General features: G+C 47.2%; 2 protein-coding genes across 3 annotated transcripts; both read right to left on the minus strand.

The window, feature by feature from the left end:
* Positions 1-172,242: 172,242 nt before the first annotated feature.
* PLD3 (phospholipase D family member 3) lies at positions 172,243-706,040 on the minus strand. The gene is made up of 12 exons (XM_069644484.1): positions 705,867-706,040; positions 585,711-585,789; positions 544,550-544,618; positions 537,657-537,811; positions 485,210-485,393; positions 483,776-483,896; positions 448,662-448,789; positions 361,161-361,361; positions 351,354-351,493; positions 237,554-237,719; positions 206,707-206,806; positions 172,243-172,900 (listed from the first exon to the last, which is right to left on the minus strand). Exons 2-12 carry the CDS (start codon positions 585,735-585,737, stop codon positions 172,704-172,706), a joined length of 1,488 nt encoding a protein of 495 aa, XP_069500585.1. The 5' UTR covers positions 585,738-585,789; positions 705,867-706,040; the 3' UTR covers positions 172,243-172,703.
* A 133,490-nt stretch (positions 706,041-839,530) lies between these two features.
* PRX (periaxin) lies at positions 839,531-1,052,876 on the minus strand. 2 transcript variants are annotated; one of them, XM_069644485.1, is made up of 7 exons: positions 1,052,744-1,052,874; positions 919,543-919,598; positions 883,822-883,926; positions 879,543-879,656; positions 870,668-870,827; positions 868,070-868,263; positions 839,531-851,132 (listed from the first exon to the last, which is right to left on the minus strand). In XM_069644485.1, the coding sequence occupies exons 4-7, from the start codon at positions 879,567-879,569 to the stop codon at positions 844,431-844,433; spliced, it is 7,083 nt and encodes a 2,360-aa protein (XP_069500586.1). In that variant the 5' UTR covers positions 879,570-879,656; positions 883,822-883,926; positions 919,543-919,598; positions 1,052,744-1,052,874; the 3' UTR covers positions 839,531-844,430. The 2 variants fall into 2 exon arrangements, with proteins under 2 accessions (XP_069500586.1, XP_069500587.1); XM_069644486.1 differs by lacking the exon at positions 919,543-919,598 and having other exon boundaries at positions 1,052,744-1,052,876.
* Between the last annotated feature and the right edge of the window lie 100,557 nt (positions 1,052,877-1,153,433).

The following is a 1,153,433-nucleotide window of genomic DNA, read 5'->3' on the forward strand; positions in this document are numbered from 1 at the left end:
TGTTTGGTGGGGATGGCTAGACCCAATTTGTGACCTGAATAGCCCACAAATAATTGGTCATCCCGCAGCAGTTTTGCCAATCTGGAAATGTAAAAACTCAGTGCACTTCTAGGGTAGAGTCTGAAGTCTTTCTTCCTCTTTCCCCGGATGTGGTGGAGGATAAAAAGGTGGTAATGTAATTTTTGAGTAATATGAAACTCAGAGACAACCTTGGGGAGATAGGTAGGCTTCACCTTTAGTACCACTCTGTCTTTATGAAAGACAGTATGAGGAGGCTTGCAGGATAAAACCTTTAGCTCACTCACCCTTTGGGCTGATGTTATTGCCACTAAGAAAACAGTTTTCAAAGTAAGAAGTCTTAATGGACAAGAATGTAGATGCTCAAAAGGAGCACCCATTAGAAAGTTTAAAACCAAATGGAGAGTCCACAGTGAGAATTGCAAGGGGGTTGGAGGGTAAACATTAGTTAACCCTTTTAAGAATTGTATTACCAGAGGAATCTTAAAGATAGCGCTGCCAGGTATCCCTTGATGGTACCAATCTGGAGCCCCAGATTTTCCAGATGAAATAGAAAAGATAACACCATCTGTGTATTACATGAGAAAGGGTCAACATTCTTATCTCTGCACCAGCTGCAGAACTTATTCCAGCGGCAGCAGTATAAAGATTTGGTTGCTGTCCTTCCAAAACCTCCATTACGTCGTCTGGGATGTCCCAATCCTTGTATCTCAGCCTCTCCAAAACCATGCGTGAAGGCTGAGAGTCCTGATATCCGGATGGAGAACCTGACCTTCCTCTCGCGAGAGAATGTCCTCTCTTTGTGGAAGACGAATCGGAGGGCAGAGGTCCGGGTACCATGTCCTCCTGGCCCAGTCCAGGGCAATTAGGATTATGGATTTCCTGAACCTTCTCAACCTCTTGATTACGTGAGGAATCATGGGGACTAGGGGAAACACATACAGGAGTGGAAACTCCCAGTCCACCACAAAGGTATCTCCTAAAGCTCCTCTTGGGAGAAATTTCCTTCAGCAGTACAGTTCTCACTTCCAACAGGCATTGGTCACGAACAGATCCACTTGAGGGCGAAGATCTCTTGAAGGACTTCCTGAGCTAGTTCCCACTTGTGGGAGACTGTGCTCTGCCTGCTCAGAGCGTCCACCATTGTGTTCTTCTCTCCGGCTAGGTGAACTGCAGACAGAGATTTCTTCTTGTATTACCCAAAACCAGAGCTGCATTGCCTCTCTGCACAGTGGTAGTGACCCTACACCTCCTCTCTTGTTGAAGTAGTACATGGCCACTGTGTTGTCCATCATTATCAGGACATTCTTTCCCCGTACAGATGGCAGGAAGGCTTTCAGCGCTAGTCTGATTTCCCTCAGCTCTAAAAGGTTCATATGTAGTTTGGACTGCGAGGGAGACCAACGACCGCTGATGGCCAAATCGTTGGTATGGGCTCCCCACCCCTGAGTGAGGCGTCATTCACAACTGATATCTCCGTCCATGGTTGCCAAAAAGGTTTTCCTTTCAGAATCTTTTCTCGACAGGCCCTCCACTGAAGATCCAGTGAGACTCTGCTTGGGATTTGTAGGAGATCTAACATCCTTCCTGAGAACTGTGACCACTGGGTCCTGATAGCCCACTGGAGAGATCTCAGTCTCAGGCGAGCCTCTGGCACCAGAAAAATGCAGGATGCCATGAGACCGAGCAACCTCAGAAAATTAAAGGCCGGTAGATGTTGGGCATTCTGGAATTTTGTCACCATCTGCAGAATGTATTGAGTCCTTACCTCTCGTGGCGAGGCTTTTCTTAGGGATGCATCCAGGACTGCTCCAATGAATTGGAGTCTTTGTGATGGTATCATGTGGGACTTTTTGAAGTTGAGGGAGAAGCTCAGCCTGTGGAGGGAGTGGCAAGTATAGCTGAGATGATTCAGGGCTTGTTCTGGGGAACTGCCCTGATCAGCTAATCATCTAGGTAGGGGTAGACGTGAATCCCCCCCTCTCCTGAGCTCGCTGCCACAACTGCCATTAGCTTGGTGAAAACCCTTGGGGCGGAGGTTAGCCCAAATGGCAGAACCTGAAACTGATAGTGAGAGTTGCCAATGGCGAACCTCAGGTACTGTCTGTGCTTGTGATGCATCGGCACATGAAAGTAAGCATCCTGGAGGTCCAATGATACCATCCAATCCTATAGCTTAAGGGCCTGAAGGATCTGAGAAAGGGTTACCCTCTTGAACTTGTCCTTCCTGAGGAACCTTTTCATGTCTCTTAAGTACAAGATGGGTTTCAATCCTCAGTCCTTCTTGGGGATTAGAAAATACAGGGAGTACCAATCCTTGTTCCTCTCCGCTACAGCTACTGGTGCTATAGCACCTTTCTCTAGCAGGGTTAAAATCTCCTGCATAAGGAGTGGATCTGGAACCTTCAAAGTGTTGGTCCCCGGTGGATGACTCTGAAGTTTCTGCAGGATAGGTAGGCAGTAACCTTGGGCAATTGTTTCCAATGCCCAAGCATCTGAAATAATAGCCTGCCATTCTGTCTGATGTTGTGACAACCTGCCTCTTACTGCCTTCTTGTGTTTGAAGACCTCAGAGAGGTTTTGGGGCAGCTGATGCAGTGGCTGAAGGTAAGACAGCCACTGCTGTTGCAGTCTTAGTACCTCTCCCCAGTCCACCATGGGGGAATCTTTTGGCTGGCTGTCCTCTGCCCCTTCCGAATGCGGAATAATAGCGGAAAGACCTACCCCTCCCGGGCGCACGTGTGGGGTGGTTTGGAGTTTGCCTTATTGCAGCTGCAAGGCATTTAGCCGCCACCTTAGAAGTTTGCAGCTTCTCCAAACTCTCATTAGCTATATTTCCAAATAGATGTGTGCCGTCAAAGGGCATGTTGAGAAGTCTGGATTGCACGTCTGGGGCCAATATTGACTTCCGCAACCACGCAAATCTGAGGATCACTGTACTAGCCACCGTAGCTCTGCTGATGCTGTAAACAGAGTCTAGATCAGTCTGGAGGGATTCGCACATAGCGTCTTTTCCATCCTTGACAATGTTAAGGAAACTGTCTCGTTCTTCCCCTTCGGGGATATGGTCAGCCGCCATAGAAATGTACTCCCAAAGGGTTTGGGTAAATCTTGCTAGCGTGCACGTTGCATTTGCAGATTTTAAAGCCATACTGACTACCGAGAAAACCTTCTTGGCCATGGCCTCATAGCCTTTATCATCCCTGTCCTGTGGAATCGTGGGATAGGCATTTTGTCTACCTGAGGAAGTGGCTGCCTGCACTACCAGGCTTTCTGGTGTAGGATGCTTTGAAAGGTACAAGGGTTCAGAACTAGAAGCTCTGTATTTGGCTGTTAGTTTTTTATTTATGGCTGGGACAACCTCAGGTGTTCCCCAATTGGAAGTCACTGTCCTTTGTAAAGCCTGATGGAAGGGACAATTGGGTCCTCCTGTGGTCCTTTGTCTAGTATATCTGTTAAATCGTCCAGTAAAAAAAATCGTGGGTCCTGACCATCCCATATACTTCATGACTCTTGTCATGAGCTGTCTATACGTTACTTCAGCATGATCCCCAGGATCTGCCTTTCCAAAATCCATTTCAGGAGAAGTATCAATACCACTCGCTTCATGAAGACAATCTTGTAAATTCTTCATGCAGGTTTTGTAAATTCTTCACGCAAGATTCTTCGGATATATGTTCATCCAGCACAGACAGTGTCCCATATTGTAATCCAAAGTGTCTTTCATCCTGAGAGGACTCTTCTGGGTCTTCATAAATTGAAGATAGTGTTTTAAAGTACTCTGTGCATGATTGTGGTATATAAGACTTTTCAAATGAAGTGGGTGTTATGAAAGTCATAACTGGAGCTGAAAACGTAAATCGTCGATGTCGAGGTCGATGGTCTCGACGCAATTTACGATGTCTTCATCATTATTGTCGATGTCTTCGAGGAATGTATCGAGGCGATTGATAAATGCAGCACCGAGGAGATAGACACTTAAGGCGTCAATGGCTTCTCCATCGGTACCGGCGTTGACGACGTCGAAGATGCACACTTCAGGCCTTGTGTATGGATTTCCTTTGGTGTCAACAATGTTGATTTTTTATGTTTTGAGGAGGCTTTCTCTCGACTCGAGGGAGGAGATCGCTCTCGAGGAGGTTTGACAACCAGGTCCATAGATGCATGGCTCTTGTGCTTCCGAGGTCTTTTGACTGGAGCATCGCCTCTAAGTGTTGTCGAGGGCGGCAAGTCTGAGTTCTCGAAGACCTTCATCATACAGAGCCTAAATTCCTCCCCCACTGAGCCAGGGTACTAGATTTCAAAGGGCAAACGAACCGTTCGGGTGAACTCGAGGAAGATGAAGTGGACAGCGACCTATGGCGCCTCTTTTTGCCATGCCTCAAAGACAAGGAATGATACAAACCACTTCTCGAATGGGAACAGGAGCGTTTAGCCATCTTACGACGAGGAGATGTTGGCCTTGACTCGTCTGACGATTTACGTTTAGAGGGGGTAGAAGGGGATTTTTGACGCTTACCTCTCGCCAACTTCCCTCTGCGCTCTCTCCAGGCCTTGGCTGCCATCGACATACAGTCCTCACACTCAGAACACAGATGTTCTGACCCTAGACACCACAGGCAGATCCCGTGCATGTCCGTCATGGACATTTCAGCACCGCAGTCCCAACACTTCTTAAATCCGGACTGAGGAGTGGATGGTGCCGATGAAGAAGTCATATCGCGTCGAAAACTCGATGAATTTTTGAAGAAAATCAAAGATAGTATTTTCTGACTAGGAACTAGGCGTTACATTACCGAAGCTGTGAATGGCAAAAAATCAGAACTGAGGCCAATGGGCACTGCGCATGCTACTTATACCTGCAGTGACATCGACGTCAAGACGGGGGCCGCTGAGGGACATCGACTCGACCAGGCTTCGACGCACAACACCCCCTACTGAAAAACAAATTCTGAGGCAGCAAGCTGGATATTGGGAAATATCAAAGATAAGGAATACGTGGGAGGACATAATCCATTTGAAAGAGCCATCCTTACACAATAACCATCCAGAATAAAGTGCAAAGTCTGCACCTGACAAAATAAAGTGAACACCTGTATAGTAAAGACAACAATATTGAATGGAAGAGCAGCAAATAGGCCTAGGACTAGGCATGGATGACTGCTCAACAGTGCACCTTTTCACATGCCTCTGGGTAAAAGGAAACCAAATTTATCCCCTTAATTTGACCCTGGGGAATGCACCCACACATGTTCAGTTTACCTTCCTGACATTGGACTCTACATGAGATTCCAAGTGCCGCACGGGACACGATGACAAACACTAAACCAGTTTCAGACTGCTGGATCACACCTTCTCCACTAAACTTAGTCTTTTGTTGAAACCCAGTCATTCCATTGTCTTGCTTGGGCTTATACCTTACTTCTTTCTGGAACCGGACCAGGATCCACCACAGTATCCTAGCATTGTCAGAACCAGCACAGAAACTGCCCGTCCACCAGAGCTGGGGTGAGGTTCAGGGGAGGACACCTTTGCAGCCTAGACATGGACACTAACCGGCACTCGAGAGAGAAATGATGGCACAAGATTTGTGAAGTAAAGTTCTAAAACACCTCTCTGCAAATGCTCCTAGGTTTTTGAACACTGGGCAGCAGTGACCTAGCCTTTTAACTCCCTTGGACCAGCGTAGGCCCAATGTCTACAAGTCATCTCCTGAGGAACTGAGACCCACTGACTGAAGAGCATTCACTTGTATGTAATCCTTCAAATTCCAGATGACAATCCCATCAGTGCATCAGTCAATCACAAAGGGAAATCAGCTGGGGCCCGTGCTACAGAAGATGTTCACCAGTACAGTGACATTTATCAAAACATTTCAGGTGGGGCAAATCTGGCTATGGTGCAATATGCAGGAAAGCAATATATTCTTGCACCAGCAAATTCTCATCCCGGTGAAAAAGCCATGCAAAATCACACTGCATTAGGGCAATGTTTTGAGATAGTCAAGCACTCTTCCTAACTTGCATTTGGAGTTAAAATGTTAAAACCCCACATTCACAGATATTCACAATCATTCCACATGAGCAGGACGTTGTGTTGGGATGCAAATCCAATGCCCCAAACGTGAGAGAAATTACAAGTTAGGGAAATCTCTCTAACATGGGACACAATCCACACAGAATGTCTGCCGACTTGTTTTAAAAAACATTGTTTTATTGTACATGATATAAACAAATAAAATAACAAACCTTTACACATTCTTTTGATCGGAATGAAATAATACTACAATAGAGTACAAAAGAATGTTTACATTTACATTGTTGTACAATTGGTGATGTCACGGAGGCAATATCTAAGATTGTTAGCACCACATTTCATGATAACTTATTTTGTGCAATCTCGCTAATATTACTCTTCATACCCATATTTGCTTTGCCGTGTGCTGTTTCTGCCAGTACTACAGTGAATTGCTCCTTGTCAGCCCTGCTACTCGTACCTGCTCCCTGCTCCACCTACAACTGCACCTCCTCAATCTTGTTGTGTTCTTCTCTCCTGGGCTGTACTGGTCACCCGACACTTCATCAGCTGACACCCCCAGGCATGCGTGACCCCTCACCCCACCTCCTCCCTCCTCCGTCCTCCCTCTTTCTTCCCTGCTCTTCTCCCCCACCCCCCACCCTTCCTCCTGGTCCTTTCTTCTATCCCTCTGCCTGATCCTCATGGCTATCTCCACGCTCAACCTCCCCACCCCTCCACGTCCCTGCCATCCCCCCTCACACCGTCCCAACCTCATTTATCCCCCCCCCCATCGTTGAGTCCTCTAGCATCTTCAACATTGCCCTCTGGAATATAAGATCCATTTGCAACAAGACTGCAGCTGTTCTTGACCTGTTCCCCTCTTCAGCTCTACTGTACCCGCTTCCCTTACTACCTCCTCCTCCTCCTCGTCCTCGTCTCATGTCTCCTGCCCCTCGGGCAGTGGAGGCAGCATTGGTCTACTTTTTCATCCTAAATGCTTATCTTCCCCTTGCTCAACGTCTCACCCTGTCTTCCCTTCCTTCAAATACTTGTATAAATCTTTCTCCTCCCCACACACTATTTCATTTCTTATCATCTACAGACCACTTGGCCCCCTCACATCCTTCTATGATGACCTTGACCACCTCCTTTCCCTTCCCCCTCACCCCTTACTGTACTTGGTGACTTCAATCTTCATCTCCCAACCTCTCACCAACCCTCCCGTCTTCTAGCTATTTACTCTCCACGCTCCACTCTCAATCTTGTCTTTGTCTCTACCTTTTCCTCTTGTTCCGTCTCCACTCTTCCCAATTATCTTTCTAATCATGCTTTACTCTCATTCTCCCTCACTCCCCCTTTCTCTCCTCCCACCCCCCTCTCTTCCCCTACTCCCTTCTCTCGTCGGGACCTCTGTAACTTTAACCCCTCTCTCTTCCTTGATTCTTGTTCTTCCTCCCTCCCCCCTCTTCCTGTCTTTTCCTATCCACTAACAAAGCTTTATCCACTCTGTCCTCCTCCATCTCCACTAGTCTTGATCTACTTCACCTGCTCTCCTCTTTCTGCCCCTCTCGCAAACCCCCGCAACCCAGGCTTTCCCCTCTCCTTCTGTCAATGCGCCGCTTTCTCCGTCGCCTTGAGCGACGCTGACTTAAGCACTGCTCGCCCTCTAACCAAGCCTCCTACTTCTCTTACCACTCTCTATATGATTCCTGCCTTAGCTCAGCCAAACGTTCCTACTTCTCTAATCTTCTTCACTCTCAAGCTTCTCACCCCGTCAAATCTTCTAGACACTAATGTCATGATGCCTACCTCCAAGGAGCCAGGTCCGACCCAGCAACCCCAGAGGCAGGCATCATTCCCCCCCCAGGGAAGTGCCAGTGGGCCCAAGCTGGGGCCCTTTGGACACAGTCCTGGCGCCAGGCTCATGTTGGACCCCTGTCCTGGCGCCTTAGGCGCCAGGCTCATAAAGCTAGACATGTGTTCAAGTGTTTTAATGTGCACTTACCTGATGCAGACCATGCTGCTACATCCAGGCCCTCTTGAGGCCTGAATGGAACTACTTTACCTGTGGGACTACTTTCCACCTGGGTGTGGTCGGGAAAGGATACATACCTGATCGGTGGAAGGATACATACCTGGAACTTCTTCCAAAGCTATTTAAACCACGCCCGATCAGCAACTCACGCTTTGCGTTGTTCTGCTCCTCGCAGCTGGACGCTCACCGTGTCAGCTCCTGCATCTGGACTTCAGCCATGCCAGTCAACATCCTGGGTTACCTGCAAGGGGATTTAAGGGAGAATTGGAGAGAAAGAAGACCTTACCTGCTAAAGCTACATCACAGAGACATCACACCGACGAACCTGAAAGGGAAGAAATCATTTTTAAAAGCATTTCGCTTCAATCGCTGCAGCGCTGCATTTCACTCACCTTTCCTGGGCACCTCCATCTTCAGCAGCGATCATCCGGATCCGCAGCCACTTCCCAGAGCCTAGAGAGAAAAAGACAAGAACATAAGGTGAGAGAAGGAAGGGAATAGGAAAAGCTCAGTTTCCTTCTAAGACTTACCTGTTGGGTCATTCCCATTTCATTTCGGGTCCTGCCGCTTCCTGGCATTCCGGACCCCGGCCCCTATGGGGGAAAAAAGACAAAGACATTGAATGAGCAAATGCAAAAACATTACCCAAACGCTCATCCAGAACTTACCTGTCATTTACTGGAACTGCACGTTTCACTTCGGGTCGGCGCCATATCTCCGGCATTCCGAACCCCGGCCCCTAAGGGGAAAAAGACATAAGCGTTAGCGCTTGCTGCAATAAGACAATGAACATTATTATTAAGCTTGAACTTTTGAACTTGCTGCAGAACTCTTACAGCGCCTTACCTGAATAGTCAAGCTTATTTGAACTCCCATCAAACCTCAATCCAGTGAAGTAACTGGGTTTCAACGCGCCCATGCATCAGAAGCAGGATGGAGAACTCATCCTTCCAGACCCTAAGGTGAGACTTCACGGGGAATCGTGGAAGGGTATCGTGGAGGGTTGGAAGGGAGTGGGAGGCTTGAGCATTATTCCGTCAGTAGGTAATACTCCCTTTTCACGCACAGGGGAATATTCCTGCGAGCCAGAGAAGCCAGAGTAGAGGGGCCCTACCTGTCCATCCTCAGAGTCCAGCGCTTCACCATTGAAGAAGCATCAGCACTCGAAGCCAGACCTGCGCCTCCGTGGGAATCAGGTGAGCGTGACAGAACGCGAAGCCTACCCACAATTTCCCCCCCGGGCGCTATGGAGACTTCCGAGACAGATCAGCGGGCCCAGCTTTTGGGGGAATTACGGGCAGAAGTGCAATCAGCCTGCCAGGAGACGAACGCTCTCAAAAGAGAACTGATCCTATCCAAGGAAAGAACAGATGACCTGGCCAAAAGGTTATTGCAGGCCCAGGAAGGGCACACTCCTTTATCTAATTCCGGAGGTACTTCCACATCAATGGGTTTGAATAACCCGGTACAAATCAATCTACCTGGACACATGCCTTTGGCCCCGCCTGAACGTTTTGCGGGGGATCCCAAGAAATATGCCGTCTTTATGAACCAATGTCGTTTACACTTTCTATGCAGACCCGGGGCCTTCCCTAACGACCAGACCAAGGTAGCCTTTATACTATCTTACCTCAGTGGCAGTGCTGCCGATTGGTCTATTCCATTGGTAAATCAGGATGATCCCATTCTCCAGAATTTTCAGGGTTTCCAGGCCAGCATGGAAAGATTGTTTGCTCGACACTCTCAAGGACAGGCCCTTGATAACGAACTGCTATCCTTACGACAAGGTAATCAGGATCTCCTGTCCTACGTTGCCACCTTTAATAGACTGGTTGTGGAAACTGGATGGCCAGAAAACAAAAGGATCACATTGTTTCATTGAGGCCTGCGCGGAGAGCTTAAGGATGTTCTAGCTCAGATAGTAGATCCACCCCAGGTCTGCGCAGACTACATAGACTTGGTGGTTCAACTTGATCACAGACTTCAAAATAGAAAAGCAGATCGGTTCAAGTACGAAACCCGAGTACCGATCAAAACCCACGCTAACTCCAAGAGTACCGACGTATCCGAACCTATGCAAATCGGCGGTATTAAAGGACCATTAACGCAGAAGGAACGAGAGAGAAGGCGGCAAATGCAACTTTGTCTGTATTGCGGGACTTCCGGTCACTTTCTTCGAAATTGTCCGGTTAAACCACCTAAGAAGGTGGTTGGAGCCACTGATAACGATTTATTGACACCTGATTCGGGAAACGACCTAGCCCGACAAGCGTAGGGGTCCGCTTGCCGAGCTTGAAAACAAACTCTTTGACCTCGCATTTTGTCATGCCAATGGTGCTCGTGGACCCAAAACAGCCTCAGCAGTTGCATGCTATACAAGCATACATCGACAGTGGAGCTATTGGAAATTACATAGACCGTGAATTGGCTTCCAGGATTAAGCTCCCTCTCCGCCCGAAAGTAACCCAAGATGTCATTACTACAGTAGATGGAACCGAAAAAGCCTCAGGGCCTGTAACACATTCCACAGTTGAAATGACACTGGTGGGTCAGGATGGACATCGGGAAGCAATCGTGTTTGATGTGATCAAGGCCCCACAATTTCAAGTAATTCTTGGAATTCCTTGGTTAGAAACACATAATCATAGAATTGACTGGCGAGCAAGTTTTCCTGATTGTGAACCAACTTGTTATCCAAGAAATCCAGTTATGGGTCTAGCCTCAGCAACTTCCACCCCTGTACAGCTACCGTAAGAATACCAAGAATTCCAAGACGTTTTTCAGAAGGAACAGGCTAACACGTTACCTCCCCATCGGTCTTATGATTGCCAAATCGATCTGGTACCCAATGCTCAACTACCTTGTAGTAGGATTTATGCTCTTACGGAACCTGAGAACCTGCATTTGCGTCAGTATTTAGATCAGTACCTAGCCAATGGTTTTATTCGCCCGTCCAAGTCTCCTGGCTCCTCAGCTCTGTTCTTCGTGCCGAAAAAAGAGGGCGACCTTAGAACATGTATAGACTATCGCGCCCTAAATCAAATAATGATTAAGAATCGTTATCCTCTGCCCCTGATCCCTGAGCTTATCGACCAGGTGAAAGACGCTTGTGTGTACACCAAGTTAGATCTCCGAGGAGCTTATCACCTGGTGCGTATAAAAGAAGGCGACGAATGGAAGACTGCATTCGGCACCAAATTTCGGCTCTTCGAATATCAGGTGATGCCCTTCGGTTTGTGCAATGCACCTGCCGCCTTTCAGTACTTTATGAATGATGTTCTTCGGGAACTTATCGATGTCTGTGTCATTGTTTATATTGACAACATCCTGGTGTACTCTTCTTCAGAATCCGATCACAGAAAACATGTTAGGGCAGTTCTTGAGAAATTGCGCCAGCACAGACTATTTGCAAAGCTCGAAAAATGTGTTTTTCATACCACAGAAGTTGAGTTTCTCGGATTCATCCTGACACCTCAAGGAGTCCGAATGGACTCGCGAAAGGTGGACGCCATCCTCAAATGGCCATCTCCTAGCTCGGTGAAGGGAGTTCAGAGCATGCTCGGCTTCGTCAATTTCTATCGAAGATTCATCCCGGAATTTTCCCGAACAGTCCAACCCATCACAGCTCTCCTAAAGAAAAACAAACGCTTTGAATGGACTCTTGAGGCCGAACAAGCCTTTCAGGACCTGAAAACCAAATTCACCTCCGCACCTGTATTGAAGCACCTGCACCCAGATCTCCCTTACATTGTGGAAACCGGCGCATCCAGTTCGGCCATGGGAGCTGTCCTGTCGCAAAGAGACCCAGAAACTAACCAACTACACCCTGTGGCCTTTTGGTCCAGGAAATTTTCTCCTCCTGAAATCAACTACGCAATTACCAACAAAGAGTTACTGGCTATTAAATCTGCTTTCAAGGCTTGGCGTCACTACCTTCTCGGGGCAAGACACACCATCACCGTAATTACGGACCACAGAAATTTACAGTATTTAAAGACGGCCAAAGCTCAATCTTCACGACAACTCCGATGGGCTCTATTCTTTGCGGAATTTGATTTTGTAATGACCTATCGCCCTGGTTGCAAGAATGGTAAAGCCAACGCCTTATCCCGGATTGGCATGGAAGAACCCAATTCGAGTTTAGAACCTGTGCCAATCATACCTGAACAAAGAATCTTAGGCCTAACTTCATTGCAAACTATTGAGGACATCCAAACGCAAGTAAAACAACTTCTAGACTCTTCAGCCTTACTGGAATGGAGTCAAAAGGGTCCTCATTACACCGTTAAGGATGATTTACCCTACTTCCAGGAGCGGTTGTTTCTGCCAAGTAAAGAATTGCAAGAACTTGTTATTGCCCATCATCATGAATCATTAATGGAAGGACACCCTGGTATCGCTAAAACGGAGGAAAAAATCAAACGCCACTTCTGGTGGCCTTCTTGGAGAAAAGACAAAGTCTTTTGTATTGTCTTGCGGAATTTGCGCCCAAAACAAGGGTCAAAAGAAAAGGCCAGCCGGCCTACTTCAACCCTTGGATATTCCACCGGTACCATGGCACACCTTGTCAATGGACTTTATAACTGACCTGCCTCCTTGTGCTGGTTACAACACTATCCTTGTAATTGTGGATCTATTCTCCAAAATGGCCCCCTTTATCCCTTTAAAAGGTTTGCATTCAGCTTCCACCTTGGCCAAGGAATTTCTGGAGAATATAGTTCGCATACATGGTTTCCCTTCCATATTAGTCTCGAATCGTGGAATTCAATTTATCTCCCATTTTTGGAAGAAGTGTTGCTAACTAGCACAAATAGATGTGCGGTTATCCACCAGCCACCACCCCCAGACCGACGGACAAACCGAGAGAACCAATCAGACTCTCGAGCAATATCTTCGGTGCATGTTACACCAATCCGAGTTAAATTGGAAAGACATCCTTTGGATCGCAGAATATGCATACAACAATTCAGTGCATTCTGGAACCGGATAAACTACTTTTTATACTTTGTATGGTCACCATCCTCGGACCTCTGACCTAGATCCACCTCTGACCCTGGAAATGCCCGCAGTAAATCATCTGCATTCCACAATAACCCGAGCCTTCAAAGAAGCTGCAACTCATTTACAGCAAGCCAAGAAAAAGTATAAAGAAAACGCTGATTTGCACCGAAGTAAAACTCCTCCTTACCAAGTAGGAGACCAGGTATGGCTAGCAACGAAACATTTACCCCTCAAGGGCCCGCGAACCTTCAATCCCAGATTCATAGGACCTTATCCCATCAAGGCTATAATCAATCCCGTGGCCTTTAAACTGGATTTACGTCTAACATACGTATTCATCCAGTTTTTCATGCATCACTTTTGAAGCCAGTACAACCAGGGACCCGACTGTCCAAGCCTCCAGACCCAGTTCAAATTGAAGGGGAATTAGAATTCAAAGTTAAAGACATTTTAGACTCCAAGGTGTTAAAGTCAAAACTCTTCTATCTTGTTGACTGGAAGGGATATGGACCTCAGGAGAGATCGTGGGAGCCTAGTAACCATGTTCACGCACCTCGATTAATACAAAGGTTCCACCGGAGATTTCCGAACAAGCCAAAACCCCCGGAGGGAACAGCCTTGAGGGGGGGGGGTACTGTTATGATGCTTACCTCCAAGGAGCCAGGTCCGACCCAGCAACCCCAGAGGCAGGCATCATTCCCCCCCAGGGAAGTGCCAGCGGGCCCAAGCTGGGGCCCTTTGGCCACAGTCCTGGCGCCTTAGGCGCCAGGCTCATGTTGGACCCCTGTCCTGGCGCCTTAGGCGCCAGGCTCATAAAGCTAGACATGTGTTCAAGTGTTTTAATGTGCACTTACCTGATGCAGACCATGCTGCGACATCCTGAATGGAACTACTTTACCTGTGGGACTACTTTCCACCTGGGTGTGATCGGGGAAGGATACATACCTGATCGGTGGAAGGATACATACCTGGAACTTCTTCCAAAGCTATTTAAACCACGCCCGATCAGCAACTCACGCTTCGCGTTGTTCTGCTCCTCGCAGCTGGACGCTCACCGTGTCAGCTCCTGCATCTGGACTTCAGCCACGCCAGTCAACATCCTGGGTCACCTGCAAGGGGAGATAAGAGAGAATTGGAGAGAAAGAAGACCTTACCTGCTAAAGCTGCATCACGGAGACATCACACCGACGATCCTGAAAGGGAAGACATCATTTTTAAAAGCATTTCGCTTCGATCGCTGCAGCGCTGCATTTCACTCACCTTTCCTGGGCACCTCCATCTTCAGCAGCGATCATCCGGATCCACAGCCACTTCCCAGAGCCTAGAGAGAAAAAGACAAGAACACAAGGTGAGAGAAGGAAGGGAATAGGAAAAGCTCAGTTTCCTTCTAAGACTTACCTGTTGGGTCATTCCCATTTCATTTCGGGTCCTGCCGCTTCCTGGCATTTCGGACCGCAGCCCCTATGGGGAAAAAAGACAAAGACATTGAATGAGCGAATGCAAAGACATTACCCGAACGCTCATCCAGAACTTACCTGTCATTTACTGGAACTGCACGTTTCACTTCGGGTCGGCGCCATATCTCCGGCATTACGAACCCCGACCCCTAAGGGGAAAAAAGACATAAGCGTTAGCGCTTGCTGCAATAAGACAATGAACATTATTATTAAGCTTGAACTTTTGAACTTGCTACAGAACTCTTACAGCGCCTTACCTGAATAGTCAAGCTTATTTGAACTCCCATCAAACCTCAATCCAGTGAAGTAACTGGGTTTCAACGCGCCCCTGCATCAGAAGCAGGATGGAGAACTCATCCTTCCAGACCCTAAGGTGAGACTTCACGGGGAATCGTGGAAGGGTATCGTGGAGGGTTGGAAGGGAGTGGGAGGCTTGAGCATTATTCCGTCAGTAGGTAATACTCCCTTTTCACGCACAGGGGAATATTCCTGCGAGCCAGAGAAGCCAGAGTAGAGGGCCCGTACCTGTTCATCCTCAGAGTCCAGCGCTTTACCATTGAAGAAGCATCAGCACTCGAAGCCAGACCTGCGCCTCCGTGGGAATCAGGTGAGCGTGACAACTAACTCGTCTTCTCTCCCCTCCCACTCCTGACCTCTCTGCAACTTCTTCCCTCTCTCCCTCCGACTTTGCCGACTTTTTGTCCTCCAAGATACTCTCTCTACGCCAAAGCATTCTACGCTCCCCTTCTTACTCTCCTCCTTCCCCTCCTCACACCATCCCTTCCTCCTGCCTATCTAATTTTACCCCATCTCTTATTCGGATGTGTCCCTCCTCCTGTCCAAAACTCACCCTATGGCAGCCCCCTCTGATCCTCTCCCCACCTCCCCGATTCCTAAAATCTACCCTCTTCTTACTCCTTACCTCACCTCCTTCTTCAACATCTGTCCCTCCTCTGCTACCTTTCCCTCAGCCTTCAAACATGCTACTATCATCCCTATCCCCCACTAAACTCCTCCTTGCTTCCCACTTTTGTCCCATCTCTTTCTACCATTCCTCTCTAAGCTCCTCGAACGACATGCTTACTCTCAACTCTCACCTTTTGTCTCCAACCTCTGTCGCCTCCCCCCACTTAATCTGGATTCTGTCCTAAACATTCCACTGAATCTGCTCTTACCCCCATTCTCAACTCCCTCCTCACTGTTCGCTACTCTTAGCAATCCTCTATTCTCATTCTGCTGGCCCTCTCTGCCGCCTTTGATACTGTCGATCACCCCTTACTCCTCAACACCCTTTCCTCCTTTTGTCTCAAAGGCTCAGTTCTCAACTGGTTCTCCTCTTATCTCTCCAACTGCTCTTTTGCCGTCTTGTGGGGCGGCCATTCCTCCCCTACTCACTCCCTTGACTTTGGTGTTCCCCAAGGCTCTGTGCTTGGCCCTTTCCTCTTCTCACTTTACACCTCCCTTCTAGCCCATATTATCTCTTCCTTCGGTATCTCTCATCATTTCTATGCTGACGATACCCAGCTTTTCCTCTCTTTCTCTTCCTTCACCCCCAATATTCACCTCAAGCTCTCCTCCTGTCTCACAGCTATTAAAAACTGGATGTCTTCCCACTTTCTCTCACTTAACACTGACAAGACTGAGGTCTTATTTTTTTTCCTGCCACACACTTTCTCCTCCCTCTCCCCCTCCTCTGATCCTCTTTCCTCCTACCAATCTTCCCTTCTCAACCTCTGCCTGCAATCTTGGCCTCCACCTCGACTCTAACCTCTCATCTACTAACCACATTTCTCTAACCTCTCGAGCCTGTCGCTATCACCTCTTCAATGTTCGTAAAATCTGTTCCTCTCTCACCTTCTATGCTTCCAAACTCTTAATTTCATCCCTTATCTTTTCCCGCCTATTCTACTGTTCTGATCTCCTCTTTGGCCTCTCTGCCTCTCATCTTGCCCCCCTCAAATCCCTCTATCACTCTGCTGTCCATACCCTTTGCTTTCTCTCTCCTCATGACTCCATCTCCTCTGCGCTTTTTTCTCTTGGTTGGCTTCCCTTTCATTCACAACTGAAATTCAACTTCCTCTGCCTCGTTTTTAAATCTCTTTAAGAGACGGAGGGGGCTGGAGCGGATCTTGCCCCTCCCTACCTTTCCTCCCTCCTCTCTTTCAACACCCCCTCCAGCCCCCTCCGTTCTGCTGACCTCTTCCTCCTCACTGTTCCTCCATCACCTTGTGCTCCTTCCTGCTTCCCATCTTTTTAGCTCCTCGCCGCTCTACACTACAACTCTCTACCTCTTATTATCCACTCCATTTCCTCTTACCCCTCCTTCCGCTCCTTCTTAAAATCTCACCTTCTTCATCCTCCCTCCTGACAGCTCCTTATTACTTCCTTCTTCCTTTTCCTCTATTTTTATCATGTTCTTAGCCCTCATCAAATTGTTCTGCATACTGTTTTCGATTCTTTGACTCAAGTTTGATACTCATGCTTCTAATGTATTCTTCTTGTTGTAATGTAAAGCGCTTTAGCATAAAGCGCTATAAAAAATTAATAAATACAAATATGCTAGGTATATACTCAGTGCAATTTAAGTAAAATTGTAGATCCACATACAGTTCATAATTATACAATTCTTACTTTCCATGGTATGGCATAAAACTATATTGACAGTTAAAAGAAAAAGAAAACAGTTTTATGTTTATCCAGATCATATTAGAATGTACATTAACCAATTCTCCTGCCTTTCTCATGGTTCAGTTACAAGTGATGGCAGTGGAGTGTAAATGATTACAAGTGAGTATGGGGAAAGGAATAGTAGAGGAGTTGCTTATGAACAACAACAAAATGACTTAGAGGTTACAGGCAACAATTCAACTTTGATGATTTTAGTCAAGTTCTGAGAATCCTCAATTCTGTACATTAATTTGGTTAGGGCTATTAGTAATGTAATTTTGTCTCCCCACATGCATTTAAACCAGAAGAATTGTCTGGCAAGAGTGTTCGGCTCGGTATAGAAAACACTAAGTAGATTCACTCGATCATGTTCAAAATAAGAGCAATAAAGGACTACATGTTTAAGTGTTTCCTGCCCACACATACTAGAACAATAGCTACAGATTTAGATTTAGATTTAGCCAGCATATGGGAAATAATGGTGGCGTTCAGAGAGGTACCCATGGCTTTACGAAAGCCCACCTGGTATCTAGAAAGGATGCTATGATCAATAATATAGTCCTCAAGATGTTTGAGGATTAGTATTGCAAAAACCTTAGCAGGGGCTTCCATGAGGGCAATTGGACGATAATTTGCGCGATCATGTGGATTTCCCTTCTTGTAGACAGGAATTATTATGGCATTACGCCAAGAGATTGGACTTTTCTTAAGGCAAATAATGTAGTCAAACTTAGTTTGAAGAATGGATTCCCAAAAGTGTGGATCAGCCTTTAATATGCATGATGGTATTCCGTCCCGACTCCTTGCTTTAGAATGTTTAGGACGTCTTCAAAGGAGAATGTAATTCGATCAGCAGATTTTGTATTAGAGACGTCAAAGTTGCTGTTATAAAATTGAGAAGGTAGTTAGAATGTTCCTAGTATATAAGAGTACCAGCAGTCAGAGGAAATGGAGGAGGTTAGACCGCCGAGTGATGCGTTCGAAGCACCTCTCAGTACGGCCCAAACACTTCTTGTGCCCCTTTACAAAGAAGTGCAATCATTCTCTGATTCTCTGCTAGATGATGCTGATGTTTAAATAGTTTGATTTTATTTCTATAACTTTGACATATGTGGCGTTTCAGATCTTTGTGCGTGGATCCCAACATGGTTTGTTTAAAGAGTGCTCTTAATCTGGAATTCTTGTTGCGTTTAAATTGGGTGATTTCCATGTTATAAGCATGAGTATGTGTCTTCTGTTTAATTACTCTATTTGTAATTTTGTTTAAGTGGAATTTAATCACTGAGATATTCCAATTCTCCCTTTGTTAGGAATTCATTTGCAAAAAATGTGGGTCAAAAATGCGACAAGAGTCCCTGCTCACTCTGTATGCAAGTTCTCTACACAACTTAGGCTTCCATTGAACAGAGGTGAGCGGCCTGTCTATCTTAGTTAGCGTAAGAGTGATCATTTTAGGGTGAAGATGCACACTTAGATTGACCCTTAAGTTGATAGACATGTGATCTCCTTTAGTTAGACTTGCAATAATTACCGGATCAACCAACCATTGCAGTTTGGATGACACAAATGTACAGGCATATCAGGCATTTCCAGGGCACTTCACATGGGCACCTTGTTATTATGCACAATATATGCACAATATACAGGCTATATGTGAAGATGATAGAGGTATAGATGAATTTCTGAGAACAGTCAATGAAGAAATACAGATTAGAAACCTGAAGCATTTAACATATTGAGAGCTCAAAACATGTAGAGTAATATAGAAGGCGATTAGTCTGCAATAGTGCATTAGAAATAGGATAGACTTCTAAGCAAAGGAAGGAGACAAATAGCACTTCATATAGTGGAAAAGTTGGTTATAGAAGTAAACTAAACAACAGTCATAGAAAATAGTAGAAAACATATAGAAATTCATATTAGCATATTAGCATGTAGCAGCTGGAGTTCGTGCCATTTTAGAATCAAATACATTTTGAAAAAGCAGCCTTTCAAAGTAGTTAGAAAACGAGGCCGCAGAGAAATATTCACATTTCTAGTGGTAAAATGCACTTCATTCCCATTTGTCTGAGAAGCTGTGAGAGCCTCATTACGACCCTGGCGCTAATGAGTTAACGGCGCCGTAAAAGGCTGCAGCGCCGTTAACCCATTAGCGCCTGATCACAAGGTCCCTTTGGGAGACCCGACCTTAACGGCTGGTCTACACCAGCCGTTAAAGTAGGGACCCGCAAAGGGACCTTGGTGCTAAGTACGGTACCGCAATTTGCAGTACCGTACTTGGCGCCTTCCCCATTCCCATAGAGCCCTATGGGGCGAAAATGGGGATGGGGAAGGGCCATGGTTCAATGGGGAATTACCACCCCGCCAACCTTGGAATGGGGTGGTAATTCCCCATTGAACCATGGCGGACCCGTGACAACACCGGCACCAACCATGGTGCTAATAGCACCATGGTTTAGCGCCGATGTTGTAATGAGGGCCATGGTCAGAAAACTGAAGGGAAGATGTGAAAAGCTGCACAGGGATTGGCTAGGAACAGAGGGTGCAGCAGGTTCCCAAGCCCCAAACAAGTGAAAAATATAACAAACAATGTTCTCACACATCACTTAAAAACTAGCAAGATGAAGGCCACAGTTTGTTGAGAATGAGGTAGTGTGCTGAGATGTGCACCAGGCGAAGTGGATCAGGCAGAAAAAACACACTGCCCCCTGTCGAAAGATGGCCACTTAGACTGAAGCTGTAGGTACCAAACGGTTGTATACGAATTGTTTGTTTTACAACTGTTCGAATGACAATTGACCTTTTCACAATTGACCGAATTGTGAAGGTCAATTGTAACATATACCCCACCCAACCCCCCACCCAACGCCAAACCCAACCCAACCCAACGCCAAACCCCCCAAATATATATATATATATATATATGGTCAATTGTGAAAAGGTCAATTGTGACCCTTTAAATTCGGTCAATTGTTCATTCGAACAATTGTAAACAAACAATTTGGGTAATACCTACCAAACAACAGGGGTACTTTGTGCAAAGAAGCAAAAGGATACCTGTTTGGATGCAGGGAATAAAGTACAGTATGATGGAAGGGTGGGGGGAAATGAGTGACACCACTGCCCCACAATCAACAATATACATAAAATCCAAATACGCCACACACACATACACACATATTCACATGTAGATGTACATTCCAGATTTGGAAATGGTCTTGGAGTAAAGGGCCAAGAAATAAGTCTCATGAAGTCATGCAGTAAAATCATGGGAAAGGAAGGAAATGTACTAAAAGGTGAAACTTATTTCCGAAGAGAAGTCGCAATATTAGCTGTCATTTGTACAGCCACAAGGCTGACAATTGTCACATGGTGTCAAATTCTGGGTCTCATGGGAAAGTGATGAAGTATTAATTTTTGTTGCCACACTGCCTACACCTCAAAAAGTGATTGGTCAAATCAAGGGGGAAGAAACCCACAATGGAACACTCGAGGTGGAATAGCCAATGGGAAACTGATTTGTATGTTGCGAAATGTTAGAATTTACATCAACCGATTAGGAATGGAGAAGCTGTATAACCTGAGGATTAGGTCACTGTCAAGAGGAAGTCATTTGATTGGTCATGAGGAATGAGATAGGCCAATAGGGCTAGGTGTTGTATAGATTTATATAAGGGACAGCAATCTCTGTCCAATCACTGAGTAAGAATGTACATGCATCTTAAAACATTGCTATAGCAATGATGTCACTCACTCCTATAAAAAAACGCCATTTAATGATGACACGTTGAATGATTTTTGAATTGGTCCTGGCGGAGGCTGCATGTAATAAACTTTTGGTTTTTTTGCTACTTGTTGTCATGCATGCTGGACGTGGTTCTACCTCTTACGCTCATAGAACAGCTAGACCGTTCTATTCCAAATGGCGGTTGTTCGATACGTTGCCGGGAAAACGACGTCTGCACTTTTCACGTCGCTAAATTCACGTGTATTCTGCTTCGTCACGTGAACTATGGCACTACGTATATAAGTAGCGTTGAAACTTCACTCGCTGCTTCTGATCGAAACATTTGGCGTTGTGTAGCTGAACCTCCGATCTGTGTCCTTGCAGTTTTCCTCAGCTGCTTCTTGGGCCTTCTATAGCGTGTTTTCCGCCACACGCTGATTTCTGGAGCTGTTTGTTCGCGTGTAATACCACACGCGCACGTTGTCTTCAAACGCGGCTGTCCTGGGCTGCGTGTATCCTGTTCGCGTGCAAATCCACAAGCGCACGCTGTCTTCAAGCGCGCCTGGACTGCGTGAATCCTGTTCACGTGTAATTCCACACGCACACGTTATCTTCAAGCGCTGCTGGCCTGGGCTGCGTGAATCCTGTTCGCGTGCAAATCCACAAGTGCACGCTATCTTCAAGCGCGGCTGGCCTGGACTGCGTGAATCCTGTTGGCGTGTATTTCCACACGCACACGTTGTCTTCAAGCGCTGCTGGCCTGGGCTGCGTGAATCCTGTTCGCGTGCAAATCCACAAGCGCACGCTATCTTCAAGTGCGGCTGGCCAGGACTGCGTGAATCCTGTTTGCGTGTATTTCCACACGCACACGTTGTCTTCAAGCGCTGCTGGCCTGGGCTGCGTGAATCCTGTTCGCGTGCAAATCCACAAGCGCACGCTATCTTCAAGCGCAGCTGTTCAGAACCGCGTGTACTTTGTTTATTCCACAAAAGGGGGCTATTTCCAACTCCTGCACCTGTGATATTAACGGGGGATTTATTAATTTCTATACTTTTTTCTACGTGGGAAGGAAGCTTTTCAAGGACTGTTGGAAGGTGATAGTGAACAGTACTTTGGACGCTATCCTGTGGTGCATCAACCCGGTATCTAGCGTGAACCTCGTTCCGTTCGGGATAAGTCTCCCTTACTAATCTTCCCTTTGTTCTACTTCTGGATTTTCCTCAAGAGACTTCTGCTGGATTCTTCTGCCCTAGGCATAAGGTCAGTGTGTGAATCAATGCCAAATACTGTTCTATCATAGAGAGTCAATTTGGGGCAGTTTCTTATGATACTTTATTTTTGTTCTAGGCTAACTTCCTATACCTTACCCACACCCTTTCCAGTGATCCATCTCTCTCTCTGTTTTATCAGTCAGAGAGTTGTATCATTTGGAAGGTCTAAACTTGACTTCACAACTATCAAATCGTGTGAACAGGGATCCGGAAGACCCTACCATCTGTATCCTTTTGAGTACCGTATCCTTTTCAGTCAATATTTTGGTGCTGTATGACAGAATCAGAAGCCATGGAGGGTACTGATCCTTTAGCTGTTTTGACTCAGTTGATCAGCGATTTGAGAAATGAAATGGTTACGGCACAGGACATGTTACGGCACCGTATGGATGTTATGCAAGACGCCATGCACGCTAGTCCTCAGGGAGCAAAGGTTCCAATGGCCACTGCATCTGGATCTGGATCTGGGACTATGACACCCCCACAGGAAACTATTAATGTGGTTATGCCCACTCAGTTTCCCTTGGCTCCCCCGGAACGGTTCACAGGTGACCCCAAAACCTATAGAACCTTCGTTAATCAGTGCCGACTCCATTTTCTTTGTCGTCCTACATCATTTCCTGACCTAACCACAAAAGCAGCATTTGTGCTTTCCCATTTAGGGGGTACAGCTGCTGCTTGGGCTAACCCTTTGTTGGAAACAAATAGCCCTTTGTTATACGACTGTGATGATCTTTTGGCTGCTATGAGTAAAGTCTTTGACATGCGTTATGCTACTCAAGCCATGGATCTGGAGTTACTTAATCTACAACAAGGCAGTCAACCTCTTTTGCCTTACATTGCCCGATTCAATCAACTAACAGCCGAAACTCAATGGCCTGAAGGCAAGAAAACGGCTGTTTTCTACAAGGGTCTTTCAGAAGAACTGAAAGATGCCTTATCTACGATTCCGGTGGTTCCTACGGGATTCACAGAGTTGCTCGATTTGGTTCTACAAATCGATGCCCGAAGAAATGCTCGGAAAGGAGAGAAAAAACCATTCTTACAAGCATCGGTTCGTTCAGAGGCACCGGCAGTTCCCTCGAACGACCCTGAACCAATGCAGATTGGCGCTGTGAGAGGCCGGTTGTCCAATGCAGAAAGAGAGAACCGAAGAAAGAACCATTTATGTATGTATTGCGGTTCATCCGAGCATTTATTAGCGACATGTCCTAAGAAACCAGTCAAGCGTTCGGGAAACGCCAAAACTCGACAGTAGCAGGAGTCCCTGTGTCGAGTGTTTCATCGGACTCCAGTACCATTCCTAATCACGCACCTATAGCTGTTGAGGTGACGTTACGTTGTGATGACCGAGAATTGGTTTCCAAGGCCATGGTTGATTCCGGAGCCACTAACAATTACATAGACATCACATATGCCAAGAATTGTTCCATACCCCTTGTAAACAAGCACAAACCTGAAATGGTTAATACCGTGGACGGATCTGTTTTGACTTCTGGTATGGTAACCCAGGAGACGGTACCTGTCCAGATGACATTATCGAATAGTCATTCGGAAGAAATCGTCTTCGATGTCATAGCTGCTCCGCAGTACGAAATAATACTTGGTCTTGCCTGGTTAACCCTTCATAATCCCGCCATTGACTGGGTTTCGGGATTGCTCCAGTATCCTTCAATGTTTTGCAATGAACATTGCTTTACCAGTCAGGAGGTGTCAAACAATCCATATATATTGGCCTCTATGGGGGGAGTTTCAACTATTAATGTGGTACATCAAAGCGATACTACCATACCATGCGAATACGCTGAGTACGCTGATGTTTTTGATAAAGGCCAGGCAGAACAATTGCCTCCACATCGACAGTATGACTGTCCGATTGAATTAATTCCTGGAGCTAAAATTCCTACAGGTCGTTTATATTCATTGACTCCAAATGAAGACGTTGTGTTGAAAGAATACATCGATAAAGCTCTAGCGATGGGATTCATACGGCCATCGCAATCACCTGCTGCGTCTCCTCTATTCTTTGTTCCGAAGAAAGAGGGAGATTTAAGGCCTTGCATTGATTACAGGGCACTTAACGACATCACCATAAAAAATCAATATCCTTTACCGCTGATAAACGTTCTATTGGATCAATTAGGTACTTCCAGGTACTTCACTAAATTGGACTTGCGAGGAGCATACAATTTTGTTCGCATTCGTGAGGGCGATGAATGGAAGACCGCTTTGAAGACACGGTATGGTCTTTACGAATATTTGGTGATGCCTTTTGGTCTGTGCAACGCTCCCGCTACTTTTCAGTTCTTCATGAAAGATATTTTCAGGGATATAATGGACCAGTTCGTGGTGATTTATTTGGATGATATTCTGATTTATTCATCATCTTTTTCGGAACACGTCAAACACGTTTCTACAGTCTTACAAAGACTCAGGGAGAACCTTCTTTTTGTGAAAGCCGAGAAATGCGTCTTTCATTCACAGGAAGTGGAATTCATGGGTTACGACATTACCAATCTAGGTGCTCGAATGAGCCGTTCCAAAGTGAAGGCCATATTGAATTGGCCTATTCAGCACAATGTCAAGTCATTACAGTCTTTCCTAGGCTTTGCGAATTTTTATCGCAGGTTTATTCGTTCCTTCTCCAAAACAGTAGCTCCTTTGATGGCTTTAACTAGTACCAAAGTTCCTTTCTGTTGGAACCAGAATGCCCAAGCATCATTCAAAATGTTAAAGAAAGCATTTACCACTGCACCCGTGCTTCAACATCCAGATCCAGATCGCCAGTTTATCGTTGAAGCGGATGCATCCAGTGTCGCTACTGGAGCGGTACTCTCACAAGTTTGCACAGAAACCAAGGAGGAGCACCCAGTGGCTTTCTTCTCTCGCAAACTTACCCCATATGAACGAAATTACACCGTCACTGAGCGGGAATTACTGGCTATCAAGGATGCTTTCCGAGAATGGCGACATCATCTTCTTGGGGCCAAACATCAGGTGTTGGTGTACTCTGACCATAGAAATCTTCAAGCATTCAAATCTATGAAATGTCTTACGGCTCGACAGGCCAGATGGCATGTCTTTTTTGCTCAATACGATTTCCAGGTCACATATCGTCCTGCCAGAGAACATGTTAAGTCGGGCGCTTTGTCTCGTATTGGTGAGGAGGCGAAGGAAGAATCACAGGTGCAACATCAGTTGTTGGCAGATCATGTAATATGTAGTTGTTCTGTTCAACCATCCTTAAAAATCGAAGTTCAGGAGTGGGTGAAAAATCATCCACAAGTTATCCAGGATATGAATCTGGACGTACATAACGGTTTACCTTTCACACAAGGAGTGCTCTACTTACCAACCTTTTCGACGCGGAATAAGGCCCTCAAGTGGAATCATGATTCCTTGATCGCAGCCCATCCTGGACAGAAGAAAACACTAGAGCTGCTTAAAAGATGCTGCTGGTGGCCATCCATGACAAAAGATGTCATAAATCATGTATCTACTTGTTCTGTATGCATCCAATGCAAAAACACTCCTGGTAAACCAGTGGGCTTACTCCAGTCCCTACCTGTCCCTAACAAACCATGGGACATGATATCTATGGACTTTGTGGTAAAACTCCCACAAAACCAGGAATACGATACCATATGGGTTGTAGTGGATTACTTCACTAAATTAGCTCTTTATATTCCCTGTATTGGTTTACCAACAGCTGCTGTTCTGGCTGACCTATTCATTCGACATATATTCCGTTTCTTTGGTCTACCGTCAGTAATCATTATGGACAGGGGCTCACAATTTGCGTCACGCTTTTGGAGAGCACTAACTTCAGCATTACTGATTGATGACAGAATGTCCAGTGCTTATCACCCTCAAACTGATGGAGAGAACGAAAGAGTCAATAGCACTATGGAACAATATCTGCGGTGTTTGTGTCTGCAGTTTCAATCAGATTGGCTCAAGGTCCTGCCGGCAGCAGAATTCGCCTACAACAACTCCTATCATAGTACCATAGGCACTTCACCTTTCTATGCTCTTTATGGACAACACCCCCAATCAATACCTTTGGATTCCAGTTTGTCTTTGGATACTCCTGCCGCAGGCCATACTTTTCGTGATCTTAAGAATCTACAGAGGAAAGTGAAGCAGCAATTGGAGCAAGCTAAAAGACGCGACAAGTTCTATGCCGATGCTCATAGAGTACCTGCACCTGTCTACAAAGCTGGTATGAAAGTATGGTTGTCCACTAAAAACTTGAGGATACCAGGCAAAAAGAAATTGTTGCCTAAATACATTGGTCCGTATGCAGTACTCCAAGTAAGTAATCCGGCTGCTGTCCGTCTGGCTTTACCACAACGATGGCGAGTGCATCCCGTATTCCACGTGTCACTCATTAAGCCGTGTTCTGAAGCTACCAGATTGCCTGTACGGCCTGTTGCTATTTCTGTGAGGGGTTCAGATGAATACGAGGTACAGGACATACTGGATATGAGGCTACGTTCTGGGAGGCCGTATTATCTGGTGGATTGGAAGGGCTATGGTCCTGAAGATAGGTCCTGGGAACCTCTTTCCAATATACATGCTCCTGCTTTATTGAAGCGTTTTCACTCGAAAAGGGGAGAGGTTGCCCCTTTGGGGGATGGCACTGTCATGCATGCTGGACGTGGTTCTACCTCTTACGCTCATAGAACAGCTAGACCGTTCTATTCCAAATGGCGGTTGTTCGATACGTTGCCGGGAAAACGATGTCTGCACTTTTCACGTCGCTAAATTCACATGTATTCTGCTTCGTCACGTGAACTACGGCACTACGTATATAAGTAGCGTGGAAACTTCACTTGCTGCTTCTGATCGAAACATTTGGCGTTGTGTAGCTGAACCTCCGATCTGCGTCCTTGCAGTTTTCCTCAGCTGCTTCTTGGGCCTTCTATAGCGTGTTTTCCGCCACACGCTGATTTCTGGAGCTGTTTGTTCGCGTGTAATACCACACGCGCATGTTGTCTTCAAACGCGGCTGTCCTGGGCTGCGTGTATCCTGTTTGCGTGCAAATCCACAAGCGCACGCTGTCTTCAAGCGTGGCTGGCCTGGACTGCGTGAATCCTGTTCGCGTGTAATTCCACACGCACACATTATCTTCAAGCGCTGCTGGCCTGGGCTGCGTGAATCCTGTTCGCGTGCAAATCCACAAGCGCACGCTATCTTCAAGCGCGGCTGGCCTGGACTGCGTGAATCCTGTTTGCGTGTATTTCCACACGCACACGTTGTCTTCAAGCGCTGCTGGCCTGGGCTGCGTGAATCCTGTTCGCGTGCAAATCCACAAGCGCACGCTATCTTCAAGCGCGGCTGTTCAGAACCGCGTGTACTTTGTTTATTCCACAAAAGGGCGCTATTTCCAACTCCTGCACCTGTGATATTAACAGGGGGATTTATTCATTTCTATACTTTTTTCTACGTGGGAAGGAAGCTTTTCAAGGACTGTTGGAAGGTGATAGTGAACAGTACTTTGGACGCTATCCTGTGGTGCATCAACCCGGTATCTAGTGTGAGCCTCGTTCCGTTCGGGATAAGTCTCCCTTACTAATCTTCCCTTCCTTGTCGTTTGTTCTACTTCTGGATTTTCCTCAAGAGACTTCTGCTGGATTCTTCTGCCCTAGGCATAAGGTCAGTGTGTGAATCAATGCCAAATACTGTTCTATCATAGAGAGTCTATTTGGGGCAGTTTCTTATGATACTTTATTTTTGTTCTAGGCTAACTTCCTATACCTTACCCACGCCCTTTCCAGTGATCCATCGCTCTGCCTGTTTTATCCGTCAGAGAGTTGTATCATTTGGAAGGTCTAAACTTGACTTCACAACTATCAAATCGTGTGAACAGGGATCCGGAAGACCCTACCATCTGTATCCTTTTGAGTACCGTATCCTTTTCAGTCAATATTTTGGTGCTTTATGACACTTGTGTACTTTTATTGGCTCATTGGATTGATTTTATTACTAATCAGGTTTTGGGCCTTCCTTACATTTTGTGACCCCAAGACGTAATTCCAGGCCCATCTGAGGGACAATGAGCTCCTCTGCCACACTTTCCAGGGTAAGCAGCGCCTACCTGCAGGGAGCAGAGATTGCGCACACAACGAGAAGGCTGCAAGTGCAGGGGTTGCCCAGAGGCTTGCCTGATCGCTGGAGGCATGGAGCTGTCCCCTGGTGTGCAGACTCTTTGAGGGGGAGAGACGCCATTGCTGGTCCTTGGAAGAACCTACAAAATGCGAGTGCAACTGTTGCAGGAACAACAAACCGGTGTGTGAGTATTTGGAGTGAGTGAGGAGTGTGAGAGGGAGTGAACTAGGTGGTGTTTATTATTATTTCTTTTAACTTTTAGTAAAAACAGAGAAGAGGGTTCCTGCAGACGGAAGTAGTGACGTCACAGTAGCAGCAGTAAGAATACAGAGGCATTGAAGTGCGATGTCCCTCGAGAAGGAGGGAGGGCAGCGCTGCTTAGAAAAAGAAGTGTGAAGTCCCGTAGTAGAGGACTATATCCCTCTGTCCTGAAGTAAGGAGACAAGAGGAGGAAACATAAACCATTGTGTAAGTGGTGATTTTGGTTTTTGTTTTATGAATTGTAGACAGAACTTTGTTTTTTATTTAACGTGAGAGTAGTTTGGTGTATGTGTGGAGAGTGAGAGAAGTTGGTGTGAAGAACGCCTTGTGGGAGGGGATTTATTTAGGGTTATTGTGCAGAGATGCACAAGGATTATTTTGTTCCCCTTTGTGTATTTTTGTGGTGAATCAGAGGTGCAGTGTAGGGAGTGGCTTCTGCAGGGTTTGTCAGAAGCAGTTTTTTGTTTGGGTCTGACGATTTGTTGTTGGCCATTACATCACTGTGACTTTCTGTTGTTTAAAACTTGCATGTTGGTTGAGCATATTTGTAAGGAGCTTCCAACGTATAGGGAGAAGATTCTTAAGTATCACAATGAATGGGTGACTGGGACAGAAGGGAAAATATTTACTGTGTGGCCTGCAGAAGGTATGCATAGTAAGTGGATCATTGAGCACATGCAGACACATTCGTTATCAACCAATAAAGGCAAACAACTAAGGAATAGACAGAGTATACAAGAGTTATGGAAATTGTATGAAGAAATAGAGGGGGAATCAGAGAGCAGAAATGAAAAAGGAGATAAGACACCTGTTGTGGCCACAGCCCGGCCCCTTCGAACAGAACACACCAGTGCGCCACAGGCTCCAAAGCTTGTGCAACTGATAACTTTGGCCCTTCCAGAAGAGAGCACCAATTCGGCACAGGCTCCAATGCTTGCACAGCCGAAAGCCCTGCCCACACTCGGGACATATCACGCACAGCCTGCCGCGGGATATACAAGTCCCCGGTATAAGCCCCAAGCAGATTCAAAACCTAAGGCATCATGGGGTACAGCAGGGAATAGTAAAGCTCAAGACCTGATAATAATGAAGATAGAAAGCAAAGTGGATAGGGACGTAGAGGCAGCGATCCAGAAGACAGAGGAGGAGCTTGAGAGGGCAATGAGAAGGGAGAGGACGGTGCCCAATGATAAATGCGGATACATGGAGAGTAGGGGAGATCATGTTAAAAATGGATACCACAGTGATTAAGGATGTTAAAATAGAGACAGAAGAAGGGAACCAACCAGGAAGGGGGACTGAAGAGGGTATATTCTGCAGAGAAGAATACCAGCAGAGCTTTGATTACGATTCAGCAGCTTCGGAGGGTGAAGAACAGGAGGACGACGAGGAGGATGAGGAAGAGAAGAGGGAGAGAACAGTAGGGGAAAGGCTTAGACCTCACCCAAGACAAATGGCGGTAGCAGGGGGAAAGAATAGAGCGAAGGCATCTAAAAAAGAAAAGAGTGGATACAATAAAGAATAGAAAGGTCACATTAAGTGCCATGGCCACACATGGACAAAAACAATCAGATGTAGACCTTGCCTACATTCACAGCAGGAGAAGGAAAGTGGATTTATGCCCTAGAAAAGCAGACAGCAGGAGTCACGTTAGCAGTAGGAGTCAAGAAGCGCTTACTTAATGCTATATTAGGAGAACACAAAAATGCAATTTGGGAGAAAGCGGGGTACCCTGGGGTCAGATTACAGAGGGACGTGCATGATGGGGATCCCTTTAGTAACTGCTAAGCCAGTGTCTGGGATGCCCTGAGAAGAACATACTGGGATACTCCTGACATAGGATCAATTATGGCCTGCACAATGAGACATGATGAAGACCCAGCATGGTACATTGATTCAATTCAGGAGATGTGGCGAGAAGAGACAGGGGACGATTCGGATAAGAGTATACAATATCTTTTGGGGATCTATTAATTTCATTTTTCATAAATATAACAAGCAATTACAGAATAATGTATAACATGCATCAATAAACAGTAAAGAAAATCATAGCTGAAAATTCATGTGCATTTGGGAATAGTCAACTAAGCTATAAACAAATCACAATTATATAGATCTAATCCACATAGAAATTACAATCCTCCCAAAAGACAAAAAGACAATAATTCACATACACCACATACCACCCAACCATAAGTAAACTCACCATCTTTCACACACATTCATATTTTCAGTTCACATTTCAAGATATCTGTCATATCTTTTCTACTAAACACCTTCTCAAAACTAGACAAAACCTGCATATCACAAATCCAATCCTCCACATGCGTTTTTTTTCTGCGTCTTCCATACCTTCATTATGTGCTTAACCGCCGCCACCAATTATGTATCTATCCAACAACTATTTCCCCAGGGCACAACACGTCTACAATCCTTCAATAACCGGACTGCCAAAAACAGCCAACACGGAAATGATATAGCCATAATCAAACCTACCCTATCCAAAGTTTCTTTCCAATAGTCACGCACCCTCACATATTCCCACAGCATATGTAACAAAGTAACCACTTCTGAACCACATCCCCAGCACATATTATCATCTATCAGCCTTATCATCTATCAGCCCTAACTTGTGCATGCGCACCAGTGTCCAGTCTAAATGCCCTACTAACTTCTGATGAATCAACCTCAAATTCAAGTCTAGCTTTTCTTTATACCCAACCCTCAAAATAAACTCCCAATTATCAGATGTGACCTCGTATTGCAACTCTGTCTCCCACTCCTGACGTAGTTCATTCCAATGCTCAATATATGCTGGTGTCACAGGCATCAGTTTTCAGAAAGTTGAAATCATAGGTGGTGGGTTGTCAAAAATGGTACATAAACTGGGCCTCTTCTCAAGTGGAGATTGTAAAAAACTTAATCTGGGCACCAATAACCCCCGTAGTATTCTATATATATCAAGTTCCCGAGACCCTAAATGAAACTTGTGTCTCAATGCAATAAAACTCATACATTTTCAATTCCTGGAAACATCACCAATTTTCAGAACCTTTCAAAATCTAACTTCGCCAATGCAATGTTTGATTATTAACCTGAAATGCTGGATTAAGCCAATCACAGTTTCTCCTATCTCCTCACATCCTTTTACATGCCCTCAATTAGTCTATCCACATTAAAATCCACAATCTTATAAACATTTCTCAATAGATAAATCCCCAGATACTTCACATGTTGATCTGCCCATTTACAATTCCAAGTGTTAAAATGCTTGAGGGTACAATTAGGAGACAATCGAAAAACCTCACAACCTCAGTCTTGTCCCAATTAAACTTGTACCCAGATAGTTGTTCAACCTCAGAAATCCTCTTCAGCAATATACTACCCTCCCTAGGCTTGGACAAATGAACAACCATATTATCAGCATAGGACAACACTGAGGCAATAAGCCCCGAAATGGCGGTCCATTACCGGCCAAGGTAACGCCCCCGGGGCCCATAGTTGCAGGCCCGAGCATGGGTGGTAATGCCCTGCCGGGGAGGGGCTTATTGCCATTAGTACCCCGGCCCGTTAGACAGGGGTACTAATGTTTTTTTCCCCAGCTGCGAGACGCGTGGAGTTTCGCAACCGTGAATTTTATTTTTACAACAAAATGGCTGTCGCGGACAGAAAACGTAGTCTTGTTTTCGGTTTCCGTGGTGGCCATAGTAAACAAAGAAAATGTCAGCCATGGAAGGGGAGAAGGGAGTACGTGTGGTCCCTTCTCCCTTTGCATGGTTGCCTGCATAACAACAGTGTACCATGCGCGTAATGGATGCAAGTGCGTCCACAGGATTACACTGTGGTATGGCTCGGGAACGAGCCAATCCACATGAAGTGTATCCCGTGGATTTCCCGCCCTGAGTACTAATTTTAAATTCATGCCTCCCTACACATATACCCCGAATACTTGCCTCCTTCCTTATTCTATCTGTAAACATTCCCAAAGCTATATTAAAAGGAAACGGAGAAAGGTGACAGCCTTGCCTGGTACTCCGTAACATGTTGATTTCTTTCGAGAGTACACCATTTAACCAAACCTTAGCTTTTGCTCCAAAATGGAAACAATCTATTGCACCCAAAAAAGTCCCCAAACTCCATCTCCCTCATTGTACATTCCCAAAAGGTCCAATTCACTTGGTCTAAAGCCTTCCATTTGTGCAAAAAAAAAAAACATAGCAGCACCATCCGTTCAATTTTTTTGTAGTCCCAAGAAGTCAATGGGCCTCAATACGACCCTGGCGCTAAGTGTTTAACAGCGCCGTAAAAGGCATCTTTGAGTATTGAATTGAATAATTCACACAAAAAAGAGGACAATTGACTCTGAAAGACTTTATAAAACTCTCCTGGCAACCCACCCGACCCTGGGGATTTACCAATTTGTAAATGAGATAAAGCTGTTAAAACTTGCATGTCTATGATCCTCGCCTCCAAGGTCATTTTACTATCATCAGACAGTTTAGGTAACTCAATCATCTGAAAGAGGTTATCTACATCTTGTGCTTGTGGAGAATACTTCTTGTTCAAAGTCTCATAAAACAATCGAAAGCACTTGCATACATCGGAATTCTTCGCTACAAATTCTCCCCAATCATTTTCCACCCCCTTGACTATGGCTCTTTCCGCCATGTTCTTTAGTTTGCTTGCCAGTAACCTACCGTACTTATCTCCCCCCTCCCAATATTTTTGTTTTTTGCTAGAAAAGACCCTTCTCCATCTGTGTATTGACAACATTCTGCAAGGAGTCAGATACTTTCTGCATTGATAATTGATCCTTCCGGTCGGCATTCAGGGCATATAGCCGCTATAGATTTGCTAGGTAATTTTCCAATTTTCTAATCTCTGCGAAACCTACCTTCCATAAATGACATGTACGACTAATCAGCTTGCCTCTTATTGTGGCCTTAAATCTGTCCCAAACCACCAGCAGGTCCGCCGTATCTTTATTCTCTGCCAAGTAGACCTCTATGAATACGGTGACTGATACCACCAATTTCTCACCTTTCAGAATGCCTGTTTTCATTCTCCATCTAAATTAATTTTCCCTGCTCCAAATTAATCACCATCACTACCGGAATTCCTCGTTCTCTAATCTTTGTATTCTCCACCTTCTCTACAAGTCTGTCAGTTATTAATAATACATCCAACCTTGAATATGATTCATGAACTGGTGGATTGAAGGAGTAACCTCTGCCCGTAGGATTTAGTGTCCTCCACATATCAACTAAATTTAAATCCTTCATAAAACAATTAAGGGCCTTACTGCGCGATCTAAGAACAGAACACAGTTAAAGTCTCCCCCGATGATGACTCTCTCATCCTGAAGATTCATCAATGAAGCCGACAGATTTTGAAATAAATCCCCCCTGGTGTACATGGTCCATACACAGATCCAATTATGAATAACATTGCGTCAAATAAGATATCTGCCAATAATATCCTTCTTTATCCATCTCTATACACACTCAACAACTGCAATCACCCCCTTGCAAATCAGAATACACACCCCTCTAGATTTCGAATTGTAATTATTCAAAAGTTCCTGCAAATATTTCTCCCTTTTCAAGCAAATCTGATCTTGATCTATTATTAAGTGTGTCTCTTGTAATAAAACCACATTCACCAAAGCTCTCCAAATCCTATCAAATACCTCCTTCCTCTTTTTTTGGGGACAATTCAGATATTTCACATTCCAGGTCATGAATGTAAGAGGTCTCATTTGTAATTCAAACACCTTATATATGCTTGGAGTAACATTTCAGGTATCATTCTGAGTACAAGACAGCGCAATCTGAACCTGTTATGAATAAGCACAGTATGGCTTTGTAAAAGGTATGGTTTGGAGTACAGAGAAAGCTGGGTTACACTACATCCATACACCACACTGACAAAACAAAGAGAAACAGACACAAATCAACACCACTAAACAATATCAAAAACGCTACCGCCTGGGACAATACAAGCATCCAGTTTGTTACTATACCAATATTTTATCACATGCTGTGATTTTCCAGCTGAGTTACAGGTGGACTTGGAAAAAATAGTGGGCATTGAAGCGAAAGGAGGGGGCGAAACACAACCGCATATAGTGCATTATTGTCGGCGAAAGCAAGAGAAAGAAGACCAAGTGCAGCCAGCAGAAGCAAAGCTGGTACAGAAAAAATTAGGGAAAGTAAACATGAAAAGTGCAGTAGTTACAAATGCCACGGATAGGCAAAATGAATGAGAACCACAGCAGGGATGGACAGGGGGGTGGGGGGATGGCAGAAGGGACATGGGAGGAGCCAGGGGGCAAGGAGTATTGCCCAGAGTGGACCACAGAGGGGTTTGGAGGACTAAGACCACAATTCAGAAGGTCTTGTTGGTCATGTGGGAAAGTGGGACACATAACACAAGAATGCCGAAGCAATCCTCCCATGCAGTATCACCCAGGTGTACCCCCGACCAATATTCCTCTTACGCTCCACCATACAAGATGCCAGCATATGCCCTTGGGGTTCAGTACGCCCCAAACCCAGTCGTAACCCCTGGATCCATGTACGCCTCAGGACCCGCAAAGCCACAGTATCTAAGTACAATGCAGGTATAGCCTATACAATTATCCAACTTCAAACATCATGCAGAACGTCACACAGCAAGTGCCTGCCCAAGCTACCAACCCGCCATGGGAACAGAATACACTGCCACGAGGGACGGCGACACATTACGCAAGTGTCCTGGGAAGCAATCCTTTCTTGCTCCCAAGGACAAACATGTGACCACAATAGGACAGTCCACAGCAAGCCATGACGTGTCCAGTCTTGTTAGTCACCCCGGAACCCAGAAAAGGAACCTAAGGTAAGAGTGAAGATAGGTGACAGGATGTTCACCTTTATGGTGGATACAGGGGCCACCATGTCCTGTATAAAAGAAGGGAGGTTTCTGTTAACCAACAGAAGTATGGACACAGAGGGATTCTCTGGGGCTATTGCTATGGTCCCATTCACAAAAGATTTGCCTATCCCTGTAGGGAAACAGAAGGTGTTAGCACCATTAGTGTGAGGAGAGCATACTTATTGCCTCTCTTAAGGAAAGCTGGTGTCACTTGTACCATGGATGCTGTTGCATTGTGTAAATCAACTGCACTGATTAACAATGTGCTTTTTGTTGAAAAATGTATTAATCAAGTGTGGCTAAACAGGAATTTTTTTATCAGGCATTTCAATAGAGATTAATGTGTTGGGTTCTTGCTTCTTAAAAAATGTGTGTATTGCAATGGTTTTTAAGATATTAATTGGATACCCTGTAAAGCAAATTTACTTGACCATTAGTGTAGAGCACAGCGACACCCATAAACATAATGGGAAGAGACCTCTTAAGCAAATTGAATATGAACATCTCATTTACAGATAAAGGGATAGTGTGCTCCACACCAGGTATGCATTACACCAGAGTAGCGGCAGTAGTCCAAGCGCTATATAGCACCAGCATGGTTTGAGCACTACCTTTGCACGCACAACCAAATGTTTATGTATGCAGTAACTGTCCTGATAGGATAGCTCCCTTAATTTAAAAAATATATTATTGTGTCTGTCCGCAGAATTTATGTTTGTTTAGACCAGCAGTCCCACAAAAAAGAGCACCAGGAACAATGTTTACTCCACCCAGGCCACCCTCTGAAATTGGGACCAGGTCCCTGCCTGTCCAGTTACACCTCGCAGTGCCTCTTGGCTCCCCTAGCACTTGCAGTCCGTATCTGCATCCCTACAGTCTGCCTGCTCTCTGCACATATAGCCGCCTGCTGGCTGCACCCTCTGATTACTGGCACTTAGCCACCAGTTGGCTGCACTCTGTTACCCGCACTTCTCCCTCTCCCGTGCCTTTTGCACTTCTCCTTCACCTCCTCCCCTTTTGCACTACTCCCCTCACCCCTCCCTGAGCTTTTACGATCTGAATGACACAAGGCCTAGTAATATCGTTGTTTCGTCCCCCCTCTGTTTCCCCTTCCTTGTCTTGTCGCGCCTAGAAACACTTGTGTACAGACGCGTTATAAATACCATTCATATCACATAGAAGCAGTGATCACTAGAAAGGACACAATCATTCTAACAGTAACAGATGAAGAGGGAATAGAATGGTGCACAGTAATATGCCTAGACCCCACACTGCACTTAAGAGAAGTAACTGATGAGCAATTATTCGCAGACACAGAAGAGGAAGGGGAGATAGTGTTTGAAATATGCATACCCTGTCACATGGTAATACAGCACAGAGAAATACCACACACTATATTGACTGCCACAGCACCACCATCATGGTTATATCAAGACATGGCAGAAGTGCACAGCTGTCTATAGTCCGACAGCGGACCAACAGCCCTCATGACGTAGGGTTAGTGAACAGCATAGGAGCAGTGAGAATCAAACTAAAACCAGGTGAAACAATACCCATTATCCAGAGAGGCAGATGGAGGACTATATGACACCATTACAGCACTGATTGAGCAAGGCATTATAATACCATCCATAACTCCATACAACACAGCTATTTATCCAACGAAGAAAGCAAAAGGTTAATTGCGGAGGTTCATACTAGATATCTATCCTTTAAAGAATATAGTGGAGACAGAATATCCATTAGTGCCCAATCCAGCCTCAATACTATGTAATATCCCTGCAGATGCAGTTTATTTCACTGTGATTGGTCTCGACAATGCATAATTTTCAGAGCCATTGCATCCAGATTCCCAGTATCTCACCGCGTTCAACTACCACGGGCAGCAATACCAACAGGGGTACTGTGAGCAATGTTCCCTCTAAGCTGTGCGCATGTGCACTTGTCGAGCTTCCATCTGGGTGCCGCTCAGAAGAATTTTAGCAGCGCACACAGACAATTCTCACCTATTTAAAAAGATTTAACAAGGCACAAGCCACAGCAATTACCTGGAATGTTCTTTCTCTTAAAATAAGCAACTAGTCTTGATATACTGCTCGTTTGCATTTGCAAGGGTGACTGTAAAAACCTAAAATCCCTGACAGCAAAATACACACACAAGAGGTTAATAACGAATATGAAAAACTGGCTCCGTGAACAGAAGAATCTAACCAAGATATGCCTGCACTCATTAACCAAATAATGGTCCTTCCCCACCCATGACTCCTAAACTTGACTACCAATCTTTCACCTTATGACTCTAACTTCTGCCCAAGAACACATTAAGATACTACCGGACAACCTTGACGCTTCCTCTCTTGGCTCTGTGAAAGGTTAGCAGACGTGTAGCTACACCCACTTGTTTTATGTTTTTTTCTTTAAAACAATTTTATTAGTTTCTTCAAACAAACAATACAAACCAAACATGCAGTGCATATATTAACAGTCCAATTGTACATTGCTTAATTCTGATCACTGCTTCCTTTATCCCACCCCCCATTCCGAGCCTATTGCTTTCCACATTCCGTTCCTGCATCTTGTGGTAGGGTCTCCCCTCCCAAGGGTTCTGCCGGGACTTGTATTGACCCAAACAACTCCGCTATTAATAATTTCCAGGCCATCAGGGTCTCTGTCTCCTCCTCCCCCCCTGCCCTGTTCGCTTTTTGCCATACCATGGTTTCTGCATCCGCCCATTTCTGCAAGTCTTTCCACCACATCTCTACTTGCGGTCTGTGGCATGTCTTCCACCCCATAGCTATTCTCCTCTTTGCAAGCACATATGCCAGATCTTTCAGTTTACTCACATGCTTGAGTTTCTGCGATCTAGGGAACCCCCCAAACAAACAGGCCCGCACTGTATCCACCACAAACTTGACCCCCTTCTCTGCTAGTTTTTGTGCCACTTCGCTCCAGAAGCGCTCAATAACCGGGCATGACCAAAACATATGCACCATACCCGCCTTCTCCTCATCACATTTAGAGCATGCTTGCCATCCTGCATTTTCAAACCTGGATATCCTCTGGGGTGTCATATGCGCCCAATGCGTAATATACAGTTGTATCTGTTTTAATCTCGCATTCCTCGACACCTTCTTATGGTACCCCTGAACTCGTTCCCACATCCCGTCCTCCATCGGGGCTCCTACTTCCGCTTCCCAGTCCTGTCTCAATTGTGTTACCTGCTTCCCAACCTTAGACATCATCATCTCGTATATTCTAGATATCTCATGCCCCCCTCCTTATATCATATATTATATCTATGGTAGCATCTGGTTCTTCCTCCAGTACAACTTCGGGCCATTTTCTCTTGATTCTCTGCACCATTCTATGATACGTAATATACTGGCCCGTGTGTAACCCAGTTTCCTCACCCAGCACCTCGAAATCTATGATAGATCCCTCTCGTCAGATATCACCCATTGTTGCTAACCCAACCGGTTCCCAGTGGTTTCTGATTATCATCCTTAGCTGCTTTTCTCCCCCTGTTAGTGCAACTAGTGGTACCTGCGGGGAACATGGGGATGGGTTCCCCATCATCTGGCATGCCCTCTGCCACATCTTCCATCCAAGTATCATCATCTTGGGGCGCCCTTCCATTTCTGTCTTGGGCAACCACATCATCTCTTTCAAGTAAAATAGGGCACAATCTTGTCCAAACAACCTGGATTCGGAGGTCACTTCATCTGAAAGCCATTTGGCAACATACTGCAGTTGGATCGCTACATAATAGACCTCATAATTAGGCAGTTTTATCACCCCTTTCTCATAAAAGTTCTGTAGCTTACATAGTGCCACTCTGTTTCGCGTGCCATGCCACAGGAAATCCCTGCACATACTGTTCAGTTTAATGAAGAACTTCTTGGGTATCAGGTGTGGTATATTCCCAAAATAGTGCAGGAGCCTAGGTAGGACCACCATGTATAGCATTGCCCCACGTCCCATCATTGCTAAGGGCAACTTCACCCAGAATCTCATGCAATTTTTGATTTTTTTAATGGCTACCTCTGTGTTGTGCCTATGCTCCTCTTCCACTGTGTGGTATACATCTATCCCTAAATAACGAAATTTACTAACCGCCCATGGTATCTGTAACACTGGTAACTGTTCCATTAGAATCCCCTTACATCTGCCCTAATGGGAACATGCTAGATTTCTGAGGGTTCACCGCTATACCAGACAACCCTGCATATCTCTCCATCACTTCTAAAATGTATTGGAGATTTTCTTCCGGGTGCCTCAACAGCAGCATGTCATCTCCATATAGGGAGAACAGATGTCGTTCCCCTCCCACCGCAATACCTATAATGTCATATTGTTTTCTCAAATATATTGCTAGGGGTTCCAGGGCCAATATATAGAGCATTGGAGACCACGGACATCCTTGTCTGGTACCTCTGCGAAGCTGCCATCTTTCCGATATCACTGCTCCCGTTTTAACTCTGGCCAGCGGTTCACTATATAGCATTTTCGCCCACTGTATATATCCAGGCCCCATCCCATAGCCCGCCAGGGCCGCCAGCAGCCATAGTGGCCACTTGACCGAGTCGAAGGCCTTTATTGCGTCCAAAGACACAATTGCCATTTCACCATCGTTCTCGCTCCCAAACTCAATAACTTGTTGGAGTCGTCTATGATTGTTGGATATATTCCTATTCGGGACGTAACCCGTCTGATCGGGGTGTATTAGTTTACCAATAACCCTCTTCAGTCTATTCGCCAAAACAGCCGTCAGTATCTTGCTGTCTTGATTCAACATCGACAAGGGTCTATAGGAACCGCAGCTATGCCCAGGCTTTTTAGGTTTGGGAAGCGGTATTATAATCGCTTCTCTAAGTGACTCTGGCAATCTTCCCAACTCAAACGCTTAATTCAGCATTTCTAACAGTGGGGGAAGCACCTCTTCTTTATATATTTATAAAATTCACTTGGGAGTCCATCAGCCCCCAGAGTCTTACTAGTGGGCAACTGTCTCACCACCTCTTCTAGCTCCTCCAAAGTAATCGGTGCGTCCAACTGCTCTCTTTCCTCCGCACTTATCTTTGGCAGTCCTATATCCTCCAGTGATTCTGTTATCGTTGCGCGACTACTCTCCCCATCATCTCCATATAGTAGCCTATAATAGTCTGCAAACTCCTGATTAACTCCCACTTGGGTGTCAGCTACACTACCATCTTCCCTCGTTATTGTTCTAATCGTGGGTCTGGGGGTTTCGCTCTTATATAACCACACCAAAAGCCTTCCTGGTTTATCCCCTCCCGCATGCTGTCTCTCTATATATTTTTTTTATAGTTGAGGTTACACAGTCTTTCCCAGTGATCTGCTGCAGCCCGAGTATCAATTCCATTTCTTTCTTAGTATTACTTCCTCCCCTCAATGCCTTTTCCAGTTCCCCTTCTGTCTCCCGTAGGTCAGCCAGGATCCCACCTTGCAGGCCTTTAGATTTTTCTACGGCTACCCCTCTTATCACAACCTTAAAGGCTTCCCACAGTGTGCCCGCCGAGTCCACACTGCCAGTATTCGTCTCAAAATAGGTCATAATCTCCTCTCTCATATCCTCCCTAAAAAAGGGGTCTCTCAGTGCCTCCGCTCGGAGGCGCCATGTCGAAATCCTTGCTCTCGGGGGGGCTGTACTGCCATCCGAGGATCAGGAGCGAGTGGTCCAAAAGGACCCTTGCTTTATATTCTACTTGTGTAATCTCTGTTATTACCTCTGGTGTAGCAAAGACATAGTCCATCCTCGTATGTAACTGCTGCGGGGCGGAATAATGCGAGTATTGCCTTTCCTGGGTGGGTCTCATCCTCCACACATCTCCCAAATCAAAGTCATCCAGCAATGTCTGTAGCGCTTTAGCAGCTGGGGTGGGTCTATCCATCTTCCCATCCGCTCTATCTACCCTAGGGTTTAGTACACAGTTAAAGTCCCTTTCCCAGATCACTGCACTCCCCATACACATGCTAAGATTAGTACACAGTGTTCTGAAGTATGCCGCTGTATTCTGATTCGGGGCATAAGTATTTACAATGCTTATCTCCCTATTTTCCACCAATCCCCTCAGTATAACCATCCTCCCATCCATCTCAGCTATCTCCTGCAACCGCTGAAACGGGACATGCGGCGCCAAACAGATAAGCACCCCCTAGCATAGGCAGAATATGATGAGCCCACCACAACTTCCTTCCATTTCTTAGCAATCGTCTCCATCCTATCCCGTGTCAGGTGGGTCTCCTGCAGCAGTGCAATGGCTATCTTTTGCCTACGCAGGTACAACATGACCTTGTTCCTCTTTAAATAACTATTAACCCCCCTAACATTCCAGGTAATTATTTTAAGCTCCCCCATGGCCTATTAGAGTTCCACCCCGCCCCCCACCGGTGAAGTCCAGATCTAAGTTCCATCTCAGTCTATATAGGCTTGTCTCCCAATTTGAACTCCCTTTAACTAAAAACACACCAAACTCCCCAATCTCCCTCCCTCCCATCTCCCTTCGCATCCCCAACATCACCCCCCCCCCCAACTGTTGCCCAGCTCCATCCCTGGATCTCAGGTACCCCTGCATCTAGCTCTTTCTGGCAATAGCCTGTACTCGCAGCTCAGCAGGGTGAGGACGCTCTAGCGGCTATCCTACTACAACTACTACTCGGGGGCCAGGGTGCCTTCGTCCTGCCGCTCCTATCCTCTTCAATTCACCCACGCATTGCTACTCAATTTACTTATGTACTCAATATTCTATATTTCAGTCCATTAAGTTCAACAAAATCAAGGATATCACAGCCTGGTTTCAGCATTATCCGTCCGTACCCCTCTATCATCATCTCTATCATAGTCTCTACTCGGGTACTCCGCTCTGTGTCATTTCAGTATGCATATAATATCCCAATCACTTATTGTGCTCCTCATGGGCCTGCTCCGCATCTTGTTCCAGGCAGCCCTGTAGGTCCAGCCATGTCGCTGCTTGCTCTGGGGTGTCAAAAAAGAACATTCTGCTTTTCTGCAAAACTTTCAATTTCGCGAGGTACAGAAGCATGTATTTGATTCCGGCCATGCGTAGCCTCCTCTTGACTGCCACATAGCTGTACCGTTGCCTCTGGACTAACATTGTGTAGTCAGGATACGCCATGATGGTGGTTGAAGCTCATTCGATTGTTCCCCCTTTACGAAAGTACTCCAAAATCTTCTTACGATCTTTATAGTTCAGTATCTTTGCAATTATCGCGCGGGGAGGGGCCCCAGGCTTCGGTTTCCTCATGAGGGCTCTATGTGCTCTCTCCACTGTAAATCCTTGTGAGAGTTTGTCGGCCCCTATTTCTTGCAGGATCCTGTTGTTACGCTTCGGCAGTGCTGCTCTCGCCAATCTCCCTCAGCATTTACACCGGCTCACACAGTCCGGGGAAAGACATTGGTGTGGCAGCGTTATCGGTTTCCATGGAAACTGTATGGACGCCGGCCTCGGCCGTGTCAGCTGACACGTTCATTACTTGGTGTGGTGAGTAACAGAATTAGCAGCCTTAGAAATGTTTACAGAGACAACAGACGCATTAGCACAAATAGTGCAAATGGTCACTGAGCTACGCTCTGAATTAACCACAGCTCAGGAGGCCTTGCGTCAACGCATGGATGCAATTCAGTCTCTAGTGACCTCACCAGCATCTCAGGCAGGAGCTGGAGCTATGGCTTCGGGATCTGGGTTTCCTGTGCCCAATCCAGAACCAGCTCCTGTGATGCTTACTACTCAGTTTCCTTCCACTCCTTCCACGCATTTATCGGCCCGTCCACCTCCTGTGTTGGTGGATGGCGAGGAGGAGTATGAGGTGGATTGTAGAATAACTAGGGGTGCTGCTTTTTTATCTGGTTGACTGGAAGGGTTTTGGTCCCAAAGATCGGACTTGGGAACCCCTTGACAATTTGCACTGTCCAGATCTTCTTAGGGAGTACCATGCCTCCCGGGGGTTGCCAGCGTCTTTGGGGGCGGATGCTGTTATGCTTCAGCAGCGCTGCTCTCGCCAATCTCCCTCAGCATTTACACCGGCTCACACAGTCCGGGGAAAGACATCGGTGTGGCAGCGTTATCGGTTTCCATGGAGACTGTATGGACGCCGGCATCGTCCGTGTCAGCTGACACTTTCATTACGCACAATGCATACACCGATGCTCCGCCCCTTGCCTTCTTAACTCAGTTCCTCTCGGGGCTCGGTGCTGCTAATTGTAGTCTACACGTACCCTTACGTGTTTAGCCCCCTTGCTAATTTCCTTCTTCAACCTTGTGAATTTGCTTCTAATTTCCAATGTGTTTTCCCTGGTTTTCGACATTGCCTTCCCCTCGGACTGCTTACGGATTGCCCTGTTGTCTTTGGTTCTACACGCTGTTACGACTCAGAACGTTTCCTGGATTGTTGGCGGCTTCCTGTCAGAAGTCGTTTTCCTACGCTCTGTAGCCTTTTTTGGTTCCTTCCGCAAGGGCTGCATCGGAGCGGTCCACCCTGGCAATTTAGGGTTAACTTCCTTCAGTAAGTGTTCCTTCATTTCAAACTGTGCTCATTGCTTCCTGTGATTGTTTGTTCTTGGATAAACACTGCCTATCTTGGCTGTGAAGAAAATTACACGTTACCTTGGACATTGTGCTGGATTTGTACCCTTATCTTACAAGTGCAGTTCAGGATGCTTTCCAGTTGCATGCACCAACCCGTACCTAGCGCGTCCCTCGTGCCGTTCGGGTGTATCCTTCCTCACTAACTTCCCTGTTTGTTATTTTCTCCTATCGTTGTGTCCTTTCCAGCAGGATTTCCTTTTTGCTCCTTATCCATCTCCTTCCAGGTTAGTTGTGCATTCTCTAGGGTTCAAGGGGAGTCCTTAAGTCAGTTAAGCTAGTTCCTTATTGTCTTTTGCATTGTCCTTCTAGGCTCTGTACGTACTTTGCTACTCCAACCAACTTGTTATTCAGGTATTCATGAATTGTTGATTGTCCTTCAATTGCTATTATTCTCTGTACCACGTATAACCCTTTCTGTGGTTTCTTTTTAGCTGTTGGTCTAGCGGTGTGTGTTTACCCCACTCTTTTATTTGATTGATACCTCTGTCTGTCTTATCAACACATCAGAGGGATACATCATAGAAAAGAGCCCCTCTTCTTGAGGAAGCCTGATTCACTGAAATCAGGGTAGCTGAGGTTAAGACTGGTTGCTCCAAGAATTCCACCACTTCTGTCTTCGAGGTCCGGTTCCAATCTTCCGATCCTTGGTGTGGTGAGTAACACCTGTTCTCCACATAGTCTGTTGGGTCCTGGCCTTCTTCTCCCTCCGGCAGGCTGACCACGCGTATGTTATTCCTTCTCGCCCTCCCTTCAGCTTCCTTCCGCACGGTTCTCCAGGTTAGCCACCTGTTGCTTCAGTATGTGAACCTCCTTTGCATTGTTGGTGCTGGTATCTGTGTTGGTTTTCACCGCACTCTCCAGGCTGCTCGTTCTATCTGCCAGCGCCCTGACATCTTGTCGCAGCAGGGTGACTTCTATGCCCACTGCATCTATTTTAGCCTCCAAGGAAGTTCGCAGGTCCGCCATTGCTATCCCCCATGAGTCTCTCAACTCCGTTATAGCCATTAGTATCAGGTGGTTTTCAATCGCCAAGGTACTCTCCGCGGGTGCGGTCGCGTCACTGTGCGTCGACGCCGCAGGAGACTGCTGTGTCCTGGCAAATGCTTCCATCGTGGGTTGCTTGCTTTTGCTCTTGGCTCCTCTCCCCGCCATCTTGCGATCTTAGTTATTTGTCTGAGGTTACTTGGTCCGTGGTGTGGCAATTCTGCTTCTCTGTCTTGCTCTGACACCATTGAGTCACTCCAGGCCAGGTAGCTCTGTGAGTCAAGTTAGGTTTCAGATGGGTTGCATCCTCCCGCATATCTGATGCAACCAGTGTTTGGGCTCAACTTTGCTTGCAGTGATTCCACCACTGCGGCAACCGGTGGCTTGGGCGTTCATCCGCCAGGGCATAGAATTTACCAACCCCCACAGCGAGGGTTTGTCTACAGTGTCCGTGGCCCACCCAACAGGCACCTTTATTCAATGTATGTCACCGTCCAGCAGCTGCTTAGGATGAGCCAGGGGCGGTTTTCCCCAGGCGCTGTCTCATTCGTAAAGTGCAGCGCAGTGGTCTTGCGTGACCACCTTCAGCACATGCGCCTCATTTTCCACAAGTTATACCCAAGACCTGCACCTCCACTTGGGCTTCTGTCTCCAAGGAAATCAGCAAGGCACTCCCTTCCAGTTGGCTGGACACACTGGGGCAATGATCTCCTCTGCTTTGCTGCCAGGAAAGCAGGGCTTACAGTGTACTTGGTTTTATTATTAACGTGCAGCATAGATATGCACCTCGCTCCCTTTGTTCGTGAGGGCGATGTTTTCCCTTCCCCAGCCTGGTCACAGCACGGGCAACACTGTCTCCGTTTCGATCGCTCCAATTCGTCAACTCCAGGCAATTGGCAACAGTAGGTCCATGCCGGCTTCTTCGCACAGCGCGGGTCCTCTATTATATTTGCGCAACAATGTATTTGTTTCATCGGCTCCGGCTCATCAGCTGATCTTTTCACATCCGAGACGCACCATGCGGTCCGCACTGGGTTCGCTTGAACCGCACAGAGTGTTGGTCGGCCCGGACACTTCTACAGCCGTTGCCGCTCGGAACACTTATCACTTTAGATGCTCCGCCGCCGCTGGTCTCAGGTGCCCACGCACCGTTAGCGTCTTGTCCGCGGTGCCGAGCGCTCCCACCTCCAATACTGCAATATGCACTGCAGGAAGAGCACAGTTCCAACATCGGCCAACTCTGCACGATCAGGTCTTCTTTACCAGCCTCCGCCGCCCGCTGCTCGGGTCCATATGGCAGCTTCCTCCGTATTGGGCTCAATTCCTTTGCTGGCCGCCATTTTGTATCTCAGCATTTCAATGCGGCCGCCTTCCAAAAAAGCTTCTTATTTCCTCTTTGTCAATTCCGATTCATTTATAATCTTCAACCAGTGCAGAGCACATATTCCGACATCCTTGCTTCCATTTGTGAGTGCCGTGGGTCGTTTTTCCGCGTGTTTTCACCAGATCAATATCAGATCTCTAGGAGCAGCTCTACAGACACGTCCTACTCCATGGCTAGTGAAAGGAAGCGCCCCCAATTTCAGCACGATCCTCCCCGCAATGAGAGACAATAAGGGACTCTCCCGTAGTGGGAATAAGACCAAGACAGAGTGCGGGTGAGCGTAAGTGGGAGTTTATCCAAAGAATAGGGCATGCAAAGAACTCTGCAACCTCCGAGAGCGCTCTGTCTGACAATAGCAAAGACAGGCGTATTTCTAATACAAAAAACGTCATCAGAACCTACACACTATAGGGGGCACAAGTTAATTGGGATTGGGTGGCGTCGACTAACTATAGGTGTTGCTGCAGCGTGGTTGGTCTTGGCGTGAGGACGTCACTGGTCAGCCTCGTGGGTTGGGTTGGGCCTGGCAGGCCAGCTTGAGGTCATCCGAGCGGTGTTGGTATGCTGGGGCAGCCTGTGACAAAGATGAATACCTTTCCTGACTCGTTTGCCCTAGGCCATGCACACTGCAGTTATTCAAGAAACGACATCTAAGTTCATTAATAAATCGCTCAGCAGTTTGTCTTATAAAATGAACGCAACACATGAGGAATGCACCTCGTGAGAGGTCCGGTGGTTGTCGGTTGGGGTGAGATTTACCTGTGTCCTATTGACCGGTATTTTAGGTCGAGGGGCTGGGCTCTGGGGCCTGAGCCGAATGATACATGTCTGTCTGCCGCGTTAGAAGTTATTATATAAATGGGTCTCTGTGTCTTGTCCCAGTGATGGGGGTCGTCTTTACACGGGGTCATGATTCTTGGGGTGGTCTAGGGGGGTTGTGGGATTTACGAGAGGGTGCTGGTAGATCAGTAAATTCGAACGTGGGTTTATTACCGTGCTGTAAATAACACAGGTGGCGGGCTGTGGCCTTGGGTGCGGTACCGGGGCCTCTGACTCTCTGAAGCGGCTCCAGCTTGGTTGGGGGAGGTGAGGGAGCGCGGCACATGCCTTAGCTTCTTTATCTGGCAGGCTTGGTAGGGTGGGAGGGAGAATGGCCTTGCATATATTCACAAAGGTTTTTTCCTCGTGCGTTGCTAACTTTTGAATGCAGAACTTTTATAATGTTCCGCCTTATTTTGATGTTATTTAAACACACATATATATTTCAATTTCGTTACACATTTCTTTAATACAGTCGGTCCGAGTACCTTTTCATTACCTAACATTATATTTACTACATGGTGTGATTATTTTATGTACATTAGACGTTACACGAGGTAGTTCTAGGTTATGGCCTACAGAGATCGATGCTCGCTGCTTTAGGTGATTAAGAAAACATATATGAGTTCAGGTTTCTACATAAAATTGTAAGAACACTTATACAGATAAAGGCTACACATTTGGTCGACATCTTTCTCTGTGGTTATAGCAGCACTAGTCCAGACCTGGGGTGGTATCATGTAACGTTACATCTTTATGGTTTATTCACAGTTTACAGGATCTGTTTAAACAGAGGTAGTTCGTTAATACCAATACTTGAATTATTTTCTACTTTCTTCAGATAGTGATGCTTCAGCTTTTTTCCCGTCACCCTGGCCTCGCGGACCAGGTCGTGCGGGGTGCAATATTACATTGTGAACGATAAAATGTTACAGTGTTAGCATCTCGGGTTAGCTCATACTCGACTTTCTCATGGGAACGCGCTCGCAGCGGATCTACCAGGGCTACTGCGGCGGCAGAGATGCATGAAAGGCCCTCCAAAGGTGGGGGCCTCGTTACAGTGTGCTGAACTCACGCCATGTTTGCTAGACAAGATGGCTTCTAGGCCTAACTGAATTTTGGTATATGCAGGGAACGGATACGTGTGGGCAATGTCGTCGGCGGGTGACCCCTCCTCCACCTGGGCCCGGGTGGCATGAGGGGACGGCCACCGAGTCATGGTCCTCACCTGGGGAGAAGGCTGCAGGTGAGGAGGGCCTCGCGGCCAGTCCTCCCCTACATTTCCCCCCTTTCGTTACTAAAGTAACGAATTCTTTAGCTCGTCTAATCTTCTACATTCTTGCTCCTCTATCACTGCGTCATCCCATGCAGGTGTTCCTTTTCTAGGCATCCAGGCTCTGCATACCCCCCTCAAGCTCTCACCTCTTCTAGCATACTCATCTGGTGTACATGTTAAATATATACAGTCACCAGTTTCTTCCAAGTCTACCCAGACCTCCTCATACCATTCCAGTTCCACGTCTCGTGGTTCTTTGATAGTGGTGTGCCATAGTTTATCTACTATGTACTTATCACGGTACATAGGCACTAACTGGTACCTGGGAGTGTTATCTGTTCCTGTCTGTACATGTACTTCTTGTGTCGCCTTAATTGTACCACCAGAGTTGCCCATTGTCACCATCATCATTGCACCGTTAGGGACTGCGTTAGCACAACATCGGAGGCCCACCTGGCACAGGCAGAACACCACGAGGAGGACCACCACAACTGGTATCAAGAACTTCATTGCCATTCCAAGCCATGAGGGAACCCAGGAGAAGATATTGTCGAACCATGAGCTATCTTTAGCCCCACCTTCCATCTTCATCTTCTCTCCCAGGTTATGTACTGCTTCAATGACGTGGGACAGGGACCCATTTTCTGCGTCTTCAGAAGGTACGAACGTGCAGCACGCACTTCCTATTTTTCGGCAAACACCTCCATCGATCACTGTTAACAGGTCCAGAACATACCTGTTCTGCATGGTCATTAGTCGCAGAGCTCGTAGTTCCACCTTTTTTATGTTGAACCCTTCTTCAGTGTCATTGGCCAGCTGAATCAGTTCCCACCGTGTGATCTGGAGCCATTTTGCATTTGCTCTTGCTTGGACACTTGAAACTAGTGAGGCAAAAAATGTTTCCACGGAGCTGAACAGGCGATACCTGTCTGGGATCTGTGCCAATAAATCCGATGATGCTTGTGATATGTAGTTCGATGCTCGCTTGTTCCGTGATAGCTCCTCTTCTTTCCCTCCGGAGGACAGGACATAGAGGTGCGCTTTTGCAGTGGGAGGAGTCACATCCTGGTTCACGTTTCCTTGCGTCCTTTTATTTTCGTCGACATGACTTTCTGGAATCACCATTAGGGCCGAATGCAAAGTGGCCATTGAGCAGCTGCCACTCCATGCCTGGGGAAGGTGCAAGTAAGCCTGATTCCCGCATACCCAGTATGTGTCCATTAGTGCCGCTGTTCCTCTTTTCATGTCTGGGATGGTGAGAGTTTTGTTACAGTTTTTATTCGTTCCCATTGCCACTTTTCCTTCTCCCTTGAAACATAGTTCGTTTTGTATTTCACTTTGTAGCTTGAAGGGTTTCTCCATCGCTGTTACCCATGTTAGTTTAGAGATGTGTTCTTTCCATATTGGTAAGCACGTTTTTTCCATCCACCGCAGCTTGTCTGGTTGGACACCTTTCAGTGCTTCCGCTTTGCACAGTACTTCTTCATCTTTCCATTTGTTTTCGGAAAACAGCGTCCCTTGTATTGCAAAGAAAGGTTCTTTAAGACAGACCACTCCAGACGCTCTTGAATAGCACGTTTTGTTGTCCTGTATCATTTTGAAGGAGACATCGTGTGCTTGGAAGGTGTTCTTTATTCTACACAGCGTGAGATGAAGGAGACATTGGGCATCCACAATGGGCAATTCTCTTGGCAACAACACTTTGGATGTGCCTGATGCATGGGGGATGAGCGAACAGACATAACAGCTTTCATTGGTTGTCTGTTTAGCTGTTGTACTCATATCTGCATACCATTTATTTGCTTGGTGGGGGTGTCGTGGGTCTTCCATCTTGTCTAATCCTAACCCATAATACTCATCATATCCCCTCCTACTTGTCTCTCTTCTTCGCCTACTTTTCTCCCCCCTCCTATACCTTTTAGTTTCGATAGGTGAAATAATAGGCCCCCCTTTCTCATTCCCACCCCCCTTTTCCAATTCCTCATATCGGGACTTGTGTTCTGTCATCGTAATTACTTTTCCATTTTCCTCAATAAACAACAAATCGTTGTTTTGTATCGGGGCGGGAAGGGTAGTGGGGCTGTTATACATTTCAGGTAGGGACATTGTGTCATTTTCCATATCTTTATTTCTTGATTGTGACAGGGCAGCAGTGGGTGGTGCAGTATAGTAACCCCATACAAAGTGTGATCCATCCCAGACCAAAAAATCACCTTCTCCAGCATTCATACTTGTAATTGAATTCGTGCCAGGGGCAAGGGTGGTGTTACTCCCCCCTCCCCCCTCGTTCATCTCGGTAGAGATGAACGCTATGAACCAATATGTCACCAGGCAAAATATTGAGATGAAGAACACAATAACACACATTGATAAACCACATTCGTATGAATATGTCAATCTATCTACTAACATTTCTCTAAATCTAACAAATCTATTAGTTGCAGGCTGCCCATTCGATGCCATAGTAAATCCTGTTTGAAACATAAAAGTGCATTAAGTACAAGCATGTAAACATTTCTAACGTTGTGACATTATTTCGACAAAGTATGGGAGTGGGTGAGGGAGGGGGTGTGTCCACAGACAAGGTAACTTTACAATCATTACTATCCGTTCATTATTTCATATATAAAAAGGAAAGTCGAGAGAAAAAAACTTCTCCAAAACCAAAAAAAACCCACAAAAACCTTCAAAAGTTGTAAAAAATTATATATATATATATACATATTTATTTCAGTACACTTGTCGTGCGCCAGTCGCGTTCAATGTTCATCACTTAATGCACACAAAATTCCCATCATTCATTCTGCACAACTTCATTGTCCGCAGTTGCCTGTGCCTCGTCCTGCACCTCACTTTCCACGGCGCTATAGGCTCTGCGTACGTCTGTCAAATGCACCCAGTATCGTAGGCCCTTCACCTTTACTGCTGTGGGTGTGCAAAACACTACCTCATAAGGGCCATGGAAACGTGGCGCATTCCACCTTCGCACAAAACTTCTGACATATATAAGGTCACCAGGCATTAGTTGTAATGGTTTTTCAGGCAGTGTCTCTGTTTCTGTTGTGTTCCCCTCCTCTCTTGTAGAGGGGGGGGCTAGTTGCTTCGCAATTACGCGCGCTGCCCGTGTCAGTTTTTTCAAATACTCTGTGAACTCCTCTCCCAATATCGCTGCACTTCTGTGTGCATCAGAACGTTGACGGAGAGGCGAATGCGCTGTGTGCATTCTCCTTCCCGTGACGATCTCATGCGGGGACAAATGGTGGTCTTTACTTGGCTGATTTCGTAACTCAAACAGGGCCAAAGGCAGGCAGTACATCCAGGTCTTTTTAAGGGAAAAACACAGTTTTGACAATCTGCTTTTTAACAGACCGTTCATCTTTTCCACTACGCCATTACTTTGAGGATGATAAATCGAACATAATTTGTGCTTTATTCCCAATAGCGTAGTCACTTCCTTGAATAGTTCATTAACAAAATGCGTGCCGTTGTCTGAGCGAATAACTTCGCAAATCCCCCAGCGCGGGAATACTTCCCGCACTAGGAACTTCGCAGCGCCGTTCGCATCAGGGCGCGCACAGGGGCCTGCCTCCACCCACCTCGAAAATGGACATACAACCACAATCATGTAGCGAGCCCCGTTACATCTTTCTCCCATGTCTACATAATCAATGTGGAGCTCTCTGAATGGGCCATTTGGTTTTGGTATCGTTCCTCTCAGTGTGCGCAATGTCATACCTGAGTTGTAAATCTGACATGTCGTGCATTCTAAAGCCAGCCTTGTGATGTGTTCATGGAGGCAAGGTGCAAACCAATCTTCTTGTATGTCCGCCATTATGTGTTGCTTTGCGTTATGTGCGGGAAAGTGTAGTTGTTGAAATGCTATTTCTAACAATGTAACTGGCATTACCGCTTTTCCTGAACTTTTTTGTCGCCACAATAAATCAGTCGGCGATTTGCTGCATCCCCTCTTAGTCCACAGCAATTTTTCTTCTGCACTAGCTCCCTCTTGCAGCTCTATTATTTCCTGTGTGGGCATCATGTTGTATCCTGTGGGGACCTCTTGGCTTGCTGTGTGGTGCAACATATACTCTCCTACTTCACCTTTCTGTAAATACGAAGCTTCTTTGGCAGCGGCGTCTGCTGCCGCGTTCCCCAAAGATATAAAATCTGTATTTGTGGTGTGGGCTTGGCATTTTACGATGGCCACTGCCGTGGGGTCTTGCAGGGCCTCAATCAGTTCTTTCAATAATTCTGCATGCTGAACCGGTGTTCCATCTGCTCGTCGAAACCCTCTCCGCCCCCACCGTGCCAACCCGCCGTGTACTGTTGTTGTCATGTATGCTGAGTCGGTATATATTGTCACTGCGCACCCCTTGGTGGCATGCAATGCTTCTATTAGCGCTATTAGTTCTGCTGCTTGGGCTGAATAGTGTGATGGGAGGCGGTGTTGCACTAGTGTCTCGTATTCATCTTCCTCTAATCGTACAACTGCCATACCCACATGTTTCTCTCCTGTCTCCATGTCTATTGATGCTGACCCGTCCACGAAATACACCTCTCCCTCGTTCAGGGCATTCTCAAAAATCACTTGATCCTGACCTTCGTCACCTGTGTACGTAGCGCAGTTATGGTTCTGCATGTCCTCTACGGTGCACGCCTCTGTGATGAATGTGGCCGGGTTCACTGTTTTACATCTTACTATATGGATGTTTGCGCTGGACAGTATTATTTCATATGCTGTGGCTCGTTGTGTCGTCAATGTGCTCTTTGATCGCTCTAATATTGCAAAGAGTGAGTGTTCCACAAACAGTGTCACAGGACAGCCCATCACTATCGTGGCACTTTTCTCAATCGCGAACGCGGCTGCAGCTAGGGATTGCTCGCACGCGAAATGACCTTGCATTACTGCGTCTAGAGTGCCACTATAGTAAGCCAGTGGTTTGTGCCCTAACGATGTCTTTTGTGTCAGTACTGCTGTCATCAGTGTTCCTTTGCAGTGTGAAAATAAGAAGAATTCGCGCCCATAATCTGGATTTGCCAGTACTGGAGCGCTTGATATCAGCTCTTTTAGTGAGTTAAATGCTGTGTTCATCTCTTCTGTCCATTCTATGTGTTTGTTTTCCTGCTGTGCCTCTTTTAGTGCCTGTAACAAGGGCCTTGTGTACGCTGCATAATCCAATATCCATGCTCGGCAATAGTTGCACATACCCAGAAATTTCTGCATCTCTTTTACTGTTTTGGGCTCCCCAACTGTTCTAATCGCCTGTGCCCTGTCTGGTATGATCCGCTTGCCATCCTTTGATATCTGCTGTCCCAAGTATAGGACCTCTGTCAGACAGTATTGTAACTTCCCCTTGTCCACCTTGTACCCTTTATTGGCCAATAATGTCAGGAGTGTTATTGAGTCCTTTCTACACTCTTCCTCAGTTTGTGCACAAACCAATAAATCATCAACGTACTGAATCACTGTGCTTTCTACAGACAAATTCCCCAGATCTTCATGTAGTACCCTGTTGAATATGCTTGGGCTCTCGCAATATCCTTGTGGTAGTCTGCAGTGTTCGAACCTCCTCCCCCCTAGTGTAAACGCTGTTAAGTACCTGCTCTCTTCTGCTAAGGGAATCGAGAAAAATGCATTTTTTAAGTCAATAACTGTGAAGTGGGATGCCGTTTTCGGAATGTTGCACAGTATTGTCGCCGGGTTCGGGACTAAAGGGAACTCCTTCTGAATCACATCATTGAGTGGGCGTAAATCTTGTATCATCCTCCATGAACCTCCCTTCGCCTTTTTAATCGGGTAAATGCATGTGTTGCATGGGGAGTTTGAGGGCACTATTATTCCTTGTGCTAGCAGTGCATCTAGTGTCTCTCTGATCCCTTCTTCTGCTTCGCGTGACAATGGATATTGTTTTACCCGGGGTAGAATTGCTCCCTGTTTCAGTTTTATTACCACAGGCTGAACCCCATGTAATAACCCCACATCATGGCGGCCATTTGTCCATATGTTAGTGGGTACTAACCTCATGTCGTCATCAAAGAATGCATGTGGTGCTCCTACTACTGCCATTAATTCAACTTGAGTTTTTCTGGCTGTAACTACAATGTCGCACGGCATTGCTAGTTCCATCACTATTTCGCCATCTGTCTCGGTGTCAGAAAATAGCTCCTCGTCCGAGAGCTCCCTCAGTGGGATATTTGCATTTGTACACAGTACTGTCCGCCACTCACATCCTTCCATGTCAACGCCAATCACACATATTCTGTTTGCTGACACGTGTACTGCGTGTAAATCCAACGATAGCACTGACCCGGGAGCAGTGTCGGGGCTTGCTATGGGGCGGAAAAGGAATTCGGCTGGAGTCCTCCAATCCATCCTTTTTAGTTCTGGTACTATGAGAGCCAATGTTCTCATGCCCTCAACAAACATCTCCTCGTTTCTTGGTAACCCTCTGATCTCTTGCATTATTGTGTGGCCGTGTATTACTGCTAGTATGCGGAGGGGGCATATGCCTGGCGTCGAACATACGATACCGCTCCCTGTGAATGATATTGTCATGTTTAATTTGCTTAAGAGATCTCTCCCCAGCAAATTAATGGGAGAGTGTTCATAGTACAGTAAGGGTGCCTTCACTGTTTTACCCCCCACTGTCACATCCAATGCTTCTGTGTAAGGAACTTCAATTACAGCCCCAGAGAACCCCTGCGTCTCTAACGTTCTATTAGATAACGGGAACCGGCCCTCTCTAATGCATGATTTCTCCGCTCCCGAATCCACCATGAATATGAACTGCTCGTCTCCTATCTGCGCTCCTATCAATGGTTCCTCTGATGCATTGTGGGTCGTAGATAGTACTGGACACGCAAGTGCTCTCTGTGGGCTGTCCTATGCGGGGTGTCTCATTGCCCCCCCTTGATCAAAAATGTTCCCCGAAACTACTGACACCCCGCTGTAAGGTGCGGGAGCAGGCGCTCCGTTTGCTACTGTGGCGAAAGTGTTACCTGGCGTGTATTGCATATTGTCATTATTCTGTGGGTGGTTTTGTGTTCTGTACTGATGTCCGTGTAGTTGTGCGTTACTTCTTTGTCCTACATTTTCTGGTTGTTGGTATTGTCCCATGGGGAGGCCGTAGGGGCTTCCTGGGTGGGGGTGACCGTACTGCTCTGTCTCCTGGAACCCGTTGTTTTGTCTGCTCCTGCACTCTCTTGAGTAGTGCCCCCATCTCCCACAATTCCAGCAGCTCCCCTGTGGACCTCTGGGACCCTGCCACCCATTTCCTCCCATTCCTCCATACCCATGTCCTCCTCTTCGGCCCCTGTACCCACCTCTTCCCCCTCTTCGGGCCCACTCTTGCCACGTTGGACCTCCGTTCTGCTCCTGCTCAGTCCACTGTCGTTGTCCTTGTCCTGTCCAATTTGCTGCTATTCTTCCTTGTATTGCTATTTGCCCCTCCTCTCCTTCCTCTCCCTCCCTCATGAGTGGGAGCCCTGCTACCGCTGCTGCAACCTTCACCAGTTTTGATTGTACTAACTTTGCCTCGTCTGCCAACCTTTTCTGTGCTACTTCCCTCTCTCTCTCTTTGATCCTTTTGCAATGGTGCACTATTATACTTTGGATCTCTGGCCACCCCTTTGCCTCAACGCCCGCTATTTTATCGAGTGCCTTCTGCACCTCTTTTGGGAGCCCTCTCTTAATGATAAAATAAAATAGAGATGTGGATTGGTGCCAGGGCGTGCCCGTTTCCGCTCTCCACATCTCCTGCACCCGGAGAATGTAATCCATAGCATCCTCCCCGTCATTCATTGTACATTGCATTACTGACTGTAAATCAGGGGTATCTGGGAATGTCTCCCGCAGTGCGTCCCACACCCTTGCTCGTACTGTATTAAAGGAAGCCCCATCATGGCGATCACAGTCTAACGTCACTGCCGGGAAACCAGCCTTAGCCCATACTCTGTCCGCTTGATCTCCTACTGCGGTTACTAGTAGGCTTTTCACATCGCCTACTGCCAACGGTATGCCGGCGGTATGTTTCTCAAATGCATATATCCACTTGCTCGCCCCTCCTGACAGCTGGGGCAATAATTTCATTAAATTAGCCTTATCCATCTGAGCCCATGGTATATAGTTTGGTCTCCCCCCCCCTCTGTGTATCAATGGAAGTTGTAGCTTCCCTTTTGCGGTTGCACCCTCCCTTTCCTTAGTCGCTGCTGACTCCAATGACGCCATCTTCCCCACCCTATTTCTTAGTCGTCCCATCCATTCGTCGTCTATAGTCCCTAGCGAACATGCACCGTCCACCTCCTCGCTTTCCCCTCCTACTGCCATACTCAACCTATCACTCTCATCCAACCCTCCTCTGACATCACATAACAAGTCCTCTCTGATCCCTCTCTCTCGTGATACATCACCAATGCTCCCTTCTACTGCTCCTACCTCTATTATTCGTGTCGGCTCTTCCTCAATTCTGAACAGTATTTCCCCCTTTTTCCATCCTTCCTCAATCTGTCTACTTTCGCTCGACGCTCTAGACGTGCGTCCCGATTGTGTAGGGGCGCACGCTGTGCGCTCACATATGTCTTTTATTCTTGAGAGTTCATCCCTTGCCACAGTAAGCCTCAACTCTAAGTCACTCGTTAGCTTCTCTATATCCACCCTCTGTGTGCTTCCCTGGGCGCGCTCTCTGGTGCTTTCGTATGGCGGGGGGGCTGTTGGTCTTTGTAGTGTACCAGTTGTGGGGGGAGGCACATAAGTAGGCTCGCTATATCCTGCTGCGGGGGCTGGTTTAGGTAATATCGGGTACAAACTAATCACCTCCGTAGGTTGTTCTGTACTTAGCTGTTCCTTTTCCTCTCTTGGAATCATCAGTGGATTATCTGTGGTGGAAGGTAGATCAATATTTGGTGCCGGAGCTTTGGGTGGGGGTACTTCCTCAAACAATCTCCAGAGGTCTAATATCTCCTTCCTATTTTGCCATTGTTTCCCCTTATACTTGAGGCTAATGCATGCTCGTACCATATCAAGAACGCTTTTGTCAAAAGACCCTCCCTCGGGCCAAATCTGGGGCAGACCCTCCCCTTTCAATTCTGTTACCCATTGATCGTGATATTTATTTATTCGTTCAGCGTATCCCGGTAAGCTCTTACAAATATGTGACAAGGGAGTTTCGGCCCCCATATTCTAAATCACTAACACAGCCGTGTCCACCTTTTTTACTTTTAGTTAGGTGTAGATATGTGTATGTATACCTGTATGGCACAGACAAGAGCGGACGTCTCAAAAATTATCACCCAACTTTATTCACTACGCAAATCCTTTCTCACTCACCATAGCTCATCTCCTTCCCATTCCCATACACTCTCGTGATTTCACTTGCAACTGATCAAGTACTAGTTATGGTCAACACTCTCTGGCGCCACCTCGCGGTCAACCGTTCGTCTCCAACACTCACACGGTGCGCGCACCCTTCACAATGTTTTACACTCACACCTCGTCTTTTTTCCTCCCTTTCCTCCCTGGCCAGCTGTCCCTGTTTTTCTGCTAAAGTTACTATGTTCACGTCTGTACGTGCCACTACTTAATCCCCACTCCTACAAATGTGCTCCCTATTTTATAGTTCTTCTACAAGTATATTTATCTTATACCCTTTTCGCTTTCTCCCCCTGCCCCGTGGAATGGAAAAAAGAAATAGAGAGAGTAGCAATCACTAAAAAAATATTCCCGGTGTCTCCCTTTGCCAGACACCAATAACTTATTTCTTACTTCTTCATATATTCCCAGTACTAGTTTAGATAGCACTATGCGGCGCCGCCTTCCACCCCCTTTCGGAGCTAGGTTTCCGTCACTTCTACCACTTCACTTATTTCTTACTCCTAATGGCCATATGCAAAGAAAAGATAAAGAAAGTTTCAAGACCCGTCTTTAGTAGACCCCCGTTATTCTTCTCCTCTACCTGTCCCCGTTCTTCTGTTCACAATTTCCCCTCCCTTCCCCTTTACGATCGCTCGCACTCAGTACTCACGTGCCCGTCTTGAACCGATAGTCTCCGAAACTGGGTCCGTCCAGGCGGTGTCACCGGTAACTCAACGGTCAGCCCCTGGCTCCGGCGAGCGGCACTCAAAGGGGATTTTTTTCCAATCGGGATCCCGTACCCTTTCTCATTGAGTGCGCACTTCTTATTGTGCCGGTCGCCGTTGGCGGGCAGCCTCCCGGAGCCGGCTCACCGTGCGTATCCCTTCTCGACCGGAGATTCTCGTGCCACAAGGGGGTCGTTAAAAAGGAGTTAGGAAAAATAATTTGGAGATATCACGCTATCGGGGTCACCACTGAAAGGAAGCGCCCCCAATTTCAGCACGATCCTCCCCGCAATGAGAGACAATAAGGGACTCTCCCGTAGTGGGAATAAGACCAAGACAGAGTGCGGGTGAGCGTAAGTGGGAGTTTATCCAAAGAATAGGGCATGCAAAGAACTCTGCAACCTCCGAGAGCGCTCTGTCTGACAATAGCAAAGACAGGCGTATTTCTAATACAAAAAACGTCATCAGAACCTACACACTATAGGGGGCACAAGTTAATTGGGATTGGGTGGCGTCGACTAACTATAGGTGTTGCTGCAGCGTGGTTGGTCTTGGCGTGAGGACGTCACTGGTCAGCCTCGTGGGTTGGGTTGGGCCTGGCAGGCCAGCTTGAGGTCATCCGAGCGGTGTTGGTATGCTGGGGCAGCCTGTGACAAAGATGAATACCTTTCCTGACTCGTTTGCCCTAGGCCATGCACACTGCAGTTATTCAAGAAACGACATCTAAGTTCATTAATAAATCGCTCAGCAGTTTGTCTTATAAAATGAACGCAACACATGAGGAATGCACCTCGTGAGAGGTCCGGTGGTTGTCGGTTGGGGTGAGATTTACCTGTGTCCTATTGACCGGTATTTTAGGTCGAGGGGCTGGGCTCTGGGGCCTGAACCGAATGATACATGTCTGTCTGCCGCGTTAGAAGTTATTATATAAATGGGTCTCTGTGTCTTGTCCCAGTGATGGGGGTCGTCTTTACACGGGGTCATGATTCTTGGGGTGGTCTAGGGGGGTTGTGGGATTTACGAGAGGGTGCTGGTAGATCAGTAAATTCGAACGTGGGTTTATTACCGTGCTGTAAATAACACAGGTGGCGGGCTGTGGCCTTGGGTGCGGTACCGGGGCCTCTGACTCTCTGAAGCGGCTCCAGCTTGGTTGGGGGAGGTGAGGGAGCGCGGCACATGCCTTAGCTTCTTTATCTGGCAGGCTTGGTAGGGTGGGAGGGAGAATGGCCTTGCATATATTCACAAAGGTTTTTTCCTCGTGCGTTGCTAACTTTTGAATGCAGAACTTTTATAATGTTCCGCCTTATTTTGATGTTATTTAAACACACATATATATTTCAATTTCGTTACACATTTCTTTAATACAGTCGGTCCGAGTACCTTTTCATTACCTAACATTATATTTACTACATGGTGTGATTATTTTATGTACATTAGACGTTACACGAGGTAGTTCTAGGTTATGGCCTACAGAGATCGATGCTCGCTGCTTTAGGTGATTAAGAAAACATATATGAGTTCAGGTTTCTACATAAAATTGTAAGAACACTTATACAGATAAAGGCTACACATTTGGTCGACATCTTTCTCTGTGGTTATAGCAGCACTAGTCCAGACCTGGGGTGGTATCATGTAACGTTACATCTTTATGGTTTATTCACAGTTTACAGGATCTGTTTAAACAGAGGTAGTTCGTTAATACCAATACTTGAATTATTTTCTACTTTCTTCAGATAGTGATGCTTCAGCTTTTTTCCCGTCACCCTGGCCTCGCGGACCAGGTCGTGCGGGGTGCAATATTACATTGTGAACGATAAAATGTTACAGTGTTAGCATCTCGGGTTAGCTCATACCCGACTTTCTCATGGGAACGCGCTCGCAGCGGATCTACCAGGGCTACTGCGGCGGCAGAGATGCATGAAAGGCCCTCCAAAGGTGGGGGCCTCGTTACAGTGTGCTGAACTCACGCCATGTTTGCTAGACAAGATGGCTTCTAGGCCTAACTGAATTTTGGTATATGCAGGGAACGGATACGTGTGGGCAATGTCGTCGGCGGGTGACCCCTCCTCCACCTGGGCCCGGGTGGCATGAGGGGACGGCCACCGAGTCATGGTCCTCACCTGGGGAGAAGGCTGCAGGTGAGGAGGGCCTCGCGGCCAGTCCTCCCCTACACTAGTTAGCCACACCCCTCCTCTTGTTTTATGTTTGTTGTAATATGAATAACGTTGATGCACCAGAATTTCTGTTATTCATTGTGCCTTATCAAAAGCGTCACCCACAATATATAATGGAACTACCAGCACAAATATCAGATACTGACTGTAAGTAAACAGCTACTCGGATTTGTAACCTTATCCCATACTTCCTCTTTGTACATATGTCACACAAGTGCTTTGAAGAGGCCCCCTTCCAAGTTAATGCATTAAAACACTTAAATATTAATTTTCCCTGTAAGGATTTTGAGAAGACGAATGTGATGCTCAGCATCTCCTACTTTAGCATTGCTATCTATCATTACCCTATAAGTGGAAAGCAACATTGCAATGTTATTTACTTTGCCTACAAGGGATAATGGGTATGGCCTATGCCTGGAATTACTTATCCATAGTGTCAGGGCACTGGAGATTCAGACAGGTGAATGCTTTTCACACAATCTGCATCGTTTCCAAGTGTTCAGAGTTCCCTTGGGCATAGATGTTCACACATTATATGGTAACTCGGTGCTATGCAAAGACGGTTTCAATGAGTACTTGTGTAATCCTATGCAATGATAGAAGGGTAGGGTGTGTTGCAAACAATCTTTTATGCTCTGCAAAAGGATTGTATACATGCAGAGTTATTACATTCCTAAAAAATCACATAATATGTTGAGGCATTAAATATGCCTTGCTTGCAAAGTATTATTGGTCTGCAAATTTCCCAGTGGATGTTTACTGCTACAATCCCTCACTTTTTACAGTGCTCCCTCAACTAGTATTGGAGGCTAGTACAGGGGCCAGGCGTGGAACAGCACAGGTCATCACTCATTGCGTGTGATGAACAAAGCAGCACATTTAAAAAACCAAGGAAGACGTTTCGGCAGTATACTGAAGGAAATGTGTTGCTTATTTGCTAAAGAATAGGAGATTCTAGTACCCTTCTAGATGGTTCAATGTGATATTTCCACATTTGAAAGACCAAACACAAAAAATACTGTTTTTTTCCGGCCCTTTTTGTGTTGGCTTTAAAATGCTGAAATATCACATACTGCCCCTGGAACTTGATCCCTTCCCCACCCCCACCCTTTCCCGCTGGTTGTCTTGTTAATCAGGGGTTTAACCCCACGAATAGCCCATTTCACTACCCACCACCCCCTTCCCAGCATAACACACACCCCCCACACATACATACACAGACACACACTCACCTGACACTCCTGCAACGGCTCCTCTGGGTCTCACCATGCATGTCAGACCCCGCGCGCACTTGTGTGTGGCAGGGGCATGACAGTTTGATTTAGAAAGACCGCTCTGTGAGTTCACAGAGCAGTCTTTCTAAATCGATTTTCTTTTCTCTGTAAAGTGAAATTTTTTTCACTTAACACCCTCTCGACAACAGCACCCTCTTTTTCCTTCCATGCACAGCTGCTGAGGGCTTTTCAATATAACCATGTGTATCGTCTCTAGCATCTCCCTGCATCTTATTTAACTGATAAAGAATTACAGAAGAGGGATCCAAAGTTACAGAAGAAGGCACCCAATCAGTTGTATCTCTGATGAATTGATGCTATCAACTTAAAAAGCATATATATGTGATTTTCTTCAACAGGGCTCTATAATAAACCCCAGTAAGGCTCTTGTTTACATTTGATCTAGGCTGTGGTGCTGAAGTGTGGGCAAAACTAATGACTTTATTATGTGCCCTGTAATTTCACTCCCTATGTCAGGGGTAGAAGCAGGGCTCGAATCAGATTTTGCTCCCTACCTGGCGTCAAATAATTGTTGAGGGAGTAAAAAAGTAATTAGCTTTGCCAATAGGCATACTTTGTGCATTAAAAGATGTTCTTTCCCTTTAAAATTCCTCTTGAGATCAGGCTTTAATATTATTGGAGTTCCTTCTGGTCCCTAATTCAATAAAATATCAGTGGAGCTTTGTGGGTTGAAGCAATGATATGTGTAGTATCTTGGGTGGCAGGGATTATCAAGTAGTAAACAGGAACCACTCCAGAGCCTGATATGTACAAAATGTAAGCTTGCTTTATTGTTCCAGTTAGAGGGAGGTGAGTAAGGAGAGCAGGTAACAAGCTTCTACTCCCTCTGGCTCTCTATCTCTTTCCCCTCCAACCATCATCCCTGGAACCTAGGTGCCACCTAGGTTCTAAATCCCTCACCACATTCTAACCTCCTCTCCACACCACTTACACGCGCACACACATGGCTCATCCTGCCAGTTGTTAGGCCGCTACAATATGTTCATTGTTTCTCGCTTTTGTTAGGCATATTTGTTTATGGAGTAAACATGAATGGTGTATATGTCTCTTAGTTATAAGGATGGTGTTATCAGTACCCACAAAACAACATAATGTGGATAGTAAGCAGAGGCATAGGAATTTTTGATTATCATATTCTGAGGTGTAGGTATTTTTATGCAGTGGCATAAAACATACATTTTTCTCTGCATATAAGTACGTTTGCAAGGTACTTTGGCAGATGTTAAAGTCTTGGACTGGATGATGAGTTTTCTGTATAACCACATATGACATATTTTATTTAAGCCTATGTGTTTGGAAAAAGTGGCTTAAGATTTGTAAAGAATTGCAGTGGCTGGGACGAAGACATTCCTTTCCAAACTCTCTTCTGCGATGGTAGTTCACTAAATATGCATGCTCACAAAGTGGCTTACCTCATTAGTCAGTTGCGCACATAGAAAATAATGTGCGCACAACAGCCAACCAGTTCTGCACATAGAAGAAAATTATTAGAGGGAACATTGACTGTGAGTCCTCTAGTGTCTTTAATAGGGTCCTCCAAATGGACCTAGGAAACATACAAATACCAAGCATAGTACTGCAGTGCATAGATGAATTACTAGTATGCAGCACAACAGAAGAACCACGTAGGGAAGCTACAATACAGCTCCTAAGACTTCTCGCAGGCAAGGGGTACAAAGTAGACAAAGAGGAGTTGAAGTACTGCCAAAAATAGGTAGTGTACTTAGGGCAGATACTATCCTCAGCAGGGCAAAGAGCCAGCCCAGACAGAGCAACAGCAGTGCGCAATGCACCTCAGCCCCCAAAAGTCAAGGAAAGTAAGCGGGTCTTTGGGTTGTGCAACTATTGCAGGACCTGGATCTTTGACTACTCCACATATGTCAGGCCTTTACTGCAAGCACTAAAAGATGGCCAAAAGAGAAAATGATCCCTCGACGAGATGACAGAATGTTTCGAAGACCTCAAAATAGCAATCAGTAATGCTCCAGTGTTAGCAACACCAGATTATAACAATCCATTCTATATGTTCTCACATTCGAACACACAGGAAATGACAGCAGTTCAGAAGGCTGCCTCAATCACAATGAGATGTCCAGTAACATTGTATGTTGAGCACGCATTTTTCATAATTCTGGAAAAAAACAAATCAACCTTCACCACACAGAGAGCCTCTGGCTATGAGGGGATATTGTCCAGCCCAGCCATTAACATAGTTAGGTGTCACATTGTGAATCTGGCAACATTTGTAGCAAAGCTTGTTGAACCACAAGATAAGATACACAATTGTGCAGTTTATGAAGGAACCCCTAAAGAAAGCAGCATACTGAGTGACAATGCACTCGATACAGGAGAAGTGCAGTACATTGATGGGTCATTGATGATAGTCCATGAGCAGGATCAGAGGCACACAAGGGCAGCCGTGGTAAGATATGCAAAGAGACTAGAAGAAGAGTACCAGATAGTAATGCAAAAAGGATTACCCTCACATTATTCAGCACAAGCAGCAGAACTTATAGCAGTCATTGAAGCGATTTCAGCGTCATCGGATGATGGTGTCACCATTTGTTCTGACCCAGCCTATGAAACATAAATAGTACATTCTGGTCTGTCAAGATGGCATAGGAGAGGGTACAGCAAATCAAATGGGTCACCAGTTCAACTTGCAGCATTGTTATCCAGAATAATTAATGCTTTGAAATGTCCCCTCCATGCAGCAATTGTAAAGTGTGCAGCGCACACTAAGGGAACAGATACAGTTTCACGTGGAAACGCAGCCGCGGATGCAGCCATCAAACAAGCAGCTTATATGCCCTTTCCTATGGAAAGCAAAACACATGTTATAGCAGTGCAACAAGAGCCATTACCAGAATCATACAACTGGATGTCTATGGGCCTCATTACACGGAAGGCGGTAATCCAGGGTGCTATTAGCACCCTGGACCATGCCGGTAAATTACCGGCACCGCCTTGGCGGAAAGGGGATTTACCGCCCCATTCCAAGGTTGGAGGGGCGGTAAATCCCCTTTCCGCCATTGCCCTTCCCCATTCCCATTTCTGCCCCATAGGGCTCTATGGGAATGGGGAAGGCGCTAATTACGGCACCGCAATTTTGCGGTGCCGTAATTAGCTCCGAGGTCCCTTAGCGGGTTGGTACTTAACGCCTGCAAGAAGCAGGCGTTAATTCCTCCAACCCGCAAAGGGACCTCGTAGTACGGCGGTAAGGGTTAACGGTCACCGTTGCCATTAACGGTGACCGTTAACCCTTACCGCCGTCCGTGTAATGAGGCCCTATGACTGTAATGCTTTTGAAACGTAACATTTTTGATTAAAATAAGGAGTCTGTGTGAAATACATTCTGGGTGAGCCCAAAGTAGCAATGGACATTGTTCTTCCTCAGCGAGATCTGCATTTTAATGCAAAGTCTGAACACTGTCTGTGTTCTTCCATTAGAAAACATGTTTTTCTTGCCTATGCTAGTTTGCAGTGCTTCAATGATTGTTTTGAATAGAGTTACCAGCAGCTGTTTGATAATGTGGTAGTGCTGATGCTGTCTTTCATGCTCCCATGGGAAAGCGAAGTGTTTACCTCGTGCAGTTTCGATATGCCATTTTGTCTGAATACCCATGAAGGCAAGCAACAGAAAGATTTGGAAATCAGAGCTTTCCAGGAAAATACCATCCTGCATTTGTGGGAGGTTTAAATTGGAGAGCACCAGATTAGGCAGATGGAAAAAGCTTTGGGGAAAGGGTGGATGCACCCCTTTCTATTGCCTGTTGAGCACAAATCTCTCTGTTCGCCTGATTTAGAGTTTCCCAGTGCAGTACTGGCAGAGGTGAGGAGTTACCTGGCTGGCACATTAATGGTGAAGTATAATTAAACCTTTTACATTAACCTTTTAATATAGTTTATTTCTTTATGTATGCTGATTTGATAATAAATGGTGTCATGACCCTTGCCCTGGCCCTCACCGGCAAAACAGCCTTCCAGTTAGGGCCTGGTCAAAGGCCTTAAAACCTCATCCAAGACTCTCTCGGAGTCAGTCCTTTGTCGCCAGGCTCATAACCATCATTAAGACCAGCATTAGAATGGGACTATTTACTTGCGACTATTTAACTTGGGGGGGTTCAGCCAACATGGAGGCACACACATAGCTCAGTTACAAGGAACTGAGTTACAAGTTACAAGGAACTGAGCTATGCGGTCTAGTCCTTTGGGTGTCGCAGGCCTGGGACTACTTTACCTGGACTACTTTGGGTGTGGCAGGCCTGGGACTATTTTACCTGGACTACTTTACCTGAGACTATTTAAACCGTACCCAAACAGCAGAACATGCTTTGTGTTATTCTGCTGTGGGCAGCGTAATGCTCACTGTGTCCAGTTCTTTGATGCCAGCTTACCTGAAACCAAGGACCTGCAGAGAGAGAAAGAACACTACGAAACTTACCTGGAACAGTATCCTGTATTCAATCCATCGCCGTCTTCAGTTCCACTCACCTGAAGGTACGAACTCCATCATCCGGCACCGCGTGCATCCTGGAACACCATAACCTGTAAAGAGGAGAAAGAAAGACAGCATTAGTAAGCATTTACTCACGTTTCCTCTCGAATGAAGAAAGCCACACAATTCTTACCTGGGTAGTCATCTCCTGGTCAGTATCATTGCTGGAACATTATGGCGAGGAACATCGCAACCTGCAAGGAGAGAAAAGACACAGGTTAGCAATATAAAAGGCGAAACAGCGCCGCGCATCGCGCATTACTCACCAGACAGCATTGCGCACACCGCACTTTCACCTACCGGCCCATGCTCATCTTCAAACTGCATGACAACGCCAAAATACCTTTCCATGCCTAAAAGGAAAGAAACAAGACATTATTCTTCGAACTAAGAGGAACATAAGAACTGCATATAAAGACTGTAAAGAAGCAAAACTACAGGGTCGCAGCAGGCCTGGATTCCCACAGGGGGGCTTGACCAGTGAAGTAACTTGGTCGCTGCTCGCCCCCCACATCTACGCACCCCTGCCACGAGGAGCAGGATGGAGAATCCACCTTTTACGATATTAAGACCCATCTTTAACCGGAGGCCTTACCAAGGGACTGGGAGAGGGTTTGAGAATGCAAATCATCCAACCAGGGCTGGGTGGCGTCCCCGTGGATATCAGGTGAGCATAACAGAACGCAAAGACTCAATAATATTATCCACCTGGGCATCATGGAGCCTTCAGAGACTGACCAGTTAGTTCAGTTGTTGGGACAATTACGCGCTGAAGTACATTCAGCTAGGCAAGAAACCAACGCTCTTAGGAGGGATTTGATTGTTACCAAGGATCGTACCAATGAAATAAGTAGACAATTGCTCCAATCACAGGCAGGACAGACCCTGTTGCTTGGTAACATTCCGCCAGCACCTGAACCAACTTCTTCCACCAATCTAGTACAAATAACCCTTCCTGGGCAGTTCCTTTAGCTCCACCTGAACGATGTACAAGGGACCCCAAGAAGTATGCAACGTTCATGAGCCAGTGTCATCTTCATTTCCTTTGCAGACCTGGGGCTTTTCCTAACGACCAAGCGCGGGTTGCTTTTGTCTTGTCATATCTGAGTGGCAGTGCTGCGGATTGATCGGTACCATTGGTAAGTCAGGATAACCCGTTGTTACATGACTTAGGGGGGTTTCCAGATGGAAATGGAAAAACTCTTTGCTTGTCATACCCAAGGCCAAGCATTAGACAACAAACTTTTGTTTGTCACTCCATCAAGGAAGTCAAGACTTGCTTACATATATAGCAACATTTAACAGACTAGTTGTTGAAGCTGGGTGGTCTGAGGAAAAAAGGACCACACTATTTCATCAGGGTCTACGAGGGGAACTAAAGGATGTCCTTGCTCAAGTGGTTAACCCACCTAAAGAGTGTGTAGAATTCATCAACCTTGTAGTGCAATTAGATCACAGATTACAAGACCGAAAGGCGGACCGGATAAGGTTAGACACTCGAGCTGTGTATGTCCGGTCAAAGGCTAATGTTCCACGTACATTGGAAAACACGGTAGAACCCATGCAAATCTGAGCGTATGGCTCCCTTTAACTAAAACTGAAAAAGACAAAAGAAGGAAACAGCAATTATGCTTATATTGTGGAAAATCAGGCCACTTCCTCAAAGAATGTCCAGTGAAACCACCAAGGAGAACTGTTGGAGCCACAGAGAAGGAAGATAATAACAAGGAGTTAGAAATCTACCAAGCCCGGCAAGCGTAGAGGTCTGCTTGTCGAGCGAGAAGGATGAGCCGCAGACCTCACACTTTGCATTACCAGTAATTTTGATCAATCACCAACACCCGTCTTGGATGCATGCTGTCAAAGCATGCATAGACAGCGGAGCAGTTGGGAATTATGTAGACCAAGATCTGGCAGCAGAGATGGGGCTTCCCTGATGCTCTAAGTCAACTACTGAAAACGTTACTACTGTTGATGGGACAGAAATAGCTTCCGGACTAGTAACCCAATGTACAGCAGCACTAACCCTACTGTGCCAGGATGGACACCGAGAAGCTATTGCATTCCATCTCATCAAAGCTCCTCAGTTTCGACTAATCTTAGGGATGCCATGGTTGGTAACTCACAACCCTCTAAAAGATTGGCGTGCCAAGAAGTTGGCCTTTTCCGATGATTGTCCTCACACCTGTTATTACCAAGAAAAGAGGAAAACAGACTTATGTACATCTGCTACTTCTAGTATGGCGGCGATTGTACTAGGTGTGACTAGTACTCTACCAAATGAATACCAAGATTTTCAAGACGTGTTCCAGAAAGAACTAGCCAATACTCTACCACCGCACAGGCCCTACGATTGTCAGATCGACCTCATACCTGGTGCGCAAATTCCTTGTGGTCGAATCTATGCACTTACTGAACTAGAAAACCTCCGTTTGAAATCTTATCTTGATCAGTACCTGGCAAATGGATTTATCTGCCCATCTAAATCACCTGCACCCAGTCCCTTATTCTTCGTTCCAAAGAAGGAAGGAGATTTGAGGACTTGCATTGACTATCGCGCATTAAACCAGATCACAGTAAAAAAACGTTATCTACTGCCCCTTATTCCCGAATTATTGGATCAGGTCAAAGACACCCAAATCTATACCAAACTGGACCTTAGAGGGGCGTACCATCTTGTCCAAGTGAAGAAAGGAGACGATTAGAAAACCGCCTTTCGTACCAAATACGGCTTATATGAATACCAGGTAATGCCTTTTGTCCTTTGCAACGCTCCTGCTGCATTCCAGTACTTTATGAATTATGTTTTGCGGGAGTTAATCTACATTTGCGCCCTGGTTTACATTGATGACATCTTAGTGTATTCTGCTACAAAAGAAGACCATGTCAGGCATGTCCGCTCCGTCCTTACTAAACTCCGCCAACATAAACTGTATGCTAAACTCGAAAAATGCTCTTTTCATGTCACCGAAGTGGAGTCCCTCGGTTTTATACTCACACCAAAAGGTATCAGAATGGATAGGCACAAGGTAGATGCCATTCTTAACTGGCCGTCACCAACTTCATTTAAAGGAATCCAGAGTATGTTGGGCTTTGCAAACTTTTACTGCCGATTCATCCCAGATTTTTCCCAAACAGTGCATCCAATTACATCACTATTGAGAAAAAACAATAGAAAGTTCCATTGGACCGAAGAAGCAGAGAAGGCTTTTCAAGAATTTAAGAAAATTAACTTCTGCTCCAGTTCTATGGCATCCTCGCCCCGACCACCCTTATATAGTTTAAACAGATGCCTCTAGCATGGCTATGGGAGCTGTTCTCTCACAAAGGGACCCAAGAACTGGTCAGTTACACCCTGTGGCCTTGTGGTCACGAAAATTCTCACCTCCCGAACTCAACTATGCTATCACAGACAAAGAACTCTTGGCTATAAAATCAGCTTTCCAGGCATGGCGATACTATCTCCTTGGTGCTAGACATACTGTCACGGTCATAACTGATCATCGAAACCTGCAATACCTAAAAACAGCAAAGGCTAAATCATCCCGTCAACTGCGGTGGGCTCTTTTCTTCACTGAATATGACAATGTGATCACCTACCGGCCAGGAGTCCGAAACGGAAATGCTGACGCCTTGTCCCACATGGGTGTTGATGAAAAGGTATACATAACTCCAGATCCAGTAGCCATCATTCCAGAAGACAAACTCCTGGGTCTTATGACAACATTGACACAGGGTGAACTCCAAAACAAGATCCAATTCTTAATGGATCTCACTTTCTCACAAGAGTGGTGTACTCAAGAAGAACATTACACCATTAAAGATCAGTTACCACAGTTTAGGAACCGTCTATACTTGCCAAGTAAAGATTTACAAGAGTAGGTTATTTCTGGTTATCACGACTCCCTGATTGAAGGTCTTCCTGGAATTGCCAAAACTCTAGCTAAAGTAAAACGAAACTATTGGTGGCCCATATGGCGTAAAGACATCATACAATTTATCCAATCTTGCGGTGTGTGTGCACAAAACAAGTCCCAAAAGCAGAAACCAGCTGGTCTTCTCCAACCATTGGAAATTCCTCCCGCACCATGGCACACACTGTCCCTTGATTTCATTACAGATCTACCTCCAAGTCAAGGATTCAACACCATCTTAGTAGTTGTAGACTTGTTCTCTAAAATGGCACACATTATTCCTTTTAAGGGTCTTCCAAATGCATCCAATTTAGCAAAAGTATTCCTGGAAGAAATTGTATGGCTACATGGCTTTCCATCGGTCTTGATCTCAGATCGAGGTAGTCAGTTTGTATCCAACTTCTGGAGGAAATGCTGTTCAATGGCCCAAATTGACATTCGACTATCCACAAGTCACCATCCTTAAACAGATGGCCAAACAGAAAGAATAAACCAAACCCTCGAGCAATACTTATGTTGCATGTTACATCAAGTGGAAGTAAATTGGAAGGACTTGTTATGAATAGCTGAATATGCCTATAATAATTCATTACACATCAGCACTGGACAAACCCCTTTCTACACTATATATGGTAGACATCCAGAACTTCAGAATTGGATCTTCCAACCCCTTTGGAAATGCCAGCGGTTAAAACCCTACATACGACTATTTCCCAGGCCTTCAAAGAAGCAGCAGAACATTTACTCCAAACCAAGAACAGACAAAAGAAATTTGCTGACCAACATCATAGTAAAGCCCCGAATATCAAATTGGAGACAAGGGGCCTCATTCTGAGTAGGGCGGTAAGGGATACCGGGCACCGGTAAGGAGACCGGTGCCGATAATCCCTTACCACCCTACTACGAGGTCCCTTAGCAGGTCCCTCCTTTAACGCCTGGTCTGACCAGGCGTTCTGGACGGGACCCGTTAAGGGACTTCAGAGCTAATAACGGTACCGCAATTTGCGGTACCGTTATTAGCGTCTTCCCCATTCCCACTGAGCCCTACGGGGGCTCAAATGGGAATGGGGAATGGCTTTTTCAATGGGGACTTACTGGTCCTGCAAAGGACGGACTACACCGGTAAGTCCCCATTGAACCATACCGGTGCCGGACCCGTTATTGGAGGCAGTCATGGCGCAAATAGCGCCATGACTACCTCCAATCTCGGAATGAGGCCCAAGGTCTGGTCAGCATCAAAATATGTGCCCATAAAAGGGTCTCGGACCTTTTGTCCTTGATATCTGGGACCTTATTATATTGAATCCATAATAAATTAAATGGCAGTTAAATTAGCCCTACCACCCACTACGCAGATTCATCCTGTGTTTCACGTATCACTCCTGAAACCAGTACAACCCGGTACTCGGGTTACAACACCACCAGAACCAGTATTAGTTGACGGAGAACCAGAGTTTGAAGTAAAGAATATCCTAGACTCAAAATACACCAGATGCAAACTATACTACTTAGTTGATTGGAAGGGATACGACCCTCAAGACAGATCATGGGACCTAGTGAATACATCCATGCACCTCGTTTAATTAAAAAGTTCCATCAGACTTACGCAGCCAAACCAGGACCTGGCAGAAGTGCCACCGTGAGAGGGGCCTTTGGGGGGAGTGCTGTCATGACCCTTGCCCCTGGCCCTCCCTGGCAAGTCAGCCTTCCAGTTAGGGCCAGCTCAAAGGCCTTAAAAGCTCATCCAAGACTCTCTTGGAGTCAGTCCTGGCGTCTTTGGCGCCAGGCTCATAACCATCATGAAGACCAACATTAGAATGGGACTATTTACTTGGGACTATTTAACTTGGGGGGGTTCAGCCAACATGGAGGCACACACATAGCTCAGTTACACGGAACTGAGCTATGCGGTCTAGTCTTTTGGTGTGACAGGCCTGGGACTACTTTACCTGGACTACTTTGGGTGTGGCAGGCCTGGGACTATTTTACCTGGACTACTTTACCTGAGACTATTTTAACCGCACCCAAACAGCAGAACATGCTTTGCGTTATTCTGCTGTGGGCAGCGTAACGCTCACCGTGTCCAGTTCTTTGATGCCAGATTACCTGAAACCAAGGACCTGCAGAGAGAGAAAGAACACTACGAAACTTACCTGGAAGAGTATCCGGTCTTCAATCCATCGCTGACTTCAGTTCCACTCACTTGAAGGTACGAACTCCATCATCCGGCACTGCATGCATCCTGGAATAGCATAACCTGGAAAGAGGAGAAAGACAGCATTAGTAAGCGTTTACTCACGTTTCCTCCCGAATGAAGAAAGCCGCACAATTCTTACCTGGGTAGTCATCTTCTGGTCAGTATCATTGCTGGAACATTACAGCACTCCGCGAGGAACATCGCAAACTGCAAGGAGAGAAAAGACACAGGTTAGCAATATAAAAGGTGAAACAGCACCACGCATCGTGCATTACTCACCAGACAGCATCGCGCACACTGCGCTTTCGCCTACCGGCCCATGCTCATCTTCAAACTGCATGACAACACCAAAGTACCTTTCCATACCTAAAAGGAAAGAAGCAAGACATTATTATTTGAACTAAGAGGAACATAAGAACTGCATATAAACACTGTAAAGCAGCAAACCTACGGAGTCGCAGCAGGCCTGGATTCCTACAGGGAGGCTTGCACCAGTGAAGTAACTTGGTCGCTGCTCACCCCCGACATCTACACGCCCCTGCCACAAGGAGCAAGACGAAGAATCCACCTTTTACAATATTAAGACCCATCTTTAACCAGAGGCCTTAGCAATGGACCGGGAGAGGGTTTGAGAGTGCAAATCATCCAACCAGGGCTGGGTGGCGTCCCCGTGGATACCAGGTGAGCGTGACAATGGCCATAACAAGCCATTTTACAGTTTAGCTGAATTTTGTTGTGTGAATAATTGCCTTTCAACGTGTAAAAGATTTTCTCTTTTCATTGTGCATTGGGATGTGAAAAAGATTATTGGGCACATTTGAAGAGCAAAACAATGGCGCACATTGTATAGTTGCAGAAAAAAGCATCACCCCAAGAGAAAGTATTATGGGTGAAACGAGGGTGCACCCTATCACCCACCAACATGGTATGGAGACGGAACATTACAGGTTAAGTAGTGATGCCTTTGGAATTATTGACTATCACCCTGGAACAGCTTCACTAGCCCACACATGCCCCCAAGCAGCACATAGCGGCTGATGTTAGTGAAGATTGGTTCTTCCCAAACCTATCTGAGCATGTGGATACATTTGTGGCCAGTTGCACAACATTCCACATGTTCAATCCTGGCCACACATTGAAAACCCTGAAGAGACATGAGACGCTGCCTCTACCTCCTTTTGTTACATGATCGTGATTGTATGCACATTTTCCCAATGGATTGAGGCTGGTCTATGTGTACACGCTGATGCAAAATCTGCAGCCACATTTTTTATCAGAGAGGTATATCCAAACTGGGGAATATGTGATGTCCTGAGGTCCGACAACGGCCCTCATTTTGCAAAGGAGATTTTCAGCGAGGTCATCAAGTTATTAGGAAACAAACATTTGCTCTGTACAGCATATCACCAACAAGCCAACGGTATAGGGGAAAGATTAAACTGTTCGCTGAAAACCAAGCTTGTCAAAATGTGCAAGGACCATCACTTGCCACTGCATGAGGTGGTGACAGGTCGGAGAATGCGTTTGCTGGTTGCCCCAACCCCAACACAAACAGCAACAGACGCTCACAGGAGCGCGGAGATCGTGAGGGAAGAGTTTGATGCATACCTTAGGGACATGTAAACATGTGCCAAGATTATATCTCACCAGGTAACCTCCAAAGTGCATCAACAGGCCAAATTGAACTTAAGTTTCACAAAGACATTGCAGCTTGTACCGCTCCAACCCAGAGAAAGAGTCTATGCAAGAGCACACGACAGAACAACCAAAGTTCACATGTCCTCATGAGGTGATGTATGCAACACCCACTGCACTGAAACTGAAAAACAGGCACGCCAGGTTTCATATGACAGACGTTTGAAGAGACACCAGCACAACATCGGACCCCTAGCAACAAGTAGACACAGGAGAAAGCACCATTAACCAAAGTTGAGTAGAGATTATGAAAACTTGTATGAAATCAGTGCACCCGTTTGGGCATACAAGAACACGTGGACAGCACAAATCTCTTAGGAACAAAAAAGAAAACAGTAATGGAATGAAGAAATATATGTTGTTTGTTCTTTTCTCTTCTCTTTTCCTATTCTATGATGAAAATAAATAATTCAGGGGTTGAAAGTAGGGGAAACAATGGAACTAAAGTAGTGAATGTAACTACAATTAGAGATAAGCTTGTGACCAGGCATAAAAGAGAAGTTCGAATAGAAGAAAATATGCAGGCCATTGTCATAGATGAACATCATTCGGAAGGGTCAAATATCTTGTATCACACAAATAAAGAGATAGGAAGGACCCAGTAGAATGACTCATGTTATGTATGTGGACTAACACCACATGCAGTTGGCACCCCGACTGTTCATACCCAAGGAAGTGCTGACGTTAGAGGCGCATTTAGTACTCTGCAAGATACAAGGGTAGTTTCAGGGGCAAACACTACAGGCAAGACTGGAAAAAGTAAATAAAGCAGAATGTGCAGCAAAAGAAGGACAAGAGTATATACGCTGTGCTTTTAGACCGCAAATGTACATTGAAGGAGCAACGTATTGGAATAAAAAGTGGGTGATGGGGCAAGCAGTGTTCAAAGCAGAGGGAATGGTGGGGTACACAGAGGATGTCATAAAAAATGCAGATGAAAAGTGCAGAAGTATATGTTAGTAAATTGACAAGCTTAGAGCAACATGATCAACCTATTAAGGCACAGAAACTCACTCGATCTTCATTCTGTTTCGGGGCAAAGGAAGCGTACCTGTGGGTCAGAATGTAAACTGCAACAGAGCGTTTGCTGTGCCAGCATTATGTGATGTAACTGCCACGTTAATGGACCTGTTTTGGCAATGTGGGAGCAAGACGCATTTTCACTTAACCTCAACATGGAATGGAGTCTGCTCCCTTGTGACTCTGCATGCACCAGTACACCTTATCCCACAGAAACAAAATTCAATCCCAAAAGGACACTCCCAGTCCCCTTCAGTGCCCCCAGCAGTGCAAGACAAAAAAAGCCCACAGACATTATCCTGTAGTAGGAGGTCGAACTATCTCAGCGAAGTAGCAGAAGGTGCCCTAGAGAATATACCCACCCAATATAGACTATTCTCAAAGACAGAACTATTTTGTACATCTTGCTTAGACCCTGGAGTACAAACAGTAAAAATTGCTAAGTGGCTTCAAGTCATCAGATGGAATGTCGTCCAGTTGGCAAATGCCACAGAGCATGGCCTCAATGCTGTGCAGGAGGAGCTAAGAGCCCTGCACATCATGACACTACAAAAGTGCATGGTACTAGATCTATTTGTATTTTGTATTTGCTTTAATCCAAAGCGGTAACAAGAGGAACAAGCATAATACAATAAGCAATACATGACAATTGAATCTGAACCAGAGAACAGAACAAGGAACAATTTACATTATTGATAGGAAGGGTGCTGAAGCAGAGGGGCTAAGTGAGGGAGGAGGTGGGAGGATTGGGAAGAGGTAGAGTCAGTAGTGAGAGAGGAAAAAAGGAAGCTAGGCGGGTGAGTGGAAGAGATAAGATTTTAGAGAAGTGCGGAATGAGGGGTAGGAGGTAATAGAGCGGACAGGAAGGGGTAGGCGGTTCCAATGGAAGGGAGCGAGAAGTTGGAATGAGCGGAAGCAGGAAGGGGCACAGGGTGGAGGAGGAGGAGAGAGAAGAAAGAGATCCACAGAACATAGTGAACGAGAAGGAGTATAAAAAGTGAGAAGGGAGGATAGGTAGGGAGGGGCAAGGGCATAGAGGGATTTGAAGACTAGACAGAGGAAATTAAATTTAAGCTATGAGTGAAAAGAGAGCCAGCCTAGTGAGTTGAGAGAAGAGGAGATGGAATCATGAGGAGAGAGAAGGCAGAGGGAGCAGATGGCAGAGTGGTAGATGGATTTGAGGGGGGAGAGGTGAGAGGAGGGGAGTCACCATGGAAGCAGGGGTTTATAAGAAGATCTGGGCAACATGTTGCAGCTATGTGCCCCCAAAGACAAAGATAATGGCTTGTTAAGTATAGCCTTCAAGGCCCTGCATAATTTGCCGACAGGTATGGAGATAGAAGGAGGAATTACCAACGAATCATGCTGGCTAGCCGAAATATTTTCATGGATGCCAAACTGGCTAACAAACATGTGTAAAGTGTTGTTCCCCTTTCTTTGTCCCCCACATTTTTGATTTGGTGCCTGTACCAAGTAATACTGGTTTGCTGTGTGTCCTGAGGAAATAAAGCAAGAGTACTTACAGTAAGAACAGGGAATGCCACTTCTCTTCACAGCGATGGAACCACCCAGACAAACTACTTAGACAGCCTCTTAGACTGAAGCTGTAGGAACAAGCAACAAGGGTACTTTGTCAAAAGAAGCAAAAGGATACCTGTTTGAATGTAGGGAATAAAGTATAGTATCATGGAAGGGTGGGGGAAATGAGTGACCCGACTGCCCCACAATTAACTATGTATAAAAAATCCAAATAAGCCCCACACACATATCCACATGTAGATGTACATTCCATATTTGCATATAGTCTTGGAGCAAAGGGCCAAGAAATAAGCCTCTTGAAGTCATGCAGTCCAATCATGGGAAAGAAAGGAAATGTACTAAAAAGGTGAAACATGTTTCCGAAGAAAGGTCGCAATATTAGCTGTCATTTGTACAGCCACAAGGCTGAGAACAGTCAGATGGTGCACACATTTGGGTCTCATGGGAAAGTGATGAAGTATTCATTTTTTTTCCATACTCTCTAGACCTCACAAAGTGATTGGTAAAATCAAGGAGGAAGAAACCCACCATGGAACACTCAAGGTGGGAAAGCCAACGGGAAACTGATTTGTATGTTGCAAAATGTTAGAATTTACATCATCCGATTAGGAATGGTGAAGCTGGATAACCTGAAGTTTAGGCTACTGTCAAGATGGAGTCATTAGATTGTCACAAGGAATAGGATAGGCCAATAGGGATAGGTATTGTATAGATTTATATAAGGGACAGCAATAGCTGTCCAATCACTGTGAAAAAATGTACATGTATCTTGAAACATTGTTATAGCAATGAAATCACTCACTCCTATAAAAACCGACATGTAATGATGACACGTTATATGATTTTTTAACTGTTCCTGGCCGAGTCTGCATGTAATAAACTTTAGTTTTTCATGCTACTCGTGCACTTTGATTGGCTCATTGGATTGATTTATTATTAATCCTAATTCAGGTTTTCGGCCTACCTTACAGTCGAATCAAAGCACAAACATCAACATTATCCGAAGCAGCTGTGATACATTTGCTCATCTCCCTGTTTCTATAAAGAAAAACATGTTTCCTCAAATTAGAAGGAACTGTAATGGGATAAAAGTGACATGCACCTAAGCCAAACTTTTCTTGTCAGTCTCCGAAAATCCGTAAGAACCCATATCAACAGTGTATTTCTGTATGGTGCTGGAACATTGGTGTCCTTTTTATAATGCTTTGGGACAATGAGCAACAGCTGACCTTGAATTAAGAATCTTGGTACAAAAATGTTGACAATGCCATGGCTTATGATTGCACCTGTCAAGAGAGCTAGTTTGTTGGTCACTTGTAAGTTCGTTCTATTATTGTATGCAGTGTGAAGGTGTAGGAGTAAGAGTCGGTCACAAGGGTGGCATGTTGACTAGCAAAGACTTTTATTAATAACAAAAGAAGGGGCGAGGGGTCAGAGAGAATCCTAACTAACCCTACCTCTAACAGGGGTTTCCCAGCCTCAAAAAAACTATCTAATGACAAGGTCTGTGCCAGAATGTCCAAAGTAAAGTTTGCCGTCTTGTGTCCACATCCTAACCTATCCCTCACAAGCTAACCTCAATATAATGTGAAAAAGGGAAATCTTTCTTTGACTGTCGACCTGTAGCCCGGCCTTGTGCTTCAAAACTAAAGTTCCAAAAAGGTGTATAAAAGCAAGAAAAAGTTCCAGAAGGCTGAAGGGGCTGAAGGCCATTTTTCCCTGCAACAAGGAAAAATGGCCTGGTCACATTTTCCAAGCTGCCTTGAGGGTCCAAGACCCTTGGTGGGCCGACCCGACTCCCAGCTACTGCAACAATAAAGAATAGCCTTGTTTTATCTCCCAATCTGTGCTGTGGGTTCCTGACCCTTTTCTCAGTGCCCCCTCCTTGGTCCACTCTGCTGCCAAGTAGGGTCCTCAACGTTCTCAATCTCACAGGTTTCTCTCTCTGTCTTCACTTCAACCCACAGCCTTGGTTTACTCTCCTGCCAAGTTTGTATGTCCCTTTATTACTGGTTGGGGTATGCCTTCCTGATATGGGTCCCAGACCCCCTTCACCAGGTCACTATGCTCTGGTGAGTATTCCTTATATTCTCCGCTTTGGGCCTTCAGTACTCTCTGGGTCTTCCCAACCCTGAGACTAGCACCTGTAGGGCCTTGGCTGTCACCATCTGGTTGTTTGTGGGTCTCCCAGGAGCTTTGGCGGCTTCTTTGGCTCACTGGGACCTTCCCTGGTCTTCCGTGCCTCTCTTCTGCAGTTCGGCAATGGTTTCCTTGCACTCCAGCGGCCTTGGTCACCGGCAGGTATGTTTCCCCTTCTCTGATCTGCCGTCTGTGTCACCAGCCTTCTCCAAGTGAATCTCTCCCTCGGACACTGTCTGCTTTGCTGTCCTGCGCATACCTGGGAACTTTCCTGGCTCATGCCGAGCCGAAAATGAAGATGCCATCCTTCTCTCCCCTCGCTGCCTTTGAATGACAGCTGACAAATAGGATTGTTCCAAAAGCTAGAATGTGTGCATTCGTTCTGATCAGTGATCTTCATTACTCATGGCCTCTTCCTCGTACCAGTAGTTCTTGCCTGAGATATTTTGCAAAAATACATGGGGGAAATAGATAGTGTGGAATTGGAGGGTTTAGGAGGGAAGGTGGGTCGCGTTTTACCAGCATCTTCACTACTCCCAATGGGGTCCTCCCTCCCCATGAGATTCTCACACTGAGAACCGACCTCACGGGGACTATCGTGGTAGAGGCCTCACCTCCTTAGTCTCATGAGAAGGGGCTTCCACATCTAAAGCAGTGACGATAGACGATACCTCGGGATTCAGCACAGCAGTTAAAGACTGCCTGAAAGTACTTCAATTGTCAGCTCTGGGTTCCCATTCTAGTGGTGGCATCCAATGCTCACTTTAAACCATCCATCTCTAGTTAATTGGGCATCATCTACTTTATCGGTATTAACCGAATTGTTCGTTTACAATTGTTTGAATGGTACAATTGTTCAAATAACAGGGGTCCGAATTGACCTTCTGCACAATTGACCGTATGGTCATTTTTATATATATAATGGGTTGGGTTGGGGTATTAATAATATAATGGGATTGGGTGGGGGGTTGGGGTGGCGGTTGGATTGGGTGGGGGGGATGCAGGGGGTTTCCCCCAACATATATATCCTAATTGACCGTTTAAATTTGGTCCATTGTGCAGAAGGTCAATTGTTATTCGGACAATTGTCATTCGTACAATTCGTATGCAACCACTTTATCTACCGTCTGTGTAGGAATTGCAATTATATTATTTCCACTGAAAGCAAGCCAATAATCCACAGTGTAGCATGAGCCCTATTGAAAAGATATGTAACTCAGAGGCATCTGTTGGTGAAGTGCCAACTGAGTTTGGGGCGCTAGCTAAAAATATTGGCCTACCTCTTCTTACACCCAACAGGAGAGATAAAGAGGAAAGCAATGAAACCAGTGGGCTGGTTTGACGAGGACTGTAGAGGAGCCAAAAGAGAACTAATGTACTGTTTTTATGGGAATGAAAGGATTGACAAGATTCTTATATGGGGTTGGAGCAAATTAAAAGTCAATACTAAACACAAGAAGGAGGTATATAACAGCGCAGAGTGGGTGGAATTATCAGAGGCAGCGAGGAGAGGCGGTAAGAAGGATGGTAGTGACACCCACTTGCACAGCAGTATTAGCCCGGCTGAGTGTAGGGCTTACTTAGCAGAGTTATATGGTCCTTGCCAGTCCGTATTGGGGGATGCTAGGGATGTTGACACTTAGGAGGAATATTGAGGGTCAGAAACTGGAACAATTCTCCCTCTCGATAGCCGAGGTGGAAAAGGCTAAATGCAATCGAAAGTGAAGGAAGGCCCCTCGGTCCAACAGGCCACTGCCTGATTTGTATTTGTATGTATTAAATGTATAGAGCACTTCAATCCAAAGTGCTTTACATGGAAACAACAAGATTACATAGAGCAATTGGAAGCATATTTATTTAATTTATTTAAATTATTCATTTATTTAAGGATGAGGCCTCTGTGGCGAGTGTTGAACGCAGTAATTGCTTCCAATTGTGTCCCAGAATCATGGAAGGGCGCAGAGCTGGTGCCACTATACAAGAAGCAACTATACAAGAAGGTCGTTAGAGACAGCCCTGGAATTCCCGACTGATCTCCTTATTAGATAGGATGGGGAAGATCTTTGCCTGGGCTGTCTTGGAGCATCTCCAGTAGTGGGTAGTAGCAAGAGATCTCATTAACCATCTTCAAGCGGGTTTTAGGCCCGGGATGAGTTCCCAAGATCAATGTTTTCAATTATTCCTCACCTTAGAGAAATACACATTAATATGCAAAGTTAAGTTAAAGTTTGTGCAGTCTTTGTTGATTTAAAGACTGCATACGATGCAGTACCTAGGAACTAACTTTGGCATGTTTTGCATAAGAGGGGTATCCTGAGCTGTCTGATCACTGTTATTAGCCCACTGAACTCAGATTAAAGGGCTGTGATCAGATGGCGACTGGGGGGAGAGGTGACGGAGTCCATCAGAGTAGAAAGTGGAGGCCGGAATGTGTTCCCATCAGGGTGGACAGAGGAGTGAGGCAGGGAAGTGCCCTTGCCCCACTCCCCTTCTGCCTTCTTATTAATGAAGTGGTCACTGAACTGGTAGATGGTTGTACCATGAACCGGTTTGATCCACCTAGGATGGGGCAGGATGTTTTTCAGCATTATTTTGCACGGACGATGCCATACTGTTGGTGATGTCTCTGATGGGTTTGAGACACTGCCTAAATTGTTTTGTAGCCAAATACTGACAATTAGGATGAGAGCTTAACAAAAGTGAACCCGTGGGCCCTTTAAGCAAGGTAGTACTCTACGGGATGGATGGGGATGCAGATTTTACTATTAGACCAATAATCAACTGACTCAGGAAGTTGGCAAAAATATAACTGTTTTATTTGCAATTGCCTAAAACGGGGAGTACAACAGACGTTTGCTCAAATCTCTCTCAGGAGTTCTCTCCAAGCATTTCATAAAAAATGTATATAGCAAACATTAGTCATCACGGACGTCATACTACGTGTCAAAATAATAACACCTATTTGGGGTTATGATTGGCTTAAGGGGAGCATCTAGGTACACTTTCTATAGGGGATAGGATTGTGATTGATCTCTAAGATTGGGTGGACAGCTATGCCCACTGCTAGTGCAAGTCATCTTCACTGTCATGAAATACACAGCGCTTCATTGGCTTTCAAACTATAGGGCTCTTCACTATATGGCCTCTATGATTGGTTGGCACGCTTGTACCCTTCTGGAAAATTCCACTCGCTAGCAGCACGCAAGCTGGTACCGCAGGTGCTGGAAGGTTGGACTTGAACATACCTCCCCACCCAGTTAGCCCATCATCCATCATCACTTCTGCTGTCTGCCATTCAAATTTTCTGTGAACTTGGCCTTGCAAGTATCACTGCGCCTGAGAATAAAAGGGAGTGTGAGCATGGTCTTATCTTGAAGTCTCGATGTAGCTTGCCCAAAGTCTATTTTCATCTTGACCATGTGACAGGAGACCGTGTTTTGAGCTCCTTCTTTGCAATGAACACTATTAAATTAATAAAACCTGGCACTTCTAGTGTTTTTCCATTACACCTCAACAGGAGCTTGCCTCATTGTATCTTCTCGAATAGATGCCCAGTTTCTTGGCTGCCCCGACCCTTGACACTGGCCAGACAGCCTCTCTCGAATCGTTCCTCATCGTCAGCTGTTTTCTACTACTGCGCCATACTTTCAGCCCTTCTTTTCATGGGGTCCTAGTTTGGTAAAAACATGTCATGCAACATCCAGATTATATATATATATATATATATATATATATATATATATATATATATATATATATATATATATATATATATATATATATATATATATATATATATATATATATATTTTCAGTGAAAAAACTTTGTTAAAGGGATGTTATGGTTCCAAGTAAAACCGAAAAACGCTTGAAATTCGCCAGTTATGGTAAGCTAAGCAACCATAACTCGCGCCACCACCGTGCACTGCTAAGACTAACACCCAGGACATCAAAGATGACATCACAAATATCATTGATGACATCACTGATACCATCACATGTGCATTTACTTTTCATACAAGGGGTTGTGAATGTAATGTTGCCAAAAAAGTATCAAGGGTTATCGGGATATGTGTAATAAATTACATACTTCATCACACAATGTGGTCTCGTGCAGAAGGGATGTGACCTAGCAGTTCGGGCTGGACTGCCCCTTTTGGGGTAGGACCATGCCTGATTTGGATATGGTTTTTCCCCTTCTGTAATGGCTTGGCAGACAGAAAAACGATGGTCTGGAGGGTTGCCCAGAGCTTTGCCCGTGGTTATGATTTATTCAAAACCTTCCAGCCATCACCTTTCCGTTTTGCTAAAGTCACCCCGAGTGGGACGGGTATGCCCAGACGTGGCTCCCGAGTCTGCCGGGCCTAGAGACCCAAGCTACTCCTCACTGATGACGCCCAACAAGGCTGAAACATGTCTGGGGATGCTTGTGGTCTCGTGCAGAAGGGATGTGACCTAGCAGTTCGGGCTGGACTGCCCCTTTTGGGGTAGGACCATGCCTGATTTGCATATGGTTTTTCCCCCATCTGTAATGGCTTGGCAGACTGAAAAACGATGGTCTGGAGGGTTGCCCAGAGCTTTGCCCGTGGTTATGATTTATTCAAAACCTTCCAGCCATCACCTTTTCGTTTTGCTTTCTAGTACAGTAACCTACTCGTACAGAAATGTAGGTATTGGCTGCAGCATACACCACAGAGGTGCTATATTTGTAATTTTCCAAAGTTATATAATAAAACGGTGAATGCTTCTGTATCAGACTTTTCCGTACTGTGAAACATGTACTAAATAGCTAATAATGCATCACTTACTACACATTTCTACTAATACACACAAAACATAAATAGACTACAATGCATACAAATATGGGGCTTATATATGGAGAGTAAAGTAAGCAAACAAGAGGCAGTACCATTAGCAAATGTGTATAATCTACATGATTGTATTCATGCACAAAAATGATTGCTGTGTTTCAGGCCTGCTTCTACCCCATAGATGTACATCATAAGATGCGATTAAATTCTAAGGAAAGTAGTGTAAGAACATGTGAGAATAGCAATATCTATAAATGTAATATCTTTAGAAAGTTAAGTTTCTGACTGTCAGTAAATAAATACACCTGGCCTAGATATGGCAGTGAACAAAAAAAAGGGCTAGACATGTGATGTCATCAGTGATGTTATCAATGATATTTGTGATGTCATCTTTGATGTCCTGGGTGTTAGTCTTAGCAGTGCACGGTGGCGGCATGAGGTATGGTTGTTTAGCTTACCATAACTGGCGAATTTCAAGGGTTTTTCGGTTTTACTTGGAACCATAACGTCCCTAACGGCTCGGTCCATTTTTTCAGTAGGTTTATATGGTAGACCTTATGTGATGGGCTTCGGTCAGGTTGGTATATCCGGTAATTCACTGGTCCCACCACGTCCTTCACCACATAAGGACCTCTCCACCGAGCCAACATTTTGTTCGTACTGGTGGGTAGCAACACCAGTACCTTATCCCCTGGTTCTAGCTTTCTTAGGCGACAGCCCTTGTTGTATGTCCTCTCCTGCCAGTCTTGGGCTATACCTAGATGGGATTCTGCTAGTCCCCTTAAAGTAGACAGATGTTCCCTAAGGTCCTCGGCGTACTCGGTGAGGGACGTTTCCTTAGCGTTTTCCCAGTCCTCCTTGACCAGATCTAGGATTGTTCTGGGCTGCCTTCCAAACAGCAGCTCGAACGGGGAGAATCCTGTCGAGGATTGGGGGGTGTCCCTCAATACCATTAGGATCAGGGGTATGACTCTATCCCAGTCTTTCCCCTCTGGGCCTGTTACCCTCTTCATCATTTTCTTTATCGTTTGGTTGTACCTCTCCACCAACCCATCCGTCTGGGGGTGGTAGACTGAGGTACGCAGCCGTCTGATCTGTAGTCTTTCACAGACTTGTCGCATGACAGCCGACATGAAATTTGTACCCTGATCGGTGAGGATTTCGGTGGGTAGGCCTACCCGTGCGAAGTAGGGGATGAGTTGGTCACATATCTGGTTAGCCGACATCCCCTTTAGGGGGAAGGCCTCGGGGTACCGGGTGGCATAATCCACAATGACCAGCAGGTATCGATATCCACGACTGACTGGCTCGAGCGGGCCTACCAGATCTATACCTATCCTTTGAAAGGGTATGGTGATCAAGGGCATCCGCTGAAGAGGTGCCTTGGCTGGCTTTTCCCCACTCGTCAACTGGCAGGTTTTGCATTCCTTACAGAATTTCGCCACCTCCCCATAGACCCCTGGCCAGTAGAAACGTTTTAGAATATTTTGCTGTGTCTTTAGGGAGGCCATGTGGCCCCCACATGGGTGATTATGTGCCAACTGGAGGACAATGCCCCTGTGTGTTTTGGGCAGGAGTAGTTGTTCCCTTCGTGCTCCTCCCTCCTCTTGGTAGACCCGATAGAGCAGGCCCTGTCTAGATGTAAAACCGGCTCTCTTGGTCAGGTCTGGGTCCCCATCTGTGATGGCTCTTTCGCGGGCAAGTGTTAAGGTAGGGTCCGTCAAGGTTTCTCCCCGGATGGAATCCTCATGGTCCTCCGGGTTCCAGGCTATCCGTTGGGTGGCATACATGGATGCGCACTTAGCAAGGCGAGCTTCCCTTCTTTTCCTAGCGGGTCTCTCCCGTCCCTGGGTGTTCAGGGGGATGGGTTCCCTGGCAAAGGGTGCTTCTTCCCACCATCCCTGGTCTAGGGCTTTGAGAGTCTGGTGGAAGTGGGGTAGATCGGTCCCAATCACCACTGGGGCGGGTAAGGAGGGGAGGACGGCAGCTCTCATCTCTGCAATGTTAGGGCCCACCTCTACTGTTATGGTTTTCATGGGGTAGGTTCTCACATCCCCATGTATACATCGAATTGGGATACTAACATTGTTGAGGTAAGGAGAATCACTTACGGTTGGTAGTACTGCCGTCTGCCGACTTCCACTGTCGAGTAGGGCCCTGGCCGGGTTCCCCTCTACCCTGACGTCCATCTCGTAGAGACCTTGGCATCGTGGTCCTTGCTCGGTCCTCATGAATCCGATCTCCATCGGCTCGGTGCCTCTCTTCCGGGGACAAAACCGGGCTATATGGCCCCACTCGCCACAGTCATAACATTGCGGTTGCCGGTATCCCGTGGACAACGGGGTGGACCGCGGGTCGGGACCGCTCCTCTTCTCCTCGGATCCAGAAGGGCGTCCTTCCATTGCTCTCCATTTGGGAGGCCCTACTCGCAGGGTCTTGGTTGCGAGAGGTTCCAACGGTGGCATCGGGTTGCGATTGGGAGATCCGACTCCAAAGGGTTTACCCGCCCCCCCCCGGCCTTTTGGTAGGCTGACGCTATGTCCACAGCCTCAGATAAGGTGGGCCTGTGATGTTGTCGGACCCATCTTTGCACCGGAGGGGGTAGGGCCTCGATGGACTGCTCCAGGGTGACCTTATCTAACACATCTTGGAGGCCTGTTCCCGGTGCTTGCAACCACTTCTCGGTGAGGTCTTTAACACGGGAGAAGAGTTGTCGGGGGTTCTCCCCCGGTTTGAGTCTAGTGTCGCGCAGCCTCATTCTGTAGGCTTCTTCGTCAAGTCCCAACCGGTCCAATACTGCCTTTTTGATTTCAGCGTAAGGCGTGGTTCAGTTTGGGTTAACTGCCTGGTAGGCACCTTGCATGATGCCAGACAAAAGGGGAGCGACATACTGGCCCCAGCGGTCCACCGGCCACTGAGCGTTTCGGGCGATCCTCTCGAATGTGGTGAAAAAGAAAGCCGGGTCTTCGCCTTCCTTGAATTTCTGCAACACTGCGGAAGGGACCATGGGCGGATTTCGGGTGCCGGTCACCGCATCCGTCAGGTGTTTTATTGTCTCTTGATGTTTGTCCTGAGATGTGGACTGCAGGGTACCCTGCATCTGTATTGCCTGCTGAAAGGCTTGGCGATCAGCGGCCGCCTGCTGGGCCTGAAGTTGGAAGAGCTGTTGTAACTGTTGTTGCCCCTCTGACAGTGTCTGTATTATTTTCTCCATCGCGTTCTTGTTAATCCTGCCGACTACGCCACTTGTGGAAATCAGGACAGTAGCCGATGTGGAGTTTTTTGTAGACCTTTATTACACAATGGTTAAATGTAATGTCTTAACCACGGTAGTTGGACTCCAGGTTGTCCCCATAGTTACTTCACTGTGAGTAAAAGGCACCAGGAGTTCCTCTCCTCTTAAAGTGTCTCCTGTTCTCACGGACCCGGATAGGCCCACCAGTTGCTCTCACTCTCCTCTCCGCCTCCCTGCAAAAAGCAACAAAGCTGCCATTAGGTCAGTCCCCTTTATAGCCGGTGCTTGGAGGGGAAAAAGGGCCAATCAGGGACAACTTCCCTCCCCCCTTTCTGATTGGTGGGGGCTCTAGGCACCCACCCTCTATGAGTAGAGCTGCCCCCTCCCCTCCTCCTCCTTTCCCTTGGCTGCCTGGTTCCGGCTCCCCCTCCCTGTTGTCAGCCACTCCCTGGTTGCTATCCCACCTGGGTCGTGTCTGACACACGCCCTCTCCACAGGCCCCGCCCCCCCAACATGGTGTCTCCCTTGAGGTATGCTCCCCGGAGGCCTGTCCTGCTCGAGGCCCCATGCTGCTGCTAGGGGTCTGCCCTGCTCGAGGTAAGGAGGGGGGGGGGTTCTGGTTTGTCCCCCCTGTCTGGTTCCTGACCATGTGTCTGGCGCTCCTCCGACGCCGAGCGGTCGGCACGAGCCGGGCTCTCTATTTCCCAAGCCCCGCCGCCGATGTACGCCGTGTTCGCGGGTCGCTCAGCCACAGCACTAGTGGCCCGGGTCCTCGTGGGCACACGCGGCGCTGCGGCTGTAACGCCGGCACCGTCGCGGGACGCCGACAAGGCTCTCCCTTTGACAGGGACACCTCCCCGGCGCCCGCCCTCAGCGCCGCACACGCCCGCGGTACAGCGGGCTCCTCTGGTCGGGCGTCCCGCTCTCCGGCGGCTACCCTCACATCCTCACAGTCCTCAAAGTGGGAACCCCGGGCGGTAAAAAAAGGATTTTTCTTCCCAAACTGGGATGCCTACGGCATCCCAGTGTAGGAAGGAAAATCTTTTACCAAGATGGCCACCATGTAAAGGGAAGGCGGAGTGTATAAAGAGAATACAACAGGGCATCAATTGGGGGTTTGGGGAACAAGAGGTCAACAAGGGGCATCATAGGAGGGGGGACAAGAGGAAGACACGGGGCTTGAGCGGAGGGGGAACAGGAGGAAGACACGGGGCATGAGCGGGGGGAACAGGAAAGAGACACGGGGCACAAGCGGGGGTGGTGGGGACAGGAGGGAGACACGGGGCATGAGCGGGGGGTGGTGGGGTACATGAGGGAGATATGGGGCATGAGAGGGGGGTGGGGGGTACACAAGGAAGACATGGGGCATGAGCGGGGTGTGGGGGTACAGGAGGGAGACAGGGCATGAGCGGGGGGTGGGGAGAACAGGGCAGACACTGGGCATGAGTGGGGGGGTGGGGGGAAAGAAAGGAGACTCAGGGCATGAGTGGGGGGTGGGGGGACAAGGGAGACACGGGGCATGAGCGGGGGTGGGGGTGAACAGGGGAGGCACGGGGCATGAGCGGGTAGTGGGGGGACAGGAGGGAGAAACAGGGCATGAGCGGGGGGTGGGGGGTACAGGAGGGAGACACGGGGCATGAGCGGGCAGTGGGGGGTACAGGAGGGAGACACGGAACATGAGCGGGGGTGAGGGGTACAGGAGGGAGACACGGGGCATGAGCGGGGGTTGGGGGGAAGAAGGGAGACACGGGGCATGAGCGGGGGTGGGGGGAAAGAAGGGAGACCCGGGGCATGAGCGGGGGGTGGGGGGAAGAAGGGAGAAACGGGGCATGAGCAGGGGGTGAGGGGGGGAAAGAAGGGAGACACCGGGCATGAGCGGGGGGTGGGGGGAAAGAAGGGAGACACGGGGCATGAGCGGGGGGTGGGGGGGAAGAAGGGAGACACGGGCATGAGCGGGGGAAAGAAGGGAGACACCGGGCATGAGCGGGGGTGGGGGGAAAGAAGGGAGACCTGGGGCATGAGCGGGGGGTGGGGGGGAAGAAGGGAGACACGGGCATGAGCGGGGGAAAGAAGGGAGACACGGGGCATGAGTGGGGGGTGCAGGGGAAGAAAGGGAGACACGGGACATGAGCGGGGGGTGGGGGGAAAGAAGGGAGACACGGCGCATGAGCGGGGGGTGGGGGGAAAGAAGGGAGACACGGGGCATGAGCGGGGGTGGGGGGAAAGAAGGGAGACACGGAGCATGAGCGGGGGTGGGGGGAGAAGGGAGACACAGGGCATGAGCGGGGGGTGGGAGGGAAAGAAGGGAGACACGGGGCATGAGCGGGGGGACAGAAGGGAGACACGGGGCATGAGCGGGGGGTGGGGGGAAAGAAGGGAAACACGGGGCATGAGCGGTGGATGGGGGAAAGAAGGGAGACATGGGGCATGAGCGGGGGTGGGGGAAAGAAGGGAGACACGGTGCATGAGCGGGGGGTGGGGGGGAAAGAAGGGAGAAACGGGGCATGAGCGGGGGTGGGGGAAGAAGGGAGACACGGGTCATGAGCGGGGGGTGGGGGGAACAGGGGAGACACGGGGCATGAGCGGGGGGTTGGGGTGAACGGGAGACACGGGGCATGAGCGGGGGATGGGGGGGACAGGAAGGAGACACGAGGCATGAGCAGGGGTGGGGAGTACAGGAGGGAGACACGGGACATGAGCGAGGGGTGGGGGGTACAGGAGGGAGGCAAGGGGCATGAGTGGGGGGTGGGGGGAAAAGAAGGGAGACAAGGGGCATGAGCGGGGGTGGGGGGAAAGCAGGGAGACACGGGGCATGAGCGGGGGGTGGGGAGGAAAGAAGGGAGACACGGGGCATGAGCGGGGGTGGGGGGAAGAAGGGAGACATGGGGCATGAGCGGGGGGTGGGGAGGAAAGAAGGGAGACACGGGGCATGAGCGGGGGTGGGGGGAAGAAGGGAGACACGGGGCATGAGCGGGGATGGGGGAAGAAGGGAGACACGGGGCATGGGTGGGGGGAAGAAGGGAGACGGCATGAGTGGGGGGAAGAAGGGATACACGGGGCATGAGCGGGGAAAGAAGGGAGACACAGGGCATGAGCAGCGAGTGCGGGGGGAAAGAAGGGAGACACAGGGCATGAGCGGGGGGTGCTGTCATGATGCCTATCCCCGGGGACCCAGACCACGTCCAGCAACCCCGGAAGCAGGCATCAAGTTATCCTAAGCAAGCCCAACTACCCCTGCTAGGGGCTATTTGGGTCCAGTCCTGGCGCCCATGGTGCCAGGCTCATATGGAGAGTCAGTCCTGGCGCCATAGGTGCCAGGCTCAGAGATTAAAACTTACCTGATGCTGACCATGCTGCAAACGTACCTGATGCAGACCATGCTGCAAGAGCTCCAAGCCAAAAGAGGCTTGGAAGGGACTACTTCACTTAGGGACTATTTTTTACTCGGGTGGGGCTGGGGAGGAATACTTACCGGGGACTACTTTGGGGGCTATTTAAACCACGCCCGAAGAGCAGCACACGCTTCGCGTTATTCTGCATCCAGCAGCGTAACGCTCACTGTGCCTGCAAGTCTGCATCCAGCCTTCTGCCACGCCCGCCTCGAGTTTGGAGCTCCTGGAAAAAGGGAGAAAAAAGGAGAAAAGGTTAGAACAAGAGCAATACCTTTAATCCTTACCTGAATTCCCGATCTATCACGCCTTCGAGCTGGAAAAAAGAAATTATTTTATGCGCGTCACGTCGCCTGCTGCAGCGCTGCGCTGAACTCACCGGCCTTCGCAGCATCTTCACATTCCACCGCATCCTCCTGCATGTTCCCGCCGCACTCCGGCACCTAAGGAGAAGACAAGAACAGCAAGGTGAGCCAAGGGAATACACAGAGGAATATTAGTTACCCCCCCATAGACTTACCTGATTTTACTACAGGGGCTACTATTCCTCTTCACGGGTCGGCGCAGCTTCCACTGCATCTTCACCGAACCCCGGCCCTTAAGGGGAAACAAAAGGACAGCAAGGTGAAACAAAGGGACTAACAAGGGGAACCCTCCTCACCACAATAGACTTACCTGATTTTACCGCCGGAGGTATTATTCCCCAAGACTTCATACTTTCTCTCAGCGCCTGAATAAGGGAGAAAGCAACAGGTTACATATTGACATTATTTTATCGAACTGTGTTGGAAAATACAAATCCTTACCAGAATACTACCAGTTGCCACGAGGAACTCTTCATTAGGGTCAATCTGCAACCTGCAAGGAATCGGACAAGAGTGAAAGTCAGGCATTTGAACTCTTACGAACTCTAGAATCTCAGAGTCAATGTTATTCTGGAACTCACCAATTCCTTTGAGCCAGTGAAGCAACTGGTTATCAACGCGCCCCTGCGCTCAATGCAGGATGGAGAGCTCATCTTTTCAAACCATCAGTGAGACTATAAAAGGGGACATCAAAGGTGATCTGTGGGGAGAACAGCGGGGGTGGGGGAATTTACGCTCAACTCCATGGGTGGTTAATTCCCTTTCTCCATTTGCAGAAGAATATTCCTACGGGCCAAGCAAACGAAGCTAGGTGGGCCAGACCAGTCCATCATCTCGGCCCTAATCATCACATTGGTGGAGACCACAGCTGTTCAGTTCCGATCGACGCCTCTGTGGGAGCCAGGTGAGCGTAACAGAACGCAAAGCCTACCCACAAATTCCCACACGGGTGTTATGGATACCTCAGAGACTGACCAATTGGCCCAATTACTAGGGGAACTGAGGGCTGAAGTGCATTCCGCCCGTCAAGAAACCAATGTTCTTAGGAGAGAACTGATTTTGTCAAAGGAGCGAACTGATGACCTTGCTAGGCAACTATTGCAAAGCCAGGCTGGACAAGCACCCCTACCTGGTTCCGGGGGAAATCCAGCTCCTGTGGTTTCGAGTAACCCTGTGCAAATAAACCTACCAGGAAATATTCCATTAGCTCCACCCGAACGCTTTGCCGGAGATCCCAAAAGGTTTGCCGTGTTTATGAACCAATGCCGCTTGCACTTTTTATGCAGACCTGGAGCCTTCCCAAATGATCAAGCCAAGGTAGCCTTTGTATTGTCATATCTCAGCGGCAGTGCAGCTGATTGGTCAATTCCACTAGTTACTCAGGATGACCCAATTCTTCGGGATTTTCAGGGCTTTCAAACGAGCATGGAAAGACTATTTGCCCGGCACTCCCAAGGATAGGCCCTGGATAACAAACTTTTGTCCCTACGACAGGGTAACCAGGACCTTATATCCTACATCGCAACCTTTAATAGATTGATAGTGGAAACTGGATGGCCGGAGGTAAAACGAATCACGTTATTTCATCGAGGGCTTCGAGGAGAACTCAAGGATGTCTTGGCTCAAGTCATGAACCCACCTCAAGACTGCGCTGAATATATAGACTTAGTGGTCCAGTTAGATCACAGACTTCAGAACAGAAAGGCTGATCGAACCAAGTTTTTAGAATCGGTGTTGGTCAAAACCCACGCTAACCCCAAAGGAGCAGATGCTTCAGAACCCACGCAAATCGGAGGGGTTAAAGGATCCTTAACCCAGAAGGAAAGAGAAAGGAGATGGCAAATGCAATTGTGTCTATATTGTGGAACTTCTGGGCATTTTCTACGGGATTGCCCTGTAAAACCACCCAAGAAGGTGGTAGGAGCTGCTGATAAAAGCCATATAGAGTCAGACTCGGGAAACGACCATGCTCGACAAGCGTAGAGGTCCGCTTGCTGAGCTTGAAGAAGGATACTCGCATTTCATCATACCAATGGTCCTCGTAGATCCAGGGCAGCCATCGCGTATGCACGCAGTAAGTGCATACATTGACAGCGGGGCCATAGGAAACTATGTGGACTATGAATTGGTTTCCAGGATGAATCTACCTCTCTGCCGAAAAACCACCTCAGATGTCATCACCACAGTTGATTGAACTGAAATTGCCTCTGGGCCTGTAACTCATTCCACCGCAGAGATGACACTATTGGGTCAGGATGGGCATCGGGAGACTATTGTGTTTGATCTAATCAAAGCCCCACAGTTCCAAATAATACTGGGGATACCTTGGTTGGAAACACATAATCCTTTTATTGATTGGCTGAGAAGAGAATAACCTTCCCGGATTGTGCACAAACCTGTTACCCAAAGAAAAGTCAGAACGCAGGCCTGGCCACAGTAACCACAGCAGTCATGCAACTACCTCCAGAATACCAAGAATTCCAGGATGTCTTCCAAAAAGAACAGGCAAACACCTTACCTCCTCACAGATCGTACGATTGTCAAATCGATCTCATACCCGGTGCACAACCCCCTTGTATCAAGATCTATGCCCTTACGGAACCTGAGAACCTTCACCTATGACAATACTTAGACCAGTACCTTGCCAATGGCTTTATTCGCCCATCAAAGTCCCCTGCATCTTCAGCTTTCTTCTTCGTGCCCAAAAAGGAAGGTGACCACAGAACGTGCATAGACTACCGCGCATTGAACCAGATAACTGTTAAGAACCGATACCCATTGCCTCTGATCCCTGAACTACTAGACCAAGTGAAGGACGCTTGTATATACACTAAATTAGATCTCTGGGGGGCATACCGTCTGGTACGTGTAAAAGAAGGCGACGAATGGAAGACTGCTATCCGCACTAAGTATGGGTTATTCGAATACCAGGTGATGCCTTTCGGGTTGTGCAATGCACCAGCAGCCTTCCAATACTTCATGAACGATGTCCTTCGTGAACTCATTGACATTTGGGTTGTCGTATATATCGATGATATTCTAGTATATTCCTCTTCAGAATCTGACCATGTGAAGCACGTCCGAGCAGTCCTTGAGAAATTGCGCCAGCACAAACTATATGCAAAACTGGAAAAATGTGTTTTTCATGCCACAGAAGTTGAATTCCTTGGGTTTATCCTGACCCCAAAGAGAGTCCGAATGGACTCAGGAAAGGTGGACGCAATCTTTAAGTGGCCATCACCAAGTTCAGTTAAAGGAGTACAAAGCATGCTCGGCTTTGCCAATTTCTACCGCAGATTCATCCCGGATTTTTCACATGTTGTATATCCCATCACAGCACTCTTGCAAAAAAATAAACGCTTTATGTGGACTGAAGAAGCTGAAAATGCCTTCCAAGAGCTGAAAGCGAAATTCACGGCTACACCTGTATTAAAGCACCTCCGCCCTGAACTTCTATACATAGTGGAAACCGATGCATCCAGTCTAGCCATGGGAGCTGTCCTGTCTCAAAAGGACCCTGAAACTGGCCAGCTTCATCCAGTAGCATTTTGGTCCACAAAGTTCTCGGCACCCGAGTTAAACTGTGTGGTTACCGACTAGGAGTTATTAGCCATTAAATCCGCCTTCAAGGCTTGGCGGAACTATCTTCTCGGTGCCAGGCAAACCATTACTGTGATCACCGATCACCGGAATTTACAGTATTTAAAGACAGCCAATGCCCAATCGTCATGTCAAGTCCGATGGGCATTGTTCTTTGCTGAGTTTGATTTTGCAATATCCTATCAACCAGGTTGTAAGAATGGTAAAGCAGACGCCTTATCCCGAATAGGGATGGGAGAGGCAGAAGTGAACCCAGAACTAGTACCTATAATTTCCGAACAAAGAATTCTTGGCATGACTACTCTACATGTGCTAGCTGCCTTACAGATGAAGGTTAAATTGATTTTAATGGGTTTTCTCTGTGTTGACAGGTGCAGGTTAAAAACGATGAAGAACTTTCTTCAGTAGATATTCTCTCTGGAGGTTGTACACCTCAAGCAGGAAGGACCCCTAGGTACTTAGTCTCGGGGTCCTTTTTCAGAACGAGATGGACCTGTGCGGGTAACACTGTGCACTAGATCTAGTCGTTCTATAGCCGACCGGTTTCTGTGGAACAAAATGGATGAGCCACATTCATCAGGGCTAGGCAAGGCATCTAGGTATATGCCCGCTGTAATTCCTATGTGGCAGCGGTGTCTGCTTAACTTCAGTACCTCTCCCTGTAGGGATGACAGGAGAGGGGGGGGGGAGAGAGATAGAGCAGAAATAAGTATCCGCTATATAAACCTCAATGGTAGGTGTATCTCAACACTGCATTGCATAAATGGTCAAACAGAGGGGAGAAAAACGTACCCTCTCCGTGTGGTAAGAAAGCTCTCCATGGGGGGTGAGACGGCTTGGGACCTGGGGGCCAAAAAACAGTGATTACTGTCAGATTTGATGCAGGGTGCATGGTCAGGAAAGCGACAAAAAGCATGTTGCATGCTATCCATTTTGAACCAAATTGGGTGATTTACACTGTAAAAGGCTGCATGCGCGTTGCGTTGCAGCTGCAAGTTTAGCATATACACGCCCCAGGGACACCCTGTATCCACACATCAGTCCGCATGGCTGCCTCCCGACCCCCTGGTGTGGGGGAGTGGCTGGCCGCGGGTAGCTTCCACACTGGTCGCTTACCTTGAAGCTATCGTCTCAGCGGTCCTTACAAGCCACGCGCGAGAGGTTTTTTTCGCCACGGCCCGCGTTCTGTTTTTGTTGCCATGATGTGCCGCCCTGCGTGGTCATGTGGGCCTGACTCCAGCATGGCCGCCCCGCTAGGTGGAGGCGGCAGCCATCACGGAGCCAGGTGCCGCGCACAGCGAGGACACAGGCCATGCGACGGGAGCTCCCTGTGCGTATCAAGCAGCCAGCTAAATGGTTGCGTATGGGGTGTTCTACACACATTTGTGGACCCCATCTTGTCCGCCCTCCAGCCCGGGTGAGGCAAAAAAAAGGGGGGGCAAAGGCACCGCACATTCGCCCATTTCCATAGCTCTCGAATGTATGAGATAAAGCCACCAGATGGCCGGATAACTGTGGACAGCACTATGGAAAGCACTATCTGGGCCACACTTGTTAGATATAGATCGAGGGTGCTGGAGGTGCAAATTTAGCACCTAGAGGGACAGACCAGCCAGTTAATGGAGGTAACAATGTAACGGGTTGTGGAGGTTACATAAATGCACAATTGCAACGTTGCATGCAAAGACCCACACATAACAGGAAATGTATCCATAGGCGCCAGGCTCATAGATTAAAACTTACCTGATGCAGACCATGCTGCAAACTTACCTGATGCAGACCAGGCTGCAAGAGCTCCAAGCCAAAAGAGGCTTGGAAGGGACTACTTTACTTAGGGACTATTTTTTACTCGGGCGGGGCTGGGGAGGAATACTTACCTGGGATTACTTTGGATGCTATTTAAACCACGCCCGAAGAGCAGCACACGCTTCGCGTTATTCTGCATCCAGCAGCGTAACGCTCACCGTCGCTGCAAGTCAGCATCCAGCCTTCTGCCACGCCCGCCTCGAGTTTGGAGCTCCTAGAAAAAGGGAGAAAGAAGGAGAAAAGGTTAGAACAAGAGCAATACCTTTAATCCTTACCTGAATTCCCGATCCATCGCGCCATCGAGCTGGAAGAAAGAAGTTATTTTATGCGCGTCGCCTCGTCTGCTGCAGCGCTGCGCTGAACTCACCGGCCTTTGCAGCATCTTCACATTCCACCGCATCCTCCTGCATGTTCCCGCCGCACTCCAGCACCTAAGGAGAAGACAAGAACAGCAAGGTGAGCCAAGGGAATATACAGAGGAATATTAGTTACCCCCCCATGGATTTACCTGATTTTACCACCGGGGGTACTAGTCCTCTTCACGGGTCGGCGCAGCTTCCACTGCATCTTCGCCGAACCCCGGCCCCTAAGGGGAAACAAAAGGACAGCAAGGTGAAACAAAGGGACTAACAAGGGGAACCCTCCTCAACACAATAGACTTACCTGATTTTACTGCCAGAGGTATTATTCCCCAATACATCATACTTTCTCTCAGCACCTGAATAAGGGAGAAAGCAACAGGTTACATATTGACATTATTTTATCGAACTGTGTTGGAAAATACAAATCCTTACCAGAATACTACCGGTTGCCACGAGGAACTCTTCATTAGGGTCAAGCTGCAACCTGCAAGGAATCGGACAAGAGTGAAAGTCAGGCATTTGAACTCTTACGAACTTTAGAATCTTGGAGTCAATATTGTTCTGGAACTCACCAATTCCTTCGAGCCAGTGAGGCAACTGGTTATCAACGCGCCCCTGCGCTCAATGCAGGATGGAGAGCTCATCTTTTCAAACCATCAGGTGAGACTATAAGAGAGGACATCAAAGGCGATCTGTGGGGAGAACAGCAGGGGTGGGGGAATTTACGCTCAACTCCACGGGTGGTTAATTCCCTTTCTCCATTTGCAGAAGAATATTCCTACGGGCCAAGCAAACGAAGCTAGGTGGGCCAGGCCAGTCCGTCATCTCGGCCCTACGCGTCACATTGGTGGAGACCGCAGCTGTCCAGTTCCGATCAACGCCTCTGTGGGAGCCAGGTGAGCGTAACAGGTGGGGGGGAAAGAAGGGAGACACGGAGCATGAGCGGGGGGGGTGGGTGGGGAAGAAGGGAGACACAGGGCATGAGCGGGGGGTGGGGGGAAAGAAGGGAGACACGGGGCATGAGTGGGGGGTGGGGGGGAGAAGGGAGACACGGGGCATGAGAGGGGGGTGGGGGGATAGAAGAGAGACACGGGGCATGAGCAGGGGGAAAGAAGGGAGACACGGGGCATGAGCGGGGGTGGGGGGGAAGGAGGGAGACACGGGGCATGAGCAGGGGATTGGGGGGCAAAGAAGGGAGATAAGGGGCATGAGCAGGGGTGGGGGGAAGAAGGGAGACACGGGGCATGAGCTGGGGTGGGGGGAGAAGGGAGACACGGGGCATGAGCGGGGGGTGGGGGGAAAGAAGGGAGACACGGGGCTTAAGCGGGGGTGGGGGGGAAAGAAGGGAGACACGGGTCATGAGCGGGAGGTGGGGGGAAACAAGGGAGACACATGGCATGAGTGGGGGTGGGGGGGAAAGAAGGAAGGGAGACACGGGGCATGAGCGGGGGTAGGGGGTAAGAAGGGAGACACGGGGCATGAGCGAGGGGTGGGGGGAAAGAAGGGAGACACGGGGCATGAGCGGGAGGTGGGGGGGAAAGAAGAGAGACACGGGTCATGAGCGGGAAGTGGGGGGAAGAAGGGAGACATGGGGCATGAGCGGGGGTGGGGGGAAGAAGGGAGACAGGGGGCATGAGCGGGGGGGAAAGAAGGGAGACACGGGGCATGAGCGGGGGGTGGGGGGAAGAAGGGAGACACGGGGCATGAGCGGGAGGTGGGGGAAAGAAGGGAGACATGGGACATGAGCAGGGGTGGGGGAAAGAAGGGAGACACAGGGCATGAGCGGGGGGTGGGGTGGAAGAAGGGTGACATGGGGCATGAGCGGGGGTGGGGGGAAAGAAGGGAGACACGGGGCATGAGCAGGGGGTGGGGGGAAAGAAGGTAGACACGGGGCATGAGCGGGGGGTGGGGGGAAAGAAGGGAGACACGGGGCATGAGCGGGGGGAAAGAAGGGAGACACGGGCATGAGCGGGGGTGGGGGAAAGAAGGGAGACACGGGGCATGAGCGGGGGTGGGGGGGAAGAAGGGAGACATGGGGCATGAGTGGGGGGTGGGGGGGAAGAAGGGAGACACGGGGCATGCATGAGCGGGGGTGGGGGGGAAGAAGGGAGACATGGGGCATGAGCAGGGGTGGGGGGGTAAGAAGGGAGGCACAGGGCATGAGCGGGGGGTGGGGGGGAGAGAAGGGAGACACAGGGCATGAGCGGGGGTGGGGGGAAAGAAGGGAGACACGGGGCATGAGCGGGGGGTGGGGGGTAAGAAGGGAGACACGGGGCATGAGCGGGGGTGGGGGTGGAAAGAAGGGAGACACGGGGCATCAGCGGTGGATGGGGGGAGAAGGGAGACACAGGGCATGAGCGGGGGGTGGTGGGAAAGAAGGGAGACACGGGGCATGAGCGGGGGAAAGAAGGGAGACACAGGCATGCGCGGGGGTGGGGGGGAAAGAAGGGAGACACGGGGCATGAGCGGGGGGTGGGGGGAAGGGAGACACGGGGCATGAGCGGGGGGTTGGGGGGGAAAGAAGGGAGACATGGGGCATGAGCAAGGGGGTGGGGGTGAACAGGGGAGACACGGGGCATGAGCGGGGGGTGGAGGGGAAAGAAGGGAGACACGGGACATGAGCGGGGGGTGGGGGGTAACACGACGGAGACACGGGCATGAGCGGGGGGTGAGGGGGAAAGAAGGGAGACACGGGCATGAGCAGGGGTGGGGGAACAGGGCAGACACGGGGCATGAGCAGGGGATGGGGGACACGGGGCATGAGCGGGGGGTACACGAGGGAGAGAGACAGGGCATGAGCGGGGGCTGGGGGGTACACGCGGGAGATACAGGGCATGAGCCGGGGGTGGGGGGAACAGGAGGGAGACACGGGGCATGAACGGGGGGTGGGGGGAACAGGCGGGAGACACTGGGCATGAGCGGGGGGTGGGGGGGAACAGGAGGGAGACACGGGGCATGAGCAGGGGGTGGGGGGTACAGGAGGGAGACATTGGGCATGAGCGGGGAGTGGGGGGAACAGGGCAGACACGGGGCATGAGCGGGGGTGGGAGTAACACGAGGGAGACACGGGGCATGACCGGGGGTGGGGGGAACACGGGGCATGAGCAATGAGCAATGGGTGGGGGGTACAGGAGGGAGACACGGGGCATGAGCGGGGGGTGGGGGGGAACAGGGGAGACACGGGGCATGAGCGCGGGGTGGGGGGAAAGAAGGAAGACACAGGGCTTAAGCGGGGGTGGGGGGGAAGAAGGGAGACACGGGTCATGAGCGGGAGGTGGGGGAAAGAAGGGAGACACATGGCATGAGTGGAGGATGGGGGGAAAGAAGGGAGATATGGGGCATGAGCGGGGGGTGGGAGGGAAAGAAGGGAGACACGGGGCATGAGCGGGGGTTCGGGGGGAAAGAAGGGAGAGATGGGGCATGAGCGGGGGGTGGGGGAAGAAGGGAGACACGGGGCATGAGCGGGAGGTGGGGGGAAAGAAGGGAGACAAGGGGCATGAGCAGGGGGTGGGGGGAAGAAGGGAGACATGGGGCATGAGCGGGGGGTGGGGAGAAAGAAGGGAGACACGGGGCATGAGCGGGGGGTGGGGAGAAAGAAGGGAGACACGGGGCATGAGCGGGGTGAGGGGGTGGAAAGAAGGGAGACACGGGGCATGAGCGGTGGGTGGGGGGGAGAAGGGAGACACGGGGCATGAGCGGGGGTGGGGGGAAAGAAGGGAGACACGGGGCATGAGCAGGGGTGGGGGGGAGAAGGGAGACACGGGCATGAGAGGGGGGTGGGGGGAAGAAGGGAGACACGGGGCATGAGCGGGGGGTGGGGGGAAGAAGGGAGACACGGGGCATGAGCGGGGGAGGGGGGAAGAAGGGAGACTTGGGGCATGAGCGGGGGTGGGGGGTAAGAAGGGAGACACAGGGCATGAGCGGGGGGTGGGGGGAAGAAGGGAGACACGGAGCATGAGCGGGGGTCGGGGGAAAGAAGGGAGACATGGGGCATGAGTGTGGGGTGGGGGAAGAAGGGAGACACGGGGCATGAGCGGGCGGTGGGGGGAAAGAAGGGAGACACGGGGCATGAGCGGGGGTGGGGGGGAAAGAAGGGAGACAGGGCATGAGCGGGGGGTGGGGGGAAGAAGGGAGACATGGGGCATGAGCGGGGGGTGGGGGGAAAGAAGGGAGACACGGGGCATGAGCGGGGGGTGGGGGGAAAGAAGGGAGACACGGGGCATGAGCGGGGGTGGGAGGAAAGAAGGGAGACACAGGGCATGAGCGGGGAGTGGGGGGAAAGAAGGGAGACACGGGGCATGAGCGGGAGGTGGGGGGGAAAGAAGGGAGACACTGGGCATGAGCGGGGGTGGGGGGAAAGAAGGGAGACACAGGGCATGAGCGGGGAGTGGGGGGGAAAGAAGGGAGACATGGGGCATGAGCGGGGGTGGGGGGGAAAGAAGGGAGACACGGGGCATGAGCGGGGGGTGGGGGGGAAAGAAGGGAGACACGGGGCATGAGCGGTGGGTGGGGGGGAGACACGTGGCATGAGCGGGGGGTGGGGGGGAAAGAAGGGAGACACAGGGCATGAGCGGGGGAAAGAAGGGAGACAGGGGCATGAGCGGGGGTGGGGGGGAAAGAAGGGAGACACGGGGCATGAGCGGGGGTGGGGGGAAAGAAGGGAGACACGGGGCATGAGCGGGGGTTGGGGGTAAGAAGGGAGACACGGGGCATGAGCGGGGGGTGGGGGGTTGGAAAGAAGGGAGACACGGGGCATGAGAGGTGGGTGGGGGGAGAAGGGAGACACGGGGCATGAGCGGGGGGTGGGGGGGAAAGAAGGGAGACACGGGGCATTAGCAGGGGGAAAGAAGGGAGACAGAGGCATGAGCGGGGGTGGGGGGGGAAGAAGGGAGACACGGGGCATGAGCGGGGGGGAAAGAAGGGAGACACGGGGCATGAGCGGGGGGTGGCGGGGAAGAAGGGAGACACGGGTCATGAGCGGGGTGGGGGGAAAGAAGGGAGACATGGGGCATGAGCGGGTGGTGGGGGGGAAAGAAGGGAGACACGGGGCATGAGCGGGGGGTGGGGAGGGAAGAAGGGAGACACGGGGCATGAGCGGGGGGTGGGGAGGGAAGAAGGGAGACATGGGGCATGAGCGAGGGTGGGGGGAAAGAAGGGAGACACAGGGCATGAGCGGGCGGTGGGGGGAAAAGAAGGGAGGCACAGGGCATGAGCGGGGGTGGGGGGAAAAAGGGAGACACGGGGCATGAGCGGGGGGTGGTGGGGAAAGAAGGGAGACACGGGGCATGAACGGGGGGTTGGGGGGGAGAAGGGAGACTTGGGGCATGAGCAAGGGAGTGGGGGTGAACAGGGGAGACACGGGGCATGAGCGGGTGGTGGGGGGAACACGAGGGAGATACGGGGCATTAGCGGGGGGTGGGGGGTAACACGATGGAGACACGGGCATGAGCGGGGGTGGAGGGAAAGAAGGGAGACACGGGCAGGGGTGGGGGAACAGGGCAGATACGGGGGCATGAGCAGGGGATGGGGGGACACGGGGCATGAGCGGGGGGTGGGAGGTACATGAGATAGAGAGACAGGGCATGAGCGGGGGGTGGGGGGAGTACACGAGGGAGACACAGGGCATGAGCCGGGGGTGGGGGGAACAGGAGGGAGACACGGGGCATGAACGGGGTGTTCGGGGGAACTGGAGGGAGACACGGGGCATGAGCGGGGGTTTGGGGGAACAGGGCAGACACGGGGCATGAGCAGGGGGTGGGGGGTACAGGAGGGAGACACGGGCATGAGCGGGGAGTGGGGGGAACAGGGCAGACACACGGCATGAGCGGGGGTGGGGGTAACACGAGGGAGACACGGGGCATGACCTGGGGTGGGGGGAACACGAGGGAGACACGGGGCATGAGCAATGGGTGGGGGGTACAGGAGGGAGACAGGGGGCATGAGCGGGGGGTGGGGGGGAACAGGGGAGACACAGGGCATGAGCGGGGGGTGGGGAGGACAGGAGGGAGACATGGGGCATGATCAGGGGGTGGGGGGTACAGGAGGGAGACACAGGGCATGAACAGGGGTGGGGGTCACAGGAGGGAGACACAGGGCATAGCAGGGGGTGGGGGGAACAGAGGAGACACAGGCATGAGCGGGGGTGGAGGGGTGAAAGAAGGTAGACACGGAGCATGAGCCGGGGGTGGGGGGGAAGAAGGGAGACACGGGGCACGAGCAGGGGGTGGGGGGGAGAAGGGAGACACGGGGCATGAGCAGGGGGTGCGGGGAAAGAAGGGAAACACAGGGCATGAGCGGGGGTGGGGGAGAAGGGAGACAGACACGGAGCATGAGCGGGGTGGGGGTGAACAGGGGAGACACGGGTCATGAGTGGGGGTGAACAGGGGAGACACAGGCCATGAGCGGGGGTGGGGGGAAAAGGAGGGGGACAGAAACGGAGCATGAGCAGGGGGGGTGAACAGGGGAGACATGGGCCATGAGCGGGGGGAACGTGAGGAAGACACGGGGCCTGAGCTAACTGTGCAGGCAGCAGATCCCGCTCATCGGCCCTCCGCAGGCCACCGTGTGCCGATGGCATAAGCGGGGGAGGGGTGGAGGAACAAAAGAGAGACACAGGGTATGGGGGACAGGAGGAAGACATGGGGCATGAGCGGGGGGTGGGGGGAACGAGAGGAAGAAGCAGGCATGAGCAGGGGGTGGGGGGTAATGGGAGGAAGACACGGGGCCTGAGCTTACTATGTAGACGGCAGATCCCGCTCCTGAAACGATCAACAAAGATGGCGGGCGTCTCTGAAAATAAGACGCACTGTATGCTTTACTGCAGCCAATGAGAGGGCAAGCCGCTTGCCCAATCCCCGTCCTGTCTGCAGAGCGAACAGGGAAGTGTGTCTGCAAAGCGTACACAGATATCACTAATATTTTCTGACCCAATTTTTGGTCATTTTTTTAAAAAACTACTGGACGGGGGGCGCTGTTGCGCACGTTACAAATGGCCGCTTGATTGCCGAGCTCCTGCTCCACTGACAAATCCTGTTGGTAGAAATCCGTCTTGGACCTGCCCAGTGTACCCCGGACGCAGGCATCGCTGGCCCGATTACCCGTGAATATCCCCTGCAACTCCTGTGTGCCGGAGACCGGAGAGGACGGAGCTGTGCCGACCCGAATATTGGCCGGCCCCTGCGGCAGTCGAGACCCGGAATCGGGTACCAGGGCAGCTCACTCGAGCGCCGCGGCTTTGGCGTGCGGAGAGGCCGCGGGTGGGAGCAGCCTGAGGCCCTATCCGGCGCCCGCTCTCCGTGCTGAGATCGCGCTGCTGGGCTCACTGCTGGTGGGACAGGCCTGGAAGACCAGACCCCGCGACCGGGTGGGCGCTCAGCCTGAGGCGGCCCCGCGCTCAGAGCTTCGGTGAGTCCATCGCCGGGCTGATCACTTGGCGGGTGTCCAGCCCGTAACGCGGCTTGTACGCGGCGCCGAGAGGGAATTGTAAACTCCATATCACCGTGAGAGGGGGGACCGGAGCTGTCCCAGCAGAGGGAGAGTGAAAAAACGGACGTTGGTGGCGGCGAGGGGGTCCCGCCTGACGGAGGGCCCCCAGGAACGATGACACATCTGAATAAGGTGAGGTGGACCCACCCGGCGCTCTTACACCTTTTGAAGTTCGCCACGGCCATCTCCGGTGAAATAACTTCCGGGGGCCGGTAGTGCTGACATACATTCTTAGACCTCTGCATAAGATCACGAGTTGGCAGTGGAGCTGCACAGTACGTGGGAGGACACAGTTCATTCGGACATATTGGGTGGCTCCCCCCAGGTGTCGGGGGTGGATCACCGCATCCCGTTCCTTTTCATACACACTGCATAAGGGTGAGCCAACAGACCACTCCATCGTTACAGCCAATATAGCGGATACCATTATGGGGGAACCAGCCAACACGGGAAGGGGCTCCAAAACCCCGGCAGGCAAAAAGAAGGGCCCGATGAATGCATACACGGGAAGTCAAAACCCTACCACGATTGTGGAGCTTCATTCTCCCACTGATGAGACCTCGAACCCTGAACCTGGCGATCAAGTTGATAAACTAACAGAGATAGTTCAGAGTGGCTTCCTTTCTATTAATACGAAACTGGATGACATCATTTCCACCATGGGCTCCCTTAAGGCCAGAGTGGAAAAGGAGAGCTCACGTGTCACAGAGGCTGAAAACAGAATAAGCACTAATGAAGACACCATCACACACCATACCCGAGATATTGCCCAGATCAAAGGAGACTTGGCCAAATTGCAAAACAAGTGCGAGGATCCCGAATCGAGATCAAGGAGGAACAAAATCCGAGTGGTGGGGGTTTCTGAATCCTTTGGGAAAAGCCAGATGGAGCGGCAATTGGAGGAGCTACTTAAAACCCTGTTTGGGCGAGAGGCATTCTCTGATCACTTTCTGGTCGAAAGGGCACATCGCACTTTGGCCCCGGCTCCTAAACCGGGTGCCCCGCCACGCACTATCATTGCAAAACTCCTGAACTACAGAGACAGAGACACAATCCTGCGCAGGGCAAGAGAGACAGGAACACTTCAATTTGAGGAAAATCGCATTCATATATATCCTGACTTCTCTGCCGGGGTACAGGCAAACAGGAGATCCTACGAGCCGGTTAAGAAGCTCCTGCGAGAGCGTCAAATCCCATATGCTCTCATTTCTCCTGCCAAAATGCAGATCCAGCACGCAGGCAGGGCGCATTTTTTTGAATCTCCGGCTGAGGCTACGCACTACATCGAAACCTATATACCTCTTCCTCCCAAGGGGGCAGACCGGCGCAAAACAACAGGCCCAGACCGGCAGACTGAAGGGGGATTATGATCTCATGAGACGAACGAAGATATAACATAAGGTGCTTGAGGGGCGTAATTTAAAAAAATTCTGTAAAACTTATTGGTCCAGGCACTTCGAGTAAGTGGAGGCTGGGACCCAGTCGGCGGCCATGTGAAGCAACACGGCTACCCTCGGAATGTTCCACGAGTTTGGTTTGATCCATTGTCAAGTTGGGGGTGACAATGAGGGTGAGGGGGCGGAAAGGGGAGTTGGGATTGGACGTTACAGTTCTGGACTAGCCCTACTGTGGCACAAAGTTGGTAATTATGACCTGAAATGTAAAAATGTGGTCACATTTGGATCGGTACCGAGCAAAGTATATGAATACTATAGAACCGTCGTTCGTGACGATGTCAGATACTTCCTCATGATGTGCAGGCGAGGGGCTGAAGGTTAAACTGTTAACATGGAATGTTCGGGGGCTAAATAATCATATGAAAGCAAAAAAAATTGGTAACTACATCGCCAGACACAGCCCCCAGATACTGATGTTACAAGAAACTCATATAGTGGGGACCGATAATATGCACATATTGCCTTGATGGGGATCCCTTAGGTACTACACAGACTATTCGTCTCAGACCAGGGGGGTCATCACACTCATACATCCAAGGCTGGGGTTTAGGCCAGAAGGCCACAGGGTTGACCCGCTGGGGCGGTATGTTTTGGTATGGGGGAGATCGCCTCCCAGCGCCTTTTCCTAGTCAACGCGTATGGGCCCAATGTCGACGACCCTGCCTTTTACTTAGAACTGTATCAGATAATTGTTTCGCTTGAAATTTCAGGGGTCATTTGGGGGGGGGGGGATTTTAATCTGGTCCTTGACCCGAACCTAGACAGGGCCTCTAAGGCTGTTAGAGCTCCCAGTAAAGGCGCCCAGACTCTGGCACATATCCAGTCTCAACTTCTGTTAGTGGATTCCTGGAGGGAGCTACATCCTGATGGTAGACGATACACATTTTACTCTTCAGTCCACGACTCTGAATCAAGAATTGATTACTGGTTGGTCTCTTCATCAATGACGACGGCACTGAGGGGATGTGAAATTCTTCCACGCACTATGACAGACCATTCCCCAGTGTTGTTAGATCTATTGCTCCAGAATGTTCCCGCACCCGCCAGAAGGTGGAGAATGCCCGGGGGAATGCTTGCAGACCTCAGGGAAGTTGAGACATTGCATGTTGAAATTGTGGAATATTTGGTGAACAATGTGGGATCGGTTGATAAGATTTCAACAGTATGGGAGTCCTTTAAGGTTTGGTTAAGGGGAGTGTTGATATCCAGGTCTGCTGGTATGCTTAAAAGGGTGAGAACCGAGTTAACGGAGGTTGAGACCAAACTAGATAGGTTAGAAACAGAATTCACACGTACTCAAAACAAAGACATATTGGGAGACATACAGGCACACCTGCAAGAGTTTAACAAATTGGCCGGCAGAGAAGTGCAATATATTGCAGCACCCATACAAGCTTGCAGATATGGGGAAGGGAATAAGGCGGGTAGAACCCTTTCCAATTTACTCAAGCAGGGTAGACAACCCACCCTGATCACTAGTATTCATACAGCACAAGGTGATGTACCCCTCACTGACGCAGATATAAATGGGGAATTTGTGAACTTCTATAAACACCTCTACTCAAACCAAGATGCGAAGTCACTCCCGGAAATTAGGTCATATTTAGAAGCCCTCTCACTCCCTAAGCTCCCTGAGGAGGAACGCCTCGCCATGGACCTACCGATAACCCCAGATAAGGTCACGGAAGCAATCAAGGGGCTTGCGTCAGGCAGGGCCCCTGGGTCGGATGGAATTGGGGCCGAATTTTACAAAGAGTTCCGCGAGGAACTTGTCCCTGTATTAATGCAGGTGTGGGAGGAGGCTCTTGAAAATAAAATTCTGCCTCCAACCATGAGGGAAGCTGTAATAACGGTCCTCCCCAAGCCACGACGACCACCACAGGACGTATCGTCATACAGACCCCTGTCACTTATAAACACAGATGCAAAAATATTTGCTAAAGTTCTGGCGAACCGACTTCTCCCGGCTGTTCCCACCCTTGTCCACCCTGATCAGAATGGGTTTATTCCCACAAGGTCCACCGCCCTGAATCTGCGTAGGCTTTTTGGCATTATGGCACAGATAGATCCGGGAAGAGGCCCGGTGGCTATAGCCCTCGATGCAGAGAAGGCATTCGACTCTGTCTCGTGGGTTTACCTTCTTGCGGTTCTTGAGGCGTTCGGGGTAGGCCCCAATTCTGTAAACTATGTCAGGTTGCTATATACAAAACGTGGTGCACGAGTATTAACCAATAAAACCATCTCTGATATGTTCCTTTCGGACAGGGGTACCAGACAGGGATGCCCATTCTCGCCCCTACTGTTTGCTTTAACCATCGAACCAATGGCGGCCGCGGTCAGATTGAGACACATACACCGAGGGATCAAGATGAAGGGGTCCACCCAGCTGATTTCACTCTATGCAGATGACACATTATTATATATCAAAGAACCCGAGGGAAATATAACACCTATAATGGAAGAGATACAGGAATTCGCAGCATACTCCGGGTACACCATAAACAAGACCAAGTCTGAGATCTTTCCACTTACCCCGGCCACTGGGCGGCGCCCCACCACTGGAGGGCTTAAATGGTCAGAACACCACATCAGATACTTGGGGGTTCTGGTATCTAGAGACAAACACACGCTGTACTCCGACAATCATGAGATTGTACTACAAAACATAAGCACGAAACACCAGATTTGGGGGCGCCTCCCGCTCTCGCTGGCAGGGAGAGTCGCGGTCCTTAAAATGGTGATCCTTCCCAAGCTGCTGTACCTCTTTGTCAACATCCCCATATGGCCGGGCAGAGTCTTTTTCACCAAACTCCGATCTATAGATGTCACATTTCTCTGGGGCGGAAAAACGGCTAGAATAAGCTGGGAAAAAATGACGGAACCGTATTCCATGGGAGGCATAGCGGCCCCCGACTTTGAGCTTTATTACTATGTTTCCCAGGCACAGTTTGCAAAACACTGGTATGAGCCCCCAGAAAACACACCACACGCATGGATAGAGGAGCGTACTACACACCCCACAAATATACAATCTGTCCTTTTTGACACAAAGTATAGAGATACTTGTGATTACAACCCTGTGAGCTGCACTGTAAGGGCATGGGAGGCAATATTTAAAAGGTTAAAGATTGAGACACCCTATAACCCGGAGGTCCCTCTTTGGAACTTTCCGGGCTTGCCTCCCACTCATGACACTGGCATACAAGAATCGTGGGATCCAGATGGGGAAATGAAAGTAGGCGATATGTTTGTAGAAGGGAAGTTTGCGGATCTGAAGTTGTTCTTGAGGGCACTGGGAGATGGACCACTTAAAACTCTCCAATACTACCGTATGAGGTCTGCATTTATTAAGCGATGGCCGATGTTCCCGGATGAACCGGTGGCTCATCCGTGTATACAGTTAATAACAGCTACTAAAGGCTTGGGGATCTCCAGGTTATACACCATGGTTCAGGCCCACACCCCTACACTGAACCACGTCAGGGAGAGGTGGGAGGCAGACCTACAGACACCAATTGAGGACAAATGGGCAAGGTATTGCATGCTTGCTAAAAACATCTCACTTAACTGTGGTTTGAGATTGATTCAATTCAAGATCCTAAATAGGTTATATTATACACCCGCCAAGGTGGCTGGGTTTGTGCCGGGTGCCTCCGACTCCTGCCCTAAATGCGATACACCTCAGGCTGATGCCTTTCATATGTACTGGAAATGTCCGGTGGTGGCGGGGTTCTGGAGAGAAGTGGCGGAATTGCTGGAAGAAATAACACAAGTTCCCCCGGTTATGACTCCTCAGAAATACTTATTTGGCGATATTGGCAAATGTTCCGAAAATATTCGAAGATTATTCAATATTATTTGTGCCATGGCCAAGAAATGGATACTCCAGAAATGGAAGAGCCCCGCCCCGCCCAGTATGAATCATTTTTTGAAAGAATTAACACATGTAAATGAGGCAGAGGAACAATTTGTTATGACCCAACCTACAGCATGCAGGCCCACGGACATATGGGGCCCCTTCAGGGTCTATTTATGTAATATGATTGAGAATGATGGCATGCCATTGTAACAGTATACATAGAACTATGGTTAAATGCACTCCTTGTCATATATGCAAGTTTGCACGAGATGTGGTGCCTCTGTACCTTTGTGACCATCAATAAAGAAAGTTTAAAAAAAAAAAAAAACTACTGGACGGATTTTCACCAAATTTGCAAAAGCACGCTTTTGGGACCAAGCCGCTGCTCCTGGTCCAAATTTGGTGAAAATCCGTCCAGCGGTTTGGGCTGTAGGCCGTGAGCAAAGTTTTTTTCCCATTCAGTCTATGGGAAAAAAAAAATTGGGACCCCCCCTATAACTTTGCCCCCCTGGACCAAACCTCACCAAACTTTGCAAAAAAATTCAGGGTGGGCCATATACTTTTTTTGCAAAGTTTGGTGTGGATTCGTCCAGGGGGAGCGAAGTTATAAGCCACCCAAAAAGTGCTCTTCCTATGGAAACAGCAACTTAACCATAACTACATGGCCACTACTGTGGCCATGTAATAAAATGGCGGCACCGCCTGCAGTCTATTCACTACACATAGCTAGCCTTATGATTACTTAGTCTACGTGCATTTTAGCATCTGTACAATTATAAAACGGTTTGAATTTTCTTCAGTGCTCTCTGCACAAGCAATCTTCATTCAGCACATGAAATGTCGGTCAATTCTTTAGTTTCGCCATCAGATTCTATAAGGTCTCTATAATCTCTTAATTGATATCTCCTCTGCGTGCGTCATTTCTACTTCATGTGACATCACCAGTCTTCTCTTTCATTCATCTTCACACTTCTTCCGGAATCTCCTTTAAAAGACTGTCATTTCTCTTTAGGTACATTATATAGGGTTTTCTCAATGGATAAGTTGTTTCGAGGACTCCTTCGCGGTATAGGACAATTATTGGTGTTGTGCGTGCCGCAATTTCCGGTTTCCAACATATAGGCAAAATGGGGGTGGGACTTCCGGTAGAGGCACTTGGCTCCTCCTCTACACTAGCAAGACTAAGGTGATGGTTTTTATTCCCAAACAATCCAAAAGTCAAACTGCGAGTAGTGATTGACAGTCAAAGACTTGAGCAGGTTCCACATTATGATTACCTGTGTATCAGGGTCTCAGAAAAGGGCTCTGGGACTGCTCAGGTGATCAAATCCTTAACCACTTTGGATAAAAATGGCAGAGGTATGGCTACTTTTCATGTAAATCATGGTGGGGGAAGGGGACACCAGCCATAGAGATATATAAGATGCAAGCACATCTTCAGCCCTATTTGGTGCAGAGATTTGGGGGTACACCAATCGTGGATCACTGGTCATAGCTGAGAACAAATTCCTAAAAGCTTGTTGAGGTTGCCGGTGAGCACTCCTAGTGCCCGCTTGTTTATGTAATGTGATGTGGTACCAATTCAAGATCAAGTTGTGAACAGACCGTATTGGGTAAGATGCTGAACATCCCCAGAATTGAGAAAATATAGAGAAGCCCTCGTACATGTCCTGAATAGTGCAAGTGGTTGTTCATTGCCATGGGTAACACATGTTAAGAAAAATGTTATGCCACTGCATCTGCCCCAGCATGAAGTGATCCAATTGCATTGTCAATAGTCCGCAAACATATGGTAAAAAGAGCAATAAAGTCCCTTTCTTGGGAGAGATTGAAGGAGGAATGTTCCCAGTTACATACGGGTCCAATGTATTTGAGTTATAAATACGAACCAGGTTTTGAAGTGTATCTCGACCTGATCTATCCAAGTTATGCACAGGCATTATACATAGAATTGTGGTTCAAAGCATTGAAAGTAGATGCTTTTACAAGACATTTGAGGGGGCATATTTCAGCAACATGCCCAGCATATGAGGATGAGCCATTGATGCACTACTTTGTGACTGTTTTAGGGAACTGAGAGTTTTGTATCTCCTCCCCCATTTCAAATTGCGTGCATTGCAAGTGTAGCTGATGCTATGTCCTTGTGTAAAATTCCAATCAGCCCTAATATTACATATTGTGTTGCAAAATATATATACACATCGCTTGGATTAAAAGGACTCAAAGAATATAATGGCTGTCAACATTCAATGGTAACATTGGGCTGTTTCAATAATGTGTTGTTTTGTAGGAGTCAGAAGACATTAATAAAGGAATCCGCTCAGGCCAATTATGTAAGCTCAATAGCACTTTCACCAAACCCACAATTGTTTGGACTCATGGACATTTTTATGTAAATGATGTTGTATTTACAAAGTTTGTAACTTCTGCGCAATGTTGTTCTCTAACAATGTTTTTATCCAGTTTCATAATTGAGAAACTATATTTTGTGTATGTCCTTAGCCTATTTTGTATGTAAACACGTGTTTAATGCTGAAGACAAATTTTCGAATAAAGCTTGTGAAAAAAACGCAATTATCATGACCAGGTTCACTGCCTTAGTGGACAAGCGCTGGGATTATTTGAATCGCTCATTTGCAGTCCTGACTGTGGAACAGTGTTCCTATATAGTAAACCTGAAATTTACAAAATCAAAGCAGCTGTTTTTTTTTTTTACCTTAGCTAAAAGTCAGATATTTTCATCCAGAGAATGGCACGCTGCCCAATGTCCCCATACAATCAAAAGATCTTCCATGAAATGGAATTGCTAATCCTATTGGATCGTACCCTAAATTCACCACCTATTGCTTTTGTTTCAGATGTATGCACACAATAACTCCATGAATTAGTCTATCAAACGACAATGTATCCCATTAAATATCAGATTCCTATCACCACAATGTACTTGCTTCCACCAGCCTGGTCCTAGAACGTGACCTGAATATTATAGCAAAATGTGAAATGCTGATCAAGTAGTATGGGGGTCACCAACACTTTAGTCATTCCTTATTCCTATTCTATACATACATAATGTATATAGTCCTGAGGTTTGAGTGACCATAGTCTTCAACGACTCGCTACAAACTCATAATACCATAAGTCCCACGCTGTCTTCTTGTGAGTTTACAGTGGCTAAAGCCACGGTCTCACAGGCTTGTTCTACCATATGTCACTTGTGTTATCACCCACAACCCGGGAAACCAACTTTGCCATAAAATGTCAACATTTTATGTAAGACTTATCCAATCTGTCTGATACAATTGTGATATTGGGTGATTTTTATCTCTGGTTTATTATATTTTTACTTATATTTTATTTCAGTGTTTTTTATTTTGACATGATTTGCAAATGAAAAACGTACTTTAACTAAGGCAGTTATTGAAGCCCTTTGAACTTAAATGTCCAAGAATATGTGAATAGTAAAAGGCACATGCTGAACTGGGGCCTTACCCACAACATTTAAGGTCATGCTGGGGCCACTCCCCTGGATTGGATGGATCATAACTATGTTGGCTTGTAAATATTATTGAACACTGGCAGTCCTAAATGCAATTCAAACACTTTCCCGATGTATCAGAGATAGACAGTCCCTAACAAACCCATTGTACGAATCACCAATAGGCAAGAAAATGGACAGCAAACTCCTGCCCAATGACCACAAAGTGTTTGCAGTTTTTTCCAGAACATACATTTAAAAATCACGGGTGAATTGGAGTCCAATAAAAATAGTACAGCTTAAGGGTGGAATCAATTTAATAGCATATTGCGCAGAAATGTAAAACACTTAAAAAGAAAAATGTAGGAGAATACAGAAACAAAAAGGTGAAAAACTAAAGCTTCCGATATAGTGAACCCAGAAAAGATTAAAAATGAGCTGACCGACAGGGTGGAGTGGAGATTCATGGAACTCACCCTCCGGGAAATGGGCTTTGGGTCACACATTAGAGAATGGGTGGCAGCGTTATATAGGGCCCCAAGGGCTAGGGTCCAAGTGAACGGCAAGTTGTCAGAACCATTACCCCTCTCTCGGGGAACAAGGCAGGGTTGCCCATTGTCCCCTTTGATCTACGTCCTCTCCATGGAACCCCTGGCCATTGCGGTCAGAGCTCACCCGGACATAAGGGGATAAGGCGAGGCGAAGTGGAATTCAAACTCTCCCTGTTCGCGGACGATATCCTGGCCTACCTGGTGGACCCGGTGTCCTCGCTCCCCCCCTCCTGTCCCTGATGGCAGCCTTTGGTCGCCTCTTGGGCCTTAAAATTAATGCCTCTAAATCAGTTCTGCTCCCCATGAAATCCCTGGACCCGGTCTTGGATCCGCTGGTCAGCCTGGAAGGGATAACAATAGGGAAGGTCTCCATTCGATAACTGGGAGTCCTTCTCACCCGGGACCTGTCCAACCTCGCCCAGGCCAATTATGATCCCGTTGTATCAACCCTTGATACAACGGGATCATAATTGGCCTGGGCGAGGTTGGACAGGTCCCGGGTGAGAAGGACTCCCAGTTATCGAATGGAGACCTTCCCTATTGTAGATCTTAGGAGGTGGGGGGCAATGATTCTGTCATGGTACGGTCGGATGACGGCGGTGAAGATGAACATACTCCCGTGCTTGCTATACCTCTTTACCGCCCTCCCGACTAAAGTCCCCGACCAAACCTTCAGGGTCCTCCAGAACGCGGTGCAGGAATTTATATGGCAGGGTAGGACCCTGAGAACCGCAAAGGCCGTCCTGACCTTGCCGAGGGAGGAGGGAGGGTTTGGGCTGCCAGACTTTCAACTCTACTTCCGCGCTGTCCAGCTGCACGTACTTTTGGAACATATGAAAGAGGGGATGGGCACATACTGGTCGTACCTAGAGGACATGGACGCTCACCCGCTTAAGGTTCGGGACCTCCTTTGGGCCCCAAGCAAATTCATCCCGAATAGACTCAAATCACAGCCAACTTTGGGAGTCCTCTGGGCGATCTGGAAGGAAGGCCCCCAGACGGCCCACTTAACGACATGGCCGTCACTGATGTCCTCGCTCTGGGGTCACCCCCTCAAACTGGGAAGCAGGGGGTTCCGCAACGCACAGTCCTGGTCTGAATCGGGGTTGGAGTGGGCAGGGCAAGTGTTTAGGGAAGGAGAGTTTCTGCCCTATGAGGATTTGAGAGAGGCCCTGGGGCAGGGGTCCCTCACCATATTTGAATATCTCCGCTTGAAGGGAATCCTATGCGACCAATCCTGGGGACAGAATTTGAAAAGACAGCTGACCCCCTTTGAGAAATTCCTGGATACAGCGACCACCAGGAAGGGGGCGGTCTCAGGGATGTACAGAATACTGAACACTGTTAACCTGGGGGAAAGGAGGAGATTCCGTGCTTTTTGGAATGACTTGGCGGGGGAGGAGATCTCTGAAGACGCCTGGGCAAGGATATTTAAAATAGCCTTCCATGGGAACCTATTCACAGCGGACATGGAACACAACCTCAAGATCCTTCAGGGGTGGCATAGAGATCCCGCAAAATTGTCGAAGATGTTTACAGGAGTGTCCCCCGCATGCCCGAGGTGTTGCGACCAGGTAGGTACAAGAGGGCACATGTGGTGGCACTGCCCGAAAGCACAGGCGTATTGGGTGGAGGTTAGAGGCTGGATCGCGGAAGTCTCAGAGGAACTGCTCCCCCTAAACCCTCTAACAATGCTACTGGGCCTCCCCCCTGTGGACGCGGACATAGCCAGATACCCAAGAATGTGGGAAACAATGCTGAGGGCGGGAAGGGTGGCCCTGGCCCAGAAATGGAAGAGCCCGAAGACCCCCTCAAAGGAGGACTGGTTAAAAAAAGTTAAAAACATGTTCCTGATGGATAAACTCACGGCAATGATGAACAATGGTCTGGACACATTCCAAGCCAACTGGTACGGGGTACAGCAGACATGGGGATGGGACGTTCACTGATCCACACGGTAGAGTCACGGAAGGAACGGGCGCCCACGCCCTGGGAGACGGCGGACATTACACAGCCACACATGCAGTCAACGCTCAGGCTCTTTCTCAAGCTCTGGATACATTGAGCTCTCTACGCATCTCCTTAAAAGAAGCAGGCGTAAAGGGGACTAAGTTTGTTTGGGGGGTCACCGGGCCTGTTACAAGTATAATTTTTTATCTTTGCTGAAAAGGTTTCATGCCCGTTTGTTCTATCATGAAAATGCTAATAAAACAAAGTTTAAAAAAAAAAAATTAGCTGACATTTTGAAGGCAAAACATACCCCCAACACTCATCTTGCAAAAAACTGATTTGGGCAAGAAATGTACAATGCATTTGTCCAAGGTTTTGTGATATTATCAACAGGAATAACTGCTCCTTCCACAATTCTACCCTCCATGAAGCAGTGGAATATCAAATTATCAGAGGTCTATGAGCAAACGGGCCACATTTGTAAACAGATTGCCACAAGACATGCTGCATTAAAAAAACACTTAATCTGGTGCATGTGCCAAACTAGAAGAAGAATTCTTCCAAGTTCTCTTTTTCTCCCATTAGCATGGAGGTAATTATGAAAATAGTTTATTTTTAAAAAATTGTTTATGGGTTAAACATTAAGCTCAACTGTAACAATATATTTTAATCAATTCATAAAAATACATGGTATTTAAAAACATCACACTTTTTACAGTACAACATAATACATGTTATTAGTAAGTTTAAGAAGTAAAGATAGATTAAAAGATACAGCAGCAAACCTTTCTGACCTGTGCAAATAGAAGCTCCTCCTATGGGCTCCCATAATTCATTCACCTTCGAATACGTTTTCCAAGTTCAAGTTCTTAAAATAACCAATTACAGCCACTGATAAATCAGTTAAGTGGCCAGATAGACAGTCCTTCCATATGTAATTGCTATTGCTTGTGATCCCAGATGTGATAAACCTTTTAAAATAAAAAGGCATTAAAAGATGTTTATGAGTTTCTATCTGCCCAGTAAAACCACAAACACGGCAACACAAATTACCCTTCAGTGCCTGGCACCTTTTTTAAGATTTCTTTCATAGGATTTAAATTCCATCTGAATCTTAAAAAGTCTTGCTTGGCTCGATCCCCCATGAATAGAATTATATATGTAGCCATCGAGCCAAGGCATTTTAGTTCATGTTACAAATAACCGAGGCTCGTTAAGGAGTGCTGTTTTTCTCTTGTGAGGCACCAATCCTGTAGACATAGGGCTTTTTTTTTAACTTTCCTCAGATCATTAATTAAGTCAATTTTGTCCATACTTACAGATGCTAAAATCTTTCACAATAATCCTCAAAAGTATTACAAATTCCTACTGTTCTTTTTTCCATAGGTTCCTTCAGGTCAGCATACAAAGTGGGACCAATTACTGTTAAAATAGTGAGGAAAAGTGTGATCTTCGGTGATCCTCGTGAGCTGAGGCTGCTGAGGTTCTCTGAATCGGCGTGCTATGTTAGCCTGATGTATCTGAGAGGCGGCAGTCAAGTGCCAAAAGGACGGCAAGTGAGAATCAGTAAATACACTAACTAAACCAGCAACCTTTGTTTCACTGCGGGGCTTGTGTGCTTAACAATAGCGAGCGGCGGGAGACTGCAGAGCTAGACCCTTTGATCCCGTCCGTGTACCTGCTATATGTGACCTGGTGCTTCCCGTCTCTGCAACTGCCGGTTTTGGTCGCCTCTCATGTGAGCTGCACCCCATGTGATTCATCAGTAGAGAGTGACAGGAGACTGCGGGGCTAGACCCTTTGATCCCAGTAGCGTCTCTGTCACAAGCAATAAGCTGTTATGTATAACTGTGGACACAGCCGTGGAATATTTAAATACAAGTGGAAGTAACTTTTGAACTTGACTCGAAGTAAGCCGTTTGGCATTAAAAGCATCCAAGCATGCCAGTGAGTAGCGGTACGATCTCACCAGGTTGCCCTGGTTGGGCTACAAAAGTGACTTCTCACGGCACCCTTGAGGTGCAACCTGTAACTATTTTGCCGGCTTTGACTGCAGCACGAAAGTAACTGCAATACAATCTAGAGTGCAGATACCATATGGAACTATTTTCTTAACGGTTGTGTGTTTACTGCTCTGCTTGAATAGCATGCTAGAGAGCCACACAGTGACTTTTCCAAACTGTTTAAATGTGTCATTCTCGCACGTTTTTGATGTGTGAGTGAACATTGGAAGTGACTCCTTAACGGTTCGGGGCTGCAACGGTTCTCTCCCCGTTGGAACTATTTTTGCGGAAACCACTAAAGTTGAACTTTGCCGTTTTGTTTTATCCCTCTGGAAGTTGTGAAGGTTTTCTTCCCCATAAAGAATTGCTGGTTTTGCAGTCGTCGTGCTCTATCGTATAATTCCATTATAGTCGCTTCTACAAGTCGCTGTTATGCTGTTAAGCTGATTGAGCTGACAGCATAACGCGTTTATATTTTCGTCTTTATTTTCTTTTCCCTTAAGTTGTAAGAGTGTTTAGCGGCAACAGCTGGAAAATCTGCTGAACCCCAATTTCACTAAAAGCTATTGGTTACACTCTAAAAACTGGAATGCCCTCCTCTTTAATGGTGACGCAGGCTTCGGTCTAACTTAAAGTAACACCCGTGAAACCATCTCCAGTCATAGCCATCAAGAGGAAAAGATGTGGACAACCGCCCGTTTCCTCAGAAAAAAGAAGTACTACAAGTGATATTCATGAGTTCTACCCACCACACATACTTACTTATGTATCATCTGATATAAATTGTAATGCTGTACCTACTAACCAAATTATAAGTACTCATTTCGGTGCTCACAATTCGGAGACAAATGCACCGAATCTAACTATCTCCGATACACAGATTAGGGCTATTGCTCTGAATGGTGTGGTTGATGCACCAATTGAAGATTTGACTTCACAGGGGACTGGAAATAACAAACATGCAAGCCCCTTTAAGAGCTCAAGTCCCTCAGGTAGTCCCAGAAAAGATACTTCTTTTTATGGTAGCAATGTCTCAGCCGTTAGTAATGGTCAAAATGATGAGGAAATCGTAGAGATTCCATCTACTAATGATAAATGTTTACCACCCTTTTGAAACTCATTTCTTCCTACTGATGAGTCAGTTCATGCGGCTGAGATAAGCTTATACCAATCTCCAAGTCTGTTTAATCACTCTAGCGATTCACCAGTTGAGAGCCCTACATCCTTTGCCCGTTCAACACCGAGGAAAAAATTAGATATTTGTTCTCCTCAACCCTTGCCTGTGCTAAAAGACTTAGTGAATAAAAACAATCCTCTATTGGAAATTACTCTAAATGCAATGAGTACAGCAATCACGTCACTGGCTAAATTATTTGAATCCTTAGATATGAAAGTGACGCAACAAATGCAGAAAACTGACAGGATTCTTCAGTGGATGATTGAATGCGACAAGAAACAAAATGCTAAACCTAAGTGTGATATCGCTGTTGGCGATCAATATAACCAAAAGTGCTGACAGGAAGACGCTAATGTTCCCTCACTTATACGAGTTTCATCATTAACAGAGACCCCTCCTGCTAGGCCTAGCACGATGTACAATATGTTTGATATACAGCCAAAAGGGAATGATCAAGATTGTGTTATAAACGTCATCCCCAATAACCCGCAAAAAAAACACAAAGAATCAAAAAAATCCTACAAATAAAAGTAGTGCGAATATCAAACAGTTTGTATAACGTTTAATCTCAGTGAAAAATTCAAATGTAAATATAAGGAAAGTGATACAGAACAAATACAAACATCTAAGTAAAAAGGAACATCTGAATAAAAATATTAAAGACTACGCATCTTTAAATGAGATTATTACGTTGATTGACGCACCATGTGCTGTAAAAGACAGAGTTAATCAACCTACTTCTGCTATTACAGCAGACTGCATTGCGATTCATACAGACTGTTTAGATCCTGGGGAAAACTTTAATGAGCCACCAACAAAATCTCCTATAGTTATGCAGTGACCTAATGAGAAAAAATCTTCTACTTTAAAAGCAGCACAAGTGTGTCAGAATAAATCTCTCTTCTCTGATGAAATTCTACGAGTGGGTCAGGCAGAAATCCGAAAAACTCTTGAAGATTACAAACAACATAAGCTAACAACTCTGACTTCAAATACTTTGAAATCTGCCTTGCCCCACCATGAGGTTGTACAATCAGAGATAATAATAGAGGTACCAAGCGAATCTTCTAGTGACTTGAATTATGCACCACAGCCTAACCCCCATTTGAATTTAAATCCATCAATGGTTGAGACGTCTCCAAATTCCTCCAAAAAAGCTGTCCTGAAAAATGATATTATGGGAAATGTACCTACGAACATTAGAGCTGAAATCCATCATACAATGGATGAATACTTTTTTTTAAAAAAGAGTCCCTCTGCAATGCGAATGGTCAAAAAATGACCAACACAAACACGACCTCAAAAGAAAAAGCAAGTACTAACTTGCCTTTATATTTACCTGATCAAAAGAATCCCGTGCAAAAGAAACAACAACAAATAACTTCTAATAAATTATCAAGACACATGCTAAATCAAAATAACAATCATCGATTTATATTGAAATGCCGTGCAGCTCCATTTGAGGCATAAGGCTTGTGTCGAGCTAGTGTCCTGGCAATATTTGTGGATATACCGGACTTAAGTGACGTCTCTTCCAACGACATCTCACAGGTCGAATTTCTGAATGATTCAAATCTATCTATGGTTAGACCGTGGTTGAGCTCAAATGTTGTTCGCAATGTTCTTTGGCAGGCAAGAATGGACCTTTTTGCAATGGTCTTCATTCTGGCCATTTATCCAACGGTCTATGAGAACGAAAAGGACAAAGGGGTAGAGATAACTTCTACGACCCAAATCCAGCAGCTGAAATTATATATTGGCAAGGATAATTGCAATTCTAGGAGACCGTGTTAAGGAAACCCCCAGCTAAATTATGAAGATGTAACAAACACACGTTACACTTCATAAACTATCCTTGGAGAAAAAAACCCAATGAATTTTCAATTATAAGCTGGAATACCTGCGGTCATTGTCATCTGCTGAGGGACTCTTCACAGTTGCGAAGGTATAATATCATAGCCCTTCAGGAAACGTGGTTTACCACAGTGCCTGTTTTGAATGGTTATGAAATTCTTTTGTCCCCTGCAATTAAAGGAACTAAGGGTAGACCATCTTCTGGGTTAATGGTAGCAGTTAACATTGATTCTGGTTTTAGAATCCACCCATGGGCTCAGCCAAATCCTTTTCTACAAATGGTTAAAATAATCTTTCATGGTAACATCATGGCCCTAATAAATGTTTATCGGAAACCCATGTGACTTGCTGATAAGACGTTCTTTGGTGTGATGGAGAATTTGCTTAAACTAAGATTTCAATCCCCTGAGGTTACGAATATTTTTGTTGTTGGTGACTTAAATCTACATTTTCTGGCGAAGACATCTAATAGCCGGCACCCATCGTGTGCTAAATGGGAAGAAACCATGAAATCTTACGATCTACTGATGCTTAATGGCTCAATTAAAAGCGATTGCCCAGCGCATTATACCTGGCTGAGGGGCACGAATGCCTCAATTATTGACTACATGTTTGTGGATGCTAACTTATTTAGTTTAGTGTCCAAATTTGATGTAGTACACTCCCCAAATAGTGATCATGAAATGCTTATTGCATGCTGGTACTCTGATAGCACATCATCGATCTCCACACCAGTAGATACATTCCAAGACTTAACGTGAATAATTCCGATGGAATATACAATCGTTAACTAGTTTTCATATGGACCTTTTGAGATTAAAAGCAACCACCAATTGGGAAGATGAAACATTTACTTCAGCTTTACATTTATATAAACTAAACTCTCTCTCTATACCTCAAAAGAAGCATACCTTGAGACATAGCTTCGACACAGAAATGCAACAGCGGAAATCATTGTTCCGCAGAGAGAAGAGACTGGTTTTACAACTTCCGATCTCTGTAAGATTTGAAGCTCTTCGAGTTATAAAAAATACATATCGAAATTGAAGTGGACCAGAGCCCATAAAACCTGGCTATATCAGAAGGACGGCGAAACTGTTATCAGCAGTAAGCTCAAAAAATTCTGCTGAAATTTTGAGTCTTCTGATTATTGCAACTAACCAAACTCAATATCCAGTCCAAATAAATGGAGTTCTAGAAGTTGACTGGATACGACACTATCAATACTGGTCTGAAAGATTTTAAAATTCAAACTTCAATTCGGAGTTTGGCGCAAATGCTAATTTTGGAAGAGGACATCTTATTCTTCATTAGCAAATCTAGTTCCTCCAGGGCGCCAGGACCTGACTGTCTTAGTAACTTTGATCTCAAACAACATCCTCAGATATGGGCAAAGATCTTGAATAACACTTTTGCCCTGATTCTTAAAACCAACATAATTCCTGATTCTTGGCGAAGTTCGGTAATAATTCCAATCTTTAAAAAGGGCAATCTGCCAATCCTTCCAACTATAGGCCGATCGCCTTTTTAGATGCATCTGTCAAGATATTTGCCCGGTTTATACTATGAGATCTTTTTGAGTGAATTAATAAACACTCATTATGTGACCCTTCCCAAACCGGATTTATCGCCGGACTGGGAACTTCAGTCAATTTACTAACTCTGACATTAATCATTAAACACCATCAGGCCAGTAATGAAGCATTATACATGGTATTTGTTGACTTACGAGCAGCGTTTTACTCAGTCTCACGCAAACGGCTGTTAAGAAAATTATCTCGAGACAAATGCCCGACTCACATAATTACACTAATTCAAGCCTTACATACCAACACCAGCATTCAAGTGAGATTAAATCTGGAAGGCATTCTATCATCAGTAATAAAATCTTATAGAAGTTTACGTCAGGGTTGCATTTTAGCTGCAGCACTGTTTAGCTACTTTATTGCAGATATGTGCAATATCTTTAGTGAGATAAAATCTGATGCCCCCAAACTAGATCATAAGAAAACTCCTGCACTTCTCTATGCAGACGATCTAGTTTTGATATCGAAGAATCCGGTAGGGCTACAAAAACCTCTTGATGCACTCTCATATTATGCTGATAAAAATGTACTTACCATTAACTTAGAAAAAACTAAAGTAATGGTATGTAATTCAATCTGGGAAATAAGTGTAGAAACTGGAAGTGGTCCATTCAAAAGACGCAACTAGAACGAGTTCAAGAATATACATATTTGGGTGTTGTTATTTCTGGCACTACGAATACAGCGCAAATGTCAAACTGGGAGTAAAAGCTAAGTAGAATGACTTCTCAATCATTGATAATCCAGGCAAAATTTGGAAAATTCTCTATTATCCCGACCCTGACTTTCTTCAAACAAAAATTGACGCCAATCCTATTGTATGGATCTGAAAGTTTACCAGTTATAACTGAATTGACATGGGGAAAATATGAAGCCAAATTTTGGAGACACATCTTAAGCCTCCCAGATTGTATTCCAATTGCGCTTATTCGTAATGAGTTGGGTTTAATATTGCTATATGCTCGATATCTCTGACAAATAACATGCATTTTACGGAAGTGCCTATTGGCATACAATTCAGATATGCTATTAGGGTCCTTAGCTCGTTATCTTTTGCAATCTAAAGATATTTTTGCGGAAAAGTGGCGTCAGGAAGCAATAAATGCTTTGGCCTATGCAGATGCATCAATCGAAGTACTGCTACAAAATCCCATATGCGTTCAAACGAAATTATTTCAATCCGACTGGGCAAGAAATAGATCAACTTGTCTGAAGTACCAAGACTTCGATGGAAGCGTCTTTACGCATAAGAAATACAGTTTTCAAGAACCATATATGATCAAATCACCATCTATGCGCCACAGAGCAGACTTCCTGAGAGTAAGATTAAATGTATGGCCAACACAAGAAGTCAGCGCAAAACGCAAACTTATTTTACCGCTAGAAAACTTTTGTCGATTATCCAAAAATGAAAGACAAGTAGAGTCATTGAGACATATATTGGTAGATTGTAAAGCCCTATCTAAAGAAAGATCACTCTATTTAAAACCGCCACTAAAAGAATATGTTGACTTAACTGCAGATACCCTGTGGATGATGATCATCTCTGAGCTGTACTTACCTTTAAGAATTGGCACTATTCGATTTGTTAGAAGCATACCAGTGTTAAATATTCACAAGGAAGTTAATGGAATGCAATGAAGTGCACTGGCAACCTCACTGTGATGTCTTGCAAGTTTTAATTTGATTTTCTTTCCTTTTATTACATATTTTTTTTTAATGTTCTTTTTCTTAAACAATTGCTTCATTTTAAGATAAGTGTTAATAACAACTGTTACACATTGTACAACTGAAAAACGAATTTGTATGCTGTAACTTTTTGTATTGATGTGGCTGTTTTAAAATTTCTTGTTATGTTTCAGTATATTTATATGATTATAAAAAGGAAAATTGTAAAGTTGACTAGTTTCAGCTAAAACAATTAAAAAAAAGAAAATTACTGTTAAAATGTTCAAATTAAGCGCTAACATTTTCCAAGACCGCTAAACCTAAGGAAAATTAGCACAAAATCATATCTTATAAGAACAGATGCCCCCGCATTTTGAATACACATCAATTTTCTCCAAATTATACTTTCCAGGCAATCTAGTATTCCAATCACTCTTTCATAGGTCAGTCCTATACCACATAAATGTTTGGGTAGCACTTCCCCTACATAGAAATCCATCAAGGTTTAACAGAAAATGTACAATACCTGCTTTTAAGATATTTTATTTACAGGATTAGCCTGTCTGCCATATGCCTATAGTAGGTCTTAAGGTATCCTGTACCTGGTATACTCATTATTGGAAAACCTAAATACACTAAGTGTTCTACCACTTCCAATTAAAGACATCAATGTACCATTTTTTACAGATTTTCTTATTGTGAGCTTAGACATTCATAATCTTTGATTTAACAACATTAATCACAAGCAAATTTTCCTAAGCATAGTGAGAAAAATCAGTTCAAAGTCTCTGGTGGCCCAATGCAGTGCAAGCAGTACAAATAAAATCATCAGCATAGGTCAACCAGCTTAATCTTATGTTGCTTATTTTTGGAGAAACCAATATTGCATACTCTATATTCTCTCCGACATCAGAGATGTACAAATTAAAAAAGGCAGGGAGCTAAAATGCATCCCTGCCTAAAACCATTTCTTGTGAATATTTTCTTAGGGTAGGATCCTTCCATATGTAAGCGTACCTGTACATGTGTGTATTCATGCAATGTAATTATCAACGTTAGTAAGCCAGGGGATTCCCCCAATTTGAAAAATTCCACCATAAATGTTTTCAGCTGGCTAAATTGAACGCACATGAAAGATCAACAGCAGCAGTATAGATAACCTCTTATTTTTGGCTTAACACCAAGCCTTGGCAACACTTAAAGCCATTAAAGCTGGTCCCAAGGGAATTATGAAATCCTGTTTGTTGTTTGTCTATTCTACCAATTGAAAATGCCCACTCTTCCAAATACTTCAAAATAATCGCTGCAAAGATTTGACTGACAGCAGGCAAGATTGCTAAAGGGCAATAACTGCAAGGATTTTCACAAGCACCCTTTTTAAAAATAGGTACTATAAATTAAGTTTCCCACTCTAAAGAGAACATTCCACCCTGCAAGATATTGCTGAACAAAAGAGTAAGTATAGTTGCCCAAAGATTAGGGTTGCTCTTAAAGACCATGTTAGTTAAGTGATTTATTCCCGGGGCTCTAGAGGAGTTAGCTCTGGCTATCATATGAGTAACTATTTCAGAGTCTATCTGCAGCTGGATATAGTTGGAAACAGAATCCTGATTTATCTTATACAATTGATTTTCATCTTCCTCACCATGTAGCTATTAAAAGTGGATAACCCATGCTTCCTCATTCACTGCATTAGTCTGGATGGCAGCTTGACCCATTCTTAAAGTGTTAACCAATTTCCAAAGATTCTTAGTGTCTTGTTTAACTAGACAGTGTACCATTAACTCTGCATCTCTTTGTATCATATTCAATTTAAACCTAGATAGCCATTGTTTGTATTTCTGCCTTACTTTTTAAATCTGTAAACATGTGTTGCTGATTATCAATTCTGCTTTTCTTATCAAGTGAATTTCTTTCCTGAAATCTTTTTCTTCTCAGCAACCAGAGGCTGATACACGTGATTTCCTCTTTTCATTCTAGCTCTCCCCCAGCCTACCCCTAGTGGTGCCCCTTCTATTTGCCAGAGTTTCACTTAAAAAGAAACCACTAGTTTCCCATGAGAAGATTCTGAATTTTCTCTCCAAGGTAGACAAGTTCATAAATTGATGTAGATCCTGATTTAAATTCCAAATGGTATAGTTATTCCAGATCACTTTGTTTTTGGATGAATTGACCGTAAGGTTTATAGGGTAAATAGCCAGGTCAGGGGCCAAACAAATCTTGAAAAATGTTTTAATCATACAGTGATCAATCCATTCATTCCTCACTATAACAAGTTCTCTACAATATTTAAACAAATATTTGTCACTAAATATGTAATCCAATACAGACAATGAGAATCCCCTGTGCCAGGTCTCCCTTCCTGGCACATCACCAGGTATCAACCCATTCAACTTCATCATACCCAATTTATGTAAACACTCCAACCATTTAACCCTATTTTGTTCTCCCTTACCAGGAGTTATTTTTGAATGGATCTGCTCAGTACCTTGGCCTATACACGTTTCGAGCGGACAAACTGAGTTAAGATCCCCTAGAACCATAACATGTTGTTTCAGATTTTTGCCTCTCCACTGTACAGTGTAGGTAGAAATACTTTCTAAAATTCTATCGAGAGGTCATACACCCATGTGCCAATATATATTTAATAGGACATGATATTGTGGTTACCCCTCCACTAAACAATCAAATTCCACAACAAGGACACTTGACACAATTCTAGTAACTTGATACTAGTGAACCCAACATTTGTCCTTAAAAGCACCACAAGACCCCCCAAAAGGGCGAACCAACTTCCCTTTTGTGATCTTTGAAAACAAGTGGTAAAAAACATCTACCACGGCACGCTTCAACAGCCACAATTCTTGCAGGCAAAAGATGGCAATAGCATTAAGGTCCACTCTGCAGTGAACTAAGTTCAAAATTATTTATAATTATTAAAATGTTGTGTTTATCATTTGCGATATCACTTCAAAAATAATTTAAGCCATCCCAACTTCTGAATGCAATCAATGTGGCCATACCACATGAACTCTAAATTTTGACTTATTTGGATGTGACAATTATAATTCGATAACGAATTACAAAATTAAGAAGCTAAGAAATACTTTTGTTAAAAAAATGTGTAATAAAACACAGAAAAACACATGTTCAGACAAACTTCAAAGTTTTAAAGAAATGATCGGGTTTTTGGTTTCCCGTAACAACCTTCGAGAGTAAGCGACCACAGGATCATTTCAGACGTCCTCCATGACAAGCCACATTGTAATCGATATCGCAAATGATACACACAACATTTGAATAATTATAAATAATTTCGATCTTAGTTCACGGCAGAGTGGTCCTTAATGCTATTCCTTTAGTTTAATGTCCCATTCCACTGCTGCTTCTAGGACTCTTCCCCACTCTTTTGTGGGCAAAAGATGTCAAACCTTCCTAAAATTCTTCGCAAGCACAAATTATTTATCAACAAGGAGTGGCCTATGGTATTCCAAGACAATACATCTAGACAACTCCTAATATTAAAGACCCTTTACTGCTTGTTGACTCTGTTTATGACTAGCTAAGGAACTATGTTCAGTCCTCATCCAATCTCCCTTCCCTCCGTTCACTTCCCACAAAATATACTTCTCTCGGATACTCACACACTTTCTCCATCCCCATTATAAATTCTTTGCCCCTTTCCATAGAGCTTTATTCCAAGATGTCCCTCTCTCTGAGCACAATAGCAACTATGGAGCCCAGCTCTCTCATAGGTGCAGTTCCCTTAAGATAAGCTCGTACACTAATCATGACTCAGTGCTCAAGTTCACAACATTCGTTCTTGATGGATGAGGGAATTCCACTCTCTCAAATTGGGAATTTCAGCAAATATAGAGAGAATACAAGATCTATTTAGAACAAGTCGACTCTCCTTCTCAAGTACGCTTTCTAATAACAGCTTATTGGGTCCCCTGTTCAAATAATTATTACATAATAGACTTTGTATTTTTCTGGAAGTTGGACCCCTTGGAATACATTCTTTTGTTACCTCTTCGCCCTTCTCAGGTCCTCTGGCTCCACTTAGAATACTAAATGTAGTGCTTTTGAACGGGTCATGGCCATTTACCTTGTCTGGCCCCCAGGCTTCATCTCTTGGGCACAGCTTTTCCAAGATGTCCAAGTCTCTACTTTTAGTCATTGGCTCTGATCTTAAGTTTATCGCACAGGCAATATCATGAAAAACTTGTGGTCTAGTCGGAAATTCTAACACCTCATGCGGCCCGTTCAAATGAACCACTTACGCTTCTTTATTAAGCGTACTTCCAATGCCAACAGCAGAGCTAGCGCCACAATAAGGAATCAGATAAAGAGTGCCCCTATTAACATTTTGCATTGAGTAGACATTGGGCCTCATTACACGGTAGAAGGTAACCATGGCGCTATTAGCGGCATGGCTACTCCCTTACCGCATACCGGAACCGGGTAGGCGGTATGGGAACTTACTGGGTCATTCCGACCCTGGAGGACCCGGTAAGTCCCCATGCCAAATACCATTCCCCATTCGAGCCCCCATAGGGCTCAATGGGAATGGGGAAGGAGCTAACAACGGTACCGCAATTTGCGGTACCGTTATTAGCTCTGAAGTCCCTTGCGGGTCCCGTCCTTAACACCTGGTCAGACCAGGCGTTAAGGACAGGACCCGCTGAGGGACCTCGTAGTAGGGCGCTAAGGGATTACCGGCACCGGTGACCTTACCGGTACCAGTAATCCCTTAGCGCTTACCGTGTAATGAGGCCCATTGTATTTTTGAGTGTTGATTTAATGCAACCTGCCGCTGCAGAAGTAGCTTCAGTTTTATAATGACATGTTAAAAAAGAGGCAGATGGAAAGCCTCTACCACAGTATGAAGTCAGTTTCATAAAACCCCCTATTTGAGTTTCATATTGAGTGTAAGTACACTTTTTAGACAGCCACATTACACCAGATTTTCCACATAAAATTCCACTTTTCACCCGATTTCCTTTCTCTACATTTGAGGCATCGTTAGTTATATAGTTTTGTCTGACAAGGACAGGTTCAGCTTCAAACTGCAGAGACAATGTTCTCAAGGGCACGTAAGCAGGACAAGAGAGTTAAACACAATCGGATGTTGGAGCTTTATCCACCAACACCTCTCCCTCTAAATCACTCTCTGAAAAGCTATTTTGAATCACTTTCTTAGGTTCAGAAACATTAACATTCCTCATTCCCTGATTGTTCACATTACAAGTGTTCATCATTTCAGATATGGTGAGGTTTCTAAGGAATTTTTTGGGACAATTGTCTGTTTTGCCCCTTAGTCTTGATGTTTTTAGACTTCTTTTCAGTATCCAGTAATTATAAAGAATAAAAAATCAATGAATTTATAAATAAAACATTTACAATGAAAATATATATATATATATATGGGGTGGGGTAAGGGGTTAAAACGGGTGGGGAGTGGGTTGGGGTGGGTTTAAAAGCATGGGTAAATGGGGGTTTGGGGGAACCCACAAATATAAAAAAATTCAATATTTTTTCGTTATTAAAATTCGACACAAGGTTCTTCCGTTTTTGTGAGGTTTTCTTTGGTGCCATTTCCATGCATTTACTAATGCCTCTATGTTATGTTATTGTGCATTTGTATAGCACCTTATATACCATGGGTATGATCTCAAAGCGCTGTGGGTTTAACACCCTTGGCGACCGTAGTCCAGGTCAATGGAGAGAGTAGAGTAGTAACTAGTCCTGGGGGGAACGCAGTATGTGTGCAGCCAGTTTAGTTTACGTTGTGTGTAGCTGCATTCTAATGCTAGGCGTGGTGCAGTGGTTGTGCAAGGTCCATAGAATGTGTGCAGCAAGGCTGCTGACCTCAGACTTTGCATTCTGGCGGTGGTGGAGCTTGTGTATGAGATTATGTGTGCACCTACACCGATTTGTATTGTGGGGTATAGCTGTGTCCTAAGGACTGTTGAGGTGTTCATGGAGGTGTGTAGGTATGTGTGCAGTTAGGCCAAAATTGATTGAGGGGTATAGTTGCATTCTATTATTATTTGGTGTAGAGTAGAGAGTGAGCATATCGGTATGTGTGAGTGCCTGTGCAGATTAGTTGGAGACCCCTATTTCAGATTACCTTCCAGTGCCCTCTGAGCTCACTGTCTCTATTCTAGAGGTTTGGAGCATTGGTTCTCTGAAAGAGATCCACTGTCTAGCGGAGAGTTTTTTCGGATTACCGGGTTTGAGGTCCTCTTTCCCTGCTTGGCAGTGTCATCGGTGTTGAGTTGCCCTATTCCTAATCTTTATTGGGTTAAGCGAATTGCAGGACTAGGGTCGTCTCTGCGTCTCATTGAGTCTGCCATTATTTATTGGAAGACACCTCCTTGTTGTGCAGTTACATCCAGTCTATCAGAGTTACGAGTACTAGCTACATTCGATGACTGGTGTTTAGTGGACCCAAGGACCAGCTACAGCCACTATGGCCATCCCTGTGTCTTGTTGGGTCTGCAGATTGCTTATGGGATGACACCTTCTCAGTGTGCATTTACTTCAGTTCTGTTCTATCGGAAATATGAGTGCATGCTAGGTATGAAGACCGGTACTCATGGAGCCAAAGGTAAAGCAACAGATCAGGCCATGATGTAAGTGGTGTGTCTGAACTGGCAGTGTTATATGCAGTCGGGGTTAGAGTGTTCCTGATGTAGTGTGTGTTAGGTAGTTGCACGGGTGTGCACAAAGTGTGTTAATGTCTGGGCACAAGCTCCTTATTCAGCGCACTGGGAGAAGTGTTCTTTTCCCTGTTGTCAGACTCCAAATCATCAGAAACCTGTGTCAGCACCATGGACCCTGGCAACATTTGTACTGCTTGTGAAAGGTGCGACATCCCACGTGACCCCTGCTATTAAATGTTTCCTTTACCGCTGCTTCTTTTGTTAGCAAGTCCAGTTTGTTCTGTTTTGAACCAAGCACGATAGTATGCATTTGAATTTCGGATTTATATCCTCATATAATAAAGCAAAGGTCAAGATGACATGGTTCAGGGCAGCCAGGGCTGCCCCAGCATTGCCTTGTTTGTGTAACTCCTGTGGCTCCAACGGGAATACATTTCCTCTGGGCAGGTTATGGTGTTGCGGCATGCAAGGTGATTGAAGCCTCTGTATCGGCCTATTCTTCATCAGAACAAAATATCGAAGACACCACCTTCCACAAGGAGTACGGATTGATATTCTCTACTTGTCCATTAATGATGACCAATGTCTCCTCATCCGTTACAGTAGCTCTAATGGGATGGTCCGAGCTGTCCAGTCTGTTATTACCATTGTTCGTATCAGGACAAATACAGGGATCCTTTGCAGTAGTGGGGCACTTGGCATCATTATGATTCACCCCTACTACACTTGGGTTCCCGAATCCAACTGCCCCCCTGCCTTCACCCGGGGAGGCATGAAAGGTTCTGTCTGAAGGTCACGACAGGCTGCACAAGGCATACATTGAGAAATAAAAATATAGTCAAGTTCAGCCAAGTTTTAAAATTTAAACAGAATGAATATTAGTCTGAAAATGCTGCTCGCTCTACTTGGAAAAGTCACTCGCCGTTGTGAGGTCTGAATCCATCTAACCTCCGAACTGCCCAATTGCAGTAACACTTATGATTGTACTTCAGTATTGTGCACGCGTTTGCGCGGCCAATGGAGTTTTGTAGTGGAGGGCAATCGTTGCTAGTGGAGCAGAGCTCGATTAGCTCAGACTCACTAGCCGAGTTCATATATACAGGGCATATATACCTATATTATTTTTTAATTTGACTCTATTTATAAATGGAAACCATACTTTAACCAGGCAGTTATTGAAGCCCTTTGAAATTAAATGTCCACAAATATGTGAAGCGGACTATCCATAGCAAACGGCTCATACTAAACTGGGGCCTTACCCACAACATTTAAGGTAATTCTGGGGTTGCTCCTCTGGAGTGGATGGACCATAGCTATGTTGGCTTGCAAATATTATTGAACACCGACAGTCCTAGAGATAGACAATCCCTAACAAACTCATTGTACAGATCACCAATTGGCAAGAAGATAGACAGCAAACTCCTGTCCAATGACCATAAAGTGTTTGCAGTTTTTCCAGAACATACTTGGTAAACTGGAGTCCAATAAAAATGGTACAGTTTAAGAGTGGAATCAATTTATTAGCATATTGGTCAGAAATAAAGAAAAACGTAAAAAAAGAAAAATCAAGAGAATACACAATAGTGAAAAACGAAAGCTCCCGATATAGCAACCAGAAAAGATTAAAAAGGAGCTGACATTTTGAAAATAACACCCCCATCTTGCAAAAAATTGACTTGTGCAAGAAATGTACAAGACAATTGACCAAAGCTTTGTGAAGGGCTACCTCGCAGCGCTGTCAATCTTTAAGCGCACTGCGGAGGAGCCATCATATTTCAAATTACCCCTAGTAATTCAATTTCTGAAGAGGTTAACTAATGTCTATCCCCCAAAGCCTTTCCAAGTTCCTTTGTGGGACTTAAATCTAGTCTTACATTTTCTGATGGGTACTCCCTTTGAACCACTCCATTCTTGTTCATTAAGATTTCTCACCCTTAAAACAGTCTTGCTAGTGGCTCTAACATCTGCCAGAAGAGTGAGTGAATTACAAGCTCTATCTTGCAAACCTCCTCATACAATTGTTCACAAAGACAAAGTTGTCTTCCAAGTGAAGCCAAATTTCCTCCCATAGGTGGTCTCTGAATTCCACATCACTCAGAAGATAACCTTACCTTCATTCTATCCTCCTCCCCATCCAGGGAACGAGGAAGAGAGGCTACGTAGGCTGTATCCAAGGCGTGCCTTGAGTTTTTATATCAGCAGACTTGCTAGGATAAGGCAAGCAGACCAACTGTTTATAGGTTATGCAGGACACAAATTAGGATTGCCAATCACAAAACAGACCATTTCAAGATGGTTTATTTTAGCCATTCTAGAATGTTACAAATTGGCAGGGAAAGAGCCCCCTCAACATCTTAGGGCTCATTCAACCAGGGGTATCGCAGCCTCTTTGGCTGTCCAAAGAGGGGTACCGATTCGGGACATATGTGCGTCTGCCGCATGGTCGTCCGCACATACCTTTACAAAATTCTACAATCTGGATTCCTCCTTTAGCCAGGAGACAAGATTTGGCAAAGCTGTGTTACATTCTGTTCATTCTTAAAGGGAAATATTCCAATTTTACTCCCACCTCCTCTTTCACACCACTGCTATGGGAGTCTATCAAGATAAGGAATACGTCGGAGGACACAATCCCTTTGAAGAACAAGTTACTTCTTACCTTGTAACGTTCTTTCGATGGGATGTTCCTCCGACGTATTCCTTATCGTCCCTCCCATCCATCCCCGCAGTAAAACTTCCCTTGTAGTTGCAGTTTACGCTCCTTCAAGGTCAATAACCAATTCATGCACAGCTAATTTCAAGCTTCAAAATGGAACTGAGCAATGGTCGCTGCGCGAGTCTATTTATACGCATGATGACGTCAGCGCCGAGACAGAGGCTGTCAAGGGACACCAGCACGAGAGACGTCGACGCGCAGCGCCCTCTACTGAAAAAATTTCCGAGGCCAGCAAGATGGGATGTAATCTATCACAAGTTAGCAATGTTTTCAGGGAGCCGAAGTTACCCTTCAAAACAGCGGCCATTCTTGGGCCAAGGAAGGATTTAAACAAATTTATGGCTAACGGTTTTTACTTCGTCATTTTACTGTTTCTTCCATATCTGCTCTTCCTGTCTACTTACCTGATCATTCCCTACTTTTGGTTTCTCTGCTCACCTACTCCTTCTAGTACCTCTTGTCCCTCCTCAACCAATACTTTCCTTAGGCGTGACCTATGCAATTTCAATTCCTCACTTTTCTACGATACCTGCCAAACGCTCTTCCATCTCTCTCTGCAGACAAAGCAACATCCACTCTCTCCTTATCCGTTGCTTCTACTCTTGATCAACTCTACCCTCTTTCTTCTTTTCAACCCACTCGCAAAACCGGCCTAACCCTGGTTCTCTCCTCATATCTCTTCTATGCACCGTCTTCTTTGCCGCCTCCAAAGGAGCTGGCACAAACTCCATTCTCCGCTAATCATGCTACCTATTTTTCTTATCAATCAATTATCATTCCTATCCTAAAGGAACCTACAGCTAATCCCCTTCTTGTCTCAAACTTTCGTCCTATATCTCTCTTACCCTTTCTATCTAAGCTGCTTGAGTGTCTTGTTTATTTACACATTTCAACATTTGTGTCTGATCTATCTCTCCTTCCCCCTACTCAGTAAGGCTTTTGTCCCCGCCATTCCTCTGAAACAGTCCTGACTTGTGTGCTTAACTCTCTTCTTACAGCTTGTTAGTCTAAACACTCCTCTGTCATTCTTCTTGATCGGTCTGCTGCTTTTGACACTGTGGATTACTGTTTGCTTCTGGATTCTCTCTCCTCCTTTGGCTTTCGTGGGTCTGTTCTATCGTGGTATTCATCTTATCTATCCAACCGTAATTTTGCTGTCTCGTGGGGTGGCAACACTTCTTTTTCCGTCGATCATGGTGTTCCTCAAGGGTCAGTCCTTGGTCCTCTTCTATTCTCTTTATATACTCTTACCCCTATCATTTCTTCTTTTGGAGTATCAAACCACTTCTATGCTGATGATACTCCGCTCTTTCTTTCCTTCTCATCTTTCACACCTGATATTCATCATACTCTCTCACCCTGCCTCTCTCCCCCCTCAAATCCTGGATGACCTAATTTCCTCATTTTAAATTCTGGAAAGACTGAAGTCTTATTCCTTCCCGCCAACACTCTCATGTCAAAGTCCCCTCCCTCTTCTATTTCTTTTCCTCCCTCCAGTCTCTCTATTTCACCTACTGCCGTAATCTTGGTCTTTATTTCGATTCTAATCTTTCCTTTGCCCATCATATCTCCCTTACATCCCGCGCCTGTCGATTTCATCTCTACAATTGTCAGGAATAAGGGCTGGAACAGGCGTGGAATTGTAAAATTCACCTACTTATACTAAGGAGCGATGGGAGGACTATAAACTACATTTCCCAGCATCCTTAGAGCGTATGGTAGTTCTGGGTACGCGCGCGTTGCCAGTTGTCTTTGATTGTGGGCAGCTTATTAGCAGGCAACGGCGTGCGGTAGGTTTGGCTTATTTTGTTCCATGGAGCGGTGGGCATCGGATGGAATGAAGACTGCTATGCGGTTCACGGCTCAGTGATTTCCTGACGGTCTCATGCAGAGTAGAGGGGCTACAACGCTGTCGGGCTGATTGATTGCAGTTCACTTTTCATCCGGGAAGTCCCGCGGGGCTCCCCGGACTTCAGATAAGAACTTGGAGAGTTTGGTTGAACTCATGTGAATTTCGTGGAGTCTTAGACGGTCCGAGGCAGGCCCTGTTTATTTACTTTACATGCTGGAATGTAGCCTTGAACAGTATAAACTCTTCAAAGCGGAACCGTGCAACTTTGTGCAGGTAAACAAGCAAACCGCACTGCCAAAGAATCTATGTCCTAAGGCAAGACGTGGGCATCCATTCAATCTCAACTAGTGCTGCAAACTAGTTGTTTCACATTTCTTGTTCCTTGTATGTTGCTTACGCCAGCCCAAGGAGCCATGTGGAGTTGTCTCATCATGTTGGGAAGACTCCCATTTCTTTTTTTCCCATTATGTTGCTTCCTATATGTTCTTCCTGTGAGTCATAATGGTCTAGTACATATTTTAAGGTGTGCTTCATCAGGTATAGGACAGGGAACAGGGGTATGGTGTCCTTTTGAATCCGAATTACATACATTGCATTATTTGAGCATTGACAAAAGGGAATTCTTATTTGTATATGTTTAGAAAGGTTAGGGATTTTTCCCTGTGCTTCCCCTTTCCTATCCAACTTAGGGGTTCCTTAACCTTTTCCCAGTGTTCCTAATTACCCCACCCTATCCACAACCTCTTCCTAACACCTCTTCCCCCCCATTGGCTGCCACGTGGCGAACTGTTGTATATATCAGGTGCCTGTGCCAACCACAGTGGGAGGGTTGAATTCATTTGGCTTCTGTGGTTTGGGGGAGAGTGTCAATCTCTCTTTCCCGCCATTGAGTTGTGATTGTGACAACAATATTTGCTAAGTCTGCCCTTTTCTTACTTTTCATGCCACAAAACTTCTTGTCTTTTTGTTAGTCTTCTCCGGACTATTCTATTTTCTGTCTTGTTCTTTGGTCTTCCCTGCTCACGTCTCGCAACTCTTAAATAAATCTATCATTCTTCTATTCACTCACTCTGCCTTCTCTCTTGTCGGGACTCAATCTCTTCTCTTGCCTCACTCGGCTGGCTGTCTTTCTACTCTCAGCTTAAATATAACTTTCTTTGGGCCTCATTCGACCCGTGCGGAATGGGTTAACGGGTTCCGCTAATGGATGCGGACCCGTTAACACCATTCCGCACGATTATGAGTCAAAGGCTGGAAGACGTTGGGCATTTTGAAACTTGGTGACCATCTGCAGAATATCTTGAGCCCTTACCTCTGGTGGCGAGGAATTCCCCAGGGAAGTGTCCAGGACCGCTTCAATGAACTGGAGTCTCTGTGATGGTATCATCTGTGACTTGCGCGAGTCTATCTATACGCACGATGACGTCAGCGCCGAGACGGAGGCTGTCGAGGGACACCAGCTCGAGGGAGGTTGACACGCAGCGCCCTCTACTGAAAAAATTTCCGAGGCCAGCAAGCTGGGATGTAATCTATCAAGATAAGGAATACGGCGGAGGATACAATCCCTTCGAAAGATGTCTCTTGTTCAGACCTTCTTCTCTGTTTTCACTGTGTTTTCCTTTCACAACGTATTTGAACTGAGGTTACTTAATGCAATACATAGCAGTATATCTATTTTGAGTATATCTTGTGTGGGCCTAACTACCACTCCACTCCCCTCCCCTCCTAGGAGTGAACCCAGACTGCTCTATTAGGTTACAATGGAGTGTTTTGGATTAACCTGGTGGGCGTCCTGTGCACATACTACTGGATTGGTCTTCTGAACCCTTCACCAGAGGGCATCTGAAAGACGTTCCTAACAGTGAGCCAAATCCCTCTTACGATGAGTGTTGCAGTTATCTATGCTCATCAAATCTGTAATGGCTGCAGCGTGAAATACTGTACAATATAATGGGCAGTAGTTTGTGTTAGTTTTGTTGGCTAAATGGTTATGAGTGTGATGTTGATGAGAAGGTGCGAGTTGCAGGTGTCATGTCCTCTGTGAATGTTGAGTGCTTGTGTGTGTGCGCAAAGGTGGGGATAAGCAGTGGTAAATGGTATTTTTCAAGCACATGCTTACCTCGGTGTAGTCAAGCAGAGGTACTGGCTCTGGGCCCTTTCCCGTTCCTAAATGTACCAAATAGTAGTTGCATCTCTCTGTCTCCCTTTATGCAGGGGTGCCTGGGTGAAAGACTGCCTAAGAAGTGCAAAAGATTAGTGGTAAGGAGGCAGCGCTGGCTGATATGCATCAAAAGGCAATAACACAATTCTGCAGATTTTCCAGTGGCAAAGTCACCCAACTCCTTTCATTCCCTCAGGCATAGCCACTGTTTTCTTTCAAGGCGTCTGGGTTTATTGGCACTCCTATGCCTACCGACAGGTCCATAACTTCATTGTTGTTGCGGTCATGCCCCGAACCTCACCTGCGAATTGCCACACCTCCAACACAGCACAGCCTGTGGATGCATGCTCTGTATTAAGCCCCATCTCCCAGTGTCTGCTGACTCACTGCTCAGATGCTGCATCCTGCCACCTTGCATCACACTTGAGCAAAAACTCTGGAACCCAATAAAGCCTTTTAAGTGGCCTAGGATGTTTGTGCCTGAGGATATATAGCTTCTACCTGGCAAATGAAGGCCATAGCTGACAAATGTTATGAATACTTGAGCATTTCCTGTTTCCAGCCAGCACGCATACAAAGACATGGGATGGGCCTCCTCAGGGGATTGGTAGAAAGTACATGGCACAGATGGTATAAGCAGAGTGTGGTCCAAAATGGACTTCACTCTCTATAGGGACAGAGTTGGGCTGTATGGTTTTACGCTCACCTGGTCTCTGCTGGGGTGTTGGGGCACGGTTGGAGCCCTCCCAGGAGTTGACTTCCTCGAATCGCTTCTCTCCCCCAACTGCTGCGTTTTCATGGACCCGGAATGCTGGAACTGTTCCTGAGAGAAGATGAGAGGCAGTGAAGATAGCGTGATGGTGTCGCGGTTCCCCTCGACCCTTTCGTGCCAAAATGTAGTATGCAGGGGTTTGCCCATGCAAGCTCACCTGTTTTTATGTAAGGATGAGCTCTCCGTCCTGCTTCCTTCAGCAGGGGCACTGTGGATGGACCTAGTTGCGTCACTGGTCCAGATCGCGGAGGTCCAGGCCTACTGCAACCTTATCGTCTTGAAGGTAAGTGTTTATAACTATCTTTATTGTCCGTATTCTTTATGTTAATTCTTCCCTAATGAATATTGTTCGTAACCATGTGTTGTCCTCTCTTCCCCTTAGTGATGAAGATGGCTCAGGAGCACGTAATGGTGAAAAAGTCTATTCCGGATGACCCACTGATGGTAGGTGGACACTTCTAGAAGTTGCGCCAAGTTCGTGAGTGGCGCTGCTTTAACGTGTTAAAGTCTATGTGATTGCTCACCTTGTGTTTCTTATTACCTTTGCAGGTGCAGCTGATCTGTGTTAGCTGGTGAGCGGTTTCTGAACTCCTGCAGGCTGCCGCAGATGAAGATCCGCATGGGTGCTACTCTCGAAGATGGCCCCGTGTTGCTGGGAGTTCGGGACAGGTAAGGATGTTGAGCGGCACCCACAGAGGATTCGAGAAGACAGGAAAGATGAAGGCAGCTGCTGTAGAGTCGGAAGCGATAGCGGTGCTTCTTCGGGCAGTGGCGTGGCTGAATCCAGTTAAGATGCGCGTGGCGACTGCAGAGTGGGAAGCCGATGGCAGAGCTTCCCGTGATGGTGTGACTGTATCCAGGTAAGGTACTGGAGGTTTCCGAAGACTGGAGATGTACTTGCTGGACCAGGTAAAATGCTGGAGGGATCGGGAGACTGAAGACGCACGTGCTGAACCAGGTAAACATCTTCTGGGCAGCGGTAAGCGTTACGCTGCTCTTAGCAGACTAACACGAAGCGCCAGTATGCGGGTGGGGCCGGCTTATATAGCCTGGCCCCAGCCACTCCCCTTAGGCCCCGCATTGTGGCCCCACCTTGCTCCTCATGTCTTTTGCACGTGCCTTGCCTGGTACTAATAGGGCCCTGCCCGGCCTTGTTGCACGTGCCTTCTGTGTTCTGTGTGCTAAGCACACTTTGTAATGAGCTTGGTGCCATAGGCACCAAGACTGGGTCCATTGGGACCCTGCAAGAAGTGAAGTACTGGGCCCTTGCCCAGTAGCCATGACAGCACTCCCCCCTCAAGGCCCCTCGCACGGTGGACCGTCCCTCCGGTCCTGGTTTGGTGGGGTTGTTCCGATGAAATTGTTTGATGAGTCGTGGGGCATGGACAAATTCAGCGGGTTCCCATGTACGATCCTGGGGCCCATAGCCCTCCCAATCAATGAGATAATAACATTTTGAGTGTATTTTCTTGGAGTCCAGGATGTTCTTTACTTCGTACTCAAGTTCACCTGCGATGATCTCTGGTTCTGGTGATGTCGAAATTCGAGTGTCCTGTTTCACTGGCTTTAGAAGGGAGACGTCAAAAACTGGATGGATCCGCATGTTGGGTGGTAAATCCAATTTCATGGCTGCAGGATTTATGATGGCTTTAATTGGATATGGTCCCAAGTATTGTGGCCGAAAGGCACAAGGTCCTTCTAATGGAATGTTTTTGGACTCCAACCATACTTTATCCCCGACGTGATATTGCAGAGCCTCTCTCCTGTGTTGGTTTGCAAATTTCTTTTGTTGCTCTTTAGCTCGGTTTAAGTTTTCGCTGGCTTCTTTAAGTGAGTGAGTGATTATTTTGTGCAAAGATGTAACAGCTGGCATCTCCAATTTGTCCAGGGGGTCAAAGGAAGATGTTCTTGGGTGTCGACCGTTCATAGTGTAAAATGGGGTTTGTCCAGTGCTGGTATGAAGAGTTATTGTAGGCAAACTCACTTAACCAAAGGAAGTTTTTCCAGGAGCCCCCTGTTTGTTGTAGCATGCATCTCAGATATTGTTCGAGTGTCTGGTTCGTTCTCTCCATTTGACCATTGGTCGGAGGATGGTGACTCGTAGAAAGCCGAAGGTCAATTTGGGCGAGCTTACAACATCTTTTTCAGAAGGCTGAAACAAACTGAGTTCCCCTGTCAGAAACCAACATGGATGGGAAACCATGCAATCGGACAATCTGTTCCAAAAATACTGTGGCCAAAGTAGCAGCGGTGGGAAGTCCCTTCAGTGGGATGAAATGTGCAATAATAGAGAATAGGTCTACCACGACTAGGATTGTATTAAACCCATCGCAGGGTGGTAGATCAGTGATGAAGTCCATGGGTAATGTGTGCCCTGGCGTTGGTGGTACTTCCAATGGTCTCAATAGTCCTGCAGGATTTTGCTTTTGGGATTTGTTTTGTGCGCAGACACCGCACGTAGTAATGAACTGAGCGACATCCTTTCTCCAAGAGGGCCACCAATAATTCTTATGGATCTTGACTCTGGTCTTGGCGATCCCTGGGCGTCCTTCCACCAATGACTCATGATAATTCGCTATGATCTTAGCACATATCTCCTTGTCCTGAACATATAGTCTTCCCTGGAAATACGGCAGATTATTTTGAATGGAGTATTGATCTCCCTTACTCAACCACTCCTTTTGGGCAGGTCTGCACCATCTGAGCTTGGAGGTCAGTCTTTAAATTTTCCCAGCAGTGACGGCTATCTGTTGTTGAATCCGTTCTTCGGGAATAATGGCTATGGGATCAGATGGATTGAAGGCGTCTTTGTCCTCTCCCATTCTTGATAGAGCGTCTGCTTTTCCGTTATGCACTCCAGGTCGGTAGGTTATTACAAAATCGTACTCTGCAAAGAATAAAGCCCAACGGAGTTGGCGTGAGGATTGTGCCTTGGCTGTCTTCAAATATTGTAAATTACGGTGATCGGTAATGACAGTAACTGTGTGTTTTGCCCTCAAAAGATAATGTCTCCAAGTCTTGAAGGCTCCCTTGATTGCCAGGAGCTCCTTGTCGGTAATTGCGTAATTCCGTTCAGGTGCAGAAAACTTGCGGCACCAGAATGCTATGGGATGGAGCTGCCCCGTCTCAGGGTCCCTTTGCGATAACACTGCTCCCATGGCAATACTGGAGGCATCAGTTTTGACCACATATGGTAGATCTGGCTGAGGGTGTCGAAGCATAGGCGCTGAGGCGAGGGCTTGTTTTAATTCTTGAAAGGCGTTTTCAGCCTCAGCTGACCAAAAGAATTTCTTGTTCTTTTTCAGAAGGGATGCGAACGGATGGACGATTTGCGAGAATTGTGGTATAAATCGTCTATAAAAGTTAGCAAATCCCAGTACACTTTGTACCCCTTTGGTAGATGTCGTGGATGGCCATTTAAGGATGGCTTCAACCTTGTGTGTGTCCATATGAACCCCTCGTGGAGTAAGCATGAAGCCCAAAAACTCAACCTCCATGACATGACAGGAGCATTTTTCTAGTTTAGCAAACAACCGGTGCTGACAGAGATTTTCCAATACTGCTCTTACATGGCCAACATGATCTTCTTTGGACTGTGAATATATCAGGATATCATCAATCAATGTAAACAAGAACACAGACATCCAGTAGTTCATGGAGTACATCGTTCATAAAGAACTGAAATGCTGCTGGTGCATTGCATAACCCGAAGGGCATCACCTGATACTCAAAAAGCCCATACTTAGTCCGGAATGCTGTTTTCCACTCGTCACCACTTTTAACACGTACGAGGTGATAGGCGCCCCGTAGGTCCAGTTTGGTGTAGATTTGAGCGCTCTTTACCTGATCGAGTAATTTACCTGATCAGTGGCAGGGGGTACTGATCGAGGTACCCCCCTGCCACTGGGATGAGTGGCATGGGGTACCTATTCTTAACCGTTATTTGATTCAATGCTCTGTAGGTGATGCATGTTCTGAGGTCACTTTCCTTCTTGGGTACGAAGAAGAGCGCTGGGGAGCAGGAGATTTAGATGGGCGGATGAATCCATTAGCTAGGTACTGGTCTAGGTAGGTTCACAGGTGTTGATTTTCTTGCTCCGTCAAAGCATATATTCGGCTGATATTTCAGCTCCGGGTATCAGGTCGATCTGGCAGTCATAAGGTCTATGTGGAGGCAAAGTATTTGCCTGTTCTTTTTTGGAATACATCTTGATAGTCTAAATATTCCGGAGGTAAGGCACCAGCAAGAGCCAGAAGTGACTGTCTTGCATTTGGGTTTTTGCAGGTTCTTACGATAATACGTTTTGGCGCATTCTTGCAGAAAGGTCAGCACTCGTGTTTTCCAGTCAATTCTGGGGTTATGGGTCTCTAGCCACGGCTTCCCTAGGATCTTCTGGAACTGTGGTGCTCCAATAAGATCAAAAGAGATGTCTTCCTGATGACCGTCCTGACATATCAGCATAACCTTTTCAGTGTGTTGCGTTACTGGTCCAGAGGATAGTTGGGAGCCATCCACTGCAGTTACGTTTTCCGCCTGTGGTTTATGCTGAAGAGGGAGGCCTATTTGTGCGGCTAGAGCCTGATCAATATAGTTGAGTACTGGAATAACTAGATGTGAGGTCTGAACTACCTTCTTATTTTTGCTCGACAAGGGGACCCCTACCCTTGTCGGGCGCTGGAGTTTTCCGGAGCCGTGTCTTGTTCCTTATCGGTATTATCCGTTGCACCTACAGTTCTCTTGGGTGGTTTAGTGGGGAAATCTCAAAGAAATGGTCCTGCCTTGCCAAAGTATAAGCAAGGTTTTTGCTGCCTCCTTTTGTCTCTCTCAGCCTTAGATATAAGGGCCCATAATCCCCCGATCTGCATAGGTTCGGTTGTTTCATGGGCCCTGCCTGGATTGTCCCTAGGTCACATGTAGACTGATTTCCCCTCAGTTCTTGTGTGATCCAGTTTTCTTCTTGTAACCTGTGATCCAGTTGTAGCGTTAGGTTGATATACTCTGCACAGGCTTCAGGAGGGTTGACCACCTGGGCTAACATCTTTTAGTTCCCCACGTAATCCTCGATAAAATAGTGTGGTTCTTTTCTCTTCAGGCTAGTTGGTTTGTGCAATGAGGCAATTGAAAGTGGCTATATATGTCAGTAAACCATGGTTCCCCTGTCTTAGGGACAACAGTTCATTATCCAGGGCCTGTCCTTGGGTGTGCCTCGCAAACAGCTTTTCCAATTCCTGTTTGAATTCCCCGAAATTGTGCAGCACAGGGTCGTCCTGGTTGACCAAGTCCGCTGCACTGCCTCCTAGATACGAATGTACAAAAGCCACCCTGGAACTATCATTCGGAAATGCACCTGCGCGGCACAAAAAGTGCAGGCGACACGGATTCATAAATATGGCAAATTTGTTGGGGTCGCCAGTAAACCGTTCAGGTGGAGCCAACGGTACAGCCGCTGGAGTACCACTTGAACTGGTGGTGATGGTGGCAAAGGGATTGGTGCAATTCCAGGTAACAGGACCTGCCCTGCATGAGTTTGAAGCACCTGTCTGGCCAGTTTGTCGGTTCGTTCTTGAAAACGATTAAGTCACTTCTTAAAGAGTTTGTCTCTTGTCTGGAGGCGTGCACTTTGGCCCGTAGTTCCCCTAGCAATTGGGCCAACTGGTCGGTCTCTGAGGTATTCATAATGCCCAGGCAGAGATTTGGAGCGGCTTTGCTTTCCGTTATGCTCACCTGGTCTCTGCGGGGGCGTTGGGGCACGGTTGGAGCCCTCCCAGGAGTTGACTCCCTCGGATCGCTTCAATCCCCCCAACTGCTGCGTTTTCGTGGACACGGAATGCTGGAACTGTTCCTGAGAGAAGATGAGAGGCAGTGAGGATAGCGTGATGGTGTCGCGGTTCCCCTCGACCCTTTTGTGCCAAAATATAGTACGCGGGAGTTTGCCCATGCAAGCTCACCTGTTTTTATGGAAGGATGAGCTCTCCGTCCTGCTTCCTTCAGCAGGGGCGCTATGGATGGACCTAGTTGCGTCACTGGTCCAAATTGCGGAGGTCCAGGCTGGCTGCGACCTTTCCGTCTTGAAGATAAGTGTATATAACTATGTTTATTGTCCGTATTCTTTATGTTAATTCTTCCCCAATGATTATCGTTCGTAACCATGTATTGTTCTCTCTTCCCCTTAGTGATGAAGATGGCTCAGGAGCGCATAATGGTGAAAAAGTCCATTCCGGAGGACCCACTGATGGTAAGTGTACAGTTCTTGAAGTTGCCCAAAGTTCATGAGTGGCGCTGCTTTAACGTGTTAAAGTCTATGTGATTGCTCACCTTGTGTTTCTTATTCCCTTTGCAGGTGCGGCTGATCAGTGTTAGCTGGTGAGTGGTTTCTGAACTCCTGCAGACTGCCGCAGATGAAGATCCGCGTGGGTGCTACGCTCGAAGATGGCCCTGTGTTGCTGAGAGTTCGGGACAGGTAAGGATGTTGAGTAGCACCTGCGGAGGATTCAAGAAGACAGGTAAGATGAAGGCGGCTGCTGCAGAGTCGGAAGCGATAGCAGTGCTTCTTCGGGCGGTGGAGTGGCTGAATCCAGGTAAGACTTCAAGGCGATGGTGAGGCTTCAAGGTAAGATGCACGCGACGGCTGCAGAGTGGAAAGCTGATGGTGGTGCTTCCTGTGATGGTGTGACTGCATACAGGTAAGGTACTGGATGTTTTCCGAAGACTGGAGATGCACGTGCTGGACCAGGTAAGATGCTGGAGGGATCCGGAGACTGAAGACGCACATGCTGAACCAGGTAAGGGTCTTCTGGACGGGGTAAGCATTTTGCTGCTCTTAGCAGACTAACGCGAAGCGCCAGTATGCGGGTGGGGCCGGCTTATATAGCCTGGCCCCAGCCACTCCTCTTAGGCCCAGCCTTGTTCCTCCTCCTGTCTTCAGCACGTGCCTGGCCTGGTACTAATAGGGCCCCGCCCGGCCTTGTTGCACGTGCCTTCTGTGTTCTGTGTGCTAAGCAGACTTTGTAATGAGCTTGGTGCCATAGGTGCCAAGACTGGGTCCATTGGGACCGTGCAAGAAGTAAAGTACTGGGCCCTTGCCCAGTAGCCATGACAATGGGCTAGTTGGACAGCTCAAAGTGTATTCATTAAAGGGGAATTCATATACATGTGCAGCGCTTACCTGGGACTCCGCGGGAGCGTAATGCCTTCTCAGCCAGAGGATCTGTTATAGGGCACTTTTTCCGATTCTTTTTCTGTGAAAACAACAATAACAACAATAGAAGTACTGCAATTTCTATTTTGCTGGGAATAAACTCTATAGCAGTGTGCCTTTGATAATCCCTCCCTTCTCACCTGTGTATGTTGGTGGAGCTCTCCATCCTGTATTCTACAGGGACGCGTTGGTATGAAAGCTTTTAACTTGAAAGGCTGCAGTGTTCAAAATGATTCTCGTCAGAATAATGTCCTTGCTTTTCTAGAGTTATCTTGGGTAAGTATTTGATGAAAAAATTATTATAGTTCATTAGATTCTGAGCAGTCCCTACATTGGAGAGATTTCTCTTTCTAATATTTTCCCTTTTAACTTGCAGGTTCTTGGTTCTCATAAAAGGTTAATGGCTGCCGGACGGCTGCGACTATACTTCTTTTGAAGAAGCATTTAACAAAAGTATGTTTGTCTTAACTGAGTAATTGCAGCCCTCAGAGATGAGCACGGTAATAACTAAGCAAAGAAAAATTGCTGGAACTTCAGGTTAGCAACGTATTACCAACTTGTTTCTTGTTTGCAGGTTTTTGGAAAGCTGTAGATGAAATACCTTCGGACGATGCAGAGTCTGCTGAGGAAACTTCGGAATGAAGGCACTGCTGCCGTGAACGAAGACTGCTGCAAAAAAGATGCTGCGGCTGTGAAGGAACTTTTGACAGAAGATGCAGAGACTACGAAATAAACAGCTGACTGAAGAAACACTTCGGAAATACTTCGTTCAGTAGGTCTTTTAAAAAACAATGGAATGCTGTTGATTTTCTGTGGAAACTAATGTCTCTGAACTTTGTTTTCTTTGACAGGTTCTGGAGATCGCCAGTAGCGTTACCTGATGTCAAGACTTGTACGGCTTTCTACGCATAGCAAACAAAAACAAAGCAGGAATAGACATATAAACACCAGGAGAACCCTGCTCTCTTGACCCAGTAAATGTGTCAAGGTACTTCCACCACCGCTTTATTGCCATACTGCACTTCATCTGTAATAAAACAATTCCTCCCCTTAGAGAAGTGCAACACTTCTTTTGGAGAAAAGAATATCAACACAGGAGCAGCACACATCCACATGCTTTTATGGATAAAAGATTCTCCTAAATTTGGTCAGGGCAGTGATGCCACTGTTCTGCAGTTCATTCACACATATGTAACTTGCGCCATCCCTTCAGAAAGCACACATAGTGAGCTACATGCATACATTTTGCAGTGTAAAAGACATAAATGTGGCAAGTATTGTCGACGCAGATAAAAAAACAAAGGGAAATACTACACCAGTTTCCATAGACCAGTTTCAGCAAAAAGATAAGTAAACAGCTTCATGTCTTCTGTTAAGACACAGTGTGAAAGACAAATCCCCTAAGAACACATACTGCATTAAAAGAAGGGAAGCATCAAAGTACATCAATGATTACAATGCAATCATTGTCCTCTTGTGGAATGAAAACATATATGTATAGTACATTGCAGACAATTCCTCAGCTGTTGCACGATATGTCACAGCCTACCTAACAAAAGATGAGAAAACAGGAGCTGAAAGACATCTGGGATGACAGATCATCTGACAAAACATTGTTACCAAAATTATACAGCTTTGGCATAAAAATGTTCTCCCATAGAGAATGTGGTTGCTACAGAGCTGCAGACCGTTTAACAGGCACAGTCTTATATGGGAAATCTGAAAACAGTCTGGTTAAACCTTGGTCCTGCTGCATCCAGAAAAAGAGTGCTGAAATCGTACCAAGACATGGAAACAATAGCCAAAATTGATCCCAACAGCCATGACATTTTGAAAAACAATGTATTGGACAAATACTACCCAAACAGGAGTACTGCTTTGGAAACCATGGGCCTCATTACAAGTTTACCAGTCTGGTAACAACAGTACCGGTAAGCTTGCTGGTACCGTAACGGACCGGCAAACTACGAGTTCTGCTCGTGGGTGCCATCCCACCCGCCAGGTCTGACCCGTGAGCAGACACTGCCGGTAGCACCGGTACCATTGTGAATGGTCCCGGTGCTACCGGCCTCCCCTTTCCGAATGAGCCCTGCAGGGCTCAATGGGAATGGGGAGTTAAAGTTTCCTGCCCATGGCAATGGGAAAATACAGGATCCGCCAGGGTTGTAATAGCCCTGTATTTCCCCATTGCCAGGGGCTGGAAATATTCACAAGTTTGGAGGCAGCCTGCCGGTTTTACTGGCAAGGCTACCGCCAAACTAGTAATGAGGCCCCATGTGTCAATACCACATAGCCCAAAATTTCTCGTACAAGAATAATTTTGAACCAGATGAAAACAAAGGTAAGTACATAGTAAAAGGTTGTGAAGGCAGCCTGGTTACATTTACCAAACCCAGCCTGATTAATCATCTGAAGCTATTTGAAACTCCTCAGCATAGAGAACGTTAGTACATGTCCCTACTCCAACTTTTCAAACCATGGAGAAAAGAAGATTTATTGGACACCCAAGACTCCTATGAAGATGCTTTCAATGCAAATGAAAGCAGTATAACAGATATCAATTTGAAGCAGTACAAAAACATCTTGGACAACGAATGCCAACAAGAGGAAGAAGCGCAAGCACAACTAAATGCAGACACTCCTGAGGGCAGTCAACCTTCTCTTATAGGAAGCCAAGAACCACTTGGAGAGCCAGTGATCGTAAATGAAGCAGAATTAGCCATGACTGAAGTGGAAAACACCATGCGTCAGTATGAGGAATCTGAAGAAAACGTTGCTCTACTTAAATCACAACTCAATAATGAACAACATAGCATTTTCCTAGAAGTAAGTAAAGAAATTGAACATGGTGTGCAGCACGAAACTAATACTTGCAGCTGTCAAAAATATAAGCCTGTACTGCTGTATGCAAGTGGTGAAGCTGGTTCAGGCATAACATTCTTAATAAAAAATCATCAGCAAGTTCCTCCAAAAATTGACAAACAACAAGCTTTCGGCTGTTTTAACAGCCCCCACAGGTTTAGCTGCCTATAACATACGTGGTGTTAGTTTACACTGACATCGCTCCTTCCAGTAGAACATGTGGGATGTTCTGACCCACTAGTCTATGCCCTGCACCATCACTGGGAGCTGCTTTCATCAAAAACAGCAGAATTGCTTCCGGAAAGCCTTATGCGCGCTAAATCTCGCTGAGAAGTGTGCAGGGAAACCTGAAAAATAGGCCGCCAATCCATTTTGCCTATCTCAGTGGTAAAACAGGAGAGTACACTGCCAAAACCTATCATTGGGCTGCCCACAGAGTGAAATAGAACTGCTTGAAAAGGCAGTACTACATCCCAAGGAAAACCCAGAAGTGCCTAAAATCAGTTTTTCCTTGGCTGTTAAATTTGCAAAATAATGATTCCCAAACAGCAGAGAAGATCCAACATCCTTGTGGGGTGTTCACCATCACCTTATTTAAGGAATCTCCATAAGCACAATGTCAGGATAAGCACCTTACATCATAAGAAAATCCACATTCAAAAGGTGCTTGCATGGGAAAAATAGGTCAGATATGGGCACAGAACCGCCGCTCGCCTGTGTCAGAAGCTCTCATTACTTATACTGTCAGTTTAAAACTTGTGTCTTAAAATCAAATTGTAGAAAAGAAGAGACTTGCCATCAAAAGCAATATGGGTTGCCACAATTCAATTTCTATGTTTTAAAAAGACTGGAATGAAGAGATTTGTGTGGATATTTGTAGAAAATGTAAATTGTATTTTAGAAAGGACCATGTAAAACTGCATTTTAAAAGTGGACTAATGTCAGCTACACTGGACTTCAAAGACATTCCACAGCTTCTCCCCAAACAAAGGAATCTTCCTCCTGCTCTCTGCTCAGGAACTGGCATTGAGTTGTTAATGGAAGTGGGAGGAGATTTTGGCCTGTTGCTCTGAGTAGGGGCAAAAGGCTCCCTTGACTGAAAGGAAATGCAAATTCAGGCGTCAACAGAAACCAACTGCCCAAGGAAGAGAGGCTCAGGCCCAGCCAAACCTTGGAGGCGGAGCTAGACTGATATGTGTATCTGAAATTCCAAGGAAATATCTTTTTGGAAAAAGACTCATAGAAAACTGTGAACAATTTTGAAAAATTTGTGTTTTATAAGTTGTTGATATAAAAATGCTGCGCACAGTTTAAAACTACTCTGAACCCTGTGCGATATTCAGAGACCGGACTACTAAAATGTTGATATTGTAGCAATTGTGATCATGCTAGGAATATGAAAGTTTACAGGATTATGCCCAGATGTCCTGCGTATGTATGTGGAAAAATGTGTACAGATCTGACACTGGGTAACCGACCAAAAGTGCGAAAAAAAAATTGAACCGAAACTCTCAAGAAGATGGGACTCGGACGGATACGTGCTTTATTAAATATGTGATGTGAATATGTATTAGCAAATTTGTGATATTGTAAATATGCTTATATGAAAAATAGGTTTTCTGTGTAGAAACAAAGGGGAGGTTTTTCCCTGGATTGTAAATTGCAGCATCACTATGACACTTGATTTCCTTCTCAAATCAGGAGAGGGAAAATACTCTGACCAATTGGGTCCCTAGAGGGTGGGCTTAGTATAATCAGCCTATCCACCCCTTTGGGAAATACATCAATAGGGACTGTTTTAGGACCTAGAACAGACACACATTCACCCATCAACTGATTTACTGGTGAAGCGCTCTGCATGAGAACCCAGATCCAAGACTCCAGAACTCTGAAAGCAGAAGGCCCATCCCAAAGCTGAACCCTTCTCAGCTTGGCCTTTAAAATCTTGCAACCTGATTTTAACCCCAGACTTCCAAGGGGCACACCAAAATTGAACAGCCTGGCGGTGCTATTTTATGCTTCTAGCCAAGAACTCTTGCCAGAACCCAGAGATCCAAACCAGTAGAGCAGAGCTGAAACATGATAGCTGTAAACTCCAGAACCAACCCGTCATATCCAGTCCAGAGTGCCGTGCAGAGACCAGAGTGCTGTGCTGAGTGCAGAACCGGGTGCCTGAATCCTGTCTGGTGGGCTACCCGAATTCCAGTCCAAAACCTTTGACCAGATCCTGACGGGCCTATTCCAAAACCATAGTTGTGAGTATTTAGCATAGAATTGTCCATAGCCAATCTCTTATCCTTAAGTAACCCTATCCAACCCATTCCAACATATCCCGACTGCATGGTAGAATCTCTTGTCTGTTCTGAATCTTTCCCTCATCCATATAGTCCTTTGTTAATTGTAGTGATAATATCATCTTTGCGCTGATATATTTTGCTGAAGAAAGACAAGTGTCTTGGCGGGCAAAAGTCAGAGCAGAGGCGCCCTGTTCTGGTGGCTGTACTGTTGGGTATCTTGCATCTTCATAGTCTCCTTAGTGCCAAGAAAACCTTTGTTTGTAATATTCAAAAGCGCATCTTTCATTGAAAATCCTGACTCTGAGAAAAATCGACCTCTAATAAATCCTTCATAACTTCTAAACCGTACATGCTAGAAACGAAATGTAAACATTTAAACGTCAAATTGAAGCTAATATCCTCAGCTTTCAAACAAATCTAACACTGCATTCTCCTTGTAGTTTTTCTGTAATCGCGTTTCTCGCGTGCTGACAAGTTTGCCGCAAATCTGCATTTGGCTCAATTTCAACACATGCAAAATAGCTATTTCTTGCACTCAACCTCTGAATTCAGTTTCCTATCTGCTAGTCATTCAACCATCATTGATAGTGTGTACCTGAAGCTATCCAAAGCGGCCCCCACTAGTTTTGAATCCAATTTAGAGAATTAAATCAATTTTTAGCATTTTTCCCATTCATTTAAAATCACATTCAAAAGCAATTGACCCGTTTTGAAATCATTCCCGTTTCTCTCTAAGCTTGCTGGAGGAATTGGGATTGAATCTGCATGTGTAGAGTGTTTATTCCTGAAACCTGTTTTCTCTCCTTCCATCTTTCTATTGCATATTAGGGGGGATTGAGTAGTATCAGGGGGAATGAGTGATTACATTGCATTTGATTGAACACCCACAAGTATTATTTCTGTGCTGCATTAATTTCCTATCATTGCATTTGACTGAACCCACACAAAGTTTTATTCTATGCTACATTATTCTTTTCACCCATGCTCCTATTGATTTAAGAGATTGTTGATTGTAATTTCATCCAACGCTGATCATTGCATAAATATTAATAGTGTGATATCTAGATATTGTTCAAATTCATAAAAGTGTGATATATATATATATATATTTTGTTCAATTCATCATATAAATCTCTTAACTTTGCAAAACCACCTACTTCTTGGTTCAGTGAGACCGGAGGGATTCAAAGAGAGAGGCGTGATATAAGGGTAAATCATTCAGAAATAAAAGAACTTTAGACATAACAATATATAATTAGGGGTTCCAGCTGGGCATCACACACTAGGCATTGACTTAGCGGGAGTGCTGGGTTGAAACCACTTACAAACACCAAAACAAATTAGAGTACTACAAACTTTCAACAGAAGCTGCTATGGAGCTACGCAGAATTCTGAAAGAAAAAGAAAAAAGAAAAAAAAGAAAAGGCTCCTAATAGATGCGGTGAGCATGGTCTCCAACCTAATGTTGGCTTTGATTCACCTCAGATTTCAAGAGGTCCTTATAACTAACTACGAAGAATTCTTTGGAGGAAAACGCATTATTGTTTTCGGAGATCTTCTTGAATGAACACCAGTGAAAAGTGAACCTATTTTTAAAACCTTAGGACACAAACTGTGCTGTTACTTGGCAGCATAGGAAATGTAAATCTGTGGCGACATTTCCAATACAGAGAACTAACTCAAAACATGCGTCAGTCTGCAGACCTCACCTATGCTAACATTTTGAAAAGCATTCAGATTGGTATACTTTCTAAGGATGCACAGTTTATCTTAAAAAGTAGACTTCTCTGTGAGCTATACGGGCATAACACATCTGCTGCTGTCATGGAACAATTAGCACAGAAAAATGTAAAATGTATATCCTTAATGCCAACCCTAGCAAGCTGTGCACAATTCAATTAAACAATGTTAAAAAAAGAAATGCAACCAAAAGTGCAAAGTAACTCCACGGACAAACTGGAAGTGCACGGTATGACACTGCCAATGTGTCAACAAGCCACAGCACGACTAAATTGCTTAGAAAACACAGCTGGTTTGGAGAAAATGTTAACTTTGTGTTTCAACTGTAGAGTAATGCTAAAACGTAACATTGACGTGAAACAAGGTTTAGTTAATGGAACACTTGGTATAGTTGTTGGCTTCCAGACATATCCACGCGACAACATTCAGTTTGTCAACATCCACTTTGACAAACTTTCAGAAGTTAAAAGGATAGGACACTCAACAGCCTGATTCCTTCTTTTTAAAGACATGTATATACTCGGACAACAGTTTTCTCTGTCTCTTGCATATGCAGTCACTATTCATAAAGGCATTGATGGACATTGGCAGCACAGTGTTTAAAGAAGGTATGAGTTACATAGCACTGTCACGGCTGCGTACACTTGAAGGACGATTTCGAGTCAAATTTGATACAAAGTCAAGACTGACATTCCTTGCATTGTAGAGTACAACAGATTATATGCACTCTATACACCCCATCTCGATATGTACCCTGTTCCTCTAAAAGGGAAACTAGTTAAAAGAAAAGTAATGCAAACAGAACTTAAGAGATCTCCCAAAAGTACCACCAAAGAAATTGAAAGCAGCTGCTACTCCATCAAGTAGCACACCCAGAAAAGGATGTAGTACAAACGCAAATGCACATCCAACATAACAAAGAGTATGTCTTCTAAAAAAAATAAGTTTAGCTCCAGCAAATGACACAGACCTGTCAGGTACATTCACATTTTTCAATACAACTGGTGTAAATTGCTATGCACATATAGCAATCAATGTTCTGTTCCAATTGCCACCTATTGTTGAAAACATTTACTTGAACGGGGCAGACCAGTTGTGTTTGCAAATGCTGCTCCTTCATAGAAAATCAACAAACAATCCTGACAACACTTACAGTGTTTCAGGAATAAGGCAGGAATTGGACTACTGTGTGGAAATGGTGAGTTTCACCATGAACACACAAGAAAATCTTCAAGAATTTCTAATGTACTTACTGCAAGTGTTCAAAAGCAAAAACATACCTATAAATGAAATCTTTTAGATTATGTGGAAACATGCATGCACTCTCTGCAACCATGTGGCGCAGGATCAAGTCCCTAATGAGCGCTTCGTGTATGTATGTATACCTAATGGTGAATCCATTCCATTTCAGCAGCTGGTGCAAAATGCAAATCATGGCATATTATGTGCTGTTTGCAATTCAGATAATCGTTCCACCTTACACATAAACTCACATAGCCAGTACATAATAGTAATGCTTTTAACGTACAACGCAGATGGCACCAAAAACAACTGCAATCTTACTAGCTTCACACACGGGCAAGTATCGCTTGGCAAGAAAACCTTCACAACAGTAGGCATAATCTACGACACCGGTGCCACAACCAGTGCAGGTCACTATACTGCATACATTAAAAAGAAATGTGGTTTGAATGCAATGATACTTCCATTACCCTGAAACAGAGATTACCAGCAAATCTAGCAAATGCCTGCTTAATATTTCTGAAACCTAAATTTACTCGCTGAACTATAAAAGTAGCATAACCTAGTGCCCGATAGGCACCAACAGGTATGTAACTGCAAACAAAAAATACCATTCGCCCTGTGAGACTGTAAGAACTTAGCATACACCAACTGGCCCCCCCGAGTACATCAGTTGCGTTGCTATACAGTTTTTTCCTTAAATGACCCAATGATTATAGACACAGACACAACAACTGTGGAAAACACACACTAATATTGTTTCACCCATAGTACTTAAAAAGTACTGAGTTTAAGGGTGTACAAACTGTCCTCACTAACCTGTAAAACTACCAACTGTTATAATAAGCAAACTGCTATCTAACTGTGCCCATACCAGTGCAATGAATACAGCAGCTGGCATCTAATTGCACCCATAATACTGCAGTGTTGGTAATAGTGGAAAACTTAAATCCGCCAACAGGAATGAAGGTGCTTCAAAACATACCCTGCAAAACTGTGAATCTGTGAACATTTATAATACGCCAACTGGCATATAACTGCAACCATAATACTGCAATATTACTTTTCATTATACAAAAGTTAAAATCCACCAGCAAAAATAAAAGTTCTTCTGAAGGTGCCCTTCAAGACTCAAAGTATCAACAGTAAGAACACGCCAACTGGTATTTCAGTACACTCACAGTACTACAATGTTACTTCCAGCTTTCAAACTGCTAAAATCAACCTTTAAGAATGAAACTGCTTCAAAAGATACTCTCGAGAACTGTGAAACTAGCAACAGTTACAAGACGCAAACAGGTATCTAACTGCACCCACAATAATGCAATATTAGTTTTCAATAGTACAGTATTTACAATACACCAACAGGAATCAAACTGCATAAACAGATAGTGTTAAAAAGTGAAAAGGGATGAACAGTTAGAATACGCCAACTGGTATCGAACTGCACCCATACCACCACCACTTCCGAAAAGCAAAACACATACACCATTTCAATTCATCCGACTGCAACAGTGCTTGTAACAACAAAACCACATAGATGTTTACCAGTTAGAATACGCCAACTGGTATCTAACTGCAACCATATCACCACCACTTCCGAAAAGCAAAACACAAACCATTTCAATCCCTCCGACTGCAACAGTGCTTGTAACAATAAAACCACGTAGATGTGCACCCGAACCATTCCTGTAAGTACTGCACACTTCAATGAAACATAGTGTGACATGTAACATCAAATAAACGTATTTCTTTTATCCTGCATGGATTGCTTTTCCCACAGACCCAATGATTATGCAAACGAACACAGGAACTGAGCACATTGCACAGTAAACTTGTTTGAAGCATAGTAATTGTAGTGTACTAATTACGAGGGTCTACAAACTACATGAATATGTGAAATTATGTACAATACGACATTATGAAGTACCTTCCCTAACATGTTATGCTGTTTTTTCACAGACAAACAATGATTTCTCCTGCATTTCCACATGCAACTAACAGAATGTGTGCCCGCAATGGCACAATATTCAAAAGTGCTATTTCCACTTCAATGGGATTCTGTCACTGTGTTCCAAAAAGTATGCAGTGCCTGAACAGTATGTGTGGAACAAGTTACTTCGTTTAACTGTTGTTCTCCAGCATGGGTCTGGCATGGATTCACATGCTCATGAATATTCCCCGTCGTCAGGCTGGGAATCCTTGGTAAAGAAAAAATCAGTATCAGTTTCGTTTCTGATCTGTCTTTCTTAGTAGTAACCAATCACTGGTCTCTGGGTCATACTGCCCCCAGCCAATCACTGCCCTCTCCCTAAACCCCTCCCCTGGCAGCCATCCTCAGGTTTGGTAGCACGTAAAGTGGCAGTATGAATAAAGTGAACAGCCGCAAAGGGGAAGGAGGGAGGGTTCGCATGTGAATCCATGCCAGACCCATGCTGGAGAACAACAGTTACAGGTAAGAAACTTGTTCCTTCTCCAGCATGGGGTATGGCATGGATTCACATGCTCATGAATATAAGAATACATAGCAGTACGCACATGCACAACCAACGGGAGGTGGCAAAAAGGCTCAACATTAAGCAACTCTTAACCTCCTCACCAGGCCCACCTTCAGGCGAACAGGTTGCGCAGCACTGCTTGGCCGACTCTGGACTCCTCCCTGGAATCCCGGTCGACACAGTAGAATCTCATGAAGGTGTGCGTCGATCTCCACGTAGCAGCCCTGCAGATGTCCAGCAGGGGCACACCAGACAAGAAACGCTGTAGTAGCAGCGATCGCTCTGGTCGAATGGGCTCTCGGACGGCCGGGCAACGGTCTTTTGGGTAACCAATGACAGTGCATGATGCAGCCGGAGAGCCATCTGGAAATGGAAGCCTTCGAGAGAGCATTCCCTTGGTTCACAGGTCCAAAGTTCACAAACAGCGGTGATATCTTCCGAAAACTCTTCGTTCAGCCCACGTAGAACTTAAGCGCTCTAGCCACATCCAGCGAGTGCAAAGTCCTCTCGGCCGGCGACGAAGGCGACGGAAAGAGAACTGGCAACACCAAGGGCTCGTTCAGATGAAAGTCCAACGGCACCTTGGGCATGAAAGAGGGGTGCGTCCTCAGGACCACCCTCGTATCGTGAAAAGTCAAGTATGGAGGCTTGCAGGATAGGGCCTGAATCTCTCCCACGCGTCGTGCGGAGGTGATGGCCACAAGGAAGCTGTCTTCCACGGCAGGAACTTCAACAGAGCCAAATGCAAAGGCTCGAATGGCGGCCCCATGAGCCTGTTCAGCACCACGTTGAGATCCCACGCCGGGGCTGGAGCCTTCACCGACGGGAACGATCGGAACAGTCCCTTCTTAAATTCCTTCACCAGTCGATGAGACCACAAGGACTGCCGTCCTGCAGTTCTGGTGTATCGGGAGATCGCTGCCAGATGTATCTTGTTGGAAGCGTGAGCTAGTCCAGCTTTGGCCAGCGACAGTAGGTATAGTAGCACTTGAGGTGCCGTAATCCTCAGAGGGTTAATCTTCTGTGCACGGCAACAGACAGAGAACCTCTTCCACTTATGTCCGTAGCACTTGAGAGTTGAGGATGCCCTGGCCTTTGCAAGAACCTCTCTGCAGTCAGCCGGGATATCGTACCCTCCAAACTCTAGTGCTGCAGGAGCCAGGCCTGCAAGTTCAGCGACTCCGGATCGTGATGAAGAATGGCGCCTCCCTCTCTGGAGAGAAGATCTGCGTCCGTTGACAGCTTGACTGGTGGGGACACTGAGAGGTCCAGAAGGTCTTGGAACCAGATCTGTCTCGGTCACGCCGGTGCAACGAGGATCATCCTGCACTGGGCCCTCTTGAGCTGGCTGATGAGTCGAAGCAGCAGCGGCAACGGAGGAAACGCATAGAGGAACAGGCCGTCCCAAGGGAACGAGAAAGCATCGCCCATGCTCCTCGGCTGGGGAAACCTGCTGGCGAACCTCTGGCACTTGGAGTTCGTCACCGTCGCAAACAGGTCAATCTGGGGTTTGCCCCATCGTTGGAAGAGCCAATCCACTTGATCCTGGCGCAATTCCCACTCGTGGCACGAGCGCAGCTACCTGCTGAGTGAGTCGGCAATGGTGTTTTTTATTCCTGCCAGATGGAAAGGAACCAGAAACATCCTCTGGGCGACGGCCCAGTGCCACAGATCCTGGGCCTCCTTGGATAGGGCTGGGGATCTGGTGCCTTCCTGCTTCCGGATGTAGAACATCGTGGTGGTGTCGTCGGTGAAGATCCTCAAGACCTTGACCTTGAGGGACAGGAGGAACGACTTTAGCGCCCAGAACATGGCACAGAGCTCCAAGATGTTGATGTGGAGAGACCTCTCCTGCGGGAGCCAAAGGCCTCTTGCGTGGAGATCTCCGGTGTGCACACCCCATCCCTCCAGGGAGGCGTCCGTCGTCACCGTCTCCTGATGTGCCGGGGTCTGGAAGTCCGTGCCCGCCATGAGGTGTGCACGGGTGCCCCACCACTGAATCGCCTGACTGAAAACCTTGTTGAGCGGGATCTTGTCTTCGAAGCTGCCCGCCGCTTGCATCCAGCGGGCGTCGAGGAACTCCTGTAGAAGACGCATCCGTAGCCTGCACAGGCACACTAGATAGATGCATGAGGACATCATTCCAAGGAGGGACTTGATGGATCTCACCCTGGCCACGTCCGTGGCTAGCAGGCACTGCACCTTGCCTAAGATGGCCTTCGTCCTTTCCTCCGACGGAGACGCCAATCGTTCAACTGTATTGAGCTTCGCTCCCAGAAACGGTGCCACCTGCGACGGAACCAGATGGGTTTTTGGGTAGTTGATGGAGAAACCCAGCTCTGTGAGTAAGTGGACGCTCTTCGCCGTGTGCTCGACAGCGAGTTCTCTTGTCCTTGCACGGATGAGCCAGTCGTCCAGGTAGGGGTAGACGTGGATCCCCTGCAGGCGCAGCTGCGCCGCCACTGGTGCTAGGCACTTGGTGAACACCCTGGGCACCGACTTCAATCCGAATGGCAGAGCTCTAAATTGGTAGTGGCGTCCTTGGACTATGAATCTGAGGAACTTTCGGTGTCCTTTTCGGATGGGGATGCAGACGTAAGCATCCTCCAAGTCCAACAACGATAGGAAGTCGCCCTCCTCCAGCTGTCCCAGCACGTGCTGGAGAGTGACCATCCTGAACTTCTGTGCCTTGATGTATTTGTTCAACCGACGTAGGTCCAGGATGGGGCGCCAACCGCCTTTCTTCTTTCTGACGAGGAAGTATCTTGAGTATACTCCGGAGCCCTGGAGCCTCTTGGGGACGAGCTCGATGGCCCCTTTCTTGAGCATCGCCTTTACCTCCAACAGCAGTTGAGGGACGTGATTTTCCTTCCTGGCCACGGGAGGAATGCGGAGACACCTCTTTTGGAATTCGAGAGTGTGCCCGTGGGCCAGGGCATCCAGCACCCAACGGTCGGTGGAGATGGACTCCCACACGCTGACGAACTTCGCCAGCCTGCCTCCCACCGAGGTGCTTCGGTGGTGGCCCGACGCTACGGCCGGTTCGATCTTGCTTGGAGGTGGCCTTGCCGCCTTGGCCTCCTTGGTGACGACGCTGAGATCCTCCTTGCTTGCCGCGACCTCTGTAAGCCTCATGGGACGAGGAGCGGGCCGCCTAGCGGTACGTAGAGGAGCCACCGCCTGATCCCTTGGAGGCCCCCTATCTGCCTCTGCTGCTCCGAAAGGGCCGTCGTTGCTGAAGGACTCCCAGGGCATGGACCGTCTCAGTGTCAGCCTTGATGGCCTGCAGCGACTCATCCACCGTTTTCCCAAACAGGTTGTTGCCGTCGAACGGCATGTCCAAAACCCTGGTCTGCATCTCCTGACGGAAGTCTGTCGCCTTCAGCCAGCCATGTTGTCGAAGGCAAACACTGTTGCCTAAACCCGGTGTCGGCAATGTCCGTTGCCACCGTTATGGCGTGGTCCGACACCACCTCACCTTCCTGCAGAATCTCCAGGGCCTCCGCCCTCTTGTCGTCTGGTAGGAAGTCCAGTAGGGGAGCTATCTTGTACCATAGCTCCCTGTCGTAACTGGCCACAATCGCTAAGATGTTGGCCGCCTTAATTGTCGTCTCCGCCGACGAGATGACCAGTCGCCCCATGGCGTCCAATTTCTTACCCTCGCCGTCAGGTGGGGAAGTAGAGGTTGAGGCTGTCGCCCCCGCCGCCTTCTTCTTGGCCGCAGCTGAGACGACCAAATCCGGCGTAGGTTGAGCCCTGAGGCACAAGGGGGCGGCGTCAGGGACCCGGTACTTCTCCTCGTACCTGTCCCTCTTGGCAGGCGTTGTGGACGGGTTCTTCAGGATCACAAGTCCCTCGTCCCAGATATCGTCGAGTAACGGTACCGCGAGGACTGTCTTTCTCTTGGTCTCTCGCCGTTGATAGAGGAAACCCTCCTTCTGTTCCTCGGGGCAGAGCTGGAAGAGCTCGGATGCCCTGGCGATCATGGCGTGAAAGGAGCCAATTTCGTCGGGTGGGGAGGCCCGAGGGAGTGGTGATGGAAGGTCTGTCCCGTCATCACCACCGTCGGCATCCGTCCCCGTCGTCGTATCCGTCGCCGTGTCATCCCTGGGGTCCGGTGAGGGGGATGAGGGCGCCACGGGTCGTGAGGGCATGAAGGGCGGGGGGGATGAACTCTCCTTCGCTTGTTCGGAGGGCTTCCCGACGGGCCCGGTTCTGGATCGTCCGCCGGGGTTTCGTGGTAATCTCGTCCTTATTTCCGTGCATAAGGTTTGGATTGCCATCAAAATGGCCGCCGAGTTGTCCTGAGGCTTGGCCAATGGCTGCGACGGGAGGGATGGTTGCTCCTCCACTGGGGCCTCGTCGGTGCCACTGTCGCTTTCTTAGACCACCTCTTCGGGATCCCTCCCGTGGGATCATACCTTCTCGAACCTCTCGTTGAGGTTCTTCACGGTTTCCACCAGCTCCTCCTCAGAGGCTGAATCCGTGTCCGTAATGGCCACCGGACCCCCCCTCTTTTTCCACCGGGATCTTCATGGGGGTCTTGTCGATGGGCTGGAAAGAGGATTCCCTCTGCGGTGGGAGGGAAACTCTGGGCCCCGAGATCCCCTCCACTGGTGCAGCCTCCCCAGGCTTCGCCAGGGCCGCCGTGACTCCCTCGATAGAGGCCTTAGCCGGGTGAATCAAGACCGTTGCCACCTTGGGCGCGCTTGAGGCCTTCACCTTGGGGGGAGGGTCACTGCCTCGCTCCCCCTAGGCCGAATCCATCGACATTGACCGGGGCTTCTCCAGAAGCTTACCCAGGTTCTCGGATTTCCTCTTCCCCGAACCAGAGCGTTGGCTCGTAGTTAATGGTGCCGGGGAAGGCACGCCCTGCCTGGCAGCCAAAGAGCCCGACCGCTCGGCGCTCCCGGTGCCCGCCGACTTGCAGTGCTTAGCCTTCTGTTGGGCCCCCGTCGCCGGGGCGCCCTCACAGGACTTAGAAGACCGCTCAGACCTTTTCTTCTTCTCACCTGCTAGGCCCTTCTCCAGCCAGCTGGCGAGGCGGGAACGACAATCGCTCATGGTCCGTTCCGATAGGTTCTTGCAGAACGCACAGTCCTTCTCCACGTGCGTGCTGTCCTCATGAAGGGAGTAGAGACATCTCGAATGCTCGTCCTCCTTGAAAACATTCTGTAACCCGCATGCAGGGCAGTTCCTGAACAGCTTGGATCCGGGTGTCGAGCTTCCCTTGTCCTGGGCCATGTCCATGGTAGGCCTCAGATCTTCTGGAATCCTCTAAGAAGCGTAACTCGAAGAAAACTTCACCCTTGAGGGGCGTAGAAAATTCCGAAACGGGTCCCCGTTGACCAGAAGTAGAACGGTGGAGCTTGAGGCTCAATTTAACCGAAAAATGAGAAAATCTCTTTGAAAAAAGCATGAAAACGCAGTTAAAGCTCGAGAGCTATAGCACGAGGACTCCCAACACTTGAACGTGTGGTAAAAATCTGAGGATGGCTGCCAGGGAAGGGGTTTAGGGAGAAGGCAGTCATTGGCTGGGGGCAGTATGACCCAGAGACCAGTGATTGGTTACTACTAAGAAAGACAGATCAGAAACGAAACTGATACTGATTTTTTATTTACCGAAGATTCCCAGCCTGACAACGAGGCCCTGTCCGAGGACTACCACAGTGTCTGTGGACAGCCGTGCTCCGCTCAATCTTCTTCGACCTAAACAAATACATTATATCAACCATCTTTCACTCCCCAACGCTTTCCAGCCCCTCTTCCCAACACCAGATGCCCCAAAACATGTTTCCCAGCTCTGTTCTCCACAGCGCTATCTGCAGATACAATACGGTGGGCGTTTGAGAAAAATATGACGCACATCACGCTTTCCTCCAGCTATTCAATAGGCACGTTGGGTGTCCGCGGACATCACGTGGCCCTCCAGACCAATCGGAGTCTGCGAAATGGGTCTGCGGAGCGGACCCAGATATCATACATTTTTAGGGACCTACATTTAGCCTGTTTTGAAAAAAACTACTGGATGGATTTCCACCAAATTTACAAAAGCACACTTTCAGGACCACACCGCCACTCCTGCCGCAAATTTGGTGAAAATCCATCCAGCACTTTGGCCTGTAGGTGTGACCGACCAAAGTTTTTTTTCCATTGCGTCAGTGTAAAAAAAAAAAAAAAAGAAAAGAAAAAAAATATATATTTTGGGACCCCCCCTATAACTTTGCCCCTTGTTGACGAAACCTTACCAAACTGACTAAAGAGATTCAGAGCGGGCCATATACTTTTTTTTGCAAAGTTTGGTGAGGATTCGTCTAGGGGCAGCAAAATTATAATTCGCCCAAAAAGTGCTCTTCCTATGAGCTGAGCAACCTAACCATAACTACACGGCCACTACTATATATATATATTATTGTAGTACAGTCAATTATCTGACTTTTCACAAATTCATAAACATTAGAATACATTAACATCAAAATACAATTAACTCATTTTACTATCATAAAAACAAAAGACAAAAAAAGGCACATATTATAAAACAGAAATGGTGATGGAGTCCAGTCTGAACAACTATGGCGAGTTTCCTGTTATGGTTGGTATTGTTCCTCGGGGCAGAGCTGGAAGAGCTCGGATGCCCTGGCGTTCATGGCGTGAAAGGAGCCAATTTCGTCGGGTTGTTTTGCTTTTGCATTTCACCATCTTCTTGTAGGCGTAAACCGACTTCAAAGGCACAATGAGCACATAAGTGTACATAAATTAATTAATTCAAAAAATTCAAACATCATACAACAGGTACCATCATCAAGTACTGCTACCATGCATCAGGTCGAAAAGTATAGGAACTATAATGTGCTTATTTTTTACTCTTACAACTGCTCTGATTGAATAGGGCATCTTTAGTATTTGGAAGACCTCTTGATGGTCTTTGGTCCAAACAACCTTTTTGGGTTGATTACTAGTGGTCAGGGGGATTGTCAACAGGGCCAATATGCTTCCAGTATCTGGCCACAAAATATCTAAAATCCAGTGTGGCCTGAAAAGCCCTTTAAATTGCTCAAAATCTGCTTAGATTTAGACCTGTGAGTTTTCTTTTAACCTTACAGCACAAAGATTCACTACACCTAGCACTTAGGTGCTTTTATGGTGAGCAAGACTGGCAGAGTACCTCCAACATCTGTCTGAAAAGGCAACATATTTTACCCAGCTTGACCGGATGCCAGTAATATTGTCCAAGTAGACAACACATGTATTCCAGCCTACTGAGTGCGTGGTTCACTGGATTCTGGAATGTGCATTCACCAACCCAAATGGTTGTTACGCTCACCTGGCTCCCACAGGGGCGTTGGTCGGACCTGGACTGCTGCGGCCTCCACCCACGTGATGCGTAGTGCAGCGTGACTGACTGGATCTGCCCTCCTAATCTTGTCTGCTTTGCCCGTAGAAATATTCTCCTTCAAGTGGAGAGACAGATTTAGCCACTTGTGGATTCAAGTGATAGCACCCCCACTGTCCTTCCCACTAATCACCTCTGGAGCGCCCTCAGCAATCTCACCTCATATTCTTGAAGGATGAGCCCTCCATCCTGCGAAGCACGCAGGGGCGCGTTGATGACCAGTTACTTCACTGGCCTGAAGATATTGGAAGAGTTGTAGACAAATCGTGACTCCAAAAAGGTCCTGGCTAAGAGCCATAAATATATAGTTCGTAAGAGTTCAAAATGTCTGGAATTCATTCCTGTCCAATTCCTCTTATCTTGCAGCTTTGACCCAATAAGAAGATTGACAGCTAAAAGCGCTCCGGTAAAAGTCTGTGTTACCCAAAACTGTCCGTTAAATAATGCCAAGGGTTAAACTTGCTGCTTTCTCCTTATCTTACAGGTGTGGCATTAGAAGATGTGGCGTGCTGATGAATTATACCTCTGGCGGTAAAATCAGGTAAGCATATGGCGGCTAAAGAGATTGTCTCTGTCTATTCTCTCTGCTCACCCTGTTGTTTCTTGTCCCCCTTAGGTGGCGGGATTCCGCGATGTAAAGATGGACAGCGCCGGATCGAAGAGATGCTGCATGGAACGGTGCGTATTTTAAAACAAAGTCTTTCCTCTGGTTTGAAGATGCAATGAATCCGGAATCAGGTAAGAAATCAGGTAATACTCTTGTTCTAATCTTTGCTTCTTTCCTTCTTTCTAGGTGCTCCAGGTTCGAGGCGGGCGTGGCAGAAGGCTGGATGCTGCTGCTGGCACGGTGAGCGTTACGCTGCTGGATACAGAATAACGCGAAGCGTGTGCTGCTCTTCGGGCGTGGTTTAAATAGCCTCCAAAGTAGTCCCAGGTAGGTATTCCTCCTCTACCACACCCGAGTAACAAAATAGTCCCTAAGGTAAAGTAGTCCCTTCCAGGCCTCACATGGGCTTGGATCTTCGTGCAGCATGGTCTGCATCAGGTGAGTGTGCACCTATGAGACTGGCGCCTATGACGCCAGGACTGATGTCCCATATGAGCCTGGCGGACTGAACCCAGACAGCCCCTAGCAGGGGTTGCTGGGTTTTCTCAAGGCGACATGATGCCTGCTCCCGGGCTGATGGACGTGGTCGGGATGCCCGGGGGTATGCATCATGACAATGGCATTGTCTTGAAGTAACATAAGTCAGTGTTCTCCTTGGCAGAGGGGGTCAAGGCAATTTGCCAATATGCTGAAGTCAAGATAAAGGTGGTCGGGTACTGGCAGCTCTTAACTTTTCTACAAGAACATCCGGTTTCAGGATTGGGATGTGCCCCTATCTTCGTGATGGCATGGAGGCCCCTGTAATCCAGGCAAAACCTTAAATCTCTGGTCCCCAATTCAGGAACCAGTAGGAATCAGTACAAGAGGTGTTATCTGGGAACTCTGAGGGCAATCACACATAGGTTGAACATCTCACCGAACACAGACCTGTTTTGTTCATGGACTGACATTGTGAAATCTTTGTTTTTTACAAGCAAACTGCTTCCAGTGTCTTTATCGTGCATGCACCATGATGTATGGCCTGGAGTTCAGGAGAACAGCAAGGAAACTGACTGACATGCAGTGTGGTGTGATAGAGTAAGGAGGCTGACAAGATGGTATTTTGGCTATATACTTTATTCAAATAAAGAAAAGAACTGTTCTCCCTATTTCTAAAGGGGTTTGGCCCACCTCAACACAGAATAACTAGGGTGCTCGTCAAGATGGAAGTCAAAAGAAGCCAATAAACCATCCACAGCTAAAACCAACTTCTCTATCTCTACCCACTAACAAATGAACCAAAATGAAAAGGGTTCAATGAACTTCTGATTCAAGCAACCAGGAGGATGGCTCCCTTCTCCTGGTGAAACAATCCAGTCTTAGGTTGACTTAACAGCACTCTTGCAATAGAGTCTGATTTATCAAATGGCTCTGGAGACTGTTCATTGATAGTCCTTTGGAAAAGTCTTTAGAAGTCTCCTTAATTCCTCCCAAGGTTTTGTGAACAGAGTTAAGACTGTATCAACTCTTCATCTTATTGCTGGGGCTTTGTCAGGACTTTTTATATCTTGACTATTGGGGAGATTACTCTGACATTCCTTGGTCCTTTTGGTATTTTTCACATCAGTTGGGTTCCCCACTGTGGTATGGGAGTTCATTCCTGAGGAATACTTGACTCTTGAAGCTCTGTGTATCACGGATGTACGTTACAATACCGAATCCGAAAAGCTTGAGTTACAAACTGTCAAAGTCCACTGGTTGGCATTTTGTGACTCAAGCTTTTCGTATTTTGGTTATTTGTCCCCGGCTTTCCCTTTAGTGTATGCGGGGGGACACCACTGCAACCCATAATGCAGAACTAGGAGTGCGGGGAACCGCCGCTCACCTAGTTCGTCATTTTAGGATTCAACATTTTGTATCATGTCAAATGCACAATAAAAGCACATTCAGTATGATATTTGCAGTATTGTAGGGTAAACCCTGTATCACTACTGTGATGAGGGAGATCACTCCTGAGAAATGGGCTCCGTGGACTCCACCCGGCTTTCCTGCAACTCCCATTATCTGTATCTTCACTTGGGAGTGTTACTGGTTTTTCCCAGGTTCTCCAGTCGCTGTTGGTTTGGCACGTGCAAGTCTTCCTGCCATCTTGTCTGTGCGGCTCTGTGGAGCTGTTGCTGTGACGGTCTCTGCCTGTTTTTTGACCACACGGTACACATCGGAGAGGCCACGCCATCGCTGGATTATTCCTGCTTCTGCAGCAAGTTGGGTTCCCTCCAGCTCACGCAATTCCTTTTGACCCCTTCTTCAGAGATCGACTGTCTCAATGCTTCGGGCAGCTAAGGTTTGACTTTTCCAGGCCCTACAGGATGCACGCCAGCTTCCCTTGCAGCTCTTCCTGCTCCCGAAAACACCTAGTCCTTCCTCGATCTTTACTTTATACTGCTGGGCCAACCCCAGCGTAGTGCCAATGCTTGTTGTCAAAGCCTTTGGCGTTATCTATATACTAGTGCTCACCTCATCACAGTTCTTGAGTAATACTTTCTACTGTTCTGCATGCTTCTTTTGGTTCTTCTTTGTCTCAGTCCTATCTGGTCTTGCAGATACAATAGTAGAGACGTCACAATAACACACAGCAGTGTTCTGGGAACAAGGGTTTGGAAGGTCTTTTACGGTACAGGAGTCCTTATCCCCATGAAAGTAGCTTTCCCCTTATGAGGTCCTCACACTTTTTACCACCCCTATGGGGACTATTGGGTTGCGGCCTCACCTCCCTAGCCTCACAGGGAAGGGCTCCCCTCTCGGGAGAAGTGACGAGTTCTCGTGAATCGTTGCAGCAGGAGAATTTCAGCACCTTAGTCAGTCAGTTGTGGAAAGGATTGCTCTCCTTTCAATGAGCTGACTGTGGGTTTCCTTTATAGTAGTTTCGGGAGTGGCTCCTTTTTCCTTGTTCCTAGCCATGAACTACAAGAAAGGAGGCCTCTTCTTCAGCCTGAGGAAAGACTTGAGTTTGCCGACATCAAATACTCTACAGTGATACATAGTAACTAAACACAGATTTTTTTCGGACAGCGTCTAGGCCAGACACTCCTTGATCAGATAGCTTTCAGGTTATCCTTTGACTTGTGCACGAGTTTGGCTGTCTTTTCATGGAGGTCTAGTGTGATGAAGAAAGCCCTAAACTGTTTCTCTGGTGACAAGACCTTAATGTTGTGTTTTATCCGGCAAGGTTTACCAATCTTTTCCCCGGATACATGCTCAGGGTGTCAGATCCCCCTAGTCCCCCCACGAAATGCCCCAACTCTCTCCAGTGAAGGGTGTCTCAAAAACCTGTACATATTAGGAATACTGGTGGGGTTCAGCTGGCTATTTCTTGACAGCTGCTCCAGGGATTACACTGCTTTAAAATACCAAATAAATCACAAAGCTACACGTTGTTCCTGTGGGAAAACGGGACAGATGAACCCATCATGGCTTCTGCCAGTTTCCCAGGTTTGAGGGCACCAGAGTCAAGACCATTTCTGGCCAATGAATGGTGTATGAATTCTGTGGCAGAAGCCACATTATCAGTGAAAGCTCAGGATAAATTGTGTGACCCTTTAGTGAACGGGTGGACTTCAAACGTTTGTAATGATGCATCTTTCCTGCTGGTCCCAAAGTGGACCAGGCATGAGCACCAGACACCCTGAACACCAATATGGTATTTTGTGTTTACTAAGCAATAGCAATGTCATTTAGATCATAAATAACCCACCTTTGGAATTGGGGACGGATGTCCAAGAGTAAACCAGTGTTTATCGGGGTAATATAAAGAGGCAGACCAGGGACAGACATTAACATGAAAAAGATGGAGGGTTAGAGCCAGTACATGAGATTGATAGAAAAGGTTACAATTTGTATATGTATGTGGGACGTTCTCAAGAGAGCTAGACTTGTGTAAATCTGTGAGGGATGGTGGGGGCCTGGTTCTCAGATTGGACACAATGCAGCAGATTCTGTAGGGAAACGAGGGTTGAAATGTAGAAACCAGATTATGACAATAATTATAGGATTAAACCAATGAAAATCACATACCTCATAAACCATCTTTATTGTACTTTTGCAGATGTGCATTTTACAGTTAATTAAAACTAGTAACATTACATCACTGTCCCATGTGCAACATATACAGCAACCACTGTCAACAGCTTATTTAATTTTGTTCACAAAATCCCCAGCATAAAACATTGTTTGTGCATATACATATACACGCACACTCCTACACATCTTGTGGCAAAAAGAGACCACTTGCTAACGACATACACCTAGATCTGAGGACATCGAAACTTTTAAAACAAGATGTCGAAGTGTTGGTTTGAGAGGCACAGTGAAAGAATGCAAATGCAAACCAAAGCAAATGTTTTTTGTTCCAAAAACAAATGCTTTTGAGGTAGTATATTTTAGGATAATATACTGAGAACAGATTTAGACAAGCATGGCTTACAAGAGAAGTACTTGGAGCAGTATCTGAAAAGGACCATATATTTAGAAAACATGACCCCCAGGGAGGAAGACAAAGTACCCAAGTAAGTTTTTGCGAGTCGGGATGCATTAGGTTTGCAATATGCCAGCGGAAATGTCTAAATATAAATCAAGAAATAGATTGGGGCATGTGATCAACAGTCAGATATCACTCGTACCCTGTAAGAGATGCCACTAAACCACAAACATTGTACTTTCATGGGAACTCTGCAACACTTTATTGAAAAAGGTTACTTATCTTTCCATGCTCTCTTTCTATAGACTTTTCTCAAAGGAACCTGTTCAATACCTGAAGAATTGCCTCTATTACAAATGAGAAGGGGACATCAGGCCTGTGCGCAATTGTTGCATTTGTAAGGCAGGCATTTTGTTTCGTTTCGTTTCTACCAATGTGCAGTGAAAAACCACTTGCAGGCGATTTCTGGGGTAGCACTCTCCTTTGGTTCAGAGGCAATGGACATATGGGCAACTGTAGTGTGTATATGGAAAACCTTTAAGAAAGCCCACAACTGAAAAGTGATGCTCCAGTGACAAAGTCCTCACCCTGTGCAGAATGTGCCTCCTGATGTGGGTGCTCAAATGTTGCCAAATATTTGTCATTCAGATTGACTGAGAATTTCCAGTTAGCCTTACCATTAAAGCTCACAGGAATTTTGAATTCAGGATCCACTTTGAAAATCCCAATATTGCAATGGAAATTTATCATATGCACATTTTGGTATTCTGAATGAGTAATTCAGAGTGCACAAAGAGAAATTCACCCGGAAGTGCAGAGAACCCATTTTTTGTAATCTACATGTGGAGAATACAAAGATTATTTTTTTGCAGCACTCCACCTCAAGGTCAGGAACAGATTTATGTTTGTGTTGGTCCTAATGGCAAGTCAATGTTTACATTAAAAATAATATCTGTATATTTTGCCTTTTTGATTTTTGATCTTAATAGTCTTATTTTTTCTGAACAAAAAGTCTGCAATGAACGAAAGCTGGGTTCACTTCTATTCTAGAGATCAGGGGAAACATCTCAGTCTGTTGCTTTTGCACTCATGCCTTGTAGACAAGACCTTGAGCTTGTAGTCTGTCAATCACATGCAACTAAACTCCGTGACAGAAGGCGGAAGTGTAGCGCCAGGCCCTAAACTTGCAACAGCAGGTCTTACTCCTATTCGCCACTAGGTCCATACGATGTACAAACCGAGCCCGGGGGACCACCTGAACAGAGGAGACCATGTGGCAGACAGCCATATGGAACCAGAGATCCCCGATCAAAACCTTCCAACACAGAGGCAGAAGACGTAAGCACTGCCAGCCATTCCAGTGTGCAGGGGAAGGGGAAATAGTGTAACCTATAGCATATCCTGTGCCACATATGGATTTTGGCTGATCCGCAAGGTGCTGCTTCCTACTCGGGTCATTTAAATGGGATAGATGCAGGTCCCCCATTGATGCAAAAGACAGGACACCAAGGCCATAGCCTTGGTGAAGACCCAAGGGTGGGCATGCAGAACCCAATAGGATGCACTTGATACTGGGAGTGTACATCTCTCTCCAGGACCCTTAGTGTGTCAGATAGGGATGTACCACACAGCTAGACCTTTTTGCTGTAGAACAGTAAGGCTTGTTGCACGCTCATCTTAGAGCACTTCTCTGGGATTCACTGGAGGAATCCAAGGAGGTTTAAAATGGTGTTTAGCTTTCATGTTTTTTTTCTCCACTGCAAACCTGAAAAAGAAGCGGCAATACAAGCACAAACCCTCTGGTTGAGAGACCACACCATCAACTCTGGTGTCAACTGTTGTGAGATGGAAGGGGAAGTTTGTACCCAAAATGTGATGATGAAAAGGGACAATGTGTGATGACTTTTCTTCACTTGCTCAGGCACAGAGATACAACTTTGGGGGAGTGTAATCCTGGTGTCACCAAGAACCCTTGGAGAAGGAGAGGGGGGTGGGAGGGAGCCCTGCAGAAGGAACTTACAATAGCATGATCCTTCGGGTTTGGCGCTTTGAAAGAATGACATATCCCTGCTTCTTCCTCTTGAGGAAAGTACCGTCTCTGCTGCATGGTTTTGAGGACATGCCCTCCACCTGCAGCAAAGACCATGTCTGGGACATTTCAGAGTGGTGATCTGACTCCAGTGCTGAATGTGTGTGCACTTCAGCGTTGACCTACGGGGACTCTGGTCCCTGGGTCTCACATGTGGAACATGATTTGTCCTTTGCAGATGATTAGGCCAACGGTTAGGTAAGGGGACAACATGAACAGATGATGAGGAAGAAAAACGAAGGCACAACAGGGCAAATCCCTGAGGCAAACTACAATGTATGTTTATTCAAAATGAAAGTGGGGTGTATCTGAGGGACTTGATAAAGGTAAGAAACTAAAGCCCTTCTACACCACAAACTGTCACACAGACGTTTCTGAAACCTGCCCAACAGAAACCACAGAAATCAGCTCAGCACGCATTCCACAAGAGACAATTCTCAAAGGGATCTCAAAGAGAACTCCAGAATAAATACCAAAATGAACCTCGGAAGAGCTTCTGTTTGAAGCTGTTAATGGTGGCTTCTCTGGATGCAACAAGTTATCAGGTTTCATGAGTTCGCAAAAGAGGTTTACTCTCCACCGTCCTCACAATTAAGTTCTTGCAGGAAAAAGGGAGTCTCAAAAGGCAAAGCCAGGTCAGTAATGCCCGGAGCCATGGTACAGCAGGCACAAATTAAGAACATATGTGTCAGAAAATTGCGCAGGAGTCCCCTTACATAGTTCATGCTTATAATTGAGGCAAAAATAAGCAGCAAAAAAAGGATGTGCGATGAAACCAGCAGAAAATGACAGAGCCCAAAACAATGTGCAACTCCGGTGTTGATATCTTAAGAAATAGGTGTTTGACTGGACTGAGGATTTGCACAAGGTTTGTGGATGTGGGGTTGGGGGATTAGGAACTGTGTATGGATGGGTCTGTGACTGTGCATACACATTTGTTGTTTGCCTAATGTTTGGCATGATCTACCCTTATCTTGCGACTAAGTATATAGCTATCCCAGCATTCTGGAGGAAATTATGGGGGAGGTGAACAAACCAGCACATGGCTTTGTCCCATTTGCAACACTGTAGCCCCAGTCAGAGCTACAGATCTGCAATTATAGGAGTTGGACAGCAGAAGGCACCTGCTTTTTTGTGCCTGAGAAAGGGCGTTGTCCGTGTATGTGTATGGTAGTGGAGTGAGAGAAAAAACGAGAGACAGAGAAAGAGAGAAAGAAAAAGAGAGAGGTGGGAGGGGAAAGAGGGGAAGAGAGGCAAGCAGCTGAAGTCAGGAATTATTTTGTGAGAGGAGCTGCAAAAAAGCAATCCCTACCAACCCCAAAGTAGGATACCCGACCAGGGAGGAGAAGCAGGCCTGGTACAAGCCCGAAAGAGGAAAGTTAAAGATGGGTGGAGGCACATGCATATGGAAGAATTCAGGCGGTACAAAAGGAACATAAGTACTTCAACAGAGAAGCCAGGAAAGGAGTAGTAAAAGCGGTACCTTTAGGTTTGAGACCATTGTGAATGACTGAGGAGGCAGATCAGGCTGGAGTGCTGGGGACTAGAATTAGGCCTACAAGTAGAAGCTTATAGAGCAGCATAGTTGGACAGCCTCCTGGTTGAGGCTCTGGGGTTCAGCTTCGTGCTACCCAGAACTAACTTCTAAAGATTGCCCCGGCCTAATGCGCATGGGCAGGCGAGGCTATAGACCCAAGTGGAGGGGTATCCCATGACAAGACACAGGACCTGAAGCAACTGAACCAGGAAAGAAGTGCGAGGACACTAGGATACTCAACCACCCTGGAATGTGAGCGCTGAGAATTAAAGATAAATCCTGGGACCGTACCTAGCTTGAGGATAACAAAACCCAGAGACTGACGTTGAGCCTGGAGACTTTTTCTTGTGGGAAGATTAAAAATAAGCAATCTTGTTCTTTTGTTGCATTGTATTAAGTGACTCATCTTTGTAAAAGTTCATAATAAACCTGTATTTGTTAAAAAACGCAACTTTATGTGTACGACAAATCAAGGAAAGTCACTACCCCTAGACACCCTATGGGTGTGGGGGTGAGGAGGAGGGTGTAGCAACATTTTTAGAATTCATTGTCAAGAACATCTGCCAAAGAGGAATTGTTCAACAAACAAAAATATTACATTATGGAAAGAAAACAGTGGACAATCCTGAGAACGTAAGCATAGAGATTCTAGACCACACAAGAATTGCTTTTGAGTGTTAGGTAATAGAAATCCTTGTATGAAGTTTCACATGCAGTGAAGTCAGTTTTTGTTTTGCTACAATCCAATGGAATGAGTCCAAGTTTCAAACTTGCTGGAAATTTTTTCGGCAGATGTGACGGTCATATCAGTTGTCGCGGGGAAGGTTAGCACTGTCGTGTGGACTGGGTGGGATCGGTCGCATTCCCACTACCGAATCTTGCATTTATCTTCGCCAGTATTTGGGCTGTTGAGTGTCCGTGTATAATTGGAATGCCAGTCACGCTCGAAGACCTCTTTCAGCTGCTGTTGAACCGTTAGCTGACCAGTAGCCGAACTGTTCTGGTTCACTACCAGTGCTGAGCCGGCAGTTCTAAGGAAATAGTCCCCAGACCAATTTGACGTACCTATAAGAAAAAAAAGATTATGCATCGTAAGCGTCCTCGAACAAGCTCAATTATCTCCTGTGGTCAAATGCCTGGAATGGCCAAAAGTCAGACGGGACAGAGGAGGATGAGGCTATAGGAATGTCCATGTCAACAAAAAATTAAATTCCTGGATTTAAAAAAACGAGAAGTCTCTTCCAACCAAACACACTACTTTTTCAAAGTAATTAGCAAACCAGCATATTTGCACTCTTTTTCTTGCTTGCAAATATAATAGGATGGGGCTCAAATACATACTGCAGTTTGAAAGCACATGTTTGGACACTGCATGAAGAGGTGTTGTCAAACAAAGGATTTTAAAAGTGCACATGGACAATAAGTGGGTTGTTTTTCTAAACTCCGATGTGTACTTCTGGTTAAAACCTCTACCTCAAAATATGATTGATCGATTTGTAAACATGCTGGCTGTGGTCAGACTACTACTTTAAAACAATGCTATCTCTAGTTTTTGAGCCAGCACATTCTGGCACATGCAACTGTCAAACTGCAACAGAATAAATCAATCTGTGTACATTTATTTGTGAGAGTACACAGCTGGTGTCAAGTGTGGAATCTTCTACCAAAAGACAGAAGGCTTAGACCATTGATATATCTTTAAAATGAGAAAAACACATTCAGTTATCACTGCTTTAAATTAATAGAGCTGGGCCTTGAGAGAAGGTTGAGGGAAGAGCAGGGTGGGGACAGGAGGATGAGGAACAACATCTGTCCGAAACAGAACGTCCCACTACAAGAATGAAAAACAATCTTCCCAAGCAGGGGATTGTTTTTGGCATTTTAAGATTGTCAGTCGTCGCTCTGAGAAGAACAAGTTACTCTCTTACCTGGTAACGTTCTTTCGATGGGATGGTCCGATGACGTATTCCATATCTATGACATGTAATCACCACAGCTGTGCTGCCTCGGAAAATCTTCGGTGTCTGCGTCCATGACGTCGATATGCCGCCCTCGAGGACCTCCTCCGACAGCCGACGTCACTGGATGTTATAAGTAGGACGCACGACGCCCGTAGCCTCAGTTGTAGTTTTTTCCCAGAACGTGTGACACCAGTCTTCTGCCAGTCTGACACACAAATCCTTGCGGAAACGTAAGCTGCAATCGCATAAGAAATTCTGTAGCGGGGAAGGCGGGGGAGGGAGCGATATGGAATACGTCATCGGACCATCCCATCGAAAGAATGTTACCAGGTAAGAGAGTAACTTGTTCTTCAAGGGGATTGGGTCCTCCGACGTATTCCATATCTATGACAGACTCCCAAAGCAGTACCAATGCAAGGAGGTGGGAAAAGAATTTAGAAAACAGAAATTTAGAATGCCCAATCAAATTGCGGAGTAAAGGACTGCCTTGCCAAAGGCCAGATCCTGCCTACGGATGGAATTGAGGGAGTAGTGACGTACAAAAGTATGTACCGAAGCCCAGGTGGCTGCATCACAGATGTTACGAATAGGAACACCCCTCTGTAGGGCAGTAAAGGCAGCCATACCCCTGGTAGAATGGGCCCGCAAGCCGACCGGTGGGTCCTTACCCGCCAAGCGGTAACACTCAGAGATAGCCAGAATAATCCAGCGAGACAAAGTCTGCTTCGTCACAGCTTGTCCCAAACGCTTTCCAGCGTAACCAATGAAGAGTCCACTCTGACCCCGGACATGTGTGAAATATAAAAGCTTAACGCTCTCCTAGGATGAAGCCTATGGAGCCTCTCCTCTTCCTTACCAGGATGTGGAGGAGGATAAAACGCTGGAAGAACAACCTTCTGGCCTAAATGAAATTCCGACACCACCTTCGGAAGAAAGGAAGGACGAACTCTAAGGACAACCCTGTCCTTATGAACACAGTGAAGGGTGGCTTAACTGAAAGTGCCTGTAACTCACTCACTCTGCGAGCAGAAGTGACCGCAACCAAAAATACAGTTTTAAGAGTTAACAGTCTCAAAGGGCATGAATGCAAAGGCTCAAACGGAGCACCCATCAGAAACTTGAGAACAAGGTTCAAATCCCAACCGGGCACCTGGAAAGGTGACTGAGGGAACACATTAGTGAGCCCTTTCAGAAACTAAGAAATTAAAGGAATTTTAAAATAGGAACACTCTTCAGACAAGCGCTTAAATATGGACAGCGCCGCCAGGTAATCTTTAATGGTACCCACTTGCAAGCCCCTGTGGGCCAAAGAAAGCAAAAAAGACAGAACCATTGGAATGTCACATGCAAAAGGATCCACATTCTTAACCCTGCACCAGTCGCAGAACTTACGCCAACGGTACAGGGACTTTGTTGTGGGCTGTCTGGCCGAGAGCAACACCTCCATCACGTCTTCAGGGAGGTCCCAATCCTTATACCTCAACCTTTCAGAAACCAAGCGTGAAGGTTGAGGGATCTGACCTCTGGATGGAGAACCTGACCCCCCCCCCCCTCCCGTGAGAGCAGATCGTCTCGGTAGGGAAGACGATGTGGAGGGCAGATGGACAGGTCGAGAAGGTCCGGGTACCACGTCCTCCGGGCTGACGCCGGAGCAATGAGGATCATCCGGGAACCGAACCTCCGTAACCTCTGCAGTACTTGCGGGATGACGGGGACTGGAGGAAACGCGTACAGCAGTGGGAATGACAACTCCACCACAAACGCGTCTCCTAAGGCTCCTTTTGGAGGAAATTCTCACGAGCAGAACCTCTCGCACTTCCGGTTGACACTGGAGGCGAAGAGATCCACTGGAGGGGTCCCCCAAAGGGCGAAGATCTCCAGGAGAACCTCCTGAGCCAACTCCCACTCATGAGAGATCGCGCTCTGCCTGCTCAGAGCGTCCGCCGTCTCGTTTTCGTCTCCAGCCAGATGAACTGCCGAGATCGAAACTTCCTGCTGGATTACCCAGAACCAGAGCTGCATCCCCTCCCTGCACAGAGGAAGTGACCCTGCCCCCCCTTTTTGTTGAGGTAGTGCATGGCCACCGTGTTGTCCGTCAGGATCAGGACATTCTTCCCTCGCACAGTCGGCAGAAAAGCCTTCAGGGCTAGCCTGACTGCCCTCCGCTCCAACAGAATGATATGGAGTCTGGACTCCGACAGAGACCAACGACTGCTGTCAACTCGTTGGCATGAGCTCCCTATCCTGTGAGGGATGCGTCCGTCATGATCGTCACCTCCGGCGAGGGCAGCCAAAATGGAGCCCCCTGCATCAGATTGTCTTCGACGGCCCACCACAGAAGGTCCTGGGCGACCGAGGACGGCACCTGAACAGGGTCCGACAACCTCCCGGAGGACTGAGACCAAGGGAGCTTGAGTGCCCATTGCAAAGATCTCATCCGCAACCTGGCCTCTGGCACCAGAAGAATGCAGGATGCCATGAGGCCGAGCAATCTCAAGAACTCGAACGCTGGGAGACTCTGGGCAAGCTGAAACTTGTGCACCATCTGCTGAATGTGATGAGCCCTCACCTGGGGAGGAAACACTGCCGCAGGGACGTGTCGAGCACAGCTCCGATGTACTGGAGCCTCTGAGTTGGTGTCAAATGGGACTTTCTAAGTTGAGGGAGAAGCCCAGCTTGTGGAGGGAGTGGCAGGTGACCGACAGATGATCCAGGACTTGCTCGGGAGAGCGCGCCCTGATCAACCAATCGTCCAGGTAGGGTTAGACGTGAATCCCCCCTTTCCTGAGGTGCGCTGCCACCACTACCATGAGCTTGGTGAAGAACCTCAGGGCGGAGGTCAATCCGAACGTCAGGACACAAAACTGAAAGTGCGAGTCGCCAACCGCGAACCTCAGGTAATTCTTGTGCTTTGGATTTATCGGCACATGAAAATAAGCATCCTTGAGGTCGAGAGACACCAACCAGTCCTGAAGTTGAAGGGCCTGGAGGACTTGAGAGAGACTAACCATCTTTAACTTGTGCTTCCTGAGGAGTTTGTTCAAACCGTGCAAGTCCATGATGGGTCTCAAACCCCCGTCTTTCTTGGAAATCAAAAAATAAGGGGAATACCATCCCTTGTTCCTCTCCGCTACAGGCACCAGTTCTATGGCGCCTTTATCCAGCAGAGATTGAATTTCCTGCGCAAGGAGCGGATCCGGACTCTTCAAAGAAAGATTCCCCGGTGGATTGTCTGGAGGCCTCTGCCGGAAAGGAAGACATTAGCCGTGGGTTATGATCTCCAGAACCCACACATAAGAAGTAATGGCGCGCCACTCTGCAAGATGCTGTGCCAGCCTTCCCCCAACCGGCGAACCATGGGACATGGCCTCATGACTGAGCTGAAGCGGCTGCGGCGTTGCCTGAGGGCAAAGAGGCAACAGCCTGAGCGGCCTTGGCACCTCGAGTACCTTGTTTTCCACCTCTGGCACTCCTACAGTGGCCCCTTTGACTGGCAGCTCCTCTCGCTTTACCAAAGGATGAGTAATAACAAAAGGAACCTCCCCTCCATTGCTGTCCCCTAGGACGAAAAGGTGGAGGTTGGCGAACTGCAGCGCCCAACTACTTTGCTGCAGCTTTGGAGGTCTGCAACCTCTCAAGGCTCTTGTCAGCCTTGCTGCCAAATAGATGAACAAGTTACTTCTTACCTGGTAACGTTCTTTCGATGGGATGTTCCTCCGACGTATTCCTTATCTTGATAGTCATCTCCAGCTTGCTGGCCTTGGAAAAAAATTTCAGTAGAGGGCGCTGCGTATCGATGTCCCTCGACAGCCTCCGTATCGGCGCCGACGTCATCGTGCGTATAAATAGACTCGCACAGCGTCCGTTCCTCAGTTCCGTTTTGACGTTAACAGTTGTTTTACATGAATTGGTTATTGACCCTGAAGGAGTGTAAGCTGTAACCACAGGGGAAGTTTTACTGAGGGGATGGATGGAAAGGGCGATAAGGAATACGTCGGAGGAACATCCCATCGAAAGAACGTTACCAGGTAAGAAGTAACTTGTTCTTCGAAGGGATTGTGTCCTCCGACGTATTCCTTATCTTGATAGACTCCCATTGCAGTGGTGTGTAACTGGAGGTGGGAGTAAAATTGCCATGTTTCACTTCAAGAATGAACAGAGTGCAACACAGCTTTGCCAAATCTCGTCTCTTGGCAGGTTGTAAAATCTTGTGAAGGTATGTGCAGATGACCACGTGGCAGCCGCACATATGTCTCGAATCGGTCCCCCTTTTTGGAGGGCCGAAGAGGCTGCGATACCCCTGGTTGAATGAGCCTAAGATTTTGAGGAGGCTCTTTCCCTGCCAGTTTGTAACATTCCAGAATGGCCAAAATAATCCATCTGGAAATGGTCTGTTTTGTTATCGGTAATCCCAATTTGTGCCCTGAGTAACCTACGAACAGTGGGTCTGCTTGCCTAATCCTAGCAAGTCTGCTGATGTAAAAGCTCAAAGCCCGCCTTGGGTCCAGCCTAGATAGCCTTTCTTCCTCTTTACCTGGATGGGGAGGGGGATAGAATGAAGGTAAGGTAATCTTCTGAGTGATGTGGAATTCGGAAACCACCTTTGGGAGGAAATTAGGCTTCACTTGTAGGACAACTTTGTCTTTATGAAAGATTGTATGAGGGGGTTTACAAGATAGAGCTTGTAATTCGCTCACCCTCCTAGCAGATGTCAATGCCACTAATAAGACAGTTTTAAGGGTGAGAAACCTTAGCGAATAAGAGTAGAGTGGAGTGGTTCAAAAGGAGTACCCATCAGGAAATTTAAGACTAAATTTAAGTCCCATAAAGGAACTTGGAATGGTCTTGGAGGAGAGACATTGATTAATCCCTTCAGAAATTGTATTACTAAGGTTAACCTGAAATACGATGGTTCCTCTGCAGTGCGCTTGAAGATAGATAGCCCTTGATAGTGCCAACCTGAAGGCCCGAATTTGCCAAATAGAGTAGAAAAGATAACACTGTTCGTGTACCACATGAAAAGGGGTCGATATTCTTTTCTCTATACCAGCTGCAAAATCTGTTCCAACGGCAGCGTTATAAAGTCTTTGTGGCTGGCCTTCTTGCCGAAAGCAACACCTCCATGACGTCATCTGGGAGGTCCCAATCCTTGTATCCCAACCTTTCAGATACCAAGCGTGAAGGTTGAGTGTTCCGATGTCTGGATGGAGAACCTGACCTCCCTTCTGCGAGAGAAGATTCTCCTTGAGTGGAAGACGAATTGGAGGGCAGATGGACATGTCCAGAAGGTCCGGGTACCACGTTCTCCTGGCCCAGTCCGGGGCAATTAGGATCATGGCTTTCCGGAACCTTCTCAACCTCCTGATCATTTGAGGAATGACAGGCACTGGAGGAAACGCGTACAGAAGTGGAAACTCCCAGTCCACTACAAACGCGTCCCCTAGAGCTCCTCTCGGGGGAAATTCCCTTAAACAAAACTGATCGCACTTCCTGTTGATGCTGGTGGCGAACAGATCCACTTGAGGGGTTCCCCAAAGGGTGAAGATCTGTTGAAGGACTTACTGAGCTAGTTCCCACTCGTGGGAGACTGTACTCTGCCTGCTCAGAGCGTCCGCCGTCAAGTTTTTCTCTCCGGCTAAGTGAACTGCGGATAGAGAGATTCCTTCTTGGATTGCCCAGAACCAGAGCTGCATCGCCTATCTGCACAGAGGCAGTGATCCTACGCCTCCTCTTTTGTTGAGGTAGTGCATGGCCACTGTGTTGTCCGTCATTATCAGGACATTTTCCCCCGGTACAGATGGCAGGAAAGCCTTCAGCGCTAGTCTGATTGCTCTCAGCTCTAACAGGTTGATATGTAGTCTGGACTCCAATGGAGACCAACGACTGCTGATGGTCAAGTCATTGGCATGTGCTCCCCACCCCGTGAGTGAGGCATCTGTGACTACTGTTATCTCCGGCCATGGTTGCCAAAACAGTTCTCCTTTCAATATGTTCTCCTGACATGCCCACCACTGAAGGTCTCGAGCCACCTTGTCCGGAACCTGAAGGAGATCTGTCATTCTCCCTGAGCATTGTGACCACTGAGTTCTTTGTGCCCACTGAAGAGATCTCATTCTCAGGCGAGCCTCTGGCACAAGGAAGATGCAGGATGCCATGAGGCCTATCAACCTCAAAAAGTCGAATGCTGGGAGACGTTGGGCATTTTGAAACTTGGTGACCATCTGCAGAATACCTTGAGGCTTCACCTCTGGTGGCGAGTGTTTTCCCAGGGAAGGGTCCAGGACTGCTCCAATGAACTGGAGTCTCTGTGATGGTATCATCTGTGACTTCTTTAAATTGAGGGAGAAGCCCAGTTTGTGAAAGAAGTGGCAGACATAATCTAGCTGGATCTGAGCTTGTTCCGGAGATCGCTTGGTGAAGACCCTTGGGGCGGAGGTCAGCCCAAATGGCAGAACTCGAAATTGATAATGAGAGCCGCCAATTGCGAACCTCGGGTATTTCCTGTGTTTGAGATGAATTGGCACATGGAAATAAGCATCCTGAAGGTCCAGAGATACCAGCCAATCCTGGAACTGGAGGGCCTGAAGGATCTGAGAGAGAGTTACCATCTTGAACTTGTCCTTCCTGAGGAACTTGTTCAATTCTCGTAAGTCCAAGATAGGTCTCAGTCCTCCGTCCTTCTTCGGTATTAGGAAGTAGGGGGGGGGGAGTACCAGCCCTTGTTCCTCTCCGCTACAGGTACCGGTTCTATGGCACCTTTCTCCAGCAGGTCTACAATTTCCTGCAAGAGGAGCGGATCTGGAACTTTCCGAGAGCTGTTCCCCGGTGGATGACTCTGAAGAATGCGTAGAAAAGGAAGGCAGTAACCTTGGGCAACTGTCTCCAATGCCCAACCATCTGACGTAATAGCCTGCCATTCCGTCAGATGTTGAGTTAGCCTGCCCCCTACTGGTGTCTTGTGAGGAGAGTCCTCAGACTTATCTCTCCAAGAAGTTCCTAACGGGCGATCTGGCGTTTCACAGATTGCAGCTCCCAGGGATTTTGCTGCTGCTTTGGATGTCTGTAACTTTTCTAGGCTGTCATCCGCCTTCTTACCAAACAAAGAAGAGCCGTCAAAGGGCATATTTAAAAAAGTCTGGCTTGTACATCTGAAGCAAACCCAGACTTTCGCAACCACGCAAATCTGCGGGTTGTAGTACTTGCCGCCATGGCCCTACTGATGCTGTCAGCAGAATCAATGCCAGTTTGAAGGGATTCGCACATTGCGTCTTTACCATCCTTAATGATGTTTAGAAACTCTTCCCTTTCTTCTCCCTCTGGGAGGCAGTCAGCCGCTGATGAAGCACACTCCCAAAGTGTATGGCTGAACCTTGCGAGCGTACAAGTAGCGTTAATAGATTTCGACGCCTTGCAACATGCAGAAAACACTTTCTTAGCCATAGAGTCGTATCTTTTGTCATCCCTGTCCTGTGGAACAGTAGGGTATGCCGATCTACTGCCTGATGCAGTTGCTGCTTGAACAACTAGACTCTCTGGAGTTGGATGTTTAGACAAATATTCAGGGTCCATAGCAGATACTCTATATTTGGCTGATAACTTCTTGTTAACCGCCAGGATAACCTCAGGGGTTTCCCAGTTAGCCAATATTTTTCTTTGTAATGCAGCGTGAAATGGAACCACAGGATCCTCCTGTGGGCCTTTAACTGTAAGGTCATCCTGTTGGAATGCAGGTGAAGGTGTAGACCAACCCATGAATTCTATAATTCTTGCCATTAAAATTCTGTAAGGGGTCTCGGCATGTTCCCCTGGGTTTGGTTTGGCAAATTCTATTTCTGGGGAAGTATCTAACCCACTTGCCTCATGTAAGGATCTCTGCAACCCAAAGGGTCTTCCTTGATCCGAATCCTCCCCTTCCTCATAAATGGAAGACAAAGATCTGAAATGGTCAGACCCTGGAAATGGCTTCAATCCCATTTCCAGAGCAGAAGGGGCTAAATTTGTCATAATTGGTTGAGAAAACATAGACGTCATCAACGCGGACGTTAAAGGCTTCGAAAACATCGAAAAAAGGCACCGAGAAGATTGGAGGAGGCCTCAAAGAACTCGAGAGGATCGGAATCCTACTCGAGGTTGTCAATGACATTCTCAAAGTCACGTTAGAGGCCCTGGGTATGACCACTGGCTGTGAGGTAGTGACGGCCGTGGGTTTGTTCTTTTTCGGCGTCAACGTCGGCGTCGAAGACGGCGTCGATTAGATCGACCTATGCGTCGATGAGCCCTTCGTTAATGGCGTCGATGACGCAGATTTATGCGTCAAAGGGACTTTCGACGATGGCGTCGATGGCACAGTGCCTTTGCTCGAGGGTTCATGACGCTCTCGAGTAGTTTCTTTCGCCGGGTGCAACGACTCGTGGCGTTTTTGATTTTTTGGGTCTTTCACCCAGGGTATCACCCTCAGCTGTCTTCGAGGGGGTCGAGGCAGCTTTCTCGAAGACGCTAAGCATCCTTTTACGGAATTCCTCCCACTCAGCTTGAGAGCTATGTTTTGTGGGGCAGGTGACTCTTTCCGGGGAAACAGAAGAAGAAGACGAGGAAGGGGATCTTCGACGTCTCTTACTTGAAAGCTTGGATCTCGAAGAATGGTGGGAACTGCTTCGAGACCTAGAACGAGAATGTTTCCTGTGTCGGCGAGGAGATGAATGTCTCAACTCTACCGAGGAAACTTTCGAAGGAGTTTTAACTCTTACCGCTCTCAAGCTTCCCCTTACGCTCCTTCAAGGCTTTCGCCGTCATGGACATGAAGTCCTCGCACTCCGAACATTGGTGCTCCGATCCCAGGCACCACAAACAGATCCTGTGAGGATCTGTCAACGACATTTTCTTTCCACAGTCTCGGCATTTTTTGAAGCCAGACCGTGGAGTCGTCGGTTCGGATGAGGAAGCCATCGAGTAAGAGTTGGTATTCTCGAAAAATAATGAAGAATATTCTGACTAACAAACTGAGCAACGCGATTCCGAGGCCCACGAAGCGCGGAAAAACGGAACTGAGCAACAGACGCTGCGCGAGTCTATTTATACGCATGATGACATTGGCGTCGATACGGAGGCTGTTGAGGGACATCGGTTCGAGGGACGTCGACGCGCATCGCCCTCTACTGAAAAAAATGTTCAGAGGCCAGCAAGCTGGAGATGATCTATCAAGATAAGGAATACGTCGGAGGACACAATCCCTTCGAAGTTCCCCGTCAAAGGGCATGTTGAGGAGCTGGGCCTGCACATCAGGAGCAAACCCTGACTTCCGCAACCACGCAAACCTGCGTATCATGGTGCTCGCCGCCATGGACCGGCTGACGCAATCTGCCACATCCAAACCCGACTGAACGGCCTCACACATGGCATCTTTGCCATCCTGAACCATGGCAAGGAAACCATCCCATTCGTCCCCTTCGGGAATATGTTCAGCCGCTAAGGAAACAGTTCCACAGAGTGTGCGTGAAACGTGACAAGGCACAAACGGAGTTGGCCGCCTGAAGCGCCATACCCCCTGAAGAAAACACTTTCTTCGCCCAGCCGTCAAAACGCTTGTCGTCCCCATCAGGAGGGATGCTTTGCCGGGGCCGTAGCCGCCTGCACCACCAAACTCTCCGGAGTGGGGTGCTTGGTCAAGTAGCTGGGGTCGCTACTGGCCGGGCGGTATTTTCACGGCAAAGACTTGCCCACTGCCGGGAGACTCTCCAGAGCAGTCCAAGCCGCCACCGCCCTCCTCTGTAGAGCCATATGGAACGTCAGCACCGGGTCAGTTGGTGGACCTTGGTCGAGGATATCCGTAAGGTCATCCTGAAGAAAATCCCCTGGGGGAGCAGACCATCCCAAGTACTCGCTGACCCTGGACATAGGGCGCCAGTACGAGGAGTCGGCATGAGTGCCAGGCTCAGACCTACAAAACTCCACCTCCGGAGAGGTGTCCAGCCCACTGGCATCGTGCAGGGACTGCCGCAGGTCCTCAATTTGGCTATGGCCCGAGAGAATCTCGTCCGGCACCGTATCCGGAACCATGCCATCATCAGAGCCCTCATCCACCTCTGAAATAAACTCAAGCTGGCGGTGAGAAGGCACAGAATGTGAAACAAAGCCATGCTTGACCTTTGCCAGAGCCTTTCTAGGTGGTTCCACCGAGCCCCGGGGAACTCCTGTCGAAACAGCCTCGAAAGGCATCGAGTGAATCAGCGTTGACGCCGAACGCGGCGCCGACAGCATCGATGGCGTCGACACAGTCCTCGAGGACGGAGCCCCGAGCGTGTCCCTCGACAGCCTGGGCGCCGATGGCGTCGACGACTTCTTCGGAGGCGGGGCCTCGAAAGAGTCCGTCGACGACCTCGGCGCCATCGGCATCGACGTCTTCCTCGAAGACACCACAGGTGCACACGGTCTCTAGCGTGTCGAGTACCGGGACCTGGAACGGCCATGACGAGAACGATTCCCCTTGTCCGAGCGGAACCTCTCCCGCGAATCGTGCCGACTACCCGAGCCCGAAGGCGTGCGAGCGGTGTCTCTCGACCGATCACGACTGACCCCACTCCGAGGCGCGGACGGACCAGTGCCCTGCAATTCGAGAATCGCCAACATTTTCTTCCAGAAGGAAGCCCATTCCATCGCATGCTTGGTGGGGTAAGCGACCCGCCGACGGGCGGAGTCCTCAGATGAGGACGGGGAAGGCGACCGATGACGGCACTTCGGGAGTGCCTCGAAGAGGCAGAGGAGTGGCGGGACCAAGTCCCACTGGACTTCCGACGACGACATGGAGAGTCGCCCCTCGAATCGTCCGTCGAAAGCCCCGCAGACCTCGACTTCCGTGGCTCGGACACCTTAACTACCAATAACTTCTTCTTGCGCTCCCGCAAGGCTTTGGACGTGAGCGACTGGCAGTCGACACAGTCATCTGTGTCATGGGCCTCCCCGAGGCACCAGAGGCAGGCGTCGGGTGAGCCTGTTACCGACATCTTGGACCCACAGTCCCTGCACTTCTTAAAGCCCGGACGCGGTGTGGAAGACGAGGTAGACATCTTCACGAAGAAAGACTTCACAATATGAACAGGTTCGAAGAACCGAGAAAGAACGGGAACTCGTCGAGGCTCACCGACATCTCCGAAGCGAACACGTTCGTGGAAAAAACGGAACTGAGGTTACAGGCGTCATGCGTCCTACTTATAACATCCAGTGACGTTGGCCGTCAGAGGAGGTCCTCGAGGGCGGCGTATCGACGTCATTGACGCAGGACGCAGACGCCGAAGATTTTCCAAAGCAACACAGCTGTGGTGATTACTGTCATAGATATGGAATATGTCGGAGGACCCAATCCCCTCGAATGTCCCCATTTCTGCAAATCACTGAAACACTGAATGATTGCCAAAATTATACAGATCCCGTTTACGTGGAAAGCTCAATTTTAATATGTTGTTGTAGTTGAAGTGCAAAGCCCTGGTGAACTATGGGCATGTTACTGAACAGTTGCATTTGTGTACTAGTAGAAAGCTAATACATGCAGCTGGTTGTGCCTTCACACAAGTTCACTATAAAAGAGAAGCGTGCAGGTTTATTTTGATTTGTAAAGCAGTTTTTGTTAAGTTCAATATTCAACCATGGATTCTTGGTGCGGACGTCTACGTGGGAGACAATGGGTTGTTTATCCAGGGATTGCTTGCTCTCAGGCAAATTTTGCAGGTGTGATTGAGTCCAACATCCAATATTATGAGAGCATATCTTTGGTTCGGGATAGGCAGGATTGGAGTCCTTCCACAATACCTGGGTGTTACGATTTAATCTATTTTATTGGGCATTTGCTTGCAAGGTGCTTATACATCAAGTCAAGAAATTGTGTTTCAAAGCGCCAACAGGGCAAAGTGAAGGGAACAAGTTAAGAGCAAGACAATGGAATATGTGTAACGCTCACCTGATTCCCGCAGAGGCGCCGGTCTTGACTGGGTGAATGCCGTATCTTCAAAGGTGATGTGTAACACACGGTTGGCTCTTTGGGCTGGACCTCTGTGCACTGTATGTCTGACTCGAAGAGTAAGATGTCTGCAGATAGAAAATATGGGATTAATGAACTGGGGTTATTGGGTGCCTCTCTCCTCTTCCCTTTCTCTTCTCCCGTAGAACCCCAATGGTTAACGCCCTCACCTTAGGTAAGTGAACGCCGAGCTCTCCATCTGCCTCGGGGCAGGGTGCCGTAACCAGTTTCTTCACTGGATGAGGGTGCAGGCCTCTTGACCTCAGAGGACTGCTGTCCGTCGTTAATTGCACGAACGGTAAGTTCTGGGCACTTCAAATGTCTTAAAAGTCTTTTGTAATTATGTCTCTTGTTTTGCAGGGTTCCGGCGATGGCGGATGGCGGGCTGAAGAGAATTGAGGATCGAACCCGCGTGAGGAATAGAAGCGCCTGGAAGCACGTAAGTAAGCGCTTGTAGCCTGCTTCACGATGCGCACTAATTGTCCCTTTTATCTTGCAGGTACAAGTTCGGAGCTTTAGAGAAGCTGAAGGGTGCTGGAATGCTCACTGGATTCGGAGTGGGAAGGCGAAATGGCACGTGAGTAATAAAGTTGCCCAATGTCTTTAAACGCACCTTCTATTGTCTTTCAGATGCGGGATGCAGCGCCGAAGACCTCCGGAGCGTGCAAAGAGCTGGTAAGCTTTTGTCTTTCAGATGCCGGAATGCAGTGCGAAGATCTCCGGAGCATGCGAAGAGTAGGTAAGCCTTTGTCTTTCAGATGCCGGAATGCAGCGCGAGGCGTTGGTGACAGCCGATGGACCAGGTAAGAGATGCGCTGCCACTGAAGACCGTAGTGCTAACCTGTTCTTTCTTTGTCTTTACAGGTGCTGCTGAAGACTGGATTCCAGGATGATAAGCCTTTGTTCTCTTAGGCCCAGGATCAGAAGCTGAAGACAAGATGAGCGTTCTGCTGCAGAGAATGCAGAATAACGCAAAGCAAGATTCATCCATCGGGTGTGGTTTAAATAGCCTCCTGTAGTGCTTAGGTGTCTCCTTCCACAGCTTCGCCTAGATAAGAAAAGAGTTCCTGCTTTCCAGAAGAGTTCCAGTGTTCTGAACCTAGGGAGTGGCTCCTGCCCCACCCAACAGGAAAAGTAGTTCCAAACAGAAGAGGATCAGGGGCTCAACTGGCAGGTAAGTAAGCAGCATGGTCTGCTGCAGGTAAGTCCACCCAAGCATTATGAGCCCGGCGCTTCCAGCGCTGGGACTGGGCATCTTTATGAGCCTGGTGCCACTGGCGCCAGGACAGGGTCCAAAAGGTCCCAATTGGGACTGGCTGGCAATCGGAACCGGGGTTATGGGTCTGCTTCCAAGGGAGTTGGGCAAGTCCTGATCTTTTGGAAGCAGAGATCATGACAGCACCCCCCCCTCAAGGCCCCTCCCAAACCGGGCTTCTCCGGGGGTTTTGGCTTGTTAGGAAATGTTCAATGAAATCTTTTGATTAGACGAGGAGCGTGGACATATTCTGCAGGTTCCCAGGATCTTTCTTGGGGACCGTAGCCTTTCCAGTCAATCAGGTAAAATAGTTTAGATTTGGAGATCTTGGAATCCAGGATGCTTTTGACTTCAAACTCGAGTTCTCCGTCAACTAGAATAGGTTTTGGAGATTTAGTTAGTCGGGTTTGAGGTTGCACGGGTTTTAATAGAGAGACGTGGAAGACCGGATGTATCTTCATGTGAGGGGGCAAGTCCAACTTGACCGCTACTGGATTTACTATGGTAGTGATGGAATACGGACCAAGGTATCTTGGGTTGAATGTGCGTGGTCCTTTTAGAGGTAGATATTTGGTGGATAACCAGACTCGATCTCCTACTTGATACTGGGGGGCTTCCTTCCGATGTTGGTCTGCTCCTTTCTTGTATTGTTCTTTAGCCCTTTGAAGGTGGGAAACGGCTTCCTTAAAGGCTTGGGTGATTGTAGAATGCAGGTGGTCTACTGCTGGAGTTCCAAGATCTTGGAGTGGATCCAACTCCGAGGTTTGAGGGTGACTACCGTATAAAAGAAAAAACGGGGTCTTCCCAGTTCCCGAGTGGACAGAATTATTGTAGGCATATTCGGCTATCCAAAGGATATCTTTCCAAGTTTTTTCAGTTTGTTGTAGCATGCAGCGCAAATACTGTTCCAGAGTTTGATTGGTCCTCTCGGTTTGTCCGTCGGTTTGAGGGTGGTGGCTGGTCGAAAGTCTCACATCAATTTGAGCCGACCGACAGCAACTTCGCCAAAAATGAGAAATAAATTGACTCCCTCGATCCGAAATTAGAACTGAAGGAAAACCATGCAGTCGGACGATGTTTTCGAGAAATTCTCGGGCCAGAGTTGCTGCTGTTGGTAAGCCTTTGAGTGGAATGAAATGCGCCATCTTGGAGAATAGGTCCACGATTACTAGGATCGTATTGTATCCGGAGCATGGAGGTAGATCGGTGATGAAGTCCATAGAAAGCGTATGCCAAGGGCGAGGTGGGATGTCAATAGGGCGTAAGAGGCCGGCTGGTTTTTCCTTTTGACTCTTGTTTTGGGCGCATACTCTACAGGACATTATAAAGTCTCTGATGTCTTTTTTCCAAGACGGCCACCAGAAGTAGCGCTTGATCTTTTCCGAGGTTTTGGCAATACCGGGATGTCCTTCCATTAAAGAATTGTGATAACAAGAGATTATCTTTTTCTGTAAATCTGTGCTGGGCAGGTATAACCGTTCCTGGAAATATAATAGGTTGTCCTTCACCGTAAAGTCCTTTCCCTGCAGATGCCAATTCTGTATGTCTGCTGGAGTTACCAGTAGCCTGGCTTTATCCTTAAATTCCTCTATGGATTGTGTGGCGATTACACCCAGAATTCTTTGTTCGGGAATGATAGGTACAGGTTTAGGATTGATCAAATATTCTTCCACTCCCATCCGAGAAAGGGCATCAGCTTTACCGTTTTTTGTACCATGTCGATAGTTAATTATGAAGTCAAACTCGGCAAAGAATAGTGCCCAACGGAGTTTCCTAGAGAATTGAGTTTTTGCGGTTTTCAAATATTGCAGGTTTCGGTGATCTGTAATCACAGTAACGGTGTGTCGGGCCCCCAGAAGATAATGCCGCCAAGCCTTAAAGGCGGACTTGATAGCTAGAAGTTCCTTATCAATAATAGTGTAATTGATTTCAGGAGGCGAGAATTTGCGGGACCAAAATGCCACGGGATGCAACTGATTGGTTACTGGGTCCTTTTGTGATAGAACTGCCCCCATGGCAAGGCTCGAAGCGTCAGTTTCAACGATGTAGGGGAGTTCTGGGCGAGGATGTTTTAAGATCGGTGCAGAGATAAATCTAGTCTTCAAATTCTGGAAAGCTTGTTCCTCCTCGGTAGACCATTCAAAACGTTTTTTTTTTTTTAACAAGGCGGTGATGGGCTGGACTATTCGAGAGAATTCAGGGATAAACCTGCGGTAAAAGTTAGCGAAGCCTAACATGCTTTGAACACCTTTTACGGAGGATGGCGATGGCCATTTGAGAATTGCATCGACCTTACGCACTCCGCTGGGTGATAATATGAATCCCAAGAATTCAACTTCAGTCACGTTGAAAACACATTTTTCCAACTTAGCGAAAAGTTTGTGTTGACGCAATCTCTCGAGGACCATTTTCACGTGTTTCCGATGTTCAGTTTCCGATGAAGAATAAACGAGGATGTCGTCAATGTAAACAACAACACACACATCTATGAGCTCTCTGAGGACATCGTTCATAAAATAATGAAAGGCGGCTGGGGCATTGCAAAGTCCGAAGGGCATGACCTGATATTCAAATAGCCCATACTTGGTGCGGAAAGCCGTCTTCCATTCATCGCCCTCTTTTACTCGTACCAAGTGGTAGGCTCCTCTAAGATCCAGCTTTGTATATATGCATGCTTTTCTGACTTGGTCCAGGAGTTCAGGGATCAAAGGTAACGGATATCTATTCTTAACGGTGATCTGGTTCAGGGCGCGATAATCTATACAAGTTCTAAGGTCCCCTTCTTTTTTTGGAATGAAGAAAAAAGCTGAGGAAGCAGGGGACTTGGAAGGACGAATAAACCCATTCGCTAGGTATTGATCCAGGTATTGTCGGAGGTGAATGTTCTCAGGCTCGGTGAGGGCATAAATTCTTCTACAAGGAGGAGTAGATCCAGGTATCAGGTCTATCTGGCAGTCATAAGACCTATGAGGAGGTAGAGAGTTAGCCTGATCCTTCCGGAAAACATCTTGGAATTCTAGGTATTTAGGAGGTAACTGGGGAGCCTCCGAGGAAATTGCTGCCAGTGCAACACCAGGTCGAGGGTGACAAGTAGAGACACATTCTGGAAACTGAACTGTTCTTGCTCGCCAATCGATCTGAGGATTGTGCTTTTCTAACCAAGGAATTCCTAGAATAATCTGGAACTGAGGGGCCTTGATCACATCGAACACAATCTTCTCATGGTGTCCATCTTGACTTATTAGCGTCACTTCTTGGGTGGTATGCGTTACTGGTCCGGAGGCTATCTCCGTACCATCCACCGTAGTAATGACGTCCTTTACAGCCTTTGGACAAAGAGTCAGATTCATCCTCAAAACCATTTCATGATCCACATAATTGCCGATGGCACCGCTGTCGACGTAAGCTTCAATCGCATGTAATCGATCCGGATGTTCAGGGCTAATGAGGACCATAGGTATCACGAAATGCGAGGTCACGGAACTGGTTCTAACGCTCGGCAAGAGGACCTCTATTCTTGTCGGGCGAGGTCGTTTCCCTGCTCAGAGTTTGTGACCCTGGTAACTGCAGCTCCTACTGCCTTCTTGGCTGGTTTCACAGGACAGTCTCGAAGAAAGTGCCCCGAGTTTCCGCAATAGAGGCATAATTGCAGCTGTTTTCTCCTTTCCCGCTCTTTTTGTGTTAGTGGTCCTTTCAGGCCCCCTATTTGCATGGGTTCCCCAGAGTCTACTCCTTTGGTAGGAGTTGGTGATTTGGAAAATACTCGAGCATCAAACCTGGAACCATCGGCCTTCCTGTTCTGCAGTCTGTGGTCAATTTGAACGACTAAGTCAATATAGTCCGAACAGTCTTGCGGGGGATTCACTACTTGGGCTAACACATCTTTGAGCTCTCCACATAAACCTCTATAAAACAGCGTAATCCTTTTGTCCTCAGGCCATCGAGTTTCCACTATCAGTCTGTTGAACGATGCAATATAAGCCAAAAGATCTTGATTACCCTGTCGCAATGAAAGGAGCTCATTGTCCAAGGCCTGCCCCTGTGAATGTCTTGCAAACAGTTTTTCCATAATGAGCTGAAAAGCTTGAAAATCATGGAGAACAGGATCATCTTGATTAACTAGAGGGATCGACCAGTCTGCCGCATTGCCACTAAGGTACGAAAGCACGAAAGCTACCTTAGCTTGATCAGTTGGAAAGGCTGCTGGCCGGCATAAGAAGTGCAACCGGCACTGATTAATAAATACTGCAAACCTCTGTGGGTCACCAGAAAATCATTCGGGCGGAGCCAGAGGTACATTCCCAGGTAGGTTGATCTGCACTGGGTTCGTAGAGGATGTTGAAGGAAGATTTACCCCTGATGCGGGTAACGGGGTTTGTCCGGCTTGTGACTGTAGCAATTGTCTAGCGAGATCGTCAGTTCGCTCCTTGGAAATAATCAGTTCCCTTCTTAGAGCATTCGTTTCCTGACGGGCTGCATGCACTTCTGCTCTTAGTTCCCCAAGTAACTGGGCTAGCTGGTCGGTATCCGAGGTTTCCATAGCGCCTGGGTGGGAGTTTTGCGGTAGGCTTTGTGTTCTGTAACGCTCACCTGATTCCCGCAGAGGCGCCGGTCTTGACTGGGTGAATGCCGTATCTTCAAAGGTGATGTGTAACACACGGTTGGCTCTTTGGGCTGGACCTCTGTGCACTGTATGTCTGACTCGAAGAGTAAGATGTCTGCAGATAGAAAATATGGGATTAATGAACTGGGGTTATTGGGTGCCTCTCTCCTCTTCCCTTTCTCTTCTCCCGTAGAACCCCAATGGTTAACGCCCTCACCTTAGGTAAGTGAACGCCGAGCTCTCCATCTGCCTCGGGGCAGGGTGCCGTAACCAGTTTCTTCACTGGATGAGGGTGCAGGCCTCTTGACCTCAGAGGACTGCTGTCCGTCGTTAATTGCACGAACGGTAAGTTCTGGGCACTTCAAATGTCTTAAAAGTCTTTTGTAATGATGTCTCTTGTTTTGCAGGGTTCCGGCGATGGCGGATGGCGGGCTGAAGAGAATTGAGGATCGAACCCGCATGAGGAATAGAAGCGCCTGGAAGCACGTAAGTAAGCGCTTGTAGCCTGCTTCACGATGCGCACTAATTGTCCCTTTTATCTTGCAGGTACAAGTTCGGAGCTTTAGAGAAGCTGAAGGGTGCTGAAATACTCACTGGATTCGGCGTGGGAAGGCGAAATGGCACGTGAGTAATAAAGTTGCCCAATGTCTTTAAACGCACCTTCTATTGTCTTTCAGATGCGGGATGCAGCGCCGAAGACCTCCGGAGCGTGCGAAGAGCTGGTAAGCTTTTGCCTTTCAGATGCCGGAATGCAGTGCGAGGCGTTGGTGACAGCCGATGGACCAGGTAAGAGATGCGCTGCCACTGAAGACCGTAGTGCTAACCTGTTCTTTCTTTGTCTTTACAGGTGCTGCTGAAGACTGGATTCCAGGATGATAAGCCTTTGTTCTCTTAGGCCCAGGATCAGAAGCTGAAGACACGATGAGCGTTCTGCTGCAGAGAATGCAGAATAACGCAAAGCAAGATTCATCCATCGGGTGTGGTTTAAATAGCCTCCTGTAGTGCTTAGGTGTCTCCTTCCACAGCCTCGCCTAGATAAGAAAAGAGTTCCTGCTTTCCAGAAGAGTTCCAGTGTTCTGAACCTAGGGAGTGGCTCCTGCCCCACCCAACAGGAAAAGTAGTCCCAAACAGAAGAGGATCAGGGGCTCAACTGGCAGGTAAATAAGCAGCATGGTCTGCTGCAGGTAAGTCCACCCAAGCATTATGAGCCCGGCGCTTCCAGCGCTGGGACTGGGCATCTTTATGAGCCTGGTGCCACTGGCGCCAGGACAGGGTCCAAAAGGTCCCAATTGGGACTGGCTGGCAATTGGAACCGGGGTTATGGGTCTGCTTCCAAGGGAGTTGGGCAAGTCCTGATCTTTTGGAAGCAGAGATCATGACAATATGACCACAGTGATGAGCAAAATACAATAGCGGTCCTACTAGGCCTTGTGAACATTCAGAGCGTGCAAGTTCAGAGAGAGAAGGGACAGGGGCGGGGGTGCTAAAGGTTCCACAGAGGGGGAATTGCAAGAGAGCCAGTTGCACAGGCAACAGTTAAGTGCCAGTCAGTGACCACTTGGTGGAAGAGTTGTCATCAGCCAAAACAATAAGTGCAGGCCAGTAAGACAGTCCATGCCAGTTGGTGCCCGAAGGCAAGTGCAGGGGGAAGGCTGATGCTGCGGACGATTGGAACAGAAGGCCAGGACCCCGAAGGACACATAAGGGCCCAGGCCACCAATCACAGTGACTTTGGGGGATTAGCATGGGAGGGAGAGAGGGAAGGAGGAGTAGAAGAGGCAAGTCTTGAGGTGCTTGCAGAACTTGAGGAGATCTGGCTCAAGACGGAGAGAAAGGGGGAGGCTGTTCCAGAGGAGAGAGCCAGCCGAGGAAAGAGAATGGCCAACCGCTCTCTGGTTAGTGAAGCGCTTGACAAGCAAAGAGATGGAGCCGTTGAATCAGAGGGATCTCGAAGGAGAGTATTTGGTGGAAGCAAGTTGCAGATAGTGTGGTCCCTGGCCCCAGACAGCCTTATGGATGATGCAGAGGCATTTAAATGTGATCCTTGCAGCAAGCAGCAGCCAGTGGAGAGATTTTAGGGATGGAAAGCTGGTTCCTGGGCTTGAGGCCAAGGAGAAGTCTTGCAGCCCTATTCTGAATTAGCTGGAGGGGGTGGAGAAAAGAAGGTAGATTGAGGAAGAGGCTGTTCCAGTAGTGCAGCCTGGAGAGTACCAGAGCTCTGGAGACATTAAGCTTCGGGGGGAAAAAGTGAAGACGTTGGTGTGTGGAAACAAAAAAAAAGGGACAGGACAGCAAATTCTCTTCTACTTACTTCTTAGGTAGTGAATGGCCAGATTCTACAAGCAGCAACGCTAGGAGGTACTCAGACACTCTTAAAATGAGGGTGGACTTGTAACCGTGGCCTCTCTGGAAGCAATGCATGGAGCTGCCTTTCTTGAGAAATGCTAGGAGCTCTATGGGGATGGTTATAGGGGGTGTAGGAGGCGAATACTTCTTCAGCCGAGACTGGGCTCTTCTTGGAGAACCTGCATCTGCATAATATAGCTTTTTCTACAGTTTTCAATTACGTTTTGCCAGAGGACCCTCTGCACCATCTGAGGGTCCAGCATGCAAAACAAAGCTCCCTGGACCTACAATACTGAGGACTTTGCTGGCAAGTGTGGAAGCCATCTGGAACACTGGCTCAGCACAGGCATCTGCAGCAAAGGGCCAAAAGTAGCTCATGTTTGGGCCTGTTGGGACTCTCCAACCCTCCTTTCCACCAGCTCCCCCATTTCTTCTATGCTCAACCTCTTTTCCCCTACCTCTCCTATTGAGTTAACACCCATCCTTCGGAGTGTCAACCCATCTTGCGCTACTATCGACCCTTTTGCTCCCCAAATTGTCAAAGACCTCAATAATTTGCCCCTATCTCTCTGAGCTCTCTAACTACTCACTCTTAACCCTATTGAAGAAACCCTTTTTTGGCCCAAACACTCCAACAAACTATCGCCCAGTTTCTCTCCTCTATTATTCAATGTCCTTGAGCGTGTGATCTTCGATCGGATCACTAAGTACCTTGAAGAGAATGGCCTTTACACTGTCAACCACTCCCCTCATTCTCCAGGACCTTGGGTTGCGCAAATTTGCTCTTGCCTGGATTGCCTTCTACCTGTAAGGATCAGTCCTTGGACCTCTGCTCTGCAACTTTTATACCCCTGTTCTAGGATGACTCATCCGATCCTTTGGATTTCACTATCACCTTTTTGCTGATGACACTCATTTTTCTTCTTTCCCAGCCATCTCGGAACACATTACAAACTGTTTTACTTCCATTCATAACTGGATGGCTCTCTGTTGCCTCATGCTGAACTCCTCAAAAAACAGAAGTCATCTTTCAACCAGCTTTCGATGCCATCCCTATGCTTCCCCCTCTCCTATCTCCTTCCCGCCTGACCGTCTTTCTCCCTCACCCAAGGCTCGCAAACCTTGAGTCCTCTTTGAGAGCATCCCATGACTAACAATTCATCACTACTACTGCCTCAGCTACTCGTATTAATAGTAATATTGAACAGCATCTAAATACCCAGTGAGGGTGTAGTTTCTTACCTGTAACTCCATTTCTCCAGCATTGGTATCTTTCATGGATTCACATGCTGAGAATATTTCCCCGTCGTCAGGCTGGGAAACCTCTGTAACTTTAACTTAGCGTTTTCCAATGGAAAACTTCGACACTTTAGTGTCCTATCAACGTCCTTTTTGGGTGCTTTAAGCCATGGCAATAGGACGCCTGGTATAAACAGCCCCGCCCCGTGGCTTCCCTTCAGATTTTAACCTCTAAAATAGAGGGAACCCAAAATCAGGTTTGCCTGCAGGGGCGGCCAGCGGGCGCATGTGAATCCATGAAAGATACCAACGCTGGAGAAATGGAGTTACAGGTAAGAAACTACTCCCTTCTCCAGCATTGGATCTTTCATGGATTCACATACTGTGAATAGATTACATAGCAGTACAACCAATGTATGGCGGTGTGACACAGCCAAACCAAAAACAGTACTTAATCACATCCATGAGACAAACCCAGTAAGTGATATAGCATGTAGAAAAAACACAGAAGATGCAGGCCCAACCTTATTGGAACAAGCGTTGGAGGGCCGCACGCTCCACTTGCACATCCTCCACATGTTGCTGCCCCAGACAGTATTGCCTGGTGAAGGTATGCGGCAGCGCCCAGGAGGCTGCCTGGCAAATGTCCACCTGCGGTATCCCAGACCACAATGCTGCCGACGACGTGGACCACGTAGAATGAGCCTGAGGAATCCCCCTCAGAGGCTTGCCAGCTTTAGCGTGACAAAACGAGATTGTAGAGGAAACCCAGCGGGAAAGTCCTTGTTTGGAGTTGGAGTGGCCCTTGTAGGAGGGCCCAAAACCCACAAACATCTGCTTTGACTTCCTGAAGTCCTGTGTGCGATTCAGATAAAACTTTAGTGTCCTCTAACGTCCAGAGAATGCAGGGCTTTTTCCGCTGGCATGGATGCATTAGCCAAGAACGTGGGTAATGCAATAGAGGCAAGTTGGTGAAATGCTGACGCCACTTTCAGAATTAAGTGCGGGTTAGTGGCCAGGAGAACCTTGTCTTTCAGAAACCTCAGGTAAGGCGGGTCACTGACCAGTGCTTGTAATTCAGACACCCGCCTGGCCGAGGTAATTGCCACTAGAAAAGCCACCTTCCATGAGAGGAACTTCAAAGGAACCGTCGACATGGGCTCAAAAGGAGGCACCATCAAAGCCGAAAGAAGCACATTAAGGCTCCACACCGGCCCAAACTTCTTCACCGGAGGAAATGTCCGAAACAACCCCTTCAGAAAATGTTTCACCAAGCAATCACTGAACAGAGGAGCCGCATGGCGCTTTCTCGTGAACCTAGAAATTGCAGCCAAATGCAACTTAATGGATGACAATGCCACGACCCCTTCAACCAGGTGTAACAGGTACAGGAGAACCTGAGCCGGAGAAACGTCCAAAGGCTCCACCCCAGGATGACCCTTATACCATTCACAGAATCTCGTCCATTTATCATACGAGACATTCATGGATGGCGTCCTTGTTGCCTCCAAAATCCGTCGACACTCTCGGGGCATTTATACCCCGGGTCCGGCAGGGCCGTAATGACCCCGCAATTGTCCATTCCCGGGCGCCGATATAATTCGCAAGTTCGGCAGCAGCCTGCCGGTTTTACCGGCAAGGCTACCACCAAACTTGTAATGAGGCCCATCATTTTGCTCCCAACTGTCAGAAAGGGACATCAGTGTGATTAAGGAAAGCATACCAGGCACACATTTAACAAATGACTGATAATATCCCCCCCCTCAGGTCCTTTTTTCATTTGATTATTATTATTGGACAAGGGAGGCCTTATCCCTCGAGCTGTAGTCAGACTGGGATATGCAGATATCTATCTGGGATTGTGTGGATTCATTCCTTTGCGTGAGAGACCGACCCTTCAATAATGCATGGTGTGCTTGGAGGAATAGTCTGATTGATCACCCCTGTCTAAATGGTCTTTGGTGTGTGATTGGGTACTGTGTTCCATTACTGCCTCCTGAGGGGAATAAAAGCAGACACCCCCTTGCTCACTTACCTTCTCCACTGCTGGAACCCTGGATCAGCATCCGTAGCCGTAGCTCTGCACCAGCATCCTTTGGCGCTCTGAAGAATCAGACAGCAAATCGGACCCGGTCATGCAACTGCACAGTCGAACTTGGCCTCCCGCTCGTTCTTCAATGGCTGGCATCTCTACGGTAGGACTTCACAAGCATTTCTACAAATAGTTATTCTACCTTGGTGTCTCTCAAACCTGCTTCAGAAGCCAAATGCAATGCCTGAGGATGACATGTGAACCTTGTATCGACTACTACTACTGACTGCAGCAGACTTGCCTTTCCTATCTTCCAAGTATAGGCCAGACAGTCATCAAATTGTAAGTAATCATCCTACTGAAGGGGTCCTTCCTGTATAAGTGTGTCATTGCTGGGAAAGAAGGCGGTCGCCAAACAGTGGCCACCTCTGGAAGCTGCTAACTGCCTGCTGTAGAAATGCTTTTCCCATCCAGGTTATTACTCAACTGACTCGCCGCCGTTGCTGGTGCGCCCATACGTTTATTTATTCATCCATGGAACACCTAATCATCCTCAAGGGTCCTCAATGGACTTCACTCCACGAAACTCCAGAAACTGCTCCTTGGGGCAATTTGCAGTAGGTAACTCTTTCCCAGCAAAGGCTGTCCCAAATTCATACTAATGTCTCTCTTGGTCTTTTGAAACTTTCTGACCTATATAGGAAGAAAATGATGCTTAGCTGCTACTGCATTTTCTTTTCTAGAAAATACTCTTTTGCTGAACTCAACTGTTTATTTACCTGATAAATTGTGGAATATTTTGTATGAAGTATACGTGTCTGTTAGTGTAGAGATTGCTCTCTTATCCCTTTCTTACATAGAAAGATTATATTTTTATAAAAATACAATGAGTGGAGATGGTCTGATTGGATATAAATGAAAATAGCATAATGTACCCGTTAACCACTCTTCTTCGAGAGTAAGGCCTTGGCTGCCGTTAGGAAAGATCTCTTTACAGCACCTTTCCTTCCATTTCTATTGACCCTCCAACTTTTTGCTTTTATTTTTGTATCTGACCTGCTACAGTGCAGGGACTGGCTTTTGCTCATTTGTCATGGGGAAACTGACATGTCCTTTCGGCTGTCAGTACTGGGAAACATTGGTTCCCTTAGTCTTTCTACTTTATTGCCACTTTTGGTAACTTGTTATCACTTTGGCAAATGTACATCATTGTGCCATGCATCTTACAATGCAGTACAATGAGGTACACTTTTTGTTTTGCCCTAGACTAACACTAAGAGGATTTTTGGTTACTCTAGGTGTGCCTAATGGACAAGCTGGTGGCAGCAGTAACTTTTTACAATTTCTCTGTGTATTTCGTTTTAGCCTTACCGCGTTCGTTTGGCTACCAACTGTGGCTAGTGTCCGAACATGGCCATGCCACAAGGTCTTTCGTTTGTCCCTTGCCCATCTTGTCTTAATCCTTCTTCCTGGCCTGTGAGGGCAGGATAATCCTTGAAAGGACGGACTTCCTGCGCCCGGGAAAGGAGAGGCGTTTGGCGGGCTACTGCAGGGCCATGTGTGTTTGCTGCCAGTAAGTGGGTCTGGTCCCAATCCACAAACTGGTTTCGGTGTGTCTGAGTGGTATTCATGAGTTGTGCCACCAGTGGTCCTGATAGGACCACTTTTGGGATGTGTGTGTGTGTGTGTGCCAGATCTGTCATTGGCTAGTGGCAGTTTCAGCTCGTACATGGCTTTTGGGATAAGAATAGAATCCCTTCACACACTCTGGAGAGATCCTGGAAGAAACCAAGAATCCTGTCCAGCTGCAAGACCGGCAAGGAGACTAGAGACCTACTGGTAGAAGGCTTGGCGACCAACTTCTAATGCTGTCCTGGTACAGCACTGTATTGTGGAAGATCTCCAGCAATCATGCAAAGGAGCTGCGACCCTTGGAGTGGAGGAACATCCCTTCTCAACGTCAGCTCGGGAGTCCTATGAAGAAGAGCCCTCGGAAGTGCCCCAGGACTGCCCACTGGCTGACCAGCTCAGAGTCTGGGCAACCATGCTGCAGGTGTCGCAATTTCGAGTTGAGGCCTGGAACTTGGGGGATCCTCAACTTGTGCCATATGACTCACCTCTGCGAAATGTCATGGTTCTAGCATCAAGGGGACAGGAGGCAAAGTCCTCTTGCAACGTGGTGCATCAGTGACCGTTGTCCGAAACTGCTTACCCGTGTCTAATCCTGTCCTGAGAGGGGCCCTGTATCGAGTTCCTTTGCATTTTTCAACTGGAAGGCCTTGCACAAGCATTAGTCGCCGACCAGAGAAGTGCTTGAACCTGCAGTCCCTAGGGATCAAGGGCTGAAGCTGACGGTAGGAAAAGCGACCCCAGACCCTCTTAAGCAAAACTGTCAAGTCCTACGAAGAATCGGAGTACAGGGGGTGAGTTGTAGCGTTACTTACCTGAACCCCTAACTCCCTCTTCAATGTTTTTATAACTTTTATAAACTTTAGAAATTGTTCAAATACGCACTGCGAACGTGGGGGATACTTTTGTTAGTAAAAATAACTTGTCCTCTAATACTGTGAACTGTTCATTGGGCCCCAGAGACCCTGCCTCCATTTTATTCAGCTTCACAAAACCGTATGGAACTTTGATGAACTTCTGGGCACAAGGCCCCATACATCTTAGGGATGGACTTCTGAAGCTAGGATTGTAACTCTGTGGACCTGTAGTGCTTATACTAATCTGTACCTTCGGCTTGGAAGCCATGTGAAAAGACGTGCCTGTACGTGAGATCCCGCTGATCCGTACATAATCCGACTGATACCGCGCAACGACCGCTGTGATTTGGCGAAGATTGGAGGACTGTGTACATGAAGTCCGGCTGCACGCGAGGACACATTTTTACACGTGTTCGTAGTGCGCACGGATACTTAAGAGCCGAATGAAGCACTGGTGGTGAGACCTCGACGGACGACAAAATGGCCGCCGCCGCTTGACGAGGGGACAAAGGAGCGGTAGATTGGGACCACAACATACGTGCGCCCGCTCAGCGGTACGAAGGGGGCAGCCAATCTGGGGGGAGCGCCGGACAACAGCAGTGCCTGAGACTACTGGGCGAGCTGGGACACTCAACAGAGTCGTGGTGTATGGGCACAGTGCCTCCCTGGCCTGGACCGGAGCGTGGCCAGAGGGACGCTCCTGACTGGAGATATGTCGAACAAGCTTCTGAGGGCGAAGAATAAACAGCCCACGCTCGACGAATACGCCAAGACGTCGCCCGGCCTGGATGGTGCCAGGAGCAAGGATAAGGCTCAGACCAAGGAGATGGCCGCCGGGGGTGCGAACCAGGAGGTCCTCGCTGCGATCGCGGACCTGAAGTCGACGTGGGAGACCAAGCTCCAACTTGCTGTGGCCGAATTGAAAACTGCGTTGGAACTACAGGTTGGGGCGGTGCAGGAGGACGTGAACCTCCTGAGGCAGGATGTGCGAGCCCTGGCAGAGCGCACGGAAACTTTGGAAAAGGAGATGGGCCCTACTGTGGCGGACTGCACTGCACATAAGCGCGATATCCATGCCCTGGTGCAGCGGGTGGGCAACTTGGAAAGTAGGGCTGAAGAGGCGGAAGGACGTGCCCGGAGAAACAACGTTCGCATCGTGGGCCTGCCGGAGGGGGCTGAAGGCCAGAATCCCACGGAGTTTATTGAGAACTTGCTGCTGCAGGAGATCACTGGGGGAGCCTTGTCGCAGGGGTTTGCGGTGGAGAGGGCGCACAGGGCCTTGAGCAGAAGACCACCGCCAGGGAACCCACCTAGGCCTGTGATCGCCAAGATCCTCAATTATCGGGATCGGGAAAGGATCCTTGAGCACTTCTGTAAGGGGGGCACCATACGGCGAGGAGAGGCGACCATTACTGCTTACCCCGATTACACCTTGCAAGTGCAGCGCAGTCGCATGAACTTTGGGGCGGTCAAGAGGCGATTGCGGGCAGCAGGGCACAAATATATGTTGCTTTACCCGGCCAGATTGAAGGTTTTCTGCAAGACTAAGATGCTGTTCTTTGACACTCCGGAGGAGGCCATGGAATGGCTCGATGCACAAAACTGTCCTCTGGAGCCAGATGAGCGGACGGCGGATGGAACGGGAAGAGATAAGTGACACTGCGGGCCCGGTTGGGCTATGAACATTGGGACTGGAATATAGTCGGTATGACTTTGTTTGGTAGTGTATGCGTTAGGACTTTGAAACATGGTCCGTGTGCGCGGATACGGAAGTGCAGGAGGGGAGCCTCCGGGGGCTGTTCTTTGTACCCCAGTTTGAGTTTAGTTTAGTCACTGTGTGTGGGGTGACACCCTGTCGGGTTCTCTACTTGGGTTCCAGAGAGAACCGAACACAGGGATGCCTGAGATCCAGGGATGGAGCTGGGCAGTTGGTTGGGTTAGGGGGGGTAGGGTGGGTCAGTTTTTATATGAGCCTGGGTGAGAAACTGGGAATGGAGGCCTTTGAGGTAGGGGGGAGGCGAGTGGACCTGGGAGAGAGATGGAAGTCACTGATACATCATGGGGGACCTTAGGATACTAACGTGGAACGTTAGGGGGCTTAACAGCTACCTTAAGCGTAACAAGGTCATGTTGTACCTGAAAAGGCAAAAGATAGACATCGCCTTGTTACAGGAGACACATCTGACACGGGACAAACTGGAACTGGTGGGGAGAAAGTGGAGAGGGACCGTAGTTGGATCTACATATTCTGCCTATGCTAGAGGTGTGCTGATTTGGGTTGCACCACATGTCCCGTTTAAGCTACTTGGGGAAGTTGTGGAGTCTGATGGGAGGCTGGTCATGGTTAGGGGGCTTGTGGAAAATAAAGTAGTGTGTATTATAAATACTTATGCTCCCAACCGTGACACGGCGACATACTTTAGGACACTGATCACTAGACTGGGTGAAGGGATGGGGGGTCCGGTGATTTGGGGAGGGGACTTTAATTGTGTACTAAACCCCAAGGGGGACAGGTCGGATAACAGGGTGGACAGGCCCAGCCCGGCGGCTAGGGTACTGCTGGCGCTGCTGGTAGACCTTGGCCTGGCGGACGTGTGGAGGACGAGACACCCTGGCGTGAGGCACTATTCACATTACTCGGCCCCGCACCAGTTACATACAAGGCTGGATTACTATTTCGCCACTCCGGACGTTGTCGCGGAGTGTGACCAGATAGACTACAGGGCGAGAGTCCTTTCGGACCACTCGCCCCTGGTCATGCGTTGGCAGCTTTGTCCCCCACGTGCGCGAATTCCAACATGGCGCCTTAGGGCGGAAGCGCTCAGGGATCCAGTCTTTAGAGAGGACGTGAGGGAGGAGATAGTTGCTTACTTTCAGGCGAACACGGGCAGTGTCAAGTCGGCTGGTACTTTGTGGGAGGCCTTTAAGGTTGTAATGAGGGGGGTTGCCATTGCGAAATCCAAGGGATTAATGGGAGGAGTCCTGGCAGATCTGCGTAGAGCCGAGATTGAGTTGGAGAAAGAGCTGGGGGAGGAGGGGACGGACACGGAGGAGGTCATTAATCTGCGCATAACATTGGGACAGGCTCTGTAATCTGAATTACAGGAAGTACATTGAGAGGTTGCATGCCGGGGGAGACAATACGGGCAGGCTTCTTGCTTGGCTGTATAAGAGCGAGACCCCAAGATCCCCGATCCGATCAGTTATCACTGAAAAGGGAGTGGAGGTGGACACCCAGGAAGGGGTGAATGGAGCATTCGCGGAATATTATCAAGCTTTATATGAGGATCGAGAGGGTGGAAGCCGGGAGGAGATAGAGGTAGTACTTTAAGACATAGGCCTGCCCAAGATAAGTGACGAAGAGCGAGAGGAGATGGATGCTCCGATCACTCTGGAGGAGCTGAGGGAGATTGTGCGGCAGCTACCCACTTGCAAGGCCCCAGGAGCGGATGGGTTCCCCAGTGAATTTTATAAAGCGTATGGAGAGGAGGTGCTCCCGCCCATGCTGGAGATGTTTAATGAAGCGTTCGAGGTGGGGCGGTTGCCGGAATCACTCAGGGAGGCGATTATAGTACCGCTCCCCAAACCCAATAAACCGGGACATGATTGTGGCTCCTACCGGCCCCTGCCGATGCTGAACCAGGACAGCAAGATCCTAACAGCTGTCCTGGCGGCCAGAATGCAGAGGGTAATAGGCAAGCTGATCCATCCTGACCAGATGGGCTATGTCCCGAACAGGAATATTACTCACAATCACAGACGCCTTCACAGGGTGGTGGAATGGGGAGGCAGTGAGGACAGCGAAATGGCGATAGTGGCGTTGGACGCGGTTAAAGCGTTCGACTCTGTTCGATGGCCGTGGCTGCTGGCGGCTTTGGGGCGGTTTGGACTGGGACCAGGCTACATGAGGTGGGTCGAGCTATTATATAGTGCGCCTCTGGCTAGGGTCCGTACGGGCGCAGTGTTGTCAGACAGATGGCAGTTAGGCAGAGGCACCAGGCAAGGGTGTCCTTGGTCCCCAATGTTGTACATACTGGCCCTCGAATCCTTAGCAATCTACCTCCGGCAGCAGTATGACCCGGTGGGTATAGAGGTGGGAGGGGAGTGCCATCTTATATCCCTGTATGCAGACGATATGCTGTTATACCTGAAACATCCGGAAGAGAATTTGCAGTATATCTTGGAGGTATTGGAGAGGTACGCCTGGTTGTCCGGTATAGCGATCAACCCTCAGAAATCCGCATTGTTCCCGCTAGGCAGTTATGTGGGGATACCGGTGGAAAGGTTGCCAGTGCTGCGGATCCCGTGGGCGACAAGCTCCTTCCGGTACCTGGGCATTGATGTGTATCACACGACCGAGGAAGAACACAGGCACAATACTGAGATAGCTGTGGGAAAGATTGAGAGGTGCATGAGGTTCTGGGAAAGATTGCCTTTAGCGATGATGGGTCGTGGAGCTATGCTTAAAATGGTGGTGCTGCCCAGGCTCCTGCATTACTTTAATAACATCCCGTATATGATACCTAGGAAGTTTTTCGCTAAGTTGCATAGCGTGTGTAGGAATTTCCTGTGGCACGTTACGCGCAACAGGGTCGCATTATGGAAATTGCAGAACTCTTACGAGAAAGGTGGCGTGAAGCTGCCAAACTTTGAGGCCTATTATATTGCGGCGCAACTGCAATACGTGGCCAGGTGGCTCTCAGATGAAGAGACCTCCGAACACAGGCTGCTAGGAAGAGACTGCTCCCCCTTTTATTTGCGGGAGGTGATCTGGGTGACTGGTTCATGGATGAGAGAGCGTCCTAGGATGCTAGCCCTTGGCGGGAACATATGGCGGCGTGCCTGTCGGATGATGGGTGACCCATTGCCGTGTATGCCGCAGTTCCCTCTGGTCGCCCTGGCAAAGGAAGACGGGCAGCTGAGAGCTATTATCCAGACATATTGGGAGTCAGTGGGGGTGGTCACTATGGGCGACATCTGGCAGGATGGGACTCTGATGGAGTTCGATGAACTGGAGGCAGGGTCGGGACTACACAGGGGTCAATATGTAACATATCATAGGGTGGTCCGGGAGGTCCGGAGCACGTGGCCCGAAACTACTTTGGCCGATGAACCGAATGCCACGCTGGAAACAATGTACGACGCATCAGAGGGTGGGCACGAGGTCTCTAGGTTGTACGAGATGTTGATGACAAAGGTTGGGAAGGATTTGGGGCACCTGAGACTGGAGTGGGAAGCGGAGTTGGGGGCCCCGATGTCGGATGGGATGTGGGAGCGCGCCTTCGGTACCATAAAAAGGTATCGAGGAACACCAGGTTTAAGCAGATACAGCTCTATATTACGCACAGGGCATATATGACCCCCCTTAGAATTTCCAAATTTCTGGATAGTGGGCGCCAGGCGTGCCCCAAGTGTAACGAAGAGAATGCGGACATGATACACATGTTCTGGGCGTGCCCAGTGATTGCAACCTACTGGGGTGAAGTGGCGCAGAGGCTGGCGGGGAGGGGTATCACGCTTAGGGTGGATTCGGCTTGGGCTTGTCTGCTGGGAGGGTATCCCAGTGCGCGTAAGCTTCGACATGTTGAGAAACTTAAAGATCTGGCCTATGTGCTTGCCAAACGTAGGATAGCCATGGGGTGGAAGAAATGTCATAAGCCGCGAGTGGAGGTCTGGTGGCGCGATCTCCAAAAATGGGCGGATGCCGAAACGACAGTGTGGCAGGATGGCAGCATGGCAGGGGATGAGGAAGAAATAGGCTCTCTCACGGCATGGAAGTTATTGTTAACTGAGCTGTTTGGTGCGGGATCGGCCTCGGTTGGACTTGTGAGCGATGAGGCCCCACCGCACGGAACGGACACTGAAGGCGGACACTCTACAGGCTCATAGGGGGGAGGGATGGGGATTGCGGTGTCTTATTTTTTGTTTGTTTGGTTTTGTTGTTTGATGTGTTTTATTTATGTTTTGTTTTAATGTTGTTTGGTTGAGATAAAATAAAAATATATTTAAAAAAAAAATAAATCTGTACCTTCATTTTCAGGGGTTTAATATGTATTTTGACCTACTCAAGTGATTGTACATATGTATGTATTATTATTGTTGTGTGATAGTATTACCTGTTAGTAGTCATTTTCACTGTGCTATATGGTCATAATTAAAGAAGTATTTGTATACCTGTTTGTCTAAGTGTGCTCCTTGACCGTTACGCTGTGTGTGTTCATTGTGGACCCCTTACAAGCTCACCACCTCTCGAGACTTTTCCTAGACGTCACCTTGCTACCTTGAACTGGTGTGGCTACAGCTCCCAGAGCTGTCCCTAACACAATACTAGGTTGGCCATCTATACATCTGTCCGCCAGGCCAGAGTATAGAAAATCAGTCATAACGGGTGTTCTGACACAAAGACCATTTAGTGAGACTGGAGAGTTTTAGGGAATTACCAACGGTACCCAAGTCAGGAAGATACACCTAAAGACCAGTGGCAGGTTAAGGAAAATGTCTCTAACACATAAGATAAGAATTGTAGTTGTCTTACTATTTTAGTTGAACTCCTAATACCAGACTGGCTACTGATTGTACACTGTAGTTTTCACATGTTTTTTATTCATAGCAATACAAAACTAAAATGCAAAAAAAAAAAAAAAAATATCAGAAGTACAGTTCTAATTATTTACCTAAACTTTCATTTCCAAAAATTCTGCTACAAACCACTAGGACATATATAGCTAAACTATGAGTTTTCTGCTGAATGAGATTGCATAACAGGTTTTAAATCACATAACGTAGCTATATTTCGAACTATTATAGACCAGTGTCTCAAAAAACAGAGGAGCTCCACAATGACTGGCTTTATTCATCATGCACTGAGATAGCTATGTCAGATGGAGAAAGATAAGTCTTCACAATAGGATTTGTTTCATGGTCTCATGCTTTGCTTACCAATATAGGCAACCTTGTCCGTGACCATATACTTGTTGTGGTTGACTCTGGCATACGGGATCTTGGCTTGTTCAGTACTTACTGGTACAACAAAGAGTTTCTTCAAAATAAAACAAGAATGATGAATTAAAAGTGTGCATTAGGATAGCATTTCCTTTCAAATAATAGGCCAGGTTGTTGCATAGCACTTGCTACCACAGATTTTGACGTCTCATCGCATTGGAATCAAAAGTTGTAAATATTGTAAAGCATAATGTTCCAGCTTACTTAAAGTGTTCATTGTCAGTTACAATGTGTGACCTTTATGCAGGACACAGATGTATGAAATGGGCTAGCCTATGGGAAAGCAAGGGATCTTCCACAGAAAACAGTCATGCAATGTTTTTGTTAACATGCGTATGACTGCAGCCTTCTGTTCATTCCTGCCTGCTCCAGAGGTCCGACAGCTGCCAGTCATAGACCGAACCCTCACACCATTCCAGATGTTGACCATTCCATAAGCTTATGTAATGCATTGCATGGATGCTACACTTTCATGTCCTTGATAGTTTAAAAGAACAACCTTTATAAACGTTACATGTATATGCAGCAGTTTTAAAAACTATATGTTAACAATATAACTTGCATTAAAACTCTTCTTTGCATCCTATTAGCTTCCTGCTTACACATTTTTATGTATTTATACAGCTCCAAAACAAACAATATTACTCGCTGCAGGGCACCACATAAGCGCTACTTCATCCTGTTTTGTCCCTGAATCAGAACTGCTCCCTCTATTCCCCCACTAACACTTGACTAAGTGTTGCAGGTCCTGCTGGTCTTCTTAGATGTCCTCAATTTTCAAACAATCATGCCAAATACACCAATTTAAATTTGTCTGTGCACAATTCTGCTTCACAGTGATCTAACGGTACGCAAATTACATTAACTTAAGTATTTACTATTCAATGTTTCTATGACATGATGTAAAATCAATTGTCCAGCACTATGTCCCACTTATTGTTTTAAATACCTTTTCTATAAATATGCGTATTGATAATAAATATGAAATATGTATTGTTCTCATCTATTTACTTCAAAATGTAATCAAATCTAATACAAAAATGAATTAAATTCTTCCAAATCATGAGACTTTGTTCTTGATCCTATTCCACAGCCCTGCATCCAAAGTTAAGTCCTGACTGTCTTGCTTTTATTACATAAGGTATGTTCAGAATCCACCCTACGTGGATGATTCTGAGAGGCCAACCTATCATGGTGAACAGTAAAGACACTGATGCCAAGCCCCCCCATTTACACCCCCCCTCCACACACATATTGATTATTACTAAACTATCATCAAACTGATCCTTACATTCCCCTTTGGAGGTTCTACTAATAGAACGCCAACACTTTTATTTTTAAGTTACAACCCTTGGAAACAACTGTGAGTAGGAAAGTAAGCGATAAACAGGAAAGCTGTCAATTTCAGTACCACTAGACAAAGGAAAGTAATTTAGATAGATCACTTCTAGAATAACTAAGACAAGACCCCTAGCACCCATCAAGACAAACACTGAGAGGGAATGAGGTTTAGTGACCAAATGTCACCAGTTCAACAAAACACATTACTCACTCATATGAGTTTAATATTGGATTGTGACCAATACTATCCTGAAGACCACAGGCTGTAGATAACTGTTACCAAGCCAAGGAAAGTACTGAAATATTTCTCTCCCAGTCCCACCACTCAAGGGAAGGCCCAATGGGGTGTCCTTGACCAGATCACCACCGATCTTATTGAAGCTAGGGTGAGCACTTTACGCCCATGCAACCCTATGAGGTGGAAGGGGAAAGCAAGAAGAGGTAGTATTATTACCCCCCTTACTCCTTCCTCAGGTTGTTCCAGGAACCACTTCAAGGGCTCAGAGATCCGCTGGGCCCTCTTACTTCTCCGATGTGCCCGTCAAGAGGAGGTCCAAGGGCTGCGTGTGCAGAGGGCAATTTCAGCATCAGGATTGGGTCCGGTTAGTACGTGGTTCAAGCTCTGGGATTACAGTTCTGAAGACTGAACAGCTGGACATCCTTGGCACCAAGAGATGCAGACCTCCACGGGACAGGCAACCTCAGAAAACCTCTAGGACACGAAGACTAAATTTGATGGGTGTCATCACAATCAGGCAATCTTCGTAGAATGAGCAAAGAAGCAAAGATGATCTGATGAATGGCTGCAGGAGTCCTCCTTTTATCCAGTATTTGGACTGGAGTCGCCACCAGGTCCACCAATAGTAAGGATCTGCACCATTGCAACACCAATCGTGGACAGCCACTGGACAAACATTCTGAATAGCAACTAGCAACTGACCATCTGTGGCTCGGATGTAGACTGGGCCAGACAGCCCCTGTCCACACATCCAGTCCCACACATAGATCACCACTTTGCCCTGGAAAGTAAAAGCTTCCCTAGGAAAATGGCTTTCCACATATGGCAATTCTGGACCAAAGAGGGCGGGAAGAAAACCAAGGTACAAAATGGCCAAAGGGCAGGAATAAACCTTGTGGCATGGCAAAAACCATGTGGCATGGCCATTTTAGAGTATATGGTACTCGCTATGGGATTATGCATTAAAATACATCAGTGCAGGACAAAAAGTCAACATGGACAAAAAATATCCACTGGCACCAGCCCATCCTGGACACATTGTATTTGTAACGAAAACGTTACAGAAGAAAAAGTTATACGGATATGAAGTACCTTAACCACACTTCACTTCAGAGTGCAAAATACAAGAAATTCACTTCGGGAGAGACAGTCACTCAGTGCTGATAGTCTTTGGGACTGATCAGTTTCCGCATAAAAGCAAGAAAAAAGCAAGGGACGTGAAGATGAGGTCTTTAATTACTGCAAAAAAATTCAGTCAGTTCAGCAAGCAAATAATAGCAAAAAGAAAGGGTGTCCCACAGAAGTCTATAGGAGAAAAGTAGTAAAAGTAACTATTTTTCAACACTCCCCAACCCCCGCTCCTCAAGATTAGGGACAGGGGAATCTAATCCACCCCTGGATAAGATTCCTGCGGGAATCAGTTAGACATCCTGGACAGCGAATTAGAATTGCTATGCTGGGGACCTGGCCTATGCTCAAAAGTGAATTTGAAGCCTTGAAAGATTATGGACCACCTGAGCAGTTTTGGATGCTCATGAGCCACTGTAAAGGCTTATGGTCAGTTTGTATGGTGAAGTGAGTCCCAAATAGGACGGTTTAATGGTTTCAGCTTTCTTAGCGCCTACAAAATGACAAAACACAAATTTTCAGCTGTGGCCCACCTTCACCTTCTGCACGGCTCAAAGTATATGTGGTTTTCTTTGCTGTTATCGAACAGAGTGGACTGCTCCTATTCCAGTGTTGGAGGTATCAGTCTGCACAATACAAGTAACCTTTTTAGTTTTCTTAGGCATAGGGAGGGCAGTCAAAGGGGCAGCAATGGTGCCATAGTCTGACATGACATTAATTCCTGCAATATCCAGTGAGGCAGAACAAGTTACTTACCCCGGGTAACGGTCTTTCGATTGCATGTTCCTCTCACGCATTCCTCATCTTTGATAATTAGCTTTCCAGCTTTAGCTGCTTCAGCAAAAACAATTCGAAGAGGGCGCTGTGCGGTAGTGTCGATGCTCGATGGCCTTCGAGGGCCTCCGTCCAATCCGCGACGTCATCCGCAGTATATGTAGCACATGCAACGCCCGTTGTTTCAGTTCTGTTTTTGCATGTTTAGAGGAATTACTAGTACCTCCTTAGACCTTAGAAGACTCAGAGCGTAGAGTGTAAAACATGTAAATTCTGCAGCGGGGTAGGTTGCGAGGGGCGATGAGAAATACGTGGGAGGAACATCCAATCGAAAGAACATTACCAGGGGTAAGTAACTTAACTAACCATGCACATCAGCATAGCACAGAACTAGTCGCCATGGATCTGCTAATACTATCTGCAGTATCCAGACCTGACTGGGGGCACTCGCACATTGCCTCATTACCATCCGTGATGATAGCCAGGAAGCCGCCTCCCTCTTCCCCTTTGGGGATGTGGTCAGCCGCCATTGCTGCTCAATCCCACAGGATTAATGAAAATTTAGATCAGGCACAAGTGACATTTGCCAATTTCAAGGCCATGCTACCATCAGTAAATACTCTCTGCGTCCAAGCCTCCACCCATTTATCATGCCTGTCTGTAGGAATGGTAGGGTAAGCAGATTATTTTGTGGACGTGGCTGCTTGGATCACCAAACTTTCCGATGAGTCCGGTGCTTGGTGAAATAATCTGGGTCAATGCTGGATGCCCTAATTTTTGGGGAAATTTTTTATTAACCGCAGAAATAGAATCTGGGGTTTCCCAATTTGTTGTAACCCTTTTTTGTAAAGCAATATGCTAGTGCAAAATGGGATACCTCTGTGGACCTTGGTCTAATATGTCAGTTAAGTCATCTTGCTGAAAAGGAAGAGCAGGTCTACTCCATCCCAAATATTTTACTACGTTTCTTGTTAATTGTCTATGTGAGCTATCAGCATGATCTGTAGGATCTGGCTTCCCAAATTCGAGATCAGGAGAATTATGTACCCCACTTGCTGATTGTAGTCTCTCATATAGATATTTAGGCCTAGATGTATCAGAAATAAACTCATCTGGCACATTTGGAGTGCCATATTGGAGGCCAAAAGGTGTTTGATCATTGTCAGATTGTTCATGTTCTTCATAAATTGAAGAAAGAGATTTGAAGAAATCATTTTGTGGCAGAGGTTTATCAGAATTCTCTTGTGTTGCCTACAATGGCCATGAAAAAATCTTCGGAGTAGGCTTCAAGGCCAATGGCGCCGAAGTCTCCAACTTAGGCTCCGATACGGGTGTCGAAGGTTTCGGCGTTGATGGAACCGATTTTGTTTTTGTCAAAGTTTTCTTCAACAAAGCACTCGAAGGGTTGGACTCACGAAGGCTCTCGATCATCAGGCTTGCGTCCCAGACTCGATGCAGTGTTTTGCCTTAGACTTCCCTTTGTCATCTTTTGCAGAGCGACAGGGACATGGTCTTTCTTCTGTTCTTTCGAGGGAATAGGGGCTTCTCTCTCTCTCTCGAAGATTTTCATAATTTCCATCCAAAACTCTTCCCATTTAGCTGGGGAGTGGGATTTTAATGGACATGTGATTCTCTCGGGTGAGCAGTCACTCGAGGAAGAAGCAGACCTACGACGTCTTTTCTTCGACTTCTTGCAAGAAGATGAAGGATGACGCAAACAACTTCTCGATTGTGATTTCTTTGAACTTTTCCGACGAGGAGAATCTCTCTACTCATCAGGAGTATGTTTTTTAAAAATATAAGGAGACTTAGGAATTCTACCCACCGCCAATTTACCTCTGCGCTCTCTCATAGCCTTGTCAGTCATCGCCTGACAGGATTTACGATCCTTCGTACGATGCTCTGTGTCGAGGAACCACAGCCAAATGCAGTGGGGCTCAGTGCTGGACATCTTCGACCCACAATCCTGACATTTCACAAAACACGTCTTGGGCATTGATAGAGTCGACGGTGAAGACATGATGTTTTCTTTAACGAACCAAAGTGCGCCGTAGTTACTCTCAAAGCGAAAACTGGGAAAACGGAATTGAAGCCAACGGACACTGCGCATGCTACATATAGTGCGGATGGTGTCGACTATCGCCCTCTGTCTAGAAACATTCTTTCCGAAGCAGCTGAAGCTGGAAAGATAAGGAATATGTGGGAGGACACAATCCATTCGAAGCTCTTACTTGGGTTTGGGTGGTAGGAGTCTCCCAGTCTTGTACAACCTGTACTTTGCAGGGGAGAGGCTGAATCTTGCCCCCACCAAACTCATGCCCAAAATAGGCAAATGAACCTTGACGAATCAGGCAAATGGTAGCCTTTACAATCAAGTTGACCTGTTGAAGGATATGCAATACAATCACAAAGTTTTATATATGCTCTTTCCAAGTAAGACTGAAGACTGTAATGTCATCAAGATATGCTATGCAGAAATCATCTAACCCATTCACTCTGAACTGGTAAAGTCCCTCTGGTGCAGAAAATGCAACCTTCTCCTTCGGACATAGTTTATCGACTAACTCATCAGTTTGTGGTAGAGAATGAGCATCTGTCTTGGTGGCAGCATTATAAGAGGACTATTGTTGATACAGGACTTGAAATCTGTGGTGCCTGCTTTTGATACCAGAACGACTGTATTGGACTATAGGGGCCTATTACCCCAAAATTCAACATCTTAGAGACCTTAAACTTGATGTGAGATCTAACCATATCTAACATTAAGAAACTCCTACTTTTGGTAGGTACACTAACCCCAGTACCTATGTCATGCTGACACGAATGTGCCAGGCCTGGAGTAAGTGAGAACAAGGCGGCAAATTGCTTAAGCAAAGTTTACACCTCACTTTGCTGTTGCAGTCAGTTGAGGAGATAACTTGACACCATTAATGGAGCCATCAGAAGGGCTGCCTTGGAACAGATTAGGGTGAGGCTCACATGGCTCTTGTTCCCCATCTGAAGCAAGAAGCAGGGCTTCCATTTCAGCTCTTTGGCTAAAAGCCTTCAACCTATTTACATTTACAACATTTCAGGGGGTTCTTTAGGCCTCCTTAGGCCCACTAAATAGTTTACCCCACCTAGTGTTTCAACATATTGTTACAGACTGTCCCTTTTTCCTGTAAGGCCCTATGCCTTACCATGAACCGGATTTCTTGGCCTGGAGTAAAATGTAAAAGAAGCTTTCTGCTCATGCCAGAGTTTAACCAGTGCTTAAACAGCGTTCAACTTATCACTGGCCTCCATCATCAGAGTAGCTAGCCACTTTCTTTTTCAGAGTACATAGTTTGATGCACCAGAAGTAAGGTTCGAACACAAGGGTGGCATGTTTCTGGTTATAGACTTTTATTGCTCACAAAAGGTTGGGAAAAATGCAGCTCTATCCATAAATCTAAGAGGAGTTTCCTTGCCTCAAAAGAACTAATGAAAACAGTCTGGATGTCCAAAAGTAAAAGTGTGTCCCAGTCACGCCCCAAAAGAACAAGTTACTCTCTTACCCGGTAATGTTCTTCCGATGGGATGGTCCGACGACATATTCCGTATCTATGACAGTAATCACCACAGCTGTGCTGCTTCGGAAAATCTTTCGGCGTCTGTGTCCTGCGTCGATGACGTCAATACGCTGTCCTCGAGGGCCTCCGTTGAGCCAACGTCACCGGATGTTATAAGTAGGACGCACGACGCCCGTAGCCTCAGTTGTAGTTTTTTCCCAGAACGTGTGGCACCAATCTTCTGCCAGAATGACCACAGAAAGCCTTGCGGAAACGTAAGCTGCAATCGCATAAGAAATTCTGTAGCGGGGACGGCAGGAAGGAAGCGATATAGAATACGTCATCGGACCATCCCATCGAAAGAACGTTACCAGGTAAGAGAGTAACTTGTTCTTCGAGGGGATTGGGTCCTCCGACGTATTCGATATCTATGACAGACTCCCAAAGCAGTACCAACGTAAGGAGGTGGGAAAAGAATTTAGAATATACACATTTAGAATGCCCAATCAAATTGCAGAGTAAAGGACCGCCTTGCTAAAGGCCAGATCTTGCCCATGGATAGAATCTAGGGAGTAGTGACGTACAAAGGTATGGACCGAAGCCCAAGTGGCTGCTTCACAGATGTTACGAATAGGAACACCCCTCTGAAGGGCAGTAGAGGCAGCCATACCCCTATTCGAATGGGTCCGTAAGCCTACTGGAGGGTCCTTACCCGCCAGGCGGTAACATTCAGAAATTGCCAAAATAATCCATCTAGACTAAGTCTGCTTAGTCACAGCTTGTCCCAAACAACTTTCGGAAGAAAAGAAGGACGAACTCTAAGGACAACCCTGTCCTTATGAAACAGTGAAGGGTGGCTTAACAGACAGCGCCTGTAACTAATTCAATCTGCGAGCGCAAGAAACCGCAACTAAAAACACAGTTTTCAGGGTTAACAGTCTCAAAGGACAATAATGTAAAGGCTCAAATGGAGCACCCATTAGAAACTTCAGAACAAGGTTCAAATCCCACCCGGTCACCTGGAAAGGTGACGGAGGGCACACATTAGTGAGCCCTTTCAGAAACTGAGAAATTAAAGGGATTTAAAACTAAGAACACTCCTCAGACGAGCGCTTAAATATGGACAGCGCCGCCAGGTAACCTTTAATGGTACCCACTTGCAAGCCCCTGTGGGCTAAAGAAAGCAAAAAAGACAGAACCACAGGAATGTCACATGAAAAAAGATCCACATTCTTAACCCTGCACCAGTCGCAGAACTTTCTCCAACGGCAACGGTACAAGGACTTTGTTGCCGGCCGTCTGGCCGAGAGCAACACCTCCATCACGTCTTCAGGGAGGTCCCAATCCTTATACCTCAACCTTTCAGAAACCAAGCGGGAGGGTTGAGGGATCTGACCTCTGGATGGAGAACCTGACCCCCCTCCCATGAGAGCAGATCGTCTCGGTAGGGAAGACGACACGGAGGGCAGATGGACAAGTCAAGAAGGTCCGGGTACCACGTCCTCCGGGCCCACGCCGGAGCAATGAAGATCATCTAGGAACTCAACCTCCGTAACCTCCGCAGTACTTGCGGGATGACGGGAACTGGAGGAAACGCGTACAGCAGTGGAAATGACCACTCCACCATGAACGCGTCCCCTAAGGCTTCGTTTGGAGGAAATTCCCGCGAGCAGAACCTCTCGCACTTCCGGTTGACACTGGAGGCGAAAAGATCCACTTGAGGGGTCCCCCAAAGTGCGAAGATCTCCAGGAGAATCTCCTGAGCCAACTCCCACTCGTGAGAGATCATGCTCTGCCTGCTCAGAGCGTCCGCCGTCTGGTTTTCGTCTCCTGCCAGATGAACTGCTGAGATCGAAACTTCCTGCTAGATTGCCCAGAACCAGAGCTGCATCGCCTCCCTGCACAGAGGAAGTGACCCTGCCCCCCCCTTTTTGTTGAGGTAGTGCATGGCCACCGTGTTGTCCGTCAGGATCAGGACATTTTTTGCTCGCACAGTCGGCAGAAAAGCCTTCAGGGCTAGCCTGACGGCCCTCAGCTCCAACAGATTGATATGGAGTCTGGACTCCGACGGAGACCAATGACCGCTGACTCAACTCGTTGGCATGAGCTCCCATCCCGTAAGGGATGCGTCCGTCACGATCGTCACCTCCGGCCAGGGCAGCCAAAATGGAGCCCCCCCTCATCAGATTGCCTTCGTCGGCCCACCACAGAAGGTCCTGGGCGACCGAAGACGGCACCTGAACAGGGTCCGGCATCCTGCCGGAGGACTGAGACCACTGGAGCTTGAGGGCCCATTGCAAAGATCTCATCCGCAACCTGGCCTCTGGCACCAGAAGAATGCAGGATGCCATGAGGCCGAGCAGTCTCAATAACTCGAACGCTGGGAGAGTCTGGGCAAGATGAAACTTGTGCACCATCTGCTGAATGTGATGAGCCCTCACCAGGGGAGGAAAACACTGCCCCAGGGACGTGTCGAGTACTGCTCCGATGTACTGGAGCCTCTGCGTTGGTGTCAAATGGGACGACTTTAAGTTGAGGGAGAAGCCCAGCTTGTGGAGGGAGTGGCAGGTGACTGACAGATGATCCAGGACTTGCTCGGGAGAGCGCGCCCTGATCAACCAATTGTCCAGTTAGGGGTAGACGTGAATCCGCCCTTTCCTGAGGTGCGCTGCCACCACTACCATGAGCTTGGTGAAGACCCTCGGGGCGGAGGTCAATCCGAACTGAAAGTGCGAGTCGTCAACCGCGAACCTCAGGTACTTCTTGTGCTTTGGATGGATCGGCACATGAAAATAAGCGACCTTGAGGTCGAGAGGCACCAACCAGTCCTGAAGTGGAAGGGCCTGGAGGACTTGAGAGAGAGTAACCATCTTGAACTTGTCCTTCCTGAGGAGTTTGTGCAAACCGCGCAAGTCCATGATGGGTCTCAATCCCCAGTCTTTCTTGGAAATAAAAAAATAAGGGGAATACCCTCCCTTGTTCCTCTCCGCAACAGGCACCAGTTCTATGGCGCTTTCTCCAGCAGGGATTGAATTTCCTGCGGAAGGAGCGGATCCGGACTCTTCAAAGAGAGATTCCCCAGGTGGATTGTCTCGCGGCCTCTGCCGGAAAGGAAGACAGTAGCCGTGGGTTATGATCTCCAGAACCCACACATCTGAAGTAATGGCGCGCCACTCTGCAAGATGCTGCGCCAGCCTTCCCCCCAACCGGCGAACCATGGGACATGGCCTCATGACTGAGCTGAAGCGGCTGCGGCGTTGCCTGATGATAAAGAGGCAACAGCCTGAGTGGCCTTGGCACCTCGAGTACCTTGTTTTCCACCTCTGGCACTCCTACGGTGGCCCCTTTGACTGGCAGCTCCTCTCGCTTTACCAAAGGATGAGTAATAACGAAAGGAACCTCCCCTCCATTGCTGTCCCCTAGACGAAAAGGCGGAGGTTGTCGAACTGCAGCGCCCAACGACTTTGCTGCAGCCTTTGAGGTCTGCAACCTCTCAAGGCTCTCGTCAGCCTTGCTGCCAAAAAGATGTTCCCCGTCAAAGGGCATGTTGAGGAGCCGGGCCTGCACATCAGGAGCAAACTCCGACTTCCGCAACCACGCAAACCTGCGTATCCGGCTGACGCAATCTGCCATGTCCAAACCCGACTGAACGGCCTCCCACATAGCATCCTTGCCATCCTGAACCATGGCAAGGAAACCATCCCGTACGTCCCCTTCGGGAATATGTTCAGCCGCCAAGGAAACAGTTCCACAGAGTCTGTGAAACGTGACAAGGCACATATGGAGTTGGCCGCCTGAAGCGCCATACCCCCCTGCAGAAAACACTTTCTTCGCCACGCCGTCAAAATGCTTGTCGTCCCTATCAGGAGGGATGGTAGGGTACGACGCCTACTTTGTCGGGGCCGTAGCCGCCTGCATCACCAAACTCTCCGTAGTAGGGTGCTTGGACAAGTAGCAGGGGTCACTACTGGCTGAGTGGTATTTTCGTGGCAAAGACTTGCCCACTGCCGGGAGACTCTCCGGAGCAGTCCAAGCAGCCGCCACCCTCCTCTGTAGAGCCATATGAAACGGCAGTACCGGGTCAGCTGGTGGACCAATGTCACGGATATCCGTAAGGTCATCCTGAACAAACTCCCCCGGAGTTGCAGACCATCCTAAGTACTCGGTGACCCTTGACATAAGGCGCTGGTACGAGGAATCGGCATGAGTGCCAGGCTCAGGCCTACAAAATCAACCTCCGGAGAGGTGTCCAGCCCACTAGCATCAAGCAGGGACTGCCTCAGGTCCTCAAACTGGCTATGGCCCGAGAGAATCTCGTCTGGCACCGTGTCAGGCACCATGCCATCATCAGAGCCCTCATCCACCTCTGAAAAACTCCAGATGGCGGTAAGAAGGCACAGAACTTGACCAAAGCCATGCTTGACCATGGCCAGAGCCTTTCTAGGGGGTTCCCCCGTGGACACAGCCTCGAAAGGTGTCGAGTGAATCGGCGTCGACGCCGAGCGCAGCCTCGACAGCATCGAGTGTGCCGACACAGTCCTCGAGGCCGGGGCCCCGAGCGTGTCCCTGGACGGCCGGGGCGCCGATGGCATCGACGACTTCTTCGAAGGCAAGCCCTCGAAAGTCCGTCGACGACCTCGGCGCCACCGGCGTCGACGTCTTCCGTGAAGACACCAGAGGTTCACACGGTCTCGAGCGCGTCGAGGACCGGGACCTGGACCGGGCATGCCAAGAACGATTGCTCTTGTCCGAGCGGGATCTCTCCCGCGAATCGCGACGACCACCCGAGCCCGAAGGCATGCGAGCGGTGTCTCTCGGCTGATCACGACCGACCCCACTCGGAGGCGCGGACGGACCAGTGCCCTGCGATTCGAGAATCGCCAACATTTTCTTCCCGAAGGAAGCCCATTCCTCTGGCGTCGCATGCTTGGTGGGTTAAGCGACCCGCCGATGGGCGGAGTCCTCGGATGAGGACGGGGAAGGCGACTGATGACGGCGCTTCCTGGAGTGCCTCGAAGAGGCAGAGGAGTGGCGAGACCGACTCCGGGTCCGAGATCCACTGGATTTACGCCGACGATGCGGAGAGTCGCCCCTCGAGTCGTCTGTCGAAAGCCTCGCAGACCTCGACTTCCGGGGCTTGGACACCTTACCTACCGATAACAACTTCTTGCGCTCCCGCAAGGCTTTAGACGTGAGCGACAGGCAGTCGACACAGTCATCCGTGTCATGGGCCTCCCCGAGGCACCAGAGGCAGGTGTTGTGCGAGTCCGTAACCGACATCTTGGACCCACAGTCCCCGCACTTCTTAAAGCCCAGATGCGGTGTGGAAGACGAGGTAGACATCTTCACGATGAAAATACTTCACAAACACCAAACAGGTTCGAAGAACCGAGAAACAACAGAAACTCCAAAGAGTCGATGCGCGCCGAGATTCCCGAAGTAAACACGTTCGCAGAAAAAACGGAACTGAGGCTACGGGCGTCGTGCGTCCTACTTATAACATCCAGTGACGTCAGCCGTCGGAGGAGGTCCTCGAGGGCGCCGTATCGATGTCATCGACGCAGGACGCCGAAGATTTTCCGAAACAGCACAGCTGTGGTGATTACTGTCATAGATATGGAATACGTCGGAGGACCCAATCCCCTCGAAATAATGTTCCAATATCAGGGGGTTGCAACTTTCCCCTAGACTTAAAAAGGTCAAACATCTTTCAGTCTCTTCATACAAAATACCAAGTGGTCTTCCAACAATACTACAACACGTTTCTCAGTCTTAGGGTTTTAAACTCCTTTTGTTCCAGGGTTCTATTTTGGGTGCCAAACCCAGAGTCGCAAAAATTGAGGGGTCTTGGTGCACTCTCCTGCCAAAACAGTTATTTCATATAGTCTTCTTCTTTCTCATGTAGGGCTCCAGCCCATGTTATCTTTGGGGTCCCAGATCCTTTGTCTCTCTTTTCGGTGGAGGTCCCAGATTCTCAATACAACTCTGGACTCATTTGGTTTACTCTCCTGCAAAATGCAACATTCCTTCTTTTAAAACTTGCTTTAGAGTCCCTGAATCCCTTATGTGCGCTATTTCAATTGGGCGCAGGTCCCATACTCACAATTGCTGTCCACAATAGCATAGTTCACTCTCCTGCCAAGGTAAAAAAAATTATTTTGCGTTTACTTGACGTGCATTAATTTGCTATATATCGATTATTGATTGGGGTAACTGTTTCCCTGGTTTTCCATATTTGTCACAGTGTATTAGACCAAAATGTTGTACGACCCGTATTCTGTCCTTTCTGTGCTTTTCTCGGCTTCCCTGGACCTCCTCTGCCTTCCTACCAGCCCGCGTACCTTCGTTCTCGGTTCACGTCCTCTAGGCTGAGGAATTGCGTCCTGAGGTTCTGGTAGCCCTCGCACCTGTTCTCGCTACAGTTTCTCGTACGTAGCATTCCCCGGCCTTCTTGCGGTCGGCCCTCATCTTGGCGTTGCTGTGGTCACAGTAAGACGCTTGTGTCTATTCGGTAAGTGAGCTTCAGAGTAGCCGGCTTCCAAGGCTACATTCGTTCTCCCTCCTTCCCCTGCAGAGTGAGTCTCCTCGGCATGTTGGTTTCGCGTCTCTGTAATCCGCTCTATAGCTGGCAGCTTTGTTTCTCCGGTAACAGCTACCCGGAGGGATCTCTCACTGCCTCTCAGCTGTTATACATATAAAAATCAGAGTTGGGAAAGGGAGTTCTCCTGAATCATTGAGATTCCCAAAAGAACTAGACTGCTCACTTCGGTTTACCAGAGTGATCTTCATCCTTGCAGTCCTCTTCTTCATCTCAGTACATGATTTCAGATATAATAAGTCAATACTGGTTTGCTCTTTAACTTGCATGAATGAATTGGTTGGATCGGTTTACGGTAAAACATATTAGTCACATCAGTGCAGGTGGGAGGGTAATTTAACTACTAACCATGGGTTAAAGGACTTTCAATGGGATTATACCGCGTCTCCTGAAGATGATCGTCCCCAGTCCCATAAAGGGTTTCCGTTCGTGGCGATCCTCCCTGTGCGCACCACCCCAGGGGGATTATTGTACTGTGTACGCACAGCCCTTGCCCCCTGGGTGTCAAGTTTCCCTTTAGTCTGCAGGCTAGGAAGGGACTCTGGAAGTGTAACGGAGGGAACAGCTGGTCTACTCCCAAGTGTCAGTATTTGTCTCCAATTCCTCTATTTTCCCACAATTCCAAACTGGCTTTCGTCCTCTTCACTGCACGGAGACTGCCCTTCTTTCAGTACTGAACTCTCTTCTTTCTGTGTGATACTCTAAACACTGATTTTTCCTCATCCTCTTGCATTTATTATCTGCTGCTTTTGAAACCGTCGACAACTCTTTACTTTTGGCGTCACTTTCCTCCTTTGGTTTTACAGGTTCTGTCCTGGTTTCATTCTCATCTATCACACAGAACTTGTAGTTTCTTGGGCCCACAAACGATCTAAATCTTTCCGGCTTGCCCACGGTGTGCCTCAAGGGTCTGTCTTGGGTCCTTTTCTTTTCTCTTTACACCTCTACTCTTGCAGCTATTATATCTTTTGGTTTATCACACCACTTTTATGCTAATGATACTCCACTCTTGCTCTTTTTCTTCATTCTCCTCTTAAATTCACCATACTCTTTCCACTTGTTTAGTTGCCATTACATCTTGGATGTCCTCCCAGCATCTTACGCTCAATGCTGGGAAGACTAAAGTCATCTTTTTTCCTGCTAATACCCTTTCTCCTCACCCTTCCCCTTCTTTTATTTCCTTTCCTCCATCCTAGCTCTTAATCTTACCTATGTCACGAAATCTTGGCCATCACTCTGACTCTAGTCTTTCCTTCTCTCATCATATCTCTCCAACATCGCACTCATGTCACTTCCACCTTCACAATATTCACAAAGCTCATCCATTTCTCACTTTTCAAGCTTCTAAACGTCTGATTTCTTCCTTAATTTTCCCTCCAACATTTCTATTCTTCTACTTCTCTCTTTGGACTTCCTGGTTCTGGTCTTACCCCTCCTAAATCTGTAATCAATTATTCTATCCGTCTTCTATGTCTTCTCTCCTTTCGAAATTCTATTTCTTCTTCCATTGCCACTCTTAGCTAGTTACTGTTCCATACTCAAATTAAATGCAACTTTCTCTCGTCTTATTTTCAAGTCTCTTTATGGTCTTGCTCCTAGCTATCATACTGCTTTGATATCATTCTATACTCCTTGTTCTCTCTGTTCTTCCTCTCAGTTTCCATTGGTAGCACCTCGTCCTCCCTGCACCCAATCTCATTTTCGCACTTTCGAGCTTTTAGCTCCACTTTATTAGAATGCTCTTCTTTATTCTCTCTGTTCCATTTCCATCTCTTCTTTATTTCGTGGGTCGCTGAAGTCTCATTTGCTGCAACATCTCAGATTGATTGCTTTCTGAACTTTTTGTTTATGCATTTTTTTTGTAGTCTCTTATCCCTTGTACAGCGCCTTGGCTTAAGGTGTTTCATAAAATACCAATATAAAAATACAAAGGCTGAACTCAAAAGGTTGTCAAATAGAGAAAGGTTTGCCCAGGCCTAGTTTCCTTAAGATTCCTATTGTAGCAAGCAGGAGTGATCCCAGCTCAAGATGGTGGAGGAGATTCGCAGAGCTGATTAGTTGGACTGCAGCAGTGAGGTAGTTTGGAATCCTGTCAAAGATTCCAAACTGCCTTTCATTCAGCCATCTATCAAGTGAAGGTGACAGAACTCAAGAGCTCCAGAGAACTTCAAAGTAAATATATGCCAGAAAAAGAAAAAGTCAATTTTAATCAAGATATGAAAAGAGTAAAGAAGGTGGTCAAGTGAACTTCAGCAACTGCAAAGCTAAGTGGTTTTTATTTACCAGTGAACATAGTTTGAGTAATCTAAGAAGCTGTGCGTGGTGTTTATGTACATTGACTCGGACAGTAAAAGTTTAGCAACTGGGAGTAACTGTGAACGTTGGAAAGAAAGCTCTCCTTTCTGTAATTCGCTTGCATATCATAAGCCTTGGGAGCAACTAAAGGTTAAAGGACTTGCAGAGAGAAGGGTTGCGTTCTCACACACACACAAATCTATTTAACACAGTGCACGGGCATTAACTACTAAAAAGACCCTCCGCGAATAACCTAACCTGAACTAACAAGCGTTTCCTTCTGTGTGTATTCCGGAAAGGAGTGCTCAGATAAAGCTTGTGTAGACAATCTCAAAGGAGACCGTAAGGATATTCTGTGAGTCCTAGCGTAAAGGACCTTCGCTTTTGAACGTTTGTGTCGTGCGCATCAGGTTAACGGTTTGTTTTCTTTTGAGTAAATGTGTCACAGGAGTCGTGCTGGCACTGGTTTTCAGTGAAGGAGGAGAGTGTCGGTATCAGAGTGGCCATGTGAGAGTCAAGCGTGGTGAATCAAAGACGCAGCGCTTGCTAACGTGAGTTATGAACTTCACAGTGAATCTGGTTCAAGGAATTCCACGGAGGAGAACTGAACCAGCACAATACGTGCATGGAGCCAATCAAATGCAAATAGTTAGTCAGAAGTTAAAGAGACTTGTCAAATTATTTGTTGGAAACTCTAAATCCAGTACTTTGAAGAATAAAGGGGGTTCCTTATAAAGAAAGCACAGACAGCTGTGAAGCACCTTTTTAGACAAACTACATAGTGAACTCAAGAGGTCACCTTAAAGAGCAGAAGCAAGTTGGACAAAAAGCCTTTCAGAATGCGGCAAAGGCTTACAGGTACTTCACAATTAAAGGGGAGGTATAAATATCAAAGGGGACGGAGAAAAGAATTGTCATAATTTAATCAAATAATATTTATTCACAGGTCGGTCAGTCAGTCTTTGAATGAAGGAAGGAGGCAGAGTGAACAGCAGAGACATGGTTTATTTCATTCACTATCCCTTTCCCCAAAGGGTTGCCAACCTTGAAATTCTGTACTAAAAGATTGTAGAGTGGGCAAGCTTCGGGGGTCTGGAGGATTCTGGATCGTCAAGACAAGAGAGAATTGACTTTAGTGCTGCTCATCAAAGCAAAGGAAATGACACGTCTCGACTCTTAAATGTCAAAGCAGTGAGAGTGTCAAGTAACAGTTTTGTGAACAGGGTACTTTGGTTTACAGCGTGCCCTGTGTTTACATTAATGCTGTTTTTTTTCCCCGATAACATGGTTTGTGCTGCTGCCGTGTTGAAGTTTTCCAGGTACTGTTTGAACGTTTCTCTTCAGGCACAGGAAGTTTTTTTTGTGCTACTCTCGTGACTTAGATGCATTGCTATACATGTGTTGCAACATCGTTCTTGTTGAATGTGCGGTCACAAAATTTGTCACAAAATTTTAGCGCAGAATGTAAGGTTCATATGATACAGCAAGGTCGTTGTGGGAAGTTACTGCAGTGTTTGGAGTAAGTGTTGATACTGAGTGCTGTGGTGGTTGGTATGTTACATAACTTTACAATTCTTTCTAGGAACTATACCATAAGGGCTCTGCGGACTTGAACGTTTATATTAGTGAGGCGTTTACATATACATTGCGATTATTCCACATTCATGTTCAATTCGTCTGATGGCATGCTTTGGGGGAAGGGTAGAGTTATTCACCTATTCATGGAGAGCATGGTGGTATTGAGAGGCAGTGTCTGGTTTGTGGAGTTGTCGTGTCATGGTCTTGGCACATGAGGTGCCATTAGTCTGGCATATGAGATGCAATTGGTCCGGCATAGGAGGTGCCACAGTTTTGCTTATGAGATGCCATTGGTCCGGCATAGGAGGTGCCACAATTTTGCATATGAGATGCTATTGGTCTGGCATAGGAGGTGCACATGAGATGCCACTGGTCCGGCGTATGAGGTGCACATGAGATGCTATTGGCCCGTCATAGGAGGTGCACATGAGATGCCACTGGTCCGGCTTAGACGGTACATAGGATGTGTCACCGTTTGGCACGTTGGTCGCTACTTTGGCATATTAGATGCCATTATAGATGTGTGCTAAGGTGTGGTGCCATTGTTGCACATGCCAATAAGCATGTGCTGTGTGATGAGCAGAGCAACAGCCATTTACTTAAAGGGAAAGTCATCCACTAAAGAAAAGAAAAATGGAAATATTTGTGATGCATTGCATGTTTAACCAATTATTTTTTTCCACAGGTACACACAGAATCTCTCTGCAGACTTAAACGATGGTCCTAATTCGGCGTAGATTTTCTTGAAGTTTTACACCATGTTTAATGCTGATTTTGAGGCTGTGTGGCATGCGTGTAAGTGTGTTTGGTTATGTGCTGGTGTGTCATGGACAGTGGTCAACTATTGGATAAGTGGGTGCAAAATTTTGGTGGGGATGTCCCGTCAGCTGTATTTATCTTAGGCACCATTTTAGTCCTGGCAATGGTGCTAGGTTTGGTAGGTGTTGGTGTACACCTTGTAGATGGAGGATTGATGGTAAGGGTGTTGTGCGTGTAACATGGTGGTTAGGTTTGTGTGGAGAATGAGGGCTGGTTCCCTGTGCTTGACGTCTGTGGTGGGCCCGCTGCAGAGTTGATGCATGTTTATGTTTGGAGCTTAGCTGTTTATTTTTAGCTAGTGTAGGGATTGGTGAGGTCAGCAATTTATTGCTCTGAGCAGTAGCTTGGTTGGTAAGAGGTTGGATTGTGGAGGATTTGGCCTGAGTGGTCATTCTCGTGTATTAGTTTTCGTTCAGAGCAATTGTGTATCCTCTCCTTTTATCTTCTCCTGCTGTTGTTTGGTTATGTAAAGGGGGAAGATGTGTTAGGTTTAGATTTGCTCCGTGTCCACGGTGTGTATGCTTAAGTCATGTTTAGAGTGTTGGTGTGGAATGTTTGGACTGGAATGTGCATGAGTGTTCCAGAAAAAGCAGTTGGGACCTGAAACTGAATGGACAAGGGGGCCGGTGGATGTCTCTCCCTGCCTATGTATTTCACTTAACTGCCCTCATGTATTTACCTGAAGTTTAGATCCAGTAAAGACTTGTCAAACCCACGTGCGGCTCCACTTACATATTTTACCTTAGAGCTACGGTATAACAGTTTGCCAAAACTAAATCAAGGTACTTGGATGAGCAGTCAAGGCTTATTGTCATTGAGACTGAGCGGGGTCAGGGGCCTTCACTAAGTCCACACGATCTGGCACACAATAATTTAATTTGGACACTGCGCTCGAGTACACTGAAAATGAGTCTAACAGGCAGTATTATCGCACAATACTCTATGATACAAATATATACACCACAGTTCAAATATGCATTAAAGGGACTTATTAACCAAGCAGGAAAGTAGATTAAATCCAATAGATGATGGAACCAGGTCACAAGTTAATTCCCTAACTTAAGCAGTCCAAACCCAACGAAGAATGGGGCCCTGAGCCCAAATGTAACGGGAGCCACAATGTTTATCCCCTGAAGAGAGTCTCTGTAGGTAAGTTACAGTTCATTTGTATTGGTGATCGTTCAAACAGTTCATCAACAATTTTACTAAGGGTAAGCAAATGTTTTCATAGATTTCAGGTTACTCTACCCAGATTCGACGACTAAAAGGTGAGTGCAATGGAATGCAGGAGACAAAGGGATGTATTTTCAATGTTATCCTATGGTGGGCACAGGAGGGGAAGATAGACTGAGGTTACTTACCCCCCTGACTCCGATGTATGGGGGCCACTGGGGGCACGTTTTCATGCTGTTGGTTCCAGTGAAGTGTGCCCAAGACTCTCAGGTTTTAGGATTCTTCAGGTCAGGTGCAGCTGCATGATGCAATCTCTGTCGATGGAGAATTTCAGACCTCTTCAGGAAACTTTACAGGTTAGAGAAAAGCAAGTTCTAGAGACGGTCTCCACACACAGGTGAAAACAGGCATCCTTTCAGTCGCGGTCACAGTTCAGACAGGATCCCTTGAAGCTGGGAGGCTGAAATTCAGGGAAAATTCGACTTATGGCACGAACCGGTGACCACCAAAGTTCTGGCCTTGAAAACAGAACAGCAACGCTTTTGGCAAGATAGCCCACGAAAGAGCTGATCAGTCAACCGGACAGTCCAGGAACACCTCTGCAAGGTTCGGAAGTGCAGGATCCTTGAGACAATATGAGACTAGTTGGTCCCACTAGTCCAAGGGCTGAAGCACTGCTCGGGGTCTTCAGAGATCAGGTAGACACACAGAGCTTCACCAGCCCGGAAACCGAAGGGATGCTGAGCCACGCCACGAGTCGTCTTCGGATCTTCAGCAGGCTTTGCTTCTTGGAGGGATTCTTGGCTCCAAAGATGGTCTGAAGAAATGGCTCCAGAGGTCCTCCTCTTATACAAAACCCAAGCTGGAAGCAACTCCAAGCCCACCAATGGTAAGGATCTACACGATTCAAACAGTCAGTAGTTGTCCAATGAGGGACAACTACTGGTTTCACATTTGCCCTACACCTAGAAGTTTTGGCACAATGGATGTGGAGTGGTACAAGACATTCCCACCCCATTTCTGGGACACACACACATGCACAAAGGCATAACTAGCCAGTGAGAGCAGCACGTTTCCTGGGCAAGTGCATGTCTTTATAAGGGATTTTCTTAGACCAGGTTTACAGAGAAATGGCCCAGCCTGGAAATAAAGGCTTAATGTTAAGAAACCATGCCTTTGACTGCATTGTGCAAGTAAGGAAAAGAGAAGTGAGGTGGGCACTTAAACTGTACCCTGCATCAGAGAGTTCTCTAAGAAAAGCGCTCAGAGGTAAATATAGAGAATGGCTTTACTTTCTTAAGTATGAAGCAATGTTGAAGGATGCACACAAGACTCTGCAACTGGTGGATTCAAAACAAAAGATGTATACTCGAGTAATCAACAACTTTTTATTAACAATATAGATGAACAAGGATGGATCGACCATTTCATGAAATCCTACAATGGTGTTGCTGGGGAGGAAAGCTATTGCTCGAAACCTTTGAGCCATTCTTTGCACTTAGTATTCTCAGAGAGCCAAATGAGCTCTTTTATATGTCAAAGTAAGAACTTGCAAGCCCTGGGACCGGACGTCATTGCGCTACTTGACATTGCGGCAAAAATCTATGCGTCTCTAGTGTTGAAAGAACTAACTGGGCGCGGGCAGACTAGATGCTTTTCAAACAGGGTTCAGGAAAGGGACGGGAACAAATGCAAACTTGTTCATTTTAGGTCTCTTAAAAAACAAGGCGAGGGTGGGGTCAAGACCTACCTCTATGGAGCTTATTGACTTCGCAATGGCATTTGATAGTATTGCTCAAACAAGTCTATGGACAAAGCTAAGACAATGGGGATGCCCAGCGCACCTACTAGAGATCCTGATGGCTCTCTGTGCAGACACCTCCACCAGAGTGCGATTGAACACTCAAGGAAAGCAATCTTCACCTATCTTTACAACGTGTGGCCTGAAACAGGGTTGCGTTCTGGCCCCTGTGCTGTTTTTCCTTTTTCTATGGGACTTTGCCAAGATCTTTGAAGGTACACATAACTTTTCGCCGAACTTTGCCACGGCGTGCCTGGATTACTTGCTTTACGCCGATGACCTTGTGCTTTTTGATTACACGCCAATCAGATTGCAGAGCAAGCTTGATGCTCTGGCCAAATATGCTAAATCCAATGAATTGAGCATTAACGTAGTAAAATCACAGATTTTGATATTTAGGGCAGGAATGAAGCAAAAATATGCACGCTTCTGTTGTAATATTGGGGGTTTGCCCCTGGCAAATGTACCGAATTCTTGCTATTTGGGATGTAGAATATCTGACCTTCAAAAGAAAGCAGAGCTCCAAAGTCATCTGCGATCAAAGATCCTCAAGCTGGCAACTCAAGCTTGCGCTGAAACCAGAAATTTGGCCATTTTTCCCTGATTCCGGTCCCTTAATTCTACAGGGCAAAAGTTGTTCCATCAATACTTCATGGGGGAGAGAATTGAGGCTTGACACCTCTGGTGGATTGAGACGCCCTGGAGGGCCTGTTTTAGAAAAGGTCTTGCACTTACCAAACGGCTTTCCGACGGCAGTAATCTGCTATGAGTTAGGGCTGACTTCCATGAAATTTCACCTTTATCGGAAAAACCTCTCATTAAAGAAGAACATTATTTATGCCAAGGAGGGCCAATCTGGTGGCTACTAAACCAACTGTCATTTTAAAAATATTGGGTTGCCTTACAAAACTGGGAAACGGAGTGCGATCTGCTCTGTAAAAGGTATGACATTTTCGAAAGATACGTTATGCTACAATCTAACCAAAATGAAAAGTAAGCTAAGGGAATGGGACTGGATCGACACAATCAGCAAGTTCAGAACTTCTCATCTGTATGCTGACCTGCTGATTGATGCCAGACAAGCTGGAATTTCCCCAGAATATCTGCGCAGAGCCCCTAGTGCACTATGACGGTCAAAGGTGATGACTACGATTAAATTTGATCCACACAAATAAAGTTATGGGGGCAAAGAGCAAAGTTCCAAGAGAGAGGAGGTATGCAGATTTTGTGCTAACTCAGAGGAGGTTGAGACGTTACACCATATATTGTTGCACTGTAAATCTCTAGAGGGGAAACTGATGTCACATTGTGGCCATTTAGACCACCCATAAATTCAGGTTCATGCCGATAGGGTATGGCAGTGGATTACGAATTCTTCTGGATGCAACAAATGGATGACAGCCGCAATTCATTTTTTAAAGGAAGTTTTAGATGGATATGAAAGGACACATTTTTTGACATAATGGTCATCTGGATTATGTTCATTCACTAAAGTATTAACTCTTTGTGAAATACTTGATTGTTTACTCCAATGTATTCTTTTTATTCTTTTTTGTTTTTTTTTGTTTTTTTCCTTTCAGCTTTGTCCTTTTGTTTTTTTCCCCAAATGAATTAATGTATTTGTGTTCTTTTAATTGTTTGCTAAAGGTTACTTGTTAACCGAATAACAATAAAAAAATAAGGGATTTCCTGACCAGGCAAGGAAGGAAGAAGGCCAAACAATATGGCCAAAGAGCAAGAGAAAAATCGCATGGTATGGCTCAACAATGTTCATGGCACTAGCCACGTTTACTAACCATACGCGATACACGTGAATATGCATACTCGAAACAACGCAAACATTGTAAAAATATATCTGCTGCCACCAGCTTGTCTTTAGGCATATATAAAAGGTAATCGAATACCCCAAGTGCAAAAACCTAGGGTGAAACAAAAGCACAGAAAGGTGTTTTGTGCAATGTTAAAAAGTACAAGAATTCAAAAGGGAAACAAAGCAAAAGGCAAGGGTAGTGAAGCTGAAGCCTTTACTTCCCTTCAAAATGTCAAAAAAGGTTTTAAAAACAGAGCAACAATAGTATGGGTCCATAGAAACTATGGAGGGAAAGTTACAAAAAGATGTATCTTTCCGAACAATCACCAAACCCCAACCTTTCAAATCACAAACACATGCATTACCGGATTGTGCCACAGACTGCTCGAGACTGTTTCATAACCAGGCCTGCAATAGCAATCAGAGCAAAAGCTCTTCTGTTTTAACATGCTTACAATCGCAGGCAACACACACAGTTTATATCCAGTAGAATGGCTGAATCCCCCTTTTACCAACCGCAACCCCCTGATACTCCCATTTTCCCACTACTGAAGAGTAGTCACAGTAGCCACAATCACATTGTAGACCTAGGTTTATGTTGGTGGCCTGACCAATAATTTTGTTTCTTTTGAAAATCTGGTCACCCCACTTCCACTTCAGAGGAGGTATGTCTGTTCTATGCCTGAGGTACAGATCCTGAGGTGAGCAACCCCAGGGAAGGACAGAGGAGACCCCAAGGAATTGTCCTAGAGGACAAAGCATGACCCAAGAACATATGCAGGTGCGCACTCTTCCACTAGTCCATCTCTAGTTTGCCTTGCAGACGAAAGGTGTCCCCTCCCCCATTTTGACTGAATTTGCCCTGCTTCTTGTTAATTTTTCAAGGATCATATGGAGGTTGCAGGAGCTGAGAACTTTAGCTGCTGTCACTGCTGCTGTCCCTTCTAGAATCTGGACAAACTTTCCAAAACAGATTACAGTATCTAAAAATAGTACTCCCCTCCTCCCCCATAAACATGAATGTAATAGTTGTTTAGATTATGGAATGGGGATTTTAAGAGACCCTTCACTGTGTTTTAGAGAACTCTCTTTTTTTTAAACTTTACTTATTAAGTGCTTGACAAGGTAACAAGGACAATCAAATCAGTAGCATTACACAGGATGGTGTATGATTATACAATGGTCGCATTGTACAAGCATGTCACACTGTTATCATATTGTAGGATGCAACATTAATTCACAAAGTCTGGCACCCGCTGTCTCCAGAGACTTTGATGGGCCAGAGGGGTCCGGTGGCTCTGGATCATCCCCTTCATCAGCGGCAATCGTTTGCAGGTATGTTCGGAAAGGGGGCCATATGTCCCGGGGCGCGCAACATGCTGGCTGCAGAGCAATCCAGCGCTCCTCTGTATTTGATGCCTAAGTAACATTGCAGAGCCACTGTTCCATGGTGGGGCTAGCAGGTCTAAGCCATAACAGCAATATACGACGAACGAATGGGACTCAATGGGAATGGGGATCGTGGAAACACCGGCAGCATCTCGTAATGCTGCCGGTGTTTCCTCGTCCGCCTGCAGGCGGGCGGTATTAAACCCGCCAGGTCAGACCTGGCGGGAACATCACCTCCCGCCTGCAGGAGTTGTGATCGCCCGGCATGGAAACATGGAAACAACGGTGGTGGCGGGTTTACCGCCACCGTTGTTTCCATACCGGGCGATTTGTAATGAGGCCCTATGACTACTACAAAAAATAAGTGGGAAAAGTGGGCAGCCCTGTTTAGTCCCCAGGCAAATATCAAACAGTTGTGGGAGTCGGCCGTTGGTGCATACACTGGCAACTGGGTTGCATAGAGTAGCTGTATTCATGAGACAAAGCGGGGACCAAAGTTGCATCTCGAGTACTGGCCAGTCTTTTGCACATCCAACAGAACAGCCTCTGCTCGTACCCAGGGATAAATTTGGGCCAGGATGTTGAATAGTCGCCGCAAATCAAGGGCCGAGGAGCGGCCGGGAACAAATCCGGAATGGTCATTGAGTATTAGGTGCGCCATATAAGGAGTGAGTCGAAGGTTAAGCACCTTTGCAAATATTTTGACATCACAGTTGATTAGTGATAGGGGGCGCTATGAGTCGCATTGGTTGGCAGGTTTACCAGGCTTGAGAAGGACCGTTATCACTGCCTCTCTGAGTGTTGGGGGCAGCTCCTTTCTCGCACAGGACTCGTCCCATACGGCGGCTGAATGGGGCGCTCGGAGGGACATTTAAAACGTGTAAAAGTCCATGGTGAGTCCATCAGGGCCCGGGGCCTTACCGGAGGGCAAAGCCTCAATCGCACGTGATATCTCCCCCACTTCCATAGGGTAGTCAAGGGCATCCCTAGTTTCATCGGAGAGTTCCAACAATGGGAGCCCATCTAGGAACAGGTCTATAGCAGGGCCCAGTACCTTGTCATTGTTGGCATAAAGTGCAGCACAGAAGGAGTGGAACACATCGTTCATATCCATTTCAGTGTGGACCAAAACCCCATCGGGATATTCAATTAGTGGAATGTGTCGCCCGCCCTCCTCTTGTTGCACCACCCTAGCCAACAGGCTACTCTGCCGTTCTCCCTCGCCATATTGCCTTGCAGCTGTTGAGTTGTCTAGGAATTTCGGGTCCCTTTCAGCGGCCTGTCTAAAGCTGTCCGGTGCCTCTTTAATTGCACCTAGGGTTGTGGAGGCCCGATCCGTACCATATATGGTTTTGAGCTGTTTGAGAGCGGCCTCACACTCACAAATGTTGCTGCATATCGCCCTAAGGATCCACGCTTCTTTGGCCAAGGCCATGCCGCAGATGTACGCTTTAAAAGCATCCCAGAGGGTAGCAAGGGAGTCAACCGTGCCTGTGTTAATGTTGAAATAGTCTCCCACACAGTCCCCTAGCTCAGCCTTAAATACAGGCTCTAGTAGTGCATGAGGTATGAGTCTTTAAGGACGTCTAAGGACCTTTCACTCATCCCAGGCTAGGGTCAGGGTAATTGGGGAGTGATCAGAGTATGTTGTAGGGATTATGTCTGCATCCGCTATGTGATTTATTTGTGTCCCAGATATCAGCCACTGGCCGATACTAGCGTGTGAATCGTGCACTGTTGAGTAAAATGTGTATCCCCGGGACTGAGGGTGTAATAGTCTCCAGGCATCCACCACCCCAAGTCCGACCTGTCCATCCAGGATAGTACGAGCGGCTCTAGATAACTGCCAGGCCCTGCTCCCAGACCTATCCAGGTTGAGGTCAATAATGGTATTAAAGTTCCCGCCCCACAGGACCGAACTAGGGGGTACATAGCGAGCATTTCCGATATCTGCACGTAGAACTTGGGCCCGTCTATGTTAGGCCACGTATATATTGAGTAGTACCACCTCTATTCGAGCCAATATGCCATGCGTCAGCACAGAACGCCCTAGGGGGTCTACTTGTGTGGTTTTGGCATATATTGTAGTGATTTGTGGATCAGTATCATAACGCCTCAGTTCGAATATTGCATATAATAGCGATGTGTACACCAGCTCTTAGGCAATTCGCATCCTGCCGCCTGCGAGTGTGTTTCCTGCAAAAAAAGGATGCAGGCTTTGTGCTGTTCTGCACTGAGTTGCAACTTCCGCATTTTAGCACAATTGCCCAGATCCCTAATATTCCAACCATGCACCCCAGTGTGTCAGTCGCCATCCGACCTTGTGAGTGAAAAGCTGTGGACCCAAGACAGGCCCACAGATAACACCCCGTGAAACTTATTCTGAAGGGATGTAACCATATGACAGCCTCGTCACACTTGTCAAGTGTTTTCTGTATACTATTCCCCATCGCCGATCCCACCACCCCAACCCCCTCCCAATCAGGGGAATGAAAACCCCATAACATAGATAACCATAAGAATTGCAACTTAGCATGGGGGAATGCAGGGGGGTGGGGGGGGGGGGGAGGCTGTACACGCTGTGCAGCCCGTTTCACAACACAGCAGTGTACAGTATGGCAAGTGTAAGAGGCACTGTGATAAATGAACTACCCCGACACAGAAAGAGAGGGATGATGGCCACAAACCCCCATTACAGTATTGTTATGTTAGGTTCTGCTCAGTGTCATAACTGCGGCCATTAGAAAAAAAAATCGAGTACTTAGCGGTAGGACAACCAAGTTCACCCCGGGAAATGTTGGTCGAGGAACTTCATTGCTTCTTCAGGAAGTGTGAAGAAATAAACATTCTCAGAGTGCTCCACTCGAAGTCTGGCGGAGAACATCATAGTGTAATTGGCCCCAAGATCGCGGAACCTCTTTTTCACTGCCAGGAAGGATTTCTGCTCCTGTTGTACTGCGATGGAGAAGTCGGGATGAAGGTGGACTTTTTTTTATCCCAGCAGTAGCTGCCCTTTGGCTCTGGCAGCCTGCAGCAGCGCATCCCTGTCCCGGTAATTCAAGACTTGGGCGATGATTGGGCAGGGAGGGGGGTCCCAGGTTTAGGTTTCCGTCTTCCGCCATCCCGACTCTGGTCTCGACCTTGGTAACTCGAGCATCAGTTGTCTCCATGCGGGCCTTTATGGCGCTTATCGTGCTGCTCATGTTATCCAGCTTAGTATTAAGAGTTGTAAACCCCTCCCACATGTAGTCCATCATCCTCTGCAGCTCTGTGGGCTCACTGTTGGTGGGGGGAGGGCCGGCCTCGCAGGCGTCCCCTGGCTCACCGGGGTACGTTTTGGCAAACATTTATGGAGCTTTGCTTTTTTTCCCCCTCCTTTGGTCATGGTTGCACCCCTGATTGGAAAGGGGAGTCAGAGGGGGTGGATTTAGTGAGGCCACATGCGCCAGGTGAAGGATCGGCAGAGCTGCTGGCTTGGGAGTGCAGGGGCCAGTTCAACGCTCCACGTCGCAACAGCCGGATGTGCAGTCTATGGTGACGGTGCCGGAGGGGTCGGCCGCAACCCGTCCACGGTACTTAAGGTCGCCCAGCAGTGAGTCCCAGAGGAGTTTCAGGTCCCGCGATATGCAGAGATGCGTGTCTGACGTAATTCTGCTGTCCATCAGATGCAGTAGAACTGCCAGAGGATTCGCACCGGTATCGTCGTGAGGAGTGAAGTAGGGCATAAGGCGCGCAGGCACTAACTTGTCATCTGGTGATCAGGGTGATGAGTCAACCACGCTGGCCTCTGGGCATCGGCAGCAACAGTCAGGTGTTCACATGAGCATACAATTGGGCAGACGTACGAGTCAGGAGGCAGCCCAGTTCAAATCTGCGCCAGCCGGGTAAGCACAATCAAATCACAGCCAACGGATCACCACTCGGTCCAGTGGCATGCATCAGCACACCGCCGCCAGTGAAGGTCAAGTTGTCTGTGCTTTACTGGGCAGGCAGCCACACCTCAGGTTCAGCCCCACCACATCTGGTCCAGTTTGTGTGCAATTGAAAAATGTGTGTTGCGGAATGAAGGCTTTTAATTCTACTGCCTCCAATACGTTGGCGCATCAGCCGACGTGCCGCAGCGCACCCCCAAGGGCAGGGACCTGGGTGATCAAGGGGGCCGGCAGGGCAGGCTTATGCCCGCCACAACCCCACCAAGGATGGGGAGCGGGTTCCAGCAGCAGTTCCAAAGCGGAAACCTAAAGGTGCTGCGGCCCTGCAGTATTGGTAGCACAGCAGGGGAGGTTAGTCTCTGCTCCTCCTTACCCACGATCACAGAAAGAGCCCTTATGGCAGAGTTCAGGTGCTGGGGCACAGGGCACAACGGTGCTGGTGCGTTGTCTAGCACAATCACCAGCCAGCTACAGGAGAAGATGGGAGCCCCCCCCACATCGCCACTCCACCGTGGTCCGCACCTTCCAATGTTCCCGGATCCCTCCGATAGGAGTGGGAGTGTGGCTGGTTTGGAGTAGCGGTCCAGGCGACAGCAGCGTAAGGGCACACCAATGCAGGCAGCCCCCCCCACATCGCCACTCCACCATGGTCCGCACCTTCCAATGTTCCCGGATCCCTCCGATAGGAGTGGGAGTGTGGCTGGTTTGGGAGTAGCGGTCCAGGCGACAGCAGCGTAAGGGCACACCAATGCAGGCAGCAGTCCGAGGCGGGCAATGCGCCATCAATTCTGTCCCACAGAGCCTCAGGAGAGTGCTCTTCAGGCTCAGGGTCAGCAGACTCCACAGGGACCAGGCAGATGGAGGTATGATATTACATGGAGGGTCCCTGCGGCCGCTGGTGATGTCTCACGATGCCTCGCCTTGCTAGCCCCTCAGCGCCAGCCTTCCGGATACCGCTGTCAGCCTCCGGGTCACCGTCAGGCAATGCGTGTTGGGCGACTCGCAGCCGGGCCATGAACAGGCCGCGTTAGAAGGTACGAACAGGTCCACAAGTCGGCTGCAAGGGTGCTGCGTCCTTCTGGATACTTTCTAAGCCGCTCCCGTGTTCATGCATGCATGCATGGCAAGGATTCAATAACTGCTGTGTTGGAATCACGAGCTGCAGAGCAGCACGATCAAGCGGCCATCTTCTTCGTGCTCCACAGCGACCCCCCAGCCCCAACTCCTTTCTTTTTTGAAATGCTTACCAAAGTTTGTACATATTACTTGATGCATGATTTTAAATACGCAGCACATTTTCACTTATATACTGTGGGGACCTTTTTTGTGTGTTGAAGTGCACGTAAGGTTAAACCGGACTGCTCAGTCACACTAACATACAAGACTTCGGATTATCTACTGGTAGGTCTTCGCAAGCTTACACCAGAGGACTTGTAGAAAATCTCCTTAAAACATTCCCTCACACAGGAAACTACACATAGGTGTTGATTTGCCAATGAGTTTACACAGGGGCTCCCTGTAGAGTAATCCCACAGGCATAGCTATATCTGTAAAGAGCTGCAAAAACGAGTCAGGCCCAATGAGCCATCTGTGCAAAGAAACTCACGCAAGGAACAGGACACCGTTGTGGTTCTAAACCGTTCAGGAGCACATTGGGGATTTGTGTACCTGAAAAGTTGGTGAACCAGTCTGCAAAAAGTGGAGAAAAAGGTGCCTCATGCCAGAGATACACATTAATACTCAACACTGCACTCATTGTTACATATATGTCAACTGAAGCACTGAGTGATGAAATAATTTGAAAAGCATCACACAATGTAGCCAAGTAAGAACAAGAACAGAATTTAGTTATCATGGATCAAAAAATTGGCAAATCAGTCAATGGAGACACTTTGCACATGCTCGTTAACTGCCTGTCTACACTATGAAGACCAATGTAAAGAAACTTGAGAGAAGGGGGTCAACTACCTGCACATTTGAAAATGAAAAAAGGTGTGCAACAAATAGTAAGTGGTTTGGGGTGGCTTGGTTCTAAAATGATTAAAAGCTGAGGCCCAGGGGGTCCATCAATGTAAGTCCTTCATTGATCTGAAACAGGGGCGTTAATCTCCAGGCCTCGATGACCACAAACATGCTGGTTTTTCAGGATATTTCTCATTAATATATTCAGGAGATAAATTTGCAAACAAAGATTCTAAATGCATGAAAATGTACCTCATGAATATGAGTGATATCCTGGAACCGAACAGGCTAGTGCACTTTGAGGCCTGTAGAGCGGCACCTGTGACTGGAACCCTAGGAGCCTCTGAATATGGCAAAGCATGCCGATATTTTTAATCCACGACATCACAGACAGGCATTTATGAGTTGTTTCTTACCACGCTGATATTGTAATGACTCTTGTTGTTTTTCAAGTAGTCCAGCGATCTCAGAAAGGGGAACATAGATGGGTTGGTGTTGTGCCAGCAGCTAATAAGAAGTCGGACCTGGACATGCCTCTCGTACACAGCCTTGCGCAGATGGTCATCGATGTCGGGCCAATACCTGAAAAATAAATTCATCTAGCACATCACATTTATTTATGTTTAACTAATTTTTCCATTAAATAAGGCACGAGCAATTATTGCAATATATCAAAACAATGTAAAAAGGTATGGCATCTAAAAATATACATAAAACAGCCAAACACTCAGAATGATATCTTAGATGATCTTAAAAAATAAATAAAATGCAGTGATCTGATACCACCTGGAGAACCAGGAAAAATTCCAAGTTATAGGTATTGACGAACCACCCAGAGTAACCAGGCTTGTCTGTGGGGCGTCACACTTTCTCCCAACAAGGGGCACCCAGACCTTAATCTGCTGCAAGGAAGAAAATGAGCAAGGGAAGACAAGAGGATAGGGAAACCGATGTTACAAACACAAGAAGAAATGGATGCAGCTGGGTAAAAATGTTTTGTGATAGCAGGACTGGCTTGTGCCAATGCGAAGTGAAACATAGTTCTGCAAAAGGGAAGGAGGTGGATATGTCCTCAAGTGTTCTGCTAATTGGGTGGTGTTACCAAAGCAGATTTGGAGAACTGTAGGTTAGTAAACGATGTAATGATGAATGCATGAGGAAGCCGAGAATACGCTCAGGGAATCCTGGACATTCAGTTGCTTATTTTCCCATTCACATCTGTACGCTGCATCAAGATCAAACTCCAGAATATTCATTCTCCAGCTGCCAAGCCCAAGTTAGGAGTGACATAGTACTGTGTATTAAGGTGCAAGGCGGAAGGTTCCCATTGCACCCCTGTAGAGGGGCCATTCTACTGTTTCTTTATGCCAGCCTGGGTAACTACCTTCTTGCTGGCCCTAAATGTAAAGCTGTGCTTACGAGAGGCCCTTTGCCGTCTCAGGGAAGGTAACACCATGCACCCTGATCTTGTCCATTGCCGCTACTGTCACAATATTGTGTATTAAAGTACTTGACTTGTTGGTAGCAGTTTACATAAATGTCGTGGAACATGCTGTACCCCAGGGATGGCCACTTATATCCAATGAAGTCTCCTTCATTAGCCATGTGTGCATCTGTGTGAGCAAATAATGGCTAGCAGGATGCTCTCACTGGGCTAACCTGTTTAACAGGTGACCTTTGAGACCAGCTATGCTAGCATAAAATGGTGGACACAAGTGGGAGTCTTGTATGCTAACTTCCTGGGTAAGTGTTGTGCATGATCGGAGCAGATAAGGCAAATGCTCGGTCGTCTGGGGCAGGGCCCTGACTGGAATACACATCCTAGCCAAAAGCCTAGAAACCCACCTGCCAAGCTTGAAAGAGGCAGGCCACTAGTGGCTGAGTGGCTATCTAAATCTGAATGGATGCACCCCTGCCATTGAAGGCTGAGATGCCCTCTCAGCCCTCAATTCCTTATAATTAGCGCATTTGTCGCCTTCATTATTTGGGTCATCTCCTGGGATGCACGTCTGAAAGCAGAAAATAACGATGTATAGGCCAGAAGGACTATGTGAAAGATCTGAGGTGTGTAGCCCTGTCCTAGATCCTTCAAGGCTAACCTTTGCTTGTCAAGCTGCAACTCCCACTTCTTCAACTTGACAAAGACCCTTTCCACACAGCCCTTCTTCCACCGAGCCTGCAATGCGTTTGCCCGGGTGGGAAACAGGCACTGGGCAACCCAAACATTGGGCCTGGGGTCACTACAACAGAGCCGAACCAAGGCCAATCTTAATCTCTGTGCCCTGATCCGCCCAGCAATAATGCAGGACTTACTGGGACTTTCTTTATTGACTTTGAAGGTGAGTAAAACATATTCATCTCACCTAATGCATTTACTTTTGTTCTTTTAATGGTCCAATGTAGGGAGACTTCTCCCTTTAATTTTAGCTCTTGTGCTTTCCTAAGGGAGCATCCCCGCTCCCACTGCAGCCCTGGCAGCATTGTCAATTTGGGTTCACTGTTGATCTCCCTTTTATGACTTTTGTATTTTACTGTTTGCAGCACAAGCCATCTTACAGGGAGTGCTGTGGGGACACTATGCACCATTCTCTGTCTATGTTGCATTTTTTCCAGGCATCCTCTGAACAGGCTGGTGAAGTCATTTATTTAACCTTTTTTATGGGTGCATTATCCCAGGCTGACCTTTTAGCAGCGATAATGCACTTAAGAGAACCAAATACTCAAAATGGCCTCCCCTTGAGTTTTCCTGTTCAAGATGGTCTGTCCTTTGTGAGCTGTCTTACCTTGATAGGGTTCTGTGTCATATCATCGAAAGTATTTTTATACGACTACATTTTGCAGAAAAACGCAATCAATATTTTTACTTTTTTTATTGAGTGGGGGGTTTCAAACACTGTTTAGGCACATTACAAATGAACAAAAAATAAATAAAATTAATCCAGTCGACGAGGGAGCTGGAACGCACAGTCAGCTGCAGAAGCGCAGCCCAAGAAGGAGAGAACACTCTGGAGCCACTGCAGGCAGCTGCTGCACTAGCAGCCGAAGCCCAAGAGGGGACACCGAGAAGCCTACAGCTGACCGGAGAACACTGGGAAGTGCCCTGCAGGTATCTGCGTTCCCGGGACGGTTGATGGGACAGCAGAAGGGCTAAAGAGTGATGAAAAACAAGTCTGGGAGGTCCCCCCAATAACAAATAGCCTCCAGGGTCATCATCTTCGTGGGACTACCTGGCAGGGTAGTGAACCAGGTCTGCCAAAGGGAGGAGAAGAGGAAAGCCGGGTTTGGGATCCGCACAGAAGACTGAAGAAAGCTTTAAACCATCTTCTTCGTGCCAGTACTTTGCAGGATAGGGAACCAGGTCTGCCAGAGCAGGAAAGAGAAGAAAGGCCAGGGAAAGGGAGTCATTCCCCCTGGTGTTGTTCAACTGTGAAAGTAAGCCCAGAGAGTGTGAGAACAAAGCCAAAGAAGGCCAGGGGAAAGGAGTTATTCCCCTGGCATTGTGAAATCATGAAACCAAGTGAAGAGAAAGTACAGAGGCTGGGAGTCATTCCTACTGGAGAGAAGAAACAATTAACTTTCAATGCAAAGCCAACAATCCTTTATGTTGAATTATTGAGGTCAGGGGAAGGGAGCCATCCGCCCTGGTGCTGAAAAATTAAGGAACAATACCTGGATACCTGGGGAAGGGAAGTATTCTGTAGGAACCCAATAATGAAGTAGCAACTATGGGCAAAAAGGAATGTTGATCTTTGAACTGGAACTTTATCTTTTGAGTTGAATTGAGAACTTTACTGCTTGTTGGCATTTCAACCTAGAACTCGATTTTGTGCCTTGGAAAGGGATTGAGACCTGGGGAAGGGAGTGATTCCCTCAGGAATAGATCATACCTAAAAACTGGAACTGTGGTCCATTGTCCAGAATGAGGGAACCATTCTTCTGGATCAAGAAGATCCACTAACTATTTAGTTTAGTTGTAAGTTTGGGGGACAGAAGTAGGCTTCTTGACACAGGACCGAAACCTTCATATTTTAGTTGAGGCAGGGACACTCCTCATAGATATAGGGAAATATATGTTTTCTCTTTATTTTGATCTTAAATAAAGGTCTTTAGCAACCACTATGCCACCTGTGTGCGCCTCCTCCTGCTGCACCCTTACAGTTTCATCCCTCCATCCTGCCACTCTCAGCTGAAGCTGGGGCAGGGGCGTGGATGGGTGGGATCCTTGACCAGACCACCACTGATGTTAGCCATGGAAAGGGAGAGGTAGGTTTAGCACTTTATGCCCATACAACCCTATGGTGGGATGGTGTAGAAATAGGTATGTAAACTCATCCTCCTTACTCAGATTTCTTCAGCAACTAGTTCAGGAGTCCCTGAACCTGCCCGCTTACTTCTATGCTTTGTTCAAGCGAGGAAGGTCCAGTGGAAGAGGGTGCAGAGGTTGGAATTGGGTCTGGCTAGTCAGCTGTTCCGGACTCTGATGAGACAGTGCTGGAGACTGGACAGCTGGACACCCTTGGCATGTCCAATGAAGACCTCCAGGGAACAGGTGACCCCCAGAACGCGTAAAAGGCAGGTTGCAGCCGTGGTAATCATGATCAGGCAGCCACAGGCGATCCTTCTGGCAAGAAGAAGAACAAGTTACTTACCAACTGTAACGTTCTTTCGATTGGATGTTCCTCCCACGTATTCCTCATTTTATGATAATCGTATCCCAGCTTCAGAATTTTTTTTCACCAGGGGGCGCTGTGCTAGAGACCGCAAAGTCGAAGTCCATCGAGGGCAGCCGTCGGGCATCAATGTCATCCACTGTATAAAGGGCTCGAGCAGCGCCTGTTACCTCAGTTCTGATTTTCCAGTGTTCATGGTCGCATCAGTTGATCAGGCTTTAAGTCCTCGGGCTCTTAAGGAAGTCAGAGTGCAACTGGCGTAAACTGTACAGAGGGGTAGGATGGGAGGGTCGATGAGGAATACTTGGGAGGAACATCCAATCGAAAGAACGTTACAGTTGGTAAGTAACTTGTTCTTCGAATGGATTGTGTCCTCCCACGTATTCCTCATCTTATGATAGACTCCCAAAGCAGTGATCATTTTGGAGGTGGGAGTACTACACATTTTAATTATGGACTGAGTGAACGACAGCTTTGCAAATAGTCCTCCTTGATATGAAGTAGAGTCCAAGCAGTAATGCTTTACAAAGGTGTGAATTGACGACCAGGTGGCCGCAGCACAAATATCCTGCACCGGGACACCCCTCTGAAGAGCCGTGGAAGTTGCCATGCCTCTGGTTGAATGAGCCCTTAATCCATCTACAGGCTCTTTCTCAGCTAGTTTATAAAATTCAGAGATTGCTAGAATTATCCATCTGGATAGAGTTTGTTTCGATACTGCAAGGCCCAATTTGTGCCCATTATATCCAACGAATAGTTGGTCATATTGTCGGAGATTTGCCAATCTGGAAATGTAGAAACTGAGAACCCTTTTTGGGTCCAGTCTATGCAACCTTTCCTCTTCCTTACTAGCACGAGGTGCAGGATACAAAGAAGGTAAGACATTCTTTTGTTACAGATGAAAATCAGACACTATTTTAGGCAAGAAAGATGGTTTGACTTTTAAAATAACCTTGTCCCTATGGAAAATGGTGTGAGGAGGCTTACAAGACAGTGCCTGCAATTCACTTACCCTGTGGGCTGATGTTATAGCCACTAACAGAATTGTCTTAAGAGTGAGCAGTCTTAATGGACAAGAATGTAAAGGTTCGAAAGGAGCACACATGAGAAATTTTAATACTAGATTTAAATCCCAGATGGGCACCTGAAAAGATGTCAGAGGATATACATTTGTCAACCCTTTCAAGAATTGAATGACTAAAGGCATTTTAAAATAGGACACCTCTTCCGAGGAGCGCTTAAAGATAGATAGCGCTGCCAAGTAACCTTTTATAGTTCCAACATGAAGCCCCAAATTGGCTAAGTGTAAGAGAAAAGAAAATACTGTTGGAGTATTACAAAGAAATGGATCCACATTCTTATCCCTGCACCAGTCAATGAACTTGTTCCAACGACATAGATCCAACGACATAGATGCAGGGATTTTGTTGCTGGCCTTCTGGCCGAAAGCAAAATCTCCATTACGTCATCCGGGAGGTCCCAATCCTTATATCTTAGCCTCTCAGAAACCATGCGTGAAGGCGGAGTGTCTTGACCTCTGGATGGAGAACCTGACCTTCCTCTTGCGAGAGAAGATCCTCGCTTTGTGGAAGACGTATTGGAGGGCGGAGGGACATATTCAGAAGGTCTGGGTACCACGTCCTCCTGGCCCAATCCGCGGCAATTAGGATCATGGTTTTCCTGAACTTTCTCAACATCCTGATTACGTGAGGAATCACAGCGACTGGAGGAAACGCGTAAAGAAGTTGAAATACCCAGTCCACTACGAACGCGTCCACTAGAGCTCCTCTTGGGGGGGAATTCCCTTGAGCAATACAGTCTGCACTTCCGGTTGGCCCCGGTCGCAAAATTATCCACTTGAGGGGTTCCCCAAAGGGCGAAGATCTCTTGAAGGACTTCCTGAGCTAGCTCCCATTCGTGGGAAACTGTGCTCTACCTGCTTGGATCGTCTGCTGACGTGTTTAGCTCTCCGGCGAGATGAACTGGCGATAGAGAGATTCCTTATTACATTGCCCAGAACCAGAGCTGTATTGCCTCTCTGCACAGTGGAAGTGATCATACGCCTCCTCTTTTGTTGAGGTAGTTCATGGCCACTGTGTTGTCCGTCATTATCAGGACATTCTTTCAGAAAAGCCTTCAGCGCTAGTCTGATTGCTCTCAGCTCCAAAAGGTTGATGTGTAGTTTGGACTCCGATGGAGACCCACAACCACTGATTGTCAAGATCGTTGGTGTCGGCTCCCCACCCTGTGAGTGAGGCGTCCGACACTACCGTTATCTCCGGCCATGGTTGCCAAAAAGGTTCCCCCTTGAGGATATTCTCCTTACAAGCCCACCATAGGAGATCTTGAGCCACTTTGTTAGGGACTTGTAGAAGGTCTGACATCTCCCCTGAAAACTGGGACCATTGAGTCCTGAGGGCCCACTGAAGGGATCTCATCCTCAATATGGCCTCTGGCACCAGAAAAATGCAGGATGCCATGAGGCCTAGCAACCTTTGAAACTTCCTTACCATCTGCAGAATGTGGTGAGCTCTCTCCTCGGGAGGCGAGGCTTTCCCTGAGGAAGCGTCCAGGATCGCTCCGATGAATTGGAGTCTTTGGCTTGGAATCATTTGTTTTTTTTAATCAAAGATTTTATTGATTTGAAAATTAAAACAACATTACACTTATCTCTCTGCACTACAGGGTAGGGATGTGGGAAGGGAGGGGAAAGTTTGGAGCAGCAGTGGGGGGGAAGGGAAGGGGGAGACTGGAAGGGAGAGGAACATATGCAATATCAACATTTCCAGGTGCATGTGATAAGATGGAGAGAGAGAGACAATCCAGAAACAAAAAACATTCAGAAACTCAACTTCCGGGACCATGGTCCGACAGACCGCCAACTTGACATCGGATGACCTCGTGGCATAGACTATTCATGGCAGAATCATTACCCCCACTTTCCCGGGGCATCTCTCAGTCACAGAGGCTGTGGAGCTAACCTTGTCCTTTAGCTAGCCTCTTCCCATCTTCTCCATATTTTGTCCGCCGCTTTTTGCAGGCAACCCCTCGCCGCGTACACTCTATGTTCCATTATAGCGCATATGTCCACATCTGGACCCACTGGTCATTGCTTGGTATACGTTCCGATCCCCACAGTTGCGCAATGTTCCGCCTGAGAACTGCCATCGCAGTCGACTAGAACAATTTCTCATAACGGGAAAGGTCAGTTTCACCGGCGATCCCCTGGAGAAGGAGTTTTGGGCATCTCTGTATTGCTTTACCCATAACGCTAGACAGTTTATCACAGCATTTCTGCCAGAGCTGCTGTATCTTATTACATTCCCACAGAATATGGAAAAAGGTACCTTCTTCACTTTTGCAGCGTAGGCATCGTGCGTCCGAGGATTTGCCCCAGCGGAAGAGGGCCACTCTCGGGTAGTAGGTGCGGTGCAGGATCTTCAGTTGGACCAGTCTTAGCCTTGAGGAAATGGTCGTTTCTCGCGGGTACATCAGGGCCTCCACCCAGTCCTGCGGTTGAAGTGGACCCACATCCCGTTCCCACTTTGTCTTCAAGCTGGTTAGTTCCGGCGTCGCAAAGGATGTTATCACATTGTACATGGTAGAGGTGACTTTCCGGTCCACCCGGTCCAAACTATGTTTCGCTCTAATGGGGAGCTTTCCGGCATGTCTTGTGTTATGTGTCTATGGGTCGTCCAAGCATGTTTCAGCTGCATGTAGTGGTACCTTTCTGTGGCTGGGAGGGAGAACTTTGCATGCAAAGTCTCGAATGGTACCAGGTTGTCCTCGTGAACCACATCTCCTATGCTGGCGATTCCTCGCTGGACCAACTGGGGAACTTTCGTCTTTCGGGAAGGTTGCAGTTGTTCTATAGGGGTTGTGCCATAACTTTTCGCCCCATCCTAAGTACCGATGTGCTTCCTTCCATATTCTCACTATATGCGTTACCATATCCGTCTTTGGTGTGCGGTTCAGGCCTCCATTCAGATGCTCTAGAGGCATGGTCGTGGCATTACAGATAAGACCTTTGATGTGTGGGAGGCTTCCGTCTCCATAGAGCATATCATTTACTACCGCCATCTGGCTGGCCCAGTAATATGACTGTATCCTGGGCAGTCCAATCCCTCCTTCCCAGATAGACCTTTGGAGCGTGGCATGAGCAATTCGTGGGTGTCTTCCTCGCCATAGCAATTTCCGAAGGATGCACTCGATTTTGTGGAATTCTCGCTGGTGAAAGTATAATGGCGCATTTTGCAGGATATATAAGAATTTAGGAAGGGCTATCATTTTGAACAGGACCGCTCTGCCCATCAGCGTTAGTGGCAAGGAGATCCAATGGCGAGTATCTTCTGCAAATCGTGTTATAAGGGGGGAGAAGTTCAGGGTTGTGTATTCAGTAAGATGCTTCGTGATACGTATCCCCAGATACTTGAACTGTTCCCTCTTGATCTGGTAAGTGCCAGCCGCTAGGTTTGCCATTGAGGTGTCCCCTAAAGGGAAGAGGATGGATTTGGACCAGTTCTCACATAATCCGCTGAATGCCTCATATTGCTCTACCAGGTGCATGACTCTGGGGCAGGAGTTGCTCGGGTCCTTCAGATATATGAGAAGGCCATCCGCATAGAGAGATATTCTGTCTTCCCAGGTCTCAGACCATCGGAAGCCTTCCCAGGTTGGCGCGTTTCGCAAGAGGATTGCCAGTGGTTCGATGGCGATTGCAAAAATCATGGCCGACAACGGGCAGCCCTGTCTCGTGCCCCTCCCCAGGTTGAAGAGGTCCGAACGCCAGCCATTGACTCTGGTCCTGGCCACTGGGGATTCGTACAACAGGCGCACCCACTTCATGAAGTTCTCACCGAAGCCCATGCAGTGCATTATGGTCCAGATGGCCTCCCATCTCACCGAATCTAAGGCCTTTTCAAAGTCAATTGCTAGCAGGGCTAGCGGGCCCTGTATGCTGTTGGCCCTTTCCAGGGCCGAATATAGCCTGTGGAGGTTCATACGCGTTGATCTCTGTGGCATGAAGCCGCACTGGTCCGGATGTATGAGGGTGGGAATAACCTGTTGCAGACGATCCGCAAGTAATTTCGCCAGTATTTTAGTCTCGCTATTGATGAGTGAAATGGGCCTGTATGAACTGCATCTTTCCGGGGGCTTGTCCGGCTTGGGTATCACTATTATTGTTGCTTCTCGCAGATCTTTTTTTAAACTTTGGTTTTATTAACATTTTCTTAAACAAACTGTAGGGCACAAAGCATATTCTCATGAAATCAAGTATCGGGCCCGAAGGCCGACACCCCCCACCCCCACCACCCCAATACAGTCCCACCCCCCTAACCAAAAAGGACAAAAGAAAAAAAAAACCCACATCGGGGCTTTGAGCTGCAAGCTTTCTTAGTCTGGAGCTTAGAAGCGAGCGTGAGCGTTGACTTCTCGTCTGGCTGTTGTCCGTCTGCCAAATCCTGGGCCATGGGCGCCCACGCCTTTCCCAATTCCACGTTACGGATTCATGGACATCCCATCCCCAGGTCTGTTGCACCCCGTACCAGTTCGCTTGGAAGGAGGCCGAGACATTGTTTACCATTGCCGTCAGTTTGTCCATCAAGAACATATTTTTGACCTTCTGTAGCCATTCCACCTTGGAGGGAGTTTCTGGGCTCTTCCATTTTTGGGCGAGGGCAACCCTACCCGCTCGTAGCATTGTTTCCCACATTCTAGGGTACCTCAGTTGTGTCCGTGTCCTCTGGGGGGAGGCCCAGCAGCATGGTCAGAGGGTTCTGGGGGAGCAATTCCTCTGAGATTTCAGCGATCCAGCCCCTTATCTCCTCCCAATATGCCTGTACCTTCGGGCAGTGCCACCACATGTGTGCCCACGAACCCACCTGATCGCAACCCCTTGGGCATGCTGGGGATACACCTGGGAACATTTTTAAGTTCCCGTGGAATGCTATTTTAAATATCCTGGACCAGGCATCCTGCGAGATCTCTTTCCCCTGCCAGCTCGTTCCAAAAAGAGCGGAACCGCCTCCTCTCACCCAAATTAACAGTGTTCAAAATTTTATACATCCCTGAAACCGCCCCCTTCCTGGAGGACGCTGTATCAAGAAACTTCTCAAAGGGGGTCAGTTGTCTTTTCAAATCTTGGCCTCAGGCCTGGTCACATAGGATGCCCTTCAAGCGGAGATATTCAAAAATGGATAGTGACCCCTGACCAAGAGCTTCCCTCAGTTCCTCGTATGGTAGGAATTCTCCTTCCCTGAACATCTGCCCTGCCCATTCCATTCCCAAGTCGGACCAGGACTGTGCACAGCGGAACCCCCTACTGCCCAACTTGAGGGGTTGGCTCCATAGAGAGGACATCGGGGACGGCCATGACGTTAAGTGTGCTGTCTGGGGGCCCTCCCGCCAGATCGCCCAGAGAACGCCTAATGTTGGGTGGGACTTCAATCTATTCGGGATAAATTTTCGCAGGGCCCATAGGAGGTCCCGAACCTTAAGTGGGTGGGCATCTATGTTCTCCAGATAGGACCAGTATGTGTCCAGCCCCTCTTTCATATGCTCCAGGAGGACCCGCAACTGGGCGGCACGATAGTAGAGTTGGAAATCTGGCAGCCCGATCCCTCCCTCCTCCCTAGGTAAAGTCAGGACATTTTTTGCTGTTCTCGGTGTCCTACCCTGCCATATAAAGTCACAGACCGCGTTTTGGAGGACCCTGAAGGTTTGGTCAGGGACGACCACAGGAAGAGAGGTAAAGAGATACAACAACCTTGGTGGAATGTTCATCTTAACTGCCGTCATGCGGCCATACCAGGACAGAATCATGGAGCCCCATCTCCTCAGGTCTGCCGTAATCCCCACCATCACAGGGTCGTAGTTAATAGGGGCAAGATTGGAAAGGTCCCTGGGGATGAGAACACCTAGGTAACGGATGGCGGCTTTCCCCACTACTATCCCTTCCAACCTGTCCAGGGAGTCCAAACCCGGGTCTAATGTTCTCATGGGGAGGAGGACCGATTTGGATGTGTTAATTTTGAGCCCCGAGAAGCGCCCAAATGCGGCCAACAGAGACAAGAGGGGGGGAAGCGAGCGCCGCGGGTCCACCAGGTAGGCCAGGATGTCATCTGCGAACAAGGATAGCTTAAATTCCACCTCACCTCTCTTGATCCCCTTGATATCTCTATGAGCTCTGACTGCGATGGCCAGGGGTTCCATAGCAAGAACATAAATTAGGGGGGAAAGCAGACATCCCTGCCTGGTTCCCCGCGAGAGGGAGAACGGGTCCGATAGCCTGCCGTTCACCTGAACCCTCGCCTTCGGGGCCCTGTATAGTGCAGCCACCCAGTCCCGTATCTGTGGCCCAAAGCCCATTCTCTGGAGGGTAAGTGCCATGAATCTCCATTCGACCCTGTCGAACGCCTTTTCAGAGTCCAAGGATAGGACGCTCGCGTCAAGATCAGCCCTCTGGGCATGGTGGATCAAGTCTATAGTTTTTCGGATGTTGTCTGCGCCCTGACGACCTCCTATGAAACCCACTTGGTCTCCGTGGACCAGTTTCGGCAGGACCCCCTCTATCCGCCTCCCAATCACCTTAGCCAGGATCTTCACGTCGGTATTCAACAATGATATCGGGCGGTAGGAGGCACACTCCGAGGGGTCCCTACCATCCTTGGGGAGCACCACTATAAACGCCTCCATCATGGAGTCCGGGAGAGACCCTCCCTCCAGAACTGCGTTGAACACCTTTACCAGGTACGGGGTCAGGGTAGAACGGAACCTTTTGTAGAAGGAGACTGAGTAACCATCCTCACCCGGGGAGGTGCCCCCCTTCATGCCGCTAATCACTCGCTCCACCTCATCCTCGGTCACCGGGGCCTCCAACCCCTCCGCCATCTCCCTGGAAAGGGCCGGCATCTGTATAGCGTCTAGAAACCCCTCGATTTCCTCCTCATCCCCGTTATATTCGGATGAGTATAGTTTTTCGTAATATCTGCGGAATGCCTCTCCTATGTGGGATGCATCATGGCCTAGTTTCCCCTCCTCATTTTTAACTGCTCTCACCATTTTGCTTTTCTGGACCTCTCGCAGCTTCCAGGCTAGGATCCTGTCCGCCCTGTCCCCTTCTCATAGTACCTCTGTCTGACCAGCTGGAGACTTCTCTCGGTTTTTTGGAGGAGGAGTTCCTTCAACTGGAGCCTGTAACCGGCCAGGGCGGCCATCCTGTCACAGTCTAAGGGCTCCGCAGGGGAACCCCCTGGTTGGAATTGGGCAATTTTCTCCCTCAGGCACCTCTCCTGGGTGGCCCTTACCCTCTTTTCCCGGGATCCTATTTTGATCAGGACTCCTCGTAAGGTGGCCTTGAAGGCGTCCCAAAGGGTGTGTATACCTACCTCCCCATTGTCGTTAAACTCAAAAAATTCAGTGATGGCCTCAAGTATCTCCTGCGCTAGTACCTCATCTTTTAGTAGGAAGTCATTACACTTCCATCTCCCCCCGCGTTCCCTCAACCCTTCCCTCGCTATAGTAATTCTGACTAGGTCGTGGTCAGACCAGCTGACCGGCTCAACCCCGTAGCCAGATATAAATGGGAATAAGGACTCGTCCACAAGATGTAGTCTATTCTGGAAAACGATGTATGGATTGCTGAGTAGTACGTAAAGGAGGGGCTCTCGGCTCTGGGGGTTGGGACCGTGTCCACCAAGCCTAGTTCTGAGTTGACCCTCTGGAAGGTTCGGGCCATGATTTCATCCGCTGTCGTGAGGGTCTGGGGGCCTGTTCGTTTCCTGTCCCGGATTGGGTCCAGGACCATATTAAAATCCCCGCCCACCACCAACGTACCGTGAACAAAGAGTTTTAGTTTATCCCTCATCTCCTCCCAGAACTGTGCTTGGCCTTCGTTTGGACCGTAAATGGCCGCTAGGGTGAGTGGGGCCCCCAGTAGGGCTCCCCGGACTAGCAGATAGCGGCCCCCCGGGTCTTTCAATATGGTTTCATTTTCGAAGTTGACTCCTCTAGCTAGTAGTATAGCCACTCCTCGTTTCTTTCCCTTGTGGGAGGCGCTGAAGACCTCCCCAATCCCACCACCCCGCAATTTGGGTTCCTTCCCCAGGTGCCAATGGGTCTCTTGCAAGAAGATGATGTCGAGCTTGGCTCTTCAGAACTCCCTACTAACCAGGGATCTTTTCGTGGGGGAGTTTAAGCCCCGAACATTGAGGGAGCCCACACCCAGGGCAGGCAGACTCTCAGCCATGATCTAAGTAATTTTCCCTCACGGTCAACGACTCTGTAGTGCTCATTCCCGGATGCTCCTTGAATTGTGCTCTGAACTCCCCTCTTCCACCCACCCTTCCCCCCCGGGCGGGCATGAAACAAAACCCCAACTGCCCCCCAACCCCAACTCCAAACTGAACCCCCTTAACTTTCGTGTAACCCCCCTCCCCGGCGTCCAGCCAAATAGTTCCGCCAACACTGGCTTTTGGCCGAACCACCAGCCTGCCCCCTGTGGCCAGGCTAATCACCCTTAAAGCTGATCCTCTTGAGCCCCCCAAACCCTCCCACGGCTGCATTCCTTTCGTGAGACACATACTTGCTGTTCGTGGGGATGCAGATAGCGAATAAACCTCCGACTCCTCCCAGTACCATTTTAGATCAGAGCGGATCGTGTCCGTTCTCAGTCCTCGGAACCGTTCCACTGCCTTCCTTTGCTGGAGATGGAGTATTCATTTTCCTAAATTTCCGCGACCCGGTTCTCTTTCTCCTGTCTCTCGATGGGCCGGGGTCCCGGGGTTTGCCCCCCCCTGGGCCTGAGGGGCCCCTCCGGGGGCTCGTGTCCACCACATATTCCTGGATCGCACCGCGGATGTCTTCTTCTGTGATCAGGGTCGATCTTTGGCCCATGTATTCGAACGTCAGGGAGAAGGGATAGCCCCATCTATAGCGTATCCCTTTTTCCTTTAGCAGCTGCGTGAGGGGGCGGCACATTCTCCGCTTAGCCAACATGTATGCGGAGAGGTCCTGGTATATGGAGACCTGGGCATTGTTATAAGTGATTTCTCGGGCCTTCTTGGCCTCCTCCAGCACCCTTAGTCTTTTCCGAGTAGTAGTGGAACCGGGCCAAGATCGAACGGGGGCCCCCCGCTCTGCCCCCCGCCCTGTGCACTCTGTCGAATGTCGGCTCTGTAGTCATCTCCTCCGCAAACAGAGTGATAATGTCCTGCACCGCTCTGGTGACGTCCCTTTCTGTTTCCCCCTCCATTTCGGGCACCCCGAAAATCCTGAGGTTGTTCCTCCTCTCCCTATTTTCGAAATCGTCCAATTGGCAGGCTCTTTCCTCATCCCTCTTTTCCAGGGCCTCCAGCCTCATGTTGAGTTGAATCTCTTGGGGTGCCGAGGTTGTTTGCTGCATCTCGACCTGAAGCAATCTGTCCTCAATATTTTCCACCCTTTGGTCCATTTTTTCAAACTTCTGTGCGATATCAGAACGCATGTCCCTGATTTCTTGCAAAATTGAGGCGAAGCCCCTTTCCATGGCCGAGGAGGAGGGGGCTGTGTCTTCCGACTGGGCCATGGTTCTTTTCAGGCCTGTACCTTTGTCGCCTTTTTTGCCCTCCTGGAAGCGATATTCCTGCAGGGGCTCCTGCCAGCTCATCAGGTGCCTTCCCGTGGTCCACTGTCTGGGCCTCAATGTCCCCAGCGGGGAGACCGTTCTCCTGGGGACGTCCGCGGGGGGGCCCCCCGAGACCGAGGGACCGACCACTGGGGCAGACCCGTCCCGGGCCGGCACCAGCCGGGGTTGTAGAACGTTGCAGGGGGGGGCGGGCACACGCCCCGCCGTCACCTGGCGGGGGCCTCACACCTTGTCCAGACTCCTCGTGGTGGATCGGGGCTTCTGCTGGGTACCCCTTGGAGGGACGCCGGGAGCCCGGTAGCCTATGGGGCCAGTTTCGTGGATTTCTTCGATCCTGCAGGGGGGAGGGGGCAATCTAGAACCAGCGCGCGACCAGCGGTGGCCTAGCTATTTGTCCGTGGCTTTTTTCCCCCCCTCCTGGGGGGGGGGTGGAGGGCCACCCCCGGGCGGGCACACGCCCCACCTTCAAAAGGCGGGGGCCTCACACCCTGGTAACCCCCCTGTCTGGTGGTGCTATTGTGTTGTGGGGGTGGCTCGCGCCTCCAGAGTGTTCCGAGGGTCCGCACGCCCACGGGGAGCAGTCCCCGGGCCTCCTCAGGTTCTGCTGCCTTCTTCTTTCGTTGGGCTATGGCAGCCCGCGTTTGAAGATCCAGGGGGGAGGGGGGGCCTCCCACCCCGACTCGCTCCGTCTGCCTCGGTCGCTCCTTGTGGGCTGAGGGGATGGCACGGGTCCCCAGAGCCCGCCACGGGCCCCCGGACTCCGGGTGGGTCCCGCCGTCTTCTGTTCAGGGGAGAGTCCCTGGGCTTATTCCGCCAGGCCAGGGTGAAGCGCGTGGAGAGGGGGGAGCGCGTCTCCCGGGCCTCGGTGGTGTCTTTGGGCCGCCGCGGCCCCGGTCCCCGACCCAGGTCAGGGAAAAAAGGATAGTCGAGGGGGGGGGGAGGGCGGGCCGGGCTACGGGCCTGTCAGGCTGCAGGAGGGGCCCACCTCTCCTCCGTCTCCGCGGCCTTCCGGGCCGCGCTCCTCACCCAGTGCGAGTCCCGGGTCCCGATCTTCCGTCTCCCGGGGACCTCGAAAGCCGCTCTTTCGTTCAGGAGGTGCTCGGGGGGGGCGCACGGCGAAATCGTTGGGGTGTGCCCGCCGGGGGGGCTCAATCCCTTACCGAAGCCCGGTCACGGCGGGAGCTACGCACTCAGGCAGCCATTGCCTGTGCGCCCCCTGGTGGCCTCCGCTTCTCGCAGATCTGATGGGAAAATGCCCTCTTCTAGCGCATGTTGATACATTCGGAGTAGTTGGGGGGCCACCACATTGGTCCCCACCTTTCGCCATAGCTCAACCGGGAAGGTCCTGGGGATTTACCGGTTTGGAGGCCCGACCTGGCACTTAGGATCTCCTCTTCTGTGATCTCCCTCTCCAACAGTTGCAGTTGTGTCTCAGTTAAGGTGGGGATGTCAATTTGGTCCATGATCGTGACGTCCATCTGGGTCGAGGGTTTTCTGTACAGCTCAGCGTAATATTCCGCAAAGCCTCGACTTATTTCCTGATCCGTCACCCCTGCATTCTGCCCTCCTGTGTCGAGCCTTCGGACATGACTGCGTCCCTGCCCCTTCCTTTCCAGCCAAGCCAGCATCTTGCCAGCCTTGTCACCTGTTTCATAGATTCTTGCCCGCATTGCAGTATGCGCTTGTTTCGCATTGTCCAACGCTATGTTTCGCAGCCTTTTCTGTGCTAGTAGCAACGTCCGATTCGAAGCCGGTGTGTCCTCAATTATGTGCCTCTCCTCTGCCTGCTTGACCTGTTTCGGCTTCAAGAGTCTTGCTCCAGTGCTGTCTTTTTTTCGCGGTCGTCCACGATATTAGTTCACCTCTTAACACCGTCTTGTAGGCCTCCCACAGTGTTCCTGGGTTCATTTCCGTCTGTGTGTTGAGCTCGAAGTATGTATTGGTCATCTCCTGTAGCCTGTCCACCTCGGGGTCACCCAGGTAGTAGCTATTCAGGCGCCAGCTCGGCTGGAGAATCCGCCTGGATATTATGAGTGTCAGTTCTAGCGGGGAGTGGTCAGAGATGCCTCGGGAAGTATGTTTATTTCTTGCGCCCTATGTAGATCAGTTGCTGGGGTGAAGAGATAATCTAGTCTGGAGAGCGAGGCATGTGCCCCTGAGTGGAAGGAGTATGCTCTCGTGTCTGGGTGGAGTTCTCTCCACACATCGCATAGGCCTAGTGCTTTGGCAAACGTGGCAAGTCTGGTGGGAACATTGGGGTTTCTATTCCACAAGTGTGATCTGTCAAGGGTTACGTTCATGACTTCATTAAAGTCACCTTTCAGTATCATGAGGTTAGAAGTGTCGTTTGCGATTAACGGGGCAATGTCAGTAAGCAGCCGTCTCTAGTAGAGTTGGGGGTGCATAGGTGGCTATCAGTGCGATGGAGTGATCCCATAGCTTGCCTGTCACGTACACATATCTGCCGCCTGTGTCATGGGTTACCGTCGTAAGGTGGAAGGGGAGGTTTTTGTGTACCAGGATCATGACACCTCTTGAGCCCATCGTGAAACTTGAGTGGAGTGCCAGTTTGTAGTTTGTACGTCTGAATAGGGTACAGTCTGTGCCCACAAGATGGGTCTCAGACAGGAACACTATGTCAGCACCCCGCCTGTTGAGAAATTGCTGCACCAACCGGCGCTTGACTGCATTTCCCAGCCCATTAACGTTCCATGTCATGAGCCTCAGTGTTCTGAGAGCGTCGCTACTACCGCTATGTGATGCCATGGGTGCTTGTGATAGTCACTGCCTGTGTTGCCACTGACGGTTTTATGCGCCAACTGCGAATATGCCCGTGGGATAACTCCGTTTTATCTAGCCATATCATCTTGTGCGTTTGACGGGTCCCGTCTGTAACTAAACTTAACAAATTTCCAACCCCCCTCCCCATACTGCTCCCAACTAGAAGCATCGGTCGCCCGGACAAAAAAACCCTGGTGTCAACTGGACACCTTACATGCGTTTAACTTAACTTCAAGTACAGGTGGCCTCCCACCGCCTGGATACCCAGGGGGAGAGAGCCCTCTCCTGGGGGGGGGGTGTGTGATCAGGGGGGAGCCGGCACGTATAATACACGTGGAGTTTGTTGCACTATCGGGAGGGGGCTCTCCTTGTGTTGCGTCTTGGGGCATACCGCGACCGCGTCAGGTAAGTGTGTGTAGCCTGCTGTTGCGAGTGTGTGTGTAGACAGAATAAGTCAGTAGTTCAACCTGGGTGACCCAACGGGACCTCGGGCATCTGGCAGGCCATGGGGCAGTGGTCAGCCCCCCTGATCTTCCGGTGGGTCCCGCGCTGGTGGTTGGCTGACCTCTCGCTGTTGGCCTGGTGGAGGCCTTCTGTTCCTCCCCCTGTTGTTGCGGGGGGTCGACCAATCTCCGTCTATGTTTTGTTCAGCCCAGCGCCAAGCCTCCTTGGGATCATTGAAGTGGACTGTTGTCCCTTTGTGATAAATCTTGAATTGCGCAGGGAAGAGCAGGCCATACCTCACCCCCATTGTTTGCAGTTGTTTTTTGAGGTGGTCGAAGGAGTGTCTCGCCTTTTTGCACTTCCCTGGTGTAGTCGGGAAAAAAGGCAATTTTGGAGCCATTGAATGTGACAGTGCCTTTTGCGCGCGCATGTTGCAGTAGGGCATCACAATCCCTGTAGTTTAAGAACTTTGCAATTATCGTGCGTGGAGGTGCGCCGGGCAGAGGGCTGCCCGTGGGCCCTCTGTGTGCCCTCTCTCTGGAAAAGAACTTGGAGAAGGCATCTGGCTCGTACAGATCAGTCAGCCATTGTTCTAGAAAAAGTTCCATGCAGGGGCCTTCATCCTTCTCGGGTTTACCGAGTATACGCACGTTGTTACGCCTTGATCTGCCCTCTCCATCTTCAATTCTGTCCTCCAGTACCTTCAGTTTGGTTGTAACATTTTGGAGCTGCTGTTGCATGTTATGCATTCTATCCTCTGTGTTGGATATGCGATGTTCCGCTTCCCCGGTGCGTGTTGTTAGTTTTTGAAGATCGTGTTGGAGGAGGGATACATCCATTCTTATCCTGTCCATTTTCGGCTCCATTGATGTGCGGGAATCGGCTATCGCAGCCATAATGTCCTTCAATGAAATTCCCTGGTCCGTTTCCATCTCGTCCGCGGATTGCTGGTGGAGGTCTGACGCCTGGGGCGGTTGGATGGTATACTGATCCATCCTGCTTTGTGTGGGGAGTTTCTTTGACTTGCCTTTCCCCATGGTACCGATATCACTAGCTGCGTATGCGTCTACGTGCTTGGCCTGTCTTGCACGCCGTCGCCTCCTGGAGCAGAGCTCGGGCGGGAACACTCACCCACACCTCCCAGCCGCACCGGCACCTCTTCCCCCGTCCGTGGCGCACAGGTTTGCCTCACACGCTGGGCCGCATGGGAAGTACGTCCCTCGTTCTCGAGTAGCAGTGCTGTCGGCGGGGGTACTGGGCGTCCCACGCAAGTGGATATGCGCCCCACTCTCTCCTCTGCACGGGTCCGCTGTAGTCCGCCCGTTGGGAGGGACACCGCCGGAGCCCCACCGGGACCACACCCCTCCTCCGGTGTCGACTGCGGATCACTAGCAGGCTGGGTTCCGATGCAGCGCGGACTCACTGTTTCGCTTCAGGGCGTTCGTCCGTGCGCACCGGTGGCCATTTTGGAAGCTGGATGCCAATCGCCTCGAAACTTCTTGTGGTCGTTTCTCTTGAAATCGGCTGCGGTTTCCTCTGCTCTACGCCTCGTTTGTGCCCAAGGGTATCCGACACCCTACGGGGTTGTTATCAGCTCTTATGTCGTCGAATTTCAGGCGATTTTATCGGGATATTTGCTGCAGTCACGGGAGCCAAGGAGACCTATGTCTTTCTCATCCCGCGGCTAGCCACGCCCCTGCTTGGAATCATTTGTGACTTCTTGTAATTGAGGGAGAAGCCCAGACTGTGTAAGAAGTGGCAGGTCAAGACCAGATGTTCCTGGGCTTGTTCAGATGAACTCACCCAGATTAGCCAATCGTCCAGATAAGGGTAGACGTGAATCCCCCTTCTTCTGATACTCGCTTCCACCACGGCCATCAGTTTGGTGAAAATCCTCAGGGCAGAGGTTAGCCCCATTGTAAAACCCCGAAACTCATAATGAGAACCACCAATTGCAAACATCAGGTACTTTCTGTGCGTGAGATGGATTGGCACATGAAAGTAAGCATCCTGAAGGTTCAATAAAACCAGCCAGTCCTGAAGCTGAAGAGCCTAAAGGATCTGAGAAAGGGTCATCATCTTGACCTTGTCCTTCCTGAGGAACTTGTTCAAGCTTCTCAAGTCCAAGATGAGTCTCAATCCTCCGTCCTTTTTGGGGATGAGAAAATAGGGGTGGGGGGGGGGGAAAGAGTACCAGCCCTTGTTCCTCTCCGCTACAGGTACATGTTCTATTGCACCTTTCTCTAGCAGGGTTAAAATCTCCTGCACAAGGAGCGGGTCTGGAATTTTTAAAGAGTTGGCTCCCGGTGGATGATCTTGAGGTCTTTGATGAAAAGGAAGACAGTAACCATGGATCACTATCTCTAGTGCCTAGGCATCGGACGTAATGCCCTGCCATTCGTCCATATTCTGCCACCCACCGGGGTTTTGTGGGTTAAGACCTCAAAGTGTCTTTGCGGCGGCTGCAGCAGTGGCTGAGGAGGTAGTAGCCACTGCTGTGGCTGATCTAGCACCTCTCCCTTTTTCACCACGAAAGGGTTTTCTCTGTTGGCCTCTCTGACTGGCCTGCCCCCTCCTTTTTCCAAAAGAGGAATAGAAGGGAAAGGGGCGACTCTTCCAGGAAGATGAGCCTGCGTAAGAGTGTTGTTGAGGTTGCCTTATAGCGGCGCTGAGTGATTTTGCTGCCGCTCGAGGTCTGCAGATTCTCCAAGCTCTCGTCCGCCTTGCTGCCAAACAACCTCAGGCCATTAAAAGGCATATTAAGTAATCTAGACTGCACATCAGGTGCAAAACCAGATTTCCTTAGCCATGTGAATCTGCGCAAGACTGTGCTAGATGCCATGGACCAGCTTATACTATCTGCAGTGTCCAATCCTGACTGAAGGCATTCCTCCATAGCCGCTTTACCATCCTTCACTATAGCCAGGAAACCATCCGGTTCCTTACCTTCCGGGATGCGGTCAGCCGCTGACGACATGCAGTCCCACAGGACAGAAGTAAATCTTGCTAATGTGCAAGTGACATCAGTCGATTTCAGAGCCATGCTGCCCGAAGAAAAAGCTTTCCGGCCCCAAGCATCAACTTTATCGTCCCTGTCTGGTGGTATTGATGGATAAGCCGATTGCCTAGAGGAGGTTGCAGCTTGCACCACTAGACTGTCAGGAGAACGAGGTTTGGATAAATATTCTGGATCTGATAAAGCTGGCCTATATTTTGGTACCAGTTTCTTACTTACTGTTGCAATCGAATCAGGAGTATTCCAATTTACCATTACCCTTTGTTGCAGAGCTTTATGAAATGGGAGCCTCACTCAGGATGTCAGTCATGTCATCCTGGTCAAAATCCGGGAAAACTGCTTTCCAACCCATAAAATCAATGACCCTTCCCATAAGATTCCTATAACTGGGAATAGCATGATCTGTAGGCTCTGGCCTTTCAAAATCCACTTCAGGTGAAATGTCTAAGCCACTGGCATTTTGTAAACAGTCCTAAAGGTCTGTTATTGTAGACTGTGGGTCCACTGGTTCCTCAGGAACCTCTCTGGCTCCAAACCGAACTCCAGCTGGAGTGACATCCTCTTCAGAGGAATGTTCTTCATATATAGATGACATGGATCTAAAAAATGTCTGTCTAGGTTGAGGGTGGAAAGTTTTTTCAGGCAAAGAAGGTGGAATTTGCCTAGGGATGGACAATGGCGTCGACTTGGGTCTTGGTATCAAAGAAGGCCTCGATAAAGGCGTCGATAGGCGTAGACGCTGGCTTTGACGGTGTCGAAGGAGGCTTCGATGCTGTCGAAGAAGGCTTCGATACAGATAAAGGTGTCAATGTCATTTTCGTCAGCGGTCTCGACGCTATGGTCGTCGACGGTGTTGTGTCGAGTTTTGACTTCGATGTCGATTCCGCTAGCCCTGATTTATGCACCAGAGGTTTAGACTTAGCGCGAGGCATCAGGGAACTTTCCCTTGAAGACACTCTCGACTCTTTTTCAACCCTTGCATGTTTAGATCTTGATTTTCCTCTGTCACATTTAGAGTGAGTAGAGGCATGATCACCACGCGGCAACTTTGAGGAGGTCTGGGCCGCTTTATCGAATATTTTAAGCATCAAAGCCCTGAAGGCCTCCCATTTTTCTGAGGAATCGTGCTTAGATGGGTAAGTTATTCTCCTCTCAGTAGAGGACGAGGAAGACCTATGATGTCACTCACTTTTTAGTCGAGGACGAGGAAGATTTCCTCGAGCGACTTTCCGATCTCGACCTCCTCTACTCGTGATGAGATTTTCTACCGGATTCATCCAAATCCTTTTGTCTTTTTGAAAACTTATATTTTTCCTCCCCCACCGCCAGCTTACCTCTGCGTTCCCTAAGACCCTTATTTGACATGGCCTGACAGGACCCACACTCATCAAACCGATGGTCTAGGCCGTGGCACCAGAGGCAATTCCGATGGGGCTCGGTTATAGACATCTTCCTGTCACACTTCAGACATTTTTTGAACCCCGTCTTGGGTGTGGAGGGAGTAGAAGACGAGGACATTGTCGCAGAAATTCTTGATGCGCCCTTTGTAACACGAAGCAGTTGCGTCGGAAAAACGGAACTGAGGTAACGGGCGCTGCTCGAGCCCTTTATACAGCAGATGACGTCGATGCCCGACGGCGGCCCTAGAGGGTCTTCGACTCCGCAGTCTAGAACATAGCGACCCCTGGTGAAATTTCTTTCAGCAGCAGCTGAAGCTGGGATACGATTATCATAAGATGAGGAATACGTGGGAGGACACAATCCATTCGAAAGGAGCATGCCCTGCACGGCTTCTTTTTTGTTCAGGAAGTTAGATACTACAGGGAAAGGCACCTTGTCCCACAAGTTGAACATCTGCAGAGTTCAAAGGATGAACCTGGAATGGATACTGGTGCAGCAAGATAGCCCAGGAGAGAGCTGGTCAGTCCACTGGATGGTCCAGGGACACTTCGGAATGCTCAGCAGGCAGAGATACTCGAGCAGAGGTCATAAAAGGTTGTTCCCACTGGCCCATGGGTTGAAGTACCAACAATGGCCATATGGAGATCTATAGGAAGAAGCAGAGTTTCACTGGGATTTACCTGGGGGCAATTTTCATTGGCTGCAAAGGTTGTCCTTGGGTCATCAGCATGCTGCACTTCTTCGTAGGGGTCTTGGCTCCAACGACTATCTGTAGAATGGCTGCGGCGGCGTCCTTCTATCCAGGACAAGTAGAAGTACCCGTTCTCCGAACAGGTTCTGTAGACAGACATGATAACACTGATATTGTAGGTCTCCGTTCTGATTAGTTTATCGCTGGATGTGCTTGCACCCAGAAGTAAACTGCACTGAGAATGGGCGTGCGTCGCTGGCTCACACACTCCAGAGCAGACTCTTGGGGGAGGGGAGAGTGTGCTGCTGCACACTAGGATCTTCTGTGCTCTCGCCCTACCTGTCCCCTCACCCTGGCATGTTGCAGTTTTGACAGGTCCTTCTACGACCACATTGATTTTTGGCTATTTTCAGGCAACGGTCTTATGTGTGAAGGTGCTGAAATCCAGGGAAAGGGGTGGGGTGTCCAAATGTCATGTAGCTCGTAATGTCCGGAGGGTCCTAACAGATAACTAAGCAAAATGCGGTGCAGATTGATGAAATGGTTTGTAATTATAATTGTACTTTTATTACGCGCTTACTACCGGGGACCAGTTTCTAAGCGCTATCCCGGAATTCAAACATGTGTTGCTATGCGTTCTCTTGCTTCCAAGACAAACGCATTGCCCCTGAGCTATGCTCCCGGCATGTATAAGGAACAACGCTTCGCAAGCCACAAACCCACAAACATTTTTGGAATTGAGCTGAAATCTGGGGAACTGGGTGGGGTGTCCAAATGTTATGTAGCCAGTAATGTCTGTGACAAGGCCAGCCCCGTTGCCCTGTCAGAAGGGGGAGGGATCCTGCCTATCCCCACTGGTGCTTGAATGTGGGCAGGCCCCCTCCCACTCCTCCTTGCCTGGGCCGCAACAGAAGACGCTTCGGGACTGCGGCGAAGCAGCCCAGAAGCAGCTTGGGGACTGCAGGGAAGCAGCCCAGCAGATCACTGACAACGCTGGAGGCACCGTTTCCAGTGGGTGCTGCCAAGCAGCACAACACCGGCAGAGGAGGGAAGCGCAGCAACAAAGGGGTGCCACGCTAAATCACAACACCGGCCAGGGAGCGCGGCTCTAGCAGACATTGTCAGCTGGAGCCCACGAAGGGAAGCGGCACCACTAACCCACCAGGGATTATATTTTATTAATGAATAAAGGCCTCATAAGGCCTCAATCCACTATGCCACCAGGGATTTAGGTAACAATTATTTTTAAAATCCTAGAGGCTTTAGAAGGGGTACAGAGTCCCAGGACCCCAGCAGCGTCCATGTTGACAAGGGGGCAGGGCTTAAGCCCTTCTAGGTCCTTCCCCTGTCACACCCCTTGGAGCCAGGTAAGCTATTGGTTAAGGTAAGTGGACAGTCCTGGGACGGGGTGGGGTATTTAAGCAAGTGTGGGTCAGTGTGTAGTTGTGGGTTAGTTGGGTGAGGACAGGAGGAGGTGGAGGACGTCTGAGAGACCAATGATGGTGAGGGCGTTTTTTTAAGTGCAGAGAATTTTGTAGGAGGGGATCTGTAAAGTGTCTGTGTGAGAGAGAGGAGCGTAAGCAGCAGAGGTAGAGTAAGAGTGGGGTAGTAATAGTAGTAGCAGAGATAGTAGTGGTTGGTAGTAGAGGTGGTAGGTGGTGGGAGTAGTCAGCGTATGACATTAGTGGTAGAGTGGGAGTTAGCAGTAGAAGAGTTAGCAGGGCACCATATCTTTGGGAGAGTAGGGCACCCTATCCCTGGGGTCTAACAGTGAGAGCGGTGCGCCGTACACCGTTTTTGGGACAAGTAGAGACAGATAGAAGTTGTGGAAGTAGCAGAGTAGGAATAGTAGTAGAGCAGGAAGAGCGACAGCGAGTGGGAGAACAGGAGTGGCTATTGGCATTAATTGAAAACGAGAGGAATAGCAAGAGGCGAGGAAGTAGACGGAGAGAAAGGAGGGAGAAGAGGGAACAGAGTTAGAGGAGCAGTGGGCGATATCTGTCATAGTAGGAACAGGAGTGGGAAAAGTAGTAAGACTGAAGGATGGAGGTGGAAAGGTGGAGTGTGAGATTGGAGGGACAGTGACATGGTGGGAGGAGAATAGAAAAAAAGGTTCAGTATAGTAAAGGGCAGGAGTGAGAGGCTTTGAAAGGAGTGAGCATGACGCTGGGTGAACGAAGGCATTCCATATTTTCCCAGCAACTAACCAACGATAGGAGAGGGAGAGTTAGGACAGGTAGCCAACGACTTAGGGAGAACACCAGCAGTTGTAGTGAGAAGAGAGATGGACGGGTTACCGATCCATAGTCACTAGCAGCCCGGTACGGACGTCTGAGAACGGAAGGCGAGTCCGGGGAAGTCGAGAGAGGAAAGGGAGGGCCCTAGAGCCAAATATTCCCCAGTCCCTTAGACCCCAAAAAAGGAATCAGTTAACAGCTATTCTGACAATGTATTCTAATAAACACTCTTGGATTGGCGGTGTTGGCTGCTGAGTTTGCTACAGTCTACAGCAGTCTCTAGCAACAATGGCGACAAGACGAAATCCGGATGATGAGGGCCGTCGTCTGCGCAGCCAACGTTTGAGGGGAGAAAGAAGCCCCTTGAAATCACCCCCGTGGCAAAAAAGGACAATGCAACTTGAAATTGACAAAGGTGTGATGCTGGATGGAGTAAACACTCGTATTACTCTCTTAACGAATCAATCACAGTTCTCACAACTATGCCCTCACTCCCCTACCACACCCCCATAAGACTTTGGACACACGTATGCCACGCCTGAGTTCAGTGTTACAAACAAAAGTTAAAAACACACTTGCACTGTTTGAGGAACACAGGGTCGAGGAGGCGGCCGAGGATCCAGGCGAACACATGGGGGGTGGGGACTTGGTGGAGGAGGGGGTGGGGGTTAGCGGTGCGAGCACCGCTAAGGGGAGTGTTGTGACTAAAGGTCTTGGCGAGGAGGGAAAAGGCTCAGAGCGCTGAGCCTGGGGACACACCCCCTCTGCTGATAGACGGGCTCCAAACACTGGACTTGGCGGAGAAGGATTTGTGCGCCGCTCTGGGGGAGGTTTTCTGCGAAACGCTGCATGTTCGTTCTGGCGACGTTTGCAGTCAGCTACCCCCAACGCAAGAAGAAATGCCCCAAGGTTCTTTGGACCTTGCCAAATTTGACACACTTGATCAGACTTTGCACAAGGAGCACATTGGAACAGCTCATGGTACTAGGAACGTTCTAAGAGAATCAGAATTGCGGGAGATTAAAAACGGAGATCATTCTAACAGAAGGAATCCCAAAGTATTGGCACAAATTGAAATTCATCCAACATTGAACTAGGACGATCTCAAGAGTCCGACTTCACAACTGAAGGTCCCTGAAACACCATGTAAAGAAAGAACAATAGAGGATACGGACGTTATTGGGCTGGGGGGGTAATCCGTACATTGAGAGTCATAGTGTAGAGGATCAAAATGACTATGACTGATCTAGACAACCCAATGAACTCTACTGATCTGGATGGTCAATTCTCCAAACCTTCAAATAAATAAATAAATACATTTTAAAAAAAGAAACTGATTCCTTAAGTAAACATACTTATTCAAAACCCCAAACAGTTACTGAAACAAGGGAAACTGGGGGTTTTTCAAGTTTCACATCAAATAAATACTTCTTTAAAATCTGGACCAAAGGAGGACAAAACAATGAGAACGTTTAGGAACATAATACCAAACAGATAAGTGCCTTTGCCTTCGGCAGGTTCTGCCATTCGTTTTCCAAAAAAAAACTTGGTTTTAGCATGGATAAACATGGGCGAACTCTCTGATGCTGAAATATTGGAGGGTGCGCAGGTTCAAACCAGTGAAGCCAAAACTGGGTCACAGGGATTCTCCAGCATTAAGACCAAATGTGGACCCCGTGACAGACCCTTTCCAGTCCAAACTTGAAACAGCAAGGTCTGGCCAATTAAATCAACAAGTTAACCAGCCTCTTGTACACGACTTAAATCAAAGTGCCTCTCTACAAAAGAGGGTGGCTAACGACTCAACAGCAATCCCTTTACTTTTCAAAAGGACGAGAAACTGTAGAACTTAACAGTACCACTCGGGAAGATCTAACGGAACAAAACATTTCATCTTTAATAATACTGGAAAACGGGAACAAAGGAGAATCCAGTTGAGATATGCAGGATAAGTTATTAAACGACACAGTTTTGAAAATTAGTAAACAAAATGACAAGAGACCATTAGACATATCAATTATCAAACCATTTCCAGAAAAGGAAAAAGATGTTTTAGATTTATCAAGAAGTTCCATTATGAATAAAAATGAACCACAGGAGTGTGAACAATTACCATCACAGATGGCTCCAAAAAGAAAGAAAATCTGCTAGAACATCGAAACTAATTGACAAGGAACCCCCCCCAAAAAACCAAGATCTTTTTGTGATTATGTCAGCCGTTACTATAGCCTTGGCACTGTTCTCTAAACTATATGAGGCTTTGAACTATACTTTGAAGGACCATAACACGCTATCAGCTATGATGCATACCAAGGTGATCTATCTGGAAGGCTACATAACCGCGCTCGAAACATCTAAAGGAGTATTGCATAAATAATTTAAAGTAAGAGAAGTACCAAATTCAACTGACTTGGAACCTGGTGACAAAGGGTGTGGAAATAATTCTACATGTGGCACCCAATCAAATATTCACCAGGATAAAGAGGAAAATTCACTGGTGAATACTACTGCGCAAAAAGATATGAATCCTAAAAAAAAAAAAAATCCACCTTACAAGATATGCTAACTGAGAAACTATCAAAAGCCCCATCCGGGAAAAATGACGAAAATATTTTGCATCGACCAAGATCTCGTCACAATGGATGCATAGTCCTTGAGCTAAATAAAATAAAGCCGTAAATGTGTCTCAAAATAAACAATTAACTTTGGACCAAATCCAAATTATGAATAACGACGATATCTATCCCCTTTTTGCATAGAAAGCATGTGCGAAATGACAAGGAGCAAGACGGGTCACGATCATCAACGACCAACAAATGGAACACTCAGCCCCTCCAAAAGATGTCAACCAAGAAGAATATAGGCAGCCTCCAGTTCCAGCACCGAGAAAAAGCCTTTGCAGCACACATCCGACTGAACGCCCAACTGGCCCAGAGGCTATCATAGCCGAAAAAAAAACAGGCAGCAGATAATTATAGCAGAATCAGATGAGATTATAGATCTGATGGACCTATCCCAATATCCGGTGGAGGAGTCGGAATCTGGACTCTCAAGATCTACATCTGAGGGAAATCACCCGGCGACTCAGCATAAATAAATTGTGGAAAGTAAACAAGCGGAAGAGGAAAAATCACCTGTTTTTTTTTTAACCCTGACAGACAAATGTGATAAAATAGATAAATAACGACAGAGTTCAGGAACAATGAACCCCACATTCTGTTAGGGTATCGTCAAATGAAAAGGCTACCTGTTCTGAGGCTGTGAGAAACAACCAAAGAAATCCACGAGGCAAATTGACATCACACAGTAAAAATAGGGAGAGTCAGCACAGTAAAACAGCGAGGTTCAAACGAACAACGAACATGAAGCAACCATGAGAATATGAGAGACAAAGATCTTGGGATAGAGAACAGAACCCGAGAGAAAAGGAAAAAACAAAACCGGAGTCGAGATTGATATACAGTGAAAAAATAAAAAGCACCAGAAATGTTTAACTCGAACAAATTGGAAAGACACAAGAAGATATGACCTTTTTATCTGCAGCAGTGAAAGGTGCTTATGGTCGACCATCCTCAGGCTTATTGACGTTGATTTGTTCATGCATAGAACTCCACCATGTACCAACTTTGGAGACAAGCTTGTTTCACCAAGTACTACTCTTGAATTGTAAGGGAGAAGAACCCTCAGATTCTGAGAATGGGGGAGAGGATTTGATAATAATGAATACATATTGGAATCCTCTGACCAGTAGTTGTAACACATTTCTGGAACTGACAAGAAACATTTTAGATGAAATCTACATAAATTACGGGCCTTAATACTTAATTCTATGTGGTGACCTTAATTTGATCTATCCAGAAATTCGAGAAACAGAATAATGTCAAAATTACACCAGCAAGTCTTCAGAGAGGATGTTTGTGCTCTAAACATATGCTGTCCCGAGATCTTCACAATTTACATACACTATTGGAAGGAGAAGAAGATCTAGTACCAACATGGGAAAAAGGGAAGGGAAATCAGCTATATTAGACCACATTTTTGTGTCTAGGGATTTCCTTCCGCATATAGTCGATTTTAAGATCGAAAGACCAAACATAGCGATCATAATCTGTTCATTACTAGATGGAAAATGAGGCTTGAAATTAAAAAGAAAATGGGAGCCACAATAGAAGACTGCTGTGGTGGAACACAATTAAGACTGACTGCGAATGCAGTGAAGAATCTAACATCAACGCACGTCACTAATATTTCAAACGATGACCATCAGAACGTACTAAATACTGATTATTGACCTCTTACCCTCTACCCAAGCAACGGCAAATGTAAAACCAATTTGCAAAGGTCAAATCATCACCTTTATGATGATAAACCGGTTACAGGAAGAAGAAAACTGAAGGCAGCAGCTCGGCTGGCGAAAAAAACTAAAATATGCCGGAGATGTAGAGAATGCCAAAGAGGTGAAAAAATATATAAATCTTGGCTGAGATCCCATCGAGTTAATCTGTACCAAGCAGATGCGGAAGAGAAGTTAAGAGCTATAGCTAGAAGGAAATCCAGAGAATTTTGGCCAATGATAAAAACAATGACAAAAGACATCAATACCCAAATACAAAACACTGTGGGAGAAGATGTCTGGATTAAACATTTGACAAAACTCTTTTACAAACCTTTACAACTCTGCTGCCATAAACCGGAACCTTCTGACGTAACCTGGAACCTATCTCATGATAAGGATACGATAACGACTAAAATAAAAAAATCGAAATAGCTCAAGAGCTCCTAGCCTGGAAGGCCTTACAAACGCCGACTTGAAAGAGTTTCCAGAAGAGTGGTCTATTTTTATACACAAGGTCATTTAAAAAAATCAATGAAACCAACACAATACCATCAACTTGGACCACATCACTAGTAGTTCCGAAGTGGCCAGACAGATTATGCCAAAAACTATAGACCTATATAGCATGACTGGATGTTATTAGCAAAATCTTTGGCTCGCTGATATTGGACTGCTTCCAAGCTTGGGCAAGCAGACCCTTGGATGTGGCAGACCCTTTTCAATCGGGTTTAGTGAAGAATGCTGGAACTTCGGTGAACATCTTATTCTTGAGCATACTGAAGGACAGGATAAAAGAAGGCAGTCCTAGGATCTTTGTGGTATTTGTTGATCTGGTCCAGGTGTTCAACCAGGTCAACCGTGAAATACTTTGGGAAAAACTCTTGGCAAAAAAACTGTCCTAGAGAAATTTTAGAACCATCCAAGCCCTCCACAAGAACACATCAATGACTGTTTAAGTCAGACTGGTATCCTGTGAAAATCAATTCCTACAGCGAGAGGGGTGAAACAGGGGTCTCCCCTTGCGCCTACTCTCTTTAATTCCTATCTATGGGATTTTAAGGATATAGAATCCAATGTCAGATCATTTCCTCCTACATTAGGGGGAGTTGTAATATCCCGCCTTCTCTATGCGGATGATTTGATCCTAATGGATCAGACACCTATAGGTCTTCAGCGCCAATTGGACAATCTGGCAAAATATATTGAAAAGAACAATCTGGAAATCAACAAAACAAAACAAAAGTAATGATATTTGAAAAATCTTCAAGGCAAAACGAAAAACTCCAAATGGTACTTGGACGGTGTAAAAATCCCAAAAGTTAACGAATTTAAGTACCTTGGGGTTATGTTGAGTAATAGTTTACGAGAGATTACCATGCAAGAAAACCTCATTGAAAAAGTTAAGAAACTGACCACGCAAGTGAGGATTATAGGCAGAAAATTATGTCGCTTTTCTCCGATACCAATTCTCCAATTTTTCAAACCGAAGGTTGTTCCATCTTTGAGCTACGGAGCTGACACCATGCCAAAAATTCCAGATGAAATTTGGCTGAAGTTGGAAAGCTTCTTTTGGCATCAAAGTTTTGCCACTTCCAACGTCAACGCCAATAAGAAGAGAATGATGTACCCTTTCACTTCAGGCGGTTGTGATAAGATCTAGCCTGATGTTTTACAGGAAAGTAATATCACTGGACCGCTCTAAAATTCTGGAAATCATCAATTCGGAACTTCAGGGGAAAAAAAAACATCCCCCTCGTAGATTGGGCAAAGAAAAATCAGGCTAAGCTGGAAGAGATACAATCAACGGAAGAAGAACTAATAAATAACCCCAACAAAGTGAAAACAAAGCTTGAAAGAAGGGACTGGATACAGACATTGGAAAAAGCTGCAGGATATAAACTGACGTCTCATTTCTCAGTGGCAACTAAAAGAATTCATGAGACACGTTCCTAAATGCAAAAATTTCCCAATAGAGGTTTGCGGAACGTTTTCATGAGGGACCGGTTAAATCTCTCATTGACCAACGAAATCAGGGCGATAAGAGGAATTTCGCTTAACAACAGCTGCTGCTTTTGTGACCTCCCAAATCAAATCGAAACACTTAGACATTTGCTCCTATCCTGCAAAGGATTAACAAGTGAAAGGAACACGCACATGGACCACCTGTTTAAAGACCTTTCATTCTATAAAGAAGAAGACTGGTGGAACCGGTTAATGGGAGAAAGACTAGGCGATATGATGGCCGTGGCCCAGTTTCCACAAAAGGTGAACTTTCAAAATTAGGAAGACTATTCCAGGAAATTGAGGAACTCAGAAAGACTTTACGAAGATGTGATTTTGAAAAAAAATGTGTGCAATTAAATATATATATATTTTTTTTAAAAAAGAGTCAGCGTGGTTATTTGTGGCAGGAGACCCTGTCACATGTCTGGAGGGTACTAACAGGCAACTATGGTGATGATTGGTGAAATGGTGTGGAGTTGTATGTATAAGGAACAACGCTTTGCTCCAAATCCCGTCACAAACACATTTTGACGTTTATATATATAGATTTGGACTGGAGTGTCCCCCAAGATCACCAATTCTAAGGTTCTCCACCTTTCAAACTGGCATGAACTATCCAGTCATCCTTTGGCCAACACATATGAACAGCAACACACTTTGACTGGGTTCCAGCCCCCACATCTGAACATGAACACACCCACCACCACCATCACCACCACTTTGCCTGGGAAAGCAGAGGCTTTGCCAGGGAAACGCACACAGATAGGATGTCCAACTGAAATGTATGGGAGGAAGCAGCAAAAAGAAACATTTCCTTAACAGTCATTCTTGATAGCTGCTTCAGTGGATCCTGATTTAAGAACCTTAATGCATAATATGCCCTGCACTAACTAACCCCAGTAATTTTCCTGTACTAGCTGAGTGAGCCCTGCTGCACTACTCACCTTCCCCCTCAGGGATCGTTTGGGACACCTAAAAGATTAACAGACTTTGCACAGGCTAGGGTTGGACTTCTGAAGTTTTAGTATACGGTTCTGGGTGCCTTATATTTATAAGGCCTATGTATTGGTATGCGCTTAACATCATTCTCCTTACTTTGGTGAATTAATGTATTGTTGTGAGTTGTATGTATGTACAAAAACATTTTTATTTACCTTGACATACTTAAAGTGTGCCCGTGAGAGGAGGCTTGGGTCCCACAAGGCAGGGTCAGCATTGTGGCCTGCCGATTCCATTAGGCTGAGAAGCGTCACACGGCAACTAGGTGAAATTGGCGAACTACAGCACCCAGGGTCGTGATGTGCTGAGGAGCAGCCCATTGACTACGCAATGCTGTGGCACGCCGTGAACAGAGCGGGCAGCTTCTCTGGGAAACCCCATTCGCCACCCAAAGCCCCAACGCACGCTACAGGTTACTGTGATGAACCCTACAGGTTCCTCACTAAACCTCTTCCTAAAGTTCTCCTCCCAGGTGGCCAGGGAAAGGCAGACGCTGCCTGATCCTGACCTTGGGAATGGTTTTTCTGTGGGAGTCAGAGGAATCTGTGGGGTGCGTTATTTGTCTTCCTGTAGGGGGGACCTATCACAAATGGCAAAGTATGTAATGGCTTGTTGTCATACAAACCCGTCTATTCCAGAAGTCGAACACCTTACTGTGGGTAAAAATAGTCGGCAAACCCTTCTCAAACCAAACAGACTCATGTAACTAAAAGCACCACTAACTCCCAAAGGTATAGTGAAGGGAAGTGTCTGAATTCGAAAGAACTTTATTCCTCTTATCAAGCCTGATGACTGACCCTTATGACGCTTCTTACCAGGTGAGTTCCCAGCGTGAAAGTGACTCTGGGGTGCTCAGAGACTGCTTGCGTGTAACAAGCAGGCAGTTACACTTGCGTGTGAGTGAAAGAAGTGCTAGTAATACTTTTGAATACCGAACTAACCGAAAGCAGCAAAAGTGGTATTATAAGAAATACAGTGACTGAGTTTATGGAGGAGCCAACAACCAGGTGAGGCAACATTGTTAAATGCTAATACTTACAACCATTACCCAAGCCAAGAGGAACTAAAAGCTAAGGAATACAAGTCCAACAGATATTGCCAAAGGAAACAGGGGAGTAATGGACGACCCAAGGGTTGTGAAGTTTGTTATACATGTTTGGTGAAAGAAGCAGAATATAACTCCGTCCTAGTCAATATTTGGTTACTTGTGCAGTGGGGAAATAAAAGTGGCAAAAAGACTGCCCTTCTGAAAAGTTTATTCAGAAGGAGAGGAGCATACATTGAAAAGCAGTATTAAAGAACACCAATGTGAATCTTGTTTCCCTGAGAGGATGCTACAAGTTTAAAGCTGCCAAAAGAAGTTGTTCTAAGTTGAAGGTTACCACTAAAGCATGTTCTGATTGTGAAGAGCTGTTCGAGCAGGGAGTATACTTGGATGGCAAACCTTTGAAGTAGTGAGCCTGGCATGGGAGTAAACCAGGTAGCAGTTGATGAAGTGATGAATTGTGGTCACAACAAAGAATCATTTCTTATAGCACTTATATTGCTGAAGGATTAACTGCATAAACCTGCTGGTGAGGAATTACAATTCTTCGGAAGTATACAGTTGTGGCAAATCATCCTGACAAAGACAGATATTGTTGTATATGTGGAGAAGGGAATTCTGAGGTTTATTCTTGCTCAAAGAGAAAGAAAATTCTATTTTCTTTGGTACACCATTGAAGAGTTGGAACTTTCTGTTCTCAAAATTGAAGTACCAAGAACTGTGTTAATACTTTGGGTCTCATCAGGAGTTGGGCAGACCAGTAAAAATGCAGCGGTAATGCCATCACTGCTGCATTACCGCTCCACCCAATTCCGAGTTTGGGTGAAACTCGGAGCATTCACCTCCAGCTCTGAGCTGGATGTGAATGCATTGATGTTCTGCCAATTTTGAGCACTATTACCACAGAGCAATTATTGCTGCGATAATTGCACCGAAAATGCACAATGGACTAAATAAAAATGGGGATTTACCCGTCACTGCAACTTGTGATCCGGCACCAAGTGCGCTGGACCAAGTTGCAGTAACGCTAATTGAGCTGGGTGGTATCCTGGAAGATTTACTGCCGGTATACCCCCCCAACTCCTGATAGAGCCCTTTGTTTCAAACTCGGATTTCCTTATTTTCTTTTCAACTGTGGATCAGAAACCTCTTAGAATCTAGGGAAGATGAATTCACCCAGATCATAAGAACGAAACTGTGGTCATATCATAACTTAATTGTTATATTATAGTCTTTTTGTGTTGTTTTGAACTGACATGCATTTCTTTATTGATTTATTGAATGCATCAGTGTAAGGGACAGATATCCTTTGCTAGAGTGTTTCCGTTAGTTACTTTAGGGAGGGGAAATCCTCGTCAGCGTAGGGATAGAGGTGTTTATCCAACCTTTATTATTTAATAAAATGGCGAATTTGGAAAACTCTTTACAAAGTTGTCCGCCTCACATTTCTGACCCCTCACATTACACAGAGCAGGTAACCCAGCATACTTACCGAACAGGCCCGCCATGCAGGGAGAGGATGACAGGAGAGGAAGATTCCCTGTGTTCCCAAGGTTGGAAGAGGAGGTGGGGCAACACAGCCAAGACCCGAAAAAGAAGAGAGAAGCCACGAGGCTGGGGTGGGGGGGGGCAATGAGGAAGTGTGGGGTGGTAGAAAGGAAAGCAAAGAAGAGAAAGGAGGAGGGACTTTTTACCTTGTGGTCTGGTATTACAGACCTTGCTGACGGAGGCAGAGAGAGAGAGGTGGGCGTATATACCTGGGCCTATTGAGGACTACAAGCATTTCACTAAAGCCTGGGTCGAGGGCCAACTCTCAGACGGATGCTTACCCAGAAGAGGGAACTGAAATAAAGAAAAGAGACCGTGGGGAAATTCTGTAATTGTCCTAAACTACAGTCTTGCAAACATTTTGGAACACCATATTAAAGAACCACGAGAAGACACAGGTTTCTCCATTCTTGACAAGAAGCCTCACAGTGCCCTACTGTAGAATTGTAATAAATGAATGTTATCTTTTATAAGGAACCTGTGTGGGGTTTCCCTTATTAAGTCAGCTAAGTGTTACCTGTACTACACAACAGTACCCTCTTCCTCCTTAGTTCAGCTTGGCTGCTGGTCAAGGCTGTTTAAGAGTGGGCTTGCTCAACTGGGGCTGTGAATTACCTTGCTAACCATACAATGGCTTTTCCAAGTCGTAGCAAAGGTAGTGACTTTGAAAAACCATCCAAACAGTCTTCCTCCCAAAAAATGACAAAACAGCAACCCCAAGTTCAACTCTGGTCATCCCAGACCCATAGAAAAGCAGTGCACCATAGGAGTTGTTGAGATGGATTTCCAGTATCAACCATGGGGAATCCCAGAAGGTTGGCCAACCTATTAGGAATGATCAGAAAAGAATGAATGCTAGCCCAACCCAATCAAGGTAGCTAAAAGAGAGGCAAGGTTTAGACTTAGGAGGGATATGAGAGTGGTCTAGGGCTACAATGACAGACACAATGAGCACTCCAATAATTCCAGTTAGACAGAGAAGTACAAAAATATACAATGATTTATTAAGTCTTTAAAATACACACCAAGAAATGAAACCTCTAGGCAAATATTGTCACACAACTATTATAAAATACATATATACATTCACTCTTCTGAGAGGATCGAAAAGCATTTCATTCAAAACCAGTGCAATACAAGCAAGTTATCAGATTCAGAAAACACAGTAAAAATACTTCAGTTCAACATTAAAATAGTTCCCTAAAACAGTTCCCCAATACTTAGTAAGTCCAGCCCTTAGATGGTTTGGGGTTTAGAGTCCGAAAGTCATCAGTTCCAACAGATATAATTTTCAGGTAGTCTTACTATTGGATTTGACGATGACAGTGGTTCAAATTTAGAGTTAGGAAAAGTTCAGGTAGGTAGTTATCTCAGTCCCACAACACTAAGGAAGGCGGGGAACCTAGACTAGACCACCACAGATCTGAGTCAGGCAAGAGAGTTGGCGCCAGAAATGTACACCCATGTAATCATACAGGGAACAGAGGGAAGAAACATGCATGTTCACTTATCCCCTGAACCCCGATTTTTCCAGAAACCCTCGATGGGCCCCTTCAGAATCTGTTGGGGCCACGTAGTTCTGCACTTGGTCTGATCTGGGAGGGGGTTGCAGGTGCGAGGTTGGTTTTGGACGCAGGATATAGTTTCTCATCGAACGATTGCAGTACCTGTATCTCGGCTTGAGGGACTGTCCATCTGATTATCCTTGCAAGAAAATCAGGAAGGCTTCTGTGGAGAAGGTGACCCCAGGGAGAGAAGAATAGTGGGTTGCAACAGGAGTCCCCATGATAAGGCAGTGACCAGTGTTCTTCGGTTGGCGAACAAAGGAGCAGTCACTACATGACTTCCTTTGGGACCAGGAGCAGGATCAGGCGTCTTGTGGCACAGGTTGAATATTCTCGAAGTTCCAAGGATGCACTCAAAGTGGCGACGGCTGCAGCAAGGTGTTATGAATAGTTTGCTTTTTGCAACTTTTCCACCATAGTTTCTTATGGAACGCCATTCTTCTTGCTTTGTTTTTGATCATGTCCTGTCTTTTTGATGGGATGTAAAGCCTTTCACTTCCCTTGCCTTTTCCTAATTTGTTTCAGAGTACTGGGAACCTGGTTTCCCTTTTTAATTCTTGTATTCTTACATTGACCCCAGCACTTTACAGTGCTTGCTTGTTATACATGGGATTTTTGGTTCTTTTTTTGTGTGCCAAAAGACAAACTGGTGGCAGCAGTTACATTTGGACAATATTTGCATTATTTTTGGTGTGCACATTCGCCTGCACCGCATATGGCCACTAAATGTGGCTAGAGCCCTACAATGGCTGCGCCACAATTTTCTTTTGCCATATTTCTGCATTCAAGGAAATTTAGTAGTCACCAGCTTGTGCCATACGTCACCTCCACCTAGGTTTTCAGCTTCCTAAAATTAAAGGAATCTGTCTAGGAGCTGCTTCTTCGACCGTGACTGGAAGGACACCGGTCATTGCCTGCAAATGATGATTGTTGCTGGAACTCGCCTTCCTCCATCCCGTGAAGGGTCCTGAAGAGGTCTGCATCCTTGGAATCTGCATTTCTTCATCGACTGGGCTTGCATCTTGCAGTTGCAAATGATCGAAGAATCTTCGAACTTGCAACCCCATGGCACCTCTCACGGGAACAAAGGATTGAAGACATCGCTCCCAGCGACCCCAATTCGACCCATCGTAATCCCTGGGAGATTCAGGGGGGTAAGTAAGCATGCCTATGCCTGTTCCGCCCCGCCTGTCCTCGATAGGATATCATTGGGTACAAAGTCCTTTGGCTCCTATCTCCCTCTTACTTGCCTTTGGTTGTTGAACCTTGGTAAAGTATCCTGCCCCTGTGTTAACCTTAACCTAGAGAGAGGACAGCTTACCTGTCTTCTGGTAAATTGTTGCTGAATTTTTAAATAGTTTTAAACTATTCTGAATCACCACAAGTTCATTGCATCCCTTTAGAAAATACATACCCGTGAGAAACCTTGTGATGAACCTGTGACTTTTGGGCACTAGGCTCTGTACACCTTACGGTTGGACGTGTGAAGTATAGTTTGTTTTGTTTGTTTTATTACTTATAATGCGCGCCAGACCCGAGGGCATCAGGGCGCAGAAGGCAACAAGAAGATTTTCAGCTTTGGTTACATTGCTGTGCAGTCATATACAAATATATACAGGTTATATACAAGCTGAAGGGTAGAAAGGAGAGGGCAAAGAGGGTGTTGTGGGTAGGAGAGTCTGAGTATTAACAGTCATTTTCCTTGATCCAGCGGATGAGGTTGTGCCTAAAGTGTAGGTATGACTGATCTGCCCTTAGGGCAGGGGGAAGGGAGTTCCAATGTTGTGCAGCTTTAACCGGGAAGCTACTTCCTCCAGTTTTGACACATTTGAATCTAGGCACCGTTAGGAGGTTGGAATTGGCGGTTCTATTGGGGCGGTTGGAGGACTGTCTCTGGAATCGGTCGATAAGATATTGTGGGGCGGCGTTGTTGAGATATTTATGAGAGTGAGGGATGCTACTTTAAGTGACCTTTTGTCTTTTGTGGTGAGCCAGTTGTAGGCCTTCCTTAGGTCAGAGATACAAGCTTTTCTGGGGATACTCAGAGCTGCTCCAAGAGCATTATTTTGTAAAATATGGATTTTGTTTGTGATGCATTTGTTGCTCCCTAAATATAGGGCGTTGCAATAATCCAGTTTTGACAAAATTAAAGCTCTTGCCATGGTGGTGCAGCTGTTGGAGGAGAGGAGAGGCTTGGCTGCTCCGATTGATTTGCATGTGTAGGCGGTAGAGGAGGCCATGGAGTTAACCTGTTTGTTGAGTGTGAGGGTGGCGTCTAGGTAGAAGTCTAAAGTTTTAACTTCTTTGGCTACTTTGATGGTGTTGCCATCTATGATGAAGTTAGAGTAGTTAGGGCCAAGTTTGTTGATGGTGGCGGTGGTGCCAAAGATTATGAGTTCCGTCTTGTCATCATTCAGGCATAGACCATGAGAGGCCATCCATGCCTGGATGATGAGGTACACTTTGTTCACCAAGGCCAAATCCTTACTGTGATCCCCCGACAACGGTAAGAGGATCTGGTTATATATCAGCGTAATTGTTGTAGGTGATACCAAGACCATCAAGATCATCAAAAAGGGGCTTCGTGAATATGTTGTACAAAGTGGGGGAGACACACGATCCCTGGGGCACTCCGCAGGTGATGGGTATGGGGTCGGCGGACGCTGCGGATGAGAAGACACGCATGGTCCTATTGTTTAGGAATGATTGTATCCAGCCTATTGCTTCTTGTGAGAAGTAAATGGCCGAGTTAGGTGGTTGCAGAGTATTTTATGATCTACTAAATAAAACGCTGCTGATAGGTCGAGTAGTAGTAGTATTAGTGTCACTGTGCCATTATCTCTAAGTGAGTCAATTTGTGCCTTAAGGTCGATTAGCGCTGTCTCAGTCCCATTTTGGGGTCTGAAACCAGATTGGCAGACTCCTAAGAGGTGATTTTGTTCCAGGTTATGTTGTATTTGGAGGTAAGCTACCTTGTCTAAAATTTTAAGAAGGAAAATGACTGTGGTAATGGGTCTGTAGTTCGTGGGAATAGAACTTGTAACTGGTTCTCAACATTTGAACTACATGTGCATTACTTACCTGTGTAACATGGTTAGTCATTTGATGATGCATTATGAATGAACATACAGGTGATTGTATATATTTGTATATTATGACAATGCGTGATATTATTACCTGCTAGTTTATTTTTTCAGGGCATTCTAAGGGCCTAAATAAATGAATTTATTTTTATAACCGACTGCCTACACTGAATTATTGTGCATTATTCTGTGGGGGCTCATTGACGGCCCCTGACACCTATCGCACTCTCCTGAGACTATGCTTTGACTGCTCTCTATTGCTACGTTGATTGGGTTTTGGCTAAACTCTCAGAGCTCCCTGTTCACCAGAACTAGGGTGACCTCCTAAAATCTGTCCAGCAAGGCTTATATTAGAAGTCCATCTCAACACCAGGTAGCCCAGGAGACAGCTGGCCAGTCCACCGGGTGGCCCAGGAAAACCTCTGTTGGGAAGAGGGGACGATCGTCCCAGGCCCCCAAACGCTTGCGTATGAGGTAAAGAACTGAAAGTGTACTATAGGGTCCCAGGGAGGGTATAGGGGTTTGGGGCGGCAGCATGGGCTGTCATGCATGAAAAGTATTGCATGTTATAGGTTTAGAGCACATTGGGAATCAGGCGCCATCTTAGGTAATAGCAGCCATATTGAAATCGAGGCCTAATGCTGCACTGCAGCTGGGACTGCAGGCCTACGCCACAAACATGTCTCATGTTGCCAGTATTTTGTATTCAATAAAGAATGTGTCCTGCAAGGCCACAAGGCGATTGAGAGCTCCCTGCAAAGAGCAATCCCACGGGAAGGAGGGCACGAGCCTCCAACCTTACCCCTGCCCCAGCTCTTAAGTAATAGCACCCAGCTGCTCCTGTCTTAAGACCCAGCATTCTGAGGTACCAGTCCCAGACACTGACCATAAAGCTGTTAGCCACCCAATTGATCAGAAACTATCAAAAGACAGGAACAGGCTGCCTTCACCATGGGTCATGTGATTTGTGCAGCGAGGTGCCAGGAGGGAAAACCGAAACATCTAAAGTGAAGGTGGAGAGATTTGGAAGGGCACTGACGTGTCTGGAATTGATTTGGGGTTTTATTAGTACAATAACCTCAAAGTATCCTCTTAGCCCTTGTCTGCAGTACCAGGTGCACACTCGGTTAGAGATGAAGATGGTATTTTTTATTTTCGTCCGAGTAATTAACTGAAGCCTCCTGCCGGATGACGCAAGAGAAGAAGCCCTTGTGGGAGAAGATGGACAGATGGGGCTGGGACCAATGGCCTGGCATCCCTTATGGAGCGGGTAGCCTATGTGTATAGGGCCATGCCAACCAGCCATTCAGATTTGTACCTTGTGTAATTCATGTCACTGATGATGCTGTGTGCCTTTTTAACGTGCTGCTGGTACTAACTTCAGCAGACCGTTCCGCGGCGGCAAAGTGCTTTGTTGGTGCATCTCTATTTTTGTGGCAATAAATCTTGTTCTCATTGCAAAAGGTGTGCTGGCACTTTTTCCCTTGTGGGTTGCATTTTTTCTTGTGTGAGCGTTCAGGGGTTTCTCTACACCTCTAGAGGCTCAGCAGGCATGGATCCTCGAGCAGGTGGTAGATGCTGGTTGTTCCAACCAGTCAAGGGGGGGTCAAAGCAAGAACGATGGTCTTCTTGAGATCAGGACAGAGGAGCATGGCTTCACTGGAACTACACTGGAGTGGATGCTGGTCAACTGCAACTGTCATCCTCTGGCTTTCAACGGGCTGCACGTCTTCGTAGTGGCTCTGGCTTTAACGATGATCTCTCCAATGGCTGCAGGAAAGATCTGGTCTGGAATCACCCCCAAGTCCAATGGTAAGGATCTGCACCATTTAAACTGGCAGTAGCTATCCAATAATGAATAGCCTCTGGACACACAATCTGCCCAGCAACAGACACTCAGGGCCACGGAGGCGGGCTGGGACCAGACTGTCCCAGCCCCCACACCCGGCCACACACATAGCTGATGACTTTGCCTGGGTAAGCAGAAGCTGTCCGTGCAAAGGGCATTCCATATATGGTAACTGTGGACCCGAGAGGGCCGGAAGAAGGTTAAAAAGACAACAGACAAAGGACCAGCAAAAATCTCATTGCATCGTTATTTTAGAATATATGGTACTCTTCATGGAATTATGCAATAAAACGGAAAAGTGCACAAATAAAAAGTTAAAAACACGGTAGAAAAATAATATCTGCTGCCACCAGCCCATCCTGGAGATATTGCATTTGTAACCACAAAGTTACAAAATAAGGTTATAAGGATACAAGGTTATGTAAGGAAGGCATGGCATCAATAGTAGACACAGAAACAATTCATATACGTTTCAAAAACTTTTATTTAGTATTTTGGTTAGGTTTGTAGAATTCCTAACTAGCCCTAACTCTAAAATGGGCGTAATCTTGACCATTAAATAAATAAGCCCAAGTCAGTCTAGTCAAAATAAAAAGGCCTATACTTAAAAAAAAAATAATAAATAACAAAATAATAATAAACCTGCCCACCTTCTCAAAATGACAAACATGTTAAGGGAATACAAAAGGAAAATAGTGTCTCAAAAGAAATGTCAGAATGGCTTAAATAACTTTAAAGTATAGGTGGATGGCACAGTTCTTTCAGGCTTGCACACTCTGGCTTACTGGTACAATTTTAACAGTTTAGGCTTGGGCTTCAGGTTTCTGGTAGTTCAATCACTTACTTAGGCTTCGTCCTCCATGTCATAAATACACAGTTCCACTTTTGACCTTTTCCTTCTGCCGGGCTCGAGCCTGTCTTTCACATTTCACTTTATCCCACAGTTCTGCAGAGGCTTCCCTCCGATGGGCTCGAGCCTGTCTTTTTCTTTGTGGGGGTTCCCTTGCCCATGTTTTGTCTTAGGTGTCTTTTCACTGTCGAAGCCTTTCAAAACTGCAAGGATTTTACATAGACCTCTGAATGACAACTTCGACCTCTCTTTCAATAATTCTACAAACCACAATCTTCCTTGGCTTACAATACCAATGGCGCCACACCTACTCAATCATGCATGCTTACTTTGACAGTACGTGGTGCCGTTCCACAATGCTGGAAACTACGATTGTTGTGTTTTGATTGTTCGGTTTATTGAGACCTAATAAAGAGTTAACAAAAATATATAAAAATTCTGGAGTGGACCGCCAACACGGAAACTGATGTGATCCAGTTCCACTAGATTTAATAGTCATGAAAATGAGCCTGTTCGTGTCAAATTCAAAGTTTGTGGTCCACCAAATCTGAAATGTACAGTCTGGGATTAGTAAGGAACACACCCGATGATATCTCCGTTTACAGCTACTGGCACCCCTGGTGAACCCGTTTAGTCTGCACCAACAGAATCCCCAAGCAAAGTATATAACCCATTTCTGACTACTTCAAATTTACCCTGATGTTCACTGCTCAGAGTTATACACTCAATCCAACAGACATGGTAGCATACAAGCAGTCTACAGGGAACCCGCTTTGTCCGAATAGGTCATGTCCAAAAGGAATGGACAAACCAGTAAAATATTTCATAAACAACTGTTCCTCCAGAGTCTTCATCGATGACGAGGCCGCTGATCCCATCCATGTCCCTTAAGGTGCCCCAAGGATTGTGCATCTCCCTTACTCTCATCAACATGTATAAGAAACCATTATTTGATCACCTTGACAACTCGAATATTCCTTACACCAACTTCGCTGAGGACACACATTCTCCCTAAGCTCACAAGCATCTACTCCCAAGACTGTGTCATGTTTAATCAAATTTACAGCATCATACAAAACTTTGCCTCAACGATGACAAAACTGAGAAACTCATCATTGGCTCCCTACACAGCATGAAAATCCTTACCCCCTCATAAGTCTATTTCGCCATCGATGGCAACCCTAAATTTCGAGCCATGTAAAAAACCCTGGGGGTTTACCGAGATTTGGAACTCAACAAGCACAAACACATTAATTCCCTTGCTTCCTCCACCGCTTACACTACTAAGCTCATTAACCTTAGCAGAAAATTCCTCTCACTAGACACCTGCATAAAACTCGCCAAAGCCATCATTGGCAGTAAACTAGATGACTGCAATGCCCTACTCACAGGTACCTCAGCTAAGAACCTCTCAAAACTCCAACTCCTGCAGAACTATGCCCTCAGAGCTGCCTGGGCTCTTAAACGCACTGACCACATCTCACAAGCAAGAAGAGACGCCCAATGGCTTCTAATGAAAGCACAAAAAAGAATTCAAGACCCTTGTAATTGCCCCACCGCTGTATTCCGAAAACAGACCCTGCCTACTTCAACACCTGCATTCACAGTAAAACATTTACACACAACCTACGTTCCTCCTCCTCCCAATCATTACTCAACCCCAGGTTCAACAAAAAATGAGCTGGAGGATCTAGCTTCACAGTCACAGCCCCTACACTCTGGATCTCACTGCCTCCACTCATCAGAGATGAACCTTCATACCTGATCTTCAGAAAATTCCTAAAATCTTTGCTCTTCAACAAGTAAGACTGACGCTCTGTATAGTTATTTGCCTACTGCAATTAATTTACACCCATACGTCTCCCTGTCTGACCTACTGTCCCTTGCACTGACTACATAATGCCTCAGCTATATGACCGATTGTCTTGCAACTTGTACTAGCGCCTGGATGCCTTTGGGTCTTGGGCTCTCTAACAAATGTGATAAATAAAATGAATACAAATGAAAGCAGATTAGAGTCGGCCCAAAGCCCCAATTTTTCTCACAGAAAAAGCCAACATGGACTCCTTTAGCATGCATGGTCTGTCTGTGAATCATGAGCGCACTTCTCTTTGCTGTGTTCAGATGGTGAGAGCAACTGACCTACGGCTAGACAATAAGGTTTCCTGTAAACTTCCTCTGGCTCACTTATTGATAACATTGGCTGAACGTTTAAGGGCACATTTCTTTAGGAGGTGAGAAGGATGGTTCAAGATATAGTAGAACACGACATTCAATAAGGGAATGACCAACAAGGATGTTATGAAAAATAGATCGTACCCTCTCTTCTGAGAAGGTGAGTCAATTGCCCTCCATGTCTCTGGTAGGCAAACCTTATGAGCACTCTTTTCATTAGTCAAAGGTTGTGACCATATGGTTAAGGTCACCATACGGTTCAAATTAAAATTTGATGAGTGGGTGCTCCAGGCTATGGCGCATTACGCGGTAGGAAGCAATTACCGCTGGGGAACCAAAGCTGGTATTTAGTGCACCCCAAATCTAACTTCCATGATAGGTAAACAAATGTTGTTCAAAACGCATGATCCAGTATGTTTAAATGTCTTGTAGATGCGTCCTAATGCATATTAGCACACATTCCAAAATAGACAAAGCACATGTCAAATGTATGTTTGTATGGCACCGGTTTACTTGTGGAGCCCAACATAGCTCCTGGTAGCTGTTGTCGGTAACTTAACCAGGCTAACCTGCTCCCTATCCCCAACAATTTTAAACCCTGCATGAGCAGTGTCCACTGGAGGATTTGGGTACCTTACTGGGTGCCAAAGTAGCCAGAGCTACACAAATTGGAAATGAACGGGAGCAAAGAACTGGCCTCCATTTGGTTAAGCAGGATTTTTCCATGTTGTGGTACCCCAATGTTAAGCATGAGCCCAAGGTTAAAGATTAAAGAGTGGGACCAATCCAATAGGTCTGTGGTTGAGGTCTGACAAGAATGGCTGTCCAGACCAAAGTCAAAAGATTAACATTGGCAGTCCCAGTCAGGCAGAAACAGTTCCACTGACAACAGCAACAAGGTTCTGCAGACATGCAGGATGACAAAAGACCCACTGTAGAAGTACTGCTTCAGAGAAGATGAGGTGTTGAATATGAGATACGCTGAAGATGTGCTGTTTGCCACCAGTACGGCTGCAGGGAGAAGCAGTCTTTGCAGCAGTTGAAATTCAGGTAACATTGGCTCCTCGGGTCTGATGGCAATATTTCTTTCCTTTTAAGGTTCTTCCATGTTTGGTTTTTACACTGACAGGCCTCCAGCAACGCCAGTAGCAGAACCCAAAGTTTGCAGTGCTCCTGCCTCCGACAGGTCTGCGCAGAAATGAACAGTACATTGTTCTCTGGAAACATTGTATCCTTGATACTTGAAACCAGACTGTACATGCGGGTTAGGGGGAAGAGAGCACTAGTCTCTGATCGTAGAGAAGCCCAATATCTGTAGACACTGGACGTTTCCCCACATGGCAAGATGCAGCAGCAAAGCTTCCTTACTGTCCTCCGTTTTGAGTCCAACTCGTTTTTTGGACAGTTTATTAGAGTGCCGTCTAAGAGGTTTATGTTACGATTTGGACAAGAAAAGGATGCAGTCTCCCAAATTAAATAGGAACATTGGCATCTGTGTGTATACTCTGCATGTAATCACAAGGGTGCCTCCCTTGCATTTGAAGAGGTAGGAAGAAGTAATGACCATATCTGACAATATCTGTGATTTTGACACAGCGTGCACTCAAGAGCATCCCTTCAGATGCAGCATGCTGAATCCCACCAGTATTCCGAATAAGTAAAATCTCGACCACTGACCAGAGGAGCCTACATTACCAATGCATGACTGTTCACATTGGAAATAGGGTGTGTGACGAACCTTCAGATGGCGCAACTTCTCCCCAGGAGGCAGCCCCGTCTCTCTAAGGGTTGTTTAATATGGGAGGACGTCATGGGGAAGGACTTCCCTACTGGGGATAAGGACGACCACCTGGGTGATAGATGGCACAGCACCCAAATCTACCTGAAACCTCCAGCACCCTTTCACACACACCTTCTGACTGACACAACCATGTGCTATTGTAACATCAGGTTTGTTTCACCAACTGAGACGAAGCTGATTACCCAAGATGTAAAATGCACCATCATGTCAGTTTCATCAACTGAGACGAAGATCATCTAAAAAATCAAAGGTTAACCCCAAAGCAAGTACTGAGAATAGGTGGCAACAAGGAGCCAAGAAGAGTGACTCATGCAATGAGAGAACATTTTCTAGTGCTCCAAGGGGGAGTGCTCACCAAAACAACGTAAAAACGAAAAGAACTGAGAGACGAAGAGAACCATCCTGGATACGTGCCAGTGAGTGCTCCGGGGAAGCCTAAAGCAGTCATCTGCTGGAGACGGGAAGCAGGCGGCGAAAATCGTTTGCCTGGTGGTGTGGAGCTGGTCGGGTACATGGCTGGTATGATAGGATATGATAAGGTATTTATAACGCGCCTATACACAAGTGTTTCAAAAGGCTGGAGGTTGAGGAGCGGTGGCGCGACCTTGAGAACCTGGACCACACGGTCCTGTAACAGCACCTGCACCACTGGCCCATCGAGTGGGGAAGAAGAACGTGGAGCAGGAGCCATGTACACAAGGAAGGCCTGTGCAATGCTCCTGAACGAAGCAAGACCCCAGGAATAACCAGCAGAGTGTCCCAAAGCCAGAAAAGGTAACAGTTGTAAAGTGGGAACTGGTAGGGGCATAAAGATTGAAAGTAAATACAGGTTCATTCGAAATACTGAATACAAGTTAATTGAACTTGATGATCAGAGCAATTTTCCTTGTGGCAGTACTTGGCAGGAGAGTGAATCAAGTGGGCCTTACGAAAAGGCGAGGAACGAACCCAACTAAGATAAGGGTCTGGGACCCAAAGCAAAGCCAAGCAAATGCCCGAGGGAATGGCCCCCAAGACAGTGGCAGAGATAGGTCCACTGGCCATGAGGGAAGGGCCTAGGACCCTTTCCAAAATCACATTTGGAGAGAAGTGTTCAGTGGCCACCAGGGAAGGGTCTGGGACCCTGTCCCTCGCAGATAGTGGAGAAGAGGAAACCACTGATGATAAAAGAAGGGTCTGGGACCCAAACAAAGAGACATTAAAGCAGAGAGGAAATCTTCCTAATCGTAGTGGCGGAGAGAAGTCCAGTAGTCACAAGACATGAATCTGGGCTCGTGAGAAGATTTGGGACATTGTTGAGAGCAAGTTACCAAGGTAAAACCTGTAACAATCTGAAAGCGCTGAATATCAAGTAATACCAGGAGAAGGGAATAATTCTCCCGTTAGCAAATCGGAAGCAGAGAGACGCCAGGGAAAGGGAGTCATTCCCCCTGGCTTTGTGGGTCAGTAGCAGACCAAGAGAATGGAAGCATTCTCTTGGTCCTGAAATAAAAGCCAAGTTGGTGATGCTAGGGCAAGGGAGTCATTCCCCCTGCTTCTGTTGGAACTGGTATATAATCACACCAGGAGAAGGGAGCCATTCTCCTAGAGAGAACATTGCTTAAAGACTGTTTTGAAACATATCAATCAGGAGAAGGGAGTCATTGCCCCTGGTGTTTATGTTTGAAGGGACATTTTGGTTGTGCAACAATCCCGAAGCAGGAGAAAGAATCAACTCTCCTGAAATAAGGAACTTTATGTTAGTTTCCTATTTAGTTTTAGAGTGCAAGTAGGTTTTGACACAAGACAGTGGCTTATTCTTTGACGGACATCTTGACAGACCCTTTTAGTATTATTTTTGAGCCAGGGAATCCCTCTTAGAAGTTAGGGATAGCGAGTACCTCTTTCATTTTCCTAAATAAAACTCTATAACCAAAATCATGACACCTTTGTGTCAATCTCCTTCTTCGACACCCTTACAGTGGGCCCTTCTATATCAGGGCATCAGAAACAAACAAAGGCAGAAGGGAACTGGAAAGGGTACCAGGAAGAGAATCAAGGAGAGTACTAGAGAGCAATGTCCCTTCTAAGCTGTGCGCAAGTGCGCTTGCCCAGCTACTTTCTGGGTGCTGCTCAGAAGATTTTTTAGCTGCACACACGCAATTCTCACCCACGCAAAAGGATTTAATAAGGCACAAACTACAGCAATTACCTGACATTTGCTTTCTCTTAAAATAAATAACTAGTCATGATATTCTGGTGTAGCTCATTTACATTACCCTACTACGCAAGCGTGACTCTAAAAACCTAAAAAACGTAAAAGCAGACTACAGCCACAAGAGGTAAAAACTAATATGAAAAAGTGGCTTCATGAACATAAAAATTGAACTAAGATATGCTTGCACACATTAACAAACTACTGTAACCTCCCCACCCATGACTCCTATGCTTTTACTCTACCACGCGCTTACTCTAACCTCTACACCAAAACATATTTAGATATTACCAGAGAACCTTGACTCTTCCTCTCTTGGCTTTGCAAAAGATTACCAGACATGTACCTATATCCACTTAGGTTATGTTTGTTGTAATTTGAATAACGTTCAAGAAAAATAACTTCTGTTATTCATGGTGCCTTATAAAAAGTTCCTTTTTGGAAGTCCTTCCAGCGACTAACCTGACACCCCTGAGATGTATCCTGCATGCTGCAGCAGTACTCATAAAAGGACTCTGGAAATTCAACCCTGACCCTCCCTGAACCGCATTGGCTCCCGATGGAAGCCCAATCATTTTAAAATCCTGTTTACAAGACTGTCACACTGAAGTTCCCAAGTTAGCTCACTGAGAAACTCAGCATCTCCAGAGGCCTGAAATCCACCAGAAGTCGGAAATGAGAAGACTTGAACTCTGACGGTGCAGGAAGGAAAGAACGAGAAAAACAGCCTTCTTGGTCTATGCCCCAGTACTCTGGAACCTCCTCCAGTCAACATCAGACTTTCCCCTATTGCTGGCACAGTTCAGGAAAGAGCTCAAGACCTTCCTCGTCAAGGAATGGGTCCTACATAACACATAGGTCTACACACCATCCACTCCCCACAGCACCAGAGACTCTGATCTGCCCCCCACAGTCATCTCCCCTGGTTGCTTGTAGATCCCTTGATGAAAATTGGCAGCTGTTGCCCTCCCAGTTAGCTCCCACTACACTTTTCTCTGCTTCCCTCGCTGTGTTCTTCCCCCTACAATTGTAAAGCACTCCACTGATTCCTGAAGCCAGGTCCGCACTCAATAGACTAATAATATTAATAATAAAAGCATTAACCACACTATGTAACCCACTTATCTCAAATATCGGATACTGACTGTAGGTAAACAGGCTACTTCGATGTGTAACCTCATCCCATGCTTCCTATTCTTAGTACATATGTCACGCAAGCACTTTGAAGCAGTCCCTTGCAAGTTAACGCATTATACAACTAAAATAATAATTTGCTCCCTAAGGATTTTGAGTAGACAAATATGTTCAGAGTCTCCTACTTTACCATTGATAACATTACTGTATAAGTGAAGAGAAACATTGCAATATAATAATAATAATAATAATTAGGCATTTATATAGCGCTACGAACCCTCAGGTATCTGAGCGCTGCTTATTATTACCCACGGTGTGTGGTGCTCATTTATCGACCTCGGAAGGATGAAAGGCTGAGTTTGGCCCTGCCGGGATTCGAACCTGCGTTAACAGGCTCTGCACGGATGTCAAAGCGAGCGCTCTACTCGCTGTGCCACTTGACCGGCTAATATAATTTACTTGGCCTGCAAGGGATAATGCGTATGGGCTATGCCAGGTATTACTCGTCTATAGTATTAGGGCAATGGATACTTAAGACAGTAGAATGCTTTTCACACAATCTGCATCGTTTCTAAGTGTTCAGAGTTGCATTGGGCATAGACCTTAAATTATATTGTAACTCACTGCTATGCAAAAACGATTTCCCCTTTCAGTTGTTATAATCCTATCCAACAAAATAAGGGTGGAATAAGTTGCAAACGATCATGTGTGCACTGCAAAATAATTGTGTACCTGCAGATTCATGACATGTTCTTAAAATGCATATAATATCAAGGTGAGGCACTAAATATGTTTTGCTTGCAAAGTACTATGGGCATGCAAATATCCCAGTGAGTATTTCATTGCTACAATCTCATTTTTACAGTCCCCTGTCAACTAGTATTGGAAGCGAGCACAGGAGCCGGAGAGGGGTCCAGGTGAAAGGGCACAGGAGAACACTCCTTGCGGGTGAAGAACAAATCAGTAACTTTTCAAAAACCAAAGTCAGTTGTTTCGGCAGTACACTACAGTGTAGAAAATATGTTTGTTTGCTGAAGGAAAGGAAACTTTAGTAACAGTCTAGATAACTGCACTTTCGGTTTCTTTCTATGCTCAGCTGCTGAGGGCATTTCAATACAAACATGTGTTCTGTGTTTATTGACTGTAGCATCCCCCTGCTTCTTGTTTAACTGATAACAGTGAATTACAGAGGGATCACTTGTTAAGAGTTACAACAGCTTGAGAGCCTTCTTCTCTGAGCATTGATGCGATTAACCCAAAAGGCATAAATATGTGATTTACCTCAGTAAGTCTCTTGGTGGATTTTGTCGAGGCTGTGGTAAAGAAGGGTGGGCAAAACTATAGGCTGTATTATGTGCCCCGTCAGTTTACTTCCTATATCAGGGTTACAAGCAAGGCTCTGATAAGAATGTACTTCCTACTTAAGAGTGAAATAATTTTTCAGGGAGTAAAAAAAAGTAATTTGCTTTGCCAACAGGGATACTTATGCTTATTTGCCCTTATAATTCATCTTGAGAGCAATCAGAAATATTATTAGAGTTCCTTCCTATGCAACAGCCTTGCTGGTCACTAATTCGAAAAAATATCAGTGGAGCTTTGTGGGCAGAAGCCAGGGGTTGGTTCCTATGTTTTCATCGTTTCCCATTTTTAGTGGCCACATTTTCTGTTTTTAGGTATAAAAAATTGATGGTATATAGTACTCTTAATAATAATGTGGATAGTCAGCAGAAGCCAGGGAATTCTGATCATCCTATTCTAAGGTGCAGTTATTCTGATGCAATTATCATCCTCACACAAATTATGAGAGGCATGTTCTCATGGCCCTTGAATTACTTAATTAAAGTGGCACATTAACTCCTATTGGCATGTTTTCCGACCTTTTAACTGCCTTTATTCCATCTGCCCTTTATTGTATCCGGTCTGATTTTTTTTATAGGCACATTAGTTATGAAAAGAAAAGTGGGGCTTAGTGAGACGTAAGTTGTCTGCAGCTGTGGGGAACAGCGGACGCTCCTGCCTGAACTTTCTGTGTATTTCCATCAGCACTCCGGTGTGCGAGGGCCAGGTCACTGAGCTTGTGCTGGAGCACAGCTCATACCATCAGTGTGCCCCGCCTGCTCATACCTCTGCATGTTCCCGAGGATCACTTGCTCAGCGTTGTTGCTTGGCCACCACTGGCAACGAAGGAGGCCAGGCCCACCTGCCTCGTTCTAACTCCGCTCGCCGCAGCTTGAAAGACCTGTCTTGCGGCAAAGTGGGGCTAAGTGAGACGTAAGCAGTATGCAGGTGTCCGCAGTGGTAACGCGGTCCATGGCCCTGTAGCCATGTCGCAGCCGGTTCCTCGCCCTCTCTAGTACTGTCAGACAAATCATTGGCCGTTACTACGATCATCATCAAGGTACTGGTTTATTTTAACATTACCATCTCTATCCAATTTGTTATCGTCTGACAACCTACAATTGGACAATCATTCCGCAAACTTGTGTGTGAATCCCAATTTCACCTATCCACCACTCACTTATACCTCTGCTGCCATAGATCTGGGCCTCTGCAATGCAAGGTCCTTATGCAACAAGTCATCTGCAGTATTGGACATTTTCTTAAGATTATGTTTACATTTCCTATGTATCACCGAAACTTGGATTTTACCTCACAACTCTACTGTTGCAGCCTCTCTTACTACCTCTCTGTCTTCCTTTGCTCATGTTCCGCGTATCAGTTGCCGCAGAGGCGGCATTGGCATATTCTATCGCTCCTCCTACTCTTCTATTCAGTCACCTGTTGATACACCCGGGTATGCTTCTTTTGACATTATTTACAAGATTTTTACTGCTCTGCACGCCGTTTCTTTTCTTGTCATTTATCGCCCACCTACTTTGCCATATTCTTCCTAGTCCAACTCTGCTTGTTTTACTAGGTGATTTCAATCTCCATCTTTCCTCTACTCATTCTGCTTCTCCCTTCCTTTCTATTTTTGATTCTCACTTACTATCCCACTTTCTACTCCTTTCACCCATAACTCTGGCGCTTCACTTGATCTAATTTTCCTTTCGTCTTTCACTGCTTCTTCTGTACTAGCCTTACCGGTCTACCTATCTGACCACTCGTGTCTCTCTGTATCACTTCTTCCTCCTATTTCTCCTATTTCTTCTACTCCTCTCTTGCCTAAAATATTCTATTGACACGAACTACGCAATTTAAATTCTTCACTCTATCTTGATACCTGTACTAATATTCTTCCTTCTCTTTCACATTTCAGTTCTCTCTCTGCTGATAAGGCTTTGTCTACTCTTCTACTCTTTTGTCAGGTCTTGATCAACTATATCCTCTATCTGCCTTTCAGCCTACTCGTAAACTTGCCCAACCTTGGCTCTCTTCCCATCTCTGTTGTATGCGACGACTTCTTCGTCGCTTGGAAAGACGCTGGCTTAAATCGTGTGCTCTGTCTAATCACTCTGCTTATTTTTCTTATCACACCCTTTACGGCAACTGCCTAAATTCTGCTAAACACACCATTTTCTCTGATCTTCTTCATACTCAATCTGCTAATCCTAGGCGTCCGTTTCAAACTCTAACCCGCCTTCTCTCTCCCTCCTTCCCCTGATCCTTCTATTAATTCTACTCTTTATGTTCTTGATTTTGCTTCCTTTTTTCCCTCTAAGATCTATTCTTTACGTCAGGACATCCTCCTCTAATACTGTATTTTCTCCCCTACCTAAACCTCTAACCTTCTTTTGAGACTTTGCTCCTGTGTCCAACTCTGATGGAACACTTCTGTTGGCCAAAGTCCATCCTACGGCAGCTCCTTTGGATCCTATCCCATCTGCTCTTATTCCCAAAATCTATCCTTCCTTTGTACCATTCCTGGTCTCATTCTTTAATATTGGTCTCTCTACATCCATCTTTCCGACAGCTTGCAAACATGCTACCATCATTCCCATTCTAACAAAACCTTCAGCAAATCCTCTCATCTTTTTTAATTTCCGCCTTATTTCTCTTCTATCCTATTTATCTAAACAGCTGGAGCGCCTCCTCCATTCCCAGATTTCTTCCTTTGTTAATGAGCTATCTCATCTCCCACGTTTTCAGTCTGGGTTTCATCCTCGTCGCTCCACAGAGACTGCTTTAATGTGTGTGCTTAACTCTCTTCTGTCAGCTTGTCACTCTAAACACTCTTCTCATTCTTCTTGATCTATCAGCAGCTTTCGACACTGTTGATCACTCTTTGCTTTTGGATTCTCTCCATTTGGCTTTAGGAGTTCTTTCTTTTCCTGGTTCTCCTCATATCTATCTAAGAGTACGTTATCCGTCTCTTGGGGTGGAAAGACGTCCTCACCTTTCCCTTTTGAGCACGGTGTTCCCCAGGGTTCAGTCTTGGGCCCGTTTCTATTTTCACTATGTACTTCATTACTTGCTCCTGTCATTTCTTCCTTCTGACTCATCACTTTACGCTGATGACACACAACTTTTTCTATCCTTTTCATCTTTGACGCCGAAATTCACAACACCCTTATCACCTGTCTCTCTGCCATTAAATCATGGATGGCATTGCACTTCCTCACCCTAAATGCTGGGAAAACTGAGGTTCTATTCCTCCCTGCCAACACAATTCCCCCTCTCCCCCACCACTGTCTTTTTCCCCTTCTACTCTTTCCATTTCTCCTACTGCATGCAATTTTGGTCTTTATCTGGACTCCAATCTTTCTTTTACCCATCATATTTCCCTCACATCCTGTTCTTGCCGCTTTCATATTTATAATATTCGTAAAGTTCGCTCCTTTCTCACTTTCCATGTCACTAAACTTCTTATCTCGTCTTATTTTCTCCCTACTCTTCTATTGTTCCGTCACGCTCTTTGGTCTCCCTTCCTCTTGCCTTGCTCCTTTGAAATCAATATATCATTCCTCTGTTCGTGTACTTGTCTTCTCACCTATCATAATTCTATCTCAGCATTGCTTGCATCTCTCGGATGGTTACATTTTTCAATTTAAATTTCATTTTCTGGCTTAGTCTTTAAATCTCTTCATGGGCTAGCTCCGGACTATCTTGCTGCTCTCCTGTCCTTTTATACTCCTTCTTGCTCTCTTCGCTCCTCCGGTCTCTTTAAGCTGACCGTCCTCCGTCCCCCTGTGCCCAGTCCTGTTTTCGTTCCTTCCAGCTTCTGTCTCCTCATCATTGGAACATTCTTCCTCTATATCTCTTCGGTCTATCACGGTCTACTCTCTCTCTTTCGGATCTCTTTGAAAAATCATCTTCACTGTCCACGATTGTTCACTTTCAGAATTGAAATTTGATTTACTTTACAGTTCATTATTCTTGTACCATTGGTTTTAACTTTGTGCAGTGCTTTCGTCAAAAGCACTATATAAGACTCAATAAAATAAAAATGCAATATTTGTTTTTTGTAATACACGAGTGTTTTTCCAGTGGCATAAAGCACACATTTTTCTCACAACAGCAGTACTTTTGTTAGCTACTGTGCATATTTTGAGGTATTGAACTGGTTGATGAGTTCGCTTTATAATCAGGTATACAATATTTATTTTTGTAGCCTATGTGTCCGGGCCCGGGTTCGCTGAAGGAGGAATTACCGGGCCCTCCATACTCGGAATGGCCCGGTAATTCCCCATTCAGGGAACCCGGACACAATTATGGAGGCAGCCATGGCGCTAATAGCGCCATGGCTGCCTCCAAAGTCGTAATGAGGCCCAGTGTTTCTTTTGACTTTGGAGTCTGACAAACTCCATAGGCGTCATCTTTGCATTGTGAGACACAGCACCTTCAGTGCAGTGGCACAGGGAAGTCTTAGATGTCCCAAAGGTTTAAATACCTTCTCTTGGTGAAACTACTTTTTCCAAGATCAGTGAAGTGAAATTGACTTTACTAGACCCAGCACCCACTAACTTACCATAGGGTGCTGGAGGGGTTGCTTAGTATTCCCTTTGTCTAGTTTCTCATGTAACATTTTTATGTTACCCTTTCTACAATTAAATGGCTGGTTTACTTTTTACTACCATTGTGTGTTTTCACTCCGGGCTGAGTTCACAGCGGCAATAAGGCACCCATGAGTGCCCATTTTGTAAAAATGGCCCCGGTCTTCTTTTTTCACCATTTCTTGTTGAAAAGGTCCTTCTTGAGATTAACTCTGCACGCCAAACCAGGTTTGGTTGCTTTGTTTGTTTTGTCTTTGGTGGGATTCCAAAGTGAAGCCCGCCTCTGGCTCCAGTATGTCTGGCAGGGGCACAAAGTGAGGGAGGTGCCTGAAACTCCCTGTGCTTAATCCCCTTGGTTACAGGAATGCACCCAAAGGTGATTGGCCAGCTGGCTGTCCTTGTAGGACAGCCACCCTGCTGTGTGATTGACAGCTAGGCTGGAATGAATGGGAGAAACCTGCATAAAAGGCAATGCGTTTTGGCTTGGAAGGAAGAGTCGACCACTGGACGAAGGAATCCGAAGAAGAACTTGGAAGAGACGCCTGCTGCAAGTCCTGGACCGTTTGTTTGCCCGGTGACGCCCTGCTGCTGTGCTGAAGCTCAGAATTCGTTTCGACTAGAGAAGCCCTGCAAGGATGACTTCTCCCTTTGGGTTGGTGGGACCAATCGACCCCAAAGTGAACTCGTTTGTACATCCTCTCAGAGCTGGCTGTACTTCCACTGCTGCCGCTGCTGCTGGAACCGAAGTGCCAGGGAGAGGAACACCAAACTGAGTGGATCGCTTATAGTTGGACCCGAGCGCCAAGAAAATCCTCTGGATTTCCCTGAAGCAGGACTGACCAAGCCTCAGCCACCTCAACAGAGTGCTGGACCCCAGCCCTGGATAGATAAGATATGCAGCACTTTGTGCCCAATGCAGAGCCACAAGGATAGGGGCAGTTACAGAGATATAAGCTATCTTGGCCTCTGCAGGTCCCATAAAGGCGGGAATGCCCAAGTCGATCAGGAATCGGTGGGGTAAACTTGCTTCACCATTGTGGTGTTGAGGGCATTTACCAGCTGTTGTCTTCAGGCTCCTTCTCACAGCATTGGATGCACCTTCGATTGGTCTCACAACGAGGCAGAGACCCTCACAAATGACTGTCGATCTCCATCTTACACTGACCCAGGACAGGTACAGAAGACTCTCAGTGCTGCAGCGGTTACATTTCAAGTCGCATGCAAGATCCTCTTCTGGTGAAGGGCAGCACAGCAGGGTCCAAGCGTCACAGTAAAGCACCAGGGATGCTCACGATGTTTCCAGCAGCTAGGCTGAGTAGAAGTCCTTGCAGCAAAGCTAATCGGGCACAAGGTGTAGCAGGTGAATTGTAGAGTTTCAAATCTACCACAGCTTAGATTGGCGATGTAGGTCGAACAGGATAGCTGACTGGTTGGTCCCACCAGTGAAAGCAAAGGAGTTGCCTTGCAAAGGCCTCCCCTGTTAAGTAGACGGTCAAGGTCCGAAATGCAGTGGAATTGGCTGATCGAATGAGGTTCTCTGCAGCAGTCCTCATATGTCTGTTGGTCATATTCTTCAAATCCCTTTGGATTCCAGTGGGCGACTCTTTTCCAGGGTCCAGCTTCCTTCGTTATATCCAGAATTCAGGCTGGGGGTTAGCCCAGCCCTCCAACAAGGGACTGTGCAACATTCAAACTTGGAGGTGGCTATCCAATAGTAGACATCCAGCATCGTAGCATAAGCCCGAAAAAGTCAAACCCTAGAGGAATGTAGATTAGGTGCAGACAGGCCATCTCCTCACTTTCTGCTAAGGTGCAAGAAATTAGTCCCTCCCTCACCTGGAAAGGCAGAAGGACGACCAACAAATACCATGCAATCTTGAACAGGACTGGTAACATGCAGATGAGCCACTTTGGTCCTCATAAATACATTATTGCGGCTAAAAAGGCAGCACATGAGGTTGCATTTGCAAAAAAAGGTAAAAGATGAACAACTGCGACCAGACTGTCCAGGTAAAGCATTGAAAGTGACAAATAGTTTTGCTTCGGACAAAGAAAAGGGGAAGTGACCCCAAAGCACTCCATGTAAGTTGGTTTGTCGCAACATAGGAAAATGACAAGTAAAAAAGTGGGGCAACGTCCCTCGCATTGTTAGGAACATGGGTTACACAGCACGCCCAAAGTGACATAGGTAAGGGAAGGTGTGCTACCATAAGAAGCATAGATGCCAGTGTACTGAGAACCCAAAAACGTGAGCCAACGTCTCTGAACAAAAATGACCGCAGCAAGGGAGCAAGGTTGAGAAAGCTCACTCACTTTCAAACTTGGAAGAAAAATTCAGACAATCCTAGGAAGCAAGGGAAGCAAGGGGAAGATTTGCAAAAATAAATATCTCCTTAACAGAGAGTAGGAAAGGGAGAGCATGAAGGAAAGGGCATGAGGGAGAGGGAACAGAAGAGTGAGCAAGGGAGGGGGCGAGCGAGAGAAACCAACAGAGAAATAGAGCAAGAGAGCAAGAAAGGGAGAGATGGAGGGTAATAGAGCGAGAGCAAGTGAGAGCAAGAGCTATAACGATGCAGTGATGGGGAGCAAGAGGGAGGAAAGATGCTGCAGGAATCATATGACAATAATCCTCAGTGTCACAGGGCCACCACATTTTCAGTCTTGCATGTTCCTTTTACCAATCACCGTCATCAAGTGTGTTAGTCCAACTGGTTCAATTGTAGTGAAACATTCGAATTCCTAGAATGCAAGAACTCTTGTAAGAAAGGCCAAACCTGGAAGGAATGTTGAATTACCTGGTCACCAATTGCAGTAACAAAATATATGCTTGATTGAAACTGACTCTCCCATATCACTCCACCCAGTCCTCCACCCAAAACCAGCACCACCCATCATCTTCCTACCCAGTGAAACGCCTATTGTGAAACCTGCCAGAACTCTGAATGATTCATGTAGCAGATGATGAGGGGGAACATTATATCCACAGGAACGATGTAATTTTCAGTATTGCCAGAGATTTTACCTATACTTCACAAAATGTACAGTGATGGATTTCTGGAGGGATGTTCTGCACTCCAGTCCTTTTACCTCATTTAATTGTGCATTCCTGTTAATATCAGAGGCCACAGTCGCGTTCAGTCTTTGCACCAGTATATGTTACAAAATATCTGCACATTATCTCTGCATTGCTCCAAACAAGTGTTGCTAACTATTCACACTGAGCTGGGACCCAGTAAATAATGCCGCCGTTTGTCTTCTCCAAGTGCAGTAGCAATGTTAAACGTATCTTTTAATACTGAAAAGAAAACAATTCATTCTGGTGCTGTATTACCAGTATAAGCTGAAATCAGGAATGCATACCCACAAATAAAAGCGTGAAAGGATAACAACAAGTCCACTCACAGGGCCTTTACCAAATCACCCACCACTCGGTTTAAGAGAGGCCTGCTTCCATTACTGCCTCTATGGCTGAACTTTATGACATATAAAGAAATACGCCCATTCAAGAAATTATTTTGGTTGATGAATACCTCTTTTCCTTAGGACCTTGCCTAAAGCAGGGTGGAGATGGGATATAGGCACATCAGCATCCAGACAAACCTTCGTTAGGAAGATGGACGCTGCTGCATTGTTCACTGTGGGGTTGGCCTCTGCAGAAAAAGCTATTGATATTTTGACCACACTGCACAATATGGGTCCTTAAGAGGCAAGGAAAAGCGGTGCATTAGACAAAGTCCTAAACAGTTTCTCATAGCGGGTCTCCTGTGCACATCTAGGGCCTGATTGCACGTGCACCGGTGCAAAGTCTTTGTAAAGTTGCATGGTATCGGCACTAGGGCAAAAACGCTGGGACATATTCCAAAACGATTGCACCATGACCAGTTCAGTTTGGCATGGTATAAATGCGAGGGCAAAAACTGCCCTACAGCAAAAAAGGTAGATGTTTGATGCATTTTTGCACCAGAGCAAAATTTGCCCTGGTGTGAAAATGTATCTTTTTTGCACTAGGGCAATTTTTGCCCTGGTGCTTATAACGTGCCAAACTGCACCTGTCATGGTGCACTGGTTTTCAAATATGTCCCAGTGTTTTTCAAAATAGTGCACACTTTGCCCTAGTGCTAATGCCGTGCTACTTTGCACTTGCACCTGTCCAAAGTTTCTATAATCTGGCCCTAGCATTTCCTCACAGTTCACCAACCTCTTTTTATCCAGTGAGTCCACATCCATGGCCTAACTGGTGATGTAACTAGGGAATGTAGGACTATTGAGCAACAAAATATTGGTCACATCCAACTGGTAGGCGAACTGGTTGGCAGGATTTACTTCTGCTTAGTGCTGGAAAGCAAACAGCTCTCTGTTCAACCCCAATTATCATCAGAATAAAGTTTGTTGCTGTGCAAAACACATAAAAGCCCACGCTTTCCCAACACCCTTGCTTGTGGTCTTCCCCAACACACACAACACTTTTCTTATTTCGTGCCCCCTCCTATTTTGCACCACTCTAAAGTGCTCTGCAACATCCTCCCTCGCCTAAATCCCCTCCAACCCCCCCACAAACAACTACTCCACAGCTTAACTCAGTTTAATTAGGAGAGTCTTACCGCTGCCCATCGCTGCGTTGTCCTCTTTAGAGTACCATGGTATGAGGAACAGGAGTGCTCCCTGGTAGCCTAGAGGCACATGCTTGTGTGCAACGAGCTGTCCCACCCCACCTGTTTAGGAAGTCCGGAACTTTTTTCCTCCGAATGTTTTAAAAGGTGTTTTTTTGGACAAACGTTACCTCCACGCGGAACACAATGACGTGAGGCGCAATAAAGGGCCCGCCCGGCGGAAGCCAGCAGAGCGGAGCACAACCATAACGCAGCATGATGTGCTTCTTTGAGCTCCTGATCTACGCCCGCGCTTGCATCCTGACGCGGCCTGCTAGCATTCCATCCCCCGCCGGCACTACTGGCGCAGGGATATAACACTGGTGACGAGGAGTCAGTACGACTCACGCCACAAAGCTGATAACGCGGCGGATCGGGCCACACCGATTCCACCGTACATTTTTGGAATCGACGAGGAGGCACACTCCTCGGCATGTGCATCCTAAAGAAAGAAAATACAAAAACGTGTTAACACGGAGAGCAAAACAAGACGTGCAACGTTTATCTGTCTTCCCCTGAACATCACAGAAAAAAGGAAAACGTACAACCACCAAGGGTGGATCAGCACACTGAACACACACCACAGGTGAGGAGGAAGGCAGTCCTAGCCACCCTCCCCAAATTAACGTGGCAGTGAACAGCCCTGTGCGCAGCAACATGACTATGGAGCTTTCTACAACCAGAGCTAATACACGGTGAGGCAGGCAGCAACACTGTCACCCCAAACCCTCCCCATCACCAAGGTGGCCAAACATCAGTTCTTGGACCATTCCGCCTCTACACGGACCCATTATCTGTGGGGCCCTGCAGAACAATCTGGATCCAGAAGTTTGAAATGGCCATGGACTGTAAAGACATCACATCGCCCCGCAAAATGAAATCACACCTGCTGCTCAACGTTGGTGTATTGCACATTTTCAATTTGCTGGTGATAGGCGATGGTGCAGACGCATACCAACTGACCAGAGAACCCCTTTTCACAAGAGAGACATTGCAGCTAAAGAACTGCATGAACTTGAAAAGGCTGGCATCATTGAGCAAGTGACCGGCCCAACTCCCGGGGTTTCCTCTATGGTTGTTACGAAAAAGCCAAAGCAACCAGGAAAGTACGGATATGCATAGACATGCGCCTATCCAATGCCGCCATAAAGAGGGAGAGACACATCAGCCCGACATTGGACAAGAGCATCACAGACCTCACATGGTTGAAGATTTTCTCCAAAATAGACTTCAACGTCGGCTATCACCAGCTCAAATTACACAGGGATTCGAGGTACATAACTTTCTCGACCCACCTGGGCCTGCGGCACTACAAGAGACTAAGTTTTGGGATATCCTCTGCGGCGGATGTATTCCAACAGGCCATCCAGGAAGTAATCCAGGGCATCCCTGGTGTACTTAACGTCAGTGACGATATCCCTATCCATGCTGAAAACAGGGAGGAACACCTGTGTCGCCTAGAGTCAGTCCTCAACGGGTTCGAGAAAGCAAGGCTCACGAATCACAGTGATAAATGCAAGTTCCTAAAGTAGGAGAACACTTTCTTTGGCTAGGTCTTCAATAAAGAAGTGGCATCAGCTGACCCCCCCCCAGAAGGTAGCGGACATAAAGGAAGCCGCCCCCCCCCCAACCACACCCACAGAAGTGTGAAGCTTTCTGGGCATGACCACGTACTGTGGCAGGTTCATCCCCAACCGGGCCACCATGTCGGAGCCACTCCGAGAACTCACCAGGCAGAACGTCAAATGGGAATGAGCCCACAATGCATGGAAGCGCTTGAGTGCATCAAGAAATCACTTTCGGCCGACACAACGATGGCCTACTATGACCCAGCTCTGGCCACGGAGATACACGTGGATGCAAGTCCAGTCGGACTTGGGGCAATCCTGGTACAGAAGACGCTGACAGGGGAAACCCGACCGATTGCTTACGCATTCAGAGCTCTCACACCGACTGAACAGAGATACTCCCATATCAAGAAAGAAGCGATAGCCGTCCTGTGGGGATAGCGACACTTCCACATTATCTTTATGGGCAAAAATTCAGAGCATTCACCGACCACAAACCACTACTACCGATCTTCACGGGGTCGTCAGCACACCCGTGGGCCAGGATAGGAAAGTGTTTACTGCACCTGCAGCAGTACGAGTTCATACACCAGGCAGGGACGGATAACCAAGCAGAATTCCTGTCTAGGCCCCCATGCCTGCCGAAACGAGGAGACGTGGACGAGGCAGAGGAGACAGAGGAACATATATGCCAAGTCATCAACGCCACAAAGCCTAAAGCAGTCCGCATTGCAGACATCGTTGAGGCCACGCAAGATGACTCGCATTGTCAAAAATACAATCATAGCAGGGGATTGGAACTCTTTTCTTCGACATTTTCACAACCGCATGCCGGCGGCCATAGAATTCCTGACGGGGATGTTCCCGGGGCGGCAGGAGCTGTCCATCACCAGCAAGGGTCTGATCTTAAGAGGCACCCGGATAGTGAACCCCTGCAGCCTATAAGACAGGATCTCGTCTCCCCTGCACATGAGGGACACCAAGGGATAGTCCGCATGAAGGGCAGGATAAGACCCGGGTGTGGTTTCCTCACCTAGACACAAAGGTGGAGGATGTCGTCAGGGCCTGCCTCCCATGCTAAATCACAGGAGCACTCCCGCACTCTGCACCGATCCAATCACCGGAACGCGGATCCTCCAGGTGGGGCGCCATCAGCATCGATATTTGTACCGTACAGGAGGGCATCCATTTCCTGGTAGCAATTGACCACTCATGGTGGAGATCATCAATTCAACCTCAGCAGACAGTCATCCCTGCACTGGAGAAAATGTTCGCGACACATGGTCTACCACAGCATATCAAGAGCGACAACCAACCACCTTTTCAGCGGACAGATATTAAAAAATACAGGGAGGACTCCATATCCTACACCCCCACATCCCCCCCCCCCTGTTCGCCACAAGCGAATGGGGATGTGCAGAGATTTATGAGGACAATCAATAAGGTGCTACAGATCTTCAAGTGTCAAAACAGCCACTGGCTGTACCAGTTCTTGAGGAACTACTGAGTCACACCTCATAGCTCCACAAACGTACCCCCGGCGACCTCATGTAGGGAACAATGGTAACCTCGTCCATTCCTCATCTCATCACCCGAGCAACAGGGAAGCCAGTCACAAAGTAGGAGACAGTGTGTTGGTACTGCGAAACCCCACAAAGTCAAAATTAGAGTCAAGATATGACCACCAACCGTGGAAGGTGACAAGGACTGATGGGTCGATGGTGACCGCATGTAGAGGACAAGCCACCATCATGAGAAATGCCTCCTGGTTCAAGAAAGTGCTCGAGGAGATGTGGACGGAACAATTTACTTACCTGTAACTGTTGTTCTCCAGCATGGGTCTGGCATGGATTCACATGCTCATGAATATTCCCCGACGTCAGACTGGGAATCCTTGGTAAAGAAAAAATCAGTTTCAGTTTCGTTTCTGAACTGTCTTTCTACTAGTAACCAATCACTGGTCTCTGGGTCATTGTCATGATCTCTGCTTCCAAAAGGTCAGGGTTTTCCCAACTCCCTTGGAAGCAGATCCATAACCCAGGTTCCGAGTGCCAACCAGTCCCAATTGGGACCTTTTGGACCCAGTCCTGGCGCCAGTGGCACCAGGCTCATAAATATGCCCAGTCCCAGCGCTGGAAGCGCCGGGCTCATAATGCTTGGGTGGACTTACCTTCAGCAGACCATGTTGCTTACTTGCCTGCCAGTTGAGCCTCTGATCCTCTTCTGTTTGGAACTACTTTTCCTGTTGGGTGGGGCTGGAGCCACTCCCTAGATTCAGAACACTGGTACTCTTCTGGAAGGCAGGAACTCTTTTCTTACCAGGAACTCTTTTCTTACTTAGGCGTGGCTGTGGAAGGAGATACCTAAGCACTACAGGAGGCTATTTAAACCACACCCGGTGGATGAATCTTGCTTTGCGTTATTCTGCAACCTCTGCAGCAGAACGCTCATCGTGTCTTCTGCATCCGGTCCTGGGCCTAAGGAAAAAGGCTTACCATCCTGAATCCAATCTTCAGCAACACCTATAAAGACAAGAAAGAACAGGTTAGCATTCCGGCATCTGAAAGGCAAAGGCTTACCATCCTGAATCCAGTCTTCAGCAACACCTATAAAGACAAGAAAGAACAGGTTAGCATTCCGGCATCTGAAAGGCAAAGGCTTACCTACTCTTCGTGCGCTCCGGAGGTCTTCACACTGCATTCCGGCATCTGAAAGACAAAAGTTTACCAACTCTTCGCACGCTCCGGAGGCCTTCGGCGCTGCATCCGGCATCTGAAAGACAAAACAAGGTGCGTTTAAAGACATTGGGGAACTTTAATACTCACGTGCCATTACTCCTTTCCACATCTAATCCAGTGGGTATTCCGGCACCCTGCAGCCGCTCCGAACTCGTACCTGCAAAATAAAAAGACAGTTAGAGCGCATAGTGAAGCAGACAACAAGCGCTTACTTACGTGCTTCCAGGCGCTTCTATTCATCACACGGGCTCCATCTTCAACTCACTTCAGCCCGTCATCCGCCAACGCCGGAACCCTGCAAAACAAGAGACATCATTACTAAAGACTTTAAAGACATTTGAATGACTCGAAACTTACCGTTCGTGCAGTAAACGACGGACAGCAGTCCTCTGAAGTCAAGAGGCCTGCGCTACCTATCCAGTGAAGAAACTGGTTACAGCACCCTGCCCCGAGGCAGATGGAGAGCTCGGCATTCACTTACCTAAGACATCTTACTCTACACGTCAGGCATACAGTGCACAGAGGTCCAGCCCAAAGAGCCAACCTGGTGCTACACATCACCTTTGAAGATACGGTAGTCGCCCAGTCAAGACCGGCGCCTCTGCGAGAATCAGGTGAGCGTTACAGAACGCAAAGCCTACCGCAAAACTCTCGCCCAGGCGCTATGGAAACCTCGGATACTGACCCCCTAGCCCGGTTACTTGGGGAACTAAGGGCAGAAGTGCATGCAGCTCGTCAGGAAACGAATGCTCTAAGAAGGGAACTAATTATTTCCAAGGAGAGAACAGACAATCTTGCTAGACAAGTGCTACAGTCACAAGCCGGACAGACCCCGTTACCCGCATCAGGGGCAAATCTTCCTTCAACATCCTCTATGAATCCAGTGCAGAGCAACCTACCTGGGAAAGTACCTCTGGCTCCGCCCGAACGATTTTCTGGTGACCCAAAGAGGTTTGCAGTATTTATCAATCAGTGCCGGTTGCACTTCTTATGCCGGCCAGCAGCCTTTCCAACTGATCAAGCAAAAGTAGCTTTTGTACTTTCGTACCTTAGTGGCAATGCGGCAGACTGGTCGATCCCTCTAGTTAATCAAGATGATCCGGTTCTCCATGATTTTCAAGCCTTTCAGCTTAGTATGGAAAAACTGTTCGCAAGACATTCACAGGGGCAGGCCTTGGACAATGAGCTTCTTTCGTTGCGACAGGGTAATCAAGACCTTTTGGCTTATATTGCATCTTTCAATAGACTAATAGTGGAAACTCAATGACCTGAGGGCAAAAGGATTACGCTGTTTTATAGAGGTCTACGTGGAGAGCTCAAAGACGTTTTAGCCCAAGTAGTGAATCCCCCACAAGACTGTTCGGATTATATAGACTTGGTCGTTCAAATAGATCACAGGCTGCAGAACAGGAAGGCCGATCATTCCAAGTTTGATGCTCGAGTATTTTCCAAACCGCCAACTCCTTCCAAAGGAGTAGACTCCGGGGAACCCATGCAAATAGGGGGTCTGAAAGGTCCTCTAACACAAAGGGAGCGGGAAAGGAGGAAACAGTTGCAATTATGCCTATATTGCGGAAACTCAGGGCACTTTCTTCGAGACTGTCCGGTGAAACCTGCCAAGAAGCAGTAGGAGCTGCAGTTACCAAAGTTACAAACTCTGAGCAGGGAAACGACCTCGCCCGACAAGAATAGAGGTCCTCTTGCCGAGCGTGAAAACCAGTTCCGTGACCTCGCATTTCGTGATACCTATGGTCCTCATTAGCCCTGATAATCCGGATCGATTACATGCAATTGAAGCTTACGTCGACAGCGGTGCCATCGGCAATTATGTGGATCATGAAATGGTTTTGAGGATGAATCTAACTCTTTGTCCCAAGGCTGTAAAGGACGTCATTACTACGGTGGATGGTACGGAGATAGCCTCCGGGCCAGTAACGCATACCACTCAAGAGGTGACGCTAGTAAGTCAAGATGGACACCATGAGAAGATCGTGTTCGATGTGATCAAGGCCCCTCAGTTTCAGATTATTCTAGGAATACCTTGGTTAGAGAAACACAATCCTCTGATCGATTGGCAAGCAAGAACGGTCCAGTTTCCAGAATGTGTCTCTACTTGTCACCCTCCACCTGGTGTTGCACTGGCTGCAATTTCTTCAGAGACTCCCCAGTTACCTCCCGAATACCTAGAATACCAAGATGTTTTCCGGAAGGATCAGGCTAACTCTCTACCTCCTCATAGGTCTTATGACTGCCAGATAGACCTGATACCTGGATCTACTCCTCCTTGTAGTAGAATTTATGCCCTCACCGAGCCTGAGAACCTTCACCTTCGACAATACCTGGATCAATACCTGGCAAATGGGTTTATTCGTCCTTCCAAGTCCCCTGCTTCTTCAGCTTTGTTCTTCGTTCCAAAAAAGGAAGGAGACCTTAGAACTTGTATCGATTATCGCTCCCTGAACCAGATCACCGTTAAGAATAGATATCCGTTACCTTTGATCCCTGAACTCCTGGACCAAGTCAGAAAAGCATGCATATATACAAAGCTGGATCTTAGAGGAGCTTACCACTTGGTACGAGTAAAAGAGGGCGATGAATGGAAGACGGCCTTCCGCACCAAGTATGGGCTATTTGAATATCAGGTCATGCCCTTCGGACTTTGCAATGCCCCGCCCGCCTTTCAATATTTTATGAACGATGTCCTCAGAGAGCTCATAGATGTATGTGTTGTTGTTTACATTGACGACATCCTCGTTTATTCTTTATCGGAATCTGAACATCGGAAACACGTGAAAATGGTCCTCGAAAGATTGCGTCAACACAAACTTTTCGCTAAGTTGGAAAAATGTGTTTTCAACGTGACTGAAGTTGAATTCTTGGGATTCATATTATCACCTGGCGGAGTGCGTATGGATTCAAAGAAGGTCGATGCAGTTCTCAAATGGCCATCACCATCCTCCGTAAAAGGTGTGCAAAGCATGTTAGGCTTCGCTAACTTTTACCGCAGGTTTATCCCCGAATTCTCTCGAATAGTCCAGCCCATCACTGCCTTGTTAAAGAAAAACAAACGTTTTGAATGGTCTACCGAGGCGGAACAAGCTTTCCAGGATTTGAAGACTAAATTTATCTCTGCACCAATCTTAAAACACCCTCGCCCCGAACTCCCCTACATCGTGGAAACTGATGCTTCAAGCCTTGCCATGGGGGCAGTTCTATCACAAAAGGACCCGGTAACCAATCAGTTGCATCCCGTGGCATTTTGGTCCCGCAAATTCTCGCCTCCTGAAATCAATTACACGATTACTGACAAGGAACTTCTGGCTATCAAGTCTGCCTTTAAGGCTTGGCGGCATTATCTGCTGGGGGCCCGACACACCGTTACTGTGATTACGGATCACCGAAACCTGCAATATTTGAAGACCACAAAAGCCCAATCCTCTAGACAACTCCGTTGGGCATTATTCTTTGCCGAGTTTGACTTCATAATTACCTATCGACCTGGTACAAAGAACGGTAAAGCCGATGCCCTTTCTCGGATGGGAGTGGAAGAACACTTGGTCAACCCTAAACCTGTACCAATCATTCCCGAACAAAGAATTCTGGGTGTAATCGCCACAGAATCCATAGAGGAAGTTAAGGATAAAGCCAGGCAACTTGTAACTCCAGCAGACATACAGAATTGGCATCTGCAGGGAAAGAACTTTGCAGTAAAGGACAACTTATTGTATTTCCAAGAACGATTATACCTACCCAGCACAGATTTACAGAAAAAAGTAATCTCTTGTTATCACGACTCTTTAATGGAAGGTCATCCCGGTATAGCCAAGACCTCAGAAAAGATCAAGCGCTACTTCTGGTGGCCGTCTTGGAAAAAAGATATCAGAGACTTTATAATGTCCTGTGGAGTATGCGCCCAAAACAAGAGTCAAAAGGAAAGACCAGCAGGCCTCTTACGCCCTATTGACATCCCACCTCGCCCTTGGCATACGCTTTCTATGGACTTCATCACCGATCTACCTCCATGCTCCGGATACAATACGATTCTAGTAATCGTGGACTTATTCTCCAAGATGGCGCATTTCATTCCGCTCAAAGGCTTGCCAACAGCAGCAACTCTGGCCCGAGAATTTCTCGAAAACATCGTCCGACTGCACGGTTTTCCTTCGGTTCTAATTTCGGATCGAGGTAGTCAATTTATTTCTCATTTTTGGCGAAGTTGCTGTCGGTCGGCTCAAATTGATGTGAGACTATCGACCAGTCACCACCCTCAGACCGACGGACAAACCGAGAGGACCAATCAAACTCTGGAACAGTATTTACGCTGCATGCTGCAACAAACTGAAAAAACTTGGAAAGATATCCTTTGGATAGCCGAGTATGCCTACAATAACTCTGTCCATTCGGGAACTGGGAAAACCCCGTTTTTTCTTTTGTACGGCAGTCACCCTCGAACCTTGGAGTTGGATCCCCTCCAAGATCTTGAAACACCAGCAGTAGACTACCTGCATTCTACAATCACCCAAGCCTTTAAGGAAGCTGTTTCTCACCTTCAAAGGGCTAAAGAACAATACAAGAAAGGAGCAGATCAACATCGGAAGGAAGCCCCTCACTATCAAGTAGGGGATCAAGTCTGGTTATCCACCAAATATCTATCTCTAAAAGGGCCACGCACATTCAACCCAAGATACCTTGGTCCCTATTCCATCACTACCATAGTAAACCCAGTAGCGGTCAAGTTGGACTTGCCCCCGCACATGAAGATACATACGGTCTTCCACGTCTCTCTATTAAAACCCGTGCAACCTCAAACCCGACTAACCAAATCTCCAAAACCTATCCTAGTGGATGGAGAACTCGAGTTTGAGGTCAAAAGCATTCTGGACTCCAAGATCTCCAAATCTAAACTATTCTACCTAATTGACTGGAAAGGCTACGGCCCCCAAGAGAGATCCTGGGAACCTGCTGAATATGTCCACGCTCCTCGCCTAATCAAAAGATTTCACCGAACATTTCCTGACAAGCCAAAACCCCCGGAGAAGCCCGGTTTGGGAGGGGCCTTGAGGGGGGGTACTGTCATGATCTCTGCTTCCAAAAGGTCAGGGTTTTCCCAACTCCCTTGGAAGCAGATCCATAACCCAGGTTCCGAGTGCCAACCAGTCCCAATTGGGACCTTTTGGACCTAGTCCTGGCGCCAGTGGCACCAGGCTCATAAATATGCCCAGTCCCAGCGCTGGAAGCGCCGGGCTCATAATGCTTGGGTGGACTTACCTTCAGCAGACCATGCTGCTTACTTGCCTGCCAGTTGAGCCTCTGATCCTCTTCTGTTTGGAACTACTTTTCCTGTTGGGTGGGGCTGGAGCCACTCCCTAGATTCAGAACACTGGAACTCTTCTGGAAGGCAGGAACTCTTTTCTTACCAGGAACTCTTTTCTTACTTAGGCGTGGCTGTGGAAGGAGACACCTAAACACTACAGGAGGCTATTTAAACCACACCCGGTGGATGAATCTTGCTTTGCGTTATTCTGCAACCTCTGCAGCAGAACGCTCATCGTGTCTTCTGCATCCGGTCCTGGGCCTAAGGAAAAAGGCTTACCATCCTGAATCCAATCTTCAGCAACACCTATAAAGACAAGAAAGAACAGGTTAGCATTCCGGCATCTGAAAGGCAAAGGCTTACCATCCTGAATCCAGTCTTCAGCAACACCTATAAAGACAAGAAAGAACAGGTTAGCATTCCGGCATCTGAAAGGCAAAGGCTTACCTACTCTTCGTGCGCTCCAGAGGTCTTCACACTGCATTCCGGCATCTGAAAGACAAAAGTTTACCAACTCTTCGCACGCTCCGGAGGCCTTCGGCGCTGCATCCGGCATCTGAAAGACAAAACAAGGTGCGTTTAAAGACATTGGGGAACTTTAATACTCACGTGCCATTACTCCTTTCCACATCTAATCCAGTGGGTATTCCGGCACCCTGCAGCCGCTCCGAACTCGTACCTGCAAAATAAAAAGACAGTTAGAGCGCATAGTGAAGCAGGCAACAAGCGCTTACTTACGTGCTTCCAGGCGCTTCTATTCATCACACGGGCTCCATCTTCAACTCACTTCAGCCCGTCATCCGCCAACGCCGGAACCCTGCAAAACAAGAGACATCATTACTAAAGACTTTAAAGACATTTGAATGACTCGAAACTTACCGTTCGTGCAGTAAACGACGGACAGCAGTCCTCTGAAGTCAAGAGGCCTGCGCTACCTATCCAGTGAAGAAACTGGTTACAGCACCCTGCCCCGAGGCAGATGGAGAGCTCGGCATTCACTTACCTAAGACATCTTACTCTACACGTCAGGCATACAGTGCACAGAGGTCCAGCCCAAAGAGCCAACCGGGTGCTACACATCACCTTTGAAGATACGGTAGTCGCCCAGTCAAGACCGGCGCCTCTGCGAGAATCAGGTGAGCGTTACAGTCATACTGTCCCCAGCCAATGACTGCCCTCTACCTAAGCCCCTCCTCTGGCAGCCATCTTCAGATTTGGTAGCACGTAAAGTGGCAGTAGGACCAAGTGAAGAGCAGCAGAGGGGTAGGAGGGAGGGTTCGCAAGTGAATCCATGCCAGACCCATGCTGGAGAACAACAGTTACAGGTAAGTAACTTGTTCCTTCTCCAGCATGGGGACTGGCATGGATTCATATGCCTATGAATATAAGAATACATAGCAGTACACACATGCACAACCACAGGAGGTGGCAAGGCTCAACATTAAGCATTTTATCACTCAACATTAAGCAACTCTTACCTCCTCACCAGGCTCACCTTCAGGTGAACAGGTTGCGCAGCACTGCCTGGCCGACTCTGCCCTCCTCCCTGGAATCCCTGTCGACGCAGCAGAATCTCGTGAAGGGTTGCGTCGACCTCCACATAGCAGCCCTGCAGATGTCCAGCAGGGGCACACCAGATAGGAACGCCGTGGTGGCAGCGATCACTCTGGTCGAATGGGCTCTCGGACGTCCGGGCAACAGTCGGTTTGCCAACCGGTGACAGTGCATGATGCAGCCGGAGAGCCATCTGGAAATGGAAGTCTTCGAGAGGGCCTTCGCTTGGTTCACAGGTCCAAAGTTCACAAACAGCTGTGATGTATTCCGAAAACTCTTCTTGCGGTCCACGTAGAACTTCAGCGCTCTGGCTACATCCAGCGAGTGCAAACAGGTAACACCAAGGGCTCGTTGAGATGGAAGTGGGCATGAAGGAGGGGTGCGTCCTCAGCACCACCCTCGTCTTGTGGAACATCAGTTATGGAGGTTTACAGGAGAGGGCCTGGATCTCTCCCACTCGTCGTGTAGAGGTGATGGCCACAAGAAACGCAGTCTTCCACGAGAGGAACTTCAACGGTGCCGAATGCAGAGGCTCGAATGGCGGCCCCATGAGCCTGCTCAGCACCACGTTGAGCTCCCACCCGGGGGCTGGAGCCTTCACCGGCGGGAATGATCGGAACAATCCTTTTATAAACTCCTTCACCAGACGATCGGACCACAGAGATGATCGTCCTGGAGTTCTGGTGTAGAGGGAGATCGCCGCTAGATGCATCTTGATGGAGGCGTGGGCTAGCTCCGCCTTGGCCAGCAACAGTAGGTACGGCAGCACCTGGGGGGGGGCGTAATCCGCAGAGGGTTAATCTTCTGTACACGGCACCAGACAGAACCTCTTCCACTTATGTCCATAGCACTTTAGAATCAAGGACGCCCTGGGCTTTGCAAGCACCTCCTTGCAGTCCGCCGGGATATCGTACCCTCCAAACTATTGCTGCAGGAGCCAGGCCTGCAAGTTCAGCGACCCCGGGTTGTGGTGGAGGATGGCGCCTCCTTCTCTGGCGAGGAGATCTGCGTCCGTCGGCAGTTTGACTGGGAGGACGCTGACAAGTCCAGAAGGTCTGGGAACCAGGTCTGTCTCAGCCACGCTGGTGCCACGAGGATCATCCTGCAACGGAACCTCTTGAGTTGGTCGACTAGTCGCAGTAGCAACGGCAATGGGGGGGAACGCATACAGGAACAGGGCGTCCCAGGGGAACGAGAAAGCATGACCCATGCTCCTTCGTTGGGGAAACCTGCTGGCGAACCTCTGGCACTTGGAGTTCGCCGCTGTTGCGAACAGGTTGATCTGGGGTTTGCCCCATCGTCGGAAAAGTTGATCCATTTGGTCCTGACGCAGTTCCCACTCGTGGCATGAGTGCAGCTCCCTGCTGAGTGAGTCGGCGATGGTGTTCTTTATCACTGCTAGGTGGAAGGGTACCAGAAACATCCCCTGGGCAACGGCCCACTGCCACAGATCCTGGGCCTCCTTGGATAGGGCCGGGGACCTGGTTCCTCCCTGCTTCCGGATGTAGAACATCGTGGTGGTGTTGTCGGTGAAGATCCTCACCACCTTGCCCTTGAGGGACGGGAGAAAGGACCTGAGAGCCCAGAACACTGCTCGGAGCTCCAGCATGTTGATGTGGAGTGACCTCTCCTCATGGAGCCAAAGGCCTCTCGCGTGAAGATCTCCGGTGTGCGCTCCCGATCTCTCAGGGAGGCCTCCGTCATCACCATCTCCTGGTGTGCTGGGGTCTAAAAGTCTGTGCCTGCCGCGAGATGCGCGCGGGAGCCCCACCACCGAATTGCTTGGCGGAAGGCCTCGTTGAGCGGAATCTTGTCTTTGAAACTGCCCGCCGCTTGCATCCAACGGGCGTCGAGGAATTCCTGTAGAGGATGCATCCGCAGTCTGCATAGGCGCACCAGGTAGATGCAAGAGGACATCATGCCGAGAAGGGACTTGATGGACCTCACCCTGGCCATGTCTGTGGCCAGCAGGCGCTGCACCTTGACAAGGATGGCCTTTGCCCTTTCCTCCAACGGAGAGGCCAATCGCGCCACTGTATCGAGCTTGGCTCCCAGAAACAGTGCGGCCTGTGACGGAACCAGGTGGGATTTGGGAAAGTTGATGGAGAATCCCAGATCCGTGAGCAGTTGGACGGTCTTCACTGTGTCCTCGACGGCGAGTTCCTTTGTCCTTGCTCGGATGAGCCAATCGTCCAGGTAGGGCTAAACGTGGATCCCCTGCAGGCGCAGCCGCGCCGCCACTGGTGCTAGGCACTTGGTAAATACCCTGGGCGCCAACTTCAATCCGAATGGCAAGCCTTGAATTGGTAGTGCTGTCCTTGGACTACGAATCCGAGAAACTTTCGGTGTCCTTTTAGAATGGGGATGTGGAAGTAAGCATCCTCCAAGTCCAGCGACGATAGGAAGTCACCTTCCTCCAGCTGTTCAAGCACGTGCTGGAGGGTAACCATCCTGACCTTCTGGGCCTTGATGTATTTGTTTAACCGACGCAGGTCCAGGATGGGACGCCAACCGCCTGTCTTCTTTCTGACAAGAAAGTATCTTGAGTATACTCCGGAGCCCCGGAGTCTCTTCGGGACGAGCTCGATGGCTCTCTTCTTGAGCATCGCCCTTACTTCTAACAGCAGTTGAGGGACGTGATTTTCCTTCCTGGCCACGGGAGGAATGCAGGGGCACTTCTTTAGGAATTCGAGAGTGTGCCCATGGGCCAGGGCATCCAGCACCCAACGGTCGGTGGAGATGGACTCCCACACGCTGACGAACTTTGCCAGCTGGCCTCCCACCAGTGCGCTCAGGTGGGGGCCCGACGCTACGGCCGGTTCAGTCCTGTTTGGAGGTGGCCTTGCCGTCCTGGCCTCCTTGGCGACGAGATCCTCCTGACTTGCCGCGCCCTCTGTAGGCCTCTTGCGACGAGGAACGGGCTGCCTGGCGGTACTTTGCGGAGCCACCGCCGAATCCTTTGGAGGCACCTTGCTTGCCTCTGGAGTTCCCAAAGTGCGGCCGTCGCTGCAACACTCCCAAGGCCCGAGCCGTCTCTGTGTCGGTCTTGATGGCCTGAAGTGACTCATCTACTGTCTTTCCAAACAGGTTGTTCCCGTCGACGGGCATGTCCAGAACTCCGGTTTGAACGTCCTGGCGGAAATCTGTTGCCTTGAGCCATCCCCGCCGTCAAAGGCAAACACTGTTGCCCAACTGGCAGAACCTGGTGTCCGCGATGTCCGTGGCCACCGTTATGGCGTGGTCCGATGCCACCTCACCTTCCTGTAGGATCCCCAGGGTCTCCGCCCTCTTGTCTGGTAGGAAGTCCAGCAGGGGAGCGATCTTGTACCACAACTCCCTGTTGTAGCGGGCCACAATCGCTAGGGCGTTGGCCGCCTTAATTGTCGTCGCCGCAGACGAGATGACTCGTCGTCCCATGGCGTCCCGTCTCTTTCCCTCGCCTTCAGGTGGGGAGGTTGAAGTTGAAGCTTTCGCCCCTGCCGCTTTCTTCTTGGCCGCCGCCGAGACGACCGAATCCGGGGTCGGCTGTGCCCTAAGGCACAAAGGGGCGGAATCGGGGACCCGGTACTTCTTCTCGTACCAATCCCTCTTGGCAGGTGTCGTGGACGGGTTTCTTCAGGAGAGCAAGTCCCTCCTCCCAGATGTCGTCAAGCAACGTCATTGCGAGGACCGTCTTCCACTTGGCCTCGCGCCGTTGATAGAGGAAGCCTTCCTTCTTCTGTTCTTCGGGGCAGAGCTGGAAAAGCTCAGATGCCCTGGAAATCATGGCGTGGAAGGAGCCAATTTCGTCGGCGGGGGCAGGCCCGCGGGGGTGGTGATGGAATGTCCATCCCGTCGTCACCACCGTCATCATCATCGGTCCCCGTCGTGGCCATATCTGTTCCCGTGTCAGGGGAAGTGGAAGGCTGAGCGGGCCGCAAAGGCTTGTAGGGCAGGGGGGGGTGAACTCTCCTCTGCTTGTTTGGAGGGCTTCCCGACGGGCCAGGTTCTGCTGGGTCCTCCGTTGGGGGTAAAGGCAACCTTGTCCTTATCTCTGTGCATAAGGTTTGGATTGCCATCAAAATGGCCACCGAGTTGTCCTGAGGCTCGGGTACTGGTTGCGACGGGCGTGATGGTTGCTCCTCCTCCACGGGAACCTCGTCGGCACCACTGTCGCTCTCTTCGTCCGCCTCCCCGGGATTCCTCCCATGGGAATGGACCTCCTCAAACCTCTTGAGGCCCTTCACGACTTCAACCAGTTCCTCCTCAGAGGCTGTATCCATGTCGGTAACGGCCATCGCCCCCGCCCCCTCTTTTTCCACCGGGGTCTTCACGGGGTCTTCTCGATGGGCTGAAAAGAGGATTCCCTCCGCAGTGGCAGGGAAACTCTGGGCCCCGACATCACCTTCACTGGGGTAGCCTCCACAGGCTTCGCCGGGGCCGCCACGACTCCCTCGATAGAGGCCATAGCCGGGTGAATCAGGGCCTTGACGACTTTTGGCGCGCTTGAGGCCTTCACCTTGGGGAGGATCACCGCCTCGCTCCCCCTCGGCTGCTTCTGTTGGGATCGACTGGGGCTTCTCCAGAAGCTTAGCCGGGTTCTCAGACTTTCTCTTACCCGAGCCAGAGCGTTGGCTCGTGGGTGATGGTGTCGGTGAAAGGGCGCCCTGCCTGGCAGCCGAGGAGACCGACCGTTGGGCGCTCCCGGTGCCCGTGGACTTGCAGTGCTTAGCCTTCTGTTGGGCCCCCGTCGCCAGAGCGCCCTCAAAGGACTTAGAAGACCACTCGGACCTCTTCTTCTCACCTACCGCTGGGCTCTTCCCTTCCAGCCAGTTGGTGAGGCGGATCCGCCGATCCCTCATGGTCCGCTCCGACATGTTCTTGCAAAACACACAGTCCTTCTCCACGTGTGTTTTGTCTTCGTGAAGGCAGTAGAGGTATCTAGAATGCTCGTCCTCCTTGAACACATTCTGCAATCCGCATCCAGGGCAGTTCCTGAACAGCTTGGATCCGGGCGTCGAGCTTTCTTTGTCCTGGGCCATGTCCACGGGGCAGGCCTCAAGGTCTTCTGGAATCCTCCAAGAAGCGTACTCGATGAAAGGTTCGCCCTTGAGGGGCGTAGAAAATTCCGAAACAGGTCCCCGTTGATCGAAGTAGAAACGGTGGAGCTCGAGGCTCGATTGACTGGAAAAATGTGATTAAACTCTTTGAAGAAAAAAAAAAACGCAAAACGCAGTAAAAGCTCGAGAGCTATAGCACGAGGACTCCCAACACTTGAACGTGCGGTAAAAATCTGAAGATGGCTGCCAGAGGAGGGGCTTATTAGAGGGCAGTCATTGGCTGGGGGCAGTATGACCCAGAGACCAGTGATTGGTTACTAGTAGAAAGACAGTTCAGAAACTAAACTGATTTTTTCTTTACCGAGGATTCCCAGCCTGACGACAGGGAATATTCATGAGCATGTGAATCCATGCCAGACCCCATGATGGAGAAATACAGAAACGGGCAGCTAAAAGGAGATGTTGACCCAGCACAGCACGATATGGCACCAATGGTCGAGGAGGAGGCCACTCTAGGTGGCAGCCCAGGTGAGTTAGCAGACGAAGAAGATGCACCAGACCAGAGAGAAGGTGAGCAGGATGGGGGAGGTGAATCAGAGACAAACCCGCCCTGCAGTTTCATACATATAGCCCGAAGGCTGCCCCCAAACCCCAGCGAGGCTGCAAGACTGAGTGGTGAAAGCTGCAGAGACTGGGTGGGACTTCCTGTTCCTTAGAAGCAAGAAGAGTGCCTCGCCTGCATTGGACTAGAGTATGCAGGGGGAGCCTCCATATGTGTCCACTGTTATTGTTAAGTTTTGCTCATTTAAAGTAAAGGAGGAATGTTGCATCTGCCTCAGTCACACGTAACGCGATGACGTGAGGCGCAAAAAAGGGTACCTCATGTCATTTCTACACCGATTCACAGATTTACTATCAATGTTCCTCTTTTTTTCTGATTCATTCCACTTTATTATTTCTGCTACTCTCCTAGCCATCTAACTTATGGGGACAACACACTCTTCATCTTAACTGTTATGCACAATAGGTCAGTTATACACCCATACAACACCTTGCATAACACTCCGATACAAAGTACTGTCAGGCTCCCCGGGTCACAGTCCAACCCTCCAATTGTCCCATCACCTAGGGTGCAGGGGAGTCGCCATCACCGATGGTTTCGGGTCACACGCAGAGGACGGTGTTGTTTGTTTCCTCGTCTCCAATGGCAACTGCCATGGAGATTGCGATCGGGCTGGAACAGCCGATCGCGATTGCTTCCTGGTTTCACATCAACTTCCCGATCACGTGCACGGAGCCCCGCTCACGTGATCGGGAGGCGGCTCGCATAAAAGCCGGGAGCTTCGAATCACTCGCCGCTTCACAGCTGTTTCCTAACACTGTTCGGCGCTCTTGACTCTTGTTTTTTGACCACATCGGATTTCGACCTCAGGCTTACTCATCACGGATTTGATTAACTCTTGCTCCTTGGATACGGTTGTCTGATACTCTGCACGGATACTGGTACTTTGGACCTTTGGCTTACGCATAACGGACTGCTTTGGATTTTCCCTATCTGCTCTCTTGCTACAACCTGGATTTTGACCCTTGGATTGTTTACGACCTTCCTTCCGTTTTTTATTGGAAATCATTACGTTCACCTGCAAGGGTTACGGGTGGTCAGCCCGTACCTGCCTCCAGGTACTTGACTGTTTGAATCATCGGCGCTCCCTTGCACCAATACCTCAGGCACTCTTCCACTGAACATAGGTAAGAGAGTATCATTTATTCACATTTAACTAAAGCACTGTCTTTGCCTGTATTAACCTCGACTTCCTTCCAACAGCCTCTGGGATCCTCGGCGCCACCTGATTCTACAAACCAACAACCACCTGTGGCCTCAAAGCTCGCACAGGGAGTGTTTATCTTTCTCTCCCTGTGGGTGATTTGTGGACAGAGGCTCAATACTCTTCACTTCGTGGCAAGTCTGGACATTAACTCTTCTAAAACTGAATTTCTATTATTTCTTGCTTCAACTTTCCTCAATCTACATTTCCATTTTTTCTTTCTATACCTCCTTCTCAACTCGCTCTTTCGGCTTCAGCATGCAACCTTGGTGCTCTATATGATCCTTATCTTTCATTCTCCTTGCACATAACTGCCTGTTTCTGTCTTTACAATATATGCAATGGTTGTTCTTCTCTTTCATTTCATGTAACTAAACTTCTCACTTCTTCCAAGATGTATTTCTCATCTAGTCTACTGATCGGCCATTCGGCATGGCATTCCTGCCCATCAACTTGTACCCCTTTGTTATATAGTCCAGCAATTTATGTTCTTTTCCATCGTTCTCAAAACTCTTCACTGGCCTCTCCCTCATTGCTTTCTTTTGAGTCTTGCCTTTTCATTTATTTTACAAATGATTTTAAACGCATTTATTGTCTGGCACCTTTACACCTTTCTTCACTTGTATCCCTCTACAAACCCTCTTGTTCTTTACGTTCACAATCTCATTTTCATATGGCTGTTTCCAAATCTCCCTGTGCCTAGTCTTGTTTTGGTTCTTATTCGCTTCTTGTTTTGAAACACAGGAATCACGTACCTCTTATTTATTTATTAGAATGTTTGGTTAGCGCTGCCCCTACCGAGAGGCAGGAGTTGATTATGTGGAGCTAGGGTGGTGGATGCAACTGGATGCAGCTTGAGGTGGGCATGCACCATCCAGGATATGTGCAAGTTTTGTTTTGGCAGTGAGGGTGCTGATGGGGTGGAAGGTGTCTCATGTGTTGGAATGTTTGGGATTGGGGAGTGGGAGAGCTGGGGAGGGGAGGGCTGTCCTAATGCTCTGTAGTTGAAGTAGTTAATGAGGGAGTTCCCTACTGCAGTGGATGAGGGTGCGGAAGGTTTGGATGGTGGTTTAGAGAGACTTGACGATGTTGAATAGTTTCTGGGTACGATTGGTGGAGGATTGGAGTTCATAGAAGTAATGAGTGGCTTTGGCATTGCGTATGGCAGTTTTATATTTGTTGCGGCAGTGTCAGAGGGGTGTCCTGGTTGAGGGGCATAGGTTCTTTAGCTAGGTGCTGTCAAGACATCTAGATTCCTGCTTGATAAAGAGGAGGCAATGGTTTACTTATGTCTGTCCCTCCCTTTACTACTTTACGGTATTAACAAACAATACTTTCTCCCATTAAGTTAAACAGTTCATCCATTTTCTTTTGTCCCATAAACATACCTTGTATGCATGGAAATAAGTATGTGCTACATATGAGCATGGCCTCGAGAACGGCAGGTTGGGTGCTCAGGACATCCATGAGCATATCTGGTGGGATGCATTAATGGGTCTGGAAGTCACGCCTTAATTCCCATCCAGTGTGTTTGCCTGGTGACCACTCTTGATAGGGAGGCTGCCAAATGTTTGAATGGTGCAGTGTGCCTAGTGTTTAAACTTATGATTGATGATATCTCAGCTACGTTTCTTGTTCTTTTCTGTTGTTGTCTTTTTTCTCTTAAAATATTATAACAAATGTAACCTCAAGCAATGCTTGCACTACGTACCGCTTGTTATGTCAAAACAATAAAAACCATGTTGGAAAAAAAAAAATAGGGGTATGAGTACAATGCCTTTGTCAAACTATGCAACTTGTCCCAAGGCAGCTGGTACAAGGACCCACTACAGGAAGACCAAAGCCCTGCTCCTGAACTCTACAATCTAATGGCAAACTACTGCTGAAACCTACGCGCTCCAGAGCCCACTCCAATACAGAGGTAATCAGACTGGGGGGTTGTTTCCCTTGACTTAGCAGGGGCATTCTAGTTACTTTACTTCAGGACGGCTTTTATCATAATAGTAATTGAAGCCACGTAATAGGCTTACCTTGTGTCTGGGATTCCAACTCTGCTCCAACAGTTCAGCAATGAGTAAGGTGAAAGACGCACAACTGCAATAGAATGCCCTTACCTTATTCAGAACTACTGGGCATTTGCCATCACTGCCGTTTCCATGTAGGCTGCCAACTCAGATATAGGAGCAGCTGCACCAACATCCAGCAACTGGTTAATCTCTCCTGGTTACAGTGATAACATTCAAGGTCCTTGTGTTGTCCTCCTTAGCCAGGTGCTGCTGCCTGCACACATCTAACCAAGTGCTTGCCAGTGGACTTTCACATAGAATAGGATACCTTTGGTCCCATTCGTGCCTAGAAACACTTGTGTACAGGCACGTTATAAATGCCATATCATATCATAGAAAAGGATTGGGTACTGTAAGGAAGGCATGGTATCAACAGTAAGACAGACATGTGACCACAGTTAAAGGGTGTTTATTTAACTTGAAAAACACCTATCTAATCCTAAATCAACAGATAGGAGCAAGCCACGGCCATCAAATAATAATAACGCAGTCCTAGTAGTGTCTTGTCAATATAAAAGGGTCTATACTAAAACCTATTGCTAATCCTTACCTCTAAATACAAAAAGTGTGAGAAACTATGTTACGAAAAAGAAAATGTTCACAAAATGATATGTCAGAAAGTTCAGGCCGTTGGCCTCCCTTCCCCACGTTTTCAGCACGGGACAAGGCAGTACACTCAAGTTTAGCACAGTCTCTGGCTTCTCTAGCACGCGACACAGTCAATCATTAGTATCGGGGCCTTCTGTGCCCAAGTCTATTGGCCTTTCAAAGTCTCTTCATTCAGAGGGCCTGATGCGACAAACAAAAAGTACTCAATTTCTTGGGCGATTCACTATTAACTTCAGATTCCACTCAGCCGGGCTCAGATCCTCTCAACACAATGTTTGTAAATTATGAATGCATCCAACTTCTCGTAGGATATTCTTTCTCAGGTGATTCAAGGTTCACCCCGGATGCCCCTCAGTCGGACTCAGATCTTGGATCCCCCTCAGTCAGGCTCAGATCCCCTTTAACCCAATTTTAAATTTAGTCTCCCTTTGCTGGGCTAGGACCAACTTCATATACTTTTCATCAACTATTGAAGACTTTCGAATGTGCACAGGGTTTTGCTTGAACCGGTGCTGGACCACTTCGATTTCACAATTCTTTATCACTTCACATTTGCCACCTTTCACCTGGATACCTAACAGAGACTTTCGAATGAGCACCCACGGGGTGCCGGACCACTCCGTCTACAGTATCGTATCTTGGCTTCAAAGTTCAATCACTCGTCTGCTGTGTTTGCGTTGCTTGCCACATGCGCTTCATACACTGTTCTCTTCAGATTTCACTATTGAATGTTTCCGCTTGTATCCTTGGCTTCAATACAGACTGGTGGTATCAGTCTCCCCAACTCACCGGCTGTGTTGACTTCACAGGCGCTGCTTTGTTGTAGGAGCCAAGGACAGTACACAGCGGCAAACTATTCTCCCCATGACTATCGATGCGGGAGAGCCATGGGTACCTCCGACACATAATGCATGATTCTTTAGCCTTCATTACGTTTCCTATTCTCAAAGGTTCATGAAAGTAACAGTCTTTTTTTGAAAAAGTCAAGGGCACATCCTTCCTTGCAATTCTCTTCGGTTTTGCCGTCTTTCGCCTTTATTAAACTGCCATCTTGGAACTGATGCTTCCTTGTGCGCTTTGCCTTGCACATGAGTGTGCTTTCGTGCTCCGTCTTTAATCTGCACGGGGAAGTGTACTGGAAGTCAGGTGTGTGTAATGGTCAGCAGTAATTGCCTGATCCTGCCTGGACATTGAATTGGGACATGTCAGGTATACAGCTCTGGAAGGAGTGTGTTTTCTCTTGTCGTAAGGAAATGTTCATGCTGGGAAAGGGGTGGGGGGAGGGGTCGAGTTCCTAAGTATCCTACTTGTTAGGATGGGTTAGAGGTGTTACAGGGAAGGGGGTACCACGCCTCGCCAACCCGTGTCCCCCCCTTCCACTCCCAGAAGACCTCTCACCCAGGTGATCCTCCCGTATTGTATCACACCTAGGAACTGGATCCAAAAGCGATGGTCGTGTCCTGGCCACCTGGATGACAGACCCCCAGGGACCAGCGGGTGAGACACCTTCAGGTTTCTCACAGTACCATTGAGCAAAATTACAAATTGTGCTGATCTGTGTTCCTTATAAGATGGCCAGCCTTCCTTTTGGGTGATGCTCAGAAGAGAATTAGCAGTGCACACATTATCTTCTTATGGATTAATAAGGAACAAGCAATAGCAGTTACTTGTCATTTTCTTTCTCTGTTACGAAAACTATAATTATGCAAACTATTATTACAACACCTATTCTCAATATTCTGGGTTAGCCTTGTTTACATGACCACCTCTATGCAACAGGAACCTTACAAACCTATTCATTTGTCCAAGGATTTTGGTTAGATAAATGTTATGATACTTCTCCCCTACTTTAGTAGTACTGACAATCGATGTTCCCTCCCAGCTGTGCGCATGTGCGCTTGCCCAGCTTCCTTCTGGGTGCCGCTCAGAAGATTTTTAGCAGCGCACACAGACAATTCTCACCTAATCAAAAAAATTTAATAAGGCACAAGCCACAGCAAATACCTGAAACTTTCTTTCTCTTAAAGTAAGCAATTAATCTTGATATTCTACTCATTTGCATTACACTACTAGGCAAGGGACACCTAAAATCCCAAACAGTAAAATCCACACACAAGAGGTTAAACACTAATATAAAAAACTGGCTCCATGAATAGAAGAATCTAACCAAGATAGGCCTGCGCGCATTAACCAAAATAATGTTCCCTCCCCACCAATGCCTCCTAAACCTGACTCTACCACACTTTTACCTTATGACAAACTTCTGCCCCAGAAAACATTAAGATACTACAGCTACGGACAATGTTGACTCTTCCTCTCTTAACTCTGCGAAAGGTCAGCAGACGTGTTCCTACAACCACTTCCTTTATGTTTGTTGCAACATGAATAACGTTCACGTGGCAGAATTTCTATTACCAAAAACGTCACCCACACTATATAATCGAACTACCAGCTCAAATATCGGATACTGACTGTAAGTAGGCTACTTGGATGTGTACCCTTATGCCATATTTCCTCTTCTTTGTACATATGTCATGCAAGTTCTTTGAAACGGCCCCCTTGCAGAAGCGGCCCCCTTGCAAGTTAACGCAATATAAAACTCAATATGAATTTTCCCTCTAAAGATTTTGAGAAGACAAATGTGATGCTCACTGTCTCCCTACTTTAGCATTACTGTGGAGAGCAACATTGCAATACCATTTACTCAGCCAACAAGGAATAATGGATATGGACTGTGCCTGGGATTTCTCGTCCATCGTATCAGGGCACCGGATATTCAGACAGTAGAATGCTTTTCAAACAATCTGCATCATTTGCAAGTGTTCCGAGTTCCTTTGGGAATAGACCTTCACATGTTGTATGGTAATTCGCTCTATACAAAAAAAATGGTTTCACTGAGCACTTGTGTAATCCTGTACAGTGATATAAGGGTGGGGTATGTTGCAAACACTCTTGTATGCACTGCAAAAGAATTGTGTTCATGCAAAGTCATGACATTCTTAAAATGCACATATGTTGAGGCATTAAATATGCCTTGCTTGCAAAGTATTGGTGGTCTGCAAATATACCAGTGAGTGTTTACTACTACAATCGCTCACTTTTTACAGTGCTCTATCAACTAGTATTGTAGGCTAGTGCAGGGGTGGGGAAGGGTATGGGTGGAAGAGCACAGGTCATCACTTCTTGCGGGTGATTAACAAAGCAGCACATTTCAAAAACCAAGTCAGACGTTTCGGTAGTACACTGAAGGAAATGTGTTGCTCGTTTGCTAACGGATAGGAAATTCTAGCACCCGTCTAGACAACAGCTCCTTCTTTTTCATTCTATGCTCAGCTGCTGAGGGCTTTTCAATATAACCACATGCTGTGTGTATAGTCTCTAGCATCTCCTTGCATCTGTAACGCTCACCTGATTCCCGTAGAGGCGCCGGTCTTGACTGGGCGTATACTGTATCTTCAAAGATGATGTGTAACACACGGCTGGCTCTTTGGGCTGGACCTCTGTGCACTGTATGTCTGACTCGAAGGGTAAGATGTCTGCAGATAGAAAATATGGGATTAAGGAACTGGGTTATTGAATGTCTCTCTCTTCTTCCCTTTCTCTTCTCCTGTAGAACCCCAAAGGTTAACGCTCTCACCTTAGGTAAGTGAACGCCGTGCTCTCCATCTGCCTCGGGGCAGGGTGCTGTAACCAGTTTCTTCACTGGATAAGGGGAGCAGGCCTCTTGACTTCAGAGGACTGCTGTCCGTCGTTTACTGCACGAACGGTAAGTTTCGAGTAATTCTAATGTCTTTAAAGTCTTTAGTAATGATGTTTCTTGTTTTGCAGGGTTCCGGCGATGGCGGATGACGGGCTGAAGTGAGTTGAAGATGGAGCCCGTGTGGTGAATAGAAGCGCCTGGAAGCACGTAAGTAAGCGCTTGTTGCCTGCTTCACGATGCGCTCTAACTGTCTTTTTATTTTGCAGGTACAAGTTCGGAGCGGCTGCAGGGTGCCGGAATACCCACTGGGTTAGATGTGGAAAGGAGTAATGGCACGTGAGTATTAAAGTTCCCCAATGTCTTTAAATGCACCTTGTTTTGTCTTTCAGATGCGGGATGCAGCGCCGAAGGCCTCCGGAGCGTGCGAAGAGTTGGTAAGCTTTTGTCTTTCAGATGCCGGAATGCAGTGTGAAGACCTCCGGAGCGCACGAAGAGTAGGTAAGCCTTTGTCTTTCAGATGCCGGAATGCAGCGCGAGGCGTTGGTGACAGCCGATGGACCAGGTAAGTGAAGAGCTGTCACTGAAGACCGTAATGCTAACCTGTTCTTTCTTGTCTTTATAGGTGTTGCTGAAGACTGGATTCAGGATGGTAAGCCTTTTTCCTTAGGCCCAGGATCAGATGCAGAAGACACGATGAGCGTTCTGCTGCAGAGGATGCAGAATAACGCAAAGCAAGATTCATCCATCGGGTGTGGTTTAAATAGCCTCCTGTAGTGCTTAGATGTCTCCTTCCACAGCCACGCCTAGGTAAGAAAAGAGTTCCTGCTTTCCAGAAGAGTTCCAGTGTTCTGAATCTAGGGAGTGGCTCCTGCCCCACCCAACAGGAAAAGTAGTTCCAAACAGAAGAGGATCAGAGGCTCAACTGGCAGGCAAGTAAGCAGCATGGTCTGCTGCAGGTAAGTCCACCCAAGCATTATGAGCCCGGCGCTTCCAGCGCTGGGACTGGGCATATTTATGAGCCTGGTGCCACTGCCGCCAGGACTGGGTCCAAAAGGTCCCAATTGGGACTGGTTGGCACTCGGAATCTGGGTTATGGATCTGCTTCCAAGGGAGTTGGGAAAACCCTGACCTTTTGGAAGCAGAGATCATGACATCATCTTATTTAACCGATCACAAAGAATTACAGAATAGGGGTCCATTGTTACAGAATGCACTCTATCAGTTCTATCTCTGATGAATTGATGCTATTAACTTAAAAGGCATACATGTGACTTTCTTCAACAGGGCTCCATAATAAACCTCAATAAGGCTCTTGTTTAATTGTATTTAGGCTATGGTGCGGAAGGGTGGGGAAAACTATACACTTTATTATGTGCCCTGTCATTTCACTTCCTGCCAGGGGTGCAAGCATGGCTCTAATCAGATGTTGCTCCCTACTTGGAGTCAAATGATTTTTCAGGGAGTAAAAAAGTGATTAGCTTTGCCATTAGGGATTCTTTCTGCTTATTAAAAGAGGTTCTTTCCCCTTAAAATTCCTCTTCAGATCGGGCATTAACATTATTAGAGTTCCTTCCTATGCCACTGCTCTACTGGTCACTAATTCAAGAAAATATCAGTGGAGCTTAGTGGGTTGAAGCAATCATATTTTCATTGTTTCTCGTTTTTCTGGAGTAAAAATGGATGGGGTATATGTCTATCCGCTGTAAGGCTGGTGTTCACTACTCACAGGAGAATGAAATGTGAATAGTAAGTAGAAGCACAGGAATTTTTGATCATCATATTCTGAGGTGCAGTTATTCTGATGCAATTATCTTCCATGCACAAATTATTAGAAGCATGTTCTCCTGGACCTTGAATTACATCATTAAGGTGGCACTTGAACTCCTATCAGCATGTTTTTGACACCTAGATTTTAATTGCCATTAATCCATCGGCAAATGTGTTCTGTGTGAATTTCTTAACAGCCACATCAGTTATGACAAGAGATATTTGTGTTTTGTAATACACAAGTGATTTTCCAGTGGCATAAAACATACATTTTTCTCTGCACCGAAGTAGGTTTGCAAGGTACTGTGGCAGATGTTAAAGTCTTGGACTGGTTGATTTTTTTCTGTATAATCACATTTGACATATTTTATTTTAGGCTACGTGTTTAGAAAAGTGTAAGATTTTTAAAGAATTGCAGTGGCAAATTCCTTTCCAAACTCTCTTCTGCGACAGTAGCTCAAAAAGTGGCTTACCTCAATAGTCAGTTGAGCACATGGAAATAATTTGCGCACAACAGCCAACCAGTTGCTCACACAGAGAAAAATAATTAGGAGGGAAAATTGACCTGCATAAGCACGGGTTTGACCATACTATAGCTTTGAAGGAGCGAAAGCTGTAATAGAATGGGAAATCCTACTGTGGGGTAAGCTGGGAGGGCGACGAGGAATACGTGGTAGGAACATAAAGTCGAAAGAAGGTTACCAAGGGTAAGTAAATTGTTCTTCGAATGGATAGTGTCCACCCACATATTCCTCATCTTTGACAGACTCCCAAAGCAGTGTTTGTTTTGGTGGGGGGGGGGGGAGAATAGGTATTTCATTATGAATGGTTTCTATGAACTGAATGGAGACAGCTTTTTCAAAGCTTCCATCCTGGCCGAGGGAAGACTCAAGGCAGTAATGCTTTGTGAACGTGTGTATATTATACCATGTAGCTGCCTCACAAATGTTTTTGATCGGGACACCCCTTTGCAGAGCTGTAGAGGTAGCCATACCCCTGGTGGAATGGGCCCATAAACCTTCTGGAGGATCCTTGCGTGCCAGCCTGTAACATTCTGAAATTGCAAGAATGATCCATCTGCATAAGGTCTGTTTAGTCACAGCCTAACCCAGTTTGTGACCTGTATAGCCTATAAAAAGCTGACCATCAATATGAAGTTGGATAATCTAGAGATGTAGAAGCTTAGAGCTCTATGTGGATCCAATCTGTGTAACCTCTCCACCTCCTAGCCAGGGTGAGGTGGAGGATAGAAAGTGGCCAATACAATTTTTTGTCCTACACGGAAGTCTGAAATGATTTTAGGGAAAAACAAAGGCGTAACCCTCAGGACCACCTTATCCTTGTGGAAAATAGTAAAGGGTGGCTTAGATGATAGTGCCTGCGATTCACTCACTCTATGGGCTGAAGTTAATGCCACCAAGAGGATAGTTTTAAATGTTAGCAATCTTAACGGACATGAATGTAGAGGTTCAAAAGGTGCACACAAGACATTTTAATACCAGATTAAGGTCCTAAACTGGAACCTGGAAAGGACGGGGGGAACACATTGATGAACCCTTTAGAAATTGTGTCACCAGTGGGATCTTGAAATATGAAGATTCCTCTGATGAGCGCTTAAATATGTATAGCGCTGCCAAATAGTCCTCAATTGTTCCAACCTGGAGAAAAGCTAGGTATAGTAGAAAAGATCAAACTTCTGGTTTCTTGCATAGTATAGGGTGTACATTCTTGTGCCTGCACAAGCTGCAGAATATGTTCCAACGGCAGCGGTACAAGGACTTTGTTACTGGCCTTCTGGCCGAAAGCAAAAACTCCATTAGGTCATCCGGAAGGTCACAATTCTTGTATCTCAGCCTCTCAGAAACCATGCCTAAAGGCTGAGTTGTCTTGACCTCTGGATGGAGAACCCGACCCTCTTCTTACAAGAGAAGGTCCTCTCTTAGTGGAAGATGTATTGAAGGGTAGAAGGACATGTCCAGAAGGTCCGAGTACCACTTCCTCCTGGCCAAATCCTGGGCAATTAGGATCATGTGTTTCCCAAACTTTCTCAACCTCCTGATCATGTGAGGAATGACAGGGACTGGAGGAAATGCGTACAGGAGTGGTAATTCCCAGTCCACCACGAACGTGTCTCCTAGAGCTCCTCTTGGAGGAAATTCCCTGGAGCAGTACAGTTTGCACTTCCAGTGAACACTGGTCGCGAACAGATCCACTTCAGGGGTTCCCGAAAGGGTGAAGATCTCTTGAAGGACTTCCTGAGCTAGTTCCCACTCATAAGAGATTGTGCTCTGCCTGCTCAGAGTGTCCGCTGTGTTCTCCTCTCCGACTGGGTTAACTGCCGATACAGAGATTCCTTCTTGAATTGGCCAGTACCAGAGCGCATTGCCTCTCTGCATAGTGGTAGTGACCCTACACCTCCTCTCTTGTTGAGGAAGTACATGGCCACTGTGCTGTCCTTCATTATCAGGACATTCTTTGCCCATACAGAGGGCAGAAAAGCCTTCAGTGCTAGTCCGATTTCCCTCAGCTCCAAAAGATTGGTGTGTAGTTTGGACTCTGATGGAGACCAACGTCTGCTGATTTTCAGATCATTGGCGTGGGCTCCCCACCTCAAGGGTGAGGTGTCTGACACTACTGTCATCTCCAGCCATGGTTGCCAAAAAGGTTCTCCTTTCAGAATGCTGTCATTGCAGGCCCACCGCAGGACAAACTGTGTGACCCTGCTTGAAACCTGAACTAGGTCTGACATGCTTCCCGAGAATTTCGACCATTGTGTTCTGAGAGCCCATTCAAGGGATCTCATTCTTAGGCGAGCAAATGCAGCATGCCATGAGGCCGAGCAACCTCAAAATAATTGAAAGCAGGGAGACGTTGGGCACTCTGAAACTTGGAGACCATCTGCATAATGTCTTGAGCCCTCACCTTGGGTGGCAAGCTCTTTCCCAAGGATGTATCCGGTACAGCCCCTATGAATTGGAGCTTTTGAGAAGGTGTCATATGGGACTTATTGTAATTTAGAGAGAAGCCCAGTCTGTGAAGAGAGTGGCAGGCAACATTGAGATGATCCAGGACTTGTTCGGGAAAACACACCTTGATCAGCCAATCAACCAGGTAGGAGTAGATGTGAATCCCCCCCTCTCCTGTGACTCACTGCACCGCTGCAATCAGTTTGGTGAAAACCCGTGGGCGGAGGACAGCCCGAATGGCAGAACGCAAAACTGATAATGAGAACCGGCAATGGCGAGCCTCAGGTACTTTCTGTGCTTGAGATGGATTGGCACATGAAAATAAGCATCCTGAAGGTCCAACAACACCATCCAATCCTGGAGTTAGAGGGCCTGAAGGATCTGAGAAAGTGTGACCATCTTGAACTTGTCCTTCCTGAGGAACTTGTTCAAGTATCTCAAGTCCAAGATGGGTCTCAGTCCTCTGTCCTTCTTGGGTATTTGGAAATATGGAGAGTACCATCCCTTGTTCCTCTCCACTACAGGCACTGGTTCTATAGCGCCTCTCTCTAGCAGGGTCAACATTTCCTGCACAAGGAGCAGATCTGAACCTCTCAAAGAGTGGCTGCCCGGTGGATGGTTCTGAGGTCTTTGAATGAAGGGAAGGCAGTAATCTTGGGCTATGGTTTCCAATGCCCAAGCATCTGAAGTAATGTCTCGCCATTCTTTCAGATGCTGAGACAGCCTGCCTCCCACTGGTGTTTCGTTACTCGAGGGATGGTAGGATAAGCAGCCTGTTTCGAAGTTGGCATAGCTGCCTGCAAGTCCAGACTTTCTGGAGTAGGGTGTTTTAATAGGTAGTCGGAGTTACTACTAGATGGGTGATACTTTCTAGTCAGGTTTTTTTGTTTACTGCCGGATTAGACTCTGGCGTTTCCCAATTTGCTGCCACCCTTTTTTAGAGAGCGATGTAAAATGGTAACATGGGATCGATTTGCAGACCCTTATCTAAGATGTCTGACAGATCATCCTGCTCAAAAGGGAGAGTGGCCTACTCCACCCCAAGTAGTCTACAACTTAGGCATCAACGGTCTATATGAAGCATCTGCACGCTCACCAGCATCAGGCCTACCAAATTCAACCTCTGTTGAAGTGTCCATCCCCACTGGCAATTTGCAGGTTGTCATAGAGATCTTTTAATTTAGATTCTTCTGAGATAAAACTCTCAGGCATATTAGGTGTACCATATTGAAGCCCAAAAGGCACATCAGTATCTGATGGCTCATTTTCCTCATGAATTGAGGTTAGTGACTTGAAGAATTATTTCCTTGTCAAAGGAATATAGGTCATTACAGGTTTCAGAAATTTAGAACACGACTCTCGAGGAATCATCAATATTTTTACTGAAGTCTACTTCAAAGGCTTCAATGGCGTCGAAGGTGCCATAGGTGTAGCAGGAATGGCTGGTGTTGATGGCCAGTGTCGATGATGCCGGTGTCGTTGGCGCAGCTGGCGTCGATGGCACAGCTGATGATGGTGTCGACAACCTCAACTTATGCTTCGACCTACGGCTCGAAGGATCCTTAGATGATTTCTCATCTCGTCGAGACCTCGACGGCTCTCGATGAGGATCTAGCCTTCGTCCCGGGCTTGAATGCATGCAGGATTTGGCTCCAGATCTTGCCTTACCGGCTTCTTTGGAAGGCGCGGTAGGAGCATGGCTTGCTGAGGGTTTTTGCCTCTCAAATATTTTCAGCATTTCTGACCTAAATGCTTCCCTATCAGCCAGTGTGGAGGCCTTTGTGGGACAAGATACCCTCTCAGGGGTTGAGTCTGATGATGAAGTTGAAGAAAGCATCCTGTGGTGCCTCTTTTTCGATTTCCTCGATGACTATGAGTGGGTCGGTTATCGACATTTTGGAGTTGCAGTCTCAATACTTCTTGAACCCAGTCTACGGGGGTAGTAGGTGTTGAGGAAGAAGACATTTTTGCGATTAGAACTAAAGAAGCGTGCTGTAGTTTCTCTAAGCGTAAGCGTACTCTGAAAAACGGAAGCCAACGGGCACTGCGCATGCTATATATACACATTCGATTACATCATCCTTGAGGGACATCGAGTTGATTACATCAACGCACAGAGCCCTCTACTGAAATCTTTCTTCTTCCCGAAGCAGCTGAAGCTGGATATCCGTCACAGGTTTCCCCCCCTTCTCACCGGTCTTTGTTGTTTGTGGGAGTTCTTCGATGGAGTTTTCTTTCGTAGGGTTCGGGTCTTGTATAACCCCGAGTGCATGTCCTCGGGTTCCAGCGTGCGTTCAGGGTTCCGAGTCCTGGGAACGTTCAGATGTCCGGGAAGTCTGAGGAAATCCAGGAAAACAGTAAAGAGTGCACACGGAAGACGAGTGCACAGAGATCCAGGATGCAAGGAGGACAAAAGGAGGAGGAATGAAGGAGGAGGGAATCGGGAACCAGGAATCAAAGGGGAAACACAAGCGAACTACGGCAGCACACGTCTAGCCACAGCAAGCGGTAGCGTTGAGACGCGCAGGGCCACGGGGGCGTGTCCGCTTTATAGAACGTAATGCGTACGGCGCGGAAACTGGTAAACAGATTTCCACGTTCGGCGGCCATGTTGGGACAACTGTTGAAAGCAAGCTCCTATGGGTCAGGGACCAGGAAGTCCAGAAAGAACGTGTCCGATGGTTCATGACAATATCGCATATTAAAGATGAGGAATACATCGGAGGACACAATCCATTCAAAGATCTTGTTTGCACTGCAAAATAATTGTGTGCAGGCAGATTCATGATTTTGTCTGAAACTGCCCACAATATGGTAAAGCTTTAAATAGTCACCTGCAAAGTATTGTGGGTATGCAAATATGCCAGTGACTTACTGCTCCAATGCCCAGAGGAGCCCACTTCACGTTTTACCGAGCTCAGAACTAGTAAGAGGCCTTCACAAGAGCACACTTTTCGGTAGTAAAGGACAAACAAGCCACTTTCTAAACACAAGTTAGATGTTTTGGCAGTTCAATATAGTAAAGGAAACCTCCCATGTTTTGCATTGAAGGACATCGACATCTAGTAACAGTCCAGGAAACTGCACCCTCCTCTGTTTCTTGTCTGTGCTCCAATGCTGATGTCTTTTCAACATAAACATCTATTCTATGTTGTAAAGACTGGAGGGGGGGTCTGTACTTCTGCTCTCTATATGGGAGAGGAGAAGAACAGAGACCCCAGCCAAGATTCTCTATTGTGGTAGCAATGGACGAGCAATCAAGGCCTAGCTTCTCAGGAGGTGATGCAGGCTGGTTCTTAAGTACAGTCTAGTCCCCGAACCCCCACAAAGGAATGTCCACACACTGTATTACTGAAAACACAGTCTTTATATAATTAACATTCAACATTTTTTTAATTTTAATTTTTACATTTATAAAGCGCTCACACAGCCCGCAGGCATCGAGGCGCTGTTACAGGAATTGTTTATTTTTCTTAGTTGCGTAATTGTGTTTTTTTTTTTTTTGTCTTAGTTACGTATTTATAACGCGCTTAAACACTCAGAGGTTTCTAAGCGCGGACCCGGGGATCGAACCTGTTGTTGCTCCGTGTCGTCTTGCTTCCAAGACGCGCACGCTGCCGCTGTGCTATCCTCCCGAGGTATGTACACTATCACAACAACGCACTTTGTACTCAGAAATCCACAATGGTAAATACATACAATTCTACAGTGGTACCACCAATATTATCAGATCTCATTAAAGTGCATCAACTATACTGTCAGAATGTCACACAGATCAATAACAAGGAAACCAGCAGTAAAGAAAGGATAAAAAGCAAGATGGTTGAAACAATAGGCAGATGACTGGCCTCTACCGTTAAGCACAGTTCTGTGTGGAGATCCCCCCCCCACCTGGGCAACTTGTAAAATAAAGATATAGCACAAGCCCAGTCCATATATTGATCAATAAGTCTTCCGTTCTCCTATAATGTTTTTACCCCCCCCAATGTACCTGGTGGAGTAGAGTTCTTCGAAGAAGCGTCGACGGATGTGAACTTGGTGTCGATGGCGTTGATGAGAAGTTAGAGGGTGCCGAGACCACGTTGTCGATCCAGGCGGTGCTCGTCGGCGACGTCCTGCGAGGATGAGGTGTGCGGGACACCTCAGCGATTGAGTGTTCAGGACCGCAAAGAGTTTCTGAAGAACTGTGGCCCAGCAAGTAGGTCGAGTCGTTGAAGTCTTTGTGGCCTTCAGGTGGCGGGAAACCCACCGGCGGATTCTCCTCAGCACCTCAGCGGCCTTGACTCTCTCCGGCAGGATAAAGCGGTCGTCGGTGCGGACAAGGGAGTCCTTATTCAGTACTTAGGCAAAGGAGCGGGTGGCTCCGGTCGTCAAGCGGTCCCCTCTTCTGGGGCAACACACCTTCGACGGGTCTCCAGCGGTTATACAAACCTGCAAACCCTGGTCGACGGCAAAGGACTTCGGCGGCGGTGAAGTCCGGGTGCTTCACTTCGATCTCCTCAGCGGTCCTGTCTCGGGTCGCCAGCCTTTCGAGGGTCTGACTTCCAGGGAGCTTCGGCAAAGGGTAGCGGTGCTCGATGGTCCCTCGGAGCACGGGAAGAAGGCGCCTTACCAGGTCCTCTCTACATCCTGTACCTTACTGGTGAGAGGTTGGATTTGACCCCCCCTACCTCATGACCAAGATATGTGACTTTCCCCTGAGCTATCTGGCACTTGGTTGCCTTGATAGTGAAGTTAGCCCTTTTTAAGGCCTGCAACACCTTATCCAGATGTGTCAAATGCTCTTCCCAAGTGGAACTGTAGACGGCAATGTCGTCTAAGTAAGCCACACAAAAAGCTTCCAGCCCATAGAGCGCATGGTTGACCAATCTCTGGAAGGTGGCAGGGGCATTCTTCAACCCAAAAAGAATGACCCTAAACTGGTAGAGTCCCTCTGGTGTTGAGAACACCGTCTTTTCCTTGGCATGGTCCGTCAGAGCTATTTGCCAATAGCCTGAGGTGAGGTCAAAGGTGCTCACAAATTTGGGAGCACCTATGGTGTCCACGAGCTCATCAGCCATGGGCAATGGGTGCGCGTCAGTCCTGGTGACGGCATTGACTCCTCTGTAGTCCACACAGAACCTCCAATCCTTGGTACCTGCCTGGGAACTTGCCTTGGGGACAAGGACCACGGGACTGGACCAGGGACTGGATGAGGGTTCATTAACACCCAGATCCAACATCTTGGTGACCTCAGCCTGGATGTGGTTCTTAACAGTATCTGACATATGGTAGCTCCTGCTTTTGACAGGCACACTGTCACCAGTGTCAATCTCGTGCTTACACCACGGTGTAAGGCTTGGCGTCAGTGAAAACAGAGAGGCATACTGCTGGAGCAAAGTCCTGCAGGCCCTCTGCTGCTCTGTTGTCAAATCTGGAGAGAGATGCACCCCCTCCACTGAGCCATCCTCAGGGTTGCTATGCAACAAATCAGGAAGGGGCTCACTCTCATCATCTTCTTGCTCTGAAGCTAGCAAGAGACATGAGACTTCTGCTCGCCTGTGGAAAGGCTTGAGCCTGTTAACATGGAATACCTGGCGGGGCTACCCCTGGCATTCCCAGGTCAACCAGATAATTGACTTTGCCCATCTTGGAGAAGATCCTGAAGGGTCCAGTCCACTTGTCTGCCAAAGCTCTAGGCTTGGTAGGCTCCATCACAAGGATTTCCTGTCCCAGAGTCCAATCCACCTGCGAGGCTTTAAAGGTCATGCCAGTACTTATTTAATTCTTGGCTGGCCTTAAGATTTGCTGTTGCTTGACCCATCATTAGTGTCATCCTCTGTCTGAGGCCTAACACATAGTCCCCCACTTGCTTGGCGGGACCTGGAGGGGTGGCTTCCAAGCCTTCTCGGATCAAGGCGATGGGCCCCCTCACGGGATGTCCAAAGAGTAACTCAAAGGGGCTGAAACCAACACCCTCTTGAGGTACCTATCTGTAAGCAAACAGCAGGCATGGCAGGAGGAGATCCCATTTCCTCCTTAGGGGCTCTTCCAAATCACCTATCATGCCCTTGACAGTTTTATTAAATCTCCCAACCAGACCATTGGTCTGGGGATGGTAAGAGGTGGAGAACTTGTAGGTTACTCCGCACTCTTTCCACATGGTATTCATGTAGCTAGACATGAAGTTGGATCCTCTGTCAGAGACAACCTCCTAAGGAAATCCAACTCGGGTGAAAATCCCAAGGAGAGCCCTGGCAACCACCTTGGCAGTTACAGTCCGAAGGGGTATAGCCTAAGGGTACCTGGTGGCGTGATCTACCAAGACCAGGATGAACCGATGTCCACCTGAAGTGGGAGGGTCCAGGGGACTGACAATGTCGATGCCCACCCTCTCAAATGGTGTGCCAACCACTGGCAATGGCTGCAGTGGGGCAATGACACTGCCTTCAGTCTTGCCAGACAACTGACAAGTTGGGCAGGTCCTGCAGTGGGACCCCACTTCTACTCCCATCCGAGGCCAGTAGAAATGGGCAGAGAGCTTCTGCTTAGTCTTCTTGGTACCAAGATGACCAGCCAAGGGCACCTCATGTGCCAACTGCAGTAGGAAGGGCTGTAAACCTGGGGTACCACCAACTTCTTGAGGGCACCAGGTTCAGGCTTAGTGGGCTCACTAACAAGGAGCTCCCCCTCCCAATATATCCGGAAGGTCCTAGGCACTTCTCCTTGTGCCTGGGATAGGGCTTGTTTCCTCAGACCCTCAAGAGAGTGACACTCTCTCTGTACCTTACAGAAGTCTGCCTGGGAGGGTCCCCCCTTCAGCGAACAAGCATTGAAGATGAGGATGATCCTCCGGGTTGAGAACCCCTGACAAAGGAGAGTCTTCTGGCTCTTCTCCCACAGGAGTTGAGATGGGGTTTACCACTGGACACAGCCCGTCCGGAGCATGGATTCCAATGGGTGCTGTAGGAACAGCAGGAAGAGAAGGGGCCCCCGGCACAGAGGTTGCCTTCTTGTTCTTCCTTCGTCTTGCCTTAGGCCCCGCCTTTGGCTCGGGTACCCGACTCACAGCCAGACCCTGTGTCGCCTGTGACCTAGTGACTGCAGCAGCAGTCATGGGAAGACCATCCGAGATCAACCCCAACTCTACTAGATCATTACCTAACAGAATGTTAGCAGGGACATTTTCCTGAACCAGGACAGGAAGCTTTGCTGTCTTGTCTCCAATTACGAGTGTGACTAAGGCTACAAGCGATAATTTGGGAGGCCCACCAGCTAACCTGGTGGTTCTCAGAGGAGCTCCTACATAGTCCTCTGGATTGAGCAGGGTCCTGTCCACCACTGTCATGCTTGCCCTAGTGTCTCCCAAACCAGTAGAAGGCTGGCCATTCAAGAGGACACTTCTCAAAAATCTAAGGGTGTTCTGTGGGATAGTCGCCACTACTTTAGCGTACTGGTTCCAGGCCCCAAGGGACACTAAGGAAATCTCTACAGGAGCACCAAATGTGATCCCTGTAGAGGAGGGGAGGACAGTGGCCTCCACCTCCGACATGGGGTAAGGGTAGGTCAGGCTGACAGCCTGTACTCCAAGTGCCTTACCTTTACACTTGGAGTCACCCCTCTTGTGATCCAGGGCCCCACAATCCCAACAAGTGCCGGGGGTATGGTACTGGAACCACTGGGAGCCTGCTTTGCAGCAGGTGGACCACTACTCTTATTCCCACCCACAGATGACTTATCCCCACTAGAATTTTGGGTCTTAGGAGAGGAGGGTTTAGGTTTATCCAACTATGACTGCTTTTGGGACGCCTCAGCTTTCTGAGAGGCCCCCTTCTCGTTGTCCATGTCCTTCCCACTGGAGTCCTTAGGGGACAACCGGTGGGAGACCCACTTGTCAGCCAACCTAGCCAGTTTAAGGGGATCCAAAATGTTCTGGTCAGCAACATACTGACACAGCTCTGGTGAACAGGATTCAGAAAAATGCTAAAAAAACAATAGGTGGGACAATTCAACAAAAGTTTTCACCTTGTAACCATCAATCCACCCCATCATGTTCATGTGCGCAGCACTCACCCAGTCAACTCAAGACACATTCTCTCTTTTCTTAAAATCCCTGAACCTTTTAAGGTATTGGGTAGGCGTCTTGCCAAACTTGGCAATCAAAGCAGACTTCATACACTCATACTGACCCCTGTCTTCCACACTCAGCTTCAGAATACAGTCATACCCAGTTTGAGGCACTCTGCTTAACAAACACTTAGCCCAATCTCTTTAGTCATCATGAATTGCACAAGCCATTTCAAATGCTTCAATCCATTGGAGGATATCAGAACACTCCGCAAACACACCAACCAAATCTTTCATAAACTTGGTGGCTGGGGACCTGCCACTCATCTGGTTTAGCTGATGTCTCCACTCCAGCTTTCTCTAGCTGGATTCTTTGGTGCTCAGTGTCCCTATCTTTGAGTATCACTTGCTGTGCCAACTCCTCTTTCTTCAACTCAGCTTCTGTTGCCAACTTTTTGTATTGAAAGGCTAACTGTTCCCGTTGTAGCTCCAATTTTAAAAGTTCAATCTTCAGGGCTTCCCCCTGAAGAGCAGTGCTGGGGTTTGGAACAGAGGCAGCAGGAATGGTGGCATTCCCAGAAACAGATTCAGCAGAAACCCCAGGGGCAGAGTACTCATTGGTTGCATTCCCCCTCATCAAGAGTTTCACCATCAGTTTGGTAGTCCACCAGGACAGCTATCAGCTCGGCCCTAGACTTATCCACAAAGTCGAACTCCCTGGCTTCACAAGCACTCTGGAGAGCCTCTAAGCTCATCCTAGTCAATTTATCATTTGCAATAGACTCCATTGTTTGTAATGCAGTTATTTTGTACACAACTAAACCTTCATTTAATAAAGTGCAGATATTTTGTAAGTGGCACGATTATACACTGATTCTTAAAACCATAAGCATCCCACCCCTGCCACCAGTGTAAAGACTGGAGGGGGGATCTGTACTTCTGCTCTCTATATGGTAGAGGAGAGGCACAGAGGACCCCAGCCAAGATTATCTATTGTGGTAGCAATAGACGAGCAATCAAGACTTGCTTCTCAGGAGGTGATGCAGGCTGGTTCTTAAGTACAGTGTAGTCCCCAAACCCCCACAAAGGAATGTCCACACACTGTATTACTGAAAACACAGTCTTCATATAATTAATATTCAAAGGTATGTACACTATCACAACAACGCACTTTGTACTCAGAAATCCACAATGGTAGATATATAAAATTCTACAGTGGTACCACCAATATTATCAGATCTCATTAAAGTGCATCAACTATACTGTCAGAATGTCACACAGATCAATAAGAAGGAAACCAGCAGTAAAGAAAGGAGAAAAAGCAAGATGGTTGAAACAATAGGCAGATGACTGGCCTCTACCGTTAAGCGCAGTTCTGTGTGGAAATCCCCCCCACCTGGGCAACCTATAAAATAAAGATATAGCACAAGCCCAGTCCATATATTGATCAATATATCTTACTTTCTCCTATAATGTTTTTACCCCCCCAATGTACCTGGTGGAGTAGAGTTCTTTGAAGAAGCGTCGACGGATCCTTCTTGAGTGACTCCCTTTAAAGCAGGAGTCACGGATCATCGAGAGGCGTCCGAAGAAGGTAAACTTGCCGTCAACGAGAAGTTTGAGGTTGCCGAGACCACGACATCGGTCCACGCGGTGCTCGTCGGCGACATCCTGCGAGGATGAGGTGTGCGGGGCACCTCTGCGATTGATTGTTCAGGACCGCAAAGAGTTTCTGAAGAACTGTGGCCCAGCAAGGACGTTGAGTCGTCGAAGTCTTTGTGGCCTTCAGGTGGTGGGAAACCCACCGATGGATTCTCCTCAGCTCGTCGGCAGCCTTGACTCTCTCTGGCAGGATAAAGCGGTCGTTGGTGCGGACAAGGGAGTCCTTCGATTCAGTACTTAGGCAAAGGAGCGGATGACTCCGATCGTCGTCGGCCCGGCGTCAAGCGGTCCCCTCTTCTGGGGCAACACACCTTCGACGGGTCTCCAGCGGTTATACAAACCTGCAAACCCTGGTCGACGGCAAAGGACTTCGGCGGCGGTGAAGTCCGGGTGCTTCACTTCGATCTCCTCAGCGGTCCTGTCTCGGGTCGCCAGCCTTTCGAGAGTCTGACTTCCAGGGAGCTTCGGCAAAGGTTAGTGGTGCTCGATGGTCCCTCAGAGCACGGGAAGAGGGCGCCTTACCAGGTCCTCTCTCGGATCAGTTTTCGACGAATTCGGCAGCTTTCAGATCAGGTTGAAGCAAATGCAACAGCAAGTCTTCTTCCAGCTGGGCGTCGAGGATCAGCAGTTGCAGTTACTCTTTAAGTGTAGACACAGCTTCTGAACAATTTCCAGTGGTGAGAGGTCCCCAGATATACTATCCCGTCTCTCATCCACACTGCTGGGTCACTCTCAGCAGCCAGTCATACAGAAGGGCATTCATGCAGTCAATCGGCCAATCAGGCATACAGTGCATTCAGGCCATCCTCCTCCCTCTCAGACACTCACAACAAGGAATGTGGATTGGGACAAGTACCCAGCCATTCAACACTAGACACTGCATTCAGGCCAGTTTCGGGCAGGGCTGTCTCAGTGTTTGTGTCTCATACCAGAAAGCCACAACAAGAAGTGCATATTGGTCGCACACTCCATTCACCCAGGTCCCACCCACCGGGTGTACCCACAACATACAGTCACTGGGAAGGCTCCAGCCAGTCTGGACTGGACTTCACAAAACCACCATATATGGAACTTCCACCCAACAGCCAGTCAGGGGGAAGGGACAGATTCAGGGTTTCCCAGGACTTTGGGAAAACAAGGTAACAGGCAATAGGAAGCAAGAGGCCACAGGGGCCATCTTGTTTTCTATCAGGAATCAACTGATTCCAGTGGCAGGGCCTGGGTATCCCAAAATGGAGGATACTCAGAGCACCCGTCAAATTCAGCATGGAGCTGCCACCAGCCCATACCCTGCTCTGCGGGCCACCCTCAGGTGCCCAGAAACATAGACTAGGGGCACAGGGTTGTACCCCCACCCATGGGTGCCATAAGGGTATCCCATGGGTCTGATCACCAAACCAAAAGAGAGCTGCACCGCCAGGAGTCCCACATGAACTCCTGCGTGGAAAACATGACAGAACACACGATCAAAAGGCAGTAAAGGACAAGGATACGGAGGCCCTGTCCCTCCGATGCATTTCCAGCATCACATATGTTTAGAGTCTCTAGCATCAACTTAATCTTGTTTAAATGTGAACAGTACATTTTAGAAGTGGGACTTAAAAAGTGGTGTAAGCGGCACCTTGTATGCCGATTTGTGAAGTACTGCAGTGATTGAAGAAGAGGAAATTCCCTTTCACACACCCCTTTACGGATAATAGTTCGGGGGTAAAACTTTCAAGTTGCAAGCTACTCGCTAGCCATATATACATATAAATAGCACACCAAGAGTCAAATATCACTAGTGGAGACTGAACATTTTTGCACCCTGTTAGAGATCACAATCTATGCAGGCTCACAAAACAGCATACCTGGTTAGTTGCGCAGATGGCAAATTATGTGCGATTGAAAGCAAACTGTTTTTGCAGTTACAGAAAAATAGTCAGAGGAACATTTTAGCCGTTTGACTGTTCTTTTTATTTAAAAACACTGCACACTGAACTTGTAAGCACCTTCCTGACATTTCTGGGACTCTTGTGGAAGTAACTATTACCCAATAAGAGGATTCTAAAGCCCTACTCACCTGTGAAACTGCATCTCCATTTCTGTGACGCTACATACAGTGCCTATTTACAACATTTACAGTGTGGACATTGACTTATTGTGCAATGGTGTATGCTATCCTTTATCTTTTCTTCACCCTTCTTCCCAAGAATATAGCATTGATTATTCTCCTACACATACCCCTTTGGGAGGCCGATTTTTTACCAAGAAGCCCTGCAACTAAGGTGTTGGCTGATCTACCAAATCCTAACAAGGTGCAGGAATGAGTCGTGCAGGCCAGGGTAAATCTACCGCTAGAGGTGTTTATGTGGATGTTTATGCGCAATTGGCTAAAAATTCAGCTCATTTCATGCCCAATTTTATATTATAACTTAAATGGTGTTCATATAGAACAAAACTAAAGGTTTGTTTCCTTACCATTATTTTGGTTAATTTTCATTTTTCAGTTCATTATCAATGGTCTTCAATTGTCAATTCTTGTAATTAGTTTAAGGTCCTCCGATAATTGTTAGTCATCTTAATCAATACTTAATCTTCATCAAATCTCTTAGTCCTCAATCCTCTTTAGTTCATTGTTCAATTGCTCGATTTATATTTGATTTTTAGTTCATGATCAGTTGCTCAAGCAGTCCTCAAGATGATAGATTTGAAATGGTAGTCAAGTACTAGAAGGACCACATACAACTTGATTATGTATTTAGGTTTTGTGTGAACAATCAACCCATATCATAATAATTTAGGTGCCAATTATTGTGTACATACACAATTAGTATCATCAAATTCCTCCCTTCTTCACCAATTATTTTGTTAATTGTTGAATTAAAAAAAACAGAACTACTCTTCCGGAACTTTAAAGAAATACATTTAAAGAAAATGAGATACCACAAACAAGGTTGGTTACTGTAATAATCAAATTGGTCACACAAATCTTAAACACATTATCAAGTCATACAATGTCCGAATACCACATCCTCCTAACGGGTTATGTTAATAAAAACACACGTGTTGAGGATTGAGGTGATTGAGAACTGGTCAAGAGAATACATTAATGATTAAGAAGTTATCAAAAATATTGAGGATCGAGAATAACTGATGACAAATGAGGATTGTTTGAGTACATTATCATAAACTGAAAATCAAAGATTAATCAAATAAATTCGCAATTAACTAAAGAGCATCAAGGACTATCAAAAGATTTGATGAAGATTAAATATTGATTAAGATAAATAACAGTTTACTGAGGACCTTAAACTGATACAGAAAAAATTGACGATGAAAGACCATTGAAACTGAATTGAAGACTGAAAATTAACAAGGAAACAACCCTTTAGTTGTGTTGATTCTAAATGAACACCATTAAAAGTCATAATATAAGATTGTGCCTGAAATGTGCTGATTTCTAGACAGAATTGAGTATAAGCATCCACATAAAAACATTTTTCATTTTAATTTTGGAAATAGAAGCAAGTAATTATCAGTGGTATGCAATGCAGCATCCAAGTCTACAATCAAATGGATAAGTGTAGCACTAGCGCATTGGAGACATTATATATTTGCTACATAAATAAAAAACTAAAAAAACTGTCCCCTATTTTTGACACCAAAAAACAATATTCTGATAGATTACAAAGTGTCACTACAGATGTGTAACTCGCGCCCAGAAGTTGAAAGCCCTCCCAGCCCAACTACAGTTTCATAGTGAGATCTGGACATTAATGACAATGTGTTGTTTTATACAGCATTTCAATCCCACTTTTAAGTGTTTTAATAATGGTTACCACCCAAATTGATGATACTCGATCAGCCTAGAAAGGATGAAGTGCAGAGCCAGTGCTGCTTCGGGATTCAAACAGGTGACTGTAGGTTTCACACAGTGCCAAGGAGGAGTGCTTGGCTCATGGAGTCATCTTCACAGCAGGAAACTCACAAAACAAATCCAATGTGTATAGAAATCCTATGTAAAATCGAGTTGTCTTCATTGGGGTTGTGCTTTAATATAATTCAGTAGGCAAGCAGTTTCACTTATCTGTTTTTCAAAGTTTTTCAGAACCTAGCTTTCTTGTCAGGGCATAGGAGGACAATAGTTAGCAAAAAGCAACCCTTTCAGTCAGGGTAGCTACTAAGGGGCCATTCAAGATGATTCACTTTATGAATCTTAATCCCTGAGGGAAATCACCCTGGTTTTCAGAAGGCACCCTTTAAGAAGGTGTCCATATTACATGAGGCTAATGTAGATTATAAGAAGGACGACAATCATTAAACCCTCACACAAAACCTGACTTGAAGGGTGCTTGTGTTCTATGGCTCATACGGACCAATACCGTCCTTCACTAAGGGATATTTTAAATTATAACTGATGAATCGAGGGAATTTGTCCCTTCTTCCCAAAGGGGAGCCCTCCTCTATGAGGCCAGGGAGGTGAGCCCGCTAGGCAATACCCTCCCTAGGGGTAGAGGCAAGTGGGACCTCCGCTTAGGGGACAAGGACTCCTGTTCCCGCGAGGAACTCCCTCTAGTGGTGCATACTATGGCCTTCGTGGGCTGTTCTACAATAACAGACCCTGTGAAATACCAATACTGGGACGATGAAACTATGATGTCAGACAATGAGAAGAATAAAAACTGGGACGAAGAAACTCCTAATAGATACGGTTATCTTAGAAGGAAAGGTCTTGTCCCTTTCAATGGTGATACCCAACCCACTGAGATGAGTAGGTGGATAAATATGCATCCAGAGAGAGACGAACGAGAAGGAGAGAGAGAGAGAGAACTACGTACGTCAGCTGGGGAATCCCCCAAGCTATGTCAACCTTGATGGAGAAGGAAACCTGGAAGCCTGCGAGTTTCAAACTCACATAGCACTGCAATACGGCACGCCAGAGCCAACGCGTGCCCGAAGCATAAGAGAATGGAGGGGCAAGAACCCACGAGAAGGAGGTGGTAGGACCACAGACGGAATCCAGAGGTGGACAACAGGTCCAGGCAACCTCACTGATACCACCGGCACTAGAAGGCTGCAGTGTGTACGATACACAATGGAGGACCGGGACACTGAAGAGGCAGGAAATCGCAAGGAGAATGATACCAAAGAAGAAATGTGTTGGCGCTCTGTGAACTGAAAAAGAGTCCCACACCTGGAGAAGGCTCCGGAAGAGGTTCTTCTATTGCAACAAAGGTAGCAGGGATAACGGGAAGCCTGGGAGGACCCAATGTAATCATTAAGCCATATAGTTAACTAGGTAGAAAATCTGAAACAGAGTTAAAACCTGAAACAAAGGAAGTATAAATGTTGTAACTTTAGAGAAAGAACTTTTGAGCAGCTGAACAATGAGAAGAGAGAAGAATGGATACAAATACACTTGGAAAAGGGAAAAGTAACTATATTCTGTACAAAACCAATGTAAGCTTAAAGAGGAAGCAAGATATGGAAAAGAGTATAGAGAAAGTATGCCAGTGAACCACATATCAAGTGAATCCCAACAAAGCTCAGTTAACTTTCAAAGATACGCTGAGAATCAAAGTCAAGAAAAGAGCACTAATAAGAGAACGTCAAGAGAGACGCAAAGACAAGAGAAAGCCCAATAATCCAATTAAGGAATTGAAGAATTTGATCCAAGAAGTCACTAACGTCTATCTGCGGATTACGTAATAAAAAGACTTGTATTAGAAATACCCCCAGGAGAAGAGAGTCATTCTCCTGACCCGAGTTAGTTTTCATAGTGTTAGGGACAGCAGACTTTTGCACATTCACGACCGAAGGATGAGCACCTATGTTAAAAACGTATGCAGGAGGAGACCAGCTAATACTTTACCACGACAGGAAGCCCAATGTTGATCGCCCAGGACACACACAGGACTCCTGCTGAAGAAACCTATAACACCCTAAAAGAATACACGCACACTTACAGGCCTTCAAAGGCGGAGCAGGGAGGTACCGAATCTTGGAATCCAAACCGAGTCAGGGCTCTCAGAGACCTCTCGGAAGTAATGCCCTATAACAGTGACCCTAAGCCCTAATTTACCGGAAGGGGGGATCCTTAGAAATCCCGGTCACAGGGGCCGCAAAGGGGGTGGGGAGGTGGCAGGGGGAAGGGAGGGAGGGAAGGAAAGGAAGAGAACAGATGGAGTAGAGTCACGAAAGGCAGAACAAACTACTACAGAAAGAATCAGAGTAGAAGAAAACGGCACAAAGTAGATGAGGGGGACAGCAAGGTAACCCAAGCGCGGACCACAGGGGGAGGGACAACCCTTCACAGATAAAAGATGGCAGAGTCTAACGTAATCTCCCTGAATACACAGGGGCTGAACTCCCCGACAAAGCGTAGAGCTATACTGGAGATGTTAAGAGCTGTGAAGGCATCAATCGGGATCCTACAGGAGACCCACCTCCTCATGAAAGATGAGAAGAGGATGGCCCATAGAGCCTTCCCTCAACAATATTATGCCTTTAGCGGGGGGGGGAAAAAGAGGGGAGTAGCTATCCTGATAGGGTGAGACCTAGAATTCAATAAACTACAACTCCGCAGGGACAGCAGAGGTAGCTACCTCGGGGTCAAAGGGACAATAAAGGGCCAAGTGTGCACAATCCTGGCCATCTATGCCCCCAACGAAAGGCAGGATGTATTCCTCTCGGAACTGCTAAACCAACTGGGCAGCTGGTGCGAGGGCCAATTGATAATAGGCGGGAACTTTAACTGTGTCATGGACCCAACGCTAGATAAACCCCCCCCCCCCCCACAGTAGCGAACCAAAAGAATCGGCAGGCACTAGGGTGCCTCTTTAGAGAGCTGGGGGTCATAGAGACTTGGCGATTCTTCCACGAAAGAATCAGAGAGTATACCCATTACTCGGCAGTTCACCTGGGCTATTCCAGAATAGATATGATCCTGGTATCGGCAACACTAATGCCCCAGATAAGGAAGGTAGAAATAAGGGTGGAATATTGTTCGGACCATGCCCCAGTTATGGTGGGGGTGGACTGGGGCACAGGAGCGCGGAAGCAGAAGCCTCCCTAGAAACTAAATGAACTCCTGAAAGATAGAACGTTAAGAGCCCATATGGAAAGCTCCATTAATAACTATTTTAAAGAAAATGACAACGGGGAAGTGAGCTGGGGAGGGAAATATGGGACGCAGGGAAAGCAGTGATTAGATGGGAATTCATATTGCAAGCAGCAACATATTACAGGAACAGAAACCTCGTAACACAACAGCTAGAAAAAGAAGTGAAACAAGCCGAAACCCAGCATAAGGCCCAGCAAACAAGGAAGTCCCTACGCGAACTCAGGAAGATCTGAGCTCAACTTGAGAACCACATGGCAGAGCGAGTGGCCCAGACACTATTAAATACAAAGCAGTCCTATTACACACACGGGGGCAAGGCAAATAGATTCCTCGCTGCTAAACTAAGAAAACGGAAGGCCCAAAACTGCATCACGCAACTACACGACAAGCACGGCAACCCACACACAGTGGAACAAAAGAAATTGGAAATAATGTTGGAATTCCACGAGGCCCTCCTATGCAGAGAGAACCTGGATCGGGAGCAACAACTCTCATATATCCACTCAACTCCCCTGCAACAGATCGCGGAACAAGAAAGGCTGAACCTAGGAAGCCCGATCACAGCACAGGAGATCAGCGATGCAATCTCAGCACTACCGACGAGGAAAGCTCCCGGCCCAGACGGATCCAGCAACGGCTGCTACAAAACTTTCCGTATGCAACTTTTAGGCCCTATGACGAGGCTCTTCAATACAATCAGAGAAGAGGGGCGAGTGACACCGGACATGGGACGGTCCACGACCATACTTCCTCTAAAACCAGGGAAAGCCCCCCCCCCCACGAGTGCTCCAGCTATCGGCCTATCGCATTATTAAACACTGACGCAAAGTTATATACAAAAATCCTGGCAACAAGACTGATAAAGGTCCTTCCGAACATAATCCATGACGACCAAGCAGGGTTTATCACAGGCCGACACACTCAGGACAATGTAAGAATGAAAGAAGCGCAATAGATGTAATAGATGCAGGGAGACGGACACAACAACCGTTAGCGGTGGCTGCCCTGGACACAAGAGGAGCATTCGACAGTATGGACTGGCATTATCTGGAAATGGTGCTGGAGGGCTTCGGCTGTGGACCAGAGTTCACAAAAATGGTACTAGCAAACTACCAAATCCCGTCGACAAGCTTCACGATCAATGGCCAAAGCACGGCGGAGTATGTTAAAGTCTGCAGAGGTACACGACAAGGATGCCCACTCTCCCCACTGATATTCGCGATGGCAATGGAGCCATGCGCTTTAGACAAGATGCAGAAATCAGGGGATCAAAATTCAGACAGATGACCCACAAAATCACACTTTATGCCGATGACATCATGCTCTTCATGAAAGGCCCGGAAACAACGATGCCCCGAGCAATGTTACAACTACAAGAATAACGAGAGGTCTCCGGATTTGCTATTAACTTCACAAAATCCAAAGCAATGAATATCACGGAGGAAAAGGAAGTGATCAAGAAGCTGGAGAAGAACTGCCCTGTGCCATGGTTAAAGGACTCACTGACATATCTGTGGATCCGCCTAACGCGCGAGCCAAACAAATTACTCAAAATGAATATAGACCCCCTATGGAAACAATTACAGGAAGATATGCACAGATGGGAAAATCAGGAGTTGTTGTGGTTTGCCCGAATCACAGCAGTAAAAATGACTATCCTCCCCTGACTCCTCTACGTGGTGGGAGCCATTCTGTTGTCTATTACCCCGGCCAAGATCAAAGAACTACAAAACGCGATAATCAAGTTCATTTGGCAAGGGAAGAAAGCAAGGATCCAGAAACGCATTATGCTGCGCCCACCACTTCTTGGAGGCCTAGAAGTACCGGATGTGAACGTATACATACTTGCAGCTCAGCTAGCCCCCATATTAAGGTGGGCAAACCCCGAAAATCACAAAGGCTGGTGTCAAATAGAGCAATCTGCCACGTCAACCCCCCTAAAAGCTCTAATAAACCTGAAAACTGGGGACCGAGAGAAAGGGGGACCACTACTGGAAGCGACCAAATGGTCCCTCCTCAACTGGGACAAAGCCCGGAAAAAGAAGGGAATCTCACGAGGGCTAGGCCCCAACACTTCACTAATGCATAATCCAGAGTTCTCACCAGGCCTACAAAAGAAGTTCTGGGAAGGATGAGCGGACGCAGATAAACTGACCCTGCAAGACTTAAACAATGGCACCCCACTGCTTTTCACAGAACGCCAGCAGAAATTCGGCCTAGAAGAAAAAGAACGATACAGATACACACAGATTAGGCATTGGATAACGCACCCAGCAGTGAAGCAGGCAGGCACAAGGACACCATTAGGCCTGGAACTGACCCTACAGGAGGGCCAAACTTCAAAGGGAGTGACCAGACTTTACAGACTACTCTCTAATGCACAATCAGAAGATGTGCTCCCTCGGCCACGCCAGTGCGACAAGGATCATCCTGCACCGGGACCTCTTGAGTTGGTTGATGAGTCACAGAAGCAACTGCAACGTGGGGGAACGCATTCAGGAACAGGCCGTCCCAGGGGAACGAGAAAGCATCGCCCATGCTCCTCGGTTGGGGAAACCTGCTGGCGAACCTCTGGCACTTGGAGTTCGTCGCAGTCGCGAACAGGTCGATCTGGGATTTGCCCCATCGTTGGAAGAGTCAATCCGCTTGATCCTGACGCAGCTCCCACTCGAGGCACGAGCGGAGCTCCCTGCTAAGTGAGTCAACAATGGTGTTCTTTATTCCTGCAAGATGGAAGGGACGTAGAAGATCATGGTGGTGTTGTCAGTGAAGACCCTCACCACCTTGCCCTTGAGGGATGGAGGGCCCAGAACACGGCTCGGAGCTCCAGGATGTTGATGTGGAGTGACCTCTCCTCCGGGAGCCAAAGGCCTCTTGCATGGAGATCTCCGGTGTGTGCTCCCCATCCCTCCAAGGAGGCGTCTGTCGTCACCGTCTCCTGATGTGCCGGGGTCTGAAAGTCCGTGCCCCTTGCTAGATGCGCACGGGTGCCCCACCACTAAATTGCTTGGCGGAAGGCCTCGTTGAGCGGGATCCTGTCTTCGAAGCTGCCCACCGCTTGTATCCAACAGGCGTCGAGGAACTCTTGTAGAGGACACATCCGAAGCCTGCACAGGCGCACCAGGTAGATGCATGAGGACATCATGCCGAGCAGGGACTGGATGGATCTCACCCTGGCCACGTCCGTGGCCAGCAGGTGCTGCACCTTGCCCAAGAAGGCCTTCGTCCTCTCCTCCGACGGAGAAGCCAATCGCGCCACTGTGTCAAGCTTGGCTCCCAGAAACAGTGCGACCTGCGATGGAACCAGGTGGAATTTCGAGTAGTTGATGGAGAATCCCAGATCCGTGAGCAGTTGGACGGTCTTCGCTGTGTGTTCGACGGGGAGTTCTCTTGTCCTTGCACGGATGAGCCAATCGTCCAGGTAGGGGTAAACGTGAATCCATGCAGGCGCAGCCGCTCCGCCACCGAGGCACTTGGTGAATACCCTGGGCGCCGACTTCAAATTGAATGGAAGGGCCTTGAACTGGTAGTGCCGTCCCTGGAACACGAATCTGAGAAACTTCGGTGTCCTTTTAGAATGGGGATGTGAAAGTAAGCATCCTCCAAATCCAACGATGACAGGAAGTCGCCCTCCTCCAGCTGTCCCAGCATGTGCTGGAGGGTGACCATCCAGAACTTTTGGGCCTTGATGTACTTGTTTAACCGACGCAGGTCCAGGATGGGTCGCCAACCGCCTGTCTTCTTTCTGACGAGGAAGTATCGTGAGTACACTCCGGAGCCCCAGAGCCTCTTTGGGACGAGCTCGAGGGCTACTTTCTTCAGCATCACCCTTACATCCAACAGCAGTTGAGGGACGTGGTTCTCCTTCCTGGCCACGGGAGGAATGTCGGGGCACTTCTTTAGAAATTCTAGAGTGTGCCCTTGGGCCAGGGCATCCAGCACCCAACGGTCGGTGGAGATGGACTCCCACACGCTGACGAACTTCGCCAGCCAGCCTCCCACCGGGCTGCTCAGGTGGGGGCCCGACGCTACGGCGGTTTAGTCCTGCTAGGTAGCGGACTTGCCGCCTTGACCTCCTTGGCGACAACGAGATCCTCCTGACTATAGGCCTCTTGTGACGAGGAGCGAGCCGCCTGGCCGTACGTCGAGGAGCCACCGCCGAATCCTTTGGAGGCACCTTACTTGCCTCCGGAGTTCCGAAAGGGCGGCCTTCGTTGCTGCAAAACTCCCAAGGCTCGAGCCGTCTCCGTGTCGGTCTTCGATGGCCTGCAGAGATTCGTCTACTGTCTTTCCAAACAGGTTGTTCCCGTCGAAGGGCATGTCCAAAACGTTGGTTTGCACGTCTTGACAGAAATCAGTCGCTTTGAGCCACCCCCATCGCCGAAGGCAAACACCGTTGCCCAACTGGCAGAAACCGGTGTCAGCAATGTCCGTGGCCAACGTTATGGCGTGGTCCGACGCCACCTCACCTTCCTGCAAGATCTCCAGGGCCTCAGCCCTCTTGTCGTCCGGGAGGAAGTCCAGCAGGGGAGCGATCTTATACCACAACTCCGTCGTAGTGGGCCACAATCACTAGGGCGTTGGCCGCCTTAATTGTCGTCGCTGCCGACGAGATGGCTCGTCGTCCCATGGCGTCCAGTTTCTTCCCCTCACCGACCGGTGGGGAGGTCGAAGTTGAAGCCGTCGCCCCCGCCGCTTTCTTCTTGGCTGCCGCCGAGACGACCAAATCCGGGGTCGGCTGCGCCCTAAACCACAAAGGGGCGGAATCCGGGACCCGGTACTTCTTCTCGTACCGGTCCCTCTTGGCAGGCGTCGTGGACAGGTTCTTCAGGAGAGACAGCCCTTCGTCCCAGATTTCATCAATTAACGGGACCGAGAGGACCGTCTTCCTCTTGGCCTCACGCCGTTAATAGAGTATGCCTTCCATCTTCTGTTCTTCGGGGCAGAGCTGGAAAAGCTTGGATGCCCTGGCAATCATGGCATGAAAAGAGCCAATTTCATCGGGTGGGGAGGCCCGAGGGGGTGGTGATCCATTCGTCACCACCGTCGTCATCCGTCCCCGTCATGGCCGTATCCGTTCCCATTTCCTCCCTAGGATCAGGCTGAGAGGGCCGCGAAGGCTGGAAGGGCAGGGGTGGATGAACTCTCCTCCGCTTGCCTGGAGGGCTTCCCGACGGTCCCGGTTCTGCTGGGTCGTCCGTCGGGGGTAAGGGTAACCTCGTCCTTATCTCTGTACATAAGGCTTGGATTGCCATCAAGATGGCCCCTGAGTTGTCCTGAGGCTCGGGCACCGGCTGTGATGGGCACGACGGTTGGGGGGTGGAGTCCTCCACGGGCTCCTCGGTGCCACCGTTGCTCTTTTTGTCCGCCTCGTCGGGATTCTTCCCGTGGGAACAGACCTCCTCGAACCTCTTGCTGAGGGACCTTCACGACACCAACCAGCTCCTCTTCAGAGGCTGAATCCGTGTCCGTGATGGGCACTGGCCCCCCCTCTTTTTCCACTGGGGTTCTCATGGGGGTCTTGTCGATGGGCTGAAAAGAGGATTCCCTCTGCGGTGGCAGGGAAACTCTGGGCCCCGAGGTCACCTCCACAGGCTTCGCCAGGGCCGTCACGACTCACTTGATAGAGGCCTTCGCCGGGTGAATCAAGGCCTTCACCACCTTGGGCGCGCTTGAGGCCTTCACCTTGGGGGGAGGGTCACCGCCTCGCTCCCCCTCGGCTGACTCCTTCGAGACCGACCGGGGCCTCTCCAGACGCTTACCCTGGTTCTTGGATTTTCTCTTCCCAGAGTCAGAGTGTTGTCTCGTGGTTGATGGCGTCGGTGAAAGTGCGCCCTGCCTGGCAGCCGAGGAGCCGACCCTTCGGCGCTCCCGGTGCCCGCGGACTTGCGGTGCTTTGCCTTCTGTTGGGCCCCCGTCCCTGGGGCGCTCTCACAGGACTGAGAAGACCGTTCTGACTTCTTCTCACCTGCTGGGCCCTTCTCCAGCCAGCTGGCGAGGCGGATCTGACGATACCTCATAATCCGTTCCGACAAGTTCTTGCAAAACGCACAGTCCTTCTCCACGTGAGTTTTGTCTTCGTGAAGGCAGTAGAGGCTTCTCGAATGCTCATCCTCCTTGAAAACATTCTGTAATCCGCATCCAGGGCAGTTCCTGAACAGCTTGGATCCGGGCGTTGAGCTTCCCTTGTCCTGGGCCATGTCCACGAGGTAGGCCTCAGATCTTCTGGAATCCACCAAGAAGCGTAACTCGATGAAACTTCGCCCTTGAGGGGCGTAGAAAATTCCGAAACGGGTCCCCGTTGATCGGAAGAAGAAACGGTAGAGCTTGAGGCTCGATTGACCGAAAAAATGAGATTAAACTCTTTGAAAAAACGCAAAATGCAGTAAAGGCTCGAGAGCTATAACACGAGGACTCCCAACACTTGAACGTGCGGTAAAAATCTGAGGATGGCTGCCAGGGGAGGCGCTTAGGGAGAGGGCAGTCATTGGCTGGGGGGCAGTATGGCCCAGAGACCAGTGATTGGTTACTACTAAGAAAGACAGATCAGAAGCGAAACTGATACTGATTTTTTTTCTTTACCGAGGATTCCCAGCCTGACGACGGGGAATATTCATGAGCATGTGAATCCATGCCAGATCCCATGCTGAAGAAAGTGGTTTAAAAAAAAAAAAACATAGGCAGGCACCACCTACAGAGATAGGGATGGATTGGCTTTATCCTTTTATTTTAATAATACCTTTGACACCATGCCCTCGGTGAGTCTATGTCCTTCTTTTGACTCGCCACAAAACTTATTACTTGAAGATTGGTTATGCCATTGTGCAATTACAAAACTATCTATAGGTAGCGCTAAAGGCACTTTGCTGTGTTCTCAATAGTTAGTAATGGTATGTTGTGATGGGGGCTTTAGTGACTGGTGGCATTTGATAGTTCCGTACACACGTTTCCACATGGTTCACTTGGATGACACGAGAAGCTTAGAATACTCTCCAAGAGTATTTTGAATGGTAGTTAAAAAAGAAAGCAATAGACGAACTAAAAGGTTCAAGAGCATGCAAAGGCTTTCAGAAGAATAGCACAGCATCAGTAGAAAGTTGCTGGTGTCAGTGTATTGGAGAGGCTAATGGGATGAGGTTGTGCGAGGGGCTGATAGTTTGATCAGGACGGAATGGGAGAACAAAAAATGTTCATGAAGCTCAAATGTAAAGTGGACTAAACACTCACCTTTTGGGGAAAGAGTATTCCATTGTTGGTGTATAGTCCATCACAGAAATGAAGACAAAGTGTCTAGCGTCGTCAATAATGCTCAGGATGGATTGCAGGTCGTTGGTGCGTCCTTCTGCGCACAAGGCAGGTGGCGCGCTCTGCAAATGACCAAAGAGTGGGTAAGAGTAAACACATTGAAAATGGATAGAGACCACACCACATTGAAAACAAAAAGGAAAATACGGATAATCACATGTTGGGGAGATTTGGTGGGAGTTTTTAAGGGTCCTAAAAAAACACTGCACAGGTTGGCTCCACCTTGGGTTCAATGATGCAGTCTCTTGATTCCCACAATCATTCTGCACCCGAAAACTTGTGCTCGAAACCCTGAGAGGGTTGTGTTTAGTTTCCAACAACGGTCTCAGTGCTCAGACAATGGCAATGGCAAGGGCAAGAGATAGGGCTGGGCGAAGTGGGAGTGAGCCTTAGAGGTTCCATAAAAAGGCTGGCCACCTGAGCTGCTCTATTGGTGCGATCAGAGGGTCAGTCTTCACCTCTCATTTGAGGTTGTGACAAGTTTCCAACACCCTGTCCTAGTTGAACATCTCAAATAGTGGTAATGGTCTCCTGCCTAAGGAGGCCTTTTCCTGCATCTCCCATTCTCTCCTCCTCCCTGAGGCATTCCTTTTCAGACTTCAGGGTGCCTGCTCCTCTTCACCTTCATTCTGTCTGTTCCTCACCTCTGACATCTCTCTCCTCACTAGATTTGTGCTTTGCCAGCCACTCCTCGCTGATTCACCACAGTCCAATCACTCGCCATTCTCATGTTCACCAGTTTTATGCATTGGCTCATCTCTAGGACCTCTCCCACCTTGCCCTTTTAGGGCCTGGCATGTCCACCCAGCTAGTATTCCCTTCCCTTAATATCAGCTCCAAGCTCCTTTTGAACATGCTCGCCCACCTCCCTAAGAATCTCCACCAACATCATCTTCTGCCCTCTGGCCACCTTTTACCAGCTCCTTCTGCTCCCTCATCCAGCACTCTCCACAGCTCTTTCTCTACCTCCAGGCTCGTACTCTGCAATTCGGAAAATCAACCTCCTTGTTAGGCTGGAAACTGCCTTTTGTACAGGCATTGGGATGAAAATCTTTACCCTGATTGGTTGTGCGCAGAAGAACGGGAATCACAGGTTTGACCTTAACATGCTCCAGCCCTGGCAAGACCTGCAGTATCTCTTTGAGGAAGTCTTTAAATAGGTTGGCCTTCATCTTTGTTTCCAGAAAGTACTCTCCAGTGAATGGGCTGCAGTAGCTGCTCTCCATCTCTGCCTGTTGCTATAAGAGCTAAGTGCACCAGCCCAGACTTTTTCTCTCTGCAGTCACCAGCACGTTAGTCTGTATGTGATAAACTGTTTCCGAGTGTGGAAAGTCCAGCAATCCATTCCCTCTTGATGTGGCTTGGCATTTGTGTTTCCCTCATTTATTTTACAGGTGGGGATTGGCTGCACTTCATTCTGACATGTTGGTGGCATAATGGGCTAGGGGGAAGAGTTCCCGAAGACTTGTCTTCTCCTGTAAATTACTCCAATTCTCTCCGTAATTTTCCTGCCCCAAATACTATAATGGAGCGTCCCTGATCTGGTCCTAGTTTTTCCTTAGTAGAAAACTGGGGCCATGGGAGATATGGTCATTTTCCATTCCATTTACCAGCAAGGTCGGGACAACATGGGCTTGTGACATCCCCTTCCTTATTCCCCTTGGCTTCAGGGAACTGGCTAGTATTCCTCTGCAGTATGGGATTTGCATGGTTGATTCTAGTACAGGTTTTTTATCTGATCCCGAGGGGAATTCTGGAAGATGTAGTCATTGCATGCTGCCTTTTAAAATGTTGGGATGCAATGTCCAGGTCCATGTGATTAGGACCACAAGGTCACTTTCACACAGGACAGATAGAAATGTAGGAAACATAACAGCTTTAAAGACATTTTTAAAAGTGCACTGAATAAAGTTCTTCCAAACCAAACTACAAGCCACAATTGTAGGGTGAACAGATAACTCCATGTAACAGCTTTGCCTTTCCTGGAATTTCAATTTTCTTTTTAAAGATTAGTGTAAAATCATTAAATTGGTATTACACAAATATATTTTGTTATTGAGAGCCCAGATTTGAAATGTTGTTCCAGTGACAGGGAGACACTTAATTAACCTGCAGTATTCTCACAGAGCTTACCAGGCCTTTCCAGGTCCATATAACACTCTGGTGCAGATAGTGGATGATGACCAAATAGATACAAACGAAAGTAGAGGAGTTCAGAAACAATCTGTGATTTATCAGACTGTCATAGTACCCCCAGTCACAGAAACATTACATTGGGGTGAAACAGCAGATTGTTGAAGTGTTTTACTCCATAACTGGATGGTGAAATGCAGCTTCATTTGCAGGATCAGTCTCATACTTTGATATGGAACATTGCTGAAAGGGTAGGTCTAACATTCCAGTGTGGTCCTGTTTGAATGCCAGTTTGAGGACTTTGTGCAGCTAGTAGCTTTGACTTGATTTTTGGGCAAATGTGTTTTACATAGCACAAGTCACAGACCTAATACACCTTCAGGTACTACCCAAACAGTTGGTCATGAAAAAAGTAGATAGGCCATTCATTTATCCTCCCAATGCTAGGAGAACAGGCATCCAGTTGAAAAAAGGAAAACCTGTTACTGCATTGGCGAGACTAACGTTTGTGACTGTTAATGCTATGTGAAAAGGAGTTATTTCAAAATCAGTTCTAGTCTCCAGGTTCACATATCACTAGAAGGCAAATACAGATCTTAACTGTAAGACAATTTCAACAGAACATCACTGCAGCGGTCACCAGCAGGACACCATTTCATTTGGAGAACAAATCCAATCATCAACTGTGGACCAAGTGAAAAAAAAACACTAGCACTGAACTGTACAAAGCAATATCTCACAGGAAACCGCAATGCAGCCCATGAGTAAAGGAACCAGATCACTGGGAGAAGACCACTTTTTCCCTCTGAAACAAGTTGCAGCAACTCAAATGCTCAATACCTCTGATCACCACTCATATTCGCATGTCAGTTGCAACCCCATCACATCACACCTCGCCAGAGCCTACACGACCTCATCCATTTGAGCATCCTCCATCTCAAAAACAGGAGAACCAACGAAATTGCACATTGTGCCGAGTGTTTCTTCCTCAACTGAGCGGGGAAAGTGTTTAGTGTGGAGCAGTGTGAGCAGAGGGACCAGTAAGCGGGCGTGCCCTTTGCTTACTTTTCTTAATTCAGCAGCACAAAGTGCTCCAGGCCCTTCCCAGTTGGGGCGACATCCTGCAAAGTACCAAGCAAAGGCTACATGATGAATGAGTGATAAAGAAGAACACAACCTTACTTGAGTGAGACGACACAATTTTTCAACTGAAATTCATCAAATCAACAGGGTACTCCAGCATATAACAGAACCATATAACCCAGAAGGGACAACACTAGGTCACACCTAAAGGTCAAGCTATATCCGGTTAAGGGAATTAAGGAGGCGTGAGCTTGGGAGCATGGACAGACATGTTCCACATACCTCAAAAGCTATTCTATGACAAGACTGGAGGCGAGCATTATGCTTCAACTTCTTTATTTCCTACCCTTCAGCAGTTTCAACAAACTATATCAATCAACAAAGAAATCTCCATATGACTTTCACTTTAAAACTACAAATCCCAAAGTCCCTGTAGTCCTTCTCTCTCCAGCTCAGCTATGACCACATCCTGTTCCTGAGCTCCTCCTCTTTTTTTACTGCTCTTCAAGCAGATAAGTGACTTTCTTTTTACCTCTCAGCTAATGTGTGTTTAGGTAGCATTAGCGTAGGATTTAAACAAGTTTGACATTAGAATGTCTCTACAACAAGTTTACACAACTGTTTAAGAGCTTATTGATAGGTTTGCAAGCGCGTGAGGCGTAATAAGCATAAGAAGAGAGTGCTTAGGCAAGACTCCGGATAAAGAGCGGCAGTCGCCGCATTCGTGAGCTGAGATTTCGCGGGCAAACTCGCTGTTTCGTTCAGGCAGCGGGAGCTCCGGCGGCCGCCTGAGCCCCGTGCCGTAATCCCGGCAGACAGGGGTGCGCCACTGGCCGTGGAGCTCCCTTGGGCCACCCCCCCCAGTGGGAGAGCGGACTCGTTCGGCAGGCCCCCTCCCTTGTGGAGGCGGGGCTGTGCACCGAGCACAGCGAGCCCTCGCAGAGGGCTATCGCGGCAGACTCCGGCCCCCACCCTCGTGGAGGCGGAGCTTACATCCATTACACGACACGGCCCGAGGCAAAGAGTTGAGAGAGCTTGTATGGACCGTACGGAGCTCCGTTAAATCATAATTATCCTAATCTCCCCTCGCACGCTCGAAAGCGCTCACCGAGCAAGGGTCAGCACAGCCTCAGGAGAAGGAGGCAGCAAGTGGGAGCATCTCGCAGCTTATAAAAAAAAACATTTAAAAAAGAAAACGAAGAGTGCCAGCAAGCACCCACTCACTGGGCTAGCGCCTCCCAATATGCTAAAGAATCACAAGCCACCACAGGCACATTATATCAAGAGAGTCTGGTGCAGCCACAAGAAAAAATAAAAATAAATAAAGGAGCATCCACTAGGAAGTGGGCAGCAAAAGACACCTGTATTCAGGTAAAAAGGCACGCGGCACCCCTTATGTCGGAATTCGAATGGAGTGAGGAGGAGCAGTCCCTAGACATGGCTGCAGGTTTCAAGGAGATGCTGGGGAATGCCCTAGTAGATGCTGTGGCTCAAGGGGTGAGACCTTTACAGGAAAGGCTAGAGACACTAGAAGCAATGCTGCATCAGCCTAAAGAAAGCACCAAGAAGACTCGCAGCTTGCCCATTGAACCCTCTGGAGCACGGTCTAAGGGGAGTATTCAGGCCCGCAAGAGAAAAGCCTCTGCAGACCCCCAGGGCCCTACGGATGGGGCGGAAGATAATGCCCCGGAAATCGCTGACGCCTTCGAAAAGCTTAAGAAAGCATATTTGCAGCATCAGGCCGTGCCGGACCTCATGACCCCCTCTCCTGGGGAAGAAAATGAAGGAGAGGATGACCCAGGGTCGGAAGAAGAGCCAGAGGAAGGGGACTTGACCCCTCAAGAGCCAGAGGAGCCAGTCGAGGAAGAATGGGCGAAGCCCAGCGGGGGAAAGAAAGCCCGCAAAGAAAAGCACCTCGAAGAGGAGCAGGACGATATGTTCGACCCGGATACCATTAGGAATCCAAGGTCTTCCGACTGGCAGCCTTCGCCAAGAGTGGCTCAATGTATGACAGCAAGGCTGAGGAAAGCTTTGGATAAGGAGGTGCGACAGCGTCTCCGAGCAGAATGTCCTTGACCAGACTTGCCGGGGAAGGTGGCGGAAGCCCCCGAATTGGACCCGAAGATGCTTACCTTTGTCTCAAAGTCCAATAAGAACCCCCGTAAAGGGATAGATAGGTCATGGAAGAGTTGCCAGGAAAAGGTTCTGGACTTAGCCGGTCCTCTCGCTAAGATCATGGACTTGGCAGAAAGGGCGAGGGACACAGGCGAGGAAGTGGACCCAGAGGCCCTAGCCGGATGGCCACAAAGGGCGGTTTGCCTCCTAGGGAACGCGAATTGCGCTATAGCCTCCGAGAGAAGAAGGGGTTTGCTTCTGAAGATAGACTCGAAGCTCAGTGACCTAGCTTCCTACGAGGCCGGGCAGGCAGCCCAAGGCCTCTTGTTTGGTGAGACTTTCGGGAAGGAAATGGGCCGCTTTGTAGGCACGTACACTTCGCTGGAGAAAGCGCAAGCATCCATACGAAAGATCTTCCCGCAGAGAGTTTTTGCCGGGACCGGTCGTTACAGGGATTGCGTGACCGGTCGCCAACAAGGAGGTAGAAGACCCCCAAATCACAGAGCCCAGTACTGGGAGAACAGGCAACAAGACACGTTCTTCCCAGCCAGAGGTCGCAATACCAGAGGGCGACGAGGAAGAGGTTTCGGACGAGGCCAGGGATTCACACCAGGTAAGAGCAATAACCTACCCTCCAGTTGGAGGGAGGACAAGTATGTTCTGGGGAAGCTGGCGCGCGCTTTCCAGCAATGCCTGGATTTTGCAAACCGTCAGAGATCTGCAGCTAGAGTTCATTCAGGATCCAGTGCAGACAAGAGTACCCCAGCGCCCTCACCTAGTGAAATCGGAGCAAGCGGCACTTAACACAGAACTAGAGCATTTAGTGAGGAAAAGAGCCATAGAAAGATGCCCCGGGGCCCCCGAGATTCCTCAAAAACATGTTTCTCGTTCACAGGAAGGAGAAAGTACGCCCAGTAATAAATTTAAAGGAATTGAACGGATGGATAGTTTACCATCATTTCAAGATGGAAGGGATCCATCAGCTCAGAGACGCCCTGAGAGAGGGAGACTGGCTGACCAGATTAGATCTAAAGGACGCCTACCTTACAGTGCCAGTACAGAAGCATTTCAGGAGATTCCTGGCTTTTCGCTGAAAGGGGCAGTTCTGGCAATTCAGGACAATGCCATTCGGGCTTGCGTCAGCGCCTTGGGCGTTCACGAAATTGATGAAACCAGTAGCCGCAGCCATCCGAGAGAAAGGGATTCGGCTAATTAAATATCTGGACGATCTGTTGCTTCTGGCAGAACATCGAGGGGCACTGGAGTATCAAACAGAGTGGGTACTAGACCTGTTGCAGTCACTAGGGTTTCTAGTAAACACGGAGAAGTCCGATACAGAACCGGCGCAGAGGTTGGATTTCCTCGGCTTCGTCCTGGATACAAGGAAAGCCACCCTGGAGCTACCAGCAAGGAAGATACGAGATATCAAGAGAGAGATCAGAGCATGCTTGGGAAAGAAAGTGATTTCTCTGAGAGTTCTGGCGAGGATTGTGGGCCTCCTAGCAGCCTCCATACAAGCCATTTTTCTAGGTCCCTTACACTATCGAGCCTTTCAAAGATTGAAGATCAGACACCTACAGCAAGGGTTGAGATATCATCAATCGATACCGCTAGATCAGGAGTCTATCACGGAACTGGAATGGTGGTTGCAGAATATGGACGCCTGGAATGGGCTAGCAGGCTCCTTCGCGATAAAGACATTTACGAGAGACAAGGTGAAGTCTTGCGTCCTGCTAAAGATGGACAACATTTCGGCAGTACGTTACATAAACCACTTAGGAGGGACGAAGTCCAGGATGCTAGCCGAGCTAGCAAAGGACTTCTGGCATTACTGCCTGAAGACAGGGACATCAGTGACAGCGGAGTATTTACCCGGGGCACTGAATGTAATAGCAGATTGGAACTCCCGATACCTCACGAACTCCAGTGATTGGAGGCTGGATCCAGCAGTGTTTCAGATCTTGGATCAGAAGTGCAGTCCACTACACACGGATCTGTTTGTGTCTCGCCTCAGCGCACAGATACCCAGCTACTTCAGCTGGAGGCTAGACCCAGACACAAAAGGTACGGACGCATTCCTGCAGGATTGGGCAGGCGGCACACATTATGCATTCCCTCCGTTCATGATGCTGAACAGAGTGCTAGCCAAGTGTCGGAGGGAGAGAGCGGAGCTGGTGCTGGTAGCACCATTGTGGAAAGCTCAGGTGTGGTTCCCGACGCTGGTAGAACGCTTGATAGATCTGCCGAGAATCCTCCCGGAAGGGGAGCGACTGCTCACGGACCCAACTGGGCAGTGCCATCCTCTGAGAGTGAGAGGGACACTCCCGCTCATCGCGTGCAGGATATCAGGAGACGATGGGAACTGCCGGGCATTTCGATGCAGGCAGCAGAACTTATTGCCGAATCCTGGGCTCCATCAACTAGGAGGAGCTATGACGCGGCTTGGGCCAGGTGGACGAATTGGTGTAGAGGGAGAGGTTTTCATCCCATTTCTGCACCTGTAGTAGCCATACTAAATCTTCTAGCGCAACTGCTGCAAGATGGGAAAGCATTCCGCACTATAGGAGTGTACAGATCAGCGATTTCCGCAGGTCACGTAACGATTGAAGGAGTGCCAGCGGGTGAACACCCAGCAGTGTGTAGGCTCATTAGAGGAGCTAAGTTTAAAGCGCCACCTTCCAAGCTATACAGTATTATGGGACGTGACAAGAGTATTGAGATTGTTAGAAAGCTGGCTAGTTAATAGATATTTGTCTCTCAAGCAGTTATCGGGCAAACTAGCAATGCTGTTATGTCTCATATCTTGTAAGAGAGTATCAGATGTTAAAGCATTAGAGATTAATAGAAGGATATTTGGACCAGAAGGAGTGACCTTTGTAGTGGTACAGAGGACTAAATCGAGCACATCCACAGTGCACTATCCCTATTTTCCAAATAATACCAAATGGTGCGTAGCTAGTTGCATCAAAGAATACAAGTCCAGGACGGCAGAGAATAGAGCAATGAGTACAAGTCAGTTGCTAATAGCGCGCAGGAAGCCTTTTCAGGTGGTAAAGACAGCTACCATAGCGAGATGGGTCAGAGAAGTAATGCTAGCGGCAGGTATTGATTTGAAGCAGTATGGTGCCCATTCCGTGAGAGGGGCCATGGCGTCCAAAGCATATAGGACAGGGGTTCCTTTGCAAGATATTATGGCAGCAGCACACTGGGCAAATGATCGTACCTTCAGGGAATTTTATTTTAAACCAACTCAGAGTATTGCGAGTGCAGTGTTGGGGCAGCTTTGAACAAGCATAATGCTCGCCTCCAGTCTTGTCATAGAATAAAGATTACCCCTGGTAACTGCGCAGGGAGTATTAATTCTATTAAAGACTAGGAGGCGAGCATTAGTTCCCACCCACGACTGTTATCATATGGTATGTAATTGTGTAAGGATATGATGACAAACTAGATTCCACCCTGATATTATGTTTATGTTTTCCCTAGGGGAAGAGCAGAAGAAAAATTGAGGGAATGGACTAGAAAGGAAGGTGAGAGTTCAGCCATTGTGAAGTTATTATGTTGGAGTTCAAGAAGTCCTTGCTCGGTTGGCGGGACGAGAAAGTTTTGAGTACAGGACATTCAGAGCACGTAAAAGAGAGGAGGAGCTCAGGAACAGGATGTGGTCATAGCTGAGCTGGAAAAAGAAGGACTACAGGGACTTTGGGATTTGTAGTTTTAAAGTGAAAGTCATATGGACATTTCTTTGTTGTTGATTGTTATAGTTTATTGAAACTGCTGAAGGGTAGTAAATAACGAAGTCGAAGCATAATGCTCGGCTCCTAGTCTTTAATAGAATTAATACTCCCTGCGCAGTTAGCAGGGGTAATCTTTATTGGTTGCAATAGGTATCAGGCCACTGTTAGGGGGATAGAACATCAGCTGCAAAACATAGGACCGAAGAAAAAAAAATAAAGGGTGTCCAGTCATTCTTTCAAAAACTTAGTTTCGACATACAAAAGTTCTGAATACAAAGTTTAGAAAACAAAAGTTTCAAATGCATTTTTTTCATGTTAAGGTTTTTATTTTAGTTTTGTATAGAAAAAAAAATTGTTTTAAAAAGAAAACCGGGGGTTGGGGCGAATCCCCCTCAAGAATTTTCTTTTTTTTTTTTAAATGCATTCGTAACTTTTGTTTTCGAGACTGTTGTGCCAAAACTTTTGTATTTCGAAACTATCACTGTCGAAAATATCATTATGAACCAAAAAAAGACTAATCATTTGTTTAGATAACAGCCTGAACAATCACGAGACATTTCTAAAAGAGGTCCAACCTCTTGGTTAACCATATGAGGTCAGCTAGTCACAGATGATAAACAGTCATAATAAATCTCACACATGGTCAATGTAAAATGCTTACTGAGAGGTAAACTTGAGAGGAGGTCCCATTCAATGCCACATCCAGAGGTGTGTCCTTGTTGTATGTCGTGCTATAGTTGGACGGCCACGGAGAGGGAATTACTGCGCCAGGTGTACCAAGGGACCAGTAAGCCTCAAACATCTTTTGCAAGTCAAGTGCCATGCAGCTACAGTTGTAGACAGCAGCACCAAGCTCCTTTACCTTTGGATAAAGAATCAATGGTTAGTTCTGCAGGCTGATCTACTAACGCAAAGGCAGGGCACAATCAAGGGATGAACAAAGTGTTTCTTTCTACTTGATCAACATAAATGTTCTCATTGTCTCTGAAAATACTTACTGTGTATGACTATGCATACAGGGTGAACAAACTAACATCGCTCTCATATGAAAAGCACAATAGACCATAGTTGAACACAGATGCGAAACGGTCCTTCTTGAAAAAATGTGAGTGCATTTTAATACCCTTTCCTTACAAGTAGCCTTATGAATTTGAAGATCATGTTTCACATGGCATTGGTCCCTGCACATCTAAATGCCAAAGGAATAAACCCGAGATGACTCGGATGCAGAGATAACCCATGTAGTAGGTGACATGCCCCAACAGAATACATAAAGTAAATGCAATGGTTTTATTCAAACACATTATAGTTTTTATCATACTACTATTATCTACTACAATATATTAGAACTTATACATACTTTGCATAAACTGAATTTGTAACACTATTTTTCCGACGTACATGCTTATCCCGCATTGTGGGGCATTCCATGTCCCAGAAGCGGTTTTGATGTCTTGACACACAATGTCTTTAGTGTTCGTCACATGGGTTTGAGAGAACTGATGTGTGTTTTGCATGCCAGTCTCACGCAGAAGTGGTTTGCTTGTCTCCTTTTCTTGGGGAACTTGCAGCAATGGCGTCTTTTTGCTCTTGTGCCACTTGCCGATCAGGAGAAGGTTGAAGCCCAAGGCAGCCCAAGCTCTGTGGATTTTCTGGTTTATCAGAGCATTTGGCATTTTCCATTTCATTGGCTAATCTTGCGGTTCCTCCTCCTGAAGGGTGAGAAACGGGTATCTCTATAATTTTGAAGCCTGGGACATACATTGTCAGCTGTGCACCATCAGGATGGTGAAGCTGGCAATAGCGACAATGTCCAGAAGATGGACTAAAATGGAAGTCAGACCACTATTGGTTTTCATTTGTAGATGAACATGTGCATGAGGTGGTCAAGTTTGTCCATGCCACTCTTCGTTGTACTGTAGTGCATTATGATGTGTGGCTTTTTCTGATCTTCAATTACTCAGTCATGTTATGATATGGCATTTATAACGCGCCTATACCTAAGTGTTTCAAGGCGTGACGAGGCAAGGGAGGGGAACGGAGGGAAAACAGAGACAACAATCCTACTAGGCCAGGTGTCATTCAGATCGCTCAAGTGCATGGGAAGGGCGAGAGGGGAAAAGTGCAGTAAATGGGATAAAAGAATAAATAACAACAAGTAAAAGTACAGCCAACTGGTGGCAAGTGCAAGGGTAAGTACACACATCAGGTGTCAAGTGCTGGTAGTGGGACTGTAGGGATACAGAAAACAGTCCCTAAGTGCGGGGGTTGCCATGAAGGCAGTGCAGGTGTGCAAATGGCGGGGGAGGGGACCTAGGCCCAAGATCAGAGGGTGGCCAGGTAACCAGTGCAGTTTCAGCCAGAAGTCAGCAGGGGAGAGGAGGAGAAAAGGCAGAAGCAAAGAGAAAGGTTTTGAGGTGCTTCCGGAACCAGAGATGATTCTCCTCAAGTTTCAGAGCGGCAGGGAGGCTGTCCCAGAGGGAGGTTTCAAAATAGGGAATGCCTTACTGCCACAGGTCCTACAGGCTAAATATAATGGGACAACACAAAATGAACCTGGGCCAAATGAGATCAGAACATCTGTTCAATAGACAACACCAAATCTTGTCAAAAATATGTATTTATTTATATGTATCTTACACAAATCCTTATTGTTCTCAACATCCACATTTGTACACCACCATTCATTCCATCATTCACACTCTGACTATACATGTTAATATTCCACACTTCGGGTACTCTGTCCGCTTAGAAACATATATATTTACATACTTGAATTACAAAGAAGTGTTGAAATGTAAGTGTTAATACACAAAAACAAATAGCATCCTGCTTATTTGATATCACTCAACATATGTTTCGGTCGTCACAAAAATGGGCCCCTAATTTGGGCCAATTGCTATAAGCGACCTTCTTCAGGAGACGGATGGTTCAGTTGCAACCACTCCGAAATGTCAATACGGTGGGGGATGTCATCAAACATCAATCTCCACAAAAAATAATGGAGTCGCCTGTCAACAATGGACTTTATCCTGCATGGTGATGGATTAGTCTGCACCTATACTGATAGGTAATTCAAGTGTAGGAGTGTCTTGCTTAAAAACTGCAAAGAGGAAAATCCCTGATCGGGCCTCGTGTGTTGGAGTCCAGATATGTTCTATTCTGTTACCATATTTTCTTCACACACTCATCGATAATTTCTGTACAATGTATCGTTCCTCGCTCTCACTCGTCTTGTAGCTCGCCACAACAAACACCCAAGAGATCGAGGCGGAAGATATTTTGGAAGTGAGAGTTGACGGTAATGAGGCCCCAGGTCCCAGAAGGACTGGTGGACAATGCAGAGGGTGTTGAACGTAATTCTCGCAGCCACTGGGAGCCAGTTCAGAGATTTCAGTCCTGGAGAGATACAATCCCTGGGCTTGAGGCCAAGGACAAGTCTTGCAGTCCTGTCCTCGATGAGTTGCAGAGGGCAGAGAGTAGAAGCAGGCAGATTTAGAAAGAGGCTGTTGCAAGAGTCCAGCCTAGAGAGAACAAGAGCTCTGGAGACGGTGAGCTACTGGGGGAAGGAGAGGAAAGGAATAATACCTCTGAGGAGGTGCAGCTGGTAGTGTGACTTCTTAGAGATGTCGGAGATTTGAGGAGAGAAGGAGATTGTGGAGTCGAAGATGACCCTGGGGTTTTTAGCCTCACAAGTGGGAGCAGGAAGAGGGCCAGCCAAGAGAGGCTGGCCATAGAGCGACAGGAAAGGAGGGAGCGGCTGGGCTGATGAGGAGAACCTCAGTCTTACTGGCATTAAGGCAGAGATCATTGGCAGCACACCACTCCTGGATGGCGGACAGACAGTCAGAGATGAGAGAGGGAGAAGAGGTGGCTGTAGGTAGCCTGAAAATGAGCCGAGTGTCAGCCGCATAGCACTGGAAGTTGGGGCAGAGCGCGGCAATGCAGTGGGCAAGAAGGGCCAGGTTTTATTTGAACAGCCAGGGAGAGAGGTTAGACCCTTGGGGAACGCCACAGGTAGAGATAGAGGAGAGGAAGGACACAAGTTGAACCTGGGAGGGTCGATCAGAGAGGAAAGAAGTCAGCCACGCCAGTGCCAGACCGGTGATACCCAGGTTATCACAGAGATGGTTAAGCAGGATGGCATGGTTGACCATGTCAAAGGCAGAAGAGAGATTGAGTAAGATGAGGACACAGGGGGTGTTGGAATCAAGGTTGGAGAGCAGATCTTCACGGATGTTCAGGAGAGCAGTTTCCATGCTTCCGACAGCTCTGAAGCCAGACTGATGATCATGGAGACAACAAACAGATTCAGTGTGAAGATTGAGCTGGGAGATGGCCAGCTTTTCCAGGAGTTTGCCCAGGAAGGGAGTGATGGAGATTGGGCGATAGTTAGCTGGGCAGGACGGGTCGGCAGAGGGTTTCTTAAGAAGAGGGTGCACAAGGGAGTGCTTCAGGGGGGGGGGAGGGAAGACACCAGTGCAAAGGAGTGGTTGCAGAAGTCGGCCAGAGCAGGAGCAAGGGAGTCAATGTGGTCCTTGATGGTTTTGGAGGAACAGGGATGAACCTGTTTTGACGAGACTGTCATAGATCTGACTTGTCTAGAAACCTTGTCTGGGGAGAACAGGGGAAAGGCAGAGAAGAGAGGTGGCCGAAGAAGGGCCATAGGAAGAGCCGGGAGTAGAGAGGAGAAGGGGAAAGGAGGAGAGAGAGGACAGGATGTCCTGAGTTTTAGAGATAAAATGAGAAGCCAGTGCCGTGCAGAGGGCCTGGGAAGGGACAGGAGAGGTAGAGACTGCGGCAGGATTTGCCAATTCCTTGCAGATTTTAAAGAGTTCAGCCGAGTTGTTAGATGCAGCAGAGATGCAGGCTTGGATGTGAGTGCCGCTATTACCTCTGGAGCAGGCGGCAGGCCAGTTTGTCAGAGGATGTACCAGAAGCACGCCATTTCTCTCAGTCACCCTGCAGTTGCGTTCGAGGGTGACGAGGTCCGAGTTGTACCAGGAGTTGCACTTGGTTTTGGGCTTCAGGCGGATCCTCATGACAGGGGCAAGAACATCGAGAGTATCAGATAAAGCACAGCGGAGCATGGAAAGGGCTGTGTCAGGGTGTGAGTCAGCCAAAGGGGGAGGAGCAGAGAGAAAGTTGCGGCGAAAGCCTCAACTGACACGCGCTTCAAAGGTTGGATGACCGAGAAGGTGGGTTGCAGTGATGGAGTTGGCTTGTTGCATTGTTGAATGGATATTCACAGCCATCCCTTTCTTCTTGAAACATAGGAGACATTTTTCAAATCCGAAAAAAGGATCTGCTTGGATGTGGCATCATTTCTGGGGATAAGTCAGCTTTGTTCTGTCTGACTGTGCCCATGTACGTCAGGTATTTGGACAGAAACTCTTCAGGCAACTCCACACTTGTGAAGAAAAAAATGCCCACTCCTGTACAATATTTCTGTCTGTGTTCTCATGGCTCCACAAAAAACTGCACTAGGTCCCTGCCTACATTAGTCTGTCTTGTTGGGGCTACAGTCTGCTTCCACAAACAAACCTCACCAAACAGTATATAAGAACTGGTGGTGTCACACCAGCACCTTATCTTGATGCTCCATTTGTTTGGCAACTCGGGATATAGTGACAGAAGGACCAGCACCCTCTGAAGCACACCAACTGCTTGTCAATTGCCAGGTTGATCTCAGGAACTTGGCTTTCTGAAGTGGCGCCACAATCATTGTCCGTATGTCCCTGATGGGTGCCAGCTTGTCTGGTAGACTTCTTTACTCAAGTGTGGCTTTGATGTCAAAGAGCCAAACCAATGTGATACTCTTTAATCTTTGGGGACTCTGTGTGGTTCGAAAATATGGATTTCTTGCTCTGAAATGAAAAATGCCAGACCAGATCAGTAGACCATGATGGGCATTTAATTCTTTTCAGCCCAGTTGCTTCCAAGGGTATATTATATCTGGATGCCTGTCATTCTAAATTCGGGGTACATTCACGTTCATGGACGAGTTCCCTCATGTTTATGTATACGACGTCTTCTCTGAAGAAAAGCATAGAGGTCTGTCCAATTCGTTTTCTCCTAGTGTCGCATTCTCCACCTGCACGTTGACAGGTAAGGTTTGCAGTGGTCCTTCAGACTGTGGCCTTGCTGACCACATTCTTCCGGTCTTGCCAGTCAAGTGCTTCATTTTTTACTTGGCAGGAAGGGTAAAGACTGACCAATCAGCGGCATGGATGCATCCTCATATTCTTCCTTATAGCTTGCAACCGCAGCCGCTATACCGCAGATGTCCCTTAGTTGCTCTTGCATCAGGTTGCTCATGAGAAATGGTGGTTGTCTTGGAGGATGTATGTGATTTGGCCGTGGCAGAATTGTTCGTGGCGGTATTGACAGTGGTCAATTTTGCCGCGAATACAATTTTACTGGGGCCAAATCCGGCAAATCTTTGACGTCTGCTTCCTCTCCTGACCCTGCAGCGTCAGATCAGTCCCTCTTATGCAGGTCTGATCCGACGCTGCAGGGTCCCCTTTTCTCTCATTTTTTCCTTCCCCGCCTCCAATCCTGAGGAAGCGGGGGACACCTCTCTGCTACCTCCAAGGCCATCAATACCGAACATGGGGAGCGGGGGACACACCCGCAACCCCCGCTACCCATGTTCAGTATTGATTGATTGAATTTTAAAATTGATCGAATGGTACTGGCACTGGGCGAATTCGGCCAGATCTACCATTCGACTAATTAAAATTGATCAAATTGGGTAATACCGTCTTGGAGCCTGTGAATACAGGATATTCTGAATTACCCTTTATGCAATCATTACTCCTTTCCCCGCCATTCTTGACTACAAATCAAGCAGAACAGCATTCCCCATAGGTAATTGGTAGCTGTAAGAGGGGTGGCAAAGCAACCTCCCACTACAGCACACCTCAAGCCTCCGACAAAGCTACAACACTCAGAACCTACAACCCCCTCAAAGGGCCTCGCCAAAGAGTTTCATGCTGGACATCGCAATTACCAGGACTGTTATTATTCTTACTGTCGAAGGTTGAGCCATAGTTTTGATACAGCAGAAATTGCTCAAGCTCTTAAGAGAACAGCCATTCAAGCTTCTGCACCATGCTTTTCTTTTTTACAGTGCCACCACTGTTTGGACAGAGAAAACTCATACAGGTAAGGTGAATCTATGCTTTAATTCAGCCTGCACTCCTAGCACATACCTTGTCTAAATCTACTGTGTATGCACATATGTGCATGTGCTTCTATACCAGTAAATCTGTTTGGATCCCAATATATATGCCTGAACACATTAGCACACAGCTAGATTGAATCATCATGCTGTCCACACATCTGTATGATTAATTACACAGTGCAGACCACTCTTCACTGACTCACTTTTGCCTGCATACTGCACACATTGCTATATAGAGTCATTTGATTGTATATGTGAACCACAAGGGTATAGCTCGTGATATCTGTCTCTGAACACCTAGCACTGAGTTATATTGAATCATTGTGTTACCCTAGACAACTATTTGAATTGGTATAGCTCATTATACTGATAAACAGATAACACGTTGCTAGATCGACACGTTTTGCCCGATATCCTAGATAAAAATCTTTAACCAATTGTGTTAGAGCAATTATCCAGGAGGAATCTTTGCGTTTAGGATCCACTACCTCTGTATAGCTCACTATGCTGCTGACCCCAAAGGATAGGTAGATTGATTGCTTTGCCCGAAGTTCCAGCTAAATTCTTGACTACTTGGGCCTCATTACTCATTTGTGGTGCAGGTAAACTGTGGCAGTAATTCAATTATCATCAGTTTTTTGACGGTAACTAAATTATCCACCATTTTTCCTGCACCTCCAAATGATAGGTGTTGGCCGATTTACCCCCCAGTGGAATTACCACATGGTAAACCTTCCAATTTCTTTAGGAAAAATGGCAGACTCCTGTCCAGCTTGTTGCTGGAGGAAAGTCCTCCACTTTACCTAAAAAAAAAGAAATCGCTCGATTCACTGTGCGCTAATTCCAGTGATGGTAAATCTGCCAAAATTCCCCAAGAAGTCCTATTGACTCCAAAAAAGGGGAATTACACTGCTCTATGTGAGGGATCCGAAATGAAAGCCGGACACAAAGTTGTCATGTTTTTGGTTAAAGACATTTATTTAAATGAAAATGGGTTGTAAAAAATGCCTCTCTGACCCTATTCTAAAGGAGTTCCCTACTTACAAACCAAAAACGAAGGCTCTGTCTGCATCAGGATGTCAAACTGAAAAGCTGTCCTTGTGTCAAAAACGTCCTACCCTGACCCTCACGCTAAAAACAAAACAAAGTGAGAAAGGAAAGGTCTTCAACCTGATATTCATAAATGAACTTTGGAATATCTCCACCAAAAATGTTCTCAAACATTTCCTTTGTGTCTCTCCTTGATTCACAATACTCCTATTAGGCAATACGTTCTGTAACAGCCTTTCTTTAACACAAGTTTCTTCTTTGTCTTACAAACACTATTTCTTTAACATTTCTTTTAGCTTTGCACATCGCCTCGTATACTCCACTGTCTGGCCTTCTCTCGTAGTTTCAACTGCCTGGTATGCTCCCCTGTCAGGACTTTTCTTGTATTTCAATTGCCTGGTATCCCTCATCTTGCCAGGACTTCTCTTTTGCCTTCACAGTTCCTCTATATCACCAAAACTGCTCAGTATATCCGCCTTCTTTAATGTTCATTCAAACTTTGCCCCAGACTTGCATATCATGCATTTGTATCTTACTGAGGTTTGAATCTGTAATTTTCTGCTTTCAAACAATCTTCCTGTGGCTTCTGTATTAGCAATCTTGTAACATTCAAACTGGCGTTGGTGCGGTCGACGGAACGCCATGGGGTCACCACGTGCTTTCGACTGACTCACCGGTTCTCTCCCGCGTCTCCAGTCCTGTTTGCGTTTCAGTGGTGTGGCTCAGCATCTCGCTTTTGACTCTGGATTGTGCAGACGTCCTTCTGACCTCCTCCCCAGCTATGCAGTGGAGTCATCCCTAAACCCCAGCCTAAAATCTCTTCCCGTGTGGCCAGGGGAAGGCAGCCGCTACCTGATCCTAACCCTGGGGGTGGTAACACATGTGGCCTGGGGGTGGCACTGGTAACCCAAGGGAGGATCACATGGGAGGAGACGGCTGTCAAGGATAAGTGGCGACTCCACTAGGAGAGACGCAGTATTCATCCTCTTTTGAGAATGAGATTCATATAATACCCCAATACCTAATGGCATGCTGTCAGTGTACAATGCCCTTTCCTAGAACTACCCAAAGAACAAACTATGAAAAGTCTTCTAAACTACATAAAGATGATACATTGGAGGTTCAGGAAGTAAATATAACCCCAAATTGTTGCAATTCTGCCTTATATAGAGGTCCTAAAAACAAGGAAAGATTACAACCTCTTTGCACAACCTCCCATAAATTTGACAACTCTCAGTTCACAAATCAGTTAAAGTGAATAAAAAAATTAAAAACATTATGGACTTCAAAACCCATAATGCCTGTGGTACTGAGATGAGGAAGAGGGACTCAGAGTTGATGAAGGTTAAAGGTACCATGAAACATAATAAGCGATCTAGTTCTAATGTGAAGCACCTGAGCGAGAAAATTAAATTCAGAGAGGAGATTAAGGTGGAGGGAGACGCTGATTAAGTAGCAGAGGCGGCAGAAGAACTGAATGCAGGATACGTTGTGGAAGCAGACAAAGCACCAGCTGAGGCTGACGTGGGAGAAGACATGTGGCAGTGCAGAGTGAGTGCAGATAGAAGTGGCATTGGTGAAAGCTAAGCCATGTGGGAGACAAGCTCCCAACACGCTGTGAACCGCTCCGGTAAAGAAGCAGAACCGGAGACCTCACAGAGTTGTCAGAGCTCCACCGAAGGACTGTGCTTACTGCGACAGTCAAACCGGAGCTGGCAGCAGTGTAGACAGACCTGAGGAGATCCACTGCAATACCCACGAGTAAAAAGGAGACGCACGGGAAGGCAAGTAGGCCCGAGACGCCAGGTGACCCGAGGGCGCTGCGAATTAGACATTTAAATGGAACTAATGATTTTGAATACCGAACAAGTGAAATAAGGCTGCCTGGGTGCAATTCTCCTTATAAGGGATGCCAATTGGGGTGTGTTTGTAACACACATTGACATAAGCCAAGAGGTTGCACTCTGACAACCTGGGCATCACGGATCAGGCCCTAGCCTGGTTGACCTTCTCTGATCAACCTTGCCAGGTCCAACTGGGGTCCCCTTTCTCTCCACCACCTCGCTCTCTCCACATGTGGTGTTCCCCAGGGCTCTAACCTCTCACCCTAGCTCTTCCAACCTTTACTTGGCACCTATGTGCCATCTCTCCTAACTTTCAGTGTTATGCAGATGACACTCAGCCCTCCTTCAGGCTCCCCCCTCTCGCTCATTCCTGATTGTCTATCCACGATTCAGGAATGGTGTGCCTCTAACAATCTCTGCCTGAACGCTAGTAAGACTGAGATCCTTCTCATTGAGACCCCTGCTCCCGCTTTCCCTCTTTCACTCTGGCCGCCCTCCTTGTGCACTCCACCTGTGCCTTCCTGCGAGGCAAAAAACATTGGTATCATCTTTGACTACACCCTCTCCTTCTCTCCTCACATCACGGACGTCTCTAAGAAGTCCCAGTACAAGTTGCACCTCCTCAGAGGTATTCTTCCTTTCCTCTCTTTCCCCCAGAAGCTCACATTATCTAGAGCCCTGGTTCTCTCTCTAGGCTGGACTACTGCAACAGCCTCTTTCTAAATCTGCCTTCCTCTACTCTTCCACTCTGCAACTAATCCAGACCAGGACTGCAAGACTGGTCCTTGGGCTCAAGCTCAGGGATTGCATCTCTCCAGCCCTAAAATCTCTCCACTGGCTCCCGGTGGCTGCAAGGATCAAGTTAAAGACCCTCTGCATTGTCCACAAGGCTTTCTGGGGCCGGGGACATCCACCTCCCTGTTCTTAAGCTCTTTCATTATCTAGCCCTCCGCTCATCCACCTCCAACTCTCTGAGGGTCAGACGCTTCTCCAGGCTAAGAGTGGGGGGATATCCCTCTCCCTCTCCATCTCCATCTCCCTCTTCCTCTTATTCTTCCTCTCTCCCCCACCTGCTGATGTTGTCTGCAGCACTAACTGGATACCAGGCTCCTTCAGGACCAGTAGCCCCATGCACTGCCTCTGGGCCTACTGCGCACTAGGGACTGTATCTGCAACCCTACAGTTCCCTGCCTCCTTGCACTCATTTAGAACCGGCCATCCTGACGACACTTACTTGAGCTTTGCTTATTGTATTCTCCCTTTCCTTCCCCCTGGCACTTCTCTCCCTTCCCCCTGCACTTGCACGACCTGAATGACACAAGGCCCAGTAAGATTGTTTATTTTGTCCTCCATTTGTCTCCCCTTCCTTGTCTTGTTACATCTAGGAACACTTGTGTACAGGCACCTTATAAATGACTTATATCATATCAAAGGAAACCAGGGTGCAACTCTCCTTATAAGGTATACCAACTGAGTGATGATTGTAACTGCATTGCCAGCAGCCAAGAGGCCACAATTCAAGAACACAAAGGCTGCAGGAGCACACATCTCCTTATATGAAACACCAGTGGGAAGAAACCTGTAACCTGCATTGCCAACAGCTAAAAGGCTAGAGAAGAGAAATCAAGAGACAACAAGGGTGCAACTTCCATTTTATGGAATACCAATCTGGGGAGATCTGTAACCCATCTTGTCAAGAGTCAAGAGACTATAAAGAGAAGCAGTTATTGTTCAGACCTAGGACTCTGATGTGGAGAATCGTGGAACAAGCTTGATCACTGAACAACTGTAGTTGTAGGAGTTTTCATCCTGGCAGGTGAGTGAACCAGTAAGGGGACCAATAGTAGTTAGTCCTGGCAGGTAAGTATACCAGGAAAGAAGATGATGTTAACCACTGTGGTTGTGGTAAACAGGTGTGTTGGAAGGAACCTGATAATTGTAACACCTTTTTGTTTAACTGTTGCAATATCAAAAGTAATTACTGTGCTATCCTGACAATAGTGTTTCCTTTGAAGAAGAAGTGTGTTGTGCTAATAATGACTTGGCCTTTTTGAAGAGAACAAATGCCTTGGTTTATGAACTTGTGTTTTGAGGGAAAATCATTTACTTTGCCAAGCAGGAGACTGTGGGAAAGATCAGGGACATTTTGTCTTTGCCAGGTGGAAGGATCTAGTGAATGAAAAATACTTTTTGTGCTATGATGAATGGAACTTTGTTATTAGCCAGAACTTTATTGAATCCAAACTTTGCTCAAGGTATTCCTAAATTGATCCAGTGGAAGAGAGTCCAACCTTGATCGCAATGATCACCACCACTTGTAATCCCGAGGTAACACCAGGGGACAAAGTAGCGATAACGGTAAATAAACTTGGCGATAATGAGCCCATTGTATTAGGCTGCATGGCTAGCAACTGTCTAGACTGAATTTGTGTATAGCATCCACTAAATCTGTACAATTAACAATATTGCTGTGTGCATACCCAACACATAAGCTGCTAATCTTTAAGAGAGTCATCACAACGATTTCACTTCTCAACATAATGCTCACTACATACCAAACACAGATGAATTTCACTCTTTGTAATTGCCTGCATACTAAGCACATAGCAAAAAAGTGATTGGTGGAAGGTTTTGAATACATCTGAACCACTGCCACTGCTCTTGGCAACCTTCCACACCATCGTGTTTTAGCCTGTCTGCACCATTGCAAAAGAGGACCAGCCATATGCTAATAAGTCAGGTACAGCAACCAATGGGAGCAGCCCAGCCTGAACTGTTGGCCAGGTCCCCTTTGCATGGAAAAACAAGCAACCCAAGCACATAGCCACAGACTGTTGGTGGGCACAAACACAACACAGAGCTAGATTGAAACATTGTGTTAGCCCCTGTGTAGGGTCAGGAATGAACTTTGGACACAGGTGATTCATGACTTTGGCCATAAACTTTTATTAAGCGAAAATGGATGTGGAAAATGCCTCCGTCCCTGCTCTAAAGGTATTTTCCCTACCTAAAGCAAAACGAATGGGTTGGTCCTTTGTCAAGATGTCCAAAATAAACTGTCCTGTGTCCAAAGTACTCTTCTGACCCTCACATTCTAAAAATCAACCATAAAATGAATCGGGAAATGTCTTTGGCCTTGGAAGGTGTACAAAGGTTCAAAAAGGAAAATGCTTATTTCCAACTCAAAAGTTCCAGGAGGATAACGTTAACAATTTCATAGGATGGTCCCCTCCCCTTCCCCTGGATTTCTCTTTACTCAGCTTTATACTGGTTTCTTTAAATTCCTTTAGATAACATATATTTAATTTACAAATTAGCTTGTCTGACAGTCTGATTCTTGATAGACTACTTGGTGTGCTCTCCTGCCAGGTTTCTTCTTACTCTTTGATATTTCTCAATTACACTCTTCAGTTGCTTCCCGATGTATGAAAATGTTAAAGGACATTTATACCGCGCACTATCACCACCGGAGTGGTCCCCTGGCGCTCTGGCAGCTCTGAAAGAGGAGGGGAGGTTGAGTTAGTGGGAGGAAGCAGGAAAAGTGCAAGAGAGCAGTGATGTGCTGTTGGCGGCCTCAGCCCGGTGGGTCCGTTTGCTGGGCCTGCGGTGTTTGCAGCCGGTAGTCATCGTGTACTGTTGTGCAAGACAATGTGTGTTTTTGTTTTGTTGTTGCAATGTAGTGAAGTTTGTGCGGTTTGTTGTGCTGTAGGTTTTGGTTGCGTTTGGTTTGGAGTTTGAGAGGTGTATGCAGAAAGGGAAATTGTTAGTAGGGTTGCTTAGTTTGCGTCTCTATCCTGAATTGAGGCGCTCGGCTTGCGTAGTCTCCCCTGATGCGGCTCTGTCCTGATCTGGGTCCGACTGGCACACAGGTTCCTTACTCCTCTGGCCCCCACATCTAACGTGTTCTCTTATAGCTCCCCTTATCCTCCCTTCATACTCCTGTGGCCAGTGCACCTGCCACTTTCAACCTCTCAGGTAGTGTGTCCTTCTCAGAACTTTCTCATGCAGTGTATTTTATAAACTGTGCAATTTAGTTTTACCATGTATACTCTCCTGCCGGGATTCTTTCATATGCAAATACTTCTTTTCATCATATACAAACATTTATGACTTGCAATGCCTCGTATATTCTCCTGCCAGGGCTTTTCTTACGTGCATACTTCTGTCTGCACCTTGGGTCTACCTGGTATACTCTCCTGCCAGGGCTTTTTCCTATGTGCAAAACACTTCTTCTCATATGCAAAACATTGTGACTTGAAATGCAGGATATACTCTCCCGTCAGGGCTTTTTCTTATGCATATTGCGAGCACTTACAAAAGTGAGAAGTACTTATATTTATTCTGCTTGGTTTCTTTAAGTAATATTGCACTTTTCGTTCTCTCACATTTGCTTCGTTTACTCCTGTTCGCTTTCGGTCCCGTTGCCGAAATGCCCCAGTGTCTCCTCTTCCCTCAGGTGGACTCACTGGTGTGCTGTAACGGGAATAGCTTCTCCCGCGGTGAACCTGCAGTGGCTCGTTGGCGTCCCACTTCCTTCCATTCCCACGGGCTCTCGCTTGCCTATTCCGCAATCCCCTGGGTTCCAACAATGCAGAAGTTGCTCTCCGGTACAGCTGCACACTAGGATGACATCCTCCCCCACTTTGGTGTTCCTGTGACGTACCGATCATCTCTGCAGTCTGCCTCCCTCTTGTTCATCCTGTGATCCGTTTGGCTCCATAGACCTCGCATTCGCCCATCAGTCCCTTGGTCCGCACCGCGAGGACTCAACCTATCCATCCAGCTCCTTCCCATCACCTGGCTTTGCTGTTTAAATGTCCCACTGGCCAATATGTGCTCACAACAACTAGAGTGTGGCTTAGGTTCTGGGCCTTCACTGATCTTCATAACTCGGTTCAGCTTTCTCGTGGCAGTAATTCTATCCTTAGAAGAAGGGATGTCATTTTGCGATAAATTGTAAGCAGAGTCTGGGAAGGTGTTCTCAGCAGTTTTAAATGTCCAGTTTGATGACTTGTATGCAGAATTTGAAGAGGCATTTTCAGTAGTTTTGGAGGGCGAGTTAAATTTTAGATTACTCTGAGGAAATGGATACTGAGTTGCCTGGGGAGTGATCTTCACTACACCCCGCCTCATCCTTGTCTCAGTGGTCCGCATATTCTCCCTTGTGGGAGTTTGCAGATTAGACACAACCACATTATGTAGAAGTGGGGAGTGAGGGTAACAATATGCCATTAAGGCATGGGGGACTGAGGACGCGTCCTTTAAGGAGAAAGGAGCATATGTGATTTACTCCACTGATACCATGGCATCGGGTCTCCTTGAGCATCACCTCCCCCTAGGTGTACCACCATCATAAAGCTGCCCCCAGGGTCAGGATCATATAGCGGCTGCCCTCCCCTGGTCACATGGGAGGAGGTTAGCCCCGGGAAAGGCGTGATGACATCATTGGGATTCATCACACCCCACACTTTTATGGCTCTTTTATACGCCAAAGCTGCATATCTAGCATATAACAATTATGTTTGCCACAACTGCATAGTTGACCCACTGTACTGCATGCTACCTAGCCCATAGCAAGATTAACTCTACTGCATTTATACAAGCGTCCATAACAACTTTTTAACTTAATATCGATATATGAACACTTCGCGCACAACCAAATTTGATTCTTTGTACTTCCCAGTATACCAAACACATTAGGAGCTATTCTCACAGTGCTTTACTCAAATACTTGAATGATTGATTAACTCACTTTTGCACCTGCTTAACTACTGCATAGCTCCATTGTGTGCCTTCATCCCTAGCATGTAGGGAGGTTGAATCAGTGTGTGTGCCTCCACAGTAACTACAGACGTATTACTGATACCTATATGCCTAGTACATATATAGTTGACTTATACTTGTGCCTACATACCAAACACATACCGGCTCTGCATACCAATCATCTACAGACATTATCTCTCTGTGCTAGACCCATAACAACTGCGTAGCTCATGGTATTTCGTCTACACCCCCAACGCAAAACTGGTTGGACCCCTCGTATCTGCCTGAACAACCAGCACTAAGCTAATCAACACACCTATTATATCTATTCTGTTTTAATCAGCCCCACCTCACTGAAACTAGGCACCCTCACACAGTGCATCAGAGACAAGATTCCTCATAAATTTTGGAAACATTATAACCATAGCCACATCCACTAAAGGAACCCTTTGCAGAACCTGGCCCCACGAATATCATCTTATCTGTATAATCTATAGTATTCCATCAACAGTTCCATGAGCTCAGGTCGCAGAGGGATAAGTAAATCCTTAAAACAAACCAACAAAAACACAGGCCAGAAGAAAATCAGAAGGTAAATATCACCACTCCCATCTCTCCTTACCATAGCACCTCCTCTTAGAAAACCTCAACATCTACAGAGTGAAAACACAGTGAAAAGATCCCTAGAATCCGCAAAGATAGCAAAATCAGAAAGGAAGAACAAAAAGAGAATTGGAAGCAGCCCACACGATCCATTCTGATGCCGCACCCCGAGACTCAACCTTACCTCAAGAGACCATTAATGGCTTTTATCTCCAGATACCTCCTGAAGCACCCAGCTGACCAACACATTACTATGACCCAACATTGATCAGAGGAACAGGACTCCCCAATGATTCAACCTCTTTGCCTTCATTTAACCGAGATAGCCATTCGACCAATCATAAGACGTGACCTGCAAGAAACAATACTTGTTACTCCATTCATCATGAGACAGCCCGCTCCAAACACCACAACCATGAAGCAGAAACAGAGATGTGCCAACCCACAAGAAAAGCCTGCCAAGCCTCGTTGAATCTGAAAGCATTAATGTGGAGCCTTAGGAAACGAATGAAAGCAACTCTGAAAAACCCAGCAGTACTGGTCCAAGCAGCCTAGCCCACCCAGAAATGACAGGCAAAAGATGCCCCGGTTATCCACGAGAGTATCTCATCAGATTTCAAGATCATCTGTGCTAATTGCAACAAAAGAAGGCAAGGTGGCATAGCTCTGGTACACAGACTCCCCTTCGTAGTCTCAACACAATCCATTGACATGATCACAGACTGTGAATCACTCGCTCTGACCTGCTCTATCTCCCCCCACAGTAACACTAAGCTTCCTCTTAATCTACAGATCTCACACCTACAGCCACATGTTTCTGGCAAATTCACCACCACCATCCTGTGCTTAGATCGCCAACTAAGAGTTCAATGTTGGGCCCGAGAAAGAAGACAACACTATTACAAAGTCACTTAGAGTGAACTTGGCTGCATTGCACCTCAACCAGATGTTTAAGGGGCCAGTACCCTGTACCTTTTAGCTGAACACACTCTCTATGGCCTTTTTTGTAATAAAGATAATCACTATCTGCTCCCCAGTGCACCTCCCCTGGGGAGATCACTTATCTATCCAGTCTACAATATACACAGACACCACACCTCACAGAACATTCAAAAGAACTATCAACCATGACCAGACCTTGGAAGAAATTCTCATTATCTCCCTAGTTTAAAGACTAGAAGCAACCAAATCTACCATCCCTGCAGATGTACGAACCACCACAGGGGATTCAAAACACCATCACATTCACAACTGGATTATTTCCACATTGGACTGTATTGCTCCTAAGAAACCTTTCAAATACTGAAAAAAGAAACTACCGAAATGCTCGCCCACCCCCAGACTAAATTACTTAAAAAAAAAAAAAAAAACTGGAAACTGGAGAAATTCTGGAGGAAAAACAATGTACAAACTGGCAAAGTTGCTTACCAATCAACAGTTACGCCTATAAAGTGCTGAAGTACTCAAAAAGCATTGATTCGACGCACAGCAAAAGGGAAATGTATATGATCATCAGAGAATTCAAAAAACTGCCAGCCTGCAAAGTAGCCTCTACCCCTAAACAAGAGGTCTGTAACCGGATTGTTGCACACTTCAACCAAAAGATCCTAGACATCCAGGTTCACCTTGACAATCAAAAGGGAGCTCCTACCCACATGCCACCAACACCTCCCACTACCTCCTTGCTATTGTCTTTCCGGCTTATGTCTGCAAAGGACCAAGTAACTACCATTGACTCAGGCAACCCACCAGGATCTTCCGAGGATCCATGCCCCCCAATCTTTACAAATCCATCATGAAATCTCCAGACTTAGCACCCATCTTCCTATCCCTCCTCAATGACTCCATCAGTACCGGAAGAGTCCAGCTCAGTTGAAATCTGCATGCATCAGACCTTTGCTTAAAGGCCCAGAGCTGACCCATATGACCCAGCCAGGTATCTCCCCATCTGAAACGCATGCCTTTCATCTGGAAAAGTCTGCAAAAATTAGTAGATCATCAACTACAGCATTCTATCGAAACAAACCAACTCTTGAATGAGGCACAACAGAGATTTAGGCCTTACAGGATTACAGAATGGACTCTGTGCTCCATCTGCAATACACTTAAAAACAATGCAGATGAAAACAGAGTGCACTCATCCTGAGACATATCAGCCGCTTTGGAGACCATCGGTCACAAGATTGGAAGTTCTTGGTATTATAGAAACAGCTCTATACTTGATCACCTCCTTCTTAACTGAGAACAGAAACCACTATCTTGGGCCGCTACAATTCCCAGCCTCACCCACGTACCACCAAGGATCCACACTCTCACCTCTACAGGACACCCCTACTAGACATCATGGATAAATGTAGTATCACCTGCTACCACTAGGCAGATGACACAAATACTCTACAAATTTGTGAACCACCCATCACCAAGTGACCCAGACATTACAAACTGCCTTGCACAGGTGGACACATGGATGACAACAAACAGACTAAAACTCAAACCTAGCAAAACGGTATTATCCAAATTGTTCGTTTACAATTGTTCGAATGAACAATTGACCGAATTTAAAGGGTCACAATTGACCTTTTCACAATTGACCGTATATATATATTCCAGGCAAAGATGGCGACCATGGTTTTGCCGCATGGAGAGTGCACCTACCGATGGAATCCTTCTTCCATTAAAGTGAAACTGCTCTGCACCATGTTTATAACTCACAGGTAGAACGGGGACTCGTTGTTGTGATCAAGCGGTGAGCAGAGCCGCGAAACGCATTAACGTTCCCAACGCGCACTTTTATTATGCACTTTGGGAGTGCCACATTTTGATGGCCTTTTAACTTTTGTGCCAGCTTGCAAGGCACCAATAAAGACGTATACTTTTATTACAAGTTTCGGTGTCCGGATTCTTTTACTCCATGGAAGTGAAGAGTGCTACTCACCCTGCCTGACGTTCATCAGTGTCCAGAAGATATTTACACGCTACAACGTGTGAGCGCGGAGTATAGCACCAGTGGGATCTTTTCTTGGCAGCAAGCTCACGGCAACAGCACATTCTCGAAGACTTCATTGTCCCGTTGCTGCTCGGGTCGTGTATACGGAGGCAAACTAAAGAGGCAAAAGCGGCGTGACTTGAAAGGAAAACCCAGAGCGTGAAGCTGTACGTCGGAGGATTGACAGCGGTACAAAGCGGGGTGAGTACTTAGGTCATGGTAGTTTTTTGCATCTTATTGCCATAGAGGTGACGGATGCAACCGACACCACACCTAACCACGACCCACACGCCAACCCACGACCAGCACGGATATATTTAATACTGTGCCAACGGTTTCACGTCCTACACAGTGCACTGCTAAATTGGACTCATCTTTACAAGCAGTTACACTGCAAGTGCCGGATCAGAATTCTTCTGTAAAAACTTGCAACATGGCCAACTCCCAAAGCAACAGAGAGACAATCAGAAAGGCACAAGCCATAACCTTGTTTAATGAGACTTTACAAGTGAACAGCACCAGTATACCCCCTGCAATGGCACCTAAAAGTGATAGTGAATTGGGTTTACTTAAAGAACTAGAAAAATTACAACGCAGGGAAGTGAGTAAATGGTGGGAGGAACACTCACTTCAAAATTACATAGAAGTGGGCAGAATCCCACGTGGCTTAAGAATTCTGACCATTCCTTCCTTTGAAGAATTAGACCCAATGATGCTACAGGAATGGAGCATCGCTACAAATGGATGCTCCAAAACCTTTTTGCAGTTACTGGTGAAATATGCTGGTGCTGACCGCATCAAAACACTGAAAGAAATTAATGAAGTAGAAAAACAATTAAAAAAGATATCTGAAACTGAGGAAGGAAGAAACTAAGGAGCAACATGGAAAAAAGTTTAGTTGAATACGAAGAGGAAATAAAGCAAAGGAAACAGAGAAAGTTCTTGCGAGACAAAGAGGATTATGAGAGAGGAAGAGTCTATACTTTTGCCAAAAGATTTGACCAAATGAGACAAGCATCTCTATCCAGGTCAGCCCGATCTATTGAAGACGAAGGGCAATTGAGTGACAAGGCATCAACCTCAGAATCTGATCTTACAAGCAGCGAGACCGATGAGCCCAACGTTCGCATGAATTTTTTAGACGAAATGCGTTTATTACGCCAAGACGGCAGAAAAAACAAGCCACAAAGAGGTGGAAATCAAAGTCGGGGGAAAGGCAGAGGTGGCCGAAAAACCACGAGGAGGGGGAAGAGGAGCAGGCAGTGCAACAAACAATACCCTGGTCAGATCGCTGCGCTCTGGAAAGTAGAAGTACCAAATGATGATGACGACATAAGGCTGAGGATAATCAACTTGTCAGATCATGTTCTCACCCCAAACCAGACAAAGGTACTCAGTCTGGGTTTAAATTTCTGCCCCAAAGCCAAGAACGATTATGTGCAAACGAGAATCGACTTTGACCAATACATACGTAAAATACGACTAAAGAAATTCTTTGCAACGAACACGTATGAAAGACGCCCGAGAGAAAAAGACGGGCCAGACGGAGGTTCAAATTAAGGAGCTAAGTACATTAACAGATTTGGTTGACCTGGCAAAGGGTACAGCAGCAGGAGATCAAGGCGAACCCATAGATCTGAATGAACTGGACATTAGAACAGATTGGACGATGAAGAGTCAATTGAAAGCCAAATCAAAGTTCAATCCTGTGGCTAACCTTGGGAACAACATTGAGGCTTTTCAAAGTTTAGTGATCGAAGATCTGGAAAAACTAAGAAGAAATGAACAGAAAAGAATTTGGAACAACAACCTTTCTTTCACAGATAGGCAAGCACTACAAGAGCTACATGAACTCAAATATTTCATTATCAAACCTTCTGATAAGGGGCGGAACATAGTCCTACAGAACAGAAAGGACTACATATGAGAAGCTTATAAACAGCTAAATTATAGCAAATGCTATATGAGAATTGAAAACAATCCAATTAAAGAACTGGAAAGCAAAATCAGTACGCTCCTCACAGAATGGGAATCAAAAGGCCTTCTATCTGATGAGTCGCAAATTCCTATCGACCACTAATTCCATCACACCTACTATTTATTTCCTCCCCAAGGTCCATAAAAATATGAAGAAACCCCCGGGAAGACCAATTGCCTGCTTGATAGGCTCGGCATTGAAAAACATGTCAAAGTATATTGATGAAGTTCTTTTTCCATTTGTCTCGGCATTACCATCATACCTAAGAGACACGACAGATTTCCTATGAAGAATCGAAGAATCTACTAGCCAGTATGGATGTGGTTTCACTGTACACGTCTATTGGCCATGAATATGGGAAGCAGGCATGTCAACATTTTCTACAGACCAGATCTCTCAATTATCTAGAGCATACTCAAATGGTACTCTCCATGATAGACTTATGTCTGACTAACAACACTTTCCTCTTCAATAACGAATATTTCAAACAGTTGCAAGGAACTGCTATGGGCACAACGTTTGCACTGTCCTATACAAATCTTACAATGGGTGCATGGGAAGAACGGGAGGTTTGGACTGACATGAATCAAGAATACACCAACAACATTATTCTCTGGCTGAGATATATTGATGATCTCTTCATAATCTGGAATGGTACAGAGCTAGGATGGATGGAGTTCATCAACCGGCTAAATCTCAATTATAATAACCTGCGGTTTACGGAAACACACAGTCGCACCCTGATTACCTTTCTCGACATAAATATGAGAATTGTCGACAATAAGGTAACCAGTGAACTAAGGGACGAACACACCGCTCCATGCACATAGTGGACACCCAAAAAATCTTATATGGAGCGTTCCCTATGGAGAATTTATCCGCTTGAGGAGAAATAACAGTACCTTAAAATCCTATGACACAGAGAGCAGTATCACAGCCCATTGGTTTGCCAGACAACAATATCCAAGAAGAGTCATCGAGAGAGCATATCTCAAAGCCATAGCTAAAGAACGTTCGTGCCTCATAGCAGGAACCGAGCACAACGAGAAACGAAACATCGAGAATGACAGCACTCGGTTATTTTTAACCTTTGATACCCAGGCACCAAAGATCAGGCGAATTTTGAACAATTATTGGAGAATCCTCATGGCGGATCAGGATCTCAATAGAAACCTTCGGAGCAGCCCACAAATAACTTTCAGGAGAAATCGATCGATAAAGGATGTTTTGGTACAAAGCTACATGACTCAAGAAGAGAATAGCAACAAGAAGAGTTGGCTTTCCAACAATAAAAAGAGAGGGATTTTTTAAATGTACCCGCTTTAACATCTGCAAATATGCCAAACCTTGTGGCTCTTTCAAACATCCCATCATTAGCCAACCGGTTCTCTTATCATGGAAGATTACTTGTGAAACGGAATACGTTGTCTATGTGCTGACCTGTGCATGTAACAAATGGTACATAGGCAGCACCAAATGCAAACTAAAGACACGCATCCAACAACATGTACGGGCAATCATCAACAGTGACGCCAATTACCCGATGGCTAAACATTCTGCAGAATGCCATGACAAGAATATGGGAAGTTTTGGGTTTTTTGGCATCCATAGAATCGAGACAGGACCCAGAGGAGGAGATAAAGAAAAAATCCTGAGACAAAAAGAGACTCGTTGCATATTGGATTTCGAGAGCAAATTTCCAAATGGACATAATATAGACGAAGAACTCTATACATTCTTAGGTCAATGATTGATAGCTGTTTAAATCCCCCCTCTTTCTTTCTTTCTCTCTCTTTTTTCATGCTCCCCCGTTTTGTTTCTTTTCTCTCTTTTTCTCTCACCATTTTACTCCTTTTTCTTTTTTGTTCCTTTTTTTGTTGTAGAGGAAAGCTGGGATAATCAATTCTTAATTCCTAGATGTTGAATTCAAAAGTACACTGTAATATGCTCATTTTTATTTGTGTGATATATGTCAGAGGTAGTATTGTATTCAATCTCCCCCTTTTTTAGCATTGTTTTTAACATTGTTTTCTACATTGTTTTTTAACTTGGTAATATGCACTTTTTTACTCACCAGGTGATTGTCTTTTAAATTAGATGTTTACACATGCGCTAAACTTGATTCTGGTTTCGAATCATAGTTTGTTTTTAGATATATGGTGCAGAGCAGTGGTGATATTTGCCGAGTCGGTATGCTTAGATCACTGGACCGGAATCAGAATCAATGGGAGGAATGCTTTAGTGTGATGCCTGGTGCACTTTGCACTTGAATACTACTGCTGCACTTTACTATATGCTTTCGATACTCTGTACTTGAAGGTGACCTATGCACTTTATAGCTATTGATGTACATTGTTGTATGTCTTTTGCACTAAGCACTTTATAGGGATCAATGCACTTCATTGTATGACTACATTTCTAGCAGTAAACCGTGCATCGGTTTTCAGGCGTGACATCATGTAACGTATGTTCACAATACAACATGTGCACTTTAGCTGTGCAGTCTTTGTACTTTGCATGTAGGAAATCTAGGCATGACCGTATTGAAGCATCATGCTGTCCGTAATGGACAATGCCATCATTGTGCACTTTGCACTTGATGCTAGGGACCTACCAAGTAGCAGGCATAGGAACACGGTTCCGTGGTCCGCTCTCCTTCGCTAGAAGTAGGAATGTTTAGTAAACTCTAAACAAACCAAGAGACAGCAACTCAATTCATGCACAAGCATAGTAGTTCCAACAAACAAAGACCTAATCCATTTTACGATTGGTGCACTATGCCAAAAAGTGGAGTTATATTTGGAAAACAACTGAGTTTTGATTGTCCTTGGTAATTGCTAAGAAAATGATTAGAATGCAAAGATTTATGTGATGTATTTTCAGCACATATTCGGCATCGAAGAACTCCCTCGGGGTGCGCACGCAAATGTCGGCAGGGTTTGGTGGCTAAACCGTGTAATATATACACAAGGTACCTCTTGACAGTTCATTAGTACTTCTCAAGGGCATGGACTGTCCAAAGCAGATTAGTCGGGATTACCATTCCCATTTCCTATGACCACTTGTCTGGTTTTTCCAGGCAAAGATGGCGACCATGGTTTTGCCGCATGGAGAGTGCACCTACCGATGGAGTCCTTCTTCCATTACAGTGAAACTGCTCTGCACCATGTTTATAACTCACGGGTAGAACGGGGACTCGTTGTTGTGATCAAGCGGTGAGCAGAGCCGTGAAACGCGTTAACGTTCCCAACGCGCGCTTTTATTATGCACTTTGGGAGTGCCACATTTTGATGGCCTTTTAACTTTTGTGCCAGCTTGCAAGGCACCAATAAAGACGTATACTTTTATTACAGATTTCGGTGTCCGGATTCTTTTACTCCATGGAAGTGAAGAGTGCTACTCACCCTGCCGGACGTTCATCAGTGCCCAGAAGATAGATATAATACATTACTCACCGTAGTCGTATTTCTGATGCTTGTATCTGCTTAGATTCACATGCTGTGCATAGGCCGACATCTAGTGGAAGCTGGGGAGTATTACAGTTTGTTTTTCGAAACTCGAAAATTGGGCGTCGACACAGGGCGTGCCAGTAATACTATCCCTAGTGTGACGTCCACTGTACTCATGATCCCTCACACATCTAGGACCCTCAGATTGTATTTTTTCCTGACATGAGGTAGCATGAGGAGTAGCGTGAGTACAGATGATCCAAGCAGATAGAAGATAGATAAGATAAGACTACAAGCATCAATGCGCCTTCTCAGAGGGGAGGAAGGGTGGGTCGCATGTGAATCTAAGCAGATACAAGCATCAGAAATACGATTACGGTGAGTAATGTATCCCTTCTGAGGCTTGTGGAATCTGCTTAGATCACATGCTGTGCATAGATTAGCGAGCAGTGTTAGAAGGAGGTGGGATTTGAGAAGGGTCATGAGCAAATAAATGTCTTAGAACCGCTTGTCCCACTTGAGTATCTGTCTTGGAATGGGTGTCAATGCAGTAGTGCTGAGTAAAAGTGTGAATAGAGCTCCAAGTAGCTGCTTTGCAAATGGTGTCAAGGGGAACATTTGCAATGAAATCCAGAGTAGCCCCAATGCCTCTTGTCGAGTGGGCTCTGGGCGTAAAAGGCACCTTTTTGTCAGAAAGAGAGTAACACAACTGGATACAGTTGACAATCCACTTGGAGATGGCACTCTTAGAGACGCAATCTCCCTCTTTGCCTGTGGCTACGGAGACAAACAGTTGATCTGTCTTTCTAAGCGGTCTGGTCTTGTTTACGTAGTAAAGGACCGCCCTACGCACATCTAGGGTGTGTAGTTTAAACTCAGCCGAGCTTTGTGGGTTTTGGAAGAAAGCCGGAAGCTCGATGGACTGGTTTACATGGAATTTAGAAATAAACTTAGGTGAGAACCTAGGGTGTGTCCGTAAAACCAGCTTATCCTTATGAATAGTAAAGAAAGGATCCTGCACTGACAGAGCCTGAATTTCACTGACCCTTCTTATGGTTGTAGTGGCTACTAAGAAGGCAGTCTTGTAGGTCAGGTGTTTGAGACTTGTTTTATGCATGGGCTCGAATGGGGGGCCCATGAGTTTAGATTGCACCACTTTCAGGTCCCATCCTGGTGGTGTGTTAGATATAGGAGGATGAAGTCTCTTTACTCCTTCAATGAAGGCTTTAACCACGGGTACCTTCCACCACGACACCTTGCTATGTGAGGTGGTGTACGCTGACAGTGCTGCCAGGTGTACCTTTAGTGAGTTGAAAACCAACCCTGCGTCCAGCAGGTGGGGCATGTATGTCACGATAGTGGAAGGAGTGCAATCAACTGGGTTGATTTGTTTATACTGGCACCAGATAACAAATCTCTTCCATTTGTCGAAGTAGCAATGCCTCGTGTTCGGTTTCCTAGACTCTTTTAGGATGTCCATACACCTTTGTGTTTAATTGAGATGTCCAAACTCTATGACCTCAGGAGCCATGCTGCTAGGTTCATGGAGTTTGGTTGAGGATGCACCTTCTGACCTTGGTGCTGGGACCAAAGGTTGTACCAGCCCGGGAGTTTGATAGGATCGCACACCGAGAGTCTGCGTAGGTGTGGAAACCACGGTTGTTTCGCCCACATGGGAGCAACTAGGACGAGAGCTCATCGACTCTCTGTTCATCTTGGTCACCACCTTCCTGATGAGGAGTTGGTGGAAAAGCGTACGCAAACATCCCTGACCAGTTCATCCACAGGGCGTTCCCCAGGGAGTCTGGTTGGGGAAACCTGGATGCGAAACCTGGGCACTGTGTTTTCGCTTGTGGCGAATAGGTCTATAGTGGGGAAACCCCACTGAGAGAAGAGATCTTCTACGATATCTCTGTGTAGACACCATTCGTGTTCCTCCGGAAGGGGATCTCTGCTCAAAGCGTCCGCTAGAGCATTGAGATCCCCTGGAACATGTTGAGATGACAGAAAGATGTTCCGTCTGAGTGCCCATATCCAAATTTTCTGGGCAAGTCTGGACAGATTTGGCGAACGAGTCCCTCCTTGCTTGTTCAGGTAGAACATGGCTGTAGTGCTGTCTGTCCGGATCTGCACCGACAGGTTTAGTAGGTGGGGCTCGAACGCTTGAAGTGCTCTGAAAACTGCCAGAAGCTCTAGCAGGTTGATGTGATTCTTGGCCACTGTGTGAGACCAGAGACCCTGAGCTGTGTGGTGGAGATGGTGAGCTCCCCATCCTGTCAGGCATGCATCCGTCGTGACTACCGCCTGTATCTCGGGATCGTAAAAGGGTTTCCCCTTGGATAGATTGTCTCTTGTCCACCAGTGGAGGCTTTGTACAAGTGTTGGCGAAACGACCACTAGATCGTCCCACTGACCACTTGCCTGAGACCACAGTTTCGCCAACCATTCTTGCATGGGACGAATGCACAGGCGCGCGTGGGGGACCAGGTAAATACATGACGCCATCATGCCCAGCAAACGCATTGCTTTGCGTACTGTTATCTGGCGACCGGTTTGATATTGCGGAATTTGCAGTAGTATATTCCAAATTCTTTCCTCTGAAGGAAAAGCCAACCCCTCTTGAGTATTTAGAACAGCTCCTAGGAACTGCTTGGAGGTGCTGGGCACCAGACTTGATTTTTTCTCGTTTATGGAGAAGCCCAATTCGAAGAGGAGGTCGATAGTTCTTTGAATGTTTGTCCTGCAAATTACAGGGGTCTCCCCCGTGATGAGCCAGTCGTCCAGATAAGGGTACACTGGGATTGCCTCCCTGCGTAGGTGTGCCGCCGCCACCGCCAGTACCTTGGTGAATACCCTTGGAGCCGAGGCTATACCAAAGGGCAGTACCTTGAACTGGTAGTGCTGACTGTCCACCTTGAAGCGCAGATATTTTCTGTGCGCTGGGAACATGGAAATATGAAAATAGGCATCCTTCATATCCAATGTTGCTATGTAATCCCCTTTTTTAGGAGGGGAATTACCTCTTGTAGAGTAGTCATGCGAAAATGTTGGGGCTTGACATACTTTGCAGGCCGTAAATCCAATACTGGGCGCATTGTCAAATCTTTTTTTGGCACAAGGAAGTAAGTTGAATAAATACCCTTGTTTACCTGGTGTCTCGGGACGAGTTCTATCGCGTCCTTTGTGAGAAGAATTTCGATCTCTTCGAGTAGGATCTTCTGGTGGTCTAAGGAGTGTATTCTTTGTCGTGGAGGGTGGTTTCGGGGACGCTCTAGGAGTTCTATACAGTATCCTGTGGACACTGTGGACAGCACCCATCTGTCTGATGTGATCCCTTCCCAAGCTTGGGTGAAGATGGAAATGCGTCCCCCTACTGGGGATGCGTGAGAAGGGACCCTGAACGGAGCGTCACTGTTTTGGTGGAGGCGTGCCCCCTCCTTTATTGGGACTGCCTCTACCCCTCCCACGACCTCTTTTGTTAGCCCTGCCATAACTCTGGGTAGACTGCTGGTTAGTGTTCCATGTAGTACCCTGGCCTTGGGAATAGTTTGAGCCTCTTTGGGAGTTTTGTCCGCGAGGCCGACGAAAATTGCCATTCCCTCTCTGGTTAGGGGGTTTGTTGGTTAGTTGCCCTAGGGACTTGAGTGTCTCGTACTCGTCCTTGGCATTCTTCAGTGCGTCCTCGACCGCCTTTCCAAACAATAGATCCGGCTCCACCGGCTTATCTATCAGTGATGTTTGGGTCTCGGCCTTGAAACCAGACTGCCGTAGCCAAGCATGCCTCTTGATGACCGTGCTCTCAGCAATTAATCTGCCAGCGTTATCCGCGGCATCAAAGGTTGATTTTAAAATGCAACCTGACACGGCTCTCCCCTCTGCCGAAACTCATGCCAATTGGCTTTTTAAGGGTTCTGGGGCGGAGTCTATGAGAGCCCCGACTTCTTCCCATTGGTGGCAGTTGTAACTAGCCAGCAGGGTGGTGGAGTTTGCAGTCCTTGCCTGGTAGGCGGAAGTGGAGGCTACTTTCCTGCCCAAGCCATAAATCTTCTTGCTCTCCTTGTCGGGGGGAGCTTCGGACGATGACAAGGGTGTTCCCGCCCTCTTACGGGTGTTTGTAACAACCAGGGAGTCCGGTTTGAGATGTCCCCTTATGTATAGTGGGTCAGATTGGGCTGCCCTGAAAAGCTTTTCAATTCTGGGGTTTACTGCCCTAGTGAGATTGGGGTTAACAAGGGAAGGGTCTATCCTCCTTTGTATTGACATAAGGATAGGGATGGCCTGAGCAACAGGTCTCCTTTCTCCCACCAGTTCCTCTGCAAAGTCCCTCTCTTCCTGAGCACCCTGAGTGTCAATGTGGAAGTGCTGTGCTGCTCTGGACAGGACCTCATTCAGGAGAGGTTGGTTGTCGACAGGGGAGTCGATAACCGCAGGCTCTTTCTCTACCGGGGAATCTACCCTGTATGTATCTGGGTCGTCCTCTTCCTCCTCCTCCTCCTCCTCCTCCTCTTGGTCCTCATCATCCCCATAATAGCCTGTCCCAGTTTGTTCTTCGAACATGCCCACGTCTGGATCCTCAACAAAGGATGGATATTCCTGGTATTGAGAATAGGGCTGTATATAGAAGGGGTCTGAAGATTGAGTTGGTGCTTCACCCCGGGACTTACTACTTGGGGGTATTGGATCCTTCGAGCCTGAGGGAGTTGACCCTTCTGGGGTATATGAAAGAAAGTGTTCCGGGTTCTTGGCATAGAAATCTGCCAATGATGACATCCTTGACATCACTCTGTCTATGTCATCACTGGACCATTCCCTTGAACTGGGAATAACTCTTTCCTGGAGTGCTTTCCCTGTTTTATCCTGACTAGACCTACTGGTTTGAACAGGGGTCTTAGGGACAACAGACTGAGATTTGTCCTGGCTAGACCTACTGGCCTGAACAGGGGCCTTAGTGACAGGGGACTGAGACTTGTCCGTCTGTTTAGGTGGAGTAGAATGTAGTTTAGGAGTAGAAGTAGGCTGGGACTGCTTACTTCGTTGTTTTCCCCCCTCCCCGTGGGTGGAAGAGTGCTTCCCTGACTTTTGGGCCCTATCAGAGCTTTTCGATGCCTGGCGTCGAAATTCGGGGGTAGAGTCCCTGTCTCTGGAGAGTGTAAGGGATTCGGTAGCAGCCTTGCCGCTGCCTGCAGACGCCGACTCCTGGAGTGCGGCTTGGGGGTAGAGGTCGGCGTCGTCCTCCGACGACCGAACCTCAGTCACTAAGGGGAGCGAGGCACTTTTAGCAACAGTGGAGGGTTGCTTGGTGTCATGAGGCGAACGCGAACGCCCAGAGGACACCGACTCAGTGGACCGTTCTCTACGTGCCTCTTTCCGAGAACTCGACGTGCGCGGCGAGTCTCGGTTGGACTTTTGTTTGCTGGAAGTGGTGTGGGTAGCGCTCGTGTCGCCGGGGGTCTTCCCCATAGCTGCCCTGCCGGACAACCTTCCGAGGTCGGGAACTTGCGCTTGGCTGTCCATCGACGCCACATTGCCCTCGCCGTCCGAAAGTACGGTGTCGCTGCCATCGCTGAAGGCACCCTCCGCGGCCATGGCCTCTTGTCGCCTGGCGTGGTGGGCCCAACGCTTTGTCGAACGGTCCTTAAGGGTCTTCGGTTTAAACTGACTGCACGCTCTGCAATTCGCCTCAGGGTGGTCCCTCGGCAAGCAGAGGTTACACGTGGCGTGTCTGTCAACCCAAGGATACTTGCGGTTGCACTTGGAGCAAAATTGAAAGGGGGTACCCTCCAAACGCACCCTAAGGCAGCGGGCTGGGAGTGTAGGAATATAAGTAATGTACCTATATTAATCAGAGTGTAGGATATGTGCCACCCCCCACTCTCCCTACTTGCAGGGCCGAGTCTAGAGGACTTCCGAGGCCCGGGCCGAGGCCAGGGGCCTTCCGAGGCCCAAATCCGTCGCTGTAGTCCGACGGTTGAATTTTCTCCGATCCGGCGTCGAGTGTCGATGTTCGGAGACTCGACGTAGAGGTGGAATAAACGGGGAAACATATAACAATATTAACAAAATCTGACTAAGTCAGGGAACTCCTCGCAGTGCTTCTGACCAGCATGGCGGAAAAAAACAATCTGAGGGTCCTAGACGCGTGAGGGATCATGGGTACAGTGGACGTCACACTAGGGATAGTATTACTGGCACGCCCTGTGTCGACGCCCAATTTTCGAGTTTCGAAAAACAAACTGTAATACTCTGCAGCTTCCACTAGATGTCGGCCTATGCACAGCATGTGATCTAAGCAGATTCCACAAGCCTCAGAAAAAAAAAAAAAAAATATATATATATATATATATATATATATATATATATATATGTGTGTTTTGGGGGGTTTGGCATTGGGTGGGGGGTTTCCCCCCACATATATGTTACAATTGACCTTCACAATTTGGTCAATTGTGAAAAGGTCAATTGTAATTCGAACAGTTGTAAAACGAACAATTCGTATACAACCAGCAAAACAGAACTGATGGTCTGTAATATGTGGCAGGTCAGAATCAGGACTTGGACAACAAGGTCTTTATTGTAAAGTCCAAAAATACTTTTTTTTAAAGTCTACTAATAAAATCCCTATTCTATAAAGGAAGAAAGTGAAAAGGGTGCTTGTCAGAAGTCTAAACATACATGATACAGTCCTCTGTCTGGAATTCCACTCTAACCATCTACCTAATCACTTTCACTATGGACAAACTAAAACAAATAAGTATGACCTTTGTGGCAACTATAAACTGAAGGGAATGGCTGCTGGCTTCTAACCCACAACCCTATCTCCGTTTCAGTAAAGGCTTTTGTCCATAGTTCCAATTCCAGATAGAACATTCGTAAGGTCCTGAAATGTTATCCAGCTGTTCCAGTCCAGGTCTTTCACGCTCTCGGTCTCCTCCCAATCTGGGATTCTTTCTCCCTCTCTCTGTCCCCCCCTCAGGCACTACTATGGTATTTATTGCGCGTGGACCTACTTTGAGGAGCAACAGAGCGTTTCACAGAGACAACAACAGAACAGATATACAGCAGGGGTTAGGATACAGAGGAGAGGTACAGCTGTACGGGGTAGCACGGAGGAGAGGGGCAGACGTTGTCTAGCGGGTCGGGTGGCGCGGCAGGGGGCGGGGGGGTTGACGTGATGGCCTAGCTGTTGAGGAGAGACTCAAAGAGGTGGTTCTTTAATTCATTTCTGAATTGTAGGAGCGTGGGGGCGAGTCTGATGCTGACAGGGAGGAGGTCCATAGTCTTGAGCATAGAAAGAGAAAGTTTGTTTTCTGGTCCTTTCCTTTTTGTGTCCTGTCTCTTTGGGATTCCATAAGTCTTTCTTTCTCCCCACTTTGGGGCTCTCGCATGCTTTCCCCACTTTGTGGCTCTTTTCTTTCTCACTGTCCATGCTGGAGTCTTCAGTTTCCTCCCCACTCAGGCTTCTCTGAGAGTCTACCCCATTCTGGGGCTCTTCTCCTTCTCACTCTGTGGCTTTCTCACTCTTGCAACGCCAGTGCTCTTCACCTTTTCACTCCCCTCCTCGGGGGTATACTTAGTCTATCCCCTGAACTGCGTTCTTATCCTTCTTTCTTGATTTCACCTGCCTCCCTTTTCCCTTGAGTCACCACATACCCGGTTGCCTCAAGTGGTGCTCCTCAGGAGGGGCACAGAGTCTGGTATCCAGTTGTCGCTGGACCTGCTGGTGCAACTATTTCAACTAGGCTCCACGTCTGCCGTTCGGGACTCTTCTCTCTGGCCCTTGCAGCTTCTCGGTCGGTACAGAGTAGCTCATGCAACACTTTAACTGGGCTTCACATCGTCTTCCAAGGTTATTCTTCCTCGGTCTTGCAGCTTGGTCTGTGCGGAGTCGCTTACGTGATGTCTCAGATGGGCTCTACATCAGCATTCCGAGGAGCTTCCTCCTCGCTCATGCAGCTTCTCACGGCTGTTCCGACCAGCAATCAGCTCTCCAGGTGCGTGCCGCGGTCCTCCCTGCTGACACTGGCATTCTTTTTCTCTGGTCGGCCACAACTCCTCTGGTCTTTTTGTATACCCCCCCTTCTCCCTCCCCATGCTTGATTCTGAGAACTGCAAGACCTTGCACATGTTATCTCCATTCGCAGTTTAACGCCTACATTATGTCTAATATTTTCACATTTTGGGGACACCGTTGTTGCATATAATCTCCCCTAAGATAGTCCAATATCGTTCCCCAGTCCTCATGAAATTTGTCTCTCTCCCATAGGTCGCCATTCCATAGCAAAGGTCCCCCAAATCTTGTGTAGCCACTCAGTGTTTGTGGGGGGTGCCTTTTGTTTCCACTTCCTTGCCAAAACTAACCAGGCCGCTATTAGCAGAATCATGAACGCTTTCAGTTGGGGCTTTGTAGGAATCTGAAAATCTGGGTCTAAAAGGCCAAAATCCATTCCCTGAGGGAGTATGTCATTGGTACACTTACCATTTGTTGTATCTGGCTTTTTACCTCTCCCCAAAAACATTCCAGTATCAGGCATTCCCACCATATATGCCAACAATCCTCTCTCTCTGAAAAGCGCCTTCAGCATACTTGTGTTATCCCTGTGTACATTGAGTGTAATCTTTCGGGAGTGTAGTGCCACTGTATCAACACCTTGTACCATGCATCCCTGGTTTGAATGGATCGAGTTAGTTTCGGTATTTGGTCCCATAGATTCTCGCAGTGTTTTACAGGTATTTCTTCCCAGAGTGTCTCCTGTCAGCGTTTCATATATGACCAGGTGCGGTTCGGGCTCTCCCCTTGTAAAATCATGTATAACTTTGATACTAACTGCTTTTCCCCTGTATTTGTTGTGATGAACTACTCAAATGTGGTGAGATCCCTTAGCGCTGCCTTTTTTATATCAGGTTGTTTCAACAAGTGCCTCAGCTGATAATATTCCAGTCTGTCTTTCTCTTTTAGCCCTATTTGTTGTTTATAATCGTCGAATGACCCAACATCTCATCTCTGTTCAATATCATGTCTTTTACCTTTCTGCAGCCCACCTCCTGCCATCTCGCAAATGAGTTTGGGTTTGTCCCAGGGGAGAACTGTGGGTTGTTTAACAAGGGGGTGAATGGAGATGGGATCATTGTTAAGTAGCCCTGCCTAAGAAGACGGTCCGATATGTCGCAGACCACGGTCAATACGACGCTTAACCATGCACTCAGTGGCCTGTCCTGCATTTTCAACCACAACAGTCCCCCCCAAGGGAACCCCTGCTACTGCCTGAAACATCCTAGCCCTCGGTTTAGACCTATCATTCGAGAACCATTCGTGTAAGACATGCATTTGGGCAGCTTCATAGTATTTCGCAAAATTCGGCAACTCCAGCCCCACCCATCGATCTAGGAGCCATCAGGGTTTCCAGAGCTATTCTAGGGCGTTTGTTTTGCCATATGAACTGTGATATCAGTTTATTAACCGTTTTAAAAAATGATTGTGGGGGCGTGGCCTGGAGCACCATCGATGTGGCCGCTCCTCTGATGGCCTCTGTGTGAAGCAAGCGTATCTGTGAATTAATATGCTCGTCTGAGCTGCAAAAGGACTTTACTCGGGACCGGAATGGTGGAGCCGCAAAGCGAAGGAATCCAGACTCTTAACGCGCTTCCCTTCCCGAGTTAGGCCCGTTTCCCTGAAGCAATGATCATCGGAGTGTTCCAAGATGGCGATCGGCCCTGGAGAGTGAGCCGGTGTTGTCCTGGGCTGCGGCTGTTGACGGACTAGGGGGTCCCAGAGGATTCCTGTTCTGAGGTGCTGGGGCGTTGGGCTCTGTCCATCTAGCCCGCAATCGGTGCCTCAGCCCCCACCCACCCCACCGGCTCACGCAGGGAGTGGGGGGCTTCCTCTCTAATTCAGGGGCCTCAGGAAGCACTGCTCCAGCTGGGGCGGAACGCCTGTCAACACACCTTGTCTGCCGCTTCTGCTACGTTCCCCCACGAGCAGGTGGAGGCCGGGACCTACCGTCCTTGAAGTCGCCCCCCCGTGCAGCCGTATTGGACCAGAAGAAGACCGAATCAGTCCTTCCCCGGCGGCCAGTCTTAAATAGCCCTCTGGTCCCGGTCGCGGGTGGAGCTTGCGGCCATCAGCGAGGAGGAGGGCTGCAGCCATTCCAAGCACCACATGACGGCTGCTGAAGGTCGACCTGCCGCACATTAGTTCTGCAGCCTGCTTTCTAAGCAGCCCTCAGCATCTGCAAAACGGCCAGCACCGCCTCCCTATTAGCCCCGCAGGGTGCGATCGCTCAGAGATGCTTCGGCCACCCCGGGTGACTTGGAGATAGCTGGGCGCCTCAGTGGCCTCCACCTTTGGACGTCTTCTGCTCCTCTTTGGCACGTCCGCGCTTTGCGCCCCGCACAGCAGCCCCTCCTGCCATCGGAGCCCCTGGACCTCCCGCCGCCTCCTAAGATCTGAGCTAGGGCCCACTGGCTGCCCGCACTACACGGACCAATGATACCTGTACCCTGGACCCAAGGTACCTCCGCACTCAACCTCTCGCCTGCTTCCCCAGGTCCCCGCTCCCACCGCCGTGGCTCAGACATTTTCCTAATAGCTGTACTACAGGGTGCCCGTGACCTGCTGCAGCCATATCTTCTCAGCTGACTCTGGGTCCCACAGCGCGGACTCTCTTACCGCAGCTGCACTTGGGAGGCCTTGTTTTCCAAGGGGTGTGCGGATTGTGCCCTCCTGGCCCTTCCCCCTCACCTCCTGCCAATCAGTAATAACCCCTCCCTGCCCCCTGGGCAGTGGGAGGCAGACCTAGGGCACCCCATAGAGGACCAAATGTGGGTAGATATCTGTTAGAGAACGCCCTCTTCCTCCTTTTGCATTACTAACCGGGAGTGCGCTCATGAATTGCTCCTATGATGGTACTATCCCACGCTCGTCCTGCACCACTTCCACCGGGCCTTGGACCCCCTATGTTGGCGCCTATGTGGACACCCAGGGTAGTACATTCATATGTGGTGGACATGCCCAGCGGTGAAAGAGTTCTGGTCCCAAAGTATTGCTAGTAAAAAAAAATTAAAAAAATCACCCAGGTGGCAATCCCCTTGGAACCGGAATCTTTTCTTTTCCCCTTTCATTGCATTTGGTTACAAAAAAAAACCCTTTTACAAAACATACATTTTCCCATCATAAATTTAAAAAAAGAAATCAATCAAAACCATCGACATATATAAAACAAATCATCACTAAAAAGAAATGATCATAAAATCATGTTTCAACCGGTTAGCAAATGTACAAGAGACAAAACAAAAAGAAAGACAAGAAAGAAGAAAGGAAAATGAATAAGAATACTGAATGCAAGGATTGAGAGAGGCTGAAGTATTTACTATCAATGCTTAACTAAACAGGTTAGAACATTATCTGACTTCTTTCCAACACATGAACTATTGTGAGGGCCTGTCTGTCCCAGAACATATCGGGCAGAAAACTTACTGTTCCCAGCCCAAAGCTAGCAAAGAGTACAGATCTCATCGGCCAAGTTCCCTCGCATTCCATTAACAAGTGTTTTAGCGATTGCTCTTCTGGGTTTTTGCATATATTAAATACAGCAATCGAGTTGGCACCTAGATTTCTTCTAGAGAGGACCTCCCCTATGTTTACCACATTTAAACAAACTCAAATAAACTTTTTCCTAGTCTTCCAATCCAGCAGGAATGTTATCTGGTATTTGGCCAAGTATCCCTGCTTTTTGTCAGCCAACAGGAATACACTGGGGTGTGCTGAGGCACGCATGATGTCAATTGTGACTATTCAGTCCATTTCAAACAACCGTTTCTTAGCCTCCATTGGGTTCTCAATTAGGGTATGAAGATTAGTATTTGCATTTAACAGCTCTTCCTCTACCCAGGCACTCAGATTTGTCAGCATTCTCGAACTATTTTTAGCCATATGGAACCATAATCCATCCTCCTGTGAGCCCCAATTCCAGGGACCTACCCGAGAACCGGTAGAATGGCCACCCTGCGAAACAACTCCTGCTAGCTGCGGAAATCACAGTAGTGGGCACTTGGAAGACCGCCAAAGGCCCCTTAATGACTCTTTGGTGGTTAAAACTCTGGGACATTCTGATTGCAGAGAAAATCACTGCAACCAAAGCTGGCCTCCTTCACCGCTTCTCGAACATTTGGGTGCCACTCCTTGACTATGACCAGAACTTCCCGGCGCCCACCCACAAACCGCGCCTGGCCCGGAAGGGCCGTTCAGTCAGACGTCGAGAGGTTGGCGCCTACTTGTACCCAGCCGGACCCTGGCGAAAGCTGATCTGGGAGGTGAGGGGGAGCGGGTGAATTGGAGGGAATGCTTTATCTTTTATCTGCTGATGTAATTGTCACCTGTCCGCTGGTTTAAAATAACACGTAAAAAAAAAAATGTTTGTGGAACTTAACGGGTAGCGCCTGGAATTGGTAAAGTAGTCTGGGAAGCGTAACCATTTTTTATTGTAGTTATCCTACCCAGCCAGGATATGCGCATAAGGGTCCATCTACTTAGGTCTGCTTTGATCTTAGAGAGTAGATATGGTTAGTGGTTTATAGTGATAAAATCGAAAAAAAAATCTCGAAAAAAAGGTAAAAAAAAAGGTCGAAAAAAAAAATTTGCATTTTTTTTATGACGTTTTTTATTCGAAATGGGGGGGGTCTCTCCACCCAAGCCCCCCCTTTTTTTTACGTATTTTTTCCCAGACCCCAAAATAAATATATAATTAAAAAAAAGAGTAATTCGACTTTTTTTTTTTTGAGATTTTTTGAGATTTTTTTTTCGACCTTATTGTCATTCGAGATTTTTTTTCGAGATTTTGACCGACCACCATGGTTAGTTTGCCCAGTATAGCCCAGAGATATCAAGTTCACTCCCAGGTAAATGATCTTGCCCCTAGCTAATAAATGGGGAGAGCGTAGGTGCTGCTGTTACCAGATTTCCTGTGGTCCAGGTTCAACAGCTCTGATTTGGTCATATTTATCCTTAGTCCTGCAACATTCTCCATGTCGGAAAGTTCGATGAGTAAGGCTGGTATAGAGGTGTCTGGGTCTGTTAGGGTCATCATCATGTCATCGGCGAAGGCTGCTACTTTGTGCTCCTCTTCACCAAACCGTATCCCTTTTATGGCCAGTTTCTGTCTAATAGATATCAGAAGCGGCTCTAAGTACAGTGCGTAGAGAAGTGTGGATAGGGGACATCCCTATCTTGTCACTCTTGAAATCTGTTCTTTTTAGGAAAGATGGGAGTTGACAGCTGCAACGTGGGATTGCTATAATTGGCTTTGACCCTGCTTATACATTGTTGTCCTATTCCCATTTGTTCCATTGCCTCAAACAAAAAAGGCCATGCAACACGGTCAAAGGCCTTTTCGGCGTCCAGCGAGATCAGTGTTGCCGAGACTCGACAGCACTCCACTTTATCAGATGAGTTAGCCTTTTGGTGTTGTCCCATGTCTGATGACCCTTTACAAAACTCGCTTGATCTGTGCCCACCAGGTCCGGCAGAAAAGGTGACACTAGTCGCTAGGACCCCGGTAAAGATTTTTACATCTAGGTTCAGCAGTCCTACGGGGTGGTAAGATCCACACAGCATCGGGTCCTTGTTAGGTTTGCTGAGCACCACCACCTTTCCCATTGTCATCAACTGGGTCACAGAGCAACTGTGGGTCATTGCATTAAAGAGACGGGCCAAACTTGAGCTTAGTTGTTCGCTGCCTTTTTGACAGAAACACGCTGGAAACCAGTCTAGGCCCGGCGTTTTGTTCCTCGGCAAGACCTCTTCTTTATTAATTCCCTCCTCTAGGCACTCCCTGACGGAAGTTGCAAGCTTCCACAATTGAACTTTCCCTAGGTATTGAGGGACTGCCTGTTGGTCTGGGTTGTCCGATTTGTATAGTGTCCCATAGAATTCCTCAAAAGAGCCCATAATCGTTTTAGTGACTATAATTATTGTTCCATCCGTTCCATCCGTCTGGCTCAAGGCTGATATAGTTCGGCTTGGTTCGGCCCGTCTCAGTTGCCTGGCTAGGAACCCGTTTGCTCTGTTCGCTTTTATGTAGTAGCGCTGCTTCTCTACGAGAGTGGAATAGCACTAGCTAGCCTCAGCTTTTTATAAGTGGCTTTACACTTTTTCCTACCCAAGGTCATTGTGGTCTCTTTTATCTGGGTTTCCAAGTCTGTCTCCATAGCGGACCTTTGTTTCTGCTTTTCGGCTTGAAGAGTTATGATCTCACCCCATTTTACCACCTTAAATGCCTCCCAGATCCCTTCTTCTGATGTTCCCTGGTTGTCTTTGCCCGTAAAATAAGTTTTTATCCCATCCTCTAAGCGTTCCACCATTACCTCATCTGCCAGGATCTCCCAGGGTAAAGACCAGGTCCACAACCCTCTATGCGGTTCTCATCTCTTTATTTGAACTATTAGCGGTGTATGGTCGGATAACGATATGACTTCAGTGTTTATCTCTTCTACCTCTCCCAGAAGAGACGCTGACACCCAAATAGTCAATCCTGGATAGGGTCTGATACACATGAGAAAAAAAAAGGTGAACCCACATTCACCCTGTCTCTTCCCTCCCCATGCATCTTTGAGCGCTAGGTTATCAAAAGCCTCCTTCGGGATTTTAGTAGAGGGGCCTCCCCCGTGGTGCTCTCTGAGATGTCTATTATGCGATCTCATGCCAGATTAAAATCACCAGAGAGGACAATTTCACCCACTGCAAATTGTTCTAGCTTCAGCAACATCCTTCGTAAGAATCCTTCTTGCCCTGTGTTTGGTGCATATACTGTTGCCAGGGTCATTCTCTTAGATCCCATTTGCACTTGTACAAATTAAAACCTCCCCCATCAGGGGAAGGCCAAAACTAGCTCAACCACCTCCCCCCCCCACCATTACTCTGTGGTTCTGTGCTGCTAGATATTAGCTGTGGAGAGGTGGGAGGTATGCAGGAGAGAAATGGGACGTTGGTTGGATGGGCAGGCCGTTTCAGCCCAACGCCAAGGGGATGCCCCTGGGTGTCAAAACAAGATCCCCCCACTCCCTTCCTCCTCCGCCTGCCGATGCCGTTGCTGGGGGTCGGGCCACTCCCCGCAGAGTTTCGGAGACCAGTGGTGGCCCATTTGTCCTTTGTTATGCGCCCAGATTGAAGAACGCAGCGGTCAGGCCACTTCCCGCAGAGTCCGGAGAGGAGCGGCGGTCCACCTGCTCTTCACTATGTGCTCGGATCCAAAGGGCAGATCGCACTCCCGCTGCTTTACTCCCCACGCCAGCGACCCCCTCAAGGGCGCCCGAGGCTCTGAAAGGCTTGTCCCTCCATTTCTGCTCGCAGCACACAGTTCCCTGGGGACAATGTTCTTCTCTGTTGGGGGACGTCCCACTGCTATCTCACACGGTCCCCTCGCTGGCCCTCTTGGGGGACATCCAGCCACCTGTTCTCGTGGTCCCTCACCCCGGAGCCTCCTCAGCTCTGCCCGCAGCTCCGGGAAGCATATACCTGCGCTTTTGCTCATAGCTCGGCGGGGACAATGCTTCCTCCGTCAAGGGACGTTCAGCTGCTCATACACTTGAGGGAACTTTACCCTCCCCCTTTTAGTGTATATGCTGTTCCACTCTTTAGTCTTCGCAGGGAGCTGTTTCTTTCCTTTCTCGGATAGCCCATAGGCCAGCTGCAGTAGGCCCAGATGGAGGACAGGGTGTCATGTCCTCACATGTCGATGGCCATCTTGGCATCCCCCTCTAGTCTTTTTGATGGGGTTAACTCTGCAGGGGCGGAGGAGAGTCTTTTGTGATTGGGGTTTCCAGGGACACCCCTCCTTAGTTTTTGCAGGAGACTGGGCAAACGCAAGGTCACAAGCCAAGTCAGCTCGAAACCACCGTAACTACAAATCAGAGATCAGAAAGGCCAAAAAGGCCATTTACAATAACCTAATCCTGAACTGTCGCAACAGCAGCAAAGAGCTCCACAGGATCATCTTCGAATTCGTGAAACTCTCCTGCACCTCTGCCCTGACCACGCCCACGCAAACGCAAACGCTCTGCGACTCCTTCTCCCTGCAGTTCTACAACACATCACTAGACAGGATGGCAACCCTTAATACCAAACTTTCTATCCTCACCCCATTCCCCTACTGACTCCACTGCTCCAACCGCCGCAATGCCATCATTCAACTCTTTCAACCACATCTCGAGAGACTAGTTCCTTGATCTACTATACCCCCCTTAGCCCCTGTCAGCCTCTCTTCTGAAAGAAATATTGTCCTCCACATGTGCAGGAGAACAAGCAAAGTCCATACTAAATCACTCCCTCAACTCTGGCATCTTTCCTGAGGCCTTTAAAATAGCGCATGTCAAAACTGCTCTGAAAAAGGCATCCATTGACCCCCTTGAGCCTAAGAATTACAGGCTGATTTCCAACAACCATTTCTTGGCGAAACTCATTGACCAGGCTGCGTACTCCCAGCTCAACGGTTTCATAGAATCCAACAACCTATTCGACCCGCTCAATAAGGCTTCAGGTCGCGTCATGGAACAGAAACCACTATGACCTCGATCTGGGATGATCTCAAGGTGTCGGCAGACTCAGAGGGCTGTGCAGCGCTGGTTCTCCTTGATACGTTAGCCGCCTTTCACACCGTTAACCATTCTATCCTCCTTGACCGACTCCACTCCCTAGGAATCCGAGGCTCGGCTCTCAAATGGATTGCCTTTTTCTCTCAACCGCTCGCACCGTGAACACTGGGGTACCACAAGGCGTCTGCCTCTCTGCTCTCCTTTACAACCTCTATCTGACCACTCTACCAGTCATCATCCACGCACACAACCCCACCTGGTACAACTATGCTGACGATACCCAAATTATCCTGAGGATTCAGCAAAAAAAGCTTCAACTCACGACTCGACCTTGAAGCTTGACTCAGAGACATTGACCAATGGATGACTTCTGAACCCAGATAAAACTGAGATCATGGTGTGCAGCAATACTGCCCTCCCATGGCCCCCCTCCCTTGGGACCATCCCTCCTACTTCTGAAATAGTCAAAAACCTTGGCTGCACTATGGACTCGGGCTTAACCCTCTCCCATCAGATAAATAATGTATCAAAATCCTGTCACTACCACCTAAAGCTCCTAAAATGCATTTTCCCTTACCTCACCTACCCCAACAGACTTGCCGCTATTATGTCCACTGTTATGTCGAGACTGGACTATGCCAACTCCTTATATCTGGGTAGACCGGCATACCAACTTAAACTCCAAAGAGCCCAAAACACTGCCGCCAGACTCCTTCTTGCACTTGGACACAAGGACCACATCTCCCCCACTCTTCACACCCTTCACTGCCTCCCTGTTGGACGAAGGGCCACTTTCAAAATCCTATGCATTACCAACCGAGAAGTGCACAAGACCTGCCCAGCATACCTACAAGAGAAGATTACACCCTACCACCCATCAGGCACCATAAGGACAAGCAATGCCCCCTTTTTAGTGATTCCAGCCTCCATTCAACCAGGATTGGAGGTTCTGCGTACTCAACCTTGGCTCCAACTCTGGAACTCACGCCCTCCTCACATTCGACAGACCCAATACTACATGGCCTTCTGTAAAGCTCTATAAACCTGGCTTTTTCCATAAATTATGATTAGGACTGTCTAAGTCTGCCGAAACTAAATTAAATTGGAAAGTAATTACAGCCGGCAAACAAGTGTTCCTAGGGATACTGAGGGAAGGGACCACAGAAACCGACCAATAAGATATCAATGTGGATTATTAACTGTGAGGCCACAGCTGGCAGTCTTAGTGTCCTGCAGGCTCTAGGATATGCATCAGCCGACTCGCTGCATCCCGATACTACTAGACGGGCCTAGCAGCCTCCCGTGCCATCAAGCGGATCATACCCATTCACTCACTACCTTGCCCAACTACATACCTAAGATACAAACCCTCCCAAGGAACCAAAACAACTGGGCTCTACAATGCCTCTGTCCAGCCCGTCCTTTAGCACCACTGCCTCGTTAGAGCTACGTTGCTGCGATATATATCCTGACCTATAACCAGTATCCTGCCAAGACCTACCCTGTAAACCACCATAAACCACAACTGGGACCCAGAAAATGGGCTCCCTGACACATAGTGGTGAGCCTAAGAATAATGACCCTCTGACCGGGCAAATCATAACTTACTCCGGTCCAACCTGTGAATCTACCACAGAGTACTGCTACTGCGAATCATGAGGTCGATCACTGCCAGCTCATCCAGACCCAGAAAGTAACCAGGAACAGTGAGCTCCTAAGAGTACATCATCCATTCCAGACACTCACCTCTCCTACCACTATGCACGCTCTCCACTTTACACCAACAAACAATAGAGCGCTGCTCTACCCCTCGATCAATTTCGGCCTAGCAGCACACAAACATCCTACACAGACCTAATGCCACCAGAATGCAGTCTTGGAGACCAACCACCTGACTGTGCGGTGGTAGTAAGAGATCAGTCGAATGTGTGCAGAGTGTTAGGATGCAGCCACCATCACGCAAATCACACTGGCTGCACACATATTGAGTGTACCCAAGAACTGTATTCTACCCTACTCACTCGACTGACCTGGACTACGGTTCCCAAGGGCGCTCAACCCACACGCACTTTGAAGTCATACCACTATATAGGGCACTATACAAATGCCAAATAAAGTGTGTATAGGGTTATTATAAAACCTAGCTGCTATATACCCTACAAAGGTGTTTGTAACTGGGGGGTTGGGGAGGGATGTTGACTTATACCCCTATCAAAATCTGACGGCACTTCGCACCGACCGAGAAGCTGCAAGGACAAGGCAGAAGAATGCCAGACAGTAGATGTGGAGCACAGTTGAAAAGCTGCATAAGCAGTTCTGCGACAATAGAATACCGCTCCTGGGGATCCTGCTCACCGTGTCTGCCTGAGGGGGTGGGGGTTGTTAAGCGTAGTAGGCTCACCTCCCTTGTCCCAAAGGGGGTAGCTCATCCTTGAGGAGAGGTGACCATCTCCCTGCCATCAACACAAAACCTACAGGTTCTAACTCCACCATAATCCCTTGGCATGACGAGATTGGCTCTTGCCCAAACCAGTCAACTATAGTATGGAATCTTGGAATGACAATGGACAACATCCTCACTCTTGATCCACAGGCCAAAGCCATTGACAGAAGCAGTTTCTCCCAGCTGTTTATGCTACGCCGCATATTACCTTACTTAACATTCAGGATGCTTACTTTCATGTGCCTATTCATCACAATGACAGAAAGTACCCGAGGTTCGTGGTTCTCATTATCCATTTTGGGTCCTGCCATTCGGCTGTCCCAAGGGTCTTCACAAAACTCATTGAGGTGGTGGCAGGGAGTCTAAGGAGGGAAGGGATTCACATCCGGCCCTACCTAGACGATTGGCTGATCAGAGCTTGTTCTCCCAAACAGGCTCAGGATCATCTCAGTCATACTTGCCCCTTTCCTCGACAGGTTGGGCTTCTCCCTAAATTTCAAGAAGTCCTACTTGACACCAACACATAAGCTTCAGTTTACTGGTGCAGTCCTTGATTCGTCCTCGGGGAAAGCCTCAACTCCCCCGAGCTGAGGTCGCAGCATCTTTCGAAGATGGTCCAACATTTTCAGAGTGCCCAGTCTCTCAGGGGACTTCGACTTTCTAAGGTTGCTCGGCCTCATGGCATCCTGCATCTTTCTGGTGCCAGAAGCCGGTTTGAGAATGAGGTCCCTTACGTGGGCCCTCAGTTCTCCGGCAGAAAGACAGACCACCTTCCAGTCCCAAGCAAGGTCGCACAGCATATCTCCTGTGGTGGGCCTGTCAAGAGAACGCAATGAAAGGAAAACCTTTTTGGCAACCTTGACAATTGTGACAGACGCCTCCTTCACACGGTGGAGAGCACACATGAACAACCTTTCAATCGGCAGTCATTGGTCTCGGCGTACAAACTTCACATCAACCTTTTAGAGCTGAGAGCAATCAGACTAGCGCTGATGGCTTTTCTGCCTTCTGTGCAGAGGAAGACTATCCTGATAATCACGAACAATACAGTAGCCATGTACTACCTCAACAAAAGAGGAGGTACGGGGTCACTTCATCTGTGCAGAGAAGCAATGCATCTCTGGTTTTGGGCACTAAGAAGTAATCTATCTACTGGCAGTTTATCTAGCCGGAAAAGAAAACAGCAGCGGACGCTCGCTGCTATCTCCCACGATCGTGAGTTAGCTCAAGAAGTCCATCTAGAGATCTTCGCCCTGTGGGGAATACCTCAGGTGGATATGTTCGCGTCCAATGTCAACAGGAAGTGCAATCTATTCTGCTCCAGGGAATTTCCTCAGAGAAGAGCTCTAGAAGACGTGTTCGTAGTGGACTGGGAATTTCCACTTCTGTACGCGTTTCCACCAGTCCCCGTCATTCCGCGTGTCATCAGGAGGTTCGGGAAATGCATGATCCTTATTGCTACGGATTGGCCCAGGAGAACGTGGTATCCGGAAGTTCTAGAGATGGCCATCTGCCCTCCAATTCGTCTTCCCGAAAGAGAGGACTTTCTTTTGCAAGAGGTGGGTCTCCTTCATCCAGACATCAGAAACCTGAACCTTCACGCCTGGATTCTGAGAGGATACGATACAAGAATTGGAACCTTACAGAAGATGTAATGGAGGTGTTGCTTTCGCCCAGAAGGCCATCAACAAAATCTTTGTACCGCTGCCGTTGGAACACATTTTGCAGCTGGTGGAAAGATAAGAATTTTAATCCTTTTACATGCAAGACTTCTACCGTATTGTCTTTTTTGGTTCACCGGGCTGATCAGGGGCTTCAAGTCTCCACAGTAAAGGGTTATTTGGCAGCGCTTTCTATTCTTAAGCGCTCGCCTGATGAGGGTTCCTATTTCAAGGTCCCTATTGTAATTCAGTTTTTTTAAAGGTTTAACAAACATCTTTCCACCGGTTTCATTTATTGTAGACGCTTGGGACCTGAATTTAGTGTTAAGGTACCTAATGGGGGCACCTTCTGAACCCTTACATTTTTTGTCCACTAAGAATGTTAACCTGTAAGACTATTTTTCTCACGGCAATAACATCAGCCCGCAGAGTCAGTGAGCTTCAAGCTCTTTCTGGTAAACCACTCTTTACTACCTTTTTTAAAGGTAAGTTGGTTCTGAGGGTATGTCCTTCTTTCTTACCAAAAGTGGAGTCCGAGTTCCATTTGGAAAAAAAATAAATTCGCCTTTTATCCACCTCCTCACCCTTCTAAGGGGGAGGACAGATTACATCGTTTAGACCCTAGAAGGGCTTTGAGCATCTACATTTCCCGAATGTCTAAGATCAGGCAACGACAAACAGCTCTTTGTGGGCTATTCAGGTCACGAATTGGGACACACTGTCACCAAACAAACCATCTCACGATGGATAATATGGTGCATTTCGGAAAGCTATTCATTGGCTGGCAAGGATTTGCCCGATGGTTTAAGAACGCATTCCACCCGAGGAATGGCTACTTCTTCGGCTCTACACAGGGGTGTGCCCGTACAGGACATCTGTAGTGCGGCAACTTGTTCCTCTTTGCACACTTTCAGCAAATACTATTGTCTGGACTCTGTCGGGTCAGGAGGCCAAATTTGGCAAATCTGTACTTCACAGCATTAATCAATTATACATTTTCTGTTCCAACCTCCTTCTACAGACTGCTTTGGGAGTGTATCAAAGATGAGGAATACATGAGAGGACAAAATCCATTTGAAGAACAAATTACTTACCTCTAGTAATGTTCTTTTGACTGGATGTTCCTCTGACGTATTCCTAATCGCCCTATCATCCTTCCCCTTAATCTTGCTGAGAATTTCCGTGTTTTTACACCTTCCTCTCTTTCAACGTCTGGGTCATTCTCTTAAAACGGCTGAGCATTGGGAAGAAAAAACTAGAACTGAGGCAATGGGCACCGTGTGGGATACTTACACCAGCGTCGACGTCACGCCCGAAGACAAGACGGAGGCCGTCGAGGGCCATGACACGACGACGCACGGTGCCCGATACTACGGAAACAAGTTTCCGAAGCTGCAAGCAGACTTACGATATATCGATCAATGGTACTGGTTCTTCATCTTCTTGTGCGAGGAGAAGGAGGAGATCTAGAGCTCAAGAGCTTTGAATGTTTGGAGTGCTTTTTTACTGGGGAAACCTCCCTGGAGCTGTCCGACAACTGCTCTTTGTAGGGGTCATAGCAGGAGATTTTTAAAGGGGCTAACCTGCCTCGAGTTTCCCCTTCCTCTGCCTCAAGGTCTTCACCATCAGACTGACAGGAACTACAGTTGTAGACGCTCTGGTCCACACCGACACCACAGGCAGATCCTGTGTGGGTCCAGTTCTATAGTGCCTTTCTCCAGCAGGGATTTGATTTCCTGCGCAAGGACCGGATCCAGACTCTTCAAAGAGATTACCTGGTGGATTGTCGTGAGGCCTCTGCCGGAAAGGAAGACAGTAGCCATGGGCTATGATCTCCAGAACCCACACATATGAAGTAATGGCACGCCATTCTACAAGATGCTGCACCAGCCTTCCCCCAAACGGCGAACCATGGGACATGGCCTCATGACTGAGCTGAAGCGGCTGCAGCAGTGCCTGAGGGCAAAGAGGCAACTGCCCGAGCGGCCTTGGCACCTTGAGTACCTTGTTTTCCACCTCTGGCATTCCTACGGTGGCCCCTTTGACTTGCAGCTCCCCGCGATCTACCAAAGGAAGAGTAGTATCGAAAGGAGCCTCCCCCTCCATTGCTGTCCCCTAGGGCGAAAAGGCGGAGGGTGGCGATCTGCAGCGCTCAACCAATTTGGAGGTCTGCAACCTCTCATGGCTCTCGTCAGCCTTGCTGCCAAAAAGATGTTCACCATCAAAGGGCATGTTGAGAAGCCGGGCTTGTACGTCAGGAGCAAACCCCGACTTCCACAACCACGCAAATCTACGCATTACGGTGCTCGCCGCCATGGACCGGCTGACACAATCTGCCATGTCCAGAACCGACTGAACAGATTCACACATGGCATCCTTGCCATCCTGAATGAGAGCAAGAAAACCATCCCGTTCCTCCCCTTCGGGAATATGTTCAGCCGCCAAAGACACACAATTCCACAGAGTGTGAGTGAAACGTGCTAAGGCACACACACAGTTGGCTGTCTGTATAGCCATACCCCCTGAAGAAAACACTTTCTTCGCCCAGCCATCAAAACGCTTGTCGTCCCTATCAGGAGGGATGGTAGGGTACGACGCCTGCTTTGCTGGGGCCATAGCCGCCTGCACCACCAAACTCTCTGGAGTGGGGTGCGTAGTCAAGTAGCAGGGGTCGCTACTGGCTGGACGGTATTTTTTCGGCAAGGACTTGCTCACTGCCGGGAGGCTCTCCGGAGCAGTCCAAGCCGCTGCCACCCTTCTCTGTAAAGCCATATGAACTGGCAGCACCGGGTCAGTGGGTGGACCTTGGTCAAGGATATCCGTCAGGTCATCCTGTAGAAAATCCACTGGTGGCGCAGACCACCCCAAGTACTCCGTCACCCTCGACATGAGTCGCCTGTACGAAGATTCAGCATGCATACCAGGCCTGCCAAACTCAACCTCCGGGGAGGTATCAAGACCACTGGCTTCGTGCAAAGATTGACGCAGGTCTTACAACTGGCTATGACCAGATAACACGTCATCAGGAACCAAACCTTCCTCAGACCCTTCCTCCACCTCAGAAATATAATCCAGAGGCTGGAACAAATCCCTGGAAGAGGGCACTGAAAAAGGCTCAAATACAAGCCTTACCGACTTCTTCAGGGCCTTCCTCAGAGTTTCCACCGACACACGGGGTACCTCCAGTAAAGCCTCCACAAAAGGCGTGGAGGGCGTCTACGGATTCGGCGTCGAGCGTGGCGCCAATGGCTTCAACACAGGCCTTGAGGCGGAGCCCCGAGCGTGTCCTTCGACGGCCTCTGCGCCGATGACTTCCTCAGAGGCGGATCCTCAAGAGAGTCACTCGACGGACATGGCGTCGACGTCTTCTTAGAAGAACTCACAGGATCCACCGGTCTCGAGGGCGCCGAGGACCGGGACCTGGAGCGAGCATGGCTAGAGCGATCCACCTTGTCCGATCGGGACCTCGAAGTCTCCCGATGATTCGGCCGACTGCCCGAGCCCCAAGGCGTGCGAGCGGTGGCCCTAGCACGTTCCCTGCCGGCTTCTTTCGAAGGCGCGGACAGAACGGACCCCTGCGATTGGAAAATCGCCATCATCTCTGTACGAAATGCATCCCATTCCGCAGGAGAAGAATGCTTTTTGGGATAAGCAACCCGCTGACGGGTGGAGTGCTCGGACGAGGAAGGCGACTGGTGACGGCGCTTCCGCGAGTGCCTCGAAGAGACAGCGGGATGGCAGGACCCACTCCGGGACTGAGACCCCCCTGGACTTACGCCAACGACACGGAGAGTCGCCTGTCGAATCGTCGGTCGAAAGCCCAGCGGATTTCGATTTTTGGGCTTAGACACCCTATGGACAGAAAGCTTCTTCTTCCGCTCCTGCAAGGTCTTCGATGTTAATGACTGGCAATCATCACAATCACCGAGGCATCAGACAGAGGCAGGCGTTGTGTGGGTCCATCAGCGACATCTTGGAACCACAGCCCCGACACTTCTTGAAACCCGGCCGCGGGGTAGAAGAAGACAAAGACATGATATCTTCACAAACAAGTTCGAAGAACCGATAGGTACTCAGAAGAACCGGGGCGTGCCGAGATCTCCGAAGTGAACACATTCACTAAAAAAATGGAACTGAGGCTACGGGCGTCGTGCGTCCTACTTATAACATCCGGTGACGTATCACGATTCTGCTCGCCTGCCTCCCAGCACCTTTACATGCGCCTAATCCTTTATTTCCTTGTTTTGCCGCTGCAGTTCTGGTCTAATCTAATTGCATGTTCCATTCCGGATTTTGGATTAAACCAGCAGATGCATTCTGGGACATGTAGGCTGTCCAAAAGGCAGAGGGCTGGAGGAGGCATATTAAATACATTTGATTGCAGCAAGCTACTAAGAGCTGCAGAGGGCCCGATTGCATTCACCTGTTCCAAGCTACTGCAGGCTTGGCTGCTCCCGTTACCAGTTTTTGACCTTTCCTGGAAATCCTCTTTTGGCCTTTTGATTTCTGTTGATGCTTGCAGTTCCCTCTCCATTCTGCTGTAGCCTTTTGCCCTGTTCCTTTGGGCTTCCACCCGACGGCTCTGCCGTACTCCGCTGCCTTCCGCCCTGCTCCTCGGGGCTCCCTCCTGACGGCTCTGCCGTACTCTGCTGCCTTCCGCCCTGCTCCTCTGGGCTCCCACCCGACGGCTCTGCCATACTCTGCTGCCTTCCGCTCTGCTCCTCTGGGCTCCCGCCTGACGGCTCTGCCATACTCTGCTGCCTTCCGCCCTGCTCCTCTGGGTTCCCACCTGGCGGCTCTGTCACACTCCGCTGCCTTACGCCCTGCTCCTTTGGGCTCCCGCCTGACGGCTCTACCACACTCCACTACCTTCTGCCATTCTCCTCTGGGCTTCCTTGCCTGGCAGCCTTACCACACTCCTCTGCCTTCGGCTCTGTTCCTCTGGGCTCCTTGGCTTGCTTCCTGCCTGTTCCAACTTTTGATATCCTATCCTGTCCTGCACCTGGTTATTTCTTCCAACACTGCTTTCTACTTGTATACATCTTGGTCCACTGTAGTGTCTCCACTTGAATCCGTTTTACAGTGTGACCCTGGGTTGGTCTCCGTTCAGATCAGATAAGGGAAGACTTCTGTTGCCTTCAAGTAGTCCATTGAAGTCGTACCTGCCTCAGTATATGATCTTTCAGTTTTACCCTTGCATTGAGTATAACAGTTTCTTCGGCACGCCCAAGTCATGACGTTGCTGTATGACTGTTGTTAAGAGTAATCTGCTGGTACCTATCCCAAGGGCTTTCCTTAATCACTGGAGACCCCTTATATTCCAGTACACCCTTATTTCTGATCAATCTGTGTTGCCCAGTGTACTTGCTTGTCTTTGCCTTTTCTCTGTCTCTTTGTTTACAGCCTGCTCCTGCAGTTCCTGTGAATTCCTGTTTCAACTAACAGCTTGTTATGTACCTTTAATCTGTTATTTGCTAGCATTGTCTCCGGAATCTCCCTTATATCTACTTACATACAGGGAGAGACAGCCTCTGCCCTGTGCTCTCCGCCTAGACTTCTGAGACGTCGGCTCGACGGAGGCCCTCGACGACAGCGTATCGATGTCATCGACGCAGGATGCAGACGCCGAAAATTTTCCGAAGCAGCACAGCTGTGCTGATTACCCGTCATAGATGTGGAATACGTCGGAAGAACCAATCCCTTCGAAGAGGGGTTTCAGTTGTGGTGTGTAGTGAGACTATCATTTCCGTTTTGTTTGAGTTGACCATCATGCAGTGTATAAGTTGAGGGTTCTTCTCAACAACATTTGGCCTCTGGTATCTGTGCCATGATGAGTGGCCAGGTTTCCAAAGTTGGCATTCTAAAATTGCATTCTTGAATTCCCTGCATGCAATGTTGCCTGTGTGGGAGGTTCTAAAGTTCTGGTACTCATGTATCCAGTTTCTCGAGTTTTGTCTTGTGGGGTGCTCCATGAATGGCACGGAGCATGTCAGTAGATGGAAAGGTTGCATGAAACAAAGCTGCTTTTAGATCAGGCCTATAGTCTTCCTCCGCCCAGGAGCATGTGGGTTGCTGTTTCTCTGGGTTTATAACTCCAATCAGTGGAAGGTTGGGCAGTGTTTTTTTTGTTAGTGGTGTGCCTGTAGGTTAGTTCCCTTCTGTCTCTGCTATCCTTCCTTTTGTGTCCCTTTGTCATTGCACAGTATTGTACACTTTGAGATCTGGGAAATTGAAAGATGCAGCCAATATTTTTCCAGCATGACCGATTTCTTACCTGAGAGTGCTTGGATCCATGGGGCGATATATTAGTATTCCAGGATGCTTTTACTCTAAGTAAGTTAGGTAAAATATAAAGCAACGCAATGTGCTTTTAAGCAATGCCTATATGTGAAAACAAAGTATAATTTAGAGCAAAAATGCAGGATGCCTTCCCAATGCCAGTTTGGGATGTGCAGGATGTAAAAGAATGCAAGGCTTTCAGTTGGGGGTTTCAAGGTATTGGCAAGATGGAACACAGTATCTGGTAATGCCTGACACTCAAAATGGGACAACCTTATGTGCCCTATAAGGGATACCTATAGTAGAGTACAATGTAATGCTCTATCAACAGCAGCACTGAGGTCTGAAAAACCACAATAAATGAACAGCACACTGATGAAACCGGTGGAGTCATCACTGATCTCCTGGCAGTAACCTCCTCTCATGTGGCATGGGGATGACGGCCGCTACCTGACCCTGACCCTGGGGGCGGCTATATGACGGATGATCACATGGGAGGAGACAGCCTCCAGGGAGCTGTTATGGCTCCATCGGATGAGACATGGTATCCCCCATTTTTCCTTGGAAATAACCTCCCTATGTCTGAAAACCTCATGGCCTATTGTCATGCATCTACTCTTTTTCCCATAAAGAACAGGGAAATCCCTTCCATTAAATCACTGAATCAACCCTGCGAATCTGATGAAATCACCGGTTTCAGTTCCACTTGTCAATCAAGCAGAACTAACTTGCCATCAAAGCCTTTTGAAAATGCTTATTCAAATTCCATAAGTCAATTGTCAGCAATGGATCTTGGTTCCCAGAATCATCTGAATACTGGGACAAGTGAGAGAGAAAGGAGCAAAAAAGAAGCGAAATGAGCGCTTTAGTGTTTTCTAGCACACACCTGTGCCTGGGAAATGTAAGAAGCTCAATCCAAGAATGAAGGACAGCTGCGGTGATGACCATCGAGAAAGGGCTGGACCTCTCTGCGAGGGGCAGAGAAACGAGGCGCAGAGACTGGCGTGGTGGAGCCAGGGGGCTCACCGCCAGAAAGAAGTTGCTGAGCCAGGAGTGGCTGTGGGAATTCCAGGAGCCAGTGAGTGACCCCTGGGCATCTGCAGACAAAGAAAAGGAACAAGTTACTTACCTGTAACTGTTGTTCTCCAGCATGGGTCTGGCATGGATTCACATGCTCATGAATATTCCCCGTCGTAAGGCTGGGAATCCTCGGTAAAGAAAAAAATCAGTATCAGTTTCGTTTTTGATCTGTCTTTCGTAGTAGTAACCAATCACTGATCTATGCGTCATACTGACCACAGCCAATGACTGCCCTCTACCTAAGCCCCGCCTCTGGCAGCCATCTTCAGATTTGGTAGCACGTGAAGTGGCAGTATGACCAAGTGAAGAGCCGCAGAGGGGTAGGCGGGAGGGTTCGCATGTGAATCCATGCCAGACCCATGCTGGAGAACAACAGTTACAGGTAAGTAACTTGTTCCTTCTCCAGCATGGGGTCTGGCATGGATTCACATGCTCATGAATAAAGAATACATAGCAGTACACATATGCACAACCACGGGAGGTGGCAAAGGCTCAACATTAAGCATTATATCAAACTCAACATTAAGCAATTTTTACCTCCTCACCAGGCTCACCTTAGGCGAACAGATTGCGCAGCAATGCTTGGCCGACCCTGGACTCCTCCCTGGAATCCCGATCGACGCAGTAGAATTTCGTGAAGGTGTGCGTCGACCTCCACGTAGCAGCCCTGCAGATGTCCAGCAAGGGCACACCAGACAAGAACGCCGTGGTAGCTGCGATCGCTCTGGTGGAATGGGCTCTCGGACGGCCAGGCAGCGGTCGGTTTGCCAACCGATGACAGTACATGATACAGCCGGAGAGCCATCTGGAAATGGAGGCCTTTGAGAGAGCCTTCCCCTGATTGACAGGTCCAAAGTTCACAAAAAGTTGTGACGTCTTCCGAAAACACTTTGTGCGGTCCACGTAAAACTTCAGTGCTCTAGCCACATCCAGCGAGTGCAAGTCCTTTCGGCCGGCGACGAAGGCGACGGGAAGAAAACAGGCAACACCAAGGGTTCGTTGAGGTGGAAGTCCGACGGCACCTTGGGCATGAAGGAGGGGTGCGTCCTGAGCACTACCCTCGTGTCGTGAAAAGTCAAGTACGGGGGCTTGCAGGAAAGAGCCTGGATCCCTCCCACTCTTCGTGCGGAGGTGATGGCCACAAGAAAAGCTGTTTTCCACGACAAGAACTTCAACGGAGCCGAGTGCAGAGGCTCGAACGGAGGCCCCATGAGCTTGGTCAGCACCACGTTGAGCTCCCACGCCGGGGCCGGAGCCTTCACCGGCGGGAACGATCTGAACAGTCCCTTCATGAATTCTTTCACCAGACGATGAGACCACAAAGACATCCGCCCCGTGGTTCTGGTGTATCGGGAGATCGCAGCAAGATGAATCTTGATAGACGCGTGCGCCAGTCCAGCCTTGGCCAGTGTCAGAAGGTATGGCAGTACCTGGGGAGCCGTAATCCGTAGAGGGTTAATCTTCTGTGCGTGGCACCAGACAGAGAACCTCTTCCATTTGTGTCCATAGCATTTAAGAGTTGAGGACGCCCTGGCCTTTGCAAGACCTCTCTGCAGTCGGCCGGTATGTCGTATCCTCCAAACTCTAACGCTGCAGGAGCCAGGCCTGAAAGTTCAGCGACTTCGGGTCGTGATGGAGGATGGCGCCTCCTTCCCTGGAGAGAAGATCCGCGTCCACTGGCAGCTTGATTGACGGGGACGCCGACAAGTCCAGAAGGTCCGGGAACCAAATCTGCCTCGGCCACGCAGGTGCGACGAGGATCATCCTGCACCGTGACCTCTTGAGCTGGTTGATGAGCCGGATCAGCAATGGCAATGGAGGGAACGCGTATAGAAACAGGCCCTCCCAGGGGAACGAGAAAGCATCACCCATGCTCCTCGGCTGGGGAAACCTGCTGGCGAACCGCCAGCACTTGGAGTTCGTCGCCGTCGCGAACAGATCGATCTGGGGTGTGCCCCACCGTCGGAAGAGGTGGTCCACTAGATCCTGTCGTAGTTCCCACTCGTGGCACGAGTGCAGCTCCCTGCTGAGCGAGTCGGCGATGATGTTTTTTATCCCTGCCAGATGAAACGGCACCAGAAACATCCCTTGGGCGACGGCCCAATGCCACAGATCCTGCGCCTCCTTGGACAGGGCTGGGGATCTGGTACCGCCTTACTTCCTGATGTAGAACATGGTGGTGGTGTTGTCGGTGAAGATCCTCACCACCTTGCCCTTGAGGGACAGAAGAAAGGACCTGAGGGCCAAAAACACTGCACGGATCTCCAGGACGTTGATATGGAGGGACTTCTCCGTCGGAAGCCAGAGGCCTCTCGCGTGCAGATTTTCGGTGTGCGCTCCCCAGGGAGGCATCCGTGGTCACTGTCTCCTGGTGGCCGGGGGTCTGGAAGTCCATGCCCGCCGTCAGATGCGCGCGGGTGCCCCACCACCGGATCGCTCGTCGGAAACTCTCGTCGAGTGTGATCCTTTCCTCGAAGCTGCCCGTCGTCTGGATCCAGCGCGCGTCCAGGAATTCCTGCAACGGGCGCATCCGGAGCCTGCACAGGCGGATGAGATAAATGCAAGACATCATTCCGAGGAGGGACTTGATGGACCTCACCCTGGCCGCGTCCGCGACCAGAATCTGCTGCACCTTGCCCAAGATTGCCCTCGTTTTTTCCTCCGACGGAGCGGCCAGAAGCGACACTGTGTCGAGCTTCGCTCCCAGAAACAGTGCGTCTTGCGCGGGCACCAGGTGGGACTTGGCGTAGTTTATGGAGAATCCCAGGTCCGTGAGTAGTTGGACGGTCCTTGCCGTGTGCTCCACGGCGAGCTCCTTCGTCTTTGCTCGGATGAGCCAGTCGTCCAGGTAGGGGTAGACGTGGATCCCCTCTCGGCGCAGCTGCGCCGCCACCGGTGCGAGGCACTTGGTGAACACCCTGGGTGCCGACCTCAATCCGAAGGGAAGGGCTCTGAACTGGTAGTGACGACCTTGGACCACGAACCTGAGAAACTTTCGGTGTCCCTTCAGGATGGGAATATGGAAGTAGGCATCCTCCAAATCCAACGACGACAGGAAATCGCCCTCCTCCAGTTGACCCAGGACGTGTTGGAGGGTGACCATCCGGAACTTCTGTGCCTTGATGAATTTGTTCCGTCGTTGTAGATCCAGGATGGGACGCCATCCTCCAGTCTTCTTCTTCACGAGGAAGTATCTTGAGTAAACTCCGGAGCCCCGAAGCCTCTTTGGGACGAGCTCGATGGCGCCCTTCTTGAGCATCGCCTTTACCTCCAAGAGAAGTTGAGGGACGTGATGTTCTTTCCTGGCCACAGGGGGGACGCGCGGGCACCTCTTTAGAAACTCGACCGCGTGACACTGCGCTAGGGCGTCCAGCACCCAACGGTCGGTGGAGATGGACTCCCACACGCCGACGAAGCTCGCCAGCCGGCCTCCCACCGGGGTGCTTCGGTGGGGGCCCGACCCCATGGTCGGTTCAGTCCTGCTTCGACGAGGCTTTGCCGCCTTGTCCTCCTTGGCGATGACGGCGGGGTCCGCCTGACTTGCCTCGTCCCCTGTAAGCTTCCTGTGACGACGAACGGGCCGCTTGACGGTAGGTGGAAAATCCGCCGCTGGAACCTTTGGAGGCACCCTGTTTGCCTCCGCCGCTCCGAAAGGGCGGCCGCCGTTGCTGGAGAACCCCAAGAACCCGGGCCGTCTCCGTGTCCGCCTTGATGGCTTGAAGGGAATCGTCCACTGTTTTCCAAAACCGGTTGTTCCCGTCGAACGGCATCTCCAAGACTCTGGTCTGCACGTCCTGACGGAAGTCAGTAGCCTTGAGCCATCCATGCCGCCTTAGGCACACACCGTTGCCCAACTGGCAAAATCCAGTGTCAGCGATGTCCGTCGCAATCGTAATGGCGTGGTCCGATGCCACCTCTCCTTCCTGCAAGATCTCTAGGGCTTCCGCCCTCTTGCCGTCTGGTAGGAAGTCCAGCAGGGGGGCCAGTTTGTACCACAACTCCCTGTCGTAGCGGGCTACGATAGCCAAGACGTTGGCCGCCTTAATCGTCGTCGCTGCCGACGAGATGACTCTGCGTCCCATCGTGTCTAACTTCTTTCCCTCGCCGTCCGGCGGGGAGGTTGACATAGAGGCCACGCCCCCCAGCTTTCTTCCTGGTCGCCGCGGAGACGACCGAGTCCGGGGTCGGCTGTGCCCGAAGGCACAAGGGGGCCGCGTCCGGGACCTGGTGCTTCTTCTCGTACCGATCCCTTCTAGTCGGCGTTGTGGATGGGTTCTTGAGGAGGGCGAGGCCCTCACCCCAAATATCGTCTAGTAGAGGTACAGCGAGGACCGTCTTCCTCTTGGTCTCGCGCCGTTGATAAAGGAAACCTTCCTTCTTCTTCTCTTCCGGGCAGAGCTGGAAAAGCTCGGATGCCCTGGCGATCATGGAGTGAAACGATCCAATCTCGTCGGGCGGGGAAGCCCGGGTGGGAGGTGACGACGGGAGATCCTCGTCGTAAACCTCGTCGTCTATACCCGTCGCGGCCGTGTCAGTCCCCGTATCATCCCCACGTGTCGTGGACGGGGAGGAGGGCTGAACAGGGCGCGATGGCTGAAAAGGAGGTGGAGGATGAATCCTTCTTCTCTTAGGGGGGAGGGCTCCCAGAAGGGCCTGGCTCCGGGTCCCCCGTCGGGAGTGGTTCCTCCGTTGTTGGTAACGGCAGCCTCGTCCTTATCTCCGAGCATAAGGACTGTATAGCCAACAAAATGGCCGCCGAGTTGTCTTGAGGCACTGGTTGAGGGGGATCCGACGGGCGATTAGGAGCCCCGTCGGCATCCTCGACGCCCTCGTCGTCTTCCACGTCGAGGTCCCTCCCGACAGGATGGCCTTCTTCCACGCCAGCGCCGTGGCCTAAGACTTCGATCAGCTCCTCCTCAGAGGTTGAGGCCGAGTACACGACGACCTCCTGCCTCCCCTTTTTCTTCTCCGTCAGAGGTTTCACGAGGGTCCTGTGGATGGGCATGAAAGAGGACTCCCTCCGCGGTGGCAGGGAGATTCTGGGCTCCGGGGTCGCCACCACTGGTGTAGCCTCCACAGGCTGAGCCAGGGCCGCTGCGACTGTCTCGATAGAGGCCTTGGCTGGATGGAGCAAGGCTTTCACCACCTTAGGTGCGCTCACCGCCTTCTCCTTGGGGCGAGGGTCACCACCTCGCTCCCCCTCCGATGGGGCCTTAGGGCACGACCGGGGTCTCGCCGGGTGCTCGGCCTTCCTCTTACCCGAGCCAGAGCGTTGGCTCGTGGTCGATGGCCCTGGGGAGGATGCGCCCTGCCTGGCGCCCGTAGAGCCCGACCGTTCGGCGCTCCCGGTGCCAGCGGACTCGCGGTGCTTGGCCTTCTGTTGGACCCCCGTCGCCGGGGCGCCCTCAAAGGTCTTAGAAGACCGCTCGGACTTCTTCTTCTTCTTCTCGCCTGATGGGCTCTTTCCTTCCAGCCAGTTGGCGAGACGTTGATGGCGGTCCTTCATGGTCCGCTCCGGCATAATGCCGCAAAACGCACAGTCCTTCTCCACGTGCGTTCCGTCCTCATGTAGGCAGTAAAGGCAAAGGGAGAGTTCGTCCTCCTTAAAGACATTCTGAAGCTGGCATCCAGGGCAGACCCTGAACAGCTTTCCGGGCGTCGAGCTTCCCTTCTCCTGGGCCATGTCCGAGATGGGCCTGAGAAACTTCTTCTGGAGTCCTCCAAAAGCGTGGCTCGACGAAATCTTCACCCTTGAGGGGCGTAGACGAATCCGACACGGGTCCCCGTTGATCGGATGAAGAAACGGTGGAGCTTGAGGCTCTTTTGACCGAAAAAAGAGAACATTTTCTGAGAAAAAACGTGAAAAAAGCACTAACGCTCGAGAGCAATAGCACGAGGATCCCAACACTTGAACGTGCGGTAAAAATCTGAAGATGGCTGCCAGAGGCGGGGCTTAGGTAGAGGGCAGCCATTGGCTGTGGTCAGTATGACGCAGAGATCAGTGATTGGTTACTACTACGAAAGACAGATCAGAAACGAAACTGATACTGATTTTTTCTTTACTGAGGATTCCCAGCCTGACGACGGGGAATATTCATGAGCATGTGAATCCATGCCAGACCCCATGCTGGAGAAGCAGCGTTTCACTTACCAGAGCCAAGAGAAGATCAGGTGTGTCAAGTGGAAGCTGAAGAGGACAGACGAACGAAAGAAAGGCAGCCGCGAGAATGAGGCAGACCAAAATCCTTCATCAGCAGACCGAGAGAGTTCACCAACGCCAGCAAAGTCCTGTGAGTCCACCCAGAAGCAGCGGGGACACCAGGGCGTATCAGCGAGCATGCAGAGGAAGAACATTGGGAAACCATTTCAATGAGAATGAGATAAAGGAACATATAAAAAAAAAGGAGCTTAAATCTCAAGCAACCCCTCTTCTAATGTGTGAATGTACACAGCGCAAATACCTACGAAGCAGTGAGAGGATAACATATCAAAGGGATACATTATCTAACACTATATAGAAGGAACATTTGGAGCGGGCGAAGACCCCGAGTGAAGCAGTAGTCCTTGCAGAAGAGTATACCAGGCAATCTCAATCTCAAGTTTGTGAAACCAGAAGCTCTGGCAAAAAAGTATACCAGGCACATTTCAAGATTGCGAATCAGAAGCCCTAGCAGGACAATATACCAGGCAATTGGAAAGGATTGTGTTAATCAAGAAAAAAGAAACCACAACACCTAGGACAGAGAAATACCAGGTGTCCTGTAGGGAAACTACAGTTTTTGTGAACAAGTGGTACAGTGAATAATTATTCTGGTCTAACTGAATACACTTTGAAACTGTAAAGAAGGACTTCAAGTTACCACTTGTCTTTTCCAAATTGAGTTGGAACTCTTCTGCCTAGGATTAGGTCAGGTAGAATGCAGAGGAATTATGGGTAATATGTTGTGACTTCTCCACCAAAGGTATTTTGAAAATGTATTTCTAAAGTATTCATTGGTTTCCTGGTGGGGCAATTGTTTTTGGTTTTCAAGTGTGGTAGTTGGCCAGAAGCGGCCCAAATAACTGTTCTGAATAAAAACTTCAAGGATCAAAGAAGGATCCAGGTGTCGGGCACTATCCTCTGGAACAAAGAATCTTCTTTCTTGTAGAACATTTGTTTGAATATTTTTCTTTATGAACACTTTTCTAAACCTTCCAAGGTTTAAGACATTTCCCTTTTCACCTTATAGTTTAGTTTACAGTGAGGATCAGAATAGACCTTTTGATACAGGAATGTTTTATTTTTTACATCCTTTCACAGACATATCCTTAGTTTTGGTTTAGGTAGGGAAATTCCTCTTAGAGCAGGGTCAGAGAGGCCTTTTCACAACTCCTTTTATTTCCAAAAGTCTTTAACCAGAAACATTGTGTCCAAGTTTCATTCCGGACTCCTCACAACACTCCGATATTAAATAACCGTATAGAAGAGGAACAATATAAAGCGCCTTCCCAGGGACACCCAGATGGGAAGACAACAGGGCAAATATCACAGCAATGCAATGTGCTTTTTAAGTGATGCCGGTTTGTGAGCACAAAAGAGGACAATTTAGAAACCATGCAATATGTTTAACATGGGATAGTTACATGTGAGCCAGTATGTAATACATGTTAATTTTTAGTTGGGCTACCTAGGTGTGAGCAAAATGCAGCGTAAGATGTATGTCTATGCATCTTCATTCACGTGGGTACCCAGGCATGATAAACAATAGTCTGATAAAACTCCCTGGGAATGGGGACTCGGAAGTGCTGGCACTGCTGCTGATGGTGCCGGTGCTTCCATGGCAACTCTGCCTGCTGGGGCCACTGCGCCCGGCAGGGTCAGACCTGTTGGGGGCAGCGGCCCCGGCAGGCAGACTTGTAGTGTGGCAGTCCGGAAACAAGGGTGCCGGTAAGCTTACTAGCACCCTTGTTTCCAGATTACCACACTTGTAATGAGGCCCGTTGTCTCTCTTTATGAATTCTTGTACTGTTACAATAGCACACATCACCTTAAAGTGAAGTACAGTTAGGATGCTGTGCATCCTTATAACCTTATATAATGGTGATTTGTTATTTTGACAAAGTGACGTTTGGGTTATTTTTCTTACACAGTTTTGCATGGCTACTAAAGGTGGCTAGCATCCTAAAATGGCTGTGCCTTGAGATTTTCACTTGTTCTTTGGCCGTATTGTTCTATGGCCTTCTGCCTGCCTTCTCGGGCAAGGAAATGCCTTCCTGCCTTCTCAGGTAAGGAAATGCCAGTTGAAGGGGTTGAGACTGTCTAGTCCAAATCCACAGCCTCTGGTGCCTGAAAGTCTGTCGCTGGGCAGATGTGATGACCAGTGGGATTGTGTAACCCCTGGCTGTTTGAATGGTGCAAATATTTACCCTGGTGGGCTTGCTCGCAGCATGAATCTTGTATAAAACTAGGGCTCCTGCAACTGTTCAGCAGATCGTTGGAGACAAGAGTACTACGGAGAGGAACAGCCAACAGACGACATGAAGAGGACCTCTGCAGCTGGCCAGCATCAACTCCAGTGTAGTCTCTGTGAAACCCTGCCCCTGCATTTTCAGCTGTCACACTTCAAGGGAAGCGGTGCTGAGGTCCCTTCTGCATTTACTGCTGCGTGATCGCTTCTGTGGTGACTTACATTGGCACACTCCTTCAATCCCATGAGGCACCACAGAAGTCTTCATCTTTACATGTTTTGAGTCTTCTACTGCAAGCTGCCTGGAACAGATTCCTGTGCACCGTGGCTGACCAAAACTAAATCCTGGCACCAAAAGTAACCTCTACACCAGCGACTCCTGGGCCTTCCTTGACAGGACAAAGCGCAGAAGATTGCATCTTTAACGGATTCCAAAACACCTAACGTAGTATCTGAAAGAATTGGAGTCGGGGGAGGAGGGGCAAGGGACAGGTAAGTTAACATACCCGTTTCTGTCTCCCCCTGTCCTCCATAGAGCTACATTGCGCATAAAGTCCTGGCCCTAACTCCCCTAACTCACTCTGACCGGACCTCTGGTGGTGGAACCTGGATTAAAAATCCTTCCCTAGGCCCAACCTAGTGTGTCGGATTGAATGGAGTACTCCCCCCAAATTTGCTGAACTTTTATTTAACTTTTAATCACCCCCACATCCCACTGAATTATTTTCTAGATAAACTTACTTGAAGTTGTACTTTGGAACTGGTGACTTTTGGGCATAAGGCCCCAAACCATCTCACGGTTAAGACTCATTAAGATTGAGGAAAGCTGTTCTTGTGCTGATTTTTAAGAGTTCTGCCAATTTTTCCATGCATCCGACTACTCACCTGTATTGTGTGCTGGTAATTGATTCATATTCATATGCAAATGTATGTTCCTAATGGTGAATGTGTATATATGTTTATCAGGTTTTTTGTGACAATACTTACCTGTGATTTTTTATGCATAATCTGTAACTAAATGTCTAGTAAAGAGATATATTTTTATATACTTAGGGGCTTATGTTCCATAGAGTGGTAACGTGAATGCAAGGCGTAAAAGCCTTGAGAAAGGCTTTAACGTCTTGCATGCATGTCACAGCTCATTTTAATGCATTTGTATGACAGAGAGAAGGAGGCCAATGTAACTTGCGTTTCCGCCGTTCCCTTCCTCTCCGCCATACAAATGCTCCAGAATTTGCAGCAGTGTGGATTTTTTTGTCGGTGCAAATGCTGGAGATCCACATGGGGTCTGTCTGCTTTATGCACCAACAGGCAGATCCCATAGGGATCCATTGTAAACGCCCGCGGACGAGCGTGTGCAATTGAAATGAAACCCTCCCCGACATGTTTCATTTCAACTGGGAAAACTGCTTTCCATGCGCGCATGGTAAACAATTTTCCCAATTGTAATTAAACCCTCCCCGACGGTTTAATTTACAATGAAAGGTAAACGCTGCCTGGCATACTCATTTTGCACTGCAGAGTGCAAATGTGAAGAGAAAAAGGTGTAGACACTTGTATGCCACCTTTTTCCTTTACATTTGCACCCCGCAGTGCAATTCACGAATATTTGGCCGCAGGGACCCGTTTACATTAAAGTGTAAAGGTAACGTGTCTCTGTCACCAAATTACGTTTTTATAGAACATGAGCCCCTTAATATCTAAGTGGAATTACTGGGGTTTCTCTGTGTGGACTCATTGTAGCCATAGACCACTCACACCTTTCCTGAGACTAAGCCTTGACTGGTCAGCTACCTTGCCTTGATTGTGTTTTGGCTAACATCCCAGTGTCTTTCCGATTTGCAATAAATAGGGAGGCCTCACAAAATCCTCCCAAAAGAGCTGATTTTGGAAATCCTTCTTAAGAGGTAATAACTAAATGAGAGGTAGCAGCAAGAAGGAAGAACTGGCAGAAAAGAAATGATAAGGAAAACAATTTAACGAGAACATAAAAAGTAAAGACATGTAAAGCAACATGGCAAGAAACAGGATTCAAAAGAAACAGCAATAGAGTACAAGACATAGCAACACACCAATAGAAAGAGTGGTTCAAGGGATGTGCATTTCTGCGTACATGCAAAAAGCTAGTTCTCCCATCTTTCAGCCATGATGTTCATGATGCTGGACTCCAGTAGCTCCTGGGTCATGTTGAGTAACTCCTGGTCAGAGGAAATTCCTGACCCCCAGGACCCACTTCCAGCTTCAACCTCTTGGACCAAGCAGATACTGGCAGTCCATCACAACAGATGGTTTATTTACCAGTTTATGAGTCAGATGAAGCAGAGCAGGGCATTTTCATAGATCATCACAATCCCATGGAATGATTGGGCTACTATACTTTGTGCTGTCAGAAGCAGCAGCATTCAGCAGTGCGGCTTGACAAGCTCATACCCATCTGGCAATGCTTCCTCTAACAGTGGACTGGTAAAATGGGTCGGCAGCAGCCTACAGAGTGCAGTAAATGGTTTTCCAATGTATTGCTTTTAGACGTCCCATGCACCCATTGCTTTTAGAGGTCCAATGGCAGCACCTGGTGGTTGCAGTCCATTTAAGTTGCACCTGAAGCTGCACTCTTCATATAATGCAAGTGAGGACCTTGTTTTGAAAAAGTTACACTAAGCATGTGGCCAGAGGAGAAGGTTTGCTGGTGCGTTATGAGGGCTATGGGAGACAGCGGCCCCTACGGTTTGGATCGTTACTGTTGTTGGGCCTGGCATTAATTTTAGTCTGGCTACAAGGCTAAAAGGCTGCGGCTTGTGCTTGGTCCTCCCACTCCTAACACTAATTGTTAGTGTCATAAGTGGCTGCTCTGCTTGAGCAAGAAAAGTGTGGCTTGATGCCATCAGGCGCCCTGACAGGTTTTGGAGAATGTTGAACAGGGCTCACCTGTGGAGTGCTTTGCAAGGCTTTCTTAGCTGGCTTTGTATTGGTGTTGTTCTTTTTTTAGTCTGGGTTTCATGTAGAAAGGGGCGAGCCTCCCCTGATGCCACCCTGCCTAGTAGACAAACCACTAGACAGACTGACCCCGGGGGGGACAACCCAGTAACAGGAAAAAAAAAAGAAAAAGAAAAAAAAAGGGTGGTGGTGGGGGGGCCTGTAGTTGGTCCGTGGGTTCGCAGACCAGGAAAATCCAGAAGAACGTTGCAGGTTAATGCAGAGCAGGCTAATCCAGGAATATGCAGCAGAATGTATGCAGAGCAAGGTGATCCAGGAATATGCAGCAGAAACTACGCAGAGCAAACTGATCCAGGAATATGGAGCAGAAAGCATGTAGATCAGGGAACAGGACAGAGAACAGAAGAACCAGGAAGTAGAGGAAGGAACCAACGAAGCGCGGGGCGCAAAAAAGAAAAAGGGAAACCAGGGATAAGGAAGGAGGAACTAGGACAGGGAGAAGCACGCTGAGCAAGGGACTACTGACCGGAGCAGAGCAAGGCAGGCACAACCAAGGGTTAAGACGCAAAGCTTGAAGGTGTGCCTGGCGCATATGAACCCTGTCTGAGGAAGACTAGACAGTGTTCAAAGCTAGCCAGGAACACTTGCGGCAGCCATCTTGGTGGAAAAAAGGGCCACCGCAAACGGGATCTCCAAGCTTGCCAGAACGGCCAGGAACAGTAGGTCATGACATCATGCCCCCACCGAAGATCTCGACCACCAGGTTTGTCTGTATGGAGAAGATGAAAACGGCGGACGTGGCATGGAGCATGGATATTGGCAATGGGTTCCCAAGAACTTTCACTAGGAGGGTAACCTTTCCAATCTACAAGGTATTGCAGTCGTCCTCTCCGATATCTCGAGTCACATATCCTTGATACTTCGTATTCCACTTGTTGGTCATCAGCTATAACTGGTGGAGGAATCACAGTCTTCCGTGTAGACAAATGAAATGGCTTTAGAAGAGAAGTGTGGAATACAGGACGGAAGGGTTTGCAGGAAGCAGGTAATTTAAGACGAAATGCCACAGGGTTAATTATTTTGACTATAGGAAAAGGACCATAAAGCCGTGGTGATAGTTTGTTGGATCACAAATGCCAGGAAAGGTATTTAGAGGATAGCCAGACCTCATTACCTATGGCATATAAGGTGGACGTCGTTTATGGTCCACAAACCTCTTTGTGGCTTTTCTGGCTCTTAACAGATGTTCCTTTACATTCCTATGAGTGATTTGTAGATCGCTTATCCAGACGTCCACAGAGGGTACATGACTGACTCCAGCAGTATTTATAGGCAAAATGGAAGGATGGAAACCATAGTTGCAGAAGAAGGGATTGATGTCCAAGGATGAGTGATCTGAGTTGTTATAGGCAAACTCAGCTACAGAAAGAAGAGTCACCCAATCGTCCTGGACTTGAGAGGAAAAGCATTGCAAGTATTGTTCTAGGGTTTGGTTGACCCTTTCGTTTATCCCATTGCTTTGAGGATTATATCCAGGGGACAGGGCTCTTTGAACACCGAGAAGTTGGCAAAGATGAGACTAGAAACTAGATGACTACCGAGTACCCCAATCAGACAAAATGGTAGATGGCAACCCATGTAAACGAAAAATCTTAGAAAGAAACATATTTGCCATTTCACAAGCAATGGGTAGTTTGACTAGTGGAGTAAAGTGAGCCATGTGAGTGTAGATGTCAAATGGTAACCATGATGTGGTACATCCTTTAGATGGAGGTAGCTCCACAATGGAATCAGTGGAAATAACTTGCGAGGGTCGAGAAGGAACTTCAGGCTGAAATAGCACACTGGATGGCTGTCTAGTATCATACTTGCTCTGAGCACAGATGGAACAGGATCACACATATGACTGTACATCAGCTGACATCTTAGACCACCAAAAGTACCTTTTGAGATTCTGCAGAGTAACCTCGACTCCCAGGTGACCAGAAAGTGTGGTATCATGACAGAGAAACATCACTGAATGTCTTAAGTACTTAGATGGTAGGTACAATGCGGTACCTTTGAAGAGCCTTCCTTCTTTGACGGTTAACCCCCAGGGGTTGTCGGTTTTAGCCACTCCTCACAGGAAAGTGTTTGACGAACTCTTTCTAGGAAGTCCTCAAGATGACTGATGAAAACCGTCTCGGGAAACATCCTATGAAACGGCCGAGTGTTGTTCATAATGAGGTCTGGACGACGAGAGAGAGCGTCTGCTATTACGTTGTGAGGTCCAGGAATGTAGGTTATCTGGAACTGGAATTGGGCAAAGAAATAGGCCCAGCGGGCTTGCCTACTGTTTCTGCATTCTATCAACTGCAAAACCTGGAGGTGCTGATGATCCATTCTAACCTTTACAGGAAAGACCGCACCTAATAAGAGATGTCGCCATTCGACAAAGGTTTGACGTATGGCTAATAGTTCCTTTTCCAGGACTAAGTAATGTTTTTCGTTGTCAGACAAGGTCCAGGATAGGTAAGCAATAGGATGTTCAGACCCATCTTTCTGTTCTTGTTTGAGCACTGTGCCAATAGCAAATTTTGAAGCATCAGATTAAACGAGAAAGGGTTTGGAAATGTCCAGTTGATAAATTATAGGACCTTCAGTGATTTTTTTTTCTTTTTTTAATAGATTGGTCCTCTACTCAAGATGCAGCCTTCAAACAAAGTATTTTTCTTTAGTAATGCAATGATTGGATGTACAATTGTGGAAAAATGTTGGATTCATTTTCTGTAGAAGTTAGCTAGTCCTAGAAAGGACTGAATCTGTTTCACTGTAGTAGGTGCAGGCAATTACGTGATAGCTGACACATGGAAATACCTTGTGGGCTTAGAACAAATCCGAGATAGTGGATGGTAGATACATGAAATTGGCACTTCTCGGGTTTAGCCAACAACGGATTCTCACGTAGTCGAGTCAAGACCTTGGTAATATGTTCCTGATGTAGTTTAGGATCCCGGGAGTAAACAAGTATGTCATCTAAGTAGATGATTACAAAAAGGAACAACATGCCAGAAAAGAGCCGATCCATGAAGCGCTGGAAGACCGCTGGCGCATTGGTCAGGCCAAAGGGCATTACCAAATACTCTATGTTAGGACAGTTTTTCTGAAGTCCAGCTAAGAGCTTAGTAAAACCATTCAATTGAGACAGTACAAGACTCCACTCGTAGTATAAGGCTGTACCACTCGAGTACACGGTAGCGTAGACGGAGCAGCAAGGCTCATTTTAGGAGGGCAGGCTGTACAATCAGTACAAATGAAATTGTAATACAAATGGTCCAAAGAAACACTGAAACACTGTGTATGTACAAATAAATGATTTATTTAAATACAGGTAGGCCCAGATAAATCTAGGGGTAAAGTACTATTACACATTATATGTAATCACAATTATCAAAACACAACACTATGCTTGAAGGTTCACAGACCAAAGCATAAACCTTATTTGGAACACCTAACAGTAGTTCTAGGCAAGTCAAACCTTTTTATACACATTCAGTATAGGTCACACCTATTCTTGGGGAGTAAAAACCAATGGTTACTTTCACAATTACTTTCAGTAATGGAAGGGCAGTGGACTCCTCCAGTTGTACAGTGACTCTCAGTAAAAATCACATAATCAGTCAACTGGATAATATACTTTTTGTGAATAGTGGAACCAAGTACAGTACCAGATTCCAGGTACAGTAAAAACCTATAACAACTTTTGTGATTACTCACAATTCTAGTAGGTGAGTAAAACCTAAGGGTGTAATATACAATTACAGGTGCTTTTGAGATCAGTGAAACACAGATTGAGATAAACAGTAACTCTTGTTACTTATTTTTTGGGATGCCACACAGCTAACCCAAGGTAAGTAAAACCCATATACTTTAACCTCACAAGGAATCTAGGTTCGATCTTTCCTAGGTGTACAAGTGACTTATAAGGGTCAGTTAGAACCAAAGACTCTCTGGGAATCTTCTACAACAGCACAGGGAAAGCAAAACCCAATATTACACTTACTGAATGACTCACAGTTATTATAAGTAGGAAACAACCTAATACAGACTTATTCTGGACAGGCTAGCAGCAAGTCAGGGGAAGCTGTTGGGGGAAGCAGTTAGGGGACACTCATACAATTATCCCAACAGGAATAATCTGGTGAAACCAACACATTACTTTTGGGAAGAGGCGCAACCTAATGACAGGTGAGTAATATTCCTTCACATCTACTTTCTAGTAGACTGGCAAAACGGTTTCTAAGGAAAGAAAGATGTTAACCATACTTTTAAGAATAGTGCATCACACATCCAAGGTAAGTAAGAACTTTTGTAATTGTACACCCTTAGGGTTACAGTTACCAACCAACTCTTTTACAAGTAAGTCACTTTTAAACACTTATTTTCTTTTCTAGGGAAAAGGCCCAATCACTTAAAAGTCTTTCCCTCATTCTTGGGGCATGAGTGTTCTCAGTGGGCAGTGTCAGAATAGGCTCTTATGTAGCAAAAGTCCTTAGGAAGACTGGGCAAACAGGTGAGTACTTTACTTTTAGAGTTAGCAGAGGGTCCAGCGGCTTCACAGAAGACACCCTACCAGTATTCTAGCAGTGGGACTGGGTACACTGGATGAGAAGCCTCCCCATCACAGAAAACACCCCACAGCTACACAGAAATCCTAACAGACTTAAGGTAAGTACATACCCGAGTCAACACAGTACCTCAGCATTGAAGAATATTTTGCAGCAAAAGGACTTCAGGATCTGCAGCCAAATACCCGGTCAGTGGATTCCTTGTCGAGGTGACTGAAAAAAAAGACCCCAGAAGGAATTTTGCAGCGGGGATCAATGGAGAAGGTTCTAGGCAAGGTTTTCCTCATGACTGACTATGGTTCTGCGGGTTTGGCGCCTTTTAAAGGAGCACAGAAGAAGACAGAAAATCGCGGTTGAATTCTCATCATTACAAAGGTCCAGCACTCTGTTGAGGGGACTTTTCGGACTCAATTTGTGTCTCTGGAGATACACCAGGATGCCACGAAGATTGAGTGAGATTCGGAAGACCGTGCATCGCACAATGGTTTGAGGTCCCAGGGTATTGGGTATTGCAGCAACGCAAGGTTACAGCAACACGTGGGATAGCTCAAAATGCAGGTCTTCTTGAGTCTAGTGGGTCTCAAAAGGATCTGGGTCAGGGCCCTCGTATTCGGAGTCCCCAGATCGATTGGAAGGAAGGGCTACAGCAGGCTCTGGTTACACAGCAGGCTCTCTGGTTGCTGGAAATAGTTTTGGCTGCTTTTTCTTCATCATCCACTTCGGTTTCAGTTACAGTGGTCGACTTGTCTTCAGCTGCCAGGTTCGCACTATTTAACAGGAACTACAGCACAACCTCTACATTCTCTCCCTGCATTTTACAGCAAGGGGCAGTCTGGTTGTCCAATCAGGACAGTCAGCCCCCACTGAGATTTGTCCTCATTCAGGCAAGGAGGAAGACAAAAGGCTGTGGAGTTTTGGACTCCTCCCTCGCTTCCTGCCCTCACAGACAGACTGGAGTCTGGACGGGGAGTCCAGGGGACTCCCACCGAAGATTAAAAATCACACAAAGGAATTTCCCACACTGGATGTCAGGGGAAGGAACAAGAAAGGAAAGGAAACACTAAAATGGCGAAAAAAGAAGACAGGGGCCATTTTGGTCAAATGAGCACCCTTCGGTACCTTTACTGCAGCCCTGAACACAGCTCGCGGCAAAGGTGCACCAAATTAATACAAGGTATCACTGCCACCAGCCATTAAAGGTATGCTTGTCACTGTAATGGAATTGTTACAGTTTAAGTGTGAAAGGGGATACATTGCATCTCCCCAGCACTCCACATAAGGTGGGGTGTGCTGGCTTCACAGAATAAAATGTAAAAAGGATCCAAAGATCCTTTCCACCCTTGGGAACTGTAGTATGAAAATCTTACCTAACACTCGAAATGGCCAAAAGGAGTCTGAAAGGATTTGTCTCCTGCCCTTATCCATATAAGGTAGTAAGCCCCCCCGAATGTCTACTTTGGAAAATAGAACCGGCCATTGAAGGGCCTCCAAAATAACCGACTTGCGAGGTAAGGGATACCTATCCTTCTGAGTGACCTTATTAAGGCCTCTCTAGCCCAAACAGGGGCATAGCTCAGTGGTATCCTTCTTGGGAAAGAAGAATAGAAAGGCTCCAACTGGAGACTTAGATGGTCAAATTGTTCAATTTTTTAGGGTTATTGTCAGGTAATCTTTCAAGGCCTTCTTTTCAGGGGTTGACAGGATAAACATTCTACCAAAGGGAACAATGTCATGTTCTGCCGTCTCAATAGCACAATCCTCGGGACGAGGAGGGGGTAAGGGTTAACAATGGCTTCGGAGAAGACCTCAACGATGGCCTGATATTGCTGTGGCACATGATTGAGATTCGAAACAGAGAGATCTTCATTATAATCAATCAGGACTCTGGATGATGTTTGGGTCTTTAGATCAGCAATAAGAACCCAGAAACAGTGAACCCGCAGACCAGTTCATGTAAGGGTTGTGCCGATGAAGCCATGGCATACCCAAAACCACGGCAATACAATAGATGGGTACCCCCTACATCGCTGGCAAGAGGGGAAACAACCAGAAACAAGGCACAGAAATCAAGCCAGCGGATATAAACAAGTCCACTATAAACAACACAATCCCACCAGTATTCGGGGCGGTCCCTCAATCAACACCTCAGATCACTACACGTAATACATAGACAAGTTTTTTTGAAAAATGTATTTATTTTTCTTTATTTAATTAGAAACATTAAAATGATTATTAAATAGATCAGAGCTCATATAAGAGTAAGTATAAATATAGGACATACAGTTATACAACATGAATAAAGTGCAAAATGTGAAGAAAAATGCTAATATCACAATAGAGCTGCTGGGAACTTGCTGCCCAATTACAAGCTGGGTAATAATCACCATCGTCCAAAATAAGTCCAAGTCAATGTCGAAGGATAAAATCCACTCGAGAGAAGGGAATCCCTCGGGTGGAAAAAATCCTATTCAACCGAATATAGTCAGGATGGTTTCGAAATGAATTCGAAGATGGATTAAATCCTGATAGTGGCAGCAAAAAAAGTTGTTAGTTCCGAATCTAGCAGTTTGAACATTGCAATAAACAAGAAACTGAAAGGTCTTCACAAAAATGATATGGGATGCTATACGTCAACTACTAAGGTGACATGCGAAATAAACCACAAATACGTAAAACAGTATCGCGAGCATGGCGCCTTAAACCAGGTAGTTTCGATGGAAAACACATCGAGCTGGATTACAGATGATGTCCATCTTCGTCAGGACGTAGCATTCCCGTATAAACATTCATGAAGATTCATCTGTGTCTTGAAATTACCATGATCTCAGACCCTTTGGGGGTGGGCCCAGAAGCCTGACAAAAAAGTCCAGGAAATAGTGATCCGGCCACAACAAAACAAATCACAATTGAATTAGATCATTGATCAAGCCCAGATCTGTCAATCAAGAACCATCAACAGATGATTCCTTAATGTGTAGAACGACCTCAACTACATGTACAGAATCGGATGTCGAAAGGTTCCCCAGAAGGGTGAATCTCCAAATGTCATTAAAGGATAGGCGAAGTCTTTTCAAATTCACGCTGCTTCACAGCACCGCCAGGAAGTGTTCATGTCCAGCCCAGCCAATCATTGTTCCCAGCAGCTCTATTGTGATATTAGCATTTTTCTTCACATTTTGCACTTTATTCATGTTGTATAACTGTATGTCCTATATTTATACTTACTCTTATATGAGCTCTGATCTATTTAATAATTATTTTAATGTTTCTAATTAAATAAAGAAAAATAAATACATTTTTCAAAAAAACTTGTCTATGTATTACGTGTAGTGATCTGAGGGGTTGATTGAGGGACCGCCCCGAATACTGGTGGGATTGTGTTGTTTATAGTGGACTTGTTTATATCCGCTGGCTTGATTTCTGTGCCTTATACCCAAAACCACGGGCTAATGGGCTGCCTTGATAATATCAAAGCAGAGATATTCCTGGTGGTTGTTTACGGTCAAGAATAGAGGCTTTGACTGTTGTGTAATCGGTCCAGAAGACAAGGGACGTCCAACGATTCCTTCCACTGCTTGGACCTGTTCCTTGTTTTCTCTGGGAATCTGGTGTTGTCAGGCCCATTCATCGTCAAGAAATATTCCCATGGCACCACAATCCACCAATGCGAGTACTGAATGGGCTTCACCTTGATTCGGCAATAAAGAAACTTGAAGGACCACCAACGAGGAACGTGATGCAGGTCCAAGAGAAGCAGAAAAAAAGGAGCAAGTGTCGACCTTGTGAGCCTGAGCTCCATTTAGGAACAGGTGTTTCCCGAATGCCTAAGAAGAACAATGGGACAGTTGCATACCATGTGTTTTGGGGATGCACAGTGCAAACATAATCCCTTCTCCACTATTTGGTTCCTCTCTTCAGTGGTAAGGGGTCCTTGTAATGAACCCGGTTCTCCCATGGAGGACTGTGGTGCTTCATGGGAACTCTGATAGACAGGAGTGGGTTTCAGAGATAAGGAGCAAGCTTTCCTTCTTTCATTCAGCTTTCCGTTCCTGAAGACGGTAGTCTATTTGCATAGCCATGTCAAGGAGAGGCTGGAAAGAGCCCGGCCGGGCAACACGTGCCAGCTCATATTTAATTTCCTCATTGAATCCTCTCCTGAATAAAGTAAAGCAAGCATTAGCTGACCAATCGGCTTCTTTAGCCAGCTGCTTAAATCTGGGGACATAGGTAAGCATGTCCTGCGTTCCTTGTTGAAACTCAAGCAGCTTCTCTTGGTATGAAAACAACATGTTGCGCCGATCAAACATGGCTTTAATGGACAAAACAAAGCCATCATAGTTGTCCAATTGTGGGTCTGCAGAGACGACTAAGGTGGTAGCCCAGGTGAGGGCATTACCAGCAAGGTGAGATATAATAAAGCCTGCCTTGGCCCCATCAGTAGAATAGAAATGGGGCTTAAAGGTAAAGTGTACCATCCAGGAATCCAAACATGGCTGCAACATCTTAGGGGAACCATCATACTTCTCCACCACACCCCCATGGCTGTTCTTTCCTGCATGAAGGTGTTTCGAGACAACACCAGTTGCCTTAAGGCCACGTTTTTGGCTTTTAAATTCTGGACCTCAGTGGAGAGTTCATGCATACCTCACCATAAATCCTGGACTGAGGGATCCATATTCGCAGGTGTAGTGGTTTGGTCGCGTCTCAAACTGACAGGTTTTGGAGAATGTGGAACAGGGCTCACCTGTGGAGTCTTTTACAAGGATTTATTAGCTGTCTTTGGGCCTCATTACACGGATGGCGGTAAAATACCGGTAAATCCTTACCGCCTTACTACGAGGTCCCTTTGCGGGTTGGGGGATTTAACGCCTGCTTTTTGCAGGCGTTAAAAACCAACCCGCAAAGGGACCCAGGGAGCTAATTACGGAACAGCAATTTGCGGTACTGTAATTAGCGCCTTCCCCATTCCCATTGAGCCCTATGGGGCAAAAATGGGAATGGGGAAGGGCAATGGTGGAAGGGGGAATTACCGCCCCGCCAACCTTGGAATGGGGCGGTAATTCCCCTTTCCGCCAAGGCGGTGCCGGTATTTTACCAGCATGAACCATGGCGCTAATAGCGCCATGGTTCTCCGCCATCCGTGTAATGAGGCCCTTTGTCTTGGTGTTCTTCTTTTTAGTCTGGGTTTCATGTAAAAAGGGGCAAGCCTCCCCTGACGCCACCCTGACTAGTAGGAAAACCACCAGGCAGACTGACCCCAGGGAGTCAACCCAGTAACAGGGGTGGGGGGGGGGCGGGAAGGAGGGAGGGAAAAAACCTGTAGTTGGTCCGTGGTTGCGCAGACCAGGTAAGTCCAGAAGAGTGTTGCAGGTTAATGCAGAGCATGTTAATCCAGGAATATGCAGCAGAATGTATGCAGAGCAAGCTGATCCAGGAATATGCAGCAGAAATTATGCAGAGCAAGGAACAGGACAGAGAACAGAAGGACCAGGAAGGAGAGGAGGGAACCAACGAAGCGCGACAAAGACAAAAGGGAACCAGGGAGAAGGAAGGAGGAACTAGGACAGGGAGAAGTGCGCTGAGCAAGGGCGTACTGACCAAAGCAGAGCAAGCAGGTCCAACGAAGCCTTGAGACGCAAAGCCCGGTCGTGTGCCTGGCACATATGAACGCTGTCTGAGGAAGACTAGACTGCATTCAAAGCTAACCAGGAACACTTGCGGTGGCCATATTGGTGGAGGAAATGTCTGCCGCGAGCCATACACGGGACATCCAAGCTTGTCAGAACGTCCAAGAACAGTAGGTCATGACACACCCTTAGGTTGACCTTTGGTACTTCCCTTTTTGCTGCACAACTTACGGGCATCTGGAGCTAACAGAGAAATGCTGCTGAAAGAGTCTATAACAAGCAGTGCTTATTGTCCAACCTGGTTATATGACTTTGTGGGTCTGTGCGGGCAATTTGAGCGAGAAGGGAGAAAAATTGCATAGGACATGGCTGCTTTTGGAGTGGAGAGGAGCAGCACTGAAGAGGCAGTTTGAGCAGGCACTCCAACGAACTTGCATAATTAATTATTTATCGCCACTTTCTTTGGCTTAGCCACCAATGTTTGAGGGGGAGGTGGTGTGGGCGTGGGGGAGTCAGTCTATGGGTGCCCTTTAAGCCATTTGGGAATTCTCTCAGACAGTACTTTTCTATTTTCTGTTGCAATCATTAAAACAATGATGAAAAGGAAAACTATGGTGCATCTCTCAATGGAAAGGGAAGACCCCATCAACGATGCAAATACTCTCATAAGCAAAATTGAGCTACTGTTGATTGATTTTAAGGAGTCTGATGAACACAATGATAGAAAAAACACTTAGAAAGCACAGAACACACAAATATGAGTACAGAAGATTTACTCACTGCCCTGCTAGTGATATAATCAATTCTTTTATATTATCATCAAGCAAGAGCACGTATACTGTAATTCAGAAGGAAAACTGATACAATCAACTTTAGCATTTGATCCAGCAACCAAAGAGTATTTAATTCCAGACGAGGTACATCATTCTTGCCCTGGAGCAAGGCAGCTGGCGGAGGGTGTGGCTGACGCCAAATTGAGTCCCAAGACCCAAGTTAATTGTTCGGACTCCCTATTTTGCCCCAACTGATAAAGGTGGCATGATTGAATTCATTGCCAGTATTATTATATGCCCAAATAAATGTTTTCCATTTGTTCTGGACGATAACAACCTGTTGACTGTTTGCAGAATGAACTCTGAAATGTGTGTGACCGTTAATGTCACATTAAGGGAAAGACTAGTTCTATATTGGATCATCTAGTAACCAACAGATATTGTTCCTCGAACATTGAATGTGCTTTGAACACTCAATCAAACTGTTAGAATTGTGTGCAGTGTCCTTTGTGATGAATCCCAGATGTCGTCACTGCTTCCATGGGGGAAGCCCCTTCCCAGGAGTTCCAGGAGGTGAGGCCGCTACCCAATAGTCCCCCTGGGGGTGGTACTCAGTGGGTGGATCTCATGGGAAGGGAAACCCTCTATGGGACAAGGGACGACACTTTGGGGAAAACACGGTATAGCTCCCCCCCTACACCCAAACCTCCCTCTCCCTCTTAACCTGCACAGGACACAATAACCCCACCCAATTCCATGTGAATCTGTATAATAGACAATGTCACTTCCCTAAGAAACACTGAGTCAAGGAAGAACATTGAGTACAGGGGTGACTAATACTGGGACGAGGAAGAATTGCAGAGTAATGTTGATACTCCACTGAACCAGTACAAAAGCACAAGTCAATTTGTGTCAAGCAAATCTGAATGGAACATAAAAAGGGATGAAGGACTTTCTAGGAAGAGAGACCCTCCCAAGAGGAAGCAGGAGATTCGAACTCCGCTGGAGGAACTCTGACGCGAGAGTGGGACGCTTACCTGTCAGCAGAGGCCCCCCCTAACCAGTCTGCCGTGGTCCGAAGATGGAGAGAAGCAGATGCCTGGGCAACCAGCTGAACGAGAAGGCTGGAGCGCATGGTCAGGACGAGATGTGCAGCCCAGAAGCAGGGAATCGCTGCAGTCCTTGGAGCAAGCAGAACCTGGCCGGGAAGCCAAGAAGAACTCGCAAGCACCTGCAGACGAAGCTCGCCGGTAAGCCTTCCATAGAGGTCGAGGAAGCTGAGACGGTTGGTGGGAGACCCGAAAGAAGGGAGAGTCATGAAAGAATGGTCTGGGTCCTGTGGCGAGTTACATGCCTCCAAGGAAATCTTCATAGTCACAGTACCTGGCACGCTCGTATACCAGGCGGACATAATTGGAGGGGAACCGAGTGCGAGTCTGGGACCCACACTCACAAATCTAATCAAGGCTTCCAACGAGATATTCACAGTCACAACCAATATACCAGGTGGACAGAAAAGAAGCCAGTGAGAGTCTGGGACCCACTCCCACAACAGATGGTAAGGCCTTGACAGAACAACCCTATCCTGAGAAGTAGTAGCTCATGTGAAGCATATGTGGAGAATGGCAAAGAGAGAAGCACATCACATCTTCTTGCCTAACCGATCAATAGTGTCCTGACAAGTAGTTGAAAGCCAAGAGAAGGGAGACATTCTGTTGGTACTCAAGCCTGAGCGGACCAAGAGAAGAGATTCCTTTTCTCAATCCAAAGGGTTCGAATTGGAACTTTGTTTTCTTTAAGAACTTTCTTTTTTTACACCATTTGGATCCTTAATTTACCTCTTGAAAAAGAACTATAAACTGCAGAAAGGATTAATTCCCTCAGGCAGCGGTTCCCTTACCCACAGGAACTGTGAATTAATGTCCAGGAGAGAGTGTTGCTAGGTCTGGAAAAGATCTGGGGCTACGCTAATGGCGGGACTGTCGGGACTCAGGGCTAGCTAGCCTTTTGGTTGTAGCCCCTGCGCTTGTATCAGCGGCTACAACCAAAAGACCCAGGGCTATAACCTGCTCAGCCCTCTCCTCCACCCAGAAACACCTCTGTCCAGGAGAAGGGAGCCATTCTCCTGAACCAAGAACAGTAGTATCAGCTTTAGTTTAATATTTTTTTTAAAACATTTCTTTATTGATTTTTAACAGGGTTACACATGAATCCTAACCATGCAAATCCCAAACATCTCATCCCTCCCCATCCTCCCCTCCCCTCCACCAGTGCCACCAGTCCCCGATTTCCCAACTCTCAATGTCCGTGGGTTACTGTGGGTCGTAAATTCATTGCGTGGATGCCAGTTTGTTCAGCAATTGTCCCCAGTCCAATGCCAGAGCGTTCTCCACCTCTGGGTTTGTTTAGGTAAGCTGCTTCTGCAAAGCCCCATCTATGTACATCCTGGAGTCATTGCCCCAGTGATGGTTACCAGGCCTTTTCAAAGCGATCGCTATTCGCAGTTTGGCTAGCCTCAGTAAGAATCCTGCGACTTCATTCTGTGTTTTATATTTCTTCGTCCCGGTAACAAACCCCACAGACACACCTCATACGAACATTTGTACCTGCTCCCTAATAATGGTTTCAGTCGTTCCAGCACATCCCCTCAATACTTCGCGATAGTTTGGCATTCCCAGACCATGTGCCAATGACACGCGTGATCCCTTCTGCATCTCTGGCAATCGCGAGTTGAAGATAGCTTATGTAGTGCAGTCTTTCTGGTGTCAGGTATGCCCTATGTAAGTAATACCGCAATCACGTGTGGCAATTCAGCAATGGCGCAGACATGTTTGAGGTAAAAGGGGACGGGTTTGGATGTGATGATGGCTGGCTTCCTGGGTGGCTTGATGGCAGCGATGTCGCCTAAAATCAAGAAGGATTGGGGATTTCTACAGACCCAGGATTCCCCTCCCCAAACCCAGGTCATAACCCTATGGAGGCTGGACTCACTGTAAGACGTTTAGGCTTGCAGTTGCAGTTGCTGACCAGTTACTTCACTGGTCCTGGGTCCAGGTCTGCTATGACAAGTTCATGGTCTTCACAATTGTGGATATGGTTTTGTCTCTAGTTTTGCCTTCTTCCTTGTCCAGGAACGCTGTTCAGGCTTTGTTTAATGTCTTTCTCTTTTTCAGATGCAGGTGTTATATTGCTGCCCAGACAGCCTGAGGTGGAAGAGAATCTCCCGATGGGGAAGGAGGCATGTGAAGGGCAACGGTGGTTAGAAACGCTCCTTCTTGCGGGCATGGCACTGGCTATGTTGCTGGCTTACGGACTGGTTTTCCTTGAATTCCAGGAGCTGCAGGGTGACTGCATCTGTTTTCGAGGAGCCAGAGAGCAAAGCAAGTGGTTTTCAGGGAGCTGGCAGAGGATCCGGAGATCAAGATAAGTGTTGCTCATGTCCGTTAGGTTGGGTCAGAGCAGATATGCGGCGACCGCTCTTGCTGCTGATGCAGGAAGCAATCCTGAACGCAAAGCACGGGCGTGTACCCAGGGAGTGGTTTATAAAGCCCTGAGTCCACATGCATTGCCGGCTAGAGCATTCACAAGGGCTTAGGAACTGCAAAACTAGATGTAGCCATCTTGGGAAAACAGCTCATTTGGTTCTTGGCGTCAGACATCTTGGAATGGACTGTTTGGAGCGTGTCATGAATGAAGGTGGTCCAGCCTCCCTTTACCTGCAGCGTTAGTGGTGTCTCGTGCTCTGTGATCATGATAGATTAAGAGGTTTGCAGGTGTACTGAAATTGACACTTCAGGTGACAGTTTGCCCCACCACCCACCCCCAAGTAAGCAGATGCCAAACACGATACCCATAAGGAAGGAGAAGTGTGCAGTTGTGCTTTACTTAAAATGATCATCATAATCATAAACCAGTGTTTGCAAAGCCTGTTCCAAATGTTTTCCCCTTTAATCTGGCTGCTCTCGCTTGTATTGTGGCTAATAGCTCACCAATCAGTTAATAAGCCCCCACCCCCACTTTGCTGCCACTCATGAGTAATTATAATTTTCAAATGTATTTGATCTGTGTAACCCCAGAAGGAACATGGTATCTAGATCCATTGTTCATTTAACTGGCAGCCTCAAATTAGCTAGACACTCCGATGAGCGTGGGGACACTTTTGTTAATAAATACTTTCAGTGGTTCAGACACGTCAGGGGGTGTCTATCAATTATACATCATGACCTACTGCAACAGAGCGGCTATGGATCAGGAAAACTTTGATGAAATTGTTGAAGGATTAACCGTTTTTGGATAGCAAGTTCTACCCCAGGCAGGCTTCGGTATGCAAAGTTGTAGGTGTGTTACCTGCCAACATAATGCTGCCCCTGTCCTTACAGAGCTAGTTTTGATGGGGGTAATGGCTGGTCAGCAATTGAAACCAATTTGTTCCACAAATTGTAATTATAACAGTTTTTTTAAGGTTTCTAAGCGCATACCCGGGAATCGAACCTCTGTTGCTCTGCTTCGTCTTGCTTCCAAGACGAGCGTGTTGTCACTGAGCTATACTACCAGTGCCAATTGGAGGCCAATTGGAGGAGGTAGATTGATATCAAGTGGTGTTGCCCCTCCAATGACCGGAGCTAATATTATGACTCCTGTCACTCCAGACTCTTTCCATCAGCTAAAACTTTGTATGTGGAATGTGGCTGGTCAGCGTAATACAATGTGATTCCGATTGGAAAACATTTATTGAAACTAAGCATATCATCCTTTTCCAGCAAGCCTAGAGTATGGAGAATTTGGATAAATCTATTTATGCCAGTAATTCTATTCCAGCATGGAAGGGTGCAACTGATATTAACCTCTATAAATGCTTCTATCCATGTTATTTTCACTGACAATCCACATTTACAAATATTGAAACTGGAGGTTTATGGTGGCCCAACTTTAATTTTGTTTATCTACTCAAGAACGACCTCCCTTAAACTTGCTCGTATTTAGTTAAGAAATTTAGAAAAGTGGTTTGAATTTGAAGAGGGTAGTTACAATCCTGTTGGCCATGTCAAGACATTAGCAGGGGACTTCAATAGTCAGTTTTGCACCACTTTGTGTTTTGCATGGCATTTCCACTGAGGAATATACCTATTGTGGTATTCCAGACTGTAGTACTGATGATCCACGCCACCAACATCATTCAGCAAAAAGACTTGGTACTTTAATTATGAATATGGGCCAGAGAGCCTGTAACAGTAGATTTTCAATCGATGTTACCGCTAGGCTGACATTTATGATCGGGACCAAAGGCAGCCACATTGATAAAAAATCTATAACCCCAAATGGCCCATGTCAAATGATATATTAAGTCTTTGAAAGACCCGAGAGCCATCGTGATCCAGCTGTGTTGTATTTAGATGGGGAGCAACGTGATATTCGCTACACTGATGATCATGTTGACTTTAATTTACCGTTACATAGGAGCAATAGTGGTTGCTCTGCGAAATGTGATCATTTGAACCCAGATAAGTTTCTAAGTTTTTGCCCAACGTGTATTGTGCCATTTTACCTATCCTCTTGTAGATATGGTTGTGATGCTCTTGTTTTTGCCAAAAGACCTTGCTTTTTATGATAACCTTTTACCATGAGCTTTACAAAGTTTAATAGTGTTGTTAAAAAAAAACTTCCACCACATGACAGCGAATGTTGGGTGGCAAAGGGTGTGCTCCCGGAAGCATTCAAGGGAAATTGTAAGTCCACCTTAGGTAAGACTTTAGAAAACTCTCACTTGGGATACAGGGCTCCAACTCTTAGTATAGGGCTGTACCACAAAAGTAGGTTGGTAGCAAAGGCTGAGCAGCCAGGCTTATCTTAGGAGGGAGAACAGGGCTGTAGGTGGTACAAAGAACTTTGGAGTATACATACAGATCCAAAGAAAAACTGGGCCACTAATGTTATATAACAATAACAGTTTATTTTATATATACACACAAGTTAAGAGCTAAGTACTACAACACAGAATAGGTAACTTTAGGAAAACAATGCATTATTCACAGTAAGTTAACCACATTGTAATACTTTTTAGAATGGCAGTATACAATTCAAAGGCAAGTAAAATACTTATGTAATAACTGTTTCAGGTCAGATAAATTAACTAAAACCAACTGAAGGTAAGTAAATACTTTGCAATTATTTCACAGAGGCCTATCACTTTAGATGTCCATCCTAACTAGTGATGAGTGTCTGTGTCAGTTTGGAGGGCAAAACAGGTAAAGCACAGCTGTAGGAAGTTCAAATGTTCCAGAGGAAATCTTCTGAAGGAAGTAAGCAACAATCTTTGTTGGAAAAAGGGTCAGGGACTTCGGAGAAGTCTCTCTGTAGGCTCACAGACGTTAGGCCTGGGCCTGGGCAAACGTGCATGGGCCAACTCGCATCAGCACCCCAGCAACACAGGAGCAGCAATTTAACTATATGTCATTTCTACCAGGAGTCTCACAGTACCTTAGGAGTGAAGTAGTTGCAGCACTATGCCCCCACGATGCAGCTGCAGCAGACCTGGTCACCGGATTCTTGGTCAGGCAGACGAAAGAAGGGATACTGGAGTGGATCTCACAGCAGCAGTCGATTGAATTAACGGATTCTTTTTGGTCGATTCGTCTCACTTTCTCGGTTCTGCACATTCAAGGGGTGGAATCTTGCCTCTGGAGGTCCGGAAGGAGTACACCAATGTTCTGGGAGGATTCAATCATCGAAAGACAATGCACTGCACAGTGGCCACAGGCCCCAGTGTATTGGTGATTTGTAGCCCGTCAAGGTCACAGCTCATCGTGCGATGGCTCAAAATGCAAGTCGGCTCAAGACCGATTGGTCCCACTTGTCTAAAGGGGAGAGTTCTCCTTGTCGGAGCTCTCCGGGCTCTTGGAAGAAAGGGGTGAGACAGCCACGTTTACTCATAGGGCTTCATACGGTCAACTAGAAGTGGCTGCAGACAACTTCTCCTCTTATTCCTCATCTGTTCTTCTGTTCCAAGGGTCAGCTGGTCTTCAGTCTCAGGATCCATGCCTTTTATGCAGGAACCCAGCAAATCAGCACCCATGCACCATTCCAACTCTGGGTGGAGGCTGTCCTCTCAGTCCTCCCTGTTCCAGGACTAGGTCCATAGACCATCTTTACGGTTACTTGAGAGGTTCAGCTTAGGTAGCAAGGGCCTTAGCGATAGGTTTGGGAGATTAATTAGAAGAACCAAGCTGTCTAGAAAGATGTATAGTTTTTGCATTTACTCCTCTCATTCTTTCTGAAACCAGTCATGTGTTCATACTGGTTCCAAGCAGGCACACCAGAAGACAGAAAACAGCAGTTTCAGACTACTCCCCTATTTCCTGTCATCACAGACATGCTGGTTCCTTGGCAGGCTCCACAAAGGATTCCCACAGAAGACAAAAGTCAATGCAGGACCTCACACTCCCAGCACTGCAGAAGAAGGACCAAGAAGGGACAAGCAAAAGAAAAATGGCAGAAAAAGAATACAGCCACCATTTTGGGTCAATGGTGACCCTTCTGCGAGTACAGCCTGGAAGTGAAAATTGCACAAAACTAGGTAGGATAAAAACACTGCCACCAGCCATTCAGTTTAGCTTAGCACTGTAACCAAAAAGGTTACAGGAGCAGTGAGAAAGGGAATACGATGTAGTCCCTCAGCACTACACACAAGGTGGGGTGTGCAGATCTCACAATATAAAAGTTAGGAAGGATACTAAATATCCCCCTGTCATTGGGAACATTAGTTCTCACAAAGAAATTAGCAGAAAATATCAAGGGAAGCCCAAGGTGCTCCCTGCCACACTGCACAGAAGAGTGCTGTGTGTAGCAAAATGCAATGACAGATGCCATAGAACTTAGAGGAAAGCATTTCTCAAAGAGCTACAAAAAAGAAATACAATGTATTTCAAAAGATAGGGTAAAAGAATGGGTGAGTGCGGAAAAAAGATTCTCACTCACCCATGGAAACGGACCAAAAATCTATAAATCCAGCAAAAAGTGTTGGGGGACAGCTAGTATTTTATTCACAGGAGATAGTTCCTGGTCAAGATTCTCAAAAAAATGCTTAGTTGTCTGGACCCGATGGCCTCCCTACAAACCTTTAAGACAGGACTCTTGATATGGGTACCTTTTTTTAAATTTAATTTATAAAAAGGTAATGTTACACCCAGCTACTGGTGGCAAGTCACAATTGTTCCCATATTTAAGATATCCTGGTCAATGAACAACCTATTTAATTGACCGATTCCCTTTGCAAGTTGCACAGTAAGGTCCTGCTTAAAAGACTAAGGCTTTGTGTCTACAACAACAAAATCCTGATGCATGTCCAAGCAAGTTTAAAAAAAGGTGCACAGACCAATCAGGGATTTTGCCTTTCAATAATATTTGAAAAATAGATGGTCCATAAGGGTGAATCTTTGTATATTTTATTTGTATAGCTTAGGTCTGCTTTTTATGGAGGTGAATAGACTACTTTGTAGAGAAACATATTGGACCTAAAGGTCAATCCGCTAATAATAATAGCGGTTAACTCACTCTATTCAGAGAACACAGTAGCAGTTAGGTGGGGCAATAGTGGTAAGTGCACCCATTCTTTCTGTGTTTTAGCTCCCCGGCTGTTTTCACTTTTTATAAATGATTCAGCTTCCATGCCATCAGCATTAACTGGTGATGCTCCAAAATTAAACAGTGCAAGGATTTCTTTTTTACTATCTGAAAAATGTTTGCGCAGGCCAATCGGTGTCCTAGAAATAAGGGCAGCATTATCCGCAGAGAATTTGGGACCAGAAAGGCCTCATTATCAGCAGCACTAAAACAAAAGTTATGTCATGCCACAGAAGAAAGCTGAAGAAATAAATCAGCTATGAGGTTGGAGTTTTATGATTATTTTGATTATATGGGCATTTCATTGAACAAAGGCTCATGGGCCCACACCTTTATAAAAGTGAAACCATTTTAAATAAACGGTCAGGTGCTACCATTGCACCCAGAATTCAGGGCTCACGTGATTTCAGCAGTGCTATATGGCTCTCAACTCTGGAAATACATCAACATTGAAAAATTAGTAATTGGAGAAACACATTTTTAAAGAAGTTATTTCATTACCAAATGGTGCCCCAAATGTTACCCTTCACCTGGAAATTAGCTGTTTGGGGATTAAATATGGGTCTGACTTTTTTCCGCAGCTCAAAGTATCAAGGCAGCCAGGCTTGCTTTATTGTAAATAGACAGAGGGAGACCCTAGCCTTGGGTAATTCATGTGCATTCAGATTTAAATAACATTGGGTGGGGGATTTTATGGGGTAACCCATACCTAATCAATTGTACCATACCACAAAGGTCAATGAGTTGTATTGGTATTGGGCACTGTTAGGGAGAATTCTCATTTATGGCTAATTTCCCTTAACTAGTGAGTCCCTCAGCAGCTTTGCTGGCTTTCTGGGGTTTATTTTTTCCACCTAGTAAGAATGGGAACCTTTTTCCCACTCTTACATGTGTTTTGCCATGTGTATTTCTACTGTTTGTGTGATCTTGGGCTGTGGAGCTACACCACTCCATGAGCCCAACTTTTTGTGTGCGTTACACAGCACCTTCAGTGCAGTGACACAGGGTTGTCTCTAAGACTTCCCCCTGACTCCATTTTTCTGGGGCGGACTACTGTCCCCCAGAAACAGGTAAAGTTGCCATTTACTTTATGTAGTCATTTAAACTGCAGACCCATTACACCCCATTTTACATGGAGTATTGGAAAGGGTTAATTCCTACTCCTTTTTGTCTGCACCTCTTGGAGCTTTGTCGCTCCCTCAACACTAAGACTTGGCTGGTGGCAGTGGTACCTACCCTATCTTTTCTACCGCGATTATAGTATATAAACGTTGTACTGTTTTAGGCTATTGTATTAGCCTCGAACTTAAACCTGCTTGACCAAATAGTTTTTATTTTGGCTCCAGTTGGGTTTTATCGCCATTTCTTTTTGTTAAAATCCTTCTTGTGGTTTACTTTGCGCGGCAAACCAGGTTTTCCTTCTTTGTTCGCCGACCTTTTGCGGGCTTCTGTCCAGAAGCCCTCCTTTGGCGTCTGGGTGTCTAGGTGGGCTGAATGTGAGGAAGGTGTTTAGTCACCCCCTGCACAGGGTCTCCTTGGAGACCCAAGTCGCACTTTGTGTCCTTTGGCGGAGTTGGCTGTCTGGGCTGGACAACCCCTCTGCTGTGTGATTGACAGCCAGGCTGTGTGAATGGGGGATTTTCTCATTAAAGGCAGGACTCTTGGGCTGGAAGTCAGAGTCGCCACTGGAACTACAAGAACTGAAGAGAAGCGGAGAAGAAGACGGCTGCTGCAACTCCCGAGTCCCGGTGAAGCCCTGCTGCAGTTCTGAGCTATCTACCCTTCAACAACAGAGAAGATCCAGTCCGGAGTCTTCTTCCCTTGGGCCTGGTGGGATCAACCAGCTCACCTTTCTACAGCCAGAAAATCCTCTTCTGGGTCGAAATCACTGCACAGTGCTGTAGTGGTCCGGATAGCCATCAGAAGAACCCTCTCCTGTTTTTAAGGAGCACACCTTTTATTCACCGTTGCTTTTGCTGCTGCTAGCTTCATCCCTGGGTAGTGCAGATCGCTCCAGACGTCCTTCTTGTCCCCACGACTGAAGCTTCAGGAACCGTAAGTCTGCAGGAACTACCAGGAACAACTGCTGTGGCACCAGCTTTTCTCCATACAAATAAGGTACTGTGTCCATTTGGTCCTTCTCCATCCGACCTTGCGGAATCGGGGTGAACCCTTTTCCTCTACGAAGGCTTGTCCTTTCTTTCTTCCCTCTTATAACTTTTGCTTCCGTTTGACAGTATCCAAGTACTCCTGGCATCTTGAATCGTGAACTAGCCTAACAGTGTGATCCTCGACAACAGAGCCCCTGCTCCATTTGACACTGGCGTAGGCCTATTGACTTATCTGCTTTTTAATAAGTGTTCTCCGATTCGCCTGCCTTGACAAAAGTATTGCCTGTGATTTTATCCACTATTCCCTGGTTTTAATTCTTTGTGCTAAGTGTGTTTGACTACGGTTACATTTCTTCCCGCGGGTACGATTTTCTTTAGTAAGACCGAACTGTCATCACTTTTTGACAGTAATCGCGTATTAACCTACGGTAACATCTTTTGTTTCACAACACCGGTCCGTCAAATCCTAATGTACTTACCTTGAATTGACCTGAACCAGAGGAATTGGTTGTGTGTAGTATATTTTAGAGTGTGGTTTTATTTAATAGAAGTGAAGTGTTTTGTGAACAGATGGTTTAAAAATAAATATACTTATTTTTTTTTAACCAGAAACCTTGAGTCAGTGTTTGCTTGAGTCACAGTGATTGTGGTCCTTTGTGTAATCTCTACTACTGCTCATTTTCTCTCGAGATAAGTCTGGCTGCTCCGCTACTGCTACCACTATAACTGTGTAGTACAGGCTTGTACCAAAAGGTGAAATTGTACTGCCACTTGTAGACTTAATTGTCTGTAGTGTTCCCTAAGGATACTGCAGAGGATTCTGCCTAACAGGCACTTGCGGATACCCAATGTAAAAATCGTACTACACCACTAATGAATGGAATGGTACACCATGAACAAATATTTTAGCACTGAGCCCTATTTGGACAAAGTGAAACCATATTTTCCCAAAAAATGGTTTGTTAACTACCAGGGATACGACCCCTGCGACATTTGTACAGAAAGTGGACCCAGTGGGAGGATTCTAAATGCCCAATGTGGTCGTAGCCTACTGGGGATGAACAGTTCTTGCTTGGGTGCCCATAAATGGCATAATCCAGAAGACTATGGTTAATCCCATCAGTTAGAAACTGGGGCATTCGGACTGTGCATGAGGCAATTCATCTACATGGAGATTTTACTAAGCCACATGCAGTTTTCGCAGGATCAGTTTATTAGTGAGGCTTAGATGAATAGGCTTAGATTTATAAAGTGTTAATTTTTGTTTGCCTGTCAGAGGCAACTAAAAGGCAGGCTCTTTCAGGCCCGCAGTCAGCTCCTCTTGTTTGTTACATTCAGGGAGCAACAGAGCCAAGATGAAGCATGTGTATATCATGTGCTTTAGAAATAATTAACCTAATCAAAAATTACTCTATTCAAAAAACACACTGAAATTCTAATATTAAATTATTTTTAAACAACTGTACAAATCTACATAAAGTCAATCTAATAAAAAGCAAGCCTTCTTCACAGGCGTGTCCATTACAAACATTGCATGCACAGATTATAATAGGAGTACATTTTCTAAAAAACAGAACCACAGTTAAGTCAGTAAATCCAATTTGTATCCCAACAGTCCTTCCTCCCTTTGGCCCAGTCTTACAGATGAGGTTTCCTCCTATATAATTCAAGAAGCAAACTATGGCATTATATCAAAATATATAAAGCCCTCTCTATAATATTTGTGATACACCTTCGAACAGTTCCTACGCTTATGAAACCTAGTTGACGAACTTTAATACTAACCCACACTTCCAGAACACACAAATACAGAAACAAAAGCTTGCGGAAAACCAGCACGACTTCAAACCACATCATTAACATAATTTTAAAGTCCATAAATCATTGACCATCTGGAAGGAATTGACCTACATGTAAAGGCCAGAGGAGTAAGAAGAATGTTATAGTTTTGCGGTTTCGCCCAAGGTCAAACAACTAAATCAGGCTCACTCATTTTCATGTTCTTTCCGCAGTAGAGTTTTCAAATTAAATTGACCCATTATATTCCATTCTAGATCTAAATAACTATGACTGCACTGGTATTTTTGATACTCAGAATTGGCATTACATTTTAAACAAAAGAGGATGCCACCACATACCTGCGTTAAGGCTCTCCAGTCCATGTTGGCGCTTCCAATGTACAGGTGCTGCTCATCAATAACCCAGAATTTGGTGTGCAACACCCCACCAGTCAAATTGTTCATATTCACAATACGGATATCAGCTCCTGTGTCAAATAGAGATTGAACAGACTGATGATCAGTTTAGTTTCCAGATTCCCCCACACCTGAAAGCTCATGTGGACTCCGGTGTTTCTGCAGTAACCACACCAAGATTACTAGTCCAGCAGCATGAGGGCCAATTTACTTACGCTAACCTTTTCGCGCTCTGAAACACTTGTGTATGAGCATGATACAAATAAAATATATCATAACCTTGCTTCTTTTCAATCGAATAACTATTGTATTGTTTTGTGAATCGGATCTAGAAACACAGATTTATCCTGAATGGATAAAAACACTTAGAAAGCCCATCATCTTTTGAAACCTTCACATTCTTTCAACTCAAGCGGCTACAATTGACCCACCCCTGATTTTGCTATACTAAGAGCTATTGTATAGAACTATGTATCAAAGTCACAGGCTTGAACCTACAGGATGGGAGTGGGTGAGCTTTGGGTATGAGAACGGATATATGCACTCTATTGATTTAGGGATAAAGGTGGATCGCTCGGCTCCCCATTCCATTCCCATCTTCGTGTAGCAAAACACTGTACCCTTAAAGCAATAGTCATGCCTGGAAAGTATAAGAGCCCTGCTCAAAATGCAGATGGCAAAGCAAAAGCTGCCAGCTTGTGGGAGCAGACACCTGTGAGCTGCATGCCCCTAGTGAACCCCGGTTGTTAAAGTGGGAGGGGTTTGCAAGTGCTGCTGGCAGAGAATGTCCAGGGCCCTGTTCATACCTGCTTCCAGATATCAGGAAGCTATTTGGAGTATTGTGAAGCAGAGAATCAAGAAAGGCAAATCAGTGGCCTTTAGGGAAGTTTGCTGGAGTCACGTCCACTGGCAAGGGTTTTTCCAAGATGGGAGATATTCTCTTTATGAGCCGACAAAGCGAAGTTACTGGCCGGTTTGCAGCCTAAGACAAGCCACATAGGGAACTGGTCATTTGAGCCTTAGGCACAAACCAACACTCACACGCTCAAACCAACACACACCCATCCACACACACGCGCGCTTGGTGGTTTTAGGGTGGGCCCAATTGGCTGGCCGCCAAAACATTTATTTCTCTAACTGGTGTGTGACTGGAGGGCTGGTTTAGGCCAGCCTGTGACTGTATGTGTTTATCTAGGAGACACCCTGGCCATTCCTCAAGTTTGCTGATTCGTACCTGTGTTGCTGGTTACCATTAAGTCCGGCTACTAAATTTTAGGACCAGGTTTGGCCAAACTGGTTGCACCTTCGGTATCTTGACTCCTGCTCTAGTTTCATCTTTTGGCTGATGCAAAGTTCCTGGACTGTCCCTCATTGTCCTCCTGGTCTGACTCACTGGCGGGACTGGATGTCCTATGCTAGGACTATTTTCTAGGCCGTTCTTAGTTTATTCCCTAAAACTGGGACCCAGTCTTTTAGATTGGTCTCTTTGATTCCTATGGGACACATTTGCCAACTCGAACGCTATTAAAGTAACTTAAAAAGGACTTATCTGAACATTGATATTTTTACTGGGTTCCCCTTTAGGACCCTTGGATGCACTGCCAAGGAATAGAATTTTAGCTGGTATCCCCTTTTTTCTACAGATTTTTAATGGCACTCCTGCCTATTGAAATGCACTAGGATACTACAGATACATGTTTATTTCAGATCTAATTTTTCTAGGTGGGCAATGAAGACTTGTAGATTCAATACTGTAAGCCTAACCCTATTCTGACTTTGGCTGGCCTTCTGGGTATTGTAGGGAAAGTATTAACCCTTTCCCTCCCTCCAGGTATTGTATGGAGTTTACAGTTTACTTACATATTAATATTTTATTATGAATCAGAGGTTGTGGGGATTAGAGTGACTGTTCATGTCTTGGCAGGTCTGGTCCTGAATAGGACTGAAATGTTTTTTGGACGCTTAAGAGTCCCCTTTCCCCTACACACCCCATAGCATTACAACATACTTAGTTTACAAGCGGGTACAGGTCATACGTGACCTGAGGAGTGGGAAGGGTCTGTCTAGAACCTTCACTGTTTTTGAATACATACAATTCTGTATTGTCACTCAAGTGCTAATTTGAACTATGTGCTCATTTGAACTATGATTTTATGGGTAACCTTTATTCTATGACAAAACAGGAGGCTCGCATTATGCTTTTCTTTCTTTAATACTGCCACAACAGCTTTTAAACTTATACTTTTAAACATCTACATTTGTGCTTTTTTTTTCTGACATAAAATAAAAAATAGCCAATCCGAAGTTTAAAAGTTTCAAACCAGAGTCTTACATCTCGAAAAAGCTCTCAAACTCCAACTCCCAAGCACCTCCAGGAGTGCAGTAGTCCTGACCCTATCCCATGCTCCAATGCGGTGAGAGGTCATCCTATAAGAACCCTACTGTCCCAGGTCCTTTCCCCTTTCTTTTTGCTGCCATGAGATAAGTACATCATAATTCACTCTCTTGTTTAAGATTTAGCTATATCAGCATAGTATAGAACTTTGCATGAGAAGCTCGTAAGCTGCGCGATTGTAAACTATTTAACAGACTGTAAATACAATTCTTACGGTGAACTTTATCGAACGTGTGCTTCAGTGTGTTCGTTTCGTTTTCTCTCACTGGTTCGCGTCGGGCGCTGTGAGATATTTTTGTGAAGAGGAGGCGGGGCCGGCGCCGCGAGCGAACGCGCTCGCCTCAGGCTCCCGGCCCCGCTCCTCGTTTCCTTCCACTCGCGCCGTCGAACATGGCGTGTGGCAGGACCCAGGGGAGCGGGAGGATCTGAATTCCCCCGGCATCCCCTGGGAGTTCTTCCGCCGGCAGCGTGCAAGTTTTCATTGCGTTGCGTATGCTGAGTGAGGAGAAAAGCAGAGTGACACGGTCTTAGAAGAAAAAAAAAAAGTTATAATCAGATTTTCCACGGGAGCAAAAAGGGATTCATACTAGACTGCCTCTTATATCTAAAGAGCCTGCAAGCTGAGGAGAGAAAGGCAGAATTGACTAAAAGCTGCAGATGACTACCATTGATCCCTTGCTGACAGCACAGCAGATAGCCTTGCTAACACTATGGCTCATTACAAAAGCCCCGGTGCCACTCCTTCTACCGCACCAGAATGGTCAGAGGAGGAGTGGGAAGAAAGTCCTTACCAACAGGACACAGACCTGTCACAGAGCTTTAAGCAAGTACTAGGAGATTCCTTGACCAGAGCAGTGTCTCAAGGAGTGCAGCCTATTACCCAAAGGCTGGATATACTGGAAGCTGTTTTTAATTAACAGCAAGCTCTGCTTGCAAAAAAGAGAAAGGCAGAATGCCAAGATAAAGAGCTGTCAGCCAGACACCCCGAAGATGGGGTTGAACCCAGGGGGAAGAAAGCGGCTCGCAAGAGTAAACACTCTATGACCCCCCGAGCAATCTGGATAGGGAGGATTCCACTTCCCAAGAGAATAGCAACCCGCTCGCCAGGCTTAAAAGAGCCTTCCTGGAGAAGAAAAGAAGCCAGGACAGACCCCCTACCCCAGGGGTGAGTAATCCAGGGGACAATGATGAAGGCTACATGCCTGATGATGAGGGTGATTAGGTAGAAGAGGATCACCTTTACAAAGAGGAGATAGATCCTCAAGAACCTGAGAGTTCAACAGATATGTTTGACCCGGAGGCTATCAGCCACCCTAAGTCCTCAGAGTGGGTCCCATGGCCCAGAGTAGCAGCCTACATGGCTCAACGTATAGGCAAGCCACTGGATAGAGAAATAAGATCGCGGATGCGTTCAGAATGCCCTAGACCGGAGTTGCCAGGCAAACTGGCCGACACTCCTTAACTTTACCCCAAAATGGTCACCTTCGTTACAAAGACGGCGAAAGACATACGGAAGGGCGTAGACCGAGCCTGGTGAGGGTGCCAAGATAAGCTCCTCGACGTAGCAGGCCCATTAGCAAAAATAATGGATCTCGCGGAGAAAGCGAAAGACACAGGTACCCCTGTAGATGCTTCCGTATTAGCCAGTTGGGCTCAGAGAGCAGTATGCATTTTGGGAAACGCGAATTGCGCCGTCAGCCGAGAGAAGAAGAGTTCTTCTTATGATCGACAGCAAGCTAAGCGACTTAGCGACTTAGCGTTGTATGAGGCAGGTGAAGGAGCAATAGGCCTACTTTTCGGCGAGGCATTCGCTAAAGAAATGGCACAGTTCGTGGGAGCTTATTCAGCTCTTGAACGAGCACAAAGCTCAATCAAAAAGATTTTCCCCACTCGCGCGCCCAATATTGGGAAGGGAAACAACAAGACACATTCTTCCCGTCCAGGTCTAGATTTCCCAGAGGACGAAGAGGGAGAAGTGCATACCGGCAACCAAATGCCTCAGGAGGTGAGTGCAGTGAGAGTACGAGTGGGAGGGAGAACCCTCCAGTTTCTAAGGGCATGGCAAGCGTTATCGCACGATGCATGGGTGCTGCAGGCAGTAGCAGGACTACAGCTAGAATTTATGGGGAACCCAGTTCAGAGATCAGAACCCCATTTTATTCAGATGCCTCGAGAAGAGGCGAGATTGTTAAACAGCAAAATTCTCCAATTAGCAGACAAAAATGCTATAGAAAAAGATACGCAAGGAGGGCCAGGTTTCCTCAGCAATTTGTTTCTTTTCACAGGGGGGGGGGACAAAGTACGCCCTGTCATAAATCTGAAGAAGCTGAACAAATGGGTTGTTTACAACCATTTCAAGATAGAGGGCATTCATCTACTTCGAGATCTCCTCCGGACGGCGGACTGGTTAGCGCGATTAGACCTCAAAGACGCTTATCTAACGATTCCGATAGCTCAAGAGTTTCAGAAATATCTGAGATTTCGGTGGGAAGGGGAGACATGGCGCTTCACGTGTCTTCCGTTCGGCATAGCATCTGCGCCTTGGCATTCACCAAGCTGATGAAACCTGCAGCAGCAGCCATAAGAGAGCGAGGCATTCGCATAATCCTTTACCTGGACGACATTCTCGTCATGGGTACAGACAAAGTCACACTTTCCAAGAACGTACAATGGATATTCACGCTCTTGACCTCTCTCGGATTCCTAGTAAATTTAGACAAATCCCAGCTAGTGCCGGTGCAGAACATAGAATTCCTGGGTTTCAGTATAGACACAAACAAGGCAACCCTAGAGCTACCACATCACAAAGTGAAGGGGATCAGGAAAGAGCTCAGAACAGTTATAGCAAAGAAAGTCATATCTCTTTGAGCTCTCGCAAGGGTAGTTTGCCTACTAGCGGCTTCAATCCAAGCGATTTTTCCGGGTCCGCTCCATTATCGAGCACTACACAGGCTCAAGATAAGACACCTACAAGAGGGGGTAGGATATCACAAGCTAGTGACCCTAGACCCAGAAGCGATCTCGGAACTCCACTGGTGGCTCGCCAACATGGAGGCTTGGAATGGCCGTGCGATTTTCGGAGACTCACCGGACATCGTTATAGAATCAGATGCAAGCAGGTCCGGATGGGGCGCCAGATGCAAGAACTTAGAGACAGGGAGGAAGTGGTCAGAACAAGAACTAGAAATGCACATAAACTGTCTCGAACTCTTAGCAGGGTCCTTTGCAGTGCGAGCATTTACGAAGGACAAAGTTCGATGTTGCGTTCTGCTCAAAATGGACAACATTTCAGCAGTGCGTTATATCAAAAATCTAGGAGGAACGAGATCGAGGATGCTAGCAGAACTAGCGAAAGACTTTTGGCACTACTGCCTTCAGAATCAGGTAGCAGTCACAGCAGAGTATCTGCCAGGGACGCTCAACGAGAGAGCGGACTGGAATTCACAATATCTTGTAGATTGAAGCGATTGGAAACTACACCCGAGCGTGTTCGAGAGATTACAGAACCTCTGGGGTCCCGTTCATATAGATCTATTTGCGTCCAGACTGAACGCGCAGACGCAGACTTATTTCAGTTGGAGATTAGACCCGGGGGCAGCAGGCACAGACGCCTTCCTCCAACCTTGGAACGGAACACTGAATTACACCTTCCCTCCGTTTCTCATGATCTCGAGAGCACTAGCGAAAGTGCCCAGGGAGCGAGCAGACCCATTGATAGTCATCCCCCTCTGGAGATCGCAGCCTTGGTTTCCAGTAGCGATGGAACTTTCTATGGATTTTCTGAGGATAGTTCCACAGCAGCCGGACCTTCTACTAGACCCAATCGGGAGAATTAATCCCCTAGTATCGAAAGGCACCCTGCGATTGATGGCTTGCGAGGTTTCAGGAGAAAGTGGGAATTACCAGGCATTTCGCGACTCGCTGCAGACTGCATCAGAGATTCATGGGCGCCTTCCACTGTCAGGAGCTATAATACGGCATGGAAGAGTTGGGCTCGCTGGTGCACAGAACATGGTTTGGATCCCGTTTCTGCCCCTGTAGTTCAATTATTGAACTTCTTAGCAATAAAGTTCCAAGAAGGTAGTGCCTTCAGGACTATAGGTGTACTGCGGTCTGCAATCTCTGCAGGTCATGACATGGTAGATGGTAAAGCTATAGGAGAACATCCATCAGTTTTGCGTCTTTTGAGACGTCTATTGGCGGCTATTTGCCAAATCTGACAATGCTCGCCTCCTCGTCTTTAATAGAATGAAGACTTCCTGAGCTGTCAGCGTTGGCAATCTTTATTAAAGAGTATACATTTAGCATTATTTCTGAGTAGCGTACTCTTGGGGTATCATTTAGGACCATAATTATAACTATACACATCCTTCTTTTCTTGATTTGATGCATTTATAGTGCGCAAAACTACAAGGGTCCTGAGCAGTGGTCACTGCATCTGGGCGCAGATGGAAAAGAAAACATTTGACATAGATCCAGAAATTACTGGTAATTAGAAGAAAATAATGTTTTCAGGTTATGCCAGAACGGAAGCAAAGATGAAATAGAGCGCAAATTGATCAGAAGTTTATTCTAAAGGCAGGGTCCGATTACAAAGAATCGTCGATCCCCTCTGGAGAGTGAGCAATAGCTAGGCAATGTGAATGTGCTGATCTAAGTGGACCCTGGGGTTTCATTTTTTGCGCAAGATATTGCTCTGATAGACCATGTATGCACCTAAATAATGGGACAAGTATCTTCAACAAGAGGTAACCAGTGTAAGGAACTTCTGTCATCTGAAACAAAAGAAAACTTAAGGAGGTGAAAAATAAGACCAAAAGCCACATTTTGTCCAGCTTGAAGTCAAGACAAGGTAATCAGGAAGTACAAAATAGAGGACATTGGTATAGCCCAGACGAGAACGAACCAGTGTGCACCTAGCACTTTGGCAAGTTCCAGGTGGAGAAAGCAAGGGAGGGTACACATTGTAGTAGCTGAAGACAAAAAAAGCTGTTTTGACTACCTTGTTAATTTGTATAGTCAATCACATTTCTGGCTCCAAGATAACTCCAAGGATTTTTGCTGGTCAGAAAGAGAGGTTGGGAAGCCAAATTGCATAGGGGGCGGGAGTTATGCCTGGGGTCATTTAATACGTGTTTGGGTCCCAAGAGTATAAGCTCTGTCTTGTCAGGAATGAATTGCAGATTGTTATAAGTAAGCCAGAGTTTTACCTATGTGAAGCAGAGTTAAAGTTGTTCAAGGGTGTCCCGATGAACAGAAACGTTTAGGAATAGTTTGGTGCCATCAGCATATGAAGGGGACTGAATGTTATGTTTCTGAATAAGGGACATCAGAGGCAAGATATAAACGTTAAAAAGAGGCGGTGATGAGGCTGATGCCTGCGGAACGTCACAAGTGACCACAGATGAGGAAGAAGTAAATTGGCCAATCTTCACCATTGGTACTCTCTCAGAGGAAATCATGAAACCATTCTAAAGCTATGCCAGTGACACCAACTAGGTCTGCAAGTCATGACAGAAGAATAGCATGGTCCATCGCATCAAATGCACCAGACAAAATGTGCATAACAGTTAGAGACAGATGACCTCAGTCATAGTGGAGGAGAAGGTCATTCCAAACAGAGAGCATAGCTCTCTCCATTTTAGGTAAAGAACGGAAGCCCGACTGGAATTTCTCCAGAATAGAGATTGCCCATACTCTGTAAATTGTAGCAAAGCTACCTTTGCAACATCTTAGAAGGTCTTCCTTGAGTAAAGCCTGACTGCTGTGCCATAGCTACCAAAGATACATTAAGAGTTTAGCCTATATTTTGGTTGGAACCCTTTGAACCTTTGGGATAGATAGTTTCACATCCATATCCCAGTGTTCGAAGTCAGTGCACAGGGTGGTTGGTGTGGAAGAAATACTAGATTATACTATGGTGGACCAGTGAGGCAGTACGGAGGACACAGAGAGAAGGAGAGTGAGTGGCAGGGTGGTGAAGGAGGCTAAGAGGCGACAGAGAAGAAGAAGGTGAGGAGAAGTAGAAGAGAGTGGCAGAGCAGTTAAGAGGTGGAATGGGGGAAGAGGACATAGAAAAGGAGGAAAAGAGCAGAGGTGAGGAGGTGAAGTGGAGGAAGAGAAGGAATGGAGCGGCGGCAGAGAACTGAAGAGAAAAAGAGAAAGAATAAAGCAGTGGATGAGAGAGGGGAAAAGAGGTGAGAGAGCAAAAGACAGAAGAGGAAAGGAATGTGTGCGAGAGACATGCTCGAGAATGATGAAACCGTGCATGAAGCTTTGTTGCTGGATTCCCGATCCTCTTGCAAGGTGAATCTCTGCTGCACCATGACCAAAAGCAACGATTACAGAAAATCCTTGCATCGATCTGGGCCACTGCATGCTCCCGGCCAAGTGTGTAATCATGCCAGAGTTGGAAGCACAATTGTTCTGTTTGTGGTCTGATCGCAGTTCTTCTGCTGTTGGAAAAGGGCTTCTCGATCACTCTTCAGGCAGGACAGTGCTGCTTGACTTTCTTTCAAGGAACATCCATTGTCTTATCTTGCGGCATTGAATCTGGAGCATCTGCTGGCTGGAACCAAGTATCAGTGTATTGTAAAATAATAATTACTGATACTACTGTGTCCACAGTCTAGAGCGTCACCTCCTAGCAGCCCACAGAGGTCTTCTGCACTGTTGGGTCCCGTTCTTCCATCACCAGGCACTGCCTGTAGACCTTGAAGCCCTGAACAAGCCCTGAACGGTCATTGTGACCCGTGCGGACTACTGCAGGGATTCACCTTTGCATCCTTGCCTCAGACTTTTATGGGACACTCCAGCAGCTTGGGATGTCCTCAGACTCTGAATCTATCATTGGTTCAATGTATCTGTGCCTGTTGACACGTCATAAAAACCAGTCTTCTTGTTACCAGGTCGCAATATGGTTTGCTGTCTAGAACTCTACACCACACTGAAATCTTCCTTCCTGTACTTTGGTGAATCTTTCTATGAATTTCATTTGGGGAGGCAGAAGTATCTAGGTGCCTTGTCGACTCGAGGCTGAAGATAGTCTATTCTTCAGCTCCCCTAACAAGTTGTTAACTTAACGGTTCTCACTTAAAACCAGGAACTGCCCATTGCCTTCGTCCCATTGTTTCCTATGGACAAAACCTTTAAACCTGCTTAAACTCTCGAATGTTACTTACTGTTTTACTGAACTGTTACTTGCTTTATTTGGTGTTGCATTGGGGCCTCCCTACTGTTTGCATTGCTCTATTTGTTTCGAAAACAAAGTAGTTCACTTTGAAGAAGCCATTCTTTCTGCACAACATTTTGTAAATATTACATTTTCAGTGATACACTGTGGGGACATTCCTATGTGGGGAGTTGTTGAGATGCATTTTCAGGGGGCGTGGCCAGCCAGCGGGCGATGAGCACTTAGTTCTCGGAGCTCCTTTACCACCGGCCCTATCCTGAAGAAATCCTGCAGTATAACCCCTATGCAATAACCTTAAACTGAAGGTAGGTGAAGGGGAAAGTGAGAAGCTACGAACTGTGTCCCTGTGGGACTGACAAGTGGAGAGTAAGTCCCTGAAACTTAGAACGAAAGAGAGAGCAGATGTGAAGCGAAAGTGCTCCCAAGATGGCCGCCGGACTGCAGTGAAGAGGAATGGAGAGAGCCAACGGTCACCCAGACACAGCAAGGCAGAACGCCCACTCCCAGACACCAGAGGAGGGCTGCGGACACCCCAGCCCTGATTGAAGGAGGCACTGAATGCTCTGTGAGCGGCAGTATCCCTGCACATGCAAGGTGACGGATTGGTGCCGTAAACAGGGAGCCGAGGACACCAGGGCTGCAGGGCAACAGAGCCGTGGGAACGGCGGAGCACAGTGAGGAAGAGTGAAGTGTGCTACGCGACCAAGTGCCGGTGAGGAGACCCAGACGGAAAACGGGAGGGAATTAAATGCCCCAAGAGCCGCGCTGAGCATCCCCAGAAGAGACCATATATCTCATGCTAGACATGAAGCACGGTGGCTTCAGGTCAAAGACCGCATTACCCTGAAAATTCTTACCATCACACATAGATGCATCAACAACACCGCTCCCTCCTACTTAGCCGAAGCTATATCAAGAACCACTTCCACTCGCCCCACCAGAGCTCAGTGCACCAACCAGCTACACATACCTCGCATCAAGAGAGTCACAGCTGGAGGGCTAGGCTTCTCTTACATTGCACCTAAACTATGGAACTCACTCCCTGCCACCCTCAGAGTTGAAACCTCCATCTCCGTTTTCCGGAACAACCTCAAGACCACTCCTCTACGAGTAACGCAACCTCCTACCATGTCTTGTATATTGTAACATTAACTCAAATGTAATATAACTATATTATAAACACACACACATATATATATGACAATGCATTACTTACCGTAAAAGCATTTCTGATGATTGTATGCATTGTCTTCTGATGCTTGTTAATCTGCTTAGAATCACATGCTGTGCATAGACTAGCGAGCAGTACCCGGAGTTGGCGTGGGTTATGAGAAGGAACAGTAGAGAAAAGATGTCTTAGTACTGCCTGACCCACCGGGGAGTCAGATCTCGAGTGTGCATCTAGACAGTAGTGTTTTGTAAAGGTGTGCACAGAACTCCAGGTAGCTACTTTGCAGATGGACTCAAGGGGAACATTTGCAATGAATGCTATGGACGCCCCCGTGCCTCGAGTAGAGTGTGCTCTAGGCTTAAAGGGCAGTTCTCTCTTAGCAAGAGTATAGCAGAGAGTGATGCATTGAACAATCCATCTAGAAATAGTGGACTTTGAAACTGCATCCCCTTCTCTTCCTGCTGCCACCGAGACGAAGAACTGATTAGTCTTCCTCAGTGGTCTGGTTCTTTCCATGTAGAACATGACCGCTCTGCGCACATCTAGTGTATGCAGAGTTTTTTCTCCCAAGTTGGAAGGATTTTGAAAGAACGTTGGCAGTTCTATAGACTGGTTTACGTGGAATTTCGATATGAACTTCGGAGCAAACCTTGGGTGCGTGCATAGAACCACCTTATCTCTGTGAACTGTAACGAAGGGGTCTAGAACAGAAAGAGCCTGTAGTTCACTTACCCTCCTGATGGAGGTGATAGCTATTAAAAAAGCAGTCTTAAGAGTGAGGTCTTTAAGAGATGCTTTGTGCATGGGTTCGAAAGGTGAGCCCATGAGTCTGGTAAGTACCACGTTAAGGTCCCATCCGGGAGCTGGGTCAGCTATCGGGGGGTGTATTCTCTTTATTCCCTCCATGAAGGCCTTTATAACAGGGATCTTCCACCACGACACCTTGAGTTGGGAAGTGGTGTATGCAGAAAGTGCCGCTAGGTGGACTTTAATCCAACAAGTGGGTCAGGTATAGAACAATATGTGTGGGAGAGCAGTCAATTGGGTTGATGCCTTCCCCCTTCCCCTCTGCACCAGATGACAAATCTCCTCCACTTGCTAGAGTAGCAGTGGCGAGTGTTAGGTTTTCTGGGTTCCCTGAGAATGTCCATACATCTCTGCGGGAGCAGTAGATGTCCGAATTCTATGATCTCAGGAGCCAAGCTGCTAAGTTCATGTTCTGGGGGCATGGATGCAGAGTCCTGCCCTTGTCTTGTGACAGCATGTTGTACGGGCAGGGGAGTTTCACTGGGGGAGATAGAGACATCTCCATCAAGTGAGCGAACCATGGCTGTCGGGCCCACATTGGGGCCACCAGTATCATGGTTACTTGTTCCTGGTGCATCTTGTGCACCACCTTGTTGAGAAGGGGAGTCGGGGGAAAAGCGTAAACAAATTTCCCTGACCATTGCATCGACAGACCGTTCCCCTTGGATTGGTTCTGGGGGTACCTGGAGGCGTAACTTAGGCATTGTGAGTTCTCCAGGGTTGCGAATAGGTCTATTTCTGGGAATCCCCATTGTGTGAAGACGATGTCTTCGTGTAGTCGCCATTCGTACTCTTCGGGCAGGGGGAAATCTCTGCTGAGTTTGTCTGCCAGCAGATTGAGTTCCCCTGGTACATGTTTTGTTTGAGAGCCCACTTCCATATATTTTGGGCCAGTTTGGACAGTCCTGGAGAGTGGGTGCCCCCCTGCTTGTTGATGTAGTACATGGCTGTGGTGCTGTCTGTAAGGACCAACACCATTTTGCCCTGTAGGTGTTCCTGGAAGTCTTTTAGTGCCTTGAACACAGCTAGTAGCTCCAGTAGATTTATGTGTTTGGATGCTACGTTCGGAGTCCACACTCCGTGAGCAGTCTGATGGGATAGGTGAGCCCCCCCATCCTGTTAGGGATGCGCCTGTGGTTAGAGTGGCTTCCGCCGCGGGTGTGGCAAAGGGTTTCCCTTTTTCCAGGTTTTCCTTTGTCCACCATCGTAGCGAGAGAACTAAGGCCTGCGAGACCACCACTGGATCGTCCCATAATCCGCTGGCCTGACACCACTGGCTGTTGAGCCACTCTTGCATAGGGCGCATGCGCAGGCGCGCGTGAGGTACCAAATAAATACACAACGCCATCATGCCTAGCAAGCGCATTGCTTTGCGTACCGTCACCTCTCGACCGGTCACATATTGAGGGATCTGAAACAGCATGTTTTGGACCCCCTCGTTGGAGGGGAAGACGAGGCCGTCCTTTGTTTGAATTAGAGCCCCTAGGAATTGTTTGATTTGGCTGGGGTCTAGGCTGGACTTCTTTTCGTTGATGGAGAAGCCCAACTGGAACAAAAGGTCTACAGTCTTTTGGGTATTGGAGAAGCATGTTTCGTAAGAATCCCCGGTTATGAGCCAGTCGTCGAGGTAAGGGTAAACTCCGAATATCCTGATGGGGATTGCCAGGGATGAGAAGGTCCTTCTGGATTTTCTCCGAAGCCTTCTCCTACCATGCCTGGGCTGTCTTCCAGACCTTCCTCTTGGTTCTGTCCTTCTTCATTGTCCACAAAATCATCCTCCTCTTCTAAGTATTGTTCCTCACCAGTGAGGTCATACACATTATGGAAGTCTAAGGCTGTGTCCTGCCTCGGGTATTTGGCCCTGGGGTCCTCCTGAGGCCCTTCTCTTGTTCTCTTGGGAGTGGGAGGGTTCTGGGTGTTCATAAACCTCTCCATTCTCTCCATGCAGAGATGGAGCCTTTCCATGGTTTCATGGGGTACCCCTGAGCGGTCTAGCGGGGGAAAATTAGTGTTTTCTTGCTGAAAACGGCTCGACCTCTCCCACAACGTCGAGGAAAGTGTCCCGTCGCCCTCCGAAAAGCCTTCCGGTGTGCTGGGGGTCCCCCCGACTGAAGGGGGTAGTCCCTGTTTTTCTTCGGGCTTTTTCGGCGTGTCTTTCGACCTTTGCGTAGCGCTCGACGTGTCTTTCGGCGTACGCTTCTGGGCGTCGGCTACAACGATCCTCGCCAAGCTCTCTGTGACTCGTTTGTCAGCGGAGGGCTGTGGTTTCGACGTTACGGGTGTCGAACGTTCTACGGCGGCGTGCGCTCTCTGCTGGTGCGCGCCGGCCGATGGTTTGGGGGCGGCGCCCTTATTTGCCGAAAGTCTAACCTGCGTCTCCTTGGGCGCTGATGCTTTCTTCGTCTTCGACGAAGAAGAGCTATGGGTTGTGTGTTTATGTGTTGTATCTTGTGCGTCAGTGTCGCCGGGGTGTTCATCCCCATAAGCAGGGCGTGAGCCGAGCCCGTCGGGGCCGGGGACAGACGATGAAGAGCGCGAGCGCTCTTTAGAGGGGTGTACGACTTCCGTAGCGGAGGTCGTGTTATCACGTTCCTCGTCACTGTCGGTGGTAGCAGCGGCGGGTGAAGACCCGGCCTTCAACATAGCGTAGGCCGCCCACCTCTTGACCCTACGGTCTTTTAGAGTCTTTGGCTTTAGAAGCCGACAAGCCGAGCAACCCTCCTCTACGTGATCGAGGGGCAAGCAGCGGTTACACCGTGAATGCTTGTCCTTCCAAGTAAACTTGCCCTTACAAAGTGGGCAAAACCTAAAGGGTGTCCTCTCCATAGCCGAGGCAATAAAGCGTGATAACTACCCCAAGGGAAAGGAAGGGGAAAAGGAAAGGCATTCTCAGAAAAAGAATCAGAGATGTCCCACGCCCCCTCTCTCCCTACTGTATTTGGCCTGCGAGGCCAGGCCACGTGTTCGGCAACGCCGACGGATCTCCTCCGCTCGTCCCCTCCGTCGAAGATCTTGCTCGACGGAGACAGCTTCACCATTGCGTCGAGAGAGGGATCGATATATTAAATCTTTAAACAGGAAAAAACGACCAAAGGTCGAGGAGATGGAATCTGCAATGTCTCTCGAGGAGCTCCGCGTAAAGGCGACCAGTAGCTGGGTGGAAAAAAACAATCTGAGGGACCTCGACGCGTGAGGGATTGTGGGTACAACACACGTCACTATTGGGATAGTATTTCAGACACGCCCGGTCGACGTCCCTTTTCGACTACGAAAAACAGGATGCAATACTCCGCAGTGACCACTGGATGTCGGACCTATGCACAGCATGTGATTCTAAGCAGATTAACAAGCATCAGAAATTTATATATATACTGCTATCTTATATCACATTAATGCTCACTATGTAACATATGTATGACTCCTGACCTGTAACTAAGCTTTGTACTGTAATAAGTGCCACAATGTCCTCGGACTGCTGTGCGCTATATAAATGCGAATAAAACAACAAAAAAAAACTACCTCGACCGCGATGACCGTGAGGAACTTGGAGACAGATACCCCTGCTACGGGGGTTACCGAGACCAGTAACAGATGGATGGAGGATCTGAGAAACTGGCTATAACGCGGCTCTCGGACGGAGGCGAAGAAGCAGAATGTTCAGAAGGTGAGCAGGTGGCGCACGACTCAGGACGCTGGGATCCCCCCCACAGTGGCAACCAGCCAGCTGACCAGGCCGTACAACTACGGAGCCTAAAGATGGGTCACTGACATAACACTGGGGAGAGTCCTAGTGACGCTCAAAGACCTTACTGCCTCACAAATAGCTCAGAGACCCCACGATTGGTAGCGATATTATATCTGGGCCCTCCAGGGACACAACACAACGTCTTTGACCCCGGAGGCCGGGGTTGGGGGAAGAGCCTGTAAGCTGTCTAGCAGCATTACCAGGAGAGGAAAAGGAGGAAGAGCAGTGAACCCGGACATGGAATACCACACTGAAGCACAGCAACGGGAACCGCCCGCCTCCCCCTCGCCCCCATCAGACCGCGCGCCATCTGTGGTGCTTCGGGTCAGGACAAAGGGAGCGAAGGAAGCTCTGGGGGTGGACCCGATCAGGGAGAGACATCAGAGAGCAGCACTCTGCAGTGGCAATATAAGAGCTCAATGTTCACGCATCCAGGGATACATTCAGTAAACATCACAGCCCTGAGGAGGCTCCACACTGTCGGCCATCCTAACCAGCAGATAGTACAGGGGGAATTATACCGGAGAAGCCCACTACACTGACAAGAGGTACGTGGCAGGAGAAGCATTGCTACGCACGCGAGGATCGGGGACAAGATCTGTAACCACAACGTGAAGGTACCGTGTTCAACATGGTCAAGGGGCAGCAACTGATGGAAAAGTACACAGAGGCGAGAGATAAGTCGCAAAAGCAGGAGGGAATGGATCACCCTACGGAGGAAGGTGCAACAGAAGGAGGGGTTAGTGGAGTGACCCTGGACTCGTTAATAGAGGTAATTCAGGCTACCAGATCCACCCTGCTTGAGAGTATTAAGGAAGTGGGGGTAGATGTCTCCCAGGTGAGAGCCGATCTCCATAAAGTGGGCGAGAGGGTCACGCAAGTGGAACAAAGGGAAACAAGAGAGGAGGACATGGAAAGCCGCTCCAGGTGCTGCAACCTTCACCTGATCGGAGTGCCGGAGAGGGAAGAAGGCCCTAGTGCAGAGCTATTTGTTGAGAACTTGATCTTGAAAGTACTGGGAATTAAAAGGTCTGTCCACGTTTTTTACCGTGGAAAGGGCACATAGAGTGCCGGGAGGACCCCTACCACCAGGTGCCCCACCGAGAGTGATGGTGGCCAAAATTATGAACTTTGAGATTAGGACACCATTTTTCAAGAAGCCCGCAGAGTAGGTTTCTACGAAATTGGGAATGCGAAATTGCAAATTTTCCCCAGACTTCACGCTGGAAGTACAACGACAGAGCAGGACATATGACGCAGTGAGGCATCGACTTCGGGAACTCAACTGAAAATATATGATGTTCTTTCCAGCTAAGTTGAAGGTCCTATTAGGAAGAAATGCATGGTTCTTCACGTCCCCTGAAAGAAATGTAGGATTGGCTAGACACAAAGCGGGGATCCCAAAGATGGAAGGGGTGCAGCGACGACACAGTCTGGCACAGGGGATTGACAAGGGCGAAGGTGAACGCATTGAGTATGAGATAGGTCATTGAGAACTAGTCACCGGGGAACAGAGGAGAGAGATGTAAGAGGGGGGGGAATTGCATCGGAGAGGTGGTGACGGGGGTACTGCGGAACCCTCCTCCCATATTTGCACGACACCACTGACTGCTACCCACTAGTTGCGGCGAAAAGGTGGGATAGGCAAGTCAAGGGGTCTACGATTTGGGAGAGGTGGGTCAGAACCCTGAGGGGAGTCAACCACACACCACAGTTGGGGAGTTTGAGGGGAAGAGGGAAGGGAGGGTGAAAGGCCAGAGCAGGGGGGTTGTGGGGAGGGGGGGGTGGAGTTGGGGTTGGCGATACCAAGGTGCAGTTGGGTATCACTTGGGGTACTGTTGTAGGGCTGGGACAGAACAAAATGGCCGGGGCAACGATCAAGCACGGGGGGACACGATACCGAAGGCTGGGACATATCAACTGGCTAATAAAATGGGGCAACAGGGAGGATTGTTCGGGGGCTGTGTTCTAGACAAAAAAGACGGAGGGTGGGGGAATTTCTGAAACGTCACAGGATACAAGTGGCTCTGATACAGGAATCGCACCTGGGGACCTGGTGACCCTGGGGAAATTGTGGGCGGGGGAGGTAGAGAAGGTCTTGAAGGACGAGGTGGGGCGGACGGTAAGGGGAGTGGGTACATGGGAAGGAAGGCCGATATGCCCAGTGAACTCCGATGTACCGCACGTGGATAAGGAATATTTTCTGATGGTCCTGCACATGGTTGGGGCTTACAGAGGGGAATGATCTTATGGGGAGGGGACTTTAATTTCCACCTAGACGCCCACCTAGATGGGACAGGAGGGAGGGGACCAAGCAAAAAACACATGGCAGCGTCCCTCCACGGGGTAATGGAAGACCTTGACCTGGTGGAGATAAGGAGGGAGAAACATGGTAAAGAGAAAGGGTTTTCATAATACTCGGGGGTACATGGGTCGTATTCACGTCTGGACTACCTCCTTCTGGGGAGCGAAAACTGTCGGCAATTTGAAGACCTGGAATATCTAGGGCATACCCTCTCAGATCACTCACCCCTGGTGGTCAAATTAGTAGAGCGAGGTAAGAGACCCCCCCCCCCCCAGGTCGGTTGTAGATCATGCAGGTAGATGCATTAAAGGATGTGGCATTTACTAGCGAGTTACGCAAGGGGATCGAAACCTACTTTGAACTAAACGAGGGATCAGTAGACTTGAAGGAAATACTCTGGGAGGCTTTTAAGGCAAACATAAGGGGGTTGTGCCTCTCCACGACGGTGGTGATGACGAAAAAAGATTGCAGGAAATACTGCGCCAAACGGAAGGGCAAGTGGCCGAACTGGATAGGGAGGCAGGGGAAGGGACCCAGGTGGGAGATAGGTTGGCACAATGCCTGGAGCATTACCATAAAACACTGGCAGATCTGACAAACTTCGACAATAGCAAATGGGACACCCGACTACATGGGGAGGGTGATAAGGCGGGGAAGTTACTGGCCTGGTTCATAAACAGGGAAGGCACAAGAAGGGGGATAACTCAGATTAAAATGAAACTGGGGGAAACGGTGGAAACCAAGGAACGGATTAAAGGGGCGTTTATGGAATTCTATGAGGCCTTTTATACAAGCGAAAATGGATATGTGGACATAGACGTGGAAGATTTGATGGACATGATCCGGCTGCCAAATTTAGGGTAGGATATAATGGAAGAACTGGAGGCCCCAATAGAGGAGGGAGATATTAGATGGGCAATACGCACTATGAGGAAGTGCACGTCCCCTGGCAGTGATGGATTCCCCATTGAATTTTACTCTGAATTTGTAGATCTCCTGGCCCCACAGCTCAAAAAGATATATGACAAGGCATTTGAGAAGCAAATCCTCCCAGGGTCTATGAGAGAGGCTATAATAACTAATTTTGAAGGAGGGGGAAGGACCCACTAGACTGCATGTCATACCGTCCTAGATCTTTACTGAACGTTGATGGGAAAATTCTGGGCAAGATAGTGGCAGCCAGATTAGCGAGAATAGCTCCACAGCTGGTCCATTTGGATCAATGTGGATTTATTGGAGCCAGAAACATGACTGCTAATCGCCCGTCTCCACCACGTCATGGACCAGGTCAAGTCCTATAAACAGCTCCTGGCGGTGGCCTCCTTTGATGCCATGAAAGCGTTTGACTCGCTGGAGTGGAACTGGTTATTCCAAGTGTTGGCTGACCCTGCTGTACAACAAACTGTTGGCAATGGTGAAAACAAATGACTGGGTATCTGGGAAGTGGGAACTGGGCAGAGGGACTCGCCGGGGTTGTACAGCCGCTCCATACTTTTCGCCCTTGCCCTGGAACCCTGAGCAGGGTTGTACAGCCACTGCCCATTGCACCTGCCCAGCAACAGACACACACTGGCACAAATGTGCACTGGTCCAGACAGACGCAGCCCCCCTCATTCGGCCACACACACACAAGCTTAAGCTTTCCCCAGGAACGGGAATACCATCTATGGAGAATTCAGCCACTCCAGAAAGAAGGTTAAACTACACGCTGGCCAAAATAACAGGCAAAAATCTCACAGCGTGGTCATTTTAGAGTTTATGGTACTCTAAACGGCATGAAGTGGCAAAATGCAAAAGTGCACCATACTATAAAGAAGAAAAATACAAAGGTATCCGCTGCCACAAGCCCATCCTGGGCACACCATGCAAGTAACCACAAAGTCACAAAAACATAGTTAAAGGGTCACAAAGTGCCCATACAACACTTCACTTAAGGTGAAAATGCAAGATCTGGGAAAGGTTGTTTGTGAATATTGGCAAACTCATGGTCTAGGAAAAACCTGTGGGGAATTCTGACAAGGACTCGGAAACTCCTGTTGAGAAAGCGGACAAGCACAGGGCTTTGGAGAGACCTACTATAAAACCTGAAAACCTCTCCAATGGCGGGGAGAAGCCTACAAGTGATTAGAGCAAGGCTAAGGAAAAGCCTAAAGACGAGAACCATGAAGCTTGACAACTAGGAGAGGCCTTTTGAGAAAATGTGAAAGAAAGCAGAGGCCTGAAGGAGTGACCACGCTGAGTAACAGCTGCTAGAACCTTCCCAGATAAATACTATGTGTTGTATTAGAATAGGGTTGGACTTTGAAGATTAGGTTTGTGAACTGAACTTTCTGTTTTCTCATTTGTGCTACAGGTTTAGGGTAGCCAAGAGGCTAAACGATTAGTTAAGAATGTGATGGGGACTGCGCATGCGCGCGCAACGCATGCGGAGCTAAATACATCGGCTCCTGGCGGCCGCTACAATCATCCTGAATTATATTCCCTTTACGAGAACTAATCCCGCCTCAGCTGCCCACAAGCAGAAGCGGACCCACTGGAGCAGCTGTCGCTGCATTCCAGAGAAGAACCGGATCGGGGGACGCCAGAACCAGCCTCCAGACCGCTGGCGGATGACCCACGCCCATCGCGGGCGGCAGCGGTTGATCAACCCCCCCCTCCGAGACACTGAGAACGCTGTGGCTCCCAGGCGAGAATACGCGCCAGAGACAAGCCGGCGACCTGCAAACGAGATCCTGCAGCGCTCCCCTCGCACCGACGAGCAGCCACTGAGGTCTCTCCCATCTGCTCGACTCTTGGGACAACGCAGAGGCACGGTCCGGGGGCCTAAACACCTGGGGTTGTTTGCACCGTGCCCCTCCCGATCCACGAGGGAAACGCTTTGCCACATCCTGCTACCAGACCTGGGAGCCTGGTGATCCCCCCCCCTCCCCTCGTCAGCGAGACTGCAACGCCCGGGGTCGAGTCGCGGCACAACAAGAAGCTCCGAAAGCTGCGCTCCCCTGTTGGCGGATGTTACGACGACAACAGACCCGGCAGCAGCAAAGTATGGGAGGGTGTGGGGCGGGGGAGGTTAGTCTGGTCTCCCCCCGCCCCCCACGGCTCCCTATATAACCAACCTACAACAGTGCCCATGGAACCAAGGAGTGGAACTGTGCGACACAGGGGTAAGAACTGGTCAGTGCTACGTGGGTGAGCGGATCAGCGGCACCGCCCCACACTAGTTGGGGGAAACCATATCCCCCCCTCCCCCCACAAAGTCTACGCCTCGACGGACTGCGGTGGGGGAGCGGTGGCTGGGGACACCCCTCCTCACAGCCAATACAACCACCCTCCGACCACGGTGGACCCCTGGACTCTTCCCCCCCCGCCCCCATTACGTTGCAGGCCGGAGCCCGTGAGGATTGGCAGTGGAACAGCCCCTACGGGGAAACAACCATAGGGGCGGACTCCCCCCCCCCCCGCCCCCAAGGCACTTCGCATTATCCTAACGAGACTGGCAGCCCTAGAGGAGGGCCCCACACACAAGGGGAACACCCTCTACGGTTCTTGGTGCCGCCTTTGAGTGGGCACACCATGGGCGCCCCGTGTCTCTGCGGCATAGAAGTCTGACCTGCGCAGCCCACAGACCCCTCACCCCCCCCCAGCTCTAACACCAACCCTCCCTGAGGCGGCAATGGGAAATACCCAGACCGGACGCCGTACTGATCGCGACATGGGAAAAGAAAAGACCAAAAGACAAACCCTTCAAAGTAAAATGGACCTCTACACTATGGGGGCCCCTCCCCGCCGAGGGACCCAGACCCCAGAAGAGGAAGGGGCCAGTGAGGAATCCCACGACCCTCCAATCTCTCAGACAGACCTCATGAAAGTGATTGAGGACTCGAGAACATCACTGGAACTCAAAATTGGAGGCCTATCCACAGAAGTGTCCCTCATTCACCAGGGCCTACACAACCTGTCGGCTAGAGTCGGCGAAGCAGAACAAAGGGTGTCAGATACCGGAGATATTGTTCATCGCCTGGAACAACAACTTGCTGCAATCACCCAAAAAGTCACCCAGCTTGAATATCGCGCGGAGGACAGTGAGGGGAGGGCGCGGCGTAATAACCTCAGGATTCTTGGAATACCGGAGAAGGAGGAAGGCCCCAGCGCTGAACTTTTCCTTGAAGACTGGCTGGCTCATGTCTTCGCCCCCAAAAAATTATCCAAATTCTTTTCCATAGAAAGAGCACACAGGGTGCCCACTGGACGACCTACTCCTGGAGCCCCGCCTAGAACGATAATTGCGTGCCTGCTAAATTATCGTGATCACGACTGTATCCTACAAATGGCCAGGGCTTCCGGCCCAATCACATATAATGGCTACAGAGTCGGGTTTTACCCTGATTACACTAAGGATGTTCAAAAGGCCCACCAGTCGGTCGACTCAGTTAAGAAGAAACTACAGTCGTTATCAATTAAGTATGCTCTGTTATTCCCGGCACTGCTTAAAGTCCATCACAAGGGCACCACTCATCTTTTCTACAACCCCAAGGACGCATAAGACTGGCTTGAAACACGAGTCCTCAATGACTCCAGAGCACAAGGCGCATCTCCTGACCCGCATGTGCAGAAACCCAGGCCTCGGCGGCCCTCGCCCCCTCTATCCCTGGCAAGCGCGGATGTCGATACCACGCAGCATCTTGTCAGCAGCCCTACGGAGAAAGTATGAGGCCTCCGCAACATGGGGACCAACCTTCTGTGAAGTAATATGGTAACTTTAACCTAGCGGCCGCCGCCCGATATGCGATGTAGGCACTACCCCAGTCCCGGACATCCCCGAAGAAGTTTTCTAGTTGCAAGTTCAATGTTTGGGCGACAGGTGCTCCCAGTTGGGGGTGGGGGGAGTGAAGTACAGGGTGGGGGGAGATTTAAGGGTGTAAGTAGCCAGAATCACAGGATGAGGAGGCATGGCACTGCCGCACACCGGCGCGGAAAGCAGACTGACTACTGGCAGGGTCAATGATACCCGTACGACCCAGATGTCAATCACACAACCACATGGCAATCTCTGGACGTCTTCCTCTTGTGAATACCTCCGAACACCCCAGAAGCATACGAGACCACCGTTGATCCTCCCGGATGCTCCACTACGTGACCCACGCAGATAAAACAAACTACCAACACCCTCTCTTTATTGTCCTGGAATGTTAAGGTGCTCGGTTCCAGCGTGAAACGAAGACTGGTGCTCCAGTATCTCAACCGATACTCACCAGACATAGTTCTCCTCAATGAAACACATCTGATTGGCACAAACAGCAGCTTCTTTAAAAGATCCAACTACCCGCATACCTACCAAGCTGGATTTACAAAAAGGCACCAGGGGTACAATGATACTCGTCCATAAACGAGTCCCCTTACAGGTCCGGAAAGTAAAGGCCGACCCTCGGGGCTGCTATGTGATGCTGCTTGCAGACATTTGGGGTGAGAAATGGGGTCTCGCTGCGATCTACGCCCCCCCCCACGCTCACGAAGGAACTGCTGGTTGAGCTACGGAACTTGCTCCTAGAGGAGGAAACCAACCTATGGGTCATAGGTGGAGATTTCAACAAAGTGATGGATGTCACACTTGATAGGTCCCATAGGAGAACCGGAAGCCGACTTGCCCCGACATCGCTCTCTGCGTTTGCTGAAGCACTGGGGCTAATACACTCATGGCGCTCACTCCATAGCGGCGAGGCCGGCTTTTCCTTTTTTTCTGATGTGCATTAATCGCTCCCGAGAATTGATTACGCTTTCATCCCCCGCAGCACAACCCATAGACTTCTATCAGCTGAATTCCTTGCAAGAGGAATCTCGGACCACTCTCCGCTCCTTATAACTATGGAAAATGCCCGTCAACGCCCGGACAGCAACTGGCGCCTGAACACGTACCACCTGCGGCTCCCTGAAATTGCGGAAGAACTCGAGAAAAAGACCACAGAATATTTTGAGATAAACGAAGGCTCAGTGGAATGTCCAATCTCGATTTGGGAGGCATATAAAACGGTCCTCCGGGGGGAAGCTATCTAGCCAGTATCCGCCCACCGGAAATGCCATGCCCAAAAGGTTAGGGAGGCAAAAGCGCATGTACTGGAATGCGAACGACAAATCCTAACATAGCACCCAAGAGGCAAAGGAGGCCCTGGTTACGGCACAGGAATCCCTCAGCAACACAGCTCTGGACAACGCACAAACGGCCCATCGGCTGGTCCGGAGCCAAATCTATGAAAATGGTGACAAAGCAAACAAAACCCTGGCCTGGCTGGAGAAACGTGAACAAAGCAGAGGACAGGTGCGAGCTATCAGAGCCCCAGAGGGAACATTGCTGACGGAAGACTGACATTGTGAAAACATTTGCGGCCTACTAGAAGAAACTCTACACTCCACCTACGGAACGCCCTATGCTCGACCCCTCTTGCTACCTCGACCGATTGAGATCCCAAAACTCTCACAACAGCAAACGGATCTCCTGAACACCGAAATCACAGAGAATGAAATACAAGAGGCGCTCGCAAAGCTCCAACCGGGGAAAACCTTGGGTCCCAACGGCTTCCCGACAGAGACTTAGAAATGCCTTGGCGGCGCACTATCGGCCCATATGCACTGCATGTTCCTACGATGTAAAGAGCAAGGCGCACTTCCCCCAGACCTCAGAAGGGCGTGCATAGTGGTCATACACAAACCCGGAAAACCCCTGGAGGAATGTACCTCCTACCGTCTCATTTCACTGATCAACGGAGAAGCTAAGGTCCTCGCCAGAGCACTTGCTAATAGACTACTAAAGGGGATTGAGACGCTGGTCCATCCAGATCAATGTGGATTTATGCCCAATAAGTCCACTCGCATGAACCTACGTAGAGTCCAACTTGCCCTGAGCAGAGCCGCATAAATCCCGTCACCACTGGCCCTCCTCGTGGTCGACTTTAAGAAGGCATTTGACTGTGGGGTGGGGCGCCTTATGGGCAATCATGGCCAGAATGAACCTTGGGCATACCTTCATATCGTGGGTCAAACTCCTATATGCATTTCCAGAAGCCACTGTGAGGGTGAACGGCAGGTCCTCTAGACCATTCCCTCTGGGCCGAGGTACTAGGCAGGGGTGCCCCCTGTCGCCACTTCTTTATCTCCTCGCCATCGAACCACTAGCAATAGAACTCAGATCAAACAAAAACTGGTCTGGATTCGCCTGGCTGGGGGGGGGAGGAGAAGATTGACTCTCACTGTACGCGGATGACCTCCTTGTATACCTCAGTAACCCGATTGCCTCATGCCCGACTGTTTCTCTTATCCTCAAGGAATACCAAAACTTTGCAGGCCTAAAGGTGAATGATGCCAAAACCATCTATTTCCCGATCCAGGGAGGCGAATCTGCGATTCCAGAGACCTGCCCCTACCATGTCTGTATCAGGGAATTTAAATATCTGGGTATACGGCTTGACTCGACGCTAGATGGGTTCCTCCAACTCAACCCACAGCCCGTAATAGAGAGGTCTCCCACTGGCAAGCGCTCCGCCTATCACTAACCGGCAGGGCAGCACTGTTTAAGATGATGACCCTTCCCAGGCTCCTATGCGTCCTCCAAAATGCCCCGCTTACTATCACCCAGGAAACGTTCACACTTATTGATAGGAACCTCCGAACACTGCTGTGGGGTGGGAACAACCCAGAATTGCCCTTAATACGCTCCAAAGATCGGTATGGGAGGGAGTCATCGGTCTAACCTGTATACGCACGTATTATCTCGCGGCACAGATAGGGGTGGTAAATGACTGGTTACACGCAAACCCCACACTGCCACACATCCGTATTGAAATGGAGACCATGTTCCCAGTACCCCCACTACAGGTCTTGTACGCCACTAACAACCTATTCCCGAGGCTACCTAGAATGACACGCCATATTCGTCATGCCTGGATGGAGACACACAAACTGGTTGGCTGGAAAGGGAAGCCAACACTATCCCAACCCATATGGCATAACGCATACCTCCCGGAAATAGTGAAAATGGGCTCTTTTGAACACTGGGGAGCAAAAGGGATAAACACACTGGCCCACGTGATCCAAGGGGGTCGCCTCCTGAGCTTTGATGCCATGCAAGATCAATTTGGCCTAGCACATATGGATCAATTTCGACATGCACAACTGGCTCATGCCATCTGTACCCAGTTTCCAGGCACAACAACCATACCCCCCAGGTCCCACATTGAGACCAATGTTCCCCCGCAACGAATTATCTCCAAAGTCACCTCCACCCTTTATCAGGCCCTTAACTCCTTCGGGGCTAAACAATTAGACCGGCTCAAGGAAAGATGGGAAAGAGACCTAGGTGAACTGGAACCAGAAGACTGGATAGACGCATTAATGTCCCCCCGAGATATTGGTATAGAAGCCAAGCTCAGACTAATACAACTTAGAATCCTCCACCGCTCTTACTACTCTTGCACAGCCATGGTCAGATGGGGGGGGGGCGAGGATGGGACAGGCATTAGATGCAAACGTGAGCTGACCACCTTCGACCACATGATCTGGGACTGTCAAGTATTACAAGTTTTCTGGGGAGACTGCATTAATACGATCTCTACCGTCCTGGCGACGCCAATTTCTAAAGACCCCAAAATGACACTTCTGGGAATTTGGGGGAGGTGGATTTAACAAAGTATGAAAAAATGTTCTCGGCGGTTGTGTTGGGGGCGGGGAAAAAGACGTGTGGCTGCTAACTGGGGCTCCGCAGACCCATTAAGCCTGAACCGTTGGAGCAATGAACTAAACAGATGTGCAGCTTTGGAGTGCCGAATCTATAATGTGCAGGGTTGCCCCCGTAAATTTGAAAAGATATGGGGTAAATGGCTCGACGCTCCCTGAATTCCACCCTTCCCTATTTCCCTCTCCCCCCCCTTCCCCGCCTTTTCTTCCCTTCCCCTCCAACCTCCCCAGGACTTGAGGACACAAAACGTTACCAGTATTGCCTGCAACTACCCGTCTTGCGGTTGTGTCATGGCCCCTCGACCCCGCATCGCCTTTGCCAATATTGCCGTGTTTCTCTGATGAATGCCTATGTTTATATCCATGTTGTTGTTGTGCTGTTTAAATTCAAATAAACAGTTATTAAAAAAAAAAAGAATGTGTTGGAATTAACTCATTACTTTGCAGTAGGTGGTTTCTCAAGGAAAGACAGGGACTTTTAAGAACAGGTTAAGAACATTATGATTTGAACCAGAACTAACTAAAATGTGCCAATAAACCCAATCAAGGTATCAAGGAGAGCGGTCAAGGCTTAGTTTTAGGAGAGTGTGAGCATGGCCAGGGGCCCTCAACGAGACTACACAGAATTAGATACAATAAAGCAGCGTAACAGTCGGTTATACAAATATGGTTATTTAGGCCTTTAGAACACACTGCAAAGTGAAATTAGCAGGTAGTATTATCACACACCACTGTATAATACAAGTATATACCATAACCAACAGGTTCACTCAATAGCATCAAATAACTTCCAGGGAAAACAGGTTAGTAATGCAGATGCAGTAAAATGAAGAGAACCAGTCACAAGTACAATAGCCCTTTCTTGAGAAGTCCAGCTCTTATGGGTTTGTGGTTGTGATTAATTTCAAACTATTTAGAAGTTCAACAACTATTTATCAGAAGATAAGTAAGTTCCCTCCTTTCTTCCAGACCCAAGGGTAAACCGAAGGGCAGGATACCTAACCCAGTATGGACAACCACAGGTGGTGAAAGGGAGTTAGACTACAAAGGGACTTGTTCCCAACGTATATCGTATAGAGGACAGGGGGGGTTTGATGTATTCAGGCGCAGTTATGCTTATTTACCCCCCTGACTCAGATTTTCCCAAGGGATCATTTTGGGTCGACTGGGGGAGGGGTGGAGGCATTTCGCTGGGAGTGCGGTCTTCCATCATTTGCCCCAGTGAGAGGTTTCCACAAGGTTGCGGGTTCAAGGATTCTTTCGGTCAGGTACAACTAGAAGATGCAATCCGGGTCGATAAAGAAATGCAGTTTCCAATGATGCAGACCTCTTCAGGGCATCACTGGATGGAGGAAGACTAATTCCAGTGACGCTCATCGCTTGCAGGCAACGACAGGCCTCCTTCCAGAGACAGTCACAGAAGTTGCACCCGGACAGGTTCCCTTGAACTATAGGAAGCTGAAATTCGGGGAGAAGGGGACTCGTAACACAAGCTGTCGACCACCAAAGTTCTGGGTTTCAACACAGAACATTGACTTTTCTGGTGAGGTAGCACACGAGAGAGCTGGTCAGTCCACCAGGCAGTCCAGTGACACTTCCGAAGGCTCTGAAGGGCTGGATCCTGGAAAAGGTGTTGAGAATAGTTGGTCCCACTGATCCAAGCACTGAAGCCCCAAAGAGGGTCTTGGGAGATCAGGCAGAAGAGCAGGGCTTTGCCAGGACGGACACTGGAGGGCCACTTCAGGAGTCATCTTTGGGTCATCAGCAGGCTGCTCTTCTTACAGGGATTCTTGACTCCAAAGTGGATCTGAAGATTTGCATTTATCCAAAATTTAAGTTGGAAGCAAGCCCAAGTCCACCAATGGTAAGGATCTCCAGCATTCAAACAGCGAGTAGTTGTCCAATCAGGGACAACTACTGGTTTCACATCTGCCTCAGTAGCAGATTTTATGGCACCAGTGATGTGGTCTGGGGCTAGACAGTTTCAGACCCCTTCTTGGGCCCCACACACATAACAAGGCTCACTAGCCCACAAAAGCAGAAACTTTCCAGAGAAAGTGCATATCCTTACAAGGACTTTCCTGACCCGAGAAGGCAGGAAGAAGGCCAAACTACAATATTGCCAAAGAACAAGCAAAAATCTCATGGCTCAGCCCTTTTAGGGAACTGGTCACATTTAGTAGCCATACGCGGTAAACATGAATGTGCACACCAAAAATGATGCAAAAAATGTAACTCCTGCTTTGAACTTGTCTTTAGGCACATATAAAAGTAACCAAAAACCACGTGTAAAAAAATAGGGCGATACAAAAGTATCCCCATTAGATTGCATTGTAATGTCCTGTGTGCACTCCAAAAGGAAAAAATGTTTCCCCGTACGGATAATCTGAAAGACTTCACTTCCCTTCAAAGTCATTACAGGATCATAAACAGAACAAAAATAATGGGGTTCCATAGAAAACTAGGGAGGGAAAGTTGCTAAACAAAAATCTTTCCTAACAGAAGGGCAAACAGCAAGGAGCCTTCTAGAGGCAGAAGTGTCTTGGGGCCTTGAAAAACAGCAGATCCTGCAGTGGAGGCCAAGTCCCTCTCAATTCCCTGGGGTTGACGAGAAGGCTGAAATCTTCAGATTCCAACAGTGCTTCACCTTGCAAGAGAGATCCTGGGCAGTTTGCTGCAGCAGGGTTACGGGTTACTTTTCTGTGCTTCACGACTCATCCTAGTGATTAATAAAACCAAAACGCATTTGTGCATCATTTTAAACTTTTGGCAGTAGTAACCCAATCATTAGGTGGTGGGAGTTGCCATAATAAAACATTCATAAGCTTCTTCCCTTCTTCCTGGCATTCAGCTTTGAATCCACAATTCAATTACTGACTGTTCATCTCTGTTGATGCTACAACTAAAGTTAAGCCAAAGGCTAAAACACCCGACGAGGAAAGGAAGCTAAACCGCTCTTAAAACATGGGTAGTGTGGACAGAGAGACGAGGCTTAACTCACAGGTAGTGATAGTAGGTCGACAGAGGAACAATTAGTCCACATACATAAATCTAGAAAAAAACACCTCACTGATATACTGAAAATATATACTTTAATAAAGTATAAAGTCACACATATAAAACCATCAGGTCAAATAAGTACTTTAGGGGATAATAGGTTGTATTAAACAAATACCAAGTATAAGTATAAAAACAGTAATGCCAATACAAGGACACGCCTAACCCAATTATCTATACGTGTGTTCTTTGCCAAGGGCCAGCACACAACATAAAATAACAGGGGGTGGGGAGAAACATGATACTATGGCACCTAACAAGTAGGCAAGTCCTTAGTACCCTGCACAACTAGGTGCAGTGTCCTAAAGACACATCCCCACCCCTAGTAGATGCGAAAGGCACTAGGCCGGAGGCCAGCACCTAACACATAAAGCAGGGTATGGGATTGAAAGGGAAACACAATTTAACACAATCCCTAGTCCTCAAACACAATTTAACATTAATTTAGACCTCCTAGGGCCTTATAACAGCATTAATGTCTAATTGCTCAGAACAATACTTTAAGGCTCCATAGGGGATTGAAGTATAGTAAACGTTAGCACAAGCTGCTAAGGCTCATTGAACATTTCAACAATAGTTACCTTGCTGATACATTTCATGGAGAAATATACATATTGTTACCAGTTGCAGGGTTTCATGTACATGTTACCATTGGAGAAATAAAAGAGATGGCTTTAAACATTGTACAGAAAAATCACAAGTAAGTGTATACATGCAGAATCTTAGTCCAGAACTCATTAAAACCCAAGGGGATCTAGTAAAATTGTCCACGGGCAGGTAAGTACCCCACAGTCACTTTAAGCAGAGTTCCAGTGCCAGTTCACAGTTCTATAGGATATGATGGTCAAATCCACACTGAAGAAGGCAAGTACAGATCTGCCCCACAGGTGTGGAAGCTGCAATTATCAACTCCAGAGAAGGCCATAAGAGACTGCAAAGAAGAGTTCCAGAGGTCGGACGATGGACGCTAAGTAAGAGGTTGCAGCACAGGAGACTCTCCCCCCACCCCACAATGCAAGTTTATGGTGAATCATGGTTAGGGCTCTCTTCCCAGGAATCACTACCATTGACCAGTGGGACATCGTGAATAAATCACCCTTCCTAGCACCCCAAGTTAGGATCTTAAATACCTTAAATCAGTGGTGTCAGCGGAAATGGTTCCATGAAACCAAAACAACCTGTTAAGTAGACAGCTCTTCGCCACAAGTACTGTTTGCAGTATTCGGTTTATAGGTCCTGAAACCTGGGCCCCAACAACCCTGAAAGAAATATTGAATCCTACCAGAATCTCTACCTTCAAGCTAAGAGTGAAAGATCCAGGGAGGGAGGCTCCAAGTTCATTCTAGATAATATAGACGTTTTTTCACCCTTTCTTTGCCGTATGACAAACTCGTCTTTTAGAGACCAGACCGTCCCCATTAGTCTCAAAACAGTCACAGTCACACCATTGGTTAAAAAACCCGGCCTTGACCAGCAAAATCCTGCCAATCTCCGCCCTATCACGAACTGCAACTTTTTGTTGAAAGGTCTCGATAAAGTGGCCACCCACCAACTACAAGAGTATGTGGACAAGCACGATCTGTTACATCCCCAGCAATCAGGATTCAGAAGTGCACATAGTACGGAATCAGCATTACTTGACCTTCAATCCAAGATGCTAGAAATTCTGGATGGAGGCAAGGCCGGCCTGCTTGTTCTATTGGACCTCTCGGCAGCTTTCGACCTACTAGACCATGGGAAGCTCCGTGAGGCCCTGGGAAAAGCAGGTAACTGTGCTGAGGAAGCTATCAATTGGATATCCTCCTTTCTGAAGGACAGAAAATCTAAAATCACATGGGGTGGACATTCCTCTGGCACGAACCCAGTGGATTGTGGTGTCCCACAAGGTGCAAGTTTTTCCCCTCTCTTATTCAATCTTTATATCCGCTGCCTTTGTGCCCTCCTCTCACAGTTGGGTATTTACTTTACCAACTTCGCAGATGACACCCAACTGATTATAGAACTCAGCGGTGACCACTCCAGAGACAACAACAGACTCTCAGCAATCTATAATACTATAGAAAGTTGGATGAAAGCCCACTGGATGTGTCTGAATAGTTCAAAAACTGAACTTATGACATTCGGATCTCCAAAAGCCCTTTCTAATTTAGGCTCAGCCTACTCATCATTTACTATCAAGGACTGCAATATCCCGGTCTCTAGTAAGGTGAAAACACTTGGCATATACCTGCAATCCTCACTAGGTGCAGATGCCCAGGTTACTTTTCTCAAAAAAAACTGTCAATACTATCAGAGACTCCTACACCGCATCTTAATGCCACAAATTGCGCCACGATTGCTAGAGCCACGATTTTATCCCGACTGGATTATGGGAATGCGCTAATGCTCGGTTCAAGTAACTCTTGCATTAAACAATGCCAAATAATCCAAAACAATGCTGTTAGAACCATCACTGGGAAGTCCAAGCGTGAGCATATTACCCATGAACGCATAGGCCTTCACTGGCTCGCCATTGAGGAGCGCATTAAATTCAAATCCTTGACACTGGTCCATCGCTGTCTTTACGGCACGGCCCCCACATACCTAGAGAAGGAATTTCGCTGGTACGAACCAAGCCGCTGTCTAAGATCTGCTAATAAAGGGCTACTCAAAGCCAGCCACACCAAAGTCAAAGCTAATGGACTCGGGAGAGCCTTCCCCACCAAAGCTATAGCACTCTGGAACGAGCTGCCGGACAATCTTAGATGTGAAAGTAGGTACCTGCCATTTAGGAAGCAGCTGAAAACATTACTCTTTCGGTAATTGTTATATATTCAGCATAGACTCCCTTGAGTCCCCTGTCACTTCTTTTCTCTTCTTTCTATGTTGTCCTGTGATCTTGTCCTCTCGTGTACTTGTCGCGCCCTGATGCTCGCGAGCTCCGGCGCGTTATAAATATATAAATAAATAAATAAATAAATAATAAAGAAACCGAACAACTGCTTCCAGCTGCAGTGCAAACAACAAAAGGAAGGAGCATGAAAGCAAACACTGAGGATGTTCACAACAGCTGGTGGCACTTTCAGACATCCCAAACTGTAGATCCAGTGCATTGATGAACTCGCAGCACCTCTCTGAACTCCTGCAGTAGCCCATAGCAAAGCAGAAGATCCCAGGAGTAAATGGCAGAAACCGTCCCAAAGAAGTGGGCTCGCCCCAGCAGATGTAGGGAGTCATCGGGACTCTCCAAGAACTCAGGACTGTACTTCAAGGAGCAGAAAATCCAAACCGGGATAAGGCCCAGTCACTGCACTTAGCAAGCATTGCCAAGTGAGGACTTTAAAAATTGCCAAAACGTCAGGAAAACTCCCTCAGAACATTCCAGGAACACAGCAGCAAGAGCGTGAGTTAGGGGCAGGGCAGAACCTAAATCCCACTGAAAGGGGCATGGTCAATCACAAAAAGGGGCTAGGGCAGATGGTCAGATGATCACCAATACTGGTTGGTCACTGCGATTACCCCTCAGCCAAATCTCCCACTGCCTGCCCCCAATAGGAAGTGAGACGGCTTGTCCAGGGACTTAAACTAGCTCAAACCAGTTACAACCAATATGGAGGCTGTCATGATGGGCTCACAAAGAGTCCACGTGGTTAGAATGACCATTTTTACAGTCTCCTGCATGGTCACCTATACAAAGGGAAGCCTGAGAAAACATATTGGCCATGAGCAGGATTTAAAAATATCCATTGGCTAAAAAAAAGGTGCATTTGGCTACCAAAGTGTCAAATGGCCTGGTCACTTGGTGAAGCCGAAATTAAAACACAGCTACCACAAACCTATTCACAAAAGCCAAATTAAAGTGACAATGATGCAAAGGCAATAATGTGGTGACTCTGGACTGGGCACATTACGGGCGACCCAATACCATCTAACTTATTTTAGGTTAAAATGGACATAATGACAGGGGGATTTCAGGAGAAGTCCTCCAGACATCAAAAAGAGATCTATTACCCAAAAAAAGACAGGGGAAAAGGCAAAAAGTTGAGGGGCCCCAGAAAATGGCCCTAGAAACCCCAAAATAGGAATAATGACTTAACCGTGAACAGCTTTGGTCTTGTCTGCCTTGGCTTTAGTCTTCCTGGGGTCCAAATAACCAACATCATATATGGTGGGATCAATTTCCTTTCACACAAAGTAAGTCAAGTTTAGCTGCAGCCTTTGCGGGGTCTTCGATGAGAACTCGCTACAGGACAAGGTCAATGAAACAGTATATGGGCAGACTAAAAATATTAGGGGGTCATGCCAGATCCGCAGCTCAGGAAGTTCAACTCACCAGCTAGACATTGTCAAATGGATGTAAACATCCCAACAAATGCACCTCAGGTCAGCAAAACAGGTAGAGTTCATCAAAAAGGTTGCTTTTATTCTTAGCTTAAATTCCTAAGAGCATATAAGAAAGGAGTCACCCCCCCCCGAACATTCCATTCTTTTCCCCAAAGCCCCTATAAAAAAGAACCTTGAAATAGTGATGGAAAAGGCCAGTTTTAGTGGCACCTAAAACCAGAACAGGAAAAACACTTCACTTTGTCATATCACTACACCAATAAGAGTGAAACAAAAGTCAAAACTGATGCAACGTTGTTCAGAGTAGGAGCTGAAGTTGAGCTAGATTTTTGCTGGCAAACATTCTTGCTCCAAAACATAAATAAGAAAATGTCAACACAAACATTAATTCATAGAAAGGGGCATTTAAATCTAAAGGTTCCGCAGCGATGAGGTTAAGTAATTTTGCTGTTGCCAGTTCTACAGTCCTAGGGATTTGACGGGAGCCGCAAACCCGCCTGTTAATCCCCCCCTCCCTGCCGACCAGAAATTCCCGCTTATGAGGTTTAGGTGACACGCAGGTTTCCAATAATGATTGGGGGAGGGAGGGCTACATCACCCAGGACTGGAGCATACAATGGGGCTGTAGGTGTGTAGAAAAGGACATTTGCTCGACTCGAAATAGACTATGAAGGCTCTAATTAATGCTTATATTGACCTGTATTGCATTGTTGCATGTAATATTCCATCTTGTAAAAATCAATAAAATGTTGTTGGAAAAAAAGAAAAGGACATTTGCGTCAACTGGTTTGTTCTGCTTTGTTTTGTTATAATAATGCAAGTCAAATAAGGACAGGAAGGATGTGTGCCAAGAAAGTTTAAAGGAAACTTGCTTGGCATTTGTACTCCAGGGGAAGGTTGTCCTGTAAGGAGCAACTCAGGGTACACATGTGCAAGGCATCAAGAAGAAAAAAAGCCGCCCTGTGGTGCCAGACACCCAGCAAGAAAGCACTCCAGAATAGGATTGTATATACTGCAAGCAATGTCGCTAGGAACTCATCGCAGAAATGTAGCGAATTCCTCTGAGTTGTATGACCCTATAGTAACATTGTGCATATTGGCTCCACTTCCTGATAAACTGGTTTGCACACTGTTAGATTGCTGTGGGCGGCGGCACCAGCTATTTTGTAATTTTGCATAGTTGCTGTACAAGTCATCTCCTTCAGTACAAAGTACTCAGCAACGGTCATCCAGGGTAATGGGCACAGAAATAAATTTGTTTTCTATAGTTAGCAATTTTACAGACTTCCAAATCCCTTCATGCTTCTCACGAATAAGAGCGAATGAGAAGGTTCTTACCAGCTTTCTTCAGAGCGTTAATATCATTCTCCCGCTGAGGAGAGTTTGGAGGATCCACTGCAATCCTTAGCGTGATGCCCCTCTGCGATAGATTGCCAAGTTCTTGCAGTATTTGCTCACCCTATTCATGCAGTAAAGAAAAGCAGGGCAATCATGAGAGCCACACCAAAGATTTTCAACTAGTTACTGTGCAACAAACATTCACATAGTTGTATTAATTTAAAGTGTGACTAGCTGTCCAGTGTTATGGGTGTTGTGCAAAGGCATTGGTTGCTCCAATTTAAGTTGCAAAATATGGTAATGCAAAAAGGCAGTCATGGGGAAAATGAAAAAGGTGGCAACAACTGGAACGGAGCTAGTACATCCAACACAGCTCACAGACAGAGAAGGACCATGACACAGAGGTTTATGGGATATTGGCGTATGTCGTTCCATTTCTACATGGTTCACTAACACTAGAACAAAATACATATTGTATTTCTCCTATCCATTTCATTTCATTTTCTTGTTAAACAGGTATTTTTTCTTTAAACGCACCAAGCATACATACCTTGTTGACAGCAATAGAAACAAAGACCTTTCCTTGTGCATTCAATATGCAGGGGTTCTGGTCTGGAGCGAATGGAGCCAGGAGAGAATGTGTACTGTGAAGAATGATCATGACTGAATATACCAACGTGTACCAAGAGTAAAATAAGGCAGAAGCTGTGCAGGGCAGAAGTGTTTCCAGTTTTGCAGGCCTAATCTCCAAGAAGGTATTCAAGGACAAACACTACAAGAATAGAACTTTTTTTATAGACCTCAATCATGAAACTCAGAATGCACTTGGCAGGTAGCAAATCCATAATGAAAAATGTATTCTTATTTCTTAATCCCAACAATCACAGCCACTTTAGGTAAAACCCATTGCATATTTCTAAAATATCTACTGTTATTCCATCAATTTCTGGACAACTAGCAGGCAATATCTGTATCTGGATAATTGCTATCCCTTCCCAAGCCGCAGTACAATGAAACTTTGGTGACTGGGAAAAAAAGTTCCCAGACTAGCCATCACAACCAGGATACATTGAGGGACCCACCAATCTAAGAAAGGATGACATGGTGGGCATGATGAAATCTTAAAACGTCAAGTTTTTCACAATTTAAAAAAAGGCTTGTACAGCTACATGGACACGTAGGTGAAAAAGCATGGAAGATGTTCACGTCAAATGAAGGCGGATTGGTTTAAAATTGATCGGTCTGATAAAGTACAATCCCATATTATATAATTAACATTGCCCATGTTCTAATGATTTATGGCAAGGATGGGAACTTTTTTTTTTTGGGTAGAAAGCTGCTTGGTTAAGTCTGAGACATGAAAGACGGTAACCCCTTATTAAAAAGGAAAAGGAGACCTTGAGGTTTTGGGAAGGCAGGTGCCACTGGCCTCACCTGATTGGCAGTGGGTGATTTAGTTCCTGTATCCTCATTGGTCAAGGTCCAGTAGAAAGAGACAATGTCGACACTGCTATTTGCCATCGCAAGTAGATCCAGCCATGACTGAAATGTTGTAGGGTTGATTGTGCTGTTGGCCTCATACACCAGGTCTTCAGGAATGCTCTCCACCAATACAAACCTACAATGGAAGATCATCATGAGTTAAGAACACAAGATTTGAGCTGGGCTTCCCAAATGTTCTTGAAAAGCAGGAGATGAAAAGTGTCTCCAAACCAGTTATTTATTTCTGTATTATATGGTCTTCCCAAATGCTCATTGTTAAGATAGATTTTCAGAACGAGCCCTGAAGGAGGGTTCTTAGAGGTCACTCTATTGTAGTGAACAAGGAAAAATACTTTGATCTAGCCAAACTCAATCAAGGTAGGTAGTACAGCAGAAATGATCATACTTTAGGAATTGTGTGGGTGGTGTAATGCTAAAATGAGACACACAAAGCACTTGCATAACTGAAGTTAGAGTATAAAAATACACTATTTATTAGGTCTGAATACACGGTATACAGTAACATTAACAGGTAAGTTACTATCAAACTACTACTATGCACCTATATAGATTCACAATGGGTGTTCTCACACTGAACACCAAAACTTTACTTTTAAGGCAGTTAAATAACATCAAATTCTGAATCTGAAATATACGAACACTGTGAGCCGTAAAACAAGCAAAACCGATAAGTAAATAAGAACTAGTTAAAATTCAAGGTAAGTATTCAGAAAGCAGTGGAGACACAATCATTTTAAAGTTCCCCCACGCTAAGGTGAGTAGGACTAGATCCTTAAGTGTCCCAGTCCCCAGAAATGACCTTTGCAGGGGCTGAAGAGACTTTTAGAATCGCAGAAACAGGTTTTGGCAAAGTATGTAAAAATGCTCCACAGTTGTGAACACAAATTTAAGTACCGGAGATTAGGGGCTCTCTCCCAATCCCACCACTGTAGGGGAATTCCTGAGGGTGGCAGCTCGGGTATGGGGTGGGGAGGTGTAGAATCCATGACCAGAACATCACTGATCACGATCAGGCAAGGAAGGGGGAGGTAGGGTCAGGACGCTATGCCCGTTTAACCCCAAGACTGGAGAGGGGTGGAGGGAGGTGGAGACAGCTATGCAAGCTCGTCCCCCTTACTTCACTTTCATAGAGTTCCTAGATTTGGTGGACCAACTTGTTTCTATTGTTCAAAACAAAGGGGGCTCTATTGTTGGTTCCATTGCAGGTGCTCTGGGTGCCACGGGTGCAGTGATAGCTTTCAGGATTGGGTCCAACCAACAGTGGTTCTGAACTCTAGTGAGATGGTTCCTGATGGTGGACAGTTGGGCCACCCAGCCATCCCGAGATACAGACCACCACAAGTCCCACATTGGCAGCAGAGTCCAGGACACAATGAAAGGGGGCAGCAGTGAAAATCACTGAACTCATGCTGCGGCAGGCACCTCACATGGCGAGAACAAAGAAACTTCTCCAAAAATGCCTCTCTTCAAGTTGAAGAGCAGCAACTGCATCAGGATTGTTGCTGGGCCACAAACTGGAGACCTGCAGAGTTTCACAGCAAAGCTTGGAACAGCGACTGGTGCAAAGCAGATGCCCCCGACATAGCTGGTTAGCCCACAGGATGGAAGGCTCCAGAGGGCAGGATCGGTGTGCAGAGGTCCGGACTGGTTGGTCCCACCAGCCTCAAGCATCAAAGCACTGATGTCTTCACCGGGACTTGGCTGGAGGCAATGATGGAGGTCTTCAATGGTCGTCCACGAGTTGAAACTCTTTGTAATAAGACATGGGATTCGAATAAGGGGAGTTTTCTTGAGCCTCAATAGAATGGTATATGCCGTTCTCTAGTTTAATCCAGACCATTCATTTGTAGCATCCCCTCTTACTAAGTTCTTATGTAACCGGGATAATCTGCTATGTTTGGATAGACACTCTACCCAATTGCCATGCAGTTGACCATTCATTCTCTGGAGGTGTACTACATTAGTTGCAGAAAAGCAGGAATAGATCCATTTTGTGTATATTGGCAATGATTTCTTGTTGCAAAGATTCCCATTGTATGCAAAGATCCTGAATGGGAGTACCACCCTAGGTCAATTCTGTGACTCAATTGGTCCATTGTAGGCTGCATGGCTATGATAAAATCCAGTGATCGGACTGGGCTGACCCTGGTGGCTGGCTGTCAGCAGCCACTGATAAAGGGCCTGGAGGAGTATCATGGAGGTTCACCCGCCACAATTATGAAACCAGTTTTAGGAACCCTAAAATCTCAGACCCTACTACATTCAGAATTCCTCAAGAGTTTCAAGACCGAAGGTTCCAAAGGTACCATAGGCTTAGATGACAGGGAGCCCACACTGAAGTGGGATGTGCTCAGAAGTTATGTCACCGGGCGGGGGACTTTACAGCTCCCCTTGTATACGGGGAAATGTAAAGAGAAACCTATGGCCCCTCCAGAGTCAGCAACATAAATAGACTCCCCTGATTGTTTATGTGAGCACCCCTATTCATAATCAAGCCAGTCTTGCCGTCCAAGACGAAAGAAATAGTGATGTCAACATAAACCCTGCTCACGTGCAGACAGGAAACGTCAGGCAAGGACCCAACCAAGGAGGACTAGCTTTGATACACCAGAGGACTTGCTTTGATACAAGGCGGAACACTGTTGAAAAAGTTAAGACAACTTTCCAGCTACACAGGTCTGCAGGAATATTGGTATTATTCCACATGAGCAGAGCAGTGCAAAGACGTGGTTTCAGCAGAGGTAGTGCTCACTCACTGTCTCCCTCACTATTGCCTACAGCACGGGAGCTCAAGGGTGAATAGGGTGTACATCATCATCATCCAGGCATGGATGGCCACACATGGACTTATGCCTGAATGATGATAAAACGGAAAACGGAACTCATCATCTTAGGCACTACCACCGGCTTAAAGAAATTAGGCCCTGCCTATTGTTCTTTCATGATCGATGGCCATAGCATCAAAGTAGGACAAGAGGTTAAAACACTAGGCCTTTATTTGGACTCTACCTTCTCCTTCAACAGACAGGTGAACACCTTAGCCTCTTCCACAGCTTACACATGCAAACTGATAAACTGATCCGTGCAGCCAAACCCTTTCTGTCTGACACCAGTTGCTTGACCCTTGCTAGAGCCCTCGTATTGTCCCACCTGGATTACTGTAACGCTCTCCATCTCGGGTCTTCCAAAGCCACCACCAGCAAACTGCAAATTCTCCAGAATACCATTCTCAGAGCAGCATTGGGCATCTCTAGAAGAGAGCATATTACAGCACACTCCCAACAGAATCACTGGCTCTCTATCAAAGACAAAATCATCCTAAAAACTGCCTCTCTCACTTACAAATCCCTCAATAACGCTGCCCCTATCTATTTGATCGGCAGATTTCATAGACAGACTTCCCTGAGACCCAAACAAATAGCCTACAAAGACTGCCTTTCTGTCCCCAACTTCAAACGTTCCACTATAGGGGGTAACAGCTTCCCAGTGAAAGCAGCTAAACTGTGGAACTCTCTACCGCCAACTCTCAGAATGGACCTGCCCCATCAGAATTCCGATCTAAGGTCGTTTTATGGCTGAAAGCGTAGGCCTTTGAATCACCTCCAGCTTGCCATCTGTATATATTGTATTGCCCGTTTGTACATACTGCTGCCCATCTGTATATATGTATATTTTCCCGATATTACCTTTACTATGTGTATGTACAATATCTTTTTGTTGTTGTAACTAAGCTTCGCAATTTCATGTAAATGCTGCGCACTGTTACCTGAGGGTATGACCGCGCATTACAAATAATAAAACAAACAAACAAGGGCAATCCAAATGAACACTCAACTACCATTGATAACCAGGATTGTGATCCACAATGACACGGCCCCAGCAGAGGATGCCAAATTAAGGAATACCAAGATGGCAGCACTTTCTGCGATTCCGACTGTTGAGTAGTCCTTCAGCGAATTTCCCAGCTAGACTATTAATGGAACGCAGGCTGGAGGCATTTACATGTCTGCGGGTAGACCCTGCTGCGCTATAAAAGATGCAGGTTTTTGGAGAGATATAGGAATTAGAGGCTGCAGGTGTGGGGAGCAGTGTACTATGTGGTGGTATGGTGAGTAGGCTTGAGAAGGCAAGGTGGTGGAGAGTGTAAGGAATTATCCACACATGGGATGTGGAGGCAGTCGAGTGTTTTCTAGTCTTTAAGCAAATTATATAGGAATTAGAGGTTGAAGATGTGGAGAGCAAGGTAGTAGGTGGCGGTATGATGAATAGGTTAGAAAAGGTGAGGTAGATCGAGAATTAGGTGGGGGAGTGTGGGGCGCTATAAGGAAGAGGTGGTAACACAACTAAGGAGGAGGGATTGAAGAAGGCAGAAACTGAGGCAGCATTGAGAACAGAGGAGAAGGTCAAAGAGGATGAAAGGAGACTGATAGAAAGAATAGGCAGGTACAGACCAGTGTAAGTGACATCCCTAGGGCCCACAGAGATTTTGGCTAAGATTCTTACCCATCTAATGCCTTGCTCACGTTCAGACAAGCTCACATTAAGACCAGCCAGCGTACCAAGAGTGGTGGGGCCCGATCTACAAACAAAAAGGAACAACATTCTGGCAATGTCTACAGATGCCAGAGTTCAGAAAATAGCGCTAGGGCACCAAAACCCCAAAAGTCTGAACGACTTGCTTTGACCGCGAGCCTACTAAGGCTTTGAGGGAGAAGGAATGATTGACGAACTACAGTGTTCAACGAAGTCCGATTTGTGTTCTTCGATATCCCACCATGACATTACAGTCCAAGCCAAACCAAACCCTTAGGCTCTGTGTTCTTTGAAGCCGGATACCTTGGTTTAAAGTGGTCCGATTCCTCAGCCATGACAATGACCAACTAGACAAATGATGGGCAGCTGCCTTAGTGCTCCTGTCACTCGAGCTGATAGTATCACATTAGGTAGAGACAGATCTCTGGGTTCTTTGCAACCTCTCCTTAGAAACGCTTCCTGGCAGTGAGATATCCACCTTCTAATAGAACTTTACAATTCTACCGACACATGCTCATCCCTATTACCACAGACTTCATACATTCCTAGCATTTACATTAACCTAAAGACACATATGCACATTCTTTTAACAAAAAATTACCCTAGCTGGCATACCTCCATGTTAAAAAGACTGTAAAAGGAGACCACTAGGGGGAGCGGGACAAGATGGCTGCGTAATAGTGCAGCTCCCGCTTCCTCCAGCATACTTGCGAGGATACCGTGCACCCAAGACCAAGTAGTGGCTGCCGGAGAGTAATTACCAGAACCGGAACGCCTGGGGCATCAGCAGAAGGGTCCGCAGCTCGGCTGACCATCCGGCAGAGGAAACGGTGTGGCTCTCCTGGCCTGGCGAGACAGCGGGGAGCGGGTGCTGCGGCCCGGACTAGAATTCACCGTGCAACTGCCGGCGTCCGAGGCCCAGAGCTCGTGTGAGGTGAGCTGCGACCGGCGACAGTGAGGTGCTACAAACAGAGGGGCGCAGTGGGCAGGGCAGTGACCTCTGTGAGCACGCACGCATTCGTCGGCTCCCCCGGGCCACGGAGTGCAGCGCCCCGGGACGGCTCCATTGACTGCTGCCGGGCAGGTCTGGGGCTGTGCTGGGCATAGCAGGCGCCTGCCCCCCCCCCCTTTTTTTGTGTGTATCCTGCAGTCAACCCTCCGTGGCATTATTGCAACCCCAGAACAGAAGGACTTTGCTGGGAAAGAATCCTTCCTGCGTGCCGCTGCAGCCCATACTAGTGCAAGTGAAGCCTGGGCCGTGCTGCTGGGAAACGTAGTAAAGCATCTGAAGAACAGCGATCTGGCTCCACATTTGGCCCCGTGGGGAACACGGGTGAGCTGGTGTCCTCCTCGAGGAGCCGGAGTGGAATCAGAGCGACCCGTGGGGAGCCGCCACTTGGGGCTCATACACTGGACCTGGCTCAACACTGGAGCGGTCTTGGAAGACCTGCATGTTGTGGATCGCCGCGGAAGAGAAACATGCAAGTTGGGAAGACACGTTGGGGCGTGCTTAGGAATAGGTGTAGCGTCCCAGCCCCCCCACACCAGGGGGGAATACAGTCCGGGGGACCAGGGTCCAGAGTGTGAAGAGGGCATCTTGTCCCTGGGCCCTTAGAACAGTGGCACAGCCTGTGGCCAACACCACCCCGAATGCAGAGCAGGAAGTGGGGTACCCCAGAACTGCAGGTCCACATATAGTGGTGGGGAAGGGACAACTGTGCGGCTGGGACACAGGGTGCCCCACCAGACGGCATCTGGGGCGACATTGGACATGAGCATGGGACTCCTGTGTTTTATTTTGTGACCCCTAAAGGTGTGCAGTGCTACTAGGAACAACAGAGGGGATATAGCCAACGACCACTGACACAGGAGTGGAGGAGGGGAGGTGTACAGAAAGGGTGCCCAGAACAGCGCGCTACCGCTACAGGTGTGGTCCGCGCGGCGCATAAAGGTTAGGCGCCAGAAGAGCGGCAGAGGGGAGCCACACTTGAATTAGAATACCCCACTGCAGGCTGAGTGTGGTAAGTTGAGACGATGGCTACAGGTATTGATCTCTATCAAAGAGGACATTGGCCACATATTAGCTGAGATAAAAGCCCTGAGGGGGGGACATCCAGTCATCGCTGACAGAACTGACGGGAAGAGTGAGTACAGTGGAGGGCAAGGTGGCGGCATTAGAGCATAATCAGCTCAATGCAGACATGGTGGAGATGCGATTGGACGCCAGAATGACTGAACTGGTTCTTCAAGAGGCTCAAAATTGATGATCTAGAAAATGGAGAGAGGAGAAATAATGTGAGGATACTGGGCCTGAAGGAGGCAGACAGGGAAACACTGAGGCAAGTTGAGGAAAAGGTTCAGAGGTTGATCCACCAACTCTTTGCAGCGGAAGAGGGCAGAACAGTACAGTTGGAGAGTGCACACAGGGAAGGAAAACCTTATGGAAATGGCCGCCATTCTATTGTCATCAGATTCTTAAGCTATAAGGACAGACAGGAGATTCTGAACAGAGCGAAGCAGCAGCAAGAGATTAACTTTGAAGGCTCCAGGGATACTATATACCAGGACCTCTCCAATCTCATTATGGCACAGAGAAGAGGTTGCAGGCCGCTCACGGCATGGCTGCGCAAAATTGGGATCCGCTACAGGTGGGGATACCCGTTCTCCCTGGAATTTGAGACCGAGGGGATGGAATATAGGATAACATCAATTGAGGAGGCGGAGCAGGCACTGCAACACTTGACATCGGCTGGGGGAAATCAGGAAAGGGCTCTGTCGGGTCCACAGGACTCGGCACCTGGAAAGACAAGTGCATGACCGACACCTGACAAGAAGAGGCGAAGGGCCCAGATTGGGTGGAAAATCTTGAAGCTCAGTGGCCCGTCGCCAAAGTAAGATCAGACACGCTCTGGACAGTAAGGAGACTACACAGTGCCGAGTTGTAAAGAGGTACTGAGACAAAGAATGGGAGGCTTGGGAAAGTAACGGTATTGATTGACTGATGGCTGGAGAGAGGGTGTCCCATCATTCCCGGAGTAGCCCTCGGTGACAGAGGGGGCGTCTCACATTCTAAGGTTTGGACCTCCATGTTGGAGGCGGTTTATAGTTCTACAGTTAAAGTTAGTTAAGGGGGTACATTTTGGCACCGGCATTGGCAGGGCTATACCACGATCGCTGGTGCAAATCTCCCCGGAATTAGTACGGACCATGCTTTGTGAGACACTGAACCCAGATGCTGAGATGGGTTTGACCAAGGCCATAATTAGCTATGGGGGTGAATGAAATGGTAAAGGGTTTGCGGGTGGACACCCTGAATGAAGGGTTAAATTCCCCCACTAAACGCTCTCTAGTAGTGCGTGAATTTCAGAAGGCTTCCTTAGATATCTTATTCCTGGCAGAGACTAGATTGGTGGAGGGAGAGGAGCCAGTGTTGAGAGGGGGAGGAATAGGAACAGCCCATTGGGCCTCTCGACCCAGGAAGAAGGGAGTGGTGGGGATACTCCTCCATAAACACTTAAGAATCCAGCATAGTGTGGCCACGGCCTTGTTACAGGGTAGACTGCTGATACTGGAAGGAATGCTTGATGGTGCCAAAATACTTCTGGCGGCGTTATATGCCCCCAACCAAGGGCAGGAAACCTTTATAAGAGAAGCACTGGTGGGGATACACGGGCAGGAGGCTGACCTTTTCATCATAGGGGGGGGACTTCAATGCTTGGGCGAATGCAACATGGGACAGGAAGACCAAAGAGGGAGGAGTGGGGGTAGGTGAAGATAGGTGGGGTCATCTGGCATATGCAATGGCACGATATGCCCTCCTGGACATGTGGAGATAGAAGCATCCAAGAGAAGAGGTACACATTCTATTCCCCTTCGCACAAGAGCTACACCAGAATAGATTACCTCCTTTTAAATAAGGAGCATGCCTCACAGTTGTTGGATAGTACAATTAAGCCCATAGGTTGGTCAGACAATGATATGGTGACAGGGACCCTTGAAATCTCCGGGTTGTCTAGACCTGATGGGGCATGGCGGTGCAATGACTCGCTTTGGAGAGATCCCCTCTTCTCCGATAGCCTGGGGGAGGACATAAGCAAATATTTCACGCTGAATGACACAGCGGCGGTGAGCCCAGAGATAGTATGGGATGCTGGGAAAGCTGTGTGGAGAGGAATATTTTTTTTTTTTAACTTTGTTTTTTATTGACATCATACACATAAGGTAGGGTGCGCGGGCAATCCCTGTCAGCAATACATTGAACAAGCATAGATGGCAGTTTACATTTTTTTTTTTTAAATCCAACTCCCCCCCCCCCCACACCCCACACAACTTTTTTGAACATACCAGGTCCAGAGGTGTCGCGAGTTATAGAAGTTGCAGAGAGAGCATTCAGAAATCAATACGTTATTAGACATTCAATTTGACATAGTGGGGTCAGTACAGTTCACAGCGAGTAAGGGGCCCAAGCGGGGTCCCTGAGGTTGGTGGGGAGACATGTGAAATGGGGGCGTTGAAGGGCGTACTTTACAGACGCATAGAGATGCAGTCGTCATTAAGAAGCACTGCGGTCCATTCCAGTATAAAATCCGACATGGTGTCATTTGTTATCGCAGAGAGTTTTTCATAGGTGAAGATCGACCTAAGTTTACAAAGCCATTCTTCCTTGGACGGAGCTAGGGCATTTTTCCATTTTTGAGCTATTGCTAGCCTTCCCTCAACATGGCCCCAATGACCCTTGGGAATGCGGACTGTTCTGTCTCCGGCATAGGAGTACCCAGGAGGATTTCCAGTGGCTGTAAGGTCGGGGAGTACCCTTCTATGTCCTTGATCCAGCTGAGCAGTTTCGACCAGTACACCTGAATGACCGGGCATCCCCACCACATGTGAAACCAAGTGCCCCGTTGTTGACATGTTCTAGGGCAAAAGTGAGACACCTCTTTAAACATCCTGGACAGGGTGGCTGGGGAGCGATGCCATGAGTGGAGTAACTTAAAGCTATGTTCCATGGCAGCGGTGTACAGTGAACCCGTGAATATAGCTTTAAAGATTGCCGACCATGTGTGGTCATCCAGCGTCATGCCCAGCCTTACTTCCCAAATTCGTTTGAAGGGCTGCCTACCCTCCAGATTAGCAGTTATCAATGTGCCATAAAACTTAGATAGGGAGCCTTTCCGGGAGATGCTTTTAGCTAGGACAGATTCAAAAGGCGTGAGGGGGCGTTTGAGGTCGGCGGCCCACCGAGGGTGGGTCAGGATCCCTTTCAGGCGCAAATATTCGAAGACTGAGGGCGGGTTGTCGCCCAGTGCCTCAGTTAGATGTTCATATTCTATGAAACCCTCCTCCCGAGAGAGTTGAGATGCCCTCTCCAGGCCCGAGTCCGACCATGCCTGTGCGTCTCTAAAGCCCTTGGTGTCCAGATCAATGGGGGGACCCCACAGCGATGTTAAAGGAGATGGCCAGGATGACAGCAGCTTGTTGTCCTTGTTCGGCTTCCAGACTGCCCAAAGGGCCGCTAAGGTTGGGTGCGCTCTGAGGTGGGGGGGGGGGAGCGCTTTAGGAGGGGCCCATAGCAGGTCCCTGACTTTTTTCGGGTGGGTGTGGACATCCTCAATGAAAATCCAGTATGCCCCCAGGTCGTCCCTCGTGTGCTCCAACATCACCCAGAGTTGAGCTGCTTTGTAATAAAGCCTAAAGTCCGGGAGGCCAAATCCACCATGAGACTTGGGGAGAGTTAAGGTAGAAAATTTGACCCTTGCTCTTTTGCCGGCCCAGATGAACTGAAGGACTCGGGACTGTAGTGTCTTTAAAAGGGCCTCTGGAATCACCACGAGGAGGGCCGCGAAGAGGTAGAGTAAGTGGGGCACGCTATTCATTTTAACAGTGACCATACGCCCAAACCATGAGAGTGTGAGAGGTGCCCATCGTTTGAGATCACTGCTAATCTTGGCCAAGATCCCCGGGAAGTTACATTGATTGTGACAGATCCCTGGGAATGGTGGTGCCCAAATACCTGGTGGAAGTCGGTTCTATTCTTACTCCCAGGATTTCGGAGTTATCCCCGATGTCATGGTCCCCGGGACCCATGGGCATAATGCTAGACTTGGACGTGTTCACCTTAAGCCCTGAAAAGGTGCCTTAGTAGTCTATAAGTCCAAATAATCAGGGTAGAGAGTCCTGAAGGTTAGTCAGGTATCCCAGGATGTCGTCTGCAAACAGGGAGAGTTTAAAGTCGCTATTGTCGCATCTAATCCCTGTGATTTGCTGGTCAGTTCTGATCGCTATAGCCAGGGGCTCCATTGCCAAGGCATGGAGAAGGGGAGACAAGGGACAGCCTTGACGGGTGCCTCTAGACAGGGCCAACGGGTCTGAAGTGCCACCATTGACCAGGACTCTTGCCGATGGGCCGTTGTAAAGGGCTGAAACCCAACCACAGAAGTTGTCTCCCAGACCCATTTTCCGGAGGACTCTACCCATATAAGGCCCCTCGACGCGGTCGAAGGCCTTTTCAGAGTCTAGTGAGAGGAGATAACCCTCCACCCCCTGCCTAGAAGCCTCTTGCATGAGATCCAGGGTCTTACGTATGTTATCAGATCCCTGATGACCCGGGATAAAGCCCACTTGATCTCTGTGTACTAGGGAAGGGAGGAGTCACGCCAGTCTGTTTGCTAAAAGTTTGGCCAATATCTTTAAGTCAGCGTTGAGGAGGGATATAAGGCAGTATGATTGACACTGAGCGGGGTCCTTCCCTTCTTTGGGGAGCACTACTATCAAGGCGGACATCATCGTGGGTGGAAGGGAGCCCAGTTCCAGTGCCGAGTTGAACATTCTGGCCAGGAATGGGGCCAACGTAGACCGATAGGTCTTGTAAAACTTAACAGTGAACCCATCATCCCCCAGAGGCTGTAACACTCTTTAAAGAGGAAATGGTGTCTATTAGTTCTTGTGGGGTTATGGGAAGTTCTAGTGTTTCTGCCTTATCGGGGGGGGGGGAGGCCTGGGATCGGGAGGGAGTCCAGGAAGTCATCTATTTTGGTCCCGTCCCCTGCATACTCCGAGCAATACAGCTGTTCGTAATATAGTCTGAATTGCTCAGCTATCTTGCTGTCTCTCACAGTCAAGTCCCCTTGCGGGGTACGAATGGAGTTCACCCTCCTGCTATTTCGGAGCTCGCGGAACCTCCAAGCTAGTATCTTATCCACTTTTTCCCCCTTTTCCATGTATTTTTGTTTCAAGAAGGACCGCTTCCTTTCCGTTTGACCCACCTGGAGGTCCGCCAGCCCAGAACGCAATCTTTGTAGCTCTTCCCATTGTCCGGGGAACATCTGCGTTTTCAGTTTCTCCCCCGGTTCGATAGCATCTATCTTTTCCCTCAATAGCTTCTCCTCGTGGCCCCTCTCCCTCTTTTTTCTCGAGCCTATCTCTATAAGGACACCCTAATGGTTGCCTTGAATGCCCCCAGACACCCATGACACCAACCTCCCCATTGTCATTGGTAGAAAAGTAATCTTTATGGCTTCTAAAAGGGTTTGGCATATTTCCTTATCGTGCAGGAGGAGGTTGTTACACCTCCACAGGGATCCGGATGCGGGGGCTGGAGGAATGCCCAATTTTACTCTAACCAATTTGTGATCAGACCAAGGGACAATCTCCACCCCCGAGTCCGTAACCTCACCCTGGAGCGTGGCGTCAACCAGAATGTAATCGATACGGGAGAATGCGTCATGAGGCTTTGAGTAGAAGGTGAAGTTGGGGTCTCGGCCTTGCTTAAAGGGTTGCGTATCACTCAGGCCCAGTTCTCCGTTGACTTCTTGGAAAACGTCCGCCAACTTTTTGTGGTAACGCAAGTTTGGACATGGGTTTACTGACTTCCTATCTCTCTCGGGGCATAGAACCATGTTAAAGTCCCCACCTACCAATAGGGTGCCCTCGGAGAAAGCCATAATTTTCTCTTTCATACCTTCCCAAAAGATATCCTGAGCCTCGTTTGGAGCATAAATACAAACCAAGGTGAACAGCCGGCCCCTACCTCCCCCTTGACCATAATATATCGTCCTTCCAGGTCCGACTTCTGAGCTTTGGACGACTTCCCCGGGAGAAACCAGGAGGGCCACTCCGCGTTTTTTAGCCCGGAAGGACGCCACATACACCTGATCGATGTTCTTGGCCCTTAGCTTGGGTTCCTTGCCCCGCACCCAGTGAGTTTCTTGTACAAACAGGAAATAAAGGCGGAGCCTTGAAAATTCTCTCACCACCAGCGACCTCTTTGTAGGTGAGTTAAGCCCACGTACATTCAACGACCCCACTGTCAAGAATTGAAGCGAATCATCCATCAAAACGATGATAGAAACTCATGGCTCCCTCCGAGGAGCGCAAAATGACAATGCTCCCGCAGAACCTCCGCACCCTTCTGGTGCCCAGAAACATTTCTATAAATGCAAAGTGGACCTGAAAACCTGGTGTGACCCAACAAAATCCCCAATAAACGAACCCCAACTTTTCCATCCCCCCTCCCCCCTGAACGCCTGGTTGATTAGCGGCTTCATCCAGTCGCCAGTCCAGGCCACCATGGTCTCCCCCAAACTCTTCAAAACAACAACTTGAGCCCCCGACCCCCTAGTCCTCATCCGTCCATGAACAGATGTGTCGCCTCCCCACTCACAGAATCAAGTACACGCTTGGTTGTCGGGCTCCCGGTGGCTGTTCAAGTGTTGGGCTGCTCCGGGGATGCCAGCGCCACTTCTGAATTTCCTGTGGCCTCGGACTTTACGCCTTTCCTGTGTGGCCCTCGTCCGTCCGGGGCCAGCTGGGGCTGTCTCGCGTTCTCGCTCGCCCAATTCCATGTTTGGATCATCCAGGAGTTCCTCCGACACCCTGCGAATATCGTCCTCCGTGACCAGGGCGTACTTGTAGCCGTCCAGCTCAAATAAAAGTGAGAAAGGGCATCCCCACCTATATCGGACCCCCTTGGTCTGAAGCATTTTCGTCAGCGGGGAGCAGAGCCGACGTCTCGCCAGGGTGAAGGCAGAGAGATCCTGATACACCAAGATCTGGGCCCCCTCCCAGTCCACCTGGCCTTTCTTGCGGGCCAGTTCAAGAATTTTGCTTTTCTCCGCAAAGTAGTGGAATCGTACTAGAATGGACTTGGGGGCCCCCCGTTTGCTGCACCTGCTCTATGGGCTCTGTCAATAGACGGTTCGTTCGTATTAGCCCCTTCAAAGAGCGATCGCACCATCGCGTTAGCAGCTTTTATAATGTCAGCTTGAGTTTCGCCCTCACGTTCCGGGAAGCCTAAAAAGCGCAGGTTACAGCGGCGTTCCCTGTTCTCCAGATTGTCAAGCTTTAGGGAACATTTCTCTTCCCTCCTCTCGAGGTCCGCCAGGCGCATGTCAAATTGCGTCTCAAAGATGTCGCTCGAGGCAGAGTTATTTTCTAGCGCCTGAACCCTGTCATCTATATTGTCCACTTTTTTGTCCAAAGTGTCCAGACGTAGCGTTATGTCCGCCCTGAAGCCTCTGATCTCCTCGAGGAGGGTGGCCATGCCCTTGGTGACCGTGCTAGTGTCTGTTAGTTCCTGATGTGTCGAGGCCGCCATCACGGGGCGAGTCGGGGAGCCAGGGTTCAAACGTCGAAATTTCTGCAGTGAATCTTTCTAGTTCATAGGCCTTCCCCGGCTCCTCTCCTCCCCGCGGGGCCCACCCCTAGGAGCCCCAGGTCCAGTGGGCACCGCTGCCGGGCCACAAAAAGCCTCCAAGCAGGTCCTGCCTGCTCGACGTCCAGGCCCCGCGCCCACTGTTGGGGAGGGGGGTTATTTAGGCCTATTCTCCGGTTCTAGGTCAATGGCCAGCTCTCTTCGCCCCCGATATAATGCAGAGCTTTAGGGCAGCCTCTCACCTCGTGGGGGCTCCGATGCCCCCTCGGCACATCACACGATCCACCGCCAGGTCAAGGGAGGGCCCGAAGCGGGGGGGGGGGGGATGGGTGGGCTGCTCGCTCTTCCAAGTCGCCGGTGGGGGGTTCCGCTCTTGCCGGACTCCGATGGGGGGGTCGAGGGGGCGAATCAGGTCTCGAATGGGCCCTCCTCGGCCAAGTCCACTGAGCGCTGGGGCCCTAGGCCGCAGCGCAGGCCTCCGTGCCCGATGCGCTGCTCCGGGGTGCGGCCCAGTGGCGGGAAGTCGTCCAAAGTGTCGCATTGCCCTGCCTGAGCTCTGAGGTACGGGGGGCCGCTGCGATCAGGTTTTGGGGGGGGCTGCTCTCCCCACGCTGTCCGATAAAGTTGCAGGCCTCACCCTATCCGCGGCTCTCTGTTGTTTTAGTGCGGAGCCGCGGGAGGGGGGGGCACTCCCTCCCTCCGATCTTCGCGGGCTCACGAAGGCGCCATGTCGGGAGACCGGAGTTGGGTTATTCAGGTGCCCCACGATGTTAGAAGGCTGCGGTGGGGGTCGGCACTTCACTCCAGGGGGTTCTGGGGGGGCTCAAGTCCCAAAAATGGCACCCTTTGGAGGAGACAAGAGGAGATGCGTCATGCATCTCTGCGCCCCCTGGTGGTTCCTCCGTGGAGAGGAATATTAATGAGGGAAGGGGCAAGGAAGAAGTGAGAGAGGGCTGATAGAGAAGAGGCTTCTTGAGGACATAATAAAGATGGAAGTGGAGCTGCATGCGGGAAGAGGAGACACAGAGGAACTTAGAGATAGGGTCCAGGCTAAAAGGGCAGAATTGAAAGTCCTGGGTATAGGGGAAACGGTATGGAAGTTGAGATACCTGAAGCAGCGCTATTACGAGAGGGGAGATAGAGCGGATGCACTTTTGGCATCACGTCTCCGCTCCCAAAGGGCAGAACGATGGGTCACACAGGTAGGGAAGGAAGGGATTGGAGAGGGGGTACGGCGGACGCCAGGTGCTATAGCAGATGGCTTTGCGTGCTACTATGAATCACTATACGCAACCGAAATGGAGGCGGGAGTGGGGAGATAGGGGAGTACTTGAGAGATGTTCACATGAGTAGGCTTACCGCACCTGAGGTTGCACATTTGGACAGCCCATTTACAGAATAATAGGTCCAAAATGCCATAGCCCACCTGCCCAAAGGAAAGGTGCCTGGGGAGGACGGATACAGAATTGAATTCTATAAGAAATACTCTGGAATCCTGGCCCCGCACTTGGTGAAATTATATAACCACATTATGGACACAGGGAGAGCCCCGGCCTAGTTCTTGGATTTCGGTCATCCCTAAGGAGGGAAGAGACCCAGCGCACTGCTCATCTTATCGTCCGATTTCCCTCTTGAATGTGGACGAGAAAATGTGCACTCGCGTCCTAGCGACGCGATTTGAGAGTAAACTGCCACGGATAATACATCCCGATCAAATGGGCTTTCTTCCAGGAAGGCAGGGTCCGGATGAGATCAGGAAAACCATCGACCTGATGGTGCACGTGGGGAATTGTCCCGGGGATAAAGCACTGTTGAGTTTAAATGCCGAGAAGGCATTCGATAGGGTGGAGTGGGCCTTCCTCTTTGGGGTTCTAAGACACATAGGGGTGGGAGAAAGAATGTGCAGAGCTATCAAGGCGATTTACATGGGCCGACAGCTAGAGTTGTGGTTAACGGATCCAAGTCTAATTAGTTCCAGCTGACTAGGGGTACCAGGCAGGGCTGTCCATCGTCACCTCTACTTTTCGCCCTGGCTTTGGAACTCCTGGGTGAAAAGATAAGGGCCGAAGGGGAAATCGAGGTGGGCCAACAGATGTATAAGATCAGCAAGTATGCTGATGACATTCTCATGTATCTTGCTGACGCAGGAAACTCACTACAGACCGCCCTGAGAGTCATAAGGGATTATGGGAAGGTGTCCGGATTTAAGATTAATATTGACAAATCGGTCATTCTCCCTATGGGTGAGGGCTCTCCGGAACAGCTTCACAGATGGTCGGAACTGGGGATACCAATAGAAAGGGACTGTATAAAGTACTTGGGGGTACGCATACCGAGGGAACTGGAGAGAATATACGAGTGTAACTTTTCCCCTATTATGCACAAATTACAAGGACATGGAAAAGTGGGGAAAGCTGACTATCTCGTGGATTGGGCGCTTAAATGCACTTAAAATGGCAATTCTTCCCTGTATGCTATATTTATACCAGGCACTCCCAAATGACATACCGGGAATTCATTTTGATGACCTTAAGAAGAAGATGCTTAGATTCCTCTGGCAGGAGGGGGGGGGCGACAGAGGGTGGCTTACAAGCTACTGATCCAACCGAAGGGAAAGGGAGGGGTCGGCTTGCCCGAGATGCAAACGTACCATAGGGCTGCTCAATTTAGGGCCCGGGTCCCTCACCTGCATATGGACAAGGACAAGCAGTGGGTAGGAATAAAACATTACAGCTTCCGTCTGGTCACCCTGGGGGAATGGCTAAAGGGGATTCGTCTGCACAATATCCTGGGCCTGCTACTTGAATTTTGGAGTGAAAGGAAGGGAATGAAAGGAATCACAACCTGGCCTTCCCCGTTGAGCCATATATGGGTGCCACCAATTCGGGATGTCATCCCGGGTCATGAACGTTTCCAAGACTGGTTTAAGGCGGGGCTTGAGCGGGTGGCACAAGCCGTTAAGAAGGATGGCTTTCTGGGAATAACTGAACTTGAAGCAGCCCTCGGGTTAGGGACCCTCTCTGTCTTTAAACACTTACAACTAAAGGGGGCTTTGATGTCAAGTAGGTGGAAACAGAAACTACAAAGAGACTTGACATGCGGCGGGCACTAGGGGGCATATTTCAAAAATGTACCAAGCACTATTGGAGGCAAGGGGGGAGGAGTTGGGCGCACTCAAGAGGAGATGGGAGTGGGAGGGTGACTTGGGTGAAGAAATAGACCCGGACCAATGGGAGCGGCTCTGCCTGAGCGCCCATCGAACATCAGTAGCCTGCCAATACAAGCAACACAGGCTAAAGTTATGCTACAGGTGGCATTGGGACCCGGTATTGCTGGGGAAGATGTATCCTGGCTCCGACCCCCACTGCTGGAGGGGGTGTGGGCTCATGGCAGACTATTGGCACATGTGGTGGAAGTGGGCCAAGGTGCAACACTACTGGAAGGAAGTGCTGGTCTGGGTCAGGGACCTGGAAGGAGTGGAGAGGGAGATGGACCCACTGCCGATCCTGTTTGGGTTTGACACAGCAGGGGAGAACTGGAGGAGGTTGCCGCATATGCCGCACTTTCTCCTGCTGGCGGCGAGGGCTTGTCTGGCGGGGGGTTGGAAAAGGGAAACACCCCTGAGTAAAAAGTAATGTGCAGCAAAGGCTTTGGACCTATACAGGATGGAGGAATTGACAAGGATACTGCACAGTAGGACGCCCACGAAAGCCATCGAGTGGGCACCGTTTATGGAGGCATATGACCCAGAACATAGGCGGGAGGAGGAGGAGAAGGAGGAGGAGGAGGGAGAGGAGTAGGAGGGGGTCTCCTGATCCCCCCATCACGGAGTTAAGACTTTATACCTGGCCCACCGAACCTGAGTGAATGAGCTGTGTGAAGGGGCAGAGTAGCGTGTGGGTGGAACCTTGTGGACACTCGGGCTCTAGGACGCCCACCCAGATATGCAAACAGCAAAAGCATAGGAAAGAAATGATTAATAAAATCCGGAGAGGATGTAAAAGAGGTTTACTTGATCCGGCCAGAACACTGTAGGGGATAGGGAGGGGGCAGGTGTTTTGGAATTATTTTAGGAATGGGGGAAAATGTTATAAAAAATGGTATCCATAGTGGAGAAGTATGGGGGCTTCCCGCAATGTAATACTGATTTGTGTAAACCAATAAAAAAATTGATTAAAAAAATAAAAAAAGGCAGCTGCAAGAGGATGGAACATTGGTGCACTGATTGTAAAACATGCATGTGCTGAAGTTCAAATACCCATAATTGCAGATGCTAATCATTCCTAAGCAGGGGCCACTTAAAGGTAGTGGTGCTCTAGGGAGTAATTTAGGGTTTGCCAAAAGTTGGAGGCACATCGCACAAACGGTCTAACTTAGCAGTTCTTAGAGGTCCCTTTGTTGTGTTCCAAAGTATCTCACTTGACAAAATACCTCCCTTGCAGAGCAACAATCCCATGGGTTCTTTTCTGAATGCAGTGCAAGGAGTGCCTCTGTTAAAACCACAAACCAATGGTAACAACTGCTTTGTTAACGTGTAGCATGAAGAGCCTCAAGACAAGCAAAATGCAGAGCATCATGGTTTACCTCCATTTGCAGTATTGCATTCAAGTTTGTAACTTCTGGAGGATTAACTCTGGACTGGGTGCTGCAAATGGTGGATGGAATGTAGGGTATGGAATCTGGAGTGAGAGGTTGTTGTGTGGAAAAAGGGTTCCAAGAGAGTCCGCTGGCCCAGTGATAGCGGATTGCTATGCTGGGGGCTGCTATGCAGCATCTTAAATGCTGATAAAGGCGCTTAAATCGTAATACTGTGCTTGAGTACCTTTACATCATAAGCGACAAGTCCACAGTGTCGGCAGTGCCCCCTGTGGTGGATCAGACACATTAGGAGAAAGGGGCTCACTTCCTGCAGCCCAAATGGCCTGCAAGTTCTGCGGCTCTTCTGTGACCGGCCAGCTCCCACCTCCAATTGAGTGGCCATCCCTGTGTGACAACAGTGCGGTCCGCACGCACCATTGCCCGTACCAGCAGAACGCAACTGGCGCGTTGCAGAGGAAAGCACCTCTGCCCGTGCAGCACACATCATACGTCGTACGTGCCACTCGCCACCTCAGTAACAGAGGCTGCTGGTTGACAAGCAACAGAGATGAACACTAATGTACGCTGGGAAGCAGTGTGCATGTTAACTCAGGTTGGAACAATAACATGCATGGGAAGCTCATGTTAAAAGCTATGTTGTTTCCTTTGTGCTAATCACGGATTGCAAGCACCCAATTAAAGACTGCAGTATAGGGTCTGCTGCTTATTAAATCATCGGGTCATCATTGGCCTCCTGCGTGCCATGGGAGGCAGTGTGTGCCTCGAGCATATAATACTGGCTTTGTTTGGGATGGAGTGAGCAGTAGACAGAGAGCCTGATCACCAGTTGGGTGGTATCCCTGCTGGGATACCGCCTAACTATATTAGCGTTGGCGCCCACCGGTCCGGCGGTAATACGGGTTGGGCGCTAACTGTTAATTCCCATTCCCCATTGGGTCCATTGGACCCAGTAGGGGATTTTTGGTGCAATTACCGCATGGTAATACTGCCGGATGTAATTGTGCCGGAAATGGGCATTTTTTTCGGCAAATTTATCCCCAGCCCAGAGGTAGGGGTAAATAAGCTAGACTTGTGATAGGGCCAGCCCTTAAATGCGGCGGTAATATCATTACTGCCGCATTTAAGGGCTACCGTCCAACTCGTGATGAGGCCCAGCGTGTGATAGCAGCGTAGCACTGTGCCATGGCTATGCATAGTGGTCTGGGCCCCCCATTTTTATGGCATCTCCCGTTCCGAGCTAAATTAAATGGGGAAGTGGAAGAAGGTTCAATTTCGCCATGGACAGGAAGGTGTCACTTTTGATGGATTTTTTGAGATATGAGTGTCAACATCTTTGAAACATTACTGGAGTGTGGGGACGTGGCATATACTGATGTTTTGAATTAGATGAATTAGTTAGATATTGCTATGTTGAAATCAATCCTGGAGCAGCACAACTTTGGAGTTCGAGTACAGGAGAACAGTGAGAGTGTGGAAAAGTACATTACGACACTGTGCCATTTGGCAAGAACGTACAAGTTTGGAAGCTTCTGTGGATGAGCACATTAGCCATCAGTTTATGATACTTTGTAGCAACAATAGGAACAGAAAAGATCTGTGGTTGAAAAACGATCCCAGTTTGTAGGAGGTGATCAATCTTGCAAAGAGGGTTGAGCACTCAATGGTATGTGTGGCTAAATTGACTAAAGCTGAGAACAAGGGAATTGGCCAGGCCCCGGATATCAGAGGGGAGGAGAGGTTGTGTTTCCAATGTGCCAGCAAGACTCACTATGCCGGGTCTCCAATGTTCCCAGGAACAAAAAGTGAACAGTTCCAAGTGCCAATGATGGGGACGTTTCGCTAATTGTTGTGACAACCTTTAAGTGGAACCAACTAAGCAAAATGTGTTTTATGTGTCTGGTGAACAATATGCATTGTCGGAAGAAGATGCTGAAGAAGATGGTGGCATGATTACCGTAAATTTTGTGGGGGACAGAGTAACGAGTGTGAGAGTCAAGAGGCAGAGATTTGCGTGAATGGAAGAAGAGTTTGAATGATGGCGGACTCGGTTGCCAAGATATCTCTGATGTCGCGAAAGGTGTTTGAGGTGGTGTGTGGGAATGACGAGTCACTGATACTACCAGATATCAAACCGAAGGGCTATTGCATGGACAGGGCAGAAGGAAGAGAGTGTATGTGATGAAGAAGGGAGCAACATTGTTGGGAGTGGTGTGAGAGTAAAACAAACTTAACATACGCCTATATCCAAACACTAATGAGCAGGTCCTGCATGTGTGACAGATAGTTCAGTTGAATGATAGTGAGATGTACCGAAGTGTGTTTGTGAAGGGTGTGGGAAAAATAAAAGGGATGAGGCACCAGATAATTTTGAAGAAGGGCAGGGTGCCAACTTCGGCTAAGCTATTCCCCGTGCCATTGGTTCTGCGAGAGGGGGTGAAAGAAGAGCTCAACAAATTCTGTGAGATGGGAATAATTGAAAGGGCAGTGGCGTTCAATGGATTTCACCAGTGGTTGTGGTGTAGAAACACAGTGGTGAATTGTGCTTATGTGTGGACCCAACTCAACTAAAGTGTGTGGAAGTTGAAAGGCACCCATTACCAAATATTTCAGAAAGGCTAGCTATGATTGGTAAGAGAAGAGTTTTCACAAAATTTGGACCTGGAATTACCCCATCACCGAGCTCGAACAGGAATCGCAAAAGGGAACAAGTTACTTACCTGTAACTGTTCTCCAGCATGGGTCTGGCATGGATTCACATGCTCATGAATATTCTCCGTCGTCAGGCTGGGAATCCTTGGTAAAGAAAAAAAAATCAGTTTCAGTTTCGTTTCTGAACTGTCTTTCTCCTAATAACCAATCACTGGTCTCTGGGTCATACTGCTCCCAGCCAATGACTGCCCTCTACCTAAGCCCCTCATATGGCAGCCATCTTCAGATTTGGTAGCACTTAAAGTGGCAGTAGGACCAAGAGAAGAGCCGCAGAGGGCTAGGAGGGAGGGTTCGCAAATTAATCCATGCCAGACCCATGCTGGAGAACAACAGTTACAGGTAAGTAACTTGTTCCTTCTCCAGCATGGGGTCTGGCATGGATTCACATGCTCATGAATACAAGAATACATAGCAGTACACACATGCACAACCACGGGAGGTGGCAAGGCTAAACATTAAGCATTTACATCAAATCAACATTGAGCAACTCTTACCCCCCTCACCAGGCCCACCTTCAGGCGAACAGGTTGCGCAGCACTGCCTGGCCGACTCTGGACTCCTCCCTGGAATCCCGGTCGACCCAGTACAATCTCATGAAGGTGTGTGTCGACCTCCACGTAGCAGCCCTGCAGATGTCCAGCAAGGGCACACCAGACAGGAACGCTGTGGTAGCAGCGATCGCTCTGGTTGAATGGGCGCTCCGACGGCGGGGCAACGGTTGGTTTGCCAACCAGTGACAGTGCATGATGCAGCCGCAGAGCCAACTGGAAATGGAAGCTTTTGAGAGGGCTTTCCCTTGGTTCACAGGTCCAAAGTTTACAAACAGCTGTGATGTCTTCCGAACGCTCTTTGTGCGGTCCACGTAGAACTTCAGCACTCTAGCCACATCCAGCGAGTGCAACGTCCTCTCGTCCAGCAACGAAGACGACGGGAAGAAAACAGGCAATACCAAGGGATTGTTGAGATGGAAGTCCGACGGCACCTTGGGCATGAAAGAGGGGTGCGTCCTCAGCACCACCCTTGTCGCGTGGAATGTCAGGTAGGGCGGTTTGCAGGAGAGGGCCTGGATCTCTACCACTCATTGTGTGGAGGTGATGGCCACAAGAAACGCTGTCTTCCATGATAGGAACTTCAATGGTGCCAAATGCAGCAGCTCCAATAGTGGTCCAATGAGCCTGCTCAGCACCACGTTGAGCTCCGACGCCGGGGCCGGAGCATTCACCGGCGGGAATGATCGGAACAGTCCCTTCATAAACTCCTTCACCAAGCGATGAGACCCCAGAGATGCTCGCCCTGGAGTTCTGGTGTAGTGGGAAATCGCCGCCAGATGCATCTTGATGGAGGCATGAGCTAGCCCCGCTTTGGCCAGTGACAGTAGATACGGCAGCACCTGAGGGGCCGTAATCCGCAGGGGGTTAATCTTCTGTGCACAGCACCAGAGAGAGAACCTCTTCCATTTGTGTCCATATCACTTGAGAGTTAAGGACGCCCTGGCCTTTGTAAGCACCTCCTTGCAGTCCGACGGGATATAGTACCTTCCCAACTCTAGTGCTGCAGGAGCCAAGCCTGCAAGTTCAGCAACCCCGGGTCGTGGTGGAGGATGGCGCCACCTTCTCTAGCGAGGAGATCCGCATCCGTCGGCAGTTTGACTGGGGGGGGGGGGATGCTGACATGTCCAGAAGGTCCGGGAACCAGATCTACCTCAGCCACGCCGGTGCGACGAGGATCATCCTGCACCGGGATCGTTTCAGTTGGTTGATGAGTCGCAGTAGCAAAGGAAACGATGGGAACGCATACAGGAACAGTCCGTCCCAGGGGAATGAGAAGGCATCGCCCATGCTCCCCGGCTGTGGAAACCTGCTGGCGAACCTCCGGCACTTGGTGTTCATCCCCGTCGCAAATAGGTCGATCTGTGGGTTGCCCCATCGTTGGAAAAGTAGATACACTTGATCCTGACAGTTCCCACTCGTGGCACGAGCTCAGCTCCCTGCTGAGTGAGTCGGTGATGGTGTTTTGGGCGACGGCCCAGTGCCACAGATCCTGGGCTTCCTTGGATAGGGCTGGGGATCTGGTGCCTCCCTGCTTCCGGATGTAAAACATTGTGGTGGTGTTGTCGGAAGATCCTTACCACCTTGCCCTTGAGAGACAGGAGGAACGACCTGAGGGCCCAGAACACAGCTCGGAGCTCCAGGACATTGATGTGTAGTGACCTCTCCACAGGGAGCCAAAGGTCTCTTGTGTGGAGATCTCCGCTGTGCACTTCCCATCCCTCCAGGGAGGCGTCCGTCGTCACCGTCTCCTGATGTGCCGGGGTCTGAAAGTCCATACCCGCCGCCAGATGCGCGCGGGTGCCCCACCACTGAATTGCTTGGCGGAAGGCCTCGTTGAGCAGGATCCTGTCTTCGAAGCTGCCCGCCGCTTGTATCCAACAGGCGTCGAGGAACTCTTGTAGAGGACGCATCCGCAGCCTGCACAGGCGCGCCAGGTAGATGCATGAGGACATCATGCCGAGCAGGAACTTGATGGATCTCACCCTGGCAACGTCTGTGGCCAGCAGGCCTGCACCTTGCCCAAGATGGCCTTCGTCCTCTCCTCCGACGGAGAAGCCAATCGCGCCACTGTGTCGAGCTTGGCTCCCAGAAACAGTGCGATCTGCGATGGAACCAGGCGGGATTGAGTAGTTGATGGAGAATCCCAGATCCGACTTCGACTGCGAGTTCTCTTGTCCTTGCACGGATGAGCCAATCGTCCAGGTACGGGTAAACGTGGATCCCCCGCAGGCGCAGCTGCTCTGCCACTGGTGCTAGGCACTTGGTGAATACCCTGGGTGCCGACTTCAAATCGAATGGAAGGGCCTTGAACTGGCAGTGCCGTCCCTGGACCACGAATCTGAGAAACTTCAGTGTCCTTTTAGAATGGGGATGTGAAAGTAAGCATCCTCCAAATCCAACGACGACAGAAGTTGCCCTCCTCCAGCTGTTCCAGCACGTGCTGGAGGGTGACCATCCGGAACTTTTGGGCCTTGATGTTCTTGTTTAACCAATGCAGAAGGTCTAGTTGAGCAAGATCCTGTCTTCGAAGCTGCCCAACGCCTGCATCCAACAGGAGTCGAGCGACACTTGCTGAGGATGCATCCGCAACCTGCACAGGCGCACGAGGTAGATGCACGAGGACATCATGCCGAGCAGGGACTTGTTGGACCTCACCCTGGCCACATCCATGGTCGACAGCCGTTGCACCTTGCCCAGGATGGCCTTCGTCCTTTCCTCCGACGGAGAAACCAATCGTGCCACTGTGTCAAGCCTGGCTCCCAGGAACAGGGCGACTTGCGATGACACCAAGTGGGATTTCGCGAAGTTGATTGAGAATCCCAGATCCGTGAGAAGTTGGACGGTCTTTGGTGTGTGCCCGACGGCAAGTTCTCTTGTCTTTGCTCGGAAGAGCCAATCGTCCAGGTAGGGGTAGACGTGGATCCCCTGCAGGCGCAGCCGCGCCACCACTGGCGCTAGGCTCTTGGTGAATACCCTGGGCGCCGACTTCAAGCTGAAGGGAAGGGCCTTGAACTGATAATGTCACCCATGGACTACAAATCTCAGGAACTTTCGATGTCCTTTTAGAATGGGGATGTGAAAGTAGGCATCCTCCAAGTCCAGCGATGATAGGAAGTCGCCTTCCTCCAGCTGTCCCAGCATGTGCTGGACGGTGACTATCCAGGAACTTCTTGTACTTGATGTACTTGTTTGGATGACGAAGGTCCAGGATGGGTCGCCAGCCGCCGGTCTTCTTTCTTACGAGGAAGTATCATGAGAACACTCCGGAGCCCAGGAGTATCTTTGGGACGAGCTCTATGGCTCCTTTCTTCAGCATCGCCCTTACTTCCAGCAGCAGTTGAGGGACGTGGTTTTCCTTACTGGCCACGGGTGGAATGTGGGGGCAGTTCTTTAGAAACTCAAGAGTGTGTCCGCGGGCCACGGCATCCAGCACCCATCGGTCGGTGGAGATAGACTCCCACACGCTGACGAACTTCACCAGCCGGCCTCCCACTGGGGTGCTCAGGTGGGGCCCCAACGCTACGGTCGGTTCAGTCCTGCTTGGCCGCGGCCTTGCCGCCTTGGCCTCCTTGACGACGACAATGAGATCCTCCTGACTTGCCGCGTCCTCTGTAGGCCTCCTGCGACGAGGAGCGGGCTGCCTGGCGGTACGTCGAGGAGCTGCCGTCGAATCCTTTGGAGGCACCTTGCTTGCCTCCGGAGTTCCGAAAGGGCGGCAGTCGTCGTTGCAGAACCCCCAAGGCCCGATCGTCTCCGTGTCGGCCTTGATGGCCCGCAGTGTCTCATCCACAAACTTGCCAAACAGATTGTTCCCGTTGAAGGGCATGTCCAGAACCCTGGTCTGCACATCTTGGTGGAAATCGGTTGCCTTGAGCCAACCACGCCAGCAAAGGCAAACGCTGTTGCCCATCTGGCAAAAACCGGTGTCAGCAATGTCCGTGGCCACCGTTATGGAGTAGTCCGACGCCACCTCACCTTCCTGTAGGATCTCCAGGGCCTCAGCCCTCTTGTCGTCCGGGAGGAAGTCCAGCAGGGGAGCGATCTTAAATCACAGCTCCCTGTCGTAGCGAGTCACAATCACGAGGGCGTTGGCCGCTTTAATTGTCGTCGCCACCGACGAGATGACCCGCCGTCCCATGGCGTCCAGTTTCTTCCCCTCGTTGTCCAGCGGGGAGGTCGAAGTTGAAGCCGCCGCCCCCGGCGATTTCTTCTTAGCCACCGTGGAGACGACGGAATCCGGGGTCGGCTGCGCCCTAAGGCATATGGGGGCGGAATCCGGGACCCGGTACTTCTTCTCGTAGCAGTCTCTCCTGGCGGGGGTCGTGGGCGGGTTCTTCAGGAGCGACAGCCCCTCGTCCCAGATGTCATCGAGTAATGGAATCAAGAGGACCCTCTTCCTCTTGGCCGCACGCCGCTGATAGAGGAAACCTTCCTTCTTCTGTTCCTCGGGGCAGAGCTGGAGGAGCTCGGATACCCTGGCGATCATGGTGTGGAAGGAGCCAATTTCGTCGGGTGGGGAGGCCCGAGGAGGTGGTGATGGAAGGCCCATCCCGTCCTCACCACCGTCGTCATCATCATCATCATCATCATCATCATCATCATCCGTCCCTGTCGTGGCCGTCTCCGTTCCCGTGTCATCCCTCAGATCAGGAGAGGGCGATGAAGGTTGAGAAGGCCGTGAAGGCTGGCTGGGCGGGAGGGGATGAACTCTCCTCTGCTTACTTGGAGGGTTTCCCGATGGTCCAGGTTCCGCTGGATCGTCCGTTAGTGGTAAGGGCAACCTTGTCCTTATCTCCGTACACAAAGCCTGGATCGCCATCAAGATCGCTCCCGAGTGGCCTCCTCATCAGCACAAGCGTCGCTTTCCTCCTCCGCCTCGTCGGGATCCCTCCCGTGGGACCGGACTTACTCGAACTTCTTGTTCAGGATCTTCGCGACTCCAGCCAGCTCCTCCTCAGAGGCTGTATCTGTGTCCGTGATGGCCACCGGGCCCCCCCCCCTCTTTTTCCACCCAGAGGTTTTATCGATGGGCTGAAAAAGACGATTCCCTCCCTGGTGGCAGGGAAACTCTAGGCCCCGAGGTCGCCTCCATTGGGATAGCCTCCACAGGCTTCGCCAATGCCGCCGCAACTTCTTCGATAGAGGCCTTAGCCGGGTGAATCAAGGCCTTGACGACCTTGGGCGTGCCTGAGGCCTTCACCTTGGGGGGGAGGGTCACCGCCTCGCTCCCCCTCAGCTGTCTCCGTCGGGATCAATCGGGGCTTCTCCCGAAGCTTACCCAGATTCTCAGATTTCCTCTTCCCCAAGCCAGAGCGTTGGCTTGTGGTTGATGGCGTCACTGAAAGTGCGCCCAGCCTGGCAGCCGATGAGCCCGACCGATCGGCGCTCCCGGTGCCCGCGGATTTACAGTGCTTTGCCTTATGTTGGGCCCCTGTCGCCGGAGCACCCTCAAAGGTCTTAGAAGACCGCTCTGACTTCTTCTCACCTACCGCTGGGCTCATCCCTTCCAGCCAGTTGGTGAGCCGGACACGGCAATCCCTCATGGTCCGTTCTGACCTGTTCTTGCAAAACGCAAAGTCCTTCTCCACATGCGTTTTGTCTTCGTGAAGGCAGTAGAGACATCTGGAATGCTCATCCTCCTTGAAGACATTCTGCAATCCGCATCCAGGGCAGCTCCTGAACAGCTTGGATCCGGGCTTCATGCTCCCTTTGTCCTGGGCCATCTCCACACGGGCTAGGCCTCAAAGATCTTCTGGAATCCTCCAAGAAGCGAAACTCGACGAAAACTTCACCCTTGAGGGGCGTAGAAAATTCTGAAATGGGTCCCCGTTGATCGGAAGTAGAAAAGGTGGAGCTTGAGGCTCGATTGACCGAACAAATGAGATTAAACTCTTTGAAAAATCACAAAGCACAGTAAAAGCTCGAGAGCTATAGCACGAGGACTCCCAACACTTTGAACGTGCAGTAAAAATCTTAAGATGGCTGCCAGAGGAGAAGCTTAGGTAGAGGGCAGTCACTGGCTGGGGGCAGTATGACCTAGAGACCAGTGATTGCTATTAGGAGAAAGAAACTGATTTTTTTTTTCTTTACAGAGGATTCCCAGCCTGACGACGGGGAATATTCATGAGCATGTGAATCCATGCCAGACCCCATGCTGGAGAACTAACTGCTTTTATATCACGAGGGAACTTTACAATTTCACAGGATGACTTTTGGCCTTCTAGTGGCATCTTCTGTGGTTCAGAAGGTTATGTACAAATTATTTGATGTGTTGAGAGGGGTCCCCTGTTTTCAGGATGCCATTTTGATTTGTGGGTAAATGGCGGGAGATCATGAATAAATACTGGGAAAGGTGTTGGATATATTGGAGGAAAGAGGGATGACCTTGAGAAAGGAGAAGTGTGTCTTAAGGAAGGAATCGGTGGAATACTTGGGTCAAGAGATAATGGCAGCAGGGGCGGGACCCAAGAAGGAGATGGTTGAAAATATTGGCAAAAACGAAATGGGAATTGCGATCATTTCTGGGAATTATCGATTGGTACCAGAAATTTGTAAAGAACTCTGCTGACAGGGTGGGCAAAATGAGGAACTTGTTAAGAAAGAGGGAAGAATTTGTATGGAATGGCAGCAGTGAAGACATTTCTGGCGAAAAAGAGGTTGATATGGCACGGGTGCTGGAACAATTTGATCGAGGAGGACATCAGTAATAAACTGTTGATGCCAGTGACATGGGAATTGGTGCGGTTTTGACACAGATAGCTGAAAAAGGGGAAGAAAAGGTAATTGCCCATGCATCAAGCGTATTGCATGGTCCTGAAAAAAGGTATTTGGTATTAGAGAAGAAAGCTTTGGCTTGTCATTGGGCAGTGGAGAAATTCTGTATGGGGGAAGAATTTGTTTTGGGTTCGGACCATAGACCATTAACCTCTTAAGTGCCATTGAGGTTCCCCCCCAGTGCCAATGGTTTTTTTTTTAAATCGCGGTATTCACCGCCCAAACCCACCAACATTTCCCCCCTCATTAACTCCATAAGTGCCACTGACGAGCCGGCTCGTCGGTGGCAACCTGGAGCGGTTTTTACCGACGAGCCGGCTCGTCGCTGGCATTTAAAGGGTTAAAGAATATTTGAGTCTAAAGGACTGGATAAGGTGCCCAGGCGAGTGGCTAGTTGGGTTGCGAGAATGCAGAGTCATGCATTCACTTTGGAAATTGCTCCAGGAAGGAAGAATGTTTTGGCAGATCATTTGTCTCGGCTAGGGGGCCAAGAGGAAAAGCAGAAGGAGGATGAAACGGACATGGCGTTTGTAACTCATGATGGAATCATTGACAAGGATAAATGGGAAGTTGAGATTAGAGAGGAAAGTAGCATTGTGTGGCCAGTACAATTTGTAGAATCAGATTGGCTGCAAAAGTGGAAATTGAAGGGAGCGGAAAGAGCATATTGGGACTATGTAGTATTTACGTGTACAAGGGGATTTGTTGTACAGATGAGAACGTGTGGTAATTCCCACAATGTTAAGAGAGAAGAACAAGTTACTTCTTACCTGCTAATGTTCTTTCGATGGGATGTTCCTCCGACGTATTCCTCATCTTTGATAATTCGTCTCCAGCTTGCTGGCCTCGGAAATTATTTTCAGCAGAGGGCGCTGCGCATCGACGTCCGTCGAGTTGGTGTCCCTCGACAGCCACCGTATCGGCGCCGACGTCACCATGCCCATAAATAGCCACGCGCAGCGTCCGTTGCTCAGTTCCGTTTTGTAGCATAAGATAAGTCATGCCTGAATTGGTTATTGACCTTGAAGGAGCGTAAGCTGCAACCACAAGGGAAGTATTACTGCAGGGATGGATGGGAGGGGCGATAAGGAATACGTCGGAGGAACATCCCATCGAAAGAATGTTACCAGGTAAGAAGTAACTTGTTCTTCGAAGGGATTGTGTCCTCCGACGTATTCCTCATCTTTGATAGAGTCCCATAGCAGTGGTGTGTAATTGGAGGTGGGAGTAAAAACGCCATGTTTCCCTTTAGGAATGAACAGAATGTAATACTGCTTAGCCAAACCTAGTCTCTTGACTAGAGGAGGAATCCAGGTTGTAAAATCTTGTGAAGGTATGTGCGGACGACCATGTGGAAGCCGCACATATATCTCGAACCGGAACCCCTCTTTGGAGGGCCAAAGAGGCTGCGATACCCCTGGTTGAATGAGCCCTAAGATTTTGAGGATGCTCTTTCCCTGCAAGTTTGTAACATTCCAGAATGGCCAAAATAATCCATCTGGAAATGGTCTTTTTTGTTATCGGTAGTCCCAATTTGTGCCCCGAGTAACCTACGAATAGTTGGTCTGCTTGCCTAATCCTAGCAAGTCTGCTGATGTAAAAGCTTAAAGCCCGCCTTGGGTCCAGCCTGTGGAGCCTTTCTTCCTCTTTCCCCGGATGGGGAGGAGGATAGAATGAAGGTAAGGTAATTCTCTGAGTGATATGGAATTCAGAAACCACCTTTGGGAGGAAATTAGGCTTCACAACTTTGTCTTTATGAAAAATTGTATGAGGGGATTTACAAGATAGAGCTTGTAATACGCTCACCCTTCTAGCAGATGTTAGTGCCACTAATAAGACAGTTTTAAGGGTGAGAAATCTTAGCGAATAAGAGTGGAGTGGTTCGAAAGGAGTACCCATCAGGAAATTTAAGACTAAATTTAAGTCCAATAAGGGAACTTGGAATGGTCTTGGAGGATAGACATTAGTTAATCCCTTTAGAAATTGTATTACTAAGGGTAATTTGAAATACGATGGCTCCTCTGCAGTGCGCTTGAAGATCGATAGCGCTGCAAGATAGCCCTTGATAGTGCCAACTTGAAGGCCTGAATTTGCCAAATAGAGTAGAAAGGATAACACCGTTGGTGTACCACATGACAAGGGGTCGATATTCTCTTCTCTACACCAGCTGCAAAATTTGTTCCAACGGCAGCGGTATAAAGACTTTGTTGCTGGCCTTCTGGCCGAAAGCAACACCTCCATGACGTCATCAGGGAGGTCCCAATCCTTGTATCTTAACCTTTCAGAAGCCAAGCGTGAAGGTTGAGGGTTTGGATGTCTGGATGGAGAACCTGACCTCCCTTATGTGAGAGAAGATTCTCCTTCAGTGGAAGGCGAATTGGAGGGCAGATGGACATGTCCAGAAGGTCCGGGTACCACGTTCTCCTGGCCCAGTCTGGGGCAATTAGGATCATGGTCCTCCGGAATCTTCTCAACCTCCTGATTATTTGAGGAATGACAGGGACTGGTGGAAACGCGTACAGGAGTGGAAACTCCCAGTCCACTACGAACACGTCCCCTAGAGCTCCTCTCAGGGGAAATTCCCTTGAACAAAACAGATTGCACTTCCTGTTAGTACTGGTGGCAAACAGATCCACTTGAGGGGTTCCCCAAAGGGCGAAGATCTCCTGAAGGACTTCCGGAGCTAGTTCCCACTCGTGGGAGACTGCCCTGCCTGCTCAGAGCGTCCGCCGTCAAGTTCTTCCCTCCGGCTAGGTCAACTGCCGATAGAGAGATTCCTTCTTGAATTGCCCAAAACCAGAGCTGCATTGCCTCTCTGCACAGTGGCAGTGATCCCACGCCTCCTCTTTTGTTGAGGTAATGCATGGCCACTCTGTTGTCCGTCATTATGTAAGAGGATTCAATTCAACACTACAGCTAAGTCAACGCCTAGTCTATAATACTGAATGAAAACCCTTATTGATATATCTTTATGTCCAGTTCATGCGTTCTGGATGACTACCCCTATATAACACCCCTCTCTTGGAATCCCCCTGACCCCACTGAGCCAAGAAGTAGTTCTGTTTTGCAAGTTAAAAGGTTTATTTGAAACTTTAAACAATATAGATATATATATCACACTTTATAATAAATTAATAATTGAATAGCACACTTAATCTGATATGATAAAGATCAACAACAGAGAATCTGGCACTAGCACACTTCTTATAATCACTAATGAGTTGACATGAAATGGATAAGGTAGCACACTGGTAAATAGGAACCAAAGTATAATGTGGTAGAGGATGCTTTATGTAAGCTCAGGTGGATGCAATATTCAATGAATGCAGTACAGAAAATACTCAATATGATTTCAACCAAACAATGTAATCACTTTTCTCTGGCAATCCCCTCCCCCCCTTGATGCAAGGCAAGGAAATGGAAGGAAAACACACAGTTCTCAGAAATGCAATCAATGTAAATCAGTTCACCCCAGCAAGCTTACACTACAGAAAACAGATAGGAGTTTTGAAAACACGGGCAAAATGCTTTGATATGTGCGAGCAATGGATGAGAAATATGCTGGAAATGCTTTTAATTCCCTTTCAGAGGTTCAGGGTGAGTGGTATCTAGTTAATATTAGTCCAGGCTCACACTAGCAATGAGGCAGGGATAGTTAGCAGGTTAAACGAATTTCTGGCAAATGGAAGGCAAGCAGCAGCAGTTTTTACATGTGAAGAAATTTGCAAATCGCGGTAAAATTCGCGAATGCGTGTTCCGCGATTGCGGTAAAACTATAAGGGGTAGGAATGCGGTTCTAGGTTCGTAGGAAAGCCACGATTCTAACCTTTCAGATGAAAGTTATTGCAAGTCTCTAGCACAAACGGTTGCGGAGATATGAGCGATTTTGTGAAGGTCGTTTTTCAGATTTGCAAATTTTAAACGCAACACTTTTTCAGCTTTAAAAATGATGGCAGAATAACACAATTTCTAAGCTGCAGTTCTACTTAGATTAAAATAGGATTGAATTATATTATTTTAACTAGGAGATTGGTTCTGCACAGTTTTCTAGGTACTCACACTATATTCTTGAGTGAAATGGGCCTCGCCATGGATCTGGTCAGGTTTTAAACTCGCCTCTGGTCTTTGCACTTCACAGTGATCTGGGTCAGCTCTCTCTGGTTCTCTGGTCTGGGTCTCTAGTTCTGGATAGATTGAAGTCTCTAGTTTGGCTCTCTGGAGGTTTGATGGAGGTAAAGTATGGATTTTTCCGGCAGAGCTTCCAGCGGCAGATGGATTTGAAAAAGTCCCTATCTGTCCTGTCTGTCTGCTTTTATGTGTTTAGAATGTGGGTGTGTTCTAGCATCACTGACCCTACCTCTCTCTCAGCTTCTAATTGGTCAAACTTCCATTTATCATTTGATTGGGGAATGAACTGTGAGTCAGAGGGATGTCATTTTATGGCTTGCAGATAGGACACTCCTCTGTCAGATTGCACACATTCTATATTTGATAATAAAAGACATATTTCACAGTTACACAGTTGCTTGAAATTACATATACATGGTGTGGCTGAATTTAGCCATGTCTCTGTCCAAATCTGCTGTTTCTAAGAGCTTGCATTCAGAAATGGCACATAATTGACTTTTTAACTGATTTTTCACTTTCTGACATTGACCCAACTTTACATACATGTGCGCAGGGAGTATGGACATTAACTGATGAAGTTTCAGATTTTTAACATGCATACATTTAGAGTAATATCCACTTTTCCGCTAAAACCCCCCTGAACACGCCACCGGGTCGAAAAACCTCTTAGAATGTGGGCAGAAAAATCACAAGAATTATGGTGTCATTTATAAAATTTTCACATGTCCGTACTATGAGTTATCCATCTTTTTCTAAACAATATTCTGGCTACAAAGGGGTGTGGTTTCCTCTCAGCACAAGGTAGAAATACTGGTTTATCCAGTTCTGCCAAGCCAGCTTGCTCTCACAGGCAGTGCCCCTCCCCTTTCCTCAGGAGGAAGCCACTTTTTACGACCATTTACGACTCCTGCCAATAAAACCTTTGCCTGAGCCAGGACAGGGCTTTGTTCACTTTCCTGCAGAGCACAGGTAATTCAATTATCAGATAGATGGCATATCCTTAGTGTGAGCAGCAAAAGGGCAGCTAGGCCTGGGAACACAGCTGTGACTCAAGTTTCACTCCTAATGGGGTAGTTGCCAGGCAAATTGGAATCTCTTTAAGCTGTCATTTCTGTTCCCCAGTTTCTGCATTCAAATAAAACTAAACATTTTCACATATGCAGCTAGAAGGCTGATTCTAAGTTTAAAACTATGACATTTAAACAATTGCAACCTATGTGACACTCAACATAGGTCACTCATTTAATCTAAACATTTTCGATTTTAGTGTCTTTAAATCCAGTGCAACTTAAACTGCTGACTCCATAGCTCAGCCAGTTTTGTTATAAGCATTGTTCTGGGCTCTTCATTTCCCAGATTTTGTAGGCACACAAAACTCCATTCTACCAAATGTCTGCTGGTGTTCAGTGAATATTTTGCACATATTGCAATGTTTGAAATAGGCACTTTGGCTTGCCTTCAGAGAAACACAGGGTGGTTTTAAACTGCCGGCTTTTGGATAGTGGGGAGTACTGGTACTGCACCCATTTTTGGGATTTAAGAAAATGAATTCCCCACAATTCTAGGTTGCATTTGGCAATCAGCATTGCCATTCCCAATGGTTTCAGACTACTGTGCGGGTAGTCCAATGGTGATTTTAAAGCGCTTTGAAGCTAACCGGCGCTACTGTTTTTCCTTTGGCAACCCATTTCCCTCATGGCAACCCGGCCTTTCGTTCTCGCACTGGTGGGTGGCAAGTGAGGCAACCATTTCGGTGTGCGCACAAACTGCGCAGCTTTCCTGGATTTCGGCGCACATGTGGGTTTCCCGCCATCTTGAATTTTCTAAGCCCACAGCACCAAATGTTGTGGCATGATAGCTTAAACGTGGGTCAGGACACCCAACAATTATCAGGACATATTTTCCCTGTACTGATGGCAGGAAAGCTTTCAGCGCTAGTCTGATCGCTCTCAGCTCCAATAGGTTGATGTGTAGTCTGGACTCCGATGGAGACCAACGACCGCTGATGGTCCAGTCGTTGGCATGGGCTCCCCACCCCGTGAGTGAGGCATCCGTGACTACTGTTATCTGGCCATGGTTGCTAAAATAGTTCTCCTTTCAAAATGTTCTCTCGATAAGCCCACCATTGAAGGTCTCGGGCTACCTTGTCCGTAATCCGAAGGAGATCTGTCATTTTTCCTGAGAACTGCGACCACTGGGTTCTTAGTGCCCACTGGAGAGATCTCATTCTCAGGCGAGCCTCGGGCACAAGGAAGATGCAGGATGCCATGAGGCCTAGGAACCTCAAAAAGTCGAAGGCTGGGAGATGTTGGGCATTTTGAAACTTGGTGACCATCTGCAGAATATCTTGAGCCCTCACCTCTGGTGGCGAGGCTTTTCCCAGAGAAGTGTCCAGGACCGCTCCGATGAACTGGAGTCTCTGTGATGGTATCATCTGTGACTTCTTTAAATTGAGGGAGAAGCCCAGTTTGTGAAGGAAGTGGCAGACATAATCTAGCTGGATCTGAGCTTGTTCCGAAGATACAGCCCTGATCAGCCAATCGTCCAGGTAGGGGTAGACGTGAATCCCCTCCCTTCCTTAGACTTGCCGCCACTACCGACATTAACTTGGGAAGACCCTCGGGGCGGAGGTCAGCCCAAATGGCAGAACTCGAAATTGATAATGAGAGCCGCCAATTGCAAACCTCATGTATTTCCTGTGTGAGATTGATTGGCACATGGAAATAAGCATCCTTGAGGTCCAGAGATACCAGCCAGTCCTGGAGCTGGAGGGCCTGAAGGATCTGAGAGAGAGTTACCATCTTGAACTTGTCCTTCCTGAGGAACTTGTTCAATTCTCTTAAGTCCAAGCTAGGTCACAGTCCTCCGTCTTTCTTCGGGATGAGAAAGTAGGGGGGAGTACCAGCCCTTGTTCCTCTCCGCTACAGGTACCGGTTCTATGGCACCTTTCTCTAGCAGGTCTACAATTTCCTGCAAGAGGAGCTGATCTGGAACTTTCAGAGAGCTGTTCCCCGGTGGATGACTGAGGGATGAGTAGAAAAGGCAGGCAGTAACCTTGGGCAACTGTCTCCATTACCCAAGCATCTGACGTAATAGCCTGCCATTCCGTCAGATGTTGAGTTAAGCTGCCCCTTACTGGTGTCTTGTGAGGAGACTCCTCAGAGCGGTTTGGAGGCGGCTGATGCAGATGCCGAGGGTAAAGAGGCACCTGCTGCGGCTTTTGTATTTTTAACCCGTCCACCTCGGATGAATTTTTTCGGACCCCTTTGAACCGGCTCTCCTCTGACTCTTCCGAATGCAGAATAGAAGTGAAAGGACTTACCTCTCCAAGAGGTTCCTGAGGGGCGATATGGTGTCTGACGGATTGCAGTTCCCAGGGATTTTGCTGCTGCCTTTGATGTTTGAAGCTTTTCTAAACTGTCATCCGCCTTCTTACCAAACAAAGAAGAGCCGTCAAAGGGCATATTCAAGAGTCTGCTTTGCACATCTGGAGCAAAACCAGACTTTCGCAACCAAGCAAATCTCTGGGTTGTTGTACTTGCCGCCATGGCCCTGCTGATGCTGTCAGCAGAATCAATGCCAGTCTGAAGGGATTCGCACATTGCGTCTTTACCATCCTTAATGATGTTTAGAAACGCTTCTTTTTCTTATCGATCCGGGAGGCAGTCAGCCGCTGATGAAGCACACTGCCAAAGTGTGTGGCTAAACCTTGCGAGCGTACAAGTAGCATTGATGGATTTCAACGCCATGCTACATGCAGAAAATACTTTTTTGGCCATAGAGTCATATCTCTTGTCATCCCTGTCCTGTGGAACAGTAGGGTAAGCCGATTTACTACCTGATGAAGTTGCTGCCTGAACAACCAGACTCTCTGGAGTTGGGTGTTTGGATAAATATTCAGGGTCAGCAGTAGACACCCTATACTTGGCTGATAGTTTTTTGTTAACCGCCGGGATAACCTCAGGGGTTTCCCAGTTTGCCAATATTTTCCTTTGTAATGCCGCATGAAATGGCACCACAGGAACCTCCTGTGGACCTTTAACCAAAATGTCTGTGAGGTCGTCTTGCTGAAAAGCAGGTGAGGGTGTAGACCACCCCATAAACTCTATTATCCTTGCCATCAAGGTTCTATAAGGGGTTTCAGCATGTTCCCCTGGGTCTGGTTTGGCAAACTCCACTTCTGGGGAAGTGTCCAACCCACTTGCTTCATGTAAGGATTCTTGGAGGTCCTTAAACCTACCTTCCTCAGAGGTAAATTCCTCTGGTACAGGAGTTGCAGATCCCTTCAACTCAAAAGGTCTCTCCTGATCCGAATTCTCCCCTTCCTCATAAATAGATACTAAGGCTCTGGAATGATCAGATCTTGGAAATGGTATAAATCCCATTTCCAGAGCAGAAGGGGCCAAATTCGTCATAATTGGCTGAGAAAACGTTGACGTTGTCGACGTGGACGTTAAAGGCTTCGAAGCCATCGAAAAAGGCGTCGAGAAAGTTGGTAGAGGCCTCGAGGAACTCAAGAGTATCGGAATTCTACTCGAGGTTGTCGACGACATTCTCGTGATCGAGGCTCTGGGTATGGCCACTGGCTGTGAGGTGGCCGTGGGTTTGTCCTTTCTCAGCGTGTACGTCGGCGTCGAAGACGGCGTCGAATGGACTGACCTGTGTGTCGAAGAACCCTTTGATAATGGCGTCGAAGATGCAGATCTGATCTTTGACGACGGCGTCGAAGACGTGACCTTGCCTTTACTCGAGGGTTCGGGACGCTCTCGAGTAGCTTCTTTCGCCAGGTGCTGCGACTCGCAGTGTTTTGATTTTTCGGGTCTTTCACCCAGGGTATCGCCCTCAGCAGCCTTCGAGGGGGTCGAAGCCGCTTTCTCGAAGACGCTAAGCATATTTTTCCTGAATTCCTCCCATTCAGCCTGAGAGCTATGTTTTGTGGGACAGGAGACCCTTTTCGGGGAAACGGAAGAAGACGACGAGGAAGGGGATCTTCGACGTCTCTTTTTTGAATGCTTAGATCTCGAAGAGTGATGGGAACTGCTTCAAGACCTAGAACAAGAATGTCTTTTGTGATAGCGAGGAGACCAATGTCTCGACTCCGCCGAGGAAACTTTCGAAGAAGTTTTAACTGCCTTACCTCTCTCGAGCTTCCCCTTACGCTCCTTCAAGGCTTTCGCCGTCATGGACATGCAGTCCTCGCACTCCGAAAAATGGTGCTCGACTCCCAGGCTCCGCAAACAGATCCTGTGAGGATCCGTCAACGACATTTTCTTTCCACAGTCTTGACATTTTTTGAAGCCGGACCGTGGAGTCGTCAGTTCGGATGAGGAAGCCATCGAGTACGAGTCGGTATTCACGAGGAATAATGAAATATATTTGACTGAAGAACCGAGCAATGATTTTCCGAGGCCCCACGAAGCGCGGAAAGACGGAACTGAGCAACGGATGCTGCGCGTGGCTATTTATGGGCATGGTGACGTCGGCGCCGATACAGTGGCTGTCGAGGGACACCAACTCGACGGACGTCGATGCGCAGCGCCCTCTGCTGAAATTCTTTTCGGAGGCCAGCAAGCGGGAGATGAATTATCAAAGATAAGGAATACATCGGAGGACACAATCCCTTCGAAGTTGGTATTAATGGCCCATGTAGGGCCAGGTCAGGGTGTGGTGGCTCAAGCTCAACCTTTGGTTAAAGTGGAGGTGCCAAGGGGAGTGTGGGACGAGTTAGCAATGGTTGTGTTGGGTCCAGTGGATGTTGGGGGGGGGGGACCACAGTAAGTTCATCATGGTAGTGGTGGATGTGTTTGAGATGGGTGGAGTTAAAGATGTCAGAGAAGCGAACACGGTTATAGCAAATCATTTTTGGATGAGATTTCTTTATGGAAAGCTACCCTGGAAGCATCCTAACGGATAATGGGAGGCAGTTTGTGGGAAAGGTGTTTGGAGAATATTTGAGGAATGTGATATTTCTCACAAAAGGACTGCTCTGCATCAGCCGGAGAGTACAAACATTTCCAGCATGTGTTTAGTGCACCAATTTTAACTTCTAAGTACGCTTTTGCCACACTTAAATGGCTGGACTATGTGCATGCTTTAAAACGTACTCAGCCTCTAATATCTTGCTAGCACTCTGGTCTACTGGTCTAGATACATATAATGTAAATAACACTCGAGTTCTTACACTAAGAATTAATTAGTCTAACACAGAGTATTTGATAATTCGTACCCGGGGAAGTGCGCTCAGACAATCAAGTGGCTGGAACAGATAGAGAGTACACATTACCCACCCGCTGTCCCAGTCACCCGAGGCCCTTCCCCCGGTGGCACCATTTTTTTCTTTGTCTCTTTTTTTGTTAATGTGGGAAGGCAACTGGGAGCCTCTCCCGGTTGCCTCCCCACCCCACCATTCCCCCAAAACCCTGTTTCCTTTTCCCACCCCCTCCCTTTGACTCGGGAGGATAGCTCAGCGGCAACGTGCTCGCCTTGGAAGCAAGGCGACATGGAGCCACACAGGTTCGATCCAAGGGTCTGCACTTAGAAACCTCTGGGTATTAAGCACGTTATAAATGACCTATCATATCATATCATATCATCCCCACTTACCTTGCGGGACCAGAGATCTGTGCCCCTGTCCCGGCGCTCTTCCAGTCTCCCGGTCTCCCAGTCTCTGCGGCCATACACAAGGACAAAGGGACTTATTCCCTTTTCCATATGGCGGTAGAGATTTCTTTTTCTCTTTTTCCTTGGGAGATCGGCTGCGCAAGCAGCGCAAATCTCCTGAGGAAAAATAATAAAAGCAATTAGCACTCCGGATGAACACAGGGGTGCAAATGGCTATTATGCCCGCTCAGGAGGGCGGTCATGGCCGGCAATGGCCCAGAGCCAGAACTTCGCTTGGGCAGGCGGGCCATTACCGGCCATGTCCGCACTCCTGAGCAGACATGACTGCCATAACATGCTCCTTGCAGATGCCTGCTGACATTATTAGGACATGGCCACAAATCAAACTTCATGCAAGCTATTAGACTATTCATAGGCAACAGATGCCAGAGTAGCATGTGTAGGTGTGTAGGTGTGCATGACCCCTCCATTACCCACCTAAATAACCATCAGGAAATCCTACTCCTTGCTCAAATACTGGCCATCACAACAAACTCCTTCAGGTGCAAATGGAAGATGGTGGGCATGTGTATTCAATAAAGGTAACTGCATAGAACTTGCATATGGCAAACCAACATTAATACCTCTGACTGAACACTATGGAAGACATTAGACACACATGCTTCAAATCAATCGCCCCAACTCATTTTCACACTCATTTCCAACTCATTTTCACACCTGGAATCCTGGAATCCTATACCACAAAAACACATACCACAAACTAGGAGAAGTAACTGACTTCTCCTTACATATCAGCCCGCCTACGAGCAAAGATACAGCACCCCCTTAAGGTTGCCAAATCACTCTATATTCCACACCAACTTCTCTTTTCCATTCCTCACTTTTCAGCATCCACCGTTAAGAGCATAATTTCCTTTTTTGGGGTTTGCTTTTCTAAATCAGATTCCCCTAAACTTTTTGCTGGCTTTCTTGGATTTTTTACATGTGATCAGCACCACTTCTACATAAGTGCTTTTGACACTGCAACCCATTTCACATACGCTGATGTGACGGAGCGGCAAACTACGAATTGTGCTTGCGGGTGCCTTTCAGCCAGCCAGGTCTGACCTGCCGGGCAGAGCGGCACCCGTGAGCACAGCTTGTCCGATGCACCGGCACCATTCGGAATGGTGCTGGTGCATCCGACCTCCCCATTCCCATGGGGAGAATTTTTTTCCGGCGCCTGCAAATGGGTCCAGAATGCCTGGGTAATTGCCCATTCTCGGGCGCTGGAAATTTTCGGAAGTTTGGCGGCAGCCTGCCAGTTTTACCGGCAAGGCTACCGCAAAACTTATAGTGAGGCCCGTTGGCTATTTTGGTCACAAGCCGCTATCCCAAAACATTGGTGGACCAGCGTTTGCAAAGGGGGCAAGGCTTAAAAGGCACTTTAAAGCCTTGCACATGTATGAACCAACCGATGGGGGAGAGCAAAGCATAGATTGGCCTGAGGAACAAGGTGCACACCAGAACCTATGGGAGGCAGGGGTGGGGGGGGGTTAGAGGAGAATAAAAGGGGAAGCTGGAAGCGGAGGAGAGAGGGTTGTTTGGGTGAAGTCGAAGGAGAAGGCAAACAGAAAGACCAGGCAGAGGAAGGACAGTGCAGCAGATCCTGGAGGAGAATTACAGAGTGTGTGTAATGTGATGTATTGGTTGGTGAGAGAAAGTGGTGTTGGGTAGGAGTGCATGTATGGTGATTGTGATTAGTGAGTAGTGAGAGAGTGTAGGGGATTATAATTGTAATTGGTTATTTATAACACGCTTAATACCCCGAGGTTTCTAAGCACGGACCCAGGGATTGAACCTGTGTTGCTCTGCGTCCTCTTGTTTTCAAGGAGAGCGCGTTGCCCCTGAGCTGCGTGGGAGCGAGTGAATAAGGTGAAAGGAGGAGGAGGGGGGGGTGTAGTGGAGAGTAGAGTCGAGAGTAGTCTAGAAGGGACTGTGGAGGAGTTGAGAGCGAGGAAGAGTAGCAGTAGACAGGAATGGAGAGAGAAAGAGGGAGAGAAAAAGAGTGTGAGGAAGAGATGGGAGGAGTGTAGAAGGAAGTGAAAGGAAGAAAAAACTTCAGGGCAAGGAACATGAGAGCGTGAAACTAAAAGACTGAGTGAGACCAGTTTGATTGGAAGGCACCACTTGTTAAGCCTTGTGAGACCACAAGTTAGAACCAACCTAGAAATTCATGGAGGGAGTAAAACATCATTTACCTGTAGGCCCTCACTACTAGCCAGCCAGATTTTAGACAGTAGGACGTTACTGATCGCTAGTGACCACCAAGGGATTTAGAGACACCTGAGCTAGCGAGGGAAAAGCCCATGGGCGATGGGAGGGACAACCTTTAGTGAGATTCTACTCAAATGCTTTAATAATCCTTGAACCATTTTCTAGAGTTGGTGTTCTTGAGGCCATCTGCGACACTGCCTTTGTAGCCCATATGGCTATGTGGGCAGGCATTCTTTTAAAAACATCATTTTTTGTCCCTGGGAGATTTTTATCACCCAGAAAGTGTGTAGGAAAATTGAGACACTAGCTGGCAGCGCACCGGGGAGACAGGTGACGGCGGCAAACAAAGCAGCAGAAGAATGCCATGTACATGTCACCGGCAATATAGAAGCACAGTCAGAATGAGTAACTAACTCCAGAAATGTCTTGGCGGCGGGCCACCATTTCGAAATCCCAGCAGATCCATGGATGAAAAGGAAGCAGGGCTTAAGACCCTTTTAATGTGTTTTGGTAACTGCAACTCACCCGTTGGAAAAGAAAGCCAGAAGTTGGCACGGGGAACCTAATGGCAGGGGCAGCACAAAAGCGGCAGAGGGATCAGAGCAGTGTGGGTTGTTCGGGTGAGGTCAGGGGAGGAGAAAAAGGGCCAAGAGACCAAGCAGAGGAAGGATGGTTTAGAGTGCATGGAGGAACATTTTTAAGAGCATGTGTAAGGTGAGTTATTGGTTGTTAAGAGGAAGGGGCACTTGCAAGCAGGTGCATGCAAGGTGAGCAAGTGAGATTACAGGAGAGGGTAGGAGAGGATGATTGAGAAGGGTGGTTGAGAGAGTGAAAGGAAGGTGATTGTGGAGAATGTGTGGGCGGAACGTAGAGTAGAGGGAGGAATGTAGTGGGGCATACAAGCAGGAATGTGTAGTAGTGATTCGGGGGAGAGTGTAGTAGAGTGGAGGTGAGGGGAGAGTAGAGGATAGTAAGATCGGAGGGTGACAAGGAGAGGGAGAGAAAGCGAGAGAGAAGCAGAAAGCCAGCAAGAAAGCAAGAGAAAGAAAGATCGAAAGAGGCAAAGCGAGGGAGAGAAATATCAGAGGGACATGAGAGGGAGTCTGAAGATGGAGGGGAGAGACGGTGGGAGGAAAAGCAGGGTGAAAAAGAGTAAAAGGAAGGAAAAGGAGAAAGAGAGAAGTCTAGGGTAAGGGTGTGAAACACCAGGGCAAGAGGGGCCTGGTTATTTTAATGGTATTTTACCCAGTTGTCATTACCATACTCATTTACTTTGAGATTCTGGAAAGGATTCACCTAGGAATTTCCAGAGGGAGTCAGGGAGAGAAGGCGTTTGCCTTTAAGCCATTACTACTAGAAAGGCAAAACCTAGATAGTAGGGGTTATCGATCTCTAGTAGCAATCTTTGGGCGTAGGGACACATGGACTAGGGAGTAGTAAGGCTTAGACTCAAATCGGGGTTCAGTGGGCTCTGGACAAGGTTTGATCATTTTTGCACTTACCTGTGATTTTTTTATCCATTTTTAAAGCCATACCCTACACTTCTATTATGATGAATGTACTTTAAACACGGACTAAATCTTGTAAAAATGTGTTTATATTTGTCCATTAAATGTTTAAGGAAGGCAACTGTTGCTAAAATGTTTTACTGATTCTTGGAAGCCTTTGGCTATGGTTTACAACCGTTTATGTTCTCTACGGCTAGAATGTATTACTATATGTGACTGCACCAATACTTAAATAGTGACATGGAAGTCTAAATGATTGAGGGCTCATTGTATAGGCCCTAGGTATTGTTAACCTATTTTTTCTATTCAAAGAATTGTGGTTCCCTTTTTATTCCATACCCCACCATATTGTTTAGGTCCGGACATGGGTCAAGGGCCTTTCGCATATACTAGGGTTAGGGTGTGTTTAGGATACTGCTTTGTTGTGCAGGCCCATAGCAAACATACCTGCTCATTAGGCATTTATGGTTCCCTGATTCAACACACCTCCTGTTATTTATTGGTGGATGCTCACCTCTGTTAAAAGGCACACATATGATCATTGGGGTTCAGATACTTCTTGTTTAGGCATTATTGTGTTTTATAACATGCAATATCTTTTTAATAGTGTATATTAATGCCAAAGTACGTACTTGTTCTTCATTAAAGGATATTTTTTTCAGTATATCAGAGTAGTGTATTTTCTAGAGTTGTGTGTGGACTAATTGTACCTGTGTTGCCCTACTACCCTTAGAGCGTTGAGCTTTATTGGTATGGCCAAGCAACATACACTAATAGAGGTTTGGCTTCCCTTTCTGGCCAGATTGTGTTATCCTTCTCCCTAGAGTTAGTGGTTGTAGCATTCTCAGAGAGTGGTACATAAACTGCCTTAACAAGAAGGAATATATCTTAATCAACCGACATGTTTCGAGAGAATGTATGTAGATTATTTAATCTGCACCGTCATCCTCAACGATCCTAGAACATTTCCTAAGACCATTATGCACAATGACAAGGACAATTTTCTCTAATTCAAGGATTTCATCATGCTGCAACACATTTCAAGAAGCAAAGAGCACCAGGTCTTCACCTGGATATTGCCTGTGGATGGAAATATGTATTGCTAAGCATGTATAGGGCTAGATGTTAATTTAGCTACATAGTTGGAAAAGAATACTGTTCAAATAGATTTTTTGATTCAACCCTGGGGTAGATTCCGACAGGCCAACCTATTACGGCGAACAGCAAAGGCAACGAAGTCTAGCCAAACCCAATCAAGGTAGAGTATCAGAGTGGTAAGGCTTAGACTCCAATGGGGTATGAGAGTGGTCTAGGGCTACAACGAGACACACACAGAGGGCACTCCAATAATTCCAGTAACACAGAAGCAAACCTAAATATACCATTATCCATTAGGCCTTTGAGATGCAATCCAAGCAATGGAAACTATAGGTAAGCATTATCACACAACTGCTATCAAATACCATCAAATTCACCCACCTTATAAGGGCTGGGGGGCGGGGGGTGTTCTGTTAAAAGACCACCAGCATTTGACCTTTATAAACAGTTTTGCAATTGTTAGGGGAGCTAGAAGCAACAATTTAAAGTAAAGTAAGTGAGAAACAACTAAGACAAGGTCCTTAGCATTTAGTAATTCCATTCCATATAGGGAATGAGGCATAGTGCCAAATGTCACCAGTTTAAAAAAAAAAAAAAACACAAATACTACTATTGGATGGTGTCAATAGCTACCCTGAAAGCAACAGGCTGCATATAAGTGTTATAAGGTTAGAAAGGTTAAGAAATGTTTCTCTCCCAGTCCCACCAATCTAGGGAAGGCCTTGGGAGGGGATCCTTAATCAGACCACTGCCGATCTTAGTTAGACAAGGGGGAGATTGGGTGAGTACTTTATGCCCATGCAACCCTATGGTCGTAGGGTTCGGGCAGGAATACGTTTGTTCTAACTTAGCCCCCTTACTCCGATTTCTACAGGGACCACTTCAGGGGTTCCTGAATCCACTGGGGCAGGTCCATGGGCCACGGGTGCAGAGGTCAAATTCGGCATCTGGATTGAGTCCGGCTAGTACGCAGTTCAGGCTCCAGTGATACGGTTCTGAAGACTTGACAGCTGGACACCCTTGGCATGAAGAGATGCAGAGCTCCATGGCACAGGCACCCTCTGGAGACCCGCATGGCACAAAACCAGCTGGATTCAGCGAAAGTCACTGCGATCAGGCAGCAACAGGCGATCTTCGTAGTATGAACCAAGGAGCAGGCCCTGCACAGCTTCTCTTAGATGTAGGAGGCTGGAACTGCAGGAGCAGATATCTTGTACGTACAAGTTCAATGATGTGCTGGAATGGTGAACGATGCAGCAAGGTAGCCCTAATAAGAGCGGTCAATCAACTGGGTGGACCAGGGACACTTCTGAAGGCTCTGCAGGCACGAAACCAGGAGCAGGGTAAGGGTTGGGTTGTTCCCACCAGTCCAGAGGTATAAGCACTGGCGAGGGCTTTCCTGAGATCAAGACAGAGGAGCAGGGTTTCACCTGAACTTGGCGGGAAACAATGCTGGTCAGCTGCAACTGTCGTCATCGGGTCTTCAGTGTGTTGCACTTCTTCACAGGGGTCTAAGCTCCAATGATGAGCTGTCGATTGGCTCCAGTAGTCGTCCTTTTATCCAGGATTTGGACGATTGTTGGCACCATGTCCACCAATGGTAAGTATCTGAATCATTCAAATTGGCAGGGGCTGTCCAATCATGGATAGGCACTGGCCAAACATTCTGCCCAACAAATGTGGCTCAGATGTGGACTGGGATCAGACAGTCACAGCCCCCAGATACACAGCCACATACCGGCCAGATACACAGACCGCCCCGCTCTGCCTGGAAAATCAGAGGCTTTGCCCAAGAAAGGGATTTCCATATATGGCAATTCTGGACCGGAGGGGATAGGAAGAAGGCCAAAGTAAAAAATAAACGGCCAAAGGATTGGTGAAAGTCTCATGGCACAGACATTTTAGATCATATGGTACTCTTTATGTCGTAAGGCTGTAAAATGCAAAAATGCACAAGCAAAAGGTTAAAAACACGCCAGAAAAATATCCGTGGCTACCAGCCCATCTAGGACACATTGCATTTTTAACAACACCATTCCAGAAGAAAAGGTTATAAGGAAACTATCTTAACTGCACTTTACCTTAAGGTAATGTGTGCAGCTTTCAAAATACAAGAAAGTCACTAAGGGAGACCGTTTCCCAGTACTAATAATCCTGGGACTGATCAGATTCCTTATAAGAATGAGCAAAAAGAAAGGGTTTTACATACCTCCACAAAGTCAGGTCAGAAAGCAAACAATAACAAAAAAAAATTGTATCCAATACAAGTCTATGGGAGAAAAGCAGCAAAAAGAAAATCTGCTAGCTAGTAATAATTATTAATGCAAAATGTTAAAAGGGAATACTTGAGAAAAATGTCACATGTAAACTGGGGTCACAGTTTCCAAATTGTATACATTTAAACAGGATTATTCTCTCTCACATTCATTTGCTTCATACATTTCCAAGTCTAACCTTATATAAAGAAAATAAATATAAACCAACTAAAGGAATAATTATTTACCGATATTGTATTCATCCTATCTTTTTTCCCCTTTTGTGAGTACTTCATATGCATGTTAAAAATACTGGGAGCATTTCCAAAAATATCATACAGCGATTTCTTTTGTCTCCAAAGAAAGAACAACAAATAGAAATAGTAATAGAGAATTGCTAATATTGAGCAAAGAATGATTCAATTATTCCAAACTATTTATGTTAGGCAAACTGTTTTTTATCAAGGAGGGCCAGTGATGTGATCTCCTACTGTTTAGTAGTGATGGGATTCTGGAGCCATGTCTCTCTGAAAGAGGGTTTCCTCGTGTTGGCCACCATTATTTCAGAGGGACTTTCAAGAGTAAAGATGCTAATAACGTTAGACCATTAAATTTACCAGCATGAAGGAGTAGGCCAGCTCCAACTTCGAAGTAAAAATGGCTGCTTCCCATCTCCCAAGGCTAATTGATGGCCGTTGTGAGATACCTAAAGGTGTCTCACTTACTAGTCCCTGGGGATCTGTCATCCACGTGGCTAGGACACGGCCATCGCTATTGGATCCAGTTCCTGGGGGCGGACCAGTGGGGGAGGATCACCTGGATGAGAGGTCTTCGGGGAGTGGAAGTGGGACAGCAAAGGTTGTGACGCGGTACCCCCCTTCCTTGTCACACCTTTGCCCATCCTACCCTGTAGAATATTCAGAAGCTCAACCCTACCACCCCCTTTTTCGACACAACATTTTCTTACACCGTAAAAGACAAAGGACTAACACCAGAGCCGTTTACCAGGCATGTCCCAACACACAGGTCAGGCAGAGTCAGACAATTGACAATAACCACGCACACCTGATGGCCCTTTACCTTCCCCACAGAGATAAAAGGCAGAGCATGAGAGCACACTACGAGCAAGGCAGAACGCACAAGGAAGCAGCTATTCCGGACCAGAGGTTCAAATGGATAAGAAAGGCAGCGAGATCTGAAAGGACGACTAGGAAGGAATTGCCCTTGCCCTTTTCAACTAAGACTCGCAAAGCCCCTGAAAAGGGAATCACAAGAACGGGGAGTGCAGCTGGCGTGTGCTGCGAGAAGTGTCAACGGTACATGGGGGCCTCCCGTGTTGATAACACAGTCGGAGAGGTACGCTTGCTACCGTGGTACCGTCCTTGACTCCATAAGGAAGACAGGCCAGCGGCTTCCGCATAGCCGATGAGACGGAGAAAGCAACACGAGCTGTGTTAAACCCAAGGTTGCAATCAGCAACATTATGTGAACGCAGGGAACGTGTGAACAAAGAATGTGTACGTTTAAAAATTTGAAGAGCCCAAAGACGGGCCAGCTGCAGAGTGGTCAGGCGCCGCAGGAGTGCTCATTTGAAGGACTCTGGCTGGCCCTTTTTGTTTTGTGTTGTAAACTACAAAGACCAAAAGGCCCTAGGAAAGGGCCGCATGAGGTGTCAGAGTGGTCCTACAAGGGTCACGTCAAATCCCTTGTACAATTGAAAGTCTCTGACCCATTGCCAAGAGAAAGCTAGGGCAAGGGAACCCTGTTTCCTGATAAAGATTGTGAATATTGTGGAATAAGGCAAGTGTGAACCCGACTGATGGATGCTGGCAGAAAGCTAGAAGAGGAGAAGCCACACTTTCTGATGGGATGAGAAAATCATAAACTATGCTGTAAACTCATGAACTGTATTAAAGATGGCTATGTGAACCCAACAGAGGGAAGCCAAGGGAAAATCTAAGACAAGTAAATCCCAGAACGTGATAGAACAAAGTGAACTGTGAACTTGGCAAATGCGAACCCGGATGAGGGATGCCTGCGAGTTGGGGTGAAGAGTGATACACCCGTGAACATTGTGTCGACAAGCGTTAACCCGGCTGAGGGATGTCCGCAGTGAGAAGTTGTTTAAAAAGACATTAAGCCTCTTGAATATTGCAAGTTGCATTTGAAATTCTGTAGTGAACCAGACAGAGGGAGGCCCACGTTGCAAGAAGGATCCGAGCCCGGCGGAGGGAGATCCAAGGGGCGAAGTGCAATCGCCCAAGGTGCAAGAATACCAAAGCAACATTTCTTTGTTTGTTGATTTGAAACAGCAGGCCTTCTAATACAAGAGACTTGGTAGAAAAGAGATTTGGCGCCTGAAGGTCCTGATATCGTTGAATGGAACTGTGAACCTCGTGCTGGCGAGGCCCAGGAGTGTGCTGTGCTCAGAAGTCCCGCTTTGTCCCATGCTTAAAACGTGGGGAAGGGAGTCCCAGTCATACTATCCTGACTTATCAATTTGTGAACACTTCTTTCTTTTTTGTTGGACATTAACTCACACTCTTTTTTGCAACTTAGTAGTAAGGATTGGCAATAGGTTTCTTAGTACAGGCCCTTTTTATTTGACAAGACACCACTAGGACTGCCTTAATATTATTTGATCATCGTAGCTTGCTCCCATCTCAGATTTAGATATGGCGTTTATCTAACCCATTATAAAGTTCAATAAACACCCTTGAACTGTGATCACGTGTGTGTGGCTTTACTGTTGCCACCATGAGTTCCTTTCACAGTCAGCATCTACAAGTAAAAAATGTGAATCGCTAACCATATCTGTAGCCTTGAAACTCACGGACGTGCGGGAGACAGCACCAGAAACGCATTGAAGCGGCGAAAGTGAAGCAGCTACAATCAGACTTAGAAATTAAAACCGAATTGCAGCACGGAAACAGCAGTGCGTGACTTTTTGCAATATGCATTTAACCTGCACCTGCTGTTAACTTTGGGAAAAAGAACAAGAAAATCAGCTAACTAAGAGATTAGATGAAGGGACCACTTTAACAGCATTTTCAATATATTACGTGACAACTTTTACAATGCCACTTTACTCTGTTACAATGTATGTTAATAGTGAACTCTTACTATCACCCATCTAAACGCCCTGAGGACGGCCCAGAGAGGGCTGAAATACGTGTTGGTGTGACGTGTGATGCTTGTGAATAAACCTTTAAAACTACCTGACGGATATTATATTTACTTATACAGCTCCTTGTCACTTGTTTCTGTAAACAGAAATTGGATGTATATGCACCTATGTTAAAACCATCTCCAACATACATGTGGGGGTGAGCGCAACTCGTGAGACATTTCCTAATACATGTGTACACTCTTTTTGGAAGGGGTACCGGGAAAATTACCCTTCTTTGCCTCACTATTGCAGCTAACCACCTGGTCCAATCCAGTTTCAGACCAACTATTTAAGTAGTGCGCAACCACCCATACTAGGGACTTATTTCCGGTCATATCTGTAGCCTGCTGATGTAATGGATGAACAGGCGCCATCTAAGATGAAAAGATGTCTGCCCCTAACCTGCCAAATTTTTAAGAAGATAATGATGCAGCCAACTGGAAAAGAGGGAGTTTTTGCACAATATCATTGAACCATGCCAAATGAAACAGTTAATATATTAACCTAGCCACTGGGCATAATTGTCAAAATGAGAATGGGCTGGACAGGTACCCAGATCAGACGACTACCAATGTGATGGATTGACTGTGCACCATCTTGTGTGCAACGATGCCCGTCCATGAACTTGCCAGATTTTCAAATGATAATGAGGACTCCTTTTTACACAATATAATTGAACTATGCCTAATGAAAACCATTAAAAATATTAACTTGACCACTAGGCATATTGGCCAAAACGAGAATTTGCTGAGAGGAAGGGTATGGAGGACAGTGGGAGTTTTACGTTGAACACAGTGTCCTCTTGATAGCCCATTAGTACATGATAGTGGTAAGAGAAAATGACAAATTACATGGTTTGTTCATATACTAATGTACAATCAATCATCGAAACAAACAAATGTAGAATTTAATTAAATAATACTACATTACGGCCCATGAGATGTGTATTTTGTTTCAGGATCCATATTAATTCCTTCTTAGCTAGACGACAGTCCATATTTTGGCCAATGTCTGTGTCCTTGATCTCCAGAATAACCCATTCCATGCCGTGTGGTTTTCTGTCAGGTAATGTGAAACTAAGGAGGCTTGAACTGTTTGAGTGAACCTTGGGTCCATGTTCATGAATGCATTTTTTAAAAAAATATTAGTAATTTAAGTTAACAACTGTCAGCTTTTAATACAAACCATCCACATCATTTAACACAATTAATTCCACATTAAAATGAGATGCATTTATTTATCCAACAAATAGTCTTGCCAATGTATAATTTTTTGCACGGATATTTGATGTTTTACAATTGGAAAAGAAGTTTAGATTTCAAGTAATCGATCCATGTTGAAATGGATCAATTCTCTTAGTGAAGTGACATGCCACACAGGTGATGGCATTTAATGTCTGAAAGTCTGCACATGATTTAATTAACAGTTGATTCGGAATACTTTTTTGGGCTGTATGGACCAACATATTGTAAAGCCTTTTTGAAAATCAAAAAGGTTGTTTCTCTTTCAGGCATCCCCACTTCTCTCCTTCGTCAATTGCTCATTATGTTTTGCTGCACTAACGATTATGGACGTAATTATGTATATATCCAAAAAAATGTGGGTCAGATTAATACTGGATCACTATGCCAATGTAGTGATTATCCATAAAATAAAATGTAAATACACATTGTTCTTAATAATAATCAATACAACTCCTATGTTCAATTAAAAAAAGAAAAGTAAAACAAAGAAAAGTATACACTGGCTACTTTTAAATGTGGGGGGGGGATAACAGCTAGCACTTGAGTGTCCAGGTCATCTGTGAAATTCTGATTGCTTTTTATAATGGGGAGTAAAAAAGAAATGGGAATCAGGGAGTGGATGGTTTCTGTTTCTTTTTTACACCCCTTTGTAAAACAATACTTAATGCTGCCAGCCGTGTACATGCATGGTATTAACATTACTCTCATGGTTTACTGGTTTTTAGAAATATAAACATTTAAAAAAGAAACAGGTGGAGTCCATAGGAATTCCAGCATTTCCAACCATATAAAAACTTTCTGTGGAAGGAAATGCAGGTTAATGTGCATTTGCACAAAGGGTTGGCGCTGCAGGAGGGGGAAGCAGACTTAGCACTCTGTCCACTAGCAGTGTGCATAGATCATAATTTATTGGCAAAAAAGCTATTCTCGAGCAGTAAATTATGATGCATTGACAGAAGTAAACAAGAATGGGAAAAAATAAAATAAAAAATAAAGGAAGGAAGGATAGCACAAGGGCAACGAGCTGGTCTTGTAATGAAGACCACACAGAGCAACAGAGGTTCGAATCCCGGAATCTGCGCTTAGAAACCAAACTCTGGTATTTTATTAGGCGAGTTATTAAAAAAAAACAATCACTTAAACAAAAATAGGTACATTTGAATAATATCTTTTTAGGCAATTCAATAAAGGAAAATTACAGTCTATATCTCCCACCAGAAAAGGTTTCATGAAAGGTTACTATGCCTGTACAAGCCCAGCCTCAGTTTAGGCTCAATGACTCACTGGCAAGGGTCACTGCAGGTGTTATTCTGATACTGCACAGTCTCGGTTTCCTCCGTGGATGTTGAGAAGAGGGCTGGTAAGGTCATCAGCTGAGAGAGCACCACATAGAGCGCAAAAGTGAATATGAATGCAACAACAACACTGCACCTATAATGCTGAGGGGGAAAAAAAGAGGAGTTCAATGAATGGAGGTACAAGAAACCCGACATACAAATATCACTATTTAGTCAGTCAACCAATAGAAAGGACATCACAAATTCCCAGAGAGAAATGGAGAGCCCACTGTACTCAATCCGCTGCAGCAAAATCACCCCCTTCGTAGGGTTCCACAGACTGAGAAAAAGCTTCCTAGTCTGTACTGGATCTCTCTTCAAGCCCATTTCAATCAGAAAAAAGCCCTCAACCTGTCATTAGCCACGGGCACAATGAGCAGTCAGTACAACCAAAGGCGCTGCGGAGGGAAGCAGGCGTGCCAGCAAGCCAAATAAATACAGGCAATGTGATGCATCCTTGAATGCAGGAGCTCTTTAGAAGTCGAGGGTATGATGTCAAAAGCAGCAAATGCGCCCAAACATCATGGTGCAACACACTAGTTTCTGTGTGTATCTGTGTGGGTGGAAACACGGGACACGCTCTTATATGCCAGTGGTTTCCTTTTGTGTTGGGAGTGTTTTTAACCCCCATTTTAATTTGCTGGGAATATTTGCCTAGAGTTAGGGTTTAAACGTTGCTGATGCGCCACTTATCTGAAGTAGGAACAAAGCTATGGCAACAGCAATCGTTGGAATTAACGAAAAACCAAAACAATCAAGAGCATCACATAATATCACAGGCTGCTTCAGAGAGTGGCACAGTCAGGGCTACGAATCTGCATGCAGAGAGAGTAGAGAAGGAATCAGAAAGTGTTGGAAGCCGACTGAGGGCTATAGTTCAGATGCTGGCAGAGAACAGGATACCAGGAAGTGGCAAATGCCCCAAACCTACTGAAGTCTACAGCTCAGGCCCTGGCAGGAGACATAGACCGAGACCCAGACAACAGACTGAATAGTGGGGCGGGGGCGGCCCGTGGCTGCAAGCTAATATTACCCAGGCATAAAATGTAACTGCTCCCCCCCACACAGCATACCGCTTCTTACTCGCCAAAAGTCATGCATCACTAGCCAACGGCTAGAGGTGAATGCATATTGTGAGGCCGCTGGGAGAAAATAATCACAGCTTGGGGCGGGGGGTTTGGCTGTGCAACTGGCAGGTAGAAGTTGGTGAAAGCAACAAAGCAATTTCTTGCCTATGCTTTGACCCAAGAAGCGAACTGCCCATTATTTCCCAGACATGGTGTTGGACTTCAAATTCATGGAACCCCAATGGTCCTTAAATAAGAACTAAGAACTTGCACCATTTCAGTAAAACCCATCACGGGACTTTATTATAGTTCTCCCTTTTGACCTATATGAAGACAATAGTCTCAGTAAGAGTTTCTCCAACACATCTGTTGTCAGAAAAATAAAAGGGCTGAACCTTATTTCGGACTTGTGTTTCAGAAAAACAAAGATTAACCAAAAAGGTCTCTAAACATGACCCCACCGTTATTATTTGTGAAAATTATTGAATGGTTGAAACACCAAGGGTCTGGCTGCATTGTGCCATAAAGGCAGTGGAAACCACTAGTTGACAACTGGTGAACTGTGTTTTGAGTGGAAGTTTAATGTTGGCACAGACACTGTTGAAATTCAAACTGCCTTTTGCTTTCTTTTACATAATAACAAATGGACTAACACTAGAATAGGATGAATACATTCAGCTCTGCCAACAACAGGGTTTACAGATGGAATCGGATGAGGCCTTTAATTCTTATGCACAAGTGTGAATCTCAACTGCGAGCAACATGTGCTACAGGCCATGACCCTGGACATGTTTTATTTCACAGCTGTGCACATCCTGGATCAAGATACTGTTATTGTGCCCATTATAAAAGGGTTATTGGGGTCAACTGGAGATTATAGGAATTGTTATGTTTACGTCACCACGTCTGAGTGGAAATAAATGCTGCAACGTCCTATGAGGAGGAAGGGCTGTCGCGGGCAAAGATATGCCTGAGTGGGATGTATTTTCTATCGCACTGCGTCTAGCGCGCACAGCAGCCAGGCCCGGCTTCCAAGTTCTACACAGCTGGGGGCACCGGCACCGTTACAACACTGGCGAAGATGCAAAAGTAATCCGCACATCACACAATTAAAGGAACGGCACCCATGTTGAGGAAATCTCCATCTGTCCCCCTCTCTCTTTCCCCCCACCTGGTGAGGCCCGAGCAGCACGATAGCAGACCAACACAGGCCCACCTTATCTCACCAACAAATTTACCCTGAAACCTGCAACCAGAATTACCAGATCCTCCAAGACCTTATGCCTAACAGTGCACAGATTCACCTTAAAAAGAGCTGGAGGATCCAGCTTCACGGTCCTTGCCTCCCAACTCTGGAACACCCTACCACTTAACATTAAATCTATTGAGTCCTTTCAGTCTTTTAGGAAACAGGTTATTGGATGGTTACTGAACAAAAACTAGCATTTACCATCTTCTCTCTCCTATGTCGAACGATACTGCCTATACTTATTTGTGCTTTTTACTGTAAACTGTATAAATGTATGTATAAATGTAAAATGTATATAATGTACTATGTAACCGTTTCCTGAAGCGTCCTTTTACCTCTGGGTCTGGAGCGCTATATAAATAAATAAAACAAACAAATAAAACAAACAGCAATGTCCTCAGCACCATAAGCATACAGTGAGTGGAAGCACATACACCAATCAATGCAGAAAGGGAGAGAGGTGCAGGACAATGCCACGCTGCCACCTACAGGTAGCCACCCACACCAGAGGACCATACAAAATGGCTACCACTCCAGAAACCCCTGCCAGGCTGGCTCCAAATTTCAGCATCAACCCCACCTCAGGGATACGGGAGACATGGAGGGGTTCCCATTGTCCCGTTTGACCCATACCTAGAACCATCATTGTGGGAGCCAGATGGGCGCTGTAGTTACAGAAATTTGAGATGGCGATGGATTGCAAAGGCATCGCCACACCTGGAAAGATGCGCTCATACCTGCTATTGAGCGTAGGGAATAACAAACTGCACATATTCAACTCAATGCCACAGGCCCCGGACACAGACACAGATGATGTATAAAAGTCAGTGAAGGAGGCCCTTACACATCATTTTATGCCCCAACTCAACCCAGACTATGAGATCTTTAACTTCTGCACGACGGTAGAAGGGAAGGCAGCAAGACTTGACTCATACCATACTCGTCTACGACGACTTGCCCCATCATGTGAATTTGACAACGTGGACGACAGAGAGATCAGACGGCAAATCATAAATGGGATGTCACCTGGAGGATCATACTAAGTAAAAAAGGAATTTCCCTATCTCACATTCTAGAATATGGCCGACAGAGGGAACTTTCACATGCTCGAGCCGCACACATAAGCACCACGCTCCAAAGGCTACAGATACCACCCGCACCAACAGTAGAAGCCTTCACTGACCAACTACCGTAGCGAGGAGAGGACCAAGGATGCGCCCACACACCAGGGGGGCGACATCGCATACCTGGACCCAATGACTATGGGTGGTGTGGTGGGCAGCGACACGAGAAACGCAACTGCCCGGCACAGGGCACCACGTGCAGCGCATGTGGCCGCATGGACCACTACGCCAAGGTCTGCCGGTCCTCAAATAACCAGATTGGCCAGCGCAGCCTCACAGGCAGACCGACCCCCAGGGACAGGAAGCAAGCTAAAGCATGCCAGGTCGAGGCAGACAGCGACTACTCATCGTCAGAGTCAGAAAGCGAGGAAAGCCGGACAATGGCGACCATCGCAACCTGCCAAACCAGAAAAAAGAAGGGTAAAGTGTACCTAATCTCAGCGCTTTTGCGGGGAGACCAGAAAGACAGAAGAAAAGGATGACGTCATACATTTTTTTTGCAACCCACGGACTGCCAAAGCAGCTGAAGAGCGACAACGAACCACCTTTCCAAGGCGATGAATTCGCCAAATACATGGTGGACCTCCAAATCGCGCACCACCTCATCATGCCAAGATGGCCCCAGGCGTTATTGGTTTGGAGTAGCTGGAGTCGAACGAGCCGAACGAGTGAACGCGGCCGATTTTTTAAAGTTTACATCTGCGCATTAAAGAGCTTATGTGAATGGTGTACTAAGGGTGCTATTTCCATGCCGTTTTCGCAGTGGCGATACTTCGGTGAATTTTTACCGAGCAGTACCATGGGTGCATGTTCAGCACTTGCACTGATTCCAGTGAAGGATTAATATCCTGTATCCTGCTCACTTTTCCTCAAATTGGAACCTGGGGATTGGTTACGGGCCCATACTTGTTAAGAACTGGGTGAAGAATTCTTTCTTTGCTTCACTTCCTGAGGAAGGTCTCTGACCGAAACACGTGTCGACGTTTCTTTGTGATACTTTCCTGACCCAAAGACTTGTTCTTGGTTATACCACGACACCTGATATTAGGGACTGGGTCTGTGTTTAATATATGGAATGAAGTTACATTTCCAATACCCAATGATGAATACAATACCATGGGTGTTCTGTTCTGTGTGAACGTGGAATGAGTCCTGTATGTGGCTATGAATGCTGGTATGAAGTGGTTTTTTTATGAACTTTTACGATGTTTAGATGATGTTTTTTTCATGTGATAAATTTATTGAATAAAATTTTGAATATGTACTAAATGAGTGTCATCCCGTTCTACTGATCCAATCTTTGGATATTGATATACTACACCTGAAGGATCAGGGATAAAAGTGCAGGACTACCCCTTTATTTTCCACAGGCAAACTGGGACATCGAACGGTTCATGAGAACTCTGAACAAAGTCCTGAGAATCGCAAAGTCCCAATCAGCCTCATGGGAACTAGAACTGTTCAGATTCCTACGCAATTATCGCCCAACACCCCACACGTCAACAAACCAATGTCATGTTTCGGGCCATGCTACAATCCTCTATACCGCACCACAGCCGGAACAAAGCCAAGTCAATAGACAAGAGGAGAATGAGGAGGAATGAACACGAGTCACAAGAGACGAGCCAGGAAGTCACACACCAAAGCAGCAGACCAAGTGCCAGTCCTCCACAACCCATCGAGGACAAAGTTAGCAAGTACTTTCGAGACCGAGCCCTGGACAGTGATAGGACGAAAAGGAACCATGGTCACAGCAAGCAAGAATGGGAAGCTACCCACCCGGAATGCCTCATGGTTCAAAGAAGTGCCCAAGACATTGTGGAAAGAAGGCAGTGACTTGAGAAGGGACAGTGACAGATGGGAAGAAGAACCAACGACAAGAGAGCAAGAACAAACTGAGAGCTGGCACCAGATTGGCGGTTCACATGACAGGGCACCCCGACTAGGAGGAGCATGGAACCCTCGAGTCGGACCATGGCAGTAGCCGAGGACGATTGCCAGAGCGGCAGCCATCCAGCCCCCCTCCGAGCCTGACCAGATGGCAGCATAGCCGATACCACCTGAGAACGACTGTGAGGTTGCCAGACAAGCTAAGTGACTATGTGCACGAGTAAGGACTTGAATGATGTGTTACGAGTAGAATGTACTCTGTTTCATGGGGAAGAGGAGGAAGGTTGTGTTCACGTCATCACGTGCAAATAAATGCTGTGACATCTGAGGAGGAGGAAGGGCAGTCGCGGGCAAAGCTATGCCTAAGTGGGATGTGTATTCTATCGCTCTGCGTCTGGCGCGCGCAGCGGCCCAGCCCGGCTCCGAAGTCCTACACAGCTGGGGTGCACCAGCCTAACAGGAATTTACCATCGAGCCATGGGATCATAATTGATGAGATTGAAAGCGTAAATCTTCACAAACATTATTCGGGCATGCAAACAGGCAAAGAGTCTCTTGGGTGCAGTCACAATGGTCCCTTGCCACTGGACTCCTATTTAGAAGGGTTAGGCCAGCCAAGAAGTGGGACAGGAACCACATATGTTGCTATCCTCGTCCAATCGCCAAACACTGCCTCCTTCCTCGCAACAAAGGCAGGCACTGTCGAATATCACACCAACAGTGGCTCAACACCATTGAGTTGACCGGGCTTCAGCCAAGCTCCCTCCCAGAATTTTGGACTATGTTGTCTCGACCTGGTTGACCTACAGAGCCGTGGTCAGACAGAACAGGACACAGATGTTAAACGGTGCCTGGGCTTTGCTGTTATCAAAGGCCCTGCAGTTACTAATGTGACGCATTTAACTGTTGGCACCTCCATTCCTATGTATAAATGTTTAGGCAATTGAAATTGCGATGTGAGGTTAGTACTTTCATGCCAGGGAAGTGATTGGAAGGGTAGAGAGGGGACAGGACAGGAGACTGCTTATTCTCACAGCAGTCCTTAAGTGGGTGCTTTCCGACTTACAGGAGAGCGTTAGCTGCTTGTAACATTGAAGCTGCACTAGAATAGTCTCATTAGAATGCGTAAAGTAAATGCCCCCCACACAAATAGGTTTGCCCCTCCCCCACCGTCTCTGAAGTTGGCGCCTCTCGAAACATTTGTAGGGTTAACACCCCCCCCCCCAAACCCCTGCCCGCTGACTACATACGCCATCCAGAACCTCATTCACTGATGCAAACTGGGCTGGCCACTAGGATATGCTATGTTATGCTACTGGGCTTTATACTGCACCGTGTACGTTGCTTATACATCATTCAACGCCATCAGCACCATAGTTTGCACTTGAAAGCAGACTTTTCATCATGCACAGATAAAGCACCAAACCACAGGTCCTTTCTGTGTACGGTTATTCCAAAAAATGATAAAGAAATACAGACTTTTCCCAACATTTCTTTAGAAGCTACTTACCATCGGCCCAGATGAGTTCTGTGGAGTAGGTGAGATAATTACTTCATCAGGATCTTCTATTTCTTTCAACTGTTAAAGCAAAACACCAAATCACTTCTCAGACTTAGAAAATAAAAATCTGTTGTAGTCAAGCAAATCCACATCAGACCTCCAATTTATCAACAAAGAAAATGCATGTCATGTATGTGGCATTGAGCTATTTGTTCTAAAAGAGGCTTTCTTAGGCATGCAAATTTGGCTTAAGTGTATAATACACTTGGGGATATTCAGCAAAAACCTCCTTTAACCAGTGGCTTTGCATTCACTTAAAGCCCACTTCTCTTCCTTGAAGTTATAAGGAGAGCACATCCTACCTTTACAAATCACTTGATCTCCCCCCGCCCACTGGGCAATGACTTGTATAAAAGACTGCAACCCCTCACCCGTGAGTTGAAAGAAATGACACTCCTGCAGAATCTCTGTGTTATGGTGACCAAAGAATGAACTGCAGGAAAAATTCCACGACCCACAGAAAGAAAGTTACATTTTGGGGAGGAAGGAAATTTCCCTTAAACAGTCTGTGCACCTAAAGCCTAGTTGCAATGCAAACACAGAGGGGAGTTTGGCTGTCCACTTTCCACAAAAAAGGGATATACTGACGTTTGATTGACTACTAAAATGACATGTTCTTGGTTTTGCAGTTGCTGAGATTGGTTAATCTGTAATAAAGCGTTGTGGCACTTGCCTTAGGCGAAGGCATGGTGTACCTTGATTCATTGGACACTTTGAGGAACTCAACCCACCTTTAATCGTACCTGTCTGTCATCTCATAGGTATCCAGGTGAAAAATGCCTTGCCAGATTCCAGCAATATAAGTTATGAAACTGCTTGAACAGAAAGTGAGTGGGGCCTGGAGGGTATTCATTTATTGCCCTAGGCTGTGCAAGCTCAGAGTTTTTAAAGGCCTGCTGCAGACACTACTGTAGATCTTATCGTTTTTTGCCCCTGTCCAGATTGCCTGACAAACACCATTTGTTGCCCAACGAGGAAAAGTCCCAGCAGAGCCCACAGAAGGGAAAAGATAATATTTGTACTTTGTTGGACCTTTTCATAATTTGCTATGACTTCTAAGGCATTATTATATCGTTTGTGCCTTGCTATACGTGGATTGTTTGTTTGTACCCCTCACCAACAACCGTAGACCTATGTGTTATGCTGGTTTGTTGTTTTCTTAGTATTGCAAAACTTAACTTATGCGTTGGCCTCCTTTCACATATGTATCTGGGGACGGCATCAGATTTGCATTTGATAGCTGCTATGGTGTGGACACTGAGCTGCTCGTGTAGTGCATGCAGCAGCAATGTTAACATTGTCTACTTGGTCGTTTGGCACTGTAACAATCCCTATTCTGTACTTTTTGGAGTAGTATCATATGGGCCACACATATCTACATCACCTAATCCTTGACCAGAACTCGATCGGTCAGGCGAGGTAGATTTAAGACTTTGCACCCTTTAAACCCTAGGGAGATAGGGGGTAGAAACAGGTATGTTAACTCACCCTATGTACTCCGGTCCTCTCTGGGACCAACCACTTCTGGGCTTCTGTAATTGCTGGTCCCACCCTTACTTTGTCTTTGGTTTTGCCGGGGGAGGCCAATGTGTCACTGGTGCAGAGGTCACTTTCAGCTTTGGAATTTAGCTCCAGCTAGTAAGCAGTTACATGCTCTGGAGAGACGGTTCCTGGCATTGGACGATGCTGAACCGATGAAGAAAGAACCACCAAGCTATCAAAGACCTTGGCGGACCCCCAGGACATGATGCAAATGGGAGACAGCAATAACCACCAAGATCAAACGACGGTAGACGACCCTAGTGGCAGAAACAAAGTAGGTCCAGCAAAGTCCTTCTTTGTGCTGGAGAGCTGCAACTGTAGGAGGAGGCATCTTGATTCAGAAGTTAAGGGTCTACGGAGCCCCAAGCCTGAAATCTGCATGGCGACCGATGCAGCAACGAAGCCCAGGCCGGAGCTTGTCAGTGACCTCTGCACCAGGTTGGTCCTGGGATACTACCGAAGGTTTCCAAGTGCAGGATCCTTGAACATAGATGGAGAATGGTTGTTCCTACCATCCATGGGGTAGGAGCACTGATGAATGCCCTCTGCAAGTCACCAAAGGACCAGGGGTTCCTTGGGGGAGCTTGAAGAGGACTATGCTGGTTGGCTGCAACAGCGAGTTCTGAGTTTACAGCAGGATGCTCCGCTTCAAAGGGGTCTTGCTCCAACGACGATCTGTTGCATGGCTGCAGGAGTCTCCCTTTTGTACTAAATTCAATCTGGAGGCGACCCCGAGCCTGCCAATGATAAGGATCTGCACCATTACAACTGGAAGGGTTGGCCAATCATGGACAGACTCTAGCCACCACATCTGCCTAGCAACAAACACACTTTGGCCAGAATGCAGATTGGGAGCAGACAGTCACAGCCTCCAAATCCAGCCATAAACCCATACCGCTACTTTACCTGGGAAGGACACCGCTTTGCCCAGGAGAGGGATTACCATATATGGCAAATCCCACCGTGAGAGGGCAGGAAGAAGGCCAAAATACAAGATGGCCAAAGAACAAGGCAAAATGCTGTGGCAAGGCTATTTTAGAGTATACGGTGCACTAAAAGGCATATGGTCAAATGCAAAAGTGCACACAAGAATATTTTTTAAAAAACAGCAGAAAAATATCTGCTGCCACCAGCCCATCCAGGACATGCAAGTTACCATAAAGTTACTAAAAACAAAGAACGGGATGAAAAGTATCCCTAACCTCACTTCACTGTAAGGTGATGTGTACAGGGTAAAACTAAAAGAATATCGTAATGGGGGACAGAATCCAGCTAATAGCCATGGGGACTGATCAATGCCCACAAAACACACAAGCTAAGCAACGCAAGTAAAGCAAAAAAAGCTTTACTTGCGTCCAAAGGTCAGATCAGGTTCAAAACAATAGCAACAAGTTATGTAGGGTTCTATAGAGGTCTTCAGAGGGAAAGAGGCAAAAAGAAAATCTTTCATAATCATAACAATCCATAGGTATAAAATATACTTGTTTGGACTACTCTTAATGTTTAGATAGCAAATACCCATGGGGTGACTCTTAAAAATGAAAAGATTAAGAAATCCTGAATGCAACTGATTATACTTCATTTAAATTACATGAAATGTTCAAGATCAGAAACTTGCGTATCGTACCAGCGGAAAAAAAATCATTATCGGCCGTGTTTTATCGTTGCACAGTGTGACGTAAATATTCAACAGGCACTACAATGTGAATTTCTAAATGAACAAATGTTACCCTAACTCCTTAGAATTAATCAATTATTTGCGTGTACAGAAGAAATGGATACAACCAAACATTTGTTAATCCACCTACTTGGGTTATAAGGCACTCATTTCAGCAGAAAAAGGACTTTCCCCATTCCAAAGATGCACAGCCTTGAAGAATTTCTTTCCACTTTCATTTGTGAGGGTTATACAAGCGGGTACGTGTGATTAAATTATCCATTAATGAAAGACTGATGCTATACTTCGGGGACATTTTAGAAGACATTTCGAAAACAAGATGGTTAAGGAGAGTTGATTTTATCTAATGGGACTCATTGCGAGTTTGCCAGTCTGGAAATAAGGTGCCGGTAACAATGTGTACTGGAACCTTTCCGGACAGGCAAACTCCAAGTCTGCCAGTAGGGGCTGTGATCTACCGGCAGGCCTGACCTGCCGGTTGCTCAGGCCCCTACCGGCAGACAATTGCTGCAATCACCAGCATCAGTAGTACTGGTGCCTGCGATGGCAGCATCCCCATCCCATGGAGTCCTTCGAAACTCCATGGGAATGGGCCCTTACCAGCGTCTCAGCCGCCCGCAATTGCCCAGTAACACCGGGATATCAGGTGGCGTGATACCAGGGAATTAATGATGAGCCCCTAGTATGTCTAAATGAAGAGAATGTATCCACTGTACAAACTCAAAAACGGCATAGTTTGGTTTACGATTATGCTAAGGAGGGGGCAGGTGTGCTAATATATATTTGCTGAGGCAAAAGGCTCTCTGCCGCTATGCTGCGTCCTGGGTCCACCTCAAGACCCCCTACGTCCCCTACAGCACCACCAAGTTGCAGGCAACATGCTGCAATCAATGGACACCCACGATCAGGATAGGATGGCCGCGCCGACAAGGATATTCAGCCAAGGTCTTACACAGCCCAGAAGAAGCCAGCTGATTGGCCTAGGAGCGGACCTTCTTTGCCGAATGGCAGAGCCGGCCTCAGCAGAAGGCCAGGGCAAAAGGCTACATGATCTTGCTGCCACTCCGCTGCATCCTGGGTCTACCTTGAGACCCTCACGAGCCCTACAGCTCAGCCGAGTTGCAAGCAACATGCTGCAATTAATAGGCACTCACAATCATAAGACGGCTGCCGCAGTTAAGAATATTCAAACCAGCTGATTGGCCTAGTAACGGGCCTATGGCCCTGCACCAAGTTCGCCAGAACTATATCCGAATATTACATATCCTTGGAAAGCGCCAATCTGGATTCCGACCTTGACACAGAACAGAATCGGCACTATTAGACTTGAAAAATCAACTAGACAACTTCAGATATGAAGGAAAGACAGCCCTTCTCCTTGACTTATCAGCTGCCTTTGACCTGGTAGACCACAAAACTGTCACCAATAACAGCAGCCAATTTCTCCCAAGAAGCCATGACTTGGGTCGCATCATTCCTAGAAGGAAGATCCATGAGAGTCTTTTCGGACCTGGCCAACGGCCAACCTGAACACATCCCTTGTGGTATTCCGCAAGGATTATGTGTCTCCCCCAACCTCTACAACATTTTCACCAAGCCGCACTTTGTTCTACTGGACAACCCAAGCATAGTCTGCACCAACTTTGCCACGATGCACAAATTCTACCCTCCCCTGCCGAGGTCACATGAAGAAGACACCAAGATGATTAATAAAATCTACCTCACCATCCAGACCTAGATGGCCATGAACCTGTGCCTAAACGATAAGAAGACGGAAATCCTGGTAGTAGTTTCTCCTGCAATTTTGAACCCACCCTCCCCCACTCTTTCTCATCCTTCCCGATTGACAGCATTAAAATCCTGGTATCGGTGTCAGTGAAAACTCTGGGAGTGCACCTTGATGCCACCCTCTCCCTCTCAAAACAAGTCAATGCAATTGCCTTGTCAGCAGCATATACGGCTAAACTTCTCAATGCAGCTAGGCCATCTAGCCGTTTCCATTGCAAGATCAATAACTGGAACAAGACTTGACTATTGCAATGCCCTTTTTGCAGGCACCTCCAAGAAGAACATCAGCAAAAATGCAGGTAATCCAAAATAACACGTTACGCTCAGAACTCAACATCTCCAAAGACCATATCTCAGCAGCAAGAATAAAAGCGCATTGGCTGCCTATCCACGAAAGGATTAATCCTCACAATCACCCACAAATGCCTTTTAAACATAGCACCTGAATACTTCTCAGAATTGTTAAAGCCAACTCCTCCAGACCGATCAGAACGTCCCACGACCACCGGATTGCATCACCGAAATTCAAACGAGCCAGAGGAGGGGCGTGAGCATCCCATCAATGGTGGCATCTCAGTGGAATGCCCTCCCTAACTCACTAAGAGCAGAAAAGTCTAATTTGGCATGGTCTAAACCCTGCAACGGCAGACTATTGACCCTGGAAGATACAAGAACCTACACCAGTCCGCCTCGTTTATTTCTTACTGTAAAGTGTTTACTTCTTTAAGTATATGCACCAAGTAACTGGTTCGCAACAGCGCTCTGATGCCCATGGGTTAAGGCGCTTTACAAATGCAAATAAATAAATATATGTACACACACAAACACAAATATAAATATATTTCACAGAAATGAACTTTTTTTTAAAAAGGGAGGTTATGGTTAGTTGCACTAAAACAACCTATGAAAATCAGTGAAAAGAGAAGAAAAAAAAAAAAAAAAAAAAAAAGTAGTTAAGCGGACGTTATGGTTACAAGTACAAACGAAAACCCCCAGAAATTCGCCAGTTATGGTAAGCTAAGCAACCATAACTTGTGCCACCACCGTGCACTGCTAAGACGACCACCCAGGACATCACAAATTACATGTGAATGCTTCATGTTTCCCATCCCCATAGAATCCTACGGTACTCCATGGGAATGGGAAATAACCATTCAGCTGCCCCCTATGATATCCTGGTAGCACCGGGATGTCAGGCGGTGAAAACGGTGTTGGCGGCAACCTCGTAAAGTGGCCCAATGTCTTGAGAAGAACAAATTACTTACCTCTGGTAAAGTTCTTTCAACTGGATGTTCCTCCCACGTATTTCTCAACTTTGATACTGCAGTCGGCTTCGGAAACATATCTTTCTAGTATCGGGTGCCGTGCAGCGGCGAGTCATGTTCCTCAACGGTTTCAGTCCTGTCCTCGCCTGCAACGTTGACACTGGTATAAGAAGCACACGCAGCGACCGGTGCCTCAGGTCTAGATTTTCCTCTTGATGCTCTGCCAATGTTACTGGTGAATCCGGCATTGAAAGAGGAAGGTGTAAGAGCATGGACATTCTTGGCAGATAAGATGGGAAGGATGGGAGGGCAATGAGGAATACGTGGGAGGAACATCCAATCAAAAGAACATTACATTGGGTAAGTAATTTGTTCTTCAAATAGATTGGGTCCTCCCACGTATTGCTCCTCTTTGATACACTCCCAAAGCAGTCAGTATAAGGAGGTGGGTGGTGAGAATTTTTTTTAGTGATATTGTGGAGTACAGCTTTGCCAAATTCGGCCTTGTGACCCCGACACAGAGTCTAGACAATAATATTCACTGAAGGTGTGTGAAGATGACCAAGTGGCTGCTTTATAGATATCCTGCACGGAAACCCCTCGTTCAAGCGCTGAAGAAGTAGCCACTCCTCGGGTGGAATGGGCACTTAATCCATCAGGCAGGTCCTTGCAAGCTAGAGAATAGCATTCTGAAATGCACAAGGTTATGCAACGTGAAATAGTGTGTTTTGTGACAGCTAACCCCAATTTATGGCCCGAGTAGCCTATAAAAAGTTAGTCATCCTGGCTCACTTTTGCCATTCTTGAAATGTAAAAACGTAATGCCCTTCTTGGATAAAAACGGTGCAATTTCTCCTCCTATTTAGAGGGGTAAGGCAGTGGATAGAAGGTAAGCAACACTATTTTTTGTGTTAGGTGGAATTCAGATACCACCTTTGGTAAAAATGACGGACACACTATCAAAACCACCTAGTCTTTAAAGAAGGTTGTAAAAGGTGGCTTAGCGGAAAGAGCCTGCAGCTCACTCACCCTCTGGGCTGATGTTAAGGCCGTCAATAGACAGGTTTTAAGAGTCAGCATTCTGAGAGGGCAAGAATGCAGAGGCTCGAAATGCGTACCTATTAGATATCTTAATACTAGATTTAAATCCCAAATCGGTATAATAAAAAAGGAACTGGGGAAAAAGGTTGTCAATCCCTTCAAGAATTGGATTACAATTGCGGCAAACGCTTAAAAATAGAAAGCACTGCTAGGTATCCTTTTACTGTGGTGACTTGTAGCCCTAGATGGGCTGGATGGAGCCAAAAAGATAAATTAATAGAGGGATTACAAGTGAAAGGATAAAAACTCAGCAACAGCAAAATTTGTTCCAAGGGCAGCGCTACAGAGATTTTGTTGCTGGCCTTCTGACCGAAAGCAACACCTCCATCACGTCTTCTGAAAAGTCCCAATCTTTGCAACTTATCCTTTCAGAAACCAGGCGTGAAGATTCAGAGTACTGATTTCGGGATAAAGAAGGAGACTCCCTCTTGCGAGAGCAAGTCCTCTCTTTGCGGGAAGACGTATGGTAGGGCAGATGGCCATTTCTAGAAGGTCAGGGTACTATGTTCTCCTGGCCCAACGCAGAGCAATGTGGATCATGGATTTCCGAACCCCGTCAACCTCCTGATAAAATGAGGAATGACAGGGACTGGCAGAAACGCATGCAGAAGTGGAAATTCCCAGTCCACCACAAACGCGTCTCCTAGAGCTCCTCTTAGAGGAAATTACCTGAAGCAGAACAAGGCGCACTTCCTGTTGACACTGGTTGCTAACAGATCCACTTGAGGGGTTCCCCCAAAGGGCAAAGATCTCCAGAAGGATCTCCTTGTGGGAGATCGTGCTCTGCCTGCTCAGAGCGTCTGCCGCTGTGCTTTCTTCTCTAGCTAGATGAACTGCCAAAAGAGAGATGCCTTCTCTTAGTGCCCAACACCAGAGCTACATTGCTTCTCTGCACAAAGGTATTGATGCTACACCCCCTCTCTTGTTGAGGTAGTACATTGTCCGTCATTATCAGGACATTTTCCCCCGTACCGAGGACAGAAAGACCATCAGCACTAGAAAGTTGATGTGAAGTCTGGACTTCGACAGAGACCAGTGACCACTGATTGGAAGGTCTTTCATGTTGACTCCCCATCCTGTAAGGGAGGTGTGCGTCTATCACTATTGTCATCTCCTGCCATGGTTGCCAAAGGGTTCTCCTCATTATATTCTCTTGCAGGCCCACCACAGAAGATCCTGTGAGACCTTGTTTGGGACCCGAAGCAGGTCTATCATTCTGCCAGAGAAATGAGACCACTGGGATCTGAGAGCCGACTGAAAGGATCTTGTTCTCAGACTGACTTCTGGCACCAGAAAAATGCAGGATGCCATGAGGCCGAGCAATCTTAGGAAGTTGAAGGCTGGAAGATGTTGGGCACTCTGAAATGTGTGGACCATCTGCAAGAGATGTTGAGCCCTCTACTCGGGAGGAGAGGATTTTCCAGAGGATGAATCAAGGACTGCGCCAATTATCTGAAGCTTCTTTTTTTTTATCGTGCATTAGCCAAAATATGACTTTTTACACAGTACAAATATAATCAGAATCAAATACATCAGAAAGAAGAAAAAAAACATCGACAAAAAACGTCAACAAAAAAACAAGAAATAAGCATGAATACAGAATCTTCATCAAGAGGAAAGGATAAGAAAAAGCTTAAAGCATAACAAAGAGCACAGATAATAAATAACTAAAACTATACAGAGAAGGGGCCTCAAGTTATTGGCAGGTGTTTCAGGGCCCATTTCTCAACAGATTGAGGTCCTTTAAAACAAGTATAACTTCATATGTAAGAAAAGCTTCATTACCAGATATTAATCTGTCCCAAAACATGTCCCTACAGAGAGCATTATGACCATGAACAAAGCGTTTAAATCTGCAAACTCTGGTAGGCCAAGTCCCACTCAGTCAAAAGATGGCGAGTTGACTAAGTTATGGCACTACACCTGTCACATACGTTTTTTTTTAATATAAAATATTTTATTGAACACATTTTTATAAAACGCATACAAAATATGTTAATACCATTAACAAAAAAGTGATTAAAGTGACATGTGCGAAATAGTACGTAATACAAAATGCAGGCTTTCTAATGAAAACTTTGAGAGAACATAGGTAGGATTTATTTTTCCTTCCCCATCACATTATTCACTGCTAGTATATACTCATTTAATTAAAGATGTACTCTGCTAGCATACCACACTATATTTTTAACGGATACCTGTACTCGGGTCCCAAAAAACAATGTTTTTATTCCTACACGCTGCTAAACATAACAGCGGTCAGAGGCCTATTTGGACTTCCACCATCATGGAGAGGCACATGTTTGTTGGCCACGCTGCATGCAGCGATCCTTGCGGTTCCTGAGGCGCATCTTGGGACAGCACCAAACACTGGTGCAAAGCAACCCGGATACCCCACGCCCAGGGCCCCACAACCAATATGAAATATACTTTCACTCAGACGACAGAAGAGGTGTTCGAACTACTTGTCTGAGGACTCTTCCAAGTTACTAAAAGAAATCCTGGACAAATATCAGCTGTACAACAAAGTCAAAGTGTTCATCGCATCAATATTGCTACCTGGAGTGCAGGCAGCCACAAATGCAAAATGGCTGCAAATGGTGAGGTTGGAAGTCATACAGTTGGCCGATGATACCGAGGAAGGTCTAAATGTGATCAAGAGTGAAATGATGGCAATTTGGTTGGTAAGAAAATCAGACTATCTTGCTGTACCTACACACCCCCACATGATGTAGAAAATGGGTCCCTGATGCACATTATAGCGGCCCTCCACAAACTCAAGGCGAACATGCAAATGCAAGGTGGAATTGACACAGACGATTGGTTCGGTAATATGTTCTCATGGGCGCCATCCCGGATGGGAGCACTGGTGAAGATACTGATCCCCATTGTAGAGCTCCTGTTGGTGATGCTCTGCATGTGCCAAATGGTTCTTCGATGTTGCGTAAATACACTCCTGAATAGCACAATGATGATGGTTACAATTTGGGTAAATAGCCCTCCTCGTGGTACAAAATATGGGCAGGCCCAAACAGATGACCCCACCAAAAGAGGGCCTGTGTGGATTGACAGGCCATTGATCCCCCGGGAACTCTGACCACACCCCTACAAGACCCCGGAAACTACACTGAACTTTGGGTAGACCTATCTGAGGATGGAGGATGCATTTATCGAACGTTCACTCCTGAACAATATGCCCAGGCTGGCAAAAGTTTGAGAGATGTACGTAGGGTTTGGGTACCAAAGGAAGGAACTTTGGAGTTGGAGGTATGAGGAAGCACAGAGAATGGCAGCAGAGCTAGTTAAGGTTGGATTAACTAAAAGGGGGGGGGGGTGTTGGGGATGCAGGCCCAGGCCACGGTCCCCCATAAGAGGTTTAGACTAAGAGTAATACGATAAGAGTGTGCATATTGGAACTTCTCTCCATCAGCCTCCTCCTAGCTGACCGAGCCCCTCGTGTCTTCATCAACGACTTCTCCGCTGAACCTACTCCTGTCACTTGCGGAGTCCCTCAAGGCTCCTGCCTCTCCCCACCCTGTACAACATTTACACAAAACCCCTCTTCGACCACCTTGACCTACTAGGCATTTCAACCTGTCACATAAGTTATTTGGATAACAATCAGCAAAACGCACATGGAGGATTTCCAGAGTTGGTGGTAAGTTAAGTCTGCGTCTTAAGAAATCCATCCTTCTATGCGCGTCAGGAGATTTCAATAGGTATTGCGGCAGTAAGGACCTTGGTTTATCAATTACCAAAGGGGCTGATGAGAGCTTAGCACTGCTCATTCTGGCTGTAGTTCTCATCCAATCCATCCGAATTAGACCTTCCTTTACTCTGGAGGGATTCTGGATGAGAGTATCGGAGTCTGAATCTGACAAGGAAAGAATCTCAATACTTTTAGATCTCTAGGTATTTTACAAAAGATTGGAAGAGTACCTCATAGCGTCATCCAAGGTCTCATAACGCGATACTCTTGGCGGAGCTAAAACTAATCTATAGCATGAGTGAGACCCATTCCCATTCCAGCCAATTCCTCAAGGAAATAAGACCAAGTTCAAATCTTAGACAAGAGATCGGAACATGGGGCCTCATCACGAGTTGGGCGGTAACGCCGGCGCTAATAGCCCTACCGCCAAACACCCCGGCGCTATTAGCGCCGGATCATGGGTTTGGTGGAAGGGTTATTGCCCATTCCCCAATGGGCCCATTCGGGAATTCCTCATTCCCCATTGGGCCCAATGGGGAAAATAATCGCGCTATTACCGTCGGCGGATTTCCTGCCGGCGGTAATCGCGCCGAAAATCAGCAATTTTGCTGCGGATTTCCCCCCAGCTCAGAGCTGGGGGGAAATCCGCCAAAGCCATGATCTGGCGGACCCTTAAATGCGGCGGTAATGGCGCTACTGCCGCATTTAAAGGTTACCGCCAGACTCGTGATGAGGCCCATAGTCTGGAAGGCCCAAGGACCTCTTCCAAATTGTGCTTTCAACCTTGTCCCACTCAACCTGATAAGCCGCCAAATTACAGTCCATCCCAAAAATAAGGACCGGTACTACTTTCCCAACATAAAATTTTACAAGTGGGAGGATAGAGAATTTACAATGCTACATACAGATTTTTTTCATCTCAGCTGTTAAACTGAGTACCTTTAGATCTATTGCTAGAAGCAGGTCACCCCTGGTCGGAAAGGCAGTCATTTTGGAGCCTAAATAAATCACCTCCTTAGACAAAGACATTTTCGAGTTGTCTAAATGCCAAACAAAGGGTTTAACCTTCTTAAATGGATGTTTAAAGGCAATAACCTCAGATTTTCCCGGGTTGACTTTTAGCTCATTATGTTTTGTATACGCCATCAGCACATTGAGTAGACGCTGCAGCCCAACTTGTGTCTGATCAAAGACAACAATATCGTCTGCATACGCCAGCCAATTCGATTACCAAGTTTAGGAGCCGCCAACCCAGAGTTCCCCAGCCAGTCCACTAAATCTGATAAAGAATAAAAAGGATGGGTGCGAGGATGCATCATTGACGCACCACCCTTTCTATCCGGATGGATTGGGAAAGGGCACCCAATTTGGATAACCTGACTCTTAATGAAGAGAATTCATGTAATTCCACAAGAATAGAGAGCAAGGGGTCCTGAATCCCCCACAACTTTAGTTTCTCCCACAATTTGTTCCGATTGATAGAGTCAAAAGCTTGCGAGAGATCAACCCACGCTCCAAATAAGGGGGACCCACCCTTTGAGTGAGTCCGAAGTCAGACAACCCAAAATTAGTAAGGAAGTAGAAAGCCCCCTCCTAAAACCAGTCTGCTGGTTCGGAATTATACCTTTAGTCTCTGCCCACTTCTCCAGTTCAGATAGAATAAGGCCAGAGAAGATCTTCCCGTCGGCATCTAAGATGGAAATAGGCCGATAATTTGACTGGATCGATCCATCTCCCTTTTCTTATCAAAATGTCGATGTCCTCCAAGGTGTAATTCAGGGACCACTCTGTAGAACATGCTAGCTTCACCGCCTGACAGATGGGTGAGCCATAAAGGCAGACAAAGTGATCAATCCAAGAGGACTCTTGTATAATCGTTTCTTGTTGATCACCAGTGACACCCGCACCGATCCCACAATCGAACAGAAGCTTCTGGAAATTTTGGCACCAACAGCCTACAGGCTACAATCAAATCGATTGTAGAATACTACAGCATTTCCTCCCCTTTTCTTTGCTCCCTCATAAATTTATGGGAACATAACCAATTTCTTTGGGAGTTATTTAATGTTTTTAATTCAGACTTCAGTGTCTGCGAATCGCCTATATTTTTTTTAAGCAATATCTGTGATGCCCAATTGTTTTTTTTCTTTTGATAGATTTCAAAATCATATTTGTGGACCTCACACAATTACTTTGACCTAAGCCCGGGGGATTAAGTGTCCGAAGAAAATCACAGAATCTCAAGGGTTGGCAACCCAACACCAATTGTGTGAGAGGAGAATCTGTAAGGATTGTCTTCAAACGATCTGTCAAAACAGGACTGCCTCTCTCAAACTTAACAACCCGATTTCCTGCATTATTTACAGACAAGATTTCGGGAAAGGTTTGCACCCGTTTTTTTTGGGACAGGTAAATAGTTGCTTCTAGGATACTATGGTCATCTATATTTCCCTGTGTAACCCGGGATTCCGAGCAGCTATCAAACAGAGGTTCACAGAAGAACATCTAATCAATGGTAGAATATTTGGAGTCCCGTTGCCAGGTATGTCTACTGGGAATATCGCCCCTATTATTACCATTTAAAATGAGGAAGTCCCAAGATGACAAAGTTGCACCACACATAACCATTACAGCTCCTTTTTTTTTTAACAAATGAGTTGCAAGTTTGCGTGTCAACACATTGAGAGTTGAGATCCCCCATTATGATAATATAATCTTCAGGACATTGGGAGGTAAAGCCAACCAGAAAATCTGATAGAATTTTAAAAAAAAAAATCAACTAGCTTGGTGGCAGTCGGGTTCAAATAAAGATTAAACAAAATCCAATTGGAAATCGACTCATCATCCCTCGTTTCCATTTGTACAACCAGAATACCATTTTCTTCATTCGAAAGCAGAGTAGATGTATAGAAAATCTAATTATTACAGAAGACCATCAAACCCCCAGTAGGACACCCCCTGAACCCTTTATGTGCCATTTGGTGATATGGCAAGAATCCCTCTACATTCATAATATCAGAGCATAGGGTCTCCTGCAGAGCAATTATATGAAAGTTCTGGAAAATTGTCATGATACCTGCCCCCGGAGCACCAGGACCGGCCCAGCACCCCCGGAAGCAGGCATCATGCCCTCGGGAGGAGTCTCAGCAGCCCCAAGTAGGGGCCCTGTGGACTCAGTCTTGGCGCCTTTGGCGCCAGGCTCATATTGGACAACAGTCCTGGCGCCAAAGGTGCCAGGCTCATAAAAGATGACTTTGTGTTTAAAGGTGCTTGGTGTAAACTTACCTGATGCAGACCATGCTGCAACAGCCGGGCCATCTTGAGGCCAGAACTACTTTTCCTGTGGGACTCTTTTACCACCGGGTGTGGTCGGGGAAGGATACATACCTGATTGGAGGAAGGACACATTCCAGGAACTTCTTCCAAGGCTATTTAAACCACACCCGATCAGCCACACGTGCTTCGCGTTGTTCTGCATCTAGCAGCTGGACACTCACCGTGTCTGCTCCTGCATCTTGACTTCTTCCACGCCTGCCAGCATCCTGATCACCTGCAGAGGAATAGAACAAGAGAACAGAAGAAGGAAAAGACCTTACCTGTTAAATCTGCAACCTGGAGACATTTCGCCAACGATCCTGAAAAGGAAGACATTTATTTTAAAAACTCATCGCATTGACTGCTGCAGCGCTGCATTTACTCACCTTTACAGGGCGCCTCCATCAGCAGCGACCATCCGGATCCACAGTCGCTCCCCAGCACCTAGGGAGAAAAAGACAAGAACAAAGGTGAGAGAAAGAAGGGAGAAGGGAAGCTAAGACTCCATGTTAAGACTTACCTGTTGGGTCATTCCCTTTTCATTTCGGGTCCGCGCCGCATTCAGGCAGTTCCAGACCCCGGCCCCTAAGGGGAAAAAGACATCAGCGTTAATGGGCAAATGAAAAGACATTATCAAAACGCTCATTAAAGACTTACCTGATTTCCACAAGGATTTCACCTTTCATCTCGGGTCGGTGCCTGTTCCCCGGCATTCCGTACCCCGGCCCCTATGGGGAAAAAGACATTAGCGTTAGAACATTAACGCATGGACACAAGGGGAACCATTAATCAAAAAACTTACCTGGAAGCCAAGCAAGTTTGCTTCTCACCAATCCGAAAATCCAGTGAAGCAACTGGATATCTACGCGCCCCTGCATCAGAGGCAGGATGGAGAGCTCGCCCTTCCAGACCCTAAGGTGAGCTGTTGCGCTGAATCACAGAGGGGTGTCAAGGAGAGTGAGAGGGGAAAGAGGGAGACCGATTACTTACCCCGCACACCATAAATCCCCTATTTTCGCCTACAGAAGGGTACTTCAGCGAGCCAGGCAAGCAAGAGTTGGGGGGCCTGGTCCAGTCCATCTTCCGAGTCCTGCGCACCACCCTGGAAGAGGCCACCGCAGCGCAAACCAGGCCGGCGCCTCCGTGGGAGTCAGGTGAGCGTTACAAAAATATATAATTTTTTTAACAGCATCCAGAGTAAAACCCATGCCTCTCGTATTCCATGAAAAACATCAAACAGAGTTTCTGTTGGGGCAATCCCAGTTTAATAAAGATCTGGGAAATGGTTTCAGGAACACATTCCCAGATCTTCTGACCTGCCCCAAACTGGTTATCAATGGCAGTAAGATAGTTAGACAACCGAGTTGCCGGCCCCTGAGGGCACCTTGACCACTCCTTCTCTGGCTCCATCGTTGAGACACCGAAAACTCTTGAGGACCAATCGGCTTCTGCCCCCAACATTATCTCAAAGGCTAACTCAATTGTTTAATATCCGCAGTTGATATGAATCTCACGTCTGGTATAAGGCTCATTTCCTTCAATACTCTTGATCGATTTACCGGTTGAGAGTCTTTCTGACACCAATACATTCGAGAGATAGATTGTAAACCCTTGATGAAAACGCAACAGCCCTTTATTCACCGATTGGGAATGGGTCACATTTCCAAGCAAGCTGGTTTGAGGCATTTCCATCGCATTCCCCGCCGACCCCCAAGTTGCCAGATCATTGGGAGGGGTCGACTGCGGTGGCCAAATTCCCCTCTAAATCCACGGATTGCACAGCTACCGGGGTCCCGAGCAGTGACTGCACCACTTTAGTAGTCAGTGACGGTTTAAGGAAAATTGGTGCAATTTTCATTTTTACGGTACTCAACTTTTCTTGCTTTTTCATTTTGAGGAACATCAGAGCAATTTTCCTCTGAGACTCCACGGTATCCGTTTGGCTTCCTACTGAGTTTTTCTTTTTAAGGTGATTTACCCCTAGCCCGTAATCCAGAAACTTCCAGGACTGTCTATTTCTTTTGTTTTTTCAAACCTCCAGTAGATTCCTTAATACAAGGGAGCAAAGGATTTGCTGTCTTACCCTTCTTAGATTCAGTCACTTTTTCACCCGATGTTTTTTGTTTACTGTTATCAGGTGTTTTGGCAGACTCGAATTAGCTCCCTTGCTGCATTATGTTGTCTTTTCCATCGTTTTAGTTTTTCCATTCGATTTCTTGGACTTTTTCTTCAAGGTTTTGGACCAATTTGTAGATTCTACCTGTATTACACTTAAGTCCTCTTGATCAATGGATACGGGACCCTCCACTAGCTGGGCTAGCCGGATGAATTCTTCCATCATTGAAACAGATAATGGTGTATCATCCATATTGGTCAATGGGGTAGTCGGAGGCAAAGCCGGGATGCCAATGGCAGACCCAGAACAAGCCTTTAACTTAATTGCTTCTTCCAAAGCCTTGTTTCGAGTCTCCAAGTTCCCTTGAAGGGTAGACAGCAGACTGGAAGTCCATTTTTTCAGATTGAATCTGCAATTGTGAGGACAGTAGCGAGGTTCTTTCAAACTTATATTCATTGACTGCCGTTTTTAGCGCAGTCATTGTTGATTCGCTTACTTCCAGTTCTTTTACTTCAAGAAAAATTCCAGAATGTTGCTGTACCTCTGATTTGAGTTTCAAAAACTTTCACGAGGGAGCTGAATACAAAATGCAGTGCTACTATGGAGTTTGAGCCCATCCCCTGATCATTTACCAACTCTGGTGAGAGATGTTTGGGAGAGGCCTCTTCTTGGGAGCTTAAAGTTTTAGGCAATCATGTTTTGGGATCTTGGATTTCTTCCCATAAGGCTGATAATTCGTTCAGTTCATAAGATGACTCCACTCCAGTTACTAGGGCTTTCTCTTGGTCTATTTCGCCCACTGAGGGGTTCAATGTCTGAGGTACTTCATTAGATGAACACACCTGAAGAGAAATAGTAGGCAAGTTAATTACACCAGGGAAAAGGTTTTCAATTACGGTCTTCCTGGTAGTGGCCGTCAAGGTATAATTTCGCTCATCAGACAGAAGATCTTTCACAGTGGAATTTACTGGAGTGGAGACATTAACATTTGTTAGTAGGCTTCCACTAGTCAAAGTTAGACCAGAAGTTGTTGGAAGCTGGAGGTCATTTACAAAAGCACTCTAGCTCCCCCGGGCCCCTTTTGGATACGGTCTAAAAGATATAACTCTCTGTGACAGCCACAGGGTCCTTAAGTGTATTCAGGTGGTTCAGCTTAGTGATCAAAAGGTCGTCCACCACTGAGCTTCTCAAATTATAGGCTCTGGCCATGTTAGAGTTCTTTTGCAGAATTAGAGGGTCACTCACTTTCCGTTAGAGTGCCCCAAAAGCTGGGCAAAGGAAAGAGGAGACTGCTTCCGGAACCCTCCTCCTTCTACGGTATCTTAAGGTTAACGAGGTACCCTGCTGTAGTGCCAAGAGAGTGCCTTTGCTCTCACATACCCACCCAATAAGAGTTGGGCAAACAATACCAGAGCTTGGAAATCAGGAGACCGGCACGATCAACAGGTACCACGGAGCATACTGTGTTTACCCAACTCTTGGGACAAAGAGCACAATTAGCCCTGTAAATTCCACACCCAGCTTCTCGACCTCTAAAAGTTGGTAAGGATTACTGGGCGCCAACCCTGCAGAGTGGGTCAAAGATAAGCCCACAGTCCCCACACACAAGGCAAGGCAGTTAGCGATATGCGGCTATCAAGGGGGCAGCCCCCCCCCTGCTGCAGTCGTACAAGGCTCACCGTAGTTGTTAATTAGATATAGAAGTTTCGAAAACTATATAATGTACAGTCTTTATTTACTAATCAGCCGAGCCTTGTATTTGGAACAAAGCACTAATGCTTACGAGGCTCGTAGTAAATAATTACGTGAGCAATGGGCAGCAGCCGTGGCACTAGATGAAAGCTTGTTTAATAAACAGTGTGTCCCAGATTCTTAGCACATTTTCTTACTGAAGAGGCCAGCACAGAGTGAAGGGAAAATGGAGTCACAGGGTTTCCTCCGCTCCCGAGGACTCGCAAAAGCTCGGTTCGACTCCTCAACTAAACTGGCTGGTGGCAGTTGCAAAATTCAGAAAAAGATTCAGCCTTAACGGTGCCAATTCTGCAAGTACCTTTACAAGTCCCTGCTAGTTCTCTGACAGACACTGGAGATGCTAGTTCTCCTATAGACACTGGAGCTGCTGTTGCAGTTTCTGATAATCCGTTAGAGATTCCGTTAGAGGAAAGGCCCTCGTAACGTGGGTTATCTGAAGCTTCTGTGATGATGTCAAGTGGGACTTTGTGAAGTTCAGGGAGAAGCCCAGCTCGTGAATGAAGTGACAAGTCCAACTGAGGTGACTGAGCCTGTTCGGGAGAACAAGCCCTGATCAACCAGTCGTCCAGGTAGGGGTAGATATGAATCCACTCCCTCCTTAGACTTGCTGCCACCACCACCATAAGCTTGGTGAAGACCCTTGAGGCAGAGGTGAGCCCGAATGGCAGAACTTGAAACTGATAATGAGAACCGCCAACTGCGAACCTCAGGTACTCTGTGCTCGGGATGAATGGGCACATGAAAGTAAGCATCCTGAAGGTCCAATGACACCAACAAATCCTGGAGTCGAAGGATCTGCAAAAGAGTTACCATCTTGAACTTGTCCTTCCTGAGGAACTTGCTCAAGCGTCTCAAGTCCAGGATGGGTCGCACTCCTCCGTCCTTCTTGGGGATTAAAAAATAGGGAGAGTACCAACCCGGATTCCTCTCCGCTGCAGGTACTAACTCCATTGCACCATTCTCCAACAGGGTAAAAATGTCCTGTAAGAGAAGCGGATCCGGTACAGATTGGCCTTTCGGGGACAATCTGGGGGCCATGTCAAAAATGGGAGGCAGTAGCCGGGGGCCACTGTCTGCAGTGCCCATGCATCAGAAGTTATGCCCATGCCAACTCTCCATAAGCAAAGACAGCCTGTCTCTCACTACAATCTTGTGGGCAATGTATTCAGAGTGGTTTAAAGGTGCTTCTGCAACTGTAGGCAAAGCTGCAGAGGCTGAGGGGGAAGCTTCACCTCCTCAGCCTCTGGAGCTACGGGGAGCTCTCCTTTGGCCCCTCTACGAATATTGGCCCCCTTCCCCTTGCGATGGAGGAGTAAAAACACAAAGGGCCAACCTCTCCACCCCTGGGAGGACCCTTGGTTTTGGTTTGGTTGATGAATTGGCACTCCTAGCGATTTCACTGCAGCTTCAGAAGCTGGTAGCTTTTCTTTCATCAGCTTTTGATCCAAAGAACTGACAACCATCAAAAGGCATATTCAATCAAGCCTAAACATCAGGTGCAAAACCCGACTTTCTATGCCATGCAAATCTTCTGGCTACCTTGGCTGGCTGCCATCACTCTGCTGACGGAATCTGCTCTGTCTAAACCAGACTGCAGTGACTGGCACATGGCATCCATGCCATCTTGCATCAGATTAAAAAAGCTTTCTCTCTCCTCGCCCTGTGGGATGTGTTCCACTGCTAACGCAAGTCTAGCGACTTGCCTCCTTCAAATGCTCAATCAGATTCTTCACAAACGCAATAACATCTCACAAGGTGTGGGTATACTTGGTCAAGGCACAAGTTGCATTTAATGATTGGAGGGCCATAAACGTGACCTTCGTGTGATTCTGACCCCTGCCTTGTCCCTCTTGTTTTCTCTCTGCGCCTTGAAGCCTGTGGGCTCCGGCGCATTATAAATGGATAAATAAATTATAAAAATTGATAAATAAGAAAAAGAAATACTACCTGCACTGAAAACATTTTCCGTTAGGAATCAATTCTCTTGTCATCCCTAAATGGTGGGATAGATGGGTAGGCCGTGGCCTTTGAGGACAAAGTTGCAGCCTGCACCACCAGACTTTCTGGTGTAGGGTGCCTAGTTAAGAATTCTGGATCAATAGAGGCAGCTATATATATCTTTGTGAAATTCTTATTTAACGCAGGTGTGAAGTCTGGTTTAAGCCATTTCTCTGATACTCGTCTTCAAAGCCGTATGAAAGGGCAATAGAGGCTCTCATGGTGGTCCACTGTCAAGGATGACAGTGAGATCATCGTTTTCAATTAATGCTGTTGGTTTTCCCCAGCTTAGATACTCAGTGACTTTACTCAATACTGCACTGTATGAAGGGTCAGAATGACCCGACACGTCTGGGTTGGCAAAGTCAGTTTCAGGCAAAGTGTCTAGGCGACTTGCCTCCTTTAAAATCTCAAGCAGATTTTTCATCAGGTTTCTTCACAAACCAGCTCTTTAGGTACATTAGGCGTATCTTATTCATAGCCAAAAGGCGCATCTTGATCCTCATCCTCTTCCCATGATCCCAGAAAAATCAGATTTGGGTATAGGCTTAAAAGACTTGGAAGACCTAAAAGAGGCATGGATTACTCCACTTATTAAAAAGAAGAACTTGGACCAATCAATTCCGGGAAGTTTCAGGCCTATTCCGAACGTGCCATTCTTGCTCAAAAAAATTTGACAGGATTGCGTACCTTCAATATCAAAAGTTCGTAGAAACTAACAACATACTGGCTAGTTAACAAACTCCGGCTTCCAAGCGAAGCATGGTACACAGACAGCCCTTTTAGATCTCCAGGCTAACATCGCTAGCATCATTGAACGAGGGAGCACTGCCTTACTGTTGCTGCTTGATCTTTCCTTGGCATTCGATCTCATAGATCATGATCTCTTGGCCGAGAGGCTGTAAACAGTTGGTAGATGCTCCCCAGTAGCAACAAAACGGTTTAAATCCTTCTTAGGTCTGGGGCACTGTTGAGCAGCCTGGAAAATGGCTGCCTAGCTTGTGAGCTCCGTGCTCAGACATCGTTTATCCGACAACATCAGCAGTTAGATTCATTATCCTGTAGCTGAATCTTCCACCCTGTGTAGCGGACGTCTCAAGCTGCAATTGCTCCCAATCCTGAAGGAAATTGGTGCTCCACAGCCAAACAACGACTGCTTACCTTCTGCCTGCGTGTGGGGCCTGGCTGGTGGACATTTGGGCCTGGGCCGTGTGGGGCCGCTGCACGCCCACTGGGGTGCCACTATCCGGCTGTGCCCTTCGCCTGCCGTGACCGGGCGTTGGCTGGAGCGGTGGTCACTTGCTCTGGCTTGATGCCGCCCCGTGGGACCGCAGCTGCCCCTGCCTCCCTTTTCTTACTGTGCGCCGCAGGGCCCTGTGCCGCTTGTGCCTCGGTAGGCGCTGTGCCTGCGTCTCATCTATGTGTCACCTGGAGCCGGCGCCGGCTGACGTGGAGCGCCCACCTATTCCATGGGCCTGTCCTCTGGCTGCATCTGCCACACTACAGCATTCTAAGCTGCAGAGGTGTGGCGTGAGGCCTGCGTCCTTTCGCCGCCCCTGGGTGGCGCGGTGGCCTTGTAGTGCGCACACGCTGCCCTAACGCACGATTGGACAGATCTTACCGCTGTGGCCCTGTGCTGCTGTTGTGCATCTGTGCACCTCCCTGCGGGACCCTGTAGCTCTCCCTCGAACACCATCAGGAGCTGGATCTGTGCTGATGCAGGTGAGGAGCTGAGGGGGCTGCCTGCTGTGCTCTGCATATCCCCTGTCACTGGGCGGACATGGACCCTCGCCTCTCTCTCTCTAGCTGCCACCAGATTACCCATTTGTGTGGCCACGCCATGTACCTCGCCCCCACGCCTGAGGTCCTGACTACTGCCAACCATTGCATGGTCCACCAGCATTGGTCCATCCTCCTTCATTACCTCCACCGACACCTGCAGCGTGAACCGTGTTCCATGTGGGGCCTCCTATGGCTTGCTCAAACAGCACTGCAATTTACGTTATGGGTGCTCCTGCACTCACCAGAATTACTCCCTGCAACTGAACTGGCTTAAGAGCCACCCACCGCAATTGCAAGAACCACCACTTGGCGGTAGTGGGTCACCCACACACTCATATCGCCACTGACCCTGTCTGCGGGAGCAAATCAGCTGATGCCCACGCTGTCATGATGTGTTGTAGTGAGGCCTGACGAGTGCTGCATATCTTGTCCTGGCTTTGCCCTAGATCCTTGCCACGAGGACTATTCCATCTGGCCGGTTGGACGGCACTACGCAGCCCCACATTGACTTGCAACACACGATCCTCAACACCCCCCAACTGGTGCCGCCTGTGCTTATTCTCTGCAACAAGCCGATTGCTTCCGAGTGAACTGCAACCACTAGTGCCCAAGTTCGTTCTGCCTTTACTGCCACTGCCACCCCTAATCATACGGGTGGGTCCCACGACGCCCTCAACGCAGCTCACTATCCAAGCCACACTGATACACTGGAGCTCCCCCTGCAACTGCGGGGTCCCTACCTGGCTGTGTCTTTATCTCCATCTTTCTGCCCCGCTGCTGCGGTATGTAACGCATACCTACTGTTATTATCGCCCACTGCACTGTGCATCACAACCATACGCTTTATATGCTTGGGCAGCAGTGAACCATTGACCACACAGCAATGTCGAATAGAGCCCGTGGCAACAGCAAAGTGGGGGCCATGGCCAAATTTGCCAAGGCAGCACCCCGGCCGGAGACGGGCCACGCATCCACCAATCATGAGGACACTGACTCTCGCCCAGGCACACCAACTCCTGACCTCGCAGCAATGATGGAATCCATGGCCAAAAACTTTGCCTCTGTCCACAAAAAATTAGATGACATCAATGCCAATATCACATCACTTAAATCTCAGATTGATCAGGCTGGCGCCAGGATTACCGACGCTGAATCCAGAATTGGCACGAACGAGGATGATCTGCGAACGCTTCACGACATGTTACATCATTCACACGCGACATGAAGACGGCCAAGACAAAATGTGAAATTCATTGATCCACAGACATGAAGGCAAGGTCACACCGGATCCGCACTTGAATTGTTACAATATTACAGGCTCTGAGCCGCCTTCCTTGTTCGATGGCCCACCTTCCCAATGGAGCCTCTTGACGTTCCAGAAATCGCTTACATTGCCAACTCAGGTGGCACCCATAGCGTTGTCTCCTCGTTGTACAAAATGCTACTTAGGGTCACTCCACTCCGGCCATCCAAAGCACGCTCCGCATGGGCTGATGAACTGGGTCTAGAGGTCACCGACCACTTATGGGAAAAGATGTGCTCCCACACTAATAGAGTCTCCCTCAATTCCCGTCACCGAGTCATGCAGTTTAAATTACTAAACAGGCTATATTACATCCCTCTCAAGATCTCTAGGTTTGCTCGCACTAATTCACACACCTGCGCTCGCTGCAAGTCAGAGTGCTGATCTTTTACACATGTTTTGGACGTGCCAAATATTGGGAAAGTTCTGGAATGAGATTTTGGGGGCCCTTACGGACATCACTGGCACGGTGATTGATCCTGATCCGCTGGGGGTGCTTTTTGGGGTGTGGAATGACGATGAGGCTAGAAGTATGGCTAAATTTGTGAACATTGGTTGCATGATAGCCAAGAAGTGCATCCTACAACGCTGGAAGAACCCCTCCCCCCGACCTTCCAAAAGTTGCTTAACGCACTTACCTGGGCCCGGAATTGTGAAGAAGAATTTCTCAACATGCTCCCAGCTCATTCCCGCCCTAGGAACATATGGTACATCTTTAATAGCTACCTTAAAAATCGGGATGAGAGTGTGTCTGGAAGCAACTCATCTCCGGCTTTACAGGACTGACTTTGTAGACTATGTTGTCTCACATTTGACTACCCCTTTTACTGTGCATATGATATCCTATCGGCTTATGTACAATGTCTCTTGCTTGTATCTACTTTATTACATGCTCCGACTTGTCTGTTCACTGTAAACCTCTGCCAACAAAAATAAGTTAAAAAAAATAAATATTCCTTCTTAGGTCCAAGGAAGGCGGCAGTGGCAAAAGGACATTTCTCCTCCCTTAAAACCTTGCTGACATGTGGCGTCCCACAGGGGTCATATTTGTCCACACTACTTTTTAATGTTTTCTCTAAACTCCTCTGTGACATTCTAAAAACTCTGGGTGCCCAGTTTACTAACTATGCTGACGACACCCAGTTGGTCTTCGAGCTGTCTGGATCAGATGAAAAGGATGCGCAAAGACTCTAAGAGGTGTTTAGCGCCATCCAAAAATGGATGGCGACTAACTCTTTCGCACTCAATGAAGGACAAACCGAACTCTTGATACTTGGCACCCCCCAGAAGATACAACTGAATGATCAATACAGAAAATTCAAAATCAATAATATTGACACTGAGGTTTTAGATCATGTAAAGACACTGGGAATCTTTATGGATTCACATCTCTCCTTTAAGAGACATGTGTCATACCTGAAATCTTCCTGTGCTTTTTACTCTAACTTAATTTGGCAAATCCGCCCCCATCTAACTGAGCATAACCTCGCCTTGATTGCTGATGCGATAATGAACTCAAAGTTAGACTATTGCAATAGTCTCCTGATGGGCACTTCTAAGAGCAAGATCATAATCTATAATAGTCGACATGCTAAAATCTCAGCAGCTAGGAGGAAGCTTCACTGGCTTCTAGTCGAACAAAGGATCAAATTTAAGGGCACAATTATGGTCTATAAATGCCTAGCTGGAAGTGCTCCCAACTATCTTGCCAACAAAATAACGAAGGCACCTCTTAGAAGAGACCTTCGCTCCAATGGCAATCGTGACCTACACCAACCTCGCCAAATTCTTGAAAGAGTTGGTGGCACAAACCTACGATCTGGAACTCTCTGCCCCCTATGGTTAAGAATAGTGTGTCTCTTACTGTGTTCAGGAAGCAACTCAAAACCCATCTGTTTGATGAGGGAGAACGTTAGTCAGATGTGAACCCGCTCTGCACCCCAAATATCAATTCGTAGCATCAGCTGCGTCATCCGTTTGTTTCTGTGAGGGCTCTGAGGCCTATGGGCGATTTTGGGCTATACAAAAACAATGATATGTAGATGGATCGATAGATCGATAGATGTCTTGGTGTTGATGGAGTTGCCAGCCTCACAGACTTCAATAGATGCTTCGACTGGGGCTTCGAGGGCCTAGGTATATGTACCTTATCAGTAGTCGAGGAGGAAGATTTGGACTTCTGCCTGTGTTTCGAAGAAGACTCCTTCGGCACATGCCGAGGAGACTTATCTCCCGGGTTCAATGGTTCACGAGAGATATACTTAACAGGCGCCCTGCCGGTCTTGTCAAACGCAGTGGACGTTTTCTTAGGCTCTTTCAGAGGTGCACTGTGAGCTGCCTTTTAGAAGACCCCCAGTATTTTCTCAAAATATTTCCCAGTCAGCAGGTGACGCTGACTTACTCAGGAAAGAGACTGTTCTGTCAGGGGAGGAGGATGAAGATAACTGATCTTTGGCGTCGCTTCTTTGATTTTTTTTTAATGGGAGGAGGATGTCTAGTGTCTTGACCGAGACCTCAAGTGCTTTTGGTATTATGAGCACTTTGTCTCAGGGGAATCATGCCCTAGAGTCATCCGAAGACCTCCTTTTGAGGGGTCTGAGAAACCTGATGGTATTCTCCCACCTACTCCCCCATGATCTTCCATTCAGGTGGCCAGGCAAGGGCTATAGCTTTTGGATCCAGAACCTGGGTGTGGAAGTGATGGAGGATCATCTGAGTGGCGGGTCACAGGGGTTGGGGGGGAAGAATGTCCAAGGATGAGGCATGGTATCCCCCTTTCCCAATTATACACCAACCCACTCTCCCTCAGCCTTAATGGGGTATTTCCAATCACACCCCATTTCCCCCTCCCCATTTCCAATACGTACTGGGACGAGGAAGAGGTGATCCAGAGCAATGAGGATTACCCATAGAAACAATATAGGGATACAAAGTGAGGCTTACCATCCAACACCTTTGATTTGTCCCACTAATAATGTCAGGCAAGTACAGGCACGTTTCCCCAACTGTGCACACCGGACTCCAATTGACTCTCACCTGCAGTACCATCTAGGCAGAGCGGGTGGTTGCAGCACCAGCATCCTTTCTGGCGAGTGCCTTTCTGAGGCCATTTGAATTTTATTTTGCTGTGTTGTGTTCCTCACCTGTTGCGGCGTGTGTGCCCTGTCACACGCTCCTCCCCTTCCACTTTCTTTCTTTCTCTCTCTCGCTTTCCCCTCCTTCCCGCCCGCCTCCCATCACGCCCGCCCGCCCTGATTGGCTTCCCCCCTCCGTGAGGTGGTGCTAAGATTGCACTACACCGCTGGTCACCACGCTCGCCATTTCCACCTAGGCAGAGCGGGTGGTTGCAGCGCCGGCATCCTCTCTGGTGAACACCTTTAAGGCCATTTGCATTTCATTTTGCTGCGTTGTGTTCCTCGCCTGTTGCAGCCCGTGCGCTCTGTTCCCCGTTCCCCTTCCGCTTTCTTTCTTTCTCTCTCACACTTTCCCCTCCTTCCTGCCCACCTCCCATCATGCCCACCCCCCTCACCCACTGATTAGCTTTTCCTTCCTTATCCCTGACCTCCCCAGGGCAGCTCCTGCACGGCAGCCCCACGGCTAAGGGCCCCTAGTCAAAGGGCAACTCCCCCTTTAGGCGTCTCCTGGTTGTGTCTGCAGGTGTCCCCAGGGGACGTCAGTTGCCAGTCATCAACCCTCTGACTTCCTTTCTTACCCCTGTCCACCTCCTGATGGTTTTCTCTTCCCCCCCCCATTTAATTTTGCACTATATCAATACTTAAAATTGCATTGTATCGCATTGTATTCTATCGCTGACACCTATACCAGTGCCTCCTCCAAGGAAACTCTCACCGCCATCCTCTGTCGTTCCCTCGCCAGACCCATGGACCCTACACATATGGTTGCTGTGCTCTCTCCTTTCTCTTCTTCTCCCATTAATGGGGGCACCCAGTGGGATGCCCTCCATTCCTCGAAGGTCATTATTAATGTTTATTCTAATGGGACCATCCTGGTCCAAGGCCCTCAGGCCAACCTTCACTTCTTTGATAGACGCTTCCCGTGCCTCATCAATTTCCTCTCTTCTCATGCTGTCCCCTCTACCCCCTCCACGGCCTCCTCGCCTCCCCCTGCCGCCTCCTCCTCCTCCTCCTCGGCTACCTTGCCCTCTCATTCCCTCTCTGCCGCCCTTTGGACTCCTTCTACACCTCTGCAGGGCGTACCTCTGATCTGTACCCCTACCCGTAAGTCCTTCAAGGATGGCAACCTTCTCCACATTGCCACTCTTAACTCTCGGTCAGCTGTCAAACACTCCTCCGACATCTGCCACCTTCTGGAAGTCCAACCTCTCTGGAGGGGGTGTAGCCCTGATCTTCCTCGAGCGGATTCCTGCCTCTGTCATCCCTACGGAGACCTACTCTTTTGAATGCCTCGTCTGCTGGCTCTCTCTCTCTCCCCTAGCCATTCCCTTACTGTGGTTACTATCTATCGGCCACCTGGTCAGATGTCCTCCTTCCTCTCTGTGGGCAGACCTCTCCTCCTCACTCCTGGCCTCGACCACTCAACTCCTCCTTCTTGGAGACTTCAACATCCACCTCGATGCCTCCTGTCCTCCCTCTGGACTCTTTTGCGACCTCTGCTACTCTCTCTCACTCACCATTCTCCTCTCTGGCCAGATTCCCTCTGCAGAGCACACTCTGGATGTTCTGATCTCCTCAGACCTTCCCCTTTCTGTCCCTCTTACCACTCCTCTCTCCTGGAGTGATCACTTTCTCCTTTCTTCCCACCTCACCCTTTCTACCCCACATGCCAAGCCACCTCCATCACTGCCACCCACCATCTCGGTCATCCGACCCATGAAGTGCGTATCAGTTGAGGCTTTTTCCGCCACTTTCTCACCCCCCCCTCCCTTTGGCTGATTCTCACCCGGATACAGCCGTCTCCACGCTCCACTCTGCTATATCTGATACTCTTGATAGCCTTGCCCCGGTCATGAGGATCCGCCTGAAGCCCAAAGCCAAGTGCAACTCCTGGTACGACTCAGACCTCGTCACCCTTAAACGCAAGTGCAGGGTGGCTGAGAGGAAATGGCATGCTGCTTGTACATCCTCCGACAAACTGGCCTGCCGCCTGCTCCAAAAGGCAATACCGGCTCTCTGTCCTCACCAAGAAGAGAGCTCATATTCAAGCCTGCGTCTCAGCAGCATCTAATAACTCGGCTGAACTCTTTAAAATCTGCAAGTAACTGGCCAATCCTGCTGCAGTCTCTACCTCTCCTGTCCATTCCCAGGCCCTCTGCACGGCACTAGCTTCTCACTTCATCTCTAAAACTCAGGACATCCTGTCCTCACTCTCCTCCTCTCCCCTCCCACCCTATATTCCCTGTTCTTCCTCTGGCCCCTCTGCAGCCACCCCTCCTCCCTCCTTCTCTGCCTTTCCCTGTTCTCCGCAGACAAGGTTTCTAGACAAGTCAGATCTGTGAAAGTCTTGTCAAAACAGGTTCACCCCTGTTACTACAAAACCATCAAGGACCACATTAACACCCTGGCTCCTGCCTTGGCTGACTTCTGAAACCACTCCTTTGCCACTGGAGTCTTCCCATCCCCCCGAAGCACTCCATTATGTGCTCTCTTCTTAAGAAACCCCCTGCTGATCCCTCCTGCCCGGCCAACTATCGCCCAATCTCCATCACTCCCTTCCTGGGCAAGCTCCTGGAGAAACTGGCCATCTCCCAGCTTAATCTCCACACTGAATCTGTTGGTTGTCTTCATGACCATCAGTCTGGCTTCAGAGCTGCCAGAAGCACGAAAACTGCTCTCCTGAACATCCGTGAAGACCTGCTCTCCAACCTTGACTCTAACACCCCCTGTGTCCTCATCTTGCTTGATCTCTCTTCTGCCTTTGACACCGCCAACCATGCCATCCTGCTAAAGTGTCTCCGCGATAACCTAGGTATCACCGTTCAGGCCCTGGCATGGCTGACTTCCTTCCTCTCTGACCGACCCTCCCAGGTCCAACTTGGGTCGTTCCTCTCTGCTATCTTTTCCTCTACCTGTGGTGTCCCCCAGGGGTCTAACTTCTCTCCCTGGCTGTTCAACCAATACATGGCACTCCTTGCCCACCGCATTGCCACTCTCTGCCCCAACTTTCAGTGCTATGCGGATGACAATCAGCTCATTTTCAGGCTACATTCAGCCACCTCTTCCACCTCCCTCATCTCTGTCTGTCTGCTATCCAGGAGTGGTGGGCCGCCAATGACCTCTGCCTTAATGCCAGTAAGACTGAGATTCTCATCGGCACACCCACTCCCTCTTTCCAGTAGCTCTCTGGCAGGCCTCTCTTGGGCCTCTTCCTGCTCCCACCTGCAAGGCTAAAAACCTGGGTCACACTACCAGGTGCACCTCCTCAGAGGTGTTCTTCCTTTCCTCGCTTTCCCCCAGAAGCTCATTGTCTCCAGAGCTCTGGTTTTCTCAAGGCTGGACTACTGCAACAGCCTCTTTCTAAATCTGCCTGCTTCTACTCTACGCCCTCTGCAACTCATCTAGAACAGGACTGCGAGACTTATCCTTGGCCTCAAGCCCAGCGATCGTATCTCTCCAGGACTGAAATCTCTGCACTGGCTCCCTGTGGCTGCGAGGATTAAATTAAAACCCTCTGCATCGTCCACAAGGGCCTCAATACCTTCAACTCTCTCTTCCTAAATATCTTCCCTCTCGAGCTCTCGCTCATCCGCCTCCAACTCCCTCAGGGTCAGTCGCTTCTCCAAGCAACAAGTCGGTTGTAGATCTCGCTCTTCGGCTGGGGCCTCCCTCTGGAACAGCCTCTCCGCCCCCTGAAACTTGAGGAGATCCATCTTCGGTTCTGGAAGTACCTAACACCTTTCCTCTTTGCTTCTGCTTTCGCCCCCTCTCCCCTGCTGAAGTCCTGGCCAACAATGAGACTGCAGGGGTTACCTGGCCACCCATCTGAACTACGGGCCCTAGCCCTGCCAGTTGCACGCTTGCGCTGCTTCCCTTGCAACCCCTGCATCTGGGGACTGTTTTCTATATCCCTACAGTCCCCAAACCAGCACTTATGTCTGCACTCACCCTGCACTTGCCACCAACTGGCCGTTCTTTATTTAGTTTATGTAATTATTTATTATCCCATGTACTGCACTTTTCCCCTCATGCCCCCCCCCGCACTTTTCTTTTCCCCCCTTCCCTTGCACGATCTGAATGACACCTGGCCTAGTAAGATCGTTGTCGGTCTTCCCTCTCTTTCCCCTCCCTTGCCTCGTCGCACCTTGAAACACTTGTGTATAGGCGCGTTACAAATGTCATATCATATCATATATAAATTGTGGTTCTGCCAGAATCATTGAGTGAGCTGGGGTTACTGGATGGAACCAGGAGGCCAAGGAGCAGAAGTCAACAGGAAGAGGCACCCAGAAGGACCAGTGAAGTGCGGGACGCCGAGACGCTGGCCCGGTGTGTTTGAGGGGCTGCAGCGTGGCGAGCGAGCCGTGTCTCCAAGGTACCTGGAGCGGGACGGAAGGCAGTGCTCATTCCCCCGGGAAGTGTGCGGGTTCAAGGGCTGACCGAGGGGCAGGTGGTGAGACCATGACCTTGGCCCCAACCCATTTGACCTGCTTGCCAGCACTGCGCTACTGTTGGGGAGTTTCCTGAGCCAGAAAGAAACTGGGTAGCGTGGGGGTATCTGGAGTGGGAGCAGGAGGGTTATTGAAAGTGAACAGTCCGGTGAGTGAAAGCGAGGAGAAAGCAAGCAAAAGCTGGAAACCGGTGAAAGAAAGCAAAGCGGAATAACAGAAAAGGTGCGCTAGAAGCACGGAAGTAATAAAAGACAACAAAGTGTGCTGACAGCGTGAAAACAGCCAAGAGTGGCTGCGAGAGATCCGAATGTAAGGAGTGCTAGCGACCCGAAAACGAAAAAGACAGCAAAGAGACAGTGAGAAGGAAAACAGACAGTCAAGAGAGGGTGAAAGCAACCCAATAGTGAGAAAGAGGGTGCAACCGACTAAAAAGAAATATAGAGAGCGCGAGAGGCAAGTTAAAAGGGAAAATTAAGGTGCAAGAGAGCACAGTGAGAAACGGAAGGTGCAAGAGAGCACTGTGAAAAGCAAAAGAAGAGTGCAAGAGGCACAGAAACGTGGAAAGAAGGTGCAAGTGTGCACAACAGGAAAAGACGGTGTGTAGGAAGCACAGTAAAGTGAAAAAGGACAGCGTGAAAGAGGCACAGAAGAGGAAAAGGTGCCAGAGAATAAGGTGAGGGGTTAAAGGTCAGAGTGGTCACACCTGGGAGGAGCAAAGAGCCCGGTGCTCTCGAAAATTTCTCCAATACTACCCCCATGAAAGAACTGTACAGTGAAAGGTACATCCTGACAAGAGGAACTTTTCGTTTGTTTGAGACCAGAAGGGCCTTGGCTTGGGAAAGGGAACCCTAAGAGGCCCACAAGAGACATTAGTGAAATTTGTAAAGAGGAGCAAAGGCTTGGGGAAGAGAACCCTAAGAGGCCCGCTAAAAACATTGTTGATTTTCGTGAGAGGCGTAGACTTGGGCAAGGGAACCCCCTGAGAGGCCAAACAGGAACTGTCTTTTTGTTTGGAACTGGAAGGATTGAGGCTTGGGGAAGGGAACCCCAAGAGACCCAGAGGCTTACTGCAAGAGCCCTGCGGGGAAGGTTCCAAGGGCAACTCTTTTGAGTTATCTATTTTGAAATGGCAGAACTACACCTATTGGTAAGACTTCCTGAAACCAGCTGTGGTTTACATTTCTTTTTTTGAGTCACCATTTTTCCTTCAAGAAAATCCCCCATCACATTTGGTTTAAGAGTGAGGGCAAGCATAGGTTTTGACACAGACACCGTTTTAGACTTACGGTCATTTATAGCCCTTAGAAGCTTCAGTTGAAGGAACAAACCTCTTAGAGGCAAGTAGGCATTACACCAACCCCACAAAGATTGTTAATGAAGGTTTTCAAACTGCTACTTCTGAGTTTGTGTCTCTCTTGATACCATGCCTGTCTCACAGGGGGTAACAGAAGGGAATTTTGAAGGTGGCTTACCTGTCACGAGTTTCCCCTTCCTCTCTCTCAAGGCCTTCACTGTCATTGACTGACAGGAGCCGTAGTTATCAACTCGGTGGTCCACCCCAGGCACCCCAAACCGATTTGATGCAGGTCCGTTATGGATATTTTCGTTCCACAGTCGGAGCACAGCTTGAATCCTGTCTTCAGTTTTGACATCATTTGACTTCGATTGAAGAAACGCAGGAGGGAGGGCGTTGAGGACTATGACTCTACGCTGCACCGCACCAGATATGACAAAAGTTAAATTCCTAAGCAAGCTGCAAGCAGACTGGAGTATCAAAGATGAGGAATACATGGGAGGACATAATCCATTCGAAAGTAACTTAATCTAAAGCACAAACTTAATTTGCCCTTAAATAGTTCATGTTATCAAGGTGTGCATTTGCTTCTTTTAAAAAAAGTCAATGGGCCTCATTGCTCAGCTAAACTGGCGCCGTAAACCCTCTACCGCCTGGGTCGTAATGAGGCCCAATGAATTATTTGAATGCATATTCAGAACAACTTTAAAGTTACAAAACAACATTGCTGCTCCAAGCTTACGCAAAATACAATTACATTTACAAATGCTGAAATCAGTATTCCTTTGTGCCCGTTTGTTGAAAATGTTTATAATGCTGCTTTCTAAAACTTGTGAGCTAGGTTTTACTTTTGAATTAGTGTAGATGCGCTCATGTTACAGTGCCTTCCATGTGGCTTCATTAAGTGTATGAGCAACTCTAACATAATGCAGATAATTCACGCTCATAAAGTAAATTAAACATGCATTCATGACTACGTTTAAATCTAGGATCACTTGAATACTTTCAACGTGGACCACATATTGAGGCAGAGATTTGGACTGGTATATTGTATAATTTTCCTTCCTCTGCTGTAGAAAATAATTAGGCAAAACAACTTTCTCCTTAGCATTTTTCCCAAAACTTAGTAATGTGCCTGCTGTTTGTTTCATTTGAAGTAATTCTATAGAATCACCCAATGCATCTTTAGAATCTAAAGGGTGGATTCTACTGTGGGCTACATTGACCCACTGAACAGGATTTCTCCATAACCAAGCTGCACATCTGCAGTCAACAGCGAAATGGCTGAGCTGGCTCCAGTAAGCACCATTGCACCAAAAGTGTGTTTAGCAGCAACAAAAAGATGGCTGCACCATCTTGCCAAGCATACATGGGCAGGAGAGGACAAGGGGGCACACTGAGGGAGCTTGCCAGTGGGTTCTTACATTTGCAAAAGAAAGAGTGAAAAAGCAGCGCTGCCAGCACAAAGTCCCCATTGAAAAGAGGGTATTTTACCTTAAAATGATGCTGCTCTGACGCCATTGTTATCTGTGCATCCTCAAACTACTGTTAGTAATAAGACCCTGCCATGCCCATTCATATCCCCGTTGTCCTTCAGCAAAACCAAGCATGACCCCTGAATGACAGGCGGTGTCAAACCAAATCTGAGAAAAATCCACAAAGAAACTTCATTTTCCGCCGCACAGGAAAAAGCTTCACTTTTAAGTTACAAAGTGTCAAGGATCAGTAATTCAAAGGAATTCCAGATCTGGGCTATGTCAGTTTCAGTGGATAGGTAGTTCAAATAAACTACTGCCTAAAAGAAAATAACTATAGCTGCAATACAGTGTGGGAATCCAGAGGGAAAGTCAAAAACCGAATTTGAAAGCAAAGTGCTAGCAGCTTGCACCACATGTGTAAAAATGGGCTTCGCAGACTAAAGGAGAAAAATGCTTGTTTGAGATTACTAGGTTGAACAAAAACTTCTTGCCTAACAATGTGAAAGGGGGTTGTACTGTGAAAATACAATGTATGAAATGGTTCTATTCAGCAGATTTACTTCCAATTCAGAACAAAAATAAATACAAGTAAATTAAACTTTAGTGGCTGCATGGGGGTGGGGGGGGGAAATCAGCCCAAGACTGGGTTCTGCTGAGAGGATGACAGAAACAAAAGGGGCCCTCTCAGTAGATACTAACACCCCAGTGATAATTACTAGGATGGACAGAATCTGGTCTCGGCTGAGCCCTCTACAATGGAATTTCCAGGACACGGACGGGCGAAGTGGAGAAGGGGCAATAAACCTTCAATCAAGCTGGGAAAATCCCATCCTCCCTCTGGTGGAAGTGACAGTTGGTGGCAGCGGAAAAGAAAAAAAAAATGGGCCAGTGTAGGACAAAGGATTCCCATTTGTTTCAAAAGACTATTTTATTAAGAAACTTTGAAGACGGTTATCTTTGCAACAGGACTTTGCAAAAATGTTAAAAATGTAGTAGTTTAAATGCGATTTTGATGGCTTTCAAATAAGAGGTCTTGGCTGTCAATAGCATGCATGGGACACAAACGCCAGAAGAATGTGAATCATGGGGAAAGGACACATGATGGAATGTTAAAAATTAACACAAATAGGCCCCATGATAGTATGTACGGATGTGTAAAGTCACAGAATTTTAGGCCGAACCTCACACTGAAAATGACCAAAGATTATTAAATGTACAAAACAATGTCTCACAGATTTCATAGTTGGACTGCAATGGTCTGCATAAAATATGTAACCTGTTTATGTAATTTGCTAAGAGATTTCAACTGTATAAATGTACCATTTGTGGCAAAATCGGATTTTGGCTAAAGTAACTGTGGGAGGTTTTTGAACATTGTAAAACTTGCATCATAAATCTGACATCCTGCCCTTGAAATCCAACCAGCTGACAGTGAGGCAGGGTCTAGCACCCCTGACCAATCCAGTGGGGTAGAGGTGTGTTTAGCTAAGCCTGCCCAGCCATATACTTCAATGATGTCACTATGCATTATAAATAAGAGTCTAAGAGTCACACACACACACACACAAACACACACACACACACACACACACCCCCCCCCCCCCCAAAGTTCCTGCGTGGCGTTCCTGATCTGCTCCATTCATCTTGCTGATTCCAACTACAAGGCCATATACTCCAAAGCCCACTGCAAAACCCAAGCATAGCCGATTCCTATCCCAGCAAGACCAGTGATCCAGAATCAACACACTAATCTCCCATTAAAAAGGGAAAATCTGTACCTTTTGCATCCTGAAATCAGACCGGCTTGCTGCCCGCTAATTGTTTGCACACTGACTGCATCCAGCACTACCTGTGCCATCCAGTGATCCGGATTGCCCAGCTGTTCACTACCCAGTGACCAGACCTTGTCCAGCTGACTTTTGCCAAGCGCGCTGCCGTGTGGTGACCAGACCCTGTTGACTGTCCAAAAATCCAAAAACCAAAAAGTGGACTGCGAGTATAATCCCCCACCCCCTAGAAACACATAGCTTATCTTGTCTTGCTTTGTGCTTATCCCACTCTCCGAGTAGTCATATTTATACCGTGGTAACTTGTTGAAACTGGTAGAATTATCTGTGTACCTGTCCTTGACTTTCTAACGTGTTGGAGCCCTCTCTTATTGATTTTGTCTTGCGTAAATTATAAGCCCTTAGTTATATTCGGAGTAATCAAACTAATTTCCATGCGTTTTATTGTTGGGGTTGAGCACTGGGGTGACAAGGTTGACCTCGTGAGGCAACCTTGGAGCTTACTGTTACGCTCACCTGGCTCCCACGGGGGCGTCGATCTGAACTGGCCAGCTGTTGATTCCACCAGTGAGACGCGTAGTGCCGAGATGACTTGCCCACCCAGCTTTGTTTGTTTGACTCGTAGGAATATCCTTCTGTAATGGAGAAAGGGAATTAACCACCTGTGGAGTTAGAGCGCAAACCCCACCTTCCCCTCTCCCGTAGTTCTTCCCACAGGTCACTTTTGGATTCCCTCTATGCTCTCACCTGATGGTTTGGAAAGATGAGCTCTCCATCCTGCTTCGAGCGCAGGGGCGCGTAGATGACCAGTTTCTTCACTGGCGTGGAGGAGTTGGGGAGTTCCAGAACGGTATTGACTCAAAGAATGACGGCGAGACTCCGTAAGTCTGTAGTTCGTAAGAGTTCAAAACACGTCTGACCTTCACTCTGTCCAATTCCTTTTAGGTTGCTGTATTGCCCTTATGAAGAGTTCCACGTGGCAACCGGTAAGATGCAGGTAAGGGTTTATATTATCCGGCTCAGTTCGATAAAATGGTGTCAATGTATAACATGTGGCTTTTCCCCCATTCAGGCGCTGATGTGGTATGAGGTCTTGGGGATTGATTCCTCCAGCGGTAAAACCAGGTAAGTCTATTGGGAAAAAAATCGGTTTCCCCTTATTGCACCTTGATGTTGTGTTGTTTCCCCATAGGGGCCGGGGCACGGCGGAGATGCAGCGGAGGCTGCGCTGACCCGAAATGAGGTAAGTACCCCCTGTGGTAAATCAGGTAAGTCTTGGGAGGTAGCTTGTACAGTCTTAGAGTATTCCCTTGGCTCACCTTGCTGTTTTTGTCTCCTTAGGTGTCGGAGAGCGGCCGCAAGATGGAGAAGAGCGTGATGGAATGCTGAAGTGCTGCAAGGCAGGTGAGTACTGCCCGGCGCTGCAGGATGCGAAGTAAGGCGTTTTTTAAAGACTTCTCCAGCTCTGTGGCGTGATGGATCAGGATTCAGGTAAGGATTAAAGGTAAAACTCCTGTTCTGACCTTTCCTCCTTCTTTCTTCTTGTTTCCAGGAGCTCCGGACTCGAGGCGGGCGTGGCTGAAGACTGGAAGCTGCTGCAGGCACGGTGAGCGTTACGCTGCTGGATGCAGAATAACGCAAAGCGTGTGCTGCTGTCCGGGCGTGGTTTAAATAGCCTTGGAAGTAGTCCCAGGTAAGTATACTTCCACAGCCCCACCCGAGTAAATAGTAGTCCCTTAGGTAAAATAGTCCCTCCTAAGCCTCATTTCGCTTGTGGCTTCTTGCAGCATGGTCTGCATCAGGTAAGTTTGCAGCATGGTCTGCATCAGGTAGGTTTTCTACTATGAGCCTGGCGCCCATGGCGCCAGGACTGACTCTATTCTTATGAGCCTGGTGCCATAGGCGCCAGGACTGCACCCAAACAACCCCTAGCTGGGGTTTTTGGGCTTGCTCCAAATGGCATGATACCTGCTTCTGGGGTTGCTGGGCCTGGTCTGGTTTCCCGGGGGCAGGCATCATGACACTTACTGTGTTCCTCTTTAACAATATAGCCTAGATAATTTATTCTAAGTAACATTTTCCTTTCTTTCAAAACCGATTTTCTCACTTTTAACTGCTCTATTTTCCTAAAAACGAACCTCACTACCTTCCAGATCTCTCTCAATTCACCAGCTCGAAACCTACTTTCACTTTTGTCTTGTCCCTGCGAGATATTATATATATATATATATATATATATATATCTATATATACCGTTTGGGTAATTTAAAGCGGGAAGTAAGAAAATTGCAAGTTTTCCCCCCGTGTCATTTGGCTGCAGCATGCTTTAAAATTTCCACAAATTTTCGAATTGTATACTTTTTGCTGATCCATTGCCTTGTGATTGCCAGTGATATACCATACATGCTATTGTGATAAAACATATGCATATTATAATTTAACCATACATCAATTACTTATTTGTAAAATTTGAGTGTTATTTTAGGCCTTTGCTAAGGGTTTAAACGTTTTTTCCTCTTATTCTGTGAGGGAAGGTCAGATTTTGATCCCATTTTCTGCCTCTTCTCCCTGACTACCTGCTGCTTCTTTCTATCCACTCAGAATTCGATTATGTGTAGGTTGAGGGAACATTGCAGGGGGAAACCTTAACTTGGGTGCTATCTATCCTAATCCCAAAAGTGCACCTATTCACATGTGCTTTATATAGGTTCTAGGAGAAGGTTAACCAAGTGCATTGCTTCCATTTTCATTGTAAATATCACCCCATTGGTGATTGCAGCCCCATATTAAAAATTGTAGGGTTTCTTTTGAATTTAAAAAAATATATATATATTTCATTTTCACCAACCGGCCTGGTTCATGGTCCATTGTTACCCGGGGTATTTCAAAAAGGCGGGTGTGATACAAATTGTGTACCATCTCAAATTGAATTTGCATAAAATACAGAGAAAGGCATATCAAATGAGCGCTACATCCTAGGCTGAGACCAAGGTGTGTGTCGCCTGATTGAAATCCTTAACACTACACTCTTCATACTTTGTTCCATTTTTTTTAAAGTGTCCCTATCTGTCATTGATTTCTTCATGGTTTAAATTTACAGGTTGCTGAATATATACACTTACGTAATATTTATTGTTTGTTTTAAACCAAGTTAAACATTGGTGGACGTTATGCAAATCTGAAATTGCTAGATTGTTTTTTGGCACTCCGTTTATTCATATTAACAGTATGTTTTCAATTGCACGATTAACTGCTAAAGCATGTAAGGGTAAACATACTATTTTACTTTTTAAAGCTTTTGTTAATTAATTTGCTGGTTGTTTCCAGAGTGGCTTCTAACCTTTATAGGATATATTAGTTGGGTGATCATTGTTTCATACAAGTTGAAATCTTTCAATACTGGTAGTGTATTTTTGTCTAAAAATATTTACAACAATAGAAACACCAAATTTTTATGTTTTTTTCTTGTAAGATTTATTCTTCCAGAAATTAATAGAAAAGATCATGCCACATTTTGTTGTTAACTTTGCTGGTCTTCATCTACATTAATACATTTAACAGACTTTGTCGTATGTCTGTCTGAAACACTTAAAAGTAAAGATTATCCATTAATTTCAAAATTATAAGTTTGTATTTATTTGGCATATTTACAAAGTAACTCAAACTTTCGACACCAAAGAATCAACCTTGTATGTCGAGTGAGACTTCTTTAATGTTTTCTTTAAAATGTGGCTTTTCATAGTTTCCTTAACTGCAAAACTATCTCTGCACGTTTTCTTAAGCTATATCAATTTTCTATGCTAAATGTCTTAGTGATTTTATGTGCTGCTAGCATCAGAATGATGAAATATACCATTACAGTGTTTCGCAGTAGAACAGGAAATTATCATATCCTGCTAATCCTGTGCATTGTTGCATATAACGTCTATGTTGCCTTTCTTTTTAAATTTGCATAATGTATTAACAAATTGTCTTAATGAAAATGTAACCCAAGTATTATACATAATTGTATACATGTCCACTTTCTTGTAATTTTACTCACTACTGCCGGATACAGGTCTATGTTTTCATTAGTATTGTTTAGAACATCAATAAACTTCTGGATTTTGTTCCATCTTTACTTTTAAAAGCATTACCTCCTTTAGTGAAAGCATAGGTTATATTATTTTTAATATAGAAAGCGTCTTCATAGAAGTACTATTCGGGAGAGGAAGTATGTGTCCATCATCCTAACATTGTGTTTACATTTTTCAAGAGTTTTGCACCCAACCATTTTTAGAGCACATTTACACTTGTGCGAAAGCATTGTTCAACTTGCTTTGGCCAATTACAGTGCACTGAAATAACATTTTTGGAAGAAAGTCTTAACTTCTTCAATGTAATCTGTATGGCCATGTATCTGTGTGTGTGTTTAAAAAAATATACATTACTCAGCTTTATTAACATCTGTTGATCATTTTTGCAGAGTGAGCCAGGAAACAAATTTGCTGTTTATTTTGTTGCTGTGCTAAGTAACTATCTTTGTTTAAGCTTAGTAGTTGGATGATGGCTTGTGTGAATATGCTTTGTAGGTGTATCATTTTATTCAGACGTTTTGTGAATATGTGCGTTTTCTTCAACAACATTACATTGCCACGGTTTCTTCTTCATGTTTTATTAAAACTTGTTTACTTGTGTTTTGCACTTTATTACTTTTATGTGTTTTTCTATTTTGTAGATTTGATTTTTTAAACATTTACTTAGTGGTACATTTTCAGTGCATTTTGTGTGTGTTTATTTTAACAATTGTGACAACTATTTTCATCAGTGGAGTACAATAAAAACAATAACGTATGTTCGGAATACAATATTGTTTTATTTATGTCATTTAGATCGAAACTTGTAAATGCACTTTGGTAAGGATCCATACATTTTTACATGCATACAATTGAAACATATTTAATGTGTTTATGTTTACACTAGCTTTATAGATAGTTGTATGTTCTTTGTACGCTATTTGAGTCTTTGTACTTTTAGCATCAACTCAAAGCAGATCAGTTGAGAAAGTAATTTATCATTTTACTGCCATAACTTTCAAGGGGCAATGTAAACAGCAGAATAGCACTTTGAAACTGGCATCACAATTTTCTGCCATGGGCAAACACTGACGTTTAATGGTTAAAACACGCCAAATACTAGTTCCTCACATAGTGGATTCATCTGGAAGCAGATCAAGTTTCCCAATATTAGGTAGGAGTTGCACAAGAAGTCTGTGCTTTTTCTTTTAGTTTTTCTATATCTGAAGACAATTTAAGGATCCTCACCTCTCTCCTTCCTCCCAGCGAGCACCTCCCCCCGCATCTACAGAGCACCATGGTTTGGGATGTGCAACCCTCTGCACTAAACATACTCCATGTAAACAGCAAAACCGCACACCACACATATCCAAATTCCCCATTCTCCCTTCAAAAAATTAACACCAGACATGTATTGGTTGCCACACAGGTTTGTGCTTAACAGCTAATCCACACAATCCTCTCTGGAGGAGTTCAAGACCATTAGGTAAAGCTAGTAAACCAAACAAGATTTGATTTTACAATACAGAAATTCACTCATTAATGCTTGCCTCAGACTGTACCTTTTTGTACTGGATGGTAGGCTTCATTTTTGTGGAAAACCTATGTCCAACTGCTGCTAGGAGCAAGCCGTTCAGGAATCTGAAAGATAAAAAAAGGACACAAACTGACAGGTTAACAGAGTCACTGCCACCACAATTAAGAGCAAAAGAGAAGTGTAACTGCAGAACACAAATGCAGTGTTCTTTTTACGTCAAAACAACCACTCCAATCGCTTCTTGTTGCAGAAACTAAGCATGCGTGTAGACATGCTCCATTATTGGGATATCCCTAATTGTGCAAGTGGGGGTGGCCGCCCGTGTTAATTTCCTACGGATGAAGGCCCCAGTGGTTTTCTACTCGTGAAATAGGTTCTTCTGCAGAAGATCGCTGAGATATTGCCCATTCATAAATAAACATTCCTTGTACAATCGAGGGCTACACAAGTGACCTTCTCAGAGGTCAGTGTGCCTCAGCAGCACATTGTGCTTTTAGAAACCCCTTTATAGGATCAGGCATTAATATGTGCTTGGGCTCATTCATGAGACCTCGAACATGGCCAAATGATAGAAAATGCTGGGAGCCATTTAGCTCCTGTTTGTAGCCTCGAAGAGGCTAGATAGTGGTTCACCAACACCTACCAGGAGCTTATTTTGTCTTTCCAAGCCAACTAGTGCCAAATAAACTAATTTAATATGTGTTTGGAGAGTGTGTAAAAAGGAGCACGTAAAGCCATTTAAAGCATAAGGCTATTAACTGTAACAAATGTAGGAATTTACAACTGTACTGAAAGTACCATTTCTATGCATTAGTTTATGGCTCACCAGAGGCTGTACTTGCTCGTGGGGATACTGAGTAGATACATTTAGTGCCTGCTAATCAAATCTTTATTTTGATTCCTGTGGCTGGCACAAAGATTAAACCAGAGGGGCTTTGCAGGCAGCATCATCATGGCCTCTACAAAAAGACAAATTCCTACTTTCACTATTTGAAGTGTACACGTACCACAAACAAAGAGTATTCAAGCTTTGAGATGCTAACACTAGATATAAAGGACTGTCATTAGAAACTCATTGAATTATAACAATAGCAGCAAATTTGAGGCGGGGATATGAAGGTGAAGATAAAAGTGCAAATACATCTTTTGGGTATGTGCATCAAGTAAATGGAAGCAATGGGGTCAACTCCCCCTCTGTTCTTTAAACATTATAGGGGGCAAGTTATGTTTCATGCCCCCACATGCTGAAGCTTTTGGAGGGACCTGGGAATGCTGGAGTCAGAAGGAACTAGGAGGCCCGTCCTGGAGTGCAGAGACAACAATCTAAAAATGTTGCCGATCCTGGTTACGCATGCGCCGCAGGACCGTCTCACAGGTCAAATGATACAACCAGTGAGACCCGATCTCTAAGCATATGAGAGGCTTGGCAGAAGGAATTGGTATTCTGTGGAGCTGTGCCTGCATGTGACAGCTGCTGGGTCCTTAAGCTTGGATGAGGTATGTTGAAGGCGGCAGAGTCTGATATGAGATGTGCTTGAGCACACAAACAGCAGCTAAGTGTGTAGTCTTTCCTCCATCATTCCCTACCCTTCGGACGCAGGGTAGGTGCACATTAGAAAGGTGCAGTAATTATCGACCTATCTCCTGGCTTAATGTAGACCTAAAAATCTTTACCAAAATATTGACGTTGAGGCTCAAAAAATATATGGGTGAGTTAGTAGAGCAATCTCAGACAGGATTCATGGAGAGAAGATATGGATATGATAATATTCGAACACTGTTAGACATTTTGAGTTTGCCAGACTCAGAGATAAAGGATATTTTGTTGATCTTTTTAGACACAGAGAAGGCCTTTGATAGGGTGAATTGGGGCTTCCTGAATTATACACTGTTGAAATTAGGTTTTGGTCCTTTCTTTATTAAAGCTATTCAAGCACTTCAGAATGGCATATCGGCAAAGGTATGGGTGAATGAGGGGTTTTCTATGTCATTTCCATTGTTTAGAGGCACACGCCAGGGTTGCCCTTTGTCGCCACTGTTATTTAATTTGGTATTGGAGCCCTTGTTATCATATATATGTCAGATGAGGTGTATCCGTGGGTTTGCTGTTGGAGATGTGGAAATCAAAGCTTTGGCTTATGCGGATGATGTTGTGGTCATCTTGGATGATCCTGTTGTAGGAGGTCATGTATTTAAGGAGGTCTTTGAGGAAGTGGGTAAACTATCTGGGTATCGGATCAATTGGGATAAAACTGTGGTATTTCCGGTGAGGGCTTCACATGGATGTGAGCATCTGCTGGGGTGGCATTGTAAATGGGAATATTCTAGTGTGAAATATTTGGGTATCTATATTACTCAAGATTTTAGAAAGCTGGTAAATTATAATGTGGATAAAATTATAGAGGTTCTTAGGTGGGATATTATGAGATGGGGACGTGTCAATCTACCTCTTTGGGGTAAAATTAATGCTATTAAAATGATGTTGCTGCCAAAGGTTCTGTATGTTGTTCAATCTTTGCCTGTGCATTTTACAAAGGGAGCGTTTGCACGTATAGACAGATTATTTCAGGATTTTTTGTGGGGATTTGGGAAGAGGGCCAAGATTCCCAGGTATATTATGGTCAGGAAAGTTAAAGATGGGGGTTTTGGGTACCCGGTGTTGAAAAATTATGGTAGTGGTTTTTTGTTAAAGAAAGTGTCTGATTACGCTGGTGAAATTCTAAACAAGGTGCCGCGGTGGGTACAAATTGAGATACAACGGTTTTTGCCTTATGATATTAAATGTTTGTTTTCTTTTGGAAAGTTGCCTAAGAAGGTGCAGTGTTTGAAGGCGGTTTAGGCTACTAAAGAAGCTTTGTCGTCATGGATAGTGGGAACTGGACAAGGTCTTTATCTTTATGAAGAGGCTTCCCTTTGATATAATCCTGGTCTGCAGTTTAATAATAAGGTACTGAATTGGAATAGTTGGGTTCAGAGGGGTGTTTTGACTATTGGTGATGTGTGGAGTGCTGCAGGGGTAGTACCTTTTGCAAGTTTAGTTGAGAAATTTGGGTTAAGGAACAGGGAATTAAGAAGGTATGATATTTTGGTAACTCTACTATCAGAACGGAGAGACATGTTGGGCGCTCCATTTTTGAAGAAACCAGAGAATTTTAATATTTTGGAAATTGGACTCCAAAAAGTGTCTACTTTTATGCAGATTATGCAACCTGATGGACAATGGTTAGATTCATGGGACAAGCTGAGGTTGTCATGGACAGAGGAGTTGGGCAGAGAACTTACGCCAAGAGAAAGGGAAAAGATTTGGAGAGTGCCGACAACTGCCAAAGTGGATTTGCAATTACGCTATATACATCAAAGGATATTGGGCAGAATATATTGGACCCCGGTTCGTATGTGTAAATTGGGATTAGTTGGTGATGATCGGTGTTGGGGTTGTGGGAAAGAACAAGGTTCTTTGATACATACGTTATGGTATTGTGAAAGAGTGGTGAGTTTTTGGAGGGAGGTTATTGATAGGGTCGATCAAATTTGGGACATTGTTAATCCATGCACTCCCTTAGCGGTCATCTTTTTATTGTATAGTGGTGGACGGGATGTGAGTTGGGTGATATCGTGTGGGGTAATCAAAGTTTTGTTGGTGGCGGCTAAACAGGTGTTGAGGGTCTGGAAGACACGGAAGAAGCCGATGGTGGAGGACTGGATTTTAGATGTTAGAATTGTATCCAGACTTGAGAAAACGATGTATTGTAAACAAAACAAGAAATCCCTTTATGAGGAAATGTGGGGGAGCTTTATTTACCTTTATGGATGATGCTAGATTAGGTTCTGGAATGGAGTGCATTGGTCTATTAGCATTAATATATGGGGAGGGGGTTTGTGGTGTCTATGTGGTTGTTTTGTGTGGTCTTACTTGTTTGTTGTCATTTGTTTGATACATCTGGCTTTGTTTTAGGTTAGTCCTAAGTTTCATATGGTGGAATACAGTTATGGTTTGGAATTGTGTTTTATTTTGTTTTCCACTGTTATGTATTTTTCACTTCAATGACCTAGGATGTTAATTTTGTTTATTGTAACTTGTTGAAAATGCGAAATAAAGAGTTTAAAAAAAAAAAAAAGATGACTTTGAATGTGAATGGCTCACGTCCAGGTTGGATGGATTGATGAGTTTGATGCCTGCAATTTGGCTGATAGTTGATAAGTGCTTGTGGGAATGAGATGGGGCCGGAAATTAGCTTATTATCAAGGGCAGAGAGGAGGGCATACATGTCTGCATGCCTCAGGTCATTTGGGAGATGCTTGTGCAGTCCTAGTTCATGTGTCGCTCTAGAAAAATAGACACCCCTCGATCGTAAGGCTATGTATTATGTTGGCCGAAGACCAACCGTCTCATGCATCTAGTATTAGAAATAGATAGCCATAAGCTTGACTGAGGTGCGGCCATTTTGAAGCGACTGAAATCGCCATTTTGTTTTCTCTCTAACATTTGCTTTTTGCCTCATGTAAAACTGCTTTGTTGAAATGTTATTCTGCTTCACTGGTGCACAATGCAAAGCCGCGAGTGGCATGTTGAAACATAATGCAGTAACTCAGACAGAAATGTCCGGTCCCCTCCCTCGCATATCCTTGGAAAGAGAGCAACTAGGTATTTTAATCAGTACAGCAGGTGCCAGCTAGTCTCGGTAAGCACAGTAGGAACGCCGGAGCAAACATTAAATGACTTGAATTATGCTCTCCTTTGTGGCCCCCCCATTCCTGAGCCCGGTACAACCCTGGAGAGCAAGTTGACCCCCCCAGCACACGAATAGCAACTAGGAGATAGCAAGGCCAGGAATGTGTCTCTACCTACGCACAGCTTGCTTGCAGAAAACAGAAGCATTGTGTTCTTTAAAACACAGACTTAGTGTCTGTGGGCTTACAAAATTGCAAACTGTTATACAACGACTGTTTGAAGGTGTCAAACTCGTCACCATTGTCAATCATTGTGCCTAGTTCAAAGGAAATGCAATAGGGGCTATATAATTTGTGACACTACTGATTACTAGATGTTTGTTTTGTATATATGTAACTGTTGTATAAATTTCATTCTCTTGCGTCCCCCGAGGTCTGATAGACACACGTCGCGGGGCGTGGGACCAGTTGGCCAACTGAGACTGTTTGCTTTGCAATAAACCCTAGATTTTGGGAATACAACCTCGTGTCTGGCGTATCAGTTCGTGTGTGGTGATTGTGCCTTGTTTCCACAAATGAGGGTCCCTCAGGGGCCCCATCACATGTTTTGCATTCTGGGAATTGAGGTTTTGCGCTTCCACCATAAAAATTCAGATTACAGATTCCCAGATTGCAAAGGACCATGAAATAGGGCTGGATGGGCATCACCCAAACCAAGGGAAAACACATGTCAAGTTGCAAGCTACAAGCACTCTATTTCTTGTCAAATGGCAATCGTCAGTAGCCAATGGCTAGTGCACATTTTGAGGGCCGACCCAAACGGCATGCGGCATGTATGCCAACAAACGGGTCGAAGTCAGTTAACAGAAAATAATAGGGTAAACAAATCCAAGGCAAAGGCCAGCCAAGCGGATAGTGAGAGAGGTTAACAAGGACAGGCCACACAAGTCATTCTGCAATAAGACAACAGCTAGTGTGTGGTGTCCAAGTGAAAGCTGAGCATTGTGATGAATCCTGCATTCTCATCACTGAACCCCAGCCTAAAATCCCCTCCCACATGGTATGGGGAAGGCAGCGGCTACTGGATCCTGGCCTTGGGGGTGGCGTCGTCAGGGAGGACCACATGGGAGGAGATGGCTGTTAGGGGTAAGTGGTGACTCCTTTGGGAGAGACAGTATTACTCTTCTTACGAGGATCCTGTAATTCACAAATGCCTAATGGCATGCTGTCACTGTTCTAGTCCCTCCCATGACAGGGCATTCTATCCAGATAGAATACGGTTTGCACATTTGGAGTTCATGAATCCAATGTGACATACTCGAATTATGATGGTTCTGTCATAGGAAGAAGTCCTAATCCCAATGTTAAATCACAAAGCAATCAAAACTAAATAAATGTAAAAGAACCAAAACCCCTATGGACTTCAGGATCCATAATGCATGTGCTACTGGGACGAGGAAGAGGGACAGAGAGTTAATGAGGATCAAAGGTGCTGCTAACATAGCAATGTGTGGTCTAGTTGTTGGAGGTCAAGGCACCTGAGCAGGACATTTAAACTTGTAAATGAGACGGGGGGCGCTGTTGCGCACGAGAGAAGATGGCGGCTCTCGTGTGAGCTCCGGCTAGACCCAGGGCCACAAAGCCGGAAAAGACAATTTGCAGGCTCCGATTACCCGCGATTTTTGCAGAGGACGGGTGACAATATCTTCAGATACCCCACACAAACTATCAGACTGATCGGTGCGGGGATTTCGGAGATAGAGGCCCGGATGATCTTTGGGCGGCCCGGAGATCGGCGAACAGCGGGAAGAGAGAGGAACCCCGCCCCGGCGTGGCACCATTGGGCCGCTCCTGCTGTCCACCCAGCGTGAGGAAGCCGCGGCTACCCCGGATATCGTGCATCGCCCACTGGCCCACCTGCCGCCTTCTTCGCATGGGAACCTGAGAGGCCCGGACGGGTGAAGGCCTGCCCTGTGGTTGGACCGCACTTGAAGAGGTAGGCCCCCCTCGCCTCAAACCAGCACGCCACCCAGCTATCCCTGAGGGGGCCTCCCCGCACCGCCTACGCGGGCCACCATCTCCCAGGGACTGTTGACCATAGGCGCACCGAAACTAGCGCTCCATTCATCCATATATGACAGTGAGAAACGACTGCCCCCTCTAATAAAGCTGCGACGGGGCGCGGACTCCAGCGCCGCCGGCAGATATAGCGCAGAGCGAATCGTGGTGGAACCAACACGGCCTTCCCACTGAGCGCCTGGATAACCCACATCTCCCATTCCGGGGACGATTGCCCAAAAACTTTGGCCCGAAGAAAGGCAGAGGAACCATCGACAAATTCACGACCGCGATGCAGAGGGAAGCAGAGCCCGAGACAGACCAGGAAACGTCGGTGCAGGAGAACCAGGCGGCCCCGGCTACAATGATGGACCCCCAGGCCGTTTTTCAGGCGATGCAACAGAACTTCGCTGCACTCACGGACAAATTAGATGGGATCACGGCAAGTGTCGCCAACATTAAGTTACAACTTGACAAGACAACCACACGCATGACGGAGGCGGAATCCAGGATATCTGGCACTGAGGACGCTCTAGAGGCCCTGAAAACCACGGTATCCACAATGGCTATCGAACTTGGAACGGGGAAGTCCAAATGTGCAGATTTGGAGGCGAGATCTAGGAGAAACAACATCCGCATTATTGGCGTTCGAGAAAGAGCCATGAAAGGATCAGTGGAGAAGGCAGTGGAAGATCTCCTCCGCACACTATTGGGTGATCCCGGATGGTCACCGATGTTCATAGTCGAGAGGGCGCATTGATCACTGGTCCCGAAACCGAAACCCGGGGCTTACCCCAGGCCCATCATAGCACGCATGTTAAACTACAGGGACAGAGATCTGATCCTTAAAACCGCCAGGGAAAAACAGGAGCTCAAATGGGAAGCAAATGTTACCTTGGCGGTCCAACAGGAAAGGAAGCTTTTTACAGGAGTCAAGAAAATTCTACGCGAACGGCAAGTTCAATACGCAATGCTCTACCCCGCCAGGCTCAAAATCCAGCATCAAAACAAGTCTTACTTTTTCACATTTCCCGAAGAAGCGGCGACCTTTATAGAAACACATATCCCACCGAACACGGGGCAGTCTTAAAGTGTGGGCAATTTGAACAAGACTGAGACCTAAATATTCTCATCCCGTCCTTGAAGTGAAAAGGAACAACAACGCCTGAAGCCTCCACCCTGGAGGCCCGCATCTGGGACACTAATGTAGTATGTACATCTCTAATCGGCTATGGAAACACCGTCCCAGAAGTCAGTAGAATGTGCGAGAGCAACGTGCGTAAACCGGCCACGATACCTATAAGTGAAGCTGGCTTGGGCTCTGGAGACGCCGCAGCCCCCCCTGTAGCAGGTGCTTGAAATGGTATTGGGTGGGGAGGGATGGATATCTAATGGCACAGTTGAAGTTTGGGGAACTGTGAGGGTGGAAGGAGGGACTTAGACGGGAGTTGCAGGGTTTTGTTATACAAGAAAAAGCACACAGATTTCAGACATGCCGTCATTCCATCCCACAATGGCAGATTATAAGAGGCCACATGGTTTTGTACACCCCATAGACAATGGCTAGCTTAGACAAAGACAACATCAATATGCTTAGCTGGAATGTAAGGGGCCTGGGATCTAGGATTAAGAGGGGGAAGATACTGGCCAACCTAAATAGACACACGGCCAAGGTGATCTTCCTACAGTAGACGCATTCTAGTCCGCGTCAAGGACGACAATTGATGTGTCATGATCTCTGCTTCCAAAAGGTCAGGGTTTTCCCAACTCCCTTGGAAGCAGATCCATAACCCAGGTTCCGAGGGCCAACCAGTCCCAATTGGGACCTTTTGGACCCAGTCCTGGCGCCAGTGGCACCAGGCTCATAAATGTGCCCAGTCCCAGCGCTGGAAGCGCCGGGCTCATAATGCTTGGGTGGACTTACCTGCAGCAGACCATGCTGCTTACTTGCCTGCCAGCTGAGCCTCTGATCCTCTTCTGTTTGGAACTACTTTTCCTGTTGGGTGGGGCAGGAGCCACTCCCTAGATTCAGAACACTGGAACTCTTCTGGAAAGCAGGAACTCTTTTCCTACCTAGGCGTGGCTGTGGAAGGAGACACCTAAGCACTACAGGAGGCTATTTAAACCACATCCGGTGGATGAATCTTGCTTTGCGTTATTCTGCATCCTCTGCAGCAGAACGCTCATCGTGTCTTCTGCATCGGATCCTGGGCCTAAGGAAAAAGGCTTACCATCCTGAATCTAGTCTTCAGCAACACCTATAAAGACAAGAAAGAACAGGTTAGCATTCCGGCATCTGAAAGACAAAGGCTTACCTACTCTTCGTGCGCTCCGGAGGTCTTCACACTGCATTCCGGCATCTGAAAGACAAAAGCTTACCGACTCTTCGCACGCTCCGGAGGCCTTCGGCGCTGCATCCTGCATCTGAAAGACAAAACAAGGTGCGTTTAAAGACATTGGGGAACTTTAATACTCACGTGCCATTACTCCTTTCCACATCAACCCCAGTGGGTATTCCGGCACCCTGCAGCCGCTCCGAACTCGTACCTGCAAAATAAAAGACAGTTAGAGCGCATCGTGAAGCAGGCAACAAGCGCTTACTTACGTGCTTCCAGGCGCTTCTATTCATCATACGGACTCCATCTTCAACTCACTTCAGCCCGTCATCCGCTATCGCCGGAACCTGCAAAACAAGAGACATCATTGCTAAAGACTTTAAAGACAATAGAATTACTCGAAACTTACCGTTCGTGCAGTAAACGACGGACAGCCGTCCTCTGAAGTCAAGAGGCCTGCGCTACCGATCCAGTGAAGAAACTGGTTACAGCACCCTGCCCCAAGGCAGATGGAGAGCTCGGCATTCACTTACCTAAGACATCTTACTCTTGAAGTCAGGCATACAGTGCACAGAGGTCCAGCCCAAAGAGCCAACCGGGTGCTACACATCACCTTTGAAGATACGGTAGTCGCCCAGTCAAGACCGGCGCCTCTGCGAGAATCAGGTGAGCGTTACATGATGCCTAACTGGGGCTCGCATCAGTATTTCACGACATACTCCAGCCGGGCTAGAGGGGTAGCAATTCTGATTCACAAAACACTGACCTTTGAATGTATTGATGTTCAGTGTGATCCGGGGGGGGGGGAGATATGTCATGCTTCATGGCAACCTATGTGACAAAGAATTTGTCTTTCTGAACGTGTATGGTCCGAACATCGACCAACCAGACTTTTATGCCTCAGTGTTTGAAAAATTGGCAAGATACCCGACAGCCCGAGTGATTTGTGGTGGGGACTTTAACACAATATTGGATGTACATCTTGATCGCACATCTACGCAAGCTAGAACACTGACTAAAGCTGCGCAAGCAATACACCTACATATGGCTGATCTACAACTAAAAGATGCCTGGAGAACACTGAACCCGATCGGTAGAGAATACACCTATTACTCCACAGTCCATGATATGCACTCCAGGATAGATTTATGGCTCATAGATGGGGACAGCATGGCATGGGTCACAGACTCCCATATACACCCAAGAATGTACTCAGACCACTCACCGATACAGCTAACACTAAGAATCCCTGGTCGGGTCCTCTCCAGACCACCTTGGAGATTCAAGCCTGCAGCCCTGAAAGATCTGGTCTATAACACCTCGATGAAACAATATATACAGGACTACTTCGATAACAACGAACACTCTGTCTCTACCCAGTCTATACTATGGCAGGCGTTCAAAGTCTGCATCAGAGGTCACTCAATATCCGTAGAGGGGGGAATCCTTAAAGACATTAGGAATAGGTTAAGTAGGCTAGAATCTCAAATAGCGTCCCTGCAATCACAATATGCATCCGCTCCGTCACCCCAAATCAGCTCTGAGCTAAAGACCAAACTAGACGAATACACCGAGACCGCAGAACAGGAGGTCAGATACTTTGATCGACCAGCTGCAGCCCGTAGATATGGGGAAGGGGAACGCCCGGGGAAATTAGCTAGAACGGTACGCATAGAGAATGGCCCCACTACCATACCATGCATACAGATGCCTGATGGCGCGGTAACCACCGACCAGGACAAAATGAAGGAGACCTTCTATGACTATTACAAAGACCTATACTCCCCGCAAAGCACTGCAACAGATGACGAGATTGAGAGCTACCTGGCCCAGATTCCCACAACCGTTAGCGGACACCACCAGGGAAAAACTTGAGCTACCCATCACCGAACCTGAAATACTCGATGCAATAAAAGCTCTCCCCAACGGGAAAGCGCTGGGTTCAGACGGGCGAAGCGCTGAGTTCACTACTGAACTCTTTATAGAACTGGTTCCCAGGCTCCACGCTGTGTGGATGGAGGCTCTGAACACAGGGGAACTCTCCGAGACCACCAGGGAAGCTATAATTACTCTCCTGCTGAAATCGGGGAAGCCCCCTGGGGATTGTGGATCATACCGACCGTTATCCCTAATAAACACTGATACCAAAATCCTGGCCAAAATAATAGCATCTAGGCTTACACCACTGATGCCATACATGATACACGAAGATCAGGCAGGGTTTATATTGGGCAGATCTACAGCAACGAATATAAGGAGATGCCACAAAATCATTGCCACGATACCACCAGAAACCAAAGGTATAGCTGTCTCCTTAGATAGGAGGAAAGCATTTGACACTGTCTCATGGCCGTTCCTGTTCGGGGTGTTGCGAAATTATGGATTTGGCCCAAACTTCATAAAGGTGAATCCGAATACTTTACATGCGACCATACGCTAAGATCAGAATTAATGGATCTTCCACAGATATACTTGAACTACTGGGGGTTACTAGGCAGGGCTGCCCAATCTCCCCACTACTCTTCGCCCTGGTTATTGAACCCCTAGCGGACATACTCGGATTCCATTTTAGCACATTCGGGATATGGCTAGAGGGTAAGCCACATATTATAACGCTTCATGCGGATGATATCTTATTATACCTGAAGAACCCAGACCGCACACTGGGCAGGGTGCTGGCTGCAGTGAAAGAGTTCGGTGAATATTCAGGTCTTCGCCTAAATCCCAATAAATCAGAGATATTCCCACTCACGGATGCCACCATGCAGCCCCAGAACCTCCACGGCCTTATATGGAGCCCATTACACATTGTTTATTTAGGTGCGGCAGTCGCCAGATCCGCTCAACTCTCCCGAACACTAAACTACACCTCACTGGCAGACGCACTTTGCACCAAAATAAAGTGCTGGAATGCCCTTCCAATATCAATGATGGGTAGGATAGCATTAATCCAAATGATCATTCTGCCTAAGCTTTTCTACCTGTTCAGTACAGTACCCGTGTGGCCGGGTCGCACACGATTCTCCAAAATTAATAGTGCATGTATGGCGTTTGTGTGGGGAGGTCATTCGAGGCTGAGCTGGAGGGTGCTAACAGATACGTATCCCAGAGGCGGCCTAATGGCTCCCGACGTGGAATTGTATTACCTAGCAGCACAGGCGGATTACGCTACCGACTGGGCTACATGCTTCCTCAACCCTGGCCCCCCACCGCCTCCCGCAAGGGAACAGGAGGCGATACTGGCCCTACAGAAAATCACTGGGCCCACACCTAAACGATACAACACTATGCATCCATTCAATGTCACAATCACTGCATGGGCCAATATAAATGATATGTTTGCAGGCGGCAAACTATACCACCAGCATGCCAATATGGGGCGACCCCCACACACCCTTCCCCTTGGACAGTGCGGTGGCAATACACTGGACTGCCAAAGGAATCACACAATGGGGACAGATGTTTCGGGACAAACAGTTTGTGGAGTGGGATGAGATTAAGGACATGGTAGGAAACACAAACGCACACAGACAGCAATTCCACAAGGTTGCAACAGCCACACAACGGATCTACCCATCATTCCCAAACAAACCCGAAATAAACATGGGCCTTGGTTACATATTCACGGGGGGGGACTCAGAAGGTTACGGCCTCCACTCTCTACAAAACTATAATGCAAACACGCCCGAAAACACCCCACACCACAAAGGCCGCCTGGGAGCGTGATCTGGACCAGCCGATAGAAGAACAGGATTGGTCCCAGATCTGTGCACTGACTAAGCTGGTGTCCTGCAACTCGAGATTCAAATTGATACACTATAAAATTATCCATAGAACCCACTACACGCCAGCGAAACTCAAGCGTTTATATCCCACTCTCTCTGGCTACTGCCCAAGATGCAATTCTGAAAATGCCAATATATACCATATGCTGTGGGACTGTGTAGAACTAAGTCAATACTGGGCCGGGGTCTGTGGAGCTCTGGATAAGATGGCGGACCAACCGGTTGAATGGACACCACAGTTGTGTATATTGGGGGCGGTTGTGAAAATGAACCCAACTTGGCGAAAACTGCGCAATTTAAGTCTGCCGTTAGCAAAAAGGGTTATCCTGATGCAGTGGAAAAACACTCGCCCTCCAACAGTAGAGGACTGGAACAGAGACATGCTGTGGGCTAATGACACCGAAGAACTGTATGTGGACTCAGTTATGACCCCCTCTAGACCCAGAAATACATGGACACGGTACAAACAGTATCTAGCAGAGCAACCAACCCCTGAGGATGTTAACGTAATGTGAAATTGGCCAATACATGTATTATGATCACTGTAATTGAATGTCGCAAATGTAACTGCATAATCTGTGTGCAAAGTTAAATAAAGTTGTAAAAAAAAAAACTTGTAAATGAGACACCGCTGGGAGAAGGAGCAGTAGAGGCAGAAGCAGTCAGGAGAGAGGCCAATGAAGTTGGGAGGTCGGCAGGGAAAGAAGGCATGCGGTTTTGCAGATTACAAGCAGCAGAAAGCTGAAGCAGGAGGAGAAAGTGTGCAGTTTTGCAGTGTACGCGCAGCAGGAAGCAGAGTGTTGGACGGCAGAGGGGGGAGAAGCTGAGCCGTGTGGGCGACGTGCTCCTGACCCAACGGGAATTGCTCAGGTGTGCGGGAGGATACGGAGACCCAGCAGAGCTCCACAGAAGAGCCGTGCAGTCCACTGAAGCTAAGCGGTAGCCGTCAACGGTATGGTCAGAACGCAGAAGGTCCACTGCAATAGCAACAAGTAACACAGACACCAAAGGAGACCGGTGAGTTGGCCTGAAGGAAAAGGTAATCCCGGTGTGCTCCAAGCACATTTTGAATACTGAATAGGTAAAGAGGTAACAAGGGTGCAATTCTCCTTTATGAGATATGAACTTGGAGAAACCTGTAACTCAAATTGCCAACAGCCAAGAGCAGTAGAGGCAACTTGGCACAATTCTCCTTTCTTGAGATGCCAGTTTGGAGAAACCGGCAACTCACCTTGCCAAGATATTATAAAAGACAGATAGCCATTGTTCAACTCTCCTCACATGGGATACTGGTGTGGAGAACTCTGGAACAAATATTGCCACTAACAGAAAAGACCAATTGCAGTTGTAGGGTTTTTCTTCCTGGCAGGAGAGTAAATCAGCAAAGGGATCAGTAGCGGTTAGTCCTGGCAGGCGAATATACCAGAAAAGAAGCAGTTGTTTTTAAGAAGTGTGCTTGTGGCAAAAAGGTGTTGTGTAAAGAAACTGTTAACTTTATCATCCTGACAAACTGTTGTATATCAACAGACATTTGCTGTCCTATCCTGGCAAAGGTATTCCATTGGACGAATATTGTGGTATCTTTATATCTGCTTTACCTTCTGGGAAGAAACCTTTTTGAAGCAAACAGTTGCTTTACTTTTGAACAAGTGTTTTGTGAAAGAGACATTAGTTTCCTAAGGGGAATAATATACTGAATGGAAAACACATTTTGTGTTGAACTGAATAGAACTTTGTTGAAATAGACTTTTTGCAAAGGACTTCCTGAATTGATCCAGTGGAAGGAGCCAACCCCTGGTCACATGGCATACTTTGGGGGAATTATAAGTTTAACCTTGTGCACTGTTTTGTTGAACTGAAATCGGATGCATTTACCTTGTACACTGTGTTTATATATTTATTAGTGTGAGGGTCAGATACAGTTGGACACTAGGTCATCTTTCTTTAGTTTTAGTTTGCTAGTTAGTAACATTCTCGTTTGGATTGGGACAGATGGATGTTTATCTCACCCCTTTTTAATTTTCATAAAATTGCAAACATTGCACAGACTACAACTTTGTGTCCGTCTTGCCTTTGACCCCTCACAGCATTTTTGGCCCAACAGACCTTCCTTGTACCATCATTGATGGCATTCAGCACACAGCTTAGACAATTGGCAAGTTGATTTACATCCAGTAGTCTCACACAGAGCTTTTGCAAGTAAGTTTTGATTAAGTGAGATGTACATAGGGAGGTAGCAGGGCAACCCACTAATCTCCTGGGGGATCAGAGGGAGGTGGGGTTTAAAGTGATGACATGATATGGATACTCTACGCAAACTATACATACAAATTAGGTGTCATGGCCACCAGTCATGGGGCCAGTGCTTCCTCATCCCGGGGGACCCATTGGACCCAGTCCTGACGCCTCTGGCGCCAGGCTCATCTTAAAGTGTGCTCTGCACACTCTAGGCCCAGGGCGTGTGCACTGGGCCGGGCACGGCCATAGATCAGAACTGGAAGGAACGTGCTACAGGCCCAAAGAAGGGCAAGGTGGGGTTGGTAGGCGGAGCTAATGGGAGGGGCCTGAACCAGCCTATATAAGGCCAGCCCATCCACGTGCCCTTCGCTTCGCGTTATTCTGCTTCCAAGCAGCGTAACGCTCTCTGCTGTACTCACCGGTGCCTCTCTGGATGTACTCAGCCTCATCCTGAAGATTCTTCCGAGAACGCTTCCTACCTGCAGTCTTCCGCCCATCTCTGCGAGCGTCTTCCCTCCAACTACTCCATTGCTGCAGACGTGTCTTACCTCCTGACAGCCGCTCCATCTCCAGACGGGCATCCTGCCTTTTACCAACCTCAACATCGCTGAGCGCATCGCACTGCTTACCTGTTGTCAACCGCTACATCGCTGAGAGCTCCAGTCACACACCGCGGAGCGCATCTCTCACCTGCAACTAGTCGCGGCCTGTGCCTGACTCTTCTTCTTGCCTCCATTCCATCACGATCGGAGTCGGAGACTTCCTCCTGCAATCTTCATCGAGGAACCGGACATCATTCTTCGTCGGTGGCCGACATCTATGAGGAAACAAGAACAAACAGGTTAGGACTCATATGCATTTGCATGGCCGCATAACAAGAGACTAATGCTCCCTTATAAAGACCATCTTACCTGTCACAGTTGGAACTCCATCAGCCTCTTAGGTCTCCGGATTCTCTTCGATCCAGATTCTCTTCCCGCACCTATGGAAATGGAATGAGACATTGCAAGAATTACTTTTAAAATGGAATACAAGCGCTTTAATCGAACGAACTATAATCATACCAAAGACTTAACTTATATGTGGATTGGTCGCAGCTGGTCTGGATCAACACCCCCGCGGACCAGTGAAGTAACGTGGTCCATTCTACGTGCCCCTACTAAGGAAAGCAGGATGGATAGCTGTTCATCACAAAATCACTGGGGCAACCCCCAGCTCCAGAGCCGCAGGTCCAACCATTCTCAGAAGGGGAAGGTGAATTCGAGGAGCCAGTTCGAGGGAGGGCTCCAACCACGCCCCAACGCCCCCACGGAACCAGGATTGTATCTAAATGTCAGTGTAAGCTAGATTTCATATTGTTGGGGAAAGTGGGTCATATTAACGAGTGAAAACCTTTGCAAATGTGCTTTATCAGACAGCCAAATGTATGGCAAACCTAGTTCTGTGACCTGTTGATGGCATAATCTGTTCAACTGGTGCTCAACCCATGGTCTGATGCCAAACTCCTTGACATTCCATTTTATCACCCTTTTGCTTTATACCAGTTAACCTAAATGTGAGATGGCTGTAATGCTACAATATATAGTTTGCCCTATTTTCTGCTTGCTATGCCATACGCTCTGCTTTAGTCTTAGTTTCTTTCCGCTTACATAATGAATTCACAAAGCTAACTATATGTTTAAAGTAGTGATCAATAGTTTCATCCAGTTTGTACATCTATAGTTCTACTGCCATACCATACACTGTAGTTTGCCTCCAGAGCTTGCATTTCTCTACGATTATGATTGCATTATATAAGAGCACCTGTGGGAGAGAGCTGGCCAATCCGGAGCTGGGAATGCAAGCAAAATCTACAAGTAGCTGCGTGCATTTCAAGCCAGGCCGCAGTGCCTCTGCCCAGCCTTCACCCTGTCCTAGGAGACAGTGCCCGAGACCAAGTCTCCAATGTAGTGGCACACCTCCCTGTGCAACACTGACTGCACCTAGCTGCACAGAGCCTTGCACTAAAAACTGCTTTCAGAGCATTTCTATTATGTTTATTTATTTGTGTCCATTCATTCAGCTAACCTTTCACGTTTTACAGACGCTCCCAATACTAATGTCTTACTTCAGTGGTACATAAAAAAGATGTATTCTTGCTCATTTTATGTCTTGGGTACACAACTTCTGGTGACATTTAAAACATTAAGAACACAATTGCTAATCAAATATGTGTATTTGCTAATCAAGAACATTTTAATTAGCAAACTCTGCTTATCAATTTTTGAAAACTAATTTATGCATTGCCCTGATCTATGAACGCAAAGACTGTCAAATAGCAGTGGATATTTTTGGTGTAATGGCAGAGGCACAATAAAAAGAGATCGGTCTGTTAAACAATACAATACAAAAAAGTTAAGCTGCAACGGCTAAATTGCCTAATGTCATGAGGGACCCTATTATAACCAGTCTTGGTTGTTTATCCAATAACACTGCATTCTGGGAACCAAAGTCACAATTTTATTCAGATGAGAAATGACCAGTTCAGGAATCTGAAGTGTTAGGTGTAAGGGAGGCATGGTATCATAAGTATGACACCGACACAAAAAGGTACAATTTGTAAAACCTTTATTGAAGTTTCAATGGGGTTGGAGAAACTCCTATTTTGCCATATAGCTAAAATGGGAGTAGTCTCAGCCATAAAAGAATAAAAATACAAAACAGTCCTAGTTGAGTCCATCAAATCAAAATGGCCTATACTAACAAATCCCAATTCCTGTCCTATATCTTGTACAAAAAGTATTAAAAGGAGACTATGTATGCAAAAGGAAAGTCAGTTTTCAAATATAAAGAATAAATGTGGCTGAGTCAGCTCTCCTCCCCATGTTGGACAGCTCGGAGTAAGGCGGTCCCTGTAGGCAAGACCACACACTCTGGCTCGGGCTCTTTAACACAAAGGCAGTTCAAAACGTGGATTGAGGCCCACCCCGGCCGTCCACATTACAGTCTTACTTTCTAATTTCCAAAACACATTTCACCGAAAAGTTACCGTCTTTCCCCCTCGGTCGGGCTCAGACCTTTCACAGCCAAACAAAACACTTGCAGGGTTTCCCTTCCCAAAGCTTAATTCACCTCCTTTTAGGGGTTCCTTTCCCCCAACTTATTACACCTTCGGTCTCCCTCAGTCGGGCTCGGACCGTTTCCTGATGTCAAAGACTTTCGAATGTGCGTGGCTTTTTTCTACAGACCTCCGCAGGACCACTTCGACTTTCCAGCTCAAAAGTTCACATTCCTATGTTATTTGTCCCAGTACTTCCTGGTCTGAGCAGTTCACTTTATTATGCACTAAAGTCCAACGTTCAACTTTTTGCTCTCCTTTTCTCTAGGTCAATTTCAATTAATTGCTACAAACTTTTCACCTTTCACAGAGACTTTCGAGTGGGCTACTTCCTTTAGCTGGACCACTCCGTTACTCAGTATCGCTGACTTTACAACTATTGTTTCTTCAAGGTTCATTTGCAGGTCTGCCTTTCTTGGCGCCTCATCCACATGCGTGCAGCCTTCAATTGTGCGTGTGTTACAATGTTGCCACTTCAATCTTTCTTTAGCACACACCTGTCTCTCACATCGCTTGCCAACTCACCGGCTGTGTGCCTTTTTTTCTGGTCTTTATTGTCTTCCAGTTTACGAGTCAATGTTCGTACCACAGACTTGGCCTTGCCTTCCCAGGTCTGCCGTTTACCCAGGAGGGTCGCTGGTGTCCTTGAAACACAATGCAGTCTTCTAGTTTGGGATTCGGTCTTTTCCACATAACTTTGGCTGCCTTTTGGAGGCAACTACCTCCTGCAGGGAACTCCTGGGGTTCTCCACCCATGGCTCTCGTCCCTCGGTTCGTTGCTCTGCTCCAGTAGGTTTGCCTTCGCCCCAGAAGTTCAGCTCTTACTCGTGTTCCACCTTGCTCAGAGTGTGTCTCTATGGTCCGCCTTTTATCTGTGTGAGGAGAGCTAATTGGTATCAGGTGTATGCACTGAGAGTCAAGTGCCTGACTTTGCCTGACCCAATTAGCGGGACATGTCCAATGCGTAGTGTAAAAGTTAGTATTATTACTCTCAGTCGCCCTCTTCCCTCTGCTGAGTGTGTGTGTGTGTGTGGAAAGGGGGGGGAGAGGAGAGGGGGATTTGGGACACCGGAGAATCCGATGAAATAGGCAGGATCATGGGTATGAGAAAGGGAGGAATATCGCATCTCGCCACCAGCTGCCTCACCCCACTCCCCGAAGACCCGTCACCCAGGTGATCCTCCCGAACTGGACCACCCCCAAATCTGGATCCAAAGAAGATGGCTGTGCCCTGGCCACCTGAGAGAGAGATCCCCGGAGACTAGCAGGTGAGACACCCTTTGGCTTCTCACATAGGGGATAAAAAGACATAACTGGCTGATAGGAAATCTTTGGACATGGTGCCATCTAGCAGCTATGTCCTCGAATATATTGCAGATTACAAAATGGTGAAAATAAAGGGGAGAGAGCCAAGCAATCGTAGGAATATAGCTACAACAAAAACACAGGTGTGGATCCACCAGCAAATTCAATCACAACTGGATCGGTCTTTCTCTTCTTCACCTCTAAAATTCATCACATGCACCTTGTATAAGAAAGTTGATTACTTTGTCATGTTTGTCTTCTCTCCATTTGTTGCAAACTTTTACAATACAGTAGCTCTAAGAATACTCAAGTGTGTGGCTCAAACTCCCAGTTGAGGACATTTTAGGTGTTAGTAGTTAATCCAGTCCGGATTTTATTGATCAACCATCGGTGTGCGCTCAAGATAGCCCTTCATTTGTGTTAGATAGGCCAATGCCAAAAGAACAAGATTTTAGTTCAAGATCGAATAAAAAAAAACATCTTACAATACTAGATCTGCCCCATAGTGCGCTGATGCAATACTTTCCTGATTCTTATAAAATTACTGAATGGCATTCATTCTCTTGTGTTTCATCAGAAATGCAACAATCATACATTACTTATATTCTCAAATACAGACAATTGGCACATTCTTATCACAGGATTACGTCGTATTGACTAATATAATTTTGAATAATGATTTTACATTCACATTTTCATTGCCCCAAAAAAAAGCTGCATCCCCGTAAACACGTTTCCATGTCTCAAGACATTATTCCCTTCCCTGCAATGCACCTGGCAAATGGGGTGGGGACTCTCTTGCACTTCAAACTGAAAACACACACGTCCACTCCCTTACAGACACACATTCACTCACACAAGTGCACCCTTTTCAAATAAACTCACCCTCACACACTATTTTGAGATCTTGAAACCTTGTCGACAGACAACCCTGCGCAACAGATCAGGGTGTACTGCTCACACCGACAATCCGTTTAGCACAGACAAAACCGAAATGTACAAAGTGCATCTGTCTGGCGCTCAGTTAACTAACTACATCATAGTGCGACAATATTTATATAACCAGTGTTTGATATTTTACTACCATTTGTTCTGTTATCCCATTCTCATATCCCACTTATAGGCTCCTATCGACCTAGTCAACGTTAAACTAGCGAATGCTATCCCGTCTGATGCAAAAGCGTGTGTAATTAAAAAAAATTAAAAAAAATCTGAATTTTAACCTGGGGTGAATTTACAGGCATTAGTGACTAAGCGTGCACATACAGTCACATCACCCTTTGAGCAGGGCTCGCAGTTGGCATGAGCGAACACTGGAGCTGCGTGGGAACACCTGCAAGAGCTGAAAAATTGTGAATTGAACTAGGTCTGTTTGAGAGGTTATTAGAACTACATAATGCCCACAGACTGTCACAGACAAGAGCTCTTTCCATCCACCCAGTGCTCTGGATACTGTTTTAATGTGCATGCCTATTAAGAACAAATAGTCATAGACGTGTCTTTCAGAAAAAAAAAAAATGTGAAGTAGGGCATAGAAGAAAAACAGCACCTATCATGAAATGCTTTACTGGAATATTTTCAAATGTAGTCAACTTAATTGCTCAACTTCGTCCTTGAAGCTGCTCGGCTGTACTGCTGTTGCGCGTTCGGGTGGCACAGTGTGGCTCAGCTCCTCCAGTTAATGACCCCCCCACACCCTAGCTTCGGCTGCTCACTGCACACATCCACACACTGTTCACAGGCCCGTGCCCCACCCACTGCCTAATGCACACATCAAATGTCATTGGCTGTTAAACTATGTGACGAATCCTTGGATGTTGTCCCTTCTCCCCTAGGCGGAGCCCCTTCCCATGAGGCAAAGGGGGTGAAAAAAAAGTACTGATACGAGGAAGAGTAACGACTACCTTGGTGAGTCACATGTGGAAACTGGGACGAAGAAGAATCCAAGTGACCCAGTTGAGAATTATAACATCAGTACCAAGACGAAAAAGAGGCACGGAGTAATGAAGAACACTCTGTGGAACCAAATCCAGCATTCTAGTCAATACGGGCAATGTGTGAGCCAGTGGTACATAAAAAGTGAATGACTGAAAAGAGCGTTCAGCCCTCCCTCAAGAAGCCGCAAGCAGGTCAGCGATCCGGCCCTGGAGAGCGAGATGCGAAAAGGATCAAGAGAGAAAGAACACTTCTCCCGACTGCAAGCAGGCTGCCGGTGCCGACGGAAGAAAAGGGACCACGTGGTCCATATTGGAAAGGCAGGCTAGCTGAGAACAGCAGCTATGGAGATGCCGTAGCTGGAGTAGACCGTAGGAAGGAAGAGAACGAGTCCTTGGACCGGTGGAGCCCGAACGGAAGCTCCCTGGAGGTAGGGGCGTGTCGGGGATAGCTGGTGGGGACAGAAGAAAGGCCTTGGGGCCCATAAACAAGGGTGGATGTATCCTAAACAATAGGGCTAAGAGGAAAGCCTGGGAAAGAGACTTTAAACAAATAATTGCACCTGAAGTAAGGGTCTGGAACACCCACTTACAGAAAAAAATCTATAACAGTTGTATGGACAATAGCAGTTCCTGGCAGTGTAGTGAACCAAGTCTGCTATCTACTCAGAAGAAACGTCTGAGAGAGACCAGGGGAAGGGAGTCATACCCCCTGGTGTTACAAGTAACTGGAGAAAAGCCAGAGGAAAGTGGAGTCATTTCCTCTGGCACTGTGAGGAAGCCTGAGAGGGACGAGGGGAAGGGATTCAACACCCCTGATATTGTGGTCAGTGTGAGAACAAAACCATACTTGGCAGGTTAGTGAACCAAGTTGGTACAAGTCTGGGGAAGGGAGTCATTCCCCCAACTTGCATGAACTGTGGAAAAGGGGCTGAGAGGGGCCGCCGGGTAAGTCGTTCCCCCTTCTATGATGAAACTGCAAGCCATGAGAGATCAGGGGGAGGGAGTCGTACCCTCTGGTGTGCTCTACTGCAAAGAAAAGCCAAGGAAGACCTCAGCAAGGGAGTCATTCCCCTGGCACTGTGAAAATACTGGGAAAAACATACCTGGAGAAGGGAGGCATTCTCCAGGGCACTGGGGGGGGGGGGGGGGACCACTACGAACAATAAGGAATGTTGATATTTTGGAACATTGGTTTATAAGTGAACTGAAACTTTCAAGCTGGAACTTTATATTGTGCTTTTGAAAAGGATTGCGATCTCGGTAAGTAGTCCCTCCAAACCACTGGCACCGTAGACCGCTCTCCAGAAGACGGAAGCCATTCTTTGGCCCCAGGAAGACTCACCAATACTTTAGTTTAGCTACAAATGTAAGGGAAGAAAATAGGTTTTTGACACAGGACTGTGGAGTTTTGAGTTACGGACATTCTGACATATATATATATATATATCCCTAGTATTTGGTTGAAGCATGGAAACCCCTCTTACCTTTCCCTAACAAAATAAAAGTCTAAAGTCAAAAGAATGCCCCCTGTGTGTCAGTCTCCTCCTTCGACACCCTTACACAGCGACGTTTGCTCGTGTCCGTGACCGACGGTCACAGTGAAAGAAGGAAAGCAACTGCGCTGTTTGCACAAAGATTCTTCTGGTGGGGCCACACACCTGGAACTCCGCCATCCTCTCAAAGCAAATACTTGAGCTATCTGTGCAGAGCCTATGGCTCTGCACAGAGATTAACAAAGAAAAGGTTTGTTCCATGGGATGTGCCCCTGCGCCTGTGCAGTTTGCACCATAACCAAAACACACTACAGCTGCCCAGCCCAGGCCAGAGTTATTTATTTATTCCCAGCACCTTATGTGGAGTCAACACGTGCTCTGAGAATACAAAATGAATTCTAGTCACAAGTCTTTCTGATGCTGCTGATTGCCTGTGTGGCTGCCTCTGCCAGGCTGCATGCAGGTCAAACGAGGAGGGGTGGGCGGCACCTCCCCCCGCCCTGGGCAAATGGCACCACTGCCCAACCAACCCCACTGCGTGCGTTTATGTGGGTGCAGTAGCAATGCAGGCTGTTGTACGATATGATGTGATATGGAATTTATAGCGTCCCTGTAAAAGTGTTTCTAGGCGCCACAAGACATGGAAGGGAAGAAAAAGAGTAGACAAGACCAACGATCTTACTAGGCCTTGTGTCATTGAGATTGTGCAAGTGCGACACGAGAAGTGCAAGGGGAAGGGAAAGGGGGAAGTGCAAGGGAAAGGGTAGGGGGAAAAGTACAATCAAGGCAGCAGGCTAAGAGTAAGTGCAACCAGTGCAGCGCAGCGTAGGCCAGGAGGCAGTTCAAGGAGGACTGGTCATGGAGATGACTGGTACCCAGTGAGACTCTGGGGGTACCAAACAAACAGTTGGCGCAACAGACAGGTAAGTTAGCAAGGAAGCGAGAGAGAGTGAAGGCAGAGGAGAAAAGGAAGGTGTTGAGTCGCTTCCGGAACTTCAGGCAGTCCGACTCAAGTCTGAGAGTGGCAGGGAGGCCGTTCCAGTGGGAGGCGCCTGCAGAGGAGAGAGAGATCTACCCCCGCGGCCCCCTCACTCTCTGCTTGGAGAAGTGTCTGGTCCTCAGAGAGTTGGAGGTAACTGAGCAAAGGGCTCTAGAAGGAAGGTATTCCGGCAGGGAGAGTTGGATGTAGTGTGGGCCCCGACCCCAGAAAGCCTTGTGGTTGATGCAAAGGTCTTGAACTTTATCCTTGCAGCTGCCAGGAGCCAATGGGGAGATTTCAGGGTTGGAGAGATACGGCCCCTGGGCTCTAGGCCAAGGATACGTCTTGCAGTCCTGTTCTGGATTAGTTGCAGGGGGCGAAGACTAGAGTTAGGCAGATTGAGAAAAAGGCTTTTGCAGTAGTCCAGCCTGGAGAGAACCAGGGCTCTGGAGAGGGTGAGCTTCTGGGGGAAATGTGGGAAAAGGTAGAGGTGAAGCTGGAAGTGGGCCTTCTTGGCAAGGTCCGTGATGCGAGTAGAGAAGGAGAGCGTGGTCTCGAAGAGGACATCAAGGTTTATTGCCTCACAGGAAGGCGAGGGTAAAGGGCCTAAGGAGGGCGGCCAGAGTGAGAGGGAAAGCAGGAGCAGGGGTCCCAATGAGAAGGATCTCCGTCTTACTGGCATTAAGGCAGAAATCATTGGAGGCGCACCAATCCTGTATCGCGGATATACAGTCAGGAATGAGCGAGGGAGGAGAGGAGGCTGAGCAACGCCTGAAAGAGAGCGGAGTGTCATCCACATAACACAAAGTTAGAAGAGAAGAACAAGTCCGTACTAGGCTTTGAAGGAGCCAAAGCTGTGATAGCATGGGCAATTCTACTGAGGGGTAGGCTAATGAGGAACATTACCAGGGTTAAGTAACTTGTTCTTCAAATGTATTGTGTCCTCCCACATATTCCTCATCTTTGATAGACTCCCAATGCAGTGTTTGTTTTGTTGGAGGGAGTAAGAATGTTGTCATCAATGGTTTCCATGAACAGAATGGAGGACAGCTTTTCCAAAGCTTCCATCCTGACTTAGGGTAAAATTAAGGCAGTCATGCTTAGTGAAAGTGTGTATTGTGGATCACGTAGCTGCCTAACAAACGTTTTTAATAGGATCACCTCTTTGCAAAACAGAGGACGTAGCCATGTCCCTAGCGGAATGGGCCCTCAAGCCTTCTGGAGGATCCTAGCCTGTAGCATCCTGAAATTGCTAGAATAATCCATCTGGATAAGGTTTGCTGTGTCACAGCCTGACAGTCTATGACCTGTCTAACCTATGAATAGCTGGTCATCCAGATGAAGTTTTGACAATCTTGAAATGTAGAACCTCAGAGCCCTACGTGGATTGAGCCTGTGCAACCTCTCCTCCTCCTTGCCAGGATGAGGTGGAGGATAGAAATTGGGTAACACAATCTTTTTGTCCGAAATGAAAGTCTGAAATGGCCTTAGGTAGAAATGAAGGCTTGACTCTCAGGACGCCTGTGTCCTTGTGAAATACTGTAAATGGTGGTTTAGAGGAGAGTGCCTGCAACTCACTCTACGGGCTGAAGGTGGTACTACCAAAGAGATGCTCTTGAACGTTAGTAACCTTAAAGGACATGAATTGAGAGGTTCAAATGGTGCACCCATAAGACATTTTAACACCAGATTGATGTCCCAAACGGGAACCTGAAAGGGAGATGGAGGGAACACATTAGTGAGTCCCTTCAGAAATTGCATCACCAGAGGCATCATAAAATATGTTTCACCAGACGAGCACTTGAAGATGGATAGCGCCGCCAAATAACCTTTAATGGTCCCAACCTGGAGCCCCAGATTGGCTAGGTACAATAGAAAGGATAACAACTCCAGTGTTTTGCATAGCAAAGGGTCTACTTTCTTGTCCATGCACAGGCTGCAGAATTTGTTCCAACGGCAGCGGTACAAAGACTTCGTTGCTGGCCACCTAGCTGAAAGCAAAATCTCCATTACGTCATCCGGGGACAGCCCGATCCTTGTACCTCAGCCTCTAAGAAACCATGCGTGAAGGCAGAGTGTCTTGACCTCTAATGGAAAACTTGACCCTCCTCTCGCGAGAGAAGGTCCTCTCTTTGTGCAAGACGTATTGGAGGGCAGATGGACATGTCTAGAAGGTCTGGGTACCACCTCCTCCTGGCCCAACCCAGGGCCATTAAGATCATGTGTTTCCTGAACTTTCTCAATCTCCTAATCACGTGAGGAGTGACTGGGGCTGGAGGAAACGCATACAGGAGTGGAAATTCCCAGTCCACCACGAACGCATCTCCAAGAGCTCCTCTTGGGGGAAATTCCCTGGAGCAGTACAGTTCACACTTTCTGTTGACACTGTTCGCGAACAGGTCCACTTGAGGGGTTCCCCAAAGGGTGAAGATCTCGAAGCGCTTCCAGAGCTAGTTCCCACTCGTAGGAGACTGTGCTCTGCCTGCCCAGAGCGTCCACCACTGTGTTCTCTTCTGCAGCTAGGTGAATGGCTGACAGGGAGATTCCTACTTGAATTCGACCTGGTAGATCACAAGGTACTTTGCAATCACCTCAAATCGGCAGCCAACTTCTCTACAAAAGCCACGGCATGGATAAATTCATTCCTGAACCAGAGAACCATAAGAGTCTTCTCACCTTCATCAGCAGCGGATCCAGTCCCCATCACCTGCGGAGTCCCTCAATGTTCATGTGTTTCCCCCACGTTATACAATATTTGTACAAAGCCTCTCTTTGATATATTGGACAAACTAGGGGTCTCATATACCAACTACGCCGATGATACCCAGATTCTTATCCCAATCCAGGGTGACTATGAAAAGGACACCAGACTCATAAATAAAATCTACCAAATCATCCAAACTTGGATGGCCACACATGGCCTATGTCTTAACGACGACAAGACTGAGCTCTTAATCATCGGGTCTACCAAGAAAACTGAATAAATTACCCCAGCTGTACAATTCCATCATGATCGATGGCATCAAAATCAAGGTAGCCAAGGAAATTAAAACCTTAGGATTCTACTTAGACTCAGCTCTCACCCTCGACAAGCAAGTAAATGCTACAGCCTCAGCAACCAGTTACACCTGCAAACTTATCCACGCCTGCAAACCATACCTATCCACAGATAGCTGCACCACCATAGCGTGAGCCCTCATCCTCTCCAAATTAGACTACTGTAATGCACTGTACCTAGGCACCAGTAAACATAACATCAACAAACTCCAAACCCTGCAGAACAATGCCCTTAGAACAGCCCTAGGAATCCCCAAAGGGCAACACATATCTGCCCATAGAAGAGCCGTCAACTGGCTGGCCATCAATGACCGTATCAAATTTAAAACGCTGAACATTACACACAATTGTCTGAACAACAAAGCTCCTGCATACCTCACAGAAAAATTCACAAAGCACACTTCTGAACGTCCCATCAGAAAGGCCCTCGCAAACAGCATCAAAGTCCCCAGCTTTAAACTGAAAAGAACTGGTGGGTCCAGCTTCCCGGTTCTAGCAGCTCATCTCTGGAACTCCATCCCAGATGCACTTAGCTTTGAACACATGGAAGGAAGGGGTGGCTCTAACGTTAAACTCTGGCTTAACACCAACGACTGCTAAATGCCCCAACTGTACCAAATCCTCTGTATATTTTTTGTAAACACTTGTAAATGTAACATATCTTTCATGTAAGTCATCCAACATTGTAACGTAAGAAATGCCTTGATATATGTAACATATCTCACATGTAAGTCTTCCGACAGTGTAACATAAGAAATGCTTGATATATGATCCTGTAACATAAGAAATGTAACTTATTTATGTACCTGCAACCCAAGAATTATTTTCTGTAAGCGCCCAGTTGCTTAACGGCCAGGTGCGCTCTATAAATAAACAATACAAACAATAAAATACAATTGCCCATCACCAGAGCTGCATTGTCTCTATGCACAGCGATAGTGACACTACACCTCCTCTCTTGTTGAGGTAGTAAATGGCCACTGTGTTGTCGATCATTATCAGGACATTCTTGCCCCGAACAGAGGGCAGAAAAGCCTTCAGCGCACGTCTGACTGCTCTCAGCTCCAAAAGATTGATGTGTAGTTTGGACTCTGATGGAGACCAACGACCGCTGATTCTCAGACCGTTGGCGTGGGCTCCCCACCTCGTGAGTGAGGCGTCCGTCACTACTGTTATCTCCGGCCATGGTTACCAAAAGGGTTCTCCCTTCAGAATGTTGTCCTAACAGGCCCACCCACAGGAGATCCTGTGCGACCCTGCTTGGAACCTCAAGTAAGACCTTTTGTCTGAGAATTGTGACCATTGTGTCTCATTCTAAAATGCAGGATGCCATGATACCGAGAAACCTCAAAAAGTGAAAGGCCGGGAGACGCTGGGCACTCTAAAATTTGGAGACCATCTACATAATGTCTTGAGCCCTCACCTCGGGTGGCAAGCTCTTCCCGGCTGATAATCTGAATAAAACAGTGCACAATCTGATGTTTCAACAGGATTAATTTCTCCTTGGTAAGTGCACGGATTTGCAGTACTAACCCTTCTTACAGAACTTTCCCAATGATGTATCCAGTACAGACCCGATGAACTGGACCTTTTGAGATGGTGTCATATGGGACTTCTTGTAATTGAGGGAGAAGCCCAGTCTGTGACGAGACTGGCAGGTGACGCTGAGATGATTTCTTGTTTGGGAGAACGTTCCCTGATCAGACAATCGTCCAGGTAGGGATAGACGTGAATTCCCCCTATCCAGAGACTCGCTGCCAACACCGCCATCAGTTTGGTGAATACCATCTGGGCTGAGGTCAGCACGAATGGCATAACTCTAAACTGATAATGAGAACCGCCAACCTCACGGTTGACTCGAAGGATCCTTTGATTTCTCATCGTGTCGAGGCCATGACGATTCTCAATGTGGATCTGGCCTTCCTCCCGGGCTCGAGGGCACGCATGATTTGGCTTGAGCCCTTTCCTTACCGGCTTTAGAAGGCGCGCTAGGAGCATGGCTTGTCGAGGGTTTCTGGTTCTCAAATATTTTAAGCATTTATAGCCTGAATGCTTCCAATTCAGCAAGAGTGGGGGACTTGGTGGGACAGGATATAGCTCTATCAGGAGAGGGACGCGGACGTCGAAGTAGGCGACTTATGGTGCCTCTTCTACGACTTCCTCGACGACGATCAAGACTCCTCGACCTGGACCTTTTTGCCTTCTTTATTCGAGGAGAGTCGCCTCTCGCATCGTCAGTAGAAGGTTTCTTCAACGGGGTAGCCGAGGGGATTTCTACCTACCGCCAATTTCTCCTTACGCTCTTTCAGAGCTTTTCCGGTCATCGATTGACACTTTGAGCACACCGAGACACCACAAGCATACTCAACGGGTATTGGTCAGCGAGAGTTTGGCATCGCAGTCTTGACACTTTTTAAACCCGGTCTTCGAGGTAGTCGGTGTCGAAGATGAAGACATTTTTGTATATTTCGCAAAGGAAATACTGAAGCGCGCCGTAGTTCTCAAAGCGTAGGCTTACTCAGAAAAATTGAACTGGAGTCAACGGGTGCTGCGCGTGCTATATATGCCTTTGATAACATCATCCTTGAGATGGAGGCCCTCGAGGGACATTGAGTTGACTGGATCGATGCGCAGCACCCTCTGCCGAAAAAAAGAATTCCAAAGCAGCTGAAGCTGGATATTATATATCAAAGATGAGGAATACGTGGGAGGACACAATCCATTCAAAGGTGGAGGTCAGGTGGGCCATAGGGGCCAGATAGACATTGAAGAACCAGGGTGAGAGGATAGTGCCCTGGGGGACACCACATGTGGCGAGAGAGAGAGAGAGGAGTGGTGGAAAGGACCCAAGTTGGACCTGGGAGGGTCGGTCCAGGAGGAAGTAGGTCAGCCATGCCAGGGCCTGATCCGTGATGGCTAGGTTCTCATGAAGACAATTGATCAGGGTGGCATAACTGACCATGTTAAAATCAGTGGAAATGTCGAGGAGAATGACGACAATGGGAGAGCTGGAGTCAAGATTAGAGAGTGGATCTTCATGGGTGTTCAGGAGAGCAGTTTCCATACCTCTGGCTGCTCTGAAGCCAGACTGATGATCATGGCCGCAAGCAACAGATTCAGTGTGGAGAATATGCTGGGAGATGGACAGCTTTTGCAGGAGTTTGCCCAGGAAAGGAGTGATAGAAATCAGGCGATAGTTAGCTGGACAGGTAGGATCGGCAGAAGGCCTTTTTAGGAGGGGTACACAAGGGAGTGCTTGAGGAGAGAGGGGAAGATCCAGTGGCGAAAGAGTGATTGCAGAAATCATCCAAGGCTGGAGTGAGGGGGGCAATGTTGTCCATGATGGTTCTGGAAGAGCAGGGAAGCACCCATTTGGAAGACACTTTCATAGATCGGACTTGTCTAGAAACATGACGGGTGTTATCAGAGAGAAGGAGGAAAAAGGAAGAAGAGCGAGAAAGGTGGCCAAAGGGTGCCTGAGAGAGGTAGAGGGAGAGGAAGAGGAAAGCAAGCACACAATGCCCTGCGTTTTAGTGGTGAAATGAGAGGCCAAAGCCATACAAAGGGGCTGGGAGGGAACAGGAGAGGTGGAGACTGCAATGGGATTGGCCAGCTCCTTGTAGATTTTAAAGAGTTTGGCCATGTTGTTAGAGGCCGCAGACCCGCGGGCTTGAATATGGACCCTCTTCTTGGAGAGGACAAGGAGTCTGTATTGCCTTTGGAGCAGCCAGCAGGGACGTTTGTCAGAGGATGCGCCCAAAGCCCTCCACTTTCTCTCTGCCAACCTGCACTTGCGTTTCAGGACGGCGACGTTGGACTGATACCAAGAGTTGCACTTGGAGGTAGGCTTCAGACAGATTCTCATGACAGGGGCAAGGATGTCCAAAGTGTTGGAGATAGAAAGATGCAGGTTAGAGAGGGGTCTTGGAAGCAAAGCCATCCACCGACACTCACTTCATGGGCTGAACGACCAAGAAGGAAGGTGGCAGTGCTGGGCCAGGGTTTGCCTGGGGGACTAGCGGTTTCAGGTGGGAGGAGAGCAGAAAGTGGTCAGTCCAAGAGAGGAGTGGTGTGGATGGGTTATGGGGGGGGGGGGTGTCTGAGGAGATTAGAATATCCAAGGTGTGTTCAGCAGAGTGCTTAGAACCAGAGGGTAGAATGGAAAGGGAGAGAGTGTCGCAAAGGTTGCGGAAGAGCCCAGAGGCGGAATTAGAAGCATCCAGGTGGATGTTGAGATTCCCGAGGAGGAGAAGTTTAAAGGTAGAGGCAAGGAGAGAAGAGGAGAGGTCCGACCATACTGAAAGGAAGAGAGCAACCTGGCCAGGTGGCATGTAGATGGTGGACACCATCAGAGAGGCTAGGAGAGATCGAGAGCCTACACACCAGGCATTCAAAGGAGGAACAGGTCTGTGTAGGAATGACAGCAGCAGGGACCCACTCTGGAAAGATCAGGGCCACTCCACCTCCGGGCCGGTTGGTTCTGGGCTCGGAGAGGATCTTGTAGCCATCAGTGAGGAGAGTTTCAAAACTCGGGACAGAGGTGGCCGTAAACCAAGTCTCTGTGAGAGCGAGGACATCCAGGTCAAGGTCTTCGAGGAGGTGTCAGAGGAGTGATTGACAGCAGAGCGAGAGTTGAGAGGAGTGATGTGGAGCAGGTTGCCATATTTGAAAGACTTCCGGGGTTGGGTACAGGAGTGAGGTGTAGCAGGAGATGGGAGGAAGTTGATTAGATGTGGGAGCTCCTATCCAGAAGAAGGACATTGGGCTGAGAGCCCTGGACCACGATGGTCCCATTTAGATAGACATTGATGAAGGCTTTGGGGGAATGGAAGGAGGCCAAGAGGACCTCCCACCGGGTGCCACCATTAATGGGAGAGGAGGACAAAGGAGAGAGAGAGAACCGATACTATATGAGGGTCCATAGGTCTGGCAAGGGAACGGCAAGGGAACGGCAAAGAGGATGTCAGTGAGAGTCTGTCTGGAGCAAGCGCTGATATGAGAGAGAGACAGAGAAAGAGAGAGAAAGAGACAGAGAAAGAGAGAGAAAGAGAAAGAGAGAGGCACAGCATAGCGCAACGCAAGATGCGCAAAAAAAATGGTAAGCGGGAGAAAAATTACACAGTAGGCAACACAACAAGAAGAAGCAAGGCATATGAACAACACAGCACCCACTGAAACCACAGTGGAGTGGGAACCTAGAGAGTGGGAGAGAGCTTTGTGGAAACAGCAAACACAGTTACCAACAGATACCAACAGTGGAGTAAGAACCTAGAAGGAGAAAAACAGATCTAGAGAGCACAACAGTTGACCAACAGTGACCAGTGGGGTGGTAACCTAGAGGGGGGAAAACGGATCTCGAACACAGCAGTTGCCGAGAGAAGACACAGCAGCCTCAGGCCACAGCAGGGACTCACAAAACATAGTACGGCTAACCACAAGAGGGGAAATCCTAAGGTTGTGCAGAGACAGAGCATGTTAAGCAAGGCAGTTTATTAGAGAGCAGTAGTGGCTGCACCCATTGCCCACACCTTTCTTACCTTTCAGTCGCTGCTGGTCAACGACTGCGTGGCGTACTCTCACTCTGCGCTGCTACCCCAAACGTATCAAACGGCCAGCGTTTCCTGTTGCGCACAACAACGCCTTATCCTGCACAGGCTTTGTAGAGCAACAACTCTGCATAACCACCTTCGTAAGGTAATAAAATTATTACTGTACCATGGACGTGAGCAACTACACAGATTAGCACCACTCTTCAGTTAATCAGAACTCTTGAAAAATTGGTAACTCCTGGTATTGAAAGCATTCCAATTTCCAACCAATGGGACAGGTGCTACATTATCCCAGATACGAACAGCCAGCAAAAGACTCCACGTAATGTGGACAGCACGAAGATGGAACAAACTATGCCAAAGAGGCGAAAACACTAGTAAGAAATATGTTGTGGATTAAAAACTTTTAGTGCACCAAACTACTGCAAATAAAGCCAGCAACATCATCTCCCAGAGCCATGGTCTGCATGGCTTCATGCTTAAAATGGCATCTCGGACACCCAAGATGGGAAACCTGTGAGCTAGCGCCGCATGGTGTGGAGTGAAAATATGGCAATAGTAAGCCTAAACAAACTTTTAAAAAACGGATCCTCTGTACTATCAAATCTTTTTGGCACAGTTTGTCCTATACTACGAAAGTAGGGCCTTTTTTGAAAATAACAAATCCTGGGTTTTTCGCGATGTATCAGCCAATCTTGAGTCTCTGGTCTAATCGCGGTCTTCTTCATCGGGTTTGTTCAGTCAATCACAGCCCTCGTATCTCAAAAACTCAATCCACTATAAAAAAAAAAGGCTCACTTTCTGCTCCTATGTTGATTGTGCAGGAAGGAGCACACCGCTGAAAACGCTCCACACTCCCACGTGAGAGTCTGCAACGTTTTGAGCCGTTTTAGTTATTAGGTGTTTTTGAATCTCTTGAATGTTGTTATTTTTTTAAAACCCTTTGTTTTAGCATTAATTAATTGTGTTGTTAGTTTCCCACATATAAATAGGAACATCACCGTTTCCACTTTTGTTTCCCCTAATACAACATAAATGTTCCTGTCCTTGATCCCATCACCCCACCCAAAAAGACTTAAAAAAAATAATAAGCTTTTCCCCCTGCTGGTTTGTGTCGTCCACCTGCTTGTCTCGGTTCCAGGCTCTCAGTTTGCTGGCCGGTTCTTTAATGGTGAGCCTGCAATGCTGGGAGGATAAGAAGGTGACAGGAGAGGAGGAAAAGTAAGACAAGGAGGAGCAGCATTTATTGTCGCAGAAGGTGCAGGATGGGGAGTGGGGGGCGGGGAAAGGCTGACAAGCTTTTTGTTGGCACCGGTTCACGGGCCCGGACGGTGCTGCATTGCTGGTCCTCCACGTCAGCTGGGGAAACTAAGGCATTGAGGAGACCTCAGGAGAAGAAGGGGCAGAGGAAACGGGGCCATCGGCAGAGGCCCCTAGCACAGAGGCAAACAAGGCAGGGCATCCTGTGGTTGCCCCACGGAAGTAGAACAGGTAGAGAAGTGCCAGGGTCTTTTCCTCATGTGGGAGACGAAGGTGGATGGATGCAGCAAGCACCCTACAAGAGGATAATGGGACTTCTCCTGTTTGGGTGGGAACATTGAAAAGGAAGTGGTCTTCACCCATCAGGTTAAAGGTGCTGTAGTGTTGGCTTATTTTACATCAGGCAGTGCATCTTATAGAACGTGGGAGTAGCCTGGAACTCGGTGCTCCCTGGGGGTTCTAGGGATGACGGTTGGGGACTGCAGGATGGGAGATGAAGCTGGAATGATGTACTTACCTGTTGCTCCCCAGTTATCCTAGCTTAATCCCTGCAACTAAGAATAAAGTTTGTACCCTCCATATCTACCAGTGTCAGAGTCATCACTGTCTCCTGTCCGCCTTCCTGGACCACATACACAAGTTTGGGGAAGAGAATGGGATTTGACTTTATGTCAAGCGTGTCCAGAAATACAAAAGTGAAGAAATGTAGAGCCAGGGATGAGAGCTGTAAACATGATGAAATAGGAGGCAGCATGAGAGGTGAATCTTATAGCCTTGAGATGATAATTCCTTATGATGATGAAGATGAGCCGGCATACAGCTACTCGCCAGGCATTGGCAAAATAATTTACTACAGGAGTGCTGATCCACTGATAGCACCAGAGAAGAAAAAAAGGGAACTTCGCTGTGCGAGGTCATTTATTGCTGTGTGCCGGCAAGGAAAGCACTTACCGATGATACAGGTCGGTGTCGGTATCGTGAGCTGTGCCGGCAAGGAAAGCGCTCACCGATAATACAGGTCAGTGTCAGGATTGTGAGCCGCTCATATAGATGCAAATTAATGCGTGCGCCGTATATGCAGTGAAGTTTCTTTCTGTTGTGAGGAGCGTGCACTATTAAGACTAACACCCAGGAAATCAAAGATGACATCACAAATGTCATTGATGACATCACTGATGACATCACATGTGAAATTAATTTTGATGAAAAGTCCCTACAAGGAGTTTTTTTATATTGTTGATAACAAGAAGTTAGGGGTGATCGGGAGACCTATCATGAACTACTTAATCTATTAAAGAATGTACTCATCTAATATCATTGTAATGGAGTGTTGTCGTTAATACAGAAACCTAATCATATATAAACATAGGCAATGACTGCAGCATGCATCATAGAAGTACACTATTTATAATCTTGTAATTTTGGATAGTACAATAATGAATGCTACCGTATCAGAGTTTTGAGTAATGTTAAACATGTAATAACTAGCTAACAATTCAAGATTTACAGCACTTGTGCTGGTACAAACAATACATATGAAGAACCACAATGCATACAAATCAGAGTCACATACAGGGAAACTAAAGTAAGGAAGAAAGAAAGAAACTGCATCATCAGAAAATGTTAATGACATTAAAGTTTATCTTCATGTATACAAATGAATTGTGTGTTTGAGCCTGCTCATTTCCCCATGTATGTGCACCATGAGCTGAGACCAAACCCTAAGGAAAGTACTTAAAGAACATATGACAATGTTAACGTCTAGATATATAGCACCTTTTTCAATTTTATTTTTCTGACTGCCAGTAACCAAACCACCTGGCCTATATATGTCAATAAACAAAAACAAGTGGCCCAGATATGTGATGTCATCAGTGATGTCATCAATGACATTTGTGATGTCATCTTTGATGTCCTGGGTGCTAGTCTTAGCAGTGCACGCTGGTGGCGTGAGTTATGGTTGTTTAGCTTACCATAACTGGCAAATTTCTGTTTTTTTTTCCGATTTTACTTGAAACCATAACGTCCCTTTACCAAAGTTTTTTCTTTGAATTTCATAGGTTTTTATTAGTGTATGCTATTTTCCTACAACTTACTAATATCATACTTACCCAATATAGCAATGTTTGTGTCCAATTTACAAAGTGTCACCTTAAAACTCAACCATTTCCCACCTTCTGGAATCATTTTTAACACTTCCATACACTTTTTACAACTATTTCAACTAGTTTTGCATCCGTAGCCATCTATGAACATCTGACTTCATAGTGAACCTTCAGGACAGCGCCACATGACCATACGCTGGCGCGCGGCATGAGGATGTGTCCGAGAACCCGTCGGCACTTCACGATAATATCTCTGCTTCGCGGACAGTTCAGAACGGCATTTTCTACTGATCTAGGAACTTTCAACTTCAAAATTTCCATTGCACAGCTCCGACACCTGATGCTACTCATTATCTATTAACAATCTAGTACACAGTGCATACTTTTAGAAAAACTGCCATTTATCTTAAAATGGCATCAGCTAATGCCATCCCTCCTCCCCAAGAGCCGCCACCACTGCTGTGATCAAGGAGCATGAGAAACACTGCCCCCTACCTTAGAAATAACACACGCGCAACATTTTCCCTTGTCCACCTACCCCTCCATATTAGTGTTTGGTTCCTCTTCCCTCGTTTCCCTCCCCACCTTTCGTTCTCAGATCTCCTGCCCACAAAAATACATCCACAACAACAAAAGACATATTCCTTTAGGAACCACCTTTCACAGTTAAAATATATAACTAAAAAAAACATGTATAGACTCAATCTACTTTATATTTCTCAGTAAAGTACATAGACTCAATAAGATTTTCCAACATTTTCATTTGCATTTTGTGTTATGGTAATGGGAATATTGTGGTGTTTATCCCCCGTTCCAGGGACTGGAACGGTTGGTACCAGCCCAGCAGCCCAAGTTATCAGCCCAAGCGAAGCGAGGGTGGATAACGAGGTCTCTGGACCATTATCCCCCCATTCCAGCCCCTGAAATGGGGGGTGAAGGCCATTAGCACCCTAGGTTCCCAAAGCGGGACCCCAGAGTGCTAAAAAAAAAAAAAGAGGATTTTTCTTCCTGCCTGTGGTGTTCCGGTGTAGGAAGGATAATCCTTTTCCAAGATGGCCACCATGGAAAGGGAAGGCAAGGGTTCCATACAGGGCCCCTCTTCGCTTTCCATGGCAGCCTGCAGAAGGCAAAAAGAGAACCCTATGACCATATTACCATGAGCACATTTTTCTTCCCTTTCAGATTTATCCTAATTTCGAATAACTTTACCACAAAGATAGTCCCAGTTAGACATGGCCATTTTAATCCTAAGTGTTGTCCCTTGTGGTCATGGCCCGTAGTCAGATTGTCCGGATCATTACCTTATTACTTGACCCGGACAATCTGGCCACTGCCCATGGCCACAGGCTTCCCCTCAGTCAGTAAAGATATACCCCTTTTTTTGTAGCTACATTATTACACTGGTCAAATAATAAAACACTGGCACATTTTCAAAACCATGCTTGTAGGTCCTTGCTAATGCTCGTTACGCAAGTTTGCTGGAAATCCACCCATGTTTTATTTTTTCAAAAGTGTCAAATGTATGCACATACAATCGTCACATAACCAAGCCCCCACTTGACAAAATCCATTCAGACATTACGAAAACATCTATATCTAGATCTATCATCCTTTTGCAAACCTTTTTGTAGATTTGTCAAATGGCACCAAATTTATAAGCCTTTACAATATTTTGCCCCCCCCCCTCTAATTTTGCTCCCTCTTGACAGTATCCCACCAAAATTCTCAAAAACATGCATATCTTGATCTATTATCAGTTTGCCAAATGAAGTGTAGTTTCTTCAAATGGCACCTCATTTATAAACCTTTACATTATTTTGGGACCCCCCTCTAATTTTGCCCCCTCATGACAGAATCCCACCAAACTTTGCATACTCACTCAGAATCAGCACAGAAATATACATGCAAAATGTCATGCAGCTCCATTATGTGGTGCCAAAGTTATAAGCCATCCAAGAACTGCATTTCAGTAACCCTGTAATGCTCAGGTGTTTGCGAACTTTACAGGACTGTTTGCGAACATCCGGACTGTTCGCAGGCTTTTGCGGCAAAAATAAAACAGTTTTTTTTTTTGCTTCTTGCAGCCATATCCCATCCCATCCTCATCACCCCTCACCTCCCCAGAGATTATCTGATAAGTTTGACAAGTGCAATGTTGTGTTTTTTAATATGTTTTTGCCGCGATGACCGTGGACAGCGGCGAAGCCCATGAATCCAAGATGGTGGGCGTTGCCAAAAATCTGCGTCCCGGATTAAAAGCAAAATTCCTTTCCGAAATGGCCACCATAGAAAGGGAAAGCGGTTGTTCCATTCAGGGCCCCTCTTCACTTTCCATGGCAGCCGGCAAAAAGCAAAAAGGAAACCCTGTTAACATATTAGCATGAGAACTTTTTTTCTTTCCTTTCAAAGTTATCGTAATGTGGAACAACTTTATCACAAAGCCAGTCCCAGGTGGACATGGCCACTGTAATCCTATTTTATCTCCCTTCTGGTCATGGTCAGTAGCCACATGGTGTGGATCATGAGCTTATACAATGAACCTGACATTCTGCCCACTCCCCATAACTGCAGCCAACCCTTCAGTCAATAAATGTGTACTGCTCGTTTTTTGAACAACATCAAACTTGTGCAATACGAAAACACTCCCACATCTCGTCACATAACCAACCCTAATGATATTGTACACCTTTTTTGGATGACGTTCCTCTCCACCGTAGCCAAATGTACCCATAAGCACCTACGTGCCTGAAAATGAACATACAGCGACGTACAACGTCGCACGAATAATAAAATGTTTTTTAAAAGAAAACATTAACATTTTAGAATTTGTAAAATAGTTTTATTTGACAATAAACTGTCCGAGACGATAGGACTATTCCCATTTTCAAATAAATTGTAACATTGTTTATATGGTCATCGAAAATGTTAATGGCGAGGCACACATTGTTCTTCTCCCACACGCAAAGTATGCATTTTCGTTAAAGCAACCACTTTGCTCACACATTGATTTCCAAGATGTCACCATGGCCTTTGGCCTAAACCACCGTAAAAGAAGTTATGTTACTCCGAATGGCCACTTCAGCGTATGGACAAAGGGGGCCAGCGCTATCATCCCACAAAATTGTGACAGACAGGCACCCGGTCACAAGCAGTTGCATCTGGCGTGGAAAAAAGCCCTCTGTAATCCATGGCAAGCACAGTATGGCAGGATGTAGCTGGGCGGAAAACGTTAATGAAAACACGTATCAATACCCAACCTTTACCAAACAATTTTAAATTAAGAACGTGGAAACTTATAGACACATCGAAGTGGTCATACATGACATTTTAATGAAATATTAGCGTAGAACATGGGTAAATCTAGTCATAGCCAGCAAACGCTGAGAATCTGCACTCTTTGTAAACGAGAATAAAATAACTGCACAGAAATGTACTGCTTCATTTATATTGTCAAAATTATTGTTTGTGTATTAAAAAATTAAAACTCGGTCCAGTGTACAGTCATCAAAATTAAACTTACATGATATGTACCGCCTCCATTGTTTTCGGTAAAGTCAGACAGCAATGTATTTGCACCAAAGATTCTTTGTGAAGTGATATTTCATGTGCCTTACAAACGTTTTTGAAACATAACCTTATCAAATGGTATGTTTTGCAAACTTTCACTCCCTGAATTCTTACTAAATTTTCCCTTTAGCTCAATGTCAAAAAACAATTGACCCTTATGGTTCAGTTGGATGCGTGGGCCTACTGAGCTCGCAATCAAAAAAGGAAAGCAAGTGACCTTCACTCTCTTGTTTTATATGTGTTACCGGTGATGTCCGCGTACACCAAAACACGAACGAAACATGGCGGGCGCAGCGAAAGAATCCGACGCACTTCACGCTGTTCCACAACCAATCAGTGAAGGCGCTACATGTCCCCGGACATTACAAAAGGATGTAATGTACATTCCTATAGCATGAGATGTGATATCCAAATGGATGAAAGCACGCTTTCGGGACCAAGTTTGGTGAAGATTCGTCCAGGGGGAGGGGAGTTATAAGCCACCCAAAAAGTGCTCTTCCTATGGAAACAGCAACTTAACCATAACTACACGGCCACTATATATCGAAAAAAAGAAGAACAGGGGAAACAAAGCTAATCAAAGCTTTTTAGGCGGCACTCTTCTCCCATGGAAAAAAGGATCTCCATCACACGTCCTTTATTTTGCAAGAAAACACGGTGGACAAGCAGTTTCAGGAGAGAACACCCAATAAGAGTTTTTCAAAACGTGTGACATTTAAATTGTACGATTTTAAAATTCAAGTTTACATTCAGCAAGTTTTATCACAGAGCGTAATGTTATTCCACTACTGGTATCGGTGGGAGGGGCCCACAATGAAAAGGAATGACCATGGGATAAAAGAGTGCATTGGATGGCCGAGAGTTATATAAATCGCCAGTTAAATGCAAATGTTTTAAATGAGCAAAATTGAATGACCATGTGAAAGTGGTTGGAATCGGAGAGCATCATATAAGCTGCAGGTTGTATGAAAATGTTCTTCCAACATCTTCAGATATAATCAACTGGTGTCGTTACTATAAAGGACCCACGTTCACTGGTGGCATAAAGACATTTACTGGGCAAATGAATCCCCAGCCTCCACTGAACCTACTAGTGATGTGTCTGCCACATCTACCACCCTGCCCAGCAGCAGCAAGAATGTGGGTCTTGGTATGTCCCAGGGTGCAGCATGGCAACAATGAGCATGGCATGCGAAAACCCTGCATCCACCCATCTTTCCCAATTGATGCTAATCGCAACTGTCTCTATGACCTGATTGGTCAGGGCCCTTTTCTGCATAACCCAACGTCTATTACTGTGGATGCATTCTGGAGATATTGCCTTAACTCGGACAATAATAGTTTACTGATAGCTTTATACAATGTGTGGAAAGTAGCAAATGGCATGTTAGAGAAAGTCTAAAGAAATGACGAAATTAGCTAACAGAATTATTTTAGTTATGAAGAATGTAATGTAAATATTAATGGTATGTTTGTATGACAGGATGTGAAATAGTTCTGTGAACTAATGACACATTATATTAAATAACGAACCATAACCTGTGACAGGCCGCGTTTGCCCCCCAACCGCCACAAGCTGTTGGGGTGGTGCATCGCTGGCAATAACTCCCTGGACTGTGTAAGAAGGCATGCTGGCACCAACTGCCTTCATTACATGGTGCTTGTAAGCGGGGGCGGGGGAGCTACCCTACTCAGTAGTGGCGACCAACATGGAGAGGCAGTTGCAGCTGGATAATCCTTCCCTCTTGCAGGTTGCTGTTCGGGGGAAAGGAAGGACGCAGTAATGGGGGGTTGGCGTGGGGACTGGCCTCCCAGGGAGACTCTCCCCATACAACAATGGCAAGGCAGAACTTTAATGCAGTGGAAGCGCTCTGTGGGGAAACCCATGAACTTTAAGAGGTGCCGACACACTAGGAGTTGGCAAGTCCCCAGCAGATCAGGATCTCTCAGTCACTACTACAGCTATCCGTTTCCCAGTCTCACACCACAAAAACAGCCCAGCTCCATTTAGATCAGGTAACAAAATCATCTGAGCTGATGTGTTGAATAGGAATTGTTGATATTCATTCATTCATTCTGCTCCATTTGAGTTTTAACAACCATACAAGTGTAAATAGCAGCAATCAATATTTAAAAATACATACAGCATGCTAGTTAACACAAGGTATTACTAGCAATAAATACAAAAACGAATTATCTTTAAAATCCACAATAGATACCATTCGAGCCTCCTGCAATTAAGTGGCTGTTTTATAATGGTCAGTTACACATGCAGCACTGAAAGGCTTCTTCTGCGGTTAGAGACAATAGCTTTGGCTGCACTAAAAATGCCCATGCCTAGACTGCATATTGCAGGGTTAGGTGGCTCATCTAAGCAATTTAACACCAACTCGCATGAGCGCTGGCCAGATAGAACATTTTCTATAGCGATACAGCTTTGGGTCATCATGCTTTCGCACAAGTGGTGTCCAGTATTAAAGCATCAATCTGTGCGGATGATGGTTCGCTATCAGTTCCTGTTGATGAACAACCTCCGATAGGTAGAGATCAGACTGCCATCAAAAAATAATGGATATACTGCCCGTATATGCAGTCAGTCAATCCGAAGTATTGACATTCCTGATGTAGTTGGAAGATTTGGCCTGGTTGGCGTTATTCCCGCTGCCTGCGTCCTTTCTCCAATTGATGCCCCATAGGAACGTATGTCTGCACATTAGCAAAGTGTCCCCTCCTTGGGATGTTTGCTACAAGTCATTCTCCACTGACACATGCACACAAAAGTGGCCATGTAAGTGTCCATAAAGGAAACCAGCAGGTTGTCAATGTTAGCTGTAAAACCAACTAGCAACAGTATCAACTGCCAAATCACAATGCCTTTGTACCACAGCGGTCCAGTTCAGCTTAAGCAGGTAAACTAGAGGGAGAATCTCACTGAGGTATACATTGTGACAAGTAGCCTCCTTTGGTGGCCTCGTCGCACAGAGCAAATAGCAGCTGCCTTTGTGTATCAAAAATGCTCCATCATGAATCCCCCTACATGCCACATCACCTCTCCAACCTGCTCACTCGAACCCTCTTACACTCTCCCCCTTCCTCCTCTCACCTCACCCCCTCAACTCTCAGATCAGAGGGGCTGTCTGGTGTTCCTAACTCTGCCCCTCCCCTACCCGTCTCCCCTACACTTCAGCACAACCTCCCTTCATGCCCACCCCCCCAGACAACCACTGAGAATGACCCACACCCCCCATTCGCACACCCTGCACAACATCCAACTCTCAAACCAGAGGAGCTCTCTGGTGCTCCAAACAACATGACCATCCCGCCACTATCCCCCCTCTGCCACTATCCCAGCATCAGTGCCTCGATGCAGGAACTACCACCAGACCTGCCCCACCTCGCCATCCTTCGCCCCTGCCAAAACCGCCCCCCCCCCCCCACACGTGGGGAGCCCCGTGTCACACCAATGACCTCGACCCACCCAGTCACGCATTACCTCCTCTGACCTGCCCTACCTCGCCACAAGCCCCTCTCCCATGAGAGCCCAGAGCTCCCTAATTAGCCTCCCACGAAAACCCATTGTCGGACGCACACGCAGACGCACACACCTGTCATCCCCACTAGCCCCCCTCCCCCAATTCTCCCCAAAACATTACCTCTCACCCAAAACACCCAAACCCATGAGTCACAAACCTCTCTCAACAACTTGCCAGAACCCACACACCACATTAACAGCACTGACCACCCACGTTCCTATCCCCGATTCCCCCCACCCATCTCACGCAAGCCAGCCACTGCCTGCTCACTCTTCCCCCCAACCCCCGCCTTCCACCACACCCACTCACAGCCCCCACAAAGAATATCTCCGACCGGCTCCTCCACCACCGCCCCTCAGTCATCACCTCACCATCTGTCACTCAGTCCCGCCGAGCCCTTACACACACGAGTGTAAGGAGCACCACCACATCCCATCAGATCACCTGCCTCCTTTTTCAATGCCCACTGCATCACCAAAAACAGACACAGCATCTTTGACCTCCTATCGACCGGCACTGAAACATGGTTCTCAGACGATTTCGCACCAGTCGTGCACAAGGCCTCCCTCCCGACTAATCGCTCCTATCCCTCAACAGACGCCCCCCAGAGGTGGTGGAGTAACGATCCTCCACAAACTCCATCTCTCCATCTAACTGACCGAAACCCACTCCTGCACAGCCAACTGTGAATCCCTTCTAGTCAGACTCTCACTGCTACCCACTCTCTCCCACAGTTTCCTACTCATCTACAGGCCTCCTAGATATGACAGACTTTTTGCTAACACTCTCTGTGACTCTCTAGCTACCACTCTGATCAAGCACCCACCGCTCACACTACTGGGGGACTTACATATGGTTTGATGTCCCCCAACAACTCCATGACCCAACCCCGAGTTGACAGTCTGGAGGCTCTCAAACTTTCCAGACATACCACAGGTTGCACCCACACTTGGGGCCACACCCTCGATGCAATCTTCAGCTCCTCCGACCTCGTCTCTGTATCCAGTCCCATAGCCCTCATCTGGACAGACCACTCAGCCATTCCTTTCTATGTCCTCACGCCCCCCCCACGACCCAAGGCCCATCCTGCCCCCACACATGACCACAAATGCTGGAACAAGGTCAAGACCCTACTTGACCTGGCTGAAGCCTTGCTACGCAACCTTCCGGCACACCCGGCCTCAGATACACCCTTACCGATCGAATCCTTTGACTTCTGACTTAAAGAATCACTCCTTCCTCTCACCCCCTCCCGCCCTTCTGCCACACGCATAGGACCACCCCTCAAATGGTTCACGACCCACCTAAGGGTTTTCAAAAGCCAAAATCACTCCCTCAAACACAAATGGCATGCATCCAAAACCCCTCATAGCAAGTCCGTGTTCGCCCTACACCTCTAACTACAAAACAGATCCGAAAGGGCAAAAAAAGCCTACTACAATAAAATAATCCTTAACTGCCTTAGCAGCAGCAAAGAGCGCCACAGGATAGTCTCCGAATTCGTGAAGCCCACATGCACCATTACCCCGACCACGCCCCCACAATTGCTCTGCGACTCCCTCTCCCAACACTTCCACAACACACCACTGGACAGGTTGGCCAGCATCAATGCCAAACTTTCCATCATCACGCCCTGCCCAATTTCCACTCCACTCCACTCTACCGACTCCCGTAATGCCAACGTTCAACTCCTTCAAACCCATCTCAAGCAAGGAGTTCCTCAAACTACTGTTCAGCAGCAGACCCTCTGGGTCCCCCCTAGACCCATGTCCCGCCTCTCTCCTCAAAGAAATGTTCTCTTCCACCTATGCAGGAGAACAAGCAAGGTCCATGCTCAACCACTCCCTCACTTCTGGGATCTTCCCAGAACCTTTCAAAGTAGCGCATGTCAAACCACTTCTGAAAAAGCATTTCTCCATCCCCTCCAGCCAATGAACTACAGACCCATCTCCACAACCCATTCCTGGCAAAACTCATTGACCGGTCTGCATGCTCTCAAATCAACCATTTCTCAGAATCCAATAACCTATTCGGCCCGCTCAATCAGGGTTCCGACTGCGCCACGGAACAGAAACCACTCTGGTCTCGATTTGGGATGACCTCAAGTTCTCGGCAGATTCTGGAGGGATGCGCAGCACATGTCCTCCTGGATCTCTCAGCGGTCTGTGACACCATTAACCACTCAATCCTCCTCGAACGACTACACTCCCTAGGAAGCCGAGACTTGGCGCTCAACTGAATTACCTCTTTCCTCAACAAGAGGTAACATATCACCTTCCTCCACACTTTTCTCTCGACCGCTCGCCAGGTGAACACTGGTGTACCCCAAGGAGCCTGCCTCCCAGCTCTCCTCTTCAACCTCTACTTGACCCCCCCCCCTCCCACCAGGGATCATCCACGTAAACAAACTTAACTGCTATAACTACGCTGACAATACCCAAATTATCATGAGAACCCCCAAAACAAGCATCTATCCATGACCCGACCTAGTGGCTAGCCTCAGAGATATAGCCCTATGAATGACAAGAAACCACCTCATTCTGAACCCTGGAAAAAGAGAGATCATTGTGTACGGCAACATAGGTCTACTCATGCAACCACTCCCACGGCCCCCCTACCTCGGCACTCCCCCGCCTACCTCCAACATGGTCAAAAACATTGGCTACACAATGGACTCTGGCCTAACCCTGTCCCACCAGATCAATAATGTATCCAAATCCTGTCACTACCACCTCAGACTCCTGATACAGAGACAAGACGGAGGAACGTTGGGTCATTGCTCTTTCTTGTAAGGAGAAAGGCAGAAAAAAACAAAAATAAACCGGGAAGACTACACACATGGAAAATAAGAAAAACAGCAGAATGTAGGGGTAGACTACAAAAGGAATGCATTAGTAAAATAACCACGATCTTAGACGATTGTCACCCCTTACCCCCCTGCCCTCAATTTATGGTGTCTCGGGCAATTATCTGGTAATATGACTGCTACGGAGGTTTAGATGCAAAAAATGTGAAAAGCAAAATGTCTTTTCTCTGCTTGGATTCAAATGTCTGCCCTACAGTTTGCAAGCAGGGTTAAGGTCCAACCCACTGATCTAGCCCAAGCTTTATTTTCACAATAGTAACATTATTTTGTTGTATGGTTTCCTTTCTTGACGAGCGCTACATAAAATAAATCTACAATTACCAACCAGAACACGTAGTTTTAGTTTTGGCTCTAGGTGGCACCATCAGCGCTGCATAGAAGCCAAAACTATTGGCATTGGAAATGAACACTGGAGAGAGATGGAATGTGTACAGAAACACAGCCTGTGCGGGTTTTACTTTTTACCTACCCCAATGGCCTGCAGTAGTCCTAATTGCTGTTCCCACCCATTAGCTGCCCAAATGGCGTCTGCCCATGAGATCTTCTGATGTAATAAAAAAAAGGGTCTTAACCAAGTCGGTCTTTAGCCACTTAATTGATCAGCAATATGTGTGCTCTTGCACCCGTTCCTTGCACTGAATGCCTGTTAAAAACATTCATGTGCAAAGCCAACAATTTTGGCTCTCTTACAGGCATTTGACAGGTACACTCATAATATTTCTGTTGCTTTTTCCTCTCTCCTCCCATCGTGATAGCAATTGGCTGAGAGAGTCCGGTGTGCATGTCCTCTGTTTTTTGGAGTCCTTTTGTTAGTGGTTTCCCTGCCTTGCTTTTAGTAATCCATAGGCATCCTGTACAGCAAGTACCTGGTAAGAAGTTTCCAGCCTGTCTGTTTGGTGGGGGGCTGGGAGAGTTGAGGCGCGGGGAGGTTTGCCTGCGTTTTCAATATCGTTTTTTGTGCTGGTTCTAATTCTAGAGAGCGTTGCCTTTGCGGTGTGGTCCTTTGTTTGTTTCTGTTGCTTTCTCTTCTCTCCTCCCACGCTCCATTTCTTACGCACAGCTCCCCGGGCAGCCAGCTAAGGGCTCAAGGCAAATGGCAGCTCCCTCTTGGCAGCTCCACCCCGTTTGCCCCTGTTCGCCTGGGACACCTGACGCAAACAACCTACAGCAACAGCAACAGCAAAGGGTGGGGAGCACATCCATTACTGTACTCCAGTAAAACCCCACCACTCATTATCTACTACCATATACCTAGATTCATCCTAGCATATTTGTGCAAGTTAGCCATATGCTCGCCGAGGCAGGCATTGTGGCGTAGCACATGTATTGTGTTGGGTTCCGTTCCCTGCTGCTATCAGAGATGGTCTATGTGTCGTATTTACACTCTCCCACACTCTGCCCCCAGCTGCGCTCAGAGATAGGTATTATATTATATATCTGTATGGTGTTGGGCACTGCCTCTAACTGCACTCCGGGCTAAGCATTGTGTAACATTGAAATCATGTTGGGGTCTGGTCCTTGAGATGGATTGTCGGGGGTAGGAAATGTGCTGCTCATACCGACCCGTACTAAAAACTCACCATTCTGCATACACACCCACAGATTCTGAACTAAACACAAGCATACCTCTACTGCACCACAAACCACACACATTTCACAACACCCAATATGAACCCAAACCATGCACAATAACACATTACGGCTACCAACCGAAAACGCAGCAACACTCAGACTGGTTTATCCAAACTGAAGCAGCCAACAGCAAATCAAAACTCTTGTGCTCTTCTCCCACTAACAAACCCCCCCCTCGTACCCCACAACCATCCTTCCATTGCAGATTCGCCAGAGCACCAAGAGACCACGCAGGTAGCAAGAGTGCATGTTACAAGACCCCATAACATTAACATATGTTCAGGTACTAACCGAATTTGCCAACTGTTGGCAGCATATGGCCAGGTGGTACCATTATAACAGTGCCTGGAAAATACTTATCCCGTGCTTATACAAACCACAAAATTGCAGGCTTTTAGCAATGCTCGTTTTGGGGACACGTGAGTTAAGCAAATACAATGGATCGTGATACAGACATGCTTGATAAATTAGCACAGGGCGTTGAATGCGGTGCGAGTCTCAGCCAAGCAAGATAAACAGAACGCGGCTATGCCTGCTATAATTCACTCTTGGATTTCTTTAAGTAATTGATCCTTCCCAGAGCACCTTTTCATGGCAAAAGGTGACGTGGTGTCGTCCTTGCTGCACCTCACTGGCCCCGGTGACAGGGACATTTCGCCATGTCTGGCGCATGTATTAGGAAAAATAAAAAGGGGCCACGTTACCCCAGATGCTGGCCTTTATGTTGATGGCCTTCAGTAACTGCTTTTCTTTTCGGTTTTTGATATTGGTTCTCATGTTCAGGCAATGAAAGAAATATCATGCACTGTGCGAACATGAAAATTCATCTCCAAACTCGACACAGCGCCTAGTGGTCAGCTGCTAATAGTGGCTGTGCTTAGGGCTTACCTGTAAGTATTGTCAATTTAGCCAATTAATACTCATCAATGCCCGAACCCATAGTCTTGAACACTACTTTCTGTTTCTCCATGGTCAATTAACCACATAGCCTGGACAATCGGCTGCTCTTCTTCCTGTGGCACCTAATACCGGACCAACTTTTTGCTTCCTCAAAGGCTGCAATGACTGGACTCCAACCTTTGCATTGTTAAAATGGAGAATCTATAATATGTATCTATGCTGCCTTCCCGTTACTGTGTTCCACCCTTAGTAACTGCTGGCCTCCGTTTCTCGGTTCCCAGAAGGGACGCTGCAGAACTAGGCAGACAACTTCAGAGCGGGTTCTGTGTGGTTCTTTTCCTCTTACTCTGACTGCAACATCGGACTAATGTTTCTCTTCCCCATTAGATCAACCACAGTTCGTGACTGTTTGCAGAGCTTGAAAAGGGCTGGATTTTCACAAACTAGAAAAATGATATATCTTCCCCATCAAGGGAAACAAGAAGTCGGATCCCAGATCGTGGGAAACACGAAGTCCCTCTGTACCAAGTCCCTATGCTACGCCACCAGACCCTACTACTCCAGCAATGTTGGCAAATGTCTGGCATTTTACCCTCCCGTCCGAATGAATGCCAATCAATGCAGCTGCAACGCTGTCGGTGTCCTTCCCTTAATAGCCCATAAGGCTATCGGGGCAACGGTCCTTCTTGATCACTGCATTGTGTTACTGAATACGTTCCCTCACCTGCAACATATGTTAGGAAGAGGGATGATGGCATTTTGCTTTTGGCTACATCATAGAGTACCCTTGTTACCATGTTAGCAGCCAAAAGCTCATGCACGGTGGTCATTTGTTTCCTAAGGAATGTTCAATATCCTACAACCCCGAGCTATTTTGTTTATAGCCTTTCCTTTGCTTGTGCCACCAGAAATGGCCAAAATGGCGGGTTCTGCCTAGGAAGGCTTTCTTCAGAGACCTTAAATGCTTCTCGGTTTGTAAATAAATTATCCCGTTTAAAAGAAATTGGACCAGGGCATCTCACACACCTCAACACACATCAGTGTGCGTGTGCTTGAATGTATGGAGTTTGCCGACTAATCTGATGACCGCCAAACCTTTAAAGGAGCACATGTGTGAAATCAATGGGCAGGATTAAACTTTCCCCGATGTGTGCATTTCTGGGGTAACCCTAGGCCATTTGAGGGACTGGTTTGCCAAAGCTTACCTAGAAGACTGATGGTGAGATGTGCTGCTCCAGAGAATGCAAACTCTGCTGTCCTTCTGTGGATGCCTCTGCCTCTCCTTGCCGGAAGAAGCTTTCTGCAAACTCTTTGGCTTCCTAGTGGCATCACTTGCTGTTAGTCACGCTTTTAGTTTCTGATGCGCTCCTAGAAGCATTCCCATCTACGAAACATTTGCTGGACCTAAGTTAGGAGCACCTCTGTTGCCTGGCTGGTCCCCGAGTGACTTGCAGCTGCTCTACCTTATTGCTGTTTCATAGTGGGACATAGTCAATCACCTCCAGGAGCTATGCAGGATAATTCTGGCTTCCTCAACTGATCCCACCGGAGACAACTACGACCTTCTTGCGCTCATGCTCCTTCCTTGTCTGCATATGGTTCTTCACCCTTGGGTCTCCCATGGGCTTCTGTCTGGAATCTGCTGGTAGTCTGTTCCCCCTGACTGGGGATTCCAACCAATTACTACTCAACAGCATTCAAACCTACCTATGCATCCATGCAGCTTCCACTGCAACCTTTAACTTGGGTCACTTCACTGGGTCATCAGACACAGATTCTGTTGTTGGCGTGGTTTTCCAGGGTATCTGGATCATTGTGCAGAGTGTCTACTGTACAGAGTGCCTGCTCCACCCCACCCGACCACAAGCACCTTTCCTCAGGCAGCCTTCTGCAACCACCCTTTTCTGGTGGTCGAGCCAGAGTTCTGAGCTCCTCTGGTGGGGTCCTCCAGACCACTCTGCTTGATGGTTCCCACCTTCTGCAAACCTTTGTGTGATTGGTCCATAAAATATACTGACATTTTCAGCACAGCTACAAGAGACCCACTGGGTTTGTCCTGTTGAACCCTATGGGAAAACGTTATGGAACTTATATAACTCCCTAAAGTGATATTAAGATGTATTTACCCATAACCTGCACATGTTCCTTTGCTCCCTTCAAGGTCCTAGACTTTTTTTTAAGCAATCCTGGTCTATTAATTTTAGTAAGATTTAAAAAAACAAAACATTACTGCATTTCATCCCTACTAAACGTTGGAGTAGATGGTGCTTGACTATACTCGTATTTCCTACTTGTTTTAGGGACAAGTTGGGTCTTTCTTTTACTGGCGCTTTGCTTTTTGCATATATTGTAACCATTTGAAAATACTTATTCGAAATGTGGCTGATTAAGACCTTAAATATATTAAAAAGATGATAATCTCTTTTTCAATCTATTGTCTGGTTTATTTTATTCGTGGGCATGACTGTACCTTGATAACAGTCCCATTCATTTTAACAGTGAAATCAGGCTACTCTGTCATATTACAACTGAGAGCATTTTGACATAGCTTGGTGGACACCATGTGCGCACTAGTGAATTGGTCTTTGGTACCTCTCACCTGAGGGTTTCTGAAAAACCTCCCTAACACAAGGATCAGAGACATATTTGTCAAATACAACGATCTGAGGTCATTCCTATGCTCCCAAAATTCTTTTTTGGTTAATGCAAAGCAGCCTGGAAACCTCATTGGTGCAATTTGCCAAGCATGGTGACAACCTCTATTTATTCTAGGGTAACATTCTTATGACTACAATCGATTCTTGAAATGATTAGAAAAGAACATTGCAAAAATAAAATAAAGTCAGTATACAAAGTTAGTAATCAATTTCCTTTTCTAAACAAACAATAGCTTGTGGTGCAGTGAATACACACCTCTTGGTCTCACAAAATGATCTTGGCTTTGGAGAGTCCTGCATAGATGAAATCAATGAGCAGTTTCTTCTGTGAGCACCAAGGCAATTTGTAATTTTGTGTGGTGGCTGCCGAGTGGTTTGCAGCGCTGCTGGGCCCACATATTTGTTTTAACAATAGGCTGTTTTGGTGGAATCGTAGAAAATCACTTTGCTCCGCCCATCGCTTGTCTGCCATGACAACCAGATATGTAGATGTATCCGGCCAGAGTCAGTGCTGGGGGAAGAAAAGAAAAAAAAAGCGCCTGCGATCAAACTAACTTCCTCTGGTGACCCCGTGCAAGGGGTCACAAGAGGAAGTTAGTCCTTAGCCACGACCCTGTTTATTTATGTACGCAATGCCAGTCTGCTAATACAATCTCCATCTTTGTGGGGTCGAGCTGAAGTACCAAGGTTATGCATGGCAGTCGCAAGGCATGCAATGTTCCAAACGGGCAAGTCGCAAGCACGCAAAATGTGGTAGAATGCATGTTCATTGTATCACTTTTTAGCTAGCTCTTTTTGTCCGATTCCTCATACTTTCAACCACAGCGGTGGGTTGTATTACTCTTATTAAATATTAATCAAGTACCCACAAAAGGATCTAGGGCAGAGAAGGCCCTGAAGGGATTTGACTTGAGAACTACAGGCCTGCCTCATGTGTGAGGAGAGGATTTATTTTGCCGAGTCCCTTCCAGCTCTTTGACATCTATATAGTGATACTGCAAATCAGAAATTTTAATAGGAAAATGAGTTATAATTATGCGAGGAAAAAAAGCAACAAAAAGGGATTCTGTGTTTTGTATTTATGGTTAGCGCCCACTGGAAACGATTGCCAATAGTTACCATGAGTAAAATAGATTTCCAAAATGGAGGGCTTTCCCATAGGGAGTTACGAGTTGATATGGTCAGAAGACCATGCGTGAAAAACACCACAGTACAGTACCAACAAATAACTAAATACATATTCACAGTTATTAGAGTAGGCTGGATCGGTGGAGATGGGAGGGGTCGGACGGTGGGGGGTGATGCCAAATGCCAGGAAGGGCGTTCATTACAGGGAGAGGTTTATTCCGTTTAAAGCCAAACTTGAATGCCTGGACTGTGCAGAATGTATTTATTTTCATGACATTTTATTTCTGGTGTAGGGTGGTCCAGAATTGAATAAGAGTCAAACAAGAATCGAATCAGTAAGTACTGGTGATGGATAGGTAAAATACAGATATGGACTGCAGAGTCCCAAAAGGTATGGCAGCAAGCAGGGAAGGAATTGGGCCAGAGCAAGATGGAGCTGTGCTCCTGCAAAAATGGTCTTGCCGGAGCGCGGATCCATGTAGACGGAGGCCTGACAGATGAAATCAGCACCATACCAAGTGTGCATTGCGTGCTCAGAAGGCATGCACGGTTGAATTACTATTACCGATATATTTGTTAAATTGGTGGCCATTCTTATGTTCCCAAAATGCACTTTGTTGTATGCAAAGCAGCCAGCATCCTTTATTCAGGGCACTCACATTATTCAGCACCTAGCTCCGCCCCTCAGTCCCGCCCACACCATTGACAATCCACCCCCACCCATGATCTACCACCTCCCCTTCGTGCAAAGGGTTGGTGGGGGGTGACTTCCACCAGTACATTTTGTCAATTTCCAACACTGGTAGCAGGAGTTGGAGTAAGCCAGATAAGGGGGGGGAGGGGGGGGGGAAACAAGCCATGGATAGATTTAAAGATCACAAGGAGACATTGGACAAGAGAATCATTGTACATGGACTGCCAGGCAATATGGAGTGAATCAAAGAGGGCTGCAATTAGCAAAAGTTCAGTACTTGGTTGAGAGGAGCAAAGGAGCATAGGGGAAGGCACAGGAGAATGCTCGATCAACAGTGCAGTTAACCGAGAACAATGGCGGAAAACAAGGTTTTAATGCTGATACAGAGGGTGTTACTACTTCGAATGCTGTGCAGGAATCTAGTGTCTTGTTACTGGCTCAGGAGCCCGTTTGTAAATTGCCAGACGCAGACGGTTTGTCAGTTATATATGTAGCCACGTTAGGCTCGGCTACAGCTTCCTTTGGTGTGGGAGCTGATGCAGAGGGTATTACCACCTCGAATGTTGCGCTAAACTCTGCTATCCAGTTACTGGCTCAGGAGCCTGCTTGCACAGTCCCAAATGCCGATAGTCCTATAAGTATGAATGCAGCCAGGGTAGTGTGGTAGCCAAGGTTGGACCATTCCCAAGGGTCACCTCAGCATCAGCTTGCAGCAATAAGGAGATGAGACACTGGACTGATGGCAACCCACGTTTCTTGTATTAGATAGAAATTATGCAGCATAGAGAAATTATCAGCACAGAAGCAGGAAAATAGAGAAGGACAAGTGGTGGGCAGTCGGCACTCGGAGCTCTGAAGATGCCTCCCTTAAAGTGCAGGTTATATAGCATATCATAAGCAATCACTAATATATTATCGCATTTTCACAATGGGGGTGTTACTTGGTATGACATTGCAGACATTTGGCCATAACTGTCAGCATCTGACTTGTGACGAAGTTGTGGAGGTACATTGTGTTGTAATATGGATAATCGACATGCTCAGAAATCCTACTGGTATCTACCATATATGGTGCTAATGCTATACTTGTAGAGAGCAAACGGAAGAAAAGGTCCGATGTGTCCCTTTGCCTTGTTACAGGGTCTAATCTGCTCCAGGCGAGGTGTGGGCATGTCAGAGGACCCGAGTGCAGAGGGAGGCCTCCAACAAAAGCAAAATGGAGGATCTGAGGCCTAAATGTATGAGACCATAATGTAAAATACCAAAGCATAACATAGAATAACAATCCTGCCACATCAGTAGGTTTCACTAATTTGCATAAGACCGTGCCTACTACTACAGTGCTGTACACTGGGAGTGGGAAATCCAACACCCAGGTCCAACATTATTAAATGTGTGTTACTGAACACATGCTCATTAGTCAAACATGCAACTGAAGATGCAGATTCTCAGGTGCAATCAAATTACCAGATTGCACCATTACTGAAACATGGCTGCATAGTGCAGCCGGTCCATCTCTTTCCCCGGCCATCCCAGCAGGTTATGTCATCTTCCGGCCAGATAGGGTTAGCAGCAAAGAAGGGGGGTTGCCCTCATTTGCAGATCCTCCTTGAATGTGCATGAGGTTAAGACACAAGGACCGTCGACGACAATGTTGTTTATATCAAAGTTCTAACGGACATACCACTGTCAATTTTCTTCACTTGTACAGACCTCCTACAGCAATGCCTGAGTTCCCAGACCAGATAACAAATATGTTGCGAATATGTTGCTTCCCTTGTTCAAACCTTCCTCATAATTCATTTTTCTGGGCGCCTTTAATCTATGGCTATTGGATAGTTAAGATCTTTCAGCTTTGCAGGTAGAGTCATCCTTAAAGGATTTGGGGTTCACACACCACGTACATGAGCCCACGCATATAAAGGGCAACAGCTTGGATTGGCTTTTAATTCTCAGATCAACGAGCCTAGAGTGTCCTGATGTCCGTCGCCAGATTACAGTTTTGTTGACTGACGTCTTGCTTCCCAGTCGGGTGAAGGCACTAAAGACAGCAAGAATCTCTGCGGTTTCCAGAAACACTCTTAAACTTACGTCTGAAGCAACGCACCCTTTTATTACCTCACTTTCACAGAAGAGTGTTGGTTTAGAGATAGCTAATAATCTGACGTGTATTTATCACAAGTCTTTCTTTAAGCAGTTAATTCCATTGCCCCTTTGCAAACTCGCTCTTTGCAGCGGAAGAAAAGTGCATGGTATTCCCCAGAAATGCATGGTCTGAAGCTGGCTAAGCGAAAATGCTTAAATATTTGGTCCAAAACCAGATCTGTGCAAGATGGCTTATAATAGGGCAGCCAAAGATCACAAACAGGCTATTATTAATGCTAAAAAGTCGGAGTTTAATTCCAGAATTCGGAATGCGGGTTCTGATACACACGAGTGTTTAAAATCCTCAAAGAATTAGAAAATCCTTGCCCTAGATAATGCACTAAAATAACTATGCATAACGTCTGGTGTACTTCCATCCAGGATGCCATGTTTGATAAATTGCACAAGATCAGGGACAAACAGAAATTGATTGATGTCGACTGCACACACAAAGAGGTTGGATTTCCAGATACAGTGAAATACCCTTTACAGGGCAAAACACAAACCCTCTTTGACTTCAGATCTGTTTGAGGCTGAAATGACATATATTTTTTCACAGCCTAAACCAACTGACTGCAAGGGGGGGTGACTTTCCTGCAAGAGTAGTTAAAGCTTGCCTACCCTCCTTAATCTCTTCCATCGCTAAATGTGTCAATCAATCTTTCAGACATCGCTAAATGTGTCAATCAATCTTTCTCTGAGAGACAAGTCCCCGTGTGCATTAAGCAAGCCTGTATTGCTCTGCTGCTAAAGAAACTGACGCTGGACACTTGTATTCCAACTAACTATAGGCCAATTACTAACGTGCCTTTTCTGCTTATACCCTGAACCGCATTGCTCATTTGCAGCTTCAGGAAAATCTGATAGCCAATAACATCTTGGGCAAGAGACAATCCGACTTTAGAGCCGCTCACGGCACTGAAACAGTACTGCTGGAGCTCGAATCCAATATCTTGCAAATTATGAATAATAGACAGACTGTGCTCCTGATGCCGTTAGATCTTTCTGCTGCGTTTGATCTAGTTGATCATACTCTTCTGACTGAGCAACTCATACAGGTTGCAGCTTTTTCAGAACCCGTTGCAGCGTGTGCCAATTCCTTCCTAGTGAATCGCTTGTCCAGAGTATGTGGCAATGAGGTATCAGCTGCCTTGGTCAAGATCCAGTTTGGCGCCAGGAAACATAAAAAATATATGTCCGCCTGATTCCGCCAGCTCTGTTTGGGTTTACCTACTCCCTTCTATATATAGTCCATCAGGTGTGTAGGCCTTTGGGATTGGCTGGGGTGTTAGGGTTTCGTCTCAGGGTTTGAACTGGCTTCTGCTTCACATTTCCCTTAACAGATTTTACAATCGGTCTAAATGAGCTCTGCATTGGCTAATTAGGCAATTCATCTAGCCTATTTGTACCCCATTTTTATATGCACTTGCTACGTTGTCACCATCTTGTAGTAAAGCATTACTGTAGAAACAATTAAGAGAGTTGATATCTTCATGTAAGGATTCACGAGAGACTTGTAGGTTAGGCTAGTAATTCACTATGTATGAATGTTAGCGTGTAACCCTCAGTGATGGTATGCTTCTGGGTGTCTTATTGGAGGCTCAACACCTTTGAGGATATAATACCATATCTTTGGAGGGGGGTGTCAGGGGAGTGGCGAGCCTGCAAGATCCCATTCCTTCTACTCTCTGGGAGGTGCACTGCATAGCAGCCAGACCAACCAAGTCCCTCAGTGTCTCACATCTGTAAATATAGATTCATATACTGTGCATTTCACACTACCCTGGAGCTAAGCCTGGAATTATAAGATATAGAGTTCATACAACTCATCGGCCTGTACTTCACATCTACTTAGGCTAAGGCACCTTTTGCTCAGACAGTCTACCAGTGAGGGTGTGGTTAGGCTTTGTGCAAATCTTGCACGTCCACCAAGGTATGCTTCTCAGAAACTTGCACTACAATAGTTATGAAAACCCTTCTAGCAGCTTAGCAAGAGAGTACACAAAGAACAGTTTGTGAAATGAATACCAGACAGAGAGGACATGGGTAAGTTGGAGGCTGATCCAGGCGAATAGGCAACATGGGAGTTATATTGATCTAACCCCACTTCACTTGGATGCCCGGTTAAGAGTTATTGTGGAGGTGCCTGTGTTACGAAGGTAGTCCAGGAAAGAATCCTCTGCCCCAGAGCTGCCACTGATGGCTTACAGGAGCCCGTTTTAGCAGGTGGTGAGGAGGGAAATCTTAGAAGCCCCAAGCACACTGCAGATTCTTGGGAATAGCATGGGTTACTTTCACATTGCTTGGCCGAGATGACTTCGCCGTTGAAAACGCATTTGATGCCTTGTGGGCCGCGTGCTTTCCAGAGGCGTAGACAGGGTAGGCCCACCCAGAATCTGTCAATCCCCACTCAGCAGTGTTGTGTGGGCATTTACAGACGTTAACGTTACTGCGGTTGGCCCAACTACATTAGCTTCAGGCCCCAGTTGTTAGACAATCCTGGCCATGCCTCTGACATACTTTGGCATGGATGGTCAGACAAATCGCGATAACCCAGCACAACTATGGAATGAGACTGGTGAAGGGATATTGTTCATAAAGTAAAAACAATGGCCTGACAATCTACAGCAGACAAGTAATTCACCCCTCACAGTTGTGTAGCTCGATATCCTCTCTAGAGGAATATGCAGTGCATTTCACACTATGGTGCATTTTTATCAAAGGGTGAAAGCGGGGCGGGAGAGGTCAATTAAGAGGTTAATGGAAAACCACCTATGTCCCTCGCCTTGAGGCAATTTCTAATCTAAAAACGTGCAGAACGCTATTGTGAAATTAAAGGGAAAAACGTACGACCATCCTCTGAAGTTAGCCCCTCTCCCAACAGTTGGGGTTAGTCCCCCACCACACCCGAAATTGTAGTTTAGTAACGCCTGGTGACAGGGATGCAAGGAATATTCACGTTTTTATTATTACTTACACATTACTTGTTTATTTACTTATCTATCCATTTCCTATTTCTATTTCCTTTTTCTTCTTCTTCTTCTAATGGGTAAATTCTAAGAACTTTGTTGTTTATGGAAATCTGATTTGATTTTGCGTTTGGTAATGTCATAATTTTGCTAAAAAAATGTTCATTCAATTTGAACGCAAATAAATAAAATAAATTACTTGCACATTACATAGGGTCTAAAGCAACGTCTGGCAATCTGGCAATCCCGACAAGCAGCCATTTGACAACTCCGTAAAATATGTAAACAAACATTCTGAAACACAAACCGCGCGGCAGCTACAGCCTACAGAGGCACGGTTTCCATGAGCAGTAATCGTGTTATTCTGCCACCACATCGAAAGGACAATTCCTCGATATGCAGACCAACTTTTATTACAAAACGGGCTTGCTAAGAGGTCACATAATACCTCAACACTTGAGCAAACAGGACAAGACGCTTGCGCCGATATGGCGTCGAAATTAAAGGCAAACTAGTTTTTCCAAAATCTTCCTTGAACGTCGCGTGATTAGAGCTCACGTTTCAGTGATTCACTCTGGCCTCAGCACTCACGCAATAACTTGTGTAAGGTGCCCCCCCCCCCTCCTCCACCCTCTAACTTGATACTTTACTCTGCACATTCGGATGCTTCCTCATACTGGATTTCGGTGCGCGAGACCGAAACTCATACCCGGCCTCGTGACTAGGGCAGTCTGGGCACGCCGACTACTGCAAAACGAGGCGATTGCAACACTGTCCCTACAGACCGCGAGAAAGCTCCCTACAACAGCGTTTCCCAGACTGGTCCTCCCACCCCACCACCAAAAACACCCCTTCCTCTCGTCGACAATGAGCTTGCCCCACAGTTTCCTCGTGATTCGCCGATGCAAGTATGACCCTTAAAAAAAAGAAAAAGGGTGCCCCATGAACCCCGTGGTAAGACGCATTGGCAAAGCCAACAGTTTTTGCGTAATCATGCGGTCGGCATTTTCAGGCATTGGTATGATGGTACTACTTGGCCATAAAATGGCAATAGCTGGCAAATTGAGTTAGAACCTGTGCATATTATGGCAGTGCCTTGTTTTTTTCAATGCTGGTTTTAACAAGAATTAAGTGCATGGAATAGGTTCATGGACACATACTGCTTATAAATGAAGTAGCCGATGGCACACTTGGTGAAGATCGCACACTAGGAGCTTGTTCAAAGCTACAATAAAGTCATTACCTCCGCATCCCTCTTCCTCATCCCTGTACCTATTGTAAGGCATCCCCCCTCCTCCCAAGAGCCCCTTTTCTATTTCTTATTTACCCCTAACCCCATTTGTCCTGCCCCTCCCCATGGAATACAGCTCCTCTGAAACCCTCCCAACCTCAGTTCATCAATTTCCTGCCACTGGCAGAGACTCACCTTAACAGCTGATACTCTCCTGGCCTCAGCAAGGGACCCCAATTGAGGAAATGGTGGGCCATGTTCCTGTATACCAGGCTCCGGGAGTGGCACCCTGACACCAGAAATTACATTGCGGAAGGTGAACCAGTGGAGTTGCCCAGGCCTTCCGCAAACGTATGCACTGGGGATAGGGCCTGCGAAGCGGCTGCACCTTTGCTGGATGCTTGTGGGCTGGTGTATGGCTAAGGAGCCGGGGAAGGGGTTACACAATGTGTTTATTATGTTGATAGTAAGTTCTCCACCATGCTCACCGTATGGAGAGTTTGGGGTGCCATGGCAATGATCCGCAAGGCGGGTGGTTGGCATGGTCATTGGAGCCTCTTTCAGCCGGGCTGTTGGAGGCCTCAGGCTTCTATATTTATTGGAAGTAGTTTGCGAATTGCCATGAGCAGTCCTCTGTACTTGAACTATAGGGAATCACACAGAGATAGGAAGACACGTGGAGGCCAGCCCTTCCAGTTCCTCTTCCCCAGACAGTTATAGGGAGGAAGGGGTCTGGATTCTCTGAAAAGAGGAGGATTCAGATTTTCAAAAGAGCTATTTAAGAGGAGAAGGGGGAAGTCCCGAAAGCAGCATAGAACCTCCCCCTCTCTCGCCAGAATCAGCATGGCGTCCTTCCCTAGTGTCGAGGCTATTGAAAGGTTTCTCACTAGATAGAGTATTGGCTTCTAGGTTGCTCCCTTGGGATATTACACTCTTGTCTTGAAGGCCCTCTAGGCTGCTCCCTGGAGGAAGTTTTGCTTAAGATTTCGTCCTTAAAAACGCCCCTCTTGATGGCAATAATTTCGTCCAAAAGGTTGGCAGAAATAGGTGTCCTTACCTGTAGGCCCCCGTTTTTGCTGGTTCAGGGGTTCCTAGTGATTGCATTGAATGCAAAGGTTTCGAAAAAAAATGCAGTAAAAAAAATCATTTTTTAAGGGGTCCGCCCTCCAACCCTTGATGTTTTACCCCGTAAAACCTATTATAGTAAAAAAAAAAAAAAAAAAAAAAAAAAAACTTTACCTACAAAAAAAATTCTTTTTTTTCCCAATGCATTTTTTTCCCGAAACTTTTGCATTCGAAACTATGTATTCGATGCAATGCCTGGATACCAATTCAGGAGCATGCTTTATTTGGTCGCTGTGACCTCCTTCCACCCCCAAAGTTGTGTCAAAATTGCAACTGCCATAGAAAGTGGCCCCGCCTGCCTTCTTTCCAAATCCTGCCTCTCGAGAGGAAATTGGCTGGAGCTCTCTTGATTTACGTTGAGCTGTCCCTATCCATTTAGAGTGCTCTACTGCCTTCAGGAAAGATGATCTCTTTGTCACCTTTGGGGGGTCGGGGAGAATCCACCTGGGTCTAGGGCCTCAGTTCATACTCTTATTAGGTGGGTTTGGGAAACAATCTCCCTGGCCTACCAATCTTCCAATGTTCCGTCCCCTCTGGAAGTCCTGGCCAGATCTACAAGGGCAATGGTGGCATCTTGGGCGGAGGCTCAGGGGGCGTCGATTGATGATATTTGGTGGGCAGTCACTTGGACCGACTGAATACCTTTGTACATCACAACCGCTTGAATCTTTATCGGGCAGGTTCATGTGCCTTTGCTGCAGGGGTTTTCGGAGTTGGTACCAGGTAATCTCGTTTTTCATGCCACAACAGCCAGTAAAATTGTGCTAGGTGGTGTGCACATTTTGTGTCAGCAAGGTTCTAAATTGAGGGGAGCCGAGAGCCAATTAGCTCCTGATTCTAGCCTAGACGAGCCTGGTTAGATTGAAACCAAAAGCTACCAGGAGCTACTTGGTGCTCCCCAGGCCAATTGGTGCCAAACAAACATTAACTTTGAATGTTTGAAAAAGGTATTAAAGAAGAATTAGCACACATCTATTATACATTTAAACATAACAGATCATACATAATGTGCAAAAGGTTAAAGTTTGCCTGACCGGTAGAATTCAGATCTGCAGTGTGCTGTGTACTCGTTCCTTGTTCCCCTGCGGTAGCTGCTGCCTACTGGGTGATGCCCGACACCCAAGAGCTAGTTTTAGCTCCTGCTCATTAATCTTAATTTTCTAACCCTGCTGTGTTTTCATTACTCCTGTTCAGCACATCCAGTTGATAGACCTCATGATAGGTACTGATACGAGGCAAAAGAACATGGAGGTAATGTGGGGTCACTAGCCAGTAATCTACATTGCTCCTAGTCTAACTCTTCCTCGTCCCAGTACCTTTTGGCCCACCTCTCCCACCAGACTTGGCTGACTGGGCTATGGCTTGGTTATGCATAACGGAGGCCGGACACATTTTATGGGAACAATATCCCCCGTTGGAGGGTCCGAACCCATGAGTCAGGGGTAAATAAGAAATAGAAAATTGGGGCAAGCTGGGAGCTATTTAACTCCTGCTTCTAGCATAGAAGAGCCTGGATAGCTTGAAAATAACATCTATCAGGAGCTACTTTTGACTCCTAAGGCCAACTGGTGCCTTACAAACATGCTTACATATAATTAACTTTGAGTATTAGAGAATGAGGGATAGCTTAGATTGCGGTCGGAAGTGGCTGACACTCTGTACTCTCGGGGCTCGATCGTACAGATCCTCAGTGCGGCTTGACTGCCGGTGCCGCGCAAGTGTTCGTGTATGGGTCCTTTCCTCTAGTAGGAAGTCCCAGGAAGTCCCAAGACATTTTTCCTTTTGCAAGCAGACGGTGAGCAGACGGCGGCGGCGGCGGCGTTTAAGGAGGAGAACGAGCTCAGACCGGACCAGCACTGAGCTTTGATATCACTGATATCGTGTATTGAGGCGTACCCACGAGGCACAGAGGTGGGTGGCCGCGGAGGCCCGAGGCAGCCTGCGGCTGCTAGTCTAGCGATCCAGCGGAGGCGGAGGCGCAGTGAGACGCTTGGAGGCCCCATATCAGTGCCGGTGGGTCTTCAGCCGCGTAGCCGATTTGCGGCAGCCGCTTTGATCTGCTCTACAGACACCGACAGTGAGGTCTGTATTATTTGCACTATCGGTACCTTCTGCATTTTTTGTGCCATTTCATGGACTATTGATCATGGTCACTGCCTGAGTTCGAGCCCAAGCTAGAGCCAATTTCCTCCTCCTCCTTCAGTACCTGAGTTCGAGCCAGAGCTTGCCGGAGAGACAGTGATTGAACCGGGGCTCGGGCCTGTGTAAACACATTGACACCGGTATTGATAAAGGGTAGTGGGTTGAGGATTTGAAGGGTTACAGAATAGAAATTCCTATCCTGCATGTGGTGGGCTGTTGCAATCTAGCATTAGACAGCAGTGGCTACTGGCCGTAAGCCCCTCTGTAAGCCCCCTTAAACAAGAGCCTCTGAGATTAATCTGAGACAGCTCGTAGCTCACTGACAGGAATTTTGGAGTCTGGGCAATTTGGAGTGGACAGTGGAAAGGGAGCGGCTGGGGCCCCGTTTAGGCAGTAAAAAGTTAAAAAGGGGGGGAGACTGTGGGAGATTTTACTCCTTTGATCCCTCATTTTTCTTTTGCCTAATTCTCACAGACAACGAAGGGGCAAGAAATGGCCCGCTACAACTTAAGGAGTGGACAATACGTTGATGATCTAAGAGCTCCAGAGTGGGATGGTTCTTACACTGAAAAGTCCCTGCATGAGGATGTGAACATCGTAAGTTCTCAAACTCCGATTGCCTCGACAAGAAATAACATAATAGAGGCACAAATTCATCAAGAACTTCAAGTGGACAAATCAACGGAGGGAGAAATTTTAAGGGACTCAACAAGAAACACCCCATTTAGACAGTCGAAAGACTTTACTTTGACATCAACTAATATAAAAGGGACTATTGATTATTATTTCCAGAAATCTGCACAAGAAAATTTAAATGGACCTATGCCACATTCCTTAAAATTTTTAAATCAAAATATTAACTTACAAACGGAGAACAGCGGGTCTGAACTACTCATCCCAGTTATGGAATTTTCAAAGACCCCAAATCATCTGTTGAGTTTGGTTCAGAATTTACAACCACATGAAGAAAGATTAAACTCAACAGCGGTATCGAGAGGGGACACGGTTGTGTCTGATGGAATTTTATTAGACCAACCGGTGCAAATACCAAACATGACACAGGGAAACAAGATTCATGACCCTAATGATGGCGATTCCTCTCTCGGCTTTAAAATTTGTTCTAAACTCCTTGGTGAAGGTTTTTGACCTTCTAAAAAGAGATGTGCAGACCCACACAGGGATTTTAATGGAAATGACAAAGGATATTGAACAACTTGAATTTTCAGTGGTAGGTCAAAATAATGCCCATGATGGTAAAGATGGAAGATGGCTTTACAAAGTATAGTGGAGACCTAATGGAAATTAAGCACCAAATGACTTCTCTACTGAGGGAGAATAAGGAGATCAAGGATTTGTTATTACAAATGAATGCAAGAAATGTATCGACTTCTCCATTAAACCAAGATCTAGCAATTAAAACAAAAGACTTAGTTCCTGAATTGAATACTTTTGCGGATGACACTCCCTTATCCGAATCAGTAATGGAAGAATTCTGACGATTGGCACAGATTGCTGAGTCAATGGTGCAACAGCGGATGGAAGACCGAGGGGAAGTTATTGAGAATCATGAAGAAGAGGCAGAAAACAGCTATATGTGGAAGAAGAGTTCGCAACAAACCTATAAGAGACGGAGAAGAGAAAGGCGGAAGAACCAAAAGCCAAATAATACAGATTCAAAATCACGAGGTCGACAAGTAAAGAAAACAAAAAATGTGAAGAATATTAGATCAAAAAAATCAAAAGGTAAACAGCTTTGTCAAGGGGATTTCAGATCCTGAGAAAATCCCTGAGAATCAAAATATCTCAGACAAAGATGGTAGGAGTATGGGTAATGATTCTCCACAAGAAAGAATTGTCAGGGTAAATAAATCCAAAAAACAACAAAGGAAAAGACTCGAGACTGATAGAATTCCCGAAGCAGAGGGAGATGTACATATGGTAAAGAAATCTACGAGTACTCAAACAGAAGGAAAAATTACAGACTTGGACAGAAATCAACAACAACACGACTTGATTAGATCAGAGATTACAGGGAAGTTGCTAAAAATAGCTCCTATATTCCTTCACAAACAGAAAAATGCTTTTAAAGTACCAATGCAGACCCAGATTGGTTTAAGAATTGCTCCAATATTCAATCAAACAAAAACAAAGACTGGAGGTTTGGTGGCCACCCAAAGTTCTAGGATGGGTCATGTAGAGGACACAATACGTATTCAAACATCTATATCGAATACGGACTACCAAGATCAATCCGAAGAGGTTGGAAGAGAAGAGACTATGAATGTTCCGGTGGGAAACTCATCCTCTGAAATGGCAACTGAAAGAATAACAAATCCCCAAGATGATCCGAATCCATATGCAATCCCGAGACTTTGGTTTACTAATGAGGAAAATCGAAAGTCTGGTATACCACTGAATAGGAGTTCGATTCTATCACTGGTTAAAAAACTTCCAGAACTATATTTATTCTCAACAAAAGACATTGAATATGTTCGTTTCCCTAAACCAGAGTGTATCAGTTTAGTTGAAGTAGGATTTGTTTCTAAATTGGGGGTAAAAGCTTTTTTAAACTTACAAGAAAGATTAAGGGAGCTGAGTTTGGAAGTGTATGAGCAATTGCCATCTCATGCAATAGAAACGGTCGAAACTGAGGAATACGAGTTAACTCAGGGAAATGTCTCCTCACTGCATGAGACCCATCGGGGAAAAAATGAAAATAACATCAATGAAGGGTCACAACCACCATCTTGGTCAATGTTACCAGAGATAATTATGCAAGTCTGCCAGAAGCTGGGTGTATCGCAGAGGTCTCTTTAATAGTGACAAATTGAGGATCACTAGTTGGAACTCTCGGGGATCCAGTTCATTTAAAAATAATAAAATGAGTGTTGTTATTTGGGGGGAATAATTTGATCCTGTTACAGGAAACATGGTTAGTAAACACCCCGGAACTCGAAGGCTTTAAACTGATAGCACAATCAGCTAACTGTAAAGCCAAGGGTAGACTGACGGGAGGTTTGCTGATCACCTGTAGAAAGATTTTATTCAAAGAAATATCAATGTTATCCTGTAAACAGGGAGGAATTCTGGTGGTGAGAGTGGTCACTCCCCTCAAAAGCTTTCCAGCTAAGGAGATAATAATTGTGAATTCGTATTGGAACCCCGTGAGGGAAAAACTCGGAGTTTCTAGAAACAATTGCGGTAGCCCTTAGTGATATTAATATAACGTACCCTGGGGCACATATATTGGTTGCAGGAGACTTAAATTCGCAATGTATCAATTCCAAATGCCATACAGGGAAAATGAAAGAACAAATAACGGGAGAAAGTGGTCGAACTTCTTTGTGGATTGGGACTTAAAATTCCTAAACGGCTCCATAGAAAGTGATGTTCCATCGGTTACAACGTGGGAGAGGGGTTCATCAGAGTCGACATTGGATTATATGCTTTTATCAACAGAGCGTTTTGATACTTGTATACATTTTTCAGTGGCAGATGGTGGAACAAGTGACCATAAGCGATTAGTTGCACATTTAAACTGGTGTAGTAAGGAAATAATAGAGATTTGGGACCAGCGAGTAGAAGTTATTGCACAGAGAAATCGGTTGGTAAAATACAAGAGGGAAGGGGCGCAGTTAAATAAAGCCCTGGATGGACTTTCCAACTGGGGAGATCCAAATATTTTGCATTAGCATTGTGACCCATCACGGTTCCATGAATTTCTGTGGTCAATTGACCCCCCGTTAAGTACCCAGAAGGGTTTTCAGCGAGTGCACAAACACTTTTTCGATGAAGCAATTTGGGTAAAAAAACACAAGACGCAAATACAGTAAGACTCGCTAAGAAACGGGCTAAAAGCTCACTAGAATTAGAGATAGAATAAAAAAAAATTAAGAACGATCTGAAGAGCTGGTCTAGACAACATAGAGAAGAATTATGGCAGAAGGATGGGGAAGAGATGCTGCGTGCATTACAAAATAATTCCTCGCGAAACTTCTGGTCACTAGTAAATGCTCCCCAAATACATCAAACCATTGCTCAGATGAATAATGTGTCGGAAGCAAGTTGGCTAACCTATTTCGGCGTAAAATATCAGGAACCAGTGGGAGGACAAAAATATATAGGTGACAACGGAAATTGGGGTTTAAACTTTGACAAAGAGGATATTTTGAATCTGATCATAAAATCCTCGGGGGTCGAGATCTGCGGGCCCAAATGGTCTAACTTATCAAGTCCTCAAAGGAAATGGGACATTGTGGGCTGAAATCCTATATACCTTGTACAAGAAAGTGATTGTAAATAGAATAATTCCATCATCTTGGAAGACCACAATTATAATCCCGATTTTCAAGAAGGGGGATCGCAAAAACCCTATTAGTTACAGGCCAATTACATTGCTTGACGTGGAGAGTAAGTATATGAAATTAAACGACCTGGTGGTAAACCCTGATAAATCTAAGATTGTAATTTTTGAGCGGAAAGGCCGCAAAGAGACAAAATATCGGTGGTCAATTGGCAGTAACCGGATACCGGTGGTAAAAGAAGTAACGTATCTGGGCATTACTGTGTATGCGACCCCTACAGTTGGGACACAACTAATAGCCCAGATGAAGACGATTGTTAGCCTTTATGGTAAATTCTCCATTATGCCAGTTATAAACTTCTATGTGGCCAAAGTAATCCCTGTACTATTGTACGGAATTGAGGCCAAACCTTTGCTGTGGTCAATAGACTGGCAAAAAATAGAAGGTTATATCTGGAAACAGGTATTGGGATTGCCTAAAGGATTACATACGATAACACTCAGATATGAGCTAGGATTAAAATCTTTAAAATACGCAGTTGATTGGAAACTTCTTTCCCTGTATAGATCAATTATTGTGCCAATGACTAATACACTATACGGAAATCTCCTAGAAAATATGAATCTTGATTCCTCATTAACTTTGATAGAACTCAAAAAGAGGGCAGAAAACCTGCTGACTTATTGTAAATCAGATAAACTAATACTGAGCTCAAACCCGCTGAAAGTCAAGAAGTCCTTATCTTTGAGAGATTGGATCTCAACAGGGGATATGGTGAGATCATCCTCTATTCCTGAAGGGTTTTTTAAGTACGGGAAAAAACAGGGTATTGTACCAAGATACTTGATGAAGTTCCCAAACCCAAAAGGAAGACAAAACTTTATGAGGGTACGGCTAAACTAGATTAAAACTGGATCAGTATTAACCAAATGTGGAGTCACTCAAGGGGCCCGGAGTCTATGCACGGAATGCTCAGATTAAAGCAAACAAACCTTAGAGCACCTGCTAAGATTCTGTAAAGGCACATGGGAAATTAGGGTGGAACATTTAGGGAATTCAGTTGGGTCATTGGATAGACTATCCTCCGACGCTTTTTGGGAAAGAATGATCGCGGGCCATGAAACAAAATTGACCCTAAACATTTGAAGGGTTTTGCAATCGACAGGTTTTATATCGTCAGAATACTGTTAATTGATTGTTGAAGTAAGGGGGAAAACTGTTTTATAGGAAAATTAGATATTGATGTGATGAATTCAATTTTAATATGTTAAATTCATAAGATTGTGATGAATTAGTTTTAAATGTTATCTAGATATAACTTATAATGTGATGTTTGTATGTATATACCTTTTTTTTTATTTTCTTTATGAATTTGAATGTGTAAAAAAAACCAAATGTGGTTATATCACAATAAAAAATAAAAAAGTATTAGAGAATGACAAAGAAATAGTAGGACACATCTAGTATACATTTAAAAGTAATGAATGATTCATAATGGCCAAAAAGTTAAGAGTGCATCTCATATGAAGTTAGATATGCAGTGCGCGGAGTGCTCACTCCTGGATCCCGAGTGGTAGCTATTGCCTACTGAGTGATGCTCGACACCCAAGAGATTGTTTTAGCTCCTGCTCATCGGATCGTCATTTCGAACACTGAACTCTTCTCTTATACTGAAAACAAGGGAGAAAAATGGGCAGCCCAGTTCTTCAGATGACAGCCTAAAAGAGAGACATCCTGCATAAGGACACACTTCCGGACTCGGACAGAAAACAGGATAGATTGTCGATAAGGGTCCTGCTTATCCTGGTGGTCCACAGCAAAGTGGAGGAGCCTCCATCTCACTAGTGAGAACTGAGGTACATTTTTACCTCTGAAAAGAGGGATAAGACCATCATCAAATTAGTAAGGAGTAAAAAGAGGGAGTGGGGCAGGAAAGCAATGGCCCATCAAATGGTTGGGGACATCCATTTGATGCACTGGGATTTGGAGAACGGCAAGAGGAAGGTCTTGAAAAACACATCAAATGCAGGAAAGGGAAAATGAGAGAGAGGAGTTTGAGGGCGGGGGGACAACAAAATCGGGTTATTTCTATCTGGCAATTAATAATTTGATGCTTTCGAGCAGAGTTAGAAAATCACGAAGGTTGAGTGGGGCTAAGCAGGCATCTCCTCCTCCTCTTGGAAGGCTTCATTTATCTTTCCACTCAGGGTGCTCCAGTTGCAAGAGGTCAGTGAAAGCCTTTAAAAAGACAAGATTAACATACAGTCAAACACAAGACCTCAAGACCCCCCCCCCCTAGTTGCCTAGATCCAGTTGAAGAAAGCATTGCAATTGGCAACCAATCTTGCTAGCGAGACTTGGGATGCATCGAGATAGGACTGCTTGTGGTTCATCTTCAGCTAGAGAGAATCCTGGTAGCAATACCTGGCTTTTATCCAGAAAGCAGCAATGAAGAAGACTTAAGTGCCTCTGGAAAATAAAGTTATCCTAGTGCTAGAGAACAGTCGGTACAAGAGGGGTTATGTCAGAATATTCCTCGTACCAAATGGATTGGAGAGGTTTGCTTCCTCATGGACTGATCTTTCCTCCGTTTCCAAAGAGAAACTTCATAGCATCAATCTAACTGGAATACATACTTATAAATTCAGATCCATGAAAACAGTCAGTGGTATTAGAGATCGACAATGGAATCCAGCTTTGCTAACTGTGGCTTGTGAGAAGAATGAAAGATCATTATATCTTCCATTGATAGAACTTTATTGCATACAATGAAATGATGCAAACCCCGACTACCCTTAAACTACGGGGTTTCCCTGCCTAACACAAACTAACTAGGGTGCTTGCAAGTCAGTGAGTCCAAAAGGAAGATCTGTCCTCTGTCCAAAGCTATTCTATTCTGCCCCTACCACTATCAAAATAAACTAAGGCAGAGGAGAAGGACTGCCTTCTACTGTGGTCCATTTTTCAGCACAGTCACTTTAGTAACTTAATCGTAGGTAGTTATTGGCAAGTACTTTGACCAGTCCATACACTTCAGAAATAGGGCTCTTCAGCTTCTCCTTCTGAGGTTATTCTTCACCCTCTCTTTGTTTATCACATGTGTTGCTTTTTCTTTACACAATGTCAATTCTTTTCCCTGACTGGGCCAGCTAAAGAGACTCTGAAAAGAATTCCCAGTTCCCTCTTTTACTGGACTGTGAAGAGTATAAAGGTAGCAGTAATGATTCTCTTGTTTCTTACCTTACTGGTATCAGAGTTCACCGAATAACACCTCCTCCTCTTCTCCTGCATCTCTTTCTCCCTCTCCCTGCCCCCCAACTGGCCCCTAACTCTAGAATGAAAGTAATCTCGACCATTAAATAAATAGTCCAAGTCAGTCTAGGCCTATACATTAAAAAAAAGTAACAAAAAAAAAAATAATTTAAAAAAAACAAACTTTGCCCTCCTATGCAACATGACAAATGTGCTAAGGGAATAAAAAAGGAAAATAGTGTCTCAAAGGAAATGTCAGAATGCATTAAATAATAACACCCTTCCCCAAGTTTAGCACCACAGGATCTAGAGAGTTTCCTAAAAAGTATAGCTAGTTGGCACCATTTTTTCAGTCTTGCACACTTTGGCTTACTGGTACAAATTAACAGTTCAGGCTTGCACTTCACTTCAAACTTCTATTAGTTCAATCACTGCCTTAGGCTTTGTCCGCCATGTCACAAATGTACAGTTCCACTTTGGACCTTTACTTTCCCACAATCCAACACAGGCTTCCCTCCGCCAGGCCCGAGCCGGTCTCTCTCTTCATGGGAGTTTCCCCTTCCACACATTTTGTCTCCGGTGTCTTTTCACTGTCGAAGACTTTCAAAACTGCAAGGATTTTACATAGACCTCTGCATGACCAATTCGACCGCTCTGTCTATAAATTTACAATCCACAATCTTCCTCCTCTTACAACACCAACGCCTCTTGGTACTTGTAGTTTCTTATTCTCTTAGGTTTGCCTTCTTGACCTCTTTAACAGTTCATAAATGTTCCCTCCTCGGCATATTCAGAGCTCAAATACTTTGCTTTTCATTCTACTTGCTTTCGGGGTCGTGGTTACTTTATTGCCTTAGGTTCCAGTTCAACTCAGAACTTTCACAGAGACTTTCAAATGTGCGATTTTGCCCTCACAGGACCACTCTCTTATTTTGTATCCTTCCATTTACAATTCAGCAATTGTCCTTTTCATTACGCGTTTTATCACCACACGCGCAACCTTCAACTTTTAAGTTACAGTTACTTTTGGCTTTAACACAAACTGGACTCCCGCACTGATAAACAAAGTGGGGAGACATGCTTGCTAACATGGTACTGTCCTTGACTCCAGAGACGAGAAACACCAAAGAGTTCACCCCAGCCAGTGAGTCAAAAGGAGAACCGATAGTAAACCAAACTGTGTCTAGCAAAGGTTGGAAAAGGCAACATGATATAAATAGAAAGGACATGTGAATAAAGAACTTGTGTGTTACTGAACACGTACGAAAACCCAGGGAAAGACCAGCTCCAGAGTGGTCTGGTGCCACGTGGGCGCTCATTCGAAAGACTCTGGCTGGTCACCAGTGGTCGAAGTGGGCGGGAGCGGTGCTCCTCTACTTCTTTTAATCAAGTTTTACCATTCCTATACTTTTATTTGAAAAAGAAACCGTTCCGGAATGGTTTAAGTTTAAAATAAAAGTGTAGGAAGCAGTTGAAACTTGCACTTCCAGTGCAGAGTACTGAAAATTCCCTTAAACTGCAGGCGCATGCGTTTGGCGGTTTATATTGTGCATGGGAGGGGTTGTGGCGATGGGATTTACGGGGAGCGGTGGAGAACAGTAGGGAACATAGCTCCACTACTTCTTTTCGTACACTTTGACCACTGCTGGTCACCTTTTACAGAAACTACAGCTACCAGGAGGCTCTAGGAGAACCGGACGCAAAATGTCAAAATGGTCACAGAAGGGGCAAGTAAAACCCCTTGTACAATCGAAAGTCTTTGACACTGTGACAATCAACTTCCAGGCATCAGTGGTCCAGGGATGAATATCCGTTTCTAAACCATCAATCAACCCCACACCTCTAGTACACCAGAAGGGACCCAAACAGATTGGAATACAAGTGAATTATAAGACCTCCTGGTACAACTTTGGTCGTGGATCGTTGGTTAGTTGCAACACAGCGAAAATACAATTATTAACCAAGGTTAAAAGGCACTGTCCAGTCAAGGTTGTATACAAATATGTACTATATTTTTCTACAACAGACAGTTCTAGCACACTACAATTACGACCCACCCTATTAAGGAACCCAGAGGACAGACAGTTTCATGAAGGAAAGGGATGCACTCTGGATACTGACAGGAGGATAAGCAGTCTTACAGTTCAAGGTTATTCGGTTCCAGCCCCAAGGGGCAAAGAATCGCGGCCTCTAGGGGCCTTCGGAGAAGGACCAGGGGGACAGAACACAATGTACCTGGTGCTGAAGTAGTACTTGGGGCTCGACGGCGTTGAGGCGGTTCCAGGGCACTTTGCAGCCCTTGAGACAGAGTTAGTGGCGGGAGACAACTGCGGGTACCCGGCTGCAGGCAGTTTGGCAAGCGAGGCTGGACGGAAGTCTGCAGGCTGTCCGGCGCGGCGGTTCAGGGCCAAGAACTGTGGTCTCTGTGCTGGTTGGTGATCTGGAATGCTGGTCGAGGCGTCTCGGATGGTTCTGGTGACTGCGGCATGACAACAGTCAGCAGTGCAGCCGGATGCGGTTCGAGGACTAGACGGTCTCGAAAATGTCCTTAAAAGATGGACGCTGGATGATGCTTGTGTAGCACTCCTAGCTTCTTCGTAGGGCCTGTGTCCTTTCAAGGCGGATGGGCCCCAAGCTCAGGAGAGCGATTGCAGGCAACTGCCTTGTCCTTAGTTCAGATATTCTCCGGCACTTCCCACCTAGGAAGCTTGCTGGCAGAACCTAGCAGGGCACGCTGTGTGCTGGCTGGGTACCGGTTCTGGAGCTGCTGGACGGGTCCTCTGAGTCCAGTATCTCCCTCTGTTCCCTGTGAGGTGTTTAGGGGAGGGATCTTGCTTCCCTCTTGGAACAGCTGGCCTTCCATCACTAGCGGAGGATGCAAGGTAGAACGTACCTTCAGCCCGGGTCCAAATGAGTCCTTTTTACTCCTTTTGAAGTCGTCTGATGATCTGCTAGGTGAGTTTGATGGAGTGCAAAAGCAGAACAGGAGGTTCGACTGCAGAGGACAAGGTTTGAATGCGGTTGGAACAGCAGAACGGGGAGCTTTGGCTGACCTGGTCTTCCAGATGCTGTATATAGCTGATGTGGTCCTCCAGGGGCTCCAGGAAGGGGCTGTTCGGCTTTGGCACTCCCAGCCTACAGAGGTGTGGTGCAGAGTGGAATGTCCTGGTCCTGAGTCACCCGCAAAGTGCCCTGCGAGTGGGTAGGGAGCATAGCTTACTTCTGCCTTGGACTGCTCCTTTTTCACTTCAGTGTATGAGGGCTTTGGAATGATTAACTCTCCCAAAACAGGTGCAAATGAATTATTCCTCAGGTGTTTGTCCAAGAGTGACTCAATAAAAGGAGTGGGAGACTTTTTTTTTTTATAGGCAAAACCCATAGGTGTTTGGGCTAATGCAAGCTTGCTTTAAGGGGTCCAACCCCCGTCCTGAAGACATGTGGTCTTTGCCTTCTGACCTTATACCCGAAATGCTTTGTGCTGAAGCAAGAGAAAGGCGGGAAGGAAATTGAGATACAAAAAGAAACAAGATGGGGACATCCTCTGCATGTTATGCAGAGCTCAGTATGCACTAACACCACCCACTCCCTTGTCAATAACGTCAATGGTCCTTTTGGTATACAGCACCCCAGTGTGAGGCTAGTCCATTTGGGATGGGTGTGCCCTTTGATTCTGGTTTCCTAGGACAGCTCCTATTGTGAGGCTGTCTTGCTGGAGAAGGGTATTACCAAATCAAAGGAGCGGCATAGCCATTCAGTCTCCTGCCCCGTAAGGTTACAAGTCCATGCTGTCTGACGAGAATAAACATACACTTCCACAGCTAAACTGGGCTCACAGTGTAGACAAATGTACGATACCAAATTGATGTGGCTGTAATAAGTATGAGAGAATCTAGCCACCATACACTAGTTTGCGTATGGCTTATATTTAAAGTTTACAACTGCCACCAGAAAAGTATCTCCCATAGTTATGTAGTTTGGGAACAAATGCAGCCCCTGCACTACAGTGACTTGGCCGTTACTGCAACTATCAAGAGGGCACCAGAGACCCAACGCTGCTCTGTGCCACGGGACAGGGGGTGCTGCAGATCTGTATACACATTCAACAGGGCACAGGTGTACACTTTATTGTTGGAATGGAGTGGTCTGAAAGGGCAGGCCTGGTTAGTAGGCCACCCTTTCCGAAGTAAAATGATGCATGTAATGCTATTATTATTAATAAATATAAAAAGGCTAGGGTTTCTACACTCTTGCCAGATGGCAATCCTTCACAGAGGTTACCTTGGACCGTGTCATTGTAGCACTAACAACTGCCATGCCACTTCATCTGATAGGATATATACTCACCAGCCGCACAGCACCGCATATTCTAGTATAGGGCACCGACTGGACGAAGCAACCATTATTTCCTCCCCTGCTGCAGCCAATCACTGGAGTTGCTTGAGGCTGGAGGTGCTGTGCCCCATAAGAAAAAGAGTAGGCCCTTTCTATCCACCATTATGTATGCTATTGGGTCTTGTTGCACCTTCCCATGGTTGCCTGGCGCATCAGGATCTGCAAGAGTTGGGCAAGGGGACTAACAAAGTTGCTTTGTTGTAATGTTGATGTGTGTATATCTAAAAAGGTAAGACTCAGTGTGGTATGTACGTTTTAGATATTTTGTGAGTTGTCTGGAGCAGTGGACAATGTGCAAACTAGGTTCTTAATGCAAATTGTTTGTGTGTTGGTCTTTGGTGTCTGAGTGGTGTTTAAGGGGTGTTAGTGCGATGAATAGGGTAATACCGAATAGACACGTGTTGTGTACTTCACATTATTTTCGGTATAGGAGCTGTGTTTCGAGATGTGATGTTGGACAGGAGGCACGGGGTAGGACCAAAATAAATAAGTTGTTATTTTTGACAAACCTTGCCCAGGTGGAGAGGAGGAGGCAGAGTTGCTGCACATGTTCTGGGCTTGCCCAGAGGTGCATAGATTCTGGGAAGAAATAAAGACGAAAATGGCCAGTGGGGGTGTGGTGCTGGACGTGGGGTCTGCTGGGGCATGCATGCTTGGGAATTTCCCCAGGCCACGTAATTTAAAGCATATCAACAAAAAGAAGGACCTGGCATATGTCCTGGCCAAGCGCAGGATTGCAATGTGTTGGAAGGCAGCCCGTAGGCCTAGAGTGGAGACATGGTGGGCGGACCTCTTGAGATGGGCAGAAGCTGAAACTGCGATTTGGTTTGAAGCTGCCACCGGGGGGGGGGGAGAAGAGGAAGTGGGCCCCCCGATGGCCTGGAGGCAATTGGTGACCTCGATGGCTACACCTCAACAGGTCAGCCATGAAACAAAAGACTCAGAGGAGTCAATAAGCACCGAGACTCCCAAAAATGTTCATGAAGATGACACTGATGTTACAGCTCGGGTTTGCGGGGAGGGAGGGGGGAGGACAGCAAATGTATAATGTGTTGGTTTGTCATTGATCACGAACGTCCTCAAAGTTGTAATGTTTGGCATGTTGTTCTAAAATAATAAAAACAGATTTAAAAAAAAAAAAAAATAAAAAAAAATAAGCTTGCCCAGGTGAACACCCAACAACAACTCTGGATGAGCTTTTTCACTTTGGAAACAGAGAAAGTTCACAATTATTTATGTATATACATACAAACCATTCTTTCGCCAGCCTTGTTACGCTATTCTATGCAATGATAAACTAAGACATATGATATGATAGGTTACGTTATGCAAAGGAACAAATTCAGGGGCCACAATTTGTAGTCAATTGCACACAATTCCTGACTGCCAACTGACATCTCAAAGACACCCCAACCATACTGCAATACATGGGATTGTAGTACAAGACAGCTGGAAATGCACCATAGCCACAGATCACATTATCAACACAACATTAGAAGCTGGCAGATAGAAATGTGCAGTTTGTCTTTACACCTTGACTTATTATGAGCGGTTACATGCACAATGTATTTTAACCTGGACAGTTTGCTGCAAATTTTGATTAGAGTCCCCACCTGACTATCAGAGGGTGTGGGGGGGACACAGGGTGGAAATGGGAAGAGGGGGCTCCATGAAGGGTTAGCCCGACATCCCCCACAAAGTACAGATTGCCGTTGCACTCCCTCCTAGTGGCACACACGTAGGTGTGAAAGTAGGAGAGCCGGTAGCGACCAGGAGCAGAGAGCAAGGAAACCCGGAACCGGAGGTGGATTGGAGGAACCAGGAGTCCAGCTGCAGGAGAAACAGCTTTGCAGGAGGACTGAAGAGAGAGTGGAGTCACAGCATAGAGTTTCTTACTTGCCAAGAGACAATTGCTACTAGCCAATGGCTACTGCCAGGTTTGAAATTTAGATTTGATGGGCAGTAGCTAAAACCAGCTCCTGGGTGTCGGGCATCACCCTGTAGGCAAGAGCTACCACAGGGCAATCAGGAGGTACGAGAGATTTTTGTATGAATCATTGTGTTTAAATGTATAGTAGATGTGTTCCAATTCTTCTTCATTAACATTCGCTAATTCTCAAAGTTAATGCCACATTTACATGTCTGGAAGGCACCAGTTGGCCTGGCCCTAGGAGCCAAAAGTAGCTCCCAGTAGTGGTTGGTTTCAAGCTAACCAGGCTCTACTTTGCTAGAAGCAGGAGCTAAATAGCTCCTAGCTCCCCTCAATTTCGAACCCTGCTACTGGCAAATGCACATATAGAGGCCCTCTAAAACTGGTGTGCTTTGAAGAACCTGTGGAAGCAATACCCCAATGATAGGGAACCATTAACATTATTATTTATTCCATACGAGACCTTAAGGCAAATCCAGGAAGGATATTCTTATTCGTTTATAGGTAATCTGTCTGTTCCCCTATGTGTTCATCCCATTTCTTTCCTCTGTGTTCAATGCAAGGTCAAACAAACTTCGAGACACGTGGTAATTTTTGATCAGCCAAAGAATTGTTAGCAGACAAACATTATTTTCAAAAGCAAACATGTTAGTACATTTTACTACTTTGGTGGATGACAGGCATTCATTCTCTCTCTCCGGAAAAGTATCTTTGCAGGTTGACCTGCTCCCACCCAATGGATCTGCCAAGGTATAGAAGCAAGGCAGTGCAGAAGGAATCCTAAAGAAGAGGGGCAGACTTCGGATAAAGTCATGCCCACCTATCCCTTAAGAGTCTCATTAAGTTTGGCTTCTCTTCAGCAACGTTGCATAACTTGCTTTGGCACGTCTACCAATTCCAAACCTCTTCACACCAGAGCACCCACATGCCAGCTCGTCTACGATGGAAATGCCAGAACCAGATTGGAGGTTTTATCCTTGGCCTACAATCATGTGTTGCTTTTACACAGACTAGCAATTACCTGGAACTGGATTTCAATGCAATTGGTCTACACCCGAGAGAGTCATTGGATTCCATTCCCCTGGTGAAACGGAGGCATGCTGCAAGAGCTTGCAAAACACCAGTCGGTGATGTCCGACAACACCCTAACGCCATTTGTCACACAAAGCCTTTTCCTTGACTGACAAGTTCGAAACCTTTTGTCCCGTCAGCACAACGCCATCACATTTTTGACCTTCCTGCACCGCATGTCTTGAAATAGCTTGTCTGAGTCAGGGACACAGATTGAGGCCAAACTCCGGGAAAGACGCCAACTTTACACAAGCAAGGTCCTCATGGCCTCATGCCCCACAATGCAGACACAAGCAGAACCAGATGCAGTGCTGTGTTGCAGAAACAGATGCAGTGCTGTGTTGTGGTTACACATCTCCCTAGCCAAAAGTGCCAGCAAAGAAGTGTAATAAAAATTAATGATTGGACATCTGAAGAAAAGGCATGCTTTAAGCAGTTTACAGAGGTAAACGCCGTTATGTGGCATTGTTTACCAGTGTTCAATCCATTTGTAAGAGCTCTCAATTCTGTCAGAAAAGGAAAGTGAGGCTCATCTCGGAGAGAAATGAATTTGCCTAGGATCACACCATTTTGGTAAAGGAGGGCAGACATTTTCCAAACAACGGTTTAAAGGGTTGAACATCCGAAAAGACTGAAACCAGCCATTGGAGAGATTGACACTTCTGAGATCTCAGAACTATTTAGCTGATACGAGTCGCCAAGTAGAGACTGGTCAACTTGGCACTAACTGCTAAAAGGAACAAGGTAAATTAATTCTAGTAATGCTCGTACAACTTCATGGTAATCTTCATTACCCCTAATCATACTCTTCCTCGTCCCAGTACATACCTATGCGGTCCTTGCCTCTTGTCAGGAACTCTTTTCACTTTCTAGTCTCTTCTCCGCTTAGCCCCGCCTCTTCCCACCAGGGCATAATACTCCTCCTCCACCAACCATCGACAATTAGTACCAACTGCCATGGAAGGCCCATTCGTCATAGTATCCATCTGGGGGGCAGGGTGGTGGGGGCAGGACGGATGTACTGGGATGAGGAAGAGTAGGACAAGGAGTAATGAAGATTACCAGCAAATAATTTGTGCATTACCTCCACATCCCTCTTCCGTGTCCCAGTACTTACCTATGTGGTCTATCAATCCTGTAACACAAACGGGCGTCGGAAAGAAATATCAGACTAGGCGGAGGGAGGTATGCACACCCACCATCACCAGATTTATTCGAAACCAACAGACCACAGCTGTGCCCATATACTCTAGTTTACAGCAGTGCAACACTTACCCCAGTATCAAAGGTCCCAGCATCCTGGCAGTGCAGATAAATAGGGTAGTATCTAACGGGGGTGTTCAGGTCAGCCCAAGTTGCTGCCATGCAATTGCATTGAATGGAACACCTCTGGCTTCTGCCCCGGTTGCCAACATGCTCCTGGTGGATCTCTATGTACATCAGCACAGAGGGTAGAGCCCACTGAAATGTAGGCCTGGAAGATTGAGCCGCTCAATCACCAACTAATGGTAGGTTCTGTTGCGATCTTCTCCGGAAAGGGTCCCTCAAAAGTGACAAACTGGGAGCAGAACGAAAGGCCTTACTCCTTTCGAAGCACTTTAGTACAGCACATCGGACGTCCACTTTTGCCCAGAGCTCTTACTCCGGGGGTGCAGGATCAGGAAAAAATAAAGGCAGAACGATTTCCTGCAATTTCTGAAAAAACGAGGGATGACATCTGAGAAACAAGGCTTCCGGGGAGACCACCAAGTATGGGGCCTCGGATGAAAAAGCACCGATTGTCCATTGGCAGAGGTGATGTATGCCAGGAAGACGGTTTTAAGCATAAGACATTTCATACAGATCTGCCACAAAGGCTCAAATGGAGGGGGTTGTAATGACTTAAGGATCCCAGGGAGGTAGCCCTGATGCTACACTAGGCCTGGTAAGGGAGAACCTCCTCAGGGGAAACCTACTAAATCCTGCAGCTCAGAAGCGTCATTACCCTGGACCCTGAAGGATCAGATTGCAACCCATTGTGCTATGAGAGTGGAGACGGACAGGCCCTTGTTAAATCCCTCCTAATGTAATTGGAGAATACTTGCTCTGGGGCCCATAGAAGATGAAACCCCCTGGACACCATGAATCAATATGTTTCCAGTGCCTGTCATTTGCCTTCAGCGTGGAGGGCCGTCTGTTGTCCTGGATGGAGTAAGCCACTTCCTCGAAAAAAACTCTTAAATCAGCCTCTCCCTTTCAATTTCCTGGCTGCCCCTCAAGCCAATTTCTTCAGACCGGTCCATCCACCCGCCCCCAACCCCCAACCCCCAACCCAAGGGAACAACATCGGCCCTGGGACAGAGGTGAGGAAGAGCATGGGAGCTACAACTAGGTCCAGGAGAAGGGTAAAATCAACTCCTGCGATTCCAGAAGTGAACCATTAGGATAACCTTCACCCTGGACGCCCTGATTTTTAGCAAGACCCTTGGGATCAGTAGGGGGGGGGGGGGCATAGATAAGGCCCTGTGGCCAAGTCATGGACCTCACGTCCAGGCCCTCCCACACAACTCCCTGGTAGGGGAACTGTGTGCAAAACCTGGGGTCTTTGGTGTTCAAGAGAGGAATGGGACCCACAGGACCCTGCAAATCTTCTGAAAAACGTCCTCCCGCAATACCCAGTCTGATGAAGAAAATAACCTCTGCCACTATGTTGTCTTGGCCCTTGATGTGGGCAGGTGACAGTGCCAAGAGGTTTGCTTCGGTCCAGGACCCCACATTTAGCACCAGACTGCCCAAGGATCTCGGGCAGGACCTCCACCCCGTCTCCCCTGCTTGTTTATATTAGCCACTGTGATGGTGTCGTCAGACTGGAGATCAGACTTTCCCATAAACACAGAGAAGGCCTAAAGCGCTCTGAAGGCTGCTGCAAGCTCCTTACAGTTCTACAAGCGTGCCAACTACTGATCGGACCACAGCTCCTGATGGGCTCAACCCTGTACTACGACCCCCAGCCTGTCTCGCTTGCATTGGTGGTACAATGGTGAGTGGTGACTGCTTTAAAGGGAACTCCCTCAGGAGATCTGGCATCTGAAGTCACCATTGTAGTCATTTCCGAAGATACAACCCAATCGAAGTGCAGGGAGATCTCCCTCCAAAACTTGTGGAGGTAGACTAGAAGGGGTCTTAAATGCAATCTGGCCCAGGGAACAAGAAAGACACAAGAGGCCATGTACCCATGCGTTCAAAGGAGGTCTCTGGCACAGGCCTTGTGCAGAGATAGCAATTCTCTCAGTGTTCTGTAACTTCACAGCCGGTCGACCAGCAACACTAATTGCCAATTGGCTGTACACTCCTATGAATTATAGATCCTGCAACGGTTGCAACTTAGATCTGAACCAGTTGATGAGAACCCCTATGTTCTCTAGCATGTTGCATGCAGACTCCACATGCTGAATCAGAAGGTCCTCGTGCTAGGTAAGATTTTCATAGTAATAATACATTTTCCTGACCTGGGTCAACCCCAGAACCTTTTGCTTTTAATGGTGGATTAATTTTCCTTATACCGCTGTGAGTGGGAACCTTTTTCCACACTCACAGACTCTTTTAATGGATTTTAAGACTCTCCATAGGGGCTTTTAAAAGTTATCCTCTTTGACAACATTTTGGCAATAAGTGCCTATTGTTGCTGGGTTGCCCTAGGGACTCCCCTTTTAACTTTCTCTGGCTAATCTTGTGAGAACTGCAGTTCCCAAGGGTAGAGAGGATCTTTGGATCCCTTTTACATTTTATTAGGTAAGAGCAGCAACCCCTCTGGCCCCCACCTTACGGAGTGCTGGGGAGATACTGAGTATCCCCTGTCTCATTTTAAATGTAACATTTATGTTACAAGGCCAGACTTACCTTTAACGGCTGGTGGCAGTGAACCTTTTTATTAATTCGGTGCACCTTTACCGTGGGCTGTTTGCACAGCCCCGGTAAAGGCACCCATGTGTGCTCATTTCACCAAAATGGCCCCTGCCTTGTTTTTTCACCATTTTAGTGTTCCTTGTCCTTTCTTGTTCCTTCCCCCGAAATCCAGGGTGGGAAATTACTTTGTGTGATTTTTATCTTCGGCAGGAGTCCTATGGACTCCCTGCCCAGACTCCAAAGTGTTTGTGAAGGCAGGAAGTGAGGGATGAGTCCAAAACTCTTCAGCCCTTTTTCTTCCAGTCAGAGTGCGAGATTCCAGTTCAAACTGGGAGACTGGCTGTCCTGAAAGGATTGCCAACCACGCCCCCCACAAGTTTGAATGTTTCAAGGCTCGTGTGGCTGGGTTCCTGCATAAGGGTCTGATCCTGGTAGCTGAAGAGGTAGTCGACCACTGGAACCAAAACCGAAGAGGAAGAGAAAGATGAACAATTTGCAGCTGAAATGATTTCCAACGACCTGAGAGCCTGCTGTGTAACCGGAGCCGCTGTTACCCGTCCTTCCAATCGTCCTGGGACTCAGAAAATGACAACCCGAACCAGAGCCAGGTGAGACCCAACAGACGCAAAAAGACCTGCATTCTGAGCCATCCCACACCTTGCTGTGACCTTGCAGGGCTGCAATACCCCAATACACCGAGACCTCGAGCCATTGTGCGGTGCACAGTCTTCCGAATTCTGAATCTCACTGAAACTTTGTGGACATCCTATTGGATCTCCAGAGGCACGATTCTAGTCCAAAAAGTCCCCTCACCAGAGCGCTGAACCTTGCAAACAAAGAGAATCCGACCAGTAATTTTCTGTCTTCTTCTGTGCTCCTGATAAAGGCAGGAGGAAAACCTTGCCTAGAGCCTTCCCAGTGATCCTTGCTACAAAAGTCCTTCCAGCTTCCCGTCTTCTGTCTTCTTGATGAAGGAATTCAACAACCAGGTTTTTTGGCTGCAGTTCATGAAGTCCCCCTGCTGCAAAATCTTCTTCTGTGCTGAGGTACTGTGCTGGTTTGGGTATTTACTTACCTCAAGTCTCTTGCGATTCCTGTGTAGTTTTGGGGTGTTTTCTGTGTGTGGGAATCCTCTCGTCCAGGGCCAGGCCCCTGCTGGAATCCTCCTAGGGCGTCTTCTGTGAAGCCCCTGAACCCTCAACTAACTCTAAAGTACTTTCTTGTTCTAACAGTCTTGCTTAGGAACTCTGACTTTTGCTACTTAAGAACCTATTCTGACCTGCTGTTGGACACTAGACTCCAGTGACCGCCTCCTGCAACTGAGATCATGCTCCAAGAATAAGGGAAATACTTCGTAGGATTGGGCATCTTGCCTAGAAAAGAGAATACGTGTTTAAAAGTTACTTACTTGCAAAAGAAGTTGGTTGGTAACTGTAACAGAGTGAATAGTTAGAAAAGTTATTACTTACCTTAGAAATGTTCTGCCATTCTGAAAAGTATATGTAACCTATTTTTTTCCTTAGAAACTGTTTCACCATTCTAATAGAAAGTAGGTGTAAGGTTATTTTACTCACCTGTAAATTGGCTGGGCCTCTTTCCCAAAAGTAATGCTGTTGGCTTCGCTAACTATTTCCTTCAGAGAATAGGTGTATAGGTTTCCCAACTGGGTCTTGCTTCCCTTGACTTGCTGTTAGCCTGTCTAGAATAAGTCTGAATTAGGTTTTACCTACCTGGAATAACCTTAAGTCATTCATAAAGTGTAACACTGGGTTTTGCTTTCCCTGGTCTGTTTTAGACAGACACGAAAACAGTCTTAGGTTTATATCTGCCTTTAAGTTGCTGATAGCTCCTGTAAAAAGTGTATAGGGTTTACTTACCTTGAGCAGAACTGTGTTATCCTAAAATAAATTTGCGTTATTGCTTCCCTTAGTCTGTGAACTGAAAAGCAACTGTAAATGAATATTACACCCCAAGGTCCAACTCCCCTAGAATAACTGTCATCCTGAATCAGGTGAATTATAGGTGTTTTACTGTTCCTAGAAGAAGTGCTCCACTATTCACAATAGGTAGATTGTCCATTTGGTTTACTAAGTGATTTCTTGCTGAGCATCACGGTACAACTGCTACAGTCTACTAGCCTTATAGTACTGAAAGTAATCTAAAAAGTAAATATTGGTTGGACTTCCCTAGAACTCCTGTTAGGTGTTCCAAATAAGGTTATACACTTTGGTCTCTGTACCTTCAAGCATAGTGCTGTGTTTTTTCTATAATGCTTATATGATCTGTGATAGTACTTATTTCCCTCCAAGATTTATCTGGGCCTACCTGTATTTAAATAAACCATTTATTTTTACAATACATAGTTTTCCAGTGTTTCATAGGACCATTTGTATTAAATTTTCTTTGTACCGATTCTACAGCCCTCTCTCCCCCCTAAGATAAGCCTGGCTGCTCTGTCTACGCTACCCTGAACTCAGGTGGTACAGTCTTATACTAAGAGTGGAGTCTTGTACTGCCTCAGTTGAATGGTTTTACTAAGCCCTTAGTTGGACTACAGAAATACTGTCCTAACACCTGGGAAGGTGCATGGAGTAGCCAAAACGTCCAAGCAAGGGAACACTTAGATTTCCTGGTGATGGAGAGCTGCCACAATGGGACCCATGACTTGATGAAAACCCTCAAGCTGATTTCAGTCTGAATGGGAGGGACTTGAACTGGAAATGCTCCCTGGCCACAGGAAACCTCGGCAATAGCTGGTGTGGACTCCAGATCGGGATATGGAAATAGGCATCCTGCAGGTCTAATGATGCTATGAAGTCCTTGTCCTGTAAAAGTAGGATGATCCTCAGCAGGCATTGCATCTTGAAATGCTAAGCTGGTACAAAGAACTTTAGGTCTTTCAGATTTAGGAGGAGTCTGAATTTCCGTGACTGCTTGGGGGCCAGAAACACTATGGCGTATAAGCCCTTCTTCCTCTCCACAGGAACTCTCTCGATTTGCCCCCGGCTCCAGGATCACCTGCTGCATCGCCATAGTCTTGGCACTGCCTCTGGGGATTGGGGTCGTGATGAGTGGGAAAGGGATGCAAAGTGAATCTTGTAGCCCCAGCGCAGAAGCCTGTTGTCCCAGGCATCGGCAGGTCAAAAAGTGTAGCAGGCGACCCCCTAACAGGCCTGGCGTCCGGACTACTGCCGTTTAGAGGCAGAGGGGCACCGGATGCCATTTCTGCCCTGCAGTGGGGCATCCTCAAGTGCTCAGACTTTCACTGTGAAATCTTGCAGAACATTATGTGGCAAAGGAAGACTGGGATGCAATTTCTTCTGGAGTTTCCCTGAATGCTTGCCAGCTTTGGAGACACAGTAGAACTGGTCTTCAAGCGTATCCCCAAACAGCATACATCCTTCAAAGGGAATCCTCATTGCGGTGTTCTTTTGATGAGAGTTGTCCTCAAACCCTTGATATGCAGGTGTCTTCTCCAAACAACTACTGCTGCCTTCACTCCATCATAAGCAACGTCTGAAAAAAAATTCCACTTGGGTCTTGACTGTCTACTAAACATTAAGTGGGTCAGAAACATCTTCTACCCCCTTCATTGCTGGCTTCAGCACCTTGGGGCAGATTTTGCTGTATAAGAGGAGTAGGTGGCAGATATGAGGGCTAAGTGAGTACCTACATATGCCTTCCTTAATGTGCCATCAACCTTCCTTTCTGTGGGGTCCTTGATGGCTTCTTATGGTGCCATCGACGACTCCGCAGGCCTGGGAGACTCAGCCACACCAATAGAGTGTGGCACTGCAGGATTCGAAATTAAAGCTTGATGAGCAGCAGTTAAGACCCGCTCGTGGGTGTCACCCAGAAAGCAGGAATTATTGCTAGGGAACCAAGGTGAACACTAACGTTTTGCCCATTATTTATGATCCATTATGTTTGAGAGGGCGCTAGAGGGCCAACCAAGATGGCGGCTCCTCTGTGAGCTCCGGCAGAGCTCCCGATTAATCGTGAAATTTAACAGTATCCCAGAGTGCTCTTTATCCACAAGCAGTGGGATTAAAGTGCCCACCGTGTCAGAAACACCAGCAGCAGAACCGTAAGGCACCCCTTTCGGCCAGATCGACTACAATGGTTCCCAACTAGTGTGTCGCCCAGCCGAGGAACCCTCCCCCGCCAGGGCAAACAGATCGCTCTTGGGCAGGAACATCAGAAGAGAGGCACACCCCACAGCCCCAGACAAGGAGGAAGCGACCACATCCTGAAACCAGCAAACCAACGACATCGACTGCGAGCCTGGAAACCCTGCGCCGTGAGCACCCACCAACAAACACCGAACACCACACATGGCTGGCGCCGGAACCCGGCGACGGCTTGCCGGGAGCAAGGCCCTGCCTGTGTGGCGTTCGCCTCGCGGACCCGCAAGGCCACCTCGATCCGGATTCCACCTGTCCTATAAGACCGCCGCACACTGCTGTGAGCGCCAAGCAGGGGACACAAGAGCCGGGCTGGTCGGCTCTGCGGTCCCCCGCGCAACGGGAGCCCACCAGGAGGCGAGCGTGCAGTTTATGACTGGGCCCTGACTCTAACTACCAAAGCGCACCAGGCTGAGTTGGGCCCCGCACTGCTGCAAAAGACCTTCTGAGATGCCGAGAGATACCCGGGGACTCGCCGTGTTCAGTGATACGTGCATGAGATATCAGACGATTGCAAAGGGAGGAGGCCCGGATTCCAGATGGACAACACCAGAGGGCAGCGCAGAATGATGCACCAGCCGCCACAAAGACACCACGCCGGGAAGCGGGGGGTCTCAGATTGCAGGCACGGACGAGGGTCCCATACAGTCAGGTGAGCAAGCTGATCGCTCCCAGCCTCCCCCCACATTCCCCACCTGCAGGAAGCGCCCTGGACCCTTCCACAAGTGTGCATCCCAACACAGAGGCCAAGCCTTCGGAACCATCTCCTTATCAAGACTTAATTCCATGAGGCCACGTCATACAGATCACCAGACCCCTCCACGCTGCCCAACCGGAGTACCGACAAAAGAAGCAGGCCCGTAATTTAAGACCCACAGTCTTGCTAAAACGTATAACTGCTGAGAATAAGACTGCACCTGCCCCCCCTTAACCAGACAATAAAGATTTTGAATCCCCACAACCCCCGGTGCCCATTACGAACCGTGCCCTGGCACAGCCAATTGATCTTTCAACAAGAAAGGTCCCCGAATCACTAGCAAGGTCCAAGGAAGCTGCAGCCCCTGTGGTGGTGTCGCTGAGGGCCCCCCCCGGGAGCGACCACAGTCTCCTGAGGGTCCTTCCTACACTCCTCAGACAGGCCACTCCACCCGCCACGTCCACCAAGGACCAACTGGCAACCTCACCTACCGATCCCGGCAGCCCAGTGCCAGCCCATATCGGAGCACTCTGCAGAACAAGTGGCCATCTGAAACACTACCTCCTAAACGCAAAGGAACAGAGAATCCACACCTAGTTTCCAGAGCGATAACTCCTAAATCTTGCCTTCGCCTGACGCAAGCCACACCAGCGGTCCTCGTGTAAGCCTCTTTCAATTGCCCTACTACTAACAAGACCGAATCTTTCCAACATTCACGGGATTGCAGCTCTTCCTAACTGTCCTGAACCATTACCTGATCACACAAACTATCTCCAATCAGCCGTCCAGCGGAAGAGCCACAACAGGGCCTTTCTCCAACCCGAGGGCGCTTACCCATTGCTGGCAAAGTGATCACAATAAGAGACTCATACTCCAGACTGTCTACACCAACAGACTTCACCACAAGTTACTCACACTAACCGGCCCAACGGACTGACCATCGACCTGGCTTAGACCTGCAAGGTTAACCCTGTCCTCTCAAGCCATACCCAACCACAGCCTTGGTTCGAGTACAAATAAAAACAAGATGGGTAAGACGGACAAATCCCAAAGTAAACTGAATTTCGAACCCGGCACAGTGAGTAAAACCCCTAAACCAAACGACCAAATGGAGTCCCTGTCTGCGGAAACGGAACAAGAGAACGAGTCATCCCAAACTGTAGACATTTGGTAGATCCTACTCGAACTGAAGGCCGGAATAGGCAACTTAGACAGCAAACCTGACAAATGGTCATCAAACGGTAGACCTGCTGCAGCACCTTCTTGATAAACACAGAGACAGGCTGGACACCGTGGAACAGAGGGTCTCTGACCTCCATGACAGTTCCACCTCGCTTGCCGCCAGAGTGTCAACGCTAGAAAGCCAAATGAAGGCAGTAACCGCCAAAAATGAAGACCTCGAGGGCCGCTCACGCCGTAACAACATCAGGCTGGTCGGGGTGAGGGAGAGGTAGATCCCGGGAAAAATTTGTTGAGAGTATATGCACAGACCTTTTCAAAACCACTGCTCTATCACAACTATTCGTAGTCGAAAGAGCTCACTGGTACCGTCCAACCGTCCCAACCCGGAAGCTGCTCCACGCCCGATCATCGCTAGACTCCAACTTTAAAGATCGGGACACAATCCTCCGGCTAGCAAGGGAAAAAGGGGAGCTTCAATTTGATGGTGACAACATCCAACTTTAACCCAACTTCTCCCCAGCAGTCCAAACCTTAAGGAGATCCTTCTCTGGAGTTAAATGGCGTCTGCAAGACAACCAACTGCCATATTCCATGCTATTTCCAGCAAAATTGCTGGTCCAGCACGACAGGAAAGCCCAATTCTTCAATTCACCGGAAGAGGCAAACTCATTTCTAGACAGAATCGGCTGCAGACCTCCCGAAAACATCCCACGGCAACCAAGAAGGGACCGTTCCAGAAGAAAGCCGCCATAACATGAGAAACTACATATCCACCATGAATGTTTTAGAACCTATTGGAGCTTAGCGATATTATGAATAAGACGGGAGCTACTGTCCTTGGATGGGCACTAGCGCCCGAAGCACAGCACCGAGAATGACTGTCTACAGGGGTGGGAACAACTACGGGCGAGTTGGGGGTTGGCCGTGCGCGGGAGGGGGGAAGTGGGTGGAAGAAGCACACAGTTTTGGGAATGCAACGGTTGCAGATCCACCACCCGCCATCCGACACCACCTTTACCCAGTCAATTCGACCCAAAGCTGTTTAATCAATCGTCACCAACCTGCAGACAACAGAATGATACCAAAAGAACAACCACGTATAACACCGAACAACTCCGACAGAGATAATCGCCTAACGCTGCGTTCAATCTAGCTATGTGGAACATTAGGGGAGGCAATCAGCCAACTAAAACCCGCAAAATATCCCAATATCTCCAGAGGCACAAGATAGATATAGCCCTGATCCAGGCGACACATCTTCTCCCCAGCTCTGAAAATGGCTGGGCCCGACACTGGGGCTGACATAGGTACTTCTCCTCATTCGCCAGAGGGGTTGCCATCTTGATAGACAAGAGAACAAGTTTAGACTAATATCGACCGAGAAAGACTCAGAAGGCAGAACACTCCTTGAAAAGAAATTATCCTAGTGAACCCCTACGGCCCGAACACTGATGGCCCAAACAATTGCGACTTGGTGATGACACACCTGGAGACCTTAGGATCAGCCACGATCATCTGGGGGAGGAGACCTAAACACACTGCTGGACCCCCAAAAGACAAATCCCAGGCACCAACTTCCCCCTCCTCTAAAGCAAGTCTCCAGATCCTTGAAATTTGTAATGCCTATAACCTCAGACATATGGAGGCACGAGCACTGGGAGACCCGCGAATACTGCTTTCACTCATGGGTCCACAACATGAGCTTGCGTCTTGACTACCTACTGGTGTCATCCCAAAGCCATTTCCACTGGGGGCACAGTCAAATCCTGCCAAGGACCCTTTCTGACCACTCCAGAGTCACTCTTGAATGCATCGCACTAGACAACAAGAAGGGCAGGCCACATTGGAGATTTAAACCAGGATCCCTACAAGATCACGTCTACGCAGATGAACTTCAAGCTGAAATTACATCCTTTCTTGAATCAAACCAAGGCTCTGTTTCGTCGGCTGGCATCCCCTGGTAGACGCTGAAATGCTACATTAGGGGGGTGTGCCTAGCGAAAGAGAATGGGATATTGAAGCTGATCAGGAGAGAACTAGCCACTAGCGAGTCCCGGCTGAAAAAGCTTGAGCATAAATGTACTATATCGAAGGACCCTCCATCTCTTGGAGCCCTCAAGGTAGAGCTCGATACCTTCAGGCCCACAGCCGAAAGAGAAATAACATTTCTAGCCCGAGGTCAAAAAGTCTGTCAATACGGCGAAGGTCAGAGACCCAGAGCCCGCCTGGCACAACTAGTGGCAGCAGAGAGAAAACCAACCCTAGTGGAAAGGATCTGAGACCAGCGTGGCAATCTGGTGCATACCAAAGAGGAAATTGCCGAAGCCTTCCGGGTCTATTATCACCAGAGCAATTTCTCAAACTCCTATCTGCCCGCAAGCCATCTGGTTCACCACTAGACCCTTGCCCAGCCAAAACTCTTAAAGGAATCTTTTGCCTCCACCTGCACAGGGGAGCACGCAAGATCTATCATAAACAACTCCCTTTCCTCCGGTATATTTCCCGAGGCATTCAAAATGGTATACGTCAAACCTCTAATAAAAAAATCTTCGCTCGACCCTCTCGAGGTCAAAAACTACCGCCCAATCTCAAACACCAGGTTCCTTGCCAAACTCATTGACCGAACCGTCTACTCCCAACTAAATGCCTTTGTCGAAGCCAATAACCTCCTAGACCCTGCTCAATCAGGTTTCAGATCACGTCACGGAACCGAAACCACCCTAGCGTCGATCTGGGACGACCTCAAAATGACAGCAGACGCCGCAGGATGCGCAGCACTAATCCTCCTTGACCTATCCGCTGCCTTTGACACGATCAATCACTCAATCCTCCTAGACCGCCTCCACTCCCTAGGAATCCGTGGAACCGCTCTTAAATGGATAGCCTCTTTCCTCAAAGACAGGCACCAAATAACTACACTCTCCGGCTTTACCTCCCAAGCTCGACCTGTCGACACGGGAGTCCCTCAAGGAGCATGTCCATCTGCCCTGCTGTTTAATCTCTACCTGATCACCCTCCCGCCAATAATTCGCTCACACAACATCCTATGTTACAACTACGCCGACGACACCCAACTAATCTTAAAATTTCTGAACTCGAAACCCAACTCCCGACCCGACCTGGCAGCCTGCCTCCTTAACATTGACCGCTGGATGACCCAAAGCCACCTCCTGCTAAACCCCGCCAAAACAGAAATCATGGTGTGCGGCAACTCCGATCTTCTTCCGCACCCTCTTCCCTGGCCACCCGCCATGGGCAACTCACCGACACCCTCCAACACAGTGAAAAATCTTGGATGCACCCTAGACTCCGGCCTAACACTCTCGCACCAAGTCAACAATGTCTCAAAGTCCTGCCACTACCACCTTAAAACCCTCAGGTGCATCTTTCCATACCTCTCATTTCCGAACAGAGTCTCTGCCGTCCAATCAATCGTTATATCCAGACTGGACTATGGAAACCCCCTATACCTCGGAATCCATGCCTACCAGCTGAATAAACTCCAAAGAGCACAAAACGCGGCGGCCAAAATGCTACTTGCGCTAGCTCCAAGAGACCACGTATCCCCAGCCCTCAAGACACTGCACTGGCTTCCAGTAGCCCGTAGGGTGGCTTTCAAAACCTTATGCCTCACCCATCGAGCACTGCATAAAACTGGACCTCAATATCTTCAAGAAAAACTAATACCATATCATCCCTCTCGCACCCTAAGATCAAGCTCAGCCGGCCTCCTAACAATTCCTAAGACAAACTCAATCAAGATAGGCAGAACATCATTCTCAGCCCAAGCTCCAACCCTATGGAACTCGCTCCCACCCCACATCCGCCTAACTGAGGACTTAACGTCCTTCCGCAAACTACTGAAAACCTGGCTCTTCCCCTAAAACCAACCGACTTCCAAACTAGCACCATCACACCGACCTATCAATAAACGACTAAAGTAGATCAAATACACGGATCAATGAGAAACTAAGGAGATCTGAACCGATGAAATGCACATCGCTGTATATAAAAGCTAATGTGAACGCAAATACAGAGAAGCAAACAGAACTAAGGAGCACGTAGAACTGTTGAAATTAACTTTACTGAACCAACAAACGTATAGACTAGGTTAACGCGTGTCCAGACGATCGTATACAAGCGAACAAGCATATAGTGAGGATGACCGTGGAGAGCGGAAGAGTGTTGAGGGCAGATGTGTGTTGAGGGCGGATGTGTGTTGAGGGCTGGTGAGTGTTGAGGGCTGGTGAGTGTTGTGGGCCCACGATTATTGAGGGCGGATGAGTGTGGAGGGCGGCCGGGTGTGGAGGGCGGCCGGGTGTGGAGGGCGGCCGGGTGTGGAGGGCGGCCGGGTGTGGAGGGCGGCCGGGTGTGGAGGGCGGCCGGGTGTGGAGGGCGGCCGAGTGTGGAGGGCGGCCGAGTGTGCAGCGCGGCCGAGTGTAGAGAGCGGCCTGGTGTGGAGGGTGGCCGGATGTAGTGAGTGAAGACGTGTGTGGAGAGAAGACGCGTGTGGAGAGAAGACGCGTGTGGAGAGAAGACGCGTGTGGAGTGAAGACGCGTGTGGAGTGAAGACGTGTGTGGAGTGAAGACGTGTGTGACGAGAGAGGACGTGCTTGGCGAGAGGACGTGTGGGGCGAGAGGACGTGTGTGGCGAGGACGTGTGTGGCGAGAGGACGTGTGGGGCGAGAGGACGTGTGTGGCGAGAGGACGTGTGTGGCGAGAGGACGTGTATGGCGAGAGGACGTGTGGAAGGCCGACGAATGTGCAGAACGGACGAATTGCTTAACTGCATGACGTCCATATTATACCTAGAATGCATGGATCCTTTGAAAGATCATACCTCATATCACACCCCACGCTCACTCTCTCCTTACACCACCACCCAACTAGAACACAGAGATACTATGACACCATTCGGTATAACTGTTCTCATATCAACATCTGACGCCGCTCACTCCACATCACTCTATTGTAATCACTGCTGGTCTCGCACCCCCAGCCAGGCGTTCTCCTCAGGCCTTACGCTGCCACTCTCGGTCTGGATAATTCCCGCCAGATTCGAACACATACTCCTGACCTCTCAGCCACCACACCTACCGCTATGAAGCAGCTTCCACAGGAATTTTCGCACCAGCTGCACACATACCAGATGCGCACTCGCACCTTTTGGATCCTCTCTCCTCCCTCTACTGACAAGAACTTCGGTTCCCAAGGGCGTTCAACCTACCAGCGCCTTCAGACCATACCAATGGTATATAAGGCGCTATATAAGTGCAAAATAACATAACATAACATGAAGAGCTTTATAAGACCAGTTATACCGCCGACCCAATGGACCTGTCCCAATATCTTGAGAATATTGAACTGTACTGGGTGAGTGCTGATTTGAGAGAACCGCTGAACAGTCCTATCACCCTAGAAGAAATTCTCAGAGCAATTAAAGAACTCCCTAACATCAAAGCCCCAGGCCCCGACGGCCTGATAGGCAAATTTGATAAAACCTTTGCCCACCTATTGGCCTCGGTCCTGCTGCAGGTATACGAGGAAGCGCTGGAAACCGGAGTATTGCCACCGACCATTCACGAGGCAAATGTTATCCTTCTACATAATCCCGGAAAACCGCAAGAAGATTGTGCCTCATACAAACCAATTTCATTAATAAACCTAGACAACAAGATAGTGGCAAAAGTCCTCACCTCAAGGCTACTCCCCCTAATGCCCACTCTGGTGCTAGCTGACCAAGCGGGCTTCATACCTGGCCGCAACACAACATTTGGCATAAGAAGGATGTTTGGAGTCATGGAGGTGCTCGATCCCGAGTGCCAAGCGACGGCAGTCCTGCTCGACGCCGAAAAAGCCTTCGACTCCGTCGAATGGCCCTTTCTCTTCACCATCCTGTGGCTCATGGGTAATCACTTCCTTAAACTGATCGCCCTCCGAAACAAGCACCCCGTATCCAACATCATCTTGGGGAATACCAGGTCGGCTGCCAGAGTTACAGAGGGGGACCAGACAAGGATGCCCTCTATCCGCCGTACTGTTTGCACTGGCGATCGAGCCTCTAACCTACGATCTCCGATCTCGCCATCTACACAGAGGCATCTCTCTTGGACCCCACAAACTGATAATTTCCCTGTATGCAGATGACGTAGCCCTTTTCATCCACAACCTAGCAGAGAATTTGAACCCAATCATGCGAGAGGTGATCAAATTCGTCAACTTCTCTGGCTTGAAAATGAATCACTCAAAATCTGTCAAATTCCCCCTAACTGCAAGCACCAAGGAATTCACCCACGACTTTGGGTTCCACTGGCAACATTTGAATATCAATACCTGGGTATGCTCCTGTCCAGATCCCATCAGAACATCATGCAAGACAACTACGAAAAAACAGAAACACTACGGAGCAAAGTAAATAGATGGAAACTTTGGTAATTCTTCCAAAATTCCTCTACCTTTTTGTAAACATCCCTCTGTTACTGATACAACAGTTTCTCCACCGCATCCGGAGCCAGATACTCGACCTGCTGTTGGCGGGCAAGGTGGCAAGAGTGGCTTACTCCACGCTCATTCAGCCCGTGGCGAAAGGTGGCCGCGCACTCTCAGACTTGGAACTCTATTACTGGGCCATACAAGCGCAATTCCTTGGCCAATGGTATGCTACACACTTTATCAGGCCCCATGTCCAAATTGAGCGGGCCTTAGCATCCCCATATCTCCTCAGAGCAACCATCTTAGGCCAGCTACAAGTTCCCCACACTACACTAAACCTAGTTCTTACTACTTGCGCCATTTGGAAGAAACTTGCACTAAAAAGTGACGGTCAGACCAGGTTCTCTCCTCTTATCCCAGCAAGGTTCATACCCAGAATGCCCTTAACCACTGAGAAGATATATCTACAGTGGACAAACAAAATGCAAATTAAATCACTAAGCAACCTCTTAATCGAGGGCACATTTCTAACTCCACAACAAGCCCGAGACAAAGGAAGCAGCAACGCCCTGGACATGTTCATCTATTTTCGGCTGCGCCATGCACTTCAAACCAGCCTCGCCACATTTCCACGACAACCACCCAGATGGCAACTTCTACACTGGGTGATACAATCACAGGGCGAAGGCAGACTAGTCTCCGAGATATACAAGACGCTCCTGACTGACACAACTCCCTCACTTACAAATCATAAAAAGGAGATGGGAGAAAGCCCTGAAGGCCACGATAGCGGCCGAAGACTGGACCTATAGCTTGCGACAAACCCAGAAGGTATCACCCGACAAGCGCTACAAGCTAATACATTTCAACTACCTGCACCAGGTGTACCATACACCGGCGAGACTCCACTCGCAACGTACGACTATCTCAGCAGCATGCAAACGCTGTGGTGCCCCAGATGCAGATGTTATGCACCTAGCCTGGTCATGCCCATGCATCTTTCAATTCTGGAGCCTAGTACTTGAAAAAAACATCAGCAATCATCAGAGTTAAAATGGAACCTGACCCCACTCTGACACCTCATGGCTTAACCAGGCACTTGCCGTCCTCTGGTCGCAGACTAGCGGGTCTACTGATGGTCTTGGCACAAAGAAGATCACAATTGCCTGGGCGCATGGACCTTCCCTCCAAATGTGCAAAGATGGCTAAACGATGTGACCTACTGTCAAGACGTAGAAACAGACTTTATAAAGACTCTGCCACTCCATGCCCGACCTCCAGACATCCGAGGCCCCTACATCTCATATTTGATCTCCACCGCGGACACAACCTCTTCACTGACTTCATCCCCAAACACAGACCCTCGGTGACACCCGTGTCAAGTAAACGCCATTTGCAATACATAAACTGTATGTTTTTCTCATGATTCAGCATCTGTCGAATCTGAAGTGGGAGTGGGGGGGCTACGGATCATTCATTACAACCTGTGCACGGTTTGTTACTTTATTTTAAAGACCCAAAATAAAGTAAAAAAATATATGATCCATTATGTTTAAATGTGTCCCAATTTTTCTTTATGGACATTTCCCAACACTAAAAGTTAAATGTCACATATGTATTTTTGTAAGGCACCAATTGGCCTGGGGAGCCAAAAGTAGATGCTGGTAGCGGTTGGTTCCAAGGTAACCAGGCCCTCTTTGGGTAGAAGCCAGAGATTAATAGCCCCCAGCAATTTCAAACCCTGCATTGACTTCTCCTCCCCCTTCAGTGGATGGAGTTTAGCCATGAACCTGGGAATTGAGGTCTTATCTGTCTCCTGAAGATTTCCTCCACCACCATGAGAGAAGCCCTGCCTTTAGGGTGTGTTTGAACTGGGAAAGCAGGACCCTTGTGGTGCCGGGTGCAGTCACTGAAGGCTCAGAATCAGGGAATCCCATGAAGTGGATAACCTGCACAAGGGCATTGGCCACAGATTCTTTGTCCATGTACTTGCCCTTAAATCCTCACTTGATCTCGGAGCTGGAGGATCCTGAAGAATCAGAGGAGTGAGGAGATACATGCCTGCGCTCATGTCCTTTAATACCTGCCTCTTACAGGGCCTTTTTTGAACATCTCCAAGAGTCTCTCTTCTGAAACTGTATTACGTCTCCTCCTCATAGGAGATCTGACAGGAGAAGTTGAGAAGGATGGGGACCTAGGCTTCACATGGTGCCTCTTTTCCATATGTTTCCCCATTAAAGGCTTTGCACTGACGTAGCAACCTGCCCACACAAGGTTGCTACACGCGGGAGAGAACCAACGCCATTGTTCTCTGTGTGGTTTAAAAAACAATCCACCTTGGGGGTTCTCCTGACACGTGCTGGTTGCCTAGCGACCATGGTCACGCTATCTATGACACCTCCCCTTGTTGCCCAGCAACCTAAACACTTACCGGTGTGGGGCGGGCTGGGAATCTTAGCTGGGAAACACGAGTAACAAATAACGGTGCAGCCATTTTAAAGCGACTGAAATCGCCATCTTGTTTTCTCCAACGTTGCCTTTTTGCCTCATGTAAAACTGCTTTGCTGAAATATTATTCTGCTTCACTGGTGCACAATGCAAGGCCACGAGAGGCATGTTGGAACATAACGTAGTAACCCAGACAGACATGCCCGGTCCCCTCCCTCGCATATCCTTGGAGAGTGAGCAGCAAGGCATTTTAATCAGTACAGCAGGTGCCAGCTAGTCTCGGTAAGCAAAGTAGAAATGCTAGAGCGAACATTAAATGACGTGAATTATGCTCTTCTTTGCGGCCCCCCTTCTGGGAGCCTGGTAGAGCCCTGGAGAGCAAGTTGACCCCCCCCCTCCGACACACGAATAGAAACTAGGAGATAGCAAGGCCTGGAATGTGCCTCTCCCTACGCACAGCTTGCTTGCAAAAACAGAAGCATCGTGTTCTTTAAACACAGACTGGTGTCTGTGGGCTTACAAAATTGCAAACTGTTACAAAATGAATGTTTGAAGATGTCAAACTCGTCACCATTGTCAATCATTGTGCCTAGTTCAAAGGAAATGCAATAGGGGCGGTATAAGTTGTGACACTATTGATTACTAGATGCTTGTTTTGTATATATGTAACTGTTGTACGAATTTCGCTCTCTTGTGTCCCCCGAGGTCTGGTAGACACACATCGCGGGGCGTGGGACCAGTTGGCCAACTGAGACTATTTGCTTTGCAATAAACCCTAGATTTTGGGAATACAACCTTGTGTCTGGCGTATCAGTTTGTGTGTGGTGATTGTGCCTTGTTTCCATACGCGAGGGTCCCTCAGGGGCCCCTTCAAGATGGTGCCCGAATAGGGACCCTCCCCCACTTGTTCCATCGTGTACGTTGGAAGAATAAGGAAGGCGGAGAGAACGGCGAGGACGGGACGATCGAGCCGGGATCAAGAGGTGTTTGGGGCGCCCCTGCGTAAGCGATTAGAGACTCCTTTGCAGATCTGCACACATCTGATCCCTGATCGACGTGCTCGGCCAGAGAACAAGGAGGCGGGGTCCCGAAACAAGGCAGAGTGAGCCAAGATACGCAGACACAACGTCATTGGTTGCGTCAGTATACGGACTAATTGTGTCTTGAAAAGACAACTTGATTGATCAGGTGAGTCGTGCCCCGATTCAAAAGTGATCCTGATATTGGTTGAGAGTTGATTTTGCAAAATCAAACACCAAGTGTAAGTTTGATTAGCCAAGGGTAAGGTTAAAACATGCCTGGGGTATTGTCCACCCTAGCGGGATTTTTCCGCTGCAGCGGACAATCTTTGGAAACTGGCCAGGTCGCGCCACCCGAGGGGTCGCGGGCGTATGAGATGTATGTGAAGTATGGTGTGGGAGCAATAATGTTTTGTGAGATTTGGCATAAGCAAACCAGAAAGCAGGAAGATCTTCAATGGCCGAATCATGGGAGTTTTGAAATGACGAGAATAGATAATTTGGAGAAGGTGTTGATGAAAAAGAAAACACGCCCTGCAGTATTTGATGTCCTTAAGGACTGGAGAAGGGACGCAATGCTTTGTTGGAAAAGTAGGGAGAAACATGCGCGCAGGCATAAGTCAAAAGCAGAGAGAGCGAAGAAAAAGGAAGAGGAGTGGAATGATAGTTTGAGAAAGTCAAATAGAAGCGAGCAATTGAGCATAGAAAAGATACCCACAACGGGAGTTGCATTCATCAGACGAATGAATAGATAAAATATTGACAGACACAAAGCAGGGTCCAAGAAGAGAGACTAAAACGATCACGTCAGTAGCAACTGCTCAGCCCCCTCCTGTTGCTCAGCCCCTCCCAATTGACCAAATCCCAGCCCAGCTACACACTGCACAAACAGTGCCTCCCATTAGCCAGTCAGCGCCACAACAGTCACCTCCTGGTCCTGCGGTCCCATCTGCACCTCCCTCTCAAGAGATCGGTTCTGTCCCACCTGCCCTTCCCGTGATTGAACTTGAACTTGTTGAAAAAGAAGAAGGGGGACGAGCAAAGGGGATGTACGAGAGTAACTCATGGTGCGATTAGCAAGGAGAGGAAGCGAGAGTTGCAAGAACAGGCCGAATTGTATATATATGAGAATGATGAAACGTCAGCGATGGCTTCAATATTCGACTTCAAGAGGAGCAACGAAAAACAGGTAGTGTTGGAATGCATGGGGGAATATTTAGTGGCTAGATGTAAACAGTTAATTGGGAAGCTGCCTCCGCAACAATTGTTGGATTTGAATGCATTGGCACGTTGTAGAGGGAGGGATGAAGGAACATGTAGACCGACTTTTTGAACTCAAAAATGAACTTGATAATGAGTATGCTGAAATGTTTGCCACACCTGGGTATAGGAGTAGGGATATTAGGAGAGATAGAACTGAAGCGGTAGAGCCCTGTATACAGCGGCAATATTTGTCATCGTCAAGACAGACAGGTGACAGACTAAGAGTGTGTGCATACGAGAGGCGTTGAAATGGATTTCAGATCCTAGTATTCCCGCAAGGGAGATGAGATATGTAATGAACACCCATTGCCAATGAGGATAGAAGCATTACGAACAATAGTAGAGGTGCTACTCCAGCAGGTAGCGGGACACAATAGAGGTAGAGGAAACACCCAGGGCAGAGGTAATTTGAACATGCATGGAGGGCCCCTGGGACTGAATCAATGCGCGTATTGCAGAGAAGAAAGTCACTGGCGAGCGCAATGTCCACACTTGCAAAATAGAAATGGGTACGGCCAGAGAAGATAGCATAGGGGGCATCCAGGAGCAAATGGGCATAATAGAAATAACATGCAGCAGCACCAAAATAGTCAAGGGAATGGTGCCCAAAATCAGAACCAAGCTCAGAATCAAACTTCTACTCAGAATCAGAGCCAGCAGAATATGCAAAATGGGAATAGAGGAAGGGGCGGGAACATTTTCGATACTCATGCGAATGCGTACTATAATAACAGCAGCGATTACACATCAGATGATGTGTTCTTTCCCCAATAGGATAGCCCAAGACAGGAGTTGGAGTCAGTGTCTATTCCTGTGAATCAGAAAGGACCCTATGTAGAAATGAAAGTCGGAAATAGTGAGCACAGATTCCTCGTGGATACGGGGGCACAAAAGTGTTCGATAGACCATCACTTGGTTCCAGAAATACCACTGTCAGGGCAAAGAAATATTTTAGTAGGGTTCGCAGGCACCCCAGTGATAAATCCAGTGGCCCAACCAGTAGCAGTGACATTAGGCCCATTCAATGAATACTGTCCATTCCTTTTAACAGAGAATTGTGGGGAGAATCATTTGGGATTACATTTATTGAAGAAATTGAGTGCAGTTATCCCCTGTACACCAGATGTAGTATTTTTGACCATTTCTCCACAGAATGTACCAGTATCTGAATTTTTGTCCAAACCTTTGCCAGGGGAATTAAGTGAAGTGCCAACTTGTATATGGGCGGTAAATGACAATGATGTGGGATGCTTGAAGATAGAGCCAGTGAAAATTACACTAAAAGAAGGAGTAACGTTACCTCGTATTCCACAGTATAAAATCTCAGCAGAAGGAGAAAAAGGATTGAAAAGTATTGTGTCTGATTTATTAAAATTGGGAGTGATTGAAGAAATTACAGGCAGCATGTGTAACAGTCCCATTCTCCCGGTGTATAAGAAAGGAGGTAATGAGGTACTGTACTATTTCATAATTGATCTGCGCGCATTAAACAAGGTGGTAGATCCTCAATTCCCGTTAGTCCCAGATGTTACCACGATTTTGACCAGGATTCCTGCCTCAGCTGAGTATTTTAGTGTTATTGACTTGAAGAATGCGTTCTTTAGCATTCCACTGCACAAGGAAAGCAGATATCTGTTTTCCTTCGCGTTAGGACGACGATCGTTTACATTCACGCGCATTCCACAAGGCTACACAGAAAGTAGGAGTATTTACAGCGGAGCATTGAAAGAACTATACATGCTAGAGTTACCAGCAGGTTGTGTATTGTTACAATATATAGATGATTTGTTGATCGCTGCAGATACAGAAGAGATTTGTAAAGAGAGTACTGTTTTACTATTAACACACTTGGCAGCACATGGCCACAAAGTGAGTTTAAAGAAATTTCAGTATTGTTGAAAAGAGGTGGCTTATTTGGGTTACCTACTTTCGAGAGAAGGGAGAAGACTGACGACAGAGAGAATAGAGAGCATTTCTAGTATGCCTATTCCAAAAACGCAGCAAGGAGTCAGAGCTATAATAGGCATGGCTTCCTATTGTCGGCAGTGGATCGTGAATTTTGCTCTAATTGTGAAGCCAATGGTGGAGTTGACAATGAAGGATGCTGTGATGCCTTTGCAGTGGAATGAAGAATGTCAGAGAGCATTTGAGTTGCTCAAAACTGCGTTGGGTTCTGCGCTCCAGTTTTGGGTACACCAAATTATGAAAACATTTTCAGATTGTTTGTACACAAGAGTGAAGGCTGCGCTTTGGCCGTTTTGACACAGGAACAAGGTGGAAGAAATAGGCCATGCGGCTATTTTTCTTCTGCGCTGGATCCTGTAGCGCGCGCACTACCACAATGTTTTTTTTTTTTTTTTTTATTGAATATAGTTGAATGAACAACTTTTTCAATCTTTAAACAAATTCATTTACAATTACATACAAAATTCAACGTTAACATTAAAAGAGAAACAACAAAACATTTGGATAAAACAAATGAAGTACAGTAATTAGTTCAAATAGGTAAAACATTGTATCTAAAACAATTCGGACTTAATATTAAAATTTGAAACAATATAAAATCAATTCAAAAGTGGACAGAGCTTTAAAAGCAATTCAAAAGGGAGAATCTTTGAAAAATCGAAGAAAAGAAAAGGGCCTAAACCAATAACACACTTAAATAAATCAATATGTTCTTTGATTGGAGACATCAAACATATCATAATATTCCACAGATTCATTTTAACATTTGTATATATGTAGGTTTCATCATCATTTAACATAAAATTCTTTTATCAGTTTCTAATGGGCCCTTTACAGATTTAGTTGCCTAAAACTTACAAGGGTGGGCTGAGGGCTCTGCTGAATTGTATCTGGAGGGTTGCAGGGTAAACAAGAAGAATAGGAACTGGATGCTGCCCAATTCCTATGTAACTGCAATGGTCACAATGGCCCACAGCCCCACTCATATTTGTGCCAAAAAGATAGTTCAACATTTAGCCACAGTGTGGGAGAATGCGCACATAAAGAAAAACGCAGAGAGGTTGGTTCAAAATTGTATCACTTGTTTACAACACAATGTGGGGAAGGGAACGGTGACTCCAACAGGCAGTTTTGGCCCTCCCTCTATGCCTTGTGAGGTAATGCATTTTGATTTCACAGAGATGGAGGGATGCCAAAACTTGAAGTATGTTCTGGTGGTCATATGTGCATTTAGCAAATGGGTGGAAGCATATCCATTGAAGGACTGCACTGCCATGAGAGCATGGCGAAAGTAATGTTAAAGGAATACTTCTCCCGTTTTGGCCTGCCCCGTGTCATATGGTGAGACAACGGTCCACATTTTGTGGGCGCAGTAATATTACAAATTTGTGCAGGTCTCCAGATCGATAAGCGATTCCATTGTTCTAGACACCCCATGTCAGCTGGTCCTATTGACGCCACAACGGTATCTTGAAATCTAAGATAAGCAAGATTTGTGCAAGAAACAAGTTAAGCTGGGTAGATGCATTACCGCTAGCGTTACTGTGCATGCGCACATCTGTGCAGGCAAGAACTGAGCTCTCCCCGTATGAAATTGTTATGAGGCCAGCGAATGTTTGGTGTGCACCTCAGCCGAAAAGGCTAAAAGGAACTTGAATACCCTGTGCTCAGCATTTATTGTATCTTTTAATTCAAAAATTGCGTTTGATTCATCAGCAGGTGCAGGAGGCATTGCCAGTAAGATGCACTGGTCCGGGACATGCACAGGAACCAGGAAACTGGGTGCTAATCAAGAATTTTGAGCGAAAGACATCGTTAGCACCCAGATGGCGTGGACCCTATCTGATCCTCCCGACTACGCAAACGGCGATTCGGGTGGATGGGAGGAAGGCGTGGATACATGCAACACACACCAAGAAGGTCCCACCACCGTCTGAAAAACTGACTGATCGAGACGACCAGAAAGAGACAGCGGTCCGAGAAACGAAAGACACAGTTGCCAGTTCTTTGCCACAAAATCTGCCTGATCCTGAAAGAAAGCCTGAAAAGATTGCTGTGAAAGAGGAAGGGCAAGGGGTGCCCCAACGTTGCACAGCAGAATCTGCATCACTGCTGGCAAACACAGAACGTGTACCTCTTTGGCGCCCACCCTCTTTCGTTGTGCCGCAGCCTGGAAGGAAAGCTGCATCATCACTGTGGCGCTCACCATCATCTGCTATTGCGCCACATGCTGACTTCGAGCTGGAGTCTGAAAGTGCATCCGCACTATTCATTGATCACATGATACCAGGAGCAAGGCGATACAATTTGCGGCCTAGAAAGAAGGAGTGATCAAACCTGAATTTCTGTTGATCTTTTTGTTGCCTCTGTTTCCTATTCTCGGATGAAGTAGGAACCGGAGGCCTAGAAGAGAGCGGCATGAGGGTTGTGCACATCGGACAGCCCAATAAACGAGACTCCTCGGTGCTAACATAAAATCCATGTGTCCTGAACCCATACGAATGAACGGGGTGCACATGGTACGAAGGCAATTGATAACTGCTCTGGAGTTCTTTTGAGCAATGTGCGGATGCACAGAGGTCTTGCCCAACGTGTAGCAATCCAGGCTGCTAAGAACTGGCAGAACAGACTGTTGACATTTACCTAACTTATTGACATTCCAACGAGTACAACGACGAGAGACATTCACGACGAACACTGCAGAAGAAGGACCGTGAGAGAAAAATGCCGGAACCAGCTGTTGCCTCCTCCTGCACCACTGCTGAATTAAACATAGTGCATAGAAGGTCACAGAAAGGAAATGGTCGAAAAAATTGTATGCTGAGCTTAACTATAACAATGTGTATAATGAGTATATTGGCCCCAATAATGACAGTATTGGTATTACGGTACTTAGAAGAAATGCACCCATTAGAAATGTTCTTGCCCATGAGAAACATCTCCACCACTGAAAGCCCTGTTCATGTAATTACTTACACTTTGTCCCCAATGGAAGAAAAACATAGGGAAGGTTATGGAAACAACACGTTACTGTAAATAATGAATATGACACATTCAATTTTGAAAAAGAATAACTGTTGGGTGTGTGCTCATTTGCCGCAGCATGGTGGCAAAGGAATAGGTTGGTACGTACAGCTACTGACATCGAGTTCTGCATGCAATGCATCCCCGAGTACATTATATTATGGGAAATGGAATAAAAGTGAAACAGGTCAATTAGATAGCACAAACATGAATGAATTTGAGGAGTTAATTATGAGACCCATAGGTTGCTCCGTATTTCATAGAGCACGAATGATAATGCCAAAAGCTACGCCCAAACCAATGCCACACGATAGATTGTTCGTGACGGAAAAGTCATCTGTAATCATATTTCCTATGAGCTCAGAAGGAAATAAAGATGCAGTGCCTCCCTCCTATACGGTAAACTACAGCCCACGTTCTGTTCCTTTTTGCTAAAAGAAGAAGGGCTCCTATTCAGTAGGGACATTTACTAGATGTATGAATACAGCAATTCTTAATAGGGAAGTAGAACCAGTGTATGTAGGTGACCCTGTATATTTTATATGTGGGGAAAAAGTGTATTCCTGGTTGCCTAAAAACTGGGGAGGTACTTGTTATTTGGGACTTTTGTTCCCAGGAGTATTTCTTTTAAAAACAACAGACATAGCCAAACTATCTAGATCTAGGCCACGGAGGAGTAATGAAAACGGATTAATAGTAGAGGACGTAGCAAAATCATTTATACCATTTTTGGCCCAAGCAATAAACTCCTATAATATACGACAACTATCCAGAATCTTAGAAAAAACTATAAATGGAACAACAGATATATTATACAACATGACATTAGAGGAGAAAGGGATTAGGTTAATGACACTACAAAATAGAATGCTGCTTGATGTAATCCTGGTTGATCGTGGCAGTATTTGCAAAATGGTGGGATCAGCGTGCTGTGTATTTGTAAACGACTCCTCTCCTACGATTTCTGAAGCGATAAGAAAGCTACATGTCTTGGGCTCTGAACTCTATACCCAAGAAGGGGTTGGAATATAGGCTCCTGGTTCTGGGAGTTATTATATTCGTGGGGATGGAAACTATTTGCAATCCTAGTAGCAGTACTAGGAATATTCATGACATGTTGTTGTTGCATACACTGCCTACCTGTAATTTGCACCGAAATGAGTGAAGGGTGTGTACAGGTGATAGAGAAAAAAAGCACTATTAAATCAAATACTCATGGTAATGATGAATCAAAAACAGTAAAAGAATTCATGTCCATCAATATAGATGATGAAGAAGAGGAAACTAAAAATGCGTAAGATTCAGAATCAGAATCAGATACTTGGTCGGAAGAGGATGCAATGTACGGATGAGACGTTTGGCATACGGCCAAAAGGAGGGTTTGTCGATCTAGAAAAAGAGACACCCCTCGATCAGAAGGCTATGTATTATGTTGGCCGAAGACCAACTGTCTCATGCATTTAGTATTAGAAATATATAGCTATAAGCTTGAGTAAGGTGCGGCCATTTTAAAGCAACTGAAATCGCCATCTTGTTTTCTCTAACTTTGCCTCATGTAAAACTGCTTTGCTGAAATATTATTCTGCTTCACAATGCAAGGCCACGAGAGGCATGTTGGAACATAACGAAGTAACCCAGACAGAAATGCCCGGTCCCCCCCCTCGCATATCCTTGGAGAGCGAGCAGCAAGGCATTCTAATCAGTGCAGCAGGTGCCACCTAGTCTCGGTAAGCAAAGTAGAAATGCTAGAGCGAACATTAAAATTACTTGAATTATGCTCTTCTTTGCCCCTTCTGGGAGCCCGGTAGAACCCTGGAGAGCAAGTTGACCCCCCCGACTCACGAATAGAAACTAGGAGATAGCAAGGCCTGGAATGTGTCTCTCCCTACGCACAGCTTGCTTGCAAAAACAGAAGCATCGTGTTCTTTAAAACACAGACTTGTGTCTGTGGGCTTACAAAATTGCAAACTGTTACAAAATTAATGTTTGAAGATGCCAAACTCGTCACCATTGCCAATCATCGTGCCTGGTTCAAAGTTCAAATAGGGGCGGTATAAGTTGTGACACTACTGATTACTAGATGCTCGTTTTGTATATATGTAACTGTTGTACGAATTTCGCTCTCTTGCGTCCCCCGAGGTCTGGTAGACACACGTCGGGGGGCGTGGGACCAGTTGGCCAAATGAGACTATTTGCTTTGCAATAAACCCTAGATTTTGGGAATACAACCTCGTGTCTGGCGTATCAGTTTGTGTGTGGTGATTTGCCTTGTTTCCATACGCAATGGTCCCTCAGGGGCCCCTTCAGTAGCAGAGTTTGATACCTCTGCCAGACATTAGTCCTGGTTACGAGAGACTTACCCAGATTCTTTTGCTAACTATCTTTCACAGAGGAGAAATATCCAAAACGTATCCGTCTTTGTCCTACCCTGGGGCAGTCCAGCACCGAAATACTAGGCAATTCTCCTCTGAACAAGAGTACCAACAGCAACCCCAGACATGTGTTTCGGTCTGGTTGGACCTCATCAGTAGGGTGGAGCTGTGCCTCTCTAAGAATAGTGAGCAAGGGGTTCGCGTCTGGATTCCCCTAGTAACTTAAGGTGAGACCCAAAGTTACTTCAATAATGCAAATTAACAAGGGGGGTCCTAGGAGTCCCTCTGCCAGATATTAGTCCTGGTTACGAGAGACTTACCCAGATTCTTTAGCCCACTATCTTTCACAGAGGAAAAACGTGTCTGGGGTTGCTGTTGGTACTCTTGTTCAGAGGAGAATTGCCTAGCATTTTGGTGGTAGACTGCCCCAGGGCAAGACAAAGACTGATATGTTTGGGATATTTCTCCTCTTTGAAAGATAGTGAGCTAAAGACTTTGGGTAAGGCTCTCATAACCAGAACTTATGTCTGGCAGAGGGACTCTGAGTACCCCCTCTTGTTATTGGAGTTTGAGAATGGAGCATTAGGCCGCATCTCGAAAACAAGTGAAGTCTAATGGGTCACGTATAAACATGAACAGAAAGTTATAGTTTCCTTCTCATATGTAAGTGGGATTTGCAGCATTCTTTAAACTAGCTATTTGTTCCCCAGGGGTAGCTTCTGCTTACTTGGGCATGCTCGTTTAACTCCTGCTCATCACACACCGATTCTGATGTCTGCATTAAGAGACCTACTCACAATCATTGGTAGTCTTGGGCTGTGCCCTGCCATTTTGTTCTAACCCATACTTCTTTGTGGCTGGTTATTCCCATACATAAACTGATATTTTTGTATGCTGAAAAGACCTTCTTCAGATATGAAAAAGGCATTTGAAGTAGAACAAAATATATATATATCAGGCACCCAAATAGCAGCCCTACAGATGTATCGGCCACCTTTACTCCCTAAAAATAGGCAAATGCTCCCAATAAATAAAAACTGCAAGTACAAATACTCCCAACCAAAATGGGGAAACAAACACACTTGCCCCTGCTTCCACTCACACAGCTCCATGGATATGTTTGGACCAGCACTGCACGCAGTACCACAGGAAGAAATTGCTATTATTACTGCCTGATCGGAAGAAGCAAACATATCTTTTAATGTGCCTGAATGACTAGGTGCAAAGAAATTAATTAGAAAAACATGTCCCATACTCCCATCGGGAAATGGACTTACATTTTGACTGCCTAAAAAATAATTTTGCTCTCAACTTTCAAAAATAGTGAGTTAAAAACACACACTTCAAAATCTTAATGGAGCACTGCCTAATAGGAAAGTTCTAATTTTTGTAGTATGTGCGTTTCACTGTTTTCTTTTGGCCCTGGCCCACTGGTCTTGGCCATGGCTTCTAGGCCAAAGTGGGACCACTTACCACCCTCTTCCCCACAGACCAGCTGGAAACAGAAGAATGCTAGGCAACCTGCAAATGAAACGGGTAACCCTTCCTATGCAACAGGAGATGGGCTTTCCCATTAGTTCTTACCTTTCTGCTATTCAACCTTCAGATGGACACTGGTACCAGAGTGGATTTTTTAGACCCACCAATGGGGATCCCTTTTTCATTCAAACATAAGTAAACCTTAACTGACTCAACATTCCCTTTTTTTTTCCTACTCGGACGTGATGCTCTCTTAGGGATCTGCTCCGCCAGCTCACCCTCCCCAGATGGGCTCATGGAAGGACCCTTAGGGTGACTCAACTAAACAGATCCCTTATACCAATTTGGAGCCATCCACTGAGGAAAAGGGGGCAAGGGATGGCCCAGCGGGGTGGTCCCTCCAGGTAGCCCCTTCCCCTAGGCAGCCTTTGGCAGTCCACCACTTCTACTTTTCCTATCATGCCATGGTAATACCCCCCCCCCCCTTTACCCAACACCCAGACACACTAAACAAAACACAAAAATACATGAAGAACTATTTACGCATTTGCATTATTATATAAGGGCCAGTGCCACATTTTCATGGGGGTGCCACCTTCATGCCAGTGCCACCACTCGAGTTGTTCATGTGGGCCGCAATAAGGATGCACACCTCTTGCTCTTTCTCTCCACTCAAACTGGCCGGTATTTTACAAAGGTTCTTTACTCATTTTATCCTTCAGTGCTCTCCCCTGCCCAATCCATTCCACAGGGCAGTGGAGATATGTCCATTGTTCCTCCATGAGTTCCATCCAGCCCCATGACAGGGTACCCACAAAAAAGCTACGTTTTCAAAGTAAAGCACACAAACACTTACACACATTCTCCCTCAGGAGACAAGCAATCCAGCCCATTTTGAGCCAGGCCCTAATTGGGCCATGGGCTAAACGTGCTTTTGTTGTCACTAGTTGGAACAGATCAATGGTGCAAGTGGCAGAGATCTGCCTGTCGATCACTCCATATGTCTTTGTAGAGAGGACAAAGGGAAGGTCCACCAATATCTGGAGCCCTTAGGACAGGCTTGCATATTTGGAGGAGAGAAGGGAACCCAATTTCTGCCCCTTATCCTGCTTTAACCCAAACTACTTTACAAGCCTAGAAAGAGGAGTTGGGACATAATGATCTCCCTCAACGTAATACAAGAGGACCAGGGAAGGTTTTGGAAACGACAGCTAGATATGATGAAGATGTGTGGGGGCTTGGGGGTTAGCCAATGCTAAGCCCATTTACCCTTCCTTGTCTTAAATCTTCGACGGAAGATCACCAAACTACAGACTACATTTTTTTGGAAGTATCAGGCCACGTTTAATCCTTTTAACATTAGTAAGCATAATAAACACACACATATAACAAAGTCGTGTTTGTTTGTGGGTTTGTATGTGGCGTTGATATTGGGGACGCAACTCCTCATTTCATTGCCGAATTAATGCCTCTATTTCTAGCTCGATAGGTCATCCTGTTCCCGAGATAATTAACTTCTTTTGGGTTTTCGGAAATACATTTTGTGGTGTTCTGTGTGCCATCTACAGGTTATTTGTAGAAAGTGCTCATCAACGAGCTGTCTGTACTAATCTGAGAATGGACATCCCGGGCAGGACCGGCTACTTAAGCTAGTCAATATATAAATGCGACCCTAAGAATACCAACTGTATAATCATAACATGTACATTTCATAAATCATCTCCACACACGTATATCTACAGTGGTTCCTCGTTGTGACAGGCAGTCCTAGTGGAACTGCCAACTCCACCCTCTTTTGCATTTTACAGCAGTGAGCTTCACCCCCTATGCTGTTGCGGACCTCCCTGCCATACTCTATGTTGGGGGGGTGGGTGATCTCAGGAGGCATCCTTCTCTTGTCCAGCACCCTTTGCCTCCTGGCCCTACCCCGCTTTCTCGTCCTCCTTCCCTTCGGACCCTCCTGCCAGGCCAAAGCCATCCCAGTGAGAGGCAAGCTGTGCCCTCCTCACTGCACCTAACCGGCCTCAGGGTCTGAGGGGCAAATCACTGACCATATGGTCCAGCCCTACCTGCCTTGCCCTGTTGCCTGACCATCTATACCTCTCCTCCTCCTGTGGGATGGAATTTTGTATCTTGGTGCGGCAAAGGTCCTCCCTGTGAGGGCGGCAGGCCAGGCAGCAGAAAGGGTCCCGGAGATCCACGGGGTGCTCCGCAGGGTTCCAGTGGCGAAGTGGAAGAACTGTTGCTCCTTCTCACTAACCCAACCCCATTTTGTAATGGTGCCTTTTGGCCGAGGCTCCCGTGGCTCTCCGCATTGTCCTGGCAGAGGGTGTCGCCACTCCTTCAGCCAGTTTCTGGCGGCTGCTACGGCAGCCGCCCCTTTTCTCCAGAGTCTCTGGTGCCTCCCGCCCCGCCCACCCTGCGGCCCCTCCACTGGGAGCTATAAAAATGTGTTTGTTGTCCGCCCCCTTTTGAACTGACACCCAGCCACCAACTGCCTCTCTGCACTTGCTTTAATGATGCATTATAGCCTTTCTCCTCCATGCTCTCATCCAACAAGAAGAATTTTGCCAACGCTGCAAATCCGTAGGATATACTTTAAATTGCAGGAGCGCAATATAATACCAATATAAAGGTAATGGAAACTTATTTGCAGGTAAACATCAAACCTCTGTTCGAAGGGCATGTGGGAATTACTGCAAGGCTACCCGATTACTGATTGCGAGAGTCGTTATTATCTCACAGCCACACAAGGGTTTGGTTGTGGGCAAATAACAGTAGTTTCCCCATCAGCACCAAACCATCCAGTTAAAGTTGTGTTTGTGGAGACAATTACATTTCCGAATCAGAAAAATCTGCACTCCCAACAGCTGCATTTTCGGTGAGTGCTGAGTAGTCCTAATCTTGCAGTTAGTCACTGCTGGATCTAGGGTGGCCAGCAATGGCTAATGGGTTGGCTCTTGCCGGGTCCGAGATCGGCATCAGATATCTGGTTGGATCTCGGGACCCGGTCTGTATCTGCCCCAGCCTAGACTGGTGGCTCAGCAATATCAAATCTGCTCTGTGCGAGTGCATGCGGAGCAGATTACATTGCCGAGCCCCCAGCGCTTTGCAGAGGGAACACATGCAAAGCTGGGGACCCTGTGAAATATGCCAGAAAGGATTCTGGTATTTGTAGTCTCTCAGTCAAAATGGGGGGGGGGGGGGGAAATGTCATAATTGTACACGCTTTGCCTACCATATTTCTCCTTATGTTTATAAAATATGGCTTGAAAAGTACGCAAACCATGGTAAGGTACGCATACAAATATATACATCCTGGCAACGGGGAAGTGAGGCCCCTGCACCCCTTGATATTTCTTTATGCATTTTGTTTAAATTTGTGGCTTGGAAGCGCCCTGGTGCACTGTAGTCCCTGCCTCCCCTTCCGTGTTCGGTCTCGGCCTGGTGTCCCACCCCCTCCTCCGATTGCCCATCAAATCCTATTAATAGCCTGCTGCCCGTGCAGCCCCAGCAGATAAGGGCCCGAAGGCAAAGGGTGGCTCCTACAGGGACGGCTCCATACTGGGTCTACAGGTGTCAGCAGGAGAAGATGCCACCCACTAACATAAACCAAGCCTAAACCACCAACTTACCCTCATTCCTTCATTGACACATAACCATACAGATCCATTCTGCCCCATCACCAGTTAACTCTCTACACTGAGCTCACGGAAAGAACCAACAGTGCTCCCACCCGAGTCCCAGGGTGCAGTGTCAAACTCTTTACACTCCCGATAACAATGGCTAACACTTCCCAGCTGCAACTGCATTTAGCGGGGTGGGTGCAAAGGTATAATTCCACCCACGAACAAGCAGTAGCAACTGGCTGCAGCACCCAGACCAGTCAGACGAGAAAGACTGCCGTCAACAAGCACCAACATATAAGGTAGGCACTATTCCCGCAGAATCACGCTGGTACCAATAACCACTTTAGCATTCACCCCACCAAACAAAACTACCACCTGAAAGAAATACACCAACTCACGCCCGGCACTAGGAAATCCCAATGTGAAAACAAACTATAAAAACCACTAACATTGTGAAACCTAGACACCTCTCCCACTATACAGGATTCTCTAATCTAGGTGTTTTTATTGCTGCCTGCCACTCTGTGAAACCTAGGCCTTTCTCCGGTTATATAGGTGTCCCAAATCTAGGTGTTTTTATTGCTGCCTGCCATTCTGTGAAACTGTTAGGGAGAATTCTCAGAAATGTGCAAATTATTCTCTACCTTAGAGACCCCCAGCTCTTTTTCGGGAATTTAGGACTTTTCATTTCGAACCTGGAGAGAGTGATACCTTTTTCCCACTCTATCGTGTATTTTCTGTGATTTATACTCTACGTTTCTTTTGACTTTCGATTGTGACAAACTCCATTGGCATCATCTTTACATTGGGACACACAGCACCTTCATGGCAGTGGCACAGGGAAGTCTCTTAGATTTCCCAAAGGTTTAAACACATTCTCTTGGTTAAACTACTGTTTGCAAGAGCAGTGAAATTGACTTTACTTACATTTTGTAACTTTCTAGACCCAGCACACACTATTTTACCATAGGGTGCTGGAGGGGTTACTTAGTATCCCCTTTGTCTAGTTTCTCATGTAACATTTTTATGTTACCCTTTCTACAATTAATGGCTAGTGGCAATGGTTTCCTTTTTACTACCATTGTGTGTTTTTACTGCGGGCTGCGTTCGTAGCTGCAGTAAGGAACCCATGGGTGCCCATTTTTGTCAAAACGGCCCTGGTCATCTTTTTTCGCCATTTCTTGTTGGAAAGGTCCCTCTTGAGATTTACTCTGCATGCCAAACCAGGTTTGGTCCCTTTGTTCGTTTTGTCTTTGGCGGGATTCACGAGTGAAGCCCGCCTCTGGCTCCAGTACGTCTGGCAGGGGCAGGAAGTGAGGGGGGTGCCCGAAACTCCCTGTGCTTAATTCCCTTGGTTACAGGAATGCACCCAAAGGTGACTGGACGGCTGGTTGTCCTTGGAGGACAGCCACCCTGCTGTGACAGCTAGGCTGGAATGAATGGGAGAAACCTGCATAAAATGCAGAGCTTTTTGGCTTGGAAGGCATGTCGACCACTGGACGAAGGAATCCGAAGAAGAACTTGGAAGAGAGGCCTGTTGCAACTCCTGAACCATTGGTTTGCCCGGTGAAGCCCTAGTGCTTTGCTGAAGCGCCAAATCCATTTCGACTAGGTGTCCCAAGTCTTGGTGTTTTTATTGCTGCCTGCAATTCTGTGAAACCTAGGCCTTCCTCCCGTCATCTAAGTTTCTCAAATCTAGGTGCTTAATCACTGCCTGCCATTCTCTGAGACATAGGCCTTTCTCCAGTTATCTAGGGGTCTCAAATCTATGTGTTTTAATTACTGCCTGCCATTCTGTGAAGCCTAGGCCTTTTTCCAGTTGTCCAAGTGTCAGGAATCTAGGTGTTTAATTATTGCTTTGCATTCATCGAAACCTAGATCCCTCTCCCACTCTCTGATATCCTAAATTTAAGATTATTATCTCATTGTAAACCACCTGTGAAACATAGGCTCCCCACTATCTACCTAGGCTCCCCACTATCTTGTGATCTCCAACCTCTGGGTATTCTATCAGTACCTGCCATAATTGAGTCGTACGACCCCCCCCCCGACCCCGGACACCCAATTGAGTCCTATGACCCCCCCCCCCGACCCCGGACACCCAAGAACACCCAGCAGCCACTAAAAGCTATTAATTACAACCAAAACCACTACCCAAATTAACCTGCACCTCATAGCCCCCCTTAACCAACCGCCCCGCCCGTCCAAGGCCTAGTACTCCCTTACTCCTTTGGGCAGTCCTCCCATAGAAAGAGGAACACCCTAACCCAACCGACTGAGCAGACAGACACCCTCGGAGAGCATCCAGACATCGCAACATACGAGGATAAAACTCATTATCCAAGCACAAGGCCCGACAGGTGGGCAACTGCCCCTGTAAACTCAATACCCATACCAACACCTATCACTGAGGACCCAAAATGCCCAGACGCAGAATTGGACACCGCCTAAGAAAGCAGAAACATGGACCAACTAATACGGACACACACACACTCAACTGCCTCCAGTAGAAGCCACCTCGAATACAGAACGCAGCCCACCAAATAATACAATTAACAGAACAAACATCGTAAGAGAAAAATCCCTCTACCTTACACCGTATCTCGATACTTCAATGACACTGACATCTCCAGACAGGGAAAGAATTTCCCCGAACAATGGAAAAAAAAGAGAAGGACCCATGAAGAGAATGGGATGATACCAATCCCCTTACTCCATATATCACAAGAACATAAGGGCACCACCGATATCCACATCAAACCACAGGAGATGATTAAGCAGTAGAATTAAAAAACCCAAATATCAATCTAACAGACCGATTAAATGACGAAGCAGCCTCCACGGAACCTCAACCAAAGGGCGTCAACACAGAAGCACCCCCTTTGAACACCCACAAATCAAAACAGGGAACAACAAATAAACCAAACCACACCAAAAAGATCCACTGCAATCTAATTAATGTTAGATCAATGTCCAAACATGCCACCAAAATCTATGACCTCCTATGTGACGTAGGTATTGATATCCTATTCGTAACTGAAACATGGCTAAATGACAAGTACAAGATCACTCTCAACTCCCTGCCTGATAACTTCAAGTGCGTCCAAGCAAACAGGAAAACCAAAAAGGTGGCGGGCGGGCAAAAATCGACAAGGAACACCTGGAAATTAAACTGGAAGACCCATTAAACATCGATAACTGTGAATCTGTAATCCTTCACCTATCAACAAACCCCAGAACAAACCTGAAATTCATACTGGTATACAGACCACCAACTTACCAACTCCTTGACGGTAGCAATCACCAACCTAACCATCGAGCAGGATAATCTGATTATCCTGGGTGGCTTCAATATCTGGTTCAATGAAGAAACCACAACCACACACAAATCTTTAGCCAGCCAATTAGCAACAATGAAATTACATCAACTAGTCAAAAGGAGCAACCCGCACGGCAGGACATACACTAGACGCAATCTTCGCCAACAAAAAACTCATTACCACAGCACCACCAATTCAGATCCTCTGGAGCGACCACCTCATCATTCCCTTTTTGATCTCGCTAGCCGCACCAAAAATCAAGCAACAGGACAAGCCGCTGACTATGATGAAAAGAAACTGGAGAACCACCAAAAACAGCGACTTAACTGAACTACTGGAAATCAGCAAACCACAAGCAACAACTATGGACGAAGCGGACCTTGACAAAAAAAAAAAAAAAATAGAACTACTTCATAACTAGATCACGATAACAATAGACGAGATCGCCAAAGAAAAACCTTTTACCCCATTACGCAAAAGAGCAACAGCAAAATGGTTTAGCCCCGCTACTCAGCGCAATGAAAAGGAAAAACCAAAAACTTGAACTAGAATGGAGGATCAAAAAAGACAGCGCAAAGAAATTAAAATTCCAACAACATATCTGCTCATACAAAAAGGAATTACAAAAAGCAAAAAGGAAATAAGACAACAGAATCTTCAAAGCACCAAAGACCCAAAAAGAACTCTATAAAATCATAAATGAAACTTTTTTTAAACTCCTGGCTGCCACAACACACCAATACGATCGAAGAAGCTATGCAATGACCTTGCAGACCACTTAAAAAACCAAAATCATTACCATCCAACAGACCATACAAAGCAGACCATGCGACCGCAATATCCAACCCACCCACCCTTACGAGAAACGCCCGACTAAACTCTGAAGCTTCCCCCAAATATCAGTGGAGACATTCGTCAAACTAGTAAACAAAAGTAACAAAACAGGTTCCCCCACTGATCTCTGCACCCCAATCATATCCAAATCAATCCTCTCAATCCAAGTAGGCTATAGACCAATGAAAACAGCACTTCTCTCGATCTGGGATGAACTAAAGGCAAATGCAGACTCAGACAATAGTACCGCTCTGATACTTCTAGATCTCTCTGCAGCATTTGACACAGTTAACCACGACATTCTCATCATGAGATAGGAAATTGGAATCACCGACCACACCTCACTATGGATCAATTCCTTCCCAACAAAAACAGAACAGAAACCATATGGATCAAACCTTTCAAATCCGACCCAAGAGAATCCTCATGCGGAGTACCGCAAGGATCCTCTTTTCCCCGTTATTATTCAACATCTACCTGAATCAAGATCATTATAAGACAAGGCCTAACCTGTTACAACTATGCTGATGACACACAAATAGTCTACAAAATACAAGACACACAAAAAGAAAACACAACATTAGAGAGCTGCCTTCCTGAAATCTACAGCTGGATGAACTCGAACTACCTCAAAATCAACCCAGGCAAAACGAATAATGATCACCACAAAAAGGGAGGAGACAACCATTACATCCCCTGGCCAACAGAACTTGGTATAACCCCAGTCCCTTCAACGAATGTAAAAAACTTGTGAGTCCTGATGGACAACGAACTTACTGCAGTGCCACAACTAAACGCTCTACTCAAGAAATGCTTCTTTCTCCTGCGAGCAATAAAAAGGATCCGATCAATCGCCAACAAAACGCTTACCATCATTGCTCTCGTCATGTCCAGAGTAGACTACATCTGGGCATGCCAGAACAACTTCTAAAAAAAACCTCCAAAGCATACAAAATGTGGCGGCCAGACTGCTCCTTAAACTACTGCGAAGAGAACACATCACACCAGCCCTGAAAAGGCTACATTTGCTACCAATAAAAAAGCAAATCAAGTTCAAAATCAATGTGCATAACGCACAGAGCAATCCCCGGCCAAGGCGTGGAGTTCCTAAGAGAAAAAAAAAAACGTCCACTGCCCAACAAGGCCACTCAGATCGAGCAGCGACATCAGGTTGGAACCAAAACCATAAAGAAAATTCAGAGGATCCTCTTTCCCTCACCTCGCCCCAAACACCTTGAACGAGCTACCAAAGAACATACGCAAAAAGAAATCACTTCCTATTCAGAAAACTCAAATCTTGGCTCTTCACCCCATAACTAGAAGGAATGCCTTTGGGGGCACATACACAGCTATATCAATTCTGGGAGAGGAAACTGATCCTCCCTGCCTCCCAAGGCACCCTCAAATCAACTGAAGTAAGGGAAGAACAATCTATGGCATATCACCTTACCAATTGAGACATATATAAGCTAGAATCACACCAAAGAACGATCACAGAGAGATTGGGCTTGAAGGGTAAGGATGATATGTCAATAACACCTTAGCCGACAAAGTAAACACAGACAGCAATGGATCACCGTCAGATAGATAGATAGATAGATAGATAGATAGGAAGGGAGCGGATGATTATAAAAATACAGCACCAATACCAGAGTGGGGGGACAATGCACATCTCAACCTGGTACACAAAGGTCGAAATAACACATCTGGAAACTTCTGCGCCATCACTCCTAACAATTAGACGGACAGGAAAGAAAAAAAAAGATAGAATACACCTATTCCATAGGAAAACCGGATACATGGAACAAGAATTATAAGGACTAAGAGACATATAAACCACTAACCCTAAAACTCACATTTCTGCACACACAAAAATCCACATAACCACCTTCTCGCACAGCAAACCGCACGCACATCAGCACACTGCAACAACAAACAACACATAACTTGCACCAACAGCACACGAGGACTCACATCGATCCGATATTCACACCCAAGCTCAGCGCACAGTGAAAACCGAACTGAAGCTGCCAACAGGACGTCACCTTTTCTCACTTTCCTACTCCCTCTTAACCTGCTAACCCCATCCCTCCTTCTGGTTTACAGATCCGCCTGAGCGCCTGGAGACCAATTCTGCTGGTGATGGTGTGCGATACAACTACCTTTAACATTAAATATATTTGTGTGCATACCTTACAATGGTTTGTGTACTTTTACGGCCATATTTTTTTATAAAGCAGAAAATTGTTGAAAGCCAAACAGGGGGGGTGAGGAGGGGAGATGCAAGCGAGTCGTGAAAATTTGCCCAGGATGTCACGTGGCAAGAATTTACAATCCTGGAGACTAGAGCAGTTATTTTCACACACCCATTGGGCGTTTGAGGCTGGCAATCTATTTTACTCAAGTGTATGGCTACTAGGATTCCACACAGGTTCCACGTTTCCAGTGTTGACACTTACCCAAAATACCACACAAAATTGTCATCAAAGCACGTCTCGTATTTGGATATTTTGTTTTCCAGGGGATATTGCAATATAGATTGCTGGGTTTAAAAATCTAACAACTTTTGTAGTTATTGGAAATAAGCAGCAACAAAGAATTTGCACCATTTTTAAACTCTGTCCCCTCAGAACTCTGCCTCCCCGGAACTCCACCCCAGGCCTTGTGGGATCCCTTTTAAATGTTTTCCATTTCCATCACTGAGGCTGGCCAACTGTCCTTTTTTTTGTGCGACTGTCCCGAAATGACAGGTCAGGTGCCACAATCTGGGAACCCCCTCAACAAGATGGCAAGAGTCCAGCTCTTGTTTCGGCCGGCCTGTGAGGTGGGTCTGCAGGACGCGGGACCCAACTTGTCATTACGGCCTTTCAAGGGTTCACACTTCCATATGAAAGTTCGAGCTGCGGGCAGCAGAGCAGCTCTCACAGGGGACCTAACACGCTATGTCATCAGAGCATTTCAATGGAAACCATTAGGCACTGATCAGAGGGGGACAATTAGCAGGGGATTTTGTCCCTTAAGAAATGTGAATGTGGTGATACAAAGTGAGAAGGGTGCATAATTCTGCATGCTTTATTAAATAATGACTAAGACTTTAAAACCCAAGCGGGATTTGTTAGGCTCACATTAATTTGCATGGTGCTATTGTGACCATTCATGCAGGGTGGGCAGAATACAAATAAAGTCACACTCTTATTGCTCAACATATTTCTAAGACGATGTATACTGTAAAGTTCCTTTATTATGAAATGTGGTTTTCTTCCAAGGCATTGCTATAAGTATTATTTAAGAACATGAAATGCAAAGCAACCCCTTAATAAATATCTAAATCAACTAAACCTGGCCTACATGTGCTCAGTTGCTTATATTGTCCACATCATAGTTCACCATTTAACCAAAGTGCGCAATCCAGGGCAAATCATTTAATCTCACTGTGTGTTATCTGCTTATTCCGTACGTGATTAACTTCATAGCTTATGTTAGTATATAATTCTATTATTTAAAAAAGGCCTAATGACTATAGATCTGCTCCATATATAATAATAGTGCAATTTAGGTATGTTATACCAAAAAGTTATTTACTACCATTATAATGCTCCGTTTGCACAGAGCAACGCGTTAACGTGTCACAGACACGGGAAGAGCTGCTCTACTGTCGGAGCTCGACTTTGGGACCCGCGCCCAGCTGTAGTCCACCTGTCTCACCCGAAGCAAAATCGAGACGTTTGGTGTTAAGATGTAGCTTGGATGCTTCATACATCCATTTGTATTGATATATACTTACCAGTTTCCTATCCTGTTCTTTCCAACTATGATGTCACAGTATTCTAAGTTATAGTGTTATTGTATGTGTTTAATTCTTTTATAGTCAGTTGAGCTTTGCCTCTCAAGGTGAGGCCTGCTGCCGTGTACTGCTTATCTTAAATAAAGATACCTTAATAACTTCAAGCCTGGCACGCTTTGATTTAACATTTGGCCACCCTGGGCTGGCAGCTAACTTCTGAACAACGCTGTGTTTTTTGCAGCCACCGTGAACCACGTGGAGGCCACTCAATCTCGTTAATTAGTAAGTGCTCTGGAAAAAAAATGGGATATTCCCGCCTGGCATCCTCAATTAAAACGATTGTGCTTTTGCACCCGGAGCCCATTTGGTTTAAAATGTCTCTCAATATCGCATACATTCAAACATGTATACATTTTATGTATCTAGCCCAGCTTTCAGTGGCGTCGCTGGGGGTGGTAGTGCCCCCCATCTGAAATCCTGTGACCCCGCTTGTGCCCCCCCCACCTAAGGTGAGCAGTGACCATGTTCTCTGTGCGTGGTGTTATTTGTGACACTCACTGAGGCAAATGTCTGCAGATCACACGGCAATACTCATTTTGTCTCAAAGCGAGCAGTGATCGAACAGCTTGCAGCCCCTCCCATCAGAATGTAGTCCACGAAAGTGCTAATGATGGGCCATTAGTCACTGAATGGTTTCGTGCCTGCATTCTGATGGGAGGGGGTAAAGTGGGGTGTGGGTAGTTGGTGTGCACAAAAGCCTCTCGGCAGGAGTGCTTGTGACGTCACACATTCATAGGTGCCCACTTTTGTCTGTGCCCCCCCCCCCTACTTTTGTCTTCGCCCCCCTCCTAAATTTGATTCCTGGCGACGCCACTGCCAGCTTTTAATTACTAACTAACAGTCTGGCCCCCTTTCAAGTGTGACAGATTCCGTCAGTATTATCTAAATGATCGAAGCATCGTTTGTTGGGACTTCGAGGAACTGACTTGTGACGGGCAAAACGAAAATGCCCATGATCCACGTAGCTGCCTTCTGAAAAGCTTGAAAGGGCTACAAGCGGTCGCACCTGAATTGGAGCCGTCTGCATTGTTACACTAAATCCAGGTCAGAAACCATGCTCTGCAATCGGAATGCAGATGTGCCAACACGGAAAACATTTCTAAGAAAGTACGTTTTTTTAAACTGCCTCTAGCACTTGTAAGGATGAGTGCATCGGCGATAAACATCTGGACAAAGACTAACAATGACTGACTTGCCTGTCCAGAGCAACTGGCTGTTCATTGACTCCTCGGGCTTCCTTTCTTCCTTCAACTGCAAGCTTCCTTCTTGACGCCAGCCGGTTTTATGCAATATTTCACATCCCAGCGTCTATGTTTACATCCTACTACTCTATTCTCTACCTGACTCGCCCCATTCAGTTGTAATTGGCTGCGCGAGCTTCGCTGACGCCGCCTCTTCACTGAGCACTCCCCCTGCAAGAGCAGACAGAAACCGCTGATCACTGAGCTAAAGAGCAGGCAGTTGTAGCAGCTCACCGAACAGTGTAACAGACGGAACAGCAGCACACCGAGAGCTGGCACAGTTGAAGAAAAGTTGCCTGTGTTGTTTCTCGTCGCGAGTTAGATAGTTTTGCAGGCCCGGCTAAAGACGTGCGGGGGCGGGGCATTTCAACATGATGCCCCCTCCCTTGTACAGTAGAAAACACAAAACAGTCGGTGGCACGATGGCCCCCCTTGATTAGAGCAGAAGACAATCTGGCATGATGCCCCCCTCCTTGCTGAGATCAGATGATGCCCCCCATTTACTTGGAGCAGAAAACAATCTGTGGCATGATGTTCCCCCTTGATTAGAGCAGAAAACAATCTGGCATGATGCCCCCCTCCTTGCTTAGATTAGATGATGCCCCCCATTTACTTGGAGCAGAAAACAATCTGTGGCATGTGTGGCATGATGCCCCCCCCCTTGATTAGAGCAGAAAACAATCTGGCATGATGCCCCCCTCCTTGCTTATATCAGATGATGCCCCCCCCTTTACTTGGAGCAGAAAACAATCTGTGGCATGATGCCCCCACCCTCCCTTTTGCTTAGAGCAGAAAACAGTCTGGCATGATGGTCCCTCCCTTGCTTAGAGCAGAAAACAGTCTGGCACCCAGGGCCGGCCCTAGGATTTGCGGGGCCAAGTGCGGCAAATTAAGCGCCGACCCCTTAATTTGCATATATATAAATAAATAATCACACAGGAGAATTTCCAATGACTACTCTAGCAAAGTATAAAAGGTGCCTACCTTTTAAGCCATCAATTTATAATTCAATATTCCGAAGAAAACAAAATCCAAACATGTGACGTGTGCTTTAATGGCCCTTTTATTCATTTTTTTAATTGTGATTTAGTTTGTTCAACTTTTCACATATTATTACATCCATTCACAACTCACAATCAGAAAAACCAAACAGACAGTGGCAAAAAAAGAAAGAAGAAAAAAGCATCATTAAAACCAGGAGACAGTGGCACCAATATCCGCCTCCACTCCCTCCCTCATAATAAAACTTATTTTCCATTTTCCTCCAAAACAAACAAAAGAAAACAATACAGGCATGATTGTTACCCATCATAAATTCTTCCCACACCCGCTCCTCGGGTAGGTTATTCCCCCAACCTATTGCAGCGGCTGCTGCCGTCCTCAAGTCCCCCAATGCTCCACATTGACATAAAAGATGTCTCGCCAATTGCAGTACACCCTCGCCACACAAGCGGCACTCCCTGCTTGCTCTAGGAATCTTATTCTAGGCCCCCTCAATTTCCCGTGATGTCACACAATGGCCTTTAATTTTAGGTAATCACATACCAGAAAATTACCCAAGAATTGCAGTGTAAATGTTGGGGGGCTAGTCCTTTGCTGAATGTAATGCACAAATTCTGCGGCATGGTTCCTGGTGCCTAAGTTAACCAATACCTGCTCCATAATAATGTATTTCAGGGTTTGTTCATAATGCCGCATAGGTGTGCCCACAATGTCCACTGGTGCATTCCTTAACCATTTCTTGCCACTTCACATACTTTGGAGAGATTGCTACCCGGCATTAGTGAGGCTTGTGACTAAAATACTTACAGAATCAAATTTAACAAAGATCCCTCTGGGACGCTAATCAGCTTCCAATACAAAGCCAAGCATCCAAGCTCCATCTTGTGATGGATAGACAAGAGATTGAACTCCAGCAGGATCATCTCAAACATTGTGCGAGTTGGAAGCCGCAACAAGCTCTTAATTTGCGTTCCATCATTGCCAGTGCCTCAGTTCTTGCTAGTGCCCATGATTTAATGCAATAGAGCATCATCGGGACCACCTTCACCTGATTCAGCTGAATCACTGAGCCAACGGAATAGCCTCCACCCCTCTGTGCGAAGGCTGGGATCCCTCCAAGTATGGGACTGGATTTCAGTCTAACATGATCCAGTTGAGCCATGCCGTTTAGCCTGGTATTCAGATAGATGCCCAGATATTTGTAAGACGTTACTACGTCCAAATTAGTTCCTGCCAGTTCCCAGACTGACTTTGATTTTAACTTCTTCCTTGGAGGATGAAACACCATGATCTTAGTTTTGGAGATATTAATAATCAAAAAATTGTCATCGGCATACTTCTTTAGATTATTCAAGGAAGTTTGTAGCCCAACAACGGTCAGGTAAAAAATGACCAGGTCATCTGCGTAACCTATCCACTGAAGAGGCTTGGAACGAAGCTTGGGGGGGATGATAGTTGGATGACAGAGAGCTGCCCCCAAGTCGGCCAGGTAAAGGTTGACCAGCATCAGCGCCAGGGTGAATCCTTGTTTAGGCCCTTTGAGGTAGGTATCCAGGCAGTATACCCTCCGTGTTGATCAACCCTGACCCTCGTATGGGAGTACAAAGGGACAAGCATCTTAAGCAACCCCAGTGGAAAATGTAACCTCTGTAGCTTACTCCATAGCCTGTTACGGTCAATAGTGGCATGTGCAGCACTTAAATCAATAAATGCCACGTAGACCGAAGCATTCCTCACCATCCATGCTTGTTGGATCCTGGTGGTTAAGGCTAACGTTTTGGTGCTAGCACTGGACTTCTTACGAAACCCAGTCTGGAACAGCAGGATTATGTTAAGAGTTTCTTCCCAAATTGTTAGTTCATTCAAAAGGATTCTTGCAAAGATTTTAGCTGGAACATCCAGTATGGCCAGCATACAGTAATTATTAGGGTCATTGTGCCTGCCCTTCTTTAGCACAGGCACGATGATGCTGTCCTGCCATGATGCCAGTATGCACTGCAATGCTTCAATACTCTTGAAGAGTTAATGTAGGGCGGCAGCCCAGACAGATGGGTCTGCCTTGATAACATTATTGCAGATCACATCTGGGCCCAGAACCTTGTAGGCCTTGATAGCGTCAATGATCATCTCAATATCACCATGGCCCAGCTTGCACATCCAGTTGTTCAGCATTTGCAGACCTTAAAGGAGGCCTCTCCACTTCCTCTCAAAGTCTGATGAATATTATTTACCCATTCGACCTCAGATAAACCATTTACATCCCTGGTGTTTGAATCCCTAACATTAACAACCTTCCAAAATGAGGTGTTATCCTTGTTCGTTACTGCCAGTACCAGCTCATGCCATCTGAGGCAATCCAGAACGTACCTATGCCGCATTAACCATTTACTGTAGACCAATTTGGCTCGTTTAACCTTCTCACTTTGGGCCAAAGGTTGCCGCTCAGTTGCTTCCAATTCACGTAGCTCCCTCTGCAGCTTTCTCTTCCTGTCCTTGATTTCATGGTCAAAGTAATGCTGACGTAGGCTCTTTATCCCCAATGCTGTCCTGCTCACAGGATGGCCCTTTTCTTTGTTCTTGTGGGTAAGCGTCTGCAATGGAAACATGACAATCTGGTGTGAAATCCTAGTAGCTGAACACTTGAGCAAGCAAACTTTTTTTAATGCTGGCCTCAAAAACACAGAACCGGGGTTGTGTCTACCCGTTGAAAAAAGTGGGCAGACGCTGTCCACCCACATGTATCGACTTGTGCCCTGAAAATCAGTACAGGGCCAGAACCAAAGAATATATCCCCTCTGGTCTCCAGATTGACAACCTCTCTTGTCACGTGTAATGAAGGCATGGTATCAACCAGTAAGACAGACACAATTGATCACAGTTCACAGGTGTTTATTGAGCTTCAATTGGGTTTGAAAAATGCCTATCTATTCCTAATTCTAAAGATAGGAGCAAGCTACGACCATCAAATAATAATAATGCAGTCCTATTAAAGTCTGCCAAATTAACAGCCCTATACTAATAAACCTATTGCCAATCCTTACTTCTAAATACAAATAGTGTGGGAAACAATGATATGCAAAAGAAAAGTGTTCAATAAATGATATGTCAGGATATTCAAGCCATTGGCTTCCCTTTCCCACATTTTCAGCATGGACCAAGGCGGCACACTGGAGCTTAGCACAATCTCTGGCTTCTCTAGCATGCAGTTTAAAAACTCAACATCAGGGCCTTCTGTGCCAAAGTCTCTTTGCCATTCAACGTCTCTTGTTTCATAGGGCCTGATGCAATATGACAAACATAAAAGTTCCTTTCTTCTTTAGGATCTCACATATACAACTTCTCGGGTGATTCTCTGCTCACCCCAGGTCCCCCTCCGCCTTGCTCAGACCCACTTTAGCACAAAACCTTCTTGGGTGATTTATTGTTCGCACCCGGGTGCCCCTTCTTCGGGCTCAGACCCACTTTAGCACAAAACCTTCAATTCGTCTCCCTCTGCCAGGCTCGGACCAAATGTATCTACTTTTCCAAACTCTCCTTATTCATCAAACTCGAAGACTTTTGACTGTGCAGGATTTTGCTCGACCCGTTACAGGACCACTTCGATTCACAGTTACTCGTTCTTTTCTTGATATAACCTTTTTCTCACTTGTACTTTTGCCACTTCCCAGCTGGATACCTTACAGAGACCTTTGATTGAGCACCCACGCAGTGCCGGACGACTCTGTGAAAGACATTGCATTTTGCTTTGAAAGTTCAATCACTCAACAGCAGTTCAACTTTACTTGCTACTCTTATCACATGCGTTTTAACAATTTTTGTTCCAGCCTACGCCATACAGTTTTGCTGCTTGCAACCTTGGCTTCAACACAGAACAGTAAAGTATCAGTCTCCCTGACTCACCGGCCGTGTTAATTTCATTGACGCTGCTTTGATCATGGAGAAAGGACGGTACCACAGCGGTTGGCACTTCTCCCCATCTTGATTACTGACGCAGGAAGGCCCCGGGTATCTTCGACACATAATGCAGGATTCTTCAGCCTGGTTTCCTGGTCTTACGTTTTTAATTCTTGAGGTTTCTGGAAAGTAACAGTTCCTGTTTGTCTCTCCAGAGTTGCAGCAGGAGGTTGACAGGTGAGCCACCAGAAGAAACAAAAGGGAACCAAACCTCGAGGGAGAGAAGCCGCTTTTGAAAAAAATATTGCAGCACGCTTCCCCGTCATCACGCATGCTGCAGCGTGTGCCTCCCGTGAGCTCAGAGTGCACTGCAGCAAATTTAGGTATTCTGAGCAAACGGCCCATGCTGCAGCCTGCAAGAGGGAGTTAACGGCACCCTCGGCGCAGGGCCCCAGCAGGCACGGGGCCAAATGCAGCCGCACATGCTGCACACCCCTAGTGCCGGTCCTGGTGGCAACCATGTGGTCAGTGGTCGAAGTGTACAAAAAAAGTAGTGGAACAATGTTCCCTCTGTCCCGCCCATTTTCTGCCTCCTTTTCTGCCCCCCAATACTCACTGTCCCAACCCCAGTCAAACCCAATACCTGGGTCCTTCCTTTCCTCCACTCCACCATGCAACATTTTGTTTTACAATAGTTATAGTAAGACTGAGGAAAACACTAAAGAAAAGGAATTAAAATTACCCCCATTATTGTGACATTTTCTCCCTCAGCATGCACCTTCATGCAGCCTCTACTTCACCACCCACCATTCGATCCTCTAAAAGAACATGGCTGTTGTAATGGTGCCGGTGCTTCCACTGGCAGGGCCTTGGTAACTGGGCCTTCTGAGGGCGCACGTAGCTCGCAGCACTGTGAAAGGAGGCATCCGACACATCTAGTATCTCACCCGCAACTGACTTCCCCTCTTGGAGGACGTCACAGCATTTATTACCCATCATCACGTTTGTGTGGTGACGTCAACATAACTTTCCTCTTCTTCCGCATGAAATAAACAGAAACACTATACTTGTGATACATCATTCAAGTCCTTATTCACCCATTGGTGTGCTGTCGTCTGGTCAGGTTCGGCAGAGAGCTAGCTGGCTGTGATTTGGCCGGTCATTGCCCCGGGCTGCCACCATGTCGGACCTGAGGGTTCGGTACTCCTTTTCGTCCTCGTCGTAGTATCCCCAGTTGCACGGGCTGTCGACTTGGTGCCAGCTCTCATCTTGCTCCCTTGTCATTGGTTCCTCCTCCGGCCTGCCCATGTCCCTTCTGGGATCACCACTTTTTTTCCAAAATTCCATGGGTACTTGCTTGAACCACGATGCATTTCGGGTGATCTGTCTCTAGCTGGCTGTGACCATGGTTCCTTTCCGTTGTATCACAGTCCAGGGCTCAGTCTCGAATGTGCTTGCTAGCTTTGTCCTCGATGGGTTGCGGAGGACTAGCACTTGGCCTCCTACTTTGGTGTGTTACTTCCTGACCCGTTGCTTGTGACTCATTTGTTCATTCCTCCTCATTCTCTTCTCGTCGGTACTCCGCTTGTCTATCGACTTTGCTTTGTTGTTGCAATGGTGTGGTATGGAGGACCATAGGATGACCCGGAACATGACACCGGCAGGGGGTGTGTTTATTGACGCATGGGGTGTCAGGCGATAATTTCTGAGAAATCTGAAAGTTCCAGTTCCCATGGGGTCGATTGGGTCAGTGTGATTCTCAGTACCTTATTCGGAATCCTTATGAATCGTTCAACGTCTCCGTTTGCTTAGGGCCATCTTGGCAGGATGAGGTGGTGTGTGACCTGAAGGTCATCCATGTATTTGGCGAATTCAGCTCTTTGAAAAGGGAGCCTGTTGTCGCTCTTCAGTTGATTTGGCAGTCCGTGGGTCACAATTTTTTTATTCTAGTGCTGGTATCATAGCTTCTGCTGAAGTGGGGAACTATCTCCACATCAGTGTAGCGAGAGTGTTCGTCAATGACGACCAAGAGGTAGGTCCCTTTTTGCACTGTGCAGAAGTCGGTGCACACCGACTCCTAGCACAATGTGCTTCTCGATGCATTTTGAATGGGTTTGTGCCTTTGTGGGGGTCCAGTGCATAGGAATGGTAGGCAGGTGGTGACAACGTCTTCGACTGTGGAGTTGATGTGGGGGAACCATACTCGGTCCCTGATTCTTGCCTTTGTCCGCCCCATCTCATGGTGGCCCTCATGTGCCAGGGCTATTATCCTCCTGTGTAGCGATGTTGGGATTACAATGCTGACTCCCGTCAGGAGGAGTCCTTCTTCAGCTCATGGCGGACAGTGAAGATGCTCGTCAGGAACTCCCTCGCCTCTACAGTGAGGTTGTGGTTGTGTTGGATGAATGTGTTCTGCGTCCCTCCTAGAATGGAATTCTTTGTCAGGGTGCAGCATGGGCCACCGTTCATGGTCTCAATGAGCTCAGGTATGCTTACCACGTTGGGTTTTGCTGTTTCTACAGTGGAGCAGATGTGTTCCTCTGTCTCATGTGATTCCACGAGTTCGTTGGGTGTGGCAGCTTGCGCGTGTCTAGACAGAAAATCTACTGGGTTGTCAGCTCCTGGATTGTAGATGAGGTCAAAGTCGTATTGTTGTAACTGCAGTAGCCACTTGCCTACTCGTGCTGGGGGGTGTGGCACCGAACGCGTAAAGATGGGGATCAGCGGCTTGTGGTCCGTGAAGGTTTTGAATTTTCACCCATACAGGTAGAGGTGGAAATGTCTGCACCCCCAGAGTACAACGATTGCTTCCTTTTCAATGTGTGAGTAGCGTTGTTCTGTGGGTGTGAGGGCTCTGGATGCATACGCTACAGGCCGGGTGTCTCCCTATGGGATGGTTTGCACCAACACTGCCCCCAGCCCTACCGGGCTTGCGTTCACGTGCAGCTCCGTGGGTAGGGCGATGTCGTAGTAGGCCATTGTGGTGCCAATTGACAGGGCTTCTTTGATGTTGATAAATGCCTCTTGGCACTTCACATCCCAGTCCCATTTTCCACCTGTTTTGGTCAGGGCTCGTAATGGTTCAGATAAAGTGGCCAGGTTGTTTATAAACCTCCCGCAGTAGGTGGCTGTTGTGCATGTAGCAGAGAAAGATATACGTATTAAAATATCAGAGACAACGGAGTGCGCGTCAGTATCCTTTAATGTCTAACATTAACTGCCTGTTTCTTACATTCCACATTCTAATTCCATTTCACATTCTAACCCTACGTCGTCCCTCGACCTATGACAGATAACATTCTAAACATGGCGTTTACTATTAAACATCACAACAATCCCCCCTTACTTATCTTTTAACAACCATTTAAACTTGCCATTATCTTAACATGGCAACATATTTACAGAAATAAAATAACTTACATTTTTGTCGACTTGACAGTTACATAAATAAAATGACTTACAGTTTTGTTGTTGACTTGACCATGAACTTGAAAGTTATATTTGTTCAATAAGCCGCTCCGGCCTGTGGGTTACTCGATGAGGCCTGCTTACCACTTTCCCTCTAATACTATTATCACATTCCTCGCTATTATCTTCTACATTACCATTTTCCACATCACCAACAGCCACAACATGAAAATCACCCTTAATATCACTTCCTCCCAATTGTTTAGCTGTCTCTGTAATGTTCTGGTCCTCCAATGATATATTGTCCCACAGTAAGCCATCATACAGTTCATCTGATCCAGCAACCAGTTCACCTTGGCCACTTTTCTTGGCACCTGGTTCATCCTCCGTGACGATTTCCTGAAACATCCTCTTGAAAAACGATGCATTTCGTGTGACTTCATGACTGTCCTCATCTACAGCCGTGATCATTGGACCTTTTATTTCCTTTACCCTCCAGACCACTGGTTTATATTTAGTGTCCAATTTAGATTGCTCTTTCTGACGAACCAGTACTTTGCCACCCACTCCAGTGACACTTTCCTTAGCTCTCCTCTTGCGATCTGTCCATTCTTTGATTTTCTTTCTCTTTTCTTCATCCCCTTTTCTTATTTCTCTGTCCTCTTCCAAAGTATAGTCTTCCACTTGAAACATTCTCGTTTTTGGTCTATAACGAATCATCAGCTCTGCTGGCGTATGCCCTGTCATTTCATTGGGAGTATTACAATAACTCCTGAGCATTTGCGATATTGCTTTATTCATTGCTACATCATCTATTTTGGCTCTTTGGGCCTCATTACGACCCTGGCGGTCCGGAAATAACGGTGGCGGTAAACCCGCCGCCACCGTTGTTTCCGGACCGCCTGATCCCGACCCCTGCAGGCGGGAGGTGATGTTCCCGCCAGGTCTGACCTGGCGGGTTTAACACCTCCCTCATGCAGGCGGACGAGGAAACACCGGCAGCATTACGAGATGCTGCCGGTGTTTCCATGATCCCGATTCCCATTGAGTCCCATAGGACTCAATGGGAATGGGGATTTACACCATTCCGCCTCCGTGATTCCCGGAAAACCGGGGTTGTAATGCCCCGGTAATTCCGGGAATCACGGAGGCGGAATGGTAATACGAGTCCGGCGGTAACCAGGCGGTTTTAACGCCGCGGTTACCGCCGGACTCGTAATGAGGCCCTTTGTCTTGTTTTTTTTTAAATTCAGCATAAATATCTCGACCATTCCATTTGCCAGTGGCCACAATGGAGTAATTTATTAATGCTTGAACCCCAGATATTCAGCAAACTTTTCAAATTGATGTCCTTGAAATGGAGCTCCATTATCAGTCTTGACTATTTTGGGGATTCCCCATTCACTGAAAACCTCATCTATCGCACCAACCACATGCGTGAACGCATTTGACAACACATGCTTCACCAGGGGAAATCATGAGTATTCATCTATTATTACAAGTAAATATCCCCCCTCCTCCAGGGGACCATAAAAATCCATAGACACCCTGCTCTAGGGAGCATCTGGTAATGGCACAATTTGAAGAGGACATGTCCTATCATCCAACTTGGATACTTGACATGTAAAACATTTTCTCGCCATCTCTTCAACCATTGTATCCATCCACGGGAACCAGACATGGTTTCTTAATATCTTCTTTGTATTAGTTATGCCTCTATGTCCCTCATGTGCTAATAGCACTAGCGATTTCTTTAAACTCATAGGTGCCACCAGCCTATTGCCTCTCAACAGCATACCATCATCTGTTGACACCAACTCTTCACTGATCCTTGCCAACCTTTGTAATTCTTTCATGTCCAACTTTCCGTCAAGCGTGTTTCTCTCTTGCTGTGCTGATAAGTGCTTCCATTGACCATTGGTCGCCAAATATATTGCATCTTGAATCTTTGGGTCAGCTTTACTCTTTTCACTAAACAATGTCCTTGAAATCGTTGGTGGTAAGGCATTAGCAGACAAATAAGATACATACTCGTCTGCCTCAACTTGCATCTTATTTTCCTCTTTCATTTCCGGATGTCTGGATAAATAATCTGCGGGGTTGGTCTCTTTTCCAGGTTTGTGTACAATTGTATAATCATACTCTTGCAATGGTATACCCCACCTCTCTATTCGTGGTGGCATCCTCACTCTTGGGTTTCTAAACAGGGATATCAATGCCTGATGATCTGTAATAAGTACAAATGGTTTTCCAACTATGAAATGATGAAACTTCTCACAAGCCCATAAAGCAGCCAAACTCTCCTTTTCCGCTTGTGAATATCCCTTTTCGATCCTGTTTAAAGCACGTCTGGCGTACATTATAACATGTCTATCCGGACTCATCGGCTCAAACTGTGCAAGAATCGCTCCCAGCCCCACAGGACTTGCATCAACAATCACTCTGTTTCCCATTTCGGGTTGTAGTATGCCAATTGTCTGCTATTCGTGAGCTCCTTTTTTATTCGCTAAAAACTGGTCATGCACTCATCATTCCATGTGAAATTTGTCTCTTTCTTTAGCAATTGTCGTAAAGGAGCTGTTAAAATTGCAAAGTTTGGCACATAACAGGCACAATACCTTGCCATTCCCAGAAAGGACCTCACTTCTGTAACATTCCTTGGTGGTTCCAAGTTAATAATCGTGTTCACTTTACTAAAGTCTACTCTCATTCCTTTCTCAGAAAATATGTGTCCAAAAAACTTCAGACTCCTCTTACTCACTTCACATTTGCATTCATTAAGGGTTAATCCACTATTTTGTAAGGCTTGACACACTCCAACTAGCGCCTCATCATGTTCCTTTTGAGTGACACCATATACCAAAATATCGTCACTGTAATTAAATTTATTTTTTATAGGAGATATCACCTTCCTAATTGCTTCCTGAAAAACCTCTGCTGTTGACGAGATCCCGAAACTCAGCCTTTTATACCTATGTAGTCCTTCATGCATCGCAAACGTGGTGATACTTCGTGATTCAGGGTCAATTTCTAGTTGATGGTACCCCTAATTCAGATCCAGTTTTGTAAACCTTGTTGCTCGATTGAGTCTGATAATCATATCCTCTAGACTGGGTCCTGGATGTCTTTCTCTTTGTATTGCTACATTAGGGATTCTCATATCCACACACAAACAGATGCGTCCATCTGCTTTTGGAACCACCACTAACGGCGATACCCATGGTGTGGACCACTTTCCACCTTTTCAATTATATCATTGTCAACCAATTGTTTTAATTCTCTTGACACCTTTTCTTGGATGTGAAAACCTATTTTTCTTGGATGCTGTGGAGTTGGTCTGACCAGCGGGTCAATATGTAGATGTATTGGGTCACCTTTCAATTTCCCCACTCCTTTGAATAGATTGGGAAATCTCTCCTTGATCACATCAATGTTCATTCCACTCTCTAATATATTTAATATCTCTTGTTTCCTATGTGGAATTCCTTTTATTGTCTCATTTTTATTGTAGTTCACATTGATGATTTCTAAATCAGTTGCGGTCTTTCAACTAATGAGACACCTTCCCTCTGTTGGACTGTCAATAACAAACACCTCAGAGGGTATGTGGATACCCTTGTGTATTAGTTCACATGTGAATTTTCCTCTTACATATAATGGACGGTCTGCACCCCATTAAAATATGTTGGCTCCTGACGACTTTAAGGGATACAAATGTGCTATTTTCCCATATATTCTGTTATTCATCACATTCACTGTGGCTCCAGTATCCACGAGGAAGGGTATATTTTGGTTGCCCAGTCTTATGGTGACCTTTATTGCTTTTTTTTCATCTGATGTCCCATATATTAGTCGCACATATTCTTTACTATATATGTCATAGTTCACTCCTTCATCTTTTCTTCCCTCATCCACATTTCCACCATTTTCCATTGCGGGGTGATTCACATATGGATCATGATATCTGATCTGTTCCGAGACTTTCTGTTCACTTTCCCCAATTTCCTGAATGTCCACAGTCCTTACAAAACCAGGCCGCAAGTACGACTGCCCTGTCCGCAGGTTTGGCTGATTTATTTTTTGTCTTGTCTCATCTCTCCTTTCTGCGTTCACATTCCCATTATATTGCCTCTGCGCCACGTATCTCCTAGTCTGGGTCATTTGCGGGTTTGACCTTTGCGCAGATGTCCATGACAGCCTTTCTCTACACATGCTCTCAAAATGATTTTCTTGGCCACAACGTGAACAGGTGTGACCCAGTGCCGGGCATTGTCCCCTATGCGGAAACTCATATCCGCATATGTAAGAGTGCTTGTCTCCATTGCCTCTCCGACCATTGTGTGTCATTTGGATTCCTTCTCTGCCACTGCATATTTTGTCTCTGTCCCATGGCTGCTATTGTATCTATTCCTTTGGGGTTCTCTATGTTCGCTGCCTGGGTATCTATTCTTTCGTAGACTCGTGCTAGTTGTAGCACCTCCTTTAGAGGGAGCGATTTCTTCAATAAGTGCTTTCTGAATTGTGACAACACACAGCCTTCAATTATTCTTAATCGGATCGCCTCATCGTCGTTAAAATGGGAAAAATCACAGTACATGGCTTTACGTTGCAACCGCAATGCGAACTGTGCAATTGTTTCACTTGGGCTTTGACTGCATTGGTTAAAAATGTATCTCTCATAATCCCGATTCGGTGGAACGATGATTCTCATATTTATTGCAGCTATCAATAGTGTATACGTGCTCTTTTCCTCTTCAGGAATTGTTCTGATGACATTTTTCATCTCCCTTCCCACTAAGTTTGTGAAAATGTCCAGTTTATTTACAGCATTTTGACTGCCCACAGCTCTCAGAAACTCTTCAAAATCCTCCAACCATTCTTGCCATCTTTGTCCCTGGTTGTCTTGAGGTTCTAGAGTGAATGGAAGGGGCTTTCTTAGAAAATTTGTCGGATCAGTCGATATAATTGATGCTCCTGGCATTGCTTGTGATGATGCATTTGTGTCTCCTCTTTCATTTTCATTGTTAGATGACATTTTTTAAAAATGTTATTTCTCCCCAATGTCGGATACATATTGTTTCAATTTTATTTGAATTAGATTTGAGTTCTCGTTTCTTCAGAGGAGAAAATTATTTTTTTTAATTTTTATTTTATTTTTTTTATATGCGGCTGTGTGCACGCTTATCTGTATCCATACTGTTATTCTCCGAAACGTGCTTATTCGTCTGCTTGCAGTTCGCAGAAACTAATGACTACACTTCAGCGTGTTCGTTTATTCCCATATGCTGCTTTGACTTTGTGTCGCTACTGCAACGTTGTATTTCCCTTTTTGGCCCATCCAAAATGGCCGCACGTATCGGCACGCTCGTAGGTGCCTTCCTCTAATGAACTCGTGGGTGCGCAAACTTGTATCACGTACAGGATTACTCCGACGCGCTCGCGCCCTGCTCGAGCCGTGTCTCGCTCCAGTTATGCCGGTATTGTAATATTTTAAATCAAATCCCCATAAATTCCTCAGCATTGCATCGTAAATATTAGTAGCTTAAAGCGCACATCCTACCGGCACTTGCTCGTCGGATTCACCCCACGCTGCAGTCTTTTTGCGACTTCCTCAACTCTCAATCTCAATATGTTCATGTCACAAGCATTTTCTTTCTCACGTTTCTGTGTATTCCTCGTCTCGTTACCGCGCTGTTCACTTATTCCGTCTTATCATTGCGCTTTATCCTCGTCGCCATTGTTGTGCATGTAGCAGAGAAAGATATACTTATTAAAATATCAGAGACAACAGAGTGCGCGTCAGTATCCTTTAATGTCTAACTTTAACTGCCTGTTTCTTACATTCCACATTTTAATTCCATTTCACATTCTAACCCTACGTCGTCCCTCGACCTATGACAGATAACATTCTAAACATGGCGTTTACTATTAAACATCACAACAGTGGCCATTCCCAGAAAGCTGCAGATTCCTGTAGGTGTTATGGGGGGTGTTGCTTCTTTGATGTCAGCCACTTTCAGCGCATCTGCCGTTACACCTCGGCTGTTGAAAATGTACCCAAATAACGCAAGTTCCTCCTTGAGGAATTCGCATTTGTCCCTTTGTATTGTTAGGCTGTCTTTCTCCAGCCTGTCGAGAACTGCCAACAGCCATGCCATGTGTTCCTTCTTGTCCATGGCGTGTACGAGGATATCGTCATTGACTTTCAGGACCCCCGGGAGGTCTTGCAGGACAGTATGTATAGTTTGCTGAAACACTTCTGCTGCAGATGAGATTCTGAAGTTTAGCCGCTTGTATCGCCCCAAACCGAGGTGTGTTGAAAAGGTATTGATGTACCTCGAGTCCTTGTGCAGTTTGAGCTGGTGGTAGCCTGCTTTTAAGTCAACTTTTGAAAATATCTTGGACGCTATGAGTTCTGCAATGATCTTGTCGAGAGTCGGTGTGATGTTCCATTCTCGCACTGTATGTGCGTTGGGGAGGCTGCAGATTCTGATCTTGCCAGGCTGTTTAGGTTTCTTTGTGACCACCATCGGGGAGACCCATGGTTTAGGCCCTGTCACTTCCTCAATGATCCCAGCCTTTTCCAGGCCGTGTTGCTCCTTGCCGACCAGGTCCCTCATGTGGAAGAGGATCCGGCAATGTCGTACTGCCTGTGGTTGTATTGTTGGGTCGATGTGCAGTTTTATCACCCTACCTTTGAAGCATCCGATTCCTTCGAACAGCTTGGGATGATGGCTCAGGAGGTCTCGGGCCTCGTCGTCACTTTATATGTCGCTGATGAATTTGATGAGGCCCCGGTCTTTGGCGGGGTCCCAGTTGAGCAGACATTCGATTCCTGCATCAACTATGTAGATTTTCAAGTGGATTGTCGGGCCTGCCATTCTGCTGAGTGTTTTGCGGAAGCATCCTACTACAGGGAGTTGCCTTGGGCTCCCGTGTGCATATAGCTGGGTGTTTGTATGCTTCAGCAATGGTCGAGGGTCCATTGTGTGTAGGATTTTTAAGGGCATTACGTTTACTGAGGCCCTAGTGTTGATGGTTATCGTGACCTCCTATTCCCCTACCAAGATGTTGCTTCAGGGCCTCTTTTTCTTCCTTTTGTCTTTCTGGTCTCTGCGCACCAGCGCTGAGATGAGGTGCACCCTCCCCTTCTTTTTCCTGGTCTGCTGTGCCATGATGGTGGCCCTTGTCTGGCTGACCTCGCCTTCTTCCTCTACTAACGAGGAGTCATTCTCTGCCTCGACCTGGCGTGCCTTTGCTTGTTTCCTGTCTCTGGGGGTCGGCTTGCCTGCAGGGCTGCGCTGTCTAATTGGGTTGTTCGTGGATCGGCAGACCATGGCATAGTGGTCCGCGCTGTATGTGATGCCTTGTGCCAGGCAATTGCATTTGTTGTGAAGTTGTCCACCACAACACCTACAGTCATTGGGTGCAGGTATGCAATGTCACCTCCCCGGTGTGCAGGCCGAGCCCTGGTCTTATCCCTGTGGTGGCGGTCGATCAGTGACGGCTGCCACTGTGGGGGCGGGTGGTGTTTGTACCCTCTGAAGCGTGGTGATCATGTGTGCTGCTCGGGCGTGTGAACGTTCCCTCTGTCTGCCATATTCTAGGATGCGGGATAGGGGTATGCCCTTCTCACTTAGTATGATTCTCCTTAGTTTTTTGGAAGACATATCATATATAGTTTGTTGCCTGATTTCTTTGTCCACGTTGTCGAATTCACATGACAGGGCGAGTCGTCGTAGACGGGTATGGTATGAATTGATTGTCTATGCTTTGCCTTGCACTGTTGTGCAAAAGTTGAAGATCTCATTGTCTGAATTTAGTTGGGGCATGAAATTATGTGTGAGGGCATCTTTTGCAGACTTGTATACGTCTCCTGCGTCTGGGTCCTGTGGGAGTGAGCTGAAGATGTGTAGTTTGTTATAGCCTACACACAACAGTAAGTGTGAGCACATCTTCCCAGGCGTAGCAATGTCTTTGCAATCCATCGCCATCTCGAATTTCTGTATCCACAGGGCCCATCTGGGACCCACTGACGATGGTTCCCGGTAAGGGTCAAATGAGGCAATGGGCATTCCTCTGTGACCCCCGTGTCCATGAGCATGTGGCGTGGCGTTGGGGGTGAAATTGGGCACCAGCTTGGCAGGGGTCTCTGGGCCGGGAGTGGTGGCCATTTTCTAGGTTCTCACCTTAAGTTACTAGGGGAATCTAGACATGGACCACATGCTCACTATTCTTAGAAAGGCACAGCTGCACCCTACTGATTAGGTCCAACATGACCGAAACACATGTGTGGGGTTGCTGTTGGTACTCTTTTTCAGAGGAGAATTGCCTACCATTTCAGTGCTGCACTGCCCCAGGGCAGGACAAAGACTGATATGTTTTGGATATTTCTCCCCTGTGAAAGATAGTGAGCTAAAGAATCTGGGTAAGGCTCTCATAACTGGAACTAATGTCCTGCAGAGGGACTCTCCGGACCACCCTTGTTTTTTGCATATTTTAAGTAACTTTGGGTCTCACCCTAAGTTACTAGGGGAATCCAGACGTGGACCTCTCACTCATTATTCATAGAGAGGCACAGCTCCACCCTACTGATGAGGTCCAACCAGACCTAAACACCTGTCTGGGATTGCTGTTGGTACTCTTGTTCTGAGGAGAATAGCCTAGCATTTCGGTGCTGGACTGCCCGAGGGCAGGACAAACACTGATATGTTTCAGATATTTCTCCCCTGTGAAAGATAGTGAGCGAAAGAATCTGGGTAAGGCTCTGGTAACCGGAACTAATATCCAGCAGATGGACTCGCAGGACCCTCCCTTGTTTTTTGCATACTTTGAGTAACTTTGGGTCTCACCCTAAGTTACTAGAGGAATGCATTTGTGGACCCCTTACTCACTATTCGTAGAGAGGCACAATTCCAACCTACTGATGAGGTCCAACCAGACTGAAACATGTGTCTGGGTTTGCTGTTTGTACTCTTCTTCAGAGGAGAATTACCTAGCATTTCAGTGATATGTTTTGGATATTTCTCCTCTGTGAAAGATAGTGAGCTAAAGAACCTGTGTTAGGCTCTTGTAACCAGAACTAATGTCCGGCAGAGGGACTCCCAGGACCCCCCCTTGTCTTTTGCACAATTTAAGTAACTTTGGCTCTCACCCTCAGTTACTAGGGGAATCCAGACGTGGACCCCATGCTCACTATTCATAGAGAGGCACAGCTCCACCCTACTGATGAGATCCAACCAGACCGAAACAGGTGTCTGGGGTTGCTGTTGGTACTATTCTTCAGAGGAGAATTGCCTAGCATTTCAGTGCTGGACTGCCCCATGGCAGGACAAGACTAATATGTTTTGGATATTTCTCCTCTGTGAAAGATAGTGAGCAAAAGAATCTGGGTAAGGCTCTCGTATCCTGAAATAATATCCGGCAGAGGGACTCCCAGGAACTCCCTTATTTTTGCATGATTTACGTAACTTTGGGTCTCACCCTAAGTTACTAGGGGAATCCAGACGTGGACCCCTTACTCACTATTCTTAGAAAGGCACAGCTCCACCTTACTGATGAGGTCCAACTAGACCGAAACACATGTCTGGAGTTGCTGTTGGTACTCTTGTTCAGAGAAGAGTTGCCTAGCATTTCGTTGCTGGACTGCCCCAGGGCAGGACAAAGACTGATATGTTTTGGATATTTCTCCTCTGTGAAAGATAGTGAGCGAAAGAATCTGGGTAAGTCTCTCGTAACCGGAGCTAATGTCTGGCAGAGAGACTCCCAGGACCCCCCATGTTTTTTGGAGAATTTAAGTAACTTTGGGTCTCATCCTAAATTACTAGGGGAATCCAGACATGGGCCCCTTGCTCACTATTCTTAGAGAGGCACAGCTCCACCCTACTAAGGAGGTCCAACCAGACCGAAACATCTGTCTGGGGTTGCTGTTGGTGGTCTTGTTCAGAGGAGAATTGCCTAGCATTTCGGTGCTGGACTGCCCCAGGGCAGGACAAAGACTGATATGTTTTGGATATTTCTCCTCTGTGAAAGATAGTGAGCAAAAGAATCTGACTAAGGCTCTCGTAATGGAACTAATGTGTGGCAGAGGGACTCTCAGGACTTGTTTTTTGCATAATTTAGGTAACTTTGGGTCTCAACCTAAGTTACTAGGGGAATCCAGACATGGACACAGAGGCATTGCTGTGGGGCCTGAGGGGGCTATAGCCCGGGTCTTTTGCTTCTAGCCCTGGGTAGAAGCTCAGAGGCTACAACCAAAAAGGCTTGCAAGCCCAGAGTACTGACATTAGCATAGCTGCAGATCGTTACAGACCTAGCAACTCGCCTGCATGGACCCTTTACTCACTATCCTTAGAGAGGCACAGCTACACCCTAGTGATGAGGTCCAACCAGACCGAAGCACGTGTCTTGGGTTGCTGTTGGTACTCTTGTTCAGAGGAGAATTGCCTAGCATTTCGGTGCTGCACTGCCCCACGGCAGGACAAACACTGATATGTTAAGGATCTTTCTCCTCTATGAAAGATAGTGAGCTAAAGAATCTGGCTAAGGCTCTTGTAACTGTAACTGACTCCCAGGATCCCACTTGTTTTTTCCACTGATAAGACCAAGCGGGGTCAGGCGCTCAGTCATCATCATGCCCACCCTGCATTTAGGAAATATGTGCAGTGCCATCACATGCCCCCCACCATTTTTGAACAATACTAAGAGCTATGAATATTACCCTTAGGAGCCAAATGCACCAGGGATTCCTATGGACAGTCACCATTTTATCCCGATAATGAGGCCAGGCAAGGTCAGGCCTCCCTCCACAATCATTCCTATCTGAAACCTGTTAAGCTTCCAAGTCAGTATAAAAGGCAGCGCACGCAGGCACACTTTGAGCGAGCTGGAGTTGCTGGATAGTGCACAGATGCCGGGAGGAAGGAACAGCAGCAGAAGAAACCCTGGAGGGCCTGGAAGGAGAAAGACTGCCTGAACACTGAGCCTGTAAGTACAGGGGAAGCTACAGTGTGGCAAGACAGCTGTGACTCCAGGAGGCCAAACCAGGGGCAGCCTGCGGCTACCTGGCAGCACCCAAGCCAAAGCTCCTCCACTGGGTCAAATACAGAGGCCCAGGCCTTTGAGGGGCATGTCGCGAGACCCTGACCTCAGAGACATCCTATTAAGACCCTCAGCAGCTCCCAAAACTGTCTGGATGACATTAAGGGGAGCTGGCAAAGTGGGAGCAAAATAAGGAAGCTGCATTGTGGGACTTGAAGTCCACAGACATTTTACTGAACAATTGTGCAATGCGAGAGAGTCCAAGCTAAACTGAGGGAGACCCGTGTGCAAAGCTAAAGGAGGGGTCCAAGCCTGACTGAGGGAGACCCATGAGAATTGGAACAGGGTGGAACACAAGAAGGAGCAGAACTTCTGGGGCAAAGGCTAACCCACTGGAGTACAGCCGCCGATCAAAGAACCAGAGCGAAGGGTTGCTAAACCCTCAAGTTCCCTGCAGGAGGTTGCTACCTCTGAAAAATTGGGAGAGAGCCAATGTCTTTCAAGGACGCCAGCAACCCTCCTGGGTGAACAAAAGAGTTGGGGAGGCGAAGCCAAGCCTGTGGTATTAACCTTGACTCCTGAAATGAAGCCGCAAAGTGAATGAACTCTGAAAGATTTCTTTGAACTTTTTGTGGAAGTGAAAGTCGAAGTGGTCCTGTGTAGTTCCATAGTAAAAGACTCGCACATTCGAAAGTCTTCAACATCAGTGAAAGGTCTGAGCCTGACTGAGGGAGACCTGAAATGTGAAATAAGTTAGGGGAAGGGAACCCCTAATGAATTTGAATAAAGCTTCGGGAAGGGAACCCGTGCAAGTGCTGTGATTGCAAGGTCCGAGCCCGGCTGATGGAGATCTACATTGAATTAGGTACTTTTTGCTTTGAGAGGTCCGAGCCTGACCGAGAGGGAGACCTATGTGAACATTTTGTTGAACTATGATTTATTGAGAGGTCAGAGCCTGACAGAGGGAGACCTAGGTAAACTTTATGCTTTGAGAGGTCCTAGCCTGACAGAGGGAGACCTATGTGAACTTTTTGCTTTAAGAGGTGTGAGCCCGACAGAGGGAGAGGGATGTGAACTTTTTATTTAACTGTGAAAGGACGTTGGTAAACTGGAATAGTGACTTTAACAAGGAAGGCCAACCATGCCTCGACCCATGTTTTGAACTGTTTCTTGATAACCTGAGCCAGAGTGTGTCATCCAGCCTATGGGGGGGGCTGCCTTATTCCGTGCTGTCCAATGTGGGAAGGAGAGCTGACTCAGCCATCTTGATTTGTATGTTATAACACTGACTATTCTTTGTATACATATTCCCCTGTACACACTTTCTGCAGAAGAAATAGGGCAGGCATTAGGTTTTATTTGGACGCGCCCATGTAAACTGCATGTCTACTGCCGCATGAGTGTTGTGTGAAGGATGAATCACAGTCATGACACACGCACATGTCCAACATCTGTGACAGCCTGACATGCAAGCAAGCAACCTGTACCAACACACATATCTATGAATTAATTGCTCATGTTGTGTGGCCCAGCATACACCTATGCATGTACACCTCCACCCCTTAGGCCAAGCCAACTCCAGCACTGCCACCTACCCACTCGATAAATCCGACCCATGAAGTGTGTGTCAGTTGAGGCTTTCGCTGCCACTTTCTCAAACCCCTCCCCTTTTGGCTGACTCACACCCTGACACAGCCCTCTCTATGCTCCCCGCTGCTATATCTTATATGCTTTATGTTCTTGCCCCTGTCATGAGGATCCGCTTGAAGCCCAAAGTCAAGTGCAACTCCTGGTATGACTCAGACCTCACCCGCCTTAAACGCAAGTGCAGGGTGGCTGACAGGAAATGGCATGCTTCCTGTACATCCTCTGACAAAGTGGCCTGCCGCCTGCTCCAAAGGCAATACCAGCTCTCTGTCCGTAACAAAAAGAGAGACCTCATCCAAGCCCACATCTCTGCGGCATCCAACAACTCAGCCAAACTCTTTAAAATCTGCAAGGAGCTTGCAAATCCTGCTGCAGTCTCTACCTCTCCTGTAACCTCCCAGGCCCTCTACACGGCCCTGGCTTCTCATTTCATCTCCAAACCTTAGGACATCCTGTCCCCTCTCTCTTCCTCTCCTTCTCCCTCTTCTCCCTGCTCTTCCTTTGGCCCTTCTTCGGCCACCTCTCCTCCCTCCTTCTCTGCCTTTCCCCTTTCTCCCCAGACAAGGTTTCTAGACAAGTCAGATCTTAGACAACCTCATCAAAACAGGTTCACCCCTGTTCCTCCAAAACCATCAAGGACCACATTGACACCCTGGCTCCTGCTTTGGCAGACTTCTGCAACCACTGCTTCGCCATCTGAGACTTCCCTTCCCCCTGAACCACTCCCTTGTGCACCCTCTTCTCAAGAAACCCTCTGCTGACCCGTCCTGCCTGGCTAAATATCTCCCAATTGTTATGACTTGATGGTCGTGAAGATTATGGGGCCTCTGTCCACAAGTTCCACTCAGAAATGTACAAATAACTTCCTGAGCGATCCTTGAGGCCACAGGTATTTGAGTGCTGAAGAACGCCAGGAACCAGGAACACCGGTGACCCCTCGACCGCTGTAAAGCAAGCAATGGGTCAGTATAATGGCAAACAACTCACTCAATAGCAAGGTAACAAATATCAAGGGGCTTACCAAGGTACAAAGGAGTCTGGAGACAGAAAGAGCACAGATGAAATGGAGGTGTTCCGTGTGGCTGCAGTGTGGAGCAAGCGGCAGCGGGTAGGCGCAGTACTGGAAGATTGCTGTGGAATTTGGCACTGCAAAACCTGTATAGAGAGGGCACTCCGAAAGGTAACAGAAGAGGAAATCCGAAAACAGTCCGTTAAGAGTTCCAAGGTCAAAAGCCAGCCAAGTTCGTTGAAACCAGGGGTAATCCAAAAGGTCCTGAAACAGCGGAGCAAAACAGTATCCGAGGGCTTGACAGGGAAATCCAAGAAGAGCAGTCCGTAGTCCAGAATCGAGATGTGGAGACAGGAAGACGCCGAACAGTGCCTGATTGGGTCAGCTGTGAAGCACTGAATGAGCGTTCCCTCTCTGGTTTTGAAGGGGCCTAGGAGTGTCACATGACCCCATAACGTGACCGATGATGTAGCACGTTTCCTTGTCACATGACCCAAGTTGTCAAAACGCTGCCGGGTCTTCCTGGTGGCGTGATGAAGCAAAGAAAAAAGCCGGCGTCTCTGTCGACTGTCTCCAAGACGCCAGGGCAGCTGCCAACGTTGCAATGAAAGGAACGGGTGAGTATGACCATAGCCCGTTGGATGCCCTTGTGTGCTCTTGTTGTATAGCATGGTCCGCCGCTACCGTGCTGCTTGAGGGAGTGAGGACATGAGGTTAGAAGGGGAAGGCAGATCAGGACCTGAGATGTAGGGTTTAGTGGCTGCACGGGCATTCGTGCACGTAAGGTGACAAGTGGATGGTGCAACACCAATCTCCATCACCACTTTCCTGGGTAGACTCCTGGAAAAGCTGGCCATCTCCCAGCTTAATCTTCACACTGAATCTGTTGGTTGTCTCCATGACCATCAGTCTGGCTTCAGAGCTGCCAGAAGCACATAAACTGCTCTCCTGAACATCCGTGAAGACCAGCTCTACAACCTGATTGCAACACCCCCTGTGTCCTCATCTTACTTGATCTCTCTTCTGCCTTTGACACGGTAACCATGCCATCCTGCTCAACTGTCTCTGTGATAACCTGAGTATCATCCATCAGGCCCTGGCTTGTCTGACTTCTTTCCTCTCCGATTGACCCTCCCAGCTCCAACTTGGGTGCTTCCTCTCCGCTATCTCTTTCTCTATCTGTGGTGTTCCCCAGGGGTCTAACCCCTCTCGCTGGCTGTTCAACAAATACCTGGCACTTCTTTCCAACTGCATTGCTGCTCTCCTCCCCCAACTTTCAGTGCTATGTGGATGACACTCAACTCATTTTCAGGTTCCCTTCCGCCACCTCTTCTCCTTCTCTCATCTCTGACTGTCTGTCTGCTATCCAGGAGTGGTGTGCCACCAATGATCTCTGCCTGAATGCCAGTAAGACTGAGATTCTCCTCATCAGCACACCTGCTCCCTCCTTTCCTGTATATATAAGGTATATACACAGGAATACAGAGGTATTCTTCTTTTCCTCTCCTCCCCCCAGAAGCTCACTGTCTCCAGAGCTCTGTTTCTCTCCAGGCTAGACTACTGCAACAGCCTCTTTCTAAATCTGCCTGTCTCTACTCTCAGCCCTCTGCAACTCATCCAAAACAGGACTGCGTGACTTGTCCTTATCGTATCTCTCCAGGACTGAAATCTCTGCACTGGCTCCCAGTAGCGGTGAGGATTAAGTTCAAAACCCTCTGCATTGTCCACAAGGCCTTCTGGGGTCTGGGGCCTCAATACCTTCAATTCTCTTCCTGAAATATCTTCCTTCTTGAGCTCTTTGCTCTTCCGCCTCGAACTCCCTTAGGGTCAGTCACTTCTCCAAGCAACGAGTTGTTGGTAGATCTCTTTCTTCTGCTGTGTCCTCCCTCTGGAACAGCCTCTCAGCCTCTCTGAAACTTGAGAACCATCTCCGGTTTCGGAAGCACCTCAAGACCTTCCTCTTTGCTTCTGCTTTCTCTCCTCTTCTCCCCTGCTGATCTCCTGGCTGAAACTGAAACTGCACTGGTTACCTGGCTACCCTCTGATCTCGGGCCCAGGTCCCCTCCCCACCAGTTGCACACCTGCACTGCCCCCCTGGCAACTCCTGCACTCGGGGACTGTTTCTGTATCCCCACAGCCCCTTACCAGCACTTGACACCTGATGTCTGCACTTACCCTTGCACTTGCCAGCAGCTGGCCGCACTTTTTATTTATTGTCTTTATTTTTTACTGTTTATCCTTTGCACTGCACTGCCCCCTCCCCCTTTGCCCCTGCACTTTTCCCCTTCCCCCCCCCCCCTGCACTTGCGGGATCTCAATGTCACCTGGCCTAGTAGGATCGTAGTTTCTGTCTTCCCTCTGTTCCCCCTCCCCTGCCTCGTCGCGCCTTGAAGCACTTGTGTATAGGCACTTTATAAATTCCATATCATATCATCATATCATATCATATCATATCATGTTTGCTACCATGTACACATGTCACCTGGCCTGCGTTCAGTGAATTTCCTGTGTGGTCCACATGTCTGGAACATGTTAGCGTGAATGTTCACATCACTATCTACTGGCTCATGCAGCTGTGCCAGCACTTGCATGCAGGGTTCCAATATTCAGAACATGTGCAATTTGTAACACCCCATAACATGCACCCCTGACAGGCACACATCATCCACAGGGCACACCTCTGTGTCACGCCAAACAATGCCACATCCACATGCAACGTTCATTTCCACTGTTTGGGGCCTGTCTCTTTGGATTGTACATCAAGTACATGCGATGTACGTCGACTACACACTTCATTTGCTGCAGAGTTTCATCTCTGTATTGTCACCTGCTCTTATGGGATGCAGTGTCAGGAAGCATATCCAAGCTTGTTGCCATGGTGCTTTGCGGTGTAAGAAGCCTGCCAGGGAATCAGTGCCCACAGACATCTGCCCTGTGTAGCAGGCGTTCAGGAGTTGTAACCTGACTTGTGTAATGCAAGAGGCAACAGTAGGCAGAACATAATAGCTGATGGCGGGTCATCATGGCAAGGTGGCCAGTCTGGTATTCTCCATATGAAGTGTCTGTAGACAGCCCATACAAAAGGTTAGGGGCAGGGTCAAATTACAAATGTGTGAATACTGTTCTAAATAGTACCACCTAGTCTGACATGATAGCCCTGTATGTGTCCATCAGTCGATTCATGAAAGTCACATGCCTTCTCCGGTGCATCATTGTGTCTGCCACTTTAGTACGTCAGTGTGCCCACTAACGGAATGGGCAGGACCAGGGGTGGGGTGGTTCTGCATGTCAGCAAATGCCACATATCCTTGTCTCACAGCTCTCAGTGTGCTCAATATCACACTATCAGATGCACGGGTGTCCTGCCATTTTGTGTCTGTCTGCCCTTTGAGGCACATGGGCATGTTTGTCAGGACACACATGACTCAAAATGTCAATCTCTGTCCATGTGCACGTGATGATGCAGCGGAAACAGAGGAGGAGGAGGAAGAAGAGGTGCTGGTACATCAGCCCACCAGTGGGGGCCGTTGTGTGCTGCACCATAAAAATCCACAGGTGCTACAGGCCATTATCAGTCGTGCTACGGCATCTTCTGACTCTTCTGACTCTGCTGATTCGGATGCAGAACCAGAAGTGGAGGACTCACTGAGGGAGAAGGTGAATGGCCCAACGGACAGGTCAAATGGGCCCGTTGGATCTGCGATGGTGCAGCTGGCTTTACAAGGCCAGTCAGTGGTGGGCCCCACGTCGGCGGTGATTACGGGTGCAAGGCCACCCTCCCATGCGTTGGTGTCAGGTTCTGGGGCTGATGTCCAATGCAGGGTTGCTGACCTGCAGCCAATGACAGGGGCACTGCAGCAACAGGCCTGGACGCCTGCATCATTCCGCCGTGGGCCCTGCACATGTGGTAGACGTGTGCAGGCTGGAGATTGAATTGCAGAGGGCATGGATCAACTGGCTGAGAACATGACCCCATCAGCGGCCCGAGATGCACAATGGCTGAAGATCATGCTGTCCTCAGACTGGGCTTGGAGGCCAACATCAAGGGCTGACGGGCAGATCTGAGGTGTCTGCAGGAGTCCCTACATGCAGATGCTAGTGCACATAGAGAGGCCCTAAGGCGTGAGATGTCGGCATCTCGTAGATCCAATTGCTGTGAGATGGAGAGCTTGAGGACTGCACTGCATGAAGAACTCTTAGCCACAAGGACACAGCTCCACGAGAAAGTGGATGCCTTGTGGCACACTCTGTCCCAGCACTTGATGCGTCACGAGTGAGCACGCGTACAGACTCTGTGGCCATTCATGATGAAGTGCATCGTGACCTCACCCCCTTTGGGGTGCTGGTGCATGCATCTGTGTCACGGCTGGCTCTAGCCAATGAAGACCAGGCCTTGGCACTGCAGGGATGGATCCACTGCCACCACCACAACCACCTGCAGATCAAACGCAGGATGGGGCCCCAGCACATCCACGCCTCCTCAACCACTATTGCCATGATGTCCATGACCCCATGGAGGGATTATCTTTTTCTATTTTTGTGTTACTTTTTGTTATCCACTCACGTGGATATTGACACGCACCCTTCCCCGACCCTTCCAGGGTGACATTTTGTTAACCCCCAGTCCCGGATGGACATTTTCTTTTTCACCTGACTGGTGTGGTCTGATTTTTTTCATTTTTTTAACCCCTTGATCGGGATGGACCCATTCCTCTAATTGTTTCATACCCCTGTCCAGTATGTTTTTGCCCCAATCCAAAATGGGCTCTATATATATATTTATTTATTTTTGTCCTCTTAAACAAGGAATAATGAGTGCAGTACTGGAGATGTAGCTTTGCACAGTGGTGTCAACTGCCATGGTTGCCTTTAGAATTACAGGATGACATGTGCAGGTAACAATGGGTTGATGGCCAATTTACAGATACGTGCTGTGTGCATGATTTGCTACTATGGCTGGTGACATACAATATCCCATGTTGTTGCAGTGATCCAGTGACTGCAATCCATGGGAGGGTCCTCCCTGCACCCTTTCACCTCCCTAAATACCCATGCACTCTGCCAGGCACTACTTTCACAAATGTGGAGGTACAGTTTCCGGTGGAGGTAATGAGTAAATCACAACAGGGCAGCTCTATCAGCAGGTAAGCATGAGCACTTTCTCTCGTGTTATATCTGTATTAGTTGTCACCACGATATTTGCATGCATTCTTTTGGAGGTATAATCATTGAGTCACAATAAATGCCAGTGCAGATGTGTGTTTGTTCACATGCATGTGTGCATATGTGCCCTTCCACTTAAATGCATGTGCATTGTTTCTGATGTTGCACTTCCACAATTGACTACACATATTATGGGAATGTGCAGCACTTATCACACTTGAGCCATTGGCAGTATTTGCCACATTCTGGCTGCACATGCTCGTTAACTTCCTGCAATCTTTATGCATATGGACTATTGGTATTTTGGTTATATACCACTTGCCTAACTGACTGTTATGATGTCTTCTTAATGCCACCCTTCTCCTCCCCTTGCCCCATGTGTCCTACGGGGCCCTGCAGGGGTACTCCCTGTCCACACTACTCTTTGAGCTGTGCCAGTACCCACTCCACTCCCCTATACACTCACATGACCTGCCCTGCTACAATTCCACATGTAACACACACGTCCATTGTCCGGTCTACACAACCTTGGCTGCTCCGCTTAATGGCCTTGCCTCTGGTGACACAGATCTGGGCATTTCTCTACATTGACTCCACAGGACAGGTTTGTCACACTTGGTGCATCTATGGTTGTACAGCTATGTGCATGTGTACCCCTGACAGACTGTACATGTGTTGCCCAGTCAGGTCACTTGTTGTTCATTGTTCTTTTCGGTATGTTCTATCCCCCTGGATGTATTGCATGACTTCTTTTTACATTACTTGTTGCAGAGTGTGTGGGCTGTTGGAGGGTGAGTGAACAGCTGCATATTGCCCTCATGTCCGTTTACAGAGGTGTCCAACAGGGGGGTTGGTGATTGGTGCAGGGAATGGGGATGTGGTTGGAGGCACTTATTTGCGGGGATGTCGCGGACATGGGTCTCTTTCTGGTTTACATGGCATGGTCGGTTGAGCATGTTGTTTCTGTGATGTGAAGCTGCTGATTGCCCTTTCACAGGTGGCCTTTGTTTTCCAGTCTGCCCTTCTCCATCACCCACTTTTGTCCTTCCTCACCCCAAGATGTGCTAGTTTTCTATCTATGTGCCTCCCAGACTCTCTGACCATGCTGCTTTTTCCATGTGTTTCTATCTCTGTCTTCTTCTCTTTCCCTCTTCTCAATGATTTCTATTTGGGAGTCCTCTCAGTGTCATTTTGATTCAAGCCGGATCCGAGTGTTCTCAATGTCCCCTCACCAGGACAAGGGGTAAGTGGAGCTGGTCCTTCACTGTATGGCACTGTGGGGGCAAGCAGTGTAGGTGTTGTGGGTGCGGAAGGTGTCACAGTGTGGGGTGATTTCATTGCATTTGCCTGAAGTGGGTGGATCTGACTGCATGGGTGCAGGGACAAATGGTGATGGGTGACTGGGGAGTTCTTGATTGCATTTGTTGCATGGCACTCAGCGTGGCACATGTTACAGTGTAATTAGGTGCATGGATGTGTTACCTGGCCTGACCCTGTGCTGTTTTTCTCTACTGAGCCATTCTGCTGGGGAAGTTGTTTGCTGCAATTGAAGGGGTCATTGCTGTTGGATGCATGCACGCAACACATCAGTAGAGTTGGGTGGTATGCAGACCTACGGAGGGGAGCATTGATGCATTCAACTGTACAGCTTCTGCAGGCTCAGAAGGGGAAAGATGTGAGTTGAGAAGTGCATCGTTCTTGCAGTACACCTGCATTTCTCAAATTCTGCATGACTACTTTTATGTGAATGTGTATTGTGAGAATACTTGTCACAGAAGGGAGTGACCACTCCACCTGTATATTGTTGTGTGACATGCATAGGGTAGCCAGGGCAGTCCTGACAAGTGTTAGCTGCTGTTTTCCATTTTGTGCTGTGCCTTCCTACTTGTGTTCTCCTGTGTGTTGTTGGGGGTCTACATGCACATTAGTTGGTGGTGTACATGTGACAGTCGTCTGGGAATTTGTTGCTTGTGTTGTGTGCTTTGTTGCGGACATTCTAGGGTAACCTCACAACAAATATACATTGATTTAACAACCCACTAGGTGAAAAGGCTAGGTGCACCCTTTTTGTAGAAGAACAAGAGCTTTGTTTTGTAAACAAAGAGGAAAATGGCGACATGCCACATAGCTCTCTGTCTTCATTAAAGCAAGCAGCACGTTATAACCATGGTAATTGCCATGTGTGATGCATTTCATGTACAGTGTTCATCGAACATCCTCATTGACTACCGCCTATTTACATGCTAATATTCACATATTGACCCCTCTCCCATTGGCCGTGTCATCTTCTCAAATTTGTTCACACATGGGTGACGGTCTCTTCACCTTGGGTCACTGTGAATTGATTGGTTAGGCTTTCTAATACAACACCCTATCTTGAGGTCTAACCACGTGATGTGCACCTGGCTGTCAACATGAGCTCAGAAGACAAGTTTGCGGTCAGCCTGGTCCTTGCAAATAAGGCAAATCTTTTTTCATCTCAGACACACAGGCGCCCCCATCAGGCCACCCCGCTGCAATCTTGTGGATGTTAGCATCGCCCTTTGCTCTCCCTTGTACAAATCACAGACCTTGTTCTCTGTTCCCCCCTTTGTCAGGTACTCCTCCCAATGGGGTAGACCTGAGGTTCCTGCATGTTCCACTGATCCATCTGATTCATGAAGGATTTAGGAGCTTTATCCCTGGGTGTCTGGTGGTTGAAATGGGATGACCATTATCCAGGGGGGCGCTGGTGTCCTAAATCTCAGCTCATGTTTTGGCAGCTCAGGACCTCTGCCCTGGCTCCCATGGGTATGGCTATCACAATCAGCCCGACTCCCATTTGACTGCTCGCATTCCTGTGTAATTGTACAAAGTTCTAACTAGATACATTTGTATGTGTGTGTGTACGTGCGTGTTTCCTGCCATGCCTGGGGGTTGGCAAAACAGAAACGTGATGGCTGGAAGGTTTTGAATGAATCATAACCACGGGCAAAGCTCTGGGCAACCCTCCAGACCATCGTTTTTCAGCCTGCCAAGCCATTACAGAAGGGGAAAATCCATATGCAAATCAGGCTTGGTCCTACCCCAAAAGGAGCAGTCTAGCCCGAACTGCTAGGTCACATCCCTTCTGCATGAGACCACAAGCATCCCCAGACATGTTTCAGCCTTGTTGGGCGTCATCAGTGAGGAGTAGCTTGGGTCTCTAGGCCCGGCAGACTCGGGACCCACGTCTGGGCATACCCGTCCCACTCGGGGTGACTTTAGCAAAACAGAAACGTGATGGCTGGAAGGTTTTGAATGAATCATAACCACGGGCAAAGCTCTGGGCAACCCTCCAGACCATCGTTTTTCAGCCTGCCAAGCCATTACAGAAGGGGAAAATCCATATGCAAATCAGGCTTGGTCCTACCCCAAAAGGAGCAGTCCAGCCTGAACTGCTAGGTCACATCCCTTCTGCATGAGACCACAAGCATCCCCAGACATGTTTCATCCTTGTTGGGCGTCATCAGTGAGGAGTAGCTTGGGTCTCTAGGCCCGGCAGACTCGGGACCCACGTCTGGGCATACCCGTCCCACTCGGGGTGACTTTAGCAAAACAGAAACGTGATGGCTGGAAGGTTTTGAATGAATCATAGCCACGGGCAAAGCTCTGGGCAACCCTCCAGACCATCGTTTTTCAGCCTGCCAAGCCATTACAGAAGGGGAAAATCCATATGCAAATCAGGCTTGGTCCTACCCCAAAAGGAGCAGTCCAGCCCGAACTGCTGGCACATAACAGGCACAATACCTTGCCATTCCCAGAAAGACCTCACTTCCGTAACATTTCTTGGTGGTTCCAAGTTAATAATCGTGTTCACTTTACTAAAGTCTACTCTCATTCCTTTCTCAGAAAATATGTGTCCAAAAAACTTCAGACTCCTCTTACTCACTTCACATTTGCATTCATTAAGGGTTAATCCACTATTTTGTAAGGCTTGACACACTCCAACTAGCGCCTCATCATGTTCCTTTTGAGTGACACCATATGCCAAAATATCGTCACTGTAATTAAATTTATTTTTTATAGGAGATATCACCTTCCTAATTGCTTCCTGAAAAACCTCTGCTGTTGACGAGATCCCGAAACTCAGCCTTTTATACCTATATAGTCCTTCATGCATCGCAAACGTGGTGATACTTCGTGATTCAGGGTCAATTTCTAGTTGATGGTACCCCTAATTCAGATCCAGTTTTGTAAACCTTGTTGCTCGATTGAGTCTGATAATCATATCCTCTAGACTGGGTCCTGGATGTCTTTCTCTTTGTATTGCTACATTAGGGATTCTCATATCCACACACAAACGGATGCGTCCATCTGCTTTTGGAACCACCACTAACGGCGATACCCATGGTGTGGACCACTTTCCACCTTTTCAATTATATCGTTGTCAACCAATTGTTTTAATTCTCTTGACAACTTTTCTTGGATGTGAAAACCTATTTTTCTTGAATGCTGTGGAGTTGGTCTGACCAGCGGGTCAATATGTAGATGTATTGGGTCACCTTTCAATTTCCCCACTCCTTTGAATAGATTGGGAAATCTCTCCTTGATCACATCAATGTTCATTCCACTCTCTAATATATTTAATATCTCTTGTTTCCTATGTGGAATTCCTTTTATTGTCTCATTTTTATTGTAGTTCACATTGATGATTTCTAAATCAGTTGCGGTCTTTCAACTAATGAGACACCTTCCCTCTGTTGGACTGTCAATAACAAACACCTCAGAGGGTATGTGGATACCCTTGTGTATTAGTTCACATGTGAATTTTCCTCTTACATATAATGGACGGTCTGCACCCCATTAAAATATGTTGGCTCCTGACGACTTTAAGGGATACAAATGTGCTATTTTCCCATATATTCTGTTATTCATCACATTCACTGTGGCTCCAGTATCCACGAGGAAGGGTATATTTTGGTTGCCCAGTCTTGTGGTGACCTTTATTGCTTTTTTTTCATCTGATGTCCCATATATTAGTCGCACATATTCTTTACTATATATGTCATAGTTCACTCCTTCATCTTTTCTCCCCTCATCCACATTTCCACCATTTTCCATTGCGGGGTGATTCACATATGGATCATGATATCTGATCTGTTCCGAGACTTTCTGTTCACTTTCCCCAATTTCCTGAATGTCCATAGTCCTTACAAAACCAGGCCGCAAGTACGACTGCCCTGTCCGCAGGTTTGGCTGATTTATTTTTTGTCTTGTCTCATCTCTCCTTTCTGCGTTCACATTCCCATTATATTGCCTCTGCTCCACGTATCTCCTAGTCTGGGTCATTTTCGGGTTTGACCTTTGCGCAGATGTCCATGACAGCCTTTGTCTACACATGCTCTCAAAATGATTTTCTTGGCCACAACGTGAACAGGTGTGACCCAGTGCCGGGCATTGTCCCCTATGCGGAAACTCATATCCGCATATGTAAGAGTGCTTGTCTCCATTGCCTCTCCGACCATTGTGCCATTGTGTGTCATTTGGATTCCTTCTCTGCCACTGCATATTTTGTCTCTGTCCCATGGCTGCTATTGTATCGATTCCTTTGGGGTTCTCTATGTTCGCTGCCTGGGTATCTATTCTTTCGTAGACTCGTGCTAGTTGTAGCACCTCCTTTAGAGGGAGCGATTTCTTCAATAAGTGCTTTCTGAATTGTGACGACACACAGCCTTCAATTATTCTTAATCGGATCGCCTCATCATCGTTAAAATGGGAAAAATCACAGTACATGGCTTTACGTTGCAACCGCAATGCGAACTGTGCAATTGTTTCACTTGGGCTTTGACTGCATTGGTTAAAAATGTATCTCTCATAATCCCGATTCGGTGGAACGATGATTCTCATATTTATTGCAGCTATCAATAGTGTATACGTGCTCTTGTCCTCTTCAGGAATTGTTCTGATGACATTTTTCATCTCCCTTCCCACTAAGTTTGTGAAAATGTCCAGTTTATTTACAGCATTTTGACTGCCCACAGCTCTCAGAAACTCTTCAAAATCCTCCAACCATTCTTGCCATCTTTGTCCCTGGTTGTCTTGAGGTTCTAGAGTGAATGGAAGGGGCTTTCTTAGAAAATTTGTCGGATCAGTCGATATAATTGATGCTCCTGGCATTGCTTGTGATGATGCATTTGTGTCTCCTCTTTCATTTTCATTGTTAGATGACATTTTTTAAAAATGTTATTTCTCCCCAATGTCGGATACGTATTGTTTCAATTTTATTTGAATTAGATTTGAGTTCTCGTTTCTTCAGAGGAGAAAATTATTTTTTAAAATTTTTATTTTATTTTTTTTATATGCGGCTGTGTGCACGCTTATCTGTATCCATACTGTTATTCTCCGAAACGTGCTTATTCGTCTGCTTGCAGTTCGCAGAAACTAATGACTACACTTCAGCGTGTTCGTTTATTCCTATATGCTGCTTTGACTTTGTGTCGCTACTGCAACGTTGTATTTCCCTTTTTGGCCCATCCAAAATGGCCGCACGTATCGGCACGCTCGTAGGTGCCTTCCTCTAATGAACTCGTGGGTGCGCAAACTTGTATCACGTACAGGATTACTCCGACGCGCTCGCGCCCTGCTCGAGCCGTGTCTCGCTCCAGTTATGCCGCAATTGTAATATTTTAAATCAAATCCCCATAAATTCCTCAGCATTGCATCATAAATATTAGTAGCTTAAAGCGCACATCCTACCGGCACTTGCTCGTCAGATTCACCCCACGCTGCAGTCTTTTTGCGACTTCCTCAACTCTCAATCTCAATATGTTCATGTCACAAGCATTTTCTTTCTCACGTTTCTGTGTATTCCTCGTCTCGTTACCGCGCTGTTCACTTATTCCGTCTTATCATTGCGCTTTATCCTCGTCGCCATTGTTGTGCATGTAGCAGAGAAAGATATACTTATTAAAATATCGGAGACAACGGAGTGCGCGTCAGTATCCTTTAATGTCTAACTTTAACTGCCTGTTTCTTACATTCCACATTTTAATTCCATTTCACATTCTAACCCTACCTCGTCCCTCGACCTATGACAGATAACATTCTAAACATGGCGTTTACTATTAAACATCACAACAGTGGCCATTCCCAGAAAGCTGCAGATTCCTGTAGGTGTTATGGGGGGTGTTGCTTCTTTGATGTCAGCCACTTTCAGCGCATCTGCCGTTTCACCTCGGCTGTTGAAAATGTACCCAAATAACGCAAGTTCCTCCTTGAGGAATTCGCATTTGTCCCTTTGTATTGTTAGGCTGTCTTTCTCCAGCCTGTCGAGAACTGCCACCAGCCATGCCATGTGTTCCTTCTTGTCCATGGCGTGTACGAGGATATCGTCATTGACTTTCAGGACCCCCGGGAGGTCTTGCAGGACAGTATGTATAGTTTGCTGAAACACTTCTGCTGCAGATGAGATTCTGAAGTTTAGCCGCTTGTATCGCCCCAAACCGAGGTGTGTTGAAAAGGTATTGATGTACCTCGAGTCCTTGTGCAGTTTGAGCTGGTGGTAGCCTGCTTTTAAGTCAACTTTTGAAAATATCTTGGACGCTATGAGTTCTGCAATGATCTTGTCGAGAGTCGGTGTGATGTTCCATTCTCGCACTGTATGTGCGTTGGGGAGGCTGCAGATTCTGATCTTGCCAGGCTGTTTAGGTTTCTTTGTGACCACCATCGGGGAGACCCATGGCTTAGGCCCTGTCACTTCCTCAATGATCCCAGCCTTTTCCAGGCCGTGTTGCTCCTTGCCGACCAGGTCCCTCATGTGGAAGAGGATCCGGCAATGTCGTACTGCCTGTGGTTGTATTGTTGGGTCGATGTGCAGTTTTATCACCCTACCTTTGAAGCATCTGATTCCTTCGAACAGCTTGGGATGATGGCCCAGGAGGTCTCGGACCTCGTCGTCACTTTATATGTCGCTGATGAATTTGATGAGGCCCCGGTCTTTGGCGGGGTCCCAGTTGAGCAGACATTCGATTCCTGCATCAACTATGTAGATTTTCAAGTGGATTGTCGGGCCTGCCATTCTGCTGAGTGTTTTGCGGAAGCATCCTACTACAGGGAGTTGCCTTGGGCTCCCGTGTGCATATAGCTGGGTGTTTGTATGCTTCAGCAATGGTCGAGGGTCCATTGTGTGTAGGATTTTTAAGGGCATTACGTTTACTGAGGCCCTAGTGTTGATGGTTATCGTGACCTCCTATTCCCCTACCAAGATGTTGCTTCAGGGCCTCTTTTTCTTCCTTTTGTCTTTCTGGTCTCTGCGCACCAGCGCTGAGATGAGGTGCACCCTCCCCTTCTTTTTCCTGGTCTGCTGTGCCATGATGGTGGCCCTTGTCTGGCTGACCTCGCCTTCTTCCTCTACTAACGAGGAGTCATTCTCTGCCTCGACCTGGCGTGCCTTTGCTTGTTTCCTGTCTCTGGGGGTCGGCTTGCCTGCAGGGCTGCGCTGTCTAATTGGGTTGTTCGTGGATCGGCAGACCATGGCATAGTGGTCCGCGCTGTATGTGGTGCCTTGTGCCAGGCAGTTGCATTTGTTGTGAAGTTGTCCACCACAACACCTACAGTCATTGGGTCCAGGTATGCAATGTCACCTCCCCGGTGTGCAGGCCGAGCCCTGGTCTTATCCCTGTGGTGGCGGTCGATCAGTGACGGCTGCCACTGTGGGGGCGGGTGGTGTTTGTACCCTCTGAAGCGTGGTGATCATGTGTGCTGCTCGGGCGTGTGAACGTTCCCTCTGTCTGCCATATTCTAGGATGCGGGATAGGGGTATGCCCTTCTCACTTAGTATGATTCTCCTTAGTTCTTTGGAAGACATATCATATATAGTTTGTTGCCTGATTTCTTTGTCCACGTTGTCGAATTCACATGACAGGGCGAGTCGTCGTAGACGGGTATGGTATGAATTGATTGTCTATGCTTTGCCTTGCACTGTTGTGCAAAAGTTGAAGATCTCATTGTCTGAATTTAGTTGGGGCATGAAATTATGTGTGAGGGCATCTTTTGCAGACTTGTATACGTCTCCTGCGTCTGGGTCCTGTGGGAGTGAGCTGAAGATGTGTAGTTTGTTATAGCCTACACACAACAGTAAGTGTGAGCACATCTTCCCAGGCGTAGCAATGTCTTTGCAATCCATCGCCATCTCGAATTTCTGCATCCACAGGGCCCATCTGGGACCCACTGACGATGGTTCCCGGTAAGGGTCAAATGAGGCAATGGGCATTCCTCTGTGACCCCCGTGTCCATGAGCATGTGGCGTGGCGTTGGGGGTGAAATTGGGCACCAGCTTGGCAGGGGTCTCTGGGCCGGGAGTGGTGGCCATTTTCTAGGTTCTCACCTTAAGTTACTAGGGGAATCTAGACATGGACCACATGCTCACTATTCTTAGAAAGGCACAGCTGCACCCTACTGATTAGGTCCAACATGACCGAAACACATGTGTGGGGTTGCTGTTGGTACTCTTGTTCAGAGGAGAATTGCCTACCATTTCAGTGCTGCACTGCCCCAGGGCAGGACAAAGACTGATATGTTTTGGATATTTCTCCCCTGTGAAAGATAGTGAGCTAAAGAATCTGGGTAAGGCTCTCATAACTGGAACTAATGTCCTGCAGAGGGACTCTCCGGACCACCCTTGTTTTTTGCATATTTTAAGTAACTTTGGGTCTCACCCTAAGTTACTAGGGGAATCCAGACGTGGACCTCTCGCTCATTATTCATAGAGAGGCACAGCTCCACCCTACTGATGAGGTCCAACCAGACCTAAACACCTGTCTGGGATTGCTGTTGGTACTCTTGTTCTGAGGAGAATAGCCTAGCATTTCGGTGCTGGACTGCCCGAGGGCAGGACAAACACTGATATGTTTCAGATATTTCTCCCCTGTGAAAGATAGTGAGCGAAAGAATCTGGGTAAGGCTCTGGTAACCGGAACTAATATCCAGCAGATGGACTCGCAGGACCCTCCCTTGTTTTTTGCATACTTTGAGTAACTTTGGGTCTCACCCTAAGTTACTAGAGGAATGCATATGTGGACCCCTTACTCACTATTCGTAGAGAGGCACAGTTCCAACCTATTGATGAGGTCCAACCAGACTGAAACATGTGCCTGGGTTTGCTGTTTGTACTCTTCTTCAGAGGAGAATTACCTAGCATTTCAGTGATATGTTTTGGATATTTCTCCTCTGTGAAAGATAGTGAGCTAAAGAACCTGTGTTAGGCTCTTGTAACCAGAACTAATGTCCGGCAGAGGGACTCCCAGGACCCCCCCTTGTCTTTTGCATAATTTAAGTAACTTTGGCTCTCACCCTCAGTTACTAGGGGAATCCAGACGTGGACCCCATGCTCACTATTCATAGAGAGGCACAGCTCCACCCTACTGATGAGATCCAACCAGACCGAAACAGGTGTCTGGGGTTGCTGTTGGTACTATTCTTCAGAGGAGAATTGCCTAGCATTTCAGTGCTGGACTGCCCCATGGCAGGACAAGACTAATATGTTTTGGATATTTCTCCTCTGTGAAAGATAGTGAGCAAAAGAATCTGGGTAAGGCTCTCGTATCCTGAAATAATATCCGGCAGAGGGACTCCCAGGAACTCCCTTATTTTTGCATGATTTACGTAACTTTGGGTCTCACCCTAAGTTACTAGGGGAATCCAGACGTGTACCCCTTACTCACTATTCTTAGAAAGGCACAGCTCCACCTTACTGATGAGGTCCAACTAGACCGAAACACATGTCTGGGGTTGCTGTTGGTACTCTTGTTCAGAGAAGAGTTGCCTAGCATTTCGGGGCTGGACTGCCCCAGGGCAGGACAAAGACTGATATGTTTTGGATATTTCTCCTCTGTGAAAGATAGTGAGCGAAAGAATCTGGGTAAGTCTCTCGTAACCGGAGCTAATGTCTGGCAGAGAGACTCCCAGGCACCCCATGTTTTTTGGAGAATTTAAGTAACTTTGGGTCTCATCCTAAATTACTAGGGGAATCCAGACATGGGCCCCTTGCTCACTATTCTTAGAGAGGCACAGCTCCACCCTACTAAGGAGGTCCAACCAGACCGAAACATCTGTCTGGGGTTGCTGTTGGTGGTCTTGTTCAGAGGAGAATTGCCTAGCATTTCGGTGCTGGACTGCCCCAGGGCAGGACAAAGACTGATATGTTTTGGATATTTCTCCTCTGTGAAAGATAGTGAGCAAAAGAATCTGACTAAGGCTCTCGTAATGGAACTAATGTGTGGCAGAGGGACTCTCAGGACTTGTTTTTTGCATAATTTAGGTAACTTTGGGTCTCACCCTAAGTTACTAGGGGAATCCAGACATGGACACAGAGGCATTGCTGTGGGGCCTGAGGGGGCTATAGCCCGGGTCTTTTGCTTCTAGCCCTGGGTAGAAGCTCAGAGGCTACAACCAAAAAGGCTAGCAAGCCCAGAGTACTGACATTAGCATAGCTGCAGATCGTTTACAGACCTAGCAACTCCCCTGCATGGACCCTTTACTCACTATCCTTAGAGAGGCACAGCTACACCCTAGTGATGAGGTCCAACCAGACCGAAGCACGTGTCTTGGGTTGCTGTTGGTACTCTTGTTCAGAGGAGAATTGCCTAGCATTTCGGTGCTGCACTGCCCCACGGCAGGAAAAACACTGATATGTTAAGGATCTTTCTCCTCTATGAAAGATAGTGAGCTAAAGAATCTGGCTAAGGCTCTTGTAACTGTAACTGACTCCCAGGATCCCACTTGTTTTTTCCACTGATAAGACCAAGCGGGGTCAGGCGCTCAGTCATCATCATGCCCACCCTGCATTTAGGAAATATGTGCAGTGCCATCACATGCCCCCCACCATTTTTGAACAATACTAAGAGCTATGAATATTACCCTTAGGAGCCAAATGCACCAGGGATTCCTATGGACAGTCACCATTTTATCCCGATAATGAGGCCAGGCAAGGTCAGGCCTCCCTCCACAATCATTCCTATCTGAAACCTGTTAAGCTTCCAAGTCAGTATAAAAGGCAGCGCACGCAGGCACACTTTGAGCGAGCTGGAGTTGCTGGATAGTGCACAGATGCCGGGAGGAAGGAACAGCAGCAGAAGAAACCCTGGAGGGCCTGGAAGGAGAAAGACTGCCTGAACACTGAGCCTGTAAGTACAGGGGAAGCTACAGTGTGGCAAGACAGCTGTGACTCCAGGAGGCCAAACCAGGGGCAGCCTGCGGCTACCTGGCAGCACCCAAGCCAAAGCTCCTCCACTGGGTCAAATACAGAGGCCCAGGCCTTTGAGGGGCATGTCGTGAGACCCTGACCTCAGAGACATCCTATTAAGACCCTCAGCAGCTCCCAAAACTGTCTGGATGACATTAAGGGGAGCTGGCAAAGTGGGAGCAAAATAAGGAAGCTGCATTGTGGGACTTGAAGTCCACAGACATTTTATTGAACAATTGTGCAATGCGAGAGAGTCCAAGATAAACTGAGGGAGACCCGTGTGCAAAGCTAAAGGAGGGGTCCAAGCCTGACTGAGGGAGACCCATGAGAATTGGAACAGGGTGGAACACAAGAAGGAGCAGAACTTCTGGGGCAAAGGCTAACCCACTGGAGTACAGCCGCCGATCAAAGAACCAGAGCGAAGGGTTGCTAAACCCTCAAGTTCCCTGCAGGAGGTTGCTACCTCTGAAAAATTGGGAGAGAGCCAATGTCTTTCAAGGACGCCAGCAACCCTCCTGGGTGAACAAAAGAGTTGGGGAGGCGAAGCCAAGCCTGTGGTATTAAAATCGACTCCTGAAATGAAGCCGCAAAGTGAATGAACTCTGAAAGATTTCTTTGAACTTTTTGTGGAAGTGAAAGTCGAAGTGGTCCTGTGTAGTTCCATAGTAAAAGACTCGCACATTCGAAAGTCTTCAACATCAGTGAAAGGTCTGAGCCTGACTGAGGGAGACCTGAAATGTGAAATAAGTTAGGGGAAGGGAACCCCTAATGAATTTGAATAAAGCTTCGGGAAGGGAACCCGTGCAAGTGCTGTGATTGCAAGGTCCGAGCCCGGCTGATGGAGATCTACATTGAATTAGGTACTTTTTGCTTTGAGAGGTCCGAGCCTGACCGAGAGGGAGACCTATGTGAACATTTTGTTGAACTATGATTTATTGAGAGGTCAGAGCCTGACAGAGGGAGACCTAGGTAAACTTTATGCTTTGAGAGGTCCTAGCCTGACAGAGGGAGACCTATGTGAACTTTTTGCTTTAAGAGGTGTGAGCCCGACAGAGGGAGACGGATGTGAACTTTTTATTTAACTGTGAAAGGACGTTGGTAAACTGGAATAGTGACTTTAACAAGGAAGGCCAACCATGCCTCGACCCATGTTTTGAACTGTTTCTTGATAACCTGAGCCAGAGTGTGTCATCCAGCCTATGGGGGGCTGCCTTATTCCGTGCTGTCCAATGTGGGAAGGAGAGCTGACTCAGCCATCTTGATTTGTATGTTATAACACTGACTATTCTTTGTATACATATTCCCCTGTACACACTTTCTGCAGAAGAAATAGGGCAGGCATTAGGTTTTATTTGGACGCTCCCATGTAAACTGCATGTCTACTGCCGCATGAGTGTTGTGTGAAGGATGAATCACAGTCATGACACACGCACATGTCCAACATCTGTGACAGCCTGACATGCAAGCAAGCAACCTGTACCAACACACATATCTATGAATTAATTGCTCATGTTGTGTGGCCCAGCATACACCTATGCATGTACACCTCCACCCCTTAGGCCAAGCCAACTCCAGCACTGCCACCTACCCACTCGATAAATCCGACCCATGAAGTGTGTGTCAGTTGAGGCTTTCGCTGCCACTTTCTCAAACCCCTCCCCTTTTGGCTGACTCACACCCTGACACAGCCCTCTCTATGCTCCCCGCTGCTATATCTTATATGCTTTATGTTCTTGCCCCTGTCATGAGGATCCGCTTGAAGCCCAAAGTCAAGTGCAACTCCTGGTATGACTCAGACCTCACCCGCCTTAAACGCAAGTGCAGGGTGGCTGACAGGAAATGGCATGCTTCCTGTACATCCTCTGACAAAGTGGCCTGCCGCCTGCTACAAAGGCAATACCAGCTCTCTGTCCGTAACAAAAAGAGAGACCTCATCCAAGCCCACATCTCTGCGGCATCCAACAACTCAGCCAAACTCTTTAAAATCTGCAAGGAGCTTGCAAATCCTGCTGCAGTCTCTACCTCTCCTGTAACCTCCCAGGCCCTCTACACGGCCCTGGCTTCTCATTTCATCTCCAAACCTTAGGACATCCTGTCCCCTCTCTCTTCCTCTCCTTCTCCCTCTACTCCCTGCTCTTCCTTTGGCCCTTCTTCGGCCACCTCTCCTCCCTCCTTCTCTGCCTTTCCCCTTTCTCCCCAGACAAGGTTTCTAGACAAGTCAGATCTTAGACAACCTCATCAAAACAGGTTCACCCCTGTTCCTCCAAAACCATCAAGGAGCACATTGACACCCTGGCTCCTGCTTTGGCAGACTTCTGCAACCACTGCTTCGCCATCTGAGACTTCCCTTCCCCCTGAACCACTCCCTTGTGCACCCTCTTCTTAAGAAACCCTCTGCTGACCCGTCCTGCCTGGCTAAATATCTCCCAATTGTTATGACTTGATGGTCGTGAAGATTATGGGGCCTCTGTCCACAAGTTCCACTCAGAAATGTACAAATAACTTCCTTAGCGATCCTTGAGGCCACAGGTATTTGAGTGCCGAAGAACGCCAGGAACCAGGAACACCGGTGACCCCTCGACCGCTGTAAAGCAAGCAATGGGTCAGTATAATGGCAAACAACTCACTCAATAGCAAGGTAACAAATATCAAGGGGCTTACCAAGGTACAAAGGAGTCTGGAGACAGAAAGAGCACAGATGAAATGGAGGTGTTCCGTGTGGCTGCAGTGTGGAGCAAGCGGCAGCGGGTAGGCGCAGTACTGGAAGATTGCTGTGGAATTTGGCACTGCAAAACCTGTATAGAGAGGGCACTCCGAAAGGTAACAGAAGAGGAAATCCGAAAACAGTCCGTTAAGAGTTCCAAGGTCAAAAGCCAGCCAAGTTCGTTGAAACCAGGGGTAATCCAAAAGGTCCTGAAACAGCGGAGCAAAACAGTATCCGAGGGCTTGACAGGGAAATCCAAGAAGAGCAGTCCGTAGTCCAGAATCGAGATGTGGAGACAGGAAGACGCCGAACAGTGCCTGATTGGGTCAGCTGTGAAGCACTGAATGAGCGTTCCCTCTCTGGTTTTGAAGGGGCCTAGGAGTGTCACATGACCCCATAACGTGACCGATGATGTAGCACGTTTCCTTGTCACATGACCCAAGTTGTCAAAACGCTGCCGGGTCTTCCTGGTGGCGTGATGAAGCAAAGAAAAAAGCCGGCGTCTCTGTCGACTGTCTCCAAGACGCCAGGGCAGCTGCCAACGTTACAATGAAAGGAACGGGTGAGTATGACCATAGCCCGTTGGATGCCCTTGTGTGCTCTTGTTGTATAGCATGGTCCGCCGCTACCGTGCTGCTTGAGGGAGTGAGGACATGAGGTTAGAAGGGGAAGGCAGATCAGGACCTGAGATGGAGGGTTTAGTGGCTGCACGGGCATTCGTGCACGTAAGGTGACAAGTGGATGGTACAACACCAATCTCCATCACCACTTTCCTGGGTAGACTCCTGGAAAAGCTGGCCATCTCCCAGCTTAATCTTCACACTGAATCTGTTGGTTGTCTCCATGACCATCAGTCTGGCTTCAGAGCTGCCAGAAGCACATAAACTGCTCTCCTGAACATCCGTGAAGACCAGCTCTACAACCTGATTGCAACACCCCCTGTGTCCTCATCTTACTTGATCTCTCTTCTGCCTTTGACACGGTAACCATGCCATCCTGCTCAACTGTCTCTGTGATAACCTGAGTATCATCCATCAGGCCCTGGCTTGTCTGACTTCTTTCCTCTCCGATTGACCCTCCCAGCTCCAACTTGGGTGCTTCCTCTCCGCTATCTCTTTCTCTATCTGTGGTGTTCCCCAGGGGTCTAACCCCTCTCGCTGGCTGTTCAACAAATACCTGGCACTTCTTTCCAACTGCATTGCTGCTCTCCTCCCCCAACTTTCAGTGCTATGTGGATGACACTCAACTCATTTTCAGGTTCCCTTCCGCCACCTCTTCTCCTTCTCTCATATCTGACTGTCTGTCTGCTATCCAGGAGTGGTGTGCCACCAATGATCTCTGCCTGAATGCCAGTAAGACTGAGATTCTCCTCATCGGCACACCTGCTCCCTCCTTTCCTGTATATATAAGGTATATACACAGGAATACAGAGGTATTCTTCTTTTCCTCTCCTCCCCCCAGAAGCTCACTGTCTCCAGAGCTCTGTTTCTCTCCAGGCTAGACTACTGCAACAGCCCCTTTCTAAATCTGCCTGTCTCTACTCTCCGCCCTCTGCAACTCACCACAACAGGACTGCGTGACTTGTCCTTATCGTATCTCTCCAAGACTGAAATCTCTGCACTGGCTCCCAGTAGCGGTGAGGATTAAGTTCAAAACCCTCTGCATTGTCCACAAGGCCTTCTGGGGTCTGGGGCCTCAATACCTTCAATTCTCTTCCTGAAATATCTTCCTTCTTGAGCTCTTTGCTCTTCCGCCTCGAACTCCCTTAGGGTCAGTCACTTCTCCAAGCAACGAGTTGTTGGTAGATCTCTTTCTTCTGCTATGTCCTCCCTCTGGAACAGCCTCTCAGCCTCTCTGAAACTTGAGAACCATCTCCGGTTTCGGAAGCACCTCAAGACCTTCCTCTTTGCTTCTGCTTTCTCTCCTCTTCTCCCCTGCTGATCTCCTGGCTGAAACTGAAACTGCACTGGTTACCTGGCTACCCTCTGATCTCGGGCCCAGGTCCCCTCCCCACCAGTTGCACACCTGCACTGCCCCCCTGGCAACTCCTGCACTCGGGGACTGTTTCTGTATCCCCACAGCCCCTTACCAGCACTTGACACCTGATGTCTGCACTTACCCTTGCACTTGCCAGCAGCTGGCCGCACTTTTTATTTATTGTCTTTATTTTTTACTGTTTATCCTTTGCACTGCACTGCCCCCTCCCCCTTTGCCCCTGCACTTTTCCCCTTTCCCCCTCCCCTGCACTTGCGGGATCTCAATGTCACCTGGCCTAGTAGGATTGTAGTTTCTGTCTTCCCTCTGTTCCCCCTCCCCTGCCTCGTCGCGCCTTGAAGCACTTGTGTATAGGCACTTTATAAATTCCATATCATATCATCATATCATATCATGTTTGCTACCATGTACACATGTCACCTGGCCTGCGTTCAGTGAATTTCCTGTGTGGTCCACATGTCTGGAACATGTTAGCGTGAATGTTCACATCACTATCTACTGGCTCATGCAGCTGTGCCAGCACTTGCATGCAGGGTTCCAATATTCAGAACATGTGCAATTTGTAACACCCCATAACATGCACCCCTGACAGGCACACATCATCCACAGGGCACACCTCTGTGTCACGCCAAACAATGCCACATCCACATGCAACGTTCATTTCCACTGTTTGGGGCCTGTCTCTTTGGATTGTACATCAAGTACATGCGATGTACGTCGACTACACACTTCATTTGCTGCAGAGTTTCATCTCTGTATTGTCACCTGCTCTTATGGGATGCAGTGTCAGGAAGCATATCCGAGCTTGTTGCCATGGTGCTTTGCGGTGTAAGAAGCCTGCCAGGGAATCAGTGCCCACAGACATCTGCCCTGTGTAGCAGGCGTTCAGGAGTTGTAACTTGACTTGTGTAATGCAAGAGGCAACAGTAGGCAGAACATAATAGCTGATGGCGGGTCATCATGGCAAGGTGGCCAGTCTGGTATTCTCCATATGAAGTGTCTGTAGACAGCCCATACAAAAGGTTAGGGGCAGGGTCGAATTACAAATGTGTGAATACTGTTCTAAATAGTACCACCTAGTCTGACATGATAGCCCTGTATGTGTCCATCAGTCGATTCATGAAAGTCACATGCCTTCTCCGGTGCATCATTGTGTCTGCCACTTTAGTACGTCAGTGTGCCCACTAACGGCATGGACAGGACCAGGGGTGGGGTGGTTCTGCATGTCAGCAAATGCCACATATCCTTGTCTCACAGCTCTCAGTGTGCTCAATATCACACTATCAGATGCACGGGTGTCCTGCCATTTTGTGTCTGTCTGCCCTTTGAGGCACATGGGCATGTTTGTCAGGACACACATGACTCAAAATGTCAATCTCTGTCCATGTGCACGTGATGATGCAGCGGAAACAGAGGAGGAGGAGGAAGAAGAGGTGCTGGTACATCAGCCCACCAGTGGGGGCCGTTGTGTGCTGCACCATAAAAATCCACAGGTGCTACAGGCCATTATCAGTCGTGCTACGGCATCTTCTGACTCTTCTGACTCTGCTGATTCGGATGCAGAACCAGAAGTGGAGGACTCACTGAGGGAGAAGGTGAATGGCCCAACAGACAGGTCAAATGGGCCCGTTGGATCTGCGATGGTGCAGCTGGCTTTACAAGGCCAGTCAGTGGTGGGCCCCACGTCGGCGGTGATTACGGGTGCAAGGCCACCCTCCCATGCATTGGTGTCAGGTTCTGGGGCTGATGTCCAATGCAGGGTTGCTGACCTGCAGCCAATGACAGGGGCACTGCAGCAACAGGCCTGGACGCCTGCATCATTCCGCCGTGGCCCTGCACATGTGGTAGACGTGTGCAGGCTGGATTTTGAATTGCAGAGGGCATGGATCAACTGGCTGAGAACATGACCCCATCAGCGGCCCGAGATGCACAATGGCTGAAGATCATGCTGTCCTCAGACTGGGCTTGGAGGCCAACATCAAGGGCTGACGGGCAGATCTGAGGTGTCTGCAGGAGTCCCTACATGCAGATGCTAGTGCACATAGAGAGGCCCTAAGGCGTGAGATGTCGGCATCTCGTAGATCCAATTGCTGTGAGATGGAGAGCTTGAGGACTGCACTGCATGAAGAACTCTTAGCCACAAGGACACAGCTCCACGAGAAAGTGGATGCCTTGTGGCACACTCTGTCCCAGCACTTGATGCGTCACGAGTGAGCACGCGTACAGACTCTGTGGCCATTCATGATGAAGTGCATCGTGACCTCACCCCCTTTGGGGTGCTGGTGCATGCATCTGTGTCACGGCTGGCTCTAGCCAATGAAGACCAGGCCTTGGCACTGCAGGGATGGATCCACTGCCACCACCACAACCACCTGCAGATCAAACGCAGGATGGGGCCCCAGCACATCCACGCCTCCTCAACCACTATTGCCATGATGTCCATGACCCCATGGAGGGATTATCTTTTTCTATTTTTGTGTTACTTTTTGTTATCCACTCACGTGGATATTGACACGCACCCTTCCCCGACCCTTCCAGGGTGACATTTTGTTAACCCCCAGTCCCGGATGGACATTTTCTTTTTCACCTGACTGGTGTGGTCTGATTTTTTTCATTTTTTTGACCCCTTGATCGGGATGGACCCATTCCTCTAATTGTTTCATACCCCTGTCCAGTATGTTTTTGCCCCAATCCAAAATGGGCTCTATATATATATTTATTTATTTTTGTCCTCTCAAACAAGGAATAATGAGTGCAGTACTGGAGATGTAGCTTTGCACAGTGGTGTCAACTGCCATGGTTGCCTTTAGAATTACAGGATGACATGTGCAGGTAACAATGGGTTGATGGCCAATTTACAGATACGTGCTGTGTGCATGATTTGCTACTATGGCTGGTGACATACAATATCCCATGTTGTTGCAGTGATCCAGTGACTGCAATCCATGGGAGGGTCCTCCCTGCACCCTTTCACCTCCCTAAATACCCACGCACTCTGCCAGGCACTACTTTCACAAATGTGGAGGTACAGTTTCCGGTGGAGGTAATGAGTAAATCACAACAGGGCAGCTCTATCAGCAGGTAAGCATGAGCACTTTCTCTCGTGTTATATCTGTATTAGTTGTCACCACGATATTTGCATGCATTCTTTTGGAGGTATAATCATTGAGTCACAATAAATGCCAGTGCAGATGTGTGTTTGTTCACATGCATGTGTGCATATGTGCCCTTCCACTTAAATGCATGTGCATTGTTTCTGATGTTGCACTTCCACAATTGACTACACACATTATGGGAATGTGCAGCACTTATCACACTTGAGCCATTGGCAGTATTTGCCACATTCTGGCTGCACATGCTCGTTAACTTCCTGCAATCTTTATGCATATGGACTATTGGTATTTTGGTTATACACCACTTGCCTAACTGACTGTTATGATGTCTTCTTAATGCCACCCTTCTCCTCCCCTTGCCCCATGTGTCCTACGGGGCCCTGCAGGGGTACTCCCTGTCCACACTACTCTTTGAGCTGTGCCAGTACCCACTCCACTCCCCTATACACTCACATGACCTGCCCTGCTACAATTCCACATGTAACACACACGTCCATTGTCCGGTCTACACAACCTTGGCTGCTCCGCTTAATGGCCTTGCCTCTGGTGACACAGATCTGGGCATTTCTCTACATTGACTCCACAGGACAGGTTTGTCACACTTGGTGCATCTATGGTTGTACAGCTATGTGCATGTGTACCCCTGACGGACTGTACCTGTGTTGCCCAGTCAGGTCACTTGTTGTTCATTGTTCTTTTCGGTATGTTCTATCCCCCTGGATGTATTGCATGACTTCTTTTTACATTACTTGTTGCAGAGTGTGTGGGCTGTTGGAGGGTGAGTGAACAGCTGCATATTGCCCTCATGTCCATTTACAGAGGTGTCCAACAGGGGGGTTGGTGATTGGTGCAGGGAATGGGGATGTGGTTGGAGGCACTTATTTGCGGGGATGTCGCAGACATGGGTCTCTTTCTGGTTTACATGGCATGGTGGGTTGAGCATGTTGTTTCTGTGATGTGAAGCTGCTGATTGCCCTTTCACAGGTGGCCTTTGTTTTCCAGTCTGCCCTTCTCCATCACCCACTTTTGTCCTTCCTCACCCCAAGATGTGCTAGTTTTCTATCTATGTGCCTCCCAGACTCTCTGACCATGCTGCTTTTTCCATGTGTTTCTATCTCTGTCTTCTTCTCTTTCCCTCGTCTCAATGATTTCTGTTTGGGAGTCCTCTCAGTGTCATTTTGATTCAAGCCGGATCCGAGTGTTCTCAATGTCCCCTCACCAGGACAAGGGGTAAGTGGAGCTGGTCCTTCACTGTATGGCACTGTGGGGGCAAGCAGTGTAGGTGTTGTGGGTGCGGAAGGTGTCACAGTGTGGGGTGATTTCATTGCATTTGCCTGAAGTGGGTGGATCTGACTGCATGGGTGCAGGGACAAATGGTGATGGGTGACTGGGGAGTTCTTGATTGCATTTGTTGCATGGCACTCAGCGTGGCACATGTTACAGTGTAATTAGGTGCATGGATGTGTTACCTGGCCTGACCCTGTGCTGTTTTTCTCTACTGAGCCATTCTGCTGGGGAAGTTGGTTGCTGCAATTGAAGGGGTCATTGCTGTTGGATGCATGCACGCAACACATCAGTAGAGTTGGGTGGTATGCAGACCTACGGAGGGGAGCATTGATGCATTCAAGTGTACAGCTTCTGCAGGCTCAGAAGGGGAAAGATGTGAGTTGAGAAGTGCATCGTTCTTGCAGTACACCTGCATTTCTCAAATTCTGCATGACTACTTTTATGTGAATGTGTATTGTGAGAATACTTGTCACAGAAGGGAGTGACCACTCCACCTGTATATTGTTGTGTGACATGCATAGGGTAGCCAGGGCAGTCCTGACAAGTGTTAGCTGCTGTTTTCCATTTTGTGCTGTGCCTTCCTACTTGTGTTCTCCTGTGTGTTGTTGGGGGTCTACATGCACATTAGTTGGTGGTGTACATGTGACAGTCGTCTGGGAATTTGTTGCTTGTGTTGTGTGCTTTGTTGCGGACATTCTAGGGTAACCTCACAACAAATATACATTGATTTAACAACCCACTAGGTGAAAAGGCTAGGTGCACCCTTTTTGTAGAAGAACAAGAGCTTTGTTTTGTAAACAAAGAGGAAAATGGCGACATGCCACATAGCTCTCTGTCTTCATTAAAGCAAGCAGCACGTTATAACCATGGTAATCGCCATGTGTGATGCATTTCATGTACAGTGTTCATCGAACATCCTCATTGACTACCGCCTATTTACATGCTAATATTCACATATTGACCCCTCTCCCATTGGCCGTGTCATCTTCTCAAATTTGTTCACACATGGGTGACGGTCTCTTCACCTTGGGTCACTGTGAATTGATTGGTTAGGCTTTCTAATACAACACCCTATCTTGAGGTCTAACCACGTGATGTGCACTTGGCTGTCAACATGAGCTCAGAAGACAAGTTTGCGGTCAGCCTGGTCCTTGCAAACAAGGCAAATCTTTTTTCATCTCAGACACACAGGCGCCCCCATCAGGCCTCCCCGCTGCAATCTTGTGGATGTTAGCATCGCCCTTTGCTCTCCGTTGTACAAATCACAGACCTTGTTCTCTGTTCCCCCCTTTGTCAGGTACTCCTCCCAATGGGGTAGACCTGAGGTTCCTGCATGTTCCACTGATCCATCTGATTCATGAAGGATTTAGGAGCTTTATCCCTGGGTGTCTGGTGGTTGAAATGGGATGACCATTATCCAGGGGGGCGCTGGTGTCCTAAATCTCAGCTCATGTTTTGGCAGCTCAGGACCTCTGCCCTGGCTCCCATGGGTATGGCCATCACAATCAGCCCGACTCCCATTTGACTGCTCGCATTCCTGTGTAATTGTACAAAGTTCTAACTAGATACATTTGTATGTGTGTGTGTACGTGCGTGTTTCCTGCCTTGCCTGGGGGTTGGCAAAACAGAAACGTGATGGCTGGAAGGTTTTAATGAATCATAACCACGGGCAAAGCTCTGGGCAACCCTCCAGACCATCGTTTTTCAGCCTGCCAAGCCATTACAGAAGGGAAAAATCCATATGCAAATCAGGCTTGGTCCTACCCCAAAAGGAGCAGTCTAGCCCGAACTGCTAGGTCACATCCCTTCTGCATGAGACCACAAGCATCCCCAGACATGTTTCAGCCTTGTTGGGCGTCATCAGTGAGGAGTAGCTTGGGTCTCTAGGCCCGGCAGACTCGGGACCCACGTCTGGGCATACTCGTCCCACTCGGGGTGACTTTAGCAAAACAGAAACGTGATGGCTGGAAGGTTTTGAATGAATCATAACCACGGGCAAAGCTCTGGGCAACCCTCCAGACCATCGTTTTTCAGCCTGACAAGCCATTACAGAAGGGGAAAATCCATATGCAAATCAGGCTTGGTCCTACCCCAAAAGGAGCAGTCCAGCCTGAACTGCTAGGTCACATCCCTTCTGCATGAGACCACAAGCATCCCCAGACATGTTTCAGCCTTGTTGGGCGTCATCAGTGAGGAGTAGCTTGGGTCTCTAGGCCCGGCAGACTCGGGACCCACGTCTGGGCATACCCGTCCCACTCGGGGTGACTTTAGCAAAACAGAAACGTGATGGCTGGAAGGTTTTGAATGAATCATAGCCACGGGCAAAGCTCTGGGCAACCCTCCAGACCATCGTTTTTCAGCCTGCCAAGCCATTACAGAAGGGGAAAATCCATATGCAAATCAGGCTTGGTCCTACCCCAAAAGGAGCAGTCCAGCCCGAACTGCTAGGTCACATCCCTTCTGCATGAGACCACAAGCATCCCTAGACATGTTTCAGCCTTGTTGGGCGTCATCAGTGAGGAGTAGCTTGGGTCTCTAGGCCCGGCAGACACGGGACCCACGTCTGGGCATACCCGTCCCACTCGGGGTGACTTTAGCAAAACAGAAACGTGATGGCTGGAAGGTTTTGAATGAATCATAACCACGGGCAAAGCTCTGGGCAACCCTCCAGACCATCGTTTTTCAGCCTGCCAAGCCATTACAGAAGGGGAAAATCCATATGCAAATCAGGCTTGGTCCTACCCCAAAAGGAGCAGTCCAGCCCGAACTGCTAGGTCACATCCCTTCTGCATGAGACCACAAGCATCCCCAGACATGTTTCAGCCTTGTTGGGCGTCATCAGTGAGGAGTAGCTTGGGTCTCTAGGCCCGGCAGACTCGGGACCCACGTCTGGGCATACCCGTCCCACTCGGGGTGACTTTAGCAAAACAGAAACGTGATGGCTGGAAGGTTTTGAATGAATCATAGCCACGGGCAAAGCTCTGGGCAACCCTCCAGACCATCGTTTTTCAGCCTACCAAGCCATTACAGAAGGGGAAAATCCATATGCAAATCAGGCTTGGTCCTACCCCAAAAGGAGCAGTCCAGCCCGAACTGCTAGGTCACATCCCTTCTGCATGAGACCACAAGCATCCCTAGACATGTTTCAGCCTTGTTGGGCGTCATCAGTGAGGAGTAGCTTGGGTCTCTAGGCCCGGCAGACACGGGACCCACGTCTGGGCATACCCGTCCCACTCGGGGTGACTTTAGCAAAACAGAAACGTGATGGCTGGAAGGTTTTGAATGAATCATAGCCACGGGCAAAGCTCTGGGCAACCCTCCAGACCATCGTTTTTCAGCCTGCCAAGCCATTACAGAAGGGGAAAATCCATATGCAAATCAGGCTTGGTCCTACCCCAAAAGGAGCAGTCCAGCCCGAACTGCTAGGTCACATCCCTTCTGCATGAGACCACAAGCATCCCCAGACATGTTCCAGCCTTGTTGGGCGTCATCAGTGAGGAGTAGCTTGGGTCTCTAGGCCCGGCAGACTCGGGACCCACGTCTGGGCATACCCGTCCCACTCGGGGTGACTTTAGCAAAACAGAAACATGATGGCTGGAAGGATTTGAATGAATCATAACTACGGGCAAAGCTCTGGGCAACCCCCCAGACCATCATTTTTCAGCCTGCCAAGCCATTACAGAAGGGGAAAATCCATATGCAAATCAGGCTTGGTCCTACCCCAAAAGGAGCAGTCCAGCCCGAACTGCTAGGTCACATCCCTTCTGCATGAGACCACAAGCATGGGGGTTGGTACATGCTAGTCATGCAAGAGAAGAGGCCTAGTTGTTCTGTGTTTCCAACATGGCCTGCAAGGATTCAGACCTACTCTTTGTATTCCTTTTTTCATTAAGCTATTAAACATACAACAAATTCAACTTAATAAGCGGAACCAATCTAAATTTAACAACAATTAAGCTAAAACCCTCCCACCGCTCTAATAATCTTCAACAAAGACCCAATCCAATTTCTAGATGGAATGGGATGAGAAGAGACAAGAGAAAGAAAAGGAAAGAGAGAGAAAATAAAAAAATAAAAATAAAAACTAAACCACCCAACAAACCTTTAAATGCCTAAAATGCACACTAATTTCATGTAATAGTCCTCATCAAATATATACAAACATAAAAATATTCATAAATATATCAAGAAATAGAAATGTACTTAACTTATCTTCTAAGTTCTTCTCTTGAAACAATTCAGTCCAACTCCACATTTAAAAAGCCCACCCCCACAAACTTTCTGAAAAGCAGCTTCCTTTCTCTGCATTGTAAACACCAGATTTTCAATGTTGCACAATGAAAACATTTCTTCCAACCATATAGGCAATGTCGGAAACCCATTCGATTTCCAATTCCCAAATATTAGCTTTTTGACCACTAAAGTCCCTTTCAGAATCCAGGTTGCGTAATGTTGCCCCAAATCTTACAGAATTTTTTTTCTCCTGAAATCAATGTCTCGAAGTCAAATTGCAGATCCACATTCACCACTTTGTTCATCATTTCGGTTTTGGTTATTCCTGTCAAGAAACTACGGCGGGCTATTGGCTTTCGGCACTTGCATCGCCACCAGAAGTCGCCATCTATTGCTGTTGCTCCCCAGTGTTCCCGTTCCAAACAGAAACGGCATCTGATTAGGGCACTCAGTTCTACTTCATTGCTCCATAGTTCCTTCAGGGAGCCCTGGAAACGCTGGCATTCCGCGTTTTGTAGGTCACAGGTTTTGTCACGGTCGGCGCTTTCCTCATGGTCACGTGGGAACATCATGCCTTCTTAGACTCCTCCCACAGTCCACTCGCTGCTTCTGAATCTCGTATTCTGCAGCTACATTACGTTTTGTGATTGTGATTGTGTTTTGATATCTTGCTACGTTCTACTGGATTACCCTTTGTCTAGCCCGTGTCTGTATTGGTTTGGACCCAACTGTTGCTGAGCTCGGAACGAATATTGGCTACCGTTTATCCTTGAATTTGTTCACGTTTTCTGCCCCAATGTTGCCAGGAAACTCGGAACACTTTGGGACCTTGCTTTCACTTCGTGACTCGGTTTGTTTATTTTTCCATCAACCTCAGAACTGTCTATTTCCCGGGTCTCTGCTGAACACCTCCTTTACAAAGAAATCCTCCGGAATTAAACTGTATTACAACCGCCTGCCATCATAGTTCCTTCTTTCTCTGCCAGCATTACATCGGTCTACTCACCTGCAACTTCTGCCATGTGATTTAGCATTCTGGACTAGAGACTGCCTTGTGAATGCTTTCAGGCGTCCTCCTGTCGTCGGGTTCAGGGTTTGGATTGCACTAAACTAGAGACTTTCTTGTGGGACTTTCAGGCGTCCTCGTGCCGGCGGGTATCAGGCATCATTGGATTGTGTTTCCTGTCTGGACTCCTTCAGCACTTCTTGTTTTCCTATGTTGTTTTCGCCTCCTTGGTAAGACTTTCTACATTTCTATACATTGCAATTTCTTGCTACCTGTTGATTGTTGTTCTCACAGTCTGTTTCTTCGTACTTTGTTGTCCTTACTCACAGGATAATGACCCGCCATGCCTTAAAAAGATTATTGTAGTGGTGTTCATCTACTACTGTTAAGGTATCCTGCTTATCGTATTTGGGTAATCTTGTGCTTACCATTGCTGCTTATGTTATAACCCTGTTTTCCTTTTTAGGTCAGCGGTGTTCCTGAAGCATTATCCATCTTTGGGTCAATAGACTCCTCAGGTAGTCCCTACGTACTCCTGAGGAGTACATTGGCAATAAGAACTCATCGGCTGCACGACGGGTTCAACTGCCTGACTGGGACTACTCCGTGGAATCACACGGAAGTCCTTTCAATTCCTTTCCAAAAATCGTTCACCTTGTAACAATCCTAAAACATATGTTCTAATGTACTTCAAGCATGGCCATAGCCACAAGTGTCCATTAAATGTAAGCCTTGCTTATGTAATCTTGCCGGTGTCCAATAGACTCTGTTCATGATCTTCACTTGAAGAGCTCTCTCTCCTATATTTAATGACATCCTTTTGATATTTCCACAGAGAGCTTTCCATCTTCCTTGCATCATTCCTCATCTAGGCATGCCGACCATGCTCACAGGATCTTTTGATTTCCTTTTGAATTTCTTCCTAACAGATTGTACATTTTAGATGCCATTCTCTCTTCACTGCCTATTTTCTTAATGATATTCATTAAATCTGAATTTTCTAATTTTTGCATATTCCCTGCATGTTTCAGACTTTGATATTCGCCATAAGTGCAGTCAGAAAGGCTGTAAATTACTTTTAATTCTCGAAATGTTCTCCACCTTTCCCCTTCTAACAGGTCTTTGAGTTTTTTAATTCCTGCTAGATACCAATTTTCCCAGAATAATGTTTTATTCTTTAATTTAATTTCAGGATTCAACCATATTGAAGAAGTATTTATTTGTCTTGGCCTTAATTGCAAAGCCATTTCGTACGCCCTCCATATATGTCTCAGAAATTCAGTCAGAATAGAGCGATTCCCATAGTCTGCACTGGTGGTTGATAGAACTGCCCAGGTGCTTAACAGACCCATCAGGCTAGTCTCTGCAACTGCCCACTCATCCACCTCATCTACGATGAACAGCATAATATGTCGCAATGTGAATGCATGATGGTATCGTTCAAAGTTTGGGATATTTAGTCCTTCTCTATCAGTCTGTAATTGCAGCTTCCAAAGTTTCAATCTTGGTGTCTTCTTATCCCACAAAAATGATTGGAGCAGACTATCCAATTCTTCAGCATCAATGTCTTCACTGGCAGAGGGATCATACTCATGATATAGGTTATCTTCGGTGTTAACATCATTTTAATAGCATTCACCTTACCTCCCAATGATAACTTTAGTGAATCCCACCGCTCTAATTCCAATGTTATTTTTTGTATTATCAAGTCCATATTTAGGCTCATCATCTCCTTGATATTTTTTGTGATCGAATTCCTAAATATTTCATCTTAAAAGGGGACCAATTGAAGCCAAAGCTCTTTATCAAATTTCCGTTGGTCGTCTGAGTACAAGACAAGTCTTCTGATTTGGTCCATTTTATCTTATAGTTTGAGACTGAACCAAATTCCTTGATCAGATTCATCAGGGCTGGGAATGAAGTTGTGGGGTCTCGAATAACCACTAGAAGATCATCGGCATATAACCAAAACTTTTGACTTACACTGTTAAAATGTATTCCAGTGATTTGATTGTCAGCTGTTATTGCCTCAGCCAATGGTTCCATTGAAATCATGAATAGCAAAGGGGATAATGGGCAACCTTGGCATGTACCACGTTGCAAATCAAATTTGTCTGGAAGTCTTCCGTTTGTGTTCATTTCTGCTGTGGGAGTTGTATAAAGCACTCTAATCCATTTCAAGTATTCTGATCCGAAATTCATCTTCTCCATGGTTCTCTGGAGAAACTCCCACCGAACCCGGTCGAAGGCCTTTTCTGCAGCTAGTGACAAAGCCACCGAGTCCTCCTGCAATTTTTTTTATTCCTCCAAGGAAAATAAAAGCTTTTGCATATTAGAAGCCGATACTCTTGTCTTAATAAAACCTGTTTGGTTTGGATTTATTAATCTTGGGAGAATCTTTTTCAATCTATTTGCAGGATTTTTGATAATATTTTACTATCTGAGTTCATCAGACTAATAGGTCTATCACTACCTGGTTCCAATTCCGGATGACCTGGTTTTAGGATCAGAGATATCGTAGCATTCCTGAGAGATGGAGGTAAGATACCCATGTTATTATTATGTGCAAACATGTCCTTGAGCAGACTTAGGATGCAATCCGGCATTGCCCTATAAAACTCAGCCAGTAAACCATCTGGCCCTGGGCACTTTCCTAAATGCAAGCCCCAAACTGTAATTCCTTTTAACTGTAAGTTTGAAAGTAATGGCTCCATCCGGTCTAGATCAATTCCGTGAGATTCACTGTATAAATCAGTATAAAACTTAAGTACGTAATTTATTTCTCTTGGATCCCATAACAATCCTTGATCCCCATTTGTTGCACTAATAGTTCTGTTTGTCTCTCTCACCCTCAGACAATGGGCCAATAAACGCCTGCATTTTTCTCCTCCTTCATAATATCTACATTTAGTCCTGAAAACTGCAAACTCTGCCTTTTCACTTATAATTTTGTTGAAATCATATTTCAACCTCATTAACCTCACACGTTTTCCACTACCTGCCAATCTCGTCAACTCCTTTTCCAATTCTTTAATTGAAACATTTAGCTCTCTCATTTCATTGTCTCTTTCCTCTTTTTGATTACAGACACACTAATGGCTACCCCTCGCATAACACACTTGAAACTCTCCCACACCATATCCAATCCTACGTCACCATTCATGTTTGCCTTGATAAATTCTTCTGCTTCAATTCTTCATCTCTCAAAACGGCGGTGTTCATTCTCCATGTCTTTGTTTTGCCCAATGAATAATTAAGTGAGAGTTCCAATCTGATGGGTGCATGGTCTGAAATGACAATACTCTCTATCTCACAACAACTGAAGTTTTGTGTCACTACCCCAGAGGTTAACATATTGTCTATCATTGAATAGATGTTATGAGCCCCAGAGTGAAAAGTGTACTCTCTCCCTGTAGGATGATCCAATCTTCAAACATCTAACAATCCAAAATCCTGCATCAATAATCCCAAAGCTTCTCTGTCACAAGACTCTCCCCTTCTCACCCGTTTCTCTTTGCTTGCGACCTTCTTCGATGTGTTCTTTCGCACGGTCCGGGATTTGTACAGGCCTGTGTGCAGGTCTTCGGATTCCAGCATGATGATTGCAAGTCCTACGCCAAGTAGCGTTCAAATATCCAGGACCGGGAACCAGGAATGAAACAGTATCCTAACTCGGAGGCACGGAACGCCGAGACCCAAGCACAGGAGAAGTCCAGGAAGAAAGCACGGAAGAGGGTAGTTCAAGGAAAGGGAATGGAAAAGGGAGTGAATCAAGGAAATGGGAATATGGGACTCGGAAGGAGGCCCCGAGCGAACTCCGGCAACACATGTCTGACTACACTAAGCGGTAGCATTGAGACGCGCAGAGCCGCGGGGGCGTGACTGTTTTGTAGGAAGTTGAACGTAGCGCGTAAAGGCTGGTAAGCTGCGTTTCGTATTGAACGCCCATTTTGGAAGGATCACGGAATTCAGTCCTCTGGGTCAGGGACCACGATGTCCAGAACGGACGTAATTGGCGGTTCATGACGGCATGCCTCCTCTGAAGCCTGGCACCTCCAGGTTTGCCTGGGTGGATAAGATGATATCTTCGCATCAGCCGGTGGGCATTCTTGTTTGAGACGGGTTCCCAAGAGCGCTCACTGCGAGGATACCCTTTCCACTTGACCAAATACTGTAGTTGACCTCGTCGGTACCTGGAGTCACAAATTCTAGAGACCTCATATTCAAGTTGGTTATTGACAATCACTGGAGTAGATCTTGGAGCAGTTTGAGAGGGCTGCACATATGGTTTTAACAGAGAAGTGTGGAAGACTGGATGAATCCTTTTCCATGACTCTGGTAGTCGGAGTCGAAAGGCCACTGGATTAACAATTTCTTTTATAGAAAAAGGTCTGTAATACCTGGGAGCCAATTTATTTGGTCATAGGTGACGAGGAAGGAGTTTTGAGGGGAGCCAAACCTTATTGCCTATTGAATAGTAAGGACCAGGCCTTCTTTTGGAGTCTGCATATTGTTTAACATCTCTTCAGGCCTTTTCCAGGTGTTCCTTTGCTTCTTTGTGTACAGTGACCAGAGTTTCAATCCATGAATCGACCGCAGGAACTGGGGTAGGATGTGGGAGAACGGATGGTAGGACTGAAGGGCGAAATCCTTGGCTACAGAAGAAAGGTCAGGTCTTTATAGCTGAATGATCCGAATTGTTGTATGCAAATTCGGCCACAGGTATCAAGAGTGACCAATCATCCTGGACTTTGGTGGCGAAGCAGCGAAGATACTGTTCCAGGGTTTGGTTTACTTGTTCAGTAGCTCCATTGGTCTGTGGATAGCCCAAGGACAAGGCACGTTGGATCCCCAATATCCGACATAGTTGTTTCCAAAACTGGGATATGTACTGGGGCCCTCTGTCGGAAATGATTTTGGAAGATAGTCCATGAAGCCGGAATATGTGTTCTAGAAAAATCCCAGCTAGTTCAGATGAGGATGGTAGTTTGTATAGAGGTGTAAAATGAGCCATATGTGTGACAAATCAATGGTAACCATTATAGTCGTGTAGCCTCTGGAAGAAGGTAATTCCACGATAAAATCTGTGGCAATGATTTCCCAGGGTTTTGTTGGTATTGCTGGTTGGTGTAGGAGACCTGCTGGTTTTCTATTGTCATGTTTATTCTGATTACAGACTGCACGGGCCTGGACATAGGTTTTTATTTCATCCTTCATCCTTGGCCACCAGAATTGTCTTTGTATAAGACGGAGGGTGTTGGAGATTCCACGGTGTCCTGAATGGAGGGTATCATGGCATAGGTTTGTGATCTTTTGTCTCAACCCTGGACTGGGAATGGCTAGCCGAGTATCCTTGAATAGGTATCCGTCTTTTATCTTGAGGTTCCACCGATTGTCTCTTTTAAACTTCTTCCAGAGTTCGGAGGACTGAGTTTGGGCTCAAATATTCTCCAGGAGAGTAACGGCTTGAGCTACGAATATTGTGTTGGGAAACATCTTGGGAAAGCTTCGGTCCTCAAGGGGTTCATAATCAGGACGTCTGGATAAGGCATCGGCTATGATGTTATGTGTTCCAGGAAAGTGATGGATTTGAAATTGGTATTGGGCAAAAAAGAAGGCCCAGCGGGCTTGACGGCTGTTTCTGCACTCCAGGGATTGTAGGACTTGAAGATTCCGATGGTCCGTACGGACTTGTACCGGGTGTTTGGCTCCCAGAAGGAGATGACGCCAGTCAGTGAAGGCTTGTCGAATGGCTAGCAACTCCTTCTCCAGGACGGAATAATGAGTTTCACTGGGAGTCAAGGTGCGGGAGAGATAGGCAATGGGGTGTTCTATCTTGTCATCAAGTTCCTGTTTCAGAACTTCTCTGATGGCGTAGTTGGATGCATCAGTCTCAACAAGGAAAGGACGGTCTGTGTCGGGTTGAGCCAGGATGGGAGCTTGTGTGAACTCCGACTTCAACTGTTGAAACGCCGAGTCTTGAGCTGAGGACGACTGAAAGGGGGTGTCTTTCTTTAATAGTGTGACAATGGGATGTACAATCTCAGAAAATGCGGGTATGAATTTCCTGTAAAGGTTAGCGAGCCCCAGGAAGGATTGAATTTGTTTCACAGCGGTTGGAACAGGCCAAGATAGGATGGAATCAACCTTGGAAGAATCCATTCCAATCCCCTTTGGGCTAAGAACAAATCCAAGATAGTGAACAGTTGATACATGGAAAAGGCATTTTTCAGGTTTGACCAGGAGCTTATGTTCTCGTAAACGTTGTAAAACTGCCTTAACGTGTTCTTCATGTTCCCGAGGTTCCTTGGAGTAAATCAGTATGTCGTCTAGGTATACAATGACGAAGAGGAACAACATGTCAGAAAAGTCCCGAACCATGAAACATTGGAAAATGGCGGGGGCATTAGCAAGTCCACAGGGCATGACCAAATATTCAAAATGGCCAAAGGGTGTTCCGAAGGCTGTTTTCCATTCATCATCTTCTTTTATACGAATAAGATGGTAGGCACCCCCCTGAGATCTAGTTTTGTGAAGATGACTGCACCTCACACAGCTTCCAGGATGTACGAAATAAGAGGCAATGGGTAACAGTCCTTGAGGGTGCATTGGTTAAGGCCACGGTAATCCAAACATGGTCTAAGCTCTGTGGAATCCTTGTTAGGAACGAAGAAGAGGGAAGCTCCCGCTGGGGACTTGGATGGTCGAATAGTTCCATTTGCCAAGTTGGTGTCCAGATACTCCCAGAGGGCCCTTTTTTTCAGGTCTGTGGGGTGGTAGAGACTGAACAATAGCTGTTGAGAACACATCTGAGTATGCCTGGTAAGCTTGGGGAATCCGGATAATGTTAGAGACAGTTACTGGGAATTGCTGGGTTTCTTGGGAGTCGTCTAAGGAACTTTGCAAGGTGGTAGGTGACAAACAATGGGACATACAATGTTCTGAACCAAGAAACAAGGAGCCTGCTGCCCAATTGATGTAGGGGTTGTGTTTCTGCAGCCAGGGCATGCCTAGAACCATGGGATAGTGGGCAGATCTTATGATGTCAAATCTAATCCTCTCTTGGTGGTGGTTTATTGAAAGAAGAATCTCTTTGGTTTGGTGGGTTATGTGTCCTGAAGACAAGGGTCTCCCATCAATGGCTTCAACAGGTTGCATTGTCTCCCGTGTTTCGTGGGGAACGTTATGACTAATGACCCAATCATGATCTATGAATATGCCCATGGCTCCACAGTCCACTAAAGCCAGGATGGGGTAGGATTCTTTCTTATAAGGTGACAGGAATGCCTGTAGAATCACAAGATTGTTCTGTCCTGGAGAGTTCAAGGAAGGAATTGGTGAGGAGCAGACATCTTTCTCCCGAAACTGTGCCCCACTTAGGATCAGGAGCTGGCGTTTCCCGAACGCCGAGGTGGAGCAATAGGGCACTCTCTCACAAGGTGTTTATCAGAGGCACAGTACATGCACAGTCCGGTATGAATTCGATGCATCCTTTCTTGTGGGGTAATGGGTCCTCGGAAGGCTCCTAGTTGCATGGGTTCTGGGTCTGGGGTTGGAGATGCAGCAGGCTCTGGTTTGTACGGGTGGTCCGTACCAGCCTTTTGAGATGTTGGCTTAGACTTCCTTTTCTCTGCCTTTGTTTCCTGGATCCGGAAATCGATTTGTAGGGAGAGGTCCATGAGAGCTTGGAAGGAGCTTGGGCGGGCTACCCTGGCTAACTCGGTTGTATACGAATTGTTCGTTTTACAACTGTTCGAATTACAATTGACCTTTTCACAATTGACCGAATTGTGAAGGTCCATTGTAACATATATGTGGGGGGAAAATCCCACAACCCCCCACCCAACGCCAAACCCCCCAAAACCCCTATATGTATATATATATATATATATATATATATATATATATATATATATATATATATATATATATATATATATATATATATATATGTAACCAAACCGATATATAACTCGACCTCGCGGTCTGTGTTTACTTTTCAATTTCATATATATATATATACGGTCAAATGTGAAAAGGTCAATTGTGACCCTTTAAATACGGTCAATTGTTCATTCGAACAATTGTAAACGAACAATTTGGGTAATACCGCTAACTTGTCCTTTATCTCTTCATTAAGGCCTCTTCGAAAGAGGGTGAAGCTGGCTTCTTGGGACCAATCAGCCTCTTTTACTAATTGTGTAAAGCGGGACACATACGTAAGCATATCCTGTGACCCTTGTTGAAATTCAAGCAGTCTTTCTTGAGCACTGTAAACAAGTTCTGGGCGATCAAACATGGCCTTTAGGGCTTCCACGAACCCATCATAATCATCCAGGAGTGCGTTGCCCGTATTGACTAGGGGGGTTGCCCAGGTCAGGGCATTGCCTGTGAGATGTGATATCATGAATCCCACCTTTGCTCTTGGGGTGGAAAAGTAGTATGGCTTGAAGGTAAAATGTACCAAACATGAATCAAGGAAGGGACGGAGGGTTTTTGAAGAGCCATCGTATTTGTCCACTACTCCTCCCAACAAGACACTTTCTTTGGCTGCAGAGTCACAAGATAAGACTAGCTGCTTTAATGCAGCGTTCTCTTCTTTAAGGTTCTGGACTTCAGTGGTTAGTTCCTGCATACCTTGCATGAGGTCTTGAACCGCGGCTTCCATCTTTGTATTTGTATCGGGTTCAAGGCGTCTCAATCTGTCACAAGTCTCTCCCCTTCTCACCTGTTTCTTTTTGCTTGCGACCTTCTTGGATGTGTTCTTTCACACGGTCCGGGATTTCTACAGGCCCGTGTGCAGGTCTTCGGATTCCACCGTGAGGATTGCAAGTCCTATGCCAAGTAGCGTTAAAATATCCAGGACCGGGAACCAGGAAGGAAACAGTATCCTAACTCGGAGGCACGGAACGCCGTGACACGAGCACAGGAGAAGTCCAGGAAGGAAGCGCGGAAGAGGGTAGTTCAAGGAAAGGGAATGAAAAGGGAGTGAATCAAGGAAATGGGAAAATGGGACTCAGAGGGAGGCCCCGAGCGAACTCCGGCAACACACGTCTGACTACACTAAGCGGTAGCGTTGAGACGTGCAGAGCCGCGGGCGTGACTGTTTTGTAGGAAGTTGAAGGTAGCGCATAAAGGCTGTAAGCTGCGTTTCGTATTCAACGGCCATGTTGGAAGGATCACGGAATTCAGTCCTCTTTGGGTCAGGGACCACGATGTCCAGAACGGATGTAATAGGCGGTTCATGACATTCTCTATCTTTTCCTTCTGTCCCTCAATATCTGGCTATTTCTATCCAAAGCTGGATCCACCACCAGATAAAAATACCCTCCTATCAACAGATTTTTTCCCCCAATGTCTAATAGAAGGCGACCCAACCCAATTATAAATGGCCTACTGTTAATGTTGGGAGCAGAGATGCGACAAATTGTTTTTCCTTTTAAATGGGTTATTAAGGCCATTTAACATTTTTCTCCAGAGCAGCCATAATCTCTGAAAAGTCCCTAGAAGAATTTAAACTAAATGCTGATATCAAAAGAAAACAAAGTAAAAGTATTAGCAAATATAAAACATGTGTAGAATTAGAAATAGCTAAACTCAATGTAAAAAACATACTCTAACTCAGGGCTGTACTGAGTTTGCGAACAGTAAATGCAACTGTATTCACCTTTACCTAACTGAGCTTATCTCTCCCCATATCCCTAAACCAACAATCTTATTTCCAAAAGATGTTCCAAACTGGATTAATTATAATTATTTTGTCTTCATTAGGATAATCCTCTTAACCTAAATCTTTTTAGGCATATTGGAATGCACAATCAATTAACTATATACAATATAATATAATAAGTAAAGAAACTCCTCCATAATTAACCTAATAACCCTCTCTTATCATAGGGCCAAAAATACCCTCTCCATTATGGATGGAATAGTTTGTTTTGTAGGAGAATTTAAACTAAAACTAAAATGACTATAGTCCCTTAACCTCTGGAGTAACTTTCCAGAATAGCCTGCACCTGAGGGCCCAGACCTGTGTATGGAGCAAAACAGCTTTCCACTTTACTCCATAGCCCAATCTTTGCAAGAAGCAAATGTGACTGGAGTTAACCACTTGCCGTCAAGCTTAATCACAAATGGGTATAACTATATGTCTGTGTAAATTGTGGTGAATAGATGACCTAATCTATCAAACTACAAAGTATTTTATTACTCCATATAGTTCTCCATTCTAAAATCTCCTCTAAGACATCTATAATATCCAACATACAGGAGCCTCCCCCTCTACTAGCCTATTCCCCGACACTCAGAATAAGGTACACTATTCAATTAATTGTTTAGTACCTAACTTTCTGTTTCCTATTGCATGGTGTGTGTTGTGTGCCTTCTTACACAACCACAGTTATCACATTTCCATTAAATAATGACAGGAGACAGCCTGCATGTCTGAACTCATTTTATTCCATATTTTAACTGACTGCCCTTCACTTCTTTTCCTGACATACCCATTCTAGTTCTATTCTCCGTTCATTCCACATTCTACAAGACACGACAGTGTGGACATGTATTAAAATGAAGTAAAGGCTTGAAGTATGAATAGATTATGAAGAAGCATCGGCCGTTACTTGGCTGCTTTATCAAACATATAATTTAGTTCATATATGGCACCACAGTGCTCCCTATACATTTGCCGATGCTGGTTTTTTTAATGTTAGCAAAACATCTGGGTTAAAGGAGGCTCTTTAAAGCACACAATATTATGGTAAGTAGTGGTTGAACAACATAAATAGCCTTGTCTCATGTGGAACTACCAATAGTTTGGGCTAATATGGATGACCTAATCACCACCAATCGATTAGCCTCTAGATTGCAATTCCACTGCACAGTTTGGATTGGCTCAAGGGATGAGCTTATAACTCATCATATTACATCCTGTAGATGGCACAACTGCAGCAACATTTGCCTTGCTTCGTTTTGCACTATATTGTTATCAGTTCCTCTGACACAAACAATACCATCAATAATTGTGGGTCCTTTGTGGCCCCTGTAGCTTCCTTTTCAGCCCCATTAAAATATATTTGCCCATGCATAGTGCTTCAGCCTCCTCCAGGACCTATATGTAATTTCTGCTCACGGCTTGATACAAAGGGCCCTGTAATGACACTGTTACTTTAAAACATGGCGGGAGCGTGCAGGTGTTACCAGCAACCATGGGGATGCTCCTCTGCTAACTTAAAGGCATGACACATATCAAACCATAGCCCTAGACAGTGCGCGCACCCGGCCTCCTTTCACAAAGAAAACGTGTATCTAGGGAAGAGGACGTATTAATCATCATGCATGCAATACACAAAGCGCGAGACAGCATGAGAGGCTGCTGTGCGCCCATTTACATAAGGGACCTGGAAAGAGAGGTTAGACAGATCCACTAAATGCATTCCCTGGCTCTTACACAGAACATTATATGGTACCTGAAATCAGGTCAGTATTACGCCGGTACCGTTATCACTTAACACAGCTGTCCGATGCATCCGACCATCGTAAAACAAACAAAAGCCAACATTGCCCGCCCATAAATCCCGAGGCTTTCTAAACTCGAACATTCTAAGGTCCGCAGACTCGCCTCTTCAAACTGCCTAAGTGAGCCGGAATCTACCTAATCTTGGAACCTTCAAACAACGCGTGCGCCGTCCGAATTATATTTAAATCCGACAAGGTCTTGCAAACGTGGGGACATGGTTTTAGTCGGATGCGTGACTGGAAAACACAACTGCATTACATAAATACAAATGGATGCCCCTGCGTAGTTTAACGGTAATAATCCTGTAATTATACATCTGTCTGTTGACGTACCTCACTACCGTGGTATTAACCTCTGAACGCCTTTCCTCCTGCGCCCAAACAAATAATTGGGTTCACCGTCTGTCATTACGCCAACTATAGCAGCAGCCGGCCCCTGACGTCTAAATATGAAATCCGTCACAGCGATCCACTATCCCCGCTAGTACATTGCTAGTACCTTTAATGTCAAACTAAAGATGTGGCTAAAAGGAGGGAATCCTAAGCGGCTCATTAGAATCGAACCACAGACCTCTCTCTCACTTAGGCTACTTCCTGAAAGCTAGAGGATGGGACTTATCAAAACGCATTGTGTATTGAAAACAAAACTAAACCTCAATACGTTGCATTCTATTTAAAAATTAAAACGTGAAAGGATTCCAAGCTGTTGCCCGGCGCCATTTTGATTTATAAAAATCTATTATAAATGTCATTAAATCACCATTTTAGAAACCCAAAAACCAGAGAAAGCGAATACACATATAATTGTAACTACGAGAAATAACCTAAACTATATACTAGATGCATTCAACCATAAAATCAAACCAACAATTATCCATATTTACCTAAATCCTGTTAAAACCCAGGATTTGTACTGTCTCCATAGCTAACAATCCATCTCTTTGCCTCTTCAGGATACTCTGTGATTTTAATGCCATTTGGGAAAAATATCTTAAGAATTGCAGGTTTGACTAGTGCAGTTTTAATTTCTTTTTCCCTTGCCAATCTCTTTGCTTCCAAGAACAATTTTCTTTTCTCCACTAATTCTTTTCTTTTGGATAGTCTGGAAATATTGCGAATTGTTATTTTTTTTCTTAAAAAACGTGACCCTTTTCTCTTGTTGCTTTCAATACTTTCTCCTTTGCATTTATCCTTGTAAAGACCATTAATATTTGTCTTGGTTTTGCGCTTTCTAGGTTCCCTACTCTGAAGGCATAATCTAAATCTCTCGGGTTCAAAGTTCCTTGGCCATACATTTCTGACAGTATTTGGATTAAAGTGCCCTCCATTTGACCATCTTTAGTTGTGTCTTCAGGAAGGCCCAAGAGCCTAAGGTTTTGATTTCTGGATTTCAAGTCCAATGTTAAGTTTTTAATCTCCAATTCCCTTCTTAAGTCATTATATGCTCTATAACTTCCCAAAATGTCCATAGAGAGACCTACAGAGTCTTTTTCTAATTGGCCATCTCTTCCCTCCAGACTAGTCACCTTAGCATTCAAATCAGCAAATGAGGCCTTCATCTAACCAACATCCTGGGACTCCTTTAAAAGCAGAGTGTAAATGTCCTGGGCACTGGGAGTGTTCTCAAGGGAATCAAGGAAAACGTGACTTAAGCATCTCAAATGTGCGCTCCACCCTGCCCCTATTGGCTACATGTACTACATTATATCTTACCTCAGCTGGTGTGGCAGGATTCCTGTATGGCGTCATCATGAACAGTGATAGCGGGTACTGTCCCCTGCAAATGTGTACATGGTTGTTAATGGCACTTATTGTCATGGTCTGTGACATGTGCTTGACAGTTCATACTCACCATTGAGCCAGGTGTTGTCACATTTTCCTAATGCCAGGGTCTGGTAGAATGGTGACTGGAGGTAAATGTAGCTGTCATGCGTGCTGCCAGGGAAATTGGCATTGACTTGCATGATCACTCCAATTGCGTAACAGATGACCTGCACATTGATGGAATGCCAGTGCTTGTGATTGTGATATATGTGGTCCATCAATCAGGGGGTTGTAGCGCAACATGTGTATAGTCGATGGCTCTAAGTACACATGGAAAGTGTGCAACCGCATAGAAATCCTGGCACACTCTATGCCTTTCCTCCACTGTTCTCAGCATATGTATGTGCCTACGTAGACACGCATGTGATGTTATGCAGGCTAAGACCTGGTGGAGACAGCAGGATTGTGTTGCCTGAGAAATCCCACCAACTATGGCAGTGGTGCGCTGGAAGGAGCCTGTGGCAATTAAATGTAGTGATGTCATCACCTTTTCAAGGAATGTAAGGGCCTGGGAGAAGGTGATGGGTGATGCTAGGTCTTGCTCCCACTTCCTGGCAAGGTCTAGGATAACATGGGGAGGGAACCGGTATCTAGCATACACCTGTCGCCTAGCATCCCAAACAGCATAGTCCGTTGTATGAAAATCCAGGGCCTGCGCATCCTCCTCCTCCTCCTTCTATGTTCATTTGCAATGGCTCCCACTATTGCAGCGTTCATCGTGGCTGTGCAACGTGTGTATGATGTTCATTGCGTGCTTTATACACATTGGATCCTTTGAACGTTTTACTTTACGCCTGCTATCATGTGGCGGTTGGATCACAGTGTTTGCGTGTGGCTTTTCCATGCGTGAGGTTGCGTGTAGCAATCCATGAATTCGGTTTGGTTTGCAGTGGATTGGGCATGCCAATGCTTAGCGTGTACGCTCCCTCAACACCCCCACATTATTCCTCATTCTGCGTGGAAAATGAGCTATGTACATGTTCCACCACCTATTTTAATCTCTACGCAAGCCACATCCACGCTCTGCATAGTCTTGCGCAGTGTGCTCGACTGCACAGTGACGTGCCGGACCAGCGCGGCGTCCCCGCAAGGTCTGGGGAAGTCCTGCAAAGTCGATTCCATGAATCGTCAAAAGGGGGGTTTGCATCCAGAATGGCCTTCAAAGTCCCTATTTTCCCCACAAAGTAGACCATGAATCGGACGCTAAATGTTCAATCGTTGGGACACTCTACCTTTTAGGGCCTGATTCTCAAAGATTTGCACAGGAACACATTTAAAGATGCCCCTATGCCTCGCAGACATTCACATGCTGTTTTACTCCTGAATCTGAAAGCCAAAATCTGACCAAACCCCGAGATTCCTGGAGCATCTCTGAGATGCACATGAGCAAATCTTTGTGAATCGCATTTGCACGTGAGACTCTCAAAGGTGCTCCAGGAATATCCAGATTTGTACGAGATTTAGGCTTTGGAATCAGGAACAAGGCACCAGGAGCCGTATTTTAATGGAGCAAAATTAAAAAAGGAAATCAATTTTCTTTTATTCTAGCGAGTCTGCTATTCTGGAATATGCTTAAGGATTTGATAAAGATTGTACATTAAATATTGTTTAGTTTGCATCTCACCTCATGGGCAGTTTTATCCATTTAAATGTGTTTTAGAAGCATATTACTAGACATGTTTTATTAGTGTTTTTGCACAGATTTGTAGTGAATATTGTGATGTATTTTTGTTATGTGAATGGATTGTTGGAAACCCACATTAATAATATTATAAGAAAACAAATGTTGGCTTACACCAGGTGGCGCTGTCAGACTGCTTTGCGTCCCAGGGATTCAGGCAATGTGACAAGTCTGGTTGCAGTATTCAGTGATTTAGTAAATCAACAAAGGTGATCCATGCTCCTGCAGAGAGGACAATGGGCATCATTCCGAGTATGCCGGTATCCCTTTCATTTGGTACTTATCTTTACCGGCACTTGGCCCGGAGGCATTGCAGCCAGATTACGAGCGCCAGCAGGATGGTGTAAAACCCCATTCATGGAGTTCCCGTGGCGCTAATGAGGGCTTTTTTGGCCGGTAGAGCAGCCTGGCTTACAGAATTTAGCTGGAGGTAACCCAGGTGCCCCACCTGCAAACCAGTGGTTGGGCGTCCGGTAAGGTGCCGGTATCCACGGCACTTTTTTACCAGACCGCCTGACCTGGAATGAGGCCCAATGTGCGTAGTGCATCCTAGGGAAGTGCCTACCTTGCCTACTGCTTGCTCTGCCCCTGGCTCATTCATACCAAGGCGATTTTCCAATTAGGTATTTGTTTATGAACCCACAGATTTGTAGTTGCCTTTAAAACAATGAGCTCTGATATCTGTTTTGATGCAGGTGTCGGTTTACATTATGACAATTCCTTGAACAGGACTCTGCTAATGCTGAGCACTCTATTGATGCTTCACCCCGAGGGATGGGTCCCCCATTACTGCAAACGATCTGGTACAGCCGTACAGCCCCCTACAATTGTCATGAGTGTGTCGCTGGATGGATAAGAGCTGAATGCTCCCATGTTCGTACTTTTAAAAGGAAAACAGACACATTTCACAGTCTGACAGCAGTAGGCTGCACTGAGAAGACATTTTTCATGCAAAATGTTACGTAAACACAGTGCTCTATAGTGATTAGGGGTTTCACCATTTGTGCTATGACTGCACCTGCAAGAGGGACCTGGCATTAATAGCATTGCAATCTGCTCACAAGGTGTGCTCTCCATGGCCTTACAAGAAACCACATCCTTGTACCAAACCTTCTTTAGTGATGGGGAGGCATTGGAACAGTTAATCGCTTTTCTTCTGGAGCCAGAAGCAGCATCAGGCCAACAAACCTTCGGTCTTGCACTGGTTGTGCCATTGATAATGCTACAGAGCGCAAAGGGTGAGGGCTTCACAGATTTTTCTCATAGATGCCAAGTTTCGCAGTTCCATGTCGAATCTTTGTCAGTCCTGTTTGTTTGTATCCGCACTGCATGCTGAGACTTGTAGGCCTACCCTTGCAATGGGAAAAAGCGGAAAAATATTCCAGCATGCAAATGGATGCAAAAACCTGGACTGGCTCGAGGTGTCATGCATAGAACTGGGGAACGTGGCAGGGAGGATATCTATGATTTTTCAAATAAACCCAGCACGAAAGCAAAATCCAGTCATTTTGGAACTAAGCACACATTTATCTGAACCTGAGGGTAGCTATCACCCACTTGATTTAGAGAATGACTAATTGCTGCAGTTGTGTTATGCACTACAAGAGCAATCTGCCCCCCACTTCGGGGGATGGGAGAGGGGCGAACCTACTTATAAAGACCATTTGGGAATCCCAGCCCCTGGACCTAGTAAAAGGGTGGGGAGATAAGCCGACCTCAGCTGGTACAGAGGGGAGATCACTCACTTGTGGAAGAGGAGGCCCCTATGGCTACAGTTGACCGGCCCACTGTACCAATAACGGAGGGTCCGTCACAAGCATTGCCACCTACAGCACCTCGACTCTCTGCTAGCCCCAACATGCCTTATGATTCGGTGATTCCTTCACCGGACGTCTCGTGTGAAGATTGCAGCACACAAGATACTTCTAATACGGCTCAGAGCTATGGAGTTCTCTGTTTTGCTGTGAAAATCTTGCTCAAACTTTGTGCAACAATTCATGAAGATTTCAAACTGCAGGGGGCAGCAATTGCGATCCTACATAAATTGTGTATTTCCCCTAGAGCTCCCACAGTGACCCCTACCATAGATCTTCGGGAGGAAGGGTTGCCTCCTGACCGAACAACGGCCATGGAGACAGTCCAAGCACTTGACCCAACCCCCTCCCTTGACTCCATGGTCTTGGAGGTAACTTCAGCAACGGGATGCCCATCAAGGTGACAGGCCAGACTTGCGAAAAAATTGCAGGTGAGGGTGTTTAATCAGTCCAAACTTGGCCTGCCCCCTGTGGCTTCACAACCATTAAGCTCAACTCTTCACCCAGGCAGTAGTAATGTCTCAAAAAAGCAATGCAAGAGAGTGGCGCGCCGAAAAAGGAGATCATCGCAGACGGTGGGAACGCTGACAAGTGGACTTCTCTGCGAGGTACCGGTTAGGGTGCAATCATTGTCTGCTGAGCAACCAGTGCTTGTCGTTGATCCGCCGGCCTGCCCATCTGGCATAGGCTTGGCAAAACCGCAGCAGGTTCATGATCAAGCTTGGCCGGACCCCCTGAACCTTAGAACGGAAGAGTGTGTAACACACGCATCCATCAGTAACGTTGACCAGAAATCTCTGACTATTGCACCTGTTGAAGGCTCCAACACCGGCTGCAAGCTAAATCGATCTGCACTCCTGGCTTTGTTTTATAAAATACAGTCTTTACGGATCCTCAACACGAGTGATTTTGGCTTTGTTGAACCATTACGCTATCCTGGGCTTAAATTCACCAAAATCCACTGCTGTTTACCTGAAACTGTGGCCCTTATAAGGCATCATCAGTCTGCCCTTGCCTACTTGGGCTACATCTTAGACCCTCCTCTTCCCAGGGAGGTGGTCTCGGCCAATTGCACCAAGTGTAGGTGCCCCTGGGCTAAAGCCCCTCCCACAGAACCATCCGCCCAGTCGCTGGCTAAGTGCAGTGATGAACAAGGTTTGGAGTGGTTAAAGGGAATGCTCGTCCAGAGGAAACCATCAGAGTCAATTTCGTTGATCATTAGTTGAAACACAAGAAGCTTCAGTCACTGGCTCAATGAGGGGGGTTCCCGAGAATTGCTGCTAACTTGCGAAGGCTTTGTGTTACAGGAAACCTGGGCAACATTTGAGATTGAATTTGATGGCTATGTAATTTTTCAGATCCAGGCTGCAAAAGGTGAGCGAGGTAGACCTGTGGGGGGTTTGTTAAACGGTGTAAAGTCTTCCCTCAATCCTAGACTAGTTCATCAGGATAAACCGGGTGGTAATATATTGACAGTAGAGATATTTCCCCCGGGTGGTTGGGGAGTGAACACTGATGTTTTGATAGTCAATGTATATGACACCCCGGGAGATCAGCACACTGAGATCATAGGTGACAAATTGGACTTGCTCTTCACTGCCTGGCAGCCTGGAATGGCGACCCCTCCTGTGATATTATGTGGAGATCTGAACGCGAGATGTGTTGACCCGTGGGGATGTGGGGGAACATAAGAATGTATTTGACTATAGCAAAATGCCATTGGTTAAGCCCAACAAAAAAGGGAATGTGTGGTTGGGCTTGCTTAAGGAATGTAACTGCACAATATTAAATGGGTGTACTTCAGGAGACTTTCCTGGCCAGAAGACCTGGGAAGTGGGGGCTAAGCACTCCAGCCTGTATTACATGGCGGTTACTGTGTGCCTGTTGGGTCAGGTATTGCAATTACACACCTCCTTGAACACTTATAGTGATCATGCCACCCTTACTTAGAGCATGGGGGGGGCGTGGGGGGTGAAGTATTGAGTGCATGCAAGGACGTGGTTCCCAACCATCCAGGGAACAGGATTCAGTGGACACAAAAGAACATCGACAGGATGAACTCTCTTATTTTCCCCCTAGGCTTTAGGGCTGACCAGCACTCTGGGATAAAAACCCAGAGGCAATTGAAAATTGGATACTGTCTTCAACTCAATCTCTTTCGAATGGTAGGCCTGCCTCTGGTATAAGATGGAAGTCTGGGGGAATCAATTCCGTAGACATCCATATTCGAGACCATAAACGTGCTAAGCAGTGGGCCATGAGAGCCCTTAGAACAGCTGATTTACTCCCGGCTGGTGGTTCAGAGATCTCTGCTAAAATAAAAGCCATAAACGGAAATAACACTCTTGGCTACGCTTTTATCGACAGTGCCTCCAAAGGGAGAACTGGCAGAAGTTTGTGTCAACCATGTGTAGCAAAAATAGCCGAAAAATATGGCAGGTGCTTTCCCAAGCTGGGGGGGAGCAGATTTTGAGAATCCTGAATCCCATACCGGGGAACCTATGGGTTGAGTTTATTACAGGAATTTCTTTTTAGACAATCCCGAATATTACTAGTACAGCAGTACAGCCAGTACAGTGACCCTTACCTCTGACCTACAAAATAGTAAAACAGGTTATCCTGAAGCTTAAGTCGTCTAATGCCCCCGGTCCCAATGGCTTGGCCAATTCTGTCCTAAAAAAGGATCCGAATAATTGGGCCCAGGTGCTGCTTACCCTTTTTTCTTGAGTATGTAGATCTTGCTCTGTGCCCTCGTTGCGGCGCCAGTCTGTACTCATCCCGTTACACAAAAGGGGAGACAGAGGGCGTACGTCGAATTATCGCTTATTATCCATGCTGGACGCCACGAGCAAGATATTCATGACCCTTGTTCTTAGGGAACTGGAGGCCCGGGTTACTGCCAACCAGGTACTGAGCTTTGCTCAGACAGGATTCAGACCCGGCTCGAGTACTACCCATAACATCAGGGTGCTTGATCAGATAGTCAACACCACTTTGAGTTGTAAAGAGGCAACCCTCTATATCGTTTTCGTGTATTTCCATAGTGCCTTCGATCAAGTGGTGCGTGACACTCTGTGGTCTAAACTCGAAGCGCTGGATTGACCTAGTTGGATTTTACACATATTAATTGCCTTGCATAGTAACAACACCACTAAAGTGAGATTGAATAACAATGAGGGAGTATCTGATACTATCCAGATTAATATGGGAGTTAAGCAAGGCTGCGTGGCAGCCCCCATGCTATATCATCTTTACATTTCTGATCTTCTTCTTCGTATGGCACTAAAATTAAATTGTCCCCCGAGGCTAGGCGATACCCCTATTGTGGGTATGCTTTATGCCGACAATCTGATATTATTCGATCGGACATTATCTGGCATAAAGAGCATGCTAAGCGAGCTGTCAGTTTATGTATCTCACCTAGGCTTAACCATCAATCTAGAGAAAACAAAGATAGTCGCGATTGCCAGTAATGGCCCTAGCGGTTCGGGAATTGACACTGCTCCGGGGACAATAGCCCTTGTTCAATCTTACCCGTATTTGGGCTTGGATTTTGACATCTCTCGAAATTATGATTTGCTAATTGCCCAGAAAAAATGGTGAGCCAATTTACTCACCCTCCAAGCCAGCAAATTTGCCAAGGGGTCAGCAGGCTATAGTGTGGCCGGTATATTAAAGCTTTACCAGCAATGCTTTGTACCAGCCATACTTTATGGCCTTGTAGCTCTGGCCATACAGGATTTGAACTGGCTAAATATATTGGAGGGCCATTACTGGCGTACAGTCTTGGGTATGGGCCCATCGTGCCCCATGCCGTACCTCCGCCTGGAACTGTGGCTTATTTCCCTGAAGGCAATGGCGTTGTGGGCGCATGGTGTTTTTTACTTAAAAGCATCTTGGGCCCCCACTTGCAAACTACTTGCATTGGCGGGACACAACTACGAAGCAGAGAGACACCCAAGTGGGTATAACTTTAAAGAGCTGAATGAAACTCTCTTTGCAGAAATTGATTGACCTTTCAGCAAAAAGAAAGAAATGTAATTTATCCACTTAAAAAAGTCATTTGAACATAAATTGAACAGATGGGATTGGTGTGGGAATTATTCTCACCTGGCCAAGCTAAAAGAATACGAGACAGTAGCCCATGTTGTGCATAGATACCGGATGCCCCAACCCTATTTGATGTTATGCCTGGCTCCTGAAGTACGCCAATTCATTTTAAGGTTGCGTGTAAATCAACTTCCGGTACTTGCCATCATAGGCCCCCGTTTGGGGGTAATTCATGAACTTAGGACTTGTCGTATTTGTAATTGTCTAGGATCTAAAGAATCAACTAGACATGTTCTCAACCAATGCTCAAAGCTAGGCCCAGTGTATATGTGTATGCTTGGCAAACTGGTATACAGATCTGAGGCCATTGCCAGGGATAGTTTTGGGGATTACTGTTTAAACTCTGAATCGATTGTTATTCAGCTTGCTCTATTTAGGGTATGGTCCCATGTTAAGGCTCTTTTCCCTGTTTAAAGCATTTTGGAACCATTTTGGGTCCTGGAACCTTGGAAAACAGTTGGAAGTGTTCGGACCTGGCCTTGAAACAGATATTGTATGCCATTGTATGCCGTTGGGCGTGTTCAGCATTAACACTACCATATCGCCATGTTTATGTTACATGCTATATGCTATGTCTTATGCTATATTTACATTTTAAATTACACAAATCATATACAACATATAAACATAAAATTAATACATAAAACATACTAATGAATGTGATATAGTTCAATATTTGAACTTTACACAAATCATATACAACATATAAACATAAAATTAATACATAAAACATAATAATGAATAGCAAAGTTCAAATATTGAACTATATCACAATAAATGTATTATTATTAGAACAAACTTCTTTTCTCCACTAATTATTTTGGATAGTGTGGGAATATTGCCAATTATGATTTTTTAAATAAAACTTGACCCTTTTCTCGTGTTGCTTTCAGTACTGTCTTGGTTTTGCGCTTTCTAGGTTCCCTACTCTGAAGGCATAATCTAAATCTCCCGGGTTCAAAGTTCCTTGGCCATACATTTCTGACAGTATTTGGATTAAAGTGCCCTCCATTTGACCATCTTTAGTTGTGTCTTCAGGAAGGCCCAAGAGCCTAAGGTTTTGATTTCTGGATTTCAAGTCCAATGTTAAGTTTTTAATCTCCAATTCCCTTCTTAAGTCATTATATGCTCTATAACTTCCCAAAATGTCCATAGAGAGACCTACAAAGTCTTTTTCTAATTGGCCAACTCTTCCCTCCAGACTAGTCACCTTAGCATTCAAATCACCAAATGAGGCCTTCATCTAACCAACATCCTGGGACTCCTTTAAAAGCAGAGTGTAAATGTCCTGGGCACTGGGAGTGTTCTCAAGGGAATCAAGGAAAACGTGACTTAAGCATCTCAAATGTGCGCTCCACCCTGCCCCTATTGGCTACATGTACTACATTATAGCTTACCTCAGCTGGTGTGGCAGGATTCCTGTATGGCGTCATCATGAACAGTGATAGCGGGTACTGTCCCCTGCAAATGTGTACATGGTTGTTAATGGCACTTATTGCCATGGTCTGTGACATGTGCTTGACAGTTCATACTCACCATTGAGCCAGGTGTTGTCACATTTTCCTAATGCCAGGGCCTGGTAGAATGGTGACTGGAGGTAAATGTAGCTGTCATGCGTGCTGCCAGGGAAATTGGCATTGACTTGCATGATCACTCCAATTGCGTAACAGATGACCTGCACATTGATGGAATGTTAGTGCTTGTGATTGTGATATATGTGGTCCATCAATCAGGGGGTTGTAGCGCAACATGTGTATAGTCGATGGCTCTAAGTACACATGGAAAGTGTGCAACCGCATAGAAATCCTGGCACACTCTATGCCTTTCCTCCACTGTTCTCAGCATATATATGTGCCTACGTAGACACGCATGTGATGTTATGCAGGCTAAGACCTGGTGGAGACAGCAGGATTGTGTTGCCTGAGAAATCCCACCAACTATGGCAGTGGTGCGCTGGAAGGAGCCTGTGGCAATTAAATGTAGTGATGTCATCACCTTTTCAAGGAGGGTAAGGGCCTGGGAGAAGGTGATGGGTGATGCTAGGTCTTGCTCCCACTTCTTGGCAAGGTCTAGGATAACATGGGGAGGGAACCGGTATCTAGCATACACCTGTCGCCTGGCATCCGAAACAGCATAGTCCGTTGTACGAAAATCCAGGGCCTGCGCATCCTCCTCCTCCTCCTTCTATGTTCATTTGCAATGGCTCCCACTATTGCAGCGTTCATCGTGGCTGTGCAACGTGTGTATGATGTTCATTGCGTGCTTTATACACATTGGATCCTTTGCACGTTTTACTTTACGCCTGCTATCATGTGGCGGTTGGATCACAGGGTTTGCGTGTGCCTTTTCCATACGTGAAGTTGCGCGTAGCAATCCATGAATTTGGTTGGGTTTGCAGTGGATTGGGCATGCCATTGCTTAGCGTGTACTGTCCCTCAACATACCCACATTATTTCTCATTCTCTGTGGAAAATGAGGTATATACATGTTCCACCCCCTATTTTAATCTCTACGCAGGCCGCATCCACCCTCTGCATAGTGTGTCACGCAGTGCGCTCGACTGCACACAGTGACGTGCCGGACCAGCGTGGAGTCCCCGCAAGATCTGGGGAAGTCCTGCAAAGTTGATTCCATGAATCGTCAAAAGGGGGGTTTGCATGCAGAATGGCCTGCAAAGTCCCTATTTTCCCCACAAAGTAGACCATGAATCGGACGCTAAATGTTCAAGCATTGGGACACTCTACCTTTTAGGGCCTGATTCTCAAAGATTTGCACAGGAACACATCTAAAGATGCCCCTATGCCTCGCAGACATTCACATGCTGTTTTACTCCTGAATCTGAAAGCCAAAATCTGACCAAACCCCGAGATTCCTGGAGCATCTCTGAGATGCACATGAGCAAATCTTTGTGAATCGCATTTGCACGTGAGACTCTCGAAGGTGCTTCAGGAATATCCAGATTTGTACGAGTTTTAGGCCTGGGAATCAGGAACAAGGCACCAGGAGCCGTATTTTAATGGAGCAAAATTAAAAAAGGAAATACATTTTCTTTTATTCTAGCGAGTCTGCTATTCTGGAATATGCTTAAGGATTTCATAAAGATTGCACATTAAATATTGTTTGGTTTACATCTCACCTCATAGACAGATTTATCCATTTAAATGTGTTTTAGAAGTATATTACTAGACATGTTTTATTAGTGTTTTTGCATAGATTTGTAGTGAATATTGTGATGTATTTTTGGTATGTGAATGGATTGTTGGAAACCCACATTAATAATATTATAAGAAAACAAATGATGGCTAACACCAGGTGGCGCTGTCAGACTGCTTTGCGTCCCAGGGATTTAGGTAATGTGACAAGTCTGGTCGCAGTATTCAGTGATTTAGTAAATCAACAAAGGTGATCCGTGCTCCTGCAGAGAGGACAATGGGCATCATTCCGAGTATGCCGGTATCCCTTTCATTTGGTACTTATCTTTACCGGCACTCGGCCCGGCGGCATTGCAGGCAGATTACGAGCGCCAGCAGGATGGTGTAAAACCCCATTCATGGAGTTCCCGTGGCGCTAATGAGGGCTTTTTTGGCCGGTAGAGCAGCCTGGCTTCCAGAATTTAGCTGGAGGTAACCCAGGTGCCCCACCTGCAAACCAGTGGTTGGGCGTACGGTAAGGTGCCGGTATCAAGAGATACCGGCACTTTTTTAGCAGACTGCCTGACTTGGAATGAGGCCCAATGTGCGTAGTGCATCCTAGGGAAGTGCCTACCTTGCCTACTGCTTGCTCTGCCCCTGGCTCATTCACACCAAGGAGATTGTCCAATTAGGTATTTGTTTATGAACCCAAAGATTTGTAGTTGCCTTTAAAACAATGAGCTCTGATATCTGTTTTGATGCAGGCATCGGTTTACATTATGACAATTCCTTGAACAGGACTCTGCTAATGCTGAGCACTCTATTGATGCTTCATCCCGAGGGATGGGTCCCCCATTACTGCAAACGATCTGGTACAGCCGTACAGCCCCCTGCAATTGTCATGAGTGTGTCGCTGGATGGATAAGAGCTGAATGCTCCCATGTTCGTACTTTTAAAAGGAAAACAGACACATTTCACAGTCTGACAGCAGTAGGCTGCACCGAGAAGACATTTTTCATGCAACATGTTACGTAAACAGTGCTCTATAGTGATTAGGGGTTTCACCATTTGTGCTGTGACTGCACCTGCAAGAGGGACCTGGCATTAATAGCATTGCAATCTGCTCACAAGGTGTGCTCTCCATGGCCTTACAAGAAACCACATCCTTGTACCAAACCTTCTTTAGTGATGGGGAGGCATTGGAACAGTTAATCGCTTTTCTTCTGGAGCCAGAAGCAGCATCAGGCCAACAAACCTTCGGTCTTGCACTGGTTGTGCCATTGATAATGCTACAGAGCACAAAGGGTGAGGGCTTCACAGATTTTTCTCATAGATGCCAAGTTTCGCAATTCCATGTCAAATCCTTGTCAGTGCTGTTTGTTTGTATCCGCACTGCATGCTGAGACTTGTAGGCCTACCCTTGCAATGGGAAAACGCGGAAAAATATTCCAGCATGCAAATGGATGCAAAAACCTGGACTGGCTCGAGGTGTCATGCATAGAACTGGGGAACGTGGCAGGGAGGATATCTATGATTTTTCAAATAAACACGAAATCACTGACCCCATGTTCTTGAATGTGTGATCATAAAGGTATATGGTGGGATGGGGTCAGGCACTATAGAATGGGGGTGGGTTGTGGGGCGAGAAAGGTTTGTGGGGCCTTCCCCCTGCTTTTGGCAGTAAGAAAAGCAGTTAGAAAATGTGGTTCCATGTCTTAAAATCGCAGCAAAAATGGCAGTGGATACAAAATATTGCGTCACAAATGCAGTGGTTTTGCCACCATAATCATGCAAAGGATGCGGTGGACAATCCTGCAACCCCCGGACCGATTATACCATTAAAGGGGAGTGGGGGACACCCCTGCAACCCCCGCTCCCCTTAAATGGTATAATGGGGTACACCTTTACCGTGTCAAAGCACAGCATTTTTGCCGTGATTTTTTTTACCAGCGTCATTTTTGCCGCCATTTTATTACCTGCTACTGAAAATGTGAACATAAGATTAGAGCAGTCGGAATGTGATGAAATACATAAATCCAATTTATTGCGACATCTACCACACTGTGCTCTAACACAGGAGGAGGGACCAGCATCAGACCTACAAGCCACAAAATATAGCTCTTTAATTCGTCCTCAGACCACCCACAGCTATAGCATAAATTCCCCCTTAAAGGCTGCTACATCCATCAGCATAGTGTTAGAACACAAAGACATTGTTGAACTAATATTTAACACTTGAAAATGGAGTCAGCACCAGCGTCACTGAATTAACATAGTGGCAAGAATGTATCTTTGGACAGAGGATCACTGAATGTGCAGTCAGTGCTGGAAATTGACAACATTTACTGGGGGAACTTCCCATTTCTTCGCACACAGGGGAGGGGGGCGCTGGGGTATTGCGGGGTTGTCAGTGGTGTGGGTGGAACTGGGGGCAGAGCTAAATGTTGAATGATGTGAGTACCCTGAATTTAGGATGCTGGCTGCTTTGCATAAAAACTAAGTGCATTGGGAACATAAGAATAACCGCCAATTTATCAAACATGTCTGTGCTAATAATTCAAATGTTCATTCCTTCTGAGCATGCAATGCACACTAGGCATGGTGCTCATTTCCTCTGCCAGAATAGTCACCCTGACAGTAAAATGTGTGTAAGCATGAGACATATATACAGCTCTGGAAAGTTTCATTGTTTAAGTTTGGGCTGTTGAGCAAAAGATGACTTTCAGGTGCTATGCAATGTTGACTTGTGGTAGTCAGGGGCAGAGACCTTCCTTAAGGCGGATAAAACGTGGGGGATTTTGGGCCTGGCGCTCCGGCAAAACTGTTTTTGCTTGAACAAAACATGTTTTGCTGGAGCGCAACTCCGTCTTGTTATGGCCTTCCACAGGTGCAAGAACACTGTGTACAAAGCCCATCTTTGTCTGAAATGTGATGATTAGGTCAAATTACCCTGATTTAATTTTAACAGAATGCGGTTTGGGGATTGGTCACCTCGTTTCTCACCCCTAAATGGTAAAGAAAAAATGAAGGGGGCTGGATTGGCGTACGACTATAGAAAAAGTGAATTCCGACAAACTATATAGGAGACTATCCCTTATTGACAAACCATTGGGTCATTTACCAATGTATCGGAGGAAATTCCCAAATTCATTTTGGGGTGGTCAAGTCCCCAGACTAAGAATGAACCTGCTGTTGACGGCAGAAATTCATGTAATTAGAGAGAGTCTGCTGTGTAATACTCCAAATGTGGTTCCAACTAGGGAGCATATATTGGTCGAATGTAGCTCATTGCAAGAAGCACGGTTAGCATTGCTGAATAGAGGTGCACATAATTTTAATTCTGCCAACTCAATGGATATGTTTTACAGACTCACTAGTGGTGAGGAAACTCTTTTAATGATAGGATTGCTAAAGCAGTTTAGTTCAGTTTAGCGGCTCTGATTAGTATCTCATAGAGTGTTTCTGAAATGAAGTTTGCCTATTTTGCACAGTACCTGCTCCTTTGCACAGTAAGCATCGTTTTGCATAGCACTAGTCACTTTTTCACTGCACCCGTCGCTATGGAATTTATTGTTACTCTAGGTAAAACCTAGAGAGTTGTTTTATCCTGGTTTTATTGATGAAAATTGTAATTTGATTTTTATTTTAACTCTTATGTTTGTGTTTTAATGTGTCTAATGATTCATTTATGTGCGTTAATAAAGTTAATAAGTATGTATGGATTGTGTGTAAGGTTGACTGGTTTCAACCAGAATCACAATGAATAAAACAAAAAAAGGCTGGTCTTTTATGGTGACGTCAGCTAACCGGCCCTGTGCCACTGCATCAGAAGGGAAAAGTGTGCGGCTTGAGGAGGCAGCGCCTTCTGCTAGAGGGTGGCCTGCAGTTAAGGTGGTCCAGAGTGTGATCCGCTGGTGAATGAGGGTGATCTTGCGAGGACATTGACCTGCAACCTTTCGGAGATGGTGTGTGGAGGAGCCATGCATGATTGGTGAACTTCCGACAAGGAGCCACTCAGCAGTAGCAGCGAGGAGGAGGTGATCATGATCCCTATAGGCGAGAAGTCAAAGAAAAGGTGACAGTGGGAAGCCCCAGAGGGATGACAAACTGCGGGGTCGAGCAAAATGTAATGTAATGTAAAGTGATCTAATATAGCAGTCTTCGGGCAATAATGCTGACCTCGTTGCACATGGCTCTGTAAAAAAATGGAGGGCACAGTGTGTTAGTCAGATAGCCGGAAGGCAGATGCATAAACAGCAAACCTTGCTGTTTATGCAAGTCGGAAGTACCCCTTACCTGTGTGTCGATATGGAAATCTCAACGTTGTGGTTGGGAACGACTGGGCAGGTTAGCCCAATGGGCAGGTTAGCCCTATGGGCATCCCCCTGATTGTGGAGTGCAAAAATGAACAGCATAGTTGTTGATAGAAGATGGATAGGGTCTGAATCTGTTACACTAGACCTAGGAGGTCGTCTGTAAGCGTGTAGGAGTGTAGGAGTGTAGAAGTGTGGGAGGTGTAATGGAAGTAAGATTTTAGTATTGAGGATTTAGTTGAGGTGTGAGGGGTGGAGTGTGTGGGCAAGAGTGTTGTTACTTCCTTGCTCTTAGCAGTAGATTTCACCTACATTAAAGGTGCAGATCAGTGCCACACAGGGCAGGTTCCATGAGTCAGCTTGGTTTGCTGCTGATGGTGGTGCAGAGAGTTTAGAAAAATGCTTCCTGTAAATTAGCACATAGGTTTCTGATGCACAATTTTTAGTCGGTTGCTGTTATTTTTCATTTTATTCAAAGTGGTTGGTAAAAAAAAGCCTTGTCTTGAGCTGTTTACTGAAAGCCAGATGGTCCACCTCCAGGCGGAGAGACTTGGGCGGATGTTCCACAGTTTTGTGGCTAGAGCTGCAAAAGAGGCTCCTTCTTGACGTTTCTTGTTGAAGTGAGGGAGTAGCACTAGTGCAGCATTGCTGGACCTAAGGGTTCAGTGTTGAAACTTACTTCTGAAAGAGGAAGGGCTCCCTTCATGGTATGAATGATGGGCTATGCACTAATGATGGCCTATCCACAGGGTTTTGAAATGCACTCTTTTACTGATGGGTAGCCAGCGGAGAGTACGTAATGTTGGCGTGTTATGTTCAAATCACTTAATTCTGAGAAGCATTCTTGCTACTGCATTTTAGACTCTTTGAAGTTTCCTCATTAGGTAATCTGTGAGTCTGAGAGAGAGGCTGTTTGCATCGTCTAGTTTGGATAGTATTATAGAAATGATGGCCATGGCTGAGTGGGTGAATGTTATCTAAGGTAGGATGCGGCGTAGCATGCCCAGCTGAGAGAAACAGCTTCTGACTATGACGTTTACCTCTGGATCAAAAGTGAGTGTGTTGTCCATTTTCTTTCCTATATTTCTTACCATGGTTAGAAGCCACAGCAGCAAGTTATGACGGGTGGACGAAAGAGCAAGAGAAGAGCAGAACAGGACAAGGGGCAAGAGAAAAGAAGGAATGCTAGAACCCGGCATGACCTGGAGATCTTTAAAGACACCATTGTGTTGATGGGCTGAAATCCCAGACAGTGGGGGGAAGCAACTGAGGATGAACCATGATGCCAAACCACAGTGAATAGAAACATTGCATTCGGGAACTTAGGAGTGCAAATTCCTAGCATGAAGGAAGAAGCTGCCATTGCTAAGATAGAACTGTTGAAACTTCAAGGGACCCTTAGTGAAGTCTCAGTGCTGAGTGGACAGTGGCTAACTTTGTCAATCCTGCAGAAAAACGTGTCCAAATAGAATGTAGCTCACTTATAAAGTTCTAGCCAAGTCTTTCTTTTATCGAGTCAGCACCAGTATTTTGCTATCGCCAGAGTGAATTTCTAGGATTTGTTCGAAACGGAGTGGATCTATTGCACCTGAAATACAGGTGGCATTATGGGTGGAAAGAGGTTTGGTGCCTCCTTCCTCACAAGCATCTCCCATGCTTACCCTGTCACCTTCCACACTTTATTTTCACTGCTTAAGTCTCCATCCATCCATACGTTGGATGCAGAGCAATATGCATGGCAGTGGGTCTGGGCAACTGGCCGAGTGACAACTCTCATGGCCCGGTACAGGCAGCATCCTGTTTATATAAGTTGAAGATAGTATTTACCCCTTTACCCTCGCCTGTTTTCCTTTCCAAACAGCATTGGTCAGCATTCCTCATAACATCCCAATAAATACTTAATGGAGGTTCAATGTAATATTTAAAAAGTAAAATGGAATAATAAGGTGAACTCTTTTTATGAAGGAAATCCTATAGACAACTTCAAGTCAAAGATTTGTCCATCTTCCCCTCGTTTTATTTGCAGCACCACAGTTTACTTAATGGAACACTCCTACTTACAACTACAGCTGAATATTTGACGGACTCCTGCCTCCATTTAAGTCCTAGCTGCCCCATCTATGTTATTGTTTCAGTTCAGAGATACAGCTCACATCAGTAAAGTAGAGAATCCCACAAGGCATGCAACCTCTTCCATTATTAAGGCAATCACAGTGGGATCCTTTACATACACAAGCCTCTTACCGCCCTTGCCACCAAAGACCAGGCATGCCAATATTTCACTCCTTCTCCATACCTGTGAGATGCCCGGCTAACACCCAGATACCTCACCAAACAGTCAGCTACCAAGAACCCATTCAAACCATGCTTCATTTCAAGCAATCATCATAGAGTCACATCTGTTATCTGGAGACTGTGCGTCTCCCTGAGCAATACACACACCTTTGATTTAGACTTGGAAGACCTCCCACTGCATTGATATCATCTGAAAAAATCCTGTATTTGTCTCAAGGAAGTTTAAGATGCCCATATGTAAAGTTTCACTGAAAGGGATCTTGCAGATTCTGTATACCTTCCAAACAGATCCTGCATTTTACTCAAAGAAGTTTAGAAGACTCCTCTATTTAACCTTTCATTGAAAGACAGATCTCTCACATTCACTCTTTTCAAACACTGCTTTTATCCACTGGGAGGCTCATTTTTGGATCGATGTGTGCACCATAAGTGGAGGGTAGTCCAGTACAACTCTTGGTAATGCAAGGATCTCTTCCACCCAGTAAGCCAGATAATTTGATGTAAATGTTAGTTCTTTTCCAGTGGATGTGTAAGGGAAGGGGGATACTTCGAGAATTAACGTACCATGCGTGTGGAAAGGCACCACATATGCAACAGCACATGTAGAGATGAATTTGCGGGGCAGGCCTCAACAATGATCTCCTGCATATGTGGACCTGTCTAGATTGAAATGCATTTCATTTTGAAAACTACCCACCCAAAAAAATGAAGTGAGGAAGAGCTCCTGCTGTTTGCATTTCACTTGATGTTGGGGGTCATCAAATGGGGGTTAGGGCATAGGAACTGATGGAATTTACTTTTGTGGAACTAATGTTGCTGCGGACTACCATAAGCAGGTTCTCTGAGTCTGTACTTTCCCTGACCTGAAACCCAGTGATTTATGAACACTACTGACAGCTCCCGGGTTCTGCATTGAGTATGCCAAGAAGGGACAGAGGTGCCTCCATACTCTATCATATTAGCTTGACACATCCACTTGAGGTGAGCTTCTTGCATAATTTCCATGTTGATGGTCACTCCATAAATATATTTGTTTCCTGACCTTGAACTGGTTATAAGTCCTGCAATGATGTTCCCTGAATACCCCTACCTGCCGGTGTGAGGGTAGCTCAGGAGGTCAACCCCCCACACATGATATTTGATGTGGACACTCGGGTGCGGCATGGGAAGGATTCCCTGGTCTCCCCCATGGCACTGGGATGGGCCGGAAGTCAATTGTCAATTAGTCCTGCTGCCCGTCTATGAGGAAACGTTAATAGTATACATGCTAAACTCGTGGGGGCGGTGCATACAGACCCACCGTGTTGTACTCTTTAAGCAGGATTTTAAAACCTTGCCTCTGAAATATTTGTCACCAAGAGGCTCACTGCATATGCTCCAAGTGGTGAAACCAAGGCAGAGTTGAGTTAAGCCCTATTAGCACACAGAAATCAAGATGTTTGACCAGCCTGAAATAAGTGCCCAACCCAGCCGCGGATGCCTATTCACTACACCTGAAGTAATTAGCCACTCACCCACACCACCACTAATCCCCAGTATGCTTCCCAGGAGCCACATTTTGGTCTAATCTGGCCTAGGGAAGCGAGAAACTCGTGTTTGTAAACTCAGGGAGAGAGAAAGGTTAGTGTGGGGCAGTCGGAGTAACAGGCCAGTGAGTGGTGAAGAGGTGGAGGTGCAGAATGACTGGAAGATGCAGGTGTAGGGGCAGGACTGGAAGGTCCAGGGGGCAGCCGAGATGCAGAAGGAGACAGAGATGCAGAAGAAGGTGAAGAGGGGAAGGTGCTGGAGGAGGTGGAATGTCAGAAGGCGTACAAGGTGCAGAAGAAGGTAGAGATACAGTGAGAATTGAGGGTACAGGTGGAGGTGAGAGAGCAGAAGAGTTTGGATGAGGTGACGATCCAGGAGGAGGGGAACGATCAGAAAATAATGGATGTGGTAAATATCAAGGAGGATGGGCACGATCAGAAGAGGTTGGAGGGGCGAACATAGTGGAGGAAGGCAGAGAGATGAAACAGTTGGAGGTGACTATCAATGAGGTGGAGACAGAACCTAAGTGGGTGGAGGAAGTGATCAGCAAGAAGGAAGGGAGAGAACCTATGAGGTTGGAGGAGCTGAAGAAGGGGAGAGAGTGAACAAAGCATTTTTTGCCTGAGAAGAATGAGAGTCAGAATGAGCGTATAGTGGAATATCAAGTAGGCTAGGTCTGAGCCAGCCTGAGTGCAATTGGTCAGGAACAATGGCAGGCCTTCAGGCACGAGTGAGCATCGGCTCACCGAGGAGGGAGGGTAGATGGGCTTAGGTAGTTGGTTAAGAACCCTGAGAAAGGAAGGCAAGCCAGAACTCCATCTAGCACCTAGAAACCCTCATTGCCCATCTCACATCAAAGAGACTCTCTGTGAGCCCTGCTTACAAGACGTCTCAAGCTCCATCACAAGTGCTTAAGATACCTCAAGTAGCTACCTCATCCTATTGCCTATGGAAAGATGCCACCTATCCACCCATATGTCACTCATCCGAGAAGCAATGCCAGTGACTGTCAGCAATGCTGGGGGAGAGTCCTGGACAGAGACCATTTTTCAGTCAAAGAATTTGTTTGGTAGAACAGAGAAGAGCTATAGCTTCTGAATTTGTTTCACATTTCGGGGCCCCTCTCCAGAAAACAACTGGCCATCCAGAGGGCAACCTACAGAAACCTACTGCTAGGGAGCAGGTTGCACGTTACTGAGTGTTTTAGGAAGCCTTACAACAATCTAACAAGTGGGATATGATTTATACAGGAGACAAATCCTGGGAGAAACCTTTTTTTATATCACATCCTGACCTGAGACTGACTTACCTATCATAAGGCATACATTCAAGTTAGGGAGACCTAGCCCTCGGGCTGTTTTAGTTTACTCATCTCCTCCAGGGTTGGACTGGGCTATCGGTCATTTGGCCCGTGGCCAAACGACTTTGAGGACCTGGCAGCCGGTTCTATAACAAGCCATCCTGGGCGTTTTTTTGTGTGCAATATTTTTTTTGTGTGTACAATATTGGTTTTGTAACTTACGTTACCTTAAGTAAAGTAAGTTACTTTTCTCTGGCTGCCTGCGGCCCGAGCCAGCTCGCACTCGCAGCGGATTGGGATTGATGATGGCTGCAGGCCTGCAGCCTTCATCAAAGCAAGGTAACACATACACGTTGGTTACGATGCTTTGTTGAATTATAGAGGAGGGGCCATGCTCGCTGCTTGCCTGGCAACGGAATGCGACGGCGTGGCTGGCATCATTCAGGCTGCTCCAGGCTGTGAATTGTAACACTGGCACCTTGGGCTTCTAGTGTGGGCCTGCCTGACCTGGGCCTGACTGCAGCCCAGACACTGTCCTGAAAGTTGCTTTCAACTTTGCAGGCGCAAAGAACAAATTGTTGTTGCATACACTTGCAAAGTTGAAAGCACATTTGTTGTCTGAGTGCCCTGTGCACTGAGTCCTGAGAAATTGCCAGGCAACACTCAGCGACAACAGCAAGCCAATTAAATTCAGGGAGGAGCCGGAGGACTCTGCGGCCTGGAGCAGGAAACTGAGGAGAGAGAGGTGGGTCAGGACACCTCTCGAGTCAGTGGGGGTGGGGTCAGGTGATTGGCTGCCTGGGCATGGGCATTTTAATTTGGGCATGCACACGGTCCGGAGGCAGCACTGCCACTCACTACAGCACCTGCCACGCCTCCTAAATTCTCACTTGACTACTAGTTTATTTGCCCTCAACGTGGCTCAGCCAGCCTCAGCAGCAGACCAGCAGCAACTCTTGCCGGAGGAGAGAGGAGCTGCGACGAACCGTCGACTCGAGTCGCCACCACTTTGGTTTGCTTGCCTTTGCCTTGGGGTCGACTGCTACAGCCGGTGGGCTGGTGGCTGCAGTGTCTGCCTGCAGACTGTGCCGGCCTGTGGCGCATCCGTGGACTCCTGGGTCAGTGTGGCGCACTGCTGGTCCACACGCACACACCACTACCCGGCCCGGGCCGGCGGCACGTCGAGTCCACCATCACCACTGGCAATCTCCTGGTCCACGAGACGTCGACTGGACACTGTGACATTAGGCCTCATCACGAGTTTGGCGGTAACCCTTAAAATCGGCGGTAACACTATCAGCGGCGAATTTAAGGGTCTGTCGGATCACGGGTATAAATACCGCTGGTGCCATTACAGCCGACGCAAGTACAGCCGGCTGTAAAAGCGTCAGCTGTAAAAGCGCCAGTATCCATTTGCGCTAAAACATAGCAATCAAGAGTCTGGCGTAGGCGCTATTGGTGCCAGAAAAGCAGCGGATAATCTGCCAAAAATACCCCCAGCAAAATGCTGGAGGTAAAAGAACACAGGGCACAGCAATAAGGCCCCAGGTGAAACCAATGCAAATCAGAGGCCTACAAAGGACCCACCCATGCACAACACACCCTCCCCAACACAATTACACCAGCAGGAGCAGGGAGGAGACAGCAATAAGGGCCCAGGTGAAACCAATGCAAATCAGAGGCCTACAAAGGACCCACCCATGCACAACACACCCTCCCCAACACCATTACACCAGCAGGAGCAGGGAGGAGACAGCAATAAGGGCCCAGGTGAAACCAATGAAAATCAGAGGCCTACAAAGGACACACCCATGCACAAGACACACTTCCAAACACCATGCTGCCAGTTGGAGCCAGGAGCCTTGATGTGGACATTTACCTGCTGCGCCTGGAGCTACAGAGGCCAGCCAACCAGGCCAGGGCCCTGGGAGCGCAGGGGGCGGTGGGGATGAGGAGAAGGAGGAGGAGTGCAGCACCAGAAAGGCGACCAGCCATCCCCAGGCCCAGGCCAACACCCTGGGCCTTGACTGATGGCCAGTTGGTGACCGAATATAGGCTGGACAGGGCAACCATGCTGACATCGGCGTCCGTATAGCCATCAGCACCGCTTGTGAAGCTTGTGTCCGTGCTACAATTCTTCGGGACTGGCAGCTACCAACACCCCGTTGCCATGATGCATGGCATGGGCCAGTCCACCTTCAGTGCCATGCTGGGACAGGTGCTGGATTCACTGTTGATTCATGTGAATGAGCACATTGCATTGCCAGCCACACAGGCACAGGTGAACCAGCTGAAGGGTCAATTCCATGCCATTGCCCAAGTTCCGAATGTAATAGCAGCCCTGGACTGCACACATGTAGCACTCGTACCACCCCAGGCACATGAGGCAGCCTACAGAAACCGGAAAAATGACCATTGCCTGAATGTGCAGATGACATGTAGCCCTGACCTCACCTTCAGCCACTGCTGTGCCCGCTACCCAGGATCCATCCACGAATCCATGGTCCTGCGCAACAGTACCCTGCCAGCATACATGGAAAGGCACCGAGGCCAAAACACATGGATGCTGGGTGAGTACAAATGTAGTCCGTAATGCATGTTGAATCACATCTGATGGGGCTGTTCACACACAGTGAAATCCCTGCATGGCAATAGGCAGCACCATCACTGCAGCATTTCCATGCATGTACCTTGCACGAGAACCCTTGGACATGTCCAACACAGCAGAACACACCCAGTCAGGATGTAAAAGACATGTGGCAGCACAGTGACATATGGAAGGCCTACTACAACAAAGCCTCCTGTGTGAGTTGCACTATAGCTTCCCACCCTGACACAGTACAGGGATACCACCCTGGCCACCCGACAGTCATGCCAATGTTACACAAAAGTCGGCACATCCACAAAAGCACTACACATAAGTAGTCTGATTAACGACAATGTACATCCCTGAAACACTGACCCCTGATTGGCCAATCACATGCCTGGAGAACAGTACATAATAGTGGCAACCAGCAAATGCAACAGCAGCCAAAGGGAATGCCAATGACACATAAGCTAACCACTTGTCGCATGCACAAGCAGATGGAAGGGTCCCCACCTCCAGTGACAAGGGACAGAGTACTGTTACATTTTGAAACAGAGGCGTAGCAAGTTGTGTGTACTCCATTGATTCAATGCTGCTCCTAGCACAGCACACTCCACAATGTAAGTGCCCAAATGATAAGTAGGCCACATGTAATACATGAGTGTGATGCACATAACAACTCACAAATACATAAACAGCTGTATGGCAACCTCACACCATGCATGTCCTGGAAGTGAAAGATCGGATGCCAACATTGCAATGAGATGGCATGACCTTCTCGACAGAAACTTGATCCTGCTGAAAATGTCACTGATGACTGAGCCTTGTGCACCCACTGAACTTACCATGTCCCCATACCTGCTTTCTTTCTCCCACCTGCAGGTGATTCTGGATATCCCCAGTAGAAATGGCTCATGACCCCTGTGCGTCATCCACACACTGCAGCTGAGCGGGCATACAACATTGCCCATGGACGTACGTGGAGAGGGCATTTGGACTGCGGAAGGCACGCTTCCGGTGCCTAGACCGTACGGGAGGGGTATTGATGTATGCACCTGAACAGGTTTGAAAAATTGTACTGACATGTGGCATGCTGCACAAAATTTGCTGTCGCAGGAATGTGCCACTGCCCCCCGATGCTCATGTGCAGCCACCTGAGGATGGGAGTGAAGGTGATGATGTGCCATAAGGTGTTGCACGTGCACAAAGGAATGGGCTGAGGGAGGGGAGGTTGGCCAGACAGGGCTTAATTGATAATTTTTTTCATACGCGTGACGGCTACATTTTGCACATGTCACTTGAACATTAAAGAGCACTTAATCACAATCACAACTGTCCATGCTTTGTATGAATTTTAAACGTGATTTATTCAAAGATTTTCTAAATGAACCTTCCCCCCGGTGAACACCCAGCAGACAATCCCCCCTCCCCCCAGTGAACACCAAGCACACAATCCCTCCTCCCCCAGTGAACACCCAGCACACAATCCGCCCTCCCCCAGTGAACACCCAGCACACAATTCCCCCTCCCCCCAGTGAACACCCAACATACAATCCCCCCTCCCCCAGTCAACTCCCCACAACAGTGCAGGTAGGTGCATGTTCTCAGGACACCCACAACAATGCCATGTCCAACTATGATGGTCGCGGGCGCTTTCCATGTCCTGGCCCCTCTGGTGTGTGGGATCTCAGGTGGCGCAATGAACCGCGCCTAGGAGAAGGCTCAAGGCAAGGGATCCCTCCGTGGGTGTAGTGGAGGTTGATGGGACTGACCGGTTGCCTGCAGATGCTGACGGAGAAGGTTGTTCGCTTCACTTGTCTGCTCAGCGAGTGCAGATACTGCCTCGCACAACTCCCGTATCCTTTGGCCAAAACCTGTCAGGGCTGAGGTGCATTGCTCCACCACTCTGCGTGTGCGCGCGTTGTCTCGGGCAATGTACTTGCAGCCATGCCATATGGATGTGCTGATGGCCTTGATGTGCAGGCTGTGCACTTTGACCATGGATTCTACTTTTGCCTGTTTGGCCTCAATTATGTCCAGACGTCCCATCGCAGCTGCTCCCATGACGAAAGGTACCCCTGTTGTGGCAGGTATCGGCCTGCCACTTGTGCGCTGCTCGGGGGGGGGCTGCATGGGGACATGTTGGTGGCTTGGATGGGGCTGCCGGGCTCTGAGTGCCGGTCTTCAGGGCTACCATATGATAGTGTGTCTACATCTGGCTCTGGTGTGCGGACACGACGCACATGCACACGTGGGATTTGTGCTCCCTGTGTGACTGGCCCTGGGGTCCCCTGTGGTGTGCCCATCCCTTCAGCGTTGCTGCTTCCGGGTGAATGCAAATGTCCAGCTTGATGCGCAGCTGGAGGTGTCACTCCCACATCGGGCTCTGACCCACAGGTGACTCCCTCTGCATCGGAAGTCTGCATGGTGGCTTGGGGTGAGCTAGGCGGTGACACCCTGCGGCCATGTGGGTGCTGCAGCGGTCTGGTTGGGCTGTGTTGTGGTGATGTGGGATGGGTCCGGCATCGGTTCCCTTCCGCGCAGCCCTTTTGTGGGGTTTGTTTGTTTGTTTGTTTGTTTGTTTATTTATTTGGTAATGCGCGCCAAACCCTTGGGTCGCCGGGCGCAACAGTGTACAGGAAAATGTAAGCTTGTTACAGTATTTGGCATGAGTATATAAAACACAAAGGCAAAAAAGCAAATATATGCAAGAATATATACAAACATATGTACAAGAACAGGGCATATCTTGGGATGTCCGAGGCACTCTCGCAAGACTATCTAAACAGACGGCTATATGATCAAGTTTATAGGTCAGACTATAAATCAGGTGTCATATATAGGCTAGGTAGGTAGGAGGGATGTATGCTCGGCTATTTTGGAGTGGAGAAGTACAGGCAAGCAAGGTATGGTATGGGCTAAGGTGGGAGTAGGCTAGGTGTTAGTCAAGTTTTGTGTCATTGGCGCGCAGCCATTTGATTATCTGTCATGATTCCTGCCTCTCATGTCCCCAGCCCTCCAAGTAGTCAGGCTGGAGCCAGGCCACGATCACCTACATGGCCCTCAAGGGCCTCTCTATCCCTCCAAAGACCCACTTGGAGTCAGACTTGGCGCTTGTGGCACCAGACTCACTCACTCCCATAGGATAACATTGGGGATTGGACTTGTAGTGCATTGATGGGGACAAGATGGATGCCCCCACATGTTTCGGTTCCCAGAACTGCATGTGCAGTCTAGTCTTTTGGGTGTGGTTCAGCCCAGAGACACCTGGGATACCCAGAGACTATTTAAGCCACGCCCAGGCTGAGAAACATGCTTTGCGTTTTCTGCACCGGCAGCGTGACACTCACTGTGTTCGGATCGGTCTCCAGTAGGCCTGCATCTTTCTTCTGCGCTCAGCTCCTGCAAGAACAAGAACATCGTTAGGAACAACCTTACCTTGCAGCGCTTCTGCCCATCATTCATTGCTCCTTCTGTTCTGCGGGCATCTTCGGCGGTGTCATTCCCATCCCGGCACGCCGCTTCCTAAGGAAAAGGGAAAGGAACAGAAAAAAAGGTAAGCATTCTGCAAATCTTCGCTTATTTTTAAATACTGTTCGAGCTTCAAATGCTTACCTGAATCCCAGCCGCTCTGGGGGAACTCTGTCTCCTGAACTTCTCATCCATCTACAAGAGGGAAAAGACACTCCAGGTTAGCGTGGAAACATCTAGAGGCGCCGCATACCGTGCTCACTCACCGCATTTGTTCTTCATAACCGGCATCCACGCTGAAAACATTGCGGCACCTAGAAGATACAGAAAAATAACTCAGTTCAATACAAATACGAAAGGGGTGCATCGCGCTCTCACTCACCTTCAGCGCTACTCCTCTCAGCAGCACGCCATCATCCCCGGACTCCAGCCATCATCTAAGGAAGAAAAGGAACGAAGTTAGAGAACTGTTCAACAGACACATTATCCTTACCTTTTAGACTCTTGCCAGTGAAGTAACTAGGCAGCAAAGAGTCTGCATCAATCAATGCGCCCCTGCACTGAAAGCAGGACGGAGAGCACACTATCCAAGAAAACAGGATGAGCTGTGGATCAAAAGGAAGGGTTGGACCCCGGGGAAGAAGGCGTTCAAGCACACAGAGACAATAGGGAGTTAAACTCTACCAATCCTGTGTTTCGGGCCCAGTCTCCAGTCGAATAGTCTGCAGGTAAGGGTTTGAGGTCGTAAGAGGTCAGAACAGGCTGAGTGACGTCCCGGTGGATACCAGGTGAGCGTTACAGAGCGCAAAGCCTCACATCAAAATCCACCTGGGCGTAATGGAAACGTCAGAAACCGACCAGTTAGCCCACATGTTGGGACAGCTACGTTCCGAAGTACGTGCAGCCAGGCAGGAGACCAACACCCTGAGGAGAGAGCCGATAGTAGGCAAAGAACGCACTGATGATTTAAGCCGGCAACTTCTCCAGTCACAAGCAGGGCATGCACCATTCCGGGAAGCGTGCCGTCGATGCCAGCGCCATCAGCCAATCCCGTTCAGATAACCCTTCCTGGGGCAGTTCCCTTGGCCCCGCCTGAAGGATTTACAGGTTTGCAACGTTCATGAACCAGTGCCGCCTGCACTTCCTTTGTAGGCCAGGGGCCTTTCTGAATGACCAATTATGGGTCGCTTTTGTGCTATCCTACCTGAGTGGTAGCGCCCCGGACTGGTCTGTACCCTTTGTGGCCCAAGACGATCCTTTGCTGCATGACTTCAGGGGCTTTCAGCAGGAGATGGAAAAGCTGTTCGCCCGTCGTACTCATGGGCAGGCATTAGCCAACAAACTTCTGTCCCTACGCCAAGGGAATCAAGACCTATTAACATACATAGCCACGTTCAATAGACTCGTAGTTGAAGCAGAATGGCCAGTGGAGAAGAGAACCACGTTATTTCATCGGGGGCTGCTGGGGGAGCTCAAGGATGTTCTCGCACAAGTAGTGAACCCCCCGAAAGACTGCTCAGAATTCATTGACCTTGTTGTTCAACTGGATCATAGGTTGCAGGACCGAAGAGCAGATCGAACCAGACCGGTCCCTCGCCCTATGTATGTGCGTTCAAAGGACAATACTGCCCGAACAACGGAAGGTTCAGGAGAACCAATGCAAATCGGGGGGGTCAGATTCCCCTTGACTAAAGCGGAAAGGGATAAAAGGAGACAGCAGCAGTTATGTCTGTACTGTGGAAGGTCACGTCATTTCCTTAAAGAGTGCCCTCTGAAGCCACCCAGGAGGAGGGTAGGGGCCACGGACAAGGAAGATACCATCAAGGAATTGGAAAACTCCCCAGCTCGGCAAGTGTAGGGGTCCACTTGTCGAGCAAAGAAAGTGAACTACAGACCTTCCATTTTGCACTTTCTGTGGTCTTGGTCAATCACCAACAACCATCTTGGGTGCACGCAGTAAGAGCATACATAGACAGTAGAGCCGTTGGTAATTACATCGACCAGGATCTTACAGCAAAGATGGGGCTTCCGTTATGCCCTAAATCAACCACTGACACTGTTACCACTGTCGACGGCACAGAAATAGCTTCAGGTCCAGTATCCCAATGCACTACAGCTTTAACCCTTCTGTGCCAGGATGGACACCAAGAATCTATCGTTTTCGACCTCATTAAGGCACCACAGTTCCGGTTGATTATGGTAATGCCATGGTTGGTAGCTCCCAATCCCCGAATCGATTGGCAAGCAAAAGAATTGGCCGCTCCCCTGACTTGCGCCAACACATGTTATCACCGAGAGAAACAACCAATGGACACCAGAACCTTCACGCTTGCGACTGTGGCAATCGGCACCCTACCAAGTGAATACCAGGACTTTCAAGATGTCTTTCAGAAAGAACAGGCTAATACCCTGCCACCGCATAGACCATACGATTGCCAAATCGACCTGATACCTGGCGCTCAAATCCCTTGTGGGCGAATTTACGCACTCACTGAACCAGAAAACCAGCACCTGAAGGCCTATCTTGACCAATACCTGACCAACGGGTTCATCCGTCCCTCAAAGTCTCCAGCAGCCAGTCCTCTATTCTTCGTACCGAAAAAGGAGGGGGAAAAAGGAGGGGAGAACGTGCATCAACTATCGCGCACTGAACCAGATTACCGTAAAAAAACGCTACCCCCTGCCACTGATCCCTGAATTGCTTGATCAAGCCAAAGATGCCCAAATCTACACAAAACTAGACCTGAGGGGGGCATATCACCTTGTTAGCGTAAAACAGAGGGACGAATGGAAAACCGATTTTCACACCAAATACGGCTTGTACGAATATCAAGTAATGCCCTTTGGCCTTTGCAACACACCTGCTGCATTTCAATACTTCATGAATGATGTCCTACGGGAATTGATTTATGTCTGTGCTCTAGTGTACATCGACGATATCCCAGTATATTCTGCATCAAAGCAGGACCACGTTAAACACGCCCAATCCATATTGGAGAAATTCTGTCAACACCAGCTCTACGCCAAGCTCGAAAAGTGCTCATTCCACGTCTCCGAGGTAGAATTCCTGGGCTTTATTCTCAGCCCGAATGGAATCCGAATGGATGTACACAAGGAAGATGCTATCCTGAACTGGCCATCCCCAAATTCATTCAAGGGGGTTCAAAGTATGCTGGGTTTTGCAAACTTCTACCGCCGGTTCATCCCAGGATTTTCGCAAATCGTGCATCCCATCACGTCATTACTAAGGAAAAGCAACAAAAAGTTCCAGTGGACAACAGAAGCCGAGGAGGCTTTCCAGGAACTCAAAGCAAGATTCACATCTGCCCCAATCTTACGCCACCCTCACCCTGATCTCCCATACCTGGTGGAAACGGACCCCTCAAGCATGGCTATGGGAGCCGTCCTCTCACAAAAGGACCCAGAAACGGGCCAGTTACACCCTGTTGCCTTCTGGTCGCGTAAATTCACACCCCCTGAACTCAATGACGCTATCACAGACAAAGAACTCCTGGCCATTAAGTCAGCCTTTAAGGCATGGCGGCACTACCTCTTGGGCACCAGACACACAATCACTGTAATAACTAACCACCGGAACCTCCAGTACCTAAAAACGGCAAAGGCCCAATCCTCACGACAACTACGTTGGGCTCTTTTTTTTGCTGAATATGACTACGTGATTACATTTTGACCAGGGGTGAAAAACGGGAAGGCCGATGCCCTTTCCCGTATGGGGGTGGAAGAGCAAGGGTATCAGACCCCTGACCCAATAGCAATCATCCCGAGTGACAAGCTCCTAGGAATCACAGCAACCATAACTCAGAAAGAATTACATGAAGAAATCCAAAACCTGATGAGTCTGGAGCAATTACAAGCATGGAGTGCGCAAGGAGAACATGACATGTTAAAAGATCAGTTGCCCTACTTCAGGAATCGTTTATTCTTACCAAACCAAGAACTACGAGAACAAGTCATGTCCGGTTATCATGATTCCTTGATCAAGGGCCACCCCGGAATCGCTAAAACCCTAGCCAAGGTAAAACAAAATTATTGGTGGCCCACGTGGTGTAAAGACATTATCCAATTCATCCTATCTTGTGGAGTGTGTGCTCAAAACAAGTCATCCAAGCAGAAACCAGCTGGGCTATTGCAACCATTAGAAATCCCACCAGCACCCTGGCACACGTTGTCCTTCGGTTTTATTACTGATTTACCACCCAGTCAAGGGTTTAACACTATTCTTGTGGTCGTGAACCTATTTTCAAAAATGGAACATTTCATTCCTCTTAAGGGGCTCCCAAATGCTTCCACTCTGGCAAAGGTATTTCTTGAATGCATCGTACGGCTCAATGGGTTTCCTTTAGTTTTGGTCTCAGACCGAGGTACTCAGTTCGTAGCTAACTTCTGGAGAAAATGCTGCTCTATGGCCCAGATCGACATCCGGCTATCCACCAGTCACCATCCCTAAACGGATGGTCAAACTGAGAGGACAAATCAGACGCTCAAGCAGTATCTGCTTTGCATGTTACACCAAGCTGAAGGAAGCTGGTTCGACCTATTATGGATACCTGAATATGTTTATAATAATTCCCTACACACCAGCACTGGGCAGACACCCTTTTATACCATGTATGGCAGGCACCCACGTACTTCTGAGTTGGACGTTCCTACAACCCTGGAAATGCCAGCAGTCAAAACCTTGCACACAACCATTTCTCAAACCTTTAAAAGGGCAGCTGAACACCTACTTCAAGCTAAGAATCGCCAAAAGAAGTTTCCTGATCAACACCGAGCAAAGGCCCCCAACTACCAAGTGGGAGACAAAGTCTGGCTGGCGTCTAAGGACGTGTCCATTAAAGGAACCTGAACTTTCCATCCAAGATACCTGGGTCCATTCACCGTCACCTCTGTGATAAATCCTGTGGCGGCCAGACTAGCTTTGCCGTCAAACATGCAGATTCCGCTTGTGTTCCACGTGTATCTCCTTAAACCTGTTCAACTTGGGACCCGGGTAGCAACGCCACCGCAGCCAGTAGTAGTCGCCGGGGAGCCAGAATTCGAAGTCAAGGACATCCTAGATTCAAAGTATGTCAGATCCAAATTATACTATTTAGTAAACTGGAAAGGGTATGGTCCACAAGACAGGACATGGGAGCCTTGTTAGTACATCCATGCACCTCGCTTGCTTAGACGATTTCATCAAAACCATCCAACCAAACCAGGACCAGACAGAAGAGCAACCTTGAAAGGGGCCTTGGGGGGGGGAGTGCTGTCATGATTCCTGCCCCTCATGTCCCCAGCCCTCCAAGATGTCGGCCGGAGCCAGGCAACAATCACCTACATGGCCCTCAAGGGCCTCTCCATCCCTCCAAAGACCCACTTGGAGTCAGACTTGGCGCTTGTGGCACCAGACTCACTCACTCCCATAGGATAACATTGGGGATTGGACTTGTAGTGCATTGATGGGGACAAGATGGATGCCCCACATATTTCGGTTCCCAGAACTGCATGTGCAGTCTAGTCTTTTGGGTGTGGTTCAGCCCAGAGACACCTGGGATACCCAGAGACTATTTAAGCCACGCCCAGGCTGAGAAACATGCTTTGTGTTTTCTGCACCTGCAGCGTGACACTCACTGTGTTCGGATCGGTCTCCAGTAGGCCTGCATCTTTCTTCTGCGCTCAGCGTTGTGGTGATGTGGGATGGGTCCGGCGTCGGTTCCCTTCCGCGCGGCCCTTTTGTGGGGTTTGTTTGTTTGTTTATTTATTTGGTAATGCGCGCCAAACCCTTGGGTAGTGCAACAGTGTACAGGAAAACATAAGCTTGTTACAGTATTTGGCATGAGTATATAAAACACAAAGGCAAAAAAGCAAATATATGCAAGAATATATACAAAAATATGTACAAGAACAGGGCACATCTTGGGATGTCCGAGGCACTCTAGCGAGACTATCTAAACAGACGGCTATATGATCAAGTTTATAGGTCAGACTATAAATCAGGTGCCATATATAGGCTAGGTAGGTAGGAGGGATGTATGCTCGGCTATTTTGGAGTGGAGATGTACAGGTAAGCAAGGCATGGTATGGGCTAAGGTGGGAGTAGGCTAGGTGTTAGTCAAGTTATGTGTCATTGGCACGCAGCCATTTGATTATCTGTCATGATTCCTGCCTCTCATGTCCCCAGCCGTCCAAGATGTCAGGATGGAGCCAGGCCATGATCACCTACATAGCCCTCAAGGGCCTCTCCATCCCTCCAAAGACCCACTTGGAGTCAGACTTAGCACTTGTGGCACCAGACTCACTCACTCCCATAGGATAACATTGGGGATTGGACTTGTAGTGCATTGATGGGGACAAGGTGGATGCCCCCACATATTTCGGTTCCCAGAACTGCATGTGCAGTCTAGTCTTTTGGGTGTGGTTCAGCCCAGAGACACCTGGGATACCCAGAGACGATTTAAGCTGCGCCCAGGCTGAGAAACATGCTTTGCGTTTTCTGTACCTGAGTGTGACACTCACCGTGTTCGGATCGGTCTCCAGTAGGCCTGCATCTTTCTTCTGCGCTCAGCTCCTGCAAGAACAAGAACACCGTTAGGAACAGCCTTACCTTGCAGCGCTTCTGCCCATCATTCATCGCTCCTTCTGTTCTGCGGGCATCTTCGGCAGTGTCATTCCCATCCTGGCATGCCGATTCAAAAGGAAAAGGGAAAAGAACAGAAAAAAGGCATTAGTAAGCATTCTGCAAATCTTCGCTTATTTTTAAATACTGTTCGAGCTTCAAACGCTTACCTGAATCCCAGCCGCTCTGGGGGAACTCTGTCTCCGGAACTTCTCATCCATATGCAAGAGGGAAAAGACACTCCAGGTTAGCGTGGAAACATCTAGAGGCGCCGCATACCGCGCTTACTCACTGCATTTGTTCTTCATAACTGGCATCCACGCTGAAAACATCACGGCACCTAAAAGACACAGAAAAAGAACTCAGTTCAATACAAATACGAAAGGGGTACATTGCGCTCTCACTCACCTTCATCGCTACTCATCTCAGCAGCACGCCGCCACCCCCGGACGCCGACCATAATCTAAGGAAGGAAAGGAATGAAGTTAGAGAACTGTTCAACAGACTCATTATACTTACCTGTCGGACTCTTGCCAGTGAAGTAACTAGGCAGCAACGAGCCCGCATCAATCAACGTGCCCCTGCGCTAAAAGCAGGATGGAGAGCACACTATCCAAGAAAACAAGGTGAGCTGTGGATCAATGGGAAGGGTTGGACCCCGGGGAAGAAGGGGTTCAAGCACAGAGACAATAGGGAGTTAAACTCTACCAATCCTGTGTTTCAGGCCCAGTCTCCAGTCGAACAGCCTCCAGGGAAGGGTTTGAGGTCGTAAGAGGTCAGAATAGGCTGAGTGACATCCCACGTGGATACCAGGTGAGCATTACATTATCTTGTGTCTGAATTTAGGGTATGGTTGTTCAGTTCTGAGGTCGAGCGGTAGCTTGTTCCAGCAGTGAGCAGCTTTGACAGAGAAGCTAGTTCCTCCCGCGGTCGAACGTTTAAACCTAGGGGTCTCTAGTTTAAAGGTGTTGGCAGATCTCGTGGGTCGCATGGAGGTTTTCCTAGTGATTATTTCCATTAGGTACGGGGGGCTAGGTTGTTTAGACATTTCGAGGTGAGGGAAGCTGTTTTGAGTAGGATTCTATCCGTTATCTTTTAGCCAATTAACCTCTTTCCTATATTTGGTGATGTGCTCTCTGTAGGGGATGTTTAGTGCTGCTCTCAGGGGATTATTCTGCAGTCCTTGAAGTTTGTCTGTGATGTATTTATTGGCTCCAGAGTACAGGGCATTGCAGTAGTCTAACCTAGACATGATAAGAGCATTAACCAGGGTGATGCAACTGGCACTGGATAGGTATGGTCTGGATGCACGGATGAGTTTGCAGGTGTGGGTGGTAGAAGAGGCGAGGGAGTTGACTTGCTTCTTAAGAGTGAGGGAGGAGTCTTTAACCACAGACATCACCTTGATATGGTTGTTATCAATGCTGAAGGATGTGTAGTTTGGGCATACTTTTTGGATGTTGGCTTCAGAGCCTAGGATTAGTATCTCTGTTTTATCGTCATTCAGGCAGAGGCCATGTGAGGCCATCCATGCCTGAATGAGGGTGTGTATCTTGTTCACCAAGGCTGAGTCTGCCTCGTAGTCGCCCGAAAAGGGGTATGAGGATCTGGGTGTCATCTGCGTAGTTCGTGTAGGTGACACCCAGTCTGTCCAACTTGTCAAACAAAGGCTTGGTGAAGATGTTGTACATGATGGGGGAGACACAGGATCCTTGTGGGACACCACAGGTTATTTTGATAGGGTCAGCAGAGTCGGAGGTGGAGAAGACTCGCATGGTGTGATTAGCTAAGAAGGATTGGACCGAGGCTATGGCATCTCCAGTGAAGTTGGTAGCAGATTCGAGGTGGTTGCATAAAACTGCATGTTCCACCAGGTCAAAAGCTGCCGACAAATCCAGTAGGAGGCGCAAGTCTGTTTTTCCATTATCCTTTAGTTCCTCAATTTGTGCCTTGAGGTCTAACAGAGCTGTTTCCGTACCATGGAGTGGGCGGAAGCCAGATTGCCGTGAGCCAAGCAGGTGGTTAGCTTCCAGATAATCCTGGATTTGTATGTAGGTAGCTCTGTCTAAGATTTTAAGTAGAAATGGCACGGTGGTGATTGGTCTGTAGTTGGTGGGGATTTTAGGGTCCAGGGTTTGTTTTTTCAGCAATGGGAGGACCCATGATTCTTTGAGGTTGGTGGGTACCGTGTTGGATTTAAAGGAGGAGTTTATGAGCTTGGAAATGAAGGGAGCTAGGTCCCTAGCGGCGTCCTTTATTAATTGTGCTGGGCAGGAGTCTCCCTTGCAATTTGAAGGTTTGAGGGAGAGTATTATTTTTTCTGTGCCAATTATGGAGATAGGGCCTCATTACAACTCAGGCGGTAAGGGGTTTACGGCGCCGTAAACAGCGCCGACCCTTACCGCCTGAGTACGAGGTCCCTTAGCGCCATGGCGGATTTAACACCTGCTTTTAGCAGGTGTTAAAATCCATGGCGCTAAGGGACCATGGAGTTAATTACGCCACCGTAATTTACGGTGGCGTAATTAACGCCTTCCCCACTCCCATTATGCCCTATGGGGCAAAAATGGGAATGGGGAAGGGTAAATGGGGATTGGGGTCTTACCGCCCCGCCAAACTCGGAATGGGGCGGTAAGTCCGCCAACCACCATGGCGTAAACGTAGTTTACGCCATGGTGGTAAAGTCACGGCCCAGGCGGTAACTTACCGCCTGGGTCGTAATGAGGCCCATAGTCTTGAATCTAAACGGTGCAGTAGTCTTATTCTCCTGAGATTGGGGTATTTGTTGGTCCAGTGGTGACAGTGTGGCCCTTTTTTTTTTTGCATTGAAGCGAGGAGATTTTGTTTGAAAGGGTGTTTTGTATGTTTGTACACCAACTTTGTTTTTGGGGGCATTGTCTATTGGTTGAATAGGGGATTCCAGTTCGCGGGGGATGGCGAAACGCTCTTTAGTATTAGAGTTAGCTTTTGCGATCCTGTCGTTAATGGTGTTCTTCTTGGTTTTGATTATTTCTTTTTTGTAGATTTGGCAAATTCAGTTAGGTTATTTTTGTTGTATTCATTAGGTGAGTGGCGCCAGATGGATTGGAGCTTTCTTTTCTGTAATCTTAGAGATTTGAGGTGGGGCGTAAACCAGGCATTTAGGTGGGCTTCCTGTTTAGCTTTGCGTAGTTTGGTTGGAGCAACTGCGTCTAGTGCTTTGATCATAGCATCATTGAAAGTATTTACTGGGGTGTCCGGGTTGTTACTTTCCAAACCAGATATGGCTGGAAGGAGGAGAGGGATAATATTTTCAGCAGTTATATCCTTCTTACTTCTGGTCGGGAGAGGGGGAACCATGTTGTTGATTTTAGGGCTAAGGAGATCTAGTGTAGCAGAGAAGGTTATTAGATAATGATCAGTCCATGTTTGTGGAGCAATATCGGTGACACTGATGTTGCAGTTCAGTTCAGTTACCCAGTTGAGGGTCCTTCTTTTGATATGGGTAGGGGAGAGGACTTTTTGATCAAGGCTGTGATCCTTGAGCAGGGATGCAACTTACTCTGCATGTTTATTGTCAGTTTCATTAAAGCCAAGGTTAAAGACTCCCAATAGTAAGGTTTGGGAATGGTCTTTGGTGTTGTTGGCTATAAGGCTAGTTAGATCGTCTTCAAAGGTGCCTAGTGGCCCAGGAGGTCTATATATCAAGTGGATTGAGAGCGTGCAGTTGTTAGAGAGGGACATTTTGGCTGTAAGTATTTCACAGGATGAGTAGGAGACTGCTGTGGCTGTTCTGATGGGATGGGTAGATTTGAAAATGATGGCTTGTCCACCGCCTCTGGCATTTGGCTTGTCTGCTCTGAGGATTTGGTATTTATCGGGCACTGCTAGCATTAGTGTTGGTCCTGCAGCCTTGTGAAGCCAAGTCTCAGGTATGGCCAATAGGTCCAAATTGTCATTATTTAGGAAGTCAGCAATTTCTGCGGTGCGGGCCACCACTGATCTCGCGTTAATGAGGGATCCTATTAGCGTTAAAGATCTATTAGGTTTGGTAGTTTGACATGTTTTAGGTGGTGAGGTATCTAAAGTTGTGCGAGTTTTAGTAGAGGTTTGAGCGCCGGTAAAGGTGGATTGCTTAACTGATCGATACAAGTTTTATGGCTGGGTATTAGTGCGTCTATTGGCATTATTCTGGTGGTTTCTTACAGGTTCATAGATACTGGGTAGTCTGGACCTGAGTCTCAGGTTTCTATCCTTAGGAGGGCTGGTTTTGATAGTAAAGGCCATTATGCTAGATATAGCGGCGATGAGTATCAGGGTGAGGGTGACTTTGATGAGGCAGGTAGGGGACATTTTCTGTCTATGCCAGGAGCATACTGTGTGCTGGCGTCTAGATATTTAGTTTGGGTAGCAGATACATTTAGTGACTGGGAAGTACAGTGAACTAACATTTAGTACATTTAAATTGTCGAAATGCAGTAAGGGTGTTCAAGTCATACTGACATCTAGATTCGATTTTAGCACAAAAGGTGGTGGTGGTGCTGATCGAGGTACGCTGCCTCAGGCGCTGTGATGGAGTGGCCTCCTCACCGTCATCTTCATCCTGTGAGGTTCGCCGTGTGCCTGTGGGGTACATAGGGTGTGGATTGAGTTCAAGGCAACCTACATAAGTATCAAGCAGTTCATGCCATCAAGTGGGATTGTAGGCAGTATCAATTATGCATGCCACTTGCATTTTGTTCAATCTCCTTGTAGTGATTGGTGGAATGTGTGAGTGTGGAGGAACACTGCATGAAAATGTTTGTGTGATATCATCACATGCGGGATTGGGATGCACCATGCTCAGGGTCATGGGGTGTATTCATGCACACTCACATGCTACGTAGCAGTCTCATGGCTATGGATGTCTGTCCCCTGCCCCTTGTATTGATGCACTGCACATGCAGGGGAGACTAGGCGGCACTATGGTTCAATGGTTCAAGGGCTCAGTTATGGGTGTCTGTAGTGCCTCACACACATTTCACCACTTTCATTCACTCAGGGTCTGCATGTGTGGTCCTTTCAGATGTATGCATTCGGGGTGGGACCCACCTGCAGTCGGATCAATACCAGTGCCTGCCTCTGTTCCACCAATTCCCTCTATGGTGCCCATGTCGATTAGGGCAGTCATCTTCTCCTCCCAGGCCAGGGTGTGAGTTCGGGTGGTGGTGGCCCTCCTCCAGTGCCCCTGCTTGCACTCCTGTGCTGTGAGAGGATGCCGCGGGCTCTCACACGCACGTCATTGAGGCGCTTGCGACAGTCCTCGCCATCCCGGGCCACGCGCCCCACTGCAGACACCCTTTGGCTGATGTTCCGCCGGATCTGTGCATGGCGCTGCCCATTGGTTTTGCGCTGCTGCAGTTCTTCATGGTGGATCTCTGCCTCCCCCACCAGTACGGCCAGCTACATTTTGGCTTCTGTTGTATAGGGAAAAGGGACATGGCCCCTTTAAGAGGACCAAGGTGAGGGGAGCGGGAGAAAGGCGGATGGGGAGGGGCAGAGGGTGAGAAGGCAGAAAGTGTGAGAGAAGGAATAAAGGAGGTTGACAGGACCCCAGGCTCCGTGTCTTTATTCCGGCGTACACATGAGCGGTGTGTACGGCAGGCCTAACACTGGCGACGAAGCCGATGCGAAGACTCGCGTGCCGGCAGCAGTAACAGGAGGGCGGTGAGCCCAGCAGTTGAGGAGGGCCCGTGTGCCCGGCAGTTTGGGCCCGTGTGAGGTGAGGCCTGTGCGAGGAGGGCCCGTGTGCCCGGCAGTTTGAGGTGGGCCCGTGTACCCATGGCCCAGCAGTGGCCCGTGTGCCCTGCAACTCGACATAAGGCCCGTGTGCCTGTTGCCAATCGGAGGCCTATGCGCCTTGAGAAGGTGAGACCCGCGTGAGAAGGGCCTGTGTGCCCGGCAGTTCTGCAGCGGCCCGTGTGCCCTGCAGCCCGTTACTAATCGGAAGCCTGTGCGCCCCGAGAAGGAGAGGACCGTACGAGGGGGCCCGTGTGCCCGGCAGTGGCCCAACAGTAGCCCGTGTGCCCTGCAGCTCACCAGAGGGCCTGTGTGCCCGTGGCTGATTGGAGGCCCGTGTGCCTCGAGAAGGTGTGGCCCGTGCGCCCGTCATCGACCGGCGGCCCGTGCGCCCGCACAGAAGAAGTCTGCGCACCTCGAAGGAGCGACGCCGGTGTGCCGAAGAAGAGAGTGAAGAGCGCCGGAGGACCAGAGCGGGCCCGTGCGCCCAGGAGAGAAGCACCCACTCCGACGAGAAGACTGGCATCGTGACGACCACTTCAAGTAAGGAGGGGGGGAAAAGGAAGCCTCGCGTCTCCCGACTGTGACAGGCTAAAGCAGTCTGGACAGACCGCACCTCGGGGAAGCAACCCTGTGCTCCCCCCCACACGTGACACTCACATATATCACGGGAGAAGAAGAACCCTGTGTCTTCCCACGTGACACCTTTGGGTCACAAGAAAAGAGACAACACAAGAACCCTGTGTCTCCCCATGTGACATTTACAGTTGATACGCGGAAACCGCAATTTACACAAGGAGGCTCCCACAAAAGAACCCCGTGTCCTCCCACGTGACATTTACAGTTGATACGCGGAAACCGCAATCTACACAAGGAGGCTCCCACAAAAGAACCCCGTGTCTTCCCACGTGACATCTCCAAAAAAAAAAAACAAATCAAAGAGAATACACGATTACCACACCACGGAGGAAAAGGAAACCTGCACCCAAGTGGAAACGGTACAAAAGGACCATAACGCCATAGTTAACCACCACATGCACCCAAGTGCTACCAACCAACAAAAGGAATTTTAGTGACACCATCATGTCGGCTTCAGACGCCGCAGACCCCAACGCACAGCCAGCACCACTAGAGGTACCATCCTCATACGCCAGCCTAATGAGGAGACCCGTGCCGTTCACTCTAAACCCACACCATGACCAGGGCCAACGATGGGAAGAGTGGATGGAAGAATTTGAGGATTTTGTAGGTGCCATAAGAACGCAACAACCACCCAACATACTAAGCACCTTCGCAAATGTAGCTGGCAGAGAAATTAAGAACATCATACGCACGATCCCGCTACAGGACCGTTCCACATATGCAAAATTACGACAAGCCATCAATGACAAAATTGTCATCTCACCCAATTGCGACTACGAGAGATACACGTTCAATCAATGCAGTCAACTACCCCACGAGTCAATGGGGGAATTTGTCATTCGCCTCCAGAGGAAAATATCGAAGTGCGACTTCGCCAACTTTAATGATGAGGAAGCCATCAGGCTACGTATAATAGAAGGCTGTGTGTCGTCGATGTTCCGGAAACACCTCCTAAAGAAGCCTTTATCCCTAAAGGAGGTATTAGACCTAGCCAGAGTTTACGAGAGAGTGGACATCCAAGCAGCGGCCATCGAGAACCCCAAGAAGGGTGAGGTAATAGCAGCAGTACATCCCTATGCCCGAAACACAGCACAACAAACAAGGATGAACACGAGATACCCGTCACAACGGACGCAAAGTGACCGCCAATGTTATCGCTGTCGTTTCGAATACCCACACAGAGGTCCCTGTCCGGCCATCGGCCAACGCTGCATGAGATGCGGCATGGAAAATCACTTCCAAGTGATGTCTAAAGAACTACTAACGGAAGGAGGATCATCACGCCCGAGACCCGTCACTCGCACGATGGAAACCCACACAGACCAACCGCGCCAGACGGACAGAAACATGCCAACCTCCGCGAGTGGTTATCAACGCCCAAACACTATAAGAACCCTCGAAGGTCTCCAGATCGAGCCAGACAAAAAAGATCATGAACTATATGACACACACAGGAGTAATATCATGCAAAACGTGGAGTATGAAGTGACCCACAGGGGAGAGACCACAAGTTTATGTGAGCAAGACAGAGACCCATACCTCAACTTCCCCCCCCAACATCACCCAGGAGAGAATGACCACACTCAATACCTGCAAGATGGCTACGACAGAGAGTACGTATGTCTCCTCAGTGTTGAAGATGAAGACACGTCGGCCCCCAGAGTAACGGTCCAACTGGGCAACATCAGAAACAGATTCATCATTGACACGGGAGCGACAGTAAATGTCATGAATGAAGACATCTACCGCAACATAGCGTCATCATACCCCCTACAAGAATCCAGAACACACATTTTTCAATGGGGAGCGACACAACCCATGTCTTCTAAAGGAAATTTCCAATGCAACCTACGGCACAGAAACATCACACTACCAGCCACGATACACGTCGTAAGGAGCCCATCAGTCGGCCACTGCCTCCTCAGCTACCGAACAGCTAAGGCCCTTGCCCTAATTGACCTACACTACGACCCTTCAGAAGAAATAGAAGGGCTACCACTGCCTCACGGACTCATCAGATCAATAACAGACAAGCCCCTATCGAAAGAAGACCTCAAACGCCAATTCCCCAGGCTATTTGAAGGGGTGGGCATGTTAAAAGACTTGTGCATCAAGCTGCACATTGACAACAACATCAGACCGGTCCCACAACACCCGCGTAAAGTGGGTTTCCACCTTCAAGAACAAGTATCAAAAGAAATACAACTTCTTCTCTCCAATGATATCATAGATAAAGCAGATGGTCCAACACCGTGGGTATCACCAATAGTCATCATCCCCAAAGATAACGACCGTCTCCGCATATGCGTTGACATGCGCATCCCAAACACCGCTATCCAAAGGGAAAGGCACCCGGGCCCGAGCTTAGAAGACATGCTGATCAGGCTAAACCAAGCCAGATTCTTCTCGAAGCTTGACCTCAACCAAGGATATCATCAACTTGTCCTGGATCCAGAGTCACGGCCCATCACTACATTTGCAACGCACGATGGGCTATTCCGATACAAAAGGTTACATTTTGGCATATCGTCCGCCGCAGAGATCTTTCAGGAGACCATCAGACGGCTCATAGCATCGGAGATGAATGCACTAAACTTTAGTGACGACATCTTGATATTTGGGAGAGATCAGGACCAGCACGACAAAGCCCTAAGAACCGTCTGCTCCATCCTACAAGACGCGGGACTGACCCTCAACGAGCCCAAGTGCGACATTAACAAGACAAGCTTAAAATTCTTCAGACACACTTTCTCGAACAAGGGCATAACACCCGACCCGGACAAAATAAAAGCAATAACCGAACTCCAAGCACCTACGACCGCTGCTGAACTACGCTCCCTGTTGGGAATGGCAGGATACTGCGCACGCTACCTCCCAAACTATGCTTCAACAACTGACCCGCTCCGCAACCTCCTAAAGAAAAATACACCATTCACCTGGGACGCACCTTGCCAGGAAGTGTTCATGGCGATTAAGGAAGACCTCTCCAACAACCGTCAACTGGCATATTTTCGTCCAGACTGGCATACCATTATTATGGTTGATGCGAGCCCGGTGGGACTCGGAGCCATCCTAGCTCAGATCGACCCCTCGGACAGTACTCATCACGCAATAGTCGCATATGCCAGCCGTGCCCTGTCACACACTGAAAAAGCTTACTCTCAAGCGGAGAGAGAAAGCCTAGCCGCTGTATGGGCATGCGAAAAGTACCACCATTTCATCATCGGTCGAAACTTCACTCTGGTCACGGACCACCAAGCCCTGCTGTCAATCTTTGGAAACCCCAGGCCGAAAATGCCGCCCCGCATTGAACGGTGGGGGATAAGACTACAAGAGTACGATTACTCCATTATCCACAAACCAGGGGGAGCTGCCAATCCAGCGGACTACCTATCCAGGCATCCCCTAAGGGACAAAAAGGACACACTAGAACACGAAGCCACTGAATACATCTCATACCTGTCAGCAAATGCCACGCCACCCACCATCTCCTTAACAACATTCGAGGAAAGAAGCAAAGCGGACCCGACAATCAGAGCCGCGATCTCCCTCACCCGCTCCAACAAATGGAGAGAGCATCGCACAAGAAAAACGGAAATGGAGGAGGTAGACCAGAAAGAACTCGACCGACTGTCCAAGATACACGAAGAACTCATAGCAACCGACCAAGGACTCCTGTTACGGGGGAAGAGACTAGTAGCACCCAGAGACCTGAGAAAGACCCTAGCAACCCTAGCTCACGAAGGCCACAGAGGCATAAAGAACACCAAACAATTCCTCAGGAACTACGTTTGGTTCCCATACATGGATGTGATAGTAGAAGACATGCTTAAGCACTGCAGACCCTGCCAACTAGCAGCGCAAGGACCGAACCCAAACCCTCTGCAACTAACAACGCTCCCGACAAGACCGTGGCAAAGAGTCGCAATGGACTTCTACGGACCCCTAGAAGAAGGGGGCTATCTACTAGTAATAATAGATGAGTATTCAAGATTCCCCTTTGTCAAACAAACGATGTCAACATCGTTCTAGGAAACCGCCCCCATAGTGGATGAACTGTTCAGCGAATGGGGCATCCCCAACATTGTCAAAACCGACAATGGATCTCCATTCCAAGGAAGGGAATTCGCAAACTTTGCAAGCCACCTAGGATTCCACCACCAAAAGATCACCCCGCTGTGGCCCCAAGCCAACGGGATGGTGGAACGATTTATGGCTACCATCAAACTGACAAGACAAAAGGCAAAAAGGCAGTGGCAGAGCAGACGCCACATCCGAAGGCCATCTGCAGCATGCTCCGGGGCTATCGGAATACCCAACATGACGCGACAGGAAAACCACCAGCCGAACTCATGGTGAGATACCAACCCAGAACGCGCATTCCCCGATGGGAAGATTATACACCTGAAGAAGACTTAGCCATCAGAGAACGAGACGCCGAAAAGAAGAGGAAAGCAAAGCAATGGGCCGACACGAGAAGGAGAGCGAAAGAACAACAGCTAGAGATCGGACAAACTGTCTTCGTGCGACAAAAGCAGCGCAAGAAAACAGACACCCGGTACAGTCCCGAACCGCGCATAATCACGGCCATCAAGGGACCCATGGTCACAGCAACTGGAGACCTAGGAGATATTACCTGCAATTCCTCGTTCTTCAAGAAACTGTATCTAGAGGAACCCGAGACACAAGGAACACCTACCGAGGACCACAGTGAAGAAGAAGAAGAAACAGAGCCCCCAGTTGAATCAACTGGCGAGAGCCGCGAATCACCAGGGAGACAGTCCCCCTCGGACAATAAAGAAGCCAATGAGACTCATCGAACAGATCTAATTGGGCTTTCATGTTAAGCACTGGGAGGTGTTGTATAGGGAAAAGGGACATGGCCCCTTTAAGAGGACCAAGGCGAGGGGAGCGGGAGAAAGGCGGAAGGGGAGGGGCAGAGGGTGAGAAGGCAGAAAGTGTGAGAGAAGGAATAAAGGAGGTTGACAGGACCCCAGGCTCTGTGTCTTTATTCCGGCGTACACATGAGCGGTGTGTACGGCAGGCCTAACAGCTTCCTGACCCTGTCGAGGGCTGACTTGCCCCTAGTGCGCTCCTGTGACATAATTCACTCTTCCCAGGGGTGGATGGCTTGCAGGGGCTGTGATATCCGACGGATTGTGATTTCCAAGATGGTCGCCGCTTTATTCCCTGTTCCGGCGGTGACACGTTTCCCGCGCTCTAATAGCACGCACTTATGGCGTGCGCTATTAGCGCAGGTTGGTGGTAGCGCTCGGTGCGCTGGATTTACGGGTTCTTGGGCCTTTTTCCCGTCGAGCACTATTTGCGCTACCGCCATGTCCCTGTTCGCGTGCACGCAAACTCGTGATCTGGCGGACTATCCTCCGGGGGGCTTGGCGTTAGCGCTAATTACGCTCGACGGGAAAACCGCTGCATTACCGCTCAACTCGTGATGAGGCCCACTGTGTCACACTCACACCGGCGGCAACGGCAAGTATATGGGGGTGATTCCATTGTTTGTCACACGGTTTAGGTGCTGTGTGTTCTGGTGGAGAGAAGGGCATGTGCCAGTGCCACTACAGGGTTTGAGTGTACTGATGTGGTTAAGAAATGTTGCCGCACACAGGCATCTGTGCTGGTGGCGAACAGGCTTTTCCCCCTGCACTAAAAGTAACTAAGATCTGCAAGACCTTTTGAACACAAAAAAGATCAGATATTGATACCTTCCCTCAGCCTAAAGTGAATTAAGCCTTCAGGTGAAGTGAATAATTACTTTACCTCCCAACCTGTTCAAATGGGTTCCCGGTTTTCCTAAGTGTTAGAATAGCGGTACAGCTGCTTAATCTCACAGGAATGAATAAACAAATTCCTTGGAAAATAATTTAGCTAATTAATAGCGTGCTTCACAGACCTGCGTGCAAAATGCAGTCACAAGTTCGAATCCAGGCATGACCACCCCAGTCCTTCATCCCTCAAAGATTAATACGCTGAGTACATTACTATCCTTTATCACAAAATGTACAAGTGGAAGAAATCCAACATGCAGTGCTAGATAAAAAAAAAGTGAACACATTATTTTCTTACTGCGCATTGATGCCGCTTCCCTGGCATATTCACTGCATTTGCAATAGCAAGTCACAAACAGGTGGACACATCTGTGATTATTCATTTTCAGAGAGATGCGTGCCTTTGACTTACAAAGGTGCGAATAAGGGATACAGACCAGAGAGTAGGAACTCATTCTTTGTTTTTGCAGGTACTTCGTGACGTTACACAGTGGCTCTTTCTTCTTAAAAATGTGTACATCTGCAACTTCTGCCTTGATTGTGTGGTGACATTTCGCAGGGCTGGCCTGCCGGAAAGCTGTATGGTGCATAGATCCATTACCTTAACAGATGTCCCCCGAGATTCTTCATTTGATCTCCCTTTCCCTGTGGTTATTGAAATTATGAATTTTTCACTCAGCTATCTGCACAACTGAATAATGAAATTCACTTTTAAACCTCAAATTTGCCCCTTAGGGTACCACAGGCTCTTGAACCAGGATACATGATATGATAGGTTATTTATAATGCGATTAATACCCAGTGGTTCATAAGCGTGACCCGGGATCGAACCTGTGGTGCTCCGTGTCGTCTTGCGTCCAAGGCGAGCACGTTGCCTCTGAGATATCCTGCCGAGATATAATTAATAGACAAAGAATTGGCTAGCAAAAGGCCATCTGTTTGCAATCAGGTATCAAGATACAGGTGGAAACCAGACTTCTTGCCAGTGCACAAATAGGACAGTCCCTTCTTCATAGCCACTTGTTGCCCTGACCTAGCAAATATCATAGAATGGATTTAGACGTCGGAAGGGAAGGAAAGCAGAACATCTGCCTCATTGGCCCAATGCTGCTGCGGGGATTGAGCGTGCTGTCTGAGGGCTATGCCTGCAACAGGTGGGGTGTTGCTTTGTGTGAGCTGGTGGGGACGCAGTGGTGTTCCACGGGTTGTGTGTACTGATGGACTCATGGGGTGCTGCCACAGGGATAGGTGTGCTGGTGGGGAGGAGAGCAGGTGCCAGCGCCACTGCAGGGGTTGTGGGAACTGGTAGGGATGCCTCTTGGGTCACTTCGCGGGGGTTGTGGGACCTGGTAGGGATGCCTCTTCGGTCACTTCGCCTGCTTGTCACTGTAACTTTGTAGATCCACTGCAGGGGTTGTGGGACCTGGTAGGGATGCCTCTTCGGTCACTTCGCCTGGCCTCTTCGGTCACTTCGCCTGCATGCCACTGTAACTTTGTAGATCCACTGCAGGGGTTGTGGGACCTGCTGGGATGACTCTTCGGTCACTTCGCCTGCATGTCACTGTAACTTTGTAGATCCACTGCAGGGGTTGTGGGAACTGGTAGGAATGACTCTTCGGTCACTTCGCCTGCATGTCACTGTAACTTTGTAGATCCACTGCAGGGGTTGTGGCAACTGGTAGGGATGCCTCGTCGGTCACTTCGCCTGCATGTCACTGTAACTTTGTATGTCCACTGCAGGGGTTGTGGGACATGATAGGGATGCCTCTTCGGTCACTTCGCCTGCATGTCACTGTAACTTTGTAGATCCACTGCAGGGGTTGTGGGAACTGGTAGGGATGCCTCTTCGGTCACTTCGCCTGCATGTCACTGTAACTTTGTAGATCCACTGCAGGGGTTGTGGGAACTGGTAGGGATGCCTCTTCGGTCACTTCGCCTGCATGTCACTGTAACTTTGTAGATCCACTGCAGGGCTTGTGGGAACTGATATTGATGCCTCTTCGGTCACTTCGCCTGCATGTCACTGTAACTTTGTAGATCCACTGCAGGGCTTGTGGGAACTGATAGGGATGCCTCTTCGGTCACTTCGCCTGCATGTCACTGTAACTTTGTAGATCCACAGTAAAATACAAAAGTGCTTTCATTTTATGTGAGTTCGAGAAGACATTTGTAAATAACTGCAGCATTAATTAATTGAAAACAAATTCAACATTTGAATAACAAGCCTGTTTCCATCATTGTGAATGATGAAAGGAATCTGCGACGCTGCAGAGCGGCCGAAATGGCACAGGATGGCTGATTTGCCACAGCTCAGAGTGAGGCAATCAGTCAGTGAACTTTCCTGAACTGGTGGAGTGAAGAGGGTTAATGGGCAGCATGCGCAAAACAGCGTCTTGGATGGAAGGGACCATGTTAGAATGAAAGGCATGTTCTAAGGTCATGATAATGGTAGGTTTGAGAAAGAAAACGAATGGGTTGTTTCGAGGCAGTCATGCACAGTGTACATTGCATGTGGTAGAATTATCTTCAATTTCTAAACCTTCACTTGGGTTATGAAAAAACAGCACAGAAACTCAGTTAGGTAGTTCATAAAGCGCACATAAACAGTAGAAGAAGTGTATTCATAGGAAGTTATTACTTGGAATAACATTGCATGGTTAATCTAACTTTTTCATCAATGAGAGCACATCTTTAAATCAGTGCTTCACCAAGTCAGGCCATTTGCCAGGGGCTATTAAGACCTACTAAAGACCAGTCAAGATGGAATTAGCTTCTTTGTGAGTTTTAACGTTTTCCAAGGAGAAACCACATTTTTTGTTTTGAGCATGATGTCTTAGAATTCTGTGGATCCATGAAGTTTGTAAGAAGTTATACAAAGTGGAATGATCCAAATGCCATAATTGCAGGTGCACGAGCAAAACAACAATGGGCTTTCTCGCAGCTACCTCTTTAGTGCAGGTTGTAGACTAATTGACCTTTTCACAATTGTCCTCGGGAGAATTGACCTAATTTAGAAGGTCAATTGGGACATATATGCAGGGGAAACCCTCTGCAGCCCCCCACCCAATCCAAAACCCCCTGCAACTCTCCACCCAATCCCCTTATATTATTTATATTCCAAAACCAACCCAATACATATGTAAAATAACTAAAATAATATAAAGGTCAATTGTGCAGAAGGTCAATTAGGACCACTATAATTAGGTCAATTGTGCAAAAGGTCAATTGTAAAAGATCAATTTGGGTAACACCTTTAGTTTATGTAATTTCACAACTCTCATCCCGGGCCAACCTTCAGAGCACAAAACCACCTGCCATTCAGCAGCTGAGAAACCACAGGCCAATCTTCCCTGCAACACCTCTTGAAACCTAACTTCTTGCCACTAATAAAATGGCTTGTGAGTGCAGCTGACCACATACTTATGTTAGGTAGGTCGCTGAGGGAATCTATATATTTCATCAGCGCAAGTAACCTCGCAACTGAGATAGTTTTCATTATGCCCATTAGTTGGGATCCACTTTGTTAGTCATGCTCCCTCATGTACCCGGCCGAGCATCGATTCTATTTACAGACACATTTCAAAATAGCAATTTATTGTTCAATAAAAACACAAGCATGCCACGCGCCCTCTATGTCCCTGATACCGGGGCCACCCACCTGCAAGACATCAAAATGGCATGCCAAGAACATGCCTTTGCTTCTACCACTAGACGCACTATGGCTACACAGGGACAGGGCGTCTAGGGTCTGACTGGGCTGGACGTGTATACAATTGTCTCGGGCAGCAACAAAAAAGTGGCCCAGTTGCAAATAGCAATTCGTTCCTTTTGTGACAGACTGTTTGAATATTACCCAAGGTGGGGTTTTATGATGAAACGTAATGCGAATTGTGCAATTTAAAGAATATTGATTCAGCTACAATGGTCAAAACTACTAGCCGCATAGTGAAGTAACTCATTAAACTGTTACTGGCCCCTATTGGCCAAAAAGTGGCCCACTTTCACCCAAAGAATTGGTCCACGCCAACATTTTGCATTTTTGGTTCGGACATGGAGGACACTGCACAGGGGCAGTGAGTACTGCGTTGTGTGGGAAGGTTGTTGCATAAATACTGATACATGATTGGGTGAAAGAGCATCATTATTCAAGCTAGAAACTGTGTGAAACCTCCTTGTGCCCTTGCTAGTGCCTTCATATGAATCCACATAGAAGGATAAATACTTTACACTTAAGGTGGAACATACACGGTTGGAAATAGCATGTAATTTTGTTGCAACCTACGAACACCGAGGGTTGAGACACGGTATCCCCTTCCCTGTAACAACTTTTATCCCCTTCCCTGTAACAACTTTTCCCCATCCTACTCTGAAGGATATTTAGGAGCTCTTTCACCCATCCCTCTTTTCCCACACAAGCACTTTCTTACACAGTAACAGAAAATGGACTAACACCAGAGCCGTTTACCTGACATGTCCCAACACTCGGATCAGGCAGAGTCAGGCAATTGACAATAACTACGCACACCTGACGGCCCTTTACCTTCCGCACAGGGATAAAAGGCAGAGCATGAAAGCACACGTCGAGCAAGGCCGAACGCTTGAGGAGACAGCTACATCAAACCGGCAGTACAAAGGGCGAAGAAAAGCTGTGAGACCTGGAAGGGCGACAAAGGAGGAATTGCCCTTGCCCTTTTCAACTCAGACCCGCAAATCCTGCAGAAGGGAAATTGTAGAGTTACAGCCGGCGTGCAGAGCAACAAATGTCAATGGTATACGGGGGCCTGCCGCGTTCATAATGCAGACGGGGAGGCTAGCTGGCTACCGCCGTACTATCCTTGACTCCAGAGAACAAAGAAGCCAACGCTTTCAGCACAGCCGGTGAGTCGGAGGAGGCTGATATCAAACCGAACTGTGTTAAGCCCAAGGTTACGAGTAGCAACGTTTTGAACACAAGAAGACAGGACCTGTGTGTTTGTTTGAACTTTAAAGAAAGCCCAGTTGAGGTCCAGGTGCAGAGGAGTTCGGTGCCACGTGGGCGCTCATTCGAAAGGCTCTGACCGGGATCTGTTTTTGAAACTACAACAACCAGAAGGCCCTAGGAAAGGAAAGGGTGGTGTGAGGCATCAGAGTGGTCCTACAAGGGTCCCGTCAAATCCCTTGTACAATCGAAAGTCTCTGACCCGTTACCAGAGGAAAGCTAGGGGAAGGGAACCCCGCTTTCCATTACGATTGTGCACTGTTATAACTGCCAAATGTGAACCCGACAGAGGGATGCCGCAAGAAAGCTAAAGAGAAAGAAACCCTGCTTTCTGATAAAACTGAGCAATACATGAACGGTATTAGGAATACCTGAACTGTGTTGAAGAAAGGCTGTAGTGAACCTGATGGAGGGAGGCCCGTTTTTACAAGGAGGAACCGAGCCCGGCAGCGGGAGATCCTAGGGCCGAAGAGCAATCGGCCAAGGTAATAAATCACTCAGAGAACTTTTGTTTGTCATTGTGAAATCGGGGTGAAAAACAATCGCTCAAAGTGCAAGAACACAGAGAGAACTTTTGTTTGTTTGTTACTTCTAATCAGCAAACCTTATAAGGCAAGAGACTTTTGCAGGAAAGAGACCCTCTGACAGGGTTTTCATATCGTTGAACTGAACTGTGAACCTCGTGCTGTCGAGGCCCAGGAGTGTGCGGTGCTCGAGAAGGGAGGCACAGCCATGCCATCCTGAATTATCATTTTGGGAACACTTCTTTCTTTTCTGGTGAAAATTATCCCACACTCTTTTTAAAAAAAAAATATAGGCCCTTTTTATTTGCCAAGACGCCGCTAGTACTGCCTTATTATTATTTGGTGGTCGTAGCTTGCCCCCATCTTAGATTTAGGTTTAGATTAGGCGTTTATCTCACCCAATGTAAAGTTCAATAAATACCCTTGAACTGTGATCACTTGTGTCTGTCTTTACTATTGCCACCATGAGTTCCTTACAGAAGGGAGCCACACAATATACAGTACAGACATGGGCTGAATTGCATAGCTCACAACCCTAAAGGACTTGAGGGTTATCTAAAGACCCTGTGTGCAACCCTTCTTTAGGAAGCTATCCTCACAATTACACAAATGCAACACAGGTCAAGTTGTAAAAGGACAGGTAAAAAGTCACATACAGGAAATACTCAATGTCCCAATCTACAAAAATAACAATTTATTGATACAAAAATATTGTTATATTCAATACAATTCATAAGCAATCACATTGCCTTAATTCCTACATATAACTACAGACAGGCACTTAGTTTTAGTAATGGTGTCTGAACATCAAATACCACCAATACTGCAATTATAAATATGACAAAGCGGTCTTCGGCTTTCAAAGTCGTTAGACTAGTTAGCTACTAATTGTAATACTTCAATACTATTGCTAAAAAGCTAAACATGGCTATTCACTCATACCTAGACTCAATTCACTCATTCCACAAATCATACCTCTTTCACCCAACATGTTTCATTCCTCTCTATATACATTAGGAATTTCTTCAGGGGCTCGCCGATTCCGGCTTTAGCTCAAGTAGAGTAGAAGCAGGTAGATTTAGAAAGAGGCTGTTACAATAGTCCAACAAAGAGAGAACCAGAGCTTGGGATACCATGAGCTTCTGCGGGAAGGTGAGGAGTCAAAGATGACCCCGAGGTTCTTAGTCTAGCAGGTGGGTGTAGGAGGAGGACCAAGGGAGGCCAGCCAGAGAGTGAGGGGAAAGCATGGTGAAGGTGTGCCGATGAGGAGGATCTCCGTCTTGCTGGCATTCAGACAAAGATCATTGGCGGCACACCAATCTTGAATGGCAGTTAAGCAATTCGAGATGAGAGAGGGAGAGGAGGTGGCAGAGGGCAGCCTGAAAATGAGTTGAGTGTCGTCAGTTTAGCACTGGAAATTTGAGCAGAAAGTGGCGATACAGTGGGCGAGAGTTGCCAGGTATTGGTTGAAAAGCCAGCGTGAGAGGTTAGACCCCTGGGGAACACCACAGTTAGAGAGGAAGATAGATGAAAGGAAGGACCCAAGTTGGACCTGGGAGGGTCGATCTGAGTGGAAAGAGGTCAGCCAGGCCAGAGCCTGATCAGTGATACCCAGGTCTTCACGGAGACGGTTGAGCAGGATGGTATGGTTGACCGTGTCGAAGGCAGAAGAAAGATCGAGGAGGATGAGGACAGAGGTAATGTTAGAGTCAAGGTTGGAGAGCAGATCTTCACAGATGTTCAGGAGAGCAGTTTCCCTGCTTCTGGCAGCTCTGAAGCCAGAATGGTGGTCATGGAGACAGCCAACAGAATTGGAATGAAGGTTAAGCAGCGAGATGGCCAACTTTTCCAGGAGTTTGCCCAGAAAGGGAGTAATGGAAATTGGGTGATAGTTAGCTGGACAGGAAGGATCAGCTGTGGGTTTCTTGAGAAGAGGATGCACAAGGGAGTGCTTCAGAGGGGAGGGGAAGGATCCTGAGGCAAAGGAGTGGTTGCAAAAGGAGACTCTTTTACCTTCTCTGAAACGACATGAACATTGGTTTTAATATCTATCTATCTATCTATCTATCTATCTATCTATCTATCTATCTATCTATCTATCTATCTATCTATCTATCTATCTATCTGTATTCTTGTATTGCGCCACTAACCCATAGGCCTCAGGGCGCACACAAAAGGAAGAAGGAGGCAGACAACAAAAAACAGTGTCAGACAGAGAAAACAAAGAGACATGGTGACATGGTGAACCCAAACCTCACAAAGACCAGCAGAATGAGGAAAGATAGCGGAAAACTGATTTCAATCAGTATTGAATCATGTATTGGTGTACTTCTTATTAGAAAAAACATTAATACTATGGGCTCTACTGCCCCTTATTTTCAGATGACCATAAACTATAAGTGTGTGTTTGTCCCCATCTCACATTTCCCCTCTTCCATTTCTGGTAGCACCATATCATTTAATTGTCAATCATTCTCTTAGAGACCCTTGTTGCCACAATACAAATAACTTCCTCCTATGCTTGTTGTGGAGTGGCAGGAGTGCTATGTGGATGCTGCATTTAACCACTTCTATATACATTGATCGCAACTCAGCTCTCGACCCTGTATTTCACTGTCTCCGGCTATCTCATTATTTATTCTTTTCCAAATACAGCTTTATCATGATTACCTCTTGGTTGCTATGCTTAACTCCTCAGTGGATGTGTGTCAATCTTCCTAATCGCAACCTGAAGTGTTCTTACAAAATAATCTCCCCATTTAGTGGCACATGAAGTTTTTCAGTCTTGTCAATATCCGGATCTCACTCCCATATCTATAAAGTAACGACCCATATGGAATTCATTAGTTACGTTGTCCTGTTAGAGTAACATGTGCATATTCAATGTTTACTTGAGTATCAGCAGATGCTTTAAACCTTATGATTATTTTACCTCGCGTGTTCGCTATGGCACCGTTCTCTCAGTGTACAGCCTCCCCACTTCCTTTTCTGCCGAGTCGTTCACTCGCGTTATGTGTGCAGTCTGCAGCTTACGTACCTCTGTCCCTACAAGGCAAGCGAACACATCCCCAGGGGTTGTACTTTAATCCGCTGTGTCTGACATTCATCATGCATCTCGGGAGGATAGCTCAGGGGCAACGCGCTCGCCTCTTTTAGCAAGACGACGCAGTGCAACACAGTTTTGATCCCCGGGTCCGCGCTTAGAAACCGCTGGGTATTAAGCACGTTATAAATAGCCAATTAAAATTACAACTACAATGCCACACTTAGGGTCTACATCCCTCGAATTATGATGGCTTGTATTCCGTTATCAAAAACGATTTACCAGTGATCTCTTGGGTAGCTCGTTGACGGCTTTGCTCTATTCACATGCTCACTTCTGCTGGCGTTCCTCATCTTTAAGTCCTATTTCTATGTTTTCGGACATCTCTATATAAGTCCAGATAGCGGCCCCTGCTGGTGATACTTCAAACATTTTCTGTAGCCTTTTTACATTCTCTATTAAGTCTTGTTTCTGTGTTCATCGAAACTCAAGTGTAAATATTTAACACTTTGCATATGTGTATATTTAATATGTATATCTATTCACTATACCACGCTTATTGTCCTCCATGGTGTTCATTTATCTCACTCATTTTGTGTGTCTACAATACGGAAAAGTTTTATTTAGGGATTACTAATCAGGGCAGTGTGGTGTGGGGGTCTATTTGTTTGGGGCAACGTGAGCGCTGTGACTGTGTCATGACGCTCACGTGCTCCTTTAATAAAAGGGGCTCTGCTGGCACTGCGAGGGCAGAGCAGCAGAGCCCCAGGAAGTGGCAACTCGTGTCTGTGTTGTCTTTGTGCCGTGTGGGCCTGCCACGTGGTCGTGGCCTTGTGTGTGCGGTGCGGTCCGAGTGCCATTGGAGCCGCGACCGCTGGAGTCAGGGGGTGACACCCCCGCACCGTGAGTCCTGCGCCCGGTGACACCGGGCGCCGTAGGGTGCTCCCCTACGCAAGACATGCCGGCTGTCCGCCGACGTGTCCACTGCCATCGGGTGATCCCGACGGCATCGGAGGGCTGGCCCGGAGACCGGAGGCAGCCCCAGCACACTGGCGACGAGGAAGTCGCGCCCGCCTGCTGGTGTTCGCGGCGGGCGGGCGAAAGGATCCGCGTGAAGTTTGGTGCGGCCGCCCTGTCTGAGGATAAAGAAAGGGGCGGGGCCTGGTGCTCGGCCCACGGCGCATGGCCCATCAGAGCGGGGAGCACACCAGCTGAGCCCCAGGCTGCCGACGGGCAATATCGTTTGTATGTTCAAACGAAAACTTTGATAGAAAAGTCAGGAACGAGTTTCTCTCCACACGGTGCGTGAAGGAGGGGCGCATGAAACGGAGCTGCAGGCGGCCTCGCTTGAGCCTACCTGCATCCGCGTGGGTGGAGCCGCGTGGGGAAGGGGAGCCGCAGCCCTACACAAAGAAAAGGGGCAGGGCCTAAGCAACCAGGCCTGCAGCGCTGATCGGCTGAAACGAGCTGGACAGGGGGAAGGGAATACCCTCATCAGGCTTCCTTTTTCGCTCTTTTCTCCCTCATTCGCCGAAATGCGGCCTGAAGAGGGGCGGGGCCTCATCACTGCTAGCCCCGAGACAAAGGAAGGGGGCCTCATCTCCTGCCCCACAACAACTGGCGAGCGGCAGACAGGGCATCAGTGGTGACAGGAAGCCACTCGACATTAATGAGCCTTGTTGCCTGTACCTGCCATCCACCTCAGGGGCAGCGGCTCCATCTGGAGTGCTCGTGCGCCCCTGGGCAGGAGAAACTAGGCGACCCCGGGGCAGTCAACTAAGGGGGGGAAAGAGCGTTGGCCAGCAGGACAAAGGAAGGGTGTGCCCTGGTTGGGGTATAGTGAAGCAGGGACACCTGGTTTGCCACCAGCGACACCCCGAGAGGGAAACCACTACCCCGGGAGCGTGTGGGTGCTGCCAAGAGACCTCCCCATAAAGCGGTCAAGCTACCTGAGGCCCAGGACTGCGGGCATCCCTCAGCGCCGGTGACTGCACTTGGCATTTCCAGCGGCTGCCGGCATGTCGGACGACGAAGGAGTATGTTGGGGTCAGCTGGCACCAATACCCCATTTCAATATCCTGGGGGCACCTGCAAGTCTGGGGTCCCGGTGGGCGGCCTGGGTGGAGAACCTGGAGCTATACTTCGCTGCGGTGGAGATCAAGGATGCAGCCAAGCGCCCGACTCTCCTGTACTCCGCCGGACTGGCTGTTCAGAGGTTGTTTAAGACACTAAGGCCAGTGGATGATTCCTACAGCGCTGCCATCACGGCCCTAAACGGGTACTTTCGACCCATGGTCAATCGGGACTACGAGCGGTTCAGAATGAGGTGTGCCAGGCAAGAAGAAGGGGAGAGCCTTGATGCATTCCACAGCAAGTTGCGTGGCATTGCACTGTCCTGCGATCTGGGAAACTTCGAGGAAGACGAGGTCAGAGCGCAGATCATCTACGGCTGCAGCTCCACCAAACTGCGCAAGCAGGTCCTGAGGGACCCAGCGCTGACCCTCGATCGAATACTGGAGCTTGGCTGGGCCCAGGAACTGGCGGAGGTGCGGGCCTTGGCCATGGATTCCTCTAGACACCACTTAAAGATGGAGGTCCCCACACAGCGAGTGAAGGTTGAGGAGGTGGTGGCCGTCGGCAGGTGGTCAGGAGGAAGAGTGATGAGGAGGGGAGACTGGCCGAAGAGAGACCCCAATGCCACAATGTGTCATCAGTGTGGGTGGGATCTGCCACACCTGCAGGACTGCCCGGCGATGGGACAAATCTGTGGAAGGTGCGGGAAAGGAGACCATTTCGCACAAGTGTTTCTCGCTCCAGCCGGCATGGGGGGGGGCATCAGGGGGGAATGAGGTGAAGGTGAGAAGGACCCCCAAGGTGGCGGCGGTCCAGGTGGCGGAGAGTCCCTGAGAAGCACCGTATGATATAAGGGAGGAGTACAAAGAGAATATACTCTTCTTGTCCTGCAGCGGCGCCGGGGGACAGTTTGATCCTGGGATTCTCTGAGTTGGAGGACCCCGTCATGGGTCCCCATGGTGTGGGGACTGGAATACACCTGTTTGTTTTGCGGTGTCACAGAATGGTTGGGTTTGAGTAGCGGTTAGGTGGTGCGCGGACTCGAATGCACCAAAGGTTTGAGTAGCAGTTAGGTGGTGCGCAGACTGGAATGCACCAAAAGTTGGTGGTGGGTTTTGGTTGATTTTTGTTTGGTTATAATAAAGAAGGGATGTGGTGTGGGGGTCTAGTTGTTTGGGGCAACGTGTGCGCCGTGACTGTGTCATGACGCTCACATGCTCCTTTAATAAAAGGGGCTCTGCTGGCACTGCGAGGGCAGAGCAGCAGAGCCCCAGGAAGTGGCAACTCGTGTCTGTGTTGTCTTTGTGCGGTGTGGGCTTGCCACGTGGTCGTGGCCTTGTGTGTGCGGTGCGGTCCGAGTGCCCTCGGAGCCGCGACCGCTGGAGTCATGGGGTGACACCCCCGCACCATGAGTCCTGCGCCCGGTGACACCGGGCGCCGTAGGGTGCTCCCCTACGCGAGACACGCCGGCAGTCCGCCGACGTGTCCACTGCCATCGGGTGATCCCGACGGCATCGGAGGGCTGGCCCAGAGACCGGAGGCAGCCCCCCCACAGGCAGGTTGATGAACATCACAACATTGGATCCGGGCTCTGGATAACACTACATTGTCAGGAATGCTTCACTGAAGGTATTCATGCATTTATTATGGAATATCTAACCATTCGATCTGTTTGTTAAGACATCTCGCATTGCTCCCAGTCAAAAAAATCATTTGTTGTTCCTTAACCCGTAGTTTACTTTTGTCATTGTTCAGATCGTTCCTGGTTTTCACTTGGAATAGGACTGTCCGCTTTATTTGATCCGCTGTATGGATAAACTCAATGCAGTGCGCCACTAGTGGTGCAGTTTGAACTCGGTTCTTAATCCAGCTTTTGTGTTATGTTATCCTGATTTAAATTTTTCTCTCTGTTTTTCCTATGTAGAGTTTCTTACACGGGCACCAAATGTCTTACATTACCATTTTTGTATTACAGTTTGTGAAGCTCGTCTACACAGACATATGTCTACCTATGAGCGGTAATGGGCCAAAATGTCACCATCAGAATTCCAACTCCCGAAATGCTGAATTTTTTTTCCAACCTCCCTTACACCACATATATATATGGGATATAATGGTAGTATGTGGGGCTATAGGGGGTCCCACCCTTCATATGTATGTGGTGTAAAGGCGGTTTAACATTTGTTTTTTAAAGGCGCATTTTCGGCCGCCAGAATTCTGGGGGTCGTAGTGATCACATAGATCCCCTCTGAGCTTCTACATGTCTGGGAACAGCATGAGCACATCCCACAGAGTGAGTGACCCCTTACCCAGGGACGTCATTTGGGGGTCGCCAGAGGTCGCAAGTGCGACCTCTGAGCTCTGCATTGCGACCTCTGTGGTCTCCCTTGCGGCCTCTAAAAAAAAAAAAAAAACACATTTTTTTTTTTTTTTTGGAATGCAAGCTCCTGGGCTGTGGCCAGCACCATGAGGCTCTTTAATTCAGGAGTGGCTAGCTTTCTTGTTCAGGCCCCTTAAAAAAAAGAAGAAAAATAAGAACACAAGGGCCACAAGTCTAACACTTTCAGCACTGAACCTAACCTAAAAAATAAAGAATAGGAATGCCAAAAATGTGTCTTTCTGGAATTCTATACAATTAAAGCTAGGCTCATTAAAGGTTTATTTCAGGCACACTTCAGGGGTTGAGTCACTGATTTAGTCTGTTCTCAAACGCCTCAACTCAGCCTTCTGAAGTCGATAAATGAGTAATTTCTCTGGTCATTCTATCCAGTCCTGGGTGATATTGGGTGTATAGTTCTTCTATGTAAAGCGCTTAAGCGTAAGTGCTATATAATAACACATCATTATCATTCGGTCATGGACGTCTGCTTGCAATCACAGTAATTTGGTAATATGGGCCTATGCACACTGATCTTAACGATACATATGGCGATCCATTCAGGTATGACATGTACATCACATTATAGTGATATCGTAACCATATTGTTCGTAGTGTACAATGCTATGTAATGCCACTTCCTGTTTTGTCAATGGATGAAAGGTCGTGTTCCATCGCTTCTTGCGATATCACTTTGGGGTGGGGTCAAATTACATCACTTCCTGTGATGTCATCAGGGGTCAAGGGTCGTGTGATGTCACTTCCGCTACCCCTGGCATTTTGGTGAAATGACGGCCTTACCTCTGGCATACCCCATTTTTCGGTCAAGGCCATCTATCTTTCTGGCCTCGAGGAGATGTAATTTTGTGTAACCTGATCTTTCAAGTTTGTACTCATCTTACACGCTATGCTTGGTTTCACAATTGGGCATGTGCCTTTTTCCATGATTCTCCAGTTTTTATTCACAATTTTCTTTATTTGGTTTGACAGATTGCTGAAGGTGTTCACAAACACAAAATTCTCATCCACTCTTTTGGATAACCGCCTTTCTCTATATTCCAATAAGGACTCAATGATGTTTGCCTCTCATGAAGCAGAATATTTGAGATTCATCCCACGTATAACCCTGGGTGAGTAGTTTGGCCCCCGTGAGCTGGGAGTGAGGACTGGATAGAATGACCAGAGAAATTACTCAAAAGTTTATGACTGATTATGGAGTGGCGGTTCAACATCCCAAAATGGCCACTGGTAGTAAGACAGCATTTAGGCTTACCCAGGGTGAGGGCTAGACAGAACTACAAAGTATCCTATGATTATTTTTGTTCTTTGTGAGTGATGCTTCCATAGAGCCCCAAAGCATCCCCTCGTTCATTTTGTTGTTATTCAGGATGACAGTTTCACATCTATGTAAAGCTTCATGAACTGAAGCATTCCTTCAGTTTTACTTAGTATCGGGATAAATCTGGCATATTCGTAGGAGCCATCCACTCTTAACCCTCAAATGTTGAACCGAGGTTCCCCCAAAGTGCCACATATTTGTAGCTCAGCATTGACTTGCATGCCGGTGAATCCATGGCAATCCGAGTGTCACTATGTCCTGGCAACCCGAGTGTCAGTGTGTGCTATAGCTATGCACACAGCAAGCAAAATCCATGGAGTGCATATTGAACCTTCAATCTGAGGGGTTCCACAGTAAAACAGCTGGTGGGCCTGGTTTTCGAGCACTAGTGAGAAAGGGGAAGAGAGGAGGTAACCATATTGGCACCTTTCCTCTTTGTGCCCTAGAAACTGCATTAAAGCACTTACGGGTGGATGGGATTAGGAGAGAGTGGGTGCTTGTGCCTGTGTTACCCTCAGTGTACCTCAGAAGGAATCGGTCTGGCTGGCCTGGATCGCTCGTCTAAGTAACATAGTCACCCTCATAATGGATTCGTTTTGGTGCAGCATTTCATTAACTGCTGGATCCAAATAATAATACGATTTTGTACATGTTCCTATGGATTTGTTTTAAACCTGTTCCTTTATTGAAATGAATGTAGTAGTGGAATGTGGATGATAGTGGCACCTTGTCTGTGATGTAGTTTGCTGTGTTATCTTCTGGAATATATTTAATAGTAGTCACACATTCTGAGGCACCTACTATTCCCATAATTTGGTAGGTGGAGGCACGGTTTCATTCATTCATTAAGAACTCAGGTGATATGTGTTGCGCCGCTCTACCGGTCACCCATGTCTAGGGACATCAGTCCCTCACTTCCACTGAAGGCAGACACATTAAATGAAAAAAAAGGGGTTATAAAGAGAGGCTTCAAGTGTTCTCATATAACTCTGAGTCAGACTATGTCAGCAGCTTAGACCCTGACACATCAAGAAAATAATTATTTCCAATCCTCTTCTTGTGCCTTCTCGGCAATCCTATCAAGAGCTCTACAATTTAGCAACCTCTCTATCAGTGGTTTTGGGTTCTGGGCAGGGTACCAGGCGCCTGTAGACTCAATCGACTGTAAACATAGATGTGAAGTTGGTTTTGACGACCGCCTTCAGAATGTCACATATTGCTGCATGTTTTTGGTGATGCTCATCTTTGCAGTTCCCAGGATGCCAGCGTTATTATCCCTTGATCACTCTTTCTGCTTTTTAGCATTTGCTCTGCCGCTGTTATCGTTTCCGCACCATCAATCAAAGCGAACGCCCTTTGCTCCATCTTATGCAGCCTAACAATGTGCATGTTCATGCTTCGTTGGTTGCAGTCAGTTGATACATGCAATTATCAAGATTAGCACCAATGCCACCGATTCCATACTTGATGACAGCAAACACATGTTGATGTCCAAATCTCTGCTCAATCAAAAACACATGCAGCATCACCTGACTTGGGTTTGGGATGTTCAACACTTTTCTTATTAATTTTACAAAATAACCAACAAGTAACTAATACAAGCATTCGTGTAATATCAGAGTTGCAATTCCTTTCTGAACAGTCAATGAATGCAATAACACAATTTAAGAATCCTACGATACAGGGCTGTAGAATAATATCTGTAATATGGCACAGTCCCCACTAACATACATTGTCCTTGGACATAATACCCACAAAACACATCGAACAGCGACACAACATCGAAAAAAAAGAAAGAAAAAAGAAAAAGAGAATAATAATAATAATAATTAAAAAAAAACAAAAAAAAGAAATTACACATACCCTTTCCCCAACTGGAATTTCTCCACTGACCTACTTCACACGCAAGCGATTAAATACCTACCCACCATAAAGGCTGTTAAAAGGTGACCAGAGGTCTAAATAATCATCCTCTTTATTTAGTGTTTTAAACAAGACCTTCTCAGAGTCCGATAACACTTGCGCATTACTCACCTAACTCTCCAGTAGTGTTTTTTTCCCTTGTTTTGCATAATTTTAATATTTGTTTTACAGCCACTACTAGCACTTTATCATCCATTGGCTGTAATGCCTAGCAATCTTACACGTCCTCTATTAGCTAATAAGGGTTTGCAAAAGCATCCTAGGAAAGGTCATTGATAACACTGTATCCATTATGTCTAATACGTCTCCCCAAAATTCCTTTGCCCTAGAACAATCCCGCAACATATGCATACGAGTACCCCTCTCCTTACCACAACCCCAGCAAACAGCTTTTTCAGTCAAGCCCAACCCATCCATACGCACCGGAGTCCAGTACAGGCATCCCAAAACTCTCTGATGTGTAAGTCTCAAATTCAGATCTAACTTACTCCTAAAACCTACTCGTTCTAACTGCCCCCATTTTTTATCCAAAATTTCACAACCCAGGTCCTCTTCCCACTTCCAGGAAATATGTGGGTAGAGTCAGCTTATCTTGCGCTTGCACTTCCTTTAGATACTACCTTGTTAGTCCTTTCAAATGATAGCTTGATACTTGATTGCTTTTTCACCTCAAACTTTATTTTGACATGATGTGCAGAATTATCTTCATTCAATTAACACTTTTTGTTGAATTACCTTCATTCGACATACCATTACACTTTGCATCATATAATATGCATTCAATCTGAAGTTACTGTTGTTGTACCTGCTGTACACTTTGTACTTTGTCTGTATACCTCATACATTTAATACATTTTGTTGAATTACCTTCATTCAACTGTACCAACTGTACACTTTTTACTTTGTATCCCCTTCAATTTTTTCCAGGAATCATCAATAAGAGGATCCACAGGCATTAATTAGCTTAACATATGTGGATACCAGGCGTGGAGACTAAGCAAATATAGCACACCCTGGCGGTTCATCCTGTATTGGCATAGATAACATGCCTAGTCTCTGTAAGAAAATCGCCTCACGTCCTTTGAATCTAACTCTCTCTCCATTGCTCAGACCACATAAACGTTGCAGTTCCTCAAAAGGTACCATTCATCCATCCCACAGCACATACCCTATTTCATGTGTTCCCCCCAAAACCCAACTACGCCAATACAATGTCCTATTAGAAATTTGAAGACTAGGATTATGCCAGAGTGAGGCGTTATAAGTAAGATAGACATTGGGCCTCATTACGAGGACGGCGGTAGAAGTGTAACGGCGCCGGTAGAGCTGCTGGCCCAGTTATCCCTCTACCACCTCATTACGAGGTCTGCTCGCGAGTCCCGCAAAGGACGTCTGGTAAAACCAGGCGTCCTTAGCGGGACCCGCTAGCAGACCAGGATGCTAACAACGTGCCCGTCATTAACAGGCCCGTTGTTAGCATCCTCCCCATTCCCATTGAGCCCTCTGGGGGCTCAAGTGGGAATGGGGATGTACCAGGTCCGGGTTCCAGGAAAGGGAATTACCGGGCCCTCCAAGATTGGAATGGCCCAGTAATTACCTATTTCCGGACCCCGGACCCCAGACCCTGGACCCGGTACCAGGTATGGGGGTAGCCATGCCACTAAAAGCGGCATGGCTACCTCCATACTCGTAATGAGGCCCATTACCTTTAAAGTTAGATAGCCACCAATTAAGTATTTATATAGTTACAGTACTTATGGGCAACTCGTCAACCAAATTTGGTATCTTCGCCATTGAGTACATAATGCTCAATTTATAAGGTTTAAAGGTTCCCCTCTCAATTGATAGCCAAATAGGCTCATAGCGATTCTCAGGTGATATATAATGTGCAGTTTTCTTCAGTATGCAACCTCTGTAACATTTATTCTAATCAGGGTAACCAACCCCCCCCCCCCCTCTTCTGTGCACTACGTAATAGAATAAACCTCAGGATATTTCGTTTTTCTTTTCACCACACAGACATTTTTTGAAGATCTGAACAATCATTTTCATCATCTTTTTTGTGAACCTCAATGGTATGGACTGGATAATATAAAGCACTTTTGGTAACATAGTCATCGTTATTGCATTGACTTTAGCCCAGATTCCCAAATTCAAATGTTCCCACTTTCTTAAGTCTGTCTCCAAAGTTTCTGCTAACCTATTTAGGTTGAATTCTACAATTCTCTTCAGATCCCTAAATACTTCACATGTGAATCTGACCACATACAGTTCCAATCCGCAAAGTCCCCTCTCCTACAGGCCGCTGAGAGTGGAAAACCTCTGTTTTGTCCCAGTTAACTTTGTGGCCCAAAATTACGCCTACCTTCTGAAAATCATTCTTCAAAATTGCACTTCCTTCTTCTGGGTTAGAAAGGAGAACCACCATGTCATCGGTATAAGAGAGAACATTGATCTCAAATTCCCCAAACTTTAGTCCTCTTATTCTTTGTTCACCCCTGAGGTGAGCCGCCAAAGGTTCTTTTGCGATTTTCAAAGTTCAGCCTGGTCTGCTGTTTGTCATCACTTTCCCATTGCTGCAGAAGGGATCAGTAGGGAAGTCGGATAATTGTATAGGTAAGGTATGTTGATGCCACAGTACACTGTCTACATCCCCTGACCCTTAACCTCCCCTGATATTTTACAATCCACCAGATCTGGGTCTTTTTCTGAAGCAACGTATTTATCATTATTTCCACCACCCGCCATTTTACAAAAGAGAAGTGTTTAAAAAGCTATGATCAGTCTCTAAAGGAGATCTGGGCTAGTATTCCCTGGTGTTATTGGGGACTGTACTACTCCAATTCTTTCTATATATTTAGCCCAGCTCCACAAGCTAGCCCTCAAACTCAGGCACCCACCTGGAGCCATGGCAATGTAGTGGCGCACACAATAGTAACTCCTAGTGCTGGAAACCACTGCTTGTGATATCTCCCTCGCCTCTGCTCTCTTCCCCACAGGCTCCATTGCTTGGTCAGGAGAGGCAGGAGAAGCAATGACTGAAGAAGGCTGGAGGCAAGGAGCAGGGAGTCAGGGAGCTGAGGAGCCATCACACACGCAGGCACTGGAATCTTCATGTCACAGATGAGTCGCAGCGAAGAGGTGATGGGACGGAGCTTGCAACTGCTTTTTGATATCATTACTATGGAGTAATGATATCTCTGAAGCTGCTTGAAAGAAGCCCTGGGGCAACTGAACTCTGACCTTGCTGCTTGGAACCTCACTGTTCTATTCAGAGGGGTAAAAGAAGGTATTCCCACACACTCTGGCAGCATAGGGTGCTCCTTAATCCCTCTTTTCCTACTTTCCACTAGATCTTGCTCCCCACTTCATGGTAGAAGAGATGTAAAGTGGGGGAGCTTTAGGAAACAGCTTGGGACAGGGTTAAGTCAATCCACCACAGTGTATTGCTCCTCATCGCCCCCGATTTACCATCCAGTTCTATCCATTTTTCCATATATATATATATATAACAGTCACAGCATCATGCCATCAACATGTGGGAGCACGCTGGGTACCCCCATCTCGACATTTTGCAATTGCAGGCTAGAAGCCATACAAATTAGGATACAACACCTGTTGAGATAGAGCAACAAAAACTAACTACGCCACTGCGCCACCCCCACCCCATATGAAAGAACAAAAATATCATTAAGGGTGGATGGCTCATTTGGTGCCTGGTGCCCACCCCAACAGAAAGACACAACCACTAGCAACACAGCCGCACTGCAACAGAAAACATGGGAAATTAATATCAGGGAAAAGTCGCCTCCTTCCCTTTCTCACCCAGAATAAGAGACTTAAGGAACCCAACGGATAATGTAAATTGTACTACTCAGGATGGCTGTGGACTCCCCTTGAGCATGGCTACACATCTTATCCAGAGAAACTGGGGCTCTCCAACGTAAAGGGGGCCTTCCCACCCACAGACCTGTCTAATCAGAGCAGTTCCTTGGTGCTGCACAATCAGAGCAGCCCCTTGGTGCCGTGCAGCAGGCTGCGTTATTCGCTTTCCCCTATAATGCTAAAGCACATTGGAGACTCACTATTATCAGAATTAGGGAATGTTCCTTTAATAACTCCCAAGGCACGAGATCTGAAATTGAAGATAAGAGTGGGTACAGAGCTACATGTTTGGAATCACACCCCACTGAGACCTATTCCTTTTTCAATTTTCTCTTCAATACCCTCTTGGCAAAAAATTACAAAAACTACACCGAGAAGCCTTCCTGTGAAATTCACATGATGCAAAGCCAAACCCTCTGAACACTCAACGTTGGATCATGTGGACAATGATATCCCACCTGAAATGGATTGACGTAGCTGAAGCACAGGTTTCCTGTCGCTGGTCTCTATGAGAAATCACTGCCCCCTTCGCTCTACACAAGTGGCTCATTTGGAGAGCAATTATAAAAAACAATGAGACATTGCAAATAACATATCTGCAGACTAGGACTGATATTTTCCTACGTGACCTACACGACCAGGCCCATGATCAGTTATCTTTCGTGGATGTCTCCCTGTTGGGACAGCTTTACATTCATATCTACCCATGGAAGCATCGGAAGAATATTGGTCGCCGGTGTCAGATTCTTCAGTATGCCCCCATGCCTCCTTACTCTGTCCCCTCACCCACCTGCAAAGAGACCTCAGGCTGCCATTGATAGTGTCAGGAAGTGCTTGGCCATAAAGACAAAAATGTACAAAAGAAATGGACAATGGTGTTTGCTTGCAATGTCAACAGGGCCAATTAGTGAATAAATAATAAAATAATAATAATAATAATAATAATAATAATAATAATAATAATAATAATAATAATAATAGGCTCAGTTAATCACATTTCTTTGGATCCATGGAGTGTTTCTCTTGATGTACCTGTGTGCAGGGCTCTCATGTTTCCCTGTTCCATGCATGAGGAACGCATCCAGTTAAATTTTTTTCTTGACATTTTGGGAATAGTAGTTTTGTTTTTTGCATTTTAATTTGGGACTACAAATCCCAGAATTCTAAGGAAAAACTGAATTGGGTGCCTTGCTCATGCATAGAAGTGGAAGGGTCGCGAGCTCTGAGATGTGTACATTATTTTGCACAGTTTGTCTTTGGATGTTCTCTGATTTCAATTACCCCCTGTTAATGCTTTGCTCTGAACACAGTTTTCTTGAAATTCACTGCAGAATTGCGAACCACATTTCAAAATATTTACTAGTTTTAGACACCAACAATGAATCCAACACAGGGGAGAATCAGGAAAAAAAATCATTTAATGACAAATAAACTTTTACAGGAGAAAGACGTGTGTACACAATATTACTGAGAAAGGTGGACTTCAAATATTTATATCAACAAGGAAAAAAATTATACAAGGCAATTCTTTAGTACAATAACTTCTTATTTTCCAGTATCTTTACACAACTTCAAATTAATAAAGTAGCAAATCAAAAAGAAAATATGAAAGAAGACAAAGTTAAGGGAATGAAACTGAATTCAACACTGTTTGAGATAAATTTGGTACTTGTTACGCTTACATAATTAATGTCTCTCTCTCTGTATGGTTTTGTTAATAAATATAATTCTCTGTACAATAAGCGTGTGCAGGTTATTCACCATTTCCCTACAGCACAGGGAGAACTTGGGTTGTACTGTAGGTATGGATTGTAAAGATCAACATGATTGCTTTCCGATCGCTAATAGACTATATTTCCTCCTAACTCAAGAGTCATTTTAATTCAATTTCAGATCCTCTTCTGGCAGGTGTCAGCCTTATGGAGTCATTCTGAAACAATTGGCACTGACTGGCATCCTGGTTGGCTCTTTAATGTATGAAATCCATTATTGACCAAATAAGGCGCCTTATTGGTAGCCCCAACATGATTTAGAGTCAGCCCGCCTGGATTCTAGTATAATCTTGGGAAAACCATGTTCTCCTCCACCCATCATATCTTATAACTGTAAATTGGGACTGCTCTGAAGCAGAGACAACTTCACACAATGAAAGCCAAATGAAGAATGCTATATTATTCTCTAGACAGTCTTCCTCCAAGGTCCAGGCCAAGGCCCTCCTTATATATCCACCGGTCCATCAAGGGTAACTTGGGATCGCTCTCAGTAGGACAGAAAACAGCCAATTAAAGGTGAATTATCCTAGAGTTTCCAGAATCAATGCCAAGGGTTGTGCATAGTGCACTTCTCCTGGAATGTATAGGAACTACACCTGATTTTTATTGTAATCACTTTAATCTTAACATTGATTCTTCAGTGTTCCTGAAATGAATCCACATTTTCTTTTTCCAAGAGGGTATTTTAGGCCCAGCTCCCAACCTTCAGTTTTCAGTAAGTCTTTGGTGGCCCAATTGCGGATGTGCTGGGCTTGCAGCCACGCCCCCCACTCACACATACTTTTCGGCCTTATTCCACCTGAAGCGAAACTTTTTGGGCAATGGTGGGGCAATGTCTGTTGAAAAATATTATAAAAAGGAGACCCCTTGACAGATGCATTTGTAATGAACAAATCATGTAAATTGGACAGTGGTCCTTCCCCTAGATGAATTCCCCCCAAAATTAAAGTTTTGTGCTGGCCTGTAGAACACTTCACATGCTGTTCCTAGGCTCGGCGCATAACAATGTACAGTGCCCTCCAAAGTGCACCTATCACATACGCCCCAATCCTCCATGCACAAATAGAGGGACAGTCCAGTACTCACTTCAAAAACACCAACATGTGATTATGTTTGGAACAATCAGTGTTTTAAAGTATGATACTACTTATGGTATTCATGGAGATCAAGCCAACGTCTCAGAAAATCAAGCAAAAGAGTAAAATGGTAGAAAGACTCTATGTTTAAAAGCAAATGTAACCTATAATGTTGGCTACTTGCCCTCATCCTCGTGTTTTACCTTCATGCAGCAGCCTGAACAGTGAGATGGTGATCTCACTCCCTGGGCAAACTCTACACATATTTTCTGGAATACTCTAAGAGATTTTAAGGTCGGTATTTAGAGTCTATTTCAATGCCTTTTTTAAAAAGTGGCCATCATGTCTTCAAGAAAATATTATGAGATAAGAGACCTGTCAAAGGATGATGAGCCGGGCTATGTGCAAGTGGAGCATTCCAAGCCTCTGGGGGAAATCATGATCATTGGCACACTCGCAGTCCTCTTCAATAGGTGACGGAGACGCATCCAGCGCCTCTGAATTGCTTTTTAAGATTCCCGCTTTGAACAAAAGTGGTGGACCATAGAAACATTGGGAGGTTATCCAAAAGGCCAGCACCTATGACAGCCAAGTAGGGCTCAGCTGCAGTGTGGCACTTGAAACCGAAATTGGGGCTGACTCTGCATGATTGGCCATCAACGGCTTGTGGGCAATCTTCGCTTTCCCCTACATTCCTGTTGGTCTTTGGCAGGGATAATGGGAAACACATGGTAGTCCAACTAGAATACCAAAAGAATAAAAGAATGCGTGCCATTGGGACTTCCAAGTAGCAGAAAACTACCATCATGCTCTGTAGGATTTTGGATAAAGTGTGATATCCATCAATGATTAGGAGAATACTTATTCAGCTACTGGGCAGGGCCAGGGAAAGTGTCTCTTTTTTATCTGCATTCTGGACTTCCACCAAGATGAAAAATGTGGGTCCCTACAAAGTCTCGATAGGCCGTCAACTCTTCAGGAAGGCCTTCACTCATCGAAACCTACTCTTCATTCACTAGAGACTATATGTGCTTGAATGACGCGGTGTTGCAAGAAACGGATCATGCGTCTGGAAATGATAGAGTTGTCCTAAAAAATAAGGGCACAGGTTTCAAGTCAGAGCCTCTTGTTAAAGAGATCTTGATGTCCTGGAAGCCATGTCTGATCCTGGGTCAAATCCGTATCCTATTGGGCTGGAGTTTAAACTGAGAGTGCCCAGAGGAGAGAGTCAGTGTGGAAAAGAGGGCCCCGATGTTCTCTGCCTGTATGCTGTGGGCTCTTGGTATACAAAGGCGTGTGTCTAATCAAATATGGAGTGAGGTCTAAGGCACAGTCTTAAGAGACTAATGGCCTGGTTACGACTATGGCATAAATGAAAAAACAGGCGGTAATGGAAATAATGTCTCTTGTTTTGGTTCGCCTGATTATGACTGTAAAACGGCTTGCATGCTATGGTAGTATTACCTCCCAAATAATGCTGCCACCGGAATTACCGCAGGCGGTAGTGCCTCCATTCCCTAATGAAGTGGAAAGGGACTTCAGAATATGGAATAATGGAAACTCACAATTGGGCAGACATGCTACTCTTACCACCCGTGGCCACCGCAATTCTGTTGGCCCCTCTTAGTACTACTGAGACGGGGGAACAGATAAATAGAGGACCTAGGCCTTACCTTACTTGTGTGGGCGAATAGTCAAGCATGCACAAAAGGACGGTCTGCAATGCTGTAAATGGGGACGTTGAAATGTGAACCATTGGCTCCAATGCTGTAAACGATCAAATGGATTTTTGAATTTCCCTCCAGCCATTGCAACGTTTCACTGCCTGCCTATCAGCTCAGTTGCTCTTAGCAGTGATTAGGTGAAAGATCATTTAAAGACTTCACTATACTTTCAGATGGTTTCATGTTAAATTTGTTGTTGACGGCAGACAAAGAACGTATATACAGGGTGTACAAACTATGTGAAAGTCTTCAAAAAGGTTAATTGATAGTCGTTTAATAATTAAATACGTTTAAAATGAAATAAAATGTACATCTCCAGGTCGGCCGTCCCCTGCCGCCTCCATCTAGGGACGAAACAGGTTAGAAGGGTAAAAAAAGACTAGCCTGTGCGCATGCTGCTTTGCGTGCTTTACGCAATACAGGAAGAAGCACTGGCGTGCAAGGGGCAGGGTCACAGTGCCACCTCCGCACGTCCACACAGTGCCAGCAGGGGGGTGGCAGGCCCTTACAGGTGACATTGTTTGTTCTGTTTTTTTAATAGAACGTCAGTGTACTGTAGCTGAAAACAATGTCTTCGCGAGCCCAAGATTTGGACATCTCTAAATACCAATACAGAAAGTAGGGAACTAGTGAACATTGGTTTAATACCCTGAACGCTAAAACTGAAAAAAGTACCTTTTCAAAAAGTATTTAATTAATTCAGAGTTCTGAAATGGAACTAGTTTCTCCAGTTGTTTTTATATAGTGCATCATACTGGTCATTAATCTGTCTGAACTAACCCCAGTTTACACTGGTAACACAACTATGGCACAGCTAGAGGCAGTGATTGGCCAAGGATGAGCACACAGTCAAATAGGAAGCTCTGATTAGAATGTAGGTCTCTTGTTTCCATAACCAACAATATCCCTGGACCACATGATTTCTCTGGGTTACCGCACCATTCCTTTAAATTAGCCACTTGCATTTTTTGAAGTGTTCTAGGCCCAACTATGGTAAACCAATTGCAGGGCATCATGGGGTAAAAAGAGCACTGCCTCATTTAAATCATTTATTCATCCCAGGATGCATCACTGGCCCCTTCTCCTGTGTTGTTCTCAATGGTTCTCACCATCTGAGGTGTAGTGTGGGTTGGTTGGAGCGACTGACATCTCTGGGTGGAAGCAGCTTTTTATTACTACTTTCAAGCTACACGTCTTTGGTAATCTAACAGTGAGAGAGGGAGGGGAAATGAGTAGTCAAAATAAATATCTCTAAGTGTTCTTGACCATCTGACTCGTTCACCTGCAGCGCTAAAAACAATGCTGCACCTAGAACTGGGCAACGCCATGTGCTACTCTGCAGGGCCCAGGATTACTTTATTAAAATAGTTACAAAATATGTACAAATCGGTGCAGCTTATCTACTTGTCACATTCCTGCTCATGGTGTGTTTGCTCCAAAGGAATGATGAGTAGGATGACCTCCACAAGGAAAGCAGCCATAGCACATTGCATATACAACTGGGAAGGCCATGGCCGCTAACGGACAAGGTGCCAGGGGAGCATGGGCGATGCCATCGGAGACTGGTCCAGAAAAACGGTGGTTTCCAAGATCTGTTCCCTTGTTATGCTAGACTCCGGCGTTCCTTTCGTAAGCAGGCTATCCAGAGATTGCAACAGTGATGGCAATGATGGCAGCCACACATGGCTGGTGTCTTTTTAATGGTGAGTCTTTTCTGCCTTCTAATGCTCAAATAACTGTTGATGTTTCTGGCCCCGTTTCTGTCTTGACGCGTTTGGTTTGCGTCACCCGTAAGATGCTCCCCCCTTCTTCTGTGATGATATGCTCTTCTGAAGTGTGCTCCTGGTACGTGTTGAAGCCTACCTGTGGCAGGCTGATCTTAAAGCCTGACGATTCCTCCTCGTCTGCTGTTTCTTGCTCGGGTGTCATCTCCAGCATGCCCTGGGATTTTGGACTCAGAGAAATCTTTGGGAATTTGAATCTAGCTACCTTCTCTTTGCTGTCACCTTCTGCCACCTCATAAGTTGCCACTTGGCTGGTTTCAGGCTGGGACGTCCCCCCACTATGATCAACAATATACTCCCCTCTGGATTTACTGGAAAAGAACCCTAGTGAGATTTTTGCTTTGCTTGACTTTGCCTCTGACTCTCCTTCCTTTTCCATTGAAGCCATTTCAGTCCTTGCAGATGAGGCCACTATGTTGGTGGACCCATCCACGTCCTCATTCCTATCAGTCTTCTTCTTGAAGCCTGAAAAGGACATTTTAGGAGGCTTGAACTTGGCTGCCTTGATGGCGGCAAAGGCACTGCCATGGCCTTCATCCTTCAATGCAGGCTCTTCCGTCTTGACTAGCTTCAAGTTCATTTCTGAATCCTGTTCTTTGGTTTTATAGGGGGAAGAAAATTCCAATTTTGGAAATTTCAGCTTTCCGAGTTTTACCCTGCTGTCTTGTGATCCATTCTCGAGCGACAGCTCGTGGTCTCCATTGAGATGCGTTGATGTTCCAGATCGTGGGGAGCCATTCACATTGACATCCAGAGAATCTGTTTTGGAATTGGAAAACCCAAGTCTAGGAAATTTCATTTTGGACCCCTTACTATCACCATCTTCCTTCGTGGGAGACTCAAAGTCACCGTTTACATCTGCCCCTTTCTGTTTGGAGTGAGACCGACCAAAGGATGGCTTCTTCTTTATCTTGGGGAGCTTTATCTTGACATCTGTGCTTGGTGCCTCAATTTCCAAAGTTCCAGTTTTAGAATCAACGTCTGATTCCAAGAGACCAGAAGAAGCTTCGGACCCCTTCTCTTTGGATTTCACCATCACAAATACTGCCTTCTTCACTTTTGGCATTTTCCCCTTTACTTCTTGCTTTTCAGTTTCGTGCTCGGCACTGCCAGGCTTCAAGTCTATACCACGGTGACCTTTAACATCAGGAATCTTGGCTTCTGTTTTGACTTTTGGTTCTGACACATCTGATTCACCTTCCAGCCCAACACTGGGCAAACTGATTCCAAACTTGGGTAGCTTTACCTGATACCTTTTCCCTGTATCATCATCTTCCCCCGCGTCAGAATCTTTCTTGTCGACCTTTACCTTGGTAGGAGAAGGGACTGAGCCCTTCTCTTTGGAAGTACTGTGCACCCCCATAGCACTATCCACTTCATATTCCCCATGAGCTTTGATTTTGGGGCCAGAAAATTCCACATCTGGCATTTTGAAGTGGGACCTCATTCCCTCCATCTCCTCTGCATGGAAGTCTGCCTTATTCCCTAGTGAGATGTTCATGTCATCATCAGACTTGCCCCTCCAACCCGAAATGCCAATCGAGGGCACTTTCACATGCGGCATTTTCATATCTGATAACCCCAGGTCTACCTCGAGGTCACCAATACCTGCAGTTTTTGGACTCTGTGTCTTGGGAGATTTTAACTTTGCATTAGCCTTGAAATCAGCTCCTGGGTGGCCATCAATTACTTTCCCTTCACCGTCTGTGAATCCAATATCAGGGAGGGTGAGTTTGGGCATCCTCATTTTCATTTCTCCCTCCTCTTCGGTTGGATGTAGCGGCTGCATATCAATATCTTGTTCTTTGGTCTCTCCCCCACCCATTGAAATACCAACTGTCGGAACCTTAAATTTAAACTTCCCACCATGTGTGTCCAGGTCTTGTGACTTTAGATTGGTTGCTACTCCCTTAATTTTGACCCCACCTTCTACACCACTTTCTACACCCCCTTCATTGTCTTCTGTTTTTCCCTTCAGAGAACCAAGTTGGAGCTTGGGCATTTTTATTTTAACCCCTTTGATCGCCCCTTCATTTTGTTCACCTTCATAGCCTTTGACTTCAGAACCTGATCCACCAAATTTTGGCATTTTCATTTTGGGCATCTTAAATTTAAAATCAGTTCCTTCAACATCAGGGCCGCTCAGTTCAACATCGGGCACTTTCATTTGGAAGCTTGTTTTCCCAAGTTCAGGATGTACAGAGACATTTTCATCTTTGCCTAAGCTGATATCCAGCTCTAGCTCAGGAGCTTTGATGTGGGGGGTGGGAATCTTAGGCAGCTCCACTGAGGGTAATGTGAACTTTCCATTCACATCATCGCCTCTGATTTCAAAGCCCTCCGTTCCGAAATTTGCATCTGCAAAGGGGATGTCTTCCTCAGCTGTCCGGAGCTTGGGCATAGAAATATCAAGTGTAGGCATTCTAATTTTGGATCCCTTTAATGTTGCAGTCTCATCTTCTAGTTCACCTTCATTCCCTTCACTATCCAATCTGATCTTCTGACCTTTGAGGGCAATGGTGAGGGCTTTCTCTTTTTTGCCTGGGAGTAAGTGTAGCTCTGCTTCCTTTCCAGTTTCATCAGTGCCCAGTCCCCTCCCTCTCAGATCAGGCAAGCCAAACGTTGGCAACTCCACATTGGGAATATGCATTTTAATGTCTGACCTTTGCAAATCTACCTCGCCCTTGCCCTCACGCTCCAATAAAGTGCCCACCTTAGGTTTCGGTAGGCTGAGATCAAGGTCTACGCTGGGTGCTGAAATGTTAAGGGATGGCATTTTCAAGTTCCCTTTGTATTCTTCCATGTCGCCCCCAGAAACTTCCATGGCCGATTTAGGCATGGATAGTTCAACATCAGATTTTATGCTTGGGGCAGAAATTTCCAAGGAGGGCATTTTTAAATGGCTGGCCTTTACATTAATCTCTCCACTACCTCTTCCCCCTGTTGCCTCAGGTAAAGCAATATCAGCCGCAAGCTCTGCTGTCCCTTCCTTGCTTCCAAATTTAGGAAGTGAGATTTTGGGCATTTTCATGTGGAAGTCGGGGCCATGGAGGTCGTCTTCGAAACCTTTGGAATCCAGATCAGCTTGCAGTTTAAGGTCACTTCCTTGGGCTTTAGTCTTAGGGGAGGTCATCTTAAACTTTGGCATTTTCATGAACGATATTTTTCCTTTCCCCTCTGGGCTATCAATATCCTGCTCTGATTCCTGGACATCCACTTTCCCTTTCTTTAATTTCACATTAATTTCCGGAGCAGTGACCGCACCCTCCACCTTACCCCCAGAAATGTCAACTTCTTTTTTGGACATGTTAAATGATGGCATTTTGAACTTTGGCATTTTCATCTTCCCTTCCTTACCTTTCAGTTTACCATCTGTTCCACTGACCTCAATGCCACCATGTGGAATGTCAGCACTCACTCCAGCTTTAGCTTTTGCTGCTGCCTTTGAACTTTCCAGGTCCATGTCCACCTCCCCTTCTATACTCTTCACCCCCACATTTGGCAATGAGAATTTGGGCATTTCCAGCTGCACATCTGGGACATCAATACTAATTGAAGGAGCCCTTATATCTCCAGCACTGTGGAGTTCTGCTTCCCCAGCCACATGGTCATCACTTTTACCCAAATGAATGTCAAGATCTACTTGAGGAAGTTTAACTGCTGGTAACATAATCATGCCCTCTGAGTGACCTAATTCTTCTTTAGATCCCGATATATCAATTTGTCCTTTCGGGGGCTTAATGTCTGCCTTGGGACTAGGTTGGGAAACGTCTACAGAGCTCTCCAAGTCAAGTTTTGCTTTTGGGAAAGATATCCCAAATTTGGGCATTTTTAACCTGGATCCTTTTGCTGTAACATCTGGGCTGTCTGCTTCTAGCTCTGCATGTGGGGCTTTCATGTGCCCCTCTCCTTTTTTGGACTTCCCAGACATACCAAATTTTGGAAGGGAGAATTTGTGGGATTTCCATTTCCCCTCAGTTTCGCCAGACACGTCCAATGCCAGATCTGCCTGCTCTGATGTCCCCACTGTGCCCTTAGGCAACTCTGCATCAATATCCACATCAGGCAGTTTGGGGGATGAGATTTCAAGAGAAGGAAGTTTCACAGAAGGCAGTTTCAGTTTTGTTTCTAAACTCAGTTCGTCATGTGCCGGTTTTACTTCTGGAAGCTTTTTGTCCCCTTTAACCTTTAGCCCAGGGCCTCCAAGTTCAACTTCACCCTCTTGTGCATGTTTACCTTCTCCGAATGAAAGGCCAACTTTGGGCAGAGTGATCCCCCCACCTATCCCTGTAAAATCAGCCCCCTTAGCAGCTGCACCATCGTGTGGTGCCTTCAAGTTAACACTGAACGTTGGAGAAGCTACATCAAGTTCTATGTCCACATCCTTCTCCTGGCCACGAAATGTTGGAAGAGACACCGCTGGCATTTTCCACTTGGTGTCTGGTTCTGCAATGCCATGATCAGCCATTTCAGCTTTTTCCTGGACAGCAAGATCTACTTTGGGCATATCTATGGAAAGTGAGGGCATTTTAACTGATGGGAAGCTTATTTTTGATTCAGACCTTTCCATTTCTAATCCATGACTTTTCAATGGGACATCTACTTTAGGAGGTTTTGTCCCTGTTTTTGGCTGCCCTGTGGCTAAGTCTACTTCAGCTTTTGGAGAGGGAAGGTCTATTTCCACAGATTTTATCTTCGGAACAGAAATGTCCACCTTTGGGATAGACATCTTGCCAGCATTCATTTCCAAGTCGCTATCTTTCAACCCTGGATCTAGCTTTGGCGTTTTAATAATTGCTCCAATTTTAGGGAGTGAAACATGGACATCTGTTTGATGCCCTTCTAGCTCTGCTGAGGTGTGAAATTTTGGGAGGGACACAGATGGCATTTTAAATTTAATTTCGGAACCATCAGTACATTGTGAGTCATTTGATTTCCACTCTCCACCACCCGCATGCCCTGAAACTTCAAGTTTGGCCCTTGGCATTTCGATATCTGGAATTTCAGGGGCAGAAATGTCAATTGAAGGCATTTTTATTGAAGGAAACCTGACTTTCCCCTCAGCAGCCACTTCGGGCTCTTTTGTTTTCATTTCTACTGGTGGAGCAGAGACATCATGTTTTTCTTTACTTAACGAGAGCCCGAAGCTTGGCATTTTGATCTTATGACCTTTTGCTTTGATATCTGGGCATTCGGCTTCCACTTTTCCACCTTTGGCGAGTTTCACTTCTCCCTGCACTTTTGAGGACTCTGTGTCTAAGTGGCTTTCTTTAACCTTAGCCCCAAATTTTGGGAGAGAAATCTTTGGCATTTTTATGGTCACATCTGGGATATCAATAGTGGGCTCAGAAGGTTGGCCAACATGACCTTGGGAGCTATCAACTTCAAGTTTTCCCTTTGGGAGAGTTATGTCCACATCTAGCTTTGGTGCTGAGATGTCAAGGGATGGCATCTTCATTCCAGTATTAAATTTTCCATCCGGGATATCAGCATCAATCTTTGCTTTTGTCACAGAGACAGTCATCTCACCTTCTGATTTGTCTTTAGGTAAAGAAATTCCAATTTTTGGGGTCTTCATTTCAGGCATTTTGAACTTTCCCTCTGCTGTTCCTACTTCAATATCGCTAGCATCTCGGTCTCGGGAAACGTCCAGCTCAACTTTGGGTATCTTACCCGAGACACCAAATTTAGGCATTTGTATTTGGAATCCTTCTCCCTTTGTGCTTACATCTTTGGGCTCAACGTCTCCGACTCTAGCATCGACCCCCCCCTTTAACTTTGGCATGCTAAGCTCCATGTCTACCGTTGGTGCTGCTAGTTCAACCGATGGAAGTTTTATTCCAATCTTTGGTTTTTCTTCAAGGCCTTCAATGGTGACACCAGATCCCTCTACTTCACCTTCTAGGCCGGGTAGGGAGAGCCCAACTTTGGGCATCCTTAGCTTGCTTTCTGGGCTCTCTCCTCCAACCTCAACTTTAGCTACTAGCCTGGGTGTTTTGATCTCCACATCCGGAATCTGGGAAAGGGATCCAAATGCAGACCCTTTCACTTGAAAGCCTTCTCCTTTGCTAGACACATCCAGTCCTTCAGCTTTAGCATCTGTTTTTCCTGTGGGTAGAGAGATATCCAGTTCCACTTGGGGAGCTTTACATTTGATGTCCTCCTTGACTTCCACGTCTGCTTTTGACACAGAAACCTTTTTTGACTTTGAGAGGCTGATCCCAAACCTGGGAGCTTTCACTTTAACTTTGCCTTCTGCATCAAGTCCTTTGGAATCCACTTTGGCTCCAGGCAATGATGCAGCCTTTTTTCCGTCAGATCCGTGAGTCTCTAGAGCGAGGCTTTCCATTGCTGCTGCTTCCTTCACCCTCATTCTGGGGAGCTTAAGTTTCATTCCCTTTGCGTCAGAAGAAGAACGTTTCACTTTGAGGTCTGGGCTCTCCCCAGCGGCTTCAGTTGCTGGCTGGCCTTTTGCTTTCCTGAACCTTCCAAACCTCGGTAGCGAAAACTCAACATCAACGGGCGCAATGTCAATCTTCCCGGCCGATATCTCCCCATCTACCTCTTCTGCTTCCCCCAAGGAGCCTTCGCCAGAAACCTTCACATGGCTCTTCGCCTTCTTCACAGGTGTGAGGTTTTTCACAGTCTGTTCAAATAAACAAGAGAACTAGATTTTAGTTGGTGCTCAGTCATAGAAGGCATGCACGAGAGAATACACTTTACATCATTTTTTCTTTGTGCCCTTTTACTTAACCCCTTAAGTGCCAAGGACGAGTATCCTTGTCGTTTTCGCATAGAGTTACATAATAGCCTGGCACTTAAGTTAAGCATATTTATGAGTACACAGAAGGATTGCTCGTCTCATCTCTCTCTCAGACCTCAAGTCCCCGCTAAGCTTGCAGGTGGCAGAGATTAGGTCGTTCATTATTAGATGCCTTTCTCCTGCCAGTCCCGCTTTTGGCATGATACCAATAACTTAAGTTTATACTCTTGGCGTAGGCTTTATTCGATTTATAATCATAAAAGCATTGCGGTTTATACAGAGCTTGCTGCCACAGTCGCAGCACGCTGTTTATGACAAGTGTATTTATTGTTATGTATTTATTTTTTAAATGTATAAAGCACACAAACAGCCCTTAGGCATCGAGGTCAAGTTACATATGATGAGCTTAGTTGCATGAGACATGACATTTTGCATCATTGCAAACATAATACATACATTGCAGGCAGGCATATTGATAACGTTGTATACAGATAGCGCATAGTCAGGATTAGGTGAAGAGCAGAGTTTTGATAGCTTTGCGGAAGGCTATGTGTAGCTATTAGATCTTTGACAGACACCCACATGGCCGCTGCACCACATTTTCCTGCATTGGTGTTTATGGGGCAGCATTCACCTATAGCCCCCATACCAACCTTCCCCATAACATCCGCCCCCCCCCCCCTATGTTACCTTCGACCTGCCTTCAGCACGATGTGGTGAAAGGGCTGTGGGAAATGGAGGGACACCTTTTAGCCAACTGAATCATTCTCATTTGGTCAACCTTGCAAGGAAAAAAGGGGGAGTCATCCCTGCAGGGTTGCAAACCTGCAACATGTATTTGGCATGCAGATTTCTGCATTAACCCACTTATTGGCTACTTTTTCTAACTAGAATGTGGGTAGCAGGTGCCCAGCAATACAATCCCAGTAAGTCCCGGGGATACACTACTTCACCAGTGTAAATAATGTTATTTTGTAATTAGCTCAGTCGACCGTTCCAACAATAATACGACACAGCCATAAAACGCTTAGCATTATGAAAAGGATAAAAAACACAATCTCAAGTGGGCTGAGATTTGAAAAAGAGTAGTCGCTCATTAATGCCGGAAAGTGTGTGTACTCGAGGTGTATCTGACCCAGAGTCGGCCTTAGAGGGGGGGCGAGCCGGGCGACTGCCCTGGGCGCCACACCCCCCAAAGCACCTTTTGCCCCTGCCACGCCATCTCGGGGGAGTCTTTCAAGGGCTCCCCCGAGCTGGCGTTGTGGGACAAGGCGCAGCAGGCAGCCTTTTACTGTAAAAGGTGCCCGCGGCAGTGGGTGCATTTAAATGCGCCCCTCCGCAGTGGACACTTTTCACAAGAAAAGGCGCCATTAGCCCCCCACCCCGAGCTGGCGTGGTGGCAGAAGGTGTGGCAGGCGGTGTGGCAGGCGCCTCATTGTCACTGAATGAACCCGCGATGGCGGGCTCATTCAATGGGGTGCTAACGGCACCTATTTAACCTCCTCGCAGAAGCGAGGAGGTTAAAAAAAAAAAAAAGTTGCCCCTCCTGGCCCCGCCCCCTTCCGCCCAGCACCCTGTTAACCAGGGGGGCACGGTGGTCGAGGGGGGGCGCCAGTTCACCCAGGGCGCTGTCGGCCTTAAGGCCGGCCCTGATCTGACTGACACGTGTTTGAGAAAGCCAGTATACACAGTGTTGAATAGTGACTCAAGGGTTCAGACAGCAGACAACGCCCTGACGACAGGAGCCCAGTGCTTACTTTGTGGGGGTGTTTGCCAGGGCTCAGCCCTGGCACTTATTGTCTCAGGCTCAGTTTGATTATGATGGTGTGTTTTGGCAATTTTATTATTGCAAATGCCAGTCACATAATAAAACACCTTTAGAATCAGAGCCAAATGTAAGTGATGATTGTGTTTAAAGACACGATGAACATTTGGCTCATGTCCAGACACGAATATGTTATATTATGCGGATGTTGATTGGTATTTGCAAATCACACACCTGCCGTAGTGACTGAGTACATTTGTCAACCACAATAAGCCAATGGGAGTTGCAGCTTGAGCCTCAGATATGTTGACAGCATGGGGAGCAGCCGCGGGTGGTGGCAACAGTGGGCAGGGAGCGGCCCATCCCGACGTGTCATGGGCATGTTACAAAACATTTGAGCCCTTAATCACTGCAGGAGCCCATAAAGTCGCTACCTCAAACAACTAACCTGGTCCAAATAAGCAGAGGCCCAAAGTCACAGCAGGCCACTAAGGTTGGCCGTAGAGCCTCCATGTCAGCCAATGAAGACATCAGTTGATGGGACATTTGAAAAATGTGCTCGCGCATCAGAGCTGCCACGCTGTTTCGTACTTCAAGGCCCTCATTACAAGTACGGCAATGCGGGTAAAACCGCCAGCAATGGGGCAGTAATTCTGTTACTGCAGCATTACTGCCACATTACCGTACTACCATACTACAAGTTTTGCAGTAAGGTGGACGATGTACCTCCAGCAAGAGGCTGGAGGTACATTTTCCATTTTATCGCCAAAAAGCGGCAAAAATGGCGAAATACACTGCCCTACCAATGCTTGTAATTCTGTGTTAAATCCTCAGGACCAAGTGGCAGTGACGTTAATAGAGTCTGGTGGTAATTTGCCAGATTTACTGCCGAATTACCACCAAAATCATACTGAGGCCCTTGTAGCATTCGCACAATCCAAGGGGAGAAAGCAGATGGCACTCTAAGTGGTTCACATACATGTCCTAAGAGGACACGGGTCCATGCTTTGGTCAAACAGTAGACCTAGGTGGTGTGTCCTTCCAGCCTACCATGGTCTCAGAAACTAGAAAGCCTCCTACTAAAGTGATGTCCAGGGGTTGCATGCGTTAATATTACTGAAGGAAATCCCCTCCAAGTATAAACCGCTCAAAAATAAGCAAGTTATTATTGTCACTTGAAATGGAAATACATGGAAAAAAAATGGAAACGATATGGATGAAACACTGCCCACTGATCTCATTAACAGGGCAACAATCATTTTCCTACTTACACTAGGCTAACCCTGTGAACCCTGATATTGTTGCGCCATCCACCGTTAACCACCTCAAAAACACACCACCAGCGACTGTAGCAACATCCACCCTGGGAGTTTTGCATAAGGTGTTTGTGTTACAAACCAGCTATGAGGTGCTCAAACTGTTGTCATCGCTGCCCTCTTGTGGACGAATGCTGTTAATATTTGGATTGAAACATGAACGATAGGTATATGATGGTATTAGAGCTGTATAGACTTTCCCAGCGCCTCATTAGAAGTGTGCTGGTCTGGTAAAAATGCTATTAATTGCTGCTTCAGCATTTGTACAGGAACGGCACACTCAGGGGTGTTGCTAGATCTGGAAAAGACCCGGGGCTACGCTAATGTCGGAACTGTTGGGACTGGGGGCTAGCTAGCCTTTTGGTTGTAGCTCCTGAGATTCTATCTGGGGCTACAACCAAAAGACCAGGGGCTACAGCCCCCTTAGCCCCCCCCTAGCAACGCCTCTGGGCACACTTCAAGTTTTCAGCTGGGGGCAAAGGATCTCCCGGCAGGGCTGACCTGCTGCGAGTTCAGGCCCCTACTGGCAAACAAAAGCCTGAATCACTGGCACGGGTGCTGTTGATTCAATAAATCCCATCCCATGGAGTCCTATGGGACACCATGGGAATGGGAACTGACCTTCACTCTGCCACCCCTGATATCCCAGTCGGGATTTGGAGCAGCGGGGTGACGGTAAGTTCCTATTGTTCAGACCGGATCGAAAATTGAGATAACAGATGGAACCTAGGAATGAGTGGCTCCAAATTTGGGGTTGGCCCGTAAATATTCTCTGGAGGTGGGAACAGGGGTGATTACCGGTGTTACTGAGGAGAGGTCAGGGTGATCTTGGTGATTCTTAGGAATACACTTTCAACCTGAAACAAGGTCAATCCATCGCCCAGTTTATATGCGAAAAGATACTTGTGATGGCTGTAGAAGTCAAAACGCTGGATACTACCGATCGAGCCGAAGCAGGATTCAAAGAAATGATGCAAGTATGAGAAGCAGAGGTCCAACCACCAGACCACCCAAGCCCTGCTTCTTTGTAGTTTATAGAGACACAGTGAACAGATCCACTCCCGGACCAAGCTCGCATGAACCTGGTTTCTGAGGCTGAGAGCCAAACCCTAAAGACTTCTCATTTCAAAGAAAGAAGAGGGCTCCTGTATCAAGTCAGTGTAAACCTTAGAGGAGATGGAATCAACTGTCACCAATTATTGGTCCCAAAACCCTTCTGGAATGCTGTGTTGGAGTTAGCCCACTCCAATCTAACTGCAGGGCATCTGGGGCTAGAAAAGATGCAGAAGACACTACTCAGCCAGTTCTATTGGCCAGGAGATTATGCAGAGACCAAACAGTTTTACACTGTTGTCCCGTCTTTCAGAAAACCTCTCTGGATGATGTACCCAGACCACCTCTTCAATAGTTACCAATAATCGAGGTGCCCTTCCATCAGATTGGTATGGAAGTAGTTGGCCCACTGGATCTCTCCAAATCAGGCAACGAATACATCCTGCTCATTTTTGATAAGCGACCCAATATCTTGAAGCCTTCCCGATGTGAAGTAACAGCACCAAAGTAATACTTACCCCATTCTTCAAGAGAGTGGGGTTTCCTGCTGAAATGCTAACAGAGCAAGTGAGTAGTTCCATGTCAAAACTAATTAGTGAAATGAAAGAGCTAATAGAGAATGGAACCCTGTGAACTTCCATGTTCCATCCGCAGACTGATGGTTAAGTGGAACCTTTCAACAAAACCCTGAAGCACATCCTTAGCAAGCTGGTTTCCGAAAAAATTGACAAAAATGGAGATGATCAACTTCTCTGGGCTCTGCAGTGTGGGTCTAAGGGAAGCCCTAGCAAAATGAACAGAACGGCTAGACTTGCTTCTAATGTGAAATAGACTGTGTAATGGAGAAGGGCACACTGGAAAAATGACATGCCAAGGCCTAAAACATTCACTTAACCAAGTGCATAGTGAATGCAAGGTATATTGCTAAATGTGACCCAAGGAACAGTCAAAATGGAAAATGCGTGTCTTGCTGATAGGGACACAATGAACAGTGGAAAAATGAAAAATGCCCATTGCGAATAGCAGAATGTCAGCGATTAAAGTAAATTAGAGGCTTCACATACATGAAAAATGCATGCCACATTGTAAAATCTGTGTTTTCTTTCAGATGCAATATGATAATCTCTTAAGCTCTATGAGGAAAACATGATTTTATTTTGTTGCTGGGCAAAAGTCAAAGGCCTTCCCCATCACAAGTGCCTTAACTGGCCCTTTATCTGGTAGGAAAATCTCTGAGGAGCTGGGACTCACCAAGTCTTTACAATGCACCAGCTGAACAGACCCGGCTTGAGTGGGGGAACATACTTTAAAAATACAAACCTTAAGATGAAAACGGCAGTGAACTTCAGATAATAGATGCAGCCCTGACCTTTGAAGAACCCTGCCCTGCATTCAAGCTGGTTATGGCAGCCATAAACTGACAATTAGCATCAAGCCCAGGGCTGCAAATGGACTTAAATTGGAGACTGTGTAAACATCACCATCAACCCAGAGCAGATTCCCTGTTGATTTCAGGGAAATGGGGATTCCATCGTACACTGTAAAATGAAACTAAATTTATCAATGTTAAACTATCTCATCATTGACTTGCATTACAGATGTGTTGTTAGTTTAATAACTGTTCAACCATTATGACTGTAGTAGCCATTGAGCTCTCATGTGAAAGCTGATGACTAGCTTGTGGTGTTGGTATTCTTTGTGTTTCTGTCAGAGGTATAATAATCCTGGAACAATTTAAAATGTGTTCCTAGCCTCCCCAAAAATGTTCTGAGTTTGAAACTTGGGAGGAGGGGGGGCTGCTGGGTTATTAAATAAGACATCAGAATATAAGTATTGCACATTCCTAACCAATACAATGTTTGCATAAAGGGTGAAAGTTTGCTATGCGCCCATGCAATGTAATGCCGAAATGAAAGTAACCTCTACCGATGCGTCATGCAGAAAGGAATCTGAATATCTATATATTATGGCATTTATCAGTAAGTTACAATATTTTGTCATGCAGGTACTTTTTGTGTGCCAAAAACGGACATGTAAAATGCAAATAAGAAGAAAGTGTGGCCCTGTTTCACATCAATTTCATCATAGAACTCCTAACCCTATCCTTAGAGATGGGCAGGATTTAGGGGTTGGAGAGAAATCTAAATCACCAATCAGGTGTGTGAGATAGTATGCTGGTGCCTCCTCATACTAGGGGTACATAAGCTAGATGCTCTATGGGGAAAGGGGGAGAGCTGCCTAAAACCATCAGGGTTCCACCTTTCCAGGGGAGAGTTGCTAAAACCTATCTGCCTGAATCCCGACAATCTAATTCCACTTGGGTGGAAAGGACGACAAGCTGCTGCAGGATTAAACTTTGCCTGGGAGAGAGAAACTGGGGAAGCCAACAGCTGACAGGGCCCTGATTCTGAAGGAGAGCCAGATGAGGGATAGAAGCCAGTGACAATCTCTGACTGGAGTGACCAGACTCTGTGCTGTCCATTGTGGAGTCCTGTGTTCCCTGAGTGTGAAACCCAAAGAAATCCCATGTAAGTTGCCTGTCTGAAATAACCAATGTGTGGGGGGTCTGCCTGCCTTCATATTTTCCCTTAACAGTGGGTGGGGGTAACTGTGTAGACCTTTAGCATACTTTTACTAAATATTAATTTAATTAATTCTCATATAGCTTGATGCAGGGGGAAGCACGGGGGAATTCGAAACTTCTGCCCTCTTCCCCTGCAAGTAAGATAAGTTATAGTTATTTAAAGTAATTGGGTGTAGGTATTTTTAGTCATCTCCTGACTTCTCTAAAGGAAGAGGTGTATCCCTGTCTAAAAGCGAAAATTCCCAACTGATCCCCTTACGAAATCTTGTTTTAAACCAAAGCTATACTTCCCACCAAAATGAAATTTCCCAAACTGTCCCCACTCCATAGACCTGGCCTTTCGACAGATGGGTGCTGCGTATAGCTGATGTAGAGGTTTTGGGTGCCGGGGGGAGGGAGAAGTGTTGTGCTAAGTGAAACCAGTGTAACTCTCCATTGCAAATATACGCTCTTTTGTGAGAGTAAGGGACCCTGATAGCAGAACTCTATCAAGACACCTGTTCACCAACCCAACTAAATGTCCTCTCTTCCAGTCATCGGTCAACTATCTGGGGTTCCAAGCAGAAAAGGGTCAGGTACATTCCCAGAAGGTCAAGATCCAAGCATTCCAGCAAGTACCCCAACCTATCATGAAGAAGGACATACGTGCCTTTCAGGGGTTAAGTGGATATTACTGATGTTTCATGCCAATTTCTCTATCAACTCTAGAGATCTTTGTGCAGAAGCCTGGTCCTGATTAAGCCTGATCCCTCCAAAGAATGTATTCTGCAGATAGAAGCTTCTAATGTTGCGCTAGGTGCAGTATTATCACAGGTAGAAAGGGAAGGAGAAAATCCAGTAATGCATATCAGTTGCAAACTCCATTTCTGAGAGATGAACTACTCCATTATCGAGCTTGGGTCTCTCGCCATAAAGTGGGCAGTCTATAGCATGTGATATTTCCATGACAAGCCGAAAGTTTAAACTGGCAACTGACTATGCTCCACTGGTCTTTATGGCCAGGAATAAAGACATGAATCCCTGTGTCATTTATTTATTTTATTTATTGTGCATTTGTAAGGTGCTTAGACATCAAATACATTGTGTTTCAAAGTGCCCATAGGACAACAGGGTCAAACATGAGAACGAAAGGCAAATAATAACAATGAAGAGGAAGAAAGAAGTGGTCCTACCAGGCCTTGTGATCATTCAGAACGTGCAAGTGCAGAGAGAGAGAAGGGAGGAGGGAGGAGGGTTAAGTAATAGAGGTTCTACAGAGGGAAGTGCTAGGGAGAAAGTTGCAAGCAGTTTTTACGTGCCTGGCAAAGATCACTTGGTAAGAGTGGTCAACTGCTAATACAAGAAGTGTCATGAGGTGGCCTTACAAACATTTACCTTTACAGTAGAGCACAGACAGACAATAGGCAAGCCAAAAGAGATCTTCTCTCTCTATACCCTCATTCAGGCAGTTGAAAGGTGTAAGGGGAAGAAGATGATGACTTAGTAGAAAGGGTGGGGTGTGTGACAAGGCCAGATGGCTAGCCTTGTCAAGAGGGGACAGAACCCCTTTCAGTCAGGGGTGGGACGCCTACCAGAGAGAAATCCAGAGCCAGTCCTACCCCTGAGGTGGATAGTGGGAGTTGAGAGGGCCCTAATCCTTGCGCCTACCCTGTGGAAGCATGTATCTCAGCAGTGCACCTCTATTTCATGCCATGCCTCAAATGTGAGATACTTGCCAGTATTTCTCTATTTTTTCTAGAGACGCATCACCAGAGCAATAAACACTGAAGAAGGATCAGACTGAGAATCATGATTGAGGGCCCTGCATTTGTGATGATAAAGCAGAAACCTAATCATCAACCAACGGTAGACACACGCAATGACTAGCAAGTGCCTTGGACCATCAGGGAATTAGGTGGAGAATCATCAACCCCTCCCCCATGGAACTTACCCTAATGACATGCAAAACTGATCCCCAGAACACAAACAATTGTCCTCCCAGGCCGCCACTGTTGTTCTGTGGCAGAACCCAGGCAGAAAAAGTGGACAGGGCTTAACCCACTAATTATGGATTTTCGTTTCTTCAACCCGCCCTGTTGGGGAAGACAGGACCAGCTTGGCCAGGGACAGAGATCCAATGCCAGCAGAAGGAAAGGAGGGGGACATAAGGAGGAAACAGGAAGTATGATGGGAGGGTTATTTGGGTGAGGTCAGAGGAGGAGGTTTACAACCAAGAGACTAGCAGGAGGTAGAAAGGAGTGGCGAAGTGTGGAGGCATTTTCGGGAGCACATAAGGTACTGACTAGTGAGAGGAAGTGGTACTGCATTGTGAGTGTGTGTGTTAGTGTGGGCTGTGTGGTTAGAAAGTTTAGTGTAAGGAGTGAATGTGAAGTGTATGGCACAGAGTGAAAGAAGAGTGGTTGAGTAGCACTTGGAAGGAGGAAACATAGCAGGTAAAGGAGCGAGTAGTAGTGTGTAGGAGGAAGTGGTGTGGAGGAGGGAGTAATAGTGTTGAGGGGGAGTAGTAATGTGGAGGAGGGAGTAGTAATATGGAGGAGGTAGCAGTAGTGTGGAGGAGGGAGTGGTGGTGTGAAGGAGGGAGTGGTAGTGTAGTGGAGGTAGATGTAACATCAAAGGGTAGAGGTGAAGCCCAGCAGGAGTGGAAGACATCGGAGGAACAGAATATTGGAGAGAGGAGAGAGGAGTGAGAAGAGGTGATGAGGCAGAGGGAAGAGTAGAAGAGGAGGGGAGAAAGTAAGCATGACAGAAGGGGTACTAAATTCAACAGTGTGTGATGTACAATTCCCAAAACCCAGTAGAATACTAACAACTGTATAGAGTAGAGAAAGTTAAGAAGGATCTGGTGGAGTTTAGCTAGAGAAGGCAAATCTGCCTTTTGTTCCTCATCCTTAACATAAGACAAGAATTAGGCAGTAGTGGACAACCTTCTGTATGTACTAGCCTGAGTTCAGGGACGTCTGGGTTAGGGAGGAGATGCTAAATAAAAAGAGAGAGAGGGATATCTCTAGGGCCCACAAGAATATCAATAACAGCCCTTGGACCTCCTCCGAGATTTGGAGTGATTCTTGTACCATCAGTGACATGATGCATCCAGGATCAGCAACTAATCCGAAGCCTGCCCCAATGACAAGACCCAGGCAAGGGCACTCACCAAAGGCCCTACTAGGGAGGAAGGAGGGAGAACGCTATGAAACCCAGAGACCCATTCACAGTGGGTTTCAGGAGCAAGAGGCCAGATTTTGGAGCTGGCTGACCCTCGGACATAGGTGTAGAGAGTATAGACTGGAGAGGCCGAGAAGAAGAGAGAGGTGTCTTTAATGGGGAGGAGGAGGAAATGGCATTCAGACCAAGAAGGAAGATGGAGCTAGTAACATCCCGAAGGGAAGGTGGTATCCTGGAGGTGGTGAGATTAAGAAGGAAGGAGGGAACAATCAAGGGAAAAGGAGGAGGTGAAAACATCAAGTTTGTTAAGGAGGGGGTAAGATCAATCGTAAAGGAGCAGGTGGTCAATCAATGGTGGAGGATGAGGTTGTAACAACAAGGGTAAAGCAGTGGGAAGCATTGTGACGAGAAGGTAAAACAAGAAAGGAAGAGCCAGAGGAGAGAACACCAGGAGAGGAAGCTGGTAGTCTTGAGGAGGGTGTAACACCAAGGTAGGAGATGGTGAAAGGCAGAGGTGGAAGTGCTGGAGAGAATAACACCAGTGGTTGACAGCAGCTTGAAGGAAAACATCCAATTAGACAAAACAGGAAGGTTCCAGCAGGCCACGTAGGCCCCAGTCTGCACCAATAGGTGAGAGGAGACGCAAGAGCAGGTCAAGAAGGACAGGATACACCAGTGACATGAGATGCAAAGAAACAGGAGGAGCCTTGAAAAGAACAGGGGAAAAGGCACACCTCTGCAGTTCTCCCTGGAGGATCGCGCTGACCTGCCGGCTGGTCACAGTATGTGCTAGAGTTTGTCTTGGGTTATGGGACCATGGAAAGCCCTCAGCTAAAGAGTCATCAGAAGAAGGGATCAGGAAACCCTAAAGCCGCAAAGCCCAAATAACTGAAAGGGAGGAATGAAACCCTTTGGGGAACTGTAGAAAGGAACCAAGAAAGCCACCACGGAGGGTAAAGAAGTCTGGTAGGCTCAAGGGCCTTGCAGTGACTGTGGAATACATTGTGGGACCGTCTGGAATCAGAGAGGTCCAATTAAGACTGAGGAGAAGAGCCACTCTGACAGATTTGAGTTTGGGAAGATCACATTTTTACTTTGTTGTAAACATTTCCTTAGGGAAAGACTTAAACATGAACATATAGGGTCAGATTCTCAAAAAAGCAAAGCAAATGAAAGGAGCGCTGAGAATGAGCTCGTTTCATTTGCTCTGGTCTGAGAAAAACTCAGGTCACCTTATTCTCAAAGGCGACCTGAACATTTCAGGAGGGGCTGGCCAATAGCGCAAAGATATGCTGCCCAGCCCCCTTGCACACATTAGAATCGGGAGCACACTCCTGCCACTAATGTATGACAGGCTCCCAGCAACACCATGGTTGCTGGGAGCGCATTTCACCAAGACGGGCAGTTAAAGGGCCCATCTCGCTGAAATGCTGAGAAATAAAAAGCATTTTCGATCCCTGTTTGGGGGATGGCAAAGCAAGTGTGGCAAACAGCAGCTGTCACACTTAAAAAATAAATCATGACAGGGTCAAAAATGACCCTGCCATGAGGTGCGCCCCTGTCTGAACCTGCTCTGAACAGGCACGGGGGAACACCCTAATCTCTGCACATTAAAAATTGCATCCCGTTTGTGAATTCGAGCTGTGCTTTTAAATGTCCTGAAACACCTCCATTCAGATGCGCTTTGTGAATTGGCTGCTCCTTTATTGGCATTTCTTTTTTGTGGCTAGTAAGGGCAGTAGACATCTCTTTTTACCTAATAAGCCACTGGCAAGGTAGTTGACAGTTGCATGCTTACTGTTTGGTGCCTACTTGAAACAAGAGTTTCCAGTTAGAATTTGTTTTGTTCCCAGAGCAGCCAAATGGTCCCTCACTCTGGGGTTATTGCCGATTGGTCGAGCTGTAACAATTGAGCAACACAGCTTTGAAATCCTTTGTGCACATTATGCCTCATAAGTAGTTAAGTATGTAAAATGACCTCCTGAACTATAAACATATTTAAACAAGCATTGGCAAGGCCAACAGTTCGGGCTTTTGTATAGGCATGGGGAAAACACTTGATAAATACTTATGCACAAGCTAAAACGTATGGCTTTGCTAAGCTTGTTTTTAACATGACTTCAGTAAAGGACACCATGGTGATTATAAATCGAGTGGCTGAAGGCAGACCTGGTTGACATATTTCTCACACGTATTGCGTGTTCACAGCTGCAATGAAGTCATTCACTTTCAGAAGACTGCTTTGAATAAACTCTGGCAGGCACTTTTAGTGCAAAGTTTGATGGTAAGGCTTCATTAAAGCAAGATCAAAGGGCTCCCATGAGGAGGTGTTTAGAGTGGGGAGAGGCATATAGTGAATGGGAAGGGCCATAAGGATTAGCATGGCCATGGCCAGTCAACGGGTGGGCTAATAACCAAACAACACCTACAGGCTTTGTGTCCCTCCTCATATGCCATTTCTCCCTATTGGTACTCTAATGCAATAGTTTCGGCTTATGGGTGGAACCGGTGCCACCTAGTGGCCCAAACTAAAAAGCAGAAGGCAAGCTAATTTACTGGGAGGCGGGAAAGAAAGAGAGAGAGAGAATTTGTGAGAGAGAGAGAAAGTGAGAGAGAGGGGAAGTGAGAGAGATAGATGGGGTGGAGAGAGAGAGAGAGCGTGTGCACGTGAGGAATCCATTGCCCAGAATTCAAACATTGCTACACCGTACCTCAAACGTGTTTTGCGTTCTTAATGCACACGCTTTTCTAGCTCATTGTCTGGATAAAGTGGTGAGCATAGTGGCATTTGTTGCTACAATCTCAATTTTCTGTACTATCTTTATCCACCAAAGTGTCAAGAATCTTTGATGGCCCACAATTCACGAAAGGCTTCAGAAGCTCATCAGGGCACGAGCCAGGATGCGTGCCGGCCCCGCTGAACCCTCTTTCCTTTTGTTGTCCCCTTTTGCTGACCACTGGGCCACATTGAGCGATTGAAGGGCTAATATTGAGCCAACTTATCTCCTCTGATGTTGGTGGTATCCACGGTTGCCACACGTTAATGCTTTCCTCTGGAACCGCACCGCGCAGTATGCTCTGAATCTGTGAAATATTCTTTGCATAAAAAATCTGAACAAACACACTTGCAACTGTTGCCACTGCTGTGTAGTTCCAGGATTGAATTTGCAAATGATTTCGCCTAATGAGGATTGTCACATCAATTTGCAACACTGGAAATTGTTCCAAGATCCATTCTTGGCTAGCCCTAATCTGATGATGCTGATTTAATTCATTACATGTATTACTGATCTGCAAACTTAGTTGGAGGGCCACCCACGAATAATCACTTTAGCTGATGGCGGTAGGTTAACAGACACAACTTCCTACATGTCTGCGACCACCTCTACTCAAAAACCACACAATGTAGGACATTTCCTGGACATACATCACAATTTTAACGGTACTGGCTCATCTTAAAGGCATTCCATTTTTTTTTGTTCCGCAAAAGATTCCACTGCCATAGACAGTGTCATCAGCAACACCCTCTTCCCTTTGCACAGTGTTTAACTGGAAGAGGGTGAGAGTTCACATGAAGCCATGCGCCAATCAGCAGAGTAATGTCAGAGGCTGCCTGTGGGAAGGGGGGCGGGCAAGGATACACTCTAAACTAAAATATATACAAATTACAAACAAATCCTCGGGAGGATAGTTCAGGGGCAACACGCTCACCTTAGAAGCAAGACGATGTGGAGCAACACAGGTTCGGTCCCCAGGTCCGCGCTTAGAAACCTCTGGGTATTAAGCGTGTTATAAATAACCAATTAAAATAAGAAAATTAAAAAAAGAAAAGGGTTCGTGGAGGCCTCCTATGTGTTCGAGTAGTACAGTAATCTGTGGAATGAAGAAAATAAAGGAGGATACTGGCTCTATCTATTTGCATGCAACCAGTACGATTAATGGGGTGCATATCATTAATACATCATAAACAAGCCTTTTCATTAATAGCTGAAAACCGTAATGACTTGGATTTGAAGATGCAATGACCCATGTGTGGTGTAACCCGCTTTTAGAGTAATTAGTTCATGCAGTTCGTGTCCATTTGAAAAAAATATATATTGTTTGCCCCTCCACGGTTTGGTAAAATTTTCTGTAAAAGTATGTTTAAAAAAATCCGAAAATTAGATTTCATTCTAACTCTGAGTAATTATTTTAATCTCTCATGGAAAGAAGAGATCTAAAACTAGATCACTGGATAGTGGCACCCGTCAATCGAAGGGGATTTAACAGAACAATGTTAACGTCTCAGCGGCACAGCTTCCAATTCCATCAAGCAAAAGCAGGTAACACTGGCATGCAGCAGACATACACCCGTGCTCTCTATGATCATCATGGGACATATCCTAACACAGCCGTGAATTTTGGGTACTCCTACCAAAGGACCAAGTACCTTTTGGTCTGATCGGATTCCTAGGAGCCCCAGTAATTCCAGCGACTAAAGACTGATGTAGCCCTGGTTAGTTTCCCCTGATATGGCATCTAGGAGCTTGCCACCAGGTCATAGGGAGACTACTGCACCCCCCTCTCTCCCCAGATAAGCTAGAGGGGCTGGTATATATGTATTAGGGCACACTGCAATAAAATAATGTTAACAGGAATGGGGCTACATTCCCGAGTTGCTTGGCACCACCACCCATCATGGCTCTGAGGAGAAAAGCATAAACCACCACCCTTGAAGTTGTACACATTTCCCCTCAAAATAGTACAGTGATTATTTGGGGCCCCATTGCCCTGCCTGTCTGGTGGCTCATGACTTGACAGTACTTTCTATCAATAAAGCCAGTGGGAGCAGGCATGTGCTCCTCCTGCACCGTGCCTCCCGCGCCTCTCCTCTAAGGAACACCCGACCGAACCTTGGCTCCTGGGTGCAAGGCGCTCTCTTTGCAGTGGGGTCGGCTCACGCCCTGAAGAGAAGTGAACTCAGCGGAGGACGCCACCCTCTTCAATCAACAGCACTCTGAGCCCTTTTTACTCTGCATGGACACCCTTGCAACCACTTCCTCAGCCGCTTCCCATTTCTGTGCAGAGGGGAATAGGCCAGTCAGGGCCAGAGAGCAGAGATGCACTCGCAAAGCCTCAGGGGGCCAAGCCACCACCACAGTCTCCCATCTCTGGGGCCAACACTCTACTTTCCTCACTTCTCTCCTCTGCTCAGAACATTATGGGCACGGGTCCTGATGTTGCGTACTGCAGAATCTAGCATTACAGGTCCAGGGGGCTGCATAAGGTAGCAGGCCCCCTGGCTACAATTCGTCTTCCTTCCTCCCCCCCAGCAGGTCAGTCTTTTCGTCCCAACGTTCACTGCGCTCCAGTCCGTTTGATCCGTCCATATGAGGGTGGCCAGCTCATTGTCAAAGGTTGACCAGCATTCCACTAGAGCCCTGGCATGCTAATTACAGTCAATGGGCCTCATTATAACCTTGCCAGTCCGGTAACAATGGTACCGGTAAGCTTGCCGGTACAGTTGTAACCGGACCTGCAGACTACGAGGTCTGCTAGCAGGTGCCTTTCCGGCCGCCAGATCTGACCTGGCGGGCGTACCGGCACCCGCGAGCAGGCCATGTCGGATGCACTGGCACCATTCACGAATGGTGCCGGCCTTCCCATTGAGTCCAATGGGACTGAAATGGGAATGGGGACTAATATTTTCCAGCACCTGGGAATGGGCAATTACTGGATCCACCGGGCCGTAATGCCCCGGTAATTGCCCATTCCCGGGCACCGGAAAAAAAATGATTCCGGCGGCAGCTGTGCCGGTTTTTCAGCACAGCTACCGCCGGTCTCATAATGAGGCCCAATGTCTCATCAATAAAACACCATCCAGTGACATTAACAACCTATGAGTAACACGCAGTAGTATGTCTGTTAACTCGATTACATACGTACATTCAACAACCGATAAAGGCTTGTGCAGGGTTTTATTATTTTCTGGTAACCTGCAGGAAATAAGCAACAGTAACCCCATCCTATTAGGAGTGTATTTAGGCTAGGGATTAGGGTGATGCTACCTTAGACTTCCAGGATAAGAACCACGCCCTAAGATCTAGGCTAGATTTGACCTCTTGATGAAATACTAAAATCAGGTAATAGGACTCTCTCTGAATCCAGCTGATCGATTTGATTTTCTCTTGTACCTGCCCAAACTACACATACATACAACACCTGCACCGCAAAATTCAGCCCTATTGCCAATCCCCTGGGAGCTTTTGCGGTGCAGGTGTTTTATTTATGTGTAATGTTCTATGGCATCGATTGTCCAGGTTACAAGTTACCAAGCCCATTAAAGATTCATGCCCTGTGTTAACCTCTAGCTACAGCAATATGTCTTGTCGCTGCACGAATATTGATACAGTGTGTGAGATTCAGACCTCAACTTTGCGCATTTTCATTCACTAGATCTGCCAGTGCGACCCAGTCGAGAAAACACTACAACCATACTCGCCTGCTTGTTTCCTTAGTGGGAATAAGTAACCTCCATTGAAGAGACATTTATCACAATTCGAAACTACGCTTCCCAAATCCACAAGGTTGTTGGAGTTAGTTCTATGCAGTTCTATGAGTGTAGTGAATCTCTCGGACACACCTACCAAGTATGCTTGCTGGTTATTGGCCCGATAGCAGCATTGGTCGCCAAAGAAATGTGAGGGACAGGGCATTGGAAAGGGGGTATGGAGATCTGGCATTAAAGGCTATGGGAGGCCATAGGTATTCATTGAAGATGACAGACCTTCTCCAAATGCCTGGATGCTTTTCCGAGGAGCTGCATCATGAGGGCAACACAGTTCTGACTATGCGTGTATCTGAGTTGCGGCTCCCTGAACATACGGGCAGCTACATCAGAAGCTGAACCCTGGAAAGGCAGAGAAACAGGAACAACAACTCAAAGTACAACAATGCCCACCATTTTCGGCATCTTGGCTTTAGGTCCCTTCACCTCCACGCTGCCCGTACCAGGCGACACGGTAACATCGGCAGAATTCACGTTCCGCTTGAGGCAGAAGGAGATCTTGTAGGGTTCGGCACACTGTAAAATCTGGAGGGCGTCTTCGTACTTCACATTGTCAAAGTAGACCTTGGCACTCAGAAGCTGGTCTCCTGCAGGGAAGGGGCATGGCTTTTAGTCACATGGCATAGTGTGCTGGCATAAACACAACTAAAATATACGACATGGACAAGTTACGCGCACAGCGCCTCATTCAGTGTGGTCAACCAATAACCCATGCATTTGAGGCCTTCCAAGCCATCACAAAGCTGCACAAAGCAAATACTCGCCTCAGGTTCTGTAGAAAAATGCCTCTTCCATAACATTGCAAAAAGATTTGGGCCAAGACGACCCTCTAGAAAGATGTAGAATCTCTCTTAAGGCGAGTTCTGACGTACTCTTACCACATCTTAAACACATCTACCTGCTCCGTGCCACACGACATTTAATCGAAGGCTTGAAAAGAGTTGTGTGCGGGGTATTCTTGTGCTTGAGAGAGATAGGCTTAAGGCAACGCTACCCTTCCCGTAAACGTGGTCTGTGGAAAATGTGTTTCACAAGTATGTGAAAAAGGGCGAAAAATAATGAGAACATTGGAATGCTGGCAGCTCCATCGCAGACGATACACAGGCAGAGGGCAATACATAAAGACCTTTGCCCCAAAATTCCTATGTTTCTCCTAGTTGTAAACAGGAAATGTTACTCTCATTGGATGAAAAGTTTTATTAGCAATAATACCCCCTCCTCAGGTCCTTACCAGGTAGTGAAGTAATTTGGCAATTTTTAAAAGCCCTCGCTTTGCTCAGGCCTTTAAGTTGGGCCAAGGACCACGTGTTAATGCCCTCGGAATAAGGCATTATTGTGAGGCATTATTGCTTAAATAAAAGTGGTTTTTATAAATAAACGGAAATGTCTTTACTGCTATAAAGTTTCTAAGCTGAGACAAAGTCATTTTGAGTTTGGTAGGTTGTGATAAGGAGGGTTCCAAAGAGAGTTGTAGAGACACAGATGTGAGGGAGGAGTGTGAATCTTTCCTTGCTGCTTGCCCTCCGAACTGTGCAGAAGACCCCAGGCATCAGCCGACATGCAGGCTGGCATGCTAATGTCACTGCATTAATGTAGACAGATGCAGCGTTGGTGGATTACCTAAATGTAGACTAGTGCCTCCCATTAAACATGCCCATCCAAGGTCAGAGGGCAGGGCATTCTGGAGGGAGGGAAGGCACCCACACATAGCGGGCATCCTCTCGCTCTCTCTCTCTCTCTCTCTCTCTCACACACACACACACACACACACACCAGTCAACCAATACATTGTAAAGACAATGAGGTTTGAGTAAGCATGGAAGATCCCCTATTTCTAGGTACCAGTTTTCACTGCCACCAAAATGGTGTCCACTTCAAGATCCTTTAAACTGTTTGGGCACCAGCAGACCCCCTCAATCACAAGCAGCCCCACACCTACCTTTTCCTTGTCTGTGAGATGCAGCTGAAGTCCCTGGGCACAGTGTTATTACAAGACAAACCTGGCCCTATTTGGGAACCTATTAAGGACAGAGCATCACATTGGGGTTGCTCCAAGGGACGAGGGCCCAGCAGCGGAAAAGCGGCTGGTGAAACAAGGACGGTATCAAAGAGACCCCATTCCCGCAACTGGCCAGAAGCAGACTTGCCAATAGGCAAACTGAAGTCTGACCTCTAGGTAAATTGGCCGGTTTCTTGACCGCATGGTGCCTTTAGAAGACTGGCTATGCTAAGATGGTGCCTGTCGCACGATCACAGGCCATGTGACACATGACATGATTGGCCACCCTCTTCCCACCCCCTATTCAGAGGAATCAGCATATCTATGAATCTCATTTCTTTAAGGCCTTTCTGCTTTTATTTTCTGTTTTCTGCATTTATTCGTCAATCAGAGCTAGATATACCATGTGCCTTTGAATCCCGAAATCCTTCTTTGGGAAGTGTCTCGGTTTCCCCACCTGTTGAATTCGTCCTGAATAATCAGACAAAACCTTGCACATTTGATTATCCTAATTTCTGTACATTCATGTGGGTTCCAACCAGAATTCCAGAATCCTTATGCACTGGTCCGCGCCCACATTCCTTGAATAGGCCACCATTCTGTAAGGCGACTCCTTGATCCAGAAATCCGCAATACGGATTATTTCTAGAAGTGAGGTGGATTCTGGATTAGCCTCAAGTCACTGCATTTAGAAGAAGATGTACTAGATACATGTTAAGAACATGCCAGACATGAAGATTATAAGCAGTGGGGTGTGGAGGGAAGGAGAGCTGATCCTATAGGACTTGCTGCCCCGTCATGTGACAATACCTTGTCAATGAGTGGCATTGCCTTCACAGAGCTCAATGTTATTGTTTCTCTCATTCTTGGAAAGATGCTGCCTGCATTTTACCCTGTGGCCTTGGGTACGGTCTCCAGTGGCCCACCTTCTCACACCCTTCCCTTTCACTTTGAGGCAATGGAAAATAAAAATAATAAGATGGGCGCCTTACCTTCCTTCAGGCTCAAGGATTTGGCGGCGGGAGAGTCTTTGAGCACATCTTTGATAAAAAGGCCACTTTTTCCTCCGCCGGCAACACTGATCCCGCTCACGCCAGCCTCAGCTTCAGTCTCCATTACGATTTGAACCACCTCATACTTTTTCACTTCCTCCTGACAGATTCCAAACACGTAGACAGAGTTAGTGCCAAGGTGGACAAAAGAACAGGAATGTGTGGTGTGAAAGCACAGTTGCAGAGCAATAAGCTACGAGATCCACAAGCACCTGCCTAATAGGGAACAGATTAGCTACGGAAACAATATTCTCTTTAGCAGTCAAAATATCTTGGGCGCCATACTGTTCTGGAAGACCATGTCATCTTGGGAGAACATACCTTATTGGGAGGTTGTACTATGTTTAAAGCCATATTTTCTTAGCCATCCATATTGACTAATACTGGTCAGGGGTACCGGGGCCTGTGGTAGTTAAAGCGAGGTTGTCAGTATGTTCTGAGCCCTAGTCAGTTTCATTTAATAGTTTTGGATGTGTTGAACTAAAAGGCTTAAGAGACTCTTTGGGAGATATAGAGTGCCAAAACGAGTTTAATCGGACCAATAAGATGCTGTCCTTGTGAATCTTCTGGAAAAGGACAGTATTGACACATGAGAAAACAGAGGCACGCATTCATCTCGTTGGGGCATTGGACTCCTGGGTGGAAGCGGTTCAAAGAGAGGCGCTGATGCAACGTCCCACCATCAAACAGATGCAGAGGTGCACATTGTAATTAGTGATCTGGCTCAGACACAGTTACCTACAAACAATAAACCAGCCCGCAGGCACAACATGCTACCTACCAGACCATGCGTGTGTACAATATCCCATCAATAAAAGGATACACATTGCATTCAGCAAAGAGGTGCACTAGTGCAAGGAGTCATCAGCAAAGTGTTGTAACCTCCCGTTCACAAAGAGTTGCACAGGTCCAACCAGACATTCAGAAAGGAAGGGATAGGTGCAGCATGGCATCATGAAAGAGATGGCAGGGCGCAGCCTGCTGTTATCAAAGAGGTGCACAGGTGTAATCTGCATGCCAAGCACAGTGTTACTTGCCATTAGCAAAGAAGTGCACAGCAGCAGCCTGCTATTACCCAACAGTAGCACTGCTGCAACTTGCCAGAAGCAAATGCATGCAAAGTGTAAACATATATGCAGCCACAACTCACAAAAAGCAAAGAGATGCACAGATGCAACCTGCGAACAGTCAAGATGCACAAGTGCAGCCTCCGGTAAGCAAAGTGATTCACATGTGCACCCAGCCATATGGAAAGAGATGCACAAGTGCAACAGGCCACCGGCAAAGAGATGCACAGATGCAATCTGCAAACAGTCAAGATGCACAAGTGCAGCCTTCGGTAAGCAAAGTGATTCACATGTGCACCCAGCCATATGGAAAGAGATGCACAAGTGCAACAGGCCACCGGCAAAGAGATGCACAGATGCAATCTGCAAACAGTCAAGATGCACAAGTGCAGCCTTCGATAAGCAAAGTGATTCACATGTGCACCCAGCCAAATGGAAAGAGATGCACAAGTGCAACAGGCCACCGGCAAAGAGATGCACAGATGCAATCTGCAAACAGTCAAGATGCACAAGTGCAGCCTTCTGTAAGCCAAGTGATTCACATGTGCACCCAGCCAAATGGAAAGAGATGCACAGGTGCAACAGGCCACCGGCAAAGAGATGCACAGATGCAATCTGCAAACAGTCAAGATGCACAAGTGCAGCCTTCGGTAAGCCAAGTGATTCACATGTGCACCCAGCCAAATGGAAAGAGATGCACAGGTGCAACAGGCCACTGGCAAAGAGATGCACAGATGCAATCTGCAAACAGTCAAGATGCACAAGTGCAGCCTTCGGTAAGCAAAGTGATTCACATGTGCACCCAGCCAAATGGAAAGAGATGCACAAGTGCAACAGGCCACCGGCAAAGAGATGCACAGATGCAATCTGCAAACAGTCAAGATGCACAAGTGCAGCCTCCGGTAAGCAAAGTGATTCACATGTGCACCCAGCCATATGGAAAGAGATGCACAAGTGCAACAGGCCACCGGCAAAGAGATGCACAGATGCAATCTGCAAACAGTCAAGATGCACAAGTGCAGCCTTCGGTAAGCAAAGTGATTCACATGTGCACCCAGCCAAATGGAAAGAGATGAACAAGTGCAACAGGCCACCGGCAAAGAGATGCACAGATGCAATCTGCAAACAGTCAAGATGCACAAGTGCAGCCTCCGGTAAGCAAAGTGATTCACATGTGCACCCAGCCATATGGAAAGAGATGCACAAGTGCAACAGGCCACCGGCAAAGAGATGCACAGATGCAATCTGCAAACAGTCAAGATGCACAAGTGCAGCCTTCGGTAAGCAAAGTGATTCACATGTGCACCCAGCCAAATGGAAAGAGATGCACAAGTGCAACAGGCCACCGGCAAAGAGATGCACAGATGCAATCTGCAAACAGTCAAGATGCACAAGTGCAGCCTTCGGCAAGCAAAGTGATTCACATGTGCACCCAGCCAAATGGAAAGAGATGAACAAGTGCAACAGGCCACCGGCAAAGAGATGCTGCGGTAGAGCCTACAGTCATCAAAGAGATGCCCAGGCACAACAAGACACCAGAAGTGAGATTAACAGGTGCAGCGTTTTATCACCAAAGAAAATGCACATGAGCAACCTGCAGTCAAACAAGAGATGCACTGGTGCAACTGGCTATCATCAAAGACTCAAACTGCGATTATCAAATCTATGCTCATGTAGCAACGGCTAGCAGCAAAGAAATGCACAGGTGCAACTGGCAATGAGGCAAGAGATCCACCGGTACAAGTGACCATCATGAGACTCAAACCACAATTTCTCGAAGGGATGCACAGGTGCCAATTGCCATCACCAAAGGTATGTACATGAGCAACTGGCAATCAGACAATAGATGCACTGGTGAAACTGGTGACCATCATCAAAGACTCAAACCACATTATCAAAGAGTTGCACATGTGCCAATAGCCATAAGAAAAGAAATGTTGAGGAGCACCCTATTCTGTAAAAGATACACACAGTGCAACCTGTCGCTGAAACCTCCCCAGATTCTACCACAATTCGGCCCAATACCATCCTTACAGCCCTTTCTAATGTTCATGAGAAGGTGGTGACAAAACAGTTGCATGGTCATCTTAGACTGACACCATTTGGGTTTCCATCTGCACTAAATGTTATCATTGGGCCAACATCTGTCAATTAAAACTGCTTTTGATGTTAGGCTTACTGGGAATCAAAGTTAAAGCAAACTGGATAGGCGTTGTTATGTGGCTAGACTGGACTGCATTTCTGCAGCCAGTCTGGTTATGATTTCTGAATCTGGCATGGCATTTTCCCTGGCCTTCAAGGAAAAGCAAACACAATAAGTATTGTTACGTGGCTAGACTGGCCTGCATTGTTTTCAGCCAGTATGGTTATGTTTTCTTACTGTGGCACTAGCATGGCATTTTTACTGGGGATCATGGTTGAAGCAAACATATTTGTTATCTGGCTCGATGGGCCTGCTTTGCTGTAGACAGTCTGATTAAGTTTTCTTCCTGTGTCATGGCATTTTATTTACTGGGCATCAAGGGTAAACTAAACATGAGTGTTTTTACATTTGTGCAGGAAGTCTAGATATATTTTCTAACTGCAGCATGGCATTGTTTACTGGCAAAGCAAACAGAAGCATGTTCTAATTCTGGCATGTGCTGGTGCAGCCTGCATGGACACGTATGGGCACAGCTAGCATGAAAATGTTTTTTATACTGGCATATATTTTGGGCAAAGTCATCATGAAAGTCATCCTGGTCCTGGGGCTAACTGGCACCTTACCAAGGTATTGTCTGTGGGTGACAGCATGCCAAGATGCCACCTTCACCCACTCTAATGCATACCAGTAATCTGTTAAGCCTTGAAGAGGAGGACAAGCGTGGATGTTTTTGAGGGTTATCCTAGTGAGGTCAAAATTACATTTGGTTTGGTAAGAGTGTGAAAATGCATACCAATGAGGTCAGCACCAGAATTAAATAGTATGCGGCAGGAGGTTTGAAGAGGGGTGAAGACAGCTCATCGAACCAATTTTCTCAGATTGTTTCATTGCAGGCGGATGGGAGGGAGCATATGTTTCCAATATATAGATCCAAGCCCACATCAATGAGGATGGAATGTACACTGAGACTAAAGAGGGGTGGCACAAAAGACTAGGATACCCAAACGCTTGCACACTAGGTTAATGTACTTGGTTGGCAGCGGGCGGTTGTATGGTGTGGGTTTTTGGCCAAAACACTCCACAGAAGAGGTTAATATTAGTAAAGGGTATACAATCACTGCGCCAGTCACTGAAAAGTGTTTATGCATGGGTGCATATGAATGTATTCATTCCAATGTCAGCCTGACACCTGTATCGAGTTTAAAGCTCTTCTTCTGGGGCTTGAAACCTTCTTGAATATTCAATTATCCAAAGTGTTTTGTAACAAAGCGACAAAAAATTAAGTTTGGACTCCTGAATTGTATAATTGCTGTTGCTAAACGTGGATCTGTGCCGAACGGTCGTGCAACAAATCAAATAGTGTATGCGCAACAGTGATTCTACAATTTAGGAGTCCAAACTTAATTTGTTGTCCCTTCGTTACAAAACACTTTGGATAATTAAATATTCAAGAAGGTTTCAAGCCTCAGAAAAAGAGCTTTAGGCTCGAAACACGTGTCAGGCTGACATTGGAATGAATACATTCATATGCACCTATGCATAAACACTTTTCAGTGACTGCCTGGCGCAGTGTGATTGTATACCCTTTACTAATATGGAATGTACACAGCATGGGACAGGCTCCCCCAGAACACATGACTTTCGTTTTGGATTCTTAATTGACACTGCCTCATCACTCGCCTTCTCCTACTCACTCTGTTCTCTATGTTTAAATTCTTCACACTCCCTCCTCTATACTTTCTGTTCATCCCTTGTTCGGTCGCCCTTCTGTCTGGTCTTACCCAGTCCTTCACATTCCCTTTTGTGATCTTGATAATTTGTCACCTTCATCCCCTTACAATGTAGTGCTCTCTTTGTCGCTCCATCCGGGTCCTTTTCTATCACTCCTTTTCGTCCAATCTTGACTTTACATTTTGTTTAGTTCCTTCCCTTTACCTCTACCACTCTCTCTGCTCTCCCTCTCATGCAGTCTGTTGGTTCTACCTCCCTTCCATTCTGTCCCTTCACTCACTCTTTCATTCAGTTGCATTATCCTCCCTCGCATTCTCTTTCTTTCCATCTCTCATGTTCTTTCTCTTTCACTCCCTTTTGTGCTCTCTCTTCTCTACCACCCATTTTGTCTCTCCTTTCGGTATGCTATATAGTCACCTCCTGTTTTGTATTTTGTCCCTCTTACTCCCTTTCTCCAGAGCACTGAAATTGCCCCATGCCACCCATGAATAGGTCATCCAGTCCTGGTGTTTCCTTCTGAGCAAGATTAAAAATCCCAGTATGCAAAGAATAAAGCCTGGACTGGATGACCCAGTTATATACCACATGTGCAAACTCTATAGCTCTGTGTCTCTCTGGTGTCGGCCCCTCTCTGCTTATTTCCCTCTCCCCCTCGCTCTCTATCCATCTTTCTATGTACCAAAATCTCTCTCTCGTTCCGTTCGCCTTTATCCCCCCTTCCACTCATTCAATCTCTTGTTTCCCTCACACTCACACTCTCTTGCCTTATGCTCGCTCCTACTCAATATATCACCTCTATCATATTTAAATTCCCACCTGTTCAGTTTCATCTGTCCCCCCTCTCTCTATTTCTGTCATTGTCTCTCGCTCTGCCCTGTCCTTCGCCCCTTTCACGCTTCACCCTTTTGGTGTTGTTTCTCCCTTCGCCTCTGCATATACTATTCATTCATATATAATGCCCCTCTCCCTAAACTGTTATCCTACTGTGCTCTTTTACTTCCGCCCAGTCCCTTTCCAATGTGTTTTCTCTCCTTCCAGGTTTTCCCCACTGTGTAACAGCCACAGTTGTCGCAGTGTGCCCAGGGGCGGACTGGCCCATAGGGAACTCTGGAGATTTCCCGGCAGGCCTCTGCACCCCGGGCCTCTTTTGTGAGGTAATCTATTTTATTACCAAATGTTCTCATAGGAAAAGGGTTGGGCTTGCTGAAAATGTGTAATATGGGGCCACTTCCAAAATTATTTCCAGGGTCTCCTTCCGTTCCCAGTCCACCCCTGAGTGTGCCCCTCTTTTCAGGTGACTCTGCTGTCAACTTCCATGACCGATAAGTAAACACAGCCTGAAACTTTCTTTCATGCTGGGCTTATTTCCAGCAAGGTGCCGACTCCCTGGAAGGAACATTCATTGAGCCTCAGGCCCAGTTGAAATGCAGAGAAGGCTATATAGTTTGGATGGTGCTTCGTGCTGTGGTATTTGCGCCCCTCCCCAGGGGAGTGAGCGCCACAGTTTGAAGATCCCTGGGGGGTCTATTGATATTGCCTCTGCAGGCCTTTGTCCTCTGCCACTGTCTCTGCTGCCGTGCCATCACGTTAATGGTGGTTTAAATACATGGAGGTGAAAAATGTGCTCTTGCCATAGGAGCCAGGAGCTGGGAGTCCCATCAGAGTGATGCCTTCTTCTGCAAAGTGGGAGGGTTTCAGCCAGTGGCGTACCGAGCGGAGAGGCACCTTGCCCCCCTAGTGGCTCTTTTCAGAGCCAGACTGGGGCATTGGCAGGACAATGAGGGTGCCGAGAAGGAGTTCCTGCTCAGCATCTTCATTGTCCTGGCAACAGGACACCTCCCGTTTCGGCACCCTCATTGTTCGAGCTCTGGGCAGCGGACCCGCTCTCTCAGCGGCCTGACACATTGCTCTGTGCCAACAGAGCATTACACTGAGAGTCATTAGGGAGGGGATACTATTAGCCAGGACTTTTGACCCTTATGAAATGTGAATGGGGGCGATCAGAAGTGAGAAGGGTGCATACTGCTGCATGCTTCATGAAAGAATGACTATGGCTTTAAAACCCAGGGGGGATTTGTTAGGCTCATATTAATCTGCATGAGGCTATTGTAATTTTACATGCAGGGTAGAAACAATATAACTAAAGCCATACTCTTATTGCTCAACATATTTCTATGATGATGTATATAGTGTAAAGTTAGTTTATTATGAAACGCTAGTTTATTATGTAATGTGGTTTGCTTCCAAGACATTGCTATAAATTATTATTTAAGCACATGAAATGCAAAGCAAAACCTTAATAAATATCTATATCAACTAGACTTGGGAAGATGATTTCAGTTGCTTGAATTGCTCACATCCCGGTTTCACCATTTAACCAAAGTGTGTGATCCTGGGGAAATAATTTCATCACACTGTGTCTTATCTGCAGCTCTGTAAGTGATTCACTTCAGAGCTTATGCTAATATATTGTGATATTATAAAAAAAAGCTGAATGTTTATAAAGTTGCTACATATATAATAATAGGGCATTTTACACCACAAAGATATTTGTCATTTGGCTTACTTATGGCAATGTATTCTAAAGTCACTTCCATGGTGCCTCCAACTATCAAAGACTGATGATGCTCCTTGCGATGTCCTTTTCCGTGAAGTCGCTTCTGTTGGTGCAATCCATGCACAAATTAGGAGGTTTGCATGTAGTTTTCCCCACAGAGCCTGTACTGACTCTAATAGATGAGTTCCCTGCATCTGTAAGGGTCCTGCAGTTGTATTCCTGTTGTTGTTATGTGTTTGTGTTAAAATGCCATCTGCCACTAATGTTTCCAAAAAAGTTGATTGGGGGGTCTGAATGATAACATATGAAATTGCGCGCACTGCAGGGTGCTTCTGATGCGCTACCACGTTCACAGTGTCTTGCAAAACCATTTAGTAAAATGTCCACCCTAACAATGAGGGTGCTGCCATTCAAACGGGAGCATGTGCCAAATAGGCGCCCATGTCCCACCCCGCTCCGGGCCACTGCAGCAGCTGCAGCCTGGAGCAGTGCGGGAGGCGGACACCAGACCGTGCTGTGTGCTCTGCCTTCAGCTCCAGTCTTGCGCGCATTCACTAGTCTGACTTCAGAAAGTCAGATCATTCATTTCTGGGGTCGGAGTGCATCCGAATCCGGAGAGCAATGATCTGACTTCTTTCTGAACTCAGACTAGTGAATGCGCTCAAGGACTTAAGAAAGTCACGTTCTAGTTGCAGTGAGCATCACCAGTCTTTCATACGTGGAGACACCATGGAAGTGACTTTAGAATACGTAATGTCCCTGCAAAAATGTCTCCTGACAAAAATGTTGCCGCTTTTTTGCAGACATGAATTATTACATTGTACATGTGGGGGGCACACCCGCCACCCCTGTTTTTTTTATTTTATTTTTACAAGGGGAGCAGGGGACATTCCCGCAACCCGTCCCCATTCATAATGTCACCATATATAATGTTGCCAATGTCTTTTCCCAGCGACATTATGCATGGGGACGTTATTACCTGATACCACCATAAGTAAGCCAAGGGGCAAATTATCTTTGCCCTGCATCATATGGGGGGCAGGAACGATTGTATGTCAGTTTAGCATTCATTTTCTAAGGTGTATTTGGGGGGAAAGGTAACAGGGCGTGTTTCGTATCTTGACCCTCCCTCTAGCCTCCACTCTTGCAATGCTGGATACTCCCCTGGTTTCACCCCCCCCCCCTCCGCAGCCCGTGGATGGTGCTGCCCTTGTCTGTACACATTTTGGGTATGATGGGCCACGTGGGTGTGTGTGTGTCTGTCAGAGGGGGTCCACCCCAATGCGCACGTGCGTGTAACTCCACAGGGGCGGTTACCTCAGTCATGGTGTTTTTGGAATCCATCTCGCCCCCAGGCGGCAGCACACTTCTCTTCTGTCCTTTCAGCTGCAGAACTTGCTTTAACTCCGCGTGGAGCTTTGCTTTTTGTGCCTTTGTAAAAAATAGACATAGACAAGCGAGTGTTAGCAGGGTCACCCCACGGCTGAAGGGAAGCCCAACACACACGCGCGCACACATCAGAGTGCTGGGCCACACTTATCGAAGCGTCATGGGGGGTGTGGGGGCTTTCGCTTTGTTTCATGTAAAGTTTCGAGTCTCCATGGAGTTCTAAGCAGCTGACTCACATAAAAAGCCAGAACATTTCTAAATAAGGTGATCGTGGGCAAGAGCGGGAATGCAGCTCGGCTTGGGCTGATGATCCTCTGGGCTGATTGACGCCTCTGCGCCGGCTGCATCCCCGGCCCGGGTCCGCAGAAAAAGTCTAAAGCAAAACATCGAATGGAGAAATTATTGCAGCTTTTTTGCGATGTCTCCAATTTTGTGGTCATTTTTTTAAAAAAAATATAGTGGTGGGGTAACATAAATAGTTAAAGTGGGGGTTTTGAGGGGGTCACCCCCCGCATTTTTACAAAACAAGAAAAAGCTGCGAACATTTCTCCATTCGACGTCTCACCGCACATGCGCGCCGGATTCTATATTAGGTTTCGCCTAATCTGGGCCCAGGGCCCAGGGAAAGCCCCTCTGATACTAAACAGCGAGTGGGGGCGGGAGAGGACACGCGCCACTTGCGACCGAAACGCCCAGGGCTGGGAAAATAGGGTTCATCTGGTCGCCAGAGTTCACATGGTTTCATTGCACGCTAAACGTGCAACTCCCAGAATGTGCGCCTTGCTAAAATGAAAGGGAGGCATACGGCCACCCGAAGTGCAGAGCAGGTGCCGCGTGCCAGTGCACCAGCCCTGATACCCCCGCCTCGCTACCGTTCTGCCCAAAGCAAGGGAAATTCCAACTCATAGCAGCCGGCTGATGGCCTTTCCTGGGGTCGGCTACTTCAGTCCTGGCCCCCGATTTATCTGCCAGTGGGACTATAGAACCCCGATATGTACAATGAAATAACCGAACTACAAGCGCCAGAGTGCAGTGGTGTAGGCTAAACCACTAGCAGTGGAAGCAGCCGGGCCTAATACCACAGGAGACATGTTCCACTGAGAGATGGGCAGACGCCACCAACTCATCCTGCAGAGGTTACTGGATACGCCTGTAGGTGTCACTGTCCACCAAATGGCCAAGAGCATCAGGCCTCCTGGCACTGGACCCATCTGTGGCACTACCCTGGCACTTGACAGCACAACAAGACAACCCTAGAAAAATAGGCTTGCATGTTTTTCCATTGTAGTCCAGTATGGACTATGGCCTCCTTATTGCCTCCTGTGACCACAACAGGGTATTCCACAGGCATCCGTCTATGGATACATTGACGCATTGGCAACCTGAGGTTTGACCCTACGGTTCTATGTCATTTTATCCTCTGTCATTTTAACGTGTACATTCTAACGAAAACGCTAAGCGTTTTTTTGTTGGGGGGGGTGCCCCCCAAACCCCTACGCCGACTTATTTTAACCTATTCCCTACCCCCCAAACCCTTATCTGCCCTTTCCCGCCCGCCTAGAAAAAATTCGATGAGCATATTCGTTGTAATATACACGATAAAATGCCAGGGGAGGAAATTGCAGGCGATGAAAGGACGTCGTACCGTCCCTTCTACATGAGGGGGTTTCACATTAAGACATAATCCTGCAAATGCGCTTACAATTATTTAAATCTAAAATATGGTCCTTCACTAGTGAGAGTGTACATATCTACAGCTTTTGGCTACAAAACAACTCAGGGACAAAGGGCTGCATGGGGCGTGTGTGTTTATTGGCATGAGTAATTTATCATGTGTATTGCTCTGTATAAAAACGTGTTTTAGTTTAGGCTATTAGGTGGCGCTTAAGTGCCACCTATAAGCTAAAACTATTGCATCAGAGTACAGGTAGGAGGGAGATAACATTTGAGGAGGGAAGCACAGCTTGTGGGTGCTGTTTAATTCTTTACCCACCCATTGACTTCCCATGACCATGCTACTTACTACGGACCTTCCAATCCACGGCCTGCCCCTCCCTGCCCAAAACACATCATCATGGGATCGCCCTGACCCCAGGGACACCTTGATCCCAGGGTGATATGTCATCCTGGGATCTCCTTGAACTAGCTTTTTTAAGCAGTAACAGCAAGCTCTAGCTTGCCAGTGTTATTTGAAAGCAGTCTGCTGAGAGTTACTGGCTTAATTGCAGCTGTATATGGCTGCTGGTGTCATAAAAAATGTCTTAACCAAGTGGCTGAAGACACGCTTGGTTAAGTCCTGTTAAAAACAAGCACTAACAAATCTAACAGTTTTGTCTTGTGTGTAGGCACTAGATATGCCAGGTATGATACGATAGGTTATTTATAACGAGGTTAATACCCAGAGGTTTCTAAGCGCGCACCCGGGGATCAAACCTGTGTTGCTACGTGTCGTCTTGCTTCTAAGGTGAGCACGTTGCCCCTGAGCTATCCTCCCGAGCCAGGTACTGTTACCATATGCCTAGGTAATCACGTCATTTCCCCACTGGTACAATCTTATGGCTAGTAGTACCATCATACCAGTGCCTAGCAAATGCCTACCCCATGCCTACACAAAAGCCCAAACTGTTGGCTAGGCCACTGATTTTCTCCTTGCCCTTTATGGGTGTGGTCACCGCCCGAGCCCTAGTGCTTTCCTCCTCTCAGCCACTGCCCTGCTTTAATGTTTCTCTCTGATCAATATTTTTTTAGGTCCTTTAAAAAAAGGGTTTTCAAGCGCTCTTTTTACAGGCCACCATTTGCTCTGCTGCGTGGTCGTGGAGGATGATGACAGGACATTGCTTCACACTCACACTGCCTGGAGATGGGAGATAGTGTGAATCGGTTTTGAAAATTCACCAGATCCAATAGTAAATCCCAAAGCGAACTGGGGACTATTTTACAGAGCTCTGGGAACGGCAAATTGCTTCTTGTTTTAGCAATTAATTTCCTTTCCTTATCAACAATATTCAATGTGTTCTGTGAAAAATCAATTTGTTAAGTATTGCTTCTTGTTTAACACATGGATTCGTTTTTACAACAAAAAATAAACATTGTTTTATTCTCTAGAGAATCTTAATGTTTTCGTAAGGCATCCATTTTTTATGTTTTTGGCCGATGGATAAAATTTAAGGCAAAACCTGGTAATAGGCAATTGACCAACAAAGTGCATTTTGGATTAAAAACGTCCCAAATCGCTTTTGGGCAAATTAAATGTGCTCTGCCGAGGGCCGGCCTTAGGGGCAGAGGCGCCCTGGGCGGATTGGCGCACTCCCTTCCTCGCGCGCCCCTGGTCAACAGGGCGTGGCCACAGAGTGACACTTTTTTTTTTAAAACTTCTTCGCTCCTGCGAGGAGGCAATTCTATGAATAGGGTGCATTAGCACCCTATTGTTCCGAAATGCGCTCCGCTGCCGCAGGCGCATTGCCTAACACTGAGGTGCCTGCCGCCACTACGCCAGCTCGGGGGAGCCCTTGGAAGACTCCCCAGAGCTGGCGTGGTGGGGGGCTAAGGTGCCTTTTGTTGGTGAAGGCGCCCGCGGTGGGGGGCGCATTTGGTCAATCGGGTGCTCAGCACCCGATTGACTTTGCAATCGGGTGCTCAGCACCCGATTGACTTTGAATGCGCCCGCCTGCTGCGCCTTGTCCCGCTACGCCAGTTCGGGGGGGCCCTTTAAAGACTCCCTTGAGCTGGCATGGCAGGGACTAATGGTGCCCTGGGGGACATGGCGCCCCGGGCGGCACCCGGCTCGCCCCTCTAAGGCCGGGCCTGGCTCTGCCTTTCCCTTATTTCTCCACATAGGGGATGTAATACTGAGAAAAGGACTGGTCTATTGGAAAATTCCCAATATTCCTGCAAGGCTATGCCCTCTAAAAGGATGTTGGGGCTGGAGAATAAGTCATAGGCCAGACATCGCCTGACGTGTGCTCCGTGGTCTTTGAGAAACTCTAGCCTGTCTAATTTCCTTCTACCTGTCTACCCTGGACGAACACATTCCAAGCACGGCTGACTTTCCAGTTTCCGCTCCTGATTGCGTTCAGGAAGCTCTGCCCTACTGGGACGCCTTCAGCTTCTCCACGATCAGTTTCCCGCCATCTGTCTGCGCTTCCTGCCGCTGGCCCCACCCCTCCTGGCCCAGTGTGAGTCAAAGGAAGTAGTAGACCGTTCTTACCGCCCGCTCGGCGTTGCTGGCTTCCTCTGTGGACAGCGGTTGCTGGGAAGGAGGGGGAGGCTGCTGGAATGTCAGAGCTTTTTCTTTCTCCTTTAGTTTCACTGCCTAAAAAAGAAAGAAAGAAAAAAAGAACAGTTATCAGTCCTTTCCAAGAGAATCTTTTAATATATGCTAGGGTTTCTAAAAAGAGTAAATAGAGTTGAGGAAACCTCTTTCATTCAAACGTCACCTTGAATCAGTGACCAACAGGGGCAGGACAAACTCACAGGACCCACACCTAAATACAAACGCAAATGAAACGCTACAAAGCCGGAAGTGACGAAAATGACGTGTGCGGTGGACGACCTTCTCTGTTTGAGTTATTGCTCAAGAGGTGCTGTGTCTGACAACTGCTTTTTGATTAAATATTTTTTTTAATGCCCCACGTAACCCACCTCACCCTTTTCTTCAATCCCTCCCCTTTTATTTTACTGCCTTGCCCCCTCTGTTTGTTGACCTTTCTCTGACCCCATTTATTAATAGGTGCCAACGCTTTTGATCAAAAAGACAGTCTCCAAGAAGAGTTTGTTCGAATGTTTTCGTCATTCTCACTGAAGAGGGAAAATGGCCATTAGAATTAAATAAACATTGATCATTAGGCTTTTGTATAGTGAACTCTTTTCCTGTGTTGCTAGATACTGATGTCTCATGCCAGTACTCCTCATGTTTGCCAGCTACTGCCACCATATGCACAGGTTCTGCCATTATTTTCAAGGGTTTGCCATGGTATGCTCAGGTACTCACTTCATACATGATTGGTTATTTATAACGCGCTTAATACCCAGAGGTTTCTAAGCACGGACATGGGGACCGTACCTGTGTTGCTCCGTATTGTCTTGCTTCCAAGGCGAGCACATTGCCCCTGAGCTATCCTCCCGAGACCTATATAGCAAATACTGTCATCATGTACGGGCCATTGCAATCATACTGCCAGGTACTCACACCATATGTCATTTTTGCCATCATTTTCCCAGCGACTCACTCTTTTATCCAGGTCCTTACATCACATGCCAGGTGTCGCCATCTTTTGGCAGATATTGGCATTACCTGGCCAGGAAATAACCCTATTCCCTCGGGTTTGGCTTCGGGCAGCAGATGGACCCCCCTACATTGCTCAGACGGCAGCTTACAGGATCAGACTTTACAGAACAGAGCTGTCATCCTAGAGTGCACATGATGAGGACCCTGTGGGGCTGGCATGCCACAAGAGGGTAGAACATGCACAGATATAAGCGAGAGATGGCGATAAAGAGGCATGTGCAAAGGGGAGGACCATACAGGGCATACCTGTCCCCAGAAAGCAGAGGATGTGCAGACAAAAGGTGGAAAAGGAATTGAAGGTAAAACTGGAGACCACTTTGGGCAGGTATGTCGCGAGAAGGTAGGACATTTGCATATGAAATAGACCTGCAATAGTGAGGCAGGGCAAGTTGGGACGCAAGGACCGCCTGCACTTCATTGGAAGGCAGAAAATGACCCACATGAATAATACACATCTTTACGTAGCTTTTGGAACTAGCTTCAAAAGTATGCAAGCTCCATTTTTGACAGTTATCCCAGGAATCACACTAACTTGTTAAAAGTGTAAATTTGAGGGTGCAAAACAGCCAACATCACCTTGCTCCAGAAAGGCAGCACCCTTTCGCTTAATCCCCCTTTTATAGTTCAAATATCTGTTTATAGTTGAGGTGGTTCCTTCCTGGATCCAGGAGAAACGGCGTGGAGACAAATCACATCTTGTGGATATGAAAATCATCCCTCTCTATGCCTGGAAGCACGACAGCCCCTATAGATGAATACTGCATACCTGCTGCTGCCCTTGTTTCAGTAGTTAGTTGTGGCGCAAAGCTTCCCTGGGCATTTTGGCATAGAGCAGTACTAATAAGAGGCAGAACATAATACAACTTAGAGTGTGCAGCATTACCGGTCCACCGATCCTAATACCCTTCCTCAGCCCCCTCTTTCACTCTCAGTATGCTTCTCATCCACCTTGCTGCAGGCGAGATACCCCAGTAGGCCTAAGGGAGAGAGCATCCAGCTTTATGGGGCACTTTCAGGAATCCTAACTTCTCCTTTTAACTTTCCTGCTTATCATTTCATCACGAAGAAACCCCTGCAGGGTCTTGTCATCATTCTGAAACTGACGTTATGGAACAGCCACAAAGCCAGTGTGCAGGTAGGCTTAGGGTCAGGCAGATTCCATTTTGGCCTGTGACCGTGTGCACTGTGTGAGAGCAATTTGATGTTTGTGTGAGACACTGGGGTGGACATCCGGGAGAAACCCAAACGGATACTAGTCCCTGGCCTGCATGCCTGACAAACGATGTACCATGCCCTGACAGACTTTGTCCTAATGGGCAGGCTAGCCACTAAGCATAGCACCAGAGCAAGGTAGGGGTGAGGTTTGAGATGGCACTCAGCCTGCCAACCTACGTACTAAGGACACTGAACGGGGTGCCTGGGGACTTCACATCCCAAGCAGCTGTTTCTCTGAACCAAACGTTCTTCCCTCCCATAACCCTTAGCACCTACCCTATGGTAATGAGTGGAGTCCTAAGACTGTCAAGTTCTATGTCCTTGTGACACATAGGGTAAAATGTCTCTATTTGTGAGAGAGAGAAAGGAAAAAGAAAGATGGGGCTTGTCTGCAAGATCCTAGTGGTCAGGACATGGGGAGGACACCAGGTTGTAAGGCTTTATACAGGTGTTTCTATAATTTATAATGCATCGCGCTGATGTTCATGCCTTTTGCATGCCCTGCTTTGCCATTTGTGGTTTCAGGTTTGTCTGCCCATCAAGGTCTCTGACTGATTCCTGCACTAACCCGCTCAAATTCCAAATTCCACACACAATACTCATATCTAACTAATCAACGCACACATAGCAATTGAACACCCATTATAACAGACATCCGACATCAGAACACTACACCAATTGAGCCTAATCATCCTAGCACCACAGGCACACAAGGCTCCCCATTGGACACAGATGTATCTATGCTTTTGACTCCGAACCCCTAGATCCTAACCTCTGCATGTCGGTCAGTTTCTAGGAGTTCTGAGTTAAGAGCATAGAAGCATCTGTGTCCTCCAGGGAGCCTTGTGAGCCTGTGGTGCTAGCTCAGGACACTGCCCTTCTGCACATATCAACTGAACAAAACAAAAGAGGTGACAGCTGGAAGGTTTAGAATGAATCTTAACCTCTGGCAGTGCTCTGGGCAACCATGCGGCCATCGTTCTTCGCTTGCTAAGCCATTACAAAAGGGGAAAGAGTAAGATTAATTCTAAACCTTACAGCCATCACCTCTTTTGTTTTGCCTAGTCGCCGCCAGTGGGACGGGTATGCCCAGACGTGGGTCCCATGCCTGCTGGGCCTAGAGACCCAAGCTACTCCTCACTGATGAGGCCCAAGAGGCCAAAACATGTCTGAGGATGCTTGTGGTCTATGGCAGAAGGGATGTGGCCAAGCAGTTCGGGCTGGACGTCCCCTTTTGGGGTGGGACCAAGTCTGATTTGCATATGGTCTTTCTCCTTTTGTCCAGGCTTGGCAGGCGAAGAACGATGGTCTGGAGGGTTGCCAGAGCAATGCCAGAGGTTAGGATTCATTCCAAACCTTCCAGTCACCACCTCTTTTGTTATGCATATCAACACAATCGCAAAGCTATTTTGCATTTTCCCTCCCTACCCACTAACCTCACACACACCCGCACATTCAGAATCACCTGAGCACCTGGAGATCATGCAAATGGCAGAGGAGTGTGGCGTACATCCTAAAAACATAACATAACAGGCATTATTATAACACGTCTAGTTTCTGACACTGGCAGACTTTGCTTTAATTTGCTCAAATGCTAACACTATTTCCCAGGCATTGCTATCTCATGGCCATGTGCTCACACCACTTCCCAAGTAATCGTTTCATTTGCCATGGTATTCACAACACATACCGGGTTTTCCCATCATGTTCCCACAATCCAATTCCCATTTCCCGTGCATTGCCATCATTTACCCACGTCACCGTATACACCAGGAATTGCTACAGTTTGCCAGGTCACCTACTAGAGCCCTGCCACGGATTAGAAACTGCACTGGTCTCAGTAACTGACTAGAGCCGGCAAACCAAGCTCCCTCAGCCTGCTGATAAGGCTTGACCCATCTACACAGCCTTTGATACGGTGGCCCACACCAACCTTCTGTGTCTGCAACACAGGAACTCACCTCCCACACAAGTCCTTCCGTTCTGACTGCAGCCAAAGTGTACAATTTGAAAACCTATCCCCCAAATCCTGCCATATGGGGTGCATAGTACCTCAGGGCTATTCCGTTTTAGCACTGCTTTTAAACATTTATGCCAAATCTTAGATCGAATGTCTAAATGCCAACTCCACTTTCACTCCTATGCTAATGGCAAACAAATCTAACTAAGGGTTATGGGCCAACAAGAGCAATTAGGCACTGCATTGAACAGATCCAAAGCCATAGAGATGTGGTTGAGGCAAAACAGCCTCAAGCACAATAAAGCTAAAATTGAAATCCTAGCCCTCGATCCATCAACATCTTCAAAGAATTATCCTCACTGTAACCCTGCCCTACCGCCTTTGGTGAAATAGTTATTATAGAACCAAGGGACTCAAAGTTCCCTTCTGTTGGGATGCCAAACTCAGTATGCATTCGTAGGTTGGTGCAGTGGTCAAATCGGGGTTCATTTGACTGGTTCGCCTCCAGGAACCTTACCATTTATGTTAACAGACAACACCCAATGATGGTAGGGGCATTCATTGGCAACTCTAGGCTGGATCGCCTCGTCTATCAAATCAAAAGCTGCAAAAGACCATAGAACGCTGCATGTAGGCCCATCCTTAGTATTGTGGAAAGTGCAATCAGTCACCAACCGAACAATACGCAGACTCACCTTGAACGCCCCGGGCCTTCTATACAAATGCCCAGAGGTTTCTTTACCATACGACCTACAAGAAAAGATTGCTCTAAACAGATACGCGAACAGACCAACTGCCTGCTTATCCGAAAAAATGGTTGCTTTGCTGCAATTGCTCCCTATTTATAGAATATCTTCCCAGAAGACATCTAGCTTGCCCCCTATCTGATATCCTTCAGGGGAAGACCCACATGCTCTAAGACCACTGGGATCTGTCAGAGGACTAAGAAGCAATGATGCTGTGCAGTGAGGCCTCTAAAAATGCACCTGGATAGAGCATTAGATGCCCACGGGATCATAGCATTTCCCGCGTATTGCCATGATATGCCCAGGTACACCTTTTGCCATTTATTTAGTATCATATTCCCATGCACCCACACTATTGGCTAGCTTTGATCGGGCACTCACAGAATTGTGCAGCTATTGATGTCGTATGCCCATTGTCAGAATCGCAATGCCCCAGTTTCGCCCACCTACTCTGTCAGAAGAAAGGTGTGTTCCTTTCCCAAACCCTCTCAGGGGCAGATCTGCACACAATAGAAGACAGAATGCCAACTGGTAATGGCCTCCAAAGGAGGAAAAAAAAAGATCAACAGCGTAAAAAAACTCCTTTGACAGTTCTAGAGAAGGAAAATAGCACTGGGTGAAGAGAGTATGAATCACAGGGAGGAAAAGAAGAGTTGCAATGCAACCTAACTTGGTCACCGTCTGAATGTATCTTAAGTGCTGGCCAATGACTGGGGAGGATGTGGCTGACAGTCTGCCATGATGAAACGGGTGACAACATCCATCAATCCTGCCATTACAGGACAGCACAAGGGTGTTCTCAGCAGACATCTTGGTGGAATGAGAATCAAGTCCCCTTTCTAATGTCAAATCATCTCTAGCCTTTTGTGCAGCCACAACCACCATCCACCAATATTCTCAATGATATGATGGCACAATCACACACTACCACACAGACCATGACACCTGTGAGGAGTCAAACCTATGAGACAGAAACAGGCAGTAAATTCCTTGCCAAATAATTTTAGTAAAATAATAAAGGGGTTGGAAAAATGCCTCACTAGCCATAATTATATGAGGGGGTTCCATGCCTCAACAAAACTAATTAATGGACCAGTCGTTGTCAGGCTGTCCAAAATAAAGTTCTCCATCCTGTGTCTAAAATCTATTCTGACCCTCACACTCTCAATGCTACTAAACTTACTACAAGGAGAAAATATAGTATTTTTCGGCTGATTTCCTGCAGCCTTTCTCAACTCCAATGTACAAAGTTCCAGTATGAATCGAAAACCCCAAACATTGTTCCAAAAGAAAGTATCATTTTTTACAAGTAAACCTTCCTTACTTGCTCGTCTGCCTGCTATTAAAGAAAGTGACCTTTTTCCCCTGGACAGAGTCCAGTAATGCCAAGGGGGACAATCCACATTCCCTGGTCCTTCCTCTTGTAGTGTTTGTAGAGAGTAGTTACTTACACAGAGTTTTTCTGGCCTCTGGCAAACTTGGCTTGCTCTCCTGCCAAGTATTGTCAACTTGCCTTGCTGGTTTCCACACTGAAACATAGCCTTGGGATATCTTCCAAGGTCTGTGCTTTACTCTTCTGCCAATATCCCGGGAGGATAGCTCAGCGGCAACGTGTTCGCCTTGGAAGCAAGGCGACACGAAGCAACACAGGTTGATCCCCGGGTCCGTGGGTAGAAACCTCTGGGTATTTAAGCACGTTATAAATCCTCAACTAAGACAAAAAAAAATTACGCTACTAAAAAACAAACAATTCCTGTAACAGCGCCTCAATGCCCGTGGGCTGTGTGAGTGCTTTAAAAATGCAAAATAATAATAATAATATTAATGTTAGACTTGGATTTCTAACATTCCAACGTTTCCCAAAACACTGGCAGGAGGAAGAGTAATGCTCTTAATGATTACAAGCAATTCCCTTAATTGCCTGATTCCCCTCATTGATAAATGCTGCCGTTTGCATTCACTTTCATGTGTTGTCAATTTCTTTATTTACGGGCTCCGCTATGTGGCTTACCTTTTATTGCCACTGGTACCAGTGTTCATGGGATCTGGTTAAAGACTGGTGATCGATTTCAAGTCGCTGCCAGCCTGACCCGTCTCTCCCCTCCTGCTGGATAGCATCCACGTTACCTCCGGCAGACCTCCTGTGGTGTCCATTATCCACGAACCAGTGTTATTTGTTGGTTTCTCCAGGCTGCTTGGGGAGGATCCGGCGGGGCTTTAGAGACACGGCCATTCTCTTACTTAATCTGCGCCTCGCACACCAGTCACAGAAGCCCCAGTTGAACCATTTGGGTGGGTGTCCCCACTCAACTGGATGTGGGAAAGGAGCAAACTCCACCCCTGGCTGCCACTGCGTTTCCATCCCGGACTTCGCCGGCTGTAGCAGGCGGTTCTCCTTATCAGGACTGGACTTGCTTGTGTTTCGCATGAGACTCTGATATCTAAACCTGGGTTGCAGGTATAACCAGTCGGGACAAGTCTCCTAGGAGCAGGGCTTTAAGTGGGGTAAGAAATCGAGGGGGGGCCCTCATTTGGGGGCGTGGCTTGTGGGAGGGCATGGCCTAAAAAGTACGCAAATCGTAGGGTATGCACACAAATATATATAAATGTTATATATTTGTGTGCATACCTTACTATAGTTTGTGTACTATGCAAGCCATCTTTTCTAAACATAGAAACATATTTCTACGTTTATAAAAGATGGCTTGCAAAGTACACAAACCATAGTAAGGTACGCACACAAATATATAACATTTATATATATTTGTGTGCATACCGTACGGTTTGCCCAGTTTTCAGGCCATCTTTTTTAAACATTTCAGGTTTATAAAAGATGGCTTTGAAAGTACACAATTCAAGCCATCTTTTATAAACCTCGAAATATGTCGAGGAATCCCCAGGTTCGCCGAGGGTTAAAGACACCTCGGCGACCTGGGGAAACAAAGGGACTACTGGGGGGACCTCTCGCGCGAGGGGTCACCAGATGCAGTTACTATGACTGACGGAAGTGGCAGCCAGTCACAGCGTCGCTGTGGCTGGCTGCCACTTCTGTCAGCTCGCCTGACTTCATGGCAGCCACATCTCCCGTCGCGGCTGCGCCCGTGACGGGATAATGCATCCTGCCAATGTTGTGGTAGGACGTGGGCCCTGCCAGGGCCCTGGCTCAGTTCCACTTTTTGGAGACTGGCGGGGCCTGGCCCCGGCAGGCCCCGGCCCACTTTAAGCACTGCCTAGGAGCCAACCGTCCCGTTCTTACTCCGTTCTTCCTCTTCCGGATATGGAACGCCAGCAAACGTTGCTTGTGTGCCTTGCAGCTTTTTAGTTGCGGCTCACACAAGGTTTTGCTGTCCGGCCTCTGGTCCGCTTCCGTCTCTTTGATCTCCACCGTCTATCCTGCTCACAAAGCTCTTCTGGTCTCTCCTGCTTCGGCCTCTTGTACCACTGCTACCACGACCACTACTGTTACTACCTCTGCAGCTCGTTTTTCATCCCTCTTGTTTTTATTGGACCAATGTTCACAGTAGCTTGGCAACAACTAGAATGCTCCATTCTGTAATGGCTTGGCAGGCGAAGAACGGTGGTCTGGAGGGTTGCCCAGAGCGTTGCCAGTGGTTAAGATTAATTCTAAACCTTCCAGCCATCACCTCTTTGTTTTTGCTATGTCACCCCGAGTGGGACGGGTATGCCCAGACGTGGGTCCCGTGCCTGCTGGGCCTAGAGACCCAAGCTACTCCTCACTGATGAGCCCCAACAAGGGCGAAACATGTTTGGGGATGCTTGTGGTCTCGTGCAGAGGGGATGTGGCCTAGCAGTTCGGGCTGGACTGCCCCTTTTGGGGTGGGGCCAAGCCTGATTTGCATATGGTCTTTCCATTCTGTAATGGCTTGGCAGGCGAAGAACGGTGGTCTGGAGGGTTGCCCAGAGCGTTGCCAGTGGTTAAGATTAATTCTAAACCTTCCAGCCTCTTTGTTTTTGCTATGTCACCCCGAGTGGGACGGGTATGCCCAGACGTGGGTCCCGTGCCTGCTGGGCCTAGAGACCCAAGCTACTCCTCACTGATGAGCCCCAACAAGGGCGAAACATGTTTGGGGATGCTTGTGGTCTCGTGCAGAGGGGATGTGGCCTAGCAGTTCGGGCTGGACTGCCCCTTTTGGGGTGGGGCCAAGCCTGATTTGCATATGGTCTTTCCATTCTGTAATGGCTTGGCAGGCGAAGAACGGTGGTCTGGAGGGTTGCCCAGAGCGTTGCCAGTGGTTAAGATTAATTCTAAACCTTCCAGCCATCACCTCTTTGTTTTTGCTTTGCCCAGTTTTCAGGCCATCTTTTTTAAACATTTCAGGTTTATAAAAGATGGCTTTGAAAGTACACAATTCAAGCCATCTTTTATAAACCTCGAAATATGTCGAGGAATCCCCAGGTTCGCCGAGGGTTAAAGACACCTCGGCGACCTGGGGAAACAAAGGGACTACTGGGGGGACCTCTCGCGCGAGGGGTCACCAGATGCAGTTACTATGACTGACGGAAGTGGCAGCCAGTCACAGCGTCGCTGTGGCTGGCTGCCACTTCTGTCAGCTCGCCTGACTTCATGGCAGCCACATCTCCCGTTGCGGCTGCGCCCGTGACGGGATAATGCATCCTGCCAATGTTGTGGTAGGACGGGGGCCCTGCCAGGGCCCTGGCTCAGTTCCACTTTTTGGAGACTGGCGGGGCCTGGCCCCGGCAGGCCCCGGCCCACTTTAAGCACTGCCTAGGAGCCAACCGTCCCGTTCTTACTCCGTTCTTCCTCTTCCGGATATGGAACGCCAGCAAACGTTGCTTGTGTGCCTTGCAGCTTTTTAGTTGCGGCTCACACAAGGTTTTGCTGTCCGGCCTCTGGTCCGCTTCCGTCTCTTTGATCTCCACCGTCTATCCTGCTCACAAAGCTCTTCTGGTCTCTCCTGCTTCGGCCTCTTGTACCACTGCTACCACGACCACTACTGCTACTACCTCTGCAGCTCGTTTTTCATCCCTCTTGTTTTTATTGGACCAATGTTCACAGTAGCTTGGCAACAACTAGAATGCTGCTGGTTTTTCTCCATTGCATCCATGGAGAGCGTACTCGTCACAGTTAAAGAATACATATTTTCCAGAGGACCTTCATTCCCATTCCCTTACTTTCATCATGAGGGAAGGGTTTCTTGGGTATTTTAAAGGGGAACATTTGCCAGATTCGTCACACACCCCGTGTGAATGTTTTTTGCTGACACCCCAGAAGCCATGCTTGTCCCAACCTCCCTAGGTGTCACAATGGACATTATACTCAGTCATGAAACCTTGCACCCACTTACCAGGTATGGTATTGCCAACATAGGCCAACTTTTCACAACCATTGCCAGATATTAGCATCATATTCCCAGCCTCATGGCAATTAGTGGCAGGTCTTGCCATCTTACAGTATGCTCAGGTACTCCGACAATTTGATAACTATATCCAGCATGAGCCCAGGTTCTGACACCTATGACGACCTCCTCTGACTAGCTCTTGGTAATACATTTACCACCAGAATACCACCCAACTCGTAATGAGACCCTAATACTTTCCTCACCATCTGGTAAATCTTCAGTGGAGCACCAGCAAGGGCTCTGCAACACAGGCAGAGCAAGGGAGGATACCAAGCACACCAAAGTGGCAGCCAAGTTACGAATAGTGAAAGACAAATCCAAAATGGGGATCCACCTTTAAAGGTTTGGCCCTGCCTGAGAGTGTGGAAACAGACACAAGTCCTCTCATTGAGCTGGTTCTGTGGCAAAGTGGACTAATGCATTCACCACAGGGGCCTGTGTTTGACTTCATGGTCGCAGGTTCGAATCCCGGCAGGTCCACTCAGTCCTCATCCTTCTAAGCTCGATAAAATATGTACAATTGAGTTGGATAACAATAAACATCTGTTATCTGCCAATTGCGCCAAGATACCCCTCTGGGGGTAAATCTTTACTCTACAAATACACCTGTTATGTTATGTTATTAAGTGCAACCAATCATAGCTCAGTACTCATGTACCTTCATACCTACAGAGCCTCACAGGGAGCCCACCCACAGGGAAATGGACACCAGATGATAAAAATCCATGAAGGCAGTGTAGGTGTTTGGAATGGGAGCTGGCAGGGGACATTTGGCTCAAGCTGGAGACTGAGGGAGAAGGGTAAGGCAGGACGGGTGATATAGCTATTGTAGTAAAGGCCGACGCTAGCAAGAGCAGAAAGGTATCAGCTTGAAAGTCTTTACAAAGGCACAGGGTAGGGATAAGACCCCGATCTGAGCAGGTTAAGCCCCCAGCAGGAGGAGGTACAAGCTTGTCACGTGGCGGTGAGGAGGAGGACGAGTAGTGAGTTGGGGAAAGGGGGGGCCCGGGGGCAACACAAAGCGTTTCCCCCCGGGGAGGTTTTTGGCGCTGCACACGGCCAGCCAGTGGCTGTGGGGGGCAGAGCGCCTCCCTAGGGTATTTAAGGGGCCAGGAAAGGTTCGGGAGGCAGGCGACAGTTGGGATTGGTGATTGTCGCCTGCTCCCGAGCCTTCCCTGTAGCTGGGCCTAGGGTCGCGGGAGGAGTGGAGGTAGGGGATAGCAGGGGTTTAGTGGCGGGGCTAGGTTTAGCAGGGGAGGGTGGAGGTGTGTCGGCGGTGCGTTTATTAAAAAGAAAAAAAAAGGGAAAAGGGGTGGTGTCTGCGGACTCTGCATATTTGGGGGGTATTGTAGATAAGGTACCCCCCCTCCTCCCCTCCCCCCCACTTACCGGAGCAGCCGTCTGTGGGTTTGAGCAGGGCGGGTGGGTCGTGCCAGCTGGGGCCGCAGTTTTCGAGTGGTTTCGGGTTGACGGGGAGGGAGCCGGAGCGCCGCTGGGAGCCGGGGTGGAGACGCATCCCTCGTTGGGCGTAGTGTGGGCCCGGAGGGTTTTGAAGGATCCGGTGCCGTCCCCGCTTCTCTTGTAGGCGTTAGGGGGCAGTGGGTCGGCTGGGGGGGGGCGTTGTTGGAGCCTGTGTGTGCCGGCCTTCCCTGGTCCTCGCGTGCCGTGTTGGCTTGCTGCAGTGAGGGGGCAGAGCGGTCCTCTGAAAGGGGCCGCTCTCTCTTTCCTGTAGTAGGCTGCAAGGCACTGCAGTGCGGCTGGGCCACCAGGGGGCGGGCTGTGGAGGTGGAATGGCACAGTGGGGCCCAGTTATATATAAAAAATAAAAAAAAATAACAGAAACACACAGCAGGTGGGAAGGGAAGGGGTTTTGGTAGGGGTTTCTCAGCAGCAGGGATATGATATGGCATTTGGAACGCTCCTATACACAAGTGTTTCAAGGCTGTGCTGTGGCTCCTGGTTTTGGGGTTTGTTTCTTTTTGGGGGGCATTTGTCAGAGCATAAGGAAGAAGTTTTGTTTGGGCAAAGGTTATTTTAAAGGGTTTAAAAAATAAATAAATAATAAGAAGAATAATAGCAAAATCAAACATACAATTGTATCTTTGGGGTATTATTCAGTGAAATTAGGTTTTAATTAACATTCAGGGATACCTTATTTTCTTAGCTCAGTTCCCCTTTCGGTGCTTTCCTTTGCACTGGGTAGCTGTCCACGGGTAGGGCTGGCTCGGGGGTTTAGTGGCTAGGTGAAAGATTAAAGGGCATATTCAGTGCACTGTCATATTATCTGGGCACTATGGTGGGACAGGGAGCTAGTAAGAAGGGCTGGGTGGATGCCAGGGTGCTGAGGGAGGCCCTAGAAATTATTAACAGGGCATCTAAGGCCCAGCTTGAATGGGCGGTAGTGGAGGTTTCGAGAGAAGGGGAGGTGGGGGGGCAGGCCGCAGCGTAGAGCAGCGGCAGATGGGGCTCTCGCGGCAGTGGTGGCTTGCACCCCTGCGGCCGGTAGAGGGGAGGCATGGGAATCCAGAGGCAGGAAGTTGAGGAGGGAGATTGACAGGAGAGCATACAGGGGAGAAATGCAGTTGGGTGGGGAACCAGTTAGGGTTGGGGTCAATAATGACCAGGAGGAGGTGGGGGATATCAGGAGTGTCCAAAGAGGGGCAGGTCAGGAGAGTCATGTCAGTGGGGGTGATGGGGCGCAGAGTGGGGCAACTGGACAGAGGGGCGAAGGGGGCAAATACCTGCGGAAGAGTGCAGGTGGGAGAAGGAGGGAGAGGTCCCCATCAATTGAGGAGGTTAGAGTGGGGCGCGGAACGGCCCCCCCGGGTAGGAGGAGTGAGGGCGGAGGGCTCTGCGCAGTCCCCGCTGGTCAGGTGGAGGTAGAGGGTTTTAGAACGGCCCCTCCTCGGTCAGCGCAATGAGAGCCTAGAGGGTGCAGCACGGCCCCTAGCAATGAGGATTCCAGGGCGGAGGACGGAACGCCTCGCCCGAGAGAAGAGGACCAGGCAGGGGTTTCCGCGGCCCCGCCGAGAAGACGTCAAAGGTGTGGCGGGCGGACGCCCCGGGCTCGCATGAAGAAGATCAACTCAACTCGGGCTTGAGCTCGAATACACAATGGTATTTAAGGGGTGATGAAGTTGGATTGGAGGATTATGTTGGGCAGTGGGAGGTAGAAGGTTGCAGGGCTGTAAGGGAAAGGGGGGAGGAGAGAAGAAATTTGAGGTGGGATCGGGAAAGGCAGGTGCAGAGTGCTTGGGGGGCAGGAGGTCGGGGGAACTATTGGTTTGGTGAGTCTGCTGACATGTTTTGTCCCTGCAGTAGGAGCCCTCTGAGAAAGGAGATGAGGAGCATCGGTGTGGACGCCAGACCGCAGACGGCCGGCGTGGAAAGAGGTGAGCGGGAAAGGGAATGGTCATCTGCATGGCAGAGAGGGGACACGAGGTGGGGGCGGGAAATGAAGGGTCTGGACTGCAAGGGGTAAGGAAAGAAATTGGTGTACAGGCCATTGGAGCCTTGGGGGATGAGAAGAGCATTTGCTCAGTGGAGGTCCAAACGGACAAGGTAGTGGAGCCATTGGTGCTTGAGGGGCAAGTGGGAAAAGAAAAGGAGGTTGAAGTGAAAGGGAAGGGGAAAAAACTGCCTTACATGGGTATAACAAAACTGTTGGGGGCGCACTTGATGGCGGCGACCAGGGAGAAGATTCAGGCGGGGGAATTTGTAGATGTTTTTAAGTTGCTCCATAGGGAAGTGAGAGCAAAGGAGGGGTCTAAAGAAGAAGAGAGGGAACTGGCTTCGCGCCCAGGGGTGCCGGTGACTATTGAGAATTGGACGTCAGCATTTATCACTTATGTCAGTGTATATTGTGAAAAATTCCTGGAGCGTTGCGTGGCCCTGCTTAAATATATGGACGTAATTAGGAAGGTGTTCACAGGTTTTGGGGGTTTTGCCTGGGTACGCTATGATGAGGAATTCAGTGCGAGAATGGCGGAGGACAGTCAGGCGGTCTGGGGGGAGATAGACATGGATCTTTGGCTGCAATGGATGGCTCCAACGAGGCCTGCCCTGACAGTGCACACAGCAAGTGGGCTGCCTGTGCCTTACCGGCCCTTTCTTGGTCGCCCCGCCCATGAAGGGGTGGGGGTAGGAGCTGGAGGACAGCCCTCGACAGCATGTTGGGCATTCAATAAAGAAGGCTGCACGAGGTGGATGTGCAAATTTAAACATGAGTGCAGCAGGTGTGCGGGTCGGCATCTGGTTACGGATTGTTTTCAGGAAGGGGACAGTGGGTCAGGGCAAGGAGCGGGGCAGGGAGGTGGGGGGGGAAGGACCGCATGCCAGGTAAATTGGGGTGTGCTGGTAGGTCGGGCTCAGTTTATCGTAAAGGAGGCGGGGCACAAGGTTTGATGAAAGGTTTTGGGAGCGATTTGAAGGGGGTAGGAGAGAGGGAAGGGAAAGAATCGTAGGTCGGGGAGGGCCACAGGGGGGTGTAACTGTGGAAATTGTGAAGGGGTGGTGGCTGTCGTTTGGAGGGCATGGTTGACGGTGGCAAAGCCCTCACGCTTGCCGCACGACAGGGTGAGTAAGCTTCAGGCTGCGTGGACGGAGGTGCGGGAGCGCCTCTGGTGCAGCAGGGGGAAGTGATGAGAGGGGTCTGCATGGACGGGGGTGCACTAGGGCCCCTGGTGCAGCTGGGGGAAAAAAGTGGAGCAACGAAGCAAGGTGCTGGAAGAGGAATTTATGTGGAATGGTCTGCATGGACGGGGGCGCAGGTTTGGCCCCTGGTGCAGCGGTGGAGAGGAGTAAGGCAGAAAAGGGGCCTGCATGGACGGGGGTGCACTAGGGCCCCTGGTGCAGGTGGGAAACAGGTGGTAATGGACGCAAGGAGCTTGAAGATTAGTTATATGGAAGGGACTGCATGGACGGGGGTGCAGGGTTGGCCCCTGGTGCAGTGGCGAGAGGAGTAATGAAGTAAAGGGCCTGCATGGATGGGGGTGCACGTGGGCCCCCGGTGCAGGGGGGGCAACGCAGGGCCAAATTAATAGGGTGGTGGAAGGTGGGGGGCAAGGGTGAGCAGGAGGGTGCTAGTATAGGGGAAAAAGGGGGGGCTAAGTGGGTTTAGGTGTATTGTTTAAAGGTTAGGTGGAAGGGGCGGAATATAGGGGGACAGGTAGGAGAGGACCTTGGGTGTTTCCGGAGAGGGTTAAGGAGATGGCCAGAAAGGATAGGGTACTGAGGAAGGTGTTACTAGTGGTGTGGGAAAGGTTAGGAGGTTGGAACTCATTCACTTAGGAGGGGTGCAGCATCTGAAGGTAGCAGGCTGGGCTATTCAGAGGAGTAGGGAATAGGTTGGGTCGCTGGGAGTAAGGGAGATACAAAGGGTATGCCGAGGACCGGGTCAAACGGAATGTCGTTATAACATTTCTTCAGTAGGTAGCAGGAGTGTTGCATTTATTAGGATGTTGTTGATTTGTAAGTGATTTTGTAATTTCTTTTTCAGATGCTGCTAGGAAGTACGGTCGGATGTCAAAAATCTGGTTTTTGGGGACATTCTAGGGTTAAGTGGGCGGGGAAAGAAGCTGAGGAAAGGGTTGTTGGCAGGCAACTGGGGTGCAACTATAAAGATGTTGTGGTAAGATGGTCCGGGTTTGGTTGGGGGGGCTGGACTGGGATCAGTTGCTTCCTATGTTGGCTAGGTTGAGGGAAAACTATGGGCCTCCAGTTGGGGGGGGGGGAATTAGTCTGGGTGGGGAAAATGATCCGGTAAGGGATACGGGTGTGGCTCTTTTCAGGAAAATAAAAAGGGGTTTTTGTTATGGGTCCGACAAGTGTGGCCTCAAGCAACTGTATGGGGGACTAAGTGTTTGCCACAGAGAGTTGGGAGGGGAGCGAGAAATGTGGGTCCGATAGAGCGGGCAAGGAAGGGGATAAACAGAGAGATGGTAGAATTTTGGACATCAGTGTCAGTACAGGTTTTGGACCGTAAGGAGATTGTTTAGAAAGGATTGATGAGATTTAGAGAGGATGGGTAAACTTTCCAGTTTGGGGAACAATCATTATCGGGCAGACTTGAGCTCTTGGCTGGGAGATTGGTTGAGGAGTTGGAGGTAGGAAAATTGGTGGGGTGGGGGTGGGGCAGAAAGAACACCTCGGGGGAGGGTTTTTCTGGTGCCGGGGGCATGGCCCCTTTTGATGTGGGGGGAGGGAGCACAATGGGGGAATGACACGGGAAAGGATGGGGTTGCGCTGTTTGCACAAGCGGGCCACCACAGGGAACAGGTATTGAGTCTGGAGGGGCATGGCCCCGGGGAGAAAGCGGGACGCCTGGAAAAGGGGTAAGGAGACGGTAGGGTCCAAGGGATAGTTAGGGAGGAAATGGCTTTATTTAATTTTTTAATTGTTGGGTAAAAATGAGAATGGTTAATTATTTAATTGGTTGTTTAAAATATGTCTTTAGTTTGTAAGGCCATGGAGCCAGGTAAGCGTTTAATTGTAAGCTTTGGCCTGTCACATTAAAGCGACCTTTTCCACTTTTAAATGAGTCTGGGTTTTTGTGCAGTAAGCCAAAAGGGGGGCCATGGGGGGAACGCAAAGCGTTTCCCCCCGGGGAGGTTTTTGGCGCTGCACACGGCCAGCGAGTGGCCGTGGGGGGCAGAGCGCCTCCCTAGGGTATTTAAGGGGCCAGGGAAGGTTCGGGAGGCAGGCGACAGTTGGAATTGGTGATTGTCCCGCCCTCCCACCCCCTTCATTGTGGGTTAGCTCTGGTGTCTGGGTTTATTAAAGGGGGATGGGGCACCATCGTACTTGGTTTATGCGGGGGTTGTTTACGTCCCATGTCAAGGTCTTACGGGGTTTTTTGGTCTGTTAAGGAGCTATTATATGGTAGTTTTGTGTGACAGGTCGGGGCAGCAGTGAAGTAGTAAGGTACAATTTTGTTGCTGATGTGGCAGGTCAGACTGGCTGCAGGTCATAGGAAGGGGGAGATTGGTGTAAAGGGGAGTTTGAGGGGTATTGAAGTGGTCCGGGGCTCCGGGGGCATGGCCCCTTTTGATGTGGGTGGAGGGAAGCACAATGGGGGAATGACACGGGAAAGGATGGGGTGGCGCTGTTTGCACAAGCGGGCCACCACGGGGGAACAGGTATTGAGCCTGGAGGGGCATGGCCCCGGGGAGAAAGCGGGACGCCTGGAAAAGGGGTAAGGAGACGGTAGGGTCCAAGGGATAGTTAGGGAGGAAATGGCTTTATTTAATTATTTAATTGTTGGGTAAAAATGAGAATGGTTAATTATTTAATTGGTTGTTTAAAATATGTCTTTAGTTTGTAAGGCCATGGAGCCAGGTAAGCGTTTAATTGTAAGCTTTGGCCTGTCACATTAAAGTGACCGTTTCCACTTTTAAATGAGTCTGGGTTTTTGTGCAGTAAGCCAAAAAGGACAGGGGTCAGGGCCCTAAGTGAGGAAGATGCTCTCAAAATATTAATAGCGGGAGGAAGAAATGGCATTGCAATCCCTCAAACCCAAGATCAAGAATCAAGCCAGGAAATGAGCTTGAGAGGATCACTGGAGAAGCGCGGGTGAACCCCTTGCTCAAGACTGAGAACTGAGGATAAACTCTGCTACTACCTCCAGCTGGTGGGGGACACCCAACCGCACCTGTTGGAGAGGAAGAATTATCTTCAACCTGTAAGTAAAGGAACGTTCCTCACTGCTATGAACTGTGTCAGCAAGCTGTGAGACTGCCGAACTGTTAAGAAGAAACTTCAATTTGAATGTACCACCCCCCGCCCCCCGGGTCCCTCCAAGGACGTTTTGTGTTGATAAAAAACGTTTTTACCCCAATTGGTGTTCAGTCTCTTTGTCGATGGTGTGCAGCTGTATAACAGACCGCATACAGAACTTGCAAAAATATGCCCAGAAACTCAAACAATTTACCATACATTTCAATAATTTGCCTATGTAGTCACATCATTTGTAAAATATTACAATAATAAGCCTGAGTACTCACAACATTTGTTAACTTTTCCAGCACATGGAACTCAGCCAGGTACTCCAACATTCACCAGGAGCTGGGCTGGGTTGAGTTGTCCAGTCTCTGGATGGAGGGAATTGCGAGAGAAATGCTTTGCCCTGGCTCTCCCACTACTGTGCCTAGTTACACAGTTTTGCTAAAAAGTCAGAAGAGCTTGACATCGAGGTGTGAGGGGTGGTTTCCCTACACTCTCTGTGCATTATCTGGGTCCCAGGTAGCCCCCTCAAAGAGAAGTGTAGAACAGAAAGGCTGTGCTCTTTGCCAGATTGGTCCCTCATAGTAATCATCAATGGTAAACAGTTTATTCTCCAGGCCAGTGGATGTGGATTATGGAACCTGTCAAACCCAGTGCCCTTCAGTACAAATGGACTGGGCCTTACTGTGTACTGGAAAATGTCAGTGAGGTAAATGATCTCATTGACGTGAAAGGGCATAAACAGATGTGCAGGGTCTTTCACATCAACTGGCTAAACCTCATTAAAGCCGGGATGACTTGGTCATGGCATTAGTGACAGATGGAGAGACTGAGGAGAAGACACTGGATTGAAAGCCCAGTGTCTCACTCTCTGGTTCCCTCATTCTCCTGCTGCACACATCCTGGGGTAATGCAAGACTGGGCACCCCAAATCCTCTTGCCCCGTCTTGGCAGGCAGATATAGTCCATCCTTCCTGGAAACTATCAGACCGCTTATATAGTATAACCAACGGTATGTGGAGCACACTAGCAGCAGGTCCCTTTCCAGGGAAAGGTTACAGGCAGGGAGGGCCTTGTCAAGCCAAGCAAGCTCTTGGTTTCCATATGGTCCATGCGTCTCTGCTTTGGATGTAGTCACTATGTGATGACCGTGGTCTCGGGTGACGTTGGTCCTATTAGTGGCTCCAGACTTAACCACAATTTACAAACCAGGACAAATCGCTTTGCCTTCCTACACCCCACACTTCCCCCCTAGCCAGAGTTTGCGTCACTTAGAAAGGGGCTGAATGACAGTCTGGAAGAATTAAATAAATAAACAAAAAAATAATGAATAGATCCAGATATGTTACATGATATAAATTGATATGCCTTATAAACTCAATGGATGCGTACAATTGCTGTATGACTATAAGCCATGCTCTGCATCGTTTACGCATGAGGCGCAATCTGGTGCTGGCCCAAAGTGCCATATATGAATAGCCAAGTAACACATGTGCCAACAAGTGTTCCACTGACTATTATTACCTGCTGGCTTTGACTCTTTTAGCCATAGACGGCTTATGCCGTATAGAAAGGATGATAGGACTGGGGTGCCTTGGGGAATATGTCACTTGGGCACATGTGACCGGCTCTGCCACAGCACCTGACTATTGTGTGATGGGAAAATCACTTTACATTCCAGTATCAAAAGTCTCTTATATGATAAAATGAGGAGCACTTCAAAGCCCTTACGCACAAATACATACATCACACAGCACCTCCCTACCTCTCTCACAGAATTGTCACCCCCACACTTCAAGACCCACAAGAACACCATACACCAACCTTCTTCCTGTTCCCAGAGTCAAACGTGCCAGAAGGGGTGGGCGGTAGCTTCCCGTTCATTGCTGCAAGGCACTGGAACGCCCTACCACAGGCCATCAGAGCTGAAACCTCTCATCTCACCTCGCGTAAAGCAATCAAAACCAGACTGTTCGCCTAAGAAGTCACATGCGTCGTACTAGTCCCCCCACAAAGCCACTGTGATATGTTTATGCCAAACATAGATAGCCCACTGACACTTTACTATGTATGGAGAAAGATGTATGTATGCATTTATGCAATCAACGGTAGACAAACGTAGTTAGGGGCTACTGTAACCTAGCCTTCTACCTAAGTAAACAAATTAAGCTATGTAACTTTGTGGGCCATTGTAACCCAGCTGCCCATCTCTATGTACTGTAACTAATATGTTATCTTGTAACAGCGCCTCGATGCCCCTGGGCTGTGTGCGCGCTATATAAATGCAAATAAATAAATAAAGTGATTAAATGCCAGAATATCAGTATAAAAGAAAACACAATTAATCTAACCAAAGATGTTTCATATTGCAACCAGTGTAGTTTGATATGAAGCAGTATACACCAGGGGAGTGGCACCATTCTATCAGGAGACTAGGAACATGGGATTGCACTATGATACAAACCTGCATTCTTTTGCAGCCTCTTACGCCACTCCCCCGGATGTGCTATTTTTCATTTCTAGCCTTGCCTCTGCTCCCAGTCTCCACCTCCTCCTACATCCAGTAACCCCTCCAATCCTCTTTTTCCCCGCTTTCGCCCACTTACCTGCAGCAAGCTCCGATTGTCCCTCACGACATGCACCTGCATGAGGCATTGGCCGCCAGCAACATAGACAAGGGACTTAAGTTATGTGGTAGCCAGCTTGTCTTTTTTTACCAAGCGAAATTCGGATTGTTTAGTCATCCCGCACCGGATTCACATTGTAAAAGAAAAAAAACTAGTAGCTTCCCAGAGGGAGCTCCTTTGTGCTTTTCAGAAGTCCCATGACGATTGGGCAGATCGAGCCTTGAACTGGTTGACCTAAGGAGCCGTGGCTGGACAGGACAGAAGACGGGCAATACAAAAAGGCTGGGGCTGCACAGTTAACAAAGCAATGAGTATTGCAAAGCATTTAATCGTATGCAACTGCATTTGTATGCATACATTTTTAGGCAATTGAAATCGTGATGGGGTTAGTACTCACAGGGGAGTGATTTGAAGGTTAGGGGAGGCAGGAGACAACTCATTCTCATAGCCGTTCTTAAGTGGGCGGTTTCAAACGTGAAGGAGAGAGTTAGCTGCTTGTAATATTGAAGCTGCACCAAAATAGTCTTGTTAGAATGTGTGAAGAAGTTAGATGTCCCCCACACAAGTAAGATTGCCCCCCCCACAGTCTCTGACGTTAGCCCCTCTCCCAACCTCTGAAGGGTTAATCCACCCGAAATGTTAGCCTAGGTACACCCCTAATGTTAAGCACCTGGTTGGGGGTGTGGGTTTGGCATGTAACATCCCTACTCCCTCAAGGGGGTCTGAGCGAGGCATGCGTGCTGTTACTGGCCGAGACTGCCACCTCCCGGGGACTTAGCACCACATTGATTAAAGCTGATGTTATCTATGCTGCATTAAAAAAAAAGCCTGCATAAGCCTGGTGGCACCATGTTAAACACATGACGTCGCTATCTCCTTGTGCGCCAGTTCCCTTCTTATCTTTTTATCAAGTTTGGAGCATTGAGATAGCCGCTAAACGCCATCGCAGTGATATTTAAACAGAATGTATATTTATATACATTTATTGCACATGAGTGTTTAGTGGTACCGTCTGACATAAAAGAGACTCTTCCTATTGTCCATTAAAACAAACCGCGAGATAAAATGCGTGTCCTGGGTCACTGGTACACATGGAATGGAAAGAAAAACTACCCACAACAAAAGAAAATACACTTTAAATGGACTTAACGCATTACTGTGTATTAAGGCAGCAGTATTTTTCTTTGAAGATTAATAAAATTACTTTGAAAATAGCAACGATGGATAGATCACTCTCATTCTATCGTTTTTTAAACACAATTCTTTCAAACTGTGGCCTGTTCTGCTTCAGGTAAGGAGTTCCCAAGTTTGAGGTTTATCGAAAACAGAATGTTCATGGCTGGAATGTTTTGAATTAATCAAAACTGCTGGTATTGCTCTGGGAAACACCCACAGACCATAGTTTTTCAGCCTGTCATACCATTCTGTTGGGTGGCATTCCTGTAACCCTGAATTAAGCCTTCTTACATTCCTTTATAGCGCCTCGATGCCTTTGGGCTGTAGTGCGCTCTTTAAATAAAAAAAATTAAAAAATTAGAGAAGGCTAAGGATGATGTTCAAATCAGACGTTGTCCCACCAGAAAAGCGGGAGTCCAATCTAAACTGTTAGGTGGGTTCTCTTCTGCACAAGCCCACAACCAACCCCAGCCACGTTCCAGCCTCATTGGATGTCAACAGTGAGATGTAGCTTGGGTGTCTGGGCACAGCATGCTCGGGACCCAATCTGTGCACACTCGTCCCACTCATGGTGACATTTGAAAAACACAATGTTCATGTCTGGGAGGTTTTGAATTAAGCAATAAGCCCCGAGAAGGGGGGCATTACCACTTCAGGTAATGCCCCGGGGGCCTTAACAACGAAGGCCCTAGGGCATTTCCTGACTCAGTAATTATCGTCTGGTAATTCCCCCGTTCCGATCCTCCTCATTGGCTGAGAGGCTGCCACACCCCCCCTCGCCGGGGACTAATTAATCATATTGTTTACATTTTATGGATTGCCTAATTAAGCAATGACCCCCAACGGGGGGGCATTACCAAGTCAGGTAATACCCCAGAGCCTACGGGTACAGGCCCGATCATTGGGTACAGGCCCCCCGGCAAGGGGATTAATGCTGTTAGTACCCTGGCCCGTTGGACCGCGTTACTAAAAGCTTGTTTTCTTCATTTCCGAAATGCTCTGGTGTTTCTGAAAGGAAGATAAAAAAGGAACAAAAAATGGCTGCCGAGGAAGGGAAAACAAAGTCCGTTTTCCCTTTCCAGGGCTACCATCGAAAATAATTAAAAAAAGTAAACAAACAATATGGCCTTCGTGTGATCTCTTCTTCCTTTCCATGGCGGCCTGAGTCCCTTCTCTCCTTTCCATGGCGGCCTATCGCAGATCGGGAGTGGACGTGCTGGAAACAGAAGTGTTTCCAGCGTGTCTGCTCCCGATGAGGAGCAAAAAAGCAGGTAAGTGAAGAGAGGGGGTGGGGGGAGGGAAATCTGTGGAGGAGACGAAGGGGAGCACTCACCTGAATCCCCAGTGGGGGAAGATGGCAGACTCGAGCCGTGAGGAGGCTTGGAGCGCTGGGAATTCCATGTCGTAATTCCCTGTTCCGTGCCTCCTCATTGGCTGGGAGGCTGCCACCACCTCCTCCACCCCCTGGCCGGGTACACTAATCTGAAATAAACTTAAATTAACCATTAATTATATCTACTGGCATTGCTCTGGATTATGAGATTTATTACAGCTTCTTTTGCCAGAGTGGCATAAATTAAGAGCTTGCCTTGAGCCAAGGGAAAATACATTACGTTTAGCAAAGAAATTAAAGAACTGTCAGCTGTGTGGTCTTGCCTTCGGCTGGAAAAAAGCTTTGCAAAAGTCCATCTTTTCTTGCTCAGTCCAGAAAATCACAGCAGCCCACTAGTAATACCCTACCTTGCCATTAAGTGATACAAAAGGCTGCGCGCTGGAGCCAAAATGAAAGCAGCTTGGGACAGATTGCTAAAAGGGAAGAGCACCTGTTACTGAAAACTGAGTATAAAAGGCAGGATATATGTTTTTATCCTAAGAGGACCACCTCGTCCTATCATGCTTCAGAGGTTTCGGAAATGAGCACATGTGAGATAGATAACGAGCCCAATTGTTTTAGAATTAAAGAGCATTACTTTTGTGTAATCCTGGCCTTTTGAGCAAGGAGGTTACTTGCTGAGCATACATTGTTTGTGTGCTGGTACGTTGTCCTGCAGCTATGTGCGTGTTTTTCATGTGGTGGGGTGTTGGTGACCCTTCCTTGTTCCATGACTTTGGTATGCAAGAGTATGGGGATGCGTGTGCATGTTTTTGGTTCCTCTATGTTGGGTATATGTATCGTTATGTATGGCTGGATGCAATAGTGCTTCGTGTTGTGTGTAGTGGGATTGCACGTGCACAGCTACAGGGCCTTGAGTGGGCACGTGACTGCTGTGTTTTTGCGTCACTTGTTATGGCGTTGTATTGTGGGATTTCCTGTCCTGAGCTATAAGAGGTTCTGAATGATTTGACTGCTACGGTATGGTTTGCTCTTGGGCAGTTGTGACCAGCGTGAGTAGGCCCTGACGCTGACGGCTGTTGTTGGTCATTTAGAAGATTTTGCGCATGACGGTGTTTGGAGTAATTGCGTGCCTGTTGAACGGGTACTTTGAGGGTTGATAATTCCTCTGTGTGGACGGTGTTATGTGCATCAGTGTAAACAGATGTGGGGCTGTCTGGGCAGATGCGATTCTGTATTGCTTTCCATGCCAGCGGCGACGGTAGTTGTTGTCTAGGTTTTTATTTGGCGGGTCACCTTGTTAAACTTTGTGTGGGCATGGATGATTGTGGTTGGTCATCGTTGGTTGATGTTGGTGTGTTACTGCTATGTGTGTTGTGGTTGTTTGATGATTCCTGTACTGTTGTCCGGTGTTCCCACAGTATAGTGTTGTGGGAGTGATATTAATTTAGAGTGGCAGAAGGCTACTAGAGGGGGTGTTTCGGGGGTGGTTCGATTTTCTCCCGCTGGTTCCCCTCTGCATTCCTTAAGGTGGCAGATGCGTTATGATGTTTCTCTTTCATGTTATGAAGGATTACTGAAGTGCATGTTGCTGTCATGTTCTAGATCCTGCCTGTCAACATAGACCCTGTTCTTACCTGTAACAGAAAATAAAGCCATTTCCTTTTCTGGCTGGACTCAGGAGTGCTACTTGATAGGACTGCACCATGGATTATTACACTGATGTTCCATAACATATGTACTCATTTTATGATGGATACGTTGTCTGATGACTTTTTTACAGACTTTAGAATCAAAAAGCAAAGTTCTACTCCCAACTTTACCATATGACCAATATTGGGCGGGCAAATGAAAACACATTCTCACCATGTTCCTCGGTTCCCTTACACACCATGGTAAGGAGCACCTAAAAGTAGGTTGGACTCTACTATGTGCCCTCAAGCATATTAAAACTGAAAATCTAGCTTTACTTACAACATCCACAGCAGTGGAACAAACCTGGAGGATAAATATGCATTTGGTTGACCACAGCATTGAAGGCCTCTGTGGGCCTGAGACGAGAGGGGGCCCCAAGATTCGTTGATGATGGCCATGGAGCCAGCACATTGCTCCTCTGGTGCACAACCTTAGCCACGATTCTGGTCCAAAGTTTTACTGTTATTCTTCTTTGGTCTACCTGGGATGGGAGGCCAAGGTTCAACTCAGCGTGAGACGATAAGAGTAGGGTTTAGGATGAAAGACAGAAGGGACCTTTTTAATCTGGTCAGATCTATAGCAATCATTTCTGGGTTCTAATTTCCACTCTACCGGGTTTCTATCATACAAAGTGAGTGGTATGATTCCCCAGGAAAGACATGCATTTAGAAACAGAGTCTGAAGGATGAGTGGGTACTTTGGGCACAAGTCTCTTTCCCTTGCTGGGTGAGTGGGAAGTGTCTGTAAGTGCGTGGAAGATAAACCATAGCTTCCACATTGGTGCTTTGGTTCAAGGGTATGTGTCCTCAGTCTCTGCCGCCCCCCTTGAGCTTTAATTGGGCGGGGCCTATTAACAGATCCTAATATTAACACTGGACTATGGAGGAGTATCGGGAGCGAGCATCACTGGCCAGGCTATGCCACAGCCTCGAGACCGGCCTGTTTGAACATATTCAGGCAACGAGCCACGCTGAAATTGGGGTACACTTATGGTTGAATTATACATTATAGGCATTAGGGCCTGCATTCTGAATCCACCCCTCCCTAACTAAGGTACAAATGCGGGAGAGCGAGCTCAGACACGAGGTTGGTGTTTCTCTCCTACCTCACTCTCTTCATCCCAGAGGAAGACACATCAGCTGAGATCTCCCTACTTACTCCGGGCAAAAGCCTGCAGAACTGACCTTTTCGGACAATAGGTAATCATGGGGACCTGTGTTGTCAAACTCTGTGGAGTGGGTATGTCTGAAACAACACACTGGCACTGATGGTGTTAACTGCAGTAGCTAGGCATACATAGGCCCTCATTAAAACCCAGCCGTTAAGGGGTTAACGGCGCCGTAAAAGGTGGCGGCACCGTTAAACCCTTAACGCCTGATTACGAGGTCCCTTTGCGGGTGGCACTTTAACGCCTGCTTTTAGCAGGCGTTAAAAAACCAACCCGCAAAGGGACCAAGGAGCTAATTACGGCACCGTAATTTACGGTGCCGTAATTAGCGCCTTCCCCAGTCCCATTGAGCCCTATGGGGCAAAAATGGGAATGGGGAAGGGCCATGGCGGCATGGGGAATTACCGCCCCGCCAACCTCGGAATGGGGCAGTAATTCCCCATTCCGCCATGGCGCAGTCGGTAAGTTACCGGCATGGACCATGGTGCTATTAGCACCAAGGTCCAACACCTGGGTCGTAATGAGGGCCATAATCTCACATACCTCCTACACTGCACAACACCAGCTCCACTAGAATGCAACTACCCCCATGGCAAATTCGGCCTAGCTGTGCACACGCGGCCTGTCTCGCATACCCTGCACACCACTTCAAGCATAAGAATTTAGCTATTCCCCCACTTAAAATTCGGCCTAGCTGTGCACACGCGGCCTGTCTCGCATACCCTGCCCACCACTTCCAGCATTAGAATTCAGCTATTCCCCCACTTAAAATTCGGTCTAGCTATGCACACGCGGCCTGTCTCGCATACCCTGCCCACCACTTCCAGCATTAGAATTCAGCAATTCCCCCACTTAAAATTCGGTCTAGCTGTGCACACGCGGCCCGTCTCGCATACCCTGCATACCACTTCCAGCATTAGAATTCAGCAATTCCCCCACTTAAAATTCGATCTAGCTGTGCACACATACTGAGTGCACACAAGCACCATTTACTTCTCTATTTCCTTTTCCCTACAATGCATTGGGACTATACGAATAGTGAAAAGTGTTATACAAATGCTAATTAACATAACACACGTGCCTGAAGGACTTGCGGCACACCCTCCTCTACCTTGTCATGCTCCCTTCTTAGAGGGAAAGGAACAGTAAATTGGCTCGTTTATCTGATCTGTTTTGATTCGGAGTGTGGCCACATTAGGCATCAGTGTGCTAATATTAGGCTCTCATATATTCGGTGTAAATTGAGGTTAAAAGTGATTTACGGGAAACTAGAGTGTGGATTGCAGACGTCTCAAATGACATGCTTTTGCTGGGTGTCACCCACCTTGTAAGCAGCTCTCTCACCCACCAAGCCCCATATAAGTCAATGGGCTTTCACCCACCAAAATTAAAAGTGGGTGTTTTCACCCACCCAGGATCCACAAAAGATTGAGAGCTATGGGCTTAATTTTCTGGCTGACTACTCAGCGATGGCCCTGGATCGCCACGGAAAGTAAGGCGCTCCAATCAGCTGTAAGAAAGCCTAGAACGCTACTTATCTTACCCCACAAGATTTGCAGAGTGGGTACGTGGCCGGGCATTCTAGTGGCAATACACTGTTATTATCAACTGCTTCAGAATTGGTTTCAGGAAGAAACGACTCAATGTTGCCTTGAAGGAAGTTTCCTGTTCCAAAAGACCCTACTAACAGATCTAGAACCTTCCCTGGGTCCTGTTTTTTGTCCGTCAGGGTCTTGGCTATCTGTTACTATGCTATCTTCCAGTTTATAGCAATTCTCTCCTCGTAACAATAAAATGCAACCTTTTTTATTTTTAAGTAGGTCTCTTAAAAATGTAATATTTACGCATCTGATAATCACTTTGATTTCCTTTCCAGACTAATTAATGTGAATTTCTGATGTCCGATGACCACCGGGCTAGGGTCTTCAAGCCCCACATATTATTTGAAAGAACCCCCTCGCCCCCCACAGTAAGACCTTATTTTCAATCAGGAAAAGGACCTATAGGGTAACTAGTTTAATTACACAGAAATGGTGTAAAATGTACCGATATGTGCCACAATATGTCCTTTTTTTGCTATCACATTTGCAAATGAGTGCCACTGCACCACAGGTGGTCTGCATATATGTAGAGTCCGATAACATGCTGGATGCCACTTGCAGCGGAACACACACACGCAACAGCTTGGCGCATCCAGGGTATCTTAGGTGACTGGGAGGAGGCCATGGATGTACTGCCAAAGAGCTGAGATCGTCCCAGGCTTGCTATTCTACACCATGGTAATCCTGACAGCCAAGATCCAGTGTGCTCATGAAGCCAGCTGGCTCAGGAAATCCAGTTCCCAACCTTGTTAGCGATGCTTGTAGTCCCTCGCGGGACTCGGACAAGTGTGGGCGGTGGGACTCCAACCAACCGAAGCCAAGGGGCTCTGCCTGCTCTGTACACTCGTGTGAGCACATATCTCATTGATGCAAAGGAAGCACAGAAAACCTTGCTTTCTGCACAGAAAAAACGACACCTGGGAGCAGCTTTGAACATTTTTGGTACATCAAGTTTTTCCCAATGCCTGACAACCGTCCCGTTGGTACCTGGAGGAACAACCCACGAAAGCAACACAGCAGAATTAGTACAATTAAGCTGGGCTAAATGATTAACTCTATCTTGCCGGATCTGTTTTGATACACAGCATGGGGGGTGGGGAGGGCGGACTGTGGTGCATTAGAAAATCTTAATAAATACTTTTAGGACATTGGAGATGGCATGGAGAGTCCACGCTTGCCTTGTGCGCCCTTCTGGAGCCATTGCACACCAAACTCCCTCATCCAGTGACCCACTGGCCACTCACTGAAGAAGAGATGACCCGAGAGTGGATGACATTTAGGGGTCACCTGGATTTGCAATTTGCGATCAGACAGAATTCACGGTCAGGGGTGTCTGTGGGCACAGTAATGGATGGAAGCTACATTAAATAGGGGGTGACCAGGAGTTGCAATTGCACCCCTAAGCTCTCTTGTATGACTCATACACCTGACTCTTATCACCTTTCCGCTTGATGTTAGGGTAAGGCAGCCTGCAGGTTCTGTGGAACATGGGCTGAGATCACCGGTTTCAGCCCGCGATCAGCGGAACCTGATTGGCTGCTCTGCCTCCCCCGGGTGCCAATGTTATTTAGATACTTGGCACTTGTTGCAGTATTTTATTATTCCCTTCAGTGTTAAAGGCTGTGTGATGATGTCCTTGGCTAGGGAGTCATCGCGGGGAATGGGACAAAGTTCATGTGACATTCCTTCATGTGATGTCGAAGGGCTTCAGTGGTCATATGATGCCATAGTGAGGCCATTGAACATTAATGAAAACACCTCTGGATTGCAAGGTAAATTGGTATAATTATCATCTCGGGAGGATAGCTCAGGGGCAACGTGCTCGCCTTGGAAGCAAGACGACACGGAGCAACACAGGTTCCATGCCCGGGTCCGTGCTTAGAAATCTCTGGCTATTAAGCGTGTTATAAATAACCTATCATATCATACAAGAGGAGCTCTCCATTACACACTGGCGTCATAATGATTTCCTGTGCCATCCCAAGTTCTGATCACAGAAAGATCTCCAATTATGTGGGAATGGTTTCTGCAGGGCAGCATCAACCCTGAACGGTGGAAGGGGGTATGCATGTGTAATCAAATGTCCACAGGCTGTTGTACCGCTGAAACAATTCGTACTGATGGCGGCCATTTCTAGGGCTGTTAAACATTGGGAATCCCTGCTCACATCACAGGATGTCATATCACAGACAAACCCAATGCATGCATGGAACACAAAAACCAGTCCCAACCATCACAGGGAAAACCACGAGGAAAAGACATAATACAAGACAAAGCGACTTAGCTGCAATTCCAGATGCAGAACTTGCAACAGGTGTTTCTTTAAAGAATTGCAGATAAATCGGATGGGAAGTGCCTGCCATCTTCTATTGAGCAAGATCATCAGAAGCTCACACTACCTTGACCAACGCTGGCTGTAGAGCAGCACCCGCCTATTGATGGGCATCGCTATCACCATGGTGATCCTTGCAGCTATGTTAGCTGTTTGCTGATGGGTCTGTGATGAAGAACACATTGGCCAGACACAGGGAAGGGGTTCCAGAGACTCTGGGGCCAGGAGAAGCTGCCCGCTACGATGCAACCTCTGCAGAATGTAAATAGTGAATCCCCCAAAGCCTCTGACCCCTCTCTGGCCTCCAGTTTCACAAAGGCCTAGGAACCCCCAGGGATTTGCAAGGAAGAGCCAGGCACCTCGGTGTTTACAGCATAGTCTGCGAGTCTGGGCAGCGAGTCAGATGTCCTCACCCGCAGTTTGCAGGACTATCTGCAAAGCTACTGCCTAATATCTCAGAATCAGGAGTGGGGCAGCTAATAGGAGGGCCAAGTCGTGAACTGCAAAAAGTGATTACGGGGCGCAGCAGAAGCACTAGCAAAGCGAGGCAACATGGAGCCATGCTGAGGTTGGGCAAGCAGCAGGGCAGTTCCTCCTGACCTCTACATGGCAGTCACACCCTTTGCAAACCTTGGACTTTGATTCCTGTTCTCCTTAAAACGTATCATGATGATATACAAAACTCCTGGGCCCAGATAGAAGGAAAAACAGAGAGCCAATCACAAGCACCCTCCGTGACCTGACCACAGGTGATCCCAATGACTCCATTAGAACTTCCTTTCCAACTTGCGACCCAGTATAAAAGGGAGCCAGTAAGAGCAATCATTGAAGGAGTACAGCACCTGCAGGGAGAAGCAGAGTTAAGAGCAAGCAACGAGAAGGAGGAAGATAGCAGAGGGGTGAGGGAGATTTTGGAGCTGGAAGGGGGAGAGATCATAAACCCCCCATGCATACACACAAGGTGAGGTTTTATCTGGAGGCGGCAAAGATAGATCGCTGAGCAGAGGAGAGAGGACGAGGGCTGAGAAAGAGGAAGCAGCAGGAGAGAGTGTCACAGTATCAAGCAGATGGGGAGAAACGGGTAAACAGAGATTGGCAAGTCACTGCATGTTTGCGTTTAGGCAGGGCAGGAGCCCTACCCATAGTTTACTGGGGGCACTGACCCAGGTCCTGCCTGGAACATGTGACTGGCCAGGTGTGATAGAGGGGGGAAAAGGGAACAGGCCTTGCAGGGACAAGGTGCCCCAGCACGGGTGGAGAACACTAGAACCTGCAAACCTCCATTGGCTTGGAGGCGTGCACCGACACTGTTAGTATCTCCTGCCTGTGTGTCCATGGATTCTCTGGATCTCCTAGCACAACATATGAGGGGTTCTCTAAATCTCGTGGTAGTCCATCACGTGAAATATTTGGTTCTTTCCTGCTAAGGTAACCAATGATTCCTTGCCTCTGCTCTCTCTGCATTCAAGGAAGGGGGAGGCGATCTCTGGTTATATTATTTAAAGAGAGTGCTGTCAACATATTGTCGTTACCTTCACCAATATAGCTGATCTCAATCAGCTCATCTCAGCCCTATGTTTGGAGATCTTTGATTTCCTCTGATGTTAGCGAGCAAAGAGCACTAAGGAGGCAGAGCGCCGAGGATACGATCCATAGAAGCAGCTATAGACAAGAGAACAGGAAGAATAATGCATCAGGTCTAAGCATGCAGAGAAGTCTCAAACAGGAAGGAAAGCCAGGAAGATGCTCGGGCAGCGGAAACGAGAAACAGAACAGAGACTCAATGTCAGCACAAAGCTGCTATTGCTATGGTTTTGTAGCATTATGCATCTGTATGAAACTGTATTCACTGGAAGGCTTGCGTGCCTGACCAACGAGAGTCTGGAGTCGGTATGTATTAATGAATGAATTAATCTTTTATAACGTGCTTAATACCGAAGGCCGGTCTCTAAGTGCGGAACCGGGATTTGAACTTGTGTTGTTCTGCTTTGTCACATTGCCCCTGAGTTATCCTCCCTGTACTGTGCCTTAAAGTATACCCAGGAAGCACTGGAGCCAGAAGACTGAAAATGGAGTCAAGAATAGGTCTACTGTGACAGCAGATGAACCCGTAACGGAAAGGAATAACAGAAGGACCAGCATAATAGCAGCAGTACTGTGTGCATAACATTACAAGGTGAAAAGAGCAACAAAAAACCAGGGAAATGCCAGAGGAAAGAGTGAGAAACCCAAGCAGGAAGACAGACAGAGACCGGGAGAGAGAAGAGAGAGAGGGCAGAGGACCTACAATCCAGAAGAAGAATTGGGAATAAGATCAGCAGACAATGCTATGGGGCCAGAAAAGAGGGAAGGGAATCAATAGCCGGTTCAAAGCAACAGCAAAGAATCCTGGTACAATAGGGAGAACAGTGTAAACACAGCATGGAAAGGAGAATAGAGAACCAGACAAAAAGGGAGATCAGGGATTGAACAAGACAGCGGGAGAGAGATAGAGACACACATCATGGAAATCAGCGCAGGATTCACCCCAGTAGGAGGCACTGGGACCAGGAAGGGGAGCCCACAATAAGCTTGCGGGAGAATAGCAGGGCATTAAATGACCCAGAAGGAGAATCTGGCATAACAGCCTTACAGGGAACTGCAAGCAAACTCATCAGCATGCAATGGAGCCAGTAAACCAGGCGCAGAAATGACAACAATGCCGGAGATCTCATAGAGTACATATGCAAGAATGCGTTAAAGTCATCTTGCAACGGTTCTATGTTCATTCATCGGCCGTTATTTTTTCGCAGCACTTTTTGCCGAAAAGGTTTTGCCAAAAAGGTTTTGCCGAAAATAATCATCAATTTCATTTTTTTATTTATTCGGGGGGTCCCCCCAATCCCCTTTCCCCTATTATTGATTCCCTATACACCACCCCACCCTACCCCTTATATGCCCGGACCCATATTTTTCGATGTTTTTTTTCCAGCAAAACTTTTTCGGCAAAAAGTGCAGCGCAAGAAAAACATGGCAATGAATGAACGTTGTACCCTTGCAACAACGGATAGATAGATCAGACGCAGCACACAGAGTGAGGCAGTCAATTAACTTGGCCGATCATTCTTGCATTCAAGCCAATAGGTCTTCTCACGAGACCTAGGATTGATATATTCAGTACATTGCACAATGTTCATTTTCCCATAGTGCATACATTATAATGGAGACAAAGAAATACAGCCGGGGTTACTAGCCGCCGATTATCAGGAGATGGCCGGCTAGCAGGGAGCTGCATTTAGAGGTGACTTAAGAGGCCATGATTGGCACAGCTCATGCCATGGTCAGACTTGGGTTCCAATAACAAATGACGTCACTTAGAAGACGCTCAATGTTTGGGATCTCATTGATATGATATGATATGATATGGCATTTGTAACGCGCCTATACACAAGTGTCTAGTGTTCTGCACTCATTGTGTCTAGTGATCAGACTGCGTGTCGGCAACATTCTCCCACCTTTAATGGATGTGAAATGTGGGATGCCTGATGGCAATACCGCAGTTCTATGCTCCTTCATCGGCCGTGGTTTTTTCAATGGGTGTTTTGCTGACATTTTCTTTTGGAAAAAAAACATCGAAAATGTGTTTAACTTATTTTTGGGTGCTTCATTTTACACTATTCCCTGCCCACACCCCTTACATACCCTTACCCACAATCCCCTATATTTTTCGACAAATAAAAAATAAATTCTGCAAGGAAATATCGAAAAAACCACTGTCGATGGATGCACGTCATACCAATATCGCCAATATATGTCTGGTATTTATTTACACTCCTCCCATACCAATCCTTGAGACCCCAGTTTCAACGCCCCCTTATTGCGCACCTTCAAATGCTCACCTCTATTGCGCGGTTCCTGACTCTGTTACCCCATGTCTAGGTCACGACGTCTCTTACCCCCCCTGAAAACCAGCGGCCGAAGTGGGCGGGAGCGGTGTGGGGCAGTGCTCCTCTACCTTTTTTAATTAGGTTTTACTGTTTCCATACTTTTATTTCCAAAAGAAACAGTTTCAGAATGATTTCGTTTTAAATAAAAGTGCGGGAAGAAGCTGGACCTTGCACTTCAGTGCACTGCACTAAACATTCGTTTGTTTAAGGGTTTGCATGGCACGTGGGAGGGGGCGTGGCGATGAGGGGCAGGACAGCAGGGAACACAGTTCCACTACTTCTTTTTGTACACTTCGACCACTGCTGAAACCTGTGATTGGCATTTCATCACCATACCATGGCTACCATCCTTTCTTCCAGATGCAGTGTATCTATCATACCTAGCAGTGGCCGCTGCACCCCTGCACGCTTCTAGGAGCAGCTCTTCCACGGAGGTGGGGGAATCTGAGCAACATCTAGAGAGGTTACAAGACCAAAGGCGTCACAAGACCCATGTACCAGCCTATTATTGCGTTTAGAAATCCGGCAGGCGGAGAAGAGGCTTCATCTGGCAAGCAAACCAAACTGCACATCCAGCAACATGGAAAATGGCGGCTGCAAAGGTCCACACGGCCATCTAGCCAAGCAACACAGCCATGTTAATGAAATAGCAGGCCACCCAGCCCTATGCAGACCCGGCTGAAGATGTGTGGGGACCCATTTGAACATAATGGTTGGGGCACCCCCCTTGCTTAGAGCAGAAAACAGTGTGAGGCACCCGTTGAGTGCATACATTATAATGGAGATAGAGAAATGCAGCTGGGGGTTAGTAGCCACCGATTATCATGAGACGGCTAGCTAGAAGGGAGCTGAAACACTAAATTCCCACTGAAAAGCTATAAATCCGTCTTTGACAGCAAGTGGATGATGTGGAGAAACCGGTGTTAAAAGGCAACAGGGTGATAACACTAAAGTATACCCAGAGGGAAGTGACGACTGGAAGGGCTCCAGCCAACACAGCTTGTAAGAGGGGTGCTGGAAAGCACACATGTACAGCCCCAGAATGAAAGTAATATAGAAAGGAATATACTGCTGTGTTATAAGAATGCTGACTGGCAACATGGGGGCCGTTGCTGAGGTCCCCATGAAGCTCAGGGCCCCTTTCCACTGGAACCGTTGAAAGGTCCTGACGCCATCCTTGGGGCTATGTTTCTATGACCATCCACTCACCCCTTTCATCAGCATAGGCCCCAGTGGTGTCCAGGTCCACCCTTGAATTCGCTGCACTTCAGTGTCAACTCCAGGTGAGTCAAATGTTTTCCTGATTTTTGATCCTGCCGCAAGAGGACATCAAGGTGCCTCGGACCCCTCACTCATTACTGGTACGGCAGGTAACGCTAAAGCACAGAACGGTGGACCAGATGAACACACACGTGCTAGCTCCTCCCAAACTTCCACAAATTCCGGACTGCGGTCCCTCGGAGGGCGTTCAACCAAGAGAGCATTGGGACCATAATTATGGTGAAAGGCGCTATAACAAAGGACAAAACTGCTCTTCGCCTCTTCATCCCCAGCCACTTGGTAGTAGCCACCTGTAGTCCCGGGAATTTCCATGATCAGTGGCATTACCATAAGTGGCCATTGGCCAAAGTGGAAGACACCTAAACAGGCACGCAAAGTATTGCAAAGAGTGCTGGCTACTTACCAGGCACGCAAAGTACTGCAAAGAGTGCTGGCTACTTACCAGGCACGCAAAGTACTGTAAAGAGTGCTGGCTACTTACCGGCGGCGGGCTTCCTTCGGTGGGTTCATATCTTTCCTGCGATTCTTGCTCTGCGCCTGTCCAGGGGGGAAACAGAAGAAATCAGAGACCAGCTCCAAAGAAATACAGCACAAGGGTCAAGTGGTGACGGGCGCGGAAGGAAGGCGCTGAATCACAACACCCTGCACACATTGCTGCCCGGTGAGCGCGCATCCGCTCCAAGGCTTTGGGCCAACCCTGATCTTCCAAGACCCCTTTTTGGCTCAAATGTGACACAAACACTGCAGGTTGCCAATATTTTTGGAAACAATGCATTGAGCTGCCCCGGGGTGACCTTGTACACCGTGCCACTTTTCAGAAGTGTTTACTCACACCCAGCGTGAAGTGGAGCAGTTGAGGGAAATATGTGTACACGTAAGGAACAATACATATGCATTGTAGTCAACAGTGGCTATGCATTCTAAGAAACCACCTGAGTGCATTCTAAAGGGATTATTATAGAAGTGTAGAATACATAATCCACAGATTTATCAAGATCCACAAATTATGATGAATCATAAAAAAGATTTTGGTGAATTTTATGGAGTGATCTTGACTGTCTTCAAAGAATAATATTGCCTCTAACAAAGGTATAACCTTGACAAGTTTTAGATAATAATCTACATCTATTCTAAGGAATATTCTCCTTTCTACTGAATAATCCCTTTCCAGTTTGATGAACGTTAACTCTGCATTTTTGGGCATAATCTCAGTAAGTAGTATTAGCACATGGAGATCGTTATTGATCTGCTCTCAGCCAATCAGAATGTTTAGAGGGCAGTCAATATCTGCTGATATTGACTGCATTCTGAACATTCTGTCTTCAGAAGCAGGAAGCGAGACAGCAATGCAATTTCCAGGCAAGATTTCTTTCGGCATGAAACTTGCACTCTGGGAGGACCTTTGTGTTGTTGCTGCAACATGTCATTTAACACATGAAAGAGAAATCAAAAACATGGGCAATGCTTCCACTTTCTTATAGGGCAGCGTTGCGCAAACGCGTTTATGCCGAGACCACCACACAAGCTACAAATGCTTATATTTTCTATTAAACCCTAATATTTGCTGAGGCCACCACACAAGCTACAAATGCTTATATTCTCTATTAAATACTAATATTTTCTATTAAAATCTGTCACAGTAATCCCTTTTTAAAGATACTAGCGCCCCCTAGACATCCTCAGGGCCTCCCTATTGCGGTCAACCCCATAGTTTGAAACCACTGTTATAGTGCATGCTCCTGTTAAACCTGCTCCAGGTTAACCAAGTTGCAATTCAAATACTTAACCAAATAAAACCACATTTACTTTACAAATTTGTCAATTTACTCACTCATACAATAATTATTTTTACTTCACAGCCAAAATTCAAAAACATGCATTGCTATTACCACCATGTGCTAATTGCCTTTTAGACCTCCGGATGTGTCATTATCGCTTGTGATAATGGCCCTTTCCCAATTGATGGCCATCAGCTTTGCCTCAGGCCATAATTTGGTGGTGGGTCATTATTCCACGATAATGAACCTTCCCTCTGTATGGTTATAATATGAAATAAACAAGTTTTTGGGATGGGAAAATCATTAGTATATTGAAAGCAATGGTCTTTCACTACATTTTATAGAAGTATGCTAATATATTAGATAATCTCAACAATTGCTGCAAAAATTGAATCCCCTGGTGTGTGTATGTAGTAGCTGACCCTGTGGTAATATCACTGCACTACCTGAATTCGGCACTGCTTTAAGGTTAGCTTAGTAAGCTAAGTATTGGCTCCATGATGCATCAGTGTGTGTCAATTTCCCTTCCCTGATACTGACAGCAGGAGATTGGTCCTAATGGTTGTTGCTATTTCTCTAGATGTCAGAGGCTCTAGCTTGGGATCACTGTTCCTGCGCACAATCTTTGTGTTTTATGGACATAGCTGGACCGGCAACTCATTTTAACCAACTTGAAATGGATGAGTCCTTGGGTACACCACTCACAAAAGCTTGACTTATCAATAGAAGGTGTTTGAAATGGGAAGCACCACATTGTGGGCCTGGAACGCGCGCAGGACACAGTATGGCAGCTGGGTGACAGTAGGGCAGGAGGGCCGTGTGTGCCGTGTGGACCCTGCCCTGGCTAATGAATAGGGGACAAGCTCTCCTTATTCATGTGCTGTTTTCGCTGGGGAATGGGAAGCAGGCGATTAAGAAATGCTGGGTGGGAACACCGCCATCCGGTAGCCTACCTCTGACTTTCGAGGAAGATATAGTATATGACCCTGAAGGATCCCCAAGGATCTCTTCCAGTCCATATTTTTATTTTTATTTATTTTTTACATTTGTAAAGCGCCCAAGCGCAGGGGCATCAGGGCGCTGTTGCAACGGATTACACTGAAAATAGTGATGTGTTTTGACTTTGCAGTGAACGTCAATTGGTACCATTGGTACCTTAATGCTGCCATGGTGGCCATATTACTTCTTTCTGGAGTACTGATGCAGTATTTATACTGTAAACATATCACAGCAGAATATTTTCACCGAGCATTTTTTTAACGTAGTTTTGCTGCAGAATGCAGGGTTGGGGTTTGGGTGATGCAGTATGGGAGGGGGATGGGCTCTGCCACCACATTCTGCAGAAAATAGATAGATTAAAAATGCAGCAGAAAATACTCTAGTGAGGTTTCTGCAGTAATAAAACCCATGGAGCCAGGCCAATGGGACTCCTTCCATCCAACTTCCTAAGCAAATAGAGCGAGAAGCACTGTGGATTGCATTTGAGTACGCGTGGACCAGCCTTATCCTTTCCTCAGGGCCAAGTTTCCGCTCAGAACTCGAGGCTGGCCTGTCTGGAACCATGGGTTCACACCCTGGCGACAGCCTGCCCAGAGTGTCTGCTCAGACCACACGGCCCCGGCATTTTAAAAACTCTTTCTTTCTCCTTTTGATTCCGCATGCAATGGAATAAGCAGCGCAACTGCAGGAGTGCATGGGCACGAAACCACCCAACCTTATTTATTTATTTATTTATGTATTACCATTCATAAAGCGCGCAGCAGCCCGAAGGCATCGTGGCGCCTTGTGTAAAAGCAAGCATATTTATTTATAGATTAACTAACTAAAAGGACCTTCTCCATCATCTAAAGTTTTACAGACTCTAATTATCACTAGTCGACATACAGTATAAATATATATGAATCCCAATCAGCAGAGTACAGGAGACATTTGTCAGATGGCATTCTCTGAGTAGGGTTCCATGCCACCACCAGAAGCTCGCTCCCCCCTGAAGTGCGCCTTTATGCATGTCCATATACTTTTCGGATGACAAGTTGTGGGAAACAGAGGAGAGAATAGAAACAATTAACAAAAATCTCATTCCACAATAGTGTCTTCTGAAAATAGCCCTAACTACCACATCTGAGGCATCCAAGGTTTTTCGGCATCGGTTAATTCTACGGTTGCATCCCCTCATTGGCATTCAGAAATCTTGTACACAACCTCGGCTATGTGCTAACAATTCCCCAAATCAGCCTCGGTATTCCCACATCGACAAAATGTATCTCTCGGGGAGGTGGGAGCGAAGCCTGAGTGACGTGTGATGTGTCTGATGTACACATTTAAAATGGTTGAATTTATGGCGATAATTGAAGTAATCGTCCTGGAGTGGATTTTATTCCAATCATATTCTGTTAATATTTCATCTAACGCTCGGAAGCACCCCTTCCCCCATAAGAGTCTAATCGTCAATTGCTCAGCCTGTGAAAGTATGAAGTTGGTTGTAGGACAGGTACATTTTGATGAACATCCAACAATTTGGGCTCTGCCACCGTCGTAATGTGATCTCACCCATCATAGAGATGGGTAGTTCCACCCCTCGCTCTACTTCGTTCTCTGACATGTCTAGAGGTATAATGTAGTTTCCTACTAACAATGGGCCTCATCCTGAGTTGGGCAGTATCCTGGCAGTAATTGCGCCAGGATACCATCCAACGCTATTAGCGTTAATGCAACTCGGCCTGGTGCAATTTGCGCTGGATCTCGAGTTGCCGTGAGAAGGTAAATCCCCATTCCCATTGGGTCCATCGGACCTAATGGGGTTTTCTTTGCACCATTAGCGCCGGCACAACGCAATTATTGCCACGCTAATAGCACCGAAAATAGACAGAAAGTGGAGATTTTTATGTCTAGCAAAAAGCTGGAGGTAAAACTCCCACTTTCGCCCAAATCGAGATGGCCCGGAGCGGTAAATGCAGCGTTAATAGCGTTACTGCCACATTTTACCGCTCCACCCAACTCAGGATGAGGCCCAATGTCTTCAAACTCGTGGTCATGACAACCACTAACTAAAGAATATCATCCAATCTCCAATTGAACCCAAGTTCTTGTCAGTGATACAGGTTAATGGGGTGAGTGGCAGCAATTTGGATTGAGCCCAACTTTTCTAACGATCACCAAATTCCCCATAAAGTGTGATGTTTACCACGATCAGCAGGTTATGAATCTCTGGAAACGTAACATATAAAAGCAAATCGTTGACCTATAATGAGACCCATTCTTCTGAAGGGAGCACTGCCTGTGTTTAATATTATACTAACCCTAAAGTAGGGGGATGGCAAATATATTCAACAATTGCATACCACTCAGCCTTCCTAGATCCTTCCACAAATGTGTGCACCTGTCAAAGTGAAATAGCTAAAGTCAGGCATGTATTGTACAATACACGCAATGAACAAGGAATGCAATTCAATATGTTTAGGATTTTTGAGATTTGAATCAACAAACTTACGAGGGCGTTGTGACAGTCTTGAAGATACCACAACAACCACAACTTCAAGGGCAGAGGGATGGTCAGAAGGTTTAGGTAATCTCATAAGGTCAAATTTGAATAGATTTTTTGATAATACAAAATGCCCATCTGGGTGCATTTTTGGCTTTTGAGAACAAATATTTAAGCAATATTAACCGAGCAGATGTGACATTACCGGGCCAGGTAATGCCCCGGGCCAGGTAGAAGCCTGAGTGATGTACCGGATACTAATATAAAACATTTTTTAATTGAGAAAGGGCGCAATCATTTCACAAATTGAAAAGAAAAAAAAGATGGCTGCTATGGATCCAGAGAAGGGACTACGGAGTCCCTTCTCCCTTTCCATGACAGTAATTTGCGGGGACACTGCAGTTCCTGGCGTTGGTGAGGGAACAGGCAGCACAAGGTAAGTGGGGTTGGAATGGGGGAAATTTGTGGAAAAGGGGGTGAGGGGAAGGGGACGCAGGGACAGCACTTACCTGAGCACCCAGCAGGGGAGGATTGCGGCCTCCCGCTACGAGGAGGCTCGGACGGCGGGATTACCATGCAGTAATGCCCCCATTTTGAGCCTCCTCATTGGCTGGGAGGCTGAATCTCCTAACCCTCCTTTGTCAGGTACTAATTTAAAGTTGAAAAAGCAAAACTAAAACATTGTTGAGAATTGAGTCTTGTTCTTCAAAGCAGTGCTTAGCTATGTACCAATGTACCAATGTGGTCTGATGAGTGTGGGCATAATGTGGTCCCATCTGTGGATATTTCAAGGAGCCTGCCAACTTCTCTGTATCATCAACATGATAATGCCTCTGGCATTACCCTTGATTTCTCACTGCAAGTGATACCCTCTATTTGACCGACTGAGGTCCCTTTGTGGCCACATTTGTACTTGGCACCCCTCCCCAGTGGCATTTCCCAGTACTCGCCAGTCTGTGCTGAGACTCCACTCTTTAGCCTAAAAAGGCCTGTTGGGCGACACACATCAACCTCTACTCAGCACAGAAAAACATCACTGGCGAGGTCTCACCTGGAACACTGTGCCGGGCTCTGTAGGTTACATCTTTAAAAGGGAGAACAGATCTGATGACCAAAATGGCGATCAATTGAAACTAAGTCAAAGGGCCTCATTCCGAGTACGGCGCTAACCAATGGCGCTATTAACGCCTTGGTTGACGCCGTACCCGGACCGGCAGCGCCTTGGTGGATGGCGGAATTACCGCCCCATTCCAAGGTTGGCGGGGCGGTAATTCCCCAATCCCCATTTACCCTTCCCCATTCCCATTCTTGCCCCATAGGGCATAATGGGAGTGGGGAAGGCGTTAATTACGCCACAGTAAATTACGGTGGCGTAATTAACATCAAGGTCCCTTAGCGCCATGGTTTTTAACACCTGCTAAAAGCAGGTGTTAAAACCTCCATGGCGCAAAGGGAACTCGGAGTATGGCGGTAAGGGATTACCGCCACCGCTCTCGTTAGCGGTAGCCGCTATCCCTTACCGCCATACTCGGAATGAGGCCCAAAGACTCAAGATCCCAACCTTACAGAGAGGCAAAGTGCCTGGGATAAGATCGAGATGTCCCACATGCAAAAGGGAATAAGAAGACACAGAAGATAGCCTTATGCAGCAGAACATTAGTAGAGGCCATGACAAGCAACTGGGTGGGATAGAGGGTGGCACCCACGTTTAGGATTATCTGATGTTACTTTACAGAGTGGTTACTAAGTGTGGGGGATGGGAGGCACCTCTCTATAGAAAAAGATGGAGACCAAATGATAAAGTAATGCAGTGAGTCCATGTGCAGGCAGAGGAGCGACAGGACTGGGAGTCCAGGGGCAAAGGTCTAGAAGAAGTAAGGTCTTTGTGAAGGACAGGCAGGGAAATAAGACCTGAAGGGCCTGTGGGTGTTGTCTTTAGGTTTTATGCCGTAAGCTTCTAGCCTGGTCCAGTTCTTTAATCCATCCTACTAGAAAGAGCGCCTCTTGCACTGAGGTCAGGTCCGGTAGGAATGCATGCACCTTTTGCTACTCCCCAATAGTTAACCCACATTCAGAACAGTGTGCGGCCCTTTGTAGGGCGAATCGCCCCGACCCTGCATGATTCTGCAGCCTTTTTTGAGGCACAATCTAGGCGCCTTTATAGATTCTCATTAATGACCCTTTCCTTCCCCTTGGCGCAGCCACTACATTTTTTTCTTCCCCTTCCTGGATTTGTAGAGAGCTCAGTGGGCAACGAGGGAACACTTCATGAAGAGGCATGTGAGGAATTCATGACTCTCTTTCTCTGGGGAGCGCAGTCATGACCCTTTTCCTTCCCCGCCCAAGGCTGGAACACAGAATCGTGATAGCTTCCTGTGTGTGTATACAACTTCCTGTCACACTGGGCGGGTCCCCATGACATGAGCTTTGATCAGCTTCGAAAATGATTACAAAAGCAGGGTGTGGCTGCCTACCTTAATAGTCTAGGTAGCTATAGGGCTGGAGGCACCCTCTCCTCAACACCAGCCAGAAACTAACAGAACACTCGTTTTGTATATGAGTTATTTAATGCTGCAACACAACACGCTGAGGCAGCCATGTTCATTTGTATTGTGGGAGCATCATAGGCTGACCAGAAGTCTCGATTTTGCCGGGAATGTCCCAGTATTTTTGTCTGGTGCCGGCGTCCCCAGAGTTTTTAAAATTTTTTAAACCCCGTCTCGGGGTTTGTAGGACGGGTGGTTACTATCCCGGTGTTTGCCCGGAACTGATACACAAATCCAGACCAACCCCTCTCTCTGCTTACTTTTTACGCCCCATTTACTCCCCCTTCCTCCTTGGCCTCTCTCCTCCAATGAGAGTTCTGTGCCTGCAACACACTCTCATACTTTGCATTGGAACAGGCCACTGACATAGAAGTAACACTACAGTTTTAGTGGAGTCCTATTTGTGTTTTAGTCCATCTTTTATGTTTATGTCCACTAAAACTGTAGTCCTACTTCTATGTATATCACCCATCCCAGTTTTTTATTTGGGACATCTGGTCACACTACATATAGCTAGAGATGGTGGCACTCAGATATTGAGTTAGTTGTCAAAAAGCACATTCTTTGTAGCAGAACTGAAAGTCCCATCATACCACTTTGGCGCAAGGTCCTTGTCTTTTTCATCGTTTGTTAGAGCACTGTGATGAATCCTGCAGAGTCCTCACAAAAACCCTCCCTAAGGTCTTCTCCCAGGTGGCATGGGGAAGGCAGCCGCTACCTAATCCCAACTCTGCAGGTGGTGTTAGCCGGGAGGATCACCTGGGAGGAGAAGGTGCCCAAGAGTACGGAAGGACTCCATTGGGAGATGTCTTCCTCTGAATTATGGATTTTTTCTTCCTCTGAGTAGGAAAAGACAATAATACCGGAGTCTATAATGGCCTTTTGCCAGAAGAAGCTTTTCCCCAAAGATAATTATCCTGATAGTGATAAAAACTGTAGAAATTATTCCCCCAAGCTTAAGCATATTTGTTGAGGTAAAAGCTCCCATATTCAACAAGGTAATATGAAAGGTCAATCTTTGAATATCACCATATTAGCTTCTGAAAGTCATAAATTCCCTAAAGTGCAAAACCATTCGGGAAAACCTTATTACACTCCTTTTAAAAAGGGGATTAGGGATAGAAACAAAGTATGTAACAATTATTCCTTTAAAAGGAGTGACGTAAACATTGGGGAAGAAGTGGTTTAGAACTGTAGGTTGCAGACCATTAAGGTTAATGACCCTCACCGGAGGGAGCCTGAGAGGCATAAAAGGCCCCTGCAGGTGCAGGCAAGGAAGAGTAGCAGCAGTAGTAGAAGGTGGAGTGCTTGCTGTGACTCCACAGCAAGATTGCAGCTGAAGGAAAGCAGAGACGCCGGAACTGCCGACTTTTACTGTATGGATGCCGGTTCTGCAAGGGTTTCTTCCTTCAGGGACTCTGTTTGCAGATGTCAGGCAGTGGGCTGTGTTTTATGTAAAAGCTCTCCCCTTGAGGATCATGTTTGCAGAGATTATACAGCGGGAAGCGTGAAGTGGGAACACTCTCCCCAAAGCAAAAGAGGCTTAGGTGGCAGGTGAGCATCTGACAGCCTGTGGAGTAAGGAATGCTCAAATTTCGAAAGGCGCGACAAGAAGAAAACCGATCGAGGCAATTTTCAGTCCGTGTGAAGCAGAGAGCTTAAAGGCAGTGGAGCAACCGGACACGCAAGCCAAACCCAGTGAGTTCACTTGCATACTGTGACCCCAGATCACTCCGTGACCGCCTGCTAGCCGAACGCAGGCCTTTTCAATACAGAACTAATGAAGAAGAAACTAAGTGGCAGAAAAGTAAATATTAATTTAATTGAACTGGGGAAAAGCTTAGAGATATTTATGTTGAATGCCATGTTGATACGAAGGGGAGGAAGCGGCAGAACCATTGTGAATTTAAAAGTCAGAACAATTGGCAACAACACTTCAGGGAAATATTTCTAAAACCCAAAGCTAACATCTATTGCCAAAGCCAACAGAGGGCAATAGTGAATCTATTTGAAGAGAACCAAAGTCAAAAGGGGGAAGTTAAGCAACCCGCTCTGTATGAACCCTATTGTAAAAGAGAAACAGAGGCAATAGAAAGAACTGACCCGAACAAGCATTGCATAAACCAAATAACAGCAGGAGTAGGGGCAAACCAGTATCAGCATTTGGTTAGAACCAGATTGGGTGAATAAGAGTGGTAGGAAGGCTACCCTTCTGATAGAAGGTGTTCAGGAAGAGCATAACCTGCTTTTCATGTCGTAATTAAAAGTGTGCAACAAGCAGCACCAATGTGTCTAATGATTTCCCAGAAGAAGTAGTTGTGGAAAGTCAAAGTCTTTATAAGTTGTACAAAGCAGAACTGTGCCACAGAAGTACTTGTAGTAGTAGTATCACATTTTCCTGGCAAGAGAGTACACCAGGGCAAAGGACTTTTGTAGTATAGGCCCGGCAGGTGATTAGACCAGTTGGAACTCTTTGAAGTACTGTGGTATTACTAAAGGTGTTGAAGAATAAGTGGCAAGACTACCAAAACTCTTGATTATTTTTTGTGGAATTATCTTGACTAATCAACATTATTGATGAGAGTGCATTATGAACTATTGCAGAATCACCCCAAGAAGTATTTTTGTTGACATAAGTGCACTCACTGTGGAAGTACATCCTTTTGTTGCAAATAAGTAATTGCCAATTAGAATGCAGTGTGACCTATTGCAAAATCATTCTGACAGAAGTCTTTTTGTTGACATTTACACACTGTGGAATTATACCTTTTTGTTGCCAAGAAGTAGTTGTGTGGAACTCTCCACCACCACTGGAGAGGAAAAAGACTTATGGAACATTTCTGATCGGCTGGTTATTCACATGTGTGAGATTTACCACGGAAGAGGAACTTTATTTGAACATTGTTATACTACTGGATTTGCTTATCCTTTGTGAATCATTGACTGAAATCCTGATTGAATCTGGGGATGGGGAATTCACCCAGATTACAAGGTGGAACTATTACCAGGTTTTACAGATTATTGTTCATTTTTGTCATGTTTAAAATGCTCTGCATTACCTTGTTGAGTTTATTGTATGCACAAGTGTGAGGGACACAATTCTTTTGTTAGAGTGTTTCCTTTAGCTTGTATTATAGGTTGAGAAATACTCGATAGGTTAGGGATAATGAGGTGTTTATCAAACCCTTTTGAGTTAATAAAATGGCATATTTTGAAAAATCTTCACAAAGTTGTCCGCCTCACATTTCAGATGTAAATATCTGTTTTAATGCATTATAAAGCACACTGTCTGAGAAAAATTGACTAAAAGGCTAGAGCATTTGCAATTGTTTTGGAGGGTAACACCAATTAAAAAACCCAAAAATCCAATACATGCAAGTAACCAACAGTGCACAGGAACATTAATACTTTAATTGATATAATGCTTTGCTATTAAAAATGCCAGGCCACAATGAAAACATATCCAATTGGCTGCACAAAGTAGACCAGTCTAGACACGTAATATTAAGGTAAAGCATGCCAGGCCACATTTAGACATACCTAGACTGGTTGCACCAAAATGGCAGTCGAATCAATGACAATTATCATGGTTATTTTATCACAGATGCCCAAATAAATGTACAATGCCACAGTAAGAAACGGCTAGACTGGCAGCACCCAAATGCCAGTCTAGCCAGGTAATTACACTTAGCAGGACCGCTTTATCAGAGATGCCCAGTTAAACAAAAGTCAATCCAAACTAAGAAATGACTAGATTGGCTGCACCAAAATGCCTCTCTAGCCACTAATAACATATATCATGTCCCTCTACTTCATCCCAAAAGTGCCTCATACACAAGTACTGGGACAAGGAAGAATAGGGCTATGAGTAATGATTATTACCAATTAGTAACCAAGGGATTAAACACAAGCAGTGGCGCAACACTATTGAGCTGACTTGGCTTCAGCCCTCCACATACACCTGGACTTCTGGGGTATGCTGGCTCGACCTGGTTGACCTACATAGCTGTTGCCGGACAGAACAGGACACCGATGTTAAATGGCAGCTGAGTTTCGCTGTTAACACAGGCCTGGCAATTACTAACGTGCAGCATTTTACTGTTAGTACCTGCATTCAAATGCATAATTTTTTAGGCAATTGAAATCTTGATGTGGGTTTAGTACTTGCATGCCAGGGAAGTGATTGGAAGTGTAGAGAAGGGACAGGAGACCGCTTATTCTCACAGCAGTCCATAAGTGGGTGCTTTCAGATTTAAAGGAGAGAGTTGCCTGCATGTAAAATCTAAGCTGCACTAGAATAGTCTCATTAGAATGCACAAAGAAGTTAGATGCCCCCACACAAACAAGTTTGGCCCTGCCCCACCGCCTGTAAAGTTAGCACCTCTGCCAACATTTGAAGGGTTAGCCCTCTCCCCGAAATGGAGGTTTCGTTGCACCCCTAAAAACAAGCACACACACCGTTCATCATACAAACGCACACCCAGCCACCCATACATTTAAGTGTGCAACCTTTTACCATATGGGCACACCAGGCAGCCATCCATACATTTAAGTGTGCACCCTTTCACCGTACTCTCACACAACCAGCCAACTATACATTTAAGTGTGCACCCTTTGATCATTCAGGTACACCCAGGCAGCCACCCAGACATTTAAGTGTGCACCCTTTCACCATCCAGGCACACCCAGGCAGCCACCTATACATTTAACTGTGCACCCTTTCACCATACACTCACATGAACATTATGGGGTGGAGGAGAGCTGTATTATTTTAATAATAAATTTAATACATTTTTTTTAAGTCACTCTGACTTCATAAAGAAATTATTTCAGTTACGGACCGAAACCATAATGAAAATAATTTTGTTATGAAGGCAGTGACTTCAAAAAGAAACTATTTCTTTTTGAAGTCATAGAGCTCCCCATCCCATAACATGGAGGCCTCCAGTCTAGATGCTTCCATGTCATGTGGTGGGGGGAGCCCTCGGATTTAAAAAATAGTTTCTTTTTGAAGTCACTCTGCCTTCAGAAAGAAATGATTTCTGTTATGAACAAGATGCACGTAATTTGCAGGGTGCAAGATCAGCTAAGCGGAGCCACTGCTCTGTGCATGTGTCTGTTGTGTGCATGTGGTTACGGTCAACATGGATAAGTGTAATGAGGATGATGACTGTGATAGTCCATTCGTAGAAAAGGAAGTGGAAGGGAGAAATATACGAATTATGGCAGATTCGGGAGCAAAATTGTCATTGATGTCCCGTGACGTATCCGAAAGGAAGGTGGGCGGGAAGCTATGTAATCTGCTACCTTCTGACAAAAGGCCAGAGGGAATACAATTTAGAGAAGATTGATGTTATATGCTGAAGTTCAAGGGTAGCAAAACTAACAGAAAAATCTATGTTACCGAAAGTGGGCAAACCCTTTTGGGATGGAGGGAACAGAAGGGTTTGAAAATAAGACTAGATCCCAACACTGATGAGCAAGTGTTACATGTTGAGGAAATTGTTGGCATGGTAGAAAGATTGGCCAAAGTGTTCTCCAAAGAATTATGGTGCATGAAGCGTACGATGCACAGGATTGTTCTCAAGGAAGGGAGCACTCCAGCGACAGCCAAATTTCATCCCATGCCAATGGTGTTGAGAGAGGGAGTTAAATGCGAATTGAGGAAATTGAGAAAGTTGGGTGAGATAGAACCTGCTGGGAGTGTGGAATTGGTGTCCTCTTTGGTTGTAGTGAAGAAGGCGAGTGAAGAATTAAGGTTATGTTTGTACTTGCGGGAACACAATAAATGTGTGGTATCAGATAAGTATTGACTCCCAAACATGAAGGAGATGTTGACAATGATTAAAAAGGTAAGATATTTCTCCAAGTTAGACATGGCAATCGCACACCACCAGATAAGATTGGATTAGCAGTCCAGGGAATATCATGGGCGGCACACCACTCCTGGATGGCGGACAGACAGTCAGAGATCAGAGAGGGAGAAGAGGTGGCTGTGGGTAGCCTGAAAATGAGCTGAGTGTCATCGCATAGTACTGGAAGTTGGGGCAGAGCGTGGCAATGCGGTGGGAAAATTGACTGCTTTTATCACTGTCGCAGGATGCCCTCTGGATTGTTTTCTGCCTCATCAGTCTTCCAGAAGGTGATGGATAAGCTGTTAAAAGATATTCCGGAAGTACATTGTTTCCAGGATGATATCCTGGTGTGTGGACAGACATGGTAAAGACATGAAGAGAACGTCAGGACGGTTTTGGCAGTTTTAGAAAAAAGAGGTATAACGTTGAGGGCAGAAAAGTGTGTGTTTGGAAAGGAGGACGTTGAGTATTTGGGCCATGAGATTTTGAGTGATGGGCTAAGGCCAACAAATGATTTGGTGGATGGTATTAAGAAAGTCATGTCCCCGGTAAGTAAAGGAGAGTTGAGGTCCTTTTTGGGGATGATAGATTTCTATCAGAAATTTGTGCACACTTTTTGGTATAAGATTGTAAAGATGAGGAGTTTGCTAAAGAAGTGTGTGGAATTTAGTTGTGATGTAGAATGTGAGAAGGAATTTCAGATGATCAAAAGTGAGATTGATATGGTGAAGCCCCTAGTCATATTCAACGTGAGAAGGAGGAGCATAATTTCTGTGAGCGCAAATGGTACAGGGATTGATGCTGTGCTGACACAAGTTGGACAAGATGGTTGTTAGATGATTGTGGCACAAGCCTCAAGTATGTTGAGAGGAGCAGAGAGAAATTACTCAGTTTTGGAGAAGTTGGCCCCTGCGTGTCACTGGGGTATGGAGAGGTTTCTGAATGTTATATGGGGTGCAGAATTCACTATTAGGACTGATCACAGGCTGTTGAAGGTGATTTATGAAGAGAAGGGTCTGTAGAAGAGGTCTAGAAGGGTCGCCTGCTGAGTGGCCAGAATACAGGGGCATACATTCATTATGGAAGTGATTCCGGGATGAGATAATGTCTTAGTGGATCATGTGTCCAGGCTAGGTGGGAGTGAGGAAGATGATGCTGTGGGTTCTATGGAGGAGGTGGTTACTGATACTGTGTTTGTAACACATGATGGTGTTGTGACACATGGAAAGTGGGTAAGTGCTTTGAGGGAGGAAGAGAAGCTCAGGAGAGTTGACCGTTTTGTCAATGAAGGTTGGCCACATAAGACATTACTCCATGGGGAGGAGAGAAGTTTGCGGGAAATGAGATCTGAATTGATTGTCAAGAATGCCATTTTATGCAGGTGGTACAGGGCTGTAGTGCCAAGGAACCTGAGGAGGAGATTGGTAGAGATTGCCCCTGAAGGACACATCAGGGTTACAAAAACCAAGGCGGTATTGAGAAATGAGTATTGGTGGCCTGGGTTCGATCGAGATGTAGAGAGAGCGCAGGACAAGTGTTTTGAGTGTGAGATGTCAGGTAAGACTATTGTGGACCATCAGCAACCAATGGCAAAGGTAAATGTACTGGAGAAAGTGGGTGTGATTTGGCATTGGATATTCTAGGTCCTGTTGATGTGGGTGGTGGACGTGGAAACTTAATTGTGATTATTGTTGATCTGTTTTCTCGGTGGACTGAGTTCAAAATTGTGTGGGTTCTTATGGTGGTGTTTTTACTGAACGTGTTTGAGAGAGAGGGATTGCCCAATTCCATTCTAATACATAACAGTAGGCAATTTGTTGGAGGATATTTTGAAGAATACCTTAAGTATTGTGGAGTGAAGCACAAAAGAATGGCAGCCTATCATCCCGAAGCAGATGGTGTGGTGGAGAGAGTGAATCGATGTGTGATGGAGGCTGTACGGATGGCAGGTGCATGTGGGAAAGATAAAAAGGTTGCTGTGAGAGATAGATTATACACCTTGTGACTGGTGCCCCATGCGTCCATGTGTGTGAGTTCATTTGAGTTAATGAGGGGAAGGACAGACAACACCAAAGTGTCACCCCCTTGGTTTGGCAGAGCGTGTGAACCAGATTATGTTGTTGAAGAGTTGATGGTGAAAATGGATAAGAAGAAAATTGAGTGGGTGAAGAAGGTAAATGATAAGTCGGGCAGGAGGAGTATGGAGGTATCGGTGGGCGATTGGCTTCGCATAAAAAAAGAAGTTGTGAAAAAGAGAAAGGAGATCTATTATATTTGAGTCCAGTGCAAGTAATGGAGCTTTTGAGGGGAGCAGGGAGAGTGCGTGGAGGACAACTGTGGAATTTCTCAAGAGTGGCACTGATTAAATGTGTGTGAAGCACATGGCAGCCCAGGTGCCCCCCGTCTCCCAGCCACAGGGAACGTGGTGTCATCTCAAATAGAATGTCTAGCACCTCTAGGTATTGAGTTGTCATTTCATATAGAATGTTGCATGTACATAGTTGCGTTGATGTGCTATTTCATTGAAAAGCCAAATGTTGTTGTATATAGTTCAGGGAAGGAGATGTGTTATAATGAGATTCCTTCCTGGTTCCTGATGATGTACTCCACCATGGAACCACAGCCGGCACATTCCAGATAAGAATGTGATTGTAGGAAAACGGTCAGTTGGCGAAGATCGGGGCAAAGGCTGAGTGCTGGGGGTTTTGCTGTAGGAACTTATCTGAATAAACATTGACTGTCAACCTACCTCAAGAGTGGAGTCGCATCCTTTCAATGTTGTTTTGGTTTAAAGAGAAATGTGACGTTATGAGATGCTTGTTACCTATCTGTGCAAGTTACTCTTCTAGTAGAACTGCGGTGTGCCATCTCTGGCGCCCAACATTTTTGCTCTAGCCAGCATAGTCAATGATGTGGGATCATACGACTTTTAGTCCAATATAGATGGAGAGCCGCAGGTTGCAGACCCTGCAACAGATATTGGAAGTTTATTGCAGCACGTGGGCTGAGCATGCTCTGCCAGTTGAAGCCAGGCTTAGGACATGTGTGCTTCACTGCTACTGTAGTCAATTAACACCGCTCTTTCTAAACCTCTATGCTCCTGCCATTTTCACATCACCCCATCTGTACAATGAAAGCGTTCTTCCCCTGAGGCAACTTCCGAATTGCTGTCTAAGCCTTGGCCTTCTTCCCACACTCTGGCGTAATAGAAATCTCCTCACCGGGATCCCTCCGTCCAGGCTGGCTCCTCTGAAAGTCGGCCACCAAGGTGCAACACACATCATCACCCATACAAAGATATTTGACCACAGCTCCCCACTCTGCCTGTCATTGGGGTGGCCTAAGAGGTGATGGCAGAGGGTGGTGCAACATGCGCCATGCACTCTCTGATCAGGTTCAGAAGGACGGCTCATGCGCAGGACTTCCCCGTTTCTCCATAAGTGTTGTGTGCCTGATATCAGACGCCCCGTTCTAGCATGTGCCCATGGAACGAGGGAGCAGACAGGTACTGGAGGCGCCACCCTCAAAATAACATTACCCCCGGGCAGTAATGTAGCAGCGCCCATCAGTGTCACTCACATTTTTAATGGTATAGTCCTGTAGCCAACGTGGCATGTGGGGGCAATGATCAATATATCTATAGGGTGACTTGCTCTTGCATGGATATTGTGACCTTCAGGGATCACACCAAAGTCCATTGTTGGGGGTTGTTCCGACTATGCCTACATTTGCATGGCAGGTAGTGGATCTTCAACAGGTAACTCTGCCGGTCGTCACCATCGCTCTCAGCCACAGGATTGTTGACCAGTCTTTACAACCATGCGATGTTTCACATTACTGTATTCAATTCTCTGGTGGCAGGCACCATGGGGCCTTTTGCAGGCAACCATTTGCCACTGCTCCACCTCATTTGGGGTCCTGAATTTGCCACTAGGATGGCGATCCCTTATAATGAGGTGATAACCAACTAAGAGCAGGGAAGGGCATGCACCCCTCTGCTCACTCTCACACCGAGATGTGAATGCCCTGTACTCATGAGTGGGTGAGATGGGATCTTGCTGGTAATCACCCCTCCTTTGATCAGAGATGCTGGGGTGCATCCCATCGAGCAATGATGGGCATTTTCAGTATTCACCCAGGAATTGGTGCATCCCCAATTCGGATCGATCTGCTGTTGGAATTGCAATCTTCAAGGTCTTTATTATCCTCATGAATCGCTCAGCATCTCCATTGACTGGGGCCAGTGAAGGGTTATCTTCCTGTGCTTGATGCCCAATGTCTTCATTCTTGTCCCTAAAAAGGAGGTCCGTTGTCTGTTTTGATTTTGTACAGGAGCCCATGCGTGGATAGGATTTGTTTTCCAACTTTGGCAAAGCGGTATTGGCAGCCAGGGAAGTTACAATTTCAACTTCCGGGTGCTGGCTGAGTTTATTCATCCAAGACGAGCAGCAGGTGTCATCCATCTGGGAAAGCAAATAGGTTAGCTCAGACTAGCTCCCGTGGTTTGGCGCTAAGTGGCACAGACATATTGGGCGATGATCTGTCCCCATTACCTGTGATTTCACAGGGGAGACATTGCACAATCTCGGCTTCTAGAGAGGCGTAGACAGGGTAGGGAATGAGCGGGCAAGGCCCCCCCAGAAACTGTAAATGCCCATGGGCATTTACAGAAGTTAATGTCACTGCGGTGGACCCAACTACATTAGCTTGAGGCCCTACTTGCTAGTCAAACCTGGTTACACCTCTGGGGTTCTACCGTAGAATTGTGGCCAGGCAACGATGCCTTCTCTCATATTCGTGCTGTCGTTTTGATGACTCCTTGCTGCCCGAAGAGGGCTAGTTGAATTGCCCTCTGGGTGAGAGTGTGGGGCAGCACAATCCTGCTGTCTCAAGGGAGGATTACCTTCTCAGACACTGACAGCTCACACCTGATCGTGAGGAAGGTATGAAGTGTTTGGCAAGCTTTAGGGCTCCTATGACTGTTCTCAGCTAAAATGTGTTTCCCTTTCTGTTTGACTAGAGATCAGAAGGCCACCAGTAAGCACTCATCCTTTTGGATAACTGTGCGGATTGTGTCAACTGACTGCACAATAGCATGAGCGCCCTCTTCTGGAAGTCTTGCCTGTTCGTCCACACGGTGGGCCTCCTTCTCTGACTTTTTTTGTCACCGGGTGGCGGTGCCCTGACAAATAGTCTGCTGGATTGTGGGACCCCTAGACATTCTTGTAGCTGTGGATATTCTCGGTGGAGAGCAAAGTGCAGCCTCATTAAAGAATGTTAAAGTTAAGTAAGGTAAGGTCAAGAAATGTTGTATAGTGCCTATGATGTTGGCCCCACTGTGCATGGCCCTGTAGGAAAAGGGTCAGGGGCAGTGTTAGTAGATTAGTGGGAAAGGCAGGCGTACACACACGGTGTTGCTGATGATGCAGGTCGGAAGTACCTGTTACGAGTGTGAGCATGTAGGTTCTACTGTCTTTGGGTCGGGGGAGATGCATTGTGGATGGGTTAGCAGCAGGGGGTGTATTTGAGTGGTGTGTTGATAGGAAGAGGATAGGGTAGGAGTCTGTGTTTAGTGTGCTAGACCTCGTGGGTCCTCTGATGGGAAGCAAATGTGTTGTGATGTTGAAAGATTTTAGCACTGTGTAATTAGTGACGGAGGACTGGGTTGGAAGGGTGAGTGGGATAAGTGCGCTGTACATTTTTCTGATGTGGTTGTGTTAACAAAGCTTTGTTTTAGAGATAGTGGTCTGATGTAGGGTGGCAAAGGAGAAACAAGGGGCATCTTAGCAAGGAATCCCTGAGCCAAGAAATAAGGAAACCAGTTTTTCAAGTTGGCTGATCTATAATGGTCTAGGCTCTGTGCTGTAGTTCCAATTTGGATTTTTTCTTCTTTTTCATTTTAAGAGCCATGTTTTGAGATTGTTCCTGAACGTCAGGTGTTTCACTGTGATCCAAAGATGCTCGGATAGGGAATTCGGGGCCTCCTTGTCTCTGTCTTTCAAGTCAGAAACAAAGACTAAAGTAGTGTTACTCGACCTCAGTGTCCTGGAGGTTGTGTAGTGTTGAAAAATCTTCATGAAGCAAGCCGGGCCACTTCCATGGTCAGCGCAGTGGGCAATGCAAAGGGTTTTGAAATGTATTCTGCTCTTGACTTGGAGCCGGTGCAGCATGCAAAGTGCTGGGGGGGGGCGTCTATGAAACTTCCAATACTCAGGAGTAATCTGACCTCCAAGTTATGTGCTCTTTGCAGATTTTCCATGAGACATTCCCGGAGGCCAAGATAAAGGTTGTTTGAGTAGTCCAATCTTGTTAAGAATAGTGATATCATGGCTATGGTCCTATGAGTGAAGGACAGCTGTGGTAGGATGCATCGTAAAGTGCGGATTTGGAACAATAGCTCAGACTATGGCTCTCATTCGCAGTCCTATTGTGAGGTTCATGCCCATTGTTGTTCCGAGTTTCAGAAACTGTTGAAGAAAGAGTTGAGCTCTTCTCTGTTAGTGGTCATCCATGCATCTTTGTTCTCCAGGCATCTTGTTAGGTCTGATGAAATCCTTGAAGGTTTTTTCCAGCTTGTAGAGTATTTATGTGTCATCTGCTTAGTTGTAGCAGGTGGCTAAACTGATGAGTTCCAATAGAGTTGTAAACGATGAAGAGGAGAGGTGACGGTATGAATCCCTGAGGTACTCCACAGGCCGGACAGCGTGGCTGTGATCTGTAGGAGGCCGAAATGATGGTTCTGGTTCTGTTGGCGAGAGAACAGGTGATCCAGCATAAGGCCGTCTCTTTTATACCCAGGTCACTCAGTCTTTTTAGAAAAATCTTCTGGCTAATGGTGTTCAATGATGCTGTGTTGTTCTTTAATGTGCCCCATATTGAGCACAGGTTGGAATATGTGCCCGTCATTGGTCTAATGTCATTCTGTGCCTCATGGAGAATGCTGTTTGTTTCAATGAAGTCAGCGTTGACCATGATTTATTTTTTTCAACAATTTCTCGATGAACAGTGTTTGAGATTGAGCGGTAGCTTGCAGGGTCGTTTGGGTCTGCTGTCTGTTTCTTGAGTTGTTGTCGGATGTAGGCTGACTTTACAAGGAAAGTGATCCCCCCAGTAGTGATTCAGTTATTGAGGCGCCGTAAGAAACACAGGTATCAGTTCTGGATGTTTTGGGATTTTTTTAATATAAATTAGGGGAATAGGGGTTTTCTGGAGATCCGGCAGTGTTGCAGGATCCGATGGTAGTGAGTTGGTCCTCAGAGAGAACAGGCAGAAGGAGGCAAACAACAGTGTGGTCGGTGCCAGAGGTGAAACTCTCTTTGATAGGCTAGTGAATTAGTGCTCCTTCACTATATGGGCGTTCTTGGATGTAGTATCGTTTTGCTGAGGTACACCGTGAGCTGAACACATAGTGGAGTCGTAATTGGGGTCGGGTTGCAGGCTGCTGGGGCTTTACTTTCTTGAGTGTTCTCAAGCATTACCTTTCGGCTTATTTTTGCTGATTCATGCGTTAGGAGTAGTGTGCTTTCTTGGCTTTGATATTCTCCGCCCAGTAGAAACACAGCTGTTGATGGTTTGCAAACCTGTCTGTTTCAAGTTGTTGTTCCTTCCGATGTCCTCCAGTGTTCGATTTTCTTCATGCAATGTCATTTCGGAGTGCACCAATTTCCAAAATTCTCCTTCGGTGACGTTTTGAAAGGTTTTTCAGAGTGATGCTGTCTAAGGCCAAGTTAAAACCCAGTTATGAAGACTGCAGAGTTGCTCATCTGGAGTTTTTCTTGGTGGGTCTGATGCGATAATTCGTTTGCTTGATTTCAGTATTTCTAATAGCATGATATGATATATGATATGATATGGCATTTATAACACACCTGTAGACACGTGTTTCTAGGCGGATGGTGATTCACACTTCTTCCAAGGTCTGGACATGGTCGACAGTCCTATGGATTGCTCTGCATGTGGCAGTGCCTCTGTGAGGATTTTAGATCTAAGAGGTTGAATATATCCGAGATGTGTTTGGCGATTGATTGTGCGTTATCAGGAGGCATCTGGTACCCACCTTTTTATCGTGGGTAATGGCAGTGATGGAGGAGTCTGTGGTAGGATCGTTGTTTTTATTTGCCTCCTGCATAAGGCTTTCAAAGTAAACAGGCTGATTAGGTTATTCCTATGAGTGGCTTGTGGTCGGTCAACACTGAACATGTGTCTGTACAGGTAGGGTTGAAAATGTGGACATTCACACAGAATGACACTGGCTTCCTTCTTAATTTAAGAATATTGCTATTTCATGGGGGTGAGCACTCGACTCTCTTATGCCTTGGGGTGGACTGCCCCTGTTGGTTCTTTTTGTGTGGGACAGCTCCTAGACAGGTGCTGACCTCCACTATGACTTTAGTGTCTCTGCAGGGATCGAAGTACGTCATGGTAGTCTCACTCGATGTACTTTCCTGGATATGTTTAAATGCTTCCTCTCAATATATAGCCCAGTTCCACCATACATTGTCTTTCAACAGCTCTCTCAAGGGATCATTGACCGTGGCAATGGCAGGCACAAACCGCCCAGAGTATGTGACCATGACGAGAAAGCTACACATTTCAGGAACCTTTTAGGGGCATCTGTCTTTTTAATGTCTTGTATCTTCTTGTTTGGGTCAGCAGACACCCCTTCATCTGAAAACCCCTGTCCAAAGAACTCCAGCTTGCTGTTGCAGAATGTCCACTTAGTTGTGCGCAGTGTGAGGACACTGTCTCTCTTTCAGTTTAGCACAGATTTTAGTTTTGTTATTGCCTTTCATTTTCCGGACAAATCAGAATGTCATCACTGACAGTTATGGCTCTTGAGAGCTCAATTATCAATTCTCTGGTGGCATTTTGAAGTATTTCAGTGGCAGACGATATTCCAAAGCTCAGGCGCTTGTGTTGTTGCAGGCTCAAGTGTGTTGGGAAGTTTGTGGTATATTCATAGTCTTGGTGTAGCCTCAGTTTGGAGAACCACTTGCCGCTACTCAGGTCTGTTCAATGTCTTCCATAGGGGACGTTATCAGTCTTTCATGCCTGAGGGGCTTGTTGAGGAGTCACAGAGCTACACGTATACTGACTTCCCACACTCAGTTGCGCCTTTCCTGTTACCACCACTGGAGATAGCCATGGTGTTGGTCTATGCTAACCCATTTCTCCCCTGCACACTGCACCTTGGTAACTTAGCCGAAGGCATGGGCTCATTCCACACACCCTGTACTCACATGTGTATCAATCTAACCAGGCTCTTACAGGCTACACGCAGGAGCTAAATAGTTCCCAGCTCCCCTCAATTTCAAACACTGTGTATACCTCGACCTCTTTGTCAGTGTCTGATGTGGTACTGTCAACCATGTGACTTGATGTTTGACGTAATTGTTTGCAGATTCGCCTCACATGTTCAATCCACTTCTTTGTTTTGAGGTAATCTACGCATATCAGCACAGTGACTTACCTTCCCGCCGGCTGAGCAGATTTGGCCTCTGACTGGACACATAACATGTGGGAATAGAGCTCCACAGTGGCCACCTTAAGTTGTCCGTTTTTCCTCCCTGAGATGTTCTGTTGGCCACATTGTGTCACAATGCAATCAAAGGTTACTTGGCCAGCACTTTTCCACATGTGTTCGCTGGATATTTCATAGTTTGTGAGATCTACAGAACTTGATGATGTTATTCAATCACATGCCAGATGCCTTCAACATGAAGCGTCCTCATTTCGTATATTGGCCTTTGGATTATCTGTGCTCCCACCTCATCTAGATCATTTGTGGTGCATAATTATATAATGATTCTTTTATAACGCACTTAATCCCGGAGACCAGTTTCTAAGCACAAGACCAGGTTTCGAACCTGTCTTGCTATGAGTTGTCTTGCTTCCAAGACATACACGTTGTGCCTAAGCTATCCTCCCGTGCATGTGCAACCTACTTGTCTTAGACGGGCGTGAAAAGCATTGATAGATTCTCCCACATTTATTTGGGCTTTCCGCTTAGCAAACCTTTCATAATCTGTGTTTAGTTACGGTTGCAAGTAAGTGTTGAGGGCAGTCATTGCCATTTCATAGTCCTCTTCACTAGTTGCGTTTGCCAACGTCAGGAATATTTTATGTCCGTCATCTCTTGCAAGCTGCAACAGCATGGAGTGCTTGGCTGCCGGGTCCGTCTCCTTCATTGCCTTTTATATATTTGGAAGATTTCGCCATCCATAACTTGCCTCACAGTGCATTTGCTGCTGGAATGGCAGGGTGTAAATATGGGGGAATTGGTGCGATTGATAGAGCCTGGATTGATCTAGGTATCACTTGTAGATCAAAAGTGTCCTCCATACCGGTTTATGGCTCCACCATCCCCTGGTGATTTCGGTTTAGTTTCCTTTTCTCTGCATATATTTCTCCTTTTAATGATCCTGCTACTCAGTGTGATGCACAGTGCAATCAAGGATCTGGTCCTTGAAGAGCACCCGTATGTGGAATCCCCCCTTTTATTCACGCCTGACGTGCATCTGATGTCAGACGTCCATTGTCAGGATGCATGCGTGGAAGAGTGAGAACGAGGCAGTGATCCCAGTACACGAACCACGAGCCTCAACTTAACACAGTCCTCAGAACTATACTGGCTACTTCAATGCCTGGCATCACATTCAAAATTGTCTGTATCACCTCTTAGCACTGACCAGCCGCGGGCCCATGACAGTCCACAGGGCCAGACAGTAGAAGGGCATGGGGAAGTAAGCGCCAGGGGCTGGGCCACGCCACCCGGCAGGTGAGGGGGTTTTCAGGCACAAAGGGCAAGGTTCTCCTGCCAAAAGAGCAAAAGCTCAGGTATGGCAGATCAATAGAAGCACCAACTAGAGGTGCGAAAACGCAGCAGGGGACGGGTGGAGGCCCCAGCCTGGGCGAAACTGGTTGGGCTGGACAAAGGAAGGACTCCCCATAAAAGGGTACGCCCAGCAACAGATGGCCACATTCTCTGATGCAAGCACATCTACACCAATACAGTTGCTGAAGGGTGGCTAAAGCAAAGGCTCTTAATTTTCTTTGTTTGTCTTGTCCTTTTCATGTGCACAAGCATGTCTACACGGACACGCTGTTGCTGGGAGTCTAGCGGGAGGACCTACCAGGAAGCCGAGCCCAGAAGCGGAGGAAGAAAGGCGGCCGAGCCACTGAGAGCAGAAAAGGGGTATGCCGCATCCCCAGAGACAAAGTGACAGACCTGGAGAAAACAATAAGGAAGCTAACGGGAAAAGACAAAGGTACAGTTGGGGAGCTCCAGTCACTGGTGGGGAAATTGAATTTTGCAGGAAGGGTCATACCACAAGGACAAGTCTTCCAAAGAAGCATTGAGCTGAAAACAAGGGGGACCCCGCACAAACACCAAAGGTTGAGACTGGGGGCCGGGATCAAGAAAGATCTGGCAATATGGGACAATTTTCGAAGAGATTTTAATGGCACGGTTCTCTGGTGCCCGCCTATCAACCAGCGGCTTTGGCGCTGGCCTAGGGCGGAAATAGTGTGCAGTAGTATGGCCAAATAAATGGCACAAATATGGCTGGACTAAGACAACTACAATGTTTGAAAATGTTCCTAATATGGGCAGCACTTTGTACATGGGGCAAGGAGTTGTTTAACAAAGAGGTGGCAATGTGGTCAGATAGCATGGCAGTGGTGCAGGTGCAACATCATGTTCACTGGTGTTAGAGCTGTTAAGAGCCATAACGTTAACTGCTTTAAGAAATAACATGGTGCTGAAATCCAGGCATATTGCCGGCAAGGAAAACAATGTTGCTGATGCTCGCTCGGTCTCGTTCACAGTCAGTGGAGTAACTTTGCTGAAAATGTTGGGGGGGACATGACATCTGAAGAAAAGGTGCCCCAGCCAAATGAATGGGGACAAAATGGTGTGCCATGAAAGTTGGGGGGACAAATACCCCTGTCCCCCCCTAAAGTTACGCCCATGTTCACATTGGAGGAGGTTCAGGGAGCTATGGCCGGACGCAGAGCTGGAGAGGACAGCAACACCAGAAGAGGCTTGGGCAGCATTAGAAGAGCAAATGAAGAAACAGAAGGAGGAAGAAGGAAGGTAGCACAGGACGTGAAGCAGAACGATTCACAGGCTGAAAGCTCCACAGAGGCATTGCTGGAAAAGGGGTCTGGAAGAATAATAACGAGCCTCGCTGTAAACACGTTGGCCCAGAGAGCAGCAAAGCAGTATTCTAAGTACCTCCAAGATGCAAAGAGCGTGATTAATAAGCAGAATATGCATGATTTTACAAAGGAGGAGCTCAACATATTCCCGGAATGGGCATTTGGGCAACGGAAGAGAAAAGCCTGGACAACAGCACATCTGGCAGCAGTGTTGTACGCAGCAGAAATAGCCGGGCCATAGACCCAACAAATAGCCCACTAGTAAAATACGCACTTAGAGGTTGGGCCAGAATTGGAGGGAAAAGGGCAGACGGATACTAGAAGACCACTGGATTTTGGAAAAGTAACCTGCCTGTTAAGGGCACTAGGTAGCACGTGCAACAGCAGGTATGAGACAACCTTGTTCAGGGCAGAAGTCAACCTGGCCTATTTTAGGGGCAATTACAGTGGGGGAATTAGTAGCCAGTAACACAGCAGCAAATGACAGGCTAGCATTGGGGGCAGTCAGCATGGGGGAAGGTTGCATGACCATACTGTTAAAAAAAGTCAGAAACTTATCAGCTAAGTAAAGGGAGGTGTATAACCTTACATTGCATCAAAGAGGAGGCTCACTCCCCCGTCTGTACCACCAAGAGATTTTTGGAGAAACGCCCCGACTTGGGGGCGGGAGGCGTTGTTAATACATAAAGACGGCAGGGCTCTCAGCAGGTTTCAGTTTTAGGTGGTATTAAAGAAGACAATAAGGAAAACAGGCTGGGATGGGGCAGAATATGGCATGCACTCATTTAGGAATGGGGCAACAACGGCTGCCTGGGCAGGAGGCCTGGGGCCAAAAGAAGTGAAATAGACAGAGGGCTGAATATCGAATAGCTTCAAGAAATATGTTAGGCTAGATCTGGTGTAACAGTTGTATAGCTCCCTATAAATGGAAGTTCCTACAAATCAGCATGGATAGTGGGCCATTCGTTTGTGGCCCAGGCCGGGAGGTGGATAGAAGATGTGAACCAAGGACTACATTTCAAAATCAAAAGAACAATCACCTCTTGGTGGGGGTTACCAGGCATGAGATTGGAGGCATCCATGACAGACTATCGGATTTGATTGGTTTTCGGGACCCACCAGAGTTCTTAGTAATTCAATTAGGCGGAAACGACTTGGCAAACATGGGGAGGAAACAGGTACAAAGAGAGATGTGTGAATCACTGAGCAGCATAATACATTACTGCAGGGGTACAGATATTTTAATGTAAGAAATAGTTTCTAGGAGAGTGTAGCACATGACGGAATGCAGAAAAACAATAGAAACTTCATGAAGGAATCTAAACAAAACACTGGAGAGATTTTGCAGAGGCATTGGGCTAAATTTCATTATGCATGGGTTATCCCAGAACACCCCTGAGCTATTCCAACCAGGCGGGGTGCACCTATCAGAGAACAGCTTTTACGAGCAGAATTTGTTCAGCATTAGCAGAGAGGGGATGCATATGAAGGTACTTTTGGGGGAAATCTGAGAGGCTGGGCACCCACTCAGGTGTGGCCGTATGGGACAGAGGAGCTAATGCCAATTGAACATATAACATGCACCTGCCAGAAATGGAAAGACGGTAAAAGATGGAGGAGCAAACGTCCATCTTGCAGAACACAAAGAGGGACTTGCCCAACAGAGCTCAAGGGCAGTGGAAAGCCTGCTGTCGGGGGGTGAGAGACTCTCTGAAGCCACCTGGAACTGGCTAGTGGCAGGCATCAATCTCCTGGACCACGAGGTGCCCAAAAGAACGCCTTGAGTGTTGTGAATTGCTTGGAATGTTGTTATGTTACTAGCAAATAAAGCCTGCGGCCGTAAAATATATTCCAAAACAATCATCATGATGCAGTGTATTCAATTCAGGTATATAAGGTCTGCAATGCGTGGTATGCCAGCACTACGCAGCCTGCTAGGCATGGCCCTCATATCTAGTTAAAAAAAGCTCTGGCTTTCAAGAGGTCAACACATCACCCGGAGCCAAGACTAAGCTGGAAATCTAGAACTAAGACCCCCCAAAAGAAGCAAGCCTTCTAATGCTCTGTACCAGGAATCTGGAACAACCTGCCTGTTAGCATTAGACCCTCCCCCAAGGAACAGAACCCCTTGCCATCAAGCAAGACATAGTTGAGGGCAGCACATGCCTTGCTGGCCCAAGCTCCACCACCTTTACCCCGTCTTATTTCTTTTTATTTTATTGTTTTTTTATAACGCACCTGAGCTCGGTTTCTAAGCGCAGATCCGGGATTTGAAACCTTTGTTGCTCTGTGTGGTCTTGCTTTCAAGACCAGCGCGTTGCCCCTGTGCTATCCTCCATTTACAATGGCCCTAGGTCTTGCTGAGTGCTTGGATAACACCACACAGACGTGCGCTCTATACATCTCTAAGCATGCAAGGCTTAGAGATGTATAGCCCCCACAATGCGGAGCCCCCACAATGCGGAGCCCCCACAACGCAGAGCAGCATTGTAGGGGCTGGCGAGGAGGTATTTTCTTGGATCATGAAGCATGTGCCTGCTGAAGTGTTGTAGATGCTCTTGCTGGCTGCTTACACAGTGCCTCAAACAAGCCCGCCCTTTTTGGGGCGGACACAGTCATGCTTCAGGTGACATTGTCTTCAGACAGCGGAATATAATTCTGTGCTCTCCTGTGGTGTCTCTCAGGCTAAAACATAAATCTTCCTCCTTATAAATGTGTGCTGTACTGCAAAGCAAAGAGTGGGGTTGTAGACTAATCACCACATTAATGGCAGGGCACCTGGTGGGGGCATGGCTGTCCACCGGCAAGGGGCAAAGTCCCAGGGGTTTCTGAAGCATGGGTCGCCTCTTGCCCCAGAATATGATTTGTCTTCTGTGAAGCAGCTGCACTCTCGTACTGATTTTAGTTTCCCTGGTATTACCTCCTGGGAAATGATTATTCTAGCACTCTCATCGACTTCTAGGATGTCACTCAATATATCCCCTCATCTTCTCTCTCTCCAGTTCCAGGGCGCTCCTTCCACTCTCAGGGGTGACTCACCTCATTAGATCCTGGATTTTCCCTTCTCTGGGAGCTGCCACCACTGCCCATTGGTATCCTCGAATTTTCTGGAATCATGCATTCTTCTGAAATGACTTCTGTCTCCAGGCATATGACTAGATGGGGTTTCAGGGCAAAACAACCCAGATGAAGCACTCTAAATTGGAGCAACTACGGCAGGGGTGTGCAACAGTGGCTTGCCATGAGGGTTTGGACTATGACTCCTATCAGCCATACCTGGCATAGTCAATAGTAGGGATCATGGGAGCTGTAGTTCAACACATTTGCAGAGGAGTGGGCTGCAACACCCTAAGCAAAGCGAATTAAGACACGGGGAGACCAAGTGATTTTCCATGTATCGCCTACTGTACCCATGCAGTGGAGCGGGCGGAAGGCGGATAGATCAGAGGTATTACATTTCTTCAGCTGGCATGTTATCCACTAGAAAAGCTTCTTCTCTCTTTGATGCCATTGCAATGCTTTATACATTGCTCTCCTCTTAGGTGTCGTGCTCCCAGGCCTCTTTCTCTTAAGATGCCTGCTTGCGGATGGACCACTTGCTGTGAAGAGGGGATTCCTCCTCCCGGGCCCCATTCCCAGGATTCCTTCGTCTTCTCTGGAAGCAGAGCTTGTTGACAGGCCTTTGGCACTCCCATTTGGGTGTATCCTGTTGAAGGAAAGGAGGTGCAAAGTGCCATTTGATTGCAGGTTATCACAACAAGTCATGCCTGTATTAATGCACAGCTACATGCACACTGACATGAGATGGGTGCCATCAGGCCATTGTGGCTACCATTTCCTTCCACCAGACACACTGTAGACTACTTTGTTTCCAACTCCCGCTTTGCTGATGTGCAACAATTACTGTCCTTTATCACTGATCGTTCCCTCCTCACCCCTCCTCTGAGGAGATGGTTCCACGTGCAGGACTTCCTAATATCACTACTGTTAGCTCCCATTGCCATGTTCTAGATTCAGGCCTGGGCTTGCAAAGACCCACGTTATACCTCCGAGATATTTAAATATCTCCCTGGCATCTCCCCTCTCCTGCCTCTTTTCCACAGTGCAGGTATTTAGGGGGCTGCATCTCTTTTCATAGGGTTCCAGCAGGAGGCATTCTTGTACCTCTGGTCAAACCTTTCCCTATTTGCCTGTATATTCCCCTCACGCCTCACACTACCTCGTGAAACCATTTAGAAACTATTGCAAGAAGCCTCCAAGACCATGACTGTCTTCTCGCCTCATCTGGCATTGCCCTTCAGGGTTTAACACTTGGCTAAGTTGAATCTTAGCTTCCACTCATCTAACCACTCTTGGAGATATTTTTCTCCCTCTCCATCACTCTCTCCCTTTCACTCTTTAACACCGTTGTATACCTGAGTGTTGTCTGCTAACAGACCCAGACCTTCGAAGTCTCCAACACATGGATTGCCATGTCCATCCCTACTGAGGTTAGATCACTGTTAGCCAGTCAAGTGGCACAGCAGTAGAGGCTTGCTTTGACATCTATGCTAGAGCTTGCTGATGCAGGTTCGATTCCCGGCAGGGCCAAACTCAACCTTTCATCCTTCTGAGGTTGATAAATGTGCACCACACACGTGGGTAATAATAAGCAGCGCTCAGATACCTAAGGGTTCGTGGCACTATATAAGTGCCATATTATTACTCTGTGTACATATCTGCACCTTTGCTGAGTCTGTTTGCCAGGGTCTCTATGCGTTCGATGCTCCTTTAAACTGATTCCATTTAACTCTGTTGCTTCACATATGAACTGTTATGAATGAAATACATGTGCTGTTAAAATATGAATCTGAGTGATTGCTCCTGGGTATCGCAGGGTCTTGTTGATTACTACCCCGCTGTTTCGACTCAGAGTCGGCATCTAGCTGAGCCTTGTGGGAGCCTACCAATTGCATGCAAGTAGATCCTCTGGCCCCACACTTAAAATACAATGGGCCTCATTACGACCCAGGCGGTAAGTTACCGCCTGGGTCGTACCTTTACCACCATGGCGTAAACTATGTTTACACCATGGTGGTTGGCGGACTTACCGCCCCATTCCGAGGTGAGTGGGGCGGTAAGTCCCCATTAACCCATTTACCCTTCCCCATTCCCATTTTTGCCCCATAGGGCATAATGGGAGTGGGGAAGGCGTTAATTACGCCACCGTAAATTACGGTGGCGTAATTAACAACAAGGTCCCTTAGCGCCATGGATTTTAACACCTGCTAAAAGCAGGTGTTAAAACCTCCATGGCGCTAAGGGACCTCGGAATCAGGCGGTAAGGGTCGGCGCTGTTTACGCCGCCGTAAACCCCTTACCGCCTGGGTCCTAATGTGTTCCTCTCTCGAACATTCCTTTTGGCTCTCACTCCACCACCGCCATAGTTAGGTTGTAGTCAGTGTCGTAGATTTTTCCTACTTATCTTCACAAGGTCTACGGTATTGGTCGGCAGTGAGTGACTATATACAAAGTTCAGAGATGCTGCCAGTAACTCACTTCCTATGCCAGTATGTGCTGCACCTTCTGGTAACCCCATTGTTTGTTCCATAAACCTCTTCTTGCTATTCACGTCTAATATGGATGTAGGGAGGTCATTTTGGGGCTCTGACCTAAGACTCTGTTTATAAATTGGGATTATATAGGCTGTGTTCCACAGGGACGGAAAACGACCCTGCTGCAAGATGTTTCTCAAACAATAAATATCAAGTTGTTGCCCAGGTAATCGGATTCCCCCTAAAGAGTTTATTTGACAGCTGATTCAGCCCAGGGGCCTTACAATCACTAGCCCTTCCAATAGCATTGAACACATTCACGGTGAAGGGTGTCGAATGAGGCGAGCCTCGCCCCACTCCCACAGGTCTATTGAAAATGTCTAGTTGACATGATGACAAGGACTCTTTCCCAAACTTACTGACCTTTTTACCAAAGCACTGGGATCTCGGGATTTCACTGATATTTGATATACTAGTCTGCTTCGGCCTTCCCTCAAACAATTGGTGGATCATTGTGATTCCAGGCTTTCTGGCTGCAGGAAATAGCCCAACAGATACCTCAATAGGTCGGTAGAGCTTTTCCTGGCCATTCTAATATGTCTTTGAGACTCTCTCTGGTTCTTCTGAGAACCTCTCTCTGGTTCTTCTGAGGGTCTCTCTCTGGTTCTTCTGAGAGTCTCTCTCTGCTTCTTCAGAGGGTCTCTCTCTGGTTCTTCTGAGGGTCTCTCTCTGGTTCTTCTGAGAGTCTCTCTCTGCTTCTTCAGAGGGTCTCTCTCTGGTTCTTCTGAGAGTCTCTCTCTGGTTCTTCTGAGAGTCTCTCTCTGCTTCTTCAGAGGGTCTCTCTCTGGTTCTTCTGAGAGTCTCTCTCTGCTTCTTCAGAGGGTCTCTCTCTGGTTCTTCTGAGAGTCTCTCTCTGGTTCTTCTGAGAGTCTCTCTCTGGTTCTTCTGATCCGTCTTTCCACATGGCAGGAGCGCAAGGCAGAGATTCAACATTATGGATTTTCTGGCCCTTCGTTCCATTCTTACAGTGAATCCGGGTTGATCTCCACCATGCACATAGAGATAATCAGCAATAACGACCACCGTTGAAATCATGGTCACAGGCATTCCGCCACTGATTTTGACGTCTGGTTTTTGGAGGCGCTTCAAAACCGAGTACAATCGGTCAAAATCCTCCAAGTCTGTGGAATTGGAAATTCCTCGCGGCCATGACACGTTGCCCCATGGATGCGGGGTTCACACACTCCATAGCAGTATTCGTGATGCATCGAAAACAGGTTAGCAGCCATGTTCCAAGCAAAACCTGCTTAAAATGTGCTGCTGGACTTTTTTTTTCCATGTGTGTGAAATTTGAAACATTAGAGAAAAGACCAAAAAGTTGGATAATGTTACAAACCAACAAAGCAAGAAAAACCGCCAAAATATCAACACTGAAACTGATTCCTTTTGTCTCCTATTCTGGAAGGTTTGTGTCTGAAATGTAAACGTCAGGCCTATAAAGCCCCCGGAATGCAGGCATGCCCCACAGGGGAGTGCAACAGCGATGAGCAGTGCTTCAAACCCTTCTACTGTACATTCCCAGACTATCTTTGGCCAGCGTAATGTCCACGCATGAAAGTTGATCCAACAACCACAGCAACCAGTGCCAGATATTGTGGTCGGCCGCCGAGTATTGCTATTTATAGCCTGACTGATGTATTTGGCCCAGCAAAGACAACGCTGTAAAATAGCTCACTCGGGTAGCGCGGCCAGTACAGGACTATTGTTTATCATTATACTCTTTCGTATTGTTATGCCTGGACTCGGCCAGTTCAGATAACAGAATACTGTACATCGGGTGGGTTTGGACAAACCATCATCCTCATGTGAAAAGACCTTACACGAGTCGGTCATCAAAGAAACAGTCCATACACAATTGGATAGCACTATGGTCATCCAGCAAACAAACTCCGTAGACCATGATAATGGCAGTGGTGCGCAGTGCAAATCCCAATAACATAACATAAGAATTAAACAGTGTAATATTTATTTTTGAAACGAGCCTGAGGTAAATGCACAGTAGGCTAGTCATCCGGCAAATAGGCCTCACAGAATTAAGCACTACGCCAGTGTTCAGGCAGGCAGGATTACACAATATGAAACTAGGATATGATATGTTATTTATAACGCGCATTTATAATACCCAGAGGTTTCTAAGCGCGGACCCTGGGATTCGAACCAAGGCAAGCACGTTGTCCCTGAGCTATCCTGCCGAGACTAACGTGAACCATGATGGCCATCTGTCAACCTGGCATTCCACAATTAGTCCATACATTGGCCATCAGGTAATTAGGCAATACACAATGACACACTTTGGGGGAGCTTACAAGTTTGGCGGTAACTGTAAAACATGTCGTATTTTTTAATACAGCATGTTTCCCCACACCGCCAAAGTATGGTGTTTTTGTTTTGAAACTCTTCATTTCTGCCCGCTTTTGTGTGGTGGTAACCAGGGTGGGGAGGCAACAGGGAGACTCTCCCTGTTACCTACCCACAAACAAGATGGCGCCCGCCGGCAAAGAGCCTTGGGTGGCTGGAAACAGCGGACGGTACACAGTGCGTTCTGGCATGCTGTTATAGCCACCTGATTGGCTGAGTGCCCTTCACTGGGTGCGAATATAACTTGGTTCTTCAGAGAGGTGTGACCTTCAAGAAAATGCAACTCAATCGCATTAAAGTGGGGCGCACCAGGTAGAATGATGAAGAGTCCAATCTGCCTTTAACCCTATAGAAGTTAGCAACCCCACATTTGAACCATCCATCTTACATTGTTAGAAGGCTCAACCCAACTTCTCAACCCCCTCGACCTGCCAATACCTAGGCCAGGAGTCTGCAACCTGTGGCTGTTGAACTACCACCCACATGGCCCTTCTCTATTGACTATGCTTTACAGAGCTGATGAAAGTTGCAATCCAAAACATCTGGAAAGCCCAAGGTTAGGCCCTGGTGCAAAGAAACATAAGCTTTCAACATGGACGCTAACAAGTTGCAGATGACGTACATAAAACAAGAACAGAGTTTGGGGACTATGTTGTGTGCAGACTCTGAGCCACTGACTGGATGGTCCGTTCTTTATAATTGTGGACCTCTCAGAGGAACATATGTACAGCTTTTCCAGTACAGGAGGGGATGCTCAGGGACTACAAGGGCCGCTCTGGAACCAGAAGGGAGCCATTACTGGCAGCCAACCGCTCCATTCTTCATTCTTCAGGATTGGTGACATCCCAGGGGGGTGCCTCCACTCCACCTTGCTTTTGGGGGTGCAGCAGTTGGCAGACGGGAACAATGCCGGCTGTCCAAAACGACAATGGGCCAACTTAGTTTCCACAAGGCAGCCATCAGTGGTCCCTAAGAACCAACTCTAGTCCTTCAACCAGTGATCTTCATGGTAAGTACGCAGGCGCAGGTGAGACTGGAAGTTTAGGAAGGTCAGGAAGCAAAAGCTACGAGGGGTTGCGCACATGGGCACTCGTGTGTGCGCAATGGCCTGGTAGTATTCCCCTCTGCATCTAGTAACGGGCATCCTAAGCAAGCATTATATCAAGTCCAGATGGAAATAGAATGTCATGGTGAAGTAGTCAAAACCAGACGACAAAGGGCAGATATTGTGATCCTGGGCATATCGCCTTGTCTCTCTGCATATCAGGTGCTTTATTTTCCAAAACTGGAAGCACATATAAACTGTCTAATCTCAACTAGTCAAAAAAGGTACTGTCAGAAATATATGCAAAATTATAGAAGGTTCCAAAATAGCACTAGTTTTTAAAGTGCACAAATGATGGTGTATGTAGATAAATGTACGCCACTAGTGCAGTACTATTTGGAGTGTATGTTATTCAGTATAAATATATATATATAGCATTTTTAAAGTTCTCACACATCCCGCGGGCATTGAGGCGCTATCACAAAAATATTTTTTTTTTAGTTACGTAATTGTTTTTGTCTTAGTTTCATATTTATAACGCACTCAAATACCCAGAAGTTTCTAAGCGCGACCCAGGGATCGAACCTTTGTTGCTTCGTATCGTCTTCCTTTCAAGGTGAGCACGTTGCCGCTGAGCTATCCTCCCGGGATGATAGATATATATATATATATGTATATATATAACATTTTCCACACAAAGGCTCCCGTGGCCCTTACTCTGTACGCCCAGGGGGCTCCATAACACTAGAGTCTAGAATGCAGCACTGAGAGTGGGGTGTGCCAACTAAAAACAGAAACCCTCCCAACGATGAAAGGAATGCCGAGTTATGGCGAAGGGCACGGCGCATTAAACCCGAGGAGGCCAGCTGCTGCCCTCGCTCCTCTTGCCAACGCTCGCCTGGGTGCAAGAGCAGCGGAGGGCACGCATGTTCCCAAGGGCTGAAAAGAAAGCTAAGCTTGCAGTGCCGACAGAGGAAGCTCTGGAAACGAGGCACTGGAAGGCTGTATAATACTGACCCTCCACAGAGCACCAATAGAAGTATATCTTCCTACAAAATAACAGGCACTTATTTACCCAGTTCAGGCATTTTGAATGTAGCAAAAGTGCTACATATGCCATGTAATTCCCGACTAATAATTTGGTGGTATTTTAAAAATAGAAGTTATTTACACCATGTGTGTATTTACCGCCATACTCCTAATGAAGCCCACAGTCGCTCGGATAGGGATTCATTTTTTTTATTTTATTTATTTTATGTAAAGTGATTTTGTGGTTATACATTTGACAACCTTAAATCGCATATTTGCCTTTTCATGACTGTAGAAAGTTACGCTTAGAAAAGAAATGAGGTGCCACATGAATAAAATGCGGCATGATAAATGTTCTCTAATTTGACATTGCAAGCTGATTCTTTATAATGATTAAGTTATCAGGGTCTTCTCATTGGATAGTAACATTTTCCACCAGGTGTCTTTTGGTCTATATCCATACTTTTTGATAACATCAGACATTATCAATGTTCTCTGACAATCAAAGACTAAACAGTCCATTATCAGACGAGCTAGAGAAAACAGCACTATGCTGCATTAGGATGACCTGACGTCCCGGTTTTGCCGGGTCTGTCCCGGTGTTTGGTGCTCTGTCCCACTTTCTCAAGATTATGTTCCCATTGGAAGCTGCAGTGGTCCCGGGTTTTGCTAGTAGGTCTTCATGGCTGGCAGGCAGTAATGCACAACCTCGCACAGAAGAAATGCTGCATTTTACAACCTAAGATAGTGTTAGTTTGTGATAAATTAATTTCAATATGTGTGTTGTTGAACAGTAACACTTAAACCCCCTTCTCTTCCAAACGCTACTGAAGTGTAGCGCCTTGACAGTCACTTTCAAGAGTTAGTCCTACCTTTATGTTACTTGCCCTGTCCCTGTTTTTTACTTTTTGAATCTGGTCACACTGCACTGCATTCATCCATGTAATCAAGTCTCTTCTTTGAGATGGAGAGCAACCACAGCTTTCTATGGGTCAAGGGGGGCGTCTTTCGCGTTTGATGAGTTTTAGATGGACTTTCTCCATCAGAATCTAGCGTTGGTAAATTTCCAGTCAAAGCAAATGTGTCATTTTCTCCTGCTCTCTTCCCTCATCATCTTCCTCACGTATTGAGGTATTCCTCTCCAATCACAGAACTTTTTCCATATACTGAGGCACCTCCCCCCTTTTCCCCCAAGCTCCGCCCCTAGCAGTCCTGGGCCTATAACCAAGACCGGGGAGCAGAGCTCTCCTCATGTTTCATTGTGTTCCAGATATCGGTGTTTATAAAGGCTGCCCAACCTTCCTTGAGGGAATGGGGTTGGGACCAGTGGCCATTGCTGGTCTCTGCGAGGCACATGTTCTCGTGGTAGTATATGTTCCGTGCTTCGCTCTGGTGAAGGAATGAGATCCCGAAACCCGTGGCAATGGCCCATTCTGGCAAATTGTGCACGTTTTTCCCGTACCCGACAAGAGAGAAAATTTGCCCAAATCCACAAGGGTATAGAGTCTGGCACCTCCCACTGCCCCCAGTGTAAATCTCTGCTGTGTGGTTGCTAAATGCAGTGTGCACTGTTAAGCTGTGTCGGGATTCAATGCACGCGTCTCTGTTGCGGGAAGCAATCAATTGCAATGGGGCGGGAATGACCTACCTGATGTCCCAGTAGCAGTCAGGCTATTTCCACCAGGCGCAGATTCATCCTGAAGAAGATCCAAAGCGTTGGGTGTCTCACGAGAGAAGCCTCCCCTCCCAATTCTGAGATCATGGACCAGCTCGCAGCCTGTCCTCTTCTGCCGGACTGATATTTTGAAGGGGAACTGAGGAAGACTCAGCCATTTATGGTGGATCTAGTCACTGCCAAGAACGGAGTCATGCGCCAATGCATATTAATTTTATTTTACTAAAGCAATAGAACCCAAGGAGAGGGGGCATTACTGCTCTGGTAATGGCCCCGGGTCGATAGTTAAAAGCCTGAGCAAAGTGAGAGCTTTAAAATACTGGTAATGCCCCACTTCCGAGGGTTCTATTGCTATTAGTGCCCTGGCACATCGTACCAGGGTACTAATAGCATTTTTTCTCGAGTTGAGAAACAGTGATGAAACTGTTTCTCAACCCAAGAAAAAAAAGCAAAAACAAAATGGCTGCCAGGGATCGGGGAGAAGGGACTACACATTGGGCCTCATTACACGGACGGCGGTAACCGGCCGCCGGTATTTTACCGAATCCGCCATGGTGAATGGCGGAATTACCGCCCTATTCCAAGGTGTGTGGGGGCGGTAATTCCCCATTCACCACGGCACTTCCCCATTCCCATTTTTGCCCCCACAGGGCTCAATGGGAATGGGGAAGGTGGCAATTACGGTACCGCAAATTGTGGTACCGTAATTACCTCCAAGGTCCCTTTGCGGGTCCCATCCTTAACGGCTCGTAAAACCAGCCGTTAAGGTAGGGTCCTACAAAGGGACCTCGTAGTAAGGCGGTAAGGGTTTACCGGCACTGGTACCCTTACCGGTACCAGGAAACCCTTACCGCCATCCGTGTAATGAGGCCCATAGTCCCTTGCCCTTTTCCATGGCGGCTGGGAAAGAAAGGAAAGAAACTCCACGGGACTCTGCTCTCCAAGCGTAGCGATTCAGGTGAGTCTTTCCCAGTCAGCTAATGTTCCAGCGCGGTGTAATCAGGTTGTTTACAACACTCTAATTGTCTCTCGCCGGATACTAATAATCTTTCAAGTGAGAAAAACAAATGGATTTCCCTGAAAATAGGGAGCATTTCAGCTATTCGCTGTATTTACCAGCAGCGGATCACAATTCATCAGCTATTTACCACATGCTATATGCTGCGGAATTGTGCGTGCAGTAAATGATCCATGACCATGAATAGGAAAACAGCAAGGGAAGTCCTCACATGTGTACCTCCTCCCAAAAGGTAGCGGCAAACATTTCAAAAAATGCACAGCATGCTAGAAATGCTACAGCTCTTCTGCAAAGGCATGCCCCGAACAAACGCATATGGGGGTGGGGACCCCAAAGGGAGCGAATATGCGGGCATTTGAGAGGTCCACATTCTCACCCCGTTTGTTTAATAAAGCACTCAGATCTCATCAATGACCCTACTGTGAAGTATTCTACCTGGGGCAGTCGTGGCGTGGCATGCGGTTGGCCGTATCCATTCCCGTCCCCTTAACAGGGTTGGCCATTAAAATTAATCAGAACGTGACTTGCCGATATTCGTAAATACTTCATAGAGAATTATAGAAAAACTGCATGTTTTGCCACCGGAAAGGCATGAAAGTACTAACACCGTAGAGACCTTAAGATGGTTAGTGGCGAATTAATTGCTACATGCTGTAAACAGAGATGAAAGACTCTAGTTCTCATAATGAGCTCTTGCAGTTTTCAGCCTTTCTATTTGTATATTTCTTCGGTATACCCCATCGCTTCTCATTTTATTGAGGCACGACGTTGATTAGAAATAAAACACCTTTATTAACTCTATTCATCTATTTACACATCGATATTCAAAATAAGGGGGTAAAGGATTGAGCCGCGTCGGCACGGGAGGTAAGAATTTTTTTTTTTTTAATTTCGCGCTTCAGGCTAGAGACCAGCCTCCAAGCGCAGGACTGGGGTTCGAACCTGTGGTGCTCTGCAACACGTTGCCCCCGAGCTATCCTTGCAACCCAACAAGGGGGTTGACACTCTTCCTTTTGGGAGGAGCTAAAGCGTTGTTTTCTATGGGCAGGTGCACTCAGGCTCCCTCTGCTGTCAGAGCTTCTAGTACAGGCATTTCTCTTCAGTATATTATAGTACGTAAGGTTAGAGCGCATAGCGCGCGGCCTCTAATCTCCAATGAGAAGATCAAAGTGGTGCTAACGAAAAGCTTTACCTGTTGTCATCTCCAGTTATCGAACTGAAAACCGAGGCTACTCACAGCCAGAGTGATACATAGGTCGACTTAATCAATGGTCGATTTGAAAAAGGGATACGTTCATGGTCTGGAGGAAGAGTAGGGTAAAAGACAAAGCCTGAAGAAGAGTGGTAAGTAGAGAAAGGGTATTCTGGTTTTTTGTGCGGAAATACAGCCTTGGGTAGGCGAAATTACCACCGGCAAAGCAAAAGGGGCAACATTCACCTTGCACTCCACTGTGTTGGTGGAATGTGTTTCACCCGGTTTTACTGTTTTTGGGTGAAATCCCTGTGGCACCATTTTTGCTTTGGAAGCACAATGTTTATTTAAATAAAGATTCATAAAAGTATAGCAAATATATGGGGATATGGATGGAAAGGTCAGTCTCCTTCAGCCTCCATCGTCCGACTCCCTTGCACTTTTCACTCCGTTCCATTCCCGAACCTCCTCGCTCACGCCACACGTTACTTCACAAGGTTACATCTTGAACCGGCGAAGTCGGGGATGAAGCTGTTATTGCTGCGGATGGGGGAGCCCTTCGTAGGTGATCAGATAAGAGGTATAGCTATCCGGCAATCCACTCTGCCTTTTTCACCCCAGGCTTTAACTGAGAAATCAGAGAGAGAAGCACCCCTTTATATCCCTTGTGATGCTACTTCAGGACGGTCCCTGAAGGAAGGGAATTCAAGTAACCCTCTGACCTGGCAATCTTATAAAGAGCTCATCACATTCACGCTTAATCATTCTGATAGTCTTTCAGAGTTTTGCCTCTGTTGAGAAGGATGTGCCTAATATTGTGCATGCAAAAGAGGACACGTGTTGTCAAACTGTTCAGGAGTATGGGAGTAATGTTACTATGGATAGTAACAAATTGCAGGCTAATCCACCATGTTTATCAGGGAAGTCAATTTCCTTATGCATTCCAAGAGAAACTGTTGCTGGCAATACTTGGTCTTCTTGTGGTAACGCACAGCCCAGAATGCAAAGCTCGGGTGGCTCTGTAGGAGTTATGCCCAGGGCTGCTGGGCCTGTGCCCTCACCTGACATCCAAATTAAGAAATCTCAAATGCCTTCTGTAACGGATAAGAATCTGGAAAATGTCATGAAAGACAAGAGGAACATTATAATGCATGTTGACAAGTCCACAAGGCATGAGGCTCAAAAGGCTTTAAAGAATAAGGTCTTGGCATGGCTTAGTCAGGGAGTGTGGCGTGGCGGTGTGAGATCACAGGCCTGAAAAGTTCTTACAAGAGTAAGGATGGAGCATTGGTGTGTCCCTAATATTAAAGACTGCATAGTGGTGGGCTGTGGCCACAGTCCTTTTCCTCAGTTCTGGGGTCTGTGTAATAATATGGCCGATGTCCCTTCTAGTCTGAATAATGTGGTATAAGATGTTTAGTTGTGCAGTTTTATTACTAGGAATGCATCGTTACCTTTGACGTAAAGGTTTTATACCTTGTGATCAGAATTTCTCCTTTTTAGGGTTGCTATCAATGCTCCTCTTACTATTTTACCCTCTCGATGTGTAGTCGGGATAATGCATCTTTTCTGTATTGCTTGTTTTGTTGTATTTTTTATACTATGTTTGTTAGTGTTAGCGCCCCAATGCCTATGGGCCTACTTCGGAGCTTTACAAATAATAAAACTAAACTAAACAAAACTATGAGAGGCTGACCTCCAGTTAGGCTGAGTCGGAATTCTCGTGGTCTCCACTAACAAACTCGCTCCTAGATAATCCACTGAGCATTAGACATGCTCGGCTTTCTAATCAAGTGTTCTCGCCTGTAAGCTGCCACCAAGATACTTACCTTCCCAGGAGATAATGGGCCTCAGAGGTACAGCGGTGCGGAAAACAATAGCGGTAAAGCAGCGGTAAGTCTGTTACCACTGCATTGCCGCCACATTACTGCACCGCCGTATTACAACTTTGGTAGTGAGGTGTAGCAAAAACCTCAAGCATAATGTGGGAGGTAATTCTGCCACTTTACTGCCAAACATGGCCAAACTGGTGGAATTACTGCCGGCGGAATTACTGCTGTTGGTAATTCCACCGAAATCCCCATTAACACAGTCATACCACTACTTGTCATCTGGCGGTAACTTCGCCAGATCAAGTGGTGGTAACAGTAATTCCCTTTGGCGGTATTCCGGCAGATTTACCACTGGAATACTGCCAAACTTGCAATGATCCCAATGTCTCTATTCCAATGGATCGTTTGATAACATCCCTAACCCATCACACTGCCACATAGACCTTGACCTGTACTTCAAAGAAATACATTGATCTACCAAAAATACCGACCAACAACTAATTCTCCAGGTAGACCTGCCTACTCTTGCAAAAGAAAAACCCAGGTATTTATGTCACCTGACACCCCGACCACATCCAAGAAAGACCCCGCCCACCTGTCCCGCAAACATGTTTAGAATAAACAATACTAGGGGGTGATGCCAGATACAGGTAGGATTTGCTGAATACTGTGTCTCCACCCACACCTCCATGTGATTGGAGACTAGCTGTCTGCTAGTAGCCAATCACGTAGAGACGTGGGAGGAGTTTGCTGGGACTGTTGTAAATCCAGGATCAGCTTATTCTTTACCAACGGCACTCACTCGATCAACTTCCTGCAAGACCACACGCATCCGAGCAGAAATAAGCATGTCGCTCACAACTTTCTGATCTACCTCAATATCGTCTCGCGGCATTAACTGCACCCATGTTTCCTGCCTCCCCTTCTTTTCTCCCCCGCTGACCCCCAACCGTGGGCCCAATACGCACTCCGGACAATCGTCTGTGCATAGAGCCACCTGCAAAAACAAGCGCGCCTTTTGCATCACGTGACTGCCCTGGGACATGGCAGGTGCATTCGCTCTGGAAGAGCACCAAAGCTCAATGCAGGCTGATCTAAACTACGAGTTATACGGGATAGGGTGACCAGACGTCCCGGTTTTACTGTGACCACCCCGGAACCCTGTCCCCCCGTCCGGAGAGTTTTTAAAAATTGTAACACATGTCCTGGCTTTGGGAGAAAGAGGGTGCTCGCTGTGGCAGTGCAACAATTCGAGGGGATATTTTTACATTACATCACCGTTATTAGAAACCCCAGGGGAGCCTCGAACCTCCAATGGCAGACGCTGCTCGCCAGCTCACAACTCAATGCTTGTGGCGCCCCCATAAACACATGCATCTACTGATTGCGCCACTGCAACTGGTTGGTTAAGAAAAGAGTGTAGCAAAGCCTGTAACAGCAACCAAAGCAAGAGCTCATCAAAGCGCTATAGTGACGTTTCATTGTACAATGCAGTTAATATATATGAGAGTGCTGGAAATATTTATTGTAGTGCATGATTCCATGGGGGGGGGGGTGCCACGGAAGGGGGCGTGACAGAGGTGGGGGCAGGGGGTTGAATGTACTTAGGGTGCTAGTCCTACTTTTATGTTTCCAACCCGTCCCGGTTTTTCATTTCCCAAATCTGGTCACCCTAATACAGGCGTGTAATCATCGTTTAAGAGCAAAGGCGGAGCCGGAGACCACAGAGTGTCTCTGGAGTTGCAGAAAGCAGTGAAACCAGCCGACACAAGGGACCTAGTGCCAGTGACCCTTAGCTGTTTTCCCTCTCAGTGGCTGTCCAAGGTGGATGCCAAGCCTCTTGCTCAGTCATACAGGGCACGGGAAGAAGATGTAATCCAAAGTCCGGTCTCTAATGAGTGTTAGTAGCCTTCAGTGCACTCTTCAGACGTGCCACGAACGATGACCTGCTGTGTTTCTCTAAACACGAGTGAATTCCCCCTTTTTTGCCATGGAATCTGCCCCAGGGTGCCTCCACGCGCAGCAGCGCGTGCCAGGGCCGGCCTTGCCTTCCCACGCTCCCCGGAGAAGACCCACATTCGCCGGGGCCCGAAAGGTCATGCACCGATGCTTGACATTCTCGGCGGAGCAGAAACAATGGCCACTGGTGACTGGCTCCGCTCACATGAATATCAGGCATTCCGCGGAGACGGGCGCCCCGAGGAACAATGGGTTCCTCAGACCTCTGCGGCCGGCACCCGGGAGCACCAGGGAGGCCAGGCCTGGATACAGTTAGCAGCTCGGATATCAAACCCACAGGGGTGGCTTGGCACGCGACTGTCCCTTCCCCGGCCACCTTGCTTGTGAAGACGTGTGCGCTTTTTCCAATGTGATCGCCTATCACCTACCGGCCTTTCGAAGACTGTGTGGCCTGTTCAACAACCTCCCTCTTCTGTCCGGTCGACCTCAGGGGCAAACCTCCGTCTAACAAGTTCGAATCCCGGCACCTCCAACTCAGCCTTTCAGCCATACAAGGCCGATCCACTGAATTACATTGAGTAATAAACGCGTGTGCTATTACAGCGCTTGGAAGCCTAAGAGGAATCCAGCAGGAAGCGCTATATTTACACATTTGACATTCTTATCATCACTGTAGAAGGCTGTTTGATCAGAGCATCATTTGCAGGACATGAAATGCGACTTGTGCACTGCTCTGGATGCCTTTCTCCACACAACACGGAAGCCATGTCCGACATCCACTCAAGCATTGAGTTGTGAGCTGGCGAGCAGCGTCTGCCATTCTAGAGACAATTATTTACTCACATAGACACACTAAAGCCTCATTCTCTAAGAAGTGTCCCCTCGGGTGCATTTTTCGTCATTTCCACTATAAAGTGAAAAAGGTGAACGAGATGAACACGTTCTTTGCACTTTGTGCAATACGTGTAAATGCTGCTTGCGATATGCACTGGCGGGAGGCCTCTGAAATGGATTCCTATGAAATCAGGTGCTAAAACAGAGGAGCCGCTGGTGGCAAGCTATTCAGATTTTACAGGTGGTGGAGAAGGGGCGGGGGGCAGAAATGGTAATCCCGATCGGTGCCCCCACTCTACCTGCAAGCACACGAACAATCCCCAGGTATGTAAACATAGGCACTAAACCAGACGTAACAGTGTTAGGCCTGCTTTTAGCACACATATTTGCATGCACTCTGGGGTCTCACGAAATGAGTCCCATAACATTACAGCGGATAAGGACTGACGGGTCCCGTCCAGCCTCAGTCTTTTCCAGCCTACTCTTAAAAGAGACTGTGGCCCTCAGGCCGGTCCAGTAAAAAAAAGTGCCAGTGTTTACAAATACCAACACTTTACCGGACCGGCAGAGTAAAAGTATGTCGGTGGAGGTAACCTGATTTAGCTCATGCCAAGAGCTGGAGGTAACTCCGCCCCCCACCGGTATAACACAGCCGGTATTTTCAGCACCTGTATTGCCAGTTCCGAAATAACGTGAAAATCCCCCCTCCATGGAGTCCGGGGATTTTCTGGTAGTTCCGCCCCCTGTATTGCCGTGATATCAGACAGTGGAAACGGTAGGCACGTTTGCCGGTGTCCTGGCAGATCTGCCCCGTGAGCGGTCTCCAGCGTTGCGCTTGCTACTCGAAATTCTTCCACCGTTCTTCGTCCCAGGCCTCGTTTTTAGTGCACTGTTTTTGTCTCCACCAAAGACATATCGCTGTAGCGCTCCTGGTGCCCCCTTCTTTTTATTAATTTCAAGCACTCTCTAATGCTTGTCTGTTTTGTCCAATCCCTTCCAAATTCAGTTTACACACTTTCCCCCAGGTTCCCTGTGTGTAATGGGCACTGAGGGCTTGACTGCAACCAGCTCGAACCCCGTGCAAGCTCTGCACTGATCTAGTTTCCTGGTTACCCAGTTTTTAAGAACTCAGACTTCCCTTTGTTATGATGGTAACCCTTGTGTAACCACATTGCCACCCATGTAACACATCGTGTACCCAAGTATGTATATCCACCCGTAACTAAGTCGTTTCCATGTAACAGCGCCGTGATGCCTCCGGGCTGCTTGTGCGCTTTATAAATGCAAATAAATAAAAAATAAATAAATATGATGAGGACCCCCTCCTATGAAGTCATGCTGCTGTTGATTAACTTTATAAAGGTTTGTGTTAGTCTCCCTACTACTGCTGTCAGATTAAGTGACCTCTTTCCAGCTTCCACTTTTGGAAAGAGGGCCTACACCTGGCAATCTCCAGTCTGCTGCGCCTTTGCAGTCCCAGTAAGGCAATTGGGCAGAGCTGTTTGTGGCACTGCCACCATTGCACAATGATGAGTGGCATCACATTACCCAAAAATCAATGACAAATGTCATAACTTCCCGAAACAAAACTCAAAATGTCATATAAGTAAATGGAAGAATCCACTGGAAAGGCCTCACAAATGTTAATTAACACAAAAGTTACTGCAATACTTTGAGTCAAAACGTGTTTCTGACTGTTTGCTTCATCAGGACTCAATGACAAATTGTGATAATGTACAAATCATCCGTCAATCATTACTTAGCTGCTTCTCTGTGTATCATTACGCTTCTGTCTCAGCCCTTTCTTTGTGCTGATAAATACACTGGCAGCCATTCCAGCAGAGTCTGTCATTTACGACCGAACCAGTAGCAATCTAGTTTCTTCCTGAGCCCTGAAGTGCTTCATTACTGAATTATAAAGTAGTGCTCATAAGTCTCCAGCTTTGATTTCAACATTACAAACTATATGCTAATTGTACTCTCTTAACAAAAGAGTCTATTAGAGACAGTAGTCCCATTGTGCCTACTAAGCTGCCACGGCGCCCACATATTCAAGTTGGTTTATGATTTAATCACATCTGTATGTAATGTGGCAGAGGGAGCGGTGCCCTGGCCTGTAGGAATTAGTTTATCTACACAAAGGTTTCTACGGCACGAGCCATACCCCAAGGGTTAAGGGGGCGCCTTATAGCAAGAGGACAACTGGGAGGATCAAGTGAAGAAGACAAGGCACAACCATGGGGGCGGGGCGTGGGGGGGGGGGTCTGGCCCTCTCTTACACATCGTCATATTTATTTTTGTATTTCTTGGGAAAGTCAAGATCTTAGATCAGAAACGCTGTGCATGCGCAATCGCGACAGAGCGCAAAGCAATCTACTGTTGCATTCTTTAGAATAAATGAACGTGATTAGTGAGCAGTGTGGTTCCTGGTGTGGCGAGGGAGGGTAACATTTGGAAACATTGACTGGGCACATTACAGACTGGCAGTAACCTTTACACATTATTTGCAGTTGCAGATCTGTCTTGGCCATGGGGGGCGAGGTTGGGGCATGATAATGCAAGGATGTGGTGCTACTCTAAGACACCATTGGCAGTGGTGCACTGGCCTATAGGGAACTCTGGAGATTTCCCGGGGCCTCTTTTGTGTGGCATTTCCAAATGTTCTCATAGCAAAAGCATTGGGCTTGCTGAAAAAGTGTCAAGAAGTGGAAGGAGGGGGCAGCACAGGGGGGGGGGGGGCGGGACACTGACAGATGAGGCTGGATTTGAGACCACCCGGTGCAATGTGGGGAATTAAAGGAAGACAGAGGTATCCAGGTAGGGGCCACCAAGGTAGGGATGTGGAAACCAGGAGGGAACAGTGTTGCATGAAGAGCAATCTGTATGAGGTGGAGGGCAGAGGAGGGAGAGGAATGTTTGCAGGACACACCACGGTTGAGCATCTCGTGCAGGCGGACACTGGAGTGGTGAGCAAGGCCTGGGAGGGAGGCTAGGGCAGCAGTCAAGTCCCGCCCCCGCTCATCTCTCTAATGGCCTGGCACCATCTATCTGCCAGCCTGGGCACCTCAGCGACTGTGGTGGACCCCTCATCAGCAGGCCATTCCCAAGCTGTCTGCCATGCATCCGACACCTCGTGACACCTCGTGACCGCCCTAAAACTCTCCCAGAACCCGCAGCGAGGATCAAGGGAATTACGTTTGCATGGCCACTTGCCTCCCCGACATGATTGGTCCTGGCGTTCCACTTAAACTATTGAAGTAGGGCGACACTGGCCTGGCACACGGCCCATGCTTAAGGGCATTAGCTGGTAGTCACCCCTGACAAGATGGCGCCTGGCTACAGCCTCCTCTGGCATTCTGCTAGGTGGCTTATCATTTGCTGCTGCCGTCCTTAGGAAGCTCCCCCACGCCATCCTTCTGCCCTACGTTTGGCCTAGTTCTGTACCCCTGGATGCTATGCTGCAGAACTTTGGCCTAGTTCTAGGAGCGCTCCTCCACAAGGGTGCTTCTAGGTGTCCTCTCCTGGCTCGGACTGGCCTCTCAGGAATTCGGCAGAAAATGTGGGCCAGTTTTTCAGGCCCATGTGTGGGCCATTCTTTGGTTCTGCTGAATGCGTTTTAGTAAAATGGGACTCGCTTGAATTTAGTGGCTGGGTGATGCACGCAGGTACTTTAGCTGAAAGACTGTCAGGGGCGACCGGTTCATTTTATGCAAGGCCGCCCTCCTCATTCATCATCTTTTCTGTTGTGGCCAGCCTGACTGGACGAGCCCACGCTCAATGAGGCATTGAGATTTGCCCCGTAACGTGAGGCCTGCCTCAGATTAGGATATGCTCGTTATAGCCACTGACGAGCCCCTCCCATTGCATGCAAACACCTTTGTTCCTACGCAAGCACCCCTGTGACTACAGCAATTCCCATAGGGTCAGATTTGCCTGTCCTCTACCTCCATGGTCTGGGCCAATCAGGGCCGGCCTTAGCGGCAGCAGCGCCCTGGCCGAATTGGCACCCTCCCCTCCACGCGCACCCCTGGACAACAGGAGGGGCAGGTTGTGCCACATGTTTTTGTTACCTCCTCGCTCCGACGCCTCGCAGGGAGTTAATCACTGCTAATGCATGAGCGCCCTAATCCAATGTAAACCGCCTCGCTCCCGCGTCAGAGTGAGGAGGTAATCATGTGAATAGGGTGCTGATGCAGAGCATCAGAACCCTACTGTTATTAAATGCGCCCCACCGCCGCGGGCGCATTTAATAACAAAAGGGCTCCTGCCGCGCCTTCTCCCACTTTGCCAGTTCGGGGAAACCCTTGAAAGACACCTCAGAGCTGGCATGGCAGGGGGCTCATGGCGCCCCAGGCGGTCGCCCAGACCACCCTGCCTGTCTTTTGCATTCAGCAAGGAGTCCACGGTCCTCAGTGGCATTGCATTTGTGGCTGTGCAGTGAGTACCCGTTCCGGCTCTCTGCCAACACTGGTAGGGTTACCAGATGTCCTGGAATTAGGCCCTCTGTCCTCCCACGCGCCCACTAAAGAAAAGAAACATTTCAAAACAAACAGTTTAACAGCTTGTCGATGATAATCGTCGGCAGATCTCTGACAGCCCAGGGTAGCTTCGAACCTACATCTTTTTGTTCACAGCCATATGCACTTGCTGATTGCACCGCGAGAAACCAACCTAGCAAAGCCTGTGACAACAACCGTAGCAAAATCTCATTAAAACGCTCTAGTGACCTATAATTGTGCAAGCCGGAAGTTTATATATGAAGGAGAAGTTCTGGAAATATTTATTTTAATGCGTGGGGGTAGGATGTGACGTGACTGAGGTGGGGAGGCAAGGGCGTGGGGGTTCAGAGGTGGGATTTGAAGGTGCTTGGGGTGCTAGTCCTACTTTTACATTTTTGGCCTGTTCTGGGTTTTTATTTTGTAAAAAAAAAGGTACTTCAAAAACAAAATCCCTATAAAATGGTTCTATGTCAGAACAACGCATGTTATTTCCTGCTTTTTTTTTAATACAAAATGCTGGGGCGGGGGCCTCCCGCAGCCCCCCTCACATACCTTCCACCCGCCCTTGCCATATATTTACCAAAACCCACCATCTACATATTCTTGGGGGAAAAATGCGGAGTAAAACGTTCTATGTTATTTCTTGCGGGCAAACAGGTGAGTACCGATAAAATAACAACGCCCCAGAGAAACCACGTGTGCCTCCTTCGACGTGTAAACAAGGCCATTGCAGTACTCAGTCTCCTGGTCTCGCCAGCACTTTCGCTGTACACATTAGCTCAGTTATAAACAGTGTTCAAAGTGTACAAAAAATAGTAGTGGGATGATGTTCTCTGCCCCGCCCCCTTTTATGCCCACCCCTTTTTCTGCTCCCTTCAATCCCCCATACTCAGTCACCGCCCCCGCTATTCAACCCCCCTACCCGAGTCCTTCCTTTCCTTCCCGCCACCTCAGAAAGCTGCTGTGATTTACAAAAGTTCTCATGACTACAGAAAAGGCAGTGACAGAATATACATTTCAATGACACCCTTAGTGTGTCATTGCCCCGTCAGCACGCAGCTATAAGTAGCCCCCCCTTCACCCACTCTTCGCACCTCTGAAGGCATATGCCCATGACTGTAGCCCCTGATGTGCCCCTCCCACACCTCCATGCCTACACAAGCACCCCATGTGCCTACAGCAATTCCCAGATTGCTGCCTGACCTCTGGGAATAGGCTTCATTCGCAAGCAGTTTATGGAAATCACAGGGCTTGCCCATGACTTGCGGGGTAGCATAACTTTGTTTGACACAGGATTGACAACACAGAGCATAGGGTGAAGTCTCCAGCAGGGGGGCTGTACGTTTTTATTTTTTAAGGGTCCTTTCCTACCATCCTGGAACGGTGCTCCAGGTGACATAAAGTAAGGGAGCTATGACTGATTTCCGTGAGAAGTAAGGGAACGTCATACCCTTTAGTTCCCTCCCACTTTGACCTCTGGTTGTAAAGCACTTAAAGATCCAGAGGGGAGCGCTGCAGTGAGCGACCTATGCTCGTCACCCTTCGGTGTCCCCCACATTGCCTGAAAGTTGAAATAGAGCGAATACACGTGCAGCGCTGTGGGAATGCTCTCAGCCCCAGTTGCTGCTAATGCCAGTCCCTGCTCGCTCAGATGGCCCTGACCATATTTGATTGGATAGTATTTATAACGCGCATATCACGAGGACCCCAGCCGAATAAACTGTATCTGGGTGCAGAGTGGAAAACCCACTTTCGTTATCAGGCAATCTCACAGGAATATCAGAAGAGACGGGTCTTTGGCTTTTTTTTCGAAAAGTCAGCAAATTCGGAGAGGCTGGACTATATTGAGGAAGAGAACTGCAAAGAGGGGGGACCGCAATTTATAAACGACTCTCACCTCGTGTGATCCGTAGATTTCAGAGCTGTGAACAGGGGAGCATTGGAAGAGCGTAAAACTCGAACGGGAGAGTAGGGAGACATCTCGCTGGCCAGATATGTGCGTTAACACACGCGCACTTCAAGCAACAATATTACTCTGGCACCAAAATAAAAGAATGTCCAACCAAGCTTCATTAAAAATAGTATCTTCCATTAAGCAAAAAACACACACAACTAATAAAAATACTAATGACTCACCTCTCTAAGTAAAAGCACAGAAAGTGCTGACTTTGAAATAAAGGGGCACTGTGCATTGGGAGACCGGGGTAGTCAGGCAATGTTGCAGTTCAAGGTAGTGTCTTAGAAATGTACAGAGTAGGGTTGTCAGTGTCACTCAAGCCCTTAAAGTAGGCCTGGGGAGGCAGAACCACTACCAGTAACTTGGTTCTTGCTCTGCAGTCTTTTTGGCTCTCATCTAAGTCTGAGTTGAGCAGCGGCATGGATGGATCCACAGACGCTGTGCAGTTCAGCCGCGTGACAGCTTGTGGGTAGGAGGCACTGGGAAACGGCAGGCAGTGTTAGGTCAGCGGGACAGGAGCCCTCGGCAGCCTCGGATGTAGAGAAGCCAACACTTGTCTTTAGCGGCAAAGAAGCTCTACTTTCTCAATGTGGCAGTGTGGTACTGCAGGAGCTATGGCTGGGGGCTGAAGGAGCTGTAAACTAAGCAGGTAGTGTCGAATTGTGGATGCTGGAAGACTTGGCGTGTCTTGGATGCGGACACAGTGGGGCTTCAGCAATGAGCAAAACTCGTAGATGTGCGAGGTGGTCGAGCGTCATGGTAAAAGATGACTGGTGGTTTCCTTGCAGCAGCCTGGCCAGCACTGAAGGAACTCAAAGTGGTGTCAACGTGGTTTGGAGATGCAGGGAGAGCCAGTGGTCATTTTCTGGGTTCTTTGGTTGCTGGGCAAATGTGTCCAAGGTCTCCAGAGGCAAGGCAAACCCTTTCATCTGCACTTTCAAGTCTGAACGTTCTTAGAGAGCACTTGCAAGGTTCTGTCACTTTCACTGATCAGGTTCCTGGGCACCAGTGTTCCCAGATGCAGTGAGCCTTGTCCAGTCAGCAGATTACCATCCCTGAGGAGAGTTTGAGGTGAAGAGAAAAGGGTTGCGCTTTTCTTGGAATTCTGTCTTCACCTCTAAGGCAGGGGGCTCTGGAGCAGACAGCACTCCACTGAGTTCCAGATGTAATTCTTCTTCTTCAGATGTCCAAAGATGACTCAAAAGACGGGGTGGCCTCACCCCCTCATATAGGCAAACTAGCGTGGATTGCTTTCTTTCTAGCCTTCTGTAAAGGTGTCAAATCCTGGGTGCTGTTTCAGAATCTTCGGCCTGGCGATGTCATTTCCAGAGTGCTTTCTCTGCAGGAAGTGGGGACTTTGAAAGTCCAGGAGAATGAAAGATGGCGGAACCCTTCTGTGGACCGATGGTTCTCTCCTTGCTACTCTATCTGCCCCCTCTACTTTCTTCTTACATCACAGTGTCTCTGCTAATTACCACCCTGTTGTGATGTCCTTTGGCATGGCAGGGGCTGTCCTTTGAAGCACTGGACTTCTCCTTACCAGCTGGGGGCAGTCCCTTTCTTTGCGGGAGATGGAAGCCCTTTTCCAGGGAAGATAGCCCACAATGGTCTGTTTTGGGTGAAACTAAGCCCCAGCACAACAAAAAGGTGATGGGTGGAAGGTTTTAAATGGACCATAACCTCTGCCATTTCTCTAGGCAAGCCCCCAGACCTTCGTTGCTATTAAAGAAGGGGAAAGTACATATGCCAATCAGGCTTGGTCAACCCTGGAAGAGGGAGTCCAGCACAAACTGCTAGGTCATATCCTTTAGCTACCCCAGACATGTTTCAGGCTCATTGGCCATTATCATTGAGGTGTAGCTTGGCATACTCATCCCTCTCAGGGTGACAATAGAACAATTAAAACATGTTGGCTGTAAGGTTTTGAAGTAATCATAACCTCTGGCATTGCTTTGGGCAATGCTTCAGACCATCCCTTTTCAGGCTGCCAAACCATTAAAGAATGTTAAAGATCTTATGCAAATCATAGTTAATCCCACTGTGTAGGTGGCTGTCCGACACAACTTCTAGGTTCACATTCCTTCTGCACTAAACCACACGCAACACATGCACATCACTGATGAGGCCCAACAAGGGAGAATCATGTGTCGGGTTGCTTGTTTTTTTCTTGCAGAGGGAACATGTCCATGATAAGCTTCCCCCACGCTCACTGCGATTGTTGGCCTGGTCCCTCAATAGCCCAATTAGGATCCGGCCATGCCCACTTTCCGCCAGCATCCACCCCTGCACTGCTCTATGGACGCACACACACCTGTCGGGTGGTCCACACTGCACTTACCTGTTGGGCGATGGACCTGCCCCCTTCGCTTGGACCGTCTCCGCCTGTTTACCCAACAGGCAACCCTGCACTTCCTCCCCCCACCAGTGGGGGATCCTAATAGCACTTACCCCCACCCAAGTCCCCCATTTCTTTCTTTTCACTGCACTTGCATGTAGGACCGCTTTTTATTTCTATTTAGTCATTCCCAATTTTCAATGTTTATTTGCTCCCTTGTTCCCTTCCCTTTCAGCCTTGTGGCGTTTTGAAACACTGTGTTGCTGTATAAGCGCCTTATAAATATCCAATAAAAATAAAATTAAAATAAATGTCCTAGCAGTGTGGGCTGGGCTGCTGCCATTGGTAGTAGGACCAAGACTGATTTGCATAAGGCTGTTTCCCTTTTGCAATGGTGAAGACGAGCTAAAGCACAATGGTATGTAAGGTTTCCAAGAGCAATGGCAATGCTTAAGATTTCCACCCAGCACAATGTTTGGTTTTTGTTGAGGAGGGTATGCCCAGATTTGGGCCACTTGCTCGCTGTGTTACATACACAACCTTGCTGCACTTCACTGGAGAAACCCAAAAATGCGGTGGTTGCTTGTGTGTCAGTGCAGAGGGAACATGGCCTAACATTTTAGCTGGAGTGCTTTTATTGGTGGCAGGTACAAGACTGATTTGCTTAAGGCTGGTGCCTTTCTGCAATAGTGGAGACGGGCTAAATAACAATGGCATGCAAGGTTGCGCAGAGCAATGCCAGTGGTTATGGTTTATTCATAACCCTCCAACCATCATATTGTTTTGGGTTTCTAAAATCAGGCCCAGGCAGTGAATACACAAGGCCTTGACAGGTCCATATAAACCATTTTACAATAACACCACAAAATATTGGCCATTATAATTGCAGATTACCAGAGACCAACATGTTAGAACCAGACATGTTTTATATTTAGATTTGTCATCTGCCGCCAGGTTCTGGAAGCACAGAACTATAGGATTTAGTTTAGGATCATTATTGCTCACTGTTAAAGGCATTTCCTGGCTATTGGGGATTTGGGTTCCATCAGTCAGCTGGCAGGAATGCACACACCACTTTGTAGTGACATGTTGCCAAACTACAAGGCAGGTGCTGGGAGAAGTCAGTAGACAGACTCAGCAGAGTTACATGCTTGCATTATGCTTTTGCGTGTGGAGCCATATAAAAGCGTATCTGATTAGCATACCTCCCTTTCAGAGAAAGAGCTACACATATTATTTTCTTACTAAAAATCAAAAAAGCTCTGTCCATCCCACCCTACCAGGTGGCATTCTGTCACAAGAGGATTCTGTCACTCAACACCATTCTGTTTTGTTGGGTCTTAGAAAGAGCCCTTGCTCGGAAGTGCTCAAAATGCCAAGGCTTCTTGCAGAGTTACGCAAGATATATGCTGCTTATTTTTATTCCCTGATACTGTTCTCGCTTGAGTTCTATTCCTCGTCCTTCTGCTAGAGGAATGGGCTCAAACATTCAAAAGCTTCCATTTCTATCAAGTGAGAGGCGACTTGAATGAGGAGACTGGAGCTGTGCTGCAAGTATGGCTGCCACAACACTAGTCTTTCTTGGTGCTTTTTGTGTCAAGAAGTTGGGTGCCCTTTCAAAGTAGAACCTAGCGCATGGGATTAAGTCCTCGGATGGTCAAGGTGAAAGCTGAATTCTACTTCTGGAGATAGATCAAGAAGACCAAAACAGACCAGACAAGTAAAGGGCCCAAGGGGCGTTTGTATGTGGCACCGGGTCAGCTGCGAAGCAAACTCGAGACAGGAAAACAATACTCAGGTGTCAGCACACCACATCGTCACTCCAGTCTCCCAGTCCATTTTGGAAGCTCTCCTCTGACCAACGAGCAGTTTGTGAGATTTTGAATCAATGTATTTAAATGGGCTAGTATTGATCCTGTAGGTTTATCATTCCAATTATTTTTTATCAGCACTGCCATTACGGCATTTCCTTTAGGCATGGAGGCAGCTGGAATAAAATGGGACGTCACGTGGAAGCAGGGGTGTTTTGAGAGGTATATGCTTCCTGTGTTGCGTTACCGTACACTCATCTCTCTGACCTGTTGTAGGCGGTGCACTGTCAGAAGGTGGTAAGATGGTTTTGGCCTCTGTTTTTACTCTTGTTTCTCTTTTTCAGGACCAGTTACTTTACCCAGGAAGTCTCTGGTAGTGTGGTTACATGGATGGACATTCATCTATATGCTGAGCAGCGCAATGAGTCAAACAACTGAGCTGGCATCAGAGGCCATTCAATCAGATAGTGTGTCTCTGGTTTGGAGGCAGGGGCCTTTCCTGTGCTGCAACAACTACCTTAGTGATAATACCAGGTTCAGCTAACTCCCACTATCATACACATTCACAATTATTCTTTTAATGATATCATTTTTGATGGCGGGCTGGACTTTCCTAGGTTGGTTTGTGTCATAAGCCCAATGTCACAAGGTATGAAACAGTCAATAATGTACCCAGCCTGCCTGCACCCAAGTGCCCGTCCTAATCCCTTTTGAGTAAAGTTAACAGTCCAACAGTCTCATGCTTAGCAATGATGATTTTATACATTTTTTTTACAGCCAACGCGCGTTTCGGCCACTTGTAGGCCTTCCTCAGGGCCCCTATGGCCTTGTGTTCATAACTTCATTCAAAACGTTTCACTTCCTTTAGCACTCGAAATTACTGCCCATATTCATGGGCATTTTTCTCCTGAATAGTAACACCATATACAATGTCCTGCAAAGGCACTCTCAATGTTTATCATGATCAAAATGACTCCACTGTTGCGTGTTGTGAAGATACCATTTCTATTGCAGAGGTTTTTAAGCTCTGCTCCCTGGTAGGCAAGCAGCGGCATCCTGCGTGTAAAAATAGAGAAACCTTTAGAAAATCCTCTTTCCCGTGCTGCATCAGGGCACAAAGTCAGGTTGGTAAGACTACAGAAGGCTATACGTGCTTATGAATGTTTGAAAATGGAAGCAGTTGGGTGGCTATAGTTCTTTTTAGGACGTTGCTAAGGAACAGGTGATAAAGGGTGGGGCATTAGTTGCTGAGGTCATAATAATGTAATGTGGCATTTTTGACAAGATGAGGGGCTGGGATGCGTACCAGTTTGTGTATCATGAAGTGGGGTGGATGGGGTGGCAGGTGCTAGGGAGTTTCTTTCCATATCCTGTCAAATTTCCCTAACTTTTCTGACAAATGATTGGTTGGCTATGGTGGACATTTTCAAAGAGTTTGGTGCGGGTCAGTGGCGTGAAGGTTGATGCATTGCTTGGTTGCTCTGCAGAGAGCCTTGCTTTTATGATCCTACGCTATTTTGTTATTTTACAGACTGAGTTGTTGGCAATGGTGATCATTTTCCTTTGTGCGCTGGTGTCTTTCAGAAGCGTGAGGTTAGAAGTGGGTTGGGCTTTGCAACAGCCTTCTCTTGGCTGTGTCTTGCTAGTGCCCAGACCTTGTAGGACCACATGCTATGGCAGAATTCCATTTCTGGGTTCTTTTGTATAACTTTCTGGTTCCTGTAAACATCTTGCTGGCTTCTTTGGTTTTTTGACTTTATTCTTGTATTCAGGGGAACTTCTACTGGAGTACCCATGGCACGGCAACTCTATTGGATGTGCTGGCTACCAGGAAGAAGGTGCTTTTATAAAGTATGTTTTGGCCATGGATCCCACTTAAGGAGAAGGCTGATGGCAGCTGCACATTTGTTTTGGCTATTCCATCCTTGTTGCCACTTTTACTCCATTAGTAGGTCATCGCCCATCTATGGTGGCCATTGTGATACTGATGTATTTTTTCAAAGCTACCACCAGCCATATTGTTTTATGGTCTTGTCTGCGTAGACTACAAGGCACAGCAGAAATGACAGTTTTTCTCACTTAGGCCCATCTGGCCTAAGACCATCAGGACTTCACAGTCCTTAAACATGTGGGTGTGCTTGGGTGTTTGGAAGTTTGGCTGGCCACAAATTATGACTGCTGGATGCCTGTGAATTGTTGGGCTGACTGCATGGCTATTTCAGTGAGAGTCCCCGTTCATTTCTCAGATGCGTTGCTGAACTCACCTGAAGACTGCCGATGAGATGAGCTTCTATACAGGATCCTAGTGTGGCCATTCTGGCTGGGCCCTGGCTCCTTGTTCTGCGCATTTGTGCTTCTCCTTCTTGGTGGAATCCCTTCCGTTTATCCTTTCAGCAATCCGTGCTGGGCTCCCCAGCCATCCTTGCTAGAGCCTTCCTTGGCTGAAGACCCTGATGCTCCTTGGGATACTTCCAGCTCTGGTGCCTCCCGCTGCTGTGATGGTCTGGATCTCATCTGGTTACCTGCTGCTCCGCCTCAGGTTTTCATGGGACATCTTGGGTCAATTCCAATTGTTGTCATCATGGGATCATCTTCCTTCTGGCTGGCTTGACCCGTGATATCCCCTGAGCCACGTGTGACCATTGTTGCAACCTCCTCCTGCTCCTCCTGCTATGTGGCCGCTGCTGTGTCCTTTCCCTCAAGTGTAATATTTCTGAGTGTCTTCTTTGCTGACATCACCTCATATGGGTCCTGCCTGCAACTGAGGTCAAACTCTCAATGACCAGAACACCCAAAGAATTGTTTTGGCGAGAGCCAATTTCAGCACCCAAGTTCACCTATGCATCTGTTGTTCCTGGACTGATTCCTGGCAGCAGGACCATGGGTACTCTCCCCCGGGTCCTTAGACCTTGAATCTGTAGCTGGTCACCCACTCCAAGGTTTATTGGCTCTGGATGCAGAGGAGTTGCTCTGCCTCTCCCGACCATCTCCATACTGCATTGCCTGTTACGCCCTCCCGGCCTCCATAGTATATGCCTGTGCTGTGCAGTTTGCAGTTCACTCTGCATTCGGCTCCCCTTATTGGTACTCCAAATCTGGGATCTTTCCTGTAGCGGTTCCTCAGACTCCACAGCTGTGCTGATTGTACAGAAGGGTGATTCTGTGGGATGTTAGTTCTACTCACTTTACTTGACACCATAACTGGTGCAGGCCTATAGGGTCTTTCACATTATTTCCTATCAGAGAACTGTTTGGGAGTTCAGACCGCTCTGTTATAGGAACTAGAACAGGTACTTTCCAGGACTCTGACATGTTTCTTTAGAACCCTTGGACCCGTGGAATTTCTGGACAGTAGTTATGTTTCTAGAAGGTACCAGTGATTTTATCTTTATTTTAGAATGATACATTGCAGCAGGTTACTGTTTAACATTGCCTAAAATAGCAGGATCACATTTTTGCTAGTTGTTTCTGATGCATTTGTGTGAGTGGAATGGGTCATCCCAGGTCTCAATACTGTCCTTTTTATTACTGACCTGTTGAGGACTATTATAGTCTGGTTGAATCGGTTAACCCTTTTCCTCCTTCATTTTACTATAAGGTATAAAACACTTACCTGGTAGAATGTGTCTGTTGTACTAGTTATGTCGGTAGTAGGGATTATTGTATAACCCATTCCTGAGTTTTATGTACATGCCATGTTTGTTTGTATATCCTACTTCTAGTATTTATACTGTGCTTAATACCTAATGATACTTAATAAATAGTATATTATCAAGCACAGAATATAGGGGAATAACAGAAAGAGAGAGAGAGAGGGAGAGAGAGAGAGCGTGAGGGACAGGAAGGGGTTGCGGGGCAGTGTCATAGGTCAGAAGAAGGATGCAGACAAAATGGTGGAATTTTTAACCCAGGCTTCATTGGGCTACTAAAAGCAAGGCCTATCTGTCCCTATAATAAGGGGGGCTTCCCTGCCTTACAGAAATCTAATTATGGTGCTCGTCATCAGTGATGCTGTCCAAATCAAACTAGACTGTTCTCAATCCAAAAACGAACCTACGCTGACCCAACCACTAAAGAAAAAGGTTCAGCAAACAAAAAGGGGTCCAGGAGAATGACTCCCTTCTCCTGTACAGGCTTCCTCAGTCTTATTAACTTATCTTCATATAGTTCCTTGTGATAATCTCAATTAACCGCTGTAGCTCTTTAAAGGAGCTCTTCTAGTCCCTCTTAACTGTCCATTGATTCTTCTGTCTCAATCTTCTCTGTTTCACTATGGCAGGGTCTTCTTCCCCACTGGGTTTCTGTTAGTGTCTGTTTCGTGTTTCTGGGACGAGTACCACAAGTCCCATAGCCCTCTTGATTTACTGTAGTTTCTTCACTACTACTGGGATTGACTTTATTGGTTTTCCAGATATTTAAGCGAGGGAGATGACTCCCGAAGTTCTCTTGACTTGCTTTAATGTTTTCCCAATTACAGAGATGAGGGAGATGACTCCCAAAGTTTTCTGGACTTTGGTTATGACCATCTTTATGCCCTGGTTCCCTTCCAGGTCTCAGCCGCTCCTGTTACCTTTGTCTTGATGGGTTGGCATCACTGGTTCTTCCTGGGGTCGCTGGTTTCCTCTGTGTCGGTAAACGATCCCAGCGTTTCTCTCTTAGTTTTTCTGTGCTTCTTGGTGGCTCCACACAGCCCTCTGCTGAGCGGTCTCAGCATTGTTTGTGGACCACACGCTCCACCTCCTTGAGGTCACGCCACCACCTGGATCTTCCAGACATTCACATATGTTGGCTCGCTGCCAGCTCCTGGACAGCTTTTTCCTCTGCTTCACCACATCCTCTTAGCCGAGGACCAGACTGCTTTCACAGATTCTCTCTACCAGGTTTGAACTTCTCAGGCTACACCTGCTCAGTGTCGCTTGCCCTCATCTGCAAGTCCTTCTTTAGATTTTATACTATGTTGCTGGGTCCTCCCCACCAGAGGATCATTGTCCCTCCTCCATCTCCATGAAGTACTCTTCATTACTGGATGATTCCAACTTTTTCCAGTGATGTATGTTTCCATTGAAGGAGTGATGGTTATTACTCCTCCATTCTTCTTCTTCCCAGTATGACATAATTCCAACCTGTTGTCACTCTTCATGTTTCCTTCACTCTCTCTCTTCTCAGTGGTTGTGTTTTCTAATGTAGTAAGGGAGAGGTGTTACAATAGAACACAGTGGTATGTTTAGATTGGAGTTCTTGAGGTCAGTGATGTCATTTGTGATGCCATCTATGATGTCCTGGGTGTTAGTCTTAGCAGTGCACAATGGTGGCGCAAGTTATGGTTGCTTAGCTTACCATAACTGGTGAATTTCTGAGGTTTTTCGGTTTTTCTTGTAACCATAACATTTAACATTTTTTCATTGAATTTCATAGGTTTTTATTAGTGCAACTCAACCATAAAGTCCCTTTAACAAAGTTTTTTTATTGAATTGCAAAGGTTTTTATTAGTGCAACTTAACCACAACGTCCCTTTAACAACATTTTTTCACTGAATTTTTATAGGTTTTTGTTAGTGCAACTTAAACATAACGTCCCTGAAACAAAGATTTTTCATTGAATTTCATAGGTTTTTATTAGTGCAACTTAACCATAACGTCCCTTTAACAAAGTCTTTTCATTGAATTTCATAGGGTTTTATTAGTCCAACTTAACCATAACGTCTCTTTAACAAAGTTTTTTCAGAGAATTCCACGGGTTTTTACCAGTGCATGCTATTTTCCCACAACTTACTAATATCATACTTAACCCAATATAGCAACGTTTTTGTCCAATTTACAATGTTTCACCTCAAAACTCTGCCATTTCACACATTCTACCAGAATTTGTAACACTTTATACTTTTTCCACAGTTTTTGCTTCTGTCGACATCCGCAAATTTCTGACGTCATTGTGGACTTTCTGGACAGTGCCACTCGACCATGTGCTTGCGCGTGGCATTATGACCCAGTCCATGAACGCGATTGCACTTCGAGTTTGGGTCCTTGCTTCGAGGACAGTTCGGAACTGCATTTTCTACTGATCTAGGAACTTTCAAGCTCAAAATGTACCCTTGCACAGCTCCTACATCTATTCTCACTCATTATCCATTAACAATCTCGTACAAAGCACACACTTGGAAAAATACTAGCAAAACTGCTATTTATCTTAAAAATGGCATCAGCTATTGCCACCCCTCCTCCTCAAGAGCCACCACCAGCTGGAGGAACCACACAACAAAAAAAGCACAGTATTTCCACAGACAATGAAGAGGACCAAGAAGATGAGGTAGAGGAAGTGCCTACCTGTAGCACCTAGAGAGAATCGTGGGTGTGGCAGTTCTTTACCACTGTTGGGAATGTACAAAAGGCTAAAGCTACAAAAGTGAACCACCTCCATGCGCCGCCACACCAAATCCAACCACTGCAATGCTCTCAGAAAGATTGTTCCTTTCTTAGCAAGTAGTAGGCTGTCTTCCTCCACATCATCTTCCTCAACCAATACTGTAACCACACAGCCTACTTCTGTGGGACACAAAATCCCACCAGCTACCTTGCAAGCAATAAAAGAGGCTGTTGATCCATATCTTTGGAAGACAATAGTCCTCTGTACATACTTCACCACACCACTCTGCAAGGGGAAGCAATTTCGCTGTGCGTTTGAAGCTGTAATCAAGGAGCATGAGAAACACTGCCCACTACCTTAGAAGTAACAAACGTTCAAAATCTTCCCCTGTCCAACTGCCCCTCCATATTAGTTCTTGGTGCCTCTTCCTTAATTTCCCTCCTCACCTTACCTTCTAACCACTCCTGCAATTTTTTTTTAAGACAACAAAAGAAAGGTTACTTTAGGAACCACCTTTCACAGTTAAAAATAGAACAAAAAAAATCTTATAGACCCCACCTACTTTACATTTCTCAGTAAAGAATATAGACTCAATAGGTTTTTCCAACATTTCCATTAGCATTTTGTGTTATGCTAATGTGAGTAATGTGACATTCATTCCCCGTTCCAGGGAACTGAACGGGGGATAATGGCCCAGCAGCCCAAGTTAGCGGGGCAAGCGAAGTGTGTCTGTGTGCGCCCTGATGGCTGCGGCGTATTATAAATAAATAATTAAATAGATAACAAGGGCTCCGGACCATTAACCTCCATTGCAGCCCCTGCAATGGGGGATAAAGACCATTAGCACCCCTGGTTCCCAAAGCGGGAACCCGGGGTGCTAAAAAATAGATTTTTCTTCCCACAGCAGGATGCCTGCGGCATCCCGCTGTAGGAAGGAAAATCCTTTTCCAAGATGGCCACCACAGAAAGAGAAGGTGGGGCTCCATACAGAGCCCCTCTCCCTTTCCATGGCAGCCTACAGAAGGGGAAGTCAGAACCCTATGAACATATTACCACAAGCACATTTTTTCCCTTTCAGACCTATCCTACTTTTGAATAAATTTGCCACATAGCTGGTCCCAGGTAGACATGGCCACTTTACCACAATTTTTCGTCCCTCGTGGTCACGGCCAGTAGCCAGATTGTCCGGGTTATGACCCGGACAATCTGGGCACTGCCCATGGCCACAGGCTATACCTCAGTCAACAAAGGTTTATCACTATTTTTTGTGGCTACATTATGACACTTGTCAAAAAGTAAAACACGGGCACATTTGCAAAACCATGCTTTAAGGTCCTTGCCAATGCTCCTTACACAAGTTTGCTTGAAGTCCGCCCATGTTGTATTATTTCAAAAGTGTCAAAATGTATGTACATACAATAGTCACATAATTCAGCCCCCACTTGACAAAATCCATTCAGTCTTTACACAAACATTGAAGGTTGGGTCTATAATCTTTCTGAAAACCTTTGTTGACAATCGTCAAATGGCAACAAAGTTATAAGCCATGTAAAAGTGTTGAGACCCCACCTCTAATTTAGCCCCCTCTTGAGAAAATCTGACCAAACATTACAAATACATTTATATATAGATTTAAAATTGTTTTGCAAACTTTTGTGCAGATTCGTCAAATGGCACCACATTTATAAGCCTTTAAAATATTTTGGGACCCCCCTCAAAATGTGTTCCCTCTTGACAAAGCAGCTCCACACTTTCGAGAATAATTCAGAATCAAGTCTAGAATAAAATTCCAAAATTTCATGCCGTTTCATTGAGTGGTGCCAAAGTTATAAGCCATCCAAGAACTGCTTTTCACCAACCCTGTAATGCAGAAATCGGCATAGATGTCCCCGAATATCTGGGGGTGCAAAACACCCGTTTTATGGCTTCTTATGGCCATATCCCATCCCATCCTCATCACCCCTCACCTCCCGAGAGATTGTTTGATAAGTGCAATGTTGTGTATTTTTATATGTTTCTACCGTGGTGTCTCCGGACACCGGTGGATGTCCGCGAATCCAACATGGCGGGCGTTTCTAAAAATCTGATGCTTTTCACCATTCAGTCAGGGGCCGCATACAATATCCACAGACATCGTGGCACCCTCTGGGACAAATGGATGCCTGTCCACGGACCGAATAGGGAAATGGGTCTGCGAAGCGGAGCCAGATATTTTTTTGGACCTACTTTTTGGTCGTTTAAAAAAAAAAGTGCTGGACGGGTTTACGGCAAATGTACAAAAGCACGCTTTCAGGACCAAGCCGCTGCTCCTGTCGCAAATTTAGTGAAAATCCATCCATCGGTTTGGGCTATAGGCGTGAGCAACATTTTTTTTCAATTATGTCTATGGAAATAAACTTTGCCCCCCGCCCCTTGACGAAACCTCACCAAACTTGCCAACAGAATTCAGAGTCGGCCCATATGCTTGTTATTCAAAGTTTGGTAGGGATTTCGTCAACGGGGAGCAAAGCTATAAGCTGCTCAAAAAGTGCTCTTCCTAGGAGTTGAGCAACTTCACCATAACTACACGGCTGCTAGCGCAGGTCGTGTAATATGTTAAACCTAGAAAGATATGGCAACACGGCCCTGTTTCTCAGAAAAAATACTGAACAGGTTGTTCACTGTGCCGGGCTACCTCTCACGTGATCTTGATATGAAGAACACACAAAGCCCTAGTTGCTCCATACTTTTTGTAGATTTTATCCAGTGTTATGTTTTTGTATTATTTTGCATTTGTATTTGTAAGGGTATGCATTGCTTTGACAATGCGTTTGTATTGTCTGGATTTTAAACTCACTAAAACAGTCTTTTGGCACTACACAATGTAAACAAATAGATCAAATAATACAAACCTACAGAAGACCCACCGTTTTTAACAGAAGGGCAGTGCATTGGGTGCCCTGAATTGGAATGACAGAGCAGAATGTCAGCTGACGATTGTGGGAGAGAAGGATGCTGAAAAAAGAAGCCGGCATCACTAGCATGGTTGCCACATGTACATCCTTAGGGCAGCGGCACACTTGGCGTGTGACGCTACATGGGATGATAGCCGCTTCCCGAGGCCCACCATGGTATGTCTTGTGATGGGTTCCAAGCAGTGATGGAGGATGCCCACTCTGAAAAAAATTATTCACGTAGAGAGTTTTGCTCATTAGATGTGTTTGCCTCATAATCTCAGCGCGTACACGCCTACACCCTCCCACTCCCCCCCCCCCCGCCATCATTTCCCAGGAGTAGAACAGGGCAGTGTCAGATGCATAATGCCCCTGGATAATTGCCCTAGCCTCTTCCTTAAAATTAGTTTCAATTCAGCAGGGACAAGGTTTGAAGGGCAAACCGTATGGTACTGCATTTTCCAACCATAAGGACACAATCTAAAACAAATGTCTGCTCTCCATGAAGCACTGATCACTGAGACTGGGGTTTTACAACCTACTGTCCAATCCAGTATCTCCCCATTGGTAATCACCTACTTGGGAGCACTTTAAACAGCAGGCTGGCAACTAACTCATCAGATGTAAACACTCTGTGGGGTAATCATGGTGGGACTACAGACACCCAGGCAAGCTGAGTGTTGAGAATGATAATCTCATTTACATATCCTGTGATTGGTTACCAGTTTTGGCTCCTGTAGGATGTGGAGAAAGGCTGGCCCATTGACAGCCACTGCTGCTCCAGTAGCCAGTCACTGGTTGGGTGCAGCTTGCTGCTGCTGGATTTCACCGCATTGAGTAATCTGCTCTTGGCGGTGGAGTTCCCGGGGTTGGTTGGATGGAGGCCAGGCGGACTGATGCTGTCATAGAATGTGGTGGTGTCAGGGCTCCACAGGGGACATTGGAGACACCAGACCTTCTATGGAACCACCGCATTCTGACAGAAAGGCCTGTTTGGTACTGGCGGCGGTATTGAAGGAGCCACTGATGACCGAAGTCATCTTGTTCCGTGCCTGCGATGCCCAAGAGTTCCATTGGCCTCAGATATTGCAATGCTTAGTTTATGGAAGCAGCAGACACTTCCTTGGAGGAAGGTGGGGCGGAAACTGTTTCTAATCAGAGGAATCACCGGACCTTTGAAGAAATTCCAGCAGCTCAAACAGCAAGACAGACCCGAGAGGGTTGACCCGCAGGAGTCCACGCCTTCCGCCTGAACCTGATCGCCTCAGTATGATCCGTCAGACCTTCCATCATCTGTTTGGACTCTGCTCCATATCCTTTTACCTAGCTCTGTCTACTGCGCCTTTTTCCCCTTTTCCTTTTTATGTACCTTTTTTGTCGTAATAGTGTCCCATCTTTATAATTCTAATAGGAGGCCCCATCGGGTGTGGTCAAGCACCCACTCAAACGTTAAAACAAATCAGCATACTAAAATGCACCTGCGCCGTTTTTTTTCTTGGTATTTGCCAGAATATTTACTTGCGTTAAAAGACATCTAATTTTATGAATAGATTAGTAGAGGGAGCCCCGCTTAGCAGAAAAATATGTGACAATTTGAGGAAATGTGTTTGTACATTTTTAAAGGTAAAAGTTGCAGGGAAAACCTCAAAGTCTGTGGAAATTACAGTTAATTTCGACCTTGCCTTTCAATGTAATGGCAAATTATATAACGAAACAGACTAAATAAAACTGCACTGACTTCATGTATTTGTAACATTCCTTGCTGTTTAGAAAGCAGGCTATTTGCAATGTTGAAATGTTTTTAGTACAGTCTTCCTTGGCCATCTCTTTGCCCTAATGTTAGGCAGAGCTGTCTCCTCGTTCCTCACTTGTGGAATCTGCAATCAAGGTCTATGTCCCCCTCACGCACACACATGTGCTGGGCCTCCATGTATCCTAATACCAGAACATTCGCCTCCTCACAGTCGACTTTTCGTGTATGTGATCTTGATAAAGGGCTGTCACAATTAATCAAACAAGATAGGCAGCCAGGACGTTGTGCTGTTCTAGGACATAAAAGAGTGCCTCATCTTGGTAACTCGGTGCCTTGGCGGAGAACCCAACAATTACACTGTTCGGTGTCTACTTGTCTACCCAGTCAGCAGATCAGCTGAGCTGTCATTACAACCATTGATAGCTCAGCCAAAGGTTACAGTGTTCAGTGTCTTCGTCACTACCCAGTCATCAGATCAGCTGAGCTATCATTGCATCCATTGGTTGCTCAGCCAATGGTTACAGAGTTCAGTGTCTACTTCTCTTCCCAGTCAGCAAATCAGCTCAGCTGTCATTGCATCCATTGTTCGCTCAGCCAATGGTTACACTGTTCTTTGTCTACTTCTCTACCCAGTCGGCAGATCAGCTGAGCTGTCATTGCATCCATTGGTCGCTCAGCCAATGGTTACACTGTTCTTTGTCTACTTCTCTACCCAGTCGTCAGATCAGTTGAGCTGTCATTGCATGCATTGTTTGCTCAGCCAATGGTTGCAGTTTTCAGTGTCTACTTATCTACCCAGTCGCAGATCAGCTGAGCTGTCATTGCATCCATCGGTCGCTCAGCCAATGGTTACAGTGTTTATTCAGTGTCTACTTCTCTACCCAGTCAGCAGATCAGCTGAGCTATCATTGCATCCACTGATCGCTCAGCCAGTGGTTACAGAGTTCATTGTCTACTTCTCTACCCAGTCATCAGATCATCTGAGCTGTCATTGCATCCGCTGGTCGCTCAGCAAATAGTTACACTGATCAGTGTCTACTTGATAACCCAGTCAGCAGATCAGCTGAGCTGTCATTGCATTCATTGGTCGCTCAGCCAATGGTTACACTGTTCAGTGTCTACTTGGCTATCCAGTCAGCAGATCAGCTGAGCTATCATTAGATCCATTGGCCGCTCCACCAATGGTGGTGATGTTGTCCTGTGTTGTTAGTGGCCTCTGCTGCCTCTCCCCTTTGGCTCCATGCATGCTGCTTGTCTTGACGCTCATGCTGCTGGCTTCTCCGCTCCATGTAAGCTTCTCCACTGCATGTAAGCGCAGATCCCAGAAAATCTGCAGATAAATCTCCAAATCTGTGGGGGAACTAACAAATCTGGCAAAAATCTACAAAATCTTTCTTTGTTATTAAATCTGCATTTTTCGCAGAAAAAGCTGGCCGAAAATGTGGATTGTCTTTGCTGATGACTGCTAGTAAAAACTCGAAGAGGGGATGTACACACATCTATACTGTATACATTCAAAACCTAACGACATTTCGTTTTTTAACGAAAATCTGATTTTGAAAGAATTGTAAATTGTCCACCTTCGCGTGTTTCATGTAACAGCAAGCCCATCCTCAGGACTAGACATTCACGTCCCAAAAATGGCTCAAATCTGCCTGTAGATCGGCGGTGGCCACTAGCTGCTAGACTGTAAGGCTCATGGTGTTACATCACCCTTTCCACCTTAGTTTAGAGTAGCCGAATACAACTTGTGCAGTCAAAAATGTTCAAATGATGTAAGCCAGACCAAAGGCATGCATTCAGTCTTGGTAATTTTCCATCAAAGTTATACAAATAAAGAAAAGAGACTGCAAAATGTGCTTGGCCAATGGTGGTCATTACAGATTGGCAGCTTAGTTTTATGTAGCTTGACAGCATGAACTGAGGCAGCCAAAAGCAACAATGGGGGACTATCAATGCTTATAATCATTAAAGTGAAAAACACATGAATGCATCAAGCAGCAGGCAAACAAAACTTGCTCTTAAAGCATATGTCATAAAGAGCAACTTTACTTGGACAGCTCCCCTGTCCCTTAAAAATGGCCGCTGCTTGAAGCGAGCATTTAGAAGGATGCAGTTGCATACAAGACAAAGCTCTCCCTCGCCAGACCTAAAAAGAATGCATTTTGATTGGACGATATGAATGGGATGATGTTGCAAGCAAGCCTGAGGTGCTAACTACAGATTTTAAAAAGTTGGTTGATCTGGCTGCTAAAGGTGAACCTGAAGTTGATTACAACTTCAATGTTACATGCTGACTTTAAAGGCTGGTGGCTATCGGACCAGTTTGCCAAGTCAATGAAACAGAGGAGAGTTGAGCCTGGTGCCCAATAATGAGAATTTTGTATTTGTTCATAGTTAGTCCAATCTTCCCCAGGTTCATCTAGCATTTCGCATTGAGATTGTGTCACTTAAGCGGTTATTGTACAGACCGCATTCTACATCTAACACACACCAGCCATTTTGAAAAGCGGAAAAAAAACATACTTGGGTTCTGCCTTGTTGGCGTTAACAATACCGGGAACAGCTCTTGTTACCTTTTGAACTGTATGGTGTTAGGGACGCTGAAGTGCTATCGGGTGATCTGTCTCGCGTGGCAACATGCTGGCATGATGTGGACTTTAAGGAATTATCTACTGTGCCATTACTGTTAAATAATAGCGTGATCGGCCTGGGGTCCCTTTTAGAGGGGCAGTTTCAAGCATTTTCTTCTAACACCTAGAGCCCTTGGACGGTTCCTTACTTCCTCCAGCAACCTCAAGTTGGCACTATGCAGCGCTATCTTTTCATGTCCAGGTAGCCTGGCTTCCTGATCATGCCAGTTCTTTCCCTCTCTGCCAACGTGATTAGCTTCCCATGTTCTGTAGCTGTGGGGAAAACAAGCAGCAGCTGGGCAAAGTATCTTTAGGAAATGCTGCAAAGAGGATTGAGCAACTATTTTCTTTGGAACAACACCAGTTATTTTTATTTGAAGTATTTCATTGGTATATTAATTATGGAAACTGTGCACTGTTGACCCAGCCTTGGGACACAGCGCACATGAGGAAATGACAATCATTAGGCACAAAACTAAAATATATTAACCGAGATCCATCATCAATGCCTCGCATGGATTTCCTGGATGTGTACAACGCAGTTTTAGTGCCAGGGTTTTTGCTACCATCACCAACGCGACATACTATTTTGCTGTCAACAACCACCACTCTTCTCCCCCATCCCTTCTTACATGGAGCCTTAAGGCAGCCTAGTCTTGCCCTGTCGTAGAATTGGTTCTATCTGAATGTCTCCTTAAAATTATTAAGGTTGCTCAAAGGCACGGGTTTAGAGATCCACACGCATGTCTGCAACACTGACTTTATCCGGGATCATATCCCATTTTAGCTTCTGGTCCATACTCTGTGGGAACACACGCAGTGGTAGCTGGGTACTGCCATGGGGGACTCCTTCTCTTGTTACATTGTTCCTGGAAGTGCCAGTAGTCAATGGCCTCTCTGTTGGGGATGCAGCGTGTATGCAGACATTCTCAATTGGCTTCACTTGCACCTGTTATGACGGTAGATCCTACTATATAGACACAGGGCTAAAGGACACATGTGAACGCCACCCCTTACATTGCTTGCACCATATTCCCTTTGAGTGGTTCATCACAGTATGCATGCCCTGGGGTCATGCTACAGCCATAGGTATGACAGACACCCTGATACTAACTCTAGTTGCTCCACAACATGTCCATATTGTTCCCAATTTTCACTTTTCCAGATCCTCTGGAATTTACTGTGGTAGTTGTTTCTTTAAGATGCCTTCTTTCTTTCTAATTATCTTTCACCAATACACTTTTTTTCTTTTCTTTTGCAGCGTCAGGTGTTGTGGCCTTTTCCACAAAATATAAGCTCCATGAATCTCCCAATTTGGCATGGAATACAGTTTATCTGTGGTTGTCTAGTTGCAGGTGGGGGAAAAAGGGGCTCCATCCCTGTGGTTTCTTTGTGCTACACATAATTTGACTAAACTGCCCCATCTACTAAAAATGCTCTTAAGTATGCTCCTTACTGGATGGAGAACGTGTTACAATGATTTTGATTTGATTTTTGATTTTGAGTAAATTCTTGAGCGCACCAGGCAGGTAACTGCATTCGGGCGCAGATGTTAACTAGAAATTGCGTGTATCGCTGTGGGAACCTGAAGTAGCCCTAAAAGGGTATATTCATTTCAGTTTATTTAAATAGGAAGGTTTTGAGTTCTTTTCTAAACCCTACCAGGGTAGTGCATGAACGAATGCTAAAGGGCAACTGGTTCCACAGCTTGGGTCCAAACACAGAAAATCTCCTGTCACCTTTAGAGATACATTTTGTCCTAGGGACGCGTAACAGGAGTTTGTCTCATGATCGGAGGTCTCTAGATGGATAGTAGTGAAGGATTCTAGTGTTTAAATATCAGGGTGCAAGTCTATGGTTACACTTGTATACCAAGCATGCCACCTTAAATTTGATACGGTCCTCCACCATCAGCCAATGCAATGCTTTTCTGGCTGTGGATACATGATCTCTTTTGCCCAGCTGGGCCGTTAACCTAACTGCCGCATTCTGGGCCCTCTGTAGTCTTACCATTTGTTTCCCAGGGATCCCTGTCATAAGACTATTACAGTAGTCTAGGTGGGAGTTCACCAAGGCTCCCACCACTACTGGATAATCTTGGGGAATTAGAAAGGGGAGTATATTCCTAAACAGGCACAGGGAATAGTATACTGCTTTACTGCTTTTACTTTTGCCCCTACCTGGGCTTCAGATACACCCATGGTTCTTCCCCTTTTTTGAGAACGGAATGCTCACACCTAAGATCTGTGGGGTGGTATTTATGACTTCCTCTCTATTTTCCTTCTCTGATCTCAATAATATGACTTCGGTTTTGCCTGCATTAAGTTGAAATTGGTTGCAGGCCATCCATTTGTTTATATCTTGCTTACATTGGTTTATCCTATCAAATGCCTCAGATAGATTATCTGTCTCCACATAGATCTGTGTGCATTCGGCATATGAGTGAAAGCGTAAACCGTGTTTCCTCAAGATGTCGAATAGTGGTCGAATATATAAGTTGAAGATCAGAGGTGATAGTGCTTATCCCTGAGGGACTCCGCACCTCAGTTGTATTAATTCTGAGAGAAATGCTCCCAGTGTCACTTGCTGAGTTCTGTCCTGTAGAAAGGAGTCAAACCAGTCCACCACTACTTTAGCTGCTCTGCCAATATTTCCGATCCGTTGGAGTATAATCTTATGATTAATAGTGTCGAAACGCCGCAGACAGGTCAAGCATCAATAATATTGAGTTGCTTCCCCTGTCTGATGCCAACTTCCCGCTTACGCTAGTAGAATTATTCCAGAAGGCACTTTACAATCAGTGTATCATGACGTTTATTGCATATGTATCAAACAATGTTTGAAAAAGAATACCTTTTGCCTGATGTTCTCTAAGCATTTGTCACGCTGTCACTCCTATGTCCCGTCATCCTTCCTGAATATTAATCTGGAACTTTGTGCGTTCTGTTTGTAAAGATCGATTGGGTTATTTGACATCTCTGGGTCTCTGCAAACCCAACTCAATGCAGCCATTTCAAGGCCAGCCACCTGAATGAAATGGTCTTTTTAGGCCATTTCAACTCAAGCAATCCTACCTAATTTCTTTTTTCTTTTTACTTTTAGATGTATTTATCTATTTATGTATGCAGGAACAAGGCTCTTTTGATCACAAAAGAATGTACAACAGATAAGAAATCAGAATGGACGGTAAGCAGCGAGCTTCTTACAACGGGGTGAGTTTAATTGAAATTCTGGCCAGGTTGTGGAGAGGAGTAAATGGGACAATATATGGGTCGATCTACATAGCTTAAGGCCAATCAACATTAGACATTTTTAAGTTAAGTAGGTGGTACAGCCAGCAGTGTTAGGGATGTGACCATTATGGATGGAGCTCTAGAGTGGAGGCAAAGAAACTGAGGGACAGAAGCAGGTTAGAGGTGAGGGACAAATGTTAGCTAGAAGGCAGATGAGAGGTAGGTTAAGAGGGTAAGTCAGTGGTGAGGAGGTAGGTTTTTATTTTGGTTTTGAACAAATCTGTGTGGACTGTTTCTTGGTGGTCCGGGGGGAGAGAATTCCATGCAAGTGGAGCAAGAAGAGGGAAAGAGCGGAAGCGAGAGGAAGCACAGTGTGGGTGAGGAGCCACAAGGGTAGGCGAGCAGGCAGAGTGGAGATTATGAGAAGGCTTGTAGAGTTGGATAGAGTTGGATAGATACAGTGGTGCCTTACCATGGATAGATTTGTGTGAACCAGGAGAAGAAATTGAAATATGGCCATCCAGCCTAGTGACAGTACGAGAAAGTAGGTGTGAAGTAAGGGAGTTCCAAGAGGGTCCTGGTAGCCAAGTTAATGATCTTAACGAGAGGACAGAAAGCATAGTTAGGGAGACCAAAGAGGATGCTGGCACAGTAGTCCCGTTTAGAGAAGACAAGAGTGGTTAGGAGATGCTTGGCAGTTTTGAAAGGAAGAAGGTGCCTGATTATCCTAATATTTAGGAGGTTTAGGTGAGCTGCCATAGTTTTGGAGATGAAAGTAGAGAAGGTGCTAGAAGGGTCATAGATGACCCTGAGGATTCTATCTGAAGAAGACTAGAAGAGTGCGCCAGGTGGGAACTGGATAGCCAAGCGAAGAGATGAGAGAGTATTTGGCAGGGAAGAAGCGCACCTCTGTTTTAGTAGAGTTTAATATCGGACAGTGCAAGGCCATCCAATATTTAAAGGCAGAGAGACAGTTGGACATTTTGAAAGAGAGATCAGAGGAGGGTTCGGGAACAGAATAGTTGATTTGTGTGGCGTCCACAAAGAGTTGGTACAACAACCCAAAGGATGGAAATAGTGCGCCAAGGGCAGAGGTGTAGAGTGGAAAAGGTGAGGACCCAAGACAGAGCCTTGTAGAACAACAACAGTTAGAGGGGTGAGTTGAGAGGTGTTGTTGCTCGAAGAGATAGAGAATTGGCGAGGTGCCAGGTAGGATACAATGCAGGAATGGGCTAAATCAGGAATACCAAGAAGAAGGAGTACTAAGGAGATCAGAGTGAGTATTTTATAATTTTATAATGTTATTCACATTTCAGTGAGCTTTACATTTAGCTCAAAGGAACTCATTTTCAGTTTGAGGCAGCAATGGAATTCCAGCCATTTTTGCTGCTCTACCAAATTTGGATGGAAATTAAAGAAACTACCTCCGGCACATGCCTTAAGTATCTCCTTCAGAAGAATTGGGGCATTATCGACAGAGGAATTTCCCAACTCTATCCTTGCAGACTCCATAATGGGGAATAACAGCAAATTGGAATCTGAAGGATTTACCCCCATGTCTGTGGTGGTAAATCTGTTAAAACCAGTAGAGCAGTAAAAGAGTTTGGTGGAATTACCTGTAGTAATTCCGCCAAACTTGTCATGAGGACCAAAGTCAGCATTTTCATTGACAGCGTTTTCATTGAGACAACCAAGTACGGAAAGGGTTTTCATTGAAACGGATGATGTGACATGGGTGAGTACCTGGCAAGTGGCATTACAGTAAACAATCACTGTCCATAAGTGGACATTTGAAATCCAATTTTGCCAAGTTGTGGAAGATTTCCCCACAGAATCTCACATAACATACCAATGGTTTGGCAACTGTGAGCACTTGGGCTGCAGAGCAAAGCAGAAACAACAAAGTGTCTCCAACGTTTGGACCTGCGCTTATGAAAGTGGGGTTACTTTTCTCACACAGATCTTTTTTTTTCAGTAGCTGAGGACTTATCCTCTTGAGTTCTTTTTCTGGGAGCTTCATTTCCCCCCATCAAATGCTACACTAGACACATTTAATTATACTTCCAATGGCGAATGTTGTCCGATCAGTCTTCTATGTCTTAGGTACAAAGCAGTTTAGGTTAAAAAGGTGGGCTCAGAGGCCGGCATCTTCCAGGTGATTCCTGGACAATATTTTTATTTATTTATTTACTTTGGCATTTGTTAAGTGCACCCAACCCGCAGGCATCTAGGCGCTAGCTACGTAAGATTGACTGTTACAGAGGTTACGACTTGTCAACAGACACAATTGTTACACAATACATTAGGTTACATTAGGTCAGAATGAACCATGATCAGTGGCATTGGAGGTAATCTTGATGCAAATTAAAATGTAGGCCAGCTAGGCAAATAAAAATGATGAACCCATGAGAACGGTGGTGGCAGTTATGGGGGAAAGAATGATTATTGACCGGTCATTCATATTGAGCCTTCAATGTCTATTTCCCTACAAGCCACACTTTCTTTTTTACCATAGATCCAATTATTCTCCACAGTCACAGCACAAACTAACAGTTTACGGCAACTTGCTGACTTCAACCTAAGAGCAAACTCCCTAACCATCATGTTGCCTCAACCTGCAATAAAAAAACTCATAATTCTTTGACATATTACTCTTTATAGTCTATCGACAATGCCATGCTCTACACAGCAAACACCCAATCACCGCCTCACCGGGAAATCCCCCAACAAGGAGAAAAACAACTCCCTGTTCAATGATTCCTTCAGATCCATGAAGCAGAAGTGCTGCAGAGCTAAATCAGCATGGAGACAGTCACCAACCTCATCCAAACACGCACAATACAACACCACCACCAAATAATAGCGTCATGCCACCTTGGCTGCGGAAAGATACCACTGTATCTCCCAAACCAGTTGGGCTACTAACAATCCCACCAACTACCATGGCAAGCTTTTAACAATGATCTTGGATACCCTCAACCCCACCTGTCTAGATGCGACACAAAATGAATCCCAGAAATTCTACAATGAACTATCAATGATCTTAATCAATAACATAAGCAGAATCCACATTGATGTTTAACACAACAGCAACTGCTCTTCTGAAAACACCCTTAAAATAACACAGGGAAAATAAACCAGCCGTCATCTCCAATTTCTGTCTCACACCGGTCCCTTCAGCAACCGGTAAAGATTTCTTCACAGCTTTTCACCCAGTAAGGCCCTTAAAGAGTACATGGACAACTTAAAGCCGCTCATGAATGTATTGTATGCATTTGTAGTTGGGTTTATAGAGTGCAACCCTAGCTAGGAAGCAAGGGAGTTCTGTTAAAGTAATTTGGGGTTAACCGAGGTCAGTGAAGAGGGAGGTTATAGTTGTTTGAATACCACAGGGTGGTCATATACCTTGGAGTAGCAGGTTTTAAGGGGCCCATATTTATTTCCTGAAGAGCAAGGTTTGAGTTCCTTCCTGAACTTCAGGAGTGTTGGCAAGGCCCTGATTGCGACCCGGATTGTTCCAGAAGGGTGGGACATAGCAATGGAAGGCCCGTCTGCTGGTTTTCTCTTTGCACGCCAGTTTAGTATCGAGCCTCACAATGGGCTGGCTCTCACAGGAGCGCATCCCCCCCTGAACCCATTCGTTTTGTGGCTACATAGGGTGGTGTTCGGGCAGTTGTTGCCTTATATGTGATGCAGGCACTATTTAACGGCTCTAGGGGAGGCCTGGTGTGTGGCTGGGATGCTGGTGATGAGGGTGCTCCAGTTGTGAGATTACCAGGGCATGGACCTTGGCTTTGAAAACCTTGGCTGGGTGGAAGGGTTTTATCTTCTGGGGAAGTGATCATTGATACTGAGCAATTTTTTATTTTGTCGATACCTTGCCTCAAGGAGAGTTTGCTGTTAATAATGAACCCAAGAGATTTGGCACATGGGGCCAATAAATAGTGTATTAAAACAGTCCTTCAAAGAAATAAAAGTTCAGTGGTCCTCAAACAAACCATTATCAGAATACTGCTCAAGAAAGGGACTCTTGACCCGTCTATTTCCAACACCTTGAGATCATTTGAAACATTCCCAGCAACCTCTACGATCCTTGTGTGAACCACTGCTGTCCAACTAAAAGGTTACCTGTACACTCTACTTTTTGGTCATCTCCAGCCATGCCTACCTGAGCAATGTAGAGAAACGGCACCCCCTTAAATCTTCGTAAGAGGTGCTCAAAGCAGCAACTGAAGATACAGCATTACCATCAGTACTTTTAGATCTCAGCATGCCACTTAACAAGCCAGAACATTTAGTGAGCCGACTGCGGAGGTGGTCAACAATGGTATGAGGTCGGGGAGGTTTAAAATGGAGAGAGGTATGAGGCAGGGGTGCCCTCTGTCACCTCTTCTGTTTGTGTTGGCTTTGGAACCACTGGCCGAGTTTATCAGGAGGGCGGAGGATGTGGTTGGTCATTCGTGCTGGGGGATAGCGCAGAAGATTTGGCTGTTTGTGGATGACATGCTCTTAGTCCTTAGTGATCTTAAGAAATCTATACCGGCATTGATGGATGTTGTGGCAGAGTTTCATCATTGTTCTGGCTACAAAATTAATTGGATGAAATCAGAGATTATGCCTTTGACACATTCAGTTGATAGGAGGTTTGTGGTGGACTTGGGCTTCAGGTGGTGTCCAGATAAATTGCTGTACTTGGGGGTTTGGCTTACTCCGGAGATAGGGGACATGGTTAAGGAAAATGCGCGGGTCATGTGTAGTGGTTTGCGGACGGACCTTGAGAGATGGAGTCTTTTGAATCTTTCTTTGTGGGGTAAGGTGAATGCCTTAAAGATGATATCCACCCCGAGAATTACTTATGTTTTGAGTATGGTCCCTTTGATGTTCCCTGAGACTTTTTGGAGGGAGTTGGACAGGATGCTGCAGGAGTTCTTGTGGGATAGGAAGCCCCCGAGGTTGAAGTTGTGGAAGTTACAATTGCCATTGCATATGGGTGGTCTTGGGGTGCCGAATTTCAGGGCATACCACCTGGCTTTCTTTTCAGAATTTCTGGTTCCATTTGTGGAGGACTTGCAGGATGTCTGGGTAGAGGCTGAAACCAGTTTCCATGGGCCTCTTACTCCAAGAGCTGTGTTGACTTCGGTCTCTAGACGGAGTTGTGGACATGATTTGCTGATGGATAACATGAGGAGCGCCTGGAAGGGTTTGTGTCGTTATTTGAAGGTGGATGCTTTGAGGGAGCCCGGTGTCTCGGTGTGGCTAAATCCTACTATCAAAATAGATGGCAAGGTGGTCTTTTGGGCAGATTGGTTTCTGGGTGGGGTGAGGTGGGTTGCTGATCTGTTTACAAATGGTCGTTGGATGAATGCAAGGGAATTGCAGCAACAATATGGTATAGAAAACTTTAGACCCTCTGATTTTGTGAAGCTTAAACGTGCGATTGGAGTTGTGGATTTGGAGAGGAGAATTGCATTGGATCTGTTTGCAAGGAATTTGGTGGGTTCGGGTGGGGGACTGGCCAGTCGCCTGTATAAAGCATTTGTGTCGTGTTATCAGGGGAATGATTCTTTAAGAGAGGAATGGGGCAGGAGAATCGGATTGGATATCACAGATGGCTTATGGCAAAACATGTGTGTGAATGTGAAGTTGTGCTCGCTGGGACTCACGGAAAGATTGAGACAGATTAAAATTCTTAATCGAATTTATTGGACGCCTGAGAGAATGTGTAACAGAGGGTTGTTGGAGAGTGCAGATTGTTGGAGATGTTCATGTGAGATTGGTACGATGGAACATCTGCTATGGGATTGTAGGCTGGTGAGACTGTTTTGGGGTGAGATTGGACGTGTGTGTGATGAAGTAATTGTTGGTCTCCCGGTCTTGGATTTTAGTGTGATCATATTGGGGAGTGATGAGTCTTTGGATGATCTCACTCAAAGTGAGAAGAAGTGGTTGTTCAGAGGGGCGATGACTGGTAAAAGAATTATATTGAGGAACTGGAAGAATGCTTTGACATTGAATGTGGAGGCTTGGTTGTCTGAGATGCATGAATTGGCAAATATGGAGAGAGTGATGCATAGGAGACTTGGTAAATTGGCTTTGTTTGAGAAAATATGGGGTAGATTTTTGCAGTTGTTTTAAATTGACATTATAGTTGTTTGGTGGGGGGGTAATTGAGAGATGTATTTGAGATGTTGGGGATTTAGGGTATTGTATATCTCGCTGTGTACATAGTACTGTGTAAAATCATGTGCTTTTCTTGTGTTTTTTTTTTCATGTGTTATTTGAAATACGCTGAGTGTATTGGGATTTGTTATGGATGTTGTGTAAATAAAGTTTCCAAAAAAAAAATCCAGAACATTCAATCCTGCTTCCCGGCCTGCTAGAGGAAAGGGTCTATTGCATCACTAGAGGAAAGGCTTTATGGCATCTCTCGTCCCTCGTGTTTTATCCGGACCGACATTTTGCTTGATGGCTTATTAGTCACTTGCTACCAATTTTTGTTCTACGACCTGTACAGCGCTCCGTTGCTCCTGAGCTTGGTCCGCTCGATAAACATATGCACTAATAATAATAATATTATTATTAATAATAATAATAATAATAATAATAATAGTGATAGTAATAATAATAATACAAAACATAGCAACTGCCCAATTCAGTCTATAATCAACCATCCATTCCCAGGGATACCCACTGTTCACCCAGATACACCTGAAAGTAGGACTTGTCGAACATTGGGTGCTCTTGCAACTTTTGGAATCTGCTGGAGCACGTGTTTCATGTGAAGTACCAGCGTGAATATGCTAATGCTAATGTAGTGCTTGAGCCTCTCTGGGCAACCTACCAAGCTCTCAGATTCCCATGGCTAAGCTGAACACTGCACAGGAGACCTGTGCTGTGTTGGACAGGAAGGACAGTATGGTCAAGCAGAAGGCACCAGACTATGTTGCAAGGTCTGCCTGGAGCAAATGCTGATTCTGTTCAGAGTCCCAGGGTAGCATCCGCTGGCCTGTGGCGGTGCTGCAGAACAGTCTGAGAGATCCCCACGGCATGCAGGGGACTCTTTATATCTCATCGGCACTGTACATCCTACGGAGACACGGCTAACGCTAAGTTACCAAACTATTTCCATGGGTTATCTGTAGAGAAGTGATGGTGAACTGTAACCTGCGCAGTGACATTTGTATGATTAATGTTGCCTTGATTTCCTTAAAGCTTATGTCGCAGAAAGATGATGTCACAGATTCATGGATGGCAGCTGAATTCGCTTGCTGAGGATACCAGAGAAACATGGAAACATGCCCAGAACACAGAAATGGGTCTCTCCAGTTGGTTCACAATCACAATCCTATTGTGAGAAGGTGAGTCAGAGAGTACTGTGGACTGATCGGCTCACAATAAGGGTAACAGTAGGACAACACAGGAATGTGGGGGAAGGAAGGGCACTTCCTTCAAACATCAAACATGGAGGAGTGAAAAAAGGAAGGTTTCTGAACGTAGAAAGTAGGGAAGTAAAACTGTTGGCTGGTCTGAAAGTAGGCAACATGTGCAACACCGTGACCAGTGTATTGTTTCTATGTATGGAATAAATGTGGTATTTCTCCAAAGTACTTTGATAATAGCATGGTGGAAAAAGTGACTACACACAGCCCAATATAATTTCTTGCGAAACAATGGTGATGGTCAATCTAATGGTAACAGTCCACTAAGCTAAGAAATGTTGCCCCGACTACTAGATGGTACAGACACAAGCTTCAACACCTCGCCCCATCTCTGTTGGTTTAAAACTTGAACGTTATTGATATTCTCTAGATTACAACACACAAGGACCATCGGGCACTGCAAGAGACACCTGCTTGCCCATCTTCACATTCCAGCCTGTAGAAGGCCAAACTACCCATTGAGTCATCTTTTTAGTAGCAGCCCTTAAAAGGAATGGCAACCAACTAAACCTCTGCCCCATCACCCCATCCCTCCTATTCTGCGATACTTAAAGACCCTATAATTTAGAAAACTCCTCCTATCAGAGTAGGCATTGACCTCCGTCGGGCACATGGGTTCTCCTTCAACCGCTGCTCCTCGTCAATTGACTTCCAAGCTCCTGCAATCCATTCCAAACCATTGCCCAATACCATAAGGGGGAACATAATGGAAACTAAACACAATATCAGCTTACACTTCCACCAAAAGGCAGATAGAAGCCATTGTGACGCATATGCAAACCGCACTGTCGCTAAGGAGGTTGGCGGGGGCGTTGTACATGCTGCAACACAACCTGTAAATCAATGCATTCATAAATTTAGCTAAGAGAACTATTTTACATGAGCTGGGTGGACAGTCTGGAGAAGTAAGCATCACAAAGGAAATGCCTGGGAGTTTGCGCGCTGCCCAGGAATGGATTCATTCACTTCCCGCTCTTCAGCAGACTCTCCCATGAAAGCAGGGACTGCTTCTTCAGGCCACTGGAAACTGGGCGGGGAGGAAGTTGTGATTCAGGTCATGGACTATTTTTTCTGGGGATCCAAGATAACGTTTATAAACATCTGTTTGCAAGGCTTGGTTTCCTCTGACATTTTTCACGTTTCCAGCCTGCGAGAGCGCTACTTCCTGTTCAGGGACTTTCCAGGCTTCGAAATTTCTACTTCCGGTTTAGTGTGTGTCTAGCCTTTCTTTACTGACCAACATGCTTTTTTAGCCTCTTCTCGTTTCTTTCTTTAGCTTACATAACACTTATGATTGGGTGCATTCTGATCACTCTGCTGACTGAGAGGAAGCCATTTATGACCTCCATGTGCTAGTCGGTGTTTGTACCCAATTGAAAGGTACTCAATGCATTGGTCACTGAAGGTTGAAAGGCTGCTGGGATTCAAATCTGTTACTGCATGTTGAAAACAGATATTGGAGGCTAGCACTTCAGTCGCTTACCTATCACGTCATTACAAACCATCTGCGATCACGCTTTGAGCACTGGTTTGACCGGACTCTGCGACTTTGAAAACACCCCACCAATGATGGGGCAGCGATTGATTATGATCTGTGTACGTCATCAAACATTGTCACATGATGGACACGAGCAAAGCCTGGTTATTCTACATCATGGGCAAATTCGAGAACAGGTTTTCTGTCCATGCTGGTTAACCTTGAGCCCAGATACGTGTGGCTCAGTGGGTGAATGCACACATTACAGAGAAGCTCAGTGGATACTGGCGTCTGCTACCGAGATCTGTGTGTAAGTTGCAGTCCATACCTTTGAAGCCAGTCAGCCGGTCATCTGCATGGCATGAAATACACTGGTATCATAGATTCCCTGCATCACTCACCCGCTCTCACACAACCATTCAGAGCAAGACACACCCTTTAACTCTCAGCCAGTCACACCACCACTCATTATCATCCACTCACTTGGGCATTTTATCCCGCACTCCCCATACCAATCGAAAACACCATGAAGTCGCAAAAGAACCAATCCATATACCATTTTTCCTTTCTAAGGTATGTTTGAGGGTTATGCTTCATCTCAATTATTTTTACATGAGCCACAGTGATCATTTAAAAGGCTCTTTGCATATATTTTGGCCCACATGCACACAAGGGCAGTAATACTGATTCGATCTTGATACTTTTGTATTCATTTACCATTATTTTGAAGCACGAACAAGGCACAAACTTGTGCCTGAGCACATTTAAAAGAAAACAAGGGCACAATATATACAGATAAAATACATTCCTGGGACACAGTACATCCATGGAATAAACCATATAAAACAATATCAGTAGGGGGTATAGGGTGTGGCTAGGTGCGCCACCGATCAAGATGGCTCCCTAAGAGCCTGGAGAAGGCAAAGAAACCATAATTATATCTCTCCTGGCTACCTGGTGTGGCAAAATGAAGCAGGCGCCAGCAGCTAGTGCATGAAGCTGCTGTTCCGTACTTCTATGAAATCTGTGGGTGCCTGCATGACGCATGTTGAGCTGGATTGGGGACGGGCCGTCTGCCTGCAAAATGTCGTCTCCCGGCCTGGTCCCAGAGGTTGGGCAGTAGCTATAGCGCTGCCTGCTGGCAGATCTGCCCCTTGGAATCCCGGCCTACAGACAGCGCACTAAGGTGCCTTCTCGGGTGAGTCGCCGTGCCCATGCAGCGGTGGGGGCTGGGAAGGTTGAGCGGGCAAGTGATTCTGGTGTGATAGCCAGACCAACAGCAAAGTGCCAGCAGCCTCCTGCTGCCAATCGAAAGTGTCACCGGGCAGCCAAGCGGTGCGAGTTGCTCCCGGCAGGTTCACCGGGCCTACGGAGACAACGCAGATGTGGTGGCAGCCTACCGCTAAGCACGGATGCTCCCCTGCTGTGGCTTTTGGGGCGTGATTGTGACGTGGAGGTGGGTTGTCGGCGAGCGCTGTGCAGACGGCTCCAGTGCACGGTTGGCTCCCCCCTTGCTGTGCCCAGCATTACTAGTGTGACAGGGAAGGTACAGCAAGCTCCCTCAGTGCGCAGACCATCTCCTGGGCACACGCACTGCCTGCACGCATTGGCTGGAGCTGATCCCCATAAATCATCTGCCAGGAGAGGTCCTTTCACATGCTTGATACCCCTAATATAGAAGAGTTGTCTGCAACATATGGAGCTCTTCCTTGTACCCCATTTACTGGACTGACACGACCATCTTGGCGAGGCACTCCCCATTATATCAGGTGGCTCTGGGGCAGCCCTAGTTGTGGACACATTGTCCTTTTTTGTGCGCCGCGCACCCTTGGCACGTTCTTGCCAGAGCACCATCTTGTCTCGTGCACTCGGAAGCACCATCTGAAGGAGCAGCGCCTGTCACAGCACCACTGGGCCTCCTCACTTGCAGTATTCCCAGAGCGCTTGTTGTGGACAGACCCTGTACTGGGCTACAACAAAGGACAGCAACCTGTGATTTTCATCAGTCCGGTGGTGGTGCAATTCTGCCAGTGCCCTCTACATGCACTGTGCTGCTTTCAGTGTAACCTCTATGGTGTCGTGGATATGGTGAAGACCGCCTTCGGGGCATTGTTTCAAGTTATTTGGTGTGGTATGCACTTCGCTGTGGGGAGTCTTGCGTGATTTGGTGCCCAGGATCTCCCAACTACTATGCTCACCATGGCTATGGGGCGGATCCACTCCCAGCTATGCTCACACAGATGTCTAGCAAGTCCTATCTGCGAGACCTGTTAGCGGAAATAAGAAAAGAAATCCACAAAAGCACGGAGGAACTCTCCCACAAGATCCCAGAGCTAGATAAAAGGGTCTTGGAAGCGGAACAGCGGCTCTCTGAGGTGGAGGATATGCTTTGGGAGCAGTCCTATGAAATGGGTGAGTTCTATAACAGACTGGAGGCCTTCGAGGCAAGCTGCAATCCCTTGGAAGATAAGCAGGAGGTTGGGGAGAACTGCTCCTGTAGGAATAATAACTGGATCCATGGCATATTCTTAGCGGTGGGGGACAATGAACTTCATGACTTTCTTGCAGACCTCTTCCGATCCATTCTGGACCTGCCTGAGGGCGCAGCGATCGAATTGGACAGGTCTCACTGCACCAGAACCCAAAATACCTCAACCCAAGACAGACCTCCGGATGTATAGTCCCATGTACAGTTCTTCAAACTGAAGGAATGCAAAATGGCCCCGGCCAGACGCCTGCCATCCGTCTCCTTTCGCAATATGTCACTTTCCTTGGTGCCCATATACAATGAAAACAATTACAAAAAACGTATGGTATAATTGTTAGAATTTCGGCTGTACTCAAATTTCGTACAGCCGAAAATGTCAAACAATGACACCATATGTGACCATTAGAGCGTACAAGGGAGGCGGGGGTTGCAAGTGTGTCCCCTGCACCCTTGTTTGATATAATGGCATTGAGCACACATGTGCCTGCAAGCGCCCACCTTCAAGAATGCCGATCCCCTGTTCCTATTCTTTCAATTTGCCTCACTGGATCGCCTTTCAGTATATAATTTATTCATCTAATTTTCGCCGCATTTGTTTTGACACGTTGTATATTTCCTTGTTTGCCGATCACGTGTGAAATCTCGCAAGATTTTGCAATCAGGAAGAGTTCGTCATGCAAGATCGTGTAACGTACGTCTTCTTTTCTTGCATTAATTCTATGTGCTACCTTCACTTTTAACTTATAATTTGATAGCGTTTATGCCTGCACATGTAATACTAACATTAATTCACCAATATGAAATGTTTGTACTTTACATACAAACTCACTTCAGATTTTTGCGGCGCACACTTTTCTCTTCCGGTATTTTCACATGCATCCACTTTGCTTATATCACGATCTGGCCTCTTCGACCTTGGTGAAGAGGAGGGCGCTCAGGCCACTGACTGAATGGTTACGCAGTAGGGAGGTGACTTACAGATGGGTTTTCCCACAGTGCTCCACTTCTTCTATCAGGGGAAGTGCTGGGCGATATGCAGAGGCGTTGCTAGGGGGGGCTAAGGGGGCTATAGCCCCTGGTCTTTTGGTTGTAGCCCCGGATAGAATCTCAGGAGCTGCAACCAAAAGGCTATAGCTATCCCCCAGTCCTGACAGTTCTGACAATAGTGTAGCCCCGGGTCTTTTCCAGACCTAGCAACACCCCTGGCGGTATGGACACTGAAAGAAGCAGAGAGCCTGCTAAATGCTGGGGAGGTGGGTGGCAGGGGCCCAGAGGGGTCCGAGTCCCATGCCAGGGGCCTCGCAGAAGTGGATGAAGGTGTGTGGAATGTTTGTTGTGGGATTGGCATTAGCGCTACACTTCTCAGGAAGGTACATTTCGAGATGTGATATGGGAGGGTGGAGGCAGTGTCTTAAGGGGTGTCCTGGCTGATGTAGCAACTGATGTGCGGGGAGGACCTGGTCTTGATGGGCACGTGGAGCGTTCCGGGGCTGGATTCCCTGCTGAAAAGGAAATCTGTCTTATGCAAGTTAAGGGATCTGTCCTTCTCTATGGTTTTCTTGGAAGAGACTCACTTACTCGCGCATGATGAGAAACGAATGAGGTTCAGAGGATTCCCAAGACAATTCTTTGCCTCCGCGGGTGAGAAGATGCTGGGGGTGGCTATTGTGATTGGTGAGCAGATCCCGATCTCTAAGATCAGGGCTCTTCATGATCCACAGGGGCGCTATGTTTGCGTTAAGAGCCTGCTCTGCGTAAGCATGGTTACATTGGTCTCTTTGCATGCCCCTAATGTTGGACAAGATGTACTCCTGGAAACTTTTCTCCTGCAGGTGCTTCCCTTTGTAGAGGGGCAGATTTTGAGAGGGGGTGACTTCATCCTGGTGCCCAACTCCCTGGTGGACAATACCTACCCCCTAATGAACTAGATTTTAAGCATGCCATTGCTTTTGCGTCATTCCTTCGTGAATTGGGGCTGGTTGACAACTGGAAACTGTATTGTGGTGAAGAGAAAGGTTTTTCCTTCTATTAACATGTTCACAGGGGCTTTTTTTAGACTGGATCTCATGCTCGCACCCAGTGTGTTGTACCCATGTATCCGTGGGATGGAAATAGGAACTCTGACATTGTCTGGCCAGGCCCCAGTGTCTCTGACATTGTCCATTGTGGGTAGGCCTGAGATTGTACGACCTGGTACCTCGGGACCCAGTGGTATCTCGAGAAATAGGAGAGGTAATATCCAACTACCTCCAGGAAAACAGCAACTCAGGCCCTCCACTGGGGATTGTTTGGGACGCCATGAAGGCAGTCGTTCGTGGTGAGTTGATTAGTAAGTTTGCAGCATACACAAGAGTGCGGCAGCTAGTTAGGCTAAACCTGTAAGGGGAGGTAAGGCAGGCGGAGCAGGAGCACAAGGGTCACTTAAGACACTACGCAAGCTGAGAACAGCGTGCAAGAAGTTTGAAGAGAATCCTGCTGATAGGACGGCCCAAACAATTTTGAAGACCAAGCAATACTATTACGCAAATGGGAACCGAGCCAACCGTCTCCTGGTAGTTATGTTACTGAAGCTCCAACACCGAAATACATCATTGTCCTTACGAGATCGTCAGGGCATGTTGCAGCAGGGGGACTGATATATTGGGGTTATTTGAGACCCATTTTGAGGCAGTATTCTGAGGGGAACCCGCCCCAGCTAAATCACAGGCTGAATACTTTAGGGATGCAGACCTGCCCAGGCTATCTGTTGAGGAGTGTGAGGCTTTGGAGGGCCCCATTCTGCCTGGGGAAGGTGAACAGGCTATTAAGACCATGAAAGGTTTTGCTCTCTTTTGGTTCCCTCTCTATGGAATCTCTTTAACTCATTTTTGTTTTCCGATAGGTTAGCCCCTTCTATGGGTATCTCATTGATTGTCCTGATTCCAACTGGGGAAAGAGCCACTGCTTTGTGATTTCTATCACCCCATCATTCTTACTAGTACAGATTTGAAACTCTTCTCCAAGATGCTGGCCCGACGGCTGATGGAGAGGTATCCAGTCATTGCATCGAATACAAAGCATTGAATGCCAAAGCATTAAAAAAATGCATCGAAAAAAAGCATCAAATGCATTTTTTTCAAAGGTAAAGGTTTTATTTTCATTATAATGGGGTTTAAGGGGTACAAAAAACGAGGTGGGGTGACCCCCCATAAAAAAAGAAAAAAAATGCATTCAATGTTTTTTTTGTTGCTTTTTTTTAGATGCTAAGGCATTCGATGCAATCACTATAAACCGATGGATATCTTTCTCAGAATTATAGCTAGTGGCAAGAAAGGCTTTATTGCGGGGCGCAGTAGGCATGATAATGTGAGGCAGGTTCTGGGTCTTTTGGAGGTGGAGCAGCGTTCAGTGGCGGAGATGGGGATAATTGCGCTCAATGCCCATAACGCCTTTCAGATGGTGGATAGGGGGTACCTTCGGGGGGTCTTTGAGCAATTTGAGTTTGGTCCAGGGTTCACCAAATGGGATATGGCCATCTATCAGAATCAGTTTGCTTCCCTTCATGTTAACGGAGGACTGTCGTCTAGCCTGCCAATAACCAGGGGCACGAGGCAGGGCTGCCCGCTGTCCCTGGAGATTTTTGCCTTGAGCATGGAGCTGCTTACCTGCCATATCAGGAATAATGCAGCCATAGAGGGGATCTGGGTTGGGGGTAAATGATATGGTTTCTCTATACACAGATGGTGTTTTGTTCATTCTGTATAACCCTTGTACTTCATTGGCTGCAGTGCTATGGGAATTGGCTGATTTTTGGCTGAGTTTCTAGGCTTAAGGTGAACTATTACAAATTGCACTGGTTGGATGTTTCCTTCGGACCCCAAGACGGGATCTCGATTAGCGTTTTAGCCCATACTTGGGTGTGAGTATCCACAGCAGAGTATCAGAAGCTTTTCGTTGTAACTTCCCACTGTTGATCCAAGAATTGTCTGAGGACTTAATCAGGTGGGACAACAGAAAATATCCTGGTTTGGCAGGATTGCTGTGGTTAAGATGAACCTCATTCTTCGGTTACTTTACCTCTGTGCAGTGCTGCCTGTGAGGGTTCCTGACTCAAAACATTGCACACTTCAGGGAAGGATTCTCAAATTCAAATTGTGCAACGAGCGTGCCAGGATCTCTTGGAAGGTATTATTACTGAGGCATGTGGGAGTGGGCGGCCTGCAAGTCCTGGATGTATTCCGCTATAATCTGTCTGTGCAGATTTTCCAAGTGATTACCTGGGGTGACGCTAATGTACAGCCGAAATGGAAGGTAATTGAACAAGTCCACTCGGCAGTGAGTTTGAGTCATCTCCCGCACATGGAAAAGTGGTGCCTTGTGTGATTTTTCCTATTAGCTACAACTAGATGCACACGTTGCTATATGGGATGGGCACTCCATAGATGGGGTGGAACGCTGGGTTTGGAGTTGCTTGCGCCTATCTCGAACAACCCAGGCTTCCAACTGGGGTGCGACCATGGAAGGTTTGGGGTGTGGTTAGCTGGTGGTTTGGCGAACCTGCACCAATTATATAAAGATGGCTTCCCAGTGACCTTCATTGAGTGTAAGGAAACCTTCGCTATCCCTGAAAGTGAGCGCTTTTGTTACGCTCAGCTGTGCCACTGGTTTCTCACCCACTCACGAAATGGGGGGGACACTAGGCCACTGAATGCCCTTGAATTGGTGGTTCTCTCTGGGTTGGGTCTCACAATTCTATAAGATGCTGTACACAGGGGACCCAGTACTGTGCCTACCATATTTGGGGAAAGCGGGAGGATGACCTGGGTGAACCAATAGAGGATGATGCTTAGCTGAGTATATGGGGGGTGATGCTTACATCCTCCAGATGTGTTACAGATAGGGAATGCTCCTATAAATTCTGCTAACGATGGTACCTCATGCCGCAGAGACTGCACCACATGTCAGCTGATTATTCAGCGAATTGATGGCGTGGCTTTGCTGCTGTCGGTTCTCTCTTTCGTATGGTTTGGACATGTGGGAATGTTGGGGCTCTTCTGGAAGGAGGTGTTTATTAAAATAAAGCACATCACAGGGTTGTCTCTTCCGATGGTTCCCCGGGTTTCATTATGCGGGTTTGCTAAAGGTAGGCCTTAGGGCCATGAAGGCCCCCATGGAGGTTTGGGAAAGGTCAGCATCAGGGCCATGAAGGCCACCACGGGGTTTGGGAAAGGTCAGTGTTAGGGCCATGAAGGGCATCCTGGGGGTTTGGGAAAGGTCGGTGTTAGAGCCATGAAGGCCATAATGGGGGCTTGGGAAAGGTCAGGGTTAAGGCCATGAAGGTGTTCATGAGGGTTTTCAAAAGGTAGGTGTTAGGGCCATGAAGGCTATAGTGGGGGTTTGGGAAAGGTAGGTGTTAGGGCCATGAAGGCCATCATGGGGGTTTGGGAAAAGAAGGCGTTAGGCCATGAAGGCCATCATGGAGGCTTGGGAAAGGTCAGGGTTAGGGCCACGAAGGCCACCATGTTTTTTTCTGCAAAGGTTAGCGTTAGGGGCATGAAGGCCATCATGGGGGTTTGGGAAAGGCAGGTGCAAGGGCCATGAAGGCCATCTTGGTGGAACATATGAAACCCAAAAAGTATGCACACCAGACCATGACTCCTCAAAGGGGGACGCCACCCTAACTCATTTATTCTCTTAGCTGCAGTCCTCTGTATACTCGGTTATGCATATGGTCAGGTTTTCTGCCCCACCAATGACATATTATATTAATAGGAAAGCAAGGAGGTATCTCTGTAAATACAATTTTATTATTATACGCAAGTAAGATAATATCCTGCTTATTATATGGTGCTGAGATTTGGGGAGGTAAATATGCTAATGAAATGTGTTTATTAGAAGGAAACATTTTAAAATCTTTGTTTAAGTTACCCAGTGCAACATCTTGTGAATACATCTTATTAGAATGTAACTTTAGATTTGCGAAAGACATCTTAGAATACAAATCAGCAATGTTATATGCAAAATTAAGTATGCTATCTACCAGTACTTTTGTGGTTGAACTGATGAAAATATTCATTAAGGAGGGTCACAAAAAACAGTTTTCATCTTTAAGTAGATTACATGCTGTATATGAGAAATGGGCAACAGTTAACACGAAGAGTTGGTTACTCCTTAAGCAAACTAAGATTAAAAAACTATTACAAGGAATAATATACAGCTATGCAGAGGAGCGTGACATGATTACCCTGTCCACAAAATCCACAAGTGGTTTATTTTTAGAACACTGGTCGTTAACATCTGCGAAACCCAAATATCAATATGCCTTCTCTACCGCAGCAACTGTAAGACAGTACTTTCTGTTCAAGTTTAACCGTTGTGATACGATGGAAATCCTTGGAGCTAAATTGAGACTCGAGAGAAATACAAGGCTTCGTAGATTATGTGGAATGTCTGAAATTGAAAATGCCAAACACTTAATATGTCACTGTGAGAGTCTTGCACTTATCCGCAAAAAATTCCTTTTACGCTACAAAAACTCCAGTATAACTGAGAATGTTGAAATCATTTGGAAAAAACTGCTGGAAGGAAATGTATTTAACTTAATATATCACATGATGAAATGTTATGAACTAGTTTTAACAATTTTAAAGGATCTATCAGAGGGTATTTTTGTATGAAAACCGTTTTTTGACATATGGATTGTGTGAACTTGTGTTTTAAACTGTTGTATGTGTAAATTGTCTGTATATGTAAAGCCATTCCTTGGCTATGAGCATATCATAAATAAATAAATAAATAAATAAATAAATAAATAAATAAATTTTATGTTAATGAAAGTTCATCTTGAAGCTAGAGGGGGGATCACATGGACTAGGAAGAGAGGGGTTTCCTGAAATGAGAAGGAACTTTCATAAATGCACCAATGCAAGTATGCACGGAATCAGCTTGCTCCCTGTTGAGCACATAGTTTTCCCATCACACAACATGCACTGACTAATTATAGATCCAAGCAACAATACACTAGAAAATGCTTGGTAGGACAGGCAGGTTTTAGTCTCATTTTTCATGATCCACAGTCAGTTTGGTTTATCACCATGGTTTACTCACGCACTCCTAGTACCACAATCAGACACCTTCCCCCTCAAGCCCTTGTACCTTTACAACTGTTTGTCTGTTTCTATCCTACTCCTACTGCACCTATCCTCTCCCCCTTTTGCGCTCTTCCTTTCCTACACAGACCACAGTCTGTCTGCTCCTGATGGGGGTAAAACACGCCGCTGTATGGACAGTCGTCAGTGCTGCAAGACCACTAGGTCGGTGATGGGCGCAGTACAAACGCTTATTAAAATACAAAGTCTAAGCATAGGGTTCGGATACAGCCTACACTGATGCATCCAGCCTGGAAAGCCTGTCTGTCCCCTGGAAGTCCTACAATTCGAATCCAGGTGGCCATTATCCTGGTGATGAGAGCCGATCTAAGCGTAAGCACACTGCTTCCAATACGTTGAGTGGAATAAAAAAAACAAATTATCTTCAAGAGAAACACTATCATTAAGAGAAAGGGGCCCAACCCACAACAGGGAGCAATATGGAAAGTTCTGGAAAATGCTATGGGCCAAACGCATGAGCCTGCTTTGTTATCTGTGGGAAAACTTTGCGCAAATAAATCTACTATTAATCTTTGTATAGGTCCTGATTTTTATTTGTGTGCAGGCTCTCACTCCGTGTAAATAGACTATTTGATGTTTGAAGCCTCTCTAAGCTCTAGGTAGAGCAAGTGACTTTAGGAGTTTGATTATCATGCCATTAAAATCAACAAGCAAAAGAGAACGTTTAGGAAAGAGACTATGCCCTGGTACTGTCTTCCGTGGCCACTACACCACTGCCGCTGCAGGCTTTACAGCTTAGCCCTACCTTTAGTGTTTGGTGACTGGTGTGGGCACGTGATCCTACATGTCCGCCATATCAGGAAGTGCCTCCAGGGCATCTTTAGCCCTGGGCGTCTCATTGAAAGGGTGACATTTTAAAGGCTTTGACTATTTCTGTTTACCCCTGGCTCGCAATGGATCATGCACCGACTAGTCACCTATTCACCTACTTATCTGTTTATCATGTTCCTCTCTGCCTCCATGCCCTGTCCTCTTCCATCGAGGATAACCCGGTGCTTTTTTCCTCTGCTATATTCTGCTTACACATGCGATATTTCTAATTTCTTCTGTTCCTCCATTACTTCTGATGCTCGCCCTCAATTTCATTTTGGTCTTATGAACGCTCCTTCAGTTTGCAATAAATCTCATTCTATTCTTGACCTTTTTCTTTGCTCCAAATTTCATTTTCTCTCTTTAACTGAAAACCTGATCACCTCTGGCAACTCTTTAACTCCTGCCTTACCTCATGCTGCTTCAACTTTGTTCTCTCATACTCCTCGCCCAGATAGGTGTGGTGGGGGTTCAGGGATACTTTATCATTCGTCCTGGACTCTTCTACCTCCTCCTTCTAGTCTCCCATGTGACCGCTCTTTTGATGAGGGGAAACCTCGACATTCTTTCTCTTCATTCTCTCGTCTTGCTGACTCTGGCGCACCCTACCGCCTCTCCTTCTGATCCTCTTCCCTTATCACTCAAGTATATCCTCATCTTCTCCCATATCTCACCTCTCTTATTAACTCCTCCTTTGCAAATTCTTGCTTTCTAACCACGCTTAAGCATGCACTCATTCTTCCCATTCTCAAAAATCCCACTCTTGACTTTTTTTTCTCAATTTCTGTCCTCTCCCTCTTCTGCCTTTTCTTTCTAAAATTCTTGAGTGGGCTGCCTATGCTCAGCTAACCAGTTATCTAAATCTTCATTCTCTCCTCCCTCTTCTACAGTCTGGCTTTCATTCTTTTCACTGTACAGAGATTTCTCTTTGACATGTCCCAAATTCTCTCCTCTCTGCTCGACACTTCAAGCTCTCCTCTTTTCTTATTCTTCTTTTCCACTGCGTTTCATACTGTTGATCTCTCCCTTCTTAGTTCCTCTCTTTCTACCATGGGTATTTCAGGGTCTGTTCTTCAATGGTTCCGTTCCCATCTTTCCCAACAGTCCTATTCTGTAACTTGGGCTGGGCAGTCTTCTCCTTCACTCCCTCTTCTATATGGTGTCCCTCAAGATTTGATTCTTGGCCCTCTTCTCTCTTTATACTGCCCCTCTTTCTACCCTTATCTCCTCTTTCCATCTCTTTTTTCATGTGACACTCAGATCTTTTTCTCTTTTTCTTGCTTTGATTTTGCTCCCCACTCTATTGTTTCAAATTGTCTTTCTGCTATTCAAAACTGGATGTCCTCTCATTTGTTACATCTCAATTGTTCTAAAACAGAGGTTTTGTTCTTTCCTGCTTCTACTAGTCCTCCTTGTCTTCCCCCATGTCTCTCTCTTTTCCTCCATCTTCTCTTTCTGCGCGTAACTTGGGCGTTGTCTTTGATACTTCGCTCTCATTTTCTCTTCACATTTCTTCTATTGCTCGCTCTTGTCGTTATGCACTTTTCAACATCCGCCATGCTCACCCTTATCTCTCTTTTCATGCCACAAAACTGTTTTCTTTCTTTTGTCTTTTCTCATATTGATTTCTGCTCATCTCTATTGCTCGGTCTTAGTGCCTCCCATCTTCTGCCGGTGTTGTGCAAGGTCATGCCAATGTCTGTGAAGCACTACGCTTGAGTCAAACAGCACTACGGTACTTAAGATGGAGGCAGAAGGAAAGAATGGGAAGGAACTGGCTACACAAACAGTTCACTTCGTAAATTTCAGACTTGTTTTCCTTTGAAACAGAGTCTGCTTTTTAGGGTGCAGTTATCCTTGGAATATCACTGCCTCCATTTGTTTGTGCTTCAATGTATCCCCTGTTTGTTCACGCTCGTACTAGTGTTGCAGTGACGTCATTTTGCCAAAATGCCAGGGGTAGCGGACGTGACATCACATGCCCCTCGGCCCCTGATGACATCACAGGAAGTGATGTCATTTGACCGCACCGCGAAGTGACATCACGGAAAGCGATGTAACACGACCGTTTACCCCTTGACAAAATAGGAAGTGGCATCCCATAGCATTGTTTCTAAGTGCACTATGAAAACAATGGTTACAATATTACTGTGACGTTATATACATTTCATACAACAATGAATCACCATATGTATTGGCAGAAAACAAAAATGCTATAACTGCAACTTGGGGAAAGCAAAATACATAATCTGAAATGGATGCATATTCTACTCTAAATGCTTTTTGGAGGATTTTGTCTGCATTGTGAATTTGAGGTGTTTAAGAAGAGACTAAATCAGTGACTCACCCACTGAAGTGTGCCTGAAATAAACCTTGAATGGGTCTACCAATTATTGTATGGAATTCCAGAAAGACAAATAGCTCGAATAGACACATAGCATTGGCCACAGCCCAGGAGCTTCAATTTGTTAAATTAAAAAAAACGTTTTTTTTTAGGGGTAGCAAGGGAGACCACAGGGGTAGCAAGGGAGACCTCGGGGTCGCAAGTGCGACCTCTGGTGACCCATAAATGATGTCCCTGTAGTGTTGCCTAACTTAACCAAAGCGGGTGCAGATTTGAAAGTATCGGGTTCACTAGAGGAAAGCAGGAGAAGAATTCCAAAGGGTGGCCTTTCTTTGTGATTGTGGAAAATGTGTGAAACAAAATGCTGCCATGTCCTGCAAAAGGAGATTACAACCACAACATGACTCCTGGACAAACGAGGGCAAACTGGAACGACATTACCGGGTTATGGTAGAGATCTCTGAACAGTGTTAGGATTTCTCCAACTATCGCAGCATTCTCAGGGCAAACAGTACTCTGAAAAGGCTACAGGTGATGGGCAACCCTCTATAAATGACTGCCCAAAATAATACTACCCAGCACTTCGTCCCTTTTAGTCAAGACTGCCTCGAGATCCTTTTTGTGGTTTGGGGTGGAGCATATCTCACTAAGGTGACGTGTTTTTTGAAGGGTTGTCTGTCTTCTATGGCGTGCCGACCGGTTGCAGCCTTTTTCATCATTCTGTGAGTAGGATGAACCCTGTTGTTTTCTGATTGTCTAGTATTCCAGAAAATTCCATTTCTGAGAGCCTTTCACTTCCTGCAAATATCAAAATGAAACTTGATGGAATATTTTAGCTGTTTTTGCAGGTGTTATGTGAACTACAAATGTCAACATGTTTCAATCACTCGATCATAGTTGGAAGCATGCATCAGGATATATCTGTCATTTGTCCTCTTCTGCTTAAATGCGTATAATGATAAACTGGATTGGCCATTTACATATCAGGTACATGATTCCTTTGAAAAGAAGTCTCCTGAGTGTGCCCCTCGTTTCGTTTCCAGTCTCAATGTACACAACAGACAACAGGGCATTAACTAGTTCCGGAGTGCATTCGCATTTTTAAAAACAAAATTCCAATAAGCTGCGTGGACTTAGATATGCACCTCAGCTTTCCGTGCTGGAGGTAATGCATCCTGGGGGGCCAGGGGGGGTCATTTGGGGCTGCGAGGAGTAGCACCAGCTACTGGACCTGTCCTTGCTAACACTGGCAGTGCCCCTGCCACCCCTGTTCAACGGGAGACTGTCAGTGGCACTTAGAAACGTGGAGCTCTTGGTCTTCCAGGGATTCAGTTTAATAAGAAGAGCATGATCGAAAATCTTTTTTTTTGCAAAAATATAAAACGTGCCTTTGTAGAAATACTAAATGCATGTAACATCCTGCTTTATTGCGAGCCTGTATGGTTTGAAGGGACGCTCCTATGCCCCCTTTTCTTGGATATGAAGCAGACTGAATTTCTAGGACTACATTTTATCCACAGCATTGTTTCTGTTTGAACATGGTGGTGGCGCATGAAAGATTAGGTTAATGCAATACAACGATTAAAGGAATTGCCGATTCATGTACAGTAATGAGGAAATAGTACTGACACATGAATCTCCTTTTGTCGCTGACGCATTTTATTATTTGTATTCTAGCACTTGTAGTTGTGTTTTTTTTGTAATGAATGTAAAGAAAAAAAAGGCGGAATGAAGTATTAACATCTGGCATGGGACAACCTGAGATGTCCGGCATTTTTCCTACTTACTATTGATTTTATATATAACACCAAGAAAGCTATGGTGGGTTTAAAAAGGTTTGAAAAAAAACCCCTTTCACCTGAAATGTGAAAGTAGGAAAGTCCATTTGAGCCAATGCACACATTGCACCACGCCACCTAGTAGCCATCGCTGGAAGTTCACATCCAGTTCTGCGCCACAACAGCAAGGCATTGTGGGTATGCAAATTAGCTCAATTGCAAACCTTTTTCTCCAGGAAATTGCCTTTGTCTAAGAGTGCAGAGCTACTTTATACATAGATTAATCAACCCATGGCCAACTGATCCAACAACAAGGCTGTCAGGACTATGCTACACCAATGATCCATAATAAGGGTGAAACCAGGTATGCAGTTGACCTGGCAGCCTTGCAAATGTCTGTGTTGGGTTGATCAATCTATGTATAAAGTAGCAATGCCCTCTTAGACAAAGACAATTTCCTATATTGCAATAACAAATATGTGATCTAATTTCTTAAGCTACCTACAAAACAGTGTGTTTTGGAAACAGTTCAGTTTCACACACCAAGAGGTGAGATAGTTCAGTGAGTTAAGCGCTTGTCTCAGAGATGGGTGTGCTTCCTTCGGTCATATGATCAAATCTCAGCCCTTCATCATTTCAAGGTTGATACATTGAATAGCATTAAATTGGGTATCAGCGCCACCTATTATTACATCACTTAGAAGTGGTAGTGTTCAATTATGGGGCAGTATATAAAAGGTTGAATTATATCATTGGGACAAAAGGTGACTGTGACATATGCTAGTTTGGTGGTACCATGATTGGCTGAGAAAGCCACCACAATACCCTGACATCGAGGCACTGTCCTCTCAGGTAAGAGGATCACAAGCTGCAGATCGGGGTGGAGATGTGCAAAGGAAGCCTATGTGGCACATGCCGGCAGCATTTGGACATGGGAGGCTGTACCTCTCAAATGTAAGTGGCATCTGAGGCTGTAACTGGCATAATATCTAAAGCCCTAATTGTCTTCAGAAGGCAGTACATATCCATATAAGGCTATAATGGCAAATGATGGCAGTGCCTTTCATCTATGACGGTTCTGATAGGTATGTCATTGACATATCATGACTGCACAGATGGCAAATCATAAGAGTGCCATGATTAACATATGGGCTGAAACGCCAACATCCTTTCGTCTACTCTAGAAACAATTTGTTATTTTGTAAATACTTATTGTAGGATTTTGTACATCAAAGTAAAAGGTCTTCTCACAACACTTTGTGTGATGCATATGGTCTCACATATCACGTGATGCCTCTTCTTGTAATGTCATCTGATGAGTGATGTCACTTCCGATACCCATGACGTTTGGTGAAACCTATATTAAACCTAAATGCAGCCACACAATAAATTGGAGGGTGACCCTCTGTCTAAATTAATCTGAAATCATGTGAGAAAAATGCAAGTGATAGCAGCAAAGACTTCTCTAATATAGTAAACTCCTGAAATTGAAGAAAATATATATAAACAGTCAATTCTGGAGGGTAATAGATATAGGGACAATCTGTCAGGGAAAGAAAGGCAAGCCATGGCGGATCTTAATAACAACCCTGGTTTTGTAATAAAACCCACAGACGGGGGAAGGGGAATTGTTCTTTGGAAACGTGAGGATTACCACAAATAAGTTTGAAACAACTTGACCACAGGGCCTTTTATAGGAAAGATAGAGATCCCACCACACGTTTACAGGAAGATATCGACAGCCTCCCTCTGCATGCAATGGGAGAAAGTCAGATTAACGATGACGAATAGAGGTTTCTCAGTAAATCCAACCCTACTACACCAGCATTTTATATGCTCCCAAAAGTACATACAAACTGTCAAACACCACTAGGCCGTCCCATAGTTTCAGCCATCAACTCCATCCTAGAATAATTGTCAGTTTATGCAGATTTCTTCCTAAGACCATTTGTGAATGACATGGGCCTTTACATACAAGACACCACTTCCATTATCAACATTGTAAACAACATAGACATTCGCAGAGATGACATCCTTGTCACTTTTCACATAGAGGCCCCTACACTAGCATTCCCCAGGCAGCGAACATTGAAGTATTAAAAACATATTTGGACATATTTGGACAAACACACCTCAATACTTGAGCAAGTACCCACAGAATTTACACTGGAATGCACCAAGATAGCCCTTCCCGAGAATTTGTTCTTTTTCGAAAAAGATTTTTACCAACAAATCCATGGGACGAGCATGGGCGCTACTTTTGCCACTGATATAGCTAATTTATTTATGGACCATTTGGAAACAAACCCTATCTTTCATGACACTAATCCCTTTACCCGACAGATGCTGAGCTGGCACAGATACATCAACGACATCCTGATGATTTGGTGTCGCACCACAGAACAGTTGTCAAGTTTCCACGACTCGTTAAACTTGTGCAACCAATACCTCAAATTCCCCATGACATACAACACAAAATTAATCGCTTTACTGGACATCATCCTGCTCAAAACTGAATATGGGATGACTGAAACTAAACTATACAGGAAGCCCACCGACAAGAACATTCTTTTACACTACAGCAGTTTTCACCCCTTGGCCCTTAAATATAACTTACTTTTCGAGCAATTTTTAAGAGTAAAAATGAATTGTTCCAGCAAAGAAGAATTCAATAAACATAGCAATGATCTCACAGGTAGACTTGTCATAAGAGGCTATCCTAATAAGATATTGAGAGAAGCCATAAAAAGAGCAAGTGATCGAGGAAGAGAAACATGCCTTATGAAACAACAGAATGTGGTGGAAACTGACAAAATGACCTGTGTAAATATATACAGCCAATGAGCAATGCCTGAGAAGGGCCATTTTAAAGAATTGGCACATCTTGGCCACAGCTGACTTTCACCACAAGAAACCCAGATCGCTTTCAAGTGATCTAGAAATGTCAAGCAGTCTTTGTACAGACATATTAAGATACGCCAGAGAAAATACCATCTATTACATCCTTGTGGGGCCTGACACTGGTCCGGGGCCATCACTCGTGCAGGAGTTGTTCTGGGTGCACCCTCACCAAAAATATGACCAGCATTAAACTCAACCACGTTGTGTGGGAATTAAAAGAATTCTCGGACTGCAAAACAAAAATCGGCCATTTCCGGCATCAAATGCCCCTGCAACCTGATTTACATAGGGAAGACCAAGAGAGAGACGAGACAAAGAATATGCGAACACTGCTCATGTCTCAAAACCAAAGTATCAGATAAGCCTATGGTCGAACATTTCATCCAAAAACAGCACACACATACACAGACTTCATTTGGTTAATTATACAAACAGTAAAAGCACATCCCAGAGGTGGAGATAGAGACAGACCATTAAGACAGCTGGAGCAAAAATGGATACAAAAATTGGACACCGTTCTCAAGGGTTTGAACACTAGCATCGAATGGGCCCTTTTTCTGTAATAGTCATTTTGTTGCTCAGGGTCCATGTTTTGTTCCCTCAAGAATTGACAGTTTCTGTATATATATGTTTTACTTTAATTTCAGGAGTTTACTATATTAGACAAGTTTTTGCTGCTGTCACTTGCATTTTCCATGGTTTGCAAACACGGTTTATTAGAAAAAATGCACAATGTGTTATTTGCAATATTTTCTCCACAGGAACGAATGACTGGCATTGATGTTAGTTTTAGGGCAAAGACTCACAAGTGTTAGATCTTAAATCACCAGTGATTGCAAGGTTATTGCCTGTTTTACAATTTTGGTGTTCTGTTCATTGCGTGTGCAGTGGTGGAGATTTGGAGGTGTGTGTGCATTCCAGAGGATGTGTTTGGCAGTTTGGGGAAACTGAGAGAACATGATTTGGCACAATGTATGGGGTGTGCCCACCCATCCTACGAAATTTTGGGGGTTTTGTAACCGGCACCAGTGCCACAGGCTTTGTTGGGGTTTAGGTACCCTGCACTATGTTGGGGTGTTTCCACCCATGACAGAGGTTTGGGGGGATTTTCACCCAGCACCACTTTGGGGTGTGTTCACCCATGCCACAAGTTTTGTAGGGGTTTAGGTACCCGGCACTATGTTGGGGTGTGTCCACCCGTGCCATGTGCTTTTTAGAAAACATTTACCCGCCACTACTTTGGGGTGTGTCCACTCGCGCCACGTCACTGGAAGAAAGGTTGGGGAGTTGTTCTCCCGTGCCATTGTTTGAAGTTGGACATACATCCAGTGGCAGTGAGAGAGAGGGTGCCGTTGTAGCTTGAAGTTACCTTCGAACTTTTTTTGATTTTTGGGTTGCTGTTTTAGGGTGGTTACAGGACGGCAAATGTCAGAGTGATGGTTTGGTTGTGATGTGGTCTGATTTAGTGAGGTTCTTGTGTGGTTTTCTTATTGTTTAAGTGTGCCATTCCTCTTTCCTTTTGGTTCCCAGAGGGATGGTGGAGTATAGTGTTGATTTGTTCCATCTGCCATCTAAGCTTGGTGATGGCCATGCAGAGACGATGTTGGTGTGTGGGGTGGAGCAGAGTGTTCACCTTTGTTGTGTCTTTTGTGTGCGTTTCATTTGGGTGTTGATTTCCTTGTCCATTAAAGGGGGGAAGATAGGATGAAGCTGGCTGAGAGAGAGGGTGCCGTTGTAGCTTGTTTATGTGTGTTTAACACAAGAGCAAAGAATACTCACAAGGCGTCCTGGGGACAAATGAGCCAACCTATATACACACAGTGGGGGTTCCCCAGAGTGAACCATTCAGAAGCATTTTTTTAAAAAAAAAAATACAATTTGTATATAGTGGTCGGCCCCTATTTTGGCTCAACCATGACTTCAATTAATGATTTAATCTTGACAAACGGCACATATATAGACATTATATAAAACCATTTGTATTATTCCTTTTATTACATTCTAACGCGGTGACCATTAATTCATTTCGCTCCATATCTAACAAGGCAATCTTGCCATATTCAATTCTTAGATTAATGATTAACCATGATAACTCGCAATTTAACACAAACCGTCTACATTTACACAGATATATGATGTACCGTCTCTAATATATGATTTGAAATTTAAGAGACCCAACATCGTTCCCAATTTCAAGTGCAATATATATATTCTTTAAGCACCTATGCAAATGCATTTGATACGAAGCTGTTCATCAATGATTCTACGTGAAATATCTCCATGTATTCAGTTTTGTTAAACAGGAACATAGATAAACATCCGGGCATAACACAAGGACTTCAGATCCCAAAAGATTCAATTGGATTGGTTCCATACATAAAAAATACCTATCCTATTCTGTCCCTGTCTAGCCATATATAACAGGTGACATTTTTGCCCGTTTCCTGTGAATGCCCAGTACGATCTGAATGCACATCCTAGGTCTACGTCTTCAGTATCGTCCCCAACACAATTCACGGACCATATTCAATTGCCCGTGTGTGGGAACATGACGTTTCGGCAGATGTTGAATCCCGCTGCCTTCATCAGGACCCCAAAGGAAGTTGGAGCTTGAGTGTACAGATGGTTATATTATCCACCATAAAGAAAAGAGCTGGTATATGGCAATCCCAGCCACTCTATTTCTTCAAAACAGTGTCATCATGTGTCCTTATTCCCCTCTGGCGTAGATAGCATCGCACAGTATTTAACTTGAATGGCTGGAGCCTGCAAATCAATCTAGAGGCTTCCACCTGCCAATAATTTGGAAGTTTTCCTAACCAGTAGAAGTATACGGCATCACTGCTTAAACAGATGGTTGGCGTGTGACAGCTACTCGCGCTGACCAATGCGGCTTCTGTATGTGTCCCAGTGAGCCTGTCCTGCATAGCCTGAAACTATTCCTATAACCTTTAACTGAACCTAGATAAAGAAGCTATCTTTTCCACATTGGACTAAGCGTCATCTGTGACCCTGGTACTTCTATCTATCTATCTATCTAGATTATTTTATTGCGCCACTAACCCAAAGGCCTCAGGACGCGCACAAAAGAGAAAGAAAGAGAAAAGTAACACTTCGTTCGATCACATTGATATTGTAACACATTTTCATTCTGCCTGTGCCTACAGTCAATCGTGAGTCTTGCCACTTAAAAAGCTTAATTGGTGAGGGGAGCACAGCAACTGCAACAACTTGCTCCCCCCCCCAAATAATATTAATAGTAATGTATTTCTTATATAGCTCTACACACCCATAGGTCTCAGAGCGCTGAAATAACAGAAGCCATTATGCATGTAGGAAAGGAAGGGCACTGCCATGGGCTGCCAGCTCCAAGCTTTCCTATGTAAATAAATGGGTCTGGTGTTGGGTGGGTGGAAATGCAGCCGTTGCCTTCCCTGCATCAACAGATTCCTTTATTTTTTAAATTGAGCTACAGAAGGAGGGCAGGCATGCAGCGTTGGCAGGGCTGCCCATCCAGCATTTTTTAAAAATTGTATTTAAGGAAATAAAAAAATCCATCAGTGTTTAAGGGGCAGCCACCAACACCGAATGCTCTTTTATTAAAAAAGGCTAGTGCCGATGTGACTGCCTGCACTCGGCTTTGATCAGTCACGCGGAAATCGGCGGCCACAGCCTGAGCAGAGTCATTTGGATCGTCACTTAACATTTTTTTTTTTGAAGAGCAAAGCAGTACTAAAAGTGGCAGTAGGCCATGGGGCGTTGCTGGGTGTCTCCCACCCCACATTGCCCCCCTTTCTCCAAGTTTTTCCTCTGGTAAACTGGAGCTGTGGCAGCGTGGAAAGGGGGCAGCGGGGCAGGTGGCATTGTATTGTATTGTATGGTACTTGTCATTTATATAGCGCCTTTTACCATTATTATAGTCTCAATGTGCTTTTAGTGCGAATGCCCCCGGAGGACCGAAGTCCAGAGTGTTGGACTTCAAGGAGTAAAATTAGGATATGTGTGTGCGTGCGTGTGCGCGCATGCACGCACATTTGGCCTAATACATTTTAGCAGGGCTGGCCAGGCTCTCTTAGAGAGCAACCAATGTGGACAGGCATGTGGGTGGGTGTTCAGAGGGGTCAGGAGATGGTGTAAGTGCTAGAGACTCACTATATTTCCAGCGTGCCCAAATTTGTCAAAGGTCTGCACTGCATTCTGATGTCAGAGGTGTTGAAGCATAAGGTGGGAGATGGCTGCTGACCAGACTTTGGCTGGCTTCCAGGCCTGGTAGTGGGTTAGGTTAGCCCTTCCACCCGTGCCTAAATGTTGGGCATGCATTGGCTGACTTGCATTATATAGATGGCATGTAAGGGACACCTTTATTCATGTAGCGTCAGTAAGCACATTGGCAATGACAGCCCGTAAAAGGCCTATCACTGCAAATGTCCATCTCAGGGTCAGGGGTGGAAATGTAAAGTATGTATTTTCTCCACTAGCGTGTGGGATGCACACACAAAAGTGGGGGAAAAATATATTTTGTGAATGGCCCCCTATGAATGTTAAGTCAGCACTGGTATTTTAGCATAGTCTGGTGTTGGTAATATGGTGTAACTATGGACAGGCCATTGATCTGTGGAAGGTTTTCCTTGAGTTTTCTCCTAGAAGGGATTATCTGGCAAAGTGGGATTGCTAAGGTATTTGCATAGCGCTGAAGACCCACTGGCTGTCACTGATCTTGTTGAGGAGATGTTTAAATATTGGTGAAATGCATCGCTTTTGATGAGTGGATGTGTATGTGCCCAGTAGTAGCTCGTGCTGAAATGAATATCCGACGCAACAGGGAATCCTTCCAATGACCCGGATCACGGTGCAGTGGGGTGGTCCTGTCAAGCAGGCACTTAAATTAACACGTGTTAAGATCTGGGGCTCATCAGTTTATTCAATTTCCCTCGGATCCTTATTGTCATAGAACATTCTTAAATTGAGCCTGTCAATGCTGGCAGAGAGAAGTGTATTCAGCGTTAAGCTCTGCTAAACAAACCAAATATTCTTTTACAAGCGGATACAAAATATGCATGCACTTAAACCATCTTTCACACTGTTCTTCTGGCCATTTCATTGCCTTAAGTCTCTACCCCCCTGCATTTTGGATAAGAGAAGTATGCTACTCTGGATGGATTATTCTATTTGTTGCCTGGGCGGAGCACTCTTATGCCTTCACTATGCAAATCCCTTCATGAATGTAGCGGCTCACTCGCCCGCGGGTTCAGTGGCCAGATAGTTCGGCCATCGCTTGGTGTTATCCTTTATGTTATAGGAACACTACAGTTCCCCAGTTGGGTTTAGCAATTTCAAGCCATGTTGTGGACTTTGAGGCTTATAGGCTCTTCCGAGATTTGGCCATCGCTCTTCCAACAAATCCATTGGATTATCTGCACCTATCCATAAACGCCTGCAATCAAAGTTACTTCAGGAATAACATGACTCTTACGTCAATGGCTATCATCAAAACTGGAAACAAGAATGTTGATCTCCTTGATGTTATTCCCTTGTGTACTCTACGAGAAATTGAAGACACACTGATAACAATGGGACTTGACGATTTGGTTGTTGGTAGCGATTTCCACATCCAAGACGGCAGTCAATTGTCACCCGAGACAAAAGGTTTACCAGGGGTAATAACTGTGTGTGCTCATTGGTGTTGCCTGACATTTGTTATGTATTTTTGCCAATAGCTCTAGCTTATATCTTTTCCTCTTTCTGTCCATTAAAAATCCTTTCGGATGGATCTTTAGGCAGCCCTATTGAGAATTAAGTAATGAAATGGAGACGAATTAGAAAATGACTTTCTTCTAAATAAAAAGAGCTGCACATAGTGTGAGACCGGGCAAGCTCCATTAAGCATGGGAGCCGTAAAACCAATAAAGCTTTCCAGATGTTTTTGGGTACACTGAACAGCAGTTCCCCTGGTCTCACTTCAGAAAATAATTTTTTTCCCCACAATACACTTGCCAAAACAACACGACTAGCAATGGTTAGATCTCCATTGATCAAGCGAGCACACCAATAAAAAAGTGGGAAAACGTCCAGGCCATCAATGTAGATCAGGAGCTTGCAATATGTGCCTCACCAGGTATTTTGACTACAATTCCCATGATCCCTGGCCATGGACGATGATGGCTAAGGGTGATGTGAGTTGTAGTTCAAAACATCTAGCGAACCAAAGGTTGCAGACCGCTGCTGTAAATCTTTCGATCTGAATTTAGCCCAGTGATTACTGAGATCTTTAACGAAGCAACGTCATGCCAACCATTCCCTTAACCAATGAAAACCCCCTACCAAAAGTAAATTACAACCCTACAGTGCAAGTTAGAGACCAATCCTGGACAAGCTATCAGCCGAAGGTATAGTAGGTAGGTTAGGCTCACCAGAGCACCAATTACCTGCCACAAAGTGGCTTTTATTAAACAGATAAACGGATCCACCACTGGAGGTGCTTGGACACCTTATAATTTGTAAGGTGTCCAAGCACATCAGACACCTTACAAATTATACACTGCACAAAGAGAAGGTGTGATTGCTATCTGTTAGTCACTTTAGATGCTAAAATAGGTTTTTGACAAAACAAAAGAGGTGATGGATGGAAGGTTCAGAATTAATCTTAACCTGTGGCATTACTCTGGGCAACCCTCCGGACCATTGTTCTTCTCCTGCCAAGACATTAAAGGGAAAAAAAACATGCAAATCAGGCTTGGTTCCAACCAAAAGTGGCGGTCCAGGCCGAACTGCTTGCTCGCATCCTTTCTGCAGGAGACCACAAGCATCCCCAGACATGTATTGGCCTCATTGGGCATCATCAGTTAGGTGTAGGTTGGGTCTCTAGGCCCGTATGCATGGGACCCACGTATGGGCATACCCATACGACTCAGGGTGACTAGAGAAAACAGAAGGAGGGATGGCTGAAAGGTTTAGAATTAATCTTAACCTCTGGCATTGCTCTTGGGTAGGACCAAGCCTGATTTGCATATTGTCTTTCTCCTGCTGTAAAGGCTTGGCAGGCTGAAAAACAATGATCTGTGACCATGGTTTTGATTCATTCAAGACCTTCTGGCCTTTAGGTTTAAAAAGAGACTTTTGATCATCTCTGCTGGTAGTATTGATTCATAGCTTTAAGATTGATGAACTGTGAGTCTTTTTGTAACAGCATATCTGCTCTCTAGTCTGCCCCTAAAGCTAAAGCCAACATGATTGCTCTGGTTCCTATAGAGGTGAATTCTTGCAGGGCACGAAATATGGCTGCCCTCCCTCGCCACAGCTCTTTGGTCTAGTCTTAAGGCCACCAGCATTCATCATTTGCTAGAAGCCTCAAAGAAAGGATATTCCAGGGCTCAAGTCGAGGGTACACAAGGGTGGACAGAGTTCTCCCACTTTTTTCAGCAGTCCCCCAACATTTTTCAGAGGGCAACTTGATATGCTAATTTCTTTGTGACGCCACATCCAATTAGTATGTTTATGAGTCCCCCACTTTTTTTGTATGTAGGACTTGACCCCAGGGTTATTCCACTTGGGTCGATAAATATAAAATGCTCCTGTTCACGTATTACGAGCTTTTCACAAACCTGCATTGCTTGATCTGCCTGAGCGCTTTGGTAACATCGCTGAGAGTTGCGTACAACTGCCATGCTTACTTCTAATGTTCCTTCTGATAAATAAGGCCTCTCAGGTGGGAGTCTTAGGAGCCCCGGTGCGTGGCCACTCCGATTACTAGGGATCCAAATCTAAACCTCCCTCATAAAGAAGGAAGGAAAGAAATATTGAAGTTGACACCCTGAGAAGAAGACCGAACCATAATTCGAGCAAGTGGTCTAAAGAGTTCTAATAAAGAATTGGCAATTAACCCAAATTTCTTTACTTTCTTAGCCTGTTTTTCATTTCATGCAGGACGTCCACCGTCTGCCTCTGGCCATCTTCAGCAAGTCATGAAAAGCTTGGTTTCCCATCCAAAGCAAAACCTCTTATTTCCTCAGATAATCTTAGCAGCCCATCCTGCGAGCAGCAGCAGTATTTGCTTTCTAAATCTTAAACAATGCCACACTGTTGATCCGATTCGATCCGGCAGAGCGCCTGCCGTTGCTTTGATCTCCCTAGTATTTAGCTCCCTCAATGGGAAATGATTGCGTCACAGCCCCTGTCAGAGATGTTCCTCGCAGTTGCGCTCTTTGTAGGCTGCTAAAACTCTAGAGGCCCTCATCAGGACCACATTTTTTGGCTTGGATCGACGTTTAAGCCAGTTTGTAAAATATTGAACGGTGGCCAGTCATGGTTCGATTCTGGCATAGCCACAAATGGAAAGCAAGGGAACATATCCAGATCCCCCCATTTCGAAATATCCACAAATAGCTTAACCTACAACAAAAACTGCAACTAGCAAAGGCTCAAAAAAAGCCTGAATTGAGCAATTGTCAACCTGAACTTGAAGCCTGTGACAAAGATCATGCAACCTAATTAGTAGAGCAGGCGCCTTGCCCAGTTCAGTTTAATTAATTTAACAGCAAACAATTGGAGCTACTCTGAACTCTCCTCATAAGAACAAGCAGCAGATCTTTGAATCCTAACATGCTAACAACATATGTTCAGCAATGGTTTGTGTGTCGAATATACTTCATTCAGATTCAATGCACAATCTGCATTTAGTCCCAAAGAGTGAATCAGGCTCTTATGGTTCTTACCTGCTCTGGAGATTAACTGTTGGCATCTTGAAGATTGGTAGATCCACATTTCTAATAGACTTTTAGTAATAAATAATTTCATGTTACAACACTTCATGGCAGATTACTGCTGCGCACTGTAGTACTCGCTATTATTATCCAATTTAATGGTATTCTATTTAAGAAGGATGAACAGCTGAATCAGCTTGGCTGTGATTTGAACCCGTGTCTTTCGGGCAGAAAACAGATGTCTGAAGCCTGTGCTCAACTCCCTGAGTTGTATTTCGTTGTTTTGAGCACAAAAGTCTATCTGGCTAATTTACTTCGGAACTCAAAGACCTTGGGAAGACTATGTATAGCTAGTCAATAAAAATTCTACTCATTGGCTGGGTGGACTAGGCCACGCCCCTGCCAGGTACTAATTAGTATAAGGTCGCATGCAAGAGAATAGACAGATTCCTTTGGTAGGAGGAGCTGCATGTTGGTGCTAACCTGTGTAACGGAAAAGGGAGAGATAATATGCTTGACTTCATGATGGTGGACCAGGGAGCACTAGCTTTAGCCTATAAGGGTGCTTGAGGTACGTGCAGTGCAGCATCATAAACTTAGATAATGCCACCACAGGCAGTGTTTAACGAGTTAGTGGATGACTCACATGTGCATGAGAGTCATGTGTGCATTCCCACTGTAACCCAACCCACCCTAGGAAGGTAAGGAGTGCACAGAGGGGTGCAGGATATCTTCATTACCTGGGCCGCATCTGTCAGGTGCAGCCTGGGCAAGGAGGAGAGCAGTGATGACAGCATGGCTGTCGGCGTGGTGCTCCCTCTCATCACGGGAGTGCCGTGCGGACAGCCACGAGGCACTGGCAGCTTTGCCATCTGTGTGGTGCTGCCGTGATGAGTGGGAGAGACGGGCTGAGAGCCATTCTGGCAGCACAGCGAGCCCAGGAGAATGGCGAGGTTTCCCTCATTGGCCAATTTCCGGGATATAGAGATTTTCCGGGCCATACCGGCTCATACAGCCCGGACAATTGCCAATGGGGGAGTACCATGTGACTCCCCAAGAGCATAATACTGTTTATAGAAGACAACAGTCTAGGCAGCCCTTATTTCAAATTTAGACAGTCCCAGTATACGTAAAGCCTGCTGTTAATCACAGTGCACACACACCTGAATACATGTGGGGCATTCAATATGACCCGCATTCCGACCCTTAAAGCCTTGACACCAAATCCCCAACTTGGTGATATTCAGATCCTCCTATCCTCTGGATGTCAGTGTGGGCCACAAAGGAGAGCATTCTTGAGGGCATACATCCATACCACAGGAACCTGATCCCACATACATTAGAACACCCCCCATTTCAGCAGGTGTCACACAACCCTTAGCCACACAGTTAACAATGAGGATGGTTACTAGACTCGCATCCCAGAACTCTGATACAAGCTACTTCTTTTCTTATGTTAACAGGGTTCACTTGTAGAACCTGCCCTGGTTCACTGCACACCATCCTTCTATCTTCTCACATCCTCATGATTAAATACATACTTTGGAATTCCTACGCGTCAATCAACTCTGTGATCATTTTAGCCTGAGGGTCCCCTGGGGTTGTTCTCTGCCTAATAAAGATGTGCTGCCCCTCTTGACAAGTCATTGGAATGGCCATAATGCCTTACAAATGCAGGTCCACACCCTGCAGGTGCATTGAGAGGACTTCCTCTGGCAAGACTGAAAGATCGAGGAGGCCTTGGAGTTTAGAAATAAAAAACCCTTGTCCAAGGACATGGTTGTGGGGCCACTGGCCATAAACGCCATCTCTTGACCTTCTTCCCACTCACAGCCCCCAAATAAACCTGCCAGAACCAGCTGTCGAAAAACAGCATCACAACTGGCCAGCTCAACCCCTCTCTGATTCTAAATATCATCGGCGCAGCCATGCCCTCTGCAGGGAAGCATGCAACACTGCGGTCACGTACAGCTGACCAATGAAAAAAAATCATTATTTGCCCGATGCTACAGTGAGATTTCCCTACTTAACTGAAACTAAGGAGAGTCTTTGTCAGGAAGTCGAAAGCAAATGTCTGTCTGTGTCCAAAACCTATACATGCCCTCACAACTACTTGAATATAATGTGTGGGAATGTCAGCATCAAAATGAAAAGTGTTCAAATAAAAGTTCAGAGCTTCGTCCAGCTCGTGGCTGGAAAAGGGTTTTTCCGTTCCCCAAGATTCAGGATGGTTTACTTTGTCAAAAAGAGCGGTTCCCTTCCCCATGCTTTCAAGTCTCTCAATGTTCTAAAACCAACACAGTCCCTTAGGACACTTCTCAGCTTTTCTAGCATCTTTGCCTTTCATAAATTTCACCAATATCACAAAGGTTCAGTTCAATAATATCAGATCACCCAAGTTTCTCCTTAACAGTCAAACAAAAGCGTATGGGTGAATTACGTGGCTTTTCCTTTAGGTGGATGTTTTCGGTCTAGGCTCAGTTGTCGGACCACACGGCTCACCCATTACAGGTCACGCAACTGACACACCTTATTTGCTTCTTCTTCGCAGTTACACTGCCACTGTTTCAGCTTCACACTGGTATTGGCTTTTCATCTTGATATTCTCTCAAGACTTGTTTTGCCACCATTCACTTGGTATACTTTCAGATATTCTCAACACGTTTGCCACTGCTTATTCTTTCAGCTTGCACCGTTCTTTATATTATTATGGCACTTGCCAATGCTTGTTTTCTTCCGTTTATACAATTCACAGTTCCTTTGTATCAGGGAATATCACCAATTACTTGCAATTCAAATCGTATTCAATCAAATTTGCTTTCTTTGGGTCAGTATTCAAAACATAAGACTTCAGTTCATTCCATTCAAGCACATTATATTACCTGCTACCAAATTCCCAGTGTGCTCTCCTGCTGGGAATTTGCACCCTGCTCACAGGCATGTTCACACTTTTCAAATACTTCAATTTCCCCTGCCCCTTTCTTGGCCTTATCAATTTCATCTGATTCACAGGTTGGTATTCACAAATCATTCTATTCAATTTTCTTAGCCTTCAAGTTATCATATTGTCAAAAGTCTTTTTATTAAGCTGCACCGGCATTCACAGCGCCTAAACAGTCCCTCGCTTACTCGCTTGCGATCCAACCTGCACAGACCAAGTGGTTTACCCCACAGCGTCCCAGAGTCTTTCAAAACTCCTTTGACTCATCAGGTACGCTGTCTCTGGATACCGCTCCTCACGTCGGCAGGCTCTCTGTGGATGTCGCTGCTGCCGGCTCAGTGCCCCTTGGTTCCAGGATCTCTGCTGCCTTGGTTGAACGGAGAAGGAGCCCCCAAAACTCCTCGAGGTTTTAAGACTAATTCAGCCACGAGACCTTTCCCACTTCCGCTGCAACGACTCTTCAGATTCTGGACACTTTGGGCACACGTCTCCCTGGTCTCACCTCCTGCTTCTCCTGCAAGATTTCCACAAACGATCTCCTTAGTCTCACCTGAGTGGACCATTTATGCCGTACTCCAGGCCCCAGGTACAGGCAATGTTCTTTTACTGAGCAACAGCCATGGTACTCGGCATCCCTCTTCCTTGTCCCAGTAACAGAGTGGTGTTTGTGCATGTATGTGTTAATAAAGAGAGGATGTACAACACTGGGTTGTTTCTTCCCAGTACCTGACTTGTGTATATTGAGAAAGTGTTTTCAGGAATAATGGGGTAGAGCTTGTTAATACCCTAAAAAGGCTTGGGGGATGTTTGACTCCTTTTGAAAGTGAAATTGGGGATACTGTGTCTCAGCCAAGGGTGCCTCATCCCCACTCCCCAAGTATCCTCCACCCAGGTGATCCTCCCTCACATATCCACCCCCAGGGTCAGGCTCCGGAAACGACATCCTTTCCCCATACACCTGGGAGGAGGATATATTGGGGAATGAAGTGAGGATGACCTCAGATTTCTCACACTGTGTATTAGAGAGTGCTATTTCCGGAGAAACGAGAGGGGAGCAGAATGTTCTCCATAAGCAGACTTGAAACATGGACTTCGCAGTCAAAAGCTGGTAATGTCCAGTGGAACAGCCAAATGTGAGGGAATTTTGCCTGCAGTAAAGATGGCCGCCCGGCCTCAAATCTCTTTGGGAAAACCCACAGAAGGAGAGGCAAATTAGATAATTAGTGCATGCGGCTAATGCCGAGGTCCCATACATATGAGTGCAAGCGAAAAACAATTAGATTATCAAATAGAATATAAAGGAATAGGCAAGGCCAGTAAAAGGCTGCCCCCTTGAAACGAGAACGGAGAGCCATAGCAGGAAAGTGTCAAGGAGTTCCCCCCTTCTCACATGGGTCCGGAGTTTGCAGGTGTCTTAGATCGCTGCCTTCTTGCGAACGCTCCTGGTCTTGAATAGCGCTGCTCGAGTCTCGTCTGGTTCCAGGTTCTGTTTAGTTCCGGGAGCGCGGTGTCCAGGAATCCGGGAGTCTGGGAAAGGCTAGAAATCCTCGGAACCAGGAAGGGGGAAAGGGTCAGGAGCGGGTAATAGCACTGGGACAAAGGAAACAATACCACAAGCTACGAACACACGTCTGGGGTTACTCTGCAATAGCATTGAGACACGCGGAGCCGCGGAAGGCGTGGTCTATAAATAGATCACGCTGTGTTCAGCGCATGGAGCAAGCAAGGGCTTCAGCTCTGGATGGCCATGTTGGAAGTACTACGGAATGTAAGCCCCGTTGAGACAAGGACCAGGAGGTCCAAAAGGGGCGTGATCTGAAGTTCATGACAGAAAGAGAATTGTGGGAGCAGTTGGAGCACAGGTAGCAAGGGAGTAGCAGCAGCAGCACACCGACTCTGAAGGAGGTGCTGGGGCACATGAAAGGGCAGGCTCCAGAAATGAACTCTCGAGTTCCCTCAAGAAGTGGTCAGTGCTGAGAAGAAGTCTCAGGAGCTGGAGCCCCCTGGCTTGCTAAAACTGTTCCAAATGTGTATCACTGGGATGTGAACCATATCCGCCTAGCCCGAAAGAGGAAGGGCAAGGCAACTCTCATAGTGGGAAGGGCACGAGATCCCTTGAGAAAAAGAGAGATGGAGAGAGGGGTGAGAGATCACTCAGTGAGTTAGAAGGGGCACTATTCCCCTGGGTCCGGAAGCAGTGTACAAGATGGCATCCCGCTGGTGTAATGTGCTAATAACTAGCTGAACCACAGGGCTCACCCTCAGCAATGCCCGACCAGGAACAATGAACCTTGGCTGAGGGATACGTACCACCTAATTAGAGCTCGCTCCCCTTCAAACTCTGTATGAAACCCCACTTCGAGAGGTAGCACAATGATGACATACGTGCAACATGAGGCCTGAACTCCCCCTATGACAGTGACTGCCTGGCGGACCGACGCTCTGAAGTGTCAGGAGACCACCGTATAGCACTCTAAAAAACACATAAGGGATTTATTCAAAATATTGTAAATTTTCACTAACACCCATGATAGAATTTTTGACTCTAAAAATAGAAACTGTCATTCTCTACTCTTTTGATATGTGCTTAAGTGATATTACTGCAATCTTGGACTCCACACAGGGATCACTGCTTAAATCTGCTATGCACCTTCCAATGTGCATACCAAATGCATTGCTACGTCACAAGCTCGGGTTGGTTGCATTATCTACACGCTGGAAATGGCGTCAACTATCTGGTTACGTAAAGATTTGCCTTCCGCCTAAAAACTCTTTGTATGTTGATTTGAACGGGTTGCTGAACTCTTCTACTCCCGCCTCCTTTAAGAAATATCATCTGAGTATGCAATACATTTTGAATTCCTTATGCATCACTATAGATGATGTATACCAGCGTCCTGCTTTTGCAAAAAAGAAGCTTTTTGAACAGGATTGGAGGTGCACTATAGAAAGTATATCAACATATAAAATGAACAAAGATTATGGTGCCTTCCTAAAACAAGGCACTCCCCGATTTGATCATGTAGTCTTATTCCGATGCAATCATAGGCGGCAAGCTTACATTAGGTATAGATTGAATTGATATCATACTAGAGAAAGAACTGCTAATTGGATAAACAATGGTGAGCCAAAGATAACGAAATGTTGCTTTCATCTTTGTAAAGAGCCGATTGAGTCCATGAAACATCTCATTCTTGAATGTCCACATTTCAAACTAATGAAGACCAATCGGCTCTCGAAATTTGTGAATACTGACTTTGAAGACTGCATGCAATTTCTTTGGGCACGTATGATGCAAGGGACACATAAACCTTTGATATTCATATTATTTAGTTTGTGTAAATACATTGAAAAAGAGTTACTCACATTTTAAGTATTAGAGGATATAAAGTGTTTGATAGGATATCCTCTTTTTTTAATCTGTTTATAATATGATGTGAAGTCTGTATGTTGCATATGCAATTATTTTATTGTTTTATGGTTTTCTCTTGTACTATGTTTTGTAAATGTTCTACAATCTTTTTTGAAAAGGAACCAAACTCAAATTAAAAATTAAAAAAAAACAAAACATAAATATATAAAAAAAACGCTCTCCTCTCTAGGGACACTTGTCAAGTTAAATAGCTCCTCCTACACCTGAAAAGAAAGCTGAAGCAAATGGATGGACAATATGAGAGCCCAGAGAGAGTGTACTGATCTAACAGAAAATAAGAAAACAAACACAGTGAATGGACCAGGAAGCAGCTTAGTGGAAAGGAAGGGCCTGAGGGTGGTGGGATGGTGGCTCCTACAATACTAACCACGACCAACGCCATATGAAATCTTCCACACTGAAGTCTCAGAGGGCTAATAACAGGTGTTAATATTAACCCACTCAGAGGCACTTGTTTTGTTGCCCTACCAAAAAGAAGAGGTATAATTAGACCCACCAGGATTTTAACCTGACCTGCAAGGTGCACACATCTCTGTGGAGCCGATACACTAAGATGTTGAGCTACCTTGCCAGCATGGACCAACAGGCCTTTGGGGATAGGGAATTCAGACGTTGGGCGCGTTCTCTTCAGAGAAACAATCCAAATTGGCTGGGTCCTATGATAAAGCATCTCAATAAAATAATGATCGATATTAAAATGGTCAAAAACATGTGGGTAAAAAAATAATTAAAATAATACCAAGGAATAATAAGGAAAAATAATCTGGATACCGTCTATATGACAAAAAGAACAAGAAAATATGTTTAAAAAATATATATATATGTATAAAATAAAGAGATGACCAAAATATGCTTTAATAGAAAAAATGCTGCTACAAAATAACTAAAGGGCACCCCTTATTGTTTTCATAGTACAAATAATCCTATATGCATAAAAGGGTAAGGATGTCAGTGAAAGGTGCAGTCCTTATGTTCGTGATGCATGCATGCTTGTACACACACAGCCCCATATGCTGTGGCCTCACGCTCCAGGGTACCACAGGTTCCCAGAATGGAGCTCCCGGTGAAAATGCACAAAGGGGCAGGAGAACGTAATGAATGTAATGTGGGCGCAGCCGAACAAGACCACGCCTAGCGGCGCAGCCAGAATGAACATGAGGGCCAGCTAGAAGGAAGCAAAGGTCACGCCCACAAATGAACATAGAGAGGAGCTCCTGGAGCCGAACAGGAGAGGGAGTTGAGCGGGAGAATACACAGAAAGGCAGAGCTGAGCAGGAGTGGAAGCCAGGAAGAAGGAGCCGGACAAAGCCCAAGGGAATGGCCCGCCCCATAAGAGCCCGGCCAGAGTTCCTGGGCCTGCTGCGTGGGAGGCAGGGCCATCTTAAGCTTTTTTGGGTCCCTGGCCATGGACATCTTTGGGGCCCTCCTCAATCAAACCAAAGGAATTAAGTGATCAAGTATATCTGGTGGCACTCCCCCTCCCCCACCGTGAGCAAAACCGTGCCTTGCAGCATTGCAAAATAAGCATGTTTACTCCCTTTAAGTCCCTTACCCTCTTCATTCCTGCTCTAATCAGATTGATAAACAATTAGTATTTGAAGGCCAATATTAGCAATCTACAAGAGGTTACTTCTGTTCTAGTATAGAAACGGGATACCTTTTATCAATAGCATCCGGGAAGGTATGCAGCCTGTAGTATTAATGCAGGACTGTATTTAAACCATACATGTAACCCAGACTAGGCAGAGAACTCAATTTAGCTGCCTCACAGAATGCAAAAGTGTTCAAGCATGGATAGAGTAGACCAATTGTAAGGAAGGGGAAAGCTACACACACCATAGCATGGATAGTAGAGGCAGATTAGAAGCTACCAGGAAGGTGCCTCTCCCCAGACAGACTGAGATTAGAATTGGGACATGGTTTTCAAATAGCTTTGCCATTAGAGATCAAGGGAACAAGTGCCTGTGGTGTGCAGCATATCAATGCTAGCTATTATAGTGGAAGCAACCCTATAGCCAGTGAAACCATGAGTGAGGCTTTTATGAAGATCATACCCTGAGAAGGAAATCACACTGAGGGGCTGACAATTTTGAAAGGTTTAGGGACTGGCAACACTGAGAGGTTAGGCAATACAAGATTAAATGAGATGCCCAGGATCACATATTGCATAAGGGGTGAAGCTGGGATTTGTGCCAACTCTGCAATTTCTGCATTTGAACACTTTCTTTTCCAGCTCTTACCATGTAATTAAACAATCTAATTTTATAAAACTGACTTGCAAAGTACACAAATCACATTTCCAAACCTGACAATTTTTAAAACCAAAATATTACAGAAGGGTGTTACGCAAAATGGGAATGATTCTAGTTACATTCTCTCCACCATCAAGGGAAGAATATAAGTACCAGCATACCAATCGATGTGATTTAACAGATTTAATCTAGGTATGTATTTTGTACTTTTAAGCATTAAATACTTCCAAAACATTGGTTTGTGAAAGTGTCATTCATAAACGTGCAGGAAAACCTTTGACTTTTATACAAAAAGCAAAAAGTTGTTTGTGTCAAACAAACAGACCTTAAAATATGCTTGGCCAATGCCTACACCATCTGGTCAGCTCTCTCCTGTCTACCACCCCTTCCACTCAAATGGCCTACATAAGAAGAAAGATCAAGTAATGAACTAAACGATGCGATGCCACCAGCATGCAAGAAGGCAAACCTCACATGAAACAGCACAGTAATGCAAGATATATATGATTTGACCAGGATCACTGTATCGTCTGCTGGCAAAGCCAGGATACAAGCATGAACACTTTGGTTCCACAGTCTTTTATTCACCTTTTGGACTTATCGTTTATGCTCATCTTTGGAGGGGATTGCCTAGGTTTTAGAACGCCATAACTGAACAAACCAATTACTAGGCCTTCATCATACGAATTACATGTTAGTTTTTATAGCAATACAAGATTAAATGAGATGCCCAGGATCACATATTGCTTAAGGGGTGAAGCTGGGATTTGTGCCAACTCTGCAATTTCTGCATTTGAACACTTTCTTTTCCAGCTCTTACAATGTACTAAAACAATCAAATTTTATAAACCTGACTTGCAAAGTACACAAATCACATTTCCAAACCTGACAATTTTTAAAACCAAAATATTACAGAAGGGTGTTACGCAAAATGGGAATGATTCTAGCAACATTCTATCCATCATCAAGGGAAGTATATAAGTACCAGCATACCAATCGATGTGATTTAACAGATTTAATCTAGGTATGTATTTTCTACTTTTAAGCTTTAAATACTTCCAAAAAATGGCTTGTGAAATTGTCATTCAGAAACGTGCAGAAAAACCTTTGACTTTTATACAAAAAGCGAAAAGTTTTTTGTGTCGAACAAACAGACCTTAAACTATGCTTGCCCAATGCCTACACCATCTGGTCTGCTCTCTCCTGTCTACCACTCCTTCCACTCAAATGGCCTACATAAGAAGAAATATCAAGTAATGAACTAAACGATGCCACCAGCATGCAAGAAGGCAAACATCACATAAAACAGTGCAGTAATGCAAGATATATATGATTTGACCAGGATCACTGTATTGTCTGCTGGCAAAGCCAGGATACAAGCATGAACACTTTGTTTCCACAGTCTTTTATTCACCTTTTGGACTTATCGTTTATGCTCATCTTTAGAGGGGATTGCCTAGGTTTTAGAACGCCCTATCTGAACAAACCAATTACTAGACCTTCACCATACGAATGACATGTTAGTTTTTATAGCAACCCCTATCTGGTGCAGGAACATTGCTGATAATAGCACCTCTAATGCTGCAAAACCAAGTACATATGCAGGTAGGTTTATAAACTTCAGACGAAAGGTTCAGCCAGCCTTGCTGCAATGTGCTCTTCTAATATTTCATATGAACACACATCTCTGCAATGCGTGCTTAACACACTGAGCTAATGCCTGAACCATTGTGGCACTCAATTTATCAATATGGATTAAAACTTTGGCTATTGCACATGATCAACATAATTCCCACAAGAAGGAAAGAATGCTACAGAAGTTGTGCAGTACGGAACACACAAACTATGTATTCCACAGTGAACACAGAAAGCATTACATGATTAATTGATCAAGGCAGAATGTACTTGTCAAAACAAACAGACAATAGGTTTAGCGCCTCAGGAGCATGCCATAAAATCTCCTGGCGTGTGCTATTTAATTCTGGTGAACAATGGAATCTTACTTTAGATCAGGCATCCTTGTGGGGCCCCCTCCAAGGTGGGGGCCCTGAGTAAGTGCCCCTTTTGCCCTCCCATAAAGACGTCTCTGGTGGGAGGCAAACAGTTCCAGCGTTGGTGCATGGAGGCGCTTGATTGGTGTATCATATGCCACTGGCCACTTTTCAGATTTTGAGAAACTCATCTGATCGAGCGAGTTGAGCCTAGTGGTAGACTAGTTCTAAGGTGGCTAGCAGCAGTGACAAGCAACTCTGGAGATTTCCTGGTGGTTTTTTATGGGTATCCTGGATTTCTGCTCCTGTTTCCCTCTCTCCTGTGTACCCTAACCACCCCCTTCCTTCCATCTCTCCTCATCCCCCACATCTCATTGAAGTATTTATTTTATTCCAGCACCATCCAGTATCCATTACGTACCGGAGTCCAGGACAAGAATATATGTTCTTTTAAAAGTGAAATGGATGTTTGCTTTGTTATCCGCTCTCCACACTGCTTCAGTGACTCCCTAAGCGTGGCTCGCACTAAACACAGCTCCTAAATAAGCCCCGTGCTCTGACATGTTCTCCACACCAGCACATGGCAGAAGCAGACTTCAGTGATCTTCTTCTCTCTTTGATATATCCTCAAATGTTCCTCCTCAAAATCAGATGGATCAGTAGTTTAGTCTGGTGGTTGAAATGTTGCCTGGATTTTAATCCTATTTCCCAGATTCTACACAGCGTGTGATTGTGGGCCAATTCCTTGAACTCCATGTGTCTACGTTAGCTGTCCATACAAGGAATGCTCAGAAACAGGTTGTCAGAATAAAATTCCCTAAATCACTACAAAGCTCCAAATATTTTGATTTTAAAAAGTATTATTCTCTCTATTTCTTTATGCGTATGTATTTGAACCTAGCTAACACATTATTATCGATTTTCATTATGCCTAGTTAGGACATCATTGCCAGTTTACAGAAAACCAACTTAGTACATAGCCAGTTACTTGCAGAGCATTAACATTTTCCATTCACCTATTTAGCTCAACACGGCATAGCTCCATTAGATCAGCGTAGAACAGTGATGCTAGCTTACATTATGCCCGCTTTGCACATCATTTCCAGTTTCCAAGGCGACCCTCACTCTTGCCGATTTCCATTGTGTTCACTTAACCCATCATTGCCCGGGCTTAAATACTTTCTCCCTCCAGGTATTACCTTCTGGTGCTTGTGCTAAAAGGACGAGAGGCCAATGCTCCCAAAAATGGTGCATGGCCTTGATGGACACCACAGCTCCAACCAAGGGTTGACACAGCAATAAATGTTATGCCCCCCTCCCGCTCTGTCCGGTACTGACATTCAAACCCTTGACGGTCCAGCCATTGAGCAAACAGGTCTGGGTAGGCCTCTGGTAGCACGTCTCTCTGGGCACTTATTGCTGTAGACATCATAAGTTGTCCTATTACCTTAGTCTTGGTGCAGGAGCAGTGACGGAACTTGAGCGGGTTGCAGGGCTAGTGGAACGACTACACGCGTGGTAGTGCACTGATGCAATGTAAGTATTTGCCTCGTTGGCACACCAGCACAATTGCTGTCACTGCACTAGACTCAACCTTGGTGCAATGACAACATTTGCAACAGAATGAACACTGGAACTAACATCAGCACAGATGTAGTAATTATGCCAACGCTGCACTCGTGCAAATCCTTCCATTGTGCCATTGCTACGCCAAGCATAACATTGTGCTAGCTCTACAACCAGCAAACTAAACCTGCTATTAAAGTAGGCGCGGATGCAAAGGGCTAACATGTCGCCATGCTCAAAGCTTGAAAACAGTTTTTCATGGCATGACATTACTGGTCATGATATGTCATGCAGGGATGTGCCTTGATCTGCCATGTCATACCGCCATATGGCCTCTGTCATCTACCATATTGAGATTTGTCATGCCATACTAAGTCATTTTAGGTCGTTAAATGACATATCAGCACATAGTATGGCCCGGGGCATACCGGATAACAAGGCAGCTCCTGTAGTTCAGGTGAACCTCTCACTATGAACGATAAGCCTATAACCCAGAGTAGCCTATAACCTCTGCATGTCTATGGGTAGTGAGAATATCTGGGGTGCCCAGAGAACCATATCCAGAGAACCATATTCATTTTTGTTATGCTACTGGTCACGAAGTGCTTTGTCGTGATATGTCATGTCATGAAATGCCAGCAAAAGAGATGCAAGTTTGATGCATTTGCTCCTTTAGCTGCATATTTCATTCTCTCTCTGTTGACTTGAGCGTCCCCTTCTTATGACTCCCTCCTTCCCCTTGCATTTTTGTACCTGCACTTATCACATTCGAATTGGGGGTATCTTGTATTGAGGTTATCTCTTCCCCTCCTGCTTTAGTCTGTCCTCTGTTACTTCTGACTTGCAGTTCCTTAATAGTGCAGCTGTTTTTCTTCTAAATGTTGCTGTTACATCAATGCAGGAGCATGTTAGCAGGCCCACACCGCGGGACTGGGGAATTGCTGCCCATCTGGACCTCACTTCTCTGTCCCCTGGCATCCTTAACAATTTCAATAAATGGAATCCATGCAATTTCACTGATGTTACATATCCTCTGTTCAATATTCCTACCTGTACAAGGGGGTGGGGGGGGCAACAGTTGGAGATAATCAACATATATGTCCCTCTTGTTTTCTCCTCAATCCTTCGTTCCTGAAATTTTAACAAATATCTCACCCAGGAGTATAGCTTGGGGAGGTAGGAGCTTTCCTCTGACATTGGGCCATTAGGCACTTGAGACGCTTGAATCCTGGCGTGACCAACTCAAACCTTCACCCTCTGAGGTTGGTACATTGCCAGGATACTGGGGTTTACACAAACAGATTTTAGCCCATTGGATCGTCAGAATTCTTTTTCATGAAAACGCAATATTTCTCAAAAACAAAAAGAACAGACGTGAGCACAACGAATAGTGAAAGGAAGGTGGGGACAGTGGAGAGGTAAGGGAAAAACAGGGTATATGGGTGGGAACCTGCCCATAAAGATAAGGAAGAAACATATTGAGAAATGTGTGACGATGTAAACCTTAATTTCAAGAAAAGGGAAATTGAGAAAATCCCAAAGATCCAAATTGAACACCATTAAATTGCATAAATAACAGTGATTATTTACTGCTTAGAAGAGGGGATCTGGCATTAAACGCTACATACAACATTTATATTTGCATTGTAGTACATAAAACCTCACCACACAATTTAGCCTTAAATATTTTAGGCAATTTACACTACCCTTTATGATTTGTAGATTATCCCGGATTACTTTTAAAGTGCATTACGTTGCTTCATATTGCCTTTTACATTGCTTCATATTACTTTGGACTTCCGTGGATTAGTTGTAGATTGGGTTTTAGACAAGTGGATCTCAGTATGGAGAATAAGGGACAGCGAAACAAAAAGTGGACAACTATCTCCACATATCCGAGTTCACACAGGCACAATCACTCTAGGGTTTCTGAGTGGCTCAGATTAACCTAGATTACTATTGAAATAGAACAGATTTCTGGAAAATGGCCCTGGATTACCGTGGATTGTTTAGATCACTTTTACTTTACTGTAGATTATGCAGGAACATTTACATTACTTTAGTCTGTCTCAGAAAGAATGTGCTTGAACATCTTGGTATTATTTGGATTACTTGTAATTTACACGAGAATACTTTAGATTACATCGTATCACATAAAGTTTTCCTTAGATTACCTTAAATTAGATTGTCATTGTTTACTTTGCATTGCATTGAATTACACTCGATTAATTTTAGATCACATTTTATTACATGTGGATTAATAGACATTGCCTTACATTACTTTAAATTACTTTTTAGACTATATTTAGATTACATTTGATTACATTAAATGTACTTTCAGTGCCTAAAATTACTTTTAGATTAATTTGGATTACCTCAGATTATTTTTAATTTTCCATGGATTTTTTTAATTTACTTTAGATTGCCTTGTACTGGAGTAGATGATTTGACACACCTCAGATTATCTTGGTTTCACTCTGACTACTTTTCAATTACCCCAGATTGCCCTGCATTACTTTTAGATTGCCCTACATTACCCTAGCCTACCTTAGATGAACTTTTACATTTCTTTTAATTGTGCCTTTTTGTTGTTGTGTTTAGCCATCTTGGTGCACATTCTCATGTTCTCCTCCTGTTATCCCCCCCTTCTGCTGCTCCAGCTTTCTTTCTTACTCTCCTCACCCCCATCCTCTCAACTTCACTAAACCTGATAATTCAGTAGGCCCCCCAGTTGAGTTTCCCAATGAACTCCCATCTTGACATTCCCAGGACGCTCCCAGCTTGACACTTGCAAGAAGCTTGGCATACCCAGTAAACTGAAAATGTATATTCCGATGCACTTGGTTTGCACTTAGAATAGCGAAATAACACTGTAGCCAGTTTTTACGATGGCCTATTTTTCTTAGATTTTCAAAAAATACATCACTGCTTCTATTTTATTAGCATGGAGCTTCATATAAGAAACCGATTACAACTTTTTTGTATACGCCGGTATGTATCCGCACGTCTCGGGAGGATAGCTGAGGGGCAACGCGCTCGCTTTGAAACAAAATGCCGCGGAGCAACACAGGTTCGATCCCCGATCCGGGTCCATGCTTAGACATCTCTGGGTATTAAGCATGTCACAAATAACCTATAATAACAATAATGGCAATAATACATCCTTATGAGTCCTCAATGTGGGAAGATAACTTGAAAATCTAAGAAACGCATCTTAAAAGCTGACCGCGGTGTGACTTGATTATTTGAAGTGGAAACCATGCGCGCGCGGTTAGATATAACGGGTGTTATTTCTCTAAGTGCAGGCTTCAGAAGTTTGGCCTTTGGAGGGTACTCATTATTTCTATTATCCACGGGTAGCGCTCTCGAGGCCCTTTAAACCAGCAGCAAGTCCTTACAAAATACCAACTAACTCCCAGTTTTCGTAATTCCAGAGGACTGCACTGAAACATCCCAAAGAGTTCCTGGATAACAATTAGAGCCAGATGCTGTTTGGGGAAACCTGCGCGGCTGCAAGTGAACTCCCCATATGGCCAGCACTGTGAGGAGGTCTGGGATTTAAGACACTGAAACGAGGCTCTCTAAATACTCAGGGGAAAAGGAGTCCCCACTATTCCACGAGGTGGCACAAGTTTTGCTGTTGGCGCCGAACAGCTGTACCGCACTGCACATCGCAAGCTAACCTTGTCCGGTACAGTGTAGGCCGTGTGAGAGAGGTAAAAATAGCCCGTGTAACAGAGCACGGGCACTCCCCCTGGCCCTGAAGCACACGTTACGACACAATGGCTTGGGTTTCAGAAACCGTGCCAGGCCATCTGGCAAAACCTTTTACCAAGGACTCCTGGTGGAGGCTTGCCCTGCCCGTGCTGATGAGGAGCTCTGCACAGAAGTGTCCAAACTGTGACAAAAACACATTTTGTTTCAGAAATAGAAGACTCTATTGTTTTTTTTTGGTTTTTTTCCCCCACCACTGGGGATTTTCATCTGTGGCAGAGGGTTTCCAAAGAGGAACCCTTTGCTCACAGAGCTGAGGACCCAGAGGCTAGTGCAGGGCAAATTGGAGATGTGCAGCGAGTTCTAGCTTCACACCTGCATTTTTAGTCCGGCATTAAAATCAGAAAAGTACAAACTATAAGTACCAGAATGCAAAGCGATGTGAGCAACAACAAAAAACCCACAATGACTGGGCAACTCGCCTTGAATGTTTTGTAACGATTACTTAGTTTAAACACGTGACATGTGCACCTACAGTGCCCTGCCTCACGCCCCTTGCTGCCACATGTCCCGGTATGATGAGGGTCGTCTTCTTCAAGCCTTGGATTTTTAGCCAGCAATGCTGGCAACGTGGGATAGGTAATACGTTCCTCATTGTAGTTATGGGCGACAAGTCCAGGGTTGCTGCTAGGTCTGGAAAAGATCCGGGGCTATGCTAATGTCGGGGCCACCAGGACTCGGGGCTAGCTAGCTTTTTGGGTGTAGCCCCTGAGCTTCTATCCGAGGCTACAACCAAAAGACATTGGGCTATAACCCCTCAGCCCCCCTCCACTCCCAGCAACGCCTCTACACAGCACGCAGCGTCTTGTTGACTAAAAAACCAGGACTGGATGTTGGAGATCCTCATGACTTCGGGCCAGGTAGCTGGCTATGGATGTAATGCATGTCTTGCAAGTGGTCCACCACTTTTGGTGGCTTTACTGTGCGTGGATCTCACACCTCTCTATGTGAGACTGGCCTGGTACTCTTAGTGTGGCCCTTGAGTGCCTTAGAGCGGCTAAGTGGCGGCTATCATATATCACCCTAATGCGGCTTTAGTGTCACAGGGCACCCAATGTCAAACTCCAGGTAGGTTTCCTGAAGTCTCTGCAGAACCTCCACCGCAATCAGTTGTGTGCTCATGTATCTCATACGTATTCACTGTCGATAACCAGAAGACATTATTGTACTATTCGATAAGTCAGCGATGCTAGTTCTACAAACACTCGCTCTCCGCACGAGCATCCCGGGGCCTTATGTCACGTGAGACAGCTTCAGTCTGTCGTAGATTTTTTTACATCTAGAAGTACTTTTCATTGGAGGATTTGAAGCTCCATGAATATGATCGGAAAACCCAAACTACGAGTCCAAGGCATCATGGCGCTGTTTTTGAAAAAGTCTGTACAGGTTTTAGGTATCTGATATGACATGGGATCACATGGTAGCAATGAAAAAACAGAAACTACAAATCAGTCTACCACTGCCCCAACAACTGACACCACTTAAAAAGCATGGTGGAGTTTAAGATTACATTTACAAGATTGCATTTGATTTGTCTGTGTGCATTAGTACTCGCGATGATCAGACATCAGTCCTAAAGCCGAGATCACCCTATTGAACAGTTTACTTAGCTTTTTCCTACGACATAGGACTTCTAAAAGTTGAAGTCCGTTTTCAGTGTTTATGAAACTCACAAGCACCACTGAAAACAGACCCCAATCTGTCAGCATCATGGCATCCCCGGAAGAAACCTAAGTTTTATGTTTCTATTTTGAATGCAATCTCAACTTTAGCACTGGTATCTGCAGATTGTGGGTGCTAATGGTGATCTAACCCCTGGTATGCAGGTAGACCCTGCCTGTAACGGCACCACCGTCCCCCTTGACAGACCCCCAACTTCACTGGAGCCCTTAACTTGGGTGGTGGACCGTTCCCAGCAGAGTCACCCACCCCACTACAGATGATATCACTGCATTAGAACACTGGAATGCTGGCAGGGAACTATACTGATTGGTATAAGTGTTCTGCCCCGATATTCCAATGTTTCTCCTTGGTCTGTCCTGGTTTTAAATAAAGCATTCCCCCTAATTAAGTGGAATGGTCTAAAAGCAAAAATGCCCTCCTCCTGGGCATTACGAGGTAGCAACGTCTGTTGGCCCCGCTTAAAGGCCCAGCGGGCAGGTTCTGTTCCTCCACAAGGGTGGGGAACAGGGGAATATATGCTCTGCTTCCAAACGTTGCACCTGGTCCCTGGAGAAAACAGGCCGTTTCTGCCTTTCACTTTAACAGGGTCATGGTGTTTTCCCAACTAGTGTAAGGAAGGCAGCCATTTATACACTTAAGAAATCTAGCCTTTTCCCGACAGGCACGGCCAGTGCCCCCAATTGTAATTGGTTACTGAAACGCAGACCCGGGGATCGAACCTGTGTTGCTCCACGTCGTCTTGCTTCCGAGGCGAGCGCATTTCCCCTGAGCTATGCTCCCGAGACAGGCCCGCCCGTGGCAAAATCAGTCAAATGAGGAGCAGCTTGGTGGCATGTCCCCAGCTCCACTGGCCTCACAGCGTTCAGGCCTCTGCTGCACCAGAGATGCCTGCAGAAGACTGGCGCATTCAGTGCAAGAATTGGCTCATAGAGTACGCGTGAACTGCAGGTTTACTAAGCTATAGAGTTCATAACAAAGGCCCTTTCTCTGCCTCTCTTTGGAGCGTCACCGGATACCACTCGTACTGCCAGCATATAAGACGCTAATTACAAGGCTATTATGCAAAGAATCAGAGAGAAGCATTCACGTATAAGTGCTTGCGTGACAGCATCACTGGAAGGGGGTTTCTACCTCATGCATTTAGTGTACCTGCCTCACACCGGACAAGTCACCGGTCGCACATTTCAGAGAGCGGTTGACCAGTGGAAGCCTTTGGGTGCGGGGTTGTCCAATATGTCAGCTGTCGGTGAGTGTGGGAGAGAGCTGTTATCCGCAATCCGCCAAGTGGTGAAACTGGTCGGATGGTACGGCCTAGAGGAAGCTGGTAATATATTGAGTCACTGCTAGGATCAGTTTGGCAACTGAACTTGGCCGGATGGAGCCGCTTCACAGTCCAGGCCCGCAGAAACGTTATTTGGAGGCCCAGTCACTTGATTGAGAAAAACTCTGTATTATTATCTGAAAGCTGGCCGCATTCCTGCATTTTTGGTAGTTTGGCTCATGGATGGTTGATCCAGATTTTCCTGGAGCGCATATGACTTGGCTTCTTCAGTGCCGTTCTGCCATATTTTGTCTGCCTAGCCTCCTGCGGGTGGATCGCTGTAGATTTCAGATCTCACGTCCTCAGTTGAACTATGCCTGGTGCCAGAGCCTGAATGTAGTTCGTTCCAACTCCACAAAAGACCTTGTAACTGGTTCACAGGCCTTTCAGTCCAAGTCTTTACTCTATCAGGAGCCAATGGAGGGCCTTGAGAGGAGGTCTTACCTGATTCCACCTCTTGAGATTGAAGCATAGTCTGGGCACTTGGGTCTGCTTCTTCTTAGGCCTGTGTAGAGGATGAAGTGGGAGAAAACCCGCAGCCCTCACATAGTCTACACGATTGTTCACTTCTAATAGCATATGGAACACCCTGATCAGGAGTGACTCGCATAATTCCTTCCATCCACCACATTGATTCTCGGGGCGAAGGAAGGTTGGGTTGAAATCAAAGAGGATCCCCTTGCTCTTCACTTTTGGAGTTGGAATTGGTTGTGCTCCGGGGAGCATCGCAAAGCCAATGATGGCTGGTCCAGCAACCTGCTTCCGACCCGGTCTACCTCCCTTGTGGAAGTGGCTAGAAACAGGCAGCTGCCCTCAATCCAATAATATCGGTGCGCTAGACACAGCGAGATGTTGGGATAGATCTCAGAGGCCATCCCCAGCCACAGGTGTTCAGCATGCTATCAGCACACATTTGGCAGTGGATGAATGCTGATTGCTGCTTGGCTAGACCCAAAACAGAATGGAGCGGGGGAAGGGAGGGGCCGTAAAAGGTGGCCTGCATGCACCTTCTAACTGGTAGCTTGAAATTAGGACCTCTGAGTGCTGGCCAAGCAGAAAGGCTCTGGATCCATTCGACTGTCTGTCCTGGGACCACGACACATTTATGCAGAGTGACCCAATCCCATGCAGCCAACGGTGGAGCGACACTCCAGCCCATCATTCTTCAGCCGGCCAAGCCCCTCTTCGGTTTTGCAATAGCAGTGACCATGTCGCAGCACTGCCGTTCCGAGAGTCAATGCGCCATTGTGAGGCGCCCGTTGCAGGCCCAGCGGGTTGCAATGATGTATCCAGACACACAACAGCAGAGCAGTTTAGCCTTCGCCGTGAATCACAACGATGTGTTGCTGCTCATACAATAAAAAGCACTGTCGTGGCCAGCGGCTTCTGCAGTGGAAGGTTGGCAGGGCAAGCCTGTCATTATGTGGGCAGCAGTTCGAAAAGAACAGTCTCCCTGGGGCTCCTAGCCATCCAGCCTCTGTCGTCTCTGGGCGGTGAGTGGGGTGGGTCGGAGGGGGGCAGGAAAACAGGCCCATGAAAAAGTGTGAGGTAACGTAGGACTACCAGAGCGGCCGGAGCGGCCACTCACCTCCCACGGCTCTCCCTCAAACACACACGCACAAGCAAATCCAGCTCAAGGCCTGCCTTCTCCTCGCGTGAGGGGCAGCGTGTAAACAGAATCAGAGGAGGGCCCAGCCTAGGCAGGGGGCGCTAGAGGGACATCCAGCAGAGCAGGCTGCCCCTTTTGCCCCCTGTGTCTGCCCGCCTCTCCCGAGGGAGGCGAAAGGGGCGTGGCCTGTCTGGACGCAGAGTAGCAAGGGGGGGGGCTATGCCTCTCTGCCGCCAGGAACAGGCACCCGCGCACACACTGTCCACTAAGAAGTTGGGCAAGTTTTGCAAGCTTTGAAGGGCTGCTAGTTAATCGGCAGTAGTTGATGTTTGGTTGCGAATATCTATTACCGACTTACATGTTTTCGCAGGAAGTGTTGGTTTGCTCTTAATTGTTCCTCTTTCTGTCACAGGTGGACCTGCTGGGCGTTGCTAGCCAGAGAGGAGTCTTGCTGCGGATGCTGCCCTGAGCATTACTCGCTGGCCGCATGAGCCAGGTTGGGGTTGGAGAGGCACTGACACCCTTAAGGACAGTTGTGACTCCTCGACAACTAATGCAGTGGACCCGGGGTTATTTGCTCCATGCAAAGGCGTGGGAGACTTACTAGCCTGTCAGTAAAAACAACTAGAGGCGGTCGTCCGCTAGGAAATAAAATCGGAACCGACAGGGTCACCCGGAAGGACTTAAACCAAAGTGCTGGCCGCACCGGTTGTGGATCCCGGGAATGGCAAAGGGCCACCCAGTGAGTGTTTTAGGCCAAGTACACAGAGCAAGGCTGGGACCGCCCATTACGTTGACTCCAATAAAGGTGATCTGTTTTTTTCCAATGTGAAATTGCCTTTGCAATGGTTGGATGCGCCAAAGGCCCACCAAGATCTCTACTGACTGCTCCCAGCACTAACACGCTCAAATTCTACACTCCAGCACACAACCCAAAATAGCCACCCACCAATGGAAATTTGCAACATGAAACCCCAAAACAAGACACAGCTGCAAACAATGTATATATCACAGTACCGACCAATGCACGTCACGGTAAAGGCACACGAGGCTCCTCCCCCCTGGATACAGTCGCCCCAAGTGCTCTCAACATGAACCACCTAGAAACAGGTGCACACACAGTGCCGGGCGCACACGACTTTGGGTGCTGCTGAACCACATGAACGCAACAGCAAAGCCCTCTAGTGTGCTCCATCTTTCCATATGAACCTAACCCAGCCCCGCTCTCTTTCAGAACCGCCAGAGCACCACAAGGGCATGCGCATGGCGGCGGCGCAGTATAAAACACCACAGCATAACGCAAGATATGCACTACAGCCTTGACTTATACTTCAAAGGGGCAATCGTGAAAATAGAGGTAGGACTAGGAGGTCAGAGGAATGGGGTTCCTCAATCCATAGGTCATGAACTCCTTGCACATAAAAGTTGCAGGTTCGAGTGCGGCTGAGGCCAAGTCCTAAAAAAAAAGTGTGGGGGGCGCATTAACATGCCAATTGAATGTGGCATCACCAGAAATGGGCATATCAAGGTGCCCTCTGAAAAAAGTGGGGGGACGGCGTCCATCCGCGTGTACCCTCGACTCGAGCCCTGGAGTGTGGACTGCCCGGTTACCGTGCAGCATATGTGAACCATTGCATTCGTCCAGAAGAGATCTCAGTTCGCCCCATGTTATGTGCAGGGTGTTTTTTGTTAGGATCTTGACTTTGCATTCTGGGGCCTGTAGTTTTACTTTTTCCATTACTAAGTCAAGAGAAGTACCTCCAGATTGACAGCTAAAAAGCTAATGCCGGCCGCACATGCCATGGGTGACACTGGAGAACTCAAGATGAGTTTTATGTAAATTCCAAAACGGGCACAACAACGTGTATGGCCTCCGTGTGATGAAATTGACCTTTAGGGGTCAATGCTGTTGCCAAAGCTGCGCTTGATAATGTTTGCGATCACACACCGGAGGGTTGAATGCACGATCGACCTTCAAACACCTTCAGTTTAAAGGGAAACGAGTTGTGCTGTTGGGTCTTTCATAGTGCCGCTTCTGACAACTACATGCCCTCTTGGCACTGTGGGTGCTGTAAGAGAATAGGGGTATAGTGGGATCGCGAAAGGAGAGCAAAGCACAGGTGGTGTGATGCATGTGAGCCAGATGGGAGAGAGAGTGCTCTACTGCAGGTGTGCGTATGTGTGTTTTGAAACCCTGACCCTTGAACATTAAGCATTGTGGCTATCCAAATTATTGGTACTCTATTTTATTTATTTATTTACTTATTTGGCATGTGTAAGGTGCTTATACATCAACCTTGAGGGGATAAAAGGCACGGATTACATTCCTAGATGGCTTTGGCTCTCTGGTCTTTGTGCTACGGTTAGTTTGATAAGCAGGATGCCACGATTTTAGTTCTGAGCATAGCTTTTACAAGTTATTGCTATAAGGCACATGACTTTGATTTCTTTAATTGACGTTAATGAAGACCACAACTCCCAGATCGCATGTGCATGTTATATAAAAGCCCAGGACTGGACAACTGGTGTCCCAATGACATGGAGCCATATGTTAATGTTAAAGGATATTTATACCGTGCACTATCACCGCCGTAGTGGTCCCCTGGTTCTCTGGCAGATCTCGAAGAAAGGGCTGCCGTTTGGGGTATGTAAGCAGGGAAAAGTTTGTATAAAGAGCAAGGGAGCTGTGATGCGCTGTTGGCAGCTTCAGTTCGGTTAGCACTGTTCGCTGTGCTTTTTGTGGTGTATTTGTTGTGGTGCACCTAGATATGTCACAATGCAGTAAAATGTGTGTATGGGTAATATTTTCCCTCTTCAAAAGAGTATAAAAACCCCTCATCACAGCTTTGCCTGAATCCCGGAGTTACTGGCGGGATACCGGCGAAACTGCCTTACCGCTTCGCCCGCCGATATCCTGGTATTAGGGGCGGCGGAGATGCCAGTAATTCCCATTCCATGTAGTGCTGGTGCCAGTGATTCCGGCAATTCTTTGCCGGTTGGGGCCTGAACTCCCAGCAGGTCAGGCCTTCCAGTAGTTCAGTGCCCCTAAAGGTAAACTTGTGTTTCCCCAGTTCGGAAAAAAAATTCGGTGTCGGTATTACCGGCATTTTTTCCAGACTGGGGACCTTGTATTAGTTGGAAACCCAAGAGCGGCTGCGCATTCTCTCTTATTCTATAAACTGGGAACACAGCGCCAGAGAGAGGAGAAAGTCCTCCTGAGATTCAACGCCCTCTCCCCAGTGCCGATACCAGATTCTTTTTATCCCAAAATCCTGGCCAGACACGAATCTGTGGGGGTGCACATAACTACCGCGGAACAGCCACACTCTCCCTTTATACGATGAACGATTGACGCAAGGCCTTACTCTGAAAGCTCCGTTACCACCTGTTACTTTGTCAGCCAGAAGCCGCCATCTCTCAAAGACGTTCAACAATCATAGACACGTTTCGACCATGTTGGAGGCTCACGAGTGTGAAGTAGGTGAAATGTTAAACAGCTCAATATGTGCGGCCAATAAGAAACACGCTTAATAATATGAGTACAAAAAGTCAAACGCCCAGAGGAACACGTAGCAGAACACGCCATTATAAAGCACGCTCTCACCCCAGCACTCTTTATTCTTGGCAGGTTTGTGTCATCTTAGGTCTCTGATAACCTAGCCCCTGCCGTTTAATGTGAATAGGTGGATCCTTATGAGCGCCAAGAAGCTGTGGTGGCAGGCGCTCAATACTCGCATTACTATTACTCCAGTATCCGAAGCTTGGATCCTTGGAACCAGGGCTCCCGCTATGGAAGACTTCGTCAGTAAAACTCAAACATGCTTAAGCTTCCCAGGGGAAAAAGAAAGGGGAACATGCTTAAACATAAATCAGCCGTGAAGAAGGGAACATGCTGGCGTGCTGGCATTAGAGCTAGATGGGAGGCTGAAGGGGCTCTTTAAACCAGAGGTGCTCAAGAACCAGTCTCCGCCAAGTGATGGACTGTTTAGAGCCAACATCAACACTGTCGGGGGCTGAGGAGGGGCCACCGGGGGTCTCATTGCAGCGGGTGTCTGCAGGGCAGAGAGCACCGCGTGCACCCACCGTGGAAGCCGGGCAGCACAAGCCCCACTAATACTACAATACTACAGATGTTCTAATACCACGGATGCCTGGCTAGGATTACAGCATCTGCAGTAATATAGTATTAGTGTGACTAGGAATCAGTAGCATTATAGCATCAGAGGGGGGTGGCGGGGTCAACCCCTGCAAATGACCTGGCCTGATTCAATGGGACTGGCACAGAGGGTGTAGTTTCTGCTGCGATGGATGCTTTAGCTCTCTGCAGCAGGTACATTAATACGCTGAGTTATCTTCTTGTGATTTGTAACACAAGCACAGACAATATTCCACTAGTTATTTATTTAGATTTATATTGCGCACAAACATGGGCATCGAGGCGCTGTTACATGCGAATAGCTTAGTTGCAGCGGGCGTCAGGGACACCTATGGAATCAATACAGGTTATTTACATACATACATAGTACACTTTTGGCAAGCATTATATGTGACATAGTATCAAGTGAAGGTGATTAGATGAATAGTAGCGTCTTGACCGCTCGGCAGACGTGATGTGTGAATTGTCTCCTATCGCGCGTACACGCTTATCTCTGCCACACAAGCATTAGCCAGTGGCACTGCCTTGCCGGGATTGAATGCTGTGATTTGCAATATAGACATGGCATCTATGCAGCAATAGCTGGAACCCGGGGCGCTATTTTAGTAGCATTGCAGATTGGTGTGCAGGTTACTCCCAGGTCTCACTGGCAGGGGGTGTAACCCACCCTGCTATATTGTTCCTGCGGGGGCCAGAGATTTCCGTATCACACTAAATGGTCTGGGAGCATCGCCCCGCTGTCATTTCACTGAAATGAAAGCCTTGGCATGTCAATTACACACCCTTCGCTCTAGCTAGCGGGAGAATCCTTACTCCGCTCTGCTGCTCTGACTGCAACTTGTGATCTGCGTTAAACACACAACAGGCGGCAGCCAGGTATTGCCCATAGAACTGGGTTTTCCAAAACGTGTGTGTGGATGACTCTGTCCCAACCTATGACGGTTCGGAGTTCTTTCCAGTTCCGCCGTCTGCACGCCTCTGAGAGCCGCTGAGGTGACAGGTGGGGTGGGCGGCTAGGGGGGGTGCGGTACTCCTCGCGGGGCTGAACACTACCCTTGCGTGCCCCGTCACAGGAATGACAACCATTCCTGCCATCGCGTGTGTACGAGTGCTGCCTTCCCGAGGAGCGTAAACAGGCAGGAGTGTATGTTACACACGCTCACCCTCTGATGCTCATGTCAAAAATGCTAGACACGTGTTCTGCGCAATGTTCAAAACCACGCCATCTGTAAAGCGCATGGATGCAGATCGGTGCGCTGTGTGCACTAGATGACATGTTACACTATTTGGCTATGTCTGGTCTGCAAACATTCAGCGCGCGACCCCCCTAAGAACTCCCCCACCCCCCGCCGACCTTGTGAAAAGGGCTTGAAGACCACCTGCTGCGTGCGCTCCCGGGGATCGCGAGCTGTCCCCATGTGAAATGGGAGTTTCACCCAGCCCCGCTTTTTCTTTGCATTTCTGAACTTCTAGTCCATAATTAATCTTAGGACAGAACAACAGCACGGGAGTTGATGAGGGTAGGGGGGGCAAAGAGGGGGGAGAGGGGAAGGGGGGGGGGGCGGTAACAGGGCTGTTTAGTCCTGCCAGAGGACCGCTAAACCTCTATGCAGACAGCAGCTGTTGAATAGTGGCACACTTTTCAGACGAGGGGGATCTGGGTTCTAATCACGGCTTCCCCAAATTACTGCATTGTGTGACCCTGGGCAAATCACGTGATTTCCATCTATGTGAATGTCCACTTCGCTCAACATATGGGAGCAAGAAGAAACGGAATACATTACGCTATTGCGCACCTTATACATTCATGCCAAAAGGACCTGTCCTTGAACTCCCCTGCAACCCCGCCCACTGCAAACGAAATTGGGGGTCCTCTGCTGGGTGATTTATTTAGTGGCTGTACCCCGCCCCCCTTTTACGAGAGGTTCCTTGTAGCACACCAAAATTTCCGCTTAACAAACTTGGCGAAGAAGCCTAACAAACTTGAAACTATGACTTACCGAAATCCTAGCGTGTGAACTCCACCCCCCCTTTCCAAAATCTCGGGGCGCTGGGTGGTCGTTCTCCCCCAAAGTTGGAGCGCCTCTGTGTTGCACAGACCGCCTGGATCTGCCAAGCCCATCTGGACTTCTCCGGCCAAACACCCACTGGGAAAAGGAAGAGGGAGGAGCGGGGCGCTGCAGCGGGCTCTGGGTGGGTGGGGACTGGAGGCCCATTGGCTCTGTGGCCGGTGGGGGCATCGGTTACCATGAGACGCTCGCCTGGCCCGGAACGTCGGGATTAGGCGCTGGCAGAACTGCACTAGGCGCTGCAGGACTGCCAGCAGCACCCCCAAATCCGAACACTGCCGGCGTCCCTTCTTCAGCCTGCCCATTCTCACACCCCCCCGCCGCTCTCGAGGGGTTTCAAGGCGCTGCGTGGTGGCGGTAGTACGGCGAAAAGCTGTCACTTTACAAAACAAAAATAAACACCGTTAACGTGTCACAGAGATCGCATGTGGCCCTGTCAGGCAGGGGCACCGAGTACGCGGGGGCGCCGCCCCCCACCCCACCCCCTGACCCCACCGGGAAAACCAAAAGTCTACACCCCTGGCCTGCTGTCAGGTGTGACCTCAGTGCAAATGTTGGTCACTGTAGCCCCGCTTTCATAATGGACACGAGACCCAGAATACACAAAGCTGGCCGAGCATCTCACACCTGACACTGGGGACTAATCCAGATCTCTGGCGTCGTAGATAGAACGTATTACACCAGCGCCTCGTTTAACTGATAGTTCAAGAAGTGGGGGTGTGTGAGCGCGCGCGCAGGGATAGGAGTTCCACGGCCGATGGCGTGAGCAGTTAGTGCAACTGAGGTGGCCACAGCGTTACACACACATTCAAACAGGACAGCTGTGGCGTCACGCACTGTATACGCATGGAGTTATTAGTCACTGAGAGCATCACCCGCCATCGGCAGCCCTCCCAGGCTTTCCTGTCCAGCTCTTTGGGCCTGATTTAAAAAAGCGTGTTCCAACGGCGCAATCCCGTCGTAAATCAGGCCCCCGGTCTCTCCGTCTGCCCGGATAACTAGCACGGGTGCACGCTTGAGAACAGGGATGAACCGTGAGCCATTTGAAGGGAGAGGTGGCTGGTGGACCCGAAGAACAGAAGTCACTAAAGTGAGTGGCACGCGCATTTACCATTAACTAGGCGGTGAGATGAAGGCCTACTTGCCGCTCCCTTGGGAACAGACCCACCACAAGAACCATATCCGAAGGCCCTGGCCCTGTGACTGGTGCCCCACCTCACCACATCTGAACACTTGGCGTTCTGTCCAATAGGAGAGGTTGTAACGTTCTAGCACATCACTGCCTGAACATCATTCCAGCAAATCAGCTGCCCTGCTGCTTGATTTACCCCCGGAAATCCCTGCTCCAGTGCCATTTAAGTGGCCAGAAATTAATATTCAATCAAGTCTGGCCTGAACATAAGGCGTTGCAGCCAATCCGACCCCTTGCCCACACTGCGCCGGTAGGAAAACATGCAGAATGAATGCACTGCACTGCGGTCCAGTGGGCACAGCAGGATCCAGAAGGAGCCCTCGCCATTCTGCCTTCCCGTGGAATGCCCTGCTGATCCCCATTCCCACCTTCATATCCCGGTAGTACCGGGTGTGACTGCGCCACAGCCTGGGCGCGCACAAGAGAGCACAACAGAGTACCACAGCAGCATGTGTTTTGTTCATTTGTGTCTGCTTGTGTGGGCAAGGGTGAACCCGTGTGAGAGCGTGCGTCTGACTCTTGAACTGGATGGACCCCAGCCACCCCATAAGACTGGGGGGTCTCCAAACAGCCCTTTAAGATGAGCAACAGCACCCTCGAGACAGATGGGGATGCAGATTCGTAGTCTCGCATCAAATAATAATGACAACTCAATAGTTTGCCAAAGGGAGCCTGTTCAATGACAAGTACAGAAAACCGGGAGTTAAATGAACATTAGCAACCGCTCGATCTTCCTTCTCGCTTAAACTCCGATTCACTTCAGAAAAACTACATTTATACCAAAAACTCGTCATCACGGACGTGTAATCTAAAAAACCTAACATTCAACTTGATTGTGTATAGGATGGTAACTTTAATATAGGTACTATATCTGTATATGGTAACGGGGAGAGGGGATTGGATAATAATGTCAAGTGGGCCAACTAAGCCCTTCCTTCGAAACTGGCTACTGTAAACGTCACTAACAGCGTAACGTCCCATTGGCTCTACTCTCTATAGGACCCTAGATTACATGGTCCACTATGATTGGGTTGGCATCGATCCCACACATTCTTTTCCACTTGTGCCTTGCAGCATGCAGAATGATTAACCAGGTGCAGGGAGTAGACCTGCACCCCAGCTTCCCTTCAATTTATACAACCATTCATCACCTAGTGGCCGTGTGTCAATTACTGCTTTGTACTTTGGCCTTGAGTCTGCCTCTTGGTCTGAGAAAGTTAAGGAGTATTGGAACAACAAGGCTCCATCCGTAGGTGTGAAAGTCTCATCCCTTTCTGCCGCCTTGCCACATGACTAGGACAGTGAAATCAGCCTCTTCTTCATGCACTTTTGTGTATTTGATTTAGTCCTGGGCTTATCTCGACCTCGCTGAACAGGAGACTCTGTTATTCTTCTCTTTAACTGTAGGCATTGGTAGCCTGTTCCAGCCTGATACGACCTTGGCCTCTTTACAGGGCTATCTTCAGCAGTGTTTCTCTCCGTCTTTCCTTCTTGATTTGTGGCTGCGGCCCTGTCCCCTTGAGGCCTTTAGAAACCTCTATTCAATTCTGCTCATGTGCGCAGTGGATTTTCGTTCATCTACAAAGTGCTTTTGAGGTAGATATATGTATATTTGGCGCCTGTCGCAATCTATTTTTCTACTAATCGTAAGCAAGCTCCACGATTTCTTTGCTTCTTGTGGTTTCTTGCGTATGTACACATTTTAACTGTCTTGATGTTTCCGTCGGGCATATGGCCTAAGTTTCTTCATCTTGAAATCACCTGTTTCACCTTATGCTTGAGATGTCACTTATCCATGGTGTTTCGTTTCTTTATCAGCATTCTTAGGTCATTATATTCTGTATGTGCGTCAGTCTGATTTATCATGACGTCACCAGTCACCTTCTTGGTTTCTTCGGGTATTCTGTTCTGATAAACGTTCTTTTGTCGTGTTTGTGGATATGGATTTCTCAGTGGGTAACTTACTGTCCAGGTTTGCTTAGGTGTTGGTACTTCAATAGGTGCTGTTATTCCAATAGGCACTGGACAGAGCCCCGCTGTGGCTCTCTGCTGGTTTAACTGTTCTCCATACATCACATATTTTGGCGTGAACGTTCCTGGCACTTCGAAGGGGGTGGCTGAAGTGCGGATGATGCCTGGCACTTCCTCTTCACTCTGTTCAGGGAATATCCTACCTGCAGGTACCCTATTCATTTTCCAGGTATAGGGCCAGTTTCTGGAGGCATTGTTAAACTGGCATAATCATTTTCTGGAGGCAAGGTGAAACTTGCATGGCAAATCCATGAGGTAATCTTTTAGGCTCATTGCGAATTTGGCCTGACAATGCCATTTTCTGGGCAACAATTAGCATGCCACATCTGACATGGCCACTTTCTAGCAATGTGATGTGAAACAAATATAGTAATGTTCTGCTGGTAATCTGAAACTGGTATGTGTATTTTCTGTGGTTAATGTGAAACTGGCATGTAGCATTTTTCTAAGGAAAAACGCAGAACTGTAATTTTCATTTTTTGGGGGAAATGTGACAATAGTTTTGGATTTTCTTATAGGCATTGTGAATCTTACATGATAGTTTTCTGGTGGATCTGCTACACTGATGCAATTTTCTGTTGACAAAATGAAACTGGCATGGGAAAGCTTTCTAGGGATACCATGAAAGCAGCATGGTAATTTTTTGAGGGCAATGACATGTTATGACAATGTGCTTAAAAGGGGCCAGACACCATCTTGAAAGGAATGTAAAACTCCATTGAGCAATTTTCTGGGGGTAATGAGGAAAATGCATGGTCATTTTCTGGGGATAACATGAAACGGACATTGTCTGGGGGCAATGCTGTGGCGCTTTATATGTGCTAAACTAGGGAAAGGTGATTATTAGGGCTTTCTTAAAACTGGTATGTTAACATTTGGAAGCCATTTTGAATTGGCAAGTGACAATGTTCTAAGCGTAATGTGAAACTGTTTTGGCCATTATCTGGGGGGACGATTGCTCACGGGTCCAAAAAGCCTTTTCTGACAAACTTCAGTGTGCTCAAAACAAGATTAAGGAAGAGTGGGACAGGCAGGAATCTCTCCGAACGACTGTCACAGGTGGTGGTGGGCGAGAAAATCAGGAGGATAGTGCAATGAATAACTTGGGAGACCAAAGCAGGGAGTATCTACCCATGGGTTTGGCTTCTCCATGATGTCCATTGAAGAAATACAAAATATACTTAAAATTATGCATCCCATGTCACGGTTTAATTACACGGCACACTCCAGCCAGGGACTCCTTCCTCGACAATGAATGTGGCATAAATTAAAGCGCTTTCTCTTTTTAATATTCCACAGGTTCTTTTCTGTTTGACTAGGCCTCCAACCGTTCTTGCACACAACCCCCCACATACACCCCATGTCACAATGGACCAGGAATCAAGCCTGCGTGTATCAAGAAGATATTTATAAAGTTATTATTTAATGAAAAAGGAAAATCAAACAATTTCACAGCCACTAATGTTGTGGTAACACAATGCACTAATCTCTACAAATCAATTAGGTTAAGATGCCGTATGACAATTCTTACAATCTTTAATGGCAACACAGAAAAAGAGTAATTTTAGAAAGAGATGACACCAATGGTTTAGCACTCCCCCCTGCAACACTCACCCCCAAACATTAGCTAACTTGATTGCTTTGAATGGAAGGCAGTGGCAAGGAGTAGGGACAGAGAGAGAAGATCGGATTTGGATCACAGCCCACCAACCCCAGATGGGAAGTCAGCAAAGAAAGTGAAAACCCGTTTTTGGAGCAAAATGGCAGAATTGGATTTTGATCATTACACACAACGCTATGGACAGAAGGAAAGGAAATTCGTATTGCTTGCACTTGATGAGATAGGGAAACTTAGAGAACACTAATCAGCTGTCATGCTTCCCCGATAGAAGTTATGGCATTCCTGGAGACTCCATTGAAAGTGCCTTCACGTTACACTACGTTCTCCTGTGAGCGGTCTAGTGTTTTTCAAGATGGCTGCCCATTGTTTATACTGGAGGAATTGCTGGCGTTCGGATGCGATGCACCTTCGGTCTTTTCACCGTCCTGCCAAAGCTAGTAACTTTCACTCTCAGAGCTAACGCTCCATTGTTATATTTTCTGTCTTTCTCTCCCGCGATCGTCCCTTCGATCGTTGCCTACTGTTCTGCCTTCTCGCCTCTTCGAGCATACTTACTTCTGTTTTCTTTTTGTTCTTACCTTCGTTTCCCGTTCCGTTGCTTTCCGTGTTGTGTCCTCCTCGCATCAGGCACATTCTGCAGCTCCGGCTTCTCCGCTCTCCATTACCTTGTCTCCCTCCGCTCTGCTGTTCCGTATTCCTTACCTGTTTTCTTTCCTTTCTCCATTGCATCTCCAAGCTACTCCGTCTCTCTCTCACACTCTCATCCTCCTAGTGTGGACTACGTACCTTGAACGAAGCCATTCTTGTGAAACATCCGTAAGGATCCAATACAGGGTTTTTTCAGCCAGGAGGCTTTTTCCCTGTTGGAGGACGGTCTCCCGGGGAGCCCCGCGGTTGGGGGTTTAACTCCCGACAGCGTGGCTTCCAGCAGAGACCGACCTTATTTACACGATAAGAAGAAAACCAAGGAAATACGCAGACGAAGAAAGACAGCAGCACAAGAAGACAACCTAGACGATAAAGGTGAGGAGGAAGGAAGGGAGGTTTAATGCAAATTTGACATCAACACACCAGGGCAAAGTAAGAATAAAGTAGGAAAATCGGTTTTCAGAGAAAGCAAATATAAAAGAAAAAATACAATGGCAAATGGAAATTTGTTTTACACTGGATTTACGATGACAGGAAACTCAGGGAAGGGGTTTAGCTCAGAATAGGAAAATTGGTTTTCATTGACATGGACAGAGACACATAACAGATAGACTTGTAGGCAAAAGGGATTGCTCTCAATAGGACTACGGTTTGGGGTTTTAATAGGACAGATGCAAATAGGAAATTGTGAGGTAATGCACACAATACACAGGGAAATTCGGGTTTCAGCTAGAAGGAGACTAATTCTTTTGAGGCAACACTTTAATGACTATAATTATTAAAGAAAGACAACAGGGACAAGGGGGATAATTAGGAATTTTAACCAACTTGTACCGTGAATTCCAATGGGGGAATTAATTGATTTACTTAAAAATATGCTAAGGATTTACACAGACACTGAGAGGTTTAACAAAGGGAATATGCTAACCTACACAAGCTAAGCACATATTCTTCTATGGGAAGGTAACTGTATTACAGTGGCAATTCAGGGTTTTCAATTAGGTTTTCAGTGGGTTTTCAATGCGTGCAATGCTACAAAAGGAGGGACTCATGCAATTTAGGACTGGGGTTATTTGCTACTTACAAAGTAAGCATTGGTTTGGGATTCTGGAAAGACAGCTGTATCTCTGGACACCTTGGACAGCTAGGCAAGGGGTCTGGTCACTGCACTCTGCCTTGGTTTAGGATTCTGGACAGCCAGCTGGATCTCAGGACACTCTGGACAGCTAGGCAAGGGGTCTGGTCACTGCACTCTTCCTTGGTATGGTTCAGCTGCCTTCTCTCTGCCCTCCTTCTCCTGTCTCCCTGGATTGTGTGTGGCTGTCCCGTGACATAGTACAGTCACCCTTATATAGCAAAAATCGACATCACTCACATTACAATCTAGAGGGAGCACTCTGTAAATAACCCTACCCCCAGGATTGGACAGTTAACCATTCCTCTCTCCACCTCCTGGAATGATTAGTTCAAGGGAAGAGAGCACCATCTGTCTGTTTTCATTTATTACTCTTCTTTGTTCTCTTGTCCACCTTTCGACAAAAAACAGTTATGTCTCATAACTTCATAATTCTACTAGCTTCTGACATATGCATTAGATATGCGGTTTTATTGGGTCATAGAGAATTTGATAAATTGATCGCCAACTCTGCATGAGGTAGCATGGCCATTTGGCACATTTTTGTCATTTTCATAAAATGTATAATAGTTATGACTGTGCAAATGATCAAACATGTTCCTAATTTCACCTTCTATTTTTTCATCAAATCTCATAATTTTCACATCTTCTGAGCAGCCAGGAACTAATCTTAACTGGCCATTTCAGTACTCAAAGTCCTAGGAAAATGCACTTTTGCTTTTAAAAACCACCTGGAAATTACATAAAAACCTAGCATAAAACAAAATTATTTCCCATTCTAATTGCTGCAAAAATGCCTAAAAATTGAATCAGTCCTTTGATGTCAATTGGGAAGATCTGTCCCCCTCTGTGGGAGGATCACTTTATCCCCGACAGCTGGTGACCAGAGATTCTTGTGACCCCCTTTGAAGTTGTCAGTTTGTCATTGTTAGTGGGTGCAGGAAGGAGCTCGCACCTCCCAGTCAAATTTTAGCCACACTTGCTTTCCTTGAAATCCCTGCGCCCCTGCCTTCAAGTCCGGCAGAGCAGGGAATTATAACGCCCTCAGTACATCACATGTCATTGCAGTATGATTCACTAGTAGGTGCGACTTTCAGTGGGAAGTGGGGCTTTCAAGTGAGAAGTTTCCTGTCCAAAAATGGGTTTTTCTGGTATGATGAGCCTCTTCCAAGGTGATTGAAGTCTTGTGGGTGGAAACATAATGTACATTGCTTAGTAAACCCCCTACCCCCTCCACAGCATATTTCCCTGGCATTTCTGTGTGAACAGAACTTTCCTTTAACAATGGCTTTTCAAAGTCTTTTTTCTTTTTCAGACCTGTGCAAGCCGCTTTTTGGTTTGCATTGTTTCAAGGGCTGCTGTTCAAGTTAAATGGAAAGCAAAAGCCGTGTCGGGTTGTAATGTTGAAATCCTTACCCCTCATGTGAATTAAAAGTAAAACAAGGCCGTTTTTGGATGCAGTGCATAACTTTTTGTCATTTAGGTGAAACAAAAGCAACGCAAGGCCATTTTTGACATGCAGTTCATAATTCTTCTACTCATGTGACAGGGAAAGCAAAGCACAACCATTTTTGATAGGCAGTGCATAACTTCATGTCATTCAGGTGAAACAAAAGTAACAAAGGGCCGTTTTTGGGATGCATTACATAACTTCTTGTCATTCAGATGAAACACAAGCAATGCAGGGCTGTTTTTAGATGTAGTGCATGACATTTTGTCATTCAGATGAACACAAAAACATGCAGGGCCGTGTTTGGATGCAGTGTTCAACTTCATGTCATTCAGGTGAAACAAAACAATGCAGGGCCATTTTGGTTTGCAGTACTCCAATGCTTGCCACTCATGTTACAGGGAAAGCGAAAAACAAGCCGTTTTTGGTGGCAGGGTTTAAATGCGATGTTTCAGGTAGAGAGGATTTCTGTATAGGGTCTTAAATGCACCCCAGGTGAAGGGGATTTCTGTATAGAGCCCTAAATGCACCACACAGATCCCTCCCTCATCTTCCATGACTTTTTGTTGGGGAAGAGTAGGGTAGAGTGGGGTTTCCTTCAGTGTAATTTTCCTTCCTCAGGAGGTGGGCACTTCAGTATCCCCTTCCAGGGTCAGATTGTCCCCTCAGCCTTACGGCCTGTGGCCGGGCCAAAATCATCCCTGTGGAGTGGGGGCTTGTTTCTGGCCACTCCTGGGCCGGTTTTGGAAAAAAACACCTGCAACGTGCAATATTGCAATATAGCTCTATACACACAAATATTAATTATACGTATGTTGACCCATTCTTGTATGAAATGTATATCAGATTAGTGAAATCATAACCATATTATTCATGGTGCACTTAGGTACAATGCTATTTGATGCCACTTTCTGTTTTGTCAATGGGTGAAAGGTCGTGTTTCATCGCTTCACAGGATGTCACCTTGGGGTGGGGTGAAATGACATCACTTCTGGTGATGTCATCAGAGGTCAAGGGTCGTGAGGCGAGGGGTGGGCCACTTTATTTGGGGTATCCAGGCCTATTTCTTGTCCAAGTCCAACCCTGTCCCCTTCCATCTCTGGGTAGGGGATATGGCATGGCACCCCCTTTCCTTCCTTCCTTTGGGAGCGGGCACTCCAGTATCCCCTTCCATCTATGGGTTGGAGAGTGTGGCACGGCGTCCCCTTTCCTCCTTCCCTTCCAGGTCCCTGGGGAATTTAAGGATGTTATTTATTCCAGAAGATTTACAAAGAATTTACAGCAAAAACAACTTACACTTTTTTATACAACATCAACTTTTTCTCTTTTATTTCTCCATTTATCCAATAACACCAAGGGAATTATTATATAATGAGGTATCTGAAAAATAAAATTAGATCTCATAAATTGCCATATAAAATAGCCACACATGCTGCTAAATTACAAACTCGATACACAGGAAAATGATGGTATACACTAATTACAATTTGGTGAGCAAAAAATACAGAAATCATTATACGAATAGTGTTTCTCGTTATGTTACATCATTTCATCCCATTTTTGTCATAGCATGTAAGATATTTGATTTCATGTTTTGCAAAAGGTGTTTTAGTTCCCCAATGTCATGTTTATTACTTAATATGTAGCACTAACTATACAATTTACTGCATGTGTGACAGAGTAACCCTTTAACTGTTTGGTTTACAAACATTTGGTTAAACTAATACATGGATTGCCAACATCTTACAAAATGGCTGCATGTTTCCAACTGGGAGCATCCAAGCATTACATCGACAATCAGGAGTCCTAAACAGCAAAGATGGACTTGTAAAAAGCAATATGTCTATAAAAATGCAGTCCTCTCTCTATCACTCATACCAGACAAAGCCCGTATAGGGTGAAATGTGCCGTTCTTTTCTTTGTGTGTAACGTTGCTGCTGCCTTCCATGTCCAATACTTTTAATGAATAAAGTACTTCCTATCTGCACAGCAAAAAATATCTCATGTGTGGAGTTGATATGGACTGATGACATTTTTCCACACAACCAATGCCGGAGTGCCGCTACACCAAGTCTTTCTTGTGTTTAACATATATATATATATATATATATATATATATATATATATATATATACTTCTGTCTGATTTTTCCTCCTTTTCATTCTTCGGATGGTTCCTCTGCATTTCATCTGGCTCATTAATCATTCGCAAAGCGTGTCTGGGATGATTGCTTTCAACCGATTGATCTGGACCCATTTTTTTCTGTCTGTTGTCCTATGGGGATGCAGATTTTATAGGCGACAGGTGCGATTTTGTCTACAATTTCAAAGGGGCAGTGCCAGGAGAGGAGGAATCTCTGCTTCTTGGTCTGGTTCCTTTGAAAATTGTACAAATAGACCCTGTCTCCTACTTGATATTCTTTTTGAGTAGTCTTTAAATCATAGCAGGTTTTCATCCCCTCTGCTGATTTTTCCAGATTCCGCTGAGCGTATGCAAAAGCATGCTGCAGGTGTTTTCTCATATTCTCAATATATACATGTGTTGTGCACGTGTTAATTAGTGTCTGCTCTTGTGTTCTGTAGAGTAGATGCTGGGATAGCACCATTTTTCATTCAGTCATTAGCTCGAATTGAGACATTTTGGTTGCAAGAGATAGTGTAGACCTGATGGCCATCAAGTCAAGTGGTAGTTGGAAGTCCCAACTAGGCCTAGAGTCCGCCAGAAATTTCTTAAGAATGCTCACAATTGTTTTACTGTACCTTTCAACTCCCTCACTAGAGGCTAGGTGGTAGGCAATAGGGAGTTTCCTCTTTACCCCAAGTATCTCCCACATCTTTGTTATCACCTCGCAGGTGAAGTGACTTCCTCAGTCCGACTCAATCCTTTGGGAAGGCTGAAATGTGAGAAGATGTGGTTGATCATCAGGGCAGCTGCTGTTTCTGTTTTTGGGGCCAAGAGACATTCCACCCACTTGGTAAACAAGCATGTTAATGTTAACATGTACTTGTTTCCCCTAGAGGAAATCTAATTGTAAATCTGGCCAAGGCAATGTCATCCCCCTTTTCTGGAGGGGAGCTCAGTATGTGAGTGAACTTGGCTGAAATTGCTCACACACAAGACACCCCTTCAAGTATTGGTGGAGGTCCTGACCCATGTGTGGCCAGTATGCAACCTCTCACAAGATTTCCAAAGTAGTATGAAACCCCTGATGACTGGCTGTGGCCGCGTCATGGGCATGACTGAGCATCAGGCTTCGGAATGAGGTAGGTACCACCCACTGGTCACATCCAGAGATGGATCTCCGTACCAACAAACTGCCTTGGATTCAGAACATTTTGGGAAACTTCATCAACTCCTGGTTTAATCGGTTTCGATCAGAGAGAAATTCACGGGGTCTTCAGTGTGTTGGTAAAATTTCCCAATAATTGGATCCCCTTTTTGTGCCGTAATCAGATCAGCATCTGGGGTCTCCTTACTCTACTGGGTAGTTGAGAGTTTGTTTTGGGCAAGTGTTTGGGACCTGGTGACAGCAGTGACCTGGATTTCCCCCAACAGGGACTCGATCTCAAGGAGATCCCCATGGATGACTACGGTTTTGGTCAGCTGGTCAGCCAGGTCATTTCCAGTTTTGTCTGGTCCCTCTATTCTGGAATGACCCTTGATCTTATTCCAGTAGATGGTCATCTCATTAAACGTGACCAGATCATCAATGGATTTTATTAGTTTGCCATGCTTGAGTGGTTTATTGTTTGCACACAGCATGCCTCTGGTTTTCCAATTAATCAGGTGCTCCAGGAACCCGTTCCGGACATAATCTGAATCTGTGATTATGACCAGTTTGTGTTGCTACGGTAATGAGGATGGCCTGATGAACCACCATCAACTCCACCACCTGACTACTTCAGGGACCAATTTTGTACCCGACGGAGGGCTCCGTGGGGCATCATTCACCCAGGCATTCCCAATGCCGGCCACCAGTTCCTTTTCACCGTTGTTATCAATATTTTAGGAGCACCCATCCACATAAACTGTGGGCATCCTCTGGCACGTCTCTTCTTCATAGACCTTGTGCAGGGAATTCAGCTATGCCTCCATGTTGTCTTGTGTTTTGAGACTTTCGTCTTTGAGACAGTTTTCTCGAGCACAATCATGCAAGTCAGCCACACCTTGCACGAGGGGCCATATCTGACCTCCACAGGAAAGCCTTGCATGGACAGAATTCAGGAAGTAATTCTGGAATCACATTCCCTGCCTGGATTCTGTCACTTTGGAGGTATTGCAAAGGTTGGTGAGGAGTTTCGACGATGATGTGCTCCCCCTGGATGACCGGGCAGTGATTTTTCAATGCCCACACTGTTGCCAGGAATGCCTTCTCACAATCGTTGAATTTTTCCTCCTTAGAGGGTAAAGTCTTACTCACATAGGAGATGACTTTATTGACCTTGTCATGCTTCTGGTATAATACTGCTGTTAAGCACGTATTTGAGAACCCTGTCTCCAAGAAGAACTCATTGTTTTTGACAGGGTAAAAGCTAGACAAGGTGCTTGTGAGAGGCTTCTGTTCTGTTGTTTCACTACCTTGGCTTGCTCTGGGCCTCACTCGCACTTGACCCCAGCCTTTAATAAATGGACCAGGAGTCTCGTGACATCTGCATAATCCTCTATGAACTTTCTACTGTAATTAGTCAGTCCAAAAAGGCTCCTTAGTTCACGCAGAGTTGTGTGGTCTTTCAGTTTTAGTAGTGCTTCTACCTTTTTCGCCTGGGGACAGAGTCCTTCAGGTATGATTTCATGCCCTAAGAAGTTCACGTGGGTCCTACAGCACTGTGCCTTCTGGAAGGTCAGTTTTGCTGCGGCTTTCTTGAACTGAGTCAGGATTTCCGCTATGTGTTCCTCCACAGTTGAGCTTTTAATTAAGACATCATCGACATAGCCCAGGTTTCCCCTTTCACCCAAGTCGGGCATGGCCTTGTGCAGAAAGATGTTAAATTAATTGCCAGAGTTTATATATCCAAAGGGAGTTCGGGTCCATGTGTACTGCTGCCCCCCGTAGGTAAAGGCCAGCTTGTACTAGTCTTCTCTACTCACAGGTACTGTACAGTATCCATTGGTCAGGACAATGTCGGTGTACACCTTTGACCTCTCTCACAGGTACTGTACAGTATCCATTGGTCAGGACAATGGTGGTGTACACCTTTGACCTCTGGATCTCAGATAGTCCCTGGTCAATGTAGGGAAGAGGGCATCGGGACATGTGGACCCGTTTGTTCAATTCCCTAAGGTCTGTGAATAGTCTCCATTGGCCATTAGGTTTTATTATCCCCAGTACTGGATTGTTAAAGGTACTGTGGACTGGACGAATGATCCCACAAGACTCTAGGTTCTTTATGATTTCCGTGAGTGACTCCATAGACGTGAGGCAACCAATATTACTTCACGAATACGGGAGTCATCCCAGGGTCCATGGGTATGGATGTAGAATGTATCTCGGTGCGACCACAGTCGTACGAGTCTACAGCAAAGATTTCTTGAAAATCTAAAAACACCTGCGTCCGCTTTTGCTTTTGCTCCTCAGTCTCAGAGGCATAAGCGAGGTTGACCTATTCCTCAACCATCTGTCTGAAGCCTGGAGAGAACTCAGGTTTTGCAATCTCTGTGGTGTCCTCCAGCTGTGTGAAGAGATCTCTGGTTATGGTGTTGACCTGGATAGGAGGTTTCAGGTAGGAAAGGCAGTCACTGTGGACCTGGAATATCACCTCATCCTTCCTGATGTCACAGGTCACCTCTTCCCCCCGTAAGGGCAGGAAGAGTACACCAAGAAATTCTCCCTCTTGCCGGGTAAAGATCTTTTCTGGCGGTACGTCATCGTCACAGTCGTAGCAGTCATTGGGGATCAGTCCCATGATTTAATTCCCTAAGTCAATGCAGAAATGTTGGTCATCAACTGCTATTCCAATAAAGGTGTCTGCGCCCAGAGTAATACTCCTAGGGTCGCTAGTTATCCACCAATATTGGAATGGTGTTGTGTTCTAAGTCAACTAATGGTGTCGGGTTCAAACCCAACCCCTGCACTTGGAGATGATGATTTAAATGTACATAAGAATCCGGGTTTTGCATTTTCTGTCCTCTCTTATATTTTAGGGGGATAATGAATTGTCGGGTCCGTCCAGGGATAGTGACCTCCTCTCCACTTAGAATTTCAACTGCACACGGAAGCAATTGAGCTGACTGAAATGCCTTTTCAGGATTGTCAAAACCCATGGGGTTACCCCCCAGTCGGAACCAGGCTTTGTAATTAATGAGGTCCAAATTAATTGCGAACTGATTGAGAATGTCACTGCCTAAGTAGAAGGCCAAGGGTGCATGACCCAACAATTATGCTCTATGCCTTTATCACCAATGGACATTTTTAGCATGCACCTGCTAGGCATGAAATGTTTGGAATTGGGAATTTCCAGGCCCATTTCCCACTTATCAATAAATTTAAATGTGGGAATGGTCTGATCTTTTGGGAGTTTCCTGAATAACGTTTCGCTGATGAAGCTTTTTCCATTATTCATGCATACTCTTGCGAGAACAAGCCCCCCTCATTTACCTGAGTGGGGAGCAACAGCTGTTCACCCTTTTTCTGAATATCCGCCAAGCTTTGAGGTGGTTTTACATCACTTTTTATCATGGGATTTGGGTTTTCAAATTGTGAATCAGTATAACATTTCAGGGTATTTCCTTCCAGCGTGGAATGCCACTTGGAACTGGAAGGAAGGTTGATTTCAGGAATGGAGAAGGGTTCCCATCACCAGTTAGTTGTCCTACAGCAATTACAGTGATGTCGGGGGATTGATTGTTCCTAAAATGGAACTCAATTTTGTTAGACTGCTGCTCAACCATGTATCATGTGCCATTTAGGCTTACATAATTGGTGCTCTGTTTTAATTTTATTGGCCGGTTAGTCTGGATCCAGAGGACCTTGTTCACACAGTCTATTAGTGGTGACAACTTCCGAAGGAGATAATTCCCTACGATACATGGGGTTCCCTCTGGAGTAACGACTATGACCGGGTGTTTCACCTTGTGTCACCCAATTTTGATCTCCAGATCCACAGTGCCCTAGACTGGAATGTCATTCCCGTTGAAGTTCTGGAGTTGTCCGGGAAGAGGTGTGAGGGGAATTTGGTGATTCTCCCCCCTTCCTGAATTAATTTGCTCAAATGCCTTTTGAGACAGGAGGGTGGCTTGGGATCCGGTATCCACCAGCACTGAAATTACACACTGCCCCTGCACACGGACAGGGGCATAAAACCTACCTTCTTTCTCCTCCAGTGGGCAGAGGAAATGGGCATTTTGGGCCAGCAGGGCTGTTAATTTCTTTCTTTTGGACTCCGATACCGTGGGATCTTGTGCAATTTTCTGTGTTGGAGTTCGGGAATCTGTAAATAAAATTTTGTATTCGGATGGTTGGATTTTGGAATCCCCTTTTCCCCTTAATTCTGTGCTGTCCCCCTTTTCCTGGAGACAGTCAATTGAACCTGTTTGGAGGGAGGATCCCTCATTCACTTCTGTGTTCTCAGGTTGACATTTCTGGCATTCCGGGATAGACGGTCCCAGGTCAGTCCCCCATGCCTACCCAGTCTGAATCATGGTCTTTTGGGACAAAGTATTCTTTGGGAGGAATCCCCCCATCCTTGAAAGAGAAGACGTTCTTCCCAGAATCCTCCAAGGATTCTTCCCCTTCAAACTGGAGGGCGCAGATTTCCTCCACAAAATGGGCCTTCTTTGTCCCTTTTAGGTTTCTCCTACTTACCCTCTGTTCCCTAGGTTACAGCTTTTCGGGAGTAGGAGATTTGGGTTCAGATTTAGAGGTTTCCGGGGGCTTTTCACAGGTGAGGAAGGAAGCTTCCTCTAGGGCTTTGCATCTCCCTTCCCGCCGAGCCTCCTCCTCTGAACCTGCCGGTTGTCGTGGTTCACACCCCGACATTCTTCTGGGGTGCCAGACCCTTCGTTTGAGCTGTTCTGGGCCGCTATGTTCATCGGAGGGTTCTACTGAGCCTTCAACATGTGACTCAGGTCTTGGGTCAAACTCTGGACCTGGCGCTCCAGTTGCGGCACCCTTTCTGGTTGATACAGGTGTATTGGGTCAAATCTTTGTTGCTCTTGGGTAGGGCAACTGTTCCTTCTCCCAGAGTAACTTGGGTATTGAGGGTTTCCCTGGTAGCCCTCCATTCTTGGTCTCCCTTCTCCCTGATTTGGTGTTCTAGACTCCTGAAAATGGGGAGAGAAAGGAGGGTCTTTCTGTATGTTCAGGTTTGGAGGGTATCTGGGGAAGAAACTTAAACTAGAGGGTGGAAGATTACTGCCCTCCTGAGGGAAGTTTAGATGGAAGTTTGGAGGGAAGTTTCATGGGGTCGTACTCACCTGATTGGATCCACCGCCTGAGCCGGGGAAGTCCATACGTACCCCAAGATGGGTATATTTCCCTTGCACCTCAGGTTGATGTAGGTGGCAGAGTCAGGTGACACATTTGTGGGGTACCGGCCTTGCTACCACCTGCTTGGGACTGGTCAGAGGGTCTTCTTTGCCTCTGGTTTGGTTGGTTAGTGGGAGGTGTATTTTTACACCACCCATTTCTTGGTCCAAAATGGGGGTAATCTTCACCTCCGCCACCTTGGCAGCAGCAGGGGTGTTGGTTGGTTAGCGATTTTTGGGGGAATTCTTGTTTTCTACTGGCTTTTGGACCTCATAGATCCGGGTAGCTTGTTCTATTACCCAGTCCAGGGTCCTTTCTTCATGGAAGTCCCTAACCAGTTGCGTCATAATATATTTAGGGAGGGCATGAACATAGGTATTGATGAACTCCCTACTGTTCGTGCGCACCCGCCTAATGGTTTGTGCAAATGCCCACTTCAATTCTTGGACAAATTCCTTTTGGGCCTGATCCTCTCCGCACTGCAGGTTGTAGGCTGCCTTGTATGCCTCCTGGAGGTTTCGGTGCATGGAGAATTGCTTCAAGTGGCCGCCTTGTAGGTAGACCACCTTGAATGATTCTGATCCTCCAGCCCAGCAAAGAAGCTGGAGTATTCTGGGGAAAATGTCCATTTGGCAAACTCCAGATGCCCCCCAGACTGAGTACTTGGCATTTTCATGGTACAGGTCATGAAATTCTAATGGCTTTTATTTGTCTAATGGGGTCTTTTACCAAAGTTCTCTTTTGTTTGGCAGTCTTCTTTTTCCGCTCCACTTGAGTCCATTCACAGTCGGACTCAGGGCTGCTGCTATTTGAGGTCCCACCCCTATCCTCTAGACGCATAGTTAAGTGTGATGAATCCTGTGGAGTCCTCACAAAAACTCTACCTAAAGTCTCCTCCCATGTGGCCGGAGGAAGGCAGCAGCTACCTGATCCTGACCCTGATGGTGGTATTAGTCAGGAGTATCATCTGCGAGGAGAAAGGCCCATGGGAACAGGAAGACTCTGTTAGGAGAGACACAGTATTTGTCTTCCTCAGAGGAAGAGATGTCAGTGATGACAGAGTATGTAATGGCTTTTTGTCGGAGTGAGGTTTCCTTTCCCAAAGTTAGTTATCTCGATGGCTGTAAAAACTGTCATAATCAATCATTTATCAGGAGTAAAAACCCCCTTCACAAAATTGACCACATTTATGGTGATAAAAACTCTTGTAGTAAATAGGGGAATGCAAAATGCGAATATCAGAACATTTACATCTCAAATTCTGATAAACATACATCTCCCCTAAATCAGAAGCACTCATTGAGTCCTTCTAAAACTCCTTTAAATAAGGTATTTAATGATAGAAGTGAAGCAGGTAAATTTTAAAACAATGTCCAAGATAAAAGAGGTAATTTGAACATTGGGGACTTCAAGTCCCATGATGCCCAAAGTACTGGGACAAGGAAGTGGGACGCAGAGGCACAGGACTGCAAGGTGCAGCCCAGTGGTGTTAATGACCCACACCTCAGAGGGACTTAGAAGTATATATTGCCCAGTCTGGTGCAGGTCATTAGGAGAAGCAGGAGGTGGAGTGATTGCCGTAACTCCACGTTGCAGTGGCAGCAGACGTTGAAGGAAATCAGAGACGGCTGAGCCACTGTTATTTGCAAAGTGGATGCTGGGTCTGAGACAGTCTATACCTTTGAAGACCTTGTATGCAGAGGTTGTGCAGCAGGAAGCTTGGTTTTGGAAAACCTTCCCACTGATAGCCCTTAATGCAGTGCTTGCGCGGCAGGAAGCGTTACATTGAAAAGCTGTCCCCATTATAAGTTGGGGTGCGGTGGCAGGCGAGCACCGGAGCTCCTCCCCTGACTGGCACAGGCCACGGGAAGTGAAAAGGAGCGGTCTGCCATGTAGAAGGAAGCGAAAGAAGGAGAAGTCACTGTGGCAGCGGAGCGTGCGGACGCATATGCAGCAATCAGTGAGTTGGTGTCCAGTCAAATAGTCAAAAACAAAGGATCGAATGACCATTTGATCGACAGTCAAATGGTCGAAAAAAAAAGGTCGATTTTTTTTATTTATTTATTTATATATATTTTTTAATTTGGGTTGGTAGAAAAATGTTTTTAAAAAAGAAAACAGGGGGTTGGAGGGGGAACCCCCCATAAAAAAATAATTAAAAAAAATCGACCCTTTTTTCGATCAGTTTATTGTCGATCAAAAGGTATTCGATCCTTTTGTTTTCGACCATATGACCTACAACCCAGTGAGTTCACTGATGCTGTGTAACCCCGGAACGCTCTGTAATCGCCTGCTGGCTGTTAGTGATAACATTTAATACCAAATTGATGTACAAAAGTTAAAGTGGCAGAATAAGAATAACTTTGAATTCTGAACTGAATGTGAGGGGTCAAAAGAGTGAGGCGGACAACTTTGTAAAGAGTTTCCAAAATTCACCATTTTATTAAATAAAAAGGTTGGATAAACACCGCTATCCCTACCCTGACGAGGAATTCCCTGTCTAAAATAAATTAAAGGAAACAATCTAACAAAGGACATTTGTCCCTCACACGTATACAATCAATACATCAATAAGGAAATGCATGGCAGTTCAATTCAACAAAAAATGATTTAACAATTGAATTTGTAGTATGACCACAGTCCCTTCTTTAAATCTGGGTGAATTCCTCGTCCCTGGAATTAAGCAGTATTATGCTCCACAGTTCAAAAAGAAATATGGAAATCCCGGTTTGTAACAAAGTTCTTACACGGTTCTTGGTGACTTAAACTTGACAGCAAAAGGTTATGTCACTTCAATATTGTCCCAAGAAAATGGAATGTTCTTTCTCTTCTTTGAATAAGAATGAGCCTCAGATTTTGTCTTCTTCACATCAGCAACAGTGATTGTCTTTGTCCGGATGATTTGCCACAACTGAATATTTCTGAAGAAATGTAACTCCTCTACAGCAGGTTTATAAAGTTCTTCCTTCAGCACCACAAATAACATAAATTGTCTTTGTCAGTACCACAGTTCAGCACTTTATCAACTTTTACCTGGTTTACTCCCAAGCCAGGCCTACTAGATCCATCACACCTGGTTTACTCTCATGCGAAGTCTACTACTTCAAAGGTTTGCCATCTGAGTATACTCCCCTGCCCGAACAGCGTTTCACAAAACCAAATGTTCTTCAGTAGTAACCTCCAACTTGGAACAACTTTACAACAACTTCACAATGTTCATTATTTTGCAGCATTAAACCTTTAGTCACTTTTCAGGGAAAAACGTTTCACATTGGTGTTCTTTAATACTCTTCTGCAAATTATGCTCCTCTCCTTCTGGATAATCCTTTCCAGAAGGGTAGCCTTTTTGCCACTTTCGTTTCCCCATTGCACAAGTAACCAAATATTGAGAACGATAGTGTCTTATTCTGCTTCCTTTTTGGCTTTGGCAATGTGTGTTTATGTCAGCTGCTGTCATATATTTAACAAAACATGAATAGCAAGTTTCACAATCTTTGGGTCTTCCATTACTCCCTTATTGCGTTTAGCAATATCTGTTATACTTGTATTGCTTAGGTTTTGGTTTATCTTGGCTAGGCTAAGGGTTGTATGCATTGGCATTGAATAATGTTGCCCCACCGGGTTGTTGGAGGTTCCATGAACTCACATGCCTTAATTTACAGTCACTTTGTTTCAATAAATACTACTTTTGCTGCTTTCTGAAAGTTCAATATTCAAAAGTACTACTAATACTCATATGAGAGTGAAACTGCCTGCACTGAACACGCGAGCTGTCAGTGAAGTCACTGTATGAGTCGCATGCTTCCGACCCGTTCGCAGGTCTTCTGCTGCAATGACTCCTTGTGAGCCCGTGAACAGCTTCCCTTGGTCCACCTTTGCCAGTGCCACTCATTTCTGGAGCTTCCTTTGCTTCTTAGAGTCTCTGGTGCACGCCGGTCTGCGGACCCTCTTGAAAGGAAAAACCTCCCTCACTGCTTTCGCTTCCTGCTGCGCAGCCTCTGCACAATAAATCTTTAAAGGGCAAGCATACCTTTTCCATGATTCCCTCTGCATGACCCCTGCAATTGGGACAACAGGACGCATAGACCTCTCAGGACCAGCCACTGTCCTTGGCTTCACAGTGGTCCTGGCAACTTCTCTCTCCTCCAGTACCAACCTCAGCTGCAGATACTGTCTGCACTGCTCCTCCTGTTCACTCTGCTCTCTTCCTTCCAATGCCTGTACCTGAGAGGTCTTCTTAAGCGGCCCAGTCTCCCTAAGGTGCGGGTCATTTACATTAATTAGCGGATCACTCCTGCAGCATTGTTCCTCTTCGGCCCTTTTCCTCGTCTTAGTACTTAGGGAATTATGAGAGATGAAGTCCCTAGTGACAAACTAGTTTTTCTCACGTCTTCTGTTTTGCAATAAACCATCAGAAGATTGGGTTTAGGGGAAAATAAAACAAGGGGGATTCCCATTCCTCCTGACCTGTCCACCTCCCCCATGTGATCCTCCGGAAGAACACCACCCCCAGGGTCGGGATGAGAAAGCGTCTGTCCTTCCCTGGCCACATGAGAAGGGTCCCAGGCCAGGTTTTCTGGGGGAATCATTGCTGATTCAGCACATGATACAAAAAAGTTAAAGTGGCAGACTAAGAACTTTGGGAACAGACAAGAAGGGTATCATTATAATTACAATGATCAAAGCAATTGCCAAAGTCAAAAGAAGGCAATATTAAAAGAAGTAAACAAGAACTAATTTTGCCAAAGCCAAGAGAGGGCAAAATTAGAACCAGTTGACAAGAACCTTCCTTGCCATAGTCAAGAGAGGGGAATTCAGAAACAAGCTGAATATAACCCATATTGCCAAAGAGTGAAAGAGGCAAGAGCTGTAAAAGACCCAAACAAGTATTGTCTAAGCCAAAGCGAAGCAAGTGTAATAGGAAGCCATTATCAGAACTTGGCTGATGTAGGATTGGGAAAACAAGAGTGGCAGGAGAGCCGCCCACCTGATAGAAGGTTTTCAGGAGGAGAGGAGCACAACCGGGGTTGCATGTGGCAATAACAAGTGTGGAACAAACTGCACCAATGTGTCTCATGTCTTCCCAGAAGACGTAATCAATACTTCTGTTGTTGAAAGTCAAAAGAAGCTGTAAGTTGTTTGAAGAAGACTTTACCACAGAAGTACTTGTAGTTGTAGTAGTAGTAGTAGTAGAAGCGTTTGGGGGCTGGCAGGTGAGTATACCATGACAGGGCCTAGCTAGTGATAGTCCTGGAAGGTGAGTGGACCAGGAAGAAGTAATTGAAGTACTATGTTGTGGTAAAGACTGTGAAGAAGAAGTGGCAAGATCATTAAAATACTTTGTGCGCTGTTGTGGAATCATCCTAACAAAACCCTTGTTGTTGATACAGATGACTTATGGGCGTGTTTTGTTCCCTAAGAAGAAGTTGTGTTGAACTCTTTGCTACAAGTGGAGAGATAAAGACTTTTCATTAATGTTGAACTGTTAGTCAAAGTCCAAGTGAGAGACTCTTGGAGCAAGAAGGACTTTGTAATTAAAACTTTGTTGCAAGACAGAACTTTCCTATTTTGAACTGTTGACTGAAAATCCTGCTTTAAATTTGGGGAAGGGGATTTCACCAAGGTTGCAAGGAGAAACCGTTATCAGGTTATTGAAAAATATAACTGTTATTTATGTTATATTTGAATTGCCATATATTCCCTTGATATGTTTCTTATATGTATATGCGCGAGGCAGGTTCCTTTTGTTAGAGGTGTTTCCTTTAGTTTATTTTGATAAGCAGTGAAATCCTCTTGAGGGTAGGGATAGTGAGGCGTTTGTGAAACCCCTTTGAGTTAATAAAATGGCATGTTATGAAAAACCTTTGCCACACATTTCTGACCCATCACATAAAACACAGTCCATTTTATAGCTAGGGCCTCGAGTTCGATTGTGGCATAGTTCCACTTCCTTGGAAAGAGCTTTAGGCAACAAAAATAATTGGATGTTCAATGCTGTTAGATTCCTGGGAGAGAACTGTCCCTAATCCAACCTGGGATGCGTTGGTTTTTAATATGAACTTATTATTGAAGTTAGCTACTTTTAGGACTTGTTCACTGCAAAGAATCTGCTCGAGGGTGTTAAAACAAGGTTGGTCTTCCTGATTCCACGTACATTTTTGTGACTCAACATTTTTAAGTTTGTCAGTCAGACAAGTGGTAATAGAAGAATAGTTGGGAATACATCTTCTATGATATCCCACCAACCCAAGAAAAGCTCTCATATTTATTGTTGTCCTTGGTGTTGGGTTTTCCTGGACAGATTTTTACTCTTTCTGTTTGCAGTTGAACAAGTCCGTTTCCAACAAAGAACCCTAAGTACTTCACTGCGGAGTGAGCAAGATTGCATTTTCTAGGATTCGCAGTAAGTCCTGCATTTCTCAGGGCACACAGTATTTGATACAGATGGTACAAGTGATCATTCCAGGTCTATGGATGACTATTGCATTCAGATATGCTCCTCAAAATGTTGAATATGGACGAAAGGATTTAATCCATCAGCCTCTGGAATGTGGCAGGGTCCCTTGAGGCCTGAAAGGTAATAACCTGAACTGGAATAATCCAACAGGGCTGTAGAAGGCCGTTTTCTTTCTCTTTGTCCTCTAGATTCACTGGTACTTGCAATTAGCCCTTTGTCAGATCATTCGTGGACAGGTAAACAGCTGAGCTCAATCGATCAATCAAATCATCAATCCTTGGCATGGGATAATTGTTGAATTGAGACAATGTGTTTACTTTTCATAAATCGATGCAAAATCTCCACGATTGATCAAGCTTTGAACAAGGACTAGTGGAGAAGACCAGGGACTTTGGTATGGTTCTATAATATCAGCGGGTAATATCTTCTCCACCTCCTTTCTGACTATTTCCTTTTGGGCCTCTGGAATTCTAAAGGTTTTCAGGTTGACAACCTTCCCTGGGGGTGTGTGAATATAATGAAAAAACCCTTTTACTCTCCTAGGCTCATGACTGAAAATGTATGGAAATTGTTCGAGTAGCTGTTGGTGGTCCTGTTTCTGATTTGGTGGAAGGCTTGGGGAAATTGGGTTATTTTCTTCCAGTCTATTAGAAGGCTAACCATTACCACAGTTGTGGATGCCACTGGGTTCCCCCTCCACTCTTTTAACAGGTTAATGTGATAGATTTGGGTCTTAACCCATCTATCTGGCTGAGAGACCCGATAGTTACAAGGACCTGTCTGCTCTAGGACCTCGTAGGGTCCATGCCACCTGGACAGAATCTTGTTTTCAGAGGTAGGTAGCAAAACAAAGCATTCTGTCCCACAGGGTGGTATTTCTTTATCATGAAGGGATTTCTGCTGTTCCTGAGCTTTGGCCAGATTGGAGTGGACTATAGATCCTACGGTTGCCATGTGCTCTTTTAGACGTTGGGCGGTCTGAGATAGGGGTAATAAAGCTTCTTCCCTTTCCTCCCACGTCTCCCTTAACATGTCCAGTGCATCCCATGGCTCCATTCTGCAAAAAAGTTAAAACAATGAGAAGACTAGGGAGGATCGGGGGTCTTCCGGATGGCTAAAAGAGCGCAAGGTATCATAACATCCCAATTACTCCAATCCGCTTCCACCAATTTCCTACAGGCACTCGTCCGGGCTTTGTTAAAATGCTTGACTAATCCATCAGCCTGCGAACTGAGGTTCGAAACGTTTTAATTTGTAAGACTTGTTTCACCTCCACCATCAACTTACTCATAAAGGTGGTCGCTTGATCCTTGAGGATCTTTTTAGGGAAACCAACTCTAAAGAAAAAAGGTATCAAATGTTTTAGTTTCTGCTGTGAGATGTTGTTTCTAAGAGGGACGGCCTCTGGATATCAGGTGGCATAATCAAAAATTACCAAGACCTACTGATTCTGTAACTAAGATGATGCAAGAGGTCCCACTATATACATACCAATATGGGAGAAGGGTATATCAATAATGGGTAAAGTCTGAAGAGGGGCTAGCTAGGGTCTTGTACGTGTGTACAAGTCTTCTGACACAAGGCACAGGTAAGAACACAATTCTTGACATTGGCATAGACACTGAGCCAATAAAATCTGTTTATCATCTGGCCTTGAGATATGGCCATTCCTAAATGTTAGGAATGTTAGATGAGAATGGGCGATTTCTAACATCATTCTTCTGTGTCTTTTGGGGACCACAATGTGAGACCTAGGCATGTCCTCTGAACTGGTATCTCCCCTATACAGCAGACCTTATCTGACGAAGAAAAAAGGCCCCTCCTTTCTCCCCTCTTCCTCTAAGATGGTATGTAGGAAAACTTTGGCTAATATAGGATCGTTGTGTTGGGCAAACTGTAAGTCTGGGATGATCTCAGTTTCTATGTCTTTAGATTTTATTTTTAGAAGCTCTGGTGGAGCGGGAGGGTCCTCATTGGCCTCCCCAAAGCCATTCTCCGCCCTTTCTGCTTTGTCCGTCTAGGTAATGTAAGGTAAAAGGTAGCTGGGGTAGCCCATGCCCAAGTAGTGTGGACTTGTGGGAGATGGAGACTCTGGCGCGGGACTACATTAAACAGACGCACGGGTGAAGAGAGCACGCACAGGGCCCCCTTGATAAGCAGTGGGCGCATTTCAGCTGGTGCTCATGATTGCACCCGGAAACACGCCCGCCATGATGCCTGAGACAAAGGTGACCCCGTATTAGATCGCGTTGCTCGCAGTTATTTAAACATTTGATTCCCGGTCTGCAGCGGTGAAAGCTCGGGTTTCCCCAGGCTGCAGCTGTGACTTCCAGGGCTCAGGCTGTTCCCCTTGCCTTGGTTGCAGAGAACTGCCTGACAGCGCCATTGAGACCTGGGCCACCAGAGTGAATTCAGCACCTCATCACATGGCCACAAGAGTTAGGGCCATGATGCCCAGCTGTCCAGGTGATTACATCAGCGCCCTTGAATTAGTGCATGGGTTCAGTGGCTAAAGGTAAGTGGTTGCTCAAAAACCTGTATGCATATGTGTATGGTTTCACAGCAGGGCATCCGATGACCATACTGTGTTTTTTTTTTTTGCAGCTGCAGGTAGAACTGTCGCTTGAATTCAATGGAGAGTGAAAGTTCTTTGCATGTGCAGGGTGGACTATGTTGAGGGGAAAACATGCTGCAGAGTATGTAAGGACAAGCCCTGTGTTCTGGGTCAGAGAGTTCTGGATGTAAGTGAGGCACGCACAGTGGTTCTGGCCAGTTTGGAAAGCATTGAGGCATGCTGGAAAGCAAATGAACTTGCTGCAGAGTATGTGTTAGCTAAGAATTGGTGCAGAGGAAATCCGTCAATACAAGTAACAAAGTAACACTTACACTCAAGATTTCAGGTATAAATAATTATTTATTTATTTAACATCAGTTTTAAATAAGCATTCTTTAAAAAGGCAGTTCTTTGTAATGGTTCAAGTAGCTTTGGAAATACTTTACAGAATCAATAAAGCAGGTGAATAATCTTTAGATATGCTCAATACACTTCTCCTACACCCTGAAGTGACTTCAATTACAAGGATAGTATTTGCATTTATATATCACACCAATATACTTTGTAGACTCTGGGTTGCAGAAAGAAAGGTTTAGGCAAAATAAAAAGGTTAGAACAGTTTCTTAACAAGGCAAGGACAACTGAATCCTCCAATGAAGTCTAGCAGTAACAGTATTCAACAAGCTACAACCTATGGAGGGACAAGCAATGCCAAAGTCAATGGATTTAGAAGAGTGCCTTTAGCGAGCCAAGGCAGCCAAAGTCATTCAGATAAAGCCAATAGTTCTGATGCACTTCTTGGATAAACGTCTTTCACCAAAGTGAGATAGTTCAGAAAATTACTGTAGCCACACAAGCTGTTAAGCCTGTGCAAAGGGAGTTAAAATCAACTCAGAAAGTTAAGCAATTGCAAATCTCAAGTGAGACAGCATGACTTAAGGAAAGAAGGTAAGTACCCCAAGCCCAAACAGTACCTCTGGTTAGAAGAAAAGTGGTCCAGTTGGATTCCGTCTTACTACAGTTATGCAGACCCTGGTCCCTGAGCACTGATGCAGAACAAATCTCCAGTTGGACTTTCCTTGCTTCCTTGGTCCTGGCCTCTGGTGAGGGGACTCTGGATTGGGATTTCCAGCTTCTGTAATGTCCTTAGGAGGCTCCCAGAGCTTTTGGCCAGATTCGTTCAGCGGCACACATTGCACTCGACTAGGGACACTCGACCCCTGGCATTGAGCTTCTGCAGCAACGTAGAGGCACAGCAAGTCGGAGATTGCACCAAAGTGGAGTTTGTCGAGGGGCTAGTCGGTCCTGCCAGCCCAAGGGGAGAAGTTGTTCTGCCTGGAGCTTCTCTGTCGATTTGAAAAAGGAGGTCAGCACAGCAGCAGGGCTTCACCGATACTTCAAGTTCCAGGAGGTTGCCGCAGGCTTCTCTTCACGATTTCTGCTTCAGATGTTTCTTTCAGTGGTCGACTCTCACTCTAGTCCCAAAACCCTTGCCTTTTCAACAAGTTCTCACATTCATACACAGCCTAGACTGTCAATCACACAGCAGGGTGGCTGGCCTTTCAAGCCAGCCAGCCAGCCAGCCAATCAGGAATGGTTTCATTCAAGCAATCATAGAGACAAAGGACAGGGGAATTTTCGGGAACCTCCCTCACTTCCTGCCCTTCCAGGCACACTAGAGCCAGAGGCGGGCTTCAGGGCTGAATCACGCCACGCCAAACGCAGAACACACAAAGGGCTCAAATCTGTCTCAACGCACCGAGTAAAATTCAAGAAAGACCTCACAAACTGGAAATGGTGAAAAAAGAAGACAGGGCCATTTTGACAAAATGGATACCCAGGGGTGCTGTACTGCAGCTGAGGGTTCAACCTGCGGTAGAAAACCAAAATGTTAGTATGAATTAAACCACTGCCACCAGCAATTTAAAGTAGTGAGGGTAACAAAACATGTTACATTAGAAAGTAGGATAAGGATCTACTAAGTAACCCCCCAGTACTCCACATAGGATGGTGTGTGCTGGATCTACAAAGAGAAAGGATATGTAAGATTCATTTCACTTTACTATTCTTGGGGACAGTAGTTCACCCAAGAAAAGTTATTTAAACCTTAAGAAAAATCCAATGGATTTTTCAGTGACACTACACTGAAGGTGCTGTGTTCACCAGACAAAAAGAAGATGCCTATGAAATTCGTCAGCTCCAAAAATAGCAAAAACACAAAATCAAAATTAGGCAAAATCACACGAGAGAGTGAGAAAAAGATCCCACTCACTCAGGAGTTAAAATTCCTAACTCCAGCAAAAGAGCTGGGGGTCTCTAAGGTGGGAGGAAATTAGCACAGAAATGAAAATTCTCATTAATACTATGCATGGGCAAGCCCAGCGTTCTGGGTCAGAGAGGCACACACAGTGTTTTCAGGGTTTGGTCAGTTTGGGAAAGCATTGGGACATTCTGGAAGGCAAGTGGTATATTTCATGTGTTTTTGGTTGGGCAAAGAAGTGTAAAGATGTAAAGATGTGTGTTACAAGGTAGTGGAATAAGTAAGCAGAAAATGGTGTCACTCCAGAGTGGACAGGTCAGTCTATAGGAGTATATGTTTGGTGTTCTATGTTCCTTCCCTATATTCCCCTCTACCTATCCAATTGTGTTTCCTAGCCCTCTTTCCGTTTACGAAAATCCCCCATACCTAGCCAAAACCTCTACCTAACCCTCTTCCTCCATTGGCCTATACTTTTAAAGTGGGCATCTCGAGACAACCAAGGTGGGAGGGTTGTGTCCCTGTGGCTTCCCTGGCTGGGTTGAGAATGCAGATACGTTGCTCTGACAAAATCACAAGCCCACGGTTGATTTACCACCCAAGCCAGCATGGACAAGACCGCTACCACTTTGGCTGACTTGATGAGAGTGTTACAGGATATGCAACGAGAATTGCAAGCTCAAGTTCAGACTTTGACTGCATAGGCAACTCGCCTACAGGCAGTTGTAGGTGCTGCCAGTTCTATGGCAAGGAGAGATGGAGCTCCTGCATTGGTGGTGGACCCTTCAGGGCAAGTACCGTTTGCACAGTTGGAATGGTTTTCGGGGATGCACACAAGTTTCAGATGTTCATGACTCAATGCCAATTACATTTCTTGTGTAAACCACTGGCTTTTCAGACAACACAGGCTCGGGCGGCATTTGTGATTTCTTAACTGATAGGGGATGCTGCAGCCTGGGCAATACCACTAGTCAGTAAGGATGACTTTATAATTGGGGTTCATTTAAACAAGAATTTGGCAGACTATCTGATAGGAGGACTATTTCCCTAGCTGCTAACAAGGAATTATTGTTATTGAAGCAGGGTATTAAGGATATGATTACCTACATTACTCAGTTTAATCTGTTGGTGATGGAGGCAGAGTAGCCGGTAGAGAAGAGACAGCTGTTATTTTATCAAGGGTTAAGAGATGAGTTTAAATATGCTATCCTACAACTAGAACCTCAGTCGTGTACAGAATCATTGATTTGGCATTGAGAATGGACCATCGGTTAGCAGAGAGACAAGAGGAAAGGAGAAAGGAGTATGCACCACTGGTGCGTTTGGATAAAGCCAAAGGGGTGAAGGGGAATGAAGTGGAGGCCATGCAGTCTAGGAGTGTGTGAGGGCCATTAACTTCTGAAGAAAAAGAGAAGCAGTGCAGAAATAATCAGTGCGTATATACTGGGCAGGCAGGACACTTTCTAAGAGACTGTCCTAACACTCCAAAGGGGGGTCTTTTTCAGAAGAAGAGTAGTGGTGGAGGTGATGTAAGGGCAGGAGGGAGGTTACAGGTGCCAACGTATACGCCTTCTAAAGCAACTCCGGGGGAACCTTATATTTCCATACTGGTTACATTAACATTTGAGGAGAACACGGTCACGACAGCTGCTAAGATAGATTCAGGGGCAACAGGCAACTTAATTGATGTGGGGTATGCTCAGGAATAAAAAATACCCATTCCGGCTAACTCTAAAATTGAACCCGTAACATCAGTGCATGGTTCATTATGAAAGGCAGGACCCATTACTAAACAGATACAGGAAATAGGAATTAACTATTTCCCTGACCATGAGGAGAGAATTGTGGTTGATTTGATTACAGCTCCCCAGTTCAATTTAATTTTGGGAATGCCATTGTTGGTAAAGCATAACCCTGTGATTGACTGGCGGACAAGAACAGTAGCATTCTGAGTTAAGCAGTGTGAAGAACATACATAGTGGAGAGGGGAAGTCAGTGATTGAACTGATAGCGAGTGTGAGTTCAACTCACCATGTATGTTTCATAAACATGGAAATTCCAGAATGGTGTCAGGACTATGTAGATGTTTTTGACCAAAAGAGGCAGAGAGATTGCCTCCTCATATAATTGTGCTATTGAGTTGTAGCCCAATGTTTGTTTTACTGTGCAGTCAAATATATTCATTACCTGACTCAGAAAATGTGCATTTGCGAGAGTATTTAGATCAGATGTTGGAAATTGGTTTTGTTAGACCATCACAGTCTCCTGTTTCCTCTCCTTTGTTCTTTATTCCAAGAAGGAGGCAACCTCGAGAACTTGCATAGACTATCGAGCAATTAACAAGGTCTACGGTGAAGAATAGATTTCCATTGCCATTAATTTCAGGTTTGTTGGATCAGATTTGGTCAGCACAGGTTTCGAAAAAGTTAGAATTAAGGGGAGCTTATCATTTGGTGAGGTTAAGAGAAGGTGATGAATGGAAAACCGCCTTCCAAACCAAATTTAGTTTATTTGAGTACCTGGTTTAGCCTTTTGGTCTGTACAAATCCCCTGCTGCTTTTCAGTTTTTTATGCAAGAAGTGTTGAGGGAGTTTATGGATGTATTTGTGGTAGTGTACATTGATGATATCCTGGTTTATTCTGAGTCTAAGGAGGCGCATAGGGTGCATGTAAGAAAGGTGTTGCAGCGTTTGAGAGTAAATCAACTTTATGTCACGTTATAGAAATGTGTCTTTGAAACTACTACTGTGACCTTTTTGGGGTATGTGTTAATACCTAAAAGGATTGAGCTGGATCCAATCAAGGTTAGGGCTGTGGTGGAGTAGCCAGAGCTGACAAAAGTTAAGGAGATACAATCATTTTTGGGATTTGCCAATTTTTATCATAGATTTATTCCCAATTTTTCAGAGACAGTGACAGCAATTGTGAAAGAGATTGCTAAAGAAAAAAAGAAGTTTGTTATGAATGGGATAAACAGGCTAGCAAGGCATTTGCATTATTGAAGCAGGCTTTCACTACCCCACCAATTATGAGACATCCGGATGCAGCTAAGCATTTTCAGGTCGAAACGGATGCCACAGGAGAAGCGATTTGGGCTATTCTGTCTCAACGCGATGAGGACGCTGTCATGCATCCAGTGGCATGTTTCACATGACAATTAAAAGCATTTGAGAGGAATTATGCAGTGGCAGACAGGGAGATGTTAGCCATTAGGGAGGCATTGGGGGAATTGAGACATTAGTTGTTGGGTGCCAGACATGCTATTACTATTCTTACAGGTCATGTGAATCTGAAATATCTGAGGACAGCTAAGACACTCAATGCACAGCAGTTGCGTTGGTCACAGTATTTCGCATGATTTGACTACCTCATCACTTATCATTGGGGCAAAAATAATGGTAAGGTGGAAGCTTTGTTGAGACCACAAGAAGAGGAACGGGTAGAAAGGGAAATGCGTGCTATTGTTCCGCCAGAAAGGGTAATAAGGGTGGTGGCGGAAGGGTGGGTGAGGCAGCTTTGTGAGCGTTGGACTCAGAAGAGGAAGGAAAAGTGGTGTGCACAGGGCTCTGGTAAAAATATCCGGGAGGATCTGATGTATCAGGATGATCAAATACATGTTCCCTTGATTAAGGTACAAGATCAGATTAACAGTGGTTTCCTGAGGGACCGTTAGCAGAGCATGCTGGAATCAGGAAGGCAGTTCTGCAGATACAGAGGAAGTTTTGGTGGCCTCAGTTGTTGCAGCTGGTTCAACAGTGGATTGAAGGGTGTGCTTTGTGTGCACAAAACAAGGCATCGCACTGCTGGCAGGTGGGGTTATCGGAGCCTGTACCCACGCCAAGTAAGCTGTCAGAAGATATTTCAATGGATTTTGTAACTGAATTGCCTAAAGTCAAAGGTTATGACACCATTTGTGTAGAGGTGGATTACTTCACTAAGATGGCTCTTTTTGTGTCATGTAAGGGAGTGGCGACTGCAAGCAAATTGGCAGAATAATTCATGCAAAATGTGGTGAAATTGCACAGATACCATCTTCTGTGGCTTTATATAGGGGGGTACAATTTATTTACTTCAACATTTTGGAAAGCCTTTTGCAGCCAAATGGGAATCCAGGTGAAAATGTCCATTAGTTACCATCCTCAGACTTGACGGACAAACGGAGAGGGAGAATCAGTCAATGGAGCAGTTCTTGTGGTGTGTAGTGACCCAGCAAGGTGGCTATTGGTTGGAATCATTATGGCTGGTGGAATGGTGTTATAACAATTCCAACCACGTCCCGTTTCAAATGTCACCTCTCTTTTGTCTATATGGATTTCATCCAAGAATGTTGCCAGAGAGAATTTACTGGTAATAAATACCGTTCCTGCATACAAGATCGCATTCAAGACATTCTGTTGGGGTGGAAAAAGGCTCATACAAATTTGGAGACGGCTAAAGAGGTTTATAAGAGGTATGCAGACAACAAAAGGGATGAACAACCTGAATACAAAGTGGGGGACAAAGCATGGTTGCCATCGAAATATTTGAGGTTAAAGTGGGCACACAAATTGCTGCCCAGGTATGTGGGACCATGTGAGTGGCAGAAGTGTTAACACCTAATGTGATTTGGTTACAATTGGCCAAGGGAACGAAGGTTCATCCAGTATTTCATGTGGCGGTATTGAAACCGGCTGAGGCTGGTTTAGCAACAGAAGAATTGGTGGCGTGTGGAAATACAAAGCAAGAGGAGTATGAGGTAAAACGCATGTTGCACTCAGAAAGATGAGGAAAGCCATTGTAGAATTATGTGGATTGAGTGGGTTATGGACCAGAAGATAGGTCCTGGGAACCTGCAGTAAATGTTCATGCGCCATTGAAAGTGAAACAGTTTCATCGAAGATGTCTGGAACGTCCAGCCCCTCCGTTGGAGTGGGGAAGTACTGTAAGGAAAAAGGTAGGTGGGGTAGCCCACACCGGAGTAGTGTTGAGCCGTGGGGGATGGAGAACCTGTGCATGGGTTCAGGGGTTACAGTTAATTTGTTGTTCAAAAACCTGTATGCATAGGTGTATGGTTTGACAACAGGGCATCGCATGACCACACTGGTTGATTTTGTTGCAGCTGCAGGTGGAACTGTTGCTTGAATTCAATGGATTGTGAAACGTCTTTGCACATGCAGGGTGGGCTATGTTTAGGGAAAGACTGGCTGCAGAGTATGCACAGAAAAGCCCTGTGTTCTGGGTCAGAGAGGGCTGGACATAAGTGAGTCACGTAAGGTATTTTTGGAGTCTGGCCAGTTTAGAAAGCATTGGGACACGCTGGAAAGCAAATCAAGCTGCTGGAGAGTTTGCATGGGCAAGGCCTGTGTTCTGGGTCAGAGATGTCTGGACATAAGTGAGGCCTGCCAAGTGTTTTTGGGGTCTGGTCAGTTTGGGAAAGCATTGGGACATTCTGGAAAATAAATGAAATATTTCATGTGTTTTTGGTTGGGCAAAGAAGTGTAAAGATGTCACTATGTTACAAAGTAGTGGAATAAGTATGCAGGAAATGGTGTTGCAACAGAGTGGAGAGGTCAGTGTATAGGAGTTTATGTTTGGTGTTCTATATTCCTACTCTACACTCCCCTCTACCTATCCAATTGTGTTTCCTAGCCCTCTTTTATTCTGGTTTTCATAAATCCCCCATACCCATCCACAACCTTTACCTAACCCTCTTCCCCCCATTGGTTGCTTGGAGGTGTCCTGTACTTTTAAAGTGGGCATCTCGAGCCAACCAAGGTGGGAGGGTCGTGTCGCTGTGGCTCCCCTGGTCGGGTTGAGAGTGCGGATTTGTTGCTCTGACAGGTAACCTCAACTGTTTGGATAATAGGGCCTTCTCGAAAATCCCCTGTGCCACTTCCACTGCCATCTTGATGTTGTAGGGTTTTTACCATTATTCTGCATAAGAAGTACATGTCACCCCTAAAGACGGGGTCTATTACCCCAGCCATGACATCCAAGTTGAACCGCCAGGCAAGTCCGGATTTAGAAGCCAACCTCACATAGGTTCCTGGTGGGGGTACTATGACTAGATCAGTAGAAATTAATGACCAGTCTTCGGGTATCAATACCTCTCCCCAGCTACTGGATAAGTCAAAGCCAAAGTATTCTTTAGTGGTTACAGATGGATTGGACATTCGCTCACTAAGATTCTGAAATGTAAGGGTTCCCCAGTTTGTATCAACTAAGCAAGATCCCACTACTGGCAGCATGCATAAAGAATCAGTGGTAAGACTCGGACACAGGGGCTTTGTGGTGATTGTTATAGATATTTTATCAACCTGCAGGGAAACCCTCCATAAGGGGTTTCCCTGCCTCAACAAAACTAAAGGATGTCAATGTCAGAATGTCCAAAAGTAAAGAGCTCTCCATCCTGTGTCCAAAATCCTAATGTGATCCCTACATGCTGTACAGTTGCACCTGGAGTGTTCCAAATGCCAGGTGGAATTACCAATAAATAATTTCAGACCCAAATAACTGGACAGACTCAAAGAATATGGCAAAATACTACTGTATTATCAGCTCAAATAAAGTAGGGAAACCTGGTGAACAAACAGATTGCAGCTCACTCACTGTCAAATACATTTCTGTTGCACACAAGCTTTATACATCGATATACGTCAGCTATGATGTCAACCTACGTGGAAATCAGTAAAAACCTATTGAAAGGATGGATTGGTTATGGGAACATATATACCTATACTTTTTTTAGGTGTTAGTAACACATTTGGCTGCCCCATATCTGGTAGGCATGCCTTGAACTACCTCGAACTACGTACAATATAAATTAATAGCAGAATAACGGCAGAGGATTGGCTACTGCAACAATTTATGGTCCATCGCAACATAGGCCCTTATGATTGGTTGGTATTTTCTCCCAACCTTGGACATTTGGCTCATTAGCAGCACGTAAGCAAAACAAAACTCAGGTGCAGGGAACAACGTCAGAGTACTGCCCACTTGGCCAATTAGCCTACCATCTCTCATCAGTTAGGCCCTAAGCCAAGGCTTCTTAACTGTAGTTGACCTTGCTGACTGTTCTCTTCCTCTGGAATTTAAGAGACTGAAGGTATTTTGCTATCCTCATCTGCAGCTTAATGAATAGGCCTTATTTTCCAGTCTTGCACCAAGTGTGAGGAGTCCACGATTATGTCCATTCTGACCTTTTATTTAGTGCTATTTGATTCACTTATACTGGGTGCTATTATTCCTCTTGGCTTCTGGAGACTTGGTTGCTACATCTTGCATATGTTTTTTGCATCTTTGATTGTTCAGTACTTGGCACTTGCAAATTCTCACTCTGTTACTTAATCTAAGAGAAATATGTTGTGCATATTAAGCTTATCCTCTTCAACTCTTCTTGTGCCTTGCAATTACTTCTTGATGTGGCATTCTTGATCTCAAGCCAAACAGATTTTCTTTGTTCCTTCAACGTAGCTGTTTTCCAGCGCCTGTCAGCTCTGCATCCTTGATCTCTCTCCTTTAGTCTTCTTGCTTACTATACATACAGAGTCGACATCCATCTTTTCATCATTGCCATTTTACCTGTGTTATATTTTCTACTGCAGCAAGCTTCTATATGTCTCATCTACCTTGTGTTTCTGCGCATATACATCTACTGCATCTCTTATCACGTATCTTCTCATTGTAAATGATTTCTTTGTATTTGCATAAATGTTTTCTTTGTTACTTGAGTCGCTTCTTCATTCTTTAAGTATTTGCATATCTTTTCAGTGCATCCTCATGTCTCCTCTTTATGATGTCACTTTACTCTTGTCAGATTTCACTTACAGCTCTTCTGTGTTCAATGCTCTATGCAGACATCCTTCTACCATGTCAGTGCAAGGGTGCATCTGGTATTGTTGTCTGAGTGCATAATGTCTCTCATTTCTTCAATGCGGTATTGGGATAATGCCTGGTGTCATGCACAGTGCCTTTTTGTTGTTCTTCCAATACGACAGAGGTGAGGGGGCAGGCAATAGAGATGATGTGTACATCTGCCACTCTACATTCCCCTCTCTGCTCGAGTCCTCGACCACCTTCTCAATCTTTTTCACCTTTTCTTCACACTTTGGTTTCTTCGGAATCCATATCTTTGTCACCCCCATCAGGTTACCTGCATTCTTTATGTGCTCCTCTACGCTCCAAGTTGTTACACCCCCCGTCAGTTGACAGAATATCCAACGTCCCACCTAGTTCTTATGATCCTTGGGGTAGTAAAATGTTGTTCCCGGTGGTGCCAGGGGACTTCCTTTCAGGTGCTAATGGGTGGTACTTTAAGTCTGTGTGTACTCATCAGTCGAATCATTCACATTGATCAGTATCTTCTTTTTACACAGTCCTATGATTATTCTTACAAGACAGAATCCAAGCAATACTAACACTAGTATTGCTCCAAGCATATTGAAGGCATTTGCTAGCCAGGTTGGAACCCATGAGAACAGGGATGAAAACCAATCATCAACTTTGGTCTCATCTACTTCTTCCTCCATTTTCGTATGCAGGGTTGACAGCATAGCTATTCCCTCTGTCAAGGTTCCATTTTCTCCATCGTGGGCAGGTTTGTATGTACAACAATAAGGCCCAATCTTGCCACATGTGCCACCTTCCATTGCTGTAATCAAGTCCAGGACACACCTGTTCTGGAGGGTCATATGTCTGATGGCCCTCAATTCTTCTCTAATCGCATTGAATCCTTTTATTGTCGTGTTTATTGTTAGTACCAGCTCCCACCTGGTTATTTGTAGCCACTTGGCATTCACTGCAGTCTGTATTCCTGGCATGAATATGGCTGTTAATATTACTGCCGTTCTACTGAACAATGTATGCTCTGCTGGAATGTCATAATAGGCTTCTATTTTTTTAGCTGAGAAATAGTTATCTCTCTTCAATCAAATGAGGTTAAGCAACCGCTTCTTTCTTTGGTGTGCATTCATTTTCAGAACCTCGTCTATATGGAGATCACTTTGGAGAATCACCAATGCAGGAACATGTATGATCGCTATAGAGCATATTCCTCCCCAATTTATAGGCAGCTGCATATAGGCTTTTGATCCACAGGCCCTAATGGACCACTAGCACAGCAGTTCCTCCATTCATTCCTGGTACATCAATTATTTGCTTGCATCCTGTATTTTCTCCAGCTTTGGTAAGACCCATGTTTCTGAAACACAATGTTTTCTTCATTGGCAGTATGGATATATGGATACAGGTCCTGCTTCATTTTCAACCCATTTTAATAATTTTGAATACTTGGCACATTCTTTCAGACACTCATCACTCACTATTTGCACTATCTGTACTGATGCTGTCAGGAATAAGCGTGCACTGCATGCTAGCATTCTCTCTTCACATCCTGTGCTGGTTGCTAATCATCTATATACAAATAGCTGAGGTCTCTCCCAGCATTCTAGCAATCCTGGCGATTCCCGTGCATCTGCACAATTCATTCTCTTTTGTTCAACAATCCTTACCTGGTCTGCAGTTATTCCACTGAGCGAGTACATGAGCATTCTGATTATCCAATCTTGCTCCCTTTCCATTTTCTGTGGTTTTATAAATGCATCTTCATATGGCTCCATCGTAGTGAAGCCCGTCTTCCTTCAAATTGTCCTCTTGATGTGCACACTTCTAGATGGCAGAGACACTTTGCATTATGTGCAGGTATTTCTGTTGCAATAAATAATCTGGCTGGGCTCATGGCATAAGGGATGAGAGAACACACATAGCAGCTCTCATCTCATCTGATGTTCTTCTTCCCACCCCCTTCATGTGCTGATACCACATGTTATTCTTTAAATGGGCTGAATTATCAAGGTATGTGTTTATATCGTCATGATCTTCTTCAGCATTAAATCAGATAATTTGTTTGGAAATATCAGGGAAAATAGATGTCTAATTGCTCAACATTTTATCTGCATTATTGATCATTATTTTGATGAAATGCCATAACAATAAGGAAGAAAATACAAATGAATGTACAGAATGAGGTTACCCGTAGAATTCCAAATAAACGTATCCATCTTCTTGCTAGCAGTGTATCTCTTCTAACTTGGAAAATTCCCTTTCTATTTTATGAACATGTAATTCCTGTTACTTTTTATAACAACCACACACGTTTATAATAGAAATTATAAAATAATGGCAATGATAATCCTGAAAATAATAGGACTGTTTTTAGGATTTCCAAAAAATCTAACAACATCAACCTGTTGTCTTACTTAAGATGGCTAAGATTGTATTATATAAGTAAAAACAGTAAATATGAATGTGTGCAACGTTATTGTTATAGAAAAAATAAAGTGTTGTGTGCTCTTCCTTTTTTCTCTTTGGTTTAAAACATTGTAAACATTGTCTCTTTAACCCATGTAGAATAGTTCTGAAACTGCTGCTACATTTATTAATTTCCCTCTTTAGACTTCAACAAAGTTCAAATTGACGAGTCTTTGTTTTGGCTCTTGGTAGCCGATCTAGCCATCATTCATGGAACGTCTTTTCTTGCTTCACTGTCAGTAGATGCAGGAGAGGTCAGGGTCTCTCCATTATAGAGTTGTACATCATTAAAATGTAGCCAAGCTCTTCTTCTTTTGATTTTCACTGCTGTGGGTGTGACCCCCTCTACTAGCTACAGCCCTTCAAAACAGAGCTTATTCCAACTGCAGACAAAGTTCCTAACAAGCACTTGGTCCAGGGGACAAACTAGGTTGCTTTAGAAAGTCTACAGAATCAATTGTTTGGCTGTCTTCTTCAATCTTCTTCAACCCTTCCCTCTGAATTCTGATCTGTTGGGAAATAAAAGAAACACTACCGATCATATTTGTTAAATGTTCATGCATCTCATCACCTAATGTTTTTGCTACACTGTGGGCATCAGTTTCTATTCGAGTGGGAGGAGCAAGGGATACTCTCATGCGGCGTCCAGTCACCAACTCACGAGACGTTAAATGGTGATCTGAGCAAGGCTGATATCTCAGGGCAAACAGAGCAAGGGGTAGTACATGTAGCCATCCCTTCTTCCAGGTTCTTTTAATCTTGGCTATCCTTTCTTTAAGGAGACCATTTAATCTCTCACAAATACCATTCACCTGTGGGTGATAGGCAGAGGAAAATGTTTGCTTTATGTCTAATAGAAGAGTTATCTGTTCAAACAATGAATTTACAAAATGCAGCCCATTATCTGACCACAGGACTTTGCACACATTCCATCTAGGAAACACCTAATTTATGGAAAACTTAGCAGCATATGTGGCAATGGGATGTGTACATGGACCTGCCTCAATCCATCTGAAAAAGGACATCCAACCCTAACATTTATCTGTAACCATTGCATGTTTGTAAAATATCCACATAATCTATATGTAGATGCTGAAAAGCACCATTGGGTCTAGGGATTTCTCCTCCTTGGAGTGCAGAGATAAACGCTACTAATTCTGCAGTCTCTGCTGAACAGTGCACAGGCAGTCTCACACTTGTCAATAATTCAAAATTAACATTCTTCTTTAGCTTCACTACTATCGACCGTGTATAAATAAATAGAATCCCCCCTGCGAGAGAATTTTCTCTAACATGGGGAATATGATCATAGAACTCAGTATACATTGTGCAGACATGAACATAGTCCTCCATCCCTATTCGTTCTGCTATGAATGGTGCTGGATTCACTACTTTACATCAAATAACTTTGATCACTGGGTTTGAAATAATCACTTTGTGCCCAAATGCTCTTTGTGTAGTCAATGTACTTTTGGGTTTCTTTAAAATGGCGAATAAGGAATGCTCAATGAATAGCATCATTGAGCACCCCATTGTAATACTTGCAGCTTTTTCAATCGCAAAAGCAGCAGCAGCAGCTAATGCTTGTTTGCAAGGATGATGTCCTTTCATTACTGTGTCTAAAATCCCACTATAGTAGGCTAATGGTTTATGTCCATGTCCTAATGTCATCTTCTGTGTGAGGACTGCTCTCATTACCTCTCCATTTGAATGTGAAAATAAATAAAACGCCTCATTATAATCTGGGATCCCTAAAAACAGGGGCTGTACAAATTGCCCTTTTTAATCTGACAAATCCTTCAGTCATCTCATCTGTCTATGTTATCTTACTTTTACCTACCTGTGCTTCCTTAATCCCTTTTAAAAGTTGTCAAATATATGTACTGTAATACAAAATCCAGGCCCTGCAATAATTACATATGCCTAAAAATTGTTGCATTTCCCTCACTGTCTCAGATTTTGGAGTCTTCATGATTGCTTCTGCTCTCTCAGGTGTCACTTTTCTCCCATCTTGAGAGATTAGCTGTGCTATATACAGGGCCTCTTGCTGACAATACTGTACTTTTTCTGTGTCTACCTTGTATCCTTTCTGTGCTATTATAGTCATTAGTTGAACTGAATCTTTTCTGAATTTTTCTTCTGTCTCGCTGCACACTGGTATATCATCTACATACTCAATTATTGTGCTCTAAAATTGTACGTTAGCTAGGAGCATCTGAATAACCCTATTGAAGATTGAAGGGACTCGCAGTACCTCTAAGATAATCTTGTATGTTTCCGGCGCTGGTTCCTATACGAAAATAATGTCAAATCTTGTGAGTCCTCATGAAGGGGAATTGAAAAGAAGAATAGGATGATGCATAATATCGTAGATGGATTCAGAACCAGAGGAAACTCTGCTTCGACAATATTGTTTAGGAAAGGGAACATGGATCCTGAATAAAGGATTGTTGAACAAAAGACCCCCCTGTTGATTTATTCACTGGGTACACAGCCATGTTACATGGGGATTCTTATGGCACCAATATTCCATGCTGTACTAAAGAGGAATGGTTTCAAATATACCTTTGTCTGCTTCTCTGGACATGGGACACTGCTTTGCTCATGCCAAAATTGCTCCTGAGTGAGCTTAATTGTAATTCCTCCTGCTCCACTCAATAGACCACGTCATATGGACTGCTGGTCAATAGGATGCTTGGCACCTTTTCTAAATCTTTCTGGAAAAATTACAGTTTCCTTTTTACCAATGCCATTCTCTGTGGTATTTCTCTATTCTTTATTCTTATCTTTAATCAAATAGGTGAGACTTATGAAAAAACACTAATTCATCATCTGAATAATCACCTGTGAACAATTCTTCATCTGTCAAGTCTGTCAGTCTGTATCCTTCACCAAGAGCTATTACTGCTCTCCATCCTCTTCCCTCATCATCTGTCCCATGAACAACCAACCTTTCCTCTCTTACTACTGCTGCTGCTTTTAATACTACATGGATAACCTGTTCTCCTTCATCATCCATAGGTATGTCTGGCCTAAACAAAAATGTGTCAGGTATTCTGAACAATTTACCTACCAGTCTAGGAAGCCATGTCAACAAACTATTTACTCCATACAAAAATACTTCTGAGTCTAAAGGGACACCTCGTAATGCTTTTTGGCCTGTAAATGCTAATATGAATTCTATTACATTCATGATATATGATATGATAAGTAATTTATAACATGCCTGTACACAAGGGTTTCTGGAGTGGGACACACTATCCCTTTGTCAGTGAAAGATATTGTCATGTTCAGTTTTATCATCAAGTCACGTCCTAACATGTTAACTGGTTTCTGCTGAGAATCCAATAGTGTCATAGACACGTCATGCTCTCCTACAGAAATTGGTAAATCATCAGTAAAAAAACAACTAAACTCATAGCCCCAAAGAATCTCTGCGCATTCATGGCAATGTCAGACATTGGGTACTTTCCCTCTCAAACATAGGAATGAGTCACTCCAGTGCCAACAAGAAACAAAAATGTCTTGCCTCCTATCGTTACCTGACCCACGGTTCCTCTTGGGGGTCTGTTGTCACTGATAACACTGAACACATCAGGTGGCTCTGTGGGCTTTCCTATTGTGGATATAAATTCATCCCTTTACCCATGAAAGGATTTCCTCCTACCACGGTCACTCTCCCTATCCTCGGTGTGGATGCTTGTGGGGCTCCTCTATTCACATTTCATTACGGCACCATTGCTTGTTGTGTCTGTGCTTGCTGAGTCTGCACTTGTTGTGTTTGCATAAGCACTTGCTGTGGTTGTGATTGCAATGGAACTTGTTGTGTTTGCTGTATTTGTGGCGCATGTGTCTGATTCTGCGTGTGATCTTGAGCATAATACTCCTGCGGTTCTGTATTATACTGTGGAAAATAGCCCAACCCCCCTCCTGAAGCTTGTCAGTTATGTTTCATGCCCCCTCTACTTCTGCACGTTCGGGCCATATGTCCTATTCTCCCACAATTCCAGCATTGTTGCGGCTGCCCTCCATTAAATCCTCATCCCCCTTGAGGGTTTTGAAATCCGCCTCTTCCTCTTGGTCCATTCCCTCTACCTTGTGGCCAAAAATTGTAGAAGACAATCTCGGCCCTGTTTGTCTTCATCTTGGCAATGATCTTAACCTGCTCACGTAAGGTGGGGATATATCCCCTGCACTGCATGACTGTGCTTGTGGTCATTACATGGTGTAGTTCTGGTGTTTTCTATTTTGAGTCTTCTAAATCTGACCACTTTACCCCTCTTTCTATGCTTGGATCTATTGAAAAAATGCATGCGCCTTCTCTTCGCTCTCCTTTATTTTCCTCCCTTTTTTCATCTGACATCTTTATTCCCCAGCTGGCATGGCTGTCATCCCTTTCCTCGTCATCAAGATCTAGTATACTTAAGGACAGCGTTATATGCTCATCCTTCATTATGTCATCCAATCTTTCTCCTATTTCCTTTGGTGGAGGTCCTTCGATACTCCCTTTGGATTTGTAACCACATGTCTCCCTCATTTGCCTATATAAATCCCCAATCCTTTTCTCTATGCTTTCTGCCTCATGCTCATCAGCCCATGTCTGTGTTCTTGGTATCCCTTGCAGCTCCCTGCGGGGGTGTTGTGGCTCTCTCTCTTCGTCTCATTGTTTTTGTGCTTCGATTGGTACTATATATTTATTAACAATGTGATCTATTTTGTCATCCTTTTGTCCCCTACTCCTTCTCATTTCTTCTTCCCTTCTTCTCAACTCCCTTTTCTCTTTTTCCTCTCGTCTTCTTTGCAACCTAAGTTCTTTCAATATTTGTGTTTCTATTTTATCACGTTTCTTCTCCTATATTCTCTTTCTCTTTCTTCTGTTGTTCATACCTTGTTTGTTTTTCCTTTTGCTTGCTCTCTTTTTCCTTCTACTCTTTGTATACTATTTCTTGTTTCTTTTCCTTCTTTTCCTGTTCCTCTCTTTCTTCTCTTCTCTAACATCGTTGATATCCTGTCTGTCTAATTTGAGTTATAGCTGTACTCCCATCCACTCGTTCTGCACTGTTGTCACTTCTGTGGCTTTGCCCTTCCCTTCTTTTTGTCTCTTAGCTTCTTCTGCTATCTCTCTCTATCTGTCTATCCCTTCTTTCATCACGTTCTTTATATTCATTGCGCGCTGACATATATTTTCGTTCTTTAATCTTGCTCTCTTCCACATTGTCCTCACTAATATAAATGGGGGGTGTGTATGCCGGATTAACATACCCCACAGTTGCTTTGAAATCTATTAAAGGATAGAATCCTCAGTGTCTGTACTCTTGTTTTCAGAAGACGAAAGAGGAGCCAAGGGCGCTGTGTCCTCCCTTTTATGCTGATTAAGCATCCACTGCTTTCCAGGTGGGTCTTCTTCCTTGCTCTGATACATTTTCTATAGTTCTAAATGGCTAATCATTTCTGTAACTTGTTCCCTATATATGCAGCATGTAAGTATGTTGTCATGTGTTGCAATAGTGTTCTTGATAGCGAACCTTCTTGAGGCCACAGCATGAACATTTTGTCAGCCGTGCCTTTTACCCATTTGGCATGGTACTTCCTAATCTTGGGTGTGTATCTCGGTAATGTTGTTCACAAATGCCATAATGACAAGTTGCTTTTAACTGTCAATACTTACTGGTTCTTTTATTTCGTTATTACTTTAATCAATTATACCAAAACAATCAATTCGAGCAAGCACCATCAATTGCTGCCCATTTACCAAAAAACTATTCTTTAACCAATTTTAAAGCGTAACGTTCTCTTTATTCTTTCATTTATAGCCCTATTGATTCTTGATGTCCTGTTATTTTATCATTCACACTTTAAGAATCTTATTTCACATACACATTTTTCTCAACTTGTATCCTCCTCTGATTGACGTCAATTGCTTGATTTTAGAGTCTGATAACCAGCTAGATTATTACTATTGTTTTATGTCTCTTAGTTTAAATAAATCAAAGGTTTTACGTTGATATATTTACAACCCCTCAAAAATGTACACTTTAATTTTCTACGATCGTCTTCTCCTACTTTCTCTAGTAAAGTTAGCTCATTTCCAGTTTACCCCATCTTGCAGTGTGACACACATTCTTCATCTCGGCCTAGCCTCAGGAATCTCTTAACAATACTGCCTTTGTGAGTTTAATGTGTGTCCTTCTGTCCCCTTGGGATCAAGGTATCTCTCTCTTTGTGTTAAAACAAACCCTGTTACTATATATATTTACACTTACAATACAATCTCTCCTCTTTATTTGCCACTTCTGATGCTCTACTTAGTCCATTGCTCAGCTCGCGTCCCTCTGTATCGACTCTTCCCCAATCGACCAGTACGCCTTCAGTCTGCGGGGCACCCGTGTGGACCGGACAGACATTTCTTCAAAGGGGACCCTGCCGACCGTCTCGTTTTTACACACGTGCTTTTCTCCGCTCTCCACCAGGAACACTGCAATCTCCTGGCTAATGGTGGAAGGCGTAAAAAATCAGAGAGCCTGGATCTGGGCCTGGGCGATTGGACCCCAACTATCCGCCCCACTACCAAATGTGCAGTTGCACCTGGAGCATTTCAAGTGCCAGATGGAATTACCAATAAATGATCTCAGACCTAAATAACAGGACATACTCAAAGAATATGGCAACATACTACTTTAGCAGCTCAAATAAAGTAGGGAAACCTAGTGAACATACAGATTGCAGCTCCCTCACTCTTCAATACATTTACATTACACAAAAGCTTCATACCTCTATGTACGTCAGCTATGAAGTCATGTTACGTGTCAAACAGTAAAAACCTACAGAAAGGAGGGATTGGTTAGGGGAATACATATACCTATACTTCGTTTAGGTGTTAGTAACACAATTGGCTGCCCCTTATCTGGTAGGCACAACTTGAACTACCTCTAACTAAGTATATCAAATATTAATAGCAGAATAACAGCAGTGGATTGGCTTCTGCAACAATTTGTTTTTGTTTTTTTTACATTTGTAAAGAGCCCAACCGCAAGGGCATCAGGGCCCTGTTGCATCCAGTTACATTGTTATTAGAACTGTAGAAGGAAATGAGTGTCATGGTCATTGTATGGTCCATCGCTACATAGGCTCTCATGATTGGTTGGCGTTCTCTCCCAACCTTGGACATTTGACTTGTTAGCAGCACGTAAGCAAAACGAAACCCAGGTATGGGGAACAACGTCAGACCACTGCCCACTTGGCCAATTAGCCTACCATCTCCCATCAGTTTGGCCCTAAGCCAAGGCTTCTTCTTTGTAGTTGACCTTGCTGACTGTTCTCTTCCTCTGGTCTTTTAAAAGAGTAAAGGTACATCGCTATCTTCATCTGGAGCTTAATGAATAGGCCTTGTTTTCCAGTCTTGCACCACGTGTGAGGAAATCAGGATTTTGTCCATTCTAACCTTTTATTTTGTGCTACTTGATTCAATTATACTGGGTGCTATTACTCCTCTTGGCCTCTGGAGACTTGGTTGCTACATCTTGCATATGCTTTCTGCATCTTTGATTTTTCAATACCTGGCACTTGCAAATGTTCATCCCTTAATATATTCTAAGAGAAATACTTTGTGTGTATGTAGCTTATTCTCTTCAACTCCTCTTGTGCCTTGCAATTACTTCTTGATGTGGCATCCGTGATCCCAAGCCAAACAGATATTCTTTGGCCCTTCCACAAAGCTGTTTTCCAGTGCCTGTTAGCTCTGCAGTCTTGGTCTTTCTCCTCCAGACTTCTTGCTTTCTATTTATACAGAGTCAACGCCCATCTTTTCATCATGGCCGCTTTACCCGTTTTATATTTTCCACAGGGGCAAGCTTCTATATGTCTCATCTACCTTGCATTTCTATGTATGAACATCTACTGCATCTCTTTTCACTTATCTTCTGAATGTATATGATTTCTTCATATTTGCATAAATGTTTACTTCGTTACTTCAGTCACATCTTCATTCTTAAAGTATTTGCATATCGTTTCAGTGCGCTCTCATGTCTCCTCTTTATGACGTCAATATAATCTTGTCATATTTCACTTATAGCTCTTCTATGTTCAATGGTGCATGCAGGCATCCTTCTACCACGTCAGTGCAAGAGTACATTCGGTACGATTGTCTGAGTGCATAACATCTTTCATATCTTCGTTGTGGTATTGGAATGATACCTGGTGTCATGCATAGTGTCTTTTTGTTGTTCTTCCAATGTGACAGAGGTGAGAGGGAGAGATGACGTGTACATCTGCCTCTAGAGATGACGTGTACATCTGCCTCTCTACAATGCTAAACTCAAAATAAAGTGAAAAGGGATATTGGGCCTCATTATAAGTCCAGCGGTAACCCACCGGTGATACCGGTGGGTTGCCGCCAGACTGTAACACTGTTTCTGGGACCTGACTTCCCGATGCCACCGGGACATTACAGATCCGACCTGCTGGGTGCACATGCCCAGGAAAGCTGAGTTGTAGTGTGCCGGTCCAGAAAGGGTGCCGGTACGTTGCTACCAGCGCCCTTATTTCCGGACCAGCAGACTCGTAATGAGGCCTATAGTCTCTCAACTGGCCATTGGTAGCTGTTGCAATAGCTCCAACAAAAAGTTCCAAAGTACAAAAAGAAATCAATAATCAATGTTCCACAATTCTCAGGAAGGAGGATTCCCCTGAGTTTCTCAGGTTCTTTATAGTTCACAATCTCTGTTCTCAGGACGGCTTCCCTGCCCCTGAGTTCCTCAGGCACCATACAGTTCAAAGTGACTAACAGGGTATAGTTCTTCCCGTGATCGCCCACTTTTCCACAAAATGCAACTTTCTAGCAGTATGGTTCCCTTGCCCTGGATTTCACACACTTAAGAGGTTGCTTTGACTTCCTACATTTCACAGTTGACTTTCACAATTTCACAGTCTATTCAACTTTCCAGCTCAGGGGGTTTAGTTCCCTTTCCCTGGATTTCACACCATTGGGTGCGGGTCCCAGACTTGCAATCAATTCACCTGGTATACTCCTCTGCCAGGACTTTCTCAGTGTTCACCTATATTTGGGTGTGAGTCCCAGACTCACAATCCGGTTGCCTGGTATACTCTCCTGCCAGGGATTTCTCAACATGTAACAGTTTGACTCATTCAGGCACTGGGTCTTTGACCCTCTTTCATCCGCTTCAATTGGTAATGTACACAGCGTCCCAACTCCCTTGCTCAGGTTCGCCCCATCAGCATGACTGTCTCTTATCGATGTCGACACTGCAAAGCGTCCTGGTGTCCCAATACCCCTCTCTGGGCTCACTGGCCTCTCATGGCTTCTTTGGAGCTCTTCACAGTCTGTGGTTCCTCCAGTGGGGTGCCTCCTCCTTCTGCTGGTGACCTGTCTGCTTTCCGGTACCCGCTATGCCTTGTCTTCTCTCCACAGCTTCTGCTGGTGCCGGCCTCCATGTGGCATACCTCCGATCTTCAAGCCTCTCGTGACGATGCCGATTGGAGCTCTCCTTCTCTCCACTAAAGCTGGCTTCTCCCTCACTTCCCGACCTGCATCAGGAGTAGTGGATCTCCATCTTCCTCACTGTGCAGGGTTTCTAAACGTCCCAGCACCTATCAGATCCATCCAACAACTAGAGGGCATCTCTGGTTCTGTGGCTTCAGCACTCAGCATTGCTCTTTTGCTCTTCCTTGTCCCAGTCCTTTTACTAAGGGCATAGTAAAGAGTCTTATTGTCAGTGCAGATTGGATGGTCTGGTTCTACTTTGCAATAGGCCATACTGAATTGGTAATTATAGGGGTTGATATCATACCCTGAGTGGAAAGTGGGATACTGTGTTCCTGCTAGTGAGTCTCCTTCCCTCCCATGATGGGTGTCTCCCACAATATGCTCCTCTCTCAGGCAGCCACCCCCAGGGTCAGGATCAGGTAGTGGCTGCCTTTCCCTGGCCATATGGGGAGAAGGTTTCCCCGGAGAGCGAGTGATGACATCACTAGATTCATCACAGCAGGTTGATTCCTCCAATTAAGTGCCATCCGTTTTCATTCGGAAATTCAAACAGGACTGTCACTCTCAGTGATTTCAATAGTTGCAGACTTTGTTGGAAGTACTGGTTGTGTCCTTTCCAGGGTCCCATATCCAGCAACAAGCAAGGTACAACAAAGTCCACACCAGGCCTCTCAATGAAGCATACAGATGGTTTCCACGGTCCCAAAAGCCTACACTGTGATCTTCTGGCCCCCTGATATTTGAGGTCCTGTAAGGCAGACTGAGGAGAGTGGCCCAATAACCCCACTCACAAAAACCCTTTCTCTCGCTCATTGGGGTCTAGGGCTGGAGCTACTCCTATTTATTACCTCCCTCACCTTTGGTGTAGCAGCACTGCCTCGTACCTCTTCTTACCTCCTGTGCCTGCCTTGGACTGACCTGTTCTGCCAAAACCTCCTATAATGGCTACCTGGACTCACATCCCCCTGTCCTCTTCTTCTAGTTGTATCTCCTTCTCCCCTTCTTGGTTTCCTCTTTCCAACTCCCTTAGTATCTCTTTCTCGCCCTTCTGAGTCCCTCCTTCCAATCTCCATGTTTGTACTCTGCCACGTTCTCTGTCCCCTTGGGCACAACTGTCTCTGCTCTCCTGATCTCTCTTTTACCTTCTTCACCCCTTTCGACACAGCTGTCACCTCCCTCTAAGTCTCTCTTACATTCTTTAACCCTTGTGTCTCCACTCTCCCCATCACCTTCGTCACTCCTTTGGGCACAGCTGTCTTCACTCTCCAAGTCTTTCAGTGTCCCACCTTCACTCTATAACACCTTCTTCATCCCTTTCATCATAACAATCTCCACTCTCTAGATCTTTCACTCTATCCCTTTCTTTACCGTTTGTGCAAAACGTTCTCTCTGCTCTGGATCACCGGGTGAGTTCTGCCCACCCACAGCCAACCTTTTGGGGGGACTCTGCACCTAAACACCAAATCTCTGGACAGCTCCTATACCTATATCTTCAAATCATTTGGTAACCGCTGCACCTCAGCTACTACATCTTAGGGAGACCCCTGCACCCCAACTTCTGAATCTCTGGATGACACGTATACCCCATTCTCCAGACCTCTAGATGACCCCTGCACACAACCTCTAAATCTCCTCCCTCGCTCCTCCAGTTTTTTCTTTGGACAAGCCTCTATGATCTCTTTCCATCTCTGGCGTCTTCTCTTTGGCTCCTTTTCCAGCAGACTCCTTCTCCTTTGACCCTCTCTACAGAAGCACCACTGCCAGACTGATGCTGTGGTCTCTCCTCCCGTGGGTTGGGACTCTGGACAAAGGTCTGCACCTGTGTGTGGAAGTGGTTTTCGCTTAAAGGGAAACACCTCTCTTCTCATAGGATTGCGTTCAGGTCTGTATTGCTGCCATAGCTCTTCCAAGAGATTCCCAAACACATTCTAAGAGTTTTGGTGTTTGACTCTGTTGTGTGCCCTGCCTTGAAGTGGGGACTCAGTGAGGGTGGTCTTGTACGTTCTCAAGGGCCAGCATCCTCTAGCTTGTAGCAGTGACCTCCTTTTACCCACCTCCTGGCAGTCCGCAAAGTTAGCAGGGAACTTTGTCACAACTCTTATGCCAATTATAGTTATGATTTCCGTGTCCAGGCACTGCCCTCCCATGCAAGATAAAGCATCAAATGATACATTTAGTCAACTTGTGTAAGATACAGTCTTGCCTGTACAGGTTTTGTTATCATATCTCAAGAATCACTTCAGTGTTCTCTATACTATCAGATTATGTCAATTAATGCCTCATAACCCTAGCACAGTGACTATAGATACTGCCATCAAATGCCAAGTGCAGGCTCAAACACCCTAGTAATACCACATTATTCAATTTACAGCCTCATATGCCAGGTGAAGTGACCATATATAAGGTAGAGCCTCGCTCATCAAAGTTATGCAACCGTTTACCAAGGGCAGACTCAAAGGACAAAATACCACCATCTTAAGTCAAGTAAAGTTTCATAAACTAGGAATCGTTGTGTGTAAGGTACAGCCTCACTGACACATGTGCTTTAATTTTCATCCCGTTAATTGACCAGTCTCCCCCAGCCACTCTTCCTATTAAGGCCCACTAAGCCCCAGTAACATAGCAACTTGAGAGGCAAAGTGTCATGTGAGCCCCTGTGCATGTGCTCTTTCAGCTGGAGACAGAGACTGTGCTCTTTAACCATTGCTGTAATCTCAATACAGTTCTGTGTCATGGCCACACTTGAAACCAATGCTTGCATGCGCTCTGGTGGCATGTGGCACAGCCAGGCACCGTTGTGCAGGTGCCAAAGCTGCTCCTTGTCACTCGGTCTTCTCCTCTTCTTACACCATGTCAAGAATTGCACGATAGTATGCAGTGGTGGGAAGAAGCGTGCCCAAGTTACCCACTCCATAGCCCCTCTAAAGCCAACAGAAAGCAGTCAAAAGGATAAAGGAAGGACAAGAGTTGGTAAACGGCAAATGACTAATAACATTGCCTGCAGAAAGCCAACACGTGTCATAGAGATGGGTTGACTTTAGGTTTGCGGCACTGCCCTTGTGACCTCTTATCCAGGGGTCAAAGGGCAGTATCAATGTATTTTCCTGGGATACCAGATGACATTCTGGTGACTGCCAAATTTCGTCCCTGTCAATGTTACTTTTTGGGAGTGGTAGTGTATTTTGCATAAGTGCATGAGTGCACACCAGTGCTGCTGTATCATGTTTGAAATTTTCAATCTTTCCTGCAAACTGCACAACAAATTCTTGGCACCTTACCATAGATGATGATCAGCTCCTAAAACAGATAATTAAAATGACTGTTCTTTTAATTACCTTGAAGAATTGTTTTGCCCATTCGGGCGGCGCAGGAGCTCGGGAGGGAGTGGAAATATTTATGAGCTGACGAGGAGAAAGGGGCGGTCCATGGAAGATCTATCTTGTCTCTTCCAAGAAGCAATATCTATCACATTGCAAGTTCCCTTTAGAAGTGAAGAGCTCCATCCACCAAGAGGTGAGCCCTGCACCACAGGAGCCGCTCCTCCATTACCTTTTGAAAGGGCCATTTGTGTGAGGCGGAGGTAAGACCCTGGTTTGTTTGTGTGCCTAGGTGTTCAGTGTCAGACCGGAAATGAGAGTTCTAATTCAAAATGCAACATTTATTTACATTGCTCTTATAAATTACCTAGTATTCAGCAGTCAAGCTAATTGCCCCGATATGGATGCTAATACCTCTATGTTTTGGTTGGGATCACATTGTGGAGTTCAAATGTAGCCCCAGGGCAAAAGGACACTGTATTTGGCTAACTGGGGCCTACAAGTGCAGAAATGCTTTCCTGGAATTTGAAAACACATAGGCCCTCATTACGACCCTTGCGGAATACGAAAAACGATGGCGGAAATGTAATACCGCCATCGAATACCGCCCGTTGCGATTATGACCCGTCACCGTAAAGTACGATGCGATTAGCGTCACCGTAATGAACGCCAACGCTAACTGCACCAAGTACGCGCACGCGCGCCTTGCAAAACCGCAATATCCGCCATGGCGCAACGGTACGCGAATGCTGACCCCAGCGGACATTCACCTAACGCCATCAAGCATGGCGGAAAGTACCATTCCGCCATGGCGAGAACTACGGCATCGCGAACCAACCGTAATGGCCCTACTGAGTGCCTGTACTCCACTCCCTGGCCACATTGCACAACTCCTCGTAGGCGCAATGCAGTCACACCATGCAACCAGTGAAATGTACAAGTCACCCATGCATGCCAACGAACAAATGCATGCAGGGGCCCCAAGTGCACTGTGAGTGGCCATCCACAATTGGCAACACACCATTGCCGTACTGATGCAGCACAGGCATCTGAAGGTGCAAGTACATCAAAATGAACAGAAAATTCCATGACACAAAACAACAACAGTCCCCCATCGCTTGCCACCAGTGTAAACCAACAGTCAAAGCAGTAACCTGAGGGAGACTGCACCAGCCCTGTACACATGGCAGTAGTCAAACCAACCATCAGCATAAGCACGTACCACACAACTGTACCCAGAAGCCGGAACCCAATGCAGAACACCTCACTATACATCGCGCCACAAATCGGAATATGCCACATTACTAGCAAAGAATAACGCTACACGGTTAATATCTGAATATAAATTTAATGCACATCAAAATCACCAAGGCCATACAGCCATTTGAGCATAAACTCACAAATGATCAGCATTACTGTGGGCTGCATCCGCAATAAATGACCAGCTTCCCCATGTGTGACGCCCTGTACCTCCATGGCACACAGGGGCTACATCCACGTCCAAAAAGGCAACATGGAAGCGCCTAGGACCGCAGGCCCGTCCCATGAAGTAGGCACTAGTCCAGCTGGAAGCTAGGTATGCTGCACCTAGCCACTAGTACTGCGTAAGGGCATGTGGGCCATTGCCGATCGTCCCATAAGATCATATTGGTGCTCCACTGATTAACTCGAAGCTGCAGGTGTCGACTGTAGAAGCCATCTGCAGGAGTGGCGTACAGATGGCAGCGGCAGAAGGGGAGGAGATACCTGTCACCCAAATGAAAAAAAATACAGCATGGGCATCCGAACTTCATATGTATTACTCACTACATCCAACACACCAAACCTACAACCATATGCATGCTAGCCCACTCATAAGGATCAATTGCACTCAAAATTCACTTGCGAATCATTACGACACAAATCGAGGTGAATACACTATTTCAAACGAGTGTCTGTGTGCATGCGCCTGTCAGAACAGGATCCATCAGATGGGATCATCAACATGCATAGACACAAGTGATTGAAGGCGCGCCGAGACAGGGAGGGTTCAACAAGGGCAGACAGACGATGGTCCCACTATGGCAGCCTTGCATCACATAGCGCAGGGGAAGGGGATACATTCCAAATAGCCATGTACATGGCCGACTCCCAATTAAAACATCTTCCCATGCATCCATTCATCATTCCCTCATCCCGTAATGAAAACGCCTGAATATTCACTCACATCACATTCGAAATTTCCATTGAGTCTGTGCGTAATGCAGCCTTCAAAATCCACTGTGCTCCTGCCCGGATTCCTTGTGTAGTGAAGTCACATGTATTAGGGAACGTCCTGCCTTATCGTCCACTACGCTATAGCGCATCCCATTCAAATCATATCATACATTGCATTCCCGTCATGGGCCCTGTCCCAAGGACATTCAACAAAAGAACGTTACATTTCCAGTCAGACCTGTGGGCGACTCCACGCCGCTACTTGAAAACCGAAGGCGCTGTCCTTCGAATTCCTAATTTGCAACATCACGTTGAAAAGGCATCTGTGAACGCTAGTATTCACAAATACATCCATGCAGTGCGTCTGTGTGTGAAAATGGCAACTGCCCTCAATCACTGATGGGACTCCCCGCCGTCGGTGAACCTCGGTACAGTGCTGCATGAGGGTCCACCGTTGATCGAGCACTACATTCCGCTGACCCTTCACAAGTCTGCTCGCGAATGCAAATATCGTATGTGCAACAATGGGACCATAGCAGAATCAACATATAAACCAATATTCCACAGCCTTCGGGATTAAGAACATGAATGCGAATGCAAGATGCCATGCGTCGATTTGCAGCGTCGTGTGCGGGACATGCTTGCACGATAGGCATTGCAGCTGACACAGGTGGAATGAATCACCACAGGTGAAGGCTATACAGCCTGAAGACACATAAATTGCATACCCAAACCCCTCCCACAACCACACCCACTCCAGAATGCTACCGGCAGGACTAGCGATGTTGGGCCTGGGGGACCTGATTGCACTGCAAGTACTCCAACTTCAAGAAGAAGATAAACGCCAATGACTGCACAACCGGCCGCACAGAGGAGACGCAGGAGGAGGAGGAGGAAGGCAAGGCATGGCCAGCAAGCCCCACCAGTACAGCCACTACCACCACGCAGGCAGCCCGCAATCCCACGCCTCCGAGCTAATCCGTTCAACCTCACAGCTGAGCAGATCCACACCCTCTACCGTTTGGACCGGGACACCATAACCGCCATAGTCGACATGACACACGCTGACCTTGTCAGCATGATAGATAGCCCAACCGCCATCCCACCCCTACTGAAGGTGGTGTCTGTACTCCACTTCCTGGCCACAGGCACCTACCAGCACACAGTCGGACAGTTGCATGGCATTTCACAGCCCCTATTCTCACGGACACTATTCCAAGTGCTTGATGCCCTCCTGAAGCACTCAGACGACTACATCACTTTACCACGCTCGGAGCAGGAGCTTACAAACACAAAAGTGGGATTCCATGCACTTGGCGGCATACCGGGTTGCATTGGTGCCATCGACTGCACCCATGTGGAATTGGTTGTCCCACATGCCATGGAGGCCCAGTACCGCAACCGGAAACAATATCATTCTATCAATGTACAAATGGTGTGTGACTCCAACAGGCTCTTTACACATTGTTCTGCCCGATTTCCAGGATCAACACATGATTCAATGGTCTTGCGGAACTCTAGAATACCACGCTACATGGAGCGACACGCAGGGCGCCGATCCTGGCTACTCGGTGTGTCTCATTTAATGCATGAGTATGTGGGGTAGGTGATGCGTGAATGACCTGGCAGGAAGGGGGGGGTGCGTACGTAGCAATGACATTCCACAAACATCCTTTCTTGTCCACATACAGGTGATTGCGGGTATCCACTGAAGAGATGGCTCCTCACACCAATCCGGAACCCACAGGACCAGCATGAGGAGGACTACAACCATGCCCACTCACGTACCCGTGTGGTCATAGAACAGGCATTCGGCCTACTGAAGGCTCGTTTCCGCTGCCTCAGCAGGTCTGGCGGGGCACTCCTGTACCGCCATGAGAAGGTGGCAAAGATGGTCATGGCATGTGTCATGCTACACAACATGTGCGTACGTAGGAATGTGGCCATGCCCCCCGACGCAGAACTGCTAGCACCTGAAGATGGTCATGATGAGGGTGGGGATGTGGCAGCACCTGAAGGGGTCCGCGAGGCACAGGAGGCCCGTGAATTACGTCAGAATCTCATAGATGCATGCTTCTAGCACTCACGCCTGGTGGCTGTTACATGGACACGGCACTGTGTGTGTCTGGAACATGCACAATGTGGACTGTACGCATAGATAGGCCTCGTGCACAATGATCAATGTCCACACATCTCATTGGATGATTGTGAAGAGTTGTATTGCATATGTGAAATGACATTACACACCCAATCGACCCGCCACCCAATGAAGCCCAACACACCCCCTACACCCTCCCACCTCCCCCCCGAACACCAGTGTCCGAAGACGCTCATCGTCAGTGGGCAGACGCTATTGCAAGCCCCCTCTCCGGGTATCAGGGGCACCCCGGCCTGTGGAGCGCCGGTTCCTCCCAGATCTACGTTGAGGGCTGCCCTGGACGGAACTTGCAACGGATGATGTCTCTGCCTGCTCACGTCCATGCATGTCCCTAAGGGTTTGTGAGAGCTCAGTGAGCACACGGCGCACAGCGGCAAGTTCACCACATACGTCTTTGGACATTGCATGCAGTTCCCCCCTCAGGCTCTCGGTGCTTCTCTCCATTTGTCCCCTCAGGCTCTCGGTGCTTCTCTCCATTTGTGCCCTTAGTGTCTCTGTACTACGCTCCATTTCTGCCCTAAGTGTCTCAGTAGATGTTTCAATGGCTGCCTTAGAACCCCCACATTCATCAGCATGCTCCTTGAGGAGCGTGGCCATTTGCTGCTGTTGCACTATCATCTGCTCGAGGGACTGTTGCCTCTGCTGGGCCATGCCCATTTGCGGTGGTGTCACAGTGGGGCTGGACGCCTCATGTTGCCTTGCAACAGGCCTTGTGGGGGTTGGCCAGTCGTCGTCTTGTGGGTGCCCCTGCATGGTGTATGGGATGAAACATACAGGGGGATTGGGACAGGTCATGGATGGATCCTACATCTACAGCACCGTTTTCTGTGTCGGAGCATGCTGGCATGAAAGCAGTGTCACCTATGGTGCTGCTGCCACCAGAAGCAGTGCCTTCTGTGGCATCCATTGGGGGGACCTGTGGTGCTGCTGTTGTGGACATGCTGGCTGCTGGGGTGCCTGTTGATGTCCCCTCCAGTGTGCTGCCACTCGATTTGTGCTGCTGCCGTGTCTTGATCCGTGCAGCTGAGGTGGAGGGTCTTTGGCCGTTGGTCTTGGCCCTCTTTGCAGGTGTGCTGGTAGGGGTGTCCTGAAGCTCGTCGTTGGAATCTGACCCTGTGGTGGAGTAAAGGAGGGCGAGTGTTATTCATGGGTCTGTGGTAATTGTAATGGCAATTGTATCACATGCATTGGGGTGGTACCTGGGGGTGATTTGGGTCAGGGCCTTGGAGGTGGTCTCATTTTTGTGTGCATTGGGGATGCAGTTGTTTTGCAGTCTGCAGTTAGGGTGTGCATGCTGCACATGTAGAGTGTGTTTTTTGGATTTTTTAATATTTATTTATTTAATCTGACTTTTAAGGGGCGCTGTCATGGCAATGTATGTGGTCGTTCTCCTGGACATGTGTTTCTAGTGCACTATGGGGACACATGGTTCTTCACATGGTTGGTAATTGTGGATTTGGCATGGTTTTATTTGGGCCACCTACCTGATTCTTCTGATGTCGGCACTCCTTTCTCCATCCCTCCGACTCCCTCTATGCTCTCCATTCCAATGGTGGAGGCACAGATTTCTTCCCAGGGGGTCAACTTGATGGGTGATTCCGATCCTCCCCCAGTAGCTGTGGCAATGTTCCGGTTGGCAGAGAGTATGCTCCGGACGCGTATTCGTAGGTCGTCCCATCGCTTTCTACATTGCTGTGGGTTGCGGGGTGCGGTCCCCACCGCACTTACCCGCTGTGCCACCAGCGCCCATATGGCCTTCTTGTTCACAAGTGCCGTCCTGGTCATTTGCGTCGAGAAGACGACGGCAGCGTTCTCCTGGAGGGTCTCTGTGAGCACGGTGAGTTCCTCGTGGGAGAAGTGGACCTGCCGCTTGCGGTCGCACGCTTTTTTAGCAACTTTTCCCATATTTATTTTTTTAACTGGGGTGGCTAACGGGTTGGGATGTGTCTCAGGGTCGGATTTTTAATGGTTGTGTTGGGATTCTGCTCTTATAGGTGTACGGCGTGCTGTTTCCCGTTCCGGCCCCATGTTTTTACTTCCGTTTCCGTATATTTACGGTGACCGTATTTAGCGCTGACCGCTCATTACGGTGACCGCTAAGATGGGTGGCGGAATTGCACCTAGGGCGACGTACGACGGCGGTAAGGGGCGTTTTGGGGTCATTTCCGCCATCGCGGACTTTGCACTTCCGCCATGGCGTAATGCTCGTGCCCGATGGGTCAGAATTAGCCGCACTTTCCTCCATCGTGCAGTGGCGGAAACGCTATTTACGCTATGGCGGTCATGTCAGTTGATTTCCGCAAGGGTCGTAATGAGGGCCATAGAGATGACTGCCAAACTGAAAGGGCTACTCATCAAAATGCAGTTACAGAGCAATAATCAGTACAAACATGAAATGGGCCCTGTGTGTGAATGAAAAAGTACTAAAATCAGAGGCCTACCATTCATGCTAGTAATACAGAGATCCTCCTAATTGGCACACCTGCTCCCTCCTTTCCGGTCACTCTCTGGCCGGCCTCCCTTAGCCCTGTTCCTGCTCCCACCTGTGAGGCTAAGAATCTCTGGGTCATCTTCGACTCCACACTTTCCTTTTCTCCTTACATCTCTGACGTCTCTGAGAAGTCAAACTACCAAGTGCACCTCTTCAGAGGTATTCTGTCTTTCCTCTCCTTCCCCAGAAACTCACTGGGGGTAATTCATAGAATTCAGCGCACAAGTGGCGCACGCGGCTGGCGCACAGTGTGCGTGTGCGAATCCCTGCCCAGCTGCGTGGGCTAAAATCCATTTCCGCGCACAGCGTATTCATGGATTCCAGCCACCAAAACCAGCCTGGTGCACAGTGGCGCAGCGACCCTGCAGCAGCGCCAGTTATGCCCCCAAGAACGCCTCTCGCGCAGGGAAAAGCCATCAATATACCCAATCCAGCGCAAAGGGCTGCGCTAACCCTGTACCAGCACGGCAAGCGGGCTACGTGTATCACTGGGGTGCGCGGGAAGTACCTCACGCGATTGGCCCCGTGCGAGCAGGGTACGCGTATTTCAGGGGTGCGCGGGAAGTTCCACACGCGATTTCCGCAGGGTACGTGTATCTCAGGGGTGCGCGGGAAGTGCCACACGCGATTTCAGCAGGGTACGTGTATTTCGGGGTGCGGGGCAAGTTTCACACGCGATCTCAGCAGGGTACGTGTATTTCAGGGGTGCGCAGGAATTTCCACATGCGATTGGGCCCGTGCGAGCAGGGTACGCGTATCTCAGGGGTGGACGGGAAGTGCCACACGCGATTTCAGCAGGGTATGTGTATTTCAGGGGTGCGCGGGAAATTCCACACGCGATTGGGCCCGTGCGAGCAGGGTACGCGTATCTCAGGGGTGCACGGGAAGTGCCACATGCGATTGCAGCAGGGTACGTGTATTTTGTGGTGCGGGGGAAGTTTCACACGCGACATCAGCAGGGTACGTGTATTCCAGGGGTGCGCGGGAAGTTCCACACGCGATTCCATCAGGGTACGTGTATTTCAGGGGTGCGCGGGAAGTTCCACACGCGATTGGGCCCGTGCGAGCAGGGTACGCGCATTTCAGGGGTGCGCGGGAAGTTCCACACGCGATTCCATCAGGGTACGTGTATTACAGGGGTGCGCGGGGAGCACCACACGTGAATTGCACGTGTGGGTCCTCCCAGGTGTTCCCTCTACACCCTCCACGACCCCTGCAGGTGGCTCACACCACAGGGGCCTACCCTGCACATGTCCTGCAGGCACATCATCCACCATGGCCATGACCCCCAGCCAACCCACATGTCAACTTGCACTACTGCCCGCCAACGCATGTCCCCCCGCACCCCCAGCCATCAGGGGCACCCTCCACCAGGCCCGCACCCATGTCTCCCACCACCCCCACCCCCCAGCAGTGCAGGGGCACCCTCCACCAGGCCCCCACCCATTTCTCCCACCACCCCCACCCCCCAGCACTGTGGGGCACCTGCCAGCAGGCCCCCACCCATGCCCAACTCATGTCTCCCACCACTCCCACCCCCCAGCAGTGCAGGGGCAGCCTCCACCAGGCCCCCACCCATGTCTCCCAGCACCCCCACCCCCCAGCCACCAGGGGCAGCCTCCACCAGGCCCCCACCAATGTCTCCCACCACCCCACCCCCCCAGCAGTGCAGGGGCACCCTCCACCAGGCCCCCACCCATGTCTCCCACCACCCCCACCCCCCAGCACTGTGGGGCACCTGCCAGCAGGCCCCCACCCATGTCTCCCAGCACCCCCACCCCCCAGCAGTGCAGGGGCACCCACCACCAGGCCCCCACCCATGTCTCCCAGCACTCCCACCCCCCAGCAGTGCAGGGGCACCCACCACCAGGCCCCCACCCATGTCTCCCAGCACCCCCACCCCCCAGCCACAAGGGGCACCCACCACCAGGCCCCCACCCATGTCTCCCAGCACCCCCACCCCCCAGCCACCAGGGGCAGCCTCCACCAGGCCCCCACCCATGTTTCCCACCACCCCCACCCCCCAGCAGTGCAGGGGCAGCCTCCACCAGGCCCCAACCCATGTCTCCCAGCACCCCCACCCCCCAGCCACCAGGGGCAGCCTCCACCAGGCCCCCACCCATGTCTCCCACCACCCCCACCCCTCCAGCAGTGCAGGGGCAGCCTCCACCAGGCCCCCACCTATGTCTCCCAGCACCCCCATCCCCCAGCCACCAGGGGCAGCCTCCACCAGGCCCCACCCATGTCTCCCACCACCCCCACCCCCAGCACTGTGGGGCACCTGCCAGCAGGCCCCCACCCATGTCCAACTCATGTTCCCCACCACCCCCACCCCCTAGCACTGTGGGGCACCTGTCAGCAGGCCCCAACCCATGTCTCCCAGCACCCCCACCCCCCAGCAGTGCAGGGGCACCCACCACCAGGCCCCCACCCATGTCTCCCAGCACCCCCACCCCCCAGCCACCAGGGACAGCCTCCACCAGGCCCCCACCCATGTCTCCCAGCACCCCCACCCCACAGCCACCAGGGGCACCCACCACCAGGCCCCCACCCATGTCTCCCAGCACCCCCACCCCCCAGCCACCAGGGGCAGCCTCCACCAGGCCCCCACCCATGTCTCCCACCACCCCCACCCCCCAGCAGTGCAGGGGCAGCCTCCACCAGGCCCCACCCATGTCTCCCAGCACCCCCACCCCCCAGCCACCAGGGGCAGCCTCCATCAGGCCCCCACCCATGTCTCCCACCACCCCACCCCCCCAGCAGTGCAGGGGCAGCCTCCGCCAGGCCCCCACCCATGTCTCCCAGCATCCCCACCCCCCAGCCACCAGGGGCAGCCTCCACCAGGCCCCCACCCATGTCTCCCACCTCCCCCACCCCCCAGCAGTGCAGGTGCAGCCTCCACCAGGCCCCCACCCATGTCTCCCAGCACCCCCACCCCCCAGCCACCAGGGGCAGCCTCCACCAGGCCCCCACCCATGTCTCCCACCACCCCCACCCCCCAGCAGTGCAGGGGCACCCTCCACCAGGCCCCCACCCATGTCTCCCACCACCCCCACCCTCCAGCACTGTGGGGCACCTGCCAGCAGGCCCACACCGATGTCCAACTCATGTTCCCCACCACCCCCACCCCCCAGCACTGTGGGGCACCTGCCAGCAGGCCCACACCCATGTCCAACTCATGTTCCCCACCACCCCCACCCCCCAGCACTGTGGGGCACCTGTCAGCAGGCCCCCACCCATGTCTCCCAGCACCCCCACCCCCCGCAGTGCAGGGGCACCCACCACCAGGCCCCCACCCATGTCTCCCAGCACCCCCACCCCCAGCCACCAGGGGCAGCCTCCACCAGTCCCCCACCCATGTCTCCCACCACCCCTACCCCCCAGCAGAGCAGGGGCAGCCTCCACCAGGCCCCCACCCATGTCTCCCAGCACCCCCACCCCCCAGCCACCAGGGGCAGCCTCCACCAGGCCCCCACCCATGTCTCCCACCACCCCCACCCCCCAGCACTGTGGGGCACCTGCCAGCAGGCCCACACCCATGTCCAACTCATGTTCCCCACCACCCCCACCCCCCAGCACTGTGGGGCACCTGCCAGCAGGTCCACACCCATGTCCAACTCATGTTCCCCACCACCCCCACCCCCCAGCACTGTGGGGCACCTGCCAGCAAGCCCCCACCCATGTCCAACTCATGTTCCCCACCACCCCCACCCCCAGCACTGTGGGGCACCTGCCAGCAGGCCCACACCCATGTCGAACTCATGTTCCCCACCACCCCCACCCCCCCGCACTGTGGGGCACCTGCCAGCAGGCCCCCACCCATGTCTCCCAGCACCCCCACCCCCCAGCAGTGCAGGGGCACCCACCACCAGGCCCACACCCATGTCTCCCAGCACCCCCACCCCCCAGCAGTGCAGGGGCACCCACCACCAGGCCCCCACCCATGTCTCCCAGCACCCCCACCCCCAGCCACCAAGGGCAGCCTCCACCAGGCCCCCACCCATGTCTCCCACCACCCCCACCCCCCAGCAGTGCAGGGGCAGCCTCCACCAGGCCCCCACCCATGTCTCCCACCACCCCCACCCCCCAGCACTGTGGGGCACCTGCCAGCAGGCCCACACCCATGTCCAACTCATGTTCCCCACCACCCCCACCCCCCAGCACTGTGGGGAACCTGCCAGCAGGCCCACACCCATGTCCAACTCATGTTCCCCACCACCCCCACCCCCCAGCACTGTGGGGCACCTGCCAGCAGGCCCCCACCCATGTGCAACTCATGCTCCCCAGCCAACATGTCATCACAATCTAGATCCCTGGTCCCTATGGTCAGCCTCCAAATGCAAAACACCCACCCGAGTATTACACCAAGGTCCATTGAGGCACTTGTATCAACCATGTAGCCTTCCGAGACATGGAAAGGGGCAGCTCACAGGGACATACAGCAAGGGACATACTCGGGTGCAGTGCATATCTTTTCAATGTACTTTATGATAAATGCACTGCCAACTTTGTTTCGGTCATGGTGGTACGCAACTTGCTCTGTAGTCATGGCTTGCTATATGGGTCTGTCTGCTTACCCAGGGAACATTGCATGTTGTGTGAATTGTGACACATTGGTGTTCCATTTGCCACGCACCCACCAGCGGCTGACTTACTGCATTGACTTTGTATGACCCGTCACAGGGGTGATGTTATATATGGGTACGCAGCATCGATCCCAGATTGTCTGTTTGTAGAGTAGTTTGTTGCTATGGGGCATGTTTGGTGTTGTGTTTTTGTGTATTTGGCACGTACAGGTTGTTGACTGTGGCTCTCTTTGCAGCATTGCAGTGCTCCTGTAACCGGACCTGAGAGTGCGCAGGCAGGAGGCCAGCACTCAAAACCAGAGCTAAGTGTCTTGTTGTTTTTCTTTCGAACTGCTCTGCATAGGCTTGCTGGGGAGTGTACTGATGCATGGATGTATGTGTGGTTCCATTTGGTATGTTTTCTCTCCCTAATCACCCGTGATCCTATGCAATTTTGAAACCTGTACCCTCTACCCGGTGTTCCTGCTTCCCGTACCTATCCAAGCAACGTTCCCTGACCCTCTTTCCCCGCTGGGGTTGCGGATGCCTGTGTAAGCCCCGAACTTGCAGGCGCCAAAACCCTAGAGGGGGTGGTTGGTTCATACCACTCCTGAGCCTGGACTACAGAAGGCCTTGACAATGATGTCCAAGTTTGTTTGGATTGTGTATGTGTTCATGCAGGTTGTACATTTTCGTGCATTCCCTAGTTTCATGTGTCATTCCTCCTCCCCTCTCCTGCCACTCATTCCAGTCATTCAGTGTGTCAACACCTGTCCCGACTGCATATCCCTAAACCTCCTTCCCCACCAGGGTCTCAGGGGCCTGTGTGAGTTTGACCTTGCAGGCGCCCGGGACATGGTGGGGGTGGTTGTTTCGTGACACTCCCGCGCCTGTACAGAGGACCTGCTACAGTACACATCCATTCATGGTGCATCATCCTATGTCATGTACCACACATGTCTGACATCCTGTCGTGACATTGTTTTGCTGTGCTACCTTGATTGTTGCATCATTGTGGTGGTACTTGGCCTTTGTGAGGTACTGCTACGTCAAGTCATCTACTGGAGGGTGTTCGGGTTCGTTTTTATGCCTTGGATTTTGTGATTTTGGAAATGAGTGTGGATTGTGAGGGTTTAGGCATCTTTTTACACACAAGGTGGGAGATGGTGACGAAGGGTAAAGGTGATCCTGTGGCCAGGTGGAATTTAGGGTTGGAGGCTCCATGACCCAGGTGCAGTTGCTCAGTGGGTCATGGTCATTTGTGAGGGAGGGGGGGGGGTTGTTGTTGATAGTTGCCTTGCCCTGCAGTGTGATGGGAACTCTGACATAGCAATGGTGGTATCCTATGTACATGTTGTGTTCTGCTGATCAATGCCTGTTCATGTGTTGTGTTTTCCTTTCAGGTGCGAGGGGATAGTTGTGGTTTGACATGCTGAGGTGTACACATGGTGAATGTTCACATGTGATGTGTAGGGAACACTGATGGTCACTTGAGTGCACATTCATATGTGGAGTGCATGTCCTTGCAGAACCACTCACTTGCACTCTGATGCACTACATGTACTCCCACCCTTGCATATCCACGTGTACACTGTTTGCCTTCTGGTGCCCACTGTGTCCCTGCAGCACATGTTCTGTGACCGATTATGGATCCAGTACATGCCTAATTTGATGTTTGATGTGGTCTGTCACTTAGATGTGATGCTTAGGGTGTGCATCACACACAATGGCTGTTCACTGTGCTGTGCACTGAGCAGTGTGATGCAGGAGTAGGACACTGCACACATGAGCTGCAGTGTTGATTTTGCATTGCATAATGTGCATGTAGACAGGCATTCATTGTTATGTTACGTCTACGACTGTTGTAATGCATTTGGAAATGACTTATTTTGGGTGGGAGATTTTGTTGGTCTGTCATTTCATCTGATTCTGGGTCAGGCATCATTGTCCGATGCCACTATACATTTAGGACATGGCAATGTGTACCTTATCGTTACTGTGTTGGTGAATGGGTATTGCTTGCCATGTCATGTTGATGTTTGGGAGGGTTTGAGTGACATGACAGTGATGGCCATGGCCTGTTTTGCAGGTGTGTATGATGCACACCTTGCATGTCAGGGTCATCCGCTTCTCAGAGCAACTAGCTGGGGGTAGATTTCTCTCTGCGGCAGGGCCCTCCCCCTGGAACAGACTTCCTGCCTGACTTGAACTTGAGGGGAACCATCTCCAGTTCTGGAAGCACCTCAAGACCTTCCTCTTTGCTTCTGCTTACTCTCTGCCTCTCCCTTGCAGAATTCTTCACTGGAACTGCACAGGAGCTGCAACTGGGCCACTCTCACCGACCTCGGTCCCTGGCCCAGCCACTCTCCACTTGCACTGCCTCCCTGGCAACCCCTGCACTGCAGTACTGTCTCTCTATCCCTACAGCCCTCCCTTCCCAGCACTTGTCTGCACTTACCTTTGCAGTTGCCACCAGCCGACCTATGTATTATTTTTTTGGGCTACTTCCCCTGTACTGGACTCCCCCCCACCCTTCCCCTTGCACTTTTCCCTTCCTCCTACTCCTGCACTTGCACAATCACAATGACACCTGGCCTAGTAGTACCGTTGTCTGTCTTCCCTTGTTCCCCCCTCCCTGCCTCATTGCGCTTTGAAATACTTGTGTATGGGCCATATCATGTCATATGTCATATGTGTGCCTTTTGGTCACACAGGATAGCTTGTGTTTAAGTAGCAAGGGATGCAGACGATGTGGCACTTCCAAGGCAACTATCTCAGGGTGGTAGGGTTGTGACAGTTGACTGTCTCTTTGTCATCATCGATTGTCACCTGGTATGTGCCAGGCCTGTGTGCACTCCGCAGCGGTGGGAGTTTAGGTGAAAAATGTGGCCACAAGCTGGGTCCGGGCTTCCTCGCCACGTGCCCTGTCTCCTCCCATGGGCAGCGCCTGTGCCTGTGGTTGGGGATGTGGGGGCACCACCATGTCCACCGGGACGCCCTGCCGTGTTGCAACATTGTGCAGGACACATGCTGCCACAATGATCCTGCACACTACTGGTGGTGCATAGAGTAGTTGCCCACCAGAGCGGTCAAGGGAGCGGAAACGTGACTTGAGCACTCCGAATGTGCGCTCCACTATGCCCCTGGTTGCAATATGGGCGGCGTTGTATCTTACCTGGGGTGGTGTGGTGGGGTTCCGGATTGGTGTCATCATGTGGTTGCTCAGAGGGTAGGCACTGTCCCCTGGGGAGGTGATAATAGTTGAGATTATTAGGGTTTGGATATTTGTCTGTGTGTGACTTGCATGCATGTGCAAGGGCATTTGTACTGACCTAGGAGCCATGTGTCACCATGCTGCCCAGCTTCCAGGGCCCGGCTCAGGGCGGACATTCTGTATATGAAACTGTCATGGGTGGAGCCAGGGTAGTTTGCATAGATAGAGGTGGTGATTCCCTTTGCATCACATACCACCTGTACATTGATGGAATGCCAGTGCTTGCGGTTTCGGTAAATGTGCTCAGTGGCCCTAGGTGGACGTAGGGCCACATGGGTGCAATCTATGGCACCAAGCACTTTGGGGAAGTGTGCCACCCTGAAAAAATCCAGGACAACGGCCTGCCTTTCTGCGGGTGTTCTGGGCATGTATATGTGCCTGCGGACTGAGGGGCGCGCTGTCATGATTGCCAGTACCTGGTGTAGGCAGCGTGACTGCGTGGCCTGTGAGACCCCCCCCACTATGGCAGTGGTCCGCAGAAATGACCCAGTGGCCAAAAAATGCAGGACATTGAGCAGCTTCTCCAAGGGGCTCAATGCTTGGGAGCAAAGGGTGGGGGATGTGAGGTCATCTTCCCACTCCCTGACCAGGTCTAGGATGATATGGGGTGGAAACCTATACCTGCCGTAGACCTGGTTGTCAGGCATCCCAAAAAGGCTTGTCCGTGGTGCGAAAATGCGTGCCCTGGCTATTCTCCTCCTCCTGCGGTGTCCCACGATCAGTGCAGCGACAAATGGGGCATTCATCGTATCTGTATATACGCGTTTGTTGTTTGCGCGCACTTTTATGCTGTGCGCGGGGACGCCTCTGCCTACCTTCGTGTGGGCGGACGCGTTGACGCCTGTGCACGTCTTTTGCCGTGCGCGGGTTTCCCGTATTCGGATACGTGGTAAGACTGTACGTCTGAGTGTCATCGCGTGTGATCGGAGGGGAGTGAGCGTACACGCGATTGGCCTGGGTACGTGTGTTTCGGGGTGCGCGGGAAGTTCCACACGTGATTAGCCTGGGTACGTGTGTTCCGGGGTGCCGGGAACTTTCACACGCGATTGGTGGAAATCCACGTGTTCTGTCATCACGTACAATGAGGGAAACACCTGTGCGCGTCACGTCACAGACGCGCTCACGCGCTAAGGGCCTTTGGTCCAATCAAATCGCATATGAGTGCTGCCATGCATACGTGCTAAGGGCCTTTCCTCGAATTACACGCTGACGTGCAGATTTTTCACGTGCCAAATCACTCCGTATCAAGCTGGCCACGCGTAAGCACACGGAAGACCACGCTCCTGCCCAGAAGGCCGAACTACTGCCCCCCAGAGCCCCGAGCACGCTCCCACCTGCCATCTGCTGCTGCCTGACCGCCTGCTGCCCACGTGCCCTGCCATTTGCTGCCTGCACATCAGCCAGGGGTGCTGTTGCTGTGACCACCCCTGTTGGAACCGAAGACTCCCGACTGGGATTCCATCGCTCCACAGCCCAGCCCCAGGACCCAGTTGCCCACCCACTCCTGCCTCAGGGGTTGTCATGTCGGGGCAAACACCATCTGAGACCACTGACAACCCCCGGCCAGAGAGGCAGAGGGGCACCAGCTTCAGTGCCACCGAAGTTGGTGTCCTGGTGGAGCAAGTCCTGGGGCAGTATGATGCCCTCTTCGTAAATTCCCGCGCGACAAGGAAGGGCGGACTCGGATCTGGACTGACATCGTGACTGCCATCAACGCGGAGGGGGTGGCAGTCCGTGACTTACAACATGTCAAGAAGCGCTGGGAGGACTTCAGGGCCAGGACCCTGAACAAGGCCCGGCGCCTCTTGAAGGCAGCGGATGCCAAGGGCCGCCGGGGCCACTTGTCGGAAGAACAGATGAGGGTACTGGAACGCATATCCCCAGCGCTCCACGTCCAGGTCCTTGAGAGGCAGACCCGTCTGAAGTCGAGCGGTAAGTGTACATGCATCCTGATTGTGAGCAGTGCGTGTGGTGATTTTTCAGTAGTGTGCAGGTTGCACATCTGTTTGTATGGGGTCGAGTATGGGTGGGAGTGTACAGGGCCATGGGGCTAACACATGCGAGGGCTGGAATGTGTGAGACATGGATGGTGCTTGTGTGTGTAGGCTTGCATGCCAAATGCAGTTGTGTGGGCACACATGTTTGGATGAATGTGTATGTAAGTAGACATGTCTGTGATGTCACGCATGTATGTTGTTTTCGGCTGCATGTATCAGCACTGTGTACATGTGCATGTGTGTGTATTTGACAAGGGTGCAACAGTGATGCAACATGGATGCATGTGACAGCGGTATGTGGAAGCCTGATTGGCAGATGTGACATGGATGCCCGTTTGAACACTGCGACACTTGGCAGAGGTGTACACATGCATGCAAGTGTGGTGGTGTGTGTACATGTGTGGTGCACTTCCTGTGTTGCATGTGATGTCTGGCTCACCTTTGGCTGCTCATGCTGTTGTATGTGTATGGATGGTGCTGGCAGTTGCGATATGGCTGTGGTATGGCTCATGTGTGCGAGTTGAAATGACATGTGTGTTGGGGATTGTGATGACATGTCTGAGGTTTGCCAATGCCACTCATGTACAACTGTCATGTGTGTATGTGTCCATTGTGCAGTGCCCTGATGCCTGTGTTTTGTTTCTCCCTGTCTGCAGCGTCAACTGATGAAGAGGGTGGAGAAGGCGCTGTGGAGCACAGCGGCGGGGATCCCACCGCCAGCCGGAGACGCAAGGCCTGGCTCCCCTCCCATGTTGTCATCTCGTCGGGGAGTGAGGAGTCCGGTGCCGTGTCCCAGGCTGCAGCTGCCGGGGGGAGGTCCAAGAGGCGGAGGTTGGAGTTGGATTCCTCGGCAGCAGAAGGGGCAGCTGGGACCCCACAGGGCCCAACAGGGGAAGATGGCACGGAGTCATCCAGGTTGGTGGGGGGGTTGGTAGAGGAGTAGGCCGTGCAAGCACCAGAGACGGGGTCTGGAGGTGGGGATCCCACTGGTGCTAGTGGTGCAGTGCAGGACCAGGGACAGGAGGCAGCACAGGCCGCTGCGGAGGTGCCTGTGTGCAATCCTGTCCCTGATCCTCTCCCTGCATCATCTTGCACCAGCAGGGATTCCTACGTCCAGACCCGTTTTCAGGCAGGGGATGAGCTCACGTCAACTGGCCTTCCTCTGCCTGTGGACGTGGCTATCCGGGTCCGGGTTGAGCCTGTCCTGACTGGTGTGGCGTTGCGTCAACGGGCCATGCGAGGTGACCTGCAGTCTTTTCATGAGGAGACTGCACGTCATCTCGAATGGCTCGTTGACCACGTCAGCCTGCTGGGACAGGTCACCAGGCCAGATTCCTCCATCTGATGGGGCTTGCTATGACCCCCTCCTCAACTGGACCCCCTACGCGCCAGTCGTCCTCCGTGCCATCTTCCCACCCATCAGTCACCTGGGTGCCCTGTGGAGCTGCCTCTGACGGTGCGGCCAGGCTGGTGGAGGAGGCATCCCTGCCACAGTCGGGAGTCGGACGTCCAGCAGGGGTGGCCACATCTACGACTGCACCCCAGCCGGTGGAGGATGTGCAGTCAGCAGGAGGCAGTACACGGGCAGAGGCACAGCAGCAGCAGCAACGTGGTGGGAGCCATGAAGGCTCGGGGCCTTCAACATCGGAGGGGCAGGCATCGGCCGGAGGGCAGGAGGACCCAGGACAGAGAGTGTCTTCCGTGTGGCAGCAGTTGGGCCACGCCATAGATGCGGATCGGCAGCGGGCGGAAGAGGCACGGCTCACAATGGTCAGGGCGGAGAACTCCATGCGGAGGGCCCTGAGGCGGGCCGAGTTCCTCGAGGCAATCCGCAGGGGTTTGGAGGTGGACACGTCGACGGCCCTGCGGACCCTCGGGGCCATGGAGGAGGACCGCCTCTGGGACATTGAGGAGGAGTTTGATGATGCCCTGGCCCGGGACATCCACAAGTGAGCCGTGAAACTAGCCGCCTGCCCTTGTACATAGTTATGTAGGTAGTGTTAGGTTTCATTTTTGTTTTGATTTTATTTGGACCTTTCGGACATTGGCCACATTTTTGTATATAGTTTATTTTATTAGTTAGTGTAGTTAGATAGGTTTCCTTTCTTTTGTTGGGATAATGGACCCTGGCTTGTTCCCATGTACATAGTTCACTATTGGATTGTATTTTTTTTCACATTTTAACCATGGAGCAATGGCTTTCTTTTTTATTTCCCATTGGATTTTGTTTTGTGGACATTGACTTTGGACACCATTACTTTGGAATTTTATTTTTGGTTTTGCTTTTTTTCACGGACATGCTTCTTTTAATTTTTGTACATTCACATTTCTGTTTCTTCATTTTTGATTCTATTTATGTTTCCTTTAATACATATTTTTTTGGTGAACTTCAATGTGTGGTATCTCATTGGTTTCATGTATTTCATGATATGGGTTTTGAGATTCACTGACACCCATTGGGTGTATGTGAGGGAAATGTGTTTGTTTCGGAACTTGCAATTGGTGTTCTGTGATGTAATTGCAAATTATGAGTGGGTGGATGCAATACTCGGGTGGGTGTTTTGCATTTGGAGGCTGACCATAGGGACCAGGGATCTAGATTGTGATGACATGTTGGCTGGGGAACATGAGTTGCACGTGGGTGCCCCAGGTGCCCCACAGTGCTGGGGGGCGGGGGTGGTGGGGAACATGAGTTGGACATGGGTGTGGGCCTGCTAGCAGGTGCCCCACAGTGCTGGGGGGTGGGGGTGGTGGGGAACATGAGTTGGACATGGGTGTGGGCCTGCTGGCAGGTGCCCCACAGTGCTGGGGGTGGGGGTGGTGGGGAACATGAGTTGGACATGGGTGGGGCCCTGCTGGCAGGTGCCCCACAGTGCTGGGGGGGTGGGGTTGGTGGGAGACATGGGTGGGGGCCTGGAGTGGAGGCTGCCCCTGCACTGCTGGGGTGGGGTGGGGGTGGTGGGAGACATGGGTGGGGGCCTGGTGGAGGCTGCCCCTGGTGGCTGGGGGGTGGGAGTGCTGGGAGACATGCTAGCCCACTCATAAGGATCAATTGCACTCAAAATTCACTTGCGAATCATTACGACACAAATCGAGGTGAATACACTATTTCAAACGAGTGTCTGTGTGCATGCGCCTGTCAGAACAGGATCCATCAGATGGGATCATCAACATGCATAGACACAAGTGATTGAAGGCGCGCCGAGACAGGGAGGGTTCAACAAGGGCAGACAGACGATGGTCCCACTATGGCAGCCTTGCATCACATAGCGCAGGGGAAGGGGATACATTCCAAATAGCCATGTACATGGCCGACTCCCAATTAAAACATCTTCCCATGCATCCATTCATCATTCCCTCATCCCGTAATGAAAACGCCTGAATATTCACTCACATCACATTCGAAATTTCCATTGAGTCTGTGCGTAATGCAGCCTTCAAAATCCACTGTGCTCCTGCCCGGATTCCTTGTGTAGTGAAGTCACATGTATTAGGGAACGTCCTGCCTTATCGTCCACTACGCTATAGCGCATCCCATTCAAATCATATCATACATTGCATTCCCGTCATGGGCCCTGTCCCAAGGACATTCAACAAAAGAACGTTACATTTCCAGTCAGACCTGTGGGCGACTCCACGCCGCTACTTGAAAACCGAAGGCGCTGTCCTTCGAATTCCTAATTTGCAACATCACGTTGAAAAGGCATCTGTGAACGCTAGTATTCACAAATACATCCATGCAGTGCGTCTGTGTGTGAAAATGGCAACTGCCCTCAATCACTGATGGGACTCCCCGCCGTCGGTGAACCTCGGTACAGTGCTGCATGAGGGTCCACCGTTGATCGAGCACTACATTCCGCTGACCCTTCACAAGTCTGCTCGCGAATGCAAATATCGTATGTGCAACAATGGGACCATAGCAGAATCAACATATAAACCAATATTCCACAGCCTTCGGGATTAAGAACATGAATGCGAATGCAAGATGCCATGCGTCGATTTGCAGCGTCGTGTGCGGGACATGCTTGCACGATAGGCATTGCAGCTGACACAGGTGGAATGAATCACCACAGGTGAAGGCTATACAGCCTGAAGACACATAAATTGCATACCCAAACCCCTCCCACAACCACACCCACTCCAGAATGCTACCGGCAGGACTAGCGATGTTGGGCCTGGGGGACCTGATTGCACTGCAAGTACTCCAACTTCAAGAAGAAGATAAACGCCAATGACTGCACAACCGGCCGCACAGAGGAGACGCAGGAGGAGGAGGAGGAAGGCAAGGCATGGCCAGCAAGCCCCACCAGTACAGCCACTACCACCACGCAGGCAGCCCGCAATCCCACGCCTCCGAGCTAATCCGTTCAACCTCACAGCTGAGCAGATCCACACCCTCTACCGTTTGGACCGGGACACCATAACCGCCATAGTCGACATGACACACGCTGACCTTGTCAGCATGATAGATAGCCCAACCGCCATCCCACCCCTACTGAAGGTGGTGTCTGTACTCCACTTCCTGGCCACAGGCACCTACCAGCACACAGTCGGACAGTTGCATGGCATTTCACAGCCCCTATTCTCACGGACACTATTCCAAGTGCTTGATGCCCTCCTGAAGCACTCAGACGACTACATCACTTTACCACGCTCGGAGCAGGAGCTTACAAACACAAAAGTGGGATTCCATGCACTTGGCGGCATACCGGGTTGCATTGGTGCCATCGACTGCACCCATGTGGAATTGGTTGTCCCACATGCCATGGAGGCCCAGTACCGCAACCGGAAACAATATCATTCTATCAATGTACAAATGGTGTGTGACTCCAACAGGCTCTTTACACATTGTTCTGCCCGATTTCCAGGATCAACACATGATTCAATGGTCTTGCGGAACTCTAGAATACCACGCTACATGGAGCGACACGCAGGGCGCCGATCCTGGCTACTCGGTGTGTCTCATTTAATGCATGAGTATGTGGGGTAGGTGATGCGTGAATGACCTGGCAGGAAGGGGGGGGTGCGTACGTAGCAATGACATTCCACAAACATCCTTTCTTGTCCACATACAGGTGATTGCAGGTATCCACTGAAGAGATGGCTCCTCACACCAATCCGGAACCCACAGGACCAGCATGAGGAGGACTACAACCATGCCCACTCACGTACCCGTGTGGTCATAGAACAGGCATTCGGCCTACTGAAGGCTCGTTTCCGCTGCCTCAGCAGGTCTGGCGGGGCACTCCTGTACCGCCATGAGAAGGTGGCAAAGATGGTCATGGCATGTGTCATGCTACACAACATGTGCGTACTTAGGAATGTGGCCATGCCCCCCGACGCAGAACTGCTAGCACCTGAAGATGGTCATGATGAGGGTGGGGATGTGGCAGCACCTGAAGGGGTCCGCGAGGCACAGGAGGCCCGTGAATTACGTCAGAATCTCATAGATGCATGCTTCTAGCACTCACGCCTGGTGGCTGTTACATGGACACGGCACTGTGTGTGTCTGGAACATGCACAATATGGACTGTACGCATAGATAGGCCTCGTGCACAATGATCAATGTCCACACATCTCATTGGATGATTGTGAAGAGTTGTATTGCATATGTGAAATGACATTACACACCCAATCGACCCGCCACCCAATGAAGCCCAACACACCCCCTACACCCTCCCACCTCCCCCCCGAACACCAGTGTCCGAAGACGCTCATCGTCAGTGGGCAGACGCTATTGCAAGCCCCCTCTCCGGGTATCAGGGGCACCCCGGCCTGTGGAGCGCCGGTTCCTCCCAGATCTACGTTGAGGGCTGCCCTGGACGGAACTTGCAACGGATGATGTCTCTGCCTGCTCACGTCCATGCATGTCCCTAAGGGTTTGTGAGAGCTCAGTGAGCACACGGCGCACAGCGGCAAGTTCACCACATACATCTTTGGACGTCGCATGCAGTTCCCCCCTCAGGCTCTCGGTGCTTCTCTCCATTTGTCCCCTCAGGCTCTCGGTGCTTCTCTCCATTTGTGCCCTTAGTGTCTCTGTACTACGCTCCATTTCTGCCCTAAGTGTCTCAGTAGATGTTTCAATGGCTGCCTTAGAACCCCCACATTCATCAGCATGCTCCTTGAGGAGCGTGGCCATTTGCTGCTGTTGCACTATCATCTGCTCGAGGGACTGTTGCCTCTGCTGGGCCATGCCCATTTGCGGTGGTGTCACAGTGGGGCTGGACGCCTCATGTTGCCTTGCAACAGGCCTTGTGGGGGTTGGCCAGTCGTCGTCTTGTGGGTGCCCCTGCATGGTGTATGGGATGAAACATACAGGGGGATTGGGACAGGTCATGGATGGATCCTACATCTACAGCACCGTTTTCTGTGTCGGAGCATGCTGGCATGAAAGCAGTGTCACCTATGGTGCTGCTGCCACCAGAAGCAGTGCCTTCTGTGGCATCCATTGGGGGGACCTGTGGTGCTGCTGTTGTGGACATGCTGGCTGCTGGGGTGCCTGTTGATGTCCCCTCCAGTGTGCTGCCACTCGATTTGTGCTGCTGCCGTGTCTTGATCCGTGCAGCTGAGGTGGAGGGTCTTTGGCCGTTGGTCTTGGCCCTCTTTGCAGGTGTGCTGGTAGGGGTGTCCTGAAGCTCGTCGTTGGAATCTGACCCTGTGGTGGAGTAAAGGAGGGCGAGTGTTATTCATGGGTCTGTGGTAATTGTAATGGCAATTGTATCACATGCATTGGGGTGGTACCTGGGGGTGATTTGGGTCAGGGCCTTGGAGGTGGTCTCATTTTTGTGTGCATTGGGGATGCAGTTGTTTTGCAGTCTGCAGTTAGGGTGTGCATGCTGCACATGTAGAGTGTGTTTTTTGGATTTTTTAATATTTATTTATTTAATCTGACTTTTAAGGGGCGCTGTCATGGCAATGTATGTGGTCGTTCTCCTGGACATGTGTTTCTAGTGCACTATGGGGACACATGGTTCTTCACATGGTTGGTAATTGTGGATTTGGCATGGTTTTATTTGGGCCACCTACCTGATTCTTCTGATGTCGGCACTCCTTTCTCCATCCCTCCGACTCCCTCTATGCTCTCCATTCCAATGGTGGAGGCACAGATTTCTTCCCAGGGGGTCAACTTGATGGGTGATTCCGATCCTCCCCCAGTAGCTGTGGCAATGTTCCGGTTGGCAGAGAGTATGCTCCGGACGCGTATCCGTAGGTCGTCCCATCGCTTTCTACATTGCTGTGGGTTGCGGGGTGCGGTCCCCACCGCACTTACCCGCTGTGCCACCAGCGCCCATATGGCCTTCTTGTTCACAAGTGCCGTCCTGGTCATTTGCGTCGAGAAGACGACGGCAGCGTTCTCCTGGAGGGTCTCTGTGAGCACGGTGAGTTCCTCGTGGGAGAAGTGGACCTGCCGCTTGCGGTCGCACGCTTTTTTAGCAACTTTTCCCATATTTATTTTTTTAACTGGGGTGGCTAACGGGTTGGGATGTGTCTCAGGGTCGGATTTTTAATGGTTGTGTTGGGATTCTGCTCTTATAGGTGTACGGCGTGCTGTTTCCCGTTCCGGCCCCATGTTTTTACTTCCGTTTCCGTATATTTACGGTGACCGTATTTAGCGCTGACCGCTCATTACGGTGACCGCTAAGATGGGTGGCGGAATTGCACCTAGGGCGACGTACGACGGCGGTAAGGGGCGTTTTGGGGTCATTTCCGCCATCGCGGACTTTGCACTTCCGCCATGGCGTAATGCTCGTGCCCGATGGGTCAGAATTAGCCGCACTTTCCTCCATCGTGCAGTGGCGGAAACGCTATTTACGCTATGGCGGTCATGTCAGTTGATTTCCGCAAGGGTCGTAATGAGGGCCATAGAGATGACTGCCAAACTGAAAGGGCTACTCATCAAAATGCAGTTACAGAGCAATAATCAGTACAAACATGAAATGGGCCCTGTGTGTGAATGAAAAAGTACTAAAATCAGAGGCCTACCATTCATGCTAGTAATACAGAGATCCTCCTAATTGGCACACCTGCTCCCTCCTTTCCGGTCACTCTCTGGCCGGCCTCCCTTAGCCCTGTTCCTGCTCCCACCTGTGAGGCTAAGAATCTCTGGGTCATCTTCGACTCCACACTTTCCTTTTCTCCTTACATCTCTGACGTCTCTGAGAAGTCAAACTACCAAGTGCACCTCCTCAGAGGTATTCTGTCTTTCCTCTCCTTCCCCAGAAACTCACTGGGGGTAATTCATAGAATTCAGCGCACAAGTGGCGCACGCGGCTGGCGCACAGTGTGCGTGTGCGAATCCCTGCCCAGCTGCGTGGGCTAAAATCCATTTCCGCGCACAGCGTATTCATGGATTCCAGCCACCAAAACCAGCCTGGTGCACAGTGGCGCAGCGACCCTGCAGCAGCGCCAGTTATGCCCCCAAGAACGCCTCTCGCGCAGGGAAAAGCCATCAATATACCCAATCCAGCGCAAAGGGCTGCGCTAACCCTGTACCAGCACGGCAAGCGGGCTACGTGTATCACTGGGGTGCGCGGGAAGTACCTCACGCGATTGGCCCCGTGCGAGCAGGGTACGCGTATTTCAGGGGTGCGCGGGAAGTTCCACACGCGATTTCCGCAGGGTACGTGTATCTTAGGGGTGCGCGGGAAGTGCCACACGCGATTTCAGCAGGGTACGTGTATTTCGGGGTGCGGGGCAAGTTTCACACGCGATCTCAGCAGGGTACGTGTATTTCAGGGGTGCGCAGGAATTTCCACATGCGATTGGGCCCGTGCGAGCAGGGTACGCGTATCTCAGGGGTGGACGGGAAGTGCCACACGCGATTTCAGCAGGGTATGTGTATTTCAGGGGTGCGCGGGAAATTCCACACGCGATTGGGCCCGTGCGAGCAGGGTACGCGTATCTCAGGGGTGCACGGGAAGTGCCACATGCGATTGCAGCAGGGTACGTGTATTTTGTGGTGCGGGGGAAGTTTCACACGCGACATCAGCAGGGTACGTGTATTCCAGGGGTGCGCGGGAAGTTCCACACGCGATTCCATCAGGGTACGTGTATTTCAGGGGTGCGCGGGAAGTTCCACACGCGATTGGGCCCGTGCGAGCAGGGTACGCGCATTTCAGGGGTGCGCGGGAAGTTCCACACGCGATTCCATCAGGGTACGTGTATTACAGGGGTGCGCGGGGAGCACCACACGTGAATTGCACGTGTGGGTCCTCCCAGGTGTTCCCTCTACACCCTCCACGACCCCTGCAAGTGGCTCACACCACAGGGGCCTACCCTGCACATGTCCTGCAGGCACATCATCCACCATGGCCATGACCCCCAGCCAACCCACATGTCAACTTGCACTACTGCCCGCCAACGCATGTCCCCCCGCACCCCCAGCCATCAGGGGCACCCTCCACCAGGCCCGCACCCATGTCTCCCACCACCCCCACCCCCCAGCAGTGCAGGGGCACCCTCCACCAGGCCCCCACCCATTTCTCCCACCACCCCCACCCCCCAGCACTGTGGGGCACCTGCCAGCAGGCCCCCACCCATGCCCAACTCATGTCTCCCACCACTCCCACCCCCCAGCAGTGCAGGGGCAGCCTCCACCAGGCCCCCACCCATGTCTCCCAGCACCCCCACCCCCCAGCCACCAGGGGCAGCCTCCACCAGGCCCCCACCAATGTCTCCCACCACCCCACCCCCCCAGCAGTGCAGGGGCACCCTCCACCAGGCCCCCACCCATGTCTCCCACCACCCCCACCCCCCAGCACTGTGGGGCACCTGCCAGCAGGCCCCCACCCATGTCTCCCAGCACCCCCACCCCCCAGCAGTGCAGGGGCACCCACCACCAGGCCCCCACCCATGTCTCCCAGCACTCCCACCCCCCAGCAGTGCAGGGGCACCCACCACCAGGCCCCCACCCATGTCTCCCAGCACCCCCACCCCCCAGCCACAAGGGGCACCCACCACCAGGCCCCCACCCATGTCTCCCAGCACCCCCACCCCCCAGCCACCAGGGGCAGCCTCCACCAGGCCCCCACCCATGTTTCCCACCACCCCCACCCCCCAGCAGTGCAGGGGCAGCCTCCACCAGGCCCCAACCCATGTCTCCCAGCACCCCCACCCCCCAGCCACCAGGGGCAGCCTCCACCAGGCCCCCACCCATGTCTCCCACCACCCCCACCCCTCCAGCAGTGCAGGGGCAGCCTCCACCAGGCCCCCACCTATGTCTCCCAGCACCCCCATCCCCCAGCCACCAGGGGCAGCCTCCACCAGGCCCCACCCATGTCTCCCACCACCCCCACCCCCAGCACTGTGGGGCACCTGCCAGCAGGCCCCCACCCATGTCCAACTCATGTTCCCCACCACCCCCACCCCCTAGCACTGTGGGGCACCTGTCAGCAGGCCCCAACCCATGTCTCCCAGCACCCCCACCCCCCAGCAGTGCAGGGGCACCCACCACCAGGCCCCCACCCATGTCTCCCAGCACCCCCACCCCCCAGCCACCAGGGACAGCCTCCACCAGGCCCCCACCCATGTCTCCCAGCACCCCCACCCCACAGCCACCAGGGGCACCCACCACCAGGCCCCCACCCATGTCTCCCAGCACCCCCACCCCCCAGCCACCAGGGGCAGCCTCCACCAGGCCCCCACCCATGTCTCCCACCACCCCCACCCCCCAGCAGTGCAGGGGCAGCCTCCACCAGGCCCCACCCATGTCTCCCAGCACCCCCACCCCCCAGCCACCAGGGGCAGCCTCCATCAGGCCCCCACCCATGTCTCCCACCACCCCACCCCCCCAGCAGTGCAGGGGCAGCCTCCGCCAGGCCCCCACCCATGTCTCCCAGCATCCCCACCCCCCAGCCACCAGGGGCAGCCTCCACCAGGCCCCCACCCATGTCTCCCACCTCCCCCACCCCCCAGCAGTGCAGGTGCAGCCTCCACCAGGCCCCCACCCATGTCTCCCAGCACCCCCAACCCCCAGCCACCAGGGGCAGCCTCCACCAGGCCCCCACCCATGTCTCCCACCACCCCCACCCCCCAGCAGTGCAGGGGCACCCTCCACCAGGCCCCCACCCATGTCTCCCACCACCCCCACCCTCCAGCACTGTGGGGCACCTGCCAGCAGGCCCACACCGATGTCCAACTCATGTTCCCCACCACCCCCACCCCCCAGCACTGTGGGGCACCTGCCAGCAGGCCCACACCCATGTCCAACTCATGTTCCCCACCACCCCCACCCCCCAGCACTGTGGGGCACCTGTCAGCAGGCCCCCACCCATGTCTCCCAGCACCCCCACCCCCCGCAGTGCAGGGGCACCCACCACCAGGCCCCCACCCATGTCTCCCAGCACCCCCACCCCCAGCCACCAGGGGCAGCCTCCACCAGTCCCCCACCCATGTCTCCCACCACCCCTACCCCCCAGCAGAGCAGGGGCAGCCTCCACCAGGCCCCCACCCATGTCTCCCAGCACCCCCACCCCCAGCCACCAGGGGCAGCCTCCACCAGGCCCCCACCCATGTCTCCCACCACCCCCACCCCCCAGCACTGTGGGGCACCTGCCAGCAGGCCCACACCCATGTCCAACTCATGTTCCCCACCACCCCCACCCCCCAGCACTGTGGGGCACCTGCCAGCAGGTCCACACCCATGTCCAACTCATGTTCCCCACCACCCCCACCCCCCAGCACTGTGGGGCACCTGCCAGCAAGCCCCCACCCATGTCCAACTCATGTTCCCCACCACCCCCACCCCCAGCACTGTGGGGCACCTGCCAGCAGGCCCACACCCATGTCGAACTCATGTTCCCCACCACCCCCACCCCCCCGCACTGTGGGGCACCTGCCAGCAGGCCCCCACCCATGTCTCCCAGCACCCCCACCCCCCAGCAGTGCAGGGGCACCCACCACCAGGCCCACACCCATGTCTCCCAGCACCCCCACCCCCCAGCAGTGCAGGGGCACCCACCACCAGGCCCCCACCCATGTCTCCCAGCACCCCCACCCCCAGCCACCAAGGGCAGCCTCCACCAGGCCCCCACCCATGTCTCCCACCACCCCCACCCCCCAGCAGTGCAGGGGCAGCCTCCACCAGGCCCCCACCCATGTCTCCCACCACCCCCACCCCCCAGCACTGTGGGGCACCTGCCAGCAGGCCCACACCCATGTCCAACTCATGTTCCCCACCACCCCCACCCCCCAGCACTGTGGGGAACCTGCCAGCAGGCCCACACCCATGTCCAACTCATGTTCCCCACCACCCCCACCCCCCAGCACTGTGGGGCACCTGCCAGCAGGCCCCCACCCATGTGCAACTCATGCTCCCCAGCCAACATGTCATCACAATCTAGATCCCTGGTCCCTATGGTCAGCCTCCAAATGCAAAACACCCACCCGAGTATTACACCAAGGTCCATTGAGGCACTTGTATCAACCATGTAGCCTTCCGAGACATGGAAAGGGGCAGCTCACAGGGACATACAGCAAGGGACATACTCGGGTGCAGTGCATATCTTTTCAATGTACTTTATGATAAATGCACTGCCAACTTTGTTTCGGTCATGGTGGTACGCAACTTGCTCTGTAGTCATGGCTTGCTATATGGGTCTGTCTGCTTACCCAGGGAACATTGCATGTTGTGTGAATTGTGACACATTGGTGTTCCATTTGCCACGCACCCACCAGCGGCTGACTTACTGCATTGACTTTGTATGACCCGTCACAGGGGTGATGTTATATATGGGTACGCAGCATCGACCCCAGATTGTCTGTTTGTAGAGTAGTTTGTTGCTATGGGGCATGTTTGGTGTTGTGTTTTTGTGTATTTGGCACGTACAGGTTGTTGACTGTGGCTCTCTTTGCAGCATTGCAGTGCTCCTGTAACCGGACCTGAGAGTGCGCAGGCAGGAGGCCAGCACTCAAAACCAGAGCTAAGTGTCTTGTTGTTTTTCTTTCGAACTGCTCTGCATAGGCTTGCTGGGGAGTGTACTGATGCATGGATGTATGTGTGGTTCCATTTGGTATGTTTTTTCTCCCTAATCACCCGTGATCCTATGCAATTTTGAAACCTGTACCCTCTACCCGGTGTTCCTGCTTCCCGTACCTATCCAAGCAACGTTCCCTGACCCTCTTTCCCCGCTGGGGTTGCGGATGCCTGTGTAAGCCCCGAACTTGCAGGCGCCAAAACCCTAGAGGGGGTGGTTGGTTCATACCACTCCTGAGCCTGGACTACAGAAGGCCTTGACAATGATGTCCAAGTTTGTTTGGATTGTGTATGTGTTCATGCAGGTTGTACATTTTCGTGCATTCCCTAGTTTCATGTGTCATTCCTCCTCCCCTCTCCTGCCACTCATTCCAGTCATTCAGTGTGTCAACACCTGTCCCGACTGCATATCCCTAAACCTCCTTCCCCACCAGGGTCTCAGGGGCCTGTGTGAGTTTGACCTTGCAGGCGCCCGGGACATGGTGGGGGTGGTTGTTTCGTGACACTCCCGCGCCTGTACAGAGGACCTGCTACAGTACACATCCATTCATGGTGCATCATCCTATGTCATGTACCACACATGTCTGACATCCTGTCGTGACATTGTTTTGCTGTGCTACCTTGATTGTTGCATCATTGTGGTGGTACTTGGCCTTTGTGAGGTACTGCTATGTCAAGTCATCTACTGGAGGGTGTTCGGGTTCGTTTTTATGCCTTGGATTTTGTGATTTTGGAAATGAGTGTGGATTGTGAGGGTTTAGGCATCTTTTTACACACAAGGTGGGAGATGGTGACGAAGGGTAAAGGTGATCCTGTGGCCAGGTGGAATTTAGGGTTGGAGGCTCCATGACCCAGGTGCAGTTGCTCAGTGGGTCATGGTCATTTGTGAGGGAGGGGGGGGGGGGTTGTTGTTGATAGTTGCCTTGCCCTGCAGTGTGATGGGAACTCTGACATAGCAATGGTGGTATCCTATGTACATGTTGTGTTCTGCTGATCAATGCCTGTTCATGTGTTGTGTTTTCCTTTCAGGTGCGAGGGGATAGTTGTGGTTTGACATGCTGAGGTGTACACATGGTGAATGTTCACGTGTGATGTGTAGGGAACACTGATGGTCACTTGAGTGCACATTCATATGTGGAGTGCATGTCCTTGCAGAACCACTCACTTGCACTCTGATGCACTACATGTACTCCCACCCTTGCATATCCACGTGTACACTGTTTGCCTTCTGGTGCCCACTGTGTCCCTGCAGCACATGTTCTGTGACCGATTATGGATCCAGTACATGCCTAATTTGATGTTTGATGTGGTCTGTCACTTAGATGTGATGCTTAGGGTGTGCATCACACACAATGGCTGTTCACTGTGCTGTGCACTGAGCAGTGTGATGCAGGAGTAGGACACTGCACACATGAGCTGCAGTGTTGATTTTGCATTGCATAATGTGCATGTAGACAGGCATTCATTGTTATGTTACGTCTACGACTGTTGTAATGCATTTGGAAATGACTTATTTTGGGTGGGAGATTTTGTTGGTATGTCATTTCATCTGATTCTGGGTCAGGCATCATTGTCCGATGCCACTATACATTTAGGACATGGCAATGTGTACCTTATCGTTACTGTGTTGGTGAATGGGTATTGCTTGCCATGTCATGTTGATGTTTGGGAGGGTTTGAGTGACATGACAGTGATGGCCATGGCCTGTTTTGCAGGTGTGTATGATGCACACCTTGCATGTCAGGGTCATCCGCTTCTCAGAGCAACTAGCTGGGGGTAGATTTCTCTCTGCGGCAGGGCCCTCCCCCTGGAACAGACTTCCTGCCTGACTTGAACTTGAGGGGAACCATCTCCAGTTCTGGAAGCACCTCAAGACCTTCCTCTTTGCTTCTGCTTACTCTCTGCCTCTCCCTTGCAGAATTCTTCACTGGAACTGCACAGGAGCTGCAACTGGGCCACTCTCACCGACCTCGGTCCCTGGCCCAGCCACTCTCCACTTGCACTGCCTCCCTGGCAACCCCTGCACTGCAGTACTGTCTCTCTATCCCTACAGCCCTCCCTTCCCAGCACTTGTCTGCACTTACCTTTGCAGTTGCCACCAGCCGACCTATGTATTATTTTTTTGGGCTACTTCCCCTGTACTGGACTCCCCCCCACCCTTCCCCTTGCACTTTTCCCTTCCTCCTACTCCTGCACTTGCACAATCACAATGACACCTGGCCTAGTAGTACCGTTGTCTGTCTTCCCTTGTTCCCCCCTCCCTGCCTCATTGCGCTTTGAAATACTTGTGTATGGGCCATATCATGTCATATGTCATATGTGTGCCTTTTGGTCACACAGGATAGCTTGTGTTTAAGTAGCAAGGGATGCAGACGATGTGGCACTTCCAAGGCAACTATCTCAGGGTGGTAGGGTTGTGACAGTTGACTGTCTCTTTGTCATCATCGATTGTCACCTGGTATGTGCCAGGCCTGTGTGCACTCCGCAGCGGTGGGAGTTTAGGTGAAAAATGTGGCCACAAGCTGGGTCCGGGCTTCCTCGCCACGTGCCCTGTCCCCTCCCATGGGCAGCGCCTGTGCCTGTGGTTGGGGATGTGGGGGCACCACCATGTCCACCGGGACGCCCTGCCGTGTTGCAACATTGTGCAGGACACATGCTGCCACAATGATCCTGCACACTACTGGTGGTGCATAGAGTAGTTGCCCACCAGAGCGGTCAAGGGAGCGGAAACGTGACTTGAGCACTCCGAATGTGCGCTCCACTATGCCCCTGGTTGCAATATGGGCGGCGTTGTATCTTACCTGGGGTGGTGTGGTGGGGTTCCGGATTGGTGTCATCATGTGGTTGCTCAGAGGGTAGGCACTGTCCCCTGGGGAGGTGATAATAGTTGAGATTATTAGGGTTTGGATATTTGTCTGTGTGTGACTTGCATGCATGTGCAAGGGCATTTGTACTGACCTAGGAGCCATGTGTCACCATGCTGCCCAGCTTCCAGGGCCCGGCTCAGGGCGGACATTCTGTATATGAAACTGTCATGGGTGGAGCCAGGGTAGTTTGCATAGATAGAGGTGGTGATTCCCTTTGCATCACATACCACCTGTACATTGATGGAATGCCAGTGCTTGCGGTTTCGGTAAATGTGCTCAGTGGCCCTAGGTGGACGTAGGGCCACATGGGTGCAATCTATGGCACCAAGCACTTTGGGGAAGTGTGCCACCCTGAAAAAATCCAGGACAACGGCCTGCCTTTCTGCGGGTGTTCTGGGCATGTATATGTGCCTGCGGACTGAGGGGCGCGCTGTCATGATTGCCAGTACCTGGTGTAGGCAGCGTGACTGCGTGGCCTGTGAGACCCCCCCCACTATGGCAGTGGTCCGCAGAAATGACCCAGTGGCCAAAAAATGCAGGACATTGAGCAGCTTCTCCAAGGGGCTCAATGCTTGGGAGCAAAGGGTGGGGGATGTGAGGTCATCTTCCCACTCCCTGACCAGGTCTAGGATGATATGGGGTGGAAACCTATACCTGCCGTAGACCTGGTTGTCAGGCATCCCAAAAAGGCTTGTCCGTGGTGCGAAAATGCGTGCCCTGGCTATTCTCCTCCTCCTGCGGTGTCCCACGATCAGTGCAGCGACAAATGGGGCATTCATCGTATCTGTATATACGCGTTTGTTGTTTGCGCGCACTTTTATGCTGTGCGCGGGGACGCCTCTGCCTACCTTCGTGTGGGCGGACGCGTTGACGCCTGTGCACGTCTTTTGCCGTGCGCGGGTTTCCCGTATTCGGATACGTGGTAAGACTGTACGTCTGAGTGTCATCGCGTGTGATCGGAGGGGAGTGAGCGTACACGCGATTGGCCTGGGTACGTGTGTTTCGGGGTGCGCGGGAAGTTCCACACGTGATTAGCCTGGGTACGTGTGTTCCGGGGTGCCGGGAACTTTCACACGCGATTGGTGGAAATCCACGTGTTCTGTCATCACGTACAATGAGGGAAACACCTGTGCGCGTCACGTCACAGACGCGCTCACGCGCTAAGGGCCTTTGGTCCAATCAAATCGCATATGAGTGCTGCCATGCATACGTGCTAAGGGCCTTTCCTCGAATTACACGCTGACGTGCAGATTTTTCACGTGCCAAATCACTCCGTATCAAGCTGGCCACGCGTAAGCACACGGAAGACCACGCTCCTGCCCAGAAGGCCGAACTACTGCCCCCCAGAGCCCCGAGCACGCTCCCACCTGCCATCTGCTGCTGCCTGACCGCCTGCTGCCCACGTGCCCTGCCATTTGCTGCCTGCACATCAGCCAGGGGTGCTGTTGCTGTGACCACCCCTGTTGGAACCGAAGACTCCCGACTGGGATTCCATCGCTCCACAGCCCAGCCCCAGGACCCAGTTGCCCACCCACTCCTGCCTCAGGGGTTGTCATGTCGGGGCAAACACCATCTGAGACCACTGACAACCCCCGGCCAGAGAGGCAGAGGGGCACCAGCTTCAGTGCCACCGAAGTTGGTGTCCTGGTGGAGCAAGTCCTGGGGCAGTATGATGCCCTCTTCGTAAATTCCCGCGCGACAAGGAAGGGCGGACTCGGATCTGGACTGACATCGTGACTGCCATCAACGCGGAGGGGGTGGCAGTCCGTGACTTACAACATGTCAAGAAGCGCTGGGAGGACTTCAGGGCCAGGACCCTGAACAAGGCCCGGCGCCTCTTGAAGGCAGCGGATGCCAAGGGCCGCCGGGGCCACTTGTCGGAAGAACAGATGAGGGTACTGGAACGCATATCCCCAGCGCTCCACGTCCAGGTCCTTGAGAGGCAGACCCGTCTGAAGTCGAGCGGTAAGTGTACATGCATCCTGATTGTGAGCAGTGCGTGTGGTGATTTTTCAGTAGTGTGCAGGTTGCACATCTGTTTGTATGGGGTCGAGTATGGGTGGGAGTGTACAGGGCCATGGGGCTAACACATGCGAGGGCTGGAATGTGTGAGACATGGATGGTGCTTGTGTGTGTAGGCTTGCATGCCAAATGCAGTTGTGTGGGCACACATGTTTGGATGAATGTGTATGTAAGTAGACATGTCTGTGATGTCACGCATGTATGTTGTTTTCGGCTGCATGTATCAGCACTGTGTACATGTGCATGTGTGTGTATTTGACAAGGGTGCAACAGTGATGCAACATGGATGCATGTGACAGCGGTATGTGGAAGCCTGATTGGCAGATGTGACATGGATGCCCGTTTGAACACTGCGACACTTGGCAGAGGTGTACACATGCATGCAAGTGTGGTGGTGTGTGTACATGTGTGGTGCACTTCCTGTGTTGCATGTGATGTCTGGCTCACCTTTGGCTGCTCATGCTGTTGTATGTGTATGGATGGTGCTGGCAGTTGCGATATGGCTGTGGTATGGCTCATGTGTGCGAGTTGAAATGACATGTGTGTTGGGGATTGTGATGACATGTCTGAGGTTTGCCAATGCCACTCATGTACAACTGTCATGTGTGTATGTGTCCATTGTGCAGTGCCCTGATGCCTGTGTTTTGTTTCTCCCTGTCTGCAGCGTCAACTGATGAAGAGGGTGGAGAAGGCGCTGTGGAGCACAGCGGCGGGGATCCCACCGCCAGCCGGAGACGCAAGGCCTGGCTCCCCTCCCATGTTGTCATCTCGTCGGGGAGTGAGGAGTCCGGTGCCGTGTCCCAGGCTGCAGCTGCCGGGGGGAGGTCCAAGAGGCGGAGGTTGGAGTTGGATTCCTCGGCAGCAGAAGGGGCAGCTGGGACCCCACAGGGCCCAACAGGGGAAGATGGCACGGAGTCATCCAGGTTGGTGGGGGGGTTGGTAGAGGAGTAGGCCGTGCAAGCACCAGAGACGGGGTCTGGAGGTGGGGATCCCACTGGTGCTAGTGGTGCAGTGCAGGACCAGGGACAGGAGGCAGCACAGGCTGCTGCGGAGGTGCCTGTGTGCAATCCTGTCCCTGATCCTCTCCCTGCATCATCTTGCACCAGCAGGGATTCCTACGTCCAGACCCGTTTTCAGGCAGGGGATGAGCTCACGTCAACTGGCCTTCCTCTGCCTGTGGACGTGGCTATCCGGGTCCGGGTTGAGCCTGTCCTGACTGGTGTGGCGTTGCGTCAACGGGCCATGCGAGGTGACCTGCAGTCTTTTCATGAGGAGACTGCACGTCATCTCGAATGGCTCGTTGACCACGTCAGCCTGCTGGGACAGGTCACCAGGCCAGATTCCTCCATCTGATGGGGCTTGCTATGACCCCCTCCTCAACTGGACCCCCTACGCGCCAGTCGTCCTCCGTGCCATCTTCCCACCCATCAGTCACCTGGGTGCCCTGTGGAGCTGCCTCTGACGGTGCGGCCAGGCTGGTGGAGGAGGCATCCCTGCCACAGTCGGGAGTCGGACGTCCAGCAGGGGTGGCCACATCTACGACTGCACCCCAGCCGGTGGAGGATGTGCAGTCAGCAGGAGGCAGTACACGGGCAGAGGCACAGCAGCAGCAGCAACGTGGTGGGAGCCATGAAGGCTCGGGGCCTTCAACATCGGAGGGGCAGGCATCGGCCGGAGGGCAGGAGGACCCGGGACAGAGAGTGTCTTCCGTGTGGCAGCAGTTGGGCCACGCCATAGAGGCGGATCGGCAGCGGGCGGAAGAGGCACGGCTCACAATGGTCAGGGCGGAGAACTCCATGCGGAGGGCCCTGAGGCGGGCCGAGTTCCTCGAGGCAATCCGCAGGGGTTTGGAGGTGGACACGTCGACGGCCCTGCGGACCCTCGGGGCCATGGAGGAGGACCGCCTCTGGGACATTGAGGAGGAGTTTGATGATGCCCTGGCCCGGGACATCCACAAGTGAGCCGTGAAACTAGCCGCCTGCCCTTGTACATAGTTATGTAGGTAGTGTTAGGTTTCATTTTTGTTTTGATTTTATTTGGACCTTTCGGACATTGGCCACATTTTTGTATATAGTTTATTTTATTAGTTAGTGTAGTTAGATAGGTTTCCTTTCTTTTGTTGGGATAATGGACCCTGGCTTGTTCCCATGTACATAGTTCACTATTGGATTGTATTTTTTTTCACATTTTAACCATGGAGCAATGGCTTTCTTTTTTATTTCCCATTGGATTTTGTTTTGTGGACATTGACTTTGGACACCATTACTTTGGAATTTTATTTTTGGTTTTGCTTTTTTTCACGGACATGCTTCTTTTAATTTTTGTACATTCACATTTCTGTTTCTTCATTTTTGATTCTATTTATGTTTCCTTTAATACATATTTTTTTGGTGAACTTCAATGTGTGGTATCTCATTGGTTTCATGTATTTCATGATATGGGTTTTGAGATTCACTGACACCCATTGGGTGTATGTGAGGGAAATGTGTTTGTTTCGGAACTTGCAATTGGTGTTCTGTGATGTAATTGCAAATTATGAGTGGGTGGATGCAATACTCGGGTGGGTGTTTTGCATTTGGAGGCTGACCATAGGGACCAGGGATCTAGATTGTGATGACATGTTGGCTGGGGAACATGAGTTGCACATGGGTGGGGGCCTGCTGGCAGGTGCCCCACAGTGCTGGGGGGTGGGGGTGGTGGGGAACATGAGTTGGACATGGGTGTGGGCCTGCTAGCAGGTGCCCCACAGTGCTGGGGGGTGGGGGTGGTGGGGAACATGAGTTGGACATGGGTGTGGGCCTGCTGGCAGGTGCCCCACAGTGCTGGGGGTGGGGGTGGTGGGGAACATGAGTTGGACATGGGTGGGGCCCTGCTGGCAGGTGCCCCACAGTGCTGGGGGGGTGGGGTTGGTGGGAGACATGGGTGGGGGCCTGGAGTGGAGGCTGCCCCTGCACTGCTGGGGTGGGGTGGGGGTGGTGGGAGACATGGGTGGGGGCCTGGTGGAGGCTGCCCCTGGTGGCTGGGGGGTGGGAGTGCTGGGAGACATGGGTGGGGGCCTGGTGGAGGCTGCCCCTGCACTGCTGGGGGAGTGGGGGTGGTGGGAGACATGGGTGGGGGCCTGGTGGAGGCTGCCCCTGGTGGCTGGGGGGTGGGGGTGCTGGGAGACATGGGTGGGGGCCTGGTGGAGGCTGCCCCTGCACTGCTGGTGGGTGGGGGTGGTGGGAGACATGGGTGGGGGCCTGGTGGAGGCTGCCCCTGGTGGCTGGGGGGTGGGGGTGCTGGGAGACATGGGTGGGGGCCTGGTGGTGGGTGCCCCTGGTGGCTGGGGGGTGGGGGTGCTGGGAGACATGGGTGGGGGCTTGGTGGAGGCTGCCCCTGGTGGCTGAGGGGTGGGGGTGCTGGGAGACATGGGTGGGGGCCTGGTGGAGGCTGCCCCTGCACTGCTGGGGGGTGGGGGTGGTGGGAGACATGGTTGGGGGCCTGGTGGAGGCTGCCCCTGGTGGCTGGGGGGTGGGGGTGCTGGGAGACATGGGTGGGGCCTGGTGGTGGGTGCCCCTGGTGGCTGGGGGTGGGGGTGCTGGGAGACATGGGTGGGGGCCTGGTGGAGGCTGCCCCTGGTGGATGGGGGGTGGGGGTGCTGGGAGACATGGGTGGGGGCCTGGTGGTGGGTGCCCCTGCACTGCTGGGGGGTGGGGGTGCTGGGAGACATGGGTGGGAGCCTGGTGGAGGCTGCCCCTGCACTGCTGCGGGGGTGGGGGTGGTGGGAGACATGGGTGGGGGCCTGGTGGAGGCTGCCCCTGGTGGCGGGTGGGTGGAGGTACTGGGAGACATGGGTGGGGGCCTGGTGGAGGCTGCCCCTGGTGGCTGGGGGGTGGGGGTGCTGGGAGACATGGGTGGGGGCCTGGTGGAGGCTGCCCCTGCACTGCTGGGGGTGGGGGTGGTGGGAGACATGGGTGGGGGCCTGGTGGAGGCTGCCCCTGGTGGCTGGGGGGTGGGGGTGCTGGGCGACATGGGTGGGGGCCTGGTGGAGGCTGCCCCTGCACTGCTGGGGGGGTGGGGTGGTGGGAGACATGGGTGGGGGCCTGGTGGAGGCTACCCCTGGTGGCTGGGGGGTGGGGGTGCTGGGAGACATGGGTGGGGGCCTGGTGGTGGGTGCCCCTGGTGGCTGGGGGCTGGGGGTGCTGGGAGACATGGGTGTGGGCCTGGTGGAGGCTGCCCCTGGTGGCTGGGGGGTGGGGGTGCTGGGAGACATGGGTGGGGGCCTGGTGGAGGCTGCCCCTGCACTGCTGGGGTTGGGGGTGGTGGGAGACATGGGTGGGGGCCTGGTGGAGGCTACCCCTGGTGGCTGGGGGGTGGGGGTGCTGGGAGACATGGGTGGGGGCCTGGTGGTGGGTGCCCCTGGTGGCTGGGGGGTGGGAGTGCTGGGAGACATGGGTGGGGGCCTGGTGGAGGCTGCCCCTGGTGGCTGGGGGGTGGGGGTGCTGGGAGATATGGGTGGGAGCCTGGTGGTGGGTGCCCCTGCACTGCTGGGGGGTGGGGGTGCTGGGAGACATGGGTGGGGGCCTGGTGGAGGCTGCCCCTGCACTGCTGGGGGGGTGGGGGTGGTGGGAGACATGGGTGGGGGCCTGGTGGAGGCTGCCCCTGGTGGCTGGGGGGTGGGGGTGCTGGGAGACATGGGTGGGGGCCTGGTGGAGGCTGCCCCTGCACTGCTGGGGGGTGGGGGTGGTGGGAGACATGGGTGGGGGCCTGGTGGTGGGTGCCCCTGGTGGCTGGGGGGTGGGGGTGCTTGGAGACATGGGTGGGGGCCTGGTGGAGGCTGCCCCTGATGGCTTGGGGGTGGGGGTGCTGGGAGACATGGGTGGGGGCCTGGTGGAGGCTGCCCCTGGTGGCTGGGGGGTGGGGGTGCTGGGAGACATGGGTGGGGGCCTGCTGGCAGGTGCCCCACAGTGATGGGGGGTGGGGGTGGTGGGGAACATGAGTTGGACATGGGTGGGGGCCTGCTGGCAGGTGCCCCACAGTGCTCGGGGGTGGGGGTGGTGGGGAACATGAGTTGGACATGGGTGGGGGCCTGCTGGCAGGTGCCCCACAGTGCTGGGGGAGTGGGGGTGGTGGGAGACCTGGGTGGGGGCCTGGTGGAGACTGCCCCTGGTGGCTGGGGGGAGGGGGTGGTGGGAGACATGGTGGGGGCCTGGTGGAGGCTGCCCCTGCACTGCTGGGGGGTGGGGGTGGTGGGAGACATGGGTGGGGGCCTGGTGGAGGGTGCCCCTGCACTACTTCCGGGGTGGGGGTGGTGGGAGACAGGGGTGGGGGCCTGGTGGAGGGTGCCCCTGCACTGCTGGGGGTGGTGGGAGACATGGGTGGGGGCCTGGTGGAGGGTGCCCCTTGTGGCTGGGGGTGCAGGGGGACATGCGTTGGTGGGCAGTAGTGCAAGTTGACATGTGGGTTGGCTGGGGGGCATGGCCATGGTGGATGGGGTGCCTGCAGGACATGTACAGGGTAGGCCCCTGTGGTGTGAGCCACTTGCAGGGGCCGTGGAGGGTGTAGAGGGAACACCTGGGAGGACCCACACGTGCAATTCACGTGTGGTGCTCCCTGCGCACCCCTGTAATACACGTACCCTGATGAGATCGCGTGTGGAACTTCCCGCGCACCCCTGTAATACACGTACCCTGATGGAATTGCGTGTGGAACTTCCCGCGCACCCCTGGAATACACGTACCCTGCTGATGTTGCGTGTGATACGTCCCCCGCACCCTGAAATACACGTACCCTGATGGGATCGCGTGTGTAACTTCCCGCAAACCCCCGAAATACACGTACCCTGATGAGATTGCGTGTGTAACTACCCGCGCACCCATGAAATACACGTACCCCGCTCAATCGCGTGTGTAACTTCCCGCGCACCCCCGAAATACACGTACCCCGCTCAATCGCGTGTGTAACTTCCCACGCACCCCCGAAATACACGTACCCCGCTCAATCGCGTGTGTAACTTCCCGCACACCCCCGAAATACACGTACCCCGCTCAATCGCGTGTGTAACTTCCCGCGCACCCCCGAAATACACGTACCCCACTCAATCGCGTGTGTAACTTCCCGCGCGCCCCCGAAATACACGTACCCCGCTCATTCGCGTGTGTAACTTCCCGCACGCCCCCGAAATACACGTACCCCGCTCAATCGCATGTGTAACTTCCCGCGCACCCCTGATGTACACGTACCCCGCTCAATCGCGTGTGTAACTTCCCGCGCACCCTCGAAATACACATACCCCGCTCGATCGCGTGTGTAACTTCCCGCGCACCCCCGAAATACACGTACCCCGCTCGATCGCGTGTGTTACTTCCCGCCCACCCCCGCAATACACGTGCCCCGCTCGCACAGGCCCAATTGCTGTATGTTGCCACTTTTGTGATGCGCTGGGACTTTACCGCCTGACTTCGTGTGGCGGACGTGTTTCAGCTTGTGCGTGTCTTTGGCTGTGCGTGGCTTTGCCCTATTCGATTCCATGAATACGTGTGGTGCGAGTGCATGTTGGCGTTCCGTCTGCTTCCATGCAGTACATCCCCAGTTACGCCCTTATTTTCGCGCGTTGTTCCCCATTCCACGCGTTACGCCCCATGTCCCGCCCACTTTCTGGTGTATGCGCCGAGGTTGTGCGCTTTCACTGTGCGCGTCGCGCACGCCTTTCGGGATGTTGCAGTGACTTGTGCGCCATGCACGGGTTTGGCGCACATCCCGAGGTAAACACACGCAGGGACTTCCATGAATCGCACGCGTGCTCGTGCGCCTGTTTTTTTGCGCTTGCGCCTGCTTGCGCCTGCTTGCGCGAAGATTTTCGGCGCACGTTTGTTCCATGAATCGGCCCCACTGTGTCTAGCGCTCTGGTCCTCTCTAGGCTGGACTACTGCAACACCCTCTTTCTATATCTGCATGCGTCTACTCTTCGCCCTTTGCAACTCATCCAGAACAGGACTGCAATACTTGTCCTTGGCCTCAAGCCCAGGGACCTTATCGTTCCAGCACGCAAATCTTTGCATTGGCTCCAAGTGGCTGCGAGGATTATGTTTAAGACCCTCTTCATTGTCCGCAAGGCCTTCTGGGGTCTGGGTCCTCAATACCGCCATCTCTCTCTTCGTAAATACCTTCCTAATCGAGCTCTTCGCTCCTCCACCTCCAACTCCCTCAGGGTCAGTCGCTTCTCCAAGCAACAAGTTGGTGGTAGATCTCTTTCTTCGGCTGGGGCCTCCCTCTGGAACAGCCCCCCTGCCTCTCTCAAACTTGAGGAGAACCATCTCCGGTTCCGGAAGCATCTCAAGACCTTCCTCTTTGCTTCTGCCTTCTCTTTTCCTCTCCCCTGCCGATTTCCTGTCCGATACTACACTGGTCACCTGGCTATCCTCTGAGTTCGGGCCAGGTCCCTGCCCGCCCAGTTGCACACCTGCAAGGCCTCCCGGCAACCCTTGTACTTGCGTCTGTATCTGTAACCCTATTGTCCCCCTACCTGCACTTTTGGACACCTGCTGTCTGCACTTACCCTTGCACTTGCCACCTGCTGGCCCGCTTCTTGTATTGTTTGATCCCATGTTCAGCACTGCTCCCCTCCTCCTTCCCCTGGCACCTTTCCCCTCCCCCCTCCGTGGCACTCGCGCAATCTCATTTTCACCTGGCCTAGTAAGATCGCTGTCTCTGTCCTCCCTCTGAACTCCCTCCCTTGCCTCGTCACGCCTAGGCACGTTATAAACGCCATATATCATATCACCCTCTCTCCCTGGTCTGACATTCAGTTACCTTGTCTCGTCTCTCATTTATCTCCTGAGCTCTGCCCCACACACTTTGCCCTGATAGATGCCAGCAGCAAGTGGGATCTGCTCAAGAAATTAGGGCAATCCTAGAGGTCAATCAGGTTACGAGGATGCTTGAGCTGCTCAAAATAGAGTTTTACTTGATCAACAGCATTGATTGCAGCATGAGGCATCTGCAGTATTGTCCTCATGACTATGGAGGAAAACGGCAATTCTTAGGCCACTCTGCCTTGGGATGGTCCCAGAGTGAGGGCCAGTGGGCACCTTGAGGATAATGCTAATTTAAGGCAAAAAGCCAAAAATGGTGCTCACTTTCCTTCAAGCTCTGAAATGTCCACCTGTTGGACAGCATGTCTTAAAAAAAATCCCTGGAATGCTTTCTTGTTGAGGGCAGCAGGTAGGCAGGGGGGGAAGGAAAGTGGTGACATAGAACTAATCACAGAGGGAGCTTTCACTTGCCCTGGTCGCCCCCCCCCCACCTCCGATGATGCACGTCTGCACACAGCGATTGTAAAGCATGGACCACTTTAGAGCAGGGGCACACATTTAAAAGTGAGCAATGCAGGTCACGCATGTCAGGTACCTTGAGCAATGTGGCATAGAAGCCTTGGAAAGGAATGGAGTTTTGAGTGTGAAGCAAAAACAGAAAGGAAGCCGAAGAAATCAGACAGATGAAAACACGGGGGGGGATTTACAGGGGCTGCACAGGTCCAGATCTATCTTTGGGGTGCCTGCTGCAGAGAGATTAACCTAATTGCTACCATGGCCTTCAAACTTTAACTTTTAAAAACACAATAATCATAAGCACATAACTGTATCTCCTCAGGAGGTTGTCTTCTATTTCTACCTCCAATCGAATGTTGTAGTTGACCAGCATCTGTGAGTTAATAATGGCCCTGAGCTGGCCCTATCTACAAAGGGTACATTTAAAAATGAAGCTTTGCCTGCAAGATTCAAGTCCCCAGGGACATCATCTGGGGTCGCCAGGGTCGCAGCTGCGTCCCCTGAGGTATCCCTTGCTACCTCTGTGGTCTCCCTGGCTACCCCTAAAAAAAAGAAGGACCATTTTTTTTCTCTTTTTCTTTTTTTAAATGTGAGCTCCTGGGCTGTGGCAGGCGCCATCTGGCTCTTTGTTTCTTTAATGGCTGGCTTCCTTCAGCAGGCCTATAAAAAAAAACGGGGTTGCACAAGTGTAACACTTTGACCAGTGACCCTAAATAAGAAAGAATAGGAATAACAAAGTATGTGTCTTTCTGGAATTCGAACAATAATTGCTAGACTCATTAAAGGTTTATTTCAGGCACACTTCGGGGGTGAGTCGCAGATTTAGTCTGTTCTTAAACACCTCAACTCAGCCTTTCATCCTTCTGAGGTCGATACATGAGCACCAACACAGGTTGGGTGATATTGGGTGTATATTTGTTCTATATAATGCAAATGTAGCAGTTAATTTTTTACTGATATACCATCCACCTTCCACCAAATGTGCTGACTTTGCTATTAACGCCTCCCAGCTTGTGGCCAATTTGAATTTATTATACTCCAATTCGGTGGAACTGGGAGATTTGAACCTCCACCCTGATGATCCTTTGGATCTTTATGCTAAAAATCTGGTGACGTGCCTGGCGGATCCCACCCTGGACCTATGTAACCATCTTCCCACTCATAAGAGTGACAATTTACTCGATCTTATCTTTGCAGAGTCTGGAAGGGTCTGGAAGGGTCTCCAGTTTCACCCCAGTGCCAGTAACCTGGTCTGACCATGTTCTGGTCCCCTTTTTGGTGCAGGCCCCCTCTTGTCACTCTAAGCCCTCCGGTGGGATACAATTCCGCAGGCAGTGGCACAAAGTGGATCAGAAAGGCATGATAGACTCGCTTTGCGTAGAACACCGGCTCTCTAGGGAATTGGGTGTTGATCCTCTCTCTTCTTTATTTAATGCCATGGAAAAGGTTGCTGACAAAGTAGCCCTGAGGCTTCCTCATTTTAGCAGAACGAAACCCTCTGAGAGGTGGTACACACTGGAACTAAGAGTGCAGAGACAAGCTTGCAGCCGTCTGGAGAGAAAATGGCATCAGTGTGCCCAGCTGGGACTTCGGTGAAAACATCCCGATGCTCAGCGGAGATGCGATGAGATCAGTATCTATTTTCAGGAAAAAATAGCAGACATCCGCAAGGATATTAGTGATCATCAAAATGGGGAAATAGTGGCAGCATTTCTGTAGAAAATAGGTGCTGCTCCGATATCTCAGTTAAAACAACTTCGAACTCAAACCCATCACGACAAAGTTATAGGTGAGGCTCTGTTCAGCCTTAAATCGGCCTCCCCGTCAGATGCAGTTCCTCTGCATATTCTGAAAGCCCACCTCCCCAAGCTATTGGCATGCTGACTGAAGCAACCCATTACTCCTTTTCGGTGGGTGTGGTTCCACCAGCCTTGAAACATGCAGTGGTCCTGCCCCTTCTGAAGAAGAATAACCTGGACCTTAGGTTGGAAGTAAACTATAGACCCATCTCGCTGCTTCCGGGGATGATGAAGCTGCTGGAGGCAATGATTACCCCGCAGGTCTCTTGGTTTTTGGAAGAGAATGACTGCCTTCACCCATTTCAATCAGGATTCTGCCCCAAGATGGGTACAGAGTCTGTGATGATTTCTCTATTGGATGATCTCGCATTGCTTCAAGACTGCAGAGAGACTGGAGTCCTTATTCTCCTTGATCTCTCTAAAGCCTTTGATACTGTGGACCATGAGATCCTATTAGTGACGCTTGAGCAAGCTGGCAAAACTGGCCCCCTCCTGGCATGGTTTAGCTCTTTTCTGACAGGTCGGGCCCAAACGGTCTCCTTTCAGACCTGTCACTCTTCCCGGGTGGAGATACTCTACAGAGTGCCTCAGGGTTCTGCCCTCTCTCGCCTTCTTTTTAATTTGTATGTGCGGCTACTGGCGGATCTTATCACCGCAAGTGGAGTTCTCTTTTGCTCCTATACGGATGATACCCAGCTGACATTCCGGCTGGACTACTCCCAGGCTGCTCCTCCTGGGACTCTCCGGGACTGTTTAGAGAAGGTGGGAAACTGGATGGCAGCCAACTGGCTGCAATTAAATGGCAGTAAAACCGAGGGCCTGGTGATCGGATCCCAGGACAGGAACCACCTCTGGAACCTAGCCGGAGTCCACTTGGCCCTGGTCCATCTCCCTGTGCCTCAGTGAAAAGTTGGGGTCACGAGAGGCTCAGATCTAGGCCATCTGTAGTGCCGGGTTTGGAAAATTGAAAGCCTCAAGGAAAATCCTCCCCTTGCTTTCCCCAGAAAGTCAGTCAACCCTGGTGACATTCTCTATAATTAGCTTGCTGGATTATTGTAATGGCATTTACCTAGGGCAGCCGAAATACCAGATCCAGCGAATGTAAATCCTGCAGAATGCGGCAGCTTGATTGGCACTTAGGGCACTTCGGCTGACCCCTTCTCTTGCTCTACTACACCGACTGCACTGGCTCCTGGTGGCGGCTCGCATCAAGTTTAAGATCTTGTGTGTTGCACATCATGCCTTGCACAATGTGCATCCCCCCTTTCTGAAAAACAAAGTGGAAAGATATTGCCCCACGAGAAATCTACGATCAGATTCCCATCAGCCTCTCTGGATTCCTAAAGTACGCCAGGAAAGCCTGGGGGGGCGCTCCTTCTCTGTTTTGGCGGCTAGCCTTTGGAATGCCCTTCCTTTGGGCCTAAGAACTCTGGCAGACTTGCTTTCCTTCAGGAGAGCCCTGAAGACGCTTTTGTTAAGTCTGTCTTTTCTGCTTGGTTAGACCTTACAGCACCTGAGTTCACTGAATTGGCTCCTCACTCACCAGCGCCTAGACGCCCTTGGGCTTTAGTTGCGCTTTATAAATTAAAAGATTTTAAAAAAATAATAATGCAAAGCGCTGAAGCGGAAGTGCTTTATAATAACACATCATTATTATTTGGCCATGGACGTCTGTTTGCATTCACAGTAATTTGGTAATATGGGCCTATACACACTGATCTTAACGATACATATGGCGATCCATTCTTGTAAGAAATGTATATCACATTATAGTAATATCGTTACCATATTTTTCGTAGTGTACTTAGGAACAATGCTATGTGATACCCCTTCCTGATTTGTCAAGGGGTGAAAGGTTGTGTTCCATCGCTTCCCTTGATTGTCATCAGAGGTCAAGGTCCGTGTGATGTCACTTCCGCTAACCTTGGCATTTTGGTGAAATGACGTTCCTGATTCACCAGTGAGTGCCCCAATATGAACCATGGGCATTATGTTGTTATCAGTGTCTTTCCTGCGCAGGGATGGTCTGGCGTGAACGTGTAAACATAAGCGTATCACACTGCTGCCAGGACAGATAGCTAAAACAAATATGAAATAGATAAAAGGCAGCTTTTAGAAATAATGGGATGAAGGGAGGTGTTATGATGGAGAGGGGAAGAAATACAATACAAATAAAATGTAGAATGGCTTCCAGGAGGGGAAGAGATAGACGTGAGTGATGAACACCCATTGCCCAGTTAGTGCCCCATCAGAGCTTAACATCATTGGTCCGCAGAATAAAGACAGAACATGGCTATAAACATCTTTGAACTGTTCAAAATGCTCCTGAAATAGTTCTAACTATGCGAACATGACAACTAAAGGAGCGAAATATACCTTAAATCTCGCTGAAATTAAGAGAACTCGGGTCTACTTATTTTTCTGTGCGGTTGCCATTTTGGTCTATATATTTCATGGCTTAGGCCAGATGTCCTTTGTCAATGGTATTGACTTTACAAAATTCTCCAGGTTTTTGGTTTGAAAATGTGGTGACCTGATTTCCTTCCCACTAAGAGGATGAGCATTTAAAGTGCAAACATTATATTTGAAGCAGCGGTGAAGCCAGGCAATGGTTTGGGAGGGCTTAGGTCCTCCCATTTTCAGGAAGTTGAAGGCAGAAGTCCTGTGCAGTGACTCTCAACCTGACTGGCGGGGAAGGGGGCTGAGGGGGGAGGAAGAGTGGCTAAGTGCCTCTCACTTCTGAGAGAGGCACTGTTTATTTTATAATTAACAGGCAGCAGCAACAAACATACAGTTGCAGAGCACACACCCCTGCCCATTTCAAGGGACCCCCATGTTGAAGACAAAGACCTAGCTGCTCATAGATGGTTCACACCTCCTGATGATCAACTGATTAGCTCCTCCAGCCCAGTGTTGCATCCTTCTTTGGGGCAGCCCAACAACTGGCGATGAGGATCCTAACTCGCGCACCCATCCTCCAATCAGCGACCTCACGCACAGCTCTTTGGGCGGTGATCCCATTGTGTCCCGCTCCCCGTCCTCCGCAGGCGATCCTGCTGGCTATCCAGCACATCCAGGCACACCCGGCGATCCATCTGCACACCAAGTCCTTGGCAGTGCGCCATCCTCACAGCGCAGCGATCCCGCCGGCAGCTCCCTCTCCACGACAATGCGCCGGTCCAAATTGCCAGCTGCGACCCTGCCGGCCGCACCAGTTACTATGTCTCTCACACGGCGATCCCGCCACTTACAACCTCAATGCAGCAGGCAATGCGCAGCACATGCGAGAGAGCAACCCAGGCGAAACCCGTCCGCCAGACCGCGCTACAGGAGCAGACAGCACCACACAAGCAGTGTGAACAGTCAAAGGAAGATATAATAGATATTCACTCTCCTGTTGTCGGATGGTGTGGGAGGCGCTTAATGCACTACTGCCGATATCTACAGCTCCTGGTGGCGAGAGGCTGACACAGGTTTGCTTGCAACACTGGTACTTGTAGAAACCTCATCATCCTGAGAAGGCGCCCTGTTTGATTCCCAGCACAAGTAACTTATCAACACTCACCGTTAGGCTTCACTATATTTCTTCACTTTTCCAAGACAGCTGGGGGCAGAGACACAGCTTGTGCATGGGTGTTACTGAGGCCAGAGTGCACAAAGCAAAGGCACAGTGGACAGTGGGGATGCACGTACTTAGGTGGAAAAGAAGGGCACTGAGTGATCACTAATGACCTGATTTGTGAACTGCTTTTTAAAAGTGTCCCCAAGCACCCCAACGAATTTGAGGCTGGCTCTACCCCTGACTTGTGGGGTCAGCTGCTATCATACCCTACAGGTACAGAGCCATTTTCCAAGGCCCTGTACACCGATTTTAAAGTTTTTGGCAGAGGACCACCCTGTGCATGGTCAAGTCCACACTCCCAATTGAAGTACGTTTTGCAAATCAGGCCCTGTGAGTCTTCTGAAAAGTGCGCTCTCGCCCCTCTCCCTCCAGTACTCTGCATTTGTTCAAATGCGCCATAAGGACTACAGTCCATCTGACTCTGCACTTGCGACCTGATGGAGGCACAACACACCTGTGACCAGCAGAACAATCCTTTATCACATGCCCTACAGGCAAAGAGAGGACACAAGTGCATACATGGTAAGATGTCCTCTTCCATTCAGGAGATGGTAGGCATGTTTTTTTTTAATTTGCATTCTTGGATGTGCAGTCCTGCATTTGTAATGGGGAAATCCTGGACTACAAGACCGAGGGTGCAAGAAAACTACATAGGCATACTGTGTGAGGGTTTAGCAATGCGAGGAGGACAACTGTTTGATATTTGTTGAAAATATGACATTTAATTATTACAGAAATGAAATCAAAATGCCTCACTTTCCTTACTCTACTGTGGGTTTCCCTACCTAACCAAACTCAAGGAAAATACTCTAACACAGGAGTTCTGGCCTTCACACTAAACATCAAATACAAAAGAAAACATATGGCAATTCAACAATAACATTCACAGTATCTTGACACCCCTCTAGCGACCTGGGTGAGCATAAGTAGTAAAGTCTCTGTTCAGTTCTTAAAAAGTCAATATTAAGTTAAAGACCTGTCAACCACAGTTCCAACAACAACACAAGTTCTTCTGCTGATGAAATAAAGACTTTCCACTTCCTCAGAATAGCATCAAATATTGTTCTCAGCCACAATGCCCTTTTGACCACTTCCAGTTATTCAAGAAGACTTGATACAGTTAAAAAAGAAATACAAATTCTAAGATGTTAATGGGACAAAAGTCTTGGTTAACAGTAATGAGTCCTCTATTCAGGTTAGAATTCACAATATGTATATTTGTCAGGATGACATCCCCGTTCTGCTGCTTCTACTTCAACAACTTTACTTCTACCATAGTTTACCATGATGACAGTCTCCTTGGCCCCATAGCATTCCACTTCATTGGGAGAAATGAATTCCTGCATCCACCGACAACCTCAAATATACCGCCACAGCTTAAGTACTTTGTATTTGAAAGATAGGTTTGGACAAGATGCGCTTTGATGCACTGT

The sequence above is a fragment of the Ambystoma mexicanum genome, chromosome 2p (genome assembly GCF_040938575.1).
Source record: "Ambystoma mexicanum isolate Mex_15411 chromosome 2p, UKY_AmexF1_1, whole genome shotgun sequence".
NCBI lineage: Eukaryota > Metazoa > Chordata > Amphibia > Caudata > Ambystomatidae > Ambystoma > Ambystoma mexicanum.

Bases quoted from the DNA above. Each gene is read 5' to 3' on its own strand.
- PLD3 (XM_069644484.1), bottom strand. From the start codon at position 585,737: ATGAAGCCTACCATCCAGTACAAAAAG. The intron at 537,812-544,549 runs GTAAGTAGCTTC...TTTCCCCCTCAG, and splicing joins AGAACTCATCTGGGCCGATG to CATTATAGGTGCAGTGTTGT. The intron at 485,394-537,656 runs GTGAGTCATTGA...CTTCCATTGTAG, and splicing joins ACCTGCAGTGACCCTTGCCA to GTTTGTATTGGTGGAGAGCA.
- PRX (XM_069644486.1), bottom strand. From the start codon at position 879,569: ATGGATTCCAAAAACACCATGACTGAG. The intron at 868,264-870,667 runs GTAAGGCGCCCA...CCTTCCCTGCAG, and splicing joins ATCCTTGAGCCTGAAGGAAG to GAGACCAGCTTCTGAGTGCC. The intron at 851,133-868,069 runs GTGGGCATTGTT...TTATTTGAACAG, and splicing joins AAGCCAAGATGCCGAAAATG to ACTGTGAAAAACCTCACACC.